This window comes from Balaenoptera musculus, chromosome 11 (genome assembly GCF_009873245.2).
Source record: "Balaenoptera musculus isolate JJ_BM4_2016_0621 chromosome 11, mBalMus1.pri.v3, whole genome shotgun sequence".
Lineage (NCBI taxonomy): Eukaryota > Metazoa > Chordata > Mammalia > Artiodactyla > Balaenopteridae > Balaenoptera > Balaenoptera musculus.
The window spans coordinates 45,994,994-47,148,426 of NC_045795.1; the positions used below are offsets into that span (position 1 = coordinate 45,994,994).

A 1,153,433-nucleotide genomic window follows, 5' to 3' on the forward strand; every position below is an offset into this window, starting at 1 on the left:
CTGAGAATTCAAAAACTGGCATTTGAAATTGATCAACCAGAAAGAGCACCATTCACAGTTATTTTTGAGATATTTCAATTGTTGTTGTTTATTCCTCATCTTTTCATATGAATTTTGCAAAACAAAAGGAGCGATTCATTCAAGGTGGGCAAAATAGAAACCAAATTTTATTTTATTATCTTTAAAGTATGAATCATCTATAATAACTCTCATTAGCGCTAATGGAAATTTGCACATAATAAATCCTTTAGGTGCCTGGAGAATGTACCACAGCTCTTTTAAACTGTTTGGTGCTTTTACCTCTGGGTCTCTCAGAAGTGATGAGCCATCACATACAGTGTTCCTGGAAAGGAATAGGAAGATAAGTAGAGTATCTCCAGTTTTCTGCTTTTTCATGTAACTGTCATTTTTTCTCCCAGAAGTGCATGCATATGTATCTTAATACACCCACACAACTAGACTTCAGAAGAGCTCAGAAAAAAAAATACACTGGATCACGTGAGGAAGACTATGGTTATTAGTTATGAAAATCTTACAAGAACTTTCTAAAAGTATAATTACAGTTGGTTATAAAAAAGTCTAGAGAATGTTATTTATACCTTTAAGTACATATGTCTGTTGAACTTCATTTTTTAAAATTTATTTATTTTATCTACTTAATTTTGGCTGTATTGGGTCTTTGTTGCTGCGCGCAGGCTTTCTCTAGTTGCGGCGAGTGGGGGCTACTCTTTGTTGTGGTGTGCGGGCTTCTCATTGCAGTGGCTTCTCCTATTGCAGAGCACAGGCTCTAGGCACGCGGGCTTCAGTATTTGTGGCACGTGGGCTCAGTAGTTGTGGTGCATGGGCTTAGTTGCTCCACGGCATGTGGGATCTTCCCAGACCAGGGCTTGAACCTGTGTCCCCTGCAATGGCAGACAGATTCTTAACCACTGTGACACCAGGGAAGCCCTGTCTGTTGAATTATAAAGACCATTTTGCTTAATTAGCTTAAAATAGAAAAAAAAAAATCTCCCACGATGAAAGTCATAATTTAGTGCATTCATTTTTTACTTTATAGGAAAATTCAATATAATCTAGTTTTTACTCACAAGTTAGGTCTGGGTCCATACACACAAATTGCTTTGGTTGATTTGTCAAGTGAGTGACAAAAAACTGATTCATAAGGAATGACTTTGATATGGCAAGAAATGTCTTGAGCCTGATAATGCTGAATTTCTTCATTTAGAACACACTACATTTTTTCCATTTCTTTTTTAGTATAATAGAATATACAAAACATAAAATTTACCGTTTAATCATTTTTAACTGTACAGTTCAGTGTTACTAAATACATTCATATCGTTATACAATGATCACTGCCGTCTACCTCAAAAACGCTTTTCATCTTATAAAACTAAAAACTCTATATCCATTAAAAACTAACTTCAAATTCCCACCTCCCCAGCACCTGGCAACCATCATTCTATAGGGTGGGCCAAAAAGTGCGTTTGGTTTTTTAAGTAAAAAAAGACACATTTTTCATTTTCACCAAGAACTTTATTGACCAACGTATTCACCCTTTTGTTCTGCTACCTTCTGACATTTTTCAGGCAACTTCATAATTCCATCTCCCCAAACTTTTTATCTTTTTGAGCAAAGAACTCTTCCAGGTGCCTTTTACAGTCTTTCAGGGAATTGAAATTTTTTCCATTAAGAGAAATTTGTAAAGACTGAAATCAATGGAAATCCGAAGGTGCAATGTCTGGTGAACACAGTGAATGAATCAGAATTCCCAGCGAAGCTGTCGCAGTTTTTGCCTGGTCATGAAAGAAACATGCGGTCTTGTGTTATCCTGATGGAAGATTATGCATTTTCTGTTGACTAATTCTGGATGCTTTTCGTCGAGTGCCACTTTCAGTTGGTCTAATTGGCAGCAGTACTTATTGGAATTAATCGTTTGTTTTTTCCGGAAGGAACTCATAATACAGGACTCCCTTCCAATCTCACCATATACACAACACCACCTTCTTTGCATGAAGACCAGCCTTTGGTGTGGTTGGTGGTGGTTCATTTCGCTTGCCCCACGATCTCTTCCATTCCACATTATTGTACAGTATCCACTTTTCATCACCTGTTACAGTTTGTTTAAAAATGGAACGTTTTCATTACATTTCAGTAGAGAATCGCATGAGGAAATATGGTCAAGAAGGTTTTTTTCACTTATGTGGAACCGAAACATCAAAGCGATTCACATAACCAAGCTGATGCAAATGATTTTCAGTGCTTGATTTGGATATTTTTGAGTACGTCGGCTATGTCCTGAGTGGTATAACGTTGATTGTTCTCAATTATTGTTTCGGTTTGATAGCTATCAATTTCAACTGGTCTACCGGACCGTGCAGCATCGTCCAGTGAGAAATCTCCAGCATGAAACTTTGCAAACCACATTTGACACGTTTGATCAGTCACAGCACCTTCTCCATACACTGCACAAATCTTTTATTGCATTTTCATTTGCGTTTTTACCTTTCTTGAAATAATAAACCACAATATGGCAAAAATGTTGCTTTTTTCTTCCATATTCAATATTAAAATGGTTACACAAAAATTCACCAATTTTGATGTCTTTTTTTAAATGCACACGGATATGACAGCTGTCACATACAATCTAATAAAATTGTTTTGAATGAAGTTAAAGACTACTAAGTGCTACTACAGCCATCTTATGGAAAAAACTGAATGAAGCTTTTGGCCCACCCAATACTTTTGTCTCTATGAATGACTACTCTAGGGACCTCAAATAAGTGGAATCATATAGTATTTGTGTTTTTGTAACTGGCTTATTTCACTTACCATAATATCCTCAAGGTTCATCCACTTTCAACATGTGTCAAAATTTCCCTCTTTTTTATGGCTGAATAATATTCCATTGTATGTGTATATCACATTTTCTATATCTATTTATCCATTGATGGACATGTGGGTTGCTACCACCTTTGAGCTATTGTGAATAGTGATGCATGGATGATGTCAAATTATCTTGTTGAGACCCTGCTTTCAATTATTTTGAATGTATACTCAGAAGTCAAATTGCTGGATCATATGAAAATTCTATTTTCTAGTTGTTTGAGGAACAGCCATACTTTTCCACAGTGGCTGCACCATTTTATATTCCCACTAACAGTGCACAAGGGTTCTAATTCCTCAGCATCCTTGCTGACAATTCTTATTTTCTGTTTTTTTCATAGTAGCCATTAGTAGTCTTCCTAATGGGTATGGGGTGGTATGTCATTGTGTGTTTGATTTGTATTTCCCTAATAATTAGTCATGTTGAGCATCTTTTCATGAGGAGCCCCTAGATTTTTAAGCTCCTCTATTTCCCCAACAATTTTATACCTATAGGGTTTAAAAATTAACTGTGTTTAATTTTTCATCTTATTCATGGATACTATGTCCTCCTCTTAACTCTTCATTGTTTGTACTGAGCACTCTCATTTCAGAGTTTGCTGTAGTCCATATGTAATTGTTTCAGCTTTTCCCATTGTCTAGAGGTTTTATTCTGTGATAAATTAAGTAAAAAGGTAATATTATAACTATGATCACATTATGGTATTCATTTTTATTGACAGAGTTTTTTTCCTAATGGCTATAAAGGCCTTTATTCATAAACTTAATGAATCTAAATCTGAACTTCTGATCTTTCCTAATAAGCCTGCCCCGCCTACAATCTTCCTCAGTATAGCATCTCAGTTCCTCCAATGGAGATCTATTAAGTAACACGATTACAGAATATAGGATACGAGTCAGGGCTTTGAAATTAGAGTGATTTGTTTACAATCCTTGTCTCACATCTTAATAGAACTCGGACTGTGGAGAACTCATTAACTTCTTCAAGCTTAAGTCTCCTCAGGTGTAAATGGGGTAGGAACAGAACCTTCTAGGCCCTGCTCTGAACAGATATGCTGCACTAATACTGACTACAAGCTCGACATATTTTTCAAATATTTAAAGACAGCTCCCATAGCAGTTATTCTGTTGTCTGGATAAAAAAATGTTGATATATTTCAAATTTTCTAACATTTCAGAATGTGTATTTCCTCCTCAAGAGAAGATTCCAAGTGTTGAGGAGGTACAAAGATAATTAACCAGTTCATACATCCCAAGATTGTATCAGAAAATACAGCATCATATTTTTAACCGAGATAATGTTAAATATGAGAGACTAAGGAGAAAAAGAATGGAAGTGAAGACATCAGTCAGACAAGAAGTGGTAACAATATTTCAACTGAGAATTAATAAGTCCTACGCAAAAGAAATGAAGTAGGGATGTATTTGAAGAAGAGGAGTATACTGAACAGGACTTGCAGGCGACGTTACTTGGGGAACGGGGAGAGGGGGGCTCATTGGGCGCGTCTGCGCATGCGTCTCGCTAGTGACGCTCTGAGCAGAAGAGAGAAGAAGGAGCCTTGACAGATTTGGGAAGCACCAAATGCCCTCGTTTTGCCCTCACCGAGTTTGACGTGCTGAAAAAACATCTGGGAAGAAGGCTGCACCGCTTTGAACCTGGGGGAGATACAGGGGTCAGAAGACAGACTTGGCAGGCGTGAATGTGCAGGGAAGATAGGAGAAAATGAGTAGGAAAGAAGCAAAAGATAAGCGAAGCAGAGATAAGCCCAGGATGAATTTAGTGATAAAGAAGAGACACTGGAAACAAGAAAAACAGTTGACAGAGAGGCCCCCAGGCATCAGGATAAAACACTGTCACACAAGACGAGAGAGAAAAGAGTGTCAAGACAGAAGAAGTGGGGGAAAATGCAATGATATAAATACTGAGAGACATGAAGTGAAGATTGATTAAAAGATATTTGAAATCAGTAACCAAATGCAGTAACTCTGCAGCGAAGTTCAGTAGAGATAGAAGCCAAAGTGCTGGAATTTAAGAATGTCTTAATTTTTATATTTATATCCATCTTTATTGCTGACTTTGGGATACTGTAAATAATCCATGCCCTAGATAACACTAGACATATTTCAAAATTACATGTCTTCAAGACGCTGAAATAATCTGCCAGATTTCTAATGTTTTGTTTGGGAATACTATGACTCTATAAATATCCCATATATGTATGATCTCTCTGCCATGAGTATGTAAAATATGGGATAATCACCTTATTTTAAGCAAAAATGATCCCCAAATTGTTATGGTATAAGAAATTTTAAACATATACACACTACCATATATAAAATAGATAATCAATAAGGGCCTACTGTATAACACAGGGAACTATACTCAATACTCTGTAATAACCTATACTGGAAAAGAATCTGAAAAAGAATGGATATATGTATACGTATAGCTGAATCACTTAGCTGTACACCTGAAACGAACACAACATTGTAAATCAACTATACTCCAATAGAAAGTTAAAAATTTTTAAAAAGAAACTTTACTGGGAATGTTTCTATTGATTAAGAAGCATAGGATATTTAATAATATGTCCAATATACACACAAAAACTTGCTATGTTCCTTTTGTACACTGTATTCTTTTTTCCCAAAATAGCCAATTACAGTATAGAAAGTAAGCTTAGCAAAATCTCAGATCCTACTGGGCATAGAGATGAGATGGTGGTGCCTTGGGTTTAAAGAAGAGTTGCAGGCAGCTGCTTTTAGGATGAAAAGCTGACAAAGTACTGGGCTTTTAGAACACAGGGTGGGCAAGATTATTCTGGGATCCTACATGCAGTTCGATGCAACCCTGGGAGTCTTGGGAAACAAATGCCAGCTGTTATCATCACAGAGCGGACTGGACCTCAGACCATCTTTAGTCCTTGCCACATTATCTGGGACAATGATGACCTGGAATGGTCCATTTTGCAGGCTCTATTTTAGGTCTGACCTGCACTTTAGTTTATATCTTAAGAAACAATTGATTAGGTGGCTTTGCTGAAATGAGGATTTACCAGTTCTTGGAAAATAATGGACTTTTTGTAGGCCCAACTACTATACTACAAACTTTCATAAAAATTCTAAAATCAAAGATAAGGTGGTAAAAATTGTGCTTTTATTTTTTTTTTTTATTACTTAAAAAACTTTTTTTTATTGGAGTATAATTGCTTTACAATGTTGTGTTGGTCTCTGCTGTACAACAAAGTAAATCAGCTATATGTATACATATATCCCCTCCCTCTTGGACAAGTAACAATATCCATGACTACTTGACTATAAAAAAAAAAAATGTGGCATTGTCTCAGTCTTCTCAGCCTGCTATCACAAAATATCACACAATGGTTGATTTAAAAAACAGACATTTATTGTCTCACAATTCTGAGGCTCTTGAGGTCCAAGAAGAAGGTGCCAGCAGGGCTGGTTTCTGGTGAGACCTCTCTTCCTGGCTTGAGGAGCTGCCTTCTTACTGTGCCTCACATGGCCTTTCCTCTGTGTGCTTGGAGAGAGAGAGATTCCCAGGGTTGCTTCCTCTTCTTATAAGTACCCCAGTACAATCGGATTAGGACCCCATCCTTTTGACCTCATTTAACCTGAAATAATCCATAAAGGCCCTATCTCCATACACAGTCACATTGGAGGCTTAGGTTTCTACATACGGATTTTGGGCGACACAGTTCAGTCCATAACAGGTGAGATCCATCTGATATAGAACTGCTTTCTGACAAGAATGGGAAGTTTCAAAGATTAGTAAGCTTTCTTCTACATGACTTGTTAAGTAAAAATCTGGATAAAAGAGAGGCTAATAATTAAAATATATTTATAAAAATATTCCATTGCCTTAGGCATACTGTCACCATGACCTAATTCATCTTTAGTCAAAACATATAAAATTACTGATTTGAATTGTTTCTGATACAAATGGTAAATAGATAATAGCAATGATAGATTGTAAACATTTAAATAGGATTTATGTATTAAGTGGGGGAGTTAACTTTCAAGTATTTGTAATTCAGTCTCTAGTTAAACAAGAAGTCAGATAAGAAAATCCGTGGTGTAGTGTAATACTTCCCTAATAATAACGCATTCTCCCCACATTACAGATTAGTGTTTACTATATCCCTTTAAAAAGCATTACACACAGGAAAATTCCTTTTTATTAGTATGTCAGTTCAAATCCACCTGTAATTTTAATAGATATTTTAATGTTTACTTTTTAATAAAGCTATTTATTTCCCATTAAACTAGATAACTCAAAGGCTTAAAAATAAGATTACATGCATATTTCTTTCAAATATGTTCAATGACAATAAAATGATATTTAAATACACTAGTAATGCTTGCTAACAAATCTTTTGGTGGAAAAGTCATTAGTCAAAATGAGTAACTGGTTTGGAATTCCAGTGACCATGGCAGTTTTCTAGTAGCAAAATTTATTTTAAAAACAATATTTAATACTAAAATATATATATATATATATACATATATGCACATATACAAAGTCATAAAAGGAAACAGCAAAATTATCTATAAACCCATCACCAGGCAATTTATATTAATTTGTTAAAATGAAAGTTAAAAGTCCATAAAATTAGAAAATTTAGCAAATAACAGGTAAAACGCTCTCTATCTCAAAGCCACACCCATTTTCTCTTCCAGACATAGCCACTTTAAGAATTTCTTGTGTTATATTACATTTTGTTATACATAGGAGTATATTAATTTGAAATATGTGAATATGAAACATATTAATTTGAAACATTTGAAACATATGAAATAATTGTTGACCAGCAGTTTTATGTGACTCAAACTAATATGTGTGATTTATATCTTGTTTTTAATTTAATAATACATTTTAAAGTTTTTTATTTTAGAGTTCTTTCTATATTAGAAAATATACTCTATTTAGATTAAAAATTATTTTTCAGATACAATAGATTTAATTTGACTGATGCTTTTTTGATGAAAATTTATGGTTCTTCTTGCTAATACTACCTTTATAGATGTATCTTATATATGCATACATACATGTCTATAATCAAACTCCTAGTAGTGAAAGAGTTGTATCAAAATGATGCAAATTTTTAATTTTTATAGATACGCTCAAATTACTCCTGAAAACTTTTATAGTACTTTACACTATCACAAACCCATAAAAATGTTCCCCCATCATACACACACACACCTTTGCCAGAATCAGGTATTATTTATGATTGATAGAAACTAGTAGCTTGTTTCTTTAGTTATGAGATTTAACATTTTTCATATTTATTCATTTAACATTTGTGTTTCTAGTTCCCTTTCAGTGCATTGTCTATACATTTACTTTGCTCCCTTTTGTTTTATTATTGATTTGTATAACACTGATTTTCATAACTACTTGTAAACTCCCTTACAAGGTAATTGTTGATTCATTTATCATGTATCTTATAATTTTTCTGATTTTGTTTTTCACCACTCTAATGTCACAAATAAATTTATCCAGACTTGCTTCTAGAAATCATGGGGTCATTATAATATTCAATCTTTGATCCATCTGGAATTTATTTGGTTATAGAGGCGAAGTTGATGTTTAGCTTTATATTTCTTTCCAAAAAGTCTGTCATCACTATTGTAAATGGCCCATCATTCTTGTCAACACACACCTCACCAAATTCTCCCATTGTTTTACATAGCTCTTTTTAACTTGATGATCTTAGGTTTTCCAAGTAAACAAGTATATCACAAATGATGATAATCTTAGCAGAGAAACACTGACAGTATAAAAAAAAAGAAGTTTGAGAGATAAAAAATAGCATTAATTCCATGATGATGATTGAATTCTCCAGGAAAGAAAATTTATTAAATGTGTAGGTCTAAAGATTAACCTTTGGAGAATACCAAATATCATTTTATATTTAATATTTAAGGTCAGGTAAACAATTAACATAGAAGTTTCTCTCATAGGGGTAGGAAGAGAACCATGAGAGTATATTGTCCCATAAGTCAGAGAACTTTAAAAAGTGAAAATTGAGACAAAAACACTAAAACTGGCAAGAGAGCAATTTGGATTCAGTTACATGCACAAAATCCACATTAGAGAAGATCAAGGATGAAATGGTATGTGTAAAGGATGTCTCTGAGTTTTTAGATTATTCTTTCCAGAAGTTTGAGATGAAAAGAAAAAAGAGAAAAATAACACAAATCATCTGTGAGTCAAGCAAAGATATTTTAAATCTGAATTGAGACCTTGTGCAATTTTAAAGGCAAAAGAGAAACCAGAGGAAAGGCAGTGGGTGAATGAGAGAGTGTGAGAGCAGCCCCCAGAAGTCAGGAAAGATCAAAAGCCCTGGTGTCACTATGATTTTGAGGAAAATAGGGGCAAGCTAAGGACAGAACACCAAAATCAAATATGTTCTCCTATTACACAGGGTTAAGTCAGGCATTTGGAAGACTCTGAAACAACCAACCTGAAAATTAGCTGAATGACAACAAAAGTGATTCAAGTGTGAGTGTAAATAAATATTCTAACAAAGTCTAAAAAATATCAATATTACTTACTAATTATGCATAAATCTCATTGGAGAAATAGCAAAATTTTAAAAGAAAACATTTGAAGTGTTTCAAATGGGGATTTAGGCAAAATTAAGACCAAAATTTAAACATATGAGTGCTGTAGAAACACAGAGGGGAATGTCAATTAACCTACACCTGTGCGTATGAACTCTTTCCTCAGAAATCAAATTATGAAGAGTAAGGACCCTGCACTTATCTCTAGGCAACTGCCATTCATTTATAGGCTGTTAAGTCATAGATTTTGAAAAAATTCCTTTTATCAGTAAATATATTCAGGCATCTACACCTATTAGAACATTTTCATATTCTTTGTGGACACTAATGGCCTTTACTTCTTCCTAGTGTGCATATGTGTGTGTGTGTGTGTGTGTGTGTACATAATATGTATATATGTATTATATGTATATATATTACTTATATACAGTATATCAGAAAATAAAAATCCATCGTAAATATGTCCCAAAAGGGTCTTTTAGAAAATGTATTTTCTGAAATAATATGGCATTCCTCTTTTATGCAGAATAAACTTAAACATTAATGGTGACTTTCATGTAATCTTGGCAAAGCAATTTTAAATAAATATTTCTTTTTTTTGTTTGCAATCTTTGGATAAATAATTTAAATTTCCCTATATTCTATATTAGGTAATATTTATTGTACTTTGATTGGATTGAAAACTGATTTTATTGCTCTATTTCTTGATCATTTCAAAGTAATTTTCAGAGTCTAACTGAACAGACATATCTTATTAGTCTTTCTCTGAGCTGTAATAATTTAAACAATCCTATTTGTACTTAAATACAAAGGAAAATTCAATCTAAAAGAGAAATGTAGCAAGTCAAAAGGCCACGATATCTTAGGAATTATATTTCCCCAAATCTGAGTGGCATTTAATTAGAGGCAGAAAGAAAAAACAGACAATGAGAAACTTGGTAGCATTATCCCTTATATTTGGCAATACTTGCCATAAATTTAAGCTGTATCCTGAATTAAATTTGCTGTTGCTTTCAATTCTCCATAGATCAGTATAAGCTCTCCATTTGTTATAGTTTGTGAATCCCTTGAAGGAGACTAAGAGAAAACAGGGGACATTGATGTATCCAAGTATATGAACACGTCATCCTTCATAATTTTATATTTGAAATAAAATATACTACGTGTATTCTTGAGTGTGTCTTTATATCAAGTTCTTGAATGTAAAATAACTCTACTCTTGGTCTTTAACCACTTTCATGATGCTGAAATTTTGAAATGTAACAGAATGTACCCCCCCCACCACCATTAAAGCTTTATCCTGGGATTGCAGCAATTCAGTCACATCTTCAGGCTCCACTTCTAATTCTAGTTCTCATGCCATCTCCACCACATCTGCAGTTACCTCCTTCACTAAAGTCTTGAATCCCTTAAAGTCATCCATGAGGGTTGGAATCACCTTCTTCCAAACTCCTGTTAATGTTGATATTTTGACCTCCTCCCATGAATTATGAATGTTCTTCATGGCATCTAGAATAATGAATTCTTTCCAGAAGGTTTTCAATTTACTTTGCCCAAATCCATCAGAGGAATCACTGTCTATGGCAGCTGTAGCCTTAAAAAATGTATTTCTGAAATAATAAGACCTGAAAGTAAAAAATTACTCCTTGATCCAGGGGCTATGGAATGGATGTTGTGTTATTAGACAATAAAAACAACATGAATCTAGTTGTAGATCTCCATCAGAGCTCTTGGGTGACCAGGTTCATTTTCAATGAGCAGTAATATTTTGAAAACATTCTTTTTTCTGAGCAGTAGGTCTCAAGAGGGGGCTCAAAATATTCAGTAAACCATGTTGTAAACAGATGAGCTGTCCTCTATGCTTTGTTTTTCCATTTATAGAACAGAGGAAGAGTAGTATTAGCATAACTCTGAAGGGCCCTGGGATTTTCAGGATGGTAAATGAGCATTAGCTTCAACTTGAAGTCACCAGCTGCATTAGCCCCAGTGAGAGAATCAACCTGTCCTTTGAAGTTTTGAAGCCAGGCATTGACTCCTCCTCTCCAGTTATGAAAGTCCTAGACGGCATCTTCTTCTAACAGAAACCTTTCTCACCTACATTGAAAATCTGTTGTTTAGTGGAGCCACCTTCATGAATTATCTTCACTAGATCTTCTGGATAACTTGCTGCATCTTCTACATCAGCACTTACTGCTTCACCTTGCACATTTATGTTATGGAGATGGCTTCTTTTTCTGCTCACTTCAAACTTCTGCAGTTTCCTCATCTCTCTCAACCTTCATAGAATTGAAGGCATTTAGGGCCTTGCTCTGGGTTAGGCTTTGGCTTAAGGGAATATTGTGGCTGGTGTGATCTTCTATCTAGACACTAAAACTTTCCCCATATCAGCAATAAGGTTGTTTAATTTTCTTATCATTCATATGTTCACTGCAGTAACACTTTTAATTTCCTTCAAGAACTTTTCCTTTGCATTCACAGCTTGGCTAACTCTTTGGTACAGGCCTAGCTTTCAGCCTGTCTTGGCTTTTAACATGCCTTCCTCACTAAGCTTAATTATTGCTAGCTTTTGATTTTAAGTGAGAAATGTGAAACTCTTCCTTTCATTTGAACACTTAGAGGCCATTGTAGGGTTATTAATTGGCCTGATTTTAATACTGTTGTGTCTTTGGGAATAGGGAGGCCCAAGGAGAGGGAGAAAGATGGGGGAATGGCCTGTTGGTGGAGCAGTCAGAACACACACAGCATTCCTTAAGTGCATTATCTTATATGGGTATTGTTCATGACATCCCAAAACAATTACACCAGTAACAACAAAGATCACTGATCACAGTGCACCATAACAAATATAATAATAATGAAAAAGCTTTAAATATTGGAAAAATTACCAAAATGTGACACAGAGACATGAAGTGAGAAATGCTGTTAGAAAAATGACACCAATAGACTTGCTTTAGGGAGGGTTGCCACAAACCTTCAACTTGTAAAAAAAAAAAAAAAAGCAGTATCTGCGAAGCCCAATAAAACGAATTATGGCTGTACTAAAAGTAAAAACCCTTTGAGTAATGAATCATTTTGTACGTTTCATGTTTTGTTGGACACATTTCAAATTATGGAGGAACTGAAACTTTTACAAGTTTCAATTACCAACAAGAATAATTTTGGACACAATAAAACATTATTGAAGCAAACTTTTATTTCATAAAGAATCAAAGGGTTATTTAATCCTAGGTACTTTTGTTTGATTATTACTGATTTTGGCTAATGAACGAGAAATTAGTAGAGAGAAAATAAAGGAGTACAAAGTGTATGCCAGACTTAAGAAATACCAAGATGAGAAAGACGCATGGTTTATCTAATCAAATGTTCCAAGCACACTTGATGGCAGGGATGTTTGCCTGGAGGGCAATATTCTTCATGAAAATAATATTTAAATAAATATATGCTACTTTATTCATTTCTTATAAGTCATTGTAAGTCATTCTTCTATGTATTTTTCAAATTCTCCTTGAACCTATTAATATTTTCAACTTGTATCACAGCTTTAACAGATTCCACACACTGATTCAAGCCAATCAAATCCAAATAATATTTACCAAGTGCTTATGATAAACCAGTCTCTATTCTGGGCAGTGTCATACACAGATATAACAGCAGCCTCTGCCTTAAGAAAGTAGACTGACATAAACACTGTTAAAAAGAGTGTGATGAAACATGGTAATTTTACACAAAATTGTCACAGGAGCCCTGAAGAGGAGCACTTACCTGTGACAGTAGGGCTAGAGATGGCTTTTAGTGAGAAAAGACTGTAAGAAAACAAGGGAAATCTAGGCAGTTAGAAGAGAGGGGAGATGCTGGAAGAATGGAAATTCCAAGCAGAGAAGAAAGCGTGATTAAAAAGCAGAGGGCAGCATGAATCAGCTGGGCTGGGCACAACTGACAGTCCAAGTTTGCTGAAAGAAAACCATTCTCAACCTGCACCAAGGAAAGAACAGTATTTCTAATCTCTTAGGATTTGATAACTAAAAAAACTATGGCTGCTTTTTCTTTTGAGTTAGCCATCTTAAAAAAATATGACCTTTTAGAACAGCAGTCATGATAAGTATAATAATAATTACATATAATATAGACATATGTAATATAATATATAATAACATATAAATATAACATAATATGTATATCATATTATATTATATATCATAATATATAATACTATATAATAACATTTGTTGAAGGCTTGCACCAAGTACTTTGCATCTATCTTCCAATTTTACCCTCACCAAATCATTTGAATTAGCTAGTATTACCAGCCCCATTTTACAGAATGAAGAAGTAAAAACAAAGGAATAAACTTATTTGTCCAAGTTCTTATAGTTATGAAGTATTGGAATCTAGATCATTTTAGGTGCCTTCCCTGAACACTTGAACTTTCTCTGTACCATTCTGAGGTAATAATTAACCTTTCACTAATTGCATTTTCAAGCAAAGAACTTTTTAACAGATGAATTTTCAGTCTTAAGGAATTGCTTGTCATTTGCTCTGTTCTCCAGAATGACATGGAATTTTCTATGGAAAAAATAGCAACCCCATTTGTCACTGATTTTCTTTGAGGAAGAATGATTTGCTCCCCAAAGCTTTTTAACTCCCTAACTCACTTTTTATCACTTTCTAAACTACCATTATCTGTCAAGTCATGCATGAGTAGATCACAGTTATGATATTTTAAAATTTGTTCTGTCTTCCCTCTTTGAACTGGCAAGTTTCTCTCCAAAAGTGGATGCACTTTTTCTGATTTTTTGAAGATTATATATTATATACCTAGTCCTAAAACAACATCATTACTTACTCTTAACCTTGATTAAACTAAGCTTGTATTCTGAAACTACACTACATATTTTTCCCTTGAGCACAGACAAAATTAGTGTTAATTTGTATTGTTCTTAATTTGTTTTTCTACTTTTAGAATCTTTGAATTATATTCTGATATTTAAAGAGAGAACTATATCAACAACTTAAGAAACTTCCCTTTGATTTGTTATAATTAAATCCTACCCAGTCCCATCCAAATTCCTTTTTCCTTTTCTCAACTTTTCTCCATTAAATCAAAAACACTTATTGTGTGTGAGGCCTTTACCTTATGCTGTAAGCTTATACTGTATTATTTCATAAGGTATTTTCATTTTGAAACTTGAGAGAAATTTATTTCTATTATTGTGAAAAAAATATGATTTTCTTTAAATGTTTGACACAAATAATGGCATCATGTTATAAAAATGAAATCCTGGTTGAGCTTAAAAATATCCATTCTCCATTTATCCCTCATCCAAATCCTTAATGTCTGATGTCATTAACCTGAATTACCTATCTCTTTTGACCAGGGACTCATTTATAAATGATAGTGTGAAAAAATAATCACTTGAAGAACTCACTGAACTTAAGCTTATCTAGCTCCAACCTAGAGTGCTGGGGTGGAGTACAAGAACATCTGTACCAAACTTCATTATAAAATACTAAAGAAGAGGGGTCCTTAGGCTACATTTAAGAATCACTGCATCAGATACTACAAAACACATTCACACAGCTATACTTTTGCTAGGGCAGTTCTCTGACACATCTTCCCTGGAAGCTCACAAAACTTATTTATTTTAAAATAATTTTATTGAGGTAAAAATTTACATACAGTAAGGTACATTCATTATAAGAATACTATTCAAGGTGTTTTGGTAAATTTATTAAATCGTGGTAATCATTATCACCATCCAACTTTAGGATATGTCCATTACCCAAAAAGTTTCTTTATGCCCTTTTGAGTCTGCTATTTGCTTTCTGTCTCAATGTTTTTCCTTTCTCTGGGCATTTCATATAAATGGAATCATTCACTGTGTGATTTTTTTTGTCTGGTTTCTTTGACTCAGCATAAAGATTTGAGATCTACCTATGTTATATTATGTGTCCGTGGTTAGTTCCTTTTCATTGATGAATAGTATTCCATTGTGTGGATTTACTATATTTTAAAAACATACATTCACCAATAGACATTTGAATTGTTTCAAGTTTTTGGCTATCATGAACATGATGGTTTATATATGAGTCCATGTGGACATTATGTTTTTATTTTTCTTAGGTACCTTCACATAATTTGTTTTTAAAACCAGCTATCCAATATTCAAATATTTTATTTCCAGAATCAAAATGATATTCACAATATTTTATTCTGCAGAGTTTATTTACATGTATAGTTTATGTTACATTATGTATACAGTAGTTCTCTAATCCAAACTTCATGTTTCCCTCTTTCTTAAGTAACAGAATTTTAATTTTTTACTAAGTACATTGTCACTGAATCAAGACTTCCCAAATTGCGTTGCAGTTAAATGTGGCCATGTGATTTAAGTTCCAGCCAGAGTGGTAACTAGACATGCTGTTAGGAATTTGGGGGAAGATGCTTAGGGCAAGTTTACTTAAGCTTGGAGGGACAGCTACTTACAATTATACCTTTATGATCCTTTCAGTCTTCAATGATGATATAATTTCTGGGATACCAGCAGACATCTTGGTCCCTAAAGTAACCTAGAAGATAGAAGCCTTGTGTTTGGATAGAACAAAAAAATGGGACTTGGGTCCCTGCCAAGTTGGAGAGACCAGGCCACAAGAACACCATCACTTCCAACACCAGTTACAAATGCAGGGGTCTCCAAGATCACTCTTTGGCTAGATACTTTGCCAGAAGGAGTCCCAAACCTCACTGAAAGCTCATGGTTATGGCATATTACAGTTAAAGTGTACAGATTAAAATCAGCACAAGGAAGAGGCACACAGGACAGACCCCAGGCAAGTTCCAAACACCTGGGCTTCCGGCTGCCAGTATTTTGTCCTCTCCTGATGGAGTTGTAGATGGTATTGCCCTCCCAGCTGTGATGTGTGACAAGATGCATGGGGTATTCCAACCAGGAAGTTCACCAGAGCCTTGGTGTCAGAGTATTAACAAGGACTGGATGATGTAAACTTTGTTGAACACCCATGTGGCCGACTTCAGGCCCCAATTCTTTTGGAAGTCCACTGATAGCACATGACCCAATGCCCCCACATCACTGTGTTCATATCTGGTCCGACCCAAGGTCCCCAACCTAAATCATATCCTTATTTGTATGGCACAAATATCTCAGTCTAAATCACATTATCACATATGACTGGTCCAAGATCCTGAGACAAACAAAGGCATTTCTATCAGGCAGAGTATTCTGACTGCTTAGAAATTACCTACCAGGAGCCAAAGAAAAAAGCCAGACCTCTCTCTTGCCAAATTCTTTACTACAGATACTGTCTACTACAGAGACTTTACTCTGATGTCAACATAAAGCTACCATAATATATCTGGACTGCCTATATCCAGGCTTTCTCAACATGAGAGATTTTCATCATATTTATGCCATTTTTGTGGAACAGATTTTTTTGCCTTATTCAGCCAAACTTCATCCTGAACAACAAACATGGAAATATGTAACATTAGGTAAAACAGAGAATAGAATACACTCTATAACTTCTTCCTAAGAATATATAAAATAATTCAGAAGAATGAATAGCATATAAAAAACTATGTTTTATCAGAGGATATACAACTGTTGTGATTGCATGAAATTATATAATTACAGAATAGGTATCCAAATGTAAAAATGTTATGTAAAAAAAGAACTAAAGAATGTATAACAACAACATTATATAGAAGGGAGACAAAATGCAGTTACATATACCAATAAATAAACACTGTTAAGAAGTAGGTGATAATTTTGAAAATTTCCATGTCAAATGAAATTATTCTTTAACCAAGAGAAGGCACTGAAATGGCACAGGTGGTTTGTATGTGTTGGAGAGAAATTGCCACTATAGTTCTCAAATTACCAATCACAGGGAAAGATGCTACAAAACTTTTCCCTACCTTTTGGATGATCAAGAGATTCAATAACCAAATGGGCTATAATTTCAAACTAAGAATGAGAATACAATCTATAATAAATTTCTGGCACAGAAGATGGTATACAGGATGCATTCGCATGCAACAGAAATTTAACAATAGTATTTTGACAAAATAGTGGTTTATATTTATCAGTTATAAGAAATTTTCAAGTAGGCTCTCCAGAGTTGTATAAATTGCCTAAGTAAATAAGCAAAGATTCTGATTTATTCAAGCTTCTTGTTCCACTTTCCCAGACATGTGCATTTGTCTCAGTGATTCAAGATGACTGATCTACCTCGAGAACTTGGTTCAATGTCCCAGGCATAGAAAAGGGAAAAGGACAGAGAACAAAGGACACAGGATGGCTAAGACGTTCTTCTTATTAAAGAAACTGTGTTCCTGGAATTTTGTTCTCAGTATACACCTGTTGCACATAGCAAAGTCCCAGATCCACCCCTTGCTCCAAGGCAGTCTAGAGTTGCAATCATTTTCATTAGTCATGTTGCCTTAAACAAGAAAAGCAGACAAAAGATATTAATTAGGAAACAAGTAAGGTCTTGTTTCTTCTGTCACAAGAAAAGACAGAGGGTGGATGTAGAATCTGGTCTTAGTGAATTTAGAAGATAGTCAAACAGAAATGATTTTTCATCATGTCATTTATTTATATACTATTTCTACATATTTTGGTAACATTAGGAGTCAAATATGAAATGAACTGAGCCAGATCAATATTATTTAACCAAAAATGTGCTATTTTTCTTACTGTCTTATAAAGATATAAAATAAAAAGCAAATGTTCCAAAAATATATTTAGTTCCCTTATGGAACATAATATTTTGCCAATGCATGTTAAAATAGCAATGATGTAAATGTAGAGACTACTATTTTATTAAATTTTATGCTTTTGTAACTTTATTTCAAATAACCTGTTTCTGATATCAAGATAGATATTTATTCTCAATATGTTGTAAGTAACCAAAACTTAACACAAATATGTAAAAAAATATCAGATTTGTTTATAGATCATTTTTGTTATTATGAATAATATAACAGTATTTATATGATCATTCATAAAATTTCTATTTAAAACTTATCTTACAGAGTAAAGTGAGATGAAATGAAAGCAGAAAAATCATATGATATTCTTCTCTGCGATTTTAATGTTTTTAGAATCTTTCTGCTAAAAGCTGAGAAGTTATAACTCAGCTAATGTCAAATTTGTCTCTTATATGAAGGTTTTCCTCTCTGTATGCATATTGTAACTTTCATGATTATTAAACACTAGTGTCTTTCTTGTTAAATAACAATATTTTAACCTCTGAAAAAATTTCAAAACATTTATGTCAGAGATGCTTCTTAAGGGACTTCCCTGGTGGCACAGAGGATAAGACTCTGTGCTCCCACTGCAGGGGGCCTGGGTTTGATCCCTGGTCAGGGAACTAGATCCCACATGCATGCTGCAACTAAGAGTTTGCATACCACAACTAAAGAGCCAGTGGGCCACAACTAAGGGTGCACGTGCTGCAACTAAGGAGCCCACCTGCCGCACCTAAGACCTGGTGCAACCAAATAAATTTAAAAAATTAAAAATAAAAAAATAAAACAGCTAAAAAAAAGGAGGGCCTTCATAATTTAAAACAATATTTCTTAGAATTATTATATATTGTCCTGACTTAGGACACAGTGAATATAAGTATATATTTTCTCTTTTTAAAGCAAATTTTTATTTTGGGATAATTTTAGATTTACAGAAAAGTTGCAAAGATAGTAAAATTAGTTCCTGTATACCTCACACCCACTATCCCCCATTTTAACATCTTACATTTCTATGGTGCTTTTGTCAGAACTAAGAAACCATATTAGTACATTACTATTAAATAAACTCCAGACTTTATTTGGATTTTACCAGTTGTTTCATTAATGTCCTCTTTCTTTACCAGGATTAAATTCAAGGTAACGCAGTGCATTTAATTATTATATCTCCCCACTACCCTCTGGTCTGCGGCAAGGCTGTGGCAGTTTTGATGAGCCCTGTCTTTGTATCCTGTGGAATGTCCCCCAGTCTAGGTTTGTCTGATGTTTTTCCTATGCTTAGCCTGGGGTTATAGTCTTTGGGAAAAGAACAACACAGAGGTGAGGTGCTTTTCTTGTCACATCGCATTGGGGGTACGTGCTAACTACACGGTACCACTCATGGTGCTGGACTTCATCACTTGGTCGAGGCAGTGTCTGCGAGGTTTCCCCACTTTAAAGCCACTGCCCTTCCCTTTCCTTCCTCAGTCATTTGAAAGTGAGAATTATTAAGTCCATCCCACCCTCCTGGAGGGGAGTGTATTTACACATATGATTTTGAATTCATATGTAAGAAAGATTTGCATTTTCTTTCCCCTTTATTTATGCAATGTAAATATGATCTTGATGGCAAAATTTTTCTTCATATTATGTATTATACAATATGTTAATTTTAGAATATTACATGATCTATCAGTCAGGGTTCTCCAGGGAAGCAGAACAAGTAAGATAATAAATATACCTACACATATATATATATATATATATGCTTATATACATATACACACATACCTATGCATAATGAGAGAGCATTAGTTCAAGGAATAGGCTCACGTAACTATGGGGGCTGGCAAGTCTGAAACAGGGTGGCAGGCAGGCTGTAATTTCCTGATCAGGAGTTGATGCTACAGCCTTGAGGCAGAATTTCATCTTTGGGAAAGCTTAGTTCTTGCTTTCAAATGATTGGATGAAGCCCACCTACATTGTCCAGAATAATCTCCTTTACTTGGGGTCAGCTGATTGTAGATGTTAACCATATTTGCAAAATACTTTCACAGCAACACCCAGACCTGTGTGCAGTTGTGTAACTGGGAACTATAACAACATGACACATAAAACTAACCATCACAGTGCATGATGGGTGAAATTTGTGTTCACAGAAAGGAAGACACTGGTGCTAGTTTTCAGTTTTCTCCTCCTAAAGTAAGCTTAAATTAACTTTATTTCCTATCATTTGCCGTTTTGAACAAACAGATAAACCAATCAGAGAAAATATGTAGTAAGGCTGTACATCTGGGCAAACAGACTTTGATCAGTTTCTGAAAAAGAAAAAAAATTGTATTAACTATTACAACAAAGGCAGAAACAACTGTTGTCTCTTAGCCTAGGTCCCCACAAAGCAGAGCCTGAGAGAGTGGCCCATGTGTGGTTTATGGGGAATGTAATCTTAGCGGGAAGAGTGAGGGACAGGTGAGTAATAGGGAAGCGGTGAGAATCCAAGCACATGTGCCCTGAGGAGGCAAATGCCTGGACTGACAGGTGGTCAATGCCGCAAGACCTTCTGAAGAATCCTATATTCTGAGTGCCTCAGAATTGACTTCCACTGCCTGTTGGTCTAGGGTGGCCATGCTGGCCAATGTCCCATGAGGGTTTCTACAGGCCAGGCAGGAGGTGAGAGGGTCTGTGCAGGCCTGGCCGGGTTTGGGAGGGCGCGTTGCCAGGCTGGGCTGCAAGAAACCAGACACACTCTTGGGTTTTGTGGTCATGGTCAAAAACTCATCCCCACTGTCCATCTACTTCAGTGTCGGTAGAAAACCTGTGTCATTAAAAATATTCTCTTTAAATCTCACAAGCAAACACGACCACTTCCTGATTAGCTCTGGTAGACTTTCAGGGCCAGAATAGACACAGACTGGCTGGAGAGATATATTTTTCAAGTGCTAAAATAATGAAACCATTTTCTCCAGACATTTGAGGATTCATTATTTCAGCCCAGAGCATGGCTGCCCTGTTAAGTCTCCTGTCTCTAGGGTCCCTCTCTTCCAATACCTACTGTATCTTCTGTTTATTGCATTTATTTTGAACAAATTGATGCATCTTACTGTAGTGGTTTTGGTAACATTAGAACTAAGTTTGAGCCTCAGCACGCTGCTTTCAGCATTTGGATAATTCCCAGAACTTATTTATCAACTTGTAGTGTTTCTCTCTGTGAGACATAAACTATTAATTTTATTTTTCTGATATCCTTGTTGATAATTCCCATGGTCTATTGAATCACAGGATCCCAATATAATAACATTTCAAAACCACTTGCTTTAAAAATTAACTCCTCTTTCTTGGCTTGACATGTTGCCCGTGAGCCATTGGTCATGAATATGTCCTGCATACATTTTTTTCTTTTTAATTCAAGAAATTTAGAATTTCAACAAACATTTTAACAAATATTTTCTCTGAAAAATAATACTATAAATGAAAGACTCCCACACATATAATTACCAAGAAATGGCAATTAGAATGAAGAGGACTGAGTCAGCTTTAAACATACTGCAAAAGCATAAACTCAAGTTATGTACCTTTCTTATTTGTCCATCTCTTGTCAAGTGGGAAATTTTTTCCTTAATATATTTATAATTATGTTTTCTGGATTCCTCTGGTTCTCACCAAAATAACTCTGCAAATGTTTCAGGGAATTGTCAGTATTTCAGACAAATTGGCTGATTAATAATGGCAGCAAAATCCGTTGTGTATCAGCCACATGCCTTTGTGCTATGTGCTTCACATCCACTACTTCACCCCCCTCACAAAGACCCAGTTAGCAGATGAGGACACTGAGTCTAGTCCAGTGACCTTGCTTGTCCAAGAGCACCGAGTCAATAAGAGTAAAGTAAAGTTTTGTCTCTCTCCATAATCAATGTGGCAAACCTAATTTCAGAGACTTCCAGAGATTGGCACACCCTAAAGATATTTTCCATTTCGGCCTGATACACATAATCTTCTCCACTTTACTACTTTGTGCATTTCTCACATCAGGGTTTCTAAGCTTTACAGCCTTGACAAAAGCTTCTGTAACTTTCTCACAGCCTCAAGTCTCTCTTAATGGAAACACACATAGTCCCCTTTCTTGTTTAACCACGGTGGAGAATGTATCCTCTCTCCCTCTCTCTGTTGACCATCACCACCATGGCCACCCCCCACTTCTTTATTACTTCTGTCTCCTCTCCCACAGTCTCTCACCTGCAAGCTTAATTGCTTTCTTTTCTAGTTTCTGTCCGTTCTTCCACATAAAAACATGCTTAAATATCTCCTATTCTTTGCTTTATGCTGTTTTGAAACTGATGCAATTTAAACATTTGTTTAAAAAACACTCTTTTTAGGATTGGATCAGTGGTGAGAAGGAGACTGAGCCTTTCAATTAAGATACCTGTGGTCCCAGCTGCACGGAAGTAAGGATTGAGGCTGGGGAAGACCTGAACTGGCCAAAGTCATAAAAACAAAGTGGAGTTTAGACTGTAGAGGAAAGGACAGGGTTGTTTTAGATTGAGGAGATAGAATGGGCAGAGGAGGATTGGTTCTGGTGACATAGGAGGTAGATGAGCCCCTGGGCTAGCAGCTGGAGTTCGTCAAGCAGAATAAATTGGAGCTTTGTTTTCCCTGGACACTCCAAGGACAAAGTTAATGGCAGGAGCTGAGCTCTGCTGGTGTAAAGAGATAAGATGACCACATCTGTCACTCCTGAAGTAAAGGAAACCTCCCAACTGGACACGTGCAGGAAGGCTCTTCAGAGGTTAGAAAAGGAGGGGGTGCTACCCCATAAAATGTGTTGTCAATCTCCCCTAGGCCTCTGTTCTGGAATCCATCTTGGCAAAAAGATGTGCACACATATCAGGTAGGGCCCTAGGACAGGTCAGGTGTGGGAAAGAAGCAAGATAATTGGCCAGAGGAGAGCAAAGACCTGGAAGACCTGCCCCATATAAATGATTTAACCACCTCTTTACTGCACTTCTCCTCATTAGAGAGGATGCCCACACATTTTCTCTCCTGATGTGTATTTCTGCCTTGCTCTGTCTTAAATAAATAAACTGTTTCTCTGTGTGCTCTCCCACATGTTGTGCTGTGTCTCTAATAATAAACTTTGTACCTGTTTTTACAGGTTTTACCTCCTTGAAACATTCTTGTTTTCAAATTGAGGCAAGATCCAGGGCAGCTTTGCTTCTAGCATCTCGCCCCTGGTGGTCTAGTGGCTAGGATTCCTGGTTTTCATCCAGGCTACCCAGGTTCAATTCCTGGGCAGGGAACTAAGATCCTACTTTAGGACTGCTTACTGCTATCTCTCCAAGATCAATGGCAAGTCCAGCAGATGGTAAAGTCATTAACCTTTATTAGCAGAGAAAGAAAAATTGGGCTTAATTCACAGCAGAGCTTCAAATTCTATCCAAGGAAGAGCTAAGCTAGGCCCTTGATGATGAAGGAAAGCAATGAAATGATGTTTCTAAAAGATGTTTCAGCTGAGAGTGAGAGGAAGAGACTGTAGTGGAGAAAATCTACAGACAGAAATACTGGCGGAAATATGTAGAAATCCAGCTGATGTTGGAGCTAGGCTGGTAGTTTTTGAAGTAAAGCTAAAAATGATTCAGCAAATATTGTGGTGGAAACAGAAGGAAAACCAAATACCTAAATTGATACTGGATGGAGAGGTGTACAGGCAGGATGCAATAAATATAATAAAAAATAATTCCAAAATCTCAAGGATGGATATTAATCCTGGATATTAAAAACCTGGATATTAATATCCTTGCAGGATTGAATAATTCTGTGGGAGGAGGTCAAAGAAAAGTATTCACCGTCACATTTCTGAAAGCTGGAGGACTTCTCAAGTTCTCAGAAAAAAACAAGATTTGGTATCCAAAGATCAGTTTCATTATAGTTTATTTTTTAATTAAAATTCTAGGGGCATACACATTAAAATGTGGAAATCATTTCAGGTTGTAATGCATTTAAATGCACTTAATTTGTGTAAATCACTTGTGTATTCAAATAGTTGACCTTTTGTGACTAGATCAATAGTCTCAAGGTGATCTTTAAATATCAGCCTCATTTTCTGGATATCATTTTTTAACTTTCTAATCAACTTAATTTTTTTTAACTGTTACAAAATTAATCTAAGAAAATGCAGACCTGTTGTATCATGATCTCTGCTACTTACATATTTCTTTTATTCCAGAACTTGTGTTTGGATCCTGATCCCAGTGACTGACCCTGACATGTGCATACAGGTAGAATCCAACATTGAAATATCTGATTAAGAGAGGAATATATCAACGCAAGCCATGGACTCAGCTATTCACTATTAAACTCACCAGGAATGTTTTCCTGTCTCTTATCTGGAATCCTGTACCACTTTTCCTTTTTATCACTTGCTATTCATTAGTGTATTATTTATTGAGCACTATTAACTCAGGAGTAACACAGTACTGACAATAACTAAGAGGGTAAGTAAGCAAATTAATAGTGAATGAATGAAAGAATAAATGGTGTGATTTCTGATTATGGAAGCTGCTATGAAGACAACAATAATGGTTCTGATAGAGAAATATGTGGAGAGAGAAGTGGTCAGGGAATACCTTTCTGAAGACATGACTTTTGAGACAAGACTGAAGAATTAAAGAGCTGACTACAAGACAAGGGAAGAGTATCCCAGCAAGAGAAACTAAGAATTAAATGCTGAGATAGGAGAAGATGGCAGAAGAGTAAGACGTGGAGATCACCTTCCTTCCCACAGATACAGTAGAAATACATCTATACGTGGAACTGCTCCTACAGAACACCCACTGAACGCTGGCAGAAAATGTCCGACCTCCAGAAAGGCAAGAAACTCCCCCCGTACTTGGGTAGGGCAAAAGAAAAAAGAAATAACAGAGACAAAAGAATAGGGATGGCACCTGCACCAGTGGGAGGGAGCTGTGAAGGAGGAAAGATTTCCATGCACTAGGAAGCCCCTTCGCAGGCGGAGACTGCGGTTGGCAGAGGGGGGAAGCTTCGGAGCCACGAAGGAGAGCGCAGCAACAGGTGTGTGGAGGGCAAAGCAGAGAGATTCCCGCACAGAGGAGGGGTGCCGACCAGCACTCACCAGCCCAAGAGGCTTGTCGGCTCACTCGTCGGGGCGGACGGGGGCTGAGAGCTGAGGCAGGGGCTTTGGTCAGATCGCAGGGAGAGGACTGGGGTTGGCAGCGTGAACACAGCCTGAAGGGGCTAGTGCACCATGGCTAGCCAAGAGGGAGTCTGGGAAAAGCTCTGGAGCTGCAGAACAGGCAAGAGACTTTTTCTTGCCTCTTTGTTTCCTGGTGCGCGAGGAGAGGGGATTCAGAACGCCGCCTAAACGAGCTCCAGAGACGGGCATGAGCCGCGGCTATCAGCGCGGACCCCACAGCAACAGGGGCGCAGAGGGAAAAATGGAGAGATTCCCGCACAGAGGCTCGGCGCCGAGCAGCACTCAGCAGCCCGAGAGGCTTGTCTGCTCCCCCGCCGGGGCGGGCGGGGCTGGGAGCTGAGGCTCCACTTTGGTCGGATCGCAGGGAGAGGACTGGGGCTGGCGGCGTGAACACAGCTGAGGGGTTAGCGCACCACAGCTGGCTGGGAGGGAGACCGGGAAAAAGTCTGCAGCTGCCGAAGAGGCAAGAGACTTTTTCTTGCCTCTTTGTTTCACGGCACGCAAGGAGAGGGGATTCAGAGCGCCGCCTAATCGAACTCCAGAGAAGGGCGCGAGCCTCGGCGATCAGCGCGGACCCCAGAGACGGGCGTGAGATGCTGGGGCTGCTGCTGCCGCCTCCAAAAAGCCTGTGTGTGAGCACAGGTCACTCTCCACACCGCCCCTCCCGGTAGCCTGTGCAGCCCGCCACTGCCAGGGTCCCGTGATCCGGGGACAACTTCCCCAGGAGAACGCACTGCGCACCTCAGGCTGGTGCAACGTCAGGCCGGCCTCGGCCACCGCAGGCTCGCCCTGCCTCCTCTGTACCCCTCCCTCCCTGCGGCCTGGGTGAGCCAGAGCCCCCGAAGCAGCTGCTCCTTTAACCCCGTCCTGTCTGGGCGGGGAATAGACGCCCTCAGGCGACCTACACGCAGAGGCGGGTCCAAATCCAAAGCTGAACCCCAGGAGCTGTGCGAACAGGGAAGAGAAGGGGAAATCTCTCCCAGCAGCCTCAGAAGCAGCGGATTAAAACTCCACAAACAACTTGATGTGCCTGCATCTGTTGAATACCTGAATAGACAACGAATCATCCCAAATTCAGGAGGTGGACTTTGGGAGCAGGATATATTAATTTTTCCCCTTTTCCTTTTTTTTGTGAGTGTATATGCATATGCCTCTGGGTGAGATTTTGTCTGAATAGCTTTGCTTTACAATAGCTTTATTTTACTTCACTATATTATAGCCTCTTTCTTTCTTTCTTTCTATTTTTTCTCCCGTTTACTCTGAGCCGTGTGGACGAAAGGCTCTTGGTGCTCCAGCCAGGCATCAGGGCCGTGCCTCTGAAGTGGGAGAGCCAACTTCAGGATACTGGTCCAGAAGAGACCTCCCAGCTCCACGTAATACCAAACGGCAAAAATCTCTCAGAGATCACCATCTCAACATCAAGACCCAGCTTCACTCAACGACCAGCAAGCTACAGTGCTGGACACCCTATGCCAAACAACTAGCAAGATAGGAACACAGCCCCATCCATTAGCAGAGAGGCTGCCTAAAATCATAAGGCCACAGACACCCCAAAATACACCACCAGACGTGGACGTGCCCACCAGAAAGACAAGATCCAGCCTCATCCACCAGAGCTCAGGCACTAGTTCCCTCCACCAGGAAGCCTACACAACCCACTGAACCAACCTTAGCCACTGGGGACAGATACCAAAAACAACGGGAACTACAAACCTGCAGCCTGTGAAAAGGAGACCCCAAACACAGTAAGATAAGCAAAATGAGACGACAGAAAAACACACAGCAGATGAAGGAGCAGGGTCAAAACACACCAGACTTAACAAATGAAGAGGAAATAGGTAGTCTACCTGAAAAAGAATTCAGAATAATGATAGTAAGGATGATCCAAAATCTTGGAAATAGAATAGACAAAATGCAAGAAACATTTAACAAGGATGTAGAAGAACTAAAGAGGAACCAAGCAATGATGAAAAACACAATAAATGAAATTAAAAATACCCTAGATGGGATCAATAGCAGAATAACTGAGGCAGAAGAAAGGATAAGTGACCTGGAAGATAAAATGGTGGAAATAACTACTACAGAGCAGGATAAAGAAAAAAGAATGAAAAGAACTGAGGACAGTCTCAGAGACCTCTGGGACAACATTAAACGCACCAACATTCGAATTATAGGGGTCCCAGAAGAAGAAGAGAAAAAGAAAGGGACTGAGAAAATATTTGAAGAGATTATAGTTGAAAACTTCCCTAATATGGGAAAGGAAATAGTTAATCAAGTCCTGGAAGCACAGAGAGTCCCATACAGGATAAACCCAAGGAGAAACACGCCAAGACACATATTAATCAAACTGTCAAAAATTAAATATAAGTTTAATTTATAAGTTTATAAATGTTTAAAAGTTTATAAATATATAAGTTTATAAATGTTTCAGACATTACATGAAATTTCTAAAAATCTTATATGTTCGGGTATAATGTTATAAGTAATAATCCTAGTTATTACTTTAAAATGTATATCTCAGAAATAACTAAAAAAAAAAAAAAAAAATTAAATATAAGGAAAACATATTAAAGGCAGCAAGGGAAAAACAACAAATAACCCACAAGGGAATCCCCATAAGGTTAACATCTTATCTTTCAGCAGAAACTCTGCAAGCCAGAAGGGAGTGGCAGGATATACTTAAAGTGATGAAGGAGAAAAACCTACAACCAAGGTTACTCTACCCAGCAAGGATCTAATTCAGATTCAATGGAGAAATTAAACCTTTACAGACAAGCAAAAGCTGAGAGAGTTCAGCACACCAAACCAGCTTTACAACAAATGCTAAAGGAACTTCTCTAGGCAAGAAACACAAGAGAAGGAAAACACCTACAATAACAAACCCAAAACATTTAAGAAAATGGGAATAGGAACATACATATCGATAATTACCTTGAATGTAAATGGATTAAATGCTCCCACCAAAAGACACAGGCTGGCTGAATGGATACAAAAACAAGACCCATATATATGCTGTCTGCAAGAGACCCACTTCAGACCTAGGGACACATACAGACTGAAAGTGAGGGGATGGAAAAAGATATTCCATGCAAATGGAAATCAAAAGAAAGCTGGAGTAGCAATTCTCATATCAGACAAAATAGACTTTAAAATAAAGACTATTACAAGAGACAAAGAAGGACACTATATAATGATCAAGGGATCGATCCAAGAGGAAGGTATAACAATTGTAAATATTTATGCACCCAACATAGGAGCACCTCAATACATAAGGCAAATACTAACAGCCATAAAAGGGGAAATCAACAGCAACACAATCATAGTAGGGGACTTTAACACCCCACTTTCACCAATGGACAGATCATCCAAAATGAAAATAAATAAGGAAACACAAGCTTTAAATGATACATTAAACAATATGGACTTAATTGATATTTATAGGACATTCCACCCAAAAACAACAGAATACACATTTTTCTCAAGTGCTCATGGAACATTCTCCAGGATAGATCATATCTTGGGTCACAAATCAAGCCTCGGTAAATTTAAGAAAATTGAAATCGTATCAAGTATCTTTTCCGACCACAACGCTATGAGACTAGATATCAATTACAGGAAAAGATCTGTAAAAAATACAAACACATGGAGGCTACACAATACATTACTTAATAACGAAGTGATTACTGAAGAAATCAAAGGGGAAATCAAAAAATACCTAGAAACAAATGACAATGGAGATACGACGACCCAAAACCTATGGGACGCAGCAAAAGCAGTGCTAAGAGGGAAGTTTATAGCAATACAAGCCTACCTCAAGAAACAGGAAACATCTCGAATAAACAACCTAACCTTGCACCTAAAGCAATTAGAGAAAGAAGAACAAAAAAACCCCAAAGCCAGCAGAAGGAAAGAAATTATAAAGATCAGGTCAGAAATAAATGAAAAAGAAATGAAGGAAACAATAGCAAAAATCAATGAAACTAAAAGCTGGTTCTTTGAGAAGATAAACAAAATTGATAAACCATTAGCCAGACTCATCAAGAGAAAAAGGGAGAAGACTCAGATCAATAGAATTAGAAATGAAAAAGGAGAAGTAACCACTGACACTGCAGAAATACAAAAGATCATGAGAGATTACTACAAGCAACTCTATGCCAATAAAATGGACAACCTGGAAGAAATGGACAGATTCTTAGAAATGCACAAACTGCCGAGACTGAACCAGGAAGAAATAGAAAATATGAACAGACCAATCACAAGCACTGAAATTGAAACTGTGATTAAAAACCTTCCAACAAACAAAAGCCCAGGACCAGATGGCTTCACAGGTGAATTCTATCAAACATTTAGAGAAGAGCTAACACCTATCCTTCTCAAACTCTTCCAAAATATTGCAGAGGGAGGAACACTCCCAAACTCATTCTACAAGGCCACCATCACCCTGATACCAAAACCAGACAAAGATGTCACAAAGAAAGAAAACTACAGGCCAATATCACTGATGAACATAGGTGCAAAAATCCTCAACAAAATACTAGCAAACAGAAACCAACAACACATTAAAAGGATCATACACCATGATCAAGTGGGGTTTACCCCAGGAATGCAAGGATTCTTCAATATACGCAAATCAATCAATGTGATACACCATATTAACAAATTGAAGGAGAAAAACCATATGATCATCTCAATAGATGCAGAGAAAGCTTTTGACAAAATTCAACACCCATTTATGATAAAAGCCCTGCAGAAAGTAGGCATAGAGGGAACTTTCCTCAACATAATAAAGGCCATATATGACAAACCCACAGCCAACATTGTCCTCAATGGTGAAAAACTGAAACCATTTCCACTAAGATCAGGAACAAGACAAGGTTGCCCACTCTCACCACTATTATTCAACATAGTTGTGGAAGTGTTAGCCACAGCAATCAAAGAAAAAGAAATAAAAGTAATCCAAATCGGAAAAGAAGAAGTAAAGCTGTCACTATTTGCAGATGACTTGATACTATACATAGAGAATCCTAAAGATGCTACCTGAAAACTACTAGAGCTAATCAATGAATTTGGTAAAGTAGCAGGATACAAAATTAATGCACAGAAATCTCTTGCATTTCTATACACTAATGACGAAAAATCTGAAAGTGAAATTAAGAAAACACTCCCATTTACCATTGCAACAAAAAGAATAAAATATCTACGAATAAACCTACGTAAGGATACAAAAGACCTGTATGCAGAAAATTATAAGACACTGATGAAAGAAATTAAAGATGATACAAATAGATGGAGAGATATACCATGTTCTTGGATTGGAAGAATCAACATTGTGAAAATGACTCTACTACCCAAAGCAATCTACAGATTCAATGCAATCCCTATCAAACTACCACTGGCATTTTTCACAGAACTAGAACAAAAAATTTCACAATTTGTATGGAAACACAAAAGACCCCGAATAGCCAAAGCAAACTTGAGAACGAAAAATGGAGCTGGGGGAATCAGGCTCCCTGACTTCAGACTATATTACAAAGCTTCAGTAATCAAGACAGTTTGGTACTGGCACAAAAACAGAAATATAGATCAATGGAACAGGATAGAAAGCCCAGAGATAAACCCACACACATATGGTCACCTTATCTTTGATAAAGGAGGCAAGCATATACAGTGGAGAAAAGACAGCCTCTTCAATAAGTGGTGCTGGGAAAATTGGACAGGTACATGTAAAAGTATGAAATTAGAACACTCCCTGACACCATGCACAAAAATAAACTCAAAATGGATTAAAGACCTAAGTGTAAGGGCAGACACTATCAAACTCTTAGAGGAAAACATAGGCAGAACACTCTATGACATACATCACAGCAAGATTCTTTTTGACCCAGCTCCCAGAGAAATGGAAATAAGAACACACATAAACAAATGGGACCTAATGAAACTTAAAAGCTTTTGCACAGCAAAGGAAACCATAAACAAGACCAAAAGACAACCATCAGAATGGGAGAAAATATTTGCAAATGAAGCAACTGACAAAGGATTAATCTACAAGATTTACAAGCAGCTCATGCAGCTCAATAACAAAAAAACACACAACCCAATCCAAAAATGGGCAGAAGACCTAAATAGACATTTCTCCAAAGAAGATATACAGATGGCCTACAGACACATGAAAGAATGCTCAACATCATTAATCATTAGAGAAATGCAAATCAAAACTACAATGAGATATCATCTCACACCGGTCAGAATGGCCATCATCAAAAAATCTAGAAACAATAAATGCTGGAGAGGGTGTGGAGGAAAGGGAACACTCTTGCACTGTTGGTGGGAATGTAAATTGATACAGCCACTATGGAGAACAGTATGGAGGTTCCTTAAAAAACTACAAATAGAACTACCATATGACCCAGCAATCCCACTACTGGACATATACCCTGAGAAAACCATAGGTCAAAAAGAGTCATGTACCAAAATGTTCATTGCAGCTCTATTTACAATAGCCAGGACATGGAAGCAACCTAAATGTCCATCGACAGAGGAATGGATAAAGAAGATGTGGCACATATATGCAATGGAATATTATTCAGCCATAAAAAGAAATGAAATGGAGGTATTTGTAATGAGGTGGATGGAGTTAGAGTCTGTCATACAGAGTGAAGTAAGTCAGAAAGAGAAAAACAAATACAGTATGCTAACACATATATACGGAATCTAAGGGAAAAAAAAAAAAAGGCCATGAAGAACCTAGTGGCAAGACGGGAATAAAGACACAGACCTACTAGAGAATGGACTTGAGGATATGGGGAGGGGGTGGGGTGAATGTGACAGGGTAAGAGAGTGTCATGGACATATATACACTACCAAATGTAAAATAGATAACTAGTGGGAAGCAGCCGCATAGCACAGGGAGATCAGCTCGGTGCTTTGTGACCACCTAGAAGGGTCGATGGGGAGGGTTGGAGGGAGGGAGATGCAAGAGGGAAGAGAAATGGGAACATATTGTATATGTATAACTGATTCACTTTGTTATAAAGCAGAAGCTAACACACCATTGTAAGGCAATTATACTTCAATAAAGATGTTAAAAAAAAAACAAAACACCTAAATGTAAGGGGGAGGGGCAATATAGGGGCAGGGGATTAGGAGGTACAAACTATTAGGTATAAAATAAGCTATAAGGATATATTGTACAACACAGAGAATATAGCAAATATTTTATAACAATAAATGGAATATAGCCTTTAAAAAAAAAAAAGAATTAAATGCTGAAACTATAATACTCTCAGAACATAGGAACAAATCTGCATGACCTTGGATTTTGGCAAAAGGTTCCTAGGCGTAACAACACACGTACAAACAACAAATGGAAAAAAAAATTAGATAAATTGAATTCCATCAAAATTAAAACTTTCATGCTGCAAAATGAGGTAGGATATAGATAGGCCTCGGGTTAACCTGCTGCAGCCGGTTTCATGCACTCCTTCTGAGATAAACTACCAAAAGAAATGATTTGCCCTGTTTGGATGAAGGACAAAAGCAGCCAACCGCAGTCCCTCATTTCTGTGGTGGAGAGGATTTCCCAGCCTGACACATGCGCAGAAGGGGTCTCGAGTTACCCACTAGTAACCTTGGCTACATTGTAATATCATTATAACATCATTAGCATTGCGGTTTTTGACCCCCACCCCTCGCTCCCATGGGTTTCTTAGGTGCTCACGGAAAAGATTCAAAACAGCACCTGGTGCCTGGTGGAAGCCCAAATAAGGAATACAGATGACTGGAAAGACTGAAATTTGGGTAATTTAGAAATATGCTATGCGCTAACTAGACTCAGACAAAATTATCTTGCAAGTTTAACCCCTTAGCTACTAATTCCAAAAGAGAGATGATACAAAGGCAGACCTGTAGTGGATTGGCTTCTGCCATATATTTGTGGAGTGAGGACTGGTCATACTAAGAGAATAGAACGGATCCAAAGGCAGATCAGCACTGTTACTTCCATGATATGGCCCCGGGTTGGGGTATGGTGATGGCAGGGAGTGGGGCTTTTTAAAGGTACATTTCTTACCTCCCTACCTCAGCCCTGGAGATGCTGGCATACATCTTAGATGTAAAGGGTGGCTCAGCATATAGGTTGACAGGTTTTACTGCATTGCCAGGCTCCTATTATCTATATGATGCATAGTATTAGAGTGGAAATAAATGTAATGCAAGTTGTTACTAAAAGGTCTGCATTAATTTTTGTGGAGCACGTATTGAGACTATGGCTGAGGTAATATTAAATCAACACTAGCTACAAAGCACCAATGAGGTTTCCATGAGAAGAGAAATAATAATAAAGCTTTGCATTTGTATAACATTTGATAGATTTCCACCTGCAGTTACATAACCGAGCTCATTTAATCTTCACAACAGCCCTGTAATCTAGGCAAAATAGCTATTACACTATTTTAATATTTTGCAAGTTGGCTAATTCATGTGTCAAAGTTTACTAAGTAAATAAGCAATAACTTTTTGAGTACATGCCTTGTGCTCTGTCCATGGTACCACAGTTGTTCCCTGTAGCAGGTAGAACAGGTTTGGAGGGAGATGTATGCTGTACCCATTACTGGCTGGCAAGACCCCCATACCTTCACTGCAACTGATATTTTCTGTTTCCATATCTAAGGGTTCTATTAAAGCAATAACCTAAGGAAAGATGTCCTAGGGCAACTATCAGAGGAGACACATAAATAACCAGAATATTATCAAGGTATGGAATTCCCTAATACCTCATTTAATTTTTTAAAATCCCCAGATACAGTCCTCTTTAAACTACTAATGCCAAAATCCAGCATTGATATTAGGCTTTCTATAACTTGAAGAGATTTACTGTGATTATGGAACTGTCAATGATATACTGAAGTTTAGGGAGAGCTTCAAAAGGTAACTTCAAGTGATTAGTTAATTAGTGTTCATGTTTTTTAACCTTTGTTGCTCTTTCACAGTTGAATATTAATAAGTGAGAGCTGCAGCACTCAACTGTAAGCTTCATTAATAATTAGCTTATAGTCAATAAATAGATGACAATCTTTAGGTGCTCTAGTAATTTCTAAATCTGTTATTGAAATAAGTAAACTAAATTAATTACATTTACAAAATTTATCACTATGGGTCTTTTTTCTTTGCCTACAATCTAATTGTAACAAACAATATGAATTTACTATTTTCACTGGGTCATTAAACATTATAAATTAAAATTTAATTTTAGCACTGTATTTTAGGATTGGCTAAATATTTATTACTGAAACCAATAACTCTTAGAAACATTTAGAAGGTCATGTACATATTAAATTGTTAGTTCCTTAAAAGTAAAATGCATGCCTTTGGTATATTTGTAGTCTCAGCACTGACTACATGCCTGGCAGGTAGAAAGTGTTGAATAAATGTTTAGTAAATTGAATTGAAAGCAATGAATTACTAGATTCAAAAAGTTAGAGGTATGACTTTAGATTATAAAAAGTACAGTATTCCAACTAAAAATAAATTGAATCAGAAAATAAGTAACCATTAATGGTTAGCGATATGCAGCTATATATCTGTACAAATCTTTTCCTTTCCTTTAAAGTCATAATTGAAAATCATCTTGTAAATAGTAAAATCCTATTGAAAAGCTAAGTTTTATTCAACTTTTATTATGCATTGTTTTCCCCAGTGAACAGTGTGTTTCTTAATACTGAGAACTGTGATTGATCTATGGGTGTAGATTTGGCTTCTCTGGGCTAAGCTCCTATAGCAAAATTTACTTCCCTCCACAGATCACTCCACAGAATAAACGCACACAAGAATTGCACATTAGACTACCATTCCAAGAAGTCAAGGATTGATGTTTGTTTTTTCAGTATTGTATACTCAAGGCCTTGTAAATATCTGGCATAAAATAGACAATAAATATCTGTACAACATCAAAGTTATAAAAATATTAATACAGATAATTTTGCAGTTTATATCATCTCCTATATTAGTATGTATCAAGGGTATATCACTACATTATAGCATTTATTGAGTCACCATTCTGTGTAGAAAATTGAATTATACACTTGGAGACAAAAACAAAAGAAATATTTTATAATGAAGTTAAAATAAAGCTTATGAAATTACTTAAAAGTTTTATTTGACCCGATGTTTTGACATTTGCTAAACATAATGTAAATTGATTCTTTGTCTTTCACCCACTTCCAATAGAACTGACTATAAAAATTTTTTTTAAACCCTAAATCAAATATTTTTGGATTCCAAGGCTGTATCTGGTTTATACACAGTTGTGTGCTGTGATTCACTCCGCTACTCCTGGGGCGTTCTTTAGAGTCTGGAAAAACTTCTCCCTTTTCTTTTTCCTCAAATCTCAAGACAAGCAAACAGTACAATACAAGGAAAAGCTGGTATTGGTGCACAGAACTTTACTTACCGAAAGTGAACTAAGCACAACCCTGGCAGTGGTGCGTTGTGTCTTCCTGTGGTGTTTGCGTCTATGGCTGAGGTTTGCGTGGAGCCGCAGGTGCTGGTGACCCTCTAGAGGTCGTTCTGTGCACAGGACCCTGAGCTCCGCATTCACAACACCCACGGCAAAGGTTGACCACATTCTACCCTTGGGTCAAATACCTCACTTTGGGGCTAGGAAGAAAATGAACCAAATGAACCAAATTTTTATTTAGTGTAGAAAAAAAAAGAGTTATGATTGTCAATACACCAACGTCTTCATATTCACACAAATGCTTGCTGGAATTGTATAAAGCAAAAATAACAAATTTATTAAATATAAGGAAAATTTTTAACCATGACTTGAATATCTCAGACAGATACCAAGGGGACGTGTAAAATCTCTGTTTGGGGTCCATCATATTTAGAAATAGCTAAGTAAATCTCTTAGAAATATAAGGTCCCAAAATATTAATTTTCTTGTGTCTTTTTTTTTTTTTTAAGGTTTTCAGCCTCATATTACTGCTTTTGCCTCTCACCCAAGCTAAGACAGTTTGCAGCTGGTCTCTGAGTTGCTAATTTCTCAATTACAAAGAGTCCCAAATAGAGCTTCTGGAATAATGTTGTTCAGCATTCAATTTCACAAACCACATTTATTGCAGAGGCTACTTCCAGGGCAGTAAACTAGACAGGAGGGGGCAGCCTGCAGTCCTGAGGAAACACCTCTGGGAACAAAAAAGAACAATCCTTAGACCTGGGCAGCTATGATGTCAAAATAAGTAATTTTTCAGAGTATGGAAGTGATCTGGGAGCTCACTCCCAGGAAGAAGAGTACGAAACAGGAAACAGAAAAAACTGGGAAAACTCCACTGGGCCCAGGATGTCTATTTGAATTGATGAATTAAAAATTATAGTATGGACTTCAGAATCCCCTAGGAAAATATTCATCATAAGAAAAGAGGTTCTGCATATAGTCCATGTGAGTGACTTTCTGGTCCAACTCTGAGTGTCGGGGGAGGGGCAGTGAATCATGAGAGCGGGTCCATTGACATCGAATCAAGAAAGGCGTCCTCATTTCCTCCAAATGCTTTGTGCAAACACAGTCACGCAGATGCAGGTGGCTGGGGGTGTTGGCATTAAGAGAAAAATGACTTATGAATTAACGAACTAAAGCAGATGTGCAGACAGTGGTGGCCCCACCTCAGGGAAACCAAGAGGATTTGCTCACAAAACCTGTGTGAGCTCACAGTCCAGAGGGAAGACTTGGGGGTGGTTGAGGTGTGATTCCTTCGCTCCTGAAACTGTTATTTATTCTGGGAGAGGTTTTCTTCCCTCTCAAGATTTCAGCCTGTCTGTGCAATTCTAGGATTTGTATTTCTATCCCTGATTTGTAAAATGCATTTTCAACTGCATAATAACTGCTCTACCTGTGTGACCTACTTGTACCTTGAAATCAGCAGGAGCAAACCCAAATTTATTGCTTTGGCTACAAAAGCAGCAACTCCTGGTGACTTGTGTGTTTTGATTAATGGCATGAGCAGTCTCTGACTTATCCAGAATGAGACCTCTGAGACATCTCTGACTCTTTCCTATTTCCACTTGATAAGTTAAAAAATCCTCAGTTACCTCCAAAATGGCTTTTAGTTCTGCATTCTGCTTTTAGTTTCCCTCCTCCCACCATGGTTTAATTACACTGTTGGTGACGACAACAGCTGTGACTATTTGGTGAGTGAGGTGACTTACCATCTGCAATCCTCAACTAGTCCAAAAGGGAGGTACTGGTGTGGTTTTTCTTTTCCATATGACGAAAGTGGTCCTCAAAGAGATTTAATAATTTGCTTAAAGTCACCAAGTAATAAACAATGGAGTTGAGGTAGGAAGTAGATGGGCCCCTGGGCTGAGCAGCTGGAGTTTGTCAAGCGGAGTAAATTGGAGTTTATTTCCCCCAACACTTCAAGGACAAAGTTAATGGCAGGAGCATAGAGGAGCTGAGCTTTGCTGGAGTAAAAAGATAAGATGACCACATCTTCCATTCTTGAGGTCACAGAGACCTCCCCAACTACACATGTGCAAAAAGCCTCCTTGGAGGTCAAAAAGGGAGGGGACACTAGCTCATAATAAGTTCTGTCAATCTCCCAGAGGCCCCCTCGCTGGAATCCAGCTTGGCTAAAAGATGCGTGCGCATGTCGGAAAGGGCCCTGGGTCAGGTCAGATGTGTTAAGTGAAGCAAGATGATTGGCCAGAGGAAAACAAAGACCCAGAAAAACTGCCTCCATATAAGTGATTTAAATCACCTCTCTGGTGTGCCCCTCATTAGGGAGGACTCCTGCACTCTTCTCTGGGTGTGTATTGCTGCTTTGCTTCTGCTCTAAATAGACTGCTTTTTTGTTCTCTTTGCACGTACTGTGCTTCCAATAAACTCTGTGACTGCTTTATAATATCTCTTTGTGAAATTCTTTCCCCAAAGAAGACAAGGGCCGAGGTCTTCTCACCTGCTGACATCAGTGTCAGGAGTTGAGTGACAACAGCCCAGCTCCAGAGACCCAAATCTTATACATGTGCTCACCTGCCTTCCACAGAGACATTTAAACAGACTCCTGCCTGCATCCTGTCCTCTGGCACAGTCACTCTCAACACTGATTTATCCTAAACTTGCTGTCAGAAAAATTTTGTGATAACGTGAAACTCCAAGTATGTCAGCCTCACTTAGAAGTCATGATGGCTGTCTATTGCCTACACAGTTAGGTAAAACTCTCCTCTCTGCAATTCCAGAACTTTCATGTTTTGTCCATAATCTGCAGTTTTCTCCTTATTACTTTCTGTTTTTCCCACCTAACAATTCCTAAACAATATCTCTGTAATTTTTCTGATACCATGGCTTAGTGCCTGTAGTTCCTTCTATCTTGATTGCCACCCTATTGATTTCCTCCTAAGTCTTTAAAGACATTTTGAAATGAAATCATAATGATTAATATGTTCCTGATAAAACCTTTGTAGGGGGACATTCTGTCTCTTGGGCCCCTGTTGTACTTGGTCTCTGCATCACTAAAATCCCTTAACTCAGTTTCATGGTAGTCACTTGTGCAGGGGTACTATTCAATTTATCAGAGAACAAATTCCTTAACACCAGAACTTGGCCTTACTAGTCATTTCCATCTTTATTTTACACACTGATTAATTAAACAGCTACTGAATTAGACTGAGCTGATAGAAGGGTGAGGGAAAGGTGTCTGATGTGGGAAATAACTGAGCAGAGGTGAAGAGCAGCAAGGCCAAGAGAAATGGTAACATTTAAAGGAGGCTGGAGTCATAAGTGGCATAGAGGCTCCAAGGCAGGAAGGGCAGGGCAGTGATGTAGCCCTATCCTGGTACGGTCCTGGGCAATGTCAGTTGTAGGCTGGAGGAAAAGTGCAATTAGTGGGTGATGCTACCAGGATGTTCTGTGGCAGTACAAAGAGTGTTTGTTAGGCCGGAGATATTTTGAGGGAAAAACAGAAATATGTGAAACTCACACCAGATGGCTTAATGTTCCAATAAATTGCCAACAAAGCCATCTTCTGGGGTTAAAGAAGAAAGAGTAAGCTCATGACTGAGGGAGAAGGGAACAAGTTTACAGTATCTTCTATGGGGAAGGAGATAAGAATCCAACAAAAATGAATGAAAATATTGATCTACAGCAATGAGACCCACCTGAAGGAAGGTACAGTCGATCCTAGTGAACCCAGTCAACATGATTTTCTTACTTTTATCCAAACACTTAGACATTACAACAGTTAAGAAACATTTTACCATATAACACTACAAAAAATTGCATAGAAACAGTTAATGTTGGATGTAGATTTTTAATAAATAAGGTGGAGGTGTGTGTGTGTGTGCATGTGTGTACACACACACAGTCAATTTTTGTACTATATTGTTAATTTTATTAAATAGTGTATTTTATAGAGGTAAGATTTTTATGTGCATACATATTAATTAAATATATAATACAATTAAATTATATATTTTAATTAGTATAAGCATATACATACAGTAATTAAATGCCAAATTGCAGATGAGAGGAGAAAGCAACTAATATAATGACAATTCTAAAAAAATATTATGTTAATATTCAAATGCAGCTGCTTGTAATGAAAATAAGTCTATTTGACTAGGAAGGTAATGATTCAAATAGCTCAAAATGTTACCATTTTTTTACAATAAAAAGCTATCTTCTTACTTAATGATCACAACTTCCTCCTGAACATGAATCTGTTGTTTGTTTTCTATCTTCTACAAGCTTTCTTTCAATTTAACAATATACACTTTAATTTTTATAAAACTATTTTCTATATCATATGATTACATCTTTTTTGTAAATAATACCCACACCTGCATATAACAAACATTGATCAGAGGGGTCAGTGAGTACTTCTCTTCACCAGCAAATCAACAAGATCTTTATATTATATAATAATTTTTAAAGGTCATTTATATTGAAATGAACTTCCAGGCTTTTAGCCCTTGCTCTCTTATTTTATCATGGCTCTAATTGGGGATAGCAATGCTTTGCCCCTTCCTATTTTAAGTAGGCAAATTAAGAAGTGTTCTAGCTCTGCAGCTCAGTAAGTCAGCCTAAAATCAACCATATATTAATCCTACTGACTTTAGGCCCAAGTTCTATTAACTAAATATCTGTCCTATTGCTTGTGACTAATCCTTTGTCTTTTATATTAATTTTTTCAATCTTTCATTCATATTTGCTGGTACATACCCTATGACAGCCACTGAATTGAGTCCACACAGAGAAAAGATACATGGGATTCCCTGCCCTGAGAAGGAAACAGGAGAGACCAACCTGCAATTTTGTCAGGGCCCCTCCATTCCTGCCTTCAGGTGATAAACTTGGTTGCCCAGGTCCTTCTCAACCCAGGACCAGAATTTTGACAGTTGATGAGAGTGAGACACTGGATGAGGTGTAAATTGATGAGTAGCAAGAGCACAGATCAGGTTAACAGGTTGGCCTTAGAGAGGAAGAAGGACAGAGTTAGAATCTATATTTGATTTAATAATAATAACAACATTGCAGATTGCTTCCTAGATTCCAAACCCTGCTCTAAGCATTTAATGCATTAACTCAGTCATTTCTCACAAAATTGCCCTGAGGTAGGAGTTATTATTCACATTTTAAAGATGAGGAAACTGAGATCCAAAGAAGAATTGCTCAAGGTCACAATCTAATAAGTGTAATAAGTGGTGGACTCAGATGAAAACCCTGACAGTCCAGAAATGACTAAACTTCAGAGGGAACAGAATGTAAAGATGAGAGTAACGTTGTGAGGGGTGAAATTTTAGTGAAGAAGGAACTGCAATGGGGAGAGGTGATAAGAAGCTGGGCCTGTATGTTCACATTGCTTTTTACCATCGTTGTTCACCGAGTCCTCTGCTCCCTTCTGAACACGACAAATGGTTTCTACAGTCCTGGAATGATGTCAGTAAATGAAGTGTCATTGGAACAATATTCCTGGGTATTTATTTGAGATACAGAAAAATGGCTCAAATGTATTCTCTGCAGCCAAAATTTTAAAATGTTAAGGTACTATATAAAGTGTTTAATTGTGCACATAAAATAAAAATTGGATTAGAAACTGAATTAATTGATGGTTCACTAGTGAATTAAGTGAAATTGAATTAAAGTGAGTTAAGTATTGATTTTGAATACTTTAAGAATGAGAAACTAGTTCACATTTGAATTTGATATGAGGCATACCTTACATAAAAAGCAGTCTTTTATGAAGAGAAATAATATAAGATTAATAGAAGTAATTCTTAGTTTAATGAGCGCTAAAGAGGCATCACTTGGTTGAGATAGGACACCAGTTCACCACTGTGGAGAAATGGTAACATAGTAACAATTGTAACAAAATATTGATGACATTCAAAGGACAAGGAAATAGGGAATTAAGAGAAACCAAAGAGCTTTAATTTTTTTTAAATTTTATTATGACTTCCTCTTGCTTAAGATGGTGACAATGATAGAAGCCAGAAAATGGATCGTTTGAAACCCACATTGAAAAGTTTGAACAACTGGAAAATGTAAAGGTGGGAAATGGCAGGTGATCAGATTTGAATTAAAAAGAGAAAAACAATCCCATTATTTCTAAAGAATTGGATGGACTGACAGACAGAATAGAGCTGGGAAACAGGGAGTATTCAGGAGGTTATGACAAAGCGTTAGGAAGCACAGTGACAGCATTAATTAAGACGGTGGCAGTAGTATGTTGAACAGGAAGCAATAAATATGTAACATATTAAATGTAGAATCTACAGAATCGGTAGCCACCTGGAACGGTGAGGTGAGAGACAGGAGAGTCAAACGCAGTCACCAGGGCTCACGACCGTGTGGACCGAGGGATGCCTGTCAGCATCTCTGCTAGACTCTCTCAGTGCCCTTGCAAAGCCACTTCGCTCTGTACTCTGAGAAGCTGACCTGTGCAAACTGCTCCACACTCTCCCTTGCCTTTGGCCTCTGGTTTAGATTTATCCCATAGGCAGAAGAAAGGAGGATGGAAGAGAGTGAGGTCAGTGTATCTCCAGGAAGCCTTCTCAGCCAGATCCTCCCCCAAGGGACTAGGTTTAGTGACAGCTCTGCTGTTATTGGCCTAGGATTGTTACACTGTTTATTGTGGCCTCCTCATATGCCACCAAATCTCTGTAAATAACCCCTTTGAATATAAACATTCTTTAAATTTTTCTAATTTGTTTGCCATCCACTTCTGTTGGGACACTGACTGAAATGGGTATATTCAGTTTTTTATTTTAAAATTTTAATTGTAGAATTCTGCTTTCCACCAAGATGAAGAAAGAGGGAGTAGATTTATCCTGCTGCTAAAACAATAAAAAATTGAAAAATGAAAAATCAGGTAGTGATGAACAATGATCCCCAAGAGATAGAAAACAGAAAAGGTGAATTCTGTGATTATTCCAACATTTTGACTCCTGTGACGGAGCTTCTAAGCCAAGGCACAGAGAGAGCAGCCACTGGAGATGGAGGTGACAGTGTGGAGACATCAAGGACACTAGAGTTCACAAGGCAGAACACTGAGAGGAGACCTGCAGAGGGTCCCCCTCAAGTCTTCAACAGAAAGCCGAATAACCCACACATGTGAGGAGAATACCCAGGGGCTGGGGAAAGAATCATCTGGAAGTATTAAAGGGACCAGTGCCCCACATCCAGGAGGACCAATAACAGTGCTCATTCCAACCAACCAGACTGAAAAAAAACCTCATAATTTATAGGATATTGGGTAGAGTACTCAGGAAGTCTCACCCCGGAAATGGAGAATAAGTAGTCCCAGATTTAGCAATGCTCCAGAACCACCTGACAAAGTGTAGAAGAAGAAAAAAATAAGCAGGGAAAGGAAAAAAAAAGAATATGGAAAAACAGAAAAGGACTAGCAAGAAGGTAGATATAAGCCCAAATATATTGATGATTAAATTAAACATAAATGGTGTAATTATTCCAATTGTCAGAGACAATAAAATCATAAGACCCAACTTTATGCTGTCTATAAGTAACCCAACTTTAAAATTAAGAAATGTTGAAAGTGAAACTATGAAAACCTTAATCATAAGACATCTATAGCAGCAACACTACATTATCATTTCATAATGATAATGATAAAGGAGTCAACTTATCAACAGGCTATGAAAACCCTAAATGTGTATGAAATTGAACAATTGAACTTCGAAGTATCTGAAGAATAACTTATAGAGCTTAATGTATCACATTTCCTTCCCATTTATCTATCTATCTATCTATCTATCATCTCATAGATATCCATTTATCATATCTGTATAGATAAATAGATAGGTAGATAGATGATAGATAGATAGATAGATAGATAGAGGATAGATATACATTTATCACACCTAGATGTAATATACATCTCCAATATCACATATATAGCACACATCCCAATCCACCCAACAACAACCCAGGGAATATTAACAGAAATAGAACTTATGCTTAGAAATAAAATGTGCCTCAACAAATTTAATATGATTTACATCATAGTACATTCTCTATCATAACAAAATCAATTTAGAAATCAATAGCAGAAAAATATCCCAATAATTTTCAAATATTTGGAATGTAAATAACACACTTCGTTATAAATCATGAGTAGAATTTGAAGTAAGTTATAAATAATAGGAATTAAATGAAAATGACAGCTCAGTATACACAATTAGCAGTGATACTATTCAGTAAGATTCAATTAGAGCACTGCTTTGTAGTATTTATAACTTCAATGTTTATATTAGAAAAAATAAAGCTCTAAAATCAATAATATGAACAAAACTTTGAACACACACTTCACAAACAAAGGTACACAAGTGGCCTATAAACATATAAAAATGCTCAACCTCATTTGTTAACAGGAAATGTAAATTTAAATACATACAATGCTACTACCCTTTCATTAAAATGGCTAAGATTAAAAAGAATGACAATATCAAGTGTTGACAAGGATTTGGAGCACCTAGAATTCTCATACATAGCTGGCAGGAATGTAAAATTGTACAAACCACTTTATTAAATGCTTTGCCATTCTCTTACAAAGTTAAAAACTTGCCATTTTATGAGAAATTCTACTTGTAGGAATATATCCTATAGAAATGAAAATACATGTTGACATAAAAACTTGTACATGGATCTCATACCAGCTTTATTCATAATAGTAAAGTACTGGAAATAACCCAAGCATCCTACAACAGGTGAATGGGAAACCAAATTGTGGTATAAGGAAGTAGGAGCAAAGAAAGGAATAAAGTACTGATATATCCAATTATATGAACAAATTCTATGTTGATCTGGAGAAATAAAATACAGTGAATTACGTAATTTATAACTCAATGCATATAAAATTTTAGAAAAGGCAATAAACTTATCAAACTACATTCAAAATGAGTGAATTTGCTTGTATGTAAATTTTACTTCAATAAAGTTGATGTAAAACAACAACAAAAACATTGAAATAACATATTTGAAGTGCCAGGGGAAAGAACCCCGCCAATGTTGAGTACCATATTCACTGACATATCTTTTAAGAATAAAGACAATAAATAGTTTCAAATAAACACATATAGATGATTTGCATTAAAAGAAATACTGATGGAATTTTTAGCTAGAGAAAAATAGTTCCACAAAGAAACATTTAAATGTGTGATAAGATACTATTGATCAATCAGGTAGATAAATAAATCATAAATTTATATTCATACAATAATTTAATAAGATTCAAAACATAGAGAAAAATAGAACTAAAAATATAAAGGTAATTATCCACAATCTTAGTGAGAATTGTAACATAACTCTCCCAAGAGCTTATAGAACAAACTGATAAGAAAAATAGTAAGAATACAAATGACTTGAACAAAATTGACATAATATTTATAGAATACTGAAACCAACAATAAGCATTCACAAATTTTGTAAGAATACATGGAATCTTACCAAAGAACCATAAGCTAAGTAATGTTACCATAAATAAATTTCACAGGATTGGATTAATTCAGAGTGTGTGCCCATTTTTTATTTGTTTTTTATTTCTTCAGCTTTATTGAATTACACATGACACATAACATCATATAAGATAAAGGTGTGACAATTTCATACACATATATTTTGCACAGTGATGACCACAATAGCATTAGTTAACACATCTCTCACCTCACATAATTATTTTGTGTGTGGTGAGAACATTTACCACTTGCTCTCTCAGCAACTTTCAAATATATAACAGTATTGTTAACCATAGTCACACAGCTACTACATCCCCATAAATTATTCATCTTATAACTGGAAGTTTTTCCCTTTGATCAACATCTCCTAATTTTCCCTACCCCAAGCCCCTACCACCATTCTAGTCTCCTTTTCCATGCGTTTGGCTTTTTTTAGATTCTCTGTGTAAATGTGATCATACAGCATCTGTCCTTCCCTGTCGGACTTATCTCACTCAGCATAATGCCCTCAAGGCCCATCCATATTGTCTCAAATGGCAGGATTTCCTTCCTTAAAAAGGCTGAATAGTATTATATTATATATATTTTATATTTTAATATACAATTTAAATATATTTTATATTCAAGAAGACATTCTTTCCATGCCTTAACTAAGGTGAATAATGCTGAAATGAACGTGGGGGGTGTAGATATCTCTTCAATACACTATTTTTATTCCCTTTGATTTATACTGAAAAGTGGAATTGCTGGGTCTTATGATAGCTCTATTTTTAATGTTTTGGGGAACATCCATACTCTTTTTCACAGCGACTGCACCAACTTACATTCCCACCAACAGTGCATAGGGTTCCCTTTTCTCCACACCCTCACCAACACTGGTTGTTGAAACCAGTGTTGAAACTGGTAGTTGTGGGTTAAATCCATTACACTTGCTTTCGCTAATCAAGATTTTAAGACTTGCCTATCCACCAGGCTGCACGGAGCCTAAACAATAAGATCTTTGTCTAAGTTATTTTCTGGGAAATTGGCTTAGCTCTATCTAGTTTGAGCTGAGCCAGTTAAGACTGTATGGGATCGCCCACCCTCCAACTGGGCATGTGCTCCAGGACCTTTTGCCATCAGAGGCCTGTAGCTTAGTTACACCTGCACAAAATGACCATCACCACACCTGTTTCCAATCCCCTTTCCCCAGGCTCCCCACACTCCCGCTTCAGACTGCCCTGATTCTTACTTGTCATCGCATAAATACCCTGAGCCCCTTGCCTTCAGGAAGCAGTTTTGAGATTTGTTCTCCAATCTCCTCGCTTGGCTGCCTTTCGAATATTCGAATGCTCTCTTTGTTGCAAACCTTGGTGTCTCAGCGTTTTGGCTTGCTGTGAGTCAGGCAACAAACATGGTTCAGTGACATTATTTCTTGTTTTGTGGTAATAGCCATTCTGACAGGTGTGAGGTGATGTCTCACTGTGGTTTTGATTGGCATTATCCTGATGATGAGTGATGTTGAGCATCTCTTCATGTACCTGTTGGCCATCTGTATGTCTTCTTTGAAAAAATGTCTATTTAGATCCTGTTTCCAGTTTTTAATCAGATTGTTTGTTTTTGCCACTGAGTCATATGAGTTCCATATATATTTTGGGCCCTGGGCCTTGGATAAGCTGGGCTGGAAAACCCGGCCCTGGTTTCCACAGCCAGGACTAAGGTCTGCAGACTTGACTCTGGAGGCATGGATGGATGTGTCTCCTGCCAGGTACCTGGGTGGGCTGGACTGCTCCTTGACCATGACTGGAGGGGTTGGAGCCTAGCGTAGAGCTCATCAGGGTCTCCTGAGGCGTAGGTGTGAGCATCTTCCACTGGGTCCCTGTGCTGGCAGGACTGCCCGTGGACTTGGCTGTGAGGGAGCAGGAACCTGTTACAGGGCACTTTCAGGATCCCTGGGACATAGGTGGGAGTATCTCCTGACAAGTCCCCATGCCAGGAGGACTGTACGCAGACTGTGGCAGAGATTGGCTAGAACCCAGTACAGGGACTTTCCAGAAATACGTACATACATTCACCAAAAGACAATCAAAAGAATGGTAATAGCAGAACAATTTTTAGTAGCCTCAAGCTGAACTCCCCAAATATCCATCAAGAAGGGAACTTGGGGGGCTTCCCTGGTGGCACAATGGTTGAGAATCTGCCTGCCAATGCAGGGGACACGGGTTCGAGCCCTGGTCTGGGAAGATCCCACATGCCGCAGAGCAAGTAGGCCCGTGAGCCACAATTGCTGAGCCTGCGCATCTGGAGCCTGTGCTCTGCAAAGGGAGAGGCCGCGATAGTGAGAGGCCCGCGCACCGCGATGAAGAGTGGCCCCCACTTGCTGCAACTGGAGAAAGCCCTCGCACAGAAACGAAGACCCAACACAGCCAAAAATAAATATAAAAAAAGGGAACTTGGTATATTTAAATAATGCAATATTATACAGAAATAAGAATGATTGATCAATTGTTACACAAAACATGGAGGACATTTAAAAACATAATATTAGAAACAATATTGTAAATATATTGCAAACATAAGGAACGAGATATAAAAATTGTTTGATTTAAATTTTTAAAACTCGCATACTACTCTATAATATTAGAAAAAAGAATTATGGTTGCCAGGAGTTGGGTGGGAGGGATGATTAGGCAGAGCACATAGGATTTTTAGGGCAGTGAAAACACTCCATGATACTATAATGATGGATTCATGTAGTTATACATTTGTCCAAATCCACAGAGTGTACAACACCAATACTGAACTGTAATGCAAACTATGGAATTTGGGTGATTATGATGTGTCAGTGTAGGTTCATCAATTGTAACAAAGGTAGCACTGTGATGGGGATGCTGATAATGGGGGAGGCTATACATGTGTGGGGGCACTGGGTGTATGGGAAATCTGTGTTCCCTCCTCTCAATTTTGTGAACTAAAACTGCTCTAAAAAAAATAAAAAATCGTTATTAAAAAAAAAAGAAATGGAGGCTCATTTGGAAATATCTCTCAATATTTTAAATATCTATTTTCTGCTGATAGGAAATTACATTAGAGATATGTTCATATACATAAAAAATGACTTAACGTACCCTGTTTATATTAATAAGATATTGAAAACATCCTAAATGTGCATCAGTAGGTGTGTGGCTAAGACACTCATATGTGCTCACCAATATCATTTTACTCTTGGTCACACTATTTTTTTATTCTCCCTATTATTAAACGAGGCATGTGGCTGAGTCTGTGGGTCAGCGGAATGTGGGCAGAGGTGATGTGCTGGATTCCTAAACGCTCCACCCCTCTATCTATATACAGGTATTTAAAACACAGTGCCCTGTGGGCAGGGGAAGTGGATAAATGAGGGTGTTGGAATAAATGACTATAAAATTACAACAACAATATTATATAAATCATTAAACTTTATATTCTCTCTCAAGTTAAGTAAATTAACTGTTGTTTTTTAAGTTTTCAGTAATAGGTATTGCATTTTATGTAATGCCTTTCCAGCTTATATTTGTTTATTTTTTCCAATGATACATTGTATTGAATTACTATTAATCCTTTTTCTAAAAATATAACTGTAGTAATCACTACTACTACTAATAATAAACAAATATTGAACTCTTACAATTTTCCAGACACTGTCTTAAGTGTTTAACCGTATTAACCAACCTAAATGTTCACAACACTTGTCTGAGATACATAACGTTAGCCCTATGTCATGGATCAGGAAAGTGAGGCATGGCAAGTTTCATTAACTTGACAGAGTTAAATATCCATTAAGTAGCTGAGCTAGTCTTCAAATCCTCTCTTAAACACAGATTTATATTTTCTCTTATTATATTACCTTTGCATGCCTGAGAATTAATCTCACTTGATGAATAGAAAATATTTTAATATAGTGATGAGTATATTTGCTTATGTTTAACTTATGATTTTTACATTTTTGTCTACAACTGGAATTGGGGTATTAAAAATAAAGTTTTGGTTCACTAATATTCTTAAAATGATGGCAGTCCCCTATTTCTTACTGTGAAATATGTGGTACAGAATATGAATAATGCTGCTCTAGGAAAGGGGATTGAACTCACTTGTAAAACACCCTCAGACTGGAAATTTCAGGAGGTAATTCTTCAAATCATTTTCATCCTCTTACCTCACTATCCTTTGTTCAGATTGTGAAATTCCTTGTGCCACATTTGGTAAAATATATTTTCGCGTAGAATTATTCTGAACTTATATTTTTGTAACTAGAAAAAGTAGAATTTGTTTGCTGATATTCTAGAAACTTTCTCTGTGAAATAATAATTTTTTTATCTGACCTGTAAATTGACCTTAACTTATTTGAAAGGGTATCCAGTGTGGGACTACAGTGTTCTGCTTTAATAAAGCTTTTATCTACCTTCATAGAGTAAACATAATTATTTTATATACTTAAGCCTCCCAGGATATTATGTTTTATATTAACACATAAGGATATATTACTATCAGTCTACTGTATTAAAATTTTAACTGTAAACTACATGTTGTATGCGATATAGGATTTAATTTTAAACTAAAAATTACTTTTTATTGAGATTTTAAAATGAATTTCTGTATTTCCAATTAGGAATATTTTCTTTAGAACTAGAAAGAAAATATATCTAAATGTCAGACAATTAGAAAAACATTTTAAAAATATCTATCAAACTTAAATAGCTGTCATACTTAAAAGGAATGCCTATGTACATTAATTGTACTTTTACAGGTGTCTCTCAAAGTTTCCTTTTATTCCCAATGCATTAAAATATACCAAAAGATAGCAGTGAACTCTAATTCTGTTTACTTGAAAAATATTGTAATTTCTGTTTTGATCAAAATAATAAGTTCCTGTAAGATGTACTTATTTTCAGAAAAAGCACCTCACCAGACACAAAATCTGCTGGCACCTTGATCTTAGAATTCCAGCCTCCAGAACTGTGGGAAATAAATGCTTGCTGTTTTTTTAAAAAAAAAGTATTAATAAGATAAATTAATAGAAAAAATGAGGACATGGGGAAACAACTGTACTAAGAAAAAGACTACAATTATTACCAAACAGTAATGTAACTTCAAGTATACAAAATAAAAATGTCTATCTGGAAGTTTGGGGTCAATATTGGATAAATCAGGGGTTAAATTTGGGAGAGGGTAAGGGATGCTAAGTAACCTTTGTTCAAGAGGGAAATGCAGAATCCCCAGGTGTCAAGCCATGGGCCTCTCTTATTCTCTCAATACTAGAAAGAACGAAGCCTGGAACTTGCCTCTCAATTAATTAATATGGACACAGCAAGGAAGGTGCAGATGAAAAAAGGCTACCTGTCACAGAAAGTGTGTAGTTTCCTAATTTAAAATAGAGGGTAGAATAGGAGGGGGATGGCCTGATGGAACCCCAAATAAGTTAGAAAACATCATTGGGAAGGAAAAGTACAGAATGGGAGGAGGGTGGGTAAAGGGTTGCTCTAATTGTTCAGGAGTCCGCTGGACCAGGGTTCTTGGCCTCCTTAACCAATAGAAATTGATCAGAGGCCTGGCAAGAAATTCAGGCAAGGCTTTATTGGGGCACCTGCTGCAACAGGGGGAAGTGAGAACAAGTTCGGGTTCCCTTGCTCACTCCCCAAGGGGAGCGAGCAGGTTCCTTACATGGGGTGAGGGTAGGGGTGTGTCCAGGGATCGGGCCAGAGGGGTGGCTTAGGTGGTTAGCCCACCCCTTTGGTGGTGTTGAGTGCAGGGGGAATGTGCAGTACCCTGCTTTTGCTCCCAACACCCTGCTTTTGCTCCCAGCTCTTCAGAATTGGTAGTTGGGTCTGGGTTATTTTTTGGTCTCTTTGTATTTTGTTGTCCATAATTTGCCCCAACTGAGCATGCATGAAGTCGTTTTTAGTCCCTTATAGTTTCTTTGTATTTTGTTGCTTGAGGACACTTTTGTCCAGGTGCAAACACTGCAGCAAAGTGTCCCAGGTCCCAGGTCCCAGCCTGTCTCAAAAAGACCTCATTTAGAGTTAAAATGATTGGGTTTTCAATATACAATGTAGAAATATGTCAACTGAGTGCAATGTGAAGACCACATATAAAGATACATAATTTATTTGATATTAAATTTTTGTGTATTATTCTCACACAACCATTAGCAGTGAACTATATACCAAGTAAGTTCATGAACAGTGAAGCTTGTTTTTGTCGACTTAGAGATACAGCATACACATACTGACAGCCTTCACTTGAATACAGTTGTGTGTGTGTATGTTTATTACTTTCACTGGGATATGAACTCTTTAAAGTAACGAACAATTAATTTCTCTTTTGTATCCACTCATCACTTAGTGCAAATCCTTTCATATAATGAGTTTCCAACGACTGTAAGAGTGATATAGTTTGTGTTTTGATATAACCTCTTTACATTTGCATCTAATACTTAGGACAAGCAGTTTGCATGATGGTTTACACTATATATATATCGATATATCTATATATATATATATCTATATATATCTCACAATACCTGAACTCCAGGACACTGAGCAATTGACATGCTAAAGAAAAGCAGGACACTTTAAAAAGAAGGAATCTAGGGGAAAGAACTCTCTATATCACTAAATTATTATTTTTTCTATAAAAATGTATTACAGCCTCTCCCCGGGAGATGCACTGTCATCTCTCTTGGCTGGAATTGGCAGCGCCCTTTTATTTACTCCTCTTACTTCTCATTTAAATATCATGCACTAGACTGTCACTCCTGATTTTACTACTTTGTACTGCCTATGGGCTTTTTTTCAACTCATTTAAAAGGCATTATGCTTCGATAATGGCCTGTTTAAAGATGGAATAAAATTATGATTTTTTTAAACTTCAATTTAATCAATGCCAGAGGCTACCAGAGATATAGGGCTTCTCATGAAAAGTTCTACTCTAGTTGAACTCTTTATATATTGTTCTTTATCAGAAACTTTGCAGAGTATATATACATGAATATGTGTGAATAAATATGCAAATATATTTGCAAAAGTAATTTTCATCATTATAGCTAATTAGCATTGATAGAATCTTGGAATTTGTTTGGCTTTATTTATAGGATTCACATACAAAAATGAAGCACTTTTTAGTAGTAAGGACTCAGGCCTTGGGATTTGGCAGATCTAGCTTCGAATTCTTGTTCTGCTTTTTTTCTGGCTATGTAACGTTGGTGACATTACTTAACTTCTCTGAGTTACCCATCTGGAAAATGATGATGACAGGCTCTATGACTAAGGTCTGAGTTAGATAACATTGTAAATCACTAGCCTTCAAAAACATTAGTATTCCCCTTAGAGAAAAATGAGAGAAGTTACTGGTCTAAATATAGGTCCTCTTGTCTTTTTTTTTCCCTCTCTCGAATATATAACAACCAAAAGAAAATGACATGTTTGTACAGCAACTTAATCTACTTATGAGTAACATAAAGAGAAAAAACAAAAACAAAAACCCAGGTTCAGTGAGAATTCTTAAACTGGCTATAGATCTACTGGTAAAATTATAAATAATTATGAATTTTATAATGCATTTAACAAATATGTTCATTTCTGAAGGTATATGTATGTGTCTGTGTATTATATATATATATATATATAGCTTGATGAATTTAGCACAGATTTAAAATAAACATGAAGGAAGAACTTACTACTTCTGAAATGTATCCAAAGTGAAGTCTTTATTTGCCCCCCTCGCTTCATCCCCACTCAGGGATGGTGACACCATCTACCAAGTGGTTTCTCATGCACTTGTCTGGATTAGTGGTGACATTTCTAGTCCCCTCACCTTGCCGTATCCAGTCTACTGATAAGCTGTTTTGTTCTCTGCCTCCAGAATATACCTTGAATATTTCCTTTTCTGTCTGCATCCACTGCCATTATAGAACAAGCCACTGTCATCTCCCATTTGAACTGTTACATCAATCTCCTGGATGAGGTATTGGCTGCAAAAACAGAAACACCCAAAGTAACCAGTGTTTTTAAAAAGTCAGTTGTTTCCTCCCTAAGATAAAAGAAACATAGAGTTAAGTAGCCCAGAGCTGCCACAAGTTCTACGAAGCTGCCACAGAGCCCAGTTGCTTCTTGTGCACCATGTAGGTGCAATCCTCCAGCTCCTCGTCCATGAGGAAGGCCAGACCTGCAGCCAGTGTGAGGACAGAGGGCAGAAGGACACCCCCCTTTTCTTTACGGACTACCTAAAAGTACACATGACACTTCAATTTGTGGCTACATTGGCCAGAAATTAATCCCACAGGTCACTAGTTCCAAGGGGGCCTGGAAAATGTCTTGAAGTCAATGTGATCAGCTAATAGCTGTGGTTGCTTCTATCTGGTTCTTGTCTCCCCCCCAACATAAGGTTGTAGGATGCTCCAACTATGCTCCCAGGTATCTAGGTATGTACTAAAGTACCTCCCACACAGTGTGCCTTAGCACAGGGGTCCCCAACCCCGGGCCTCAGTCGGGTATTGGTCTGCAGCCTGTTAGGAACTGTGCTGCATAGCAGGAGGTAAGTGGCGGGCAAGCCAGCAAAGCTTCATCTGCCGCTCCCCATCGCTCGCATTACCGCCTGAACCGTCCCCCACAACAACGTCCGTGGAAAAGTTGTCTTCCGCTAAGCCGGTCCTTGGTGCCAAAAAGGTTGGGGAGTGCTGCCTTAGCACACACTGTGTTCTCTGCTCAGAGGCTTCTAATTCCATTCCGCCCCTGATAACGCCTTATCTTTCAGGCTTTACTCTAGTATCACTTCTCTGGATAGATTTTCTCTGAAAATCCAATTAAAGTTGCCTCCTTCCATCACCCCCTTGTTCCTCTCTCTCAGAGAACCCAGTTTTGTCCTTGATGACACTAATTACCAATGACATTTATGTATTTGTTATTTTTCTTGATTTCTCTCTACCTTATCCACTAGTCTAAAACAGTGGTCCCCAACCTTTTTGGCACCAGGGACCAGTTTCGTGGAAGACAATTTTTCCATGGACGGGAGGGGGCGGGGCGTGGGGGGGAAGGGAGGGATGGTTCAGGTGGTACTGTGAGCGATGGGGAGTGGTGGTGAGGTGAGCGGCAGATGGAGCTTCCTTCGCTCTCCAGCCACTCACCTCCTGCTGTGTGGCCTGGTTCCTAACAGGCCACAGACCCAGTACTGGTTTGCGTCCCCAGGGTCGGGGACCCCTGGTCTAAAAGATCTATAAGGGTGGAGACTATGTTTCTTTTTTCTCAGTGTACAATGCATGATACACAGTAGATGCCCAATAAGTATTAGCAAGAAAAAATGAAAAGGAAAAAAGGAAGGGATTAAGGAAAGAAGATAGAAAGTATAAATTCTTTCAAAAACCCAGGGATGCTAACCTTTATGGAATGCTTGCTGGTTTGCCTTTTATCTTCCTCTTAGTCATTTTTCCATTTTTTGGTCTCACAGTTACAGTTCAGAAAAAAGTACATTCAGTTCAATATTCACTGAGTGAATAATTTGCTCTTACCTGTGAAAACAATCAGAATTGATCTTAAAATATTGTTTTGAAATCCATATCCACTGGATTCAACTCTCCAAGTGAAAATGAAACAGGTAAATCGAAATTTTATAAATCATGTTTAGATACTGCCTCCCAAGAAAATACTCTGCGTACCTTTTGGAATCATGCTTATGGGTCAAGACTAACAGACTTCTCTGCAAGTCCAGGAACAGAAATATAGGGATTAAATTCATGAATGTCTTATAAAGTGCCCTGTCTGCTACTATAATTGTTTGTAAGGAAGTAAAATACTTTAAAAGACCTTTTGCCTGTACAGTAATGAACGTGAAAGTATTCTGCTGAATATAAAATCACTTACTTTTCTTAGAAATCAATCCAATTGGTTGAATACCTGCATACCTTATGAAAGTTTGTCAATCCTAAACATCTCTCTTAAACTTGCTTTGTGTTCCATTGTCAATAGTCATGTTTTGCCTTTCACCAAATGACACTTTTATCTTCAGTAATGACTATAAAAAACTAATTGAAGCCAATATTCATCCTGAATAACATTAGATTGTTCTTAGTGCTCTTAGCTATCCCCATCTTTAATTTTATTTAAAGATTTTTTTTCATATGATGTTGGTATACCATTTGGATTTTTATCAGTTTTTTTTGTTGCATTTATCAATCTGGTTTCACGTGTTCTTTTGGTTTGCCTTGCAGGAAATTTAAATTTATCCTCATTTTACTTTCTACAAGCTGTCTTTGAGACTTCAGTCCCTTTTTTTTTAACCTATGCCAAAGAACACTTTATAGACATTGGTGAAACAGTGCACTGCCAATCCTTTTAGCTGAGCTATATTTTATTTTTAATGAAAGATTATTAGTATTCATGTGAGAATATTATATATTTTGAGTTCAGTCACATTTCCATTTGGCTGCTTTGTAGAAATAATTTTTCTTTTTATGGAGGACTTATCAGAGAATTTTAAGACAGGAAAAAGCCTTTGAAAGCCATTACCCTGCCCCCAGGAAATGAATACTTTTTTGATGTAATGGTCATATCATACATAAAAATTATTTTCACCTAAAAAGAAGACAATTCTTCATTGACTAATTCTTTAAAAATGGCTAATTGTGTAGTAAATTTCTACAACTGCTATTTTAAAAGGAATAATTGAGCCAACATAATTATTGTATTACTTTTCTTTGGAAAGAAATAAGTGGGTAATTCACACATAAGTGTTTTGAACTTTTAGTGAGATTTGTAAAGTTGCTTAAAAAGTTTGGTAATTTGTGGCCAAATTAATTAATTCAATTCATGCTATGACAAAGGCTACATGATGTAAGTATGGCTGTCCATGGCTAGCTAGTAAACTGGGGTTTGCATAAGATACTTTGAGGTTATTTTTGGTCATATCTAGATTTTTTTTTTTTTAATTCCCACTATTTAGGGGTAATTTAATGATATTTTTAAATAAACTCATTTATTTTTATTTATTTATTTTTGGCTGCATTGGGTCTTTGTTGCTGCACATGGGCTTTCTCTAGTTGCCGCGAGTGGGGGCTACTCTTCTTTGCAGAGCACGGGATCTAGGTGCATGGGCTTCAGTAGTTGTGGCTCGTGGGCTCTAGAGCGCAGGCTCAGTAGTTGTGGACCATGGGCTTAGTTGCTCGACAGCATGTGGGGTCTTCCCGAACCAGGGCTCAAACCCGTGTCCCCTGCATTGGCAGGTGGATTCTTAATCACTGCCCCATTAGGGAAGCCCCATATCTAGATTTTTCTGTTTTTTTTAAATTTTATTTTGAAGTAATTTCAGATTTTCAGAAAAGTGCTAAAATAATAGAGAACATTCCAACATACCCTTCATCCAATTTCTTCAAATGTTAATATTTTACCTCATTTGCTCTATCACTTTATCATTTTTTCTCTATCTTTGTCTCTCCTTCTCCCTTTTTCTGTATATACATGTATGTACATATATTTTTCCTTAATTATTTGAAAGTTACATACACGATGCCCTTTTATCCCTTAAATACTTTATGTTCAAAACACAGACATTCACTTGTATAATCACAATACCATTAGCAAAATCTGTAAACTAAAAGAATAGACCTTATTCACATTTTGCCAATTATCCCATCACTGTCCTTTATGGTAAAAAATAAATATAAAATAAAAACAAAATCTTGTCCAGGATCCAATCTAGGATTACACTTTGTGTTTAGTTGCCATGTATTGAGATACTTTTCACAATATTTATTAGCTCCTTCCTGGTTGAGTGGTCATGATACCACCCAACATCTTACACAATGTCTGTGTCTTTGATTTTTTTATTTGTTGTCTCTCCTGTGTTGGGCTGATGAAATCTCGGCTCTGGAACTGTGTTTTCTAATTTCATTATCATTCTTTTCAAGTGGCTCACACCTGCTTTATAAGAACTATTTTATACAGTAGGATTTCATAATGAATGTTTCCTGTATGGTAATATCGTTTAATATGAGAGACCAGGATGATTTTAAAAATTACACCAAACAAGCATCTGCAGTATTTTAAAAACTTGAATGGAATGATATTCTCTTAAAGTACTATTTCAATATCCTTTCTATGAGTGTTTTTTTAAAAATCCCTCCAACCGAAATTGAATCCACTCTTTTTTCCCTTGTTTTAATCATGATATAAAACAATTGCTTATACCTCTATGTCTGTGGCAGAAGTTTTAGTGTACTTGAAGACTGTTTTTATTAAATCATCTCTTAGTCTTCATCTATTTATTTTATACTAAATACAACAGACATCAGATCTTTATTTGCTGTGTATGAAAAATATTTTACTGATGTGATTTTTTACCTTAATATATTGATCTCCAGAACTAATCAAAAATGAGCTACAATTCAACAATTCAAAGATTTAACTTTAAGAAGATAGTCAATAAATTTCACCTTGGAACAAAAGCTTCCTTTCCCTTCCCCAAAACACAGTGACTGCTCCTCGGGTGCTGTCAAGGCCAGCACAAGTGTGTCAGTGCAGTGACTGTCCACAGAGATACAGCAAGATGAACTGGTCAGTTTTCCAAATAGAGATAATTTCAACATCAGAAATGGTTTGAATTGTTAGGTCACTTTAGAATTAAGAAGAGCTTACATTTGTGAGGATTCAGAATAGCAGTATTCCAAACACAGTAGTAAGCTTTCAACAAATATCAGTTCCTTTGTCTCTCTTCTTCTGCCCTTTAATTATACAGTTGTATCAGCTTAAATCCCATACAATATGCTAATTTTAAAACTTTGCAATCAGAAAACACTTTTTTTCATACACACACACACACACACACACACACACACACACACAGATATATAGGCCAGCTTTGAATGGAGACTATTCATTTTGTGCTGTGCTATATTAGCATATAGCATCAGTTTTGGCTCTGAACACACTATATATGATAGATTTTTTATTGCACATGCCACTACTTCTTGGTTGTCAACAGAGCCAACTCTCCATTCCCTTCCCTCCTTGCAACCCTAAAACATATCATGGAAGTTATGACTGAAATTAATAGAAATATTAAAGCAGCAACTTCCATGTAATGGGCTCTGTCAAGCTCTTCAGTAGGTGAAAATGAGTCAGTATTTTGGTCCTTCATTATACTCTGTCCTAGAGTCATTACATAAATTATTGGGCTGCTACAATTTTATTAACCCATAGTTCTCATTGTGAGTTCTACTAATCCTTGGAGTAAGTAGGTTAGTGTGGTATCCCTAAAGTTGATGAGAACTCTGAAATAGAAACTGCATGTTTTACTTGATAATACAGTTTGGGTATTTTTTTATTAGTGTGCAAAGATAAGCCTGATTAAATGCCCTGCAGCATGGCCTTACCTATAAGTGTTTGTGAAAGTATTGAATTAACTACAGGACATATTCTACAGTGCATGCCTTATTCATCCTTCAAAACCAAATTTGGTTGGTGCAAAATTTTCCATAATATCCCGTTGTTGAAATTATAGTGCAGTAAATGGAATGCTATTGAAAAAAAGCCTTTCAGGACTAGAACTCATGTTTAAAATAAGATAAATCTTTATCTAAGATATATGAATCAATTCAGTGGTGAGTTTGGTTAAGTTATTTACACCATTAGAAGAGGAGGTAGTCTTACCAGTAATTATAATTTATTCATGTATAGGCACATAATACTCTCAATTCAACATGATCTATAGAAGGCTCTCAATTTATTTACATTTATGTTTATTAAATTTTTGCATTATTAAGGTTGCTCTGAGAAAATCCACTAAACAGTTGTGGCACCTATTAAATATTTATATGTGAAGTAAATGGAGAACACACAGTGACATAGAGTCATCTACTGAAAACACATGAATTTGATGCTGGATAAGTGTATGTGTAGGGCACTTGGAGAATCTGCCTTTATTCAGCCATATCCTGTTTGGAAATAAGCAATATTTGTGAGTCAGTTCTGAAGCATATTGATTATTACGGGCCAATGCAGCTTCTATATTTTTATTCTATAATGTCCATCATGTGTTAAATATACAAACTATCCTAAAGATTAGATTAACATTCTTTTTCTTTTAATTTTTTAAAGATACATAAGTGCACTTTTTTTTTCTGTTAGAATGCATTTTAGGCTTGCTGAGTGTTTACCTGAGAAAATAAAATTATAAATATTTCCTGATAATAAGTAAGAAAAGTAAAAGTTAGCTAGCTTACCATATTTATTAATGACCTGGATATCCAGAGACACTGTATGATAAAGTCACCCCTTGGACAGCTCTCCATGGTATCTCCTTAGTGCACCTTTAATCACTGGAAAACAGGACTGTGGAAAACAGGACTGTGAATGGATACTGTAAATGCTGTTGCTGGACAGAACAAGAGTTACTGCATTTTTTGATTCATGAAACTGGATTTGTGCATGTCCCCCATCAGCACCGTATGCTTTAGATTAAAAGGCTTGGTAGGCTAGTCAGTTCCAGGAGTAAGCCAGGCTCTTTCAGATCACATGGCTTTCGCATGGGCAAACCCAGCTGCCTGGAATGCCTTTCTCTGTTCATTTTACACAGATAGCTCCTTCCTTTCCACTAGATTTTGCTTTAAATGCCAACTCCTGAGCAAGACTGCATGTCTATCCTGGCAAAAAAATGAGACCTTCCCTTATTCTCTTCCTTAACTCCTTGCTTGGTTCCCTCTTGGCCTTTATTGCAGCCAGCAATTACCTGTTATCTTGTGTATTTGGTTTTGTCTTTCCCCATTTGAAAATCATCTCTATGATGACAGAGCATGAATGTTTGTAGCTCATTCACCAATTTTTCTCCAATTTCTCCCTAGGCTCTTTTCGGTATTCAGTAAACATTATTGAATGCATACATGCATAAATAAATTAAATACTTAATGCACAAAAAGGTAAGCTAAAGCAGTGTAAATGGTACCTAACAGACTTGAATTTTAATATCAACTTTAGCATTAACTAGTTTAACGCTAAATTTTTTTAATGTGATGAGAACTTAAGATCTCCTCTTTTATCAACTTTTAACTATGCAATACGGTATTATTTTTTTTTTTAAACATCTTTATTGAAGTATAATTGCCTTACAATGGTGTGTTAGCTTCTGCTTTTTAACAAAGTGAATCAGTTATACATATACAATATGTTCCCATTTCTCTTCCCTCTTGCATCTCCCTCCCTCCCACCCTCCCCATCCCACCCCTCTAGGTGGTCACAAAGCACCGAGCTGATCTCCCTGTGCTATGTGGCTGCTTCCCACTAGTTATCTATTTTACATTTGGTAGTGTATATATGTCCATGACACTCTCTTACCCTGTCACATCTCACCCCACCCCCTCCCCATATCCTCAAGTCCATGCTCTAGTAGGTCTGTGTCTTTATTCCCGTCTTGCCACTAGGTTCTTCATGGCCTTTTTTTTTTTTTCCCTTAGATTCCGTATATATGTGTTAGCATACTGTATTTGTTTTTCTCTTTCTGACTTACTTCACTCTGTATGACAGACTCTAACTCCATCCACCTCATTACAAATACCTCCATTTCATTTCTTTTTATGGCTGAGTAATATTCCACTGTATATATGTGCAACATCTTCTTTATCTATTCATCTGTTGATGGGCACTTAGGTTGCTTCCATGTCCTGGCTATAGTAAATAGAGCTGCAGTGAACATTTTGGTACATGACTCTTTTTGAATTATGGTTTTCTCAGGGTATATACCCAGTAGTGGGATTGCTGGGTCATATGGTAGTTCTATTTTTAGTTCTTTAAGGAACCTCCATACTGTTCTCCATAGTGGCTGTATCAATTTACATTCCCAGCAACAGTGCAAGAGGATTCCCTTTCCTCCCCACGCTCTCCAGCATTTACTGTTTGTATATTTTTTGATGATGGCCATTCTGACCCGTGTGAGATGATATCTCATTGTAGTTTTGATTTGCATTTCTCTAATGATTAATGATGTTGAGCATCCTTTCATGTGTTTGTTGGCAATCTGTATATCTTCTTTGGAGAAATGTCTATTTAAGTCTTCTGCCCATTTTTGGATTGGGTTGTTTGCTTTTTTGATATTGAGCTGCATGAGCTGCTTGTAATCTTGTAGATTAATCCTTTGTCAGTTGCTTCATTTGCAAATATTTTCTCCCATTCTGATGGTTGTCTTTTGGTCTTGTTTATGGTTTCCTTTGCTGTGCAAAAGCTTTTAAGTTTCATTAGGTCCCATTGGTTTATTTGTGTTCTTATTTCCATTTCTCTGGGAGCTGGGTCAAAAAGAATCTTGCTGTGATGTATGTCATAGAGTGTTCTGCCTATGTTTTCCTCTAAGAGTTTGATAGTGTCTGCCCTTACACTTAGGTCTTTAATCCATTTTGAGTTTATTTTTGTGCATGGTGTCAGGGAGTGTTCTAATTTCATACTTTTACATGTAGCTGTCCAGTTTTCCCAGCACCACTTATTGAAGAGGCTGTCTTTTCTCCACTGTATATTCTTGCTTCCTTTATCAAAGATAAGGTGACCATATGTGTGTGGGTTTATCTCTGGGCTTTCTATCCTGTTCCATTGATCTATGTTTCTGTTTTTGTGCCAGTACCATACTGTCTTGATTACTGTAGCTTCGTAGTATAGTCTGAAGTCAGGGAGCCTGATTCCTCCAGCTCCGTTTTTCTTTCTCAAGATTGCTGTGGCTATTCGGGGTCTTTTGTGTTTCCATACAAATTGTGAAATTTTTTGTTATACTTCTGTAAAAAATGCCAGTGGTAGCTTGATAGGGATTGCACAGAATCTGTAGATTGCTTTGGGTAGTAGTCATTTTCACAATGTTGATTATTCCAATCCAAGAACATGGTATATCTCTCCATCTATTTGTATCATCTTTAATTTTTTTCATCAGTGTCTGATAATTTTCTGCATACAGGTCTTTTGTCTCCTTAGGTAGGTTTATTCCTAGATATTTTATTCTTTTTTGTTGCAATGGTAAATGGAAGTGTTTTCCTAATTTCACTTTCAGATTTTTCATCATAAGTGTATAAGAAAGCAAGAGATTTCTGTGCATTAATTTTGAATCCTGCTACTTTACCAAATTCACTGATTAGTTCTAGTAGCTTTCTGGTTGCATCTTTAGGATTCTCTATGTATAGTATCATGTCATCTGCAAACAGTGACAGCTTTACTTCTTCTTTTCCAGTTTGGATTCCTTTTATTTCTTTTTCTTCTATGATTGCTGTGGCTAAAACTTCCAAAACTATGTTGAATAAGAGTGGTGAGAGTGGGCAACCTTGTCTTGTTCCTGATCTTAGTGGAAATGGTTTCAGTTTTTCACCATTGAGGACGATGTTGGCTGCTGTGGGTTTGTCATATATGGCCTTTATTATGTTGAGGAAAGTTCCCTCTATGCCTACTTTCTGGAGGGTTTTTATCATAAACGGGTGTTGAATTTTGTTGAAAGCTTTCTCTGCATCTACTGAGATGATCATATGGTTTTTCTCCTTCAATTTGTTAATATGGTGTATCACGTTGATTGATTTGCATATATTGAAGAATCCTTGCCTTCCTGGGATATACCCCACTTGATCATGGTGTATGATCCTTTTAATGTGCTGTTGGATTCTGTTTGCTAGTAATTTGTTGAGGATTTTTGCATCTATGTTCATCAGTGATATTGGCCTGTAGTTTTCTTTCTTTGTGACATCTTTGTCTGGTTTTGGTGTCAGAGTGATGGTGGTCTTGTAGAATGAGTTTGGGAGTGTTTATCCCTCTGCTATATTTTGGAAGAGTTTGAGAAGGATAGGTGTTAGCTCTTCTCTAAATGTTTGATAGAACTTGCCTGTGAAGCCATCTGGTCCTGGGTTTTTGTTTGTTGGAAGATTTTTAATCACAGTTTCAATTTCAGTGCTTGTGATTGGTCTCTTCATATTTTCTATTTCTTCCTGGTTTAGTCTCAGAAGGTTGTGCATTTCTAAGAATTTGTCCATTTCTTCCAGGTTGTCCATTTTATTGGCATAGAGTTGCTTGTAGTAATCTCTCATGATCCTTTGTATTTCTGCAGTGTCAGGTGTTACTTCTCCTTTTTCATTTCTAATTCTATTGATCTGAGTCTTCTCCCTTTTTCTCTTGATGAGTCTGGCTAATGGTTTATCAATTTTGTTTATCTTCTCAAAGAACCAGCTTTTAGTTTCATTGATTTTTGCTATTGTTTCCTTCATTTCTTTTTCATTTATTTCTGACCTGGTCTTTATAATTTCTTTCCTTCTGCTAGCTTTGGGGTTTTTTTGTTCTTCTTTCTCTAATTGCTTTAGGTGCAAGGTTAGGTTGTTTATTCGAGATGTTTCCTGTTTCTTGAGGTAGGCTTGTATTGCTATAAACTTCCCTCTTAGCACTGCTTTTGCTGCGTCCCATAGGTTTTAGGTCGTCGTATCTCCATTGTCATTTGTTTCTAGGTATTTTTTGATTTCCCCTTTGATTTCTTCAGTAATCACTTCGTTATTAAGTAATGTATTGTGTAGCCTCCATGTGTTTGTATTTTTTACAGATCTTTTCCTGTAATTGATATCTAGTCTCATAGCGTTGTGGTCAGAAAAGATACTTGATACAATTTCAATTTTCTTAGATTTACCAAGGCTTGATTTGTGACCCAAGATATGATCTATCCTGGAGAATGTTCCATGAGCACTTGAGAAGAATGTGTATTCTGTTGTTTTTGGATGGAATGTCCTATAAATATCAATTAAGTCTATCTCGTTTAATGTATCATTTAAAGCTTGTGTTTCCTTATTTATTTTCATTTTGGATGATCTGTCCATTGGTGAAAGTGGGGTTTTGAAGTCCCCTACTATGATTGTGTTACTGTTGATATCCCCTTTTATGGCTGTTAGTATTTGCCTTATGTATTGAGGTGCTCCTATGTTGGGTGCATAAATATTTACAATTGTTATATCTTCTTCTTGGATTGATCCCTTGATCATTATGTAGTGTCCTTCTTTGTCTCTTGTAATAGTCTTTGTTTTAAAGTCTATTTTGTCTGATATGAGAATTGCTACTCCAGCTTTCTTTTGATTTCCATTTGCATGGAATATCTTTTTCCATCCCCTCACTTTCAGTCTGTATGTGTCTCTAGGTCTGAAGTGGGTCTCTTGTAGACAGCATATATATGGGTCTTGTTTTTGTATCCATTCAGCCAGCCTGTGTCTTTTGGTGGGAGCATTTAATCCATTTACATTCAAGGTAATTATCGATATGTATGTTCCTATTCCCATTTTCTTAAATGTTTTGGGTTTGTTATTGTAGGTGTTTTCCTTCTCTTGTGTTTCTTGCCTAGAGAAGTTCCTTTAGCATTTGTTGTAAAGCTGGTTTGGTGGTGCTGTACTCTCTCAGCTTTTGCTTGTCTGTAAAGGTTTTAATTTCTCCATCGAATCTGAATGAGATCCTTGCTGGGTAGAGTAATCTTGGTTGTAGGCTTTTCTCCTTCATCACTTTAAGTATATCCTGCCACTCCCTTCTGGCTTGCAGAGTTTCTGCTGAAAGATCAGCTGTTAACCTTATGGGGATTCCCTTGTGGGTTATTTGTTTTTTTTCCCTTGCTGCCTTTAATATGTTTTCCTTATATTTAATTTTTGACAGTTTGATTAGTATGTGTCTTGGCGTGTTTCTCCTTGGGTTTATCCTGTATGGGACTCTCTGTGCTTCCAGGACTTGATTAACTATTTCCTTTCCCATATTAGGGAAGTTTTCAACTATAATCTCTTCAAATATTTTCTCAGTCCCTTTCTTTTTCTCTTCTTCTTCTGGGACCCCTATAATTCGAATGTTGGTGCGTTTAATGTTGTCCCAGAGGTCTCTGAGACTGTCCTCAGTTCTTTTCATTCTTTTTTCTTTATCCTGCTCTGTAGTAGTTATTTCCACCATTTTATCTTCCAGGTCACTTATCCTTTCTTCTGCCTCAGTTATTCTGCTATTGATCCCATCTCGAGTATTTTTAATTTCATTTATTGTGTTTTTCATCATTGCTTGGTTCCTCTTTAGCTCTTCTACGTCCTTGTTAAATGTTTCTTGCATTTTGTCTATTCTATTTCCAAGATTTTGGATCATCCCTACTATCATTATTCTGAATTCTTTTTCAGGTAGACTACCTATTTCCTCTTCATTTGTTAAATCTTGTGTATTTTGATCCTGCTCCTTCATCTGCTGTGTGTTTTTCTGTCGTCTCATTTTGCTTATCTTACTTTGTTTGGGGTCTCCTTTTCACAGGCTGCAGGTTTGTAGTTCCCGTTGTTTTTGGTATCTGTCCCCAGTGGCTAAGGTTGGTTCAGTGGGTTGTGTTGGCTTCCTGGTGGAAGGAACTAGTGCCTGAGCTCTGGTGGATGAGGCTGGATCTTGTCTTTCTGGTGGGCACGTCCACGTCTGGTGGTGTATTTTGGGGTGTCTGTGGCCTTATTATGATTTTAGGCAGCCTCTCTGCTAATGGATGGGGCTGTGTTCCTGTCTTGCTAGTTGTTTGGCATAGGGTGTCCAGCACTGTAGCTTGCTGGTCGTTGAGTGAAGCTGGGTCTTGATGTTGAGATGGAGAACTCTGAGAGATTTTTGCCATTTGGTATTACGTGGACCTGGGAGGTCTCTTGTGGACCAGTGTCCTGAAGTTGGCTCTCCCACCTCAGAGGCACGGCCGTGATGCCTGGCTGGAGCACCAAGAGCCTTTCATCCACACGGCTCAGAGTAAAAGGGAGAAAAAATAGAAAGAAAGAAAGAAAGAAAGAGGCTATAATATAGTGAAGTAAAATAAAGCTATTGTAAAGCAAAGCTATACAGACAAAATCTCACCCAGAAGCATATACATATACACTCACAAAAAAAAGGAAAAGGGGAAAAATTAATATATCCTGCTCCCAAAGTCCACCTCCTGAATTTGGGATGATTCGTTGTCTATTCAGGTATTCAACAGATGCAGGCACATCAAGTTGTTTGTGGAGTTTTAATCCGCTGCTTCTGAGGCTGCTGGGAGAGATTTCCCCTTCTCTTCCCTGTTCGCACAGCTCCTGGGGTTCAGCTTTGGATTTGGACCCGCCTCTGCGTGTAGGTCGCCTGAGGGCGTCTATTCCCCGCCCAGACAGGACGGGGTTAAAGGAGCAGCTGCTTCAGGGGCTCTGGCTCACCCAGGCCGTGGGGAGGGAGGGGTACAGAGGAGGCGGGGCGAGCCTGCGGTGGCCGAGGCCGGCCTGACGTTGCAGCAGCCTGAGGTGCGCCGTGTGTTCTCCCGGGGAACTTGTCCCCGGATCACGGGACCCTGGCAGTGGCGGGCTGCACAGGCTACCGGGAGGGGCGGTGTGGAGAGTGACCTGTGCTCGCACACAGGCTTTTTGTTGGCGGCAGCAGCAGCCCCAGCGTCTCACACCCGTCTCTGGGGTCCGCGGTGATCGCTGCGGCTCGCGCCCTTCTCTGGAGTTCGTTTAGGCAGCGCTCTGAATCCCCTCTCCTTGCGCACACCGAAACACAGGCAAGAAAAAGTCTCTTGCCTCTTCGGCAGCTGCAGACCTTTTCCCGGTCTCCTCCCCCCCCCCCCACCCCGCCCGGCCAGCTGTGGTGCGCTAACCCCTTCAGGCTGTGTTCACGCCGCCAGCCCCAGTCCTCTCCCTGTGATCTGACCGAAGCCGAGCCTCAGCTCCCAGCCCCGCCCGCCCCGGCGGGTGAGCAGACAAGCCTCTCGGGCTGGTGGGCGCTGCTCGGCGCCGAGCCTCTGTGCGGGAGTCTCTCCGTTTTTTCCTCTGCGCCCCTGTTGCTATGGAGTCTGCGCTGATAGCCGGGGCTCGCGCCCTTCTCTGGAGTTCGTTTAGGCGGCGCTCTGAATCCCCTCTCCTTGCGCACACCGAAATAAAGAGGCAAGAAAAAGTCTCTTGCCCCTTCGGCAGCTGCAGACTTTTTCCCGGTCTCCCTCCCAGCCAGCTGTGGTGCGCTAACCCCTTCAGGCTGTGTTCACGCCGCCAGCCCCAGTCGTCTCCCTGCGATCCGACCGAAGCCCGAGCCTCGGCTCCCAGCCCCGCCCACCCCGGCGGGGGAGCAGACAAGCCTCTCGGGCTGGTGGGCGCTGCTTGGCGCCGAGCCTCTGTGCGGGAGTCTCTCCGTTTTTTCCTCTGCGCCCCTGTTGCTATGGGGTCTGCGCTGATAGCCGCGGCTCGCGCCCTTCTCTGGAGTTCGTTTAGGCGGCGCTCTGAATCCTCTCTCCTCGCGCACCAGGAAACAAAGAGGCAAGAAAAAGTCTCTTGCCTCTTCAGCAGCTGCAGACTTTTTCCCGGACTCCCTCCCGGCTAGCCGTGGTGCGCTAACCCCTTCAGGCTGTGTTCACGCAGCCAACCCCAGTCCTCTCCCTGCGATCCGACCGAAGCCCGAGCCTCAGCTCCCAGCCCCCGCCCGCCCCGGCGGGGGAGCAGACAAGCCTCTCGGGCTGGTGAGTGCTGGTCGGCACCGCTCCTCCGTGCGGGGACCTCTCCGCTTTGCCCTCCGCACCCCTGTGGCTGCGCTCTCCTCCGTGGCTCCGAAGCTTCCCCCCTCTGCCACCCGCAGTCTCTGCCTGCGAAGGGGCTTCCTAGTGCGTGGAAACCTTTCCTCCTTCACAGCTCCCTCCCACTGGTGCAGGTGCCGTCCCTATTCTTTTGTCTCTGTTATTTCTTTTTTCTTTTGCCCTACCCAAGTACGGGGGGAGTTTCTTGCCTTTTGGGAGGTCTGACGTTTTCTGCCAGCGTTCAGTGGGTGTTCTGTAGGAGCAGTTCCACGTGTAGATGTATTTCTACTGTATCTGTGGGAAGGAAGGTGATCTCCGCGTCTTACTATTCCGCCATCTTCTCTCCTCCTCGCAATACGGTATTATTAACTGTAGTCATCATGCTATATATGACATCCCTAGGACTTACGTATTTTATAACTGGAAGCTTGTACCTTTTGGCCACGTTCACACATTTTGGCCACCCCCCATCACAAGGTACTCTTATAGGCCTAGGGTAACAACATTGTAGGGAACACAGATCATTTTAAAGTGTTATTTTTTTTATATAGGAAAGCTCTTGATTAAAAAAGAATTCCTGAAGAAATGTGATTTTTTTCCTACAGTCAAAAACCAAAATTATCAATGAGTCATGGTTCTCACAGCTTATTTCATGAACTTTTAACATTCCTATCATCACATGTGTTAGTGACATAGTCCCTTCCCATTGGTCACGTGGTAGCATAGACTCAGCTTCTGGGTGGGGTGAAGGTGACTAGTGCCAAATGAGGTCATATTTGTTACTTCTGGGTCACTGAGCTTCTCTGTCTCTGCCTTAGTTTCCACAACTATAAAACAAAGAAAGTAATACTTATGCCTGTGTTTTTCAGACTGCTTCCGTAAGGACAAATTGAGATAATGGATGTCAAGGCATGTTAAATTTTTAAAAAATTATATAAGTAAGAGATAATCTCCAACTTTATCTTGAAAAATAAATAAGAAAAATTTTAATACAGTAAGAGAACTTGGAAAAGTTTCAGCATGCTTTATTTGTAGGAAAATTAGCCTCCATTTTTTCCACAAACAAAAATGGTGGGGGAGAGGTGAATTGGAAAATGATTGTTTATGAAGAGAGACGGTAGAAAGATTGTTCTGTAGTATCTGAAGCACGGAAGCTGCATTTTCATGCCCCATTTGTAAAAGAAGGATGGGCAGTGTTGGTGATACCGGAGGGTTTAACTCTCCTTTAAAACAGAAGTGGAATAGATACAAAGTAGCCCAGCAGCAACACCTGGTGAAAGAGAATGTTACATCCTAAATAAAGGAGAAAGGGGGAAATTGGAGCAACCGTAGTTGCCTGTTTCCTAGTCTCTTCCTTCTTCCACATGTTTTCCTAATTCCTTCACAAACTTATTGATTATGTTGCTTTTTAGTTTTAAAATTCAGCCCCCTCCCAGAATCCCTCCCATAGATAGGGATTGGGGGAGGAGGCATGGATGGAGGACAACCAGAACTACGTCAATACCCCAATGATTGTACAGGGGAGGCGTGTTGCTGTGCAACAATACAGCCCGGGAGCCGCTTTATTTGTTTATCAATGAACATTCTACCGCGTCCCTGCGATGTAGGTCAGGCTCATTGGAAATACCAGCCGCCGATCACATGCAGTCTTCATTATATTTCCAGGCCGGATGCACAGCTGATTCCTGCACACTGGAGTGCGTCTGAGCTGCAGGACGGAGAGGAGACACCTGTGCCTTAGCGACGCAGGTAAAGTCCCATCTACCTTCCCGAGGCTTTCCCCTGTGCTCTCCCGTCCCCTCCGCGCGCCCTCCTCACCCCCATCTGCCCTCCCGTCTTGGACCCTAGCTTCTCTGTTCAACCGGTGATTTTCCCGCTCTCTCTCGGCACCTCAGCAGAAGACAAGGAGGGCTCCACACAACTGGGCATGCCTAATAACCAGGGAGGGCTCTGGCTGCGAGAAGAAAGCGCTTGCACCTTCCGCGCTCCCCTCCCCTCTCTTGCTGCCTCCTGCCACTCAGGCGACCCGACTTGCGGCGAGGTCCAGTGAGGGCCCGCGGTCTCGCGGGGTCCCGCCTCTCGCGGCACCCTCTCCAATCAGCGTTGGGCAGAGGCGGGACGCGCCCTGCGCCCGCCTCTCCAGTTCAGGCTGCTAGTTCGAGCCGGGCTGGGCGCGAGCGAGGGATTGAGGCAGTACGGGTCGGGAGGCGCGGGGCCGCGCAGCCCGACGGCGGGGGCGGGCGCGGCGCGGGACCGGAGAGGGCACCAGACCCCGGGCCGCGGCGGAGGGAGGCGGGAGGCGGGCGGCGGGCGGCGGGCGGCGGGCGGCGGGCGGCGGGCGGCGGGCGGCGGGCGAGCAGGGCTGCCGGCGACCTGCGTCCGAGCGCGCGGAGCCCTGCGCCTGGCCGGGGTCGGTACGAAGTCCGCGCTATGGAAGAGGAGAAATACTTGCCTGAGCTGATGGCAGAAAAAGATAGCCTGGATCCATCTTTTGTGCACGCCTCGCGCCTGCTAGCCGAAGGTAGGACTTGCTCCCCAGGTGGACACAGACAGCTGGCCCCTGTCACCGCAGCGGGGTTCGGGGAGCGGAGTTGGGGAGGACGCCCGTCTCCTTCGCGGAGACTGTCCCCTACGGTGCTCGACCCAGAGCTGCGGACAGAGCAGGTCCCCGGGCGGCGGATGCTCCCTCTTTCCCTCCGCAGCTGAATTTGGGGAGCCCGGAGCTGCGAGCTCTGTGGCGATGGAGACGTGCCCGGTTAGGATCTTTGATGGAGAGACGTGAGGAGCTACGCGGTCCACTGGGATATTTTCACTCTGCCGAGGGAAGGGAAATCAATTTCGAGTGAATGGTGATCAATGTAGTGTTTTAAGAGCTTCTTAGCTACAAATCAGCATTTCATTTTCTTTTGTTCTTTTTCTTTCTTTCTCTTTCTTTCTTTCTTTCTTTTTCTTTCTTTCTTTCTTTCCTTTTCTTTCTTTTTTGTTCTTTTTCTTTCTTCTGCTTGGTAAGCGATTTTGATGTTCTTTAGTCTAATTACAGTCTTTCCTATGGAAAGTCTTAGAATTAACCTAGATTAAATTCTGCGTGTTCTTTTATGTTTGTGAACGTGGAAGAGGCTAAAGTGCTTATCAGTTTATTTGAAGTGTGATGATTGCGTGCTCTGGGAGATGCTGATCCCTGGGAACACTCCACAATTGATCAACTGTTTTACCAAGTGTGCATTTTCTTTTGTGTACCTGTAATGTTAAAAGAGATTTCATTCCCAGAGGAACAGAAATGTCTTGTCTTTTGCGTTCTTTTGAAAGGTCGTTTAAACACACACACACACACACACACACACACACACACACACGAACATGAACTTTTGTATGACAGAAGTATTAACCAAATTACTTCATTTATCTTGAAATAATGCTGTCTAACTGCTAAAGGTACTCAAGATATCTGTAGCAGTCTACACCTGTCTTTTTTAAAACAACTCTAGATTTTTTTTTTCTTGATGAATGCCTCATTAATAATAAACTGCTTCATCATCAAATTGACTACAATGCAGTTTTGTAGCTTAGGTTCTTATGAACTTACCTATAGTAAAACTGAAAGTAACAACTTTCTCTTCCTCAGCCCTTAAGCATTAAAGGAAATGTTTTCTTTTTCGAGATTTAGTTGTACATGGAAGGAAAAATTCTAATCCTCCATGTATGAGTCAAATAGTCATTAGGTTTATTTAAATGTTTTATTGATGGATTATTATTTACAAAAATAAAGTGTCAGGTGTTTTTCTATTTTGTATACTAAGTAATTAAGAAAAGCTTTATAATTGAAATATTGAATGTGTGAAACAACTAAACTGTTTTTCAGGGAACAAGTTGGTTTTATAGAGGATTTAGGACAGAAAATGCAATCATGCTTACTACTTTCTTGGTTACTGAATGAAAAAAAAAAAAAAATAGAACCTGAAGTTGAAAATGAAAGTCAATTAAAAAATTAAACTCTCCCTCTACTCTATTAAAAAATAAAGATAACTACATAAAAATAATAGGAATATTGTAAATTACTGGGTAAATAAATGATTAAGATTGTTCAAAATGATTAAAAATGCGGTTAAAAGTCTTCTTAAATCATTTACTTCAATATATTTTCCAGAAGTGCCTTCATTTAGCTGATAATGCTTTAAAATGGAAAAAAGTTACAAATTGATCATTTTCTCAGACCTGCTAATTGGACTTCTTTTGGGGACAGCAGACTTGATTAATTCATCAGTCATTAATGAGAGTTAGTGTACTGAAAACTGCCAAACTACAGCAATGCGTGTGAGGAGCCCTAAATAGATAGTGCAAGTATTTCTGCAGCTGGTAAAACAGTCAGAGAAGGCTGTGCACCTGGTTCCTTAACATTTTTTTTTTCCTCAGGAACTTTGTTTCTTGATACTTAGGAACATGTTCCTATGTACTTTGTAATTTAATTTTTTCCCAGTAGGGGGAAGCATGTTCTGCTTTTGTAAAGAATTAGGAGGAAAAAGCTCCTAAATAGAGAGAAAAACATCTAAGTAAGAAACAGAGAGAGGTGTCCAAATTTCAGAGGAATCATAATGAGGAAAAGAGGATGGAGGAGGTGATGATAATAATCTTGAGTATATAAAGAGATAGGCCAAAAGAGACACAAGACTTAAATTCTCTAATTGTACCTGAGGCTCTTTATATGTGCTTATTGAAGAGTGTCCTTTTGAATCTCTAATAAACCTTAACATACATTTTACATTATAGATCTTTCATTATCTTTTCAAAGACCATCTGCCTAGATTCTTAAGTCTTGTTTCGGATCTCTATAGGAGAGTGTTGTTGAGATAATTTTATTTCTCACCCCTGGAAATGTACTGATTGAAGGCAGCAGCTATAAATAAACCTGACACAGATGTTCATTTGGAAAGAAGGTGCTCAGTGAAGTACATTTCAGCCAGCACTGTGCAGACCGTCTCAAGACTGAGTGAGTAATAAAAATGATCCAGATGCTTCAGTTCTTCGGAATGATTTTCTGGAAGCTAATACATACAAGGGCAGTGATATAAACCAATGAGCTTTCACAGTGATTTATTTTGCTTTTTTGATTGGTGGTAGATGCAAATCAGTGCTCAATTGTGACTACTTCACTTAGAATTGAAGGCCATAGGGTTAAAAGTGCTAGTTTGTTGGTTATTTTGTTATTTTTGTTGTAGTTTGTTATTTCACTTGTTCCTGCTGTGTACTTTCAGTAGGAATGATTCTGAGAAAGTTAAAGGAAGAGCCCAAACATTTTATGTATTGTGTTGTTACTTAGAAAAATCTTGAATACTGTGGTTTGAAGAGTATAATATGTTTAAGTAGTTAAAATAATTTTCTTCTGTGATTATAATATTGTTTAATTACCTATTTGTATGGAAGGTGCTTTGGAGTATGATAAAACAGCAAATTCAGCATGATCCTTGAAGTTCCACTCAGCCTCTGAATTTGCTTGCCAGATGAAATTAGACGAGGTTATTTATATCTGTGATACTGCTGGGAAGTGCACTAAACTGTGAATCCAGATACCTGGATTTTAATTCCACTTTTGCCTAAACTGAATCTTGGTAAATTTCCCTTGCCTGGGCCAGTTTCCTTGTCTCTCAAATTGAGGAGTCGGACTAGATTTCTTTGTAATTCTAATGAAGTCTGGGACTACTGCTGATGCACAGGAGTGGTGTTTGTGTATTCAGAATACCAAAATCAGTGGCTGAATATTTTGGAAACTTTTTTCATTCTTTCTTAGTTTAATGATTAATAATACATTTATTGCATTATAATGCAATTTGAAGCATAAACATTATTTTGGGCACTGGGGACAGATTTATGTTTTTACGTTTACTGAACCATTCTCAAGGCTTGGGAGCTAAAAATGTATATGCATGGAAATATTCTTGTTTGCAGTAAAGCATGCCTGTCTGCTGATATAGAGCTGTTCAAATTTATAGATTCACTTATGACGATTCCATACCTTTAAGAGGATTAATAAATTCTTGTCCAATTGAGAGTGTTTTGGGTTCTCTGGCTGGCAAGTTTTCCTAACCTGAATTCTTCACAAATATTGGTAGATTCATCATTGTTTTGATTGACTGATCATATGATGAAGTCAAATATTGCCAAATATCCCAACAGTTCAAGGGATTTTTAAAAAACTCTGGGTGCTTTTTTCAAATTTTGGTGAAAAGCTTGCCCTTCCATCTAGGATTGGCCTGTTTGCAGGTGTGGATGAATGAGAGGAACATGGATTAATAATTTATCACAAATGCTGACTGTAGTGATTTAACTACAATTAAATTTTCAGTAAGGATCATTTTTAAACTCAGAATGTATTCCTTGAAATATTTTCCATAAAACATGGTGAGTTCTTAAGTTAAAGAAAGGTATTGGTATAATGTCTAAAACCAACTTCTGATAAAAAATAGTATTCATGTGACTTTTCCTTTGATTGATGTAATCTCTTTTCTCTCCCAATAAATTTGGGATAATCTTATGTTTCTTAAATAAAAACAAAAATTGGCAAAAAAAAACCCTAAAACTAAGTTAAAGGTATCTTTGATCTGCAGTTAAAACACATTTATCATATAGTGGAGAAATTCTGCTTTAGCAAACAAAACACTTGGGATGGAGTGTTGACACCCCTGCCGACTGTGAAATAAAGGATATCTCATTTATTTCCTTTCTGATTCTCAGTTTCTTCACCTGTAAAACAGCAAAACAAATATCCACCAGCCAGGGTTCTTTTAAAGTTAAAAAATGCTGTTTGTGACTATGTAAGCTGTATTTTAAAATAGGAATTTTTGTACAACTAAAACAAGAACATAAGCAGAAATTCTACAAATATAAGATGATGCTTTTAAGACTTTCCTTAATGTTTTAATGGCATTGTGGACTTGACCTCAACTTGAAGCTTGATTTTGTAATAAAATGAGCACTGACTTAACTCTCTGAATCACTGCTGAGTGAAATTTGAACTCATACACCAAATTATGAAATAAATTATCAATCTTATAAAAGATGATTCCAACGAGAGATTTTAAAATATCGTGTTCCCTCTGTCAGTAGTCGGTCACTTGCCCGTGTCTGACTTGAGCCTGGTTAGCCCAGGACCTGGGTCTCTCGAGGCTCATTCCACACCTGCTTGGCCTCCTCATCAGGCCACATGTCCGTCACTCTGGGCAGCTGGCTTCATCCTTCTTTTCATCAAGGGAAGTGGATCTCTGTCTTCCGAAGTTCTTCAGCCTCCTACCACTTAAAAAATTCCATAGTCCTTTCATTCCCAGAGGGTGAAATTAATTGTTTTGTTCAAGGCTGACTTGTTCACAGCATCCTTAATCCCAGCACCCATCATCCCCTCCAGGTCTGGCCTATTATTGTATCCTTTCTTCAGTAGTTCCAACGTCTTCCTCCCCAGCTTTCCTTGGAGCAGCCTGTAAACATGAGTCAATCGGAATCACTTAAAAAAAATAGAATACTTGTTTCACTTGCTGAAAGTAATAAAAATAACCTCTCTTGACAATTTTTCTCCTTTGTTTCCTTCAAGTTTCTGATGCCATGAGTCCATACAGCTGCTCACTTTCTCAGTTTACCTTCCACAGGTCCTCCATCTCGCTGCAGTCCTCATCATTGTCTTGAAACCAGAGGCTCCTGTGAGAATCATCTAATTGCCAAATCCAGTAAAATGTGTCTGACCTCTCATCAGGGTGCTTGGCTGCACTTTCCACTATTGTTCTTCTCCCAATTTCTTGGCTTCTCCCTTGGTTTACAAGCACTACACACTGTTGGTTTTTCTCTTCTGTCTCTATTACCAGTGCTCACCATCCTCCCTCTCTCTCCTCCCCACCCCAACACATACACCCTGTCAGAGTGGTTCATTCAAGATCAGAGTATGACCATGTCACGCCTTTAAATGCTATTGTCATAGGCAGGCCACCTCTGACAGCAGGCCAGCAGAGGGAGGGGGTGCTGCCTGCCTGGATGCTTCTGGGGCAGGGAGAGTCCAGGCTCCCCCAGGCGCCTAGGGGAGGGAGGGAGGGGCCCCTTGTTGCTGTTCCTGTGTGGTCTTTAGTGACACCGAGAGGGGTGGGGAGGAGTTCCAGCAGGAGTGAAAGATTCTCTGACACCCCCTGGCTTGGAGGGGAGAGGATGCATTGGTCCTGCTCCTGAGGGTGGACATCCGGGTCTCCACGTGGCCTCTGTCCCCACTGCCGGTGGTATGGAAGCGCTGTTGCCTATTCAGTCCCCCTGCCTCCCCCCAGAGGGAAGGGGTGCCCCTTCACAGTGGAGAGAGGCTGGACGCCCAGGCTCCCCATTTAATTTTTCTTGATGGAGGTGAGCGTGAGACACCGGTTTTTGGGTTTGGTTTTGTACTCTGTGTTGTTTGGCTGGGGAAGGATGTTTGTTGTCTAAAAGTTTTCTGTCTTGCAAGGTTGCCCTCTTTCTAGTCCTGTGGCCGGAGAGAGCAGGCTTTGCTTGAGCCTTTTTTTGGTCTCCTTCTGTTGATGTTCCTGGGTTTCCAACCTTTCCAGCTCCCACTTTGGCATATATGAAACACAAGAAAAACTAGCAAAACCATTGCCTGAGTCACATGGTACCCAGCCAGCCTGCCTTCTTCCTGCCCCCTTCCGCAAAGTCTTCTATGTTTATTTTATATATAATATCCAGTCTCCATTCATTTGTGTTTTAATTTATTTCTTTATAAGATTTTCTTTTGAAGGCAGGTTCAGTCTTGTACATTAATATTTCATTATGTAAGAATGAGCATGACCAGGATAAATCCATCTGGATAATGGACACAATATCTGATCAAAATTTTTGGTTTCTATTAAGTATACAATCTAGATTGGAGCTCTGTGTTCCCATGGCAGCTGTAGAAGGAGGGAAGTTTTAGAGATGGTTTTTAGAAACCCTTGGAGATGACTCTCTAGTGTCACCAGCCTTTCCTATGTCCTTATTTGTTTGAGCATTTGATTTGATCCCTTTTCTTGTCTGAATACAGATTATAAGAAATGTAGCTTAATCGGAATTATATCCTGACACCAGTTGGTTTCTTTAAATGGTGAATTTCAATAAAATAAGTATGATATAGAAATATATATTTTTTAAAAATAATAGAGTACTGGTTAATAGCTGATCTTCCAAAGGAATGTTAGCAGATACCCATGTTATATGACTTCTTCATTTTCTCCAGTGGAGAGTTCTGAAATAATTGCATGTTTTATTTGTCAAAAAGTTGAGAGGTCACAGCCAAGTATCTTGTTGCACAATTATTTTTAACTGTTTTGGGAAGCAAATCATTTGTAGCGTGTCCTCCATTGCTTACCTTACCCTCAGGAGCACTACTTCCAAAAAATTTTTGCAGTAGAGAGAGATAATAAACATTCAAGAACACCTGAATGACAAAGTTTTCAGTCCTTTACTATAGATGCACTTATAGTTTAGCTACAGTTTGGGGGATGAGTCCTGTGGGGCAAGGACTCAATGACCCTTGACTATGTGATCGCACGTGCCCTTGAATGTGAGTTGGTAACACCGGTCCTCAGTATGTGTTATTGGTATATGAAGAGGTATCAGATGTTTAATTTATTAGTTTTTAACAGTATACATAAGATATAAATAACAGTGCATGGTAAGAGCTGCTGGGGTTTACAGACTGCTGGTGTCACAGAGATTCCGAGGAGGTCACGGTGATTGTAGATCTTCATTCTCAGGGTCACTTTGTCAACATTGGTGAGGAGATACTCTTTGTCACGCAGTGTACTGGATGCTGATACGCCTACCACAACGCATCCACTCGCCAATCCTATGAGATAGTTACTAGCATTACCCTATCTTACAAATGAGAAAAATTAAGAATTAGAGAAGTTAATTTATCTCAGATCACACAGCAAATAAATTATAAAGCTGAAACCCAGGCTTTCTTACCCAGAGGCAGGTGTACTGGTTACAGTATCCTCTCTCCCGTAGGAGAGACACTGCTTCAGGCAAGCTTTGCAGGAAGGTCAGATATTAACATGCAAAGTACTTTGAGGAGATCAGCGTGGTGGTCATCATTCACTTCTGAAATATGTTCCTGAATGCAAGTATTGGATGAATTCTTCCACAGCGTCTTTAAATAAGTATAGTATATAAAAGGCAAATACATTTATAAATGGGGAAATTTACCTTAGTACAGAATTGGGTTCAGGATTATCGAGGGAGCCTACATTTTCAGTGTCTTGCATCGACTGTTGTTTCTGAGGGAGTTTAGTGGTGAGATGGTGAAGAGCAGGAGAACACTTTTTTTTCTTTTTTTGGATCCAAAAGAGGGATTGGAGAACTTTGTGTGATTTGCTGAGACTTTTTCTTTCCATGTTTTTTTTTTAAGAGAACTGCTTACATTTGCCAAATTCTTCTAGGAAGGAAGAACAACCATAGGTCCTCTCTTGTGTCTTGAGGGAGTGTCAGTTTTGCTTAAAATTTGGGAGTTGAGTAGAGTTCACATGTGGTCAGAAACTGAGAACCGGTTTCACCAGCATGGCCTGATTCAAATGTTATCTATAGGTAATGAGGCTTTAGGATTTAGTGACTTTGAAACAGATTGGTCTGTATTATTACACTTTTATCAGAAATGGCACAGTTGATGCCCATTTCCTTCAAAACATTGAAGATTAGATTTTACCTTCTAATAGAAAAGCAGAATGAACATGTTTTCTCTCGGGTATAGCTATTTTTAGCAGGTTCATTGTATGTCAGAAAATGATAGACCCTGATGCAACTCAGGAGACAGAGCCTCAGTGATGGAAACTCAGTAGAGGCTGAAGGAGAAGAAATCTGTTCATTTTGAGAAGAAAGGGGTGACTAGAGTAATAGCTGCTTTTCTTGAACATATACTGTGGGTCACGTCCTTACATTATATCCAAAAAGGCAGGTAATATTGTCCCTATATTATGGGAAAGATAAAGAGGCAGATTAGAGGATAGCCTAATCCATTTGGATTTTTTAAGTAATAAATCAGAGGTTAAGTAAATGTCCAACTATAATGTGAAAGTCTCAAAAAGCAACCATTAAACATTGAAACACTAAACAGTATTGCAGAATATGACTTGTTTAAGGAAATACCAAGATCTTGCTTTGAACAACTTTTAGGAGAGTTAAATATCTGTTACTAGAGAATTTGTTTCCTTTAAGATAATTTTCTTTAGGAAATTTAAGGAATTTGATTTTTAGAAATTTGATTTACGTGTAGCAATATACTCATTGTATAAAAGAAGACTATAAAATGAAAACAATAACATGAATACAAAACAGAATACAGTTCTTACTGTATATTTAAGCATGTAAATGTGAGTGTTAAATTGAATTAAGTATCATCCATATCTCCACATAGTCTGTTTTTCTTCTTAGAAGCCAAAAACTAGAAGCTGCCTTTTTATCCATCTAAGATCTGGTGCAAGAGGGGGCCTTTAAGGAATTGTGTGAAGATGAAAGTCATTTGATGTGCTGAGGCAGATGGCAATTTATTATATGTGATTGTTTTGGAATGGACTTCTTGAGGATAGATGTCTCTGTAGTAAGCTAGTATTCTGAAATTAGTGAAAGATTGGAAATTATATCATATCCATATAAGGAAAATCTGGTAGAAGAAAGCGTTATGATAATTAAAAGCCATTTAATGGAATTAGATGAGTGATAAGTATTTAGAATGAAGTACAGTAAGCCAAATGGTTTCTCTTTGAGTAAAATGAGCAGACTGTGTGTGTGTGTGTGTGTGTGTGTGTGTGTGAAGCATATACGAAACAGGTGATAAATAAGAAACAGTACAGACTTGGTCCAATTGGTTGTTATTATCTGTACTCTGTATTATTATCTGACACCTACTTTTAGGTGGAGGAGAGGACAGAGTTACAGGCAATTAAATATGCAATCTCCATAGGATCTGAGAAATGCAACGACAAGGCAAATAGTTGATGATTTAGGAGCCCACAGAGATCATGGGCGGCCTCAGTGGGAAGGGCCGTGTTAGTTGAGATCTAACACAGAAGTAAGATATGGTGGAGATTCAGTGAAGAAGGGGTTATAATCTGGGAGAATCATACATGGATACAGCAAACATCTCCAAAGCCTGAAAAGAAAGAGAACATTTTTTTGAATAGGTAGAAGTTAAGTGTGATATTATGATTTACAATAAGATATCTATCTATCTATCTATCTATCTATCTATCTATCTATCATCTATCTATCTATCTATCTATCTATCTATATATTTGATCATCTTACCTGTTTCTGGCCAGAGCTCCTAAAACTCTTGGTATTTCCTAAGTGAAGAGAGCTGTAAAGGTGCCTTTTGTAATATAAATAAGGTGACTTTTTGAAAAGCCCCTAGGTAACTTAAAGATGGGGGCTGGTTGCCAGGAGACCCAACTGGTAATTAGAGGGTAGGAACTTTCAGTCCTACCTCTCCTTCCCACCCGCCAGACCTTTGGGGAGAGGGGCTAGAGCTTGAATCAGTTGCCAGTCGCCAGTGATTTAATCATCCATGCCTATGTAATGAAACCTTGATAATAACATAGAAGGACTGGATTCAGATTTCTTCCAGATTGGTAGCACGTGGAGATCTAGGGAGAATGCTGAGCTCCGAAAAGGCTTGGAAGCACTGCGCTCTTTTCCAGACCTGCTCTGTGCATCTCTTCCACCCGGCTGTTCCTGAGTGTATCACTGTAATAAACAGATGTTCTAGTAAGATGCTTCTCTGAGTTCTGTGAGCTTCTCTAGCAAATTAATTGTTCCCAAGGAGGGGGGGTGCCCTGCGAACCTCTGGTTTACAACCAGTAGGTTAGAAGTACAAGTAACAGCCTGGACTTGCAACTGTCATCTGAAGCACAAGAAAGGGGTCGTTGGAATTGGGTCCAGGAACCCAACAGATTAAATATGCTTGGAAAATACAGTAAAAGAGAAAGCATGTAGAAAAGTGGGTCTAAAGAGAATGGTAAACGCTTATCACACATGTCTTGTAAACTATGTTAAGAAGTTTAGAGTTGTCGACTGTAAAAACTGCACAATCTAAAAGAACATTTATATAAAGTTGAAGAAAAAAGTGATTTATGATAATAGAAATCAGAATAGTGGTTGCCAAAGGAGTGCAGAGTCATGGTAAAGCTGTATAAGGAGAGTCTCTGGGCTGATGGAAATGTTCTCTATTCTTGTCAAGAGCCCTGCATATACAGCTTATACAGTTATCACAACTCATCAAATTGTAAACCTAAAAACTGCATTTCACTATTCATAAGATTTGCCTCAATTTTTTTTAAAAAAACAAAGTGGAGTAAAGAAAAGAATCTTCATTGATTTCTGCTGTTGGATAAATACTGCAGGTAAACTTGCAGAGGATTCATGAGATGATTGATGATTGATCCGTGGTATAGTTGACAAGAGCCTGTGTCATAGATGAGGAAGCAAAGGCTCAAACAGATTTAGAAATTGGCCCAGAGTCACAAAGCAGCCAAATGGCAGATCTAGGAATCAAACACTAGTGTTTTGACATCACCTACTGTGTTCTTTCTATTATAACAGTAGCTCTCAAATAATTTTTATCACATTCCAGGGTAAGAAATACCACACACACACACACACACACACACACAAATAAGTGTTTCATAAAGTAATGCTTAACCTTAAAATAAATAATTAAAGTTTTGCATATGCAAATGTCTTCTTTCAGATCCAACATAGTTAAAATTTCCTCCAGTGCCAAAACAAATCTTGGAAAGATAATACATACATCTTTTCACACTACAATGTCACTTAGTTTGGAGAAATGCTCATAATACAAGCTTAAATGATCTAAATGTCCAGCACATTCTGGTGCCCATCTCATGCTCACTGTGGATCACTGATCAGAATGGAGGCAGTAAATTTCTACATTGACTGTAGAATCACAAATTCATGGGGAAAATGTATCAAGAAGGTGGCAGTGGTCAACAAAGTCACATGTGACAACAAGTCCTAAGAACCCTCAAAGAAAAAAGTAGGTGCATGTGATAGATGCGGGATTAGGAAAGACTCAGAAGCTCAAAGAGTATGCACTCTTCCTTCTTCTTAAGTTCAGCATAGTCTTGAAAGTTATCCATGTTGCTACATTTATCAAGTTTATTTTTCCTTGCTGAGTAATGTTCCATTGTATCAATATCTCACAATTTGATTATCCAGTCTCTTGTGAATGGACATCTGGGCTGTTTTCAGGGATAGCTTATTATGCTTATTATGAATACGCTGCTATGAATGTTCATGTGCAAGATTTTTGTGGACATGCATTCTCTTTACATAAAACAGAATTGCTGGGTCTTAGAATGTGTGTGTGTGTGTGTGTGTGTGTGTGTGTATGTGTATATATGGTAAACCTTATTTATATTATATGGGATTGCAAAATAATTTCCTAAAGTGGTTGCACTGTTTTATCTCTCAGCAACATTGTATGAATACTCTGGTGGTTCTACTTGCTTGCCAGTACCTGAAGTTCTCAGTCTTAACAACAGCTATTCTAGTATTTCAAGTGGTAACTTATTGTAGTTTTTGTTTGTTTGTTTGTTTGAATCTTTTTTAAATTTTATTTTTTTATTGAGTTATAGTTGATTTACAATGTTGTGTTCGTTTCTGATGTACAGCAAAGTGATTCAGTTATTTTTATTTTTTTTTTCAGATTTTTTTTCTATTATAGGTTATTACAAGATACTGAGTATAGTTCCCTGTGCTATACAGTAGGTCCTTGTTGGTTATCTATTTCATATATAGTAGTGTGTATATGTTAATCCCAAACTCCTAATTTATCCCCCCCTTTCCCCTTTTAATATGCAATTCCTTGATGATTAATGATGTTGAACATGTTTTCAAATGCTTTTTGGCCATTTGTATCTGTTATCTTACTTGAAACAATTGGTTAGAATACTGACAAACTTTTAATTGGATTGTTGGTCTTTTTAGTGTTGGTGGAGTAATTTGTATATTCTGGATTTGCATCCTTTGTGAAGTATACATACTGCAAATATTTTCTCCCAATATGTGGCTTAGCTTTTCATTTTCTTAAGTGTCTTTTGAAGAGCAGAAGCTAATTTTTTTCTGAAGTCTAATTCATTGTTTTTTTTCTTACACTTTAGTGTTGTGTCCTCCCTAGGAAATCTTTGCCTACCTCAAAGTCACAAAGGGTCTTCTCAATATTTTTTTCTAGAGGCTTTATGGTTTTAGCTTTTAAGTATAGGTTTATGACACATCTTGATGTAACTTTTGTATATGGTGTCAAGATAGGGTCAAAGTTCTTATTCTTTTTTAAGATTTAAATATCCAGTATCATTTACTGAAAAGATTTTCTTTTGCTCATTATCATGTTTAAAGTGTTAAAAGATATAGTATAGTGTTTAAGCACATAAAATATAGAGAAATAAAGATCATAGTATCTAAGTATATGTGAACTGTCTGCAATATTGACCCTCAGTATGTTTATTACAATACAAAGGGAACAGTGGCTGCCTTAGAATGATTAAGCATGACATGTTTTTAGACTGTGCTTTAAAATTATATATAGCTGTATGAATTTTTTGCCATTTCCTCAGAATTTAGAACATAATCTTTTAAGAACATTATGAATACCCTTTCCTTACTGTAACTGAGGAGGAGACTAGCCATCCCAGAGGCCTTGATGTTTACTGACTCTGACAAGGACAGCATTCTTTCAATAAAGAAGTAAGGTACTTGCTGCTACTCAGCAGTAGTGATATCTAGTAAAATTTGAACAATTGCCCTGTCCTCACTAGCAAAGTAGGTTCTAGAATCACAAAATAGTGGGTAAAGTAGATGCATTAAACATTTTATTTAAAAAAAGACCATATAATTTTAGATAGTAGGTTATATGCTTTTTCTATTTTTGCAGGTAAAAAATATATTGTACAGAAACAATATACTGTACAGAATTGACAAACCTACCCTGCGTAAAATAGGTACACCTGCAGATGAACAACTGGGACCAACATCTCCATCCAAAGTGATAGCCCATTGATACCTCTTGATCATCAGTGGCATATTAAGAGCCAGCATCGCAATTACCCTGAAATGTGACATAGTTTTGGAAACTGCCCGAGGGCATAAGTGACTGGTGACTTTAGATTAATCCCTAAAGCACAGGTACCATACCACTATGATTTCGTAAACACGCAGGTGCCCATCGTGTCAACACTAATAGCCAAAAAGAAGATTTAACAATGATCCAGACTGACACAGTACATCAGTGCTGGATTCTGACAAGGTAATTCTTGGGGGAAGGCTACTCCCTGAAGGGAAATGGTTGTGCTCTGGGTTTTAGAAATAGGGATGTAGTGGACAATTTCTGTTTGGATCTGGACAAGAAGTAAAATGAATTTACATGCCATCAAGTGAGATAGCCTTGTGAAGTACTGAAGTCTGTTCCTATGGGGGTATTTAAAACCTCCTATAGAAAATTGATAAAAGGAAAAATAACTATTTTGTTTTTCTCAAAAGATATATGTTCATACTTCCTTGGAAATGGAAGTTTGAATTAGATGATTTATGAATATCAATTTTATCTCATATTTTAAAAATTTCATAGTATCGGACAATATTTCTTTATTTACCATAAAGGAAAACTGCTTTTGAAATTTGTCTGAACATGAAATGTTAGAGTGTATGATTTATGTTAAATAATAGTTTATAGATATATTTAAATCCCTGAAAGAAAATGCCTTTTTTATATATGTATCAGACTTTCACAATATTAGTTTTAAGATCCACATTAGGTGAATAAGGAGAGAAAAAAAGTCTCTAAAGTGTCTGATGTTTACTGTTAGTAGCTCATTTTGACCACTTCCAATTAGAAATGAAAAAATAAGTACAACTTTCTTAGATGCAATTCACTTTCTAGTTCCTGATGACTGGTATCATATAATTGATGTTTCACAAGACTCCCTAAGTTTGTTTTGACCCATATTCTCTTAAAACCCTGACCCGCTTCTTCAGGGCACTGAATTACTCACCCTTGTTCACTTGGCTGCTGCCAAAGGGATCAGAGCAGCCACCCGACTTTTTCTGGTGAGAAATTGGCATTAAAGGAAAGAGGTCACCCAGTTTGGGTTGGTTCCTGGTACAGGGGAAAAGTAGACTCTAAGGTTGTAAGTCTGTTCTTCAGAACAAAACAGATACACAGACTGAGGCCATTCCAAGGAGGTCTTTCCAGGGCCCCAGCTAACCTTACTTCCTTGAGAAGCCCCAGGATTTTTCCAAGATACACACTTTTCTGATAATTATTTAAGGTGGCTCTGATTGTTTATGTTATTTGCAACCAAAATAACTTTGACTAAGGGAAAACAGAACTGATCTTAGGATAATAGCAATCTTTTTTTTTTTCCTCCCTCCCTCCCTCCCTTCCTTCCTTCCTTCTTCCCTCCCTCCCTCCCTTCCTTCCTTATATAGCAGGTTCTTATTAGTTATCTATTTTATACATATTAGTGTATATATGTCAATCCCAATCTCCAAATTCATCCCACCACCATCACCCCCCTACCCTGCGCTTTCCCCCTTTGGTGTCCATACATTTGTTCTCTACATCTGTGTCTCTGTTTTTGCCTTGTAAACTGGTTCATCTGTACCATTTTTCTAGAGTCCACATATATGCGTTAATATACGATATTTGTTTATCTCTTTCTGACTTACTTCACTCTGTATGAAAGTCTCTAGGTCCGTCAACATCTCTATAGATGACCCAATTTCATTCCTTTTTATGGCTGAGTAATATTCCATTGTATATATGTACCACATCTTCTTTATCCATTCGTCTGTCAGTGGGCATTTAGGTTGCTTCCATGACCTGGCTATTGTAAATAGTGCTACAATGAACATTGGGGTGCATGACTCTTTTTTTTTTTTTTTTAATTTAACCTTACTTCCTATTTTAGAAAATATAGTTTTTACACATAATTTAAGCAAAATGATGTAAGCAAGCATAAAAATATGAAGTTCAGTGTGAGTATACTATTTTGTTGAACAAGTTGGGCGCACAGAAAATAATGAGAAAAGAACCTGAACCTTTTCTATCACTCTCCATTTATCTTATTCTGCAAGATGAATTTTTCCCTGTCTTTCTAGAAGAAAACTAGGGTGCATTCTATATTCTTCTGATGATTCTCAAATAATAAAAGAGATTTTTAGGCACTTCTAGTGATAAAGACAACTTGAGTTCAATAATTAACATGCATCTTTATTCTGGCTTGTTGTTTTCAACTCCTTGGTTGATGCCTAGATATCTGGAGGTACACCTCTAGGTGCTTTCTATTGAGGTTTCTCCTCCCCTTAGCAAGCTGTCTTGAAGAGTTCTATGCAACCCATGCTAACTCCCTACAGTTCATAGCTCTTACCTGGTACATGGGGTATGTGTTCTAAGCAACCTCTTTTTTTTTTTTTTTTTTTAAATCTTTATTGGAGTATAATTGCTTTACAATGGTGTGTTAGTTTCTGCTTTATAACAAAGTGAATCAGTTATACATATACATATGTTCCCATGTCCCCTCCCTCTTGCATCTCCCTCCCTCCCACCCTCCCCATCCCACCCCTCCAGGTGGTCACAAAGCACCGAACTGATCTCCCTGTGCTATGCGGCTGCTTCCCACTAGCTATCTATTTTACATTTGGTAGTGTATACATGTCCATGACACTCCCTCACCCTGTCACATCTCATCCCTCCCCCTCCCCATATCCTCAAGTCCATTTTCTAGTAGGTCTGTGTCGTCTTTATTCCTGTCTTGCCAGGTTCTCCATGACCTTTTTTTTTTTTTTTTCCTTAGATTCCATATATATGTGTTAGCATACTGTATTTGTTTTTCTCTTTCTGACTTACTTCACTCTGTATGACAGACTCTAACTCCATCCACCTCACTACAAATACCTCCATTTCATTTCTTTTTATGGCTGAGTAATATTCCATTGTATATATGTGCCACATCTTCTTTATCCATTCTTCCGATGATGAACACTTAGGTTGCTTCCATGTCCTGGCTATTGTAAATAGAGCTGCAATGAACATTTTGGTACATGACTCTTTTTGAATTATGGTTTTCTCAGGGTATATGCCCAGTAGTGGGATTGCTGGGTCATATGGTAGTTCTATTTTTAGTTTTTTAAGGAACCTCCATACTGTTCTCCATAGTGGGTGTATCAATTTACATTCCCACCAACAGTGCAAGAGTGTCCCTTTTTCTTCACACCCTCTCCAGCATTTATTGTTTCTAGATTTTTTGATGATGGCCATTCTGACTGGTGTGAGATGATATCTCATTGTAGTTTTGATTTGCATTTCTCTAATGATTAATGATGTTGAGCATTCTTTCATGTGTCTGTAGGCCATCTGTATATCTTCTTTGGAGAAATGTCTATTTAGGTCTTCTGCCCATTTTTGGATTGGATTGTTTGTCTTTTTGTTATTGAGCTGCATGAGCTGCTTGTAAATCTTGGAGATTAATCCTTTGTCAGTTGCTTCATTTGCAAATGTTTTCTCCCATTCTGATGGTTGTCTTTTGGTCTTGATTATGGTTTCCGTTGCTGTGCAAAAGCTTTTAAGTTTCATTAGGTCCCATTTGTTTATTTGTGTTTTTATTTCCATTTCTCTAGGGGCTGGGTCAAAAAAGATCTTGCTGTGATTTATGTCACAGAGTGTTCTGCCTATGTTTTCCTCTAAGAGTTTGATAGTGTCTGGCCTTACACTTAGGTCTTTAATCCATTTTGAGTTTATTTTTGTGCATGGTGTCAGGGAGTGTTCTAGTTTCATATTTTTACATGTAGCTGTCCAATTTTCCCAGCACCACTTATTGAAGAGGCTGTCTTTTCTCCACTGTATATGCTTGCCTCCTTTATCAAAGATAAGGTGACCATATGTGCATGGGTTTATCTCTGGGCTTTCTATCCTGTTCCATTGATCTATATTTCTGTTTTTGTGCCAGTACCAAACTGTCTTGATTACTGTAGCTTTGTAATATAGTCTGAAGTCAGGGAGCCTGATTCCTCCAGCTCCAGTTTTCGTTCTCAAGATTGCTTTGGCTATTCGGGGTCTTTTGTGTCTCCATACAAATTGTGAAATTTTTTGTTCTAGTTCTGTGAAAAATGCCAGTGGTAGTTTGATAGGGATTGCATTGAATCTGTAGATTGCTTTGGGTAGTAGAGTCATTTTCACAATGTTGATTCTTCCAATCCAAGAACATGGTATATCTCTCCATCTATTTTTATCATCTTTAATTTCTTTCATCAGTGTCCTATAATTTTCTGCATACAGGTCTTTTGTCTCCTTAGGTAGGTTTATTCCTAGATATTTTATTCTTTTTGTTGCAATGGTAAACGGGAGTGTTTTCTTAATTTCACTTTCAGATTTTTCATCATTAGTGTATAGGAATGCAAGAGATTTCTGTACATTAATTTTGTATCCTGCTACTTTACCAAATTCATTGATTAGCTCTAGTAGTTTTCAGGTAGCATCTTTAGGATTCTCTATGTATAGTATCATGTCATCTGCAAACAGTGACAGCTTTACTTCTTCTTTTCCGATTTGGATTCCTTTTATTTCTTTGTCTTCTCTGATTGCTGTGGCTAACACTTCCAAAACTATGTTGAATAATAGTGGTGAGAGTGGGCAACCTTGTCTTGTTCCTGATCTTAGTGGAAATGGTTTCAGTTTTTCACCATTGAGGACAATGTTGGCTGTGGGTTTGTCATATATGGCCTTTATTATGTTGAGGAAAGTTCCCTCTATGCCTACTTTCTGCAGGGCTTTTATCATAAATGGGTGTTGAATTTTGTCGAAAGCTTTCTCTGCATCTATTGAGATGATCATATGGTTTTTCTCCTTCAATTTGTTAATATGATGTATCACGTTGATTGGTTTGCGTATATTGAAGAATCCTTGCATTCCTGGGATAAACCCCACTTGATCATGGTGTATAATCCTTTTAATGTGCTGTTGGATTCTGTTTGCTAGTATTTTGTTGAGGATATTTGCATCTATGTTCATCAGTGATATTGGCCTGTAGTTTTCTTTCTTTGTGACATCTCTGTCTGGTTTTGGTATCAGGGTGATGGTGGCCTCGTAGAATGAGTTTGGGAGTGTTCCTCCCTCTGCAATATTTTGGAAGAGTTTGAGAAGGATAGGTGTTAGCTCTTCTCTAAATGTTTGATAGAATTCGCCTGTGAAGCCATCTGGTCCTGGGCTTTTGTTTGTTGGAAGATTTTTAATCACAGTTTCAATTTCAGTGCTTGTGATTGGTCTGTTCATATTTTCTATTTCTTCCTGGTTCAGTCTTGGCAGGTTGTGCATTTCTAAGAATGTGTCCATTTCTTCCAGGTTGTCCATTTTATTGGCATAGAGTTGCTTGTAGTAATCTCTCATGATCCTTTGTATTTCTGCAGTGTCAGTGGTTACTTCTCCTTTTTCATTTCTAATTCTATTGATTTGAGTCTTCTCCCTTTTTCTCTTGATGAGTCTGGCTAATGGTTTATCAATTTTGTTTATCTTCTCAAAGAACCAGCTTTTAGTTTCATTGATTTTTGCTATTGTTTCCTTCATTTCTTTTTCATTTATTTCTGATCTAATCTTTATAATTTCTTTCCTTCTGCTAGCTTTGGGGTTTTTTTGTTCTTCTTTCTCTAATTGCTTCAGGTGCAAGGTTAGGTTGTTTATTCGAGATGTTTCCTGTTTCTTGAGGTAGGCTTGTATTGCTATAAACTTCCCTCTTAGCACTGCTTTTGCTGCGTCCCATAGGTTTTGGGTCGTCGTGTCTCCATTGTCATTTGTTTCTAGGTATTTTTTGATTTCCCTTTGTATTTCTTCAGTGATCACTTCGTTATTAAGTAGTGTATTGTGTAGCCTCCATGTGTTTGTATTTTTTACAGATCTTTTCCTGTAATTGATATCTAGTCTCATAGCGTTGTGGTTGGAAAAGATACTTGATACGATTTCAATTTTCTTAAATTTACCAAAGCTTGATTTGTGACCCAAGATATGATCTATCCTGGAGAATATTCCATGAGCACTTGAGAAAAATGTGTATTCTGTTGTTTTTGGGTGGAATGTCCTATAAATATCAATTAAGTCCATCTTGTTTAATATATCATTTAAAGCTTGTGTTTCCTTATTTATTTTCATTTTGGATGATCTGTCCATTGGTGAAAGTGGAAGTCCCCTACTATGATTGTGTTGCTGTCGATTTCCCCTTTTATGGCTGTTAGTATTTGCCTTATGTATTGAGGTGCTCCTATGTTGGGTGCATAAATATTTACAATTGTTATACCTTCCTCTTGGATCGATCCCTTGATCATTATATAGTGTCCTTCTTTGTCTCTTGTAATAGTCTTTATTTTAAAGTCTATTTTGTCTGATATGAGAATTGCTACTCCAGCTTTCTTTTGATTTCCATTTGCATGGAATATCTTTTTCCATCCCCTCACTTTCAGTCTGTATGTGTCTCTAGGTCTGAAGTGGGTCTCTTGTAGACAGCATATATATGGGTCTTGTTTTTGTATCCATTCATCCAGCCTGTGTCTTTTGGTGGGAGCATTTAATCCATTTACATTTAAGGTAATTATTGATATGTATGTTCCTCTTCCCATTTTCTTAAATGTTTTGGGTTTCTTATTGTAGGTGTTTTCCTTCTCTTCTGTTTCTTGCCTAGAGAAGTTCCTTTAGCATTTGTTGTAAAGCTGGTTTGGTGGTGCTGAACTCTCTCAGCTTTTGCTTGTCTGTAAAGTTTTTAATTTCTCCATCAAATCTGAATGAGATCCTTGCTGGGTAGAGTAATCTTGGTTGTAGGTTTTTCTCCTTCATCACTTTAAGTATATCCTGCCGCTCCCTTCTGGCTTGCAGAGTTTCTGCTGAAAAATCAGCTGTTAACCTTATAGGGATTCCCTTGTGTGTTATTTGTTGTTTTTCCCGTGCTGCTTTTAATATGTTTTCTTTGTATTTAATTTTTGACAGTTTGATTAATATGTGTCTTGGCGTGTTTCTCCTTGGGTTTATCCTGTATGGGACTCTCTGTGCTTCCAGGACTTGATTAACTATTTCCTTTCCCATATTAGGGAAGTTTTCAACTATAATCTCTTCAAATATTTTCTCAGTCCCTTTCTTTTTCTCTTCTTCTTCTGGGTCCCGTATAATTCGAATGTTGTTGCGTTTAATGTTGTCCCAGAGGTCTCTGAGACTGTCCTCAGTTCTTTTCATTCTTTTTTCTTTATTCTGCTCTGCAGTAGTTATTTCCACCATTTTATCTTCCAGGTCACTTATCCGTTCTTCTGCCTCAGTTATTCTGCTATTGATCCCATCTAGAGTATTTTTTATTTCATTTATTGTGTTTTTCATCGTTGCTTGCTTCCTCTTTAGTTCTTCTATGTCCTTGTTAAATGTTTCTTGCATTTTGTCTATTCTATTTCCAAGATTTTGGATCATCCTTACTATCATTATTCTGAATTCTTTTTCAGGTAGACTGCCTATTTCCTCTTCATTTGTTAGGTCTGGTTTGTTTTGACCCTGCTCCTTCATCTGCCGTGTGTTTTTCTGTCGTCTCATTTTGCTTATCTTACTGTGTTTGGGGTCTCCTTTTCACAGGCTGCAGGTTCGTAGTTCCCGTTGTTTTTGGTGTCTGTCCCCAGTGGCTAAGGTTGGTTCAGTGGGTTGTGTAGGCCTCCTGGTGGAGGGAACTAGTGCCTGTGTTCTGGTGGATGAGGTTGGATCTTGTCTTTCTGGTGGGGACGTCCACGTCTGGTGGTGTATTTTGGGGTGTCTGTGGCCTTATTATGATTTTAGGCAGCCTCTCTGCTAATGGATGTGTCTGTGTTCCTGTCTTGCTAGTTGTTTGGCATAGGGTGTCCTGCACTGTAGCTTGCTGGTCGTTGAGTGAAGCTGGGTCTTGATGTTGAGATGGAGACCTCTGAGAGATTTTCGCCGTGTGGTATTATGTGGATCTGGGAGGTCTCTTGTGGACCAGTGTCCTGAAGTTGGCTCTCCCACCTCAGAGGCACGGCCCTGATGCCTGGCTGGAGCACCAAGAGCCTTTCATCCACATGGCTCAGAGTACAAGGGAGAAAAAATAGAAAGAAAGAAAGAAAGAAAGAGGATAACATATAGTGAAGTAAAATAAAGCTATTATAAAGCAAAGCTATACAGAGAAAATCTCACCTAGAAGCATATACATATACACTCACAAAAAAAGGAAAAGGGAAAAAATTAATATATCCTGCTCCCAAAGTCCACCTCCCGAATTTGGGATGATTCGTTGTCTATTCAGGTATTCAACAGATGCAGGCACATCAAGTTGCTTGTGGCGTTTTAATCCGCTGCTTCTGAGGCTGCTGGGAGAGATTTCCCTTTCTCTTCTTTGTTCGCACAGCTCCCGGGGTTTAGCTTTGGATTTGGACCTGCCTCTGCGTGTAGGTGGCCTGAGGGCGTCTGTTCCCCGCCCAGACAGAACAGGGTTAAAGGAGCAGCTGCTTCGGGGGCTCTGGCTCCCTCAGGCCGGGGGAGTGAGGGGTACGGATGTGGGGTGAGCCTTCGGTGGCAGAGGCCGGCGTGATGTTGCACCAGCCCGAGGTGCGCCATGTGTTCTCCCGGGGAAGTTGTCCCCGGATCACGGGAGCCTGGCCGTGGCGGGCTGCAGCGGCTTCCGGGAGGCGCGGTGTGGATAGTGACCTGTGCTCGTACACAGGCTTTTTGTTGGCGGCAGCAGCAGCCTTAGCGTCTCATGCCCGTCTCTGTGGCCCGCGCTGATCACCGCGGCTCGCGCCCATCTCTGGAGTTCATTTAGGCGGCGCTCTGAATCCCCTCTCCTTGCGCGCTGTGAAACAAAGAGGCAAGAAAAAGTCTCTTGCCTCTTTGGCAACTGCAGACTTTTTCCTGGACTCCCTCCCACCCAGCTGTGGTGCGCTAACCCTTTCAGGCTGTGTTCACGCCGCCAACCCCAGTCCTCTCCCTGCGCTCCGACCGAAGCCGGAGCTCCAGCTCCCAGCCCCTGCCCGCCCCGGCGGGTGAGCAGACAAGTCTCTCCGGCTGGTGAGTGCTGGTTGGCACCGATCCTCTGTGCGGGAATCTCTCCGCTTTGGCCTCTGCGTCCCTGTTGCTGTGGGGTCCACGCTGATAGCCGCGGCTCTTGCCCGTCTCGAGCTCGTTTAGGCGGTGCTCTGAATCCCCTCTCTCGAGCACCAGGAAACAAAGAGGGAAGAAAAAGTCTCTTGCCTCTTTGGCAGCTGCAGACTTTTTCCTGGACTCCTTCCCAGCCAGCTGTGGTGCGTTAACCCCTTCAGGCTGTGTTCATGCCGCCTACCCCAGTCCTCTCCCTGCGATCCGACCGAAACCCGAGCCTCAGCTCCCAGGCCCTGCCCGCCCCAGCGGATAAGCAGACAAGCCTCTTGGGCTGGTGAGTGCTGCTCGGCGCCGAGCCACTGTGCGGGAATCTCTCTGCTTTGCCCTCCGCACCCCTGTGGCTGCGCTCTCTTCCGTGGCTCCGAAGCTTCCCCCCTCTGCCACCCACAGTCTCCGCCCACGAAGGGGCTTCCTAGTGTGTGGAAACCTTTCCTCCTTCACAGCTCCCTCCCACTGGTTCAGGTCCCGTCCCTATTCTTTTGTCTCTGTTATTTCTTTTTTCTTTTGCCCTACCCAAGTACGTGGGGAATTTCTTGGCTTTGGGAAGTCTGACGTTTTCTGCCAGCATTCAATGGGTGTTCTGTAGGAGCAGTTCCACGTGTAGATGTATTTCTACTGTATCTGTGGGAAGGAAGGTGATCTCCGCGTGTTACTCTTCCGCCATCTTGCCCTATCCTCCCTTTTTTTCCTGATGAGTTTGGCTAATGGTTTATCAATTTTGTTTACCTTCTTAAAGAACCAGCTTTTAGTTTTATTGATCTTTGCTATTGTTTCCTTCATTTCTTTTTCATTTATTTCTGATCTGATCTTTATGATTTATTTCCTTCTACTAACTTTAGGTTTGGTTTGTTCTTCTTTCTCTAGTTGCTTTAGGTGTAAGGTTAGGTTGTTTATTTGAGATTTTTCTTGTTTCCTGAGGTGAGATTGTATTGCTATAAACTTCCCTCTTACAACTGCTTTTGCTGTGTCCAATAGGTTTTGAATCATTGTGCTTTCATTTTCATTTGTCTGTAGGTATTTTTTGATTTCCTCTTGATTTCTTCAGTGATCCATTTGTTGTTTAGTAGCATACTGTTTAGCCTCCACGTGTTTGTGTTTTTACAGTTTTTTTCTTATAGTTTATTTCTAATCTCATAGCATTGTAGTCAGGAAATATGCTTGATATGATTTCAATTTTCTTTAATTTACTGAGGCTTGCTTTGTGGCCCAGCATGTGGTCAGTCCTGAAGAAAGTTCCATATGCACTTGAGAAGAATGTGTATTCTGCTGCTTTTGGATGGAATGCTCTATAAATATCAATTAAGTCCAGCTGGTCTAGTGTGTCATTTAATACCTGAATTTCCTTATTGATTTTCTGTCTGGATGATCTGTCCTTTGATGAAAATGGAGTGTTAAAATCCCCCACTGTTATTGTGTTTCTCCCTCTATGGCTGTTAGTATTTGCCTTATATATTGCGGTGCTCCTATGTTGGTACATATGTATTTACCATTGTTATATCTTCTTCTTGAATTGATTCCTTGATCATTATGTAGTGTCCTTCTTTGTCTCTTATAAGAGCCTTTATTTTAAAGTCTATTGTCTGATTTGAGTATTGCTACTCCAGCTTTCTTTTGATTTCCATTTGCATGGAATACTTTCTTCCATCTCCTCACTTTTGGTCTATATGTGTCCCTACGTATGAAGTGGTTCCCTTGTAGACAACATATATATGGGTCTTGTTTTTGTATCCATTCAGCCAGTGTATATCTTTGGTTGGAGCATTTAATCCATTTACATTTAAGGTAATTATCGATATGTAAGTTCCTATTGCCGTTTTCTTAATTGGTTTGGGTTTGCTTTTGTAGGTCTTCTTCCTTCCCTTCCTCTTGTATTCTCTTATCTTGTGGTTTGATGACCATCTTTAGTGTTGGTTTGGGTTGCTTTTTGTTTTTTGTGTGTGTATCTATTGTAGTTTTTGGGTTTGCTGTTCCCATGAGGTTTTGATATAGCAGTCTATATATGTACAACGTTGCTTTTCGTTGCTGGTCTCTTTCCCACTTAGAGGAGTTCCTTTAGTATTTGTTGCAAAGCTGGTCTGGTGGTGCTGAATTCTTTTAGCTTTTGCTTGTCTGTAAAGCTTCTGATTTCTTCATCAAATCTGAATGAGAGCCTTGCTGGGTAGAGTATTCTTGGTTGCAGCTTCTTCCTTTTCATCACTTTAAATATATCATGCTTCTCCCTTCTGGCCTGCAGAGTTTCTGCTGAGAAATCAGTTGATAACCTTATGGGAGTTCCCTTGTACGTTATTTGTCATTTTTCCCTTGTTGCTTTTAATATTGTTTCTTTGTCTTTAATTTTTATCAGTTTGATTACTGTCTGTCTTTGTGTGTTCCTCCTTGGGTTTATCCTTCCTGGGTCTCTCTGCACTTCCTGGATTTGGGTGACAGGTTCCTTTCCCATGTTAGGGAAGTCTTCAGCTATTATCTCTTCAAATGTTTTCTCAGGTCCTTTCTATGTCTCTTCTCCTTCTGGGACCCCTATAATGCAAATGTTGGTGAAGTTAATGCTGTCCCAGAGGTCTCTTAGACTGTCTTCATTTCTTTTCATTCTTTTTCCTTTAGTTTGTTCTGTGGCAGTGATTTCCACCATTCTGTCTTCCCGGTCACTTATCCATTCTTTTGCCTCAGTTATTCTGCTACTGATTCTTTCTAGAGTATTTTTCATTTCAGTTATTGTATTGTTCATTTCCATTTGTCTGTTCTTCAGTTCTCCTAGTTCTTTGTTAAACATTTCTTGCATCTTCTCAGCCCTTGTCTCCATTCTTTTTCTGAGATCCTGGATCATCTTCACTCTCATTATTCTGAATCCTTTTTCTGGAAGGTTGGCTATCTCCTCTTCACTTAGTTGTTTTTTGGGGTTTAATCTTGTTCCTTCATCTGGGACATAATCCTCTGCCATTTCATTTTGTCTACCTTTCTGTGATTTTGGTTTCCCTTCTGCAGGCTGCAAGATTGTAGTTCTTCTTGTTTCTGCTGTCTGCCCTTTGGTGGATGAGGCTATCTAAGAGGCTTGTACAAACTTCCTGATGGGAGGGACTGGTCGTGGGTAGAGCTGGATCTTGTCCCTTCGGTGGGCAGGACCATGGTCAGTAAAACTTTAATCCACTTGTCTGGTCGTGGGTGGGGCTGTGTTCCTTCCCTGTTAGTTGTTTGGCCTGAGGTGATCCAGCACTGGAACATACAGGCTGTTTTGTGGGGCTAATGGTGGCCTCCGGGAGGGCTCACTACAATGAGTACTTCCCAGAACTGCTGCTGCCAGTGTCTTTGCCCCCCCCAGTGAGCCACAGCTTCCCCCAGCCTCTGCAGGAGACCCTCCAACACTAGCAGGTAGGTCTGGCCCAGTCTCTTATGGGGTCACTGCTTTTTTCCTCTGGATCCTGGTGCACACGAGACTTTGTGTGCACCCTTCAAGAGTGGAGTTTCTGTTTCCCCCAGTCCTGTGGAAGTCCTGTAAGCAAACCCCTCTGGCCTTCACAGCCAATTTCTCTGGGGACTCCTCCTCCCATTGCTGGACTCCCAGACTCGAAAGCCCAACATGGGGCTCAAAACGTCCACTCCAGTGGGAGAACTTCTGTGGTATAATTGTTTTCCAGTTTGTGGGTCGCCCACCCAGCAGGTATAGCATTTGATTTTATTGCTATTGTGCCCCTCCTACTGTCTCATTGTGGCTTCTCCTTTGTCTTTGGATGTAGGGTATCTTTTTTGGTAGGTTCCAGCATTTTTTTTTTGACGGTTGTTCAGCAGTTGGTTGTGATTCCAGTGTTCTCGTAAGAAGGGGTGAACACACACCATTCTACACCCTGATTTTAGGTGATTTTAGAGAATACATATTGTTAACATCATTCCATTTCTTCATCTGGATATCCAATTAAGTTGTCATATGAAGTCAGGTTTACTTTAAGTGAGGAATAATATCATGGTGATGTTTTCTGATTGCATTATGTATGTAACTATGTATCTGAGTGTACTTTTTGAGAAGAAAGCTTCCCTTGGTGCTTTTATATGTAGTAAGAAGGACAGTGATGTCCTGTGATTTTCATCCTGAGGGTTCAGATTATATCTCTGAAATTAATTTCCGACTTGAGCAGTTTTGAACAACTCAGCTTAGTGCATGAATTCATTATAAATGTTACTCTATAGGCAGGATGTAAAACCAATGAGGGAAGGCCATTTCACTTAAGGCTTGGTGCAAATCTTTGTAAAGTATTGAATATGAGTGATAGTTAAGATAACAATAGATATTATTATTTAAAGAAATCTTGTTTCACAAATTATAGAAACCATTAGTTATATACATTTGTAAAGTTACGTTATAGAGAGTAGTTGAAAAAAATATGTGTGTATTTGCAGTGGTTTGAAAGATACAGTTATATTTTAAATGCTAAAATATGAAAACAATTGGTATTAATTATTCTAGTTGGAATTAAGACATTATCATTTTGCTAAACAAAAATGCATGTTGCTTTCACTGCAGTGGACCTTAGTCATGTGTGAGTAATGGTTGGTTGAGACAAAATGCAGCAACTCTTGTTTTAAAACATATTTTCAATAAATATAATTGATAATTTGTGTAATGGAAAAGAAGAGTTGATATTACAACAGCCTTCTAAATCCTAAAAATACCTAAAAGAGATTGTGCATTTTTAAGCATAAAAAACATTCTACATCTTGTGCTGAATTATACATTTGTAAGAAATGTTATAAAATTACTGTAGAAAGTAGATTAGATCTTTTTCCAATGGAAATTTCATTTCATTTAATGTGCTTTTAAAAATTAGGTTGAAGAAAATATACTTACCACAAGTGTTGTAGAAGATGCAGATATAAAATTCTGTTACTAATGAGCCCTTTCTTTGCAATTTCTTGGCAAATACAGTGTATGGCATTGTATGAATATCAGGTTTCTTTCATATATATATATATTTTTGATGTGGACCGTTTTTTTAAAGTCTTTTTTGAATTTCTTACAATATTGCTTCTGTTTTATGTTTTGGTTTTTTGGCCATGAGGCATGTGGGATCTTACCTCCCTGACCAGGGATCAAGCCCACACCCCCTGCATTGGAAGGCAAAGTCTCAAACACTGGACTGCTAGGGAAGTCCCTCTTTCATATAATTTTTATGTTTACACTCATGGTCAAATTTTGATCTCTTTTTTTCCCCCTTGTTTTGTTGAGATATGATTGACATTCAGCACTGTATAAGTTTAAGGTGTACAGCATAATGGTTTGACTTACATTCATCGTGAAATGATTATCACAGTTAGTTTAGTGAACGATCATCTCATATAAGTACAAAGATAAATAGAAAAAAATTTTTTTCTTTTCATGAGAACTCAGGATTTACTCTCAACAATTTTCATATATAACATACAGCAGTATTATTTATATGTATCATGTTGTACATTACATCCCTAGTATTTATTTATCTTATAACTTTGATCACCTTCATCCAGTTCCCGCTCTCCCTACCCTGTTCCTCTGGTAACCACAAATTTGATCTCTTTTTCTGTGAGTTTGTTTGTTTGCTTTTGAAGTATAATTGACCTGCAAGCTCCTGTTACATGATGCAGTGATTCAATGTTTCTGTATAATTAAAAATGATGACCAAGGTGAGTCTAGTTACCATCTGTCACCATACGAAGGTATTAAGTAATTACTGACTATATTCCCCACTCTGTACATTTCATACCTGTGACTCATTTATTTTGTAACTGGAAGTTTGTGCCCCCTAATTTCCCTCACCAATTTCTCTCTTTCCCCACCTCCCTCCCCTCTTGCAGCTACCTGTTTGTTCTCTGTATCTATGACCTTGTTTCCATTTTGCTATATTCATTCATTTGTTTGTTTGTTTTTAATTCCACATATAAATGAAATCATACAGTATTTGTCTTTCTCTGTCAGAACTTATTTCACATAGCATGATACCCTCTAGGTCCATCCATGTTGTCCCAAATGGCAAAATTACATATTTTTTATGAATAAATAATATTCCATTGTGTATTTATGCCACTTCTTCTTTATCCATTCATCTATTGACGGACACTTATGTTGCTTTCATATCTTGGCTATTGTAAATAATGCTACTATGAACATAGGGGTCCATATATCTTTTCAAATGAGTGTTTTTGATTTTTTCAGGTAAATATCCAGGAGTGGAATTTCTGGATCATATGGTAGTTCTATTTTTAATTTTTTGAAGACCCTCCATACTGTTTTCCACAGTGGCTGCACCAATTTACATTCCCACCATCAGTGCACAAGGGTTCCCTTTTCTCCACATCCTCGCCAACATTCGTTATCTGTAGACTTTTTGATGACGGCCATTATGAAAGGTGTGTGGTGGTATCTCATGGTGGTTTTGATTTGCATTTACCTGATGATTAGTGATGCTGAGCATCTTTTCATGTACCTGTTGACCATGTGTATGTCTTCTTTGGAAAAATCCCTTGCCTGAGGAGACAGAGCCAAAAAAAAAAATACTGCTAAGACCAAGGGAAAGAGTGTATTGCCTGTGTGTTCTTCTAGAAGTTTTATGGTTTCAGGTTTTACATTTAAATCTTTAATCTATTTTGAGTTTATTTGTGTGCATGGTATGAGAGAGTAGTCCAGGTTGATTCTTTTGCATGTAGCTGTCCAATTTTCTCAACACTATTTATTGAAGAGGCTGCCTTTTCCCCATCATGTATTCTTGCCTCCTTTGTTGTAGATTAATTGACTATTTTAGTGTGGCTTCATTTCTGGACTCTCTATTCGGTTCCATTGATTTATGTGTCTGTTGTTGTGCCAGTATCATACTGTTTTGATTACTGTAGCTCTGTGGTTTACTTTGAAATCAGGGAGCATGATACCTTCAGCTTTGTTCTTTTTTCTCAAGATTGCTTTGGCTGTTTAGGGGTAGAGAAAAATCTCATTGCCACATAAGCGTTTTCAGAATTATCCAATTTATAAGCTATTTAGTACTCCACGTACAAGATAGCAATAAAGATCTTAGAATTAATATTTATTGGATTAAAATACTAAATCCAGAAATTCTTATACTATTAGCCAATTACCTGTGGTGTAGATGGGTAATATATGATTTTAAAATGTTATTTCTTGCAGTCTCATCTGATTTATTTAAAATGGTAACAAAGAAAATTGCTTGCTTTCTGCTTTAAGAACACTTGCTGTCTAAATCTGCAGTAATGGAAAATGGTTCATTCATCTTTCTTCTTCTGAGGCCTCCTCACTTTTAGCTGCATTAGTAGCATTGTGTAGAACATACATACATTTCCTTAGTTGTAACTCATTGTGCATAATGACTTTTGGTATCATTTTAGTAACGCGTTTCTAATACTGTAAAATGGAGCTAACTAGTTGCGACTCATTGAGTCAGGTGGGCTTCTATCAAATGGAAAAACTGCTGCTGCTGCTAATTCTGATCTTCCAGCTTAGAACTGGTGAGCAGGTCCATGGAGCTGGAGCATAGAGGCACCTGTGGAACAGGTGAGACCAGAGAAGCTGACAGGGACAAAGTCATGAAGAAATTTATGCCCTAATGAGTTGAACATTTATTCTTTTAGTAAAAAGGAGCAATTATAGATCTTAAGTCAAGAGCAGAATTATTAATGTGTTTAAAACTACTTAAACACTGCTACTTAAATAACTTTAGCACATTAATTTGGAATCTCTTCTATTTTTCACATGAAAAGCTAGCAGTATGGACTAATAAGAGCAAGTGTTTCTGTTTTGTAGCCTAGAATTAGATGTATTGCCAGTGTCTAGCTTTCAGAAGGAGAGAACTCTGGTTGTGAGAAAAGGAAATAAAGTCCTTAAAATAGGATACTGGAAAACAAAAGCTACACTAACTCTGTTATGAATTGTCACTAAATTACTTTTTCTCATAAAGTATTTCTTAATTTTGTCTGGTTCTGAAAAATTTATTTAGGTATTATGCTGACTCATTATAATTAAAATAAAGGTGGTAAAGCAATAGAAGTGGAAATGCTCAGACCTAAAAATTGAGGAGAACTTTTCACATGATCAGTTTTGCCACAGAGAGGTTGAGACTGTTCTTAAAATGAATTTCCTGTAGAATATAGTTTCCAAGTCAGTCTTAGAAGGGGTCGCTGGCCATTTCAGATGAAAAGGCCAGATACCTTTTCTCTGGACAGGAGAAGAGAAGCAGAGATTAAGGGCTGGGTGGATAACTGCGTGAGGGCAGGGTAGCATCTTCATTTTCTTTGAAGCACTGGAAATGACAGACAGTGTGGTTGTGTGTCTTAGCAAGAGGCAGAAGGTGGCCACCACTGAGTTACATTCAGTCTAAACACACAGCTTAGCTCAGGCTCCTCTGACAATCAGATTTGGGTAATGGGACCAAGAATTGTATTTGATGAGAAAGTCATTCTTCCCTTTTTTCCAGAAGCACAATGTATATAAATCTGAGTTTTTATAAGATTAAGGTTCATATTACTTTGAGCCTCAAACGGAGCTTTGCAAGATCCATAGCAGTGTTTGCATCTCATTGACGTTGGAGCCCAGGCCAGAGAGGCCACACTTGGCCTGCACCTCAGACCCTCTGGACAGTGCAGCCCCTGTTCCCTGCCAAGCACTGCAGGGTCTTCCTGAGGGCAGCTGGGCAGCCTGGTGACTCACCCACACTGACAGGTAGCAGACTCCCTTGTGTGATGTTGACCCCTTCGAGCTGCCTTGGAAATTAGACTTCATAGGCAGTGTGCCCCTGACATAAATATTGGACTGTGTACACCAGAAGTTCTCTCTGAATACTGGAATTATCCATGTTTATTTTCATTATATTTTTAGTAATTCCCAAATTTTCTAGTGACCGTGTATTTTTTTTTAGAATCAGAAAAGTATTCTTAGATATTCAAGCTTTGAGCTGGTGCTTGAAACACATCCAGGTCCCCTTCCTCATCTGTTGGAGCAGAGACTGCTTCTCTCCTGGGCTGTGCTTTGGTACCTGGGACCTTGAAAAAAGATCCACTTCCCCATTGCTCCTTTTCTCCTCTGAAAGGAGACATTAAACCTGATCACCTAAGATCCATTTCTGCCCTCACACTGGTACCGTCCAGGATGCTGCCTTACCTGAGAGGTTACCCTGATGGGACGTGGGAGAGCAGAGCCACCTGCCCAGGGCCACCAGTGGGAACACCACTCATGTCCATAAATTATTTGCTAACCATTTAAACCTGCCTTAGGCTTGAGGCCAAGCCAGGTCGTCCCAGGGATTACAGAGCAGAAAAGTTTCTTGTAATCAGGTAAAGACAAGGAGATGGGTGTGAGTTAAGCTTCTGGGAAGAAGCAAGATGCTTGCTCCATGGCTTAACTGTTTCAAAAAAAAAGCTTGTTAGAGACCAGGTTGAGTAAGAGGTTTGAAACTCTTGAGCAGGTCAGGAAAAGAGGGGGAATATGCAGAATATGCTTGCTCATCAGCAAGAAAAATGTGGTCCTGATCTTATTTAGTGGGGAAATAAGCCGAGAGTTGAGGAGGATAAACTGCCTGAAGGTTTTCTGGCACTAACTTAATATTCACAGTGAGTTTTCAAAATAAATATGATTTATTAAAGGACAAATAAGAATTGGTAGTAACAGATTCAAATGTCTATTGTAGGAGGGTTAATTGCCTCACATTTCTATAAAATTTATCTGCTTTCATATTTATTTCAATTATTCTGACCTTTGATAGTTTTAATAGATCCAAACAGATAATACACTATTTGCAAAACAGAGAAGGCAATTAGCATATGAAACATTGGTTATGTGCAGGTCATTGTTCTAGTGCTTCACATTTCCTTAAGCCATCTAATAGCCCGACAGGAGGGTTGGTGGTCTGGAGATGCACTTTGTTGGTGCTCTTTGTGGAGGAGAGTGCTACACCTAGTGGTTAAGATTGGGACTGAGATCCAGACGCCGGTGTTCAGATCCCAGTGGCTCTGCTTACACTCTGTGTAACCTTGGAGAAAGTTCTTATCATTCTGCATGTCTCATTTTCTCTTCTGTAAAATGGAAATTATACTTGACCTGACACTTGTGGTAGTTCTGAGGGTAGATCCGTCTGCATCACTGATAAAGCGCATGACGCATGGGACACGTCTAGTGAAGTAGCTGCTGCTTCCCCTCCCCACAACCTTGTTATTACTTATCTGTACAACAGCCTCGTTAGGTGGATACTTTCCTAGCCCCATTTGGAGAGACTGAGGGTTAAAGAACATAAATAACTAGGCTACAGTTGCCCAATTTATCTGAATCCAGTATTTTCCGTCCTTATATCCATATTGCTTCTCCTCTTGTGCATCCTGAGTGCACAGAAATGACTGCTTTGGCCCCTTCCCCTGACTGCTGGATTAGCATTGCTGCCCCTCTGGCAGTTGTGGAGAAAAAATAAATTAAGTTCTTCAAAAGTAGATGCAGGTAAGAAACTGGGCCAAACAGTAACAGACGGTTCCCTCTGGTTACCCAGCCAGAGGTGCCCCCTGTAGCTGCTGTTGAAAGTCTAAGAGTCTTCTTCAGTTTTTTAATCTGTCAGTGCAGGATTTTATTAAAGATTCAGTTTACCAATTTAATTTAACCATGTTGTATAAAAGTTTGTAGGATGGTTTTACCTGGGATAGTATAGTAGGATGCCCTGTATATACCAGGATGTAGGAATACACTCCAAAAAGAGCTTGATAAGGATTCACAGGCAAACAATGATTGTTTCTACAGGATTTTTTTTTTAAAGCATGAGGAATAAGAGTAAATGAACTATGGCATGGTTGTTAAGAGGGTTTAAAAGAAAACAAGCTTGGCTTGAAGTGCCTGGTTTTGACTCCCTGCCCTGCAGTGGCTGAGTGCATGGCCTGGTTGTTGACCTGCCTTTCTTAGTGTCTTATCTGTAACATGGATACACAAATAGTACCTATTTCATGATGTTAAATAAGCTTATATCAATCACCAGTTAGAATAATGTTGGTACTCATTTAGCACCCAGGAAACGGTGGCCTTTTCTGCTTATTTTCCTCTTACATATCATATGGACCTCTGACTCTCAGACCAAAACTATAGCCTGGAAGTATTAACACCTTCTAGATTAAATAGAACTCTCTGGGCTACCTTGGAAAATAATTAACATTCATCATTTCTATGAGAACGTGCATTCTAGGTTTCCAGTTATGGATGTATGAGAGGACTTGAAGATGATCCGTTTGCCATTTGGAAGCTGCCTGTTTATTGTTCTTATTTTATAAAGCTGCCTTGTGCAGCAATTACATCTGCATGGCGTTGAGTGGGGTTGACCTTCGCTTTGAGTCTCAGGATTAGGTCATGACTCACTATGCAGACTTGAGAATTCGTGGGGAAAATAACAACAATAACTTTTTGTTATTGTTTTGTTATTGTAAGTCCTAACAGTTATTTAGGACTTACAGTACACCAAATAGTCTGTTAACACTTTACACGCATTATCAGTTTAATAATAATTTGATGGTAGTGTTATGACTGCCCTTTCATGGTCCCTCTGTAATCCAGCTGCTTTCAGAGGCTTCAGGCACGTTGCTGTGGAAGGAACTGCAGCAGCTGAGTCACAGCCTCTCTGGCCCTGTCCTCCTCTCGTCTAACTTTACACCACGTTTGTTCCACAGCTCATGATTGTCCAGCAGCACTGGTTTCCTTTCTCTTCCTTGAGCAGCTGTTGGTTCTTTCCTGTCTTAGGACCTTTGCCCTATTTACTTTTCTGGGGAGCTTTGCCCCCAGAGCTCTGCACTCCCTTTCCTCACTCTTGCCTCAGCTCAGAGTGGCTGTCCAGGGCCAGCTTAAATCAGGGAGTCTCCTGCCTGACCCTCCTCTGTCCCATTCCCATCTTTTCTGCTATTGAAAACATTTGTCACGAACTTAAACTATTAACTTATGTCTATCCTTACTGCCCTGTTGTCTCATTTGATGCATTGTAAATTCCATGACTGCAGAATTCTTTCTTGCTCTGTATCTGGAAAAGTACTTGGCATATGCTAAGCCTACAAATATTTGTGGAATGAATGATTGGATGCAGTTTCGAAAGGTTACAAAATGTGTCTGTCATCCTGGAGCTGGTGAAGAGGCAGAACTCAGTATATTTGAGTCTGAGCCCACTGCCCTCCAAGGTAACAGGACATCAAATGCCTGATCGGCAACTGGAACAAAACTGTAAAAGTTATAATGTAGTAGATTTTCCACATTTGTTTCATTTTCTCACCCTTTTGCAAGGAGGTAATGCCATGTTTGGGTTCCTCTTGCACCTCTTACCTCCCAGATGTGCGTTTCTGTGACAGTGGTGCTTTGGGTCAGTGCTTGTGTTGAGGGTTGGGCTTCTTACCTGTGCTGTTCTGCACAGGTGCTTACTGGTAGGAGGATGTGCCACGCGGAACCCTCTGGGATCCGGTCCCAGGACGATGTGTGTGCAGGAAAAAACATGCCCACAGTTAACCAGAAAGAGCAAAGTTTTATTATCTCAGAAAAATAATGCTAATTACAGTAGTTTATAAGTCTAGCTTTCAAGTCATTTAAAATAGTTTAAGAAAAGGTGGGAAGGCATTTGGGTGTCAGGATTGGGTGAAAATATGGACTCCAGGGACACAAACTACAATAATTACAAATTAGTACAAGATATCTTATTTGTAAGAATTACTACAAATAAATTAAGGTGATAATAGGATTATTCTTCTCTTCTTCCTCCTCCTCCTCCTCCTCTTCCTTTTCCTTCTTCTGTGTGTCAATTTTATTTATCCATATTATAGATAATTTTTTTAAGGAAATGGAACCTGAGTGTCAAACAGCTTTCAAGCTGTACATCCTGCAGTTTTATTCAAGAGGGAGAAAGAGAGAGAGAGAGAGACAGAGACATAGAGAGAGAGAGAGAGAGAGAGAGATTACCTTAATAATTTTTCTAATCCCCAAAACAAAAAATTCCCAGAGAAGGGTACAATGACCCCACTTTGGCTCTGCCAGCTCTTTCCAGTGGAGGGGCAGGAGAACAATGATAACTATCTCATATTTTTGTGTGTCCATTATTTTGTGTGAATGTGCATAAATGATGTATATTTCATGTGTAAGCATACATAAAGTAAAAAACCTCCTGGTTAAAATGTGAAGATAGTCTTGCTACTTGAAAGCAGTGCTGTGTGCCAAACAATCCTGGGAATGGTGTTGTGGAAAGAAAACTAGAATATATTCACTGGCCTCAAAAATCTCATAATGAACTTTGGGGTACATAAAACATAAAAGAATCAACAGCCATTAAACCATTAATAAAAAGAGCATAATATTATATATGCTGTTTATGGTGTATATATAAATATATATATATTTAATATTTTTAGATAAGGAGAGGAAGCCATGAAAATGTCCACGGACAGATGAATGGATAAAGATGTGGTACAAATATATACAATGGAATATTACTCAGCCATAAAAAAGGGAAATAATGTCATTTGCAGCAACATGGATGGAACTAGAGATTATCATATTAAATGAAGTAAGTCAGACAGAGAAAGACATATATCATATGATATCACTTATATGTGGAATCTAAAAAAAAAATGATACAAATGAACTTATTTACAAAACAGAAACAGATTTACAGACATGGAAAAGAAACTTATGGTTGCCAAAGAGGAAATGTTGGAGGGAGGGATAAATTAGGAGTTTGGGATTAACATATACACACTACTATATATAAAATAGAAAATCAACAAGGACCTACTGTATAGTATATGAAACGCTACTCAATATTCTGTAATAACCTATATGGGAAAAGAATCTGAAAAAGAATGGATATATGTATAACTGAACCACTTTTCTCTACACCCGTAACTAACACAACATTGTAAATCAACTACACTCCAATATAAAAATAAAAATTAAATTACAAAATTAAACAGGAGAAAAACCACCCAAGGTTCCATTTTAAGACTGTTACTAATAATATGTTTACATGTGCCATTCTAGTTGCTTTATCATTTTTTTTATAGTTGTGATCATATTTTATGTACACTTTTTGGTTTGTTGTTATTATTTCATACTTTAAGTATAGAGATTCAAAGTATCAACAGCCCAACCATGAGAAGACAAAGGGTAACTGGAACATTTTATTTTTTTTTTAATTTTTATTTTCTAAAATTTTATTGAAGAAAGTGATTCAGTTATACACACACACACACACACACACACACACACACACACACACATATATATATATATATGTATATATATATATTTATACATATATATATATATATATTCTTTTTCATATTCTTTTCCATTATGGTTTATCACAGGATATTGAATATAGTTCCCTGTGCTGTACAGTAGGGCCTTGCTTATCCATCCTATATATAATAGTTTGCGTCTGCTAATCCCAAACTCCCAATCCATTCCTCCCCCACCCCTCCCCCTTGGAAACCACAAGTTCGTTCTTTATATCTGGAACATTTTATGAGGCCTTCCTTTGAACTGGGTTTTTAAGAAACTGAATATTTTAACCAGAGAGAAGAGGAACATTCTCGCCATTTGTTTTCTTTTAAGTCATCAGTAGTATTGTCAAACAGTGTTTAAAGTCATTTTAACTTTCTATATGAAACTTTGGGACAAATCAAAAATAAAATCGGTGAATAAATATTGAATTGATTCATCCAGAGGATATTAGGCACTATGATTAATGCAAAGATATCTTACATAGGCCCTGGTCTCAAAGAGTTTATAATCAGTTTGGTTGGAAATGATAAAACTGGTAAAAAAAATTCCAATTTCTACAATAAGATTTAAATAATTTGTTCAAAGTAATGAGAAGGCATACTAGAAGTTGGTATTTATTAATAAATGAATGAAAACATTTGAGTCTGAAATAGTCAGGAAAAGTTTTATTTAAAGAGGCGAGATTCTTTTAAGGGATGAGCAGAGAGGAGCAGCCATGTCTCTGGCTGGCATGATGCTACGATGGGAGCAGAGTTGCCCTGAAAGCAGGAAGCGCAGCTGCGAACCCGACCCTGCGACACTCCCCAGAGGGTGTCTGGGGCTCAGCATTGTGTGGTGGCATCAAGCAATGAATATGATCTTTATTGTTTGTCAGAGCCTATTAGAAATATCAAAACCTGAGGGGATGAACACATTTCTAAGACATTTATTACACCTCTCCTCTTACGAATTCAGCTGATAAGTATTATTATGTGAGGTGCTGAGCCAAGAGTGTCCTCCTCCTTGGTAACAGGTAAGCTATTCAGCGATGTTCACAATGTCCCACTTTGAGATATTATAAATGGTAATGGAATCGGAATTTAAATTACTTTGAATGTTTAGTCTTCCATGAGAATCTTAATATTCTCACAACTTTAAATATTTTTATTCTCTTCCCTTTTAAACTACATTTACTGTTTTCTTTCTTAATAATTGTGAATTTTAAGTGAAAAGGTGATGCCCTGCATGGGTGCAGGAAACATCTATTTTTTTGGTTTTGAAAATGATTTCCATAATGTGTGATTTCATCAAATTTAAAGTGTTAAGTGTCTATGTAGGTAAGGGTTTTAGTACCTGGAGTTGTTATGAAGTAGGCATCCTCTAACCCATCTGTGAGGATTAATTGTATTTCTTCATTGGCATCTGTGCTTTTTAAAATCCCTGAGCTTCCTTGGCTATTTCTACTGACCTAATATTCTATTACTCAATGAAACATAGACTTGTCATAAGAGTAGGAACTTTGGACTCAAGACTCTCTAGGTTTGAATCTAGGCTTGTCACTTATGAGCTACATGGCAGTTGCAAGCCTGTCTGTGCCTTAGTTTCCTTATTTGTGAAAAGAAGGTACATATATCAAAGGTCTGTCTTAAGAATTAAATGAGCAAATAGTTATTAAGCTGGAGCACTTGGTAAATGCTTCTTTTGTTTGTTTAATGAAAAAAATAAATGCACAAAGCAAATGCCAATCCATGTGCCATGTGTTCTATTAACATTCTATTTTAAAATAATTTCAAACTTAATAGGGGAGTTGTAAAAATGAAAATAGTACAAGAAACACAAGTATACCCTTTATCCAAATTCACATGTTTTTAACATGTATCATGTCTCTTTACCCCTACATAGTTTACTGCATATTATCCTGGATTAGGGACATTCTGTTCCATAACTACAGTTCGGTTGTCAACCTCAATAATTGAAATTCGATGTAGTGCTCTTATGTTATCTGTCATTCTTCATATACTTGTCTCTGTGGACACAGTAATGTTCTTTATAGCCTTTCCTCCTCCAGGACAGGGTCCAGTTGAGGGTCAGGTGTTCAGTTGAAGAGGTCTGTCTCTTCAGCCTCCTTTATCCAGAACATTTCCATAGCCTGTCTTTGTCTTTTATGACTGACATTTTGAAGAATACAGTGCCACCAGCCCTGCCTTAAAAATGGAATCTTCCTTGTTTACTGTACAATTATTTTTTTCTCCCTTGGAGCCGATAAGCAGTCTGTGGCTGACACACTTCAGGGTCCCTCTAGATTTGACATCCATTGATAACTCACGTCTGATAAAATCTTTACTATGATGATTAAATAATGATCATTTTCCAAGTCTAGCAGTACCTCCACATATACCAGCCATGCTTCAGCATGCTACAGAAAGCCAGAGACCTCATCCTCCTTTTTTCTGTCCACCCTCCTATAGCCGAAATTCGGCCTCTGTACATCAGTACCGAATTGAATCTCAGAGACAGAGTTTTGGGCGAAGTAGAAAAGAATAGCTTTATTGCTTTGCCAGGCAAAGGAGGCCACAGCGGGCTAATGCCCTCAAGACTGTGTGTTCTGCCCCAGAGGGGTTAGTGAGGAGTCTTACAGTGTTCAAGGTACAGTGTTCAAGGTACAGGGCATGGTCAGCTCGTGGACACTCTTCTGATTGGCTGGTGGTGAGGTAAGTGGGAGTCAGCATCATCAACCTTCTGGTTCCAGCCATCTGGGGTATTTGTGCTTGTGGGCAGCATAGTTAACTTCTCCCACCTGGTGGGGGTATCAGTATCTGCAAAACAGCTCAAAGATATTGTTATGTGTATCCCTTGAGGGGGAACCAGGACCCTGCCCCAAGCCTGCACTATTGTTTCTCTTAACTGTTCCTCCCTTTCCTCTGCATCCCCTCCCTTCCCTGATTAGCAACTGTTTGAACCTGCTCCTTGGACCTCAGGGAAGGTCATGGAGGCTGAATGAAACCTATTTCCTGTAATCAAGAAAATGGAGAACACAGAAAGGCTTTTGTGCCCAGGAGCCCCACAGGGTTCTGCTTGGTTTCCCTCCCTCCCTCCCTTCCTATATGAATTCTATTTTTCCACATTTGAAATCAGTTTTTATATATTTCCTAAATTAAGTTATAGAATTCCTCATTAGAAATTATCTATTTAAATGAAATTATAAGATACTTGTCTAATTATACTTAGATAAATTAAGGCTAGTTGTGTTCTGAAGTTTGCATTTTATGGTTTTGTTTACAGAAGGTATCACCAAGAGAGGACATTATGTACATGCCCAAACAAGTCTGAGTGTGCTTTATAATTACAGTGTTTCATCAACAGTGGCTGATCTAGAGGAAGTACTTTGGCCTCTTTTATAACTAAACCTATATTCATTGGACAGGAGAATCAGTGTGCATTTTATATTCCCTGGGGTTGACTTTTGAAGGTTTTCTGGTGGCAGACCTTTGCCTCTGGAACCATTCCATTTATTATCTTAAGCAATAACAGAAGTATTTTCTTCTAATTTAATCCTAGTCCTCAGTGCAAGAATAGAGTGCTATAGTTAATAAAAAGGTCATTAAAAGACAACATGTGAGTAAACTTGGTACCTCAGTGGAACTTCTGAACATCAGAGGAGACTGCCTCTTTGAATGTGAACTTTAATTAAATAAATTTATCATATTTATTTGAGGCAAGGCTTTTTTATGGAAATGTGCAGCGTGGACATAATCATTAGTAGAGAATGGAAGAGCATGTTCTTTTCATAAATTTGAAAGCTACATTTCTGAATTATTCCACATGGAAAATAAGCTCTTGATAAAGAAATAGAACATGTGTAATGTATTGGTTTGTACATGGACAACAAGATGGCAATTTTCAATTTGGGTTAAATGTCAGCCTGCTTCCCACAAACTGTAGGGGGGTGTGAAGTGAAAATGAAACTTTGGTTTTATTTTATTATAATATATATTTCCTAAATAGGTGATTGTCATATACTCTTATTTTTATAATATATTTATTTATAAGTTGAGGGATGAGAAAAATAGACAAATTAATATTTTTCCAATATTGCATGGTTGCTTTTGAAAAATTAGAGTATCTGTTAACTATATCATTATTTAAATAAGATTTTAGTGCATTAATATGTGTGTTTTATGACAAATGTAGCGTTCGGTGTATTTCCTTAGAAATTGACATTAAAAGTAAATTTCGAGGGGAAGATGGCGGCGCTGGGGGAGCACGCGTGTTGGGCCACGCGACCGTTGCTGCCGGTGGTGCAGGCTTGGGAACTCGACGCGCGGCGCTGGGTCTGGGCGCTGCGGCGCAGCCCCGTGAAAGTGGTGTTTCCATTAGGTCAGGTCGTGGAACGGAAGCCCGATCCCGGGAAGCAGCCTCGGAAGGCGGCGGCAGAGACCGGTCCCCGCGAGCAGCGACTGAAGTAGTCGCGTCAGGTGCCCCCATCCCAGACCCCCAGCACCTGAGAAGAGTCGGGGCTTCGCTATGATAAGGCTTTCCCTGGAGACAAAAGGCTGAGCAGTGTGATGACAGTAGTTAAGTCCAGGCCATTTCGGGAAAAGCAAGGGAAGATCCTGTTGGAAGGTCATAGGCTGATTGCAGATGCTCTCAAGGCTGGTGCTGTGCCCAAAGTTTTCTTCTTTAGCCATATGGAATACATAAAGGAGCTGCCCATTGAGAAGCTGAAAGGTGTTAGCCTCAGTAAGGTGAAATTTGAGGATATCAAGGATTGGTCCGACCTAGTAACACCACAAGGAATAATGGGGATTTTTGCCAAACCTGACCACGTTAAGATGACATACCCAGAGACTCAGCTTCCCCACACACTGCCCATATTGTTGATTTGTGACAATCTCTGTGACCCTGGGAGCCTGGGGACAATTCTGCGATCTGCTGCTGGCGTAGGCTGCAGCAAAGTGTTACTAACCAAAGGCTGTGTGGATGCCTGGGAACCCAAAGTGCTGCGGGCAGGTATGGGTGCACATTTCCAAGTGCCTATCATCAGCAGCCTGGACTGGGAAGCAGTGCCCAACTACCTGCCCACAGACACCCGCGTCTACGTGGCTGACAACTGTGGCCTTTACACGCAGGCCCAGGCCCAGATGTCTAATAAGGCCAGTGACTACGGCTGGGTATGTGACCGATGACCCCTAAAGTTTCACAAGTATGAGGAGGAGGAAGAGAATCTAGAAAGTGCAGCCAATAAAGGCTGGCTCCCTGAACTTGAGGCCCAGAGTTACGACTCAGACTGGACAGAGGCACCTGCAGCTGTGGTGATAGGTGGGGAGACCAGCGGCGTGAGCCTGGAGTCCCTGCAGTTGGCTGAGAGCACGGGAGGCAGGAGGCTGCTGATCCCTATCGTGCCCGGTGTGGACAGCCTGAACTCGGCCATGGCTGCGAGCATCCTGCTCTTTGAAGGGAAAAGACAACTGCGGGTGAGGGCGGAACACTTGAGCAGGGACGGGAGTTGCCACTGAGAGGGGACGTGGAAGCCAGTCCTCAGTTTTAGGTTGTCTCTGTGGTTATTGGAAAAATAAGAACTTCCCTGACTTTCTGCTTAGCCTCAAAAATAACAAAGGTCAAAATTCCTCCTGAGATTTCCATCTTCCCACCGACTTTTATATATGTGTGTATATGTACATGTGTGTGTGGGTGAGAGAGAGACAACATAAGTAAATGCTCCTCATGGCTGTATGTTTTTAAAAATTGTCCACCAAGGAGGATCTTTGTGCCCAGAAAGTTGCTGAGAGCATCACCTTGGGTAGGGAGGACCCCTCCCTCCACAGCTGGGGGTGCTCTGCAGTCATGGAGCGCTGGTTAGAGGCCGGCCTTGGTCACTCACTCCTGTGATCATTGGTCAATGGAAATTAAACCCCTGTGAAGTGTAGACCAGCAGATTACATTAAAACGTTTTATTTCAGTGTGGTCAGTGGGTCTCAATGCCTGTCTTTTCATCTTTGGCCTAGTGATGAGGACATTGCTAAGAGATTAATGACCCAGGAAGCTGAGGGCTACAGGTGATGGCGTTCAGTAGCTGGCTCTTCTTTTGGCTTGGCTGTGTTAATCTCTGTGATTGTTAATTCAGACCATGACTTAAACACTGTTTATGTATGACACAATTTTTTCCCCCCATTTCTGGTGGAAGAGCTGAATTCATCAGGTGGTATTACACCTTCTTAGCACCTCTGCAGATATCTTTTTGAGAACTTGGTTCAGAAAAGGAGGAAACAGTTCTTAAATCTTCAGCTTAATCCTGCATCTGTCAGCAAAGCTGTACCCTTTTTACTAGCTTCCTGCTATTAGTCCTACTTTGTATAACACTTTTGGTTAAATGTAATGACTTACTTGTTTACATTAATCCCCCATCCTGCATAAACAGAACTGTTAGGAGAATGCCACTGTTCCTGGAGGCTGTGTGAACAGAGGCTCCTGTGAGGGGAGATGCTGAGGTTCTGAGGATGAGAGCTTGGGGCCCTTGAGCCCACAACTCTGCAGCAAGACCCTGCTGTTCTTCTCTCAAACCCCCAGGGGACCAGGGCAAGCTGGATCCTTACTTACCAAGTGCCAGTGGGATGTAGCCAGGGACACGAGGGCAAAGGCAGATGGTAATCGCTGTGTGTGTAAGTCACTGTGTGTGTGTGAGGTGGGATGATGGGAACTAGAGTATGGGACCTAGTTCAAGTAGTGCTTTTACAACCACAGCGAATATGGTTGGAGTTGAGGACAAAGACACTAGCAGTGTAGTGTCACCACGTCCCTTCCATATAGTGGCCCCTGTCATGTTTGGGGTTCCTTGGGAGCCCTTCAGCTACTCATCACAGGGAGGTCCAATGAGTTGCAGCATGCCCAAGATGAACCATGGACCCCTCCCTCCCCCTCTTGGCTCGCCCAGCTCCCTGGTAAGACCAAAAGGTCACGCATGACCGTGCCCCAAGTTGTGCCCCGGTGGGATCGCTTTGTTATGTTTGAGGGGAGGGGGTTTTTAAAGGAACACTCTCTTTGCTTGGCTGTGCTTTCTCAGGCTGACTGGCCAGAAGCTGCTCTGGTGTCCCACTCTGGTCTGGGGCTGCCCAGGGCCCCGCACAGATGTTGGGTGACAGTGGCCCCCAGAATGTTCTTGAGACTCTCCATCCCCCATCAGCTTTTAAAAAGTAGAAAAGCCCACAGCCTTTATGCTGTGTTGAGCCCACAAAGGCTGGGGCCCTCTGCCAGCTTCACAGCTATAATGCCCGTCACACCAGCAGGTGAAATTGGGGGCGGTGGACACCGGAGAACCATACTACTCTATTGACAGTCTCCCAACACGTTGGAAAAGTGCTAAAGAAACACGTCACTAAAAAGAGGCTCGCAGAAACTAACAAACACACCATTGTAAAGCAATTATACTCCAATAAAGATTTTAAAAAATTAAAAAATAAAAAGAGGCTCATGCCTTTTCAGCATGAAAAAAAAAAAAAGTAACTTTCAGGTTGAGGTGGCCCTCAGTGCTTTTCCCAATGTACTTTATGGTGTGCTTTACTGAATCTGCTGAGGGAGGCATCCAGGTTGAGATCTCCCTTAAGGATATATAGATGTCCTGTATTTTTGATCATTGTGACTACAAATAAATGTGTAGTGACATGTGCATATATAAATAATTATGGCAATTAAGCAATAGTGGAACATTTTCACTGAGAAATTTTATACATTTAACCTATCAGTTACTTTAGAAAATTTATATAAAAATGGCTGAATGGACATGTTTAAAGCTTTCTTCCTTTCTTTCTTCTTTCCTTCCTTCCCTCTTTTATTCTCTCTGACAGTGATGGGTGATGGGAAGCATTTGGGTTTGTTTGTTTTATTTTATGAAGCCTTTGATCTTTTTGCATATTTCACTTTTTATTATGAAAAATTTCCAGCATATACAAAGGTATAGAGAGCATCATGTACTGAATCTCTAACATCCGTTACCCAACTTCAGCAGTTATTAACCCTTGGCCACTCTTGATTCATCTATACCTCCACCTTTTAATCTTTTAAAACAGATTTTTCAGCACTGAGTTATAAAAGATTGATGTCTCAATTTTTCTACAAACATTTTCTGCTAAATGTACATGTTCAAATGTAAAGGATTATTTATCCAAAAATGTTACATTCACGAATGCCAGCAGTGAAGCTGGTTTTGTTCTGTCTTCTCTCTCTATCCCAAGTCCTCAAATTTACACGCCCCCACTCTCTTCCGAACACTCCTTATGGTCTATTTAGTAGATTTCAGTTCTCCTGTGTTCGTTTCCCCTGTGGTACAGCGTGCTTACTTTGTGATTATTTTGTAGTATGTCTTTTGCCCTTTGGGGTTTTCCTCAAACTAAAATCAAGCAATTCAGTTGAGCTCTGTATCAGTTCCTTGAAGTTGAAGATATAATGCCATCAATAAAAATGAGACTGGAGCAAACATCTTGCTTGGTCCATGTTTAAAAAAATTTCCTTCTTTGTATTAGTAGTTTTAGCTAATTCTATTAATTACACATGCCCTTGTGTTAGTAAATACCTTTAAAAAAAAAAAATCATAGAGATAATGTAAGGTAGCATAGATGCAACCATAATTTATGGTAATCTGATTAACTTTGTCCTGTGACTACAAACCAGCTACAAAGTGAAGCTAACAGCTCTAATGCAGGCCAATAACTGAGAATTATTAATTTCGTGTAACTTATTTCCCAGTTAGCAGTTCTATCTGAAAATAATTTAGACACTGAGATTTGAAGTTGTGTATTCGTTTCAGGATAATATTCCATTAGAGAAAATATAACGGAAGACTCATTTTACAACACTGTAGGAAAGCTTTTCTTCATCTTCACTGAAACTTTACTGAATTTGAAAAATGGAGTTATTCTCTGTGGAGTTCTTCAAATAGGAATTAATACCTTACCTACAGCCTCTTTATTGACAAAAGGAATGACGGTATTGTAATTGACTACAATTATTTATTTAGTGGTATTAGCTGAAATTTTTTAAGCACTGATTTTGTACCAATTACTATGCATAGTGCTTATACCTTTTGTCTGTTTTCATAGTGGGAATTGTTCTGTGAAATAGGAATAATCCTTTGCTTTCTTTTTCAAATGAGGACTTTGAGGTATGGAGAACGTAGGGTAAAGTTAGTGAGTAGAACAGCAAGGTCTAGAATCCAGGCTTGCAGACCCCAGTAGTCTGCATTCTAAATAACTCCGTTATGCATAATATAATATTTGTAAAATATTTAATGCAGTTGATTTCTCTAAGATATTCCATATTATTTTAGTATAATTCTATAAAATTTTCCCTTTCAAAGATAGAAATTTCTTGTTTGTGTTAATGATTTGAAATGTAAGCATATGCTCTTTTTGGTGTAATCAGTACTGTAATATTCATGGAAATAGAACCTAAACTTCATAGTAGAGTTTTGGCCCTAGTGGGTCGATTTTAAAATGTACCAGAAATGTTCAGCACAATGCTGCCGTGTGGCTGTTTCCTAAGCTTTTAGAGGAAATCTCTCTCCCTTCTCTCCCAGGAGATAGTTTCTGTGTATGAATGTGTTTGGCAATTGATAGCCAGCCTTCATCTTTATAAAGAGTTGGGTTTTTTTTTGTTTGTTTTTTTTTTTTAGTTATCTCAACCAAATCTTTTGGCCTAGTACTCAGTGGTCTACAAATTTCCTCAGAAAAACTTAATTCTCCATCAGTCAATTATCTAGTGTTGCCACTTTTTATGACTTGCCTGATCAATTATGTTCCTTTTACTTAAAAAAATGCTTTATATTTGATTAAAATTGAAATCATTTGAGGGGGCCATGACAGTATAATATTTTGCTTTACCAAACTAGGAACAATATTTCAAAAATCAGAAGTCACTAAGCTATGTATAGATATAGTTCCCCAGAAAGCTTCATTAAAGATACATGAGGGTTCATTTTTCTTTTCCTACTTTGTCAGCATTTGAAAATGGCTCTACATCTTTCTTCTGAAAGCTGACTTTGATTAAATGCCCTATGTACAATGCACTGAAAAGTTTCTTACTTTGTAAAACAGTATATATAAAGTTGTATGCTGTAGATTGCAAAGAACAAGAACAGAATTCCTGTTACACATCTTTCCAGTCCAGCTGATAAGAAAATCTGGGAAGCCACACTTGAAAAATGAATGGTTTAGGGTAGAAAAGAGAGGGGAGTAGAGGTTTTTCTTATACAGGTTTCTCCAGTTTATTTTAGCTGAGAGAGTACGTTTTCGAAGGTGCCAAATCACATCACTCCAGCTAGCTTATGTAACTTGCTGAATAATCAAAAAAGTTCTTGTCCATATCATGGATCTGTTGAGCCTGGCAATGATTCTTTGTCCTGGTCCTCTGGGTGTTACACTCCCTTGTCCTCTTTTGCAGGCAGTTCACTATAACAAGAACCCTTTATTGTAATATTCATTCCTCCACTTTGGTGAAACTTGTTTTTACAGATCAGATAGGTTAATAATAGCTTATGGTGGCAATTTTAACACTTATCTTTATGTATCAAATAATTAATTATACTAAGATTTGTAAAGTCTCCAATTAGAGCATATTTTTTAGCCATGAGTCAGTCCATCTATGTGTATATGTGTATGTGAATGTTGTGACTGTCATATTTCTAGAAATTCTTCTCAACAGAGAGGTATTGGCACATAATTTCTAGTTTGTATTTAAAATATAGACTGACTCTTAAGATGTAAATAGACATTGAGCTGATTCTTGCCAGCAGTTATTTCAATAATCACATATATTTAGGACAGAGCTTTGCTTTCAACTGAAAGTGCTTAAAGTAGAAACAGAAATGAAATCAAATGTAATTATTTGATGTTGAGTTTTCTAAAGAGTTTGGCCACAGTTTTGAATTGAGAGGAACTACACTGAAAACAATATTCAATAAAGTGTCTTTTAGAGCAGTGAGGCTAAGATTTTCTTTGTGAAACCTGCATAGGATTAGAACATTCAATTAGAATTTCCTTTTTAAGATATCTGGGCCACAGAGATGACATTTATGAGATTAAAATGCTAGAAAATCAACAAAAAAATATGTGTTTTAAAGTAACCAAGAATGGCAAAAACAAAGAGAACACAGCCTTCTTATAAACAGTAACAGGATGAGGAACATTTCTGAATTGCCCTTCCCACCCTGTGTTCAGATATTTGGTAATCAGTCCTCAGAAACCCTTCCAGCTGCATGAATATGTTGGCTGTTTTTAGTTTTCTAGTACATGAGGATCTTGGGAAGAAGCCTTAGAACTCATAAAATGCCATAATTCCCATCGCCTCCTGAGCAGAAAGTCACCTTTACTTCCTTGGTGTGAGCAAGGGTTGGACTGGGCCATGCGGCCCAGGGGACTGCAGACCCAAGGCTGTGAGGTGCAGATATTGTCTGGCTGGCTTTGCCCGTTAGTCCACTGAATAGGCACAGACAGATCCAGATGCGAGGGCTGAAACATGGCAAGGCAAGTGCCAACTGCCGCGTTCCATAGAGATCACATTCAGAGACATGGGGTTTGTATGCAAGTAGGCCCAGTTCAGAGATCTGTAATGGAGATCTTCAGAAACAGATGAAATCTGTTGATTAGTCTATTTCTACTAATCAATCTAAAGTGGGACACTGGATTGATAACATGGCCACTCAGTTCACCTACCCACTTAGATGTTGGCTGTCAGAAAAAAACATGTCTTTCTTTTTGAAAAAAAAAAAATTAGAATACAGTTGACTTACAATATTATATTAGTTTCAGGTATACAACATGGTGATTCATTATTTTTATAGATTACACACCATGCAAAGTTATAAAATATTGACTATGTTTCCAGTGCAACATATTTCTTCTTTATACCTGAGCTATGCTTCCCCTGAGGTCTAGCTCATTGTCTTTAATTTATTCTCAAAATAGTCTTTTAATCACCACTTAACAATGCCTCTGTGCTTCCTTTATTACCATAGTGTTGACATGTTACCCTTCCCTCACTGCTTTCTCTGCCTTTGATTTTTAAGACAGATTGAGTCTTTGCGGAGATGTATCAGGCAGCTGGATTTCAAATGCTTTTAAATTCTTTTTAAAAACCACAGCTGCTTAACAATGGAAGGAGCCATTTAAAAATAGACTAATCCAATCCAACTTTCCTTGAACTTATGCTCTTTATTTTATATATAGTATATATGTTTTATATTATATATATATTATATTATATATATAAAATAAAGAGCAAAAGTTTGTATATAAAATAAAGCATAAGTTATATATATAAAGACATTCCTAACATAGAAAAGTATGGAAATATTTCAACTTGTATCTATGCTAGCTAGCAAAACCCAACACAAGAAACTGGTAAAGCAAACCAAAAGGATAATTTCATGTATAAATTTAGATGGAAAACCCATCTTTTTAAAAGTAGCAGGTGAGGGGATTCCTGGGACTTGAGATGACAGAGTAGGAGGATGTGGAGTTCACATCTCCTCACAACTAGGACACCTACAAGGTGCTGGTGGGGGACCATGGACACCTAAGGGGATGGGAGGAATCCCCATGTGACCAGGTAGGGCATGGGGGGGAATAGGAGGGGGGAGGAAAAGTGGAAGTGGGACGGGACCAGTGCCCCTGAGGGGTGGCTGGGGGGGGTGGGGTTCCCACACTGGGAGGGTCCCACTCACTGCGGGGGGATTGGCAGAGATGGAGAGGGACCTTCAGGGGATTGAGGGACCAGAGGGGAATGTGGCCAGATTCTCCCCCACCAGCTCGACCCCCAGTGAGCCTGCTGTGGTCCTGGGACTGAACCCCCACCCCTGGGCCCCCTCCAGCTGCGTGGGTCCTGGGCCTGAGCCCCAACCACCCCCCCCCCCAGGCCTCTTCCTGCTGTGTGGGTCCCCCAGCCTGAGCCCCGCCCCCCCAGGGCCTCCTCTGGCCGCGTGGGTCCAGGCGGGCTGAGCGCCACTCCCCTCCAAGGCTTACTCTCGCTTTGCTGGCCCCTGTGGGCAAGCCTGTAGAGGCCTGCGCCCCAGCTGGCCTGCATGGGCACGTGTGCTCTGGGCCAGCTTCAGGAACAGACATTGGTGAAAGGAACACACACAGAGGTGAGGCTGACACAGTGGCTCCAGATACCTACCTAGAGGTATTGGAGGCCTACTGGGGAGGTGGGGGTAGGCTGTAGCTCACCATGGGGGCAAGGACACTGAGAGTGGAGGCACCAGGGAATTTTTTTTTTTAAATTTTTTGATTTTTATTTATTTTCATTTTTTTAAACTTTAATTTTTATTCTCTTCTTTTTTCTTTTTTTATTTGCTGTGGTGATTGTGTTTTGTTGTTTCATTTTTCTTGTTATTTTTTCTAATATATTTTTATTTTTCTAATTTTATTTTGTTTATTTTTATTTGTTTTTTTTAATTTTAAAATGTTGTTTTGATGTCATCTTTTATTTAAAGCAGCTTTCCCAAGCTAAAGGATACCTTCCGTGGGTCATGATTTGACATAGGATCAGACTCTTCCCTCAAATTGGTCATTATTAAGTGACTTGTAACCTTAATTACTGGAAAATTTCTCTCAGCAGCAATGATATTGTTTATGGTGTTTTTGTTGAACTAAATCAATTACAACCAAATTATTTCTAAGCCTTACAAAATATATGAGACTCATATTCAATGTCTAGTTATAGATAAAGGCACAAAAATTATTCAATGGAATGTAAGGTTTAATTAGGTGGAACTTCAGGACCAATGAGAGGCTGAGTATTATATTGGTTAACAGTGTGAGCTCTTCCAGACATTTTGGGCTTGTATCCTGACTCTGCAAGGTTTTAAATAATCTTTTTGTCTACTTCTTAATCAGTACAGATGCATTCGCCATTTTAACAATCAGTATACAAGCTCAGAACATACCACTCTGTACTGGAAACCTTTACATACATCTGGATTTGTAAAGCTTCTCCTCTGCAGGAGCTGCTTTCTTCATATTCCATCTCCTTGTCCAGGGCTTAGTCTCCACATGGCACTTACTTAGAGGTCAGTAAATATTTTTGGAATGAAGTCATGAATAAATGCTGAAGGTAAATAACTAATGGTTTCTCTTTTCTCTTAAAGTTGTATGTGGAGTAACTTCAGAAGTCAAGAGAGGAATCTAAAGGAAAATAGAAAAGTCTTACCCATGTAAAAGAATGTGAAATAAAAGCTTGTCTTGCCTTTTAGCTTTTTTTTTTCTTTTAACATCTTTATTGGAGTATAATTGCTTTACAATGGTGTGTTAGTTTCTGCTGTACAACAAAGTTAATCAGCTATATGTATACATATATCCCCATATCCCCTCCCTCTTGTGCCTCCCTCCCACCCTCCCTATCCCACCCTTCTAGGTGGTCACAAAGAACCGAGCTGATCTCCCTGTGATATGCAGCTGCTTACCACTAGCTAGCTATTTTACATTTGGTCGTGTATACATGTCAATGCTACTCTCTTACTTCATCCCAGCTTACCCTCCCACCCCTGCCCTGTGTCTTCAAGTCCATTCTCTATGTCTGCGTGTTTATTCCTGTCCTACCATTAGGTTCATCCGAACCTTTTTTTTTTTTTTTTTTAGATTCCGTATATATGCTTTAGCGTACGGTATTTGTTTTTCTCTTTCTGACTTCACTCTGTATGACAGACTCTACATCCATCCAACTCACTACAAATAACTCAATTTTGTTTCTTTTTGTGACTGAGTAATATTCCGTTGTATATATGTGCCACATATTCTTTATCCATTCATCTATTGTTGAACATTTAGGTTGCTTCCATGTCCTGGCTATTGTAAATAGTGCTGCAAAGAACATTGTGGTACATGTCTCTTTTTGAATTATGGTTTTCTCAGGATATATGCCCAGTAGTGGGATTGCTGGGTCATATGGTAGTTCTAATTTTAGTTTTTTAAGGAATCTCAACACTGTTCTCCATAGTGGCAGTATCAATTTACATTCCCACCAACAGTGCAAGAGGGTTCCCTTTTCTCCACACTTTCTCCAGCATTTACTGTTTGTAGATTTTTTGATGATGTCCATTCTGACTGGTGTGAGGTGATACCTCATTGTAGTTTTGATTTGCATTTCTCTAATGATTAGTGATGTTGAGCATCCTTTCTTGTGTTTGTTGGCAATCTGTATATCTTCTTTGGAGAAATGTCTATTTAGGCCTGCCCATTTTTTGATTGGGTTCTTTGTTTTTTTGATATTGAGCTGCATGAGCTGCTTGAGTACTTTGGAGATTAATCCTCCGTCAGTTGCTTTGTTTGCAAATATTTTCTCCCATTCTGAGTGTTTTCTTTTCGTCTTGTTTATGATTTCCTTTGCTGTGCAAAAGCTTTTAAGTTTCATTAGGTCCCATTTGTTTATTTGTGTTTTTATTTCCATTTCTCTAGGGGCTGGGTCAGAAAGGATCTTGCTGTGATTTATGTCGTAGAGTGTTCTGCCTATGTTTTCCTCTAAGAGTTTGATAGTGTCTGGCCTTACATTTAGGTCTTTAATCCATTTTGAGTTTATTTTTGTGTATGGTGTGAGGAAGGGTTCTAATTTCATTCTTTTACATGTAGCTGCCCAGTTTTCCCAGCACCACTTATTGAAGAGGCTGTCTTTTCTCCATTGTATATTCTTGCCTCCTTTGTCAAAGATAAGGTGACCATATGTGCGTGGGTTTATCTCTGGGCTTTCTATCCTGTTCTGCTGATCTATATTTCTGTTTTTGTGCCAGTACCATACTGTCTTGATTACTGTAGCTCTGTAGTATAATCTGAAGTCAGGGAGCCTTATTCCTCCAGCTCCGTTTTTCCTTCTCAAGATTGCTTTGGGGTCTTTTGTGTTCCCATACAGAGTGTAAAATTTTTTGTTCTAGTTCTGTGAAAAATGCCATTGGTAGTTTGGTAGGGACTGCACTGAATCTGTAGATTGCTTTTGGTAGTATAGTCATTTTCACAATGTTGATTCTTCCAATCCAAGAACATGGTATATCTCTCCATCTGTTTGTGTCATCTTTGATTTCTTTCATCAGCATCTTATAGTTTTCTGAGTACAGGTCTTTTGTGTCCTTAGGTAGGTTTATTCCTAGGTATTTTATTCTTTTTGTTGCAATGGTAAATGGGAGTGTTTCCTTAATTTCTTTTTCAGATTCTCCATTGTTAGTGTATAGGAATGCAAGAGATTTCTGTGCATTAATTTTGTATCCTGCTACTTTACCAAATTCATTGATATATTTTCTTCTTGGCTTGATCGTTTGATCATTATGTAGTGTCCTTCTTTGTCTCTTGTGTCCTATTTTGTCTAATATGAGAATTGGTACTCCAGCTTTCTTTTGATTTCCATTTACGTGGAATATCTTTTTCCATTCCCTCACTTTTAGTCTGTATGTGTTTCTAGGTCTGAAATGGGTCTCTTGTAGACAGCATATATATGGGTCTTGTTTTCATATTCCCTCAGCCAGTCTGTGTCTTTTGGTTGGAGCATTTAATCCATTTACATTTAAGGTAGTTATCAATATGTATGTTCCTATTACCATTTTCTTAATTGTTTTGGGTTTCTTTTTGTAGGTCTTTTTCTCCTCTTATGTTTTCTGCCTAGAGAAGTTCCTTCAGCATTTGTGGTAAAGCTGGTTTGGTGGTGCTGAATTCTCTTAATTTTTGCATGTCTGTAAAACTTGATTTCTCTGTCAAATCTGAATGAGATCCTTGCAGGGTAGAGTAATCTTGGTTGTAGGTTTTTCCCTTTCATAAGTTTAAATATGTCCTGCTACTCCTTTCTGGCTTGCCGAGTTTCTGCTGAAAGAGCAGCTGTTAACTTTCCGGGGATTCCCTTGTATGTTATTTGTTGATTTTCCCTTGCGGCTTTTAGTATTTTTTCTTTGTATTTAAGTTTTGATAGTTTGATTAATATGTGTCTTGGCATGTTTCTCCTTGGGTTTATCCTGTATGGTAGTCTCTGCACTTTCTGGACTCTATTGACTATTTCCTTTCCCAAGTTAGGGAAGTTTTTGAGCATAATCTCTTCAGTTATTTTCTCAGACCCTTTCTTTTTCTCTTCTTCTTCTGGGACCCCTATAATTTGAATGTTGGTGTGCTTAATGTTGTCCCAGAGGTCTCTGAGACTGTCCTCAATTCTTCTCATTCTATTTTTTTTTATTCTGCTCTGCAGCAGTTATTTCCTTTCTGTCTTCCAGGTCACTTATCCGTTCTTCTGCCTGTTATTCTGCTATTGATTCCTTCTAGAGTATTTTTAATTTCATTTATTGTTTTGTTCATCATTGTTTGTTTGCTCTTTAGTTCTTCTAGGTCCTTGTTAAATATTTCTCGTATTTTCTCCATTCTATTTCCAATATTTTGGATCATCTTTACTATCATTACTCTTAATTCTTTTTCAGGTAGACTGCCTATTTCCTCTTCATTTGCTTGGTCTAGTGGGTTTTTACCTTGCTCGTTCATGTGCTGCATATTTCTCTGTCTTCCCATTTTGTTTAACTTACTGTGTTTGGGGTCTTCTTTTTGCAGGCTGCAGGTTCATAGTTCCTCTTACTTCTGGTGTCTGCGCCCAATGGGTGAGGTTGATTTGGTGGCTTGTGTAGACTTCCTGGTGGGGGTGACTGGTGTGTGTGTTCTGGTGGGTGGGGCTGGATCTTGTCCCACTGGTGGGCGGGGCCACGTCTGTTGCTGTGTTTTGGGGTGTCTGCGAAATCAGTATGAGTTTAGGCATCCTGTCTGCTAATGCGTGGGGTTGTGTTCTTGTCTTGGTAGTTGTTGGCATGGGGCGTCCAGCACTGGAGGTTGCTGTCCTTTGGGTGGAGCTGGGTCTTAGTGTTGAGACAGAGATCTCTGGGAGAGCTCTTGCTGATTAATATTACACGGGGTGGGTAGGCCTCTGGTGGTCCAACGTCCTGGACTCAGCTCTCCCACCTCGGGGGCTCAGGCCCTACACCTGGCTGGAGCACCAAGACCCTGCCAGCTGCACAACACAGAAGAAAAGGAAGAAAAAAAAATGAACAGACCGAACCCTAAACCAAATGGTAAAAGCAAAACTGAACACACAAAATCACACAAAGAAACAGACACACTCACAAAAAGAAAAAAAAAAAAGGAAGAGAGCAACCAAACCAATAAAGAAACCCACAAATGAAAACAAACACTAAAAACTAAACTAAGATAAACATAAAACCAAAAACAAATCAAACACAGAAAGCGAACTCCAAGTCCACAGTTGCCCCCAAAGTCCACTGCCTCAACTTTGGGAACAATCGTTGTCTGTTCAGGTATTCCACAGATGCAGAGTTTACCAAGCCAACTTCAGGGATTTAATCCACTGCTCCTGAGGCTGCACGGAGACATTTCTCTTTCTCTTATTTGTTCACACAGCTCCTGTGGTTCAGCTTTGGTTTTGGCCCCACCTCTGCTTGTAGACCGCCCTACAAGGTGTCTGTTCCCTAACCAGACAGGAAGGGTTTAAAACAATGGCTGATTAGGGCTTTCTTACTCAGGCCGGGGAGAGGGAGGGGTATGGTAGTCACAACTGGGAGTGTCTGCGGTGGCAGAGGTTGGCATGAAGTTGCAACAGCCTGAGACATGCTTTGTGTTCTCCTGGGGAAGTTGGCCCTGGATCACAGGACCCTGGCAGTAGCTTGCTGCACAAACTCCCAAGAGGGTGTGGGTAGTGACCTGCACTTGCACACAGGACCCTTTGTGGCAGCGGTGGCAGTGGTAGCGGTAGAGGTCCGTGCCTGCCTCTGGGGTCTGAGATGATAGCCGCAGCTTGCGCCCATCTCTGGAGCTTGCTTAGGTGGTGCTCTGCTGTCTGTGGGCAAATGGATCAGGAAGCACCTCTCATTGCACACCCCGAAACAATGGTCTCTTGCCTATTAGGCAGGTCCAGACTTTTTCCTGGACTCCCTCCCTGCTAGCTGTGGCACACTAGCCCCTTTCAGGCTGTCTTCATGTAGCCAACCCCAGTCCTCTCCCTGGGCTCTGACCTCTGAAGCCTGAGCCTCAGCTTGCAGCCTTCACCTGCCCTGGCAGGGGAGCAGACAAGCATCTCAGGCTGGTGAGTGCTGGTCAGCACTGATTCTCTGTGTGGGAATCTCTCTGCTTTCCCCTCTACACCCATATTGCTGCACTCTTTTCTGTGGCTCCAAAGCTCACCCCTCCCCTTCTGAGCCAGTGAGGGGGCTTCCTCGTGTATGGAAACTTTACCTCCTTCATAGCTCCCCCCCAGAGGCACAGGTCTAGTCCCTATTCCTTTGTCTCTCTTTTTTTTTCTTTTTTTGCCCTACCCAGGTTCGTGGGGATTTTCTGGCCTATTTGGAAGTCTGAGGTCTTCTGCCAGCGTTCAGTAGGTGTCCTGTAGGAGTTGTTCCACATGCAGATGTATTCTTGATATACTTATGGGGAGGAAGGTGATCTCCACGTCTTACTCCTCCACCATCTTGAAGGTCGCTTCTTATTTTGTTTTTTATTGTTTGTTATTGTTCAGCTCTTTTCTGTTTTTTGCTTTTTTTAAATTTTGCTGTGTCATGTGGCTTGCCGGGTCTTGGTTCTCAGACCTGAGATTGCGCCTGAGGTCCTGTGGTGGGAGCGCCGAGTCCAAGCTCCTGGACTAACAGAGAACTTCAGGTCCCAGGGAATATTAATATTCCTGGTATATGAAGTTCTCCCGGAGGTCCTCATCTCGATACCAAGACCTGGCTTCACCCAACTGCCTGCAAAATCCAGTGCTGGATGCCTATGCCCAAACAACTAGCGACACAACCCCACCAGTAACACAGCCCCTCCTATCAAAAAAAAAAAAAAAAGATGACAAAAAATACATTACAGATAAAGGAGCAAGGTACAAATCTAGAAGACCAAATAAATGAAGAGGAAATAGGCAACCTACCTGAAAAAGAATTCAGAGTAATGATAGTAAAGATGATCCAAAATATCAGAAATAGAATGGAGGCATAGAGCAAGAAAATATGAATAATGTTTAACAAGGACCTAGAAGAACTAAAGAACAAACAGTGTTGAACAGCAAAATAATAGAAACGAAAACTACACCAGAAGGAATCAATAGCAGAATATCTGAGGCAGAAGAACTAATAAGTGACCTGGAAGATAGAGTGGTGGAAATAACTGCTGAGGAGCAGAATAAAGAAAAAAGAATGAAAAGAAATGAGGACAGTCTGAGAGACATCTGGGACAACATTAAGCACACCAACATTTGGATTATATGCATCCCAGAAGAAGAATTGAAAAAGAAAGGGTCTGAGAAAATATTTGAAGAGATTATACTTGAAAAGTTCCCTAACATGGAAAAGGAAATAGTCAATCAAGTCAGGAAGTGCAGAGAGTCCCATACAGAATAAATCCAAGGAGAAGCATGCCGAGACACATATTAATCAAACTAACAAAAATTAAATTCAAAGAAAAAATGTTAAAAGCATCAAGGGAAACAAAAAATAACATACAAGGGAATCCCCATAAGGTCATTAGCTGATTTTTCAACAGAAACTCTGCAGGCCAGAAGGGAGTGGTAGGAAATATTTAAAGTAAGGAAATGGAAGAACCTACAACCAAGATTAACCATGAAGGATCTCATCCAGATTTGATGGAGAAATCAAAAGCTTTACAGACAAGCAAAATGTAAGAGAATTCAGCACTGCCAAACCAGCTTTACAACAAATGCTAAAGGAACTTCTTTAGGCAGGAACACAAGAGAAGAAAAAGACCTACAAAAACTAACCCAAAACAATAAGGAAGAAGGTAATAGGAACATACATATCAATAACTACCTTAAATGTAAATGGATTAAATGTTCCAATCAAAAGACACAGACTGACTGAATGGATACAAAAACAAAACCCATGTATATACTGTCTACAAGACACCCACTTCAGACCTAGAAACACATACAGACTGAGAGTGAGAGGACGGAAAAAGATATTCCATGCAAATGGAAATCAAAGGAAAGCTGGAGTAGCAATTCTCATATCAGATAAACTAGACTTTAAAGTAGAGACTTACAAGAGACAAGGAAGGACACTGCATAATGATCAAGGGATCAATCCAAGAAGAAGATATAACAACTGTAAATATTTATGCACCCAACATAGGAGCACTTCAGTACATGAGGCAAATGCTAACAGCCATAAAAGGGGAAATTGACAGTAACACTGTAACAGTGAGGGACTTTAACACCCCACATACACCAATGGACAGATCATTCAGGCAGAAAATAAATAAGGAAGCACAAGCTTTAAGTGACACAAAAGACCAATATACTTAATTGATATTTCTAGGACATTCCATCCAAAAACAACAGAATACACTCTCTTCTCAAGTGCACATGGAACATTCTCCAGGATCACTTCTTGTTTCACAAATCGAACCTTGGTAAATTTAAGAAAATTGAAATTGTATCAAGTATCTTTTCTGACCACAACACTATAAGACTAGATATCAATTAATGAAAAAACAAACTGTAAAAAATACAAACACCTGGAGGCTAAACAATATGGTACTAAATAACCAAGAGATCACTGAAGAAATCAAAGAGGAAATGAAACAATACCTAGAAATGACAATGGAAACATGATGACCCAAAGCATATGGGATGCAGCAAAAGCAGTTCTAGCAGGGAAGTTTATAGCAATACAATCCTACCTCAAGAAACAAGAAAAATCTCAAATAAACAACCTAATCTTACACCTAAAGCAACTAGAGAAAGAAGAACAAACAAAACCAAAAGTTAGTGTATGGAAAGAAATCATAAAAATCGGAGCAGGATTAAATGAAATAGAAAGGAAGAAAACAATAGCAAAAATCAATTAAACTAAAAGCTGGTTCTTTGAGAAGATAAACAAAATTGATAAATCAGACTCATCAAGACAAAAAACGGGAGAATATTCAAATCAATAACATTAAAAGTGAAAAAGGAGAAATTACAACTGACACTGCAGAAATACAAAGGATCATAAGTGACTACTACAAGCAGCTATATGCCAATAAAATGGACAACCTGGAAGAAATGGACAAATTTTTAGAAAGCTACAACCTTCCAAGATTGAACTAGAAGAAATAGAAAATATGACCAGACCAGTCACAAGTAATGAAATTGAAACTGTGATTAAAAAACTCCTAACAAACAAAAGTCCAGGATGAAATGGCTTCACAGGTGAATTCTATCAAACATTTAGAGAGGAGCTAACACCCATCCTTCTCAAATTCTTCCAGAAACTTACAGAGCAAGGAACACTCACAAGCTCATTCTACAAAGGCACAATCACCCTGATACCAAAACCAGACAAAGATGTCAGAAAAGAAGAAAATTACAGACCAATATCACTGATGAACATCGTTGCAGAAATCCTCAACGAAATTCTAGCAAACTGAATCCAACAACACATTAAAAGGATCGTACAGCATGATCAAGTGAGACTTATCCCAGGCATGCAAGGATTCTTCAATATATGCAAATCAATCAATGTGATAACACCATATTGACAAATTAAAGAATAAAAGCTATATGATCATCTCAATAGATGCAGAAAAAGCTTTTGACAAAATTCAACGCCCATTTATGATAAAAACTCTCCAGAATATGGGCATAGAGGAAACATACCTCAACATAATAAAGGCCATATAAAACAAACCTACAGCCAACAGGTCAATGGTGAAAAGCTGAAAGCATTATCTCTAAAATCAGGAATAAGACAAGGATGTCCACTCTCATCACTATTATTGAACATAGTTTTGGAAGTCCTAGCTATGGCAATCAGAGAAGAAAAAGAAAGAAAAGGAATCCAAATTGGAAAAAAAGTAAAACTGTCACTGTTTGCAGATGACATGATATTATACATAGAAGATCCTAAAGATGCTACCAGAAATTTTCTGTAGCCAATCAATGAATTTGGTTAAGTTGCAGGATACAAAATTAATGCAGAGCAATCTCATGAATTTCTATGCACTAACAACGAAAGATCAGAAAGAGAAATTCAAGAAACAATCCCATACACCACTGCAACAAAAAGAATAAAATACCTAGGAATAAACCTACCTAAGGAGGTAAAACACCTGTATTCAGAAAACTATAAAACACTGATGAAAGAAATAAAAATGACACAAACAGATGGAGAGATATACCACGTTCTTGGATTGGAAGAATCGTGTATTATGAAAATGACTATACTACCCAAAGCAATCTACTGATTCAGGGCAGTCCCTATCAAATTACCAATGCCATTTTTCACAGAATTAGAAGGAAAATTTTTACAATTTATATGGAAACACAAAAGACCCCGAATAGCCAAAGCAATCTTGAGAAAGAAAAACAGAGCTGGAGGAATCGAGCTCCCTGACTTCAGACTATACTACAAAGCTACAGTCATCAAGACAGTATGGTACTGACACAGAAACAGAAATATAGATCAGTGGAACAGGATAGAAAGCCCAGGGATAAACCCATGCACATATGGTCACCTTATCTTTGATAAAGGAGGCAAGAATATACAATGAAGAAAAGACAGCCTCTTCAATAAGTGGTGCTGCCAAAACTGGACAGCTCCATGTAAAAGAATGAAATTAGAATACTTCATAACACCATACACAAAAATAAACTCAAAATGGATTAAAGACCTAAATGTAAAATCAGACACTATAAAACAGAGGAAACATAGGAAGAGCACTCTTTGAGATAAATCACAGCAAGATCTTTTTTGACCCACCTCCTAAAGTAATGAAAATGAAAACAAAGATAAACAACTCGGACCTAATTAAACTTAATAGCTTTTGCACAGTAAAGAAAACCATAAATGAGAGGAAAAGAAAACCCTCAGAATGGGAGAAAATATTTGCAAATGCAGCAACTGATGAGAGATTAATGCCCAAAATATACATACAGCTCATGCAACTCAACGTGAGAAAAACAAACAACCCAATCAAAAATGGTCAGAAGTCCTAAATAGTCATTTCACCAAAGAAGACATACAGATGGCAAAGTGGCACATCAAAAGATGCTCAACATTACTAATAATAAGAGAAATGCTAATCAAAACTACAGTGAAGTCTTACCTCACACCGGTTAGAATGGGCATCATTAGAAAATCTATAAACATTAAATGTTGGAGACGGTGTGGCCAAAAGGGAATCCTCTTCCACTCTTTGTGGGAATGTAAATTGATAATGCCACTATAGAGAACAGTATGGCAGTTCCTTAGAAAACTAAAAATAGAACTACCATATGACACAGCAGTCCCAGTATTGGGTATATAACCAGAGAAAACCATAATTGAAAAGGACACATGCACCCCAATATTTTTGCAGCACTAATTAGAATAGCCAGGACATGGAAGCAACCTAAGTGTCCATCGACAGATGAACGGATAAAGAAGATGCGGTGCATATTGATATATACAATAGAATATTACTCAGCCATAAAAAGGAATGAAATTGGGTCACTTGTAGAGATGTGGATGGACCTAGAATCTGTCAGACAGAGTGAAGTAAGTCAGAAAGAGCAAAACAAATATTGTATATTAACGCATATATGCGGAATCTAGGGAAATGGTACAGATGAACCTATTTGTAGGGCAGGAATAGAGACACAGACGTAGAATATGGACATGCAGACAAGGCGGGGGGGGAAGGGGAGGTGGGATGAGTTGGGAGATTGGGATTGAAATATATACACTACCATGTGTAATACAGATAGCCTTGGGAACCTGCTGTATAGCACAAGGAGCTCAGCTTGGTGCTCTCTGGTGACCTAGATGGGTGGGATGGGGGTGGGAGGGAGGTCAAAGAGGGAGGGGATATATGTATACATATAGCTGATTCTCTTCATTGTACCGCAGAACCTAAGACAACATTGTAAAGCAACTATACCCCAATTAAAAGAAAAATAGCAGGTGACAGGAACAAAGAATGTTTTGTTTCTGTTTTGTTCCAGGAATGACAGTGTGATTCATAAATTAGAAGTTACGATTCATATAATTTATCACACTAATTGATTAAAGGGGAAAAGAATACATGGAATACTTTCAAAAACTCGAAAAAGGTATTCAAAAAACTGTAATGGATTCTTAGTACACTGTGCATAGGAGACTTCCTTCATCTGCTAGACTCACAACTACCATTTGGTGAACGTCTGTTGTGTCAAGCATTTTACATACCTGGCATTTTGCTTACCTCCTAACCCATCCTCCCAGCAGTCTGGCGAGGTCAGCAATGGTATCTTTATTTTATATACAAAGACCAAAAGGATTATGCATTGAGAGGTGAGGTCTGAACCCACAGAGTCTGACCCCAAAGTCCATACTTTGCCATTAGTCCCTTATTATGGCACTTCTGTTCCTGGTAGGTAAATTTTTTTCTATGCCATTAGAATGCGTGTTTTTTTAATTTTATTTTTCAGATAGTTATTATGTCTTATTTTCAAGTCTGCTGAACATTGTGCTTTTCATACACTTCAGAGTAAAGGTGAAATCTAAGAAGACCACTCTGGAGGGTGGACCTCTCAGTATAATCACCTCTCACTTCTGCAGTTGGTTTTCAAGCCCGATTCGCAGCCGGATTGTCTTCACGTTAGGTTTCTATGTTGAGGCTACTGAGTCTTAGAGACTACTATATTGGAGTAATATTTACATATAAATTTGAAGTTGATCCACAAGTACATGTAACTGCATCATGTCAATCTTTACCAAGAATTCTCTGACCATTGTAGAAGCGCATAGAAACTGAATGTTTCCTACCTTAAAAAACACTAAAATTTTCTTAAAAAAATTAAGCTGTATATAGATGTGTATTGCTAGAGCCACTTGTCTGTGCCCACGCAGGTAGCACTGCATCTTGTATTTCGGCCACTGTGTCACTTCCCTTTACTTTCAGACTTGGGGACTGAACTGAGGCATAGCTCACAGAATGGAAAGGCGTTTCTGAAAAAATGATCTGAGTACACACACTGCTTCTTCCAGATCTTTCATCATTCTGTGAGGGTTACGGTTGTGGCACCTGACAAAGTGTATAAAAGCAAAGAAGCATGTCCTGTAAGCGAACATGCAGGCCGGCTTTGGATTGGATTTTAAATCGTGTCGATGCCATAAGGGCAGATGTCTTTAAAGAAACAAGAAAGGCACTGGTTCTGAGAGAGAGTGCACTGTTCGGTTCTCTACTTGTGAGGATGTGATTTATAAAAGAGACGTAGTTTTCTTTTTTCTTCAGTGCGATGGAGGTTGACTCTGTTTTGGAATAAAATTTAGTCTGTTAACTCCTAGAAAAAACGCTCTTTTTAACAAAGACTTTTCTTCTTTGCTCTATTATCTCCTATTTAAATTCAGTAACTACCATTCCTCTAGAGGTTTGGTTCTCAGCTGGGGGTACTGTTCCCTCCAGGGGCCATTGACTGTGTCTGGAGACTTTTTATTTGTCCCAGCGGGGGTGGGCGGGTGGGGTGGGGTGGTTGCTACTGGCACCTGGTAGGTAGAGCCCAGGGATGCTGCTAAATATGCCAGAACCACAACAAAATACTACCGTCCCAGAACGTCAGGAGTGGAGAAGTCCTGCTCAAAAATGTATTCTGATTTTTAATTTCAGTAAGTGGGGAAGAAGGGATCATCAAGAAAAAAGAATAACGTGACTAAAAATTTTGGTAGTCAGGGCTGTTTTTGTCTTTCTGCTGCACTTGGCTCCCAAATCTGAGATTCTATTGATAAATAATCATGATAATGATTGCTAACAGTTTTTGAGCAATAACTACGTGCCAGACACCATAACAAACGTTTCATCATCCCCATTTGCAAGTAAAAATTAGACACACAGTATTTTAGTAATTTATCTAAAGTTACACTCTTAGTTAATGGTGGAACTGAGATTGTGCTCTTAACCATGATGGCATGCTGCCTCTCTGGTTACAGATACCTGCCTTCGACATTCATATTCGTGATAACAGCACTGTTAGAAGAAAATCACACAGAATTGTGTGGACTAGTACAGGTGTAAATATATTTTCCAACCTCAGCTGGTTTACTTAGTAACCAGTTTATTTTATTTTTTCCTTCTATTTTCAGATGAACTATTTAGTGCCTTCAGCACTTTCCTAAAATTTATGCAGAGCTTCTTATTTCAGATATATGACCTTATACTTTTGTCATAGGGAAAAAAAAAATAAAGGAAAAAAAACCCAGTTATTGGGGTTTTCTATTAATTCTTGATGAGCATCTTCTTTTGCATCCTATGTGATGTGTAGTCTCATCTTCATCTTTAGTTTTTCCTCATAAAGTTACCATGAAGATACTAAGAAGTTAACAAAGCTTAAGCTTCAGGGTCTGTCTTTTACATGTTCTTTTCAAAGACTCTGGTAGGGCCCCTAGCAACATGTTCCTATGGTTTTATTATTTTATAAATTTTCTGAAATAAGATGATTTTACTTTATCCTTTCAACAATTTTTTATTCTGAAATATGTCAAATCTACAGAAAGACACAGCAAGAAAAACACCCATATAGGGGAAAAGGTGCTGATCTAAGTAACTGGACACAAGTGCAGCCTATAAGATCGAAGGCAGAAGCAACTGCACACGAGTGCTGTGTTCTCTCGATGAAGGTGTGTGATGGAGACAGGTTCACACTTCTGAAACCAGTCGTGTGCTGGGATCGGACTGTGGGGTCAGTGTGTGGGGGCGGGGATGGGACCATGATGCTCGCTGTTGGATGAGAGGCTGCAGACACGAGAGGGGAGATGGCCAGGATGATCCCAGGGCAACAGATTCAGGTGAAGCCATAGTATGAACTCATGTTTGGTATAGTATATATGATGTTACATTCTGTTAGATTACATAGATGGCTTTTAAAACATTTTTTATTGAACTATAGTTGATTTACAATGTTGTGCTAATTTCTGCTGCACAGCAGAGTGATTCAATCATACATATATATATTCTTTTCTAAATATTCTTTTCCATTATTGTTTCTCACAGGATATTGAATATAGTTTCTTGTGGTATACAGTAAGACCTTGTTGTTTATCCATACTATATATAATAGTTTGCATCTGTTAATCCCAAACTCCCAATCCATCCCTACCCCCAGCCCCCTTCCCCTTGGCAACCACCAGTCTGTTCTCTATGACTGTGATTCTGTTTCTGTTTCATAAATAAGTTCCTTTGTGCCATATTTTAGATTCCACATATAAGTGACATTGTAGGGCACTTGTCTTTCTCTGTATGACTTACTTCACTTAGTATGATAATCACTAGGTCCACCCATGTTGCTGCAGATGGCACTATTTTGTTCTTTTTTTGGCTGAGTAATATTCCATTGTATATGGCTTTATATGTGTTGTATATACATGATTAATATACACACATGTATTTCCTTGCTCTGTCTGCTGAGCCTAGAAGAAGTGACACCCCAGGAGTGTGAGCATACTCAGTACCCAGATTCTGCTTTTTAATACATTTCTGCTTATTATAAAAGAAACCAGGGTCCTTGGAGAAATTGCTTGTTGTAGGACTGGGGCAGGATATATAGCAGGTGAGCCTGAGCATCTTGTAGTTCAAGAAAGTAAGGAAGTTCTTTTTAAAAAAAAGCCCACAATGACAGGAATATGTCAAAATGACACAGGGGCCCATTGAGGGAACTCCCAACAGCAATCTGGAGCAATTTGAGTAAAGAAATAAATGAAGCAGTGTTGGATTATAACCCCAAATATAAAATAAATATCTGTGAGTCCACACTGACATAATTGATAAATAATTAAATGGGGAAAACACACGAATGTCCTGTGCAAGAGAATTCCAAATAGTTTATGCAGATACTTGGCCCTCAAGGAGGAAAGAAGTGAAGCAAACTCCTCTCTTAAGTGTGGGCTGTGAATGATAACTTCCTTCCAAAGAGCACAGTATGGAGGGAGGAAAAGAGTAATTTCCCAGTGAAGAAATCTGACAGATGCTACCTCAGCTGGGTAATCAGGGTCAACATCAGTCGAGGTAAGTTCCGTTGATAGTATGTATTCTTGTTATAAGGTGATGAGAATGTCATTTCACCCTAACACATATCACCCCACTCTAATCATGAGGAAAACATCAGGCAAATGCCAACTGGGGGTATTTTACAAAACATCTGACTAGTACCTCTCAAAACTGTCAAGGTCATCAAGGAAAGAAAGAAAATCTGAGAAAATAGCACAACCAGGAGAAGCCTAAGGAGACCGACAACTAAATGTAACGTACTGTCCTGGATGGGATCCTGAAACAGAAAAAGGACATTAGGCAAAAACTAAGGAATCAAAGCATGGATTTTAGTTGATAATAGTGAATCAGTTTTGGTACATTAATGGTGACAAATGTGTTATACTAATAGAAGAAGTTAGTTAAAAAAATGAGCGAAACTGGGTGTATGATATGTAGGAGCTGTCCTACCTTCACACCTTTTCTACACTAAATCTATTCTAAAATAATATGTTTAAAAAGTTGAAAAAATATACCTGTCATCTGGATTTGTGCTCTGAATATGTGTGTTAGAACGTGTGTGGGTATAAGTGTTTTTGTGAACTATTTGAAGGTAAGTTACTGACCTCAAGACAATTACCCTCCCCTCACCACTGCAGCATGTACTCCTGAGAGCAAGGACATTCTACATGGCAGTACCACTATCAACACAGAGAAACTCAACATTGATTCAATAGTATGTAATTCATACAGTTTATTTTAAAAGAGTAGGATGGAATCAAGGCTCATGTATTTCATTTGGTTGAAATGTCTCTTTAACCCCCTTTATTCTGAGTTCCCTTGCCTTCTTTGTCTTTCATAACACTGAATTTGTTTAACAGTTCATTTCAGTTATCTTATTGTATCCTTACGTTTTTTGGATGGTCTACTTATGATTAGATACATGTTAAACTTTTTTGGCAAAATACTACATAGGAGATGTGAATTTCTCATGGTATCACAGTAGAAGGCACATGATTTCAATTCATCCCATTATTGCTTCTGCTAAGTTTCTTCACTTGATTAAGGTGCTGCAGATATATTAATTTAAAATAATATTTCCCCACTGTAATTCATAAGTAATCTCTGGGACTGTAGTTTGGGACTGTATATATACATATCCTATTACTACAAATCTTTTACCCGATGGTCTTAGCATGCATTGATGATCATTGCATAAATCATTTATTACTTTGGCTCTTTTATAATTCTGTCATTTTTTTCTACATTTAGTAACTTGAAATCTTCTTTAAATAAGAGCTTTCCCTTCCCTCTTAAACTTGTATTTGGGTATTTTTGTGATTTCATGAATAATTTCTGTTTCCCATTTTATACTCAGTTCCTTCCATTGTTCTCTTTCTATTCAAGTCGTCCCGAGTTTGGCCAGTAGGAGCCATGTGCACTAGAAGACATTTGTGGCTCACTTTTTGTACTTTATCCACTAAAACCCTGGAATCAAACATTTCTCTAAAAATATTAGGATTTTCTCTAATTTATTTTAGAAATAAAATTCAGGGTGATGGGTCTGTTTATTGTTACTGGGGTGGCTTTTAGGGTACATAGCTGTGAAATGCACACGTGTATACATGCACATGTCTGCATCAGACACATATTTGAATATATACATGTGTGTCTATGTGTATTGAAATAACAGGAGATCATTTTCACAGTTGTAATTCAAATCCAACAATTCAGAGTTCACACCCCGTTCCCCCATTTCATGCCTGTGTCTGCCTCCTCCCACAGTGAAAGTTCTGGTTCCCCAAACATCAGTATATGTACTCATTTGCTCTGTACTTAAGTGTATATGAACTAGTTGCAGAATTTCTACACTGATGTCACTGTCTACTAATTTTAAAAGCCCTACTAATCAAAGTTAAAATTACTTGTGTGACAATAAAGGAAAATACCCTTGAGGAAAGAACACATTGATAGAAAACCGGGCCCAGACCAAGATGCAGCCCTGCAACGAGGGCAAGACCTGGGCTTCATCACTGCTCTGTGCCCTCAAAACAAAACAAAACAAAAAACCCCACAGAGGAAGCCACGGCAACTCTTGCCTCTGCCAGGATTCCTGCTTGGAAATCCCCAACAAAAAGCGGGGTAACAGCCCACCCTGAGGACTTGCGACCAGGCTGTAAAGGTCACCGCCCACCCCCTTAGAGTCTTCCAGTGGTGGCTTCTGGGGTTTTGACTTTAAACGCCCCACCGCCTCTTCACCTCCAGGGAGGTACTTACTACAGCCCAAGGCTATACATCCCCAGTTTGCAAACCTGCAAACAGTAAAGCTGCCCTTTTTGTTTCAAGACCACCCCGATTCATTTCTGGGTTTTATTTCTAATTTTAGGACGACCCTTGGCAGTTCTTTTTATTCCTGCTGTATATCTAAGAAAGGCAGATTATGAGAACACTGTATCTAAAGTAGCTTGAATTATTTCTATGTGTGGTTATGTTTATGTTATTAAATTTGATATCCTATGAGGCATATTTGTTTCTTTGTATGAGATTTTAAAATTTTCATTTTTAATTGATTTTAAACCATGTAAAACACTGATTCCTATAGTTCTGTGTCATCGAGAATATCATCTAAGTTGAACATACAGCATTAGCTTTTGGGTTCTGGTTTCTTTCATTTAGAAAAACACATTTAAGTTCCATCCCTGTTTTGCATGAATCGGTAGTTTGTTCCTTTCTGTTGCTGAGTTGTGTTCCATGATATGGATACATCACAGCCTGTTTATTCATTTGCCTACATTTTGTCCGGTTTTCTGCAATAGTGAATAAATCACTCTAGATATTTTCTTATAGGTGTTTGTTTGAACATAAGTTTTCATTTTACTTGGGTAAGTACCATGGAGTGTCTTTGTAACTTTAGAAGAAACTTCCAAACTTTCCAGATAATTTTTTTTTTTGTAATTTAATCAACTTATTCATTTTGTTCCTTTCTTAGTTGATGACCTAAAAATATTATGTCTAATGAAGTGCTTTTCCTTTATTAAAATGACACTATATCTTCTGAGAAAATATGTAAGAACTAAAATCAAGACACAAAAAATGACTTTTTTTGGAGTAGGGTGAAAATAACTGTGCTAACATATTCATTTGAGATTCATAACCAAAAAAGACTTTGTTATTTTTTTTCTAAAGGCAAATCTATGACTTTTCTAAAAGTGAGAAATGAGAAAAAAAGGATAAAACAAAATAGACACAACATTCTTGTGTCAGGTCAGGGAAGGAGACAGTTGGTGCCAAAGGAGCATTGAAGATTTTGATGACATTAATGTCTATTTTTTCTATCGAACAGAATGTGGCTATTGAGTTAGACTTTAGAAACTAGCACTTTTCACTTTAACACAATGTTTTTAAATTAAAAAGCATTTCATTGTGTCCCCAGTACATGGCATATAAAAAGTGCTCAGTAAATATTTGTTTGCTGAATTAATACATTATTTGATTCACTTGTATTGACTTCTACATATGCAAGTTTCTTAGTCTTCACAAGAGAAATGTGTTGTAGTTAGTAATAAACCTATATTTCACGCAGGGAGAAATAGGACCTATGGGAAGTCCAATCTCTTGCCCAAGGTTACCCAATTAGTATGTAGCAAACTGGGATTCATATCCAGTCTGTATCTGGAACCTTTTTTCTCCAAACCATAGGAGCTAGTTTAGGAGATTGGTGACCTGGGACTCTAATCTTAATGTTGCTATTTATCAGTCAAACTATTTTGAGCCAGACATTTAACTTAACTGCGTTTTATGCATTATTTTATATTCATAAAATTAGAGATTTGGAATACATATATAATTTCTAAAAAAAACCCAACTGCCTCCAAAATTATATAGTCATATAAGAGATAAACCTGTCTTTAAATATATACAATGCTTACATGTATATGGTGTGAGTCATGATTGAATTCTTTGTTTTGTTCATTAGAACATAATCTAATCCACAGTGAATTCCTTATATATAAAATACTTATCTCCAACTTACTTTTTAAAAATTATGTAAGTTTCAGGTGTACAGCATTATAATTTGACATGTTTCCAACTAAGTTTTTATCCTGGCGATCACTGCATAACAAAGTGTATACATGGTAGGGAACAGCTGTCGTTCCTGGTAGTCTGTGGTGTAACCCTGGACCTCTGTGGACTCCGCCTCTGGAAGTGGACTCACGGATCTTGTTCATGAACCTGTGAATGCTCAGCCCATCCACCCTTGTTTCATCCAGATCGATTTCCCATGGGATGGACCTCTTTGTGAAGCTCCATGTAGGTTAACAAGCACATTTAACTAACAGACTCAAACTGAATTCTCCAACCTGGCCCCATCAAAAAAGGTGGTATTTTGATCTTTTTTATCATCTTTATTTAGTGCTCCTCTTGATTGTAACTGAGCATGGAAGAAAGGTGCTGTGTTTTGAGGATCCCATGGAGATCCAACAGGACTTGACTTCATGATGATTATAGGCAGTTATAAACCTGGAAGCTAGATTCTGGTCATATGTCACTGCTGTTGACTAGATTTTTTAAAACAATGCTGTTCTTAAAGACACCATATATTAAGTTTCTTTTAAATGTTAAAAACAGCTAACTGTATTGATTGGATATGAAAAAGTGAATCTTCAGTTTCTGTGATATTGATAGCTTTTGGAGAAACTATTAAATTCCCATTTTAGACTTTCAGGAGTCTAGAAACATTGAGACAATAACAGGTGGAGGGACTGAGGAGGAGACTGTTGGGTGGGGATGTTGCCTCTAGCCCATTATGTCTTCTTTCCAGGAGAAGCCAGAACTTGCTCTGGTATATGAGCCTCCTTCACATAGTTCTGCGTTTATGAGGAAGCCACTCTTCTCACTAGCTTCAAGGCTGGATCTCAGTTAATCTAAATCAGTTATCATATGACACTTTCCTAGCAACTGTGGGCAACCTAATATATTCCAATAAAACTGAAAGGAAGGATTATGGTCATGGTTCCCAGAGGGGTTTCTTTCTCTTTATGTAAGATGTGGCAAGGAGCCAGGACTGTTAAGTGTTTCTCTTTGGTTTGGTGGCAAAGCAGGGAAAATTAAGTTCTCTGTGACCTAGTTCTGCTTTCTTGGTAGACTCTAGTCCCTGCTGGCTTGCTTTAATTCTTGATATCTTAATATGTCAAATACTCAATTTCCTTATTGAAACTCATTTGAGTTTGTTTTCTGTTACTATAAGCTAAAACCAACCTAATTGATTCTTTTAATTTTTTTAGTTTCTTTTTTATTGAAGTATAGTTGATATACAAAATTGTGTTAGTTTAGGTGTACAGCAAAGTGATTCAGTTTATATATATATACATATATATGTATATATATAAAAGAATATTTTTCAGATTCTTTCCATTATAGGTTATTACAAGATATTGAATATAGTTCCCTGTGCTATACAGTAGGTCCTTGTTTATCTGTTTTATATATAGTAGTGTGTGTGTGTTAATCCCAAACTTCCAGTTTATCCCCCTCTTCCCCTTTGGTAACCGTAAGTTTGTTTTCTATGTCTGTGAGTCTATTTCTGTTTTGTAAATAAGTTCATTTGTACTATTTTTTAGATTCCACATATAAGTGATGTCATGTAATATTTGTCTTTGTCTGACTTACTTTACTTAGTATGATAGTCTCTAGATCCATCCATGTTGCTGCAAATAGCATTATTTCATTCTATGTTATGGCTGAGTAATATTCCATTGTGTGTGCATGTATACATATATATATATATATGTACACACATATATATATACATCTATCTTCTATCTATGTATCTATGTATCTATGTATCTATGTATCTATCTAATCTATCTATCTCACATCTTCTTTAACAATTCATCTGTTGATGGACACTTAGGTTGCTTCCATATCTTGGCTATTGTAAATAGTGCTGCTATGATCATTCAGGTGCATGTATCTTCTCGAATTAGAGTTTTCTCCAGATATGTGCCCAGGAGTGGGATTGCTGGATCATATGCTAATTCCATGTTAGTTTTTAAGGAACCTCCATACTGTTCTCCATAGTGGCTGCATTCCCACCAACAATGTAGGAGGATTCCCTTTTCTCCACATCCTCTCCAGCATTTATTGTTTGTAGATTTTTTATGATGGCCATTCTGACTGGTATGAGGTGATACTTCATGGTAGTTTTGATTTGCATTGCTCTAATAATTAGCAATCCTAAACATCTCTTCATGCACCTGTTAGCCATCTGTATGGCTTTGGGAAAATGTGTATTTAGATCTTCTGCCCATTTTTTAATTGGGTTTGCTATTTTTTGATACTAAGCTATATGAGCTATTTGTATATTTTGGAAATTAATTCCTTATCGATTGCATGGTTTGCAAATATTTTCTTCCATTCTGTAGGTTGTCTTTTTGTTTTGTTTATGGTTTCCTTTGCTGTGCAAAAACTTTTAAGTTTAATTAGGTCTCATTTGTTTATTTTTGCTTTTGTTTCCATTAATCTAGGAGATGACTCCAAAAAAAAATATTGCTGCAATTTGTATCAAAGAGCATTCTGTCTGTGTTTTTCTCTAGGAGTTTTATAGTTTTATAGTATCTGGTCTTACATTTAGGTCTTTAATCCATTTTGAGTTTATTTTTGTGTATGGTGTTAGAGAATATTCTAATCTCATTTTTTTACATGTAACTGTCCAGTTTTCCCAGCACCACTTATTGAAGAGGCTGTCTTTTCTCCATTGTATATTCTTGCCTCCTTTTACATAGATTAATGGACCATAGGTGCATAGGTTTGTTTCTGTTCTCTATCCTGTTCCATTGATCTATGTATCTGTTTTTGTGCCATACTGCTTTGATGACTGTAACCTTGTAGTATAGTCTGCAATCAGGGGACCTGATTCCTCCTCTCCATTTTTCTTTCTCCAGATTGCTTTGGCTATTTGGGATCTTTTGTGTTTACACACAAATTTAAAAATTATTTGTTCTAGTTCTGTGAAAATGCCATTGATAATTTGATAGGGATTGCACTGAATCTGTAGATTTCCTTGGATAGTATGTTTTAATGACATAAATTCTTCCAACCTAACTGATTCTTATAAGACATTTTGATAGAAAAAGTTTCAGAATAAAAAACAGAGTAACAGAATAAAAAACAGAGCAAAAGAAAATAGGAATCTATTTTCCTGGCTCAGTCTGAGGTGGTACAATTAGATAAAATATTGAGCACAGTGTAGTCTTTGGGATTCTGGTGTGCAGGTTTCAGTTATGTGTGCCTGTTTCAAGTAAGTTTGTATAAATTTCAGGTGTGTGTGTGTGTGTGTATTTCAGATTATGTTTTTTTTCAGTTCGAAAGTGACTGGTACATTCTCCTGTTTTGAACTCACTTTCCTTAATTGCATAATTGGGCAATGGCTTGGTCAAAAGAATATACCTGCATACCTTTGAGATACTGTGGGTTCAGATCCAGACTACCACAATAAAGCAAATATCACAGTAAAGTGTGTGAAATGAATGTTTTGGTTTCCTAGTGCAGATAAGTTATGTTTATACTATACTGTAGTCTATTAAGTGGGCAATAGTGTTATCTCTAAGAAAATGTACACTTAATTATAAAAAATACTTTACTGCTACCTGAGCCTTCAGCAAGTCCTAATCTTTTTGCTGGTGGAGGTTCTTGCCTCCATGTTGATGGCTGCTGACTGATTAGGGTGGTGCTTGCTGAAGGTTGGGCTGGTTGCTGCAATTTGTTAAAATAAGACAACAGTAAAGTTTGCCATATTGATTGCCTCTTCCTTTCATGAATGATTTCTCTGTAACATTTTACCCACAGTAGAAAATCTTTCAAAATTGGAGTAAATCTTCTCAAAACCTGCCACTGCTTTATCAACTAAGCTTATGTAATATTCCAAATCCTTTGTTGTCATTTCAGCAGTCTAAATGACGTCTTCACAGGAGTAGATTCCATCTTAAGAAATCACTTTCTTTGCTCATCCATAAGAAGCACCTCCTCATCTGTTCAAGTTTTATCATGAGATTGAAGCAATTAAGTTACAACTTCTGGCTCCACTTGGAATTCTAGTTCTCTTGCTGTTTCTACCACATCTGCAATTACTTCCTCCACTGAAGTCTTGAACCCCTCAAAGTCATCCATGAAGGCTGGAATCAACTTCTTCCAAACTCCTGTTAATGTTGATGTTTTGACCTCTTCCCATGAATCACGGATGTTCTTAATGGCTTCCAGAGTGGTGAATCCTTTCCAGAAGGATGTCAATTCACTTTGCCCAGATCCATCAGAGGAATCACCATCTATGGCAGCTATAGCCTTATGAAATGTTTTTCTTAAATAATAAGACTTGACAGTTGAAATTAAACCTTGATTCATGGGCTGCAGGATAAATATTGCATTAGCAGACATGAAAATGACATGAATGAATCTCACTACATCTCCATCAGAGCTCTTGAGTTCCCCGGTTCATTGTCAATGAGCACTAACATTTTGAAAGAATTCTTTTTTTTCTAAGCAGTAGGTCTAAACAGTGGGCTCAAAGTATTCAGTAAACCATGTTGTAAACAGATGTGCTGTCATGTAGGCTTTGTTGTTCCATTTATAAAACACAGAAAGAGTAGATTTAGCATAATTCTGAAGGGCCCTAGGATTTTTTAAATGAGCGTTGGCTTCAACTTGAAGTCACCAGCTGCATGAGCCCCTAACAAGAGATTCAGCCTGTCCTTTGAAGCTTTGAAGCTGGGCATTGACTTCTCCTCCCCAGCTATGAAAGTCCTAGATGGCATCTTCTTCCAAGAGAAACCTTTTTCATTTACATTGAAAATCTGTTGTTTGGTGCAGATACCTTCATGAATTATCTTAGGAATTATCTTCTGGACAACTTGCTGCATCTTCTACATTAGTACTTGCTGCTTCACCTTGCACTTTTATGTCATGGGGACAGCTTCTCTCCTTAAACCACATGAACCAATCTCTGCTAGATTCAGACTTTTCTTCTGCAGCTTCCTCACCTCTCTCAGCCTTCATAGAATTGAGGAGAGTTAGGGCCTTGCTCTGGATTAGGCTTTGGCTTAAGGGAATGTTGTGACTGGTTTGATCTTCTACCTAGACTACTAAAACTTTCTCCGTATCAGCAGCAAGGCTGTTTCACTTCTTTATTATTCATGTGTTCACTGGAGTAGCACTTTAGTTTCCTGAAAGAACTTTTTTGCATTCACAGTTTGGCTAACTGTTTTCCCTAGCTTTTGGCCTATCTCTGCTTTCAACATGCCTTCCTCAATAAGCTTAGTTATAACTTTTCATTTAAAGTGAGTGACGTGCAACTATTCCTTTCACTTGAATACTTGGAGACCATTGTAGGGTTATTAATTGGCCTAATTGCAATATTGTTGTGTGTCTCAGAATAGGGAGGCCCGAGGAGAGGGAGAGAGACAGGGGGCCAGTCAGTGGTGCAGTCAGAACACACACAACATTTATCAATTAATTTCACCATCTTAAATGGACGTGGTTCCTGATGTCCCAAAACAATTAGACTAGTAATGTCAAAGACCACTGATTGCAGATCACCATAACAAATATAAAAATAAAGAAAAATTTGAAATATTGTGAGAATTACCAAAATGTGACTCAGAGGAAGTGAGTAAATACTGTTGGAAAAATGACATCAATAAACTTGCTGGACACGAAGCTCAATTAAAGGGGGTTTGCTTGTAATCCTTTCCCTCGACACATACTGAGATTTTGTCTGATGAAAATTCTTCTCAGTTACATGCAGACTGGACAATTAGACTTATTTACTTATTCAACAGCTACTTGTTAAGTGACAAAATTTACCGGGTACTATTTTGAGCACTGAAAATAGAGGTCTTAGCAAGATAGATACAGTTCTTTTCTTCATGGAACTTATAGTCTAGATCCACACAAATGCTCTGAATTACAATGTTATAGTTCCTGTACTGTTCATGTCAGTTTGAAATTTAAGTAAAAATCAAACCATTCTCTCCTTTCTAGGAATAATGATTTGACCCAATAATTTCTTTTCTTCATAAATAAAAATGACAGTGTAACCCACATTCAATAGTGTAATCACCTTCACAGAGTACAGCAAAGGAATACATTAGAAAGACAATTATTTAAAACATATGAATCTAGGGAACTGTGTATTAATTTGTTACTATGAACAATGATGGATTAATGTTTATAAGTAATATTTTAATGGTGTGCCATAAGAGTCGATCAAGAGGCAATCAGGACGGATGGCATCCTGAGTCCATCAGCACTAGGTCAGCCATTCAATCCACCTTTTCTCAAAGAAACACAGCCAGGAAATGCTCCCAGAGAAAGCCAGTTCTTTAGAAAGCAAAAACAAAAGGAAAAGTGAAAGATATTAATGGTGTTCCTTGGAAATTAAAATATACTACAAGCAATATTTTATAATATTTGCCAATTAGTTTCCAGGTGCACCTAGATATACATAATTTATTAGGCTGGATGCTAAATACAGTTGGTGATTTCATTTTTCTTACTGTTGAATATTCTTGGCATGTTTGATATTGGTGGGGAAATTTTTAATTTGTGCTTATGTTTGGACCTCCCAAACTGACTGGGCTATGAGCCTTTGTCCGTGTGGAGGCTGGATTATTCTGTGACTTAGAACAGCATTTTGATTTCCTTTGACACAACTCCCAGTCAATTACAGTCATCACACATTTGTATGAGCTGCTGATTGTATGGTGGTTAGGGTATTGGGCTATTCAGAGAAGCAAAATAATCAAACCTATCAGGCCCTTAACATGTATAGTTAACATGTATAGTTAATTGTATAGTTGTTAAATATCTGATATAGTTAATTGTATAGTTGTTAAATATCTGATTGTAGCAGTATTGCCTGATTTAGTCAAACTGAAATATAGTAGTTTGAGTTTTTAATTGATCTCTGGATTCTGAGTTGATCTTTCTTTTCCTTTATTTTCAGAAAGTTTTGGAGAATAGTGAATTGAGTAAATATAGTATTTATACACTGATTAAAATATAATGATCAGGAATTTCTTTTAAGTGCTAGGAGCTATTCTAATCACTTTCTTCATAGTAAATGTCCTTAATTTGCTTTAATGTGGCAGAGCTAAGATTTGATCTGGCTCTAAATTCAGTGATGGTCATTACAGTGCTATATGGCTATAGTTATTCAAAACGATCTTTCTTAAGAAGAAAGATAGTTGCCTATTACAAACTGGAAATCCCAGCTGAATCTTGGAGTTTCAGTTGTTTTTTTTTTTTTTTTTTAACAATTTCCTTATGTTTTAATTCTAACAACTTTACCAATTTAGAGAGTCTGCGAGTCACTTAATGGTGTGTGAACTTTGCAGATATTTCATTCTTGGGCTTCTTTTATCTGCTGTTGTATTTGTCATTTAATTTCCTGCTAAATTAGCTTCAAAATTGACCAAAAACCATTTTATGTTGTCTTATGAAACATTTTTGCTTTAATAATTTATAGACTTGCCAAAAATAAAAAGGTATTGAAATTAATGTAATATATGAAGATAAAGCAAACTAGGCTCTTTCAGGTCTTCATATTGAAGGACACAGATGCATCCAGATTTTCAGCGAGGAGTGAGTTTGTCCTCTGCCAACATACAAATTTCAGAATCATGGTTTCTAGGCATACATAAAGGACATCTCCAGATCTCATGAAGATCATTAGGTTTCTAATGCCAATGTGTAAAATATGAAAAAAAAATTTAAATCCCTATTTAAATGAACATATTCCAAATTGACAGAATAATCATATTTCCTCTCCTAATCAAATATATGATTAAAAGATTCTTTCATGGAAGTGTGAATAGTAATTATAAAATTATATCATAAAATAAAATTGTATCTAAGTAAAATTATGTGAAGTCTACAGACAATAAGTATATCCTAATCTTTATACCTTAAAGTTTTGACAAATTTAAAATTTTAATTCCTTATTTTAAGGATGATCTCCATCCAGTCTAGAAAACATGAACGAAAACAACACAATGAATGTCACACAGAGATCAGAGGGGTGAGAAAACCCTGCTGAATTGATCAGATTAGATGAGGGTTTCTCAGTGTGGTACTATTGACTTTTTGGGCTAGGTGAGTCTGTTCTATGTATTATAGAACATTTAGCAGGTTGCCTGTCTTCTACTGGATTTGGTGGCATCAGTCTCAGTTATGAAGGAAAAAATACCTCTGGGGGGGGCGGTAAAATCACCCTCAACTGAGAATTACTAGATTTGCCAGTATTAAAGAGAGTATCAAAACCAAGAATAAGAATAGCCCAAATGGAGGTGATGGGCAAGCCACCAGGAAATGTTGTTTTTATAGTGATATATCAGATATGGGTATCTTTGAGTATGCAAATTTTTCTTCTGTTGATATTTGGGTAGTGAATTATTTTATCATTTCATTCTTTGGCATTATAACTCAGATACTATGTCACAAAATGACACATAGCTGATTTTTAGACACTAACAGTAAAAACTTAAGCCATGCTTCCATTCCTAAACACTGTACACTTCAAAAAATGTTTTCTTTAGACACTATACTCTTTACTTCATATGTAATCTCAGAGATGGATTGGACTGACTCATGATTAAATATTATGTAGAGATAAATTCTAATGTCAGCATGTAAGGAGAAAATTGTGTATGTCAAAATAATTTTTAAAATCCATAGAATGGTGCCATGTTGAAAAATGATATTCAGTCTCTCAGTGAGTCCTACACTTTTCAACAATATTAGGGAACAGTTAGCCATTTCTTCATGTGAATACCAGATGAAAGAGTTATGTTTAGAAACTCATATTCACATGCATACCTACACCCTTCACACACACACACACACATGCATACCACAGCCATGCATATTTGCAAAGTACTAATGTTATGAGAAGCAAACCCATTTCTACTACCTCTCACACAGTTTCAAATTTTACATTTTTTATTATTCAGTTGAAAATATTTTCTAATCTCCATTGTGAAATCTTTAGGCAATGGCTTATGAAGTATATTTCTTAATTTCCAAATATGCAGGGATTTCTAGTTATTTTATTATTTTGTTATTTGTTTCTAACTTAATTATATTATAGTAATAGACTGCAAACTGTATTATTTCTATTTGTTAAAATTTGTAAAAATTAGTTGTTAGCCCAGTAAAGGGTCAATTTTGTAAATTTGTGAACTTTTAGTGTGTGGTTGAATAGAATATTCTTTTAGCAACATCAATATAAATTAGTGTTTTATATGCCCATAAGTTTAAATTTCTAACTATTTTGCTCAAAGTACGGATTCCCTTTTTTTTTTCTTATTGATCTGTCAGTTATTGAGATGAATCAAGTTTAACTGCAGCTGTGATAGTGGATTTTTCTGTTTTCTCTTATATATAGCACTATCAGTTTTTGCTTTGTCTATGTTGAGGCCATGCATTTAAGTGTTTATTAATTTAGGAGCTTTTTATCTTTCTGATTAAGCCTATCATCACAATGAAGTGACTTTTAATCTAGTTTTTCTTATGTGCCTTTGTGATATTAGCAAGGCTATTCCAGCTTTCTTTTCTTTTAGGGTGTGTGTAGTATGTCTTCATACATACATCTCTTTATTTCCACTGTTCTGTTTCCTTAATTTGTGTTTTTTATAAACAGCAAATAATTGTGTTTCTTTCTAATCCAACAATCTTCTTCTTTAAATTGGAGCTTTAATTTCATTTCTATTAAAAGTAATCACCAATATATTTGCTTTGAAATCTATTATAATCTAAATGCTTTCTATATGTCTTACTTCTTTGAAGTCACTATATTTTTTCATGAATTATTTTTCCTTGATTATTTTATTATTCCCTTTTTACTGTGTTGGAAACCTATATATTCTTATGGTGTTCTTTCTTCCATTGCTCTAGAAACTGCAATATATAATTTTTAAAGTTGGATGATAAGCATAGTCTAATGTTAATTGCTAATTCCACTCTTCTCTTGAACATAAGTTTCTTAGAACACTTCAAATCCATTTATCCCTCTGGGCTTATATGCCACTTTTATTGTATGAGTTATTCATGTATGTGTGCACACATGTATTTTACATATGTGTGTATATAAATAAGTGTATATAGATGTGTACATGTGTGTTTGTGTGTGTATATATTGCCTGTTTATATATGTGTATTCATGTCTACATATATTTATTTATATTTATATAAAATCCACAGTAAAATCTTGTTATCATTTTGTAAAGATGATGAGTCATTTGGATTTCCCCCTGTAGCTACTATTTGTGCTGCTCTGCTTTTTGTCATTTCATGTTTGCACTTTCATCTGAGGTCATTTTTCATCTGAAGAATACTCAATATTTCAGTTGCTTGTGTTTGCAAATACTCAGTTTGGTTTCGACTGATTGGTCTTTATGTTACCTTCATTTTTGGAGGATATATTTTTATTTGGTATAGAATTATAGGTTGCTAGTTATTTTCCTTCACATATTTGGAGACATCATTCAGCTGTGCTCTGACCTGCATTGCTGTTTTTGAGAACTTATCTGTCAATTTATCTCATGAGCCCCTCCAGTACATCTTTTTTTCTCTAATTACTTATACTATATTCTCTTTATCTTTAATTTTGCTACTTCATGTTGACATAATCAGACATAAGTTTATTTTTATTTATCTTTCTTGGGATTGATAGGAATATTGAATGTGTGGGTTGATGTGTATCATCTGCTTTGGAAACCTCTTAGCCATTATTTCTTCATTTTTTGCTTTTACTTCATTTTCTCTTTTCTCACTGGTACTTCAATTAAGTTTATTTTAACCCTTCCTTCTGCTTTTTATATCTCTTATACTCTCATATAATTTTTCTTTTTTTCCCTCATGCTTCCATCTGTATTTTATTATTGAATATTTATATTCTGAATATTCTCTTTGAAATTTTTAAATATTACCAATTCTTGTCTGAATTTTTTAGTTCCAGATTTCATCTCCATAAATATTGAATATTTGTCTTTTCTTATAATTTTCATTGCTGTACTTCTTATGAGTCTGTGCCTATTTCTGTAGTTTGTGTTCTGTTCATATTGTCTTTATCTGTGTACATGATTTTATTTGTTGCTGGATGTTGTTATTTAAAAATTACTTGAAGAAATCAGTATTTTTCTAGGATGATGATGTCTTATTCCAAAGAAGATATTCCTTTTCTCTGTCAGGTGCCCAGGATACTAGATATTCAGAAATCACGTTAGTCATATTTTGGGGCCTGAGGTATTTCTGGACTCCCCAGTCGACTAGTGTCCTGTCTTCCACCCATTCTTTGAGTGTTCCCTTACTCCTTTTCCCCTTTACCCACCCTGATTCCACATTTTGTCCGTGTAGCTCAAGAGACAATCAGCCTGGTTCCTGTGTGGTCTCTTCTGTGTTGGCAGATGCCCCAAGGGCCAAAGCAAACCTAAATGCTAGACCGACCGCTTCAGATTTCACCCTTCTGTTGGATGTGGGCCTAGAAATTCTTCTCTCTCTCATTAGACTTTTAAGATTTTGTAAGTCTTAAATCCGGTAGGAGGATTGATTCAAGTTATCCAGTCTGCTATTTGTAAAAGCAGAATCCCTCTCCCAATACCAGTCAGTAATACATTTTAAAACTTCATTTACTTAAACTTTCCAGATTCTATATTTTGATACTTTATGCTTCTATGTTACTATATATTTTTTCCTTTGGCTTTTAAAAAATAAGTCCTTATGATTATGGGAAGCAAGTTATATTTCCATGTTACATATTTTGGACAATATGACACATTCTTTTAGAATCAAACTGTCTAATCAAGACATTAGTTGGTCACTCTTATAGAAAATGTAACTTAAATGTCATTTTACTTATGAGCCTATATCCAAATACTCTAGCTCATTTTTTGTTCTCTGCTCTCTTGGTACTTCACTAATTCCTCTTATCACATTTACCACATTGTATTACAATTATGTGTTTGGAAATAGCTCTTCAATAATAAAGACTGAATACTGTTAATATGTGTATCCACAGAGCCTACCACATCATCTGGGATTTAGTAAGTGCACGATAAATGTTTAAATATATTAAAATTTTACTTCTAAGTCAGAAATATTAATTGAGAATAATGTGACATGACATCAAAAATTAAAAAAAATCCTCTGAATATAAAAACCAGAAACCAGTTATTAAAGGCTCCTTTATTTTTTTAAGCATTATTTTTTTCTGCTCCTTTGAATATAGGGTTGATTGATCAAAAATAATCTCACTATCATTTAGCATGTGATGTTAGGTTTGTGAGAGAGTCTCACCTCTCTTTTGAAAAAGGCATAGAAACATTTCTTCTTCTGCATTATTTAAGTACGTGTATTATTCTCTTTGAATTGATTCCATGTTCAGAATAAATAACAGTGTAGGAGAGATGTTGAAGATAACAAGAACATAGTCTTAAATTTTGTTCTTTGACACCTTATTTTTTTTTAAATCAGATGATCTCTTTTTGAGAAGATATGAAGACCTTCAGGACATATAGTTTCCATAGTCTGTTAGTCCACCTACTCTTGATTTCAGCCCCTATAACCACTGTCACAGGTTTTAGGTCCCTGATTTTAATAATACCACTTGGCTCTCCAGGGACTAAAAACTAAAGCTGTCTGGACAAATGTGTCCAGGTGCAGACTTCAGGCTTCTTATATCCGGCCAAGGCTTAGGAATCCAGGCTTTAAGTCTACTCAGATATGCTTTGTTCTGCTTGAAATCTCCTCTTCTTCCACTGGGAGAAAAACTGCAAGTGCTGAATAAGAAAAAGGAAAGAAGGAAGAAAAAGAAATATGTTCAAATTCTTGGAAGAAAGTAGATCAAGCCTTAGCTATGTTACTTTTGCTTTGCTTCCCAAGACCACCATCATTGCACTGCATCATTATAGTAATTTACGGAACTTCAGTCTCCCAGAGACCTTTTGAGTAAATATATTTTAAATGCTTAGGGTGTGTTTTCAGCCCTTTTAGTTTCCTAACCTTTAAATGATCTACTGCTTTTATTACATATAAACATTTCTGTGTATTTCATAAGAATTTTAAGTTTTATGATAAAACAGATTAGATATGTTGAGAGATTTTAAAGGTCCACAGAATAAATCATTGTGTCAATAGTTTTATTTAGAAGTATCACTCAACTTTATTCTTGATCACATTGTTCAACCTTTTGTTGAATGATTCCAAATTGTCATTGAATATTTTATGTAGCAGTGTAGATGTTTTTATGTACAGTGATCCTAGTACTTGAAAGTCAGCTTTTCTGAAGGTTTTTGGTATTTAAAGGTAAAATAGTATTTGGGGGGTTGTTGATGAAAGTGATGAAAGCTTTAAGCCCTTCAAGTTTGGAAGAAATGGAACTGAATGAAAATAAGTGGAAATTGATTATTGTGATTATTGTCCAGCTAAATTTTGCTGCTGTGGGTGAAATCTGAGAGTGGCAGAGACTTGCTGCTCAGCCAGTTTTCTCTTTCTGGGCACTCAGATAAAAAGAGAAAACTACCTTTCTGCATCTCCCTTTCAGATAAGCTGCAGTCCTGTGAATGAATTCTGGTTAAAAGGATGTGAGTGAAAATGATGTCACCATTTCCAGGCGTGCTTCTGGCCCTTCTTCAGTGCCTTCAGTTAGCTGCTTCTCTTTGTTACGCTCAGGGTTAATTTTTTGTTACCTGAGGGAGGACTGTTCTGTATGACCTTACCCAACCGTTACCACCAGTCAACATTTGTATGGGTTTATAATTTACCTAAGTTACCATTTTCAGGAAGTTTTATTCTCTGAAATGTCATATTATTACAACTTTCTAGAGTGCCAGAATGAAATTGGAAATAGTCACGGCAAGGGCTGTTAATTTCAAATAATAAGGCACAGTTGTTTGTGGAACCGTTGTTGGGGAGATGTTGCTGGAGGTCACAATCCTATTTGGTATGAAAAGATCCCATAATATATTAAATTTTCATACCTGCATTTCTATAATCATGAGTGATGCTTCTAATGTGATATATAATCCTTTTCTGCATGTGGCAGAATGGTATAAAATGTATATAGTGGAGTTAAAAAAATAAAGCATATTAACAGTCCAACAGTAGTATTTTTTGCACAAGGAAATTTTGCCATGGATGCATCTTCTGCAGTATAAATCAAATCTCAAAGTAAACAAGTGAAACATCAAAAGGCAAAAAACAGAATTTGAGCTTTCAGAGAGAAAGATCTGCAAGAGATAGAAGGCAAGGCTGTCCAGTTTGCTGTGGACAGAATCTCACAGTTGATACTTATTTTCTAAATACATTTTATTCTTATATTAAATACCAAAGTGTTTCATCATTACTCGTGTCTCTTGGACTAAAACCTATTTATGAAAACAAACACACATGCAGTAGAATAAGAAGTTTAAGGCATTTATTTTCTATTACAAAAAGGATATTATTTCCCAGTCTCGTTTCATCTCTGAAATATTATGACTACAATCTGGCTTCTTTTTTCTGTATGATTCTATTAAATCTGTTCTATCAAGGGTCAGTTCTTCCCTTGATAATTTTATATATTGGGTTGGCCAAAAAGTTTGTTCGTTTTTTTCCCGTAAGATGGCTCTTGTAGCACTTAGTTGTTTTTAACTTCATTCAAAACAATTTTGTTAGATTGTACGTGACAGCTGTCATATCAGCAAGCATATAAAAAGAGACTTATCAAAATCGGTGAATTTTTGTGTAGCCATTTTAATGTTGAAGATGGAAGAAAACATTTTCACCATATTATGCTTTATTATTTCAAGAAAGGTAAAAATGCAACTGAAATGCAAAAAAGGTTTGTGCAGTATATGGAGAAGGTGCTGTGACTGATCGAACATGTCAAAAGTGGTTTGCGAAGTTTCGTGCTGGAGATTTCTCGCTGAACGATGCTCCACAGTTGATAGTGATCAAATCGAGACATTAATTGAGAACAGTCAGCGTTATACCACGCAAGAGATAGCCAACATACTCAAAATGTACAAATCAAGCATTGAAAATCATTTGCACCAGCTTGGTTATGTGAATCGCTGTGATGTTTGGGTTCTACGTAAGTTAAGCGAAAAAAAACTTCTTGACCGTATTTCTGCATGTGATTCTCTACTTAAATGTAATGAAAACGTTCTGTTTTTAAAACAAATTATGACGGGTGATGAAAAGTGGATACTGTACAATAATGTGGAACAGAAGAGATCATGGGGCAAGTGAAATGAACCACCACCAACCACACCAAAGGCCAGTCTTCATCCAAAGAAGGTGATGCTGTGTATATGGTTGGGTTGGAAGGGAGTCCTCTATTATGAGCTCCTTCAGGAAAATCAAACAATTAATTCCAACAAGTACTGCTCCCAGTTAGACCAACTGAAAGCAGCACGGGACGAAAAGCACCTGGAATTAGTCAACAGGAAATGCATAATCTTCCATCAGAATAACATAATACTGCATGTTTCTTTATGACCAAGCAAAAACTGTTACAGCTTGGCTGGGAAGTTCTGATGCATCTGCCATATTCACCAGACATTGCACCTTCGAATTTCCATTTATTTAGGTCTTTACAAAATTCTCTTAATCGAAAGAATTTCAATTCCCGGGAAGACTGTAAAAGGCAACTGGAACAGTTCTTTGCTCAAAAAGATAAAGAGTTTTGGGAAGATGGAATTATGAAGTTGCCTGAAAAATGGCAGAAGCTAGTGGAACAAAAGGGTGAATACGCTGTCCAATAAAGTTCTTGGTGAAAATGAAAAATGTGTCTTTTATGTTTACTTTAGAACCGAAGGCACTTTTTGGCCAACCCAATATATAGTATTTTCTTTTAAAATAATTTAATGTTCCGGGATGATTTTATTTGATGAGGAATACACATTATCTGTTTTGATAACAACTAACTGATGTTTACAAGGATTCAGATGCTTAATTTATGACATAAGTTTGTTTTTTAGAGTTACCCCAATATAAGAGTTAAACTGAAGAGTATCTTTTAGAACTGTGTGTGTTTGTGCATATGTGTATTTAGAGAAAGAGAGAAAGAATTTAGGTTGGGTTTGAAATTTGCAAGTGTTTTTTTTTGTTTGTTTTTTGTTTTTTTTGAGTATTCATTGTAGATGGAACTTGGTAGTGCTTGAGAGCAGCGGTCCCCAACCTTTTTTGGCACCAGGAACCAGTTTCACGGAAGACAATTTTTCCGTGGACTGGGGAGGTGGGTGAATGGTTTGGGCGGTAATGCGAGTGATGGGAAGTGGGAGATGAAGCTTTGCTTGCTCTCCCACCGCTCACCTCCTGCTGTGTGGCCTGGTTCCTAACAGGCCGAGGACTGGTACCAGTCTGCGGACTGGGGTTTGGGGGACCCCTGCTTTAGAGTATTGTTAAGAAAAGTTCAGTGACTTTGTGACCTGTACCTGTTCCTGACTTTCTCCTCTGTCTTTATTTTAGAGACTAATTCTGGCAGAGTTTCTTAACCTCATCTTTAAAATCATTGAAAAAAATCGGTGATTATGTTGTTGTTTGTGGATCAGTGTTAAGTTAACCATGCCTGTTCATGTTTCTCTGATAAAGTAATTTGTCTTGTGAATATTTCTTAATTGGAAGCACGTGAAGAAATATAACATTTCTAGAAAAGAGATAATCTATTCGCTGATGATTTTAAGAATACTAAAATAATATGCTTTAAGTTTTCTATAGTGACTAGCACCTGTTAAGTGTTTATCAGGAATTTATTATTTAACCAGAGAATTATTAGGAATATCATCTCTATTTTCTACTATTCCACCCAATAAAGTGGGTGGTCTGAGGTTCTTTGATAATAATTTTTCTTAACAGATAAATAAAAGCCAAACTATTTTCAGTATTTCTTGCTTATGAGATATTAGCTCTAAATAGCACTTTGTATACTATTCTCAATATCTGATGGTATGGTGGTAGTTAGTGAGTGTGTGAATGTGTGTATATGTACATGCATTCCATGTACATATGGGGTGTGTAAGACCTTATACCATACTTTGAGGAATGCTCTGTAAATCACCAAAAATGAAGCTCATCCACTTTCACAAAATATATGATCTGCCTCTGTCTTACTCTGTCTTTGATTCTTGTCTTAAATCTTCCCTTTTAACTTTTTCTCACATATCAGGAAAGGAGAGTGGCAGGGGTGAGAGGTGTTGAAAACACTTTTTGCTCTTCCTACCCTGAGAGAGATGTTGAAAACACTTTTTGCCTTTTCTACTTCCTCCTGTCGAAACTCCAGTATCTTTTACAATAATCTTTGCATGGAATGCTCCTCAGACTATAGAGATGGCATTATGTTTAGCCATTTAAAATAATTAAGTTTTTGTTATTAACGTGTTTATATATATATATATATATATATATATATATATAAATTTAGATAGTCTAAATTTATAGTATGCCTTACAGAGTCCTTTAACTTGTTTTTATTCACTGATATGTCCCAATCACCTTGAACAACGTCTGTCACATAATAGATAGTCAATGTTTGTTGAATATACAAAATCTTGTTTGAAATGTGGATGCATAGATAAAAGTTTGACTGTAGCAACTGTGGGATTATTTAATCTTTTTCCATTCTGCTTTGCTTACTTGTATGTTATTCTTTTTCTACTGATAACATACTTATTACATATATAGTATAGATGTTTTATGTATGTGTGGGTAGGTGGATACATAGTTAAATATCATTAGGTGGAAGTTTATAGCCTTGACTTGTTAAATGGTGCATATGCCAACACACTGCCTTGCATGTCTGGATGTGGAGAAGACAGACCAACAGCAGTGTGTCTACATATGAAGTGAGGACAGGAAGTCAGTAGGGAAACAATGCCATCTGTCCATCCATCCATCCATCCATCTCTCTCTATTATGTGTCTGTGTATCAATCATATATCTATTTCTATGTATCTGTGATTGTATTATGTAGCATAACGCTTCTTATCTCATACTTGAATATGGATATATCATACTTGAATATACTTGCATGTATATTTGTATCCTGAAAATATTTTGAAAGGACACTGGAAAGACTGAGTAATGTCTTTCATATAAAGGGATAAAGAGATAAAAGATCAGGGGAGTTGCCACATTTCTATGCTTTTGAGGTACCCACAGATTATGAAGTTGAATTGAGTGGTCAATTATTAGTCAAAGTTGGTATGAGAATCTGAAGAACACAGTTTCTGAAAATTTAAGGGCAAAATTCTTATTCACTGATATTTGGGAAATGGTGTAACTGTATTATAATAGTATTTCCAGCTATAATCAAATGCATGTACTAGTGTGAAGTGTATAATTGGAATAAACACAAGCCCTATACTACTTAGTATGGATTTATTTTTAAGTAAAGTTACTTTCACATATTGCTGGAAAACTACATCTTAAATAACAAATACTTATTGCATGTGCATTTAAGTAACTATGTAGAGTTTTTGACCCAAAGGGTTATTTAAAGATGACTTCTTGGATATCTATAAGAAAAAATATTTCTAAAATCAAGAAGATAGATTACACATCCTTGAAACATTTATGTCTTTAATTTTATGAAAGTGCATAACTTTGAAATGTGTGAACATTGATATTGCTGAACATTGGCTGTCTTTTATAGAAATAGTCTTCTCTCCACTAGCTTAAGGCGTTAAAGCACAAATGACTTTATAATAGTAACTAGTGTTTTAAGGTTATAGGATAAAATGTTTTATTCTTCTAATCCATTTGTCCAAAGCAAAAGTGAAAGTTTGATTCAAAAATTAATTCAGTTTTGTTAAAGGCATGAATTTTTCTACGTGTAGTTCATTGTGTTCTATTATTTATACTAGCTAGATGCCATTTATGTGGTGTCTTAAAGTATCTTGGACATTTTAATATGAACTGCACACTTTTGTTCTAAGCATCTTAACATTCACAACCCTTTCTTACAACTTTCATAATGTCTTTCAACAGTCTGCCACATCTGCCACATTTTAATTATACCTTTTCTGTTCTATTTTTATATAAACTTCTTTCATCTGTTTATATAAGCTTTAGAAGTTTTATCTCTACTCTAAAATCTGTATTTATAAATTCATGTACTTTGTCCTTACTAGACACACTAGAGAGCTTTCTTTTCTTTTTTTTTTTTTTGAATTTTATTTTATTTATTTTTTATACAGCAGGTTCTTATTAGTTATCCATTTTATACATATTAGTGTATATATGTCAATCCCAATCTCCCAATTCATCACACCACCACCACCACCCCACTACTTTCCCCCCTTGGTGTCCATATGTTTGTTCTCTACATCTGTGTTTCTATTTCTGCCCTGCTTTCATGTTTATTAGTCTGAAAGACAGGGCTCAAGAAAGCTCATTTTTAATGCTTAGTGTGATAAATAGTCGAATTGGCTATACATGTCTTACTAGAATAGTAAACTCCTTCTGGACCCATTTTCTTAGAAGCAGTGTTCTCAGAGTAATATTAAGGAACAGTTCCTGTAAATGATTGGACATGTATTGTGTATGATACCAGTTAGAATTCATGCTGATTTGATTGTACCACAGGAAAATACAGGTTTTTAGAAATACTGTTTGATCTATGTTCACAATAGAGTATATAAGTTGTAACTTGATATTATGGTGTATATCTTTATCACATTTGCCTCAAATTGTGATGGCATTTTAGGGAAAACATAAGACTGTTAATTTAGCTTACATATCCAAGGGACCTTGAAATTACCTGTATATGACAAATTCATTTATTATCATCTAATACCTTATTTTTGATTGAAATGTTCATGTTCTGAATCTTTGTTTTGAATTTTTCTCATAAGATTAAAAGCTTAAGTAGGTGCTCTAATTATTGTACAAATTCTTTTGTCATTGTGATTTTTATCCTGCTTGGTAAAATGCAAGAAGACAACGTAGATTATAGAATGACCAACATGGTTCCATCTTAATTAACCCTGAGCCAGAGGGGCCCTGCTCTGAGCGCTTTGCTCTGTGGAAGCCCCCTGTGGTTCTCCTCTGGCTGTACGTCCCCCTGTGGCAAGGAGCCTCATAGGACCAAATTGTTGTGCCCATGTAGAGCTGACGCCCCCACCCCCATTTTCTAGAACATATTCTAGACACACCTGAAACACCCAAATCCCTGCCCATTTGACCCCATACCCACTTCTAGGGCCTATTTAAATATATTTCTTGGGACTGTCTTCCTGAGGGCAGACCTCATTGCTAGTGTATGAAAATCTAGCCTGAAGGTTTCCAAGGAATGGCTACATTCAGGGGATGTATGGCTGGAGCTTGGTAGTGTGGGCTGGGTGTCTCTCTTCCCATAGACAGACCACGCCACTGGGTGCATACCCCGAGCCTAAAGAGTGTGTGCAGAGGATGTATGGTGGAGCTTGGTGGTGTGGGCTGAGTGTCCATCTTTCTAAGGACAGACCATACCACAGATGTGCCCACCCCAGACCTAAAGAATTCTAAGATATGGCTCTGTGCAATTTGGTCAGGTGGGATGGATGTCCACACAGATGTGGGCTTCACCTTGTGGTACTGGATAGAGCAGAGAGTAACCTGGCTCTTCCCATGCCATCTGTTCTCGCACAGAACTTGAAGGAGTCTGAGGCATCTAAATTCCATCAGGTCTTTCGCCTAAGTGTAAGTCTACTGATTAGGAACTAATGAATACTAATACCAATATTAAGTTGGAAGGCTATTTGTCATTGTAGAAGAATAGAACTTGTTTTATTTAACTCTTTGTTAACTTGGTTTATAACTTTTAAATATTTAGCCTTATGGTATAAGGGCTCCTATTTGCACAATTACTACAGGCCCTGAAAATGGTAAGAGTTGGTCTAGACAGACGTTCCAAATTTCATTTTATGAAAACAATATTCACTTTTCATTAAAGACTTGAGTTCTTTTTATTTACATAATTATAGATCCTACATGGAGCTTTGAGGTCACTTGGTCCACTCCCCTACCTAGAATGGAAGATCACTTTGTAGAATCCATGACAGATGCTTATTCGATCTCTGTTGTAATATTTTTAGACACAGTCAGCTTAACAACATGCAAAGCATTGTTCCTAATTATTTCATTAATTTAAATTAAAAATAATTTCTAATGTTCAGTCCTGTTCTTTTTCCCCCCCAATTTGTTCATATGAAATAGAGCTAAGTGGCTGTACTGTCCAGCCTAAACCAGGGAATCAGTGCTCAGGCACCCTTTTCTGTACTAAGACTTTCCTCTGGGGATGAGAATATATGGATTTTTCTCAGTTGGACTGTGCACACTTTATATATTTTTATACATGCCATTCATTTTTATATTCATTCAGTGAAGATTTATTGAATATCCATTGCCCAAGGGCATTTTTTCTTTCTTTAGCTCAGAAAAGATTTTCAGAGTGCTGTCATTATTTCACAATAATAATTTCAATTTTACTAGATAAAAATATAATATGTGCTCTATAACAAAATGTATTTATTTTTCTAGGGGAGAACTTTGGTGACTAAGAAATTTCTGATTCAGTCTTCTTTCTTAAATTTATTTTATTAAAAACGTTACTGATTTGGAAGAATAATGTAGTGATACTCTCTTCTAAAGAATGTGTGGTGGGAAACAAAGATTGTTAAGAGAATGTAAATATCAAAATGTAATTGATGTAGAAAATCCTGAGGCATCTACACGAAAATATTAGAACTGATTAAAAAAATACAGCAAGGTTACAGGACACAAGATTATACACAAATAAATTGTATTTCTGTGTCAGAGATGAATGATCCAAAATGAAATTAAGAAAATAATTCCATTTACAGAATAAATTATTTAGGATTGAGTTTGACAAAAGAAGTCTAAGGAATGTATGAAATTACAAAGCATTCTTGAAAGACATTAAAGGAGACCTAAACATAGGGAAATGCATCCCATGTCTGTGATTTGAAAGACTAAATATTATTAAGATGACAAAATTCCTTGATTGACATACAAATTCTTTGCAATTCCTATCAAAATTCCAGCTGCTTTCTTTCATACACTGGCAAACTAATCCAAAAATTCATATGGGAATCCAAGAGACCTAAATAGCCAAAACAGTCATGAAAAAGATGTACAAATTTGGAAAACTCATACTTCCTGATTTCAAAACTTACTACAAACTGATGAAATCAAGACAGCATAGTATTGGCAATGTGGTATTGACATAAGGATAGACAGATAAATCAATAGAATAGATTTGAAAATGCAGAAATAGATCTTCACACTATAGATTCTTAAGAAGGGTGCCAAGAACATTCAGTGTGGAACAATAGTCCTTTTGATAAATGGTGGTGGGGCAAGTGGATATCTACATGCAGCAAAAGGAAGTTGGACCCCTACCTCACAACATATACAGAAAATTAATTCAACATAGATCACAGACCTAAATGTAAGAACTGAAATTATAAAATTCTATGGGAATAAATCTTTTTGACCATTAGTTAGGCAATCGTTTCTTAGATATGACATAAAAGTTAGGTGACAAAAAAGGAGAAAAATTGGACTACATAAAAATTAAAACTTCTGTGGTACAAATGATACCATCAAGGAAGTGAAAAGAAAACACAGAATAGGAGAAAATATTTTCAAATTACTGTGTGATAAGGGACTTGTATCCAAGAATGTAAGGAAACCTTACAACTCAATATGAAAAGACTATTAATTTAATTAAAAATAGGCAATGGATTAGAGTACACATTTCTCCATAGAATATATGCAAATTACCAGTAATCAGATTAAAAGATGTCAACATAGTTAGTTATTAAAAGTGCAAATCAAAATCAGAATGAGATACAACTTCATACACACTACGATGGCTAAAATAAGATAGACAATAACAAGTGTTGCATGTTAATATGATGCAGTAACTTTGGAAAGCAGTTTGGCGATTGTTCAGAATGTTAAGCATATAGAAACTGTATGACTGAGTTAATTCCACCCCTAGGAATCTATTCAAGAGAACTAAAAACAAATATCCACACAAAAACTGGTACACAAATGCTCAAAACAACACTAGATATTTTATCAAAAATGTAGAAACAACCTAAATTCCCATCAGCTGATGAATGGGGTAAAAAAAGTAAGATGTATACATACAGTAGAATATTATTTGGCTGTAAAAAGGAATGAAGTACTGATACATGCTACAACATGGATGAACCTCAAGAATGATATGCTAAGTGAAACAAGCAAGGCACAACAGGCCGCATGGTGTGTGATTCCATTTGTGTGGAAAGTTCAGAAGAGGCAAGTCCATAGAGATAGAATTCTATAGTTTATCATGACAAGCTATGCCGTTTGTGAGACCTATGGAATCAAGCCTACCTTGAGATGAAATTCAGGCTGAGTAGCAACCAGACACTGGCCCCTTTCTCTTAGGTCCAGGGATGGTTTCATTCCTTAAGGATTTACTGCTTTATTTGCGAGGAGAGGCAGACTCAAAGAATAAAACTTTTCTCACTGCATCTAAAGAAGAGCAGCCAGAGACAGGCCTTTGTGTGAATTTGTTCAGCACCACGCCATGGTGATCAGAGGCCCTTCATAAGATATGGCCAGTCTGTTTTATCAGAGCTGCATGGGGATAACTAAAAAGAGGAATACGAAGAACAAATGGAAAGTAGAATGGATCCAAGAAGCTAAAAAAAACCATCATCTTTAACTACTGTAGAAATTTTATTTTCTAATATAGCCCTTGATTATTTGCCCTTGATTCATTATAGGAGTTTCCCTCTTTATTAGTTGGGTAAAGATGACTGGGGTAAAGGGAAAAGGTTGGTAAATTTTTGCTAAAGATTGGAAATCACCACAAACACCAAGCCCATAAATTATATCCTAGCTAATTTCAAAACAATCCAACAAGGTAGGGGTTTATATATATACATATATGTGTGTATATATATATATATATATATGTATATATATATATATTTATATATATATATTTATATATATGTATATACATATATATATTTATATATATGCATATATGGAATCTCGGAATTTCTTCTATATACCAGTGTCATAATTGGGTACCATTTGAATATATTATTCAGCAAGATCAATGCTCCTAAGGAAGACTGGTTCCCAGTTTATTATTTGTGCCATTCATAAATACTGCAAATGTATTTAATAAACTTCTGAATTTGGTTTACATAAGTATGGCTTATTGAAATATATAGGTAAGACATTAGGAATGGTATGAAAAACAATAAAATAAACTATTCACTGTGATACTTGGAATCATAAGCCATTGGATAGTTAGCACTTGAGCACAGAGTGTTACTTCTTCTCCCTCCCAGTGACTTACACACAGTAAGACACTCTCTGTAACATTTGCTAAGTGATGAAAGCATTGGATGAAGAAACTGTGCCCTGGAGCAGATGAATGTGAAGCAGGTCATACTCAGTTCTATTTAAATGCTTTTTTCTGTCGACATGTTAGGAATTTTTAACTCCAGTGAATAATAGCCCACCTTTATTCAATTCAGGAAAATTAAACACAAGGAGTGCCTGATGTAATTAGGCTTTTAAACATCTTGAAAATAAATGAAAACCAATTTAAGCACACCTGGGTGTAGTATTTCTGTAAAATTAGTCAAAATGGTGAATATATTCTGATTTAGATAATTATCACAGTAAAAGTAGGCTCAGAAAAAGTATTTTAATTTGAACCAAACAGTGCAGCTTGAGCAGCTGATTTTAAATTTGTTGTTTTCTTTTTATTAAGATGGTGTATCCCAAGATACCTTTGGCAAGAGTAAAGTCTCTCATTTTTTCCCACAAACATAGGACATATGTTCTACTCATGCTTTAGAAATATAGTTGAATATGAATATGAGAAAATCAGAAATAAATTATTAATGACTTCAGACTGCTCCCACGTAACATTAGTAATTCACTGGAAAAAAATCAAATATATTGAGTAAAAAAGACCATCTTGAGAGCTTATTTTTCAATATATTTTTTTATATGAAAAATTATATGCATTACATGTCAACTCAAAAGTTTCAGCCAACTTTCTAAACTACAACCAAAATTATAGCTAAACAGCAACATATAGTAACAAGATCATGTTTGGTTGTAAAATGCTTAAAATATCACCTAATGTTTACTAAACAATAAGGGTGTAAAAAGTAGTTGTTTTGAATGCTCATCCCATCCTTTAGATGTCAGTCCCTTTTCCCTTAGGCTTTCAAACATGTACATTCAAACATGAGATTAAAACCACTCCAGATTATAAAAATTATTGTATTGCATTTTGTGGGAATAAATATGAATTTTAAAATGTTGTGTTTTGTGGAAATAAATAAGAGTTTTCCCATGTAAGCAATGATCTAAAAATCATTTTATTGACAGGCACATATATTGTATGACGTTTTTGACTTAAATACCAAGAGACATTTTTTCTAGAGAAACTTATTTGGACAGTCTGATGAGTAGTTCGATTTTGAGTTTATAGTTGATCGTTTATTGTAATGGGTGCTGGGAATAAAAAAAAATAATAAATGTGATATGGTCCCTGGCCTCAAGGAGGTCACAGTTTAATGGTGGCAAAAAGTTGTAAATAGAACAGTACAAAGTGATTAAAAGTGCTGTATTTAAAAAGTACAAAGTGTTAAGGGAGACCCAGGATGGGATAGTCATGCAAGATGAGTGTTCAAGCTTTTAAAAACAGGAGAGTAGCCCTCCACCAATCAGAGGACACAGGAGGGATCAGGAGTGGCAAACTAACGACTTTGGAAGCATGCAGTCTGCTTAGGGTCTGAGCAAGGATGGAATGCTGTGGGACAACACTAGACTGTGGCCAGAGACAAGAAAGGAATGGCTGATTGATTACTAGTGACAGGAAAAAAATTAAGAATTTAACTTTCAGGCAGCAAGAAGCAGGTACTTGTCAGTGCAGTGACACTCATTCAACCAACAAAGAAAATCTGAATGCTCAGTAGAGCCAGGGAATAAACATGACACAAATACCATACTGCTATACAAAAGAGGAATGTGTAAGGCTCAGATCTATGTTTAAAAAAGCTAGCTGGGATGTGAAAGATAAGTCATGCATGGTCTTCAAGGAAACTAGTTTAAAGTCTGCTGCCACAGGTGGAAGTGGATGGAAAGGGTCTGGAGTAGTGGAGAGCCCCTGAGTGGAGGCTGGGGTTGAGGGGCCCCAGTGGGACCAAGGGGACTCGGTGACTGTTGCCTGCACAGTGAGGAGGGCCAGGCAGCAGCTCATGGGTAATGGCTAAGATCCGTGTTCTTCTTGTTCTAGGGTGACCAGAAAGAATAGGCTTTAGAGTTAAGGTGAATTCAGTTAAAGTTTCAAGTGTCTTGGAAATTTTAGGGTGGAAATGTCAAGTCAGAAGTTTTAGAACTCAGAAAGGTAGTTTGGGCTCAATGTCTGAAAAAGTGAAAGGTGGTTGATGCGGATGGTCGTCATTGCAGATGGTGATTTTTTGTTGATGGCCATTCTGATCTGTGTGAGGTGATACTTCACTGTAGTTTTGATTTACATTTCTCTAATAATTAGTGATGTTGAGCATCTTTTCATGTGTTCTCCTTTTTTTATTTCCTTTAAGTGTAAAGATTGTTTTTTTGAGCTTTTTCTTGTTTTTTGAGGTAGGTCTGTATTGCTGTGAACTTCCCTCTTAGTACACCTTTTCTGTATTTCATAGATTTTTGGTATGTCACATTTTCATTTTCATTTGTCTCCAGGTACTTTTTAATTTCTCCTTTGATTTCTTCATTGACCCAGTAGTTGTACAGTAGCATGTTGTTCAGTCTCCACATATTTGTGATTTTTACAGTTTTCTTCTTGTAGCTGATTTGTACTTTCATAACATTTTCATTGGAAAAGAAGTTTGATCTGATTTCAGTCCTCTTTAATTTATTGAGACTTGTTTTGAGTCCCAGCATATGGTCTATCCTTGAGAAAGTTTCATGTGTCCTTGACAGGAGTGTGTATTCTTCTGTATTTGGATGGAATGTGCTGTACAAATCTATCAAATCCATGGGGTCTAATGTTTCATCTAAGGTCACTCTTTCCTTGTTGACTTTCCGTCTGGATGATCTATCCATTGATGTAAGTGGGGTGTTAAATTTCCTTACTATTTTTGTGTTGCTGTCAATTTCTTCCTTTATGTCTGTTAATAATTGTTTATATATTTTGGTGCTCCTTTTTAGGTATATATATATTTATCATTATTATGTCTTCTTAATGAATTGTCTAGAGTTTTAGTTTTGTAAAATGAAGAAGTTATGGAGATCTGTTGCACAATAATGTGAATGTACTTATCACTACTGAGCTATACACTTAAAAATGATTAAAATGATAAATAATGTTATGTAGTTTTTACCATAATAAAGAGAATACCTTCTTACTATACCTTCCATCTGACTTAATCCAATGAGTGAAGTTGTGCAAGGTGCATACAGGCATACCAACATTTAACTCTCTTGTAATCTCCACATAATCCTATGGTGTACTGTGGTGATAGCCACTAAAACTAAGTTAGTGAATGCTAAAATAAATCCTTGAATCTATCTACCTATCTAAATATCTATCTATCTATATCTTAACACATAAACAGTGAAAGAAAAACAAAAATATTAAAATCTTTGTAGTTTAACATTTTGTAACAAAATTAAGCTTTCTTTTATGTATTATGTTTTTCCAATAATATGGAAGCCAAATTTAAATAGAGACTGTATAAACAAGTAACTATATAAAATGACTCAACATCTCTATAAAAAACTGATCAGTTATTGCTGGATGATAATCAGTGCCTTTCCATTTTTATGGATACCTATATTGTCTGAACATTCCAAAATGAATATGTATTAATTATGAAGTAAAAAAAGAATTACTTTAAAAATTTACAAAATGCATTATTTTCCATGGTTTTAAAACCAGGCAAGTTTGGTATATACCACTTTGTGACTATACAGTCGAGAAGTGCAATGACTGATCTATTAGTCATATATTAATAGATACATCAGGGAAGACAAGATAATTCCCTGAAAACTATCAGAAGGGCAAAATAAATATAAAAAATTTTAAGGAAAACATAAAGATGGCCAAGAGGCACATGAAAAGATGCTCAACATCATTAATTACTAGAGAAATGCAAATCAGAACTACAATGGCTTCACACTGGTCAGAATGGCCATCATCAAAATATTCACAAACAATAAATACTGGAGAGGATGTGGAGAAAAGGGAACCCTCTTGCACTGTTGGTGGTAATGTAAATTGATATAGCCAATATGGAGAACAGTATGGAGGTTCCTTAAAAAACTAAAAATAGAACTACCATATGACCCAGCAATCCCACTACTGGGCATATACCCTGAGAAAACTATAATTCAAAAAGACACATGCACCCCAGTGTTCATTGCAGCACTATTTACAATAGGACATGGAAGCAACTTAAATGTCCATCCACAGATGAATGGATAAAGAAGATGTACATATATACAATGGAAAATTACTCAGCCATTAAAAGGAAGAAAATTGGGTCATTTGTAGAGACGTGGATGGACCTAGAGACTGTCATACAGAGTGAAGTAAGTCAGACACAAAAGACAAATATTGTATATTAATGCATATATGTGAAATCTAGAAAAATGGCACAGATGAACGTGTTTGCAAAGCAGGAATAGAGACACAGACATAAAGAACAAATGTATGGACTCCAAGGGGGGAAAAGGGGATGGGATGCATTGGGGGACTGGGATTGACATATATATACTACTATGTATAAATTAGATAACTAATGAGAATGATGCTGTATAGCATCGAACTCTACTCGATGTTCTGTGGTGACCTAAATGGGAAGGAAATCCAAAAAGGAGGGGATATATGTATGCATATAGCTGATTCACTTCGCTATACGGAAGAAACTAACAAAATATTGTCAAGCAACTATACCCCAATTAAAAGAAAAAAAAAGAAAAGAAGTTTTTAAAGGAAAGTATAGAAATTAACAGAAAAAGCAGTGGAAATGGTATTTCATCCAGCTCCATTTCTTGATGGAAAAGTTGTTGGAATTAATCATCAAGTGATCAAATTTCAAATCTCTAAAAATGCCTAAGTGGTAGTTTTGTAGAGAGCAAATAATGTCAGACAAATTTAATTTATTTCTATGACAGAGTGACAAAGATAAACCAATAGGGATTGCATTGAATCTGTACATTGCCTTGGCTATTATAGTCATTTTGACAATATAATAATACCATGTTCTTCCAATCCAAGAACATGGTATATCTTTTCATCTGTTTGTGTCGTCTTTTATTTCTTTCATCAGCATCTTATAGCTTTTGGAGTACAGGTCTTTTGTCTCCTTAGGTAGGTTTATTCCTAGGTATTTTTTGTTTTTGATTATATGGTAAATGGGATTGTTTCTTGAATTTCTCTTTCTGATCTTTCATTGCTAGTGTATAGAAATGCAAAAGATTTCTGTGTATTAATTTTGTATCCTGCAACTTTACCAAATTCATTGATGAGTTGTAGTAGTTTTCTGGCAGCACCTTTAGGATTTTCTATTTATAGTATCATGTCATCTGCAAACAGTGACAGTTTCACTTCATCTTTTCCAATTTGGATTCTTTTTATTTCTTTTTCTTCTATTATTTCCATGGCTAGGATTTCCAAGACTATGTTGAATAAAAGTGACAAGAGTGGACATCCTTGTCTTGTTCCTGATCCTAAAAGAACTGCTTTCAGCTTTTCACCATTGAGTATGATGTTAGCTATAGGCTTGTCATATATGGCCTTTATTATGTTGAGGTATGTTCCCTGTATAACTTTCTGGAGAGTTTTTATCATAAATGGGTGTTGAATTTTTTCAAAAGTCTTGTTTGCATCTGTTGAAATGATCATATCATTTTTATTCTTCAGTTTCTTGATGTGGTGTATCACACTGATTGATTTGTGGATATTGAAAAATTCTCACATCCCCAGGATAAATCGCACTTGATCATGGTGTATGATCCTTTTAATGTTTTGTTGGATTCAGATTGCTAATATTTTGTTGATGAATTTTCATGTTCATCAGTAATATTGGCCTATAATTTTCTTTTTTTGTGGTATCTTTGTCTGGTTTTGGTACCACGGTGATGGAGCTTGGGAGTGTTCCTTCCTCTGCAGTTTTTTGGAATACTTTCAGAAGGATGGGTGTTAGCTCTTCTCTCAATATTTCATAGACTTCACCTGTGAAGCCATCTGGTCCTGGACTTTTGTTTGTTGAGAGTTTTTTAATCACGAATTCAATTTCTGTTCATTTTTGCTATTTCTTCCGGATTCAGTCTTGGGAGATTGTACCTTTCTAAGAATTTGTCCATTTCTTCCAGGTTGTTCATTTTATTAGCCTGTAGTTGCTTGTAGTAGTCTCTTATGATCCTTTGTATTTCTGTGGCAAATAAATTAATTTTAAAAAGGAAGGAAGGATAAATAGTGTACATTTGCTTAAAAAATATTCAGGACTTCCCTGGTGGTGCAGTGGTTAAGAATCTGCCTGCCAGTGCAGGGGACATGGGTTAGAGCCCTCATCTGGGAAGATCCCACATGCCACAGAGCAACTAAGCCCATGCACCAGAACTACTGAGGCTGCACTCTAGAGCCGACAAGCCACAACTACTGAGCCTGTATGCCACAACTACTGAAGCCCACGCACCTAGAGTCCATGCTCCGCAACAAGAGAAGCCTGTGCACCACAAGAGAAGCCCATGAACCACAATGAAGAGTAGCCCCCATTCGCCACAACTAGAGAAAGCCCACACACAGCAATGAAAACCCAATGCAGACAAAAATTAATAACTAAATAAAAAATATTCATTTTGGGAAGATTCTCATAAGGATAAATTAGTATTTCCTCTTAAACATCTATGTAGGTAATTTCATGTTGATGAATATGAATGATAGCATTTACAGATTTAATCCTTTGTGTGACTTTTCTGTGACCCCCCTTTTTAATTGGATTTAAGTTTGTTAGAATATAAAATAGCATACTGTTTATCTCTACTACCCTGTTTTAGATAATGGATGATTTCTATTTTCAATTATTTTTCCTTAGGAACAATTCTGACTAAAAACAAAACATTTAACGTTAAAATATATTTGTTCTATTCATTGCTCCTAGGAAATTTATGTTTGCTTAGATATTTTAAATAATGAAAGGGAATATTCTTTCTCAAATTTTGTTTGAAGATGTTAAAAGTTAATTAAATGCATCCTTTGTTTCACAGAAGACAGTCGTATCTTCAGTCATTGCTTTTTGGTTTTAGTTGATATAGATCATTGTACAGATAGTACAGTAGCATAGCTTTCAGTCCTTTTATCAAGGTTCTTCAAAATCTTATTTAAGAAGGGGAGTGATAAGAATAGTCAGTGTATTTATGATGACTTCTCATTTCATTTAATGTTTTTCTTGTGAATTTTTTTCAGAAATTGAAAAATTTCAAGGTTCTGATGGAAAAAAGGAAGATGAAGAAAAGAAATATCTTGATGTCATCAGCAACAAAAACATAAAGCTCTCAGAAAGGGTATTGATTCCTGTCAAACAGTATCCAAAGGTACTGCAATATATGCTTTGTTCTCATAGAATTAAGAAAAAATTGATAAAAATAAGATGATGTTTTATTCATTGTCTTTCATGAAATAAATGTAAAGCTTCATTTTATTAATATATACAAATATATGATACTGACATAGAAAAAGGAAAACACTTTGAAAGTACAATAATTTTCAAATGATGGCTGTATTTTTATTCTGTGAATATGGGAAGCATAACTAGATATTTTAATCATTTATTTAACATGCAAATAGTTCGACAATTTGATTTTTCAAATATGCACACTCAATAATGTTTTGGTTCATGTTAAAATGCATATTCTTATTACAAAAGGGAGTAGAATTAATGCTACTGTCAATATACAGCATTAGCCAAACAGCAGAGAATTATTATATTTAGGAAGGTAATATAGTCTTTATTAGACCCTTGGATTGTAAACTCTAGTCTTCTATATTCAGAGTCCATTTATATAATGATTATGATAGTATTTTCTTGAAAATACTTTTTCACTAGACACTTTGTCATCAAGTGATATTTTTATCAGCAGAATCATGATTATAAAATATAACATTTCAATAGCATGGTTTCATTACTTATATTCATAAATTCCAATGGTTGAAAGCAGTTTCTTTCTTTTTTTTTTTCCAAGTAAATTAACTAAGCAAAAAAAAAAGGAAACTCAAAGATTTAAGCTGGTAATTAACTTTCTGAAGAGTGTATCTGAAGCAAAGACCATATAATTATCCTAATAATAAAGATTACAGAAATAAATGCTGTAGTTTACCAATTGTCTTCTAATATGATAAAGTTTAGTAAATACAATTAAGTAGAAGGTTGTGTTTATAATTATTTCAAACAGAATAAGCTGTTACAGCACATCAAACCATAAAATTTAACTTTCAGATGAGGTGTTTTGGGCATACACGTTTTGGGTTTTTGTGTTTATTTTGAGCTAGACTTACACTATTGCAAGATAGGTACATTCAATAGATATATATTTATAATTTAAGTTTTATGAAATTTACTTTACAATTATGTTTTAAAATATTAAATTGGGCTGTCATGGAAATGTACATGAAAAGTTTTACTTAGTAATGAAATATGGTAGAAATATGATGGGGTATTGTGTCTTTTTTAAGGAACCTGGTTAATTAAACCGTTAGAGTCTAGATGGAGTACAGGTTCCTTCTTTAAATCATATATTTAAATATTACATAACTTGATACTTTTTCTCAGAAAAATGCTTGTCTATTCTTTGGATATGAGAAAGCTCATGATAGACTCAGTATCTGCTTCTCAATAAAATGCAGCTCTATATCTCTGACCAAGTTGTGTTGGCAGTTCAAGTCCTGATAGCTCTCCAAGTGATGGTGTGAGTGATGTTATGCTGAATATTACAGTAGTAGTTTACACTTGATTCATAATGATGACTACTGAAACAAGAATATTTTATGGTGTCTAATTTTTGTGTGAGATTTAATTTCATAATTTATAGGAAGACTTTTAAACAACAAAACCACCTATTATTCATATTGAAATAAACCATGTCTCACTAGCAAATTATTGTACCCCCTTGAATTTTTAGAATCACAGAATGCTTAAGCTGAGACTAATCTTGGAAATCACAGAATACATAAAACTTCTATTTTACAGATGTGGTAACTAATTATGACTTGCTCATAAAAAATTCACAACTAATTGTGAATTGCTCAAAGAAATAATCTTTGCTCTAGATGGAATGCTTCACGAGGCTGCTGTTATTTTAAATTCTTCATTTTTTGTGAACCATTACATTTTTAACTTGACTAAAAATGCTCACATTTTGCATGACTTTTTCATGTAAAGTGTGGAAGAAAGTTAAAACCGATAGCTCCTAATGATTAATAGTTTTATGGAGTATTATCAAATAACAATTTATGCCTTATAAAATGTACCATTTTTATGAATATAGTGAATATAATGCCAAACTGCTTTATTTATTATGGTGATGTGCATTTCATACATCTAATTATCACACATAGAGAACTCTTAGAGCCCTTTTACAGAAAAAGAATACTGAGAAACACAATCATCTATCAAGTTGACCTACATTTATTTTTGCTTGTTTTTATACTATAACAATAAAATTAAAATCAACGTTTTGAAAACAATATTTAATTTCAAAAGTGTTTCTCTCCTGCTGACTGAATATCTGTGGTGTTAAGACTATAATCTCTAATCTTGAGCCGTATTTGCTGTGCATTTGTGAGCTGTAACACGTGTAGTGTGGTATGATCCTGTGAACTGTTGAGCAGGACACAACAGTATGGGTTCAAGGTTTACTCCTTTAAAATAAAAAGTGATGCACCCTTCAGGGGTCCATTGGGGAAAGGCCTGCCTCCCACGTGTTCTCCCACAGTTGTCCCTGCCCTTGATGCCTGCTGTGTGGACTGACAGTCCATGTGGTGATGACATCATCCTCTCCAACAAAGAGTAATACAGAATTATGGGAATTCTTGAGGAAATGACCTCATCCCGATTTTATTACTTGACTTTTTTTTCTTTTTTAATTTTTATTTATTTATTTATGGCTGTGTTGGGTCTTCGTCTCTGTGCGAGGGCTTTCTCTAGTTGTGGCAAGTGGGGGCCACTCTTCATCGCGGTGCGCGGGCCTCTCACTATCGTGGCCTCTCTTGTTGCGGAGCACAGGCCCCAGACGCGCAAGCTCAGTAATTGTGGCTCACAGGCCCAGCTGCTCCGTGGCATGTGGGATCTTCCCAGACCAGGGCTCGAACCCGTGTCCCCTGCATTGGCAGGCAGATTCTCAACCACTGCGCCACCAGGGAAGCCCTATTACTTGACTTTTTTCAGACAGATTTTGTTTCAGTTAGTCTCTAATTCCAGTTAATTTGCTGACTTAATTGAGTAATTCAAGGAACTGAGAGAAGTTTAAGATTTAAATTATAGAAAATATAAGAATACTTTTCACACACATTAAGAATGATTTATCTAGTGTTTTGTGGTTAATCACTTAATTTGGAGGGAAAAAGCCATATTAAATTATTTTAATGGACAGTTTTTGTTTGTTTTCATTTTTTTGTTTTTTTGTTTGTAACAAGATTAGTAAATAAATAGACTTTGTATATCTATTGTTTACATTTGCAAATGTTTTAGAATCAGAGCGATTATGTCTTGATGGTCAAATCTCTAAGGAGGCAACGTGGTCAGTATGTTCCTCTACAATCCTGAGATTAGTGTGGAAAACTCACCACCTTTAACATTAGTTCTTTCTCCCTGAATCCACACACATGGCACTTTATAGTCCAATATACATTTATTTTTTTCAAATTTGGATACTTCCAACTCTTATGCATATTATAATCAGAATCAGTTTACAGTCTCTAACAGGCCAGTGGTGGTTGTAGCTCACTGTTTTTGTCTGTAAACTTTGCACATGTGAATTTGGTCATGGCTTCTTATATTGAGTTGTTTGTAGTGTTGGAAATATGTGTATTGAGTTTAGTTGCTTTTGAAAGTGTATTAGGGCATTATGATTTAGTGTTGACATGCTCATGCTAGGAGATTACATATACAGAAAAAGAAGAGAACTGTAGCTTGGGGCATAAATTTGATATTAATGAAGACAGTTTTCTTCCTTGCAAGAAGCAGAACAAAGAATGCCAAAATTTCTTGGTCCTCGACAAACAAGTGCCTTACAGGACATAAGAAACTAAGATACTCATAATGTTGGCTACTGTGTTCTGTTTTTTTTTTTTTTTTTTTTCACACACACACACACTGTATTTTATTTTTACAAGACATAAATAGACTGACACCAAGCATTGTACATGGATGACCACAACATAAGCAACAATGATTGCAATTACCAAACATGAAACACACTCATACTATGTCATAATATTGACATTCAGTCCAGTAATCCTCCACTGTAACAGCTCCTTTACTTTGCAGTGAAAATTGATTTGTATATTCTTTGCCTCTGAGTCCTTGTGGGATTTTTTTTTTTTTTTAAATTCAGACAGAAAGTCACAAAAATTATACTCATCCTCATCAGTTCACTCAGTCCCATGTAATTAATTTTTTTTCATCTTGATCTTTTGTTAGCACTTTTATGAGTTCATCAGTTTTTCATTAGAGTTCTGAAAATGCTTATTCATTCAGTTCAGCAGTACAGTCAGTTACCAGAAACCTGTACTTGTCAGAGTCTTTTCCATGAATTTCTTGAAGATGAAACCCTTTTATAGGAACATATTTGCAAAATCATCAGAGTACACCCAGAACTGTCTGTAAATGACAAAAGACTTAAAATGACCACGGTTAAAGATTTGATGAAAGTTCATAATAATGCAGTTGACAAGAAAATTAGTTATTTCTGAGATATACATTTTAAAGTAATAACTAGGATTATTACTTATAACATTATACCAGAACATATAAGATTTTTAGAAATTTCATGTAATGTCTGAAACATTTATATTAACATATTTCCATACATATTTCCATACAAATACAAATATAAGATTTTTAGAAATTTCATGTAATGTCTGAAACATTTATATTAACATATTTCCATACATATTTCCATACAAATACAAATATAAGATTTTTAGAAATTTCATGTAATGTCTGAAACATTTATATTAACATATTTCCATACAAATAACCCAATGAAAGTTTAGTATTAGTTGTTTTGTTTGTTTTTTTATACTGCAGGTTCTTATTAGGCATCAGTTTTATACACATCAGTGTATACATGTCAATCCCAATTGCCCAATTCAGCACACCACCATCCCCACCTCACCGCAGTTTTCCCCCCTTGGTGTCCATATGACCATTCTCTACATTTGTGTCTCAACTTCTGCCCTGCAAACTGGCTCATCTGTACCATTTTTCTAGATTCCGCATACATGCATTAATATACGATATTTGTTTTTCTCTTTCTGACTTACTTCACTCTGTATGACAGTCTCTAGATCCATCCATGTCTCAACAAATGACTCAATTTCGTTCCTTTTTATGGCTGAGTAATATTCCATTGTATATATGTACCACATCTTCTTTATCCATTCGTCTGTTGATGGGCATTTAGGTTGCTTCCATGACCTGGCTATTGTAAATAGTGCTGCAATGAACATTCGGGTGCATGTGTCTTTTTGAATTACGGTTTTCTCTGGGTATATGCCCAGTAGTGGGATTGCTGGGTCATATGGTAATTCTATTTTTAGTTTTTTAAGGAACCTCCATATTGTTCTCCATAGTGGCTGTATCAATTTACATTCCCACCAACAGTGCAAGAGGGTTCCCTTTTCTCCACACCCTCTCCAGCATTTGTTGTTTGTAGATTTTCTGATGATGCCCATTCTAACAGGAGTGAGGTGATACCTCATTGTAGTTTTGATTTGCATTTCTCTAATAATTAGTGATGTTGAGCATCTTTTCATGTGCTTCGTGGCCGTCTGTATGTCTTCTTTGGAGAAATGTCTATTTAAGTCTTCTGCCCATTTTTGGATTGGTGTGTTCTGTTTTGTTCTGCTAGAAGGGTGACTATCACAAGCAGGCATCCATGCAGAAGGATGCCCATCACAAGCATGGGCACAGTGAGGAGGGTCAGAGGATGGGGCAGTACTGCCTCCACCTGCTGGAGACCTGCCTGTTGCTATCATACCTATTTGTCCATCTGGGCAATTCAACCTCTTAGTGTCTTTTAAAAATACTTTTTTGATGTTGCCTTTAGAATCCTCTGAAATACATCAGACATTTTCTTCAATTAAATTTGCCCCAAGGCCCACTTTTTATTTCTCAACCCAAGTTACTGCCAACTTTTTAAAGCAATAAATTGCTGGGAGCATAAATCGGCCCCCCAAATTTGGCCCCTCTTAAGATCAAATGCAGCCATGTCCCCCTGTGCTGCTTTTGAAATCAATTCCTTATGTAGATTAATGCAGAAAATTAAAGTTCCAAAATATGTTCAAAAGCACCTTCTGTGCCTGGTTGGAAGCACTCTCCACAGCCTGGCATGTCCTCCCACAAATCTTGTTTCCTTCTCTGTACTTTGAAAGATGAAAACCAAAACCTGTTATTTTTTCTAACTTTGTAAGTAATTATCAGAGCATTTAAGAATGGTTAATAGGATGATGAGTTAAGATGGCAGAGGAGTAGGAGGAGGTGGAGTTCATCTCTCTCTCCACGGATGCATCAGGAATACAACTATAGATGCAACAGTTCTCACAGAACACTGGCTGAATGCTAGACCTTGGACAACAGAAAGGACTATAAATATCCTTGCATAACTGGGTATGACAAAAAAAAGAAGGTAGAAGGAGGAGGAGAGGAAGTGGGACAGGACCTGCACCCCGTGGTTGGGAAGCTGAAGCAGAGGAGAGATTCCCAGATTCGGGGAAACCCCTCTCTGACAGGGAAATCAATTGGGACAGAAGGGAAGCATTTAAGGCTGTTGGAAGAGGGTGAAGCGGCTCATCTGTGGCAGATGGAACAGAGTCAGAACTACACAGAGAGTGTGTACTGCGGCCCTACGTGCCCCAGACTGGGACGTGTGTTCACAGGTGTGCAAGGGGGCTGGGAGCTGGAGCATGGGGATTAGAGAACAGGCCTGGGGCGAGAACTGCTGTTGGCTGTGGGAAGACAGACTGAGGGGACAGGAGGGAGGAAATCCGCAGCAGGGAATGCCTACAGAGGAAGACCGGACTGCCATGGAAGCAGGTGCTACTGCTGAGTCACACACAGGGGGAGGAGCCACTATTGTAGCCTCTCTCTCCCCTCATGCTGGCACCTGCTGGCGGACAATAAAAGAAGCCCTCTCAGGGCCGGCCCTCGCATGCCTGCTGCCGGGCACCAAAAATAGCCCGGCCAGAGCCAGCCCTCACGTGCCTTACGCCGGGTGCCAGAAAAGGCCCTCACTAGGGCCATATCTCTTGTGCCCATGGTCACTGGCTTCCCTGCACATTTGGCACCACCAGGGCTCCTGCCATCCAAGCAGTCATACCACCTCTGCACCTGGTCCTCACTGGGGCAGACCCACGAGCTCCAAGACATCCTCAAGACCAGACTCCTGTGGGTGGACTACACAGAGAGGTGGGGATAAAACCAAAGCTGAACCCCAGGGATGGGGCGACTAAGAAAGAGGATTGAAAATCTTTCCATGAGCTATACAAACTGCAGATTAAATCCCCATGATCAGCTAGACCCTACGTCTATCCAATATCTGAGTAGACAATGAGTGTTCCCACAAATGAAAACAGACTATCTCTGGCAGCTGTGGACATTGGGGACAAGCACACACAGGAATTGGGCCACATCAGAGTCTGAGTGGTCCCCACAGGGCCCACAGCAGGTCCAGAGAACAGCCCAGAGGCAGAGGAGGGCCTCCTGGGGAGGCAGATGTGGGCTGTGGCTCATGGCGTGTGCAAGGAAAATTAACAGCTGAGATCCCAGGGAAACATAATTATTACTATTACTTTTATTATGTTTTGATTCATTCTCTTCTTGGTTCTGGCTTTTTTTTTTCTTTTTTTTTAGTTTATTTTGGGTGGGGTCTTCACGTTTTGTAACATTAAAAATTTTTTTTTTAAATTAATTAACTTATTTATTTATTTTTGGCTGTGTTGGGTCTTCATTTCTGTGCGAGGGCTTTCTCTAGTTGTGGCAAGCGGGGGCCACTCTTCATCGTGGTGCGCGGGTCTCTCACTATCGTGGCCTCTCTTGTTGTGGAGCACAGGCTCCAGACGCACAGGCTCAGTAGTTGTGGCTCACGGGCCTAGTTGCTCCGCGGCATGTGGGATCTGCCCAGACCAGGGCTCAAACCCGTGGCCCCTGCATTGGCAGGCAGATTCCCAACCACTGCGCCACCAAGGGCGCCCCTAAATTTTTTTATATATTTCTGTTTTCACTTTTATGTTTTTCTGTGTTCTTTTCCCTCATTTTTTCCCTTCTTTTTCTTTCATATATTTTGTATTTTTAAAAAGAATTTCCATTTCTACTTTCCTTTTCTGTTGTTCTGTGTTTTTTCCCTTTTTTAAAAATTATTTTTATCGGTTTGTTCTGTTTCTTTGCTTTATTCTTCAGTTGGCACACTTCTTTGGTTTTGTTTTTAGGTTTTGTGTTTTTGTTAGTTTTGATTCTAATTGTTTGATTTCGTTTTTAGGTTCTTCAGTTTCTCTGATCTCTTGCTTTTTTTGTTTCTGTTTTGTTTTGTTTCTGTTTTTCTTTGGTTCTGATTTTGTTTCTTTTGCATGTGCGTGTGTTTCCTTGTTTCTGTTGTTGATTGTTTGATTCTGTTTTTACCATTTGTCTGGGGCCTTGTTTGTCTTTTTTTTTCCCCTTTCTTTTACTTTAATATATTTTTCATTTTATTTTTTTACATTTCTATTTCTATGTTGCTTTTCTGTTGTTCTGTCTTCTTTCCCCTTTTTCTTTTTTTTTAAATCGTTTTTGTTGCTTTGTTTTGTTTCTTTGCTTCATTCTTCCATTGGCACTCTGCTTTGGTTTGGTTTTCTGGTTTTGTGTTTTTGTCACTTTTCCTTTTAATGGTTTGATTTCGTTCTTGGGTTCGTTTGTCTTGTTGTTCTCTTGCTTTTTGTTTTATTTGGCTCTGTTTCTTTTGTGTGTGTGTGTGTTTCCTTGTTTCTGTTTTTGTTTGTTTGATTTTACTTTTTACCATTTGTCTGGGGTTTTGTTAATCTTTTAAAAAAATTTTTTTAATCACCTTTATTGCCAGGATGAGTGACTTGCAGGGTCTTGGTTCCCTGACTGGAAGTTGGGCCTGAGGCTCCAGGGTGAAAGCACTGAGTCCAGGACACTGGACCACGAGAGAATTCCCTGCCCTAGGGAAGATTAATCACCGAGTGCTTTTGCGGAGACCTCTATCTGAATCCAAGACCCAGCTCCACCCAACTGCCTGCAGCTCCCAGGGCTGGACGCCTCCCACCAAACAACACAGGAACACAAAACCATGCATCAGCATACAGACGACCTAAAGTCATACTAAGCTCAGAGACACCCCAAAACATACCACCTGACACAGCCCTGCTCATCAGAGGGAAAAGGCTCAGCTCCATCCACTAGAATGCAGGCACCAGTCCCTCCCATCAAGAAGCCTAGGCAAGCCACTGGACCAACCTCACTACTGGGGGCAGAGAACAGAAGCAAGAGGAACTACAACCGTACAGCTGAGGGATAGTATACCTCAAATACTGTAAATTAGACAACATGAGAAGACAGGGAAATATCTTGCAGGCAAAGGAGCAAGATAAAAACCCACAACACCAAATAAATGAAGAGGAAATAGGCAAACTACTAAAGAGAGTAAATATGAACCAAAATCTCGGAAATAGACTAGAGAAAATACACGAAACCTTTAACACGAGCCAAGAAGAACTAAAGAGCGAACAAACAGTAATGAACAACACAGTAACTGAAATTAAAAATACTCTAGAAGGAATCAATAGCAGAATAACTGAGGTAGAAGAATGGGTAAGTGAGCTGGAAGATAGAATGGTGGAAATCACTGCTGCAGAGCAGAATAAAGAAAAAAGAATGAAAAGAATTGAAGACAGTCTCAGAGACCTCTGGGACAATATTAAGCACACCAACCTTTAAATTATAGGCGTCCCAGAAGAATAATTTAAAAAGAAAGGGTCTGAGAAAATATTTGAAGAGATTATAGTTGAAAACTTTCCCAACACGGGAAAGGAAATAATCAGTCAAGTTCAGGAAGTGAAGAGAGTGCCATACAGGATAAACCCAAGGAGAAACACGCCAAGGCACATATTATTCAAACTAACAAAAATTAAACAAAATGAAAAAATACTGAAAGCAGCAAGGGAAAAGCAACAAATAATATACAACGGAATCCGCATAAGGATAACAGCTGATCTTTCAGCAGAAGCTCTGCAGGCCAGAGGGGAGTGGAAGGATATATTTAAAGTGATGAAAGGGAAAAACCTATAACCAAGATTCCTCTACCCAGCAAGGATCTCATTCAGATTCGATGGAAAAATCAAAAGCTTTACAGACAAGCAAAAGCTAAGAGAATTCAGCACCACCAAACCAGCTTTACAACAAATGCTAAAGGAACTTCTCTAGGCAGGAAACACAAGAGAAGGAAAAATTCTACAAAAACAAACCCCCCAAAATTAAGAAAATAAAAGGAACATATATATCAATAACTACCTTAAATGTAAATGGATTAAATGCTCCAACCAAAAGTCACAGACTGGCTGAATGGATACAAAAACAAGACCCATATATGTGCTGTCTACAAGAGACCCACTTCAGACCTAGGGACACGTACGAGCTGAAAGTGAGGTGATGGAAAAAGATACTCCATGAAAATGGAAACCTAAAGAAAGCTGGAGCAGCAATTATCATATCAGACAAAAGAGACTTTGAAATAAAGACTGTTACAAGAGACAACAAAGGACACTATGTAATGATCAAGGGATCAATCCAAGAAGAAGAGATAACGATTGTAAATATTTACGCACCCAACATAAGAGCACCTCAATACATAAGGCAAATGCTAACAGCCATAAAAGGGGAAATCGACAGTAATACAATAATAGTAGGGGACTTTAACACCACATTTACACCAATGGACAAACCATCAAAAATGAAAACAAATACGGAAACAAAAGCTTTAAATGACACATTAGAACAAATGGACTTGATTGATATTTACAGGACATTCCATCCAAAAACAACAGAGTACACTTTCTTCTCAAATGCACATGGAACATTCTCCACGAGAGATCACATCTTGGGGCACAAATCAAGCCTTGGTAAGTTTAAGAAAATTGAAATCGTATAAAGCATCTTTTCTGACCACAACACTATGAGACTAGATATCAGTTACAGGGAAACAACTGTGAAAAATACAAGCACATGTAGGCTAAACAATACGATACTAAATAACCAAGAGATCATTGAAGAAATCAAAGAGGAAATCAAAAAATACCTAGAAACAAATGACAATGAAAACATGACTACCCAAAACCTATGGGATGCAGCAAAAGCCGTTCTAGTAGGGAAGTTTATAGCAATACAATCCTACCTCAAAAAACAAGAAAAATCTCAAATAAACAGCCTAACCTTACACCTAAAGCAATTAGAGAAAGAAGAACAAAAAGAAACAACCCCAAAATTAGCAGAAGGAAAGAAATCATAAAAATCAGATCAGAAATCAATGAAAAAGAAATGACGGAAATGATAGCAAAGATCAATAAAACTAAAAGCTGGTTCTTTGATAAGAAAACAAAATTGATAAACCATTTCAGACTCATCACAAAAACAAGGGAGAAGACTCAAATCAACAGAATGAGAAATGAAAAAGGAGAAGTAACAAATGACACTGCAGAAATACAAAGGATCATAAAAGATGACTACAAGCAACTATATGATAATAAAATGGGCAACCTGGAATATATGGACAAATTCTTAGAAATGTACAAGCTTCAAGGACTGAACCAGGAAGAAATAGAAACTATGAACAGATCAATCAAAAGCACTGAAATTGAAACTGTGATTACAAATCTTCCAACAAACAAAAGCCCAGAGCCAGATGGCTTCACAGGTGAATTCTATCAAACATACAGTGAAGAGCTAACACTTATCCTTCTCAAACTCTTCCAAAATATAGCAAGGGAGGAACACTCCCAAACTCATTCTACGAGGTCACCATCACCCTGATACCAAAACCAGACAAAGATGTCACGGAAAAAGAAAATTATAGACCAATATCACTGATGAAGAGAAATGCAAAAATCCTCAACAAAATACTAACAAACAGAATCCAACAGCACATCAAATAGATCATATACCATGATCAAGTGGGGTTTATCCCAGGAATGCAAGAATTCTTCAATATATGCAAATCAATCACTGTGATACACCATATTAACAAATTGAAGAATAAAAACAATTTGATCATCTCAATAGATGCAGAAAAAGCTTTCGACAAAATTCAACACCCATTTATGATAAAAACTCTCCAGAAAGTGGGCATAGAGGGAACCGACCTCAACATAATAAAAACCATATATGACAAAACCCACTGCCAACATCATTCTCAGTGGTGAAAAACTGAAAGCATTTCCTCTAAAATCAGGAACAAAACAAGGATGTCCACTCTCACCACTTTTATTCACGTAGTTTTGGAAGTCCTAGCTATGGCATTCAGAGAAGAAAAAGAAATAAAAGCAATCCAAACTGGAAAAGAAGCAGTAGAACTGTCACTGTTTGCAGATGACATGACACTATACTTAGAAAATCCTAAAGTGGCCACCAGAAAACTACTAGAGGTAATCAGTGAATTTGGTAAATTTGCAGGATACAAAATTAATACACAGAAATCTCTTGCATTCCTATACATTAACAACGAAAAGTCAGAAATAAAAATTAAGGAAACACTCCCATTTACCATTGCAATAAAAAGAATAAAATACCTAGGAATAATCCTACCTAAGGAGGCAACAGACCTGTATGCAGAAAACTATGACACTGATGAAAGAAATTAAAGATGATACAAACAGATAGAGAGATATACCATGTTCTTGGATAGGAAGAATCAACATTGTGAAAATGACTATACTACCCAAAGCAATCTACAGATTCACTGCGGTCCCTATCAAACTACCAATGGCATTTCTCACAGAACTAGAACAAAAAAATTCACAATTTATAGGGAAACACAAAAGACCCCGAATAGCCAAACCAATATTGAGAAAGAAAAACGGAGCTGGAGGAATCAGGCTCCCTGACTTCAGAGTATACTACAAAGCTACAGTAATCAAGACAGTATGGTACTGGCAGAAAAACAGAAATATAGATCAATTGAAAAGGACAGAAAGCCCAGAGATAAACCCACATACATATGGTCACCTTATCTTTGATAAAGGAGGCAAGAATATACAATGGAGAAACGAAAGCCTCTTCACTAAGTGGTGCTGGGCAGCTACATGTAAAAGAATGAAATTAGAACACATCCTAACACCATACACAAAAATAAACTAAAAATGGATTAAAGACTTAAATGTAAGGTCAGACACCATAAAACTCTTAGAGGAAAACATAGACAGAACACTCTATGACATAAATCACAGCAAGATCCTTTTTGACCCACCTCCTAGAGTAATGGAAATAAAAACAAAAATAAGCAAATGGGACCTAATGAAACTTAAAATCTTTTGCACAGCAAGGGAACCATAAACAAGATGAAAAGAAAACCCTCAGAATGGGAGAAAATATTTGCAAACAAAGCAACTGACAAAGTATTAATCTCCAAAATATACAAGCAGTTCATGCAGCTCAATATCAAAAAACAAACAACCCAATCCAAAAATGGGCAGAAGATCTAAATAGACATTTCTCCAAAGAAGATATACAGATTGCCAACAAACACATGAAAAGATGCTCAACATCACTAATCATTAGAGAAATGCAAATCAAAAGCACAATGAGATATCACCTCACACCGGTCAGAATGACCATCATCAAAAAATCTACGAGCAATAAATGCTGGAAATGGTGGGGAGAAAAGGGAACCCTCCTGCACTCTTGGTTGAATATAAATTGATACAGCCACTATGGAGAACAGTATGGAGGTTCCTTAAAGAACTAAAACTAGAACTACCATATGACCCAGCAATCCCACTACTGGGCATATACCCTGAGAAAACCATAATTCAAAAAGAATCATGTACCACAATGTTCATTGCAACAGTATTTACAATAGCCAGGACATGGAAGCAACCTAAGTGTCCATTGACAGATGAACAGATAAAGAGGAAGTGGCACATACATACAATGGAATATTACTCAGCCATAAAAGGAAATGAAATTGAGTTATTTATAGTGAGGTGGATGGACCTAGAGTCTGTCATACAGAGTGAAGTAAGTCAGAAAGAGAAAAACAAATACCATATGCTAACACTTATATGTGGAATCTAAAAAAAAAAATTAAAAATTTCTGAAGAACCTAGGGGCAGTACAGGAATAAAGACACAGACATAGAGAATGGACTTGAGGACACGTGGAGGGGAAGGGTAAGCTGGGACGAAGTGAGAGAGTAGCATTGACATATATACACTACCAAATATAAAATAGATAGCAAGTGGGAAGCAACCACATAGCACAGGGATATCAGCTTGGTGCTTTATGACTACCTAGAGGGGTCGGATAGGGAGGGTGGGAGGGAGCTACAAGAGGGTGGGTATATGGTGTTATATGTATACGTAAAGCTGATTCACTTTGTTATACAGCAGAAACTAACACAGCATTGTAAAGCAATTATACTCCAATAAAGATGTTAAAAAAAAAAAGAATGGTTAATAGAGACCCACGGTTACTAACTGTGGAAACTATGACACTTCAAAACCAGCATTACCACTTACAATCTTGGAAACATCTCTCTATTTTTCTAAGCAATGTGGTTTTCTAAAAGCCACTCTGTAGCTTATATATTAAGCTTGTTTTATCTTTACCAGAGACCACTTCATAGCATTGCTTGCTTTTTATTTTTCTAAAGGAAATGGAAAAGAGGATTTGATGGGCTTTGTGATTTCAGTTTCATTCATATCTGTTTCCTAATCTCTCACCTGTGAATTTAAATCTCAATTGAGAAAATAATGACACTCCTAGAAATGTCACATTTTTTTATGAGAAAGAAAATAATTCCAAAGTGCTTGTACAATGCATTCTCTTTGATAGAGTGGCACCTGAAATAACCATGTTTTCCAGAAAAATTTAGAAATTTGCCGAGGTATTCTGTCTAGTACTTATCTTTTCCAATGACTTTTTTTAAATTTATTTATTTATTTATTTATTTTTGGCTGTGTTGGATCTTCATTTCTGTGCTAGGGCTTTCTCTAGTTGCCGTGAGCGGGGGCCACTCTTCATTGCGGTGCGCAGGCCTCTCACTGTCATGGCCTCTCTTGTTGCGGAGCACAGGCTCCAGACGCGCAGGCTCAGTAGTTGTGGCTCATGGGCCCAGTTGCTCCGCGGCAGGTGGGATCTTCCCAGACCAGGGCTCAAACCCGTGTCCCCTGCATTGGCAGGCAGATTCTCAACCACTGCACCACCAGGGAAGCCCCCAATGACTTTTTTTATTAATGTCTATCCCATGTATTTAAATAGTATTTTTCCATTTAGCACTTAAACTTTTTTTTGTCTCCAGTGACCCATATGTTCCTAATCCTGAATTGTATGTGTTTCTCTCCCCATCCTTTTTCAGGAGTTCAGCACACCCTTGCAAAATGTGTGTTCACACTTCCCAAAACGATCTAACCTTCTTTTCTAGGTCTAGACCCCCTAGGGGATCTTCAGTCTGTTTTAACCTGCTGTTTCTGTCCCACCAGTTTATTTCACACTCACCTTCAACTGAAATACTGGGAACTACTTCAAATGGATCATTAAAATGCTATTGCCTTTTGAAATGTGTCCAAACATGTATCCTTGCTCAAGGGTCCTTTGAGAGCCAAAAGATCTTCTACCTCACATCCCTTCTTTAATCTTGCCATTCTTTATTTACTTGTTTGTTCATTTGTTTGTTTAATTCAGTGAGCCGTCAATAAGTTTCTCTACACCCATTAGAGCATAGATGGCCCTTCTGCTGTTTATTTTGTTGTTGCAGTAGAAATGGATTTTTATATAGATAGATCTTCAAGAGAGTAGAGGAGAAAGATCACTATTAAAATCGAGAGGCACAACATTATCAGTTGAATGGATTCCCATATTATTACTGACCTCGAAGGACATATTGACATATGGAACCAAATTAATTTGATATAAATTCAAGCACTATAATATACCTTGAGAATAGCAGGAAAAAAACTTCCTCTGGAAAGGATACAGGAAATAGAAATTAATGCATCTCCTCCCCACCTCCAGAAAGGTCTAGAGAAGGGATTATTGTTACTTGTAATACTAAGTTAAGACCTGACTACAACCACCTTTTTGAAAGAAATTTAGAATCATGTAGAAAAATTGTGAGTGACTTTTATTTACTTTTTCAAATTTAAGTAATTGTTAAAAGAAATTTGTGTAACACATTTAGATTTCTACCATTTTATAAGTAATTTTCTTAAAATACATGGATTTCACAAGTATATCACAAAAATAAACACTACAATTCAATTATGAATATCAACGCAAAAACTTTAAAAATATTACCAAATGTTGTGTATCAGTATTCAAAGCACCATTATTCACAATTGCCAAAATACAGAAACAACTCAGATGTCCTCAGCTGATGCACAGATAAACTAAATGTGGTGTATACACACAGTGGAATATTATTTGGCTGTAAGGAACAATGAAATTTGGATGCATGTTACAACATGGATGAATATTGAAAACATCATGTTAATAAGGATAATAAGCGAGACACAAAAGAACAAATATTTTATGATTTCACTTATGAAAGGTACTTAGAACAGGCACATTCATAGGTACAGAAAGTGGAATTGAGGTCACCCGGGGCTGTGGAGAGAGAAGAATGGAGAGTTATTGTTTAATAGATATAGAGTTTCTCTTTGGGATGATGAAAACTTCTGGAAATGGATGTGGTGATGGTTGCACATTGTGAATGTACTTAATGCCACTCAATTACACATTTAAAAATAGTTAAAATGGTAAATTTTATGCTGTATATATTTTATTGCAATAAAAATAATGTTACAAAAATATTACCAAACGAATTTCAATAGCACATTACAAGCAAAATAACTTACACACAAATGTAGTTTTATTACAGGAATGCAAGACTGGTTTAGTACTTTAAAACATTTTTTAAAAATTATCGAATTTCAGGATCAAATCAGGCATTTGGTAACATCAATTTTCCATTCCTCATGAAATGACATGAACATATATAATGAGTGTATATTTGAAATCATTGTGAAGAAATTGTTTATTCATTAATTGTTAGGGAACTAGTGAGGCATTTAGGGCAAAAGAAAATAAAGACTAAATCCCTAACCCATCTTTTGCACCAGCATAAATCTCAATGGGGGTCTAAGATTAAATTTTTTTAAAAAGTACTGGAATAAATTATGAGAAATTTATTTTATAATATTTGAGGGGAAAACATTTCTAAGAAAGATGGAAAATACTTGAAGCCATAAGTAAATGATTAAAATATTTTACACCATAAAACTAAAACTTCTGTATAAGCAAAAATAATGATGATGATTACCAAAATAAAAAGTCACAATCAAAATGCTAAACTGGCATGGCTATTTGAGAAATATTTGAAACACATGACAGACAGTTCATTTTATTTTTATGTAATGGTCCTACTTTTTCTAATTGAAGAAGAAGCCAGTGATACCAACACAGTTGTCATACATATACTGTTTAAAGCAAATAGAAAAAACCCTGAACCTCACTTATCAGAAAAATCAAGTTAAGATGAATTTGAAATGCTTCTCTCCTCTAGCAGACTGACAAAAAAAGTTTGATTATAACCAATACTAATGGTGTTAGAGTATGGGGGAATAATACACTCTGTAAACTGCTGCTCAGAGCATGGAGATGCAGCCATTTTAGGGAGCAGTTTTGCAAAATCAATGAAAATCACAAAGGCATAGACTTTTGGAATCAGTTGGATATCTAGCAATTTATTTTAGAGTTAATATATTTGCACAGATATATGCTGTTAAGTGAAAGTATAAAAGATTTTTGTTTATTTCTCGAGCATAAAAAGGATACATTTATATTAAATATGTATACTTATATATATAAGATGATAGACAGAGATAGATAATAAGGAAACAGTAGGAGGCCCTTTTCCATTGCAGGCTCTTTTGTGCTCTCTGAATTAGTTATACTAACATGTTATTTTCCTAGTAATAAAGATATTTTTAAAATAGTTTGGGCTAATTGAAAACATTTAAAATAGGAAAAACATTGTTTCTACTTAAAATCTTTTTCCTAGATAGAGAAACAAATAATAAAAACTAAGGATTATGGAATGTTTTTATATATATCAGACACTGTATATTTTTTAACATATACTAAATCATTTAATTGTCACAAAAATCCTAGTAATTCTATCCTTCCCATTTTACACACAAACTGAGTTTCAGAAGCACTCATATGCCAAAATCACATTATTAGGAAACAGCTGATCAGGATTCCTATCCAGCAACTCTGATTTCACGGCCTGTTGTCTTTACCTGTTTATACTGTGTGGTTCTATTATTACACTGTGAGCAAATGACATCTTAAAACATACAATAGGAAATTTGACCCCAAGCATGACTCATCGAAATCTAGTACGAACTTAAAAAACAGATGAAAATATTATTTTTATGAAAAATATCATACACTCCTTTTTCTGGTTTATGTGTAGATATAGTGCTTAAATGAAGAGTATAGCCTAAAACTCAAGTTTAGAGGAATAACTAAAGCATCATAAGATAGTCCTTCAGTCTGGGACCTCACGCCTAGAGAATTAAGGTTTTTGTGTGTACCCACTGTATATGAAACACCCAGCAAAGCACAGTGAATGTTTTTATTCCCTCAAGAACACTGGGTGAGTTCTGAAGAAGAGACTATGGTTTAAAAACATTTAAGGAACTTTCCTAAAGCCACACAATATTTCAGTGATAGTGTTAAAGCTGGAACTCAGGTCTGCTAGCACCAGAGCCTCTCTTCTTTGAATTAAACCATTGTTGTGATTCACTTTATTTTATATGAAGAGACATTGAGATAATTTTGGACACAGACAGCTAAGATTGCAAAGGTTCACAGATGGAAAAGCAGATGTCTTTCTCCTCTGGTGTTAAGTGAGGCAGAAATGATAGGCTCATTAGTTGGAGTATATCTCATAGTTTCTATGGTCTAATCTACTCAATTTAGGAATCATTTCTGCAATATCTGTGATACTCATCAGCCTGTCTACAAATACCTCTAGTTATTAAAAAGAAAGTTCACTGCATCATAATACAGTTGAATCTAATAATTAGACATTGCTGTTCAATTTCTTTTTCTCATTGAAATATGATCTTTATCCCTTAAAGTTGCTATTAGTCCTGGTTCTGCCTTCTGTGTCACTAGAGAACCCACTTGAAATACTTGAACCATGGTCTTGCTTGAACTATCATTGACACGTTGTCTTCGTTTGGTTTCTGGACACCATAATTTATATTTTTCTCCTGTTAGAAAAGTGGTTCCATTTCTCAGCCTCCTCTGCTGTTTTGTGCTTTTCCACACAACTTCATAATGTTGGAGTCCCTAGGATTGTCCACAGTGCTCTGCTCTGTCTGCACTCACAACCCCTTAGTCCTCTGTGGCATAGTTTTATGTGGGAATGGCTTTATATGGCCAACGATCCAGCCAGGACTGCTCTCCAAGACTTCTATATGGAGCTGCCTACTTGACATCACCACGTGGATGTCTAGAGAGCCCAGGTTCAGTTGGTATTCTTCTCACCCTGCGTGTCCTTCACCTGTCACCTACCTGTCTCAGTTGTTGGCAATACCATCCTTTTACTTGGTCAAGTCGGAAACTGTGGAGTCCTCCTTGACTCCTCTCTTTCTCCCACACATCTTCAAAATACATCGAGAGTCAAAGAGCTCACACCCTCTCCATTGCTATTACTCTGGCCTGGGTCCTCATCTTCTCTTGCCTGGACCACTCTGATGGCCTCCTAACTGATCTGCTTCTACACGTGCCTTCACCTCTCCCTACCCAGAGACTCACAGTCCCTTTACCCTTCTCTAGCTTTTTTTCATAGCATGTATCACCTTCTAGTGTATTTCATAATTTTCTTAATTGTTATTTTTATGGTTTTTCCACACTAGAATGTCAACTGCAAAATGCCAAGTCTCGTCTTTCTCGATCAGTCATGTGTCCCAGTCACCTAGAACTATGCCTGGCACACAGTTAGGTAGGTGGTTAATAAATATTTGCCGAGTGGATATAGAGTAATTACACAGCTTCTGCTCGAAGACACTCTTACTGGAGGAAACGCAGTTACTGTAGAGTGATCCAGAACAAGGACCTCCCTGTTCTCACCTGTTGCCTCTTACAGAATTTTCAGGGGACCCATCACAATGGTTGCAGTGACATCACAAGTCCTCTGGAAGAGACTCCTGTATCACTGTTCTCATCCCAGCCTCAGTGCTAATCTTAGCAGAGAGTCCAAGTACAAGAAGAAAGCAATTACAGTGAAAATTTTACTCAATTCTAATGTCTAGATAATCGGTTACTTCACTTTAGCATATTTTCTAATTAAAATGAAGTTAAAAGATTAACTCAAATTAGTTTCAAGTTATTTCTGAATATCATGCTTTATTAGTTAATTATCCATTTTTAGTAAGTGCAGTATATTAAACATTATTTGACCTTTTACAAAAGAGCCTACAAGGCCTCCACATCATTGTTCTAAATATTAATTCTTATCAATTCATTGTCGTTCAGGATATATGCATTGGATCTATGTGGTAGTCACTTACTTGACTCATAAATGTAAAATTAAAAAGATGCTTTCACTGGTCTCAGGGAGTCCTGAAATAGATTTAAACAGTTGTTCTAAAGTGGCTTCATACTAGAATGAATCCAGAAGCTTTGGGACTGTGTTAGATCATCTTTAACAATTTTTGTTAAATTTTAGAGGCTAAAGCATGAAAAGGAGGCAAGGTTATAGAAAAGCTAGACCATTATTTGAAAAACACAGCAGAGAAGAGAAAGAGAGCTTGGGTATTATTTGGGGTGTAGAGTTGAGTGGTGCAGAGGGTAGGATCAGGGTAATATTTATCTTACTGTCAAGTCCTCTCAATAGAGAAACCTTTATTTATATGGTTGTTTTTTCATCTTGGTAATGTTCAGGCCTGGCTGCTTCTTCTGTAGCGTTTCTCTGTTTCTGGAAAGAAATCTGTATGGATATATTAAGATGTAGAATTTCTTGAGATGCTAAAGATTGCTGTGAGGAGACAGTATAATATAATGGGAAAATAATAGAATTTTGACCCAGATAGACCTAAGTGTGAGTCACAGTTTTACTTTTATTCACCTAGGACCATGCGAATCTCCATTAATGCTTTCATCATCAAAGTTTTTCAGCTGCAACATGAGTGTTATCATGGAGGTTTCATCAGGAATACATGAGAATATGTGTTCATAGTTGGCATAATATCAGCACACAGTGGAAGCTTGTATAGGTATAACCACTGAGTAATTATCAGTTTCTTCTTTTGTTCCACTTAATAATACTCTTCTTTGGTGTGGAAGCACCTACCCTTTGCCAGGCTCTGTGTATGTGTGATAAAACAGAGAGATCGACTTATTTCCCTGAGAGTTCTGTAACTTCATTCCTGAAAGGGAGAACAATAAATACATTAATAAAAATAGAGATAAGGTGATTGGAAGGGGATTACAATTATATTGGTGGTAATACAAGTTTTTATTTGTTGACTATTTACTATGTGTCAAACAGTATTTTCTGTGATTTATATTATTACCTGATTCATGCCACTTAATATTCTGTGGAATATGTACTATACAGAGGAGGAAATTTAGGCACAGATAAAATTAAATTGTTCAAAGTTACATAGACACTTAATAATGAACCAAGATTGAAGAAAAAGAGAAAGCTTAGGCATGAAAGTTATCTTCAATATCTACAATGTTGATTTACAAGGTAAATTTCATCCTTGCTTATTTAAATACAATTCTAAAGCATTCTTAATGTATATCCCTCCTCCTTATTCAGTGTTTGGGATTTGAGATTGAAATTTGTGAAATATCATAAATTGAAAAATGAATATTTTATGTGTAATATTAAATTATCAAATGAATGTTTAAATAAACCATATTGTATTTTACATATTAGATTTTTTACTCATATTTATATACCACATTGTGTTAAAACATGTGAGTACACCCCCGACAATATATTTTGTTTACTTCCTGTGTTGCCATCTGAAGACACATCTCTGAGAAGTAGAAATTAGAGCTAGAGCTGTTGCTAGTCTATTTTTAATTTCATGTACTAACTAACTGAGAGTGAAGAGCTCTGTGTTTCAGTTACTTGGATGTTTGGCACATGGTTCCAGAACTATGCAGCAAGTGCTGAAGCCTCACAGAATTCTTCATTATTACTTGTGCCAATAGTAACTTTGCTTCATTAGTATGACAGGCTTTATAAAATGAAATTAGAAATCATAACCCGTGTTGGGCTTAGCTTACCTCATTTTTATTTTCTTCTTTTAGAGTAAGGTATTATATTTAACCTAATGGGAAAATTGTCAATTTCATGGTGTCATAAAAAGTTGCAAAATAAACATTTGGAAGAGTAACTCTCGTTGCCAAAAGAACTGATAACATTTTTTGTTTCGTTGTATGAATTCAGCAATAGAATCTAGCAAAATGCTTAGAAGAGTATTTCCCTTTCTACACTCTGATTTATTGCAATTCAAATAGAATACTAATGTTAGGTCAAAAGTGGAATTTATATTTTAAGGTAAAGTTGTAATGAGGAAAATTTAATTTATGAAGTGGCCCACCTGAATTTTCTCAAATTAAAAAAAAAATGCTCAGATTTATGAAAACTTTTTCAAGTTTTGGTTATCTTTTGGGGTCTAATTTCAAAGTCTTGAAATAGTTTTTTATTTTACAGTTTCATACTAATTGTGCAGTTGACTTTATTATCAACATTTGATCATGTACCCCATTATTTGATCTTGCTTTAGGTCAATCTGAATCTACTGAACTAGTTAAAGAAATGTTTTATTGTAAGATTCAATGTAGTCTTCAAAAATTCTCTCTGAAATTGACTATTAAAATGTGTAACTTTGGAGTTGATAAAAAAATTATAGTATAAGACTCAAAAAAAGCACATAGTTTATTGGAACTTTGGAAACATTTTTGAAATGTTTGTCATTTTTATATTCGTGTCACAGATGGTTTGAAATTATTAAAATCTTTACATGCAGTGATTCTGTACCTCAGCTATCAGATATAATTGCGTTGATGGCATTATTAAGAACCTTTTATTGTTTAGTATGTATAGAATTGTTTCTGGCTATACCCTGGGAAATGTATGGGGAAAGGCATTAAATTAACATACAACATTTTGCTGCCAACCAATATGTTGTCTAAGTAGACAGAGAAATTGCTGCAACCATATTTCACACGTGTGCAAAGAAGGTTGATCCCATTATGTCCTCTGAAATTATGACAGGATTTTCCTCCAATACACACCAGTGGGATACAGCACTCTAATCTTCACAAAAATGGAAATATTATGCAGAAACTATCTCTATTTTTCCCCATTTCCATCCTTGCAAATGACTTACTTGAACTCTTGTCTTTCCGTAAATTGTGGAAGACAGATCTGGGAAGAGCTTGTTCTGTGCTTCTAAAAACAACCATATGAGGAAAATTGTTTTCTATTATGTGAACAGTGTTCATGCATTAAGAAAAATAATAGCTTAACAATGAAGCTGAATAAAAAGATGCATGTGCATTTTGCTACTCTGGGCAGTGTAGGGAAGAGAGCCAGACCTAGTGGCCTTGAATTCTGCAAATGAGGCAGGACATGCAGACCTTGTGGTCTCCACCCAGGTCCCCTCTATGGCTCCATCCTGTTCTCTGACAGTTTCCTGCCCCACGATCTTCAGGACCATGCTTTTACTGATGACTTCCAATCCTTAACTTCATCAGATATCTTTTCTTGATCTCCAGATTTATGTATTCATTATTTGACAGCTTCACCTGAATATTCCAGAGACAACCCAACCTCAGCAAGACAAAAACTAATGCTCTTTTCATTAGAATCTGCTCTCACTCTTTTGTTCCTGTTTCAAGGAATGACACACCCATCCTCCTTGTTGCAAAGATAGAAATTTGGGTAGCATCTTCAACTCTTGCTTTGACTTTCCAGTCACCAAATCTTGTATATTCTTACCTCCTAAACACAGTTCAAATACATTCATGTTTCCCCAGCCCCACTGCCACCCCTTCTTTCAGGCTACCGTCAGCCTTGACATCCATTTCTACAAGAGCCTTCTGATGTGTTTTGCAGAATTCAGTCTTTCACTTTCTGATGCATTCTTCACAAAGGATTTTGAGTAAGTATTTTTAGACAATTTCATTCTCCTGCATAAGAACTTTCAGAGTTTCTCCACTGCCTAAATCCAGTCTCCATGCTACTTCTTGTATGATTTGAATAGTTCACTTTCCCTTGAATCCTGCCATCATCCTGCTTCTATCTCTTGTATATTTGTGGCAGGATTAATCCTCAAAACTCAAAGTTTGTGTGGTTATATAACCAAAATAGAAATAAAATAAAGATGTGTGGTCTTGTACTTTTGAAACAGTGAGCCTTCATTTGACATTCTTCTCCTCAACATTATTTGTGATACTCTTACCATTTTATGTTTTTTGTTCCCATGATCTTATTTTAACCCCTTTCCTATGAACCCTTAATTCTATTTTTTTGTCTTTGTTTTCCTTCACTTATTAAGATGGATAGGAGAAACTGAGGGGATACTAAGAAATGAACCTTCTACAAAGAGAAAATTAGCAGAGATTGAGAGAACATGTAAGTCAGAACCCTGCTTCTTTTTAATATACAGGCTAAACACCAGGGCTTGTATTTTCTATTTTTAAATTAAATTTTGATATATTCTCAAAATATTCTGGCTAGAAGTCCTATAAGGTCACTTTGGTGAAATAGTTTCAGGGCTTTTCATTCCCCTTTTCTTCTATTCAGACCTAGGTTAGAAAGCAACGCAACAGATGAAATAAGGCAGGAGAAAATGGGACTGGAAGAGGGCAATAGCAGGAGAGAACACGGGCAGAATTCCAGTGCTGTGAGGGGTGGCATGTCCTGGAGCCCAGGCATGTATGTCCCACCTCTCTGCCAACCATCCCTGACCTTGCACTTGACCGTGCAAAAGTCTCTGATGCAGCCTCTCAGTGCCTACTTGGCTTCACCCATTTTGTCTTGTCCAGGAAGTGCTGTGGTCATTTTACCACCAAGATGACCAACCCAGTGATAAAGGAAACTTCTGCTAGGGAAAAAAAGAAGCCAAATGCCCAGGACTCTTGTACCCCAAACTCCTTAAGAAAGGTCTGTTTTGTGACTTGAGGGTAGTTGGGTGGGGATATGATGAAGCAGGATGCCTGGGAGAAATTTGAGGTTGTTGCCTGTAAAGTTATGGTATCAATGCTTCAGGTACAGTCTGGATGGAGGACTTCTGATGGTTGCAAAAGAATCTCCCTGAGCCTATCCTCATGGTTCAAGAGGACAGGTTGTAATTGTGCCAAAGGAGGGCTGAGTGGGTGTGACAGCAGCTGCTCTCAGTTCCCGGATGCTCTGCCCAGCACATTGTGATGTAAGTATGGCCCTTGGAGAAAACACCGATCATCTTTTATTAATTTCTCCCATGTTTTAAAATAATATCAACAAAAATAAATATTAGAATGAACATTTACATCATTTCTCTTTAATCGCATCCTCTTTTAAAAAGGGGAACTGTAATGTGTTCACTTATGTGTGGAATCTAAAAAATAAAACAAACAACTATAACAAAACAGAAACAGACTCACAAGATACAGAGAACAAACTAGTGGTTACCAGAGTGGGGCGGGGGAAGTGGTGGTGGAAATTGGTCAAGGGGATTAAGAAGGACAAACTACTGGGTGTAAGACAAATAAATTCCAAGAATGTAATGTTCAGCATGGGGAATGTAGTCAATATTTCATAGTAACTTTATATGCAGTATAATCTATAAGATATCAAATTACATGCTCTATACCCAAAACTAATATAATATTGTAACTAAACTATACTTCAATTAAAAAAAAAAGGGAGATTATCTATCTCATTGGCTGTTGTGAGGATTAAATAAGGTAAACACAGAATTGTGCTTGGTTCTTATCCTGTGCTTTTCTCAGAGCCTTGCATTACGATTTTATCACAGCACCAACCATAGCACAACGCAAAAAGAAAGTGCTCTTTTGCTATTTGAGATGAAATATGCATGGACTCCCAAAATATGATTCTCTATACTCATTTTTTATTACTAAGCAGATTTTTTTTAAACAATAAACAAGCATTAAGGACTTTCATCATTTGCTCAGCTTTAGAATTGGACAAGCAAATTTGGATTTGAAATTTCATTGTGTTCTGTTTAAAACACTAAGCAGGTAATTCCCTAATGTTCAGTTCATTCATAGTTTGTGGTAATGAATTTAAGACTTGTAAGAGAGTGAAACTCATCTTTGAGACAGGACCTTAAAATGTGAAGTTTAATGTTTATCATATCGAGTGAGTTATAAACAGTGAAATCCCGTTTCCCAGTCCAGGGTTTCCCTGTCAAGCCCTTCATTCACATACATAATCACTAGTGAGCCCAAGCCCCATGCTACTGGGTGGACCCAGGGCTTTTTACTTTTACCCTGCTATGTTCATGGGCTCTAAATATGCAGTTTAAATAACTTGTTGTGGGGTGAAGATATTAATTTGTTTATCTCAGATCTGAGTTACATTCCTTGAGGTTGCTTGTCATGCACATGTTACTTCTCAGTCATTCCCCAGAAGTAACGTGTGGAGGACACCCCCGGTACCACTCACAGCCATTCTGTGCAAGCAGGCAGATGGCAAAGGAATCAGTGAATACAGAGAGGAACTGAGGTCAGGACTTGATTATGGATTTTCCATCATCATTTCTAATTATATTTTAGACAGTCTCCGATGAAAATGCTACATCTTTGACTTTTTAAATAACTTGATTAAGTGAGTAGTCGTATATCACACTAAGAAGAGTTTTTATGCCATTTATATATTTTCTTGGGAGTCAACAGATTATTAAGTAAATAAAATAATGCCTTTCTAAAGCAAGATACTCAACTCCATTTGTTTTAATATGCATGAGAACTAACATTTAGTGAATTCTTATTGAGTGCCAGGCACTGTGCTAACTGCTTTAACTTGTGTTGTCTCAATTAAGCCTCACAGAAATCCCATGTGGTAAGTCTTATTATTATTCCCATTCAACAGATGAGGACACAAGGCATAGAGAAGGAAAATATGTTGCCTAATCATATAGCTATCGAGATATGGATGTAGGTCTCAAACCCAGGCACTTGGCTCCAGTCCACATGTTTATATTAGCTGCTCTATACAGTTGTACACAGTTTTCATCTCTTCTTTTTATCCATATGATTAATATTTGTGGCATAAACTATATTTGATATATTTTAAATATGTGCATGCACATGCACAAACCATCTTCTTGTGCTAACTGGGACTTCAGTTCTCCCCCCATCAGCATGAGTGTCCTGCTGTCACTTTCTTCAGTGTTTGTTTAGATGACTTGTGTCTCCAAGATGTGTGTCATTGTCCATCTTAGATTATATAGGCCTGGAGAAGACCAAATAGCATTTTTCTTTTCTATAACCTTAGAAATCTTTTTCTTCTTGTTTAAGATAATTTCTAAAGGAAGCCCTGTTCATCACTGGAGAAGAAAATCTTAAATCTAGAAGCAACCCTATTGTTTATTTTTTTTAAAAGCAGTATTTCAGTAATATTCCCAGAGAGAAAAAGATTAATTCTGGGACTGTGATTGTGAAACATAGAAATAGATGGGTTTTATGAGGCAGTATGTGAATTCTATTTGTTTTTTGTGCTAGATGAAGGGAAAGTATCTGTTGACTGTATAATAAGGGGCAAGTCTGACATAGTAAGTTCCATTTTTTTTAATTTTAGCTATTAGTATTTTTTTTAATGGAAGTAGAGTTGATTTACAATGTTGTGTTAAGATAGTAAGTCCTTATACCCAATTTAGAGATGAGAAAACCCAGACTAAGGGAAATTAATTAAGTATATTGGGATTCCATCAATACTGTGTAGCTAAACCAGAATGTGAGGGCCTGAGTCCAGAGCCCATCTGTGCTCCCTCCCCTCCCCTACTGCCTTGTAAGGAAAGATGCAGGTGAAATCACTGCAGGGGATGGGGGGTGGGGGCAGAATGAAAGTTACCCAGTGAAGCTGAAAAATTGTTCTAGGAAAATTGAGACCAAATTAAGATCAAGCATGAATGAATTATAAAGATGTATTATCTTTATCTGATGTAAGAATAAGATAGAGATCTGTCAGTTGCTTACAGAACTATAAATTAAAATCATTAACACACTGATTTGATGTCTCCTTTATTAAAAAACAAAAAAACAAAAAAAACTGGGTTCTGGGAATAGAAAGACTTCTAAGACCAGCCCTAGATCCTAAAGGACTAACAAACTCCTTGTGAGAAAAACAGCTTATACACTGAAGCAAAATACCCAAGTAAGTGAAGAGAGAGGAACCAGCATTTTTTATTTGGGTGCTTTGAAAATTGTTCATTTAGAGCAAATACTTTCCTAAATAATTCAGATTTCAATCTTTAGTGGAACATCATTTGGAAAGAAAGGGCAACTTATGGTTTGGTGTTTAGGTACTGAAATGGGACTGCTCTGAATGCAAATATCACTCTAGCACAGATGCAGGCAAGGGGCTGCCCTTCCCATGTCAGTGACCTGTGCCCATCTCTAAGACAGGGAAAAAGTAGCACCAACCTCATAGGCTTTTCTTTTCTTTTCTTTAGTTATAAATTAAATGAGAAAATGCATATCAAACATTTAACACAACTTCTAGACTGGTAAGCAAGCTCCCAACGTGTGTTATAATTTCTAAAGACTTTTTAAACATCTTCCAAGCATGATCTCTGTATCAACTGCCACATGGTGGCAGCACACATATCACCAGGGCCATTGCTGACCAGCCACATTTACTCCCCTACATGTCAGCCTGGAAGGTGGCCTCAAATGAAGCAGCCCAGCATAGCTGGTTTGAATGTACTGTTTCCCCTTTTCTAGGCAGCGGTTGAAGATGCTGCCCCGACCCCAGGGGGGAGCTGTTTCTACCATGGATATGGAGTGGAGAAAGGAAGATTAGTGTGGATTCAGGATGGACTGCATGCCAGCCACAGAGCTAAATGCTTCTCATCTGTTGTCTCGTTCAGTCCTTTTAACAATTTATGTTGTAAACACTATAACTTCACTTTACATGTGAAAGAGAAAAATTGAATTCAGTTGAGTTAGATAGATTGCTTACCATCAGTGCTAGGACATGTTAGATGTAAAAGCTTAGAACACAGCTTTATCTAACTTAACAAGCCTGTAGGGGTGAAAGTGCTGGTGGTAGGTTGCCTTTATCACAGTGTTTCTGGTGTACCTTTAATGGAGGTTATGTTTTTAATCTTTTTTTTCTTTTTTTACTATTACTTATTCAGTAAGTTCTTACATGCTGCACCATGTTATACTTAGCTTTATAAGAACCGATGTTTGTTGAATTCTTAGAAAGTGCTTTATTTGTATTATATCAGTTATATTCCCCATAAGTTAATGTATTTAATAAATATTTGTCAAGAAAATTACTTTTGCCATGTACTACGTTAGACAGTGGAACTTCAAATACCAGTAGTAATACTTGTTTTTTAAATACTTTTCCTTGAAAGAGCTTTCTGCTTGGGAAATAGACAGGTAAGCAGACCCTACAGCACAGTGTGGACCACAGGTGAGCTGCAGGGGGTTGGAAACATGGAAGGTAGCCCCAGTGCAGGACTCCAGAGTAAGCAAAGGCTCCTCAGAGGGTCTGAAAGGGATTTAAGACATTGGTGAATTAACATGTGCAGAGGGAGGGACAGGGGAGAGGCAGTGATGAAGGGGTAAGATTCTTCTGGATGTCACAAGTGAACACCCAGAGGCCTGTTGGTGCTGTGATGTTAAAGCAACTTTGACTGAAAAGAGAGGATTTACCTTTTTTAGTTCTCACAATGGCCCCTGTGCTTACTTATGTTGTCACACTTACCACACTGCATGCACTGTGAACCTCTGTTAACGTACAGTTTGTCTCCAGGACTTGTGGGCTTCTCAAGGGTAAGGATGCCCTTTACCTCCTTCCTCTTAGTGCTGAGCAGGGTCCATGCTCATAAGGGGCAGTGAGCTGTGCCTTGGTGGATTAATTTATGTCCATGTCATGGGCCTTGCTGTTTATATTGGTAAATGATAAGAACTAGAGGTTTAGTCTATGGTCAGAGAATAGACTGTTTAAAAAGAGGACACCAGGATATTGTTTTTTTTTTGTATATTGGCTATAATCAAAAAATATGCCCCAAGATAATCCTGTTACAAACAACTTTTTATTAATTTCCAAAGTCAATTTATGAAGTCAGTCTGTTCTGTAAATGTTAATATAAAAAATGTATCTAAACCCATTTGCCATGAATGAATAGTAATTACAATTCCAGTTTGCTTTCTTCAGAACATTTAACATTTTCTTTATATGCTGTGGAGCCTGTCTGTCCTTGTTTATTTTCTCCTAGTTCCACAATGGTAACACTTGTAAGAGCTTTTTGTTAGCCTTTCACATGCAGGCTTTTAGTGCTAAAATGAATTACTTAGTCACCAGATGTCTGACCTCCTCAGACACCAGGAATAGGGAAAAGCAAAGGACCCTTGTTGTAAAGAAAAAAGATGCTATCAGCATTATCACACACAGACACACCCCTTCTTAACAGGACACTGTAAGTGATTAATCATTACATTTATCATCCCCTCCAGACACTGCACTTTCCATATTATCCTGAGACCCTCTCAGAAACGTTGGCACTTCCTAGGGTTTGAGAATTATTTGAGTTCTTTGTTATTATGCATCCCTCTTTTAACATAGTATTACTGTAAAAGACCTTTGAGTAGCAGCTTTTTTTGTGGTGTCCTGAAAGAGTCACAGCTACAGCCTTACCTAATTGAAAAAAGAAGAAACCCTGATGGAACTGAACAAAGTGAAATTAAGCAACATCCAATGACCAGTAACTTATGGGAAGTGGGATATTTTCTCTTTCTCTCTCTTTTTAGAAAATACAATGTAATTTATAAGATAAGAAAATACTAGCTTACTAAACATACTGCTATTTTTGGCAGATTTAAGGACGATCTTCTGCTTAGTGCAATATTTCTGGGAAGAGGTAGAAAAAAAATCATGCTTACTTCAGATTGGGCCATCTCCAAAGTCTTTGAATCGCTAGGATCGATTGTTCTTGGGAAGTTGAGGCAACATAGTGCAAACCTCTAAACTCACGGGACTAGACAACTCCATAGGCAAGAATAACTGACAGATGCCCGAAGTGTAATCGTTGAAGAGGAACCAATCTGAGGGCTAGATAAGTGTGCATATGGTCTTGTGACTGTCCTTTTGTAGGTCTTATGTTGTAAAGCATTTTTAATAGGAAGAGATCTCAGTAGTCGAGTGTAAATATAACTGCTTGGGGTGTGCACTTGTGCATAAAAATGTAGCGTTTTACGGTGGGAACATGCCCAAATTCACTAGTAAAAGGCTGGGGGCCCTTAACCAGTGGCGAACACTATGCTTAATCATTATACAAAAAATTTTGTATCTGCATTTGAATTTGTCTGCTGATATTTGAAAAAGTTAGCATTGTCATAGATGTGTAGACATGTCATTTTTCTTAACCCTTGAATAGGGGCTGGTACAGAGGAGATAAATTGTGCTTCTCTGCTATAGGGGCACAGTGCTGTGCTTAGTCCCGTGCTGAATTACAGTAATCAGTTTGGAAATACTTGTGAAAGGTGTAATTATGATTTAGCAGACAGCTTTCTTTTGGTCACTTCACACATGTTGACACATAAATGGAGTTTTTGTGCATGTGCCCCCTTTACTTTTTTTTAAGGATAACAATTGATTACTCTGTGGATAAGAGACATTGGCAGTAAAATGAAAGCATTGTAATAGAGGATATATTTTAAAGGAATGTGAATCAAGTCTGTAGAAACTTATGTATAAGCCGTACTTCCAAGTTGAATAAAGCATGTAAGGGAAGCTTTAAACCTTTTTATTTTCTTCTTTTAAAATCTATTTATAAAGTAGTTACTTAAAGGCAAGACTTAATGAAGTAAGGAATAGCTGAGAAAACAGGCAGCAAGCAGTGATTTCTTCAAAGTTTTGTTTTGTTTAGGTGATTTGGGACACTGGTCATCCAAGGTACAACTTTGGATGACCTAAGAATTGAGGGAGAGATTTTGGAAACTGTGAGATAATGAGGAAAGTTTAAAAACTTCAGAGGACTATTTTCTTTTTCTGGGAAGTATTAATTCATAACAATCAATGACTCTCTGAGGGTAGTAGCCATGCAATTTTGCCTTGTGGGTCAAATAAAGGAGAAGTTACATGATAATTTTCAAGGGGAGAAGTATGCATATGGAATATCTGAGAACAGAGATGTGGTAGAGACCCAGAAAAAACAGGCACCGGTTTCATTATTTCATCAACATAATTACTACCAAACCCCATTTGAGTATCCTTTTCTGGCTTAAAAATATGGAAACTGAAGGGAAGATGAGTTTCTGAATAGGATGGAAGAAATAATGCAAAATTGACTCTCCAAAACCAAAAGCAGTACAGTGAGAGGAAGGTCCCAGATGTGAGAGCCTGGAGAGGGAAAGGATAAACTAGGAAGGGAAAAGAGAGAGAACACTGCACCATAGATGCTGCATGGTAAGTAGGAGTTTCCTTTTTTCTAATTTTAATTTTTATTGGAGTATAGTTGATTTACAATGTTGTGTTAGTTTCAGATGTACAGCAAAGTGAATCAGTTATACATATACATATATCACTCTTTTTTAAATTCTTTTCCCATATAGGCCATTACAGTGTGTTGAGTTCCCTGTGCTATACTGTAGGACCTTGTTAGTTATCTATTTTTTATATAGTAGTGTCTATATGTCAACCCCAATCTCCCAATTTATCTCTCCCCCCTCACACACTGGTAACCATAAGTTTGTTTTCTACATCTGTGATTCTACTTCTGTTTTGTAAATAAGTTCAGTTGTACCCTTTTTGTAGATTCTACATATAAGGGATATCATATGATATTTGTCTTTCTCTGTCTGACTTACTTCACTCTATGAAAGTCTCTAGGTCCACCCATGTTGATGCAAATGGCATTATTTTGTTCTTTTTTATGACTGAGTAATATTCCATTGTATATATGTACCACAACTTCTTTATCCATTCCTCTGTTGACAGACTTTTATTGTTTCCATGTCTTGGCTATTGTAAATAGTGCTACAGTGAACATTGGGGTGCATGCATCTTTTCAAATTATGGTTTTCTCTGGGTATATGCCGAGGAGTGGGATTGCTGTGTCAAATGGTAGTTTTATTTTTAGTTTTTTGATGAACCTCCATACTGTTTTCTACAGTGGTTGTACCAATTTACATTCCCACCAAAAGTGTAGGCGGGTTCCCTTTTCTCCACACCCTCTCCAGCATTTACTGTTTGTAGATTTTTTGATGATGGCCATTCTGACTGGTGTGAGGTGACACCTCATTGTAGTTTTTTGTTTTTTTTAATTAATTTATTTATTTATTATTTTTGGCTGTGTTGGGTCTTTGTTTCTGTGCGAGGGCTTTCTCTAGTTGCGGCGAGCGGGGGCCACTCTTCATCGTGGTGTGTGGGCCTCTCACTATCGCGGCCTCTCTTGTTGCAGAGCACAGACTCCAGACACGCAGGCTCAGTAGTTGTGGCTCACGGGCCCAGTTGCCCCGCAGCATGTGAGATCTTCCCAGACCAGGGCTCGAACCCGTGTCCCCTGCATTGGCAGGCAGATTCTCAACCACTGAGCCACCAGGGAAGCCCCTCATAGTAGTTTTGATTTGAATTTCTTTAATAATTAGTGATGTTGAGCATCTTTTCATGTGCTGTTTGGCCATCTGTATGTCTTCTTCAGAGAAATGTCTATTTAGATCTCCCACCCATTTTTTGATTGGGTTGTATATTTTTTTGATATTGAGTGGCATGAGCTGTTTCTATATTTTGGAGATTAATCCCTTGTCAGTTGCTTCATTTGCAAATATTTTCTCCCATTCTCAGGGTTGTCTTTTTGTTTTGTTTATGGTTTCCATTGCTATGCAAAAGCTTTTAAGTTTAATTAGACCCATTTGTTTATTTTTGTTATTTTCATTACTCTAGGAGGTAGATCAAAAAAGATCTTGCTGAAATTTATATCAAATAGTGTTCTGCCTATGTTTTCTTCTAAGAGTTTCTGGCCTTACATTTAGGTCTTTAATCCATTTTGAGTTTTTTTGTGTGTACGGTGTTAGGAGGTGTTCTAATTTCACTCTTTTACATGTAGCTGTCCAGTTTTCCCAGCACCACTTATTGAAGAGACTGTCTTTTCTCCATTGTATATTTGTGCCTCCTTTGTCATAGATTAGGTGACCATAGGTGTGTGCGTTTATCTCTGGACTTTCTATCCTGTTCCATTGATCTATATTTCCCTTTTTGTTCCAGTACCATACTGTTTTGATTACTGTAGCTTTGTAGTATAATCTGATGTCAGGGAGCCTGATTCCTCTTGCTGCGTATTTTCTTTCTCAAGGTTGCTTTGGCTATTTCGGGTCTTTTGTGGTTCCATACAATTTGTGAAATTTTTTGTTCTAGTTCTGTAAAAAATGCCATTGGTAATTTGATAGGGATTGCATTGAATCTGTAGATTGCTTTGGGTAGTATAGTCATTTTCACAATATTGATTCTTCCTATCCAAGAATGTGGTATATCTCTCCATCTGTTTGTGTCAACTTTGATTATTTTCATCAGTATCTTATAGTTTTCTGAGTACAGGTTTTTGCCTCCTTAGGTAGGTTTATTCCTATCTATTTTATTTTTTGATGCAATGATAAATAGGATTGTTTCCATAATTTCTCTTTCTGATCTTTTGTTGTTAGTATATAGGAATGCAAGAGCTTTCTGTAAATTAATTTTGTATCCTGCAACTTTACCTAATTCATTGGTAAGCTCTAGTAGTTTTCTGGTAGCATCTTTAGAATTTTTTATGTGTAGCATCATGTCATCTGCAAACAGTGACAGTTTTTTTGTTTTTTTGTTTTTTTAACATCTTTATTGGAGTATAATTGCTTTACAGTGGTGTGTTAGTTTCTGCTTTATAACAAAGTGAATCAGTTATACATAAACATATATCCCCATATCGCTTCTCTCTTGCAGCTCCCTCCCTCCCACCCTCCCTATCCCACCTCTCTAGGTGGTCACAAAGAACCGAGCTGATCTGCCTGTCCTATGCGGCTGCTTCCCACTAGCTATCTATTTTACATTTGGTAGTGTATACATGTCCATGCCACTCTCACTTAGTCCCAGCTTACCCTTCCCCCTCCCCATATCCTCAAGTCCATTCTCTAGTAGTTCTGCGTCTTTATACTTGTCTTGCCCCTAGGTTCTTCAGGACCTTTTTTTTTTTTTTTTTCTTAGATTCCATATATATGTGTTAGCATACAGTATTTGTTTTTCTCTTTCTGACTTACTTCACTCTGTATGACAGATTCTCAGTCCATCCACCTCACTACAAATAACTCAATTTCGTTTCTTTTTATGGCTGAGTAATATTCCATTGTACAATGTGCCACATCTTCTTTATCCATTCATCCATTGATGGACACTTAGGATGCTTCCATGTCCTGGCTATTGTAAATAGAGCTGCAATGAACATTTTGGTACATGACTCTTTTTGAACTATGGTTTTCTCAGGGTATATACCCAGTAGTGGGATTGCTGGGTTGTATGGTAGTTCCATTTTTAGTTTTTTAAGGAACCTCCATACTGTTCTCCATAGTGGCTGTATCAATTTACATTCCCACCAACAGCACAAGAGGGTTCCCTTTTCTCCACACCCTCTCCCGCTTTATTATTTGTAGATTTTTTGATGATGGCCATTCTGACCGGTTTGAGATGATATCTCATTGTAGTTTTCTAATGATTAATGTTGTTGAGCATTCTTTCATGTGTTTGTTGGCAATCTGTATATCTTCTTTGGAGAAATGTCTATTTAGGTCTTCTGCCCATTTTTGGATTGGGTTGTTTGTTTTTATGATATTGAGCTGCATGAGCTGTTTGTAAATTTTGGAGATTAATCCTTTGTCAGTTGCTTCATTTGCAAATATTTTCTCCCATTCTGAGGGTTGTCTTTTTGTCTTGTTTATGGTTTCCTTTGCTGTGTAAAAGCTTTTAAGTTTCATTAGGTCCTATTTGTTTATTTTTTTTTTAATTTCCATTTCTCTAGGAGGTGGGTCAAAAAGGATCTTGCTGTGATTTATGTCATGGAGTGTTCTGCCTATGTTTTCCTCTAAGACTTTAATAGTGTCTGGCCTTACATTTAGGTCTTTAATCCATTTTGAGTTTATTTTTGTGTATGGTGTTAGGGAGTGTTCTAATTTCTTTTACATGTAGCTGTCCAGTTTTCCCAGCACCACTTATTGAAGAGGCTGTCTTTTCTCCACTGTATATTCTTGCCTCCTTTATCAAAGGTAAGGTGAACATATGTGCGTGGGTTTATCTCTGGGCTTTGTATCCTGTTCCATTGATCTATATTTCTATTTTTGTGCCAGTACCATACTGTCTTGATTACTGAACAGTGACAGTTTAACTTCTTCTTTCCAGTTTGTATTCCTTTTATTTCTTTTTCTTCTCTGATTGCCTAGGACTTCCAAGACTGTGTTGAATAATAGTGGCAAGAGTGGACATCCTTGTCTTCTTCCTGATCTTAGAGGAAATGTTTTCAGTTTTTTACCATTGAGTATGATGTTTGCTTGGGTTTGTCATATATGGCTTTATTATCTCGAGTAGTAGGAGGTGTTTTGCTCAAAGGAAATAATATTTGTTGCTATGGGCTGAATTGTGTCTCCCCCAAATGTATATGTTGAAGCCCTAACCCTAATTATATCAGATGTGACTACAGATCTTCCTCAACTTACAATGGGGTTACTTTCCAATAAACCAAACCATCATATGATGAATATATCATATGTTGAAAATGCATTTACTACATCTAACCTGCTGAACATCATAGCTTAACCCAGCCTGCCTTAAACATACTCAGAACACTTACATTAGCCTACACTTGGGCAAAAGCATCTAAGCAAAGCCTATTTTATAATAAAGTGTTGAATATCTCATGTTATTTATTGAATACTGTGCTTAAAGTAAAAAAAAAAACAGAGTGGTTGTCTTGGTTCAGAATGGTTATAAAGTGTATCCGTTGTTTACCCTGACCATGTACCTGACTGGGAGCTCCAGCTCACTGCCACTGCCCAGCATCATGAGAATATAAAATGGATGGATTTTATATCAATAGCCTAGGAAAAGAGCAGAATTTAAAATCTGAAGTATGGTTTCTACTGAATGCATGTCACTTTCGCAACATTGTAGAGTCAGAAAGTCATAAATTGAACCATTGTAAGTTGGGGGCTGTGTTTGGAGAGAGAACCCTAAAGAGGTGATTAAGTTACAAAGACCATTAGGGTGGGCTCTAATTCAGTCTGACTGGTGTCCCTATAAGAAGAGTAAATTTCAATTAACAAGAGTTGCCAGGGATTTATGCACATAGAGGTTTATTGGCCCTGTGAGGGCAGTGAGAATGTGGCTTACTGTAAACCAAGGACAGAGGCTTCAGAAGAAACCAATCCTGACAACAACATGATCTTGGACTTCTGGCCTCCAGAACTGTGAGAAGATAAATTTCTGTTGTTTAAACCACCCAGTCTGTGGTATTTTGTTATGGAAGCCCTAGCAAACTAATACATGTGTCCTCCACAAACCAATTTCATTTGGGAAGAATTAAATACTAGTTAGAAGAGTGCAGGGTGGAGTGATGGGATAAAGAGGAGAAGGAGGATGGTGATGATCACACAAGACTACAAATGTACTAGAAATGATTAAATTGTATACATTAAATGGGTGAATTTTATGGTATGTAAATATACCTCAATAAACCTGTTTGAAAAAGATTATAACTAAGACTACAATCTCTTTCAGAAGATAGAAGCAGAGAGACTACTTCCTAACTCATTCTATGAGGCCAACATGACCTAATACAAAAGCCAGACAAAGACATTACAAGAAAGGAAAATTACAGACCAGTGTCTGTTGTGAACACAGATGTAAAAATCCTTAACAAATTATTAGCAAATCAAATCCAAAAAAAAAAAAAAGGAATTATACACTGTGGCCCAATGGGAGTTATCTTAGGTGTGCAAGGCTGGTTCAGCATTTGAAAATCAGTTAATGTAATCCATTATATCACCATACTAAAAATGAAAAATTACATGATCAAATTAATAAATGTAGAAAAAACGTTTGAAAAAAGCCAATAACCACTCATGATTAAAAACTCAGTAAGATGAGGTACACGGTGAGGATGTCCCCTCCCATCACTCCTTTTCAAAGCTGTACTAGAAGCCCTTGTTAATGGACTAAGGCAAGAGAAGAAAATAGAAGGTATACAGATTGGGAAGAAAGACATAAAATTGTCTTTATTCACAGATATCATAATCATCTATTGGTGATTATGTAGAAAATCCAGAAGCATTGACAAAAAAAAACTCTTTAACAAGCAATTAGAGGAAGATTGCAGGATACAAGATTAATATACAAAAGTCAGTTGCATACCTATCTACCAATAATGAACAAGTGGAATTTAGAATTAAAAATGCAATACCATTTATATTACCACCTCCCAAAAGTAAATACTTAGGTATAAATTTAACAAAATACAACATCTCTATGAGGAAAACTGCAAGACTCTCATGAACAAAATCAAATAAGGTGAAATAAATAACTTGAAAGATAATCCACATTCATGGATAGGAAGACTCAATATTGTCAAGATGTCAGCCCTTCCCAACTCAATTTATAGGTTCAATACAATCTCAATCTAAATCCCAGCAAGTTATTTTATGGATATCTACAACTTTTTCTAAAGTTTATATGGAGAGGCAAAAGACTCAGAAAAGCCAACACAATATTGAAGGAGAAGAACAAAGTTGGAAGACTGATACTACCTGACTTCAAGACTTACTGTAAAACTACAGTGATCAGGACAGTGTGGTATTGACAAAAGGTTAGACAAATAGGTCAACTGAATAGCATAGAGAACCCAGAAATAGATCCCCATAAATATAGTCAACTGACATTTGACAGGAGCAAAGGCAATACAATGGAGCAAAGATACTCTCTTCAACAAATGGTGCTGGTAAAACTGGATGTCCACATCCAGAAAAATCAATCTAGACACAGACCATACACCCTTCACAAAAATTAACTAAAAATATAAAATGCAGAACTATAAAAATCCTAGAAGATAACATAGGAAAAAATTTAGATGACCTTGGGTATGGTGATGACTTTTAAGAAAAGACACCAAAGCATGATCCATGAAAGAAATAATTAGTAAGCTGGACCTCAATAAAATTAAAAACTACTCTGTGAAAGACAGTATCAAGAGACTTAGAAGACAAGTTACAAAATGGGAGAAAATATTGTAAAAGACACATCTGATAAATCTGAAATATAAAAATAACACTTAAAACTTAAGAATAAGAAAGCAACCCATTTAAAACATGAATGAGGACCTTAAAGAGATCTCAACAGAGAAGATAAACAGATGCCAAATAAACATATGAAAAAATGATTCATATCATATGTCATCATAGAAATGCAAATTAAAACAACAATTAAAAATACTACAACACATCTATTAGAATGGCCAGAATCAAGAACACTGACAACATGCACTGCTATAGAAGATGTGGAGCAACGGTATCACTCACTTGCTGATGGGAATGCAAAATGGTATGGCCACTTTGGAAGATAGTTTGGTGTTTTCTTACAAAACTAAATATAGTCTTACCGTATGCTCCAAGTGTCATGTTCCTTGATATTTACCCAAAGGAGCTGAAAACTTAAATCCACACAAAAACCTGCACACAGATGTTTATAGAAATTTTATTCATAATTGACAAAACTTGGAAGTAACCAAGATGTTCTTTGGTAGATGAATGAATAAGCTGTGGTATGTCTAGACAATGGAATATTACTCAGCACTACAAAGAAATAAGCTATCAAGTTATGAAAAGACATGGAGGAAACAAATGTATATTAGTGAAATAAACCAATCTGAAAAGGCTTCGTGCTGTATGATTCCAACTACATGACATCCTGGAAAATGCAAAACTGTGAAGATAGGAAAAAGATCAGTGGTTGAAGGAGCTGGGTGGGAGGGATGATTAGGCAGAGTACAGAGGATTTTTAGTGCAGTGAAAGTACTCTATATTATACGCTAATGAGTGATTCATGTCATTATGTTTGTCAGAACCCATAGAATGTATACAAGAGTGAACTGTAAACCGTGGACTTTGGGTGATTACGATGTGTAGGTTTATCTGTTGAAACAAGCATACCATCTGGTGGGAATGTTGACAATGGGAGAGGCTATGCATGTGTGAGGCAGGGGGTATATAGGAAATCTCTGTACCTCCCTCTCAATTTTATGGTAACTCTAATACACTCTAAAAAAATAGTTAAAAATAAAAACCTATGGTCCTTGTTTCATGCACTGATGGATCAGTCTAGAAAAGTGGAGAAATAGACCCAAGTATGTGTGAGAATTTACAATGTGAGAATTTGGCATGTCAAATTCTTTGTAAGAAATATTTTATTTAACAAATAACGTAGCTGCAGTAGAAATAGTTATTTTGTCTCATACCTTATTCCAGTATAACTTAGTGTATTTAAAATTTAAATACAAAAAATTGTATATTTTCTAGTCTAGATTGAATATTTTAGTAGGGTGAAGGCCTCCAAGAATCTTAAGGTCAGATCTCATAATGAAAAAAGAATGTTTTGAGGATTTCTGCATTAAAATAGTAATGATATAAACAAAATATAAATAAAAATACTTTAACATATGAAAGGAACTCTTACAAATCAGTAATAAAAATGAAATCCATAGTTGAAAACAGAAAGAAATATAAATTAATATAAACTACATTATGATGCAGGAATGAACAACTCCCTAATCCCAGTGTGATAATACATCGAAGCTTATTTTTCTTCCTATTACCTATCTATTATTGGTAGGCCGATGGGGGGGTGGGGGTTGGAGTTGCTTATTATGGTCACTCATGAACTCAAACTGACAGAGGTTCCATGTGACCCACAATCCCATGATCACCAGGGCAGGAGGAAGGCAACACAGTGAATCACACACTGGCTCTAAAAGCTTCTGCCTGGTAGTGACATTTCTTCTGTTCATAGTTAATTGACTAAAGTGCCACACAAGGCCCAGCCTAGCTACCCAGGAATCAGTGTGTACAGTGTATGCCTAGAAGGAGCTAGACTATTTCTTAGCACCTCTAATGACCACTACAAGAGCCATTCAGGCAATTGGAAAACATACTAATACCTATAAGTAGATGAAACAAGTGCTTAGCCTTATTAATAATGAAAGTAATGCAAACTAAAGACAACTCAAATTTTAATTAAGTTGGCAACAGTAAAATGAAAGTTAAAACCCAGGTTTGGTAAAATATTTACAGTAGTATATTTATGTATGGTTGGTAGAAATGCTAATTGGAACACTTTTTGATGGGCCACACTGATACATTTAAAAGATTTTTAATGAGAAAAAGAACATAATTAAACAATGACAAATAGGTGGGTGTATAAAGGTATTCATCACAATCTTTTTTAAAATAAAAAATATGAATAGCCAAGATGTTTAGGAAATTTGATAAATTATGATATAGCTCTCAAAAGAAAAATTATAAACTTATCAAAATAATACTATAGTTCTGTATTTATTGACAGAGAAAGTTCATGACAATGTATTTTTAAATGTAAACAGTAGGTTACACAGTACCTTACATGGAACTTCTTGTAAACATTCAGGCAGCCACATTATCACATTTAGGCTGTAACAGTAGATACCAAAAAGATAACTGATTTTCATTTTGTTATTTAAAAACTGCATATGGATTTTTATATTCAGTATTAGTATGTCATTAATTAACATTAGTGATATAATTAATATGTCCTTCACTGTAATAATTATTCCGTGTAATTGAACATCCCTGTTGAAACCCTTGAAGTTCAACTTTTTTCTGTCTCTGCTCTCTCCAACACATCGCATTATGTTTATTGTCATGGCCAAAAATACCACTTGCATAGACTATAGAAAAATTGATTCTATTGTTTGAGTCTCATCTCTTTTTGAATGTCCCTCAATCATCTCAAACACAATATGCGCAGCACTACCCTACACAAATAGCCTTCCTCCATATTTATTACTTCTGGTTATGGCACTTCTAGCCTTCCTGTTGCATGATCCAGATATTTGGATTTTATTCTTGACACCCTCTTCTTTCTGAACCCTCGCAGTGGGTTCTTCAATATAGTTAAATTATACTTCTTCAATATAGTTAAATTTATCCATTTCTCTCCACCCAGTCTGAGATCTTATTTGTACTAATCTTCTAATTTTTACTAATGCAACAGCTGTGCTCCCAGCTTCCAGTCTTGCTCCCGTTCTCATCCAATTTTCAGGTAGTATTCAGGTGATCTTTTAAAAATATAAATCCAATCATGAATACTGCTTAAAACAATCTGATGGCTTCCCATCAGATAGGAAATATCCTTAGTGCTCCACAAGGTATATTACCTGGTCTCCCTTCCTAACTTCACAGACATGCCGCTTCCCTTACATTGTTCTTCATGCACTGCACATTCGGTTACATGCAATCTCATCTCAGAGCCTAACATACCCTGCATCTTCTTATTGGGATATTCTTTTCATGTTGCTTACCATACCTAAAAACTGCTTATCCGTGAGATATTAGGTTAAATGGTATTTTTCCAAAGAAGCTGTTCTTAAATCCTCCAAACTAAATCAGGTAGTGTCTTTCAAAAAAATGAGAGTAAATATTGATTGGTAAGATGAAACTCAGATCCAAATAACAGTAAATCTTAAAGAGCATGTAGCCATTTCACATGAACATTGTCCCCTAGAACATAGAAAATACATATCCAGATATCAGGGAAGCTTGCAGATAAGACTGCTGAGCCACCATCAGTGTTTGTTGGAGAAAAGAGACATAAGTATTAAGAGTTCTGAGGGATTCAAGATGGGTAAATGCCTACTAATTTTCATAAAACATTAGAGGACGCTTTTTATAAAACTACTAACTGGTTGACCTGAATGCTACTTTGAAAGGATTTATTGTTTAAAAATGCATATTTTGCTAATATCTAAAACAGGAAAAAAGTATAATTAGAAATAACCAGCATGGGTTTCTAAATGTAAATCATGTCAAGCTAACTTTTTAGGCAGGAAAATATGGTAGACTTAACATTCTTGTTTTATGAGAGGCATTTTACTAATTCCTTCATGATATAATAGAGAAATACAGGACACAGGTAAAAGTAACTAAGAGGGTTGGTACCTGGTTGAAATAATGTACCTGGTTTTTTTTTTTTTTAAAGATTTATTGATTGATTGATTGATTGATTGCTATGTTTGGTCTTCGTTTCTGTGCTAGGGCTTTCTCTAGTTGCAGCAAGCGAGGGCCACTCTTCATCGCAGTGCGCGGGCCTCTCACTATTGTGGCCTCTCTTGTTGCGGAGCACAGGCTCCAGACGCGCAGGCTCAGTAGTTGTGGCTCACGGGCCCAGTTGCTCCGTGGCATGTGGGATCCTCCCAGACCAGGGCTCGAACCCATGTCCCCTGCATTAGCAGGCAGATTCTCAACCACTGCACCACTAGCAAAGCCCCTGTACCTGTTTGTTTTTTTTTTTTTTTAATGATGCTAGAGTCGATTCCACATCTCACTCTTGTTTTTTGTTTTTTTTTTAATTTTATTTATTTATTTATTTATTTTTGGCTGTGTTGGGTCCTCGTTTCTGTGCAAGGGCTTCCTCTAGTTGCGGCAAGTGGGGGCCACTCTTCATCGCAGTGTGCGGGCCTCTCACTATCGCGGCCTCTCTTGTTGCGGAGCACAGGCTCCAGACGCGCAGGCTCAGCAATTGTGGCTCATGGGCCCAGTTGCTCCGCGGCATGTGGGATCCTCCCAGGCCAGGGCTCGAACCCGTGTCCCCTGCATTGGCAGGCGGACTCTCAACCACTGCGCCACCAGGGAAGCCCCTGTACCTGGTTTTAATTGTCAGTTTTGAAAGACATGTTTAGTGGTGTGCGGTGGACATACGGGTGTTACTTTATCACTGGTTCATATGAGGCACTAAGAGTAGGCTCACCACACTTTGTTGTTGGCTTTTTCGATGGCAGTTGTATTGACTAATTGAATTTAGATCTATGTTTTGTATCTTAAAAAGGGATAACTATAAGGACATGTATTTTGTTCCCAATAGAGATGTCAGAAGTACTGTCTATATAAATCCATGTTGTGTGACAGCTTTAAAAGCAGCAAGCTATTCAGAATAAGTGAGACAGTAATTCTCTTCTGCATTAATCAGACTCTTAGAATATTACATTCTGTTCTAAACCTGTCGTTCAAAAATAGAGGGAAAAGAATAGTACCCTGAAACTTACCAGACGAAAATGACTGTTATACGATCGAGAATTGCTCAAAATCACCTCCTAAGAAGAAAGTGCATTGGAACTGGGAATTTACCCTCTCTGTCTCTCTGTCTCTGTCTCTATCTCTCTCTATATATAACGTTTTCCTAGATGCATTTCACCACCTGCTTGTTTGTAATATGTAGATATTTTGTTACAGAACTTCAGAATACAGTTCTTTTAAAAAGTATAAACATATAGCTGATAGAAGCTTTAGCATCCATCTATTCCTTCCTAAGTTCATGGGCATAGTTTATCCTGACCTAAAGTGTCCTATTTCCTCTTAACTTGAAATTTCTTCAAACATTCTTGTTGCTTATTCCATTGTGGTGTTCTAGATGTTTACTTAAGTTTACAGCGGTACTGATATTTACTTAAAAATAATCATATTCCACATTTTTGATGGAAAATACACCCATATTTATATATAAAACAAACACCTTGGTTAGGTACTTAGAAGAGCTAATAGTGTTTATGGACAGTAGTATTAAAGAGTTCACTCTACCAAAAATTTCTTTGGAATGAGGCTACTTCCTGAGACTTGTATCCTCTAAATTAATCTGGATTTTTGTAGAGCATATGCAGGTTTAGATGATTGGAATTTAAATCAAAGAATAATTTTAGGTCAATTAGAACAGATATGTTCAGAGACATATTTTTGGATGTTTTAAAATACAGATAGAATTGCCTTTGCAATTTGAGGCTAAGATCTGAGGTCTAAAGTTTGAAATTAATATTTTAAGCACAACTTAGCTTACCCCCATACGATAGTAATAATGGTAATAAAATATAATCACTACCTACTCTACAAAAAGGGTGAACTTTTACTGTCTCTGTTCCAGGTGGAATATTTTTTCTTGTTTTGAAAGCTGAACCTTTGTAATGTTCATAGTTAAAAAAAAAAAAAAAAAAAAAAAAAAGCTTATCTGTAGGGAAAACACCAAATAAACAATAGTATAAACTTTTGACTACCTGACTAGCTAAAACTACATGACTACATAGATAGAATGGTAAAATGTAAGAATGAGATCATAATACCTGCCATACAACACCAAACATTTCAGATATATGACCATCCAAGAGCAGATGATTACACTCCATCCAGTATGTGCCAACGTTGTCCTACTTGAAGAATCTTCAAATAGCTACTTGAGGCCTTTCTCTCAGTCCAGACACAGATCATGTCAGAGGTGCCAAGGGATTAATGACTTTGGTAGCAGCCCCTTGCCAATGACAAAAGGTGTTGGGGACAATTACCTAGTTTCTTCACTTCTTGGGTGGATAACCCTGAGGGATGGTCTACACTGTTTCACAGAAGTCCCAAGGGGATTGAGCCACAATTCCTCACAGCAGTAACCTGATGAGTTAGGCCTTTTCTTGGCCTTCTTCACTTCCTTTTCTCACTTCCTCACTTCCCTAGTGCATCCTGGAATTCCCTCCCAGATGGCCCACTCACACTGCACCTTTTGTCTCAGAGTCGGCATTTAGGGCAGGCCAGCCTGAGACAGCTGCTTATTGATGTTCTCATGGAAATCCAGGTAAATAGATCCCAAGAGATGCAAGGTTGCAAAATTGTACATTCAGGGAATGTTAACCAGCAATCTTTCAGGCAACAAGACACATTTTACCCATCAAAGCACAAATAGAAGCCTAAAACAAAACGACAACTAAACAGGAGGAAGGCAGCAGGTTTTTAAAAAAATCATATTCCAATTTTATATCCTCTTTGTGTAGACCTTGGCCTTTGCCAACTGGAAACCTAGCTACATTTACCCACTGCTATCTTACAATATCTTGACAGATCAACCCCTCTTGCTTGCCCTCATCCATACTATTCTTTCTGTAATTCCTGCAAATTGAGTACAATCAGAAGAAAAGTGTAGAAGTTCTACAGAAGAGGAAGGTAGTAGAGATGCAAAAAGCCCTAGGATTGGTGGTTGTCATTTTTCTTTCTCTACTTTTGATGAGTTAAATATGGACTATGTAAAATTACTCAGGGGTATTTCCCACTCCATGTATTGTTTGATAAAGCATTAGGAAAGGCAAAAATTTTAGCCCATGAAATCACACTGGAAAATATGCTTCAGATACAATAAATTTAACTAAGAGCTTTGCACATCAGCTTTGCTTCTAACTTAAGATCTAAGGGTAGAATTATTTTAGTACCCACGTAAATGAAAGGCACCAAAGGAAATCCACCTACCCTATCTGTTAACATGTGCCAGAGTAATGCATGGGATTATGTTTTATGTGCTCATAAAACAAACAAATAAGTAAATAAAAAATTAGAGATTGTTTGCATATTTATATCAAGACTGGCTATATAAAATACGATTATCATGAAGCCTATGATACAATTCTTTAAAAATACTAAAAATGGTTATGCATAAGAAAAAGATATTTTGGGGAAAAGGAGACTTGCAACAGTAAATAGAAGAAACATTAGAAGCATCCACTGCACTGAACTTCAGTCCTGTTTTGTTGAGAAAACCAGTGCCATCAGGCAGGATTTTCCTCATCTACCCCCTTCTCTAAAACCTAAGGCTGACTCCTTCCTCTGTCACATAGGGTGAAGTTTATTCTTCCCTGCCTAATTTCAAATCACAATTTTTTTTTTTTTTTTTGCCAATTCTCACATCATCCATTAATCTCCTCTAGAGCCTTGTTTTGTTATTATTATTTGTCAGTATCACATTTTCTATGGGCCTTTCCCTTTTAGTCAATATAGATATCTAATCTCTTCCATTTTAAAAAGGAAGTATACACCTAACTGTTGTCTAATATCTTTCCCCTCTTTCTTGTTTAGCTTTACAAAATAATTATATTCCCACTGTGTTCAATTCTATACTGCCATTAATTTCCCTGTTCACTTCATTCTGACTTTCATGCTCATTTCTGCCTTATTCAAGACTGTTCCACACTTTTGAAAATGTTTTGCATTCCTTGATCCTGTGAATTAAACTTCAGTAGTTCTGACAATCAGAAAACACTGATTTTCAAATTCAAATTGCCAATGTCCCCGATGTAACAGTATCTTCCCTGATTGTAAATCACTGTTCTTTCAAAACTGTTCCCTTAGATCCTCAGCATCATTCTAATTTTAAACACCAATAGAATTTCTTCCTATGCAAGACTTCCATGCTCCATTGTACACAGTTAAGCTCAATCTACTTTTTAAAACTTTATATTTCCTTCAATTCTAAAACACTGCATTTACCAGTTTCTCCTTAATACTTTTATGGGTTTCCTGTTTGCCTTTTTTCCCTCTATCTGGCCCTTAAATATCAGTGTTCGTCAGAGTTTCATTCTTAATCCGTAGCATCTGACACTTTACACTACTAGTGGTCCTTAATGTTTTTGGTTTTAATTTGTACATCTGTTTGAGATTCTATTGATATATATGGACATTTTGTCCTGACAAGATAAATGAGTGGATGGTAACGTGTATATTACAGAAGCACAAGGAGTTATACATATATTTCAGAGGGCTTGTGAATTCTATGAGTCCCATTAATGGACTTTTGATGAAGAACTCTAACTACCCAGAATTTTATGTCATTTCTTTCCATGTTTATTAAAGAAGTCTCCCAACTGTCCCTGCTTCTAGTCTTGCCCCACAAATGTATTCTCTGCTCAGCTGCCAGAATTATTTATCTAAAATGGAAATCTGCTTGCAATATCTGAGCTTCTTCATATCATGTAGGATGTTTCCCATTATTTGTATGCTACCCATCTTTCCTACCTCATCCCTTTTCATTTCCTGCATATAAATATTTTTCATTGTGTGACTGCTACAGACCAGAAACTATATCAATTATTTCACCTTATTTCTAAATATTGTATCATTTTTACATATTATTAAGAGATTGGGAATTCTTCATGGAAACTACAGAAAGCTAGGAGCTTAAGAAAAATATGGAAGAAAAGATTTAAAGAAAAAGATTTTCTGGAAATTTTGTGTGTTTATAATTATGGAATAAGATGAATAGACCATGGAGTTTGGGTTATTTTTTATTTATATCCAGACACTTAAAATATTCTAAATGAATATTTGAAAGTAAATATGATGAGCCAGGGGAAGATAGCTGTTGCAAAGGTGAAATCCCACATGGCAAAGTTGAGAGGTGGAACTAGCATTAGGGGCAGAGGCAGAGCATAAACCATCCGCAGGGGAGCTGGGCTAATGGCAGCTCTCACTGTGATTGCTATTTAGTGAGTGGTTTGACGTATGTCATGTTACTCTAATGGTTTAAAAGTCATTCATTTGTAATAATCTATAATGGAATATAATCTGCAAAAATATTGAATCACTATGCTGTACACCTGAAACTAATGCAATATTATAAATCAATTAACTTTAATAAAAAATAAATAAATAAAAGTCAATGACCTTGTCATTGTTCTCATCAGTTTCTAATCACTCTGATTAAGTGTACGTTGTACTGTAGAATGAGAACTACGTAGATTGAATCAATCTTAGGAGATGGGGCAATAAAGTGTAGCCTCAGAATTTAGTTATATTTCTTCCAGACTTGTCAATATATATAAATGATAAAAAAGCTTTTAAACTCAAATTAACAAAGTCATTTTTATAAAGTAATATATATTCTCTCTATTGCCTTTCTAGTGGCATCTAGTGAAATATTGTTTTTGAAAATTCTTTTCAAGGATTTTTTAAAAGTAATAAAATCTAAAGATTTTAAATACTAAGTTTTCAAATTGTTTTCCATCTTTTAAAAAAGTCAATTTGTTTTTAGCACTGTCTTTTTCAGGATTAAAAGAGCAGCATTGCATTTTCTGAGGGAAAAGTGCACAGCAAACAATTACTTATGACTTGCCAGTGGCCATTTTATGCACTGCCTTGGAATAATTTAATATCCAATTTTGCACTCTTCTTGTAAAAACATGCTTTCAGGTTGTTAAGATAAAACATTAACTATGCAGGTTTGTTTATATTTGACCTTATACTTTCTTGTAATGGCAACACATATAGTTTTTGATGACATATCTCCATTTTCCTTAAATTTTTCTTGAGGGAGTAATCTGTATCAGTCATATCTGCAAAGTATAATGGGTTCGTAAATTCTAGTTTACAGTCAATTTCACACAGAACCATTTCTAGGTTTAATCAACCTCCTAGATGGTCTTGACAAGCTTCAGTTATCCTGTTATTTCTTTTGTTTGGCAACAGACTGCTATTTTAGGATTAAGTGAAAATGCAATATGAGCAACTCACTCTAGAATCACTTTTTTTTTATTAGCCTTTGAATTGGTGAAAGTAGTAAGAGATAATATTTTTGGTTGAATTTTGCATAAGTAGAAATTTAGAAGCCCACTTGCTTTACAAATAACAAGAATTTCACATAAATCACAGTTGATAGTCTAATTTTCTCCTGAAATATGGATCTTTTAATATTGGTTTTATTGCAGGCTCTTATCAATATTGGTTTTATTGCAGAAGTGGCGCTGCATCTTCTAGTTATCTGATTAGTCAAAAGAGCAAATTCATTCCAAGGGCCCAACTGTTGAAAAACGGATGCAATTACAGAATAATTGGAGCTTGTCAAAATCACCTAGATGGCTGGAGAAGAGGCTACGATAACCTTTATGCATACAGTATTTGGAGTCAAGCAGACAGAAGGTTATTGAGTGCCTTTGCATGCTATTGCTTTGGCTCTAAGTCTTATTCAGAACATGGTGATCAATCATGGTTGTGCTCCTGGGTCATAGAAGTGTCAGCCCACAAGTCTGTCAACTGTGGGCCTGGCCAGTGAGGGAACAGGACATGAGCAGGTGAACATGGCAGCAAAACCAGCATGCAGGGCGACAAACATGGCAGGACAACACATTGTAGATATTCAATGTGATTTGAAGATCCCAGCTGAATAAATCCCATTGAACAACAATTGTACTGCTTAGAGGAAACTGCACATTTAGCTATGGGAACATCAGGATATGAATCCAAACATTTAAAATACTTTATTAAACCTTAGGTCCATGTTTCTAAAGTGGCAGCTCATGAAGTGCATGTTCAATCCTCATAGTATTTAAGAAACAGGAATTAGTGGGCAGCATTTCAACCTGGGTATTTCACATAGAAAACCTATTGAATTAAAATTTTATTTTATGAAAAAATTGGAAAAGAGAATACTACTGGGCTTTTGTAGCCTGAGGTCACTAATCAGTTGGTGAGACATAGTGACTATTTCCTTAGATAGGCTGTGCCCCCTCCGGTCTGCCCAAGTCTCCATCACTCTCTGTTGTTCACTGACTCTGAGGCCAAATATCAGTTGTCATTTAATCTAAATCTTGCAGTGCTTTTTGATTTATACCTGGCTAACATGCTTACCATGAGTTAATCCCTGGAAGATTGTCTGCTTTAGATGCCAGAAATCTAGAGGATGAAACAATCAGTCACAAAATCTGAGCATTACATTGATTTTAGAAAGACCTGAAAGTCTATCAGGTGAGGTTTAGCATCCAGGGGCTCCAGCCAGACAGTGGGGAAGGAGAGGAGCACATTTCAAATAGGAAGGCCAGGCCGACTTTGCCGGTGCCATTAGTAAGTTCTTACACGTGTCACCAAAGAGCTATGAGCTTTGCCTCAGGGAACAGACTAAAAGACTCTGTATCTATATTGTTGTGCTTTTAAAGTGCCTGGCAACCATTTGCCAGGCAGGAACCAGAAATCTCACATGATTGTGGTTTTTCACTGTGGTAACCACTCAATGACATTTTAACATTAGTGATAGTCTTACACTGTAATTGTTTTTCTAATTTTTTTTCCTAGGGGAGAAAAAAATCAAAGCCTTAACATCATCAAATCAATTCTACTACCTAAGCAAAAGCAAACGCTATTACTTATGCAGTACTCATACAAAATTAAGGTAATCTTGAATACATTATAATGGATTAAACATATTTATAGTAATGGAATGGTGCTGAATATTTAGTTATAATGAGTTCCTCATACTTAAAGGAGCATATCTCCTAATTGGGAATCATTTAATGAAACTCCCTCTTATTAAGCTATATGATTTGAATAAAATCTTTCAGCTGCCTTAGTTCCATTTTCACGTATTGTCATGAGATTTAGTCCACAAGCATTGACAAACTATGGCCCATGTATCAAATTCATGGCCTGTTTTGGTAAAGTTTTATTAGAGTATAACCATACCCATTTGCTTATGTATTGTCTACAGTTATTTTGTGTTACAACAAGAGTTGAGTAATTCCAAGAGACCATGTGATCTGAAAAGCCCCAAATATTTGCTGTCTGGCCCTTTACAGAAAATAAAATGTTGATCCATACCTTAGATACTCAATTACTTTTCATGAGCAAATCAGACCAAAGCAGGCCATGCTAATCTGGTTCAAAACTATTTTCATCTCATGTTAAGATGCATGATTTCTGGTCTTGATGCAGGAATTTATGGGAAATCTCTAAAACCCATTAGAAGGGAAGAGAATAAGAAACTTGGTCCTTTTTAAACACATTACAATAGTTGGCATAATGAAAATAATACTACTGTGTTTTATGTTTCTACTAGTTATCTTTCTTGAAACAGAAACATAACTTTGAATAAGTTAACATGGTGACAGATTTAGCATCTTAAATCGGGCTAAAACTGTAGAAGAGTCCCCATTAGTACCTTCTGGATTTTTCAGATACTCAGGTTTCAACTATGGTGGCTGCCTGCAGTTGATTTAAAGTACTCCATTGAAAGAGTTGCTCTCAGACTAGCTGCATCAGAAGCACCTGGGGAGCTTAGACAGATGCCTGGGCTCCACCCTCAGAATTTCTGATTCAGTAGGGCTGGGGGAGGGCCAAGAATGTGCATTTCTAACAAGTTCCCCGGTGACGCTGATTCAGCAGCTTGGTTTAGGGACCATACTTTGATAATCACAACATTAAGATATTTGCTCAGTGATGAGAAAATAAGGAATGTTCTACTTGATATATTCACTTGTATATTTTGTTATAAGAATGATTTTAGATGACAAATAGATTAATCATTTAAAGCAAAGGAAAGAAGCTTTAAAGCAACAGTGAAAACTTGAGTCTGAATCCTGGCTCTCTCATGTATTCATCAGCCAATTAAAATCTCAGTTTTCTCATAATTAAATAGTGGAGATGAATTTCTACCTACCTTAAAGGGTTATTTTGAACTATTATTGATTATTTAGTGATATGAAAATTACTGTTAAAAAGGTAAGACTTTTACAAACATTTCAAGAATATTAGCTAGTTATTAGAAATGTCATTCACCAAAATAAGCTGGATCATTTCACTGATTTCTATTCACATCTGTCTACTTCAGCTTATCCCCAGTGTCTCATTAATGAACAGGTGTGATTTGCATCATTAGAGTCTTCCAAGCACTCATTCAGAACACAATCCACCTTAAAAAGAGTAAGCTGTTTATAGAAGCTGAGATAATGTACTGGACATCTTGTATGTATGACATAGGTCTCCTGTTTAACTTCTCCATCCCCACTCTTGACTGGTCTCCTCCCTCTTCTCTGCTATGAAAGATTGGTGGACATAGACCACATCAACAGCCTTCTATGGCTTCTGGCTTCCTGTTGGATTCCACCATTCAGGATCCCAGCAGGAAATCAGAAGCAGGGGGAGGATGGAGAAGAAGGTGAGGATCACTACTGCCTTGGTTTTTCTCTGTGACATTTCCTCAGGATGGCTTTGCTCCTCTCATGGAAGCCTGCTCGGCAGCCCTCCCTCTCCTGCTCAACTCTGCTCCCTCCTCCCTTCAGACCTGATGGAGGTAGAGCTTCCAGGGTACTACAGGCTCCATGCAGAGACTCACTTGTGCCACCCCTATATGCTACTTTTATCTTTTTAAATAGCCCTTTTGCAAGTAAGCCCTCTTTGAATTATCACAATTTCAGTGGATCTTGTTAGGATCCTAAGTAATAATAACCCCTCATGATGATCTAATGAAGTAAATATTATTCTAACATTTTACAGATGAGGAAACTGAGGCTTCAGGAAAAGGCAGTGTCTAGATTCAAACTCCAAAGTGTGCATCACCCTGATACCAAAACCAGACAACTCCTAAATCCAAAGTGTGCAGTCTTTCTGGTCTTAAAGTTTCTCAAATGTTGGTATATAGGAGGATTACTTGGTGAATTTGTAAAACATATTGATTAGTAAGCTCTGTCAGACTCCATCTTGAGAAAGAACTGGAATCACAACTAACTGCTGAACAATCATCAACAGGAAGACACTGGAACTCACCAAAAAAGATACCCTACATTCAAAGACAAAAGAGAAGCCACAGTGAGATGGTAGGAGGGGTGTGATCACAATAAAATCAAATCCCATACCTGCTGGGTGGGTGACTCACAAACTGGAGAACAATTATACCACAGAAGTCCACTCACTGGAGTGAAGGTCTACCCACTGGAGTGAAGGCTCTGAGCCCCACATCAGGCTTCCTAACCTGGGGGTCCAGCAACAGGAGGAGGAATCCCCAAAGACTTTAAGGCCAGCAGGATTTGATTGCAGGACTTGAACAAGACTGGGGGAAACAGAAATTCCACACTTGGAGGTCACACACAAAATAGTGTGCACACCAGGACCCAGGAGGAAGGAGCAGTGACCCCATAGGAGACTGAACCAGACCTACCTGCTAGTGTTAGAGGGTCTCCTGCAGAGGCAAGGGGTGGCTGTGGCTCACCATGGGGACAAGAACACTGGCAGCAGAAGTTCTGGGAAGTACTCATCAGCCCTCCCAGAGTCCACCATTAGCCCCACCAAAGAGCATGTAAGCTCCAGTGCTGGGTTGCCTAAAGCCAAACAACCAACAGGGAGGGAACTTATCACCACCCATCAACAGACAAGTGGATTAAAGTTTTACTGAGCTCTGCCCACCAGAGCAACACCCAGCTCTACCCACTACCAGTCCCTCCCATCAGGAAGCTTGCACAAGCCTTTTAGGTAGCCTCATCCACCAGAGGGAAGACAGCAGAAGCAAGAAGAACTACAATCCTGCAGCCTGTGGAACAAAAACCACAATCGCAGAAAGATAGACAAAATGAAAAGGCAGAGGACTATGTCCCAGATGAAGGAACAAGATAAAACCTCAGAAAAATAACTAAACAAAGTGGAGATAGGCAACCTGCCAGAAAAAGAATTCAGAATAATTATAGTGAAGATGATCCAGAACCTCAGAAAAAGAATGGAGGCAAAGATGTCAGAAATGTTTAACAAAGACCTAGAATAATTAAAGAACAAACAAACAGATAGGAACAATACAATAACTGAAATGAAAAATACACAAGAAGGAATCAATAGCAGGATAACTGAGTCAGAAGAACGGATAAGTGACCTGGAAGACAGAAATGTGGCAATCACTGCCACAGAACAGAATAAAGAAAAAAGAAGGAAAAGGCATGAAGACAGCCTAAGAGACCTCAAGGACAACATTAAACGCACCAACATTCACATTATAGGGGTCCCAGAAGGAGAAGAGAGCGAGAAAGGAGCTGAGAAAATATTTGAAGAGATTAAAGTTGAAATCTTCCCTGACATGGGAAAGGAAATAGCTATCCAAATCCAGGAAATGCAGAGAATTCCAGGCAGGATAAACCCAAGGAGAAACACGCCAAGACACATAGTAATCAAATTGACAAAAATTAAAGACAAAGAAAAATTATTAAAAGCAACAAGGGTAAAATGACAAATAACATACAAGGGAACTCTCTTAAGATTAACAGCTGATTTCTCCACAGGAACTCTGCAAGCCAGAAGGGAGTGGCATAATGTATTTAAAGTGATGAAAGGGAAGAAGCTACAACCAAGTATACTCTACCCAACAAGGATCACCTTCAGATTTGACAGAGAAATCAAAAGCTTTACAAAAAAGCAAAAGCTAAGAGAATTTAGCACCACCAAACCATCTCTACAACAAATGCTAAGGAAACTTCTCTAAGTGTGAAACACAAGAAAAGAAAAAGACCTACAAAAACAAACCCAAAACAATTAAGAAAATGATGATAGGAACATACATATCGATAATTACCTTAAATGTGACTGGATTAAACACTCCAACCAAAATACACAGACTGGCTGAATGGGTACAAAAACAAGACCCATATATATGCTGTCTACAAGAGACCCACTTCAGACCTAGGGACACATACAGATTGAAAGTGAGGGGATGGAAAAAGATATTCCATGCAAATGGAAATCAAAAAACAGCTGGAGTAGCAATACTCATATCAGATAAAATAGATTTTAAAATAAAGAATGTTACAAGAGACAAGGACACTACATAATGATCAAGGGATCAATCCAAGAGGAAGATATAACAATTATGGATATATATGCACCCAACATAGGATCACCTCAATACATATGGCAAATACTAACAGCTATAAAAGAGGAAATCGACAGTAACACAGTAATAATGTGGGACTTTAATGCTTCACTTGCTCCAATGGACAGATCATCCAGACAAAAAATTAATAAGGAAACAAAAGCTTTAAATGACACAATAGATCAGATGGATTTAATTGATATTTATAGGACATTCCATCCAAAAACAGCAGATTACACTTTCTTCTCAAGTGCACATGGAACTTTCTCCAGGATAGATCACATCTTGGGTCACAAATCAAGCCTCAGTAAATTTAAGAAAATTGAAATCATATCAACCATCTTTTCTGACCACAACATTATGAGATTAGAAATGAATTACAGGGGAAAAAACATAAAGAACAGAAACACATGGAGGCTAAACACTATGTTACTAAATAACCAAGAGATCACTGAAGAAATCAAAGAGGAAATCAAAAAAATACCTTGAGACAAATGACAAAAAAACCTTACAATGATCCAAAACCTATGGGATGCAGCAAAAGCACTTCTAAGAGGAAAGTTTTTTTTTTCTTTAACTGGAGTATAATTGCTTTACAATGGTGTGTTAGTTTCTGCTTTATAACAAAGTGAATCATATATACATATACATATATTCCCATATCTCTTCCCTATTGTGTCTCCCTCCCTCCCACCATCCCTATCCCACCCCTCCAGGTGGTCACAAAGCACAGAGCTGATCTCCCTGTGCTATGCGGCTGCTTCCCACTAGCTATCAATTTTACATTTGGTAGTGTATATATGTCCATGCCACTCTCTCTATAGGATGCAGCAAAAGCTCTTCTAAGAGAAGATTTTAACAATACAGTCCTACCTCAAAAAACAAGAAAAATCTCAAATAAACAATTAAGCTTACACGTAAAGGAACTAGAGAAAGAAGAACAAACAAAACCCAAAGTTAGTAAAAAGAAAGAAATCATAAAGATCAGAGCAGAAATAAATGAAATAGAAATAAAGAAAACAATAGCTATGATCAGTAAAACTAATAGCTGGTTCTTTGAGACGATAAACAAAATTGATAAACCTTTAGCCAGACTCATCAAGTAAAAGAGAGAGAAGAGTCAAATCAATAAAATTAGAAGTGAATAAGAAGTTACAATGGACACCACAGAAATACAAAGCATCATAAGAGACTACTAAAAGCAACTATATGCCAATAAAATGGGCAACCTGGAAGAAATGGACAAATTCTTAGAAAGGTATAACCTTCCAAGAATGAACCAAGAAGAAATAGAAAATATGAACAGACAAATCACAGGCACTGAAATTGAAACTGTGATTAAAAACCTTCCAACAAACAAAAGTCTAGGACCAGATGGCTTCACAGGTGAATTCTATCAAACATTTAGAGAAGAGCTAACACCCATCCTTCTCAAACTCTTACAAAAAATCGCCAAGGAAGCAACACTCCCAAACTCATTCTACAAGGCCACCATCACCCTGATACCAAAACCAAACATACTATAAAAAAAGAAAAATACAGACCAACGTCACTGATGAATATAGATGCAAAAATTCTCAACAAAATACTAGCAAACCCGATCCAACAACACATTAAAAGGATCATGCACCATGATCAAGTGGGATTTACCCCAGGGATGCAAGGATTCTTCAATATATGCAAATCAATCAATGTGATATGCCATATTAAGAAGTTGAAAAATAAAAACCATATGATCATCTCAATAGATGCAGAAAAAGCTTTAGGCAAAATTCAACACCGAGTTATGATAAAAACTCTCCAGAAAGTCGGCATAGAGGGAACCTACCTCAACATAATAAGTCCATATATGACAAACCCACAGCAAACATCATTCTCAATGGTGAAAATCTGACAGCATTTCCTCTAAGATCAGGAACAAGACAAGGCTGTCCACTCTTGCCACTATTATTCAACATAGTTTTGGAAGTCCTAGCCTTGGCAATCAGAGAAAAAAATGAAATAAAACCAATATGAATTGGAAAAGAAGAAATAAAACCGTCACTGTTTGCAGATGACATGATACTATACATAGAAAGTCCTAAAGATGCCACCAGAAAACCACTAGAGCTAATCAATGAATTTGGTAAAGTTACAGGATACAAAATTAATTCAGAGATATCTCTTGCATTCCTGTATATTAACAATGAAAGCTCAGAAAGAGAAATTAAGGAAACAATCCCATTCACCATTGCAACAAAATGAATAAAATACCTAGGAATAAATCTACTTAAGGAGGTAAAAGACCTGTACTCAGAAAACTGTAAGACACTGATGAAAGAAATCAAAGATGACACAAACAGATGGAGAGATATACCATGTTCTTGGATTGGAAGAATCAATATTGTGAAAATGACTGTACTACCCCAAGCAATCTACAGAGTCAGTGCAATCTCTATCAAATTACCAATGGCATTTTTTACAGAACTAGAACAAAAAATCTTAAAATTTTCATGGAGACACAAAAGATCCCAAATAGCCAAAGTAATCTTGAAAAAAAAAAAAAAAAGGAACTGGAGGAATCAGACTCCCTGACTTCAGACTATACTACAAAGCTACAGTAATGAAGACAATATAATACTGGCACAAAAACAGAAATATATATCAATGGAACAGGATAAAAAGCCCAGAGAGAAACCCATGCACCTGTAGTCAACTAATCTATGACAAAGGAGGCACGGATATACAATGGAGTAAAGACAGTCTCTTCAATAAGTGGTGCTGTGAAACCTGGACAGCTACATGTAAAAGACTGAAATCAGAACACTCCCTAACACCATACTCAAAAATAAACTCAAAATGGATTAAAGACCTAAATGTAAGACTGGACACTATAAAACTCTTAGAGGAAAACATAGGAAGAACACTCTTTGACATAATCCCAGCAAGAATTTTTTTGACCCACCTGCTAGAGAAATGGAAATAAAAACAAAAATAAACAAATGGGACCTAATGAAACTTAAAAGCTTTTGCACAGCAATAGAAACCATTACTGAGACAAAAAGGCAACCCTCAGAATGGAAAAAAAATATTTGCAAATGAAGCAAATGACAAGAGATTTATCTCCAAAATATACAAACAGCTCATGCAGCTCAATGTCAAAAAAAAAACAAACAACCCAATTAAAAAATGGGTGGAAGACCTAAACATTTCTGCAAAGAAGACACACATATGGCCAAGAGGCACATGAAAAGCTGCTCAACATCACTAATTATTAGAGAAATGCAAATCAAAACTACAATGAGGTGTCACCTCCCACCAGTTAGAATGGGAATCATCAGAAAATCTACAAACAATAAATGCTGGAGAGGGTGTGGAGGAAAGGGAACCCTCTTGCACTGTTGGTGGGAATGTAAATTGATACAGCCACTGTAAAGAACAGTATGGAAGTTCCTTAAAAAGCTAAAAATAGTATTACCATATGACCCAGCAATCCCAGTACTGGGCATATACCCAGAGAAAACCATAATTCCAAAAGAGACATGCACCCCATTGTTCACTGCAGCACTGTTTACAATAGCCAGGTCATGGAAGCAACCTAAATGGCCATCGACAGATGAATGGATAAAGAAGATTTGGTACATAGATACAATACAATATCACTCAGCCATAAAAATGAACTGAACTGGGTCATTTGTAGAGACATGGATGGACCTAAAGACTGTCATATAGAGTGAAGTATGTCAGAAAGAGAAAAACAAATATCATATATTAACGCATATATGTGGAATCTAGAAAAATGGTACAGATGAACCAGTTTACAAGGCAAAAATAGAGACACTGATGTAGAGAACAAAGTATGGACACCAAGGGGAGAAAGCGGGGGGTGGGGATGAATTGGGAGATTGGGATTGACCTATATACACTAATATGTATAAAATAGATAACTAATAAGAGCCTGCTGCATAGCACAGGTTACTCCACTTCACTGTACAGTAGAAACTAACACAACTTTGTAAAACAACTATACCCCAATAAAAAAAAATAATTAAAAAAATGAAATAAAAAATTAATTAATTAAAGTAAACTCCATCAACAAGAATTTTGATTCTAGTATATAGGATAAATTTTAGAAACCTGTATCTTAAAACAAGCCCAGGTCTTTTTCTGTAAATGATAATATTAATAATACTAATCTCATTATATTTATAAATACCACTACTAATTAACATTTGTTATGTCCTCAATTAGCTGGTATCTTCATAAAAGTCATAATGAAGAATATATCATTGTTACCCTCTTTTTACAGATCAAGAACTGATGAATAGAGAATTTAAGTAACTTGCCTCAAATTATATACCTCAGTGCATGGATCAGGTATCTGGTTATGAGCCCAGGCTCTAGAATACCTCACTATGCAACTGACCTTTGACCATTCTTAGTGAACTGCAGCAAACTACCAATAGGTTCCCAACCTCACTGCCTCTCAGTTTTCTCACTAATCACATATGTCTAGTTATATAAAGGGAATGATTTCACCATGGTTATGGCCCTGTATTCCTAGTTTACCTCTTCATGCCAAGGGCTGTGAAAGGAATAATACCACGTGCTTTTGGTTTTTTGTTTGTTAATTTTAATGGACAGAGTTGTAACTCTTCTAAGCATTTTGGCATTAAACAATGATGAGCATAAGTGATGAAGCTAGTTTCTTTATACCTGGATTTAGTAGTTATGGACAGATGTGTCCAGTATTAAAATGGACAGGTGTTTTTTCAACTAATTACATACAAAGAATCTCAGCTAATTTTTCTGTTTTGAAATATCATAGTAAACATCTGGAACATTGACTTCAGGTGATAATAATAATTTAGTTCTATATTCCCAACTCTCCAGGGTAGTGTTTCCCTAAAACTCTAGAATGCCTATTGTCCAATAGAACTTCCTGTGATTATGGAAATGTTCTGTCTGTGCTGTCACATTTATTAGTCACTAGCTATGTGTGGCTTTTGAGCACTTGAAATATGGCTAGTGTAAATGAGGAACTGAATTTCTAATGTTACTTAATTTCAATGAATTTAAATTTAAATAGTCACATGTGACTAGTGGCCATCATATTGGGTAGCACAGTTCTAGAAAGCTCATTTAACAGCATTCTTTGTTCACTGCTTCTTTAGTTGACATATTTAAATAATATTTTTAATTGAGTTGTGTTCTTTTTAAATTTGGAAGAGGTTAAGATATTTAATTCATTAACAAGATTTAGACCTTCTTCATTAATGGCTCTCTTTTACTGCTATTTAAACTTAACCCAGTGCAGCAAAAATGTAGTTGGTTTATGTATTCAGTGTCTAATGACTTATTATTTTTTGATCCTGTGTTATATTTTTTATGACTGCATTTTTTTTCCACATTGGAACTTTCCTTTCTGTAGCTGTGATGGATGCTGTCACAGTACTTCAATATTTGAGCAGTCCCCCATGAAATTGTGACAGTTGCCTATTAAGAATGCAGTGCAATGTGTCTTCCATAAATCTTTAATCAAGTATATAACTTGTTGTGGGGTTTTAATAAAGTTGTAAACATAGGGAATTTAAAGCCATCATTTCAAACTATTTTAATCCATAAAACATCGAAAAGTGGTTGTTATTTTATCCATCTGCAGCAAAGTAGAGTAATTTTAACAGGCCTTGGAATAAATACATTGAATATGACACACATTTTTCAGTTGAGTTTGACATCCAACTTCATGAATAAAAAAAAAGCCCTATTTATCATGAAGTGATAGTCACACACATCATATTTATCATATCTATAAAGGAATAAGTTATTTTCTGAAACTCTTTTGTCTTATTATGTAATAATTATATAATATAAAGTAATTATAATCTTGTTAGGTATATAAGCAGACTATAACTACTTCAAATTTGTCTTTAATTTTATATTAAGGTTTATATTATATTTATATAATTGTTTGTTGGCTGGGATGTGGTTTTAAAACATTGATGTTCTTAATGTGTCCTTATAATTATTTTCATCTGGAGGAAGTTATTAATTCTGTCATGCTGATAAAAATCTACATTAGAGATATATTTAGAAAGATATAAATCTTAAATTTATCAAGCTGATTGAAAAAATTAATGCAGTTCATTTATCAAACAAATTTGAAAGATAGTTATTATTTTAATAAACTATGATATTTCATTCTTTATGAAGGGCAATATTTAAGAGAAATTTGCAGTCTTTGCCTTAAGTAGTGTCTAACTCCTAAAAATCATCTCTCCTGCATTTCCAGTAAAATAGTCCATAAAACACATCACTAAAGAGACAATCTTACACAGTGAATAATTGGTCTCATAATCCATCTATATCCAGAATCACAGAAATCTTTTTACCAACTACAAGGCCAAAGGAAGTAGATTGAAATGTGCAGTAACAGGAATCCCCACGCAGCCCTGTGAAGCACTGATCACATCCCCATTTAACAGCTGGGGAGATGGGAGCACAGGGTTGTTTCCCCAGGGTCCTTCAGGGAGTAGGGAGCAGAGCATGATTTGAACCTAGTTTGGCTCATGAGTTCGTCCCCTTAACCACAACTCAATGTAAATACTTAACTGTCTACAGTGTCCCTACCCTGAGGGAAACTGTAGACTAACAGGAGAGAATAGATTTGTAAGCATTTAAATGCAGAGAAGTTACTGGTTATAGGTCAGACTTATGTAAGCTGATATAAAAGAATCAAAGAAAAAGTTGCTAATTCTATAAAAGGTGGGGAGGAGATAAGAGAGAAACTTTTTTTTTGTTTTTGTTTTTTTGCTTTTTAAAAAAATGTTAGTGATTAACTATTTTCAGTGGCTTCTCAGTACAACCCATGGGGCCTGGCAGAGCCTAGGCATGTAATAATTGCAGATTGAATAAATGAATTAATCAGTCAATGAATCGATTAGTGAATGAGAGACTTTACAGAAAATCATAACCAAAGTGTTCAAGGGGTCTTGAAATGTTATGAGGAAACTGGAAATATTAGGCTTAAAATAAAAATAACCTTCTTACTAGTAAAAATCTTTTAGATAATTGAAAACAGGGTAGATTTGTCTTGTATGACCTCAGAGGGCAAAAGCAGGACAAATTAGTAGAAATTACAACACAGCAAATTTGACATAAAATAAAAAAGACTTACCTAAGAGTCATTCCCATTTGCATCTTAATTTATGAAATGGAAGAAACCTTAGTAAAATAAAACTTCAGTTCTTTTCAAATTGCATATATTTTAGACCATCAGTTTGTAACCTACTAATATATTAGTGAGGTTTTAGAGTAAGAATTTTTATTTGACCATTCAGAGATAAATTGGTCAGTTTTAAGTGCTTCGTTTGTCTCTCAGGTGCTTAAAAATGTTTTAATGCATAAGGGTGAGTTTAATAATGTTAGAGAACACAGTCACTTTGGAAGACAGTTTGGCAATCTTTCAAAACTGAACATCCTCCTACCATACAATCCAGCAATCACACTCCTTGTCATTTACCTAAAGGGGTTGAAAACTTATGTCCACAGAAAAACCTGCACATGGAGGTTGGTAGCAGCTTTATTCATAATTGTCAAAATGTGGAAGCAACCAGGATGTCCTTCAGTAAGTAAATGGATAAATAAATTGTGGTACAGGTAGACAATTGAATACTATTTAGTGCTAAAAAAAAAGAACTATCAAGCCATGAAAAAAATTGGAAGAAACGTAAATACATGTTACTAAGTGAAAGAATCCAATCTGACATCTGTATGATTCCAGCTATATGACATTCTGGAAAAGGCAAAACTATGGAGGCAACAACAAGATCAATAGTTTCCAGGAGTTGGTGGAGGAGAGGGAAGGATGAATAGGTGGAGCACAGAGGATTTTTAGGACAGTGAAAATACTCCATATAATACTATAATGATGGATACCTGTCATTATATATTTGCTAAAATTCATAGAATGTGCAAGACCCCAACTAGCCAAAGCAATCTTGAGAAAGAACAAAGCTAGAGGCATCATACTTCCAGATTTCAAACTGTATTACAAAGCTATAGTAATCAAAATAATGTGGTATTGACATGTAAACAGACATGTCATTCAAAGGAACAGAATAAAGATCTCAGAAATAAACCCATGGATATATGGTCAGTTAATTTATGACAAAGATGCCAAGAATTTGTAATGAGGAAAGAAGTTTCTTCAATAAATGAATGGTGTTGGGAAAACTGGATAACCATATGCAAAAGAATGAAACTGGACCTCTATCTCACACCATAAACAAAAATCAACTCAAATGGGATTAATGACTTGAACATAAAACCTGAAACCATAAAACTCCTAGAAGAAAACATATGGGGTAAGCAACTTGACATCTATCTTGGCAATAACTTTCTGGATTTGACACCAAAAAGAAAGGTAACAAAGGAAACATATATAAGTGGGACTACATCAAGCTAAGAAGCTCTGTAAAGCAAAGAAAATAATTTTAAAAAATGGAAAATGAAAAGAAAAACTGGGTTGAGCATCTGAATAGACATTTTTTTCTAAAGGAGATATGCATATGGCCAACAGGTACATGAAAGATGCCCAACATCACTAATCACCAAAGAAATGCAAATCAAACCACAGTGAGATATCAGCTCACACTTGTTTTAGAAGGGCTATCATGAAAAAGCCAAGAGATAACAAGTGTTGGTGAGGATGTGGAAAAAAAGGAACACTTGTGCATTGTTGGTGGGAATGTAAATTGGTTCTGCCGATATGGAAAGCAGTATGGAGTGTCCTTAAAAAGTTACAAATAGAACTACTATATGATCCAGCAATTCCACTTCTGGATGTTTATTCAAAGGGAATGAAATCAGGATATGTAAGAGATAGCTGCCTTCCCACATTGCAGCATTTATTCACAATAGCCAACATATGAAAACAGCCTAAGTATCTGTATAAGGATGAATGAATAAAGAAGATGTGGTATATGTACACAACTGAATATTATTCAACCATGAGAAAGTAGAAAATCCTCCTATGTGCAACAATATGAATGGACCTCAAGGGCATCATGCTAAGTGAAATTAGCCAGACAGAGAAAAACAAATACTGCATGGTATCACTTCTAGGTGGAACCTTAAAAAAAAAGTCAAACTCATAGATACAGAGAGTAGAAAAGTGGTTGCCAGAGGCTGGTGGGTGGGGGAAATAAGGGAGAAATTGGTAAAAGGATACAAACTTTCAGCTATAAGTAAGTTCTGAGGATCTAATGCAAAGCCTAGTGATTAGTTGCTAACACTGTATTAGATAATTGAAATTTGCTAAGAGTAGAACTGACATGTTCTCACACTCCAAAAAAATATTACAAAAAGTAAAAATAAAAACAAATAATGTTAAAGGTTTGTTTTTTATTTCTTTTGAAAAACCATGTTCCAAGGGGAGGTTCAATACACAAGTTGAAGGAACACTGGTAGCATGAATATTTCTATTTTAGAAATATTTCCAGCATATACATGTCATTATGCATATGTTTTCATTCTATTTCAGTACCTTAGGTTTTGCATCTTTAATTGCATCAGAATAAGGTGACTCCCTTCTTACCCTCCCTCTACTCTAAACCCCACCAAATGAAACCCCTCTGTTTAGAGTTAATAGGTCCCCAATTACCATACATCTCCTCACCATATTGTGAAAGATGCCCCAGCACTATTTCATGACTCGCTCATTCAGTCATGCAGAGGAAGGCTATTTTGCCAAAAGAGACAAAAGGGAAGGGATAGGAACAGGGAACTCAAGGTGTAAAGACTGTGCATATTCCCTAGTTGTTAGGCCAGGGAAACCCATTTATAAAGTTAAAGAAATCAGGGTCCCAAAGCTAGTTTGGCAGATTTTCTCTTTGATGGAAAAAATAGCAAAAGAGCAGCCTCAGGGATTCCAAAAAAGATAAGAGAAAGCGAGGGAATCTGTTTAGCTCCATGAAGAATGGAAAACTTTGTGATGTGGGAGAAGAGAAGAGTTTTTCATAGAAGAGGTATTATTCTTAGGAAGGAGGCAAAATATGCCAGAGGTCTGTAAATAGTGACTGGTTTATCAAAGTACCTTATGTGATTGTTGTCAAAGTTAGGGTAATATTAAATACTCTTGAACTGTGAATAGAAAGTTTATGAATCAGAGGAGAGGAGTGATGCAAAATAAACTATAAAGACAAATGCATTTATGGCTAACAGACTAGACTTACACAAAACCATTTTTAACCAAATCAAATCCTTTATGGATATCAAAGCTTATGTGGATATCACATATCAAATGTCAGTGCTAGATTTAAACACAGTGACCATTATTCTTTATAATTACTGAACATCTATATGTAATACTGAAAAACATGCTCTGAGAGAAAAAAAAGTCCAATCCCTGACCTTAAAGAGTTGCCTGCTTTGAAACAAGGGGGCACATACAGACTTACAGTGCAGTCCGGTGTGGTGGCTGCCAGGCACAGAAGAGACCATGATGAGGCGTAGGGGTCAGGAAAGATTTTGTAATAGAATTGATCCTTAAATTGAGCAAGTTTTTATGGAATTAAGAGAAGGACATTCCAGGAAAAAGGAAAGATGTGAATAAGGCATGATACAGGTTTGCATACTGAGAAACTCCAAGTGTTTTTTGGCTCACAGTACAGAGTTCCAAGTGGTGTAAGTTCAGAGAAATACTTGAGAGAGTGGGGGATGACCACCAAGTCACACAAGAGCCATGTATTCATCTCTAAAAAGCTTGGACTTTCTCTTACAGGTAATGCGGAGTCATGGGCAACTTCTATCTTATAGGAAGTTGCAAATTGCTTGATATTGGTGCTCAGGATTGAGGTTCCAGGTAAACACTTACTGTGTGACACTTGAAGCCAAGGAAGTGAACAAAGTCACTCAGGTGGCCATGCTCATCCCTGGAGATACTGATATTTAGAATCTCCAACTCTTTACAAACAGTCAGGTAAGATGAGAACAGAAAAGTGTCCATCAAATTTAGCAATTTGGAAATCACTTGTAACCTTTGCCAAAGCAGTTTAAACACACATACACTCCAAAGGGCACGTACAAAAATCAATGAATTCGTGTGATATTTTATCTACCCTGCATCTTATCAAGACTCAAAAGGGCAATTGTTTTACAAAGAACATAATGTCTTGGTTTGTATTTTAATTAATAAATGCAAATCTGCCAACGAAATAGAACATAACAACAATAACAAAAGGAACAGTGTTTATAAATGCCCACAGGATGGAGACTACGGGGTGTTGTCAAATAACACCGTGGGATTTGCATGCCTGAACGCAAGCGTATAAAATGCAGGGCATTGGGAGGTGCTATCATTGATAAGGTTCAAATGTTCTTTTTTGTGGCCTAATGCTCCTTAAAGAGTTAAACACAACTTTGAGCAAATGTAATTTATTGTAATTTATTATGTAAAAAATATTATGGCATCAATAATTCTAAGGCATTAGGGGTCTGGCTATACTGTTTTTCTAAAAAGAAAGAATTTAAAGATTCAGGATAAATTCGTAGCATGTTTTAGAAAACTTAAAAATTTAGAGTTTATCCTCAGATAGTTTGATGATGCTGATGAAGCTGCCCTTACTTAAAATGTGTGCCATTCACCGGTAGTGGATGCTGGTGTTTTAAGAGAATAAGGGGTAAGGACAGATGGACTGTATCATTGGAGCCTGGAAATAGCCTCACAAAATACGAAATTTGCTAATTAAAAAAATAATTTCTCTGCAGTTTTGAAAGTTGACCAGTCACTTGCAGAAAGCAAGCCAATACATATATAAACAGGTAGCTTCTTTTACCTCTGGCTGATTCTGCTATTCTATTTTTAGTGAAAGACTATTTCACAACTGTAAGATTAACTAAGCTCACGGGGGTGCTTAAGACTGTGTAGTTTGGCTTTCATCTTACCTTTGCCATTTGGCTTTCTGACCTTGGAGAAGTTGCTTACCCTCTCTAAGCTTCAATAAATCTGTCTGAAAATCGAGATAACAGTAGCAGCTGCACCCAGCAGCACATTCTAATTATGACATTGGGAGTAGTAAGCCTGGTGTGAGTGGGACCATTTGTGTGTCAGGTGCTCAGCAGAATATCAACATGGTAGCCTTTGACCCTCTTCTCCGTGACCTCATGTTGTGGATACCCTTAACATAAAAATTGTGTTTTTTATTCAAACTCATTCTTACTTGGAGTAAAACAGACTTTTGAAGTAAATCAGACTACAGTCAGAACATTAATTTTGGAATGCATAATTTACATCTATTTGTGGATATTTTTAAAAGAAGGGAGAAACTGTGGTAATTCAGAATTATTTTAATACTCCGATGGAAGCACTCCCATACTTAATGTTTGCAAATAGATTGACAATTGAGAAATATTTTCAAAAGGCATATATGAATATTTTCTATTAAACATTTATCTATGTAAAAGGATTATAGATCTGGAAATTGCTAAATATTGAATGCACTGTTTCCTCAATATTAAAATTTTTTCAAATTTTAACATTTTTTTCAAAAAATTAATATAATTACATGTTTTTTGTTTGTTTAATTAGGATTAGTAAGATTGAAGTGGTTGAGAATTCAGATTCTGGATCCAATGTGCAGTAGTTCAACTCCCTTGATTCCTTGTCTGAAAATTGACATAATAAGATTGTTAATGAGTTAAAATGGTAAAATGCTTAGAACAATGACTGATATATGATGATAATGCATATTAAATGTAAGGTGTCATTGTCATTATCAATAATACCAAGACTTACAACTTGCATCATTTAGATCATAATATAATTAGGTGATGAATAATATTTATACAGAGTTGTAGGCTTTTAATTTAATACACTTTATGATTGATACTATTGCCATCTTATTTCTCAAATAAAGAAAAAAATAGGCTCAGAAAGGTTTAGTGACATGCTCATCATCACAAAACTATTACATTGTAGAAGTGGTCGTGAAAACATGCTATTTTTCACTTTAGTCAAATCACAATGGAAGAAAAAAAGTCTTACTAACTCATTATTTATTTTCCTTTATGGAAAGTAAATGCTTCTTGCAAGTAACATTTGATTTGGTCACTGAAGCACTTTATGGGCCCTCATTAATTCCACAGAGTTGGAATCTTTAAAAGTTTTTTTCATTTGTTTTTTATCCAGATTTATTTAGATATATATGACATATAACATTGTGTAAGTTGAAGGTGTACAACATTTTGATTTGATGCACTTATGTTTTTCAAAATGATTACCACAGTAGCATTGGTTAACACTTCCATCACTTCATGCAATTATTGTTTCTTTTTTGTGGTGAGAAAATTTAAGATCTACACTCTTTGGCAACTTTCAGATATTTAATACAGTATTGTTAATTATAAGCACCATGCTGAACATTAAATCCCCAGAACTTATTCTTTTATAACTGGAAGTTTGTGCCCTTTGACTGACATCTCCCCATTTCCGCACCCCCAGCCCCTGGCAACCACCATTCTCCTCTGTTTTTATGAGTTGAGCTTCTTTAGATTCCACATATAATTGATGTCATACAGTTCTTGTCTTTCTCTGTCTCACTTATTTCACTTAACATAATGCCCTCCAGGTTTATCCATGCTGTCACAAATGGCAGGGTTTCCTTATTTCTCATGGCTGAATAATATTCAGTTGTGTGTTTGTGTATGCATGTGTGTGTATCACATCTTTATCTAATCATTCCTGAATGGACACTTAGCTTGTTTCTATATCTTGGCTATTGTGAATAATGCTACAATGAACATGGGAGTACAGATATCTCTTAAATATCCTGGTTTCATTTCCTTTGGATATATAGCCAGAGTTAGATCACTAGTTCTATTTTTATTTTTTGAGGAACGTCCATACTGTTTTTCGTGTCTGCACCAATTTACACTCCCATCAACAGCGCACAAGTGTTTCTTTTCTCCATACCCTTATCAATACTTTCTATTTCTTGCCTTTTTGTGATAAATCATTCTAACAGGTGTGAGATGGTATCTCACAGTGGCTTTGATTAGCATTTCTTTGATGATTAGTGATGTTGAGCATCTTTTCATATACCTGTTGGCCATTTGGATGTCTTCTTTGGAAAAATGTCTGTTTAGGTCCTCTGCCCATTTTTTTAAATAGAATTCTTTTTTGTTGTTTTTTTGCTGTTGAGTTGGATGAGTTCTTTATACAATTTGAATATTAATCCCTTAAAAGATATATGATTTGCAAATATTTTCTCCCGTTCTGTAGGTTCCCTTTTCACTTTGTTGATTATTTCTTTTGCTGTGCATAAGCCTTGTAGTTTGATGTAGTCCCACTTGTTTATTTTTGCTTTTGTTGCCTTTACTTTTGGTGTCAGTTCAAAAAATAATTGCCAAGATCAAAATCAAGTTGTTTACCCTGTATGTTTTCTTCAGGAGTTTTATGGTTTCAGGTTGTATGTTAAGACTTTAATACATTTTTTAGTTAATTTTTGTGTATGATGTAAGGTACGGGTCCAACTTCATTCTTCTGCATGTAATTATCCAATTTTTTCATCATCATTTATTGAAGAGACTAACCTTTCCTCACTGAGTATTTTTGGCTCCCCTGTCAAATATTAGTTGACCGTTTATGGAAGGGTTTATTTCTGGGCATTTGGTTCTGTTCCATTGGTCTTTGTGTGTATTTTTATACCAGTCCCATACTCTTCATTACTACAGCTTTGTGGTATAGTTTGATATCAGGGATTGTGATGCATCCAGCTTTGTTCTTTCTTAAGGTTGCTTTGGCTATTCAGGGTCTTTAGTAATTCCATACCAACTTTAGGATTGTTTACTCCAGTTTTGTCAAAAATGCCATTGGTAATTTGATAGGGATTGCATTAAATCTGTAGATTGATTTGGGTAGTATGGACATATTAACATTATTATTTCTTCCAATCCATGAAAACAGTATCTCTTTCCACCTGTTTGTTATCTTCAGTTTCTTTCATCTGCATCTTATAGTTTTCATAATGCAGGTCTTTCACCTCCTTCATTAAAGTTTATTACTAGGTATTTTATTCTTTTTGATGCAATTGTAAATGAGATTGTTTTCTTAATCTCTCTTTCTGATAGTTTGTTATTAGTGTATAGAAACAACAGATTTCTGTATATTGATTTTTGTAGGCTTCAACTTTACTGAATTCATTTATTAGTTTTTTTTGTGTGTGTGTGTGCTTTATTTATTTATTTATGGCTGTGTTGGATCCTCATCTCTGTGCGAGGGCTCTCCCCAGTTGCGGCAAGCGGGGGCCACTCCTCACCACGGTGTGCAGGCCTCTCACCATCGTGGCCTCTCCCGTTGCGGAGCATAGGCTCCAGACGCGCAGGCTCAGCAATTGTGGCTCACGGGCCCATCCGCTCCATGGCATGTGGGATCGTCCCAGACCAGGGCTCGAACCTGTGTCTCCTGCATTGGCAGGCAGACTCTCAACCACTGCGCCACCAGGGAAGCCCCATTTATTAGTTTTAACAGTTGTTTTGGTGGAGTCTTTAGGGTTTTCCATATATGAGATCATGTCCTATACTAACAGAGACAGTTTTATTTCTTCCTTTCAAATTTGGATGCCTTTTATTTCTTTTTCTTGCCTAATTGCTCTGTCGAGTACTTCCAGTACTATGTTGAATAGAAGTGTTAAGAGTGGGTATCCTTGTCATGTTCCTGATCTTAGAGGAAAAGCTTTCAACCTTTCATTGTTGAGTATGATGTTAGCTGTGAGCCTGTCATATGTGGCCTTTATTATGTTGAGGTACATTCCCTTTATTCCCATTTTGTTGAGAGTGTTTATCACAAATGAATGTTGAGTTTCAGCAAAAGATTTTCCTGCATCTATTGAGATGATCATATATTTTTATCCTTTATTTTGTTAATGGGGTGCATCACATTGATTTATTTGCATATGCTGAACCACCCTTGCATACCAGGGATAAATCCAATTTGATCATGGTGTATGATCCTTTTAATTTAATGCTGAAATGAGTTTGCTTATATTTTTGAGAATTTTTGAATTTATATTCACCAGGTGTATTGGGCTGTAATTTTCTTTTTCTCTAATGTCTTACCTGAAGTGAGTTTGGAAGTGTTCCCTCCTCTTCAAATGTTTGGAAGAATTGAGAAGGATTGACATTAATTCTTCTTTAAATGTGTGGTAGAATTCACCAGAGAAACCATCTGGTCCTGGGATTTTCTGTGTTGAGAGGTTTTTGATTGCTGAATCAATATCCTTACTAGTAATTGTTTTTTTAGATTTTCTATTTTTTCATAATTCAATTTGGTAGCTTGTATTTTTCTAGGAATTTGTCCATTTCTTCTAGGTTATCCATTTTGTTGGTGTATCATTGTCATAGTAGCCTCTTATGATCGTTAGTGTTTCTGTGGGTAAGGTTATAATATTGATATATCTTGTATGTTTTTCATACCTGTTTTTATTTCAGTATTCTTCCTTTTCTTGCTTAATCTAGCTAAAAGTTGGTCAAAATTTTTTATCTTAAAAAAATAGCTCTTAGTTTTATCAATCTTATCTATTAGTTTTCTGCTCTCTATTTCATTTATTTCTGCTTTGATGTTTGCTATTTCCTTTCTTTTGGTCTTTTTGAGATTTTTGTTGTTGTTCTTTTTCTAGTTTCTTTGGATATAAAGTTAGGGACTTTTCTGAGATCTTTCCTTTTTCTTAATGTAGGTGTTTATTGCTATAACCTTATTTCTTAGAACTGCTTTTGCTACATCCCATTGGTATGTTGTGTTTTCATTGTCATTTATTTCTAGATATTTTTGATTTCCCTTTTGATTTCTTCTCTTACCTATCTATTGTTCAGATGTGTGTGTGTGTGTTAATTTCCATGTATTTGTGAATTTTTAGCTTTTCTTCTATTATTAATTTCTAGTTTATAATATTGTGGTCAGAAAACATACTTGGTATGATTTCAGTCTTCTTAAATTTGCTAAGACTTATTTTGTTACCTATCATTGATCTATTCTGCAGGATGTTTCCTGTGTACTTGAAAAGAATGTATATTCTGCAGCTGCTGGATGGAATGTTCTGTATACATTGTTAGGGCCATTTGGTTAAAAGTCTGGTTCAAACCCATTGTTTCCTTGTGGATTTTGTGCCTGGATGGCCCAGGCACTGTTCAAATTGGTATATTAAAGTCTCCTACTCTTATTTTATTGTTGTCTATTTCTCCCTTCAGATCTGTTAGTATTTGATTAATATGTTTAGGTACTTTGATGTTGGGTACATATATATTGATATTTATAGTTGTAAAAGCTTCTTGATTATTGACCCTATTTTCAGTATATAATGACCTTCTTTGTCTCTTGTTAGTGTTTTTGGCTTAAAGTCTGTTTTACCTTATATAAGTATAGCTACCTTTGCACTCTTTTAATTTCCACTTGCTTAGAATATGTTTTTTCACACATTCATTTTGATCCTATGTGTTCCTTAAAGTTGAAGTGAGTCTCTGGTAGACTTCATATAATCATGTCTTTTTAAAAATATCCATCCAGCCACTCTATGCTTTTTGATCTGGGAATTCAATCCATTTATATTCAGAGTACTTATTGATATGCTATGGACTTACTAATGTCATATCATTGTTCTCTGGCCATTTTATAACTCCCTTGTTCCTTCTTTTCTCTCTTGCTGCCTTTCTTTGTGAACTGATAATTTTCCATAGTGGTATTCTTGGAGTACCTTCTTTTGGTCATTTGTATGTCTACTGTAAATTTTTGCTTTCTGGTTACCATGAGGCTTATATAAACAATTTATAGATATTACAGTCTATTTTATGCTGATAACATCTTAATTTAACTACTCTTTTACTCCCCCCTTTATGTTTTTAATGTCACAATTTACCTTTTGAAAAATATTTTGTATTCATTAACAAATTATTGTAGCTGTGGGTATATTTAATACTCTTTTCCTTCAAACTTTATACTAGATTTAAGTGGCTAACACTACCATATTACAATATATTGTATTCTGAATTTTGCTACTTAGTTACCTTTATCAGTGTGTCATATTTTCCCTATATTTTCATGTTACTAATTTGCATCCTTTCCTTTCATCTTGAAGAACTCCTTTTTAGCATTTTTTGTAATGCATGTCTAGTGGTGATGAACTCTCTCAGCTTTTCTCTGGGAAAGTCTTTATCTCTTCTTCATTTCTGAAGGATAACTTTGCTGGATAAAGTATTCTTGGATGGCAGTTTTTCCTTTCAGCACTTTGAATATATTATCCTACATTCTCCAGGTCTGTAAGTTTTCTGCTCAGAAATCTACTGATAGCCTTATTGTGGTCCTTTTTAAATTACAAGCTTCTTTTATTTTGCTGTTTTTAAGATTCTCTCTTTGTCTTTGATTTTTGACAATTCTTATTTGAATGTTTCTTAGAGAGGATCTCTTTCAGTTGATTTCATTTGTTGACCTATGAGCTTCATGAACTTGGGTGTCTAAATTTCTCCTCAGATTTGGGAAGTTCTCAGCCATTATTTCATTAGATAATCTTTCTGCACTCCCCGGCCTCTATTCTTCTGGACGTCCAACAATTCTCAAATTCTTTGTATACCATAGTTCATATAGGCTTTGTTTACTCTTTTTCATTCTTATTCCTTTGTTCTCCTCTGGCTGGATAGTTTCAAAGTTTCTATCCTCTAAATCATAGATTCTTTCTTCTGCTTCATCCATTATGATGTTGATGTTCTCTATTGTATTTTTTTTATTGGTTAGATGGGAAAATTCTTTTTTTTCCCCACTTTTATTAAGATATAATTGCCATACAGTACTGTATAAATTTGTGTGTGGCATAATGACTTTATTAACATACATCATAAAATGATTATCACAGTAAGTTTAGTGAAAAGCTATCATTTCATATAGATACAAAATTCAGGAAATAGAAAAAATTTTCCTTGTGATGAGAGCTCTTAGGATAACAACTGTCATATCTAACATAAAACAGTGTTTATATTTATCATGTTGTACATTGCATCCCTAGGAGTTATTTATCTATAACTGGAAGTCTGTACCTTTTGACCACCTTCCTCTAGTTCCCCCTCCCCTACCACCCTCTCTGTTGCATTTTTCATTTCATTCATTGTGTTCTTCAGCTCCAAAATTTCTATTTGGTTCTTTTTTATGATTTCTATCTTTCTGTTAAACATCTCATTTTGTGCATGTATTGTTTTCCTGTTTTTGTTAGCTAATTGAGTTTTGTTAAACAGCTATTTTAAATTCATTATCAGGTAAATTGCAGATATCTATGTCTTTCAGATTGGTTACTAGAGGATTATTGTGGTCCTTTGGTGTGTCATGTTTCCTTGATTTTTTTATGTTTCTCGAAATCTTGCATTGCTGGCTTTTCATTTGAAGTAGTAGTCACCTCCCTCTTAATCTTTACTAACAGCCTTTCAGGAGAGAAATGTCTTCCATCAATCTTGCCAGAGATTCTGAGGCTTTCTCAGTTGTTCTATGGATACACTTGTTCCACTTTTCTTGCTCCCTTTGTGGTAGAATTCTTTAGCTTGTATGTCTTCTGTTGATCCTGCAATACAACAGACCAGGTGCTGATGGCCTCCTTTTCTTTTCCCACAGGTGGTGCTAGAGTTCAAGTCTGTGGTGTCTCCCTGGCCTGCAGATCCAGGCCGGCTTTCTGCACTTCTTCACTAGTCATCTGTCAAATCTCTCTGACCACCACTGCTGGGAGTGGGTACAGGGAGCCGGCCATGATGTGGGTGTGTGTGTGGGCAAGATGTGCAGAGTGCCATTTAGGGGGCTCTGCAAGTGAAGCATCCCTGGTGACCTGTGGGCAGAGTCTTGATGGAATCCATGACACAGTTGATAGGATCCACATCCCTTTAATACCCTCCTAGAGCCCTTCTGTCACTCTCTCAGCTTCGTTCTGCCCCCAGTAATCCAGCTCATAGTTCAGTACTCTGGATGAGGTAAGAGAAATGGGCTTCTCTGGCAGCGTCCTGCACAGCTGGAGAAGTCAGCTGCTCACTCACACTCTGTCATTTCCCTTCATGGGAGAAATCATGGGGTAATAAGTTCTCTCTTGGTCCTGAGCTGTGCCGCCTTGGAGGGGTGATGCAGGTAAATTCAAACTGTTTCTCCTACCCACTCCAGTGCAATAGAATTGTATTTCTTTTCTTCAGTGGTGTGCTGGAACTTCTCTGCTGAAAAACCTGTACTTCCACAAAGGCTCTTTCGTCTGTGGGTTTGTCTAAAACAGTGTTTTCCAGAGGCTCCTGCACCATGGCTGAGAAGGGTTAGAGTCAGTTCAGGGGCCACTGCAGAATCTCCAGTGGGAGCCAAGGTCTGTATGCCTATACAGGGAGGGGAAGGGGACCCTTGGCATATGGCACTAAATCCACAGCTCCCACAGTGGAGGACAGGATGAAGGATGTCTTATTCAGGCATGATGCTCCACAGAGTAGGAGTCATTACCAGTTGTTTAAATTGTGATCATATTGGAGCTTGGGATTTGCAAATTCCCTGTTAGTGAATATATTTTGCCAGATCTCTGATCCTTGCTGCTAACTTGTCAGGTAGCTTTTCTCAGCTGTTAAATACCAAATATCTAAAGTGTTTCACACATTTTAAAAAGTCTCTAAAGAGGGTCAAATGTCTACAATATTACTCAGTTATGAGCACAGAAGCTGTGTAATCTTTTTTAAAAACAGCATTTGCAGAAATATGAAAGGATGGCTATATTTTTTATCTCCACATAAAAACAACTTGCCATGATGATCTGAAAGAGTTTAGAGCAAAATGAAGCAAAAAATTTATTATACATTTTTAATATTTAACATTAAGCTTAAATGTATATCCCTAAAACCATTTTTCCAAATTAATATTTTGTAATTCAGGTTGCTCAGGGATTCATTATGTATTAGATCTTGGCTGCCCTGAGTTTATATAGAAGTTAATGTATTCCATGAAGCATTTGTTCAAACAGAGCTTGAATATTGCGTGTGCTTAAAAAATGTCCATTCCTAATTTAAGGATTTTCCTAGATTTAGTGTGTAAGGTACCATTCTTGTAGTGGCACAATTCTCTTGTATTAAATCCCAAATGATATATTTGGGGCAATCCATCCACTGGACAGCTTTGTTGACTGTAACCAAATAATCTCAAAGCATTTTTATATGCCATGCATAAGAAATAAATAGTACTTAAGAAGAACTGATAACTAACTGTATAGGTAGGTGGGTGTGTGGATAGATGGACGAATGGATGGATATAGAGATAGCCATCACAACTTTGGCTCATGTTTTAGTTTTTCTGTGAAATATTTCCACTTATATGAGAATTCCAGAGAAGATCTCTGGCTAAAGATAATTTTGAAGCACGAGCTGCTCTGTTATTCTAAAAATATATTGCACTACTTTGCTAAAGGCATAGAATCTGCTGATTTTTCTGGTGGACAGTCATTCTTGTTTGTCACCACAAAGTAGTTCTATATGAGTGAGATAAAATACACAGGAAGCTTACAAAGTAATTTAGCATCTTGTTAGGTTTTGCTACCATCCTTTCATTATACAATTCTTTTCATTTTTGGAAAGGATCATTGTGTAAGACATGGAGTTGATTTTATTACCTTTTTCTATTTAAGTTCCTGCCTTCTATTTAAGTTCCTCTCCTCCTCATGGGGACTCAGTGAACAGATCTGCTGATGTATAAATCCCAGTGGAGATGCCCTGTTTATTTAGTGTTGCCTGAATCTTTTGTGTCCAAAGGGTTTCTTCTGGTTCTGTTGCACCACTGTGATATTTTAATATTCTTAGGTAGAGACAGAGATGACTCAAGCCACAAAAATGATCAAACATACAGTAAAATTATTTGACCCATCGAAGTTTCTATAATTTATTTCTCCCATTATGGGGAAATCTATCAGATTTGGGAATTATAGAATTTTTTCCCCAATATTGTGAAGGAATATTGGAAGTGTAAATGACAAAATTTGGTAGTGCTGGCTCAGTTTTAACTAAAGTCTCTCACATTTATAATCATGATACAATATATGAGATGAGATTTAAAGTGAATAATAAGTCTATCGAGGCACCTAGCCTTTATTACTCCACAGGTTTAAACTGTATACTTAATTATTCACATGGCAATTATAAAGTAATTTCTGATAAATCAGTGTTTCTTAAAGTATGGTTCCTGGGCCAGCAGCATCAGCTTCACCTGGAAACGTATTAGAAATGCAAATACCCTATAAACTCAGGCCTCCAAAGTCAGAACCTCCGTGGTTGACCTCCAGAACTCTGTTTATGAACAAACTCTCCAGTTGAGAACCATTGTAATAAATCATCTAATTTACCAAAGGAAAATTAGGTATGATATCTGAAGTGTCTAAATTTCTTAAGCACACTGTCCAATTTCACAGAATACATGTGGGACCTCACCGTTAAATGATTTTATATAAGTTATACCATGACAGAGGCAACACATAGAACAGACATTCAAAAATATTTAATGAATGAATGAACTAATTCTATGCAGACCTAGTTCATGTAGGTTTGATAGTAGTATACTAATTTCAGAATCTAAAAAAGGATCCAATATTCTGCATATTTAAATGCTATTATCTATATTTAAAGGAAGTGTTCATACATTACATATTTTTTACTAAAATGGCAATAAACATAGATCTGTCTGTAAATTCTAGGTGTGTAAATAGATGCTTTAACTTCTAAAAGAAGCATAAAATATCCACAAATTATACTGTATGAAAATACAATAGAATTAAATTGCAACAGCTGATCTGATCCTGAACTTGGTCTTCCCAAGTTGTAAGCAATTGCTACAGTTCTTTAGCATCACAGAAGAAGTAAATAATTACTTCATATATTTAATGGCGTTATTATAAAGATCTACTATATTAGAAGCAAGTTCTAAATTTTATCATAAAAATATTAGTTCAATAAGCTGTTAAAATGTGCTTTACATTTTTCTCTTTTATTTTTAACAGTTTTATTGAGGTAAAATTGACATACCTACAATAAACTGTACATGTATAACATGTACAACTTGTTCAGTTTTTACATATGTATACACCAGTGAAACCATCACTAAAATCAAGATAATGACCTTCAACCCCCACATTCTCTTGTTCATAACATTCCACTGTGGCCCTTCACTCCCACCCCTCACTGCTCACTTTGTCTGTAGGCAACTCCTGTTCTGTTTTCAGTTGCTCTGCATTAGTTAGTACATCCTCAAAATGTATATACACAGAATCATACGGTATGTGAACTTTGGGGTGGGAAGTCTTCTTTTTGACTTCTTTCACTCAAAATAATTATTTTGAAATTCATCCATCTTCTATTATGTAATAGTAAGTCATGACTTATTGATGAACATCTGGGCTGTCCAGGTTTGGCTATTACAAATACAGCTGCTTTGAACATTAGTGTGCAATCTTTGTATGGGCACAGACATTGATTTCTTTTGGGTAATTAACTAAGATTTGAATGTCTGAGTTGTATGGAAGCTATACGCTGGCATTTTAAGAAACCATTAAATTATTTTCCAGAGTGATTGTATCATTTTATATTTCCATCAGCAGTATACAGGAGTTCCTCCACATCATCACTAACACTTGGTATGGTCATTCCTTTTAATTTTAACCATTCTGCTCAGTGAGTAGTAGCATCACACTGTGGTTTTAATTTACAATTCCACAGTGACTGATGATATAGAACATCTTTTCACATGCTAATTTGTCATCTGTATATCTTTTAGATGGTCATCTGTTCAGATTTTTTTCCTGTTATTTAAATTGTATTGCTTTCTTATTATTGAATATTGAACTTTCTTTACATATACTGTATATAAGTTCTTTATTAGATATATGCTTTGAATATATTTTCTCTCAGTCTCTGACTTATCTTTTTATCCTCTTACATTAGTTTCTTCTGAAGAACAGAAATTTTAATTTTGATGAAATCTAATTTATCTATGCATCATTGTTTTGTTTTGGTTTTATATCTAAGAAATATTTTCTTAACCCAAGGTCACAGATTTTCTCATTATGTTTTCCTCTAAAAGTTTTAAAGTCTTAAGTTTAACATCAGGTATATGATCCATTTTTAGTTAATTCCTATATGTGATATAAAGTTTAGATAGAAATTCTTTTTTCTTCTCTTTTCCTTTCTTCCTTTCTCCCTCGCTTCCCTCCTCCTTACTTTCCTCCCTCCCTCCTTCCCTCCATTTTTTTGCAAATAGATATCAAATGTTTCGAGCACCTTTTGTTGAAAAGACTATCCTTGCTCCGCTAAATTGACCTTAAACCTTTTTGAAAAAACAGTTGTCTATATATGTGTAGATTTGTTCCTAAACTCTCTATTTTGTTCTCTTGATTTGTCTATATTGGCATCTATATCGTAAGCCTCAAAATAAATAGTCTATTTATCATAAGCCTCAAAATAAATCTATATCGTAAGCCTCAAAATAAATAGTCTTTTCCGTCTGACTTTGTTCTTCTTTTTCAAAGTTGTTTTGGATATTCCAGTTCCTTTGAATTTCCAGAAAAAAAAGCTTGCTGGGGTTTTGAGTGGGATTATGTTGAATCTGTAGATGAATGTAGATGATATAGATTTGGGAAAATTAACATCTTAAAAATATTGGGTCTTCTGAGTTTTGAACACAATACATCTTTCCATTTATGTAAACCTTCTTTATTTTTCCTCAGCAATATTTTGTAGTTCTCTATGTATTTTGTCGAATTTACATCTTAGTATTTATTATTTTGGATGCAATTTTAAGTGGTATTTTTAATTTCAGTTTTCTATTGTTCATTGCCACTATACAAATGCAAATTTTTGTATAATGATCTTAAATCCTGTAACCTTGCTAATCTCACCTATTGGTAGCTATTTTGTAGATTCCATTGGATTTTCTACACAATTGGTCATATCATCTCTGTATAAAAAGTTTTACTTCTGTTTTCCAATCTGAATGTCTTTCTTTTTATTAACCAGATCTCACTGGCTAGAACCTCCAGGACAAGATAGAGTAGAAGTGGTGAAATCAGACATCCTGTACATTACCTCTCACTCCACTAAGTGTTATATTAGCTGTAGAATTTTGGAAGATTCCCTTTAGATGACTGAGGAATTTTCTCCTCTTCCTAATTTGGTGATCATTATTTTACCAGGAATGGATGTTGAATTTACTCAAATATTTTTTCATCTTGATGAGATGATTGGAATGATTACATAGTTTCTCTTTTTTAGATTATTACTATGATTAATTACATTGATTAATTTTCAAATGTTAAAACAGCCTTGCATTTCTGGGGTAAAAAGCCCTTAGTTATTTTTAAAAATATATTGTTGGTTCCTATTAGCTAAAATATTGTTTACAAGTTTTGAATTTATGTTCATGAGGCATATTGATCTGAGTTTTCTTATAATATTGTTGTCTATTTATGAGATCAGGGTAATCCTGGCCTGATGGAATGAGTTGGAAATATTTTTGCCCTTCAATTTTCTGGAAGAGTTTGTGTATAATCAGTATTATTTCCTCCATAAATGTTTGATAGAATTCTCCAGTGAAGCCATCTTGACTTAGGGTTTTATTTTTTATAAAAAAAAATTAGCTAAAAAATACTTTTCTTCAGTTGATACAAGACTATACAAATTATCACGTTCTTCTTGATGAGATTATTTGAAAGGAATTTGTCCATTTCTTCTACATTGTCAAATTTATAGGCACAACATTGTTTATAATATTTCTTTATTTTCCTTTAAATATCTCTAGATTCTGTAATGATGTCACTTCTTTTATTCCTTCAGTTTATAATTTGTACCTACTTTCTTTTTTCCTGACCAGTGTATCTGTAGGTTTATCACTTTTATTGTTGTTCAAACAGAACCACATCTTTGTTTCATTGATTTTTTTCTATTATTATGATCTTTTCCTTTTTATTTTATTTAATTCCACTCTGACATTTTTCCTGCTGTTTACTTTGGGTGTAATTTGTTCTTTTTCCAGTTTCTTAAGCTGGAACCTGAGGTTGTTGCTTTGAGACCTTTCTGTTTTACTATAGGCACATATTGACATCACTTCCCCTGAAAGGTTGCTTTGGTGAGACCCCACAGATCTAGATATGTTGAGTTTTTATTTTCATTTCATTTAGTTAGGAATACTTTCTTTTTTCTCTTTGGATTATATTTTGACCCATATGTTATATAGAAGTGTGTTATTTATTTTTCAAATATTGGGGATAATCAAAATGTCTTTCTGTTACTGATAAACAGTTTAATTCCATTGTGGTTAGAGAACATACTTTGAATGACTTGAATCATTTTAAGTTTAATGAGACTTGAAAAATGGTCACACCATGGTCTATCTTGGTAAATTTTCCATGTATACTTGGAAAGAATATGTGCTGTTGTTGGATAGAGTGTTCAAAAGACGTCAGTTAGGTTGAAGTGGTTCGTAGCTTTGTTCAAGTCTTCTAGTTTCTTACTGATTTTTGAACCATTAGTATTTTTGTTTAAGCAATCAATTTTCTTTTAAAGTGATTTAAATAATAAAGATCTTCTGTATTTTCCCATATGGATACAATCCCCAATGCTCCTCATTTCTTTATGTAGACCTATATTTCCCCATGGTACCATTTTTCTTTTGCCTGGAGGCCATCCTTTATAGCTCTGGTAATATCAACATTTCTGTTGATGAACATTTTCAGTATGTCAGAAATGACTTTATTTCACCTACATTCTTAGGAAATACTTCACTTTGTATAGAATTCTAGGTTGTCAGTTTTGTTTTTATTCAAGACTTTGAAAGTCTTGTTTCACTTTCTCCTCACTTGATGTATTTCTGATGAGAAATGTGCTGTTATCCTTATTGTTTGCTGCAACATTTTTTAATTGTCTGACTGCTTTAAAATTTTCTCTTTATCACTGGTTTGAGCAATTCAATTTTGTTGTACCTTGGTATAGTTTTCTCCATGTTTCTGGTGTTTGGTGAACAATGAACTTCTTGCCTTTTGGGCTTATACTTTTAACGGATTTGGAAAAATAATACCTTCAAAATTTTTTGTCCACCTTGGGTACTTCAGTTACGTAAATATTTGGGCTCTTGAAGTTATCTCATAGTTCACTGATACTCTTTTAATTTATTTTTAATTTTTTCTTTCTGTGTTTCATTTTAGATACAGTAGCCCTCCTTTATCTGCCAGGTGGAAACATTCCAAGATGCCCTGTGGATGCCTGAAACTGCATAGGTACATACATACCTATGATACAGTTTAATTTATAAATTAGACATAGAGATTAACAATAAAAACTATAATAAAATAGAACAGTTATAAAAATATGTTGTAATGAAAGTTATGTGAGGGTGGTCTCTCTCTCAAAAATCTTTTTGTACATATTTAAGACCTTTTCCATCTTAATTTAAGCACTTGTGCACTGTGGCCATAACTTCGGCAGTTTGAGATATGACAGCAAAAATAGCATGAATTCTTTTTCCTTCTTCACAATTTCACAGATAGAGGATACATTCTTACCGTAGATCTTAGCAACTTTAGCATACGACTTTTTTTTTTTCCTTATTAAGTTGATTTTCACCTTTTCACTTAAAGGAAGTACTTTAAGGCTTCTCTGGCATATTTGGATTACTAGCATCACTACTCTTGTGCTTTGAGGTCATTATTAAGTAAAATAAGTCTTACTTGAACACAAGCACTGCAGTATCATGGCAGTCAATCTTATAACCAAGATGACTACTAAGTAATTAAAGGGCAGGTAGTGTATACAGCTTGGATATGCTGGACAAAGAGATGATTCACATTGTGGGTAGGATGGAGTAATTACACTACTCAGAATGGCATGCAATTTAATGCTTATGAATTGTTTATTTCTGTAATTTTCCATTTAATTTTCAGACTGCATTTGACTGCAGGTAACTGAAACTGGAGAAAGTGAAACCGTGAAAAATGGAGGATTACTATCATTTCTATTGCTATGTCTTCAAGTTCACTAATTTCTTGCTCTGCAGTGTTTAATCTGTCACTCATCCCATCCAGTGTATTTTTCATCCCAAGTATTTTAGCTTTCATCTCTCAAAGTTCTTTGGGTCTTCTTAAAATCTTCTATATCTAAGTTTTTGGACATGTGGATTAACTGTTTTCATGTCCTTGTCTGTTGATTCCATCATCTGTATTAGTTTTGGGTCCATTTCATTTGATTGATAGTTCTCCTAATAATGGATCATGTTTTCTTGCTTCTTTGCATGCTTGGTAATTTTTGGTTGGATGCCAGATTATAAATTTAATTTTGTTGGGTTTTGGATATTTTTGTATTGCTATAAATATCCTGGAGCTTTTTTTCTGAGCTGCAGTTGAGCTATTTGGAGACAGTCTGATTCTTTCAGGTTTTGCTTTAATGGTGTGTCTTGGAGCAGTGCTCAGTTTAGGGCTAATTATTCTCCACTGCTGAGGCACAATCTTCCTGGGTACTATACCCAATACATGTGAATTTTTAGTTTTTCCAAGCTGACTCATGGCAACAAGCACTATTCCCAGCCCTGTGTCAGTGTTGGGCACTGTTCCCTTTAATCCTTTCAGGTGTTTGTTTTCCTCACCTTAGGTGATTTCCTGGCATTCATTTGCTAATCAGTATTATGCTGAATCTTGAGGGGATGCTCTGCAGAGCTTAATGCTCTCTTGTAGTACAGGCTTCTCTTCTCCAGCACTCTCCTGTGAATTCTAGCTGCTTTGGTCTCCCTGGACTCTCAGCTTTGTCTCTTACACTCAGGGAATGCATTACATTCTGCCTGGATTCCCTTCTTACCTCACTCCCTAAGACCCTGACAAGCAGTAAACTGGGAAATAATTGGGCTTCACCTAATTTATTTCTTATTTCTCAGGGATCTTTCCTTTATTACCCAATAAGTGATATCTTAAAAAGTGTTTTTTTCCCCCTTCATATACTTTTTCTAATTTATTTTTGGTAGTTTCAGTCAGGAGAGTAAATCCAATCCTGGTTTCTCTGTCTTGCCTGGAACTTGAAAAGCCACCTTCTTTAACTTTAATTTTTCACGGGGCTTTCCCATCTAAAATCATCTTGTTCGGTATGTAAGAAAACTCCTATTTGAGACACCAAAACCTGTATAGCATTTTCATTTGCATAGCTCATTTTGATGTATCGTATATTATGCAACCGCTCAAAGTTTGCTCAGTTTTACTGGTTTAAGTTGACCTTACATGGCATATTTCAAAATTACATTTCTTTCCATGGTTGGAAGTGAGTAGTTTTGGGTTTTTTTTCTCATAGAAGACCAGACACTATTATTAGTAGTTTATCTCTGTGTACAATCTCATTAAATTATACTAGAAAAGGTTAAAATTATTGGCTGAATAAATTTAGTTCAAATGAGCAAGTATTATTTTGCACTTGTGTTATCTCTGCATTTGTGTTTGGTTGTTATTCTGTTAACTGATATCTTTATAATACTATTTGTTTCAATTATTTTATTTATTTTGGAAACATTCGAATCAAACCAATATATACTTATTTTTAAATAATCTATTGTTTAATGATGTAATCTCTAAAAATAAAAATTAAATAGGAACATATATAACATATTAACCACTCAATTATAGGTATTTAAATATTGCAATGGGTTTTGGAGAATCCCTTTAATTATATTCAAAATTTGTGGATTTATTAATTGATAAGGTTAAAGGATCCTACATTTTTAGGACCTATTAAATAATTACTATTAGAATATAGTGCTTTACTATTATTTTATAAACGTAATTAGAAAATTAAGTGTAGGCAACATTAGATTTAGTTATTTTAATGTTGCTGAGAACCTGGGACAATGACATCACTAGTGCATTTGCTCGTATTTCAGGCCTTTTGGACTCAGGGAAAACGTTCCATTAATATGAGTAAACCTCATGGAAGGGTTGTAATGCTTGTGTGTGCCTTTAAGGAGTGTAAGATCATCAAGTTATATCAATATGATTGTTTCTTTGACTTTTTAAAGATACGTGGAATAAAAAGTAATACAGAAACAAGAAAGAAAAGCCATGTGGCCCTTGCATTGAGTTTTAGGTCCTTAATGTATGAAATATATGAATTTTTTATACATTTTTATGTATGAAAATGAACATCCCCTCAGTTAATATGTCCAAAACTGAATTCACGATCTTCTACTCAACCCCAAAATTTCCTTTACTCTTTATTCTTACATTTGCTCAGCCTGGAACAACTTTGATCACTCTTTCTCTCACATCCCACATTGGTCAGTCCAGAAATCCCACTAGCTCTACCTTTAGTCCACATGAGGAATCTGACCATTTCCCTATGGCCACCAGCCTTGTCTGAACTCTCTGCTCCTCGTCAGGATTCTTGCAATGGTCTCTTAATTCATCTCCTTGCTCTTTTCCTGTACGTCTACATTTATTCACAACACAGCAGTCAAAGTGATCTTTTAGAGTGGAGTGTTTCTTTCCTCTGCTCAAAACCTGCAGAAGTCTCTGATTCACTTCATAAAAGCCCAAGACCTCACAATTGTCTAGAAAGCCCGTGAGGTCTGCTTCAAGTTCACTCCCTTCCTCTGAGTCCATTGCCTTGCAAGGCATGTGCTTGTTGACATTTTGTAGTATCACCTGAACTGGTCATTGAATCTGGGTAGGGTGATAACTTTTAGGACAGGGTTATATTAGGTATAAATTTGATGATTTTGATTGTGGGAACTTAAGTTTTCATACCTTGTATGTTTTTTTTTTTTTTTAATTAATAGCTACTTTATTTATTTATTTATTTACTTACTTATTTTTAGCTGTGTTGGGTCTTCGTTTCATGCGAGGGCTTTCTCTAGTTGCGGCAAGCGGGGGCCACTCTTCATCGTGGTGCGGGAGACACTCTTCATCGTGGTGCGCGGGCCTCTCACTATCACGGCCCCTCCCATTGCGGGGCACAGGCTCCAGACGCGCAGGCTCAGCAGTTGTGGCTCACGGGCCCAGTTGCTCTGTGGCATGTGGGATCCTCCCAGACCAGGGCTCGAACCCGTGTCCCCTGCATTAGCAGGCAGATTCTCAACCACTGCGCCACCGGGAAGCCCCATACCTTGTATTTTTTATTTTTCCTACATTATAAATAAAAATCAACTGCCTGATCAACTACCTGAAACTTTCAAGCTCAAGGCCACATTATGAATGAGCTATAGTTCTCTTTTTGCTGTAAAAATGAGTTTTAAATCCATACTCTTCCAGGCACTAGAGATAGATTTTCTGCCTGTGAGCCTAATTAGAAGACTGCTCTGAGTGGTACATTCCCATCCTCATCAATATGTTAGTCTTTTAAAAAATCTACGGCTGTGACACAAGAGCCTTCATCTGTTTCTTTAGAGGACAAATATTTATTTTGCACCTGTTATGCAACAGAGGTAGAAGGCTGGGTGAGCAAAATAAAATTCATGCCCTCAGGTATTTTATATTCTTATAGGCGATAATGACAGTAGTCAAATTGTTATAGAAATATTTAGCTATAGGGGTTTTGATGGATTTTATCACCAGGACCTAGTCTCATCTAGAAAGTCAGATAGAACTTCTGTGGGAAAGTGAGATTTGAACTGAGGTCTGAAATGTGAGAATGATATAAGCCTGCAAAGCCTAGGAGGGGTGAGGTGGCCAGATAGAAACAGCAGTGGGGGTCCTGAAACTAGAAGGTGCGTGGGAACTGGACAATGGCTGGTGTGGCTGGAGAGCAAAGAGCAGTGAAGGGCGAGAGGTTAGAGACAGATGAGGGGGACTGTGACCCTCGTAGGTGGGATTAAGGATTGAAGTCTCCATTCTTATCATACTTTTGGAGATTTTTTGTAGGGGAGTGATATTTATTCTTTAAAAGCTAGTAATACTGAAAGCCATGTGTGTTACAGATTTTAAAAGGGAGAGAATGAATGTGATAAAACTGGCTAGCAGGCCAATCCAGTGTGCCAGGAAGAGATGGTGGTTCTTGGGTTAGGGCGGTGATGGTGGAGATGGATAAAAGTGAAAGGAGGTTAGAAGTATATAAGAGAAAAAATCAGCAGGATTGAATATTGCTGCAAAATAGATATTTCAGGAAGGATTTGTAGGTTTGGACCTTCACAACTACATGGTATGTGGGTTGTAAGACATTTTACTGCATTATAGATTATTGGAAAAGAAGCATTTTCAGCTGCTTATGAGTTCTGGTTTAGATATGCTGAATTTAGACTCTTGAAAATGAAAGTTGGAGATGGCCATTGGCAAAGGGAAATTCATACCTGGAATTCAGAATAGAAGACTCTACTGAAAATGTAAGTTTTGTGGTCATCAGCACATAGATGGTAATTTAAAATCATTGACATAGACAAAATGACCTGTTATTGAGTGTTTTCACTCAATAGAATGAAAGAATGTCCAGACTAATAGTTTATTCTGTTGTATATATGAAAATTCTCTAAACTGCTCTTCCTACAAATTCTGAGCTTATTGTATTAATTCATATTCCATTTTATGAGTGTAAACTTCTTTCAAAGTTTTGTAAATCTGGCCTTTTGAGATAATATCTTATGTGAGGAACAGGCAAGCATTGAGCATGTCTGTTCTGTTATTGATGGTATAATACACATGATGACCCTGAGGAGGAGTCTTTTAGGAAAAGTATACACTTGTTTGTGATATTCACTAACTTTTCCTAGGCTTTTAAAAGGTATTGAAGCAATAATTAATATTTGCCTATGTGGAAACTTAGTATAAACATTTGTTTTTTCTAGAATCTTAAATAATAATTCTCTTTAGTGTCATGATCTGTATGAAGAGTTTTGTTTTGTTTTGGTGTGGAGGAAGGAGGAGTAGTGCAGATGAAGTTATAATTTTCAGATGGGCAAAGCAGAAGTGTTTAGCTTATCTTCTTTTGAATTTGAACTTTAATGACTGGACTCTGTTTCTGATGATTTGAACAGGTACCCTTTCTCCCCCTACCACACCCAATACCCACATACACTACATACACTGTAGGTACCAGATACATATTCATTTTCTTGTATTCCTATTATATCTTTGTTGTTTTGTTGACAGAAATTTAGTAGGGACCTTAAGAGAAAATTGTATAATTGGCCTAATTCTCTCCTGGCAGAAAGAGTCATGTAAACATAATTTTTCCATTTATTTCTCCTCATCATCCATGGTGATGGCTGGGGTACCTTGGAGAAAACCAGGACTCTATGGCCTAGAATTTCAGAGTGTCAGTTGTGGTATTGAAATGTAGTATTTACTTTCTTTCTCCATCAACTTCCATATAGAAGTTAGCTGGTCATCTCTTCAGACTTGGGTCCTTATCAACGTATTCATTTTTCTGTCTTTAAATAAGAGAATATCAGTTTATTCTCAGCTTTAAAAAATGTGGATCTGCCCTTAGCAACCTAGACTACTTGAATTCCAGGGTTCTGTCAGATAGTAAAACCTCAAACTTACTGATATTTAATAGTTATTGAAAGCTTAGATGGGAGGAATAGTGTTTATAGAGAATTTCCTGAAGCTTATCCATTCATGTAGAAACTCCGACTCTCCAAATCGTGCCATCAATCCTTTCAAAATTAACCTGCCTGATGGTCCAAAGTGGTTTTATCTAAACTAATACCTGAATGAAAACTAGAGGGAGGAAAGTGGGCATTCTTCATTTTATCCTTATCCAGCATTCATATGTCTTACATATTAACTGCTAATTGGTCCTAAAAGTAGAATTTCTTTTTCTGCAGTGGAAATTAAATGATTGTCTTGCCCTTCCAATACATTTTTCACTTTTGCCTATAAATTACAGTCAGAGAAGAGTGATTAAGATAAAGGTCATTTTTAAATTCATATCTATTCCACAGAAAGAAGGTTTTAGGAAAACACATAATAAGAGAGGCAGAATTGCAATGTAATATTATGTTCCCTTGAATCAGGTAGATAATTTTTTTAATTAATAAACTTTATGTTTTAGAACAATTTTAGGTTCACAGTAAAACTGAACAGAAAGTACAGATAATTCCTCTATACCCCCTGTCAGGTAAGCATTTTTGATTAGCATGAAATATCTGTTTTTCCCATGGGCAGAAGCCAGAGGGGAAATAAAACAAAATAAATAACATACATTAGTTCTTACCATACCAACTTTATAGGAAACTTTAGTATCTAGTGAAGTTGCTTTGTGTAACATTTTGACTCAGTCATGACCATACTTTCCAATGTCAGTGAGATGAAATAAAACACTGGAAGCTGATCACCTATTCATAGATGTTTAATTTCCTTTAAGTTATTATCTATTTCCAGGTTGTGTTCATCAAATCATTCTCAAGAATGATTCTACAGCCCTTTTTGTGGTTACAAATGCCATTTGGGTGAGTTATGCAGTGAGGTGTCAAGGGCCAAACCCCAAATCCACTGAGTCTGACCTGTGGGGAATGAACAAGGCAGCCTCAGGTCCTGGGAGCAGTACAGGACTGTTGGAATCAGAGTGGCCCCACAAAAAAGAAAACAAACAAATGAAAAGCAAAAAACCCCAGAGAACACAGGAAGCAAGACTTTAGGAATGTGTGATTGGACGTGACCTGAGGGCAGCAACCACAGGCCTTGCCATCAAGGAGGGTAATTTGATGCTGTCTTTGCAGTGGGCTCTCTACACAACTTACCCCTGCACATACCTAGGGGCTTCTTGATTTACTGAGATTTCATTAATCCAGAACCTAGATAACAATTATAATTAATATGCAGTGTGCATTGGAAAGCACTGTTCTTAATTTTTTACATCTAATCCTCATAACAAATCACAGTGTTATTATTAACCTTGAGCTCTGGGTGAAGAAATGGCTGTGTGTGTGTGTGTGTGTGTGTGTGTGTGTGTGTGTGTGTTGGGGGCATAAGTGATTTGTTCAAGGACTAAAGAAGCAGAGTTAGAATTGGACCCAGGTCATCTGGCTCCAGCATGTGTAATTTTCACCTCTGTACTCTGAGATGATGTGTAAATCTTGGTACTTTTTCTGATGAAAAATTAGTATCAATTATTAATTGGTAATTCTGACAGCTGACTTGCAACCATGAATTGCAATCATATGGGCTATTAAGTAATTTTAGAAAGACATAGTATGCTGGAAAGAAAATGAAAAATGTCAACAACTTCTATTACCATGGAATGAGTGACTTATCTAAGTAAATTAATTTGATAACTTTCTATTAAATGCCGAGGGAATTACACTTTCAAATTCTATTACTTTTATTTCTCTTTTGAGTAGCAGCAAGGTGATTAAATAATTATTGATGTTTCATGCTAAAATTATTAGAAAAATTATAATTCTTTATGTATGTTATACAACCTAACTAAAAAGTGTAGAGTGTTATGATACAATTACATGATTAGCATGTATGTGTATGAACTCAGTGACCGCTGAGTTCAATTCTAGCTCCAAGGTTTTACAAACACACTTATAAGGTCCCCACCCCAATAGTAAAATTAACTGCACTGGTCAATGAGATCAGGGCTAAGGTCGTGCCTGTCCTTTTAGATGGTGCTGGGCTCTCCACGCACCCAAACAGGTACCCACATGTTTCTGCAGCTACTTTCCCCCCGGCAGTGCAGCAGCTGGGTTGCAGTGAAGGGAGTGACATGTCTGCCATCCTCAATTACTGTGTCACCTGTAGGTTATGGGAATGATATTATGCCTGTGGTAACTTTATTTCTCATAGGAGAACCTGCCATTCTAACCCTACTGAGTGATACTTAAAGTGCTCATTGGTCAGCATTCTTTGTGACACTTACTAAAATCATGTACCTGATGTTTTCCCCTTCATTTATGTGAGTTTGAAATAAAATTGAAGTCAGTAACCTAGAACTTTGAGTTCCTTGGAGAAAATGTCCATTTAAATGCAGGTTAACATTTGTAATGTGCATTCTATTTTAGTAACTTCTATTTCTTTTCAAATCAGACTCTTGGTTAATAAAACTGGTGCCTCTCTTCTCTCTGGCACAAAAACATATTCAGGTCTCTTTGGAGCATCATGCAGGGCCGGACTGGCACTCAGTAAATGTTGAGCAGTAGCTTTCCTGCATCCATGGGGTTCACTGGCAGACACAGTCTTGCTCATTATACAATTTATGCACCAAAAGGAGGTGTGCTTTGCCATCGAATTATCTGCCAATGTAATGCGCTCACACTGCCAAGCACAGAGTTGTTGACTAATATCTATTAGTTGATAATGATTGTAAACTTCTTTTGCTTTCTTGAGATAAATGAACAATAACTATCTTTAGAACCAACCACACTTGAGGCCTTAGAATTAGCAACTATGAGAAGTATATGATCTCATTAAAAATCCCTAACCTTCTCAGAACCCTCCTACACTGTTAGTGGGAATGTAAATTGATACAAACACTATGGAGAAAAGTATGGAGGTTCCTTAAAAAACTAAATATAGAGCTACCATATGATCCTGCAATCCCACTCCTGGGCATATACCTGGAGAAAACCATAATGTGAAAAGTTACATGCACCCCAATGTTCATTGCAGCACTATTCACAATAGCCAAGACATGGAAGCAACCTAAGTGTCCATTGACAGATGAATGGATAAAGATGTGGTATATTTATACAATGGAATATTATTCAGCCATAAAAAGAATGAAATAATGCCATTTGCAGCAAGATGGATGCATCTAGAGATTAACATACTAAGTGAAGTAAGTCAGAGAAAGACAAATATTATATAATATCACTTATATGTGGAATCTAAAAAAATGATACAAATTAAGTTATTTACAAAACAGAAACAGTCTCATAGACTTCAAAAAGAAACTTATGGTTACCAAAGGGGAAACATGGGGTGGGAGGGATAAATTTGAAGTTTGGAATTAACATATACACACTACTATATATAAAATAGATAATTGACAAGGAGCTACTGTATAGCACAGGGAACTATACTCAATATTCTGTAATGCCTATATGGGAAAAGAATCTGAAAAAGAATGGATATATGTATACATATAACTGAATCACTTTGCTGTACACCTGCAACTAACACAACATTGTAAATCAACTATAAGCCAATATAAAATAAAAAATAAAGTAGAAAAGTAGATAAACAACAAGGTCTTACTGTATAGCACAGGGAACTATATTCAATATCCTGTAGTGGGCCATGATGGAAGGGATTATGAAAAAGAACATGTATATATGTATATAATTGAATCACTTTGCTGTACCCCAGAAACTAATACAACATTGTAAATCAACTATACTTCATTTTAAAAAAATTTTAAATCTCTAACTTTTTCAAGGATTAATTTCTTGAGTATAGTTAAGGAGATATTTCTTTAAATAGTTCCTCTTGATATCCGCTCAAATCTGAAATTATTCAAAAAAGGATTTTCTGGTTGTTCTTGTTTTGCTGTTGTTTTTGTTGTTGTCTTTGATTGACTGTCACTTCTTCACCTCTTATACCATCACCTCCTAACGCTAGACGTCTCCCATGTTTCCCCCTAGAGGAGTTCTGTCCTGGCCACCACAGGCTTCCACTATTCTGGGAGCCGTGTCCATCCACATGGCACTTCAGCCAACAGGAGGCTGCCAGGTTCCTTGATCACTCCTGTTTACTCTACCCCAGAACTCATGGCTAAACCTGGAACTGCTCCCCATCTTTTTTATTGAACTCATATATACACATTCACAAACATAATCACTGTAAAGAGTTAAATAAAATGTAGATACGGAAAACTACACAAAACAAATATATTGCTCAGTGAATTATTGTTACTGAAATCTTGTACTTACCACTCAGCTTGAGAAATAGAATTTTGCTAGAATCTGTTCACGTATCACATTCCAATCAAAATCGCCTACCTTCCACCAAATTAACCACTATTCTGAATTTTGTAGTAATTTTTCTTTATTTTATACTTATTACTTTCTTATAATTCTTTATAGTTTTATCACTCAAATTAATGGGCAAGGTTTTCTCCCTGTCTTTTTCTTATAATTTAATGTGTGAAGGACTATTCCATCTGTAGTTTCTCACAGCTGAGTTTTGTTGCTTACATGCTTCTGGTACAGTCTACACATTCCTCTGACTTCCTTACTTTTGCTCATTGATGGTTAGATGTAGGAATTTTACCAGACTCAGGTGTAAGCCCTTCGGCAGGTCAGTACCTGCTGTGCAGTGTGGTGGTATGGCTCCTTGTTTTTGTGATGTCAGCAGTTGTTGGTACCCAATGCCTGAATCTATTAATTCACTGGGGGATGCAAATAGGTAATTTGTTAAATCTATCAATGCTTTTTATTATTAACTGGAATTATATTATAAATAAATGATTCTACTTATCCACAATTTTACAGAATAAGTGCTTCATTCTTTCATTTTTATAACAGTTTTCAAGATAAGGAATTGATTCCCTATCATTTGTCAAAGTCGGCAAATTCATTTATTTTAAAATATCTTTATGGACTCTTGGATTAAAATATACTTGAAGGGTTTCAGTACATTACAGTTTTCACCCCACTGAAGCTCAGATTATTCCATTTTAGGCCAGGGAGAGTTTTGTTTGGTTTATAAGTTGCTTTCTGAGTTCTTTGGACATCACCTTAGTAGCTGTTGTTAACTTCCCCATTATCTACTATTACAAGAATTACAGTGTTCTCTACCCATCTTGTTGATTTTCCACCCCAAAACATGCTATTTGTCCAATAAGCTCTGATTTATTTTAGTGGAAGATGGTGTACAACACAACATTCTTGGTGTCGGGAATACCCATATGTTGGTTATCATTTCTGGGACTTTTTAATAGACAAACACTGAACACTGGACAGAGCACAGACTACCTGGTGTGAACATCTCATGAATTTCCACTGATACCCTCAACTCAAGCCAGGACTGTGGGATCTTTGCTTAACTTCTATGTTACATCAAGATAATATCCACACACAAAGCTTGATTCTTCAGGAGCATCCCGTATGGTGGACAGATTTTAACATGACTCCCAGTGACCCTGCCTTCTGCTGTGCATCCTCTTTGCCTTGACTGTGAGACTTGTTTGTAATCAATATACACAGCAAAGGTGGTGGGGCTTCACTTCTGCGATTGCGTCTTGTAACGTAAGATGCAGTCTTCTTAGCAGGCTTGCTTTAGAGACTCTCTTACAGGCTTGATTAAATAAGTGACCATGTTGAGGAAGCCAGGAGGCAAGGAACCCTGGGTGGATTCTAGGAACTGAGGTGTCCTCTAGAAGCAGGGGGTGCCTCTGGCTGACAGCAAAAAAAAAAATTACCAGTTTTATAGCTGCAAAGAATTGACTGCTGCTGCTGACCACGGGACTGTGTAAGAGGCTCCTTCCCTAGTCAAGCCTTCAAGATTAGAGCCCAGCTGTGGCCAAATAATTGTAGTCTTATGAGCCACTAAACAGAGGATCCAGTTGTCATGCCTGGACTTCTGTCCACAGAAACTGAGATAATAGAGGCTTTGTTTTAAGCCTCTATACTTCTGTGGTAGTTTGTTATGTAGCAATGCAAGACTAATACATCCCCAGACGGACTTACTTGCTTTATCCCAAATGACATATCCAATAGTCTTAGGATAACAATTCTAATACTACCTGCCAGTTTGATTATTGCAAATAGTAACAAATAAATAAAAAGAAATCATATGCTCTTTCCTGATCCCAACATATTTTGAAATAGTTGTACTATACCTACATCGTCAGAGGATACAGCCATTACACAGTTTACTTTCTGCTCTCTTAACTCTTGTGGAGAACCAAGTTCTACATGTAACTATCTATTTAATACTCACTACCAATTCTTATCAATGACTCATTCTTCATTTTGGTTATCCAAAATTACTTCACCATGGGTTTGTCAGGAAGTGCTTACATGTTAAGTTCTCACATTTTGATAACCTGTGATAATGGCCTTTATGCTTGAAAATTTTGCTAGATATTAAATCCTTGGCTCATTTTTTTAAGTATCTTAAATATGTTACTATATTGTCTTCTGGTATAAAGTGTTGCTGTTGAAAAGCCTCATGATAATCTCATTGTCCTTCCCTTATACATTGCTCTTGACTAGATGGCCAAAGGACTTTTTTTAAAGTTCTGTAATTTTATTAAGACATTTTAATATTGATTGTTTTGGGTTGATATTCTCAGGTACATGGCATGCACTTCTAATATGTAGTAACTTTATTTGCTTTTATCTTAGAAAAATTTTCTAGAATTACAATTTTTAATATTTACTCCATTCTATTGCTTTGGTTTTGTTCTTCAGGGAGCCTTATCATTCCATTTGAATCTTTATGTATCTTCAATATTTACCACTTTCTGTTGTTTTATTTTATCTCATTTTTCAATTCTTTGTGATCTATTTTAAGTGTTTCATCTTTACCTTTTATTTTTCTTAAGGCATTATCTATTGTGTTAATTCATCTTTTTGTTCTTTCAAGATTAGTACAAATATAAAATTTTTCTCTTTTATTTCTAATTCTTTCTCTATTCTTTTCTTATTTTTGAATTTTCCTAATTCTGATTTATTGTCAACTCTAATATGATTTTATTAAGGTCTTTTAGGTTATTTGAAATAGTAAAATACAATTTTGATATGTTTTGTGGCCACATGTTTTTGGCATGCTTTTATCATTTGTAGGAACCTTATATGGATCTGTATTCTCTTTTTGAGTCATAATAACTGCATGAGATTTGACTCTGGTCCTTTTCTGTTGCTCATTTATATGTGAATTCATATTTTTCTCATCTTTTAGAGAGAGACATGGTTCATGCATGTTTTCTAAATTCACAGTCCCTATTCTGTTTTTTTTTACCCAGTAAAACAATATGATATATTGCTTTTGTGATTTCCTAGCTTTCATTCCTTCTCTATCTTTTAACTTTTCTTTTTTGGTTTGTACTGTCACTTTTCTGTTCTAATGCTGATTCCATTCTTGGTAATTTTTCCTCGGTGTGATACTCTCCCCTGAAAGGAATCCCTGACTGGTCAATTTTGAGAGGTTATAGGGGCTACAAATACTCCTCAGAACTTACAGTGGATGCCCTATACCCACCTGCTATTGGACTGCGAAAAGCTCATTTTCGACTCGATCTCAAATTGGCCTGCCATGTTTTCCACCTGTATTTTGACCATTTGACTATTTGGGGGTTCTCCTGTTTTCAGGGTTGCTCCTCTCTTCCTCATCCTGAATAGATGCTGACCCCAGACAGGTCACAGCCATTTATGTGCTGTGGTTCTTGGAGAATTTATGTTACCTAGTTTTGCTGTGTTTCCTAGTGTTTTAAGATTTGCATCTAGTTGTCCAGTGTGTATTTAGCAGAGCATCAAAGGAGATTTCAACACTAGGCCACCACCACTGCCTCCACCTCCTCAAAATTCTCTGCTTTATCTCTTATATCTAAAACCCAAATTTCTCAATTTTCTCCTACACATTCTCTATAACTTTACATCTCCCGTTGTTTCACTTCATTAAATATTTTCTTCAGCTAGATCAAATCTTCAAGTCTCTCCACTCCTTTCTATTTTTTATTTCTCAAACTCCCTTTCTATGTAGTCAGAATCCTGGGATTAATCCATCACTTTGAAATATGCAGTAGTGCTGTTGTTCTCTAGTTTCTTACCCTTTTTTTCTGAACAATCCCTATCAAAGTTCCATTTGTATTTTAAGCTAATGTTCATGCTTCTTTATCTATGTATCTGTCTATATTTATATCTATATCTATCAAGCATCACTGAAAATTGGCAAATGTGGTTGACAGGTACCATTAGAGACATAATTTCCAAACTCTTTCAAACATCAAGGGTTGAGTTTTTAATGTGTGTTGATAATTCTTCTATTTATCTCCATTTAGCATCTTTTCAAATTATCCATAGCAAATTCTAAATCATCATGTGTCTTCAAAAGCCCTGTAACCACTCCTTTCAACTATTAATGGATCACATTTTTCACTAATTCCCAAAGAAAATAGACACCATCAGATTTTATTTCTTTTCCTTATTTCTGACCCAAACTTTATTAAAATATATTCTTTTTTCCTTCACAACCCTCCTTTTCAATGTTCCCCTTGCATGCATTTTCAATATGTAATACCATTCCATGACCATGCAGCCTTAGGGTAACCCTAACTCTAACTCTACCCCTCATTTTCTATTTATATCCAACTCATTGCCATACTCAAGGCCTTTACCTCTCATTATTCTACTGAAAGTTCATTCCTCAGTATCTACCTTAGTTTCCTAAGAGCTAGATTCAGTGGGCTTCACAGCACTTTGATTGTGTTTAATATGAGATTTTATTTCACTTATTATATTAAATCCTTTATTTTTTAAAAAAGTCAAAGTGTAGTTCATTTACAGTATTGTTAGTTTCAGGTGTACAACAAAATGATTCAGTTATATATATTTATATATTTTTTCAGATTATTTCCATTATAGGTTATTACAAGATATTGAATATATTTCCCTGTGCTATATAGTAAATCCTTGTTACTTATCTATTTTATGCTTGTTAATCCCATATTCCATACTCCTAATTTACCCCTTCAATCCTTCCTTTCCCCTTTGGTAACCATAAGTTTGTTTACTTCTATAGATTCAGTAATTTTAATTGTGTATTAAATGTAAAGGAACTGGGATTTTCTGTAGCATGTATTTCCATTAACTTTCCCCCTTTTTGAAGCTCTTTTTGTTTACGTAGCATAACTCTTCCCCTCCTTCCCATTCCTTTTCAATTCCCTTTGATACCACTTCTCTTCCACTTTTACCCCTATCCCACAGCACTGTGATGATCCTCAGCCTTCTTTCTTGTGTCTTTTATGTTCTCTCTTGTTCATCCACTGAATATGTGCCATTTTTTCCTATCCACATTCTTCATTGCCTTATTTCAGAGCTTCATCATATCTGGCTAACACAGTTTTCCCTAACAAGCCTCATGACCTTTTGTGTCTCAAATAAATAACATGACTATTTCTTAAGCACCATAATATTTTTACTATATCACACCTAATAGGTCTTTAATACAGGATGGCTAGGTACTGGAGAGTACTTCAGAATCCTAAAGAAAAGAGTAATACCTAAATTTTAAATTTCTAGAAACTTCATAATATGCAGATCATTTTATGACCCCATTTTATTGTTAGTTGTTTGAGCTTCATGTGTATGTACTTAAATGTTTTGCTGTAGTGATTTTTATAAGCACTAGTGTTACTTTACACGTGATAAAAGAATTCAGAACTCACTGAATCAGTTATCTTTCTTGAATGAAAAGGGAAAATAGTTGTAGTTTAATTTGTCATAAAAATCATGTTTCTGTGATGGATGAAATAAATTTAATGAGCCATTTAATAGGAGTGCTTTTCTCAGCTGAAGGATATTTTGAGAAATATGAGAAATCATGATAAATCCACATAATACTTCATTAATACTATTTATAGAAAACACATTTGTCATTAATGATGCAACATGAATAATTTCATGCACTTTTTCAGTCTTTGTTATTAGCCCAGAATAATTATGTTGATTCCAGAGAAACCTTTAAGTGAATACTACCCCTTCTATTTCTTGCCATTTTAATCATGTGTTGGAGACACTCGTATAAACATCTTTCATATTTCCAGAATTGGGCTCTGAGTTCAGATCTGAAAATTCTCCTGTCTCTCTGTTGTTTCTCCGGGAAAATGTTACTCACCACAGGGTTCTCTCCTGGGTGCATGCGGCAAGGTGTCGTGACTTTTTTCTTTACTGACTCCATCATGGAGCTCTGCTTTATTCCATCCAGATGTGGGAAAATGTCTGTCACCACATCTGGTGGAGCTTTATCACCAGAACTCTCCAGCATCGTTGGGTAATGTTGATTCTCCAAAAATCTCTCTGTTTTTTGTATGTGGTCTCTTGTTCTTCAAAAGCTAAAAGCCAGTCCATGAGGGTGAGCAGACCTCAAATCATCTGCTTCATTTTCCTCCTCTTTTTCACAAATCATCCTCCCCACTCTTTCAGCCAAGCATTATTTAAATAGATACCAGAAGTAGATAGGAAGCCTTTGCAACTCCCATTGTCCAGTCTCTTTAGATTTGCACCGTATGGGACCATATAGTCACACAGAAATCTGTACTACCTGGGGAAGTACAAGAAAGGAATAGCAAAATATTTGCTTTATATCCTTCTCTAACATATGACAAATAAGAATGAGTTCTATTTAGCATGGAATTTGGTCCATGATTACATTATTATTTCTACATCTTTCTTGATGATATCCATTTTTATCTTCCTAATAGTCTCCAATAGGGCAATGTTAAATTTGGCAAACAACTAATGTGTGAAGCACTTTGGTGACAGACCATTTCAAGCCTATAAAATATAAGCCTCTGTATAATAAATAGTTTACCACTGGGAATCTACATTTTTTTCTGGCTTCTTTTGATTTCAAGTGACAGAAATTCAACTTGGACTAGCTTCATCATAAGGAGATTTAATAGGAAGATTCTGAGGATGTCTTGCCTACTTGAGGGAAGGATTGAACATTCAAATTTTAGGACATGGAAGGATCAAGCTGGGCCTCAGGAACAACTAGTAGGCAGGACTCAAGCAGCATGAGGGTTCACTGTTCTTCTACCTTGGCTACTCTTAGCTCTGAGTTTCATATTTAGAACTCTCACTAGAGGATCTCCTACCCAACTTCAGCCTAAAAAAAAATCCCAAGAAAGAGCCATGACTGGCATGGATTAGGTCAAGTGCTTACCCCTGTATAATTCAAATGTGCAAAGGTAGATGTGGTAATGACATAATATGAAATCGTCCCCCCAAAGGAGTTTCCAACATAGAGTAAAGAGGGAGAAGTGTATTCACCAGAAATTGTTAATGTTTATCCTTTATCTTTCTTTTTTTTTTTTTTTCTAACCCAGACCAGGACAGACACGCTTCTTATAATTAAAAATGCAAAATATCCCTAGCAGTGTTTCTTCTATATGCAGTAAATTGGGTTATTAACACACACACACACATTATATTAACTTCCTCAATAAACTAGGGATATTTTTTCCCTTTTCTTTGTCTGAAGATTGATTTTAACAATCTTTCATGATTTATTTAGTAACTTTTCTTAGAGAAGAAGTCAGATTGACAGGCAGCAATCCAGCTCCAGTCCTGGAATTCCATTATCTTCCGCTTAAGGGATGAGTCTGACTTTGATTCAGTCACCTCCTTTAGTAGCTGTTTTAATGGTAAATGATTAATTCGCATTGGTCATAGAACTATTTTGTTTCATTCTAAATTATTAGATGAATACCCTCTGGTGTTTGTGATTTATGGAAATATTGAAATTTAATTTCTTGAGTTATTTATTTCCAACAATGGCAATAGCAGTTTCTATTTATTCTTGACATTTTGCTTATACTAGATACTTATATCTGATTCTACATAAAAAAGGAGAAATTATAAGTAACTTTAAATATATAATGTAAAATTTATTTTTCTTCATTTCCTCCTAAAAAGTATATGAAAATTTATAAACATCTAAAATCTTAGCAATAAACACCCTGATAGTAGCTACAAATAAGAAGAGATAAATGAAAAAACAAAGGAACACTTTGATTGTATGGTCTTGCATTATTAGTAATGACGATATTTATATAAAAATATGTTCCAGCTTGAATAACTTGTTGAAACACTTTACCATTTAATACATTTAGCTGATTTTGTAAAGTCTTTCCTTTCCTTGATCTCTAATTTCATTTCCAATTTCATTCTTTCTCACTCAGTTCTAGTTTTACATAGTTCCATTTAAGAAGCTTCAGTAAATTTTTGTTCCCTCGAATTTCTCTCTTTGACAGCTTATGTTTTTCAAAATTTTAAAATTTACTGTTTAGATACAATTTCAATATACAAGAAAAATATTTTTGCTCATTGTACAATATTAGGAAAACATTTTAATCCTCCCTGCTCTTCAAGCATGAAGCCTTACGTTTTTCTAGAATCTTTTCCAAACCTCTCCAACTGGATATGATCTCATTTAAGTTCTTCTTTTGCCCTAGGGAACTCTATTTTTACATTCCTTTTTCAATTATTTTGCTTTATTCCTTAGCACATCTCTGGATAAATGTGACGTAGTCGTCTATTAACTGAAAGCCTTGTTTAGGCATAGGTTTGAAAAATACATCAACTTTACATTTGGTCAGATTCTCAAAAGAAGCACACTCAAAGGTGCACACTCAAAGGTGATGGTTGACAGGAGATTATTGAAGGGGATGTTTACAAAGTGTGGTCCGTGTTAAGGGAAGCTAACAAGGAATGGTGAGATGTCCAGGGATAGTAACAGTGAGGAGCCTTGCTACTCCAAAGACTAAAGGGCTAAGGAAAGAGACATTCAGCTACAGAGGAGCCACCAGACAGGAGCTGTGTCCAATAACAGAGGAACAGAGTCACTGCCAAACCAATGCGCAGCAAGGAGGAAACCAGGAAAGTAAGCACTCCAATTTCTCTGTCCTACCCTGCAGTTACTTGAGTTGTATCTTATTGAGCAAATCTAACCAGATGCCAAAGGGAAGGAGCATGGAGACACCTGGCTCCACAGAGAAGCTTGGGGGCACAGCACAGGATAGAAAAGGAGAGTCAGGGGATCTGAATGGACACGTGCAGAACATCCAGAACAATAGGTAATGGACAGCATCTCAGTACAGGTTATTGCAACAAAGTATAACCATCAAGTCACTGCTTAAGATTTATTCCATACTTGATTGAAAGAAACAATATCTTGGATGCTACATTACAGAACTTTTGGCTCAGTTATGCATCTATAAAATCTATATGCTATCTCTAAATTAATGCCCATAATTACAAAGACCATATTTTCTTGAACCCTCATGCCAATAGAATAAATGTCCTTGAAATGTTCTTTGATATTATTCCACCAGAGCCTGGGTTCATTACTTAACAACTCCATGCCAGCACTGTCTGTAAAATAACACTTCCTCAGAGGTTTGGCCTAAAAATTAAATAAGATAATTAATATAAAGCATTTAGCATGCCTACAAGATTTCTAACTCTTATTCTGGTGATTATTGATTTAAATAAAGCCATCCTTTTTTGCATGTTCCTTTTTTCTATTCAGCATTCAACTTTGGCACTTTAACATTTGCATATTCAAGTGGGAAACCTTTACAAGCTAGTAATAAACCAATATAAGAAAATATAATCACACAAAGTAATTAAGGAAAAATGTAAAATTATATGCATTTTAGTCTTATCAATTTAAGAATTTTTATCCTTATTTATTTATATTATTTATTTTTTTCCATTTTTTTATTGAAATATAATTGATGTTCAATATTTTATGTTACAGGTATACAATACAGTGATGCACAATTTTTAAAGGTTATATTCCATTTATAGTTGTTACAAAATATTGGCTGTATTCCCTGTGTTGTACAATATATCCTTGTAGCTTATTTTATACATAGTCGTTTGCACCTCTTAATCCCCTACCCCTATATTTCCCCTCCTGCCTTCCCTCTCCCACTGGTAACCACTGGTTCATTCTCTATATCTGTGAGTCTGCTTCTTTTTTGTTACATTCACTAGTTTGTTGTCTTTTTTAGATTCCACATATAAGTCAAGTCATACAATATTTGTCTTTCTCTGACTTACTTCACTTAGCATAACATCCTCCAAGTCCATCCATGTTGCTGCAAGTGGCAAAATGTCATTCTTTTTTATGGCTGAGTAGTATTCCATTGCATACACACACACACACACACACACACACACACACACACACATATATATATATATATATATATATATATATATATATATGGCACATCTTCTTTATCCATTCATCTGTTGATGGGCACTTAGGTTGCTTCCATATCTTGGCTGTTGTAAATTATCCTACTATGAACATTGGGGTGCATGTATCCTTTCAAATTAGTGTTTCAGTTTTTTGTTTTTTGTTTTTTGATATATACCAAGGAGTGGAATTGCTGAGTCATATGGTGCTTCTATTTTTAGGTTTTTTGAGAAAACTCCATACTGTTTTCTGAAGTGGCTGCACCATTTACATTCCCACCAGCAGTGTACAGGGGTTCCCTTTTCTCCATATTTTCACCAACATTTGTTATTTGTATTCTTTTAGATGATGGTCATTCTGACAGATGTGAGGTGATATCTCATTGCAGTTTTGATTTGCATTGCCCTGATGATTAGTGATGTTAAGCATCTTCTCATGTGCCTGTTGGCCATCTGCATTTCCTCTTTGGAAAAATATCTATTCAGTTCTTCTGTCCATTTTTAATTGGGTTGTTTGTTTTTTTGATGTTGAGTTGTATGAGCTGTTTATCTATGCTGGATATTTAACCCCTTATTGGTCATATCATTTGCAAATATTTTCTCCCGTTCAGTAGGTTGTCTCTTCGTTTTGTTTATCATTTCCTTTGCTGTGCAAAAGCTTTTAAGTTTAATGAGATCTCATTTGTTTATTTTTGCTTGTATTTCATTTGTTTTAGGAGATGGATCCAAAAACATATTGCTATAATTTATGTCAAAGAGTGTTCTGCCTATGCTTTCCTCTAGGAGTTTTATGGTTTCTGGTCTTATACTTAGGTCTTTAACTCATTTTGAATTTATTTTTGTATATGGTGTTAGAGAATGTTCTAAGTTCATTCTTTTACATGTAGTTGTCCAGTTTTCCCAGCACCACTTATTGAAGAGTAAAGCCATCCTTTTTTTAATGGTCATATTCTACATGAATGGTTAATGGGTTAATCTGTAAATAATAGTATATCAAATTTATTAAAATATCCACCTTCTATTTAAAACAAGAGAGAAAAAACATAGCATACTAAATAAAAGTATAGTGAAACATATATCCTTACACAGGAAAACCCAAGATCTACTTTCTTCACAGTGGACAGACTGTTCTGGATTGTAGTGAATCACTGCTTGTGCTTATTAGTTCATGATTTAAAGCAATTATGTTCAGATGTGCTGGGCAGAATTTTACTACAGATTTTGCCACATGGATTATCATCCTCTTGCAAGTCACTTGAGAATGCAGTTTGCCTATGGGGAAGTGAGATATGATGATAAAGATTTTGAGAAGAAATTGGTTAAAAAATATAGCTGGCTTTTTCTCCATGAGCTAGTCTCTCAACAATGACATACAAAAATGTTCCCCTTTAGTAGCAAATGCAAAAAATATTGACTGCTTCTAAAGTATGTCATTTGCCATTTTGCATCAAAGCACTTTAAAACCTTTTAATACCATGGAAGTAGAAACTAAAGTACATTAAATATATTTTCCGTGGTATAATTTTCTTCAAAATATTAGATCTTAGGTATAGAATAATTATTACATCTCATGCACACTTTCATGAATTTAGTAAACTTTCCTTTCAATTCCTGTCATGACTTCTATGGTATAAATGATAACTTTTTAAGAAATGTTAAATCTCTTATGGTATAAATTATAACATTTTAAGAAATGTTAAATCATAAGAAATGATCCTTTTTTTGTTTCCTCTGATAAAGAGTAAATTATAAATTAAGATACTTTACTTTTAAAAGTCAAATAATCATCAGTTTTAATCTTTGTTTTGGAGAAAATTGTTAAAAAATTTTCACCTACATAGGGATGAAATCATATTTGTAGGTTTTAAAACTTGATAATTTAAGTAATCAAAACCACTTTACATGTTTAATAATATAAATAAGCTCTAAATCTCTGATAAACCTGTGAACCTCTGATAAATATGTTAAGAAACTTGATAAAAGAAACCACACACATACTCCTCAAAATAACATTTTTTATAACATTGTTCATTACTTGTATATTATTTTATTGTTGTCATTGGATTCAAAAGCATGGTCAGAAATTTCTAAACTTCAGTCACTTGGAATTCACATTTAGGCTGCTTTATGTTCATAAAATATGCCAAGGCATTATGTGGTCAGAGTGAATTGCAAAACTGCTGTAGACTACTTTAAGTAATTTTACAAAGGAGGCATCATGTAAATATTCTTCCAGCATTTACTGAGTCATTTTGCTGAAAACAACAAAAAATGCCATTGTAATTATGTTAGACATAATTATGTATGTATGGTCAAATGCTTTATCCCTTATGTTGTAAAAGTATTGATACTTAGAGAAACAAACATTTTATTATTATTTTTAATCAGAGGAGACACTATACCTATTGATATTGTGCCTTCCTCATGTATTCCATTTGTGCCCCAATCTTACATTGCTTTGTGACGTATTATTTCTCTTGCTAGATTATCACTTATTCACTCAACAATTCATTTCTTCCTTCAATTTATTTAATAGAGTACCTACTATGTATTGAGCTGCCAGACATCAATTTGGTCAATTAGGACAATTCTGAAGGTAACTGAGTCAAACTGAAGGTAACAATCATGTCTGTATGGTGTTTAAAGGGGAAGAACAAAGAAGCTGGGATTACTCATCATCTTGTGACCTTTCTGTTTCATTTTATTTATTTATTTATTTATTTATTTATTTATTTATTTATTTATTTATTTTTATTTATTTATTTATGGCTGAGTTGAGTTTTTGTTGCTCTGTGTGGGCTTTCTCTAGTTGTGGCGAGTGGGGCATACTCTTCTTTGTGTTGCACAGGCTTCTCATTGTGGTAGCTTCTCTTTGTTGTGGAGCATGGGCTCTAGGTGCGTGGGCTTCAGTAGTTGTGGTACTCGGGCCCAGTAGTTGTGGTTCACAGGCTCTAGAGCACAGGCTCAGGGGTTGTGACACACTGGCTTAGCTGCTCCGAGGCAGGTGGGATCTTCCCGGCGAGGGCTTGAACCGGTGTACCCTGCGTTGGCAGGCGGATTCTTAACCACTGTGCCACCAGCGAAGTCCCATCTGTTTCATTTCTTAATAACTTAATCTCAGTTTCAAGAGTCAGGATGTCTCTGATATATGATTCTCTGGCCAGGTGGTCCATGGTCTGGGGGTCTGTGAGCTCATCTTGCCCTGGAGAAGCAACCCGAGTTTGTACATTAATGATGAAATGTGATGATACAACAGCAATTTTAGTCACCTGATGCTGGATGATTAGTGGTCATTGAGCACAGGACTGAGGTCAGAGGGGACAAGCAAGGAAATAAAGTTTTGGATGGAGATTAATCACAAACTCGGTAAGGGAACTCAGTTTTAGGGGGACTCCTTTTAGGGTACACCCTGAGGAGTCTGCTCACAGCACCCAATCCTTTAACTAATGTTGATCAAAGTGATGGTATTTAATGAGTAAATGAAAAAAAATTAACATTTTTCTTCACTCTACTACTGAATTAATATCTAACCTTAGGAATTAAGGCATATCCTTTTAGGATGGTTGGAATTATGTTGTATACAGTAAAATACTAAGCAATACAATAGGTGATTTTTAGGCAGCCTAAACCTTGAAAAAACTAGATACCAGCCCAGAAACTGAAAAACAGTTGGCTATTTAACTATATTTAAGTTGAAAATAAATGTATAATTAGAATGGAATGTAGGCTTCATAGGGTCAAGGAACTTTGTTTTATGCCCTTCTCCATTCCTCGTGCCTGGCACATAGTAGATGTTCAATAAAGTCTTCTTGAATGATTATGTTCTCATCAATCATAAGCTCATATACTGACTTCATGACATTGTGTGGAGAAGAAGAAGACCTGTAAAGAACAAACATCACTACTTTGGACATGTAAATGCAGTTTGTAAGAGACATATGTGACACTTTCAGGATTCTATACAATGGCGCCACTGTGGTTTATTTAAAGATTTTTTAAATTCTGAAATATAAGAATATAGCAAGTATTAAGCTGTTATTTCTGTGACTATTTAAAAGGCCAAAGAAGTATCTGTTAAGTAATTAAATGTGCAAAGATTTGGATGAAAGAAGAATTATGTACCTACGTGTCACTGTGCTGAGAAAACATTTAGTCATCATGACTCTATGGCAGTCTCATCTGTGTGATGCTCTAGAAACAGGTTTTATTGGCAGTTGTACACGCTGAACAAATTAGAGTTTGGGTTTGAATCGTAGTAGTGATTATGATTAGGGCTATTAATGTTGATACTTTTCACTAAATAATAGAGTTTTAAATGAATCTTTTCAAATAAAAATACCTTGAGCTTGGGGAAGGTGCCCTTAGAGTTGTATAAATATGGGAAAGATGGGCTCAGGAGACATTTCCAGACACTCCACACAGGATGAAAAACATTTAAAACATGACCAAATGCACTTTAGTTGTCTATGAAAGGAGACTATGATTTGCACATACAAGTGCTCAAACATATTGAAGGATTATTTATAGCAGAACTAATGGGACATTAATTGTATGTGTTTACATTTAAAAAATTCATGTTCAATTTTTATCAGCATGTTCTCAAGTTTTTTTGCCATTTCTATGAAACCCAAACCATTATGTAAACTATGGTGTGACTTTAACATACATCATGTTATTTTGAAACTTGAGACAAATACTGATTAAGCACAAGGTAAACCCCACCAACACATATTAAAGGACCTACATGTTTATAGTTGATATAGATGGATTCCTTTTCTCCAGCTGTGTATGCTTCCTTCAAATTCAAGTACTTCCTTCTGAAATAGGATTGTTTGATCTTATGACAAGCAAGAGTAATTGAATATGAAAAAGAATGTATACGTGTATATATTCTCTTTCATATTCTTTTCTGTTATGGTTTATCACAGGATTTTGAATATAGTTCCCTGTGCTATACAGTAGGACCTTACTGTTTATCCATTCTATAATACCAGTTTGCATTTGCTAATCCCAAACTCCCACTCCTACCTCTCCCACCCTCTCCCCCTTGGCAACCACCAGTCTATTCTCTTTGCTGCTGATTCTGTTTCTGTTTCATAAATAGGTTCATTTGTGTCATATTTTAGATTCCACATATAAGTGATATCATATGGTATTTATCTTTCTCTTTCTGACTTACTCCACTTAGTATGATAATCTCTAGTTGCATCCATGTTGCTGCAAATAGCATTATTTCCTTCTTTTTTATGGCTGAGTAGTATTCCATTTTACATATGTACCCCATCTTCTTTAGCCATTCATCTGTTGATGTACATTTAGTTTGTTTCCAAATGTCTTGGCTATTGTGAATAGTGCTGCTATGAACATAGGGGTGCATGTATCATTTTGAATTATAGTTTTGTCTGGATATGCACAGGAGTGGGATTGCTGGATCATATGGTAATTCTATTTTTAGTCTTCTGAGGAACATCCATACTGTTTTCCACAGTGGCTGTACCAACTTACATTCCCACCAACAGTGTAGGAGGGTCACCTTTTCTCCACACCCTCTCCAGCATTTGCTGTTTGTAGACTTTTTAATGATGGCCATTCTGAATGGTGTTAGGTGGTACCTCATTGTAGTTTTCATTTGCATTTCTCTAACAATTAATGATGTTGAGCATCTTTTCGTGTGCCTATTGGACGTCTGTATTTCTTCTTTGGAGAAATGTCTCTTTAGGTCTTCTGCCCATTTTTTTATTGGGTTGTTTGTTTTTTTGTTGTCTACTCGTATGAGCTGTTTGTATATTTTGGAAATTAAGCCTTTGTCAGTTGCATCATTTGCAAATATTTTCTCCCATTCTTTAGGTTGTCTTTTCACTTTGTTTATGGTTTCTTTTGCTGTGCAGAAGCTTGTAAGTTGATTAGGTCCCATTTGTTTATTTTTGGTTTTATTTCTATTGCCTTGGGAGACTGACCTAAGAAACCATTTGTACTATTTATGTCAGAGAATGTTATGCCTATGTTCTCTTCTAAGAGTTTTATGGTGCCATGTCTTATGTTTAAGTCTTTAAGCCATTTTGAGTTTATTTTTGTGTATGGTGAGAGGGCATGTTCTAATTTCATTGATTTACATGCAGCTGTCCAACTTTCCCAACACCACTTGCTGAAGAGACTTTTTCCCATTGTATATTCTTGCCTCCTTTGTCAAATATTAATTAACTGTAAGTGTGCGGGTTTATTTCTGGGCTCTCTATTCTGTTCCATTGATCTGTATGTCTGTTTCTGTGCCAGTACCACACTGTTTTGATTACTGTAGCTTTGTAGTATTGTCTGAAGTCTGTAATAGCTATGCCTCCTGCTTTGTTCTTTTTCTACAGGATTGCCTTAGCAATTCTGGGTCTTTTATAGTTCCATATGAACTTTAGTATTATTTGTTCTAGTTCTGTGAAAAAGATCATGGGTAATTTGATAGGGCTCATATTAAATCTGTAGATAGCTTTGGGTAGTATGGTCATTTTAACAATATTAATTCTTCTAATCCAAGAGCATGTCATATATTTTCATTTCTTTGAATCATCTTCAGTTTCCTTTATTAATGTTTTTTAGTTCTCAGTGTATAAGTCTTTCACTTCCTTGGGGAGGTTTATTCCTGACTATTTTATTTTTTGTGTTGCAATTTTAAAATGTATTGTTTTTTACATTCCCTTTCTGATATTTCATTGTTAGTGTAAATCAACGCAAATGATTTCTGTATGTTAACCTTGTATCCTGCTACCTTGCTGAATTCGTTTATCAGTTCTAGTAGTTTTTGTGTGGAGTCTTTAGGGTTTTCTATATATAGTATCATACCATTTCATATAATGACAATTTTACCTCTTCCCTTCCAATTTGGATACCTTTTATTTGTTCTTCTTGTCTGATAAATATGATTGACAAGCCTCTGGCCAGGCTCATCAAGAAGAAAAGAGAGAGAACACAAACAAAATAAGAAACGAAAAAGGAGACATAACAACTGATAACACAGAATTACAAAAAAATAAGGGAATACTATGAACAATTATATGCCAACAAATTTGACAACCTAGAAGAAATGGACAAGTTGCCAGAAACATACAGCCCAACAAAATTGAATCAAGAAGAAATAGATAATTTGAACAGAACAATCACTAGAACTGAAATAGAATCTGTAATTTTAAAAATCCCTACAAACAAAAGTCCAAGACCAGACAGCTTCACAGATGAATTCTACCAAACATACAAAGAAGAACTTCTACTGATCCTTCTCAAACTCTTCCAGAAAGTTGAATAGGAGGGAGCACTCCCAAGGACATTCTATGAAGCCACCATCACCCTGATACCAAAACCAGACAAAGACACCACCAAAAAAGAAAATTACAGGCCAATATCTTTGATGACTATAGATGGAAAAATTCTCAACAAAATATTAGCAAACCAAATCCAACAACACACAAAAAAAGTCATACACCATGACCACGTGTTATTCATCCCAAGTTCACAAGGACAGTTCAACATATGCAGATCAATCAATGTGATACACCACATTAACAAAAGAAAAGTCAAAAACCACATGATAATCTCAATAGATGCAGAAAAACATTTGACAGAATTCAACATCCATTCATGCCAAAAACTCTTACCAAAGTGGGGATAGAGGGAACATATCTCAAAATAGTAAAAGCTATTTATGACAAACCCACTGCCAATATAATACTCAATGGTGAAAAGTTGAAAGCCTTTCCGCTAAAATCTGGAACAAGACAAGGATGCCCACTCTCACCACTTCTATAAAACATTCTTATTTTTCTTCCCTGTATTCTTGAATACTCATCATTGTCTATTTTGTTAAATTGAAAGTAGTTTTCTTTGATAGAGTCCTCTGTAAATTCCAAATGGTGTTATTTAATTCTACAGACATAGTTTGATATTTTTGTGATTGAATAAATCTCTATTCCCTTGATTACCAATGTTCTTTGATGATTGCTGTGGTGAGTACCTGAAATGTTGTCTCTTCCTGTCTATTTATACAAGAAGGCTATTTTTTGATCTGCAACTGTTATCTCTCTTTGTGCAGTCTGCCCCCAATTGCTTTACTTTTTTTTAACAGCAGTAAGCACAAGGATGGACTACTAAACACTGATTTAATGCTGAGTTCCCAAAGCGCAGAACAGCAGCTCTGTGAAGTCTTACCAGTTAAGAAGGGGATTCATCCCCAAATCAGGATTAGGATGGAGATAAAAATAGTGTTGAGGTATGAACAGATGAGGACAAGAGGAATTTGAGGATCAGGAGGTGAGGGCATTCAAGTCCAGCTGTGTCCTATGAAAGAAGAAGAAGGAGCAGGGTTGGCATCAGGAGACTCTTCACAAGTGGCCAGATGGCCAGCACTGCCCTTTGTAACAAAGCAGGTGTAGGCATGGTGCCCACAAAGGGGAAAACTAGATGAGGTGCAACACCTCTCCTAGTTGAGAAGGAATGGAGTTGCTGGAATTAGTTTATAAACAGGTGACTAGAAAAATGCCACTTGTGAACAGGTTTATTTCATCCAAGTATTGGTCAGATATTATTAATCATGAGGAAATATATTAATAATAAGGAAAGAGTAAATGGGAGTCTATAGATAAGACATTCTAGGGTATCCTGGTTGAATTAGTAAATTTTGAAATATGTATGCCCAATATTATTAAATTTATATTCACCTGATTTAAAACTGTTCTTGGATTCACTCTGTTAAAAATGTTCCTAAAATATTTTTCTTAAAGTGTCCCTAGTTTTATGATAAACACTTGCTTTGCCCCAAATTATGTTCTTTCTATTAATTTTACTCGACACAGTTTAAATTTTTGCTTTTGGAAAAAAAAATAAAAATCTGATTAAAATGCTCAAAAGAATTTTTGAATATAAAATTATTACAAAACAACAGTTTAATGACTTCAACATTAATCATAAATGAATATTACATACACAAGTTTAATTTTCTTAAAACACATGTGGATAAAATACTTTGAAATTATTTGAAGATTTTTTTAAAAAAATAAATTTATTTATTTATTTTTGGCTATGTTGGGTCTTCGTTTCTGTGTGAGGGCTTTCTCCAGTTGTGGCAAGCGGGGGTCACTCTTCATCGCGGCGCACGGGCCACTCACTATCGCAGCCTCTCTTGTTGCGGAGCACAGGCTCCAGAAGCGCAGGCTCAGTAGTTGTGGCTCACGGACCTAGCCGCTGCGCGGCATGTGGGATCTTCCCAGACCGGGGCACGAACCCGTGTCCCCTGCATTGGCAGGTGGATTCCTAACCACTGCGCCACCAGGCAAGCCCATTTGAAGATATTTACATACTGAAAACACTATTGAGTGTTCACTCTACTGAGTCTTAAGACTCTAGAGATTCCAAAGTTACCAAATTGCGGCTAAATATTGAAGGCACTGTTGTGTAGTTCTTGAGTTATTTTCTGTGTACAAAAGAGATTTGCTCTAACAAAAAGGTTAGGACCAACTGTTGTCAGCGAACTGACCATACACCTGTCATGATTATGTCACTTGGCTTTGTTTGAAGGGGGACTGCACATAGACTGAAAGCAGAGGAATGACAATGTCTTGTCAGAACACAACTCTTCTACTGGCTATTTTCAGAACTAATGTAAAAATAAATTTCCAAAACCTAACCACAAGTTCAAAAATATGTGATCAGCTTCACGATTACTTCTGATGTGTTAAAATCTCGAACAGAAATGGTGCCCAGTCTTTCCTGAAAACAAGTCCACTTGAGCGAGGAAGAGGGAGAGAGGTGGGCTGGCAGTGTTCTTTGTGGGAGTTTGGAGGGAGGCGCCCTGGTTGTGGTGTAGGCAGCCCCTTCTTGCCACCCCACGTGCATGCGCTATGAGCTCATCCACGTGGGGGACTCAGCAGAGTGTGCTTGGTACATGGTGAACCTTCAAAAAAGATTGATTGTAGCAAGTAATAGAGATCAATAGTTAAAACAATATAATACATAATAAATACAAAAAATAAAATATTAACAATATAAAAATAATAAAAGAATTAAGGATTACCAAAGTCAAACTTCACTAGAGGTGTCAGGTACAATTACAATCTACCAAAACAATAATAATGTAATAATAGCCTATATTTGTTGAGCTCTTATTGTACATGTATTATTATTTTTATTATCTCTATTTACAGATAAGAAAAATGAAGCTTAGAGGAATGTAAGCAATATAGCCAAATTGGTACAGCTAGTGAATTTACAAACCCACGAAATCGGGCTTCAGAACCACGCTCGTAAGCATTGTGCTCTACATATTCACTGATGTTGGGGCATTTTTACTTATCCAAATAATAGTTGTGTATTAAAAAATGTCCTCTGAGCCAGTCCCCAGTGTTGGCTCTAAAAACCCCAGATATTAGGGAAGAGATGAAATCACTTCAGGAAATTTCAACTATGATTAAAAAAAAAAATACTTTTTACCAAAAGCAAATGGTAGATTGTACATTTATAAATTATAAAAACACATTAAAAGAAGAACTGATTGCTTTAAAAAGTTACATAATTAATGTTAATCAAGAAACATATTTTCTGTTAGTTTGTGAAATTAAATCCCTGATTATACAACATATTCATTCTGTTGGATGTTTGTGTTCTTTTCCAAAAAGTAGAGTTTGTGAAAGAATTAAAGGGGATGTCTCTCTTACAGCTTCAGGACAATTTGGTTTCAAATTGGACATTGGTTAAAAATAAAGCTACTGTATTGAAAGAGATGTTGAAAAATGTGTCACAATAATCAATGCAGAGGACAAACTTCTGAGAGTTGGGACTATGTATATATTTTGTCAATAACCTGTCTTCAGCCAAGACTGCCTGAAATGCTACCTCTTCCTTTCAGAGTCAAAAGCATCCCAATGGAGACATCACTTTGAGTGCTTTGGTATTTTTGAATTTGAAGTTTTGCTACTACCTGCAAAGGGACAAGAAGGTTCTGTAACAGAGTACTAGAAGTTCGATCAAATTTTACTCAACTGGATTGCTCTATTTGATTTCATTTAAAAGTTATACAATAGTCGACGGATTCAAAGTATATGTATAATTTTCGAGTAGAGTGTGAAAAAATAAAATGAACACTCCTGAACCTCTAAGTTACAGTCTAAAATATTACTTATTGCTTTGACACGACCTGTTTGTTTCCCTTTGATCACATTCCCTACTATCCATTCCCAGAGTTACTAAGATCTTGAAGTTTGTGTTTATTATTACACCTGTTATTTAAAAATTGGATGTACTACTCATGCATATATTCATAATTAAAATATTATTGAACATTGCTTGTTGAGTTTTATAAAAACAGTGTCATATGTCTAGAGCTTGAATTTTTCACTCAAAGTTTTATTTCTAGAATTTGTTCATGAGATTTCATATAGTTATGGGTAATTTATGTTCACTGCTGTAAATATTCCACTATGGGTATGTGACAATGTACTTATTCATTTGTATCAGTCATTGTTCTGATGGGAAAATAGAATCCACTCTCTACATAATAGTTATAATGTGTAATTCAGGACTGACATGGCTCTTGGAAGACGAGGGAAGGGACATTAGGAAGGCTGCCACCAGGGGACGTGAAGATCTGAGCCCCACGCCTGCCAGGACCTGGAACTGGGCCTGTGCAGCGGTCTGTGGGGCTGCCGTATCAACAGAGTAGGACTCATGTGGAGGTCAGTAAGCAGCCATGTCTGACCGCCATGATTTGCCAGGAGTAATGGACTGCAGTTCATGTTCACCTTCTAAATCTCATGCAACCTTCTGTCATTGGCAGAAGCCAGCACCAAAGGAAGCACATCGTAAGGAATCCTGTGCACGTGTCTGAGGTGTGGACACGTGTTGGTGTGGTGTCCAAGTGAGGGCACATCACCACTGAATTGATGTTTTTCCCCAGTTATTTTTGTTCCTACAAGCCTTGAGACTTTGAACATTCTTGTACACATGCTAAGATTTCTCTAGAGAATATACCTGAGAATGGGTATGCTGAGGCATGGGTTAAATGCATTTACAGATTTACAGGATGATGCCAGCAGGGTTGTACTTACTCACAGTCCTACAAGCAGTGTATATGAGTCTCTGTGGCTCCACATTCTGGTCAGTGTTTGGTTTCTGACTCCTTATTTCTACCACCATAGTGTGTGTAAAATGGGATTTCACTGTGGTCTTAATTTGATTTTTGTTTAACTGTTAATAAGGTTGAATATTCACACTTTTTCTTTGGCCATTCTCTTCCTTCTTCATGATTATATCTATTATCTTTTGTTTGTCTTTTCCTTACAGTTTTATACTTAGGATTGTAAACTAATGATTTATTGTTAACATATAATGTAAATAGTCTCCAAATTTGTGACTTATATTTTTTGCCTTTCTTATGGTATATTTTAATGAACAGATATTCTTAATTTAATCAAGCTTTTATTTTACTCTTAGCATATATTTACATCTTGTTTTAGAACTCTTAGACATTATTTCCTTATAATGTCTCTTATAAGGAAATTCTAAAATTTGCCTTTCAGACCTAAGTCTATAATCCATCTGTATTTATTTTTTTGCTATGGTGTACAAAGCAATTTCACTGTTCTTGTTATGGAGAGGCTGTTATGGTCTACATTAGACAGTTTCTTCTTTCCTTAGTATATTAGTTTTCTACTGTTGCTGTAACAATTACCACAAACTTAGTGGCTTAAACCACAACAGAGTTGTGTACAATCTCCCAAGACTGAACCAGGAAGAATGCAATGGTAAATGGGATTGTTCCCTTAATTTCTCTTTCTGATATTTCATTGTTAGTGTATAGAAATGCAGAGATTTCTGTATATTAATTTTGTTGCCCTTTAACTTTATGGAATTCATTGTTGAGCTCTAGTAGTTTTCTGGTGGCATCTTTAGGATTTTCTATGTATAGTATCCTGTCATCTGGAAACAGTGACAGTTTTACTTTTTCCTTTCCAATTTGTATTCTTTCTATTTCCTTTTCTTCTCTGGTTGCTGTGGCTGGGACTTCCAAAACTAGGTTGAATAAAAGTGGTGAGAGTGGGCATCCTGATCTTAGAGGGAATGATTTCAGCTTTTCACCTTTAAATATGATGTTATTAGGTGTGGGTTTGTCATATGTGGCCTTTATTATGTATGTGGCACTTTTGTTGAAAATCAGTTTGACCATCTAAGCATGGTCTTTCTGAACTTTATATTGTTCTGTTTACCTTACTTGCCTATAGATATGGCAATCCACACTCCAGTACAGCACTGAATAGATGTGGTAAGAACAGGTATCTTGACTTTATCCTGGATTTAGGGGAAAAGCATTTAACCTTTTACCATTAAATGTGGTTTATTTCTTACTCTGGGATCACGGGTTTAAAAAATAGAATAACTCTGATTTAGAAGACAGTTACCTAATATTACTTTTCTCTGTTTCATGTGCCCAACATAGTTTTTAGTGCAATTTAAGCCTTTTGTATTTTTAAAATTAATGAGTGAGTGATTGCCTGAGTCATTTGGTGTGGTGCTGTTCCTTTAGTAGCTGGCAACATACTCTGATAATTGTTTTTAGTTCCCTTGTTTTTAACCATATTTTAGGATTATTAAACAAATTAGATAGGTTCCCCCACCCCCAGAATTTTCCATTTAGGCAAACAGTTTTGTATATATACTCTATCTAGCATTTTAAACTTTTCTGTATGTGTTCACATCTTTTATTTGCTGATGCTTAGAACAACTCTTTAACATAGAGAAGGTAAGATTGAAGAACAGTTGAATCTCTTTATTTCCAATCATGAAATTTGGAATGGAATGTTATGGGCATAGACAATACTTATCAAACATAAAAATTAAATTTTACTTTTAAAAAAATTTAAAATATTAACTTTTGCAATTTTGAATGTGCATAGACATGTTAAAATTGTTTTTTATTTCAATAATCTGATTGGAGAGAAAAAGCCTTTAAAAATTTTGTAAACCCTAGTGCTTCTCCCTAATTTCATTCTTGAGTAATTTATTTATCTATGTGATTATATGAGTAAATGATATGTTCAAAATATTGCTGACTTTGGCATTCCTTTGGAAAGAAACGTCTTTTTAAAAGTGGATCTGATCTTAGAGGTCTGAGATGGTTTTCTCTGTGTGTGTGTGTGTTTGGGTATGTGAATGGCATAACTCTCTTCTCCATGGTAAAGATTGAAAAACCCATAGCCCATCAGTTATGCTTGGTGTAAATTATTACTTTTCTCTACTTAAAACAGACATTCTATTGATTTTGTTTCCTAGTTCAATTTTGTGGGGAAATTGCTTGGACCAAGAGGAAACTCCTTGAAGAGGCTACAGGAAGAAACAGGTGCTAAAATGTCTATCCTGGGCAAAGGATCAATGAGAGATAAAGCAAAGGTATGAACTTTGAATTTGATACTTAACACACACAGGGAGTTACCTGTAACAGGATGGCCACATTTACAAGCACATATGAGCTGTCCTCCAATTATTTCCCATGAATTTTACCCTTTGGGACTACTCTGTTGCACTTTCTGATGTCTCCTCTATTTTCATAAAAATCAATTACTGGTCTTTTTCTCCCAAAACATGTAATTCTGTATTTTTATTCTTTTCAGTCCTCTGTGTAGGTTGCTGTCAAATCTTTTCATTTTTTTCTGTGTCCTCCGTAGGATGTTTCTATATATGTGTGCTCATTTTCCTTAATTCCTTGACTGGATTCCTGTTCTTTCTTCAGCTGTATCGCCTGATCCCATCCACTGTATCATTCCCTCATTTTATCTCTCTGCTCTATTTCACTCAGATCCTCTTACCGAAAGCAATTTCAAATACTTATCTGCAAATCTAAGAGAATTTCACTTATTTTTTGAAATGCTTCAGTGATATTAAACAACTCACCTGATCCCCAAAGAAAAATAAGCTAAAAACTATTATCAACTTGGATATTTGAAGTGATTTATTTTGCATCTGAACTATATCATTTTCCCATTTTATAAAGTGATAGCAATTTTCTCTGTGTTAGTATTCTGTGTTAAAATAACTATTTATAGATTTATTCAAAAAATATCTATGTCTGTACTTTCATATATGCTTTAATTTTTTTTTTTGTTATATGTTCTCCAGATATCTCAAAGACTTACAACAGAAACTTCATTTTTCATGCTTTTATTCTCTCACACATTCTTTAAGATTTAGATTAGGCAGGGTCTTCTGAACCCTTGTGATAGGCTTACTTAACCATAAAACATAAAACATATTTTACTGAAATTTGCTGTTTCTCTCATTAAACTGTTAGCTTCCATGGGCCAGAGAAATATCCTAGTCAGCTTTGCATACCCAGAGTCACTGTGTAGTCTCTCCATATTTTTTTTAAAGCAAATAGGTGTATATTTTTCATTCCCATGTATTTGGACATTTTTTCCTGTTCATATTGGATTCTTTTTTTCCTGTGAGCATGTTAGGTACCAGCATAAGTATTTGAAAATCTAGCAAGAAAAAAATTTGGTTCTATTAAGTTTCCATTAGGTTTAATTTACTGATATTACCCATTAATTAAAGTCCTGTTTCTATATTGATTACTTTTTGGGTGATCCATCGTGTTTGTTTCTGCTTTGAGTATTTTCATTGCTCCTTTAAAAAATGAAAACATTTAATAGCAACAACATCAATAATAATGTATTCCACTATAAAATATGCTTTTTAGAATGTAGATAAGACTTCAACTGCTAAGGACAACATGGCTGAAATAAAACCACAGACACGGGTGTGAAAAAATTTACCTTAGTAAACACTTGCTTAAAATAAAAATAAATCCTAGGTAAAACTTTTATTGCTATGCTGCTATTTTGCTTCTCTGCCACGTGACCTGAACAGAAAGGAATATTTTATGTGATTTTATATTTCTAGCAAATAAGTAAAACTCATCTGATTCTGCATTGGAAATTTATATGTGTGTCTGTGTGTATTTATAGAGTGACACAGGCATATATTCCTGCATTAATTACAAAAATATTTGTAATTACTTACAAATAATACATTATGTGTCACACTATGTGTCATTGCAGTTCTAGTTCACAGTAATGATTGTGAGAAAAAGATTTCCTCCTGGAGTTTGCATTCCAGTGGGAGAGACAGACAATAAATAAGTGAATAAATAAATTTTCTACTTTCAGGCGTTGATAATTGTTATGGATTAAAATAAAACAGAGGAAGGGAAAAGAGGTTAATGATGGGAGTAGTGGTTTGGTATGATGATTAAGTAGAGAACTGGATTATGAGAAGGAACCAACCCAAGAAAAATCAGGATGAGAGAGAATGCAAGTGTGATGGCTCTGAGGGGGAATCTGTGTCTTTATAACTATCCTGGCAACTGTAGCCATATTTTTGTTTATAACCATACTTATTCCCATTTAGTTACCACCCAATTTCTTTGCTGGCCTTCATAGAAAAATTATTTGAGAATGTTATTTGCAATCAGTTGCTCTCATCCATCCTTTTTTTAAATTTAAAATTTTAATTTATTAATAACGTTGACTGTTGCATGCATTTATTGGCTAATTGTATCACTTCTTTTTAAAATCTCCTAATCTTGCCTTTTTTTTTCCCTTTTAGTTTTATTGAGATACAATTGACATACAAGACTGTATAAGTTTAAGTTTTACAGGATAATGATTTGACTTACATACATCATGAAATAATGATCACAATAAGTTAAGTGAGCATTCATCATCTCATAGATATAAAAGAGGAGATAAAGAAAAATTATTTTTTCCTTGTGGTGAGAACTCTTAGGATTAATGCTCTTCACATTCCTATGTATCATACAGCAGTGTTATTAGCTACAGTCATCATGTTGAACATTTCATCCTGAGTACTTATTTGTCTTACAACTGGGAGTCTGTACCTATGACCACCTTCCTACAGTTCTCCCTCCCCCAACCCCGTGCCTCTGGTAACCACAAATCTGATCTATTTTTCTAGGTGTTTGTTTTGTTTGTTTTTGAAGTATAATTGACCTGAAACACTGTTAGTTCCTGGGACACAACATAGAAATTCCATATTTCTATACATTTCAAAATGATCACAACAATAAGTTACCATCTGTCACCACACAAAGATGTGACGTAATTATTGACTATATTCCCCACACTGTACATTTCATACCTGTGACTCATTTATTTTATAACTGGAAGTTTGTGCCTCTTTATCTCCCTCACCTATTTCTCTCCACTCTCCCCTCCCTGCTCTCTGGCATCTGCCTGTTTGTTCTCTGTATCTATGACTCTGTTTCTGTTTGTTATGTTTGTTCATTTGTTTTGATTTTTAGATTCCATATGTAAGTGAAATCATATGGTATTTGTCTATCTCTATTTTACTTAGCATAATACCCTCTAGGTCCATCCATGTTGTTACAAATGGCAAGATTTCATTTTTTTAATAGCTGAGTAATATTACACTATATATCTATATCTATATCTATATACCACATCTTTATCTATTCACCTATTGATGAGCACTTAGGTTGCTTCCCATATCTTGGCTGTTGCTCAATAATGCTGCTATGAACATTAAGGTGCATGTATATTTTTGAATTAATGTTTTTGTTTTCTTTGGAAAAATACCCAGGAGTGGAATTCCTGCATCATATGATAGTTCTATTTTTAATGTTTTGAAGAAACACCATACTGTTTTCCATAGTGGCTGCACCAATTTACATTCCCACCAACAGTGCAGGTCCACTCTCATTCATTCTTCATTGTCTCCTCCTCAGTTCCTGTGACTGGATCCTCTTCTTCCTGCAGACCTCCAAGCCCAGGACTTGGTCTTCAGACTTCTTTCTTCCCTTCATGATCTCATTCAATCTGTGTACATCCAGCTCCCAGTCTCTCCCGCAGGTTCTAGATTCATGTGTTCAACTACACACTCAACATGTCTATGTGAATGTCTAATAGGCATTGAAATATAGTTGTCCAAACACACATGTACAAATATGTAAATGTATGTGTATATTTATACACACAGGTGTGTATATATATATGAATGAAATATATATGTATTATTTATTTACCTACATGTATGGCATTTATATACTTACCTATATATGAAGTACAATATAAACACATATACAGAGAAAGAGAGAGAGAGAGAGATTGAAAGAATAAGAGAGATACCTTTGCTGACTTTTAGGGCCCCAGTGAATACACTATGAGCCATGGAGTCTCAAGATTTAAGGATACCTTCTCTTTTTGTTTTGTGTTTGTTCAAAAGCAAATCTCATAGAAATAGGAAATGAAAAACAGCACATATTCAATTGAGTGGTACTTGGTAGCTCAAGCCTACAAAGGTTAGTTGTGTTTATTTAAAGTTTATATCAGCAGGCATTAAGGAGATCAACACAAAACTGCAAGTCTGTTTTTCACATTCTATTGACTGAAAAAATAAATAAATGCCTGAAGCATCACTAGGTGCCCCTTCTGCACCCACCAGCAAAGCCTGGGCCCACAACCTGCCCCTCAGGCCCAGCGTCAGGCACCTGCCTTTGTAGACAAATGTGTTTGTTTAATAGCCTTGTCTGCAGTGACTAGCTTGCCTCAACTTTCTAGGAAATAATGCAGATCGTTTTTCTGTATTGGTTATGCTGTTAAGGTGCTACACAATGTATGTCTTAAACTTGAGCTTTTCTTTATGATAAAAGGAGATATTTGGATAGTTACCTAAGTCAGGACAAAATAACTATGCAAGAATATTTCTTCCATCTCTGCTGCACGCTCAACTACAGGTGAAATATTAGGCTTCATAGAAGATAATATTAGACATGACTCAAGCCTTCACAGAACTTTTAATTAAATTAAACATCCTGATCTAACACTTCCTTAAAAAAAAAAACTGAAGAAAGTATAAATCCTTGAATTAGTAGGTGGAAAGAATGATATGGAAAACAGTTCTTGTGGTCTAGTGTAGTAAGAATATTCTAACAAGTTTAATGTTTTTATTTGTGTTATTTTGTTTTTGACTCTGGCAGAGAAACACTCATTTTAGTTTAGTTACACCTAGCCAATAACTCTATAAGCAGAGGAAGGAAACAAAAACCAAAACAAAACAAAATGCAGTAATATCCAGTAGCAAAACCCTACCTTATATTTCATTCCCATACTGGTCAGATCCCAGAATATGTCAACTCACATTATAAAAAAAAAAAATCCAGGAATTCTTGAATAGAAGATAACTTTTCAATTGTGATGATAAAAGGTATTCTCAGAGAAATCTAGAAAGTAAAAATATACAGTGTGTTTGCAATATTTCAAAATACTTCAGGAAATTAACTGGCAGTTCAGAAATTTCTTTGAAGTCTGAGTCCTCCAAGCAGCATATGGCCTGTTCTCAGTAACCACACGGCTTCCAGCCTCACCAGCAGTTGCTTCTGTGAAATCTTGAGGGGGACCATGGTGCTTTGGATAAAGTGCTGCTATTTTTAGTGATACTGATGGCAGAGATTGTTGAGGGAGAACAGAGGAGGCAGTGGTTCTAAACGCTTATCTTTGAAAAGAGTGAGAAACAAACATGTTATCGCCAGGAAAAACGGTTAGGAGAGGTTAAGGAAAATCAAAGCCTGAACACATGCAGGTAAGTGAGGAAACAGGAGGAAAGCAAATTTCTTGCATAGGTATTCAGTGTCCTTAAGTGGAAATCACAAATGACCAGGTTGCCAATAAATTTTGTTGTAATGAAAGATATTTTGGCATTTTTATTAATAAACTTTGTTGAAATTACGGGGTGTGGTCTTAAAACATGCTAGTGATTATATTTTTAAAGTGAAGTGCTGTTTGGTAGAGTTTTATTTGAAAATGTGTGATCATTCTGAAGGCAAACCTTTCTCTCTTTGATGTGCTAATACCATGAGCAGTTTCTATTTTATACTCTATCTTCTGTGTTTGGTGATGGCTACTTTAGTAAATCCTTTTGGATTTCACGGCAAGATTGATTTTCATCAACAATAAAATCAACTAAAACCTTCAAAGTGGTGCTGCTTGCCTGGTGGGCAATGTGGGTGCGAACCCCGGGCCCAGTGCCCTTCCCCTGTTTGGCTTCTGGGCTGAGCCTCACATCAAACCTCAAATCCTACAGTACAGGGGTGACACCATGCTCACTGCTTGTCAGCCAGGCTGGGACTGTAAACTCCTCTTTCAACTTGGTAATATCCCCAACAACAAAGCAGTTTGTAATCCCACAAAATCAAGAGTCTGGACACTCTGAATTTAATTTTAGCTCTGCCCCCACTCTGATTTTAATTTTAGCTCTGCCCCTAATAAACTGCACAGTAAATCAACAACATTTCTTTCTCAGCCTCCTTCCTGCAGAAAAGAATGCCTAGCCCATCTTGGCTTCCGAACAGAGATAGAGGAATATGCATACTTTGCTTAAATATCACTTGAGTGTGTGAAGGACAAGGGATGTATCATAAGTTATAGATAGGTGCAATTTTATTTTGTATTTATTCTCTGCATTCTTCTGTTTCTCTGATCTGAATTCTGAGAAGTTGGAGAACCAGACTAAAAGCCTCCCCTGAACAGTAGCATATGTGAGAAGGAACATTGTATTACAAATACCTATTTTGTGAGGACGCAATGAAACTTGTGTTTCAATGGTAACCAATACAAGGTTATTTCAACCTATTTTGGATTCCAAGTGACCAAACAATTAAAATAGTTAGATTTGAGTTGAAGAGTGAACTGTATCATGATGTTAGTGAGAAATAATATTTTCATGTTAACATCTTCAACTCTCTTATATATAAATAGTCTGTCATTCACTGTACTGTGCTTTGACCTTGGAATGAAAAAAAAAGCCATAAATCTGTCCAGGTTCAATTCTTCATAAGCTGGTATTGACTGAAAAAAAAAATTGCACAACCTAAAAGTTGAGAATTATGCTTTATTCAGTGGACAAACTGAGGACTTAAGCCCAGGAGTCAGCCTTTCAGACATCTCTGAGGGACCATTCTGAAGAGGTAAGGGAGGAGCCAGGCTATGTGGGAGTTTTTGCAACAAAAACCAGGTAGTTGGAACATCAAAAGATTACTGTTAACTAAAGTAAAACCAGACCTCTCAAGTTAATGAATTTATCAATCGTCTATGTATGGAAAGATACAAGAGTCTGGGCTCAATGAAATTATTCCTTTGATATGCACCTTAACTATCTAGGGCCAATATCCTGTTTTTTCCATCCTGAGTCCCATCAGGATGCACAGTCGGGAGCGGCTGCAGTGGCTGATGGCTTGATGGCCGCACATCCTTTGTTTACTGATATGGCAGGTGACATTCTTTGTCCACCCTGGAATGACAGAGCCTGATGTGGTGATGTTTTATGTACTGTGAATCAAAGTTATATATTATTTTGAATTGTTAATTTCATCTAGGCTAACTTTATTCACAACTAGACCAATTTATAGATTTATTTTATAATTTTTGTAGTTAAGACCTGCTATTTGAAAACTTTCAAGGACCTAATGTCTCAGCCATAAACCAAGGATTATACATTTTTAATGTTACTAGTGCAGTCATTTTCCCTCCATTGTCACTTGTCACTTGTTATTGGGACAACACTTGCTTCCCACGAGGAGTGAAATGAGGGAATCACAGAATCAAAATTTCTCACACCATGCTGCAGGATTTTTAAAAATGTATTAAGCTATTTAAAAATAGAATGTCTGAAGATGGAGAAATTTCTAGACATTTCACATTTTATAAACCAGAATTATAATGATATGTATGTTTTCTACTACTGAGGAAGGCCTATCTTTTTGTCTTGAGCTGTACTCTCCACCTCAAAATATTACAACCAAAATTCAAATGAGATTTACTCCATATAGAAAGGGAATATTTAAAATTCCACATTCTGTGGCTCTTCTAAAGATGGCTGCAAAATCTTTGACACTGCTTTTAGAGAGAGATGCATAGGGTCTAATTTGCTTCCCCTTGAGTCTGGGTGTTTTAGTGACCTGCTTGTAACCACAGAGGAGGGGTTGTACCCGGATTTCTGAGCGGAAGGGGATCCAGTGCTCCTCCCGCCTCATTTGCAAGAACACCCCCTCTTGGAGCTCTAAGCTGCCTGGTGAGGATGCTGACAATCCTGAGTCTGCCTTGCAGGTGCCAGTGGGAAGTCCCAGAGGAGCTCAGCCTTTGCCTCATCGTGGTCCAGGCCCTGGAGGTGCACATAAGGCGCCCAACAGATGACGGCAGCGGTCACTGCGGCCCGAGTCCTCCTGTCTGCAGCCCCAGAATCTGGAAGCAGATACAAGTTATCCCCGTTGTGCTCTGTCTAAATCCCTCACCCACAGAATCCATGCACAAAAATAGAATGGTTAGTTATGCAACACTAGATAACTGCAACACATTCGTACTACTTTATATATAAAATTAAATGATTTTCAACTCTGTTAGCCATTTTCCAAATACTAGATTTGTTCTCTTGTTGTGTTTCTACTGTCCTCTCATGGCAATTATTACAGACTTTGATAATTTCTGAGTTTTTGTGTGGGTTTGTTTGTTTGGTTTTTCACCTGTTTTTTTTTTTTTTTTATCTTTTTCTTTGTTCTGTTTGCTTTTACTTGCAGTTTATTTTGAATTTGTTCAAGCATATTAGTGTTTTATCTCAAAGTTGCCGGTAAAGGAAAACGCTTCCAAGAAAGCCAATTTAGTGATTTCTTCTTGGTAGGGGCATTTTATGAGGGACCAGACACAAAAACAGAATGTTCTAGTTAAAAAGTATTAGGCTAGTCATAAAGCTGGTTTAAGGCCTTTGCACTTTTGAATATCTGGTTTAATAAAACCAGATAAAGTTAATTGGGTAGGTAATTCTAATTTCTCTGTAAGCCTTCTTAATTTTATTACAACCTGACAAAGCAAGTGCTCTGGCATTTTATCAGTGATGCTAGATGGTTCTCAGAAGGGGAAGTAAATTGCACCCTACTGAAAGTATTGCCCCAGACCAAGATTGGGACAGTTTTCTTTCTTAGTCCCTCTTTTTGACCAAGTTGAATCATTGAAGATTTGTCTTAGCCAAGAAAAGGACCATTGACATTTTTTGTGCTGAGAACCTTAACCGAGTTTGTTGCTTTCTCATTCATTTCCTATATTTTTTATAAATGGTAGAATTTAGACGTGGGATCAAGTTATGCAAATGGATGCATCATTATGCATCATTATGATTATCTGCAATATCTGTACCCTTTGATGTTATTTCTTTTTTACTAATTTCCTATATTAGATAAGAATTTCTCAGCAGAATCCTAGGGTGATTCTGTGTACTGGTATACATTTATATATTATTAGTATACTTTATATTATTTAGTGCTATATATATATTATATATTTAGTGATCTATCTCCCTGTATGGTGAGAAATGGGTAAACTGGGTTTTTTGTTATATGTATAAATATATTTTAAATATCAATATTCACTTTACTTTTTCACATTGGACCCTATCTTTGCTTTGCCCACATACCTAGTAACCAAGGTAGTAGTCCCAGATAAATATATCACTGCTTTAATAAAATTGGATATAAGAAAGAAAAATTTCCTAAACAGTTTTATTTTGCTCATTGTAAGACATAACACATTTTTAATTTTATGTATTTAACCTCTTAGAAAAGCCTTTGATGAAAAGGTTGTTGTTGTTATTTGCATATTTTTAGAAAGATGCTGTTAAATGTTTGTTTTAAGTTATTGAAACTTGACCCCAATACAAGCCATTTTCTTTGAAGAGAAACTTGGACAACTTGTTCTAGCACAGCTTGGGGAATCTGGAGATAGAGTTGAGAGGATAATGGGCCCAGAGTGGGCATGCTAGAGAGACATGCTGCACTTAAGTGCACTATTGGCACTAATTCAGGTTCTGAATTTCATTAGTTGCTGTGATGTTTATTTGACTTAGTATTATTTCTCCTTGTTAGTTTTTGAACTTCCTAAGTCATTCAAAAGTTGAACAGTAATTTTATCAGTCATAAATATCTGAGTATTCCTTATCTGAGTAGAATTGTCATGAATACCAGAAAACTTGTTTGAACAATAAAATAGTAGAGAGCTCTGTTTTCTGGCTGTAGTTACTGATGCGATAGAGCCCACAGAAAGACAAAGAAGTCAACAGCTCCTCAGTCTAACGAATAACAACATTCCTGAGCTCACTTTTGTCTCCTGTGTGTATCGGTTCAAAAAGTCTAAGGAAGTCAAAAAGACTAAGGAAAATGAAATGCCAAGGATACAAAAGAAATTATATATTGTTGATGAAAAATTAATCAATCAATATAAGAAAGAAATGGAAAATTTTATTAGTGCCAAATTGAGAATTATAACCCAGGGACAGCATCTCAGAAAGCTCCAAGAACTGTTCCGCCCATTCGAGGTCAAAACACAGTTATATTAGGTTTCTGAGACAGAGGGCTGTACATTAAATGACGTATTATTGACAGAGTACACACAATTCAGGTCTAAGCATTATTGTGGTGGGTCACACCACAAACCTAAGAAGGAATATTATATTTTCAGTTGTCTCTTTGGTGCTGGGAAAATGTTGTTCTTTATGGTTGAGCAGGTATTTCTGCTGATGGGGGAGATCTGGTCAATGCCTAATGTAGATATACAATGCACAGTACAGGGGAGAGAGGAGACCAAAGGGCAGAGAACATTTTTTATGTTTAAATTTTTCTTGTCTTGCCATAAAATATGAATTTTATTTCACAATATTTTGCTATGAACATAATCAATTGTACCATGGACTTTTTGCAGCCAAGACAATGTTTTGTACACTTGCAGGGATGCAGTCACAAGACATTCTCTGTCACCAGCACTTAAGCTAGTTTCAGGAGCAAGCATACCTAATGTCAATAAATGAAACACTTTCATGTAATTTTTCTTAATATCTAATTATCACAAATCACCTACGCTCCTTATAAATGTATTTATTTTTTAAATGTTATCTGCAAAGATATGTTTTGCTTTGTATATTTTTTGTTCAAATGGAGCATTTGCTTAAACTTTGAAAATACTAATGTTTAATTTTGTTGCTTTTTGAGGTCAGAGTTTTGAGATAGACTGTAAACTGGTGTGCCCGTGTTCTTCCCTGTGGTTTACACCAGAGGAGGCACCCCTAACCTATATGAATATAATTGTTAACATCTACATCTACAATTCTAGCATTGCTACTGGGTTAAAAAAAAAGGAAACAAAACATGGCCCATGATTAAGAGAATTTGGAATGTCTCCAAAAGCTTTAATATTTACATTTCTAAGCTTATAATGCCCTCTATTTCCTGCTTCCTCTTTCTCAATAGTAAGCTTATTGTTTTCTCTTCCCTTTTTTATGTTTGCATATTTTGAAAAATATTTTATTTCCATCATTTGTCACTTCTAAAGCATTTTGAATGTTTTCCCCAGTCTTTCTTAATTTTCTTATTTTCATTTAACTACCTTTAACAATCATTTTTAAGCCAAAATAATTGAAAAGTCAGAATAATTTCTCCAGCATTTGAATCCTGAACAACTCTCATTTCTGTTTTCTTGAATATTACTAAAATGTGTGAGAGATGTTTACTTCCTCAGCACCACCACCATTATAGCATTTACTTAAATAAAACTATTTAAATTAACTGTGTAATTTGTAGTCACCCCTACAATCCAGGAGTACAAATGGGAAAGAATAAGATAGTAGCCATCAACTGAGCAGATATAGATTAACTCATTGTGCTGAGTTAATATTTTCAAGATTCTGATTCTATACGTTTTAGATTAAAACTTTTTATCCACACTTTATTTAATAATAATAATAGCAATAATAATCCAAAAAAAAGTATGTGGAAACTTTTACTATGATTTTCATTTGTCTTAAGGAAGATTCATAAAATGAGTAAGGCAAAACGATGTTTTGCTGGTAATTCTATGGCTTTAACATAATAATTTGGGACAAAATAATTAAACTTGATCAACCCTTAAAAATGTAATGATGACTGTGAGGCCGTGTTAGTTCCATTCAGCCGGTCGGAGGTATAACCGGTCTTCCGTGTCGTAGGTGCACATGCACATGGTACATCAGCTCATTGAGTCTTAAAGTTGGCAGTGAAGATACAGATACTAGTTTAACTCACTCATTTTTATAGCCTAGATATATCATTGCCCAAGAGACAGTAATTTGCCTGAGACTGCTGGAAAATTACAAGGAAATATTTAATTACTAGATGTAAAAAAGAGAACATAAACGTGAGGACCAATTTCATTAATATATCTTGCTGTAACTAGCATGTTAGTATCAAGGAACCATATCATTGGAAAAAATGGACTTTACTATGTTTTCTTAAACTATTACATCCAAAATAAATAAGTAGAAAATATATCCGAATTACTTTAAATAACATAAAATTACCTGTAGGATATAGGTGATTGATTTGAACATGGTTCTTTCTCAGGATCTGGCCTCTATAAAATTGAGTAGTTTCGATATACTTTATTTATGAAAACGCCACGATCCATCCTCTGTCCTGTTTATCACTCCCTGTGTGCATTCCAGTGCAAAGGAGAGAGGAACACGCTGTGCTTGGGATGCCGAGTCAGCAGCCTGTACTCTGGGGTTTGGTGGGTCGTCTGCATTTAGTGACAACACGTGCAAAAAGTGAGGTCACCACTGGGAAGCTCTAGCCCCGTCCTCAGGGGAGGATGAGGGGCAGTCTGGGCTCCCCTGGGAAATCTTCCAGAATCTGGCGCCCAGAGCTTCCTTTTTAGGAGGAGAGAGTGTTTCTCATTTCTTCATTCTTACAGAGTTTTATAGGTTAGGAAATTGATCACAATGTATTTTACTGCCCATGTAATGGAGAATTTCTTCCACATTCCTATAAATTATTGTTAAAATTATAAGCCAAAAATGTCATTTTAGTTCAGACATTTTCCTTAACCATTGGTTTTATTAAAACCACCAGGGCTAGATCATTATACTTTTTTTGCCTTACTTTTATGAAGATGTAACTTATGTACATGGAAATCTACTACTTTTAAGCATACAAATGTATATGTAGTCACGCTTGTATTATCACAGTCAAGATAAAGAACATTTTTGTCACACCAAAAATTTCCTGTGGGCCCCACTGCACCTCTGGTCTCTGGTCACCAATGATCTGCTTTCTGTTACTATCAGCTAGCCTTTTCCTAGAATTTCATGAATTGATTTATACAGTATATAGACTTGCTCCCGCATTCTTTCACTGAAAATAATGCTTTTTGAGGATTATCCATGTTGTTGCCTGTATCAAGAATTTGCTCTTTTACATCACTGAGAATTTTCCATTGTGTGGCTACACCAATTTGTTTATCCATTCTTTTTTTGATGGTAATTTAGATTGTTTATAGTTTGGGGTATTATAAATAAGGCTGATATGAAGATTCCCATATAAGTCTTTGCATGGATATATAATGTCACAGTAGAAAATTTGGGAATTATTCATCAAAACTTAAAGCACAGGACTCTAATATCATCTTTTTCATTAATGTAGTACAGTATATTTTTCACAGGATTATACATTTTTTAGAAAATTAGAAGTACTCCTAATATATTGGTTGTATATCTACTCTTTGATTTTTTGGTGTGGTTTACATGCCATTAGTAACAACAATTATTTCTATGAAAGAATATTTTTATTATTCATTTTTTGTTCTGGAAATAATCATTTCTAAATTAAGTTTTGAGAGAATATTTTTCCAGCAATGCCCTAAGTTAGGATACCAAATTTCAGAAGCAAATTGGAGATTCTGATTCCCTAGCCAGAGAGATTAGATTTGTTAGATAAATGAAGCCATCTGCATCAGTTTAAATAGTTCTACCAAATTGATTCATGAAGTGTCTAATATTTCCATGTAATTAGCAGTGGCATTTTCAAAACTCGATAACTCAGAAGAAAATTTAACCTTCTCTGAAGAATTGCACTCTAGGGTTGATACTTTAGAAAATTATATTGTTCTAAGGGAATACTCACCAAAGGATTACATCAGACTTTGAACAGATACTGCAAGATCCCTGTTTCATTGCTGGTGCAGCAGAGTGGGGATCAAAAAAGGCTTCTTTCCTCCCACCCATCTGATGTGAGAGCAGATTTCCCATTTCTCAGCTGACAGGTTAGTAGTGGATCTCTTGTGGCTGTTCCAGAAAAAATTCTGCCTTCCCTTTTCTCCTCTGCTGTAAAATTAACTCTAGTCCTTAAGTTCAATGTTTATTTTTTTCTTGTGACTCCAAGGAGTATTTTCCTCTAATGGAAATTGAAGGATTTATTCCAGAAGATAATATCTGTGTTTCTCTCTCACTCAAAGAATTTTCTTACTAAAGTATTTTATATCTACATATACATATTCACTTAGAAATAAATAAAAATGCAAAATCTATGTATAATATTAATAGAATTTTATCTATGTCATTGTAATCTATTAGTTTAATATCTCATATGATTGCTTTACTAGGGAAAACCCAGGAGATTGATTTATTATGAAAATGCACAAGTCTGTTAATATGCCATACTCACTTCTGTTTTATCTTTGCTGCTTAGAGTTCTGATTTTTTTCTCCCTTGTGCTGTGTTTGTTGTTCTGATGCAGATTAACAACTCAGCTCTTTTATGTGATGGAGGACAGATGTACTTAGATAGTTAATCGGGGGAGTGTTTGTCTTCTATGGCATATTGCATGGAGTTACAAGTTAATTTCTAAATCTAGTTATGTTTCCTTATAATGTTACTTATTCATGAAATTGGGGGACATTATAGTAGATGACAGCATAGTTTATTTGATTAGAAAATATTTGCTACATTTTGTAAATCAGTTTCACAGAGGATGTTAGATAAATTGGGTGTATCTTAAAAGTTATTTGAAGGTTTTCTTCAGTGCTATACATCATCGTGTTAAAATATAACAACAAAAAAACTCCTCTTCCCCAAATGTCGAGTAATGCATGCCAGTTGATCATATTAATGTTGGAAAATGAGTATTATCACTATCCCTAATATTTTATTGCACCTGTTACTAAAATTTGGTTATGTATTTTTATATTTTTAACATTATTCAATTAGGTGTTATCAAAAATTATGTTTGGTTAATATATAAAATTTCTAAAATATAAGGGACTATTATGCATACTTAGTGGAATTATACTATTAGTGACTATGGTTAACTTTTTAGGATTTTCTAACTCATTGGTTTAAGGACATTATTTGCCAGATCCATATGCACATAAAAATCTTACAATTTTTATTGTTTGTCCAAATATTTTAACAGAATTCTAGTTGTAGTTCAGAAAAAGTAACTTCAAAACACAAGAGAAAAATAAAAAGTCATCATTTCTCAATCTTAGTTATCTTGAAGACATGCTGTTAGTACCCTAAGGCAAAGGATCTTGTGGATTTGTGGATTGTCCCATGTGTGTGTGACAAGCAAATTTTCACATCTGCCAAACTGATTAGTTGAGAGTTGAACATTGATTTATTTAAGCAGGTTATTTGCTGATGCCTTTAAGAAAATAAGTTGCCAATAAGCATTACTAGTTTGACATTGTGCACGCATACCCACAAGCATTCAAATGTGCTCTGATATTTTTTAAAAAGTATGTTAAAAGTATGTGACTGGAAGATTTGACCAAAGATAATCTAAACATATATGGAAATTAGTGGCTCTAGAGTAAATGTATATTTTTACATTGCATAACTCATCATATAATAACCAAAAGAATATTACAGTTACTACATAAGTAGGCACATAGAGTCCACATAAAACAAGCAGTTCATTTTCAGATTAACCGTACAGTCAGCAAAGGGTCAAATCTGTCCACATACATACAGATTACACTTTAAGTTATTGGGTTCTCAAATATTTTCATTGAAATACCCTGTTCAAAGAAGAATTGAAAATAGATTTAAGTCTTATCCAGATTTTGCCATGCACAGCTCAGTTTTGTTTCAAATTTGCAGTTTTGTACAGTATTTTAAAAAATAAAATATATATTCCATTTACATCATATTTCTCTGATTACTTAATTTTAAGATAGGTACTTATCGAATATAATTGGCACTAAAAATACAAGCTACAGTTTTTCCTATGGTTTTATGAACTTAATAATGTTCTTCAACACATTCTACCTACACAGACCACTGCAGTCAGCTTTGAACCCTCACTGCATTCATATTGCAAGAGAAAAAAAAGTATTCAGTGGGCTACTTATTTCCAAAGCAAGTAGTTATTTCTTAAGCTCTAGTGTACTAGACTTTTCTGTGGTATCTGGTATTCTAGGCTAGTCACTATTTTATTTTCACTTTATATATATATATATAAAGTGAAAATAAAATAGAGAGAGAGAGAGCGTACTTCTGATATGGAAAGACTTTTCATATGTGCTGGTCATTCAGCAGTTAATTTTAGAAGAAGACAAAAATACACACTAAAAGTTTAAATTCTTCTTGAGGTATGTGGATATTAAAGGAAATAAGTAATATATGTAAAGAGAAAACAACAACAAAAAAAAGAGGTCAAATAAGGTAGAAAAACCAAAATACTCACAAACAAATGACCATCTATACCAAAACTGACAGTTACCCTTCACAAACCCCAAAATACAAGTGGATGGGGATAAATCAATGAAAGCTACCAGATCCTTGTGCTATCAACATTTGTGTGGGAAAAGCAGAAAAAAGGCAGTGTGGTATCTGATGGCACAAGAACAGGAACATCCCAAAATAATACTATTACTTCAGGTAAATCTAAGAACAGAAGCTGAAACCACGCCATGTTTTTAGACCTCAATTTATGGGTAAAAATCACTGGGTTCACTTCAAGATCTGAACAACCTGGAAAAGTCTAGGTCCTATGAACTCTTGAAATTCTAAGGCAGAGCTAGACAATGAAACTTCTGGGAATTACCCCAAACTGAGCCAGGGAGAAAAAACCGGGGCAAAATAAATGGAATATTGAAATTAAAGGGGTCATTGAGAGAGAAGGCATATCTCAGAAAGCAAGAGGCTATATTTATTATCCCTTTGGAAAAGTAACAAAAGGGGGAGTGGTCGTCCTTACCCCACTTACTAAAAAGTAAAGAAAGACTCATTTCACTTAAAAATTAGCAACAGAAAAAGACTTGGCTAAATTTCATATGAAGTTATTTTAAGGAAAGGATGATGAAGCTTCAAAATGAACGTGAAACAGAAAGACATGCACACAAAACAAAACATGTAATCTCATATTTAATGGCAAGCTAAAAAAAAGAAGTATGAAATAACTCAGAAATAGAAAACCTCAAATTGATTTAATTGGGGAAAATAGAAATTCATAAAGAAAGGTAATAGGACCAATGAAAGAAATATAAATAAACATAAAATGAATTTCAGAAATAAAGAGTAAATTAAGAGAAATAAAAATGCAACTAAAGACAAATGGTAATGTCTTAAATTCAAATATAAGTGGAGAAAGAGATGATTAGAATTTGAGAGGATGATGTGTATAGAATACAAGCAAGGAAATCCACCATATGTATAATAGGAGTTCTCAAAGACAAATAAACAAACAAAACAAAGGAACAGAGTAAAAAGCTATAATGGAATAAAATTTTAAAATTTCCCAGAACTTAAAGCAAGACTTGAGGCTACATATATAGAAAGTGCTCACCATGTACTTAGGAAAATTGACCATAAGGTATTAGACATATTCTAATAAAAACAAACTTAAAATAAAGTCTTTGAGCATGCAGGTAAAAATACCAAATAACTTATAAGGGGGCAAAAAAAAAAAAAAAAATCAGACTATCTCAGCAATGGTTTTTGCCAGAGAGAATCAAATAATTTATATAAGATACTTAAAGAAAGATAATGTGAACCAGGAATTTTTATTCAGCCATACTGACCTTTATACATAAAAGCCTTCAATTGTTAGTAATAAGCAAGAACCATGGGAATATTTTTCCCATAAGTCATTTCTGAGTAATTTACTACAGAGGCCAAATGTAATGTGTTTATTGAGTTATCTCCATGGCACATTGCTAAGTGGTAAAGCACAGTTGAAAAAAGTCTGTATGCATTTCTATCATTTACATAAGAAAGGTGGAGTGTAAATATAAATAATTAAATATAAATTTTGAGCTCAAAACACTCGTCATAATAGAAATTAGGAAATCTGTTTTCTTCAGGGTTAGGTCTGTAGGTCTCAGGAGCCAACTTCAATGGTTCCCTCTGCACAATTTGAGCATCATTAAGGACAATAATTCCAGTGAATTGAAATACATCAAATATTCTTCATTCCATGGTAGAAGCATACAATGCCACCTAATGAAAAATACTAGCTAGAAAGTTGAGTCTGTTTTTTATCTAGGCTTTCAATATAATTTTAATGGAAAGTACAGGAGAGGAAAAAACATGTTAAGCAGCACAACAGTGATATAATAAAAGCTGTACTGTCACAAACCTGCAGGGAAGAAGTGTCTTGGCATCTCCTACAAGAACAGAAGTGTGAGGAAGTAAAAGAGCTTGAGAGGCAACCTAGAAATGAAAGAGACTTAGGAAACATTTGAACCAATCACAATGCATGCACCTAATTTCAATCCTCATATTAAGGAACAAAATATAGAAAATTATAGTTGGATAAATGAATACTAACTTGATACTTGTTAAATAAAAGCTTTATTGATGATTTTTATAGATGATAATAGTATTGGGGTTATGTTTTTTGTTAAATTTCTATTCTTTAGGAATATGTACTAAAATAGAGATATAGTTTTTAAGAAAAGTAATGTAGCTATATGGAAGAACAATTTTTCTTTATCCCAAAATAAGGTTATAAGCAATTTCTAAGTTAAAAAATAGTTAAAAAGAGTATTTCATAAAATACTCTCAGAGATGAAAAGACACCAATATCTTTAAAGGCACTTTCATGGTATATTAAAAGTTAGGAAGAGCAAACTTGTAAACAATTGATAATATTTAATTTGAGAAAATAGTGATTGAGGGAAACACGCAAAATTGAAAAATGATGTCTGAGACAGTATTTTAGAAAAATTGTATGCCATTGACAGACTGTCTCTTAGAATGTAAGACTGAGACAAGCACCCATCAAATTTAATTCCAGTTTCACTAAGTACATGATATTGACAATATTGGCAAATTTAGAGAAATTTGCTCATTAGATTGATTTTCTTCTGATTATTAGATATGAATATGGTTAATTTTTAATACTTCATTGTTATTTGTAAAATAAATTTTTATTTATTCTTTAGTTTAATTGTTATTTTTCTGGCTTTCTTTACATCTAGACGGATGGAGAGAGAGTTTCTGAATTATTTGTACTGATAGTGTCCCAGGTTTCTATTTGTTGTGTTATTGGTCCTTGTGAGGATCATGATAAATACTTTTAACATACTTTAGTGGGTTACTGTTACAAGAAATTTTACATTGCCACAATTGAGACAGCATTTACTTTAAATTACATTACAGGGCTACAATCAAATAGAATGATGAAAAGATAAAAGTTCCAAGCAGCAGTTCTTTAGAGCCCAGAGAAATTAGATTCTTTGATAATCCAAAAAGAAGATGAACAGGATTTAGATAACTAAGCAAGATCTTTTTGACTGTAATATCATTGTTAAAGATTAATGTTATATCTTTTTAAAAGACTGATGTCTATAAATTATTTTATCTTGATAAATTTCTATAGTAGTATATTTTACCTTCAACATGTATCTATAGGAATCATTTTAATTTTAAAGTTATGAACTTGGCATAGAAATGACAAAATTGTAATAATTTATGGTTTCCTTAAAAAATTATTCAGAGGAATTTTCAGTCTGTGCTTCAGCTACCTTGCATGTGCTCAGAAATTGAATGGAAAATGATGTTATAAAAAAATAAAACGCATATTTTCCAAGTAAATGTTTAAGAATAGTGTTGATAAATTGTTAATAATATTCATTTTGTTGTCCTAGAACATTAAGATCTAGTTCCTTTGTGCATTACAATCACATGTCAATACTATAATTACTACTACTACTACTACTACTACTACTACTACTACTACTACTACTACTACTACTACTACTACACTAATATTCATGGTCCCTGTACAGACCTTAACATTTAAATGAGATGATCAATGGGTGGAGTGGAAGGTAAATACTATAAATTCTGTTTTGAATTTTTATGAGGATGATATTAATTTTTTCTAAAATAATATGTTAATTCAAATTCTATACATGCATAGCATCTTTGTATTTTCTTACATAAAGAGTGCATGTTCAACAAATTAGAGAGGTATGTGATCAACAAACTTTAGAAAATAATGGTCTGATGCCTTAAAGATGCAAACAACTACATAGATGCTAAAAAAGTAATGGTATATTTTAAAGTACAATAGAATGTAAGGTGAAAAAATCTTGTTCTTTGTTTTTAGCCATATTTATATTTTAAGAATTTAAAAATTCGGATATGCAAAGAATAATAATTGTATAAAATATTCTCAAACTTACTAGGATTGTAGTCTTACTCCCTTCATTCACATTGTAAATATTGCTGATGAAAACTTAGTTTACATAATGGTGCAAAATGTTGTGGAAACCATAAATTTATTTCCTTTGACAGTTTTTGTTGTTACTTTACTGTAGTGGTAAATATATTATAATAAACATAATATCTCTTTAGTCTCTTAAAAACATCAAATCTTTACTTATTTAGGACCATACGTTTGTTTTCTATGTCTGTGAGTCTGTTTCTGTTTTGTAAATAAGTTCATTTGTACTATTTTTCTAGATTCCACATATAAATGATATCATATGATATTTGTCTTTCTCTTTCTGATTTGTTTCACTTAGTATGATAATCTCCAGGTCCATCCATGTTGCTGCATATGGCATTATCTTATTCTTCTTTATGGCTGAGTAATATTCCATTGTATAAACATACCACATCTTCTTTATCGATGGACATTTAAGTTGTCCGTGTCTTGGCTATTGTAAATAGTGCTGCTGTGAACATCAGTGTGCATGTATTTTTTCATCTTCTTTGGATATATGCCCAGGAGTGGGATTGCTGGATCATATGGTAACTCTATTTTTAGTTTCTTATGAAACCTCCATACTGTTTTCCATAGTGTCTGCACCAATTTACACTCCTACCAACAGTGTAGGAGGGTTCACTTTTATCCACACTCTCTCCAGCATTTATTATTTGTAGACTTTTTAATGATGGCCATTCTGACTGGTGTGAGGTGATACCTCACTGTAATTTTGATATGCGTTTCTCTAATAATTATCAGTGATGAGCATCTTTTCATGTGCTTGTTGGCCATCTGTATGTCTTCTTTGGAGAAATGTCTATTTAGGTCTTCTGCCTATTTTTTGATTTGATTGTTTGGGTTTTGTTTTTGTTTGTTTATTTGCTTTTTGATATTGAGCTGTATGAGCTGTTTGTATATTTTGGAAATTAATCCCTTATTTGTATCATAGTTTGCAGATATTTCCCCCCAATTCATAGGTTAACATATTTTGTTGTTGTTGTTATCATATGACATGATGAGATGACAGAAAAACAAGAAAAACCAAAGAACTTGATTTCTGCAATAAAACAAGCATTATCTCATAGGATAAATTTTTATATCATGCATATACTATAGAAAGATTACATTGATGAAGGAAGAAGCCATAAATTTCTTGAATTGGACTTTCTGTTGAAGTTTGGTTGTTGCTTATGTTGAATTAGAAATTAGAAGCTGAGGTAATAATCCAAAGAAGATAATAAAATTAATTAAGATAACAAATAGTTAAAATAGCAAAAAATTCTAATGAAAAATTACAACTGAAAATAAAGAAAGCAACATGTAAAAAATAATTTAAGTTGTCTTTATAATCTTAATTATTTTTGTTTTTTGTTTTTTGATACAGTATACAAATAATTCACCCAGAATTTCTTCACCTACTAACATGATCAATAAACTGTGCTAACTTGTGGTTACCTAGAAATTGAAACACAGCAAAATAAACATATTCTCTAAATTTACTATTTGAATACAGACAGATTGATTAAATCAAATAGGCCTTTTGCCTTTGGCAAACCTGAGGATATTTTAGAATACAATAAATTCCCACTGCAGTTGGCTAATTAAACATTTTTATTTCAGGAAGAGAAATTTCTTTACCAACCCCAATGGGAAATCTGTTTCCAAGGTGAAACCCTAACAAATTGATTGAGAATTTTTTCAAACCTGATGTAGCACATGAATAAATTTTAGTTTTCCTCATAGAGTATTTGTCTTACTCTTTTCTGAGTATCATTTATCTGTTTCCTTCAAGAGCCCTCCCTTCTTCAGAAAATTTTATTGTTATTTCCCTTAAATCCATTTGAAAATCTTCCTTTTCCTTCCAGAGACTCTAATTTTATCTCTGTACTATCAATAGGACTAAAATGACTCTTAAAGGAATTATATGATGTGCTATGTTAACCCATTTTAGAATTTCACTTGTTTGCATCTACATTTTAACCTTCAAAATGAAAGGGTAGTATAGTAATGCATTTAAGGTGACATCATTTTGGTCACATTAATAAGTATGACTTTGGTTGGCAAGTAGATGACTGCTATTCGTCATGACTCATTTTCCTGTCACACACATGCTATTTCAATAGATTGAGAACCTCACATCTTCTATATATACAGTGTAAATCATAAATTCTTCAGTGCTGCATTTTATTTTCTTATAAGTTGTGAGATACTATTCTTCATAGAGAAATTATGGGTGAACTTTCTGGGTCTTCTTATTTCAGTGTTGGCAAGGTGCATTTTTATCTTTCAAATTAAATTATTTTAAAATAATTGGTAATATTGAGGTGAATTGTATATTTTTCTAGTATTCTTGTTTTCCTTAATGCATATATTCTCTTTTAATTTTGAAAAAACACATTAAATTTCTTTACAAATTAATTAGTATCAGTAGTCAGTAGAACAATATATGATATAAAGTTTTTTTCTTTTTTAAAGAGGGAGTTTGCAAACATGAAAGATTATTCTTTAATTTCACATGACTTTAGTTATAAATCCAAATTTGACAGTGCTATTGAAGTATCTTTGATTTTCCTGAGAAAATTGGAAGGGCAAAATTTCATTTTAAGAATATGATTAAGAAAGACCAGAAGACAATATAAGCAAATGGTCATTTTGATGACTATAAACAGTGTTCTAAATTAGACAGTGAAATAAGCACTGGCTCAAGGGATTCATTTTCCCAGAACAGATAAAGTAAATTCTAATATGTTAACTGGACATAGCATCTGACAGTTCAACAAAAACAACTTGTCAGTTTAAAAATAGAATGTACGGGAAGAAGAAGGTATCTGCGACCACTTTGGCTTATGCAGTGAATAGCCATTAAATTTGATTTAAATAAAATGAACTTATCTTCATATTCAGAATTATCCAAACCTTTTGACTGCATTCTCCACTTTCAGTCAGCTCCTATGTAAACGAGTAGCTCTATCTTTATTTAAAGTGACAGTACACTCATGTAATCATATTTGTATACACTACTGAGACCATGACTAAAAAAGAGAATAAATATATAGAGGTAGAGAGTGATAAATCCCTTCAATAAAGTTTTTCAGTCCACTGGCCAGAAGTAATTAATAAAGAAGTTTTGCTAAGGAAAAATATAATTATATGACCCTTAATATACCACTAAATCAATTTTATATAATATTTTATGTTTTAGGAATTATCCTTCTGATTATATGCACTTACTCAAGCTCCAATCTACTTCAATCCATATAACAACATCCAAGGAATGAGTGAAAAATTTAAACAAAGTTTGCAAATCATTTCACTGAAATAATACATGAAATGATTTAGTAAGCAAACAGCACTCTAGATAGTAGCACATATTGGTGTGACATGCTCAAGAAGTCATGGAATGTATAATGTAACTCAAGAGCAGATTCTGATAAGTTAAAGATGTATACTGTATACCCCAAAGCAACCACAAAATAAAATAGAGTTAGGTCCAATAAGCCAACCAAAGATGTAAGATAGAATCAAAAACAAATAATCAATTAATCCTAATGTAGGAAGAAAAAGAAATGAAAGGGAACAAATAACAGATGGGATAAATAGAAAACTAATAATATGATAGATTTAAACCTAAACATATCAATACTCACACTAATGTAAATGGTCTAAACACCCCAATTAAAAGGTAGAGATTGTCAAGTTGGATAAAAACACAGGTCCCAACTATATAATTTTTGCAAGAAACACACTTTAAAAATGAAAAACAAATAGTTAAAAGTAAAAGAACGGGGAAAGATATGCTAACATCAATCAAAAGGAGGCTGGAGTGGCTATGTTAATATCAGATAACTTAGATTTCATATAAAATAATATTATCAAGGATAAAGGTAGTCATTTTTTTTAATAATAAAGGGGTCAATTCATCAAGAGGACATAACAATTCTAAACTTTATGCACCTAATCACACACTTTCAAAAATACATAAAGCAAAAACTGTTGCTAGTTCAATGAGAAATGGACAAATCCACAGTTGAGAAATACCCTTTCAGTAATTTACAGAATATATTAGTATGCTAGAACATACAGTCAGAAAGAATTGACCTAATTAACATTTATAGAAATATTTCTCCCTACTAACAGCAGAATATACATTCTTCTCTCAAGTATACACAGGATATTTACCAAAAAATAAATAAATAATATACCATATTCTGCTCATAAAACAATTCTCAATAAACTTACAAAGATTCAAGTGTTAAAAGGATGTTATTTGACCAAAATGGAATTAAGTTAGAAATCAATAATGAAAAATCTCTGGAAAAAGTCCCAAATATTTGACCATTAAATAACACACCTTTGAATGCTGCATGGGTTAAAGAAGGAAGAAAAGGACTTTACCTATGACATTTTTCACAGATCTAGAACAAATAATCCTAAAATTTATATGGAACCACAACAGACCTCAAATTGCCAAAGCAATCTTGAGAAAAAAGAGCAAAGCTGGATGTATCATGCTTTCTGGCTTCAGACTATGCTACAAACCAGAAATAAACCCACACACTTATAGCCCATTAGTCTACAACAAAGGAGGCAAGAATATGCAGTAGAGAAAAGACAGGTTTCTTCAATAAGTGGTGCTGGAAAAACTGGACAGCTACATGTAAAAGAATGAAAGTAGAACATTTTCTCACACTGTGTGCAAAAATAAACTCAAAATGAAAGGCAACCTATTGAATCTGAGAAGGTATTTGCAAACAATATAAGGGGTTGATGTCCAAAATATATAAAAATCTCATATAACTCCATATCAAAATGGGCAGAGGACATGAATAGACATTTTTCCAAAGAAGACATCCAGATGGCCAACAGGCACATAAAAAGATGCTCAACATTACTAATCATCAGGGAAATGCAAATCAAAACCACAGTGAGATACAACTTCACACCTGTTGGGATGGCTGTTATCAAAAAGACAAGAAAGGACAAGTGTTGGTGAGGATGTGGAGAAAAGGGAATCCTCCCTCGTGGACTCTTCTTGGGATTGTAAGTTGATTCAGCCACTATGGAAAACGGTATGGAGTTTTCTCAAAAAATTAAAAACAGAACTACCATATGATCCAGGAATTCAAATTCTGGGTGTGTATCCAAAGGAGAGAAAATCTGTATCTCTAAGTGATATTTGCACCTCCATGTTCATTGCCACATTATTTACAATATCCAAGATTAGGAAACAGCATTAAGTGTCTATGGATGGATGAATGGATAAAGAAAATGCAACATATATACATATATAACATATATATGTATACATGAATATTATTCAGCCACAAAAAAAGAAGGAAATCCTGCCATTTGCAACATGGATAACCCTTGAGGGCATTATGCTAAGTGAAATAAGTCAGACAGAGAAAAACAAAAACCATATGATTTCAGTTATATGTGAGATCTAAAGAACTAAACAAGTGAACACTTGAAACAAAAGAGAAACAGATTCATAGATACAGAGAACAAACTGGAAGTTGTCAGAATGGAGGGGGTGGGGGGATGAATAAAATAGTTGAAAGGAATTAATAGGTACAATCTTCCATCAACAAAATAAATGTCACAGGGATGTAATGTACATAGAGGGAATACAGTCAATAATATCATACCAACTTTGTATGGTGATGTACAGTAACTGGTCTTATTGTGGTGATCATTTCATAATGTAAAAAAATATCAATTCACTATGTTGTACACCTGGAACTAATATATTATTGTATGTTGATTATAATGCAATAAAAAAGTTAGATAACCTGATAGCCCTTTATCAACGAAGGAATTTTACTTTTTACTAAAAAGCTTTCCCCCAAAACTCTATGCCCAAATGGCTTCACTGGTGAATTCTACTAATCAAATAAGAAAAAATATAATATCAATTCTACACTAAATCTGTCAGAATATTGAAGATAAAGGAATATTTCCCTATCCATGCTATGAGGCCAGCATTATCCTGATACTAAAACCAGAAAAAGACATTAATAGGACACATACATATGATAATCTCAATAGATCCATAAAAAGCATTGACAAAATCCAACACTCATTCCTTCTAAAAATACTTCTATTCCTACTAAAAGTTGGAATAGAAGCAAACATTCTCAAACTTATGAAAGACTTCTATCTAAAACCTGGAGTTAACATTATACTTAATCCTGAAAGACTGAATACTTTCTACCAAGTTAGGAACAAGATAGGATGTCTGCTCCCACCACTTCTATTCAACATTGTGTAGGAGGTTCTGGCCAATGCAGTAGGTCAAGACTATTGAATTAAAGGCATCCAGATTGGAAAGGAAGAAGTAAAACTGTCTTTATTTAAGGACAACATGATTGATTGGCTTCGAGAAAATCTATTGGAATACTTTTTTTAAAAATCAACTAAAACAAATAAGTTAGCAAGATTTCAAGATATACAATATACAAAAGTCATTTTCTGTATTCTTGCAAAAAACAATTCAGATATTTAACTTAGGAAACATATTTTTTACAATAGTATCATAAATTAAAAATACTTAGGACTAAATCTTGAAGGAGCTGTATATTGAAAATTACATTGCTCAGATAAATTAAGGAAAACATAAATAAATAAAAAAATATACTGTGTCTGTGGGTAAAAAAACTCAATATTGTTAAGAGATCAATGTCCCAAAACTGATCTGTAAAATATTAAGCTACTGAGTTATAATTTTTGGACCATCTATATATTATTTTTTAAATATCAACTATATATAAGTTCCTTCCACCAATCGACAAAATTTTTATCTCTGACACTACTGAACTTTAAGGATGAAGACACAAAAAGCTAATTTATAGTAAATAGACAGTAACAAATAATCCATTTTAATATATATAACATTATAGTCATTGAAGATGCTGATTTGTAGTGGTATTTATTTTCAGTTGTTGTAACCATGATGTTTCTAGTGGAAATGAGCACTAGACTTATATAGATTCATTTTTAGGATTAATAAGTACTAGAATAAAATCATGCCTTTTCATAACTTGCAGTAGAGAAGTTTTAATGTCATATTTGTAAGAAGCAAATTGGCGTATTAAAAATAGCTATGATTTTGCCCTCTATAATTATATAACTCAAATCAAATTAATGTTCTGAACATTCTAACACTTAGGAAGTGTTTGCTATTTTTCCACTTATTTACTTTGTAGAAGAAAAATGTTATACTCTACACAAAGCAGATTTTAATACTGATTTATATGGATTTTCCTTCTGGTAAAAATAAAAATCCCATTTGATAGTGATTTTTCAGTTTGTGCCACTCTTGTTGCTAGATAGAGATACCACTTATCCGAATATAACATTTTTCTATGACATTTCCTCTCATTAGTCTCTATTTCAGAGTTTTTTAAGAGGTAGTTCCGAGACAATAAATGGGTAGTTTTTTTTTCCCCTCATATAACAGTCTTGTTTGAATTTTGAGGATTGTGGAAGAAGATTTTAAAATTCCATTTCAGATTTACATTTCCACTATGAAATGTTGTGCTCATAGTTAAAACGTTATAATACTTCTTATAGACTGTGTCATGTTTTGGTGGCAAGTCTTGGGGGATCATTCTTCTTTGTCATGTAATCAGTTTCTGTCTAGAGCAGTTTGTACCCTCCTGTAAGTTTCCAAGGTGTTGCTGACAATCACCACTGTCATGTGACTTTGGGCAGAACATCTAGGTGTGGTCCATCAATTGCAAGATTAGGGAAAGGCTTTGCTGTTGGCTTTGCTTTTGTGTGTTGGTTTGGTTCATTTGCTGTACCTTATAAAAAAGAAATCAGTGTTAGAAAGTGAGATGAGATTAGAGAATGAAAATTATTTGATAGAGAAATACAGGTAAATTGGTTCCACCAATATACAGTTGTTTTCACATGATTGTTTTGTTGTGATTTTTTGAATATTTCTTATTGCGACAAATTCTTTCAAGTAGTAAAATGTGAGTAAGAGAAAGGAAGGCTCTACTCTGAATTCATATAATGTTGGGGTCAGAGACACTGCCTTAGACCAAGGCTGACATTTACTGAGAACACACTTCTGGCCACCGTTTATAGTCAGAGTGTCTGGATTACTCAGTGTCCAGGAGCATTTAGTGAGTACACATCACTGATTGCTCATTACCCATGCTCTACTGGCCCTTAAGTACTTTAAATGTTGCTCTTGATCAGACATTCCCTGTTAGGTATAATATATATGTTTATAGTGTGAACATTCTATATATATAATTATATATAAATATATATCTTCTTCTCACCTAGGTAGTTTATTGGGCCTTTGCCAAAGCCATCAGTTACAAGTATTTTCTAAACCCTTAGTATATAGGCAACAATATGTTCAATGCTCTTATATTTCTGCTAGTATGACCAGGAGTAAATTTTCTACAGCAGCACATGGATACAAATAACTGAGCCGCCCAAATTATTTCCAGAAATTATTAATGTGATGAAATGTTTAAAAATAGTTGAATTTGATCACCTCTACTTCATTCTACCATTAAATATACCCTTGGGTTGTAAGTTGAAATTCCCCAGTATAAGCCAGTAGAACCACTGGAAACTAAAATATCTGGGGGTGGGGGAAGGGGGAAAGAAAAAGAAAAGATCCTTTTTGAGAAAGATTCTTGAATTGTCACTATTTGTGTTCTTCCTTTCTGGGTCTGGCTATTTATATTAATGATTGACTTACAGACATACTTGAAAGTCTAAACCTGGTTGAGGGGTGACCACCTTGGGGGACTTTGGCTAATGACTAAGCATAAATGGCACTGTCAACCTTTGCTGCCACAGGAATGAAATCATTGAAATCATCAGGGCAAGAGAGAAAGCCTAACAGTTTAGCCTGTGTGATTCAAGAGGGTAGGCAGAGGGGGAGGGACAGATTGGGAGTTTGGGATTGACATGTACCCACTGCTATATTTAAAATAGATAACCAACAAGCACTCACTGTATAGCACAGGGAACTCTGCTCAATATTCTGTAATAAGGTTATTATTAAAGAAAAGAATTTGAAAAAGAATAGATACATGTATATGTATAACTGAATCCAATATAAAATTAAAATTTAGAAAAAGAAGGAATGCTAATTGTACTTGCCTTAAGAGAAACTCAGAAATGACATGAAATCCATCTAATTTTCTGACCTATGGATAATAGTTCTGGCTGTCATCAGGAGGGTTGAAAAATATAAAGGCTTTCCCTATGTTTTCAAGCATTTTAAAACTAGATGGAACTGATGTTTTTGCCAGCTGTGTGGGCTCCTCTGTGTGTGTCCGAGTACCTGACCATGAAGCTGGAGGTGTGGCAGGTGAGTGGGGACACAAAGCTTTCTAGGTTTTGTCTGCAGCTCTGGAAATTGTCACTGCATTAGAAGGGAGATCACAGGACCTTTGGATGAAAGACTGATTATGAACTATCCTGATTTTGATAAGATGTTTTTTACCAGAAGAATGTGGACTACATAGGGCTGGTTAAAATAAAGTGGGGCAGGGCGTGAAAACACTGCAACCGACATAATCCATGTGCCCAAGCCTGCATCACTTTTCCTTTACATCTTGCAAAGCTAAGTGGACCAAGATGTGGGTTCTAGGTGAACTCTAGAGATTTCAAGTTGCGTGACTTTAAAAATATTTTTTAAACCACTAGGCCTCAGTGACTTTGTATACATCCAATTGCATAAACAGGACTATTTTCTAACTCTGTAATGTTCTCATAGGCATTCTATGTGTGTACTAATCTATAATTTTAGCAGCTTTAAATATCATTGAATTAGTTACATAATAATTAGTCAATTATGTAAGTTTGAAAGACACAGAAAACGGAAAAGAATCACTTAAATGTGCCCTTGTTGAGTCTGTGTCTAGCATGGTCCACCCTGCGTGCGTCTCATGGCTGTGATGATGTGTTGTCATAAACATTTCTAGCCTTCGTGGAGTACATTCTAGGTGTGTTCTGCCAAAACAGAAGTTCACAGTAAGAAAACTGAGATTGGGACACTAAAGGAGAGTAGATTTGCAGATACATCTTTGTGTATTATTAAGAATCTTCCTAAATGAAACCAGATTCTCATTATTTTCTTGTACCATGTGATTTATATAATTCATTAAACATATGACAGTCTTATGACCAGGTACCAAAAATAGTTACATTCAAATGAAAATATTTCATGTATCGTATGACTAGACAGAATTAAAATCTAAGATTTTTCCATTCAGGAAAGAAGTAATTTTAGAATCCAAATTAAGTACTGAATATCATTTAAGAATAAGGGATTATTCAGTTCACCTTTGTTATGCTAGTAAAATTAGTTAGATTTCATGTTACATAAATTACAATTTTAGGTCTTTCAATTACCATATGAATTAAATTATCTTTTTTTCCCTTTTATTCTGTCACTCGTGCTCTCTCTAGCCAATAATATTATAAATGTTCAAAAGGAAACAGTCTAGACATCCAGGAAACTTAACTGTCATATAGTTATTCACAGAACAATCTGGAGCTTGCATTTTGACAAATTGTAGGCTTCCCTTGATAAAATTAAAACCCTAATTAAAAGATTGAATAAAAAAGCCTATCCAGAAGGAAAACCCCCTTCTATCCCTACAAGGACATGAAGCAAGATCTTCCAGTACATTTATCCTTTATTCATGAGAAACTATAAGGAAGAAATTAAGTATAATTGATCGTTATTAAACATACTGGAAATGAATATATTGAAAACTGGGAAAAAAAACTGTATAGAACTCATTGAGAGTGGAGATATCACCTAAGAATTATATGGAGATATAAGTAATACTTGTTTTATTAAAGTACATTTGCAATTAGTACACACACCATGCATTTAATCCCATGTTTTAACAGTATTTTCTTTAAGGTATTAATCATCAGTTTCATTTATATCTCACTGCAACAATCCACTTATTTTTCCAGATCTTTCAATCAAAACTCTGTAGTGCGGCTCTGGGCCCACGTGACAGCTCTGTAACCTGGGCAGTAGGCCAGCCATGGAGTCCTTTATTCCTTCTCATGGGACCTGCTGCCTCCCTGGACTGCTCCTGGTTTTGAAACCTTACTCTGCCACTTGCTGCATCAGTGAGCTTTGGTGGCATCTTTAGTATTTTGTGCTCATGCAAATGGGGGCGGTTCCAGCTTGGTGATACCGTGGGAAGGTGCCCAGCGATAAGCAGAGCGCTGCCAGCAGAGACTGCCAACCGCACTGAGTTACTATAGGGTGTAGACAAGATAACATTTGTAAAAGTGCTTAGAACAACGTCTATCTGAGGGTCAGTTCATAATAAAAGTCGTGTCATCATTGTCGTTGTTAGAATCCTGAGAAGTTCGGACATTTGAAGTAGCTGGGGCAACACACGAGGCCCCTGTCATCAGAGACGGGGTAAAAATGACTCCAAGCAGCTTCTTCTGTGGTGACTTTGAACTTCAAACATTGGTTAAAAATGTAATGCATTTCTTGAATCTCAGAAATATTTTGGTAAGGAAAGAGGAAGACAGATTTTATTGGAGGAGTCTCAGGTGTTTTGTAGGTGTTAAGTATAGGCTAACAGGAGTTTGGCTTCTTGCTGTTAATGTTAAAAAATTTTTTTAAGACACGGATTGTCAAAATATGACAGGTCACATGTTGACTCACTCTACACCCTATTCAAGCCCCTTCTGTCTGGAGGCTTAAAAGTCAACCAGTCTTTCACAGACTCCCTTGCAGCAGTGAGCTCAGTTCTTCCAGTCAGATCCACCCTGGAGCTAGGCATGGGGGCAGCTGTGGGCAGGAGGTGGATGTCCTGCAGGGGTGGGGTGAGGGCTCTGACCTGGGGGTTGGCTGTGGAAGGACTCTGGCGATCCCTTGTGAGTGTGGTCAGGGCTGGGTGGTGGACAGCAGTGGCAGTTTCACCAGGACAGTCCTGAAGTGAGCTGGGCGTTGTTCTGGCTGCTTGCTCCTCACTGGGGTAGCTGACCCTTCTAGAGAACCAGTGATGTAGCTACCACCTGCTTAAGAACCACTTTGCAGTAAACCATCTGGAATGCTGATAATGAAGGTGCTGAAATTTGCCATCTATGTGTGTATCTATCTATCAGTCATCTATCTATAAATATAGATAGGGTCCTATTGACAATTTAAAATTAAGATATGTATGTGATAAAAGTAATTTTCACTCAAAATAAACACTTGATTCTATTATGGCTTTAATTAATTGAAACTATTATTAACATTCACTATATGAGCTATAGCTTTTTAATTATATTCAAAACTAGAACTCTTCCCTAAACAAATCAATGTGTTTTAAAAATACTTTCAATTGCTGAATGTTTAGATCATGTTTTTTATTTCTCTTTAAAATAGTTCTATTATGAAATTGATGTTTTAACCTGAATTATCCAGATTATTTAAGTATCTACTTTGAGTTGAAAACTAACCAATATATCTTTAAATGAAAACAATTCATCTTTAAGATACAAATTTTTGGCCCCAAATTTTTCTCTTTTTTGCTTCCTTGGTATGCTTTCAACCTGTCCTCCCATCCTAAACCCCGTTTCTACACCCCATCATTACAACATTCTTCTTTGGTTATCTCTACATCTACGCAGATCTGTTTTCTATTTTAGTCCACTACTATTCATCAAATGTTTCATTTGTAATGTTTAAATTAATTCCTTCTAAACTATATTAATATGTTATATTTTACAAAACAAGTTTATTAAATTAATCTTTAAGTCTATTCCTTAAATACTGTAATAATAACAGTAACTAATGTCTATCATTTGTTTTTTCTGTGTCAGGGACTATGCTATGTGTGTATAATCCAGTTTAATCCTCAGAACCCTGTGTGAAATGTTCCCATTACACAACATGTGAAAATTGAGCCTTAGAAAGGTTTAGAAAGTTAGCCATGGCCACCAACTAGTAAGTGGTAGGACTATACTATTTTTTATAATACTACTACTAAATTATTAATAACATAGATAAATAGGCTTTGCTCTGATTTTAAATTGTACTAAATGCATCATTTTGGGATCCTTCTTCCACAACACCATCCTTCATTTCTTTAGTGGATACTTATAGAGAACTTACTGTGTTCCACTAATACTCTGGAATGTAGATGCTGGAGACATTACCAGGACAGAACAAACAACTTCCCTGCTTTCACTGAACTTACTTCTATTTAGAGGTGTTGGAAGCAAAAGAAAATAGACAAGCAAGCAAATGGACTAGAAAGCACATAAAGTTGTAGTAAGTGCTCATGTAGGTAATGGAAGTCAGGTGATGTGATAGGGATGCTCTATTTAGGGGAAAGGTCTTTAGGAAAGACCTCTCTGAGGTTTGGCACTGAAGGGTGAGATACCAGCCTGACTCATAAGAAGGAGTCAGCACCTGAGGGTCAGGAACAGACCATTCCAGGTAGGGGAAGAGCTAGAGCAAAGACGAAAAAGGAAGGTACATGCTTGGTGTGTCTGAGACACTTAAGCTTTCCTTGAATGTAGTGGATAAAGAGGGAAGTGTTACAGGATGAGGTCAGGACATTAGCAAGGCTGAGGTCAAGTAGGATGTTTAAGCCAGAAAGAAGAGTTTGGAATAAAAATGTTATATGAGCCCAAAGATCTGGGGACAAGTCAGTTCCTTGTTCAAGTCAAGAAACATTTATTAGATGTCATTTTCTATTTTCTTATTTTATGTGAATATCCCCTACCACTTTCTTCCTTTATGTTTATGTAAATATTGTCCTAAATCTGTTGCTACATCCTTTTAAATCTGTGCTACTCTTAGAAACAGTTCTAACAACTTTATATTTGCTGAACTCATTTTCTCATAATACATTTGAGAAAGTTTATGAAGGGAATGCAAATAATAAACTGAAACAAATAGTAATAACTGATATATAGCTAACATTTACTGAGCACTTAATATGTGTCAGGCATTGCTACAAGTGCTTGGGAAGTCTGTTACCAAATTTAGTCATTACAACAGTCTTAAAATGTAACTTCTAATAAAAATAAGAAATCAAGACCAGGAAGCTAAAGGAGCAAGTGTGTGAGTCAAGAGTATTATTGGTGTCACTGTCACTGGACCAAATGTGGAACTGAGTATCCAGTAATATATTTGGCATAATTCTTCCGGTCAAAAAGGAGAAAACAGTTCTTCAAGGGGGACAAATACTTTCCTAGTACTATATAATAAAAGGATTTTCCCACATGAAGTATTATTTAGGGAGTATTGTATCACCATATTTCATTGATTTTTAACATGCATATTCACATTTCCACATTTCTAATTGATGAGTATTACAGTCATGAAAAAGCAAGCAGCAGTCATGATATAGTTGTTATTATCCATGGGCTTCAAAACTTGCAGAATGCATGTTTGGAAGAAAGCCCTGGGGACAGCAGCGAAGCAGTCTTTTAGGAAATGCTGAGTCATCAAACATTCCTGATGGCACAATGAGCACACCATGTGGTGGGATAGACACATCGATGACCCCTGTTCTTCCCCTTCTCTACATGCACTCCATCTGCGATGTCACTCTGCAGTGCCTTCCCATGGTGGGGGTGTTAGCCTGCCCCCACCTTAGCACTGGACCCTTGTTTTGACTAGTGGAGAATTAGTGTACACGATGCAAACAGAGGCTTGAAAAGGAGCTGTTTTTTTTTTTTTTTTTTTGTCGAATTTATTTATTTTTTTAACATCTTTATCTTTATTGGAGTATAATTGCTTTACAATGGTGTGTTAGTTTTTGCTGTATAACAAAGTGAATCAGCTGTACATATACATATATCCCCATATCTCCTCCCTCTTGCATCTCCCTCCAACCCTCCCTATCCCACCCCTCTAGGTGGTCACAAAGCACCGAGCTGATCTCCCTGTGCTATGCGGCTGCTTCCCACTAGTTATCTATTTTACATTTGGTAGTGTATATATGTCCATGCCACTCTCTCACTTTGTCCCAGCTTACCCTTCCCCCTCCCCGTGTCCTCAAGTCCATTCTCTAGTAGGTCTGCGTCTTTATTCCCGTCCTGCCCCTAGGTTCTTCATGACCTTTTTTTTTTACACTCCATATATATATGTGTCAGCATACAGTATTTGTTTTTCTCTTTCTGACTTACCTCACTCTGTATGACAGACTCTAGGTCCATCCACCTCACTACAAATAAGAGGAGCTGTTCTCTTGCATATACACCAGCAATGTGAGAACTTTCCTAGTGTAGCCTGAGGGAAGATGAGACATGTGGAGATGACACACACACACACCCAAAGCCAATCTCTACCAGCCAGTAGCCAGCTGACCCCAGACATCTAAGTAAACCTAACCAATATCAGCCAAGTCAACTAGCCAGCACCCAGCTGACTACAGATGCACAGGCAGCAAAGGTTTACTGTTGTATGCCTTTGAGTTTTGTGCAGTTTGTTATTCAGCAAAAGCTAACTGATACTTATGGGGAAAAAAACAGAGTACAATGATTCTGAGTTGAAAAGTTATTCACAAAATTCATCTCTGAATGTGAAAAAGTTTTGGGAATACCTTAACCACTTTATTTTGTTACTATTGAAATTTTTGCATTTGTACAAATCTGATTAAAACAAATCTGTCTAAATAAATCTAAAAGGGCTCTGTCAATAATATAAAATAAAAATTCTGAGGAGGAAGAAAGCAATGTTTTGAGGTTCAACTGCAGCATTTTTTTCTTTTTTAGTGGTGCATTAAACATAGGTGGACCTTACAATTGATAGTACCCTTATATTATTATATGTAAGAGTGTGATTGTGTCACATATGTTTCTTACCCTGAAAAGTAGGGGCCATCTCATATGTATTATTGGATTAATCAGACCTAGCCTTGTGACTAGCACATAATTAAGTGAATAAATATTATCCATTTGTTTCTAGAGGACAAGAACCTTACTTATAGATTAATTAGTGAGCTCTCCTCACTGTCACTATCCCTTTCCACACGATTGAATGGACTTCAGTGTTAAAGTAAAAAGTTATCAATTATCTCATCTCCTATTAATATAGCAGGATGATATGAGTCATAGGAAGATTTTGGAGATCGACAGAAAAATTAATTTTAATTATTTCAAGATATAGTTTATTGGATATTAATTTTAATATGAATAGAAATAAATTTACTTTGTATCTGGAAAATCACTAAAAAAGCACTCTATCATGAAATGCTTGTTACTGGTTGAATGTCACTAGGCTACATAATTGTTTACTTTCAGTGTTTATTTTCATGTGTATTGTGTCATTGCTTTGTAATGTTGATTCTTAGTATAGTGTCTGTGTTTGTCAATAGTGTCACTTGATTTTTCATGACAGGTTTGGTCAGCATTGCAGGAAGATAAATCCATTTCCACCTGACTCGTTCTGCATTCTAGGTGCTCCTTGAGTTCGGCATCCTGTTACGATCAATTGTAATCATTTCCTTCACACCAGCCTAGTTGCACATTTTTAGGAGGAACTGTAAATTATCAAAACATTACTTTCCTTATATGCTGGCTTATTATCTAATAATGAGCTCTTGACTGGAAGCCACAAAGTGAAGAACCGCATGGGTAAATCAAAAACACAGAACTTTAAAGTGAGAATCTATAATAACAGGGGCAGGTGGATTTATTTTTGGAACACTGGAGGTGGAGTTAAATACTCCATTTTCTTTGTTTATAGGTTTTTCTTCATTATTTTTAAACAGGTGAATTTCAAAAATACAGTTATTTGTGATACGTGCTGTGTAATAGTTTAACAGAACTCATGTATTAATACTTAATGAAAACTAGTAAAAATATTTGTTCATCTTTGCCCTTTGTCATGTCTTCCTATGTGTTGATTTACAATTATCAATCAAATTTTATATATACATTTGTTAATAAAATATTTCACTTTTTTGCATAAGCTTAAGAATCAGCTATATTAGATATATATTAATTTTCAAGAAGGACTTTGATTACTTTTTAAAAGAGGTCTAGAGACTGTTAGATTTAATATAAAGTTAATTACACATAAGATTAAGAAAATTCTACTTTCTCATTCTATGAGGTCATGAGTTCTATTGTAACGCACAATGATTGATGCAATTGATCTGGACTGCTTTTAGGGAAAAATTATGTGAAGTCAAAAGTCTCCAAAATGACAGCTTTGCAGGTGATGGTTTAGGAAGTGATATTCCTGACCTTCACTGTCCCAATGCTCACCATACCAGGCCTTCCAGACCATTGCAATTCCTAATGTCTCCATTAAGCCTTGTACAGCATTCTACCTACTTTGATTTTTACCTCCTATACATTTCTGTTCACTTAAAGGTACTGTCACATAGTAGTTTCCTTGTTATAATTTTATTTTGTCACTCATTCATTTTACATAATTTTTAAAGTAAAGCTGTAAGCTTCTAGATGACAAAGGTTATGTTTTAGATGTATGTATTATATAGCAACTCGTCAGAAAGAAGCAGCTGTATTTAATGTGTGAAAGAAGAGAGATATATACCCTTTTTTAGGCTTGGCCTTATGGGATAGGTGGCTGCTAGTCAGAGAATGTTAACTCTGCAGTTTTATTACAGAGGTCTTCCAATTTTATCTACTTTCCCAGGTTGTGAATAATTATGATAACGAATCTTTAATATTGCACTTAGGTAATTGTGTAGGCGTAGCCTTTACTCCTTACAAGAGTGTGATGAGGTGGGAATCATTGCACTATTTTACAGAGAAGGAATTTGAGGATTTTTGAAACGTTAACTTGTCACATGTCAAGTTATAACTACTGGATGGCAGATCTGGGACTTAAAATCAGGTGTGTTTAAGTGCAGAGGTGTGTTCTTAATCCACTATAAGTCTTGTCAGTATAGCCCTCTATGCTGATACAAAAAGTTTGGTAAATCAGAATGGAAATTCATTACTTTAAACTGGGAAATTTAAACTTTCAAGTTTTCAGTATTGTATTTTGTGTAGCATGTACATTTTATGATTGCATCTGAGGGAAAAGGAAAGTTTTCAGCAAAACACTCCATAGAAGGTAGACTCGTTTTTATCAGTTTCAATTTTAGGGGCTTAACATTTGATGATTCCATTCCTAAGTCAAGCACCATATGCTATTTAGAAATGCAATTCCGCTCTGTATTGATTATAGTTCAAATTTATAGACTTGTAATAAAGATAAGGATAACCATAACAGTTAATTATTGAGCACTATTGTAAATTCTGTACACATATTTCTTTTACTCCTTACAAAATTTCTAGTGAGATAGTTACTATAACTATACTCATTTCCAATAAGCAAGTTAGTCTAAAATATATAAGGTAAGTTACTCAAGCTTAAAAAACATTCCTTTTAAGTGGAAAAACTGAAGCATTTGACACGTTTTATTATACCTTGCTAAGGCAAGTGCAATAAAAATCTAGCTAAAAATCTATATTTTATTTGCTTTAGGTGACCCTAAATGTAAGCAATTTTGTCTTAAATGAGAACTTTTGTGATGAAACAAATAGTAAAATTGTATGATATTTCAATCAGAATGTATAATTTTTTCAACTATCTCATTTGAAGAGCTCCGTGTCTATTTATAGTCGATGCTTGGCATTTCTTAATGCAAAATTAGGAATTTATTTCTGCCTGGTATTTACTTTTGCAGGTATTCTCTACTGGATTTTGTCATTGCACAGTAGAGTTAGCACAACATGTATATTTTAGTTTCATTGTTTCTCCAGCATCAAATATATTTTTAGGAATATGATAAATATATGAAGACATAAATTGGCAAATTTTTTATTTTTTTAATTTTTTTTTTTTTTAAGATTTTTAGAAATTTCATGTAATGTCTGAAAAACATTTATATTAACATATTTCCATACAAATAACCCAATGAAAGTTTAGTATTAGTTGTTTTGTTTGTTTTTTTATACTGCAGGTTCTTATTAGGCATCAGTTTTATACACATCAGTGTATACATGTCAATCCCAATCGCCCAATTCAGCACACCACCATCCCCACCTCACCGCAGTTTTCCCCCCTTGGTGTCCATATGTCCATTCTCTACATCTGTGTCTCAACTTCTGCCCTGCAAACTGGCTCATCTGTACCATTTTTCTAGGTTCTGCATACATGCATTAATATACGATATTTGTTTTTCTCTTTCTGACTTACTTCACTCTGTATGACAGTCTCTAGATCCATCCAGGTCTCAACAAATGACTCAATTTCGTTCCTTTTTATGGCTGAGTAATATTCCATTGTATATATGTACCACAACTTCTTTATCCATTCCTCTGTTGATGGGCATTTAGGTTGCTTCCATGACCAGGCTATTGTAAATAGTGTTGCAATGAACATTGGGGTGCATGTGTCTTTTTGAATTACGGTTTTCTCTGGGTATATGCCCAGCAGTGGGATTGCTGGGTCATATGGTAATTCTATGTTTAGTTTTTTAAGGAACCTCCATATTGTTCTCCATAGTGGCTGTATCAATTTACATTCCCACCAACAGTGCAAGAGGTTTCCCTTTTCTCCATACCCTCTCCAGCATTTGTTGTTTGTAGATTTTCTGATGATGCCCATTCTAACAGGAGTGAGGTGATACCTCATTGTAGTTTTGATTTGCATTTCTCTAATAATTAGTGATGTTGAGCATCGTTTCATGTGCTTCGTGGCCGTCTGTATGTCTTCTTTGGAGAAATGTCTGTTTAGGTCTTCTGCCCATTTTTGGATTGGGGTGTTTGTTTCTTTGATATTGAGCTGAATGAGCTGTTTATATATTTTGGAGATTAATCCTTTGTCCGTTGATTCATTTGCAAATATTTTCTCCCATTCTGAGGGTTGTCTTTTCGTCTTGTTTATGGTTTCCTTTGCTGTGCAAAAGCTTTGAAGTTTCATTAGGTCCCACTTGTTTATTTTTGTTTTTATTTCCATTACTCTAGGAGGTGGATCAAAAAAGATCTTGCTGTGATTTATGTCAAAGAGTGTTCTTCCTATGTTTTCCTCTAAGAGTTTTATAGTGTCCAGTCTTATATTTAGGTCTCTAATCCATTTTGAGTTTATTTTTGTGTATGGTGTTAGGGAGTATTCTAATTTCATTCTTTTACATGTAGCTGTCCAGTTTTCCCAGCACCACTTATTGAAGAGACTGTCTTTTCTCCATTGTATATCTTTGCCTCCTTTGTCATAGATTAGTTGACCGTAGGTGCATGGGTTAATCTCTGGGCTTTCTATCTTTTTCCATTGATCTATGTTTCTGTTTTTGTGCCAGTACCATATTGTCTTGATTACTGTAGCTTTGTAGTATAGTCTGAAGTCAGGGAGTCTGATTCCTCCAACTCCATTTTTTTCCTTCAGGACTGCTTTGGCTATTCGGGGTCTCTTGTGTCTCCATACAAATTTTAAGATGATTTGTTCTAGCTCTGTAAAAAATGCCATTGGTAATTTGATAGGGATTGCATTGAATCTGTAGATTGCTTTGGGTAGTATACTCATTTTCACAATGTTGATTCTTCCAATCCAAGAACATGGTATATCTCTCCATCTGTTGGTATCATCTTTAATTTCTTTCATCAGTGTCTTATAGTTTTCTGCATACAGGTCTTTTGTCTCCCTAGGTAGGTTTATTCCTAGGTATTTTATTCTTTTTGTTGCAATGGTAAATGGGAGTGTTTCCATAATTTCTCTTTCAGATTTTTCATCATTAGTGTATAGGAATGCAAGAGATTTCTGTGCATTAATTTTGTATCCTGCAACTTTACCATATTCATTAATTAGCTCTAGCAGTTTTCTGGTGGCAGTTTTAGGATTCTCTATGTATAGTATCATGTCATCCGCAAACAGTGACAGTTTTACTTCTTTTCCAATTGGTATTCCTTTTATTTCTTTTTCTTCTCTGATTGCTGTGGCTAGGACTTCCAGAACTATGTTGAATAATAGTGGTGAGAGTGGACATCCTTGTCTCGTTCCTGATCTTAGAGGAAATGCTTTCAGTTTTTCACCATTGAGAATGATGTTTGCTGTGGGTTTGTCATATATGGCCTTTATTATGTTGAGGTAGGTTCCTTCTATGCCCACTTTCTGTAGAGTTTTTATCAGAAATGGGTGTTGAATTTTGTCAAAAGCTTTTTCTGCATCTATTGAGATGATCATATGGTTTTTATTCTTCAATTTGTTAATATGGTGTATCACATTGATTGATTTGCGTATATTGAAGAATCCTTGCATCCCTGGGATAAATCCCACTTGATCGTGGTGTATGATCCTTTTAATGTGTTGCTGGATTCTGTTTGGTAGTATTTTGTTGAGGATTTTTGCATCTATATTCATCAGTGATATTGGTCTGTAATTTTCTTTTTTTGTAGTGTCTTTGTCTGGTTTTGGTATCAGGGTGATGGTGGCCTCATAGAATGAGTTTGGGAGTGTTCCTTCCTCTGCAATTTTTTTGGAAGAGTTTGAGAAGGCTGGGTGTTAGCTCTTCTCTAAATGTTTGATAGAATTCACCTGTGAAGCCATCTGGTCCTGGACTTTTGTTTGTTGGAAGATTTTTAATCACAGTTTCAATTTCATTACTTGTGATTGGTCTGTTCATATTTTCTATTTCTTCCTGATTCAGTCTGGGAAGGTTATACCTTTCTAAGAATTTGTCCATTTCTTCCAGGTTGTCCATTTTATTGGCATAAAATTGCTTGTAGTAGTCTCTTAGGTTGCTTTGTATTTCTGCGGTGTCTGTTGTAACTTCTCCTTTTTCATTTCTGATTTTATTGATTTGAGTCCTCTCCCTCTTTTTCTTGATGAGTCTGGCTAATGGCTTATCAATTTTGTTTATCTTCTCAAAGAACCAACTTTTAGTTTTATTGATCTTTGCTATTGTTTTCTTTGTTTCTATTTCATTTATTTCTGCTCTGATCTTTATGATTTCTTTCCTTCTGCTAACTTTGGGTTTTGTTTGTTCTTCTTTCTCTAGTTTCTTTAGGTGTAAGGTTAGATTGTTTACTTGAGATTTTTCTTGTTTCTTTAGGTAGGCTTGTATAGCTATAAACTTCCCTTTTAGAACCGCTTTTGCTGCATCCCATAGGTTTTGGGTCGTCGTGTTTTCATTGTCATTTGTCTCTAGGTATTTTTTTATTTCCTCTTTGATTTCTTCAGTGATCTCTTGGTTATTTAGTAACGTATTGTTTAGCCTCCATGTGTTTGTCCTTTTTACGTTTTTTTCCCTGTAATTCATTTCTAATCTCATAGCGTTGTGGTCAGAAAAGATGCTTGATATGATTTCAATTTTCTTAAATTTACTGAGGCTTGATTTGTGACCCAAGATGTGATCTATCCTGGAGAATGTTCCGTGCACACTTGAGAAGAACGTGTAATCTGTTGTTTTTGGATGGAATGTCCTATATATATCAATTAAATCTATCTGGTCTATTGTGTCATTTAAAGCTTCTGTTTCCTTATTTATTTTCATTTTGGATGATCTGTCCATTGGTGTAAGTGAGGTGTTAAAGTCCCCCACTATGATTGTGTTACTGTCGATTTCCTCTTTTATAGCTGTTAGCAGTTGCCTTATGTATTGAGGTGCTCCTATGTTGGGTGCATATATACTTATAATTGTTATATCTTCTTCTTGGATTGATCCCTGGATCATTATGTAGTGTCCTTCCTTGTCTCTTGTAACATTCTTTATTTTAACGTCTATTTTATCTGATATGAGTATAGCTACTCCAGCTTTCTTTTGATTTCCATTTGCACGGAATATCTTTTTCCATCCCCTCACTTTCAGTCTGTATGTGTCCCTAGGTCTAAAGTGGGTCTCTTGTAGACAGCATATATATGGGTCTTGTTTTTGTATCCATTCAGCCAGTCTATGTCTTTTGGTTGGGGCATTTAATCCATTCACGTTTAAGGTAATTATCGATATGTATGTTCCTATGACCATTTTCTTAATTGTTTTGGGTTTGTTTTTGTAGGTCCTTTTCTTCTCTTGTGTTTCCCACTTAGAGAAGTTCCTTTAGCATTTGTTGTAGAGCTGGTTTGGTGGTGCTGAATTCTCTTAGCTTTTGCTTGTCTGCAAAGCTTTTGATTTCTCCATCAAATCTAAATGAGATCCTTGCCGGGTAGAGTAATCTTGGTTGTAGGTTCTTCCCTTTCATCACTTTAAGTATATCATGCCACTCCCTTCTGGCTTGCAGAGTTTCTGCTGAGAAATCAGCTGTTAACCTTATGGGAGTTCCCTTGTATGTTATTTGTCGTTTTTCCCTTGCTGCTTTCAATAATTTTTCTTTGTCTTTAATTTTTGCCACTTTGATTACTATGTGTCTCGGCGTGTTTCTCCTTGGGTTTATTCTGTATGGGACTCTCTGCGCTTCCTGGACTTGGGTGGCTATTTCCTTTCCCATGTTAGGGAAGTTTTCGACTATAATCTCTTCAAATATTTTCTCTGGTCCTTTCTCTCTCTCTTCTCCTTCTGGGACCCCTATAATGCGAATGTTGTTGCGTTTAATGTTGTCCCAGAGGTCTCTTAGGCTGTCTTCATTTCTTTTCATTCTTTTTTCTTTAGTCTGTTCCGCAGCAGTGAATTCCACCATTCTGTCTTCCAGGTCACTTATCCGTTCTTCTGCCTCAGTTATTCTGCTATTGATTCCTTCTAGTGTAGTTTTCATTTCAGTTATTGTATTGGTCATCTCTGTTTGTTTGTTCTTTAATTCTTCTAGGTCTTTGTTAATCATTTCTTGCATCTTCTCAATCTTTGCCTCCATTCTTATTCCGAGGTCCTGGATCATCTTCACTATCATTATTCTGAATTCTTTTTCTGGAAGGTTGCCTATCTCCACTTCATTTAGTTGTTTTTCTGGGGTTTTTTCTTGTTCCTTCATCTGGTACATAGCCCTCTGCCTTTTCATCTTCTCTATCTTTCTGTAACTGTGGTTTTTGGTCCACAGGCTGCAGGATTATAGTTTTTCTTGCTTCTGTTGTCTGCCCTCTGGTGGTTGAGGCTATCTCAAATTTTTTATTTTTAATGTATGATATTAAATGTTTGACTTAAAGAAAAGCATCACCACTGATTGAGCATTCAGTTTTCAGCTGCTAAACTTACCTGCAGTGAATTTTAGTTGATATTCCCTAAAGAGTTGAAGATGTAGTGTGTGTTTGTTCCTTATTAACATAGCTGTATGTTTTAATGGTTTTCTACAGAATGTTAATTATATGTTTCACTTTCTATTTTTGAAAGGTAATAAATAATTCAACAAGTTAAAATTTCATGAGACCATAAGCATACATAAAATGTGGTCTGTGGCATCAATTTTCATACAACTGATGAGTTAGGCAGAGAAGAAAATTCATGAATTTTTTAAAAACATGTAAAGTATGTACATGACAAAAAAAATTAGAGTTGTAAACAACAAAACAATCTTCCTCTGACTCTTTGAATCTACCTGTCCTGCATATATAATTATAAAATCTGGACAAAATACTAAAAGAGAAACTATAGTAGTTCCCCCTTATCTGTAGGGGATACACTCCAAGACCCCCAGTGGAGGCCTGAAACTGTACCAAACCCTGTATATACTATGTTTTTTCCAACACACACATGCCTATGGTAAAGTTTAGTTTATAAAGCAGGAACAGTAAGAGATTAACAACAATAACTAATAATAAAATAGAACAATTATGACAGTATACTGTAAAGAATGTTATGTGAATGTAGTCTCTCTCTTTTAAAATATCTTATTGTACAAATTTAATGCCTTTTTCATCTTTCTTGGTAAGGAGGTTCCCAATTCCCATGGCCATAGTGGAGGAAATGGCAGCAGAAAACTAGCCTATCTATCAAAGAAATAACCTCTATTTTGTCTTATATTCCTATAGATATACAAGTTTTATTTTGATTAACATTGCCTTTCATAACCCTTTCCATGTTTTTTTTTCTTTCAATGTTATTGTATTGTAATATTTTGGTTGGGTTTCTTGTAATATCACAAAGCTGGATTTTTTTTTTATTTAACACAATCTGACAATTCCTGCCTTGTAATTTGGGGTTTTATATTATTTATGTTTATTGTATGTTTAAACCCTTCTATCATTATTCTTAGTTATCTTGATTTGTTTTCCCTTATTTCACTTCATTCCTTTTTTGTCTTCTTTTAAATTTCAACTAGGAATTTTTTATTATTCAATTTTTCAAAAGTGTATTTGAAAATTATATACTCTATATCAAACTCTATTAGTTACCTTTGAAATGCTTATTATGCCCACTTAACAGATAAAGTTAATACTTTAACTCCATTCATAAACAGTAAAAGGAATTAAGGACACTTCAATATTGCCTGCTGAATCTATATTTTACAGGTTCCAGTATTTTAGTTCTGTGGGGGGGGGCGGCGGGGGAGGGTGTTCTAAACCATCTTTTAGGCATTATTATTATTGTTGTCATTGTTGTAATGTTTGATTAGATTTACCAATATGTTTACATATTTCTGCTCATTCCTCCTTGCATCTCTGGCCTTCATTTTAAGATCATTTCCTACTTCTTGAAGTATATTTTCAGCAATTTCCTTGGAAACATTATTGGAGGAGGCTTAGTTTTCATTCACCTGAAAATGTTTATCTTGATTACCTTTACGCAAGATAATTTTTTGCTTGCATAATTTTAGGTTGACCACTTTTTACTCTCAGAATTTCAAAGTTGTTATTATATTTCTCTCTGGCTTATATCATTGCCTTTAAGAAGTATGTGTTGATCTAGCTGTAGTTTGTGCAGAAGTAATAATCTTTTATCCCGCTCTGGCTACTTTCCAGAAGCTTTTTTTTCTCTCTTCTTTAGTTTCACTACTCTATATTTAGAGTGGACATCTTTTATTTATCTTGCATATGATTCATTTTGACTCCTGAATTATATCTAAGATATTATCAACCTTTTGAATGTTTCTTCTTCCTCATTCTGTTTTCTCCTTTGGACACTACAATCAGACATGGGCTAGACTGTACTCTGTAGACTCTGTACTCCATCTCTCTTAATCCTGCTTTCAAATTTTTCATCTCTGTGTTCTATTTGGGATAATTTCTTCGGTGTCTGGTTATTTCTTAAGATGTGTCTCATCGGTTTTTTTTTAATCGAAGTGTAATTAACATATAGCATTATATTAGCTTCAGGTGTACAACCTAATGATTCAATATTTACATATATTGTGAAATGATCACCACAATAAATATAGTTAACATCCATCACTACACATAGTTGCAGATTATTTTTCTTGTTATAAGAACTTCTAAGCTGTACTCTCTTAGCAACTTTCAAATATTCAATACAGTATTAATAACTATAGTCACCATGCTGCACATCATATCCCCATGATTTATTTATTTTACAACTGAAAGTTTGTACCTTTTGATTCCCTTCACACATTTGGCCCATTCCTTCACCTCTGGCAACCTGTTCCTTGTATCTATTAGGTTTTTGTTTGTTTTTTTTTTTTTGATTTCACATATAAGTGAGAGCATATGTTGTCTTTCATATTTTTTTATCCATTCATTCTTGCTTCCATATATATTGGTTATTGTAAATAATGCTGTAATGAACATAGGGGTGCATATATTGCACCCCTATGCAATAACTTTTCACTTTAGTATTTTTAGTTTTGTCAGAAAAATACCCAGCAGTGAAAGTACTGGATCATATTGTGGTTACATTTGTAATTTTTTGAGAAAACTCCTTATTGTTTTCCACAGTGGCTGCACCAATTTACATTCCCACCAACAGTGCACAAGGATTCCCTTTTCTCCACATCCTCATCAAGACTTGTTATTTCTTGTCTTTTTGATAAGAGCCATTCTGACAGGTGTGAAATGTTGCTCCTCTGTGGTATTTATTTGCACTTTCCTGATGATTAGTAATGTTGAGCATCTTTTCATATACCCGTAGCCATCTATATATCCTCTTTGGAAAAATATCTGTTCAGATCTTCTGCCCATTTTTAAGTTGTATTGTTTGGTTTATTGTTATTGAGTTCTATGAGTAATTTATATAATCTGGATATTAATCCCTTATCACCTATATGATTTGTGAATATTTTCTCCCATTTGGTAGGTTATTTTTTTTATTTTGCTGATGGGTTTCTTTGCTGTGCAGAAGATTTTTAGTTTGATGTAGTCCCACTTAAATTTAGTTTTGCTTCTGTTGCCTTTGCGTTTGGAATCAGATCCAAAATATCATTGCAAAGACTGATGTAAAGGAGCATACTCCCTATGTTTTCCTCTAGGGATTTTATGATTTCAGGTTTCATATTCAAGTCTTTAATCCATTTGTTTTAATTTTTGTGTGTGGTATAAGATAGTGCTTTAGTTTCATTCATTTGCATGTGGTTGTCTAGTTTTCCCGACACCATTTATTGAAGAGACTGTCTTCTCATTGTATATACTTGGCTCCTGTGTCATAAGTTAATATGGGGACTTATTTCTGGGCTCTATATTCTGTTCCATTGATCTGTGTGTCTATTTTTATGTCAATACCATACTTTTATGATTAATATAGCTTTGTAATATTGTTTGAAATAAAGGAACATGATACCTTCACCTTTATTCTTCTTTCTCAAGATTGCTTTGCTTACTTGGGGTTTTTGTCTTCCACACAAATTTTAGGATTTTTGGTTCTATTTCTGTGGAAAATGCCATTGGAATTTTCATTAAGGATTGCATTGAATCTGCAGATTGCTTTGGGTAGGAAAGCAGTATTACAATAGTAATATTATAACAATATTAACTCTTCCAAATCATGAGCATAGAATATCTTTCCACTTATTTATGTCTCCTTCATTTTTTTTCATCAGTGACTTATAGTTTTCAGGATTTGGATCTTTCACCTCCTTAGTTTAAAGTTATTCCCAGATATTTTATTCTTTTTGATATAATTATAAATGGGATTGTTTTCTTGATTTATCTTTCTGATAGTTTGTTATTAGTGTATAGAAATGTAACAGATTTCTGTATACTGATTTTGTATCCTGCAATTTTACTGAATTCATTTATTAATTCTAATAGTTTTCTGGTGGAGTCTTTAGGGTTTTCTATATATATTATGTCATCTGCAAATAATGATAGTTTTATTTCTTCTTTTCAAATTTGGATGCCTGTCTTGTCTAATTCCTGAGGCTAGGACTTCAATACTATGTTGACTGAAAATGGCAAGCATGGGCATCCTTATCTTATTCTGGATCTTAGAGGGAAAGCTTTTAGCTTTTCACCTTTGAGGATGTTATCTGTGAGCTTGTCGTATATGGCCTTTTTCATGTTGAGGTACATTTCTTGTATCCCTGGAATAAATCAAACTTGATCATGGTTTATGATCCTGTTGATGGTGAATTCAACTTGCTAATATTTTCTTGAGGATTTTTGCATCCATGTTCTCAGGAATATTAGCCTATAATCTTATTTTCTTGTGGTGTCCTTGTCTAATTTTGGTATCAGGGTAATGCTGGCCTCCTAAAGTGAGTTTGGAAGTGTTTTCCCTCCTTGTCTGTTTTTTGAAAGTGTTTGAGAAAGATTGATATTAACTCTTCTTTGAACATTTGGTAGAACTCTCCAGTGAAACTCTCTGGTACCAGACTTCTCTGTTTGTTGGGAGGTTTTTGATTACTGATTTAATCTCCTTACTGGTAATCAGTCTGTTCAGATTTTCTGTTTCTTCATGATTCAGTCTTTGATGGTTATATATTTCTAGGAATTTATCCATTTCTTTCAGGTTGTCCAATTTGTTGTAAAATTGTTCATAATAGTCTATAATGATCCTTTGTATTTATGCAATGTCAGTTGTAATGTCTCCTCTTTCATTTCTGATTTTATTTATTTGAGTCCTCTCTCTCTCTCTCTCTCTTTCTGCTTCTGGCTAAAGGTTTGTTGATTCATTGATATTTTCAGGGAACCAGATCTTAGTTTCATTGATCTTTTCTATGTCTTTTTAGTCTGTATTTCATTTACTTCTGCTCTGCTTTTTGTTATTTCCTTCCTTCTACTGACTTTGGGCTTTGTTTATTCATCTTTTTCTAATTCCTTGAGGTATAGAGTTAGGTTGTTATTTGAGATTTTTCTTGTTTCTTGAGGTAGGCATTTATTGCTATGAACTTTCCTCTTAGTTGGTATGTAGTATTTCCATTTTCATTTGTCTCAAGGTATTTTTTTATTTATCTTTTGATTTCTTCATTGAGCCATTTGTTTGTTCAGTAGCATTTTGTTTAATCTTTACATATTTGTGAAATGTTTCAGTTTTCTTCTTGTAATTGATTTCTAGTTTCATACTGCTTTTGTTGGAAAAGAGTATTGATATGATCTCAATCTTCGTAAATTTGTTAAGGCTTGTTTTGTGGCATGACTATGATCTATCCTGAGAACCTTCCATGTGCACTTGAGAAGAATGTGTATTCTGTTGCTTTTGGACAAAATGCTCTGTGTATGTCAGTTAAGTTCATCTGTTCTAACATGTCATTTAAGGCCAGTGTTTCATATTGATTTTATGTCTGGACATCCACTGATATAAGTGGAATATTAAGGTAACCTAATAGCATTACGTTGCTGTCTATTTCTCCTTTAGGTCTGTTAATATTTGCTTCATACATTTTGGTGCTTCTATGTTGGGTGCATAAATATTTACAAATCTTTTGTTGGATTGACCCCTTTATCACAATGTAATGCCCTTCTTTGTCTCTCATTAAAGTCTTTGTTTTAAAGTCTACTTTGCCTGGTATAAATATAACCATCACAGATTTCTTTTGCTTTACATTTGCATGGAATATCTTTTTTCATCCCTTCTCTTTCAGTCTATATGTGTTCTTATGTGTGAAGTGAATCTCTTGTAGGCAGCATAATATCTGCATCTTGTTTGGTTTTTTTTTTTAACCTATTCAGCCATTCTATGTCTTCAGATTAGAGAATTAGTCCATTTACATGTAAAGTAATTATTGATAGGTGTGTACTTATGGCCATTTTGTTAAATGTTTTCTGGCAGTTTTGTATGTCCTCTTTTCCTTTCTTATTCTCTTGCTCTTTTTGTGTTTTGATGACTTTCTTTATTGGTATGCTTAGATTCCTTTCTCATTATCTTAGTGTTTGCCTTGTGGTTACCACGAAGTTTTATATATTATAAACTTATATTTATAATGGTCTTATATGTATATTGTCCATACTCAGTCTAAAGCTCTACAGTTTTCTCTCCCCCCCATTTTATGTTTTTGATGTTACTTTTTTTTATCTTGATACTCTTTAACTTATTATTGTAATTAGAGATATTTTTACTACTTTAACTATATATTTACCTTTTTCAGTGGGATTTATACTTCCATATGTTTTCTTGTTACTAATTAGCCCCTTTTCTTTTCAACCTAAAAAAGTTTCTTTAACACTTCTTGTAAGAATAGTTTAATGGTGATGAACTCCTTCAGGTTTTGCTTGTCAAGAAAACTATCTTTCCTTCAAATCTGAGTAACTTTGTCAAGTAGAGTATTTTTTGGTTGGAAGTTTTTTGTTTTGTTTTGTTTCCTGTTGGCACTTTGCATATATCATGCCACTTCTATCTGGCTTCAAAGCTTTTGCTAAAAAATCTGCTGGTAGTATGATGGGGGTTCTCTTGTATGTAACAAGTTGCTTTTTCTTGCAACTTTTAAGATTTTTCTCCTTGTCTTTAACTTTTGAGATTTTTTTAATAATGTGTCTTGATGTGGACCTGTTTGGATTCATCTTGTTTAGAACTCTCTGGGCTTCCTGGATCTAGATGTCTGTTTTCTTCCCCAGTTTAGGGAAGTTTTCAGACATTATTTCTTTAAATAAGTTTTCTGCCCCTTTCTCTCTCTCTCTCTTTTCCCTCTAGGACTCCTATAATGCAAATGTTAGTTTACTTGACGTTGTCCCATAAGTCTCTTAAGTTATCTTTACTTTAACAAATATACCTTTTCTTTTTGCTGCTCTAATTGGGTGAGTTCTTCTGCCCTGCCTTTTAGTTCACTGATCCCTTCTCTTGCTTCATCTAGTCTGCTGTTGACACCTCTAGTGTATTTTTCATTTCAGTAATTGTATTCTTTAGCTCTGTGACTTCTGTCTGCTACTTTCTTGTATTTTTAATCTCTTTGTTAAAGTTCTCACTGTGTTCATCTCCCAATTTCATGAGCATCTTTATGACTATTTCTTTTAATTTTTTATGAGGTAAATTACTTGTCTCCATTTAATTAAGGCTTTTTTGAGGTTTTATCTTATTCTTTCATTTGGAACATATCTTCTTTCTTTATATTTATTGACTTCGTGTGTTTGTTTCTATGCATTAAATGAAACAGCCAGGTTTGTAGGATTGGTCTTGTATAGAAGATGAAGCTTATCATTCAACCCTGCTTTAGCTCTTGGTTGTCTCTCAAACCTATGTGATTATCCAAACAGCCTATTTAACTGTAATATCTCCCAGTAGTTGAGGGTATGCTAAGACAGTCAGTGTGCCAAAGCATAGGATCTCAGTCAGCACCCAGATTTAAGCTGATTGGAAGCCAGATCCTCAGGCAGCAGCTTTTAAAGAATGCAAATATTTGATATCCCCTGGGTGACAGTCAGTAAAATTGGGGCAGCAGACAAGTGTGTGAGCTCCTTTTTGGAAGATACTACTTAGCTGTAGTGAGGCAGACGGAGAGCACAAAGATGGCATCCTCTGGCCTGTGTTCCTGGAGGACACCCCCTTAGCCTCTAGATGTGTGTTAAAGCTGAAACCTGCCCTTCAGACCTAAGCTCCAGGACAGGCAAGTAGTTCTCTTTCACAGAAAGGCTGGGGGTGTGTTTCAGGCTGCTGTCTGTGCAGTGCCCTGGGGTGGCAGCCAACCAAGAACTGTCTCTTCAATTGTTATAGTCCTGTGGGACCCAAGATCATAGGGACCCCTGACCACTAGAGCCAGGCAATCAAGAAGTATACCCTGGGAAGCAGCTACAAAAAAAACACACACCACTCATAAAATCTGGGGCTCCAGACATGTGTAAGAGCTTCCCTCTAAGAGATTCTGGCACTCATGTGTAGCAGAGGGAAAGCGCAAAGAGAGTACCTCCACTCTGAGGTCTCAGGAAAGTTTACAGTCAGCCCTTAGGTGTGTGTTTAATTGAAAGCCTGTCCCTCGGGCTGCAGCTATGATAAAAAGCTCTTCTTTTTTCATCTCCTTGTGTCTCTGTGCTGCATTTGGGTTAATTTCTTCAGTATCTACTTATCTCTTAAGCTATGTCTCATCTTTTTTTGTTTTTAAAGGAACATTTATGTATTTATTTATTGGCTGCATTGGGTCTTTGTTGCTGTACACGGGCTTTCTCTAGTTGCGGCAACTGGGGACTACTCTTCATTGTGGTGCACGGGCTCCTCATTGTAGTGGCTTCTCTTGTTATGGAACAAAGACTCTAGGCACACAGGCTTCAGTAGTTGTGGCACATGGGCTCAGTAGTTGTGGTTCGTGGGCTCTAGAGGGCAGGCTCAGTAGTTGTGGCACACGGGCTTAGTTGCTGTGTGGCATGTGAGATCTTCCCGGACCATGGCTCAAACCGATGTCCCCTGCATTGGCAGGCAGATTCTTAACTACTGCACCACCAGGGAAGTCTGCTGTGTCTCATCTTTAGATTGCTTTATCAATTGAGTTTTAAATTTCAGCAATTTTACTTTTTTATTTCTAAAAGTTCTATTTTGTGATTTTTAAATCTGCTTTATCATTGTTTATTTTTTAACCCATATGTATGGTTTTCTTTTTATCTTCATATTTTATATTTAGGATATTACAAAATATAGTTATTTTATATTCTTATTGATAATAGATCTAAAAACTGTTGTTTTTATATGTATTTTTTCAAACTCACTTGCAATAGCTTATTTTTTGTATGTTTTCAATATTTAATTGAATTAAGTTCTTGGTAATTAAAGAGTTTCCCTCCTTTCTACTAAGCATATAAATGTATTAAAAATTGTGACTGTTGTTATTTCTATGAGGACAATTCATGTTTTAGGGAGACAGTTCTTCAAAATAACTAACCCTTCATACTGCCAAAGCGTATTAGGATGATTTGGTTTTATTTTTTCATAGTAGAAGTAAATTATAATGTTCCCTTTTATAAAAAGTGTAGATTATTGTAGTCGCTTCAAAATGATAATGGTAGTAGAAATAGTAATACAAATGAAAAGGTTAATAATAACAATAATGTCAACGTGTGGAAATTATATTTGAATATATAACTTATTATCTTCCTTGATGTAGCCCTTTTTACACATGTAACTTTTGTTAATTAGGAAGAAGAGTGGATTCAAAAACAATTTACTTGATGTTTCAACTGAGGACACATAGTTGAAAAAAGTGATGTCTTGTAATCCCCCCCACCTCCGCCCAGTTTTAATATAAGTAACTAAATTGTTCATGAAGAATCTCCAAAGTGATTTTACCACCCTTAAGTCATTTTCAAACTTGATATAAAGGAGGTGAGAAATCAATAAACAAGATATTTGCTTTAAAAAATAATTTACTATATTTGCAGACAAAGCCCTACTGATTAATCCCCATTACTATCAGATTTATGCACCAATAACATTAAGAAATTGTAATCAGACCTTCAAATCTCTTAAGTGAATTTTGAAAATGAAAGTGTTTTGCCTTTGCTTAAATTAAAGAAAAAGACAGACACAATTCTCAACCATGGATGTGAAAGACTTTCTACTCAAACTGTTTTGATTTAACTAATAAGAATTATATTTTAATTGGATAAGTGATTTTTTTTCCTTTTCCACCATATAAACTCCATTTATGTGGTTACAAAGTTTATTAATTGTGTTAGAAGTAGCTCGATGTTGTCTAATATTCATAATAATTCTACATTGGTAATGTTGACTTAACTAAAAAAATTATAAAAGGGTGGTATTGTAGGAACAAAGAGTGATATATTTTGCTACGAACACATCCTACATATAACAACTGATAGATTGTTGTAAATTGGGAAGAACATCAGCAAACATCAATTCCATCAACATTTACTAAGTTGTGCTTTTCTTATTGTTGATTTTAAATCAATGCTCTCCATTACATCTATTTCCATAGTTACATGAAAAAAATTAATATAATTTTTTATAGAGAAGTCAGGTCAGAGGAGAATAGGGCTAGCACTATGAATGTTGCATTGTAGATAATCCATATTAATAGATACACATGTTAGCTCAGTGAACCTACCTGAACGACTATTATTTTATTCACTGACAACATCTGGAATAATTACTCTCTCCAGAGTGGTATTTTATTTTAAATTAGTATGTTATCCTTCATATCGTCAAAGTAAGCAAGTTTCTAACATCCAAAGACTATTTAGAATGATAATATGATGCGTAAGAGGGCTAGTACCCTAGTAAAACTATCAAGTGTTCCATCACATTCATTTTCTTAATTTTTTAATTCCTTTTGGATTGGGGGAATTTCTTTTTTAACATGATTTTGCTTTGTTGTTATCATCTTTATGTTTTAATACATTTGATAATTTTTTTTTTTTTAATTCACAAATACTTGGAGGAAACCCCCACTTGGAGACAGTGTTATTAAGATAGGCAAGGACTCTTGTCTTAATTTACAGTACGACTACATACAATGGAAAATAAGTTAGAAAATCAGTGAAAAATGAGTGTAATTTAGCCAAAAAGTAAAGGGAGAAGATTTTGTATACCTTAGGTTTATCCGTGAAAACGTTTACATGTGAGTAGGTGATAGGATGTAGCACATACACTAAATTCTCAAAATGGTTTTGTTACAAAATTTTACTTGTCTCGATTTTTCTTCTTACATAAGTCATTATCTTAAAAATATTTTATAGAATCTCATATTTTAATATAATATATAGGATATAAAAAAACTAACAGGAAAATTAAATTATAAGAAATTTTATTTATAATTTAATTTCTTTGTGTCTGACTAAAGTATTATATAACACACAAAAAGAACATAAATTAAATGAGACTTTTATAATAGCAATTTATATTTCCTTCTTTGCAATTGTTACTGAATCAATACAATTTTAAAATAATTTTAATGATTGTTACATTGTTTAACTATATATTATAATTTAAATTTTCAGATAAATAATTTATTTCAAAATAAAATAAAAGATGTATTATTTAATAGGTTAAAATAGAGATGTTTCTATAAAAGAGGAAATTAGATAAAGCTAATTTTATAACCCCTATTATCATAGTAATTATTATAGACAGAAATTGTAGAAAAGACAGGTATTTATGGTATTTAATTAGTATATTTGGAGATACATTTTTATCAGAAAAATTCACCAATGCCAACTGAGTAACAGATATTTTAAAATATCTTAGTTCTTACTTTATTCATTATTTCTAGTAATAGCAATGAACAAAGAAGAGCACTCACACCCGATAGAATCATTTCCTTTTACACATGATCCATCTTTTAATACTAGAAAATTTGGGGGACTCATCAAGAAAAATATCAAACATCTTCAGTTAAATTAAAAAAAAAAATCACTGTGGTGACTAAGCTTCTTAATGCCAATAAAGGAAACTTAGTAGCAAAAATGAATGGTTTCCATAGTCTTCATTTTCTGATTACTGAAGGCAAATGTTCTGTTGGGTAAACACCTTACAGAGGTCAGGGAGCATTACACATCCTATGCTTCCTCTAAAGTTAGTACAGTGCCATAACGTGGTAAAATTTAATTTTCTTTTTGTTCTACTTCACAAGTGCACTTGCTTCTCTTAAATAATTTCTCAAGCCATCTCTCTTCAACCTAAGGATGAAATAGATGTGTTAACAATCCAAAAACTTTTCACCTCTGACATTTGTTCACCCCAGTGTCATTTTAGTTCATCTTCTGTATGTGTCATTAATGTTTGCATGGATCCCAATGGCCATGTTTCATGGAAAGGCCAAATTTTAAAGTAATGTGAAGAGAGTTTATGAATGACTTGCATTACATTCAGAAGTGAACGTATTCACCAAAATTTAATTGCTACTACTGAATCTTGCTTTGTTGTTACTGTTGGGAATCTCGGTTTCCTGTAATTTTTTTCCACTCTGGGCAATTTCAAGTTTGCCTTTTTGTACTACTCTCTCAAAATTATGTGTTATTTTGAAATGTGTTTAATTTTTTCTAATATATTCAGTGTTTCTAACCATACCTCACAGTAAGAGGAGCCCCAATATATAAAAAAAAAATTTATATCCTCAACTTAAGAAATAGATTTCCTTAGTGATCCTCCATTCATAGAAAATAGTGTGTTTATCTACTTTGTTGAAACTCTGGGTACCTCTGGTTGTTTTTATACTTTAAATCAGAGGTTACTGACCCATTAACTTCACTAATTAGGCTGAAGCCTAATTTGCATGTTCTTTAAGGACTTTGCCCTTGAGTTGCTCATCTACTTTTACATTTCACTGATCATTTAAATTGTCCTTCTCAAGTATGGTGACCAAAATAAAAATAAACCCAAAATGGATTAAAGACCTAAATGTAAGGCCAGACACTATAAAACTCTTAGAGGAAAACATAGACAGAACACTCTATGACATAATCACAGCAAGATCCTTTTTGACCCACCTCCTAGAGAAATGGAAATAAAAACAAAAGTAAACAAATGGGACCTAATGAAACTTAAAAGCTTTTGCACAGCAAAGGAAACCATAAACAAGATGAAAAGACAACCCTCAGAATGGGAGAAAATATTTGCAAATGAAGCAACTGACAAAGGATTAATCTCCAAAACATACAAGCAGCTCACGCAGCTCAATATCAAAAAAACAAACAACCCAATCCAAAAATGAGCAGAAGACCTAAACAGACATTTCTCCAAAGAAGATATACAGATTGCCAACAAACACATGAAAGAATGCTCAGCATCACTAATCATTAGAGAAATGCAAATCAATACTACAATGAGGTATCACCTCACACGGGTCAGAATGGCCATCATCAAAAAATCTAGAAACAATAAATGCTGGAGAGGGTGTGGAGAAAAGGGAACCCTCTTGCACTGTTAGTGGGAATGTAAATTGATACAGCCACTATGGAGAACAGTGTGGAGGTTCCTTAAAAAACTAAAAACAGAACTACCATACGACCCAGCAGTCCCACTACTGGGCATATACCCTGAGAAAACCATAATTCAAAAAGAGTCATGTACCACAATGTTCATTGCAGCTCTATTTACAATAGACAGGACCTGGAAGCAACCTAAGTGTCCATTGACAGATGAATGGATAAAGAAGATGTGGCACATATATACAATGGAATATTACTCAGCCATAAAAAGAAATGACATTGAGTTATTTGTAGTGAGGTGAATGGACCTAGAGTCTGTCATACAGAGTGAAGTAAGTCAGAAAGAGAAAAACAAATACCGTATGCTAACACATATATATGGAATCTAAAAAAAAAAAAAAAAAATGCTTCTGAAGAACTTAGGGGCAGGACAAGAATAAAGACGCAGACATTGAGAATGGCCTTGAGGACACGGGGAAGGGGAAGGGTAAGCTGGGACGAAGTGAGAGAGTGGCATGGACTTACATATGCTACCAAATGTAAAATAGATAGCTAGTGGGAAGCAGCCGCATAGCACAGGGAGATCAGCTCGGTGCTTTGTGACCACCTAGAGGGGTGGGATAGGGAGGGTGGGAGGGAGATGTAAGAGGGAGGAGATATGGGGATATATGTATATGTATAGCTGATTCAATTTGTTATAAAGCAGAAACGAACACGCCAGTGTAAAGCAATTATACTCCAATAAAGATGTTAAAAAAACACACACAATAAACTACTCCAATTGTATTCTGACTGAAACCAAAAAGAAAGTTTGCCTCTCAAACACCATATATCATTTTTCATCCATAGATGTTACTTTTCCAGTCAAAATTCCCCTTGATTTTTTTCTTTTTAAAAAAATGTATTCCTCTTATGTCAACTGAATATGCTTCCACTGAAGTTTAGACAGATTTAATGGTACCAGTTTCATACTAGTCAAATTTACTTTTATTTTTGCTATTGAAAGACCATGCTTTCCCGAACTTGAACCACTTGAAAATTGTTAGACTTATATTTGACCTTTTACAAAGACACTGATTAAATCTCATAAATCTGTAGGATGCTTGATTTGATACTTTCCTCTTCCTTTCCTATCATTCCATTGTTCAATATCAAATTTGTAGTAAGTAGCCTTTCCATTTAATTCTAGAGCCCACTGTTGCTCATTCTTTTAGCAATAGTGTAATTATGGGGAATGGTAAAAGGTTTTGCACCTCCATTCCAAATCTAATGAAGCTAATACTTTTTTGAAATCTGTGTTGAGAAGTATTCTGAGGTTGCATTTGAGCTTAGCAGGAAAAATTGAGATCAATTAATGAAGTTTATGATGGCTGGGTAACTGGGGAAATGGTAGCAAATGCTTCCCAAAGATGTCCACATCTTAATCCCAGAAACTGTAAACATGTTACCTTACATTTTAAAGGAGACTTTGCAAATATAATTAAAGATCTTGAGATGATGGGAATATGCTAGATATCCAAGTGGACCCAGTGTAATCACAAGGGTCCAAATAAGGGAGAGATAGGGGACTAAGAGTTAACAAAAGTGAATTTAGACGTGGAATGAAGACGTGAAGATCGAATCAGAGGTCGGAGTGATACGCTTTAAAGACAGAAGAAGGAGACAAGCCAAGGAAAGCAAGCAGCCTCTAGAACATGGGAAAGGCAGGAAAACATTTCTCCCCTGAAGTCTCCAGAAGGAATGCAGCCCTGCTGACACATTAATTTAAGATTTCTGGCATCAAGAACCTTATGAGAATAAATTTGTATTGTTTTAAGCCACTAAGTTTGTGGTAATGTGTTACACAAGTCATAAGAAACTAATATAATAATATATAATTGAAACAAGTTTTATCAAATTATACTAAGTGTGTGTGTGTGTGTACTTTTTTTTAACTTATCAAACTTTATCAAATCTGGCATGCTCTTTGATATTATTATTCGATTGTACTTCATTCTATTTCATTTTTAAAGTGTCAATTGAAACCCAATAAGTTGATGTCATTTATTGCAGTTTGATAAAACTAAGTTTATTTTCTTAAATTTAGTTTTTTGTTATAAGTCATACTGAATCTTAAGATTTGTTAGGTATTTAATCTCAGATCCATAAGTCCTACTACTTTCTAAAAATAGCTCATTTTTTAAAAATTCTTAATTCTTAATATTCAGTATTTATGCCAGTAAAAGTGGACTTTCAAAGTTGCATATCTCATTTTGCAAACACATCTTCCATAAATGTAACTTTTCTGGACTGAGTCATAAGGTCCAAATGATGTATTTACTTACTAAAAATATTTTAAAGTATTAATTTGCACAGAAGCCATGCTATACAATGACTAAATAGGTGTGGAATAAAATGGTCATGAACCTTATAATCATAGAACATATATTTTAGTGAGAATTAAAAACTGCTTCCTTTATAGATATTTTAAATTTTTTAGCTTTTATTTGCATTTTACCTCTATTACAACTTAGATTTATATCATCTCTCCATTAGCTAAAGTTTTATTGGTGTTCATCTTGCTTTTGTGTTTGTCATTTATGAGAAAATAATTACTTAATGTCCTTTGATTTCTACCATAATATAAGGGACATCTAATTTTTAATTTTGTTTTTAATAATAAAGATCTAATATTTTTTATTTTATTGGTATAAAGTTTTTGTCAAATAGACACCACAGTGAAGTCAATGGGCAGAAAAAAAAAACAAAAATCAAACAAAAAAAAACTCTGAAAAGAAAATGTAGCTTTCATTGATTTAATAGGTTTATTGTTTTTAACTGGCTTTAAAATTCAGTTTGTTCTAGTATTACCAAAGCCTTCTTGGGCTAATGATTTATTACCTGATTTGAGTTGGTTGACTGAAATCCATGTAATATATGGTATAATAAAAAAAATTGTAATTTTGAGCACTTTAGAGACCAGTAGTAAGATTTAGAAGGGCCATTCCTTTGGGCTCATAAACACAACATGTGTATAAAGGAAAGGGTTATACTGAAAATATCTTTAAATTATATCAACATTGTTGCTCATAATAATGGTGCTTGGCCACATTTTAAGTTATAGAAGAGGTTCCACACATAACAAATGTCAATTCCAGTAACTATGCAAATTTAATAGGAATCTTTATGAGAGTGCTTGTTTGCTAATACAGAAAGAAAATATTGCATTTCTGGAGGCACTTTTTAAAAAATCACTTAAGAATGTTTTTATTTGGCTGGGAGGTGGTTGATCTAGATATAATAGAAAAGTTAACTATGGAAATTGGTGGCCAGACATTTATACTAATGTAAAGGTGTCAGATCACTTACCAGGTCAAGTTATAAGATTAGTTTAGTTTTTTTTTTTTTAATTTAATGAATACTTTCAAATTGATCTATAATTTGCCTTAGGCAAGAAAGAATTTTAGTCAGTACAAATGCATAAATGTAAGTTCAGAAACAAAATAGATGAGAAGATGTAGTAAAAAAAACATAGATTCTGGAAATATGACTAAGCCTAAAGCTGGTTAGATGCAGTTAAAAAATAAATATGTACACACATATGTTTATATATGATATAGTTATACTTAGATGAACATATAGAAATTGATATGAATTTGAGGTGAATTTTGAAGTAGGAAAGTTCAAGAGGAGGAAAATGGTGTCCATTTTATCCTGTAGTCTGCAGATCAATTTTGAATGGACCTAAATTTTTATTTTTATATTTTTATAATCAAGGTGGACTGTTTAATTCTTGGCATAAATTTGAAAGCACAAAAGTGAAGACAAACATAATATATTTTAAAAACATGCCAGAAAAGAATACCAAAACTGTGTTTTCTGGAAATTCTATAAATGTAGTTTGGTTTGATACCATGACCTCAAAAAATAAAGGTCAATAAAGAAATTTGTTTTTCATTCTGGGAAGGAAACCCTCTGTCAAATTTGGCATGTTTGGCCAATTTGGTTTTGTCCATAACATAGAGAAGAAATTGAGTATTATTTAAAACAAAAATATAGATCCTCTGACCAAAAAAAATCAATATTTGCTGGAGGAAATTGGAAGTCTTCCAGAAACTTTTGACTAGAATCTTTCAGGAGTGTAAGAAATAGTGATGCCAAAAATCTTGGCTGTCTGTGCACCAATGCCAAATAGAAATATGGAGATATGGAGACAGAGTTTTGGAGGAAAAGAGAGAATAGCTTTATATTTTACCAGGCAAAGAGGAAATACAGTAGGCTAGCACCTCAAGAACTGTGCCCCCTTCCCTGGGGAATCAGGAGAGGTCTTACAGGTGGAGCTCAAAATCTGGGGTAGGTGATACGTATCAAAGTAGTGAAGGTCTTGCATTTTTCTTCCTCTTGCATGTTTTCAAAACAGTCACAGCTGGTGTCAGACAGCCATGTAATTGGGCCTGGCAGCCTGGTATTTGGGTCCATTCATCTCTGGGTTATCGGCCTGCGACCTTCTTTCTGAAATGCAGAGCACTACAAAGGGTGATTTGCTACAAGGGATTACAGGGAGTGTAAACACGAGGTGCAGGATGTAATTCACATGGGATCAGAGAATGTTAGGGGCAGGATGTAATTGACACAGAGTTAGGGAGTGGTAGGTGCATGATGTAATTCACATAGTGTTACAGAGTGTTAGAGGTTAGCTTTGTGAAGGACAAATCTAGTTACAGACACTACAGACTAGTAACAGTTAAAACAAATCTAGGATTTATTAACTCGTTCAGGCCAGTTTATGTTGTTTCCATAGCCTGCCCATGGTTCCTTTATTTTCCTTGTTTGTCAGAAAAGAAAAAAACCAAAAACCTTATTTCTATGTTTGCTGCAACATGACAAGGGCAGAGGGGCTTGTACACTGTTTCAATAGCAACAATATATTATAGGTAAAAGTTGTCAATGAAGTATGATTACAAAATGGTTGATTGAAGTACTTATTCAATGAATTAACCCGATTGCTTTTCATTCTTTAAAACTGTGTTAAACTGCTTTAATGACTTATTTCACTCATGCGTGATCTTTCAGAATACTTTGAAGTTTTCAATGAGTCTCTTCATGCAAGTTTTTAATTTAACTAAATATATTGAAGAGTAAATATGTTTTGTTTCTAGTACCACTGTGTACACAATAAATTGTTTTATGTTAATTTATACCTATAATTCAGTTTTTAAATTAATTATGATTACTGTATCTCCAAACTGAGTTACTCTGTCAAACATGATCCTAGTCGATTTGGGGCTCCAACTTCTATGTCCAGAGGATTCTTCTTACATATTTTTAGGAACAGTTAATGCTTTCTGAATGTGCTATCATCATTTGTCTCTTCTGTAATTCTGAGCTAATCTTGTGGAAGAATGCTGTCCATATTTGGAGCATGACTGTCATTGTAGCTTAGGAAAAGAACATATACCCTGCTCTGGGAGTTAGTGAGGAGAAGGCCTTGAGAGAATATTCTCCAGAGTCAGTGATATATGTTGCCTCTCATTATACCTTGAAGGGCTTTGTTGAGGGTTAAGAGGATTCATAGATTGTTGAACCCTCAAAGTGCTAATCTAATGGATTGGTGTTAAATTGGAAGAAGTCCTAAACTGAGGCAAGATAATTTCATCAGAGGACTTAGATGGGAATGTCAATATCATGTTCACCAAACGTGCAAGAGATAGAACTTGCAGAGAAATGTTTGGGACAGACATGTGCAGATAAAACTTGAATAATGGGCTGTATTTGACTGATTCTTTTGATTAAAATTTTTTACAGCTAATTTCAAAATGTCAATGATGTTACTTGTGACCATTCAGCAACACATGTGAGATTGTTCTGGAGGTCTCTGTTAACTACAAGTTAAAGAGGGGTCAGTGGTAGGACTACCTGTCTTATCTGGTATTTACATACCTTTTCACCCAGAACCAATAGAATGATAATTATTTTCCCTCTACTGCAAAAAATAACACTTTTTAAAAACAACTTTATTGGAGTAAAATTGCTTTACAATGTTGTGTTAGTTTCTGCTGTATAACAAAGTAAATCCACTAGAATGTGAGCAGATTGGCTTTGGTTACTTCTGTGTCCCAACGTTGGACTAGAGCTCCCACGAGCTCTAGTCCAACGTTGTTGACATTGTTGTAAACAATGTTGCAAACAATGTTTGCAACAATGTTGTAAACATTGTTGAATGAATCCCCATGTCCAGGAATAAACTCCTATAACTTTTCTTCTATCTCTGTCGCTTACCAGAATTTATTAAGTGTAGATGCCTTCTCTCTCCATGGAAACAGTGAACTCTCTGAGATTGGGATCTGCCCCCAAACTCTTAGCACAGAGCCTTCACATGAAGAGGTATTTTAAATATTTATTACTTAAATAAATGAATATGTATGTTAGTGACTATTTAGAGCAGAACCACCAATGCAATCTTTCTTGATATTTATTTTTCAGAAAAATCCAGTTTGTCTCAAAAGGGGAATAATAAAGTATTCTTAAATGAGTGATTCGATTTCCTCTTGTCAGAGTCAGCCTCTGTCGTGCTTTGAGAGGTGAATTCTATCTCAGTGTCCACTCTCATCCTAAACAGGGCCTTGAAGATTGGGGTGACTGAACCCTTTCATTGTCCCTCTTGGCAGAAATCTTCCTTTGAGAATTGAGGTCTTATTAGAATTCTGGTGACTGCTGAGAGCAGGGAACTTGTAACTGACCTGGTACCTTTCCTTGAGTTCCCGAAGAAGAGTTTCTTGCTGCACCCAAAGCCTCTGCATTCCTGCTGGCTAGTTCCTCTAACAGCTGGCAGTGAAGTAAACAGCAAAAGAATCCAGGTCAGAATCCAGCCTTATTTTTGTGATATGGGATAAGATGATCATCAGCTGTGGGCTTGACAGTGATGATGGAGCCAAGTGTCTGAGTCAATCCATTTTCTAAAATGTTGTCTGCCTAATTGAAATAGTCCTTCGTTTCCTTATAAGTTGAGATGCCGGTAATGTTAACCTGTAATGAGCCTTAAATAGATCACAGGTCGGGAAATCCCTGGTATAGTCCCAGCATCTTGTGGATAGTCAATATATGTTCTTCTTTCCCCCCCACAAAGATTCTTAACTAGCAAAGTTAGCACCAAGGGCAAGATGGCTAAATATATGCTCTCACTTCAGACTATATATATGTATATACTCTGTGTGTGTGGTGTGTGTGTGTGTGTGTGTGTGTGTGTGTGGTTGAAAGAGTGGAGTGCCATTGTAGCCCCCCTGCCCTTGACCTGTGTTCTCTAGATGTTTTCATCCTTGCTGACTCCACAACCATGGACATGCTTGCTCTTGGGCTAGCAGGGGCAGGGAGGGGTCTGCACTGAGAAGAGATTGGAATAAAACTTTGCAGATTCTATTCATATTTTTATATCCATCCTCTATCAGTGCTATAGGACAAACACTAGTTCTTCAAACTGTTATAATTCCACTTTTCTGTTTATGCAGCATCCAAAGATGCTTGTTGCCCTGAGGTAAAGAAAGAGTGAGTCTAAAGCCACTTAAACTTAGGTAGGTAGTTCTGAAAGGTTTTCAGATGTTACCTTGAAAATAACAATTATCAGGGTTTGAGGGAAAAGTTCCTCTCCATGAAATGGCATTTTCTGGGTGATATGAGGCAGAATGTGCACTGATCAATATAAAGTGTCATGAGCAGTCCAAGTCCAGGTCCTTAGCTCCTTACTCTTCTTTATAATTTTTCCAAAAACATCAATTTCACAGACTTTAAGAAAAAAATTGCAAAAAGGTTTTCCACATCCAAGAGAAGTTTGGTAGTAGCTCCAGTGCCATATGCTCAAGTTCAAATTCCTGGTTAACAGCAGCACTTGGAAGTTAGTTGCAGAGGGCACATGTACGCCCTCCCTCCACTGTGCTCTGACTCTTACATCTTCCGGGAGGCTCTGGTAGTGGGTTTGTATTTTCCAGTACTGACAGAACATTCTGTAAGTCTATAAAAATGAAGCAGAGGTGAACTCATCAGGAAAAAGGTTCATACAGTTAGCATTCACTTACTACAAGTGTAGTCTTTCCATGTAATTGAATTCTTTGAAGAATATAAAAATATCCCTACTCTTCCCATCCTTTTGTCAAGAGTATAAAAGCAACTTTCCTCTTAGACATTATGAAGTACATTTTTGCTAAAACAATGTGAAGGACAGAAAGGGAAAATGAAGGTATGATAAGACATTACAACACCTAAAAGATCAAATTCTTATGTCCCCTACCCGCCTTGGAAAGTATTTATTATCAGGTAACAGAAAAGAAAATTTAACCGTTTATTTGACTAAAACAATTAATATAAAAGTATATAGAGATTATACATTTTATTAAGATTTAGATATGATCTAAGAAGCACACTTATGTATACTCTGCCCTAATCCATCCCCCCATCTACAATCACACACACACACACATACACACACACGATGCCTACAGAAAAACACTTTGTGTTAGAGGAGCCATGAAACCAAATGTTCTGATGGAGGATACTATCAATATTAGTAATATAATACCAAATATTTATGATATAATCATATTTAGAAGGTGTCACAATTAAGGTTCTGTTGAGCAATCATTTCCGTGTTGCCGTCTGTGTGGAGTCTGGATGAATACATTTGTTCTGAACCTTGCAAGAAGAACAAAGGTCCACAGGGGTTTGAAAGCAGGTGATGATTTCAAAGAAAGGTGAGGATTTTCTAGTGAGTGGAAAACAGTGTCTGCAGAGGGCATGCAGAAGATGAAGCTGGTGAGCTCAGCCAGCACCAGACTAAAAAGCCCTGCAATGCCATGTTGAAATTGCTGAATTTTAGGTAAATAAGTTATCAGCAGAGGCTTGTAAGCAGGAACTAGTATGATCTGGAAAACTTTTTTAGTGGCAACAATATATATTCTTCTGTTCATGGCATTCACTGACCTTGAGACCATGTTGTAAATTTGGATGCCCTTTCACGCTGATACCAGGTGTATTCTAGTTGCTGGTTAGCCACTTTATAGGTCCTAGTGGTGTTTGCTTCTCAGTCTGGCTGCTTGATGAACAGCATAATGCATTTGTCCAAAGTAAAGCCTTCCATACCCTATCTTCAAGGGCCAAGTTGGCCTGTGTGCTGCCTTGCCTTCCAGGGAGTTGGGGGGGAGGGCAGCATCTCTAGAGTCTGCTGAACGTCTTCAGCAGCTTTCATGGCCTTTCTGTTGTTGTTGTTATTATTTTTTTCTCCTCTGGCTTCAGCACCCTTGTCAGAGCTGTTTGGTATCCTATTACTGTCTCCTCTACAAACACGAATGGTTGTGTATGATGACCTCCCCCAAATTGATAATACCCCTCTGGTTTCTTTCAGAACCAGGCATTTGGCTTGTTGCTCCCTGCCAACTGGGATTCACTAGTACTTGCTTTTTCATCATTGGCTGGCAGTGAGGACTTGCCCTTTCAGCATCATAAGGCTCAGAAGCATCTCTGGCCCTATCTACCGGGTGAAAGGTGACTGTACTGAGATCACCTTACCAGCTCACTAGTTGTCTTCACTTCTTAATTTATTCATAGGTTTCTTTTCAGCACACTTTTCTTCCAGGGCCCTATTCCAATTCAAAAGATGCCTGTCCAGGTTTTATTTAAGCCTTTTCATCCTTGAGGATGCCTCTTCTTAAAATGGGAAACAGGATACAGGTATCCTAAGAATCCACAAGCCAAGTAAAGTGATTTGTACAATACTTTCCATCTTTACCCATGTCTTGCTAAGAATCCTTTGTTTTGCTTTTTGCTTTAGTCAGCATACACTCAGGAGAGTTTAAGTTCTCATGAATTCTAGACTACTGAGCCTTCTTGGAAATAGGCCTTGTCTTTTTCAATGGTGAAAAATTTTAAACAGACCAATTCCAGGTAGTCTAAACATTTTATTTTTTGGAAGAGCATAATAAATCCCATAATTTATAGTGGAATAGTTAAAATAATGAATTGTCACCTTATGACATCATCAGCATCCATGGCCCTGGGAGCTGTAAAGTCAGGCAGTTCTTGGTGTTCCAGAAGGGCTCCAGAAGGCCCTGGATCATTTCTGGGGTAGTAATCAAAAAGATGCGCTTGGCACAGGGCCTGGTACATACTTGTTGGCAAACATATTATCCTTGTTTCTACTGATAAATTTGAAACATTATAGATGAGAAGTTCATTGCCAGTTGTGTTTTTTCCCTTTGTAGATCAAGTTCTAGAGGCTTGTAAGAGTTTTTTGTTGTTGTTCATTTGTTCACTTGCTTGCTTTTGTTTTGTTAAAATTCAGGGATTTTCCTGAGATATACCTCAGTATGGCTCTTTTTCTCTTCAGTTCAGGACAGAATTAGGTGAGCTCTTATGCAGGCTACAAAAATTTTTCTTCTATTATTTGTTTACTTTTGTACCTTATGTTCTGTTTTCTCCTTTTGCAATTCTTATTATTTACATATCAGCTTTCCTGGATCTATCCTCCATGTTTCTGATATTTCCTTCATGATCTTTATCTATTCTTGTATTTTCTTTGCATTTAATCTTTTTGTACAAAAGTTCTGATTTCAATCATTCTCTCCTTAATTTATTCTACTGAATTGTTGTTTTGCTTTGAGTTCCCCTGGAAGAGGATGCTTTGGAAAGATTTAGTTATGTGAAGTTTATGTGGAAGGTAATCTCTGGAAACCTTGGTAGAGGAGTGAGGAAGTAAAATAAGAAAATGAAGGAAACCCATATAACATTCATTCTCAAACAGGTTAAAGGCATATCTCTGCTTATGCACAGAGCAGTTGCTTTAGTGCAACTGATAAGCTTCGTTTGAAGCAGCTGAAGCCCAGCAGTTGATCTTAAGCAACTGAACCTAAGCAACTCTAAGAAAGGAGAACATGCCTGTCACCCCATCTAAGGATGGAGTAGGCTGGGGTGTTTATAAGCCAACTCTCCCCAGTCACTAGTTGAGAACTGCTCCTTAGAGGGTTGACTCCCTGGTATTTCCTCCCTGCTCTGTGCTTAAGCAGTGCTATCCCTCAAGGTCAGACCAAGCCTCTGGCAAGAAGATAAATAAATGCTGGTTGCATGAAGATAATAAAGCAAGTGGATATGGGCAGAGTATCAACAACATCTGTTACAGGGAGTATTGGGGGAATATAATTAATAACAAAAAATCTTCTCCCAGCCCAGAATCGTTCTACAAAAAGGATTCTTTTTCTAGAGAAGAAGATAGTTTTGTTATTGAATAAGCATTAAATCTGAATGTGATGGGCATCATGGGCCATTCACTAAGAGATGAAAAGACAGGAAGAAATGTCACCCTTTAATAGCCAAGCAGATACAAACTATTACATACTTGTTCTCAAAGTAAACAATAAGTAATCCTCAAGTAAGAGGTCTTGCTCAACAGCACTGTCACACAGAGTGAAACCTAACTTCACCTGGTTGGCTTCATCCAAGGAGAAAACAAACTTCTTATATCTTTATGACAGGAGGTAATTTTGCAACTTGGAGCAAGGCCCCCACCAAAGTTAGGCTCCTACCCCCCAACAGAAACTGGGAGGTAGAGGTGTTATCTATCTTTTATTATATATAAATTTATTTAATTTATTTATTATTTTTGGGGGGGCTGCATTGGGTCTTCGTTGCTGCATGTGGGCTTTCTCTAGTTGCAGCGAGCAGGCGCTACTCTTCATTGTGGTGCACGGGCTTCTCATTGCAGTGGTTTCTCTTGTTGTGGAGCATGGGCTCTAGGCACACGGGCTTCAGAAATTGTGTCACGTGGGCTCAATAGTTGTGGCTCACAGGCTGTAGAGCGCAGGCTCAGTAGTTGTGACGCACTGGCTTAGTTGCTCTGCGGCATGTGGGATCTCCCTGTACCAGGGCTTGAACCCGTGTCCCCTGCATTGGCAGACAGATTCTTAACCACTGTGCCACCAGGGAAGTCCCGGGTGTTATCTGTCTTGAGCTTTGCGTTTCAAAGGTGCATCCACATCCTTGAGAAAGACATTCCTAGATCATAAAGTGTACAAAAGGCCTATCTTATGTCTTCCAAAGAATTTATGTACTTTTTCAAAGAGAGGAGAAAGTACTTACAAGTTTTCAAAAGTAAATGCTCTGAAAAACTAATAAATAAATAAATAAAGCAAATGCTCTGAGAAAAAGGAGTGAGGGAAATCTCTTCCCTTATTTTCAATGGGAAGAATTGTCTCACTTTTAATTTGTATTTGTTTTTACCTTGGAAATCACGTCTTTTTAAACCATGAAATATTTGTGTCTGCATTTTATTTCCTCAACTGTTGACCAAAATGTGTTTATTCAAGTGTTCCGCTTTCTCTTCCTGCAATTCAGTTGACTTGTGTTCAGTGACATGTGTTCAGATGTTCTGCCTGACTTTCCTGTCTATGGCTGCGAGTATTGCATGTTATTTTTATTTGTCAACTTAGATATGGTTGTCAAAATCAGACAGTGATGAAGTCCTTTAAATAGTGAGTGGAAGACAAAGTGATTACCACCCCTGTGGGCCTCTGATCCCTGGTTTCCAGGATTTCTTCCAGCCTCAAAGCAAAGCATGCGGAACCTACTTCTTGGTTACTTCTCAGCTGTTGAGGTCAGGGAGAACCATTACACTCACAAGTCCTTCCTCCACGAAGTCCAGATCTCTGACACCAGGCTCTTCCCCGGCATCCACTCCCCTCTTTCTGTGTCTCACCACTGGTCTCCAACGCCGCTCTACAAGTGCTTTCATGTCCCCGTAACAGTGGATTTGGAAAGGCAGATGCTAAAGAAGCATATTTAGGTAACGGTGTTCCCAGATCATTCTATGCCCATAAAATAAATGTTTGTATCTTAGTTATTAAGCAAATGGCTTTTAAATTAAATGCCCTTTATTTGTAAATTCAGGAGTTTGACCTGTGATCAAGCCTTCTTATAGGTTTCATTACATCAAGATTGATGACCTTTATTCCCTTGAATAGTGAAATAGCCCTTTTATTGTATTGAGACACTCCTCATTGTTTTGGACAAAACCTCTTCAGAGTTTGAAAAGTCAGACCATCCTTGATATTCCCTAGAGTAAATGATTTGATTGTCCTGAACTGAGAGTCATACCCTCTAGTAAAACCTCAACTTCCAAATTCAAGCATAAAGAATCTTCTCTTTGGCACTATCTACCTCTCTGATTTCAAAATCCTGAACTACTTTTTAAAATACTATTCTTAGTCCCATTGATGCTTCTGGTTCTTCACTCTTCATGAATCTAGAAAGTGTTACATTGGGTGTGGAGCTCTGACAAGATTACCCTCCAGAGCAGACTCTTTGGGGCATGGATTCTGTAACCTGGGAGAGTTCTTGCCCATTCAGCCCAGTAGAGCAGGGAGTTGCAGGTGAAGGCGACAGGAACCTGAGAGGCTCTTCGGGATCAGGATCAGCCGTTGCTTCTCTACCACATACTTATGTAGATGCATTTGTACAAAATCCCTTTGTGAGGATAAATTTTGGACAAAAGAATGTAGATAAAAAGAATTCCCACATATGTGTATTTAAAAATGCTTTTAAATTCGTGATTCAGACAAATCCCATTCAGTCCAAGGTACAAATAATAAATGTGTTTCTATTTGAATTTCTTGATCGAGAAAGCTGTGCAGACAATAGACATTTTTTTTTTTTTCTGAAGAGGATTTATGTTAAAAGAAAGTTCCCTGGGACATTAAGAGGAAAAAACCTGCAAAAAGCACTCTAATAAAGTATAACTCTTAGGATAAAATATGACAAGAATAATTGTTAAAGTAAAAACCAAAGTGTAAAACTTGCATGTACTCTCTATTATGTGTTTTCAACATTTCTTTTTATTATTTAGCTTATTCATGGCACTGGAAGAGCTCCTGGGAGAATAATTGGGATCTCTGAATACATTGAATTTTTTAATTCATATTTAATTTTTACATTGCTTTGAACCTTAGATATTTAGCGTAATAATATTTGGCAATAGTCGTATTTGACTAGTGTTATTATTGTTATTAGTATCATCATTTTACCACTGAGGAATCAGAAGCTCAAAATAGTGAGGTCACTTGCCCAAATTTATACAGTATTAAGGGGAAGAGCTGGGATTTTAATCCTGGTCATCACAATCAGAATCTGGCCTGTCAAAGCTAATATGAAATGTGCCCTTTAAAGGTTATATGGTCTATCTGACAATAAATTTATGATTCATTTGAAAGTTAAAATTCAAGAAAGTACACATGGTGATTTTAATTTTTTCTTCTTCTGAAACACGTGAGCTCTTTGGCTTAGAGTAATTTTCAAATATACGATCTCTTGGAGCAAAGTTGTACATTTAAACTAACTTAATAATAAGTAAACCACCATCGAACTGATGCACTGTTGGTTATATCAAAGTAATATGTAATTTGAAACTTTTGTAATTATATTCTGTCAAGTGAATTTAATGTTCACAATAAATATCAATTAATGTGAGAGTGTGGCTTTGGAGTTGACACAGCAAATTTAAATCCCTTACTTAACTGCAACCAAGTTCCTTTGCTCCTTTGAGAGAAGAGCTTTAGCTTTTTGAGTGTTTATAGTGCGTCAGGCACTGTACAGGTAATTTATACACACTACCTCATTTCCTCTTTACATGAGAGATCTAGAGTTCCCTTTTTTGTAAACTGAGAAACTGAATCTCAAAAAATGAGTAACTTTCTTCAAATACTGCAGATAATGAATATCAGGGCTGTTAACTCAAATCTAGATCTCTCTGACTCTAAAACACTTTTTCACTTTTCACTGCTCTCTGCTGCTTCCAACGCCCACCTAAGGAACCTATGAAGAGTAAATGACATAATATGTGTAAAATACACAGTAGTAGCCCGTTGTAGATGTTCAGATATTAAAATGAATAGTTGCCATTTTGAATTTTGAGTTTTCTTAATAATATACTTTAGAAGACACTCTTTTGGAAAGTAACATTTTCTGATACCAAAGTTATGACTGGCAGGATGAGGACGCCTGTGAAGGGAAGTCACGTGACATTTTAAAGCCATGAGAAACCTCACGTGGCATCACATCTAATGTCCTCTGTTATTTTTGGTTTGGTGAGCTTGTGGAACATTCTCATATCTGTAATTTCTGTACATAAACAGGTCTAAGTTGAGCTGATGTGGTTGAATGAGGTGGGAGAGGTCCAAGGTGGTCCATAAGACCCCAAAGAAACTGGGGCCACAAGAGCAAACTGCTGAGTTTGCAGTTAGGAGTGGAGCCATGACTAGAAGAGCCATTACACTCAACACCTTCTACAACCTGGTCCAAGGTGTTTTCCTGGACCCAGGGCTACAGAAGAGTATGTACAGGAAAGCACTGGATGGTATTTGTTCATAGGATTCTTGAAATATTTTCCCCTATACATAGAGGGTAATACAAAAAAATATCCCAGTCTCTAAGATGGTGGCAGTTGTTGTCTGGACTCCACTTTAAAGGTTGCTAAGGTTGAGTCCTGGGTGGGTGCAAAGAGTTGGAATAGCCTAATAATAACAAATGCAACTGCTAATCACATTATCCAATAAGGTGGCAAGCCACAGGAGGGACTAGATAGGATGGGTCACTGTCAAAAATGTAGCTTATTCTACCTTGTTCATGAGCAGCACTGAGTTACAAGTTTTTGTTGTTTTACTTATACAGACTGTGTTGGTTCTTATAATCACAGAACAAATACTGGATGTAGTGCAAACTGCAATTGCATAATTATTTGATTACAAAATAAATTATCACTGAATACTCATATATATGATCTATACATTGTTATTCATTTAATGAGACATATTGAATGTAATAATAATTTGAAGACATTTTTCCTAAGCTAAAAAGAAAATCATATTAGTTCATTCCAATCCAAGGTCTCAGGACAGTAAATGGCTGATCATTAAAAAAAAAACCTTAGCATGACAGTAGAGTAAAGATATGGTGCTATGATAGAAGAAAAATGCAGCGTGACTTTCACCCTTGGGTAATTCATTCATCAAGAGTTTATTCAGTATCTTCCACATGTCCTATCTGATATACTTGTATATAAAAAATAATTTTGGGGGATGAGAAAATGATAAAACAGACATGCATAAGGATAAATTATGAAATAGAATGATGATGCTATAATGGATCAAGGGACAAAATATTGTGAAAAAAAACATAATGAAGGAATTAATGTAATTACACAAGCAATTTATGATACAGTAAAATCTCTCTTAACCTACATGTTTTTGGTCTGGAAGTTTTTTGATAATGAAAATAAAGGTTAAAGGGAAATTACAAAAAATATTATAAAATGCAATAACAGTAACGAATACAACAGTTATGAACAATCTTGGGAACAAATACCACTGGATAACAGTCAGGTTATCTTGGACATTATCTTAAATATTTATCTGGGAGTAAATATTTTATAAATCTAGTGAGTCAGTTAAGTGGGTGAGAGTAAAGACTACTTCTCCTGTAATTAGCTATTTAAGAAAAAACAACATGTATATAGCATCACTTACTATGTATACATTAAGATGAACACATAGGTGCTTACAAAATGATGAGTAGAGAACTCAGATCAAGATGGGGGAGTAAGAAGATGCAAAGCTCACCTCCCCCGACAAACACATGAAAGATATATCTACATGTGAAACAATTCTCACTGAAAACTGGCATAAATACTGCTATACAAATAAGGCTGTAAGAAAGATAGATACATAATTGGCTAGGAAGGGAAAAGAAGTAATCAGGTCAGGACTGGTGCTGCTGGGAGGGGACTCAGAGGAAAATGGAGATAACACGGGTGGACACCTGCCCTGGGGAGTGAATGGTAAGAGCCACAGACTGGGCATCCCAGCCCAGGAGTCTGACACAGGGAAGATAAGTACCTTGGTTGATTGGAGGGCTGGTGGGACTAAGGATGGCTGAGGGAAGCCTGGACTCTGTTCGTGAGGAGGACGGGAATGGTTGCTTGCTCCCAGAGCAGGGCAGAGAGGGCAAATCAAAACCTTGAATCATGACTGCCCTGGTGTGCACCCCAGGATGAGCCAAGTGAACACTCCAGCACTGTTTGCTTCACATTACAGCTCCACACTGGAACAAGGCTGCCATGACTGAGGTTAAGCTTGGCCATGAGATGCTGTAGCAGATAAAACCCTAAGCAGCATCTGAGCAGGGAGGGGCCAACCATTACTGGAGATTGCACACATGGTGCATCAGAGGCAGATAAGAGCTCTGGTGGTCAGACCACCACACCTTGTGCTCCCGCCTTTGCCAAATACCCACACCAGTGCCTCTTGTTTCAGCACCGTTCCCCTCTGGGGTGAGGGTACTGATGCTGGGAAGGGGAAGAGCAAACACTTAAAGGGAACTGAGCTGGCCTGGACTTGACCCTCAGGGTTTCTGCTCCAGTAGCTTGGGATATGACCATGCCCACAATAGGGCAAAGATAGCCACTAAGCAGAGGGGAAGTCTCAGTTCACACCTGGCTCTGGCCCTAGCCCTTCCATCTCCAGGCCCACCTCCTACCAAGGTCATAGCTGCCAGCACTACCCAAGGAAAGACGTGACTTGTATTCATGTCAAACCCAGCTCTCCTAACAAAGTCACTGGGCACAAACAAGACTGTATAGGGACACTCCCACTTAAGGACACCCCTTCAAGACCACAATAGGTAACTGTTTCACCTGAATTCATAGAGATAGAGAAAGATAAACAAAATGAGAAGACAGAGGAATTTGTCTCAGTTGAAAGGGCAAGAGAAAACCCCTGGAAAATAACTAAAGAAACAGAAATAAAAGATTTATCTTTTATTAAGATAAAGAGTTCAAAGTATTAGTAATAAGAATAATAACTGAATTAAAGAAAAGAATAGATAAACACAGCGAGAATTTTAACAGGGAACTAGAACATATAAAAAAGAACAAGTCAGAACTGAAGAATATAATAACTGAAATGAAAAACACAGTAGAAGGCATGAATAGCAGACTAGGTGACACAGAAGAATGCATAAGTGATCTGGAATATAAAATAATGGAAATCACCCAATCAGAACAGTAAAAGACAAATTTTTAAAAATGAAAAAAAATTTAAAGGATCTTTGAGATAATAAAATGTGTACCAGCATTTGCATCATGTGAGTCCCAGAAAGAGAAGAGAGAAGGGGTTCGAAAATGTGTTTAATGAAATTATGGCTGAATACTTCCGAAGCCTAAAGGAGACAGATATCCAGGTACAGGAAGCACAGAGAGTCCCAAACAAGATGAACCCAAACAGATCCACACCAAGACATAGGGTGGCTCATTGGATAAAAAAAAGCAACATAATCCATTTACATGCTTCTTACAAGAGGCTCATTTCAGATTTAAAGACACATACTGACTGAAAGTGAGGGAGTTTACATGAAAGATATTCCATGAAAAAGGAAACAATAAGAAAGTGGAGGTAGCAATACTCATACCAGACAAAATAGACTTTAAAACAAAGTCTATACAAAATACAAAGACGGTCATTATATTTAGAATGATGAAGGGATCAACACAGGAAAAGGGTATTATACTCATTAACACATATGCACTCAATACAGGAGCACCTAAATATATAAAGCAATCATTAACAGACATGAAGTGAGAAATTGGCAACAATGCAATAATAGTAGGGGACTTAATCACCCCACTTATATTGATGTACAGATCATCTAGACATAAAATCAATAAGGCAACACTGGTGTTAAATAACACAACAAACCAGTTGGACTTGATAGATACCTATAGGACATTCCATCCAAAAACAGCAGAATATGCATTCTTTTCAAGTGCACATGGAACACTCTCCAGTATAGATCACATGCTAGGCCAAAAAGTGAGTCTCAACAAATTTAAGAAGATAGAAATTATATAAAGCCTTTTTTTTTTTTTTACCACAATGGTATGAAATTAAAGATCAATTATTGGAAGAAAAATGGGAAAAGCACAAACACAAAGAGACTAAACAACATGCTACTAAAAACCAGTGGGTCAATGAAGAAATTAAAGCGATAATCAGAAAATACCTGGAGACAAATGCAAATGGAAACACAACTTTCCAAAATCTATGGGATACAACGAAGGCAGTTCTAAGAGAGACATTCATAGAGATACAGGCTTACCTCAAGAAACAAGAAAAATCTGAAATAAACAACCTAAACTTCCTTAAAGGGATTAGTAAAAGAACAAAAAAAAAAAGTCCCAAATCAGCAGAAGGAAAGAAAAAATAAAGATCAGAGAGGAAATCATTAAAATAGAGACTAAAAAACAATTTAAAAAAATCAGTGAAACAAAGAGCTGTTTCTTTGAAAAGATAAACAATTTATAAACCTCTAGCCAGTCTCACCAAGAAGAAGAGAGAGGACTCAAATAAATAAAATATGAAAGAGGAGAAATAATAACTGATATCATAGAGATACCAAAAAAAAATCATAAGAGAATACTGCAAACAGTTATATGCCAACAAATTGGACAACCTAGAAGAAATGGACACATTTCTAGACACATACGACCTTCCAAGACTGAATCAGGAAGAAATAATAGACAATCTGAACAGAACAGTCACTTAGTAGTGAAATCGATTTTGTAATTAAAAAAATTCCAGCAAACAAAAGCCCAGGACTGATGGCTTCACAGGGGAATTCTACCAAACATATAAATAAGAGCTAATATCTATCTTTCTCAAACTATTCCAAAAAACTGAAGAAGATGGAGCACTCCCAAATTTATTCTACAAGGCCACCATTACCCTGATACCAAAACCAGATACACTACAAAAATTAAAGAAAATTACAAGCCAGTATCTCTGATGAATATAGAAGCAAAAATCCTCAACAAAATGTTAGCAACCCAACTCCAACACTATATAAAAAGGATCATACACCATAATCATGTGGGATTTATTCCAGGGATACAAGGATGGTTCATTATTTACAAATCAATCAGTGTGATACACCACATTAATGAAAGGAAGGATAAAAATCACATCATCTCAGTAGACAAGAAAAAAGCATTTGACAAAATTCAACATCCAGTCATGATAAAATCTGTAATCAAAGTTGGTATAGAGTGAACATATCTCAACATAATAAAAACCATTTTTAACAAACCCATAGCTAACATCACACTCAGTGGTGAAAAGCTGAAAACTTTCCTCTAAAATCAGGCACAAGACAAGACAAGGAACAAGTGATGAGAGTGGCCCACTCTCACCACTTGTATTTAACATAGCATTGGAATTCTAGTCACAGCAGTCAGACAAGAAAAAGAAATAAGAGGCATTCAGATTGGAAGGGAAGAAGTAAAAATGTCACTATTTGCAGATGACATGATGCTATATATAGAAAACTCTAAAGTCTCCACCAAAAAACTATTAGATCTAATAAATGAATTCACTAAGGTTGCAGGATAAAATATACATGTCTGTTGCTTTTTTGTACACTAAAAATGAACTTTCAGAAAGAGAAATTAAGGAAATAGTCCGATTTACAGTCACAGTATAAAGAATAAAATACCTGAGAATATACTTAACGAAAAAAGTGAAATACCTATACTCTGAAAATTATAAAATATTGATGAAGGAATTTGAAAATAATACAAAGAAATGTAAAGATACCACATCTTCTTGGATCAGAAGAATTAATATTGTTGAAATGTCCATACTACCCAAAGCAATCTACAGATTTAATGAAATCCCTATCAAAATACCCATGGCATTTTTCACAGATCTAGAACAAATAATCCTAAAATTTATATGGAACCATAAAACCAAATTGCCATAGCAAACTTGAGAAAAAAGAACAGGCTAGAGGTATTATGTTTCCTGACTTCAGACTATGCCATGAAGCTATAGTAATCAAAACAACATAGTACCGGCACAAAACCAGACACAGAGCAATGGAACAGAATAGAGAGCCCAGGACTAAACCCATGCACTTATGATCTAGTAATCTACAACAAAAGAGGCAAGAATATACAATGGAGAAAGGACAGCCTCTTCAATAAGTGATGCCAAGAAAACTGGACAGCTTCATACATAAAATTGAAATTAGGACAATTCCTCGCACCATATACAAAAATAAACTCAAAATGGACTAAAAACCTAAATATAATATCAGAACCCATAAAACTCCCAGAAGAGAACATAGGCAGAACACTCTTTGACATAAATTGTAGCAATAGTTTTTGGATCTGTCTCCTAAGGCAAAAGAAATAAAAGCAAAATGAAACAAATGGGCCCTAATCAAACTTAAAACTTTTGTACAGCAAAGGAACCCACTGTCAATTGAAAAGACAATCTACTGAATGGGAGAAAATATTTGCAAATGATATGATGGATAAGGGGTTAATATCCAAAATTTATAACCAGTTCACACAACTCAATATAAAAAAAAAAAAAAAACCCAAAGAACTCAATTAAAAATGGCAGATCTGAATAGACACTTTTCCAAAGAAGATATACAGATGGCCTATAGGCACATGAAAAAATGCTCAATATCACCAATCATCAGAGAAATTCAAATCAAAACCACCATGAGATATCACTTCACACCTGTCAGAATGGCTATCATCAAAAAGTCAACAAATAATGAATGTTGGTGAAGATGACAAAGTAGAACCCTTGTACACTGTTGGTATGACTATAAATTGGTGCAACCACTATGGAAAACAGTATGAAGTTTCCTCAGAAAGTTAAAAATAAAACTACCATATGATTCAGCAATTCCACTCCTGGGTATATATCAAAAGAAAATGGAAACACTAATTAGAAAAGATACATGTACCCCAGTGTTCATAGCAGCATTATTTACAATAGCCAAGACATGGAAGCAACCTAAGTGTCATCAACAGATGAATGGATAAAGAAGATGTGGTATATATAATGGAATATTACATGGCCATAAAAATAATGAAACTGCCTTTTGCAACACTGTGGATGACCCTAGAGAGTACCATGCTTAATGAAATAAGTCAGGCAGAGAAAGCCAAATACTCATGTCACTTATATGTGGAACCTAAAAAATGAAACACATGAATGTAGATACGAATGTATATAACAAAACAGAAACATACAGATATAGAGAATAAACTAGTGGCTACAATTGGGGGAAGGGACAGGGGCAGGGGTGAGATAGGGGTATGGGATAAAGAGACACAAACTACTATGTATAAAATAAATAAGCAATAAGGATATATTGTACACAACAGGGAAATATAACTATTATTTTGTAATAACTTTAAATGGAGTATAACCTATAAAAATATTAAATCACTATATTGTACACCTGAAAATATAATATTTTCAATCAACTATACTTCAATTAAAGAAATGGTGAGTAGGACATCAACTCACTTACTTAGGTGTTCTCTCTGCTGTTGGTGTTGGTGACTTTCAGGAGACTATGGAAGGACAAAACAAAATCTGGAGTAGCACAAAGGAGGAATACATGGTCTACATCAAATTATGAACAATTTATAGCATATTCTAAAAAAATTACCCAAAGCAGGTGACTGTTCTTCTTAATTTGACAAAATGTAAACATTTTCTTTCACTAAAATCCCACTTTAAACAGCACTCTATTTGTGTGTGTGTTTATGTGATTTTAAAGGGTCATTCCAAGTAACAAATAATGATCACCACTGAGACTTCTAAGAATAGTAGGGCCAAATAACTGTCGTCCCCTTTATTTCATTGAGCTCCATAATGAGCTGGACATATAAGCTTGGGAATTAGCACTCAGTAACTAAATTACTCTGTTTAATAGAGGTGAAAATAACTTGAAATTCCCTAGGAAATTCCAGGTCGGAGGACAGAGTAATAACAAAAATTAGAGACAGAAGAGAAAAAATTAAAATTGTGTAATGAAGCAGGGAAGGGCTTGGGGAGAAGAGAAGGAGGATTTTTTTTTGAGCTGTCTGTAATGAGATTATCATAACAATGATACAATGTGACCTCTTTGCTTTCTGCCCCTCTGATATTTTAAATGAAGTCAGTGTCACCCATAAATGATTTTTAGAGTGGATCTTATAGGATGTTTTAAGAAATTTTGAGTTTTATGTTAAAATTTGCAGTTGGCAAATCCAGGAACCAAATGGCTTCACCAAAGTGCAAGAGGACATCTAATCCTGTGTCCTATTTTGGGGAATTTGTCTTGAATCATCTGAACTAAGATAAACTACCTAGTTGTGAGCTGACTTGAGTGTCTACCCCAGAATAGAATTCGGGGTGGCGGGTCCTAACCATCCTGCCCTTGCTGTTGGGCAAACTGTTCAAGAAAATAGAAAATGACCCATCCTGAAGCACATCTGTTTTAGGGATACAACATCAATATCCATGCGAAATTGTGTAAACTAATCTGAGCTCAACCTTCAAATTTTAGATGAATGCCTTCTTTGGAACTGGCAGTTACAGACACAGAGTTAGGGAGTTACAGATACAGAGTTAGTGATGTGAGATCACTAGCATTTTTAGGTAAGCTCTTCATAAAATAGGAGGTGAGTGAGAACCTTGAAAATAATAGTTTCGCCCAGCACTAATGACACACAGTTACCAAGGAAGCAGAATCTTTGGGGGAGGGAAAGGAAATTCACGGCATATGTGCTTGGTGGATCAAGATCTGTAAACTGGGGCTTCCCTGGTGGCACAGTGGTTGAGAATCTGCCTTCCAATGCAGGGGCCACGGGTTCGAGCCCTGGTCTGGGAAGATCCCACGTGCCATGGAGCAGCTGGGCCCGTGAGCCACAATTACTGAGCCTGAGCGTCTGGAGCCTGTGCTCTGCAGCAAGAGAGGTGGCGATAGTGAGTGGCCCACGCACCGCGATGAAGAGTGGCCCCCGCTTGCCACAACTAGAGAAAGCCCTCTCACAGAAACGAAGACCCAACACAGCCATAAGTAAATAAATAAACAAATACTTAAAAAAAAAAAAAAAAAGACCTGTAACCTGCTCTAGGGCACAGTGCAGGGCACAGTGCTACATAGGACTGGATACCAGGAAAGTGTAGTGTCTTCTAGAAACTAGAGATATCCATGGTATATGGATGTATAAAATGTTTACTTACACTTAAGTACCTGTACAGGCAATACACCTATACTGATTAAGAACTTGACCTTCGTTATGAGATTAACTGGATCCTATTCTCTGATTAATAGTCTGTATAACTCTGGATAAATTTCTCTCTCTGTGCCATAGTCCCCTCATCAGTAAAATGAGGGGAACAATATTATCTAGCATATAATTATGCAGATAAAATTAGATAATCCATGGAAAGTACTCTGCGTACCTATAACCTAAGAAGTAATACCAAAATTATGACTTCTATTCCATTACTGGTATTGTTTTAAAAAGTGACTTGAAGAAAATATACTAAAAATGCTAACAGTATATCTTGAATTGTATGATTGTTGAGTAAAAAAATACATTTGTAATTGTTGAGATTTTTTTCGAAGTTTTCTTCATTGAACATGCTATTTTGAATTAAGAGGAAATTTCCCTAGCTGTCAAATTATTTCCAAGTCAGAAATATTCTTTTATAGAAGACAAAATACAAATGATAATTCCTAAGAGAAAATTTCCTTTAAAATCCTTTTAACAATTAAATACATGAATGCAATTCAAATTAGGCTCTCTTTAGTGCCGTGCTATTCTCTAAAAAATAAGTGATAAAAACTGATATGTTTTGCTTATAGTTTACCTTAAGGTTAGCGTGGGTTAGAGTACTTGGGGATATGTAACACCAGATTTGTTATTCCCTAATGACCTTGTGTAAACAATTTCTAATGTTTAGCAACTAAAAATTTTACTTAAAATAATTAGCTTGTGATTCCTTTGTAATAGCCTAAACATCACGAATTATCCTCTGAAGGTCAGTGGCTAAAGTAAATGCCCTCAGTGGAATACATATGCCTTATACATGGAAGACTAAATAAAATCGACTGAGTGTCCAGTCTTTTAAAATGGAATTTTGAATCACGTCAAGTAGATTCACATTCTGGTGTGTGCATCTTACATTCTTTTGATTTATTCTCTCTTCCCTTTTCCATGTCTTTATTAGATGGAGATCCAATGTTCCTAGTGTTAAATTTGGAATGATTCATTTCAGTTTACACCTAAGATTTTTCTAGCATTTCTAAATTCTTAATCTTTTTCTTTACTCTTCTTGCTATTGTGTGCCTGTTCTAACTAGTGTAAGCTTCCAGGGCACATAATCTTTGTTACGAAACATGCAAGATATGATGGGGCAGAAACATGAAAACACTACCACTCAGTTCATAATTGACTTACTAGGTAATGCGTTTATTACAAAGATAAACATTTTTCCAATAATATATTTGGAACTCTTGTTCAAGAAATACCTCAAGAGACTGTATTAAATTACTATAAATATACTTACTGGTGTCCAGGCCCTTGTGCTTTTCAGGATGGCTGTGATGTCTGCTTATATTCAAATGCAACTTGGAGCTTTATATTATGAATCCAACCAGGGTGTAAAGTATTGTTTTTGAAAATAAAATCTGAACATTCTGGCAGACACTGGCTAGCTATTCATCAAAATTAGATATAATAATCAAGTGTCATTTTAACTCGCCCTGAATGAGGACTGAATGACAAAGACAGCTCGTAATCAAGCAATATCCATTCTCACTGTTTTCTGTCATAAACGAAGCCCTCTCATTTTAGGTGGCCTCATGGCTGCTCGGTCTGAATCCACATACAGAGCCTCCATTGCATCCAGGGCCACCATGTGACCATGCTCTTGCCAAAGACACGTCAGCAGAGTTGATATATGAAGCCTCTGGTACATGTCCTTGAAAGGAAACTTTTTGCTGTCCACACTTTCTTTTTTCCACAGAGTGGAATCCAGAAGTTGTGATAGACAGCCTCCTTCATCAACACATATGAGAGGAACATCTTAGGGGCTGGAGAAGGGTGCGGAGAAAGACCACCTGCTCCTCCAGCCACCTGTAGCCACAGACTCTTACGTTAAAGAGAAATAACTCTTCTTCTTGTTTGAGCCACATTTATTTTGGTCCCTGTTGAAAAAGACAAACATTATTTTATTTTATTTATTTATTTTTCTTTTTTAAAAAAATATTTATTTATTGTTAGTTGCACTGGGTCTTAGTTGCAGCACATGGGCTCCTTAGTTGTGGCAGGTGGGCTCCTTAGTTGCAGCTCCAGGGTTCCTTTAGTTGCAGCTCACCAGCTCCTTTGTTGAGGCACGTGGGCTCCTTAGTTGTGGCATGCAAACTCTTAGTTGCGGCATGCATGTGGGATCTAGTTCCCTGACCAGGGATCGAACCCGGGCCCCCTGCATTGGGAGCGTGGAGTCTTATCCACTGTGCCACCAAGGAAGTCCCTCTCTTTCTTTTTTACAGGATATTTTTACTGGGTATAGAATTCTTGGTTGACATTTTTTTCATTCAGCACTTTGAAATGTGAATCCACTGCCTTCTGACCTCCACGGTATCTGATGGGAAATCAGCTGTTAATCTTATTGAGTATCACTTGTATGTGATGAGTCACTTTTCTCTTGATGCTTTCAAGTTTCTTTTTTTTTTTTTTTGACAGTTTCAATGTGATATGCCTAGGTGTGAATCTCCCTGCATTTATCCCACTTGGAGTTTGTTGTGCTTCTTGGATGTGTAGATTAATGTTTTTCAGTAAATTTGGGTAGGTTTGGGCCATTATTTCTTCATATATTCCTTCTGCTATTTTCTCTCTCCTCTCACTCTTCCCATTATGCATATGTGGGTACACTTGGTGTCCCACACGTCTCTAAGGCTCTGTTCAATTTTCTTCATCCTTTTTTCTTTCTATTCCTCACACTGAATAATTTCAACTGACCTATCTTGAAGTTTGCTGATCCTTTCTCTGCTTGTTCAAATCTGTTATAGAGACCCTCTAGTGAATTTTTCATTTTCATTGTGGTACTTCATCATTTCTAGTTGGTTCTTTTGTTAAATAATTTCTTCTCTTTGATATTCTGTATTTGGTGAAGCATTCTTATGCCCTCCTTTAGTTCTTTAGATACAGCTTCCTGAAAGTCTTTGAACATATTTAAAACAGTGGATTTAAATCTTTATGTAGTAAATTCAATGTCTCGGTTTCTTCAGGGACAGTTTCTACTGCTTTTTCTTGTGTATGGGTCAGATTTTCTACTTTATTTGCATGTCTCTAAATTTTTATTGAAAAAACAGACATGTTAGATAATACTGATATAACATGGCAACTCTAGAAATCAGATCCTCTCTCCTCCCCAGGGTTTGTTATTGCTGCTTGTTGCTATTGTTTGTCTAATTATTTTTCAGAGTTACTAAACCTGTACTAATTAGTTTCTGAACCAACTCTGTAAAGTTTATATTCTTTGTTGTGTATAGCCACTGAAATCTTTACTTGGTTAGCTTAGTGATTAGCTAATGACTGGACAAGGATCTCCTTAAATATCTAGAACTAATAAATCTCTTAGTATTTACTGAGGAGCTGTGTGTGTGTGTGTGTGTGTGTGTGTGTGTGTGTGTTGGGGCATACCTTAAACACTCAGCCAGGAGGTTTACAACTCTCCCTTAACCTTCACTTCCTGCCTGCACTGAGCCTGAAGTAAGCCAGAAGTGAGAGCTTAGGACATTCTCATGTCTTTCTTTCTTTCTTTTCTTTTCTTTTTTAATAAATTTATTTTATTTATTTATTTATTTTTGGCTGTGTTGGGTCTTCATTGCTGTGCACAGGATTTCTCTAGTTGCAGCGAGTGGGAGCTACTCTTTGTTGTGGTGCACGGGCTTCTCATTGAGGTGGCTTCTCTTTGTTGCTGAGCACAGGCTCCAGGGTGCACGGACACAGTAGCTGTGGCTCGCAGGCTCCAGAGTGCAGCCTCAGTAGTTGGGGCGCACGGGCTTAGTTGCTCCGCAGCATGTGGGATCTTCCCAGACCAGGGCTTGAACCCGTGTCCCCTGCACTGGCAGGTGGATTATTTTTTAATTATTTTATTTTATTTTTGGCTGCGTTGGGTCTTCATTGCTGTATGTGGGCTTTTCTCTGGTTGTGGCGAGAAGGGGCTACTCTTTGTTGTGGTGCACAGGCTTCTCATTGTGGTGGCTTTTCTTGTTGGGAGCACGGGCTCTAGGCATGTGGGCTTCAGTAGTGGTGGCACACGGGCTCAGTAGTTGTGGCTCCTGGGCTCTAGAGTGCAGGCTCAGTAGTTGTGGCACACGGGCTTTGTTGCTCTGCGGCATGTGGGATCTTCCTGGATCAGGGCTCAAACCTGTGTCTCCTGCATTGGCAGGTGGATTCTTAATCACTGTGCTGCCAGGGAAGCCCTGACAGGTGGATTCTTAACCACTGTGCCACCAGGGAAGCCCTGACAGGTGCATTCTTAACCACTGCACCACCAGGGAAGTCCCTCAGGTCTTTCTTAAGTATGTGTACTACTCTACACATTTGTGGCCTTCAAGATTCCTAATAATGTGTCAGAGCTTGTCAAAGCCCCTAGGGACATCTCATTCCTCAGCTTTTCCTTTTAAGCTTTTGGGTTAGTACTGTTGTTTGCCCAAGTGTTATCTATCACTTCAGACAGACACAACATTTGCCTGTAATTGTTTTTGACAAACAACTCTGGTGAGAGACTTTTAGCACTGGGTGACCTCCAGGTCAAGACAAACCTATGGGGTGGACTGTTTTAGGAAACCACCAGACAGGTTAAATAATGACAATTCTTTGGGCATGAGGCTTTGAAAGAACTCCAGCTTTGTTCTGCTCCCTCCCGTATTAGGAGTATGGGCTATTTTTCAAGGCTACTGCTAAGCTGGAGAGGAAATGGTGGGGCTAGGACAAGCTAAAATACCATAGGATTCATTATTTTTACCACGATTCAGCTCTTTTTCTTGAATAAATTCTCCTCTGATTGCTGCACACCTTTGGTTACTTTCCAGAGTTCTAAGAAATCTTATTCTAACCATTTTGGCCAGTTTTAGAGTTGCTTTTATGGAGGGGATATTTTCAAATGCACTTACTCCACTATTTTTGCTGATGTCACTCTGGATGCCAGGGCTGTTTTTGTAAATGAGTTTTGCTGGAATACAGCCATGCTCATTCATTTATACTGTCTTTAGTTGCTTTCATGATAATGGCAGAGATGAGTAGTTGTGACAGAAACCAGATGGCCCACAAAGCCTAAAATATTTACTTTTTGGTCTTTTCAGAAAAACCTGTGGCTGAGATGAACTTGTTGTAGTTCTCATAGACCAGGGTCTGCATGTCGCTGTCTAGAGCCTGGATCTGCCACACCATGTCCGTCTCACTGTCCATCAGCTGGGCCAGTGGGCACTCTCTTCGCAGCTTGTCCAGATACACTTCCGGGTCGAAGTGCACCCCATTGAGATCTGTAGGGTCCAAGGGGTTCAGCCCCGCAGGGCGCCCCGCCGCCTCTACCTCCGAGAGGCCGTAACAAAGCTTCAGCATCCCGTGCACCTTCTGCCGACGCTCCGGAGCCTCCGCTTCGGGCCGCTCTGAGGAGTCCCCAGGTCCAGAGCCCGGGCCACGTCCCACGGCTGCCACCGCCATGGCTCCAAGTGCAGCCCACAGGCATGAGCACAAACATTATTTTAAAATAGTACTTGAGAAATTGGAAATAATATTTATTACCATTATTATATTAAATTCATATGGCATTTTTTAGTATACAAAATATTCTTCAATTTTATCAAAACTCACAAAATTCTTTGAGGTACATACTATTATCTTAACTTCACATATGAAGAAACTAAAGCTTGGGAAATTTTGCTTTGTCAGAAGTCATCCCCAGGAGCAAGGGCAAATATAGCACCTTTGAAGTTATGAGTCTGGTTTTGAAAATAACCAGCAGTAGCTCATGGGAGGTTCCGCTGTGGTAACTTTGGTTCTCTGAAGTCTTTATCAGAGCTGCCCCTACTGCACTGAGTCCTGGCTCCAGTCCTGACTCACTCTTGACCTTAAAGAAGTTGATTAATCTCTGAAGACTTCAGTTTCCTCATACGCTTATATAAAGTTTGATTGGGGGGGGTGGATGTTGGGAAAAAGGAAAATGTGTTTTTAAATAGAAAGCTGCATTTTTCATGAACAACAGCCTATTGGTTCTACTGCAAAGATATCTCATCTGGCTCATTTTGAGAGTCTGAAGTCAAGTGTTATAATTCTGATCTCAATGCCACACCTCCAGTGGCAGACCTTATTAAATTTGGCTAGTAAGTAGCCCTTAATAACCAGCAGAAAACCAGCTGAGGAAGTATTGAGAAGTATCAGAATTGGACATTAAGAGAAACCTTTTTAATAAAAGTAAAAACTCTAGTTAGATAGAGAATGTATGCCTAGGAAAGTAAGAGTGTATTCCCGGGCTGACAAGTATTGCTGTGAGAGAGATTTGAGTAGGTGAGGGAGGCACAGCAAAACAAGCAGGCCTTTCCATCTCTTTTATGGATCCTCCATGTGTTGAAATGATGGGCATTTCTAATCAGATAAACACTTTAACATGGGTCATACAGTTAACTCATATGAAATAGATAGCAAATTTGCTTTTGTTTATCCAGTTTAGGTGTATTCATGTTACACTTCCAATTTCATCCACACATAAAACTAAAAATTACTTTAAAAATTTTTATCCTTTGAAATTTAGTGAAACAATTGCTAGTTTGGGAGGAGGAGAGTCAAGAAAGGTAAAATATAATTAATATTATTTATATTAATTTTTAACTGAATTTTGCTTCCTTGAAATCCAAATGCAAATCTTGTTGCAAAATGAGCTGGGTTTGAACCCCAACTTTGCTGAGGTTACTTAAAGTCTTTTAAACTCAATTTCCTAATCTGAATTATGTGAATACTGTTCAAGGTTATTGTGAGATTGGAGATGTGCGTAAAACACCTAACACACGTGAGCAAGGTACATGGATCAGACGCTGATCTGCTCAGCATCTGAACTGAATTAATCAGGCCTCAGTAATGACTTGGGTGCAGTACTAACAAAAAATCTGAGGGTATGTAGCTCACGCAGAATCAAGGCCAACATAATGCTTAACAGCCATCCCTTTAATATACTCCTCTATACTGACCAAAGTGAGGCAGCCAAGATAGCGAAGTGGTGGGTAGGAGCCAGATGATGACCTATGTCCGTGGGCACGAGGCTGGGAGAGAAGCCTCGGTTTTGCTCACTTTCATGGGGAATGAGTAACCTTTTCACCACTTCTCAAAAAGTATCTAGAAAATCCTGGTTCTCTTAAAGAGCAGTGGTCATCTTAGTTTTATTATCTGCAAATGATTACTTGTCAGGCACAAAAACAATCCTTTCCTTCCAGTGGAGTCCACTGAGAAGTTAATGGCATTTCTGGCACTTCTTTTCAGGGATTTAGCATTTTTATTTAGCTGATTAAAATGTGGTGTAGATGATAATCATGCCAGATTTTTTTTTAACATCTTTATTGGAGTATAATTGCTTTACAATGTTGTGTTAGTTTCTGCTGTATAACAAAGTGGATCAGCTATACATATACTTATATCCCCATATCCCCACCTCTAGGTTGTCACAAAGCACTGAGTTGATCTCCCTGTGCTATGCAGTTGCTTCCCACTAGCTATCTATTTTACGTTTGGTAGTGTATATATGTCAATGCTACTCTCTCACTTCGTCCCAGCTTACACTGCCCCCTCCCTGTGTCCTCAAGTCCATTCTCTACATCTGTGTCTTTATTCCTGTCCTGCCCCTATGTTCATCAGACCCTTTTTTTTTTTTTTCAATTCCATATATATGTGTTAGCATACGGTAATTGTTACAATGGAATATTACTCAGCCATAAAAAGAAACAAAATTGAGTTATTTGTAGTGAGGTGGATGGACCCAGAGTCTGTCATACAGAGTGAAGTAAGTCAGAAAGAGAAAAACAAATGCCAGATTTTTTTTAAAGAATCATTCAAACACTCAAAAATGGCTTGTACCAGATTTTTATTTCTCAAAGGGTTTCTACTAAGGGAAAATTTGCTTAGATTATGCCCTCTGTCATCTTCTCAGTAAATGTTAAATCAATGCAAAATGAGTGGATTTGTATTTCTAAAAATAACCTTTTTCACAGGAAGAAGAACTAAGGAAGAGTGGGGAAGCCAAATATGCACACTTGAGTGATGAACTTCATGTATTAATTGAAGTGTTTGCTCCACCTGGGGAAGCTTATTCACGTATGAGTCATGCATTGGAAGAGATCAAAAAATTTCTGGTTCCCGTAAGTGTTTTTCATTTTTACAAAGATGTTTCTCATCAGTTTCTATTAAAAAATGTGCCTTTGATTTTCACTGACTTTTTAGAAAAGAAACATATTGCAGACTAATTATCTGTAGAGTTGATATGAAGGTAAAAATTAAAAAGAATACAAAAGCACTTAGCACAGGACCTGCTGCCACATAATGGTGGTTTGGAAGCAGCATTTGTCTTCAGTACACTGCATGCCATGCACCCATTTGTAGCCATGAAGAATAAGACAGTTAACACATAAACACAAATACGTAACTGAAGATGTATACTTTTCTCTTGTGTCTTATTTACTTGGTAGTTGACATGTATTGTTCATAATTTTTAATTAGTAGAGAATATCTTCAGGTAGAGTGGACGGGGAAAAAGATTAAACATAATATGTGTAACAAGACAACAATAGTGTTTGAAAAATATCAAATGTATTTTATGCAATAGTATGTCAGGTGCTGGCTCATTATAAAACATAATGTAAAATAATCAATACTAATAAAACTAGACATTTGTTGACATCACACAAAAATTGGAAAAATAAACTCATTGCACTATATGAGGGAAACAGAGAACGCTCATATAGAAAGGGAGCAAATTCAGAGTTGCATACTGAATGGAATTCTCTACTGATTTTCTAAGAAATAGAGGAAGGTTAAATGAATGAAGCTTTCCTAAAGGTCGACAATTTAGCATTCCAGGAAGAGGTTATTCGAATAAAAATCTTGGCATCAGCCCTGGAGCTGGGAATAAGATAATTAGAAGAGAATGCTGAGTAAAGTTTTCTGGATTGCCCTGGCAGGAGTCTTCAGTGGACAGAGAAAGAGAGAATAGCTAAGATTAATCTGTGCAATGAAGAAACACTGTACATTTCTAAACTAAGCAATAAACTCAGAGGAAATGGTGGGTAAGATTCATTGATTGGCAGTGATTTTGAGAATGGGGAAAAAACCCAGAGAATTTCAGAATGGAAAAGCGTCAAAATCTAACCACATAATCTATTTATATGCACAGTTTTAAAATTTCTGTCGAGACAAGGTTATAGAATAATCCCATACCACTCTGATTATTCCATAACTTTATATGCACACAGAATTTCTGCACAATTTATTATCTGGTACTTATCTGAACACTTCCCTAAATAGATCCCATGTTTCTTAAGAATGAGAATGCTATGTTCTCTCTTCCTTTTGCTTCTGAACTAAATGCCTGGTGCTGTTGGGTAAACCGTTTTACTATGTTTAGCTCAGACCAGACCTCTGGTGATCTAGGTGGTATAGAAAAAGGCTAGGACTGCTTACATTACTAACTCATTTTGTGATTATAGACAAGTCAGTTAAATTCTCAGAACTTTAGCTTATTCATCTTTAAAAAGAAGGTAATAATAATAGACTGACCTCTGTCATAAGTATTGTGAATATTAGATGGGGTAAGGCATATGAAAGGACATAGAAAATTATAAAGCACTATATATATTTTTTTATTTTATATATTATATATAAGTAAATTGGTGTTTTAAATCTATCTTATTATTATAGTAGATAAAATCTTGGAATGACTTTTTGAGGTGAAATACGTAAGATGAAATACTATCTCACTACATAGATTTTAGACCTAGGCTGTACGCTAGGTTAACCTTATTTTATTATAAATACCAGTAATACATCTCGCTTACTTCTTAGACCCCTTGATACTTGTAATCATTTCATTTGTATCTTCTCCACTGAAATATATGCTCTATGAGGGCAGGGCTGGCAGTGTCTCTCGTATTCCCATCATTTAGAGTCATACCTGGCACAATAAGCATTTGTTTGATAGACTGACTGAGGGAGTGTCTGGGGGTGATGCAGGGCATTAAAACCTCATCTGGGTGAGGTCTGGGGAATAGTACCCTACAATCAAGATGCTCTCCCTAAACAGATATAGATGGAGACAGAAAATGGAAAACCTTCCTTTGACCAGTGTGACCTGTTCCTGTTGCCTCTTGGCTTTATCTCTGCCCATCCAACAGCTCCTCACTGTGCATCAAACACCCCAGGCTCCTTCTTCACTAAGGGCCTTTGAAGATTCTTCTCCAAAATATTGACACAGCCATCTCCTTGTCATTCAGGTCTAATCTTACATGGTAACATTGCAGGAAATTCTTCCCTCACTGCACAGTCTAAAGTAACCTCCTTATATTTGTACAGCCCTACTATATTTTGCCCACGATACCACCAGACACCGGATTTAACACTGTGATTCACTGTCCCATCATGCCCTGACCATCTTCACTTATTTATTTTCCTCATAGCTCTTAACAGCTTCATATGTACTATATATATATATATATATATTTACTTATTTATTGTTGGTTTCCCTGTAAAATATGTGTCATGAGGACAGGGATTATTGTATCATTTCACTGCTTTATTCTCCCACTTTGAACTATGCCAAGCACATAGGAAGCATTTAATAAATATTTTTTGCTATGAATGAATAAGTTTTTTAAAAATAAATACTCTGATAACTCTCAATGTTGAATTAGTAAATTTTACAGTCAATGAATGCCATTCTACTTGGTAAATTTTTCCCATTTGCCTTGCTGGCCTCATCACCAAGCAAAGGATGGCAGCTTCATTCATCACCAGAACCACAAGGGGCAAAAATTAACTGTCAGTTCTTTTTCTTTTATATGAAATCACTTGGTAATTCAGATTTATTTTGACATTTATATTGAAGTCCATAGAAATGCTCACATATCAGGATATTAATATTTACAAACATCACAGGTGAAGAACTATACCAAGTAAGAGGCAAACTAGAACAACATAGAAAGCTAATGTCGAATAGTACGGAGGTCCACTGACATCTAATTCCTCTACACAATGAAGCGTCTTTCCATGGTTAGAACATTCATCTTCCTCTATGTTATCCACCATCTACCCAACTTGTCCTACAATGGGCTGTGATCGTCTAAGACTGCCGACAGTAGAACATACAACTCCTCATGAAATGTCTGAATGATGTCAGATGTTGGAAAACAATACAGTTTTAGTACTTCAAGTGATTTGTTAAGACAAATGAATGATTATTGCCATGGGAAAAATTTCCAGCTTGGTGGTTTCCATTCAGTCCTATCAAAACAAGTAGAGTGGCAGGTCAATAAAACATCAATAACTTGAACCCTGCTAATTTAATTTAATTTAATTTAATTTATTTTAAACATCTTTATTGGAGTATAATTGCTTTACAATGGTGTGTTAGTTTCTGCTTTATAACAAAGTGAATCAGCTATACGTATACATATATCCCCATATCTCCTCCCTCTTGCGTCTCCCTCCTACCCTCCCTATCCCACCCCTCTAGGTGGTCACAAAGCACCGAGCTGATCTCCCTGTGCTATGTGGCTGCTTCCCACTAGCTATCGGTTTTACATTTGGTAGTGTATATATGTCCATGCCACTCTCTCACTTCGTCCCAGCTTACCCTTCCCCCTCCCCGTGTCCTCAAGTCCATTCTCTACGTCTACATCTTTATTCCTGTCCTGCCCTTAGGTTCTTCAGAACCTTTTTTTTTTTTTTTTTTTTTTTAGATTCCATATATATGTGTTAGCATACGGTATTTGTTTTACTCTTTCTGACTTACTTTACTCTGTATGACAGACTCTGGGTCCTTCCACCTCACTACAAATAACTCAATTTCGTTTCTTTTTATGGCCGAGTAATATTCCATTGTATATATGTGCCACATCTTCTTTATCTATTCACCTGTCGATGGACACTTAGGTTGCTTCCATGTCCTGGCTATTGTAAATAGAGCTGCAATGAACATTGTGGTACATGACTCTTTTTGAATTATGGTTTTCTCAGGGTATATGCCCAGTAGTGGGATTGCTGGTGAATGCTGTTAATTTTAAATCTTTAATGCTTTGAGAAGGTGCTATATTAAAGTTTTCCTTATATTAGCTAATTTGTCTTGCAAATACAGATTAGAAGTGTCAAATAAATTATTTGACAAATAATGACAAAAGAGCTATAAAATCCTAAACTAATAATGTGAATGCCCTTCTCTTCCCTTTATAAGCTGTGAAGGTAAACAAGTATTGTCATTATTATATTTTGTAACACTCCTTTTTTTTATAGTTCAAGCACTAGGACTGCCACAGAAGGCTTTGCAGACTGTGCCTTGCACAATGTTAGGGGCGACATTTATTAATACATCATAGTTTGTGAATGGGACTCCCTGGTATCCCCAAATACAACTTCCCTTTTTCCAACCCTAGTTAGCAGATTACCTTAAAATAATGGCTATATTGAATTTTCCTAAATTGGCTGACTCTCACCTGCAATTAAGTTGAATTAGTAAGTTTTACTAATGCTGAATGATTAACTCATGATTAAAACAAAATACACTATCTCATAATCAGGACTTATGAAGCCTTCAGCAAAATTCTGCCCATTGAATGTGAATTTGTACATCCTTTAGTAAAAAAAGATGAAAAGAGGAGTTTCCACACAAACAAGAAATTAGATTTAGGTCACAGTAACACATAGATTACTTTGTTACCTCCTTAAGAGTTAGTTACTGACAGAATTAAGAGATCACAACACTCATTTCTACCAACTCTGCCATGGATGGCCTCAGACTTTCCCAGGGGGGCATGTGACCCAGCACTGTGGGATTATCAGAGTCTATTGAATGGGAAAAGTAGTATTTGTCCTGCCTGAGTTGTCTCTAATGATCGTCACTAAAGGTCTGTACCATTTAAAGAAAAGATGTGTGTGTGCGTGTATCAGATCTCAACAAAAACACTTTCCTATAGAAAACTAGCCAATCCAGAGGGACAGTCCCAACCCCCCATGTTTAGTTCCTCCTAAATGCCAGAAAGGAAAACATGCTGTTTGAAGCATTTTTATGTCAATTATAGTAACACCAAAAGTGGCGTGGATACTCACACACACCCACATATATATATAACTTTTATACTTATGTAAAGTTTTATATCTGTGTGTGTGTGTGTGTGTGTGTGTGTGTGTCAGTGTCTGTGTCCTTTGTTAGTCCTATCAGTCTCACGTACATGACTTTAAGTCAATTCAACACAGAAAATAATGGTTCATTCCAGGTTATTTCTCTCCTGCATTAGATTCGATAAATATCTTGGACACAGATGTGATTCTTGAAATGGGCCAGTTAGGGCATATTATATAATTTCAAGTTTGAAATATTAGAAACCTATATAAGAAACCTACCAAGAGTGTGACTACGGAGGAAAAGTGAAACTCTTTTCCTCCTTATGGTAAAAGCAAATAGAGGACATTCTTGCTTTCTGTTCTTCAAAGACTGTTCAAAGACTGTAATCCTAGCTTTGAAATGGGAAAATGACACTGACTGCTAACAGCAATCATACAGGAAAGTAAGTAGACATAAGGAAAATAGAAAAGAAAAGCAGGATATTTTCAGTCTTGGAGATGGAAGAAGATCTAGACTTTCATGCACTGAAAACATTTTTATAATGTTTTAGAAGATTATAAACATAAGAATGTTTATAAATAGATGTAATATAAATGTATAGAAATTCATGCTATGATTTGATTAAAAAGTGAAAATTTGGTCGGAGGCTTTTATGCAGATGAAAACAATATAAGGAAAACAATGTATTAAATAAAAACCCACCAGCCAGCAAAAGCAATATTGATAAGTGTCAAGACCACAAGTTACGCATGCCACAACTACTGAGCCCGCGCACCTAGAGCCCATGCTCCGAAACAAGAGAAGCCACCACAGTGAGAAGCCTGTGCACTGCAAAGAAGAGTAACCCCCACTCGTGGCAACTAGAGAAAGACTGCGCGCAGCAGTGAAGACCCAACACAGCCAAAATAAATAAATAAATAAATTTTTTTAAAATTAAAAAAAAAAGACCACAAGTTGGGGCATGGCAGATACATTTTGTCTGGGGATGGCAGGAGTTCACAATGTAAGGCAACAACATCCGTCAGGCAAGAGAGTGATCAGGTACAGAGTAAAACAATAACATCCAATGCAGAGGGGGAAACAGAACCTGGATGTCATTCCTTCATTGTTGTGGTGGTTGTTAAAATGTTGTCAAGATTTTCCTCGGATTTCTATCTTCAAAACCAGTGAATTCCCTTTTCTTTCCCATAATTAACTATAGTCTAATAGTGTGTTAGCTAAGAGCACTAAGCACAAGCCATGCATTTGTGTAATTATTACTTGCACAGAAATGTTTCCTGTATTGCTATAGCACTATGATCATATTCTGATTTTACTTGCAAAATTTTATAATCATCTAATATTGAGAATTTCTTCTTACCTGATAAGTTGTAATAGATAATACAGGGCAATGACTTTAAAAGAATTAAAATTATTACTAGTTCTTAGAATAGAGCTAATAATAATAATTAGTAATAATATGACATTATTATTATTATTATTATTATTATTATTATTATTGACACCCAAGGCCACTTTAGCATTGTTAATTGATTGACATAACCTGAAAGACAGAAGAAAGAAACAGTGGATTCTGTGAGTGTGATTTTTCTACAAACCCTAATAAAAGTGTTGTCTTACTCCTCTCCAGTACAGATAATCAAAAGTTCACTTTATGAATCTAGGGTCAGGATGTGATCATCTGCTTTCTATTTAAGAAACAATTTATCATTAATTATCTCTGGTCTCATTTGATGCCACTGTTCTGAATTCTCTAAGGCTACTCTTCATGAGCCTTGATTGCTTTTTAGATGCTGAGCATTATTCTCCCATTTCTACTAGCACCTTGATTTCATTTTGATGAGTTACTTCTTCTGCATTAACTGACGTTATAATCAAAAGAACTGCTTTTGCAATTCCATATGTAGTCATTAACATGAAGGTTTAGTAGCATTCCTAAAAAGTTATCTTTGTTGTTACAGATTGTAGTTCCTAAGGATACAGGTTTGATCTCCAAGGGGAGAATCTCACCTCTTAATTTTATAGGATTTTAGTGTTAAGGAAAGTCTTAGAGGATCAATAGAATGTATATTATATTCAAAACTTTACTGAATGCTAATCCTGCCAAATGCATAAGTACATAATAAACACATGTCAACACTGACCCTGAAAATACTTTTATAGATGGACAAAAAGAATCATGATTACTGAAGAATTTGATCCAAAGAAAGGGAACAAGGCAGAAAAGTAGCTCAATAATCAGAATCTGTTAAACAAAATACATAAATTTTAACTGAGTAAATCATTCAAATAAGTAAAATAAATGGTGCTAATTAATGAAAGATGAAAGGTTTGTTTAAATAAGTAACATAAATGGTACAAGGCAAACAGTTTGTTTAAATTCAAGGAATATTTCTGAGCAACAAATGTATGCCAAGCACAATTCTAGCAATTTGTATTACATCAGCCACTGCCCTTGTAGAATTTAAGAACCAGAAAATTGTTTTCAAGACTTGAAAGATAAATATTATGGAGAAATATTGCAGAGAAAGTTGGAAATGGGAGACCAAATTGGAGAATGAGGACAGTATGGACAATAGTGATGATAGATCAGGCAACACTGATCAGACAGAAAGTTATTTCTAGAGTCAAGAAAAATCAACTGTTGACAAAGACTACTGCCATACAGACAATGGTGAGTTATTCACTGAGACAGAAAGTGAAAAGAGAGAAGTTGGTGGGGAGGCAGAGAAAGAGAGTGTTTTGATTAGCTTCTTGACAGTGTTGATGACCCACTATTTCATATTGAAAACATATATTTTCACGCAACAAGAAAAACTTACAGAGAATACCATATTTTAAAACTGATTATTTTTGCAAAATTATGTATTCCTGAAATGTGTCTTCAACTTCTGTTTTTACAATTAGTTCTTACTTTTTAAAGAGCTTATCTTGCAGCTCCACAAGATACAATGTAAGCTTATTTTGAATTGCTCTTCCTTGATTAACTGATCTCAGTTTGCTGTTCTGAAGCTTCTTTCAGCAAGCTACAATGGGAAATGTTTGATTCCTCCAGACAGTATTCAACCTAGATATCCAGGGAACTTGGAAGAGTCCTCATTCCTCCAAGAAATGTATCTTCTATCTCATCTCTAATTCTTGCTTTTTGTCCCTTTCTCTGCCTATTCTACCCAATCTCTCTACGTAGTGTATGCAAGGATGCATATATAATTCCTTAAAATACAAGTACAAATGGCTTACTAGATAGTCTGTACTCAATATGGTACAAACTGGAATTGGTTTTATTTTTCTATAACCACTGTCCTTCTCCCTTATTCATTGCCAACAGTTTGAGCAAATCACATAGCTTTATGCTCATTCTCCTTTAAGAAGAGTCTTAATTTACACAATGTAGGTTGTAAGTCCAGTCAGTTCCAATTTATGATTTCAAGTTCAAATCCAGTTCAAAGCTCCCCTCATCCCTGAATGTATGGCTTGGGGTGTAGCGGTGGTGAAGGAGCTGTGAGCTGCTCATTCAGCTCCTGCCACTGTCTCCACCCCGCAGGGTCTGGTACTCCTGGAACTTTGTGGATGGTCTTGGCAGGTGGGGTAGAAGATGTTAAGAAATTGGAGAAAGATGGGCTGTAAAACTCGCCCTGTAATAACCTGGTTAGTTTGGTTGGTTGGTTGGAGTTGTACTTCACATACTTTCCTCTGATGGGCTATTTGGATGATAGGCTACGGAATTGCTGTTGATCATCAAATATTACTTGTCTTCCTCTCAGCCAAGTGAGCTCAGGGAGCAGTTCAGCTTCTCACAGCGCAGTGCTTTCCCTTCTCTCAGTACCTCTGGCTGCAGGTCTGCCTTCCTCCTGCTCCCAGCACTGCAGGTGAGCTTTGTCCTTTCTCTCTGAGCACCTGTAAGTTTACTGCACCTGTCCCCAGCGTTGAAGGATTTCACCAGGATCCGCGCAGGCCTCGCCCTTTCCTCATTTGCCCACGGGGCCGTTGGTGAGCTCTTTCCACTGGCAGTGTTAGGCCTTTCTTTCAGGAAAATCCTCTCCCCATTATTTGTATATTTTCTCTATATGTTTTCCTTTTTTTCTTCTTTGGTAACTCCTATTACTTCTGGCAAGTCTCCTGGATCTTTCTTCAAATAATCTTTTTCTAACAGTTTCTATCTTCTTATCATTTTAGTCATGTGTTCCAGGCCACCAAAAACGTGGTGAGAACCTAAAAAATGTTATCTTGTTCTCCAGTCTCCCATCACTTTCACGGACTTGAAGGCTTACCCATTCTGGTCCTTCTTGGCCTCCCCGCCAGGGAGAATAGACATACTCCAGTGGGTCTGTAGCAGCTTTCCACTTGGATGAAGTTTAGATCTGTGCAAGCCAAACTCTTTCCCAAATATCCACTCCACCATGACCATTCTGAGTTTTCCAACACCGGGGTTTCACGTACTCACTCAGCCCACAGGCGATAAAAGGCCAGTCCAGTCAATTCTGTTAGCTAAGCCTCTCAGAGGTTTCAAGGCCTGACGTACACATAAGCTTCTGAGGATGTCAGCATTTATTTCCCCCAAAATATACTGCTACTTTAAAGCTGGTAAAGAAAGAGAAGGGAGCTGCATTTAGGTCACTATCTTCCCAGAATTACTGTCTTCCACAGTTAGTTTAGTTTAATTTAATGAAATCACTTTTTACTTAGCATGTGGAAAAAAGCATCCAAAGTAAGTTTATAGATACCATAGCTTTTAAATTTTAACTTTGTGTATCATGCAACACTTCTAAGATAAGTACTTTATTTTGTGACAAATTATGTATTTAAAATAAAATAATAAAACTTTCCACAGAGAAAAAGTATAACATTCCATGAACATCTACTTCTGTAAAGACTAGATACACAGTTGTTTCCATATGTTTTGTATAGATGTTGCCAATTTGATATACACGAGTTCTAATGGAGGTGTTTCCCTAATGGCAGAATTATTATGATAACCTATTTGGGAATTCAGAGCATTCATGTAAGTGATAAATTTCTCAGTAACAATTCCTATTTGCCATTAATAGCCAATTCTGAGGGTAAAATTAACTTTAATATGTTTTTCACTAGAAAAGTTAGAATGCTAGTGGTTTATTTCTGCTCTCTTTGTATACCTTCCACCTGTAGATTTTTCTTTAGGGAAGGGACAGTGTGTTGGTTTAGAATCTCTGACCCGCTAGGCAATATGGTGGGTGGCTTATAGGCATTACCTTTTGGTACCCTCACAAGTCTGGGAAGGATGTGCAGTGCTCATCACATAGATGAGGAGACCAAGGCTGAGCACCAGCTGTAGCTACACAAGCATCCAGTGCAGCAAGGCCCACCTGATGTGACAGCCCAGGGCTTTCTCACTTTGGATAATAAAAGCAGAATAGAATGTCTAAGATTTGATCTGGTTAAACATCTGTATTTAATTACAAATCTGTTGATAAGTGACATAAACTAGATTTAAATAAAACATAGGAAATACTACCTTTGCATATTTTCATTTGGTATTTACCATTTGGTATTTACCAAGATCAATATGATAAATAATTACCAGAAGCTAATAATTTGCTGTTGTAAAAATGCTAATATTACATGGCAATTTTTAAGTCTATCTTCAAATCCTGATGTTTGGCAGAGATTTCTCTTAATAATGATCTCTTTCCCTATTTTGTTTAGAGTTTCCCTTAGGGACTGCCAAAATAATGAATATATACCACTGGTTATTCTCAGGAATAAAAACAAAGTGCTGTTTGAAATTACCATTCTGCTGCTTCATGAAGGGACCTCTTACCTGAGTAAACGAAGTTACAGATTTAACCAGTGTTCACTATGGGGACGGCTGTTCTGTTTAATTTAGACCCTTTGAGAAGTGATTCATTTAGATTAGATCATAAAACCATTTACAAATAAGTAAACAAATGGGGGTGGGGGAGAGAGAGATGGAGAGTCAGAGATTCAGGCTGGAGGCAGATTCTTGAGGAAATCCTAATCAGGAAAAACAGTGATAAGGCCTCACAAAGAACTGCATCCTGGGTGGTCCCGGGCACCGAAGGGAATCCCAGAAGTACCTCGAACATGAAAACGCCCTGCCTCTCTGTGTGCCTGGCCACTTCTCCATGTCTCATTTACCAACCACGCCCCTCCTCCCCCCACTTCTGCTCCCTCAGGCTTCCTGACCCCCTCCCAAGCTTGTTTTTCCTTCAGGATGACGCTCCCTCTCTCTCTGCCCCTTGGATCTCCTTTCCGCTGTGACTCTCACTGTGCCCCGTATTCTCATTCTGCATGTATCTGTGATTACTGATTCAAAGAGCACAGCTTGGAAAATTGACTTAAATATCAAAGCACTTTCAAATAAAAGGTAATCTTTTTCTGCCTCATATTTCACTGATACACTGTTACCATAAGGTATTTCTTTCTTCACTTTTTTCTCCCTTTCTTCCTTCTTTTCTTAAATTTCAGTGGAGGCATTTATCTATTGATTTCTTGTAAACATAGGGGAGACAAATCCTACAGTAGTCTAATAATTCAAACATAGCACAAAATTACAATTATAACTTCATATATGTTGCTATATTTGTATGACTTTAACTGAACAGGATAGTTCTTTTTTTTTATAACATCGTTATTGAAGTAAAATTGCTTTACAATGGTGTGTTAGTTTCTGCTTTATAACAAAGTGAATCAGTTATACATATACATATGTTCCCATATCTCTTCCCTCTTGCATCTCCCTCCCTCCCACCCTCCCTATCCCACCCCTCTAGGTGGTCACAAAGCACTGAGCTGATCACCCTGTGCTATGCGACTGCTTCCCACTAGCTATCTATTTTACATTTAGCAGTGTATATATGTCCATGCTACTCTCTCACCCTGTCACATCTTACCCTTCCCCCTCCCCATATCCCCAAGTCCATTCTCTAGTAGGTCTGTGTCTTTTTTCCAGTCTTGCCACTAGGTTCTTCATGACCTTTTTTTTTTTTTTTCTTAGAATCCATATATATGTGTTAGAATACTGTATTTGTTTTTCTCTTTCTGACTTACTTTACTCTGTATGACAGACTCTAACTCCATCCACCTCACTACAAATACCTCCATTTCGTTTCTTTGTATGGCTGAGTAATATTCCATTGTATATATGTGCCACATCTTCTTTATCCATTCATCCGATGATGGACACTTAGGTTGCTTCCATGTCCTGGCTATTGTAAATAGAGCTGCAATGAACATTTTGGTACATGACTCTTTTTGAATTATGGTTTTCTCAGGGTATCATATACCCAGTAGTGGGATTGCTGGGTCGTATGGTAGTTCTATTTTTAGTTTTTTAAGGAACCTCCATACTGTTCTCCATAGTGGCTGTATCAATTTACATTCCCACTAACAGTGCAAGAGGGTTCCCTTTTCTCCACACCCTCTCCAGCATTTATTGTTTCTAGATTTTTTGATGATGGCCATTCTGACCGGTGTGAGACGATATCTCATTGTAGTTTTGATTTGCATTTCTCTAATGATTAATGATGTTGAGCATTCTTTCATGTGTCTGTTGGCAGTCTGTATATCTTCTTTGGAGAAATGTCTATTTAGGTCTTCTGCCCATTTTTGGATTGGGTTGTTTGTTTTTTTGTTATTGAGCTGCATGAGCTGCTTGTAAATCTTGGAGATTAATCCTTTGTCAGTTGCTTCATTTGCAAATATTTTCTCCCATTCTGAGGGTTGTCTTTTGGTCTTGTTTATGGTTTCCTTTGCTGTGCAAAAGCTTTTAAGTTTCATTAGGTCCCATTTGTTTATTTGTGTTTTTATTTCCATTTCTCTAGGGGCTGGGTCAAAAAGGATCTTGCTGTGATTTATGTCATAGAGTGTTCTGCCTATGTTTTCCTATAAGAGTTTGATAGTGTCTGACCTTACATTTAGGTCTTTAATCCATTTTGAGTTTATTTTTGTATATGGTGTCAGGGAGTGTTCTAATTTCATACTTTTACATGTACCTGTCCAGTTTTCCCAGCACCACTTATTGAAGAGGCTGTCTTTTCTCCACTGTTTATGCTTGCCTCCTTTATCAAAGATAAGGTGACCATATGTGTGTGGGTTTATCTCTGGGCTTTCTATCCTGTTCCATTGATCTATGTTTCTGTTTTTGTGCCAGTACCAAACTGTCTTGATTACTGTAGCTTTGTAATATAGTCTGAAGTCAGGGAGCCTGATTCCTCCAGCTCCATTTTTCATTCTCAAGATTGCTTTGGCTATTTGGGGTCTTTTGTGTTTCCATACAAATTGTGAAATTTTTTGTTCTAGATCTGTTAAAAATGCCAGTGGTAGTTTGATAGGGATTGCATTGAATCTGTAGATTGCTTTGGGTAGTAGAGTCATTTTCACAATGTTGATTCTTCCAATCCAAGAACATGGCATATCTCTGCATCTATTTGTTTCATCTTTAATTTCTTTCATCAGTGTCTTATACTTTTCTGCATACAGGTCTTTTGTCTCCTTAGGTAGGTTTATTCCTAGACATTTTATTCTTTTTGTTGCAATGGTAAACGGGAGTGTTTTCTGAATTTCACTTTCAGAATTTTCACCATTAATGTATAGGAATGCAAGATACTTCTGTGCATTAATTTTGTATCCTGCTACTTTACCACATTCATTGATTAGCTCTAGTAGTTTTCTGGTAGCATCTTTAGGATTCTCTATGTATAGTATCATGTCATCTGCAAACAGTGACAGCTTTACTTCTTCTTTTCTGATTTGGATTCCTTTTATTTCTTTTTCTTCTCTGATTGTTGTGGCTAACACTTCCAAAACTATGTTGAATAATAGTGGTGAGAGTGGGCAACCTTGTCTTGTTCCTGATCTTAGTGGAAATGGTTTCAGTTTTTCACCATTGAGAATAATGTTGGCTGTGGGTTTGTTATATATGGCCTTTATTATGTTGAAAAAGTTCCCTCTATGCCTACTTTCTGCAGGGTTTTTATCATAAATGGGTGTTGAATTTTGTCAAAAGTTTTTTCTGCATCTATTGAGATGATCATATGGTTTTTCTTCTTCAATTTGTTAATATGATGTATCATGTTGATTAATTTGCGTATATTGAAGAATCCTTGCATTGCTGGAATAAACCCCACTTGATCATGGTGTATGATCCTTTTAATGTGCTGTTGGATTCTGTTTGCTAGTATTTTGTTGAGGATTTTTGCATCTACGGTCATCAGTGATATTGGCCTATAGTTTTCTTTCTTTGGGACATCTTTGTCTGGTTTTGGTATCAGGGTGATGGTGGCCTCGTAGAATGAGTTGGGGAGTGTTCCTGCATCTGCAATATTTTGGAAGAGTTTGAGAAGGATAGGTGTTAGCTCTTCTCTAAATGTTTGATAGAATTCGCCTGTGAAGCCATCTGGTCCTGGGCTTTTGTTTGTTGGAAGATTTTTAATCACAGTTTCAATTTCAGTCCTTGTGATTGGTCTGTTCATATTTTCTATTTCTTCCTGGTTCAGTCTTGGCAGGTTGTGCATATCTAAGAATTTGTCCATTTCTTCCAGGTTGTCCAGTTTATTGGCATATAGTTGCTTGTAGTAATCTCTCATGATCGTTTGTATTTCTGCAGTATCAGTGGTTACTTCTCCTTTTTCATTTCTAATTCTATTGATTTGAGTCTTCTCCCTTTTTCTCTTGATGAATCTGGCTAATGGTTTATCAATTTTGTTTATCTTCTCAAAGAACCAGCTTTTAGTTTTATTGATCTTTGCTATTGTCTCCCTCATTTCTTTTTCATTTATTTCTGATCTGATCTTTATGATTTCTTTCCTTCTGCTAGCTTTGGGGTTTTTTTGTTCTTCTTTCTCTAATTGCTTTAGGTACAAGGTTAGGTTGTTTATTAGAGATGTTTCCTATTTCTTGATGTAGGCTTGTATTGCTATAAACTTCCCTCTTAGAACTGCTTTTGCTGCATCCCATAGGTTTTGGGTCGTCATGTCTCCATTGTCATTTGTTTCTAGGTATTTTTTGATTTCCCCTAGGATTTCTTCAGTGATCACTTCATTATTAAGTAGTGTACTGTGTAGCCTCCATGTGTTTGTATTTTTTACAGATCTTTTCCTGTAATTGATAACTAGTCTCATAGCATTGTGGTTGGGAAAGATACTTGATATGATTTCAATTTTCTTATATTTACCAAGGCTTGATTTGTGACCCAAGATATGATCTATCCTGCAGAATGTTCTATGAGCACTTGAGAAAAATGTGTATTCTGTTGTTTTTGGGTGGAATGTACTATAAATATCAATTAAGTCCATGTTGTTTAATGTATCATTTAAAGCTTGTATTTCCTTATTTATTTTCATTTTGGATGATCTGTCCATTGTTGAAAGTGGGGTGTTAAAGTCCCCCACTATGATTGTGTTACTGTCGATTTCCCCTTTTATGGCTGTTAGTATTTGCCTTATGTATTGAGGTGCTCGTATGTTGGGTGCATAAGTATTTACAATTGTTATACCTTCCTCTTGGATCGATCCCTTGATCATTATATAGTGTCCTTCTTTGTCTCTTGTAATAGTCTTTATTTTAAAGTCTATTTTGTCTGATATGAGAATTGCTACTCCAGCTTTCTTTTGATTTCCATTTGCATGGAATATCTTTTTCCATCCCCTCACTTTCAGTCTGTATGTGTCCCTAGGTCTGAAGTGGGTCTCTTGTAGACAGCATATATATGGGTCTTGTTTTTGTATCCATTCATCCAGTCTGTGTCTTTTGGTGGGAGCATTTAATCCATTTACATTTAAGGTAATTATCGATATGTATGTTCCTATTCCCATTTTCTTAAATGTTTTGGGTTTCTTATTGTAGGTGTTTTCCTTCTCTTGTGTTTCTTGACTAGAGAAGTTCCTTTAGCATTTGTTGTAAAGCTGGTTTGGTGGTGCTGAACTCTCTCAGCTTTTGCCTGTCTGTAAAGGTTTTAATTTCTCCATTGAATCTGAATGAGATTCTTGCTGGGTAGAGTAATATTGGTTGTAGGTTTTTCTCCTCCATCACTTTAAGTATATCCTGCCACTCCCTTCTGGCTTGCAGAGTTTCTGCTGAAAGATCAGCTGTTAACCTTATGGGGATTCCCTTGTGTGTTATTTGTTGTTTTTCCCTTGCTGCTTTTAATATGTTTTCTTTATATTTAATTTTTGATAGTTTGATTAATATGTGCCTTGGCGTGTTTCTCCTTGGATTTATCCTGTATGGGACTCTCTGTGCTTTCAGGCCTTGATTAACTATTTCCTTTCCCATAATAGGGAAGTTTTCAACTATAATCTCTTCAAATATTTTCTCAGTCCCTTTCTTTTTCTCTTCTTCTGGGACCCCTATAATTCGAATGTTGGTGTGTTTAATGTTGTCCCAGAGGTCTCTGAGACTGTCCTCAGTTCTTTTCATTCTTTTTTCTTTATTCTACTCTGCACTAGTTATTTCCACTATTTTATCTTCCAGGTCACTTATCCGTTCTGCCTCCTTTATTCTGCTATTGATCCCTTCTAGAGTATTTTTAATTTCATTTATTGTATTTTTCATCATTGCTTGGTTCCTCTTTAGTTCTTCTACATCCTTGTTAAATGTTTCTTGCATTTTGTCTATTCTATTTCCAAGATTTTGAGTCATCTTTACTCTCATTATTCTGAATTCTTTTTCAGGTAGACTGCCTATTTCCTCTTCATTTGTTAGGTCTGGTGTGTTTTGACCCCTACTCCTTCATCTGCTGTGTGTTTTTCTGTCATCTCATTTTGCTTATCTTACTGTGTTTGGGTCTCCTTTTCACTGGCTGCAGGTTCGTAGTTCCTTTTGTTTTTGGTATCTGTCCCCAGTGGCTAAGGTTGGTTCAGTGGGTTGTGTATTCTTCCTGGTGGAGGGGACTAGTGCCTGTGTTCTGGTGGATGAGGCTGGATCTTGTCTTTCTGGTGGGCACGTCCACGTCTGGTGGTATGTTTTGGGGGGTCTGTGGCCTTATTATGATTTTAGGCAGCCTCTCTTCTAATAGATGGTGCTGTGTTCCTGTCTTTCTAGTTGTTTGGCATAGGGTATCCAGCACTGTAGCTTGCTGGTCGTTGAGTGAAGCTGGGTCTTGATGTTGAGATGGAGATCTCTGAGAGATTTTCGCCATTTGGTATTACATGGAGCTGGGAGGTCTCTTGTGGACCAGTGTCCTGAAGTTGGCTCTCCCACCTCAGAGGCACAGCCCTCATGCCTGGCTGGAGCATAAAGAGCCTTTCATCCACACTGCTCAGAATAAAAGGGAGAAAAATTAGAAAGAAAGAAAGAGGATAAAATAAAATAAAATAAAGCTATTATAATAAAAAATAAGAAAACAATTATTAGAAAAATTTTATTAGAAATAAATATTTTTTACTTTTTTAAAATAAATTTATTATTTTTTAATAATAAAAAGTAAGAAAAAAATTAAGGAAAAAATTTATTAAGAAAAAAATTATTTTTTTAAAAATAAAAAACTTATTAAGAAAAAATTTTTAATTTTTTAAAATAAAAAATAAGGAAAAAATTATTAAGGGAAAAGTTTGTAATAAAAATTATTTTTTTAAGTTAAAAAAAAAAACAAAAAAAAAACGGACGGACTGAACCCTAGGATAAATGGTGAAAGCAAAGCTATACAGACAAAATCTCACCCAGAAGCATACACATATACACTCACAAAAAAAGGAAAAGGGGAAAAATTAATATATCCTGCTCCCAAAGTCCACCTCTTGAATTTGGGATGATTCGTTGTCTATTCAGGTATTTAACAGATGCAGGTACATTAAGTTGTTTGTGGAGATTTAATCCGCTGCTTCTGAGTCTGATGGGAGATATTTCCCTTTCTCTTCTTTGTTCGTACAGCTCCTGGGGTTCAGCTTTGGATTTGGACCCTCCTCTGCATGTAGGTCGCCTGAGGGCGTCTGTTCTTCGCTCACACAGGACGGGGTTAAAGGAGCATATGATTCGGGGGCTGTGGCTCACTCAGGCCAGGGGGAGGAGGGGTACGGATGCGGGGAGAGCCTGCGGCAGCAGAGGCCGGTGTGACGTTGCAGCAGCCTGAGGCGTGCCGTGCGTTCTCCCGGGGAAGTTGTCCCTGGATCACGGGAGCCTGGCAGTGGCGGGCTGCACAGGCTCCCGGGAGGGGCGGTGTGGATAGTGACCTGTGCTTGCACACAGGCTTCTTGGTGGCGGCAGCAGCAGCCTTAGCGTCTCATGCCCGTCTCTGGGGTCCACGCTGATAGCCGCGGCTCGCGCCCGTCTCTGGAGCTCATTTAGGCGGCGCTCTGTATCCCCTCTCCTTGCGCACCGCGAAACAAAGAGGCAAGAAAAAGTCTCTTGCCTCTTCGGCAGCTACAGACTTTTTCCCAGACTCCCTCCCGGCTAGCTGTGGTGCGCTAACCCCTTCAGGTTGTGTTCACGCCGCCAATCCCAGTCCTCTCCCTGCGATCCGACCAAAGCCCAAGCCTCAGCTCCCAGCCCCGCCTGCCCCGGCGGGTGAGCAGACAAGCCTCTTGGGCTGGTGAGTGCTGGTCGGCACCGATCCTCTGTGCGGGAATCTCTCTGCTTTGCCCTCCGCACCCCTGTGGCTGCGCTCTCCTCCATGGCTCCGAAGCTTCCCCTCTCTGCCACCTGCAGTCTCCACCCGCGAAGGGGCTTCCTAGTGTGTGGAAACCTTTCCTCCTTCACAGCTCCCTCCCACTGGCGCAGGTCCCATCCCTATTCTTTTGTCTCTGTTATTTCTTTTTTCTTTTGCCCTACCCAAGTACGTGGGGAGTTTCTTGCCTTTTGGGAGGTCTGACGTCTTCTGCCAGCGTTCAGTGGGTGTTCTGTAGGAGCAGTTCCACGTGTAGATGTATTTCTACTGTATCTGTGGGAAGGAAGGTGATCTCTGTGTCTTACTCTTCTGCCATCTTCTCCTCCTACCAAGATAGTTCTTAAATTTTAAAAGAAAATAGCACAAATCCTACATTCCTTTAAAATGTATTCCAATTGAAAATACACAATTTTGATAGACCTTAGTTCATAACACTATGCCATCCATTTAATAAATATGTACCAGGAGCTATTTGATAAATCTCCCAAATATGTTCTTAGTGTTGCTTAAATTAGCTTGATTTTTAGAAATTATAAATATATGAATGAATAAACACCTGATTATGCTACTATTTAGGGAGATGTTTCTTTTAAATACAGGACAGGGAGAGGCAAGAAAAAAATAAAATGTCTGAACCAGGAATATTCACCTTATTCCAGTGGTTTCATGGCCTCTTTGGTCTCCCAAAATCCACCTTCCAAAAAGATGAAGTCAGGGTTAGAATGTTTACAAAGTATGCACATATGCAGCTAGGCACAATATTAAGACTTAGAAAAAAAAAGAAAGGTAAATATGTGAGGTGATGGATGTAAAACAACTCAGTTGGGGGGAATTCTTTCACAATGTACACATATATCAAAGCATCACATTGTATACTTTGTATATCTTACAATTTTATTTGTCAAATATACCTCAATAAAGCTGGAAAAAAAACCAAACTTTATGTTATTTATAGACCATAAAAATAAAAAGTTGGGCTGTCACATCCTATGAAATCATAAAGACCTTAAGATTCAGTGTCATTCTTGTTTTCTTCTGCTAGGTAGATCACTGTTCACTTTGAGGTCACTTTAGAAACAGATGAAACATCCAGGTACTCTGCCCAGAAAAAGGCACAGTCACCTTAATATTTTACACAAAAGTCCAGGGGATCCACATCACGGATCCAAGTTTAAGGGTCTTATGCTAGAAACATCAAATGCTTAGTATGGGAAAAGGAATTATTAAAATGCATGACTAAAACCCCATTAAAATGTTGAATTTTTTCTATATTAGAAAATTAAATGATTTATATTGAAAAGCACAGGTCATTTTGCCTCAAACTTCCTGAAGGTAATTATAATAGAAATGTAGGTTTTCTTACAGTTATCTTCTTAAATGAATGAATATTTTACCTTATGATGAGGTAATTTTACGACCAAACTGTAATTCATTACCTTTCAGCATAATTCTCACTTCCAAATTTCATTTTAAGCAGGATACAAATGCTATATCAAGTTATTACATTTAGAAAGTACTTTATCCAGAGATTTATTTTCCCTCAATATCAATCATAAGACTTTGAGCAGGAGTAAAATTCTGTATACGCTGCATAAATGTGAAGTTTTACTGACTGTTGCCAACTGACCCTAAACTTCTTATCTAAGTAATAAAATCAGGAAATGTAGTTCAATATAAAAATATACACGAGTGAAGAAACTTGACTGTGGGTCGTCTATTACACTTTAGATTACTTTATTGCAGTCACTCAAACCTCCACATCATTGGAAGTGATTCTCTAAACATTATCCCTCAGAATATTGGGAGCCCCATTGCTCTCTAATCTTCTCCCAAGAAAATGCCTTAACATTCTCTATAATAGGAAAGTTTTCCTGCAGTCCAGAACATCCATAATTTAAATTGTACCTGTTACTTATTTCTGGTTCTTTGGGAATAAAAATAATTGTATAATATTATAATGAAAGAAATGCTTCCATGTATTGGTGACCGGAGTGACTGTTTTTAGGATATTATTAGGATATTAGATTTTCCACAACTCACATCCAACCAATCTGGAAAACACCCATCCCCCCTTGCTTTGTGGCCTCTACTTATATGAATCAAGGATGGGGTTACAGGGGCAAAGGTAACTGCAGAAAATAATGTTGACCTGAAAACTAAACATCTCTCCAAATCCCTGTTGACTTTTATTATCTGAGTGTAAATACTCAGAAATAGGAAAAGAGCAGGAGGCCTGATGTCCTCCTGTGCTCCTCCCAAGCCTGGCTCCAGGCCACACTGCAGCAGCCTGGAATCTGGGCCCTCTTGCCTCCTCTTAAGCCCTTCAAGGCTCCACAGGCATAAGGGCATGATTGGTCTGGGGGCAGATGTTTCAAGGGCCGTGGACCTGAACCTGGCTGCTTGCACATGGTGAACCCTAAGCCCTCACAGAAGGGTATGGAAAATCCCTCTGAGCTCTTATCATTTGATTTCAGCATTTTCCCTATATTTTTTCCATCTCAGCTCTAGGTAGTAAACATCAAACTCCCCTTTACCAAAGAGCAACAAGTCTTAACTTACACTCCTCAGCCAAGTGCTGCAATTAACAAATTCTCTGCAATTATCCATTGATATTCCTGAATTACTTATAATATAATGCAATATAAAGTTAAACATTAAAATATCTAAATATGTCTAGGTATCCAGATGTTTACTCATGTGTAGAACAAAATGTACACATATTTGACTAAAGATTTTTTTATCCTGTTGACAGACTCTATTTTTGCCTAAACACCTGTGTAGAAATCTGCTCAAGTGGTTTTCTTCTGAAGCATTTTTCTGCCACTGCTATGTAGCTCATTCATCTGTTATGTCAAAATCACTTGAAAGCTGGACCAACACAATGATTGCTTAATTTATTTTTTTAGGTAACACAATGTCTATAAATCACATTAGCTAATTGTTCCTCAGAAGTTACTTTTAAAAAATTTCAAAAATCCAATCACAACAACTAATAATAGGTTGTTAATTTCAAGGAAGAAAAAAATTTTATCTTTTAGAAATAGTCAGTCTACTTTCAGAATCAAATTAAAATTTGATCAATATGCTAGTGCAGGTCTAATATGCTGGAGAGAAGTGCAAGTGACAGTGGATGTATTATTTGCACATGTATATGTCCCCTTTCCCCTGGAAACCCAGCTCCCTGAAGTCAGAAATCAGAGTTAGATTATACTTTACAAGCCCCGTGCTGCCTGATACACCTACATGCACTGTCTGCCTCAGTAAATATTGATTGATGGAAGTAGCCTCTTGCAATGTGAAAGGTTAAAAATGTTTAACTGAATTTTTATGTTTACCAGAAATTCTTGTACAACAACATATGTATATATGATATGTGTGGGTTTCTAAAGAGCAGTGTTACCCCTCTATAACACCAATTTTGATACAGTGAACCCTAAGTAATAGACTTTTCAGGTTCACTCTTGATTTTTTTCTATAAATGGATCCATGTGGTAATGAACTGCAGTACAAGGAGGTTTGGCATTTTGTGTTGCAGTGTGTTCAGAGGGAAAGGAGTACATTTCTGGATCTGAATCATAGTCTGTCTTTAGATAACATTACATTTCATAAAGTCAACTGAAAAAAATAAAATTGGCCATTCCATAGGGCAAAGTATGAGATTCTTAAAAGCTGTCTGGAGGAAACAAAGTTTTCTCAGGCTTACTTTTTAACATATTGCTAAAAAATTATTCTAACTTATAGATCACAAGTGTGGTTATCAAGAAGAAACCTTTCACTTGGATTTATCAAGGCTCATATACAGGCTTTCACTTCAAAATGTGGAGGATGAGGGGGGGCCTGTAAAATTCTGCAGACTGTGTGCCCCAATCAGACTACATTAGGGAACTCTCTTAATTTAAGAGGTTAGAAGACCATTTTGCAAAATATTTCGTGAAACATTCATTCTACACAGTGGTATATGGGAAAAGAAAAAGTTAGAAGGGCCCTTTGGTCACTTAAGTTTAGAAAATGCTGCCTTCAGTATTTCTTTTTAGAGATTCACACCCAAATTACTATTTTAAAGGCTCTGAGGGGTCCCGAAGCTTCACTAACTTTTTAACCCTATTTGCAATATTTATTTGACCAAGTATCCCTTTGTTTAGGAAATTATCTCGCTTATTCTCAGCACACTTCAGAAAATATTATATAAGTATCTTTGCTTATGGAAAGTGAGTCCTTACAAAAATTGTATTTCTCTCATCCTGAAATTTCTGTATTCTCAGGTGTTCTCTTAGATTCATAACATATTACATAACACTAAGTGCCATAATTTAGCATCAACTTAGACCATCTCATCTCATGCTCAGAACATAGTCTTAGGTAAAACAGATTGACATGGGACATTCTCTACTTGTGCACATATTTGACTGCATCAGTGTCCCCTTCAAGCATCTTTACTGCCATGCTTTATTTCACTATTAAGTAGCAACCAACTCAAGTGGTATTTGATAATCAACGAGTCTGCTGCTATCTTTGTGAGAAATAAGAACAGATTGATTAACAAATATGTTTACCATTGAGAATCTTTTCTCTTTAATCATACCTGTCTCCAAAACAACAGTTATGCATCTGATTTTCATAAAATTAGCATCTTATTTTATTGTCACAACCTAAGAGTTACCTGGCCTAAATAACTGGCATTATTTTTTGTCATAAAACAGAGATGAACATCAATAATTTTTGGCATATATCCATAATATTTATCATAAATAACATTATTTTCTGATGATAAAAATAGACCCCCCATATCATAAACATATTTAACTTTGGGTAATTTACTAGATTTTCCCAATGTAGTAGTTGTACTTTTACAGTAATTGAAAACTAAAATTCACAAGCAAATGTAGATAAACAGACACCTTTGCAAAAGCTTGACACCTCCCACAAAAAATCTGATCTCCTGGGGCCTGCAGCCCATGGATTAGGAACGACTGCAGTGGTGCACAGAACTGGGGGCATGCGTGTTATGTCGTCTGTGTTATAACAGCAGTTTCCTGAGGATAGTCTTGGAGGTGCCCGCAGTTACTGCCTCCTCACAAGCTGATTGAGACTTGAGGTCATGTTTCTTTCTACCAAGACAGGCATCCTAAGGAGACCCCTTATTTCTTTTACTGCCATTTATCATCCATATTAATTCTTCTGTAAATCAGTGATAACCCAAACTAGCCCTCCGTCAGTACATAGACCAGCTTTTTTGAACTTAACCGTAAACTTTCAAAACATATGGTTATACCTTTGACTGGCAACACAACAGACCTGCCCTTCAGATTCTGCCTGATCCTGCCCAATTCCTATCAAAGCTTAGTTGTGAGACATAATGTTTACTGAAGATTGTCTATAAGGTATAGACAATCTGGCCTTTAGATCATAAATAAAGTCATAAATTACTATTCCTGGAGTGATTTCCATGGATCAGAGTCCCTAGTATGTTCTCAGCAAAGAATACACACACACACACACACACATATGTATATATGTATATACATATACACACATATTTGTGTATGATCACAGAGTAATATTTTATAAGAAAGCCCTATAAAATTGCTATGGTAGTTATTGTATTTATTCTATGGCCTCCACATAATCTATTTGCAACATAGCAGCCAGAATGATCCATTTTAAACTGTCAGCAGTTAATATGAATCCTGCGCTCAAAGCCCTACAATGGCCCCTGCTTCGAGCCGAGTCAAAGAATTTATTATGGCCTTCAGGACCCTCTTGACCTCATGCTCTGTGATTTCCCCATTCCCTCTGCCTCAGCCACTCTAACCTTTGCTCTTTACCTTTGTTCAGGCTGTTCTTCTTTTTGAAACCCACTCCCCTTATTTCAGCATCATAGACTTCCTCATGTTTTGCAAATCTGTGTTCAGATGTTTTACTTTTTCTAATGAATCTTCCCAAAACCCTTCCTGAAACTTCATCTCTCTTCCCCTGCTGGCTCTCCTGATCCCCTTACCCTGCTGTATTGTCTTATCTTTTTATAAAGAACTCGTCACCTTCTAAACCACCTTATAATTTGCTTAATTATTGGGTCTATTGTTTTATTATCTGTCTTCATTTACTAGAATGCAAGATCCAGTGATCCCTGTCTGTTTTATTTATTGACTGTCACCAGAGACAAGAGAAATGCCTGGCTCATGATATGCACTCAGTAAATAATTGCCAAAGCATCATTGAATGAAAATTTATTGTAGGGCTGTTGATGCAGAATTAATATAATGTTCACCTGCTTCAGAACCCATAAGGAAAATTCCCCTCAGGTTTCTCTTTAACCGTGACAGTGGCCACTTCCAAGTTATGGACTGACTTGAGTCCAGGCTGGGGAATAATGGAAGGTTAAAAAAGCAGAAAACTCCCCCACCAGTTCAGTGTCATTTCACATTCTCCCCCAACATGCATGACACTTTCTGGAGTCCTTAAATAACTGCTTCACACATGGCACAGGGAGAGACAATGGAGAGCCTGCTGATCCCATCTGACTTGAGCCAGAATCTCTCAACGTGTTTTTTCTGCTCTTTACCTCATTGAGATCAAGTCTTTTGACTCAAAATTTGCTCTCAAATATATATAACACTTATCAAAAATAAACTTCTATAGAAGGAAGAAAATTGGTCATTTTCATACAGCAAATTTATTTAAATGTTTAGAATAGTTTACCTGTAGCTGAATTTTGCTGTTGTGATTTTATGGAGGCATAATGCTTCTTGCTGAACTGTTGCAGCTCTGACCTTTTATATTTACTTTATAAAACGCATCAGTGTAAGCTAGTCATGTTTTTATTGGTCTGAGGTTCAATGTGTATATTGCTTCTGAATTATCCCACTTAATTTGACCACAGCAATGCTGTTGAAAACCTCAAACTGCACATAATTGTGATTATTAGCAATCAGTTACTTGATTATAAAAACTCCCTGCTTAAATGCAATTTTCCCCATGCTGCTTCACAAATATAAATTAGAAAAGCATCTTAATATGCTTATTTGTAATTTTTCCAAAAACGAATAGAATGTGATCAATGTTTATGGTCTTTTTAATATCCTTTAGATAATTATGCTTTAACATTTTGTAATAGTGAACCACAACCAATTTCCAAAGATTTCACTTTTCCTTTTATAGGGTATTCTTTCACGACATAACAATTATCATGGTGTGCAGATGATTTTTTTCAGGAAACATTGGCTTATAAAGATCTTAAGTTTTTTAGCAAATATTTATTTGTTTCTTTTTAAAAACACATATTCAGTGGAAGTTTACCCACATTATTCTGACTCTGAATTTTACTTATAATAAACAGTCAAACTACTTTCAAAATTATAAAGACCATCTCTAAGAATGTTGCCCAATGTTATATGTCCAATATATATATTAATATGTTCTTCTTCTAAATTAGCATTTTCAGCATGAAATAATAATTGACAGATTAATAGAATCAGTTGTATTAGTTTGAATGCATGCACCATTTGCCCAGTTGTAAATGAACTGAAAGTATAACTTTAAGTTACAGATTTTTTTGTCTTACCCCGATATAGAATTTAGTTGGTGTCTGCTGATTATCCTGAGCTATTGCAATAGTTTTTGAGTGACGCTACCATAAACCCTTTCTGGAATGGGTAGTTCTTGCTAGTTGTTCCAGTATCAGTAGAAAGATACAGGTCTGAAGAGACCGGGGCAGAAGAACTGGAAGATATCCAGGGTTTATAGAGTTAAGGGCCACCGATGGTCAGGAAAGATAACCAGACTAAGTGAGAGAGAATAGGAACTCTAGATCCAAGCAGGAAAGTAGGTTTCAGAGACCAGGAGATCAGCTTAGACAAAAAAAATGCGTTAATGGAGGCTATAAAGAGGATGCTTCTGAGCCCTGGGATCATCACAGAGAGCCGTGAAGCCAAGTCAGGGGCCTGCAGGGTGCAGAAAAACACTTGATAACAGAGTCACAAAATTAAGCATTCATTCTGTTCTCTACATTTATCAACCAATCTTGATAGTGACATAGTGTTTTCTGAGACAAGGGATTCTAATGTTTGGTGTTTTTTTAAATGAAATGGGAACTAAGTCTTGAATGAACTGAAAAGGCAAAACCTATACCAAGCTGGAATATGTGAGCCCAGAGGTGGGGAGTCGAGAAGTTCCTAACCGTGACATTTACACATAGTTTTTTATTATAGAGCTAAGGTTTACTTTTTTATTTTAATTTTCCTACTATTAGAGCTGCCATTGAAAGCAGACTTGATTTCTGTGGTGAATCTTATACTGTACTACATTTGACCTAACCCATAACTGTCCTCACAATTTTGCTTGCACTTGGCAGAGTCTACTTTCTGTTACATTTTATTCTTAATTCTGTTATATAAGAATAGTAGAAATATCAATAAAATAGACTGTATAATCTCATGAAACCCTTATTGACTTTCCCATTGACTTTTCCAATTTCCCTGCAGAAATTGTTTCTATCGGTATTTTAATTTTATGTGAGCTGAATGACAGGAAGTAAAGAGATTTCAGCAGATGGTTGCCACAAACTACATACCACATTTCAGAAATGGTCTACAGAACTCTGCAGCTTGGCAGTGTGTGGTGGATCATTTTACTGCCTGTTAATGCCAAAAGAAATCTGTGTTTTTCCATTTCATTTATTGTCTGACTTTATTAAGAGCTACCAAATTTGATTTACTTATGTCTGATGTATCCATAAAATTTAAATTCAAGAAGTTTTGCAAGTCAATATTTCTTATTTGCATTAACTGAAATTTCGTGACATTTAAGATTAAATATTTAAAGAAACTAGTGATAGCTTTAAATATGATTTTCAATAGGCAGTCCTTAAATGCAGGTAGTTGAAAGCATTGGCAAGTGATGTGGTTACTAACAGTATGCTGTTATATTTTTAATCTAAATCAATATTTCCATTCTTAAGGATCTCATCCAATAACTCCCTGTGAAGTAGGAGGCAGTGTGTATTACCTGTTAAGTGTAAAGGCAGAGATGTTGGGTCAGAAGACTGCGGAGATGTAAAAAACTTGAAATACTTGTGGACAGTAGGAGATACTAGGAAAACCCTAAAACATTTGAAGAACCAGATGCTGTTGGGTGGCATTAGGTGAGGTTATTGTGGCACCATTGATGTTGAAGTGTGTCTTTCTGTAGCTCTGTCTGTCCTTCCAGCTGCCACATCAACATGAGTGTGGATGCTAAGGGATAGAGATTTGTACTGGCCCAGAGTTGGGTTTGTGTTAGGTGGATTTGAGGTAGAGACAAGAGCCAAGAAAGTTGAAAGCATTGTCAAGGTCGTGGTTTGAATTACAGATCATGGGGTCAAAGCTCAACAGAGGAGGGATGTAAAGCAGAAGGCAGGAGCGTTACAATAAAGAGAAGAAATTAGAATAGGGTTTTAAATTTTAAGAAAAGAACAATGCTGTAGAAGTAAGAACACCCAAGACAGGATAGGAACAAACTTGTAAACAAGAATGATGGAGCTTAAATGGAGTGTTTAACAAGTGAATGGAGTAATACAAGGTCAAGTGTTTAGCCATAAGAATGTGTGTTGAAGTGGAACAGAAGTAGAGAGCACTGTGGTCAGATTGTCATATGGCTATTTGAAATCTTTTGTATTAGTGAATGTTTTGTTGGAATAGGCCAAACTTTAAAGTCACAAATGAATGAATACATCTACAAGGCTTATGAAAACAGCATATGAAAAAATGTTGCCAAATGGCCTTCTCCTTAAGAGTGTGGGTGTTTTTAACCCACCAAACAGCAACCTAATTGTTGGATGCAACACTGCTGAGGATGGAGGACACCTACTCCTCTTTGTGACCCTGACAGATGCAACATGTGCAGAAATATCCTACACTAACTGGATTGCAGAGAAAGGGAGCCAGGTTTCAGTTAAGAAAATGGAACTTTTGTCCAAGAGAATACAGGGTATTTTGTTCAGTTGTGGCTTTTTTTGCACATGGAAACTGTATACAGAGAACAAGGCAAAATGACTTAGGTGTGAATACAGAAGTCAGAGGTTGAATTAGGGACAAAAACCATAAAAACATCAGGAGTGAGGGTGGGGGCTGGGGTAGTTTACAGTAATAATGACGACGGCAAAAAGATCTAACAGCTCCTGAATGCTTGCTCTGTGTAATGTGCTTAACTCAGACCTCACAACAATCAGATGACGTGTTGTTTTGAACTGTAAAATGTGTTGAACTGAGACCAGAGAGTTATAGAGGTTTCTGCACACAGCTAATGTGTGAAGAAGCAGGAGATTGGTGGAGTGGACTTCTGTTTGCAATCAAAGACACAGGGGTGTGTGGACCATGGTGGACTTAATGGTCCCATGATTTTTTTGATGTTTTTAAATGCTACCCTTATTAACCCCTGGTGGACTTCCCTTGGTGTATGTGTGAAGAGAGTGGAAGGGGCTGGGTAGAGTGCTATGGTCTGTCCCTGAGCCCTTTCTGTGGCTCTAATAACGGTTGTAGTGCTGCGCAGCCTAGAGAAAGTGCAGGAGTGCTGGTGGGGTGTGTGTGTGGGGGGGGCGACTGCACACCATGTCACTACTCTGCCCCTGAGATCAACCAAGTGCAAGAGACAAGCTCTTCTGATTCCAATTTGGTCAGTGAATCATATGTTCCACAGTTTACATCCTATGATGGCCTCTAAATGTACTAGTTAATGTTACACAGTAAAAGTCATTAACGTAGATTCATGAGAATCAAAATTACATATACTGGAAAAATTTACATATAATGTGGGCTATTCTTTTGTTTTTATTGGAGTATAGTTGATTTACAATATTGTGTTAGTTTCAGGTGTACAGCAAAGAGATTCAGTTATAAGTATATGTGTATATCTGTTCTTTTCCAGATTCTTTTCCCTTATAGGTCATTACAAAATATAGTTCTCTGTGTTATACAGTAGGTCCTTGTTGGTTATCTATTTTATATATAGTAGTGTGTATATGTTAATCCCAAACTCCTAATTTATCCCTCCCCTGCTTCCCCTTTGATAACCATAGTTTGTTTTATATGTCTGTGGGTCTATTTCTGTTCTGTAAATAAGTTCATTTGTATCATTTTTTTTAGATTCATATAACGATATCATATGATGTTTATCTGGATTACTTCACTTAATATGATCATCTCTAGGTCCATCCATGTTGCTGCAAATGGCATTATTTTATTCTTTTGTTATGTCTGAGCAATATTCCATTGTATGTATATACCACATCTTCTTTACCCATTCATCTGTCTATTTTTAGTTTTTTAACTAAAAATGGAATTACTATATGATCCAGCAATCCCACTTCTGGGCACATGACCAGACAAAACTATAATTCAAAAAGATACATGCACCCCTATGTTCATAGCAGTACTATTCACAGTAGCCAAGACATGGAAACAGCCTAAATTGTCCATCCATGTTGCTGCCATTTGCAGCAACTGGTGGTTAACAAGCAGGAGGGAGTTGGGGGAGGGTTGGAGTGGGAGGTTGGGTTTAGCAGATGTAAGCTATTATATATAAGATGGATAAACAAAAGGTCCTACTGTATAGCACAGGGAATTATATTCAATATCTTATGATAAATCATAATCGAAAAGAATATATAAAAAGAATGTATATATATGTATAACTGAATTGCTTTGCTGTACAGCAGAAATTAACACAACATTGTAAATCATCTATACTTCAATTTAAAAATAGATAAATAAATAAATAAATAAATATTTAAAGTTTTTTACAGAACCTCCATACTGTTCTCCATAGTAGATGCACCAATTTATATTCCCACCAACAATGGAGGAGGGTTCCCTTTTCTCCACACCCTCTCCAGCAGTTACTATTTGTATACATTTTGATAATGGTCTTTCTGACCGTGTGAGGTGATACCTCATTGTAGTTTTGATTTGCATTTCTCTAATAATTAGTGATGCTGAACACCCTTTCATGTGCCTTCTGGTTATCTGTATGTCTTCTCTGGAGGAATGTCTAGGTCTTCTGCCCATTTTTTGATTGGGTTTTTTGTTTTTTGATATTGAGTTGTGTGAGCTGTTTGTATATTTAGGAGAGTAATCCCTTTCGGTCACATCATTTGCAATTATTTTCTCCCATTCTGTAGGTTGTCTTTTTGTTTTGTTTATGGTTTCCTTTGCTATGCAAAAGCTTTTAAGTTTAGTTAGGTAGGTCCCATTCGTTTGTTTTTGTTTTTATTTCCATTACTCTAGAAGATGGATCAAAAAAGATATTGCTGCAATTTGTGTCAAAGAGTGTTCTGCCTATGTTTTCCTCTAGGAATTTTATAGTATCCAGTTTTACATTTATGTCTTTAACCCATTTTGAGTTTATTTTTGTGTATGGTGTTAGAGATTGTTTTAATTTCATCCTTTTACATGTAGCTGTGCAGTTTTCCCAGCACCACTTATTGAAGAGATTGTCTCTTCTCCATTGTATATTCTTGCTTCCTTTGTTATAGATTAATTGACCATAGGTACATGGGTCTATTTCTGGGCTTTCTGTCCTGTTCCATTGATCTATATTTCTGTTTCTGTGCCAGTACCATACTGTTTTGATATACTGTAGCTTTGTAGTATAGTCTGAAGTCAGGGAGCCTGATTCTTCCAGCTCCGTTTTTCTTTCTCAAGATTGCTTTGTTTATTCAGGGTCTTTTGTGTTCCCATACATGTGTGCTATGCTTTCAACATATAATAAGAGCATGTTAAGAGCATGAATTCTGGACTGCCCACCTTCAAACCCTTGCTCCTTTGCTTACTGGCCATGACTGTGGGTGAAGCTAACTTCATGATTGTGGGTGAAGGATAACTGTTCTTCATCCTCTGTAAATTGAGGATAATTATAGGGCTGACCTCATAGGATCTTTCTGAGCATTTAGATAGGTGTTGGGCATGTAAAAGTATTCAGTAAATACTAGTGCTTATTATTTACATTATTATTTATATATCTATCTATTCACACACATGCACACATGCACACACACACTCCCCTATGGGCTGAGTTCTCAAACTAAAATTAAAAGTGATCACTTAAGACAGTGCCAGAACTTGGCAGGTATTTCTGAAAACAGTGATGCACCACTGAAGTCTTTCTCAGTGTTTTGTCTGATGGCACTCACTCTCTCTAAATGCTTGTGGATCCTCTCTCTACCAGAATATTTCTCTGTTACTGTTCGACAGACCTTGATTTTGTGGCAACTTTGTCCTGATGTCTTGTTTATTCACTGTGGTGTTTCCATCACCATCTGTTTCCTTTCCTGGCCCATTTTTTTCAGTCTAGAAACTTGTTGTAGGCCTTCTTTAAGTTAGTTGTTCAGAGCTTTCTTTCCTCTCTGCTAGCTGTAGAGTTAACTGTGGTATCTTGCTTGGGTTTTATTTGCTTATGGCCCATGCCCTTCCCCTCACTCTTCCTGACTCAGCCTTTAAATTTGTTCTCTCTCTACCAGCACTTGTATCTTATAAGAAGGCAGAGAGTTTGTGTCACTATATCTCTCCAATAATATCCATAATATGTTTTGATTTCTAGAACCTGGGTGGGTCAGGTCATATGCCTTTCGTATTCCTATAGAAGAATGAATTTCATGAACACAAAGAGGGAGCTTCATTTTTTACAATTTTATGGCTGAGAACAGTACTTAATTGTTCTAGTAGCCTGTTTTTTCTGTTGGCAGCTGAAGGGCATCATTGTCATCAGACACAAAAGCAGCTCTGTCAAAAAGCTAGCAATATTAAGTGAAATTCTACACTTTCTGTCAAAGCTGAGCTGGCATAACACAATTTTTTAAATTGTAATGATATCCCAAACTTTCAATGGACCTTTTTAAATTTAGATGGTTCTATGTCAGCATGTATTAGTGCATGTGTAGAGGAGGGATAGGGACAATTGCAAAAATACTTGCATCCCAACTTTTATTTTTCTAATGCTTCTCAGTATGTATACCAAGCATTTACTGTATTTTTTAAAATCCACAAAATTGTTTGAAAAGTCACACTGGGTTGGTCAAAGTAAGAATATATGGAGTCTGAATGGTATCACTTAAGCTGTGACTTCCTCACCTTTAAAACAGAAGTGATGTGTAACAGGAACTAACATAGTATTGTATGTCAATTATACTTCATAAGGAAACAAACAAAGACTCATACACAAAGAGACTATATTTGTGTTTATCAGAGGCAGGGAAGTAGGGGAGGGGAAATTGGGTGAAAGCGGTCAAAGGTACAATCTTCCAGTTATGAGATAAATATGTACTAGGGATATAATATACAACATGATAATTAACATTGCTCTATGTTATATATGAAAGTTAGGAGAGTAAATCCTAAGACTTCTCATCACAAGAAAAATAAATTGCTTCTATTTCTTTAATGTTTTACCTATATAAGATGATGGATTTTCACTAAACTTACTGTGATAATCATTTCATGATGCATGTAGTCAAATTATGTTGTACACCTTAGACTTACACAGTGTTGTATGTCAACTATATCTCAATAAATCTGGAAGAATAAAACAGAAATGATAATAACTTTCCTACCTTTCACTGAGCCATTGTGAATCTCCAGTTACCTAATATATATGAAAATGTTTTGAAAATACTAGATAAATATAAGATTTCATATTGAATGAAATATATAACACATTTTGGAAATTTGCTAAGTTATAATACCAGATATGAACAGGTTTTTTTTTTAACTTTGAGTCTATGTCATTATTTATTTTATTTTATACTGAGGTAACATTGGTTTACAACATTATATGTTTCATGTATACATTATAAATCTGCTTCTGTATACACTACAGTGTGCTCACCACTAAAAATTTAGTTTCCATCTGTCACCATACTGTTGATCATTTTACCCATTTTGTCCTCCACGCTGCCCCTTCCCCTCTAGTAACCACTACTACTCTCTACTCTGTATCTACATGTTTGTTTTGGTTTGTTTTATTTTATTCATTTATTTTGTTTTTTGGTTTGTTTTTGATAGTCCATGTATGAGTGAAATCATATGGCATTAGTCTTTCTAGTTCAGACTTTTTTCACTTACCACAATACTCTCAAGGTCCATACATGTTGTAGCAAATGGAAGATTTCATCTTTTTATGGCTGAGTAATATTCAATTATATATATCATATCTTCTTGATCTATTCATCTGTTGATAGACATATAGGTTGTTTCCATATCTTGACTACTGTAAAGAATGCAGCATAGGAGTGCATACATCTTTTTGAATTAGTGTTTAAGTATTCTTCAGATAAATACCCAGAAGTGGGATATCTGGGTCATAGAGTAGTTTTATTCTTAATTTTTTGAGGAACCTCCATACTGTTTTCCACAATGGAACAGAAATGGGAACCAAGAAATAAACTTACACATACATGGACAATTAATTTATGACAGTGGAGCAAAGACCATACAATGGAGAATAGATAGTCTCTTCAATAAATGGTGTTGGGAAAACTGAATAACTACATGCAAAAAAAAAGAAAAAAAAAAAGGAAAAGGAACTAGAAGACTATCTCATACCATACACAGAAATCAACCCAAAATGGATTAAATATTTGAATATGAGACCTAAAGCCATAAAATTCCTAGAAGAAAACATGTGCAGTATGTTCTTTGACATTGGTCTTAGCAATATCTTTCAAGGTATGTCTCCTCAGGCAAAGGAACAGAAACAAAAATGAACAAATGGGATGAAATCAAGCTAAAAGCTTTTGCAGAGCAAAGGAAACCATCAAGAAAATGAAAAGACAACCAAATGAATGAGGAGATATTTGCAAATCATATATCCAATAAAGGGTCAATATCCAAAATATATAAAGAATTCATGCAGGAGGGAGCTTCAAGATGGCGGAAAAGTAAGATGTGGAGATCACCTTCCTCCCCACAAATACATCAGAAATACATCTACATGCTGAACAACCCCTACAGAACACCTACTGTATGCTGGCAGAAGACCTCAGACCTCCCAAAAGGCAAGAATCTCCCCACGTACCTGGGTAGGGCAAAAGAAAAAGGAAAAAACAGAGACGAAAGAATAGGGACAGGACCTGCACCAGTGGGAGGGAGCTGTGAAGGGGGAAAGGTTTCCACACAATAGGAAGCCCCTTCACAGGCAGAGACTGCAGGTGGAGGAGGGGGGAAGCTTTGGAGCTATGGAGGAGAGCACAGCAACAGGGGTTTGGAGGGCAAAGCGGAGAGATTCCCGCACAGAGGATCGGTGCCGACCAGCACTCACCAGCCCGAGACGCTTGTCTGCTCACCCACCAGGACGGGTTGGGGCTAGGAGCTGAGGCTCTGGCTTCAGAGGTCGGATCCCAGGGAGAGGACTGGGGTTGGCTGTGTGAACACAGCCTGAAGGGGGCTAGTGCACCACAGCTAGCCAGGAGTGTGTCTAGAAAACGATCTGGAGCTGCCGAAGAGGCAAAAGACTTTTTCTTGCCTCTTTGTTTTGCAGTACGCAAGGAGAGGGAATTAAGAGAGGCGCTTAAACGAGCTCAAGAGATGGGTGTGAGCCACGGCTATCAGCGCGGACCCCAGAGATGGGCATGAAATGCTAAGGCTGCTGCTACAGCCACCAAGAAGCCTGTGTGCAAGCACAGGTCACTATCTGCACCTCCCCTCCTGGGAGCTGTGCAGCCCGCCACTGCCAGGGTCCTGTGATTCAGGGACAACTTCCCAGGGAGAACACATGGTGCCTCAGGCTGTTGCAATGTCATGCGGTCCTCTGCTGCCACAGGCTCACCCCGCATTCCGTACCCCTCCCTCCACCCAGCCTGAATGAGCCAGAGCCCCCTAATCAACTGCTCCTTTAACCCCGTCCTTTCTGAGCAGGAACAGATGCCCTCAGGCAACCTACACACAGAGGCAGGGCCAAATCCAAAACTGAACACCAGCTTCTTCCAAAGCTGTGGGAACAAAAAAGAGAAAGGGAAATCTCTCCCAGCAGCCTCAGAAGCAGCGGATTAAATTTCCACAATCAACTTGATATACCCTGCATCTGTGGAATACCTGAATAGACAACGAATCATCCCAAATTGAGGTGGTGGACTTTGGGAGCAACAATATATATTTTTTCCCCCGTTTTCTCTTTTTCCGTGTGGATGACAGGGTCTTGGTGCTCCAGCCGGGAGTCAGGGCTGTGCCTCTGAGGGGGGGAGAGCCGAGATCAAGACATTGGTACACCAGAGACCTTCCAGCTCCATGTAATATCAAACTGTGAAAATCTCCAAAAGATCTCCATCTCAATGCCAAGACCCAGCTTCACTCAATGACCAGCAAGCTACAGTGCTAGACACCCTATGCCAAACAAATAGCAAGACAGGAACACGACCCCACCCATTAATAGAGAGGCTGCCTAAAGTCATAATAAGGTCACAGACACCCCAAAACACACCACAAGATGTGAAACTGTCCACCAGAAAGACAAGATCCAGCCTCATTCACCAGAACATAGGCACTAGTCCCCTCCACCAGGAAGCCTACACAACACACTGAACAAACCTTAGCCACTGGGGACAGACACCAAAAACAACAGGAACTACAAGCCTGCAGCCTGCGAAAAGGAGACCCCAAACACAGTAATTTAAGCAAAATGAGAAGACAGAGAAACACACAGCAGATGAAGGAGCAAGGTAAAAAATGCACCAGACCTAACAAATGAAGAGGAAATAAGCAGTCTACTTGAAAAAGAATTCAGAATAATGATAGTAAAGATGATCCAAAATCTTGGAAACAGAATGGAGAAAATACAAGAAACGTTTAACAAGGACCTAGAAGAACTAAAGAGCAAACAAACAATGATGAACAACACAATAAATGAAATTAAAAATTCTCTAGAAGGAATCGAGAGCAGAATAACTGAGGCAGAAGAACAGATAAGTGACCTGGAAGATAAAATAGTGGAAATAACTACTACAGAGGAGAATAAAGAAAAAAGAATGAACAGATTTGAGGACAGCCTGAGAGACCTCTAGGACAATATTAAATGCACCAACATTTGAATTATTGGGGTGACAGAAGAAAAAGAGAAAAAGAAAGGGACTGAGAAAATATTAATAATTACCTTGAATGTAAACGGATTATATTCTCCAACCAAAAGACATAGACTGGCTGAATGGATACAAAAATAAGACCCGTATATATGCAGTCTACAAGAGACTCACTTCAGACCTTGGGACACATACAGACTGAAGGTGAGGGCATGGAAAAAGATATTCCATGCAAATGGAAATCAAAAGAAAGCTGGAGTAGCAATTCTCATAACAGACAAAAGAGACTTTACAACAAAGACTATTACAGGAGACAAAGAAGGACGCTACATAATGATCAAGGGATTAATCCAAGAAGAAGATGTAACAGTTGTAAATATTTATGCACCCAACACAGGACCACCTCAATACATAAGGCAAATACTAACAGCCATAAAAGGGGAAATCGAGAGTAACACAATCATTGTAGGGGACTTTAACACCCCACTTTCAACAATGGACAGATCATCCAAAATGAAAATAAAAAAGGAAACACAAGCTTTAAATGATACATTAAACAAGATGGACTTAATTGATATTTATAGCACATTCCATCCAAACACAACAGAATACACTTTCTTCTCAAGTGCTCATGGAACATTTTCCAGGATAGATCATATCTTGGGTCACAAATCAAGCCTTGGTAAATTTAAGGAAAGTGAAATTGTACCAAGTATCTTTTCCGACCACAACACTATGAGCCTAGATATCAATTACATGAACAAATCTGTAAAAAATACAAACGCTTGGAGGCTAAACAATACACTACTTAATAAGCAAGAGATCACTGAAGAAATCAAAGAGGAAATAAAAAAATACCTAGAAACAAATGACAATGAAAACACGATGGCCCAAAACCTATGGGATGCAGCAAAAGCAGTTCTAAGAGGGAAGATTATGGCAATACAAGCCTACCTTAAGGAAGAAGAAACATCTCAAATAAACAACCTAAATTTACACCTAAAGCAGTTAAAGAAAGAAGAACAAAAAAACCCGAAAGTTAGCAGAAGGAAAGAAATCATAAATATCAGACCAGAAATAAATGAAAAAGAAATGATGGAAACAATAGCAAAGATCAATAAAACTAAAAGCTGGTTCTTTGAGAAGATAGGCAAAATTGATAAACCATTAGCCAGACTCATCAAGAAAAAAGGGAGAAGACTCAAATCAATAGAATTAGAAATGAAAAAGGAGAAGTAACAACTGACACTGCAGAAATACAAAGGATCATGAGAGATTACTACAAGCAACTATACGCCAATAAAATGGACAACCTGGAAGAAATGGACAAATTCTTAGAAACGAACAACCTGCCGAGACAGAACCAGGAAGATGTAGAAAATATAAACAGACAAATCACAAGCATTGAAATTGAGACTGTGATTAAAATCTTCCAACAAAAAAAAGCCCAGGACCAGATGGCTTTACAGGTGAATTCTATCAAACATTAAGAGAAGAGCTAACACCTATCCTTCTCAAACTCTTCCAAAATACAGCAGAGGGAGGAACACTCCCAAACTCATTCTGTGAGGCCACCATCACCCTGATACCAAAACCAGACAAAGATGTCACAAAGAAAGAAAACTATAGGCCAATATCACTGATGGACATAGATACAAAAATCCTCAACAAAATACTAGCAAACAGAATCCAACAGCACATTAAAAGGATCGTACACCATGATCAAGTGAGGTTTATACCAGGAATGCAAGGATTCTTCAATATACACAAATCAATCAATGTGATACACCATATTAACAAATTGAAGAATAAAACCATATGATCATCTCAATAGATGCAGAAAAAACTTTTGACAAAATTCAACACCCAGTTATGATAAAAACCCTCCAGAAAGTAGGCATACAGGGAACTTACCTCAACATAATAAAGACCATATATGACAAACCCACAGCAAACATCATCCTCAATGGTGAAAAACTGAAACCATTTCTACTAAGATCAGGAAAAAGACAAGGTTGCCCACTCTCACCACTATTATTCAACACTGTTTTGGAAGTTTTAGCCACATCAATCAGAAAAGAAAAAGAAATAAAAAGAATCCAAATCGGGAAAGGAGAAGTAAAGCTGTCACTCTTTGCAGATGACATGATACTATGCATAGAGAATCCTAAAGACTGTACCAGAAAAGTACTAGAACTAAACAATGAATTTGGTAAAGTAGCAGGATACAAAATTAATGCACAGAAATCTCTTGCATTCTTATACACTAATGATGAAAAATCTGAAAGTGAAATTAAGGAAACACTCCTATTTACCACTGCAATAAAAATAATAAAATACCTAGGAATAAACCTACCTAAGGAGACAAAAGACCTGTATGCGGAGAAATATAAGACACTGATGAAAGAAATTAAAGATGATACAAAAATGTGGAGAGATTTACCATGTTCTTGGATTGGAAGAATCAACATTGTGAAAATGACTATACTATCCAAAGCAGCCTATACATTCAGTGCAATCCCTATCAAACTACCAATGGCATTTTTCTCAGGACTAGAACAAAATATTTCACAATGTATGGAAACATAAAAAATCCCAAATAGCCAAAGCAATCTTGAGAAAGAACAACGGAGCTGGAGGAATCAGGATCCCTGACTTCAGACTATACTACAAATCTATAGTACTCAAAACAGTATGGTACTGGCACAAAAACAGAAATATAGATCAATGGAACAGGAGAGAAAGCCCAGAGATGAACCCAAGCACATATGGTCACCTTATTTTTGATAATGGAGGCAAGAATATACAATGGAGAAGAGACAGCCTATTCAATAAGTGGTGCTGGGAAAACTGGACAGCTACATGTAAAAGAATGAAATTAGAACACTTCCTAACACCATACAGAAAAATAAACTCAAAATGGATTAAAGACCTAAATGTAAGGCCAGACACTATCAAACTCTTAGAGGAAAACATAGGCAGAACACTCTATGATGTAAATCACAGCAAGAATCTTTTTGACCCACCTCCTAGAGAAATGGAAATAAAAACAAAAATAAACAAATGGGACCTAATGAAACTTAAAAGCTTTTTCACAGCAAAGGAAACCATAAACAAGACTAACAGACAACCCTCAGAATGGGAGAAAATATTTGCAAATGAAGCAACTGACAAAGGATTAATCTCCAAAATATACAAGTAGCTCATGCAACTCAATATCAAAAAATCAAACAATCCAATCCAAAAATGGGCAGAAGATGTAAATAGACATTTCTCCAAAGAAGATATACAGATTACCAACAAACACATGAAAGAATGCTCAACCTCATTAATCACTAGAGAAATGCAAATCAAAACTACAATGAGGGCTTCTCTGGTGGTGCAGTGGTTGAGAATCTGCCTGCTAATGCAGGGGACACGGGCTCGAGCCCTGGTCTGGGAAGATCCCACATGTCGCGGAGCAACTAGTCCCATGAGCCACAACTACTGAGCCTGCGTGTCTGGAGCCTGTGCTCTGCAACAAGAGAGGCCATGATAGTGAGAGGCCCGCGCACCGCAATGAAGAGTGGCCCCCGCTTGCCGCAACTAGAGGAAGCCCTCGCACAGAAACGAAGACCCAACACAGCCAAAGTAAAAAAATAAAATAAAATAAATAATAATTAAAGGTGCTAATAATTAAAAGAAAAACCTTTAAAAAAACAAACTACAATGAGATATCATCTCACACCGGTCAGAATGGCCATCATCAGAAAATCTAGAAACGATAAATGCTGGAGAGGGTGTGGAGAAAAGGGAACACTCTTGCACTGTTGGTGGAAATGTAAATTGATACAGCCACTATGGAGAACAGTATGGAGGTTCCTTAAAAAACTAAAAATAGAACTACCATACGACCCAGCAATCCCACTACTGGGCATATACCTTGAGAAAACCATAATTCAAAAAAGTCATGTATCAAAATGTTCATTGCAGCTCTATTCATTGCAGCTTCCTATTTACAATTAGGAAGCAACCTAATTGTCCATCGACAGATGAATGGATAAAGAGATGTGGCACATATATACAGTGAAATATTACTCATCCATAAAAAGAAAGGAAATTGAGTTATTTGTAGTGAGGTGGATGAACCTATAATCTGTCATACAGAGTGAAGTAAGTCAGAAAAAGAAAAACAAATACCGTATGCTGACACATATATATGGAATTTAAAAAAAAAAGGTCACGAAGAACCCAGGGGCAGGGCGGGAATAAAGACACAGACCTACTGGAGAATGGACTTGAGGACACAAGAGGGGGAAGGGTAAGCTGGGACAAAGTGAGAGAGTGGCATGGACATATATATATTACCAAATGTAAAACCGATAGCTGGTGGGAAGCAGCTGCATAGCACAGGGAGATCAGCTCAGTGCATTGTGACCATGTAGAGGGGTGGGATAAGGAATGTGGGAAGGAGGGAGATGCAAGAGGGAAAAGATATGGAGATATATGTGTAAGTATAGCTGATTCACTTTGTTATTAGACAGAAACTAACACACCATTGTAAAGCAATTATACTCCAATAAAGATGTTAAAAAATTTTAAAAAAACTCATACAATTCAACAACAACAAAAAACAAACAACCTGTTTAAAAAATGGGCAGAGGAGCACTCTCAGTACTTCTACTCAACCTAATATTGGAAGTCCTAGCCACAGCAATCAGACAAGAAAAAGAAGTGAAGGGCATCCAAATTGGAAGGCAAGAGGTAAAACTGTCACTATTTGCAGATGACATGATACTCTATGTAGACAACTCTAAAACCTCCACACAAAAATGATTAGAACTAATAAATGAATTCAGCAAGGTAGCAGGATACAAGATTAATATACAGAAATGTTGCATTTCTTTACACTAATAATGAAACATCAGAAGAGAGTAAAAAAAAAAATCTCATGGAATAGTCTATGAACTTATAAAAATAATATTGAAACAGTAATTACTAACTTTGAATTTGTGTTCAGTGCATGCAATGAATAGTCTTGAAAGTCCAAATTGAGAAAATTAAAAAAATATATTATCATAGCAAGATGATAGAAAAAAGATTAGGTAGAAAATTCAGAAATGTTTTATGATTCCTGTCTTCAATGTATTGACCCCATTGTCCCTAGTCAGGTAACCCTCACTGTGCTTCTGACTTGTGTATCTCCCAGTTTGCCTCTGCAATACAGTGTTTTTAACTGAAAAGCTCTCATAATTAATGCTTTAAAAATAATTTAAGTCATCACTCAAAGGTGAAAAGATGGAACAAATGCTCTGCTTATATATTTTTATGATTAGTTGTTAATAAAAATGAACTGGAAAATGTTTATGGAGTCTTATGAATTTTGCCTTAGTCATAATCATCAAAAACATTGATGGCAGTCAATTATACTATTATACTATAATTATACCATTATAGTATAATATAGCATTGTTGGAACTCTCCAATGCAATGTGTTGGGTATAATTACAGAATTCTGGTAAACAGAATTGGTCTAAGGAGCAGTTTTCTTTGATTATAGAGGTAATGTTTTACTTCACTTTAGCAAGGCTGTTTGAACTGCAAAAACTATAATTATAGAGCCTCTCTAATGTGTATTTTAAACTTCTCTGATGGTATGCCAAAAAAAAAAAATCCTCAATAAGGGAGTGAAGGATTACTCATATAGACACTGATGTGGTAAACACCTTTTATTCACTTCAGGTTAAACTGTGCATTTTAAACATGGCTATAGATAGCTCTGAAAAGGTCACTTTGTGGCCACTAACCCAAGATTGGTGCATCCTGTAAAGGTATTCAGTAATTTACGCTGTATGCTGATTTTCTAATCCTACCTTTGAATGTCTTAAAGTACCCTCCTCAGAAGCTAATACAGTGAAGGAACTGGTGAGTGGGCATGGAAGGATGTTGTACAAATGCCCTGTATTCTTGACCATTATGTTAGGAAGCAAGTTTTCAAGTATCTTCTTAAGAAATGCTTTGATGAAAAAAAAAGCAATATTAGACCATTTTTAGTACAATGCTAGTACAGAAAAAAAAGTTAATTTTTAAAAACTAAAATGTGCTGTTTTGCATGTCAATTAAAGTGATTGGTAGATTGATAACTATAAATTATCCAGTCACTCCCTCACCCCCCAATATTTTGGAGATCCTTGTTAAAGTCCCTCCAAAGCCCTCTTCTCCAAAGGGATTTACTTCCTGTTTGCACATGGAACCATTTTTCAATTTCAAGTCTACATTTTTAGGGCATCAAAGACACTTTGTCTACAGTAATTTTCTTAGTATGAAAAACTGCCCCCAGTACAGGTTAATTGATATAAAACAAAGTTTCTCTTACTCACTTTTGCCCATTTTTGAATAATGCTTACAGTTTTGTACTTTCAGATAAAAGAGCATAGAACAAAGCAGAAATAGCATGAATTTGCTACAAATCTCCATGCCACCTCATGCCTTATGCTTGTCTGGGGGAAAAACCCAAAAGACATGGACAGCTTACCTCTGGGCCTTTGTGTATGCCTGTGATAATTGTTACTTCAGTCATCCCAAATTTGTGCCTGGCAATATTAGTGAGATTTCATTACAAACATCACTAGAATTAACCTGAGTACCCAGCATATTTAAGCATATATATCCATAAACAAAGAACTACAATGGTACAAAAAAAATGACAGTGGAACTCAGATTCCTTCCCTTCTCTAAGGAGCAGTGACATTCAGCCTCACCTCAAGGGAAAATCAACTTAAAGGAAATATCACTTAAAATCCTCAAGGGATGTCTTGTCTTATATACTTTAAGTCTTGTAAAGACAAATGATCCTATCCCAGAGAGGGGAATAAACCAAAAGCTGAAATAAATAAAGATGAGACAGCTTCATAGAGAATATGCACTTTCCTAACAGTGTGAAGTATATTAACACAGAATTCAGAACTGCATCAGCATCATTGATTGATCAGGGGAACAGACGGTAGCTCTATCTATATGGAGAAAAATATCTAGGATTAAGAGTTTTGGAACATCTGGATGTAAACTTTTAGTGAGCGTTTAAACACTCTACTATCTTAATTCTGTAAATTCATTTCCTAACATCTGTTTCAGAAGGAAGTTGATGATATCAGTAGTGATTACTATACGATCATTTACACCAGAGCAATATATTGAATTTTCAACATCAGCATTTACTGTTAAATAGCAAGCCATTCAACACTTGGAGATGTACTGCATCCAAGGGAAGAGAATTAAGATACAACAAAATAGAATTTTCACACAGAGAGTCTTTCCTGACAGTATATCAGCTGTCATCCAATGAGCTTGCCAAAGACAGCTATTCTCCAAGATACGAGAGTTTTCAGTCACACAGCCACCCACCTTCCTGCTGATTCTGTTATTAGGCTTCTTATTTTGAAAGAAATAGCAACATTAACAACCACCAGTGTGTTTGATTCCTTTCTGGATGTTCAACTGTAATAGAACACTACATTTTGGTTTTGAATATTGTGTTGATAAACCTTCTGCTAACTCAAGAAATTGAGTTTTTTTTTTTAACAATTCAAGAAATTGTCCTTTTAAACAATTAAACTAGCTATAGGGCTTCCCTGGTGGTGCAGTGGTTAAGAATCCGCCTACCAATGCAGGGGACATGGGTTCAAGCCCTGGTCTGGGAAGATCCCACATAGTGCGGAGCAACTAAGCCTGTTCGTCACAACTACTGAGCCTGCGCTCTAGACCCTGCAAGCCACAACTACTGAACCTGTGTGCCACAACTACTGAAGACTACATACCTAGAGCACATGCTCTGCAACAAAAGAAGCCACTGCAATGAGAAGACTGCACATCGCAATGAAGAGTAGCCCCAGCTTGCCACAACTACAGAAATATCGTGAAGCTACAAAGACCCAGCGCAGCCAAAAATAAATTAATTAAAAAAAAAAACTAGCTATAGGTAATATTGCCATTTCTATTTCAAGTTTAAAACATGAGGTAGAAGAATGGTTGATAAAACAATTTATAGGCATTTTTGCCTTTAGAAAGATATAGTTAAACCTGAAAAATATTTATACCTGAGAATGTAAATAAATTGTTGGGGGTATGGATTATTCTTTTAAGATGTAGTCTAAATAATTTAATATAAATATACAAAAACATTGGACTGCATAATTGTGAAATATTACCTGTAGATTCCTAACAGATTGATCTCAACTTTCCTATCTGAGACAATGTCTTTCCCTAAGGGAAGGAGGGAAGGTCATTCCGTGTGTCCACCTTTTTTTTTTTTTTTTGGAGGTCAAAAGAAATTTATTTAGAATTTGACATGGGGAAGTTTGTCAAACATATCAAAATGTTTAAAACACATAGTCAAATAGAATTATAGGTCAATGTGAAACAATACTTATTCATTCAACCATCATGACAATAGAAGATTTTTAAGGCAAGACAGATCATTAGAAGGCAAAGAAACTCACAACCTATTATGAAAAGTAATTCAACTTTCCAAAACTTTGTTCTCTTAAAAGAGAGAGAACAATAAAATACAGAGCTGCAGCAGCCCACCCTCAATAACAAAGTTCATTTACTTAATTAAATGTGTGTGTGTCCACTTTTAAAAACATAAAATATATAGTAAAAAGAACACAGGAATATTAATCAATGTGACTTTTAGGGATATAGGGGACAAATAAACCTCCCTCTCTCCTCCTCCTGAGTTCAAAACAGATTGAGAATCAAGTTGCAAGTTAAAATACCACCAGCTTTATTTAAGACAAATTGTGTGGCTTGAAATCTTCAGCCGAAAGGGCTTGATAATATTCACCCCTAATTGAACAGAATTACTACCTATTCTGTGGGGCAGTAGGACAATCCCATACTTCCCCTGAGGAATATGCTTCTGGCCATGTGGAGAGGTGAGGCTGTCCCCTGGAGGAAGGCTGGCTCTCAACAGAGGGAAAGAAGAAAGGGCTGAGCCACAGTCTAGCTCTGTCTCACAAATCAGCTAAGTCACTGTACCTCTCAAGGTGGTGGAGGGTGGAAAGACCAGGAATTTTCTTCTTACTGAGGACGTTCCTCATGGAACCATGAAAAGTGGGGCATGAGGGCTTGCTGCACTGTTATTCTCACCACCACTATCAACACTAACACCAAAACCACCTTTTTGTGAGGGCTTATAATGTGTGATATATGAACTGCTTATCATGCATTATCTCTAACTTAATCCTCACAGTGACACTTTATGGCAAGAATTAGAATCTCCATTTTACAAAAAAATTAATTGGATGACAAAGTGGGAAATTGCTCAGAGATGCATAGATGGTTGGATATGCTAGACTCATCCCTTCTATTCTTTAATTGCCAGGATGACACTTCTGTAACTTAAAGAAATGGCAATCAAATGGCAAAAGTATAAATATATTTTTAACATTGACTAGTATTTTCTTCAGCTAAAAAAGAGAACTATGGATTTTAAATCACTCTTTCAATGTTACTGGTTATAAAAATACAATGATACAGGGGCTTCCCTCATGGCACAGTGGTTGAGAATCTGCCTGCCAATGCAGGGGACACGGGTTTGAGCCCTGGTATGGAAAGATCCCACATACCGAGGAGCAACTGGGCCCGTGAGCCACAACTACTGAGCCTGCGCATATGAAGCCTGTGCTCCACAACAAGAGAGGCCGCGATAGTGAGAGGCCCGCACACCGCGATGAAGAGTAGCCCCCGCTTGCCGCAACTAGAGAAAGTCCGCGCACAGAAATGAAGACCCAACACAGCTAAAAATAAATAAATAAATAAATAAAATTTTAAAAAAATACAATGATACAAATCACACAGATAGAATAATGAATAAATATCTTTTAAAAGTGGTCTCAAAGACTATTTAACTAGCTACATATATCATTTATCTGTACAAATGTCCTGATATTTGCTTGCATTTTATATAATTAGTGTTTCTTATAGACATTTGCCTTCCCAGAATAGTTTCTTCCCAAGTATCTTTGCAGTATAAAATTTAACTAAGCGCAAGCCTTCAGAGCCTTTGTTTTCTTTAATATTGTTCTTAGGTGAATTACTAGAAAATTATTTTCTCTGCATTTCTATGCAATATGCATTACATATTGTGATTTAAGATACTCATGTATACTAACATGAAATAAAATTTCCATAATACATATGCTTACTGTTTGCACTGTACACCAAAAATTCACATTTTCCTTCTTCATTCTTTATTTCATTCTTTATTTAAGATGCTTGTCAAAACTCACCAGGTTGGATTTCTGATTAGCTCTTGATGTATGACCCACACTGTCCTGGACTGCAATGTTTTTTTGTCCATTAGGGACTCTTGGCTGCAAAGTCAAATGTCACATTCTCCCTTCACTTTCCACTCATGTTTTGCCCCCTACCGAAAAACTCATTTGTTCATTCACAATCTCTCTGCCTCATACTACAGAACTCAATTCAACCAGTATTTTGTGAGCTTTTCACTTTTTCTGGGACTGTGTCAGGAACTGAATCCATCAGAAGAATTGTCGATGTCTGTGTCCTGGGAGTGAGAAATGAATTGTGCAGTGTTGCTAATAGTGAGATTGGATTACCTTGTGCAGCCTTTTCCAAATTGAGCTCTGTCGATATTTCCTTTGCCAATCCCCATTAACTGACACGTGAGCACCTAACTCAATTTTGCAGATGTCTTATATTAGATTGTAGTAGGAAATAGATGACTGTCAACTGTCTAATGTCAGTGGGTAAGTTTTAACCCACAAAGACTGACATAGAGTTTTAGCTTGAAGTTTTGGTGAAATCATCCTTGATTTTTCTTTTTCTTTATAACATCTTTATTGGAATATAATTGCTTTACAATAGTGTGTTAGTTTCTGCTTTATAACAAAGTGAATCAGTTATACATATACATATGTTCCCATATCTCTTCCCTTTTGCATCTCCCTCCCTCCCACCCTCCCTATCCCACCCCTCTAGGTGGTCACAAAGCACGAGCTGATCTCCCTGTGCTATGTGGCTGCTTCCCACTAGCTATCTATTTTACGTTTGGTAGTGTATACATGTCCATGCCACTCTCTCACTTTGTCACAGCTTACCCTCCCCCCTCCCCATATCCTCAAGTCCATTATCTAGTAGGACTGTGTCTTTACTCCCGTCGGGCCCCTAGGTTCTTCATGACCTTTTCTTTTTTTTTTTTTCCTTAGATTCCATATATATGTGTTAGCATACAGTATTTGTTTTTCTCTTTCTGACTTACTTCACTCTGTATGACAGACTCTAGGTCCATCCACCTCACTGCAAATAACTCAATTTCATTTCTTTTTATGGCTGAGTAATATTCCATTGTATATATGTGCCACATCTTCTTTATCCATTCATCCCATGATGGACACTTAGGTTGCTTCCATGTCCTGGCTATTGTAAATAGAGCTGCAATGAACATTTTGGTACATGACTCTTTTTGAATTATGGTTTTCTCAGGGTATATGCCCAGTAGTGGGATTGCTGGGTCGTATGGTAGTTCTATTTTTAGTTTCTTAGGGAACCTCCATACTGTTCTCCATAGTGGCTGTATCAATTTACATTCCCACCAATAGTGCAAGAGGGTTCTCTTTCCTCCACACCCTCTCCAGCATTTATTGTTTGTAGATTTTTTGATGATGGCCATTCTGACCGGTGTGAGACGATATGTCATTGTAGTTTTGATTTGCGTTTCTCTAATGATTAATCATGTTGAGCATTCTTTCATGTATTTGTTGGCAATCGGTATACCTTCTTTGGAGAAATGTCTATTTACATCTTCTGCCTATTTTTGGATTGGCTTGTTTGATTTTTTGATATTGAGCTGCATGAGCTGCTTGTAAATTTTGGAGATTAATCCTTTGTCAGTTGCTTCACTTGCAAAAATTTTCTCCCATTCTGAGGGGAAAAGAAGAAGTAAAGCTGTCACTGTTTGCAGATGACACGATACTATACATAGAGAATCCTAAAGATGCTACCAGAAAACTACTAGAGCTAATCAATGAATTTGGTAAAGTAGCAGGATACAAAATTAATGCACAGAAATCTCTGGCATTCCTATACACTAATGATGAAAAATCTGAAAGTGAAATTAAGAAAACACTCCCATTTACCATTGCAACAAAAAGAATAAAATATCTAGGAATAAACCTACCTAAGGAGACAAAAGACCTGTATGCAGAAAATTATAGGACACTGATGAAAGAAATTAAAGATGATACAGATAGATGGAGAGATGTACCATGTTCTTGGATTGGAAGAATCAACATTGTGAAAATGAGTCTACTACCCAAAGCAATCTACAGATTCAATGCAATCTTTATCAAACTACCACTAGCATTTTTCACAGAACTAGAACAAAAAATTTCACAATTTGTATGGAAACGCAAAAGACCCCAAATAGCCAAAGCAATCATGAGAAAGAAAAACGGAGCTGGAAGAATCAGGATCCCTGACTTCAGACTATACTGCAAAGCTACAGTAATCAAGACAGTATGGTACCGGCACAAAAACAGAAATATAGATCAATGGAACAGGATAGAAAGCCCAGAGATAAACCCATGCACATATGGTCACTTTATCTTTGATAAAGGAGGCAGGAATATATAGTGGAGAAAAGACAGCCTCTTCAATAAGTGGTGCTGGGAAAACTGGACAGGTACATGTAAAAGTATGAAATTAGAACACTCCCTAACACCATACACAAAAATAAACTCAAAACGGATTAAAGACCTAAATGTAAGGCCAGACACTATCAAACTCTTAGAGGAAAACATAGGCAGAATGCTCTATGACATAAATCACAGCAAGATCCTTTTTGACCCACCTCCTAGAGAATTGGAAATAAAAACACAAATAAAGAAATGGGACCTAATGAAACTTAAAAGCTTTTGCACAGCAAAGGAAACCATAAACATCCTTGATTTTTGATCCCCTTTAATTTGGTTTGATATATAATTCTACGGTGAAAATGGAATACAATTTTAAAAGACTGGGTATCTCTGTTGGATTTTTATCCATTTTCCCACTCCATATCCATTCACCTTTCTTTTCTTCTCTGTTCTAAGACTAGGAAGGCTGAATCTTGTACCTATCTAACTTCCTAGCTCTCTGGCTTAGGTGGGGTGCCCGAGTTTGGCCAGGGAGAGGCAATAGCAGGGGTGCAGAAGGTGGCAGTGAGAGGTCTGGATGTTTCACCCATTTGTCCTCCTTGCTCTGGAGCTATGTGTCTACTAGTACCTACATACCCCCAGGACTAAATATCCACTGGGAAGTACCCGCTCCATGGTTTCAACATCCCTGTAGCTACTTCCTCCCCTGTTTCTTCAGTACCAGAGATGGTCATGTCTTGCCGTGTTGCTGGATTCAGAATGGCTTATCCTTTCCAGCCCATGCATCTCCAAATAGCCTTTTCATTAAAATCTCTTCATGTGAACCATCTAAGTGAATGTTTTGTTCTTGTTAGGGTTTGATTCACACAGTATTTATTTTTTTTCTCTTTAAGTTAAAAAAATTGGCTTAAAGCATTTTAGGATAGGCTTGACTTTAGTACAATCTTCTGCACTATTTGAAAGCAACTGAGAAAGAATTAGTCCTAGATGGCATCATGGGTGATCTGAGGCTTTACCTCATTTTGCTCTTAAGAACCAGTTTTTATCTTTACTGTTCCATCTTAAAACATGAAAGGAGAGGGGCAAAGAGGTAATTCTTAAAATGTGGAGTCCATGCATTTTTATATGTGATATTTTTCTATTATGATAATGTTAATGGAATTTAAGCTAAGTGGTTAATCTAATGGACATCAGTGTGCACCTAAGTTATAATAAGTACAGAGGTGTTGTATAAACATGTTTATAATGTCTAGTTGTTTTAAATGTAGTAGAGAGCATTGATTCTGTGATCTGTAAGTATATTTCTGAATTGTGTCTGATAATCTATGTCTGGTTATTTTATCTGCCTAACTTGTTTCCTAGTACCTTTGTAAAAGGATTAGCCAGCATCATCTCTCCTCTCTCTCTCTGTCTCTTTCTCTCTGTTGGTGTGTACCTGTATGCTTAAGCACTCACACACATATAAAGCATTAATGTGATTTCTACAGGCAGATTTACCAGTTCTTTAATTACCTACATTGTACCATTCTGCATGCAATTTTAGTCCTTTTCTAAGTGAAATGTCATTTTTGTATAAATAACTGGTTATTATTATGGATCATAAATGGATTGCATGTATTATGTTAACGATTCTAGGAATCCTATCTTGTCTTTTCATGTTTTATGCTTGATAGTATCAATTCTTTTTATTTACACCTAACATATTTCTGTTTATTTTGAAAGGTATTATTTGGCTTAATTTTTTTTAATAGATCTTTATTGAAGTATAATTGCTTCACAATACTGTGTTAATTTCTGCTGCACAACAAAACAAATCAGCCATATGCATAAACATGTCCTCATATCCCCTCCCTCTTGAGCATCCCTCCCATCCTCCCTATCCCACCCCTCTAGGTCACTGCAAAGCGCTGAGCTGATCTCCCTGTGCTATGCTGCTGCTTCCCACCATCCAACTATATTACATTCAGTAGTGTATATATGTTGATGCTACTCTCACTTAGCACCAACTTCCCCCTCCCATCCCATGTCCTCAAGTCCATTCTCTATGTCTACCTCTTTATTCCTGCCCTGCAACTAGGTTCATCACTACCTTTTTTTTTTTTAGATTCCATATATATGCGTTAGCATATGGTATTTGTTTTTCTCTTTCTGACTTCACTCTGTATGACAGACTCTAGGTCCACCCACCTCACTACAAATAACTCAATTTCATTTCTTTTTATGGCTGAGTAATATTCCATTATATATATGTGCCACATCTTCTTTATCCATTCATTTGTGGATGGACATTTAGGTTGGTTCCACATCCTGGCTATTGTAAATAGTTCTGCAATGAACATTGTGATACATGTCTCTTCTTGAATTATGGTTTTCTCAGGGTATATGCCCAGTAGTGGAATTGCTGGGTCATATGGTAGTTCTATTTTTAGTTTTTTTAAAGGAACCTCCATACTGTTTTCCATAGTGGTTGTATCAATTTACATTCACACCAACAGGGCAGGAGGGTTCCCTTTTCACCACACCCTTTCCATCATTTATTGTTTCTAGATTTTTTGATAATGGTCATTCTAACCAGCGTGAGGTGATACCTCTTTGTAGTTTTGATTTGCATTTCTCTAATAATTACTGATGTCGAGCATCTTTTCATGTACCTCTTAGCCATCTGTATGTCTTCCTTGGTGAAGTGTCTCTTTAGGTCTTGCACCCATTTTTTAACTGGATTGTTTTTTTGATATTGAGAAAGAAAATTAAAATCAAGGAAAGACATTTAAAATTAAATCCATGGAAATTAGGTATCCAAGGAACAAAGAGAAACACATTGCAAAGAAAATGCTTCTAAATAAATAAAATTTAACTTGCAAATATTTCTGTGTGTACTTGGGTATGCAATCAAAAATATGTGGTATCTTGCTACAAAATATAAACAAAGCTTGAAGGAATGGAGAAGCTGACAGGGAACAAGAAGTGGTGTACATTCTGTCTTCTGGCTAGTTTAGCACATTATTCAGTACAATAAATATTTGAACATAATTATTTCTTGTGAAAATAATGTTTGTAAAATTTTAGCAAAGAATATTCCAAATAAGGCAATCCTGTTTTATTTTCGTGAAATATACTCATTTAAAAAATATGGTTTTATAGTTTTGAGATGTTTAGTGAAAGTTATTTATAATTAATAAACTATTACTATTAAAAATAAACTTTAGCAAGAAAATTTTCTTGTGTGCATTTTTATGATCTATATTGTTCCATATAGGTGTTTAATATGGGTAATACGTTCATCTTGGGGGAACATTTACTTATCAATACACTATTATCACAGACCTTTCTATTACCTTCTTATAATATCAAACATTTTTCACAGTTATATTGAGATGTAATTGACATACAACACTGTATAAGTTTAAGGCATACAGTATAACTATTTGACCTACATACATCATGAAATGATTACCACAATAGTTTTAATTAACATCCATCATCTATAATCTATAATCTGCCTCACATATTTCTTTCCTCCCAATCCCCCTCCCCTCTGACAATCACCTGTTTGTTCTCTGTATCTATGACTCTCTTTCTGTTTAGTTATGTTTGTTCACTTGCTTGATTTTTAGAGTCCATGTGTAAGTGGAATCATACAATATTTGTCTTTCTCTGTCTGACTTATTTTACTTAGCAAAATACCCTCTAGGTCCGTCCATGTTGTTACAAATGCCAAGATTTCATTCTTCTTTATGGCTGAGTAATATTCCATTATATATATATATATATATATATATATATATATATATATATATATATATATATATATATATAACTTCCTTTATCCAACCATCTATTGATAGGAACTAAGACTGCTTCCATACCTTGGCTATTGTAAATAATGCTGCAATGAATATAAGGGTGCATATATCTTTTTGAATTAGTGTTTTTGTTTTCTTTGGTTAAATACCCAGGAGTGGAATTGCTGGATCATGTGGCAGTTCTATTTTTAATTTTTTGAGGACCCTCCATACTGTTTTCTATAGTGGCTGCACTACTTACTTTCCCACCAACAGTGAAGGAGGTTTCCTTTTCTCTATATCCTCACCAACACTTATATTTGTCTTTTTGATAATAGCCATTCTGACAGGGGTGAGTTAATATTTTATCGTGATTTTTATATGCATTTTCCTAATAATGAGTGATGTTGAGCATCTTTTCATGTGCCTGTTGGCCATCTCTATGTCTTTTTTGGAAAAATGTCTATGTAAGTCCTCTACCCATATTCTAATCAGATTGTTTTTTGATGATGAGTTGTATGATTTCTTTATATATTCTGGATACTAATCCCTTATTGGGTATATCATTTGCAAATATGTTTTCTCATTCATAGGCAGCCTTTTTGTTTCATTGATTGTTTCCTGCGATGGTCCAGCCACCGCAGGGGGTCTTCCAGGTTCCGACGGAGAGGGGTAAGGGACTGAATAGCACCGCAAGTATGTGTTCAGAAGGACCAAGACAACTGATAGTTGCAAGGCACTTTATTTAGAATTTACTGAATCTAATATAGACAGAAGAGGAATTCATTATTAAACAATGAACCCATAGAATTTCTTATCGTCTCAGTTCAGTCACCACCGTGGACGTCAACAAGTTTACAATAACTATCCTTGAACATTATCTTCCCTTAACCAGGCACACACACAGCCCCCAGCCATAAGGAACAACCAGGACTCTCAGCTCCCTGAGGTCTCCTGGCTTGAGATAGCTTTGCTAATCTCTTTTACATTCCTCAGGCCTGGGGAAAAGAGTGCATTCCAAGTCAAGGGTAAAGGCTTTGCTTTCTGTGAGAAACATACTGTCTCCTCCAGGAGTTACCTCTGGCTAAGACTGCATGCTTCCCACAGTTTCCTTCACTGTGCAAAAGCTTTTTAGTTTGATTAGGTCCCATTTGCTTATTTTTGCTTTTGTTTCCCTTGCCTGAGGAGACAGAGCCAAAAAAATATTGTTAAGACTAATGTCAGAGTGCTTACTGCCTATGTTTTCTCCTTGTAGTTCTATATTTTCAGGTCTTACATTCAAGTTTCTAATCCATCTTGAGTTTACTTTTGCATATGGTGTAAGATAGTGATTCAGATTCATTCTTTTGCATGTAGCTGTCCAGTTTTCCCAACACCATTTTCTGAAGAAACTTTCTTTTCCCCATTGTATTGTATAGTCTTGCCTCCTTTGTCATAGATTAATTGTCCATATGAGCCTGGGTTTATGTCTGGGCTCTCTATTCACCATTGATATATGTATCTGTTTTGTGCCAGTCCCATACTGTTTTGATTACTATATAGCTTTGTAGTATAGTTTGAAGTCAAGGAGTGTGACACCTCCAGTTTTGTTCTTTCTCAAGATTGCTTTGGCCATTTGGGGTCTTTGGTGATTCCATACAAATTTTAGGATTAGTTTTTCCAGTTCTGTGAAAAATGCCATTGGTATTTTGATAGGGATGGCATTGAATCTGTATATTGCTTTGGGTAGTATGGACATTTTAACAATGCTAATTTTTCTATCCATGAATATGGTATAACTTTCTGTTTATTTTTGTTGTCTTTAATTTCTTTAATCAATTTCTTAGTTTTCATACTATAAGCCTTACACCTCCTTGATTAAATTTATTCCTAGTTATTTTATTCTTACTGATGCATTTATAAATGGGATTATTTTCTTAATCTCTCTTTCTGACAGTTTGTTATTAGTGTATATAAATGCAACAGATTGTATATTAGTTTTGTGTCCTGCAAATTTGCTGAATTCATTTATTAGTTCTAGTAGCTTTTTTGGTGCAATCTTTAAGGTTTCTCATATATGTAGTATCATCTGCTAATAGTGACAGTTTTACTTCTTCCTTTCCAATTTGGATGACTTTTATTTCTTTTCTCATCTAATTACCATGGCTAGGACTGCCAATACTATGTTGAATAGAAACAGCAAGAGTGGACATCTTTGTCTTGTGCTGGATCTTAAAGGAAGAGCTTTAGGTTTTCACCACTGAGTATGATGTTAGCTGTGGGTTTGTCATATATGGCCTTTATTGTGTTAAACATAATTATATGTTCCCTCTATACACACTTTATTGAGAGTTTTTATCATAAATGGGTGTTGAATTTTGTCAAATGCTCTTTCTGTATATATTGAGATATCATATTGTTTTTATCCTCTGTTTTTTTAATGTGGTGTATCATGGTTCATTCAATCTTAATGCATTGTTCAGAATATGAATAATATTGAGGATTTAGCAACATTGAAGCAAACAATTTTACTCAGGGAATTTGTCCCCACTTTGCAGAATAATGTGCTAATTACTATTATGGTATTGTAAAACCTCAAGTATCATATTCTGTGAATGTATATTTTTAGGTAATAAAATATTAATCATTCCTGGCTATTCTGACAGTCTCCAACACAATGTGTTGTGCAAGAACAGCCTCTGAAGAACTCCCTGTTTAGACATATAATCTCCCTTTCTCCAGTTGCCCCTGCACTTTCTCTCACCTTTTTTCTTTGCTGATCCCCACAGAGTTAATCTTCTGCTACCTGGATACTTCTCAACCATTATCTCCCTTCCTCTCTTGTCCTATTGCTAGCTGAGAACAAAATTGACAGAGGTGAGACTGATAATGGCAATAGGAAAAAGAAGGATAAATAAACTTTATAAACATCTCTCATTCAAAATCCACTGATTTTTGCTTAGTTCCAGGGATCATGAATCTTAGGCAACATTTATTATCTCATGTCCTCTCTTCAGAGGTCTGTTCATTAACCTCAGTTTTCAAGAGTCTACCTAAATTCCTTTAATGAAAAAATATGGTCTTAGGAAACAAAAGAAAGAGAGATATGACATGCCCATGAGAGTTTACTCAATCTTCTATGCTTTTTCTCAATCTCCTGAATCTTTGCCGCAGTAAATCTGAAAGAATTTCTGAATTCCAAGTTTCTATCACCCAATTTGGGAATTCTGAGGGTATTTCCATATATATGTATATATGGAAACACAGCGTTTGGCAACTTGAAATTAAAATTATTTTATTTTCCAAGACAATAAATTCTGGGATTCTTAATCAGCTTTCTATTAATCAAGAAAAATTACCTTTGTAAAGTCAAGAAGAAATTTCAATAAATAGGTCCATTCTATGCAGGACTGCACAATTTATAGAGAAAAGAGAATCTTCCTCTTTAATTAGGTGGTACTTGTTAGATATGTTTCTGTATGTCCTTGAGAAGCAATTGTGACCAGTATATATTCTATGATGGCTTATACCGATGGGATATCTCACTTCTTTGTAAGATTCAAGAATTGGTTAGTCTGCAATGCTCCCTCAAAAGCATGAAATTTTAATATTTAAAACGATTACTAGAAAGGTGAGCATATAAAAATGCTTGAATCAACTTCTTTGATTTTATATAAAATCTATGTATCTATTTATATATATATCCTCATAGATATATAGATCCTTGTCCAAATAAAAGTTTTTAAGTCCGACATTCAGATTTTTTTGTTTTTTTGGGTAGTATTATTATTTTGGCCTTTATAAAACTTTCAACCTTTATAAAAAGTTCAGTTACTTGAAAGTTTCAACAAATGACTATCAAAGGCTTATGTATCTGTGATCATAAGCTTTATGTCAAACTTTACCCCTGTTATATGATAATATATAAAGGAATCAAACCATATTTTCTTATAGTGATTTCCAATGAAGATCCATATGGGTGGTATTTTAGGCAAAACTTTTAGTAATTTTTAGAGTATATTTTTACCATTATAAAGAAAAATATTTTTTTGTTTGTGTGCAGTAGGATTGAATTCTTTGGTGATTCATATTATTATGTAAAATTGAGAGGTATGTATTTCAGATATGCAAAAGAGTAGCTTCTTTGAAACAAAAGTTGTCAGAAGATTATTTCTATCCACCTGAGAAAATTGCATGTATTAATTTTGAATGATCTTTCTTTGATCTTTTTAAGTTTAACACTGAACTGAAGCAAAACTACTGAAGCCTGGTACTTAGCTTCCTCCAGGCAACTCATGAAATAACTTGCTTAAATTAACTCCCCCTTTACTTGCTTTCATTATGATTCTCCTTTTTTTTCTCTCTATACATATTCTCATTAAACTTACAGTCACTAGTCATCTTCCTTTAAGTGTTTTATGGAGTCCATTATCACCTGCCAATTCATTCAGAAAGTCCACGTTGGTACACAATGTTGAAATTACTTTCTTTTAGCATTTCCTATAAGAATTGCCAATTATAAGAACCTGGCTGTTTCTCAACACTTCTGTGTTCATTGTCTTTACAAATAAAAATGTCAAGCTATAGGATGTTAGATTTGGGGAGGAGAGGGTTAAGAAATCAAATAATCTTGATCTTTGTTTAGTGGATGAGAAGACCAAAAAACCCAGAGAAATGATGTTTAAATTCATGCAAAAAGTTAATACAAATAACAGCTTCATCCAACAATTTTGAAGATATATCTATTTATAGTAAATGTAGGTTAATGTGTTTAAATATTTGTTAAAGGACAGTTATATTATTTTTAGACTGTTAGTTTTCTGCTTGTCAACAAATTTGTATTCACAGTGTGGTTTTGTTATATTTCATGATAACGTGCAAGAACTTAGCAACATCAAGGAGTCTTGACAAATTAATCGATTTTGAGTGAGTAATTTTCTCTCTCCTTGTGACACATTCCAACTTGCTGAAATCTTCCCCGTACCTCACTCTCAATAAGTTGAATGTGAATGATTGAGGGGGTGTTAATAACCCTCAGATATCCAGATGGTAGAAAATGGCCTTTGGGCAGACTCTTGCTATATTGCTATTAACATGACTAAGTGATAGAAATTAGGTAAAATGTTTTCTACGCCAAATTCATGCAGGTAGAAAAACTGATGTTAGCTTTTGATATTGGCCTAGAGCCACACATGTTAAAGACAGCTATGAGGAATCAATCTGAAGGACTTGCTTGTAAGCTATAACTACAGTAAAATTAGAATCTTCTCTCAAAGTTGTTTTTCTGATAATTACTTGAAAGAAAAAACTTTACAATCACTCGAGTCAGATAAAATATGACATCAATAGGGTACATATTTTTAACATTTAAGATTAATTTTAAAACTTACTTTCAACACTTTTAAAAATAACAAATACAATTGGATATTGCAAAATGATGTATGAGGCATCCAAACCACAACAGAAATTAAATGTTATTGGCACTTAGAATTTACATTACTTTGTAAAAATTTGATTTAGTGAGGATGGCCAAAATACGATTATTCTAGAATATTTAAAAAATAATACCTCCTAGATATAAACAAACAGACAGAAAGAATAATGTTGGCCAATACTTAAATTTGTATATTAACTATTAAAACTACATATGATAAAACATCAACATTCACTAAGGTATAATTTGATGACAGATGGGAAAGTTGTTACATACTTAAGCACAGAGCTGACACATGTTATTATAATAAAATGATAAACTCCTGAGCTCTAATTTCTAACCCCCCATAATTATTTTCTTTATGGCGTCCTATATTAGCACTTCTTCCCACTCTATTTTCTGGTGACATAGAGAACCACACAGGAGCAAAAATGCACTGTATCCTACCTTCCCATAGATTGAAAAAGGATCATTGCCTTATTTGGATCCTTTTTCAGCCATCTTTAGAGGAAATATATTTGCTTGTAGCAGACTTGTAATTTTTATGCAATTGTTAAAATACAATATTTTGTAATAAGTAGTACTATTTACTTTCACATTTCACTACCAAAGAGTTGCCAGTAGTCTTTAAAAATAGTGGTAACATGGAAAAGAGAATCAGACAGAAAATCGATTTTATGGCCCAACAAACAATCTTAGTTTTATAATCTTTCTAAAGCATCATGAAATCTATTTTTCAGTTATAAATATGGTATAGATCATAAATTACCTTTGCCATAAAATATGGGTAGAAATATCAAGTATGATAGAAACTAACAAAAATATATGTGCCTGTTTGAATAATTGTTCTTCCTACAATACAAAAATATAATGACCTGCATGTAGCCCTCTGTTAAATCCATGTCATATTGTAGCCCCCCACTAAAATGCATATTTATTATGTTTATATGATCTTAAGATATGCTAGAAAGTATATTGTGAGTAAAGTCAGATTAAATAAAATAAATGAAGTAATTGTATGAGATATTTGGCCATTGCGAAGAACAGTATGAATAGTTCAGAATTTAAAATACTCATGCCTCAACAGATAGAGAATTATACAAATAGCAGACTCATATTTCCTCTTCACTAACCTGTCTCCACATAGCAATTTTATATTTTTAAAATAAATTTACTTACTTATTTATTTATTTATTTATTGGCTGCGTTGGGTCTTCATTGCTGTGTGCGGGCTTTCTGTAGTTGTGGCAAGTGGGGGTTACTTTTCGTTGCAGTGCACAGGCTTCTCACTGCAGTGTCTTCTCTTGTTGCGGATCATGGGCTCAAGGCTCACGGGCTTCAGTAGTTGTAGCATGCGGGCTCAGTAGTTGTGGATCCCAGGCTCCAGAGCGCAGGCTCAGTAGTTGTGGCACATGGTCTTAGTTGCACCGTGGCATGTGGGATCTTCCCAGAACAGGGCTCGAACCCGCGTCCCCTGAATTGACAGGTGGATTCTTAACCACTGTGCCACCAGGGAAGTCCAGAGAATTCATTCAGCTTTGCTTGACACTTTATACTAAATAAATTCCAGAGACTACAATTACTAAGTATAAATTTGAATATAGAAGCCAAAAAGAATTGCTGTATTATATACTGAATTTGAATAGGCAATCAAAATGTAAATTGGTAACAATCACATTGTTTACTATAGGAAACTTCCATTTTTATGTGGAAATTTTCACATTTTATACACTGAGATAAACACAAGAACATGGTTTGCTCACCTGTGCAAGCAATGAGTAGAACCCTGCCAACATCTCCTTTGATACTGGAAAGCACTTGGTGTAGGGAGTATCCAAGATTGGGCAGAGCTCAGAGGGGAAAGGTCAGTGGTGTCAATCTCTACATCTGTGAAACGAATCCTAATAATTATTTGCTCTCATAGCCTATTTTATTTGTAGATACAGAACTATCACATGCTACAATTTTATAGCTAATTGCAAAACTCAGCTGTAATATAGGAAATAAATATCTCATCCTTGTGTTATTCCATATCTGAGCAACAGATGTACATCATACAGTTTATGCTTTACAGCATATTTTCATCTATTTATTGTGAGTTGAATCAACCTGTGTTTTCGAAGTGATGGATTATGAATGCAGTCACCCTTGGGCCACCAAATTGTTAGAGTGTTAACAGGACAGATTGGGCAGTTTGGGCAAACAATTCTTAACTTTTGCTTTTGAGGTGGGAGAATGTCATAATTCTATTTATTTTTAAATGTGATAGCCCTGAGATAGTTGGCTTGGAGACTTAAAAGAAGGAGATGTTTTCTATTCTTTATAATACTCTGAGTAACAGGCAGTACTCTTCTAAAGTTGTCAGTACCCAGTTGAGTATAATTCTCAAATTTTAATGAGTAAAATTGATATAACTTCTTTAATGTTTTGTAAAGCAGCTTATAATTGAGATTTTTATGTTTCTTAGGGGTAAAAAAGGTGACTTGCTTGTAACTATAACCTCAATATTTAGCATATAGTAGTTATTCTATGCTTACTGTAAAGTAAGTCTACAGACCTTTCATGTGCCTACTTAGTGCTTTATGGTTATTATTACTTATCTTCCTAAAGACTCTATAAGGTAGGCTATATTTTTATTATTTTTGTTGTTCTTTTTCTTGTTGTTTTCTCTAAACTTTAAGCACATTTTCCTGTTTGCCCAGTTATTCATGACAAAGTCAGTAATGTAAAGTCTATCATATTCCAAATCTTAGGCAGCTTCTTTTGAGCTACATTGGGTCAAGTAGATACTGCTCCTGGAAAAAGATGATGAATGCTAAGGATGAAGGAGGTGATGAATGAAGTCAGGAAGCCAGAGACTGGCTTGAAATTCTGTCCCACAACTTTCCATTATACAGACATGGGAGATGACTTTAAAAAATAAGAAGAAGAATCCAGCTGTTTTTCCTGTACAACATTCTTCACTCTCCTGACTGATCCCACCAGTTTGCTGATGACACCAAAACATCTTGCTTCGAATTCTCTCCTGAGTTTCAAACTCACAGACTCAGTGCCCATCCACCTTTAACCAAGAATTTCCATGACCAATAATCCCAAATCCTGGCTGCCTCATGAGACCCCTCAAAGATGGTCTCTGGCCCAGATCATACCAGAGTTTGCTGCAGCCCTTGAGTGCACAGATCTGGACTTGAGCCTTTGTCTGGTGGCATCAGTCTCCTGGTTTGTGTTTCCAAACTTGTTCTCCAAACTTTCCCTTGTTTGCTTTCCACTGTCATCATATTATACAGTTACTAACTCAGGAGAGGATTCTATGCCCTTTCACTGCACTGTCTTTCTAAAGCACTTGTATTCTACTTTAAAACTCTTAGAAACTCCCCTGTCTACACGATCAGTTTCAAATTCCTAAGAAAGGTACTTTCACAATCTGCTTTCAAACTACTTACCAAACTCAGGCCCTGTTCCTCCTAAGCTTACCCACCCCCATACCAGCAAAGATTAATGCCTCTCACACAGTTCTTTTATAAAAAAAAATACATGTCCCTTTGCATTTATGGTTCTTTTTGTCATGTGGCCTCTTTTCTGTCACCCAGAATCAGAACCACACATTACTTTCTTTTTCTGCTATGCTTCCCGCATACCCTTGGACCTCCATCTATAAACCCACAGTACATTTTTATAACACCAAAACACTTTTTATAATTATTTCTATATGAAAAAAAATTCATAATTATTTATACTCCCTGTGTGTATAGACATGTCATTTAATCTGTGTCAGTTTTCTCATTCTTAAAATGGCAATAACATTACTGCCTACTGTGTTGGGTCTTCGTTTCTGTGCGAGGGCTTTCTCCAGTTGTGGCAAGCGGGGGCCAATCTTCATTGCGGTGCGTGGGCCTCTCACTGTCGCAGCCTCTCCACATATTCTTAATATAGCAATATCATCACATATTTAATATTTAATACAGTACTTCATCAAATATTGTTTTTTTATTTTTTTATTTTTTGCCCATCACTCCCCAACACCAAAATTTTAGCTCACTTCAGGCGAAGATTTTTGTCAATTTAGTTCACTCCTGAATTCCTATACTGATACATTAGAGCCTCTCAATAAATACTGAATAAATGATTTAATTGATTAAAAAAAAAAGAAGTATAAGGATAATTAAGCTTAACTATTATGTTCCACGTTTTAAGTTAACATGTATTTCTGTGCAACCATTACTTATAATAAATGATGTACAATTAACGTATCTTTATCTACTTAGAATTAATAAATTAATAAACTAATAAATTCTAAATTGAATAAAATCTAAATTAACATAAAAAATATTAAATAGAATATAAGATAATATTTACATAACCTTAGTTTTTGACATTTTAATACAACTCGAGTCCTAGATTTTATGAATAAAAGATGCTTATCTGACTAGAAATATTTATCTATATAACAATAAAATAAAAGATGTCATAAATAAAATCTGAAGACCATTGTTAGACTTCAAAAATTATAATGTTCATTACAGTTTAAGGATTAAAATTCATAATAAAAAAGAAATAGTTAAAATTTTTATCAAATATTATATGATTGTTAAAAAATTTGTACCTACTTAAAGTGGACAATTTGATATTTTGGCATATGTATACATCTGTGAAACAATCACTGCACTCAAAATAATTAATATCTCCGTCACTCCAAAGGTTTCCTTACGGCTCTTTGTAAAAAATCTCTTCCTCCCACCTATCCCCATGGCCCACTTACTGTCCCCAGAATGACATTATAAATTAGATCTCATTAAAGAAATAAGCCAATTTGAGGAGAATTGACCATGTAACACTATTGAGCCTTCCAACCCATGACATGGTTTATCTCTCCATTTATTTAGATTTTCCTTAATTTCTCTCATCAGCTTTATAAATTTCAATGTAAAGGTCTTTTCCATCTTTTACAAGAGTATCTCTATTTCATATTTTGATGCTATTAAAAAAGATATGTTTTTATATTTTTAATTTCTAATTATTCATTGTGAGTACATAAAATATAATTTATTTTACATGTATTTTATATCTTACAGAATTCCTGAGTTTGTTCATTAATGGCTTCTACTAACTTTTTAGTAAATTCCATTAGATTCCTTACATAGACAAATATGTCATCTGTGAACAAAAGCATTTTATCCAATTTGGATGCCTTTTTTTTTTTTCCTTGTCCTGTTTCATTTGCCAGAACTTCCAATATTGTGTTAGGTAGTAGTGATGCAAGCAGACTTGCCTTTTCCCTCATCTGTGGCAGAATAATTCAGTCTTTCATCATTAATATGATATTAGTTTTAGGTTTTACAGAGATCTTTTTTATCAGGTTAAGAAAGTTTGCTTCTATTCTTATTTTGCTGAGGTTTACTTTATTTTTTGGTCAGACAAATATCCCATGCTCTTCAAATTTCTGAAAGACTTTGGGGAAAACTAGTAATATTTCTTTCATAAACACTTGGTTAATTTCATCAATGATGTCATCCAGGAATGAATTTTTCTTTGTGAGAAGAAAAATTATTATCTATATTACCTATATCATCTTGAGTGAACTTTGGAAGCTTCTGTCTTTCAAAGAATTTATCCACTTTATCTAGGTTGTTGAATTTATTGCCATAAAGTTGGTCATAATATTTCCTTATTATGTTTAATATCTGTAAGATCTATACTGATATTACCTCTCTTGATTCTGATATAGTAACTCATGTTTTCTCTTTTTCTGTTCATTTTTTTCTAATTCTTATTTATCTCTGGTGTTTATTTTAGACAGTTTCTGTTGCCATGTTTTCAAGTTCATTCATTTTTTTCTGCATGATCTAATCTCTTATGATCCTATCCAGTGTAGTTGTCATTTCACCCATTGTGATTTTCATCTCTAGAAATTCAATTTAGGCCTCCCCACTAGGTCTACTTAACTGTTTCATTAAATGGGATAGTTTTAATAACTATTTTAATACCTTTGACAGCTAATTCTAACATTTGTAACAGTTCTGGATCAGTTTCAATTCATTGATTTTTCTCCTGATTATTGATCATATCTTATTGCTTCTTTGCTTGCCTGGTAATTTTAGATTGTTGCTAGACATTGTGAATTTTTATGTTTTTATTACTATATATTGTTGAACTTTATTCTGGAATGTGGTTGTTACTTGCAAACAGATTGATCTTACTGTGTCTTGCTTTTAAGATTTGTCAGACAACGACAGAGAGCTGTTTAATCCAGGGCTAGTCATTCCCCACACTGATGAAAGACCCTCTGAGCACCCGACCCAGCATCCCCATGATTAGAAGCTTTCCAGTGTAGTTGATCGGTCTCCACTTCTGGTCCCCTGTGAGCAACATTGACAGCTTCTTCTAGTCTTTTCTGGTATTGCTTTTTTCTTGGTCCTGGGTAGTTTCCTCTCACACAAGCAATGAAAAGGACTCTGTTGAATGTTCAAAATGGATCCTCTTTAGATTTGCAGAGTTGTCTAATTTTGCAGCTCTTCATTACTCTTTCCTGGGAGCTCTGTCTAACCACCTTGGTCTCCGTGGACCCTCAACAATGTCTCTGCAACTCAGGACGTTTTCTGGGCTCTGCCTGAATTTTTCTTCCCTATGTCATGGCTTGGAGACTTTCTCAAGGCAGTAAATCATAGGGCTTACCTCATTTGTTTCCCATCACTCAAAGATGATGATCCTGAGCTGCCTTCATTCCACAACTTTGAAAATGGTGGCGTTTTAGAAAATTATTTCCCACTTTCTTGTTTTTGTCAGACAGGAGGGTAAATTTGCTCCCAGCTATCCCATCATGCTTTGAAACAGAAGTTCTTACAAATAGAGTCTTAAAATTTACAAATAAACTGATAGAAAAGTGAAGAGGGTATTCAGAAAGGAGATCCAGATGACTAATAAGAAGATATTCACCGTGAGATACAATTTTTTATCCATATAGATGGCAAATTAAAAAATGATGACTTACTATTGTTAGCAAAGTTATGGGGAATAAGCACTTTAATATCCTGTTAGTAGAACTGTGAATTAATACAAACCATTTTGGAAAGTCTGGCAATAAAAATAAATCCACATCATTTGACACAATAATCCTTTTCAGAGAATCTAACTTCAGCATAAAGACCATGTAATAAAATAATAATCATAGTTGTAGTCACAAAGCAGCAGTCTGCTTTTAAACTTCCATAAATAGAAAGGTCAACTGTATCAGTAAATTATACATATGCTATGGAAAAATAATTAGCTACTAGAAAGAGTGAGTTCTGTCTCAATGACCATGAGGACTGGCCATGATATATTGTTCAGTTAAAAGAGGAGCTAGCCAAGCAACATGAATACTATAATCCTTTTTTTAATAGAAAAAATAAAAGAACAGTGAAAAAAGTGAAAGAATAAACACCATCCTATTTTTTTAACCTTCAGGAGGGTGTGCTGGAGAGATGTCATGAAAAGGTTATTAACTTTTTCATTACTTATCTTTGTATCATATTACTTTTTGTACTAAGCAAGTATTGCTTTCAAAATTTAAAAAATTTAAGAACAATTTGAAAATCCCAAGAATGTTGCCAATCAGTGTCCAATATAATTTGCTAAAATATTTACACACATATTGAAAGAAAATCAATAAGGAAGTCCACTTTAATATGTATGTAATGAAACTTGGGAAGTTTATAGAATATACTGTTATATAGAATTGCAAGAGAAGTTACTTAGTAGATAAATGATATAAGAACACTTGCAGATGGGTACAATTTAATGTTTGTTACGAAAGTAAGGCAATAGAAATGGCAGGAACATTTAGAAGAACCTCAACATATCCTCTAACTTTGACCTGTGTTGCTCACTGACCAAGTATATTACCATGTAATTTAAAGTGAGACTACTGATTTGAACTAATGAACTGATATCTTATGTTTTCTTTATTTATACATCTCTTCTAAATGAATTGAATTTAAAACGTTTGTCTTAAGTATTTCTTTTCTTTAAAATTTTTTGGCCTTTTTAGTTTTCTTTTATATTAAAAATTATCTGATTTTAAGATGGGTAATGTCCCTCCTCACACTCCCTGAATAAAATGTTGATATTTTATTAATTTTTGCTTTTATGGAGTGATTTACATGAGTATTCTATTTCGTCACAAGCATTTCACTTTTCTCTTTCCAGTTGCTTTTCTACCAAACCTTCTTTTAAAAGTCAGTATTTTGGTTTTATTGTTCTTCCATAGACCTTCATTTCATACGAATGATATTACGATCACTAAGTCTAAATATGCTCTAGCTGTAGACTTTTTAGGATTATATCTTTTCCAGATATTCAGTCAAAGCTGGCTTCAGACTTGACTGCTGGTTAAATGTACTGTACAAATAAAGCAGCCCAACACTGATCCATGGTTCTGAATCTTCCTTAATTCATCAAATCAGAGTTTTCCTGTAACACATTTTCACCCAAGGCCTTAACATTTCAAGGATAAATAGTCAATAGCGAGTTTTTCATATTTCATAATTTAGTATTTTCCTGAGAGTCTTTACTACTTTAGAAAACTATGGGATAAAATGTATTCATGTACATTTAACACTTGAAGATTTCTCTTTTAACTAAAATTCTTCAAAGAAAATAAGGTGGATATAACAGACTTGCCTGATGATTTCAAATAGGTAATATATCAGAATTGGAGATCCTGTAATCTGCATGGGAAAAACAATAGCTAACATTTAACCTGTGCTCCCTGTGTGTGAGACATTATCTTAAGCAATTTACATATGTTTATTTATTTAATCATCCAACCAGCCATACTGTTTTGTTTATTACTATTGTTAATTTCATTTTATCAATAAGAAAATTCATGGCCTTGAACTCTTACATTAAGCCACACAGATAGTAAGCACCAATGCCTGAATCTGACCCAGGCAATGGGACTACACATTCACATTCATAATTGCTACATGACATAGTGTCTCCAGAGTTCTATACAGATAATTTTATTCTTTGCTCACAGTTTTAAAACTTAACTCTTCAGAAAATTGTCATGGCCCCTAAATTTTTTTTATCATGAAATTAAACAACCTAAATCCTACCATTGTACAGTAATGCCACAATCATGTGTTATATCTCCTTTAAGCTCTTGATGTCTTGTATTATTTTTTTAAAGTAGGAAATTATTTTTATTCCAAGTCAAATACATAAAAATAGATTTTCTCACACTACTCTTAGAATTGTAAAAGGGGAGAAAATATCACTAAAGTGATATTTCACCCCTTATCCTCTGAAACAGCCAGTGCTGGGCCCCATGTGAAAGTACTGGATCTTACAGCTCCTGCAGACAGAGGGTAGGTCTTTTCTTCTTATCTCATACGTAAGCCAGTGGTTTTCAAACTTTGGAAAGGTGTGACTATTTGATGGTTATTCTTTGTTAGATTTTAAGCCAGTGAACATGGCTGGAAATAATTTGAAATGAGGAAATTAGACAAAAGACTACCTTTCAGAAGGGTGACATTAATAAAAGATCATGTTGTAGTCATGATTTTACAAATAGAAGTTATGCCAAAACTAGCCAGTTCGTAAGAATTGATAAAAAAAGATCTTATGAGCTAGGTGGTTTACATGAATAGTTTTGACATAACAGTTTTATCTATTCACACTGTGAACTTAGATCTCATCAAGCTTTGTAAGTCAATTTCCAACATACCGACAATGACTATGCTGTCATTTATTGCCCATTTTGTTATAATGTGAGCTACTCAACCCCATTTCTCTGTGCCCTGAGTCACACTTCTGTTGCTTTTGCTAACCCTCTCCTGACTCCTTTAGATGTCTTCTGTATGTTTTAAATTTTCTGCACAATAACATATTTCATATGAATACCAGGTTGCTCTATGTTCTGCTTTTCCCTTTACCTGATCCTTTGCCCTCAGTTTTTGTTCTCTTTCTAATGTACACATAACAGACATAGCAGACACACATGCATGTAAATGTGGTTACCTAGAGGCTCACTACCTAGAGTAGTTTGAGTTTTCTTCAAATCTCCAGAAGTGGTGTCAGGTTTTCTGTTATTCCACTTAGGGATAAAAAAATAGGTAGTAGACAGAGGAAAATTGATTTTTGTAATTCCACACAGACAGAATCCAAACTAGAGCTCAGAATGCCTGTCTTTAGGCCTAGAAAGCTGCCTATCTGATGCCTACATTTATCTAAACATTTGCTTCCCTAGTCTCAATTCCTTAATCAGACAGCTACCAGTGACACACTTTACACACATGTCAAAAACTCAACTTCATCACCACCACCAACAGCAACAGCAATAATACCAGTTTAGCAACAAGGGCAGAATGATATTCTTTGACTGCCTTTTCTGTTTTCAAAAAGAACACATGGATTTGGAAGGGCATCCCCCATACAGCCTATAATAATGTATGTAGACTAAGGGACTTGGAGCTCTGATTCAGAAATCTGTGCTCGTTTGATTCCAGCACGCTTAATTTCTGAGTAGGCCTAGGCTGACAGGATCTCAGACAAGAGGAAAATAAAAAAGGAGTAATTAACTGGGATAAAGATGAGAAATATGAGGCATTTAAAATGTTTTCTACCACTAAATTCCTGCTTGTGGTTTGCCTCACATTCATCACTTAACCCGTGAGTCTATAAATGGGGGTAATAGAGCTTCCACCCTCATCACTCACTGGGGAGCCATGAATAGGACCAGGCAGCCCAGACAGAGGAGGTTTTAGCAACTTCCTATCTCTGATGAGCAAAGACATACTTATCTAGCACCAGAATTTGTTAAGCTTGTGTGAGCTGTTTCAATTTGATAAAAATGGTCTTTATTTCATAGCATCATGCCATATCCTGGTTGCCTTTGTAAATAAACTTTATTTTTTACAGCAGTTTTAGGTTCACAACAAAAGTGAGAGGAAGGTACACAGATTTCCCATACACCTTCTGCCCCCCACCCCCCAAGCATAGCCTCCCCCATTGGCACCATCCCCCACCAGATGTTACAATTAATGAACCTACATTGAAGCATCATTATCACACAAAGTCTATAGTTTATATTAGGGCTCACTTTTGGTGGGAGATATTTTCTAAGAGTTTTGACAAAGTCATAGTGACATGTACTCCTATAGAGTCCCCCTAAAATCCATATGTTGAAATCCTAACCACCAAGGTGATGGTATTAGGAGGTAGGGGACTTTGATGTGATTAAATCTTGAGGGTGGAGCCCTCATAAAATGAAATTTGAGCCCTTATTTGAGACCTCAGAGAGATCCCTTACCCCTTCTGCCATCTGAGGACACAGAGAAAAAGAAGCTTATCTATGAACCAAGAAGTAGGCCCTCACCAGATATTGAATATGCCAGCTCCTTGATCTTGGACTTAACTTATAGAACTGTGAAAAATAAATTTCTGTTGTTTATAGGCCACTCAGTATTCTGTGATAGCAGCCTGAATGAGTAAGACATGTATCCACCATTATTGTTTCATACAGAACAGTTTCACTGCCCTAAAAATCCTCTGTGCTCCACCTATTCATCCCTCCCTCCCCACTGCCTTTGGCTACAACTGATTCTTTTACCGTCTCCATAGTTTTGCATTTTTCAGAATGTCATATAATTGGAATCATATACTATCTATTTAGATTGGTTTGTCTCACTTAGTAATATATATTTAAGTTTACTCCATGTCTATTCATGGATTGATAGCTCACAGTATTTTTTGTTTGTTTTTTTTAACATCTTTCTTGGAGTATAATTGCTTTACAATGGTGTGTTAGTTTCTGCTTTATAACAAAGTGAATCAGTTATACATATACATATGTTCCCATATCTCTTCCCTCTTGTATCTCCCTCCCTCCCACTCTCCCTATGCCACCCCTCTAGGTGGTCACAAAGCACAGAGCTGATCTCCCTGCGCTATGCGGTTGCTTCCCACTGGCTATCTATTTTACGTTTGGTAGTGTATATATGTCCATGCCACTCTCTCACTTTGTCACAGCTTACCCTTCCCCCTCCCCATATCCTCAAGTCCATTCTCTAGTAAATCTGTGTCTTTATTCCCGTCTTGCCACTAGGTTCTTCATGACCTTTTTTTTTTTTTTCCTTAGATTCCATATATATGTGTTAGCATACTGTATTTGTTTTTCTCTTTCTGACTTACTTCACTCTGTATGACAGACTCTAGGTCCATCCACCTCACTACAAATAACTCCATTTCGTTTCTTTTTATGGCTGAGTAATATTCCATTGTATATATGTGCCACATCTTTATCCATTCATCCGATGATGGACACTTAGGTTGCTTCCATGTCCTGGCTATTGTAAATAGAGCTGCAATGAACATTTTGGTACATGACTCTTTTTGAATTATGGTTTTCTCAGGGTATATGCTCAGTAGTGGGATTGCTGGGTCTTATGGTAGTTCTATTTTTAGTTTTTAAAGGAACCTCCATTTTTAATTGCTGAATAATATTCGACTGTCAGGATATACCAGTTTATTTACCCATTCACCCACTGAAGGACTTCTTTCTTGCCTCCAAATTTTGGTAATTATGAATACAGCTTCTCTAAACATTTGTACTAATTTTCAACCTCTTTGGGTAAATACCAAGGAGCATGATTGCTGGATTGTACGATGAGTATATTTAGTTTTGTAAGGTACTACCAAACTGTCTTCTGAAGTGGCTGTACCATATTTTGCATTCCCACCAACAATAAATAAGAGTTTCTGCTGCTTCATAGCCTTGGTAGCATTTGGTGTTGTCAGTGTTTTGAATTTTTGCCTTTCTAATCAGTGTGTGGTCATATATCATTATTTTACTTTCCATTTGCTTAATGGCACAGGTTGTTGATCACCTTTTCATATGCTTCTTTGCAACCTGTATATCTTCTTTTGTGTAGTGTCTTTCATATATTTTGTCCATTTTTTAATCAAGTTGTTCATTTTCCACAAGTTGGATTGCAACTACCTATTCATTTTCCAGATGTGAAAACAAGGCCAGGAATGACTTGTTAAAAGGGACAAAAACTAGTTAAAAGCAAAAGTTGAATTCTGCCCTCATTCAACCTTTCTTGTCTCACATCTGGACTATGAAAGATCTTACCGTGATCAGGTTTTAGTAGAACAGCTAAGTAGCATCCCCCTGACTCCGATCCCTCGTCCACATACCTGAGTGTCTCTCCAAAGCCGATGCTTGGTGAAGTCATTCTGTGAGTGTTCACTGTCTTGAGAACACAAGCCCTGCGTCCCAATCTGCGTTCCATCCACACACTGTCTACTGTCCACCTCAGACGTGATGCTTTAGGAAAACTGGATTATTAACTGTTCTCTAACCCTATCAATTTTCTGTCATGGCTTCATCACTTTATACATGGAAATCTTCCTGGATTGTTCTCTTTCACCTCAAACTAACAAATTTCTACCTCTCCATTTTTGATCCCTAGGTACCTTCATGTAAAGGTATTTATTTTCCTTTTTATGATTGTCTTTGTCCTTTGTCTTTTTTAATTTTTTCTTAAGCAGGGTGCTTTCCTTTTTAAGAACAGAGACAAGAAGGAAACTCACATTCACTATCTTTCCCATCTCAGTGACGACACCACGATTAAATCCTTTGCACAGTCAGAAATCTAGGCATCACCCTTGAGTCCATGCTCACTCTCCTCCCCTCTCACTGTGGCAGCACAGACGACAACACTGGTACGTGCACTGCTCAACACTGTCCCAACCCTGTCCCGTTTCCAGTCTAGTTCCATTTTAATCTATTTTCCTTATTATGTCCCTAAGATTCCCTTTAAGATATAAAACTGGTTATTTCACTGTCCAGATAAATACTACCTAGGCCTTCTATTATGTTTAGAATAAAGCCAAGAAGAACCACTATGATTCAGCCCCTGCCTGCTTATCTGACCTAATATCACTCTTTCTGCTGTTCACTAAAGTCATGATATATATGCACTGACATTGTCTCTGTCCCTTAAAAAGTCTCAACTCCTTCCTGGCTCATTGCCTTATGTTCCAGCTCCTGGAAGACCAGTGCTCCAGGCTCCTTCTCATTCAGATCTCAGTCCTTTGTTAACTCTTCAGAGAGACTGTGGCTGACGTGCCCTCTAAACCTGCTTCCCCAGGCCCTCAGTGCTGTTGCCCTGATTCCTTTCTTCATAGCATATTACTGTCTGAAATGAGCTTGTTTATTCCTTTCTTTGTTTTTTGTTTTTTTTTTTAAATCTCTTTCCGCTCAATGAGGGCTCTCTTGTTTACTGTATTCTTAGAACCTGTAACAAATATATAACAAATAAGCATATTTGATTATTTAATCTATATAATGTTAACATATTTAATAATAATCTATTTCTTCACCGAGAAAAGCAGTAAGAGAGTGCCAAATGCTCTCTTCCTGGCCCTGGCCATATTATGTTTGTACAGTTTCAGTAGAAACAACCGCCTTCTGTCCCCAGCACTGAGTGCTATGAGCCTTGCTGGTACTCTGGATCTTTAGAACAAAGTAAAAAGCCCATTTTCAGGCAAAGGACAGGAGCATTGTAGATAGTATACAGGTGTTGCCTTACCCTGCATTTCATAGGTACTAAAGGAAAACTGAAGTTCTTTTGGCTGATCTCCACCTCTTGAGAGCCTACAATTTCTCTCATTGGGATAAAAACAAATCAAAGGATAACCTTCATCACAGAGAACAGACTTAATGCTAATGGATCCTAGAGAATTTTCTTATAGAACAATTAAATGTTTACCTTCTCCCAACCAGCGTTTGCAGAATAAATGTTTTAAATGAGTGGTGAAGGGGGCTGGGGAAAAATTATGACCTGAATGCCAATTCTTTTTTTTTTTTTTTTTTTCCAATTCTTGATACTACTGGGTTGGCCAAAAGTTCGTTTGGGTTTTTCCCTGAGATGTTACGGAAAAACCTAAATGAACTTTTTGGCCAACCCAATGCTTCTTCCATGTTTTTGTTGAAAGGACTTGACAGACACAAGCATCTTGGTAGGGAGGCTGAAGGGTCTTAAGCTACCTGATGTTGGACGTGATTCCAAGAAAGTAGGCAATACTTTTAACCTTTGAGATGCAGCGTTAGGGAGGGTGGAAATCCAAGCACTGAAAGGAGCCTTAGAAAAGGACCATCAATGCCCTGATGGCTGAGAGGATCTGGTGGCTTCCTGCAGTGAATCCCTTCAGCAACATGCAGAATTGGATTGACTCTGACTACTTGCTGTGTATGTTCATTTTGTGGAGGAAGGAGAGAGGGGCTGCCTGATGCAGTTGACTCTAGTGCCCTTGAGGATAGCTATACAGATGTCCTGTGGGATTGAGTCCTGGGGGAAGCCTGAGAACAGAGAGATGTCCCGTTCTCCCTTCAGAGGGTCAGCCCAGCCTGCCACCCACTGCATGCCCACCAGAGCAATCCAAGTCTTCCTTGCTTAGAGGTTTGCCTCTGACAAAGAGGCTCCAGCACAAGAACTTCTTGAATGCTGAAAAAAATCCACCTTGCAGATAGGCAAACACCATTTACCATCCATTTGAAAGACCTTACCAAATTGAGAAAGGGAAACCCAGCTGAACAATCCAACAGGCAGTTCCCATTGAGGCAAAAACAATGAAGCAAGGAAAGGAATATAGGACAGCACCCAGGTCTTCAAACTCTAAATCTGTGTTCTTTCACTTTGCAATTCTGATTTATTTCACGAGGCTACTTAGAAACTTTCACATCATATTTTGACATATTTTTTTCAAATACTTCTTTTACTGTGTTGCACTCATATACCACAACAAGTCCATTTCTTCAGTTACTGACCACAGAACTAAAGTTTTTTATAAACTGTCTCTTCTTTTCCTTTCTTAAGTATTCAGTAGCTGGAATTTTCACTCAGCATCCTTCACCGTAGCTGGATACTCTCATTCCAGCTTACCTTTGCTCATCTTCTGTGCCAGATTCACCTTTCCCATCTGGCAAACAATTCTGCTCGCCTCTAATACAGTGTTTGAAAAAGTAGCACTTTAATTATGTTTAAGGACTACTCTATTCTAATATGATTAAATATTCAGGAAGAATACTATGCAACGAGTTTTTGTGATTATAGTGGAGGTAGCTAGAAGCTGCAAGCCCAATAAAAGTATAACATTTTTTCAAAAGGCAGGCAAAGCATATTTTATACTCTTTTCAAATAACTTTTAAAAAATTATCATGACTGAGTGGGTTGTTGTTTCCTGACTAAAAGATAACTCGGAAGAAATCATCACAGCATTTTCATTTGGGAGAAAACAAAGGAGAACTTCTAGGAGAGATTTTCTCATGAGATATTTACATAGCTTTCCTCAGTTAATATTTTTTTTCATTTTAGAGTTCAACTTTTTTTAATAAAACAAAATTTTAAAGTAGCAGCCACAAAAACAAAAACCTACTGAATGGTAGAAAATATTTGCAAATGATATGACAAATAAAGGGTTAATATCCAAAATACTTAAACAACTCATACAACTCTACAACAAGAAAACAAACAACCAGATTAAAAAATGGGCAGAAGAACTGAATAGACATTTTTCCAAAGAAGACATACAGTTGGTCAACAGGCACATGAAAAGATAATCAACATCATTCATCTTCAGGGAAATGCAAATCAAAACCACCATGAGATATAACCTCACACCTGTCAGAATGGCTATCATCAGAAAGAACACAAATAACAAATGTTGGCGATGATGTGGAGAAAAGGGAACCCTTGTACACTGTTGGTGGGAATGTAAATTGGTGCAGCCACTGTGGAAAAAACAGTATGGAGGTTTCTCAAAAAACTAAAAATAGAGCTACCATATGATCTAGCAATTCCACTCCTGGGCACATATCCAAAAGTAACAAAAACACTAGTTGAAAATATACATGCAACGTGGATGGACTTGGACAATATTACGTTTAGTGAAATAAGTCAGACAGAGAAAGACAAATACTGTATGATATCACTTATATGCAGAATATAAAAATGAAACAAACTAGTAAATATAACAAAAGAGAAGCAGCCACTAAAACATTAGCATAATATTGGCAATAAACATTTTTTTAAACCAACAGAAGGAATCAAAGTTGAATTGGGTGAACAGTGACTCAGAGGGTTTTAAGAAGGCCTCTGTCCTTGCCCAGGTATGTTGCTGAAAGTTGCTTGCTCTATCTAACATTTCCTGAACAAGTATAGGGATGCAGTATCTACACTCACTTATGCTCCACTGGTTCAGGCCTTTTCTGTACTGTGTCCTCAGCACTTACCTCAGTGCCTGGCACTACTTGCTGCTCAAAAATACATTGAATAGCCCTCTCCACCCCATCTCCCATCTGCGTCTGTGCCTCGTCCCCTTCTCTCTGTCTCTTTCTTCCCCATCACTTCCCCAGACACTGACACCCAGTTACTCCAGTTTCCCCGGTTTCAGCTTTGGTCTTCAGCCCCATTCACCCGAGGATTTGCCTGAAGTCCACCCCCGACTCTGCACCTGCCCCCTTAGGGCCACCAAGGACCATGACTAAGACAGGTCCCACCCCCATGGCCCCACAGCTCAGGGCGGAGGAAGAAGACGAGGAGGACTATGAGCCTGTCCCAGAGCCCCCCAGCCCCACCCAGGAGCGCTGGCAGAAGCCTACTCCTCAGCACAAGCCCCCCACCCCCAGGACTACGCCTTCACCTTCTTTGACCCCAACGACCCTGCCTTTCAAGAGATTCTGTTTGACCCGCAGACCACCATTGCTGAGTTGTTCGCCACTGTGCACCAGTGGGTGCCCCAAGTCCAGTACAAGATCGATGTCATTGGCAATGAGATTCTACGACGAGGCTGACACCTGATGGGTTGACCTAACATGACACTGCTCCATTATACGTGCAAGTCTGGGGCCCACGGAGTCGAGCTCCCCGTGGTGGCTGTGCGCCTCTTGCAGCAGCTGCTGGTGCTGGGCGCAGACGTGACCCTGCGCAGCTGCTGGACCAACATGAACATACTTTACTACTCAGCCTATTTCGACGTGCCCGGTCTCGTGCACATGCTACTGAAGGGTGTACGGCCCCGAGTGGTGAGCTCCAAGTGCAGTGACTTCAGCCACGGCTCAGCCCTGCACATCGCTGCTTCCAACCCATGCCTGGGTGCGGCCAAATAATTTGTTGGAACATGGCGCCAACCCGGTGCTTCGGAACCGAAAGGGACCCGTGCCAGCGGAGGTGGTCCCAGAGGAGTTGTCCCATGGACATATCCCTGGACAAGGCCGAGGGGCGCTGGTGGCCAAGGAGCTGTGCACGCTACTGGAGGAGGCTGTGCCATTCTCCTGTGCCCTCCCTAGGGTCACGCTACCTAACTATGACAACGTCCCAGGCAATGCCATGCTCAGCACACTGGGCCTGCACCTGGGAGACTGCGTGCTACTGGATGGCCAGAAGACCCGCAGCTGTGGTTCTGCGGGACCTCAGAGTTCGCCAATGGCCAGTGGGTGGGCATGCAGCTTGATGAACCTGAGGGCAAGAATGATGGCAGTGTTGGGAGTGTCTGGTACTTCATCTGCCCTCCCAAGCACGGTCTCTTTGCCTCTTTGTCCAAAATCTCCAATGCAGTGGGCGCACCTTCCTCATCCGTCACCTCCACACCTCGGACTCCCTGGATGGACTTCTCCCGAGTCACTGGCAAAGACCTCAGGGAACACAAAGGTAAGAAGAGGCCCCCGTCAGCCCTGAGTCTGGATGGCCTGCAGCAGCGTGAGCGAGCCAAGGCTGAGGCTGGAGACCAAGTCCTCATCACAGGCCAGAAGCAAGGGATTGTGCGCTTCTGCAGGAAGCCAGACTTTGTCCCAGGTTACTGGTATGGCATCCAGCTAGACCATCAGCAAGCACGATGGCTCTGTCTTCGTTGTCTGGTACTTCACCTGCCCCCCTCAGCATAGAGTCTTTGCACCAGCATCTGGAATTCAGAGGACTGGTGGATCCACTGACCCCCCGGGGACAGTGTCGGAACCAAAAGTGAATCAAATGACAATGATGCAGACCAAAACACCTTCACAACAGTCTGGACTCCAAAGGACATCGCATCAGAGAGCTCCATCTCCAGGTTGCTCTTCTGCTGCTGGTTTCCCTGAATCCTGAGGGCAGAGATGCAATCTTAGAGGCTCTGGACATTCCACAGAGACACAGAGCCCCCTCTAGCATCTCCTGACACAAGGAGCCCCCTAGTCACTTGAGATAGAGTTTCCCAGTAACATATCCAGAAGAGAGACCCCATTAGCCAGCCCTCGATCACTAAGGCCCCATTATTAACAGATTCCCCCATGATAACCCCCCAAATATAGACCCTATGTTACCCAGAAAGAGATTCCCTGAGTGTAGTACCTTTAGGCTAGTCCCAACCCCTCAGATCAGACCCCCCAATAACAGATTTCCACATCACCCCAAATGATGGTAACTTTCTCTACATAATGCTCTACAGCAGAACATTCCTGAGTCACTGGATCAGAACCCTTCCCTATTAACAAGGCTTCCCCCCACGCCCCCATCAAGTACCCTTGAAAGAAACACCCCCAGAGCAACAGAGTAACAGACCCACATTTAACATCAGTCCCCTCAAGATATTTTGACCCCCACGGTCACCCCCAAACCCTTACACTTCAATCAGAGACTCCATCCATTAACAAAACACCCTGCTCTTACCCCTCAAGAAGAGACCTACATTAACCAGCCCACTGTCACCTCCAATTTACAGGCACCAAAACAGCCCTGGAAGTGCTAATTACAGGACCCCCAAGTCTTCCTGTCCTCTGCACCCTCAAGAAACCCCCAGTACCTTGTATGAAGCCCACCCCATGCAGCCCACAGCACCTGTGCTGGCCAGGCTCCCAGAAAATTCTCTATTTTTTAAGTAATTATTTCCCCCTTTGGGGGACCCCAAAATTTGGAGACCCCATTCTAGGACTCTGAGGATCCCAAACCCCAGAGTACATGTCCCAGACTTTTCTGTGTCCCCAAGTCCTACAGCCCCTAGGAGACTCCAAAACCCTAACTCCCAGGACCCCCAAATCATGGAAACCCCAAATCCCCCAGGAATCCCAAATTTTAAAAAATCCAAGCCTCTAGGAAACCCCAGTCATGGAGGTCCTTGTGCCTGGGATGGAGGAGACTGTGGTCCGGTTATGCATCCCGGGCCCCCGGGGCACCTCAAACCCTATTCATAGGCACTAGGGGACAACAAAAAGGAATTCTCATCCCTGGAAACTAGAGGACTTCAATGCCGTGAGTCCATGGATCTTTAGACACCAAAATTCCAAGAGCCCCAGCCACAATGCCCCCGATCTTCAAGCCTACATCTTTAATACATGAGGGGCACCAAGGCCTTGAGGGGATCCCAAATCCTGGGCCCCCCATTTCAATGTACATTCTGGTCACAGGTCCAAAACACCAAACCTAAGTTACTGGCCCTGAAGCACCTCACAGCACCCTGGCCAGACTAAGAGCCTGATGGAGATCCTGAAGACCTAGGGGGTCCAGGGCAGACCCTGAAACCAAGGACAGCTCACGACTGTCCCTTCACGCATGTCTCCAAACTCAGCATGACCCCTACTCTCTTCAATAAAGACGTTTCTGTGGCAAAAAATAAATAAATAAATAAAATACATTTAATAAGTAAATGGGTGATTTATTTAAAGAAAACTTCTTTAGGCACTTTTAAAACTCCAGCTGGTTAGATGCTTTACTCTCTTGAATATATAAATTGTTCATGTCCAGGGAAGGACTGGAATTGCAAGATTATTGATAAAAATCACCCATGTAGTCCATGTTCTATCAACCTTATTCGTGCACAGAATTTGCACTCTCCTTTAAATATATCCTTATCATGATGATTTCTTTGTTAAGAATTTGGGCCCCTTAGGTCAATGTATCAGTACCAATAACTATCATCAATTCTGTGTTAACCAAGAGTTCATTTTTCATACTTGTAAATTAAGGTATATATTATATGCCAAAGTATTAAATTACAGTAAGTCCCCTACATATGAACCAGTTCCACTCTGAGAGTGTAAGTCCAATTTGTTTATAAGTCCAATAAATTTAGCCTAGGTACCCAGCTAACACAGTCAGCTATATAGTACTGTACTGTGACAGGTTTATAATACTTTTCACACAAATAATACGTAAACAAACAAACATAAAATAAAACATTTTCAATCTTACAGTATAGTACCTTAAAAAGTTCAGTAGATAGTACAATAACTGGCATACAGGGGCTGGCATCCAGTGAACAGGCAAGAAGAGTTACTGAATGGAAGAGGGAGAGGAGGTGGGAGATGGTAGAGCTGAAGGATCATCAGCAATAGGAGATGGAGGACAAGCTGCAATTTCACTCATGGCTGATGTTGATGGCACAGGTTCTGGTTCCTTGCTGGATTCAATTCTATCTGCCTTCTTGAAAAAATGACGTAATGACAGTAGTAGCTATCACTGGGTAGTAGTTCTTTTTTTCTCCTCATAGATGACACTGTAGCACTGGATCGTGTTCTGAATGGCTGCTGCAACCTTCGTGTACCATTCTACGTTCAGGTCCTGTGCCTCAAAAACTAACAGTGCCTCCTCAAATAAAGAAAATCCCCTTGCCATTTCCTGTGTTGTGAATCTCTTCAGTTCTTCAGTTACTTCTTCTACCTGTTGTCTCTCTTCATCCTTTCTGTCGACCTCCAATTCCATCAGGTCTTCATTAGTAACCTCCTCATGTTGCACAGCAAGGAGTTCAGTGAAGTCATCCTCTTGCAGATCTAGCTCCAGCTTCTCTCTGAGGGTCACTGAATTGCTGAAGACTTCTTTGGAATCCTTATCCATCTTCTCAAATCCACGATAATCATGAACAAACTGTGGTCAAATGTTCTTCCAAACCCCATTCATGGTGATGACTGTAACCTCACGCCAAGCAAAGTCAATGTTTTTTATGGCCTTGTAGATGTTATAGTCCTTCCATAATTGTTGCAAGGTTGTTCCTGATTCATCACTCGTCTTTACTGCTTGACAAAAAGTGTGATGTAAATCATATTTCTTGAAAGTCGCTCTAACTCCCTGGTCCATAGTTGGATGAGCGATGTAGTATTAGGTGGCAGATGCACTACTTTGACGTTGGAATGAAAGTTGTCCATGAATGGGGGGGTGGCCCGGAGCACCGTCAAGCAACAAAAGAATGTTGAATGGGACACCCTTCTCCAAGCAATATTTCTCTACCTCCAGGATAAATTGGTGGAAAAACCAGTCCTGGAAAATGGCCTGTGTAACCCAGGCTTTGGGGTTACTCTTCCACACAACAGGAAGAGAGCAATTGGGTATGTTTTTAAGGGCTCTTGGATTCTCTGAATGGTAAACTAAGAGAGGCTTCAGCTTCATATCGCCAGAAGCATTGCCACCAAACAACAGAGTTAGCCTATCCTTTGCTGCTTTATAGCCTGGCATCAACTTTTCTTCCTTAACAGATGTAACTTTTGTCTGGCATCCTCTTCCAGTACAGTCGTGTGTCATCCACTTTAAGAACCTGCTGGGGTAAATATGCACCTTCATCAATAATTTCTCAAAGCGTTTCAGGAAATTCCTGGGCATCTACCATATATGTACCTGCTGCCTCACCACTTACTTATACGTTGTGAAGGTTGGTTCTAGCCTTGAATCAATGAAACCAGCCATGACTAGTATTAAAAGATGTACCTCTGATTCTTTGCCATGTTTCTTTTTCAAGTCTTCATAAAGGCTTTCAGCTTTCTCTTGAATCATCATTAAGCTGAGCAGGACTGGATGCTGATCCTGATCCTGATCCTGCATCCACACACTGAGAAGTTTCTCCATCTCCTCCAACATTTTTCCACACTTCTTCAATATTATTGTCGACATCATCGGCACAGCAGATTTCACATGTTCCATGATGTTGTTCTTGTTCTTTACAATTATGCTGATGGTTGAATGATTCATGTTATGGGAAGAAGCGACACTTACTTTTCACCTCACTCCACTCTCTCAATTATTTTAACTTTTGTTTCCATCATTATCACTTGGCGCTTCGTAGAAGTAACAGCTACATAACTGCTGTTTTTACGCTTACTTCCAGACATCCTGGGCTTGAAATAAAGATACTGTACTACTGTATTCTGTACAGTATCGTACAGTAAAGTACACAAAAGCACAACCACTTGTAGAGGATGCATACACGTGACAATGTACACCAGACACGTGACTTAACTTACGTGATCGGACATGCGAACGTACATTCGAATCTTTGAAGGTTCACAACTTGAATGTTCGTATGTAGGGGACTTACTGTAATGCCTATTTCAACTTAAAATGCAGATAGTGCTCCTATGTCATGTGCACAGTAAGTTGCCAAGAAAATTTCCTGAAGAAAATTTATTCACTTTGACTCTACCTAAATAAATGGAACTTGGTATTTTTAGAATAACAGCCAAAGTCTCTCATTTAGTTTTATATAAATATTTATCTAACACCCTAAATCTAACCTGAGGTAGTGGCTGACTTTATAAGCTAGGATTGGCAAAGGCATAAGACTAAACACATGAGTCTTTCATGCTCATTCAAAAGGTCTTGGTTCCTAGACCTCATGTATCAGTGGCTAATGTTTACTAAGGTAAAATAGAACAAGATAGAACATACACCCTCCCAATAATCCTGCAGAATATCTACATAAAATCTATATAGTTGCTATCTTATTCTTTGGTGATTTTTACGTAGTGTGCAATATGACTTTAATAATGGTTAAAGAAGAGAAAACAGTCTGGAGTAACAAGTCACCATCACTAGTAGTTCAAGTCCACAACATTTCTACTTCGTGATATTCAATCTCCTTTGATAAATATGCTTTATAAAGCCTTTATACAGACCTTATGCAGAGTAATACATTGAGCAGATTTTTAGTAAATATTAATTAACTGTTCTTTGACCACATTTTCTTAATGAATTTTTCTGGTCCCTACCCTGGGCTGGTTAAAACTCACCTTGTGTTTGCTAAGAGCTGTTATCTAATAGCCTAAGATGTTTTGCTAAATAATAGCGTGTCTAGCACAGCACTAGTTGTTTTCTGAAATAGCTTCCTACCCTTTCCAACTCGGCTACAGATTTGATATTGGCACAAGACCCATTACCTCCCATACTTTCTTGTTTATTATGCTGGTCAAAGTGTCCTAACCTAACTATTTGTAGGGGCTGAGGAAGTCCCAGGACTTTTTGTCCAGATGGGTTACAGTCTGCATTTCATTCTCCCCTGATGTCGTCTGACAGCCCTGGCATTTGTAGAGCCAAATACAGGTTCACATGTTACCAGTGGTTATAATCACAGTTTTAAATGTGCAGCACCAGTGCCCATCAGAGTCTCCAAGGAAGGAATTTGGCAGGAAAATGGTCCCTTGCTGTGCCCCCAGGTAACCTATCTCATCTGTCATTACCTGGCATGGTGTAGATAGGCTATATCTACACAAGTGAAATGTAGGTGTAGATAGGCTATATCTATACACAAGTGAAATAATCGTCCCAATTTGTATTTGGGCAAAATGCCATCATAACAGATGGGCATGAGTGTATACAACTGGGGAATTATGCATATACATTAAACATGCAGACTATGAGCATGAGTCCTTTCTAGGAACATCCAAACATCTGTCTGCTCTGAGATTTTGTGTATACTGTTTACACCATATGCTGGCACAGTGGGAGAGCCTTGTTGGAGGTGCAAAAAGGAGCACTCATGAATTTCATGGAAATTGTTTCATAGGGACAATTTGCATCACCCTGAGCAAAAGGAACATATAACAGTGCTGTGAATATCTTTGTTGTTATTTCAAGATAGCAAATTTTAAAAACTGATTTTGGTAGCAAAAAAGACAATTTTTGGACATCACAGGAAAATCAAAATTAAAATTTCGATTAATTCTTAAAACATCTTTGTATGATGTGCATGTGTTACTTAAGCGTTGATAAACTCCTATAAGATTCACTGTTAATTATTTGAATCCTTCTATCTGAAGCCAAACCTGCAGATCAAACCAATCAGCACTTCTAACATAAATTTATAACTCAACTTGCAATGTAAGGAGTAAATTAATGTGTGTATGTCTTATTCACTGCAAGTATACCCCAAAGTAGTAAAGCATTCTTTATTATTTGAAGTGCAGAATCCCAGTAATTTCAAGTCCTATCTAAAATAATATTAAAATTTATGTGTAAGTGTAACTTATTCTTTTGACAAGAACATTGTCTTCATACTATGGATTGGCCTTATTATAAAAACTTTGGAATAATCCAGTTTTGCATACAAATTAAACATGTATATTAAGTTGTCTTTTATTATTTATTTACTTTAAATGACTGGAATTTAATTTTTTCACATTTATTCACCCTGAATTGTTATAACTTTACCTGTCTTTGTCCCTTATGAAAGTTTTCACAAGCTTATGTGATTATTTCTCTATCTGCATCTCTTTATCCCTCAAGGATCTTTTAACATTAAAGTGGTAAATAAAATAATAATAAAGTAGTATCAGAAAAATACAAATGATTATTATTACTACTTCTGAACTTATATTTTTACTTCTCAGTGAATATCTGTTTTAGTAAATTAAGCATAAAAATTATAAATGCTATAAAACTATAACTACCCATTCATATGCATAATTATTTTATGACTCCAAAATCTTAGAACTCAGTAGTACTCAAGTCAACTAATATGTAGTATATATTTATTTTCAAGTTTTATTTTATATTGGAGTATAGTTGATTCACAATGTTGTGTTCATTTCAGGTGTACAGAAAAGTGATTCAGTTATACATATATGTATATCTGTTCTTTTTCAGGTTCTTTTCCCATTTAGGTTATTACAGAATATTGAATAGAGTTCCCTATGCTATACAGCAGGTCTTTGTTGATTATCAATTTTATGTATAGTAGTGTGTATATGTTAACCCCAAACCCCTAATTTATCCCTCCCCCACCACCTTTCCCCTTTGGTAACCATAAGTTTGTGTTCTGCATCTGTGAGTCTCATCTGTTTCATAAATAATTCATTTGTGCCATTTTTTTAGATTCCACATATAAGGGATATCATATGATATTTGTCTTTCTCTGTCTGACTTAGTTCACTTAGTATGATAATCTCTAGGTCCATCCATGTTGCTGCAAATGACATTATTTCATTCTTTTTATGGCTGAGTAATATTCCACTGTATATACGTACCATATCTTTTTTATCCATTCATCTGCTGACAGACATTTAAGTTGCTTCCATGTCTTGGTTATTGTAACAAGTGCTGCAATGAACATCAGGGTGCATGTATCTTTTAAAAGTATGGTTTTCTCCGGATATATACTCAGGAGTGGAATTCCTGGATCATATGATAGCTCTATTTTTAGTTTTTTAAGGAACCACCATACTGTTCTCCATAGTGGATGTACCAATTTATATTACCACCAACAGTGTAGGAGGATTACTTTTTTTCCACACCCTTTCCAGCAGTTCTCGTTTGTAGATTTAAAAAAAAAAAATTAATGGCGTATAATTGCTTTACAATGTTGTGTTAGTTTCTTCTGTACAATGAAGTGAATCAGCTATATGTATACCTATATCCCCTCCCTCTTGAACCTCCCTCCCACCGCCCCCATCCCACCCATCTATGTCATCACAGAGCACAGAGCTCCCTGTTCTATACAGCAGGTTCCCACTAGCTACCTTTTTCACACATTGTAGTGTATTTATGTCAAACCTAATCTCTCAGTTCATCCCACCCTCCCCTTCACTCTCTGTGTCCACATGTCCGTTCTCTACATCTACGTCTCTATTCCTGCCCAGCAAATAGGTTCATCTGTACTATTTTTCTAGATTCCACATATATGCATTAATATATGATATTTGTTTTTCTCTTTCTGGCTTACTTCACTCTGTATGACAGACTCTAGGTCCATCCTCATCTCTACAGATGACCCAGTTTAGTTCCTTTTTATGGATGAGTAATATTCCATTGGATATATATATCACATCTTCTTTATACATTCATCTCTCCTTGGACATTTAGTTGTTTTCATGTCCTGGCTATTGTAAATAGTGCTACTCTTTGTTGCAGTCTGAGGGCTTCTCATTATAGTGGCTTCTCTTGTTGTGGAGCACAGGCTCTAGGTGCATGGGCTTTAGCAGTTGTGGCAGGCGGGCTCAGTAGTTGTGGCACACAGGCTTTGTTGCTTTGCAGCATGTTGGAACTTCCTGGAACAGGGATCAAACCCATGTCCCCTGCATTGGCAGGTGGATTCTTAACCACTGCACCACCAGGGAAGTCCTAGGATTTTCTATGTATAGTATCATGTCATCTGCAAACAGTGACAGTTTTACTTCTTCTTTTCCAATTTATATTCGTTTTATTTCTTTTTCTTCTCTGATTGCCATGGCTAGGACTTCCAAACCTATGTTGAAGAAGAGTGGTGAGAGTGGACATCCTTCTCTTCTTCCTGATCTTAGTGGAAATGCTTTCAGTTTTTCATCATTGAGAAAGATATTTGCTGTAGCTTTGTCATATATGGGCACAGGTTCCCTCTATGCACATTTTCTGGAGTGATTTTATTAAATGGCTGTTGAATTTTGTAAAAAGCTTTTTCTGCATCTATTGAGATGATCATATGGTTTTCATTGCTTAATTTGTTAATATGGTGTATCATATTGATTGATTTGTGTATATTGAAGATTCCTTGCATTCCTGGTATAAATCCCACTTGATCATGGTGTATGATCCTTTTAATGTGTTATTGGATTTTGTTTGCTAGTATTTTGTTGAGAATTTTTGCATCTATGTTCATCAGTGATATTGGTCTGTAATTTTCTTTTCTTTGTGGTATCTTTGGCTGCTTTTGGTATCAGGGTGATGGTGGCCTCATAGAATGAATTTGGGAGTGTTCCTCCCTCTGCTATTTTATGGAAGGGTTTGAGAAGGACAGGTGTTAGCTCTTCTCTAAATGGTTGTTAGAATTCTCCTGTGAAGCCATCTGGTCCTGGACTTTCGTTTGTTGGAAGATTTTAAATTAGAGTTTCAATTTCATTACTTGTGATAGTTCCATTTATATTTTCTAATTCTTCCTGGTTCAGTCTTGGAAAATTGTACCTTCCCAAGAATTTGTCTGTTTCTTCATGGTTGTCCATTTTACTGGCAGATAGTAGTTTGTACTAGTCTCTTAAAATCATTTGTATTTCTGCTGTGTCAGTTGTGATTTCTCCTTTTTCATTTCTAATTTTATTGATTTACATCCTCTCCCTTTTTTTCTTGATAAGTCTGGCTAAAGGTTTATAAATTTTGTTTATCTTCTCAAAGAACCAACTTTTAGTTTTATTGATCTTTGCTATTGTTTTCTTTGTTTCTATTTCATTTACTTCTGCTCTGATCTTTATGATTCCTTTCCTTTAACTGAGTTTGGGTTTTCTTTGTTTTTCTTTCTCTAGTTGCTTTAGGCATAAATTTAGATTGCTTTTTTGAGATTTTTCTTGTTTCTTGAAGTGAGATTGAATTGCTATAAACTTCCCTCTTAGAACTACTTTTGCTGTGTCCCATATGTTTTTGATCATTGGGTTTTCACTGTCAAGTGTTTCCATGTATTTTTAAAATTTCTTCTTTGATATCTTAAGTGATCTCTTGGTTATTTAGTAGCACACTGTTTAGCCTCCATGTATTTGTGTTTTTTACAGTTTTTTTCCTGTTATTGATTTCTAATCTCATAGCGTTGTGATCAGAAAAGATTCTTGATAAAAATTCAATTTTCTTAAATTTTCTGAGGCTTGATTTGTGACCCAAGATGTGATCTATCCTGGAGAATGTTCCATGTGCACTTGAGAAGAAAGTGTATTCCACCACTTTCAGGTGGAATGCCCTATAAATATCAATTAAATCTGTTTGCTCTATTGTGTCATTTAAAGCTTATTTTTCCCTATTTATTTTCTGTTTGGATGATCTGTCCATTACTGTAAGTGGGGTGTTAAACCCCCTACTATTATTGTGTTACTGTTGATTTCCCCTTTCATGGTTGTTAGCATTTGCCTCATGTATTGAGCTGCTCCTATGCTGGGTGCATAAATATTTACAATTGTTATATCTTCTTCTTAGGTTGATCCCTGGATCATTATGTAGTGTCCTTCCTTATCTCTTGTAACATTCTTTATTTCAAAGTCTATTTTATCTGATATGAGTATTGCTACTCCAGCTTTCTTTTGATTTCCTTTTGCATGGAATATCTTTTTCTATCCCTTCACTTTCAGTCTGTATGTGTCCCTAGGTCTGAAGTGGGTCTCTTGTAGACAACATATATATGAGTCTTGTTTTTGTATCCATTCAGCCAGTCTGTGTCTTTGGGTTGGAGCATTTAATCCATTTACATTTAAGGTAATTATTGGTATGTATGTTCCTATTAGCATTTTCTTAATTGTTTTGAGTTTGTTTTCATTGGTCTTTTCCTTCTCTTGTGTTTCCAGCCTAGACAAGTTCCTTCAGCATTTGTTGTAAAGCTGGTTTGGTGGTGCTGAATTCTCTTAGCTTTTGCTTGTCTGTAAAGCTTTTGATTTCTCTGTTGAATCTGAATTAGATCCTTGTTGGGTAGAGTAATCTTGGTTGTAGGTTTTTCTCTTTCATCACTTTTAATATATCCTGCTGCTCCCTACTGGCCTGCAGTTTCTTCTGAAAAATCAGCTGATAACCTTTTAGAGATTCTTTTGTATGTTATTTTTTGCTTTTCCCTTGCTGCTTTTAATATTTTTTCTTTAAACTTAATTTTTGTTAGTTTGATTAATATGTATCTTGGTGTGTTTCTCCTAGGGTTTATCCTGGGGACTCTCTGCACTTCCTGGACTTGGGTGGCTATTTCCTTTTCCATGTTAAGAAAGTTTTCAACTATAATCTCTTTGAATATTTTTTCAGAATATTTATTTTTCTCTTCTTTTTCTGGGACCCCTATAATTCAAATGTTGGTGCATTTAGTGTTGTCCCAGAGGTCTCTGAGATTGTCTTCAACTCTTTTCATTTTTTTTTTATTATGTTCCTTGACAGGTATTTCCACCATTTTGTCTTCCAGCTCACTTATTTGTTCTTCTGCCTCAGTTATTCTCTTATTGATTTCTTCTAGTGTATTTTTCATTTCAGTTATTGTGTTGTTCATCTCCGTTTGTTTGTTCTTTAGGTCTTCTAGATCTTTGTTAAACATTTCTTGTATTTTCTTAATCCATGCCTCTATTCTATTTCTGAGATTCTGGATCATCTTTACTATCATTACTCTGAATTCTTTTTCAGATAGGTTGCCTATTTCTTCTTCATTTATTTGGTCTTGTAGGTTTTTTCCTTGCTCCTTCATCTGTAACATATTTTTTGTCATCTCATTTTTTTTTTTTTTTTGATGGTGAGGTTGTGTTCCTGTGTTACTAGTTGTTTGGCCTGAGGCTTCCAGCACTGGAGTTTGTAGGCTGTTGTGTAGAGCTGGGTCTTGGTGTTGAGGTGAGAACCTCCAGGAAATCTCACTCCAATGAATATTCCCTGGGGTCTGAGTTTCTCTGTTAATCCAGTGCTTCAGACTCAGAACTCCCACCACAGGAACTCTGGCCCAACCCCTGTTTCGCAAACCAAGATCCCACAAGCCACATGCAGTGGCAATAAAAAAAAAAAAAGAAATAAAGGAGCAGAACAATAACAAAGAGTAAAAAATAAAATAAGATTAGAAAACTAACAGCTATGTTAGAAAAAATAAAAATACAGATGAAACAACAACTGGAAGAATTGGAAGTTAAAACAGAACCACACAGATGAAACAACAACTGGAAGAATTGGAAGTTAAAACAGAACCACAGTAGCAAAAATGAGAAAACAAAACAAAACAAAACAAAAAGCTGGAAAAGGTCTTGGCAGTGGGGAGCAGGGCTGAGGCAGGGTGGGGTTTAAGTGGTGGGCAGGGTCTAGGCTTAGGACCCATGTGGATGGAAAAGGACCTTGGGAGGCTGGGATGCAGGGCTTAGTCTCAGCATGGTCAGAGTGGCCCAGGGTGCCTCTGGCCTTGAAGGGCAGAGGACAGGCCCAGGACCCCAGCAGGCTCCCTGGGACTGAGTGGGTGGGGGAAATGCTAGGCATGTTTCCCCAGATCCTCCAGTTCTGGACGGTCCCTCCCCATTCACCTCTCCTCTTCTCCCCCTGCTTCCCTCCTCCTACTCACCTAGGACCCACACAGCCAGAGGGGGCTCCAGAAGGTGGGGCACAAGGCCCAGAAACCCAGCAGGCTTCTTAGAGCCCGAGTGGGTGGGGGAAATGCCAGCCTTACCTCCCCTGATCCTCTGGTCCTATAGGGACCCTCCCCATCTGCCTCGCCTCTTCTCCCCACCCCCCACACCCTCAGGACCAACGCAGCTGGAGGGGGCCTTGGAGGGTGGAGGACCCAACCTGGGAGCCCAGCAGGCTTCCTGGGGCCCAAGTGGGTGGGGGAAATGCCAGCTGTGCTTCCCCTGATCCTCCAGTCCTGGAAGGTCCCTGTCCATTCACCTCTGCCCCTCTTCCTCCCTCCTCCCTCCCTCCTATGCCCCTAGGTCCTAAGTGGCTGGAGGGGTCCTCGGAGGTCAGAGGACCCAGCATGGGAGCCCAGCAAGATCCCCAGGACCCAAGTGGGCAGGGGAAATGCTAGTTGTGTTCTCCCTGATCCTCCAATCCCAGAGGGCCCCTCCCCATTAGCCTCTCCTCTTCTTCCCCCCTCTTACACCTCTAGGACAAATGCAGCTGGAGGGGGTCCTGGAAGGTGGAGGACCCGGCCTGGTATCCCAGCAGGCTTTCTGGGGCCTGATTAGGCAGGGGAAATGCTAGCTGTTCTCCTTCTGATCCTCTGAGCCCCAGGGTGTCCCTCTAGGCATGGGAACACGTCCCCTCTCCCAGCCATCCCTCAGAGGCACTGGTCCCATCCGACCTCCACTTCTCCTCTCCCCTAACTACCCACTATGTCCTACCCAGTTGCTCTGGGGTTCCTCCTGTCTCCTTGGGTGTCAAGGTTCCCCACCAGCGTCTGGTAGGTGCCCTAATGGTGGGGAGACACAAGCTCTGTGTCCTCCACTCCACCATCTTGACCCATACTCTTTTGATGACTGTAGCTTTGTATTATATCTGAAGTCAGGGAGCCTGATTCCTCCAGCTCTGTTTTTCTTTCTCAAGATTGCTTTAGCTATTCAGGGTCTTTTGAGTTTCCATACAAATTTTAAGATTTTTTTTTCTAAATCAACAATATTGCCATTGGTAATTTGATGGGGATTGCATTGAATATGTAGACTGCCTTAGGTAGTATGGTCATTTGGACAATATTGATTCTTCCAATCCAAGAATATAGTATATCTTTCCACCTGTTTCTGTCATCTTTGATTTCTTTCATTAGCATCTTATAGTTTTCAGAATAAAGGTCTTTTGCCTCCTTAAGTAATTTTATTCCTAGGTATTTTATTCTTTTTGATGCAATGATGAATGGGATTGTTTCATTAATTTCTCTTTCTGATCTTTCATTGTTAGTGTATAGAAATGCAACAGATTTCTGTGTATTAATTTTGTATCCTGCAACTTTACCAAATTCATTGATGAGCTTTCATTTTCTGGTGGTATCTTTAGGATTTTCTAATGTATTGTATCATGTCATCTGCAAACAGTGACAGTTTTACTTCTTCTTTTCCAATATGGATTCCCTTTATTTCTTTTTCTTCTCTGATTGGCAGGGCTAGGACTTCCAAAACTATGTTGAATAAAAGTGGTAAGAGTGGACATCCTTGTCTTGTACTTGATCTTAGAGGAAATGCTTCCAGCTTTCCACCATTGAGCATGATGTTAGCTGTAAGTTTGTCATATATGGCCTTTATTATGTTGATGTAGGATACCCTTATGTCTTCTTTCTGGAGTTTTTATTATAAATGGGTGTTGAATTTTATCAAAAGCCTTTTGTGCCTCTATTGAGATGATCATATGTTTTTTATTTTTCCGTTTGTTGATGTGGTGTATCACACTGATTGATTTGCGGTTATTGAAAAATCCTTGCATCCCTGAGATAAATCCTTCTTGATCATGATGTATCATCTTTTTAATGTATTGTTAGATTTGGTTTGCTAGTATTTTGTTGAGGATTTTTGCTACTGGCCTGTAAATTTCTTTTTTGTGGTACCTTTGTATGGTTTTGGTATCAGGTTGATTGTGGCCTCATAGAATGAGTTTGGGAATGTTTCTTCCTCTGTGATTTTTTGGAACAGTTACAGAAGGATAGATGTTAACTCTTCTCTAAATGTTTGATAGAATTCGCCTGTGAAGTCACCTGATCCTGGACTTTTGTTTGTTGGGAGTTTTTAAATCACAGTTTCAATTTCAGTACTGGTGATTCATCTGTTCACATTATCTATTTCTTCCTAGTTCAGTCTTGGGAAATTGTAACTTTCTAAGAATTGGTCCATTTCTTCTAGGTTGTCCATTTTATTGGCTTGTAGTAGTCTCATGATCCTTCATATTTCTGTGGTGTCAGTTGTAACTTCTTTTTTGTTTGTTTGTTTTTAAATTTTTATTATGGGATACTTCAAACATACATCAAAATAAGAGCATATAATAAAATTTACCCCATTGTATTTATCACCTGGTCATAATATCTTCCAGCTATTTGGCCACTCTTGTTTTCATCTATATCCTTCTTCCTTCACATTATTTTGAAGCAAATCCAGTAACAGGATAGATTTGTTTTTTTAACTATTGTTAGATACTCCCTCAACCACCTATTTATATATATATAAATATGTTCATATATGTATATATATTTCCAGAACTTTTATCTGAGTTAGAAGATGGATTCTAGCTTGTTGTCTGAAATTCGGTAGTTACACGAAGTGCAACTTTTTGGGAATCATTTTTTTTTTATTATTTTTTTTCACACACACACACTGTATTTTATTTTTACAAGAGATAAATAAACTGACACCAAGCATTGTAAATGGATGACCACAACAAAAGCAATAATGATTGCAATTACCAAACACGAAACACACTCATACAAAGTCATAATATTGACATTCAGTCCAGTAATCCTCCACTGTAACAGCTCCTTTACTTTGCAGTGAAAATTGATTTGTATATTTTTTGCCTCTGAGCCCTTGTGGGATTTTTTTTTTTATTCAAACAGAAAGTCACAAAAATTATAATCATCCTCATCAGTTCACTCAGTCCCATGTAATTAATTTTTTTTTCATCTTGATCTTTTGTTAGCACTTTTATGAATTCATCAGTTTTCCATTAGAGTTCTGAAAATGCTTATTCATTCAGTTCAGCAGTATAGTCAGTTACCAGAAACCTGTACTTGTCAGAGTCTTTTCCATGAATTCCTTGAAGATGAAACCCTTTCATAGGAACATTTTTGCAAAAGCATCAGAGTACACCCAGAACTGTCTGTAAATGACAAAAGAGTTAAAAATGACCACGGTTAAAGATTTGATGAAAGTTCATAATAATGCAATTGACAAGGAAATTTAGTTATTTCTGAGATATACATTTTAAAGTAATAAATAGATTTATGACTTATAACATTATACCAGAACATATAAGATTTTTAGAAATTTCATGTAATGTCTGAAACATTTATATTAACATATTTCCATACAAATAACCCAAAGAAAGTTTAGTATTAGTTTTTGTTTGTTTGTTTTTTTATACTGCAGGTTCTTATTAGTCATCAATTTTATACACATCAGTGTATACATGTCAGTCCCAATTGCCCAATTCAGCACACCACCATCCCCAAACCACCATGATTTTCCCCCCTTGGTGTCCATACGTTTGTTCCCTACACCTGTGTCTCAACTTCTGCCCTGCAAACCGGTTCATCTGTACCATTTTTCTAGGTTCCACATACATGCGTTAATATACGATATTTGTTTTTCTCTTTCTGACTTACTTCACTCTGTATGACAGTCTCTAGATCCATCCATGTCTCAACAAATGACTCAATTCCATTCCTTTTTATGGCTGAGTAATATTCCATTGTATGTATGTACCACAACTTCTTTATCCATTCATCTGTCGATGGGCATTTAGGTTGCTTCCATGACCTGGCTATTGTAAATAGTGCTGCAATGAACATTGGGGTGCATGTGTCTTTTTGAATTACGGTTTTCTCTGGGTATATGCCCAGTAGTGAGATTGCTGGGTAATATGGTAGTTCTATTTCTAGTTTTTTAAGGAACCTCCATACTGTTCTCCATAGTGGCTGTATCAATTTACATTCCCACCAACAGTGCAAGAGGGTTCCCTTTTCTCCACACCCTCTCCAGCATTTGTTGTTTTTTAGATTTTCTGATGATGCCCATTCTAACTGGTGTGAGGTGATGCCTTATTGTAGTTTTGATTTGCATTTCTCTAATAATTAGTAATGTTGAGCAGCTTTTCATGTGTTTCTTGGCCATCTGTATGTCTTCTTTGGAGAAATGTCTATTTAGGTCTTCTGCCCGTTTTTGAATTGGTTTTATTTCTAATTTTATTGATTTTAGCCCTCTCCCTTTTTTTCGTGCTGGCTTTGGCTAAAGGTTTATCAATTTTGTTTATCTTTTCAAAGAACCCACTTTTAATTTCATTGATCTTTTCTACTGTTTTCTTCATCTCTACTTCTTTTATATCTGATCAGATCTTTACGATTTCTTTCCTTCTACTAACTATGGGTTTTGCTTGTTCTTCTTTGTCTAGTTGCTTTAGGTGTAAGGTTAGGTTATTTACTTGAAATTTATCTTGTTTCCTAAGGTAAGCTTGTATTGCTATAAACTTCCCTCTTAGAACTGCTTTTGCTGTGTCTCATAGGTTTCGTATCAACTTGTTTTTGTTATCACTTGTCTCTAGGTATTTTTAAATATCCTCTTTGATTTCTTATGTGATCCATTGGTTATTTAGTAGCATATTGTTTAGCCTCCACGTGTTTGTGCTTCATAAAGTTTAATTCCTGTAGTTGCTTTCTAAAATCATAGAGCTGTTGTCAGAAAAGATGCTTGATACGATTTCAGTTGTCTTAAATTTTAAAAGGCTTGCTTTGTGACCCAGCATGTGATCTATCCTGGAGAATGTTCCATGTGCACTCGAGAAGAATGTGTATTCTGCTGCTTTTGAATGAATGTTCTATAAATAACAATTAAGTCCATCTGATCTAATGTGTCATTTAAGACCTCTGTTTCCTTATTGATTTTCTGTCTGGATGATCTGTCCATTGATGTAAGTGGGGTGTTAAAGTCTCCCACTATTATTGTGTTACTGCCAATTTCTCCTTTTATGGCTGTTAGCATTCGCCTTATATATTGAGGTGTTCCTATGCTGGGTGCATATATATTTACACTTGTTATATCTTCTTCTTGGATTGATCCCTTGATCATTATTTAGTGTCCATTTTTGTCTCTTGTAACAGTCTTTATTTTAAAGTCTATTTTGTCTGATATGAACATTGCTACTGCAGCTTTCTTTTGATTTCCACTTGCATGGAATAGCTCTTTTCCATTCCTTCACTTTCAGTCTGTATGTGTCCCTAGATCTGTAGTGGGTCTCTTGTAGACAGCATATATATGGGTCTTGTTTTTGTATCCATTCAGCCAGCTTGTGTCTTTTGGTGGGAGCATTTAATCCATTTACATTTAAGGTAATTATCAATATGTATGTTCCTATTTCCACTTACTTAATTGTTTTGAATTTGCTTTTATGCGTCTTTTTTCTTTCCTTCCTCTTTTGTTCTCTTCTCTTGTGATTTGATGATTATCTTTAGTGTTGTGTTTAGGTTGCCTTTTTTCTTTTTTTCTGTGTGTATCTATTGTAGTTTTTTGGTTTGCAGTTTCCATAAGGTTTTTATATAACAGTATATATAAAAGATTGCTTTACAAAATTGTTATAAATTGCTGGTCTCTTAATTTCCAATGATTTCCAATATTCTGAATTTGTACTCTCCTCTTCTCACTATTGCTGGTTTTGATATCATATTTGTGTATGGTTGATTTCCTACCTTTACTTTATATTTGCCTTTACTGGTGAGCTTTCCTATTCATAATTTTCTTGATTCTAGTTGTGGTCTTTTCTTTTCAGCTTAGAGAATTTCCTTTAGGATTTGTTATAAAGCTGGTTTGGTGGTGCTGAATTCTCTTAACTTTTGTTCATTGTAAAGCTTTTGATTTCTCCATCAAATCTGAACAAAAGCCTTGCTGGGTCGAGTATTCTTGATTGTAGGTTTTTCCCTTTCATCATTTTAAATATATCATGCCACTCCTCTCTGGCCTGCAGAGTTTCTGTTGAACAATCAGCTGATAACCCTTGTATGTTATTTATTACTTTTCCCTTGTTGCTTTTAATATTTTCTCTTTGTCTTTAATTTTTGTCAATTTGATTAATATGTGTCTTGGTGTGTTCCTCCTTGTGTTTATCCTGTATGGGACTCTCTGCGCTTCCCGGACCTGATTGACTATTTCCTTTCCCATGTTAGGGAAGTTTTTGACTATAATCTCTTCAAATATTTTCTCAGGTCTTTTCTCTCTCTCTTCTCCTTCTGGGACCCCTATAATGCAAGTGTTGTTGCATTTAATGTTGTCCCAGAGGTCTCTTAGGCTGTCTCCATTTCTTTTCATTCTTTTTTCTTTATTCTGTTCTGCAGCAGTGAATTCCACCATTCTGTCTTCCAAGTCACTTATCTGCTCTTCTGCCTCATTTATTCTGCTACTGATTCCTTCTAGTGTATATTTCATTTCAGTTATTGTATTGTTTTTTTAAAATGTTTATTTATTTATTTATCTTTGGCTGCATTGGGTCTTCACTGCTGCATGTGGGCTTTCTCTAGTTGCGGCAAGTGGGGGTTACTCTTCATTGCGGCACGTGGGCTTCTCATTGCAGTGGCTTCTCCTGTTGTGGAGCGTGGACTCTAGGCATGTGAGTTTCAGTAGTGGTGGCATGCAGGCTCTAGAATGTAGGCTCAGTAGTTGTGGCACACATACTTAGTTGCTCCATGGCATGTGGGATCTTCCTGGACCAGGGCTTGAACCCATGTCCCCTGCATTTACAGGAGGATTGTTAACCACTGCACCACCAGGGAAGTCCCAGTTATTGTATTCTTCAACACTGTTTGTTCTTTATATCCTCTAGGTCTTTTTTAAACATTTCTTCATCTTCTCAGTCTGTGCCACCATTCTTTTTCCAAGATCTTGGGTCATCTTTGCTTTCATTACTCTGAATTATTTTTCAGGTAATTGCCTATCTCCATTTCATTTAGTTGTTCTTCTGGGGTTTTATTTTGTTCCTTCGTCTGGAACATATTTCTCTGCCGTCTCATTTTGCCTGTGTTCATGGTCTCTGTTCCACAGGATGCAGGGCTCTAGTTTCTCTTGCTTCTGCTATCTGCCCCTGGTGGGTGAGGCTGGTCTAGATGCTTGTGAAGGCTTCCTTCCTTCCTCCACTCACTTGTACCTGCCCACTGGTGAGTGGAGCTGGGTCTTGTCCCTCTGGTGGGCAGGGCTGTGTCAAGTGGTGTGTTTACAGGCAGCTGTGGGATCAGTAAGACTTTCAGCAGCCTGTCTGATGATGGGTGGGGCTGTGTTTCTGCCCTGTTGGTTGTTTGGCCTGAGGCATCCCAGGACTGGAGCCTACAGTCTGTTGGGTGAGTCCAGATCTTGGCATCAAAATGGCAGCCTCCAGAAGGGCTCATGCCAATTAGTACTCCCTGGCACCTCTGCCACTAGTGTCCTTGTTCCTACAGTGAGCCACAGCTGCTCCCCCCACCTCCCCAGGAGACCCTTCAAAACCAGCAGGTAGATCTGGCCCAGGTTCCTATGAATTCACTGCTTTTTCCCTGGGTAGTGTGCACGAGAACTTGTGTGGGCCCTCCAAGAGTGGAGTCCCTGTTTCCACAATTCCGGTGGAGCTCCTGAGATCAAGCCCTGCTGGCCTTCAAAGCCAAATGCTCTGGGAGCTCCTTCTCCTAATGCCAGACCCCCAGGCTGGGGAACCTGATGTGGGGTTCAGAACGCTCACTACTGTGGGAGAACCTCTGTGATATAATTATTTTTCAGTTTGTGAGTCACCCACCCAGTGGATATTGGATTTGATTATATTGCACATGTGCCTCTCCTACCATCTCATTGTGGCTTCTTCTTTGTTTTTGGATGTAGAATATCTTTTTTTGGTAGGTTCCAGTCTTCTTTGTCAATGGTTGTTCAGCATTTAGTTGTGATGTTGGTGTTTTCTTGAGAGGAGGTGAGCTCAAGTCATTCTACTCCACCATCTAGTCTCCAACTCAGGCTGTATTATATTTCTAATAAGATCACATTTACAAGGCAATCTTGGAATATTTTGTTTACGAGTATTTTTAAGATTCTATGTAACTGAAGCATCAGCAACATATGCCACAATTAAATGTTCAACAGGATGTTCGAGTTTCATCTGGACTCATGTCCTAGTGATGAAAGATTAATTCAAAGTTAGATCTGTGCTTAATGAAGAGCTGGATATAAGCATATAATATGCAATTAAAAATTTGGGGGTTTAGAAAATTATATTTATATCATAAAAATAATACACAGGATATACTCAGTCTAGAGAATACTTAGAGTTTCAGTATTTCTACATTTGGGCATTTAAAATTCTTTTGTATTTATTTGAGACAGTTAGATTCTTCATTACTATAAATACAGTGGTATACATTTTTTAGTTGTCTAATCAGAAAAACTTGAGTTTATTAAAGACCTGGTCATTTAATGATCATAATATTGTAATAAGTCAACTGATTTTCTTCAGTGATATAAATTTGCATTAAAAGTATGAAGTATGATTAGAAAATGTTTGTCACTACATTATTTTACTATTCTCTTAGGCAATCTCCATGTTTCATTTATCACAAGTGTGTGCAAATGACATTCAGATTTACTCCCCTGACCTAGATTGGAATTTCTAAGATAAACTTTAATGTCTCCTTGGCATTTTAAACTTAAGATTATCAAGACAAAATATAAATTCTCTACCTCTAAACTTTTTTCATTCCTTTCTTTCTTTGGTTAATGGTGTCATTATACTTCTAGCCATTTCTGCATTTAAAACTTCTTTTATTCCTACCTTCCCAAGTCATACAGTATAACTTCCACTAAGGCACTCTTGAACAGCTTGTGGTTGCCCAACCTCTCTTTCTCTCTCTCACTTCACCACACACATGTACACACTAGCCAGCCTTCTCCCTCTTTCCACAATTCATCTATGTCAGCCAAAGCCCAAAACATGCCTTGTGTTTGTTCACTCTATGTCTGACTCTTTCATACATGTTTATTAAGTGAAGTGATTTAGAAAATTGGGCAACATACAATTTACTTTCTTAAAATAAACATTGATTACTACCCTTTTTGCTAGTCAGTAATCAGTTCCATGTTTAATCTGTATGTAACCATTTTAAAGTAAAAGAATGGCAAATACTCCAATTAATCAGAGTATAAAGTATGTTGAACAGAATAGGTTCCACCAGCATTAACATCAATGGATTTACAAAAGTTCTCAGCTTGTAATTTTAGGAACTTGATTTTGTCAACATTCTGTGTGTTAGTTTGGGTCCTCCCAGAAACAGGATTAATTGAGATTAAACATGCAAGGAGTTCATTAGGAAAAATGATCCTGTGACAAAAAACTAAATAAATAAATAAATAAAATAAGGAGGGAGCCAAGGAAGACTAGAGAGCCTTCACACTAGAATATCTGAGCCAAAGGAAAGAGAAGTCATAGACAGCCCAGAAGCAATGGTATTAAAGGGAAATTCATCCCAGCTGTCTAGGAATCCTTGAGGCACAGGCAGAGGAGAACTGTGACCCCCAAGAATGGGCCTATTTTAGCATTTCAACCACATTTGGTCATTGACTGGGAGTTGCTCTTGGGTACCATGCCCTTGGGAGCAATATGATTTCAGAACAGAGCAACTCATATTCTAAGTCAGTTACACCTGCATTTAGAGCTCTGCATTCACTTCACCACCACAACCCTGGAAGATGATCCAGTTCTTAAAACAGAGAATATCTAGCTGAGCTCATAAGAAACTTGATTATATACTACTAACAGTAGTGTTTTGCTTACAGTAAGAACTAACTTAACCTGTAGTGTCAAATATTCATGTTAATATCCACAATAATATATTTTCTAATTCTGGCATAAAGATATTCTCTAAAGTAAATTTTACATGTATGAATTAATCTGCTATTTGTTAATTTATATCTCAACCCTCAATATTGCCAAAAATGAGAATCTATCTCTTTTTATAATTCATAAAGACCTTTGGGAGTCCATAGATTTTTCTTAGATAAGAAGCTGCAAAGATCTGCTTTCAAATTAGGAATATTACATGGGAAAATTATGGAATTAATTTTTCATTTTGATGGCGGCTGCTCAGTTCAGTCAGAAGTAGAAATTCATCACATTCCCTGTACCTAATAAAATAGTAGACATGCTTATTCTTCAGTTTGGTTGTTGCTTGAATGTGAAAATTAAGAGGTATAAATTGAGTAATTGTTAAAAAGTATCATTTTCTACTATAGCTCTTCTGTCAATCAACTGTCTTGAGCCCATTACCACTCTAATCAGGTGCGGAACAGGATAAATGTGAAAGCAACATGTTAAAAATAAAAAGTAAGTGCTTTGGAGTGACTAGTACTTTTGCTTGTGAACAGTTTTTGGACCACGAGGTAAAGCTTTGCTTTAGAAATGCTTGTAGGCTGGAGCATCCCCTCCATCTTCTAGACTGGGCTCTGCAGGTGAGTGCACGGTTTCCATGTGCTGTTACTATAACTCACATGTGCAGAGCTAACCTGGCTCAAGTGTCCACTACCACACCTCAGACATCATTTATGTTAACCCAGATATTTCTACAAATATTTCTCGTCTCAACTCCTAGACAGCTCATGGCTTTCACATAAACACATCTTTACTGAAAAAGAATTTACTTGGATTGCCCATTAGGCAAAAATACCAATTACTCAGTTTTGTACTGTTCTACCAGGGTGTGTGTGTGTGCATTCACGTGTGTGTTAGTAAAAAGAGAAACAGGTAAGACTGACACCTGTTTTTTGAAGATAGCATTCATCTTCAGTGACTCAGATCCACTCTTTGGTCCTATTGAAATGACTGATACATTTCCACTGATGAAGGATAGAGATCGTCTCTTTGACTTTGACCAAATCTCTGGCTGTTACTGTGAAGTTTGCCTTCTGCTATGGCTGTCATTCTCCATCAGCCCAATGCTAGAACACATAGAAAATTATTTATTTTTAAACATTGCCCCTCAAGTTTTTTAGTTGGATTGCATAGCTTCCCAGTTGTCTGAAACTGATATTTATTCGCACTTTTTAATTATTTTAACACAGTATCTACTTTGGTCCTTGGGATTGCCCCTTTTCAGTTTATGCATCAGGGACTATTTGAGTATTATGCAGTCATTAACAATCTACACATACTTACACCAGTAAAGTTGTTTTTCAGTAATCCTCTTATTAACAACCATGACCTTGGTACCTTCCTAGATCTTGTTCTATATTGTTATCTTTCCTTTTCTACCTAACATATAGAGTGATATCCCAGCAAATCTCATCTGATTTCCTGCTGAGTACTTCCTTGGTAAAAGAAGCAACTTCAGGTTCTCTGTATAAAACTAGGAACTTAAAGTATATTTACTTTTACCTCATTTTAGATTTTTGTATACCAGAAAATAAGTGAAAAATTTCCTTTCTTACTGTGTTTGTTCAGTTCTAAGAAATCCATGCTCCATTTAGTTCATCAGGTCATGTTTTTTCTTCTAGGACTACAATGATGAAATTCGTCAAGAACAACTACGTGAATTATCTTACTTAAATGGCTCAGAGGACTCTGGTCGTGGCAGAGGTATTAGAGGCAGAGGGATCAGAATAGCTCCCACAACTCCTTCAAGGTACATTTGTTCTTACTTTAAATAAGTTAACAGCCAATAAGGATGGCAATACTTTGCTGGCCTGTTCTGTGTCATGATCACAGCTAGGAATAAACAACAACAATATCAGCAACAATAACCACCACCACCACAAAAGCAATAACAACAGATGCTTATATAGCTCATAAGAGCTTTATATAAATTATTAACTCATCAAGTCCTCCATAGTAGGGTTAAGCATTATTTACAGGTGAGCAACTGATAAATATGTAAGCAATATGCCTGAGGACACACAGGCAGTCTGACTCTAGACTTCAGAGTTTGAGCTCTTAACAACTTCCTAAGAAAATAAGAGGAGCAAACCTAAGAGTTTCTACTTTTTGGTTTTGTCCCCAGGATTAGGGCATGCAGATGATTCAATCGTATGCATCTTTGAACCAGGATGACCTTGAATGAAGAGAAAATTACAAATATTATCTATGCCTTAAATGGCCCATGAATTAATACAGTCTTGCCAGATAGGTAGACAGATAGATGAGGATAATGATAGATATATGTAGGTAGGTAGATATATAGATATTTATATAGATAAGTAGATTATATATATATTATGTGTGTGTGTATTATATATATACACACACACATAATATATATATATATATATATATATATACACACCACCAGGCCAGAAAGCCAGAAGTACATTTCTTACATGGATGATAGTAAGAATATTTAAAGCTTAGTTATATTTGACTCTGCAATGTCATCAGAGAAGATTTTATTTGATATTGTTCACTTTGCAAAGAAATTGGAATTTTTCTGCAACAGAATTTGTTTTGTAGGATTCTACATTTGCCAAGCTTTCAACAGAAAGCATTGTTTTGCAAAGAGGTAAAGTGAAAAATACTCCCAGCCTTCACACTCAGACTGTGTAATTCTGTCATTCTCTTTATCCTGTTATAGTTGGCCTTCAAATCTCTAAATGGCTTAGATTTAGAATACTATTTCATATATTGCATAAAAACCATCTTAAGAGATTCTAAGATACTTTGTGGATTCAATTTGTTTTTAAAATTACTCCCCAAATATTTTCACCACCTTTCAAAACATCACTGTTTTTAACATTTAAGTCACAGACACCTCAAAAAATTTTACACTATCAGAAAAGAAGTTAAGAATGATCAATTTCCAAATAAAATATCAGGGAAATAATTGATTATCTAAAGGTAAAATGTGGCAATTATAGAAATTACTTTGATTAAAGGAAGAACTTCTGAAAATGTGTCAGTGATTATTTTCACATTTTTTTCTTTAAAATTTTTTTTTTTATATGAGCTTTCTAATGCTACCTAGCAACATTAGTTTATTGCTAAAAATTAATGTGACATAACATTTTTTATGGACTTTTTTAATGGAATCAGCCTTTTACAAAACATTTATATTAACTTCATTATGATGGGCTGTGAAATGACATCATTGCAGGCAATCTTAAATTGATTAAATCATAGGGTTTTAATAATGAAATTGTCACTTTTGTAGTTCAAAAAATGATAATTTTGGCAGTTTTATATGGTGTAACCTAAGTATGTATTGAATGACTATAGAGGCAACAAGTTTTTTCTATTCTATATTCTTTGGAATAGGGACCATTTAAAAAAATAATGCATTAACCTGCTTTTGAGACTACAAAATCATCATATTAAAGGACTTTGTTTTGTTATTGGTGTTCCTTAAGGTAATAATACATTTGTCATATTTGAGTGGACCATATAAGATTTCAATTTCAGTGAAGTTTTAATGTAAAATATTAATCTCTTTAATTATTTAATAAAGAATAGTGCATTATGATCTAGATTTTTAAATATCTTAGAAGAAAAATTTGATTGAAAGCTTTTGCTTTTTAACATTCCATATATCATACAATCTGATATTGCATATGTTAAAAAAAATTAATATTGAAAATTAAACCTCACTTTCAATGCTATCTTGATGTAATTAATGTATTAACATTAATAAAAGTAAATGTAGCAGAACTCTGTTGTCTTCTGTTTCAAACCACATGATGAAATATATCTGCAATTAAATAAGAATAAGAAAATAGCTTCACAAAACAGAAGATCATATTGATCAGAAAGTTCTTGAACACATGGGTTAATGGATGCTGATTTGTACATATTTATGAAATTGTGACTTTTTAAAGTTATTCAGTTACACTTAAATTCAAAAAGAACAGTACCTGGTATATTTTTAAAACTTTAATTTGTTGAAAATTTCTTTAATTAAAGGAATTTATGTTTCAACAAGCATATTTATGAAAACTATCTAATCTTCCAATAATAATGCATACCAGAAAACAAAGCATTACATCTATATATTATAATAATTTATATTACGTAATTGAAGAATTAAGATCTTCACACACATCACTGCTACATGTTGAATGAGAGTAAACAGTGGAAAATAAAACATTTGAGGCAGATTGTGAAGGTTTTGTTTACTACAATGAGAACTAATACGTAGATAGAATCTAATGGATCTTGTTAAAGAGGGGACTAATCATATTTGTTTCCAAGAAAGACTACTCAGTCACCACTGTGAGCGATAGAGAAGAATTAGAACAAAGCAAGAAAGACAGAGAGGTGTGTGGCAAGGAAGCCAGGGAGAATACAAGTTCATTATCCAACCCAGAAATGAATACCACTTGGAGTGTTAGAGAGATAAAGGACTAGATTAGAAATTAGAATTTATACAAATTAGTGCCCAATTAGATGTTGGAGACAAGAGAGTGGTCCTAGAGAGTATAACTCTCTGATGTCTGCCCTGGTTAGAGATTAATGACATCATCCACTAAAATTAGGTGAAGGACCAAATTTAATGAAGAATATAATTAATCCTAGGTCTATGGATTGCCAGTGTGACCTTGGGAAGGTGACTTGTACTTTCCGTGACTTGGTTCTCAACCTTTAAAATAGCTTAGAAATGGCTACATGACAAGGTTGTCAAGATTTTTAAGTTAGATGACACATGTAAGGCAGTGGTTCCCAAACTGGTCTGCACATTGGAGTCACTGAAAGCTCACTGCTGCTAGAGACTGTGACTTGATCGGCCTGGGGTATGGTCTGGAGTCTGGAGGTTTTCAAAGGTCTTTAGGTGACTCTAACATGCAGACCAGTTAAGGAGACATGATCCAGGGTATGGTGTGTGGTAGGAAGGAAAGAGATAACAGCCATCAGAGTTAGAGACTGCAGGGGTGCACCGTGAGGCACAGAAGGAGGGTGGGGGGCAGAAAATGGGGATAGCCACATTCCAAGGTGGGCCCAGGAGTAGATGTCAGTGAATGAGCCTGAAGAATATAAAGGAGGGAGGAAGAAATATGGAGAAAAGCAGAGTCATAAAAGTTAGAAGAAGGCATTTTCCAGATAGTAACCCATAGTGATAAATATAACAGTTACAGTGGAATGGGGACTGATTTCCAGTGGATTTAGAAACCAGTGGGCTTCTGGTGATACCAGTCAAGAGTATTTTCAATAAAGAGGAGAAAGCAATAACTAGATTGCATTTGATTCAGGAATGAGCAGGAGGTGAAGAATTAAGGATAGAAAACTTTCAAGGAGTCAGAAAAATAAAGGAAAGAACATTGTAGTGTGGATTCAGCCAGGGACACTATGTTCTAAATAGGTGATGTGAATCTTGAGTTGAATTGAGGACTTGAGTTGAAGAGAGATATAGGGTTAATATTCCAGGGAAGGGATGTAATGTGTAGGAGGTAATGAGTCAGATTCAAGAGACAGATTTTCCAGGGCTCTGTCTGGGAGACAGTTGATGAAGGAATGGGATGAGAAATTAGATTTGATTTGAGCATCATATAATTTTAAAGCAGGAAGAATTGCTATAGATTCAGAGATCTTATTTTACCCATTAGAAAAATAATCTACCTTAGGCTCAGGGAGTTATAACACTTACCTGTGATTATTCAGTGGTATGGATATAACTTGTGAATATAGTTTAAAGTAAGGTGACATATAATTTACCACCCACACAGGGACACTTTTGAAAGTATTAAAATGCTAAACTAGGACAACAGTTGTAATTCTGAACTATTCTGGGCAAACCTGGATGTATGCACACCCTGTATATAAGGTGCTTGGAGGTCCAGTGAAGGTAAAATTACTCTTTATATCCATCTTATAGATCAGCTTTTATATTATCATGCTAATGTAGAATATTGTGGTCTCAGTTATATTGTGCTTGAAGTGGGCACTGGGCCTTCTAGGGTCTCCCAGTGCAGGAGAGCATTCTCTGTACATTAGACTCACAGTAAGTTCTCTAATGATTTCTCTATTCATCAGCTCTATAATCTATTTAAAAATTTTAAAAGCTTTACCAGCATTCTTATTGTTCACTCGTCAAGCTCATTTTCTGCAAGAGCCAGCTGACTGCTCCTCATAGCAGAAAGCATAACCTACAACCCCATCTGTGGGTGCAGCCAAACAGTGTGATGGTTCACATCCCGTGATCATTATTTCCCCCAAAGCTTTAGCGTTCTTGCTGAAAGCAGTGCTTTCTAGAGGCCAAACTTTCAGACATAATAAAAAGTGAAATAACCATGCTTTTGCCCAAAAACTTTAGACAAACACTCAACCTTTCCAAAGGCCTCAGAATACCATAAGAGTTTACTGCAACCATTTGATCTTACACTTTTAGTACAAGTTACTTTTGTGTCAAGCACTGCAGTACCAAGTACTCAGTGTGTTATTTTTATTGCAGAGCCCTCATGTATTTCACTAGCACCATAGTTACCATAGGAAAAAAATTATATCAGGGACTGTACCAGTTCAGGGAGTTACACGTATAATGATAAATCAGTGACAATGACCTCAAACTTAAGCTATTATAATAAGCAGAATGATATCATGATGGTTAGAGTTCCACATTTTATCGAAGTGCTGACAGATTTTTTTTTTTTTTGTAAGTGAAAAATTGCCCATCACTGTCAATAACCTCCAGCATGGAGGAGACATTGACAATTAGCAGCTATGGATGGTACAGTGAGTCATGTACTAGACACTGCTCTCATTTGAGACTTTTTTGGTAAATTTGGAACAAAAATCAGAGTGGGTTGATTTCTGTTTGCTTTGCTTTGAATTTTTAGTGCTATAAAAGAAAATATCAAATTATTCTACATGGTTTTTATGATAACTAAGTCATAACCAATATTTACAAAACTTATTCTGTGGAGGTCAAAATGCTATATACCCTAAAGAATCTCCATTAAACACACACACTCACAACACTCAGACATGCAGAAATAAATGTGGTTTTCTTCCCATTGTATAGAGGCTGTAAGAAGAGAGCTTTGCCTGCTCTCATCACTTGTTCCTCATCTGTATGTGACCTGTTTCTCCTAGGGGCCGTGGGGGTGCCATTCCTCCTCCCCCACCACCTGGACGAGGCGTTCTTACCCCTCGAGGGACCACTGTGACCCGTGGTGCTCTTCCAGTGCCCCCTGTAGCGAGAGGCGTCCCTACCCCACGAGCACGGGGTTCACCCACTGTGCCAGGATACAGGGCACCCCCTCCTCCAGCCCACGAGGGGTATGAAGAGTATGTAAGTACTCTTGAGAAATCAGTTATTAGGAGGAGTTAAGTTTGTTGGGGAATAAGCTAAACTTCAAAGACATTCATATACCAGAATATAGCAGATAATGTTTGCTGCAGAAAACAAATGTCATTTGCAACAGAATTTAGCAGTGCATTTAAATGAGGGCATTTTGAGAAAAGTTTTCATCGTACAGGTGCCATCATTGTTGTTAGTATCAGTTAAATAGCTTAGATTTTAAGAAACAAACTATCCTGAGGTTTTCTTATCTTTAGAAGACTCAATTTCAAAATGGAAATAATTATGAACATAATGTGAATAGTCATGTATTTAGACGATTACCCTGGGACATGATAAAGATTAACATAACTCAGAAGTATTTGACAAATATAATGTGATTATATTATAAATTTTGTTAATAATTTAAGGCCATGTGGTTGGTTTTTCATTTAAATATCCTACTCTCTCACTATATGAAAGATATGGAATTGGCAGGTAAGAATTCAGAACTCAAAAAATATAGAATGAACAGAAGTGCAGTGTCTCTAAGCACCTCCTCCCTTTCCAGTCCTCTGTATCACATTATCCTCCTTTTGACCTCTTTCATCCAGGTTGTTAGCTTTCCACTGGTCATATATTCTCGTGCCTGTATCCATTTCTCCTACTAGATTGTGAAAATTGTAAAAAGGGGCAGTTTTCTATTCACTTGTACAACCATACTAAGTCCACTCTAAATGTTCAATTGAATTGATGCAAGCCAGATCATTGTCCTATGAAACAGATTCATTTTGCCTTTAACCTCTCCAGGGTGCCCGTCCCCTAATCTAGGTGTTTGTTTCATTCAACCATCCATAGACATGCTGTCCTCTCAAATGTCCTCTGTGAATGATTACTAATATAAACTCTTCAAGGACAGTTACTGTCACATTCTGTGCATTCAAAACATATAAATGTTTTATGGACTGGTTAATAACCAAGGAAAAGGTAATCTTAAAACAAAGTGAAAATGGTTGATAGGTGTCACTAAGAACACATTAATGCTTAAAGCATGTTAGTTTTTAGGAATGTTACTGATTAAATATGAAACACTGACATATCTGTAAGAGTGAAGAAAAAATATTAAGTTTAATCTTGCTCGCGCGGAAGCGGCGCGGCTGGGTGGGAGTCCGGCAGCGGGAGTCGCGGACCGTGCGGCAGCCGCCATGCCGTCGTCGCCGCTGCGGGTGGCGGTGGTGCGCTCGGAGCATGGAGGCGCACAACATCCTCATGTAGTTGGGGCCTCCACCCTGGTCCAGCGCGCCCCGCGGACGCCAGCCGACCGGCCGTCCCTCCGGCCTTCCCGGCCCGTGCTGGGCGGTTCCGGCTCCCGGCCCGTCCTGGGTGGCGGCGGCCGCAGTTCCCGGCCCCGGTTCTCCCCGACCCGTGCTCGGTGGCCCAGGTTCCCAGGCGGGCGGTGCGCTGCGGCCCCCGAAGGACGGCCGAGAGGCCTCGCCGCGTCCGGGCTCGTTGGCTCCAGGGCCGAGCCCAGCGAGGAATCGACAAAACTCGGTCCCCGCGCGGTCCCCAACGTGTACTTAGCGTCGCGAAAAATTCACATTCTGAGCCGAAATGCTTCCGGGTTGCCAAAACCTCAAAGCTGCTAGTAAACCTGAAAGGCTGATGCTGTTCGCGTCTACTTCGTACGCACGTCTGTGTATCTGAAAATCATGGCCTCTGTAAAATGATCAGCAGTGAGGCGGTAAGTTCCAAGACCAAGGTTAGGGTCCACGAGAGGATAGGCCGGTTGTGTCCAGGGCGTGTCTCCTTTTTATCAAATATGGAAAACTTGCGCGACAGAATCTCAGGATAGCACAAGTCGTAAAAACACGGAAATGGCCTGTTTTAACTTCATGCATTTGTGTATTTGCTCCTATCTACATTTTTCAAGTCTCATGCAAAAACATCCTTTCTCCTCCCTTGGAAAATCTCCAGTCGATAATTTCTGAACCACACGTGAGTTTGGTTTCATGCTTCTAGTTTATATTTCAATGCTAACTCCCGTTTTGTGACCCTGGTGTTGTATATGTTTAATACAAGTTTATTCCCGTTTGATAAAAAAAAAAAAGTTTAAAAATCCATTTCTGTGGGAAAAGGGGGAACATGTTTATCTCACATATCTTGTACAACATCAGGTATCAGTATTTAAAATCTTAGTCTGAAAATTGCAACATCTGCAGCAGAAAACATATTCTACCCTCTGAACAAGGCCTCAGATCTGAAAACACAGACCCTGGTCCTGGTTCTACCATCTCTTCGTGAGACGTACGTGTAGGAGATAAGTGCTTGTTAAATGAATGAATGAATAATCCACAACAGGGATGGTGGGATTGTTTTTCGTTTTTCTTTTTGTTTTTTATCTCTGAGGAACTAGGTCTACCATCTTTATGTGCTTTGCCAGTATGGTGTATTTGTCTTCCAAACAGAAGCCTAAACAGTCAAATCTTTATTTCAAAAATTAAAAGAGAGAGAAATAGCAGTCAACATTGTTATTGATCAAAGAATTTACAGGGCTTATAGGGCACAGTGAAAGAGAACAAGATTGGGAAAACATTGTAGTTTTTCATGTAGCTCCAAAAACATTGTAATCTTTCACATGCATTCCAATTTATAATGAATAGATCAAGGACTGCAAGGCAAAAAACAGTAAGCTACAAAGGAATAAAGAGTTTATGGAAGTATGGGTATATTCTGAAAAAGGGTATATTCTGAATGGGAAAATTTAAGAGGAGCATGGTTCTTATAGTAAGTAAAAGAAAATGTAAAGCCATGTAAATCTGATTTTTAAAACTTAGATTTAAAGTATCCAATCCCTTTAATTCATTCACTCAGTCCTTTACTGAGCCTCTATCTTATTTCAGGCACTGCTCTGATGGTCCTAGAGATGTAGCTGTGAACAAAACAGATCAAATATTTACTTTCATAATGCTTACATTTTAGTGGGAGAAGACAGGAACAAATATATATAAAGAAATGAATAAAGTAACATCAGGTAGAGATAAGGGCTCCAGAGGGAGGTGGCAGGAGGGCACCACTATCAAAAGCGCTGCTAGGGAAGGTCTTTCTGACCTAGAGGCTCCAGCAAGTGTCTAACTAAAGGTAGAATCTAGGCCAAGGGGCTGCCTCTTTACAAAGGCATCCCTGGTTAAGGAAACAGCAAGCAGAAAAGCACTGAGGAGGGACATGCTTGAAGTGTTTGGGGATCAGCAAGGAAGACATCAGGGCTGGAGAGAGTGTGTGAGGGGGACCAGATGAGGTCAAGGGATGGACAGGCCAATTCATGTTGCTATTGGAGAGTTTGGGGCAGGAAAGTGACATGAGCAGATTTATTTTTTAAAAGGTTTCTTCTGCATACATTGCAGAGAACAGAATATGTGGTAAGGTGGGCACAAGAATTGAAATAAGGAGACTGGCGGCATCCCCATCGACAAAACGAGCCTTAGAGGGGTAAGAAGAGGTCTATTCTGAGTGAACAGTGGAAATGATCTAGTAGGATTTGATGATGGGATAGATGGAGGAGGTAGGAAAAAAGAAAAGAGTAAAAGATAATTTTGTGAAGTTTTTGTGAAGCGAAGGTTAAACTGAACCTTGGACTGAACAACCAGGTAAAACTGAGGTGCTATTTGTTGAAATGAGGAGTACGGAGTGACGCAGACGGGGGGGTGGAAAGTTTGGCCTTCAGGAAAGTCTGTTGTGTTGCTGGGTGGACACCACCTGACTTTCGAAACAGAAAGCAGCACCCCACAGTTTGAAATGTGTCACTAGCTGTGTAATTTATAACACTCTGCTGCTTGAATTTCCTCTTCTATATAATGGCGATAATCATTTCAGCCTCACAAGACTTCAATGAATGTTAGAAATAAGCATCCATAAGCACTTAAAACATAAGCATGCATAAGTACCCCGAACATTATAGACAGTCAATAAGAAATAACTATTACACAAAATTTCATCATGTATTATACTCTTAAATTTCTCCCTGGGATAGGCTATGGACCCATTGAAGTCACAGACATTTAGCTACTTTTTGTGAATTAATTGGGCATCATTATTTGCAAATAGGAGAAGCTATGTCATCTTCTTTTAGCAGTAAATAAATAAGTAAACAAACCTGGGGGTGGGAGCTCTGTCAGTGAAAATCAATAAACAATCTATAACAGGAATAGAAAAGAGTTTTATTTGAGCCAAACTGAGGACTATAACCCAGAAGCCAGCTTCCCAGATTACTCTGAGAAACTGCTCCAGAGAAGCAGGGTTTTCAGCACAGTTTTATGCATTGTCAGAGCAAAGAACATCAAACAAGTCAAGGATACTTTCCTTCAAGGTTTCAGAAAAACAGATCAGCATGTACACAGCAAGTCAATATGGCCCTGGCACCTGGGAAGGGAGTCTTATTATTAAAGGAGGACCAGCACTGGCGTCCCTGGAAGGGAGGCATTTAGTCTTTATTTTTAACATGGACATTCTTTACTTCTGGTCAGTGCACCCTTTTCTTTAATAATTAAAGCAGATATACAATGTATGTTTGATAGGCCACAAACAGGCTGTTCTAGTTAGAATATAATTCAAGTTAACTCATGTATAAGCCAGAATGACTTCCCCACATCTCAACATGTAAAAATTTCCTTTATTAGGCATCATGAAGTCCAGTAATAGGAATGCCATCAGGCCTTAAGAAATAGCTAAACCAAGGCACTAGCATCCCTCCCCACATTTCGTCTCTGGGTTTTTGCATATGGTTTCATTCCACTTTAACATACAGACTGGATATTTGGCTTCGCTGATCAACATGACTCAGCATGTGGTGCTGCCAAGTTTACACATCCAAGTCCAGTTCTCCTCTCCTACAGATACTGACTGGCTGGCCATCTCTCAGCCCTAATCTGGATCCCCAGGTGGGAGAATTGTGTTCATTCAGGCTTGCCAGGTGTCTATGACTGTAGAGCAGGAGTCTCTAGAAATCAGATCTGGGATCTACAGACTCATCAGCTACCAGTGATGTGGGTGGTGTAGGCGTGACATTCACACAACATAAGCATGGTTCCTGGGTACCCAGCCCCAAGGACCATATGGAGAGGCATTAGCTTCTAGAGAAGGAGAAAAATATTATGAACTTGACAGAGATCCTAAATATACCTACAATAACATACTGTTGGTAACAGGAAAAAGTAGATACTGTCTTTTAAAAACTTATGCCTTATTTTATTAAAACCTGTCATATTTTAATTTTTTTCTATAAACAATCCAATAAGTACATACAAAGTTGGACATGTGGCTGGTAAGTTCTGACAGCAGTCTTTGAAGTCTCCATCCAAACCCAGATGAACACTAGGGCCACTGCTCTCTGCTCTAATTTTAAACAATTCATTCCTCTGTAAGGGGTAAGAAAAACAAAAGTTTAAGTGTCTCAGTAGCAAAATAACAGCACCATTTTGAGTTGATTGTGAAAATATCAAGGGGTTCTTAACTTTCAGATAAAATTACTTAGACAAGATTCCCTTTATTATAAATGACACTACGGGGCAATTTACTCTTCAGACTTTTCTTCCTTCCCTGCTGAGGCTCTGACCACGTGGACTGTCTACAGGTGATCAGATCTTCTCGTGGCTGCTTGCCCGACCTAAAGCAGCTCACCGTCAATGAGACTGCTGTTTAAAACCATCTTTAGCGTTAGTTGAATCTTTTAAAAAATGTGAAGTTTAGTTTGTTACATGTCCTAATCCAGACTTGAGTATTTTAAAGCTTCTCTTCACTGACTTTCTGCTAAGAAGAGTACATTTACTTTTTTCAGCTCCATCATCATGATTGAAGTAGAGTTGGGGAAGATATTTTTAAAAAGCTCCCACACAACAAAATATAAAGCTCTATCAGTGGATAATATGTAAAGTAAACTTAAAGTTTTGAATACCTACTAGGTTCCCGTCGCTAATCTCATGATAACACTACCAACCAGTTATAGTAGATTGAGGCTTGTACCCAGTTTTATATTCTACATAGTACTTGTCTCACAAAGAACTCAAACACATGTATACAGGTCATTTGTACTTCATACCTTAAATCCAGATCATCAGTCAGTGTTTGAATCCCCTCAGCAATATTTAGGACATCTCCCAGCCCCTACACGAGCATCTATAACTATAGAGAACTCAATACATCTAGAAACTAGGTGCTGGAAAAATAAAAACTGTGATTAAAGAGACGCTGCCTATACTTTCAAAAGCATGGTGTCTAGTGGGAGGGTCAAAGAGTCTAACAATTAACACATAATATGTAATTGCTGTGTGGGGCTCTTATCTTACTCTATTATAATTAATTGTCACTCTTATCTTCTCCCACTTACAAGATTTAGACACTATCGGATGTGTCTAAATCGTGTAAGTGGGAGAAGAAACTGTTTCTTACATTTATCTTATGTTTGCAGTTCTAAGTAATGTGCTTGGTAATAGCAAATAAACCTATGATATTGTTGGAAAGATGTTATACACATGCACAGTTCCATACATATACACATTCTACATAAACAATAACTGAATGAAGGTACAACATAGCATATATTGTGTCAAATAGAGACTATACCTTCTCCAGCAAAGATAATTATTTTCACAACTATGGGTATTTAGAAAAACCTCTAAGACGGTAAGCAAAACAACAGCAGGCCAAGATGAATAAGTATTACTTTGAGAAGTAGAGAGAAGAAGAAGGATGCTCCATGCAAAAAGGAATGATAAAGGAGAAGGCAAGAAGAGGGACTTTTCAAAGCAAACCCAAAGAATACAGGAAAATAATTTGGGGAAAGAGAGTTCATTTAAAATAGCAGGGGAAATAATTGAGGTTACAGATGAGCTCGAAGGCTGAGGTTATAATGCCACTGATTGTATAATAAAGGGCCACCTGAAGGTTTTTAAGCAGAGGATAAACTAAGGTTTGGGAGAATTTTATAATTCTCAGTTGGTTAGGGTGGATTTAGGGATTCGACGACAATGGTGAAACTTAGTGAGAGGTGGCCTTGGCAATGAGCACAGGAAAGCGACTGGAAGAATCAAGATAAAGGTAACACTGAAAATGGAAACACTAAGGTCTGCTGTCAAGTGGATGAGGGAGGAGTAGGAACAGGAAGCCCAGGCTCAGGCAGAGGTGTGTCGTGTGGGGGTGGGTGCGCGGGGGACAGGAAGAGGGAGGGCTGTGCTGGAAGCACTGACCTTCCAGGCGCGGGGAAGTGCTCACACAGTCATGTTCCTTTGTTGCAAAAGTAAGGTGTTTTACGTGCTATCAGTTGCGATCACTTGCCTACCTGTCACACTTTCCCACGGGTGGGGTCGTGTTGGAGTGGATAAGGCTGTTTGTGAGAGCGTGCCAAGTGGAGTTTGTGTTGGAGATTCTTTAAGTTTGGGTTTAGTCGACTAGTTTTACTTGTATGAGTTAGGTACTGCTAACATTGCGTTGTAGAAGTAACTCCGGGGATACTCTTCCCGGCTCATCCGATGTATTCATGGATGGAGATCTGAGTCTGCTGTTTAGTTGTGCCCTCGGCACTGGTGCTGGGACGCGTGCTTAGTGTTGGAGGAACCAGAACTGAATGGTTTGGGGCTGGAAATGTTCTGTCAAAAACTCTTCTATGTCATTTAGCTCAACTGTGAAAGAAATTTGATAGGGGCTTCCCCAAATGTGACAATTCTAACAGTCTATAACTAACCAGCAATGTGATGTGAAACTGAAAGAAATGTTTCAAAACTATCAGTGTTAACAATGTTTTTCTATCAACCATGCTAGAGGGAAAAAACTGAATTTCTTCACCTCTCTATAGAAGATATTATAAAATCATTGTCATATTAGAGGTGATAAAAAACTGTGCTTCAAAAAGTAGGGAAAAGTTCTTTAGGGGTGTATCAGGCAGTTAATAAAAATACTATATTATTCTCTGGAATTTGTGATATTTGTAGTATTTTCAGTTTTTAAAATTTTGCAATTGGTCATGATTGCTTTTCTCTTTCAAAATAAATATTCACTCTCATGCTTAACTTATATTAATAATTTTGTAACCTTTTTCTTAAAGATAGAATGCAAAATTATATAATCTTCAAACCCATAAACTCTGGATCCCGTAGAGGAAAACAATGGGAACATTTATAGGAAAGTGTATATATAGGGCTGGAGGGGTCCAGTGGGGTATTTCTTAAAGAAAGAACTGTGTAACCTTAGTTTCTAGTACCGCAAGTCTGTCTGCTGTCCTTAGTTACAACCATGCTGGTACTGTTGATAAGTATGCTGTTCCTTTGTGGAAATTCTGTCCTTTTAACAAAAGTTTTGTGGGAGAATTGAATGTACAAGTAAAGGCACACAACTTCTGGAAGTGTCCACCAGAACATCACACTGTATGAAAACATACTGACAACATCATAAATACTCTCTTGCATCTTATGTGTTGGTATAACATGAAAACAAAAAAACCAACCAAAAACAAAACCCTCAGACACGCAAAATAGTTTCTAGTTTCGAAAGACATAGGTCTAATTTATTTTTAAATTACCTCGTGGTTTTTCCAACAGTTCATACCCAGACAGGGACTCGTATGGGGGCAAACAAAGCAAAGAGAGATGTCAGCTCAGTTCTACAGGAGAAGTGCTGGTCATGTATAATCAGTCATGTTAACCTAATTTATAAAATTCATTTTGACAAATTGTTGAGAAGCTTTTCTTCCCATCGGTCTTACTAAGCCTGTTGGCACTGTAGCACATCCTACCATATATTTCAGACTCTGAGGCATCCTTCCAGTAACAATGAGAGAACTAGAAAATTCACTGTAATTCAATAGTCCTTAAAAGTTCCATAAATGAATTCAGGCTGCCAACCTTCAGTTTCATGTGTATGGAACATTTTTCTGACAGGAGACGGAAATAAGTATTAAATGATAATTGAAATCAATTCTTGTGCCATTTTTGTGGAAGGAAAGATTATGAGCCTGATCTATAATGCATTTCGAGGGGCGCCACATGTGGTGGTTTTCGGTGTAAAAGCTAAGAGCCTTCACCCAGTGAAGGGAGATTTTTATTAGAGTTTCTAGATTGATATTTGTATTCCATTAAATGTTCTTGTTTAAGTTTCATGCTCAAGTCTCTTCTTAGCAGAGACTAATTTACCAGAATGTGTTGTAGGATTTTGTTTTGTGAAATATAACTAATATTTACAATAACCAAAACATGTAAGGGTAATGAAATACTTTTTGAAACTATAGAATGGGCATAATACTACTGTGGTTCAAATGTTCATAGAAAGTTAGTGGTATTTAAAAACTATTAAAATATTCAATTATGTGCCCAAATAATATAAGATGCTGTCTTTTAAAATTGTGTGTATTTTTCTTCTAAAGTTGAAGCTTGATTAAGCCATCCTTCTTCTAGCATCGTGTTTTACTTGACTAAGCCATTTTAGAACAGATGCGTTTCTCCTGTTGACCACACACTTATGATTGTATCCAAACCTGTACCTTATAATTACCATGATGACTAAGGTCTTTTTTAACACTTACAAGGATGAACATAGGTTTTCTCTCTGAAGCTTTTTTAAGGTGAATTTTAGCTGATGGAAAATATTATATCACAATGTATTCTGAAGTTTCCTCCAGGCTCTGCAGCTGTGATCTTTTTGTAGTGTCTGCTATAGACAAGGGGGAAGAGAGCAAAAACTGCCACCTCAGCCTTAAGGAGATCTACCATTCTCTTGCTTTTTACATTATTAGTATATATTATGTTTTTTTATCTATGGTTTATATACAGCATGGCCTAAGGATTAATAATGAAAGTGAGTTGAGCATTACTTTATTTCTATAAGTGTGTTCTTAAAAGACTGATCTGGGTACAAGTTAATAGTTTCTATATCATTTTTTTCTTCTGAGTTGATTATGAGTTTGCCTATTATATGCCCACTGAAAAATTAAGACCCAGTATAGGGTGACAAATACCTAAGCATACCTAAGAATCCCAAAATTATTTTTTCTTTTGCTGGTTGAAAAGCATTGTTTTATGTGTTTTGCCAATACCTCTCTCATAATTTTCTGTCAAAGAAAACTTAACTAAATACGACTTGCATGGGTAGTTTGATTATCAATGGCTTTTCCAAATAATGGTTTTTTGGATGTAACATTTTTCCAATGTAACCATTCCTATTATATTCCAAATAGGAATGGTTACATTGCATTAAGTCCTTTGTCCATATTTTGGCTATCTTCCATTATGGATTCTCCATTCAGTGGAAAATAGTGGCTGCTAAATCTTTCCATCAGTTACAGATTTTTGTGATTATTTTTTGTCATATGAGCTAAAGGCTTTTACTGCGGAAGCTACAAATGTTCTTTGCAATAACTTATAATAATCTCATTATTTGAAATAAGGTAATTTCTCTTCATTATTGAAGATGGGAAACTATTTCCCTTTAAATGAAACCATATTGTATGATAGTTTTCATATGTAACTTAGGCAGCAAATATCATTCCAAACTAAATCTACCAAAGCCCCTTCCTCCATTAAAAGAATCTCCATTAAAATTTCTTCCTAAACTACCAAGTTTCATCTAGCTGTATTCCCCTTTTTCTATTCTAAGCGCCTTACAAGGCTATAATAACATCACATTTTCAATTTTCATCTCCAAAACTATCTTAAACCTTGACTGTCACTATGGACCTACTTGTTTGAGAGGCTCCAACTATTTGTGGACTTTTCCATTCAGACATTACCTCTCTTCCTACACCCACACATCTAAACCATTCATCAGTGTCTCCCCAGTTAGGGTTCCTCCTGATTTGTCTCCTTCTATTTAGTTGAACATCAAAAAATATACACGCATCTTTTGTTTCTTGGTTTTGTTTTAAATGCTAAATTCAGGTTTGTTTTCCTAAAATACTAAATTCATCATGTCACTTCTTTGTTAGAAAACATCAATCTCTCCCTGTTGCCTGAAGAATAAAATTCCAACTTCCTAATTTTATTAGAAGATGAAGTACTTTAATTTTATGAGCTTACTTGCTATTAACTGTGTTTCATTTTCAAATGAGATTTTGACCATGAATAAAATAAATGAACAAGCAAGAGAGAAAAATTCTAAATTTATGTAACCAATCCAGTTATCAGCATCTTTATAATTCTTAGTCTATTAAAATGTATTGTGCTATTTGATTCAATTTAACTTATCATTTATTGAATGCCCATTTTATATTATGTGAATTTCCACAGGAAGAGGCAATGAGAGATAAAAAAATATAGTTACCTTTAATAGGTGGCTGTTGTATTTTAGGACTTTTAGATACATAATCTCACAACAATAATAAAGGGTAAGAGGTATAATCCTTGCTTTTCCATTAGGGAATTGTGGGATCAGAGGATTAGAGAAATCCATCAGTCACCTGTCTGACAGCAGAGCCAGACAGCTCTGTCTTCAAAATTAACATATTTTTTGGATATGAATATTTAAAAGGCAAAGCTTCTGGCTTTAAAAGGGCAACAGATAACACACCTGGACAAAAAAACCCCCAAAACTCACAGGTTCAGGGCAGAGTATAATTTGTGAGAGTGGACTCAAGACTTCATTGTGAGAAATATGCTAATATTTTCCTGACTTACTTCACAAACTGGGTTTAAAGTAGTTATGACACCTGCTGGAAATCCCATTAACTAAACATACCTGTAATTTTTTATTTGCTTTTCTTCCACTCAGAAAGTTTGAAGAACTGATTAGTTCTAGTGCTATCTATTTGATATAGTGCAAATTAAAAAATTTAGGGGGGAACATGACCAATAATCTTCAACTTTATAGTAGTAGGATAGAAAAGACTAGGGCAGTTAGGCACATCCTCAAGTTCTTTGGAACTATAGCATATTAAAAGTAGCAAAAAAGCCCAATGATGGCAATAAATAATGATGATACTCATAGTAGAAACAACTAATATAATTAAGTACTTATTATGAGCCAGACACTACGCAAAATTTTTCATCTTCAACATTGAATTTTTACAACAATCTTATTAGGTTGGTATTATTCCCATTTTACAGTTGAGGAAACCAAGGTTTAAAGAGGGTGAGTAGTATTCCCAAAGTTACATGGCCAGTAAGCAACAGTGCAAGGGTTCATAGAAGTCCAAGTGTAGTGCTCATACTCTCCAAGCTATAACATAGTACTTAATACACAGCAGGTGCTTGCCTAAGTACTCTACATGCATAGACTCAAGTTACCCTCTTTGCACCTCTATGAGTTAGGTACTATTACTTTCTTAGAAATAAAAGCTTACATGCAGGGAGAGATTGAGTAGCTGGACCAACATCATCCAGGTAATCAGAAACAGAGCCGGGATTTCAAACCTTCTGGCTCCAATCCACCTCACCTTGCTCTGATGTCTCTGGGTAAGCTAGCAAAAAAAAAAAAAAAAATCATTTGAAAAATTAGTTACAAATGATACCAATGGAAAAGAAATGAGTGAAATACTTCAAAAAACCACCTAGTAAATCCACCTGGACTATAGTGAACAAATAAAATAAAGGACTTGTGGGGGATGGGGCGAGGAGGGAAGGCTTGATCGTGAGTTGGAGCAAAATAATAAAATGAGTTGTGAGAAAAATGCCTGGAAGAAAATGTAGTATTTAAGTTGATTGTTAGTGGGGACTGGTTGACCATTTCTGAGACATCCGAGAATTAATGTGGCTGTGCACATCGGCAGGGACTGAGGCAAGCAGACACCAGAGGCAGGAAGCACCATGAAAAGCTTTATGTCATGATCTCAACAGGAGTGGAATAGAAAAGAGGGGACAATGAAAGGCATAGTAAATTAATTAGGAACTCTGGAACTAATTCCAGAATTTCAGTCTTGCAAAGCATTTTAGGTAATCCAAAAATAAAATGTTATTCAATATTATTTCTCTTTTCCTTTTTTCACCTTGAAAATAGTTTATTATAGAAAATGTCTCTTCAAAATTTATAAATATGGCAATTAGTTTCTCTTCCAGCCTTATTGAGATATTATTGCCATAAAACGTATGCAAGTATAAGGTGTACAATGTGATGATTAGATACAGTATATATTGCAAAATAATTACCACAATAAGGTTAGATAACACTTCTATACTCTCACATAATTACAATATTTCTATGTGTATGGTGATAACATTTAAGATCTACTTTCTTAACAGCTTTCAAGTATATAACACAGTATTGTTAATTATAGTGACCATAAATCTTATTTATCTTCTAGGTGGGAGTTTATTCCCTTTGACCAACATCTTCCCATTTCCCCACCCTCAATATTATTTTTTGTCACCCTTTTTTACTGTAAATCTTGCCTTCCAATTTATCTACATTGTGATAAAAGCTTCAGTTAGGACACATTTTAGACAGTTGTTTATGAAAACCACAATCTTTAAATGATATTTAGAAAAGAGATTTAGAAAAGAAAAATGATGTTCAATTTTTTTACTATAAGTAAAATAATATAATGTAGTCCTATAATGACTACAGATTTCATTTCAGCCAAATGCTTGAACCACTTTCTAAAGTGATGTTTTAAACATAACATTACTATAACACCACGGTTTTTACACTAATTCTTTTTAGAGCACCCATCTGTCAAAGGCAATTTTAGCCCTTGCTCTGGTTGCATAACAGTGGGGAAAGAGTTTTCTGTTTTGTTTAGTTCTGTTTAGTAGTTTAATCTTTATTATGTGTCAGAGGTCACTTCTCTGCAGAGCCTCTGCAGCCCCTCTGGGGGTGGTGTGGGCTGGCGAGCAGTGACCTCTGAGGGGAGGAACAGGGCTCAGTCTGAGGGAGGAAGTGATGTGGGTGAGGAAGGGGAGGGAAGGAAAGCCAAGACTTTCTGATGACTAATAAAGACCCCCTTCCTCTTCCACATCACCTCCATTAAATTTTGTTTCTATTCTACTCTGAGGAGAACATTTCAATGTTTAGGGATTGTGGAACTGTCTTTATCCCAGTGTATTTTCTAGGCATTTGCATTCCTTCTGGCTCCATACCTTTCTTTCTGTTCCTTCAGGTCTTTCAGCCAGAACCACTGGGACATCTAGACAGTACACAACAGAGCTGGTCCAACTCAGGGGTCAGTAAGCTCTAATTATAAAGGGCCAGAAAGTAACCATTTTTGGGTTGCGAGAAACACAGTATCTGTCACAACTACTCAATTTTGCTGTTGTAGCACAAAAGCAGCCATGCACAGCACATAAATGAGTGAGAGTGACTTCTGTGTTCCAATAAAACTTACAAAAATAGATGGCGGGGCTGATTTGGCCCATGGGCTTAATGTATAGCATCCAATGCATTTTGTATTTATCCCATGACAAATGTCAGAACCAAATTTACAAGAAACATATTTCTGTAATGGTGGCAAAAAGAAGATCCTGGAGTTTTAGTTTATGTGAATTACCTGAGGCCACTCCTGTTCTCATAGGAGCTGCACGCCAAAGAGGAGGTGTAAGATATTACATCAAACCATATAGAATTTACTCCATCAGTTCTCAGAGATGGTGGTTTGCATAAAATTAATTTCATTTCAAGCCCCTCCTGCCCTTTTAAAGATGCAAGTGTGATGTAGCACTCTGCCAAAAAGCTCACAACAACAGCTAAATACCACTAAAGAAAAAAATCTCATTTTCAGCAGAGTTTCTGAAGGTGGGGACATGGAGACACTGTGCAGGTGAGTGTCCTGTTAAATGATAAATGAGCTTCGATCCAAATATTTTTTAGAAGAATGTAGGTACAGTAATACCAATATTCTATAAAGCTACCTACTCCTGATGATAAATTCTCCTGTGTCACCTCACTGGTGGTGCTATGTCCCCGCCATTTGTAATAATCCAGTATTGTAAGCTGCAGTCAGATAAATATTCACACAAGTGCACTACTTGTTTTATCCTGAAAGAACCTGTTCGCCATCGTACCTCAGACAGACTCAAATTTAATGCATCCTTTAAAAAATGTATTTGGCAATAAAAATGTTGTGGAAATTGATCTTGTTATAAAATTTAGAACCTTAGATTTGACATTAAGGCCACTTAGAGACTTCAGCAATCAGTAAGGCAGAGAGGGGACAACTGAATTTCAAGGTAATAGTTCTGAGGCCATAAAGTGAGAAATTGGAACAGCTTACAAACCTAATCTTTCAAGTTGGTCATTTGTTTGTCACCTGCTCCTGCTCTAGGGTACTCCACATGTACAAACAAAAAAATAAACAATGTCTTCCTTTCTGGCATTTTTTAAAATCTGAGCGGAATAGACCTGAGTCTTTTAAGATTATTCCATCTTAACAGAGGATCAGCAGGAAAACACAGAATCAGGCAGCAAACGATTTTTAAAAGAATATAATAACCTAATAAATAAGCACAATAAGATGATTATAGTTAAATTTAAATTTGGAGAGTTATAACAAAATAGGCTAGTTTGACTTCAGAAATAAAGTAATATAGAATCTATTATGGGCGTGGAGATTAAAAAAATTATCAAGTTGACAAGAGAGGGTGAAAAATTCATATTTGTACTTGATGCCTGTTAGAAGCTTGATTTTATGGCACATGTAATATTCATGACACAATTCAACGGAAGGAGAGATGTAATACTTTGTGGAAAAGTGGAAAGTTCCTTGTTCAAGGCTCCCTGTGGTCTGTGAAGGACAGGCAGCTATAGAGATGTAATTGCAACCAATTTCTCAAAGTTAAGCCTGAATCAGTCCTGACAGTGTAGATTGCAAATTTCTGAAGAGCATCACCTTCAAGCAAGAGTGGGGTCTGAGTGAAACAGATTGGAAGGACTTTACTTACTGGCACCTGTTACAGGCTTATATGATAAGGTGTTTTTGTTTACCCTGGATCTGGGATTTCATTGTAAGATTGACTTCCTGCTTCATTTTCCCCTGCATCTTGATTCTATAAACCCTAGCTTCAGCCCGATCTATTTACTATCCCAGAACACAATATGCATTTTCACACCTCCTGTATTTACTCTGTATGTAATTCTTTCTACCTTTCAAACACACACACAAACACACACACACATACACACACACAAACATCTACACATGACACAGTCTACTCAAACTTTCAGGTCCTCAACTCAGAATTCACACCAGCATTCCTTTAACCAGCACCTTAAAAAGTGATGCTTGTTTCGATCTGCCTTTAATATAATTAGTTACATACTTGCACATCTCTTCTGCTACATTGTAAGCCCCATTGAGGACAGTGTAGGGCTTATTCTCATTTATTTCCTACACTACTTGCAAATACTAAGTGGTCAATAAAAAAAATCAATTAAACGAATGACTTTTATCAATCTAGCCAGTCTGTTGAAAAGAGATGTGAAACCCCAGAGAAGGGATAAAATAATGTAAAAATACCAAGAGACTTTTAAACTGTGGCATCAGGAGTTCTAACTGGACTCTAGGACTGACTTGGGGATAGGTGTGGTGGAAAAGGCTGGGCCATATACATCTAGGCTGCCCTCTACCAAGTTTCTTCAATTGTTCAGAGGGTGTTTGACTCTCATCCCTGAGATCTTCAGATGCATGTAGATGAGGTGCCCATCCTGTCACTGGTGTTGAGCTATATATTCTTCTAAGACACCACTTTCTCTAGCAGGGTCAATGTTGTGGTGCAGGTATAAATAATAAAGAGGCAACCGAACAAATATTCAGACCAGTTACTGATTAGGTAAAGTATTTCCTAGTAGTAATTACTGGTTTGGGTGGAGAAGGAGGAAAATAAAAAGTATAGACATTTAGGTAGAAGGGGGCTAAATCACATCAATTAATTCCTGATGTAAATTAGAGACTACTTTTTTGTTTGTTTTGCCAGCTATTCTGTTTAATCAGTATGAATTCTTATATGGGATATTGACAAATGTTTTAAATGAAGCACTTTGTGGAAAAGGGTTCAATTATTAGATTTCTTAGAAAATATTACTTATCAGCATTTAGTTTTGGTGAAGACATTTATTTTTAAAGTTATGTTTCCTGTATACATGTAATGAATGTTAGTTACTATTTCTTTTTTTTTTTAATGAATTTATTTATTTATTTATTTATTTTTGGCTGTGTTGGGTCCTCGTTTCTGTGCGAGGGCTTTCTGTAGTTGCGGCGAGCGGGGGCCACTCTTCATCGCGGTGCGCGGGCCTCTCACTGTCGCGGCCTCTCTTGTTGCAGAGCACAGGCTCCAGACGCGCAGGCTCAGTAGTTGTGGCTCATGGGCCCAGTTGCTCCGCAGCATGTGGGATCTTCCCAGACCAGGGCTCGAACCCGTGTCCCCTGCATTGGCAGGCAGATTCTCAACCACTGCGCCACCAGGGAAGCCCCACTATTTCTTATCTGAAAAAATATCACACAAATGAATCAATTCCTCTGGTATTTAATATAAAGACAGCATTATAAAATCAAAGGCAGTTTTCAAAAATTAAAAATGCAATAATCCCATTATCCTAAACTGCTTTTATTTTTCTTTATTTCTGTGAAAATTTTTATGCATATAAGAGTTTATACCATTAATGTGTAGTTTAAAGAATAACATTATTCATAAAATAAATACACATAAAACACAGAGACTACAACAATGAAACATTACAAGCTCCACATGCATCTCTATCCAGTCATACCCCCTTCACATGTACTGGGCTGAACTGAATGATAATCATCACCTTGCTTTTCCTTTGTCACTTATTCACTTATGTATTAAAAAATGTATTGTTTAGTTTTGTTTCTTTTTAAACTTTATAGACAGACTATGCATATTCTTAATTTTAAGGTATATTTATATTGATACAGGTTCATTTTCACTGATGAATATACCAGAATTTTAAAAATTCATTTTACCATGTATAAACATTTGGATAGTTTCTCATTTTTTGCTTTTATGAACATTCTTATGCTTGTTTCCTGGAGCTGTGGCATAGGGAACGTTCAACTTTTTGAGATAAATTACCCAGTATATTATTAGAGTCCTTATTACTCCACATTCTTGCCAGCTAATCAAAAATGAAATCAAATTTTATTATGGTTTTAATTTGCATTTTTATGACTACTAATGAGATTTGTTATATTTTTGTATATTTATTGACTTGCTAGTTTCTCTTTTGGGTAATGTTTGCATGATTTTTGCCTCTCTTGGGTTGTCTTTTGCATTTATTTGTAAGAATTCTCTCTATATATATGTTAGTAACCTTTTGTCATTTATATTTATTCTTTAAATCATCCCCTAGTTTGTGGTTTATCTTTTCATTTTCTTTTATGATGTTTGGTGAATGCAGGTTATTCTTTGAATGTGGTAGAATTTATTAGTTTTCCTTTTACAGAATATAATTTTTGTGTTTTATAGAAGAAATCTTCTCCTACTCTGAGACAGTAAAAATCTTCCCATAAGGTTTCTTTTAAAAATGATATTGTTCTTCTTTCAAATCGATTGCCCAGCAACAGATTTTATGTATGGTATGTGAAGAAGTTTTTTTCCCCTTCATGATCACCAATTAAATCAGTGCAATATATTGAGCAGTCTGTTCTTTGCCTACATGTGTGCAATACTGACGCTATCATGTGTCAGGCTTGTGTATACGTATGGGCAGATCCGTTTCCAAGTTCTCTGGTTCCTATTTTTCTTTCTTCAAGCCTATACAACACCAATTTATTTTCGTAACTTTTTCATTGAGTCCTAACATGTAGTCATCCAAGTCCTCTTGTTCCCTCTTCAGGACCATCTTAGATTCCTTTGAGCCTGTTTTCCTTCATATAAATAGGATTGATATATTATTTGGGAAAGAATTAACATCTTTATGAGATTGAGTTTCCTATCTTGGTACGTGGCATATCTCTCCATTTATTTAACTTTGACCTAATTTCCTTCAAAAAGTTTTATGTTTTTCTATATTAGTCTTTACTATCTTTTAGGCTTATATAATACATGTTAAATTTTTAAAATTTAAATTATTCTCAATGATTTTTTATTGTATAGCAATTTAATTAAATCTTGTATATTAACATAATTTCTAGCAATATTACAAAACTTTTTCCTATTTCTAATAATTTGTCTGAAGAGTCTTTGGGCCTAGAAATTTGGAGCTGTGTGCATTACATTTAACTTAACAAAATACGCAGTCTCTCAATGTTTTAAAACTCTTCCTGAATAACACAAGGAATGCAGAATTAACTAATTCCAATGTCCCTCTCAAATCCTATGTTACTTTCCAGTAATTTCTCAGTTTACTTCTGAATTTTTCGTGTTTTCTTGATCTCAAACCTTCTTTGGATAAATTTCCTTCTGTCTAAAATATATTCTTTAGAAGCTAATTTTGTCAGCCTATTAGTAGTAATTCTCTCAGTTTTTATCTGTCTAAAATGTTTTCATTTTACCCTTGTTCACTGAAAGATACTTTCACCTGACATAGAATTCTGTGTCACCAAATATTTTCTCTCATTATGTTGAAGATATTCAGCTTGCTTCCATAGTTGTTATTCAGAAGTCAGCCTTGACTGGTAAGGAATCTGTTTCTCTCTGGTTGCTTTTAAGATGTTCTCTTCATTTTTGATGTACTACTGTTTTTACCCTGCAGTGTCTAAATGTGGATTTATTTTTATGTATTCTACTTTAGATTTTTTAGACTTACTAAATTTGTGGGCTAGATTTTTTCAACAATTCTAGAAGCTCTTGTAATTTCAAAAATGTCCTTTTCTTATTCCATTTGTTATGTCATTTTCAAACACTGATTATAATATATGGAATTTTCTCATTCTTTTTTACTGTGGCTCTTAAATATCGTCCCTTATTCCTCTCATTTGCATGAATCTGTGTAAGTTCACAGATATTTCTTTGAGTTTACTTCATTTAATGTTATTTGAGTTATTTTAAGAATTATATCTTTAACTTATAAACATTCTATATTTCAATCCAGTCAGATTCTATTGCCTTCTACTTCTCAGTTACCCTCTTCTATCTATGTAAACGTATTGAACACACATACACCCTTTCTGCAATTCTGATACCTGAAGTCTTTCAGAAGGTCATCTGCGCTTTGATGTCTGTGTTGATTCATACTCACGATGGCTTGTTCTCTCATGCATTTGATGAAGTGTGAGCTCAGAACCCTTGGAACTACACTGAGGCCAAAGATGCTTCCCAGGCTTCTGGGAGCACTCCCAAACAGGACGAGTTAACCAAATTTTTGGATTGAAGGGCTTTGGGCCAATTGATATTATGAATATAGTCCCAAATCCCATATGAATGGGAAATTTTTTTTTCACTTTCACTCAGAGATAACATCATTTCAGGAAGGTATTTGCATTGGTTTTCTCTGTTAGGTGATTTCTTTTTCCCTTACTTACCAACTAATGTGTCATCCTAAAAGGAGTCCTAAATTTTTTTCAGTTTTTTTACCTGATTTTTACCTTTCTAGTCCTAAAAGGTACTATATCTCCTACCCCAGGCATGCATGCAGGCTTTTAAAAATCAAGCATTAGGCAGCATGTGTAAGTAGATTGTCCAAGGAAAAAGTTTGGCCATAGTGGTTTGTTTGTTTGTTTTTAATATGAATGAAAGTCTTTAAATTCTTTTGTGCTTTACAATTTTCAAAAGTTTCACACACATGATTTCATATAATCCCATAATAAAACCTTTTTTCCCCCTACCCCTAAATTGCCCTGATCCCCTTCCCTCCCCCACTGGTAACCATCAGGTTTGTTCTGTATATCTGTGAGTTTGCATCTTTTATTTTTTGCTCACTAGTTTGTTATATTTTTTCAGATTCCACATATAAGTGATGTCATACACTATTTGCCTTTCTCTGTCTGACTTATTTCACTCAACATAATGCCCTCCAAGTCCATCCATGTGGCTGCAAATGGCAAAATTTCATTATTTTTTATGGCTGAGAAGTATTCCATTGCATATATGTACCACATCTTCTTTATTCATTCACCTGTTGATGGGCACTTTGGTTGCCTCCATACCTTTGGCCACAGAGCTTTTTAACTTTTCTGAAATCACATTTTCTAACCATTTGAGGCTCCTTTATTTTTATATCCACTCACCTATATAATTTTAAAATATATTAAAATATATTTTGTCCCTCATGTTTAGGCCTAATATATTAAAAAGCTTTTACTGAATTTCTCATCCATAGTATCCAGTATCCAGAAGGAAATAACTTTCATTTTTCCTTTTTTTAAAGTCTTTATCCACATCTATACATAATTTTAAAAGTATACATTACAATATATATGATGAATTGAGTATTGATCAAATAGATTATGTCACTTGCATAGGTTCTTAGAGAATCTGGTCAATATACAGCTCTTATGTAGAAACTAGTCATTATATATAATATTACAAAGTTAGTAATTTTTACAAAACTGATAAAAATAGAAAATGAAATAATAAGACTCAATATTGAATCATATATTCCCTTATGAGTAAATTTAGCCTTTACAGATTATAAAGAAACAAAACTGTTGTATTACATCATATCTTTTTTTGTTTTTTTAATGGAAAGGAAGATTCTTGGAAGTGAAATATTAAGTTTCTCAAATACAAATGTCTATTAAGGGAATGTAAAATACCAAGTAGGAATAAATGCTTCTAAAGTGCTCCTTCGGTTGTTTCAGAGATAGAAAAATCAACAAAATAAGTCTGGTTATTTGGCAATATGGCTAATTTAAACCCATGCCATGATGCCAATCTTGAGTGCATTTAATTCTGTACAGTCAGTACAGGTTACTTGACCTATGAGTACTGGTCAACTCTGGAATTTTTCAGATTTATACAACTATAATATAATATGGTATGATATGATTCGATATATTAAAATATGACATACTGTGTCATAATGTCTTAACATAGTATAAATTTAAATAATACATTTAGCAAGTTGAATAGAATTGTCATATACATAGACGTGTGCTATTTTCTGACAGTAAAATCTCCATGTCATGTTGTACTATTTTTAATAAAAGAGGTTATCAGACACCAAGAATTTCAAAGTATTACAGAGAGCAGGAGTTGCCACAAATGATTTATAATCTCAACAGCATTGCTCTGCTTGAGGTTTATGAGATCATACTGTTCAATCAATTCCAAAAGCTATGAAGGGAAGCTCCATGTATATAAGTTGCTGGGGTTCACTTTGGTATTGGGTAAACTACCTGCAGTATGTTACTAACATGGCTTTTTCTTAAAGGTGCTGTGACAATTTCAATTGTTATTTATTTTAAATGTGTAATAAATGGTTGTATTTTCCTTTATCCATGGAAACATTGATTATAGATTCTGTCAGGCTCCAGAGGAAAATCAGATTGTTATGCCAACCTTGATTTTTTTTTCTTTCTTCACTATGAGTGCCTATTCTTTATCATGAATGCTAGTTGATCATTTGACAATTTTTAAGCTATAGTTATAGTTAAATGATGACATACAAAAAGGGACACCATGAAAAAGTGATGGAAATTTAAGAGAAAATTTTAATCATTCTTTTAACCTATATAATGAAAGTTATATTTTCAAATTCTTTTTAGTCAATTTATGTATTTCACTTCATAAGTTGAAATGAGTGTGCTATTATATCCAAGACTCATCTAGCATACATTTTCCATGTATTTCTGAGAGACATAATTAGAAAATTACTGGAATCCATGAGTCTTAAAGAAAAATAAGGTGGGGAAGTCAACTCCAGGAAGGGTAGTCACTTAATGAAAGTCTATTTGACAATATTATCATTACTAAATTGTATTATTAAATGTGTCCCAAAGCAAGATTAGAGCTGTGCTCATCAGCACAATATTTGAAGGAGACCAGGTTATTGCCTCTCATGATTGTTCTCATATTATGGACAGAAGAACTGCAAAAACACAGAAGGATGAAGAAACACTGCATTGTACTGCTGGCCTCACTCAGAAATCCCAGGAGTGTGCTTGGACCTCTTCAAGCACCTGCAAGTCTTAAAAGGCACTGCTCTTGAAGTATCAGCAGAAAATACACGTATACACCTAGGGAAAAGCACAAGGAAAAAATGATGGTTTCACAAAACAACACACTAACTCAATAACCTGGGAAGGAATCTTCTAGATCGATCTTCTAACATAAGAAGGAAAGGAAACTCTTCCAAATAAAACTTACCTCGAAAATAAGAAATAGTTCACAATTATCTGTCAAAATAAAGTGACTGTAACATGGGCTTTTCATCATACCCCACAGTATACTTCTATTTTCAGGTAAATTAAAACTAGGAGGCATTTAAAAAGATTTATAAAGATTGGGGAACTTCCTTCAGACTCAGTCCTCTGCCCTTTATGACGATCACAAAGAAGTAAAAATGAAGGTGGCTTTGTTTCTGTTATTGGCAGGGCAATACGTCAACCACCAGGTTTCGGTTGACTCAGCGTCATCTGCTCTTCACCGCACTAGCGGTGAAGATCAGACACTAAAGTGTGAACATGAGTGTCAGGTATCCCAGCGTGGATCATGAGTGTAATAAAGGGGCAGGAAGGAGAGGCACAGAGAAATTAAAATGCTAAATGGAGAGTTAAAATACAAAGTGAAAATTTAACATCAAACATGAGAGAGATGGGAAAAATTAACTGGGTAAAAACTCACTATACACAAGAGAAGGGAAAAGGCAGTGAGACTGGAAGGTGGTGGACAGAAACCTCAGATGTAGCTCAGACTCAACACGAGAATGGTAATATTGCTCTTAATTTTTGTTCTGACAAAACCAGAGCTGGAAACAAGGAGTTGGCTACAGATGGTTTATTTACGAGGATATAGGTGCACGTAGTTTATCCAATAACCAAAATTTAAGGAGTAGGCTGATTGAAAGAAAAGAGGACACAAAGCCATAAAAGGTGTGTTGCGAACTGGTTACTACTGTGGCTCATTCTCACTGGCGCCCTCTACAGGGCCACGTGGAAGACACCTCAGGGACATCCCACCAAAGGAAAGGGGGGTTGGGACAATGTATGAAATGCTGTCCCCAGAGTCCTGAGTGCCTGTGTGGACCAAGTGCTTTCCCCAGGTTTCAGGAGAAAACAGCAACAACCAAAACTCAGGCATGTATGTCTGGTTCTGAGCAAATATTTAAGTTACAAAAGGCATACTTTAAAGAAGGAGAAAAGAAAATGAATAAAATTCTAAAATAATTAACAAATTCAAATCAAGATGCTATAAGCCAAAGGTGATATTAATAGAATATGGAGGCAGAAGAAAAATTAGAGTATGTAGTAAAATTGCCATGGATAGAAGAAAATTCCACAACTTGAATTCAACAATTATATTTTGAAATTTGCAGAATTATTGAGACTGTGCCAGAAATGCTGAGTTTTCTTTTCAATAACTCTTCTCTATGTTTCATAGAAGAGATAGCCATCTGGGACCGTGGACATCCTTGCAGGTAGGGGGAGACCTGTGAATAGGTTCTGGCCAGTATAGAATGTTCTATGGGAGTTTCTAAAAATCTTTCTTAAGACAGTATATGAGATCTTTTTTCTCTTCTTCTCCATTTCATTCAGCCAGCTCTCAGAGAAGCAGATGCCACCCCTAGTAGACCTTGGGGTCAAAGTCCTGCAGCAATAATAGAAGGGGCTGACATTTAGAAAACCACATCAAACCTAAACCATCCACCTTGACTTTTAGGCAAAAGAGCAATATTTAAAATATCTCTGGGGCTTAATGTTTCCTGCCGCTGAACCTAATCCTACTGGATTTTCAGACAAAATTCAGCTAATATGAAGTGTTGCTACTGTTGCTGCAGATTTATATCAATTAGCATTTATATATATACACACACATATACTTGATGTATATTTGATATATAGATCAGTGTATATATTGGTTTACATTTGAGATATATATACACATATATATGTATATGAAGTTCCCTGAGTAGCCATTACTTTTCAAGACATTTTTGTATTCCCAACTGATGCAGGATGAAAGAAGGTAGGAGACAAAAATCATTGTTACTATTTTAGTTTATTTCCTTTGAGTCTCTTTTTCCAATGACTAGGCTTTTAGTCACATAATTGTTATTATATTTATGCAACTTTTAAATTATTTTTCTATGGTATTACATAGTCTTAACACATAGATTTTAATGGCTATAAGTTGTTAAAATATATGGGAAGTAAATGTAAAGGTTATAAAGTGTGAAGTTGTAAGAATAGCTTTGTTAGGCAACAAACTCAGTGACCAGATATGGGGATAGACTAGATGGCTGTAGTAAGAACTCACTGGAACAACATACAGCCTGAGGAGCAGAGGATATGAAGGCTGAATCTATAGAGGAGGGCGGAACCCACAGCCAAAGAACATAAAACCATCAAACACTACCAGCTCTGTAAAGGCCAACGGCAGGGCAAGATGTGGGCACAGCCAGGAGCTCACAACTCAAGGGCAGGATCCTAACAGATAAGTACCCCCAAAAATGTGTGTGCCTGTGTGTGTGTGTGCGCACATGTGCATGGGTACAAGGATGGAGGGAACAGGGCCTTGGCATTTCAGTAGGTTTTTGCTTAAGTGATTAGGTGTGGCAGGCAGAGTTAAGATGAAAGTGATCCTTAATATACCATGGTCACATTTGTGAGTGGCTTTTAATTTTTCTTTCTAAATGATATTTCAATAAAGAAAAGTAAACATAACCCCATACACACACACACACACACACACACACACACACACACACACACGCATTCGATTTCTGAGATTACTTCCATGAATCATTTAGGAGAAATGGAATTGCTGGGCCACAGTCCATTTTATGTTTTTTTAAATCTCTTTATAAAATTTTCTCAATCACTTTCCATAAAAGTTCTAGCAAATAAGACTTCTACCAGTAATGGATTTGACCTTCTTCTTTAATCACACTGGGTATTATCAGAAATAATTAAAAGGAAAACAATCTTTGTTTGATGGGTGACAAAATCAATGTTATTCTGATTTACATTTCTTTGATTAATACAGAAAGTAGATATTTTCTTACAATTATGTACTAATTTCAGTTCTTCTTCACTAAATTGTGTATTAATATCCTTTGCCTAACTGTCAAACACATACTGCAATCCAATTCATTTATGCAGTAGTACATAAGGGACAAACCTTAGTGAATATTTTTTAAGGCATGTGTATTAGTTTGCTTAGGGTTTCCCTAACAAAATACCACAGACTGGGTGGCTTAAACAACAGGAATTTTATTTTCTCACAGTTCTGGAGGGTGAAAATCTAAGACTGAGTTGTCAGCAGGTTTGACTTTCTCTGAGGCCTCTCTCCTTGGCTTGTAGATGGTCACCTCTTCTCCATGTCCTCACATGTTCACCCCTCAATCTGGGTGTTGTCTGTGTCCTAATCTTTTCTTATAAGATCACCAGTCATATTGGATAAGGGTCACACACATGACCTTGTTTCACCTTAATTACCTCTTGAAAGGCCCTGTCTCCAAAAACATTCACATTCTGAGGTATTGGGCCAGGTTAGGACTTCAACATATGAATTTTGTGGAGACACAATTCAGCTTATAATATCCAAATGCTGAAAGATGGGTTTTACATTGTAAAGCAAGTAGGGGATACTTTTTGCTCAGTTTTCTTGAAGAGGTTTCTAGACAAGGAAGTTAAAATAATATTTGTTTTATGGATAGTTAATTCTAACAACATTGTTGAAGGTAGGCTGGATTAGAGAAAAAATGGAAATGAGTGACCAGCTGGAAGACTCTCGGAACAGCCTAGGAAGGGAACATTGAGGTTCTCAACCATGTTGTAGCCAGCGGACAGGGCAAGAGGACTATTCAGGAAGCATTTTCTGATTCTTAGACAAGTTATTTACAACCTTCTCCAACAAGAACAGGCCTGGAGGATATAACAAAACCCTTTGGCTATGGTGGCTGTGACAACAATGATATGGTGGAAGGGCAAAGTTCTAAAGCATCCCTGCTGTCCTGGGTCCTCTTAGCTCCCCCCCTCCAGAGCCCCCACACTCCCTTAAGGAGCATTGCCTCAGCCTGCCCTCAGCAACTGCATAAGCTAGACTGACAGGAGCTCTGTGCTAGGGAGTTGATGATATGAAATGCAGGTTTGTATCTGCCTCCTTCCTGTTAGGAGATTGAGGCGCTGCATGTTACTCAAGGATGAAGAGTTAGTAAGTGTCAAGGCCTAGATTTGACCGAGGTCTCTGGGTGACAAAGCCTACCCTGCCCTGCTGATGAGCTTTGATTTTAGGAAGCATTCATATCTGAACATTCTTTTGTTTTTCAAAGTTCAGACAGACTAAGTTAACTGAGATGCTAGTAAATTTATTTACATTAAGATGGCCCGTGGGTACCAGCACTGCCACCTCAGCCAGTGAGTCGTGGGTCCTACCACAGCGAAAGCATTGCAGCATGCTGGTCCCTGTTTCTGCCGTAAGGTTAAGATTAGTTCTAATAAACCTTTAAGCACAAGGGGGAGCTTAAGATATCTTTATCCACTATAAAATTCTGAAGATGATAATCATGGTCTATGATTCATATTTGCATTTTTTAGCTGAAGTATAGTTGATTTACAACGATGTGCCAACTAATAACATTTTATGAATCTCATTGAAAGCTCCTTCTGTGTCTTTGGGAAAGGTTTAGTTTAAAAAAATACCTCATTTCTCTAAGGAACACTATTTGTCAGGCCATTGACGTCCAAAGTCAACGCTGAGGGCAGGTACGTTATCTTAGACTTGGCAATTTGATGATTAAAATAAGCCCATTATTGATAATCCTAAGAAGGATGCTAAATTCTCTATTTTAGAGCACATTAAAGAGATTTTTAGTTTGAATAAAATTTAAGTTTGTATACTTTTTAGTTTATTTTTATAAGGAAATTATTTCAAAATAGCCTGATTTTATTAACATGTAAATAACTTCTAAGTGATGTTTGAAAATAGAAATAGTTCTTTTAATAGAAAAAAGTATTACTGTTAAAGCTCAATTTTCAAAGAGGTAAAATCATTACTCTCAGGCAAATATTACAGAAATCTGTGTCAAAGGTTCTATTTAACCCATTAATTAATGAGGGAAGCAGTGATACTGTGCTTGGCTCAAGGAGCATTTAGGAAATTAGGGTACTTATAGGTAATTTAATGAAGAAATGTTAAGATAGCATACAAATGGTTAGTTAGATACAAACTGGTTAGTATCTAACAGGCCATCAATCATTATAGTTATCTGTTCCACCAGACAGAAATAATTTGCATCTCTACTGGAGGAAATCTATTGAATACAAATTAGCAAGCAAAGTCTGGGACCTTTAATGAAGAGTAACAGTGAGAGGAACCAAATTCCTCCCTGGACAATCCTTGGGTAGCTGTTGCTCCTATGTGATATTTAAAGATGATGCTGCCCATCTCTTTGCTTTTTTTCTAAGTTTTGAATAATCTTTCTGGCAATGAAAGCTTAAATGCAAATTTGTGTGCAGATACCTTTATTTAAGTATTCAAAATTATATATGTGTGTCTACTTTTCATCTCAACACAGGCTGAAAATATAAATAAGAAAATTTCCCTGTCTGCAAATAGTTTACAGTATAAAAAGGAAACAAATAGGTATACAATGTATTATAATAAATGCAATAAAAGATATATGAATGAATGATGGTAGGATTCTGAAGTGGGCCAGGGATTTCAGGTCTTGGTGATCAGGGAAATTCCTTAAAGAGGTGACACTGAAGAACAGATAAGATATATGAGACTCATGGAATCTGGTAAAAAGAAAATATACCTCTATCTCTCTCAGTACATAATTTTTGGTGGATTTCCTTCTGTCTTCATTTCTATATGGGGAGTTTTATACAATGTTGTACCTATAATATTGTGACATGCTTGTTCACTTGTATATATATTAAGCAATTTTCTATAGATATGTTAAGCTTTTGGAGTTTGGATGTGGAAGGAAATAGAGGCAGGGTAGTCAGTTTCAAAAATGGTGTTTCATAAAGTGTGAGCTCCAGATCACCTGCATCAGAATTAAGAGGCTTGTTTAAAAGGCAGTTTCCTGAAGCCACTTCCCCATGACCACCTTGCCTTGTCTTGTACCCACAGTCCCTGTGTATAGTCAGGCACATAATGATATGTAAGCAATTACTTTCTAAACTGAACTTTAGGAGTTAGTATGGTAACAGATGTTTCGCTAAGGGATTAGAGATTACCAAAAGTGTGCCAGTGAGGAAACCAAGGAGAAGAGGAATGCAAAAGTATATAACAAATATCAATTATGGAAAGGCAGTGATTTCTCAGTTTAACAACAATAACATCAGTTTATAACATTAAGCAGAAGCAATCATTTTTAAAGAATTTTATCAAATATATTCTAACCTGTAAAATACAATTAATTGATTATATTCATTGCTCTGAAATAACATACCTATATATGTAAATAACTTACAGATTGTTGGGGAAATATAATTAAAAGCAAAATCTTCTCCCAATCCAGAAATCCTCTCCACAAACGTAGTAGAGAAAGAAAATAGTTTTATTATTGAATAAGCATTAAACAAGAATGATATGTGCAACACAGGCAAACCACTAAAAGAATATAAAACCAGAAAGTAATCTCACCCTTTTATGTACAACCAATACAACCTATTCCACATACATTTTCAAGATGGACAATAGCTAGTCCTGAAGTGAGAGGATTTGACAGCATCATTCATCAAACAGAGTTCATCCTAACTTTATCTGGTTATTGGGGTAACCATCTGTATTGGCTAATTGGCTTTATCCAGAGGAGAAAAAATATATTTAAAATATAAAATATATTTATGACAGGAAGTAGTTTTACAACCTGGAGCAAGGCCTCTACCAAAGTTAGGCTCCTACCTCCCAACAGAAACTGGGAGGTACGGGTGTTATCTATCTTGATGCTTGCATTTCAAAGAGATGGCTTCCAAGTCTTTGAGAAAGACATCTTCAGGTCATAAAGCTGACAAAAGGCCTATCTAGTCTTCAAAAGGATTTATATACATTTCAAAGAGAGGAGAAAGTGCTTATAATCACAAGTTTTCTAAATTTTAGTCAGCCCTCCTTATCTGCAGTTTCCTCTTCTGGGGATTCAATCAACTGAGGATCGAAAATGTTTGAAAAAAAGTAATTTCAGAAAGTTCCAAAAAGGAAAACTTGAATTTAGTATGCACTGGCAACTGTTTACATAGCATTTACATTGTATTAGGTATTATAAGCAAACTAGAGATAATTTAAATTATATAGGAGGATGTGCCTTGGTTATATGCAAATACTACACCATTTTATATAAGCGATTGAGCATACCCAGAATAAAATTAGAACCACTTTCTCCAGGTAGGTAAATGTTTGTGGTTTGTATTAAATGACCACAATACATTTTACATAAAATAAAATTTTTGCTCAGTAAATTTATGACAAAAGTACATTTCTCAGGAAAATTTATGATACTTATAATTTATTTATTCTCTGTCTTTACAACACTGAAAACCATCATACATGAATTGTCATAACTATCATTTTCTGGAACAAAATATAGGTACAGCTCAGAAATATTGTGGGTTTGGTTCCTGAACACCACAATAAAGCATATGCCACAATAAAGGGAGTCACATGAAATTTTTGGTCTCCCAACACATATAAAAGTTATGTTTATATTATAGTCTCTGAAGTGTGCAATAGAATTCTATCTAAGAAAACAATGTACAGACCTTAAATAAAAAATAATGTTGTTGGAAAAACAGTGCTGATAGACTTATTCAACGCAGGGTTGCCACAAACCTTCAATTTGTAAAATACACAATAACTGGAAAGATCAATAAAGCGAAACAATAAAATGAGATATACCTATAACATTTGTTTCTATTTTTAAAAGGCACTGAAGGAAAATTTATTATAAATGCAATTTAAAAGATCTTTTACTGTTATTATGTAATAAATTATGCTTATCAGGTATATTTTCCTGCAAGGGCTCTATCTTATATTTTTAGAACCACCAGATTCTGTAGTGTTTATTTTTGGAGTCATTACTTCATGCAACAATTTAAAGCCTACAAGGAGTATTTTCTAATTTTCAGAATTGAATTATAAATCTCTGTAATTATTACAGAACTTCTTAGTGGATAGAGAAAACTGTATTTGCAGATAATTTATTCTTAATATTTTAAAGTTTTAACTCTAGTTTCTCATATGGAAATATACTCAAATAGAGAAATATTTAAAATAGAGCAAACCCCAGCTCAGGTCAGGTTTTTCTGACCTCATTGCCAAGAGGTAGACACCAGTCATGCACTGTGACCAACCAGGAAGGCAGTACACATGTATGCAACATGTCTATATGACTTATTCTATGGAAATTGTAGCCACTTTGGGGTAAATAAGGGTAGCAACTGTGGCTTAGAGTCTCTATTATATCAGAAATTGACTTATAAATTGATATACAAAATATTCTTCAATCAGAATGTAATTTGATCCATAGTCTGTAATTTGGTCTATATTGCCTTTGTCTAAAAATGGTAATTAAAGTAATAGTAGGGAAATGAGGGTGCACATCTTCTATGAAATACTATGTTTCTTTGAGAGATTGGTAGATAGAGATGCTTTCTCAGATTTAGTCTCCCCACGTCCACCATCATCACAACCTCTCAGTAGCAGTTAGTGAGAAATGTTCTAAAATTCCATTGGGATCAACTCTGATCTCAGAGGTGAATCAGAATTGGGAAATGATAATCTTTGACATCAGACTATTGGTAAAGTAGGAAAACGCTTTTAATATCCATGTTTGCCTTTAAAAGCCACAAGTGTTTTGAATGACTTTTATTTACATGGGCTCATATGTCAGTCATACTTATTTTTAAAAGGCACATTCTGGGAATTCCCTGGTGGTCCAGTGGTTAGGACTCTGAACTTTCACTGCCGAGGGCGCAGGTTCAATCTTGGGTTGGGGAACTAAGATCCCATAAGCCGTGTGGCTTGGCCAAAATAAATAAATAAATAAAAATTAAAAATTAAAAAAAGACACATTATATAAAAATTCAAAATTTCTCCCCCCAAAATATCATGATGTGTATCATTTTAAATAAAAACTAAATAATTAAAATTCCAAGAATTTTCCTTGTTCATTGTTAAGTAAATTTTTTCTCTTTCTAAGCATGTAATATTTATGTAAACCAGCCTGCCAGGGGAAAATGCAAAGCAGCTATAGTTTCCAAAGTGGGGATATTGGGCTCTGTTGATTGATTTAATTCAGCCAGTATTGACTGAACAGAGACTAAGCTTTAAGGTGAGATATAATAAAATGCAGAAATGAATAAGAGACAAGGAATATAAAGATAAATACTCAAATAAATGTACAACAGGATATTGAGTACAATGAAAAAGTTTTACATGATTTTAGAAGGAGAGAGAATTGGGATATCAGGAAGGTATACAGAAGCTATTCATTCCTTCATTTAAGTGTAAATTTATTTTTACTTATTTGCTTATTTATTGTTTGAACTTCTACTTTGTGCAGGTAATGTTCTGGTCACCGAGGTTAAACTAGGGAACAAGACAAATTTCCTGCTCTTAGGAGATTTCCCTGTTATATGTGATTGATTATAGCCTTAAGAAGTGGATGGAGTATCAGTAAGGGTAAATGAAGTGAAATCGTTCCAGGCAGTGGGAAATCCAAGGATCCTGGCAAAAATGTGTGAGAAAATAGAAAATAGGAAGGTAACTATTTGGCTGGAGTGTAAGGTACATACAGGAATTAGTAGAATTTAAGGTGAGAAGAGGAGTTGAAACACCAGTAGGATCAATAGGAAAGTGGTATTTACTGAAGGTTTTAGAGGAGAGGAACACTGTAACAGAAGGTGCTTTGGTGAGGATTAAATGTGATGATAAATGAGAGAGGTGGGGCCAGAGTCCGCTGATGCTAGTTGAGATCATTCTTATAGTCCAAGTGAAAGGTAATAAAGTGTCTGAAATCATGGAAAAGATTTTGATAAATATGGTGATTTGAAGCCTTTATTTATTTTTGTCTGAGGGATAGCACTCTATATCCAGTAGACTTTTAGAAATAGAATCACAAATTAGAAACGGCATCATTCCCTTCCTTCATCCCCTTACCCAAAGGCAATAGGAGAAATTCAAAAACAGCTGAGATTTTAAACCAGTGTGAATATTAACAATGGCTTAATTCCCATTATTTGAAACAGAAAAGATTGACACATTAAACACATTAAAGAAATTTTTAAAAAAAAGAGAATTAGACAGGGGATTAACCAAGATGGCGGAGTAGAAGGACGTTCTCTCACTCCCTCTTGTGAGAGCACCAGAATCACAACTGGCTGCTGGACAATCATTGACAGGAAGACCCTGGACTTCACCAAGGAGGATACCCCACGTCCAAGGACAGAGGAGAAGCCACAGTGAGACGGTAGGAGGGGCGCAATCAGAGTAAAATCAAATCCCATAACTGCTGGGTGGGTGACTCACAGACTGGCGAACACTTATACCACAGAAGTCCACCCACTGGAGTGAAGGTTCTGAGCCCCACGTCAGGCTTCCCAACCTGGGGGTCCGGCAACGGGAGGAGGAATTCCTAGAGAATCAGACTTTGAAGCCTAGTGGGAATTGATTGCAGGACTTTGACAGGACTGGGGGAAACAGAGACCCCACTCTTGGAGGGCACACACAAAGTAGTGTGTGCATCAGGACCCAGGGGAAGGAGCAGTGACCCTGGGGGAGACTGAACCAGACCTACCTGCTGGTGTTGGGGGGTCTCCTGCAGAGGCAGGGGGTGGCTCTGTTTCACCATGGGGACAAGGACACTGGCAGCGGACGTTCTGGGAGGTGCTCCTTGGCTTGAGCCCTCCCAGAGTCTGCCATTAACCCCACCAAAGAGCCCAGGTAGGCTCCAGTGTTGGGTTGCCTCAGGCAAAACAACCAACAGGGAGGGAACCCAGCCCCACCTATCAACAGTCAAGTGGATTAAAGTTTTACTGAGCTCTGACCGCCACAGCAACAGTCAGCTCTACCCACCACCAGAGCCTCCCATCAAGCCTCTTAGATAGCCTCAACCACCAGAGGGCAGACAGCAGAAGCAAGAAAAACTACAATCCTGCAGCCTGTGGACCAAAAACCACAGTTACAGAAAGATAGACAAGATGAAAAGGCAGAGGACTATGTACCAGATGAAGGAACAAGAAAAAACCCCAGAAAAACGACTAAATGAAGTGGAGATAGGCAACCTTCCAGAAAAAGAATTCAGAATAATGATAGTGAAGATGATCCAGGACCTCGGAATAAGAATGGAGGCAAAGATCGAGAAGATGCAAGAAATGATTAACAAAGACCTAGAAGAATTAAAGAACAAACAAACAGAGATGACCAATACAATAACTGAAATGAAAACTACACTAGAAGGAATCAATAGCAGAATAACTGAGGCAGAAGAACGGATAAGTGACCTGGAAGACAGAATGGTGGAATTCACTGCTGCGGAACAGACTAAAGAAAAAAGAATGAAAAGAAATGAAGACAGCCTAAGAGACCTCTGGGACAACATTAAATGCAACAACATTTGCATTATAGGGGTCCCAGAAGGAGAAGAGAGAGAGAAAGGACCAGAGAAAATATTTGAATAGATTATAGTCGAAAACTTCCCTATCATGGGAAAGGAAATAGCCACCCAGGTCCAGGAAGCACAGAGAGTCCCATACAGGATAAACCCAAGGAGAAACACACCGAGACACATAGTAATCAAAGTGGCAAAAATTAAAGACAAAGAAAAATTATTGAAAGCAGCAAGGGAAAAACGACAAATAACATACAAGGGAACTCCCATAAGGTTAACAGCTGATTTCTCAGCAGAAACTCTGCAAGCCAGAAGGGAGTGGCATGATATACTTAAAGTGATGAAAGGGAAGAACCTACAACCAAGATTACTCTACCCGGCAAGGATCTCATTTAGATTTGATGGAGAAATCAAAAGCTTTACAGACATGCAAAAGCTAAGAGAATTCAGCATCACCAAACCAGCTCTACAACAAATGCTAAAGGAACTTCTCTAAGTGGGAAACACAAGAGAAGAAAAGGACCTACAAAAACAAACCCAAAACAATTAAGAAAATGGTCATAGGAACATACATATCGATAATTACCTTAAACGTGATTGGATTAAATGCCCCAACCAAAAGACATAGACTGGCTGAATGGATACAAAAACAAGACCCATATATATATGCTGTCTACAAGAGACCCACTTTAGACCTAGGGACACATACAGACTGAAAGTGAGGGGATGGAAAAAGATATTCCATGCAAATGGAAATCAAAAGAAAGCTGGAGTAGCTATACTCATATCAGATAAAATAGACTTTAAAATAAAGAATGTTACAAGAGACAAGGAAGGACACTACATAATGATCAAGGGATCAATCCAAGAAGAAGATATAACAATTATAAATATATATGCACCCAACATAGGAGCACCTCAATACATAAGGCAACTGCCAGCAGCTATAAAAGAGGAAATCGACAGTAACACAATCATAGTGGGGACTTTAACACCTCACTTACACCAATGGACAGATCATCCACAATGAAAATAAATAAGGAAACAGAAGCTTTAAATGACACAATAGACCAGATAGATTTAATTGATATATATAGGACATTCCATCCTAAAACAGCAGATTACACATTCTTCTCAAGTGCGCACAGAACATTCTCCAGGATAGATCACATCTTGGGTCACAAATCAAGCCTCAGTAAATTTAAGAAAATTGAAATCATATCAAGCATCTTTTCTGACCACAACGCTATGAGATTAGAAATGAATTACAGGGAAAAAAACGTTAAAAACACAAACACATGGAGGCTAAACAATACGTTACTAAATAACCAAGAGATCACTGAAGAAATCAAAGAGGAAATAAAAAAATACCTAGAGACAAATGACAATGAAAACACGATGACCCAAAACCTATGGGATGCAGCAAAAGCGGTTCTAAGAGGGAAGTTTATAGCTATACAAGCCTACCTAAAGAAACGAGAAAAATCTCAAGTAAACAATCTAACCTTACACCTAAAGAAACTAGAGAAAGAAGAACAAACAAAACCCAAAGTTAGCAGAAGGAAAGAAATCATAAAGATCAGAGCAGAAATAAATGAAATAGAAACAAAGAAAACAATAGCAAAGATCAATAAAACTAAAAGTTGGTTCTTTGAGAAGATAAACAAAATTGATAAGCCATTAGCCAGACTCATCAAGAAAAAGAGGGAGAGGACTCAAATCAATAAAATCAGAAATTAAAAAGGAGAAGTTACAACAGACACCGCGGAAATACAAAGCATCCTAAGAGACTACTACAAGCAACTTTATGCCAATAAAATGGACAACCTGGAAGAAATGGACAAATTTTTAGAAAGGTATAACCTTCCAAGACTGAACCAGGAAGAAACAGAAAATATGAACAGACCTATCACAAGTAATGAACTTGAATCTGTGATTAAAAATCTTCCAACAAACAAAAGTCCAGGACCAGATGGCTTCACAGGTGAATTCTATCAAATATTTAGAGAAGAGCTAACACCAATCCTCCTCAAACTCTTCCAAAAATTTTCAGAGGAAGGAACACTCACAAACTCATTCTATGAGGCCACCATCACCCTGATACCAAAACCAGACAAAGACACTACAAAAAAACAAAATTACAGACCAATATCACTGATGAATATAGATGCAAAAATCCTCAACAAAATACTAGCAAACAGAATCCAACAACACATTAAAAGGATCATACACCACGATCAAGTGGGATTTATCCCAGGGATGCAAGGATTCTTCAATATACGCAAATCAATCAATGTGATACACCATATTAACAAATTGAAGAATAAAAACCATATGATCATCTCAATTGATGCAGAAAAAGCTTTTGACAAAATTCAACACCGATTTATGATAAAATTCTCCAGAAAGTGCACATAGAGGGAACCTACCTCAACATAATAAAGGCCATATATGACAAACCCACAGCAAACATCATTCTCAATGGTGAAAAACTGAAAGCATTTCCTCTAAGATCAGGAACGAGGCAAGGATGTCCACTCTCACCACTATTATTCAACATAGTTCTGGAAGTCCTAGCCATGGCAATCAGAGAAGAAAAAGAAATAAAAGGAATACAAATTGGAAAAGAAGAAGTAAAACTGTCACTGTTTGCGGATGACATGATACTATACATAGAGAATCCTAAAACTGCCACCAGAAAACTGCTAGAGCTAATTAATGAATATGGTAAAGTTGCAGGATACAAAATTAATGCACAGAAATCTCTTGCATTCCTATACACTAATGATGAAAAATCTGAAAGAGAAATTATGGAAACACTCCCATTTACCATTGCAACAAAAAGAATAAAATACCTAGGGATAAACCTACCTAGGGAGACAAAAGACCTGTATGCAGAAAACTATAAGACACTGATGAAAGAAATTAAAGATGATACCAACAGATGGAGAGATATACCATGTTCTTGGATTGGAAGAATCAACATTGTGAAAATGAGTATACTACCCAAAGCAATCTACAGATTCAGTGCAATCCCTATCAAATTACCAATGGCATTTTTTACGGAGCTAGAACAAATCATCATAAAATTTGTCTGGAGACACAAAAGACCCTGAATAGCCAAAGCAATCTTGAGGGAAAAAAATGGAGCTGGAGGAATCAGACTCCCTGACTTCAGACTATACTACAAAGCTACAGTAATCAAGACAATATGGTACTGGCACAAAAACAGAAACATAGATCAATGGAAAAAGATAGAAAGCCCAGAGATTAACCCACGCACCTACGGTCAAATAATTTATGACAAAGGAGGCAAAGATATACAATGGAGAAAAGACAGTCTCTTCAATAAGTGGTGCTGGGAAAACTGGACAGCTACATGTAAAAGAATGAAATTAGAATACTCTCTAACACCGTACACAAAAATAAACTCAAAATGGATTAGAGACCTAAATATAAGACTGGACACTATAAAACTCTTAGAGGAAAACATAGGAAGAACACTCTTTGACATAAATCACAGCAAGATCTTTTTTGATCCACCTCCTAGGGTAATGGAAATAAAAACAAAAATAAACAAATGGGACCTAATGAAACTTCAAAGCTTTTGCACAGCAAAGGAAGCCATAAACAAGACGAAAAGACAACTCTCAGAATGGGAGAAAATATTTGCAAACGAATCAACGGACAAAGGATTAATCTCCAAAATATATATACAGCTCATTCAGCTCAATATTAAAGAAACAAACACCCCAATCCAAAAATGGGCAGAAGACCTAAACAGACATTTCTCCAAAGAAGACATACAGACGGCCACGAAGCACATGAAAAGATGCTCAACATCACTAATTATTAGAGAATTGCAAATCAAAACTACAATGAGGTATCACCTCACTCCTGTTAGAATGGGCATCATCAGAAAATCTACAAACAACAAATGCTGGAGAGGGTGTGGAGAAAAGGGAACCCTCTTGCACTGTTGGTGGGAATGTAAATTGATACAGCCACTATGGAGAACAATATGGAGGTTCCTTAAAAAACTAAAAATAGTATTACCATATGACCCAGCAATCCCAGTACTGGGCATATACCCAGAGAAAACCGTAATTCAAAAAGACACATGCACCCCAATGTTCATTGCAGCACTATTTACAATAGCCAGGTCATGGAAGCAACCTAAATGCCCATCAACAGACGAATGGATAAAGAAGAAGTGGTACATATATACAATGGAATATTACTCAGCCATAAAAAGGAACAAAATTGAGTCATTTGTTGAGACGTGGATGGATCTAGAGACTGTCATACAGAGTGAAGTAAGTCAGAAAGAGAAAAACAAATATCGTATATTAATGCATGTATGTGGAACCTAGAAAAATGGTACAGATGAGCCGGTTTGCAGGGTAGAAGTTGAGACACAGATGTAGAGAATGGACATATGGACACCAAGGGGGGAAAACTGCGGTGGGGTGGGGATGGTGGTGTGCTGAATTGGGCGATTGGGATTGACATGTATACACTGATGTGTATAAAATTGATGCCTAATAAGAGCCTGCAGTATAAAAAAACAAACAAACAAAACAACTAATAGTAAACTTTCATTGGGTTATTTGTATGGAAATATGTTAATATAAATGTTTCAGACATTACATGAAATTTCTAAAAATCTAAAAAAAAAAAAGAGAGAATTAAGGGTTCATTCAATGAAAAGAGAAGTGAAAATATTAAATGTGATAGGTCAAATGATAATTAGATACACTGACCAATTATATATTAAAAAATAAATCCTGGGCTTTCTGATAAAAATGTAGAACCGTGGTTATTATAATTGAAACTCTTCTTAAAAGAAAGTCATCCAAATAAGCTTTCTATTTGCTTGTGGAGAATATAATGGCCTAATAATGTCTAATAAGAAGATGCATATCACATGGAAATGTCAATAATAATAAGTGAATGTTTTTAGATATAATACAAATGCCATACCTTTCATCCTTTTAAAGTGACGATGCAGTGGATGTTAGTATATTCACAGAGCTGTGCACAACCTCATTCCAGAACATTTTTCTTGCTACGAAAAGAAACTCTGTGCCTGTTATTAGTCACTCTCCACCCGCTCTTCCCCCGGCCCTTGGCCCATACTGATCTACTTTTTGTCTCTATGGATTTGCTGACTCTGAACATTTCATAACAATGGAATTATGTAATCTGTGGCCTTTCATGTCTGGCTTTTTCACTCAGTATAGTGTTTTCAAGGTTCATGCTGTTTGTATTGTGTATCAGTAGTTTATTCCTTTTTATGTCTGAACAATATTTCATTGTAATGATATACCACAATTTGTTTATCCATTCTTCAGTTGATGGAAATTTGGGTTGTTTCCACTTTTCACATACTACGAATAAAGCTGCTATGAACATCTGTGTACAAATTTTTGTGTGAACATATGATTTCGATTATCTGGGTATATTCTGGGTCATATTGTAACTGTGTTTAACTCTTTTAAGCAGCTGCCAAACTGTTTTCCAAAGCAGCTGCACCATTTTATATTCCCACCAGCAATGTCTGCGGGTTCCAATTACCCCGCATCCTTGCCAGCACTGATATTGTCCAGCTAATATGTGTATTTTGTCAGCAAATTTGGAAGCATGCTTATGCTGTTTCACACTGTGGTCTTTTCAGCTCTTTAGACATGTAAGACACAATCACCAGGTCAATATCAGGAAGCATTCAGAATCTCTCCCCTCTTTACTGTGAAATTTGGGTCACACATGCAAAGGTAATGTAGACTGTCATTATTCAAAACAAGTGTTAAATGTGAATGTTTGTGTCTCATTGAATAACGAAACCATGCCTCACACAGCTGGGATGCCAGGCCCTGTCCCCCTGCACAGCAGTAACCAATTTTTCTTTTCAGTATGTATGTCACTAGAAAACTGCATAAGTAATAGCTGGTAGATTCCTATGCTAACCTGGTATTCTGACCTTGTTTTTTCATAGGTGGCAGCACGAAATACCTTAGCAACTTTAACATTGGTGGCTAGGTAAACACTGCTTTTGGTTAAGATCAAGCAGGAAAGTAATAAGGCAGCAGTTTCAGATGTCATAGAAGCCAAGAACACATAGGGTGATGCGAATTTTCTTTACACAGCCAAGAATATAAAGGATGGACATTCTTCACCTGCCAATGCACTGAGGAAGAAAGAAAAATGGCTTAGCACTGTTTAAAGCTCATAAACTGCAACCATAAATCAGCAAATTAGCTAATGATTGCTTCTGGGTAGTGATACATGATGAAAAACAAATGAGGAAAGGTACTCAAGCATTGCACTTGATAGCTGCTGAAAATATTAAAGTTCCATCTTCATAAAAAAACTGTTTAAGTGATTTTATAAAGGGTTGTGCCCTGGTAGCAGAATAATTACCACTTCAAATGAGTATGTTTTATAATAAATGCTACCACATCAACTGTGCTTTTCAGTGCTAACTGTTGTAAATGATTCATACTGTTCCCAGGAAGATGCAAGTGTGGGGCTCATTTGGAAAGATGCAGTCAATCCTGTCCCAGCAGAGTGCATGGAAATAGCAAGAGTTTAATCCATAGTACCAAGACCCGGGCCTGTCATCAGTAAGGACACAATAAATATTTATTAATGAGGTTGCTTACAAAATCAGAGAGCAACATTAATCTTTGTAAAGCCAAATTAATCTTCTTGATCTTGTTTACTATCTATAATCTGTTGCTTTATTTTAAACATAATAATGAAAATTTTAAAGGTTCAATTCTTTTGTGTTATAAATGTATTTAAGAAGTATTTAGTGAATAGTTTCCATATGAAAACCACCATTATAGGAAAAGAGATAAATTTAAAGACATGGATCCTGCTAGAAACCATGCAAAACAATGCCTGTGCATTTATTTTATTACCTATTTTCAGAGTTTTTAAATAGCAGTAAGGGAGAGTAAGCTAGAAAAAAATTTAAAACTGAGACTGGTTATTTCCAGTGAAAGCTTGTTTAGATGCTTGGTTTACCTTAAAAATAAGAAAACTACCATTTCTTGTGATTAGTACTAGCAGAACTCAGATGCCCTGAGATTTTGGACTGTAAGTTGTTTTTTGTTTGTTTGTTTGTTTTTTTGGGTTTTTTTTGTTTTTGGGTGGGTTACTTATAATCTTTTTTAAAAAAAATCATATTCTAACACCCTTCCACCAAATAACTTAATATAACGTAGAAATGGTTTCTTTAGCAATTTTTCTTAAAGTATACATTTAATTAAAGCACAACACATACAAGTGTGCAGCTTAAGGACTTCTTTTTATAAGTGAACATACCATGTAATCAGCATCCATGTCAAAAAATAAAACATTACCAACACCTTCATGGTCTTCACAGGCAGTATCCTTCTAATGTTAACCACTATCCTTATATAACACATAGATGACTTTTTCTTGTTTTGTAATTAATATATAACTGGAATCATGCAGTATATACTGGCTTTTTTGGTTCAATATTATATTTGTGAAAATCACACATTGTTGCACGTAGCCTTGTTTCACTGTTATTGTATGAAAACACCATAATTTATATATTCATTCGATTAGATGTGCATTTGAGTTGGTTTCCTTGTCTTTTTCATTTTAGCCATTCATGTAATTGTGAATTGGTACTTAAATTGTTTTTAATTAGCATTTCCCTAATAACCTGTAAAGTTGAGCACCATTTCTTATGTTGATTGGCCATTTGAGTATTTCCTTTTGAAAAGCATTTTTTCATGTCTTTTGTCCACTTTTTCCCATTACACTATTCACTTTTTTCCCTTTCTATGAGCTTTTAAAATATATGTATTCTGTATATGAACCCGTTTGTGATACCTGTTTTGCAGATATCTTCTCCCATTCTGAAGCTCGTCTTTTCACTAGTGATGTCTTTTGATGAACTGATATTTTAAATTATAATGTAGTCCAATGTATCTGTTTTTTTTTTTTTTTTTAATGGTCAGTGCTTTTTTGTGGGGGTGTGTGTGTTAGTTCCTGCTTTATAGCAAAGTGAATCAGTTATACATATACATATGTTCCCATATCTCTTCCCTTTTGCATTTCCCTCCCTCCCACCCTCCCCATCCCACAACTCTAGGTGGTCACAAATCACCTAGCTGATCTCCCTGTGCTATGTGGCTGCTTCCCACTAGCTATCTATTTTACATTTGGTAGTGTATATATGTCCATGACACTCTCTTACCCTGTCACATCTCACCCCACTCCCTCCCCATATCCGCAAGTCCATTCTCTAGTAGGTCTGTGTCTTTATTCCCATCTTGCCACTAGGTACTTCATGGTCTTTTTTTTTTTTTCCTTAGATTCCATATATATGTGTTAGCATACTGTATTTGTTTTTCTCTTTTTGACTTACTTCACTCTGTATGACAGACTCTAACTCCATCCACCTCACTACAAATACCGCCATTTCATTTCTTTTTATGGCTGAGTAATATTCCATTGTATATATGTGCCACCACTTCTTCATCCATTCATCCGATGATGGACACTTAGGTTGCTTCCATGTCCTGGCTATTGTAAATAGAGCTGCAATGAGCATTTTGGTACATGACTCTTTTTGAATTATGGTTTTCTCAGGGTATATGCCCAGTAGTGGGATTGCTGGGTCGTATGGTAGTTCTATTTTTAGTTTTTTAAGGAACCTCCATACTGTTCTCCATAGTGGCTGTATCAATTTACATTCCCACCAACAGTGCAAGAGGGTTCCCTTTTCTCCACACCCTCTCCAGCATTTATTGTTTCTAGATTTTTTGATGATGGCCATTCTGACTGGTGTGAGATGATATCTCATTGTAGTTTTGATTTGCATTTCTCTAATGATTAATGATGTTGAGCATTCTTTCATGTGTCTCTTGGCAATCTGTATATCTTCTTTGGAGAAATGTCTATTTAGGTCTTCTGCCCATTTTTGGATTGGGTTGTTTGATTTTTCTTATTGAGCTGCATGAGCTGCTTGTAAATCTTGGAGATTAATCCTTTGTCAGTTGCTTCATTTGCAAATATTTTCTCCCATTCTGAGGGTTGTCTTTTGGTCTTGTTTATGGTTTACTTTGCTGTGCAAAAGCTTTTAAGTTTCATTAGGTCCCATTCGTTTATTTCTGTTTTTATTTCCATTTCTCTAGGAGTTGGGTCAAAAAGATTCTTGCTGTGATTTATGTCATAGAGTGATCTGCCTATGTTTTCCTCTAAGAGTTTGATAGTGTCTGGCCTTACATTTAGGTCTTTAATCCATTTTGAGTTTATTTTTGTGCATGGTGTCAGGGAGTGTTCTAATTTCATACTTTTACATGTACCTGTCCAGTTTTCCCAGCACCACTTATTGAAGAGGCTGTCTTTTCTCCACTGTATATGCTTGCCTCCTTTATCAAAGATAAGGTGACCATATGTGCATGGGTTTATCAATGGGCTTTCTATCCTGTTCCATTGATCTATATTTCTGTTTTTGTGCCAGTACCACACTGTCTTGATTACTCTAGCTTTGTAATATAGTCTGAAGTCAGGGAGCCTGATTCCCCCAGCTCCATTTTTCGTTCTCAAGATTGCTTTGGCTATTCGGGGTCTTTTGTGTTTCCATACAAATTGTGAAATTTTTTGTTCTAGATCTGTGAAAAATGACAGTGGTAGTTTGATAGGGATTGCATTGAATCTGTAGATTGCTTTGGGTAGTAGAGTCATTTTCACACTGTTGATTCTCCCAATCCAAGAACATGGTATATCTCTCCATCTATTTGTATCATCTTTAATTTCTTTCATCAGTGTCTTATAATTTTCTGCATACAGGTGTTTTGTCTCCTTAGGTAGGTTTATTCCTAGATATTTTATTCTTTTTGTTGCAATGGTAAACGGAAGTGTTTTCTTAATTTCACTTTCAGATTTTTCATCATTAGTGTATAGGAATGCAAGAGAGTTCTGTGCATTAATTTTGTATCCTGCTACTTTACCAACTTCATTGATTAGCTCTAGTAGTTTTCTGGTAGCATCTTTAGGATTCTCTATGTATAGTATCATGTCATCTGCAAACAGTGACAGCTTTACTTCTTCTTTTCTGATTTGGATTCCTTTTATTTCTTTTTCTTCTCTGATTGCTGTGGCTAACACTTCCAAAACTATGTTGAATAATAGTGGTGAGAGTGGGCAACCTTGTCTTTTTCCTGATCTTAGTGGAAATGGTTTTAGATTTCACCATTGAGGACAATGTTGGCTGTGGGTTTGTCATATATGGCCTTTATTATGTTGAGGAAAGTTCCCTCTATGCCTACTTTCTGCAGGGCTTTTATCATAAATGGGTGTTGAATTTTGTCGAAAGCTTTCTCTGCATCTATTGAGATGATCATATGGTTTTTCTCCTTCAATTTGTTAATATGGTGTATCACGTTGATTGATTTGCGTATATTGAAGAATCCTTGCATTCCTGGGATAAACCCCACTTGATCATGGTGTATGATCCTTTTAATGTGCTGTTGGATTCTATTTGCTAGTATTTTGTTGAGGATTTTTGCATCTATGTTCATCAGTGATATTGGCCTGTAGTTTTCTTTCTTTGTGACATCTTTGTCTGGTTTTGGTATCAGGGTGATGGTGGCCTCATAGAATGAGTTGGGGAGTGTTCCTCCCTCTGCAATATTTTGGAAGAGTTTGAGAAGGATAGGTGTTAGCTCTTCTCTAAATGTTTGATAGAATTCGCCTGTGAAGCCATCTGGTCCTGGGCTTTTGTTTGTTGGAAGGTTTTTAATCACAGTTTCAATTTCAGTGTTTGTGATTGGTTTGTTCATATTTTCTATTTCTTCCTGGTTCAGTCTCGGCAGGTTGTGCATTTCTAAGAATCTGTCCATTTCTTCCAGGTTGTCCATTTTGTTGTCATAGAGTTGTTTGTAGTAATCGCTCATGATCTTTTGTATTTCTGCAGTGTCAGTGGTTACTTCTCCTCTTTCATTTCTAATTCTATTGATTTGAGTCTTCTCCCTTTTTCTCTTGATGAGTCTGGCTAATGGTTTATCAATTTTGTTTATCTTCTCAAAGAACCAGCTTTTAGTTTCATTGACTTTTGCTATTGTTTCCTTCATTTCTTTTTCATTTATTTCTGATCTGATCTTTATGATTTCTTTCCTTCTGCTAGCTTTGGGGTTTTTTTGTTCTTCTTTCTCTCATTGCTTCAGGTGCAAGGTTAAGTTGTTTATTAGAGATGTTCCTGTTTCTTGAGGTAGGCTTGTATTGATATAAACTTCCCTCTTAGTACTGCTTTTGCTGCGTCCCATAGGTTTTAGGTCGTCGTGTCTCCATTGTCATTTGTTTCTAGGTATTTTTTGATTTGCCCTTGGATTTCTTCAGTGATCACTTCGTTATCAAGTGGTGTATTGTGTAGCCTCCATGTGTTTGTATTTTTTACAGATCTTTTTCTGTAATTGATATCTAGTCTCATAGCGTTGTGGTCGGAAAAGATACTTGATACAATTTCAATTTTCTTAAATTTACCAAGGCTTGATTTGTGACCCAAGATATGATCTATTCTGGAGAATGTTCCATGAGCACTTGAGAAAAATGTGTATTCTGTTGTTTTTGGGTGGAATGTCCTATAAATATCCATTAAGTCCATCTTGTTTAATGTATCATTTAAAGCTTGTGTTTCCTTTTTTATTTTCATTTTGGATGATCTGTCCATTGGTGAAAGTGGGGTGTTAAAGTCCCCTACTATGATTGTGTTGCTGTCGATTTCCCCTTTTATGGCTGTTAGTATTTGCCTTATGTATTGAGGTGCTCCTATGTTGGGTGCATAAATATTTACAATTGTTATACCTTCCTCTTGGATCGATCCCTTGATCATTATATAGTGTCCTTCTTTGTCTCTTGTAATAGTCTTTATTTTAAAGTCTATTTTGTCTGATATGAGAATTGCTATTCCAGCTTTCTTTTGATTTCCATTTGCATGGAATATCTTTTTCCATCCCCTCACTTTCAGTCTGTATGTGTCCCTCGGTCTGAAGTGGGTCTCTTGTAGACAGCATATATATGGGTCTTGTTTTTGTATCCATTCAGCCAGTCTGTGTCTTTTGGTGGGAGCATTTAATCCATTTACATTTAGGGTAATTATCGATATGTATGTTCCTATTCCCATTTTCTTAAATGTTTTGTGTTTGTTATTGTAGGTGTTTTCCTTCTCTTGTGTTTCTTGCCTAGAGAAGTTCCTTTAGCATTTGTTGTAAAGCTGGTTTGGTGGTGCTGAATTCTCTCAGCTGTTGCTTGTCTGTAAAGGTTTTAATTTCTCCATCACATCTGAATGAGATCCTTGCTGTGTAGATTAATCTTGGTTGTAGGTTTTTCTCCTTCATGACTTTAAGTATATCCTGCCACTCCCTTCTGGCTTGCAGAGTTTCTGCTGAAAGATCAGCTGTTAACCTTATGGGGATTCCCTTGTGTGTTATTTGTTGTTTTTCCCTTGCTGCTTTTAATATGTTTTCTTTATATTTAATTTTTGACAGTTTGATTAATATGTGTCTTGGCGTGTTTCTCCTTGGATTTACCCTGTATGGAACTCTCTGTGCTTCCAGGACTTGATTAACTATTTCCTTTCCCATATTAGGGAAGTTTTCAACTATAATCTCTTCAAATATTTTCTCAGTCCCTTTCTTTTTCTCTTCTTCTTCTGGGACCCCTATAATTCGAATGTTGTTGCGTTTAATGTTTTCCCACAGGTCTCTGAGACTGTCCTCAGTTCTTTTCATTCTTTTTTCTTTATTCTGCTCTGCAGTAGTTATTTATACCATTTTATCTTCCAGGTCACTTATCCGTTCTTCTCCCTCAGTTATTCTGCTATTGATCCCATCTAGAGTATTTTTAATTTCATTTATTGTGTTTTTCATCATTGCTTGGTTCCTCTTTAGTTCTTCTATGTCCTTGTTAAATGTTTCTTGCATTTTGTCTATTCTATTTCCAAGATTTTGCATCACCCTTACTATCATTATTCTGAATTGTTTTTCAGGTAGACTACCTATTTCCTCTACATTTGTTAGGTGTGGTGTGTTTTGACCCTGCTCCTTCATCTGCTGTGTGTTTTTCTGTCATCTCATTTTGCTTATCTTACTGTGTTTGGGGTCTCCTTTTCACAGGCTGCTGGTTCGTAGTTCCCGTTGTTTTTGGTATCTGTCCCCAGTGGCTAAGGTTGGTTCAGTGGGTTGTGTAGGCTTCCTGGTGGAGGGGACTAGTGCCTGTGTTCTGGTGGATGAGGCTGGATCTTGTATTTCTGGTGGGCACGTGCACGTCTGGTGGTGTATTTTGGGGTGTCTGTGGCCTTATTATGATTTTAGGCAACCTCTCTGCTAATGGATGGGGCTGTGTTCCTGTCTTGCTAGTTGTTTGGCATAGGGTGTCCTGCACTGTAGCTTGCTGGTTGTTGAGTGAAGCTGGGTCTTGATGTTGAGATGGAGATCTCTGAGAGATTTTCACCATTTGGTATTACGTGGAGCTGGGAGGTCTCTTGTGGACCAGTGTCCTGAAGTTGGCTCTCCCACCTCAGAGACACAGCCCTGATGCCTGGCTGGAGCACCAAGAGCCTTTCATCCACACGACCAAGTACGTGGGGAGTTTCTTGCCTTTTGGGAGGTCTGATGTTTTCTGCCAGCGTTTAGTGGGTGTCCTGTGGGAGCAGTTCCACGTGTAGATGTCTTTCTAATGTATCTGTGAGAAGGAAGATGATCTCCACGTCTTACTCTTCCACCATCTTCTGTTCAGCTGTAAGTTGTTTTAAGGGCTACTATAAGGCACAAATTCAGGTTTATTTTGATAAAAATTTTAACTCTCAAATTTAATTCTGGTATATAATAAATCCATATGAAACAGATGGTCCCCAAGAGTCACTGAGGCCTATTGTTTGGGCTGCATGTCTGTTTCAGTTTATAAAGATCATTTTCTCTGTCATCAGGCAATGAAAGATGGGAGCTTAGACAGAGTTAGCTGTTTTTCTCCTCCTGCAAAGAAGCAGGATGAGAATTTCATTTCTCCCTGGGTCAAACCTCTGAGCTTAATGAGCTCAGCTGGGGCACCCACGCTGAGGGTTCACGATGGAATGAGGTGGGAGCAGAAGCTGCCAGTATGACCAGACCAGCCTTGCCACCTTGGATGAGAAGGTGACTTCTCCCTCCGTCTCTGTGAGCATCCATCTTTGTTTTTGTCTCTCTTGGTGCCCAGGACTTCTGCAAGAAAGCCAGCTCAGCATAAACCGGTTAGAATCAGCTCATGTATTTATCATTATCTATTAGCTCCTTGTTTTTGTTGCAGAGGATTTTAAGCTTCAAACTGTTCCCCCTTTCCTTTTTTTTTTTTTTGTTTGTTTGTTTTTAGGAAGCACATGTCCAAAGAACTGATGGTAGCTTTAACTATTTTTTGCTACATCAATTTTTAACAGAATATTGCTTTTATTTAAAGGTACTGGACTGTGTGTTACAGTTGAATCTTGGACTACATGAACTGAGATATTGCAAGCAACCAAGCAAAATCATTTCTATTGTCTACTTTTATGATGTCAAAAGTCATTATTTGTAATACTGTAGGAAAAAATAAGATCCCTTGCTACTAGTTTGACATAGCAAACATTATATACTTAAATATAAGCTATTTTAATGTCATTTTGCAATGTAAATTTAGGTTTTTTTGTTCAAGTTTCTACCGATTTGAATTGAAAACAGTGTTGCAACACTCATTTGAAAGTTCTGTGAAAATGGCCCTTTGTTTCTACTCACGATGTTTGTTTTTTCTTGCCCTAGTAATAATTGAGGACAAATATTACTATGTAAAGATAACACAAACCTGGATAGATTTTTTTCACTGATAATATTTGTTTAAAATTAATGCACAAACAATATGTGGATATTTTCATTCTTAAATAAATATTCTTTCCAGCGGAGGAGAAATGGCAAAACTAGAAGCGCCAGTAATGAACTTCTACACTTCTTTCCTTCTCCATGTTTCTTCATCATCCACACTTACCTCCTTTCAAGATCCATATGATATGCTGTGTCCTCCTTTCAGGCAATATTTTTACTTCTTTCTACTGTAAGACTATCCAAACACCTGTGTTCTTGATCTTTCACTGACTTTCAGTAACTTACTAATATATCAGTTTTTTCTATATCTTTGTCACTTTTATCTCTTGGCTAACTTTCTCATTCAACAAATCATTTCAATTTTACTATCATAGTAAATCCAAAATCATAAACTAAAAAAAAAAAAAAAAAGACTTAGAAAGTTTATTAACTTGTCCAATCTCACAAAGAAAATAAATAGCTAAGCTGGGATTTATTTATTTATTTTTATTGGAGTATAATTGCTTTACAATGTTGTGTTAGTTTCTGCTGTACAATGAAGTGAATCAGCTATATGTATACCTATATCACCTCCCTCTTGGACCTCCCTCCCACCCCCCCATCCCACCCATCTAGGTCATCACAGAGCACTGAGCTGATCTCCCTGTGCTATACAGCACGTTCCCACTAGCTATCTATTTTACACACTGTAGTGTATTTATGTCAAACCTAATCTCCCAATTCCTCCCACCCTCCCCTTACTGCCCTGTGTCCAAATGTCCATTATCTACATTTATGTCTCTATTCCTGCCCTACAAATAGGTTCATCTGTACCATTTTTCTAGATCCACATATATGCATTAACATATGATATTTGTTTTTCTCTTTCTGGCTTACTTCACTCTGTATGACAGACTCTAGGTCCATCCACATCTCTACAAATGCCCCAATTTCGTTCCTTTTTATGGCTGAGTAATATTCCATTGTATATATGTACCACATCTTCTATATCCATTCATCTATCATTGGACATATAGGTTGTTTCCATGTCCTGGCTATTGTAAATAGTGCTACAATGAGCACTGGGGTGCATGTGTCCTTTTGAACTATGGTTTTCTTAGGGTATATGCCCAGTAGTGGGATTGCTGTGTCATATGGTAGTTCTATTTTTAGTTTATTAAAGAACCTCCATACTGTTCTCCATAGGTGCTGTATCAATTTACATTCCCACCAACACTGCAAAAGGGTTCCCTTTTCTCCACATCCTCTCCAGCATTTACTGTTTGTAGATTTTTTGATAATGGCCATTCTGACCGGTGTCAGGTGATACCTCACTGTAGTTTTGATTTGCATTTCTCTAATAATTAGTGATGTTGAGCATCTTTTGACATGCCTCCTGGCCATCTGTATGTCTTCTTTCATTGAAATGTCTACTTAGGTCTTCTGCCCTTATTTTAATTGGGTTGTTTGTTTTTTTGGTATTCAGCTCCATGAGCTGTTTGTATATATTTGAGAATAATCCTTTGTCCATTTCTTCATTTACAAATATTTTCTCCCATTCTAAGGGTTGTCTTTTTGTCTTGTTTATGGATTCCTTTGCTATGCAAAAACTTCTAAGTTTCATTAGGTCCCATTTGTTTATTTTTGTTTTTATTTTCATTACTCTAGGAGGTGTGTCAAAAAAGATCTTGCTGTAGTTGATGTCAAAGAGTGTTTTTCCTATGTTTTCCTCTAAGAGTTTTATAGTGTCTGGTCTTACATTTAGGTCTTTAATCCATTTTGAGTTTATTTTTGTATATGGTGTTAGGGAGTATTCTAATTTCATTATTTTACATGTAGCTGTCCAGTTTTCCCAGCACCACTTTGAAGAGGCTGCCTTTTCTCCATTGTATGTTCTTGCCTCCTTTGTCATAAATTAAGTGACCATATGTGTGTGGGTTTATCTCTGGGCTTTCTATCCTGTTCCATTTATCTATATTTCTGTTTTTGTGCCAGTACCACACTGTCTAGATTGCTGTACTTTGTAGTATAGTTTGAAGTCAGGGAGCCTGATTCCTCCAGCCCCATTTTTCTTTCTCAAGATTGCTTTGGGAGAAAAACAAATACTGTATGCTAACACATATATATGGAATCGAAAAAAAACGTCATGAAGAACCTAGGGGCAGGACAGGAATAAAGATGCAGACCTATTAGAGAATGGACTTGAGAACACGGGGAGGGGGAAGGGTAAGCTGGGACAAAGTGAGAGAGTGACATGTTCATATATACACTACCAAATGTAACACTGATAGCTAGTGGGAAGCAGCCGCATAGCACAGGGAACAGCTTGGTGCTTTGTGACCACCTAGAAGGGTGAGATAGAGAGGGTAGGAAGGAGGGAGACGCAAGAGGGAAGAGATATGGGGATATATGTATATGTATAGCTGATTCACTTTGTTATAAAGCAGAAACTAACACACCATTGTAAAGCAATTATACTCCAATAAAGATGTTAAAAAAAAAAAGAAAAAAGAAAATATGGTATAAACTTACAATGGAATACTATACAAACTTAAAAAAGAAAATCTGCAGTATGCAACAACATGGATGAACCTTGAAGACATTATGTTAAGTAAAATAAACCAGTCACAGGAAGACAAAAAAAAAAAAAGACTGCTTTGGTGATTCAGAGTCTTTTGTGTTTCCATACAAATTGTGAAATTTTTTATTCTAATTCTGTGAAGAATGCCATTGGTAGTTTGATAGGGATTGCATATAACCTGTGGATTGCTTTGGGTAGCATGATCATTTTCACAATATTGATTCTTCCAATCCAAGAACATGGTATATTTCTCCATCTGTTTATGTCATCTTTGATTTCTTTCATCAGTGTTTTATAGTTTTCTGAGTACAAGTCTTTTGCCTCCTTAGGTAGGTTTATTCCTAGGTATTTTATTCGTTTTGTTGTGATGGTAAATGGGATTGTTTCCTTAATTTCTCTTTCTGATTTTACATTGTTAGTGTATAGGAATGCAAGAGATATCTGTGCATTAATTATGTATCCTGTAACCTTACAAAATACATTGATTAGTTCTAATAGTTTTCTGGTGGTTTCTTTAGGATTTTCTATGTATAGTATCATGTTTTCTGCAAGCAGTGGTAGTTTTACTTCTTCTTTTCCAAATTATATTCTTTTTATTTCTTTTTCTTCTCTGATTGCTGTGGCTAGGCCTTCCAAAACTATGCTGAATAAGAGTGGAGAGAATGGACATCCTTGTCTTGTTCCTGATCTTAGTGGAAAAGCTTTCAGGTTTTTACCATTGAGTATGATGTTTGCTGTGGGTTTGTCATATATGGCCTTTATTATGTTGAAGTAAGTTCCCTCTATGCCCATTTTTTGGAGAGTTTTTATAATAAATGGGTGTTGAATTTTGTCAAAAGCTTTTTCTGCATCTATGAGATGATCATATGGTTTTATATCTTAATTTGTTAATATGTTGTATCACATTGATTAATTTGCATATACTGATGAATCTTTGCATTCCTGGGGTAAATCCCACTTGATCATGGTTTATGATTCTTTAATGTGTTGTTGGATTCTGTTTGCTAGTATTTTGTTGAGGATTTTTGCATCTATGTTCATCAGTGATATTGATCTGTAATTTTCTTTTTTGGCAGTGTCTGTGTCTGGTTTTGGTATCAGGGTGATGGTGGCTTCATAAAACAGATTTGGGAGTGTTCCTCCCTCTGCAATTTTTTGGAAGAGTTTGAGAAGGATAGATGTTAGCTCTTCTCTAAATGTTTGATAGAATTCGCCTGTGAAGCCATCTCATCCTGGACTTTGTTGGAAGATTTTTAATTACAGTTTCCATTTCATTATTGTGATTGGTCTGTTTATATTTTCTAATTCTTCCAGTTTCAGTCTTGGAAAATTGTACCTTTCCAAGAATTTGTCCATTTCTTCGTGGTTGTCCATTTTATTGACATATAGTTGTTCGTACTAGTCTCTTATAATCCCTTGTATTTCTGCAGTGTCAGCTGTGATTTCTCCTTTTTCATTTCTAATTTGATTGATATGCATCCTCTCCCTTTTTTTCTTGATGAGTCTGGCTAAATGTTTCTCAATTTTGTTTATATTCTCAAAGAACCAACTTTTAGGTTTATTGATCTTTGCTATTGTTTTCTTTGTTTCTATTTCATTTACTTCTGCTCTGATCTTTATGATTCCTTTCCTTCTACTGAGTTTGGGTTTTCTTTGTTCTTCTTTCTCTAGTTGCTTTAGGCATAAGGTTAGATTGTTTATTTGAGATTTTTCTTGTTCCTTGAGGTGAGACTGAATTGCTATAAACTTCCCTCTTAGAACTGCTTTTGCTGTGTCCCATATGTTTTGGGTTGTTGGGTTTTCACTGTCATTTGTTTCTATGTAATTTTTTATTTCTTTTTTGATTTCTTCAGTGATCTCTTGTTTATATAGTAGCACACTGTTTAGCCTCCATGTATTTGTGTTTTTTACTGTTTTTTTTCCTATAACTGATTTTGAATCTCATAGTGTGTGGTCAGAAAAGATGCTTGATATGATTTCAATTTTCTTAAATCTTCTGAGGCTTGATTTGTGACCCAGGATGTTTTCTATCCTGGAGAATGTTCCATGTGCACTTGAGAAGAAAGTGTATTGTGCCACTTTCGGGTGGAATGACTTATAAATATCTATTAAATCTGTCTGCTCTGTTGTGTCATTTAAAGCTTATTTTTCCCTATTTATTTTCTGTTTGGATGATCTGTCCATTGGTGTAAGGGGGGTGTTAAAGTCCCCCAGTATTATTGTGTTACCATCAATTTCACCTTTTATGGTTGTTAGCATTTGCCTTATGTATTGAGGTTCTCCTATGTTGCGTGCATATATATTTGCAACTGTTATATCTTCTTCTTGGGTTGATTCCTTGATTATTATGTAGTGTGCTTCCTTATCTCTTGTAACAGTCTTTATTTCAAAGTCTATTTTATCTGATATGAGTATTGCAACTCCAGGTTTCTTTTTTTTTCTTCTTTTTTTTTAACATCTTTATTGGAGTATAATTGCTTTACAATGGTGTGTTAGTTTCTGCTGTATAACAAAGTGAATCAGCTATACGTATACATATATCCCCATATCGCCTCCCTCTTGTGTCTCCCTCCCACCCTACTTATCCCACCAAAAACAGAAATATAGATCAATGGAACAGGATAGAAAGCCCAGAGATAAACCCATGCACATATGGTCAACTTATCTTTGATAAAGGAGGCAGGAATATACAATGGGGAAAAGACAACCTCTTCAATAAGTGGTGCTGGGAAAACTGGATAGCTACATGTAAAAGAGTGAAATTAGAACACTTCCTAACACCATACACAAAAATAAACTCAAAATGGATTAAAGACCTAAATGTAAGGCCAGACACTATAAAACTCTCAGAGGAAAACATAGGAAGAACACTCTTATGGCATAAATCACAGCAAGATCCAGCTTTCTTTTGATTTCCATTTGCATGCAATATCTTTTTCCATCCCTTCACTTTCATTCTCTCTGTGTCCCTAGGTCTGAAGTGGGTCTCTGTAGACAGCATATATATGGATCTGGTTTTTGTATCCATTCAGCCAGTTTGTGTCTTTTGGTTGGAGCATTTAATCCATTTACATTCAAGGTTATAATTGATATGTAAGTTCCTGTTACCATTTTCTTAATTGTTTTGGGTTTGTTTTTGTGGGTCTTTTTCTTCTCTTGTGTTTCTCACCTAGAGAAGTGCCTTTAGCATTTTTTGTAAAGCTGGTTTGGTGGTGCTGAATTCTCTTAGCTTTTGCTTGTCTGTAAAGGTTTTGACTTTTCCATCGAATCTAAATGATATCCTTGCTGGGTAGAGTAATCTTGGTCGTAGGTTTTTCTCTTTCATCACTTTAGTATATCCTGCTGCTCCCTTCTGGCCTGCGGTTTCTGCAGAAAAATCAGCCGATAACTTTATGGGGATTTCATGGCATGTTGTTTTTTGCTTTTCCCTTGATGTTTTTAAATTTTCTTTTTTGAATTTAATTTTTATTTGTTTGATTAATATGTGTCCTGGTGTGTTTCTCCTAGGGTTTATCCTGTATGGGACTCTCTGCACTTCCTGGACTTGGGTGGCTATTTCCTTTTTCCATGTTAGGGAAGTTTTCAACTTTAATCTCTTCCAATATTTTCTCAGAACATTTCTTTTTCTTTTCTTCTTCTGGAACCCCTATAATTTGAATGTTGGTGCTTTTAGTGTTGTCCCAGAGGTCTCTGAGCTTATCTTCAATTCTTTTCATTCTTTTTTCTTTATTCTGCTCCTTGGCAGTTATTTCCACCATTCTGTCTTCCAGCTCACTTATTCATTTTTCCGCCTCAGTTATTCTGTTATTGATTCCTTCTAGTGTATTTTTCATTTCAATTATTGTGTTGTTCATCTCCATTTGTTTGTTCTTTAGTTCTTCTAGATCTTTGTTAAACATTTTTGTATTTTCTCAACCCATGCCTCCATTCAATTTCCGAGATTCTGGATCATCTTTACTATCATTATTCTATTCAGGTAGGTTGCCTATTTCCTCTTCATTTATTTGGTCTTGTAGATTTTTACCTTGCTCCTTCATCTGTGTTATATTTTTTTGTTGTGTCATTTTTATTTTTTTTTTGATGGGTGGGTTTGTGTTCCTGTCTTACTGATTGTTTGGCCTGAGGCTTCCAGCACTGGAGTTTGTAGGCTGTTGGGTAGAGCTGTGTCTTAGTGCTGAGATGAGGACCTCTGGGAGACCTCAGTCTGATGAATATTCCCTGGGGTCCAAGGTTCTCTGTTTGTCCAGTGGTACAGACTCAGAGCTCCTACCGCAGGAGCTCTGGCCTGACCCCTGGCTCAAGAACCAAGATCCCATAAGCCATGCAGGGTGGCAGAGAAAAAAAAAAGGAACAGAACAATAACAAAGAATAAAAAATAAAATAGGATTAGAAAACTAACAGATATGTTAGAAAGAATAAAAAATATATATATAAATGAAACAACAATCGGAAGGTAAAACAGAACCACAAGGTAAAAAAGAGGAGAAAAAAAAGCTAGAAAAGGGCAGGGCTTAGGCAGGGACGGGTTTTAGGCTGTGGTTGTGGCCTATGCTTAGGACCCACAGGGCTTAAAAAGACCCTGGGGACATGAGGAATGGGGCTTAGGCTCAACAGGAGCTTAGGCTCCAGCAGGAGCAGCCCAGGAGTGCCTCTGGCCTTGGAGGGTGGAAGCCCAGGCCCAGGACCCCAGCAGGCTCACTGGACCCATGTGAGCAGGGGAAATGCTAGGTGCATTCCCTCCTGATCCTCTGATCCTGGAGGGTCCCCCCCCCCCGCAGTCTGCCTCTCCTCTTCTTTTCCCCTCCTCCCTCTCTCCCACACTCCTAAGACCCACAAGGCTGGAGGGAGCCCCAGAGAATGAAGGACCAGGTCCAGGGGCTCAGCAAGTTTCCCGGGTCCCAAGTGGGCAGGGAAAACACCCTCCACACCTCCCCTGATCCTCTGATTCCGGAGGGCCCCTCCCACCTGCCTCTCCTCTTCTCCCTCCCCACTGCCTCCCTCCTATGCCCCATGACCAACACAGCCTGTAGGGTGCCTCGGAGGGCAGAGGACCTGGTCCAGGAGCCCTGCAGGCTTCCTGGAGCTGATTGGGCAGGGGAAACACTAGGCACACTCAGCCTTGATTCTCTAAGCCCCCCCAGAAGGTCCCTCCAGGAGTGGGAACCCTGCCCCCTCCCAGCCACCTCTCAGGGGCACCAGTCCTGTCTGGCCCCCCACCTTCTCCTCCCCCCTCACTCCCCCCACGTCCTACCTGGTCACTTGGGGGTTCCTCCCATCTCCTTGGGCATTGAGGTCCCCCACCATTGTCTGGCAGGTGTCCTAGCTGTGGGGAGATGTGTACTCCATGTCCTCCCCCGCTGCCATCTTGACTCCACCTCAGAGCTGGGATTTAAACCTCAACAACAATGGACCATGTACACTTGATGATTAAACACTTTCACCTCCTTAGATGTTAGCCCTGGGCTCTGTCCATTCATCCACTTGTCCACCTCTTCAGTTAGTTATAGTTATATTTATTCCTTTGCTTCTAGCCATGCCCTTGCTAGGCACAGGGTATCCAATGCAAAGCAACTAGAAAATGGTCACAAAGTAAAGTGAGGTGATAGAGAAATCACATAGATAATCACAGAAATAAACACATAACTACAAATTATAATCCAATTGCTATGTAAGAAAGATAGATATTGCTATGAGACAATATGAGTGACTCTTTTAGACTGGAAACTCAGTGAAGCTTTGTTTTTTTTTTTTTTTTTCCTGAGGAAAGGGCTTTAAGATGAGATCTGGAGGATGTGAAAAATTAGCCATTTATAGCAATGGGAACACCATTCCAGATAAAGGAAAAGCATCTGCAAGATCCCTCAGGTTGGCAAGGGTTTGTCTATTAAAATAAATCTAGAGTTGCTGGAACATTGTAAGCCTGGAGGAGAGTGGTGAGAAATGACCCTGGGGAGATAGGCAGAGCTAGATTAGTCAGCCACTTTTACTCACGTTGAAGTTTTTGTTGTTGCTGTTGTTTTTACCTTATGCAATAAGAAAACTTTGAATCAAGAGAATATATGAACACATTTGGATTTTTAAAAACCACCCTAATTGCAGCATAGAAAATGAATTGGAGGTAAGCAAGTGAAGAAATAGGGACAAGTTATGAACCCATGATAGTAGTCCAAGTGAAAGATGGTAGTAGCTTGGCTTGCTGTGGTGATGATGGAGATGGTGAAAAGTAGGTGGATTCAGGTATATTTCTATTTAAAAGCAATCACAGAAGCTTGAATAAATCACAAATCATTCTAGGTTTTAGTGTCTCCTTTATATCTTTCCTGCATTCTACACCATCTACAGATGAAGAAAGAAATATAAGTTAAATAGCTTAGAAGAAACAATAAGGTGTTTTCATTATTGTATTATGACAATGGTATATATAATTATTTTTGAGGTAAATTGTATATAGAAGAAACATTTCAAAGATATATGAAATAATATTAAGAATAAGAAAAACATCATGTCCTTCGTTTATGAGTCATATGATAGTCCTTTTCTTTAATTTTTTGTATCTTTGACAGGCATTACTCAAATACAAATGTAACTTAATAGAAGCATTACATGTCAACACTGAACCAAGACCATCTGTCATTAATTCTTATGGAAAAAACCACATACAGGGAGAAAAAAATATGGTCAAATTAGTGTGATTCCTTTCTGCCTTTTGCAAATTGTTCTCCTTCCCTTTCCTTAGTTCTAAAGAAAAGTGTACTGTGTTTAAATTTTTTCTGACTCTTGTACCAGAAGAGGATCTTTTTGCCACTATATAAGATTAATGGGAGTTCTCCCCTCCATGGTCAGCTGACAGGGCATCTGCTTCATTCTACTCCTAAAGGTGTCCAGGTTCTTCACCTGCATGTGTGGTTTGGATAGTAGACAGGTGCTATAGATTGTCTGAGTTGTTGAATGAGGGTTTTTCACAGAAATTGGTCAGAATGGGTGTTCCTGTACATCAGGCAAGCTGTTAATTGTTGTCCAACCAGAAGAAAAAAACTAGTTATAACTGGTCACTAACACAGTTTCCATATGATCTCTAGTGCTGGCGAAAAATGGCACATGACCCTACTAATCATTGAGTCAGGAGTCATCCCTGCCAATATGGTCACTTCTCACATGTTCCCACCAATCATACGATCACAACATTGAAGGAAAGAGGAAACAGGGCAGGAATATTCACTCTTGTTTCTCTTACACTAAGTCTGGCTGCTTTCTTCACTCCAGAGTCATGGATTCATTGCCTTTGATTTTGGGTTTTATTGTGACCCTCTCCTCCACCGAAAGAGTAGCTAACTGGTGTCTTAGCTGTTGGTGCTTAAGGAAGGGGTGGTCTCTAGAGGAACAAAGTTTGATGACAACAGAGGCAGGAAAGCATGCAGAATCCTGTGTTAAAGTTATATTCCACACATTCCCTATTATTTCAGTAGCTACCAAAATGTGGAACAATATTGGGCATGTTGAATAGTTATGTGACACTCAAATACTAATGCTTTGTCTTTAGTTAGTGATAGAATAAAGCATGTTCTGATTTGTGAATTATATTTTCTTATTGCAACTTAAAAGTTACAATCCAATGATGCAAGCAGGTTTCAAAAATACTACGCTTGCCTTACGCAGAGTCTGTGCATGAGGAAAATCTGGGAATGTGTATGGGACACAAAAGTTCCTGCATTTAGGGTAAACCCAGAATGGTGCTCTCCATCCATCTGCTTTAGTCCACCTTATTATACATTTAAGATCTTTGTAAGACTCCTTATATCCCTGGTCTAGTGGGACTGTGTCATGGATGAATGCATTCTGCTACTACTGCTCAATAGGTAAATTCTTAAACTTCAATAATGTATTTTCTAATATATAAATATTTAAAGAAAAAATAGAAATCTATCTGCACAATATGATAGAAGAATTTTAAGCCTCTTGTCAACACCAACTAATTAAAGTATAAATACTTTGGTCTCCTAAAAGTAATATGGTGATTGCTTAAACTTTGGTGTTATTAATCTATTTTACGTATTTGTGTGTATATATGCACATTCCATCTTGAATTTCTATCTAATAGATGTAACACTAAATATAGCTACAGCATCATTATTTTTAGCCAATTGACACTTCATCCTTACTAAATAATTGAAGAGAGGTCATAGACATCTATTTTATTTCTCTAGTTAGTTATAGCACTGATGTCTGAATATAAATCAGATTCATCTTTTACAAATAAGGCAGTCACAGGATTTTTCATGCTGCAGGCACATTTTTCTTATTTATTGGAAACATTAAAAATGTGTCCTACCTAATTTTATCTGAGTAGATAGATAATAAAACATGAAAAATTTCATAAAGTGAAAAAAAAAAGTCAGGCTCTGATCTTCCTGTCATTTTGTCAGCATGTGTGGTGCATGCTTCCATCCAAGATGCATCCAGGTCTCATGCAGAAAAAATACAAAACTTGGCCTTATGTGGACTCTGTGTGTAAGGGAAATCTGGGAATATGTATGGGATGCATGAGCTAAGATCCTACATTGCCTACCGAAACAGCCACACAGAGAGAAGAAGATTCCAGAGTAGTTTGAATTGCCACTGTGCATCAAACAAAATGGTGGCAGAGAATAGATGATGCTAGCTGATGTTATCGGGCAAACACCTAATCCCCTAAACAGTTCTGATTCCATATGGAAGACGGTGAAAAGGAAAAAGAAATTCAGAATCAGAAGACATTATCATTCCAGCTCTACTCTCACTGATTCAGGTGACCTTGTGTGTAGCATTTAATCCTTCATGAACCTCAGGATGACCACTTTAGAACTGGGCACAGATTAACATAGATGGTTGCTCACAATCAATGTTGTCATTCTGGGAAAAAATAATGAGATAAGTTCTCAGTATGTGCATGAAGGGCTTAGGAAATAAATGATGGTCATTAGATTTGCAAAACTGACTAATTCATTGATAAGGCTGCAGTATATTCTTAATTTTCTTAGTGCATTAACTGTTCCTAATAGGGTTTGTCTTAGAAGTATTATATATATTACGTGCAGTGACTGACATTTACATCTATATTTTTAGAACCTAGAAATGATGTCAATACAAATGTTATTTTATTCTAAGGGGGGATGTGGTTTACATGTACATATACAATCTACACACATGTATACTCTTATTGAAATAATAAGTCCTTGTCTTTCTACAGTTTGTTGTCCCGTTCAAAGCTTTTGCATATTCATTATCTCAGTAGATCCTGGTAATGACACTGTGAGAGGACTTAGCTGATGCTAATGTCTCTGTGCCATGGGAGAAATGCAGCACGGTGATTAATGAGCTGTGTCCAGGGTTCACACCACAACTGATTAGTAAAAGACCCTGACACTTACTCAACGACTCTTCTTACACCTCACTGCTCTTGCATCTAAAACACTTTAATAAGAAACGTTTAATATGGAAGTAATATGCAGGCATAAAAGGAGTGTTTTTAGAGAACTTTCTGCAACTGGTACAGTCTGAAGTTGTTATCTCCATCTGCCTTAGACAAAATGTCAGCAGTATATTTTGGCTGTATCTCTACAGACTTAAAAGCTCAAATATTCAAAAGATGAAGCTCAAACTTTTCTCACTTTCCTAATCAAATTGGCAAATTTAAAAATCTGATGAGAGTAAAATCTGTGATAGTGAAGGCATTATTCTGGCAGAAAGAATTCCAGTTAGAGGCCTTGTTAAATAAAGAGGCACTTTGCATCCCTTTGCTTTCCTTATTGTGGGAGCTTAATGTTTGAAAGAAAGAAAGGAAGACTGAAAAAAAGAGGGAGAGAGAGTGAGAGATGGAGGAAGGAAGGAAGGAATATGACTGTGATAAGTAATTGTAATAAGTAAATATGAATAAAATTTATAAGTAAACATAGAATAGAATTGTACTTTTTCTATTAAATTTTTTTACAAAAAGACACATATGCACTGACATTGAATCAACTAGACTTGTTTTCAATATACTCTTCCTAATAAGAAGAATTGAATGGTAAACTCTACTAACAATCCTGAGAAAGCAACTCTACCTTATGATTCTCATCTGCTAAGATATTAACATAGTAACATCTTTGTATTTGCATCTAGAGTAATAGACATAAAGAATGCAAATACAATAGATGCCCTTAAACCAAAAGGAATTAACTTTGGAGAATATTCTTTACAGCAATTATGATAAAGAAAATTAAAACAGATTCAGAATTACCAAAGGTGAAAAAATCTCATCCTCTCTGCTGTTAATTAGTTTTATGATGCTAAGTGATTATATTTACATGTTGTCTTCATTATGTAGTTTCATTGTATCTTATATTTCATATGCTGATTAAGCACATATTTTTGTTTTTAAATAACAATATCAAAAAAAACCTTTCAGTTCCAAAATCTAGGAGAATACATTTTGTTGCACATAATCTTTGTTTGATTAATTCTACCACAAGAGCATTTCTTTTTTCAAAGCTATTAATGTTTAGTAATATATACAGAAATAATATGATTGGTAAACAAAAGCAAAACAGAAATACTCCTGAGGTTAGTGGCAGTATAGGCAAAAGCTTGCTTGCATAGAAAAGTAAAATGATTTTCCATTTATAAAATCTACCAACAGGTATAGATCAAGTCATCGGTATTTATCAGACATTTGTCCATTTCTATTTTATGTCCATGTATAATCTTCAGCCAAACAATGGTTGTTGTATAGAAACACTTGTAACAATCATTTGAAAAAGTTCAAATGAAGAGTAGAGGAAAAGAGGGAGGTGAGAGAGAAAAATAGAGAGGGAGGGAGGGAGGCCAGAAGAGAGAGATGGAGAGAGAGTTTTATTTTTAATTTTAAAGAAATTGAGAGTTGCTCAGGATATTCTGTTCTTTTAATAGGTTTTCTCAAAAAGTCCCAGAAATATATTTTACTGGAGAGAAACTGGGCACAAGTTCAGTGTAACCATAGTGTTTTTCACACCAAAATGTTTAGATCTGCACTTGCCCTTGGAAGAGCTTTTCAAGTCATTAAAGCCTGCCTTGTCCAACTACCTCCAATGACAAATGATGGAGAACTGTATGCTGGGTCTCATTTAATTTGTATCTGGAAGGAATGTTATAGTTCACAACCAAATGTCTTCCAAATAAACACCTTGTTGATTGATATGACATATCATAAGACAGTAAGTTTTTTGAATTGGGAATATATGATAGAAGCTGAACATATGGTATTATATAGAAAAAGAAGGTCTTCCAGAATGTGTGAATGAAATAGCATTTTCAAAGCTATTTCAGAAATATTACATTTTCGAGATGTTAGCAATTGCCTGGCCTAGAATTTAATCAACAGTAAGAGCTTTGAAAAGACTCCAGGATAAAGAATGTAGATAATGTAAAAAATGTCTCTCAGGCCAGAAAGCATTGGTAACAAATTTTCGTGGCTGTGCTACAGGCATCATTCATACTAATGTCAATAATAGCCCCACAAACTGTAATTTCATAGGTATACTGAGACATCTAATACAAACAGCCTGCCCATTTTGTCCTTTAAGCATCTATTCTGGTAAATCCATTGAAATATTAAAGAAGAGATGGTGCTCTATTGGAAAGTGGTAACAAAAAGAAACTGTCAAGTTGTGACTAGTGTATATAAATGAGGATCAGCATATATTGCATATATCTGATCTAGATGTTTATAATTTATTATGAACAAAATTTAAGTTCAACTTACTATTTCCTAATTTACTAATTTTAAATTGCTATTCATTTCAAATTGCTATTTTAAAGATAAAAATATGGACCCTAAATCTGATCTTCAAAAACATTTAAGAATTATATTCTTTGCTATAGATTTAAATCCAAAAATGTTACGATTCAATCATACAAACCCATTTAGCTACAGAAGACTGTGGGACTCCCATTCTGTCCCACAGGTCTTTTAGGTTGCAAATATACCAGGGGTCAGCAGCAGCCAGTTCATGACTGTCTTTCTCGATTGGAATCATTCTGATGGAGCTTGGTTATCATCAGCTGCCCCTAATCTCTTACAAAGTGCTAGTTGCTGAACATGACACTTTGCAGTTTAAAACAGGCTCTTGTAAACATTTTCTCCTCTGTTCCTCCTAGCAATACTTTGAGATGAGTATTCTAATTATCTGGTTTGAGAAAAACAAAACTGGAGGTTTTCCAATGCAGAAATGGCAGCTGAATTCAGATTTCCTGATGTCAAATTGTAGCCATTATTTACTTTATCGTATTATTAACATTTTTGAAGCTATTTGAGGATTTGAGACACACAAAGAAGACAAGAGGGAGGAGACTTTAAAATAAGAAGGCATTCATGCCACACTCCATATCATGATTTAAGTGGCCTTATTTAAGCCAGCCCTGAGTGAAGTATCTATTCATAATATTTAGAAATAATTTAAAACATTTAATATTTTCCCACTTTATTAGTGTACAAATATATTCACTTCATATAATGACTTATTATCCCTAATTATGCTTAGAATATGTTTATAGTTAATTATGATTAAGATTGCCCTTGGAAATTGTATGGAAAATGATTATGTAATTAAATTATTCCTTAAGTTATTTTATTTTGATGTATTTTTAATAGCTATAAAATTTCATTTGGGTTTGACAATAAGGAATTTTTTGTTAACAAAACTATATCAACACTATAAGATTTAAAAAGATATTTGAGAAATTATAGATAAATCTATTGACCATATTATATACATTTAATGTGCACTGGTCTATTAATTACATTCATAAAAATACAGGAATCTCCCAACTTTTAATTGAGTTATATTACAAAGTTTCTTGGATTAATCAGTTGCTTGGAATTCAACTTCTCTTTGGAAAATATCAGAAATATTGGCTAGGATCTCAGGATACCCTTCAAGGGTCTCTTAAGTCAGTATAGATGAAGGAAACAAAATAAATAATAATTGGTAGAAACCTATAATAATTTATAAATTAAAACTAGGGGTACATTCTAATCCCTAATGTACACACACATATTTTTCCTTCTTTTTGCCTTCCAGAATTGCACAACTGGTGATAAGTTAAATGTAAATAGGTATGTCACTCTTGTTCATTATTTGTGTTTTTTTAGTCTGTAATGTAGTAAGATATTAATTACAAGCCAGTAATTTGATAATCTTCCAGAATTAAAACAGCAAAATGATATTGCTAGATGTTCTTTAAGGCTAAGAATTCATTCAGTATAGAAACTCCAGAACATGCCATACAACGGTTTAAGGAGCCTTAGGCTAATAAAAGAGGTTTACCAAATTTAAAAAGAGGGAAATCACTGAACCTCTGACCTGTCATTGTGTTCAGTGCATTTTTTAAGTATGTTAAGAAAAAAAATATCTGATCCAACCACAGTTTTGCTCAAATTTTCAGATGTATATTTTTCATGTTCTAATATCTCTGGAAAAGAGGTTCATCTTAGAGTCAAGAGTTGGAGCATTTTTTTCTTCCTTAATGGTACATAAAATTATGATCTATCTTATAACTACCTTAGATTTATTTAATGAAGTGAAACAAACTAATGAAATGAAATGAAACTAATAACAAGCCTTTAGAGTATACTGTCACCGATTAATAAGCATATATTTCAACTCCCATTTACCCTTTGGCTCAGAGGTTGAATAGCAAGCAAGCTTTAATGGGGACCCAGGTCATGACATTAGACCTGCAAATGAGAAGCCAGAGCCACAAGTGCTAAGTTAAAGCAGACAGACTGATGAGAAAAGGCTGTACTGCCAGCTTCTATGTCAACAAGAAGAGAGAGGAAGCAGAATTAAAAACTTCAAAAAATAAATTCTGTACAGGATACAGAAATGCAGAATTCAATAATAAATGGAGATTTCAGCATTTATATCTCTCTCCATCACTTTAGGGAAAAATTGCAGATAGGCTGCCAAAATTCTCTATTGCTCACCAATTATTCCTTTCAATTTCCTTTCAAAAAGTGAGTTGGGGAAAGACAAATTTGGAGAGGACTTGTATAGGTGTTAAAGCAGATCTCTAACAACAGCTCCTGAAATTAGTGCTCTCAGTATATCATTCCTGTACTTCACTGTGGACTTTCCCTAAGCAGGAAAAAAAAGAGAGAAACTACTCAAAACCTGACTAGGCTGAGGTGGAGTCCACATTCCTATATCCTAAGAACTGGCTCCACACTCACAAATATACACTCAATCTTCTTGTATTATCTGCTTCAAGAATTTAATTAGAAAGGACTTGGGAAGTATGGTTTCTCATTGCATATATTCCATATTTCTTGTGCTTCAAGCTTCTTAAGATGTTATCTATATGCAGCATAAACATGTCTTTTTTTTCCCCACTTACCCAGAGCAGATTCAGACTAGGTGTCAACTTAAGTAGAAATTGTAAGAAATCCTCTTGAAACTTCTCTGGAATTTGTGAGTGGGCATAGGAAATAAGAGATTAAAGCAGATGTTAAAATTTGGGTCCTAACTTCCACGTTGCTGCCCAGCTGGGCTCATCCAGTCCCAGCAGCTTTTTTTTCTTTCACTCTGGCTGAAATCTCTCTAAGATCCCAAACTATGGGTTGAATGTTTGCTCTGACCATTTTTAATTGAATTAAACATTGAGTATATCATGTATGACTCCAGTTGTAAATTGATGCATTGCTATGGACTCTTGCTAAAATGATTTGGTATGTAAGTTTATAGGGATCATTTTCTATTTTTGAATTTTAGTTGATTTACAATACTGTGTTAGTTTAAGGTGTATAGCAAAGTGCACACTTATAGATATATATATATATTTTCAGATTATTATAAGGTTATTTTAAGATATTGATTGGTTATTATAGGTTATTATAAGATATTTTAGGTTATAAGATATCGATATAATTTTGATATTGATATAATTGATATTGATATTGAATTGATATTGATAATGATATAATTTTAGGTTATTATAAGCTATTGATATAATTTCCTGTGATATACAGTAAGTCACTGTTGTTTACTTATTTTATGAACAATAGCGTGTTTCTGTTAATCTCATACTCCTAATTTGTCCATACCCCCTTCCCTTTCCCCTTTGGTAACCATACTTTTTTTTCTATGTCTGTGAGTCTGTTTCTGTTCTGTATATAGATTCATTTGTATTATTTTGTAGATAACACAGATAAATGATACCATATAATATTTGTCTTTGTCTGACTCACTTCACTAATATTCTCTAGGTCTATCAATGTTGCTGCAAATGGCAATATTTCATTATTTTTTATGACTGAATAATATTCCATTATATATATATATATATATACCACTTATTTTTAAGCCAGTCGTCTATTGATGGGGACTTTGGTTGCTTCCATGTCTTGGCAATTGTAAATAATATGAACACTAGGATGCATGTATCTTTTCAAATTAGATTTTTCATTTTTTCTGGATGTACACCCAGGAGTGGGATTGCTGGATCATATGGTAGGTGTACTTTTAGTTTTTTGAAGAAACTCCATGCTGTTCTCCATAGTGGCTGCAACAATTTGCAGTCCCTGCAACAGTGTAAGAGGGTTCCCTTTTCTCCACACCCTCTCCAGCATTTATTATATTTAGACGATTTGATGATGGCCATTCTGACCAGTGTGAGGTGATACCTCATTGTAGTTTTGATTTGCATTTCTTTAATAATTAGCAATGCTAAACATCTTTTCATATGCCTGTTAGCCATCTATATGGCTTTGGGAAAATGTCTATTTAGGTCTTCTGCCCATTTTTTATTTTTTATTTTTGATACTGAGTTGTATGAGCTGTTTGTATAGTTTGGATATTAACCCCTTGTTGATTGCATCATTAGCACGTATTTTCTCTCAGTCCTTAAGTTGTCTTTTTGTTTTGTTGATGGTTTTCTTTGATGTGCAGAAGTTTTATGTTTGATTAGGTCCCATTTGTTTATTTTTGCTTTTCTTTCTTCTGCCTTGGGAGACTGATCTAAGAATATACTACCATGATTTATGTCAGAAAATGTTTTGCCTGTGTTCTCTTCCGGGAGTTTTATGGTGTCATGTCCTATATTTATGTCTTTAAACCATTTTGAGTTTACTTTCCTATATGATGTTAGGGAGTATTCTAATTTCATTGATTTACATGCAGCTGCCAGCTTTCCCAACACCACTTGTTAAAGAGACTGTCTTTTCTCCATTGTATATTCTTCCACTTTTGTCATAGATTAATGGACTGTAGTTGTGTAAGTTTATTTCTGGGCTCTTTCTTCTATTCCATCAATCTATATGTCTGTTTTTGTGCCAGTTCTCTGTTGTTTTGATTGCTGTAGATTTGTAGTATAGTATGAAGTCTGGGAGTGTTATACCTCCAGGTTTGTTCTTTTTCCTCAGGATTGCTTTGGCAATTCTGGGTCTTTTGTTGTTCCATATAAATTTTAGGATTATTTGTTCTAGTTCTGTGAAAAATGTCATGGGTATTTTGCCAGGGATTGCATTAAATCTGTAATCTTTAAATCATTAAATTTTTAATTACATTAAATTTGGGTATTATGGTTATTTTAACAATATTAATTATTCCAATCCAAGAACATGAGATGTCTTTCCATTTCTTGGGATCATCTTCAATTTCCTTTATCAATATTTTAAAGTTTTCAGCATATAGGTCTTTCAACTCCTTGGTTAAGTTTACTCCTTGGTATTTTATTTTATTTTTTATGCAATTTTAAATGGGATTTTTTTTAACTTTCTCTTTCTATTTCATTATTAGTGTAAAATAATGCAACAGAGTTCTGCATATTAATCTTGTATCCTGTTACCTTGCTGAATTCATTTATTAGTTCTAATAGTTTTTTGTGTGGAAACTTCAGGGTTCTCTACATAGACTATCCTGTCATCTGCAAATAGTGACAATTTTAACATCTCCCTTTCTAATTTGGATAACTTTTATTTCTTTCTGTTGTCTGATTGCTGTGCCTAGGACTTCCAAACTGTTTGAATAGAAGTGGTGAAAGTGGGCATCCTTGTCTTGTTCCTGAATTTAGTGGAAAGGCTTTCAGCTTTTTACCATTGAATAGTATGTTCTCTGTGGTACTATTGTAAATGGCTTTTATTATGTTGAGATATGTTCCCTCTATATCCACTTTGATGAGAAGTTTTTTATCATGAGTAGATGTTGAATTTTGTCAAATGCTTTTTCTGCATCTAACGAGATGATCATATGGTTTTTGTCTTTCCTTTTGTTAGTGTGGTGTATCACATTGATTGATTTGTGTACTTTGAACCATCCTTGTGACCCTGGGATGAATCCAACCAGATCATAATGTGTGATATTTTTTAGGCATTGTTGGATTCTGTTTGCTAATGATTCATGGAGAATTTTTGTATTTATATTCATCAAAGACATTTGCCTGTAATTTTCTTTTTTGGTAATGTCTTTTTCTGGTTTGGGTATCATGGTTATGGTGACTTCATAGAATGAATTTGAGAGTGTTCCCTCTTATTCACTTCTTTGGAATAATCTGAGCAGGATAGGTATTAGTTCTTTGTATGTTTGGTAGAATTCTTCAGTGAGGCCATCTACACCTGCACTTTTGTTTGGAGCAACTTTTTTTTTCTTTTTAATTAATTAATTTTTTATTACAGATTCTAGAGATCAGTCTGTTAAACGTATCTGTTTCTTCTTGACTCAGTGTTGGCAAGCTGTATGTTTCTAGAAACTTCTCCATTTCTTCTAGGTTGTCAATTTTTTTGGCACGTAAATGTTCATAGTATTCTCTAATGATTTTTTGTATTTATGCAGTATTGGTTGTTATTTCCTCTCTTTCATTTCTTATCTTATTTACTTGGGTCTTCTCTCTTTTTTTTCTGGTGAGCCTGGCTAGAGGTTTGTCTATTTTGCTTATCTTTTCAAAGAACCAGCTCTTGATTTTCTTGATCATTTCTATTGTAATTTTTGATCTCTATTTTATTTATTTCCTCTCTGATCTTTATTATTTCCCTACTGCTGACTCTGTGTTTTGTTTGTGCTTCCCTTTCTAATTCTTTTAGGTGGTAAGTTAGGTTGTTTATTTGAGGTTTTTCTTGTTTCTTGAAGAAGGGCTGTATTGCTATGAACTTCCCTTTTAGAACTGATTTGCTGTATCCCACAGATTTTGTAAGGTTGTGATTTCATTTTCGTTTGTCTTGAGGTATTTTCTGATTTCTTCTTTGATATCATCATTGACCCCCTGGTGTATTAGTAGTAAGTTGTTTAGTCTTCAAGTGTTTGTTGTTTTCCAGTTTCTCTTTCTGTGGTTGATTTGCAGTTTCATACCATTGTGGTCAGAAAAGTTGCTTGAAATAATTTCTATCTTCTTAAATTTTTTGAGAATTGGTTTGTGACCCTAGTATGTGGTCTTATCCTAGAGAATGTTCCATGTGGACCTGAAAATAATGTGCATGCTGAGGGTTTTTTTGGATGTAGTATCCTGTAAATATCAATTAAGTCCAACTGGCCTATTGTGTCATTTAGGACCTTGGTGACCATATTGATTTTCTGTCTGGAAGATCTGTCCATTGATGTCAGTGGGGTGTTAAAGTCTCCTATTATTATTGTACTATTGTCCATTTCTCCCTTTGCATCTGTTAGTATTTGTTTTATATATACTCAAGTACTCCTATATTGGGTGCATATATGCTAACGAGTGTAATATCCTCTTCTTTTATTGATCCCTTTATCAATGTCCTTCTTTGTCTTCCTTTATGGCCTTTGTTTTACAGTCTATTTTGTCTGATATGTGTGTTGCTATCCCCACTTTTTTCTCATTTCCATTTGCATGAAAAAAATCTCTTTCCATCCCCACACTTTCAATCTGTGTGTGTCTTTTACTCTGAAGTGAGTCTCTTGTAGGCAGAATATTGTAGCTTCTTGGTTTTTTTAATCCAATTTGCTACTCTATGTCTTTTGATTGGAGCATTTATTCCATTAGTCCACTGACATTTAAAGTAATTATTGATGGGTATGTCCTTATTGTCATTTTAAAGCTTGTTTTCCAGTTGTTTTTGTAGTTCTTCTTTGTTCATTTCTTCTGTTTTTCTTTTGTGGTCTGATAATTTTCTTTTGGAGTATGCTTGAATGCCTTTTTCTGGTTTTGTGTGTGTGTGTGTGTGTGTGTGTGTGTGTGTGTGTGACTCTCTTGTTGATTTTGATTTGTGGAGTCCACGTATGTTGACCCATACTATATATACTTATTTTAAACTGATGGTCAGACAAGTTCAAACATATTCTAAATGACCTACGTTTTTATATTTCCTCCCCCACATTTTGTGATTTTGATGTCCTATTTTACATCCCTATGCTTATTCTTTTGCTGTTAATTGTACTTATAATCACTTTTACAATTTTTTATTGGTTTAATCTGTTTACTGGCTTTTTAAAGTGCTCTTCAATCCTTTTGTATATTTGCCCTTCCTATTGAGATGTTCCCTTTCCTATAGATTCTTCTTTTCTATTGAGAGAAGATCCTTCAATATTTCATTTAAGGTAGGTTTAGTATTGCTAAATTCTTTTAGTTTTTCTTTGTCTGAAAAATTTTTTTCTCTCTCTATTTGAAATTATATTCCTTTTGGGTACCATACCCTAGGTTCCAGGTTTTTCCCTTTCACAACTATGAATACATCATGCCACTCCCTTCTAGCCTGCAAAGTTTTATGTGGACCATTTTCTACTTTGCTTCTGACTTTACCTATAATATAACTATATAACTTTGTTTGCCACAGTGCTTAATAGACCCATAGGTAAACACTTTTTAATAAATACGGTTACTGTATTTTCTTTCATCTGATCTTTTTGATTTCTAAGCTTCTTCAATTTATCTTTCCTTGATTCTGTTTATTTTTCTAAGTAAAGACTTTTAGAACTACTTTGGGTTCTGTGACTCACACTAGAAAAATTATGAAATTATTCTGCTTTCAAAACCCTTTCCAAATTTTAAGTTAAATGTTGTAAAAAGGTAGAAAATATCACCACAAAGAACCACTGAATTTTTATGTAAATAAGCATTTTGATGCAGATTGTTCAATTACTTTGAAAATTCAACAAGAATTTCTTTAAAAGCTAGAAAGGGAAAATTTATAACTAATGTATGAATACTGCCTGTGTGGGCCAGGTTGCCAGTATTGGCCAGATGACACACTCACAGAGGTAATTCAAGAGAACACAATGAAGGGACTACTTCAACTAGGGATGGTGAAGCAGCCAAGGGTTCAGTGTGTAACAGCTTGAAGTCTTTAAAACCCTACTCTGAAGGGGCAAATAGAAGACACTGTGATGGAATCTATGAAAGCAGTCACACAATGTGAAAGGGGCTTCCTACAGGAGCCACTGTCAAACCTGGGTCCAGCAGAAGAGAGCAGGGTATGGGGATGAACATCCTCATTTCTTTCTCTTTCTGTCCTCTGATTTCTTGTGAGTGCCTCCCCTGGGCCTAACCCAAGAGATAACCAGGTGGCAAGAAAGCCTGAGGGACACAGCCTGTAGAGGTCAGCCTCCTGGGGCACAGAACAGAATGAAGAAGGCAAAAGTAGTGGTATGGGAAGGCAAACAAAAATAACTGTCAGAATAACCCTAAAAATGCCAGAATTCTTTATATGAAGATTGGGGCCAAGTCTGAAGATAAGTTAGGATCATTTGGAAAAGAAGCAGAACATTTGGGAAAAAAATCCCTCTTTCATTGTTTGCATGCTTTTTACATTATTTTGTCAGGTTAAGGATGTCCTGTCTCCTATTTTTGGAAGGGAGAGAAATCTTTTAATTAGTGACATCTTAATCTAGCACTATTTCTTTAAAATGTAATTTACAATTGATTTTACAGTGCTTATTATGCGACTGGTGCTGCTCTAAAATTTTTTGCAAATACTGACTTATTTAATTTAATCCTCATATGGTAATGTGACGTGTCCTCATTCAGTATCTGAGGACACTAAGACCCAAAGAAATGAAGTGCTTGCCAAGTTCACACAGACAGGAGGTGGTGGAGCTGCCCCTTAAACAGCTCTGGGCTCCAGTGTCCATGCTCCTAAACCCCACAGTGTGCCACCACTTTTATGGGGGACTTGTGCCATGACCAAACTCCCAGTACAAATAAATTTTAAATGGATGACCATATCAACAGATCAGAGGTGGTGATTTTTTGACCATGAATTTTCACAACCCTCTCTACCATAATGACTTGTTTGTAGGAACTTTAGAGAAGATGCATTTTCTACTCACAGACAAACCAAGTACAAAAACTATTCAAGAATATTTTGATGTAAGTTCGCACAAATTGGTTGCTGTTTGTCAGAGCTACAGATTTTAGAGGCACATTGGAGGATTAAGTGTGATTAGATGTGGAGGTATGGCAGCTTTTTGTTTTTAGCTTTCAAACTGTATTTTTTATTATTTTTTATTGAAGTATAATTGATTTACAATGTTGTGTTGGTTTCAAGTGTACAGTGAAGTGATTCAGTTATATATATATATATATATATATATATATATATATATATATATATATTCTTTTTCAGTTTCTTTTCCCTTATAGGTTATTACAAAATATTGAGTATAGTTCCCTGTACTATAAAGTAGGTCTCTGTTGTTTATTTTATATATAGTAGTGTGTAAATGTTAAATCCAAACTCCTAAATTACCCCTTCCCCCCTTTTTCTCTTTACTAACTATAAATTTGTTTTCTAAGTCTGTGAGTTTATTTCTGTGTTGTAAATAAGTTCATTTGTATTATTTTTTAGATTCCACTTATAAGTGATATCATGATATTTATCTTTCTCTGTCACTTAGTATGATAATTGCTAGGTCCATCCATGTTGCTGCAAGTGGCATTATTTCATTTTTTTCATGACTGAGTAATAGTCCATTGTATATAGGTACCACATCTTCTTTATCCATTCATCTGTCAGTGGGCATTTGGGTTGCTTTCATGTCCTGGCTATTGCAAATAATGCTGCAATGAACACTGGAGTGCATGTATTTTTTCAAATTATGGTTTTTCCAAATATATGCCCAGGAGTGGGACTGCTGGATCATATGGTAGTTCTATTTTTAGTTATTAAAGAAACCCCCATACTGTTTTCCATAGTGGTGGTATCAATTTACATTCCTGCCAACAGTGTAGGAAGGTTCAATTTTCTCCACACCATCTCCAGTATATATTATTTGTAGACATTTTGATGATGGCCATTCTGACCACATGAGGTGATACCTCATTGTAGTTTTGGTTGCATTTTTCTAATAATTAGTCATGTTGAGCATTTTCTCATGTGCCTGTTGGCCACCTGAATGTTGTCTTTGGAGAGATGTCTATTTAGATGTTCTGCCCATTTTTTGATTTTTTTTTTTTTTTTTTTTTTGATATTGAGCTGTATGAGCTGTTTTTATATTTTGGAAATCAATACCTTGGTGTTCGCATTATTTGCAATTATTTTCTCCCATTTCTTAGGTTGTCTTTTGGTTTTGTTGATGGTTTCTTTTGCAGTGCCAATGCTTTTAAAATTAAATAGGTCTTATTTTTTTTAATTTTGTTTTTATTTTCATTACTCTAGGAGATGGATCCTAAAAAATATTGCTGCAATTTATGTCAAAGAGTGTTCTGCCCATGTTTTCATCTGGGAGTTTTATAGTATCCAGTCTTGCATTTAGGTCTTTAATCCACTTTGAGTTTATTTTTGTATAAGGTGTTAGAGAATGTTCTAATTTTATTCTTTTACGTGTAGCTGTCTACTTTTCCCAGCACCACTTATTGAAGAAACTGTCTTTTCTCCATTATATAGTCTTACCTCCTTTTCATAGATTAATTGACCATAAGTCAGTGGGTTTATTTCAGGGCTTTCTATCCTGTTCCATTTATCTATAATTCTGTTTGTGTGCAGTACCATACTGTTTTGATGACTGCAGCTTTGTAGTATAGTCTGAAGTCAGGGAGCCTGATTCCTGCAGCTCCATTTTTCTTTCTCAAGATTGCTTTGGCTTTTCAGGGTCTTTTGTGTTTCCATTCAAATTTTAAGATTTTTGTTCTAGTTCTGTGAAAATGTCATTGGTAATTTGATAGGGATTGCATTGAATCTGTAGATTGCTTTGGGTGGTATGGTCATTTTAAAAATATTGATTCTTCCAGTTCAAGACCACTGTATATCTTTCCATCTGATTGTACCATATTCAATTTCTTTCATCAGCATCTTACAGTATTCAGAGTACAGTTCTTTTGCCTCCTTAGGTAGGTTTATTCCTAGGCATTTTATTCTTTTTTAATACAATGGTAAATGGGATTGTTTCATTAAATTCTCTTTCTGATATTTTGTTGTTAGAGTAGAGAAATGAAACAGATTTATGTGTATTAATTTTGTATCCTGCAACTTTACTGAATTAATTGATGACCTCTAGTATTTTCTGGTACCATCTTTAGGATTTTCTATGTATAGTATCATGTCTCCTGCAAACAGTGACTGTCTTACTACTTATTTTCCAAATTGGATTCCTATTATTTCTTTTTCTCCTTTTATTTATATGGCTAGGACTTCCAAATCTATGTTGAATAAAAGTAGTGAGAGTGGATATCCTTGTCTTGTTCCTGGTCTTAGACGAAGTGCTTTCAGGTTTTCACCATTGATTATGATGTTAGCTGTGGGTTTGTCATATATAGCCTTTATTATGTTGAGTTATGTTCTCTCTATGACCATTTTCTGGAGAGTTTTTATGATAATTGGATGTTGAATTATATCAAAAGCTATCTTTTTGTATCTATTGAGATGATCATAAGATTTTTATTCTTCGGGGTTTCCCTGGTGGTGCAGTGGCTAAGAATCCACCTGCCAATGCAGGGGACATGGGTTTGAGCCCTGATCCAGGAAGATCCCACATGCTAAGGAGCAACTAAGCCTGTCCACCGCAACTACTGATCCTGCACTCTAGAGCCCGCAAGCCACAACTACTGAAGCCCATGAGCCTAGAGCCTGTGCTCTGCAACAAGAGAAGCCACCGCAGTGAGAAACCTGTACAGCAGAATGAAGAGCAACCCCTGCTTGACACAACTAGAGAAAGACTGTATGCAGCAACAAAGATCCAACACAGTCAAAAATAAATAAATTAATTAATTAATTAATAAGGTTTTTATTCTTCAGTTTGTTGATGTGTTGTATCACACTGGTTGATTTGCAAATATTGAAAAGTCTTTGCATCCCTGGGATAAATCCCACTTGATCATGGTGTATGATACTTTTAATGTATTGTTGCAGTGAGTTTGCTAGTATTTTGTTGAGGATTTTTGCATCTATGTTCATCAGTGATATTGGCCTGTAATTTTCTTTCTTTCTTTCTTTTTTTTTTGTAGTATCTTTTTCTAATTTTGTTATCAGGGTGATGGTGACCTCATAGAATGAGTTGGGAACTGTTCCTTCCTCTGCAATTGCTTGGAATAGTTTCAGAAGGATAGGTGTTAACTCTTCTCTAAATGTTTGGTAGAATTCACCTGTGAAGCCATCTGGTCCTGGACTTTTGTTTGTTGGGGGTTTTTAAATTACTGATTCAATTTCAGTACTGGTAATTGGACTGTTCATATTTTCTAATTCTTCCTGCTTCAGTCTTAGGAGATGGTTCCTTTCTAAGAATTTGTCCAATTCGTCTATGTTGTCCATTTTATTCACATATAGTTGCTCATAGTAGTCTCTCAGAGTCTTTTGTATTTCTGTGGTGTCAGTTGGTAACTTCTCCTTTTTCATTTCGGATTTTGTTGATTTGGGCCCTCTCTCTTTTTTTCTTGATGAATCTGGCTAAAGGTTTATCAATTTTGTTTACCTTTTCAAGAACCAACTTTTAGTTTCATTGATCTTTTCTACTTTTTAATCTATATTTTATTTATTTTTGCTCTGATTTTTATGATTTCTTAACTTCTACTTTGGGTTTTTTTTTTTGTTCTTCTTTCTCTAGTTGCTTTAGGTGTAAGGTTAGGTTGTTTATTTGAGATTTTTCTTGTTTCCTAAGGTAAGCTTGTATTGCTATAAACTTCTCTATTAGAACTGCTTTTGCTGCATCCCATAGCTTTGGGATCATCGTTTTCATTTTCATTTGTCTCTTGGTATTTTTGATTTCCTCTTTGATTTCTTCAGTGATCCATTGGTTGTTTAGTATCACATTGTTTGGCCTCCATGTGTTTGTGGTTTTTGCCTTTTTTTTCCCTTGTAGTTGATTTCTAATCTCATGACATTGTGGTCAGAAAAGATGCTTGATATGATTTCGGTTCCCTTAAATTTATTGAGGCTGCTTTGTGCCCAGCATATGATCTCTCCTGGATAATGTTCCATGTGCACTTGAGAAGAATGTGTGTTCAGTGCTTTTGGATGGAATGCTCTATAAATATCAATTAAGTCCATCTGGTCTAACGTATCATTTAAGGCTTGTGTGTCCTTATTTATTTATTTATTTATTTTGGTCTGGATGATCTGTCCATTGATGTAAGTGGGGTGTTAAAGTCCCCCACTATTATTGTATCAATTTCTTATGTCTGTTAACATTTGCCTTATATATTGGGGTGCTCCTATGTTGGATGCATATATATTTACAACTGTTATATCTTCTTCTTGGATTGATCTCTTGATCATTATGTAGTGTCCTCTTTTTTTTTTTTTTAAACATCTTTATTGAAGTATAATTGCTTCACAGTGGTGAGTTAGTTTCTGCTTTATAACAAAGTGAATCAGCTACACATATACACATGTTCCCATATCTCCTCCCTCCTGCATCTCCCTCCCTCCCACCCTCCCCATCCCACCCCCCCAGGTGGTCACAAAGCACTGAGCTGATCTCCCTGTGCTATGCGGCTGCTTCCCACTAGCTATCTATTTTACATTTGGTACTGTATATATGTCCAAGAAACTCTCTCACCCTGTCACATCTCACCCCTCCCCCTCCCCATATCCTCAAGTCCATTCTTTAGTAGGTCTGTGTCTTTATTCCCATCTTGCCACTAGGTTCTTCATGACCTTTTTTTTTTCCCTTAGATTCCATATATATGTGTTAGCATACTGTATTTGTTTTTCTCTTTCTGACTTACTTCACTCTGTATGACAGACTCTAACTCCATCCACCTCATTACAAATACCTCCATTTCATTTCTTTTTATGGCTGAGTAATATTCCATTGTATATATGTGCCACATCTTCTTTATCCATTCATCCGATGATGGACATTTAGGTTGTTTCCATGTCCTGGCTATTGTAAATAGAGCTGCAATGAACATTTTGGTACATGACTCTTTTTGAATTATGGTTTTCTCAGGGTATATGCCCAGTAGTGGGATTGCTGGGTCATATGGTACTTCTATTTGTAGTTTTTTAAGGAACGTCCATACTGTTCTCCATAGTGGCTGTATCAATTTACATTCCCACCAACAGTGCAAGAGGGTTCCCTTTTCTCCACACCCTCTCCAGTGTTTATTGTTTCTAGATTTTTTGATGATGGCCATTCTGACCGGTGTGAGATGATACCTCATTGTAGTTTTGATTTGCATTTGTCTAATGATTAATGATGTTGAGCATTCTTTCATGTGTCTGTTGGCCATCTGTATATCTTCTTTGGAGAAATGTCTATTTAGGATTTCTGCCCATTTTTGGATTGGGTTGTTTGTTTTTTTGTTATTGAGCTGCATGAGCTGCTTGTAAATCTTGGAGATTAATCCTTTGTCAGTTGCTTCATTTGCAAATATTTTCTCCCATTCTGAGGGTTGTCTTTTGGTCTTGTTTATGGTTTACTATGCTGTGCAAAAGCTTTTAAGTTTCATTAGGTCCCATTTGTTTGTGTTTTTATTTCCATTTCTCTAGGAGTTGGGTCAAAAAGGATCTTGCTGTGATTTATGTCATAGAGTGTTCTGCCTATGTTTTCCTCTAAGAGTTTGATAGTGTCTGGCTTTACACTTAGGTCTTTAATCCATTTTGAGTTTATTTTTGTGCATGGTGTCAGGGAATGTTCTAATTTCATACTTTTACATGTACCTGTCCAATTTTCCCAGCACCACTTATTGAAGAGGCTGTCTTTTCTCCACTGTATATGCTTGCCTCCTTTATCAAAGATAAGGTGACCATATGTGCGTGGGTTTATCTCTGGGCTTTCTATCCTGTTCCATTGATCTATATTTCTGTTTTTGTGCCAGTACCAAACTGTCTTGATTACTGTAGCTTTGTAATATAGTCTGAAGTCAGGGAGCCTGATTCCTCCAGCTCCATTTTTCGTTCTCAAGATTGCTGTGGCTATTCAGGGTCTTTTGTATCTCCATACAAATTGTGAAATTTTTTGTTCTAGTTCTGTGAAAAATGCCAGTGGTAGTTTGATAGGGATTGCATTGAATCTGTAGATTGCTTTGGGTAGTAGAGTCATTTTCACAATGTTGATTCTTCCAATCCAAGAACATGGTATATCTCTCCATCTATTTGTATCATCTTTAATTTCTTTCATCAGTGTCCTAAAATTTTCTGCATACAGGTCTTTTGTCTCCTTAGGTAGGTTTATTCCTAGATATTTTATTCTTTTTGTTGCAATGGTAAAAGGGAGTGTTTTCTTAATATCACTTTCAGATTTTTCATCATTAGTATATAGGAATGCAAGAGATTTCTGTGCATTAATTTTGTATCCTGCTACTTTGCCAAATTCATTGATTAGCTCTAGTAGTTTTCTGGTGGCAGTTTTAGGATTCTGTATGTATAGTATCATGTCATCTGCAAACAGTGACAGCTTTACTTCTTCTTTTCCGATTTGGATTCCTTTTATTTCTTTTTCTTCTCTGATTGCTGTGGCTAACACTTCCAAAACTATGTTGAATAATAGTGGTGAGAGTGGGCAACCTTGTCTTTTCCTGGTCTTAGTGGAAATGGTTTCAGTTTTTCACCATTGAGGACAATGTTGGCTGTGGGTTTGTCATATATGGCCTTTATTATGTTGAGGAAAGTTCCCTCTATGCCTACTTTCTGCAGGGCTTTTATCATAAATGGGTGTTGAATTTTGTCGAAAGCTTTCTCTGCATCTATTGAGATGATCATATGGTTTTTCTCCTTCAATTTATTAATATGGTGTATCACATTGATTGATTTGCGTATATTGAAGAATCCTTGCATTCCTGGGATAAACCCCACTTGATCATGGTGTATGATCCTTTTAATGTGCTGTTGGATTCTGTTTGCTAGTATTTTGTTGAGGATTTTTGCATCTATGTTCATCAGTGATATTGGCCTGTAGTTTTCTTTCTTTGTGACATCTTTGTCTGGTTTTGGTATCAGGGTGATGGTGGCCTCGTAGAATGAGTTTGGGAGTGTTCCTCCCTCTGCAACATTTTGGAAGAGTTTGAGAAGGATAGGTGTTAGCTCTTCTCTAAATGTTTGATAGAATTCGCCTGTGAAGCCATCTGGTCCTGGGCTTTTGTTTGTTGGAAGATTTTTAATCACAGTTTCAATTTCAGTGCTTGTGATTGGTCTGTTCATATTTTCTATTTCTTCCTGGTTCAGTCTCGGTAGGTTGTGCATTTCTAAAAATCTGTCCATTTCTTCCAGGTTGTCCATTTTATTGGCATAGAGTTGCTTGTAGTAATCTCTCATGATTGTTTGTATTTCTGCAGTGTCAGTGGTTACCTCTCCTTTTTCATTTCTAATTCTATTGATTTGAGTCTTCTCCCTTTTTCTCTTGATGAGTCTGGCTAATGGTTTATCAATTTTGTTTATCTTCTTGGAGAACCAGCTTTTAGTTGCATTGATTTTTGCTATTGTTTCCTTCATTTCTTTTTCATTTATTTCTGATCTGATCTTTATGATTTCTTTCCTTCTGCTAGCTTTGGGGTTTTTTTGCTCTTCTTTCTCTAATTGCTTTAGGTGCAAGGTTAGGTTGTTTATTCGAGATGTTTCCTGTTTCTTGATGTAGGCTTATATTGCTATAAACTTCCCTCTTAGCACTGCTTTTGCTGCGTCCCATAGGTTTTGGGTCGTCGTGTCTTCATTGTCATTTGTTTCTAGGTATTTTTTGATTTCCCATTGGATTTCTTCAGTGATCACTTCGTTATTAAGTAGTGTATTGTGTAGCCTCCAAGTGTTTGTGTTTTTTACAGATCTTTTCCTGTAATTGATATCTAGTCTCATAGCGTTGTGGTCGGAAAAGATACTTGATACGAATTCAATTTTCTTAAATTTACCAAGGCTTGATTTGTGACCCAAGATATGATCTATCCTGGAGAATGTTCCATGAGCACTTGAGAAAAATGTGTATTCTGTTGTTTTTGGGTGGAATGTCCTATAAATATCCATTAAGTCCATCTTGTTTAATGTATCATTTAAAGCTTGTGTTTTCTTATTTATTTTCATTTTGGATGATCTGTCCATTGGGGAAAGTGGGGTGTTAAAGTCCCCCACTATGATTGTGTTACTGTCGAATTCCCTTTTTATGGCTGTTAGTATTTGCCTTATTATTGAGGTGCTCCTATGTTGGGTGCATAAATATTTACAATTGTTATACCTTCCTCTTGGATCGATCCCTTGATCATTATATGGTGTCCATCTTTGTCTCTTGTAATAGTCTTTATTTTAAAGTCTATTTTGTCTGATATGAGAATTGCTACTCCAGCTTTCTTTTGATTTCCATTTGCATGGAATATCTTTTTCCATCCCCTCACTTTCAGTCTGTTTGTGTCTCTAGGTCTGAAGTGGGTCTCTTGTAGACAGCATATATATGTATTTTGCTTTTGTATCCATTCAGCCAGTCTGTGTCTTTTGGTGGGAGCATTTAATCCATTTACATTTAAGGTAATTATCGATATGTATGTTCCTATTCCCATTTTCTTAGATATTTTGTGTTTGTTATTGTAGGTGTTTTCCTTCTCTTGTGTTTCTTGCCTAGAGAAGTTCCTTTAGCATTTGTTGTAAAGCTGGTTTGGTGGTGCTGAACTCTCTCAGCTTTTGCTTGTCTGTAAAGGTTTTAATTTCTCCATCAAATCTGAATGAGATCCTTGCTGGGTAGAGTAACCTTGGTTGTAGGTTTTTCTCCTTCATGACTTTAAGTATATCCTGCCACTCCCTTCTGGCTTGCAGTGTTTCTGCTGAAAAATCAGCTGTTAACCTTATGGGGATTCCCTTGTGTGTTATTTGTTGTTTTTCCCTTGCTGCTTTTAATATGTTTTCTTTATGTTTAATTTTTGATAGTTTGATTAATATGTGTCTTGGCGTGTTTCTCCTTGGATTTATCCTGTATGGGACTCTCTGTGCTTCCAGGACTTGATTAACTATTTCCTTTCCCATATTAGGGAAGTTTTCAGCTATAATCTCTTCAAATGTTTTCTCAGTCCCTTTCTTTTTCTCTTCTTCTTCTGGGACTCCTATAATTCGAATGTTGGTGCGTTTAATGTTGTCCCACAGGTCTCTGAGACTGTCCTCAGTTCTTTTCATTCTTTTTTCTTTATTCTGCTCTGCAGTAGTTATTTCCAATATTTTATCTTCCAGGTCACTTATCCGTTCTTCTACCTCAGTTGTTCTGCTATTGATCCCGTCTAGAGTATTTTTAATTTCATTTAGTGTGTTTTTCTTCGTTGCTTGGTTCCTCTTTAGTTCTTCTACATCCTTGTTAAATGTTTCTTGCATTTTGTCTATTCTATTTCCAAGATTTTGGATCATGTTTACTATCATTATTCTGAATTATTTTTCAGGTAGACTGCCTATTTCCTCTTCATTTGTTAGGTCTGGTGTGTTTTGACCCTGCTCCTTCACCTGCTGTGTGGTTTTTTGTCTTCTCATTTTGCTTATCTTACTGTGTTTGGGGTCTCCTTTTCACAGGCTGCAGGTTCGTAGTTCCCGTTTTTTTGGTATCTGTCCCCAGTGGCTAAAGTTGGTTCAGTGGGTTGTGTAGGCTTCCTGGTGGAGGGGACTAGTGCCTGTGTTCTGGTGGATTAGGTTGGACCTTGTCTTTCTGGTGGGCACGTCCACGTCTGGTGGTGTGTTTTGGGGTGTCTGTGGCCTTATTATGATTTTAGGCAGCCTCTCTGCTAATGGATGGGGCTGTGTTCCTGTCTTGCTAGTTGTTTGGCATAGGGTGTGCAGCACTGTATCTTGCTGGTCGTTGAGTGAAGCTGGGTCTTGATGTTGAGATGGAGATCTCTGAGAGATTTTCACCGTTTGGTATTACGTGGAGCTGGGAGGTCTCTTGTGGACCAGTGTCCTGAAGTTGGTCTCCCACCTCAGAGGCACAGCCCTGATGCCTGGCTGGAGCACCAAGAGCCTTTCATCCACAGGGCTCAGAATAAAAGGGAGAAAAAAATAGAAAGAAAGAAAGAGGATAAAATAAAATAAAATAAACTATTATAATAAAAAATAAGAAAAAAAATATTAAGAATAAATGTATTCAGAAAAAAATTTTTTTTAATTTTTAAAAATAGATTTATTAATTTTTTATAGTAAAAAATAAGAAAAAAATTATGAAGAAAAAAATTATTAAGAAAAAGATTTTTTAATTTTTTAAAATAAAAAATATGAAAAAACTTATTAAATTTTTTTTTAATTTCTAAAAATAGAAAATAAGGAAAAAATTATTAAGAAAACATTTATTAGGAAAAAAAATTTTTTTAAGTTAAAAAAAAAACACGGACAGACCTAACCCTAGGACTAATGGTGAAAGCAAAGCTATACAGGCAAAATCTCACCCAGAAGCATACACATATACACTCACAAAAAAAGGAAAAGTGGAAAAATTAATATATCCTGCTCCCAAAGTCCACCTCTTGAATTTGGGATGATTCGTTGTCTATTGAGATATTCAACAGATGCAGGCACATCAAGTTGTTTGTGGAGCTTTAATCCGCTGCTTCTGAGGCTGCTGGGAGAGATTTCCCTTTCTCTTCTTTGTTCATACAGCTCCCGGGGTTCAGGTTTGGATTTGGACCCGCCACTGCATGTAGGTCGCCTGAGGGCGTCTGTTCCCCGCCCAGACAGAACGGGGTTAAAGGAGCAGCTGCTTTGGGGGCTCTGGCTCACTCAGGATGGTGGGAGGGAGTGGTACGGAGGAGGCAGGGCGAGCCTGTGGCGGCAGAGGCTGGCTTGACGTTGCAGCAGCCTGAGGCGCGGCATGCGTTCTCCTGGAGAAGTTGTCCCTGGATCACAGGACCCTGGCAGTGGCGGTCTGCACAGGCTCCTGGGAGGGGCCGTGTGGTGAGTGACCTGTGCTTGCACAGAGGCTTCTTGGTGGCGGCAGCAGCAGCCTTAGCGTCTCCTGCCCATCTCTGGGGTCCGCGCAGGTAACCGCGGCTTGCGCCCGTCTCTGGAGCTCATTTAGGCGGCGCTCTGTATCCCCTCTCCTTGCGCACCACGAAACAAAGAGGCAAGAAAAAGTCTCTTGCCTCTTCGGCAGCTGCAGACTTTTTCCCAGACTCCCTCCCGGCTAGCACCGAAGCCCAAGCCTCAGCTCCCAGCCCCCGCCTGCCCCGGCGGGTGAGCAGACAAGCCTCTCGGGCTGGTGAGCACTGCTCGGCGCCGAGCCTCTGTGCGGGAATCTCTCCGTTTTTCCCTCTGCGCCCCTGTTGCTGTGGGATCCACGCTGATAGACGTGGCTCGCGCCTGTCTCTGGAGTTCGTTTAGGCGGCGCTCTGAATCCCCTCTCCTTGTGCGCCGTGAAACAAAGCGGCAAGAAAAAGTCTCTTGCCTCTTCGGCAGCTGCAGACTTTTTCCCGGACTCCCTCCCGGCTAGCACCGAAGCCCGAGCCTCAGCTCCCAGCCCCCGCCCGCCCCGGCGGCTGAGCAGACAAGCCTCTCGGGCTGGTGAGTGCTGGTCAGCACTGATCCTCTGTGCGGGAATCTCTCCGCTTTGCCCTCTGCACCCCTGTGGCTGCGCTCTCCTCCGTGGCTCTGAAGCTTCCCCCCTCCGCCACCCGCAGTCTCCGCCCGCGAAGGGGCTTCCTAGTGTGTGGAAACCTTTCCTGCTTCACAGCTCCCTCCCACTGGTGCAAGTCCCGTCCCTATTCTTTTGTCTCTGTTATTTCTTTTTTCTTTTGCCCTACTCAAGTATGTGGGGATTTTCTTGCCTTTTGGGAGGTCTGACGTCTTCTGCCAGCGTTCAGTGGGTGTTCTGTAGGAGCAGTTCCACGTGTAGATGTATTTCTACTGTATCTGTGGGAAGGAAGGTGATCTCCGCGTCTTACTCTTCCACCATCTTGCCTAGTGTCCTCTTTTGTCTCTTGTAACAGTCTTTATTTTAAAGTCTACTTTTTTTCTGATATGTCTTACTACTTCAGCTTTCTTTTGATTTCCATTGTCATGGAATACCTTTTTGCATCCTCTCACTTTCAGTCTGTATGTGTCTCTAGATTTGAAGTGGGTCTCTTCTAGATAGTATATATACAAGTCTTCTTTTTGTGTCTATTCAACCAGTGTATGCCTCTTGGCTGGAGCATTTAATCCTTCTATATTTAAAGTAATTATCAATATGTATGTTCTTATTACCAATTTGTTAATTGTTTTGGAATTGTTTTTGTAGGTTTTTTTCTTCCTTTCCCCTTTCGTTATCTCTTTTTGTGATTTGTTGACTTTCTTTAGTGTTCTGTTTGCATTCCTTTTTTTTATTTGCATGTGTATCTATTATAGATTTTTCATTTACAGTTACCATGAGGTTTTGATATAGCAGTATATACATATACATTATTGCTTTAAGTTGCTGGTCTCTTAATTTCAAATGCATTTTAAACATCCTCTACTCTCCTCCTCTCACAATTACTGGTTTTGATATCATATTTTACATTTAATTTTTTTGTGTATCCCCTGACTGATTATGGATACAGATGATTTTACTACTTTTGTCTTTTAACCTTCCTAGTAGTTTGTATGTGGATGCTATTCTACCTTTATTATTTTTGCCTTTACCAGTGAGCATTCCTCTTTTCATAATTTTCAGAGGTATAGAAGCTATTAACATGACCAAATCCAACATGTATGTTGTCAATCCCAAAGACTCAGAATGTGTTTCCCACAATGGAAACACTATTTTAGGTTGATAATTCATTGATTTTCATAAGAAAGAAAACGCTAGCATTATCATATGAAAATTATTGACAAATATAATTTTTAAAGACCTCAGTGACATTTTATAAAAATACCCTTTTAACATAAATAAATTCAATTTTCAGAAGGTAAGTTATATCCGTTTCCACATTCTCTTGGCTAATGAAATAATTTATCTGTTGATTTCAACTAAAATAAAATGAATATTAAAGTGAACATTGATTTAAATTTATAATAAAATAATGAGTCTGTATGAATTTTTTCCAAATAAGAGCTATGAAATTATAGATTTAAAATCCCCAGCACAATAAATCTGCCCAGTTTTGATATTGGCAAAGTGGACAATCAACCATTTGAATGACATGACTATGATTAATGCATCAACCTCATTTTAAAAATAGGTAGTAAATTTATTTTTAGGAAGTGTAGGTTTCCAGTAAAAGTCTAGAAATTTATATAAGCAGTCATTTGCAGACAATCTAACAACTGAATTTGGACCACATCATAGTATCACTTAAAACAAACATAATAGATGGATCTAGAGACTGTCATACAGAGTGAAGTAAGTCAGAAAGAGAAAAACAAATATCGTCTATTAACGCATATATATGGAATCTAGAAAAATGGTACAGATCAACCAGTTTGCAAGGCAGAAATAGAGACACAGATGCAGAGAACAAACGTATGCAGATGAAGGGGGGAAAGCGGGGTGGTGGTGGTGGTGGTAGGATGAATTGGGAGATTGGGATTGACATATATACACTAATATGTATAAAATAGATAACTAATAAGAAACTGCTGTATAAAAAAATAAATTAAATAAAATTCAAAGAAAAATGCATTAAATAATAGTGCCTATCTTATATGGTTATTGTGAGAATTAGATTAAATTATGAATATAAAGTACTTAGTGCTGGGCCTGGCATACCACTTAATATATGTTAGTAATAATTAGTAGTATTTTTATAATTATTATTGAAAGATGTCATGCATATTGTTCTTATCATTAGGGAGAAGCTACAAATCTAAAGATAATCAGCACCATTAAAACAATATATTTAAATCTTGCTTGCAGAGCTTTAGTAATGATTTGGCTCAAGGAAATACAATTGTTTTTATTAGCATTTTGCCATTTGTAGCACATAAAATTACTATTTTATCCATTTGGAATGGTTTGATAATATATCTTGCAACTTTCAATACTTTATAATGTTTCCATTATTTTCATTAATGCATTTACAACATTGTACACAATAACAAACACTAATTTAAAAGCTATATATTAGGTTAGTTAAATTATAGAGATGTATTAGAGTTTGTCCATTTTGAATGTAATTGAACTGAAATTATCCCAATTGTTCCGTTTAGTAATGATGTTAGAAAGCTATTTTTATCATAAAATGTGATTTTATTTGAATATAACTTTAAAGATATATATTGGTAAACAATCAAAATTTAAAGTATTTAATATTAATGAGAAAAAGAAAAAAAACATAAAGGATTTAGTGTCTTACTATTAAAACTCAAAATCAGATCTCCTTCCCAGTTACATCTGTTGTATGAATTTTCAGGCACCTTAATTTTCCATATATATTTGAAAGTAGAATTTCTAAAATGCATATATCTTCCAGTGCTCAGATTTTAGTATGAAGTGGAGTCCTATGCTTTCAATAGTTGCTTAGACAAGATAAGTAAAAATAGGAGCATAAGCTTTTCTCAATTCAGAACTTTATTGCCATAAACCCATGTGCTTGATGTTCTTAAAATACTCTTTGGACTTTTAAAGTCATGCATCTCTTGTATTATTAAAATAAGGAAGAAAAAAGCCTTCTGGGAAAACTTTGAAGATAAAACTAAATGCTTTTCATCTCACCAAATTAAGAAAGGATTGAAAGTAAACATATCTACATGATTTAAATTGGATTACAGATCTGACATTTTGGAACACGTTATTTCAGGCACCATTTCTTCATTAAGAGACCCATATACATGTTTTCCTAACCCCAAATTTCTCAGTTTTAATTTGTAATCTCCAGATTTTGTAGTAGCCACTTATTTTTGTATTGGAACAGTTACATCCAACACAAAGTCAACTAAAGCACATATAAATACTCTGGAAGCAAACTGTGTCATGAGGAAGTGTCTTTTCATAGATACCTCTCATTAGTCAGGGAAAGAAGTAATGGAAAACCATTTTGACTCAATTACCCATTGATGAATACAATCATTTAATTAGTTTGCTTCTAATGTGCATCACATTCTGAGAGAAATACCTTTGTTAGGACAACATTTTGGAAGGGACATTCTGTTTCTGAGTTTGCTTTCTTGGGGCATTGGGCTGTTATGTGTAACCATCAGAGAAGTTCTAACCAATCTCTACATATAGAAAAGTGTTTTTAAAATAAGAATTTTATAAAGAATAACAATGATGAAGACTGAACTCACATGCTTTATCAAAAATTATTTAAAATAGTTTAGATTAATGTCAAAAGTTATATACAACTCATGGAGGATTCTTTTTTTTTAATATTTATTTGGTAGCACTGGGTGTTAGTTGTGGCAGGCGGGTTCCTTAGTTGTGGCAGGCAGTCTCCTTAGTTGTGGCATGTGAACTCTTAGTTGCGGCATGCATGTGGGATCTAGTTCCCTGACCAGGGATTGAAGCCGGGACCCCTGCATTGGGAGTGCAGAGTCTTATCCACTGCACCACCATGGAAGTCCCACTCATGGAGGATTCTAATATAAATTCCTAATTCCTAATTTCTTCTCCCTAGGGAGCTGGTAGGAACCCTTAGTGAGAGCTATGGGATGGCAACTGTGTGGTGTACGTCTCACTAGTGCTACCTTCTTATCCATGGCAGACATGGCTAATCCATCCTCATTGCCCCTTTGCCAACTGCAACTGCTGACTCATTAGAGGCTTAGAATCTACCTCAGCTCAGTAAACCCATTCAGCACATATATTTTAACTTAGGCATGATTTCAGGCACCAGAGATACAACAGTGAAAAAGTTAAAAAATAAATAGGAATAGTGCCTGTCCTCATGCAGCTGACCAACTGGTGGAATACAGAGTTACACAAACAGCTAATTATAGTAGACTGCTTCAAGGATTGCAATGGAAATAACACAAGCTCTCATGGGTACATAGAAAGAGATACTGATCTCTTAGATGATAGGAAAGGGAACATTGCAGTTTGGGATTAAAGCCCATGTCATAGCTTAGAGGATGAAGATAGAGTCTGAATGGGAGAGCAATTCTCTGTAAGAATTCATTACCAACTGGTACACTCAGAGAGCCAATTCAAAGAATTGGAAAGATATCCCATGCTCTTGGATTGGAAGAATTAATGTTATTAAAATGGCCACACTACCCAAAACAATCTACAGACTTAATGCAATTTCTATCAAAATATCCATGACATTTTTTACAGTACTAGAACAAATAGTCTTAATATTTATATGGAACCACAAAAGACCCAGAATTGCCAAAGAAATTCTGAGAAAAAAGAACAAACCTGGAGGTATAACGCTCCCAGACTTCAGACCATGCTACAAAGCTACAGTATTCAACACAGCATGATATTGGCCCAAAAACAGACATAGATCAATGGAACAGAATAGAGAGTCCAGAAATAAACCCATGCATCTGTGGTCAATTAATCTATGATAAAGGAGGCAAGAATATACAATGAAGAAAACACAGTCTCTTCAATAAGTGGTGCTGGGAAACCTGGCCAGCTACATGCAAAACAATGAGATTAGAACATTCCCTCCCACCATATACAAAAATAAACTCGAAGGGGTTTAAAGACCTAAATGTAAGAACTGAAACCATAAAACTCCTAGAAGAGAACATAGGCAGATCAGTCTTTGACATAAATTGTAGCAATATTATTTTGGATATGTCTCCTAAGGCAAAAGAAATAAGACCAAAAATAAACAAAAGGGGCTTAATTAAACTTAAAAACTATTACACAGCAAAGGAAACCATTAACAAAATGAAAAGACAACTCTATGGAATGGGAGAAAACTTTTGCAAATGATGCAATAGACAAGGGGTTAATATCCAAAATATACAAACGGCTCACACAACCCAATATCAAAAAACAAACAAACAAACAATCCAATCAAAAAAATGGGCAGAAGACTTGACTAGACATTTTCCCAAAGAAGACATACAGATGGCTAACAGGCACATGAAAAGATGCTCAGCATTGTTAATTCTTAGAGAAATGCAGATCAAAACTACAATGAGGTATCAACTTACATGGGTCAGAATGGCCATCATCAAAACATCTACAAAAAAAAAAAACTACAAAAAATAAATGCTGGAGACAGTGTGGAGAAAAAGGAACCCTTGTACACTGTGGTGAGAATGTAAATTGGTGCAGCCACTATGGAAAACATTATGGATTTTTTAAAAAACTAAAAATGGAACTGCCATAATGTCCAGCAACTCCACAGCTGGGTCTATATCTGGAAAAAATGAAACCTCTAATTTGAAAAGACACATGCCCCAATGTTCATAGCAGCACTGTTTACAATGGCCAAGACATGGGAGCAACCCAAGTGCCAATGAACAGGCAACTGGAATAAGAAGATGTGGAATATATATGCAAAGGATTATTATTCATCCGTTAAAAAAGAATGAAGTACTGCCATTTGCAGCAACATGGATGGACCTAGAGGTTATCATACTAAGTGAAATAAGCCAGACAAAGACAAATATATGATATCACTTGTATGTTGAATCTAAAAAGTAATACAAATAAATGAATATACAAAACAGAATTATACTCAGATATAGAACATGAACTTGTGGTTTCTAAAGGGAAAAAAGATGGGGGAGAAAAAAATTAAGAGTGTGGGATTAACATATACAAACTGCTATATATAAAAATAGATAAGCAACAATGATTTACTGTATAGCACAGGGAATTATACCCATTATCTTATAATAACCTATAATGGAATATTATCGCAAAAATACTGAACCACTATTCTGTGCACCTGAAACTAACACAACATTTTAAAGCAAGTATACTTCAATGAAGAAAGAAAGAAAGATCATCCCTCTGCATAAATGGATTGTATAAGTTTGTGATACACAAATTTCTACCCAAACAGTTACAGATACAAATGTGAATGCCAGAGAGTCCATAAGGGCAAAAATAACTCCTGACAGGAAGCATAGATTGGTTTGACCCTCTAAATAGTTTCTTTTTCATCAAACCTAAATTGATTTTCCAAAATTAAACACTCCCCAAGATCCAGATTTGTTACTCTAACTTCCTGGTCAAAATAGCTAATTTAGAATTTCTCTTCTACAACCTCAAGCCCTGTCAAACCTATCCCTTTTCCAGTATTCTTCATGTTCTATACAGTAACTTCATTCACCCATTTCTCAAGTCAAAAATGTAGTCTCCATATATTTTCTTTTTTTTCACCTCCCACATCAAATCTATCAGAAGGTTGTGTTGGTTACATTTACAAAACATCCTGAACCTCCCCATCTCCCTCCACACCCATCTGTGTAGCCTGATCTGAGCCATCATCATTTCTTGCCTACAATTCCATAAAAGTCTTCTAATGGCTTTCACAGAATCTAACCTGTTCCAATAATTAATTTTTCCCAGAAGCAGGAATCATTCTTCTCAAACCTAAATCAGATATAGCTCAATTGCTTATAACTCTTCAATGTCTTCCCCTTGCAATTTGAAAAAACAAACAAACAAAACACAACATCCTTTCCCAGCAAATCAAGGCTTCTGCTACCTTTCCTACAAGTGTCCATTAATTATCTTGCTTGCTCAGCCTATTAACTGTATGTGTATTAATTGCAAGTTTCTGGAGGTGGATTGTTTAGGCTTGCATTTTCTAGGATTTACCACTTTCTAGCTTGGGCAAGTTAATGAACCTTCCTTCACCTCACCTGAAAATAAATGATAAAATGGAATGTACTTCAGAGGGGTTTGGGAATGCTTTCTGTTTCTTAAAAAGCTCGCATTTGTTCATTCTTCAGGACTTTGGTCCCTGCTGTTTCCTTTACCATGAGTGTTCATTCCTAGATCTTAGCTTGGCCATCTCCTCCTTATCATTTGGTCTCAGTTGGAAGTCAGCCCCTCAGAAATATCTTCCCTCACCAGCCTGCTTATTTACCTCATCAGTAAATGTCATGTTCATTTGTTTATTTTCCTATATTTCTTCACCTAAGTCCTAGGGGAGTAGAAGCTTTGCTTTTCCTAATACCAAAAATAGTACTGACAGGCAGGAATCAAATTTACTGTGAAGTCCTACTTGAAATAAAGAAGAGTGTTTGTGGATCTCATTTAATCCACAGAAAAGCAGTGCCCTCAGTTACTAATCAGGAAAACCAAAACAAAATGTTGAAAACACAATGTTGATATTATTTATAGATATATCTGTATCTAGCATAAACATGGAAAAGGAGACATATCAAACCCAGAATTTTGGATATCTCTCAAGAAGGAGAGAGAAAGAGGAAGAAAATCACAGTAGGGACAAAGTGAACTCCGGGATTTTGTTTTATTTGCTTAAGTTACACTGTATTAGACAATATTTTGAAGAATTAATATTTAAAAGTTTTTATTTAAATTATCCATGAAAACAGGATGAGAAAAGTCTGCCTTCAATTCCTTATTACCTTATGCCCTCTAATGGCCTCATCAATCACATTTGTTTCCCTCAGATCATTTGTATGAATAAAACCATCATTTTACAAATTAAATACTGCCTGTCTTAGAAAAGGGCTAAAGGTTTCTCACTTGTTAAAATGCATTAAAATATTAGAGCTAAAATAAACATTTTTAAAAGAAAAAGATATTGGGAAAAATTAAGGTAGAAATTTAGAGGAAGTAGTTAATTCAATTATGTACTAAATTTACTATGAAGGATATTATAGATTTTCCCAAACCTTATGGGGTTCAGTAAAGGAATTCATAGTAACATATATAACGATGTATATTTTCTTTGAGACTATAGGGACATTATCTCAGACAACAATTGCTAAAACAAACAGTAAAAATTATTAGAAGGAGACAACACTGCATGGTACAATGTTTTATGCTTATTTTGCTCACTTTGTGCATCTAGAAGCCCAGTTTTACTACCCTTCTATTACTTCCCACGTTCTAGAGAAGTAGCTTAGAGTAACAAAACCCACAATAAAGGACTGAACTTATAAGTGTCAATTTAGTACTTTACAAAAGGAGGCACACATTTTCAATGATCATTACATCATTTCCATTGTCCAGTGTAAAAATCTTCTGGTGAAGATGGAACACCAGCAAAATTAGGTATACAGTCTTGAAGTGTATTTCTTCTAGACCCTGATAAAACCATATGCATTTAGCCCAAGCCATATACACCCATCCAGAGACTGTGGTCCTCCATCTGCTGGTTGCTGGTTACTCACACTCTCAAGAGCAGTGCAGAGTTCACATTCCCTGATTCTTACTGTTGGAACTTCCACTTCTCTGTTTAGTCATCCTTCTCCTTCTCATCTTATGCCAATTTTTAACACCTTCTTAAGTGTCCCCCAAATCCTTCTTTCTTTCATCCTTTTCTTCATCCCTTATCTTTCTGTTGCCTGCTGTCTCATTCTTTTACTTCAACATGCTTCCCCTGCCTAATATTCTGATTTTAACAATGGGAATGTCTTTTAAACCAGGCAGCGAAATGTCATTTCTGAATTGGTACTGATATGAGAACAGTTGCACCTTAATTATCACAGTAGATATTATCTTGGCAAGATGATTATGAAATAGTAAGTTAAATTCCTGCTGTAAATTGTGTGGCATTTATAGGAATTTTCTTTTCCTGTAATTCAGGTCTCTGGGTTCCAAGATGGAGCATAGCAGCAGTGTATTTAAAAAAAATTAATACCTTTAGTCTGTGGAAGGTGTCAATCAAAATATAGAACTCCAGCCTTAGGCATATCAACAATCTAATTACAGAAAGTCTCGTTCATCACCAATGTTTTAACACATGATTTATTTCCTATTCAATTTGTTCAATAGAGCTAGAGTTAATTGGTTTTCCAAATGAGTGTTAAAAATATAAAGATCTAGCTTCATTAAGTGGAGGCCATACTTATTATGCACCAGTGTCTTGTAGTCTATGTAAAGGTTAGTAGTGTGAGCTTTCAAGGTGTTGTGCACAAAACCACAGCTTTGACTTGGTACTAGTATATATGGAAAGCCACAGTTCCTGGTAAAAATAAAGAGGTTTTCTAAACTGAAATTTCCCCCAAACCATATGTATTTATTATTATCTAAAAACATAGCTTTTTATTTTTCAAATCAGATGTATTTTTTTCTTCCAGAAGACCTATTTAGATTTTTTCTATAGCAAAAAAAAAAAAAAAAAAAAAAAAAAAAATAGTCTATATACCAGTGGATATTTGACACACTGTGAAATTTTTAATATAGTGCTTAGAATTTCTGTAATTGTCATTCTTCTGTGCTATCACAATGCATTTAATGCAATATTTGACAACAGAAGTGACAAGTAGGGGATAAAGAAGGCTAATGTGCATGAAGATAGTTCTGGGTTGCTACGCAGGCACGAGAAAACCATAAAACCCTGATTTTCATCTTATCGTTCACCAAAATAAGTGTATTTTTAAAAAACTTGACCACCATCATCAGTAATGCTGGTTTTCGTTACGTTAAATGTAATTCTCAAGAAATATCTTCATGACTTTGCAGTAGCGTCAACATTAATGGGGCAACATTTACATTCTTTGTAGAGAAACAAGAGAACTCATGTTTAGTACATTTTTTCAGAAAAGCTGCATATTATCCACAGGGATAAATACTTTTTTCATACCCCTATGCCTCTACTTAGCATCTCAGAAGCCACCTCCATGATCCTTGTTTCTGGAGACCATGATAGAAATATCAGGTAAATTGTCTTAAGTAGTAGCATGAAAATTGAAATCTACTAACTTCTAGCTATGATATCAGTTGTAGAAAATATGTGATTAAATTAGGACAACTTCCATAGATTGAAGAAGAATATTTGCACATAAAAATATTAGTATTAAAAATTCATGTGGGAAGATTCTAAATGTTTTTGCTTATGAATATGGTGACTTAATTATATTTCATTAAATAAGATCATGGCATTCCACATTTTAATAGATTTATTCTTCAAGAGCAAACTAGTTTTTCTTTGGCAAATTTGATTATACCACAAACTGGGTGCCCTATAAAATAGAAATTTATTCTCTCATAGTTCTGGAGTCTAGAAGTCTGAAATCAAGGTGTCAGCAGGGCTGTGCTTCCTCTGAGACTCTGGCAAGAATCCTTCCTCACCTCTTCCTAGCTTCTGGCGGTGCCTGTAAGTCCTTGTCTTTCCTTGGCTTGCAGCCACATCACTTCTATCTCTTCTTCTGTGGACACATGGAATTCTCCCTGTGGATTCTCTTATAACCATATTGGAATAGTTCTTACCCTAATGACTTCATCTTACGTTGATGACATCTGCAAAGACCCTGTTTCCAAATAAGGTCACATTTACAGGTTCCAGGGATGAGATTTTCAACATATCTTTTGAGGGAACAAAATTCAACCCACAACAACTGTTTTGTGGGAGTGTTTTCCAAATCAGAAGCTTTAAGTATAATTATTTAACTGAAATTCATTTATTGTTATGGCAAGTGATAAGAAGTCTGAAAGATACATTATTTCATCATCTTGAATTTAAGTGGGGGAAGGTGAGATTTTGGTTCACTGAGGAAGTTTCATTATTTGTGAGAGCTCTGCTTAATTGAAGAGCATGGTTGAAAAGTCCTTCCTATAATAAAATCTGTGTTTGGTTTATTGATCCTGATGAACAAATATTCTGCTAGAACATATTAAAAATACATTTAGCAGGAATTTTCAAGGTGCTGGTTATCATCAGATAAGGTTTCAGGGTGGGTATCCAGGGCAAGTCTTACAAAGCCTAGAATTTATGTAAACTGGCCAAGGACAAAGAAGGCCCCTAAAGTGAGAGTGCAGAACTCATTTACATGTTGAGTAGATTGATTTCACGTTTTCTCATTAAAAGCAAGAGAAAAAAATTTCCCTCAATAATTATTTCAGAGACAGAAGTGTTTATGGATATCAAGTCCACACCAGTCTTCTAGTAATACCAAGGTCATGGAATTGGTCACCCTGGAGACCAGATACTTTCTCTCATGTCCATGGTCATTGACCCTGGGGATAATCCCAGGCAACCTCTTGCAAATGCAGAATAAGTCATGAGGCCAATGTAAATATATGAATATACCAGCAAGAATCCATAACCTTTGTTAAAATTACAAGTTAAAGTAATTAGCTACTTACAGGCAACTAATGGCACTTGGAGGGTTCATCATGTTATTTATGATCACTCTCCACCACAGTCTCTTGAACAAATACTTATAATTCCAAATTTTAGGTAAGGCTAAATTGTACTAGCATTATGCATACAATTTTTAATAGTTCTCATTTACTTTAGCCTATGGACTGGAGTGTAGTCATTTATTTTAATTTCAATCATGGTGGATTGTTATATTATTATAGAAAGCAATAGCAGTTCAAAGTTCTGATTTTTGTTGAATAAGTAAACAACAGTTTCACCCTGAAGAATCCATTTGACATATTTTGCCACAGGCTTCAAAGAATCATAGAAACTTTCATTTGAATGGAACTTGAAGGTCTGCTCATGTAAATTTTCAGCCAGATCTCCAGAGAAAATTAAATAAATTCAGTGCTTTCTTTCATTAATAAAGTAAAAGCAGTTCTGCTTGTAGCTAGGTGATGAGCAGGGGACTAAGAATTCAAATAGAAACCACCTTGAAAGATTGAATTATGATTTTCAAAACAGATTAAAATGTACCAAATAATGACATGGAAGACAAACTATACAAGATCAAATTCTTTTAAATCAGCTCATTCAGATATAAAAACGACTGAAAACTAACTTCTCACACTCATGTAGTTTTATTAATTCCTTAGTTTACAAATTCTAATACTTGCCAGTTCAGTGGTTTGCCTAGTTATGTAGTGACCCTTGCAACAACAAGCTTAATGAACCTAATTTTGCTTGACTACAGTTGAATGCTTACTGATCATAGGCTTTCATAATATAATGGCAAGGATAATTATAAGCAAAATATTGTCACACAGTGAAAGAGTATTTCATCTGAGTAGTATCTGCCTCATTAAGTTAAGTAACTCCAGCCTACTCATCTTGAATCATCTTTTGTTTCCTCCTTTATGCCATTCTCAAAATATCACGTCTTTTCGGTTCTAAATTCTTCATTTATTTCCGGATTTTATTTTCACTTCTTTCTCATTTCCTTTTACATTAACATTGGATTATAAACAAAATTCACCCAAGTACATTTATATGCACATATGATATTTGATGATAGGCATAAAATGTTTTACCAGGGATTTAAACCCTATTGATTGCAAACAATGTCAGATTTTTTTTAACATTTTTATTGGAGTATAATTGCTTTACAATGGTGTCATAGTTTCTGCTTTATAACAAAGTGAATAAGCTATACATCTACATATATCCCCATATCTCCTCCCTCTGTGTCTCCCTCCCACCCTCCCTATCCCACCCCTCTAGGTGGTCAAAAAACACCGAGCTGATCTCCCTGTACTATGCGGCTGCTTCCCACAAGCTATCTATTTTATATTTGGTAGTATATATAAGTCCATGCCACTCTCACTTCATCCCAGCTTGCCCTTCACCCTCCCCGTGTCCTCAAGTCCATTCTCTACCTCTGCGTCTTTATTCTGGTCCTGCCCCTAGGTTTTTCAGAACCTTTTTTTTTTTTTTTAAGATTCCATATATATGTGTTAACATACGGTACTTGTTTTTCTGTTTCTGATTTACTTCACTCTGTATGACAGACTCCAAGTCCATCCACCTCACTACAAATAACTCAATTTCGTTTCTTTTTATGGCTGAGTGATATTCCATTGTATATATGTGCCACATCTTCTTTATCCATTCATCTGTTGGATGGACACTTAGGTTGCTTCCATGTCCTGGTTACTGTAAATAGAGCTACAATGAACATTGTGGTACACGACTCTTTTTAAGTTATGGTTTTCTCAGGGTATATGCCCAGTAGTGGGATGTCTGGGTCGTATGGTAGTTCTATTTTTAGTTTTTTAAGGACCCTGCATACTGTTTTTCACAGTGGCTGTATCAATTTACATTCCCACCAACAGTGCAAGAGTGTTCCCTGTTCTCCACACTCTCTCTAGCATTTATTTTTTGTAGATTGTTTGATGATGGCCATTCTGACTGGTGTGAGGTGATACCTCATTGTAGTTTTGATTTGCATTTCTCTAATGATTGCTGATGTTGAGCATCATTTCATGTGTTTGTTGGCAATCTGTATATCTTCTTTGGAGAAATGTCTATTTAGGTCTTCAGACCATTTTTGGATCGGGTTGTTTGTCTTTTTCACATTGAGCTGCATGAGCTGCTTGTAAATTTTGGAGATTCTTTGTCAGTTGCTTCATTTGCAAATATTTTCTCCCATTCTGAGGGTTGTCTTTTCATCTTGTTTATGGTTTCCTTTTCTGTGCAAAAGCTTTTAAGTTTCATTAGGTCCCATTTGTTTATTTTTGTTTTTATTTCCATTTCTCTAGGAGGTGGGTCAAAAAGGATCTTGCTGTGATTTATGTCATAGAGTCTTCTGCCTATGTTTTCCTCTAAGAGTTTGATAGTGTCTGGCCTTACATTTAGTTCTTTAATCCATTTTCACTTTATTTTTGTGTATGGTGTTAAGGAGGGCTCTAATTTCATTCTTTTACCTGTAGCTGTCCAGTGTTCCCATCACTACTTATTGAAGAGGCTGTCTTTTCTCCATTGTATATTCTTGCCTCCTTTATCAAAAATAAGGTGACCATATGTGCATGTGTTTATCTCTGGGCTTTCTATCCTCTTCCATTGATCTATATTTCTGTTTTTGTGCAACTACCCTGTTGTCTTGATTACTGTAGCTTTGTAGTAAAATCTGAAGTCTGATTCCTCCAGCTCTGTTTTTCTTTCTCAAGATTGCTTTGGCTATTCAGGGCCTTTTTTGTTTCCATACAAACTGTGAAATATTTTGTTCTAGCTCTGTGAAAAATGCCATTGGTAGTTTGACAGGGATTGCATTGAATCTGTAGACTGCTGTGGGGTAGTATTGTCATTTTCACAATGTTGATTCTTCCAATTCAAGAACATGGTTTATCTCGCCATCTGTTTGTACCATCTTTAATTTCTTTCATCAGTGTCTTATAGTTTACTGCATACAGATCTTTTCTCTCTGTAGGTAAGTTTATTCCTAGGTATTTTATTCTTTTTGTTGCAATGGTAAATGGGAGCGTTTCCTTAATTTCTCTTTCAGATTTTTCATTTTTAGTGTATAGGAAAGCAAGGGATTTCTGTGCATTAATTTTGTATCCTGCTACTTTACCAAATTCCCTCATTAGATCTAGGAGTTTTCTGGTAGCGTCTTTAGGATGCTCTATGTATAGTATCATGTCATTTGCAAACAGTAACATCTGTATTTCTTCTTTTCTGATATGGATTCCTTTTATTTCTTTTTCTTCTCTGATTGCTCTGGCTACAACTTCCAAAACTATGTTGAATAATAGTGATGAGAATGGGCAACCTTGACTTCTTCCTGATCTCAGAGGAAGTGGTTTCAGTTTTTCACCATTAAGAACGATGTCTGTGGTTTTGTCATGTATGGCTTTTATTATGTTGAGGTAGGTTCCCTCTATGCCCACTTTCTGCAGCGTCTATATAATAAATGGGTGTTGAATTTTCTCAAAAGCTTTTTCTGCATCTATTGAGATGATCATATGGTTTTTATCCTTCAGTGTGTTAATATGGTGTATCACATTGATTGATTTGTGTATATTGAAGAAATCTTGCATTCCTGGGATTAACCCCACTTGATCATGGTGCATGATCCTTTTAAAGTGCTGTTGGATTTTGTTTGCTAGTATTTTGTTGAGGATTTTTGCATCTATGTTCATCAGTGATATTGACCTGTAATTTACTTTTTTTGTGACAACTTTGTCTGGTTTTGGTGTCAGGGTGAATGTGGCCTCGTAGAATGAGTTTGGGAGTGTTCCTCCCTCTGCTATATTTTGGAAGAGTTTGAGAAGGATAGGTATTAGCTCTTCCCTAACTGTTTGATAGAATTCGCCTGTGAAGACATCTTGTCCTGGGCTTTTTTTTGTTGGAAGATTTTTAATCACAGTTTCAATTTCAGTGCTTGTGATTGATCTGTTCACATTTTCTATTTCTTTCTAATTCAGTATTGGAGATTGTATTTTTCTTAGAATTTTTCCATTTCTTCCTGGTTGTCCATGTTTTTGGCATATAGTTGCTTGTAGTAGTCTCTCATGGTCCTTTGCATTTCTGCAGTGCCAGTTTTTACTTCTCCTTTTTCATTTCTAATTCTGTTGATTTGAGTCTTCTCCCTTTTTTCCTGATGAGTCTGGTTAATAGTTTATCAATTTTGTTTACCTTTTCAAGGAACCAGCTTTTAGTTTTATTGATCATTGGTATTATTTTCTTCATTTCTTTTTCATTTATTTCTCATTTCATCTTTGTGATTTCTTTCCTCCTGCTAACTTTGGGAATTTGGTTCTTCTTTCTCTAATTGCTTTAAGCATAATGTTACGTTGTTTATTTGAGATTTTTCTTGCTTCTTGAGGTAGGATTGTATTGCTATAATCTTCCCTCTTAGAACTGCTTTTGCTGCATCTCATAGGTTTTGGGTGGTCATGTTTTCATTGTCATTTGTTTCTAGGTATTTTTTGATTTCCTCTTTGATATCTTCAGTGATCTCTTGGTTATTTAGTAGCATATTGTTTAGCTTCCATTTGTTTGTATTTTTTACAGTTTTTTTCCTGTAACTGATATCTAGTCTCATAGCATTGTGGTTGAAAAAGATACTTGATATGATTTCAATTTTCTTAAATTTACTGAGGCTTGATTTGTGACCCAAGATATGATTTATCCTGGAGAATGTTCCATGAACACTTGAGAAGAAAGTTATTCTGTTGTTTTTGGATGGAATGTCCTATAAATATCATTTAAGTCTATCTGGTCTATTGCATCATTTAAAGCTTGTGTTTCTTTATTTATTTTCCTTTTGAATGATCTGTCTATTGGTGAAAGTGAGGTGTTAAAGTCCCCTACTATTATTTTGTTACTGCCAATTTTCCCTTTTATGGCTGTTAGCATTTGCCTATGCATTGAGGTGCTCCTGTGTTGTGTACATAAATATTTACAATTGTTATATCTTCTTCTTTGATTGATCCCTTGATCACTTTGTAGTGTCCTTCTTTATCTCTTGTAATCGTCTTTATTTAAAACTCTATTTTGTCTGATATGAATATTGCTAGTAAAGCTCTCTTTTGATTTGCATGCATGGAATACCTTTTTCCATCCCCTCACTTTCAGTCTGTATGTGTCCCTAGGTCTGAAGTGGGTCTCTTGTAGACAGCATATAAACGGGTCTTATGTTTGTATCCATTCAGCCAGTCTGTGTCTTTTGGATGGAGCATTTAATCCATTTACATTTAAGCTAATTATCAATATATATGTTCCAATTACCATTTTCTTATTTGTTTTTGGTTTGTTTTTGTGGGTCTTTTTCTTCTCTTGTGTTTCTCACCTAGAGAAGTTCCTTTAACATTTGTTGTAAATCTGGTTTGGTGGTGCTGAATTCTCTTAACTTTTGCCTGCTTGTAAAGCTTTTGATTTCTCTGTCAAATCTGAATGAAATCCTTGCTAGGAAGAGTAATCTTGGTTTTAGGTTTTTCCCTTTCATCACTTTAAATATGCCTTGTCACTCCCTTCTGGCTTGCATTGTTTCTGCAGAAAGTTCACCTCTTAACCTTCTGAGCATTCCTTTGTATGTTACTTGTTGCTTTTCACTTGCTGCTTTTAGTATTTTTTCTTTGTATTTAATTTTTGATCATTTGATTAATATGTGTTTTGGCATGTTTAAAATCCAGTTTATCCTGTATGGGACTCTCTGTGCTTCCTGGACTTGACTATTTCCTTTCTCATGTTAGGGAAGTTTTTGACTATAATCCCTTCAAATATTTTCTCAGTCCCTTTCTTTTTATCTTCTTCTTCTGGGACCCCTATAATTTGAATGTTGGTGCATTTAATGTTGTCCCAGAAGTCTCTGAGTCTGTCCTCAATTCTTTTCATTCTTTTTTCTTTATTCGGCTCTGCAGCAGTTATTTCCACTATTTTGTCTTCCAGGTCACTTATCCGTTCTTCTGCCTCAGTTTTTCTATTGATTCCTTCTAGAGTATTTTTAAATTTCATTTATTGTCTTTTTCATCATTGTTTGCTCTTTAGTTCTTCTAGGTCCTTGTTAAACATTTCTTATACTTTCTCCATTCTATTTCTGAGATTTGGGATCATATTTACTATCATTACTCTGAATTCTTTTTCAAGTAGACTGCTCATTTCCTCTTCATTTGTTTGGTCTGGTGGGTTTTTACCTTGCTCCTTCATCTGCTGCTTATTTCTCTGTCTTCTCATTTTGTTTAACTTACTGTGTTTGGGGTCTCCTTTTCGCAGGCTGCACGTTTGTAGTTCCCATTATATTTGGTGTCTGCACCTGGTGGGTGAGGTTGGATCAGTTGCTTTTGTAGGCTTCCTATTGGAAGGAGCTGGTGCCTGTTGTCTGGTGGTGGGGCTGGATCCTGTCCTTCTGGTGTGAAGGGCCACCTCTGGTGCTGTGTTTGGGGGTGTCTATGGACTTATTATGGCTTTAGGCAGCCTCTCTGCTAATGGGTGGGTTGTGTTCCTGTCTTGCTAGTTGTTTGACATGGGGCATCCGGCACTGGACCTTCCTGGCCATTGAGTGGAGCTGGATCTTAGTGTTGAGACAGAGATGTCTGGAGAGCTCTTGCTGATTGATATTCTTTGGAGCTGTGATGTCTCTGATTGTCCAAAGTCGTGGACTCGGCTCCACCACCTCAGAGCCTCAGGCCCGACACCCAGCCAGAGCACCAAGACCCTGCCAGCCACACGGCTTGGAAGAAAAAGAAGGGAAAAAAAAGACAGATAGAACCCCAAACCAAATGGCAAAAGCAAAGCTAAACAGACAAAATCACACAATGAAACATACATGCACTCATAAAAAGAAAAAACAAACAAACAACAACACCGACAAAAACACGAACAAACAGAACCCTACCACAAATGGTAAAAGCAAACCTAAGCAGACAAAATCACACAAAGAAACATGCACATACACACTCACAAAAAGAGAAAAAGGAAAAAATATATATATATCTATACATTAAAAAAAGGAAGAGAGCAACCAAATCAATAAACAAATATACCAATGATAATAAACTCTAAATACTAAACTAAGATAAACATAAGATCAGAAACAAATTAGATACAGAAAGCAAACCCCAATTCTACAATTGCTCCCAAAGTCCACCATCTCAATTTTGGGAACATTTGTTTTCTATTCAGATAGTCCACAGCTGCAGGGTTTATCAAGTTGATTGTGGGGATTTAATCTGCTGCTCCTGAGGCTGCAAGGAGAAATTTACCTTTCTCTTCTTTGTTCGCACAGCTTCTGGGGTTGAGCTTTGGTTTTGGCCCCACCTCTGCATGTTGGCCACCCTCAGGCATCTGTTCCCCACCCAGACAGGCGGGGGTTAAAGTAGCAGCTTATTAGGGCTCCCTTGCTCACTCACACTGGGGAGAGGTAGGGGTATGGTAGTCAGAATTGGAATGTGGGTCGAGCCTGCAGCTTCAGAGGCCAGCATGACATTGCAACAGCCTGACGTGGGCCGTGTGTTCTCCCGGGGAAGTTGTCCCTGGATCACAGGACCCTGGCAGTGGTGTGCTGCACAGGCTCCCAGGGGGTGTGGGTAGTGACCTGCGTTTGCACACAGGATTCTTGGTGGCAGCAGCGGCAGCATTAACAGTTCATGCCCATCTCTGGGGTCTGAGCTGATAGCCATGGCTCACTCCTGTCTCTGGAGCTTGCTTAGGTGGTGTTCTGTCTTCTGTGGGCACACGGAGCAGGAATCCCCTCTCTTCGAGCACCCTGAAACAATGTTCTCTTGCATCTCCAGTGAGTCCAAATGTTTTCCCAGACTCCCTCCCGACTAGCTGTGGCACACTAGCCCCCTTCAGGCTGTCTTCACACAGCCAACCCCAGACCTCTCCCTGTGGTCTGACCTCTGAAGCCTGAGCCTCAGCTCCCAGCCCCCACCCACCCCGGTGGGTGAGCAGACAAGCTTCTCAGGTTGGTAAGCACTGGTCAGCACCAATCCTCTGTGTGGGAATCTCTCCACTTTTCCCTCTGCACCCCTGTTGCTGTGCTCTCCTCCATGGCTCCAAAGCTTCCCTTCCACCCACCCCCTGCTCCCTAGTGTGTCAAAACTTTTCGTCCTTCACAGCTCCCTCCCAGAGATGCAGGTCCCATCCCTATTCTTTTGTCTCTGTTTTTTTTTTTTTCCTTTGCCCTACCCATGTACATGGGGAGTTTCTTGCCTTTTGGGAAATCTGAGGTCTTCTGCCAGCATTCAGTAGGTGTTCTGTAGGATTTGTTCCACACGTAGATGTATTTTTGATGTATTTGTGGGGAGGAAGATGATCTCCACGTCTTACTCCTCCACCATCTTGAAGGTCTCTCAGTAATATAGATTTAGATGGTAAAATTATTTACCATATGAGAGGTAAAATAAGAAGGCAGAGCATCACCTTGTTCAACCTCAGCTGGAAACATCCATGTCAGGCTACTCAAATTTTTTGTTGCTGTGCATGTCTGGTCTTCCTAAAGCCAACCTGCCTGCAGCAGCAACTTCTTCCAGCCCCTCTTCCACAAAGCAACCTCTGAAGTAGCTTATTTTATCTAACTCTCAAACACTCTAAATGTTTTAGGTTTTTTTTCTTCTTTAGTCAGTATTTTTGCCATGTCTTTATGTTTTATTTAAATTTGTAATAAACAGTATCTTTTTAATAATCTATCTAAAATCTCATGTATATGAGCATTAATATTCATTTTAGCATGATTTTTTGAGATCCATAAGTTATAGATTTTTCTCTATGATATTTTACAAAATTTCTTTACATTACAAATCTTTCTTTATAATGATAAAGCTAAAAGTATTCAATGACCAACACACCAGGATTTCCCCCATGATTTATACAGCTAAAATCCTAGTTACAGAATAAAAATTGATACAATTATTTGGAAAGATGCAGGTATCAGAGTAGGGTCTTTATGAGAATGTGTCAAAGAAGCTCCATCACATTTGTCAGACAATGTTTTGAGGCTGACATTTTCTGGGTACAAACGTTTAACCTGAGATTGGTTTGTAAAGCTTAATAATTTTTTTTTTGTGTGTGCAAACCTTATTAGTTCAGATATCAATATAACATTGGCTTTAAGTTTCTTTACTCATTTGACATCAGCTCAGAAGAAAGTGGAGTTTGATGGTCAATGTTTTCTTAAGATATTTTGCAGGTAGTTATTCTATAACTGGCTCAAACATTAGAGTAGCTAAGTATTTCAGGCTTATGTGTAGTAATATTCTTTTGCATGAAAAGTTATCCAAGTTTCTAGCTAAGCAAATGTCAAAGCATATACTTGGGCAGTAAACTAATTGGTAGCAAACTTCATTAAAAATTCTGGATGCAGTAATAGCTTTTCTTCAATTGCCACTGTCTTTAATGAAAAGCAGAACAACAGAAACCACATTACCTCTGTGACAATTTGTTCTATTGATTTATTATGCCTGCTCTGCCACCAACTACATGAAGGGACTACAGAACATTTGTCTGTTATTAGTCCATTTTGACTTCTGCAAATATAGTAAATGGAGGCTAGTGATTAAATGTGACACAGTTGCTTGATAGTTTACCTTTTTTTCCCAGTGGAATCTACTAGCTATAACTTAGATAAGAAACATATTCAGGAAATCATTATTAAAAGGTTATTTTTATTTCAGTCCTGGAAATGGAGAAATAGATGTTGCATTTAACAAGTTGTTTTTATGCTAAATTTAATTAAATTTTATTTAATTTTCTACTTTTTCTTTCCTTCATTTCTTTTAGAAAAGAGGAATTTGTAATGTTGCTTGAATCTATATAGATAACATCAAAAGAGAAAAAATAGAATTTAATTAGAAAAAGAGCTTAAAATGGCAGTCTGGATATTTTTTCACATTCCTGTAATCTCTTACCTCATTTCAAACCCTAAAATATCCTATTTTTCCTCTAGTTAGAGTTACACTAACTGAAATATAGAAATTTAGACTGTAATTCATATCCAACATAATCTTGCAAAGAATGCATTTCTCATTTATGTTTGTTCAGTGTTTTATCCTTAATGAGCACACACACTCCAAAGATCTGAATCTGACAATGGCTCCTTTGGTGCCATTTTACAGTTACATTTAGGAGAAAATAGATCATGTCACTGAGAGAAATCACATTTGCCCTTTTGTCAGTACTTCTTTAGAAACATAATGCTGAAGTTCCATTTCATTGTAATTACATTGACTTCTAGTATAAAAACTTGTTTAATGGAACTAGAACTAGAATTCTGGATGTTGTTTCATGTTTATAACTAACATCATGTAAAATCTCAGTGGTATATTTTATTTTAGGGCCCATTAGAATACTCCAAGTTCATATTAATGTATTAATATCACTCTCTGTATCTTTCTACCAGGCATACACCAAAACTAGGTACTTAATGTGATTGTCCCCTGGAAAGATTTCTATCCTCAAATATTTAAGATGAATCAAACTACTCATGTTCCCACAATTTACTTGACATATATATTTAAAGTCATGAAGTAAATAGGTTTGCCAGTGGGATATTCCTTCTCAAATAAGATGCCCACAGAGTGATGTGATGATGCTTACTGGGTGAGCATTCAAGCAGTTTCTTTATTTGAGTGACTGAATGGGAATTTAATTTGTTCTTCATATCTCCCCTTAATAGGACACTTGATTTAATATTGTTATCCAGTAGGAGTCTTCTGGCTGGATTATTTATAGTGATCTGTGGTATCTTATTCATAAAATAGAATATGTTTCACAAAAAAGAGATATTTTTCAGGTATATAGAGTACTTTCATCCTGAATAAATGATTTGACATAGGAAAGCGAGTAGGTAAATTATATTTATTTTAAAATTTGGAACTGTTAGAATCTAGCTACTATAGATGACAAAACAAAACTGGAAATTAGATCAAACCAACTTTTGAGATTCAAATGATATCATATCCCTCCCACCCACCTTTCCCCTTTGGTCTGTGAGTCTGTTTCTGTTTTATAAATAAATTCATTTGTATCTTTTTTTTTTAGATTCTGCATATAAGCAATATCATATTTGTCTTTCTCTGTATGACTTACTTCACTAAGTACGATAATCTCCAGGTCCATCCATGTTGCTGCAAATGGCATTATTTCATTCTTTTTTTATGGCTGATTAATATTCCACTGCATATATGTACCACATCTATTTTATCCATTCCTCCATTGATGGACATTTAGGTTGTTTCCACGTCTTGGCTATTGTAAATAGTGCTGCTATGAACATTGGGGTGCACGTATCCTTTTGAACCATGTTTTTCTCCAGATATATGCCCAGGAGTGGGATTGCTAGATCATATGGTACCTCTATTTTAGTTTCTTAAGGAAACTCCATCATAGCTTTACCAAGTCACATTCCCACCAACAGTGTAGGAAGTTTCCTCTTTCTCCACACCCTCTCCAGCATTTATTGTTTGTAGACTTTTTGATAATGGTAATTCTGACCCGTGTGAGGTGATACCTCATTGTAGTTTTTTTTTTTTTTTTCTAATAATTAGCAATGTTGAGCATCTTTTCATGTGCCTGTTGGCCAACGGTATGTCTTCTTTGGAGAAATGTCTATTTAGGCCTTCTGCCCATTTTTTGATTGGTTTTTTTAATATATATATATATTGAACTGCATAAGCTGTTTGTAAATTTTGGATATTAATCCCTTGTCAGTCACATCCAAATATCTTCTCCCATTCTGTGGGTTGTCTTTTCATTTTGTTTATGGTTGCCTTTTCCATGCAAAAAGATTCTGAGTTTAATTGGGTCCTATTTGTTTATTTTTGTTTTTATTTCCTCTACTCTAGGAGACGGATTGAAAAAGGTGTTGCTGCAGTTTATGTCAAAGTGTGATCTGCCTATGTTTTCCTCTAAGAGTTTTATAGTATCAGGTCTTACATTTAGGTGTTTAATCTATTTTGAGTTTATTTTTGTGTATGGTGTTAGGGAGTGTTCTAATTTTATTCTTTCACATGTAGCTGTCCAGTTTTCCCAGCACCATTTATTGAAGAGACTGTCTTTTCTCCATTGTATATTATTGTCTCCTTTGTCATAGATTAATTAACCATAGGTGCATGTGTTTATTTCTGGGCTTTCTATCCTGTCCCGATTTATATTTATGTTTTTGTGCCCATACCATACTGTTCTGATGACTATAGCTTTGTAGTATAGTCTGAAGTTAGGGAGCCTGATTCCTCCAACTCCATTTTTCTTTCTCAAGATTGTTTTGGCTACTCAGGGTATTTTGTGTCTCCACACAAGTTTTACACTCTACTTATACCAACAAGGACCTACTGTATAGCACAGGGAACTCTGCTCAATATTCTGTAACAACCTAAATGGGAAAAGAATTTGAAAAAGAATAGATACATGTATGTGTATAACTGAATTACTTTGCTGTACACCTGAAACTAACATAACATTGTTAATCAAATATACTCCAATATAAAATAAAAATTTTTAATACTATTAATTTAAAATTGATATCATAGTAAGACTATTTCTATTTGAGAAACCAGTACATATACCAAGATGTAAACTTACAATTAAAACACATTTTTAAGTACTATATATAGTAATTACAGGTGCTTCATTTTTAACTGAGTCCACTTGTCTTCTATAGAAAGGGTGTTTCAGTCATTACTGATATATAACAAGTCACCCTAAATGTTATGTCTTCAAACAACAATTGTTTCATTGTCTCAGGCTTTTGGGGTCAGAAATTTGGGAATGGTTGGGCCAGGCAGTTCTGCCTCAGGCCTCACATATGTTTGAATTCAAATGGTGGCTGGAGCCACAGTAATGCAGATACTGAAGCCACTGGAGGCTTCCTGGGCATCTCTCCATCTTCCTGAGGACTCAGGGCCTCTCCATGGTCTCTCATCTTGATGAAATTGGGCTTCTTCACACCGTGTTTACCCCAGGGATGTCAGACTGTTTACATGGCAGCTCAGGGCTCCAAAAGTGTATAGCTCAACAGAGAATCAGGAAAACTTTATTACATGGCCTTGAATATTATAGTGTCTTTTCTAAATTAGTCCCAAACTTGCTCAGATTTAAGAAAAAGTAGCATAGGCTAAGGGGAAGTATGCCAATAGTGCTTTGTAAGAAAAATAACTTGTATATGGAATATTGTTGCAAACAACTTTGGAAAATAAATTCTGTCAGCATCAGTGGTTAGAGCACAGTTTCTGAAGCCTGACTACTTGGGTTTGTGTTCCCAGCTCCAGCACTAACTACCAGAGTGACCATGCACAAATTGAACCACACTGCCTCATTATCTAAAATGGGATGTAGTTATGCCTATGCAATAATGTTGTTATGAAGAATAAATGAGATGATACGTGTACAATTACCATGAGCAGGTGCCTGGCATATAGTAAGCACAATTATGTGGCTGCTATTATAATTATTCAGCTTTATTTGTCCAAGCTTGAAAGTATAAACATATATGAGTCTGTAGTATTTTTTTTAATTGGGGTATAGTTGTTTTAAAATGTTGTTTGTTTCTACTGTACAGCAAAGTGGAGTCCCCTGTGCTATACAGCAGGTTCTCATTAGTTATCTATTTTACACATATTAGTGTTTGTATATCAATCCCAATCTCTCAATTCATCCCACCCCCCTTTTCCTCCTTGGTGTCCATACATTTGTTCTCTAAATCTGTGTCTCTATTTCTGCCTTGCAAACAGGTTCATCTGTACCATTTTCTATATTCCACATATATGCATTAATATACAATATTTGTTTTTCTCTTTCTGACTTACTTCACTCTGTATGACAGTCTTTAGGTCCATCAACGTCTCTACAAATGACCCAATTTCATTCCTTTTTATGGCTGAGTAATATTCCAATGTATATAAGTACCACATCTTCTTTATCCATTCATCTGTTGATGGGCATTTAGGTTGCTTCCATGACCTGGCTATTGTAAATAGTGCTGCAATGAACATTGGGATGCATGTGTCTTTGTGAGTTATGGTTTTCTCTGAGTATATACCCGGTAGTGGGATTGCTGGATCATATGGTAATTCTATTTTTAGTTTTCTAAGGAACCTCCACACTGTTCTCCATAGTGGCTGTATCAAATTTACTTTCCCACCAACAGTGCAAGAGGGTTCCCTTTTCTCCACACCCTCTCAAGCATTTATTGTCTGTAGTATTTTTGATAATAGGTAGTGTGTCTAAATCAGCACTGTAGCTCCAGGGTTAGCAGGTTTTTAATATTGTTCCTTGCAAGGATGTTTTAGGTATTCAGGGCCTCTCTGGAAGGGGTGATGGGAATAACCTTGATTCTTTTGTTTTCTAACATCTTTATTGGAGTATAATTGCTTTACAATGTTGTGTTAGTTGCTGCTGTATAACAAACTGAATCAGCTGTATCTATACATATATCCCCATATCTCCTCCCTCTTGAGTCTCCCTCCTGCCCTCCCTATCCCACTTCCTTAGGTGGACACAAAGCACCAAGCTGATCTCCCTGTGCTGTGCAGCTGCTTCCCACTAGCTATTTTACATTTGGTAGTGTATATATGTCCATGCCACCCTCTCACTTCGTCCCAGCTTACCCATCCCCCTCCCTGTGTCCTCAAGTCCATTCTCTATGTTGGCATCTTATTCCTGTCTTGACCCTAGGTTCTTCAGAACCATATTTTTCTTTTTTTAGATTCCATATATATGTGTTAGCATATAGTATTTGTTTTCCTCTTTCTGACTTACTTCACTCTGTGTGACAGTCTCTAGGTCCATCCACCTCACTACAAATAACTCAATTTCATTTCTTTTCATTGCTGAGTAATATTCCATTGCATATATGTGCCACATCTTCTTTATCCATTCATCTGTCGATGGACACTTAGGTTGCTTCCATGTCCTGGTTATTGTAAATAGAGCTGCAATGAACATTGTGGTACATGAATCTTTTGAATTATGGTTTCCTAGGGTAATATGCCCAGTACTGGGATTGCTGGGTTGTGTGGTAGTCCTATTTTTAGATTTTAAGAAACTCCATACTGTTTCCATAGTGACTGTATCAATATACATTCCCACCAACAGTGCAAGAGGGTTTCCTTTTCTCCACAACCACTCCAGCATTTATTTTTTGTAGATTTTTTGATGATGGCCATTCTGACCGGTGTGAGGGGATACCTCAATGTAGATTTGATTTGCATTTCTTTAATGATTAGTGATGTTGAGCATTCTTTCATGTGTTTGTTGCCAATCTGTATATCTTCTTTGGAGAAATGTTTATTTAGGTCTTCTGTCCATTTTTGGATTCTGTTGTTTGTTTTTTTGATACTGACCTGCATGAGCTGTTTGTATATTTTGGAGATTAATCCTTTGTCAGTTGCTTCATTTGCAAATATTTTCTCCTATTCTGAGGGTTGTCTTTTCATCTTGTTTATGGTTTCCTTTTCTCTGCAAAAACTTTTATGTTTCATTGGGTTATGTCCCATTTGTTTATTTTGTTTTTATTTCCATTCCTCTATGAGGTGGGTCGAAAAGGATCTTGCTGTGATTTATGTCAAAGAGTGCTTTCCCTATAGTTTCCTCTAAGAATTTTATAGTGTCTGGCCTTACATTTAGTTCTTTAATCCATTTTCACTTTATTTTTGTGTATGGTGTTAAGGAGCACTCTAATTTCATTCTTTTACATGTAGCTGTCCAGTTTTCCCAGCACCACTTATTGAAGAGGCTGTCTTTTCTACACTGTATATTCTTGCCTCCTTTATCAAAGATACGGTGACCATATGTGCATGGGTATATCTCTGGGCTTTCTATCCTGTTCCATTGATCTATATTTCTGTTTTTGTGTGAGTACCATACTATCTAGATTACTGTAGCTTTGTAGTATAGTCTGACGTCAGGGAGTCTGATTCCTCCAGCTCCGGTTTTCTTTCTCAATATTGCCTTGGCTATTCGGGGTCTTTTGTGTTTCCATACAAACTGTGAAATTTTTTGTTCTACTTCTGTGATAAACGCCTTTGGTAGTTTGATAGGGATTGCATTGAATGTATAGATGCTTTGGGTAGTAAAGTCATTTTCACAATGTTGATTCTTCCACTCCAAGGACATGGAATATCTCTCCAACTGTTTGTATCATCTTTAATTTCTTTCATCAGTGTCTTATAGTTTTCTGCATACAGATTTTCTGTCTTCTTAGGAGGTTTATTCCTAGGTATTTTATCCTTTTTCATGCAGTGGTAAATGGGAGTGTTTTGTTAATTTCTCTTTCAGATTTTTCATTTTTAGTGTATAGGAATGCAAGAGATTTCTGTGCATTAATTATGTATCCTGCTACTTTACCAAATTCATTGATTAGCTGTAGAAGTTTTCTGCTAGCATGTTTAGGGCTCTCTATATATAGTATCATGTCATATGCAAACAGTGACAGTTTTAATTCTTCTTTTCTGATTTGTATTCCTTTCATTTCTTTTTCTTATCTGAGTGCCATAGCTAAAACTTCCAAAACTATGTTGAATAATAGTGGTGAGAGTAGGCCACCTTGTCTTGTTCCTGATCTTAGTGGAAATGGTTTCATTTTTTCACCTTTCAGAACGATGTTGGTGGTGGGTTTGTCATATGTGACTTTTACTATGTTGAGGTAGGTTTCCTCTATGCCTACTTTCTGGAATGTTTTTATCATAAATTGGTGTTGAATTTAGTCAAAAGCTTTTTCTGCATATCTTAAGATGATCATACAGTTCTTATCCTTCAGTTTGTTTATATGGTCTATCACATTGACTGATTTGTGTATATTGAAGAAAACTTGCATTCCTGGGAAAAACCCCACTTGATCATGGTGTCTGATCCTTTTAATGTGCTGTTGGATTCTGTTTGCTAGTATTTTGTTGAGGATTTTTGCATCTTTGCTCATCAATGATATTGGCATCTTGTTTTCTCTTTGACATCTTTGTCTGGTTTTGGTATCAGGATGATGGTGGCCTCATAGATTGAGTGAGGGAGTTTTCCTTCGCCTGCTATATTTTGGAAGAGTTTGAGAAGAATAGGTGTTAGCTCTTCTCTAAATGTTTGATAGAATTCGGCTGTGAAGCCATCTGGCCCTGGGCTTTTGTTTGTTGGAAGATTTTAAACCACAGTTTCAATTTCAGTGCTTGTGATTGGTCTGTTTATATTTTCTATTTCTTCCTGTTTCAGTCTAGGAAGGTTGTGCTTTTCTAAGAATTTGTCCATTTCTTCCACGTTGTCCATTTTATTGGCATATAGTGGCTTGTAATCATCTCTCATGATCCTTTGTATTTTTGCAGTGTAAGTTGTTACTTCTCCATTTTCATTTCTAATTCTGGTGATTTGAGTCTGTTCCCTTTTTTTCTTGATGTGTCTGGCTAATGGTTTATCAATATGGTATCTTCTCAAAGGACCAGCTTTTCGTTTTATTGATCTTTGCTATTGTTTCCTTCATTTTTTTATCATTTATTTCTGATCTGAACTTTATGATTTCTTTCTTTCTGCTAACTTTGGGTTTTTTTGGTTCTTCTTTCTGTAATTACTTTAGGTGTAAGGCTAGGTTGTTTACTTGAGATGTTTCTTGTTTCTTGAGGTAGGATTGTATTGCTATAAACTTCCCTCTTAGAACTGCTTTTGCTGCATCCCATAGGTTTTGAGTCGTCGTGTTTTCATTGTCATTTGTTTCTATGGATTTTTTTATTTCCTCGGTGATTTCTTCAGTGATCTCTTGGTTGTTTAGTAGTGTATTGTTTAGCCTCTATGTGTTTGTATTTTTTTTACAGATTTTATCCTGTATTTGATATCTAGTCCCACAGCATTGTGGTCGGAAAAAGATACTCAATACAATTTCAATTTTCTTAAATTTACCAAGGCTTGATTTGTGACCCTAGATATGATCTATCCTGGAGAATGTTCCATGAGCACTTGAGAAGAAAGTGTATTCTGCTGTTTTTGGATGGAATGTCCTATAAATATCAATTAAGTCTATCTGTTCTAATGTGTCATTTAAACCTCGTGTTTCCTTTTTTCTTTTCTGTTTGAATGATCTGTCCATTGGTGTAAATGGGTGTTTAATTACACTACTATGATTGTGTTACTGTCAACTTTCCCTTTTTTGGCTGTTAGCATTTGCCTTATGTATTGAGGTGCTCCTATGTTGCGTGCATAAATATTTACAATTGTTATATCTTCTTCTTGGATTCATCCCTTGATCATTATGTTGTATCCTTCTTTGTCTCTTGTAATAGTCCTTTTTTAAAAGTCTATTTTGCCTGATATGAGAATTGCTACTCCAGCTTTCTTTTGATTTCCATTTGCATGGAATAACTTTTTCCATCCCCTCACTTTCTTTCTGTATGTGTCCCTAGGTCTGAAGTGGGTCTCTTGTAGACAGCATATATACGGGTCTTGTTTTCGTATCCATTCAGCCAGTCTATGTCTTTTGGTTGGAGCATTTAATCCATTTACAGTTAAGGCAGTTATCGATATGTATGTTCCTATTACCATTTTGCTAATTGTTCTGGGTTTGTTATTGTAGGTCTTTTCCTTCTCTTGTGTTTCCTGCCTACAGAAGTTACTTTAGGATTTGTTGTAAAGCTGGTTTGGTGGTGCTGAATTCTCTTAGCTTTTGCTTCTCTGTAAAGGTTTCAATTTCTCCATCAAATCTGAATGAGATTCTTGCTGGGAAGAGTAATCTTGGTTGTCGGTTTTTCTCTTTCATCCACTTTAAATATGTCCTGCCACTCCCTTCTGGCTTGCAGAGTTTCTGCTGAAAGATCAGCTGTTAAGCTTATTGGGATTCCATTGTTTGTTATTTGTTGCTTTTTCCTTGCTGCTTTTACTATTTTTCTTTGTATTTAATTTTTGATAGTTTGATTAATATGTGTCTTGGTGTGTTTCTCCTTGGATTTATCCTGTATGGGACTCTCTGTGCTTCCTGGAATTGATTGACTATTTCCTTTCCCATATTAGGGAAGTTTTCAACTATAATCTCTTCAAATATTCTCTCAGACACTTTCTTTTTCTCTTCTTATTCGGGGACCCCTATAATTAGAATGTTGGTGTGTTTAATGTTGTCCCAGAAGTCTCTGAGACTGTCCTTAATTCTTTTAATTATTTTTTTCTTTTTTCTGCTCTGTGGTAGTTATTTCCACTATTTTATCTTCCAGGTCACTTATCCGTTCTTCTGCCTCAGTTATTCTGCTATTGATTCCTTCTAGAGAGTTTTAAATTTCATTTATTGTGTTGTTCATCATTGTTTGTTTTTTGCTCTTTAGTTCTTCTCGGTCTTTGTTAAATGTTTCTTGTATTCTCTCCATTCTATTTCCAAGATTTTAAATCTTGTTTACTATCATTACTCTGAATTCTTTTTCAGGTAGACTGCCTATTTACTCTTCACTTGTTTGGTCTGGTGGGTTTTTACTTTGCTCCTTCATCTGCTGCATGTTTCTTTGTCTTCTCATTTTGTTTAACTTACTGTGTATGTGGTCTCCTTTTTGCAGGCTGGAAGTTCATAGTTTCCATTGTTTTTGGTGTCTGCCCACAGTGGGTAAGGTTGTTTCAGTGTGTTGTGTAGGCTTCCTGGTGGAGGGGACTGGTGCCTGTGTTCTGGTGGTTGAGGCTGGATCTTTTCTTTTCGTGAGCAGGACCGCATCCAGTTGTGTGTTTTGGGATGTCTGTGAACTTATTATGATTTTAGGCAGCCTCTCTGCTAATAGGTGGGGTTGTGTTCCTGTCTTGCTAGTTGTTTGGCATAGTGTGTCCAGCACTGTAGCTTGCTGGTCATTGAGTGCTGCTGAGTCTTAGCGTTGATATGGAGATCTCTGGGAGAGCTTTCACCGTTTGATATTAGGTGGGGCCGGGTGGTCTCTGTTGGAGCAATGTCCTGAACTCGGCTTTCCCACCTCAGAGGCTCATGTCTGACACCTGGCTGGAGCACCATGACACTGTCAACCACACATATCTGAAGAAAAGGGAGGGGACTGGTGCCTGTGTTCTGGTGGTTGAGGCTGGATCTTGTCTTTCTGGTGGGCAGGACCACATCGGTGGTGTATTTTGGGGTGTCTGTGAAGTTAATATGATTTTAGGTAGCCTATCTGTTAATAGGTGGGGTTGTGTTCCTGTCTTGCTAGTTGTTTGGCATAGGGTGTCCAGCACTGTAGCTTGCTGTTCATTGAGTGGTGCTGGGTCTTAGCATTGAGATGGAGATCTCTGGGAGAGCTTTCACCGTTTGACATTATGTGGGGCCAGGAGGTCTCTGGTGGACCAATGTACTGAACTTGGCTCTCCCACCTCAGAGGATCAGGCCTGACACCCGCCCAGAGCAGCAAGACCCTGTCAGCCACACAGCTCTGAAGAAAAGGGAGAAAAAAAAAAAGAAGGAAAGAAAGAAGAAATAAATTAAATAAAGTTATTAAAATAAAAAAATTATAAAATATTATTAAAAATTAAAAATTAAAAAAAAGAAAGAAAGAAGAGAGCAACCAAACCAAAAATCAAATCCACTAATGATAACAAGTGCTAAAAACTATACCAAAAAAAAAAAAAAAATGGACAGACAGAACACTAGTTCAAATGGTAAAAGCAAGTCTATACAGACAAAAATCACAAAAAGAAACATACATTTACACACTCACCAAAAGATAAAAAGGAAAAAGATATATTTTTTTTAAAAAAAGGAAGAGAGAAACCAAATCAATAAACAAATCTACCAATGATAATAAGCTCTAAATACTAAACTAAGATAAACATAAAACTAGAAACAAATTAAATGCAGAAAGTAAATCCCAATTCTACAGTTGCTCCCAAAGTCCAGCACCTCAATTTTGGGATGATTCATTGTCTATTCTTGTATTCCACAGATGCAGGGTACATCAAGTTGATTGTGGAGATTTAATCCGCTGCTCCTGAGGCTGCTGGGAGAAATTTCCCTTTCTCTTCTTTGTTCACACAGCTCCTGGGGTTCAGTTTTGGATTTGGCCCCACCTGTGTGTGTAGGTCACCTGGGGGTTTCCCACCCATAGGGGATGGGGTTAAAGTAGCAGCTGATTAAGGGGCTCTGGCTCACTCAGGCCAGGGGGAGGGAGGGGTATGGCAGTTATAATTGGAATGCGGGGTGAGCTTGTGGCGGCAGAAGCCAGCATGATGTTGCAACAGCCTGAGGAGTGCCATGTGTTCTCCTGGGGAAATTGTCCCTGGATCACAGTACCCTGGCAGTGATGGGCTGCACAGCCTCCTGGGAGGGGAGGTGTGGATAGTGACCTGTGCTTGCACATAGGGTCCTTGGTACAGCAGCCATAGCAGCAGCAGCAGCCTTAGCATCTCATGCCCGTCTCTGGTGTCCACGCTTATAGCTGCCCACACCAGTCTCTGGAGCTCGTTTAGGCAGTGTTCTGAATCCCCTCTCCTCGTGCACCCTGAAACAATGGTCTCTTGCCTCTTAGGCAGTTCCAGACTTTTTCCCGGACTCCCTCCCAGCTAGCTTGGTACACTAGCCCCCTTCAGGCTGTGTTCACACAGCCAACCCCAGTCTTCTCCCTGGGATCTGACCTCTGAAGAAGCCGGAGCCTCAGCTCCTAACCCCCACCCGCCCCAGCAGGTGAGCAGACAAGCATCTCAGGCTGGTGAGTGCTGGTCAGCACTGATCCTCTGTGCAGGAATCTTCCCACTTTGCCCTCTGCACCCCTGTTGCTGCACTCTCCTCCGTGGCTCTGAAGCTTCCCCCCCCCCACGCAACCCCCTGTCTCCTCCAGTGAAGGGGCTTCCTAGTGTGTGGAAACTTTTCCTCCTTCATAGCTCCCTCCCAGAGGTGCAGGTCCCATCCTTATTCTTTTGTTTCTGTTTTTCTTTTGTCCTACCCAGGTACATGGGAAGTTTCTTGCCTTTTGGGAAGTCTGAGGTCTTCTGCCAGCGTTCAGTAGGTGTTCTGTAAGAGTTGTTCCACATGTAGATATATTTCTGATGTATTTGTATGGAGGAAGGTGATCTCCACATCTTACTCCTCTGCCATCTTGAAGGTCTCCCCAACCTTGATTCTTATGCTTCTTAATAAATATCGTTTCCATAGGCAACAGGACTACCTGTAAAAGAATTTTGTCTTTGTGTCTGCAAACAATTGACAAATTGTTTTGTTTTCAGTTCCCATTGTATAGAACAACTAAAGAATGAGGAGGAGGAGGAGGAGGAGGTGGAAGCAGAGAAGCATGATTCAGTCCATAATTCAAAAAATATATTTTAAGTTTGTGAAAACAAAGTCAGGATTTAAATAATCAGTGTTGTAGTCAAAAGAGCTCAAACCAAGAAACCTCTCTAATTTCCCTTTTTACCCTTATATGTTTTTGAGATAATTGCCTTAAATCTTTACATGTCCTCTTTATCATGATGTGGAGAGCCATAACTTTCTGTCTCTGCCATTTCTCTCTCTCTCTGTCTCTCGCTTTCTCATACACACACACACACACACAAACACACACACACACACACACACACACACACACACGTAATTCATCCTGCCATCTGTTCCTCATTCTTCTGCCATTCTAAGATGGGGGAGGGTGAAGGCATGAACATAGTTCTCTTTAGGCTTCTCTTCCATGACTCATCCAGGCCTTAGTTAAGGAGAAAGATCTTCCTGAATCCTGTGGCTACAAACTGTACCTGAAATAATGTGTAAAATTATAGATGAAATACTGAAGAAAGGACATTTCCTCACCTTAAATAAAATTCGGAGAATTTTCTAAATACTGCTTCTGCATTTAAGGACATAAAAATCATTTCAGACTTCTTTGTCCATGTTTGGAACCAGGCTTAGGGTGAAGAGATTGTAATTTCTTGTGCATATATTTAGCAGGCAAAAATTCTTAGTCATAACATCAAAATAAAACTAGTGTAATTTGAAAATATTATCTTCACAATATTGTAGTTCTGTGTTTTGCATTATCAGCCATTCTGATACATGGTAAATATGAGCAAAGAAGGTAAAGTCTTAAAATTTCACTTTTCTCATCTTAAAATGAGTAAGATGATGCTACTAATTTATTGGTTAGGACAATTGTATCTGTTTTCTATTTTTGCATGACAAACTTAGTAGCCAAAGCAATATCCAGTGGACATTGTCGTGCATGTGTCTTTGCAGCACTATTTACAATAGCCAGGTCATGGAAGCAACCACAATGTGCATCGACAGATGAATGAATAAAGAAGATGTGGTACATATATACAATGGAATATTACTCAGCCATAAAAAGGAATGAAATTGGGTCATTTGTAGAGACATGGATTGTACATGTGGACCTAGAGATTGTCATACAGAATGAAGTAAGTCAGAAAGAGAAAAACAAATATCATATTAATGAATATAAGTGGAATCTAGAAAAATGGTACAGGTGAACCTGTCTGCAAGGCAGAAATAGAGACACAGATGTAGAGAACAAATATATGGACACCAAGGTGGGAAAGAGGGGGTGGAATGAATTGGGAGATTGGGATTGACATACATACACTAATATGCATAAAATAGATAACTAATGAGAACCTGTTGTAGAGCACAGGGAACTCTACTTTACTTTTCTGTACATAGAAACTATCACAAAATTGTAAAACAGCTATACCCTAATAAAAAATAAAAACAAACAAACAATACCCATTTCTTATCTCACAGTTCTGTAGGTCAGAAACCTGGATGGGCTCAACTATGTTTTTTGTTCAGAGTCTCACAAGTCTAAAACCATGGTATCAGCCAGGCTCTGATCTCATTTGGAGCTCAGAGTCCTCTTTCAAGCTCATGAGGTCATGGAAGAATTTAGTTTTTCAGTTGAGTAGAGTCTGAGGCCCTTGATTCCTTGCTGATGGTCATCCAGGAGTCACTCTCAGATCCTGGAGGCCACCCACTTCCTTACCATGTGGCTCCTCAAAGCCAGCAGTGAATCCTCTTCATGCTTTGGATCTCTCTGGCTTCCTGTGTCTGTGATCAGATTTAAAAAGGACTCATATGATTAATTCAGGCCCACCTGAATAACACCCCTATCTTAATGTCAGCTGATTTGAAACCTTAATTACAGCTGCAAAATCCCTTCATGGCAGTACCGAGATTAGTGTTTGATTGAATATTGGGAGAAGTTGTGTGTACACCAGCAGCCGGGAATCAGGGGCCATCTTAAAATCCTACCCACTACAAGGACCAAATGGGATCTGGTATGCAAGGCTATAAAGCCATTTAGCAAATTTCTTGGAATACACGAACACTCATCATCATCACCATTGTTGTCATCACAGTTATCATCACCAAGAGAAGAGGGGGAGCAGTGACACCTTAAATCAATTTTGGCTGAAATGCAGCCAAATTGAATAAGACTAAAGAGCTGCTCATTGGTGTTCTTTCTTTATCAGATATAATGTCTCTGAATTATCAGTGTGAGTAGAGAAACATGGAGGCAGATATAATTCCACTGGACATTGTTTTAAATAATAATCATTAATGGTCAACATAAGTGCGGTCACCTCCTCTAACAAGCTCTACTGCCATTTCCTCCTTTCTTCTATCCCATCTTAATTCGGGAACACTTGTATTCTTTTAGGACCATCTGCTTTTAACATATTTTGTTCTCCAAGTAGCATTTGGACTCCTTAAGGATAAAAAAAAATGCCTATCATTCCCAGGAAATGTCCTGGCAGAGCAAACATGCTCTGAAATTATTAAATTATTAAATAGATGCACTCCTGCAGACAAGTAGTTGACATGAAGGAAATCCAGCACATGTACCCAGGATGTCCTAACAGGCAGTTGAGTGTGCTATGGCAACACAGAATCTAGGAGCTCATGATATTTAGATATCCATGAAAGCAATCTGCATCAGGAAGCAGGACCATAGTCACAGGTGTTTAGAAGCAGGAGTGCTGTCCAAATGTGAGGGACTGGCAAGAAAAAGATGGTGTCTCAATCCTAAGGGTGAATAATTTAAAAAATGAACTTCCATACCAGGATATGAGACAGAGATGCCTAGGTCAGCAACAAGGGTGGACACATGAGAGCTCTGTCCCCTACCTACAGCCAGAACGGGCCCCATATCTGAAGAAAGTAGTAGATCCAGTTGTTAAGTTGAGAAAGGTCCAGAATCAGGAGGGTCCTGAAAGCAGCACATCAGAGTAAGATTTTTTCCAATTAAAACTAATGGTAAAGGAGGGAAATGCAGTACAGCCTACACTACTATTCCATAACTGTCCAGTGTAGAACCAGGTTAATTTTGAACATAAGGATTCTGAAACACAGGTAGCATTTACTTTGCTGCTCATGGGGAAGGAACTGGGGAGGAAAGGCTCAGTGGGAAGGAGCAGTTGTGACCACCTCACTGAAGTTCCTTGTGTTAATGGTGAGAGAAACTGCCTTTAAAACATATTTTTAGACAAGATCACTTGACTTTCTATTCTAATAATACAATATGTAGTTGTGTGCTGTTCATCTGAATAGGATTTGAATCACAAAAACATTAAATTAACCTCTTAATCATTCCCTTTGTAAAAGGTTTATGCCAAGGTTAATCAGGGACCAAGAACTCTGTTTCTTATCTCAAAGGATAAAGAACTTAGAGACTTAGGATAAAGAACTTGTCCTAGTTCTTTAGGACAAGTCCAAGCGGCATCAGCACAATTCTGAAATTGATTTCAGGATATTAAAAATGACCTTTTGCCGTCGTTATTATAGGTATATTATAAAGGAAATCTTATTACTTGGAGATGTGTTTGTATATATTGGCATACACATAACTTAGATACTCATATGTTTTGATTAATACACATAACTTACTACTTTATAACTTCCACAGGCAATAATCAACACTCATAAATAATATTTTCATAGTAGTATTGAGCCACAACGGAATTATAAAGTGTTGAAAGGAGAAGGAGATGGAAGTAGAGGGATGAACAAAATAAAGATTATATACTAAAACCATCTTTACTGCCTATTCAACTATTTTTTCCTTCTAAGATTATATTAGTACATTCCATGCCTGAATGGATATAAAAGTATAAAGAAATAGAATAATAGTAGTGCTGATGAACACTTTGGATTTATATGTCAAGAGATTTATTTGAGAAACTCTAACTGGAAGGGAATTAATGGAAAGATAATCAACCAAAAGAGGTTTTGTGATTATATGCCTTAAAAAATGTTTGATTTCATGTTAGAAATTCTAAGTCATTGCTTTGTTTCTTTAAGGTGTCGTAATGATAGTACTCTCTCTTGATTATCTTATTTTATATATACCTTATTCACAAAACCATGAACCATGAAAAAGAAAAATACTTAGTAAGCTTAGAAATAAAAGTATTTATTTTTATGTTAGAGCAGTGGGAATCTGCAATGAAAATCCTTCAAGATATTCAAAATGTTGAAAAGAAAGGAAAAAGGAACATTTCTATAGCTTATATCTATGACTCCTTATATCTCCGACTGCTTATTTAATGCTTTTTAAAAAAATGTATAGTGTCTTAGAAAAGATACTTTGGGAACAAAATACTGTAGTGTTAAAAACTTACTGTACCATAATTCATGATTGATGCTGCAAAGCCCAGTAAAAGAATACCAAGTCTTATAGAAAACGTTTCAAGTACAGATTAGTTTTACACTTTGTCCTTTGACTCTATTTTTGATGGCTTCAAATATTCCACAAAAATTGAGAGTAGTGTATCAGTCTTCATCGTCAATTCATCCTTCTATTCATTTTCAGTGAATTTTAACAGTTTAACATTATAACTATTGACTATTAAACAAATATATTGAATACCTTTTTTTTGGTCTTATACATACATTAGTATATGTCTATATACACTGCAAGTATATACTACTACAAAATGTATAGAGTTTTTTGTTTAAGATAAAACTATGGAATAATAACTGAAAACCATAAAAGTATAGTTTCCAATTTTATCTTTTAAGTATTAAATAAGCTAAAATGCTTCATTTCCCAAGACATTAACATAATAAGAAAGAAAAGATAATTATTTGCTTTTATCATGATTGCAGTACCAAGTAGAAGAACTGTAAAATTTACAATGTAGAACTCATTCTAATATCATAAAGTCCTGTAGTTTTTTTAAGATTACTGTAACAGACAATATAAAATACATTCATACTGAAAAACATTTATGTTTTATACTTATGGACTAACTATACTATTCTCTGACCAAACTAACCATACATAATTAATCACTCTTTTCTAATGATGTTACATGGCTTTAAACAAATTTCAGTGGTACAAAGTGTGGTCTTGTATCTTCTTTGTTGTTTTGGTAATAAGCGAACAGATTAAGCACCTTCATGCTTGAAAACATAAAGATGAAATAATTCACATTGTACAGGGATCTTTGTTTCTGCATTTGTATGTTTCTACTCATATGCAAAATGAGCTGTGCACATAGGCTTGTAATAGTGTGGTAGGGATGTGTCAGAATGACCACTCTGGAGAATGACATTAGCATCATGGCAATGTATCATGACACTTTTCCTCTTTATCCCCCTTTTTTTAACAACAAAATAGATATCCACCCACGAACAAAAGTGTCCTTGTGGGTGCTGTGGGATCCAGAATCATATATATACCAAGGGACCTGGTAGGAGTCTCACTCACCTATGCATCCAGTAATAAGCAGACAGACCTCAGTACAAAGTGTGGAACCAGGGAAGAGAGTGAACATGTCCAGAGCCCTCTCATCCAGGTTGGGAAAAAAAAACCTGGAGCGTGCTGACCTGAGCAGATACCCACACATGATGGAGAATTTGCAGAAATCCAGCCTTCCTTAGGGGAGATTCCAGCACACCCCTGGAGGAAATAATATGTGAGTTTGGTCACAGGGGTGGCAGTAGTAAAAGAAACGTTCCCAGTGCTGCCCTCACCCAGGGAAACTGCACTGGACTGCTCTCTAGCAGCACTGACCTCTCCGGCAGAGGAAGAGGAGAGCAGTCAGTGATTGCCTGGCTATTGCAGTGTGCAGGACACAGCTGGAGAAAACCACTTCCTTCCAGCAACACCAAGAGTATTGAGGTGGGACCTCCATGACTGGGGGGAGGGAGGAGATCTGGAAAGAGGCAGATAAGGGATTTGCTTCCTGCTGACTGTACTCAGAAAGACATCCACCCATGAGCCTCTGGAAGTACCATGCCTGGTACCACCCCACTGACTCCACAGGCCTGTGGGCAAGGTTCAGATGGCTAACCCTGCCCTTCCCCCTATTCAGCTGCTTGCTCTTAGCGTACTTTCCTGAGTGCAGCAGCAAAAGAGCTCCTGTAGACAGAGGGTGCAACCGGAAACAGACCATGGTCTGTGGGCAAGGGAGAAACTATCTTCTGAAACAAGAGAGGTCGCAGTAGCCTGCCTGGTGACTTGTAAGAACTCGAAAAGTTATAAAAACTTAAGGATCTTGCCAAAAGAGAGAGAAAGTATAGTAGAACAGGTGTACCAACACCCTATATAATACAGTACAACCCCATATAATAAAGACACCACCAAATAGAATACCCCATCTGAAGGCAACAAGCAAAGATTTAAGAGGGGGTCAGCTCCTTCAGATGTGAAAGTAGCAGCACAAAACTATGAAGAATGTTTAAAATTAAGGAAACATGCCATCACAAAGAGAAAATAATATTTTTCCAATAACCAAACTCAAAGATGCTAACTTTGTAATGTCACTGATAGAATTCAAAATAACTGTTTTGTAGAAACTCAATGAGCTATGAGAAAACTCAGAAAGACAGTACAATGAAATCTTGGGGAAAAATACATGATTGAAATGAGATTTTCCCAAAGATATAGAAATCATAAAAAAGAACCAGAGATTCTGGAGTTGAAGAACTCAATGAATAAAGTAAAATATGCAATAAAGAGAATATGAAGTAGAGTGGAGGAAAGGGTAGAAATAATAAGTGAAATAGAGGGCAGGGGTTTTGAAATAATCCAGTTAGAAGAGAAAAGGAGAAAAAAGAATGAAAAAGGATAAAAAAGCCTAAATGATCTATGGAATTTCATCAAAATTAAAAACATTAGAATAATTGGGATTTCAGAAGGAGAAAAGATGGAGAAGTGAACAGAAATGTGTTTAAAGAAATCATACCTGTTAGATTCCTAAACCTGGGAAGAGAATTGGACATCTTAATTTACAAAGCCAGTAGATCACCCTATTATCTCAATGCAGAAAGACCTTCTCCAAGACAGGTTATAATGAAACTGTCAAAAATCAAGGATAAATGTAAAATACTACAAAAAAATCTTGTAACCTACAAAGGAGCCCCCATTAGGCTATCAGTGGATTTCTCAACAGAAACCCTACAGGCCTGGAGAAAGAGGAATAACTTTGAATAATAATATTCAAAGTACGGAAAAAAAGAAAAAAATTTACCAGCCAAGAATACACTATTTCACTAAATTATCCTTCAAATATGAAGGAGAAATAAAGTATTTTCTAGATAAACAAAAGCCGAGGGAGTTCATCACCACTAGACCTGCCTGCAAAACATGCTAAAAGGAGTCATTCAAGCTGAAATCGAACGATGCTAATATGCAACATGAAAATATAAGAAAGTTTATAACACACAGGTAAAGATAAACATACAGTCAGATGTAGAAAACGCTAAATCTGTAATACAATGGCCACTTAACTGTAGTATAACGTCAAACGAAAAGAGTATTCAAAGTTACTATAGCTACTATAATGTGTTAATGAATACACAATATAAAAGAGGTAAATAAGACATCAAAAAAAGGGGGGGACAGAGTAAAAGGGTGAAAAGGGTGAAGATTTTTTTTATTTTGTGGAAAGGCAAGCCAAAGCAACCTGAAAAGAGCAGTCTGGGGGTCTACAACCACAAACTTGTAGAAGGGAGTACAGTTACATGTCCATTTGACAGAGTGTCAGTCAAGAGGCTTGCTCAATACTTGCTCAGTTTCCTCTTCAGGTTGAAACTAAAAAGGTAGACTTGAGGATGCCTGTGATGTCTTTGATATCCAAACACACTTATTTCAGGAAGGAGGGCACCTGGAGTCAACTTAATTGAGGGAATCCACTTAATTATTAAAATAAATAGTTATGCTGAGAGCCACAGATATTCCATTCACGTTCTAAGCAGTTGAGTTGGTAAAGATCTTGTTCCCATTTCATAGGAAATAGATTACATTCAATTACTCCTCATAACAGCCAACTGGAAGATTATTCCATTGCTTTTGAAGCACTGGTTGGATTGGCATCTGTGATGATAGCCAAATAAATGAGGTTTCTGTGTAACACACACTGGTACTGGACACACTCATTCACCAGACCCTTGTTCTGATACTCCATGATACAGCAGATCATGATACAGCTAGTATCATGATACAGCTAGTCATTCTCCTCCAGGAGCTGCTGGATTGTCTCCTGATTAACTTCTGCCTTGCCTCTCAGCCAGTCCAGTATGAAGGTCACTGACAGGTTAGAACCTGGCCTCAGGCCCTGCAGACCTGTGAGCATCTAGACCAGAGCTGACCAGCAGCTAAAAGGGTAAAGCTTTTATAGACAGTCGAAGTTAAGTTGCTACCAGCTTACAATGGACTGTTTAATCTGTAAGATATCTTCTGTAAGCCTCATGGTAACACAAAGCAAAAACCTAGAACAGATGAATAGAAGATAAATGAAGAAAAAACATCATACCAGCACAGAAAATCACCCATTTACAAAGACAGGCAGAAACAGAGGGAAAATATGAAACAATGAAAATACAAAACAATTAATAAAATGGCATTTGTAAGTCCTCCCATATCAACAGAAACTCAATGTAAATGGATTGAATTCACCAATCAAAATGCACAAAGCAGCTGGATGGAATAATAAACAAAACCCAAATATAAAATTCCTACAAAAGACTCACTTATAGGCTCAAAGAAATGGGTGAAAAAAAAATTCCATGCAAGTGAAAACCCAAAGAAAGCAGGGATAGTAATACGTATATCAGAAAAATTAAGCTTTAAGCCAAAAACTGTAAAAAGAGACAAAGAACGTCATCATATAATATAAGGGGGTCAATCCATCAAGAAGATATAACAGTTGTAAATATATATACATCCAACATAGGAGCACCTAAACATGCTAAGTAAACACTAACAGATGTGAAGGGAGAAAAAAACAAAGATATGTAAGAGTAGGGGACTTTAATACCCATTATCAACAATGGATACGTCACTTTCCAGACAAAAAATCAACAAGGAAACGATGGTCTTGAACCATACATTGGACCAAATGGATTCAATAGACATTTTTAGAACAATCCATCCGACAAAAGCAGAATACAGTTTTTTCTCAAGTGCACTTGGAACATTCCCCAGGATTGACCATAAAATAGGGCATGAAACAAGTCTTACAAAATTAAAGAAAATTGAAATCATATCAAGTATCTTTTCCAGTTACAATAGATTGAAACTAGAAATCAACAAGAAGAAAGATGGAACATCTACAAATATGTTGAAATTAACACTCTCCTGAACAACCAATGAATTAAGGAAAAAAATCAAAACCAAAAATTTAAAAATCTCAAAATCAATGAAAGTGGAAACACAGCATACAAAACCCGTAAGTTTTTGTCTCAAACAGCAGTTTTGAGAGGGAAGTATACAGTGATAAATGCATGTAATTAGAAAATAGATCTCAGATTAAAAAACCTAACTTTACACCTCAAGGAACTAGAAACAAAAGAACAAATGAACCCCTAAGTTAGCAGACGGAATAAAATAACAAATATCTGAGCAGAAATACATGAAATAGAGACCAGAAAAAGCAATAGAAAAAAATCAACAAATCTAAGAGCTGTTGTTTTTTTAAAAATAAAATCAAAATTGACAAACCTTTAGCTAAACTAAGAAAAAAAGAGAAGACTCAAATAAAATCAGAAATGAAAGAGGAAGCATTACAACTGTTACTACAGAAACACATAGAATCTTTTTTTAAAAACATCTTTATTGCAGTATAATTGATTTACAATGGTGTGTTAGTTTCTGCTGTATAAAAAAGCTAATCAGCTATACATAAACATATATCCCCATATCACCTCCCTCTTGCGTCTCCCTCCCACCCTCCCTATCCCACTCCTCTAGGTGGACACAAAGCACAAGGTGATCTCCCTGTGCTATGCGGCTGCTTCCCACTAGCTATCTATTTTACATTTGGTAGTGTATATATGTCCATGCCACTCTATCACTTCGTCCCAGCTTAACCTTCCCCCTCCCCATGTCCTCAAGTCCATTTTCTACGTATGCAGCTTTACTCCTGTCCTACCCCTAGGTTCTTCAGGAAAAAAATTTTTTTTAAAGATTCCATATATATGTGTTAACATACGGTACTTGTTTTTCTCTTTCTGATTTACTTCACTCTGTATGACAGACTCCAAGTCCATCCACCTCACTACAAATAACTCAATTTCGTTTCTTTTTATGGCTGAGTAATATTTCATTGTATATATGTGCCACATCTTCTTTATCCATTCAACTGTCGATGGACACATAAATTGCTTCCATGTCCTGGCTATTGTAAATAGAGCTGCAATGAACATTGTGGTACATGACTCTTTTTGAATTATGGTTTTCTCAGGGTATATGTCAAGTAGTGGGATGGCTGGGTCATATGGTTGTTCTATTTTTAGTTTTTTAAGGACCCTCCATACTGTTTTCCATAGTGGCTGTATCAATTTATATTCCCACCAACAGTGCAAGAGGGTTCCCTTTCCTCTACACCCACTCCAGCCTTTATTGTTTCTAGATTTTTTAATGATGGCCATTCTGAATGGTGTGAGGTGATACCTCATTGTAGTTTTGATTTGCCTTTCTCTAATGATTAGTGATGTTGAGCATCCTTTCATGTGTTTGTTGGCAATCTGTATAACTTCTTTGGAGAAAGGTCTATTTAGGTCTTCTGCTCATTTTTGGATTGGGTTGTTTGTTTTTTTGATATTGAGCTGCATGAACAGCTAGTATATTTTGGAGATTAATCCCTTATCACTTGCTACGTTTGCAAATATTTTATCCCATTCTGAGGGTTGTCTTTTTGTCTTGTTTATGGTTTCCTTTGTTGTGCAAAAGGGTTTAAGTTTCATTAGGTCCATTTGTTTATTTTAATTTTTATTTCCATTTCTCTAGGAGGTGGGTCAAAAAGGATCTTGCTGTGATGTATGTCATAGAGTGTTCTCCCAAGGTGTTCCTGTAAGAGTTTTATAGTGTCTGGCCTTGCATTTAGGTCTTAATCCATTTTGAGTTTATTTTTGTGTATGGTGTTAGGAAGTGTTCTAATTTCATTCTTTTACATGTAGTTGTCCAGTTTTCCCAGCACCACTTATTGAAGAGGCTGTCTTTTCTACACTGCATATTCTTGCCTCCTTTCTCAAAGATACAGTGAACATATGTGTGTGGGTTTATCTGTGGGCTTTCTATCGTAATCTCTTGATCTATATTTCTGTTTTTGTGCCAGTACCATAATGTCTTGATTACTGTAGCTTTATAGTATAGTCTGAAGTGTAGTATCCTGATTCCTCAAACTCCTTTTTTCTTTCTCAAGAGTGCTTTGGCTATTCGGGGTCTTTTGTGTTTCCGTACAAATTGTGAAAATTTTTGTTCTACTTCTGTGAAAAATGCCATTGGTAGTTTGATAGGGATTGCATTGAATGTATAGATGCTTTGGGTAGTAAAGTCATTTTCACAATGTTGATTCTTCCAATCCAAGAAAATGGAATATCTCTCCATCTGTTTGTATCACCTTTAATTTCTTTCATCAGTGTTTTATACTTTTCTGCATTCAGGTCTTTTGGCTGCTTAGGTAGGTTTATTCCTAGGTCTTTTACTCTTTTTGTTGCAGTGGTAAATGGGAGTGACTCCTTATTTTCTTTTTCAGATTTTTCATCATTAGTGTATAGGAATGCAAAAGATTTCTGCGCATCAATTTGGTATCCTGTTACTTTACCAAATTCATTGATTAGCTCTAGTAGTTTTCAGGTAGCATCTTGGCATTTTCTATGTATAGTATTTTGTCATCTGAAAACAGTTACAGCTTTACTTCTTCCTTCCAATTTGGATTCCTTTTATTTCTTTTTCTTCTCTGATTGCTGTGGCTAAAAATTCCAAAACTATGTTGAATGAGTGGGCAACCTTGTCTTGTTCCTGATCTTAGTGGAAATGATTTCAGTTTTTCACCATTGAGTACCATGTTGGCTGTGGGTTTGTCATATATGGCCTTTATTATGTTGAGGAAAGTTCCCTCTATGCTTACTTTCTGCAGGGCTTTTATCATAAATCGGTGTTGAATTTTGTCGAAAGCTTTCTCTGCATCTATTGAGATGATCACATGGTTTTTCTCCTTCAACTTGTTAACATGGTGTATCACATTGATTGATTTGTATGTATTGAAGAATCCTTGCAGTCCTGGGATAAACCTGAATTGATCATGCTGTATGATCCTTTTAATGTGCTGTTGGATTCTGTTTGCTACTGTTTTCTTGTGCTGTTGGATTTTTGCATCTATGTTCATCAGTGATATTGGTCTGTAGTTTTCTTTTTTTGTGACATCTTTGTCTGATTTTGGTATCAGGGTGATGGTGGCCTTGTTGAATGAGTTTGGGAGTTTTCCTTCGTCTGCTATATTTTGGAAGAATTTGAGGAGGATAGGTGTTAGCTCTTCTCTAAATTCTTGATAGAATTTGCTATGAAGCCATCTGGTCCTGGGCTTTATTTTTTGGAAGATTTTTAAACACAGTCTCAATTTCAGTGCTTGTGACTGGTCTGTTTATATTTTCTATTTCTTCCTGTTTCAGTCTTGGGAGGTTGTGCTTTTCCACAAATTTGTCCATTTCTTCCAAGTTGTGCATTTTATTGGCATATAGTGCTTGTAGTAATCTCTCATGATCCTTTGTATTTCTGCAGTGTCAGTTGTTAGTTCTACTTTTTCATTTCTAATTCTATTGATTTGAGTCTTCTCCCTTATTTTCTTGATGTGTCTGACTAGTGCTTTATCAGTTTTGTTTATGTTCTCAAAGAACAAGCTTTTAGATTTATTGACGTTTGCTCTTGTTTCCTTCATTTCTTTCTAATTTTTTCTTTTTTATAACATCTTTATTGGAATATAATTGCTTTACAATGGTGTGTTAGTTTCTGCTTTATAACAAAGTGAATCAGTTATACATATACATATGTTCCCATATCTCTTCTCTCTTGCATCTCCCTCCCTCCCACCCTCCCTATCCCACCCATCTAGGTGGTCACAAAGCACCGAGCTGATCTCCCTGTGCTATGCCACTGCTTCCCCCTAGCTATCTATTTTACATCTGGTAGTGTATATATGTCCATGCCACTCTCTCACCCTGTCACATCTTCCCCCTCCCCCTCCCCATATCCTCAAGTCCATTCTCTACTAGGTCTGTGTCTCTATTCTCATCTTGCCACTAGGTTCTTCATGACCATATTTTTTTCCTTAGAATCCACATATATGTGTTAGCATACTGTATTTGTTTTTCTCTTTCTGACTTACCTCACTCTGTATGACAGACTCTAACTCCATCCACCTCACTACAAATACCTCCATTTCGTTTCTTTTTATGGCTTAGTAATATTCCATTGTATATATGTGCCACATCTTCTTTATCCATTCATCTGATGATGGACACTTAGGTTGCTTCCATGTCCTGGCTATTGTAAATAGAGCTGCAATGAACATTTTGGTACATGACTCTTTTTGAATTATGGTTTTCTCAGGGTATATGGCCAGTAGTGGGATTGCTGGGTCGTATGGTAGTTCTATTTTTAGTTTTTTAAGGAACCTCCATACTGTTCTCCATAGTGGCTGTATCAATTTACATTCCCACCAACAGTGCAAGAGGGTTCCCTTTTCTCCACACCCTCTCCGGCATTTATTGTTTCTAGATTGTTTGATGATGGCCATTCTGACCGGTGTGAGATGATACCTCATTGTAGTTTTGATTTGCATTTCTCTAATGATTAATGATGTTGAGCATTCTTTTATGTGTCTGTTGGCCATCTGTATATCTTCTTTGGAGAAATGTCTATTTAGGTCTTCTGCCCATTTTTGGATTGGGTTGTTTGATTTTTTGTTATTGAGCTGCATGAGCTGCTCGTAAATCTTGGAGATTAACCCTTTGTCAGTTGCTTCATTTGCAAATATTTTCTCCCATTCTGAGGGTTGTCTTTTGGTCTTGTTTATGGTTTCCTTTGCTGTGCAAAAGCTTTTAAGTTTCATTAGGTCCCATTTGTTTATTTGTGTTTTTATTTCCATTTCTCTAGGAGCTGGGTCAAAAAGAATCTTGCTTTGATTTATGTCGTAGAGTGTTCTGCCTATGTTTTCCTCTAAGAGTTTGATAGTGTCTGGCCTTACACTTAGGTCTTTAATCCGTTTTGAGTTTATTTTTGTGAGTGGTGTCAGGGAGTGTTCTAATTTCATACTTTTACATGTATCTGTCCAATTTTCCCAGCACCACTAATTGAAGAGGCTGTCTTTTCTCCACTTTATATGCTTGCCTCCTTTATCAAAGATAAGGTGACCATATGTGCGTGGGTTTATCTCTGGGCTTTCTATCCTGTTCCATTGATCTATATTTCTGTTTTTGTGCCAGTACCATACTGTGTTGATTACTGTAGCTTTGTAACATGGTCTGAAGTCAGGGAGCCTGATTCCTCCAGCTCCATTTTTCGTTCTCAAGATTGCTTTGGCTATTCGGGGTCTTTTGTGTTTCCATACCAATTGTGAAATTTTTTGTTCTAGTTCTGTGAAAAATGCCAGTGGTAGTTTGATAGGGATTGCATTGAATCTGTAGATTGCTTTGGGTTGTAGAGTCGTTTTCACAATGTTGATTCTTCCAATCCAAGAACATGGTATATCTCTCCATCTATTTGTATCATCTTTAATTTCTTTCATCAGTGTCTTATAATTTTCTGCATACAGGTCTTTTTTCTCCTTAGGTAGGTTTATTCCTAGTTATTCTATTCTTTTTGTTGCAGTGGTAAACGGGAGTGTTTTCTTAATTTCACTTTCAGATTATTCTTCATTAGTGTATAGGAATGCAAGAGATTTCTGTGCATTAATTTTGTATCCTGCTACTTTACCAAATTTATTGATTAGCTCTAGTAGTTTTCTGGTAGCATCTGTAGGATTCTCTATGTATAGTATCATGTCATCTGCAAACAGTGACAGCTTTATCTCTTCTTTTCCGATTTGGATTCCTTTTATTTCTTTTTCTTCTCTGACTGCTGTGGCTAACACTTCCAAAACTATGTTGAATAATAGTGGTGAGAGTGGGCAACCTTGTCTTTTCCTGGTCTTAGTGGAAATGGTTTCAGTTTTTCACCATTGAGGACAATGTTGGCTGTGGGTTTGTCATATATGGCCTTTATTATGTTGAGGAAAGTTCCCTCTTTGCCTACTTTCTACAGGGCTTTTATCATAAATGGGTGTTGAATTTTGTTAAAAGCTTTCTCTGCATCTATTGAGATGATCATATGGTTTTTCTCCTTTAATTTGTTAATATGATGTATCATGTTGATTAATTTGCGTATATTGAAGAATCCTTGTATTGCTGGAATAAACCCCACTTGATCATGGTGTATGATCCTTTTAATGTGCTGTTGGATTCTGTTTGCTAGTATTTTGTTGAGGATTTTTGCATCTATGGTCATCAGTGATATTGGCCTGTAGTTTTCTTTCCTTGTGACATCTTTCTCTGGTTTTGTTACCAGGGTGATGGTGGCCTCATAGAATGAGCTGGGGAGAGTTCCTCCCTCTGCAATATTTTGGATGAGTTTGAGAAGGATAGGTGTTAGCTCTTCCCTAATTGTTTGATAGAATTCGCCTGTGAAGCCATCTGGTCCTGGGCTTTTGTTTGTTGGAAGATTTTAAATCACAGTTTCAATTTCAGTGCTTGTGATTGGTCTGTTCATATTTTCTATTTCTTCCTGGTTCTGTCTCGGCAGGTTGTTCATTTCTAAGAATTTGTCCATTTCTTCCAGGTTGTCCATTTTATTGGCATACAGTTGCTTGTAGTAATTTCTCATGATCGTTTGTATTTCTGCAGTGTCAGTGGTTACTTCTCCGTTTTCATTTCTAATTCTATTGATTTGAGTCTTCTCCCTTTTTCTCTTGATGAGTCTGGCTAATGGTTTATCAATTTTGTTTATCTTCTCAAAGAACCAGTTTTTAGTTTTATTGATCTTTGTTATTGTCTCTTTCATTTCTTTTTCATTTATTTCTGATCTGATCTTTATGATTTCTTTCCTTCTGCTGGCTTTGGGGTTTTTTTGTTCTTCTTTCTCCAATTGCTTCAGGTGCAAGGTTAGGTTGTTTATTCGAGATGTTTCCTGTTTCTTGAGGTAGGCTTGTATTGCTATAAACTTCCCTCTTAGCACTGCTTTTGCTGCACCCCATAGGTTTTGGGTCGTCGTGTCTTCATTGTCATTTGTTTCTAGGTATTTTTTGATTTCCCCTTGTATTTCTTCAGTGATCACTTCGTTATTAAGTAGTGTATTGTGTAGCCTCCATGTGTTTGTATTTTTTACAGATCTTTTCCTGTCATTGATATCTAGTCTCATAGCATTGTGGTCGGAAAAGATACTTGATACGATTTCAATTTTCTTAAATTTACCAAGGCTTGATTTGTGACCCAAGATATCATCTATCCTAGAGAATGTTCCATGAGCGCTTGAGAAAAATGTGTATTCTCTTGTTTTTGGGTGTAATATCCTATAAGTATCAATTAAGTCCATCTTGTATAATGTATCATTTAAAGCTTGTGTTTCTTTATTTATTTTCAGTTTGGATGATCCGTCCTTCGGCGAAAGTGGGGTGTTAAAGTCCCCTACTATGATTGTGTTGCTGTCGGTTTCCCCTTTTATGGCTGTTAGTATTTGCCTTATGTATTGAGGTACTCCTATGTTAGGTGCATAAATATTTACAATTGTTATACCTTCTTCTTGGATCAATCCCTTGATCATTATATAGTGCCCTTCTTTTTCTCTTGTAATAATCTTTATTTTAAAGTCTATTTTGTCTGATATGACAATTCCTACTCCAGCTTTCTTTTGATTTCAATTTGCATGGAATATCTTGTTCCATCTCCTCACTTTCAGTCTGTATGTGTCCCTAGGTCTGAAGTGGGTCTCTTGTAGACAACATATATACGGGTCTTGTTTTTGTATCCATTCAGCCAGTCTGTGTCTTTTGGTGGGAGCATTTAATACATTTACATTGAAGGTAATTATCGATATGTATGTTCCTTTTCCCATTTTCTTCAATGTTTTGTGTCTGTTATTGTAGGCGTTTTCCTTCTCTTGTGTTTCTTGCCTAGAGAAGTTCCTTTAGCATTTGCTGTAAAGCTGGTTTGGTGGTGCTGAACTCTCTCAGCTTTTGCTTTTCTGTAAAGGTTTTAATTTCTCCATCACATCTGAATGAGATCCTTGCTGGGTAGAGTAATCTTTGCTGTAGGTTTTTCTCCTCCATCACTTTAAGTATATCCTACCAGTCCCTTCTGGCTTGCAGAGTTTCTGCTGAAAGATCAGCTGTTAACCTTATGGGGATTCCCTTGTGTGTTATTTGTTGTTTTTCCCTTGCTGCTTTTAATATATTTTCTTTATATTTAATTTTTGATAGTTTGATGAATATGTGTCTTGGCGCGTTTCTCCTTGGATTTATCCTGTATGGGACTCCCTGTGCTTCCAGGACTTGATTAACTATTTCCTTTCCCATATTAGGGAAGTTTTCAACTATAATCTCTTCAAATATTTTCTCAGTCCCTTTCTTTTTCTCTTCTTCTGGGACCCCTATAATTCGAATGTTGGTGTATTTAATAGTGTCCCAGATGTCTCTGAGACTGTCCTCAGTTCTTTTCATTCTTTTTTCTTTATTCTGCTGTACATTAGTTATTTCCACTATTTTATCTTCCAGGTCACTTACCCGTTCTTCTCTCTCAGTTATTCTGCTATTGATCCCTTCTAGAGTATTTTTAATCTCATTTATTGTGTTTTTCATCATTGCTTGCTTCCTCTTTAGTTCTTCTATGTCCTTGTTAAATGTTTCTTGCATTTTGTCTATTCTATTTCCAAGATTTTGGATCATCTTTTCTATCATTATTGTGAATTCTTTTTCAGGTAGACTGCCTATTTCCTCTTCATTTGTTAGGTCTGGTGTGTTTTGACCCTGCTCCTTCATCTGCTGTGTGTTTTTCTGTCATCTCATTTTGCTTATCTTACTGTGTTTGGGGTCTCCTTTTCACAGGCTGCAGGTTCGTAGTTCCCGTTGTTTTTGGTATCTGTCCCCAGTGGCTAAGGTTGGTTCAGTGGGTTGTGTAGGCTTCCTGGTGTAGGGGACTAGTGCCTGTGTTCTGGTGGATGAGGCTGGATCTTGTCTTTCTGGTGGGCATGTCCACGTCTGGTGGTGTGTTTTGGGGTGTCTGTGGCCTTATTATGCTTTTAGGCAGCCTCTCTGCTAATGGATGGGGCTGTGTTCCTGTCTTGCTAGTTGTTTGGCATAGGGTGTCCAGCACTGTAGCTTGCTGGTCATTGAGTGAAGCTGGGTCTTGATGCTGAGATGGAGATCTCTGTGAGATTTTCGCCATTTGGTATTACGTGAAGCTGGGAGGTCTCTTGTGGACCAATGTCCTGAAGTTGGCTCTCCCACCTCAGAGGCACAGCCCTGATGCCTGGCTGGAGGACCAAGAGCCTTTCATCCACATGGCTCAAAACAAAAGGGAGAAAAAATAGAAAGAAAGAAAGAAAGAAAGAGGATAAAATAAAATAAAGCTATTATAATAAAAAGTAAGAAAAAATTATTAAGAAAAGTTTATTAAGAAAAAAATGTTTTTAATTTTTTAAAATAAAAAATAAAATAAATTATTAAGAAAAAATTTTTTAAAATAAAATATATGTCAAAAATTATTAAGAAAAAATTTATTAAGAAAAAAAATTTTTTAAGTAAAAAAAAAAAACAAACTGATGGACCTAACCCTAGGACAAATGGTGAAAACAAAGCTATACAGACAAAATCTCACCCAGAAGCATACACATATACACACACAAAAAAAGGATAAGGGGAAAAATTAATATATCCTGCTCCCAAAGTCCACCTCCTGAATTTGGGATGATTCGTTGTCTATTCAGGTATTCAACAGATGCAGGCACATCAAGTTGTTTGTGGAGTTTTAATCCGCTGCTTCTGAGGCTGCTGGGAGAGATTTCCCTTTCTCTTCTTTGTTCGCACAGCTCCCGGGGTTCAGCTTTGGATTTGGACCCTCCTCTGCGTGTAGGTCGCCTGAGGGCATCTGTTCTTCGCTCACACAGGACGGGGTTAAAGGAGCAGCTCCTTCAGGGGCTCTGGCTCACTAAAGCGGGGAAATGGAGGGGTATGGATGCGGGGCACGCCTGCAGCGGCAGAGGCCGACGTGACGTTGCAGCAACCTGAGGCGTGCTGTGCGTTCTCCCGCTGAAGTTGTCCCTGGATCATGGGAGCCTGGCAGTGGCGGGCTGCACAGACTCCCGAGAGCGGCAGTGTGGATAGTGACCTGTGCTCACACACAGGCTTCTTGGTGGCGACAGCAGCAGCCTTAGCGTCTCATGCCCGTCTCTGAGGTCTGTGCTGATAGCCACAGCTCACGCCCATCTCTGGAGCTCGTTTAGGCGGTGCTCTGAATCCCCTCTCCTTGTGTACCATGAAACAAAGAGGCAAGAAAAAGTCTCTTGCCTCTTCGGCAGCTGCAGACATTTTCCTGCACTCCCTCCCGCCTAGCTGTGATGCACTAACCCCTTCAGGCTGTGTTCACGCAGCCAACCCCAGTCCTCTCCCTGGGATCCAACCGAATCCCGAACCTCAGCTCCCAGCCCCCGCACGCCCCGGCGGGTGAGCAGACAAGCCTCTCAGGCTGGTGAGTGCTGCTCGGCGCCGATCCTCTGTGCAGGAATCTCTCCGCTTTGCCCTCCACACCCCTGTGGCTGCACTCTCCTCCGCAGCTCTGAAGCTTCCCCCCTCTGTCACCCGCAGTCTCCACCCGCGAAGAGGCTTCCTAGTGTGTGGAAACCTTTCCTCCTTCACAGCTCCCTCCCACTGGTGCAGGTCCCATCCTTATTCTTTTGTCTCTGTTATTTCTTTTTCTTTTGTCCTACCCAGGTACGTGGTGAGTTTCTTGCCTTTTGGGAGGTCTGAGGTCTTCTGCCAGCGTTCAGTGGGTGTTCTATAGGAGCAGTTCCACGTGTAGATGTATTTCTGATGTATCTGTGGGAAGGAAGGTGATCTCCGTGTCTTACTCTTCCGCCATCTTGCCCCTTCTGCTCTCATTTATTTCTGATCTGATCTTTTTGAGTTCTTTCCTTCTGCTAACTCTGGGTTCTTTTGTTCTTTCTCCAATTGCTTTAGGTTTAAGGTTAGGTTGTTTATTTGAGATGTTTCTTGTTTCTTGAGGTAGGATTGTATTGCTATAAGCTTTCCTCTTAGAACTGCTTTTGCTGCATCACATAGGTTTTGAGTTGTCGTTTTTTCATTGTCATTTTTTCTAGGTATTTCTTGATTTCCTCTTTGATTTCTTCAGTGGTCTCTTGGTTATTTAGTAGTGTATTGTTTAGCCTCCACGTGTTTGTATATTTCACAGATTTTTTCCCCTGTCATTTATATCTAGTCTCATAGCATTGTGGTTACAAAAGATACTTGATGTGATTTCAATTTTCTTAAATTTACCAAGGCTTGATTTGTGACCCTAAGTATGATCTATCCTGGAGAATGTCCCATGAGCACCTGAGTAGAGAGTGTATTCTGTTGTTTTTGGATGGAATATCCTATAAATATCAATTAAACCCGCCTTATATAATGTGTCATTTAAAGCTTTTGTTTCGTTTTTATATTTTCATTTTGAATGATCTCTCCATTGATGAAATTGGGGTGTTAAAGTCCCCTACTATTATTGTGTTACTGTCTATTTCCCCTTTTATGGCTGTTAACATTTGCCTTATGTATTGACGCACTCCTATGTTGTGTACATAAATATTTACAATTGTTATATCTTCTTGGATTGATCCTTTGATCATTATGTAGTGTCCTTCTTAATATCTTGTAGTCTTTATTTTAAAGTCTATTTTGTCTGATATGAGAATTGCTACTCCAGCTTTCTTTTGATTTCCATTTGTATGGAATATCTTTTTCCATCCCCTCACTTTCAGTCTGTATGTGTCCCTAGGTCTGAAATGGGTCTCTTGTAGACAGCATATATATGGGTCTTGTTTTTTTACCCATTCGGCCAGTCTGTGTCTTTTGGTTGGAGCATTTAATCCATTTACATTTAAGGCAGTTATCAATATGTGTGTTCCTATGAACATTTTCCCAATTGTTTGGGGTTTGTTACTTGTAGGTATTTTCCTTCTCTTGTGTTTCCCACCTAGAGAAGTTCCTTTAGCATTTGTTGTAAAGCTGGTTGGGTAGTGCTGATTTCTCTTAGCTTTTGCTTGTCTGTAAATGTTTTCATTTCTCCATCGAATCTGACTGAGATCCTTGCTGTTTAGAGTAGTCTTCATTGTATTATTTTCCCTTTCATCACTTTAAATATGTCTTGCCACTCCCTTCTGGATTGCAGAGTTTCTTCTGAAAAGTCAGCTGTTAACCTTATGGGGATTCCCTTGTAGGTTATTTATTGCTTTTCCCTTGCTGCTTTTATTATTTTTCTTTGTATTTAATTTTTGATAGTTTGATTAATATGCATCTTGTTATGTTTCTCCTTGGATTTACCCTGTCCGGGACTCTCTGCACTTCCTGGACTTGATTGACTATTTCCTTTCCCATATTAGGGACGTTTTCAAGTATAATCTCTTCAAGTATTTTCTCAGATCCTTTCCTTTTTCTGGGACCCCTATAATTCAAATGTTGGTGCGTTTAATGTTGTCCCAGAGGTCTCTGAGACTGTCCTCAATTCTTTTAATTCTTTTTCATTTATTCTGCCCTGCATTAGTTATTTCCACTATTTTATCTTCCAGGTCACTTATCCCTTCTTCTGCCTCAGTTATTCTGCCATTGATTCCTTATAGCGAATTTTTAATTTCATTTATTGTGTTGTTCATCATTGTTTGTTTGCTCTTTAGTTCTTTTAGGTCCTTGTTAAACATTTCTTGTATTTTCTCCATTCTATTTCTGAGATTTTAGATTATCTTTACTATCATTACTCTGAATTCTTTTTCAGGTAGACTGCCTATTTCCTCTTCATTTGTTTGGTCTGATGGGTTTTACCTTGCTCCTTCATCTGCTGTGTGTTTTTCTGTCTTCTCATTTTGCTTAACTTACTATGTTTGGTGTCTCCTTTCTGCAGGCTGCACGTTCGTAATTCCTGTTGTTTTTGGTGTCTGCCCCCAGTGGGTATGGTTGATTCAGTGGGTTGTGTATGATTCCTGCTCGAGGGGACTGGTGCCTGTGTTCTGGTGGATGAGGCTGCATCTTGTCTTTGTGGTGGGCAGGACCACGTCTGGTGGTGTGTTTTGGGCTGTCTGTGAACTTATTATGATTTTAGTTAGCCACTCTGCTGATGGGTGGGGTTGTGTTCCTGTCTTGCTAGTTGTTTGGCATAGGGTGTCCAGCACTGTAGCTCGCTGGTCATTGAGTGAGCCTGGTCTTAGCTTTGAGAATGGGATCTCTTAGAGAGTTTTTGCCATTTGATATTATGTGGTGTTGGGAGGTCTCTGGTGGACCAATGTCCTCAACTCGGCTCTGCCACCTCAGAGGCTCAGGCCTGACACCCAGCTGGAGAACCAAGACTCTGTCTGCTACCTGCAGGTCTTCCTAAAGCCAGGCCGCCTGCAGCAGCCTGACCAATGGAATATTCAAATTGGAAATGTTGCCTTAGCACTGGGTGCTAGAGGAGATCTCCTTTGCTCCATACCAGAAACACAAAAGCATGGACAGCTCCCTTATATGTTCTAAAGACTTCTGACAAGGGCAAAAATTCAATTCAATGGGGGGAAGGAAAGTTTTTTCAACTAACAGCAGAGAAATAATTGGCTATTCATATGGAGAATCTTGATCTTTACCTCTAATGTGTGGTTTTTATTAATCTGAAGTGACTCCTCCACTGTCTCTTTCCCTTTCTGTCAACTGAAGCAGAAGACTCTGAACCTTTAGAACTGGGTAGTACTCCTCAACATTGTCGAGGTTTTCAAAAATGAGGAAAGTGTGAGAAATTGTCACAACCAGGAGGAGCCTATGGAGACATGAAGACTAAATGTAATGCTTTATCCTTGGCTTCCTGCAGCCGCCTGGGCCCACATCCCTTGCAAACATTGGCTCCTGGGCCCAAGGTTTCCAGATACCCAGAATGGGGAGGGGGCAGAAATGCATAGAATCTTAAGAGACTATTGTGAATATTTATATGCCAAAAAATTGGATAACCTAGAAGAAATGGATAAATTTCTAGAAACATACAACCTACCAAGACTGAATCAAGAAGAAAAGGAAAAGCACAATAAGCAAATAATAAGAAGGGGATTGAATCAGTAATCAAATACCTCTCAACACAGAAAAGCCTAGGTCCAGATAGCTTAACTGGTGAATTCTACCAAGTGTTTAAAGAAGAATTAACACCAATCCCTCTCAACCCTTTCCAAAATTGAAGAGGAAGGAACACTTCCAAACTAATTTTGTGAGGCCAGATTATCCTGATACCAAATCCAGATAAGGACACTACAATAAAAATATAGACCAATATCCCTGATGAATATAGATGTAAACATTCTAAGAAATATTAGCAGACCTAATTCAACAACACATTAAAAGGGTTATACATCATGGTCAAGGGAGACTTATCCCTGGATGCAAGGATGGTTCAAAATATGCAAATCAATCAATATGATATACCACATTAATAATAAAGGATAAAAGCCATATGATCATCTCCACAGATACAGAAAAAAAAAACATTTGGCAAAATAAAATATTCTTTCATGATTAAGACCCTCAACAAATTGGGTATAGAAAGAACATACCTCAACATAATAAAGGCCATATATGACAAATCTACAGCTAACATATTCAATGGTGAAAAATTCAAATCTTTTTCTCTAGGATCAGGAATAAGATCAGGATGCCCACTCTTATTCAACATAGTACTGGAAGTCTTAGGTAGAGCAGTTAGGGGGAAAAAAGAAATAAAAGGAATCCAAATTGAAAAGCAAGAAGTAAAATTGTGATTATTTGCAATGATGTGATCTTATATATGGAAAATCCTAAAGACTCAACCAGAACACTTGGAATTAATCAATGAATCAGTAAAGTTGCTGGATATAAAAATCAACATACAGAAATCAGTGATGGTTTTATACACTAACAAAGGAACAGCAAAAATTAAATAAATAAATGTATCTCATCGATCATTCACAACAGCATCAAAAGCAATAAAATACGTAGGATCTAATTTAACCAATGAATAAAAGATCTATACAATAAAATCTACAAGACCTTGATGTAAGAAATTGAAAAGATGCAAACAAATGGAAAAATATACCGTGTTCATGGATCAGAAGAATTAATATTGTAAAGTGTCCATTCCACCCAAAACTATCTATTGATTTGATACAATCCCTATCAAAATTCCAATAGCATTTTTCACAGATATAGAAAACACAATCCTAAAGTTTGTATAGAAACACAAAAGATCCCAAATAAGCCAAAGCAATCCTGAGGAAAAACAAGGCCAGAGGCATCATACTTCCTGATTTCAAACTAGTATACTAGAAATCTATAGTAATTAAAACAATATGGTACAGGATAAAAGTAGACCTTAAGGCCAATGGAACAGAATAATGAGCTCAGAATTAAACCCCCACATGTATGTTCAACAAATGAAAAGCCAAAAAAACAGTCAGTGGGGAAAGGAGAGTCTCTTCAACAAATGGTGTTGGGAAAACTGGATAACCACACACAAAAAAATGAAATTGGACCCCCATCTTACACCACTCACAAAAAATAACTCAAAATGGATTAAAGACTTGAACATAAGACCTGATGCCATGAAACTCCTAGAAGAAAACAGGGAAGAAAATCCTTGACATTGGACTGGCAGTTATTTTTCAGATATGACACCGAAAACTCAGGCAACAAAAGCAAAACTCAACAAGTGAGACTTCATCAAAATTAAAAACTTCTTCATAACAAAAGGCACTATGAAGAAGCAGCAACCTACAGAAATGAAACAGCAACCTACAGAATGGGAGAATATATTTGCAAAACGTTTATTGGATAAAGGGTTAATATAGAAAGTATATAAAGATCTCATACCATTCAATAACAATAAAATAAGCAATCTAGTTTTAAAAAATGGGCAGAGGAACTAAACAGGCATTTTTCCAAAGAAGACATCCACATGGCCAACATGTAACCTGTAACACACCTGTTAGAATGGCAGTCATCAAGAAGAGAAGAGTTAACAATTGTTGGCAAGGATGTAGAGAAAAGGGAACACTTGGGCAACATTGCTGGTGGGAATGTAAATTGGTTCAGCCACTATGGAAAACAGTATACAGATTCCTCAAAAAAATTAAAAATAAAACTACCATATGATCCAACAGTTCCACTTCTGGCTATATATCCAAAGGAAATGAAAACAGAAGTTTGAAGAGCTATATACACTCCCTTGTTTATTGCAGCATTATTTACAATAAAGACATGAAAATAACCTAAGTGTCCATCAATGAATGAATGGATTAGAAAGTTGTGGTATATTTACACAATGGAATATTATTCAGTCACAAGAAAAAAGGAAATCCTACCACTTTTAACAACATGGATAGACCTTGAGGACTTCATGTTAAGTGAGATGTCAGACAGAGAAAGACATATACTGTATGATATCACTTAATATGTATAATCAAGAGAGCCAAACTCATAAGAACAGAGAGCTGAATGGTGGTTACCAGAGGCTGGGGGTGGGGGAATTGAGGATGGGTTGTTTAAGGGGACAAACTGAGAAGTAGTAGATAAGTAAGTCCTGGGGAGCCAATGCAGAGCATAATAATCATAGTCAACAGTACTCTGTTATAAACTTCAAAGTTGCTAAGAGACTAGACATTAATTTTTCCCACCACAAAAAAGAAATAATAATTATTTGATGATATGGGTGTGCCAACTAATGCTAAGGAGGTGATCATACTGCAATATATAAATGTATCAAATCAACATGTTGCACACCCTAAACTTACACAATGCTATATTTCAATTTTACAAAATGAACACTTTGCCTGGAGATATTTTCCCTACTCAAGGCATGAGATATTTCTTATTTCAGGGAAAAGACTGAAATCTCCTCTACCAATTTAGGCACTTTTATCTTAAGTAGTTACCTGTGTGTGTGTGTGTGTGTGTGTGTGTGTGTCCATTACTGACATGCTATCATCAGGTTATTTTGTGAGGTCATTGAGCTGTTCTTACTTAGGAAAAAATTATGTTAAAATGGGGCAATGTTAGATAATGCATATGAGGTTTAACAAATGAGGGAGGGACTTGGCATTTCCTAAAATGAACCAGACAGTTCAGAGAGCAGCAGTGGAAAGGAAAGAGCACAGTATATTTTGGGAACATGTCCAGTGCTTGCCAAGTGCCTTAATATGTGTGTGGAAGGAACACGATTGAACCTTAAAGATCGGTTACCATTTTTCTTTATAAAGAGGCATGCTCATGCTTCTTTCATTTCTTGCAATAAAAGGCACTGAGCCTATAGGTGGACACAAAGTACCGAGCTGATGTCACTATGCTATGTGGCTGCTTCCCAGTAGCTATCTATTTTACATTTGGTAGTGTATATATGTCCATGCCACTCTCTCACTTCCTCCCAGCTTACCCTTCCCCCTCCCCAGGTCCTCAAGTCCATTCTCTATGTTGGCATCTTATTCCTGTCCTGCCCCTAAGCTCTTCAGAACAATTTTTGTTTTCTTTTTCTATATTCCATATAAATGTGTTACCATATGGTATATGTTTTAATTTTTCTGACTTAATTCACTCTGTATGACAGTCTCTAGGTCCATCCACCTCGCTACAAATAACTCAATTTCATTTCTTTTAAAGGCGAGGTGATATTCTATTGTGTATATGTGCCACATCTTCTTTATCCATTCATCTGTCGATGGACACTTAGGTTGCTTCCATGTCCTGGCTATTGTAAATAGAGCTGCAATGAACATTGTGGTGAATGATTCTTTTTGAATTATGGCTTTCTCAGGGTATATGCCCAGTAGTGGGATTGCTGGCTCGTGTAGTAGTTCTATTTTAGTTTTTTAAGGACCCTCCATACTGTTCTCCACAGTGGCTGTATCAATTTACGTTCCTACCAACTGTGCAAGAGGGTTCCCCTTTCTCCGCACCCTCTACAGCATTTATTGTTTCTAGATTTTTTGATGATGGCCTTCTAACTGGTATGAGGTGATAACTCATTCTAGTTTTGATTTGCATTTCTTTAATGATTAGTGATGTTGAGGATCCTTTCATGTGTTTGTTGGCAATCTGTATATTTTCTTTGGAGAAATGTCTATTTAGGTCTTCTGCCCATTTTTGCATTGGGTTGTTTATTTTTTTGATAGTCAGCTGTATGAGCTGCTTGTACATTTTGGAGATTAATCCTTTGTCAGTTGCTTCATTTGCAAATACTTTCTCCCATTCTGAGGGTTGTCTTGTTTATGGTTTCCTTTGTTGTGCAGAAGATTTTAAGTTTCATTAGGTTCCATTTCTTTATTTTTGTTTTTAGTTCCATTTCTCTATGAGGTGGGTCAAAAAAGATCTTGCTGTGATTTATGTCAAAGAGTGTTCTTCCTGTAGTTTCCTCTAAGAATTTTATACTGCCTGGCCTTACATTTAGGTCTTTAATCCATTTCGAGTTTCTTTTTGTGTATGGTGTTGGGAAGTGTTCTAATTTCATTCTTTTACATGTAGCTTTGCAGTTTTCCCAGCACCACTTATAGAAGAGGCTGTTTTTTCTCCATTGTATATTCTTCCCTCCTTTATCAAAGATAAGGTGGCCATATGTGTGTAGGTTTATCTCTCGGCTTTCTATCCTGTTCCATTGATCTATATTTCTGTTTTTGTGCCAGTACCATATCATCTTGATGACTGTAGCTTTGTAGCATAGTCTGAAGTCAGGGAGTCTGATTCCTCCAGCTCCGTTTTTTTCCCTCAAGACTGCCTTGGCTATTCGGGGTCTTTTGTGTCTCCATACAAATTTTAAGATGATTTGTTCTAGTTCTGTAAAAAATGCCATTGGTAATTTGATAGGGATTGCATTGAATCTGTAGATTGCTTTGGGTAATATAGTCATTTTCACAATATTGATTCTTCCAATCCAAGAACATGGTATATCTCTCCATCTCTTGGTATCATCTTTAATTTCTTTCATCAGTATCTTACAGTTCTCTGCATATAGGTCTTTTGTTTCCTTATGTAGGTTTAATCCTAGGTCTTTTATTCTTTTTGTTGCAGTGGTAAATGGGAGTGTTTCCTTAATTTCTCTTTCAGATTTTTCATTATTAGTGTATAGGAATGCAAGAGATTTCTGTGCATTAATTTTGTATCCTGCTACTTTATCAAATTCATTGCTTAGCTCTAGTAGTTTTCTGGTGGCATCTTTAGGATTCTCTATGTATAGTATCATGTCATCTGCAAACAGTGACAGTTTTACTTCTTCTTTTCCAATTTGTATTCCTTTTATTTCTTTTTCTTCTCTGATTGCTGTGCATAGGACTTCCAAAACTATGTTGAATAACAATGTTGAGAGTGGGCATGATTATCTTGTTCTTGATCTTAGAGGAAATGCTTTCAGTTTTTCACCATTGAGAATGATGTTTGCTGTGTGTGTGTCATATATGGCCTTTATTATGTTGAGTTTAGTTCCCTCTATGCCTACTTCCTTGAGGATTTTAATCATAAATCAGTGTTGAATTTTGTTGAAAGCTCTTTCTGCATCTATTGAGATGATCATATGTTTTTTATCCTTCAGTTTGTTAATATGGTTTATCAATTTGATTGACTTATGTAAATTGGGGAATCCTTGCATTCCTGGGATAAATGCCACTTGAGCATAGTATTTGTTGAGGATTTTTGCATGTGTGTTTATCAGTGATTTTGGCCTGTAGTTTTCTTTTTTTGTGACATCCTTGTCTGGTTTTCATATCACGGTGATGGTGGCCTCATAGAATGTGTTTGGGAGTGTTCTTCCCTCTGTTATATTTTGGAAGAGTTTGAGAAGGATAGGTGTTAGCTCTTCTCTAATTGCTTGGTAGAATTCGCCCGTGAAGCCATCTGCTCCTGGGCTTTTGTTTGTTGGAAAATTTTTGGTCACAGTTTCAATTTCAGTGCTGTGATTGGTCTGTTTATATTTCCTATTTCTTCCTGGTTCAGTTTCAGAAGTTGGTGCTTTTCTAAGATTTTTTCCATTTCTTCCAGGTTGTCCATTTTATTGGCATATAGTTGCTTGTAGTAGTGCCTCATGATCCTTTGTATTTCTGCAGTGTCAGTTGTTACTTCTCCTTTTGCATTTCTAATTCTGTTGATTTGAGTCTCTACCTTTTTATCTTGATGAGTCTGGCTAATGGTCTATCAGTTTTGTTTATTTTCTCAAAGAACCAGCTTTTAGTTTTATTGATCTTTGCTATTGTTTCCTTCATTTCTTCTTCATTCATTTCTGATCTGATGTTTATGCTTTCTTTCCTTCTGCTAACTTTGTGTTTTATTTGTTCTTCTTCCTCTAATTGCTTTAGGTGTAAGGTTAGGTTGTTTTTTTGAGATTTTTCTTGTTTCTTGAGGTAGGATTGTATTGCTATAAACTTCCCTCTTAGAACTGCTTTTGCTGCATCCCATAGGTTTTGAGTCATCATATTTTCACTGTCATTTGTTTCTAGGTATTTTTTTTATTTCTTCTTTGGTTTCTTCAGGGATCTCTTGGTTATTTAGTAGAGTATCATTTAGCCTCCGTGTGTTTGTATTTTTTACAGTTTTTTTCCTGTTATTGATATCTAGTCTCATAGCCTTGAGGTCAGAAAAATACTTGCTATGATTTCAATTTTCTCAAATTTACCAAGGCTTAATTTGTGACCCAAGATATGATCTATGCTGGAGAATGTTCCATGAGCACTTGAGAATAAAGTGTATTCTGGTTTTTTTGGATGGAATGTCCCATAAATATCAATTAAGTCCATTTTGTTTAATGTGTCATTTAAAGCTTGTGTTTCCTTATTTATTTTCATTTAGGATGATCTGTCCATCTGTGAAAGTGGGGAGTTAAAGTCCCCTACTATGATTGTGTTACTGTCAATTTCCCCTTTTATGGCTGTTAACATTTGCCTTATGTATTTAGGTGCTCCTCTGTTGCATGCATAAATATTTACAATTGTTATATCTTCTTCTTTGATTGATCCTTTGATCATTATGTTGTGTCCTTTGTCTCTCATCTTTATTTTAAAGTCTATTTTGTCTGATATGAGAATTACTACTCAAGCTTTTTTTGATTTCCCTTTGCATAAAATATCTTTTTCCATCCCCTCACTTTCAGTTTGTATATGTCCCTAGGTCTGAAATGGGTCCGTTGTAGACAGCATATATATGGGTCTTGTTTTTGTATCCATCCAGCCAGTCTATGCCTTTTGGTTGGAGCATTTAATCCATTTACATTTAAGGTAGTTATCAATATGTGTGTTCCTCTTACCATTTTCTTAATTGTTTTGGGTTTGTTATTGTAAATCTTTTCCTTCTCTTTTTTTCCTTCCTAGAGAAGTTCCTTTAGGATTTGTTGAAAGCTGGTTTGGTGGGGCTGAATTTTCTTAGCTTTTCCTTGTCTGTAAAGGTTTTAATTTCTCTGTCGAATCTGAATGAGATCCTTGCTGGGTATAGTAATCTTGGTTGTAGGTTTTTCCCTTTCATCACTTTAAATATATCCTGCCACTTCCTTCTGGCTTGCAGAGTTTCTTTTGAAAGATCAGCTGTTAGCCTTATGGGGTTTCCATTGTATGTTATTTTTTGCTTTTCCCTTTCTGCTTTTAATACTTTTTTCTTTGTATTCAATTTTTGATAGTTTGATTAATATGTCTTGGCATGTTTCTCCTTTGATTTATCCTGTATAGGTCTCTCTGCACTTCCTGGATTTGATTGACTATTTCCTTTCCCATGTTAGGGAAGTTTTCAACTATAATGTCTTCAAATATTTTCTCAGTCCCTTCTTTTTCTCTTCTTCTCTGGGACCACTTTAATTCAAATGTTGGTGCATTTAATTTTGTCCCAGAGGTCTCTGAGAGTGTCCACAATACTTTCCATTCTTTTTTCGTTATACTGCTCTGTGGCAGTCATTTCCACTACCTTATTTTCCAGGTCACTTATCCATTTTCTGCCACAGTTATTCTGCTATTGATTCCTTCTAGAGAATTTTAAATTTCTTTTATTGTGTTGTTCATGATTGTTTGTTTGCTCTTTAGTTCTTCTCGCTCCGTGTTAAACGTTTCTTGTATTTTCTCCATTTTATTTCTAAGATTTTGGTTCATCTTTACTATCATTACTCTGAATTATTTTCAGGTAGACTGCCTATTTCTTCTTCATTTGTTTGGTCTTGTGTGTTTTTACCTTGCTTCTTGATCTGTTACATATTTCTCTGTCTTCTCATTTTTTTTTAACTTACTGTGTTTGGGGTCTCCTTTTTGCAGGCTGCAGTTTTGTAGTTCCTGTTGCTTTTGGTGTCTGCCCCTAGTGGGTGACATTAGTTCAGTGGCTTGTGCAGGCTTCCTTCTGGAGGGGATTGGTGCCTCTGTTCTGTTAGGTGGGACTTGATCTTCTCTTTCTGGTAGGCAGGACTGAGTCCAGTGGTGTGTTTTGCGGTGTCTGTGACCTTATTATGATTTTGTGCAGCCTCTCTACTATTGGGTGGGGTTGTGTTCCTGTCTTGCTAGTTGTTTGGCATGTGGCTTCCAGCACTGTATCTTGCTGGTCATTGGGTGGAGCTGGGTCTTAGCATTGAGATGGAGATGTCTGGGAGAACTCTTGCCTACTGATATTATGTGGGACCAGGAGGTCTCTGGTGGTCCAATGTCCTGAATTCGACTCTCCTACCTCAGAACTCAGGCCTGACACCCCACCAGAGTAACCAAGACCCTGTCAGCCACACAGCTCAGAAGAAAAGGGAGAGATAAAGAAAGAAAAAATAATTATAAATAAAAATTAATTTTAAAAATATTAAAATATATTATTAAAATAAGAAAATAAAAATTATTAATAATTAAAACAAAAGAAGAGAGCCATCAAATCAATAAACAAATCCACCAATGTAACAAGCACTAGAAACTACACGGAAATAAACATACAAATCAGAAATAAATCAGTTGCAGACAGCAAAACCCAAGTCTACAATTGCTCCCAAAGTCCACCACCTCAATTTTTGGATGATTTGTTGTCTATTCAGGTACTCCACAGATGCAGGGTACATCAAGTTGATTGTAGGGATTTAATTCCATGTTCCTGAGGCTGCACAGAGAAATTTCCCTTTTTCTTATTTGTTCTCACAGCTCCTGGGGTTCAGATTTCGTTTGGGCCCCACCCCTGCAGGTAGGTTGCCCTAGGTATCTGTTCTCAACCCAGACAGAAGGTGGTTAAAGCAGCATCTGATTAGGGGCCTCTGGCTTACTCAGGCCGCAGGGAGGGAGGGTTACGGTAGTTATAATTGGAATGTGGGTCAAGCCTGTGGTGGTAGAGGTTGGTCTGAAGTTTCAACAGCCTGAGGAGCACATGTGTTCTCCTGACGAAGTTGTCCCTGGGTCATGGGACCCTGGCAGTGGTGGGCTGCACAGGCTCCTGGGGGCAAGGGGGTGTGTACATAGTGATCTGTTCTTGCACACAGGATTCTTGGTGGCTGCAGCAGCAGCTTTAGGGTTTCATGCCCCTCTCTGTGTCTGAGCTGAGAGCTGTTGCTTGTGCCCATCTCTGGAGCTTGTTTAGGCGGTGCTCTGCCTTCTGTGGGCAGACAGGGAAGGAATCCCCTCTCCTCGTGCACCCTGAAACAATGGTCTCTTGCCTCTAAGGCAGGTCCAGAGTTTTTCCTGGACTCTCTCCTGGCTAGCTGTGGTGCACTAGCCCCTTTCAGGCTGTCTTCACGCAGCCAACCCCAGTCCTCTCCCTGGGATCTGACCTCTGAAGCCTGAGCCTCAGCTCCCAGCCCCCTCTCACCTTGGTGGGTGAGCAGAAAAGCATCTCAGGCTGGTGAGTGCTGGTCAGCACCAATCCTCTGTGTGGGAATCTCTCCACTTTGCCCTCTGCACCCCTGTTTCTGAGCTCTCCTCCATGGCTCTGAAGCTTCCCCCCTCCCCCACCCACCCCCTGTCTCTGCCAGTGAAGGGGCTTCCTAGTATGTGGAAACTTTTCCTCCTTCACAGCTCCCTCCCAGAGGTACAGGTCCCATCCCTATTCTTTGGTCTCTGATTTTTCTTTTTTCTTTTGCCCTACTCAGTAATGTAGGGATTTTCTTGCCTTTTGGGAAGTCAGAGGTCTTCTGCCAACATACAGTAGGTGTTCTGTAGGAGTTGTTCCACATGTAGATGTATTTTTGATGTATTTGTGGGGAGGAAGGTGATCTCCATGTCTTACTCCTCTGCCATCTTGAAGGTCCCCCCTTGTGCTATTTTTAATTTTCTCTTACTTTACAGTTTATGAATTCATCTGATGTTATATTAAAGCAGTAGCTTCTTTCTATAAAAACCAACTTCTTAGTTTTATTCTTTATTATCACTTATATAATTTAGAAAGCTTCAGTGATTTTCTTCTGCATATTTATATTGCATATATGTTTATATGGAAACATAAAATATAGGTAGTTTGGAAATTCAAGGTCATTATCTGCATTTTATAGAGTAATGAAGAATTCTCATTAAATAATGGGCAGTCCTCATACTCCATGACATATTTTCAAATGTGACCATCTGTTCTTATAAACTATTACTGCAGCATACAATATATGATGTTAAGGCACATTTTTAAGAAGTCTATGGAAATTGATTATATTGGCCCCTTTTAAATAAAACCAATATGCTTTCTAAGTATAAAGGTAATCTTGTACATAACCCAAACTATAGCCATGCTATGTATTAAAATATTTTCAAATTCCTTAAGCATTTGTCTGGATTCTTTTGTCATTATACACAATATTATTTTTTAAATTATATAACTATTTTACTTGTGTATATAAAACTGCTCACTAATAACTTCTATTTTTTTAAATTTTATCGGAGTATAGTTGATTTACAATGTTGTGTTAGTTTCAGGTGTACAGCAAAGTGATTCAGTTACACAGATAGGTATATTCATTCTTTTTCAGATTCTTTTCCCATGTAGGTTATACAGCATATTGAGTAGACTTCCCTATGTTACACAGTAGGTCCTTATTGGTTATCTATTTTATATATAGCCATGGGTGTATGGTAATCCCAAGCTCCTAATTTATCCCCCACTCCATGTTTCCCCTTTGGTAACCATAAGTTTGTTTTCAAAATCTGTGAGTCTTTCTGTTTTGTAAATGAGTTCATTTATATCATTTTTAAAAATTAGATTCCACAGATGAATGATATCAAATGGCATTATTTCATTTTTTTATAGCTGAGTAGTATTTCATTAAAATATATACCAATTCATCTTCTTTTTTAAAATTTTTATTGGAGTATAGTTGATTTACAATGTTGTTTTAACAACAAGTTCCCAGAAAAGTATAATGTGACAAAATTGGCTCAAGAACTAAAAATAGGGACTTCCCTGGTGGTCCAGTGTTGATCCCTGGTCCAGGTTGGGGAACTAAGATCCCACATGCCATGCGACCAAAAAAAAAAAAAAAAAAAGCATTGCAAGAGCACCAGTTGGTAGAAAACTGCTGAGAAAATTCTCTAATATAATGCCTCCTCTGGTGTTTTATATGAAACATTCAAAGAACAAATGTCAATGTTTACACAAACTATTCCAGAATATAGAAATTCAGAAACTATTCAAGAATTTATCTTTTGAAGCTGCATAACTTGGACACCAAAACCTGAAAAGGGCAATGCATGAAAGGTAAATTACTGAAGACTGTTGACATGAGGAGCACAGATGCAAAAAATCCTAAACAAAATATCAGTAAACTATGTAGCAATGATAATATTAACTTAAAATAAAATGTACCATGGAAAAATTAGGTTTATCCCAAGAACACAGAATAGTTTAATTTAAAAATCAATGAATGAACTCATGTGAAGAAGAGATTAAAGGAAAAAATTCAAATTATTAATTTGGAGTTATTTCGAGGACTAGGTGGAACAGTACAGAAGAAGAGTTTTTTTTTAAGTTGAATTGCTGTTGAAGAATTATTTTTGAGACTTCCCTGGGTGTCCAGTGGTTAAGACTTTGCCTTCCAATGCAGGGGGTGCAGGTTCGATCCCTGGTCAGGAAGCTGAGATCCCACATGCCTCCTGGCCAAAAAACCAAAACATAAAACAGAAGTAATATTGTAACAAATTCAATAAAGACTTTAAAAATGGTCAACATCAAAAAAATCTTAAAAAAATATTCTTGCTGGTTCAGGGTGTTGTTGTCTGTTTCTGCCTTTTTTTTTTTTTCGTAGCACAAGTAAGGGGTATTATGAGAGCTTTGATTAATTTCTTTAGCAATTGCTGCTTTACATTTCACTCACCTAAGCATTTTTCAAATATAATGGATTAGAAATCTTGATGAAACTAAAGGGCAAAAAACTTCAAAATAATAAGAGGAAAAGATAAAGAGCACCTAGTGAGGAAATCCTGGTAGTATTTTACTTTTACAAGTATTTCTATTTTGTTTCTAATAAAGATATTTTTTGAAAGCACCCTTAATATGGAAAGTGCATTACTCACTTTGGTCAGTAAAATCTATAGTCTTGTTCTGAATATGAAATGCCATTGATTTTACAAGAGGTATTGATATAGGCCTGAATCAATTCAGTAATACCCAGACCAACATGAATAATAGATAATTATTCATATTCCCTCTTTCTAAAATATAATTTCTCAAGAATTTCAATTAACTTTGTAATAATCTTATGGACGTTTACAACTCCTAATTAACAATGGGACCTACTCTTTTTGTTTTATGGAAGTGGATGATGACTAAAATATTTTGTTGGCTGCATTTTTTGTTTATTTGTTTTAACACTCTCCTTCTCTCTTCAGAGTTTCAAAAAAAATGTGCCTCCACCACCTGCTTTTTTATCTATGCATTTGTTTCAAATGAACACTGTTTATAAAATCGTCAATATTTTCCTTTTCCCTTTCCTTTCTAATTCCCTATGATATCTATGCTATCCAATGTCTTCCCTCAAGTTTTATAGAGACAGTGTGATTTCCAGAGAAAAAGGATCAACTTAGAAGTTGGACAGGATTTCAGACTATTTCTTTTGCCACTTTGGGGCTTTGAGCACATGAAGAAATTAAGTTTGTTTCCTCCACAATAAAATAAGAATAATGGTGCCTTTATCGGATACATGTGAGATAAATGTGTTTAAGTAAATTTTCACTGGTTACTGATGTAGATGTGATCATGCATCCATTAACTAAGTAAACTGAAACTCTAACCCCAAAGAACTATCTTGAAAATTATTCTCCTCATCACATTTAAGAGTAAAGAAATTATAGCAAACCAACACCATTCCTATAAGAGCAGTCCAAAAGCCTGCCTTTGTGTGTCGAAATAAAATGTTAGAAACATAATTTCCAGGGTCTCTAATTTATTTGATTCTTCTGAGTTTTCTTTTGTCTAATCATCATACATAGGTCTTCAAAACATATGTTACCTGCCTATACAGATAATTCCTTTCAAAATACTAAGACACTGTATTTTCCTTCTTTCCATGTTTGTGTGCTTAGCAGTTTCACTTTTTAAATTCATTTCCTTAATCTTTCATATTTAATAAAATGCCTGTGTTATATAATTTTGAATTTTGCCTTCACTGACAGTTGCTTTAATAACTTTATCTACTTTCTCACTATGCCCATGCGTTTCTCCTACTACCCTTTTCAATCTTACATACTCAAGATTTGCCTTTTCAGTGTATCTTTGTAAATTGCTGATATCTACAATACTCTATACTTTGGGTTTTCAACAAATATTAACTAATAACTGAATATGCAACTTTTCAAAATAAGTTACTACTAATATGGTAACATAATTTATTGAAGATTATTAGACGCCCAGCACTGTTCTGTTTATATAACTTACAAAAAAAAACAAAAACAAAAACAAAAAACTACTCCCTAACCACTTTGCAGCTAAGAAGACTGAGGCATAGAGAGATTAAGAACTTGCTGAGTAACTAAGTGGTATCTGTGACTTGAACCAAGAATTCTGAGTTTAGAAACACCACTCTTAAATTCAACTTGCTGCATCTCTAATTTATCTTCACAAATTTTACATGTATATTGTGTTTAATATGTAAAAATATATTTAAGGGAAAATTTCACGTGCATCTTTTCAAACATCATGATATATGATTTCTACAGATATAATCTATGAACATTTTGCTTATTAGGAATGGGATATTTTGTATAAACTCCAGGCAATTTGATTTTAGTAAAACTTCTAACTGAAAATTATTCTCCTAGAATCAGCATGCAAGGTTATGAAAAAAAATAAATTGGGATATTTAAATTTAAATAAAATTATCCCATCTGAATTTAATCTATAATAGAGTTTTACTTAATTAGATATGTACTGTCTATTTTTTAGAACAAGGGAATATTGTATTTGCATAAAGTATGCAAGACTCTTTTACAAAAGCAAAATAGAAATGTGTTTGAGATACTACTTAAATATCACACAGATGTCAAATGTATACAAAAAAATTGTTCTCATGCTGATATTTTTCACAGTAAAATAAAGCAACATTTGAGCTCCAGCATAGGAAAAAAAAAATACTATTCTCCCACTCTCGTTAAAATACAAAGGTATTAGGCAAAAGATTTGTTTCAAATGATAATAATGACTAGAAATAATACTTGAATCTCATCTAACAGCTATAAGTAGTAGGATTTTACTGTTTTATTTTTAATTGATGTATAATTGTTTTACAATACTGAGTAAGTTTCAGGAGCACAGCAAAGTGATTAAGTTTTATATATGTATAAAACTTTTTATATCAAGTTTTAGGGAGAGAGAGAAAGAGATTACTTTCCATTATAGGTTAATATAAGATATTGAATGTAGTTATTCTAATTGTAATAGTTTTTACCTGTTAATCCAATACTCCTAACTTATTCCTCCCCCACTTTCCCCTTTGGTAATCATAAGTTTGTTTTCTATGTCTGTGAGTCCATTTCTGTTTTGTATATAGATTCATTTATATTATTTTTTAGATTCCATATATAAGTGATATCATATAATATTTGTCTTTCTCTGACATACTTCAGTAAGTATAATATTCTCTAGGTCCATCAATGTTGCTGCAAAAGGCAATATTTCATTCTTATTTTATGGCTGAGTAATATTCTATAGTATACATATACCACTTTTTCTTAAAACAATTATCTCTTGACGGGCACTCGGTTACTTCCTTGTCTTGGCTATTGTAAAGAGTGCTGCTATGAACATCGGGGTGCATGTATCTTTTCAAATTAGATTTTTATCTTTTCTGGATACATACACAGGAGTGGGATTGCTGAATCTTATGGTTGCTTTATTTTAAGTTTTTTAAAGGAACCTCCATACTGTTTTCCATAGTGGATGCACCAACTTACATTCCCACCAAAACACTTGGAGGGTTCCCTTTTCTTCACATCCTCTCCAGCATTTATTATTTGTAGATTGTTTTGATGATGGCCATTCTGACCAGTGTGAGGTGATACCTCATTGTGGTTTTGATTTGCATGTCTCTAATAATTAGTGATGTTGACCATACTTTCATGTGCCTGTTGTCCATCTGTATGTCTTTGGAAAAATGTCTATTTAGTTCTTCTGCCCATTTTTTGATTGGGTTCTTTTTTTTTCTTTTTCTTTTTTTGATATCGAGATGTATGAGCTCTTTGTATAGTTTGGATATTAACCCCTAGTCAGGTGCATCACTTGCAAATATTTTCTCTCTTTCTGTATATTGGCTTTTCATTTTGTTTATGGTTTCCTTTGCTGTGCACAAGCTTTTGTGTTGATTAGCTCCCATTTGTTTATTTTTGCTTTTCTTCCTTTTGCCTTGGGAGAGTGATCTAAGAAAATATTGGAATGATTTATGTCAAAGAATATTATAATGACAATCTCTTCAACAAGGTGTGTTGGGAAAGGTGGACACCTACATATAAACCAATGAAATTAGAACACTCCCTCATATATACAAAAGTAAACTCAAAATGTTTTATAGACCTAAATATAAGGTATGACACCATTTTCCATTGAATATTCTTGCTTTCTTTGTAGTAGATTAATTGACTGTAGGAGTGTGAGTTTATTTCTGGGCTCTCTATTCTGTTCCATAGATCTATATGCTTGTTTTCATGCCAATTCTGTGCAGTTTTGATAACTGTAACTTTGTGGTATAGTCTGAAGTCTGGAAGGTTAATGCCTCCAGATTTGTTCTTTTTCCTCAGGATTGCTTTGGTAATTCTGTTTTTTGTAGTTCCATATAAATGTTAAGATTATTTGTTCTACTTCTGTGAAAATTGTCATGGGTATTTTGATAGAGATTGCATTAAATCTGTAGATTGTTTTGGGTATTATGGTTATTTTAAAGTATGAATTCTTCAAATACAAGAGCATGGGATATATTTCAATTTCTTTGAATCATCTTCCATTTCCTTTATCTGTGTTTTATATTGGGCTGGCCAAAAAGTTCGTTCAGGATTTTCCATATGATGTTAAGTTCTGTAAGTTTTCAGGGTACAGGTCTTTCACTTTAGTTATGTTTACTCCTAGGTATTTTCTTTTGTGTGTGTGGTTTTAAATGAGATTTTTTTTTGTTTACTTTCTCTTTCCAATATTTTGTTATTAGTGTAAAGATATGAAACAAATTTCTACATATTAATCTTGTATCCTACTATCTTGATGAATTTATTTATTAGTTCTAATAATTTTTGCCTGGAGACTTTGGGACTCTCTATATAGAGTATCATGTCATCTGCAAATAGTGACCATTTTAATATCTTCCCTTCCAGTTTGGATAACTTTTATTTCATTTTCTTGTCTGATTGCTGTGGCTAGGATTTCCATTACTATTTGAATAGAAGTGGTAAGAGTGGGCATCCTTGTCTTGTTCCTGAATTTAGTGGAAGGGCTTTCAGATTTTCACTGTTGCATATCATGTTGACTTGTGGATTTGTTGTAAATGCCTTTTATTATGTTAAGATATGTTCCCTCTGTACCCACTTTGGTGAGAGTTTTTATCATGAATAAGTGTTGAATTTTGTCAAATGCTTTTTCTGCATCTAACGAGATCATCATATGGTTTCTGCCTTTCCTTTTTTTAGTGTGGTGGATCACTGTGATTGATTTGCATATGTTGAACCATCCTTCTGACCCTGGAATGAGTCCAACATGATCATGGTGTATGATAGTTTTTATGTGTTGTTGGATTCTGTTTGCTAATATTTTTTGAGAATTTTGGCATCTTTATTCATCAGTATATTGGTCTGTAATTTTCTTATTGGTAGTGTCCTTGTCTGGCTTTTGTATCATGGTGATGATGGCTTTATAGAATGAATTTGGGAGTGTTCCCCCTTCTTCAATTCTTTGGAATAGTTTGAGCAGGATCAGTATTAGTTCTTCTTTGAAAGTTTGGTAGAATTCCCCACTGAAGCCATCTGGTACCACACTTTTGTATGCAGGGAACTTTTTAAAAAAATACAGATTTAATTTCACTTCTAGTGATAAGTCTGTTGAAATTATCTGTTTCACCTTGACTCAGTTTTAGCAGGCTGTATGTTTCTAGAAACTTCTCCATTCTTCTAGGTTCTCCAATTTTTTTGGCATATAACAGTTCAAAGTATTCTCCAATGCTTTTAAAAAAAAATTCTGCAGCATTAGTTGTTATTTCCCCTCTTTCATTTCTTATCTTGTTTACTTGGGTCTTCTGTCTTTTCTTCCTGGTGAGCCTGGCCAAAGGTTTGTCAATTTCATTTATCCAATTCTTGGATTTCTTGATTATTTATTTTGTTATTTTTCATCTCTTTTATATTTCCTCTCTGATATTTATTATTTTCTTCCTTCTGCTGACTTTGGGTGTGTTTGATCTTCTCTTTCTAATTCTTTTTTTTCTTTTCTTTTTAGCTTCATAAAATACCTCTTTATTTTATTTTTTTTACATCTTTACTGGAGTATAATTGCTTTACAATGTTGTGTTAGTTTCTGCTGTACAACAAAGTGAATCAGCTATATGTTTACATATATCCACATATCCCCTCCCCCTTGAACCTCCCTCCCACACTCCCTATCCCACCCCTCAAGGCTGTCACAAAGTATGGAGCTGATCTCCATGTGCTATGCAACAGCTTCCCACTAGCCATCCATTTAACATTTGGTAGTGTATATATGTCAATGTTACTCTCTCACTCCATCCCAGCTTTCCCTTCCCTGCTGTGTCCTCAAGTCCATTCTCTATGTCTGTGTCTTTATTTCTGCCCTGCCACTACATTCATCAATACCGTTTTTTGATTCCATACATATACATTAGCATATGGTACTTGACTTACTTCACTCTGTATGACAGACTCTAGGTACATCCACCTCACTACAAATAACTCAATTATATATATTTTTATGGCTGAGTAATATTCCATGGTATATGGAATATGCCACATCTTCTTTATCCATTCATCTGTCAATGGACATTTAGGTTGCTTCCATATCCTGGCTATTGTAAATAGAGCTGCAATGAACAGTGTGGTACATGAATCTTTTAGAATTATGGTTTTCTCAGGGTATACGTCCGGTAGTGGGATTGCTGGGTCGTATGGTAGTGCTATTTTAGTTTTTTAAAAAACCTCCATACTGGTCTTCACAGTGGCTGTATCAATATACATTCCCACCAACACTGCAAAAGGGTTCCCTTTTCTCTACACCCTCTCTAACATTTACTGCTTGTAGATATTTTGATGATGGCCATTCTGACTGGTATGAGGTGATACCTCATTGCAGTTTTGATTTGCATTTCTCTAATGATTGGTCATGTTGAGTATATTTTCATGTGTTTCTTGGCAATCTGTGTATCTTCTTTGGAGAAATGTCTATTTAGGTCTTCTGCCCATTTTTGGATTAGGTTGTTTGTTTTTTGATATTGAGCTGCATGAGCTGCTTGCATATTTTGGAAATTAATCCTTTGTTAGTTGCTTCGTTTGCAAAAATTTTCTCCCATTCTGAGGGTTGTCTTTTCATCTTGTGTATGGTTTCCTTTGCTGTGCAAAAGCTTTTAAGTTTCATTAGGTCCCATTTGTTTCCTTTTGCTTTTATTTCCATTACTCTAGGAACATTGTGGGTCATTGTGGGTGGGTCAAAAAGGATCTTGTGATTTATGTCATAGAGTGTTCTGCTATGTTTTCCTCTAAGAGTTTTATAGTGTCTGACCTTACATTTAGGTCTTTAATCCATTTTGAGTTTCTTTTTGTGTATGGTGTGTAGGGAGTGTTCTAATTTCATTCTTTTACATGCAGCTCTCCAGTTTTCCCAGGACCACTTATTGAAGACACTGTCTTCATTGTATATTCTTGCCTCTTTTGTCAAAGACAAGGTGGCCACATATGTGTGGGTTTATCTCTTGGCTTTCTATCCTGTTCCATTGATCTATATTTCTGTTTTTGTGTGAGTATGATACTGTTCCAACTACTGTAACTTCATAGTATAGTCTGATGTCGGGGAGACTGATTCCTCCAGCTGCGTTTTTCTTTCTCAAGATTGCTTTGGCTATTTGGGGTCTTTTGTGTTTCCATACAAGTTGTAAAATTTCTTGTTCTAGTTCTGTGAAAAATGCCATTGGTAGTTTGATAGGGATTACATTGAATCTGTAGATTGCTTTGGGTAGTATAACCATTTTCACAGTGTTGATTCATCCTATCCAAGAACACGGTATATTTCTCTATCTGTTTGTATCGTCTTTGATTTCTTTCATCAGTGTCTTATAGTTTTCTGCATACAGGACTGTGGCCTCCTTAGGTAGGTTTAATCCTAAGTATTTTATTCTTTTTGTTGCAATGGTAAATGGGAGTGTTTCCTTCATTTCTCTTTCTGATAGTTCATTGTAAGTGTACAGATGTAAGAGATTTCTGTGTATTAATTTTGTATCCTGTTACTTTACCAAAGTCATTGATTAACCTTCATAGTTTTCTGGTGGTATCTTTAGGATTTTCCATGTATAGTATCATGTCATCTGGAAACAGTGACAGTTTTACTTCTTTTCCAATTTGGATTCTTTTTATTTCTTTTTCTTCTATGATTGCCATGGCTAAAACTTCCAAAACTAGGTTGAATAATAGTGGTGAGAGTGGGCACCCTTGTCTTGTTCCTGATCTTAGAGGAAATGCTTTCATTTTTTTACCATTGAGAATGATGTCTGTGGTTTTGTCATGTATGGCTTTTATTATGTTGAGGTAAGTTCCCTCTATGCCCACTTTCTGCAGAGTCTATATAATAAATGGGTGTTGAATTTTCTCAAAAGCTTTTCCTGCATCTATTGAGATGGTCATATTGTTTTTATCCTTCAATGTGTTAATATGGTGTATCACATTGATTGATTTGTGTATATTGAAGAAATCTTGCATTCCTGGGATTAACCCCACTTGATCATGGTGCATGATCCTTTTAATGTGCTGTTGGATTTTGTTTGCTAGTATTTTGTTGAGGATTTTTGCATCTATGTTCATCAGTGATATTGGTCTGTAATTTTCTTTTTTTGTGAAATCTTTGTCTGGTTTTGGTGTCAGGGTGATGGTGTCCTCATAGAATGAGTTTGGGAGTATTCCCCCCTCTGTTATATTTTGGAAGAGTTTGAGAAGGATAGGTATTAGCTCTTCCCTAACTGTTTGATAGAATTCGCCTGTGAAGACATCTGGCCGTGGGCTTTTGTTTGTTGGAAGATTTGTAATCACAGTTTCAATTTCAGTGCTTATGATTGGTCTGTTCAAACTTTATATTTCTTTCTGGTTCACTTTTGGAAGGTTGTACTTTTCTAAGAATTTGTCCATTTCTTCCAGGTTGTCCTTTTTTTGGCATATAGTTGCTTGTAGTAGTCTCATGATCCTTTGTATTTCCGCAGTGCCAGTTGTTACGTCTACTTTTTCATTTCTAATTCTGTTGGATTGGGTGTTCTCCCTTTTTTTTCCTAATGAGTTTGGCCAATGGTTTATCAATTTTGTTAACCTTCTCAAATAACCAGATTTTTGTTTTACTGATCTTTGCTACTGTTTCCTTCATTTCTTTTTCATTTATTTCTCATCTGATCTTTATGAGTTCTTTCCTTCTGCTAACTTTGGGTTTTTTGTTCTTCTTCTCTAATTGCTTTAGGTGTAAGGTTAGGTTGTTTATTTGAGATGTTTCTTGTTTCTTGAGGTAGGATTGTGTTGCTATAAACTTCCCTCTTAGAACTGCTTTTGCTGTATCCCATAGGTTTTGGGTCATCGTGTTTTCATTGGCATTTTTTTCTAGGTATTATTTGATTTCCTCTGATTTGTTCAGTGATCTCTTGGTTATTTAGTAGTGTATTGTTTTGCCTCCATGTGTTTATATTTTTTACAGTTTTTTTTTCCTGTAATTGATATCTAGTCTCATAGTGTTGTGGTTGGAAAAGAAGCTTGATACAATTTCAATTTTCTTAAATTTACTGAGGCTTAATTTGTGACCAAAGATGTGATCTATCTTGAAGAATATTCCATGTGCACTTGAGAATAAATTGTATTCTGTTGTTATTGGAAGGAATGCCCTATAAATATCAATTAAGTCTGTCTGGTCTAATGTGTCTTTTAAAGCTTTTGTTTCCTTATTTCTTTTCTGTTTGGATGATCTGTCCATTGGTGTAAATGGGGTGTTTAATTCCCCTAGTATTATTGTGTTATTGTCTATTTTCCCTTTTATGACTGTTAGCATTGCCTCATGTATTGAGGTGCTCTTATGTTGGGTGCATAGATATTTACAATTGTTATATCTTCTTGGATTGATCCCTTGATTATTATGTAGTATCCTTCCTTGTCTCTTGTTATAGTCTTTATTTTAAAGTCTATTTTTTCTGGTATGAGTATTGCTACTCCAGCTTTCTTTTGATTTCCATTAGCATGGTATATATTTTTCCATCCCTTCACTTTCTGCCTGTATGTGTCTCTAGGACTGAAGTGGGTTTCTTGTAGACAGAATATGTATGGGTCTTGTGTTTGTAACCATTCAGCCAGTCTGTGTCTTTTGGTTGGAGCATTTAATCCATTTACATTTCAGGTAATTATTGATATGTATGTTCCTATTTGCATTTTCTTAATTGTTTTGTGGTTGTTTTTATAGGTCTTTCCTTTCTCTTGTGTTTCCTGCCTAGAGAAGGTTCCTTTAGCATTTGTTGTAAAGCTGGTTTGGTATTGTTGAATTCTCTTAATTTTTCCTTGTCTGTAAAGCTTTTAATTTCTATTTCAACATTGAATCTAAATGAGATCATTGCTGGTTAGAGTAATCGCGGTTGTAAGTTTTTCACTTTCATCACTTTAAATATATCCTGCCACTCCCTTCTGGCCTGAAAAGTTTCTGCTGAAAGATCAGCTGTTAACCTTATAGTGATTTCCTTGTATGTTATTTGTTGCTTTTCTCTTGCTGCTTTTAATATTTTTCTTTGTTTTTAATTTTTGTTAGTTTGATTAATATGTGTCTCGGTGTGTTTCTCCTAGGGTTTATCCTGTATGCAACTCTCTTCACTTCCTGTACTTGATTGACTAGTTCCTTTCCCATAATGGGGAACTTTTCGACTAGAATCTCTTGACATATTTTCTCAGACCCTTTCTTTTTTTCTTCTTCTTCTGGGACGCCTATAATTTGAATGCTGGTGCACTTATTGTTGTCCCGGAGGTCTCTGAGACTCTCCTCCGTTCTTTTCATTCTTTTTTCTTTATTCTTCTCTGTGGCAGTAACTTCGACCATTCTATCTTCCAGCTCACTTATCCTTTTTTCTGCCTCAGTTATTCTGCAATGATTCTTTCTAGAGTATTTTTAATTTCAGTTATGTGTTGTTCATTGCTGTTTGTTTGCTCTTTAGTTCTTTAGGTCGTTGTGAAACATTTTTTGTATTTTCTCTATTCTATTTCTGAGATTTTAGATCATCTTTACTATCATTTCTCTGAATTCTTTTTAAGGTAGTTTGCCTATTTCCTCTTCATTTATTTGGTCTTGTGGGTTTTTATCTTGCTTCTTTGCCTGCAAGATATTTCTCTGTCTTCTCATTTTGTTTAATTTACAGTATTTGAGGTCTCCTTTCCCTAGGCTGCAGGGTTGTAGTTCCTCTTGCATCTGTTCTCCGCCCCTGGTGGTGAGGTTAGTCCAGTGGCTTGCATAGGCTTCCTGATGGGAGGGACTGGTGACTGTTTTCTAGTGGGTTGAGCTGAGTCTTTTCCCTATGATGAGCAGGGCTGTGTCAGGTGGTTTGTTTTGGGATGTCTGTGAGCTTAGTATGACTTTAGGTATTCTGTGTGCTCATGGTTGGGTTTTGTTCCTGTCTTATTTGTTGTTTGGTGTGAGGTGTCCAGTGCTGGGACATTTGTGTGGACCCAGGTCTAGGATTCAGGTAGAGGCCTCCATGAGAGCTCTCAGCAATTAATCTTCCCTGGGGTCAGGAATTCTCTAGAGGTCCAGCATCCTGGACTTGGTGCTCCCACCCCAGAGCCTCAGGCCCAACTTTCAGTTGAGAAACCAAGACCCCACAAGTCACTTGTCCCAGCAATAAAGGGGATTAAAAAAAAAAAAGACTAACAAAACCCCAGAAAAATGGTAAAAAGTAAAATCAGACAAACAAAAACAGAAACAAGGAAACACACACACATGCAAAAGAAACAAAAAACAGAACCAAATAAAACAAAAAGCAAGAGAACAACCAGACAAACAGAAGAATGCAAAAATGAAATCAAACAATTGGAATCAAAACTAACAGAGACACAAAACCTAAAAACAAAACCAAAGCAGTGTGGCAACTGAAGAATAAAGCAGGGAAACAGAACAACTGATATAAATGATTAAAAAAATAAAATAAAAAGCGAAATAACACAGACCAATAGAAAAGCAAATTAGAAATGGAAATATAAAAGAATTTTAAAATATGTTCAAGAAAAAATAAGGGAAAAGAATACAGAACAACAGAAAAACAATGTAAAAAGAGAAATATATAAAAAAAAGAATAAAAAATGTGATAAAACATGAACATCCCAAAAGACCAAATAAAAAAAAAATACTAAAACAACAAAAAACAAAACAAACAAAAAGCCAGAACCAACAACAAAATGAATCAAAACACAATAAAATTAATAGTTATAATTATGTTTCCCTGGGGTCTCAGCTGTAAGTGTCTTTGCACATGCCTTGAGCCACAGCCCACCTCTGCCTCCCCAAGTGGTCTTCCTCTGCTTCTGGGCTAGTCTCTGGACCTGCTGTGGGCCCTGGGGCACCACTCAGACTCTGATGTGGCCCAATTCCTGCGTGTGCTTGCCCCCAAAGTCCACAGCTGCCAAAGCAAGACCATATTCATTTGTGGGAACACTCATTGTCTACTCAGATATTCCATAGACTCAGTGTCTAGCTGATCACAGGGATTTAATCTGGAGCTTGTGCAGCTGATGGAAAGATTTTCAATCCTCTTCCTTAGTCTCCCTGTTACTGGGGTTCAGCTTTGGTTTTATCCCCACCTCTCCCTGTGGTCCACCCACAGGAGTCTAGTCCTGAGGCTGCCTTGGAGCTCTTGAGTTTGCCCCAGTGAGGACAGGGCTCAGAGGTGGCATGACTGCTTGGATGGTGGGAGCCCTGGTGGCACCAAATGCACAAGGAAACCAGCAGCCTTGGATGTAAGAGATATGGCCCTAGTGAGGTCCTTTTTTGGTGCCTGGTGTAAGGTGCATGAGGGCCAGCCCTGGCTGGGCTGTTTCTAGCACCCAGCAACAGGCATGTGAGTGCCAGCCCTGAGAGGGCTTTTTCTATTGTTGGGTGACTGGCGTGTGAGAGCCAGCCCTGAGGGGGCCTTTTCTATTGCTTGGCAGCTGGCACATGAAAGCCAGCCATGAGAGGGCTTCTTTTATTGTCATCAGCAGGTGCCGACGTGTGGGGAGAGAGAGGCTACAATAGTGGCTCCTCTCCCTGTGTGTGACTCAGCAATAGAGCCTGCTTCCATGGCAGTCAGGTCTTCCTCTATAGGCATTCCCTGCTACAGATTTCCACCCTCCTGTCCCCTCGGTTCCTTTCCTCACAGCCAAAAGCAGTTTTTACTGCAGGCCTGTTCTCAAATCCCCACACTCCATCTCCCAGCTCCCTTGCAAACCTGTGAACACACGTCCCAGTCTGGGGCATGTAGGGCCACAGTACAGACCATCTGTGTATTTCTCACTCTGCCCCATCTCCCACAGATCGGTTGCTTCACCCTCTTCTGACTACCTCAGATACATCCCTTCTGTCCCAATCGATTTCCCTGACAGAGAGGGGGTTTCCACAAATTGGCGAATCCCTCCTCTGCTTCACCTTCCCTGCCCTGGGGTGTAGGTCCCATCCCTCTTCCTCACCTACACCTTCTACCTTCTTTTTTTCATCCTAACCCAGTTATGCAGGGATCTTTATAGTCCTTTCTGGTGTCCAAGGTCTTCAGCTAGTGTTCAGCCAGTGTTCTGTGAGAATTGTTACATCTGTAGATGTATTCTTGATGGATGTGTGGAGAGAGATGAATTCTACATCCTCCTACACCTCCACTGTGTTAACTCCTCTCTTTCTTATTCTCTTAGGTGGTAGTTTAGGTTGTTCATTTGACATTCTTCTTGTTTCTTGAGGAAGGTCTGTATTGCTATGAACTTCCCTTTTAGAATGGATTTGCTGTATCCCATAGATTTTTTTTTAACTTCTTTTTTAGAATATAATTGCTTTATAATGTTGTATTAGTTTCTGCTGTATAACAAAGTGAAGCAGATATACGTATACATATATCCTCATATTCCCTCTCTCTTACAGCTCCCTCCCACCCTCCCTATCCCCGCCTCTAGGTGGACACAAAGCACTGAGCTGATCTCATAGCAGTGCTATGGGACTGCTTCCCACTATCTATCTATTTTACATTTGGTAGTGTATATATGTCCATGCCACTCTCTCACTTCATCCCAGCTTACACTTCCCCCTCCTGTGTCCTTAAGTCCATTCTCTATATCTGCGTCTTTATTCCTGTCCTGCCCCTGGTTTGTTCAGAACCTCTTTTTTTTTTTTTTTAGATTCCATATATATGTAGTAGCATATGGTATATATTTTACTTTTTCTGACTTACTTTACTATGTATGTCAAGTCTCTAGGTCCATCCACCTCACTGCCAATAACTCAATTTCATTTCTTTTTATGGCTGAGCAATATTCCATTGTATATATGTGCCACATCTTCTTTATCCATTCATCTGTCGATGGACACTTAGGTTGCTTCCATATCCTGGCTACTGTAAATGGAGCTGCATTGAACATTGTGGTACATGACTTTTTTTGAATTATGGTTTTCCCAGCGTATAAGCCCAGTAGTGGGATTGCTGGGACATATGGTGGCTCTTTTTTAGTTTTTTAAGGAACCTCCAAACTGTTCTCCACAGTGGCTGTATCAATTTACATTCCCACCAACAGTGCAAGAGGGTTCCCTTTTCTCTGCACCATCTCCAGCACTTATTGTTTGTAGATTTTTTGATGATGGCCATTCTGACCAGTGTGAGGTGATACCTCACTGTAGTTTTGATTTGCATTTCTCTAATGATTAGTGATACTGAGCATCCTTTCATGTGTTTGTTGGCAATCTGGGTACCTTCTTTGGAGAAATGTCTATTTAGGTCTTTGCCCATTTTTTTGATTGGGTTCTTTGTTTTTTTGATATTGAGCTGCATGAGCTGCTTGTATATTTTGGAGGTTAATCCTTTGTCAGTTGCTTTGTTTGCAAATTTTTTCTCCCATTCTCAGGGTTGTGTTTTCGTCTTGTTTATGGTTTCCTTTGCTATACAAAAGCTTTTAAGTTTCATTAGATCCCATTTGTTTATTTTTGTTTATATTTCCATTTCTCTAGGAGGTGGGTCCAAAAGGATCTTGCTGTGATGTATGTCATAGAGTGTTCTGCCTATGTTTTCCTCTAAGAGTTTTAGAGTGTCTGGTCTTACATTTAGGTCTTTAATCCATTTTGAGCTTATTTTTGTGTACGGTGACATGCAGTGTTCTAACTTCATTCTTTTACATGCAGCTCTCCAGTTTTCCCAGCACTAATCATTGAAGAAGTTATCTTTTCACCATTGTATATTCTTTCCTCCTTTATCAAAGATAAGGTGACCATATGTGTGTGGGTTTATCTCTGGGCATTGTATCCTGTTCCAGTGATCTATATTTCTGTTTTTGTGCAAGTACCATACTGTCTTGATTACTGTAGCTTTGTAGCATAGTCCAAAGACAGGGAGCTTGATTGCTCCAGCTCCGTTTTTCTTTCTCAAGATTTCTTTGACTATTCGGGATCTTTTGTGTTACCATACAAATTGTGAAATTTTTTGTTCTAGTTCTGTGAAAAATGTCATTGGTGGTTTGATAGGGATTGCATTGTATCTAGACTGCTTTGGGTAGTATAGTCGTTTTCACAATGTTGATTCTTCCAATCCAAGAACATGGTATATCTCTTCAACTATTTGTATCATTTTAAACTTCTTTCATCAATGTCTTGTAGTTTTCTGCATACAGGTCTTTTGTCTAATTAGGTAGGTTTATTCCTAGGTATTTTATTCTTTTTGTTGCAATGGTAAATGGGAGTGTTTCCTTAATTTCTCTTTCAGATATTTCATCATTAGTGTATAGGAATTCAAGATATTTCTGTGCATGTATTTTGTATCCTGCTACTTTACCAAATTCACTGATTAGCTCTAGTTGTTTTCTGGTAGAGTCTTTAGGATTCTCTATGTATAGCATCATGTCATCTGCAAACAGTGACAGTTTTCTTACTTCTTTTCTGATTTAAATTCCTTTTATTTCTTTTCCTTCTCTGATGGTTGTGGCTAAAACTTCCAAAACTACGTTGAATAATAGTGGTGAGAGTGGGCAACCTTGTCTTGTTCCTCATCTCAGTGGAAATGGTTTCAGTTTTTCACCATTTAGAACGATGTTGGCTGTGGGTGTCTCATATATGGCCTTTATTATATTGAGGTAAGTTCCCTATACGCCAATTTTCTGGGGGGTTTTATCATAAATGTGTGTTGAATTTTGTTCAAAGATTTTTCTGCATCTATTGAGATTATCATATGGTTTTTATCCTTCAATTTGTCAATATGGCTTATCACATTGATTGATTTGTGTATATTGAAGAAATCTTGCATTCCTGGGATTAACCCCACTTGATCATGGTGCATGATCCTTTTAATGTGCTGTTGGATTTTGTTTACTAGTATTTTGTTGAGGATTTTTGCATCTATGTTCATCAGTGATATTGGTCTGTAATTTTCTTTTTTTGTGAAATCTTTGTCTGGTTTTGGTGTCAGGGTGATGGTGGCCTCGTAGAATTTTTTTGGGAGTGTTCCACCCTCTGCTATATTTTGGAAGAGTTTGATAAGGATAGGTGTTAACCCATCTCTAAATGTTTGATAGAATTCGCCTGTGAAGCCATCTGGTCCTGGGCTTTTTTTGTTGGAAGGTTTTTAATCATAGTTTCAATTTCAGTGCTTGTGATTGGTCTGTTTATATTTTCTATTTTTTCCTGGTTCAGTCTCGGAAGGTTGTGTTTTTCTAAGAAAGTGTCCATTTCTTCCAAGTTGTCCATTTTGTTTTATATAGTTGCTTATAGTACTCTCTCATGATCCTTTGTATTTCTGCAGTGTCAGTTGTTACTTCTACTTTTTCATTTCTAATTCTATTGATTTGAGTCTTCTCCCTTTTTTTCTTGATGAGTCTGGTTAGTGGTTTATCAATTCTATTAATCTTCTCCAAGGACCAGCTTTTAGTTTTATTGATCTTATATACTGTTTCCTTCATTTCTTTTTCATTTATTTCTGATCTGATCTTTATGATTTCTTTCCTTCTGCTAAATTTTGTGTTTTTTTTTGTTCTTCTTTCTCTAATTGCTTTGGGTGTAAGGTTAGGTTGTTTATTTGAGATATTTCTTGTTTCCTGAGGTAGGATTGTATTGCTATAAGCTTCCCTCTTAGAGATGCTTTTGCTGCATCACAAAAGTTTTAGGTCATGGTGTTTTCATTGTCATTTGTTTCTAAGTAATTTTTTTATTTCCTCTTTGATTTCTTCAGTGGTCTCTTGGTTATTTAATAGCGTTTTGTTTAGCCTCCATGTGTTTGTATTTTTTAGAGACTTTTTCCTGTAATTGATATCTAGTCTCATAGTGCTGTGGTCGGAAAATATACTTGATACAATTTCAATTTTCTTAAATTTACCAAGGCTTGATTTGTGACCCAAGATATGATCTATCCTGGAAAATATTCCATGAGCACTTGAGAAGAAAGTATATTCTGTTGATTTTGGATGTAATGTCCTATAAATATCAATTATGTCCATCTTTTTTAATGTGTCATTTACAGCTTGTGTTTCCTTGTTTATTTTTATTTTGGATGATCTGTCCATTGGTGAAAGTAGGGAGTTAAAGTCCCCAACTAATATTGTCGTACTGTCGATTTCCCCTTTTATGGCTGTTAGCATTTGCCTTGTGTATTGAGGTGCGCCTCTGTTGGGTGCATAAATATTTACAATTGTTCTATCTTCTTCTTGGATTGATCCTTTAATCATTATGTAGTGTCTTTCTTTGCCTCTTGTCTTTATTTTAAAGTCTATTTTGTCTGATATGAGAACTACTACTCAAGCTTTTTTTGATTTCCATTTGCATAAAATATCTTTTTTCGTCCCCTCACTTTCAGTCTGTATATGTCCCTAGGTCTGAAGTGGGTCCCTTGTATACAGCATATATACGGTCTTGTTTTTGTATCCATCCAGCTAGTCTATGCCTTTTGGTTGGAGCATTTAATCCATTTACATTTAAGATAGTTATCGATATGTCTGTTCATATTACCTTTTTCTTAATTGCTTTGGGTTTGTTATTGTTGGTCTTTTCCTTCTCTTGTGTTTCCTCCCTAGAGAAATTCCTTAAGATTTGTTGTAAATGTGGTTTGGTGGTGCTGAGTTCTCTTAGCTTTTTCTTGTATGTAAAGTTTTAATTTCTCCATCGAATCTGAATGAGATCCTTTCTGGGTAGTGTAATCTTGGTTTTAGATTTTGCACTTTCATCACATTAAATATGTCCTGCCACACCCGTCTGGGTTGTTGAGTTTCTGCTGAAAGTTTAGCTTTTAACCTTATTGGGACTCCCTTGTAGGTTATTTGTTGCTTTTCCCTTGCTGCTTTTACTGTTTTTTCTTTGTATTTAATATTTGATAGTTTGATTAATATGTGTCATGGCGTTTTCTCCTTTGGTTTATCCTGTATAGGACTCTTTGCACTTCCTGGTATTGAATGATTATTTCCTTTCCCAAGTTAGGGAAGTTTTCAACTATAATCTCTTCAAATATTTTCTCAGTCCCTTTCTTTTTTTCTTCTTCTGGGACCATTAAAATTCAAATGTTGGTGCATTTAATGTTTTCCCAGAGCTTTCTGAGACTGTCCTCAATTCTTTTCATAATTTTTTAATTTATTCTGCTCTGCTGTAGTTATTTCCACTATTTTATCTTCCAGGTCACTTATCCTTTGTTCTGCCTCATTTATTCTGCTATTGATTCCTTCTAGAGAGTTTTTAATTTCATTTATTATGTTGTTCATCATTGTTTGTTTTATCTTTAGTTCTTTTAGGTCCTTGTTAAACATTTCTTTTATTTTCTCCATTCTATTTCCTAGATTTTAAATCATCTTTACCATCATTACTCTGAATTCTTTTTCAGGTAGACTGCCTATTTCCTCTTCATTTGTTTGGTCTGGTGGGTTTTTCCTTGCTCCTTCATCTGCTGTGTATTTCTCTGTCTTTTCATTTTGCTTAAATTACTGTGTTTTGGGTCTCCTTTTCACAGGTTGCAGGTTCATAGTTCCCGTTGTTTTGGGTGTCTGCCCCCAGTGGGTAAGGTTGGTTCAGTCGCTTGTGTAGGCTTCCTGGTGGAGGGAACTGGTGTTTGTGTTCTGGTGGATGAGCCTCCACCTTGTCTTTATGGTGGGCAAGACTGTGTCTGGTGTTGTGTTTTGGGGTTTCTGTTAACTTATTATGATTTTAGGCAGCCTCTCTGCTAATGGGTGGGGTTGTGTTCCCATCTTACTGGTTGTTTGACATGGCATTTCCAGCACTGGAGCTTGCTGGTCATTGAGTGGAGCTGGGTATTAGTGCTGAGATGGAGTTCCTCTAGGAGAGCACTCACCAATTGTTATCATGTGGGGTCGGGAGGTCTCTGATAGACCAATGTCAGAACTCAGCTCTTGCTCTTCAGAGGCTCAGGCCTGACACCCAGCCAGAGCACCAAGACCCTGTCAGCCACACAGCTCAGAAGAAAAGGGAGAAAATAAAAAGAGAGAAAGAAAGAAAAATAAAATAAAGTTATTAAAATAAAAAAGTATTATTAAAAATAAAAAAAATAATTTAAAAAAGGAAGGAAGAAGGGAGGAAACAAACCAATAAACAAATCCACCAATTATAACAAGCACTATAAAGCTATACTAAAAAAAGACAGTAAAAGGACATACAGAACTCTAGGACAAATGGTAAAAGCAAACCTATACAGACAAAATCACACAAAGACGCATGAACACACACACTCACAAAAAGAGATAAATGAAAAAACTATATATATATATAAATAGAGCAACAAAATCAATAAGCAATTCTACCAATTATAATAAACTCTAAATACTAAGCAAAGATAAACATAAAACCAGAAACAAATAGATGCAGAAAGCAAACCCCATGTCTACAGGTGCTCTCAAAGTCTACCGCCTTAATTTTGGGATGATTCATTGTCTATTCAGGTATTCCACACATGCAGGGTACATCAAATTTATTGTGAAGATTTAATCTGCAGCTCCTGAGGCTGCTTGGAGAAATTTCCCTTTCTTTTCTTTGTGTGCACAGCTCCTGGGGTCCAGCTTTGTATTGGGCCCTGCCTCTGCATGTAGGTCACCCTCTGGTGTATATTCTTCGCCCAGACAGGAGGGGGTTAAAGGAGAGACTGATTAAGGGGCTCTGGCTCACTTAGGCCAGTGGGAGGGAGGGCTACTTAATGCAGGACGAGCCTGCGGTAGCAGAGGCTGACATGACATTGCAACAGCCTGAGGTGCACCTTGTGTTCTCCTGGGTAAGTTGTCCCTGGATCACAGGACCCTGGCAGTGGTGGGATGCACAGGCTCCTGGAAGGGGAGATGTGGTGTAACCTGTGCTTGCACACAGGCCTCTTGGTGGCTGCAGCAACAGCCTTAGTATCTTATGCACATTTCTGGTGCCCGTGCTGATAGCTGTGGCTCACGCCCATCTCTGGATGTTTAAATCTCTGCTTGTTTAAGCAGTTCTCTGATACCCTTCTCCTCGTGCACCCCGAAACAATGCTCTCTTGCCTCTTAGGCAGTTCCAGACTTTTTCCTGGACTCCCTCCTGGCTAGCTGTAGCACACCAGCCCTCTTCAGGCTTGTTCATGCAGCCCACCCCAGTCCTCTCCCTGGGATCTGACCTCCAAAGCCCGAGCCTCAGTTCCCAACCCCCACTCTCCCCAGTGGATGAGTAGACAAGCCTCTCAGGCTGGTGAGTGCTGGTCAGCACCGATCCTCTGTGTGGGAATCTCTCCACTTTGTCCTCTGCATCCCTGTTGCTGCACTCTCCTCCATGGCTCTGAAGCTTCCCCCCACCCACCCCCGTCTCCACCAGTGAAGGGGCTTCCTAGTGTGGAAAGCCTTCACGGCTCCCTCCCCAAAGTCCCATCCCTACTCTTCTGTCTCTGTTTTTTTCTTTTTTCTTTTGCTCTACCCAGGTAGGTGGGGAGTTTTTTGCCTTTTGGGGAGTCTGAGGTCTTCTGCCAGCATTCAGTAGGTATTCTGTAGGAGTTGTTCCACATGTAGATGTATTTTTGATCTCTATGTCTTACTCCTCCGCCATCTTGAAAGTCCTCCACTGTATCCCATAAATTTTGTAAGGTTGTGTTTTCATTTTCATTTGTCTTGAGGTATTTTCTGATTTCTTCTTTGATTTCATCATTGACTCCTTGGTGTTTTAATAATGTATTGTTTAGTCTACATGGGTTTGTTCTTTTCCCGTTTTTCTTTCTGTGGTTGTTTTACAGTTTCATAACATTGTGGTCAGAAAAGATGCTTGAAATAATTTCTATCCTCTTAAATTTGTTGAGGTTTGGTTTGTGACATAGTATGTGGTCTATCTTAGAAAATGTTCCATGTGCACTTGAAAATAATGTGTATTCTATGGGGTTTTTTTTGGATATAGCATCCTATAGATGTCAATTAAGTCCAACTGGTCTATTGAGTCATTTAGGACCTTTGTTGCCATATTTATTTTCTGTCTGGAAGATCTGCCCATTGATGTCAGTGGGGTGTTAAAGTCTCCTATTATTATTGTACTCTTGTCCATTTCTACCTTTGTGTATGTTAGTATTTGTTTTACATATTCAGGTGCTCCTATATTGTGTGCATATATGCTAAGGAGTGTAATATCCTCTTCTTGTATTGATCCCCTTATCATTATACAATGTCCTTCTTTGTCTTTCTTTACGGTCATTGTTTTAAAGTCTATTTTGTCTGATATGTGTGTTGCTATCCCTGCTTTCTTCTCATTTCCATTTGCATGAAAAAAAAATCTCTTTCCATCCCCACACTTTCAATCTGTGTGTTTCTTTCATCCTGAAGTGAGTCTCTTGTAGGCAGAATATTGTAACTTTTTGTTTTTTTAAATCCAATCTGCCACTCTATGTCTTTTGATTGGAGCATTTATTCCATAAGTCCTTTGACATTTAAAGTAATCATTGATGGGTATGTACTTATTGTCATTTTAAAGCTTGTTTTCCAGTTGTTTTGTAGTTCTTTTTGCTTCATTTCTTCTTTTTTTTAATGGTCTGATAATTTTTATGTGTGTGTGTGACTCTATTGCTGTTTTTGATTTGTGGAGTCCAAAAATGTTGACCCATAATTATATCTACTTGCTTTAAACTGATAATCAGACAAGTTCAAACACATTCTAAATGACCTACATTTTTATATTCCCTCCCCCACATTTTGTGATATTGATGTCCTATTTTACATCCTCATGCTTATCTTTTGCTATTAATTTTACTTATAATCGCTTTTACAATTTTTATTGTGTTTTAATCTGTTTACTGGCTTTTTAAAGTGCTCTTCAGTCCTTTTATATGTTTGCCTTTCTTACTAAGATGTTCCCTTTCCTATGGATTGTTGCTTCTTTTCTATTCAGAGAAGATCCTTCAATATTTCTTTAAAGGTAGGCTTAGTATTGCTGAATTGTTTTAGTTTTTGCTTGTCTGAGAAATTCTTTATCTGTCCTTCTATTCTGATAATCTAACTGAGTAGAATATCCCAGGTTGCAGATTTTTCCCTTTCATGACTTTGAATCAACAGGCCACTCCTGAAAATCTCCTGGCCTGAAAATCTCTGCAGAGGAAATAGCTGTAGCCTTATGGGAGTTGCCTTGTGACTGAGTCTTTGTTTTTCTCTTGCTGCCTTTAGAATCTTCTCTTTATTTTTAAGATTTGCCATTTTCATTATGATATTTCTTGGTGTGGGTCTTTTGGGGTTCATCTTGTTTGGGGCCTTTTGTGCTTCCTGTACCTGAATATCTGTTTCCTGATTTAGGTTTGGGAAGTTTTCATCCATAATTTCTTCAAATACATTTTGAATCCCCTTTTCTCTCCCTTTTCCTTCTGGAGCCTCTTATCATGTGTCAGTTGGAACAATATATATTATCCCATAGATCTTGAATGTTGTTTTCTTTTTTTTTTCTTTTATTGGTATTTTTGCATGCTTTTCTGTGTGGGTGATTTCCTTTATTCTACATTCCAGATGAGTTCATTGTTCTTCTGTGTGATTTAGTCTGCCATTCATTGTTTCTAGTTTGGTTTTTATCTCAGCAATTAAATTGTGTCATTTTGATTGGTTCATCTTTATAATTTCTAGTTCCTTGTTACAGTGATCTGCATTTCTATAGATAATCTTTCTTAATTCCTTTAGCATTATTATTACCTCCTTTTTAAACTTGTGGTCAAGTAAACTGGTGAGGTCTGTTTCATTATTTGTTTTTTCAGAGGATTTTTCTTGTTCTTTAATTGGAAGTAGTTCTGCTTTTTCATTTTACTTAACTTTCTCTGTCTCTATGAATTTAGGAGGAACAGTTATCGACTGTGGTCTTGAAATGGTGATTTTATGGGGGAACATCCCTGTGTAGACTGTGTGTATCCAATATTTTTAGTGTGAGGGCTGGTTTGGTTTTGGATGCCAGCCATGTTTTTCCTCAGAGTGTAGTAGCCATTATCCCCTTGAGAGGGAGTGTGATTGATGTTGTGGTGTCCAGAGCCTGTGCTGGATGTGAGATGGGCTTTTCCCTTTGATCCATGGCTGTCACAGCCCTGTTGGGGTCAGGGTCTTCTCTCCAGTTGTTGGAGTAGAAGCCCCAAGAGTTGGGTTGATCAAACTCCATTGTCACTGAGTGCATGCCCTGTCCCTAAGGAAGTGACAGCTGAAACAAGTGAAGCACATGCAGATACAGTGAACCTATGTGCCATCCATGCGGGCATCCACAGTTCCACCCAGAAGCAACACAAGGTCGCATCCCATTCTCCTTTGTGTTCATCCCAAACCTACTGCAAGGCTCAGGCTGGAGATGAGGCACAATGGCTACAGGAATCAAGGTGGCTATGCTGCTGCTTGGGACCTGGACTGCCTCTGTGGCAAACTTCTCCCAGGACCTGTCTGCCACAGAGCCAACACTAAGCTCTGATGTGGAGTGGATGGATCTGGGGTGCTCCCACTGGGAAATGATTCACCACACTCTCCCACCCAGGGCCTGTCTACCAGAGACACACCTCTGACATGTGCAAGCTTACAATGGGCTCCATGGCTAGAGCTGCCACTGTTATGTGCACACTGATGGGCTTCATAACCCCCCCTGACCACACACTCCCAGGCTGTCTCCATGCAGCTAGACCAAGTCTTCTCCCAGGGCCTGTCTGCCTGAGATTCATTGCTTATCCACTGAACATTCTTGTGGTTCTGCCCACTTTTCTCATGGATAATGTCTGTCTGGTTCAATTCTCTGCCCCCATGCATGTGCTCACAATGGTTTCCGTGGTTCCACCCTGATCACACTCCAGGTGCCCCAGTCTGTCTTCATAGCTAGACCAAATCTCTGCCCTGATCTTGGGTCAGGCTGTGGTGTGGAGTGAGCAGGGCTGGGGTGTTAACCCCTTCAGATTGGGAAGTGCAGCAAGGTAGCAGGCACCAGCACAGGTCTCCCCGCCCTGATTGAGATAGCAAGCTGGCACCCACACACTACTCAGGAGTAGAATCTAGGTTTCTCCAGCCCCTCAATCTGCCCCAGCAGATTTCCCAGCAGGCAAGTGGGCTCCCCAGATGAGGGTCTGCCCATATGGACCTTCTCCTCTTTACAGATCCCTCCCAGGGATGCTGGTCCTGACCTTATGCCCTTTTTGTTTTCCTTTCTACCCATTTACGTGGAGATCTTTCTTGCAGCTTTAGTTGTATAGGAGGTCTTCTATTAGTTTCCAGTTAGTTTTCTGTGAGAATTTTTCCAAATGTAGATGTATTTTTGATGTGTTTGTTGGGACAGGTGAGCTCCATGTCCTCCTATTCTGCCATCTTGATCCCTCTCTTCAAGTTTACAGTAGGTTGTGTTCCCCAATATTTTTTCTTTGGTCATACATGACATAAGCCAGAGTCAAAAGCAACAAATATATCAGAACATGAAAGTCAGTAAGGTTTTCTTTCCCAACAATATTTAGTATAAGATTTTGTTTTAATATATGTTATGAGTTCACTATTTTGCTTATAACTGTAAATAGAAAACTACACAAATTTTTAGCCAGCATTGATTTGGAATACACCTGGAAAAATATCCAACAAATATATGAATGCAATATTACTAAAATACTGTACTTGGATAATAGATTAGAGTGTCTCTAACAATGTTAAAATATGAGGTACTGTGCACACCAATGTTTTGTTATTCAGAACTATACAAAAAGCAACTTCTTAGATGTATGCAGTTTTAGGGGACAAAAGTACTTTGCCAGATTCCTGAACTGAACTCAGATTATGGTAAACCTTTACATCTTAAAATCTAGTCTGCTTTAAAAAACTCATACTCTTACAGAAAAAGTAGCATTACACTGGAAATTTCTGGAATATATGAGTAAATTTCCCAAATGAAACTGATTGGAAGAAAGCCTGGCATCAGTCCAGAATACAGGTTAAAACTTTGACATTCGTGAAGAATTTGAGCTTTTTGGATTGATAATACATCCGACCAATTTACAAAATAAGCAAATCAATAAAACAAAACCCAAAATCTTTAATAAGAGGGAGGATGTAGTGCTTAATATACTATCTTTGTCTTTTTTTTTAATGAGAGGCATATAAAAGCTGAATAATCACTTTCTAAAGAAAATCCATGTTTTTCATCTGTAATGAAAAAATGACAAGAACTAAAATGGGTAAATTATTCATTGTCTGTAATAGCATCTGTCATGTACTATTCTCAAAAATTACAAGAGATTTGAAACTATGATCATGGTATCACATATAATTTCAGTCATAATTTTATACTAAATCCACTCTTTGACAATTAATTTCATTTGTAGAAATCTATCCTAAGGAGATAATGAGAGGTAAGATCAAAGATTTATATTCACAGACGTTCTTTATAGAATTATTATAATAACCAAATGTTGAAAACAAACTAAATGTTTAATAAAAAAGGCCTGGTAAAATAAATCATTGTACATTCCTAATTATACCACAACTATATGCACTAAAATAGTATATTTTTAGGAATATTTAAGAATAATTATAACAGGGAAGGAGTGGCCAAGATGGCAGAGTAGGAAGACCTTCAGTTCAACTCCTCTCATGTGCACACCAAATTTTCTATTTACAGAGCAACTATTGATGAGACAGACCAGAAGACTAGCAGAAAAAATGTTCTGCAACTAATGATATAAATAAGGAACCACAATGAGATGGTAGGAGGGGCAGATTCATGGTATAGTCAAGATCCATACTCCCAGGTGGGAGACCCACAAATGGGAGGATAATTAGAATTGCACAGGTTCTCCCCTAGGAATGAGGAGTCTCAGCCCCACCTTGGGCTCTGCAACTTCGGGGTCCTGTACTGGGAAGTCAGGCCCCCAGAATGTTTGGCTTTGAAGGCCAGGGAGTTCAAATTCCTGAAGAACCAGAGAGCTGTGGGAAATAGAGACTCTACTCTTAAAGGGTGCATACATAATCCCATGCATGCTCCAGGACCCAGGGTAAAACACACCTGCTGATCTTGGAGAGTCTCCTGCAGAGGCAAGAGGCAATAGAGCTCACTGTGGGGACACAGACACTGGTGGGAACTATTTTGTAGATCTCATTCTGCCACAAGGACACTGGTGCTGGCAAGCACCATTTTGGAATCCTCCTTCTAGCTCATTGGTGCCAGGACCGATGTCCTCCCACCATTCTGTCAGAACAAGTACTGGGATGACTCAGGCTAAGGAATGAGACAGGTGGAGAGACAGCCCCACCCACTAGCAGGCCTACTATCTTAAACACCTCCAAGCCTACCTCCTCATGACCTGGCCCTGCCCATCAGTGGCCAGCAACATGCACACAAGGCAAGGGCTGTTAACCAACCAGACTGGGGACAAGCCACTCCTAGCAGACTGCCCATAGTAGTCTGTCTGCCAAAACTAAAGGACACACACAGCCCTCACAGGGGGCACCCCTAGAGCTTACAGTTTCAGTGACCAGAGGGGAGTGCACTGCTGGGAAGCATAGGGTGTCTCCCATAAAAGGCCTCTTCTCTAAGGTCAGAAAACATAACCAACTTACCAAACACATAGAAATAAAAAAAGCAATTTAGGAAAAATGAGGCCACAGAGGAATATCTTCCAAACAAAGGAACAAGATAAAACCCCAGAAGAAGAACTAAGTGAAGTGGAGATAGAAAGATACCTGACATAGAGTTCAGGGTAATGATCATAAAGATGTTACAACCAACAGGACAGAAATACAAAGATCATAAGATATTACTACAAACAGTTATACATCAATAAAGTAGATAACCTAGAAGCAAAGGACAAATTCTTTGAAATGTACAACCTCACAAGATTAACCAGGAAGAACTAGAAAATATGAACACACCAATTACCAGTAACAAAATTGAATCAGTAATTAAAAAAAAAAAAAAAAAACTCCCAACAAACAAAATCCAGAACCAGATGGCTTCACATGTGAATTCTACCAAACATTTACACAAGAGTTAACATCTATTTTTCTCAAATTATTCCAAAATATTTCAGAGGCAGGAATACTTTTGAATTCTTTCTATGAGACAAACATCACCCTGATATTAAAACCAAACAAAGATATCACAAAAAATAAATTATAGGCCAATATCACTGATGAACATGGATGCAAAAATCAGCAAAATATTAACAAACTGACTCCAACAATACATTAAAGGATCATACAGCATGATGAAGTGGGATTTATCCCAGGGATGCAAGGATGGGTCAATATGTGCAAATCAATGAATGTTACACATCACATTAACAAATTGAAGAATAAAAATCATATGATCATCTTAATAGATGTACAAAAAGCTTTTGACAAAATTCAACATCCATTTATGATAAAAACTCTCAACAAGTAGGTATAGATGGAATATACCTCAATGAAATAAAGGCCATATATATCAAACCCACAGCTAACATCATACTCAATGGTGAAAAGCTGAAAGCATTTCCTCTAAGATTAGGAGCAAGACAAGTTTGCCAAGTCTCATCAGTTTTATTCAACATAGTATTAGTAGGCCTAGCCACAGCAATTAGATAAGAAAAAGGAATACATTTTATCCAATTGGAAAGGAAGAAGTAAAACTGTCACTGTTTGCAGTTGATGTGATACTATACATAGAAAAGCATAAAGACACTACCAAAAATCTACTAGAACTCAATAAATTCAGTAAATCCGTAGGATACAAAAGTGAAATAAAGAAATCTGTTGCATTTCTATACACCAACAATGAACTGACAGAAAGAGAAATTAAGTAAGCAATCCCATTTACAATTAAATCAAAAAGAACAAAATACTTAGAAATAAATCTAACTAATGAGGTAAAATTCCTGTAGTCAGAAAACTATAAGACATTGATGAAGGAAATTGAAGATGACATAAACAGTTGGAAATATATACCATGGATTGTTCATGGATTGGAAGAATTATATTGTTAAAATGTCCATACTGTCCAAGGCAATCTACAGATTCGATGCAAGCCCCATCAAATTACAATGGCATTTTTGCTGATCTAGAGCAAAAAAATCTTAAAATTTGTATAGCACACAGAAGACCTTGAAAAGCCAAAGCAATCTTGAGAAAGAAGAACAAAGCTGGATTTACCATGCTCCCAGATTTCAGACTATACTACAAAGCAAAAGTAATCCACACATCATGCCACTGGAACAAAGGCACATAGGTTAATGGAACAGAATTGAGAGCCAAGAAATGTATCCACACTTATTTGGGTAATTAATCTAAAACAAAGGAGGCAAGAATATACAATCAGGATAAGAGAGACTCTTCAATAAATGGTGTTGGGGAAACTAGACAGCTACATACAAAAGAATGAAACTGGAGTGCTCTCTCACACCATACACAAAAGTATACTCAGAATGGATTAAAGGCTTAAAAGTAAGACCTGAAACCATGTAACTTCTAGAAGTAAACATAAGCAGAAAACTCTTTGACTTCAGTATTAGTAATATTGTTTTTTGTATGTCTCAGGCAATGGAAACAAAAGCAAAAATAAACAAATGAGACTAAATCAAACTAAAAAGCTTTTGCACACTGAAGGAAACTATCAGCAAAATGAGAAGACCACCTACTAAATTGGAAAATATATTTACAATTGATATATCTGAAAAGGGGTTAATATTCAAAAATATACAAAGAACTCATACAAGTTAACATGAAAAAAAGACCTGATTGATTAAAAAATAGGCATAGGTTCTGAATAGACATATTTTTCCAAAGAAGACATACAGATGGTCAACAGGCACATGAAAAGATGCTCTCCATCTCTAATCATCAGGAAAATTCTAATCAAAAGCACAAGAGATATCATCTCACACCTGTCAGAATGGCTATTATCAAAAATACATAAAATAACAAGTGTTTGTGAGGATGTGGAGAAAATGAACCCTCATGCACTGTTGGTGGGAAAGTAAATTGGTGTAGCCACTGTGGAATACAGTATGAAGGTTACTCAAAATATTAAAAAAAAAAAAAAAAGCCTACCATTCTGTCTATTCTTTCCACTCCTGAAAATGCTAGTTTGAAAAGATATATGCACTCCTATGTTCATTGCAGCATTATTTATAATAGTCAAGATACAGAAGCAACCTAAGTGCCCATCAGTAGATGAATGGATAAAGAAAATGTTGTATAGATATGCAATGAAATATTAGCCATTATAAATGAAATCTTGCCATTGCAAAAACATGGATGGACCTAGAGGACACTATGCTAAGTAAAATAAGTCAGATGGAGAAAGACAAATACAAGACAAAACAAATGAACAAACATAGGAGAAACAGTGTCACAGACACAGAGAAGCAACAGGTGTTGTCAGAGGGGAGGGGGATGGGAGGAAGAAAGAAATAGGTGAGGAAGATTTCAGAGGTACAAACTTCCAGTTGCAAAATAAGTGAGTCATGGGTATAAATGTACAGTGTGGAGAATATAGATAGTCAATAACTATGTAATAACTTTGTATTGTGACATATCATAACTAGAGTTATCGTTGTGGTCATTTTGAAATGTATAGAAATATTGACTCACTATGCTGTGTATCAAGAAGTAACCTAGTGTTGTAGGTCAATTATACTTCAAAGACAAACAAACAAACAAACTCATAGGAGAAGTGACCAGATTTGTGGTTACTAGAAGCAAGAGGTGGCTGGATGGGGAATTTGAGGAAAGTAGTCAAAAAGTATAAACCTCCATTTAAAAGATAAATAAGTACTCAGGATGTAATGTACAAGATGATACATATAATTAACACTGCTGTGTGTTATATATGAGAGTTGTTAAGAGAGCAAATGCTAGGAGTTCTCATCACGAGGAAAATTTTTTTCTATCTGTTTAATCTTGCATCTATATTTGATGTTGAATGCTCACTAGACAATGCATTTGATGATGTATGTAAGTCTAATCATCATGCTGCACACCTTAAACTTAAAAAGTACTGTATGTCAATTATATCTCAATAACACTGAAAGAAAAACAATGCCAAGGACACTCAAGAACACCTGCAACTTGTCACAGTACTGGAATTCCACCTCCCTCTAGTGATAGCATTTAGCAACCAACCATATACAGATAAACATAGCTTTGGCTTGCCAGCACCAACTTTTAAAAGAAGATTTGCAGTGTTGCAGTTTTTTGCCTTTATAAACTCCTGACATATCTCTCCTCCTTGGAATACATTTTTGACTCCAACTTGAATTGAATTTATCAGACCCCAATTAAACCTTTATTTCTTTGCAAAAAAAAAAGGAAAGTAGCTTGCTTGATATATATATATATATATACATATATACCCATTATACATAAATGTATACAGATTTATGTAAAGAAAATGTGGGTAATGAAATTTGTTTAAAATTTTTATTGGGACCAGAGGGCAGAGAGCAGAAGCAAGAAGAACTACAATCCTGCAGCCTGTGGAACAAAAACCACATTCACAGAAAGATAGACAAGATGAAAAGGCAGAGGGCTATGTACCAGATGAAGGAACATGGAAGAAATGTTTAACAAAGACCTAAGAGAATTAAAGAACAAACAGAGATGAACAATACAATAACTGAAATGAAAACTACACTAGAAGGAATCAATAGCAGAATAACTGAGGCAGAAGAACGGATAAGTGACCTGGAAGACGGAATGGTGGAATTCACTGATGCAGAACAGACTAAAGAAAAAAGAATGAAAAGAAATGAAGACAGCTTAAGAGACCTCTGGGACAACATTAAACTCAACAACATTCACATTATAGGGGTCCCAGAAGGAGAAGAGAGAGAGGAAGGACCAGAGAAAATATTTGAAGAGATTATAGTTGAAAACTTCCCAAACATGGGAAAGGAAATAGCCACCCAAGTCCAGGAAGTGCAGCGAGTCCCATACAGGATAAACACAAGGAGAAACATGCCGAGACACATAGTAATCAAATTGGCAAAAATTAAAGAAAAAGAAAAATGATTGAAAGCAGCAAGGGAAAAATGACAAATAACGTACAAGGGAACTCCCATAAGGTTAACAGCTGCTTTCTCAGCAGAAACTCTACAAGCCAGAAGGAAGTGTCATGATATACTTAAAGTGATGAAAGGGAAGAAACTACAACCAAGATTATGCTACCCAGCAAGGATCTCATTCAGATTCGATGGAGAAATCAAAATCTTTACAGACAAGCAAACGCTAAGAGAATTCAGCACCATCAAACCATCTCTACAACAAATGCTAAAGGGACTTCTCTAAGTGGGAGACACAAGAGAAGAAAAGGATCTACAAAAACAAACCCAAAACAATTAACAAAATGATCATAGGAACATACATATCGATAATTACCTTAAATGTGAATGGATTAAAAGCTCCAACCAAAAGACACAGGCTAGCTGAATGGATGCAAAAACAAGACACATATATATGCTGTCTACAACGGACCCACTTCAGAACTAAGGACACATACAGACTGAAAGTGAGGGGATGGAAAAAGATATTTTATGCAAATGGAAATCAATAAAAGCTTGAGTAGAAATTCTCATATCAGACAAAATAGACTTTAAAATAAAGATGAGACACAAAGGACACTACATAATGATCAAAGGATCAATCAAAGAAGAAGATATAACAATTGTAAATATTTATGCATGCAACAGAGGAGCACCTAAATACATAAGGCAAATGTTAACAGCCATAAAAGGGGAAATTGACAGTAACACAATCATAGTAGGGGACTTTAACTCCCCACTTTCACAGATGGACAGATCATCCTAAATGAAAATAAATAAGGAAACACAAGCTTTAAATGACACATTAAACAAAATGGACTTAATTGATATTTATGGGACATTCCATCCCAAAAAACCAGGATACACTTTATTCTCAAGTACTCATGGAACATTCTCCAGCATAGATCATATCTTGGGTCACAAATTAAGCCTTGGTAAATTTGAGAAAATTGAAATCGTAGCAAGTATTTTTCTGACCTCAAGGCTATGAGACTAGATATCAATTACAGGAAAAAAAACTGTAAAAAATACAAACACATGGAGGCTAAATGATACTCTACTAAATAACCAAGAGATCCCTGAAGAAATCAAAGAAGAAATAAAAAAATACCTAGAAACAAATGACAGTGAAAATATGATGACTCAAAACCTATGGGATGCAGCAAAAGCAGTTCTAAGAGGTAAGTTTATAGCAATACGATCCTACCTCAAGAAACAAGAAAAATCTCAAAAAAACAACCTAACCTTACACCTAAAGCAATTAGAGGAAGAAGAACAAATAAAACACAAAGTTAGCAGAAGGAAAGAAAGCATAAACATCAGATCAGAAATAAATGAAGAAGAAATGAAGGAAACAATAGCAAAGATCAATAAAACTAAAAGCTGGTTCTTTGAGAAAATAAACAAAACTGATAGACCATTAGCCAGACTCATCAAGAAAAAAAGGGAGAAGACTCAAATCAACAGGATTAGAAATGCAAAAGGAGAAGTAACAAATGACACTGCAGAAATACAAAGGATCATGAGGCACTACTATAAGCAACTATAGGCCAATAAAATGGACAACCTGGAAGAAATGGAAAAAATCTTAGAAAAGCACCAACTTCCGAAACTGAACCAGGAAGAAATAGGAAATATAAACAGACCAATCACAGCACTGAAATTGAAACTGTGACTAAAAATTTTCCAACAAACAAAAGCCCAGGAGCAGATGGCTTCACGGGCGAATTCTACCAAGCAATTAGAGAAGAGCTAACACCTATCCTTCTCAAACTCTTCCAAAATATAACAGAGGGAAGAACACTCCCAAACACATTCTATGAGGCCACCATCACCGTGATACGAAAACCAGACAAGGATGTCACAAAAAAAGAAAACTACAGGCCAAAATCACTGATAAATACACATGCAAAAATCCTCAACAAATACTATGCTCAAGTGGCATTTATCCCAGGAATGCAAGGATTCCCCAATTTACATAAGTCAATCAAATTGATAAACCATATTAACAAACTGAAGGATAAAAAACATATGATCATCTCAATAGATGCAGAAAGAGCTTTCAACAAAATTCAACACTGATTTATGATTAAAGTCCTCAAGGAAGTAGGCATAGAGGGAACTAACCTCAACATAATAAAGGCCATATATGACACACACACAGCAAACATCATTCTCAATGGTGAAAAACTGAAAGCATTTCCTCTAAGATCAAGAACAAGATAATCATGCCCACTCTCAACATTATTATTCAACATAGTTTTGGAAGTCCTATGCACAGCAATCAGAGAAGAAAAAGAAATAAAAGGAATACAAATTGGAAAAGAAGAAGTAAAACTGTCACTGTTTGCAGATGACATGATACTATACATAGAGAATCCTAAAGATGCCACCAGAAAACTACTAGAGCTAAGCAATGAATTTGGTAAAGTAGCAGGATACAAAATTAATGCACAGAAATCTCTTGCATTCCTATACACTAATAATGAAAAATCTGAAAGAGAAATTAAGGAAACACTCCCATTTACCACTGCAACAAAAAGAATAAAAGACCTAGGATTAAACCTACATAAGGAAACAAAAGACCTATATGCAGAGAACGGTAAGATACTGATGAAAGAAATTAAAGATGATACCAAGAGATGGAGAGATAAACCATGTTCTTGGATTGGAAGAATCAATATTGTGAAAATGACTATATTACCCAAAGCAATCTACAGATTCAATGCAATCCCTATCAAATTACCAATGGCATTTTTTACAGAACTAGAACAAATCATCTTAAAATTTGTATGGAGACACAAAAGACCCCAAATAGCCAAGGCAGTCTTGAGGGAAAAAAACGGAGCTGGAGGAATCAGACTCCCTGACTTCAGACTATACTACAAAGCTACAGTCATCAAGATGATATGGTACTGGCACAAAAACAGAAACATAGATCAATGGAACAAGATAGAGAGCCCAGAGATAAACCCACGCACCTATGGTCAACTAATCTATGCCAAAGGTGGCAAGGATATACTATGGAGAAAAGACAGTCTCTTCAATAAGTGGTGCTGGGAAAACTGGACAGCTACATGTAAAAAAATGAAATTAGAACACTCCCTTCACACCATACACAAAAATAAACTCAAAATGCATTAGAGACCTAAATGTAAGACTGGACACTATAAAACTCTTAGAGGAAAACATAGGAAAGACACTATTTGACATAAATCACAGCAAGATCTTTTTTGATCCACCTCCTAGAGTAATGTAAATAACAAAAATAAAAAAATGGGACCTAATGAAAGTTCAAAGTTTTTGCACAGCAAAGGAAACCAAAAACAAGATGAAAAGACAACCCTCAGAATGGGGGAAAATATTCTCAAACAAATCAACGGACAAAGGATTAATCTCCAAAATATATAAACAGCTCATGCAGTTCAATATTAAAGAAGCAAACAACCCAATCCAAAAATGAGCAGAAGACCTAAATAGACATTTCTCCAAAGAAGACATACAGATGGCCAAGAAGCACATGAAAAGCTGCTCAATATCACTAATTATTCGAGATATGCAAATCAAAACTGCAATAAGGTATCACCTCACACCAGGTAGAATGGGTATCATCAGTAAATGTACAAACAACAAATGCTGGAGAGGGTGTGGAGAAAAGGGAACCCTCTTGCACTGTTGGTGGGAATATAAATTGATACAGCCACTATGGAGAACGGTATGGAAGTTCCTTAAAAAACTAAAAATAGAATTAATATATGATCCTGCAATCCCACTACTGGGCATATACCCAGAGAAAACCATAATTCAAAAAGACACATGCACCCCAATGTTCATTGCAACACTATTTATAATAGCCAGGTCATGGAAGCAACCTTAATGCCCATCGACAGATGAATGGATAAAGAAGAAGTGGTACATATATACAATGGAATATTACTCAACCATAAAAAGGAAAAAAATTGAGTCATTTGTTGAGACGTGGATGGATCTAGAGACTGTCATACAGAGTGAGGTAAGTTAGAAAGAGAAAAACAGATATCATATATTAACACATGTAATTGGAACCTAGAAAAATGGTACAGATGAACCGGTTTGCAGGGCAGAAGTTGAGACACAGATGTAGAGAACAAACATATGGACACCAAGGGGGGAAAACCTTGGTGGGGTGGGGGCGGTGGTGCGCTGAATTGGGCAATTGGGATTGACATGTATACACTGATGTGTATAAAATTGATGACTAATAAGAACCTGCGGTATAAAAAAACAAACAAAGAAACAAAAAAAAGAACTAATACTAAACTTTCTTTGGGTTATTTATATGGAAATATGTTAATATAAATGTTTCAGACTTTAAAAAATAAAAAAAAAATTATTGGGATTTTTTTTATTGTGGAATTAAGATAAATCAAAATAATTTCCTATTTCTGTGCTAAACAATTCTGTGGCAAAGTACACATTCCAAATGTGTGTGTGTGTGTGTGTGTGTGTGCATTTGTTTGATTTTATCAATACAGCCAGCAGGAGAACAAATATAAGTAATTAGTGGTTGTATCTACCTGAATATGTTCAACTGAATAAAATTGAGAGAAGAGAAACAGTTTCAACACATCAGATAATGGAAGCTCAGTCCATACTGTTACTGCTATTATATAGTCACAAAATATATACCCTTCTTTTCCCTTTTTGCCTATGAAGCTGGTGGATGGGTAAAATTTTTTTAATGTTCTAACGCAATTTCAATATAGACAACTTTTTTTAAACATACACAGAAAAGTAAGAAGCTAAATGATCCTAATATTTTCTCTTTTGGTTGGAATATATAATTTAAAAAAGAAAATTTCTTCCCTATACAAATGCCATAGAACATTAGTTTTAACAGTTTTTACATCTTTCTGATTTTTGTATGTATACACATATACACAAATTTTATTTTTCCAAAAAAGTGTCCAATTGTACTTTCACCTTAATAAAAGTTGTGAAATAGATATATCTAGGTGTATATATGCCTAGGGTATGCACAATATTAAATTTTGATAAATGTTGCCAAACAACTCTTTAAAATGGTTATACAAATGTGTACTTCCACAATCGAAGAAAAGGAATATTACTTTTCCTACATCGTGAATAGTGAAAGCTGTTTGCAATTTTTGTTGATGTGAAAGACAAATAAAAATGATTTCTCATTTTTTAAAATTTGTCTTTCTCTGAATATTAGATTTAGAGTAGCATCTCTTACATGCATTTATAGTTTATTTTCTTTGATTGCCTGTTGATGCATATATTTTTAAAGCTTATAAAATTTATAATAACTTAAAAATCCTGATATTGGTAATAATTAAAAAATGAAACAGTAACATTCCTGTATGGATATACATACATGTATAGTGTTCTGTTAATAATACACATTTTTATAGGTTAAACCATGTAAAATTGTCATTTTTGTAGGTGAAAAAACTCAACAGATACTGTCAACTTCATATGGTTCAACCTAATATATTCAACAAAAGTTATATGAACAGTATTAATGTGAAACAATTAATATATACTCATTTAATTGTGTTAAATACTCACACCATTTATTACCTGAAAGATGTACCACACACACCATGCTAAATTCTAGATTAAATCAATTCATAAAACAAAATTGGTATGTGATGAAAGGAATCATATTCTAATTAAAAAAACTCATATTTTGAGTTATTTTTCACACATGTATACTCTTGGTATAGATTTTTAAAATTTTATTACTTCAAAATAATTGAACAGAAATAATCTTCATAGAATTACTTGAATGACAATGTGCATTTGTTGATAAAGTCATTAAATGAAATAGATAATTTTAAAGTTATTATTTGATTACTATAATGATTAAAGTAATAAATACTTTTCAAATTCTTAATAAGAAGCTATGACAAAGAACATGAAGCTAAGATTGCTAAAACACTGAAAATCTTTAGGGTTACATATATATGGTTTTAAATTACATGATTCATTTTTTTTTTTTATAAGCAATGTACTCATTTTAATGACCTTTAAAACAAAGAGCAATACACATTTGGTATGACTACACTGGGGTAAATTCAAGATTCTTAGGAGAAAAGAACAATTGAAATATAATACCTAAGACATAGTTTGAATTATGGTAAATCAGAGGCATCACCATGGTTAAAGTTTTGTTCTGAAATGTTAAGCATTTTCTAACAAATCTTTCCTTCCTATTCAGCACAATTTTCTCTCCCAATGTGGCCAATGGTATTTAATTTTTATGGCTCAGGTATTGTGAGGGTTAATTGTATGTGTCAACTTGGCTAGGCCACAGTATCCAGGTATTTGGTCAAACATATCTGGATGGTGCTGTGAAAGTATTTTTATTTTTATTTATTTTTAATTTTTTAAATTATTTTTTTCTCCATATAAATTTTATTTATTTATTTATTTTTAACATCTTTATTGAACTATAACTGCTTAATAATGGTGTGTTAGTTTCTGCTTTAGAACAAAGTGAGTCAGCTATACATATACATATATCCCCATATCTCCTCCCCCTTGCATCTCCCTCCTACACTCTCTATCCCACCCCTGTAGGTGGTCACGTAGCACTGAGCTGATCTCCCTGTGCTATGTGGCTGTTTCCTACTAGCTATCTATTTCACATTTGGTAGTGTATAAATGTACATGCCACTCTCTCACTTTGTCACAGCTTACCCTTCCCCCTCCCCATGTCCTCCAGTCCGTTCTCTACATCTGCGTCTTTATTTCTGCCCAGGCCCTAGGTTCTTCAGAACCATTTCTTTTTTTTCAGATTCCATATATATGTGTGAGCATATGGTATTTGTTTTTCAGTTTTTGACTTACTTCACTCTGTATGACTCTAGGTCCATCCACCTCACTACAAATAACTCAATTTTGTTTCTTTTTATGGTTGAGAAATATTCCATTGTATATACGTGCCACATTTTCTTTATCCATTCATCTGTCAATGAATGGATAAAGCAACTTAGGTTGCTTCCATGTCCTGGCTATTGTAAACAGAGATGCAATGAACATTGCGGTACAAGACTCTTTTTGAATTACAGTTTTCTCAGGGTATATACCCAGTAGTAGGATTGCTGGGTTTTATGGTGGTTCTAGTTTTAGTTTTTTAAGGAACCTTGCAATAGGTTCTTGTAGCATCTTTAGGATTCTCTATGTGTAGTATCCTCTCATCAGCAAACAGTGACAGCTTTACTTCTTTGTTTCTGATCTGGATTCCTTTTATTTCTTTTTCTTCTCTGATTCCTGTGGCTAAAACTTTGAAAACTATATTGAATAATAGTGGTGAGAGTGGACAAACTTGTCTTGTTCCTGATCTTAGAGGAAATGGTTTCAGTTTTTCACCATTGAGAATGATGTTGGCTGTGGGTTTGTCATATATGGCCTTTATTATGTTGAGGTAGGTTCCCTGTATGCCTACTTTTGGAGGGTTTTTTACCATAAATTGGTGTTGAATTTTGTCAAAAGCTTTTTCTGCATATAGTGAGATGGTCATATGGTTTTATCTTTCAGTTTGTTAATGTGGTCTACCACATTAATTGATTTATGTATTTTGAAGAATCCTTCCATATGTGAGATAAATCCCACTTGATCATGGTGTATGATCCTTTTAATGTGCTGTTGGATTCTGTTTGCAAGCATTTTGCTTACGATTTTTGCAGCTATGTTCATCAGTGATATTGGCCTCTAGTTTTCTTTTGTTGTGACATCTGTCTGGTTTTGGTATCAGGGTGATGGGGGCCTCGTAGAATGAGTTTCAGAGTGTTCCTCCCTCTGTTATATTTTGGAAGAGTTTGAGAAGAATAGGTGTTAACCCCTCTCTAAATGTTTGATAGAATTCACCTGTGAAGCCATCTGGTCCTGGGCTTTTTTTGTTGGAAGATTTTAAATCATAGTTTCAATTTCCATGCTTGTGATTGTTCTGTTTATATTTTCTATTTCTTTCTGGTTCTGTCTCAGAAGGTTGTGCTTTTCTCAGAATTTGTCCATTTCTTCCAGGTTGTGCATTTTATTGGCATATAGTTGCTTGTAGTAATCTCTCATGATCCTTTGTATTTCTGCAGTGTCGATTGTTACTTCTCCTTTTTCATTTCTATTTCTATTGATTTGAGTCTTCTTCCTTTTTTTCTTGATGAGTCTGGCTAATGGTTTATCAATTTTGTTTATCTTCTGAAAGAACCAGCTTTTAGTTGTATTGATCTTTGCTATTGTTTCCTTCATTAATGTTTCATTTATTTCCGATCTGCTCTTTATGATTTCTTTCCTTCTGCTAACTTCTGGGTTTTATTGTTCTTCTTTCTCTAATTGCTTTAGGTGTAAGGTTAGGTTGTTTATTTGAGATGTTTCTTGTTTCTTGAGGGAGGACTGTATTGCTATAAACTTCCCTCTTAGAACTGCTTTTGCTGCATCCCATAGGTTTTGGGTTGTCATGTTTTTATTGTCATTTGTTTCTAGGTAGTTTTTTATTTCCTCTTTGTTTTCTTCAGTGATCTCTTGGTTATTTAGTAGTGTATTGTATAGCCTCCATGTATTTGTATTTTTTACAGATTTTTCCTGTAATTGATATCTGGTCTCATAGTGTTGTGGTCTCAAAAGATACTTCATAAAATTTCATTTTTCTTAAATTTACCAAGGCTAGATTTGTGACCCAAGATATGATCTATCCTGGAGAATTTCCCATGAGCACTTGAGAAGAAGAGTTATTCTGTTGTTTTGGGTGGAGTGTCCTATAAATATCAATTAAGTCCATCTTGTTTAATGTGTCATTTAAAGCTTGTGTTTCCTTATTTATTTTCATTTTGGATGATCTGTCCATTGGTGAAATTGGGGTGTTAAAGTCCACTACTATGATTGTGTTACTGTCGATTTCCCCTTTTATGGCTGTTAGCATTTGCCTTATATATTGAGGTGCTCCTCTGTTGCATGCATAAATATTTACAATTGTTATATCTTCTTCTTGGATTGATCCCTTGATCGTTATGTAGTGTCCTTCTTTGTCTCTTGTAATAATCTTTATTTTAAAGTCTATTTTGCCTGATATGAGACTTGCTACTCCAGCTTTGTTTTGATTTCCATTTACATGGAATATCTTTTTCCACCCCCTTACTTTCAGTCTGTATGTGTCTCTAGGTCTGAAGTGGGTCTCTTGTAGACAGCATATATGTGGGTCTTGTTTTTGTATCCATCCAGCCAGTCTATGTCTTTTGCTTGGAGCATTTAATCCATTTACATTTAACGTAGTTATCGATATGTATATTCCTATTACCATTTTCTTAATTGTTTTTGGTTTGTTACTGTAGATCTTTTCCTTCTCTTGTTTTTCCTGCCTAAGGAAGTTCTTTTAGCATTTGTTTTAAAGCTGGTTTGGTGTTGTTGAATTCTCTTAGCTTTTGGTTGTCTCTAAAGGTTTTAATTTCTCTGTTGAACCTGAATGAGATTCTTACTGGGTTGAGTAATCTTGGTTGTAGCTTGTTCTCTTTCATCACCTTAAATATGTCCTGTCACTCCCTTTTAGCTTGCAGAGTTTCTGCTGAATGATCAGCTGTTAACCTTATGGGGATTCTCTAGTATGTTATTTGTTGTTTTTCCCTTGCTGCTTTTAATATTTTTTACTTGTATTTAATTTTTGGTAGTTTGATTAATATGTCTTGGCTTGTTTCTCCTTGGATTTATTCTCTATGGGACTCTCTGCACTTCCTGGACTTGACTATTTCCTTTCCCATATTAGGGAAGTTTTCAACTATAATCTCTTCAAATGTTTTCTCAGTCCCTTTCTTTTTCTCTTTTTCTTCTGGGACCCCTATAATTCGAATGTTGGTGCGTTTAATGTTGTCCCAGAGGTCTCTGAGACTGTCCTCAATTCTTTTCATTCTTTTTTCTTTATTCTACTCTGCAGTAGTTATTTCCACTAGTTTATCTTCCAGTTTACTTATCCGTTCTTCTGCCTCAGTTATTCTGCTATTGATTCCTTCTAGAGAATTTTTAATTTCTTTTATTGTGTTGTTCATCATTGTTTGTTTGCTCTCTAGTTCTTCTAGGTCCTTATTAAGTGTTTCTTGTATTTTCTCCACTCTATTTCCAAGGTTTTGAATCATCTTTACTATCATTATTCTGAATTCTTTTTCAGGTAGACTGCCTATTTCCTCTTCATTTATTTGGCCTCGTGGGTTTTTCCTTGCTCCTTCATCTGCTATATGTTTCTCTGTCTTCTCATCTTGCTCAACGTACTGTGTATGGGGTCTCCTTTTTGCAGGCTGCAAGTTCATAGTTCCCATTGTTTTTGGTGTCTGCCCCCAGTGGTAAGGTTGATTCAGTGGGTTGTGTAGGTTTCCTGGTTGAGGGGACTAGTGCCTGTGTTCTGGTGGATTAGGCTGGATCTTGTCTTTCTGGTGGACAGGACCACATCTGGTGATGTGTGTTGGGGTGTCTATGACCTTATTATGATTTTAGGCAGCCTCTCTGCTAATTGGTGAGGTTTTGTTCCTGTGTTGCTATTTGTTTGGCATAGGGTGTCCAGCACTGTAGCTTGCTGATAGTTGAGTGGAGCTGGGTCTTAGCATTGAGATGGAAATATCTGGGATAGCATTAGCCATTTGATATTACTTGGAACTGGGAAGTGTCTGGTGGTCCAATATCCTGAAGTCAGCTCTCCCACCTCAGGGGCACAGGCCTGACATGGCTGGAGGACCAAGACCCTGCCAGCCACAAGGCTCAGAAGAAAAGAGAGAAAAAAAGAAAAAGAATGAAAGAAAGAAAGAAAAAGAAAGAAAGATGGAAAGTAATAAAATAAAATAGTTATTAAAATAAAAAATAAAATAATTATTAAAAAAAATTAAGCAGTAATAAAAAAGAAAGGAGGAAGAGAGCAACTAAACCAAAAAACAAGTCCATCAATGATAACAAGCACTAAAAACTATACTAAAAAAAAACAAAAAAAAGACGGACAGGCTGAATGCTAGGACAAATGATAAAAGCAAAGCTATACAAAATCACACAAAGAAGCATAGACATTCACTCTCACAAAAAAAGGGGAAAAAATATATCTTTTGGGAAGTCTGAAGTATTCTGCCAGTGTTCAGTAGGTGTTCTGTAGGAGTTGTTCAACATGTAGATGTATTTGTGATATATTTGTGGTGAAGACGTTGATCTCCTGCCTTACTCCTTCACCATCTTGAATGTCTCCAGACCGACGTTCACACCTGGTGCCATTACTTCCCTCCCATGAGTCATATTTTAGTAAATCTCTGGGACTAAATCCTAACGTAATTCTGGTTTAGGTAACTATTTTCAAAAATTATTCCTAGCTGGGAAATCTATACTTATTGCTAGATTTAATATCAGGTTTTGTTTTGTTTTGTTTTTGTTTACTGAATAAAAGAAACTTATTTGATAGAGTCATTCTAAGGTTTGTTTTCATACTTCTTTAATGAGTTTTGAGTACTTTGATTTAATTGCTTCAATGATTTCCATTTTGTAATTTAAAAGAGCGATGCCTGATATTATCAAGTAGTCCTTAACAGCCACTCATAATAATTAAATGTTGTATTTTCTTTCCAGTGTAGCAATTCAATTGTTTGCATATGATTAGCAACCAAGCCCAAACTTGTATACATAATGCCTACTCCTATTGATCTCTTACACATAGTTGTATGTACAACAAAAATGCAATTAATTTTAGAGAATAAATACATGTTGCATTGTTTAAAAGGTGATAACAGTAAATGGAATGTAATAGTTATGTTACTTCATTTCAGCAAGAATATAAGTTTCTGAAATCAAATTCATTTGCATAAAACTATTGAGAAAATATGTATTTTTAGAGCATAGGACAGAAGTTTGAAGGCAGAGACTCGTTTAGTCTTTTCTTCTTTTGTTTTCATTTTTTGTCTTCATTCAATAAATGTATAATGAGCTCTTGCTACGTCCTAGATGCAATGTTAGAATCAAAAGATTTAAAGGAGCTCTCAGCCTTCTGGGGAGTCTGACATATGTATCATCACGGTGCAGCATGGTAAGTGCTGTGCTGGGGAGCATGCATGTGTACCTGACCTCAACCAGAACAGTCAGAATTTACTTGCTAATAAAGAATGATGCATATGTTGAGCTTAAAAAATGAGTAAAAATATATCAAATTAAGAAGAGGAAGCAAAACATTCTAGGAGAAAGAGCCAGGTGTCAGAATGAACAGGAAATGAGTGATAGGAAGCAGCTGATTACAAACAAATTGTATGATGATGAAGGTTGAGGATCTTTATTCTCTCCAACAAAGTTATTTTTATTTTGTAGAAATTTCATTTCTCTCTCAAGTTATGTATTCAATCTTCACTCACCTGTAGTAGCATTATACATCCATATTTTTGCCACAGTGTAGAGGACAGAGTATACTTCTCCATCTTTTGACTATGGCCCTGCCCATGTGACTTGCTTTGGCCAATGTGATATAGTGGAAATATAGTAAGAAAAGGCATGCAATGTGCTTACCTTCTCTTATGCTTCTGCCATTTCCATGAGAAGAATACGGCCTGAATAGCCCTCTGGGCCAAGGAAGATGAGAGACATGTGGACACAAACCTCAGCTTGGGGTAAACCCAGCCATGCCCACCAGAGCAGCCCACATGCAGACAGCTTATGGACACTGAGTGAAACACGTGATTATTGTTGTATCTACTGAAATTCTGTGGTGTTTATAATGCAGCAATATCTACTAATACACAATTTTGAGTGCCAGTGCTGCCATGTTGGTGGTCAACATGAATTTTCTGAATGGAGGAAAGAACTTTATCTGAACTTTAAATAATATCTTTTTGAGAATTGGATTTATCTAAATTTTTATAAATTATATTAAACTCTCACATAATTCCCCTGGCACTAAAAAAACAAAGATTCTAGTGCAGAAAGCTTATACTGGGGCTCTTCAGAAATGGCCTTTCATAGTATATAACAGAATAAAACTAGCAACTAAAATCAGTTGATTGATCTGAAACTCATGAGGTGAAAAATTCTGGCATGGCCACCCAACCTGATGACAGGGGTACAAATCTGAATCCTGCCAAAACAGTGATTAATTGATGCTTTGTTTAGACAGCAAGACCACTCCCTGGAAAAAACAAGCAGAGGCAGCTTGTTGCCTATACAATACCCAACCCAACTGGCCCAAATATTATCAGACAAACAGCACAACCAATAGTAGCCAGAGACTTTGATTTCCTAATATGTGATAGAGACTCTGTATTTTCAACTCTAAAAAATTAAACAAAGAAAAACAAAACAAAAAACCAGGCAAACCAACCAACCAACCAACCAAAAAACACTTTCTAATTTCCCTTCCTGGAGATACATCCTTCAATGTACCCCTCTCAACATTGGTCCAAAATTCTTAAATTAGGCACACAGGAATTCTTAGTGCTCAGTATCATGTATGTGTTCCCTGGATAAAATTAATTTTTTTCCCTGATGTGAAAAAGTTTCCATAGTGAGACACTAAGAGGATTTAAAGTCAGTTTATAACAGGTTCCATCACATTGATTAAATAAATTTCTCTATTTTATAGATTAAAATGGGCTGAGGCTACATCATGCATTTAAAAACACCTCTAACATGTTGCCTCTTATTATAAGATGTACAGGGAGTAAGTGTACTGAAATGTAACCCAGGAGAGGAAATAAAGTTCTACAATTTGGTGAGTTTCTTCTCAATAGAATTTTATAATTGGGTTTTGTCTATGAACACTAAGCAATCAGCTTTAGAGTCAGACAGACATGGATTTAATTCCTAGCTTGGACACATTCTAGTTGTGTAGCTTTGGACTTTGTTGCCTCAGTTTTATGATGAGTAAAATGGGGATGTACCTACATCTTGGGGTTACAGTCAAAATAAATTATGATAGTTAATGTAAAATATGATAGTTAAACAATGGGCCTGGAACATCATATATATTGAATGTTAGTTTTTATTAGTATTAATATAAATTTTATGTCTAATTCACTTGTCATTTGCACTGCCATTGTGTGGTTTAAAAAATAAAGAATTTTACAAACTTTTTGGTAAAATGTTGTTGTCAATTACTCTTTAATTTATTTCCCAATTTAATCCATTCAAGATAAGTATTGTTTGGAGACTTCCCTGGTGGTCCAGTGGTTAAGACTCTGTGCTCCCAATGCTGGGGGCCTGGGTTCGATTCCTGGTCAGGGAACTAGATCCCACATGCATGGTGCAACTAAGAGTCTGCATGCCACAACTAAAGATCCCATGTGCTGCAACTAAGACCTGAACTGGCACAGCCAAATATGTAATAAATAAATAAACATACAAATAAATAAATAAATAAATGTTAAAAAAAAAGTATTGTTTGCCACTATCTTCTATAGATTACCCTGTTTTTTTCTTTTTGTGATGCTAGTTAAAATTGTCTCATCTAAAATTCAGCACTTTTAATTCAGGTGTTCCCATACTGTCTTCATCCTTATATTATTGCTACATTTATTTTATTTTATTTTATAAATTTATATTTTTTTTGGCTGCATTGGTTCTTCGTTGCTGTGCAGGGGCTATTCTTTGTTGCAGTGCGTGGGCTTCTCATTAAGGTGGCTTCTCTTGTTGCAGAGAACGGGCTCTAGGCAGGTGGGCTTCAGTAGTTGTGGCACACTGGCTCAGTAGTTGTGGCTCATGGGCTCTAGAGTGCAGGCTCAGTAACTGTGGTGCATGGGCTTAGCTGCTCTGCGGTATGTGGGATCTTCCTGGACCAAGGATTGAACCCGTGTCCCTGCATTGACAGGTGGATTCTTAACCACTGGGCCACCAGGGAAGTCCCTATTGCTACATATTTATTAAGACAAATTTCTAGCTTTTACTATTATATTATGCCACACCATAGTCTAATTCTTATGGTCCCCATGGAGGAGAGTTCTGAGTTGGGGGATTTTAGATATTAGTGAGATATTAGTGGGTGGGGTGCTAGGAAGTGAACTCAAGAAAGATTATATAAATATTTTTCGTGTCACTAAAATAAAATATTCTCAATTAACACAACATTGTAAATCAACTATACTTCAATAAAAAATAAATTAAAAAGAATTCTCATATTACATTTACGTATTTAAATTAGTGTTGTTAAACAGAGGAATTTGTTCTACTCTTGTTGATGGATGGGTAGATATTTTTAGATGCTGAAGTTGTGCTTGAGAATATGTCTACCAATATCCCAACTGCCAAGTAAACTAAGCACCCCCTTTCTCCTTCTTAAAGCGGTTAGAACCTGGAGTACATGTGGGCAATGAGCTTAACAGGGGGAATGGAAACATCAATGTGGAAATGAATATGATACTAATAGGAGTTAGTCAGGAAATGAGTGGTAGATTGTTGGTGAGCAGAGCACTGGGAAGTGCAGTTACAAAAATAAGTGGAACCAAACTGCTAAAGGTCTGAAATCAAGGCAGAAATTTTGGGCTTCCAGTGAATAGCCAATCTTTCTGACATCTTGTCCTTTAAACTGATTGAACAAAGAGATCAAAAATATAATCTAATGCCTCTTGACATGAGGGGGTGGAGTGTTTCATTTAGGACTGACAGTGGAGTGAAGGAACACACAGAAAAGCAACTTGTTGCAGGTAGGGCTGTGTCTCAGCAAAGAGGAGTCGCCTGTGCTGTGTCTGACTTTAGAAAACTGTCCTTTAGAGATATGACACCTCCAACCATAGAATCTGGCTTTTCGTGTTTTATTTTTAGCTGCCCATTTTATTTTATAATATTATCTTCTGTAAGTCATATTCTCTCTGTTTGGAGAGACATATTTGAATTCACTGTCAGATTACCAAGCTGTGTGGTCTGGGGTAAATTATCACCACCTCTCTAAATTTCTTCAGCTGTAATTTGAGGGAAGAAATAACTTGTTTCATCAAGTTATGATAGGACGTTACACATGAGATGAAGGATGAGAAACCACCTCGCATTGTCCCAGGCACAATAGGCAGTACCAACTTGACCCAGCTGCCTTAGTGCCAGGCCCTGTGCCCATGAAGTTAAAGAAATCTTCAAAATTCTGACTTTTGGAGCCGGTGTTAGTATATTCAATATGTTAATAGCTGTTCATTGTCTCAAAGACATACACTGGCAAATGACTTGTATTAAACAAGATGGCAGTTGATATAAAATTTAAATACAATCTTTCTTTTTACAGCTGTGTGTTATTATATTTCATTCCCTTAATATAAGAAAGCTGAAATCTCAGAAAGATACCAAACATATGTTGTGATGCTCTTTCCCAAATTGAATAGGGTATTTCCTTTGAGGTTTCTATCACCAGAAAGCATAGACATCTTAGGTAATTTCTTTTCCTCTGCACATGTATCTCTCTGGATACTTTCATTGTGTGTCACTTTATAATTCCATTCTGTTCTTTCCCAATTGAGTAAGTAATAGAATAAACTTTAAAAAATATTTTCCCATGGTTTCTCAGCATTCTCTGCTTCAGTGTTTATTTGCAAAAGAAGCAAAACAACTTCATTACTCTCTTTCTGTGTTGTCAACAGCTTCTAACCCATCTTTGTCAGTGGGTTAACAGTGTAGCATGGCAAAATACACTCTTCCTCCCTTTATTCAGGTCCTCTTCTAAAAATAAAGCTAGAAATTTGTATTTTATCAAACCCAGTATAGTTTTTAAATCATAAATATTTTAGGTTGACCTCCATTTAACATCAACCTAAAATGAAATATATCAAACTATAAAAATGGTTACATATAGCATGCTCTTTATAGGAGCATTTATCTTCGTTATAAATAAAAACCACCAAAGACACTGAAGACAGGAGAGTTTCAGCAATATGACCCTTTCACTTTCAGAGGAGAATGAAACATATATACTTTGAATTAAAAAGAAATTAGATTCCTTCTAAATTCTCTTTAGTTCAGTCAAATTTTAAAACCAATGAGTTCACCATTTTAAATTCTCTGTACTCTGGTTGACAACTGAGAAATAACTTTTGTAATTTAAAAAAGTTAAATTACAAACTTTAAAAAAGTTAAATTACTCTTTTTATTAATTATATTTAATGTAGTGTTTTGAAAATTAAATTTAATGTAGGTTTTAAGTTTTTGAAATTTTTTAAGCAAACCAAGGCACACCTGGACTATGATGTAGAAGTATGAACAAAAAGATAGTCTCTATCCACCCAGTTGTGCATAGAAATTCTAATCTGCACTTATCTTGGAAGGATAATCATAAAATGGTGTAAGGTTTCCACCTAAATCTAAAAAGTAGTGAGTGAGGTCCCCCCATCAAAATATAATGTATCACCATTTGGCAAAATGGAACCATGTTACAACCAAAATTCAAACAGTTAATCTGCCTTTAAAGTCATAGTTTTCTACTGCATCATGCTAATCTTCCAAACTTTTTGTAATCTGCATGTGCGATGATAGTTCCATTTAAATATGCATTTATTTCATAGAATTTCCATCAGCAGGTTGAAAGAATCTGTGCTAGGTGATCTTTATTTGACACTTATAGTGTTAGTCTTCAGACAAATAGTTCCAAATACCTTAATGTAATGATTTGAAAAATTGTTTTTTAGGTATTCAGGGACACTTTTATATATACCACTTAGTTGGAGTATACAAAATCTTACAGATTAAAATGAACCATTAGAATTTTATAAGCTGGTATCACCAGCATGTTATTATTATAATAGAAACATAAACAAATACTGTTGTGTCAGTGGCACAAAAGTCAAATAGGTTTTTATAGGAATTGCTAAGCAGACATGTACTTGTTTTCTAAAATATGTAACAGTCAAAATGTCAGTTAAATTCAAACCTAACCAGCCTGATTAATCCCAAAGCAGGCCAGCCACTGTGATTGACATCTTTCTCTAATCTGCATCCTTATTGCATCATACAGACATTTCATCTTTTCACTGGCCACACATTTTAAAGCTTAAAAGCAGTTTCTCTGGAAAGCCTTCCCTAAAAGACAACAGAAGTAGCTATTCTCTGACAGCATATGAAACTGGTCCACTGTAAAAATACACTTAGGAAAAATATTCTGAAAGCAAAGCTGCTGCAAATTTCATTTCTTGCACCTTTCAACCTCATTTGTCTGAATTTCACCACCAAATTATCTTTAATATTAACAATAAATAACATATGATCCAAAACAATAATCTTTGCTCCTCAATTATCAAAGAAAATTTTAAAACTACTCAAGCGTTTCTCCATGGCACTTCCCAAGGTGTCACTTGGTAAGTATTTGTGTTATATCTGTCAACATATTTAGATTTTATACTTATTGTGGAGGTGCTCTGCCAAATTATTGCTTTTCCATAAATTTCCGTGATTCCTTATTTCCATATCAAATAAGTTAAAACCAGGAGTGTCATAAGATAGTCCTAAAAGTTATGATTTTGTATTCTGTGAGTAATGACTTTTCCTTCAGAAATCGTCCTCTCCAGAGTACTGGTTTACTGGTATCAAGAACAGTTTGAGGCCTTATTCTCTGTTGTTTCCACACTTGTTTACAAACTTTTTCTAAGGGAACAATACAAATGCCTTCAGAAAAGCAAGTATAAATTTATTGAGTTTCTCTCACCTATAATAACTTCAGAATGTTTAAGCAAACCATGTATAATTGAATTTTCCAATTAAAAATAATATAACATGCATTTTAAATAGCTCATCTTTTTTTTAGATGAAGTTCAACATTAGGACTTTTTAAAAATTTATGTGCATGTTATTTTTTTTCAACTTATTTTCTGAATAAGTAAACAAGTACAAGTGAACTGAAATCTTCTCCAGTAAATCAGGTTTGCCATTTGGAGCCAGCCCAAGGCTTCAGACCTTTAAAAGAGTTTGGCCAGGTTTAAAAGACAGCATGATCTGTGTGAAGACAAAGTTAATTAAAGCTGAAATGACAATACTTTGCACACATTCTGCTTCCTTTAGGCTGCTTGTGTTCATTTAATTTTTGTTGATTAGCCAAATCCTAACATTATGATGCCCATTAATTTGTTGTCTGCCTGTTTATCATAACTTGAGGCTGAAGTGTACTACCAGGGGAAATGAAAGAGCTCTTATACTTTCCAAAATAGTTTGGTGTTTTAGAAATGCCAAAGTTACTACCTTGGAGCAAGTGGCTTAGTGACTTCATCTGTACTTAGAAGGAGAGCTGGCTAACTTTTGGGGTACCTGTAAATACTAGCAGACTAAACAAAATTCTTATCTATTTCTAAAAAAAAAAAAAAAAAAAAAAAAAAACCTGAAAAAAGAGAATTAGGACAGTAAGTCCATTTTAATAATATTTTTATAATATTTTAAATTATGAGCTGAAAGAAGGTAAGAATTATTATTAAAACTGCTTTTTTTGTGATGTATTTAGAAAAGTACTATATGAGAGGAATGGGCATAGCACTTTAACTTTTCTGTTTTTAAGAAGCACATAACGGATGGAGTTACACACAAAAAATGGATACAGCAGTGTGGGAATATGAGTCTTTTGGGGTAGCAATGTTAGCTGTGCTGGTTATATCATTATCGTAGTTATAAACATTGCTGACCTGCATATACAGCAGATATTTAGTTAAGAAAGTTGTGTTTTCCATTTGAACAAGAAATAGTGACTATTCTCTTATGCTTTTTCCTTTGAATTCTTTGAAAGCATTTGAATCCTTTGCTCAAACTATTTATATGCAAAATTATTGTTTTCATTAATATTTTAGAAAGTTGCTGAGGGTACTCTATTACCCACAAACTGAGTCTTCATCTTAGCCACACAACAGTCATTTATTTACAGCCACTATTATTATATCCATTTTATAGATGGATGTAAACCATCCACCACAGGCTGATTAAGTAATTTTCTTAAAGTCAAACACAGGACTACATTTTATGTTGGACTCTAAGTAGTATTAGAAAGGATATTAACCCTTGTGGGCCATATCTGCCATAGTTATAAAATGAGGCTAAGGGGTGGGGGAAGCTAAATTTCCATCTTTCTAATTTATGGAAACATGTACAACATTCAACAAATCCCAATTTGGAGTTTTGTTTAGCTGTTCAAAAGTCAGCAAATATTAATTAAATGCTTAATATATACAAAACACTGTGTTAACAATGAGGGGCAGAGATTAAGATGAAAACCCACAAAGAATCTACCTGCCAAAACTCATGACCTTGTGTAAGAGAGAGATACAAGATTCTACTTACAAGCAGAATGTAGTTCAGATAGGACATGCTCATGGCCAGCTGGAGTGCACATGAACTGCATTTACTTTTTCATCTAAAACAACAAAAAGCACACAAAATATATGAAACAACAGTTTCATGACACTGGACATTAGGGAGTGAAGGACAGTGATCTTTGAGAAATAGGGAAAAAAATAAGCTGAGTCCTGACTTGCCCTGGTTCACAGCTTCAAGAGTGTTTCCAGGCTGTGACACTGTGAGAAGGGACTCAGGGGAACTCAGAAAACTCCCTGAACTGAGAAGACAGAGGTGAAAGTCTGGAGGGACTAAGGCAGCCAGAGATTGTAGTAGTACTGGACAGGAGAGAGATGCACAGAGAATTCTAGAATCTGCAGGATATTTATTAGCATGTATGTGTGAAGAAATACCTGAGTTTGGGAAGAAGATCACCACCTAAAAGCATCAGTGATCGGGAATTCCCTGGCAGTCCAGTGGTTCGTACTCCATGCTTTCACTGCTGAGGTCCTGGGTTTGTGTTCAACCTCTGGTCAGGGAACTAAGATCCCGCATGGCGTGCAATGTGGACAAAAAGAAAAAAAAAAAGCATCAGTGGTAATAGTGCCAACATTGAAACAGGACAAGAATAGTGCCTGTTCCCAATTTGCATACTGGAAAACATCGTTTATTATTCATGGGACATTGAGTAGAGTGCATGCAAAGATCTTACTTAGTAATGTGGAATAATGAGCCCTATGCTGAGCACTTCTCTGGCCCCACCTAACAAATACTAGAAGCAAGAGGAAAGAAAAAGAAATGGTTTTAATATAGTTAAAATCCCAGAACAAAGCTCTAGAATATTTATATAAAAACAAAAATACATAATATCTAAAAATGTGAAATTCACAATGCATGGCATCCAATCAAAATACCAAGTATGCAAAGAAGTAGGAAAACATGACACATAATAAAAGAGAATAACTAATCAAAACTTACCCATAATTGACACATTAGAATTGTAAATAAGGACACTAAAACAATTGTTATAACTAAACTATAGTTGTTTAAAACGTAAGGTGGAGACATGAAATATACAAGAAAAGACATAAATCAAACTTCTAGATATGATAATTACAAAATGTAAGATGAAAAATAAACTGTATGGGATTATTAACAACAGGTGAGACATTGAAGAAAAGAGTCTTCCAATGATCAGTTACAAAGATTTGTAAAAACCATGAGCAATGTCCTGTGGAAGGTAGTTTGTTGATTTGGTGTTTTCAAACAATAGGACTTCATTCTCTCAGAGTTCTAGAGGCCAGAAGTCTGCAGGGTTTCATTTCCTCTAGAAACTCTGGGAAGGAATCTTTCCTTGCTTCTTCCAGCTTCTGGTGGACACCAGAATTCCTCAGTCTGTGACTGCATCACTCCAGTCTCTGCATCCTTGCTCACATCATATTCTGCTTTGTGTGTGTGTGTTTGTGATTTCCCTCTGTCTCTATCAAGCACTTGTGATGGTATTTAGGGTCCACTCAGGTAATGAAGGACAATCTCCTGATCTCAAAGATACTTAATTACTTCTGCAAAGTCCTCTTTCCAAATGAAGGAACATGTACAGATTCCTGGGATTAGGACATGGACATCTCTCTGGGCATTAGCAGCCTACCACACCATTTTACAACATGTTAAGTGTAGGGCTAGATCACAGACTGGAAGTCTTTTCTGCATGTCTGCTCTATCACCATCCTCCCTCTTGTCTCCATACTTTCTTCTCTTTCCATATAACCCTGGGGAAGAAAATAAAGGTCCCAACACTACACACATATAAGCAAAAAATCCACAGTTTGTTTAGCATGACCATTATTGACTGTGGGGCTGACCATGAGTTACAATTTTTTCTCTGCTTAAAGATGTTTATATCCATTTTACTGGACAGTTTTACCTGTCCAAAATATCACCCTCTTCTTTCTGAGAAATGCTCATGTAGTTTGCGGGGTGTCAAATCATTCAATTCATGATCCCTTACCCCCTCCCCCTGAAATAATGAAAGGTACAAAGAGGACCATGTGATGTATGCTGGTCACAGTTCTTCTTTGGGAGTTTGGAAGCTGAAGCTGAGAGAAAAACTTTCTTCTCTCTTTGGTTAGCCAATTAGCTAAGTAATGTGACCATAGAGCAGCTGGTGGGTATGTTCTCTGATGAGTGGAGATGCCTGAAAGACAAAGAGAGATGAGAAATTGAAAGAGTAGAAGACAAAGGAAGAGACAGAGAGAGACAGGGGGACAGAGTGAAGAAGAAGGACATGAATGGTGTGTTTATTGCATCTTTAGGGCTGCTTCCTAACAATAAATGGAATAATCTATGTAAAGTGTTTGCACAGGTCCCAGAATATGTCACTCAAAATTAGTTTACTATACTATGACATAATGTAAAATTATATATTTGTATATTTTGGGTTATATATGGTTATAATAGCAAAACCATTATAATTAATATCATTGTTTACCTTGTTCTTGATACAGACATATTATTACACAATTTATATGCAATGCTACTCAAGATAAAATCAGAAACATAAGAATTTGACCTTGGAAAGAATTATAACATTTGGCAAATTGGACTATCCCTGTGATGATTTATTGCCTCTTGGTTTTTATTTTTTCCTCTTTTGATCATAAATGAGAAGAAGAGACGCAGTTACCTTTTGGTGAACAAGGAAATATGAGAGAGGGAAATACCGAAACATTAACAGCTTAGAAAGGAGCGATAGAGCTAGAATCACAAGAGGGATTTGTCTGGGGATACTTGATTGCTTTCCAAAGAGGTGAGGTAGAGATGGTGAGCAGAATACCACTGGTGGATTAGCAAGGTGAGTGGCGTAACTGACAGTGAAGAGCAGCATAAGTTCAGAAAGACAAAGCCCACAGTGTACTGCATGCTAGAAGAGTCTTAACCAAGGAAGGTTAATGGAAATCCAAGCAGAAAGAGCCTGAACATGTAGACTGTGGCTTGTTCCCCTTGTGCTTCTCTGTATTGACTGATTGTGTATAAGCCTCACCACCATCATTCTGCTCCTTTCTTTTCTGTTAGCATTTGTCACTGGAACAAAAGTAAGTCTTTATTCATTGACCTCAGATTTAAGGATACCACAGACTTTGAAACACTGACCTTTCATCTCTTGTGAGGCTTTTTTAAGTCCCTCTTTTCTTCTTCCTATATTTAAGTTAGTCCTTGTGACAATAACGTTGTATGTTGTTGTTGTTCTTTAAAAAAAAAAAAGGATAAAATCACACATAAAATGTTTCTGGTGTCTTCTACCCTTTTCCACACAGCAATCTTGTATATTCTTAAAATAACTCTTCATGATCAATTTTTGTGAGTGTTGAAAGCCTCCTTAAGCATAAAGCCCAGAGGTCACTTGTTAGTTTATAAAAAAACAATAAGGAATAGAGCAGAACTGACAACATAAGATTCTACTTTAAAATAGCAGTTTTTAAATCATCAAAGATTCTGGCATATGGGTCCTTTGTTGATTCTTTAAAATGATAGTAAGTAGGATAAGTGCGGAGTCAAGAAGTATTTTTTATTTTACCTAATTTCATTGTTCATTACTGTTGTTTGGAGGTTTGCATATTGGAATTTTCTCAGAACTGTTAAAGCTTATTGTGACATTAATGGTTTCTTCATTGTATTTTCAAATACTCTCAAGGAAGTAGCCTACAGAAAATGCCTTTCAGGCTCCCAGTCCATCCCATTTATTGGAAAGCAACATCACTCAAAATCACAAAAGAGAAAATCAAAGGTAATTTCCACAAGGGGACAAAGATAAAGGGGGAGTGGATGGCAGATTCAAAATACATATTCCTTTTGCTCTCAAAATGACATCATTTATGAAATCTAAGTCCTTTGTTTTTTTTCTCCATCTATGGTTAAGTTATGAACTTGATACCGATCAGGGTTCTTGGCCTTCCCCAATCAACAGAAATTGACTAGAGGCCAGACAAGAAATTCAGACAAGTCTTTATTGGGGCCCCTGCTGCATCAGGGGGAGTGACAACAAACAATAAGTTCCCCTGCTTTCTTGCTCCCTGAGGGGGCGAGCTTGTCCCTTATATGGGGTGAAGGTAGGGGTGTGTTCAGGGGTCGGCCCGGAGGGGTAGCTTAGGTGGTTTTCCCACCCCTTAGGTAGTGTTGTGTGCAGAGGGCATGTGCTGTACCCTGCTTTTGCTCTCAACCCCCTGCTTTTGCTCCAGGCTCTTCAAAAGTGGCAGTTGGGTTTTTTGGTCTCTTTGTATCTTTTGTCTAGAATTTGTCCCAACTGCACATGGACACAGTTATTTTTAGTCCCATACAGTTTCTTTGTATTTTGTTGCTCGAGGAGAGGTGTGTCCAGGTGCAAGCACTGCAGCAAAGGATCCCAGGTCTCAGACTGTCTCATTCCCCCATGAGAGGCTCTACACCCATATTCTTAAGGAGTAAGGGGCTGAAGGTCTCTTCTTCTGACACTTCTTCCTGCTGGACAAGGGCCATAGACCTTAGCCTGCCCCAGAGGTGTAGAAGTACCTTGCTGACTGTCCCAAGGACCTGTAGGTACCTGGGCCACTCTCCGCTGGAATGGGCTGAATTCCTTGAGTCATCACGAGCCTTACTTCAAACTGTTGGAGCCTAGAACACACAAACTCAATAAAAAGGTTAAAAACAATGGCTAGAAAGGAGAAGAACAGCAACAGCCATTAAAGGGACTTCCCTGGCAGTCCTGTGGTTAGGATTCCTTGCTTCCACTGCAGGGAGCCCGGGTTCTATACTTGATTGGGGGACTAAGATCCCACAAGCTGTGCCGCACAGCCAAAAAAAAAAAGACTAACAACAATAGCCATTAAAGGGCCTAGAAAGGGAAGGAACCAGGTTAACTTTGCGAGGGCTTCCTTAACTGTTGACAAGACAGGGGAAGCGATGTTACTCCTGCCAAGAAGCCATTCTGCTTGGGTATATATTTTTGTTCATCTCAGGGTTAAAGTTTAATATGTTTCTCTATTTTCAGAATGAAAGGTCTGGACCTATTGGTCCCAGGTCTCCTTCTTGGACCAAAAAGTCTTATCACAAGTTTACAACAGTAGGGAAGACAATGCAGTATTAGAAAAAATATGGCATAAATCAGTATGACTGAAAAGAAAAGGGTAAAAAGAAAATGAAAACCTCCTGTCAGAAAGTTTTTAAACCTTGTGGGTTCCAAGAGAACAAACTAGAGAACCATTTTCAATTTCCCTGCCCATATTGATTAGCGAGGATTGATGATTAATTGTCTGCTGAAGTCAAGTGGCTTGTTGTTGAATTTTGTCAATGTTGGTTTCTACATGGTATGTGCATCAGGGCTACTTTCTTTGCCTCTCCATCTGCCCTGTTGTTCTCTTGGGTAATTTGAGAATTTTCCTTTTGGTGCCCATGGCAGTGAATGACTGCTACTAGTTCTGGTTTTTGAGCCGCTTCTATGAGATGTAAAATCTCAGCCCCATATTTTAAAGGGGAATTTTTGCATTTTAAGGTCCTGTTTCTTTCCAGACAGCTCCATGGGCATGTAAAACAAGGAAGGCATATTTTGAGTCTATATATATATTTATAATTTTCCTTTCCCTAATGTTAAGGCTCAAGTTAGGGCTGTTAGCTCAACCCTCTAGGCTGAAGTGTTGGGTGGCAAAGGTTTTGCTTCCATAACACTATGAACACTCACAATAGCACACCCTGCCCTCCTGACTCCATCTTTAACAAAACTACTGCCATCTCTTCCTCAGTGTTTTCTATGGCCTGGTCTGTTTGATCAGGCCTGCAGGCATAAACCAGGTCAAGGGTTTCAAGACAGGAATGTGTTAGTTCTGGGCTTTCTGTGGGCATTACTATAGCTGGGTTGAGGGTGTGGCAAGTTTTGAGGGTTACCTCTGGACAGTCAAGGGGTAAAGCCTAGTACTTAGTAAGGCAGCCTCCAGTTAACCAGTGGTGGCCTTTAATCTCCAAATCCCTTGTACTTGATGAGGGGTCTGGACTTCAGCAGCTATTTAAAGGTAAGCTTGTTAGCTTCTTCCACTAATAAAGCAGTGGCAGCTACTGCCCAGAGGCAACCAGGTCAACCTCAGGCCACGGAATCTAGTTGTTTGGGAAAATAGACTATAGGCTGAGGAACTTCTCCTAGCTTTTGTACAAGGACCCCCAGAACTGTTCCCTGTTCTTCAGCTATGTACAACACAAATGGCTTTTTTTTAAACTGGGGAGACCCAGAGCAGGAGCTCTGGTGAGGGCCTGTTTGATATTATTAAAAGCCTTTTCTTGTTTTCCAGTCCAAAGTAATTGTTCTGTATTTGGGCCTTTAGTGGCTTTGTATAGAAGCTTAGCCATTAGTCTGAATCCTGGAATCCAAATTCTGCAAAATCCTGCCATGCCTAAGAAAGTACAAAGTTTTCTTTTGTCTTTGGGGGGCTTAAGCCTAATATAGCTTGTTTTCTATCTGGCGGTAACTGTCTACTTCCAGGGTTTATAATATATCCCAGATACATAACTTGTTTTGAGATTTGTGCTTTTTTTTTTTTTTTTTTCTGGGAGACCCTGTAGCCCTGGGCCCCAAGGAAATTAAGGACTTCAATGGTATTCTGATCTGACGCCTCCATGGTGGGACTACATATTAATATGTCTACATATTGTAGAATGGCCCTTCTTTTAGGTGTATTTCCCTTAGCTCTTTTCCTAGGGCCTGGACGAACAAGTGTGGGCTGTCTTAAAACACCTGGGGGCAATACCATCCAGATATATTGTTGCATTTGGCCATAGCAGGGGTTAGTCCACTCGAAGGCAAACAGATACTGTGATGAGTGATGAACTGGGATGCAAAAGAAGGCATCCTGAGGTGAAGCACAGTAAAACATTTGGCATCTCCAGGAATCTGGACTAATATATTATAAGGACTGACCACAAGGGAATGTATAGGGACCACTGCATCATTTACTGATTTAAGGTCTTGTACCATTCGATATTTCCCATTTGGCTTAATAACCAGCAGAATAGGGGTTATTGCATGGAGACTGACAGGGCACTAAGAGGCCATGTTTTACGAATTTATCTATGAGAGGTTGCAAACTTTTTTCCTTCCAACCTTATGGGGTACTGTCTCTTGTTAGGATAAGTGACTTCTGGCTTAAGGCTAATTTTTACAGGTTAGGCATTTATAGCCTTCCCAGGGATTCCTTTGTCCCAAACTGCCGGGTTTACTGTGTGTAGAATATGGTTGGGAATAGACCATTGTTCTTCCAGCTGATTTGTCTTGATCAGAGTCAAGAAAAGGGACTTCTTGGGGCCTCCTAATTGTAATGTGGTTCCAAGGGAGCCCAGAAGGTCTCTCCCCAGTAGTGGGATAGGACACTCAGGCACAACCAAAAAGCCATGTGGGATCAAACGCTGTTCAAATTGGTAAGTGAGAGGCACAGTGAGGAAATGGCTGCGAGGCTTTCTGTTGACACCAGTCACAGTACAGCTTTTGGAGAAAAGAGGCCCAGCATGAGAGAGCAGGAAAGAGTAAGTGGCTCCCATATCAATTAAAAAAATGGTTTTCTTGCCTGCCACGTCAAGGACCATGCAGGGCTCCTTGATGAAGATAGACATCTCATGGGGGGGGCCACCAGAATACCCTAGCCACCTCAGTCATCCAACATGGCCATCTCGGAATCGGGAGCCCCCCTTCCCCTTCAGGACGGAGGGCATTCCCACTTCCAATGAGCAGTTTGTTTGCAGACTGGGCATGGGCCAGAGGGATCTTTTTGGCACTTTTGGGCCCAGTGGCCAGTTGACTTAACATTTTTTTTTTTTTTAATGAGCAATAAAACCTTTTTATTTATTGAATTAATGCTATCTGGGTTTTTTTTTAAACATCTTTATTGAAGTATAATTGCTTTACAATGGTGTGTTAGTTTCTGCTTTATAACAAAGTGAATCAGTTATACATATACATATGTTCCCATATCTCTTCCCTCTTGCATCTCCCTCCCTCCCACCCTCCCTATCCCACCCCTCTAGGTGGTCACAAAGCACCGAGCTGATCTCCCTGTGCTATGCGGCTGCTTCCCACTAGCTTTCTATTTTACATTTGGTAGTGTATATATGTCCATGACACTCTCTCACCCTATCACATCTCACCCCTCCCCCTCCCCATATCCTCAAGTCCATTCTTTAGTAGGTGTGTGTCTTTATTCCGATCTTGCCACTAGGTGCTTCATGATTTTTTTTTTTTCCTTAGATTCCATATATATGTGTTAGCATACTGTATTTGTTTTTCTCTTTCTGACTTACCTCACTCTGTGTGACAGTCTCTAGGTCCATCCACCTCACTACAAATACCTCCATTTCATTTCTTTTTATGGCTGAGTAATACCCCATTGTATATATGTGCCACATCTTCTTTATCCATTCATCCGATGATGGACACTTAGGTTGCTTCCATGTCCTGGCAATTGTAAATAGAGCTGCAATGAACATTTTGGTACATGACTCTTTCTGAATTATGGTTTTCTCAGGGTATATGCCCAGTAGTGGGATTGCTGGGTCGTATGGTAGTTCTATTTTTAGTTTTTTAAGGAACCTCCATACTGTTCTCCATAGTGGCTGTATCAATTTACATTCCCACCAACAGTGCAAGAGGGTTCCCTTTTCTCCACACCCTCTCCAGCATTTATTGTTTCTAGATTTTTTGATGATGGCCATTCTGACCGGTGTGAGATGATACCTCATTGTAGTTTTGATTTGCATTTGTCTAATGATTAATGATGTTGAGCATTCTTTCATGTGTCTGTTGGCCATCTGTATATCTTCTTTGGAGAAATGTCTATTTAGGTCTTCTGCCCATTTTTGGATTGGGTTCTTTGATTTTTGTTATTGAGCTGCATGAGCTGCTTGTAAATCTTGGAGATTAATCCTTTGTCAGTTGCTTCATTTGCAAACATTTTCTCCCATTCTGAGGGTTGTCTTTTGGTCTTGTTTATGGTTTCCTTTGCTGTGCAAAAGCTTTTAAGTTTCATTAGGTCCGATTTGTTTATTTGTGTTTTTATTTCCATTTCTCTAGGAGCTGGGTCAAAAAGGATCTTGCTGTGATTTATGTCATAGAGTGTTCTGCCTATGTTTTCCTCTAAGAGTTTGATAGTGTCTGACCTTACATTTCGGTCTTTAATCCATTTTGAGTTTATTTTTGTGTATGGTGTCAGGGAGTGTTCTAATTTCATACTTTTACATGTAGCTGTCCAATTTTCCCAGCACCACTTATTGAAGAGGCTGTCTTTTCTCCACTGTATATGCTTGCCTCCTTTATCGAAGATAAGGTGACCATATGTGCGTGGGTTTATCTCTGGGCTTTCTATCCTGTTCCATTGATCTATATTTCTGTTTTTGTGCCAGTACCAAACTGTCTTGATTACTGTAGCTTTGTAATATAGTCTGAAGTCAGGGAGCCTGATTCCTCCAGCCCCATTTTTCGTTCTCAAGATTGCTTTGGCTATTCAGGATCTTTTGTGTCTCCATACATATTGTGAAATTTTTTGTTCTAGTTCTGTGAAAAATGCCAGTGGTAGTTTGATAGGGATTGCATTGAATCTGTAGATTGCTTTGGGTAGTAGAGTCGTTTTCACAATGTTGATTCTTCCAATCCAGGAACATGGTATATCTCTCCATCTATTTGTATCATCTTTAATTTCTTTCATCAGTGTCTTATAATTTTCTGCATACAGGTCTTTTGTCTCCTTAGGTAGGTTTATTCCTAGATATTTTATTCTTTTTGTTGCAATGGTAAACGGGAGTGTTTTCTTAATTTCACTTTCAGATTTTTCATCATTAGTATGTAGGAATTCAAGAGATTTCTGTGCATTAATTTTGTATCCTGCTACTTTACCAAATTCATTGATTAGCTCTAGGAGTTTTCTGGTGGCAGTTTTAGGATTCTCTATGTATAGTATCATGTCATCTGCAAATAGTGACAGCTTTACTTCTTCTTTTCCGATTTGGATTCCTTTTATTTCTTTTTCTTCTCTGATTGCTGTGGTTAACACTTCCAAAACTATGTTGAATAATAGTGGTGAGAGTGGGCAACCTTGTCTTTTTCCTGATCTTAGTGGAAATGGTTTTAGATTTCACCATTGAGGACAATGTTGGCTGTGGGTTTGTCATATATGGCCTTTATTATGTTGAGGAAAGTTCCCTCTATGCCTACTTTCTGCAGGGCTTTTATCATAAATGGGTGTTGAATTTTGCCAAAAGCTTTCTCTGCATCTATTGAGATGATCATATGGTTTTTCTCCTTCCATTTGTTAATATGATGTATCACGTTGATTGATTTGCGTATATTGAAGAATCCTTGCATTCCTGGAATAAACCCCACTTGATCATGTTGTATGATCCTTTTAATGTGCTGTTGGATTCTGTTTGCTAGTATTTTGTTGAGGATTTTTGCATCTATGTTCATCAATGATATTGGCCTGTAGTTTTCTTTCTTTGTGACATCTTTGTCTGGTTTTGGTATCAGGGTGATGGTGGCCTTGTAGAATGAGTTGGGGAGTGTTCCTCCCTCTGCAATATTTTGGAAGACTTTGCGAAGGATAGGTGTTAGCGCTTCTCTAAATGTTTGATAGAATTCGCCTGTGAAGCCATCTGGTCCTGGGCTTTTCTTTGTTGGAAGATTTTTAATCACAGTTTCAATTTCAGTGCTTGTGATTGGTCTGTTCATATTTTCTATTTCTTCCTGGTTCAGTCTCGGCAGGTTGTGCATTTCTAAGAATCTGTCCATTTCTTCCAGGTTGTCCATTTTATTGTCATAGAGTTGTTTGTAGTAATCTCTCATGACCTTTTGTATTTCTGCAGTGTCAGTGGTTACTTCTCCTCTTTCATTTCTAATTCTATAGATTTGAGTCTTCTTACTTTTTTTCTTGATGAGTCTGGCTAATGGTTTATCAATTTTATTTATCTTCTCAAAGAACCAGCTTTTAGTTTCATGGATTTTTGTTATTGTTTCCTTCATTTCTTTTTCATTTATTTCTGATCTAATCTTTATGATTTCTTTCCTTCTGCTAGCTTTGGGGTTTTTTTGTTCTTCTTTCTCTAATTTCTTCAGGTGCAAGGTTAGGTTGTTTATTCGAGATGTTTCCTGTTTCTTGAGGTAGGCTTGTATTGCTATAAACTTCCCTCTTAGCACTGCTTTTGCTGCGTCCCATAGGTTTTGGGTCGTCATGTCTCCATTGTCATTTGTTTCTAGGTATTTTTTGATTTCCCCTTGTATTTCTTCAGTGATCACTTCGTTATTAAGTAGTGTATTGTGTAGCCTCCATGTGTTTGTATTTTTTACAGATCTTTTCCTGTAATTGATATCTAGTCTCATAGCGTTGTGGTCAGAAAAGATACTTGATACGATTTCAATTTTCTTAAATTTACCAAAGCTTGATTTGTGACCCAACATATGATCTATCCTGGAGAATAGTCCATGAGCACTTGAGAAAAATGTGTATTCTGTTGTTTTTGGGTGGAATGTCCTATAAATATCAATTAAGTCCATCTTGTTTAATGTATCATTTAAAGCTTGTGTTTCTTTATTTATTTTCATTTTGGATGATCTGTCCATTGGGGAAAGTGGGGTGTTAAAGTCCCCTACTATGATTGTGTTGCTGTCGATTTCCCCTTTTATGGCTGTTAGTATTTGCCTTATGTATTGAGGTGCTCCTATGTTGGGTGCATATATATTTACAGTTGTTATACCTTCCTCTTGGATCGATCCCTTGATCATTATATAGTGTCCTTCTTTGTCTCTTGTAATAGTCTTTATTTTAAAGTCTATTTTATCTGATATGAGAATTGCTACTCCAGCTTTCTTTTGATTTCCATTTGCATGGAATATCTTTTTCCATCCCCTCACTTTCAGTCTGTATGTGTCTCTAGGTCTGAAGTGGGTCTCTTGTAGACAGCATATATATGGGTCTTGTTTTTGTATCCATTCAGCCAGTCTGTGTCTTTTGGTGGATGCATTTAATCCATTTACATTTAAGGTAATTATCGATATGTATGTTCCTATTCCCATTTTCTTAAATATTTTGTGTTTGTTATTGTAGGTGTTTTCCTTCTCTTGTGTTTCTTGCCTAGAGAAGTTCCTTTAGCATTTGTTGTAAAGCTGGTTTGGTGGTGCTGAACTCCCTCAGCTTTTGCTTGTCTGTAAAAGTTTTAATTTCTCCATCAAATCTGAATGAGATTCTTGCTGGGTAGAGTAACCTTGGTTGTAGGTTTTTCTCCTTCATGACTTTAAGTATATCCTGCCACTCCCTTCTGGCTTGCAGAGTTTCTGCTGAAAGGTCAGCTGTTAACCTTATGGGGATTCCCTTGTGTGTTATTTGTTGTTTTTCCCTTGCTGCTTTTAATATGTTTTCTTTATATTTAATTTTTGACAGTTTGATTAATATGTGTCTTGGCGTGTTTCTCCTTGGATTTATCCTGTATGGGACTCTCTGTGCTTCCAGGACTTGATTAACTATTTCCTTTCCCATATTAGGGAAGTTTTCAACTATAATCTCTTCAAATATTTTCTCAGTCCCTTTCTTTTTCTCTTCTTTCTCTGGGATCCCTATAATTCGAATGTGGTGTGTTTAATGTTGTCCCACATGTCTCTGAGACTGTCCTCAGTTCTTTTCATTCTTTTTTCTTTATCCTGCTCTGCAGTAGTTATTTCCACCATTTTATCTTTCAGGTCAGTTATCCGTTCTTCTGCATCAGTTATTCTGCTATTGATCCCATCTAGAGTATTTTTAATTTCATTTATTGTGTTTTTCATCATTGCTTGGTTCCTCTTTAGTTCTTCTACATCATTGTTAAATGTTTCTTGCATTTTGTCTATTCTATTTCCAAGATTTTGGATCATCCTTACTATCATTATTCTGAATTCTTTTTCAGGTAGGCTACCTATTTCCTCTTCATTTGTTAGGTCTGGTGTGTTTTGACCCTGCTCCTTCATCTGCTGTGTGTTTTTCTGTCATCTCATTTTGCTTATCTTACTGTGTTTGGGGTCTCCTTTTCACTGGCTGCAGGTTCGTAGTTCCCATTATTTTTGGTATCTGTCCCCAGTGGCTAAGGTTGGTTCAGTTCGTTGTGTAGGCTTCCTGGTGGAGGGGACTAGTGCCTGTGTTCTGGTGGATGAGGCTGGGTCTTGTCTTTCTGGTGAGCACGTCCACGTCTGGTGGTGTATTTTGGGGTGTCTGTGGCCTTATTATGCTTTTAGGCAGCCTCTCTGCTAATGGATGGGGCTGTGTTCCTGTCTTGCTAGTTGTTTGGCATAGGGTGTCCAGCACTGTAGCTTGCTGGTCGTTGAGTGAAGCTGGGTCTTGATGTTGAGATGGAGATCTCTGAGAGATTTTCTCCGTTTGGTATTATGTGGAGCTGGGAGGTCTCTTGTGGACCAGTGTCCTGAAGTTGGCTCTCCCACTTCAGAGGCACAGCCCTGATGCCTGGCTGGAGCACCAAGAGACTTTCATCCACGTGGCTCAGAATAAAAGGGAGAAAAAAATAGAAAGAAAGAAAGAAAGAAAGAGGATAAAATAAAATAAAATAAAGTTATTATAATAAAAAATAAGAAAAAAATTATTAAGAGTAAATGTATTCAGAAAAAATTTTTTTTAATTTTAAAAAATAGATTTAATTTTTTATAATAAAAAATAAGAAAAAAAATTATTAAGAAAAAAATTTATTAAGAAAAAACATTTTTAATTTTTTAAAATAAAAAATATGAAAAAACTTATTAAATTTTTTTTTAATTTCTAAAAAATAGAAAATAAGGAAAAAATTATTAAGAAAACATTTATTAGGAAAAAAATTTTTTAAGTAAAAAAAAAAACAAAACCGGATGAACCTAACCCTAGGACTAATGGTGAAAGCAAAGCTATACAGACAAAATCTCACCCAGAAGCATACACATATACACTCACAAAAAAAGGAAAAGGGGAAAAATTAATATATCCTGCTCCCAAAGTCCACCTCTTGAATTTGGGGTGATTCGTTGTCTATTCAGGTATTCAACAGATGCAGGCACATCAAATTGTTCGTGGAGCTTTAATCTGCTGCTGCTGAGGCTGCTGGGAAAGATTTCCCTTTCTCTTCTTTGTTCGTACAGCTCCCGGGGTTCAGCTTTGGATTTGGACCCGCCTCTGCATGTAGCTTGCCTGAGGGCGTCTGTTCCCTGCCCAGACAGGACAGGGTTAAAGGAGCAGCTGCTTTGGGGGCTCTGGCTCACTCAGGCCTGAGGGAGGGAGGGGCACGGATGCTGGACGGGCCTGCGGCGGCAGAGGCTGGCGTGACGTTACAGCAGCCTGAGGCGCGCCGTGCGTTCTCCCGGGGAAGTTGTCCCTGGATCACGGGACACTGGCAGTAGCGAGCTGCACCGGCTCCCGGGAGAGGCGGTGTGGAGAGTGACCTGTGCTCGCACACAGGCTTCTTGGTGGCGGCAGCAGCAGCCTTAGCGTCTCATGCCCGTCTCTGTGGTCCACGCTGATAACCGTGGCTCGCGCCCACCTCTGGGGTCCGCGCTGATAGCCGCGGCTCGCGCCCGTCTCTGGAGTTCGTTTAGGCGGCGCTCTGAATCCCCTCGCCCCGCGCGCCATGAAACAAAGAGGCAAGAAAAAGTCTCTTGCCTCTTCAGCAGCTGCAGACTTTTTCCCGGACTCCCTCCCGGCTAGCACCGAATCCCGAGCCTCAGCTCCCAGCCCCCGCCCGCCCTGGCGGCTGAGCAGACAAGCCTCTCGGCCTGGTGAGTGCTGGTCAGCACCGATCCTCTGTGCGGGAATCTCTCCGCTTTGCCCTCTGCACCCCTGTGGCTGCGCTCTCCTCCGTGGCTCTGAAGCTTCCCCCCTCCACCACCTGCAGTCTCCGCCCGCGAAGGGGCTTCCTAGTATGTGGAAACCTTTCCTGCTTCACAGCTCCCTCCCACTGGTGCAGGTGCTGTCCCTATTCTTTTGTCTCTGTTATTTCTTTTTTCTTTTGCCCTACCCAAGTACGTGGGGATTTTCTTGCCTTTTGGGAGGTCTGATGTCTTCTGCCAGCGCTCAGTGGAGGTTCTGTAGGAGCAGTTCCACGTGTAGATGTATTTCTACTGTATCTCTGGGAAGGAAGGTGATCTCTGCGTCTTACTCTTCCGCCATCTTGCCGACACTCCTCCAGTTGACTTACATTTGAAGCATCCCCCCTTGCTGGCTTTACCTCCAGGCAGATGGTTAAACTTCCTTGGCCCCCTTGGGTTATCCTGAGGTTTCAAGGCATGGCTGACATCTATGGCCATGAGTTTAGCTTGGCCCTGGCCTGCTTGTTTTCATGTCAGGTTCTCTCTTTCTCCTCAGCTAGATCTCGATTATTAAATACCCCAAAGGCCACCTCTAGAAGTTGGGGCATTGGGGTTTGTGAGCCTAATTGTAACTTTTGGAGTTTCCACCTAATATCAGGGGTAGACTGGCTGATAAAATGTTTTCCCAGCAGGGATTGACCCTGGGGAGTGGATGGTTCAATATCAGTACATTTTCAAAAAGCCTGCACAAGCCATCCCTGAAAGAGGGCTGGATTTTCTTTTTCTTCTTGGGTCACTCCTTTACCCTTTGGCTTTTTGATACACTTTCTCATCCCTTCTAATACACATTGGATCATGTGCTTCCTACCTTCTGTTCCATCCCAGGAATTATAATTACAACAAGTTTCCTGATTTGGGACTGCATCTCCACCCTTAACAAAATGTTGAGATTGGCAAGCTGGCTACCATGCCCCTGGGCTGCTGCCCCAAATCTGTTTTTCCTCAGGGTTACAGCAAGTAGACAGGACTATTTGGACATCCTTCCAAGTTAAATCAAAGGCCTGAGTTAAGGCCTGAAACCCTTCAGCAAACATACTACAGTCTTCAGAAAATTGGCCCAGTCTCTTTTGCTTTGGGCTAAATCAGTTAAAGAGAAGGGCACATGTACTCTAATTGTCCCTTCACCATTTGCCACTTCCCTAAGAGGGCCTATTTTCCCTGATCCTGGGTGATAGGAAGTTCCACTATGAGTTACCCTGGAGATACTTGTGTCTCCCTCCTAGGGTAATGGAGGGTATAATGGGACATAGGGAGGTGGAGTTTGGGATTGGTCAGAGGGATCTGAAGAAGTAGGTGCCTCCAGGGAAGTAGGTGGCTCTGGAGAATCAGGTTGCTCTGGAGAAGCAGGGGAAACTTGATTTGCCCCCTCCCTGAAAATTGGGGAAGATTAGAAGGAGATCATCTAAAATGTTCGGAGTGTTTTCTGATTACCCTGGCTTTTGATTACAGGAGCCTCATAGAGTGGGGTTTTGGTAAAGGACTGTGAAGGCTTGGACATAGGGAACCTCAGTCTATTTTCCCATCTTGTGAGAGTAAAGATCCAATTTCAAGATGGTATTGTAATTTAGAGACCCATTTTCAGGCCATTTTTCTCTATCCCCCAACTTATATAAAGGCCAGGCAGTGTTAGAGTAGAGTTAAAATTTTTCCCTTTTCAGCCCTTCTATTTTTTAAAATTTCCAATTTTTAAGAATATATTCCAGAGGCGTTTCTTCTGGCTTAGAAGAGGATCCTCCTATGTTGAGTAACCTGCAACCAAGAGCACTCCTAGAAATGATGTCTGTCATCCCAGAGACATTTACTAGGAGGCCTTTGTCAGAAGGGGATTAGAGTGTCCTCCGAATTCTCATCTTACCTAATGGGATTTTGAGGGCCCTCTATTCTCCCATTGCCTAACCAGACATCTCTGGTTGACCCAGTCCCTCACACAAGGGGGCCCAGATAGGGGATGTTTGAACCAGTGCCAGTGCATTGACAGGACTCTCTTTGACGGAGATCTGGTGTCCATTAAGCTTATGTCCTATAACAATTTTTCCTATGTTGGGGTGTATTCCTTGAGATTGAGCATCTGTGAAGCCTAGGATGTGGGCTGCTTGGAAGTGGCCAGCCCAATAGGTAGTCTGTAATGAGGTATGGGCTGCCAAGGCCTAGAGTGAAGGGGGTCCTAGAGGTGCAAAAAGGAACTCCTGGAGGAATTGGAGTTGGGCACAATGGAAAATGCCACAGGGGCCCCAGGACCTGAGGGCCTAGAGGTAGGAGTATTCCCACAGGGGATTTTTTGTGCATAGAGTAAGGTGAGAGACTAGACAGCAGAAGAACCCAAAACCCTATCTCCTATTTGTTTGGTGGCTGTGATAAAAATTGGGGAGAGCCTCGTGATTCCATCTGACACAAGGAACAGTGAGTTTGGACAATGTTCCCCATGTAATTTAACATACAAAATGAACCCAATTAGTTTAGGATTCTCTTTGGGATTCTCCAAGGGCCCTTTGAAGCACCCCAAAGTTAGTTGGGGGGGTCAAAAGAACTTTAATTAGAATTTGATATTTGGGATGTCTGTCAAAAATTTCAAAAAGCTTTACAAACACCTGGTCAGATAGAATCATAGGTGGCTGTGAAACAATTATTCCTAGACTAAGGTGAAAAAAAAAAAATTTCAAAAATAAATACAGATCACTTAAAGTCACAGAAACTCATACAATCTGTTATCAAAAACAGCATTCCAGGAAAACTTTGTTCTCTTTTAAGAGAGAGAAACAAAATCCAGTCCTGTATCAGCCTACTCATAATAAAATCCATTTACCTAATTAAATTTAATCCAACCTTAGAAAGTCCTGACCACATACAAAATTCTTTTCTCAATGTTCCTCTTCCACAAACCTTTTGCAACTTTCTGTAGCCAGAAAGTTCCTTATTCTTTCCATTCAGAAATAACCAGCTTCGGAACAAACTCACCCTTTTTCCATTAACAAAATATATTTCCATTCCTCATACATTTCTTTCTGAAAACACACATCCTACTTTCCTTAAGCAACCATGAACTGTCATTTACATTAACATTCTATAAATTGGTAGAGAACATCTCAAGGTGACACCAAACAGCTTTAGTTTCTCTCTCACAAGAAGACAAAAGTAGGTAAATTTAGACCTGTTTAGCAATGAATGTTCCCAATATTTTATCTTATTTGAAATGGCCTGGATATTCAATGAATTCCTATCATTTAACTTAATTTAGTTTTAAGTTACCAAAATTTGGAGAGACTATTTAAATGGACATTTCCAAAACATAATTATTCCTATAGAGTTTACCAAAATGCTCTTATCTCAGTAACATTTACTTAAAAGTTTAATCATATAAGGTTATTTTCCATATTAACAGATTTTATAACTGAAACAATATGCACTTATTGACTTTCAGTAACCATATGTACAATAAAAGTATTATACTTAATGTTGATGACTCTAAAGACAGGTTTGCATTAATTAAACTCACAAGCTTAAGCTATCTCTAATACCAGAGATTAACTAGATATTGCATATTTCCCAGATCACATTAACCCAAAATGTATTCTGGTGAGCCTCCTTTATATTTCTGAGAATGTGTATAAGCACTCCATCTCCTTAAGCCAATTAAATACAGATCATTTACAAGTTAATTTTTCCATAAAGACAGACAGAACCAGACACTTCATAGTTTCCCACTTGAATTTAAAATGGCCCCTTTTTTTCCTTGGTCTGGGAGACTACAGATGAATCAGGTAGTTCCTGAGACCCCAGGCAGAATAGTTACACTGCAAAGGCAGAAGAGACAGATGCAAGACCCTAGAGCTCAGGCAGAAAGAAAATGCAAGCTCCTTTCTTTTCTTTTTTGTTCTTTAAAATCCCACCAAGTAAGCCAAGCCTGGAATCTCAGGGAAAGTGCGCTGCATTTGTATTTCAAGGTTTAAATGCTCCACCATGCCCACAATTTTGGCAGAAACTTCAGGTATAAGGATCCAGGGAGGGGGAAGGGGGGGAGGGACATAAAAGACTGAAAAAGAGAAAGAGACAGAAGGAAAATACAGGTGAGAATACTGGGATGATAGGACATCCAGCCAGTTCATGATATGAGGTTTAACCCTCTACCACTCTCATAAATCTCCTGTCAGGGAGAGGCTCCTGGACCAGGGTCTGCACGGTGTGAGGCACGCCTCTCCCACCTCTGTCACCTATCAAGGGGAGCCATTGCCGGCCAGAGGGAGCATGGTCTCACAAGCTGAGAGGAGTGAGGCTTTAGCTGCCAATGTCCAGTCTCTCAGAAGGAGAGGACAGAGGTAAGAGAGGACAGAGAGAGGAGAAGTGGAGAGATTTCAGGAGAGGGAAAAGACAAGGGGGAGGGGAAAGTGTTGTCTGAATGAGGGTACTGAGGTCCCCAGGGAGCAGGAAGGCAGACTTACCAAGTCCCGTGACACTGAAACAAGAGGTTCAGGTGGTCACTTGTCACCCATGGGGAAGCTGTATTTGGTGGTCCTGGAGGTACCCAGATCCTCTCCCAAGAACGGACAACTGCCCCACATTGGGTGCCATAAATCTGATACCAAACAGGGTTGTTGGCCTTCCCCAATCAATAGAAATTGGTTAGAAGTCAGACAAGAAATTCAGACAAGGCTTTATTGGGGGCCCTCCTGCAGAAGGGGGAAGCAAGAACAAACAACAGGTTCCCTTGCTTGTTCACTTGCTGGGCGGGGCAGTGAGCTTGTTCTTTATATGGGGTGAGGGTAGGGGTGTGTCCAGGGGTTGAGCTGGAGGGATTGCTTAGGTGGTTTGCCCACCCCTTAGGTGGTGTTGTGTGCAGGGGGCATGTGCAGTACCCTGCTTTTGCTCCCAACACCCTTTTTTTTCTCCTGGCTCTTCAGAAGTGGCAGTTGAGTATTTTTAGTCTTTTTGTATCTTTTTGTCCATAATTTGCCCCAACTGCACATGCATGCAGTTACTTTTAGTCCCATACAGTTTCTTTGTATTTTGTTGCTTGAGGAGAGGTTTGTCCAGGTGCAAACAAAGGGTCCCAGGTCCCAGCCTGTCTCAAACTGAAAAAAAAGACATGTAAAAAATCTGAGTATTTCATATATGCTTATTCACGAGTGCTTCAGCATCCATGTAGCCAACAGCCACATGTGGCTACTTAAATTTAAATTTAAATCAATTAAATTAAATTAAAAATTCAGTTCCTCAGTTACCCTAACCACATTTAAGTGCTCAAAAGCCACGTCTGACCAGTGACAGCACAGAACATGGAAACTTCCATCATCACAGAAAGATCTATCGGACCGCACGGCCCTAGTAAGTATGAAGCCTCCACGTAGGAAATACAATAGGAGCTATAACATTATAAGCCAACACAATATTAAATTTGGAAAGAAATGAATCACCACAGAGAAAATGAATAGTTAATAGAATAATATGGCAATTTGAATTATCTTTTGATGGAAATTTGGGGTTTTATATGGCAAACTGATATTTTTGTCCTCAATAGCTTACATTTGGTAGTTTTAATAATAGAACATGTAAAATTTTTTAATAATGCCGAATGCTGTACACCAACACATTTATAACATTTTTAGACTAAAGTTTTCAAATAAGTCTCATGTAAACTTAAACTATAGCTTGTGTGGTTGCAGTAGAGATGAAGGACCCCTCCCTGCTCATACGGCCTGCCTCCAGGGCTGCTGGTTTCGGAGGAAGCCCTGAGTCACCAGCCCCACGGGAGAGCCTGAGCTATGTGAAAACAAACAAACAAACAAATAAAGCAGGCCCTGACTAGAGTAGGAGAGAATAATTTCAAAAGAAGAATATTAAAAATCAGAACTAAACCTAATTTAGCAATGAGACCCCCTTCCTATTCAAACAATGTTAACGCCATTATTAATGACATAGTTAACTGGAATACTTACATTTTCTCCATGAAACTAAGCACTACTGACATAAAACATTCCAGAAAAATAAAATTAGTAATGCTGTCATGACTCAGTGCAGTACCAAGTTTTAAAAGACAACTCATGTTTTTCACTTGTAAGTCAAAAGGTTAAAGATGAATAAAGGGCATTGTCATATCTTAGTATTTTCTAATCATAGAAATTGCAAAGAGATCAGAAATGCCTTCCTCTCAGGACAATAAAGGAATTTTTGTTATATATGGTACCATATAACAGGGAAAAAAAACATTGTAAGAATGAAGATTACTCAACTGGTTTATATGAAATTATTATTTCATTTTGATATGCATTTGCCTGATGCATAATTTATTAGAAAATGATAATTATGTAAAACAAAATGCCAAAATTGTTTTATTCATGAATGTAAATGATGGATTCTTAAACTGACTTCTAACTGAAAAGTGTCACTAAAGATACTTTGGGAAAGAAATATTGAAAAATATTAAATAGATACATCATGCCATCATAGTCTTGCACAAACTATAAAATCCCTGTTTCAGCAACAAAAATAATATTACCAAGAAGTGTGGCAGGAGTCATTATGGGAAGTTGAATTATTGGATTCTTTTTTATTTTGTTTGTTTTGTTTTGTTTTTCTAATTTATCCCTGCCATGCACAGGTTGGATGAGATAGCTATGATGATGTTAACAACTTTTCATGCTTTGGTTTCTTGTAGTCTAAAAATAGCAATATAAAACATATATCTGCAACCTCATAGCAGATGAAGCTATAATAGAATACATTCCCCATTTATTAGAGACTTATTTATTGTTTTCCATATAAAACTTCAGAAAATTAAGTATTGCCACATTGTAAAGCTAAACTATTAGGTGTAGTGTTTCCCCATTCGCTGTGTGGACACATTCAGGCTTAGGATGGTTTTGAACAGATAATGATTTCCCACAGAGAGTAAGCAAGCTGCATCAGTAACAAAAGCTGTGGTGGGGGGGGGCGGTTATCCATTGCCACACTGTTCCACACAAGCCAGCAATCCATAATAGGAAGCTATTCTTTTAGTGGAAAAAAGAGATGGGAGATACTATTAAAATCATTCTATTTTATAAGAAACTCATCCATATATCAAGCAGAGAATGTATGATAAAAATGTAGGGAGATATTCACATAAAAATAAAACCTTTAAGAAAAGAAACATGGGAAAGTATAAAAATCCATGATCAATCAGATACGTGTCATAAACACTGATCATTTACATCCTAAGAGAATATTGACTATTAAAATATTGGCATTTCATGTATAGTTTTTATTTTAATATTTCATGATATGTTTTTTAATTTGAATTATTACCATGAAGTGCTTTTGTAGTAACAAGAAATATATATGAAGTGGACATGCTATGCATTTTATGGTTTAACTCATCCAGAAAGGAACATATGCTTATAAGAATTAACCACACTTCATAAAGAAAGTTAAATGTCAAGTTCTCATATGACCTGTTAATTATATTCAATAACATTAAAGGGCAGCATTTGCAAATTGCTTCTGTGCCTAGAATTTTAGAGTTTGGTGACAAATTTATGATCTTGACCCTCATAATTAAATTACTTAATTCTGGAATATTTTATGGTTCTTGATTGCATGTTCGGCTTTATTTTCTTTTTCTCTCAATTATATTAGAAAATTTCACATTATTTTCATTTATTTTCTTTTAATACCCACTGAATTCTCAATTTTATTAGAAAATTCCACATTATTTTCGTTTATTTTCTTTTAATACCCGCTGACCTTTTGCAGAAATAAAGCCCAAAATGAAAATAAGGACCAAATTCTAAACCTGTCACCAAGGCCTATTAAATTGAAAAGTCTTTGAAGAAACTGTGGGCACAAAGCAGAGTCAGGATGACATTTCATATTATTTAAATTTCAAAAAAGATTTTCTTCTGAAAGCCACAATAACTTATTAGCATCACAAGATATTTTTGCTTCTCTTTAGTTGACAAAAACATGTCAGTTTTATAGTTTCTAGTGTTAGCATTAGGTTAACTATAGTTCAAATACATATTTTTTGTACTTACAAAAATGACAATTTTATATGATCCAACTTAACTTTTAATATAGGTAAATCCAGTACAATAGCAGTTAGCCAAACTCTCAGTAATATAATATTTTGGAAACGTGCATTTTCCAAAATATATGGTAAGAAATGTTCTGAACTATTTTGTGTGATGATTCTCTTAGTTACATGAAATCTTCAAAAACTTTATAAATGCATAGTGATTAGAAAAACTCTGTATCTAGAGGAAATTTAATACATATTCTGTTTATTTTTCCATTTTTGGAAGAATTTTTGATTGGTATCTCTGGGGTGGTAATGTATCCCAGAGATTCTTACAGGTTAATGTTCAAAACATACACTGGCATGGGGATTTTACAACAGGCCTTTAGAGAAATATCATCTTTTTATAAATTCAAGATTGATTTTCTTTTTAAGTGGGATCTTCTTGAAGAAAACAGGATTATATTTATTACAGCTTGTGCCTTCATTTCCTAGTGAGATAAAGGCCAATTAAACATGGGAAGGGGGGCTCTCGTAACACTGGCTTCATGTAGAGCATGGTGTAGCCTAAATTCTCTTCTCAGTAGACACCCTGAACAGTGGTTGTAATTTCAACTGTCATCTTTATGTTGATCACTTCCAGAGCTATATCTCTAGCCCAGACTACCTACGCTTCAAACTTCTCTATCCAATTGCCTAAAACCATCTCTCCATGACATCAAGGTTATCTGTTGCTATCCTAACTGCCTGCCAGGGGAACACTTAATCCTCTTTGGAAGAAAATATTATCAGGCAAAACCCTTCACAAATTTCCATAGACAATATCAAGAATTCAGTAAATAAAATTATAAGGCATGAGGAAACCAAGAGGAAAAATAAAGACACAAGTGATTCAGACATTGGCGTTATCATCCAGGGGTTTTATAGTAACTATGATTAACCTAGTCAAGAAAGTAGAGGGGAAAAATGTAGCCTAGTCCCAAAAGACTTGGAATTTTTTAAGAGTCAAATGAATGTAACAAAATGCAGATAGATCTATGTATTGTCATTCCACTGCTTGAAATCTTTCCATGGCTTTCTTACCTATAGGATAAAAATAAAATCCTTACTGTGTCATAGGAAGCACTTCAGACCTGATTCCTACCTACTTCTTAAGCCCAACTGCCTACCATTTCTTAGGCATTTGTGTTTTAGTTAGATCCAACTGTTAGTGGTTCACCAAACAGTGTTTCCTTTCATGTTGCCATGCATTCACACTTGGAAATTGGAATGCTCTGACACTACCCACTTGTCCCTCTAGAAAATATATTTATCCACAAATAACCATATCAAATAAGGCCTTCCTTGAGAATTTCCACCTAAAATCCTGACAGATTTATGCATTCCTTCCAATGTGATCTCATAGCCCCTATTATATAATCTATTGAAGCACTTTCCACTTCTATTTCAATTTTTTTTATATACCTGTTGATCTCCTCTAGTAAGCCGAGAGCAGTGGTGTGCTAGAGCTGACTTGTGCTGGCTCACAAGATCCTTTGTAAAATTTCCAGGAATTTCATGAATTGGTTGTTAAACACAGCCATTATTAAAAATTAAATTTTATAAACTTAAAATTTAAAAAATTATATTAAAGAAAAAGGGTTAATATTTAAAAACTCATTATTATCTAATTGTTTCATTACACTCTATGCTTAAGGTTATGTCTGTTGCTCTGTATGGCAGAAATAATATATGGTGTGCTACTGTTTACCTCTTCCCAAATTTGTTTTTAAGGATATCATGTTGCTATCTTGAAATCAGCCATAGAAAGAGTATTTACACCACAGATATTGGCAAATGCTAAAAGCCAGGACTTGATTTTTTGTTATAGTGATTATGTAGACAAGAAAACAATGGAGAAAATGTTAATAAAGCAGATTTAACTTAAAAGTCTGTTATGTCTGTAGCCTTTATGTTGTGACCAGAACACAAAATTGAGGAAATATTCTTCTAGTGTGTAAAAACCATTGTCCAATTCAGAACAAAGTTGCTCACAAAAATGGCAAATGAGTAAAGTTCTGACATGTGTATTTGAGGTTTCCTTTTCATTTTACTTGTCAACATAAATGAAAATTTCAAGTGACATTAATGTCAGATTTATACGTGTTCATCAATACAGGGCTGTCTTTGATGAACCAAAGAGTAATCAACTATTTATCTTATCTGTGCTGTGATTTATAGTGGTGTTATTGTAACAACAGAATTATAAAAATTGATAGTGAATTTTTCAAGAAACAGCAAGTCACGCTGAAGTTATATGTGTACAGAAGTTACAATAAATTCTATATTTTATCTTTAAATTGAGTGCTATAAATTTTATTTTTAATGTAAATGAAATATAAATTTTATTTAAATATAAAATAAATGTATTTGTTTTTATTTGTAAATACTGTGCTTTATGTCACTAAAATTTATAACATTATACACACACACACACATACATACACATGCATACAATTTTTTCAAACATCACTGGTTGAGAATGTCTAAAAGACAGGAATTATGTCTTATTCTTCTTTTGTCTCTATTGCTAGGAATAATAGGTAATTCAGTGGTTAATATTTATAAAGTCTGATGAATTACTATTATTTTAAGCTTATTGTTGAGCCAATATTATTTACTTTTGAAAACCCAAAATTTGTGCAGAAATTATAGTTCAGGAAGGGATGTTTAGATCAAAATGACCTCCTTAAATTAAAAAAATTAGTAGGCATATTTGCGCCTAGAAATACATTTTCCAAAGTAGCTTTGAAAAGGGCTGGATTTGTAAAACATGTGTTTATAGTAATATGCATGTATCCTGTATGTTGCTGTGCCCAGTACTCAGATGTATAAAGTGATCTAAAATTCACAGGACAGTGCAGAGAACTTGTCCTCTTCTTTCATTATTTCTCACTCCTTCATGTCAGGTCTACATTTTATATTGTACCTTATGTAAATTGCACAGGACCTGGTGAAGATCTGGAAAATAACCAAGATTATGTTTCCTAAAGAATCCAATGAGGATCTGCTTTTATTTGGCTCAAATATAGAAAACTAAAGAATTTATAACTTCACAAATATGAAGAAATTCTAGGTAAAAGGGATAGTCTTCATGTCCCCAAAAGAAATGAATCTTATCTCCTTGAGCATTTTCTTTTTTGTGAGAGATGCCAAATCATCTGTCTTCAGCTAGAAGGAAATAGAGTTAAAACTTTTAGTTGTAGAGGGAGGTTTTTCCTTTACTGGGACATCAGATGTACCCTTTATTCTTTAGGAAATTCTACTTTGAGACTGTGATAGGATAAGTAACTTCTAAAAGAGTCTTAATTTATTAGTACAAATGTGTTAATAGGCTGGGTAATTTCTTCAAAAGAAACAATGGAGCAAAAGTGGGAAAAATTTTTAGAATTTTTGATCTTTTGTGTTTTGAGATTTTAGTTGAATACCCTTATTTAATTTGAATCTCTTGCAGATACTGACTGGTCATTTTGGAAGCATATCTATTTTAGTGATTTACCTTAGAACATCACCAGCATGATCTATATTTTTACCTGTCCTAAGAAAACTGCATAAATATTTACATCAACTGGTAGTAAACAATAATAGATTAAGTATAAGTATCCACATTTACTTTCTCTTTTACAAAAGTACAAGTATTTATGGACAACTTCACTATATGCTTTAGGAAATTATGGGTTGTCAGGAAAGATTTCTATCTATTCTGTGGATTTTCTGTGTTAATATTTTTGAAAAGTGAAAGTGTAAATGAGGAAAGAAAATATAATAGTCTTCTACAGACCAAACGGTAAAGCTATTCTTCATAAATAGAGATAATACTATTCTCTACTCATCATTTGTAATATTCCCCTTTCAGTGGTGATTGATTTGAGTCAATCCATATCTACACTGGATGAGAATAGTCTCCTTTGTACTAATTTAACAATTCAATACATATTTATTGAATGAATACTCTATGGAATACACTATGCTAAGCACCACAAGGCACCAAAAAGGGACTAACTTGCTTTTCAGGAGCATACATTTAAAAAGAGAAAATTATAGAAAAATAAATATGGTATATGTTTAGACATTCTGGGTAACAGTGAGAAGAAAACAACAGGCTATTAAATTCAGAGGGCAGAGGGTTACCTTATGCTTGGTAGAAGCAGGAATATCTTCCTGAAATCATGTAATGTAAATGGCCTTTAGAAATCAGTAGTATTTTAACAGCTAGAAATAGGAGAAAGGAAGGGAATTCAGGAGGCTGAAGGTCTCAAAGACCTGCACCTGCCACCCCATGGCTATTCTATCCCTTTGCTATAGAACACAAACACACAGCAAAAAAAAAAAAAAAAAAAAGGAAGAAGACAAAAAAAACTTGCTTGCCTCCTGTTGGAAGTTAGAGCTCTTGAGTCCTGAGTAGGACGTGGAGATGAATGAAGCTAAATTTTTACAAACTTGGCAGAGGAACAATAGCCTGCGTGTTAGAAAAGAGACACGTGTGGCAAATATCATTAATCCCCCAGTTACAGAGCCAGGTGGACGACCAGGAAAGAGAGCTGGGAACAGGTGCTGCCAGTTGCAGCACTGAGAATTCTAACTGCGATGTTAACTCTTATTCTACCCGAGAGGAGATGAGGCCTTGGGATGAGGATAGGATGCTGATACAAGGAAATCTCCTCTCCACACCCTAATAGTTATTAGAACATATGTGTGGATATTTTATAGAATGGTTGGAAGATGAATTTATAGAATTCTCCCATTAGTAAAATAAAAAATAAGAGATATCACATAGGACATAAAGATAAAATTAATGCACCAATCCAGAAGATCCAACATCTCACTAGTGAGAGTTCTAGAAAGTGAGAAGAAAAATGAAGCACTTCCCAGAAATGGAGAGTATAAGCTTCCAGATGGAGAGAGCTTATTAAGTACCCAGCACAAGCAATAAAAGGAAATGCACACACATGGGCACAGCATTGGGAAATTTCAAAACATCAGAGAAAAAATGTAAAAACATCTAGAAACGGAAAAAATAAAATGAGACAAAACAAAACTAGGTCACATACAAGTAGCAGGAATTCTCAAGACCACAGGTATGTAATGATAGAAAACATTGAATCAAAGCCCTCAAAATTTTGATTGAAAATAATTTTCAGCCTAAACTGTTATACTCAACCAATCAGTCGTGTGGAGCTAGAATTTTAAAATTTGTAAATGTTCAGCACAATATCACATATGTAGTGTTCTTTCAAAACTATTCAGTGGGAATGTAATTATGAGAATAATCAGACAAATTCAGAATGTGGGACAGTCTGCAAAAAGACTGGTACAGACTACTCAAAAAGTTAGTGTTATGAAAAGCAATAAAAGGCTGGAAGACTATGCTAGTTTCAAAAAGACTAAACAGATATAATGATTAAATGCAATTCATGAATCTTGATTGGATTCTGATTTAAAAAAAATAGGGGCTTCCCTGGTGGCTCAGTGGTTAAGAATCCGCCTGCCAATGCAGGGGACATGGGCTTGAGCCCTGGTCCAGGAAGATCCCATATGCCACAGAGCAACGAAGCCCTTCACCACAACTACTGAGCCTGTGCTCTAGAGCCCACGAGCCACAACCACTGAAGCCCGTGCACCTAGAGCCCGTGGTCCGCAACAAGAGAAGCCACTGCAGTGAGAAGTATACGCACTGCAACCAAGAGTAGCCCCCACTCACCACAACCAGAGAAAGCCAGCATGCAGCAACGAAGACCCAACAAGGCCAAAAATAAATAAATTAATTAATTTAAAAAAATAGCTATAAAAGTCCTGTTTTTGACAATAACAGAACTTTAACTATGGACTTCACAGTAAATGATATTATGAAATTATTGTGAGCTTTTTTGAGGGAGTAATAATATTGTATCTATGTAGGAGCATATCCTTATACTCAGGAGATGCAAGCTGAGCTATTTAGTGATGAAATATATTTCTGGAGCAGACTTACACACGGCTTAGAATATATATACATACACACACACACACATATATATATACATACATATATATAGTGAGATAATGTAGGTGGGACAAAATTGGCATATGTAGATGAAGAGTAGATGAATTCATTGTACTATTATTTAACTTTTCCATATAATATAAATTCTTCACCCATAAAGGTAAAATATAAAAGCTAGGTATGGAGGGAGAGTGTAGCTAAAGAGGAGAGAGAGAGAGAGAGAGAGAGAGAATGTAAATATTTCTCTCCAATATACCTCTTAATAGAGTTTACTGGAAGAGATGTTTCAGGAAGAAATGAGAACAAGCAGAAGATGGAATTTGGTAAAAGGGAATTCCACGCAAACAGTGGTGGGTGGGAGGTTTGAGAAAAACTACTCTGCCTTCAGGCTTAGGAGTTCAGCAGTCTAGACCAGTCTAGACCAACTCCGGTGGGAGTTGGTCTCTGTGAAGCACAAAAGGAAGTGAGAGATTATCTGATGTTTTGGAATATTTGGAAATATTATTGATAGATTAGGATAACTATTGTGACAATAGAAGACAAATAATTCTAATATAGAAAACCAAGAAAATAATAAAGTGAATGAGCAATTACTAACTTTAGGAGAAACAAAAAGATATGAAAATAAAACAGAATTATACTAATCTATTTTGATCATTTATGAATAATAATTATTTATTACTCAGTAACAAGGTAGACATCTACTAGTTAATGAAAAATTATGATGAAACTATATTAGGAAGACAGTTATAGGGAGACATATTGAGAGGAGTCTACAATAGAACTAAATCCTTCACAACATGAATGGCCAGTCAATAGAAAGACCACTAAAATTCATAAATCAAACAACATAAATTTAAACATATTACTTAATAACACAAAAATAAATGCTAAAATACTACTAAAATAATAGATAAAAATGCTAAATGAGAACTGGAATTTGGAGAGGGACAAGACAAGTAGCTGCTGATTTTTGGACATAAACATTTCAGTACTATTTTAAAATAATCTGTATCCAATATTTTCATATACAAAAATTAACTTTAGATTATTTTTTTAAAAAATCAATAGAAACTTAATTAGAACATTCAAAGATCAAATGGAGAAACTGTTCCATACTGCAGAGCAAAAATATGATGAAATGGAAATCATTAATGGAAAAATACAAGAAAATGAGGTTAGACAGAAAATCTCAAAATAGCATTATATAACAGGTAAACCAGATGTGGAAGTAATAAAGAAGTAATATTTTTAAAACTTCCTTAAGTTGATGAAAAATATTTGTCTTCAGATTAAATGGACTCAAAAGTCTTAGTCAAAATTAATGTGGAAACTTTCACGTCTGCACTTTTTTCTGTTTAAATTTCTGAACACAATAAGGAGAGAGATTTGCAAGCCTCCAGACTGAAATGGAGTTATAGAATTGGTAGGGTGGGATGGAAGTACATTCCAAGGAAAGTGATACAGCAGCAAAGATCCAGAGCAGAAAAGCTAAAGGTTTTCTCAGAAGGTGAGAGTAATCAAGATGGATGGCTATGATGTAGAATAAAGTTGATGACCACAAAGGGAAATAAAACTAAATCACTCGTAGAGCAATGTATAACTGGAATGTATATTTGCTACCTTGCTTGCACATTCTAGAATCACAAATCTGCTTTAACTTTGTTAGCATGAATTTAGTCAGATAATTAAACCACCACACAACATAATTTTACTCATGAGATTTAAAAGCCATAGAATGCACAACAAAGTAAAAAGTCTTTATTTCAGTTCTTTTTCCTTTTCCTTCCTCTCTTCCTTCCTTTTCCCTTTTCTTTCTTTCTTCCTTCTTTTCTTCTTTACTTTTTCCCTTTCTTTTTTTCAAACAATAATTACTACATCTTCTTTACTGAGGAATCCAGATTTTAGTTACAATCTTAATTATGATTATGATTATTATTAAGGAAGAAAAAAATCCCAGTAGGGTTGTAACAAATAGATTAGTATCACCATTAGGTTATCATAATTATTCTTATCTACTCATAGTTTTTCAAAAAAATATATTTTGAAATTTTAAAATTGTCTTCATTAGTATTGCTCAAAATTCTAAATAAATCCAGGAGTAGGTATTGCTACTTCAATGATATGCTGAGTTTAATGATTAAATATTAAAATCTGATAGATTTATTCAGTGTTGTATGGAAATTGTTAATCTAGTAAAATATGATGCAGAGTAACCACACATTAAAAACTAAATTAAGGTCACCTTATATAAAATCTCATTAATCAAAAACAGATCATAGTTACTTAAATTGATTGCTAATCCATCTTTCTACCATTTTCTGCCTCAGGGTTATGATGATGGCTATGGGGTTGAATACGATGACCAGACATATGAGACTTATGACAATAGCTATGCCACCCAAGCACAAAGGTAAGGTATACGTTGTTTAACACATCCTTCTCAGGATGATTTCTAATTCTGCTATTTTGTTTCTTGTATCTGAATATCAGTTACATTATGTGAAAGTTTCTAGCACTGGGTTTATTCATTGCCCTTCTGAATTATTCAGTTGCTTACTAGACTGTGAGAGGTAAAATATAATAATCTTGCAATTGCTAATAATGAAATAGTAGTGTGTTCTTTTAAGACTAGATGATTATCATAACCAATCAACTCATTGAACAAGCTTGTATTTAATAAAAATACTGTTATTTTTAGAGATTATTTTAGTGAATTCATAATTAAGATAACAATAAAAACAAGGCACTTGTTCAGTGTGGATTTTTTCCCCAGAAACATAATTTTCATTTTTAAAACAAAAGCTAGGGAAATGTTATTGGTGCTCTGAAAAGAAAATTCTTAAAACATATGGAATCAAGAATTCCTTTCCTTTCTTAACTGTGATTTAAAAACTTCCAACAAACAAAAGTCCAGGACCAGACTGCTTCACAGGCAAATTCTATCAAACATTTAGAGAACAGTTAACACCTATCCTTCTGAAACTATTCCAAAAAATCTCAGAGGAAGGATCACTCCCAAGCTCATTCTGGAGGCCACCATCACTCTGATACCAAAACCAGACAAAGATACCACAAAAAAAGAAAATTATAGGCCAATATCACTGATGGACATAGATGCAAAAATCCTCTACAAAATACTAGCAAAGCAAATCCAACAATACATTAAAAGAATCATACACCATGATCAAGTGGGATATATCCCAGGAATGCAAGGAATCTTCAGTATACACAAATCAATCAATGTGATACACCATATTAACAAATTAAGGAATAAAAACCATATGATCCTCTCAATAGATGCAGAAAAAGCTTTTGACAAAATTCAACATCCATTTATGATAATAACTCTCCAGAACGTGGGCATAGAAGGAACCTACCTCAACACAATAAAGGCCATATATGACAAACTTACAGCTAACATCATACTCAATGGGGAAAAGCTGAAAGCATTTCCTCCAAGATCAGGAACAAGACAAGAATGTCCACTCTCACCACTTTTATTCAACATAGTTTTGGAAGTCCTAGCCCTGGCAATCAGAGAAGAAACGGAAATAAAGGGAATCCAAACTGGAAAAGAAGTAAAACTGTCACTGTTTGCAGATGACATCATCAGATATATAGAAAACCCTAAAGACGCTACCAGTAAACTACTAGAGCTCATCAATGAATTTGGTAATGTTGCAGGATACAAAATTAATACACAGAAATCTGTTGCATTTCTATACACTAAGAATGAAAGATCAGAAAGAGAAATTAAAGAAACAATCCCACTTATCATTGAATCAAAAAGAATAAAATGCCTAGGAATAAACCTACCAAAGGAGGCAAAAGACCTGTACTCAGAAAACTATAAGAGGCTGATGAAAGAAATTGATGATGACACAAACAGATGGAAAGATATACCATGTTCTTGGATTGGAAGAATCAATATTAAAAAAAATCTTAAAATTTGTATGGAGACACAAAAGACCTCAAATAGCCAAAGCAATATTGAGAAAGAAAAATCGAGCTGGAGGAATCAGGTTGTGTGACTTCAGATTATACTACAAAGCTACAGTCATCAAAAGAGGATAGTACTGGCACAAAAACTGAAACATAGATCAATAGAACAGGATAGAAAGCCCAGAAATAAATCCATGCACCTATGGTCAATTAATCTACAACTAAGGAGGCAAGACTATGGAGAAAATGGAGAAAAGACAGTCTCTTCAGTAAATGGTGCTGGGAAAACTGGACAGCTACATATAAAAGAATGAAATTAGAACATTCTTTAACACCATACACAAAAATAAACTCAAAATGGATCAAAGACATAAATGTAAGACCAGATACTATAAAACTCTTAGAGGAAAATATAGGCAGAACACTATATGACATAAATCACAGCAATATCTTTTTCCATCTATTTCCTAGCGTAAGGGAAATAAAAACAAGAATAAACAAATGGTACCTAATGAAACTTAAAAGCTTTTACACAGCAAAAGAAACCATAAACAAAATGAAACAACAACCCACAGAATGGGAGAAAATATTTGCAAATGAAGTGAGCAACAAGGGATTAAGCTCCAAAATTTACAAACAGCTCATGCAGCTCAATATCAAAAAAACAAACAACCCAATTAAAAAATGGGCAGAAGACCTTAATAGACATTTCTCCAATGAAGACATACAAATGGCCAACAGGAAAATGAAAAGATGCTCAACATCACTAATTATTAGAGAAATGCACATCAAAACTACAATGAGGGGGTTTCCCTGGTGGCACAGTGGTTGAGAATCTGCCTGCCAATGCAGGGGACATGGGTTCAAGCCCTGGTCTGGGAAGATCCCACATGCCGTTGAGCAACTAGGCCCATGAACCACAACTACTGAGCCTGTGCATCTGGAGCCTGTGCTCCGCAACAAGAGAGGCCACAATAGTGAGAGACCCACACACTGCGATGAAGAGTGGCCCCCACTTGCCACAACTAGAGAAAACCCTCACACAGAAAAATGAGGACCCAACACAGCCAAAAATAAATAAATAAATTAATTAATTAATTAAAAAAAAAACTACAATGAGGTATCACTTCACACAGGTCAGAATGGCCATCATCAAAAAGTCTACAAACAATAAATGCTGGAGAGGGTGTGGAGAAAATGGAACCCTCCTACACTTGTGGTGGGAATGTAAATTGGTGAAGCCACTATAACATTATGGAAGTTCCTTAAGAAACTAAAAATAGAGCTACCATATGATCCAGCAACACTCCTCGGCATATATCTAGTGAAAACCATGGTTTGAAAGGATACTTGCAACCCAATATTCATGGCAGCACTGTTTACAATAGCCAAGACATGGAGTCAACCTAAATGTCCAATGACAGATGAACGGATAAAGAAGGTATGGTACATATACACAATGGAATATTACTCAGCCATTAAGAACAAAGAAATAATGTCATTTGCATCAACATGGATAGACCTGGAGATTATCATACTAAATGAAGTATGTCAGACAGAGAAAGACAAATATCATATGATATCGCTTATATGCAGAATCTAAAAAAAGTGATACAAACAAACTTATTTACAAAACAGAAACAGACTCACAGACTTAGAGAATGAACTTATGGTTACCAGGGGGGACGGGTGGGAGGGACAAATTGGGAGTTTGGGGTTGACATGTATACACTGTTATATTTAAAATGGGTAACTAACAAGGCTGTATAGCACAGGGAACTCTGCTTAATATTCTGCAATAACCTAAATGAGAAAAGAATTTGAAAAAGAATAGATATAAGTATATGTATAACTGAATCACTTTGCTGTACACCTGAAAATAACACAATGTTGTTAATCAACTCTACTCCAGTAGAAAATAAAAAAAAAAAATTTTAAAGTGAATTACAAACTCAATATATGAAATGTGGGAGGACACAAACATTCAGTCTATAAAATCATATTTCTCCAAGCCCTTCTTCCTCACTTTTGAGTTCAAACCACCTGCAATCCTTATATAGAAAAAAAATGTTTTCATAAAATATGGTATGAAGGAAATGGTGGGGGAGGATCATCAAAGATAAAAGTGAATTACAAATGAAAAAAGCAAAAAAAATTTTTCTTTCCTTTCTTGATGGATCTCAGAGATTATTGAATAAATTTATATAGACTCAGAATTTGTGATATTAATGAATTTTTACTTTTTAAAAGTTAGATTTATTGAAGTATAATTTACATATGGTAAAATTTGCCCATTTAGGATACAGTTGTATAAGTTTGGCCAATACAAACTATCATGTAACCACCACCAAAATTATGATATAGGGCTATTTAATCAGCCCCAAATGTTTCCTTATTGCCCTTTAGAGTCAACTTTTTCTCCACCCCAGGCCCTGGGAAACATGATTCACTTTTTGTCACTACAGTTTTGCCTTTTCTAGAATGTCATATAAGTAGAAGCATTGCAAAATGTAGCATTTTCAGTCTGGCTTCTTATGCATTCCATATCTATTCATGTTGATGTGTGTATTAGTATTCTGTTCCTTTTTATTATGGTGTAGCATTTCATTGTATGGAGGTACCACAGTTTCCTCATTCACCAGTTGAAGGACATTTGAGTTATTCCTATATTTTGTTATTATGAATAAAGTTGGTATATACATCTTTAGAAAAATCAATTGCCTAAGTATTTTTTCTGAAAATAAGTTACACATTTCATAGGAAAGGAATCCATGTGATAATTAGTTAAATGATTCTCCCCTATATGTGATTCTCAGAAACCAATAGGACTAATTGTCACAAAAACAAAATCATAGCATTGACCATTTACTGATCAACTTATTGCCACCCAAAGAGATTTGAATGCATTAAGTAATATTTGGAGGAGGAAACTGGCAAAGAAAGAAACACTTTAAGGTCATTATGGAGTGTAGGACATCTACACGTCATATTGCATGAGTGTGATTTTTTCATGGCCTGAGGGACAGCATAGTGAAAGGGGTGAAAGGGAATTCTATTTAGGGAAACGTAGGTAATTAGAAAAAAAAAAAAAGTCATGTGAACAGATATCTTTAAAGCTCAGCATAAATTAAGATATCATTATGGAAATGAACATTTTACTTTGAGTCTTTGGTTACTTTGTAGTAGGGTAAATAAAAAAGACATCATAAGCCAAGAGCTTCTGCTCTCTTAAGTGTTCCAGTTACATATTGGAACACAGCACAGTTACTTAGGATGCAGGAAAGTTTTGCATCACATCACAGACACTAATAGAGTACTGTATGCAAATTGGCTATGTATTTAAAACATTTGCTAATATTTTCAATCAAATTTCTATCTCATCATTATATATTAGTGCATAAAAATAGTGATAATAAAGTTTTGTAACTTGCTTCAGAAACTATTTGGCAGAAACACAATTATCACACTCTACAAGCACTGCTAGAATAGAGTCAAATCATTTCTTGATGTAGCTTTAGAGTTACATTCAATTTGTAGAGATTTGGGAATAATTTTCTGAAAGTGAGGAATTTTCTGCATCTTTATTCTGGTTAGATTTAATTGGGTTTGATCCACCCTAAGAAAAAATTGGGGATTACAATAACTTATCTTGAATATTTGAAAAGTGAATACTAGGATAATTGAACATAATTATGTATAAAATTTAATGGTGATATAGAATAATCTGGAAAACCCATTTTACCTTGATTTAATGAAGTATAATTTATATGTAAAATTATATTTTCTATGCACTCTGCTACCTTCTCTTTTCCCTTTCTTATCCATTCAATTTTCTGTAGCTAAATTCTTCCCATCCTCCTAAACCCACCTTAAAAACCAACTCTTCTGAAAGTCTTTCCTTAATCCTATATTTGTGAATAATCTGTTTCTACCCTGAATTCCAACAGCATCATATCTTTATTTCTCTATGGCACTTTCTTTTTCTGCCTTGTGTTGGGATCATTTGTGTATATGTCCCTTGTCATCCTTAACTTGCCCAGAATCCTAGTCTGATACACCCTCATGTCCCTCACAGCACATAACATTGAGGCTTTCATAGGGTATGCGCTGAACAGATGATCATTGACTGCATGAATGTCGGACCTAATGTGTACCTACATGATGGGGATAAAAAAATAAGCGCCTCATCGCTCAAAGAGAATACAATATTCAGAATTTTATGTATCATTTTTACTGACAAAATATATATTTATTTCTGAGGTATCTTAGTGCTAAAGCAGAAGGGATAAAGAAAGAAGGTCATGAAGTTAGTTACAATAATACTAGTACTCTATATTATAATAATTATAAGATGCCTATTTTGGTAAAAGCATATACTCAATACTAGGATACTGTCTGGTATGCAATAGGTTCTCAATATTTATTGAATAAATGAATAAAAAATAAATGAATGCATTAATGAATGAATGAAGTTAGCACTATTATTTCAGAAAACTCTGTGAGGAAAAATGTTTAAATATAATACTGATTTGTAATAGAAATGGATAAACACTGAGAAAATTTATTATATAATGAATTAAATATCTACTTTTAGATTACTTCTATTGATCCAACTATGACAACAGAAGATAAAAATAACAGTTTAGTTAAATAAGCACTGATTAAATGATTACTTGTGCCAGAGAGTATGCTCACCATACAGTCACAATACATATTTTTCAATTTTTAAATATATTTTAACATTTTCTCCTAATAATTTGTTGGTGGAGGAGTCATATATGCAAGCTGCATTTATATTTAAATTAAGTAAAACAACTACTATAGAGTAATCAAGTATTAGGAATTAGAAGTGAGAGAAAGTTTATTTTCTACAAGAATCAGTATGGAATTTTTTCTTTTTCAAGTGATGGTTCTTTAATTGTACTTTTTAAAGTATTATTTGGACTTATGGAGGGAAATGGAGAAAGCTTTTAAAGAAGTGAAATAAAGAGAAATATGTGAACATAAAACTTCTCCATCATTTACAAACAATGTGAGTATTATTTCGACATTGAAGTGGTCAAATCAGAAGAAATGCTGATTTAGAAACTTGAAGGTAAAACAATAGGTTTTGTGTGACTTAGCAGAACTGAGATAAAAGGAAAAAGGTTTAGATAAAAGGGCCTTTAAATGACTAGTTTGTCAACACAAGTGAATACAGAATTTGTGGAAATTATAAAGTAGGATCTGACAGGTGCCTAAATGGAATAATTATTTCATCTTTAATAGAGAGTATAAAGGAAGTTCACAAGGTAACAACCCTACAAAGGTTCACCTAGAGTTCAGAAAGTATAACAACTTTAATTAATCCCCAGTTGTCTTGTAAGGTGTTGATAGTTGTGGAAAATTTCAAATGGATCAGAAAAGGGATTTTGCTAAAAATTCCTTAGGAGGCAGCTCAACTAAATGACAGATTAACGACTGGTAAAGATGACAATGATATGAGGTGTCTCTGACCATCTTTTTCTCTTGCTCTGTGTCTATGAGGAGAAAAAGTAAAGAAATAGACTGATGAGTTTATTATGCAACTTTCAAATTGCAGGGCAGTCTTTGGCTTATGAAGAGTTACATCCTGTGATCAACACCTTTAATTGGACCAAATATTAAATTCTGTTCATGTTCTGATATCCTATTTTTTTATGTACTGCTCAAAGTCATTAACATTTTCAGAGATCAATCTTCTAAAATCACATAAATTCTCAAGCCTTTACCAACAAATTGTTTCTTTTCAATGCAAGACTCTACACCAATCCAAATCATAAACGTAGAAAAAAGTGACTTTCATGTACTTAGAGACAAATAGTAATATTGCAAATTAAAGTCAAAAGACCAATTCTGATCTTTGATTCTTACAGGATTTTAACTTGGATGTGAAATATTATGAATTTGTAATTTTCCAAAGTAAATTTCTAACTGCAGATTTGTAATAGGCAAATATCAAAAAGGAAGGTTTCACTTCCCTCAAAACATGAATCAGCTGTGTGACTCACACAACCTGGAAAATAATCCTGTCTTCTCTAGGTTAACGGAGGAATGTGCTAGGGGAGGAAAGATAAAGGTCCGTCTCATATATAAGGCAGTAGTTCCCAAAGTTTTCTAGAATGAAGACTCTCTTGGAATATCTGTAATTGTCAGGGTCTACACAGCAGGTGAAAAATGAGACTCTTAAATTAAGATAATTTGAAGAGAGTTTAATAATGGGACTCTTTTCAGAGTATAAGGAAACCACAAGGGAAAATGTAGTGCGCAGGGCTAGTATCCCTGGGGCAATGTGTTTATCACCAAAAACTAGGAATGGAAGGAAGATAGAAAGCTGTCAGAGAGGCCTTCTGATAAAGAAAGAGGCCTCTCCTTTGAAACAGAATCGTAGCGGAGGCCAGCCCACAAAGAGGAATTTCAGGAGTTAATACCCCGACCTCACTTTGTTCCCATTGGTTGAACCCATTAGGAGGCAAAGGACAAGAAACTGAGTAGATGGAGTTGCCATTAGTCATCCCAGGTACAGAGTAGGCTGGAGAGAAGGGTGGAAGTGGGAAGGCAAATGGAAAGAGGTCCTGCACAACATCCAAAATAATTATCAAACCTCAGCGACCAGTCATTGTACATATTAGTGTCAGTTGCTTGAAGATATAAAAAATGACATACATTTGCTATGGAAACAGCAGTGCTTTTAAATTAATTTGTATTTTATTAATGAGAAAACATTTATACTAAAAAAAGTTACAATATATATGAAAATATAAATATATATTTGTGAAGAGATAACTTCTTGGACACCCTGGCACAAATTAGCTCCTTGAGGGTCAGAGCCCCCACAGTGGGGACCACTGCTCTGTTGTTCAGAGGCTGCTTGGCCCTAATGATTTCATGGTAACTAGCATTAGTTTTGTGCTGGCTGCTATGCTAATTGTTTAGGATATTTATCTCATTTAATCCTTGCAATAACATTTGAGGCAGAGAAAAATTGAAGCTTAAAAATATTAAATGACTTTCTCATGTTCATTCAAGTAGTAAACATTGGCTTCAAAATCACATTTGTTAACTCCAGAGGCCTCAGACTTAAAGACTAATAAATACTGTCTGAAAAATCGAAATAGATTTATTGATTCAACAGACTTGTTATATACCTGAACAATCCAGAGGGAATATAATATAATGTAACAGGAATGTAGTGAGTTATCTGCATGCTTTTCAAAGGGCTCTGACCAAAGGATACGTCTAGGCAGGAAAAAAAAAAAAAAAGAAATTACTTAACTATTTATTTTAGGCGATAAGTTTAATGTGAGCCCTTGTATTTGATACTAAGATTCTACAAAAACACTTCTAATGAAAACTTACATATAAGGCACTGCAGTTACCCAGTAATTTAATAAAAGTTGTAATAAAACATCTTGTCCTATTCATTTAAGTGTCACAACTTGCTATAAAGTGATTCACCCTCATTTTGTAATTCAATTCTCTTATGTCTCAAGCTATAGTCAATGATGAGATTGAATTTACAGATGTTTATTGGATGTGAGATATTTTCCCACAGTTAATCTACTAGTTCAGTTTGTGGCTTTCTCACACATCCACAGACCTCTGCACAAATAGTGGATTTGGTATTGTTTGAAGATACCTTAACAGAGTGGGAATTCAGCTCTTGATACACACTATTCTTTTGTTATTCTCATTTGACATACTTGTTTTAAGTATCTAAGATAACTGTTAGTTTTAGAAAGAAACAATGGGTTTCTTCAAATTATTCATTAGGCATTCATTGTATTTGTTGATTCTTTGTTAATTTAAGGTTAATTTTGATGACATCTTAACTGCTTGCCTAAATAGTCAACTTGTATTTAAAAATATACATTAAGGGGAGACCTTCATGATGACTGAGGAGTAAGAGGTGGAGATTACTTTTCTTCCCACAAATACATCAGAAATACATCTACATGTGGAACAAATCCTACAGAACACCTACTGAATGCTGGCAGAAGACCTCAGACTTCCCAAAAAGCAAGAAACTGCCCACGTACCTGGGTAAGGCAAAAGAAAAAAGAAAATACAGAAACAAAAGAATAGGGATGGGACCTACACCTCTGGGAGGAAGCTGTGAAGGAGGAAAAATTTCCACACACTAGGAAGCCCCTTCACTGGTGGACATGGGGGGTGGTGGAGGGGGAGCCATGGAGGAGAGTGCAGCAACAGGGGCGCAGAGAGCAAAGTGGAGAGATTCCCACACAGAGGATCAGTGCTTACCAGCACTCACCAGCCTGAGAGACTTGTCTGCTCACCTGACAGGGCAGGTGGGGGCTGGGAGCTGGGGATCTGGCTTCGGAGGTCAGATCCCAGGGAGAGGACTGGGGTTGGCTGCATGAACACAGCCTGAAGGGGGCTAGTGCACCACACCTAGCCAGGAGGGAGTCCGGGAAAAAGTTTGGAACTGCCTAAGAGGCAAGAGACCATTGTTTCAGGGTGCGTGCGGAGAGGGGATTCAGAGCACTGCCTAAACTAGCTCCAGAGATGGACGGGAGCCACGGCTACCAGGACAGACATCAGAGACAGGCATGAAATGCTAAGGCTGCTGCTGCAGCCACCAAGAAGCCTGTGTGCAAGGACAGGTCACTATCCACACCCCCCCTCCTGGGAGCCTGTGTAGCCCGCCACCTTCAGGGTCCCATGATCCAGGGACAACTTCCCCGGGAGAACACACAGCACACCTCAGGCTGTTGCAATGTCACACTGGCCTGTGCCACAGCAGGCTAGCCCTGCATTCCGTGCCCCTCCCTCCCCCTGGGGCATGAGTGACCCAGAGCCCCCTAATCAGCTGCTCCTTTAAATGCGTCCTGTCTGAGTGGGAACAGACACCCTCAGGTGACCTACACGCATAGGTGGGGCCAAATCCAAAGCTGAATCACAGGAGCTGTGCGAACAAATAAGAGAAAGGGAAATTTCTCCCAGCAGCCTCAGGAGAAGTGGATTAAATCTCCACAGTCAACTTAATTAATGTACCCTGCATCTCTGGAATACCCAAATAAACAACGAATCACCCCAAAATCAAGACGGTGGGCTCTGGGAGCAATTGTAGACTTGGGGTTTGCTTTCTGCATGTAATTTGTTCTGGTTTTAAGTTTATCTTAGTTTAGTATTTAGAGTTTATTAACATTGGTAGATGTGTTTATTGATTTGGTTGCTCTCCTTTTTTTTATATATATAGATAAATACATTTTTTTCCTTTTTCTATTTTTTGTGAGGGTGTATGTGTCTGCTTCTTTGTGGGATTTTGTCTGTATAGCTTTGTTTTAGCATTTGTCCTAGGGTGCTGTCTGTCCATTTTTTTGTTTGGTTTTTTTGTTTGTTTTAGTAAATTTTTTAGCACTTTTTATCATTGGTGGATTTGTTTACTGGTTTGGTTGTTCCCTACTTTCTTTCTGTCTTTTAATTTTTTTTATTTTTAATAATTTTTAAATTTTTATTTTAATAAGTTTATTTTACTTTATTTTATTTTTTTCTTTGTTTCTTTTTTTCACCCTTTCCTTCTGAGCCATGTGGCTGACAGGGTCTTGGTGCTCCAGCCAGGTGTCAGACCTGTGCCTCTGAGGTGGGAGAGCCGAGTTCAGGACATCGGTCCACCAGAGACCTCCTAACTCCACAAAATATCAAATGGCAAAAGGTCTCCCAGAGACCTCCATCTCAATGTTAAGACCCAGCTCCACTCAACGACCAGCAAGCTATAGTGCTGGACATCCTATACCAAACAATGAGCAAGACAGGAGCACAACCACACCCATTAACAGAGAGGCTGCCTAAAATCATAATAAGGTCACAGGCACCCCAAAACACACCACTGGATGCAGTGTGGCCCACCAGAAAGACAAGATCCAGCCTCATCCACCAGAACACAGGCACCAGTCCCCTCAACAAGGAAACCTACACAACTTACTGAACCAACCATAGCCACTAGGGGCAGACACCAAAAACAACGGGAACTACTAACCTGCAGCCTGTGAAACGGAGACCCCAAACACAGTAAGTTAAGCAAAATGAGATGAGTAAGAAACACACAGCAGATGAAGGAGCAAGGTAAAAACCCATCACACTAAACAAATGAAGAATAAATAGGCAGTCTACCTGACAAAGAATTCAGAGTAATGATAGTAAAGATGATCCAAATCTTGGAAATAGAATGAAGAAAATGCAAGAAATGTTTAACAAGGACCTAGAAGAACTAAAGAGCAAACAAACAATGATGAACAGCACAATAAAAGAAATTTAAAATTCTCTAGAAGGAATCAAGAGCAGAATAACTGAGGCAGACGACCAGATAAGTGACCTGGAAGATAAAATAGTGGAAATAACTACCACAGGGCAGAATAAAGAAATAAGAAGGAAAAGAATTAACTACAGTCTCAGAGACTTCTGGGACTACATTAAACACACTAACATTTGAATTACAGGGGTCCCAGAAGAAGAGAAAAAAAGAAAGGGACTGAGAAAATATTTGAAGAGATTATAGTTAAAACTTCCCTAATATGGGTAAGGAAATAGTCAATCAAGTCCAGGAAGCACAGACAGTCCCATACAGGATAAATCCAAGGAGAAACACACCAAGACACATATTAATCAAATTATCAAAAATTAAATACAAAGAAAAATAGTAAAAGCAGCAAGGAAAAAGCAACAAATAACAAACAATGGAATCCCAATAAGCTTAACAGCTGATCTTTCAGCAGAAACTCTGCAAGCCAGAAGGGAGTGGCAGGACATATTTAAAGTGGATGAAAGAGAAAAACCTACAACCAAGATTACTCTTCCCAGCAAGAATCTCATTCAGATTTGATGGAGAAATTGAAACCTTTACAGAGAAGCAAAAGCTAAGAGAATTCAGCACCACCAAACCAGCTTTACAACAAATCCTAAAGTAACTTCTGTAGGCAGGAAACACAAGAGAAGGAAAAGACCTACAATAACAAACCCAGAACAATTAAGAAAATGGTAATAGGAACATACATATTGATAACTACCTTAACTGTAAATGGATTAAATGCTCCAAGCAAAGGACATAGACTGGTTGGATGGATACAAAAAAAGACCCATATATATTCTGTCTACAAGAGACCCACTTGAGACCTAGGGAGACATACACACTGAAAGTGAGGGGATGGAAAAAGATATTCCATGCTAAAGGAAATCAAAGAAAGCTGGAGTACTAATTCTCATATCAGACAAAATAGATTTAAAATAAAGACTATTACAAGAGACAAAGAAGGATACTACATAATGATCAAGGGATCAATCCAAGATGAAGATATCACACTTGTAAATATTTATACACCCAACATATGACCACCTCAATATATAAGGCAAATGCTAACAGTCATAAAGGGAAATTGACAGTAATACAATCATAGTAGGGGAACTTTAATACCCCACTTTCACCAATGGACAGATAATCCAAAATGAAAATAAATAAGGAAACACAAGCTTTAAATGACACATTAAGCAAGATGGACTTAATTGATATTTATAGGACATTTCATCTATAAACAACAGAATACACTTTCTTCTCAAGTGCTCATGGAACATTCTCCAGGATAGATGATCATATCTTGGGTCACAAATCAAGCCTTTGAAAATTTAAGAAAATAGAAATTGTATCAAGTATCTTTTCCAACCACAATGCTATGGGACTAGATACAATTACAGGAAAAAAATCTGTAAAAAGTACAAACACATGGATGTTAAACAATACACTACTAAATAACCAAGAGATCACTGAAGAAATAAAGAGGAAATCAAAAGATGCCTAGAAAAAAATGACAATGAAAACACAACAACACAAAACCTATGGGATGCAATAAAAGCAGTTCTAACAGGGAAGTTTATAGCAATACAATCCTACCTCAAGAAACAAGAAACATCTCAAATAGACAACCTAGCCTTACACCTAAAGCAACTAGAGAAAGAAGAACAATAAAACTCTGAAGTTAGCAAAAGGAAAGAAATCATAAAGAGCAGATCAGAAATAAATGAAACAGAAATGAAGGAAACAAATAACAAAGATCAAAAAAACTAAAAGCTGGTTCTTTGAGAAGATAAACAAAATTGATAAACCATCAGCCAGACTCATCAAGAAAAAAAGATAGAAGACTCATATCAGTAGAATTAGAAATGAAAAAGGAAAAGTAAAAACTGACACTACAGAAGTACAAAGGATCATGAGAGATTACTACAAGCAATTATACGCCAATAAAATGGACAATATGGAAGACATGGACAAATTCTTAGAAAAACACAAACTTCCAAGACTGAACCAGGAAGAAATAGAAAATATAAACAGACCAATCATAAGCACTGAAACTGAGACTGTGATTGAAAATCTTTCAACAAACAAAAGCCCAGGACCAGATAGCTTCAAAGGCAAATTCTATCATACATTTAGTGAAGATTAACACCTATCCTTCTCAAACTCTTCCAAAATATAGAAGGGAGAGGAATACTCCCAAGCTCCTTCTACGAGGCCAACATCACCCTAATATGAAAACCAGACAAAGATGCCATGAAGAAAGAAAACTACAGGTCAATATCACTGATGAACATAGACGCAAAACTCCTCAACCAAATACTAGCAAACAGAATCCAACAGCACATTAAAAGGATCATACACCATGATCAAGTGGGGTTTATCTCAGGAATACAAGGATTCTTCAATATATGGAAATCAATCAATGTGATGCACATATTAACATATTGAAGGAGAAAAACCATATGATCATGTCAATAGATGCAGAACAAGCTTTTGACACAATTCAACACCACTTATGATAAAAACCCTTCAGAAAGTAAGCATAGAGGGTACTTACCTCAACATAATAAAGGCCATGTATGACAAACCCACAGCCAACATCGTCCTCAATGGTGAAAAACTGAAACCATTTCCTCTAAGATCAGGAACAAGACAAGGTTGCCCACTCTCACCACTATTATTCAACATAGTTTTGGAAGTGTTAGCCACAGCAATCAGAGAAGAAAAAGAAATAAAAGGAATCCAAGTCGGAAAAGAAGAAGTAAAGCTGTCACTGTTTGCAGATGACATGATACTATATATAGAGAATCCTAAAGTTGCTACCAGAAAACTCCTAGAGCTAATCAATGAATTTGGTAAACTAGCAGGATACAAAATTAATGCACAGAAATCTCTTGCATTCCTATACCCTAATGATGAAAAAATCTGAAAGAGAAATTAAGGAAACTCCCATTTACCATTGCAACAAAAAGAATAAAATACCTAGGAATAAACCTACCTAAGGAGACAAAAGACCTGTACGCAGAAAAGTATAAGACACGAATGAAAGAAATTTAAGATAATACAAACAGATGGAGAGATTTACCATGTTCTTGAATTGGAAGAATCAACATTGTGAAAATGACTCTACTACCCAAAGCAATCTACAGATTTGATGCAATCCCTATCAAACTACCAATGGCATTTTTCACAGAACTAGAACAAAAAATTGCACAATTTGTATGGAAACACAAAAGACCCCTAATAGCCAAAGCAATCTTGCAAAAGAAAGACAGAGCTGGAGGAATCAGGCTCCCAGACTTCAGACTATAATATAAAGCTACAGTATTCAAGACAGTATGGTACTGGCACAAAAACAGACAGATAGATCAATGGAACAGCATAGAAAGTCCAGAGATAATCCCAGACACATATGGTCACCTCATTTTTTTTTTAAACAAGCTACTTTAAAAAAAATTATTTATTTATTTATTTATTTATTTATTTATTTATTTATTTATTTATTTATGGCTGTGTTGGGTCTTCGTTTCTGTGTGAGGGCTTTCTCTAGTTGTGGCAAGAGGGGGCCACTCTTCATTGCGGTCTGCGGGACTCTCGCTATCGTGGCCTCTCCTGCTGTGGAGCACAGGCTCCAGATGTGCAGGCTCAGTAATTGTGGCTCACGGGCCAGATTGCTCCATGGCATGTGGGATCTTCCCAGACCAGGGCTTGAACCCATGTCCCCTGCATTGGCAGGCAGATTCTCAACCACCGCGCCACCAGGGAAGCCCGGTCACCTCATTTTTGATAAAAGAGGCAAGAATATACAATGGAGAAAAGACAGCCTCTTCAATAAGTGGTGCTGGGAAAACTGGACAGCTACATGTAAAAGAATGAAATTAGAACACTCCCTAACACCATACACAAAAGTAAACTCAAAATGGATTAAAGACTTAAATGTAAAGCCAGACACTGTAAAACTCTTAGAGGAAAAATAGGCAGAACACTCCATGACGTGAATCACAGCAAGAACCTTTTGACCCACCTCCTAGAGAAATGGAAATAAAAATAAAAATAAACAAATGGGACCTAATGAAACTTAAAAGTTTTTGCACAACAAAGGAAAACATAAACAATATGAAAAGACAACCCTCAGAATGGTAAAAAATATTTGCAAATGAAGCAACTGACAAAAGATTAATCTCCTGAATGGATAAAGAAGATGTGGCACATATATACAATGCAACATTACTCAGCCATAAACAGAAACGAAATTGAATTATTTGTAGTGAGGTGGATGGACCTAGAGTCTGTCATACTGAGTGAAGTAAGTCAGAAAGAAAAAAAACAAATACCATATGCTAATACATTTTTATGGAATCTAAAAAAAAAAAGTAATAATGCTTCTGTTGAACCTAGGGGCAGGACAGGAATAAAGACGCAGATGTAGAGAATGGACTTGAGGACATGGGGAGTGGGAAGGGTAAACTGGGATGAAGTGATAAAGTGGCATGGAGATATATACACTATCCAATGTAAAATAGATAGCTAGTGGGGAGCAGCCACAGAGCCACATAGTTGCATAGAACAGGGAGATCAGCTTGGTGCTTTGTGACCACTTAAGTGGGTGGGATAGGGAGGGTGGGAGGGAGACTCAAGAGGGAGGAGATATGGGTTTATATGTATATGTATAGCTGATTCACTCTGTTAGAAACTAAGACACCATTGTAAAACAATTACACTCCAATAAAGATGTTAAAAATAAATAAGTAAAAAATAAAAATATACATTAAGGTATATTTTGTAAGACTCTAATAAGAAGAGTTAGAAAAATCATTTTCCCTGGTCATTTGAATGACAAATTTCCCAATAGAACTTAAGGGAGACTTCCCTGGTGGTTCAGTGGTTAAGACTTCACCTTCCAATGCAGGGGGTGCAGGTTCCATCCCTGATCGGGGAGCTAAGATCCCACATACCTCACAGCAAAAAACTAAAACATAAAGCAGAAGCAATATTGTAACAAATTCGATAAAGAATTTTTTTTAATACATTAAAAAAAGAACTTAAAGAAGTGTCCAGTTAGTAACTGAAACCTGCTCAATCATTTACTGAGATCAGGACATGACAGCATATCTCCTCAGTAAATTCGTTTAGATCTGTAGACACCCCTCAACAGGAAACAGGAAAGTATTAGGCAAATCACATACAATAAGAGCTTCAGAAATGAGTAGTATTAGATCACCTTAGGCTCTTGAAGGACCTGACGTGTGGCAAAAGGCCTAGTGTTAAGGTGAGTTAAAGACCCCAACATGAAATTCTGACTTCCATGGTAGATAAAGAAGTTTAGTTCCACCAAAAGAAAGAAATATATTTAACAGATAGTTAATCAACATACTTAAGGGGTCATGAATATTCATGAATATATGTAACTATCAAGGTATTACAATAAGCCTGCGGTAAACTGGAAAGTGTGTGCTCTGCCTAAAGCAACTATCTTCTGCTCAACTTTAGGATATTGTAGCCATGTAGTCCATGTACGGTAAAGGGCCTAGTAGTGTTCTTTTTTTTCCCCCAAAGAAAATCTGGAAATCTAGCTTTTCTTGTTACTATTCCTGCATAACAAACCACCTCAAAACCAAGTGGTACAAGTTAACCATCTTCATTATGCTTGAGGATTTTACGTGTCAGGAATGTTAACAAAGCACAATAAGCGTGACCTTTTCTACTTTCCTATGTCTGGGGCCTCAGCTGGGAAGTCTAAAAAGGTAAGGTTAATTCAATGGCTGGGAGCTGGAATCATCTGGAGGTTCTTCTCCTAGCAGTTGATGCTAGATGTCAGTTGATATCTTAATTGGAACTGCTGTTTGGAATACTCATGTTTAGTGCTCTCCATGTCACGTAAGCTTCCTCATAGCATGGCAGTTCAGAGCAGCATATATGAGTATCCCAAAGAACAAAATAGAAGTTACATTGCCTTTTATGACTTAGCCTCATCCTTGTTTGTTAATTGTTAGTTACAAGCAAGTCACAAGTCCAGCCAGATTCAAGAGAAGGGGTATTAGACATCACCATACAATGGTTACTGGCATGGTTCAAGGATGAAAAATTTTATTGTGGCCATTTTCAGAAAATATAGCTTGACACATCATTTTTTCCTAATTTTTACATGCTGACAATTAATGTTTTTAAATTAAACACTTTAGAGACTAGTGTTAGGTAGCCATGGCCATGTTTTCTAAATTCTGCTCTATGCTAAATAATCAAGATAGAGAAGAAGTCATATCCAGAAAATGCTTCCAAGGGCACAGTAACATGGAGTCCTTCAGAACGGCTATCTGAGAGCACTATATGGTCTGTTCACAGATGTTCTAAAATCCAGGAGTGGTCTATTTGGAGACAATTAGGGAAGACAGACATGCAAATAAATGCATAACATGTAATGAGTACTATGCTAGAAGGATGTGCCAGAGGGTTTGAGAGTACATAGGAGGCCATCTAAGTGTAGGGTTAAGAAAAAGTATCAAAAATCTTCTCAGAAGAACTGAAACCAAGCTGCCATTTAACCAGGGAAATAAATTTTATCCAGGCAAGTGTATCCTTGTGTGCAAAGACAAAGAAATGAAAATATGATTTATTAGTAAAGGATCACATGTCCTTCAGGTGAGATTATAAAATAGTTGGGAGTGGCAGGGCATTTAGCTAATATGATAGAAAGGGAACAGGAAAGCCTGGATATGGCACATAGAAATAAGAAAAGAATTGTATTTGGATAGAATTTGAGGTTGTCATCAAATCTAGAAGTTAGTCATCTTTGGAGAAAATTATGATCATCCTTTTTCCGCATCAGGCTGATTTGGTCGTTTGCGGTCAGTAGGTTCTCCATTTGTTGCTATTTTGTCCCTTTCCTGAAAAACCTTTGTGTTCTTTCATTGCTTTCTTTGGTTTCTTAGTCAATTTGCACTTAAAAAAAAACAAAAACAAAAACCTTCCAGGTCTTGATCTTTTGCACTTGCACACTAGTAATGAAAGAAGGGAGATATTTTTCTTGTAATACCATGGTCAAGATAAAAAAATGTGGATCTGTGAACTTTAAGTTATAAGGGTCGGAACACCAAAAACAAAACACTTTTGATCCTGGGAGGACTTCAGAAAAGGGAATAGAATTTATCTCAGATGCATGTGAAATAGAGTTAAAATAAGATATAGATATTATTCATTTTTCATAATTAGTATAGTATTTGCAATATCTTATTTTACTGTTTCATTAAATTAGTGTTTATTACAGACTTGCTGTTTTCTAGGTGCTGGAAGTAGAATAGTAAACAATTTGGTGCACCTAAATACAGGTTCACAATCCTATAGTTGCAATACTGTGAACTAGATGTTTCATATTCAGAATTGTTTGTATTTTAAAAAGGCAATACAGTGCATGTACTATATATTTCATATCACCCCCAGTGACTTCTAGGCCCAAAATATATTATTGTATTGAAATATGAATAACTAAACTTAGCAGGATATAAATGGCTATAAATAGCTTCTTATTTTAGGTCAGATTTTTGTTACCTAATGATTTCACACACCCAATTAAAGAAAAAAAATTCTGATGTCAAAGCTCTTGGATTTAGAATTCAAGTGTAATTGTGGACTTGTATTCTTATGTTGTATAATATTTAGTAATGTTGAATTATAGGAGATGTGGGAAAGAGGCAAGAGAGGAGTCCAGAGGGCTAGTCAAGGAACACTTGACCATTTCTAAAGATAGTAAGACTCTAATAATAATAATAATAGCCACAGTACAGAGCAGTTGCTATATGCAGATGCCTATATTAGGTACTTCATAAATATTAGTGAATGAGGTGGATAGTTTTATCTTCATGTTGTAAATAAAGAAACTAGACTCAGAATGTTTACCTTTCCCAGGACTTTATAGCTTAATAGTCAAAAGATCCAAGTTTTGAACTGATTCCTGTCCAATTCCAAAGACTGGGCCCTTATACTAATGCCATATTGTTTCCCTTTAACTCCATGTTTTTAAACATTTCAGCTTATTAGGAAACTCTTAAACTGAAGTAACATCTCCTATCCTGTAATCTCTATTTATATTCATTGATCACTAATTGGCTTTGTGAAGCTACACATAGTCAATCTAGCTTTCTTCCACATTTCAGCCTTTCTTTATGAAGATAATGTTCCTCTAATGATATCCAATCCAGGGTATAGCAGAGTGCATTCTTGACTACAGTTCTTCACACCTCCTGTGTTCACACGCTTTGCTGTGTGATTTTTCAGGCCTTCTCAAAAAAGTGGCAGAATATGTTTTCCTGATTCCTCACCATCATGTATCTCACTTTGACTAATAGAATAATGACCTTTCTAAGCCTAGACCTTAAGAGGACTGTGTGTTTCCCACTTGCCCTCTTGTTGTTGCGATAGAAGAGCTTCCCCAGGTAACTGCTGTGCCCTTAGTCTGAGCTCCAGAGTGAACACACACAGCCCAGACCTCAGGGAGGCAAAGCCCAGCCCCACACACAACTTGGAACAGAGCCCCCAACAAGCCCAGCCTAGGGGCAGCAAACCTCCAGCCAAGCCAAAACACAAGAGCTAAATAATTGCTTATTTTTGTGTAAAGCTAACATTTTGTGATTGTTTGTTAAGCAATATTATTGTACCAGTAACATGCCAGTATCCAGGGTGAATGTCCACCACAGGCATGGTTTCCTCAATTGTTCTTTGTGTATCATGATTCTCATTTCACCAAATACTCTAGTTGTTCTCTTCTGAAAACATTCTTGTTGTCCAAGTGTTCATCTTAAAGTGTGGCACAGTGATCTTGAGGTACATTTTATTAGATGAGAGTTGACTGGTACAAAGAAATGATGTTATTATATCCTGTGCTTCTTGCTTTAAAGCTCTTCAACATCGTCTGACCATGTGGCTTTCTTAAGTGGCTATGTCACATTACTGGGTTTCATTGAATTTGTTTTCAACTAAAAACCTAGGTTCTTTCTAAATGAACTGTTGTTGAGCCAGTTCTAACACCATCCTGCATCTTTGGAATTAATTTTTTTAAATAAATGCAGAAATGTACATTGATCTCTGAGACTGTTCACCTTGCTTTTAGCCTTCTGTTGTTGATTTTTAGCTACTTTTTTGAATACTAATTCTTAAAACTAGCATATTAGTTATACTTCCTAGCACACCTTGTATTTCTTTATTAAGTACTTTTCAAAAAAATTTGGAAAAACATACGGTGCCAAGGACAAAAATTCAGTAACACACTTTAAGTTGACATTGACCACTAATTAAAACTCCATGAGAACAATTGTAGACATAGCCACAAAACTACATGGCTGTATTGTCAAGTACCTTACAAATTATTCACAAAGAAATTATGTAGTATTTTAAAACTACTCATTCATTTATTCAATGCACAGTCATTAAACATTACTCTTCTGGAACTATGTATTCAGAACAAATAACATTGCTCAGACGTTGATTTATTCACAATTAATGTAGTTTTTTTTGTTTGTTTCTTTGTTTGTTTACAAAGTGTGACCCTGGATTTCTGCATCAGAAACACCTATAAGTGAAATAACAGATTTCTGGGCCCCTGCTGAGGCCAGCTGATTCAGAATATGAAGAACGGGGCTCATAATATGCTCATACTGTACATTTTTAGCACAGTATCCTTGTGATGCTTATGCACACTAGATATTGAGAACCATAGTGCTAGAGGAAGAAACAGAGAGATTTGAAAAAAAAAAAGGAGTTCTGGCACAATGAGAGTTATTCTACATGAAGATGTGAGCAAGGTCTTACAGAAGGCAATTGGAGAGGGCTGACACCTTGCCTGGGAGTTTGAGTAAAGCTTTAATAAGATGCTAACTGTTGAACTGGATCCCAGGAAGAGGATGAATACCTTCCTATGTGAAGAAGTAGAGGAATTTTCATCTAGATAGAAGGATAATCCTGGTCAGGGGCATGGAGTTCTGAAAAGATTTGTGACTTTGGGAGACACTCCACCATGTCAGATTATGGGACATGGTAATAGGGAACAGGCTGCATAGATCATTAGAACATAGATAGAAAATGGACTTGTGTGCTGTGCTAAGGAATTACCATTCACACACAGTCTAAGAATTAGAGAATAGGAAGACATGAAAATACATAATTACAATTTAATTTAAAGCATGCCACACTGATGGTGCATGGAGACAGCACCTGACTTATGTTATATGCTTAGAGTTTCTGGATTAATGTGGCCTTGCTTCCTCATGTAAAGAAAAGACTTGTAAAAGTAGAATCCTCGTTATCAATTCATATAGTCTTTCCCCAGACTCTTTTACTTATTTGAATTTCCAAGGTCTGGTGCATGAAAATAACCCTTTAATAAGTAACAAGTTGTCCTGGAACATTACACAAAGCAAGTACTATTTCGTTTGTGATTTGAGTGGAGAAGAATATAAATCACCGTTAATGCATAACCATAGTGCAGCTTACACCAATGAATTCAGTCTCAGTCAACTAGATTAAGAATTGAAATAATTAGAAATTATACTGATTTTTACAGGACTGAGATCTTACTGATATTCACGAATTATGATTCAACCAAAAAATACATGTATACAGTGAAAATTATGTCCATTTCAAGCTAGGGTTCCATAGCTTCTGTGTACTTGTACCAGAAGAATATAACAGTTCATTTATTAATATCATGTACCACTGAGCCTAATTAATTAGTCAGTTGAAGGTCTTAGTTATAGAAAATAATTGCTATGTTCTAATGATAATTCCACACAATAAAACAGAAGATTAATGTTTTTTTTACAAAATTTCTCACCCTTCATTTATGTAATAAAGGGTCAAAGTAAGCAAAAATATAAGCTGAATTAGAAAAAAATGATTAAAGAGTGTTTATAAAAAAGACCATTTGCACAAATTTATGCACAGAGATGAATCATGAAAATAAAAGAATATCTAAATGTTTTTCTCTCTCATTTGGGGCATGAGGCTGCATTCTCAAAAGATCCATTTTCTATAAAGGATCTATAAAGGATCTATAAAGATCCATTTTCTATAAAGGATCATTGCAAAGCTGATCATAATTCTACACTAGATGCCTTAGATATATCATCTATCTTAACCTACGAGCAGAACAAATACGTCACTTCCCTCATGAATAATCATCCTATGTTTTACTCTGTGAACATTAAATACCATCAATTGAAACTTAAGAGGGTATATGTGGCTATTTCATGTTTCAGCATATTTGAAGAAGATGGAATCTCTATCAGCAGTGTAACATTTATGAATATGAAAAAGAGGAGCTTTATGTCTATGCCTTCATTGATTGGACAACCACCCAGTATTAGTATTTACTGAGCACCTGCTATGTACTAGGCACTTATCATGGGGCTGTCACAGGTTCTTATTAATACTTGAGGTAAATATCGTTATTGCCATAAAGGTGAAAAAACTGGAGTTCAAAGAGATTAACTGACTTGTCCAATATGACACACTCAATAGGAACGAAAAATAGCCGCTCTCAGTTTGAAGTTCAAATATCTTATTTTTCTGTATTCTGTATCATTTTTGATAAGACATACTGACTTTCCTCCAAATGGATCAGAGAATGGATACCTTACTCTTCTATACTCTTGAAATGGTGACTTTTTCTGTCTCATGATGGGTTACCTTTGAGTGGCATACTTATAGCTTTGACTTTCTTAAAACAAACTGGTCAGAAAACAACTGCAGAGCTTTTTTGTGTTATCTATCTATGTGTTATACATCTATGTTTAATGTATTTAGTTTACTGATTAATTTTAGAAGACACAAATTTATACTATATTTATACACAAACATGGCTGCTTTATAACAGTGCTTTCTGTGTAACACTATCGGTTGAATGTAATGAATAAACAAATAAATAACACAATGGAAATTTCAAAGATACTTAAAACTATTTATGGAATCTTGATGGATTTTCAAAGATATTTTAGAAATATAGTATCTAAGACATTGATCTTTCCCAATGTTAGAAATCTGTGAAAATTAGAATGATATTAGAATGTGGAAAAGGGTATTTGCATTTTAGCTGAAACACAGACATACAAAAAGGAACATATTTCATTTAATATTTTTGAGCACACACACAAAATGATCAACATGTTTCAATTTTTGAATAAAAATATTTTGAATTTCATTGAAAAATCTTTTTTGATTATTTCTGTACTAGAAATATATGAAATAAAAGTTATGCAGAAGAGTTTAAGGGTTTGATATGGTTTATATTTATACCAAGTTTTGATAGTGAATTTGCAACAAAGAAAAGAGTCATATTTGTGAACACAAATTTCTAGTATCAGAAAGGTTAATTTGTATGTTTTAATTCTCCCGTTGTCCTCAGAATGAAGGCGAATTTCTAAGTCAAAAAATTCTTGAATGGAAAATGAAATGTATAAAATATGTACACATAATGGTGGCTAAATAATTTAAACTCTACAATTTTCATATTTAAATCTCTTACTAACTCCAATGATATTGGTACCTGTGATTTTAATTCTAAAAATATGAGATTAAGAGTTTTGAACTATATATGAATTCACTCATAATTTTCAGTTGCATGTGGTGTATGTTTTCTTTTCTATGCTTTCTTTTGCCTTATGACTGAATGTATCAAACTGTGTTTTATATACATATGTTCTAATAATTAAGAGTATTTCATTTTTTTTAAACATCTTTATTGAAGTATAATTGCTTTACAATGGTGTGTTAGTTTCTGCTTTATAACAAAGTGAATCAGTTATACATATACATATGTTCCCATATCTCTTCCCTCTTGCATCTCCCTCCCTCCCACCCTCCCCATCCCACCCCTCTAGGTGGTCACAAAGCACCGAGCTGATCTCCCTGTGCTATGTGGCTGCTTCCCACTAGCTATCTATTTTACATTTGGTAGTGTATATATGTCCATGACAAGGAGTATTTCATTTTTAAACTCTTGAAATTAGTTGGTAGCAATGCAATAAATATTATGTCTTCACTCCTATTTACTTATAGTATTACTAATGACAGTGAGTTCCAAGACCACAACTCGTTTATACAGTTTGTTATCAAAATTCAACACATTTGGTTGCTTTCAAATAATGCCTTCTCTAAATCACTATGTTACTTTACATATAAATTAAATATTTAGCTTATAATATTAGCATGAAAATGTACATCTTAACCTTTACAATATTATAACTAATACTTTAAAACAGTCATGCTACTTGATGTTAATGTGTAGATTCTAACAATCGCTGTTTTTATATTAGGAATTTCTTTATAGACATTATTTAGTTTGTGATCAGTGGAGTCCTGGGAATGGATCTGAAGTAAAAGTGAAGAATGTAGAAAGCGAGGAAGTGAGCTCAGGAGACAGCCTTAGGAAGGACCACATATAGGGGCGGGTATGAACCTCTTCCTTCCCACCTCATCTCCTAAAACTTGCCTCTGCCCTGACACACTGGCTGCCTTGTCATTCCTCAAATGCCCTAAGCACACACCTACTTCATGGTCTTTATATTTTCCTATTGTTTGAGATGCTCTTCCCCTAAATTTCTGTCTTGCTCCTTTATCTCCTTCAGGTGTTTGTTCAATGTTGATGTATCAGTAAAGCCTTTTTTGACCACTTTAACTATAATTCTACCCCCTATTCAAGTACTTGATGTTCTTCTTCCACTTTAGTCTTTTCTCCTTGGCACTTGTAATTATTTAACTTAGCCTTTATTTTACTTCTGAACTCCATGAGGGCAGCCTCTTTGTCTATTTTGTTCACTGCTGTATTCCTTAGCACTTAGAACAGCACCTGGTACATGATAGGTCCTCAGTAGATTTTTTTTGATAAATGGAGAGAAAGTAGGTTGAAAATATCCACAGTGTTGATCTATTCATACTTTCTTGCAGTGCTTATATTTATTATTCCAACATATCTAAGTAATTTGTTAATGTAACTTTCCTCTTTGTATCCCCAGGATGGTACTGGTACTCAATAAATATTTATTGAATGATTTCATGTAGTCACAATTTTCTAGGTAAATAGAAGGCAAAGTTTTTGATCCTCAGTCCCATGAGAAGTTGAAAAGAAGAATAATAAACTCAAAATCTCTATACTTTAAAACCCCAGGCTCATACTGACTAGCATGGCTTAAAGTCATCATATCTAAGGCCCCCTGACCTGTGTTCTATTCTTTTGTAGGTGAGTAGAATCTTTTATTCTGCTACCTAGAAGTTTTCTAAGTAAACACCAAATCTACTTTTCCTGATACAAACCTCTCAAAACCTTTAGGTATAGATAGATGATAGATAGATAGATAGATAGATAGATAGATAGATAGATAGATAGATAGATAGATAGATAAACTCTGATCGAAGTTATGTCAAAGAAGGACCACGGAAATTGGTAAAGGAAGTTGGAGACCTTGTTCTAAATAGAGCTGAATTCTAAGGGCTCAGTAGAATATGATAGCATTAGGTTCTCCAAATAGAAAGGGGAGTCAAGGGGTGAGTACACAGGGAATGATTGATAGTAACCAATGCAATGGATTGTTGGATGATGCCTACCTGTTAGAAGGTAGCTGTTTAAATTGGAATGAAGATAAAGCTCATCAGTTCCAAGACATCAATTCACTCATTTGGCCAACATTTCTAGAGCATTTACTATGAGTCAGGCACTGGGTTACTCCCTGTAAATACATAACATTCCAAATAGCCCTGAATATTGGAAATCATATCTTAATTGGGAAGACAGACAAGTAAATAAAAGCACATATAAAAGCACATATAAAAGTAAAATTGCAAAAATGACAGTGCTATATGTGAGAGGTAAATAGAGTTGTGAGAACACATCATAGGGTTATTTGGGATCTGAGAAGGCTTCTTAGAGGAGGAAATAATTGAGGAGGGGATGAAGAGAGCATCAAGAATTTAGTGTGCCTGGGTCAGGCTCTTGTTCTTGACCATAGCTGGGATTTTTCTGAGAATAAGGAGGACAGGTAAATGTAGAGGGGTGCTCATAGCTCATCTGATCTTCCTAATCACAGTTAGTTCAAGATCAAAATGATGTTAAGTAAATTATTTCCTTTCTTTTTGTCTGGTATTATGTAGATAAAGTTGATCATGATTATTTGAATAGATATAATGGACATGAGATCTGTCATCAGATACACCAAGTTTCAAATTCCAACTTTACCACCAAACACCTGGTTAGCTTAGGACAAGTAACTTAATCAGATAAACCTAGATTTCCTATTCTGTATTTTGCCCAATACCACCAACTCAAAAATTGTTGTGATGATTAAGTATGACAAGGTATGTAAACTCTTAGCAGTATTTGGAATGTATTAAGTGTTACAAAAGTATTAGATGTATGTTTTTATGGTTATTAGAGTCATTATTGCTTCTGGGAGGGAGAGGTAGGAGAAGAATTTCAAAGAGACAAATGATCTAATTTCTTGTTTAAGGTCCCTTTCCATTTTAAATGTTTCAGTTCTAAAAATCAGGTGATGGAAGCGGTGAGGAAGTAGAAAAGAAGATTTAAATCAATAAAGAAATATTGATAGCATTTAATGGATGCTGATCCTGTCTTTCACTGCAAATGTTATTAAAACATTAGCAAAAAAGGGAATTAAGCAAATCATGCTACTTTATAATCTATGCATTTGAGTTTGGGCCTCCAAAACGTCCAATTTAATTTATGTATTGCTCTCAAGATCCATCAAATCTTCCAAAATACTTTTTTAAACTGCTGACTGAAATTAACCTGTAATTATCCTCTTTTCTTTCCTTTTAATCTCTACAAAGTTGTAAGAAAAAAAAAAAAAACTAGGCATTTAGCAGTTCACACTGCAGATACTGAATGTGACATCTAATGAAATGAAATAAATTGTGAATTATGTTCAAATAATTTATCCTAATATCTGAATTTTCTCACACATGTTTTAATGTAACAAAAAAGCCCAAGCTCGTGGATATAAAGGAAATAGAGATGGAAAAACACAAGGGAGACAGCAATTGTGAAGAGAAATATCCATTCTACAGGCATTCATTTATCCAATAATTATTTGTTGAGTACCTACTATGTGCTTGATACTGTAGGTGGTGCTGATGATACTGCAACTAAAACAAAAGACACCACCAACAGAAGGATTTGTTTAAGGCAAAATATACTTATGTCTGTCTTTTTTCTTTTTTTTCTTAACATTTTTATTGGAGTATAATTGCTTTACAATGGTGTGTTAGTTTCTGCTTTATAACAAAGTGAATCAGTTATACATATACATATACCCGCATATCTCTTCCCTCTTCATCTCCCTCCCTCCCACCCTCCCTATCCCACCCTTCTAGCTGGTCACAAAGCACCAAGCTGATTTCCCTGTGCTATGCAACTTCTTCCCATTAGCTATCTATTTTACATTTGGTAGTGTATATATGTCCATGCCACTCTCTCACTTTGTCCTAGCTTACACTTCCCCCTCCCCGGGTGCTCAAGTCCATTCTCTAGTAGGTCTGCATCTTTATTCCCGTCTTCTCCCTAGGTTCTTCATGAACTTTTTTTTTGTTTTTAAGATTCCATATATATGTGTTAGCGTACAGTATTTGTTTTCCTCTTTCTGACTTACTTCACTCTGTATGACAGACTCTAGGTCCATCCACCTCACTACAAATAACTCAATTTCGTTTCTTTTTATGGCTGAGTAATATTGCGTTGTATATATGTGCCACATCTACTTTATCCATTCATCTGTCTATGGACACTAAAGTTGCTTCCATGTCCTGGCTATTGTAAATAGAGCTGCAATGAACATTTTGGTACATGACTCTTTTTGAATTATGGTTTTCTCAGGGTATATGCTCAGTAGTGGGATTGCTGGGTCGTATGGTAGTTCTATTTTTAGTTTTTTAAGGAACCTCCATACTGTTCTCCATAGTGGCTGTATCAATTTACATTCCCACCAACAGGGTATGAGGGTTCCCTTTTCTCCACACCCTCTCCAGCATTTATTGTTTGTAGATTTTTAAATGATGGCCATTCTGACTGGTGTGAGATGATACCGCATTGTAGTTTTGATTTGCATTTTTCTAATGATTAATGATGTTGAGCATTCTTTCATGTGTTTTTTGGCAATCTGTATATCTTCTTTGGAGAAATGTCTATTTAGGTCTTCTGCCCATTTTCGGATTGGGTTGTTTGTGTTTTTGATATTGAGCTGCATGAGCTGCTTGTAAATTTTGGAGATTAATCCTTTGTCAGTTGTTTCATTTGCAAATATTTTTCCTATCCTGAGGGTTGTCTTTTCATCTTGTTTATGGTTTCCTTTGCTGTGCAAAAGCTTTTAAGTTTCGTTAGGTCCCATTTGTTTATTTGTGTTTTTATTTCCATTTCTCTAGGAGCTGGGTCAAAAAGGATTTGCTGTGATTTATGTCATAGAGTGTTCTGCCTATGTTTTCCTCTAAGAGTTTTATAGTGTCTGGTCTTACATTTAGGTCTTTAGTACATTTTGAGTTTATTTTTGTGTATGGTATTAGGGAGTGTTCTATTTCACACTTTTACATGTACTTGTCCAGTTTTCCCAGCACCACTTATAGAAGACATTGTCTTTTCTTTATTGTATATGCTTGCCTCCTTTATCAAAGATAGGTCACCATATGTGTGTGGGTTTATCTCTCGGCTTTCTATCGTGTTCCATTGATCTATAGTTCTGTTATTGTGCCAGTACCATACTGTCTTGATTACTGTAGCTTTGTAGTATAGTTTGAAGTCTGGGAGCCTGATTCCTCCAGCTCCATTTTTCTTTCTCAAGACTGCTTTGGCTATTCGGGGTCTTTTGTGTTTCCATACAAATTGTGAAATTTTCTGTTCTAGTTCTGTGAAAAATGCCAGTGTTGTTTGATAGGGATTGCATTAAATCTGTAGATTGCTTTGGGTAGTAGAGTCATTTTCACAATGTTGATTCTTCCAACCCAAGAACATGGTATATCTTTCCATCTATTTGTATCATCTTTAATTTCTTTCATTAGTGTCTTATAATTTTCTGCATACAGGTCTTTTGTCTCCTTAGGTAGGTTTATCCCTAGGTATTTTATTCTTTTTGTTGCAATGATAAATAGGAGTGTTTTCTTAATTTCACTTTCAGATTTTTCATCATTAGTGAATAGGAATGCAAGAGACTTCTGTGCATTAATTTTGCATCCTGCTACTTTACCAAATTCATTGATTAGCTCTAGTAGTTTTCTGGGAGCATCTTTAGGATTCTCTATGTATAGTATCATGTCATCTGCAAACATTGACAGCTTCACTTCTTCTTTTCCGATTGGATTCATTTTATTTCTTTTTCTTCTCTGATTGCTGTGGCTAAAACTTCCAAAACTATGTTGAATAATAGTGGTGAGAGTGGGCAACTTTGTCTTGTTCCTGATCTTAGTGGAAATGGTTTCAGTTTTTCACCATTGAGGACGATGTTGGCTGTGGGTTTGTCATATATGGCCTTTATTGTGTTGAGGTAAGTTCCCTCTATGCCTACTTTCTGGAGGGTTTTTATCATAAATGGGTGTTGAATTTTGTTGAAAGCTTTCTCTGCATCTATTGAGAGGATCATATGGTTTTTCTCCTTCAATTTGTTAATATGGTGTATCACATTGATTGATTTGCATATATTGAAGAATACTCGCATACCTGGAATAAACCCCACTTGACCATGGTGTATGATCCTTTTAATGTGTTGTTGGATTTTGTTTCCTACTATTTTGTTGAGGATTTTTGTATGTATGTTCATCAGTGTTATTGGTCTGTAGTTTTCTTTTTTTGTGACATCTTTGTCTTGTTTTGGTATCAGGGTGATGGTGGCCTCGCAGAATGAGTTTGGGAGTGTTCCTCCCTCTGCTATATTTTGGAAGAGTTTGAGAAGGATAGGTGTTAACTTTTCTCTAAATGTTTGATAGAATTCGCCTGTGAAGCCATCTGGTCCTGGGCTTTTGTTTGTTGGAAGATTTTTAATCACAGTTTCAATTTCAGTGCTTGTGATTGGTCTGTTCATATTTTCTATTTCTTCCTGGTTCAGTCTCGGCAGGTTGTGCATTTCTAAGAATCTGTCCATTTCTTCCAGGTTGTCCATTATTGGCATATAGTTGCTTGTAGTAATCTCTCATGGTTCTTTGTATTTCTGCAGTGTCAGTTGTTACTTCTCCTTTTTCGTTTCTAATTCTATTGATTTGAGTCTTCTCCCATTTTTTCTTGATGAGTCTGGCTGATGGTTTATCAATTTTGTTTATCTTCTCAAAGAACCATCTTTTGGTTTTATTGATCTTTGCTGTCATTTCCTTCATTTCTTTTTCATTTATTTCTGATCTGATCTTTATGATTTCTTTCCTTCTGGTAACTTTGGGATTTTTTGTTCTTCTTTCTCTAGTTGATTTAGGTGTAAGTTTAGGTTGTTTATTTGAGATGTTTCTTATTTCTTAAGGTAGGATTGTATTGCTTTAAACTTCCCTCTTAGAACTGATTTTGCTGCGTGCCATAGGTTTTGGTTCATCATGTTTTCATTGTCATTTGTTTCTAGGTAGTTTTGGATTTTCCCTTTAATTTCTTCAGTGATCTCTTGGTTATTAAGTAGTGTATTGTTTAGCCTCCACGTGTTTTTATTTTTTACAGATTTTTTCCTGTAATTGATATCTAGTCTCATAGCATTGTGTTCAGAAAAGATACTTGATATGACTTAAATTTTCTTAAATTTACCAAGGCTTTATATGTGACCCAAGATATGTTCTATCCTGGAGAATGTTCCATGAGCACTTGAGAAGAAAGTGTATTCTGTTGTTTTTGGATGGAATGTCCTATAAATATCAATTAAGTCCATCTTGTTTAATGTGTCATTTACATCTTGTGTTTCCTTTTTTCTTCTCATTTTGGATGATCTGTCCATTGATGAAAGTGGGGCTTTAAAGTCCCCTTCTATGATTTTGTTACTGTCGATTTCCCCTTTTATGGCTGTTAGTATTTGCCTTATGTATTTAAGTGTTCCTATGTTGGGTGCATAAATATTTACAATTTTTATATCTTCTTCTTGTCTTGATCCCTTGATCATTATATAGTGTCCTTCTTTGTCTCTTGTAATAGTCTTTGTTTTAAAGTCTATTTTATCTGATAAGAGAATTGCTACTCCAGCTTTCTTTTGATTTCCATTTGCATGGAATATCTTGTTCTATTCCCTCACTTTCAGTCTGTATGTGTCCCTAGGTCTGAAGTAGGTCTCTTGTAGACAGCATATATACAGGTCTTGTTTTTGTATCCATTCAGCCAGTCGATGTCTTTTGGTTGGAGCGTTCAATCCATTTACATTTAAGGTAATTATCAATATGTATGTTCCTATTACCATTTTCTTAATTGTTTTGGGTTTGTTATTGTAGGTCTTTTCCTTCTCTTGTGTTTCCTGCCTAGAGAAGTTGCTTTAGCATTTGTTGTAAAGCTGGTTTGGTTATGCTGAATTCTCTTAGGTTTTCCTTGTCTGTAAAGGTTTTAATTTCTCTGTCAAATCTGAATGAGATCCTTGCTTTGTAGAGTAATCTTGGTTGTAGGTTTTTCCCTTTCATCACTTTAAATATGTCCTACCAGGCCCTTCTGGCTTGCAGAGTTTCTGCTGAAAGATCAGCTGTTAAGCTTATTGGGATTCCATTGTTTGTTATTTTTTGCTTTTTCCTTGCTGCTTTTACTATTTTTTCTTTGTATTTAATTTTTGATAGTTTGATTAATATGTGTCTTGGTGTGTTTCTCCTTGGATTTATCCTGTAAGGGACTCTTTATGCTTCCTGGACCTGATTAACTATTTCCTTTCCCATATTAGGGAAGTTTTCAACTATAATCTCTTCAAATATTTTCTCAGTCCCTTTCTTTTTCTCTTCTTCTTCTGGGACCGCTATAATTCGAATGTTGGTGCATTTAATATTGTCCCAGAGTTCTCTGAGACTGTCCTCAATTCTTTTCATTCTTTTTCTTTATTCTGCTCTGCAGTAGTTATTTCCACTATTTTATCTTCCAGCTCACTTATCTGTTCGTCTGCCTCAGTTATTCTGTTATTGATCCCTTTTAGAGAATTTTTAATTTCATTTATTGTGTTGTTAATGATTGCTTGTTTGCTCTTTAGTTCTTCTAGGTTCTTGTTAAACGTTCCTTGTATTTTCTCCACTCTATTTCCAAGATTTTTGATTATCTTTACTAACATTATTCTGAATCATTTTTCAGGTAGACTGCCTATTTCCTCTTCATTTGTTAGGTCTCATGGGTTTTTACCTGCTCTTTCATCTGCTGTGTGTTTCTCTGTCTTCTCACTTTGCTTAACTTACTGTGTTTGGGGTCTCGTTTTTGCAGGCTGCAGGTTCGTAGTTCCCATTGTTTTTCGTGTCTGCCCCTAGCGGCTAAGGTTAGTTCAGTGGGTTGTGTAGGCTTCCTGGTGGAGGAGAGTAGTGCCTGTGTTTTGGCAGATAAGGCTAGATCTTGTCTTTCTGGTGGGCAGATCCACGTCTGGTGGTGTGTTTTGGGGTGTCTGTGACCTTAAGATGATTTTAGGCAGCCTCTGTGCTCACAGGTTGGGTTGTGTTCCTGTCTTGCTAGTTGTTTGGCATGGGGTGTCCAGCGCTGTAGCTTGCTGGTCATTGAGTGGAGCTGGGTCTTGGCATTGAGATGGAGATCTCTGGGAGATTTTCTCTGTTTGATATTACCTGGAGCTGTGAGGTTTCTGGTGGACCAATGTCCTGAGCTTGGCTCTCTCACCTCAGAGGCACAGCCCTGATGCCTGGCTGGAGCACCAAAAGCCTGTCATCCACATAGCTCAGAATAAAAGGAACAAAAAAGAAAAAGAAAAAGATAAAATAAAATAAAATCGTAAAGTTATTAAAATAAAAAACAAAAAATAATTATTAAAAAATATTGTTTTCAGTAATTTAAAAAAAAAGAAAGAAAGAAAGAAGAGAACAACCAAACCACAAAACAAATCCACCAATGATAACAGGCACTGAAAACTATACTAAAATAAAAAACAAAACGGACAGACAGAACCCTAGGACAAATGGTAAAAGCAAAGCTATAGACAAAATCACACACAGAAGCATACGCATACACACTCACAAAGAGGGAAAACGGGAAAATATATATATATATTGTTGGTCCCAAAGTCTACCTCCTCAATTTGGGATGATTCATTGTCTATTCACATATTCCACAGATGCAGCATACATCAAGTTGACTGTGGAGATTTAATCCACTGTTCCTGAGGCTGCTGGGAGAGATTTCCCTTTCTCTTCTTTGTTCACACTGTTCCTGAGATTCAGCCTTGGATTTGGCGTTGCCTCTGCTTGTAGGTCGCCTGAGGGCATCTGTTCTTTGCTCAGACAGGATGAGGTTAAAGAAGCATCTGGTTTGGGGGCTCTGGCTCACTCAGGCCGGGGAGAAGGAGGGTTACGGAGTGTGGGGTGAGCCTGTGGTGGCAGAGGCTGGCATGATGTTGCACCAGCCTGAGGTGCGCTGTGTGTTCTCCCAAGGAAGTTGTCACTGGATCATGCGACCCTGGCACTGGCGGGTTCCACAGGCTCCCGGGAGAAGACGTGTGGATAGTGACCTGTGCTTGCACACAGGCTTTTTGTTGGCTGCAGCAGCAGCCTTAGCATCTCATGCCCGTCTCTGTGGTCTGCACTGATAGCTGCGGCTTGCTCCCATCTCTGGAGCTCCTTTAAGCAGCACTCTTAATCCCCTCTCCTAGCGCACCAGGAAACAAAGAGGGAAGAAAAAGTCTCTTGCCTCTTCGGCAGTTCCAGACCTTTTCCCAGACTCCCTCCTGGCTAGCCGTGGTGCACTAGCTCCCTTCAGTCTGTGTTCACGCAGCCAACCCCAGTCCTCTCGCTGGGATCTGACCTCCAAAGCCCGAGCCTCAGCTCCCAGCTCCAACTCGTCCCAGGGGGTGAGCAGACTAGCCTCTCGGGCTGGTGAGTGCTGGTCAGCACTGATCCTTTGTGTGGGAATCTCTCGGCTTTGCCCTCTGCACCCCTGTTGCTGCCCTCTGTTCAATGGCTCCGGAGCTTCCCCCCTCCTCCACCCACAGTCTCCACCCACAAAGGGGCTTCCTAGTGTGTGGAAAACTTTCCTCCTTTACAGCTCCCTCCCAATGGTGCAGGTCCAATCCTTATTATTTTGTCTCTGTTTTTTCTTTTTTCTTTTGCCCTACCCAGGTACGTGGGGAGTTTCTTGCCTTTTGGGAGGTCTGACGTCTTCTGCCAGCGTTCAGTAGATGTTCTGTAGGAGTTGTTCCGCATGTAGATGTATTTGTGGGGAGGAAGGTGATCTCCTCTGCCATCTTGAAGCTCCTCCTGTCTCCTTCTTAAATCATTCCTTGTCTTCAATGCCTTGTAAGATAAAATCCAAACTCCTGACCATGACTAATAAAGGTCCTTCAAGATGTGACCCCTGCCTTTTTCTCAAATCTGTTGTTGAGCCCTGTCTCGCTCACACTCACCCCCTCCTGCTCTGAAGGAGTAGCTGCTCAGGCCATGCTTTTTCTTGCCTCTGAGCCTTGATTGGTGCTGATGCCATACCTGTCAGTCTTCTTCATTCCATTTCACTTGAGTAGTTAATTTCTCTTTCTTTTCTAGGTTTGATGAATGAAAAAAAATTAATGAGTCACTCCTTATCTCTTGTTTAATTGATTTTCTGCTTGATTGTAATTTCCATGAGGGCTGCTTCAGTGCCACCTCTTTGATTTTTAGTGTTTTACAAAATAGACTGAATATCTATATGTAGCTGCTGTGTTTTTTAATGGTTATCGTACTGTTACATGTGTAGCCAGGAATAATGAAAATGAAAGAATATACTGAGAAGTGAGAGAGGAAAGACAATGCAGCTAGTTTCTGTGGGAAGGTAAGGTTTGTTCTAGAAAATATGGACAAATGAAAGCATAAAGTTGATCCTATTTTGGCAAGCTTCACCTTCAGTGCTGGAAATAATAGGAGATGTCCCCCGCCCTACCCCACCCCAGGGAAGATCTGGGAGCAGCTATGAGAATTAGTATGTAACATGACATTGAAGAAAACTGTGGAGTCTTGAGCTGTTTGGTGAAGGGTCTCTCATGCTTCCTTCCCACCAATGTTTGGTTAATGTCCTGAATAACACTGAAGGAGGTTGTCATTGGTGGTGAGAACTGATTCATGAACCTGTGTGATGCCCTCATTAATCTACACACTAGATTCCCAGCTTTGTAAATGGAACTTTCATGAAGATTTATGAAATTTAACAGAAGGATTTGATCATCATATAAATGGATTTTAAAAATGAATTATCAATTTGCAATTTGAAGGTGGGGGCTGGGCTGTAAATTTATCTTTACTTAACAAATACCTCTGGAAATACAGTGTAAATGCACAATATAACAAAGTTGCAGAGTAAATGTTTAAGAGAACAAACATTAAGAGAACCCACTTAAGTGCTAAGAATAGTTGGGTAGTTATGTTTCCTTCATATTAATACCTTAATTAAATCCCTTTATCCTTTCATCTGAAATATTATTTTGTAGTTTTTACTTCTCCTCAATTCAGAAAATAATCAATAAAGCTTTAATTGAAACTCACACTCATCTATTTGTCCTACTTTCATACCCCAAAATCTACAGCTTAGTCAAGAATCAGAAAAAGGTTGAAATGAAGGACACAATGCGTAAACAAAATAAACTGGGAACTATGAATGTGAGAGTTTTAATCTTACCAGGCCAAAGTCATCTCTGGTGTATTTGTAAAGTGTTCAATCATCTCTGATAATTTTTATATCCTACCAAAGTGGATAGTTAAAAAAATTAAGCAAAGTGTTGCTTTTTAACAAATTGCCTCCTCTGTTTCCCCCCCACTTTACAGGTCTAACTGGTTTGATTATATGAACACATCCTATGGAACAGAGATCTCATTTATATTACTGCCAATATCTCTTTTTGCAATAAGTGAACATCTAAAAGATTTCATTTACAAACTTGGTTAGTCTGACTGACCTGTGAATAGGTCTGTCCCAGCATCAGTGCTCTGACCACAGGAACATGAGCACCAAGCACTGGATGAGAAGCATGATGGAAATGACAGTGTCAACATGGCACAGGTGGACTCACTTGCTTCAAAAATAGCTTGATTATGGTGAAGGTATTATTTGGTTTCCTAGAAACCAAATTTCATCCTAATTTTTTCTATTGTGTTCATTTCCATTTAATTAGTTGTCTTAGTAAACTGCTAACATAACCTATTTAAGGTAAAATGCTCTTCTTCCAAAAAAGAACTGAAAATTTCCATCTCTGATTTTTTCAAATTTTACAATCAACCATTAATTAATTAATCTGGTATTTTTTTCTGCCAAAACTTTTATTTATTTTTTCCAAATGTTTATTAGTGTCTAAATCTTGATGTCAAAAAGCCAAAATGTTGTGTAGAATTTTTTACGAATAACTAGACATGGATTAATGAGTTAATGCAGCTAACATGTTCTATCCTGATTTTATATATATACACCAGTTCCTAGGAAAATTATATCCATTCTAACTACCAAAGTAATTATATTCCAAACCACCAATAATTGTCATAATCTTAATTAACACCTCCCTAATTGTAACAGTGTGTTTACAAACCTTGATTGCTATAGTTTCTAAAATATAAGATGGAATAATAATGTCCATTCAGATTAAATAAACTTGTTGTGTTTGAATTCATTTGTCCACTTTTAACTTGTATGTAACATAATTAAATAACATGATAAATTAAAACAAAAGTAATGCAATATGGCTTTCTGAAATAATGAAATGAAAGTCATAGAGCTAATACCATAGTTTACTTTTTCTAGCCAAGTCATATGTGCTTTTAAAATTGAAAAATAATATAATATAAAAATTACACATGCATAGGTCAGTTACAATATTTTTAAACTTTTAACCTGAATTTCATTCATATCAGAAAATAAGAGTGATTATTTTTGTTTTTTTATTGAATTATATTTGACTTACAATATTATATTAATTTCAATTTATATATAGCATAGTAATTCAATATTTTAATAGATTATACTCCATTTAAGTTGTTATAAAATATTGACTGTATTCCATCTTCTGAACACTACATTCTTGTAACTTATTTTACACTTATTTTACATCTGTTTGTACCTCTTAATCATCTTCACTGATGTTGCCTATACCCCTATGCTTCTCCTCTCTGGTAACCACTAGATTGTTCTCTGTATCTGTGAGTATGTTCATGTTTTGTTGTATTTGTTTGTTTTTTTAAAAAAAATTTTAAGAGTCCACATATAAGTGAAAACATAGCATTTGTCTTTGTCTGACTTATTTCACTAAGCATAATACCCTCCAGGTCCATTCATGTTGTTGCAAATGGCAAAATTTCATTCTTTTCTATGGCTGAGTAGTATTTCATTGCATAGGTATACCACATCTTCTTTATCTATTCATCTGTTAATGGACATTTAGGTTGCTTCCATATCTTGGCTATTGTACCTGTGGCTTGCTTTTCTTCTTTACTGTTCCCATTGTTGTTGATGTAAGTAGACATCACTTCTGAAGCAAACACAAAATTTTATAATGATATTTTAGCAAAATGTTCTATTATTTTGAATTCTTTTATTTAATCATTTATTCATTGGACAAATATTTACTGAATAACTGTTCATCTTCAAGGGATTGCTTTAATTGCCAACTCTATTATTTGGGATATGGGCTAAGCTTCCATTATAAAGAGATCCACAATTCAGTGGCCCAAGCAAGAGAAACATTTATCTCCTTCACACATAATAAAACAAGGCAGGTAGGTGGGCTTTGCTCCATGACACTGTTCAGGCTTCCAGGCTAGTGGAATGCCACCTGTCTTAGTTCAGGCTGCTATAACATGATACCATAGACTGGGTGGCTTATAAAGAAGAGAAATTTATTTCCTATAGTTCTGGAGGCTGGGAGTCCCAGGTCAGGTGCCAGCATGGTTGGGTTCTGGTGAAGCCTTTTTCTGGGTTGCAGACTGCTGTCTTCTTGTATCTTCACATGGTAGAAAGAGAGCAAGAGAACTCTCTGGGGGGTCCCCCTTTTTAAGAACACTAATCCATTCATTAGGGCTCCACCCTCAAGATCTAATTTAATTCCCAAATGTCTCATCTCTTAATGCCATCACAATGGGGATTGAGATTTCAACAAATAAATTTTGGAAAATACTAAGATACCATCCATTACACCATCGTTAACGTCTTCCAAAGTGGCTCCAATCATTGATGTTTGCAGCCAGTTACATGAAAGCTGAAAAGAAGTAGAGGACAGTGAATTTAATTTTATGCAAATCATGAAGAACTCTGCACATGACCACACTCAAATGTAAGGAAGACTAGGAAATGTAGTCTTGAGATTGTCAGTCTCTCTTTTTGAAAGAAGAGCCAAATGGATTTTGGAACAGCTTGAAGTCTTCTGTGGCCCAGCCGTCTCATCATCCAAATATGAGTGAATACCCGTCTTCTCATTCAAACAAACATAAAAAAATACCTACCTTCTGCCTAAGAGAGAAAATCCAAGTTCAATTCCAATTACTGCAACCAGATCAAAATCTGGAGTCTGAGAAGATTAGGTCTTCATATGGTTCTTTGAAGTCTCACAACCTATAAAATGATAGACAGAATATCTTTCTTGTTCTTGACCTTCTTTCCCATACAAAATATGCAATATAAATTAGTGTAAAAGGAACAGAATAACTACAATAGAAAGGTCCTTTGGGAAACACTCCACAGGCAATAACAATTACAAAATCCTGCTAAGCAGAGGTTAAGAGGCATCTAAGCAACAGCATTGAAATAAATTTTTTGGTGAGTGCATCTGGCAACCTTGGTTCTCTTTTCTGGGAGTTAAGCCAGATTTAGCAGAAGGTCCTTCCTTATCCCTATGGATAAATGGTCTTATCTCTGGGCATAACTGAAATGATTAAAGTAGAGCATGCCCTCATTGGGACTTCACAATTTTTGCAACATGCTTCCATACATGTCTGAGGACCCGAGGGTTGCCCCTGGATTGTATATGGTAGCAAAGTCTAATGGGAAGATGTAAGGGCATCTTTGAACAACACTCATTGTCTCTTGCTATTGGAATACAGAAACAGTTGACTTCTCTAATCCTGTTAAGCCCTAAATTTCTTAACCTTCTCTCATTTTTAAATTATAGAACTAACACATAAATTAGGCAGAGATAACTTCCCTTAGCAAAGCTCTACTCAATTTTGTTTCTTCTGGAAAAATGGCCCATTCTTATTTGATCTCATAACTTCTTTAAACCTTTTTAAAAAGCAGCAAGGATTATCAACAGTTGGGCTTTGTCCAGCTTTTTCCCATAGTGCCAAAATATATCTAGGTTTATAGCCTGCCATTCAGGTTTTCACTGGTGATGGCATAACAAGGGTCATCAGCTTTCCATCCTACAGTACTTTTTTTCCTTACACTTTCCACCCTCTCAGTGAACTAATAGCCCATATTTTGAGATTTTTAATGGCAGTTCTACACTTCTACATACTTATTTTTATTTTTGACTATATTGTTGTAACAGAGATTCAAAAATCAGTGGCTCAAAAAAGAGAAAAAGTTATTTTTTCCCTCATAACAATCCCTGAGGTAGGCAGTGATTTAGAGTAAGTCTGTTCCAATGTGATCATTTAGACACAAGTTCCTCCCGTGCTGCAGTGCAGGACTTCCTAGCATTATCTGTATTTGCATGGTAGATACTAAATCATCACTTTGAGTGCATTTTACCATCTGAGGAGGTGACTGTGAACAAGTCCAAGATGAGGAGCTTGTTCTTCATTTGGAAATGAACTCAAGGTTGATACCTTCACTTCTGTGCACATCCCGTGTTTCCTGACACAGCCACAAGGGCACAGCTAGCTGCAAGAGTGGCTGAGGAGTATATTTCACTCACTGTGTGGCCATTTGTCCACGTAAATATTTTCTTCTGGGAGAAATGAGAAGTAATATTTGGATAAGCAAAGGTATGGACTCTGGAAGAGTCCATTAAGATTGTTATCCATTATTCTTCCATTATTTTGCATTATCCATTATTTTACAAATGTCTTGTATGTTTCATTTTCCCCTTTTAGAGTTTTGAAAGTTAAAATTCCCTCTTGGTGTGTATGTATCATTTATGGTAGACAATAACTCAGCTTCTTTGTCATGGTCTCTGTCACTACTGTTCTTTTTCCCTCTCAGCTTCATCAATTGAAATCAAAATTGAAATCCATTTAGAAACATAGTAATGCTACTAGATAGTGCTTGTTGCTACTGATCTTCATACAACACACTTTGGGAAACATAATCAGGCTTACTCATGAGAAATTTACTGATTGTGAGGAAGACAGGGAACAGCTGCTCTCAGTGCCCTCATTTTCTCTTCATCCTGATACATGGGAATGCTGCTTGTTAATCACATTCTCATGATGGCCAATTCTTGATCATCCCGGAAATCAGTGAAAAAACTTTCAGGACTTTGCTATACATATGTGAGGGTTCTCAACTGAGTTGCATCATTTCTATTAAGATAAACATCCAGCCACCAGCCAATGACTTTAGACTTCTACAATCTCAAGTCTTAGAAAGATGGGGAGAAAAACTTACTACCACATTTTTCTTAGAGAATTTGTATATAATTATCCTAGGCAATGAAATCTAGGTTATCTTTTTTTATCGCAGCTACATTACACTGAAATTGAATTAGTGCATTATCAATTGCCTCCCAGAAAGATAAAAATAACCAAACTTCTGTCCATCTCTCTTTTCATCTCTAATATACAGACTTTTATTTTATTTTTTGCTTCTCCTTCCTTACTATCAATGAAATCTCAAGTATTTAATATAATGAGACCTATGGGATTGTCTTGAAGGATAATAACAACCAAATAATTTTAGGCCTTTCTTTCTTCCTTCCAGCCTAACGCTTTGTTATCTATCACCCACCCTCAGCCCTTATGAAATTTGGTATTTGATATTAAGCCATTTTCTTGCCACACTTTTATATACTTAGACGAATTAGTATATCTTGATATAATTTATAAATTTATATATACAAATTATATATGTAAATATATATGTATAAATACATAGCTTATAAATTAAGGTTCAGGCAGAGAACTTTATTTTTCTATGTTAATTAGCTTAATTTTTGTAATCATCTCACAACATATATATGTATATATAATCAAAACATAATGATGTAAAACTTACATTTAGAAAACTATTTAGTTGTCAATTATACCTCAATAAACCTAGAAAAAAATAAAAGTAAAGTAAAAGAAGAATGTATGTGAAATTTAACTAAACATCTTTTCATCTTATTTTCAGATAGTCCAGTGAACTCAATATGATCAGTTTCTGATTTGAACCATCCTTTTCTGTTTTTGCAGTTTTGTCAGGTTTTGATTCATTGTTTTAATTACTTTGTAAAAGAATTTGAACATTTTCTTTTTATTCCATTGGAGGCATCTCCTTTTTTTTTTAACATCTTTATTGGAGTATAATTGCTTTACAATGTTGTGTTAGTTTCTGCTGTACAACAAAGTGAATCAGCTAAATGTATACATATATCCCCATATCCCCTCCCTCTTGCATCTCCCTCTCACCCTCCTTATCCCACCCCTCTAGGTGGTCACAAAGCACCAAGTTGATCTCTTCATGTGATGCAGCTGCTTCCCACTAGCTATCTATTTTACATTTGGTAGTGTATATATATCAGTGCTACTCTCTCACTTCGTCCCAGCTTACCCTTTCCCTTCCGCATGTCCTCAAGTCCATTCTCTGCGTCTGAGTCTTTATTCCTGTCCTGCCCCTAGGTTCATCAAAACATTTTTTGTTTGTTTGTTTTAGATTCCATATATATGTATTAGCATATGGTATATATATGTTTTTCTCTTTTTGACTTACTTCACTCTGTATGACAGATTCTAGGTCCATCCACCTCACTACAAATAACTCAATTTCATTTCTTTTTATGGCTGAGTAATATTCCATTGTATAGATGAGTCAGAGAACTTTAAATGAATGAGCTTATTTGAGTGAAAAATACAGTGTATCACAAATATTTGTAGATCCCTAAATAAAGTTAAAATATGCATTAATTATCCAAATTCTAAGCTAAATTAATTTCCACTTTTTGTATAGTGTTAAAAATTATGACTTGGTAACATTAGGCTAAGCATCTAGCAAGATATTAAGTGAGAAGAAATAGCTTATGTATTTGAGAAGCCTAGGGACATACTGTGGAAGAGTTGGAAGGCAGTATAAATATAATTTCAGTGTTTGGAAGTGAAGATGAAATTGTATATTTCTTAAGGTAATTGCATTAAAACCCACACCAAATTGACCAGATTGTCATCTTGTGTAGCACTTTTCTTGGAAATAGGCCTTTTATAACTCTTCTCTTGAAGTATCATACTTGTGCTTTAGAGGAAATTTGATTTATGTAATGGAGGATAAAGATAAGGTACTGAGGTGGGGTGAGAAAATCATAGCACTCTTTGTCAATAACCTGTATTTTTCTTACTGAATATTCTTCTTTGAATTCTATTATTTGATGAATATTATTCTACTATTATTTATGTTCAAATATGTGATTTATGCCTAGAGATTCTTGGGATATTACCTTAGCACACATTTTGCATTCAAATTCCATATGAGTTTTTGGGTTGATTCCTCCTGAATAGAGTAACATTGATCTCTGTCTAAATCTATTGCAGTGTGCCTGAGTACTATGACTATGGTCATGGAGTAAGTGAGGATGCCTATGACAGCTACGGTAAGACCTTTACTTTACTAAAACTTTGAAATCAAAACATCCATCAGTCACTGACAACTCAGAAATTACTTCTATCTTTCTCCCCCCCAGTTTTTACAGAAGTCCAGACTACATTGATTTATGTAATTCCAGGGTGAGATTTGATGTAGAGAGCCAGTGCCAGAAAATTGGACAGATCCATTTTGATCAAAATTTCAAAAGTAATTATCACAATCATAGAAAACTTTCAACAGCAACAGTGAACATTAAGAATAGTGTCTTTCTTACATGTTTCACTGTGTCCATTGTCTGACTCATTGATATGACAGCAATGCTGTCTTTCTGCTATCACGATGATCATTAGAATAATATACAGTTAAAAGATTTTAAAACTTTGAAGGGCAGAAACTGTAACTTTTAAGTTATTTTTATAGCATGTGTAGTTCCTGAAAGTGCCAAATAATGATGGACTCATAAGAATTAATAGTCAATAAAAATGTCAGTCTATAAAATTAATTTCAAAATTACATTGTTTAATTTAAAAACCACTTAAAGTTAACAATTCAGTAAGATTTGTTGAGTGCCTATGATATATCAATATAGTACATCACTTAGAAGTGTAGTTTCTGGTTCCTGAAAATATATGTTCAGCATCATCAGTTGACTGCCTTGAAAAATAACACTCATTTAAATGTTCCCAGTCCTGGATTTTTATTAAAATAATACCAAGGCCACTCTGTTCCTCTTTATGAGGAGCAGTAAAGGAGATGATGAACATTGCCTGTGTTCAGGGCTCCACATGATGAAGGTGCAGTGCTCCATCAGGACAGGGAAGGGAAGGTCCAGACATCAGAGAAAAAGAAGTGCACCCTCCTTAGAACCAGAGGTACCAAATCAAGTCACTTCTCTGGTGACTCTCATGAGGCCAACTCAGAAGTAGGAGCATAAAAATAAGCCACCATCACAATCGCTGCTATCCATAAGCTGAGTACTTACATATATTTTCTTATTTTTTTCTTTATAATATATTGAAATTTGAAGTATTTTATCTCCATTTAATAGTAAAAATGCACATTTGTCTTTTGTGCACAAAGGTATTGTCAGTCTCCAGGAATATGATGGTGTACACGATAGATATTGTCCCTCCCTGCTTCCTGCTGTCTACTGTTGAGAAACGTATTCCTACATATAAAAATTGTGCCAGACTATAAACCATGTGATTCAGTAGAAGGTCAGAGAACATTACTCACATAACAGATATTTATTTAATGGCTAACACATGTAAGTCATTGTTCTCAATCCTGGAGATACTGCAGTGAACAATCACTTAAAGCTTACATTCTAATGAGAAGATATATTATTATTTATAAATCACTTTTTTAAATGGAATTTTTATTTGCAAAATACAGTCATTGTTTTTTACACATGGCACATAAATTTGAGGAAAAATCCCCTATGAGCTTTACTTTACAGAATTACATGCACTGAAATCAATGGCAGGGATGAGTTTGATGATATCTGACTGCATAGTTGGTAATAGGGTATGAGATTTCTTTTTTTATTTTTTTAACTAAACTCCAGAGTTTATTTAGATTTTACTACTTTTCCCATCAATATTTTCTTTCTGTCCCACGGTTCAAACCAGAGTACCACATTGCATTTAGTTGTCATATTTCTTTATTCTTTCTTGTTTTTTTAAAAAATTTTTATTGGAGTATAGTTGATTTACAATGTTTTATTAGTTTCAGGTGTACAGCAAAGTGAATCAGTTATACATATACATATATCCACTTTTTTTTTTTTAGATTCTTTTCCCATGTAAGCCATCTATTTCTCAATTATTTACATTTAAAATGTTAATGCCATGTAATTAAGGCAATAGGGAAAAATGTGTGAATACAAACTATTACTTCTCAGACCTTCTAATGGAGATGCAGGAGTCATCGTAAGGAGAGCTGGGCTCACTTCTGTCACCTATTGTGTGCTTTCCTGGGTGCTTAGCTCTTCTGCTGCTGCCAAGTCTAGAGACAAACAAGCTCTATCACTTTATAAGCTACACTTGCTCATAAGCACTAGCTTTCATTCTGGGTTAAATTAAAATGTACCAACAAGCAATTCTCTGCACACAGAAAGCAGTTGATAAATCTTTTCAATAAAGTAATGAATAAAATGTGGATAGTGGTTTGACTGTCTGGACAGAGTAAGAATTATATTAGGCAGGAATTTTTAAGTAATAACTTTTATTACCTAAAATTTCAGCCAAATTGGCCATATTCTTAATGTTGAAAGATTAGACACATTTATGCCTACAAGTAGACTTCACTTTAGGGTCTTGACTTTTTCTTTGGCCACCAGGACCTGTGGCCATTTTCTGGCATTATTGAGCAAGCATTAATTCAAGAATACACTTCACATTCAAGATGGTTTCATTTTGTAAGTGTTGATATATCAGCCCTCTATGCATTCTGATTTGGAAAGCGCTTCTTGATTTTCATGTCAGAGGGTAATTATTCAGGAAAGAATTTATTTATTTATTTTGTTGGGGTCAGGAGGTGACATTCCAGGGACAGAGGCAAATAAATCTAAACAACACGTTGCAACATTTTTTCGTGGTGCAGCTCATAGAAAACAGTGGAGTTCAGCAAGGAGGCTGCTCACAAGTCAGGGCCCCTTCCACCAGCAGCCCAAGGCCCCTTCCATTGCCCCATAATCCTCTCTGCTCACTGTGACTCATCTCTGCTACACTGGGCCACAGAATGCAGTCAGGAACTCTGAACAAAAGCGACTGTTTTAAATGATGCACATGTGAATGTAATTATATATTTTTAGAATTTTTTTTTATTTTTTTTTGCCACAGGTGTTAAGAAATATAAGTGGATACATAGGTATGATTAATCTAAAAATAAGTTATTTTTTTCTTACTCTAAAAATAATACACATACACTATAGAAAATTTAGGTTAAAAAAGGAAATTTAAATTACACTCCTATATTTACTCATTCTTTACTGTTATATATTTTACCAATTTTTAAATCTATCATGATACACATCTTATTTAAAAAGAAAACACAATATAGACTGCTTTATAAAAATTCCTATAAGATTTTTCCACCATAAAATAAAAGTTTCTTTTTTCAGTTCTTAATCCTTAGGATAATACCTTGACAAAATGCAGAATTTAATATATTTTCATATGTGCCATTATAATTAACCATAAATATGTATATTTGAAAAGGGACACTCCTTTTATATGACCAGAAAATAAAGAAACTGCTTGCATGTCAATCCATATAGTCATGAGGTTTAAATTTGGGGAGTGTCCATGTTCCCATATTCTATACAGAAAATAGAAAAAGGACTAAGTCAAATGATGAGAAATAGTAAGAGCTCAGCATCATAAAGCCTAATTAAATTAATATGCATTATATGCCCTCAGATTTTGGTATTAGGTGATTATGTAAAGGGAACTTTAAGTTCAGGATTCTTGCTCCATAGGTTGCTCAGCCTGTCACGTCCAAATGGGCAGATGATAACATTTAAATATGCATGTGGAGCAGTGATTTGAGGACCCACTCATGTCAATTATAGATTGATGTTTTTCACTAATTTTCCATACCTCACATGTTAACAAGTATCCATTTGTAGCTTATCTTTAATGAACTGTGCACAATCTTTTAAATTAATAACATTTACTCCAAAATGTAAATCTTGCATCTCTGCTTATTCACTTATATTTTGAATTACTAATTCCTCTCTGTTACATTTTGGTTGTGTCATGGATACAGATCTGTATTTTTATAAAACAAACAGCCCCAATTCTCAGTTTCCTGGCAACACCCAGACTTAGACAGTATGTGAGGAGGCTCACAATCAGCTGCCCCAGAACCTCCTCTGCTGCTCAGGCTTGAGGAAAGAGCTGTGGGAGAGGAACAGGGAATGTTCTCCAGAAGAACGGTATCCTGCATTCAAAAGACTCATGGATGGAATCTCTCATTCATGATTCCTTCAAAAATAGTTTGAAATAAACCAGTAGAAGTAAAAATCCAGTCATTCAGTGTGACACTTCAATCTGAATCTTTATACATCATGTTTCACGTGTCACCAGATTGAAATTGTATTTGTCTCTTTTGGGCCCATAATTCACGGTAAAGTAACAAATACGCTGACTTCTGTGAATATCATGTATCCCTTTGGGCTTCATTGCAATTAAATTATTCAAATTATTTTTGTACAATTTAATATTGAATATTAAACCATTTTCTTACAATGATGTAAATATAAAATTTTAAATATTAAGTATTTTAAATAAATATTAGTATGAAAATATGATACAATTATATTTACTTCATATATACAATATAATATAAAATAATTTACTTATATTATTTAATGTATTATGAATATTAAACATTTCATTGATGTTAAATTATTATTAAATTAATATTTAAGTATTAAATTTCTGATAACTTAAACTTCATTTTGGAACATGAATATTTGACTTACAGAAATCCCAAATCAGTTTTTGCAGTTTTAAAATATTTCCTACCTTATCAGAGTCATTATAATTGTTTTGGATAAGTCTGAATAGCTCATAATTCAATAAGGGTGCACAGATCAGCATGTCTTATCAATACTTCAAATAAGAAACACCCTCTAATCTGAGATTGATAGCTAAGAATGGACAGTAATATTCTCTTCTCAGAGAAGAGAGCTGTTTATTAAAATGTATTTAATGTATGAACTGAAGAGCTAATTATAGGTCTATTCTGTAGTGACATTTTAGATGACAGGTGTGTGGAATCAAGGAGGGTAATATTAATACACTGTCTTGAAATGAATGAAAGCAAAAAGAATTTTTGTACCCTATTCTAGGGCATTTGAGTGCCTCACTTCAAGTTGATTGCAGAACACAAATGCATTCATTTTGTGATGAGGAACTGGAATGATTATTATCCCCATGTGAAAATAAGCCCTGCTTTGATTAAGCTGTGAAAGCAGCAAAGGAAAATGAAGCTACCTGGCAATCATGCCACCATGTTATTCAAGAGCAAACACAGTTCATTTGCAATAATACATAGAAATAGAAATTTGAGGAAATTGATTTTACAAATGGAGATGAGTTTTCTTAATATGGGCAAGAATTTATCAGTCATTTTTAATAGTAGTGTATACAAAGTATTTATCATAGGATTAATATCAAAGTTGTTATTGAGAAATATTGAGAAAAATATCACTGTGATTTATTCAATTTAACTTTTAATATAGATTTTTAAACTTTATTTTTTAATTTTTTTTAATGTAATCTTATTTATTTATTTATCTATTTTTGGCTGTGTTGGGTCTTCATTTCTGTGAGACGGCTTTCTCTAGCTGCAGCGAGCGGGGGCCACTCTTCATCGCGGTGCGCGGGCCTCTCACTATCGCGGCCTCTCTTGTTGCGGAGCACAAGCTCCAGACGCACAGGCTCAGTAGTTGTGGCTCACGGGCCTAGTTGCTCCGCGGCATGTGAGATCTTCCCAGACCAGGGTGAGAACCCGTGTCCCTGCATTAGCAGGCAGATTCTCAACCACTGCGCCACCAGGGAAGCCCTAAACTTTATTTTTAATGAAAGAAGAACTAAAGAAATTGTGCTTCTGAAGTATTTTAATATCCAGTTGTAAACTTACCTTAAGGAGAAGCTAATTTTCTGCTCTTTACTATTTCAGAGGTTGCAATGAAATGGATATCTAATCCTGCTAGTTTTGATAATAAATTCAGATTATCTTGCTTCAGCAAGAAACAGCCAAAATGAGCAAGGCACCATCACTTCACTGCTTGCATTGCTCATTTGAAGTTAGATGTACTTAACAGTGGTTTCAATTTTATTTTGAATCATGCACTCCTGAGTTCAACAATTTTAGGTAATACTGGAATCGGCGTTTCAGTATTTTAGATCAGAGATTCTTAACCTTAATTATACATTTTCAAATCACCTGGTGAATTTCGAAGAAATACCAGTGTCCAGTTACCATCCCAATTCAGCTCTATCATAATCTTTGAAGATGAGAGCTAGGCACCAGTTAAAAGTTCCTGGGTGGTCTTCCTGGATGCTCTGGTTGAGAATAAGTTTTAGATGGATACATGGGAGCATGCTGATAAGCGGCCTACAGTCTTAATATGAAAGGTCAAAACTGTGCCAGCCATCTGCATTCTTGAAGGCAACACACAAGTTATGTACAGTGTACTTTTAGAACAGTGGAGATTTTATAAATAAACATTGTGTTATAGAACCAGGCATTTTAAATTCATTAAAAAAAAAACAACTATAAGTTTAAATAATGGAAAATAAAATATAGCCCTTTTTTGAACAAACTTAGTGCCTTTTTGAACAAGTGTGTTTAAACAGTTAAATCTCAAATTTGATTTTGTCTAAAATTCACCCAATCGAAAGTCCACAAAAAATTATAATCCACATGCATTTAACAACTCTCTTGAGCCAATAAATCAAGTCATAGGAAAGTTCTTTCATTACTTAACTTTCTGCTGAGTTAATAATACAATCATTTTAACTGAATGGGAGGCAAAAGTTGAGTGATTTATTGTCAGAATCTTGGAATGAACTGATCATGTACAAAAAATATATTCAATATGATATAGATTTGTATTTTGAATGTACAAAAATAATTTTTTTTAAGAAACACAAAGTATAGAGTACAAAATTAAAAGCTGGGAGAACATTTTCTTGCCAACGTGGAAATACACCAACTAGGAAGATATATATACAGGAACTATGCCACCTTAGTGTACCTTCATAGAATTTCCAGAGTTTAGGGAGATTTTATGTTTATTAAAAGAGGGCATGGATTAAAAAAAAATAAAGACTAAGATACATTGTTCTGAAATAAATGTGCTACACTTCATTTATCAAATATGTTATAATTTATTGAATGACTCAATGGGAACTGATATATATGAATTGCTGAAAAACTATGCCAGTTGAAAATGTAATTATAATTATTGATGACTAATAACTGATGTCTTTTTGTATTGAACAAATTACTTATACTGGTACCTTATCAAACATTTAGCTCAGTTGTAAGACGTGCCAAGAAGAAGAAAAAAAAATTAGGTCAATCTCTCTGGTGTCTGGTCATTGTCAAGGAAGATTTCAGGGGCAGCCCCCTCAGTCTCAGGGGACTGACAGACACCCAGGAGGCTTTCAGCGTTTGGAAGTTCCAGCAGGGATAGGTCCAGTCATGGGCAGAGAGCTAAGATTCAGGTTGTTGAGAAGACCAGGAAGAGCAAACAAAGAGACTAGAGTGGGTGCCCAGAGTCAGGCCAAACTTCGCCAGTTAAGGGCACAGTTCTCCACAAAAGTGTCCTTACTTTACACACAGACACAAGTTTGGGTTACCCCAGGTCACTCTTACTTCTGACGAGCTGGCTACAAATTTGGAGGTTCCCACTACCCACTTAGGTTTGATAATTTGCCAGAATAACTCATAGAACTAAGGAAAGTGATATACTTACAGTTAACTTTATTATAACAATAAGATAGAGAGCAAAACCAGCAAAGGGAGAGACACATAGGGCAAGGTCTGGAAGGATCCCAAATGTGAAGCTTTCAAAACCTTCAGGGCAGTGTTATCCTCCAGGCAACATTGATGTGTAGCAATCAAAAGTATTGCCAACCAGGGAAGTTTATGTAAATCTCAGTGCCCAGAGTTTTTTTATCATTGTTTTATTATGTAGGCATGAATGATTAGATCATCTTATCTCCAGCCTTCTATCCTCCCCAGGTGGGCTGGTATCACATGGTAAAAGCCCAAACCCTCTAATCTCATAGTTGGTCTTTCTAGCATGACCACCCCCCATCCTGAGTCATCTTGTTAGCATAAACTATCAGGTCAGGTGTGGTCAGAGGGGTCCACCATTCATAACCAAGACACTCCAATTACTCTAGGAAATTCCAGAGTTTAAAGGTTACCTTGTGGTAACCAGGGACAAAGGTGGCCAAAATTGTTTTCACACAGGTGTTGAGATGAGGGCACCAATCTGAGAAAGCAGGCAGAGGCTTGTGGGGCAAAATCAGAGGGAGCCAGAGCTGGTCAAGCAGCCAAGGTAGCATTCTGCTGAGTTTAAAGTCTGATTTGTATTTTTAACTCCCAAAACTTGTAGTTGCTCTGAGAATACAATCTGGGCTCATTTCCATTATCAAGTATAGAAATGACAGATGTTGTGAGTGGGGGTGGGGGGTGGCGTGTGTAAGGAAATCCAGAAACTACAGGTTCAGTCTCTGTCTACAAAGGTATGCCACCAAGCCCACTGTCTTCACTGAATTAAAGACGTTATTGGACTTCTTTGAGAAGAGGATCATAAAATATTATTTTATATCATCATTCTTACTCTTCCTTGCATTATTTCTCATAAAGCCCTTACATGCATTTCAAAAGAAAAGGTCTATGACCGAATTCTGCAGGTTTTGATCGATTCAGAATTTTATTCAACAATAATTGAAGTATTGTTTTTGGCGCACATCAGAGAAGCTTCTACATTGTGTCCAATTATCATTTGCCATTGTTTTTTTGGAAATCTTTCTAACTGGGTTATTTATTTCCTTTTTATTTAGATGGGATCTTTACTCCAAAGAGAGAAGAAAGTTACATACTTAATTTAAAATATTAAGAGCTTACCTTTATTTGTCTACAGCAGCAAGATATTGTACAGCAGAGTCAAGAATAAAATATAAGTTAAAATTTCAAACTACATATGCAATTTGTAAGGGATGATAAAGGGTGATAATTAGAAATGCAATAGTACACATAGAATCAAGCTATTATTAAATATGATAACATGTAAAATGTGCAGGGTAGGGCTTAAACAGACTAGACAGTTTAAAAACAAATAGCACCAGCTGATTAGCTCAAGATGGTGGGGTAGAAGGATGTGAGCTTACCCTCTTCTGACAAAAACACCAAAATCACAACTAACTGATGGACAACCATTGACAAAAAAAAATGCTGGAACCTACCAAAAAAAGACACCTTACATCCAAAGATAAATAAGAAGCCACAACAAGATGATAGGAGGGGCACAATCACGATAAGATCAAATCCCATACCCACTGCTTGGGCAACCCACAAACTAGAAAACAAATATACCACAGAAGTTATTCCACAGGAGTGAAAGTTCTGAGCCCCATATCAGTCTTCCCAGCCTGGGGGTCCAGCAACAGGAGGAGGAGTCTCCAGAGAATCTGGCTTTGAAAGCCAGTGGGGTTTGATTTCAGGACTTTCACAGGACTGGGGGAAACAGAAATTCCATTCTTGGAGGGCACACACAAAGTCTTGTGTGCACCAGGACCCAGGGGAAGAAAGCAGTGACCCCATAAGACACTGGGCCAGACCTACCAGCTAGTGTTGGAAGGTCTCCTGCAGAAGTGGGGGGGGGTGGCTGTGGCTCACTGCAGGGACAAAGACACTGGCAGCAACAGATCTGGGAAGCACTCATTGGTGTGAGCCCTCCTGGAGATCACCATTAACCTCACCAAACAGCCTGCATGCTCCAGTGCTGGATTGCCTCAGGCCAAACAACTATCAGGGAGGGAACACAGCCCCATCCATGAGCAGACAAGTGGATTAAAGTTTTACTGAGCAGGGCCCTGCCACCAGAGGGACAAGACCCAATTCTACCCACTCCCAGTCCCTCCTATCAGGAAGCTTGCACAAGCCTCTTAATAGCCTCATCCACCAAAGGGCAGACTATAGAAGCAAGAAGAAATATAATCCTGCAGCCAGCAGAATGGAAACCACAATCAGAGAAAGTTAGAAAAAATGAAATAGCAGAGGAATATGTTCCAGATGAAGGAACAAGATAAAACCCCAGAAAAACAACTAAGTGAAGAGGAGATAGGCAAACTTCCAGAAAAAGATTTCAGAATGATGATAGTGAAGATGATCCAGGATCTCAGAGAAAGAATGGAGGCAAGGATCTAGAAGATGCAAGAAATATTTAACAAAGACTAAGAAGAACTAAAGAACAGACAAACAGAGATGAACAATACAATAATTGAAATGAAAAATACACTAGAAAGAATCAATAGGAGGATAACTTAGGCAGAAGAACGGATAAGTGAATAGGAAGACAGAATGGTGGAAATCACTACCATGGAAGAGAATAAAGGAGAAGGAATGAAAAGAAATGAAGACAGTCTAAGAGACCTCTGGGACAACAATAAACACACCAATATTCACATTATAGGAGTCCCAGAAGGAAAAGAGAGAGACAAAGGTCCTGAGAAAATACTTGAAGAGATAATAGCTGAAAATGTACCTAACATGGGAAAGGAAACTGTCACTCAAGTCCAGGAAGCAGAGAGTCCCAGGAAGGGTAAACCCAAGAAGGAACAAGCCAAGACACATAGCAATCAAATTGACAAAAATTAAAGACATAGAAAAATATTAAAAGCAACAAGGGAAAAACAACAAATAACATATAAGGGAACTCCCATGAGGTTATTGGCTGATTTCTCAGCAGAAACTCTGCAGACAAGAAGGGATTGGGGTGATATATTTAAAGTGATGAAAGGGAAGAACCTACAACCAAGAATACTCTAGCCAGCAAGGCTCTAATTCAAATTTGATGGCAAAATCAAAAGCTCCACAGATCAGCAAAAGCTAAGAGAATTCAGCACCACCAGACCAGCACTGAAGCAAATGCTAAAGGAAATTCTCTAGGTGGGAAAGAGACCAGCAACTTTAAAAAACTTTGTACATATATAGACTGCCATGTCAAAACCTCATGGGAACAGCAAACCCCAAAACTACAATAGATACACACAGACAAATAAAAAGTAACCCAAACACAACAATAAAGATGGTCATCAAACCACAAGAGAGGAGAGGAAGGAAAGAAAAAAGACCTACAGAAACAAACCCAGAACAATTAAAATGGCAATAGGAACATACATATTGATAATTACCTTAAATATAAATGGATTAAATTCTTCAACCAAAAGACAAAGACTGGCTGAATGGATACAAAAATAAGACATGTGTATATGCTGTCTACAAGAGATCCAACTTCAGGCCTAGGGACACATACAGACTGAAAGTGAGGGGATGGAAAAATGTATACCATGCAAATAGAAATCTAAAGAAAGCTGGACTAGCAATACTCATATCAGACAAAATAGACTTTAAAATAAAGACTATTACAAGAGACAAAGAAGGACACTACATAATGATCAAGGATCAATGAAAGAAGAAGATATAACAATTGTAAATATCTATGCACCCAACATAAGAGCATCTCAATATATAATGCAAATACTAACAGCCATAAAAGGAGAAATTGACAATAACACAGTAATAGTGGGGGACTTTAACACCCAACTTACAACAATGGACAGATTATCCAGACAGAAAGTCAGTAAGGAAGCACAGACCTTAAATGACACATTAGACCAGATGGACTTAACTTATAGAGCATTCCATCCAAAAGCAGCAGAATACACACTCATCTCACATGCACATGGAACATTCTCCAGGATTGACCACATGCTTGGTCACAAAGCAAGCCTTGGTAAATTTAAGAAAATTTGAAATCATATCAAGCAACTTTTCTGACCACAATGCTATAAGATTAGAAATAAACTACAAGAAAAAAATGTAAAAATCACAAGCACGTGGAGGTTAAACAATATGCTACTAAACAACAATGTATCACTGAAGAAATCAAAGAGGAAATCAAAAAGTACCTGGCGACAAATGAAAATGAAAGTACAACAATCCAAAGCCTTTGGGATGCAGCAAAAGCAGTTCTAAGAGGGAAGTTTATAGCAATAAAATCTTACCTCAGGAAAGAAGAAAAATCTCAAATAAACAACCTAAACTTACACCTAAAGCAACTAGAGAAAGAAGAACAAACAAAAACTAAAGTTAGTAGAAGGAAAGAAATCATAAAGGTCAGGGCAGAAATAAATGAGGTGAAGAAAACGGTAACAAAGATCAGTGAAACTAAAAGCTGGTTCTTTGAAAAGGTAAAGAAAATTGATAAACTTTTAGCTAGACTCATCAAGAAAAAAGGGAGAGGACTCAAATCAATAAAATTAGAAATGAAATAAGAGAAGTTACTACAGACACCACAGAAATACAAAGGATTATAAGAGAATACTATGAGCAACTGTATGCCAATAAAACAGACAACCTGGAAGAAATGGACAGATTCTTGGAAAGGTACAATCTCACAAGACTGAACCAGGAAGAAAGAGAATATATGAACAGACAATTCACAAGCACTGAAATTGAAACTGTGATTTAAAAACTCCCAACAAACAAAAGTCCAGGACCAGATGGCTTCACAGGGGAATTCTATCAAATTTTTAGAGAAGAGTTAACACCCATCCTTCTGAAACTGTTCCAAAAAATTGCAGAGGAAGGAAAACTCCCAAACTCATTCTATGAGCCACCTTTACCCTGATACCAAAGCCAGACAAAGGTACCACAAAAAAAGAAAATTACGTGCCAATATCACTGATGAACATACACACAAAAATCCTCAACAAAATACTAACAGTCTGAATCCAACAATACATTAAAAGGGTCATACACCATGATAAAATGAGATTTATCTCAGTGACGCAAGAATTTTACAATAACCAGAAATCAGTGTGATACACCATATCAACAAATCAAAGAATCAAAATCATATGATCATCTTAATAGATGCAGAAAAAGCTTTTGGCAAAATTCAACACTCATGTATGATAAAAACTCTCCAGAAAGTGGACATAGAGGGGACCTACCTCAATGTAATAAAGGTCACATATGACAAACCTACAGCTAACATCATACTCAACAGTGAAAAGCTGAAAGCATTTCCTCCAAGATCAGGAACAAGACAAGGATGTCCACTCTCACCACTTTTATTCAACATAGTTTTGGAAGTCCTAGCCCTGGCAATCAGAGAAGAAAAGGAAATAAAGGGAATCCAAATTGGAAAAGAAGTAAAACTGTCACTGTGTGCAGGTGACATGATCCGATACATAGAAAATCCTAAAGATGCTACCAGTAAACTACTAGAGCTCATCAATGAATTTGGTAATGTTGCAGGATACAAAATTAATATGCAAAAATCTGTTGCATTTCTGTACAAAAGCAATAAAAGATCAGAAAGAGAAATTCAAGAAACAATTCTATTGTTTGTTTCAATAGGAAACAAAAGAATCACATCAAAAAGAATAAAATACCTAGGAATAAACTTGCCTAAGGAGACAAAAGACCTGTACTCCAAAAACTATAAGACACTGATGAAAGAAATCGAAGATGGCACAAACAGATGGAAAGATACACCATGTTTTTGGATTGGAAGAACCAGTATTGTCAAAATGACTATTCGACCCAAGGCAGTATACAGATTCAATGCAATCCATATCAAATTACCGATGACATTTTCTCACAGAACTAGAACAAAAAATCTTAAAATTTGTATGGAGACACAAAAGACCCCGAATAGCCAAAGCAATCTTGAGAAAGAAAAATGGAGCTGCATGAATCTGGTTCCCTGACTTCAGACTATACTACAAAGCTATAGTCATCAAAACAGTATGGTACTGGCACAAAAATGGAAAAGGAAAGAAAGCCCAGAAATAAACTCATGCCCTATGGTAAATTAATCTACAACAAAGGAAGCAAGACTATACAATGGAGGAAAGACAGTCTCTTCAATAAATGGTGCTGGGAGAACTGGACAGCTATATGTAAAACATGAAATTAGAACATTCTTTAACACCATACACAAAAATAAACTCAAAATGGATTAAAGACCTAAATTTGAGACCAGATACTGTAAAACTCTTAGAGGAAAATATTGGAAAAACACTCTCTGACATAAATCGCAGCAATATCTTTTTTGATCTGTCTCCCAGAGTAACGGAAATAAAAACAAAAATAAACAAATGGGACCTAAGTAAACTCAAAAGCTTTTGCACAGCAAAGGAAACCATAAACAAGACAAAAAGACAACCCACAGAATGGGAGAAAATACTTGCAAATGATGTGACCGACAAGGGATTTGTCTCCAAAATTTACAAACAGCTCATGCAGCTTAATATCATAAAAACAAACAACTCAATCAAAAACTGGCAGAAGACCTAAATAGACATTTCTCCAAAGAAGACATACAGAGGGTCTAGAGGCAAATGAAAAGATGTTCAATATCACTAATTATTAGAGAAATGCAAATCAAAACTGCAATGAGATATCACCTCACCCCAGCAGAATGGGTATCATCAAAAGATCCACAAACAACAAATGCTGGAGAGGGTGTGGAGAGAAGAGGACCCTCCTACACTGTTGGTGGGAATGTAAATTGATGCAGCCACTATGGAAAACAGTATGGAGGTTCCTTAAGCAACTAAAAATACAACTACCATATGACCCTGCAATCCCACTCCTGGACATGTATCCAGAGGAAAACATGGTCTGAAAGGATATATGCACCACAATGTTCACTGCAGCACTCTTTACAATAGCCAAGACATGGAAGCAACTGAAATATCCATCAACAGAGAAATGGATAAAGAAGATGTGGTACATATATTCAATGGAATATTACTCAGCCATTAAAAACAATGACATAATGCCATTTGCAGCAACATGGATGGACCTAGAGATTGTCACATTGAGTGAAGTAAGTCCAGCAGAGAAAGAGAAATATCGTATGATATCACTTATATGCAGAATCTAAAAAAATGATAAAAATGAATTTTTTACAAAATAGAAACAGACTCATAGACTTAGAGAGTGAACTTATGGTTACCAGAGGGATGGGTGAGGGGGAGGGATAGTTAGGGTGTTTGGGATTAATATGTACACATTGCTATATTTTAAATGGATGACCAATAAGGACGTACTGTATAGCAAAGAGAACTCTGATCAATATTATGTAGCAACCTAAATGGGAAAAGAATTTGAAAAATAATAGATATATGTATACATTTAACTGAATCACTTTGCTGTACACCTGAAACTAACACAATATTGTAAATCAACTATAGTCCAATATAAAATAAAAAGTAAAAAAATAAATTAAAAAATAAAATAAAAATAAATAGCACCACCACCAAAGAGAGGAGAGTTATACTAATCACAGCATATTTAAATTACAGTGTGAGTCTTATTTCAAATCGTGGTGGCCTCACTGGGGAATATACAAGCTTGTAAAAAACACTCACTGCATGTTAAACTACTTGGAATGCTTTCTTGGCACAGCCTTAAGTTTGTTGGGCATTTTTTTAACCCTCCTGGAGCTTACAGAATAGCAGTAATTCAAATAACTTAATCTTAGTCACAGAAGATAAAATTGCAAAACCACACTGTTATTTGGAAATTAGGTATATACATGAAGTAAGTTTGGGGGTACTAAACAAGGGTATGTATAAAAATGCAGTAAAGTTAAGAAAAATGGCCCCAGGATTTCCAAATCTAGACTGAAAAAAGAAACTGGAAGAGGATTTAATTCTCATATTATAAAAACCAGCCATGGCCACAGACACACATTCCATTGTGCTGAATTTAAGTTAATAGAGAAATATCAAGCACGAACTATTGGGCCACAAATGTATTTCAGAATTTTTTCTCAAAGTTTCTACAATGTTCCTCATTATAGATTATTCATATATTTATCAACTGTCTTTCTGAATTTACCCATTTATATTTTCAATATGTACCACATTTTAAACATTCATATTTGTTGTTTATGTTAAGCTTGGACTTTGGAGATAGATTTTATTTGTTTCATGGTCCATATAGCCAATTGGAAATACATACTTTCAACAGCCGCTTAGGGACTTCACCTAAGAATATCTTCAAGGACTAAAATGGATCTCACCATTTCTGAGGAAAATTTTGGTATTTAGCACAAGTTCCCCAGTAACCAAGAGAAGCACTTCAAAAGTCCCAAAGACCCAACCCATCTCTGGCTTGTGGGAGCACTACCAGAAATCATCATCATTCTTAAAATGAATCAAAATAGTGAGTGATCAAAAAATCTAATCAATAAGCATTTACTCATTGTTAGGGAAAATGTAACCTTTTTCTCAGTATATTAAACGAAGTGAAATCATTCATTTGCCAAAATTTAACAGGTATCTAAAGTTTGGGTCTTTTGTACTTGAAACCTTAAACTGGTTTGTTTTACTGGTACCTTCTCCTAATTGGTCCATTTCCATGCAAAAATAAGATGACCTTCCTTTAGAGAAAAAGATTTTAAAGTCTTAAATTTATCAGCAACATTACTTGTAGTTTGAAACACAAGAATTTTTTTTCAATAAGCAACATAGAATACTTGTACTTTAGATGATCACCAAAGTCATCAACTCTAATTGTCTAAAATGAAGTCAAGGTTCAGACCATGTTAGGCCTTGTGTGGAATTCCTTGTTAAAAAATTTGGACTTGATCTTGAGTATGCTACAAGAGCAACCGAACAGGCCTAATCAATTGTATTTGGACAAGTTCCTCTCTCAAGAAGGTGGAGAAGAGTAGGGAATGTATACATACACACATATGTATATACACACACACAGTAGGGAATATATATATACTCATGTATGCATATGTACAATAGAACACATATAATTATGGCATATATATACATATATACATACATATATATGTATATATGCTTAAAATCAGGGAAAAACACAAAAGATAACAAGGTAGCTGAGTACTCTGGGCAAAGAGGATAATGGCTTGCCATGGAATAGGATTAGTGGAGATAGGAAGAAATGGGTGAGTGAAACATATTAAGGAAGAAAAGAAAAAGCTTGATGATCGCTTATATCTATTGAGCAAAATTGAGAAGATGTCAAGGGTTTTTGATGTATAACTAGGTAAGTTGTATGTAATAGCATTATTCACTGAAATAGGAAACTTAGAGAATTAAGTAGCATGGAGGAAAAGATGTTTAGTTTTGAAAAAAGTTGAGTTTGAGACACTTGAGGAAATGTCTCACAGGGATTTAGATATGCATGTCAGAAGCTCAGAATGGTTTCTGACAATTAAAATGTGCCATCAGTATGTAGATGAAGAGACTTGCTGACTTGCCAAAGAGGCCTTTCAACAAGAAAGAGGCAGAACTAGAACTCAAAAGCATGCCTGGCTATAGGACTCATGGGACTTCCATTCAAACTGAAGGGATCCATCTGAGGGAGGTCTATGTTTTCTTTCTGGGTACAAAATGAAGATGTAAAATATTTAAATTTAATTAATTTATTCAATAAGTAATTACTGAGTATCTGTCATGTGTGTCTTAAAACTCCAGAGTTGGGAATGGAGTACAGTCCTTTATTATTCTCTAAATGGGTTATCTCAAGTGTTACTTGTTTCTAACAGGGAATGTCTAATTAAAAATTTGTGACAGTGATAATAGCTGTAGTTGCTTCCCAGATGCTGCCTGAATTTCCAGAGAGCATAAATGATAGAGAACTGAAATTTCACTCTTCTTAGAACATAACTCATTATGTTCATCTCTGAAAAGAAATGTTGATCATCCATATTTCTCCTTCAGTACTATTCTGTTTTACCCTTTGCATCTTAAAACAATAAACTCTGCAATTACATATAGTGACAATACAAATTGTGTGGATGAAATTGTTGAACCATTAGGTTCTAATATTCCATTAATATCTGAAAATGCTTAGAGCAGATCAGTTAACCCTGCCTTCCACTTTAAACACCTAGATTTACACCTTAGCAAATTCACTTCAAGCAGCCTACATTTTTACTAACAAAATTAAAGCTACAATCTCCTCATTTAGCTAATCAATTGTTTGTTGTTGGAATCACCAATTATTATTATTATTATTTTAAGATTTAATTTTATTTATTTTTGGCTGTGTTGGATCTTCGTTGTGGTGCTCGGGCTTCTCCTTACGGTGGCTTCTCTTGTGGAGCACAGGCTCCAGGCGCGCAGGCTCAGTAGTTGTGGTGCACAGGCTTAGTATCTCTGTGTCACGTGGGATCTTCCAGGACAAGGGATCGAACACATGTCCCCTGCATTGGTAAGCAGATTCTTATCCACTGCCCCACCAGAGAAGTCCTGGGATCACCAATTATTATATAATCAGAAGGGAGTAAAATAAATTGTCTTATTTTCTATCCAAGAAAAGAAAAGGAAAATGAGAGTGGAAATCAGGAGCTTCTTTCAGATAAAAAGGGTAGTGGAAAGATGGTGAGACAATTACAAATAAAAATTCTGGGTTTTCCCAACAACTAAACTTTCTGAGCTATAGTTTTCTCATCTTTAAAAGGAAGACAACATTAACACCCATCGTGGAAGAAAATTTTATTAGCTAATAATACACATAAAATGCCTAGCACTATGCTTGACACCTAGAAGGTGTAATGGTAGTAAGTATCTTCATTTTTTTAGTAGGATAAGTATTTTAAAATTAAAGAAAATGGACATTGTTATTTTAGTGAGTTACAACAGCAACTACAAAACATCTAACCTAACATATTCTCTTTGGGAATAAATAGCCATAAAGCAACATGTACTTAAATATTTGAAATATGCTTTTAAATAGAAAGATATCCCTCTAAGAAATGAGAAACCTAACTGAGCCCAACAAACTGAGTGGCTCAGAGCCAGTGTGAACTTTAATCAACCTGCTGTAATGCTCTTAAATGATTAAAACCAAAGACACTAGTGGATTGTAATAGTAGAGATTAATTTAGATTTCTTACAATAGTTGTGTTTTTTGCAAATTGGTTTACAGTATACAAAAAATAAATAGCAAGAGCTCTCCTTTTTTGTTGTAGTGTGATTAAAAATTTTCTTTGAGATTCTTTTTCAGATCTCAGAAATATAAACAACTAGCTATTTAGGTCTAGCAAAGTGTGAGCATAAGAGCTATGTCCTCAGTAATCTTTATGACACCCTATGTCCTTTCTGAACTATCTCTAAAGTTAGTTTATTTTGAAGGTGGCATGTTAAACCTACTTCCAGAGAGACAGCTAAGCACTAAAAGTTTACTTTCCAGATAAATAATGCCGACTTTTCATAAATTGGTGCCTTGTTCTTGTGCTTCATTTTTTTTCCCTCCAACAACCTCAATGTTTATAGTATCTCTGGGGCACTCAGAAAACACCATTTTGCAAGTTTAAAAATCATCAAGATTTTTCTTTCCCACTCTGAATACTCCCCAAAGTACCTAGTCCCATGGCAGGAATGAGAGAACATTGAGAAATAAATGCCACTTAATAGTCCTGATTCTGCTGAGAACAGAGTATTTGAGATGCAATAGTTTTATAAGTCACTAGAGTAACATTTAATGCACAAGAAGAGTTACCTGGGTAATTTACACCCTTTTATCAAAGTAAAATGTTCCTCAATGATGCTTATTAACATGTAATGGAGATTACACACTATGCATTCTGTAAAACTTGAACTGGGTAAAAAAAATCAGTCTGAGTTTAAAAAACCAGAGATGGGATAATTTTTTAAAAGAAATATTGATATATTTCAAATATATAAAACACTATAACCTAATTCTAACAATGTGTTTCTGAATGAGTCCTGTTTTACTTATTTTGCATAACTGATTTTTAAATTCCTTTTTAGTTAATAGCATCATTTATTTATATGTAGCTTACAGATATTTATGGTGTCCTTACTACTTCTTTGTCACTGTAGAAAGTCTTTCCTTTCATAGATCTTAGAATCCAGTTTAAAAAAACAGGCCAGATGATGCAAAATAATTAATACAGGAAAGTTTTTAAAGAATGTGAGTTCTCTTAAATAGGTTAAACAGTACCTGAATTCTTAGTTATGCCATATGTTTGCTCAGAAAATTACTTCTTTGAAATGATTCAGTATTAGAGTTCTATCCAAGTTCAACTGAATGATGGAAGTTAGTAGCTCCCTTCTCTACGCTTTCCTCAGCATTTTCTTCAAATATCAATTACAATTGTGCTGTAATCTATGACATTTCATGTTAGTGTTGTCCTGTGATCTCCTTAAGGCTCCTTAAACTATCTTCATATGCAGGGTTTAATACAAGGACTGGCATATAGGAGATCTTTAGTGAAGAAAAAACAAGAAAATGTTATCTAATGAATGCTTTATTTGACCCCTTTCCTTCCTATTCATATACCATATGGTACATTAAAATCTGGATTGGGAAACCCAGAAATGGAAATTCAATCAAGTCAGTTGAACTCTATTTTTCATATCTTCATTTGCTTTTTCCAGATCCACAATTCTGTAAACCATTCCAGTAATGTCCAACTTGACAGACATTTATTTTGCACCTTCTCTAAGGAATAATGTATTTATTTGCTCTGTTTACATGCATAGACTACCTAGTGCCTCTCAGATGACAATCATCCTGATATTGAGAGAATCTTACTTCCTTTATCATTTTCCAAAAGTAAAAAAGAAAGATCTCTAAACCTTATTGTTTGTAATGATTTTTTTAATGACATCCTTCATGGGAAAAGAAACACTTGGCCAGGACTCCAAAATTTGTATGAAGTCCTAAAACATTTAAATCTACTTTATCTGCTGAATAGTCGAAGCCCAAGAAGACAGATAAATTCTAAGTCCATTCCTGGGCCTTTATAACTTCACATTTTAGAGAATTCCCATCATTAAGACTTTATAATGATTTGTCTATTCCTATGTACAAGTTTCCATGATGGACTCAAGTTAGAATCCCTCTGGATTTCTAAGAATCACTTCTATCTCTGAAGTAATCCAAGAGCTTCTGGTGAGCAGAAGCTGACCACACAAGGCTCAATGGCACACTATATGATTCATGACAAAGGAAAAACATTCAAGTCAGTGCTCTCCAGTCCAGACACAAAGACCATAACTTCACTGAGAGAAGCTGGCTTGTATTGTAATGTGGTGACTAAATGTGTGTCTAAATATAAACATTATGATATTAGGAAAAATGTAGACCAAGGAAATTTGGCACAAATAGAAATAGTATTTCCCTGATCTCAATTATTATTGAGAACATGTAAGCAATGGGCCCAAGATCTGAATTAAGTGAAATTAATCCTTGACTTCCTCTGCTAATGGTAAGGAATCTTAGAAAATCTAAAACTTACTTTTCCTGGTTAGGAATTCATTTTAGCTGCCTTTCTGGTTACTACTGAAGCTGAATCCAGCCTCTGTACCCCAACATCAAATTAAATCTCAGAGACAGAGTTTTGGGTGAAGTAGAAAAGAATAGCTTTATCACTTTGCCAGGCAAAGGGGGCAACAGCTGGCTGATGCCCTCAAAACTGTGTGTACTAACTTGGAGAGGGTAATGAGAAGTTTTATAGTAATGGTTCCAAGAGGGAGTGATCAGCTTGTGGACATACTTCTGATTGGTTGGTGGTGAGGTAAGTAGGAGTCAACATCATCAACCTTCAGGTTCCAACTGGTCTGGGGTCTATGTACTTGTGGGCAGCATACCATCTTTAACCATTAACTTCTTCCACCTAGTGGGGGTTTCAGTATCTGCAAAACAGCTCAAATATATTGTTGTGTGTATTCCTTGATGGGGACCTAGGACCTTGCCCCAAAGCTGCACTATTGTTTCTCTTGACTATTTCACCCTTGTCTCTGCATCCTCTCCCTTCCCTAATTAACAACTGCTTGAATCTGCCCTTTGGAACTCAGTGAAGGCCATGAGGCTGAATGAAGCCTATTTCTTGTAGTCAAAGAAATGGGGGACACAAAAGGCTTTTGTGCACAGGAGCCCCACAGGGCCCTGCTCAGTATCACTATTATGCTGGGCTAATAGTATTTCCCATTTTCCTAGCCTTCAGCAAGGAGGAAAGAGCATAGTATTAGTTCACATACCAGTAGAGAATTATGAAAGAGCATATTTTTGTGCAATGAAAAAAGTTTTAACACTTTTTTGTAATAGGACTCCGCTATGATTGTTTCATTGAATCTAATAGTGAAATACTTTTGATACTTAGCTAACTAACCCTAGTGAGTAAGAAGTCTGAATTTATAACAAGTATATAAGATTCCTATTTATAGAACTTTTAAAATTAATGTTGAATTTCTTCAGCTCAACTGTTAGTGTTTTTAAGGTTGTCATTGGAAGCTCTTTATGCCTCCTAGTTCCCACATTTAGTGGATTATGTGATCCGCTATGCACTGCATATATTTCCAGGTGCTGGGGATACAGCAGTGAACAGTGTCACTCCCCATTTTAATGTTGGTCAACAGTTAAAAGATGTAAGGTTTTAGTCCATCAATTTGCTGCCCTGGAGTTTTAGATAAAGTCAAATAAAACCAAGTCAGTGAGTTTTCATTAAACACATTTGCTCTGTGGCAAGTCCCCAAGATTATGCCAGTTTAAAAGTTCCGACAAATCTGGGGGTAGATGTGGCAGGTATGGCTGTCACTCTGCCTGCTGTTGTTTCACTGTTTTGCAGGAACATTCAGCATCTAAGAAACAATCCAGGACTTCCATCCCCTGGGAAAACTTGAAACCTATATTATTGCAGCTCCTAAAGCCCATAGATTGCAACCCAGGGATCTTTAACACTCTAGAACAAATGAAGCAAAAAGTGGTGCATTCCCTTTGCTAAAAAAAAGTAATAAAATGGGGTAGATTTTACTTCCAGAGGATGAGGGCACTGACATATTCTTGATTATTCATAGACAAAGTGTAAAATTCATATTCTATAAGGCTGACAAGGCACTTTCTAGCTTGCAAACAAGATCCATTTTCCCTTCCAGTACATCAAAGAAACTTTTCTTTATTTCCAGTCAAGTACATACATAAAATTCTTCTCCAAAATGTCTCTGTTGAGAAAGTCTAGCAGCTTGGTGGTAAACTGCTGTCTTCAAGAGATCACATGAAAAAGACCAACATCTACAATCTCCCACCAAAAAAGACAACATGATCTAGAGCGGGTCCTGTAAAACTTTCTTGTAAAGGCCCAGTGTGTAAATACTTTAGGCTTTGCACGCAGTATGGTCTCTGTTACAATTACTCAAGTCTTCCTTTGTAGAGTGAAGGCAGCCACATACAATATGTTAATAAGTAAGCATACCTGTAGTCCAGTAAAACTTCATTTACAAAAACAGGCAGCTGGCCAAATTTGGCTCAAAGGCCTTAGTTTGCCAACCCCTGATCTAGGTAAATCTGTATTCTGACCAAAGGTAACACTTCTCATATTTATTTAGGATCTCACTTCTATTTTGTGTCCTATCATATATTGAAATAATCATAAGCATGTACCTTAAATAGTGAAAGAGATGTAATTTTTCATTTATCATCAGATATCATTTGTAATAAAGGTATCCTAATGAAGGATATCCTCAGAAACCTAATGTTCACCCCTTTAATGCTATTTTCCCCTATATTGATCCAACTTTTGTTCATTTTTCTATATTATAGATGATTATTCCTTTCCTTATAGTATAGTAAGTACAATTTAAATTTTTCTTATTGTTTTTGCTAAAAACATTCTTAGAGGCACTTGAGCTATCCAGGGGCATATGCCCTACATCAGTGGCCTCAATCTGAAGTGATTTTCCAGTTATTTCCATTACCACCATCTTGTATATCAGCTGTCAATGTCAGTGTGTCTATTTCTAGTAATCCCTTTTCTTATATCCATACTTCCTCCCTCCATAGCCCAATGCATAAAATCTGCTTTCTAATGAAGAACTGAATTCTTTCTGATTGAAAGACCCAGATAACCTAGTTTCTGGAACCACTTAAGCCACCATAAACCCCTTGGCCCTTTGAAGGAGCACTACATTTCCCTTTTGGGTACATAGACTTTAAAAAAGCTATTTTCCACAACACTCAAAAGGTTGGCTGCTTGTTTCTTGTCTGTTGGCCAGGTCCCAGAGCATTGAGGTTACTGGAAGTCAGATTAACAGATAAATGAAGAATTTTCCTAGAGTACTAATACCTCTTTATTTTTCAACTTGTTTTTCGAAAAACTGATAGAAGATTTTTCTTTACTGATTTGCTACTGAAAATTTACGCCATATCTTCTTCTCTCTCACTGACTTGGATAGTTTAGCACAGTGAACCTCAACGTTGGACCCTGAGTCATCTAGGGAAGCATTGAAAAAATACCAAACCCTAGGTCTCACCCTGTAGAGTTTTTAATCATTTGGTTTGGGAGATAGAGAATAGGCATTAGTCATTTTTGGTTTGGTTTGGTTTGGGTTCAAGATTCCCAGGTGAATCCTATGTTAATCAAGGGCTAAGAACCACTGGTTTCCTATATCCAGTTTCTTTTAGGAGTCTGTGCAAAGGATTAGGGAGGGGCGGTTTACCTTGATGCTCCTCTTTCTATTTAACACATAATAAATGGACTTTAACTTTCTCTCCTTTGAAAAATGCCCTGCAAGTTTAATTCCAAGTGGCTGTATTTCAAAATATATACTTTTTTGTATGATCTCACCATATGGAAAATGTAGTAAGTCTAGAGCCTTCAGTGTTAAGATCCTTTATTCTCTTTTCGGCTATTGCATCTTAAATAACTGTTTTTGATAACTGTGAAGCCAAGTGAATGCTACTGTCTTTCTCTTGTTCATAGCACCAGAAGAATGGGCCATGACCCGCTCCAGCCTGAAGGCACCACCACCAAGGTCAGCCCGAGGGGGATACAGGGAGCACCCCTATAGTAGATACTGAGGGTTCTCCTCGCCTGTGACCTCACCTCAAAGACAATTCATAGCCTGTGGTCTCCACATAAACAGCAACATGACAAGTAATAGTCCTTTTCTTTGTTCCTATTCTAGGGATAACTGCTCATGATTGCTCCCATATATTTCTTGTATTGCCCTGATACTGTTGGCGTGACACTGACATTAGTATTATTTTATAAAACAGACTAAAAAAAACATTGACAAGCATTGTCTATAAACCATTCAGTAGGATGATATTCTCTTGGTTGTTTTCATTGTTGTGTGTAATCTTTTTTTTTTTTTCCTTTCTTTCTTTTTAAAGAAAGAGCATGAATCTGTTAACAGATTTTGAGTCTCAATCAACTAGCAAAAACTTTGTTTAGGGTTGCTAAAAAACTGTAACATGATATTTGAACTAGCTATAATAAAGTTGTAGATAAGATGTTTTAACCTGTCTTTTAATATCTGTTAGTTAGATGAAGCTGTTCGATATTAAGTTTGTAAATTTAATTTTAAATGCTGTTTTAATGGGGTTGAAAACAAGCAGCTACTGTATGTATGTAGCTAACTGAATTTGTTTAGTGTTTTAACCTGTATTTGTTAAAAAAGAAAAACACACACACATAAAGTTCCATGTGTAAGCTTCTCTAAATAGGAAACCACAATTTGTCAAATATGTTTGCCATAATTTGTCAATAAAGCTGAAAACTTTTGTAAAAACTAAATTTGGAATTACTTGTTTTCTAGCTTTAAATGCCTGCTTTATTTCTTTTTCAAGAGATGCCTAAAATGTTTTCTATTTAAAAATTACAAAAATGAACCCAAGCCTGTTTTAAGATATTTGTGTAATACTTTAAAAGTGTATTAATAACTTATGGTTGTTAAATAATTTAAAAGTTAACAAACTAAACTGTTACATGAATCATGGTTAGTAAACACTAATGTATAACATGTTAATGGAAAAAAATGGATTTAGAATAATAAATGGATTTTAAACTATCCTCTAAGCTTTATCTTGCTAAACACAAATTCTGGTTGACTTGTTTGCATTAGCATGTCTCTCGTGAGAAAGAGTAATGGAGTATAAAGAGGTAAGATTACCACTTACCACTGTCTAAATGCCTAGTTCTTCAAACTTTGAGTTTCCCGCACATTAAATATCCCATCCAACATGTAAGCATTGCGTAGATTCACTTTATTTTCACTCAAAGGAGTGTGTGGACTTCATTTGCGTAGTTTATAACAATTTGTTTTGACAAACAAATCATCAGTGTCACTGGCCAGTTGTTGCTATTCAACCTCAAAAACTTTATTTGTAATTTTCAGTGCTAAATATCACCGCCCTTGAAGGCAGTTTAGAGGGCTGATAATTCTTTTGAGACTATCAGACTTGATGGCTGATGATTGTTAAGGAAATATGTCGCAGGACTCAAAGGATGACTAAACGTTAAACAGGTAACACTAATAGTAACTCTGTAATTTTGCCTATGCAACAGTAATGTTAAATATTCTCAGTTATTAAGTTCCTGATAGTTAAAAAAGTAAACCTACAAAAACATAACAAATAGGTCTATAGGTTATTAAAAGAACTAATTAACATTAACTAGAGGCACCAAAATTATTTTACAATATATAACCCTCAAGGTAATAAACAGAACTAAAATTAGCAATAATAGTAATGCAATTCTTGCTAACATCAAACGTGAGCTAAATTTTGATGGAAAAAAGAAAGTGAAAAACTCGATGGTAGGGATGAATGCCAAAACTGTTCATCTTTTAAATACAGTTTTTTTGTTTATGGTGGCTTTTGTCAATGTAATTGGTTTACTTTTTTGCTGCTAACCAGTTTAGGTATATTGTTGTTCAGTTTTTGCAGCTGGAGTTGCATGCTAATAGTTTTATGAAGTGTGTGTCTGTCATCTATTAAATTTGTAATATTTGCCTTTCACAAAATGCTATTGAGTTATATTTAATTTGTTTTCTATTCTTTCTTACTATTTCAGGTACCCACAAGCAAAGAGCACATAATTGAATAGCAGGTGTGATGGGCTAAGAATGAGAGAGGTAAGTTTATTTTTATCTTGACATAGATAGATAATCTTTAGCAACATGAAGCTATGTAGTAAGCTAAAACACCAAATGCCACTTGTTGAAATACTAAAAAGGTTTAGATTGTTGTCTAGAAACTGAGTTATTTGTATCTTCTTTTAAAGAAAGTGATCTAACTTGGTATTTACCTGGCAAGGCTTTCTGAGCTTATTCAGAAAGGTGAATTCATAGTTAATCTGCAGCCCTTTTCCTTGCAATGAACTACTATATTACCTATATTACTACTATATATTACCTCTTCTTAATTGTGCAGAGAAAGAGTCAAAACTTTTATTCTGCAGACATAAGAAAAGGAAATCACAATTGTTGACTGAGATGGAGGGGATGGGAAAGGGAGCCCCATAACCAACCCCTTGCCTACCCTCTGTCAGTAAGATGATATTTACTTAGTCAACTAAAATAAACTTACCATTATTTTCCCCATTTATCCCATTAGATTTATCAGTAAATTCTTTGTTTCTCATCTGCCATTCTATTTGATTCAGCAAATATTTACTAAGTACAAAGCACTATTGGAAATTGAGACTTGATTTCTATACACAAGGAGTTGAAAACTTTAGCCAATAAACCTCAGACTGAAAACAATGCAAGGGCAGTTATGAGATCCACAGGCTTGAGAATTGAAATGGTCTTGCCACGATGTTTGAAACAGAGATAAAATCCAAGTTTTCTCCTTCTAGGTTTGGTCCTCTTATCACTACACAGATATCCCTGATACAGTGTAGAGTTAAACAAATGCCATAGGAGAGAGATGAGAGAGTCTGGATATTCCTCATGACTAGAGGGAGGCCAGAGACTGAGGGAACCATGGACTGAGAGGGGCAGCCTATGCATGGAGGTGGAGGGGAGGTCTGCCTGGGGAAGAGAACAGGCTGAGTCAGGTCTTGGAGTCCAGACAGTTCAGGAAGCAGGCTCCAAGGGGAGAAAGAACTTGTAATCCAGGTATCCTGCTTACTATTCTCCTTTGATCCTTTTTAAACAATAAGCTTGATCTTGTATAGCAATGACAGAAAAATCAGTCGCAGTTTGTTACTATTTTGATATATTAATCTATATGTTTTTGTGTCCATTGTAATTATTTTATCATTGCTGTTATTGTTGCTTTATAACCTATGGGTCTCTCACCATTCAGACTCGATCTTTCAATGCATTAACTCAGGGCAGGGCTATCACAGCAGAAACACCAGTGCTGAATAAGAGAAGAGAAAATTATTGGCTATTGAGTTTAAATTAAGAGTTTTTGAAGTTCAATAACAACGATTTGTGAGAAAGGGGATTTTGAGTTTCAAAAGCTTGTATTTTGAGCAGGTTCTGAGTAGGACATAAAACAGTAGATTTAAAAGACTCCTATCCAAAAATCAATAAATAAAGACTCCTGTCCACGTGCCTCCATATATCTACAAGATAAACATTGTTCAGGCTGAGAAGAAAGCTCAAGAGGTAACAATATCTAAGATATTAGTGTAAGACATTAGTGTGGTCTTGAGTCTGAGTCTGTACACTAAATCGATTATCCAATAAGAGCCTCCCATAGGTTTAGAACACAGAGGGAATATTTGTCTAAAGTGGAGCCTGGGTAGGCCTCACTGAATTCCCCCACCTCAGTGTGTTCTAGGTGCAATCCTGTAGAAAAATGCTTCTATAGAATGTTTTCCCATGCTGGCACGAGTGGAGCAGATGTGGCAGAGAGCCACTCACAGTCACCTCTGCAGGAAGGCAGGGAAAGGAGCAGTAGCATCAGCTTGGACCAACACTGACCAGAATGCAGATGTATATGTGGAGAGGTGAGAAGATCAGCTGCTCCCTGCTACAAACACCTCCAAAATTTAAATCCAACCCAGAAAAAAAGAGAGGAGGAAAATAAATTCCTGAGTTGACAAGGGAACCCGTGACCAAAATTAATCTGAACTGGTTGAGATAATTTTTCTCCACTGGCAGTATGGGAACTTGAGATTGAAATCAAGTTGAGGTATAGAAAAATATAATTATGTATACATTGCAGTCATTTATTACATAACTTTCCCAACTCATAAAATAATCAGAAGTGAATACAGTAGGTTTCTCTAGCAACAGGGAATGAGACTTTCCCTAAGTTAGTGGCCTCTCAGCAGAAACCTTTGATAGGATGAAAACTGTTCAGTGTGGCCCCAACAGTGAACATTTGCCCAGCTGGAGGGAGCTTTCTTCTCTTGTCAGTGACACTGGTCCCATTGGATCCCTTCATGAAATCATGTCCCCTCTAACTAATTTCAAAATGCTGGCTTCCAAAGATGGCAGAAACAGGTACCATGCCAGTTCTAGAGCCAGTGTCTGTATAGTTATCCTCATGTCTGACATTCATCTGTGCAAGTTACATGGTATAAGGTTTTTAAATCACAGTTGACGTTATTCGTGTGCATACTCCAGACATTCTTTCAGATAATGCTGTAGCTCTTGGTATACTATAATGATCCTATGACAACAGGGAACTCAACAAAGGTTGCTAGTTTGGACAGTAGACATTAATGAGTAAGAAAGTCTTTATACCTGCTTATATATGTCCAAAAAAGTTTTACTACACTCCAGTATGATTAAATCAGAATCAGTTTGATGCCATTTACAAGACCAAATAGTACTTTTAAGTACTTTTAGGTCTTATTTTTAATATTTAGATGATTTTCACTTTCAGTATATTAATGGAACTAAGGCCATTTAGCTTAATAACAATTGAAGCACTAACAGTTTTTAAATAAATTTGTCACAGAATGACATGTTAAAGGTTTTCATGAATTCCTTTAAAGGAAATTGCTTTTTAAACTATATTATTAAAATATTACACTTGTTTCTTTAGTTTTTCACTTAAAAGTATATAGGCTTGTACTTTGAAACCACAAATGTCCCTTAAAAATGTAACCATTTAATTATATAGCATTTTCTTTATCTCTTTGTCTCTTGGCTAATATAATATAGAAGTTTGTCTACTTTTGGGGGTTTTAAAGGGAATAGAAAAGAGTGATCAGTAATCTGTCAAGTTGGTTGAATATCAAGTATTTTTTCAATATCAAAAAACTGTTAACTGAAAACTTCATCTGTTTGCCACTCTTGCAGATTCCATTGAAAGGTTTAATTTTTACTGCAAAAAATTATGAAGTGAATAATTGCAAATATCCAATTGAATGGTAATTTACAAAACTGATTACATTATTTGTGTTCTGTATGAGGCCAAAGAATAATAACAACAATAATAATAATGAAGCCATCAGTTTTCTGAGCATACATACCAGGCAAGGTACTAGAATTTTCACATAAAGACATACATGAAACCCCTGTAATCCTTACAACAAGCTTTCAAAGGAAGCACAGTTAACCCTGTTTTACAGAAGAAGAAGTTGAAGTTCAGAGGCTTAGCTAATGTCACACTACTAGTATATAGGAAAACCAATGTTTAAAACAAAATTTTATAACCCATACATTTTCCAAAATGCTATCATGATTTCCAACTTTTAATGAATTTGACTCATAGCACAGGGAGATCAGCTCGGTGCTTTGCAACAACCTAGAGGGGTGGGATAGGGAGGGTGGGAGGGAGGCTCAAGAGGGAGGGGATATGGGGATATATGAATGCATGTGGCTGATTCACTTTGTTGTACAACAGAAATTAACATAGCACTGTGAAGCAATTATACTCCAATAAAGATGTATTAAAAAAAAAAAGTGAATCTAAAATCTCAGGTAGCCGTAACATAATTTCTGTTCTGTAGCAACTTGATGAATCCTAACTAAAAAAAAAAAAAAGATAAAATATTTTAGCTTGAAGTTCATCTACTTTGATCTTTCCTCAAATTTGTCATTCTGTCAAAAGTTCCATCATAGAAAATAGAGGTGAATGCTACAGTCTTTTGTAGAACAAATGGATTCATTTATAATCTAAGTTATATTTTAACATTAAAAAAACCCTCACGTGGTTAAATAAGCATAAAAGAAATTTCATGCTTTTATTCTTCAGTCTGTAAATCAGAACTCTGCTTTAAAGTATGAGAGAGTCAATTCAAATCAGAAACATCTTTGTATAAACCATGCAGTCATGTGTTAAGAACACAGAGTGAAGCTATCACTCAATGTTAAATATTTTAAAACAAAGCATTTCCTGTTGTCAATATAATGTGTGGCGTTTGCCTGGACATTCTAGTTTTCTATTAAAATATCTGAGTTAACAGTAAGATAGTTGTTCTTGTTGACTGGCAGGCACGGGTCTTCAATATCCATCATGAAGATTAATTTTCTAGTCTCTTTACTTAGAATTGATTAATTGGTACTCAAAAGATTATTTACAGTGGGTAATAAGGTCACTCTGCTTGATATGCTGTTTTATATCTCAGTCTCTTACACTTTACTGTGAGAGAAATTGAGAAAATAGGAGAGGAAGTTGTCTGAGTCATACACCACTGGATGCCTTAACAACAGCTAGCTTCTCGGCCTTTACCAAAAACAAGTACAGAACGAGCCATCTTAAAAATTGGTAACAAACTGCTAAACACTTATTTTGTTCAAGTTTCTGTTTCACCATATTTTATACTTCACAGTGGGATATAGAGAATGATCTATTTCCAAGAGAAATTTGGAGACTCTTGGATCCTCCTCTTAGAACCTCTCTGGAAGCAAATGTCACCACTACACACAGGTTTCCTGTCACCTTGATGCCTCTCAGGATGACTTCCACCAGCAGGAAAATGTTCCCTCCCTCCTGTCTCAGTCTCTGTCTGCCCTCACAAAGGGGCACCGCATTTCCTGTATTCTGACCTTACAGCCTGCCTTTTTTGACATCAGGACATTTTTCAACCTTTTCTGATATCATCTCACCCCTTCCTTCTCAAAGTCTCTGTCATTTTCCCAACGGTACATGGGATGTGAGAAGACAAAGAGAAAAACAATTAATTGATGACTCTAAGGAAGGGAGTGCTGTCCAATCTATACAACAGGGCCCCCACATTAAAAAATGTTGTGTTAATTATTAAACCAATGCATGCTCATTGTAAACCATAAAGTATGAAAAGAAAACAAAATCACATTTAATTAAAACAGAAAAATAATAACATTTATGTATAACCTACTGGTCACAAAATCTTGATTTCTTAGCTGTAATGTATAAGGCGATGCAATAGGTAAGAAAATGTCTTAAATTAGTCTAAGTTCTCTATTCCAAAATATAAACCTTAAAATAATAAATAAATAATCCTCTTAATGGAATTCACAAAGATCAGTTCATAGTGTCTATGACTGGAAGGAAGCCAGTTTTAAATGTCCTTAAGCAGGGAAGATTATATTTACATGTTGCATAAAGATAATCTTCATAATGGAATTAATGCTGAATTTTTAAACTGTTTCTTTCCACTTTCTTCTTGGAGGTTTAAGAATATAAATGTATTTATTGGCCAATACTTATTTAGAACAAATATTAGGTATGTTGCCTTCTTTTAAGGCAATAGTTTTTAAAATAAGTAATCCATCAGGTAAACTTCTATGAAACCCTTTAATTACTGATAACCTCAAACAAAGTACAAATTGGTTTAACTTCTTAAAAACCTTTCTTCATTTCTTGTGAGTAAATCATTCAGGTACAAATAATGGTTGTCTTACAATATGGCAGAATTGCCAGTGAATTGGTAATTTGGGGGAAGGGGTTCTTTTTTTTTTTAATTTTTTTTATAGACTTTTACTTTTTTTTTAAGTATTTGTTTATTTATTTATTTATGGCTGTGTTGGGTCTTCGTTTCTGTGCGAGGGCTTTCTCTAGTTGCGGCAAGCGGGGGCCACTCTTCATCGCGGTGCGCGGGCCTCTCACTATCGCTGCCCCTCTTGTTGCGGAGCACAGGCTACAGACGCGCAGGCTCAGTAATTGTGGCTCACGGGCCCAGCTGCTCCGCGGCACGTGGGATCCTCCCAGACCAGGGCTCGAACCCGTGTCCCCCGCATTGGCAGGCAGACTCCCAACCACTGCGCCACCAGGGAAGCCCAGAAGGGGTTCTTTTTTTTTAAATACTGTCTCCTTTTTTAAGTTACAAAATTAATCCATATTCAGGGTTAAAAAATTATACTGTATAATGTAAATATGTAATGTAAAAATCAAAATTCTATAATCCTACTCTTCAGAGATAACTCTGTTAATACGTTGGTTTGTATTCCTTCTGATTTTTTTCATCTTCTTTCCCTTCTCTCCGTCCTCCATTCCTCAACTGCTTGTTACTTATCTATTCATTTGCAGTGAGATTCTGCTTTATCCAGAAGTGCCATTTTAATTTTCAGAGGTGAGATGAATTTTGTTCTTTTGTGAAAAAGTGGCCCATTTCCATAAGGTTGATTTGTGTGGAGAATTAAAGTTGTATTGTTACACTATGAAATGTTAACCCACAGCACATGCTCTAGAGTGTAAGCAAACTTACTTTCACTTTTTGAGTTTCAGTTTTCTTGTAGGTAAAATGGGTAAAATAATAATAATAATAATAGTACATAGTCATAGAACTGTGAGGCATGTAAAGAAAAATCATACGTATATCTTCCCCAAATTTAGTTAATATTCTTTCTCAAGGTATTTTTCCTTGACTAAAAATTTTAACTTTAAAGTATCTTCATGGTATGTATCAAATGTGTAAATAGAAGCTAGTTTAATCCATAAATACATTCATATTACTGAAATCAATTTGCAGCTTAGACATTTTAAAAATATTCTTTACTGAAACCAGATAATGTAGGCTTTAGAACACAGTTTTAAAAATGCTCATCATTATAGTCATAAGGAAGCATGTATTGGGTATCTTCATAACATGTATTACATGTTTATACACAAGAATCTTATAATAATGTTGCACATATATTGCTCACATTGAAATACAGCTAAAAACAAAAGACTAGCCATGTTTGTATAACTATTTCAATAGTAAGAATAATGTGAATAAAGAGGTATTTGCAAAAGTGGAATGGATACATAATACACGTCAAACACTGTATCTTTAGGATTTACTTCATATATTTTCTCAACAGCCCTATGACATAAGTTCTAGGGCATTCTCATTTTCTGAATGAGGACACTGAGCCTGAGAGGCAAAGTAACCCACCCAAGGTCACACTGGCCAGTGGCTTGGACTCTAAACCCAGAGACTTCATCCTCAACTCCTACACTCTACTGTCCCTTCTGACTTTGATCACATTTTATGTGGTAAACTAAATTTTAGAGGAAACCAAAATGCAAATATGTAGTTCATTCATCAAACTAGTAAAAAGGAATTAGAATAAACCCTTTTACTATGAATACTGCCAAGATCAGTATTAAATTTGAAGTCTGATGATAAATTTCTGAATACCTCTATATGCATAAGCCAAAATATTCAGAATATCTATTTTTCCTGAATAATCTAGAAAATGTGTCTTGCATAATAACCTTGACTATAGGTTGTGCCTGACTATATTTATCTGCACATCTTACCATTGATTAAATGGAAGTTATGTGTATCTAAGTATAGAATGTAGCCTTCATGGAGGTTGACATAAAACTTCAATGAAAAATGAAAACAAACTGGAAAAATATATGTCTAGAAAAATAGTCATGGTCACTTACTTGTTTACTAACAGCATGCTCTATTGTATTGATTTGTCTCAATCTGTGTGACTGCAAAAATAAAATGTAGTTTTCCTTTACTATGTCTTGTCCTATATAGAGGATATATACCATTTAAATGTATAATGTATTTATATTTTATTAAACTTAATAATAGGTTACCAAAATGAAAGTGAACATGAGAATAAGGAAAAAATAGATTTAGAAAGAAATGTAGCTGAAAGGCTGAGAAAGACCCATTAGAAGTGCTATGACAAAACAGGTAGCAACATGAAAAACAAAAGATAACTCACCCCTTATAACCTTAAAGAATGGAGTGTCTTGACATCTGAAAATTCTCATAAGTCACAATCATGTGCAATTTATCACATAAGGCAATAACTTTAGAAATTAAAAACATGCTTTGCTTCTACAGCAAATACAGAATACTTAGCTATTGCATGTGTCTGAAATGTCTGTTGTCTGTCTCAGAACAGTCACTCTTGTGGACCATTGCATTTTCCCTTCACTTCCACCAGCAGAGTTTCTTTTTTTACCACTTCAAGAAAATTTCTACATGTCCAATGTTGAGTAAAGAACAAAAATTTGTACCAGTTTGTGCTTTTAGAAAATTACAAATTACATACATGGAGCTTTAGAATTGTTCAGAGATATTGAAAAAATAGGACTACTAAATCTATAATTCAAGGGTATGACAAAATAGTTTTATCACATTGCTCTCAAACATATTGATGTTTGAGAGATACTGTCTTTCAACCTATATTTTAAGAAATCTGTAGTTTGGTATACCATACTATGAGTAAAACAATAGACCCTGTTGGAAGCATGTTTTCTCAATAAGAATTGTTTGTTTCTTGTGCTGAGATTATTAGGGAGATATCTAAAATAGGGCATCATAAACGTTAATTACTAATAAGTAAAACTTGGTCATGAGTTGATTTGATTGCTCAGAAGTAGGAGAAGACCATTAATTAATTCTTTCAGGATTTAAGTCCAAGGTGTTTTTGTATTTTTAGTAATATCCAAATGACTTACCAAATCCACATAGTTTTCCATTTCTAAATCTACCAGTTAATTATATCCTTCAAGGAAACACTTTTACCTGAAAATGAGACTAGAAATGAGAGCCTGTGACTAAATGAAATAGGTTCAAAAGAAAGTGGCCTTATGACAATTTACGGCTAAAACATATTCAGTGAATGCCAAATAGTCCACTGAGCTAAGTGCATTGCTAGCTGCCACATAAAGAAAAACTGGTTTGAAGATGTTCAAGAAATGTTTTGGGAAAGAACAGTCAGGCTTTACCTCTCTTGTAGCAAAAATTGGAGCCCTCGTAGGAAAAGGCTTAACTTTTTAATCTTTGGATCAATCTAGTATATTGATCCAAATAGATGGGAGGCATTTAGCAAATACAACTAAATGAATAAATATCAATTTGCCTCCATATTTTTCTAATCATATTTCTTATGTACTATTTATGATATATGGAAATTATATTGATTTATTTGTAAAATGCTAATATTGTGTATGACATTATATGTACATACATACATATGCATATCTATCTACCTTTATATGCATTGCTACTTTAAAAAATTTAAGATAATATTGATTTAATTATCACAACAGCTCTATGAAGAAAACAGGCCAAATTTTCCTATTCTTATTTTAAATATAAGGTAATAAAACTTCGACGGGTTAAGAGGTTTGTGCAAAACCACACGACTTGATCTGAAATATTAACCTCTCCAAAATAACTAACCATCTCATTTTTGTAAGTGGTTGTGTCCAGTGGTGGAAGAGAGATCGGGTTGTATGAGAGAGGACACTGCTCATGTGAAGTAATTATTAAGCATCTTTTAATAAAACACATTCTAACTTAACCAAAATTTTTGAGATTTACTTTTACATATATATAAATATTTACTCAGAACTTTAATAATTAACAGTTAGATGCCTTCTCCTAAAAACATGCCATAATATTAAATAATTTAAAAAACAGCATATTGGTGTGTGATGCATATGAAATTACTCAAAATCAATATCCTAATGGATAAAAAAGTGTACAGTAAATTGGTAATATTGAAATGAAGTAATGATTTTTCTGATTTTAGTTGGGAGAGGATAGATTGAAATTAAGAAAAATCAATAGAAGCATTCTAATTTTTATTTATAATACATCAAGATTGTGACTCTAGTTCCTTAGCATCTCTGATTCTAAGAACTTGAATACAAAAAAATGGGTAATTATTCCACCACTAGAGAAGAATTAGCATATTATCATCCATCCATCTTAATTTTTTTTAAAAATGGACTTTATGAATATTGGATAATTGAGATTTTTAAATGCCATGCGAGTTTCAAAATCTAATTTTGGCTTGGTTTGCAAAGACCAAAAGAGTCACTGAAATTTCCTAATTTGACACCAAGCACCTTGTTTTGAGGAAAAGATTCCAGACGATCTGAATCTAAATTAAACAGATCAGCAGATGATCTTTCTTTTTTTTTAAACAACTTTATTGGAGTATAATTGCTTTACAATGATGTGTTCGTTTCTGCTTTATAACAAAGTGAATCAGCTATACGTATACATATATCCCCATATCTCCTCCCTCTTGCATCTCCCTCCCACCCTCCCTATGCCACCCCTCTAGGTGGTCACAAAGCACTGAGCTGACCTCCCTGTGCTATGCGGCTGCTTCCCACTAGCTATCTATTTTACATTTGGTAGTGTATATATGTCCATGCCACTCTCACTTTGTCCCAGCTTACCATTCCCACTTCCCGTGTCCTCAAGTCCATTCTCTACGTATGCATCTTTATTCTTGTCTTGCTCTTATGTTCTTCAGAAACTTTTTTTTTTTGTCTCCATTTATATGTGTTAGCATACGGTATTTGCTTTTCTCTTTCTGACTTACTTCACTCTGTATGACAGTCTATAGGTCCATCCACCTCACTACAAATAATTCAATTTCGTTTCTTTTTATGGCTGAGTAATATTCCATTGTATATATGTGCCACATCTTCTTTATCCGTTTTTCTGTCAATGAACACTTAGGTTGCTTACATCTCCTGGCTATTGTAAATGGAGCTGCAATGAACATTGTGGTACATGACTCTTTCTGAATTATGTTGCTCAGGATATATGCCCAGTAGTGGGATTGCTAGGTCGTATGGTAGTTCTATTTTTAGTTTTTTAAGGAATCTCCATACTGTTTTCCAGAGTGGCTGTATCAATTTACATTCCCACCAACAGTGCAAGAGGGTTCCCTTTTCTCCACACCCTCTCCAGAATTTATTGTTTGTAGAATTTTTGATGCTGGACATTCTGACCAATGTGAGGTGATACTTCATTGTAGTTTTCATTTGCATTTCTCTAATGATTAGTGACATTGAGCATCCTTACATGTGTTTGTAGGCAATCTGTGTATCTTCTTTGGAGAAATGTCTATTTAGGTCTTCTGCTCATTTTTGGATTGGGTTGTTTGTGTTTTTGATATTGAGCTGCATGAGCTGCTTGTAGACTTTGGAGATTAATCCTTTGTCAGTTGCTTCATTTGCAAATATTTTCTCCCATTCTGAGGGTTGTCTTTTTGTCTGGTTAATGGTTTCCTTTGCTGTGCAAAAGCTTTTAAGTTTCATTAGGTCCCATTTATTTATTTTTGTTTTTATTTCCATTCCTCTAGGAGGTGGATCAAAAAGGACCTTGCTGTGATTGATGTCACAGAGTGTTCTGCCTGTGTTTTCCTCTAAGAGTTTGATAGTGTCTGGCCTTACATTTAGGTCTTTAATCCATTTTGAGTTTATTTTTGTGTATGGTGTTAGGGAGTGTTCTAATTTCATTCCTTTACATGTAGCTATCCAGTTATCCCAGCACCACTTATTGAAGACACTGTCTTTTCTCCATTGTATATTCTTGCCTCCTTTATCAAAAATAAGGTGACTATATGTGTGTGGGTTTATCTCTCGGCTTTCTATCCTGTTCCATTGATCTATCTGTCTGTTTTTGTGCCAGTACCATACTGTCTTGATTACTGTAGTTGTGTAGTATAGTCTGATGTCTGGGAGCCTGATTCCTCCAGATCCATTTTTCTTTCTGAAGATTGTTTTGGTATTCATGGTCTTTTGTGTTTCCATACAAATTGTAAAATTTTTTGTTCGAGTTCTGTGAAAAATGTCATTGGTAGTTTCATAGGGATGGCATTGAATCTGTAGATTGCTTTGGGTAGTATAGTCATTTTCACAATGTTGATTCTTCCAATCTAAGAACATGGTAATTCTCTCCATCTGTTTGTATCATCTTAAATTTCTTTCATCAGTGTCTTATAGTTTTCTGCATACAGGTCTTTTGTGTCCTTATGTAGGTTTATTCCTAGGTATTTTATTCTCTTGGTTGCAATGGTAAATGGGAGTGTTTGCTTAATTTCTCTTTCAGATTTTTCATCATTAGGGTATAGGAATGCAGGATATTTCTGTGCATTAATTTTGTATCCTGCTACTTTACAAATTCATTTATTAGCTCTAGTAGTTTTCTGGTATCATTTTTAGGATTCTCTATGTATAGTATCCTGTCATCTGCAAACAGTGACAGCTTTACTTCTTCTTTTCTGATTTGAATGTCTTTTATTTATTTTTCTTCTCTGATTGCTGTGACTAGAACTTCCAAAACTATGTTGACTAATAGTTATGAGAGTGGACAACCTTTTCTAGTTCTTGATCTTAGAGTAAATAGTTTCAGTATTTCACTATTGAGAACGATGTTGGCTGTGGGTTTGTCATATATGGCCTTTATTATGTTGATGTAAGTTCCATCTATGCCTACTTTCTGGAGGGTTTTTATCATAAATTTGTGTTGAATTTTGTCGAAAGCTTATTCTGCGTCTATTGAGATGATCATATGGTTTCTCTCCTTCAATTTGTTAATATGGTTTATCCCATTGTTTTGCATATATTGAAGAATCCTTGCATTCCTGAGATAAACCCCACTTGATCATGGTGTATGATCCTTTTAATGTGCTGTTGGATTATGTTTGCTTGTACTTTGCTGAGGATTTTTGCATTTATGTTCATTAGTGATATTGGGCTGTAGTCTCTTTCTTTGTGACATCTTTGTCTGGTTTTGGTATCAGGGTGATGGTGGCCTTGTAGTATGAGTTTGGGTGTGTTCCTCCCTCTGCTATATTTTGGAAGAGTTTGAGAAGGATAGGTGTTAGCTCTTCTCTAAATGTTTGATAGTATTCGCCTGTGAAGCCATCTGGTCCTGGGCTTTTGTATGTTAGAAGATTTTTAATCACAGTATCAACTTCAGTGCTTGTGATTGGTCTGTTCATATTTTCTATTTCTTCCTGGTTCAGTCTCGGAAGGTTGTGCTTTTCTAAGAATTTGTCCATTTCTCCAGGTTGTCCATTTTACTGGCATATGGTTGCTTGTAGTAATCTCTCATGATCCTTTGTATTTGTGCAGTGTCAGTTGTTACTTCTCTTTTTCATTTCTGATTCTACTGATTTGAGTCTTCTCCCTTTTTTTCTTGATGAGTCTGACTAATGGTTTATCAATTTTGTTTATCTTCTCAAAGAACCAGCTTTTAGCTTTATTGATCTTTGCTACTGTTTTCTTCATTCTTTTTCATTTATTTCTGATCTGAACTTTATGATGTCTTTCCTTCTGATAATTTTGGGTTTTTTGTTCTTCTTTCTCTAATTGCTTTAGGTGTAAGGTTAGGTTGTTTATTTGAGATGCTTCTTGTTTCTTGAGGTAGGATTATATTGCTGTAACCTCCCTCTTAGAACTGTTTTGCTACATCCATAGGTTTTGGGTCGTCATGTTTTCATTGTCATTTGTTTCTAGGTATTTTTTGATTTCCTCAGTGATCACTTGGTTATTTAGTAGCATATTGTTTAGCCTCCATGTGTTTGTATTTTTTACAGATTTTTCCTGTAATTGATATCTAGTCTCATAGCGTTGTGGTCAGAAAAGATACTTGATACGATTTCAATTGTCTTAAATTTACCAAGGCTTGATTTGTGACCCAAGATATGATCTATCCTGGAGAATGTTACATGAGCACTTGAGAAGAAAGTGTATTCTGCTGTTTTTGGATGGAGTGTCCTATTAATATCAATTAAGGCCATCTAGTTTACTGTATCATTTAAAGCTTGTGTTTCCTTATTTATTTTCATTTTAGGTGATCTGTCCACTGGTGAAAGTGGGGTGTTAAAGTCCCCTACTATGATTGTGTTACTGTCGATTTCCCCTTCTATGGCTGTTAGCATTTGCCATATGTATTTAGGTGCTCCTAAGTTGGGTGCATAAATATTTCCAATTGTTATATCTTCTTCTTGGATTGATCCCTTGATCATTATGTAGTGTCCTTCTTTGTCTCTGGTAATAGTCTTTATTTTAAAGTCTATTTTTTCGATATGAGAACTGCTACTCCAGCTTTCTTTTGATTTCCATTTGCATGGTATATCTTTTTCCATCCTCTCACTTTCAGTCTGTATGTGTCTCTAGGTCTGAAGTGGGTCTGTTGTAGACAGTATATATACGGGTCTTGTTTTTGTATCCATTCAGCCAGTCTATCTCTTTTGGTTGGAGCATTTAATACATTTACATTTAAGGTAATTATTGATATGTATGTTCCTATTTTCATTTTCTTAATTGTTGTGGGTTTGTTATTATAGGTCTTTTCTTTGTCTTGTGCTTCCTGCCTAGAGAAGTTCCTTTAACATGTGTTGTAAAGTTGGTTTGGTTGTGCTGAATTCTCTTAGCTTTTGCTTATCTCTAAAGGTTTTAAATTCTATGTTGAGTCTGAATGAGATCCTTGCTGGGTACAGTAATCTTGGTTCTAGGTTTTTCCCTTTCTTCACTTTAAATATGTCCTGCCACTCACTTCTGGCTTGCAGAGTTTCTGCTGAAAGATCAGCTGTTCACCTTATTTGGATTCCCTTGTATGTTATTTGCTGTTTTTCCCTTCCTGCTTTTAGTATTTTTTCTTTGTATTTAATTTTTGATAGTTTAATTAATATGTGTCTTGGCATGTTTCTCCTTGGATTTATCCTGTATGGGACTCTCTGCACTTCCTGGACTTGATTGACTATTTCCTTTCCCATATTAGGGAAGTTTTCAAGTATAATCTCTTCAAGTATTTTCTCAGTCTATTTCTTTTTCTTTTCTTCTGGGACCCCTATAATTCGAATGTTGGTACATTTCATGTTGTCCCAGGGATCTCTGAGACTGTCCTCAATTCTTTTCATTCTTTTTTCTTCTGCTCTGTGGTAGTTATTTCCACTGTTTTCTCTTACAGGTCACTTATCCATTCTTCTGACTCAGTTATTCTGCTATTGATTCCTTCTAAAGAATTTTAAATTTCATTTATTGTGTTGTTCATCATTGTTTGTTTGCCCTTTAGTTCTTCTAGGTCTTTGTTAAACGTTTCTTGTGTTTTCTCCATTCTATTTCCAAGAGTTTTGATCATCCTTACTATTATTACTCTGAATTCTTTTTCAGGTAGACTGCCTATTTCTTCTTCATTTGTTTTGTCTGGTGGGTGTTTACTTTGCTTCTTCATCTGCTGTGTGTTTCTCTGCATTCTCGTTTTGTTTAACTTACTGTGTTTGGGGTCTCCTTTTTGCAGGCTGCAGGTTTGTATTTCCCATTGTTTTTGGTATCTGCCCCCAGTGGCTAAGGTTGGTTCATTGGCTTGTGTAGTCTTCCTGTTTGAGGGGACTGGTGCCTGTGTTCTGGTGGATGAGGCTGGATCTTGTCTTTCTGGTGGGCAGGAAAGTGTCCTGTGGTGTGCTTTGGTGTGTCTGTGACCTTATTATGATTTTAGGCAGTCTCTCTGTTGATGGGTGGGGTTGTGTTCCTGTCTTTCTAGTTGTTTGGCAAAGGGTGTGCAGCACTGTAGCTTGGTGGTCATTGAGTGGACCTGGGTCTTAGCACTGAGATGGAGATCTCTGGGAGAGCTTTTGCTGTTTGATATTATGTAGATCCTGGAGGTCTCTGGTGGACCAATGTCCTGAGCTCGGCTCTCCCACCTCAGAGACACAGGCTTGACACCCAGCCAGAGCACAAAAACCCTGTCAGCCACATGGCTCCAAAGAAAAGGGAGGAAGAAAAGAAAGAAAGAAAGAAAGAAAGAAAGAAAGAAAGAAAGAAAGAAAGAAAGAAAGAAAGATAGATAGATTAAAATAAAATAAAGTTATTAAAATAAAAAGTAAAAAAATTATTAAAAATAAAAAAATTAAAAAGTAATAAATGAAAAGAAAGAAGGAAAGAAGAGAGCAACCAAACCTAAAAAAAATCCACTAATGATAACAAGTGCTAAAAACTATACTAAAAAAAAAAAAAAAAGGACAGACAGAACCTTAGGACAAATGGTAAAAGCAAAGCTATACAGAGAAAAGCACACAAAGAAGCATACATATACACACTCACAAAAAGAGAAAAAGGAAAAATATATATATATATCTATATATTAAAAAAAGGAAGAGAGAACCCAAATCAATAAACAAATCTACCAATGATAATAAACTCTAAATACTAAACTAAGATAAAGATAAAACCAGAAACAAATTGGAGGCAGAAAACAAACCCCAAGTCTACAGTTGCTCCCAAAGTCAACCGCCTCGATTTTGGGATGATTCATTGTCTGTACAGTATTTCAGAGAGGCAGGGTACATCAAGTTGATTGTGGAGATTTAATCCACTGCTCCTGAGCCTGCTGGGAGAAATTTCCCTTTTTCTTCTTTGTTCAAACAGCTCCTGGGGTTCAGCTTTGGATTTGGCACCACCTGTATGTGTAGGTCACCTGAGGGTGCAGGCTCTTCACTCAGACAAGTTTAAGTTAAAGTAGCAGGTGGTTAGGGGTCTTTGGCTCACTCAGGCTGGTGGAGAGCAACGGGTACGGAATGCAGGGCAAGCCTACAGTGGCAGAGGCCAGCATGACGTTGGAACAGCCTGAGGTACACCATGTGTTCTCCTGGGGAAGTTGTCCCTGGATCATGGGACCCTGGCAGCGGGGCGCTGCACAGACTCCTGGGAGGGGAGGTGTAGATAGTGACCTGTACTTGCACACAGGCTTCTTGGTGGCTGCAGCAACAGCCTTAGCGTTTTGTGCCTGTCTATGGTGTCCGCACTGATGGCTGCGGCTTGCACCCATCTCTGGAGCTCATTTATGGGGTGCTCTGAATCGCCTCTCCTCGCACACCCTGAAGCAATGGTTTCTTGCCACTTAGGCAGGTCCAGACTTTTCCTAGACACACTCCCAGCCAGCTGTGGTGCACTAGCCCCCTCCAGGCTGTGTTCACGCAGCCAACCCCAGTCCTCACCCTGGGATATTTCCTTGGAAGCCTGAGCCTCAGCTCCCAGCTCCCACCCGCCCCGGAGGGTGAGCAGACAAGCCTCTCAGGCTGGTGAGTGCTGGTTGGCACCCATCCTCTGTGTGGGAATCTCTCTGCTTTGCCCTCTGCACCCCTGTTGCTGCACTCTCCTCCGAGGCTCTGAAGCTTCCCCCACCACCACCCCCCATGTCTGCAAGTGAAGGGGCTTCCTAGTGTGTGGAAATTTTTCCTCCTTCACAGTTCCCTCCCTGAGGTGCATGTCCTGTCCCTACTCTTTTGTCTTTGTTTTTCCTTTTTTCTTTTGCCCTACCCAGGTAAGTGGGGAGTTTCTTGCCTTTGGGGAAGTGTGAGGTCTTCTGCCCGCTTTCAGTAGGTGTTCTGTAGGAGTTGTTCCACTGGTAGATGTATTTCTGATGTATTTGTGGGGAGGAAGGTGACCTCTACGTCTTACTCCTCCACCATCTTGAAGGTCTCCCTCAGCAGTTGATCTTGATTTAATTTAATAAACAATTTCATTTAACTGTGCAAAGAGTTGGGATTCTTCCATAGAATGTAGTCATCTAGAAGGATTCTGCTATTTCGTCCAATTTATCTCTGTCCACCTTTATTATTAAAATGTATTGAATGGACCCAGAAATATCTCTTTGTCACAGACCCACTGTTGAAGCAATGCATGGCCAGTCAACACAGATTTTATTGTTTATCAATTAATCTGCTGCATTACACTATATAGAAAATATTCTAACTCCTTTAAGGCATGGCCAGTCAATACAGATTTTACTGTTTTTCAATTAATCTGCTGCATTACACTGTATAGAAAATATTCTAACTACTTTTCCAATAAAATACCAGCATATTTGAGAGTCTTAGGCTTACTCTGTTTCAGGTCAAACCTCATTTTTGAATTTGATATGAGTTACTGAAATCTTGTTTCTGTGGTCAGATAGCTGGCCTGTGTTATACACTTCCTGTAGTGGTGTGCTCAGACATCGCAGATTTCTGGTGCACTGCTGAGATCAGGAAATGCACCTTTTTATTAAGCATAAGTGACTAATTAAAATATTAGTGCACATTATATAAATGAGATATGGCACCAAAGTTGCAAACAGTGAAATGAATACATATGTTTGTGATGAGATGATCCTTGCTGCCTCCCTCCCCCAATGTAAAAGAAAGAAGGGTCTAGAAATGCAGAATAAATGAGTGATGACTTTAATTATGTCTGCATTGCCCACACCAAAAAAAGTAAAATTACGCTATGCTGCAGCTTTTCTAAGACAAGTATTTATTTATACAGATAGATTATTTGATAATGATATTTAGTAGATATCAATTGGGCATTATTTCCTTCTCTTCTTTGGCTGAATTTGATTTTAGCTTGTTAAAATATACTATAAATGCTTCATTTTATTTATTTTCTAATTAGACTTCATTATTGCTACAGTAGAAATATACCTTATCACTCAAAGTAACCATGATTGTTAGCATTAATATATCACTGCTGTATTTAGTCAATTTTATAGAAATTTTATAGAAATGACACATACCTCAATTCTTAAATGATTTGTATTTATAACTAATATTTTTATTCTTAGTAAGACCACAGACAACACAAAAATTTAATTAATTTATCAGATTATTTGTTCCTAAATATAGTAGTTGTTTTATTTATTTTTAATTGCCTTCAATGTACAAATGAAACCCAGCAGGACCCTATGGGGCTCCTGGGCACAAAAGCCTTTCTGTGTCCCCCATTTCTTTGATTACAGGAAATAGGCTTCATTCAGCTTCCATGACCTTCCCTGAGTACTAACAGGCAGGTTTAAACACTTGCTAATGAGGAAGGGAAGGGGATGCAGAGACAAGGGAGGAGCAGCTGAAAAACAATAGTGCAGCCTTGGGGCAGGGTCCTGGTTCCCCCTCAAGAGATACACATAACAATATCTGAGCTCTTTTGCACATCTAAAGCCCCCACCAAATGGAAGGTGTTAACTACTTGATGAAGCACTCTTCATTCCAGAGGTCACAGTTTGCCCATCATCACCTGACACCAGATGATCTCTGGATTGAAGTAATGTGGGTCTTACATGCAACCTGATCCTCATCAGCAACCCCGCCCCTTGACTATAAAACCCCTCACAATCCCCCCTGGGTTGGGACACAGTTTTGAGGGCATTAGCCTGCTGTGGCCCCCTTTACCTGGCAAAGGAATAAAGCTATTCTTTACTACATCACCCAAAACTCTGTCTCTGAGATTTTATTCAGTGTAGGGGTACAGAGGTTGGATTTGGCTTCAAATTTTGGCACCCAACATGGGGCTGACTTAGGGATGGCTCCAGAAGGGTCCCCTGGCTTGACTGGATGCCCCAAGGTTTTCTCCACACCAGTCCCTTTTGAAGGAGTGGAGAGTAGGAGAATTCCTTTAGAGGGCAGATCACCTGGGACCCTTGCCTGGAAAGGCTAATTCCTGGTCATACCCGATCCTGGTAGTCAGAACTCTGAGGCGGGAGTGAGCAGCAGAAGAGGGAACATCCTTGCAGCTGCCAAGGCCACCTTTGGCTTGAGGACATGCCCTTCTTCCTCCTGTCTCAGCCAGCCTGAAATTCCTACTCTGAGGAATTATTTTGGGGAAGGAGAAAGATAGTGTCTGATGTTGCAACACTGCTACCAGAACCTGGGTAAATCCTCTGGCATATAGTCTGAGACCCCTTGGACCTTGTCCCTCTGAGAAACTTTTGGTTCCATCTGGGGAAAATTCAGTTCCTGTCTGGGGATTTTCTGTTTTGGAAATCCCACCTATCCTATAAGGCACCACTTGGATTAAGGTCACTGGCTTAGTGGGACTTGGAATTGACCACTCTGAGCTTTGTGCTGTCTGTGTGATTTGGGTGTAAGGCTTCCACCTGCTGGTGAGGGTTCTGGTTTGTTCTCAGTCCACATGGGAGTGTTTTTCAATCAGATATGTGAAGTGCTTCTTCAGTTCCATCTGATATCCCCTTAAGGAACATTCTGACAGACTGGTACACCTATAGCTATGAACCTATGAATAAGGAACACTGTGTGACCACAGAATTCTTTAGACTCTGGAGAAAATAGGTTGAGATGAAATAATGATTTATGGATTTATGTATGTCTTAGTATGTACCTTTGCTTTGGATAATATTGCTGAGGTTAATTTGTAAATGAACTCTATTTAATTGACTTAAAAGTGGTTACAAATTTAATATAGTTATTTAGGAAACTTGCTGAAATGAGTTTCAAGCCCACATGATCTGGGAAATATTCAGTACTGAATTGATATCTGCTATTAAAAGGTGTCTTGTTAGTTGATTTAATTAATATATATTGTACCTAGGTTTACTGAAGTTCAATAAGTTTATGTTACTCCTGTTGCAGAGTTTGTCAGCAGAAAGAAAAACTAATAATTAACTTGATATGATGAAATTCTTATTGGTAAATTACATGCAAATGAGATAAGTACTTTTGGGTGAACTCTTTAGGAATAACTATTTTAGGAATGTCTACTTAAGAATAATCTACCCAGATATTTGGTAACTTAAAATTTAGAGTTGTTAAATTAAGTTAAATGATGGAAGTTTATTAAATACGTAGGTCATTTCCAAATAAAATAAGATACTGAAACATTAATTACTGAACATTGGCTTCCCTTTGCAGAGAAATTAAGGGTATTTAGGGCTATTGATGAATATGTTCGGTGCCACCCTAAGATGTTCTTTATGAGAAAGAACATATTTTTTAGAAATTATTGGTATTTATGTTCACCAATCTACAGAGTGTTGATACAGAAGACAGTTCATGGTTTCTTAAGGAAAGTAGGATGCATATTTTCAGTAAAAGAAGGTATGAGGAATGGAACTGTATTGCATTTAGGAAAAAGAAAGTGAGTCTGTCTTGGAGTTGGTTGTTTTAGGGTGGAAAAATGGGGGACAGGCTACTATGGATGCAGAATGTGATGGAAGATTTGTGGGAAGTGGACCCTGAGAAAAGAGTTCTGTGTACGGTTGAGACTGGCTAAGTTTAGAATAAATTTAATTGAGTAAATGAATTTTAAAAGTAATCTGGTGCAAAACTTGTATTTGGCTTTTATCAGTTAAGAAGACAAGTTTTCTTACAATGTTGAGCAGTCCCTGATAACAGATGTTAAGTTTCTTTGCCTTTAAGTGACTTGTATTTGTTTTTGAAATCCTTTCATGGATTCTAACAGTTCTTTTGACCTCCAGCTAACTTTGAGTTGCTTTAGAAGTCCCCTGAGGCACCTCAAAGAGAAATATTTAATTAGCATGTTAAATTACATGGAATTCCTAAAAGTCTAGCATGTTCTGATAAGATGTTATCAGTCATAATCGTAGTTATTTTAAAATGTATGTCACAGCAATAACTAAGTTTCTTTTGTCAATTACATTGTGATCAAATGTTTAACTGTGACCTTTGAAGTCTTTCTGTGATTTATAGGCAATTATAGTTGCACTCTGATAAATCTCAGATTATACTGGGGAACTGAGTAAGAAATTAAAGCATCCTAAGGGAAAACCTGATGGCTTCATTAAAAGTTAACAAAAGATTTGGTTACTGAGTGAACTGGTGAATATGGTTATAATGTTTATGGGTTTTGTCTGGAATGTTACTGGTTTTGATCTGTGTTCTCCAGATATAGGGAAGCCCTTCCCCTCAAGTTGGTTATGATTTATAGCAATTTGGCAAACTACACCTGTGGGTAAGATTAAAGCATTTTTCTTTTCTCTCTACCTGGGCTCTCCAGAAATTGGGGGCTCTTGGGTTTCAAGAAGCCTTATCAGTTGAATGGGAAAGACTGTCTCCTGGCATGTGCAGGAATCTCGATATTTGGGGGACCTCTAGAAAAAATCCACCAAGGCAGAGCCTGATGGCAGGTCTTTGGCATGGCTTTCATGGCCTTGAGAGGCCTATTGGGAATTCAGTCTGAGACTCCTCAGGAATTCCACCACAGCCAATGTGGAAGAGCCTATATGGGCAATTAACCAGAGTTATTTTGCAAACAAATTAGGTTTGATTAGCTGTAATTGGTGGAGATGAGGGTAATTTTAGAGAGAACAATATTATGTTTCAGTGGATGTTAAATTCTAATTCTGTTTATTGAGGTCTGTATTCGCTAAGACTTACTTCCCAGATAGTTCCTTGCTGTTATGTTATATTGTTGTAAAGTTTAATTGAATTATTGAAAGGACACTCTAAAATTGTATCTGAAACTTAACTCAGCAATCTATCTATGGATGAAGGTCAGATGCTCCATGATCTGCAACCAGGAGATTAACACTTGTCTATGATCATTTAAATTTAAAGGCTCCCTTATGTTGGGGACAGTTAAACCATACTAGGGATAACCAGCCTAATAACAGTAGGAAAGCAAGCTGGGTGCCTTATGGACAATGCCAATACATAATTTCCCTTAAAGATAAGGACTGGTATAGAACAGACTAAGTCAGATGACCTGGAATATACTGGGCTGCACCTAATGTAAGTTCTTGACATAAATTCTTTCTTATGACCTTACTAGCACTGCTAGTTATATTATTTTTTATATTGCCTGTTTCACAAAATTGCTGTTTTTTGCATTACCAAATGTGTGCTGAGCCCCTGATAAAATGATGATATATAGTTCCATATGAGATCAGTGACTGTAATAGTGTAACTCTAAATATGGAAAGAAGCAACAAGAGGGAATATTTTCCTGGACCATAAGAGACTAGTAAAACAAGTGGTCTGGAGACATTTGGCTACTGTTAAAAAGGCCTAGTCCAGTAATAGCACATTGAGTGACCTATCAACAAAATCTTTGTCAGACCTGGGAATGAGCATTCCTAGCACCATGGGACAAAATGGCCGTGAAATGCCTCCCACACCATGGTCAAATTTATGACCCTGAAGGGGTCCTGCTAACTGAAAATTAGCACTTGCCATCTACCTCTGCAAGGATTAAGTCAGTGGTCACTGCAGCCACTGACCAACACCCCCTGAAAGGAGTTCAGGGTGGAGATCAGGAAGGAGGCACTCTGTGCTTTGGGAAAAACTGGAACAACAGGCCTTCAGGTAGTTAGAAACTTTCAGGAAAAGATTTTATGAGCCCAAATTCTTGCATCTTCTCATACCCAGAAAAGCACTGAAATCATTAACATTGACATCTGCTTTGGCCATTCAGGAGAGAAATGCAGTTAAAACTCAAAAATGGAGTTAACTGTGGTTCAGACATCCAAGGTAAAACTAAGTGGCCATTGTGGGTTTTCAGACACATTCCTGTATTGCTGAGAACTCGAATTTTCTGAGCTGTGTCAGGCCAGGGAAGAGCACCAGCCATTCTCAAAGCAGTGTCTGCTGGCGATGGCAGCTGCAACCTTACATTTTCAAGGTCTCCTCTAAGCTATTAAATTTTTAGACAATAAAATTGCTTTAGATCAGATATTAACAAAAAGAGGAGATGTGTAGTGGCCAATAGCTCCTGTTATACATGTTGATACCACATCAGAAGTTAAAAACTTCTCAGGTAAAATTAAACAACTGGCTACCTGGCTGCAAGTCTACCTTGAAATGCCAGGTCCAGACTAGGTTTCAGGCTTATTCTCTTGAATTACTAAGGGAATGAGACCTATTTTGTCTCTTAAAGTTCCAGTTGTCATTCCTCCAACCACTTCTAACTGGATCTGCTGCATCAAAATTGGTGGACCAAGAGATTAAGACCTTAATCATATAAGACTCAGATCCAGGACTTGGAATTAAAATATTTCTAATTCAGTATCCATTCCCCCCAAATTTAGCCAGGATTATGTCCCATTTCAGCAGGAAATAACCAGAGCAAGCACTACCCGATTCCCTGAAAGATGTGAGCAGGTTAAAAAAAAAATGGGGGGAAATTTAAACTATGTCCACTGAAACCAAGTTCCTCTGTTGAGTTTATGATTAATGTCTCTATCCAAAATGATTATTCCTTTTCTTGCCCAACAGTTTTTCTCCTTAAGATTGAGGAGTATCAGAGAAAAGAGGGTATTGAAACAGAGCAGGAACCTGTGAAGCTCCTGGGCACAAAAGCCTTTCTGTGTCCCCTTCCCTGAGTTCCAAAGGGCAGGTTCAAACAGTTGCTAAGTAGGGAAGAGAGGGGATGTGGAGAAAAGGGAGGAGCAGTCAAGAAACAATAGTGCAGTCTTGGGGACAGGGTCCTGGTTCCCCCCTCAAGGGATATACATAACAGTATGTTTGAGCTCTTCTGCAGAATTAAAACCCCCACCAAATGGAAGATGTTAAGTATTTGATGAAGCACTCTTCATTCCAGAGAAGGTCATAGTTTGCCCATCACCACCTGATGCCAGATATCTCTGGATTGAAGGAATGTGGGCCCTTCATGCATCCTGTTCCTTATCAGCAACCCCGCCCCTTGACTATAAAATTCCTCACAAACCCCCCTGGGTTGGGACACAGTTTTGAGGGCATTAGTCTGCTGTGGTCCCCTTTACCTGATAAAGCAATAAATCTATTCTTGTCTACTTCACCCAAAACTCTGTCTCTGATATTTAATTCAGTGTCGGGTACAGAGGCCAGATTTGGCTTCACAAATAGACAAGAAGAATTTAAGAGCAGAACTTTAGGACAAGCACAGTCTGTTAATTTTTCAATGACTATGTATTATGATGAAATTAAATTTCAAAATCAAATTACTGGAGTACAAAATAAGCTATGAATCATCTTTAAGATTTTTAAAAATAACAAAATAAAGTCTTGCTTATATTGTATAAAATATCAGTTTTACAATATCTTTAATTCTGGGTATACTTGTTCCTTCAAAAGATATTCAGATCTCATCAGAACTTAAGTAACTAGATGAGTCTTATTTCAGACTTTAATTGAATTTGCGTACATTTTTTATTTTCCATATTGTATACTTACCCAGCCTCCAATTTTATTAATTGAGCAATTCAGAATGTTTATTTTATTTTCTGCTTTAAAACAATGAAGTTTAGAAATACGTATCATCTGTTGAACTGATAAGCCATCCAAAATAGGACTTTTGCCAAAATTACCCAACAAGCTGTCAACTCTCTTCTCCACTTAGCATTTGTGGAGAACGTAAGCATTATTTATAAGTGATGTAATTCCTCTCACATTTCAAAATATACCCTTATAATGGAGTTAACAGAAAATATGTATAACACAAAACACTTAAGTATCATGTAATAGTTCTGACTGCACTTAACACCAATGATTTATGTCTTATATTAACATACTAACACCCAAGACTTTTTCCTACTGCTCTATTTCCAAAAATATTTTCCTCTACTCGAATTTTTGACATATGAAAATCAGCTATAAAATAACTGGGAAAAATACCATATGGATTTTTAATTGGAAGTAAAATTTGGGATTTATTATTTCATTCCTAATCATTTATCTACCTAAAGCCCATCCAACACATTCAAATTTTTACATCACATGTTACTTCTGTCACATGCTCAGTAGCTTCAAAATTAAACTAGACATGAATTAGAATATTAGTATCTAACAATATGTAGAATTAGAAAAATGTATCCAGTTAAGTTGCAATAAATGTGGTTACATTATCAAGTACTGATACATTTTTAAATGATAATGAAAGTAAATCGATTGCTCTGCTAAAATGTTTCTTAATGTGCTTTTACACCATAGAGCCACCTTTATTTATTACCAATAATAATCAAGTTCAAACCAATTCAATTACATACATTTCAGTGAAGGAGTGTTTAAGAATCACAAGCTAAAAAATCAAAGATTCATCACCTTACAATCGAAAACAGTGAGCTTTAAACTTCAACCAACCAGGTGGCAAGTTTGTCGTGTCTCACTTGTTCTTAATGGGAAGTTGTCAAGAACAGTTGACATTTTTTAAACTTACTATCTCATTTATCCCTACTTATGAACCTCATGTTGATATGTTAAACTGTAGGACAGGAAGAAGAGGACAGCCACAGCTCTATTAAAATATATACATCAGCATTTGCAAATATCATGCATGGAATAAAAGGACCCTTAATTTCCAATAGGAAATGTGCAATGTCTCTCATTTCCTCAATTCTTTTTTTTTTTTTTTTTTTTGAATCTTTCTTTTTCTTGTGTCTAGCGGTACCCAACTAATTTGGGACAATAAGGCACACTACTAATTAATTGCCCTTGTGTCAGAGACATCAGGGCTCTTATATTAGAATGAAAAATGGTGAAGGAATATAATACTGCTATATTCAAATAACTACAAAGGCCAGAAGTCATTTTTTTCTCAAAAATTCAAAAATGACAATCCTTCAGTGAAAATATATTTTCAGTAATTTTACAAAACTTCTACCAAAGGAAGGGTGTTGAATTAGTACATTCAATCAAATAGTGTTTTCTGCTAAGTCTTATATGATAGGTGTGAAGTTAAAAGTTAAGAAAGCAATTGAAATACAAAAGCTGAGCCTTTCTAGTATAAAAAAGTTTCACCTTTTGACTTGGTTTGACTGGGTCATTTCTATTCTAACCCTATTTTGATCTTCAATTTGAAGGCAGCAAGGCTCAAGCTACATGGATCATTTCCTTCCAAACATTTGACTTGTCATTCTTATAGGAGAATAGAAGATTTTTGAATATCTATGTATGTTCTATATTCCCTAGTTGATAGTTTGAGCTACTCTAGAACCTGGAAATTTTTAATAATAATTGAGGTTCCATTAAACCTAGTTTTCAAATAGCTTCTTAGAGTTTATCCATCAAATAATTCAGGGTGTAAAAGTAGCACATAAAATTAATTCAACAACCACTAATCAGTAAGATTGTTTGGTTTTGGCTGATAGAGGACCCTGTGGTCGAAAACAATTAGGCCTTATGATGAATATGCCATCAACTGTGCTCCTACCAGACTGAGCCCAGATGCACACTTCACAGAATAGCAGACAGCTGTGCTCAGAAGCCTGCCTGGGGTATAGGAAGTCATATTTTGACTGTCGTGGCTTAGCTGCTTATTAATATTGTAGTGTGCCTCATGCCTTATGCTAATGGCAGTGACTGATGTTTGTCATTATCTTCATCAATCTCATAAAATACTTCCTCAGGAGAGACCAATCATAGCTAGAATACTACTTAAACTGGTTTTCTAAGCCAGAATATAGAAAGCACTTAGTACAAGAAGTTGGATGAATAATTTATTTTCTTTTGAGTATGTTTGACAACTGCTACTCTTGTCAAATTTGCCATGAACCTAATTGATATTCCATATGGGAATAGATGCCTGTATGTGTGATTGCATGATGCTTTAAAGTTGTTCTGCTCATCTGGGAATATAGGTGAAGATGTGTGATAGAAAAACCAAAAGCTGGAATAAATCTGACACTAACTGTTTGGAGGTTCAATGTTTTTGACAGTGGAGGTGAGTCCCCTTATCACTTTGTGATTTCAGGTATGTTCTCTGTTTACAAGACAGGTACTGAACACTTCATTGTGGACCCAAAAAGAAATGCTTAAATGGATGAAGCATCTCTTTATATCTGATAGAAGATAAATGGGACATTAAATTAATGTCAAACAAGTGAGAAACGTTTAGTTTTATTCTACACTGTAGCAACATGGCAGTAATGTATTGATTCTTATATGCACATGATTTCATATGCCTTAATCACAAGAACTTGAGGTTATGAATTTCTGTATTAAAGTAAAAACAAAAAAAATAATAAGAATATATTTTTGATAGAATGTGATGAATATTCACACTATTTCTGATAATAAGGGGTGGTAGGAGACAAAATTTTCCTGAAGAGAGGAAATTTCATCCACCATACCTGATAGATATTCATGGAGCCTTTGTCTAAAAAGTTATTACAGTCATCCTTCCCAATATGCCATTTTTGTATTAGAGGGAAAGCTTAGTTTTATTGGAGAGAGGGTCAATATATAGTGTGCTTCCGAATATATGTTTGTAGAATTAAATGGGTTGGAATGGAGCAGAGTGGAAAAGAACATGATAGATGAGGACCATGCATATTTGTTCCCTCCTAAAAGCCTAATTTGTTCTAAAAATTAATAAGGAAAAATAAATAGATGGTTGGATGAGTGGTCAGTGATACAGATGATTCAAAATAGAAGTTTCTGTTTCCTCTTTATACATATTTTTATTAAAAAAAAGAACTTATTTAGAAAGTATAAATTATAGTAAGTTTGTTTAGTGAGGCAGGAAATTGTAAAGAAGATTTCAGAAATTTTCATTGAAAGTACTTAATTTTTTAAAAATTAAAGTGTATCTCCCAAGACCTGACCTTTAAAGATATCCTAGGAAAGACTAAGCTATAAAAAGGAAAGGCTAAGTTATAAATACTATAGAACTATCCCCCCTCCTTCCATTATGTCTCAGAGGAGTTTGGAAGGAGGTAGCACCATATTTTGTGCCCATCTTGAATCTGACCCAGACATAACATCTTTCTAAAGAGTCTCATGTAAATTTTCCTGCATAATATAACACTCTTTTAGAAGTTTGTTTTGAGCTAGAAAATATATTGTAGATAAGGTGACCATGCATCCTGTCCCAGTGTAATTATTAATAACACCACCTTTCAATCTCAGAGGTATCCCAGTAGAGATGACAAATTATGGTAACTTTATCTATAAATAATAATGAAATGTTAATAAAATAACCTTTATTGGAAGCTTGCTATTTGTCAGACTGAAATGCTTTCATGTGTAATGAATTCTTTGAAATAACCCAGTAAAAGAGGTTTTCACAGTTGAGGAAACAATGAGATAAAGCATGGATAGAGTTAAATAACATGGCTTCTTCCCATAGCAGGACACCAGACGAAGGTCTGATTCTATAACAACATATGCCAGAAGATGATATACTATCTTCTTATTTGCTGGTTGATATGATTAATTTGGTTTTACTTAATACATTCAAAGATTACCAATACCTCTAATTTGTTATACTTCCTAGCTGTTATAAACATACTTTATAACTACTGTTCATTTTAAGAGGCAGAAAAAGAGTACCAAACTGAACTAAAAGTCAGCTGGATTGTAGTTCAGTATACTACTATTACTAAGTTAGTGATAATAATAATGGTTTGTTATGTAACTAGTTTATGCCAGGCACTGTACATGGGGTTTTCCCTGTGTTCTCTCACTGACCCTTAAAACAGCTCTGTGAGGCAGAACATCTGTACCCCATGAATGTGTATGAATTGCTTTAGCCCAAAATTGGTTTGGAGATTTAAAATGAAGTCTGGGGGATTAAATAATTTCAGCAGGCCTCTCCAACTCTAACTAGATTAGATTCTCTGGGAGTAACTGATTATCAGTATATAAGGCATAAAATTTGGATGCTGAGGAATATTCTTGGGAGCAGAGACACCTTATATTTATATTAGCTATCATGTATTGAGCGCTTACTAGGGGAATGCATTTTACAAACTTTTATTTTTTCTTTTGTTTTTCTCCTCACCATAAGCCAAATAAGAGAATCTGAATTTGAACCAATGTAAATTTAACTCCACTATGCTAGAGAAAGTATCCTTCTCTGACTCTCTAGTATTTGCCCTAATTTAGGAACCTTTCTGAAAATCAATATTAAATGTAAATGAATAAATAGTGTTTGCTCATGATATAATTTGTTCCACCACTGCATAAATAGCATGCATAGAAAAACAGATGTGATAGTATCATATAGAGGTTGTTGAAAGGAAATTCTTGGCTACTTTTTCAAAGTAGTGTGGAAATTCTCACTAGTGCAGAGTAAGTTCTGTGTGCTGCAGAGAAGAAAGCAAATATGAGTCTGTGCTTGTACCCAAACAATGGTCACAGTTCAGTGGGGATGTAAGAATATAAATGCACAAATATAGATTAGGTACTATTATAAAATGTCAAATAGTAGAGTGTAATTTGAACAGTGCTTTTTAACTGAGAATATGTTATGTGTGGTGTGTTTTTAAAATATAGATGCCAGGACCATACATGTATTGACCAAATAAGTTTCTAAGGTTGGAGCCTGGAAATGTATAATTTTAAACTCCACAGGTGATTCCAAAATGCACTATGAATAACAACCACTGGATTAACATTAATATGTTAATTATGCAGATTAAAAAAGAAGAGGTTCATTTGGGCTGGGTTTTAAAAGATGGCTTCATAGAAGAGATGAGATTTGAATGAAAGATGAGATATGACAGAAGGTAGGTGAAACAGATGTTTTTCTTTTACTTTTTAGCTCAAAATAAAAAAGTGCCTTTAAGGATTTTTTCTACATTTCAGATTCCTAATTGGATTGATCTAGAATAGATAATAAAACTTATAACAGTAAATACCTGGAAATGTTCAATTATCTTGTAATATATCCATGATATGGTTACATGAAACTCAGGTAAAAGTCTTGCTTAAAAGCTCATAAATTTCTACAGATTAGCATTAATATCTTAATTTCAAAAATTTTATCACAATTAGTAAATGCATTTTAGACTACAAGTTGCCTTTTGGTGTTTTATTCAAATTTGGTTTCTTAGATCTTTAACAAAGGGATTGGTATCTAGAAGATGAATAACATATATTTGTTGAATGAATTAAATATTTGGATTTACTCGGTTTATTCATTCCACCTTGTTTGTGGGGCAGATTTCAACAGCCTCCATTTGAAAGATCAAGAATTTTACCTATAAAGGTTTTGCTTTCTTTGTTTCTTTCTTGATCCAGAACCAATGAGCTGGCAAAGACTTTCAACAACCATTAGCTTTTAGGCTTTTTCTTTCCCAATGAAAAGACCGAAGAGAAAGAAGAAAAGTGGAAAAGGCAAAAGAGTTCCAAGCATCCTAACACCAGGGGAGTTCTCCGTCCATGTGTATGCCTACACCAGCTGGCAAAACCCTCTCCTCAGACCAGTCTCTCCAGAGGGAGGAGCAAGCAAAGTCACCAACCTGTCAATGGGAAGGAGCAAGGCCTCCCCACTTTGCCCAATTTTGTCATTGTTTTGGTTTGGATTGTTAATAGAATTGTAAAGGCATGACAGCCAGAAAGGTCACTAAGAATATCTTGCTGCATTACATCTCCTTGGTGCCGTTGTTGTTATAGAAAAAAATGTCAGAAGATATTCATATTTCCTCAGTGTAATTTTATAAGTGATTTTGGAAACAATTTCATAGGGGGAAAAATAAGAAGAAGAAGAAAGAATGGACAGAAAACAAAACACAGATGGGAAAAGAGTATGGTAAGCTGTTGACAGAAGACTTTGATTCTATTATTCATATACATGTTTTGGAGAATAAAGGGGAAGAAAATGGAAGGCATCATACAGTGTTTAGTTATGGACATGTATTTGTAAAATATGTTTAGTGTGAGACAGCTTTAATAATAAGGATAGACACTCATGCTGGTATTAGAGAAAGCAGGAATAGCATCCAGAAGAGGGAGCTTGGGCAGAAGCAGCTGTCACAATACAGGATGCCTGTGAGCTCAGCCTTGGTGACATTCAGGAGAAGTCCAGGTTGTCCCATTGACTGATTATGGTTCAGTTGACATGGCTCTAAGCTGGAGGTGCTTAAACAAATGGCCACTTTTCCCTAAAGAACTATTGAATGAACTCTTGATGTGACTACATTCTATCAATATAACAAACACGTGGAATTCTTAGTTGGACCAAAACTCAAGACTTCCAAATTACTAACTGGACTCTTAGTAACTATACTGGCTGCAAAATGAACTCAGGAACTATGATTTTGAAAATGTCTGGTACCTGGCTCAAGTCATATAGCTACTGGCCATCATACTGTTGCACTTTTTTGGCCCCTCCAGCTGCCTCATGATCACCTCATCCCAGACAAGCCTGATTGTCATCAGTGAAAAACACACCAAAAATAAATATGATTACGTAATTATTTATAAGGATTGAAACTGAATATATCTTAAACTGTTTAATTCACATTTAGTTGCACAAAACAGCTGAAAGTAAAATGAATTTATGTTTAATAATATTTCAAGGGTGGCTCATCACATTCATGGCCTACATGTCATCTTGAGTACACCAGTAATTTTCATTAGACAGGGGTGTGCTGGAGCCACAGGTCCATGACATCCAAATACATGCATTTTTCCTCAACCAGACCTTCAGTCACCTCACTTTGGTAGCTTGAAGTGGACCCTGGTGGGAATTTTATACCACAGAAATTGGCAAATGGGATGTCTTGGTCCCTTTGGGCTGTTACAACAAAATAGCAGAGACTAGGTGGCTTATCAACAACAGAAATTTATTTCTCACAGTTCTGGAGGCTGGACATCTGAGATCAGGTGCCAGTATGGTCAGGTGCTGGCCCTCTTCCAGGTTGCAAACTTCTTGTATCCTCATGTGGTGGAAGGGGCTAAGGAGCCCTGTGGGACCTCTAATCCCATTCAAGAAGGTACAACCATCATGACCAAATTACCTCCCACAGGCCCCACCTTCTAACACCATCAGATTGTGCATTAGAATTCCAATAAGTAAACTTAGCAGGGGTGGGACACAAATATTCAGACCATAGCATTCTGCAAATCAGGGCTTTCTATTTTTCTTTTGTAGAGAGCCACTGAGACAGTTAACCAGCAAACCACTGAGTTACATGCACATTTTAGAAGAGACCTAATATAAACACACGTTTTTGTAATTAAGAATATTGCTTGCTGGGTAAATATTTAAAGACACTGCCTAAAAGAGATGGTATTTTGTTAGACTGCCAAGGCTCACATTGCTATTAGCCGTCAATTAACCTCCTTGTGTCTTAGTCTTCCTACCCTTAAAATGAGAACATTATAATACCTACTTCATAGAATTGTTCTGCTGATTAAATGAGTTAATATATGTGATGCACTTTAGAAAGTGCCCAGCACAGAGAAGGTGCTCAATAAGTATTTTCTATTAGTATTAACAGGAGATGAGACTATATGATTGTTTACAGTCCTCGCATAAAAGGCTGTCTAAATTGTGTTATTTTCTTTGTTGAGCTTTTATATCTTTTAGAAGCCCATACCCACCTTCTAAATATTTCGTGAGGATCAGTTAAATGAAAGCACATCAAATCACTTTGAAATGCATAAAGCACTATGCAATGAAAGGTGGAATAATTATGTAAAAGGCATCATCTTGAATTTTGTTTATACTGCATCTTTGAAATGAGCATCAGATTTTTCTCTAGGCTGTTACTGCTCCTAGAGAAACAAACACAAATGGTGCCCAAACCTCCTACTGAATAGTTTTAGGCAACGGCATTTATCAAAATACCGCAGGTCACTAAATGTACAAAGACTCAAATCAAATCAAATCACATCTTAGTGTCAAGCCAGCATGGTAATTTAGGCAAATAAGCCTTTGTTTGGTAATTCAAGGATCTTCTGATTTGTAGAATGCACTAGCACAACAAACAGAAAATCTTACATGTAGGCTAAGTTTTGCAAAATAGAATATTAAAATGCAATTTCTTTTAGAGAAAAAAATTAGTTTGTCTTTTCTGATGATTGTTTCCAGCCAAATTAAAACTAATTTTGGGGTGTACATGCAGATGTTCCCATTTTATGTTGACCTTCTAGCCAAGCACTGCAGAAAAAGAGAAGAAACGTGTTTTAAATATATTTTCTTACACTCAAAACTTCTAAGAAACCCAGTCTTTGGAGTGCAGGCTTCCTTTCTTCAGCCACATAGTCCTGTGATCTCTCTTCATTGAGTCTTGGGTGGGTTTGCACTTGGATCCCCTGGTTCAATGATGGGGAGGGAGATCTGATCCCTGAGGCTTCCTCTCCCCCAAAGCTGGCTCTGCTGATGGGGGCTGGGGGTTGGGACGATGGTGCAAGACTAAAGGCTGGGGGGAAGGGGGAGCCAGGCTGTTTCTCCCAACAGCCAGCTTGCCTCCTGTGCCTTCTCAGGCAGCAGCTATGTCTCTTCCATGCTCTACTTCCCACTGCTGGAGCCTGCCACGGTTGCAGCTCTCATCAGGTAACCCAAGGCTCCTGTTTTGCGGTAGCACCTCCTGGTCCTTGTGTCCCTGCAGCTTGGGGTTGGTTATGGCCTGCCCCTGTTGCTAATTTCTGGGTTGCCTCACTTTTCTCTGGTTGGCTTCATCTATCCCTTTCAGCACATTTTGTGCTTTAATCAGTTCCCTGCATGAGAAGCCAACATTTAAGTATTCCAGGTGAATCCTGTTCACCTTGGCTGGACCCTGATTGGCCCAAGATCTAACACAGGCCACCTGCTCAACTGAATTCTAAGGTATGTGACACTGTTGAAAGTGCAGTCCCTCTGTACCCATCACAAAGGTCTCAAAGGCCCTTCTGGAGCATGAAATCCTGCAATCACTGTTCCCTTTGTAGCTCTTCCCCTTTAGTTAAATGACCGCTCTACTTCGAGCCTGCTCTGGGCCAGATCTCTGAGATGGAGGCAGAGAAAAAGTAATTTTCTTTGTTTCTGCTAACATCAGAGTCACAAGACCCTCAGCCATTACACTTGTTAGCCTAGCCTGCCCCTTCTTCAGGCCACACCCCTCAAATTCTCTTACTGGTGGCGGTTCTCTCAGATATTAGTACCCCTCCTAGAAAGTCACAAAGGATGACAGAGTCTCCAGATAGTTTCCATGTATGTGATGATAGGACTAGAATATGGATCTGTGAGTTGTTACCATTCTAAAATTATATCCCTTCTGCTTTCTTTTCAAGGAAGTAAATTTGGGTCACAAAACAACTCCATAACTTAAATTGGTCTTAGGGAGTTCAAATTAGCTCTATAAATATACGCTTAATCCAAAAGTATCAAGCTAGGGTTATATGCCCATGCATTTGTTTAACTTATTTTGGACTCTGAAACATACTTTAATGCTGAATTTCTAAAAATAATATTTTATAAAGATTTTTTGCATGTTTCCCTACACTCCATCTTAATGCATTGCCTGTGCTGCTCCCCCTTCCTGAAATGATCTTCTTTTTCCTTCTATTTTCTTTTGTTTTTCTATGAATTCTCAATCAAATAACCATCTTTCCAGGAGTGTTCTCTGAACTTTCCTACTCACTTGACCCCTGTTCATGCCCCAAAAGGATCTGTGTGAAATATATTTAATGTCTCTATCTCCAGTTAGACTTTAAGCTCTATAATGAAAGGACTATGTTTCATCTTTGTAGACCTAGTGCTCTGTAACTTCCTTGGTACTTAGGAATTATTCAAAATATATTTAACCATTTTTGAACAACACCCTAAAGGTTCCAAGGCTTCTCATGCTGGACAAAAAATTAATATTTGGATCTTGGAATGGAAGGTTTGCTTTGTTTTTTATACTAGGAATATTTTACTAACACGAAACAGCCAGGGGTTATTTCACAAAATGCCTAGTGTTTGTGCCCCACATATGGAAGTACTTACACTTTTGTTGAACAACTTTGATAGCTAGGGAAATGATTTGAATTCTCCAAGAAGAGAATGCTAAGAATATTATGGATATATATAAATTGGAAAAGGAGATTGAGGAATTGTCTAAAACTGAGACAAAGCACCAAATGCAGTTACACATGTATGAGAACACTTAATAAAGATGCAAGTTTGTAGGAGGTTGGTACTGTTTCTTCCCATGAAGTCCAACATAGCACTTTAACAAATTTAGAACAAAACTTCTCAACTCTTTCTCTTGTTTATGTTCTCCTTCACTAGAAGTTGCATCCTCTTTCTGTGTCTGTCTTCCTAAATTTAAGCCCTTATTTTCAGTGTCCATCTAAGTATATTCCCATTGCCTCCATTGTCAGTTAAGTAAATACCATGTCTCTAATTTCCTTTGAAAAGGAGCTCAACTGTGCTCTGTTTATTCAATTTATAGCGGTTCTCTTTGCACATTTTGGTCCATTGACTCTGGTGTCTTTTCTCAGGCAGCTGTGTATTCTACCCAATTAGACTCAGAGCTTGGCAGAGGGAGGTACTTTTTCTTTTCCATCTCCTCACAGCATGTTCACAATGTAGGCTTGTGGACTAAATGTCTTCCTGATTTCATCAATATCTGTGCTAATATTTTTAGCTCCTCATTGAATAAAAACACTGGTGTGCTCACTGTGTGGCTGGACTCATGGGCATTTAGTCACCCACATAGGACACAGCTCTGAATGGCTCCTTCATTCCATACCAGAATCTGTGGGCTGGGCACACAAAGACCTCAAGATCCTTTGCCACTTTTCTTTAGACCAGGAACCAGGAATGTTCCTAAGCTACTTCTCCCACCATTCATAGTTTGTTCTCTGTCGCTGAACTTGTTCATTTCCTTCATGGTACTTGTGATAATTAGTACAATAGGAAGTATGTGTAGAATAAGCACACGAGGTAAATAAAGTTAAATTTACATAAATTTGGAAAATATATAGTAGATATAAAATATATGCATATATATGTATAAGTAATATATACAAAAACACCCATGTTTTTGAGTGTACATACATGTGTGTTTTGTATTTTCATTTTTTCTTACCCCCACAGATTTTCTTCTCCATGACTTGCTTCACCGCTTAACACCCAAATGTAACACAAAACCTGACATATCTCGTAGGTACTCATAAATATTTGTTGAATAAATAATATGTGAATGTTCATTTCCAAATGAAGATATGAAAGCAAATAATTATTTCCAATCTTAGTCACATCAGATCTTAAGTTTACTGACCACAAAGTGAAAAGAGGAGAGAACTAAGTCAATATTCTTGTCTCTACTCCAAAATTTCATAGGTTTATAATGTCTCCTATGAGAAAGAGGCTCTCAGATTTCTCAGTTTGTTTTTATCTACAGAGGAAAAAAGAGGAAAGCAAGAAATTTTCTGCTGTCCATTGTTTTTGTTTTTGTTTTTTTAAAAGATTGATTGATTGATTGATTGATTGCTATGTTGGGTCTTCGTTTCTGTGCTAGGGCTTTCTCTAGTTGCGGCAAGTGGGGGCCACTCTTCATCACGGTGCGCGGGCCTGTCACTATCGCGGCCTCTCTTGTTGCGGAGCACAGGCTCCAGACGCTCAGGCTCAGTAGTTGTGGCTCACGGGCCTAGTTGCTCCGCGGCATGTGGGATCTTCCCAGACCAGGGCTCGAACCCATGTCCCCTGCATTAGCAGGCAGATTCTCAACCACTGCGCCACCAGGGAAGCCCTGCTGTCCATTGTTGATGCTACTCACTAATAAAAACTACTGATATTTTAACAAAAAGCTAATGATTTCCAAATAATGTAGCAATAAATGAATTGGATGCTTTACTATTTACTTTTATTTATTCTCTATGAGCAGAAACATATTATCTTTAGAATACATTTATAGCATGTGCACGTCTTTCTCTTAAATAAAAATTCTGATGTCTACAAAGAAAGAGTGGGACATAACTATAGAAGTAGCTGCAGAATGCAGGAATTGACAAGGACTGTGAGCCGGACTGCCTGGTTTCAAGCCCTGGCTCTACTGTTTTCTAGCATTGAGATCACAGGAGAGTTAGGTCATCTTGCTTTGTTTCTATTTCTTCATTTGTAAAAAGGAGATGATAATAGTACCTAACTCATTGAACTTATTAGGATTAAATTAGTTAGAACATGTAAAGTCCTTAGCATAATGCCTCACACATAAAAAAACACTCATAAATGTTAACTAATCATATTCTTATTCTTTGTATTATTATTTTTGCCACCATATCCAAATTAAGACAGTTTTGCTTCTAATGTAGAATGGATAAATTCTCATTAAGACTGAGCAAGGGAAAAATAGAGAATGTACATGTAAATAACATTAAGTATGAAAGGGGAATATAGTCATAGGTGCATTAGAAAAAACAAAAGGCATAGTAGAAAGTCAAGATTCTAGGATTTTGTTATGTCCTCTTAATAAAGTTTTTCTTTAATTCTTACCCCAATAGATGTTTCCTTCCTATACCTTTTAAATACCTAATGATGAAGATCATGCTTATTCCATCTTCTTTGCTCTAAAAGAGCCATAAAGACACCAAGACACTGCTGCCCTCTGAGCTCTCTGACTGAGAGAGACTGCCTGCAGCGCTGCTGGGTGACACCACCCACACACAGAAGCACCTCTCCAGCACCCTGTCTCCTGGGATTTCCCTTGACTCCATTTCCTCTGAGTAGCAGCCCTGAGCCTTCTTCTCTGGACAGACTCCTGCTGTGAAGGACTTCCTCACCTGTGAAACTGTCAGAGCAGCTCCCAGTAAAGTTTATGTGTGCTAATGCCACCTTGTCCTATCTCTCTTGTCATATCTATCATCTCCTTGCAAAATCACCTGCAACCCCCTAGAGAAGCTCAAAGGGAAGACCTGCCTTCAGAAGTCTACCTGGAAATAATTAGCATAGACATGGCATTAAGGCCATGAGACTCAATGATACTATTACAAGAGGAGTATATAGAAATAAGGCAGGAGGGCCCAGAACTAAATCTGAAGTTACAAAATATGAGATCTGGTAAAGGGGAGGAAACATACAAATGTAACCACTTGGTCAATTCCTTCTTGTATTCTGTCACTCAGGCTGTAGCAGAAACTAGTTGAGACACTGCCATTATGTTAGCCCTTATTCAGCCCTTATTCTTTCCGCCCATTCAACTGGTCTCCTACAGATGTTTTCTCCCCCTTTCTTTCTTGCTTGATTGCACTCTGAAAATGATTGCCCTCTAGCTAGCTAAGCACACTCCTTAACACTCCTGTCCTTTGTGAGCATTCTTCATTCCAGAAAGAAGGTCTTGGAACAATAACCTCAGGGACCACCAGAACCTGTTCTGGAACCACCTGACGCCAGCCCTGGCGATCTCAATGTCTCCAGGAGGAAAGAAGAATGCAAGACTACATCAGCCCTGATCCTTATCTACAGCCCTATTTTCCACCCTGAAACTACAAGACCCCTTCCTATTTCCCAGGAAGGGGGCACAGTCTTGAGGGTGTTAGCTTGCCATGGCCCCATTTGCCTGGCAAAGCAATAAAGCTACTCTTTTCTACTCCTCCAAAGCCCTGTCTCTGCGTTTCTGTTGGGCAGCGGTTAACAGAGGCTGGGCTTTCAGCAACAAGGCCAGAAACTGGTTCCTCTAGGACAAAATCCTGCCTCCTCCCTTGCTAAGCCACGCTGCGCTAGAATGACTGACTTCTTTCTGCTCCTGTGGTTTTTCTATATTATTGCTATACCACACGTTATTGAATGTATCTGGTTATTATTCGTCTGTCTCCACAGGGGGCTGTCCTTGAAGGCAGAACATGTGTTCATCTCTAAATTCCATGGATCTACCACAGCACCTGACATAGAGCAATAAATATGTTCTAAATAATGACTGAACAAAGGAACAAATCACATAATCTGACTGTATTAGAGTGAAAAGGGTGATGCTCGTGTTGTGGTGACAGAGGACTTCCCGTGCCTGGCGTCTTTCATTTCATGATGATGATATTGCTGTCTGTTCCTGTTTCTCCATCTGAAGTTAATTGAACTCTTACCCTAAGTAAAGACATAGGGCTCATATGTATTGTATCATAGGACCCATATGTAGACATAAAGGAGTAATGTGAAAACATTTCAAGTAATTAGAAATGCAGGTAGTTCCATTAAAAACTCAAGATGGCACAATATTTTGGGCCAGTTTAAAGTATATCCTATAATACCATTATATTAATTTGGTTTTACTTCTTTAGAGAAACTTAAAGAAATACTGACATTTTAGGTCACGTTGTATAAGATCTGAATCTGAGTCACCTCTGAGACAATTTTCCATTCTCATTAAATTCTCTTTTTGTGATTTCAGTGCTTTAGCTTTTCATTCATTTAAGGGCACAAGGCTGGTTCAAGAATGTATGGAGTTGTTAGATCATTGCTTCCATATATTTTTTTACTAAGATACATATTCATCATTCACAATTTGGCCTTTGGAAAGAAAGACTAACTAGTATTAGAAATGTCTGTGACCTCTACATCACAGAACTTAATAACCAAGGTAGAATAAGCATTCATAAATACTTCATAGAAAAAATAAATAGACTGTATAAAAGATCACAGAGGCCAATCAAGTAATATAAAATTACATCCACAAAAGTCCTCTAGATGTGGTGGTGCAACATCCTCTACTTCTTTAACTACGAAACAAAATTCATGAAAGCTTTTCAGTATAAAAGAGGAACAGCAGCAATTTTTGGACATTGATTATGAGAAGCACCCTGACTTCAAAATTTTAAATTGAATAAGTATGTCTTAGAACGGTTTTTCATTGAAGCACTATTTACAATAGCCAGGATATGGAAGCAACCTAAGTGTCCATTGACAGATGAATGGATAAAGAAGATGTGGCACATATATACAATGGAACATTACTCAGCCATAAATAGAAAAGAAATTGAGTTATTTGTAGTGAGGTGGATGGACCTAGAGTCTGTCATACAGAGTGAAGTAAATCAGAAAGAGAAAAACAAATACTGAATGCTAACACATATATATGGAATCTAAAAAAAAAAAATGGTTCTGATGAATCTAGGGGCAGGACAGGAATAAAGACACAGACATAGAAGATGGAATTGAGGACACGATGAGGGGGAAGGGTAAGCTGGGATGAAGTGAGAGAGTAGCATTGACATATATACACTACCAAATGTAAAATAGATAGCTAGTGGGAAGTAGCTGCATAGCACAGGGAGATGAGCTCAGTGATTTGTGGCCACATAGAGGGGTGGGATAGGGAGGGTGGGAGGGAGGCACAAGAGGGAAGGGATACGGGGATATATGTATACATATAGCTGATTCACTTTGTTATACAGCAGAAACTAACACAACATTGTAAAGCAATTATACTCCAATAAAGATGTTAAAAAAAAAACCCAAAAAAACCCTTGTGAGTCACAACTGACTACTGAACTGAATTCATTTCTATGGAAGGAAGCAATGGTTAAAAATGTTTCAGAATTCTGTATTTATGTTATGTAATTATCTATGATTATATATAACTGTAAGTAATTACATATTAACTTACATAAATATTATGTTTTATTTACTTATTGATATCTGTTTGTGAAAATACTGACTGAGGTTTATCCCTCCTTTGATAAAAAAAAGGAAAATTATAGACCTAAGTAGGAAAATCCCCACAAGTAAAATTAAAGACTTAAGTAGGAAAATCCCCACACACTAATTATTATTGTTGCTATCAGTAAACACATTTCATAATGATTTTCCATTTACAGAATACTTTTGCAATCATTTCTCAGCATTCTTATTTTATCCTTAGATCCAAAACTATACAGGTTATAAAGGCAATAGAGGTTGCACATTTTAATACTCATTTTCTACTTGTTCTTTCCTGATAAAAAATTTAAAAAGAGTCCAAATACCTAATAAGTCTTTCGGTTGCATAGGTAAATGAAGTGTGTTTTTCTGGAAAGTGAAGGTGGAATTATGGTTGCCAAGGAACCTCGGGGACTTTTCTGAATGTATGTGAATGTCAGATTACAAAGGCCACAACGTTATAAATTCAAGAAACCAGAATAATTATCTTCTTAATAATGGGCAAATCAATAATATGTTTTGCATTATTTCTCTGTAATTTTTCAAATACTATAGTTTTTGCATACCCAGAATAATGCCCACATAAATTTCTTGTTTTCTTGAGTAATAAATGACCTTCCAGAGGTGAGAAGAAGTTCATGTATTTTTTTTAACCCACAGAAAGGAGAAAAAGGATAGTTGTCCTCTGAGGCACAGACACTGTGCACTTCTGGCCCTGAAGACACCTGCCTTCTCCTCTAAATAAAAACTGTTTCAAGGCACTTGATGCTCTGGGAGCTTATTCAGTGTGCATTGTAGGAAATAATACCTCTATTTACAGCTCTCTGTGCTCATTTACGTAGCATTCCTGTAACTGGAAACTACCGAAAGGAAAGATTGTGACTGTATGGAATTACTGTTTCCTAGCTGGTCTACAGGAATCACCCAATATCATTGCCATTATTGAGTGACTGAACATGGTGCTAAGCACTTTGCAGGGACTGACTCATTCAGTCCTCTCAAAACCTTTTCAATAGGTCAGGTATTATGATATAGGTACTATGCTATCTCTATTTTACCAATAAGGAGACTGAGGCTCAGAGAGATCAAATAACTTTCCATAATCTTACAACTTGTAAATATTAAGCTGAATAAAAACACAGGAAATTGTTCAAGGCACAAAAACATGTATGTTTATTGGAAGGAATATCACAATCTTCAGCTTAAGTAGCTCAGTTCTGCTTACATGGGATATTGGGGGTGTTATCAAAGGTTATATAAGAAAATATGGGTGATGCATTATCAAATGACTTGGAAACAAAAAGTTAGACATTTTTTCCTGACAAGTATTTCTGAACCTTTGATACACTCCATCAGTCTCCAGGAGGGGATGTAGTTTTCCCAACACATTTGATCACAGCTCTCCCTTCTGCCACCCTCTGCATGTAATAGCATCTTAAGGGGAGAGCATTCCAGGAAATGCTTTGGAAAACTTTAACTTTGGAATATCCTAAGGTTATTCATCCACCTATGCCAAAGCTCCATTGCCTACTCAAGTACCACATTTCCTTCATGAAAACATTCCTGTTTCCCTTATGCCAAGAAGAAATTTCCTTTTTCAAACCATTTTTTAAATTTCTGATGTAAAATAGTCAGTTGCTATTTATGATATAACTGTAACCGGGGAAATATGAACTTTTAAAAATATTATATATTTTTCAAATATATATATACACATATATACATATGTACATATGTATACATATCAGAATACACACACACACACCAGAATTTACACATTCAAATGAAATCTCTTTTAAGTGGCCACCAATGAGGAGCCATGCATCACCCAAATAATTTTTTAAATTTCTTTTTGGAGTTGGATTTAAAGTTAAAGTTTAAAGAACTATAGTTTACATAGCTATGATTTTTTTCTTGTGATGAGAACGTTTAAGATCTACTCTCTTAGCAAATTTCAAATATGCAACACAGTATTATTAATTATAGTTACCATGCTGTGATCATTTTGCAATATATACAAATATTGAATACTAAGTTGTCTACCTGATTCTAATATGTCATATGTCAATTATATCTCAAATAAAATAAGTAAATAAGAAATACGTTTTAAGAATCCTCATGATGCTCTCATCCTTTTAGGGTTGAAGAATTTCTGGAATGTATCAAAACACTTTGAAGCAAGTTGAAATTGAGACTATCAAGTAATAAAATTGATTTTCTTAAGAGACTTAGAAACTGGTTCTGAGAACAGTTGCGAAAGTGGATTAGAACATATGTATTAGAATATGATGGAGTTAAATATGCATGTAGGCTCATGACTTGCCTACTTTGGGGAAGTAAATACAACTTGTTACATTAAATGAGGGTTATATATTTAATGCCTTCAAGCAAATTAAATATGCAAAATCCTTGGGTATAAGAAAAACAGATAATAATGAAAATAAGAAAGTGAGTGTCCCACCTTGTAGGTAAAAATAAAAAAATAAAAACATTCACTGCAAAAACAAAAAACAAAAAGCCAGAGAAGCTTCTGATATTGAAGGAGGGAATGGGGAAGGGGAGTATCATCTGTTTGAGTCTGTTTTTCGTCTCTTGAGGTGTCCTTGGGTTATGTATTCTAAACCTTAGGGTTTCCCAGAAACATTTAATAATAGAAAGGTGATGAGGTTTAACTGCACGTAGACCTGAATTTGAACCAGAAAAATCATGTACAAAGAAGTTACCAAATCTGTTTAAGTCTCACTTTCCTCGTCTAGAAAGTTATTGAATTGAGACAATGTGACAATGTAAAGAAATGCACTAGCCTAATGCCTAATTAAATGCTGATAATTTATTTAATAACTAGAATTTAAAAACCATAATGTTTTGGAGATTGGTTCAAGACGATGGAGTAGAAGGATGAGCGCTCACTCCCTATTGCGAGAGCACTGGAATCACAACTAAGTGATGAACAATCATCAACAGGAAGACACTGGAAATCATCAAGAAAGATACCCCATATCCAAAGACAAAGGAGAAGCCACAAAGAGATGGTAGGAGGGGCGCAATCACAATAAAATCAAATCCCATGACCGCTGGGTGGGTGACTCACAAACTGGAGAACAATTATACCACAGAAGTCCACTCACTGGAGTGAACATTCTGAGCCCCACGTCAGGCTTCCCAACCTGGGGGTCTGGCAACAGGAGGAGGAATTCCCAGAGACAGACTTTGAAGCCTAGAGGGATGTGATTGCAGGACTTTGACTGGATGGGGGAAACAGAGACTCCACTCTTGGAGGGCACACACAAAGTACTGTGCACATAAAGACCAAGGGGGAAGGAACAGTGAACACATAGGAGACTGAACCAGACCTACCTGCTAGTGTTGGAGGGTCTCCTGCAGAAGAAGGGGGTGGCTGTGGGTCACCACAGGGACAAGTACACCGGCAGCAGAAGTTCTGGGAAGTATTTCTTGGTGTGAGCCCTCCCAGAGCCCGCCATTAGCTTCATCAAAAAGGCTGCAGGCACCAGTGCTGGGTCACCTCAGGCCAAACAAACAACAGGGAGGGAACTCAGCCCCACCCATCAGCAGACAAGCAGATTAATGTTTTACTGAGCTCTGCCCACCAGAGCAACACCAAGCTCTACCTACCACCAGTTCCTCCCATGAGGAAGCTTGCACAAGCCTCTTAGATAGCCACATCCACCAGAGGGCAAACAGCAGGAGCAAGAAGAACTACAGGCCTGCAGCCTGTGGAACAAAAACCACAGTCACAGAAAGACAGACAAGATGAAAAGGCAGAGGGCTATGTACCAGATGAAGGAACAAGATAAAACCCCAGAAAAACAAATAAATGAAGTGGAGATAGGAAACTTCCAGAAAAAAAACTCAGAATAATGATAGTGAAGATGATCCAGGACCTCAGAAGAAGAATGGAGGCAACAATTAAGAAGATGCAAGAAATGTTTAACAAAGACCTAGAAGAATTAAAGAACAAACACCTAGAAGAATTAAAGAACAAACAAACAGAGATGAACAATACAATAAATGAAATGAAAAATACACTAGAAGGAATCAATAGCAGAATAACTGAGGCAAAAAACAGATTAGCAACCTGGAAGACAGAATGGTGGAATTCACTGCTGCAGAAGAGAATAAAGAATAAAGAATGAAAAGAAAGGAAGACAGCCTAAGAGACCTCTGGGACAACATTAAGCACACCAACATTCTCATTATAGCGGTCCCAGAAGGAGAAGAGAGAGAGAAAGGACCCGAGAAAATATTTGAAGAGATTATAGTCGAAAACTTCCTTAACATGGGAAAGGAAATAGCCACCCAAGTCCAGGAAGTGCAGAGAGTCCCAGGCAGGAAAAAACCAAGGAGAAACACACAGAGACACATAGTAATCAAATTGACAAAAATTAAAGACAAAGAAAAATTATTAAAAGCAACAAGGGAAAAACAACAAATAACATACAAGGGAACTCCCATAAGGTTAACAGCTGATTTCTCAGCAGAAACTCTACAAGCCAGAAGGGAGTGGCATGATATATTTAAACCAATGAAAGGGAAGAACCTACAACCAAGATTACTCTACCTGGCAAGGATCTCATTCAGATTTGACAGAGAAATCAAAAGCTTTACAGACCAGCAAGAGCTAAGAGAATTCAGCACCACAAAACCAGCTCTACAACAAATGTTAAAGAAACTTCTTTAAGTAGGAAACACAAGTGAAGAAAAGGACCTACAAAAACAAACACAAAACAATTAAGAAAATGGTCATAGGAACATACGTATCGATAATTACCTTAAATGTGAATGGATTAAAAGCTCCAACCAAAAGACACGGGCTCGCTGAATGGATACAAAAACAAGACCCATATATATGCTGTCTACAAGAGACCCACTTCAGACCTAAGGACACATACAGACTGAAAGTGAGGGGACAGGAAAAGATATTCCATGCAAATGGAAATCAAAAGAAAGCTGGAGCAACAATACTCATATCAGATAAAATAGACTTTAAAATAAAGAATGTTACAAGATACAAGGAAGCACGCTGCATAATGATCAAGGTTTCATTCCAAGAAGAAGATGTAACAATTATAAATATATATGCACCCAACATAGGAGCACCTCAATACATAAGGCAACTGCTAACAGCTATAAAATAGGAAATGGACAGTAACACAGTAATAATGGGGGACTTTAACACCTCACTTACACCAATAGGCAGATCATCCAGACAGAAAATTAATATGGAAACACAAGCTTTAAATGACACAATAGACCAGATAGATTTAATTGATATTTATAGGACATTCCATCCAAAAACAGCAGATTACCCTTGCTTCTCAATTGCACATGGAACATTCACCAGGATACATGATATCTTGGGTCACAAATCAAGCCTTGGTAAATTTAAGAAATTAGAAACCATATCAAGCATCTTTGCCAACCACAACAGTATGAGATTAGAAATAAACTACAGGGAAAAAATGTAAAAAACACAAACACATGGAGGCTAAACAATACGTTATTAAATAATGAAGAGATCACTGAAGAAATCAAAGAGGAAATCAAAACATACCTTGAGACAAATGACAAGGAAAACACAACGATCCAAAACCTATGAGTTGCAGCAAAAGCAGTTCTAAGAGGGAAGTTTATAGGAATACAATGTTACCTCAAGAAACAAGAAAAATCTCAAATAAACAATCTAAACTTACACTTAAAGGAACTAGAGAAAGAAGAACAAACAATACCCAATGTTAGTAGAAGGAAAGAAATCATAACGATCAGATCAGAAATAAATGAAATAGAGACAAAGAAAACAATAGCAAAGATCAGTAAAATGAAAAGATGGTTCTTTGAGAAGATAAACAAAATTGATAAGCCATTAGCCAGACTCATCAAGAAAAAGAGGGAGAGGACTCAAATAAATAAAATTAGAAATGAAAAAGGAGAAGTTATAACAGACACCGCAGAAATACAAAGCATCCTAAGAGACTACTACAAGCCACTCTATGCCAATAAAATGGACATCCTGGAAGAAATGGACAAATTCTTAGAAAGGTATAACCTTCCAAGGCTGAACCAGGAAGAAAAAGAAAATATGAACAGACCAATCACAGTAATGAAATTGAAACTGTGATTTAAAATCGTCCAACAAACAAAAGTCCAGGACCAGATGGCTTCACAGGTGAATTCTATCAAACATTTAGAGAAGAGCTAACACCCATCCTTCTCAAACTCTTCCAAAATATTGCAGTGGAAGGAACATTCCCAAACTCATTCTATGAGGCCACCATCACCCTCATACTAAAACCAGACAAAGATACTACAAAAAAGAAAATTACAGACCAATATCACTAATGAATATAGATGCAAAAATCCTGAACAAAATACTAGTGAACATAATCCAACAACACATTAAAAGGATCATACACCACGATCAAGTGGGATTTATCCCAGAGATGCAGGGATTCTTTATCATATGCAAATCAATCAATGTGATACACCATATTAGGAAACTGAGGAATAAAAACCATATGATTATCTCAATAAATGCAGAAAAAGCTTTTGACAAAATTCAACACCCATTTATGCTAAAAACTCTCCAGAAAGTGCACATAGAGGGAACCTACCTCAACATAATAAAGGTCATATATGAGAAACCCACAGCAAACATCATTCTCAATGGTGAAAAACTGAAAGCATTTCCTCTAAGATCAGGAAAAAGACAAGGATGTCCACTCTCACCACTTTTATTCAATGTAGTTTTGGAAGTCCTTGCCATGGCAATCAGAGAAGAAAAAGAAATAAAAGGAATACAAATTGGAAAAGAAAAAGTAAAACTCTCACTGTTTGCAGATGACATGATACTATACATAGAAAATCCTAAACATGCCACCAGAAAGCTACTAGAATGAATCAATGAATTTGGTAAAGTTGCAGAATACAAAATTAATGCACAGAAATCTCTTGCATTCCTATACACTAGCAACAAAATATCAGAAAGAGAAATTAAGGAAACACTCCTATTCCCCACTGCAACAAAAAGAATAAAATACCTAGGAATAAACCTACCTAAGGAGGTAAATGACCTGTACTCAGAAAACTATAAGACACTGATGAAAGATATCCAAGATGACACAAATAGTTGGAGAGATATACCATGTTCTTGGATTGGAAGAATCAATATTGTGAAAATGACTATTCTATCCAAAGCAATCTACAGATTCAAAGCAATCCCTATCAAACTACCAATGGCATTTTTTACAGAACTAGAACAAAAAATCTTAAAATTTGTATGGAAACACAAAAGATCCCAAATAACAAAAGCAATATTGAGGGAAAAAAATGGAGCTGGAGGAATCAGACTCCCTGACTTCAGACTATACTACAAAGCTACAGTAATCAAGACAATATGGTACTGGCACAAAAATAGAAATATAAATCAATGGAACAGGATAGAAGGCCAGAGATAAACTCATGCACCTATGGTCAACTAATCTATGACAAACTAGGCAAGGATATACAATGGAAAAAAGAAAGTCTCTTCATTAAGTGGTGCTGTGAAAACCTGACAGCTACATGTAAAAGAATGAAATTAGAACACTCCCTAACACTATACACAAAAATAAACTAAAGATGGATTAAAGACCTAAATGTAAGATTGGACACTATAAAACTCATAGAGGAAAACATAGGAAGAACAGTCTTTGACTTAAATTACAGCAAGACCTTTTTTGACTCACTTCCTGGAGTAATGGAAATTAAAAAATAATAAACAAATGGGACCTAATGAAACTTAAAAAAGCTTTTGCACAGCAAAGGAAACTATAAACAAGATGAAAAGACAATCCTCAGAATGGGAGAAAATGTTTGCAAATGAATCAACAGGTAAAAGATTAATATCCAAAATATATCAATAGCTCATGCAGCAACAACCCAACCAAAGAATGGGCAGAAGTCTTAAGTAGGCATTTCTCCAAAGAAGACATACAGATGGCCAAGAGGCACATGAAAAACTGCTCAACATCACTAATTATTAGAGAAATGCAAATCAAAACTACAGTGAGGTATCACCTCACACTGGATTAGAATGGGCATCATCAGAAAATAGACAACAGCAAATGCTGGAGAGGATGTGGGGAAAAGGGAACCCTCTTACACTGTTGGTGAGAAAATAAACTGTTATAGCCACTGTGGTTAGCAGTATGGAGGTTCCTTAAAAAACTAAAAATAGAATTACCATATGATCCAACAATCCCACTACTGGACACATACACAGAGAAAACCATAATTCAAAAAGACACATGCACCCCAATGTTCATTGCAGCACTATTTACAATAGCCAGGTCATGGAATCAACCTAGATGCCCATCGACAGATGAATGGATAAAGAAGATGTGGTACATATATACAATGGAATATCACTCAGCCATAAAAAGGAATGAAATTGGGTCATTTGTAGAGATCTGGATGGACCTAGAGACTGTCATACAGAGTGAAGTAAGTCAGAAAGAGAAAAACAAGTATCGTATATTAATGCATATATGTGGAATCTAGAAAAATGGCACAGATGAATGGGTTTGCAGGGCACAAATAGAGACACAGATGTAGAGAACAAAAGTATGGACACCAAGGGGAGAAAGTGGGGGGGAGGGGTGGTGGTGGGATGAATTTGGAATTTGGGATTGACAAATATACACTAATATGTATAAATAGATAACTAATAAGAACTTGCTGTATAAAAATAAATAAATAAATAAAAATTTTAAAAAAAGATGTTCCTAATAAAAATGAGAAAAAAAAATTTTAAATAAAAAATGTAATGTTTTAAATTTGTGAAAGCACTGTTTTGCTTGATCTCTAATTGTCTCTGCATAGAGCTTTAGTATGATTTCTACCAACACTTTAACCAACGTATACTAAACATATCCTAAGTACAGAGATTAGGGAGCCAAAGATTAGGGATGCAAAGATGAAATAGATAAGTTGTGTTCTCAAAAGCTATGGTTGATTGGATAAATGGAGCTCATACCATGTTGCAAAATCGGTGAGAGGAAACATCTCAAGAAAGATACACATGAAGCACTGCCAAACCTTACAGAGAAAGAGGTTGATTCTAACAAGGACCAGGAAAGACTTTATGCTAAGGGATGATGAAAGAGGAATTGGAGGGGTTTCAAGTAGAAATGTATGTAAAGAGATGCTTGAAAATAATAGGAACATTAATAAGTTAAAAGAATGGAGATCCAAAAGTATAGAGTGTTTTCAGGAAAGTGAAATTAGATCCATTGGTTTATACTTTCAAGGGCTTAAAAGAAGTCACAATTAGAATGTAAACTCCAGACAGACTGTGAGGCCTGAAATGCTGAGTGAATAAGAATGGACTTTATTTGATAGGAAGTAGTGAGCCACTGAAAACTTGAACATGGGAGTGGTATGATAAGTGTCATATTTTAGGAAACCTAATCTGGAAACACCTTTATTGGAGAAAGAAAAAAATAGAAGAAAAAGAGCAATAGGAAAGCTGTTGAAGTAACCCACAGGGAAATGAAAGTGCACCTTTGACAATGGAAGGCGGGGTGATTGAAAGCTGGGATGGGAGAGGACTTCTTTGGAGGTTGTGTCACTTTAACACGCACAAGAATATAACTTAGATTTTATGCTTTTGGGGGTGGTTTTGGGCATGCTAATGGAGGTAACCAAGGTCAGAAGTTTTGAATCATCACATGAAGGAGTTGTAAAGAGAAGCCTGTTTAAGAAAATGGCAACAGAGATGGAAAAACAAGAAAAAGTATGAGAGAAAGATGACAATGACAAAGTCTAGTATTAAAATCACCAATCCATCTGTTTTCTGTCTATGACTGCCACCTTTCTTTGGTATTTATGACTTGGTCATGCCCACAATTTCTATATCTACTTACCTAATACCTGGTATGTCTATTAAAGGAAAGTTTTCTTCACTTATTTCTCTTCCATGACATTGAGAATGAGTGGATCCAGTTCAGTTGGCAAAGAAAACAAAAAGTATTCTTTGCCTTTTACAGATTTATTGGCCATTCTCAGGATAAGAGAGTAAGATATTTTGGGTCAGTGGCTGGCTATTATGCTGACTCTAACTTCCTTCAAGCTAGACAGTTATGAATAATAAAAAATGGGTTCTTAGAGAAGTCGAAAAAGCCAGACTCACTAAGCACCCAATAGTCTTCTGTGCAATACAAGGGGGTAGGACATTGTACAACTAAAGTGATATTTTACATGTTGAATTGTTTCTAAGTGTTGAGTTAAACACTGTAAAATGAAAATTTATTTAAGTGAATAGAGTCTCTTGTAGTTAATATATTAAATCACTGAAAGATTACTTTCCTACTGTAAGAATGACTGAAAGGTTATTTCCGTATAGCACTTTATATGTCTTCAAACTTATTATTTAAAAAAAAAAAAAAAGACTTCCACTGAATATCTCTTTATATAATATGTATAATGAACACTATGTATCCATCACTCTACTTCAATCATGATCAGTGTTTTTCCAAATTTTGCCAACATTTTAAATTATCTCATACTTTTTATTAGAGTATTTAAAATCAAATATCAAACATGCCATTTGTAAATAATTCAGTATGCATTTCTAACTGATAGCAATTTTTGACATAATGAGCATACTTTTGTCATACTCTAGATCCTTAATATCATCTATTACCCATTCCATATACACATTTCTCCAATTATGTCAAAGATATTCCTCTACAGTAAGTTTGTTCAAATCAGTATCCAGTACCCAAACAAGGTCCACACATCACTTTTGGTTATCATGTCTTTAACAGTCCTCGTTTCATTTTCTTGACACTTATTTATTGGAAAAACAAATTTCATATTTTATAACCAGGTGGCCACAATATTTTCTGCTTCTAAAGCAAAACCACAGTTCATTCAACATTTGTTCAACTACTGTATAATGAACAATTACTATGTACAGGACAGTGTGCTGGTGCTGAGTGTGATTCAAAGATGTCAGTAAATCATGGTCTCTACTGCTAAAACTGCAATCTGGAGGAAAAAGAAAAATAATAATACACAACAACATTGCAAAAGAAGTTAATTAAGTGGTATAAAATGCTATAGTTTTAAAGGCAGAGGTATGGTTTGGAAGATGAAGGGAGTGTTTTTAGAGAAGTTGGCATGTGAGATGGATGGTTTGCAGTGACAAGTGATTCAAGAGGCAGTTGAGTTGGGAAAGGGGTAAAGAAAGAGAGTACATTATATAATAGAAAAACTTGGAAAAAAATAACATAAACCTTAGAGGTGAGGAAAGTAAGAGATATGTTCAAGGGATTATAAGTGAAATAACTCAATTGAAGAAGCACATTTGTGAGACAGATTCAGGTAAGTAGGGACAGCTTTGGAAGGATTTTGAATGGTAGACTGAGTAGCTTGAACACTGTCCTCAGAGCAGGGAGCCACTAACTAACTCCATTCATTTTTTCACATATAGGAGACTGTTGAACATGACGTAAACATAGATATTCTACTAGTAAGCAAAATGCATCAGCTCACTTCATAAGAAAACTTAACTGTTTATATATTTCAACAACAATCATTTTCAAATATTTATAGTAAGTTGGCAAGATAATCTAATGTTTCATTTTGCCCAAAAATTAGATGCTCCACTTAGAGGAACATAAACAAATTGGAGCTTATTTAACCAACACACAGTACTCAGCAACTGAGAGACCTTCATAACCCAAGAATAATTGTTTGTAGCATAGTATAAAACAATAACCACAACTCAACAAATCTACCATAGGAGAGATAGAAGATGACTCTATTAAAGATATATATATATATATATATATATATATATATGCATGTACATGTGTGTATATCCATGTTTTTCATCTACTATGAAAATACACTTCGTAATATGTCTGTTTTGTTGCCTATCAACAATAAATGTATATTGATACATACATTTTCTGTCTACCAGCACAATGCTAATTGATTTTCATCATTAAAAATCCTCACATGAGAGCTGAATTACCAAACCCTTCCAAGAAAGTATACATCAAACTTAATGCAGTTTGATTGGTAAGTATTTTCTTCTTGCATACTTATTATTTAATAAATGGTGATCCAGGTATTCCATAGCATAGATATTTTTAAATACTTTTGAGTGCCCACATATACCAGACCTTGTACTAAACCTTTGAGGGAATATGATTTTGCATAAAATGTGGTCTTGGTATTGCAGAGTCTTATATTCTAGTACAGATAATTAAATATATACATATATAAGTAAAATAATAGGCAGGATTAGAATAGAGGTGTCAAAGTGGATTAAGTTAGCGTTTTCCAACAACAGCACTATTGACATTTTGTACCAGATAATTCTTAATGGTAAGGAGTCATCCTGTTATTGCGGGATGTTTAGCAGCATCCCTGACCTCTACTCACTAAGTGCCAATAGCACCACCCCAGTTGTGACAACCAAAAATATCTCCACATATTGCCAAATGTTCCTTGAGGACTCAGTGAAAAATCACCTGCAATTTTGAACCAATGTATTAGATGGACAGTCCCATGTGCATTTTGCTAGTGAAAATAACTTCTAGTTGGAGAAACCAAAGTAAGTCCACAGAGGGGCAGGCAGCTAATATGAGTAAGTGCAGAAGAGGAGAGTACTTCAGGGATAGAGAAGACAATGAGAAAGGGGCTAACCTGGAGATGGAAAGCCAAGAATATAAGTATAAATTATGTTCAAGGGTCACATAGCATGTGGTGATCAGGAGATGGTTAGTAGAGAAAAAAACTGATAAAGTAAAAAGCAATCAAATTATAGAGGTCCTTGAATATAAAATAAAGAGAATGTTTTTCATTTCATAGAGATGCCATTTAAACATGTAGGTGAAATGAAAAAAGTATCAGTTTGGAAATGTTAATATGACAGTTCTGAGAAGAATGACTTGGGCAAATGAGATAGTCTATTTTTGGTCTGGTTCTAGGTTAAGGACATAATTTGGCAGAAATTGGAGAAAATATTTGTGAGATATGTTTTTCCCAACATGGGATGAAAGAGGAAAATCAAGAAAAGAAGTAAACTCTATAACTTGTTTCTGTGTTTGTTCTCATAAATTTCTGTTGAAATTGTTTTCTCATAGTAGAGTGGACACTTCATAATAGAGCTGATTGGCAGATGTGCCCCCATTCTCTGGAATCCTTGAACTGGAAAGTTGTAACTGATATTGCAGAGTTGTGAAGACAAAGATGATATTCTCAAAATAACTACAGTGACATATAAACTATGAATCAAGGAATTTAAATAATTTTGCTGAAGAAAAGTAATCAACTTAAATTCCAAGGTCTGGCACAGAGAAAGTGTTCACTACTTATCTGCTGAATGACTTTTATCCACATTGAGGTTCTCACCACACAAGTAGACTTCAAATGTCTTTTCACCTTTCCTATAACTTTTGAGAGTTTTGATCTAATGTTATCTCCATTTGGAACATATAATGTTAGGACAGAACATAATTCAATTTCATGTGATATACAAATGTAATACTAAAACCCCTGAAAACACCATCTAAAGGGTTAAAATATGTACTCTTGAACTACACTGTTCATTTGCTCTGAAAAGATTTACTATCTCTTTGAACATTAAAATCTTGCATGCACAGATGACATGGTATTAAAAATAGGGAGAAAAGGAAGTAACGTCAGAGAGATCTGTTCACACCCACATCTTCTTCCATTCTTGCCCAAAGTCACCCCTGACCTGGATCCAAGAAAGGGGCATTTTCTGAAGTCACAGAGACCTTCTATTCTTTGTTTGCCAACAGGCTAGTATATTTGTCTCAGAAATACTTAAACTTACATTTCTAAGATAACTACATTTGGTAGGCAATTAAAATGTATTTTTTGAAAAATACAGATGCAGTGAAGTAAAAAGAGATTAACTGGTTCTGAATAAATGAGAACCTTGGGAAATTGATGGAGAAAATATAATCTCAGGCATACAAGAATTTTGATTTCGTTAAATGATCAAACTCTAGTTTTTTATAAAAGGGAATTAAATATGGTGGAAATTAAAAAGAGGGTTTTTTCTTTCAGCAATTAGATATAAAATGGATAATAATCAAAAGAAACTTGAATAAGTGAGACAAGTTAAGAGACTGCTACCATAATCCAGATCTTCATTTATCAAAAGGTAAGCTAGGACGAAGTGAGAGTGGCATGGACATATATACACTACCAAAGGTAAGCTGGGACAAAGTGAGAGAGTGTTTTATCATCTGTTAGGTGATAAAAATGAGTTTTATATAAGTTCTTTTTGGAAAGATATTTAAACATAATCAGTGACCATATTCATCTATGTTAAACACTTGATTACTTTAAAAGTATCTCAATCTATACATTAATATATACTCTTTAAAGACTTGACCATGGGCTCCAATTTTTTTTTCCTCATTTTTGCATTTGGCAACATTTGTTGATACATTATGTGTTAAGTGCAGTGCAAGGGACTGGGCACATGGGGGTGTATAAGAGAGAGTTCCCCATTTTCCAGGAGTTGACAGTCTAGGAGAATACATAAGCCAGAATAGGGGTTTTGTATTGTAATGTTGTCTATTCTTTTCCCAGTATATTTAAAATCCTGATAAAAATCTTAGAAGTTTCCTATGAAAAGTGCAAGGTGAACATGAGGCTTTTATAAACTGTTCAATATCCTAACAGCATCTAAAGTGCCTGAAGCATCTGCACTAATTACTAGTTTCCTTTACATAAATTCATAAAATATTTCCCATATTTTGACATTCCTATGAAATCTTTTAAAACCCACCACATTTTATTTAGGGAGTATTTTTCTCAATCAAAGTTATTGTTTTTTTTCTGTTTCTTTCCCACTTTTCCCCTAAATAAGTAAGTTTAGAAGCAGTTCTGTTCTTTGGCTGGTAAATATGATTTATCTGCTTTTGGAAGAAATAAAAAGAAACACCGAAGAACCTGGGGTGCATTTTCTGCTTCAGTAAATTGGAATTGGTCACACTTTGTCCAATGCTGAATATATTAAACTTTTGTGAAGTTCTGTTTTTCTGAAATACTAGATTTCTGCACTGGATATCAAAGGGTAATTTATTTTGTTCTAAGTAAGCTGCTTAGTTCTTTTTTTTTTTTTTTTTACACCAAATCATGATTAGTTCAAAAAAAGGTAACTCAGATATAAATTAGAATGTCTAAAGAAGAAGAATATTGCTTTTTACTTATATTTGTGCAATTGCACGTTGCCCTTCATATATGGAGATGATTATTGTAAGGTATCTGATTTGTTCACTTTCTTGTGGCAACGATGAATTTGGAATGTTCGATCCCTTAGAAAAATGGCCCTGTCAGAAAAATGGTCCCTCTACCAACAGGGAGAACAAAATTTCACATCCTCATAAACTAAGGTAAAAAATTGGTATAGTCAAGAATATGCCATTCAGAATCAATTGCCTAAAAGTTTTCAATTTGATCTGAACATTTACATTTGACTTTAAACTATTTTTCAGAATTGTTTATGCTATAATATTATTTGTTAGTGTAAACTAATGTCATTCCATTAACTTTCCCAACTAAAAATATAAAATATGATATATACACATTCTAATTCAAGAAATAGTTTGTTGCAGTAGAGCAGCTAGCACAAAGTCTGGAATATCATAAGTACTCATTAAGTATTTTCTTCCTCCTTTCCTCCATATTTATCATGATAGATTATTTTGACTTGGCTTAATTTGCATACTAGGACTATCCTTAGTGCCACATAACACACTTTTCTTCTAAAGGTCATTTGGTATTAAAATAATGTCTACCAGTTACTAGGTATATTAAAATTTATTTTAACTGACAAATTTCTATTGGCCATACTCACATTATTTGGTGCCAGGTTTTAAGAAACATAGTTATTCCTATTTTCTTTTAGAAAATTATTTTCATAATGCTCAAACAAACAAACAAACAAAAACTGCAGCGGCACTGTTAAAGGAGTAAATGGGCATGTAAGTTGACACATACCTGCATCTAGGAACCAATTTTTGTCTTCTTCTCTATTTAGATCTATTTCCATGTTTCTTTCAAATTCTGTGTTTACCACTCAAGAGAGTTTCATAGACTTTGAACCAGTTAGCAGTTGGGTGTTCCTGTTGATTGATTTATGGCTTTCTTCTCTCCTCTAGTTTCAATCAAATGACCATTCATGAGGAAAAACATTTGAGACAATCTCAGAATCCAGATTCACATTCTGACAATGTGTGTTTTCCCCATAACCACCATCCTAGATTCAGGCCATATCCTCACACATAAGTTGTTGACAAAACAAGTTACCAGCTTACCTCCCTACCTCCACTCCCCTTTCACTTAATTACCCTATTGGCAGAAAGCCTTAAAAGAATTTCTGCCATATTTTTGCTCCCAGCTTTAAAACTTAAATGATCTTCTATTTCTATCAAATCAGATTTCCCCAGTTTGACATTCAAGGCCTAATACTAACTCATCTTTGAATACTATTGATATAATTACTTGTTACAACTCAACTGATAGCCCTCTACACAAAGAAGGTCACAAGCATATATATTCGATAATTAAACTTGGCTCAGCCACTCCTTTTTAAAAAATACTTTTGACTCTTCTCCCTTGTCCCTGATGTGGGTTGGTTAGGTACACCTCCCCTTCCAGAGTACCTCCAGCAAATTCATCAGAGAAAGGAGCATACTGTACTGTCATTTTTTGCTTATTTGTCCATATCCCCAATTAAGATATAAGTTTCTTGTGGGCAGAAACATGTTCTATTCACCTTTATAGCTCAAATGTCTACCAGAGTATTGACATGTAGGAAATGCTCAAAAATGACTGTTGAATGAAAGGCATTTACTGAATTAGGTATTTACTGAATTATTGTGCTTCTGATGCCAAAAATGCTGCCTTGCCCTCCTTCTCTTTCTTTGTCTTTTGTCCCACCTCAAATTTAACTTCAGATATTCTTCAAAGAAAGGAAGAGATGTGACTTGGGGATCCCAACATGAATCAAAATAATTTGTTTCTAAAACAATACTGCCTCTCCTTAAAGAGTCTAAAAAGCCACAGAATCAAAAGAGATAAATAGGCAGTATATGCAGAATCCTGACATAAGACTTCATCACTCAGCTCAGCCCTAGAAACATGCACCAAATTCCAAAATGTCATTCTTTGGGACAGTTTTATTCCCCATATATAGAGCTCCAGCTCTTCCCTCTTGGTGATATGATGAAATCTGTTTCCTGCTCACCACTCTTACCACTGTCTCCCGGACACTTTGTTCTCTCACCTGATGCCCAAGGACCCCCTAAGACAGAAAACACACTGCATTGGAATCTATTCTACACTTCCTCACTTTAGATGTCATTTCCGAATTTACTCTGACCCGTAAGCATACACAGCACTGTTGCCACAATTCAACCCTTTATTGCATGTGAGAAATTTCCCAAAAAGCCTTTCTCAATCACGTACTTCTGGTTTGATTCCAGGTATTTTCCTCTAAAGACAATCATGTTTACCATGGAAGACATTGGAACCTTCAGTAGTTGGAGCTGGGGACCTTCACCAGAAAGCAGTCATTCACCTTTGTTTTGGCTCTGTCTTTTACTGCTAAAATTAACTTTTGTCCACGTATGATCTTTATTTACCAGACAGTATCATACATCTGTAAAATTTGAAAATAAACACGTTTTTAAAATATGTACATGTCTATGTTTCTTTCTACTAGTCTGATTTCTTACCAGCTCAATATAATGCTTAACACTAATTCAAGGGGCAAGATTAAGAAAGTAAAAATAACTGAAAGTTTCAGTCACCATCTCATTTTATAGACCATTATATCACTACATAGTTTTGCTATCCCTTTGAGTTGATGGAAGTTAATTTTTAAAAATCCTGCTGAGTGATTTTTAATGTGTATTGACCCATAGACCTGTACATGAAAGTACTATTTGAGAGAAATCATTAACCCAGGTTTAGAAATATGGAACCACTACAAGACTATATTTGACAAAGCAAGATCTGTAAAAATGTATTTCTATTGACTGTGAGTAAAAATAATATGGAATCTTATATAAAAATTTGAAATTTATTAGATAATACTTTTCAGAGAAGTAAGTTTTCACTATTCCTTTATCTTTATTTTCAAGCATATTCATCTTTATTCACAAGTTTTATGTGCTGTACTTTAAAATTCAGCTTTATAACAACCAAGTTTTGCAGTATTGTCTCAGAACATACAAACCTCTTTAAAATAAATGTAGACCTAATGTCTCAGAACCCATTTGCCCAAAAGGCTTAGAAAGCTGCCTGCAGTCACTTCTAGGATTTGATGTTTCTTAAGGTTTTTTTTTTCCTCACAAAATTGCTATTTCTTCCCAAAGCCATTTTCTTCTCTGTTAAATGAATGCTGAATTGTGTATAATTTTTCATTACTGAGATAGGAATCTTGTTTTTCTTCTCTTTGCCACAAAATAAGAAACTTAAAGAATGCCAATATTTAGTTTTCAATTATATATGGGCACAGGGTAAGATAAGAAGATATGCCAAATTAAGGATTGTAAACTGCCTAAAATGTTCTATTGCTTAAATAATGTTTGAGACATGGTTCCTTCCCTGTTTAGAAACAGTGAGGGCTGCCCTGTTATGCTTGCAAGCGCACTTTTGGCTTAGTTGCACAGTGGGAAATGTGAGCCTTTGTTGACTTTGGAGATTCAGGTGCGAAAATTTGGATTCAAACAAATAAGTGAAAAATCACACATACCCTGTTGAAGAATGTGTCTTCTGCTTTTTTAGGATGGAATGTCCTGAGATATCTATTAAATCTAACTGGTCTATTATGTCGTTTAAGACCAGTGTTGCCTTATTGATTTTCTATCTGGATGATCTGTCAATTGATGTAAGTGGGGTGTCAAAGTCCCCTACTATTTTTGTGTTATGGACAATATCTCCCTTTATGGCTGTTAATATTTGCTTTGTGTATTTAGGTGCTCCTGTATTGGGTGCATATTTGTTAACGAGTAAAAAGTCCCTCATTTCTCTTTTACTATGGACTTCCTTTTAAAGTCTTCTTTGTCTGTTATGAGTATTGCTACTCCAGCTTTCTTTTCATTTCCATTTGCATGGAATATCTTTTTTCATCCCCTCACTTTCAGTCTATGCGTATCTTTTGCTCTGAAGTGAGTCTCTAGTATGCAACACCTAGATGGGTCTTGTTTTTTATTCTCTCAGCCACCATATATCTTTTTGATGGGATAATTTAGTCCACTGATATTTAAAGTGATTATTGATAGTTATGTACTTATTGCCATTTAAAAATTTGTTTTCTGGTTGTTTTTCATAATTCTTCTCCATTCTTTTTTTCTTCTTTTACTCTCTTCCCTTGTGGTTTTCAATAAGTTTTGCCATTTTAATTATGACATGTCTTGCTGTGGGTCTCTTTTGGTTCATTTTGTTTGGGACTCTGCGCTTTTTGTACCTTGATATCTGTTTCCTTTTTCAGGTGTAGGAGTTTTTCAGGCATAATTTCATCAAATACATTTTTGATTCCCTTCTCTCTCCCTTCTCCTTCTGGGACCCCTATAATGTGAATGTTAGTATGCTTGATGTTGTCCTAAAGGTTCCTGAAAGTGTTCTTATTTTTTAATTGTTCTTTTTGCTTTCCTGATTGGGTAATTTCCATTATTCTATATTCCAGATCAGTTATACATTCTTCTGTATCACCTAGTCTACTGTTATTTACTTCTAGTGTATTTCTTTTTTTTTTTTAATTTTCTTTCTTTCTTTCTTTCTTTCTCACACCATGCAGCATGAGGGATCTTAGTTCCTTGACCAGGGATCGAACCTGTGTCCCTTGCAGTGGAAGGGCAGAGTCTTAACCACTGGACCACCAGGGAGTCCCCTTCTAGTGTATTTTCAATTTCAGTTATTGTATTCTTCAGCTCTGACTGGTTCTTTTTGTATTTTCTAATTTCTTGTTAAAATCTCACTGTATTTATATATTCTTTCTCCAGATTCAGTTAGCATTCTTACTACTAATGTTTTGAACTCTTTATCTGGTAAATTATTTATCTGTTTTATTAGTTGTTTTTTCAGGGTTTTTCATTGTTGTTGTTTTTGTTCTTTTGTTTGAAGGAAATCCTCTGTTTTCTCATTTTATGTTACTCTATGAAATTAGGTGAAGCAGTTACCTCTCCCATCCATGAAGGCATGTCCTTGTATGGGAGCATCCCTATGTCATTTTCATGTCTCAGCGGCTTTGCTGGGAGAGCTGGATCTGAAGCACACACAGTCTGCATCTTTCCCTGGTTGTGCTAGCAGCCACTGCCTTGGTGGAAGGTAGCGCTGGAGGTGGAAGGGCTAGAGCCACAGTCAGGTAGAAGCTGGGGCTTCTCCTGTGTTCAATGCCTGTCACCGTCCTATTGAGGGTGAGGGTGGGGGTGGGGCAAAGGGCTAGAACATATGCCTTGAGGGAGTTGAGTTTCTCCTAAGCATGATGGCAGTCTCCACCTTGGTTTGGTATGTGAACAGGGCCTTAGAGCTTGGTACTGCACTTCTGTGCTATTTTCACTTTTTCCCTGGTGTGTTCATCTTGGTTAGAGGCTGGGTCTGGGACAGAGGGTTTGGTGCCACACCACCACTGAGCTGGCACCATTCTCTCCCAAATGTGCACAGGGACCTGCCCTCTGGTAATGGTAATCTCCACCCTGGAGCTACCTTCAGTCCCTCTGGAGGGTGTGCAGGGATGCATGAGCTGGCAATACTTGCCACTGCCCTTTGTCAAGGGCAGGGCCTGGGTCTAAGCCAGTCCTGTTTTATCCAAGTGTACACACTCTCATTGGTAACAGCAGCCTCTGCCTTGGTGGGGAGCAGTACAGGAGCTAGAGGACCTGGATCAGGGTCCCTATGCACGCTGGGGGCCATGCGGGGGCAGCCCTGGCAAGCCAGCCAGAGCCCAAGGCCGTTTTCAATCTGCTGCTTCTGCACTGTGACTGAGAGTAAGCAAGTGTACGCATGTGTTCTTCAAGAGGGCGTCTGGTTTCTTACAGTTCTCCAGTAAGCCCCACTGGTGTTCAAACCAGTTAAGGGTGCTCACCCTCCCAGTGTCAGGTCCCAAGGCTGGGGTGCCTAAGTTGTGACTCAAACATCTCATTCCCCAGGAAGAATCGCTACGCCTGTGATATTCAATAGTGGTGTGGGCCCTGACCAGTTCTAAGAGGGAGGTTTATTGCAATACAATCCTACCTCAGGAAACAAGAAATATCTCAAATAAACAACCTAACCTTACACCTAAAGCAATTAGAGAAAGAAGAACAAAAAAACTCCAGAGTTAGCAGAAGGAAAGAAATCATAAAGATCAGATCAGAAATAAATAAAAAAGAAATGAAAGAAACTATAGCAAAGATCAATCAAACTAAAAGCTTGTTCTTTGAGAAGATAAACAAAATTGATAAACCATTAGCCAGACTCATCAAGAAAAAAAGTAAGAAGACTCAAATCTATAGAATTAGAAATGAAAAAGGAGAAATAACAACTGACACTGCAGAAATACAAAGGATCATGAGAGATTACTACAAGCAACTCTATGCCAATAAAATGGACAACCTGGAGAAATGGACACATTCTTGGAAAAGCACACCCTTCTGAGACTTAACCAGGAGGAAATAGAAAATATAAACAGACCAAACACAAGCACTGAAATTGAGACTGTGATTACAAATCTTCCAATAAACAAAATCCCAGGCCCAGATGGCTTCACAGGTGAATTCTATCAAACATTTAGAGAAGAGCTAACACCTATCCTTCTCAAACTCTTCCAGAATATAGCAGAGGAAGGAGCACTCCCAAACTCATTCCATGAGGCCATCATCATCACCCTCATACCAAAAGCAGACAAAGATGTCACAAAGAAAGAAAACTAGAGGCCAATATCACTGATGAACACAGACACAAAAATCCTCAACAAAATACTAGCAAACAGAATCCAACAGCACATTAAAAGGACCATAAACCATGATCAAATGGGGTTTTTCCCAGGAATGCAAGGATTCTTCAATATATGCAAATCAGTCAATGTGGTAGACCATATTAACAAACTGAAGGAGAAAAACCATATGATCATCTCAATAGATGCAGAAAAAGCTTTCAAGAAAATTCAACACCCATTTATGAAAAAAACCCTCCAGAAACTAGGCAGAGAGGGAACTTACCTCAACAAAATAAAGGCCACATATGACAAACTCACAGTCAACATCATTCTCAATGGTGAAAAACTGAAACCATTTCCCCACTATTTCTTCTAAGATCAGGAACAAGACAAGGTTTTCCACTCTCACCACTATTATTTAACACAGTTTTGGAAGTTTTAGCCACAACAATCAGAGATGAAAAAGAAATAAAATAATCCAAATCGGAAAAGAAGAAGTAAAGCTGTCACTGTTTGCAGATGACATGATACTATACATAGAGAATACTAAAGATCCTACCAGAAAACTACTAGAGCTAATCAATGAATTTGGTAAAGTAGCAGGATACACAATTAATGCACAAAAATCTCTTGCATTCCTATACACTAATGATGAAAAATCTGAAAGAGAAATTAAGGAAACACTTCCATTTACCATTGCAACAAAAACAATAAAATGCCTAGGAATAAACCTACCTAAGGAGATAAAAGACCTGTATGCAGAAAACTACAAGACACTGATGAAAGAATTTTAAGATGATACAAACAGATGGAGAGATTTACCGCGTTCTTGGATTGGAAGAATCAACATTGTGAAAATGACTATACTACTCAAAGCAATCTACAGATTCAATGCAATCCCTATCAAACTACCAATGGCATTTTTCACAGAACTAGAACAAAAAATTGCACAATTTGTATGGAAACACAAAAGACCCCGAAGAGCCAAAGCAATCTTGAGAAAGAAAAATGGAGCTGGAGGAATCAGGTTCCCAGTCTTATACTACAAAGCTAGTCCCCTAGCTTTGTAATCAAGATAGTATGGTACTGGCACAAAAACAGAAATATAGATCAATAGAACAGGATAGAAAGTCCAGAGATAATCCCACACTCATATGGTCACCTTATTTTTGATAAAGGAGGCAAGAGTATACAATGGAGAAAAGACAGCCTCTTCAATACATGGTGCTGGGAAAACTGGACAGCTACATGAAAAAGAATGAAATTAGAACACTCCCTGACACCATACACAAAAATAAACTCAAAATGGATTAAAGACCTAAATGTAAGGCCAGACTCTGTAAAAGTCTTAGAGGAAAACTTAGGTAGAACACTGTATGACATAAATCAAAGCAAGATCTTTTTGACCCACCTCCTAGATAAATGGAATTAAAAACAAAGATAAACAAATGGGACCTACTGAAACTTAAAAGCTTTTGCACAGCAAAGGAAACTGTAAACAAGATGAAAAGACAACCCTCAGAATGGGAAAAAATATTTGCAAGTGAAGCAACTGACAAAATATTTATAATATTTACAAGCAGCTCATGCAGCTGAATATCAAAAAAACAGGACTTCCCTGGTGGCGCAGTGGTTGAGAATCTGCCTGCTAATGCAGGGGACACGGGTTCGAGCCCTGGTCTGGGAAGATCCCACATGCCACGGAGCAACTAGGCCCATGAGCCAAAACTACTGAGCCTGCGCGTCTGGAGCCTGTGCTCCACAACAAGAGAGGCCGCGATGGTGAGAGGCCCACCCACGCACCGCGATGAAGAGCGGCCCCCGCTTGCAGCAACTAGAGAAAGCTCTCATACAGAAACGAAGACCCAACACAGCCAAAAATAAATAAATAAACTAATTAATTAAAATGAATAATGTTTTAAAAAAAACAAAAAACAAACAGCCAATCCAAATGTGCGCAGAAGACCTAAATAGACATTTCTCCAAAGAAGATATACAGATTGCCAACAAACACATGAAAGATTGCTCAACACCACTAATCATTAGAGAAATGCAAATCAAAACTACCATGAGGTAGGGCTTCCCAGGTGGCGCAGTGGTTGAGGATCTGCCTGCCAATGCGGGGGACATGGGTTCGAGCCCTGGTCTGGGAGGATCCCACATGCCGCGGAGCGGCTAGGCCCGTGGGCCACAACTACTGAGCCTGCGCATTTGGAGCCTGTGCTCCGCAGCCGGAGAGGCCGCGATAGTGAGGGGCCCGCGCACCGCGATGAGGAGTGGCCCCCACTTGCCGCAACTGGAGAAAGCCCTCGCACAGCAACGAAGACCCAACACAGCAAAAATAAATTAATTAATTAATTAATTAATTAAAAAAAAACTAGTGCTCCTTTTAAAAAAAAAAAAAAAAACTACCATGAGGTATCACCTCACACTATTCAGAATGGCCATCATCAAAAAATCTACAAACAATAAATGCTGGAGAGGGTGTGGAGAAAAGGGAACCCTCTTGCACTGTTGGTGGGAATGTAAATTGATACAGCCCCTATGGAGAGCAGTATGGAGGTTCCTTAAAAAACTAAAAACAGACTTACCATATGACCCAGCAATCCCACTACTGGGCATATATCCTGAGAAAACCATATTTCAAAAAGAGTCATGTACCACAATGTTCACTGCAGCTCTATTTACAATAGCCAGGACATGGGAGCAACCTAAGTGTCCATCGACAGATGAATGGATAAAGAAGATGTGGGATATATATAGAATGGAATATTACTCAGCCATAAAAAGAAATGAAACTGAGTTATTTTTAGTGAGGTGGATGGACCTAGAGTCTGTCATACAGAGTGAAGCAAGTCAGAAAGAGAAAAACAAATACCATATGCTAACACATATATATGGAATGTAAAAAAAAAAAAGACAAGTTTAGGGGCAGGACAGAAATAAAGACGCAGACGTAGAGAATCAACTTGAGGACACGGGGAGGGGGAAGGGTAAGCTGGGCCGAAGTGAGAGAGTGGCATGGACTTATGTATACTACCAAATGTAAAATAGTTAGCTAGTGGGAAGCAGCTGCGTAGCACATGGAGATTAGCTCGGTGCTTTTGACCACCTAGAGGGGAGTGATAGAGAGGATGGGAGGGAGACATGAGAGGGAGGAGATATGGGGATATATGTATATGTATATCTGATTCGCTTCATTATAAAGCAGAAACTAACACACCACTGTAAGGCAATTATATCCCAATAAAGATGTTTAAAAAAACAAAAGACTTGTAAAAAAATGTTTTTAGAATATAATTGCTAACTGCATTCTGCACAGGTTTTTTTTTCTTTTTAAGTGAATGCAAGTAACACACTCTAAGATATGTGTAAGTGAAGTGTTTAACCCATTTGTTAATATATATATATATTATATATATATAATATATATATATCTTACAAGCAGGTTGCAAACTGCATAACACACAGACTTCTTTCTGTGAATGCAGGCATTACTCATTCTATGGTGGGTGTACTGAAGTGTGAACTGGACTTCTATGAAAATGTTTCTTACAAGGTAGTTGTAAAATGATTCAACATTGGGTTCTATTAGTAAATCTAAGAGATAACCATTCCTTGATGCCTGTAATGAAATGTTTATCAGACTTGTAAAAAAATGTTTCTTATAATCTATTTGTAAACTGCATACAGCACTTGTATTCTTTTAGTGAATCCAAGTCATACCGATACTTATTTTTTGATACATGTTTTTGAAATTTTAACATGACTTGTAAGCTAATGTTTTTTAGAAACTCATTGCTAATTGTATTCTATACAATGGTACTTCTGTGAATGCAGGTGATACAATACCCATTCTGTGATGCGCCAGAGTAATTTAACTAGTCTTGTAGGAAAATGTTTCTCACAAGCTAGTTGCAAACAGCACTCTGCACAATGTCCTTTCAGAGAATCCAAGAAATACCCATTTTTGATGCATGTAATGAAGTGATTAAGGAGATTTCTAATAAAATATTTTAAAAGGTAGTTGCAAACTGTTGCACACATATTCTTTCAATCTATTAAAGTGACATCCATTGTGCAATGCATGTAGTGACATGTTTAACAAGTCCTCTTATAAGATGTTTTTAGAAGCTGATTGGTAGCTGAGTTTTACACAGTGTTCTCTCTATGGATGCAAGTTATACCCATTTTGTGATGTATGAATTGAAGTGTTTGACAAGACTTCTAATAAAATGTTTTTACAAGCTAGTTGTAAATTATGTTCTGCACAAAGTTCAATCATTGAATCCAAGCTATACCCATTCTGTGATCCCTCTAATTAAGGGTTTGAAAAAACTTTTAATAAAATGTTTCTTACAATGTACTTGCAAACTGCATTCTACGCTGTGTTTTTAAATGAATCTAGGTAATGCCCATTCTGTGATTGTGTAGTACAGTAACAAGACATGTGGGAAAATGTTTCTAACAACGTAGTTGCAAAATGCATCCTGCACAGCATTTTTACAGTGAGTTTAAGTGATGCCCATTCTCAAATATATGTAATATTTAACAAGACTGGTTGGATTATGTTTCTTACCAGGAAGTTGCAAATTTCATTCTTCACAAGGTACTTTTAGTGAATCCAAACAGTACTCAATCTATAAACTATGTAATGAAGAATTTTACGAGACTTTTAATAACTTTTTTAGAAGCTAGTTGTTAACTGTATTTTACACAGTCTTCTCTCTGCAAGTAATACCCATTCTCTGATGCATGTAGTGATGTATTTGCCAAGACTTTTAATAAAATGTTTTTTTACAAGGTAGTTGAAAACTGCATTCTGCACAGGCTTTATTCAATGAAACCAAGTGATATTTATTCTGTGACGTGTGCAGGGAAGTGTTTAACATACTTTGTAACAAAATGTTTCTTACAAGCGAGTTTCCTCCTGCATTCTCCCCAATATATTTTCAGTGAATCCAACCAATACCCATTCTGTGACTCATGTGTTCATTAGGACTCTTTATAAAATGTTTCTTACAGGCTAGTTGCAAACTGCATTATATAGATAATTCTTAATGTGAAACCAATATATTTCCCATTCAGTGATGCATGTAGTGAAGTGATTAAGAAGATTTCTAATAAAATGGTTTTAGTTTCTGGTGGCTAAATGAATTTTATAAATATTTTGCCTATTAATGCAAGTAATGCCCTTTCTGTGATGCAAGTAATAAAGTCTTTTTAAAAGGCTTCTAATAAAATGTTTTAGAAGCTAGTTGTTAACTGCATTTTACACAGTGAAGGCAAGTGATACTTCTTTTTTGATGCGTATAGTAAAGTGCTGGACAAGACTTCTAATAAAATGTTTCTTACAAGCTAATTGCAAAGTGTGTTTTACATAAAATTCTATCATTGAATGTAAGCAATATTCATTCTGTGACTCCTGTAGTTAAGTGTTTAAAAAACTTTTATAAAATGTTTAATTATCTGAATTTTACACTGTGTTAAGTGAATCCAAGTCATATCCATTCTGTGACACATGTAGTGAAGTAACAACACTTACAAAAAATGTTTCTCAAAATCTACCTGCAAACTACATTCAGCACTATGTCCTTTCAGGGAATGCAAATGGTACCCATTTGTGATACATGTAGTGAAGTGTTTCAAAAGTCTTCTAATTAAGTTCTTCCTGCAAATTATTTGGAAACTGCATTATAAAGTGCTTTCTTAAAATGAAAGCAAGTGTTACTGATTGTGTAATGCAGGTAATTAAATGTTTAAAAGACTTCAAATAAAATGTTTTAACACAATTGCTGTGTTTTATACAGTGTTCTATCTGTGAATGCAAGTAATAACTCTTCTGTGATTCATGTAGTGAAGTGCATGACCAGACTTCTAATAAACTGTTTCTTAGAAGCTAGGTATAAACTGCATTCCGTGCAGAGTTCTTTTATTGAATCCAAGTGATGCTCATTCTATGATGCCTGCAGTTAAAGGTTTAACAAAACATAATAAAATATTTTTACAGTCTATATACAAACTGCATTCTACACTGTGTTCTTTTTTAACTTTTTATTTTATATTGGAGTATAGTTGATTAACAGTGTTGTATTAGTTTCAGAGGTACAGCAAGTGATTTAGTTATACATATACATGTACCTATTCTTTTTCAAATTCTTTTCCCATTTAGGTTGTTACAAAATATTGAGCAGACTCCCCTGTGCTATACAGTAGGTCCTTGTTGGTTATCCATTTTTATAAATATAGCATTGTGTACATGTCAATCCCAAACTCCCTAAATATCCCTTCCCTCCACTCTTCCCCACTGGTAACCATAAGGTCATTCTCTAAGTCTGTGAGTCTATTTCTGTTCTGTAAATAAGTTCATTTGGATCATTCTTTTTTAGATTTTGCATGTAAGCAATATCACACGATACTTGTCTTTCTCTGTCTGACCTACTTCACTCAGTATGGCAACCTCTAGGTCCATCCATGTTGCTGCAAATGGCATTATTTCATTGTTTTTAATGGCTGAGTAATATTCCATTGTATATATGTATCACATCTTCTTTATCCATTTCTCTGTCAATGGACATTTAAGTTGCTTCCATGTGTTGGCTATTGCAAAGAGTGCTGCAATGAACATTGGGGTGCATGTATACTTTTGAACCATGTTTTTCTCTGGATATATGTCCAGGAGTGGGATTCCTGGATCATATGGTAGCTCTATTTTTGGTTTCTTAGAGAACATTTGCACTGTTCTCCACAGTGGCTGTAGCAGTTTACATTCTCACCAAAAGCATAAGAGGTTTCCCCTCTCTCTATACTCTCTCCAGCATTTATTGTTTGTGGATCTTTTGATTATAGCCATTTGACTGGTGTGGGGTGATATCTCATTGCAGTTTTGATTTGCATTTCTCTAATAATTAGTGATGTTGAACATCATTTCATATGACTCTTGGCCATCTGTATGTCTTCTTTGGAGAAATGTCTATTTAGCTCTTCTGCCCAGTTTTTGTTTGGGTTGTTTGTTTTGATGATATTAAGCTTCATGAGCTGTTTGTAAATTTTGGAGACTGATCCCTTGTTGGTCACATCATTTGCAAATATTTTCTCCCATTCTGTGGGCTGTCTTTCCATTTTGTTGATGGTTTCTTTTGCTGTGCAAAAGCTTTTGAGTTTAATTAGGTCCCACTTGTTTAGTTTTGTTTTTATTTCTATTATTCTGGGCAACAGATCAAAAAGATACTGCAGGGATTTATGTCAGAGAGTGTTCTGCTTATGTTTTCCTCGAAGAGATTTATAGTGTCCAGTCTCACATTTAGGTCTTTAATCCATTTTGAGTTTATTTTTGTGTATGGTATTAAAGAATGTTCTAATTTCATTTTTTACATGAAGCTGTCCAGTATTCCTAGCATCATTTATTGAAGAGACTGTCTTTCCTCCATTGTACAATCTTGCCTCCTTTGTCATAGATTAATTGACCATAGCTGTGTGGGTTTATTTCTGGGCTTCTATCCTGTTCCATTGATTTACTTTTCTATTTTTGTGCCAGTACCATACAATTTTGATGACTATAGCTTTGTAGTATAGTCTGAAGTAAGGGAGCCAGATTCATCCAGTTCCGTTTTTCTTTCTCAAGATTGCTTTGGCTATTCGGGGTCTTTTGTGTCTCCATACAAATTTTTAGATTTTTTTTACACTGTGTTCTTAAATGAGTGCTCAATAACCATTCTATGATGTGCATAAAGTAAAGAGACTTGAAAGAAAATATTTCTTACAAGATAGTTATTCTGCACAGGGTTTTTACAGTGAATCCAAAGGATACTCGTACTGAAATATATGTAGTATATAACAAGTCTTTTAGGAAAACCTTTCTTACAGGTATTACACAGTAGCCATTCAGTGAAGGGTATAGTCAACTCTTTAGAAAGACTTGCAGTAAAATGTATTTTAGAAACCTGTCAAAATACATTCTGCACTGTGTTAAGTGATTCCAAGTCATACCAATTCTGTGATATTTGTAATGAAGTGTTAAGCAGGACTTGTAAACAAAGGTTTATTAGAAGAGAATTGCTGTTTTCTACACAGTGTTATTTCTGTGAATACCAGTGATATCAGTTCTGTGATGCATGCAATGAAGTGTTTAACAGGACTTCTAATAAAATGTTTCTTACAAGATAGTCAAAAACTGTGTTCTATGCAGGGTCTTTCAGTGAATGCAACTGATGATCATTCTGTGTTGTGCACAGTGATGTTTTACCAAGTCATCTAATTAAATGTTTTCTACAATTTATTGGCAAAGTACAATAAACACTGTGTTCTTAAAGTGAAACCAAATGTTACCCATTGTGTGATGTGGGTAATAAAGTGTTTAATAAAGCTAGAAGAAAGGTTAAAAGAAAAAATGGAGTCAAATCATCTATATCCAAAATAGGCAGTTAAGGTACACACAAAACAAAAAGATGTAAAATATGATGTCAAAAACAGTAAACATTGTAGGGGGTGTAAAAATGCAAGATTGTTGAAAGGTATTTGAGTTTAAGAGATCAGCAAATTAAAATAACCAAATATACATTATATATACATATTATATATAGGTGTGTGTATATATATATATATATATATTTATTGCTGTATATAAAACTCACAGTGGCCACAAATCAAAATCTATTATAGATAAACAAAAAAAAAAGTAAAAAAGAAAAAAAGAGAGAGAAAGGAATCAAAACATAATAGTAAACATACTCATCAAATCACAAGGGAATAGAGCAAAAGAAGAAGAAAGAAAGAAAAAAGAACAACAAAAACAACCCTCAAACCATTAACAAAATGGCCATGAGAACATATTTATCAATAATTACTTTAAATGTAAATGGACTAAATGCTCCAATCAAAAGACATAGAATAATTGAATGGATTACAAAAAAAAGTCTATATACTGCCTACAAGAGACTCACTTCAGATCTAAAGACACACACAGACTAAAAATGAGGGGATGTAAAAGATATTCCATATGAAACTTTACAGACTTTAAAATAAAGACTATAACAAGATATCAAAAAGTAATTACATAATGATAAAGGGACTAATCAAAGAGGAAGATATAACAATTGTAAATATGTATGCACCCAATATAGGAACACCTAAATACATAAAGCAAATATTAATAGACATAAAAGGAGAAATTGACAGTAACACAATAACAATAGGGGACTTTAATATACAATATACAATTGGGAAAAGACAGCCTCTTCAATAAATGGTGTTGTGAAAACTGGACAGTTACATGCAAAGATCAAACAGAACTACTCTCTCACAACAGGCACAAAAATAAATTCAAAATGGATTAGAGACTTAAAAGTAAGAACTGAAACCATAAACATCTAGAAGAAAACATAGGCAGCTGGTTGCCAGAAGGGCAGGGGGTAGGGGGAGGAAAGAAATAGGGGGGAAAAAAGACTTCTAACAAAATGTTTTAGAAGTTAGTTGCTAAATGTGTTTTACAGTGTTCTGCCCTTTAATGCAAATGATACCAATTCCGTAATGAGTGCAGTGAAGTAAGAAGTCTTGTAAGTAACAAAATATTTATTACTAGTTGCAAAGTGTTTTCTACACAGGGTTCTTTCAGTGAATCCAAACAGTACTGATTCTGAGATACATGTTGTGTTTAACAAGACTTGTAAAAATGTATTTCTTAAGCTAGTTGCAATCATAATTCTGCACCATGTCCTTTTGTTAATCCAAGGGATACCCATTCTGTGATGGGTATATTAAAGATTTAGCAGAATTTCTAATATAATATTTCTTACAAGCTAGTTCAAACTGCATTCTGCACAGGGTGCTTCAATTCAATCTAAGGGATATTTATTCTGTGATGCATGTTAAGAAGTGTTTACCAGAACTTCTTATAAAATGTTTCTTACAATCTACTTACAAACTGCATTCTACACTGGGTTTTTTAAGTGAATCTAAGTCATTCCCATTCTATGATATGTGTAGCAAAATGTTTAACAAGTTTGTAAATAAATATTTCTTACAAGTGTTGGGAGAAATTTTCTTCTACACTCTAGGTTCTTCTTCCTGGCGTAAGAATAAAATTGACATGAGACAGGTAAGCAGGAGAAAATCAAACAAATTTAATAACATGGGAGAGACCCAGGAAAGCTCAGCAATAGTTTGGTAAAAAAATGTTTGCTGGGCCATATGAAGATAATGAGACTTTTAACAAACAGACTTTACTACGTTCCTCCCTGTTCACAAACCTTGTTCATACTATAGTTATTTGTGGTGATAGTTCTCTTCTTGGAAAAAATCCTCTATCTACAAACTGGTCACAGTTTCTTCCTGAATCTTTTGGACTTTGACTGTTTTCAGCTTGAAATAATCCACATGCCAAGGAAATATTTTGGGGTGGCAAATTTTGTTCCCCTACACAAGTTAGTTGCAAGCTGCATTCTGCACATTGTACTTTTAGTGAATCCAAGTGTTCCCATTCCTTGAGACATGCAGTGAAGTTAAAAAAAAAAACTTCTTAATAAAATGTTTTTACAAGCTGGTTGCTTCCTGTGTTCTATACGCTGTTGTTTTAGCCAATGCTCGGGATATCCATTTTGTGAAGTGTGCTGCGAAGTGTTTAACAAAACCTTTAAGCAAATGTTTTTTTAGAAGCTAATTGTTAACCTTGATCTATGCAGTGTTCTTTCTATCAGTGAAACTGAAACTATTTTGATATGTGAGTAGTGAAGGGTTTAACAAGACTTCTAATGAAATATTCCCTATAAGCTAGTTGCAAAACGTGTTCTGCACAGTCTTTCAGTGAATCTAAGGGTAACCCATTCAGTGATTCCTGTAGTGAAGTGCTTAATAGGACTTGTAATAAAATGTTACTTAAATCTTCTTGCAGATAGTATTCTATACTGTGTACTTTAAGTGAATCCAAGCAACATCCATTCTGCTAATTGGTAGTAAAATGATTAGCAGAACTTGTAATAAAATATTTCTTACAACGTGCACTTTAAATGAATCCAAGTGGTAATCTTTCTGTGTAAGTAAAGTGATTAATGGCACTTGTAATAAAAAGTTTCTTACAGTGGACTTACAAACTGCATTCTACACTGTTCTTCATGTAAATCTATTTAATACTCATTCTGTGTAAGTAAGCTGTCAAAAAACAAACAACAAAACAAAACAAAAAAAACCAAAAAACTTCTAACAAAATGTTTTTAAAAGCTATTGCAAACGGGGTTCTGAACAGGGTACTTTCAGTGAATCCAAGCAATAATCCCTCTGTGAAGCATGTGGTGAAGTTTAACAACACTCCTGATAAAGTGTTCCTCACAATCTAGTACTTGCAAATTCCATTCTACACTGTGTTATTTAAGTGAATAATAGTGATACCCATTCTGTGATGTGTATACAGTGAAGAGTTTAAGACCACTTCTAATGAAATGTTTTCAAGCTAGTTACTAAGTGCATTTTTTACATTTTTTTTTCAGTGAATACATGTAATACCTATCTGTGAAGCATGTAATAGAAGGTTTAACAAGACATTTAAGAAAAGGTTTTAAAAGCTGATTCCTAAAGATTTTCAACAGTTTTCTTTTTGTGAATGCCAGTGATTTTCATTCTGTAATGCATGTACTGAAGTGTTTAATATCACTTGCAATATAATTTTCTGTACTAGTTGAAAACTGCATTCTACTCTGTTCTTAAGGTGAAATCAAATGAAACCCATTGCGTGATGCTTGTAGTGTAGTGTTTAAAAGGTCTCTAATCAAATTTTTTTGAAGCTAGTTATTAAATGCTTTCTACACAGTGTTCTTTCAGTGAATGCAAATGATACGTACTCTGCGAAGTGTGTAGTTAACACTTTTACAGGACATATATAAAATAGTTTCCTACAGACTAATTGCAAACTCTGTTGTCAACTGGCTTCTTTCAGTGAATCCAAGTGATACATATTCTGAGATGCTTGAAGTATCTAACAAGACCTTTAAGAAATTGTTTCTTACATAACACTTTCAAACTGCATTCAGCATAATGTCTTTTCAGTGACTCCAAGTGCGTGCCTTTCTGTGATGTGTAGTAAAGTTTTAATAAGACTGCAAATATTTCATAAGCCAAATTCTGTGTTCTACACAGTGTTCTTTCTAAGAATGCAAGTGATACCCATTCTATGGTGAGTGTATTGTAGAAAAAGAAGAAATTTTCCTCTGTCCTTCTAGGTTCTTCCGGCTCGTCTTAGAATTTAATTGACATGAGACAGATTAACAGTAGAAAATGAAACCAAAGTTTAATAACCTGTATATATGGGAGAGACCCAGGAAAACTAGGTAAATTTCCAAAATGGCTGAAACCCTAACCTTAGATATCATCTTCAGCTGAAGACAAAAGAAGATGTTAGTTGTAGTGGTTTAATATCACAAAGGGGAGGAAGGCAATTGACGAGAGCTGGAAAAGAAAATATTTGGCAAACAATTTTTTTTTGCTGGGTCATGAAGAGACAATGGAACGCAGAAGAATTTTAATACAGACTTTGCTAGGTTCCTCCCTGTCTATATATCTAATTCAACTATTGTTAATTATGGTGATACGTCCCTTCCTGGAAAATGTCCTATATCTAAATTCTTTAGGCAGATGGGGGATGGTAAAAATGTCTTTGATTTGATGGCCCTGATTATTTTCAGCTCAAAATGATCCACATGCTAAAAAGATATTTAGGGGTGGCAAATTTTGCTCCCCTAGTATAGTGAAGTGTTTAACAAAACTTTGAATAGAGAGTTTCTTAAAAGGTGTTTGCAAACTGCATTCTGCACAATATCCTTGCAATGAGTCCAAGAGATACCCATTTTGTGTGAAGTGTACCTATTGCATTTAGTAAAGTTTTTTTAAAACCTCTAATATAAAGTTTTTACAAATAAATTCCTCACTGTGTTCTACATATAATCTCTCTGTGAATGCAATTGATACCCATTCTGTGATGTGTTTATGGAAGTGTTTAATAAGCTTGTAAGCAGATGATTTTTAGAAGCTGATTGCTGAGTTCTACACGTGTTCTTTCTGACTGCAACTGTAACCATTCTGTGATTGGAGTAGCAAAATTACAATACTTGTAAGAAACTGTTTCTTAGAATCTACAAGCAAATGGAATAGTACACTGTGTTCTTTAAGTGAATGCAAGTGCTATTCATTGTTATGTGTAAAATGAAGTGTTTCACAGGACCACTAATAAAATGATTTTAGAAGCTAGTTGCTAGCTGCATTTTACAGTGTTTTATCTGTGAATGCAAGTGTTATATATACATACTGTGATGCATGTAGTGAAGTGTTGGAAAACTTCTATAAAAAGTCTTTTACAAGGTAGTTGCAAACTGCCTCCTGCAGTCAATCCAATTGATGTCCATTTTGAGATGTGTGTAGTAAAGTGTTTAACAAGATTTGTAACAAAATGTATCTTACAAGTTGGTTGCTAAATGAATTCTGCACAATGTCCTTTCAGTGAATCCAAGAGATACCCATTCTGTGAGGCATGTAATTAAGAGTTTAACAAACTTTTGAATAAATTTTCCTTACAATATAGGTGCAAAGTGAATTTTATACTGATTCCTATTCTTAGGGATAGGAATCAGAATAAGAATCACTGATGCTTATTCTGTGTTACTTGTAATGAGATATTTAAGAAGACCTAGAGTAAAATGTTTCTTAATATACTTAACTGAATACTAAATTTTGTGTCTTCAAATGAATGCAAGCGATACACACTCTGTTATGTGTGTAGTGAAAAAACATATATGATATAAAATGTCTTACATTCTAGTTGCACACTGCATTCTACTCTGTGTTTTTAAGTGAATCCAAGTCATAGACATTATGTGATGCATGTAGTGAAATGTTAAAAAGATTTGAAATAAAATATTTCTAAAAATCTGTTCTTTAAGTGAATTTAAACCATAATAATTCTGTGATACGTGTAAGTGAAGTATTTAACAAGACTTGCAAGCAAATGTTTTTAGAAGCTGATTGCTAACTACATTTTGCACAGACCTCTCTGGGAATGCAAGTGATACACATTGTGTGATGTGAATAGTGAAGTTTTTCTCAAGAGTGTAAGAAAATATTTCTTACATGCTAGTTGCAAACTGCATTCAATACAGTCTTCTTTCAATGAATGCAGCCTTTATCTATTCTGCAACACATGTAGTTAACTGTTAACAGGACTTCTATTTAAATGTTTCTTACAAAGTAGTTGCAAACTGTATTGAGTGAACCCAAGGGTAACCATTCTGTGATGATGGTAGTAAAATGTTTATCAAGACGTAATAAATAAGATGTTTCTTTTAATCTATCTTTAAACAGGATGCTACACTGTGTTCTATAAGTGAATCTAAATCATACCCATTCTGTGATATGTGTAAGTGAAGTGCTTAACAAGATGTGAAAAAGGTATTTTAAAGGCAAATTGCTGATGGCATTGTACGCAGTGCTCTTTCTGTGAATGCATCAATACCCATCTGTGATGGGACTAGTAAAGTGTTAACAAAACTTGAAGTAAAATGGTTCTTATAGTCTACTTGCAAACTGCATACTACACTGTGGTCTACAAGTGAAAACATGCAATACCTATTCTGAAATACATGGAACCAAAGTGTCTAGCAAGACTTGTAATCAAATAATTTTTAATAGCTAATTTCTAACTGCATCTTATACTGTGTTTTTTCTGTAAATGCAGGGAATACCCATCCTGTGATGTACCTAGTAATATTTAAAAAAAATAAACTGTTATGCACCTAGAGAAGTGTTTAACCATACTAGTAAGCAAATGTTATTCAGAACCTAACTGCTAACTGTATTCTATACAGTGTTTTTTCTGTGACTACAGGCAATACCCAGTCTGTGATGGTCCAGGTCATGTTAACAAAACTTGAAGTAAAATATTTCTTACAATCCACTTGTAAGTGTCATACTATACTGTGTTGTATAAGTGAATCCAAGCCATACCCAGTTTTATTTTACATGGAAGTAAAGTGTTTAACAAGAATTTTAAGCAAAATTATTTTGCAAGCTAATGGCTAACGCTGTAGGAGAGCAAAACTTTCCATCTCACTCACTTGTAATACCTATAGATTTGGGTTAATTCCTTTTTTCTTGAGTTCTCCAAAATATCCTGAGTTTTATTGCGTTTACCAAGAAGCGACCTTTACAAATCACCTGGCAAGGCTGCTGGGAACGCTGTAAACAAATACCAGCCTATGTTTCCAAGGGGTTTTTTGGCTCCATAACATCAACCCTAGTTCCTTAACCTGACTCTGCATGTTCCTCTCAAATATGACATTCAAGTCAAGACCACAGTAACATAATCAATGTTTCCAATTGTGTCCTGTTACAAGGAAAACAGGTTCTTAGTGAACTTATGTAAATATATTGCCATGAAAATAAGAATACTCACTAAAATTTCCAAAGGCTGGAGGGATCAGGCAGGGGGAAAAAGATAAGTGTTTCAATTATGCTTACAAAGGTATAATTTACCAAATTGCTGTAAATGATAGCTTAAGAGTAAAGTATTTTAAAAATATATTTTAATATTTAGAAAACAAAGGTTAAATTGCCAGTATCTCATACAAAATGTCATAAAAATTATAATCATATTTATCAGTTCCTTCCATCCCATGTAATTAGTTTGTTGAACCTGATCTTTTGTTAGAAGTCTTATGAAGTCTGCAGGTTTTCCATTAGAGTTCTGTCATTTCTTACCCATTTCAGTGGTATAATCTGAAAGTTATCAGAATTCTGTACTTGTCAAAATGTCCTTTCTATGAATCGTCTTGAAGACGAAGCATTTTTGCAAAAGCATCAGAGTAAAACAATAACTGTCCATAAATGAAAAAAGACTTAAAATGGCATGGTTAAGGATCTAATTACAGTGCAATTAATAAATAAATTTGGTTATTTCTGTGATTTACAAGTTTTTAAGATTATAACTAGAATTATGACTGATAACATTATGTCAGGACATATCCACATTGTAAGAATTTCATATAATTTCCAGAACACTTATAGTAATACTATTTACCCATGCAATGTAACCTAAGGTTTATCATTACTCATTTGACAATGCATACTGTATAATTTAAAATACCAAATAGCCTAATTAGCTTGATATCTCTCTTTGAGATAACTTGAACTTATTTGATTTTTGGTAAAAGTAGGTAGAATAAAAGTTTTATATTTAATGCTGATAACTCTAAAGACATGTTTATTTTAATTTAATCAATAAATTTATTTATTTTATCTTTTTATTATTATTATTATTATTGGCTGCATTGGGTCTTCATTGCTGTGTGCAGGTTTTTTCTAGTTGTGGCGAGTGGGGGCTACTCTTCATTGTGGTGTGCAGGCTTCTCATTGCAGTGGCTTCCCTTGTTGCAGAGCATGGGCCCTAGAATACGCAGGCCTCAAGAGTTGTGGCACATGGGCTCAATAGTTGTGGCTCGCAGGCTCTAGAGCATAGACTCAGTAGTTGTGGCACAGGGGCTTAGTTGCTCTGCAGCATGTGGGATCTTCCCAGCCCAGAGATCAAACCCGCATCCCCTGCATTGGCAGGCAGATTCTTAACCACTGTGCCACTAGGGAAGTCCCTAACCAATAAATTTAAATTTACTTTTATTTACTGAATATTAATCCTACATCACATGAACTTGAGAAATATTTGAGTTAGTTTCTATTATGTTTCAAAATATTTAATTCATAAGCATGTACTCTTAAACCAATTAAACAGAGCTCTTTTACAAATTAATTTTGGTAATATTATCCAGAGGTAGAAAAATATGATATCTATAATGTACATACATACATACAGATAAACATAACCTGAGATCTCACAGCTTTCATTTTAAAACTTGTCATGAACCAGGTATTGCAATAGAGAACTCACTAGCTTATAAGTAACAGTTGGAATAAGTTACGTTTACCAACTGAGATGGCTAAGGAATTTTACTATTTGTGGAAAACACTTTTAAGATTTGTATTTGTCCCTGATAAACCCTTAAGGAATCTTTGAATTGTATTTTGGGTGAAGGAGACTTTCCAGCAGTTGTTCTTTTAAAAATACCTCTTTCTGTCCTTTTTTTCCACTTGGTTTCATGTTCCACCTGTCTCAGTCTTAGGCCATCGTGGGCTCTGTTTACATTTCTGATTTTGCAGAGATTTGGAAGACAAAGACAGTTGCTTTCAATTCTCCAAAGAACTGGGCTGCCAACTAAATAATATCAAAAGATTGATCTGCCCAACTACACTTTCTTTAATTTGTTTCTTTATGTCAGGGAGATTTCCAACTAGATTTCTGTGTTCTAGAACTTCACGGGTTCAATGTATCATGCCTTCAAAAAATTTGCACGTGGCATTCAACAAAGGCCCTCTTTCTTTTTTTTTTTTTTAACATCTTTATTGGAATATAATTGCTTTACAATGGTGTGTTAGTCTGCTTTATAACAAAGTGAATCAGTTATACATATACATATATCCCCATATCTCTTCCCTCTTGCATCTCCCTCCCTCCCACCCTCCCTATCCCACCCCTCTAGGTGGTCACAAAGCACGGAGCTGATCTCCCTATGCTATGTGGTTGCTTCCCACTAGCTATCTATTTTACATTTGGTAGTGTATATATGTACATGCCACTCTCTCACTTTGTCCCAGCTTACCATTCCCCCTCCCCATATCCTCAAGTCCATTCTCTAGTAGGTCTGCATCTTTATTCCCATCTTGCCCCTAGGTTCTTCATGAACATTTTTTTTGTTTGTTTTTTAGAGTCCATATATATGTGTTAGCATACGGTATTTGTTTTTCTCTTTCTGACTTAATTCACTCTGTATGACAGACTCTAGGTCCATCCACCTCACTAAAAATAACTCAATTTCGTTTCCTTTCATGGCTGAGTAATATTCCATTGTATATATGTGCCACATCTCCTTTATCCATTCTTCTGTTGATGGACACTTAGGTTGCTTCCATGTCTTGGTGAGAATGTAAACTGATACAGCCACTATGGAGAACAGTATGGAGGTTCCTTAAAAAAGTAAAAATAGAACTACCATATGACCCAGCAATCCCACTACTGGGAATATACCCTGAGAAAACCATAATTCAAAAAGAGTCATGTACCACAATGTTCATTGCAGCTCTATTTACAATAGCCAGGACATGGAGACCCTCTTTCTGAGCACACACAGTAACTCTACACCAATTCAACTTAAGGACAAAAACTTTCCACTCTTGTCCATATTAGCCCCCAACTTTTACATTTGCCTGGGTTCAGGCAACCCTATTTGCTTCCTTTAGCATGTTCAATTAATGGTGCCTGAAGGTAGAATTTACATACTCTGTCTTACAATACATGCAGGGGAAATATTCCCCAATGTAAAACAATGTCCATTTCCACAATACAATCAGGAAAAAGAGATGCAATCATTTATAAAGCCCATTCAAATACATCAAGTTTCTTATAAATTTTCACTTAAATTCTATTAACTCTTTTACCTCTTAACGATCACGTCCATTAAGGCCACATCAACAAGTTTTAGTCTTACAAGGAGTTCCAGAATCTTATTCTTTTAATCTCCTGGCCATTTTACCCAGTCCTGTGTAAAAGGCTTTGGGTCCCAGGTGAGGTGTCAAGCCAAGGGACCCAGATCTCTGTCAATCCTTAACTTGATTAATTTGCCTACATGTTTCAACTGTGTAATTGCTGGTCAGATTTCCCAATGTAATTTTTCCTTTTGACTTTAAAATTTTTTTCTAAACTGGGGTAAACAGAGCAGACTTATCTGGGACCTTTTAACGTTAGAGGGACAAATGATGGCTCACCCCATCGTAGGTATGGCTGTATTAAAACTATTGTTTTAACCTTATAAATGTCTGTTTTATTTATCTCATTTCTTAACTATCTGAATATTTCCATCCTTTTGGGATAAGTTCTGTGATTCTTCCCTTTTCGATTCCTCTTTATTTTGCCACTTTTAATATTTGCTTTATTTACCTTTTTTTAAAATAACCCTTTGGAACTTCCACTTTTGGGGAAGAATCTCTTGACTTTCCACTCTTTCTTCCTATTTTCTTGTTAATTAACCTAATGGTTTTATTAGCACCCATAGACCCATTGAGGGGAAACTGAGACCACAAATTCAATAAACTTTCCCAAACTTCTTTTTTTTTTTTTAATTTACAGGCAAGGTAAGCTGTTACCTTGTTTAAGGTAAGCTGTTATATTTCTCTGTATCTACCTTTTAATTTGATCTTTCCATCAGTACTAGTAAAACAGCTGTTTATGATGAGTGCTTTCTAAAATTGTTACCAATTTAGAACTTTTTTCAATTCAAAGGACCCATTGTCTGGCCATTGACCAGTAGGATATTAATAGTGACTCAAACCAGTAAACCTACTTATGGAAAGACCCAGAGGTAAGTTTCCAGGCTTAGTACCATGGACCCAAGAGGCATCCCTGGTGAGGGCACAGATGATATAGCCCCCATGATCCAAAGGCTCATTTCCAAAAATAGTGTAAGAAAGTAAAGACTTTGTTGCATAACTAATAAAGCAAGAAAAGTTGAGACAATGAAGATCCCTTAGGACTGAGACCCCTTATAACATATTTCCTTAAGAGTTGGCATGGCCAGAAAAATTGACTGCTCTGAATTCCAGTCTATTTGACTGGCTGTAAAATTTACATTAGTATGTGTACCTTCTGGATGGCAGAGACTAGAGAGACTGGTTAACAAGTCAGGCTCTCAAGATATAGAACAAGACAAAAGGAAAAACAATCAGACCAATGGTTTCCCTCCTTATGACAATGGACACAAAAGACAGAGACAAAGAAAAACAGTGAGCATCTCTGGGAGAAAAAAGATCAACAAACCAAGAGTCTCCAAGTTCAAGGAGCTAGTACCACAAATATTTTCTCCTGGTGATATAATTTTAGAAAAGAAAAAAATATGTCTTACCACTTTCATTTTTGACAAACCTTGCAGGCAGAGGTTCTGGAGACTGACTGACATGGTAAGAATTATCACTTCCTGGGACTTCCCTGGTAGTCCTGTGGTTAAGACTCTGTGCTTCCACTGCAGGGGGCACAGGCTCGATCCCTGGTCGGGGAACTAATATCCCCCTCAAACATAGTGCATCCAAAAAAAAAAAAGAAGAATTATCACCTCCTGAAGGCTTTTATAAGGTGTCCCAGGATCTCTTAACTGCAGCAGCTTTGGTGCAAGTAGTGTCTAGCTAGTAATGATGGGTCCCACCAGAGTAACTATAAAGGATATTCTTCTGGCTGGTCTAAGAATTAAATTGACATGAGACATTGACAGGAGAAAAATCACACAAAAGTTTAATAACATGTATACATGGGAGAGAGAGATCCATGAAAACTGAGAATAACTCACCAAAATGGCTGAAAAAATGTATCTTAAATACCATTTTCAGCTAAAGAAAAAAGAAGATGTTGGGGGTCAGTGTCTAGGACCTCAAAGAGGAAGGAAGGCAACTAATATGGAAGCGAAAAGCAAATGTTTGATAAATAAATGTTTGCTGGGCCAAACAGAGACAATGGGACACAGTGGACTCTAATCTATAGGCCCTGTTGAGTTTCCTCCACTATACCTAATCCATATTCTTTGCAGATATCTCTGGTGATATCTCTATTCCAGGAACATGTTCTCTATGTAAATTCTTTTGGCAATTGGGGGAAAGTCAGTTTCTTTTTTAGTTTTTTAGGCCTTGATAGTTTCAGCTCAAAATAATCCACATGCAAAGAGACATTTGGGGGAGGCAAGTTTCACTCTCCTCCACGGCATCCCATACAGTGTTCTTTCTGTGAATGCAAGCAATACCCATCTGTGATACTCCTGGAGAAGCATTTAACATGATTTGTAAGCAAATGTGCTTTAGAATCTAATTGCTAACTGAGTTCTATGTAGTGTTCCTTCTGTGAATGCAGGTGGTAAACATTTTGTGATGTGCCTAATGTAGTGTTAAGAAAACTGTAAGAAAGACTTTCTTACATTCTTCCTGTAAACTGCATACCACACTGTATTTTTAAGTGATCTCAAGTCATATCCATTTTGTGATGCATGCAATTCTAGTGGTTAACAGACTTGCAAGCCAAAGAACTTTGAGGGCAAACTTCCATTGTCCCACTTGAGTCATTTATCTTTGGACCATCGTTTTGATAATGGTCTTTTAGGGGGATGCAACGTGGGACAACTAGAAGTTATTTTGACCAAGGGTGAAAGACACTTTAGTGGGTTTGTCTGTAAACTTATTTTTATTTTAAATGGTTACTGTGTAGTAATAGCCTCTTCACAGTAGAAAAGAATTTCAGACAGAGACTTGGTAAAACATGGGTATTCAGGTTAAAAGGGAAGAGGGAAGCAGTAGCGGTCAAGTCAGACCTATCACTTTATCATTTTTTCTTTAACTTTTTACTAGCTTTTTGCAGTAACTCTTTTAATGAAGCTATTTTGGATTCTTGAAGGTTATGTCAATAATGTTAACAATAAAAACATTGACTGACCACTTTCTATGAGACAGCTATGCCATGTACTAAATTAGATCATTTAATCTGTGAACTATATTATTTTATCAGAAATTAAATGTATCTCAATACTGAATTGTTATTGAATGCAAGTCTGTGTGTCCAATGCCCAGGGAGGTTAAACAACACCAAAGTGTTGAGTTTGGAGCAGAGAAGGTTTATTGCTGGGCCATGCAAGGAGAGAGGTGGCTTATGCCTTAAAAAGCCTGAATTCCTTGAAGGCTTTCAGCAAAGCCCTTTCAAAGGCAAGTTGAAGGAGGGGTGTAGTTAGTTGTTTCAAACTTATTAGTGTAAAATTCTTTGTTCTTGCAGTTGTCTATGTGGATCAGGTCATGGTCAGGTCATGACATTCCTGTGTAAACCTCCAACAAGACAAATGATGTTCTCTGTTCAGGTCAGGTCACGTTCAGGTCATGATGTTCCTGTATATTTCAAGCTATAGGCAACATTCTTTTACAAAAGGTACAGAGCCAGCATGGCTAAGCACAGGCAACAGAGCACAAAGGTTAAAGTAAGGTTAAAGTAAAAGGAACAGATCTAATATGGAGTCAGATTTCTTCCCTATTACAATGCCTCTTTTTCTTTTATACTCCCCAATCTTGAGGAGAACAGGTGTTGGACAAAAAGGGGAATAATGTTTCGGATAGAGAGGTTAATCATAAACTTGGCAGAGGAACTTGGTTTTAGAGGGACTCAGTTTCAACTTCCAATCCTGTTTCATCCTTCCCCAACTCTTTCAGGGAATGGGGTAACAACTGCTCTGGCTACTTCCTGTTGAAGTGAGGGTGTAGTCCTACCTCAATTTGGTGAGTGGACACCAAGTGGGAAATATTTCCAAGTTCCAAATCCTGGTTCTGAGTTTTGTATAATAAAGATTTCATCCCCTGAGGAATTCAGGAGAATAAGCCTGAAAACCAGTCTGGACCTTGCACTTTGAGGGAGACTTGTTGCCAGGTAGCTAGTTGTCTACTTTAATCTAAGTAGGTTTTAACTTATGATTTGATATTAACATATGGATAACAGGAGCTATTGGACACAACACATCTTTTTCTGCTGACATCTAATCTAAAACAACTTTATTGTTTAAAATTTTAATTGTTACAAGAGGAGACCTTGAGGTCATAAGGTCGCAGCTGCCATCTGCCAGCAGACATTGCTTTGAGAATGGCTGGTGGCATCCAAAGTATGACACAGCTCAGAAAACTCAAGTTCTCAGAAATACAGGAATGTATCTGAAATCACATCCACAATGACCACCTAGTTTTACCTTGGATGTCTGAACCACAGCTATTCCATTTTTGACTTTCAAATGTAATACCCTCTTCAGTGCCCAAGGCAGATGGAAAATGCATGTTCAAACAGTCATAAAAAAGCCACTCTGGTCAGTAAAATTCAAGTTAAACCATGTATCAGCCAGAACGACTTCACCATACCTCAAAATATATGCAGATTTTTCCATCATTTTCCCTTTTGATTAAAAATCCTTTAACAGATCAAAACATTCCCTTCAATGCCAGGGTATTTTAGCTGGTTTCCCTGGGTCTAGATCTTGTCCCTTGGTGCTAGACCTCCCTTATATTTGCCTAGATATTCACATTGGGGAAAACTGATCAGATAGTGTCAAGAGGCTCAGAGGTATGTTAATGGGGAAACAGTTTGTAAGTCATACATTTTACCACTTATACCTAATTGTCACACAAGCATTGTACATGTGCTTTTAGCAATAGACTTAAAGAAGGCAGTGATACATCATGAGTAGTTACACTCTGTGACAACTCCGCTTACACTCTGTGACAACTCCACTAGATAATTTTCCTTTCCTACTGAATATCAGGGTAAAAATGTGGCTAACACAATAATTTTCATAAATACAGACTTCCAGAAACTGGAGAACTAGAATTCAATGTCTATTAAAACATAATCTTTTTTCTCTAAAACATTACCTTCATCTCCACAAACACGGCACATCAAGACTAATTTGTTTGTAAAATAAATCTGGTCAATTGACTACATAGGCTTCTCCAAACTGGCTGTGGTGGAACTTCTCAGACGTCTCAGACCGAATTCCCAGAAGGCCTCTCAAGGCCAGGAAATCCATGCCAAAAGCCTTCCATCAGATTCTGCCACAGTGGAATTCTCAGTTCCCCAAATATTGAGATGCCAGGAGACAGTCTTCCCCATTCACCTGATAAGGCTGCTCAGAACCCAAGAGTCTCCAGTTTCTGGAGGGACCAGGCAGAGAGAAGAGAAAAATATTTCAAGTTTACTCACAGAGGTATAATTTATCAAATTGCTGTAAGTCATGTGTAACTTGAGGAGAAGAGCTTCCCTATAGCTCGAAAACACAGATCAAAACCAGTAATATTCCAGACAAAAACCATAAACATTATAACCATATTCACCACTTCACTCAGTAACCAACCCTTTTGTTAACCTTTTAGGAAGCCATCAGGTTTCCATTAGGATGTTTACTTACCCAGTTTAGTGATATAATCTGAAATTTATCAGAGACATGCACTTGTCAAAAAGTCCTTCCTATGAATCTTCTTGAAGATGAAGCACTTGCAAAGCATCAGCTTAACCGTCTATTAAAGACTCAAAAAGGTAAGGTTAAAGAACTGATTACAATGTGTTGACAAAGAGGCTTGATCAAGTTGCTGTGATATACAACATTTTAAGATGACAACCAGATTTATGACTGATACCATTATACTAGGACAAATCAACATTTCATAAATTTTATATAATTTCTAGAATACCTATAGTAGTGACATTTATCTATACCATATAATTTGAAGAAGCTTATCACTCATTTGACAATGCTTTCTGTGTGATTCAACATACCAAATAATACTAGTTAAGTATTACTCTCTGAGATGCCTCAGGGGCCCTCTAAAGCATCCCAAAGACACCCAGGGGTCAAAAGAACTTTAATTAAAATTCGACATTTGGGAAATGTGTCAAGAACTTTCAAAAACTTGGTAAAATAGGATCATAAGTCACTGTAAGATACTTATTTCTTAACCAATGTGAGAAGAGATCTCAAAAGGAAATACAGATCACTTAAAGGCAAGGAAGTTCACATAATCTGTTATCAAAAGCAGAATTTTAAGTAAACTTGTTCTCATAGCAGAGAGGGACAAAATCAAGTCTTGTATAAGCCTATTTTTAATAACAAAATCCATTTACCTAATTAAGTTTAATCTAATCTCACCCCGACCATGTATAAAACTCCTTTTTTTAAAAAAATTCAAAACATATGTCCTACTTTCCTGCTGTATACTGAAATATTTCCTTTATTATTTTAGTAGCCTTAATTACATATTTAGATTACAATCCTCAACTCTTAAAAGCCTTAATTTCTAGTGAAAAACAGAGTAAGCAATTATAAACTGTCTATTAACATTCTTTATATTGGCAAATAAATACCAATAATGATTTCTAAAAACATGTGCTTTTTAAAGAAAACATCACAGTGTGGTACCGAACATAGCCCCAGACACTTTTAGCTTCTTTGAAAAAGAAAGTCAATGTTCAGTACTTAATATTTCAGTATCCTACTATACCAAGAAATGATTTAGATATTAAAAAGAACCAACATCTTCCAACCCACCCTAGCACAACTCTAAAAATTCAAGTTACCAAATATCTGGAAAGAACACTCTTAAGTGTAAGTAGTTTCACTACAAGTGCATAGCAATGCAGTGAACATTAGACAGAAACAACTGTACTTTAAAGGTAGATTTGACACTGGGATATTCTAGCTTTGAAAATAAAATCTATGAATTGACCGGTCTATCCACGTTTAAACACTTGATCACAAAGCATTTTTCTCTAGATGTTTCTTACAAGGCACAGGAAACACAGTTGATACATTGTGTGCTTCCAGGGGGAGGAAGTCATACTCAGTGAATCAGGCACATAAGGAACACTAGTACAGTGTTTTACCACTGAATTTTCTCAGGCTCCAATGAATGGTTAAAACATCTAGCTTTAAAAGAGGGAAAAACTGTACCATTATTTCAGGCTAGAGGTAAAGTCTTTAGATATATAGAAGTTTGGAACAAGCTCCTAGAAAGATGGAGTAGGCACAAGTTTTAATAGTACATGTAGTTCCATTTAGAGACTATCAAATGCAGTGAAAGTAAGACTGGCAACAATTGTGTTTGAAAGGCATCTTTGAGGATGTGAAAATCTAAGCTTTAAAAATGGGCATGTTGGCCTTGTCTTTTCTGTCTGCTTGTAAAGAAATGACACACAGCATCTGTAATTCAACGTTCCTTACTAGGTATAAGAAAGACATTGATTACACAAGGTTTTTGAGACAAAAAAAAAAAAAAAGAATGTACTCAATAAGTCATGCCACCGATGAATAGTATAACTGGTTTAGCACTGGATTTTCTAAAGACATGTTGAATCAGCAAAGTGCCTAGCTTTATAACAGAAAACCAGAACCTTTTTATCATGGTAGAGGTAAAGTTTTGTTTCCCCATTAGATACTTCAACTTTGGTAGAAGCTCCAGACCAAAATAGTAAGGGCACAGATTTTTCTGTGAAAGTAAGTTTTGCTCATTGTCTGCTGCATGCAGTTAAGGTAAGAAAGTCAACAACTGTGTCTATAAGGCAGGTTGAAATGGGAAATATATAGCTTTAAAAAGACTGTAGTATATAGCTTTTCATCTCTCTGTGACTCAAAGACTTTGGGTACTCCATGGTCTATGACTGAAGGAACTGATACTCAGTTAGTCATGCTAGTGGTGAACTGTATAACGGTGTTTTGGCACTGAATTTCCTCAGGCTCCAGTGACTCAGCAAAAGGGCTACCTCATTGAACACAGACAAAAACTTCACCACTGGTTCAGGCTAGAGGTAAAGTCTGGTTTCCCATTAGAAGGATGGTCTTTTGGTACAAGTTACTGGAAAGACATAATATGGCATAATATATTCTCACTAAAATTAGTTTCACTCCCAGAGTATAGTAATGCAGGGAACATAAGAAAGGAACAACCTTGTTTAAAGGCAGCTTTGCTGCTGGAAAACTCTAGTATTAAAATAGAATCTATGAATTTGCTTTTCTGTATGCATGTAAAGACTTCATTCCACAGAACCTTCCTCTAGATGTTCTTACAAGTCGTAGGAAACACATATGCTACAATGTGAAGCATTGTGAAGAAAAAGAAAGTTATAAGCAGTGACTCAGACACACAGGGAACTCTAGTGCAGTGTTGTACCACTGAATTTTCTCAGGCTCCAATGAATGGTTAAAATGCCTGCTTTGGGTAGAGAGACCTTCAAGATGGTGGAGAAGTAAGACATGGAGATCACCTTCCTCCACACAAATACATCAGAAATACATCTACCTGTGGAACAACTTCTACAAAACACCTACTGAACTCTGGGAGAAGACCTCAGCCTTCCCAAAAAGAAAGAAACTCCCCACATACCTGGGTAGGGCAAAAGAAAAAAGAAAAAACAGAGACAAAAGAATAGGGATGGGACCTGCACTTCAGGGAGGGAGCTGTGAAGGAGGAAAAGTTTCCACACACGAGGAAGCCCCTTCACTGGCAGAGACTGGAGGCGGGGGGTAAGCTTCAGAGCCATGGAGGAGAGCACAGCAACAGGGGTGCAGAGGGCAAAGCAGAGAGATTCCTGCACAGAGGATTGGTGCCGACTGGCACTCACCAGCCTGAGAGGCTTGTCTGCTCATGCACTGGGGTGGGTGGGGGCTAGGAGCTGAGGCTCCAGCTTTGGAGTCAGATCCCAGGGAGAGGACCGGGGTTGACTGTGTGAACACAGACTGAAGGGGGCTAATGCACTACAACTAGCCGGGAGGGATTCCGGGAAAATCTCTGGACCTGCCTAAGAGGAAAGAGACCATTGTTTCAGGGTGTGTGAGGAGAGGGGAATCAGAGAACCACCTAAATGAGCTCCAGAGATGGGCGTGAGCCCCAGGTATTAGCACCACATCAGAGACGGGCATGAAATGCTAAGGTTGCAGCTGCAGGCACCAAGAAGCCTGTGTACAAGCACAGGCCACTATCCACACCTCCCATCCTGGGAGCCTGTGAAGCCCCCCAATGCCAGGGTCCCATGATCCAGGGACAACTTCCCTGGGAGAAAACACGGCACACCTCAGGCTGTTGCAACTTCATGGTGGCCTCTGCTGCCACAGGCTTGCCCAGCATTCCATACCGCTCCTGCTCCTCTGGCCTGAGTGAGCCAGAGCCCCCTAATCAGCTGCTCCTTTAACCCCATACTGTCTGGGCAGGAACAGACACCCTCAGGCGACCTACACACAGAGGCAGGGCCAAATCCAAAGCTGAACCCCAGGAGCTGTGCGAACAAAGAGGAGAAAGGGAAATTTCTCCCAGCAGCCTTAGGAGAAGTGGATTAAATCTCCACAATCAACTTGATGTACCCTACATCTGTGGAATACCTGAATAGAAAATGAATCATCCCAAAATTGAGGTGGTGGACTTTGGGAGCAACTGTACACTTGCGGGTTGCTGTATGCAACTGACTGGTTTCTGGTTTTAGGTTTATATTAATTTAGTATTTAGAGTTTATTATCATTGGTAGATTTATATATTGATTTGGTTGCTCTCTTCTCTTTTTTTTTTTAAATATATAGACTTTTTTTGGTTTTTCTCTTTTTGTGAGTGTGTATGTGTATGCTTCTTTTGTGATTTTTGTCTGTATACCTTTGCTTTTACCATTTGTTCTAGGGTTCTGTCTGTCTGTATATTTTCCTTTTTTTTTTTAGTATAGTTTTTAGCACTTGCAATCATTGGTGGATTTGCTTTTTCGATTCATTGCTCTCTTCTTTCTTTCATTCTTTTTTCTTTCTTTTTTATTACTTTAAATTTTTTAAAAATAATTTAAAAAATATTTTTAATAACTTTATTTTATTTCATTTTATTATTTTTTTCTTTCTTTCTTTCTTTGTTTTTTTCTCCATTTTCTTCTGAGCAGTGTGGGTGACAGGGTCTTGGTGCTGCGGTCGGGTGTCAGGCCTGTGCCTCACAGGTGGGAGAGCCGAGTTCAGGACATTGGTCCACCAGAAACCTCCCAGCTCCACATAATATCAAACGGTGAAAAATCTCCCAGAGATCTCCATCTCAATGCTAAGACCCAGCTCCACTCAATGACCAGCAAGCTACAGTGATGGACACCCTAAGCCAAACAACTGGCAAGACAGGAACAAAACCCCACCCATTAGTAGAGAGACTGCCTAAAATCATAAGGTGACAGAAACCCAAAAACATATCACAAGACACAGTACTGTCCACCAGAAAGACAAGATCTAGCCTCATCCACCAGAACACAGGCAACAGTCCCCTCCACCAGGAAGCCTACACAACCCACTGAACCAACATTAGCCACTGGGGGCAGACAGCAAAAACAACGGGAACTATGACCATGCAGCCTGTAAAAAGGTGACACCAAACACAGTAAGTTAAGCAAAACGAAAATACAGAGAAACACAGAGCAGATAAAGGAGCAAGGTAAACACACAGCAGATGAAGGAGCAAGGTAAACACCCACCAGACAAAACAAATGAAGAGGAAATAGGCAGTCTACCTGAAAAAGAATTCAGAGTAATGATAGTAAAGATGATCCAAAATCTTGGAAATAAAATGGAGAAAATACAAGAAATGTTTAACAAGGACTGAGAAGAACTAAAGAGCAAACAAACAATGATGAACAACACAATAAATGAAATTAAAAATTCTCCAGAAGGAATCAAGAGCAGAATAACTGAGGCAGAAGAACGGATGAGTGACCTGGAAGATAAAATAGTGGAAATAACTACCACAGAGCAGAATAAAGAAAAAAGAATGAAAAGAATTGAGGACAGTCTCAGAGACCTCTGAGACAACAAGAAACACAACAACATTCAAATTATAGGGGTCCCAGAAGAAGAAGAGAAAAGGGACTGAGAAAATATTTGAAGAGATTATAGTTGAAAACCTCCCTAATACAGGAAAAGAAATAGTCAGTAAAGTCCAGGAATCACAGAGAGTCTCATACAGGATAAATCCAAGGAGAAACACACCAAGACACATATAAATAAAACTACCAAAAATTAAATACAAAGAAAAAAATATTAAAAACAGCAAGGGAGAAACAACAAATAACACACAAGGGAATCCCCATAAGGTTAACAGCTAATCTTTCAGCAGAAACTCTGCAAGCCAGAAAGGAGTGGCAGGACATATTTAAAGTGATGAAAGGGAAAAATCTACAACCAAGATTACTCTACCCAGCAAGGATCTCATTGAGATTCAATGGACAAAACAAAACCTTTACAGACAAGCAAAAGCTAACAGAATTCAGCACCACCAGACCAGCTTTACAACAAATGCTAAAAGAACTTCTCTGGGTGGGAAACACAAGAGAAGGAAAAGACCTACAATAACAAACCCAAAACAATTAAGAAAATGGTAATAGGAACATACATATCGATAATTACCTTAAAAGTAAATGGAATAAATGCTCCCACCAAAAGATATAGACTGGCTGAATGGATACAAAAACAAGACCCAGACTGGCTGAATGGACACAAAAACAAGACCTGCATATATGCTGTTTGCAAGAGACCCACTTCAGACCTAGGGACACATACAGATGGAAATTGAGGGGATGGAAAAAGGTATTCCATGCAAATGGAAATCAGAAGAAAGCTGGAGTAGCAATTCTAATATCAGACAAAATAGACTTCAAAATAAAGACCATTACAAGAGACAAAGAAGGACAGTACATAATGATCAGGGGATCAATCCAAGAAGAAGATACAACAGTTATAAAAATTTATGCACCCAACATAGGAACAGCTCAATACATAAGGCAAATGCTAACAGCCATAAAAGGGGAAATCGACAGTAATACTATCATAGTAGGGGACTTTAACAATCCATTTTCACCACTGGACAGATCATCCAAAATGAAAATAAATAAGGAAACACAAGCTTTAAATGATACATTAAACAAGATGGACTTAATTGATATTTATAGGACATGCCATCCAAAAACAACAGAACACACTTTCTTCTCAAGTGTTCATGGAACATTCTCCAGGATAGATCATATCTTGGGTCACAAAGCAAGCCTTGGTAAATTTAAGAAATTTGAAATCGTATCAAGCATCTTTCCCACCACAATGTTATGAGATTAGATATCAATTACAGGAAAAAAATCTGTAGAAAATACCAACACATGGAGGCTAAACAATACAATACTAATAACCAAGAGATCACTGAAGGAATCAAAGAGGAAATCAAAAAATACCTGGAAACAAATGACAATGAAAACACAATGACCCAAAACCTATGGGATGCAGCAAAAGAAGTTCTAAGAGGGAAGTTTATAGCAATATAATGTTACTTCAAGAAACAAGAAACATCTCAAATAAACAACCTAACCTTTCACCTAAAGCAGTTAGGAAAGAAGAACAAAAAACCCCCAAAGTTAGCAGAAGGAAAGAAATCATAAAGATCAGATCAGACATAAATGAAAAAGAAATGAAGGAAACAATAGCAAAGATCAATAAACCTAAAAGCTGGTTGTTTGAGAAGATAAACAAAATTGATAAACCATTAGCCAGACTCATCAAGAAAAAAAGGGAGACGACTCAAATCAGTAGAATTGGAAATGAAAAAAAGAGAAGTAACAACTGACACTGCAGAAATACAACGGATCATGAGAGATTACTACAAGCTACTATACGCCAATAAAATGGACAACCTGGAAGAAATGGACACATTCTTAGAAAAGCACAACTTTCTGAGACTGTACCAGGAAGAAATAGAAAATACAAACAGACCAATCACAAGCACTGAAACTGAGACTGTGATTAAAAATCTTCCAACACACAAAATCCCAGGCCCAGATGGCTTCACAGCCCAATTCTATCAAATATTTAGAGAAAAGCTAACACCTATACTTCTCAAACTCTTCCAAAATATAGCAGAGTGAGAAACACTCCCAAACTCATTCCACGAGGCCACCATCACCCTGATACCAAAACAAGACAAAGATGTTACAAAGAAAGAAAATAACAGGCCAATATCACTGATGAACATAGATGCAAAACTCCTCAACAAAATACTAGCAAACAGAATCCAACAGCACATTAAAAGGATCATACACCATGATCAAGTGGAGTTTATCCCAGGAATGCCAGGATTCTTCAATATACGCAAATCAATCAATGTCATAAACCATGTTAACAATTTGAAGGAGAAAAACGTATGATCATCTCAATAGATGAAGAAAAAGCTTTTGACAAAATTCAACACCCATTTATGACAAAAACCCTCCAGAAAGTAGGCATAGAGGAAACCTACCTCAACATAATAAAGGCCATATATGGCAAACCCACAGCCAACATCATTCTCAATGGTGAAAATCTGAAACCGTTTCCTCACCATTTCCTCTAAGATCTGGAAGAAGACAAGGTTGCCCACTCTCACCACTATTATTCAACATAATTTTGGAAGCTTTTCCACAGCAGTCAGAGAAGAAAAAGAAATAGAAAGAATCCAAATTGGAAAAGAAGAAGTAAAACTGTCACTGTTTGCAAATGACATGATACTATATAGAGAGAATCCTACCAGATGCTACCAGAAAACTACTAGAGCTAATCAATGGATTTGGTAAAGTAGCAGGGTACACAATTAATGCACAGAAATCTCTTGCATTCCTATACACTAATGATAAACAATCTGAAAGAGAAATTAAAAAACAGTCCCATTTACCATTGCAACAAAAAGAATAAAATATCTAGGAATAAACCTACCTAAGGAGACAAAAGACCTGTATGCAGAAAACTATAAGACACTGATGAAAGAAATTAAAGATGATACAAACAGATGTAGAAATATACCATGTTCTTGGATTGGAAGAATCAACATTGTGAAAATGACTATACTACCCAAAGCTATTTACAGATCCAGTGCAGTCCCTATCAAACTACCAATCGCAGTTTTCACAGAACTAGAACAAAATATTTCACAATTTGTATGGAAACACAAAAGACCCCGAATAGCCAAAGCAACCTTGAGAAAGAAAAACAGATCTGGGAGAATCAGGGTCCCTGAGTTCAGACTATACTACAAAGTTACAGTAATCAAGGCAGTATGGTATTGGCACAAAAACAGAAACATAGATCATTGCAACAGGATATAAAGCCCAGAGATAAACCCACACTGATATGCTCACCTTATTTTTGATAAAGGAGGCAAGAATGTACAATGGCAAAAAGACAGCCTCTTCAATAAGTTGTGCTGGGAAAACTGGACAGCTACATGTAAAAGAATGAAATGAGAACACTCCCTAACACCATACACAAATATAAACTCAAAATGGATTAAAGACCTAAATGTAAGGCCAGACACTGTAAAACTCTTAGAAGAAAACATAGGCAGAACACTCCATGAAATAAATCACAGCAAGATCCTTTTTGACACACCTCCGTGAGAAATGGAAATAAAAACAAAAATAAACAATGGAACCTAATGGAACCTAAAAGCTTTTGCACAGCAAAGGAAACCATAAACAAGACAAAAAGACAACCCTCAGAATAGGAGAAAATATTTGCAATGAAGTAACTGACAAAGGATTAATCTCCAAAATATATAAGTAAATCATGCAGCTCAATATCAAAAAAACACACAACCCAATCCAAAAATGGGGAGAAGACTGAAATAGGCATTTCTCCAAAGAAGATATACAGATTGCCAACAAACACATGAAAGGATGCTCAATGTCCCTAATCATTAGAGAAATGCAAATCAAAACTACAATGTGGTATCTCCTCACACCAGTAAGAATGGCCATCATCAAATAATCTACAAACAGTAAATGCTTGAAAGGGTGTGGAGAAAAGGGAACCCTCTTGCACTGTTGGTAGGAATGTAAATTGATACAGCCACTATGGAGAACAGTATGGAGGTTCCTTAAAAAAGTAAAAATAGAACTACCATATGACCCAGCAATCCCACTACTGGGAATATACCCTGAGAACACCATAATTCAAAAAGAGTCATGTACCACAATGTTCATTGCAACTCTATTTACTTTACAATAGCCAGGACGTGGAAGTAACCTAAGTGTCCATCGACAGATGAATGGAGAAAGAAGATGTGGCACATATATACAACAGAATATTACTCAGCCAGAAAAAGAAACAAACCTGAGTTATTTTTAGTGAGGTGGGTGGACCTAGAGTCTGTCATACAGAGTGAATAAGTCAGAAAGAGAAAAAGAAATACCATCTGCTAACACATATATATGGAATTAAAAAAAAAATTCTGAAGAACCTAGGGGCCAGGCAGGAATAAAGATGCAGATGTAGAGAATGGACCTGAGGACACGAGGAGGGGGAAGTGTAAGCTGAGATGAAGTGAGAGAGTGGCATGGACATATATACACTGCCAAATGTAAAATAGATAGCTAGTGGGAAACAGCTGCATAGCACAGGGTGATCAGCTTGGTGCTTTGTGACCACCTAGCAGGGTAGGATAGGGAGGGTGGGAGGGAGGTGCAAGAGGGAGGGGTATGGTGATATATGTATAAGTATAGCTGAGTCACTTTGTTATACAGTAGAAACTAACACACCATTGTAAAGCAACTATACTCAAAATAAGGTGTTAAAAAAAAGAAAAAGAATAAAAAAGATGAAATGTTGAACATATTTCTTCTGTTACTGGCAATAACAAAAGTTTGCTTACTGTCACCGCTACTATTCAGTGGTATACTGGAGGTATTAAGTAATGCAGATTAAATTCTATGTCCATATCTACATCTGTATATAAAGATAAATTATAAGATTAAAGCCCAGAAATGATACTAATATTACATATAGATGACTGTGTATAGGAAATCCAATAAGAATTCATATTAATTATTAGAATCAAAAGTTATTTGCTTATCAAAGTGGTTTGATTAAAGCTCAATATATCGAAATGAATTTCATTTCTGTATACAAGCAAGAAACAGAAAGAGAATTTTTTTGGTCACACTCCTGGGTATATATTCAGAGAAAATCATAATTCAAAAAGATACATGTAACCCCTATTTTCATTGCAGCACTATTTACAATAGCCTGGACAAGGAAGCAACCTAAATGTGCATTGATGAAGAAATGGATAAAGATGTGATTGTGTATATCAATACAGTGGAATACTACTCAGACATAAAAAAACAAAAAACAAAATGATGCCACTTGCAGTGACACGGATAGACCTAGAGATTGTCATACTGAGTAAAATTAGATAAAGACAAATATCATATGATATTGCTTATATGTGGAACCTAAAAATAAATGGTACAGATGAACCTATTTACAAAACAGAAATAACGTCACAGATGTAGAAAACAAACTTATGCTTACCAAGGGTGAATGGTGGGGGGAGGGATAAATTGGGAGACTGGGATAGACATATACGCACTATATAAAATATATATAATATATATATAAAAATATATAAAATATATATAAAATAGATAACTAATAAGACCTTACTGTATTGCACAGGGAACTCTACCCAATAATCTGTAACGACCTATATGGGAATAGAACCTAAAAAAAAGTGGATATTTATATATATATGTATAGTTGATTCACTTTGCTGTACAGCAGAAACTAACAAAACATTGTAAATCAACTATACTCCAATAAAAATTTATTTTAAAAATGTATTTTCAGAAGTGTCAAAAATACCAAATATCAAGGGGAAAGTCTAACAAATGCAATACTTTTATATAGAAAACATTAAAATGTAGCTAAGAGAAATTAAATAATACTTGAATAAATGAATAAACATACCAAGTTCATGCGTTAGTATTTTTAATATTGTAATATGTCAATTCTCTACAAACTGATGTGTAGATTCAAGTAATCCTAACCATAATTCCAATTATTTAGTGGAATTTTTCTAGTGGATTCTATCATGTTTATGGATATTTGGAGGGTGAAGAATATTCAAGACACACTTGGAAAAGAATAAGATAGCAAGACTTCATCCAGGTTACCAAGCCTTATGATAAAACTACAATAATCAAAATATTATGGTCTTCATTGCAAGGATGAACCAATATATCAGTGAAATAGAACATAATATGAAAATTCAGTGTATCTGAATACTTTGTGATAAAGATGGTATTTCACAGGCATGAAGGAATAGCAGTCTTGTTAATAAACAGTATTAGGATATTTGGGTTTGCATAAAGGAAAAAAATGGATCTAACTCCTATCTCACACTGTTGACAAGAACTTAATTCCACTATTCTGAAACTATAGGTGGAAAACAAATCAAAATTTTTTCTTAGAAATTAATGTCCCTCATATGAGCTCATTGACACACTCCACATTTACCTCTTTGCCTACTTGCCTACCATCCCCAAGGTGCTCTCCCATGCAGTGACCAATCACTTAACAGCCAAATCAAAGATTCCTTTCTGTCCATTTCTTACTTAATCTTCTCCCCTTCACTATTCTCTGAGCACCCTGAGAACAGAAACCACGTCTTCGTCATTGTCAGGTATCCATTTCCCAGCAGAGAGCAGGAACATAAAAAGGGCTCAGTTTTGTCTTTTTACTGAGCTGGTCTGAAATCCTCAGTTTCCATGACAGCATTTCCCTCATCTTAGCTCCTTATTATTGTACTACGTGAGTTTATCATAATTTTCTTCTCCTTAAAAGTCAGGGTCTTCACATGACCTTTGCTTCATATTCTTATTCTCCACTCACTCTGCATTATTTCAACGGAGGTCAGAAACTCAGTTATTACCTATATTGCTTGTAATGCCACACATCATTTTCTCTTTTGCAGACATCCATGGACTTCTGATCATTTTACCATGTTTAAAACTAAACTCACCATAACCACACCACTCCTAAAACTTCCTCCACTTCTAGTATTCCCAGACTCTGTGATATCACTCTCTACTTGGTTACTCAAGTCAGAACCAGGGGGCATACCTTTTCAATAGGTCTCTTGATTTCGTCTACATTATTTCCTTCCTGGAATACTGCAGCTGGTTTTCCTGTTTCTGGTCATGCTCTGTTCTTACCCATTACTGTCACCACTTCTAAGGTGCTTATTTCTCAATGTGAGATTAATTGGCTCACTGCTCTGTGTCAATTTCTCCCGTTGCTTACAGAATCAGTTGTGACCTTCTCAGCAACTCATACCTAATCTTCTTCATAATCTCAAACTGCTTGTTCGTCTAGCATAGTTCCTTGTCAGTTCTACAAGTTCATTCTGTGATATAGCCTCACTAAACTCTATGCACTTCCCTCATGCAATACTTTAATTTTCCTCTTCTCTTTACCCATATGCCTTGCTACTCTTGACTCACCCTCCGACTCAAGATGGCTGTCATCATGTCCTCTGTGAATGGATCCCATGAGGAAGTTAGAAGCTCCCTTCTTTGCTGCATATTATGTTACAGATGTCCCTTCATCATAGCAATTGCTGCATTGTTTTATAACAATTTATATGTCAACATCACCTTATTACCTGTGACCTTTCAAGGAAAGCAAGTTTATCTTCTATGTCTTCGTTTGAGAAGTAGTATGATGTAGTTGAGGACCTTTTGAGGGAAACATGATAATTTAGTTACCTGTTCTGCAAGTAGATTTGAATATTTGTATTAGATACTTAATTTATCTAAGCATATGGTAAAGTTTTCAAGTAAAAAATGGGATAAAACAAGATGGAATATATTCATACAGTGTCTGACACAGAGAAGGCTCTCAAAAAATGATAGCTGTATCACTACTAGTATTGTCACTATTGTTATTTTTAATTCCCCAGTGCCTGTCTCAATCTGGTAGCTATTAGATATTAAGCTTAGAGTTTGACGATTTATACATAAAATTAAAGTGACTGCATTGTTGCCATTGATTTACCTAATAAACATTGGAATCCAAACAACTTCTAAAATGATTCTTTCCCAATAGCAGGCATTCATTAAATCTTTATTGAGTAGATTTTTCTGTGGTCTTTGCCTTTGGAAAGAAAGCAGATTTTATTTCTTCAGGTACTGCCATTCACAATTTTTTAGACAGTAATTAATTTATAGGGTTTACATTTGGATTCAATTAAAGATTCTATTTAACAGATTTTCAAGAAGAAGTTAAAGTTTAGGCTTTTGAAGATAAGCTTGGTTTAATACACTCAATTCTCATGACCAGCTTTTTTCCCCCCAGCACTTGTTATTTGTAGACTTTAAAAAAAATTATTTTATGTTGGAGTATAGCCAATTAACAATGTTGTGATTGTTTCAGGTGCACAGCAAAGGAACTCAGCCATACATATACATGTATCCATGACCACACTTTTAACCTCTTGAGAAACCATGTTAAAATATTATATACTGTGCACAGGCTAAGATTACAGCTCTCCTGTTTAATACTTGATTGTGTACGAATTATAAAACATTGAGGATAGATTAAAGAATATATGTGGCATGTTTGTAGATTTAGTTTTTTTAAGGTTTAAAAGAAATCCCGGTGTGGTAGGACTGGTTTTTGCCTTATTTAAATATAATAAAGTAAATACAATGTTGTCTAAGCTATTGAAGACAGATATTTAGCATTATCTCTGTGGTTTTATGGCATTCATCATTATGCTTGGTGGCCAATATGGCAATGATACTTGCTGTAGCTACTTTGGGTTCTAATGATGACCTCATTATGAATGTTAGTAAATGCATATTACAAATCATTAGATATTCTGTAAAATATCACTAAACACATTAAAAATGTCCACTTCTACATCATGAAGTTTCCAAGTAAAACCAGCTAAACAATGCAGAAAGACCTCTACTTACTTTAAAAAAAAAAAAAACACACGAAAATTTTCAATTTAGGCAAAAATTGAGACCAACAGTTACAATCCCCATAATTTTTAAAAACTGATATACTTTAATTTTTAGAGAAGTTTTAAGTTTACAGAAATTAAGAAGATAATACAGAGAGTCACCATATACCTCCTTTCTCCTATGTTCATTTTCTACTGTTATTAAGGTCTTGCATTACCATGGTGCATTTGTTACCATAGATGAACTAATGTTAATACATTGCTGCTAATTAGACTGCATAGTTTACATTAGGTTTCACTCTGTTGTACAGAAAATTCTATGTTTTTGACAAATATATAATTACAGGGATCCACCATCACAGCATCATGAAGAATTGTTCACCGTGCTAAAAATTACCTCATCTACCTATTCATTCCTCTCTCTCCTGACAGAGTAATCTTTTTAATATCTCTATAGTTTTATCTTTTCCAGAATGTCATATAGCTGGGATTATATAGTACGCAGGCTTTACAGACTGGATTCTTTCACTAAGCAATATGCTTTTTAGGTTCCTGAATGTCTTTTGTGTCTTGATAGTTTATTTCTTTTTAGTGCCTATTAATATTCCATGTTATGGAGGTACTATAATTTATTTATCCTTTCACACTGAAGAACATCTTAGTTACTTCTAATTTTTGCCAATTCTGAGTAAAGCTACTATGAACATTTATGTGAGGGTTTTTGTGTGGGCATGTTTTCAGTTCATTTGAGTAAACACTTAGGAGCATGATTACTGAATCATGTGGTAAGAGTGTATTTAGTTTAGTTTAGTTTAGTTTTTTTTTTTTTGACTACCAAATACTGTCTTTCAAAGTGGCTGTAACATTTTGCATTCCCACCATCAGTGAATGAGTGTTCCTGTAGCTTCACTTCCTCACCAGTTGTCAATGTTTGTAGATGTTCTTTATCAAATTGAGAAAGTCAACCTCTATTACTAGTTTGCTAACATTTTGTATAATAGATGGATGTTGCATTTTGTCAAATGCTTTTTCTTCATCAATAGATATAATCATATGATCATATGATTTTTCTTCTTTATCTTGTTCACATGATGGATTACAGTAATTGATGTTTGAATATTGAATCAACTTTGCATACTAGAAATAAATCCCACTTGGCCATAATGTATAATTCTTTTATTCACAGTTGGATTTGATTCACTAATATTTTTTGAATATTTTTGCATATGTTTATGAGATATTGGTCTGTAATTTTATTTTTTTATAAAATTGTTGCCTGCTTTAGGTATTAGGGTAGTGCTGGCCTCATAAAATGAATTGGAAAGTGTCATTCACCACTGCTGGAAAGGCAACACATCTATAATTCTATGGAGTGAAAGCAACAGGAGTCCCATATTTAGTAAATTTTCTGGATTCTGTCCTAGGTGCTTCCTCTCTTAGCTTATTTGAATCCATATCCTTTCCTTGTAATGAACTACATAATAAAATTATAACCATGATTTTTAACAGCTTTCCGTGATTTTTGTGAGTTCCTCCAGTGAATTATAAAACCTGAGGGTGATTTAGGGAATCCACTGAACTTGCACTTGGTGTCAGAAGTGAGGGCAACCTTAGAGACTGTTCTTTCTAACTTTGCAGTGGGCCTAAACTCTACAAAACCTTTTCTTTTGCATGTAAAACAGTGTTTCATTTTGTCTTTTTTTTTTTAATAGTTTTAATAAAATATATATATTTAAGGTGTACAGCATGTTGATTTTATATGTATAGTGACATGATTAGTACAGTCAAACTAAATATCATATCTTCTTCTCACATAGTTAAAATTTATTGTGTGTATGTGTGATGAGAGAACCTGAAATCTACTCTCATAGCAAATTTCCAGTATTCAACTCAGTATTATTAACCACAGTCATCATGCTGTGCATTAGATCTCTTGACATTCATCTTGCATAGTTGTTACTTTGTACCCTTTGACCAACATCTCCCTATTTCCTCCACCTCCCCTCCCATGATAACCACTGTTCTACTCTCTGCTTCTATGTATTTGACTTTTTAAAATTCCACATATAAGTGGGAACATATCATTTTTCCTTTCTGTCTGGCTTATTTCACTTAACATAATATTCATTTTTTCCTCTTTTAGCTTAAACAACAAACATTTACTTCTCAAAATTCTTGTCAATTTTCATTATAGATGATACAAAAGACTTAAAAGCAACTCCAGAACCTTTATGTAAGTTTCCTCTATTTCTCAACTCAGTTCATTTTTTTCTTTATTAAATGAAAGATTCTTTAAATTCTATAGTGCTTTACAATTTTCAAAATTTCACACATATAATTTCATATAATCCCACAATAACCCTTTTTCCCTCTACCCCTATATTGTCCCTCCCCCTTCCTTCTCCCCACTGGTAACCACTAGTTTGTTCTCTGTATCTGTGAGTCTGCTTCTTTTTTGCTTTATTCACTAGTTTGTTGTATTTTTTTTTTAATTCTACATGTAAGTGATATCGTACAGTATTTGTCTTTCTCTTTCTGCAATTTCACTTACCATGATGCCCTTCAACTCCATCCATGTTCTTGAAAATGGCAAAATTCCATTCTTTTTTATGGCTGAGTTATACATATATATATATGTGTATACACACACACACACACACACACACACACACACACATATATATATATATGTATGTATGCTACACTTTCTTTATCCATACATTTTTTGATGGACATTTAGGTTGCTTCCATGTCTTGACTATGGTAAATACTGCTGCTATGAACATTGGGACTTACATATTTGTTTGAATTAGTGTTTTTATTTAGAGTATATACCCAGGACTGGAATTGCTGGGTGTTATGGTAGTTCAATTTTTAGTTTTTTGATTAACCTCCATACTGTTTTCCACAGTGACTGCACCAATTTACATTTCCATGAAAAGTGTAAAAGGGTTCCCTTTTCTCTACATCTCATCAGTGTTTGTTTTTTGTGTTCTTTATGATGATAGCTGTTCTGACAGGTGTGAGATGATATAGAGACTGCCATGAGCAACTACATGCTGGTAAAATGGACAACCTAGAAGAAATGGAAAAATTCCTAGAGAGGCACAATATCCCAAGACTGAACCAGGAAGAAATAGAAAATATGGACAGAACAATTAAATTGATTCAGCAATTTAAAAACTGGCAACAAACAAAAGTTCAGGACCAGATGGCTTCATAGGTGAATTCTACCAAACATTTAGAGAGGAGATGACACCTATCCTTCTAAAAGTATTCCAAAACTTGCAGAGGAAGGAACACACTTCCAGACTCATTCTATGTGGCCAGCATCACCTTGATACCAAAAACGAGACAAAGATATCACAAAAGAGAAAATTATAGGCCAGTATCATGATGAATATAGATGCAAAAATTCTCAGCAAAATTTTAGCAAATTGAATCCAACAATAAACCAAAAGATCATACACTATGATCAAGTGGGTTTTATCCTAGGGAAGCAAGAATTTTTCAATATTTTCAAATGAAGCAGTGTAATACAGCACATTAAATAAATTGAAGAATAAAAACCATATGATCATATCAGTAGATGAAAAAAAAAGCTTTTGACAAAATTCAACTTTCATTTATGATAAAAACTCTCCAAAAGGGGTCATAGAGGGAACATACCTCAACATAATAAAAGCCATATATGAAAAACACACAGCTCACATTATACTCAATGGTGAAAAGCTGAAAGTATTTTCTCTAAGATCAGGAACGAGACAAGGATGGTCCTCTCACCACTTTTATTCAACATAGTTTTGGAAATCCTAGCTACAGCAATCAGAGAAGAAAAATAAATAAAAGGAATCCAAATTTGAAAGGAAGAATTAAAACCTGTCACTGTTTGCAGATGACATGATACTATGCATAGAAAATCCTAAAAACACTACCAGAAATCTACTGGAGTTCATCAAAGAATTTGGTAAAGTTGCAGGATACTGACTTAATACACAGAAATCTCTTGCATTTCTGTACACTGACAATGAACTATCAGAAAGAGAAATTAAGGAAACAATCCCATTTACCATCACATCAAAAAGAATAAAATATCTAGGAATAAACCTACCTAAAGAGGTAAGAGACCTGTACTAGGAAAATTAATAGACTCTGATGAAAGAAATTGTAGGTGACAAAAACAGATGGAAGGATATTTTGTATTCTTGGATTGGAAGAATCAATATTGTTAAAATGACCATACTACCCAAGGCCATCTACAGATTTGATGCAATCCCTATCAAAACACCAAGGGTATTTTTCACAGAACTAGAACATTACTTTAAAATTTGTATGGAAACACAAAAGACCCTGAATAGCCCAAACAATCTTGAGAAAGAAAGACAGAGCTGGAGGTATCTTGTTTCCTGACTTCAAACTATACTACAATGCCACAGTAATCTAAACAGTGTGGTATCAGCACAAAAACAGACACACACATCATTGGAACAGAATAGAGAGCCCAGAAATAAACCCACACACTTATGGTGAATTAATCTATGACAAAGGAGACAAGAATATACAATGGAGAAAAGGCAGTCTCTTCAATAAGTGGTGCTGGGGAAAATAGACAACTACTTGTAAAAGATTGAATTAGTACAGTCTATAGCACCATACACAAAAATAAACTCAAAATGGAGCAAAGACCTAAATGTAACACTGGCTACTATAAAACTCCTAGAGGAAAACATAGGCAGACAGTCTTTGACATAAATCACACGATATTTTTTGGAGGGTCCATCCCCTAAATTAAAGGAAACAGAGCAAATATAAATAAATGGGACCTAATTAAATGTAAAAGCTTTAGCACAGCAAAGGAAACCATTGGCAAAACAAAAAGACAACTTACTGAACTAGAGAAGATATTTGCAAATGACATGACTAATGAGGGGTTAATATCCAACATATATAAACAGCTCATATGTTATACATTGATTTGACTGAAGGATCTGCAGAAATTAATGCATGAATTTTAAAAACAAACTCAGTGTCAGAGAGCTTTCATTGTACTGTACTTCCATATTTATTCCAATTATTCTGTACAGCAACAGCATCATATAGGTAATTACTAGTTACTAATAATTAATAATAATCAGATGGGCAATTATTTGTTACCTGTTAAAGGTAGAAAGCCATTATTTGGGGGAAAGGGAAGGGTCATACAAACACCACATGAGCAAAACTTGGATCCATCCGTTAGACCTTGGACATTTTCAGAATAAGCAGGTCCAGTTGAGGTATGCTTTCTATTTTCTATTTGTCTAGAGTCTCTGGCAAATTGTCTGAAATTTGAGCCCATGAGTGGGAGGTCGGAAGGGCAGAAAAGATGCTGCTACTGGCCACCAGCTCATGAGAAGACCCAGCTCAAGAGAGGCTAAAATGTGATGGTTAGAGCAATTATCACTTAGAACAAGAAGGAACCAAAAGTGGGTAACAGCTATTTCCAGAAAGGTCATGTTCCCAAGATTATGGAATAAATGCTTGTCTCCATCAGGATTCAGATCTCTTAACAATAGCCCTAACAGATTTGCCATGTGGAACATGTGTCTTCACTTCTCTGCGTCTCAGTTTTCTCATCTGTAAAATGAGATACTTGGATCAGATTATCATTCAGATCTTTGCGACAAAAACACTAAGTGGGTCTATGACAAATTATAGTATCTACTCTGAGCACATTACGTTTTGAGACTTGAATGGACACATAAGCCATAAAGTGAGTTCTTCACATTGCTTTAATTAACCACATTTAATTATCACTGGAATTGTTTAATATCCTGGTTTTCACAATTTTTTTCTACAAACATAAAATATCTTAGACTGGAGAAAGGAGTACAGTGAGGGGTGTTACCACTTTCCGTGGTTAGTAGAAGATCTGGGGAAGGAATAACACAATATTTACAAAATAATGGACCTCTTTGACTTAGCCAACCTCTAGTCAGCTGAATTTCTGGTCATCAGGAAAGGGGAAGATCAGGGCAGATTTGGAACAGCAAGGACAAACAAAATGGTAAAACGGGAAAGAAAATAAAGGAAAGACAGGGGAAAAAAGAAGAGAAGATATTCAAATCTTAGCACTAAGTTTCTTAACATCTAATAATATCAGTGCACCCTCGGGATAGGTATGGATGCCCCCCACATTTATACATGGAAGAACTAAACTGCTGAGAGATTTGTAACTTGCCCAGGGTCACTCAGCAAGAAAACAGGTGAAGCAGAACATGAACCCAGACTGTCTGACTAAACCTCACTCATCCAACTGTGTTCTTGTCACAGTTTTGTAAATTTGGGTTGTGTCAGTTGCAATACACATTATTTGTTATGCATTGTTTTATGCTGTAATTCTTTGAAAGCTTTTACAATTGAAATAATAAAAAACTTGATGTTTTAAAACATACTATATAAAGTTATTTTCATGGAGGTTTTCCAAGTTCCTCTGTAAAGTAGATTTCCCTAATAACTATAGTGGGAAAAGTTGTTGTAAATTTCCATAATACTCTATATTTGGAAAACAAAGTTTATTGTTTTTTTCTGGATATTTGTGGATAATTTTTTTTTCTTTGGGATGGGGTAGGGAAACAATCTCTTACATTCATTTCCATTTTTTTACTTTGTAATACTCTCCATTATCTATGGAAAGTCACACGTCCCTCATTTCCAATCCATCTTCAGTGCCATGGTTGTTGTGTGCCTCATGTCTGCCCTGCATTTGTCTGCTCATAGGATGGATTCAGGAATAGGTATGTGATCCAATCATGGTCAGTCAACTGCACAGGCTTGCTCTGAAAGTACTGTAAAAGAAGCATGTTTTCACATCTACTAGAATGAGAGTATATGAGCTCAGGACTGTTGAGAGCCACCACTTGAAATCTGAGAATAAATGAGATGGGAGGCAGAGGCAAGAAATGGGAAAACAAAAACAAAGAACCTTGAACCCTGAAGAAATCATTTGAGAACATAGATCAAGGAATGGTTGAAGCTATATATTTTCCTTTTTGCCATTTTTCATCGTGATTAAAAGAGAAAAAAATTGGTCCAATTTAATTTGATGGTCTAGATTAATAAAGGTTTTGGTAAAGCAGGTTTAGTGTGAAGATATTTATAAAATTTGCTAGAACAAAATACTGAAGCAGAAATCTCATGGGTTGTTTCATAACATAACTTGGTTTCTCTGGTAAGTTCCATATAAGAAAAAAAAAGTCAGGCACAAATTATTTGAATTATTTTGCCATTGATATATCTTGAGCTGTACAACAAAATACCAATACATTTACTATTCAGATTAAGTTTTTCTCAACACTAACTTTTCTTTTGTGAGAATATCTTTCTTCCCTGAAAAATGAAAACCTTCCCTGGGTCTCCTCAGATCCAAGAGCCAATCCTAGTTGCTGTCTCCCCAAGGAAAGAAAATGAGAAGCATACTCAGTGCCTGAGGATCACATGCTCTTAGTTGTACGATTGTCCACATTGCTGCTGGCAGTTTCAGGAGCTAGAGTGACTCTAAGTATCTGGGCAATTTCTAGCATGGCAAGAGTTTCTCTAGATGCAGGATAAAGAACAAAGCTCTTCTTCTTCAACGTGATGCTTAAATATTATCACTGTATGTCAATTCAGGCATGGTCTAAGAAGGTCAAAATGTTTTAGAAGCACAATACGGTTGTGTGAAGTTACACGATTACAAGATTTACAGCATTATAAGAATTACAAGATTGGGTGTCCCCAAGAGCACTTTTAGGTTCAATGATTTGTTAGGACTCACAGACCTCAGTGAAAGCTGTTATACTTAAGTACATGTTATTATAGTAGAAGAATCCAGATTAATGTCATCAAAAGGAAGACAGATATGGGGCAGAGACCAGGAGCATTCCAAATACAGAGCTTCTAGTTGTTCTCTTCCCAGCTGAGTTGCTAACAACATAAACTTTCCCAGTATTGATGTGTGGCAACACACACAGAATATTGCCAACCAAAAAGTCCAAATGGACCTTGCTGTTTAGAGTTGGAACTTCATCAGAAATACATGGTCAAACATCAACCATATGGCTGAACTTTTATTTCTATCCCCACTGAAGGTGGAGCAGATACCTCATGATCCAAGGCCCTCTACCATAAATCACATCATTAGACTACCTGGCATGGCCAAAGGCCCCCAGATAAAAAAAGACATTCTTATCAGACAGGACAGAGATTACCTCCCAGGTGGCAAAAGCAAAGACCATACCTCTCTTTGGGTAAGGCTAAATTCTTTACCAGACATATTGGCTTAATGCACACACACACAACATTCTTGAGGTGTGCCCAACATGTCAAGATGATTGGACGACAGTGGATTTAGCCATGAACCACATACTCTGTTCACAGATAATCCTTCCTTAAGATCATAGAGAGAGAGCCTTTCTTAAGTCCAAGAGTTCAGTTCAGGTTTCTCTCATTGATCACTGACAAACCTGGAATTCTTAGCCAACATGTGGGTATGAAGGAACATGTGGGTAGCGGAAGGCTCAGAGGGTCTGGGCAGTCAAAATAATACTCACCCTGCCCAATCCACATAGTTCCCACTAGGCCATTACACATAGTCATAACAGTCAGACATAGATATTTACCAAGGCAATAGATTTCAGAGCTAGTTCAAGTTTTCCTGATAACATTCAGAGCAGGATATATTTTCTTTTTTCTTTATTATACTGGAATATAGTTGATTTACAATGTTTTGTTAGTTTTGGGTGTACAGCAAAGTGACTTAGCTATACATATACATATATCTATTATTTTTCAAATTCTTTTCCCATTTAGGTTATTACAGAATATTAAGTAGAGTTCCCTGTGTTATACAGTAGGTACTTTTTGGTTATCTATTTTAAATATAGTAGTGTGTATATGTCAATCCCAAACTCCCAGTTTATCCCTCCCCCTCCCCACCTTTCTCCTTTGGTAACCATAAATTTGTTTTCTAAGTCTGTGACTGTGTTTCTGTTTTATAAATCAGTTCATTTGTACCATTTTTTTAAGATTCCACGTATAAGTGATATCATATGATATTTATCTTTCTCTGTCTGACTTATCTTACTTAATATGAAAATTTCCAGGTCCATTGATGTTGCTGCAAATAGAATTATTTCATTCTTTTTAGCGACTGAGTAATATTCCATTGTATATATGTACCACACCTTCTTTATCCATTCATCTTTTGATGGACATTTAGGTTGCTTCCATGTCTTGGCTTTTGTAAATAGTGCTGCAATGAACATTGGGATGCATGTATCCTTTTGAACCATGGTTTTCTCTGAATATATGCCCAAGAAGTGGGGTTGCTGAATCATATTGTAGCCATATTTGTAGCTTTTTAAGGACCCTCCATACTGTTCTCCATAGTGGCTGTACCAATTAACATTCTGACCAACAGTGTAGGAGGTTTCCCTTTTATCCACAACCTCTCCAGCATTTATTGTTTGTAGACTTTTTTTTTAGATGATTACATTATTTTTTTAATTGAAGTTAATAAAATAAATAGCTAATTTACAATGTTGTATTAGTTTCTGATGTACAGCAAAGTGATTCAGAATACAGTACATGTATTCTTTTTCCATATACTTTTCCATTACAGTTTATTACAAGATATTGAATATAGTTCCCTGTGCTATACAGAAGGACTTTGTTGTTACCTATTTTGTGTATAGTAGTTTATATCTGCTAATTCCAAACTCCTAATTTATCCCTCCCCGCCTTTCCCCTTTGGCAACCATAAATTTGTTTTCTATGTCTGTGGGTCTGTTTCTATTTTGTAAATAAGTGCATTTGTATCATATTTTAGATTCCACATGTGATATATGATATTTGACTTTCTCTTTCTGACTTACTTCACTTGGTATGATAATCTCTAGATCCGGGACTTCCCTGGTGGTCCAGGGGTTAAGACTTTGCCTTCCAATGCAGGAGGTGTGGGTGAAATCCCTGGTTGGGGAGTTAAGATTCCACATGCCTCATGGCCAAAAAACCAAAACATAAAACAGAAGCAATATTGTAACAAATTCAATAAAGAATTTGAAAATAGTCCACATCAAAAAAAAAAAATCTTAAAAAAACAATCTCTAGGTCCATTCATGTTGCTGTAAATGACATCTTCCATTATTTTTCTCTTTTTTTAATTTTTGAATTTTATTTCATTTATATTTTAAACAGCAGGTTCTTATTAGTCATCAATTATATACGCATCAGTGTATAAATGTCAACCCCAAACGCCCAATTCATCACACCACCACCACCCCCCCACACAGCTTTCCCCCCTTGGTGTCCATACATTTGTTCTGTACATCTGTGTCTCAATTTCTGCCCTGCAAACTGGTTCATCTGTACCATTTTTCTAGGTTCCACATATATGTGTTAATATACCATATTTGTTTTTCTCTTTCTGACTTACTTCACTCTGTATGACAGTCTCTAGATCCATCCACGTCTCAACAAATGACCCAATTTTGTTCCTTTTTATGGCTGAGTAATATTCCATTGTATATATGTACCACATCTTCTTTATCCTTTCGTCTGTCAATGGGCATTTAGGTTGCTGCCATGACCTGGTTATTGTAAATCGTGCTAAAATGAACATTGGGGTGCATGTGTCTTTTTGAATTATTGTTTTCTCTGGGTATACGCCCAGCAGTGGGATTGCTGGATCATATGGTAATTCTATTTTTAGTTTTTAAAGGAACCTCCATACTGTTCTCTATAGTGGTTGTATCAACTTACATTCCCACCAACAGTGCAAGAGGGTTCCCTTTTCTCCACACCCTCTCCAGCATTTGTTGTGTGTAGATTTTCTGATGATTCCCATCTAACTGGTGTGAGGTGATACCTCATTGTAGTTTTGATTTGCATTTCTCTAATAATTAGTGATGTTGAGCAGCTTTTCATGTGCTTCACAGCCATCTGTATGTCTTCTTTGGAGAAATGTCTATTTAAGTCTTCTGCCCATTTTGGATTGGGTTGTTTTTTTTTTTAATATTGAGCTGCATGAGCTGTTTATATATTTTGGAAATTAATCCTTTGTCCGTTGATTAATTTGCAAATATTTTCTCCTATTCTGAGGATTGTCTTTTCATCTTGTTTATGGTTTCCTTTGCTTTGCAAAAGCTTTGAAGTTTCATTAGGTCCCATTTGTTTATTTTTGTTTTTATTTCCATTACTCTAAGAGGTGGATCAAAAAACATCTTGCTGTGATTTATGTCAAAGAGTGTTCTTCCTATGTTTTCCTCTAAGAGTTTTATAGTGTCTGGTCTTACATTTAGGTCTCTAATCCATTTTGAGTTTATTTTTGTGTATGGTGTTAGGGAGTGTTCTCATTTCATTCTTTTACATGTAGCTGTCAGGTTTTCACAGCACCACTCATTGAAGAGACTGTCTTTTCTCCATGGTATATCTTTGCCTCCTTTGTCATAGATTAGTTGACCATAGGTGTGTGGGTTTATCTCTGGGTTTCTATCTTGTTCCATTGATCTATGTTTCTGTTTTTGGGCCAGTACCATATTGTCTTGATGACTGTAGCTTTATAGTATAGTCTGAAGTCAGGGAGTCTGATTCCTCCAGCTCTGTTTTTTTCCCTCAAGACTGCTTTGGCTATTCAGGGTCTTTTGTGTCTCCATACAAATTTTAAGATTTTTTGTTCTAGTTCCATAAAAAATGCCATTGGCAATTTGATAAGGATTGCATTGAATCTGTAGATTGCTTTGGGTAGTATAGTCATTTTCACAATATTTGTTCTTCCAATCCAAGAACATGGTATATCTCTCCATCTGTTGGTATCATCTTTAATTTCTTTCATCAGTGTCTTATAGTTTTCTGAATACAGTTCTTTTGTCTCCCTTGGTAGGTTTATCCCTAGGCATTTTATTGTTTTTGTTGCAATGTTAAATGGGAGTGTTTCCTTAATTTCTCTTTCAGATTTCTCATCATTAAGGTATAGGAATGCAAGAGATTTCTGTGCATTAATTGTGTATCCTGTAACTTTACCAAATTCATTGAGTAGCTCTAGTAGTTTTCTGGTGGCTTCTTTGGAATTCTCTATGTATAGTATCATGTTATCTGCAAACAGTGACAGTGTTAGTTCTTCTTTTCCAATTTGTATTCCTTTTATTTATTTTTCTTCTCTGATTGCCATGGCCAGGACTTCCAAAACTATGTTGAATAATAGAGGTGAGAGTAGACATCCTTGTGTTGTTCCTGATCTTAGAGGAAATGCTTTCTCTTTTTCACCATTGAGAATGATGCTTGCTGTGGGTTTGTCATATATGGCCTTTATTATGTTGGGGTAGGTTTCCCCTGTGCCCACTTTCTGGAAAGTTTTTATTATAAATAGGTGTTGAATTTTGTCAAAAGCTTCTTCTGCATCTATTGAGATGATCATATGGTTTTTATTTTTCAATTTGTTATTATGGTGTATCACATTGATTCATTTGCATATATTGAAGAATACTTGCATCCCTGGGATAAATCCCACTTGATCATGGTATACAATCTTTGTAATGTGTTGTTGGATTCTGTTTGCTAGTATTTTGTTGAGGATTTTTGCATCTATATTCATGATTGATATTGGTCTGTAATTTTCTTTTTTTGTAGTATCTTCCTCTGGTTTTGGTATCAGGGTGATGGTGGCCTCATAGAATGAGTTTGGGAGTGTTCCTTCCTCTGCAATTTTTTGGAAGAATTTGAGAAGGATTGGTGTTAGCTCTTCTCTAAATGTTTGATAGAATTCACCTGTGAAGGCATCTGGTCCTGGACTTTTGTTTGTTGGAAGCTTTTTAATCACAGTGTCAATTTCATTAATTGTGATTGGTCTGTTCAAATTTTCTATTTCTTACTGGTTCAGTCTTGGAGGGTTATACCTTTCTAAGAATTTGTCCATTTCTTCCAGGTTATCCATTTTATTGGCATAGAGTTTCTTGTAGTAATCTCTTAGGATGCTATGTACTTCTGCAGTGTCTGTTGTAACTTCCCCTTTTTCATTTCTAATTTTATTGATTTGAGTCCTCTCCCTCTTTTTCTTGATGAATCTGGCTAATGGTTTATCAATTTTGTTTATTTTCTCAAAGAACCAGCTTTTAGTTTTACTGATCTTTGCCATTGTTTTCTTTGTTTCTATTTCATTTCTTTCTGCTCTGATCTTTATGATTTCTTTCCTTCTGCTAACTCTGTGTTTTGTTTGTTCTTCTTTCTCTAGTTCCTTTAGGTGTAAGGTTAGATTGTTTATTTGAGATTTTTCTTGTTTCTTGAGGTAGGCTTGTATAGCTATAAACTTCCCTCTCAGAACTGCTTTTGGTGCATCCCATAGGTTTTGGATCATCGTGTTTTCATTGTCATTTGTGTCTAGGTATTTTTTGATTTCCTCTTTGACTTCTTCAGTGATCTCTTGGTTATTTAAAAATGTATTGTTTAGCCTCCATGTATTTGTGTGTTTTACGTTTTTTTCCCTGTAATTCATTTCTAATCTCATAACATTGTGGTCAGAATAGATGCTTGATATGATTTCAATTTTCTTGAATTTACTGAGGCTTGATTTGTGACCCTAGATGTGATCTATCTTGGAGAATGTTCCGTGTGCACTTGAGAAGTAAGTGTAAAAAGATGCTTGATATGACTTCAATTTTCTTAAATTTACCAAGACTCATTCTGTGGCCCAGCATGTGATCAATCCTGGAGAATGTTCCATGTGCACTTGAAAAGAATGTGTGTTCTGCTGCTTTTGGTTGCTCTATAAATATCAATTAAGTCCACCTGGTCTAATGTGTCATTTAAGGCCTGTGTTTACTTATTGATTTTCTGTCTGGATGATCTGTCCATTGATGAAAGTGGGGTGTTAAATTCCCCCAATATTATTGTGTTACTGTTGATTTCTCCTTTTATGGCCTTATATATTGAGGTGCCCCTATGTTGAGTGCATATATATTTACAATTGTTATATCTTCTTCTTGGATTGATCCCTTGATCATTATGTAGTGTCCTTCTTTGTCTCTTGTAATAGTCTTTATTTTAAAGTCCTTTTTTTCTGATATGAGTATTGCTACTCCAGCTTTCTTTTGATTTCCATTTGCATGGAATACCTTTTTCCATCCCCTCACTTTCATTTGTATGTGCCCATATATCAGAAGTAGGTCTCTTATAGACAGCATATATATGGGTCTTGTTTTTGTGTCCATTCAGCCAGTGTATGTCTTTTGGTGGGAGCATTTAATCCATTTACATTTTTTTTCCATTCAAGCAACAGGAAACATATTTTATTTACAACATTACTAATAAATCCTTCCTACTGCATTTTAAGATCCCTCTCTTCAAGTAGATAGTATGAAATCTCATAAAGGGGGTGTATATATGGCATCACCAAACATGGCTGTCTAGGAGACACACCTCAGCCAGACACCTGGGGAAAAGTGCAGCCTAAATGAAGCTGGAGGATTCTCACCACAATATGACCTGCCATGGTTTTTCTGTCTCCCATGTCCTTTTAAATTTCTTTATTTAGTTAAAGAAATATGATGTTGCCTAACAAGCACAGAGCAAATACCCCCATGAATATATTAGTTTCTTTCTCCTTTTCTCTTAACCTTTCCTTTCTTCTTCCTTCCCTCTGATGCTTCTCATCCTTCTCAATTTTTTGCTTCTTTTCTAACTCTTCTTTTTTTTTAACATCTTTATTAGAGTATAATTGCTTTACAGTGCTGTGTTAGTTTCTGCTTTATAACAAAGTGAATCAGTTATACATATACATATATCCCCATATCTCCTCCCTCTTGCGTCTCCCTCCCACCGTCCCTATCCCACCCCTCTAGGTGGTCACAAGGTACCGAGCTGACCTCCCTGTGCTATGTGGCTGCTTCCCACTAGCTATCTATTTTACATTTGGCAGTGTAAATATGTCCGTGCCACTCTCTCACTTCGTCCCAGCTTACCCTTCCCCCTTCCCATGTCCTCAAGTCCATTCTCTACAGCTGTGTCTTTATTCCTGTCCTGCCCCTAGGTTCTTCATAACCTTTTTTTCTTTTTTCAGATTCCATATATATGTGTTAGCATATGGTGTTTGTTTTTCTCTTTCTGACTTACATCACTCTGTATGACAGACTCTAAGTCCAACCACTTCATTACAAATAACTCAATTTCATTTCTTTTTATAATCCATTTACATTTAAGGTAATTATCAATTTGCACGTTCTTATTGCGATTTTGTTAATTGTTTTGGATTTGTTTTTGTAATGCAGAATGCATTTTCTATGAAGAGTCAGCTCTTTATTACATTTTACACTATCCCAGGTAGCATTAACCTCTGCATCTTGTACTATTTTATTCTTCATCACAAACAGTGCTTTTTATTTTAGAGTAACATTAACATTTAGTATGTGCATTAAAATGCACCTACCTCACTTTTCACCCCATGTTATATGTGGAAATAATGCACCTGACAACCATTCTAGGATATTAATAACAAATCAAAATATTATCCCTGTTTGCCACCTGAGGCATGCTATTTACCATAAAATAGGTGTTGAACATTTTACAGACCACACTTCTCCACTGCCAGGGAAGGATTGGCCCCACCACAAATCACTCTGATTCTATGTTAGAAGCATTGAACCCAGAGCATCAAGCTTTACTAACAGGCAACCTTGATCAAAATAAATTGTGAAAACTGAAAGCTCTAAAATGAGGACAGTGAAAGCCACCTCCTGCCTATGTGTATTTTTTAAGCTACCAGACTAACCAACATTTCTGGTTCCATATTTTGGAAGCAAATTGAGAATGTGGCCATGGAATCCAGGCATTCACCAGCCATCAGTGCATTCCTACTGTCATAGAGCCCTTGTTCCTGAGGAACAGCAGAGCACTGACAAGTGTGAGGAGAATGAAAGGAGACTGAGCTGAACTGGGCACAGATATGAGAAATTAAGAAAAGATAATAGACTTCAGAAGGAAATCTGAGAAGAGAACTGGCCATCAGTCTCAATCCAGCAGCTGCAGTAGCTCCACAGAAGGGGCAGAATGCCAAGACCAGGCAAAGATGTGAAACCTTCAGGTACAGAAACACATCTCACCACAGAGATTTCTCTCTGAGTGTCCAATGTGTTGTCAAGACTCTGGTGAACAGGACTGTGGTTTGTGCCAACCTGAAAAATTCGAGTTCAAGGTGGCAGTGGTCACACAATGAAGAGAAAGGGGCTGTTTGTATTCTCATATAAATGCTGGGCTTGAAGAAGCTCTTTGGTATGTGTTTGTTGAGTGAATGACTGAGAAAATGAGGGGGCTCACAGGTTCTGGTGATGGCTGGACAAAACAATTATGTATCCCTGTGGTGTCTGCCAAAAAAAAAAGATCCTAACAAGAGGAGAGGCCTTTAGACTGGCTGATGGGTTGGGGTTGGGGTCTATGAGGGCAGATAGTAGCTTTGTTTTTAATTTGGGGGTTTTTGTTTGTTTTTATTAAAACTGTCAATTCTGAGAGAATCTGTGAGAGAAGTGGAATGCATATTCCAGATGAGACAGTAGGAATGCACTCAGGACAGAAGATGTGGGCACATGAGCAGAAGAAACCAGGTGGAAACTGGTGCAGAGTAGGAAAGAGATGGAGGGTGAGGAAAGGCCAATGCTGGGCATCACTGGAGCAAATAGAAATGGAGAAGATGTCTTTGTGAACAGCAAAACACCAGCTGAGAATTGTATTTGACTCACAGCCCAGAAGGGGTTAATTTCAGGCCCTAAGAGGGAAGAAATCTTGCCAGTAATACAGATTGGTCAGTGTAGGTCAGAAATTGAAAGTTGGATAATTACCAGAATCAAGAGTGGTTCTAAACTCCTTATTCACAGGTGGTTAGGTTAGAGATTAATATGAATAAGGATTCTCTTGGTTTCCTTACGGAGTGTTGGTGGGTTTTGATGTTTTATATAAGCATTAGCACTATTCCAAACTTTCTCAAAAACTTATTTTTTGAGTACCTCTGGACTTAGTAGTAGGAAATTTTGGAGGCTATTTCTTCAGAAGTGAAAATCAGACATTATTCAAACTTGCCCCCTATAATGTAGAGTCATGACAAAGATTCTCTCCTTGATCAAACTCTAACCAAACCTTTATGAGCCCAGTTCTCTACTACACCTCAACCTTGGTCTATAAAACTTGAACACCAACAGGGTTTCTAACAGCTGAAGACTGCATCCCTAAGAAAACCCTAGCTGCCCCTTAAATTACCTACCTCACAAAACTCAAGTCTGCCAAAAGAGTTTGCAGTTTGTTCCAGTCAATGCCTGAGGGTAGGGCCCCTGTCTTCCAGCCTCTGTGGGGTAGTAGGAGCGTAACTTTAGTAAGCCTGTTGACTGAAATAAAATATGCAACCCAAAAGTTGAGAATTATGTTTTACTTGGAAGACAAACTGAGGACTTAGGCCCAGAAGACAGCCTCTCAGATAGCTCTGAGGGACTCCTCCCAAAAGGGAAAGGAGGAGCCGGGATATATAGGAGGTTTTGCAGCAAAAAACAGATAGAACATCAAAATATTACTGTTAATTAAAGAAAAACAGACATCTGAAGCTAATGAATTTAGTGCTTTTCTATGTATGGGAAGATGAAAGAGTTTGATCTCATTGAAACCGTTTCTTTGATATGCACCCTAACTACCTAGGGCCAGTATCCTGCTTTTCTTCATCCTGAATCCCCTCAGGATGCACTGTCAAGGGCAGCTGCAGTGACTTATGACTTGATGGCTGCAAAATCCTTTGTTTACTAATACGGCAGGCAACATTTTTCATCCAGAAGCCCCAGTTAATAAACCCAGATGGTGTCACATGGACTAATTCCTCTTCCCATTTTTTGTAATATTTCTGTTCTCTGACTCTACTGAGCCCCCACTCACCCCTCTCTATTCCCTTATTCTCCCTTTAAAAGGCCAAAGTGAAGTTGAGTTCATTTCATGCTGGACACCTTTCCCCATTGCAATAGTTATTACTGTTTAAAATCTGTCCTAACCACTTTAATGAGTGTCTGACTTTATAAGTCTTTGACACTCATAAGAGGAGCAAAGGGAAAAATATAATTTTACAAACATATATTAAATTTAGAATATAGTGTTTTAATTTTTACTATACTAGAACATATTTGAATGCAAATGTTACAATTAAGAAATATGGACCACAGCTACAAAAGAAAGAAATTAATATACAAAAGACAAAAATCCATTGAGACAAAAATTACCTAAGTAAATTTTAAAGAATTAAAATGTCATTACTTAGGATTGACTTTTCAAGGGAGGTGGTGGACTAGGAAGAAAGACTTTGAGGATGGATGCTGGAGTCAACCATCTTTCTTTCACTGATAATAAAATGTGATTAAAATGAAAGCTGAGTGAGTTAACAATTTGGCAGTTGAATTAGTTTAATTCTCATTTTATCTAACAAGATGTAGATGAACTGTAACTACAAGAGATTTTTACAGAATAAAAAAAAAAAAAAAACTTCCCTCAAATACCTAATTTTACTTGTGGACTGTGCTAAACACATACAAATTAAAAAAAAAAAAATCCAAACCAAAGCAAAACACATTGGAATAATTTAAATCCTGTAATAAAGTATAACAACTTTAAAATAATAGGGAAACAACTCTTAAATAGCAGGGAAAAAATGACTCTTTTAAAAATAGTTCATTAGCAAGTGTAACAAAGAAGATACAATTAGGAACTAAAGAATTTGAAATTGCTATTTACAAAGAAAACTGAGAAAATGCTTGGAAATACGGAAACACATATTAAGCAATTGATCTGAATGACAAATATCCTAGGATAGTAAATAAACCAGTCAAGAAAATTAACTTGCAATGATTTCTCAAAACTCTTATAACTGGCCTCTTACCTTCCAAGATGGCCCACAATCTGTCTGTGGAGTGTATTTCTCCCAAGGCCTCTTGCCTTCTGAGGTGACTCACACTCCATCTGTGGAGTGTGTTTCTCTCTAAATAAACCCACTTCTTACCAAAAAACAGAAACCAAACCAAAAAACAAAAACTCTTATAACTGACTGAATCCTGACAACATAATTTCCATCATCAGAAAAAGGTGAAGAAGAATAAACTCAGAAATTACCATGTGTTGATTTCTTCACTAATAATATTAATCTTTAATGAAATCAATAAGCATAGAAATCCAGTGCATAACAAAAAATCATGACATAAGATCTGTAATGATCACTAGTATATTTAAAATTTTAAAAAGCATACATAAAATAATCTTCATTATTTTTATGTCAACATTTCTGAAACAAAATTAGAGGAAAAGAAAATTAAATATACATTGGCTGTTGAACATTTTAAAAAATAATTTTGGAATGTGAGAACTCAAAACTTCTCTGCCAAACTATTTTTAGTTAACTTGTTTAGTTCAGTTATATAAATAGAAACTTGTCCTTGGCAAGGGAAGACTAAGTATCATCACACCAAAAAACTCTCTAATGAAGGGTCTTAATAGTTGACCAGGAGGTTAATTTCCATTTGTTTATACCCTAAACTAATGATGTCAATACGAAACTTTATGATATTGAGTCATGTTTCAATAGTGAGAGTAATTTAAAGAGTGAAACTTTTATTGCAATAGGAATTTGTGGTCAGCATTGGCATGTGTAGAGAAAGAGTGCATCTAAAACTTCAAAGCCAGGGGAAAGTAACTTACAAAGGGAAAATTGGAGACAAGTGTTTGAGAGGAAATAAAATCGTTAATGAAGATATATGGGTGCATAAAAGTAAATAATCAGTGGAAGGAAGTTCCCAAGCTAGTCAATTATTCACTAGAATCATCCTAGTCAGTTACTCACTAGAATCATGCACAGGGAGTGTTGAGAACCATCTCCTCCTATACTCTGCATTTACTGGTAAAGGTAATGGCTATGCCAAACTTCATACATGCAGGGCTGAGCCTTTAGGGAGTCAGAGTATGACAGATTTGGGGGAACTAGCTTCATACTGTTGAAAACCACCAGTAGTCTATGTAACACACTTGGGCAGTAAATTAGAAATGATGTGGAAAGTTACAATCAGTGCCACCTTGTATATTGCAACTTTTGAGACTGTTGTTGAGTCTTGAACCCAAGACTCATAGCTGTTTTTTTCTCACATTCAAAGAGTTGAAGGTAGAAGATTTTTTTCTTTGCCAAAAAAAAATTTTGAAATGTATTGCTGCCAACTTATCCTCTAATCTCAGGCTAACCTTTTAATTTCATTGAGTGTCTGCTTTCAGACTTAAATCATTTTATTACACTTGTAACTTTCACATTTGAAAACATTGAACATTTTCAATGGGAACATTTTGAAAAAATTTATTTTAGCATTTTATGTGTATGAGATTCTCTCTTATCACTTATTTCTGTTCTATAATAAATGTATTGTAAGCAAAAGAAAAACCCCAAATTGCAAACTAATATAGAAATAGAAAAAAATCTGAACATTTTATAGAAAAATTATTTAGTTATGCTCAGTATCACAGGGATTACATAAGTAAAATTATAAAGCTGAATTACTAATGGAACATCCTCAAAGTCCTACAGAATTTTGTTGGTATTTATCTATACCTCATCAATCTGGAAAAAACTACAATGAAATTTCCTAAACTTGAACTAAATGTAGGTGAAAATATTTTAAGTTAGGTTTCCAACTCTTCTGAACTCCACCAAATATGGAAAAAAATATTGAGATATTCCCCATCACATTTGAACTAATCCAGGTGTGCACACTGTTTAGGAACAAGTGCAACAGTTAATAGTGTGCCTCTGAAAATCACTCTTTCATCTTTACAGCTTCTCTCATCCTAGCCAATGATGAAAGCAGTGTCTGTATTAATTGAATGAGATAATGTATTACTGCACTCAGCAAATCACCTAACACATAGGCATGTTCGATATGTTTGTTACTGTTATTTAACACGAGATCACCAAATTAACAGTTTTTTTCTGTAAATAATACATTTAAAATCGACTTAAAATCAAATTATAATCAATTATTTGCATACCTGTATTAAACAACCATAAGATATATGACCCAAGTTATTATGTGTAGAGAGATTAGTCAAGCTATAAACACTGAATGAATATTTGCTACCAGCAGTGATCTGTACTGAGTATTGGAAACTTCAGATAGGATGTCTCACTGCACTTGAGTGGCTCCCAATGGATCTGAGAAAGTAGAAATATACATGACTAATGAAAAGAACAAAAAGCTATAGGAAACAGAATAAATTTACTTGGCAGGGGATAATGGAGGGGGCACCTCAGAGAGGTTGGAGCAAGTCTGAATGATGAACAGAACTTTTCCAGAAAGAGACCAGGGGAACGACTTTCTGGACAGAGAAGTATGAGTAAGCAGAAGTGAGCATGTGAAAGGTCATGGCACACCCAGGGGAGGGTGTATGTGGTCCAAAGTTCCTGCAGCACATATAAGGTGTGTGCTACAGAATGGCAGGACATAAAATTGTGAAGATAAGTTGAGACAGATTTGAAGTACAGCAATGCCAGGGCAAAATATAAACTGCATCCTGTAGGCACAGGGATGTCACTGAAAATGTTTAGGGAGAGTTGAGTCATGACAGATATATGTTGTAGTAAATCACTCTGGAAGATGTATGGAACCATCAGGGGAAGATATATATATGTATATATAGCTTAAGTGTAGAAATTGTAGGTTAGACATGCTGATATCAAATAAGAAAAGATTTTGTTCAATTTAGGACAAAATGAAAGATAAAAATATAGCAAAATAGCAGAATTTGAAGAAGCAACTTTATTTAGTTAATTGAACTATGAATTAAATGGAAAATGTAATTAAATGGAAAAGGAGGGGGCAAATTATTCATCAAACATTTCATATGCAAGTCTTGTTGAAACAATTAGGTGTCATTCTAATTTTTCCTAGTATATTGTATATATTTGTATATTGAAGTAGTAACATCTTCTAAGTGACATTATGACCCATATTATATGGATAAATATTTGATTTTCAAGAAATATTTTCATTTTAGATCATTAAAATGCATTTCACTTGTAGTTACCCAATCTTAGAAAGCCTTTTAAAAGAGAACAGCTTCTAGCTCACTGTTACAGAGGCGTTTGAACTTTCACATATCTCACCTTTACTGGTAGCAGCACTGAGATTAGGCAGATAAGGACTCAGATAACGTTATCTTAATTCCATTAGAAACCATAGACAGAATTCAACAACATTGAGAAGTGATGCTGGAAATAAAAATTTATGTTGGAAATATAGAGGGAATTAAAGAGTGATCCTGTCTTCAAGGAATTTGTAGTGTAGAGGCATTATACTATAATTAGGTACCTACAATAATATCCAAAAGAGGTTTTTATGGGAACCCAGAGGAACACCCTATTCAACCTGGGGTGCCCAGGATGCTCTTTAGAGGATGCGATAACTGAGCTGAGCTTTGAGAAAAGCAGAAAAGAGGTGAGTATACAGTGGTGGGAATGAATGTAAACTGAGTCTGGCACAACAAATCGAGTGACAGATTACTGCAAGGGAAAGGTGATAAATTTTAACTATGACAATTGTAGCAGGGATAACGATAAAGGAGGAAACTGAAGACATACTTAGAAGACAAAAATTACCAAGATGTAAAATCTGTAATTATATATGGTCTCAGTTGTTGACCAGACTTATGGTGATCATTTTGCAATATATACAAATTACATCATTCTGTTGTACACCTGAAACTAATAAAATGTTGCATGTTAATTGTAACTCAATTTAAACATAAAAAAAAGAGATTAGAGCACAGATGCACACATGTAGGACCATTAGAAGATACAGAGAGCAAACAGCCATCTGCAAGTCAAGGAGAGAGATCTCAGAAGAAACTAACTCTGCTGAGACCTTGATTGTGGGTTTCTAGCCTCCAGAATTGTGAGGTTATTTCTGTTGTTTAAAAAAATTACTGAGAGAAATATTACTCAGCCATAAAAAGAAACGAAATTGAGTTATTTGTAGTGAGGTGGATGGAGTTAGAGTCTGTCATACAGAGTGAAGTAAGTCAGGAAAAGAAAAACAAATGCAGTATGCTAAACATATACATGGACTCTAAGGAAAAAAAAAAGTCATGAAGAACCTAGTGGCAAGACGAGAATAAAGACACAGACCTACTAGAGAATGGACTTGAGGATGTGGGGAGGGTGAAGGGTAAGATGTGACAAAGTAAGAGAGTGGCATGGACATATATACACTACCAAACCTAAAATAGATAGCTAGTGGGAAGCAACCGCATAGCACAGGGAGATCAGCTCTGTGCTTTGTGACCACCTAGAGGGGTGGGATAGGGAGGGTGGGAGGGAGGGAGATGCAAGAGGGAAGAGATATGGGAACATATGTATATGTATAACTGATTCACTTTGTTAAAAAGCAGAAACTAACACACCATTGTAAAGCAATTATACTCCAATAAAGATGTTAAAAAAAAATTACTGAGACATGGAGACTAGTCAGCTGTGTGGGATAGAAGAAAGAGAACTGTGCTATTTTGAAGCCTACAGTACAGTCTATACTATTTTGAAGTTTACAGTAATGTGAAAAACAAAGACACACACTATAAACATCAGAGAAAGTTTTAAAACAATCTCTTCAGAAAAACATTAGTCTTTATTCAGTAGGAAACCAATGATGGATTGACTTTAGATATTGCCCAAGAGAGAAAAAAACACATTTTGTAATTGAAAGCCTGAAGTGGAATTAAAGGTAAGCAGTTTTTCCTAATCAGGTAGCTTAAGCCATGTATTAAATTAGTCTTGGGATGGCAAGCCTTTTAATTCAATTATTTTTAGATTCCTTCCATACTACAGTGGACTGCGAATTGATAGAATGGTAGGCAGTATGTAAATATGAATAAATTAGAATATTATCAGATAAATTAGCCTGGCAGATTGGTTCATTTTACATATATATATGTAAAATTAGCCATATATATAGGGCTAAGTTTGGCGCAATATTGTCTCCAAGTTATCCTGTTAAATTGTGTTTAATAATTTTCTTGAGCTACGTGGTCCTATCTCAGTCAAGTAACCCTAACAACAACCAGTCATCATAGTTTTACTGCTGCCTCCAGCATCATCAGGGGCTAGCATGGTTGATACAATAAGCAAATTATGAAATCATCACGGCAATAACTACATTCAGGAAGTACGATTTAACAGTGGGGTGATCTCTCTAAAAATGGGCGAGGGAAAGATGGGATCCAAACTAAGATATCCCTTTTAGAAAAAAATGTAACCTCAATATATTATGCAATTAAACATCAATAACAGCTGGACAATGGAGCAGAATCTAGGAATCTATTACAATCTAAATACTCTTCAGGACTAAAGCCTGAGAGCCCCTAAAATATCTGTAGCATAATTAACATGATGTGTCCTTCTGGTCAAGATTCATGCCATCACTCATCCTCTGTATTTACTATGCATGACCCATTTTTTTGAATAGGTGCCTTGATTGAAAAAGTGACTCATCTCTCAGGGAGATAAAATGGAAATTTATTCATTTATTCATGCAACAAATATTTGTTTGATTAAATTAAATGAACATATATTGAGGTTTCCTTTGTTATCTTCGAGGAGCTGACAGTTTGTTGGGGAAGGCAGGCTTATAGAGAAACAAAGTCATGATAATATATTAAGTGCAGAGCTCTATATATGCATAAGGTTCTGTGTGAGAGCCAGAGAGATATCCTTGGCCCAGCTGAATCTCAGAAAAGTCTTCCTAGAGAAGATAAAGTCTAAGCTGAATTTTGAACTAGGTATGGTAATTTGCTAATGTATCAGTTAACTATGTCCACGGTAATGCTGAATACAAGACACCCCAAAATATGGTGGCCTAAAACAATAATTTCTGAACTTACAAAAATGTTTGTTTTCATCCTCTTTACCACTGTCCTGAGACCCCCAAGGGTCCCAGTCTACCAACCTGCATTGCTCTGGGAAAGGATGTAGATGTGGAATAATGAGACCTACATTAAGCTGGTTCTCTCAAGTCTCATCTCTGCCTCTCACTAGCTTTGTGCCTTTGATAAAGTTTCACATCGTTTTCTCTGAGTCTGATGTTCCTTCATGATAAAGTGGGCTCAACAATACCTAACTTACAGGGAGATTGTGAGGTCCAAATGTGATCATAACTGTAACAGTGGTTTATAAACTCTAAAAATATTATACAATGTTAGTTCCTACACATATATTTTTATTCCTTACCTCCCAGTCTATAATGTTGTAAGAGCATATCAAGTAATATCTCTGCAGGCCTATGACAAATTTCTTAGACTTTATCTTGGGATAAACATATAGGATTTTTATCCCCTTTTCAGAGGTGCAAAACTAGAAATACAGAGCAGGTGAGTGTACCCTCAGTGAAAGGTTGGGACTGGACTAGGATTAGATTTTAACATACTTCTATGCCAGTTATGTATCCTTTCATACAACTAAGTTTTTCACTAAGTTTTCCTTTTATAAGGCTCTCTCATTTAATCCTCCAAATGACCTTGTAAGACAATTTTGTTATTCTATGCATCTCATGGACAAGGAAACTCTGGCTAAGCTAAGTGCTAAGTGACCGTTCAAGGGCAAACAAGCAATAAGTAGCACAGCCAAGAACAGAGCCTTCTCTTGTATCCTGACATCTGTTTGTGAAGGAACTGGAGACCCAAAAATTTCACTTTCTAGTATCACACAGCTAATTGGAGGCAGAACCATAGTCATCCTGCAGGCTTCCCAGATTCTCATTCTTTGTTACCAAAATCAGGTTCAGCTCTTTGCCACTCAAAAGCCAATAATCTAGAGCCAAGTGTTGGTTGGAAAAGAAAGATTAGTTTATTTAGGAGGCAGGCAACCTGGGCAGAAGGCAAGCTCATGTCCAAGAACAAACTCTGAAGATTCTGCTAGACAGTGAAAATTTTTTAATGGAGAAAGGGAAAGTTAATCACAGTTAATCATTTGGGAAGGGGATCAGAGTCTTTGTTATCTTTCACTGTGTGCAGACTGGCCAGCAACATTGTTCTTCATTTCTGATGCTATCTTGGTCACAGAGCTTACTCACAAGACTGCTAGAGGGAAGGTCTGGTTATCCTCTAATCGCATACTTGCCATTTTCCCTTCCTTTAGTCTATGAAAAGAATCAACACGTTAAGCAAAGCAGAACAAAGGCCTTGGAAAGTATACAGAAGCCTAAGGTTCCTGGAATTTAGCTAGGGTAGAGGTTAGAGGTTAAAGTATAACTAGGCTCTAGGGCCAAAGGAGGAAAGGGTTATGTGCTGGGGAGGGGGTGATCTGCCATTTTCACAGATGATTGTCTTGATCACAGGGTTGCAAGTAGCCATCAGGTCTCGCTTGTGGTCAGAATATTATCTGAGCCATAAATTTCTGGTCAACTGTGTGGACGGAGGGCATAGGGTTCTGCTAGGTTTCATTTTGATGTCCACTGTGTGGAACCACGATGATGCTAATGGATGATGGGGTAAACTTGTACACTCAAGCATCTGCCATTGACTCTAGGTCTTTTTCCCAATTCACAATGCATTCTTGAAGAAACCTGAGACGTTAGGGATTTTTATATAAAATCCTTGAGATTTTATATACTGGTTTATTCATCTCTAGTATGTTGAGGAAAGAGAGAAGAATTTCAACTCATTAAGCTCTTAATTGAAGGAATTTACTCGTTCTTCATGCATTTGCATGCCAATCTAGTGAAAATATATTTTTCACACTTAAAATTTCAAGTAAAATCTTTTGAATTCAGATTCTCAAAGTATAAAAATAATTAGCACTTAAAAATTTTAGAATATGCTAAATAATTTATGTCAACTATAAATTGGCAGTTGTCATGGGCATTTGCCATCCACCTCTACAAGGATTAAATCAGGTGCCACTACAGCTGCTGACCTTCAACATCCCCTGAAAGGAATTCAGGGTGGAGATCAGGAATGAGGCACTCGGTGCTCTGAGAAAATCTGGCAGAATAATTCTTCAGATAGCTAGATATTTTCAGGAGCTGATTTTATGAGCCCAATTCTTGCATCTGCTCATATCTAGAAAAGCACTAAATTCCTCCATAGTGATGTCTGTTCCTCATGACTAGCAGTAACCCTCATGAGACCTTCTGCAAAAATATGTGCTTGATTGCATGTACTCCCCCTTCACCAAAATCACATATATATTGACCTTCCCCCCTACCTCTTTGGAGCAGTTTCCCAGAGGTATCTGAAATGCTGTCTCCCAGGCTGAAGTCCTCATTTTACCCCAAATAAAACTTAACTCACAACTCTCATGTTGTGCAATTTTTTTTTAAGCCAACAGTTTTATGGTGACCGACAAAGTGACCCAGAGTGGACTTCTCTCCTTCGCCTGAACTCCACGAGGAACCGGAGCCTTGGTACCAGCAGAGGTATATCGTGCCCACCCGCCTCCTCAGGGAGTCCAGCAAATTTGGGTAAGTCTCTCCTGGTTCTCGGATCTCCCATCTTGGTTCATAATCCTGAGTTTTATTTGGCGGTGTATAACAGGTACCTGCCCTTCCAGTTGAAAGATACTTGGGGCGGGGGTGGTTGAAAGATACCAGAGAACACCCACCCAGTTGAAAGATACTGAAAGGGGGTTAGTTGAAAGATACCAGGGAAATACCAACCCAGGTGAAAGATACTTGGGGGGGGGGGCTTGTTGGAAGGTACCAGGGTTTGCTCAGTTGTAGGAGACTGAGTGGTCTTCGCTGAGTGATTAGGTAAAAGGCTGATCTGATGCTTTTCCTCAATTCACCTGCTTTAATAGAATTTGTCGGGATAAAAGTGAAGATATTACATGAGAGCTTTGCTCCGAAGAAAAGGGACAAGACTCCTCCCTCCTCCTGGCTGGTTAAGGCTTTCTCAGGTGACTGGGAAATTTAGGGAGTGGCAGAGGCAGAGTCCTCATGCCGTGTCGTGGTCCCATACAGAAACCCACTCATTAATTAAAACACTTGCTCATCCAGGGGTCGTGGATAAGAATTGCTCATTCAGTGATCTGAGCACCCGTGGTGGTCGTAGACCACCAAGGGGAGAAACTGAGACAAGAGGCCTGAAATGACTCTGGGGTGACGCCTAGAGGAGGTGAGCTCACAAGCAGCACACTGGCCCACCACACAACTTCACTAATAAATTTTATCCCTGAAAAATTCAACTCAAAAATGGGAAATAAAATCTCTCAAACACGGAACGAGGGGCGTCAGAAAACCAACCTTCGACTAACACCCCAGCCAGATTCATGTACAGTACATACGGAGCTCATACTAGCAAGGACCTACTTAATTGGTAAATTATACTAAAGGAGAGCTCAACCTAAAATGGCCAAATTGGGGTTCTTTTGACATTCCAAAATTGATATTTTGTGTGCACAGCTAGAAAAAGCCTGCTGTAAGATCAAACAGACTGAATGGAATGCTTACTTTGATTGGTATTCAGAAGTTTCTAAAAGAGGAAATGATAGAGTAACTTTGCAGGAAATGAACAAAAAATTGTTTGGAACTATATCAGAACTAAAAAAGGTCACTAGCACTGACTCTGTCTCTCCCTCTGCTCCTCCCACATATTCTCTTCTATCTGAATTGCCTGGCCCTGATGCTATCTCTTTTTCTCTTCCAACTCTCCCACCTCCTGCTGCTCCCCTTTCCCCAACAAAGGGGAATAAAAAATAGAAGCGATTATAGCTCCCTTTAAGGAGAAACCTATTACAGGGAGAGGTGAACCCTCCTCGGTGCTTACGTACACACCCTGGACCCTAGTGAGACTTAGAGCCATAGCTTAGGAATTTACTGATCCAAGTCAGGATCCATTGGGATTTGATAAGGAATTTGAGTTAACCATCCGTACATACAAGCCCGGGTTTTCAGATCTATAACTAATACAGCTATTCGTTTCTGAAAGCAAAACAAGGGAATGGACAGAGAAAGCAGGATGGAAGCACCCCTTAATGGATTTTGAATCACATAGTCCACAGGCTAGCACTGAATGCAAGGAATTAGCTCAGAAATTACTCAAACTTATCCCAGAGCTTTTTCCAAAAACTGTCGACTGGGCAAAGATTCAACAGTGGAAGCAAAGATTGGGTGAATCAATTCTGGACTATTATGAGAGATTTGAAAAACACTTTTAAGCAATATTCTGGCTTGACACCTGAATCATTCTCTAACCACTAAAATGATCCTTTACTTAACTCTGCCTTTTTAGAAGGCTTAGATAAGGATTTGGCCACTCTAGTCAAAAGACACAATCTAGGTTGGTCCACGTTACACACAAACGCCCTTGTTACACTGGTTGACCAACTTTTCAAAAACGTTAAAAAGAAAGAAAAAGGTATATCTACAAAAATCATGAACCTTCAGCTGTGCCAATTAGGTACTCAACACCAGTTGAAGATGAACCGATCCCCATTTAATTCTCAACTGAGAGAAAAACAAAAAGTTTGCTTCCATTGCAGAAAACCAGGGCATCAGAAAATGAACTGTAAGAAAAGAAAGAGAAGACTAGAAGGAAAACTGGATTTTAGACTGGAATTTTGAGTTAAACAAGAATAGGGCTGCTCTGAGAGAACACGGGGAATCTTTCCTCTTCTCCTCTCTAATACCCTGGGAGAAGTAGAAATGATTACACAAGGAGAAACAATTAAAGTCCTAATAGACACAAGGGCCACCTTTTCAGTTTTGAACCCTAACAAAATTAAGGGCTCTCTTCCTCAGAATAATACTTCTGTGCATATGGTAGGGGTTTCTAATGTGCCTATTAAGGCTTTTAAATAATTACCTTTAGAACTCACCTTAGGGGGAACTTAAAGGAAGACAATCTTTTTTTCTAGTAGAAAGTGCTCCTGTTCACCTGATAGGTAGAGACCTATTAGAAGCTTATGAAGGCCATATCTCCTTTACTCCTAAGGGAGAAATGTTTCTAGCTCTAAAGGATCAATCAGACTTCCTTCATCATATGATGTTTGTGACTCATGATGAGGATGACATTGAACAAGACAAACTGATAGGCTTAGTACCTGAAGGAATTATGGGCACCTGATTCTACTGACACTGGAAGAATACATTCTGCATCCCCCATGAAAATTACTATAGATAAGGATAAGTCCCTGCCCAATATTCATCAATATCCATTAAGGCAGGAGGCCATAGAAGGAATAAAAACCTTTCATATCAGCTTACATTGAGAAAGGGCTTATTGTGCCTTGCACCAGCCCTTGTAACATTCCCATTTTGCTGGTTAAAAAACCAAATGGCAAGGGTTGGAGATTTGTACAGGACTTGAGATCTATCAATGCTATTATTATCCTTCGACATTCTGTAGTGTCAAACCTCTATAATTTGCTGTCCTATATTCCTAAAAACAGTGAATTCTCTGTGACAGACCTCTGTAGCACATTTTTTAGTATGCCTGTACATCCTGATGATCAGTATCTTTTTGCCTTTACTTGGAATGAACGGCAATATACATGGACTATAATGCCACAGGGCTATACTGAAAGCCCCACTTACGTCTCCCACATACTAAAAGCTGATCTAGATGACCTTGATTTTCCTCATAAGTCAGTTTTGATACAATATGTAGATGATTTGCCGCTGTGTTCAAATTGTTTGAAAAACAGCCAGCAGGACACCATGTATTTATTTCAGAAGCTAGTCTTAAAGGGACAGAGAGTGTCCAAAGAAAAATGGCAATTCTGTATGACTAGTGTAAAATATTTAGGACACAGGATGTTTATAGAAGGACTTTTTAAAATATATATACAACACATTCTTATTAGTTATCCATTTTATACATATTAGTGTATATATGTCAATCCCAATCTCCCAATTCATCACACCACCACCACCACCACCACTGCCACTTTCCCCCCTTGGTGACCATATGTTTGTTCTCTACATCTGTGTCTCAATTTCTGCCCTGCAAACCAGTTCATCTGTACCATTTTTCTAGGTTCCACATATATGTGTTAATCTATGATATTTGTTTTTCTCTTTCTGACTTACTTCACTCTGTATGACAGTCTCTAGGTCCATCCACGTCTCTACAAATGACCCAATTTCATTCCTTTATATGGCTGAGTAATATTTTATTCTATACATGTATCACACCTTCATTATCCATTCGTCTGTCGATGGGTATTTAGGTTGCTTCCATGTCCTGGCTTGTAAATAGTGCTGCAATGAACAATGGGGTTCATGTGTCTTTTTGAATTATGGTTTTCTCTGGGGATATGCCCAGTAGTGGGATTGCAAGGTCATATGGTAATACTATTTTTAGTTTTTTAAGGAACATCCATACTGTTGTCCATAGTGGCTGTATCAATTTACATTCCCACCAACAGTGCAAGAGGGTTCCCTTTTCTCCACACCCTCTCCAGCATTGATTGTTTGTAGATTTTTTGAGGATGGCCATTCTGACTGGTGTGAGGTGATACCTCATTGTAGTTTTGATTTGCATTTCTCTGATGATTAGTGATGTTAAGCAGCTTTTCATGAGCTTCTTGGCTATCTGTATGTCTTCTTTGGAGAAATGTCTATTTAGATCTTCTGCCCATTTTTGGATTGAGTTGTTTGTTTTTTTAAATATTGAGCTGCATGAACTGTTTATATATTTAGGAAATTAATCCTTTGTCCGTTGATTCCTTTGCAAATATTTTCTCCCATTCTGAGGGTTGTCTTTTCGTCTTGTTTGTAGTTTCCTTTGCTGTGCAAAAGCTAAGTTTCAGTAGGTCTCATTTGTTTATTTTTGTTTTTATTTCCATTTCTCTAGGAAGTGGGTCCAAAAGGATATTGCTGTGATTCATGTCATAGAGTGCTCTGCCTATGTTTTCCTCTAAGACTTTTACAGTGTCTGGCCTTACATTTAGGTCTTTAATCCATTTTGAGTTTATTTTTGTGTATGGTGTTAGGGAGTGTTCTAATTTCATTCTTTTGCATGTAGCTGTCCAGTTTTCCCAGCACCACTTATTGAAGAGGCTGTCTTTCTCCATCTTATATTCTCACCTCTTTTATCAAAAATAAGGTGACCATATGTGCCTGGGTTTATCTCTGGGCTTTCTATCTGGTTCTATTGATCTATATTCCTGTTTTTGTGCCAGTACCATACTGTGTTGATTACTGTAGCTTTGTAGTATAGTCTAAAGTCTGGGAGCCTGATTCCTCCAGCTCTATTTTTCTTTCTCAAGATAGCTTTGGCTATTAGGGGTCTTTTGTGTTTCTACAAATTGTGCAATTTTTTGTTCTAGTTCTGTGAAAAATGCCATTGGTAGTTTGATAGGGATTGCATTGAATCTGTAGATTGCTTTGGGTAGTCATTTTCACAATGTTGATTCTTCCAATCCAAGAACATGATATATCTCTCCATCTGTTTGTATCATTTTTAATTTCTTTCATCAGTGTCTTATAGTTTTCTGCATACAGGTCTTTTGTCTCTCTAGGTAGGTTTATTCCTAGGTATTTTATTCTTTTTGTTGCAATGGTAAATGGTAGTGTTTCCTTAATTTCACTTTCAGATATTTCATCATTAGTGTATAGGAATGCAAGAGTTTCTGTGCATTAATTTTGTATCCTGCAACTTTACCAAATTCATTGATTAGCTCTAGTAGTTTTCTGGTGGCATCTTTAGGATTCTCTATGTATAGTATCATGTCATCTGCAAACAGTGACAGTGTTACTTCTTTTTTTCCAATTTGTATTCCTTTTATTTCTTTTTCTTCTCTGATTGCTGCAGTAGGACATCAAAAACTATGTTGAATACTACTGGTGAGAGTGGACATCCTTGTCTTGTTCTTGATCTTAGAATGATGTTTGCTGTGGGTTTGTCATATATGGCCTTTATTATGTTGAGGTAGCTTCCCGCTATGCCCACTTTCTGGAGAGTTTTTATCATAAATGGGTGTTCAATTTTGTCAAAAGCTTTTTCTGCACCTATTGAAGTGATCATATGGGTTTCCTTCTTCAATTTGTTAATATGGTGTATCACATTGATTGATTTGCATATATTGAAGAATCCTTGCATCCCTGCGATAAATCCCACTTGATCATGGTATACGATCCTTTTAATGTGTTGTTGGATTCTGTTTGCTAGTATTTTGTTCAGGATTTTTGCATCTATATTCATGATTGATATTGGTCTGTAATTTTCTTTTTTTGTAGTGTCTTTGTGTGGTTTTGCTTTCAGGGTGATGGTGGCCTCATAGAATGAGTTTGGGAGTGTTCCTTCCTCTGCAATTTTTTGGAAGAGTTTGAGAAGGATGGGTGTTAGCTCTTCTCTAAATGTTTAATAGAATTCACCTGTGAAGGCATCTGGTACTAGACTTTTTTTTGTTGCAAGATTTTTAATCACAGTTTCAATTTCATTACTTGTGATTAGTCTGTTAATATTTTCTATTTCTTCCTGGTTCAGTCTTGGAAGGTTATACCTTTCTAAGAATTTGTCCATTTCTTCCAGGTTGTCCATTTTATTAGCATAGAGTTGTTTGTAGTAGTCTCTTAGAATGCTTTGTACTTCTGTGGTGTCTGTTGTAACTTCTCCTTTTTCATTTCTAATTTTATTCATTTGAGGCATCTCCCTCTTTTTCTTGATGAGTCTGGCCAAAGGTTTATCAATTTTGTTTATCTTCTCAAAGAACCAGAGTTTAGTTTTATTGATCTTTGTTATTGTTTTCTTTGTTTCTATGTTGTTTATTTCTGATCTGATCATTATGATTTCTTTCCTTTTACTAACTTTGGGTTTTGTTTGTTCTTCTTTCTCTAGTTCCTTTAGGTGTAAGGTTAGATTGTTTATTTGAGACGTTTGTTGTTTCTTGAGGTAGGCTTGTATTGCTATAAACTTTCCTCTTACAACTGCCTTTGCTGCATCCCATAAGGATCCAAAGATCGTCATGTTTTCGTTGTCATTTGTCTCTTGGTATTTTTTGATTTCCTCTTTGATTTCTTCAGCGATCTCTTGGTTATTCAGTAACGTATTGTTTAGCCTCCATATGTTTGTGTTTTTTATGTTTTTTTTCCCTTTATTTGATTTCTAATCTCATAGCATTGTGGGCAGAAAAGATGCTTGATATGATATCAATTTTCTTAAATTTACTGAGGCTTGATTTGTGACCCAAGATGTGATCTATCCTGGAGAATGTTCCATGCGCACTTGAGAAGAAAGTGTAATCTGCTGTATTTGGATCGAATGTCCTATAAATATCAATTAAATCTATCTGGTCTATTATGTCATTTAAAGCTTGTGTTTCCATATTAATTTTCTGTTTGGATGATCTGTCCATTGGTGTAAGTGAGGTTTTAAAGTCACCCACTATTGTTGTGTTAATCTCAATTTCCTCTTTCATAGCTGTTAGCAGTTGCCTTATGTATTGAGGTGCTCCTATGTTGGGTGCATATATATTTATAATTGTTATGTCTTCTTCCTGGATTGATCCCTTGATCATTATGTAGTGTCCTTCCTTGTCTCTTGTAACATTCTTTATTTTAAAATCTATTTTACCTGATATGAGTCTTGCTACTCCAGCTTTCTTTTGATTTCCATTTGCATGGAATATCTTTTTCCATCCCCTCACTTTCAGTCTGTATGTGTCCCTAGGTCTGAAGTAGGTCTCTTGTAGACAGCATATATATGGGTCTTGTTTTTGTATCCATTCAGCCAGCCTGTGTCTTTTGGTTGGAGCATTTAGTCCATTCACATTTAAGGTAATTATCGATATGTATGTTCCTATTACCATTTTCTTAATTGTTTTTTGTTTGTTTTTGTAGGTCCTTTTCTTCTCTTGTGTTTCCCACTTAGAGAAGTTCCTTTAGCATTTGTTTTAGAGCTGGTTTGGTGATGAGGAATTCTTTTAGCTTTTGCTTGTCTGTAAAGATTTTAATTTCTCCATCAAATCTGAATGAGATCCTTTCCAGGTAGAGTAATCTTGGTTATAAGTTCTTCTCTTTCGTCATTTTAAATATGTCATGCCTCTCCCTTCTGGCTTGTAGAATTTCTGCTGAGAAATCAGCTATTAACCTTATGGGAGTTCCCTTGTATGTTATTTGTCATTTTTCCATTGCTGCTTTCAATAATTTTTCTTTGTCTTTGATTTTTGCCAATTTGATTACTATGTGTCTCAGCATGTTTCTCCTTGGGTTTATCCTGTATGGGACTCTCTACACTTCCTGGACTTAGGTGGCTATTTCCTTTCCCATGTTAGGGAAGTTTTCAACTATAATCCCTTCAAATATTTTCTCACATCCTTTCTCTCTCTCTTCTCCTTCTGGGACCCCTATTATGTGAATGTTGTTGTCCCAGAGGTCTCTTATGCTGTTTTCATTTCTTTTCATTCTTTTTTCTTTATTCTGTTCCACAGAAGTGAATCCACCACTTTCTCTTCCCAGTCATTTATCCATTTTTCTGCCTCAGGTATTTTGCTATTGATTCCTTCTAGTGTATTTTTAATTTCAGTTATTGTATTTTTCATCTCTCTTTGTTTGTTCTTTAATTCTTCTAGTTCTTTGTTAAACATTTCTTGCATCTTCTCGATCTTTGCCTCCATTCTTTTTCCGAGGTCCTGGATCATCTTCACTATCATTATTCTTAATTGTTTTTCTGGAAGTTTGCATATCTCTACTTCAGTTAGTTGTTTTTCTGGGTTTTATCTTTTTCCTTCATGTGGTACATAGCCCTCTGCCTTTTCATCTTGTCTCTCTGTCTCTGAATGTGGTTTTTATTCCACAGGCTGCAGGTTTGTTGTTCTTCTTGGTTCTGCTGTGTGCCCTCTGGTGGATCTATAGAAGGATTTTTAATTGATCTGGAGAGAGTGAAAGGCATTCAAGCCTTCCCTGCCCCAAAGACAAAAAGAGAATTGGGATTTTTAGGACTTGCAGGCTACTGTAGGAACTGGGTTCCAAATTTTTCCTTAATAGCTCAACCACTGTATAATCTACTAAAACAAGACCAACCTGAACCTCTTTGCTGGAATGTAGAAGATTCTGAAGCCGTAGAGACCATAAAAAACTTCTGGCCAAGGCCCCAGCCCCGGTGCATCCAAATTATGATCTACCTTTCTTCCACTTTGTTCATGAAAACAAGGAGACTGCATTAGGTGTACTAACCCAGCAACATGGTGGTTACTATCAGCTGATAGGATATTATAGCCCACAGCTAGATTCGGTAGCCTGGGGCTTCCCCCCTTGCCTCCACACTGTCACAGCGACAGCTGTGCTATGTCAGAAGAGATAGTCATGAGTCACCCTCTTACTATCTTTGTTTCTCATTCTTTGGAAGCCTTACTAAACTCTCATCACACACAACATTATTCTGCAAGTCAATTAACTTCCCATGAGGTGGTCTTGCTCTCGCCAAACATAACTCTTCACAGATGCAACAAGCTTAATCCAGCCACATCACTACCAGAAGTATCAGATGTCAATAATGAAAAACATGATTGTATTGTTTTAACTGACAATCTTTTATCTCCCAGGACTGACCTCCGAGAAAACTCTATGGATAATCCTGATTTTATATTATTCATAACTGTGAGGACCTCATGGAAAGTATCAAGCTGGTTATGCTGACTTTTCTCCAATATCAACCCTTGAGAATAGTCCCTTACCTAATGTCTCTTCTGCCCAACAGGCTGAATTAATAGTGCTAACAAGAGCCTGCCAGTTGGCAGAAGGGAAATCTGCTAACATTTACACTGAGAGCCACTATGCTTTTAGCGTAGCACATGATTTTTGACACACTCTGGAAATAAAGAGGATTTTTAACATCCTGAGGACAACCTATTAAAAATACGAGACAAGTTGCAAAATTATTGGATGCAATTCTACTTCAAAGTGTGTTAGCTATCATTAAGGTATCAGGTCATTCAAAGGCTGACACCACTTAAGCAAAAAGGAACTCTAGCTGATCACACCTCCAAAACAGCAGCTCTGCAGAATGATAATAGTCAACTAACAGCTGTTTTCTCTTTTCAGCCTCCCAGTAACCTTACTGACACCCTGTCAATTTTACAGGAAATGGCACCAAAAGGAGAAAAGGATAGTTGGAAACAAAAAGGAGGAAGGTTTGACTCCAGTAAAGGGCTCTGGATAGGCCCAAATGGAAAACCTATCCTTCCTTTTGGAGCTCAATACCTCATTTTACAATATATTGATGAGTTAACTCATTGGAACCCAGATAAGATCATATTGTGGGGTAAATAATTTTTTTGGAAGCCTTCTTTCACTATAGGTCAGAAAGTTTATTCTAGATGTACCACGTGTCCAAAATACAACCCAGGTAAGCCATTACATAGTTCTCAGGGAAGCTTTCCATTACCTGCTGCCCTTTTGAAAGTTGGCAGATTGATTTTATCCAAATGCCCCCCTCTCAATGTTACCAGTACATACTTGTTATGGTTTGTATGTTTTCACATTGGGTTGAGGCTTTCCCATGCAGAAGGGGCACTGTGCAGATGGTAGGCAAATTAATATTAGAAAGGGTGATTCTCATTTTGGGAGTCCATGCAGAAATACATAGTGATAGGGGAACCCATTTTACTGGACAAATTGTCAAGGAAATTCGCAAAATCTGGCCAATTATGCAGCATTTCCATTGTGCTTATCACCCCCAGTCCTCTGGGCTAGTAGAAAGAACAAAGGGAACAATTAAAAATCAGTTGGCTAAAATTATAGATGCTTATTCCTTACCTTGGCCAAAGGCCCTTCCATTGGTCCTCCTCAACCTAAGATCTACTCCCTTTGGAAACATCATTTGTCTCCTTTTGAAATTACCACTGGGAGCCCAATGAGACTAAATGAAGGATTGTATGAACCTACATTATTAAAAGGGGACATGTTACATTACTGTAAAAGCTTAATTGAGCTCCTAAAAGAGCATTCTAAGCTTGTTTCTAAAGCTTATCATAGTAATCTATCTTTGAATGAATATCAGATATCCCATGACCTGCAACCAGGACATTATGTACATTGGAAAAGACATCATTTAAATGACTCACTACAACCCAGATGGAAAGGCCCTCACCAGGTACTCTTAACTAGCTCATGTGCAGCAGAATTAAAGGGAATTGACTCTTGGATTCATAATTCCCACTTAAAAAGGGGAAAAAGTCCCCTGCACCGGCTGGTGTGTAGAGAGGACTGCTGACTTCAAACTCACCTTAAAATGATGCTCAAGTAGAGGAGAAACTACACTCACAGCAGGATGAGAAGAAGATGACATCAGAAGTAGACAGCTTACCCAAGATGCTGGACCTGACTTGTATGATCATTTATAATGTTTTCCTGACATCTTGGACCTTTGCATATGAATCAAATGTTTTCATATCATGGGCACCATCCTATGCTAATTTAAAAAATCAATCCAATTGTTGGGTTTCTGGCCAATTACCTGTGTCTAATACTTTTATGTTACCTTGGTAGATTTCTGCCCTCCAAGGCTCGGATTGGGTAGCCCTTAGGAAATTTATTTTAGAAGAAAGAAAATTCAGGCCTGTTCAGGCTACTCCTGATATTACTAGGTGGGATCCTCTCACCTGGACAATTAATAATACCTGCTCTGACCCTGGCCATAGATACAAACTTTCTTTTAGGGTCACTCAAGCTCAATAAAAACGATGAGCTAAGCCTCAATCAAAAACTGTTACCTCTCATCTATTAAAAGGAAACCTCCCACAATTATGGTATGAATTTTTTTGTGGTTAACATCAGGCTATGGTCATTTAAGTTTAAAAGCTCCTCTATGTTGGGAACAATTAAATCATACTAAGGATGACCAGCCTAGTAACATTAGGAATTTAGTCTGGGTGTCTTATGAACAATGGCTACATATTATTACCCTTAGAGAGAGTGATTGGTATGGAACCAACTGGGTCAGACTACCAGAGATTCACTGGGCTGCACCTAATGGAACTCAGTGGATTTGTGGTACTAATTTATGGCCCTGGTTTCCACCAGGATGGATAGGAAGATGTACCCTGGGATTCCCATGGACTCAAGGTCATATACATAACAATTTAGGGATGACCCAGCCAATCTACCATTGGTACAAGCCCGATGGGTCAAGAGATCTGTATTCCACTGGTATGACCATTTAGTAGCCATTTTTGTGCCTTCAATAGGATTGGAGAATGTAATCGGCCATATGGAAGCCTTAACAAAATTCACTCAACAGGCTTTAAATGATAGTAACCAGGCTATTAGCCTATTGAATTCTTTGGTCTCTATGATGAGGAAAGTGGTGCTACAAAACCGCATGGTCCTCAACATCCTTACAGCATTTCAGGGAGGCACCTGTGCCATAATTCAAACTGAATACTGTGTTTTCATACCTGATGAATCCTCTAATGTAACACATTTAATGAAGCATATGAAAAATCAGATCTCTGCCTTAAAGGACTCACTCCCTAGTCTTGACGACCTCTTCAAAACCTGGTTTGGTGTGGAAAGCTCTTGGCTTAAATATTTACTTACAACTCTATTAACCTTATTAGTTATATTATTTGCACTTTTTGCCGTTTTATAAGATTATAATTTCTTGTATTACCAAATGTGCAACTGAGCCTCCAACACAAATAATGATGACTAGGAGACTTGAAGCAGTTGATCAAATATATAGTTCTGTATTCAGTCAATGATTGTAATAGTAACTCTAGATATGGGAAGATGCAATAAGAGGGATTTTTTTCCTGGACGATTACAGGCTAGTAAGGAGAGGTGGTCCAGAGATCTTTGACTATTAAGACCTAGTCCAGTAATAGCACATTGAGTGGCCTATCAGCAAAATCTTTCCCAGACCTAGGAATGAGCCTTCCTAGCACTGTGGGATGAAATGGTCATGAAATGCCTCCCAAAGCATGGTCGAATTTATGACCATGAGGGGTCTCTGTCAACTGCAAATTGGCACTTGCCATGGACACTTGCCATTTACCTCTACAAGGATTAAATCAGGTGCAGCTACAGCTGCTGACCTTCAACATCCCCTGAAAGGAATTCAAGGTGGAGATCAGGAATGAGGCACTCGGTGCTCTGAGAAAATCTGGCAGAACAGGTCTTCAGATAGTTAGATATTTTCAGGAGCTGATTTTATGAGCCCAGTTCTTCCATCTCCTCATATCTAGAAAAGCACTAAATTCCTCCATGGTGACGTCTGCTCCTTGTGACTAGCAGTAACCCTCATGAGACATTCTGCAAAAATATGTGCTTGATTGCATGTATTCCCCCTTCACTAAAATCACATATATATTGACCTTCCCCCCCCCGAACCCTTTCTTTGGAGTAGTTTCTCAGAGCTATCTGAAATGCTGTCTCCCGTGTTGCAGTCCTCATTTTACCCCAAATAAAACTTAACTGGCAACTCTCACATTGTACAAATTTTTTAAGCCAACATTTACAAATACTATAATGTACACTCAGTTATCTAATACGAGAAGAGGAAATACTTATGGGTAGCAGAATTGGTTAGCACAAACTTATTAGAAACTAAATGCTAATCTACATTTGAGTTGCAAAGAATAATCTTTATACTTAATCATAAGGACTTATTTATCTTATAACTGGAAGTTTGTATCTTTTGACCCCCTTTACCCATTTTCCCTCACTACCACCTGCTGCCTCTGGAAACCACTAGCTGTTTTCTGTATCTATAAGTTTGTTGTTGTTTTATTTTATTTATTTATTTATTTATTTACTTACTTACTTATTTTTAACATCTTTATTAGAGTATAATTGCTTTACAATGGTGTGTTAGTTTCTGCTTTATAACAAAATGAATCAGTTATACATATACATATGTCCCCATATCTCTTCCCTCTTGCACCTCCCTCCTTCCCACCCTGCCTATCCCACCCCTCTAGGAGGTCACAAAACACCGAGCTGATCTCCCTGTGCTATGCGGCTGCTTCCCACTAGCTATCTATTTTACGTTTGGTATTGCACATATGTCCATGCCACTCTCTCACTTTGTCCCAGCTTACCCTTCCCCCTCCCCGTATTTTCAAGTCCATTCTCTAGTAGGTCTGCAGCTTTACTCCGATCTTGCCCCTAGGTTCTTCTGACCATTTTTTTTTTTTTTGCTTTTTTAAGATTCCATATATATGTGTTAGCATATGGTATTTGTTTTTCTCTTTCTGACTTACTTCACTCTGTATGACAGTTTCTAGGTCCATCCACCTCACTACAAATAACTCAGTTTTGTTCCTTTTTATGGCTGAGTAATATTCCATTTTATATATGTGCCACATCTTCTTTATCCATTCATCTGTTGATGGACACTTAGGTTGCTTACATGTCCTGACTATTGTAAATAGAGCTGAAATGAACATTTTGGTACATGACTCTTTTTGAATTATGGTTTTCTCAGGGTATATGCCCAGTAGTGGGACTGCTGGGTCGTATGGTAGTTCTATTATTAGTTTTTTAGGAACCTCCATACTGTTCTCCATAGTGGCTGTATCAATTTACATTCCCACCAACAGTGCAAGAGGACTCCCTTTTCTCCACACCCTCTCCAGCATTTATTGTTTGTAGAGTTTTTGATGATGGCCATTCTGACTGGTGTGAGATGATATCTCATTGTAGTTTTGATTTGCATTTCTCTAATGATTAATGATGTTGAGCATTCTTTCATGTGTTTGTTGGCAATCTGGATATCTTCTTTGGAGAAATGTTTATTTAGGTCTTTTGCCCATTTTTGGATTGGGTTATTCGTATTTTTGATATTGAGCTGCATGTGTTGCTTGTATGTTTTGGAGATTAATTCTTTGTCAGTTGCTTCATTTGAAAATATTTTCTCCCATTCTAAGGGTTGTCTTTTCGTCTTGTTTATGGTTTCCTTTGCTGTGCAAAAGCTTTTAAGTTTCATTAGGTCCCACTTTTTTATTTTTGTTTTATTTCCATTTTTCTAGGAGGTGGGTCAAAAAGGATCTTGCTGTGATTTATGTCATAGAGTATCCTACCTATGTTTTCCTCTAAGAGATTGATAGTGTCTGGCCTTACACTTAGGTCTTTCATCCATTTTGAGTTTATTTTTGTGTATGGTGTTAGGGAGTGTCCTAATTTCATTCTTTTACATGTAGCTGTCCAGTTTTCCCAGCACCACTTATTGAAGAGGCTGTCTTTTCTCCACTGTATATTCTTGCCTCCTTTATCAAAGATAAGGTGACCATATGTGGGCGGGTTTATCTCTGGGCTTTCTATTTTGTTCCGTTGATCTGTATTTCTGTTTTTGTGCCAGTACCATACTGTCTTGATTACTGTAGCTTCGTAGAATAGTCTGAAGTCAGGGTGCCTGATTCCTCCAGCTCCGTTTTTCTTTCTCAAGATTGCTTTGGCTATTCAGGGTCTCTTGTGTTTCCATACAAATTGTGAAATTTTTTGTTCTAGTTCTGTGAAAAATGCCAGTGGTAGTTTGATAGGGATTGCATTGAATCTGTAGATTGCTTTGGGTAGTAGAGTCATTTTCACAATGTTGATTCTTCCAACCCAAGAACATGGTATATCTTTCCATATATTTGTATCATCTTTAATTTCTTTCATCAGTGTCTTATAATTTTCTGCATACAGGTCTTTTGTTTCCTTAGGTAGGTTTATTCCTGGATATTTTGTTCTTTTTGTTGCAGTGGTAAATGGGAGTGTTTTCTTAATTTCACTTTCAGATTTTTCATCATTAGTATATAGGAATGCAGGACTTCTGTGCATTAATTTTGTATCCTACTACTTTACCAAATTCATTGATTAGCTCTAGTAGTTTTCTGGTAGCATCTTTAGGATTCTCTATGTATAGTATCATGCCATCTGCAAACAGTGACAGCTTTACTTCTTTTCTGATTTGGATTCCTTTTATTTCTTTTTCCTCTCTGTTTGCTGTGCCTAGAACTTCCAAAACTATGTTGAATAATAGTGGTGAGAGTGGGCAACCTTGTCTTTCTCCTGATCTTAGTGGAAATGGTTTCAGTTTTGCACCATTGCGGACGATGTTGGCTGTGGGTTTGTCATATATGGCCTTTATTATGTTGAGGAAAGTTCCCTCTATGCCTACCTTCTGGAGGGTTTTTATCATAAATGGGCGTTGAATTTTGCTGAAAGCTTTCTCTGCATTGTTTGAGATGATCATATGATTTTTCTCCTTCAATTTGTTAATATGGTGTATCACGTTGATTGATTTGCATATATTGAAGAATCCTTGCATTCCTGGGATAAACCCCACTTGATCATAGTGTATGATCCTTTTAATGTGCTGTTGGATTCTGTTTGCTAGTATTTTGTTGAGGATGTTTGCATCTATGTTCATCAGTGATATTGGCCTGTAGTTTTCTTTCTTTGTGACATCTTTGTCTGGTTTTGGTGTCAGGGTGATGGTGGCCTCGTAGAATGATTTTGGGAGTTTTCCTCCCTCTGCTATATTTTGGAAGATTTTTAGAAGGATAGGTATTAGCTCTTCTCTAAATGTTTGACAGAATTCGCCTGTGAAGCCATCTGGTCCTGGGCTTTTGTTTGTTGGAAGATTTTTAATCACAGTTTCAATTTCAGTGCTTGTGATTGGTCTGTTCATATTTTCTATTTCCTCCTGCTTCAATCTCAGAAGGTTGTGCATTACTAAGAGTTTGTCCATTTCTTCCAGGTTGTCCATTTTATTGGCATAGAATTGCTTGTAGTGATCTCTCATGATCGTTTGTATTTCTGCAGTGTCAGTGGTTACTTCTTTTTCATTTCTAATTCTATTGATTTGAGTCTTCTCCCTTTTTCTCTTGATAAGTCTGGCTAATGGTTTGTCAATTTTGTTTATCTTCTCAAAGAACCAGCTTTTAGTTTTATTGATTTTTGCTATCATTTCCTTCATTTCTTTTTCATTTATTTCTGATCTGATCTTTATGATTTCTTTCCTTCTGCTAACTTTGGGTTTTTTTTGTTCTTCTTTCCTAACTGCTTTAGGTGAAAGGTTAGGTTGTTTATTTGAGATGTTTCTTGTTTCTTGAAGTAACATTATATTGCTATAAACTTCCCTCTTAGAACTGCTTTTACTGCATCCCATAGGTTTTGAGTTGTTGTGTTTTCATTGTCTTTTTTTTCTAGGTATTTTTTTATTTCCCCTTTGATTTCTTCAGTGATCTCTTTGTTATCAAGTAGTGTGTTGTTTAGCCTCCATGTGTTTGTATTTCTTACATATTTTTTCCTGTAATTGGTATCTAGTCTCATAGTATTGTGGTCGGAAAAGATACTTGATACAATTTCAATTTTCTTAAATTTACCAAGGCTTGATTTGTGACCCAAGATATGATCTATCCTAGAGAATGTTCCATGAGCACTTGAGAAGAAAATGTATTCTGTTGTTTTTGGATGGAATGTCCTTTAAATATCAATTAAGTCCATCTTTTTTAATGTATCATTTAAAGCTTGTGTTTCCTTATTTATTTTCATTTTGGATGATCTGTCCATTGGTGAAAGTGGCGTGTTAAAGTCCCCTTCTATGATTGTGTTACTGTCAATTTCCCCTTTTATGGCTGTTAGTATTTGCCTTATGTATTGAGGTGCTCCTATGTAGGGTGCATAAATATTTACAATTGTTATATCTTCTTCTTGCATTGATCCCTTGATCATTATGTAGTGTCCTTCTTTGTCTCTTGTAATAGTCTTTATTTTAAAGTCTATTTTGTCTGCTAAGAGAATTGCTACTCCAGCTTTCTTTTGATTTCCATTTGCATGGAATATCTTGTTCCATCCCCTCACTTTCAGTCTGTATGTGTCCCTAGGTCTGAAGTGGGTCTCTTGTAGACAGCATACATATGGGTCTTGTTTTTGTATCCATTCAGCCAGTCTATGTCTTTCGGTTGGAGCCTTTAATCCATTTACATTTGAGATAATTATTGATATGTATGTTTCTATTACCATTTTCTCAACTGTTTTGTGTTTATTATTGTAGATCTTTTCCTTCCCTTGTGTTTCCTGCCTAGAGAAGTTCCTTTAGCATTTGTTGTAAAACTGCTTACTTGGTGCTGAATTCTCTTACCTTTTGCCTGTCTGTAAATCTTCTAATTTCTCCATCAAATCTGAATGAGATCCTTGCTGGGTAGAGTAACCTTGGTTGTAGGATTTTCTCCTTCATCATTTCAAGTATGTCCTGCCACTCCCTTCTGTCTTGCAGAGTTTCTGCTGAAAGATCAGCCGTTAACCTTATGGGGATTCCATTATGTATTATTTGTTGTTTTTCCCTTGCTGCTTTTAATATTTTTCTGTGTATTTAATTTTTCATAGTTTGATTAATATGTGTCTTGGTGTGTTTTTCCTTGGATTTATCCTGTATGAGACTCTCTGTGCTCCCTGGACTTGATTAACTATTTTCTTTCCCATATTAGGGAAGTTTTCATCTATAATCTCTTCAAATATTTTCTCAGTCTCTTTCTTTTTCTCTTCTTCTTCTGGGACCCCTATAATTCGAATGTTGGTGCATGTAATGTTGTCCCAGAGGTGTCTGAGACTGTCCTCAATTCTTTTCAATCTTTTTTTTTTTTTCCTGCTCTGCAGTAGTTATTTCCACTATTTTATCTTCCAGGTCACTTATCCATTCTTCTGCCTCAGTTATTCTGCTACTGATCCCTTCTAGAGAATTTTTAATTCCATTTATTGTGTTGTTCATCACAGTTTCTTTGCTCTTTATTCTTCTAGGTCCTTGTTAAACGTTTCTTGTATTTTCTCCATTCTATTTCCAAGATTTTGGATCATCTTTACTATCATTATTCTGAATTCTTTTTCAGGTAGACTACTTATTTCCTCTTCATTTGTTAGGTCTGGTGGGTTTTTGCCTTGCTCCTTCATCTGCTGTGTGTTTCTCTGTCTTCTCATTTTGCTTAACTTACTGTGTTTGGGGTCTCCTTTTTTCTGGCTGCAGGTTTGTAGTTTCCATAGTTTTTGTTGTCTTTCCCCAGTGGTTAAGGTTGTTTCAGTGGGTTGTGTAGGCTTCCTGGTGGAGGGGACTAGTGCCTGTGTTTTGGTGGATGAGGCTGGATCTTGTCTTTCTGGTGGGCAGGTCCACGTCTGGTGGTATGTTTTGGGGTGTCTGTGTCCTTATTATGATTTTAGGCAGCCTCTGTGCTAATGGATGGGGTTGTGTTCCTGACATGCTAGTTGTTTGGCATAGGGTGTCCTGCACTGTAGCTTGCTGGTCATTGAGTGGAGCTGGGTTTTGGCATTGAGATGGAGATCTCTGGGAGATTTTCACCATTTGATATTACGTGGAGCTGGGAGGTCTCTTGTGGACCAGTCCCCTGAACTTGGCTCTCCCACCTCAGCGGCACAGCCCTGAGGAGCACTGGCTGGAGCACTGGCTGGAGCCCTGGCTGGAGCACCAAGATCCTGTCCTCCACACAGCTCAGAATAAAAGGGAGAAAAAAAGAAAGAATGAAAGAAGAAGATAAAATAAAATAAGATAAAATAAAGTAAAATAAAATTATTAAAATAAAAAATAAATATTAAGAAAAAAATATTTTTAAGTAAAAAAAGAAATGGACAGACAGAACCCTAGGACAAATGGTAAAAGCAAAGCTACACAGACAAAATCACACACAGAATCATACACATACACACTCACAATAAGAGAAAAAGGGAAAAATATATATCATTGCTCCCAAAGTCCACCTCTTCAATTTGGGATGATTTGTTGTCTATTCGGGTATTCCACAGATGCAGGGTACATCAAGTTGATTGTGGAGATTTAATCCACTGCTCCTGAGGCTGCTGGGAGAAATTTCCCTTTCTTTTCTTTGTTCACACAGCTCCCGGGGTTCAGCTTTGGATTTGGACCCACGCCTCTGCATGTACGTTGCCTGAGGGCGTCTGTTCTTCGCTCAGACAGGACGTAGTTAAAGAAGCAGTTGATTCAGGGCCTCTGGCTCACTCAGGCCGGGGGGAGGGAGGGGTATGGATGCGGGTTGAGCTTGTGGGAGCAGAGGCCAGTGTGATGTTGCACCAGCCTGAGATGCACTGTGCTTTCTCCCAGGGAAGTTGTCCCTGGATCACGGGACCCTGGCAGTAGCGGGCTGCACAGGCCCCCAGGAGGGGAGGTGTGGATAGTGACCTGTGCTTGCACACAGGTTTCTTGGTGGTTGCAGCAGCAGCCTTAGTGTCTCATGCCCGTTTCTGGGGTCCGTGCTGATAGTCGCGGCTCATGCCCATCTCTGGAGCTCCTTTAAGCGGCGCTCTTAATCCCCTCTCCTCGCGCACCAGGAAACAAAGAGGCAAGAAAAAATCTCTTGCGTCTTTGGCAGCTCCAGACTTTCCCAGACTCCCTCCCGGCTAGCTGTGGCACACTAGTCCCTTCAGGTTGTGTTCACACAGCCAAACCCAGTACTCTCCCTGGGATCCGACTGAAGTCCGAGTTTCAGCTCCCAGCCCCCACCCGTCCCGGCGGGTGAGCAGACAAGCCGCTTGGGCTGGTGAGTGCTGGTAGGCACCGATCCTCTGTGCGGGAATCTCTCCGCTTTGCCCTCTGAACCCCTTTTGCTGCGCTCTCCTCCATGGCTCCAAAGCTTCCCACCTCCGCCACCCACAGTCTCCGCCCATGAAGGGGCTTCTAGTCCGTGGAAACCTTTCCTCCTTCACAGCTCCCTCCCTCTGGTGCTGGTCCAATCCCTATTCTTTTGTCTCTGTTTTTTCTTTTTTCTTTTGCCTTACCCAGGTATGTGGGGAGTTTCTTGCCTTTTGGGAGGTCTGAGATCTTCTGCCAGCATTCAGTAGGTGTCCTGTAGGAGTTATTCCACATGTAGATGTATTTCTCATGTAGATGTATTTCTCATGTAGATGTATTTGTGGGGTGGAAGGTGATCTCCACGTCTTACTCTTCCTCCATCTTGAAGCTCCTCCTCTGTTGTTGTTTTAGATTCCACATATAAGTGAGATTTCATGGTATTTGTATTTCTCTGTCTGACTTATTTCACTTAGCATAATGTCTTCAGGGTTTATCTATGTTTGTTGCAAATGGCAGAATTTCCTTCTTTTTTACAGCTGAATAATATTTCTTTGTACTTGTATACTACATTTTCTTTCCCCATTCATCTATTGATGAATACTTAGACTGTTTCCATGTCTTTACTATTGTAAATAATGGTGCAATGCACATGGGGGTGTAGATATCTTTTTGAGATAGTGATTTCAATTTCTTCACATAAGTACTTAGTAGTGGAATTGATCATATGGTAGTTCTATTTTTATCTTTTTGAGGAACCTCCATACTGTTTTCCATGATAGCTGCATCAATTTACATTCTCACCAACTGTGTGCAAGTGTTCTTTTTTGTCCACACCCTTGTCCACACTTGTTATTTTTCAAGAAATCTTCTTGATAATAACCATTCTGACAGTTGTTAAATGATACCTCTTTGTGGTTTGGGATTTGCATTTTCCTAACGATTAGTGATTTTGAGCCCGTTTTCATGTACCTGTTGGCCATTTGTATGTCTTTTTGAAAAATGTCTATTTGGTTCCTCTGCCCATTTTTAATTGGATTTTTTCTATTAAGTTGTATAAGTTCTTTACATATTATGATTTTAACACTTTTTCATATATACATAATATAATATATATGTTAAAATCTTTGAATGATTCCTAATTATGTGATTATACTTCATTTCATGCTCAAAAAAACACACTCACAATTGTGCTTGAGACATACTTCTTTTTCTAGACCAGCAATATCCAATATGTTTCTATGATAGAAATGTTCAATATTCTCCACTGTCAACACAAAAACCCTTAGTCAGGTGTGTCTACTGAGCACTTGAAATGCATCTAGTGCAACTGAGGAACTGATTTTTAAGTGTTACTCATTTTTTATTAATTTCAATTTAATAATCACATGTGGTGAATAGATGTTATATTGGACAGTACAGCTCTAGACTTATTTATAGTTACTTTTCTATTCTATGTCAGTCTGCTGAGTGATAATGTCCTTAAGATTCCTAGAAGCTCTTTTATCTGGCTTACAGGATCTACCAAAAAAAATTCTACTAGGTCTTATCAAAGAGTCTTCCAGCTACACCTTAATTTGTTCTTTACCTTTAAACCTCATTGTATTTTGAGGAATTTTACTATCTTTGGAGACTGGAGAAGAGAAACAATTTTATCTTACAACCCAGGTCCTGCCACCTGACATTTTCAACATTCTGAAGATCTGAGTATTTCTTTGGCCAAATCCAAAAATGTATATATTCTCCATCTTCTAAATTACTTTATACAGCATTTTTGCCAGTTGTTTTGTACTACAAAATGTGTGTCACCTATTTTCTACAGTCTTCAATATCAATTATTTTTCCATCTCTTAATCACAGTTTACTTGCTTTTTTTTTTAATGTTTTTGCTATCAATTTCCCCACCACTTTTCCATACTTAACCTGCAGCTTGGTCCTAAAGCCAATGGCACATATTTTAGACTTTTGTTATGGCAGCATCCAACCTCTAGTTATCAGTTTGTTATTGCTAAGCAGCAAAAAATAAAAATCTCTAAACATTATTGGAATAAAACAACAACATTTATTTAGTTTATGATGCTGTGAGTTGGTGTTTTCAGCTAGACTCAGCTGGTCAGTCCTCCTATCTTTACTGATACATTCACACAAACTTATAAGCTGTGGGTCAGCAGAGGTGATTCTGCTTCAGAGGATTGGCTAATTGTCATCTGGAGCAACAGGGAATGACAAACCCATCTCCCTCATCATCCAGCTGATAACCCAGGTTTGTTCTCCTGGTGTCTAGACAGGGTCTCAAAAACAAGAGAAACAGCACATGGCTCTCTGGAAGCTATTAAAAAACAAAATTTAACTGAGTAAATTTGAAGATCTAACTGGCTTTATTAAGAAATTCATGAATTAGACAGCATCCCATCTAGCAACTTCATGGGTTCTCTGAGGGGTTGTACATAATGGAAGATTTTTATATGAAGAAGGTTGGGTCAAGGAAACTATTAGCAAAAGAAAAGAAAGAATTGTTTATAGGCCAGGACATCTTCTTTGGGGAAGGGAATGGGGTGGGTTTTATCATGCAGATTTCATTTTCTTCCTTTGGGAGATGGAGAGAGACAAGTAACAGATTAACTCAGTGTTGCTGGCTAGAAAATTTCAGACTTGTTGATTAAGATTACATTTCTAAGGAAGGTGAAAACTGCCATTAGTTTAGGTATTAAAACTAGGTTTTAAGTCAAGAAGGAAGGGGGCAGGGCACAACCCTTAAAAGAATGACACAGCCACGGAGGAAAAGAAAAAGTACACAACAAAAATTTTAGAACCAACTAAGCCCAAGATGGTGGAAGATTTGATTTCTGTAGACCTTGAGCCTCATTATATAATCATTGTACTACATTAGCATGCTAAATGGTACAACCACAGGCACCATGACAGTTCCGAGGCTGACCATAAAGGGCCAAAATTGGGCAGTGGCCCAATACCTTGGAAATCCCACCCCTTCCCCAAAATAGTTTGAATAATTCTCCTGTAACAGGGTAGAGCAAAATCTGACTCCATGTTGGATATGTTTCTTTTACTTTAATCTTTGCTTTTCATTGCTTTTGTTATTATAATCACTAAAAGGATGCTGTCTACAGTTGTAAGCATACATAGTGGCCTGCTTCAGGGAACCCTGCCCCTCTGCCTGAATGTTAAACTTAAGTGCCTTTGTTCAACTCACAGGAAGACCATCTGACCCTGCATATCTGTGAATGGCTGCAGAAAAGAAGAAATTAACACACCCCCTCCCCGATGCATGTCAAGCCAGGAGATATTTTGCAAGACTAATGGTCTTTTTACTTTACTTCCTCATCTCCTACCCCTCTCTGTTTTATAAAAGAAACTGGCATCCAGACCCTGATAAGATGGTACTCTGGGACATTAGTCCGTCATCTTCTCAGACACTTGGCTTTCTGAATAAAGTCGCTATTCTTGCCTCAACACCTTGTCTCCCAATTATTGGCCTGTCATGTGGCGAGCAGACCAAGCTTGGATTTGGTCGCAAATTTGGCGAGCCAGCCACGAGGCTTGCTGTTTGAGGCTAACTGGCCACGATGAGGGAACTTGGGGGCAAGGCTTTAGCAGCTGCCAGGACCATTTGTCCTGAGGATCTTCCCTTCAAATTTCCCTGAAGTGGCACCAGCTACCCCAGTGTTTGGCAGTTGAAGCAAGGAACTGACAAACTTCTGCGAGTCGATGGACTCGATTAGTAGGGTAATTCGCTCTGGCGTGTACAACCAGGAACAAATTCCCCCCTCATTTTGGGCTCTCCCTTTATGGGACCAGCCAGTTTGTTTGATTGGGGTGCCCTGTTGGAGAGGGGAATTGTTGTTGTACTCTACCTGATTTGGGAACCAGGTTGTTTGTTTCTGTTTTGTGTGCATCAATGTTGGAATTTGTGCTTTTTGTGTAGGAATTTCTTTGAGTCTTTTGTGTTTCAGTGTTATACAAACTTATAAAAATGGGAAATACTTCATCTATCCTAAAGGAAAGCCCTTTGGGGCGTATATTAGATAAATGGGCAAAACGTAGCCATGAGCCTATGACTAAGAAAAAGATAGTGTACTATTGTAATAGGGTGTGGAATCAGTATATGTTAGGATCAGAACAGCAATGACCCCTGAATGGCTCACTCAATTATTATACGATCTCACAATTAGAAGTGTTTTGCAAAAGAGCAGGGGAAAGAGATGAGATTCCATATGTAGAAGCATTTATGCTATTGCATCAGGAGTAAAAGAAGTCAGAGGGCTGCCATGTTATGGTGCAGCAGTCTGAAAGGAAACCCAAGGGGGAACCTGTTCTACAAGGGGAAGAGGGATAAAATGAGAGTGGGGACATGTTACTTCAAAACTTAAACCCCCCTCTGGCTTATCCAACTCTCCCACTGGCCAAACATGCTGCACCAGCCATTGTTCCAATATCCCCCCACTACACCGCCAACATATTCACTCATTTCACCACCTCCTGTTTCCCTTACCCATGGGGATCGAATAGAAGTTTCTCTGTTAAACCACAGGGCTCAGGGACCTGGTTTAGTATCACTATATAAGACCTGACAAGGCACCCAGTTTGGACTGGGAGCCCCTTCCCACAGCAGGGCAATTTCCCTTGTACTGATATCCTGTACGAAGCCTTAATGCAAATGGCCAACCAACTGGGTTTCTATGGAAGCACAATCCATTCTCAAATTTAGATTTGCTTACCTGGAAAAACCACAACCCTGCTTACCAAGAGGACCCACTCCATATGACTGAACTTTTCACCTCTATATTTGCCACTCACCATCCCACTTGGGCAGACATTCACACTCATGAATATAATGCTTACTGGGTATGAAAGGAGGATGGTCATTGAGAAGGCTAGAGAGGAAGTGCACCAGCTCCATCTAGTGGGTCCAAATGGAACTCCAGAAACAAATCTGGCAATCTTCATTGCTGAGCCTAACGGAGATCCTAATAATGGATGCAGGCCACTTTTAGAACATTATAGGAGATCTGTCTTAGTGGGTCTTCAAAAGGGGGTACCTAGACAAAAGAGCTTAAACAAAATTTAGGAGATAAAACAAAAACCAAATGAGAATCCATCAGAGTTTCTAGAAAGGATTTATCAAGCTTATAGGTGCTACACAGATGCAGACCCTGGGGCCCCTGAGAACATAAGGATGGTAAATATGACCGTAATTGGGCAAAGTGCCCCAGATATAAGTATAAATTTACAGAAGTTAGATGGTGCATTTGGAATGAACCCTTCTCAAGTGCTTTTACATTTTGCTTAAGTATTCAGAAACAGGGAACAACAACAGAAGCAAGAAGATGCAAAATGGAAGGCAGCTTTTCAGGCAGCAGCATTGAATTCCTGGAAAGCGAGTAACCTAAAGGAAGGTAAGTCACCATTGGGGAAGGAACAATGTCCTTACTGCAAGGAGGAAGGGCATTGGAAAAAAGATTGCCTTACACTAAAAATAGGAAGTAGAATAATAGAAGGAAGACAGGAACCTCTCATTTGGTAGAAAGAGAGGAACACTCTGATAATGAATGAAGAGGCCCAGGAACTCTCTTGGACTTGAGGCGTCCAATTCTAATTTCCCCACAGGAGCCCTGGGTAACTTTGACAATGGAGAACAAGTTGATTGACTTTCTAATAGATACGGGTGCCACATATTGTGGTAAATACCAAGGTGGCATAGAAACTATCATCTCAGTCTATCCTGGTCACAGGAGTTTCTGAAGAAGTAGAAAACTGTTCATTCTTACAACCTCTAGAATGCCAACTAGGGGACCTCACCCTGAAACATAGCTTCTTATATATGCCAGAGTGTCCAGTCCCCCTTTTGAGATGAGATCTCCTTTGTAAATTAAATGTTCAAGTAACTTTTTCACCAGAACAGCTTGACATCAGGGTCCCACCGGAGCACACTTTAAGCCTACAAATGGTGCTCATGGAAACCCCAGAAAAGGAGACAGAGCTCTTTCCCACTGAGGTCTACAAAAAGGTAAGGCCCGAAGTGTGGGCTGACAGCACTCCGGGGAAGGCCAAAAATGCAAGACCAATACAAATCCCATTAAAAAGGGATACTGGGACACCTAATCTAAAACAATATCCTCTGAGACAAGAGGCCGAAAAGTGAATTCAGCCAATTCTGGAGAAGTTTTTGAAAATAGGACTGATTAAACCTTGCAGGTCCCCATATAACACCCCTATCCTCCCAGTCAAAAAGTCAAACTCAGCAGAGTATTGTTTTGTCCAAATTTGAGGACTATTAATGAAGTAACCCAAGAGTACACCCTGTGGTGTCTAATCCATACACTCTGTTCACAACTATTCCAGGAGAATACAGCTAGTTCTCAGTCCTGGACTTGAAAGATGTTTTTTTCTGCATTCCTATTGCAGAAGAAACACAGCAGCTATTTGTTTTTGAATGGCAGGACCCAGAAACACAGGCAGTCCAACAGTATTGTTGGACAGTCCTGCCTCAAGGATTTAAGAATTCCCCTACCTTGTTTGGGGAGATGTTGGCTAGAGATCTTAGAAAGTTAATATTGGGCAAAGGACTTTTGGTCCAATATGTGGACGACTTGATCATAGTGAGCCCTGCATATGATAAATGTCTACAAAATACAATCAGAACCTTGAACTATTTGGCCAATTGTGGATATAAGGTCTCCCAGGAAAAAGTTCAGATTTACAAACAGCAAGTCATGTATCTAGGCTTTGTCCTCTCCCAAGGACAGCAGGATCTTTTGCCTAAAATAAAGCAGGCAATTGCAGGTTTGGGAGCACCCAGGACCCACAGACAACTGAGAGGTTTTCTGGGGATGGCAGGGTTCTCTCGGGTTTTGATCCCAAACTGTGGGCTCATAGTAAAGCTCCTCTATGAGGCACTGAAGGGACACAATCTTGAGCCCCTTACTTGGACTAAAGAGGGCCAAACAGCCTTTGAAACAATAAAAATGAAGTTAGTTTCATCCCCAGCTTTGGGGACTACTGGACTTAAAGAAACCTTTCAAAATGTATGTACATGAGAGACAATGCATAAGTCTTGGGGTGTTAATTCAAACTCTGGGTAATATCCCTCGACTTGTTGCCTACTTCTCAAAACAACTAGAACAGACTGTTAAGGGGTGACCCCCTTGCCTTTGAGCTGTAGCAGCTACTAGTGATGTACTTCAGGAAGCTGAGACGTTTACCCTGGGGCAACCCACCTGTGTGTATATTCCTCACCATGTCCCTTCTTTGCTGGAACAGAAAGGGGGCTATTGGCTGACTTCCAGCACAATGGGAAAGTACCAAGTCATTCTCCTAGACAATCCCAATGCAAGACTTCAAGTCACTTCAGCCCTAAATCCAGCCACGTTGCTCCCAATTGATGCTGCACAATCCCCAGAGCACGACTGCCTACACATCATTGAGCTAGTGTACTCTAGCAGACGAGACTTAAAGAACCAACCCTTGGCAGAGCCAGATATGGAATTTTCACTGATGGAAGCAGCTTCATGGACCAAGGTAGGCAACGTGCTGGGTATGCAGTGGTAACACTTAAAAGAATTTTTGAAGCAAAAACCCTGGCTCCAGGGAGCTCAGCTCAGAAGGCAGAAATCATTGGTCTGACAAGAGCCCTGCTCCTTGCTGAAGGGAAGTGAGTAAATATACACACAGACTCCCTCTATGCATTCTCTGTGATACATGCTCTTGGGGCAATCTGGAAAGAAAGGGGAATTCTCACTTCAAAATAAAGATATAAAACATGCTTCTGAAATCCTGTCACTATTAGAAGCAGTCCATAAGCCCTCACAAGTGGCCATAATGCACTGCTCAGGCCACCAGAAAGGAGAGACTCATATAATAAAGGGCAATCTGTTAGCTGACCAAGCTGCAAAGAAAGCAGCAAAGGAAGGTGATTATCAAGCCATGATAGGGTCACTTCTCCTGCAGATTGACTTGCCAAAATGTCAGCCAGTGTTTTCAGAAAAGGACAAGGAGAGGGTCAAAGAGTGGGATTTCACTCTTGATCATAACTCACCTGGCTGGAAATGTAAAGTACAAGGAACTGTTTTGATTCTTAAGGTCCTCTTGGACACTGTGCTGAAGCACATTCATGACAGTACCCATTACTGGAGAGATGCCACCCTGCAATGGATTCAGAAGTATATAATGGGACCTCACCTACAAAAGACCATCCAGTGAGTCACTCAGAATTGCATGATTTGTGTTAAAAATAACCCCCAAACTGCTGTCAGGCTTCCCCAGATGGAGACTCAGCAAAAAGGCCCCTGTCCCAAAGAGGATGGACAAATAGGCCTTAACTCAAATGCCTCGTGTTGCAGGAAAATTCAGATACCTGCTGGTGTGTGTGGACACTTTTTCAGGATGGGTAGAAGCATATCTCACCTGGACAGAAAAAGCCTCCAAAGTGGTTAAAGTCCTCCTATGGAAATTATTCCCCTGTCTGGACTATCTAACAACACCCTTCAGAGTGATAACAGACCTGCTTTTTTCTCTAGCATAACACAACAAGTGGCTAAAGCACTGCAAATTAATTGGAAGTTACATTCATCCTTGAGACCACAATCAGCAGGAAGAAATGAGAAAATGAATCATACATTGAAAAGGAGCATTGCTAAAGTATGTCAAGAAACTAATTTAACTTGGGATAAGGCCTTGCCAATTGCCTTGCTACAGATCAGAGTGGCTCCCAGAAGTAGGATTAAATTAAGTCACTTTGAAATATAGTATGGTAGGCCAATCCAGGTGTCTGCCTGGACAGGTAAATCAGTAAATGCTCTGAAAGACCTAGCTGTTGCTAATTATGTTAAAGATTTGGGCACTATACTAACCTTTGTTAATGAGTTTGCTTCCAGAGGGTCTGTCTGTCCAACTGAAGTAACCTTACATCCTTTCCGACCTGGAGATTGAGTCCTCCTTAAAACCTGGAGAGGGCTTCCCTGGTGGTGCAGTAGTTGAGAATCTGCCTGCCAATGCAGAGGACACGGGTTTGAGCCCTGGTCTGGGAGGATCTCACATGCCGTGGAGCAACTGGGCCTGTGAGCCACAACTACTGAGCCTGCATGTCTGGAGCCTGTGCTCTGCAACAAGAGAGGCCGCGATAGTGAGAGGCCCACACACCACGATGAAGAGTGGCCCCCACTTGCTGCAACTAGAGAGGGCCCTCACACAGAGGTGAAGACCCAACACAGCCAAAAATAAAAATAAATAAATAAATAAAATTTATAAAAAAGAACACCTGAACACTGATTTAAAAAAAAAAAAACAAACCTGGCGAGATCAAGAACCTGAGCACCAGCTGACTGCAAGGTGGACAGGACCACATGTGGTATTACTCAGCACACATTCATCTGTCAAACTGGCTGGGATAAAACCTTGTATTCATCACACTCAGATTAAAGCTGCACCATCATAAAAAAACGACCCAACTCCTGAGAGTCCTAGGGAGCAGTGGGTTTGTGAACCCTTAGAAGGCTTAAGGTTGCTCTTCAAAAAGGATAAGTGTTGAGATTGCAATTTCCTTACAGCTGGAGAAGAGTGGGTCAATCTACTTTAATCCTGTTCTACTGAACAACACAGCAACAGGTTCAAATAATTGAGAGCTGCACTATTTACTAAAAATTCTAAGAATTATTCCCTGCCCAAGGCTGATCAATTCCATTCCATGATCACCCCTCATCGCCCCTACACAGCAGGAAGCAGTTAGAGTGGTCTCTGCCCCTTTTCCCACAAGATTGTGAAATGGATATTGAGAGTGGGGAATTGTAACAAGGAAGAGCAAAATCTGACTCCATGTTGGATCTGTTTCTTTTACTTTAATCTTTTCTTTTCATTGTTTTTTTTATTATAATCACTAAAAGGATGTTGTCTATAGTCATAGCATACATAATGGCCTGCCTCAGGGAAGCCTGAGCATACATAATGGCCTGAATGTTAAACTAAAATGCCTTTGTTCAGCTCACAGGGAGATAATCTGACCCTGTCCATCTGTGAATGGCTGCAGAAAAGAAGAAATGAACACATCCCCTCCCTGATGCAGGTCAAGCCATGAGATATTTTGCAAGATTAATGGCCTTTTTTACTTTACTTCCTCATCTCCTCCCACTCTCTGTTTTATAAAAGAAACTGGCATCCAGACCCCGATAAGATGGTACTCTGGGACATTAGTCTGCCACCTTCTTGGATGCCTAGCTTTCTGAATTAAGTCACTATTCCTTGCCTCAACACCTTGTCTCCCAATTATTGGCCTGTTGTGCAGCAAGCAGACTGAGCTTGGATTCTGTAACACTCCCACTCATTAGGAAAAATGAATCTGTCTCCTCTCTTGGGACAGGGTGTTTTGTGTCATTCTCCGTCCTCTTTCCTCCTATTGCTTGTTAGTTTATCAATGTGCTACTATTCTGTTGGAGTCCCATCATTCCTATTTTCTAGGGCCTTGTGTAAATTTCAACTCTTTCAAATTGAAAAAATTGCCTTTCAAAACAACCATTTCTAATCTGGACTCAAAAATTCTATTTTGAAAATATTAAAAAAACAGAACACCAGATTGTTTTTATTTGCATTCTTATGATAACAACCTAACTCTCTACAAGCTAACATGGATACCTCTTACTAACTAGAGGAAGACTCATATTGAAGGAAATGCTAAAATGAAAAACAGAGAAAATTAGTGTATGATATCTCACTATAACTTTTTACAATCCATTGTAAACAAGGGGTCCACACAAAGTGTATGTAATCTCTAAATACAACTTTTTACTTTGAGAGACTAGGATTAAACCCATTGGAGCATTTCCAGTGTGTGCTTCTTTATAAATTATGCATTAAGAAAAAAATCCTGGTAAACATGACAATTCAGAATTGAGTAATGAATAAAACTTGCCCACATTCTATCAGCCTGGGAGATTTTTTTGATCACTCATGTTCTATGTTCCTAAATGTTATCAAGCTAAACACAATTAATCTTCCATTTTTCATGGATGTAATATCTTTTTAAAAATTCAGCTTTTTTGAGGTATAATTGACATAAAATTGTGAGATATTTAAAGGTACATTGTGGTGATTTGATATATGTATGCAATGTGAAAGGATTCCCCCAACTAGTTAATTAACATTCATCACCTCACATATTTCTCTTTCCTTCCTTCCTTCCTTCCTTCCTTCCTTCCTTCCTTCCTTCCTTCCTCTTTCTTTTCTTTCATGAGAATATTTAGGATTTCCCTCTTACTGAATTTCAATTATACAAAACATATTAACTATAATCACCATGTTTTACATTAGATTCTCAGATCTTATTCATCTTATAGCTGAACATTTTTCCCTTTTACCAACCTTTTCCTATTTCCCCCACTCCAGAACCCTGGTAACCACTTTTCTACTCTCTGTATGAGTTTGACTTTTTCATAGATGTAATATCAGAGGCAACTCTGAAATTTCCCCAAAATTATAATTTCTTTTTAAGAGCCATCACTACATTGTGTGTTATGTTCCATGCCATAGAAAAATACTCCCAACCAGTAATAGATCAGGTGTAGCAGGCAATGAACCCAGAAGACTTACAGGATGGCATCCATTCACTTTGGGAATTGATAATGGGACTGGTCAGTCTCACAATTTAGAACAACCTAATTTGACATCATACACAAAATGGCTCTATTTATTGGTAGAAGGTTGACTTTAAACTAAACCCATACAACTGGTATATAAAGCAAATCACCAAAGGAAATTAGTGTCTCCCAGGAACAGATGGGATATACTTTTGTAGGATAACGTGTTTCTTTCGGGCCTGGATAATTCTTTCTTTGTTCAGAAAGGCTAACCTCCAATTGTGACCCTTATGATATAAAGAGCCACAACAGCCCATCACCATGGCAACAAACATTCCAATTATGGCATGTGCTGAAAAGGAAGCTCTCATCAAGATATTTATTTTAAACTATAGAAATAAACAGAACAGTGATGTCAGAGCTATGGTTTTATTTTACATATTTTTGGTTTTAGTTATGTGGCTGAAATTTAATGAGAAAACCTATATAGAATCAATCTTTAATAAATCAAGCAGGCTTGTTTAATCTTCTCATTACTTGATCATTATGAGAAAACCAAACTGAAAATCCTGCACATGGTGAAGTACATTGGATGGAATACTTAATAATCAATTCATCATAGCAGAAAACAATTTGAACCAGGAAACACTAATGGGCAAGTTCAATAGTAAGCAATTATAACCAAGAATGGCTTTTTTGAGACTTTCAAGGATTCACCATTAGTAAGTGGATAAACTTTTTTATTTTTTTCTTTTTTTCATTCTGGTCTTATCTGTGAGAATATGGTTCATCCTCCAGATTTCTAGCAAGATGTAGGGTTAACCTGAGCATGTCACTCACTCTGTTGAATGAGAGGAGATCACCAATATCAGAGAGTTTATGGATGGAAGCAGGAGCTGCTGCACTGCAATGAGAGAGAGTGTGTGTGTGTATCAATGATGTAACATAGATCAACCAGGAGAAGATTTGAGATTTTCCAGAATAAAATGATAAGGTAACAAATGCTGGTTCAAATATTTGTTCTGTCATTGAGTCACCATATGAAATGTTTCAAGTCTGAATGTCAATTTCTGTAGTCTTAAAAATGTATCTTCTATAACTACCCTCTGTTAAAAACAAGAAAACAGGCCTAAAATAGGGTTGCTTATGTTAAGCATCATGTCACCAAACTGAGAATTAACTTACATACAGTTTCCTCTTTCCTAGAAATTGAATCTTAAACCATTCAGTTAGGAATCTCCTGATCAGGACTAGTTAGGTCATCTGCCCGAGAAACCCCTACCATCGCCTAAAGGAAAGTAAACTTGCAATTACCAACCAGCTTTTTGCCTAGTGCAACTTCTTTGTTCCCGCTCCTTTTGCCTATAAAATCTCTTGCCTTCTTTAGCTCTTGGAGCTCATTTCTGTTTGATAGACTGTATGGTTCCAGATTCATGAATCACGGAATAAAGTCAATAAGCTCTTTAAAATTACTCAGTTGAATTTTGCTTTTGTAACACTTTGAAAGAAATTCAGATGATTTGCCAAGGTATAGAGCGTCAAGTTATATAAGTAATATGAGAAAAGACCTGTGAAATAGCTACATATTAAATGTTAAATTGATCTGCTGAAGAACCTTTAGGTTTTACATGAATGATGGTTTAGTATGGGTCCTGTGAAGAAAGGGAGTGTAAACTTCTGCCCCCTGAATGATGAAAATGTTACAGGCAGCAGAGAGAAAAAGTAACACCCTATTAACAAATAATTCCAAGAATGGAGACGTGGTTGAAATAAAGAGGCATTTATTCGGGGTTTGTTAGGACTGCAGCAAGAGATACAGATTCAAGAAGCACTTGAATTGTGTTTTGTCAGGCTACAAAATGGGAAAAGTTTACAAAGGCAAAAATACACAAGGCTACGTAAGTTGTTTTTCAAGAATTAGGATTGAAGGTAGCAAGACATGAAGATGCTCGTTAAGCAAAGATTTGTTTGAGTTCACAATGAATATATAGTTTTGAAGGTGGGGAATTTTGAAACTACAAGGTCGCAGCTGGCAACTGCTAGCAGATATTGTTTGGAAAATGGCTAGTGGTGTCCTTGAATTTGATATAGCTCTGAAAATTCAATTTCTCAGTGATGCAGGCAAGTATCTGAAAACACATTCACAATGGCCACCTGGCTCTATTTGGATACCTGAAGTATAGTTACTCAATTTTACTTTTTAGATGGTCTGAGATATGTCATCAACTGTAAACTAGATCTGAAACCTCCCTGTTTACAAGATGGATAGCCCCTACCTGTGTTAATCTTGGTCAGGTATTCCCACTGGACTGACATTTCACATTGGTCACAACTGGAGACAAAACTCAACACTTGAAAGATACCAACATTGGTAACATCTGAAAGAGGGAAGGAGAGGGGAACTAGACAGAACCAAGAATGCAAGCCAAGATTGATAAAAATAAAGGTTGAGTGAGACTACTTGTAGGGATTCATCCCAGTGAGGTAAAGACAATCCATTTACGTGCTCAGTTCAGTTGTCAGGATGTCCTTAGAAAGGTGTCTCTAATTTCACATTGAAAATATAAAATAAATAATAAGTATGATGACTACATTCTTATCGTATCCAAGGCACTGCAGAATTTTACATGCAATTTTTTATTTAATCATCAGGACAATATTATCATGTCCCATTTTACAAATAAGGGTACTGAAGCTTAGGTGGGGCAAGGGACATGCCATAGTCACAGTTACCATGAGGCAGAGCTTAGATTCAAACCTAAGTCTGTCTTTAATTCTAAACATTACCAGATAGGACACGAGGTCCATCAATGTTCACATCTTTATGGAGAAAAGAATCATCTGAATGTAAGTACTCTATGGAATTTTTAAAGCAATGGACTTACTTAAGAATTTCATTAATCAAGGATTAAGTATTATTAAGTTTTAAGTATTATTAATTTTTAAGTATATTTAAATCTGAAGTATACTGCCTTGATATGCAACTAATTTACCCTTCATTACTCCACAGGTGGCAGACTGGATCAGGGTGTGGCTTCCTCTGCCAGGAAACTGGCATGACCTCTGCTGTCCGGGTGCTCCCTCTTCTGTCTTCTCCACTTCTAGTCTCTTTCTGATGTGACTCCTTCTATACACACCACAGGTGCTTTGTACTCTGCCCTTTCTGTGTGTTGCTTCTCTTTTCTTATCTTTCTTTCCTCTTGTTTTGCCTTCACTGCATTCTGTTCACACTCAAGATCCAGTTTTCACTGTTTCTCTCCATCTGCCTTGAAGGCTCTCTTTCTCTGAGGCTATGGTCTGCTCTTGGTATCCTGGACCTCTAGGGAACATCTCTCCACCCTGGTCCTTAGGTCATATGTTGTATAACTTCTCTGGTCACAAGCACCTTTGCCCACTCTGACAACTCTGACTACATGAATATTATGGCCAGTTTGCTACTCATCACTGGCCTTGAGGCCAGGGCTGGACACATAACTCACTGCTTCAGAGAGTCTCAACATCAGGCAGAATTATATACTTCCTGATTTAGGGTGAGGAAAAACAGTGGCTGTGACATGTAGGATGTCCCAATGAGTCAAGGGAATAAGCAGAGTGAAATGACAGGAGGTTGTCTGTGAGATAAAGCTGACCAGAGCAGCATGACCAGCCCCTCTCTATAGGCAGAGGTTGACACCACTGTTGGCTGAAGCAAATGCAAATTAACCGGGTCCTGTGTTCCAAACCACAGCAAGTAGTGACTTCAGATTTTCAGTTTCCTGTACCAGGTAGGCACCGGTGAATAAGGGACAGCCTAGGGGACAGAGGAGAGTCAAGCCAGGCAAGAGGTCAGCCCACAGAGCCTTTAAACACCAACACCCACTGACTAGAATAGAGAGAGACATAAGAATCAGCCACATGGAACAGGGAGATCAGCTCGGTGCTTTGTGACCACCTAGAGGGGTGGGATAGAGAGGGTGGGAGGGAGATGCAAGAGGGAGGAGATATGGGGATATATGTATATGTATAGCTGATTCTTTTTGTTATACAGTAGAAACTAACACACCATTGTAAAGCAGTTATACTCCAATAAAGATGTTTAAAAAGAAATTAATTAATTAAGTGTATTAAAAAAAAAAAGAATCAGCCAGTCACTAATTCTCAATAAAGGGACATGGCTGGAAGCTGTGGTCTGAGACTCATTCTTAAGACTCTTATACATGGTAAAAAGCAGAAGTGACCATGTCTAGATTCTGTTTATCAGTGGTTCTGGGCTCCTACTCCATCTAGTTTCTACTAGGCCAAAGGGAAGTCAGAAGAAAATTTTACAATCACTCATTTGCATTTATTTGTTCATTATTCAATATTTATTGAGCAGTGACCATTCCAATCACTCAGAACAAGAAAATAAGACAAGATAAAATCTGTTCCTTAAGAAACTGATCGTTTAGTGGTGAAACAGAAAGTAAAAGACCGTCATAATGCAGTGGAGTATTCACTTGCTCAACCTAGGGGTCAGAAGGATGTTCAAGTTACTTTCTTAAAAACAAGAAGTTTTCTAATTAGGTAGGTGAATTGGGCTAATCTGAAGGGTAGAAGCTTGTAAAAATAGACTAGGATCCTGGTGTCCCTTTCCTCCTCATGCACATGCACATGCACATGCACATGCTCTGACCACACTGGGTTCCTTGCCATTTTTGAAATCTCTGAGCACCCTCCTGCCACAGAGCATTTCCTTTTTTTTCTGGCTTGCTGAAATGTGCTACTCCTTCAGAAATAAATGTCTCATTTATTCACTGTTTTCATGGTCTCTATTCAAATGCCTCTTACTTAGAGAAAACTTCCACACCTTTCATGGAAAATATCAGCCCCCCTCTTTCTCTGTCCATTTGTTCTAATCTACATTTTCGTATATCTCCTACACCCTCCAGAGGTGGGATCCTAAGCCCAAGTGGGGGCTGTGGGTGAAGGGAGATGTGAGGAAGAGGTGGTGTAGCATCTTCTCCCCAAGGCTTTGCTGGAGGAGGAGGTGCTTTCCTTCAGAAACAGTGCATAAATATCAATTCCAGGTAAATTCAAATTCAAGGTGAAAGACAAAAGAAACATAAAATCTTTAGACGCATACATAAGAGAATGTTCTTATGATGTCAGAGAATGAAGAACTTCTTAAAAATTTACACAAAATGGAAATCATAAAGAAAAATATTGATAAATATGATTATGTTATAATTAAGAACCTCTCACTGAAAGACATCATAAAAAGAAGGAAAAGAAAAGACATGAAGTAGGTTATAGGTGCAATCAGTATAAAGAATTTTCACATATAAATATTAAAAAATGTCAAAAGATATAAACAGGCATTTCATGGAAGGTAAAACGTGGATATCCAATGAAGATTTAAAAGATGCTCAATTTCACTGGTAATAAATTAAATACAAATTAAAATCACAATCAAACACTTTTTCACATTCCACAATTGGGCAAATGTTTTAAAATTGCAATACAAACATTGGCTCAGATGTGGAATAACAGGAATTGTCATTCTTGGTTAATGGGAATATAAATTGTGATTATATTGTACAACTAGTTGTACATTCCTTAGGTTTTATTAATTCTTATCCAAGTCATAGAGCAGACACATGTGAACCATTTTCATAATAGTAATGGGCAAGAAACATCCAAATATTAAATAACAATACATAGGATAGATTTTGGTATATTTAGCATATAGGCTACTAAATTATAAAAAACAAACCACTGGGGGCTTCCCTGGTGACGCAGTGGTTGAGAATCTGTCTGCCAATGCAGGGGACACGGGGTTGAGCCCTGGTCTGGGAAGATCCCACATGCCGCAGAGCAACTAGGCCCGTGAGCCACAATTACAGAGCCTGCGCATCTGGAGCCTGTGCTCCACAACAAGAGAGGCCGCGATAGTGAGAGGCCCGTGCACCGTGATGAAGAGTGGCCCCCACTTGCCACAACTAGAGAAAGCCCTCACACAGAAACGAAGACCAAACACAGCCATAAATTTAAAAAATAATTAATTAATTAATTAAAAATCTTAAAAAAAAATACTAGCAAATAGAATCCAGCAGCACATTAAAAGGTTCATAAACCATGAACAAGTGGGATTTATCCCAGGAATGTAAGGATTCTTCAATATATACAAATCGATCAATGTGATGCACCATATTAACAAACTGAATGATAAAAACCATATGATAACCTCAATAGATGCAGAAAAATCTTCTGACAAAATTCAACATTGATTTATGATAAAAAAAAAAAAACAACTCTCCAGAAAGTGGGCATAGAGGGAACCTACCTCAACATAATAAAGGACATAAATGACAAAACCACATCCAACATCATTCTCAATGGTGAAAAATTGAAACCATTTACACCTAAGATCAGGAACAGGACAAGGGTGCCCACTCTCACCAAAATTATGCAACATAGCTTTGAAAGTTTTAACCACAGCAATCAGAGAACAAAAAGACATAAAAAGAATCCAAATCAGAAAATAAGAAGTAAAGCTGTCACTGTTTGCAGATGACATGATACTATACATAGAGAATCCTAAAGATGCTACCAGAAAACTACTAGAGCTAATCAATGAATTTGATAAAGTAGCAGGATACAAAATTAATGCACAGAAATCACTTACATTCCTATACACTAATGATGAAAATCTGAAACAGAAATTAAGGAAACACTTGCATTTACCCTTGCAACAAATGTAATAAAATACCTAGGGATAAACCTACCTAAGGAGACAAAAGACCTGTATGGAGAAAACTACAAGACACTGATGAAAGAAATTAATGATGATACATATCTCTTTAATATAATTAAAGAGATACATATCTCTCTGATGTAGAGATATACTATGTCCTTGGATTGGAAGAATCAATATTGTGAAAATGACTATACTACCCAAAGAAGTCTACAGATTCAATGCAATCCCTATCAAATTACCAATGGCATTTTTCACAGAACTAGAACAAAAAATTTCACAATTTGTATGGAAACACAAAAGACTTCCAATACCCAAAGCAATCTTGAGAAAGAAAAACAGAGCTGGAGGACAAAGCTGGAGGCTCCCTGGCTTCAAACTATGCTACAAAGCTAAAGTAATCAAGACAGTATGGTACTGGCACAAAAACAGAAATATAGATCAATGGAACAGGATAGAAAGCCCAGAGATAAACCCACACACATATGGTCACCTTATCTTTGATAAAGGGGGCAAGAATATACAAGGGAGAAAAGACAGCCTCTTCAATAAGTGGTGCTGGGAAAACTGGACAGCTACATGTAAAAGAATGAAATTAGAACACTCCCTAACACCATACACAAAAATAAACTCAAAATGGATTAAAGACCTAAATGTAAGGCCAGACACTGTAAAACTCTTAGAAGAAAACATAGGCAGAACACTCTATGATATAAATCACAGCAAGATCCCTTTTGACCCACCTCCTAAAGAAATGAAAATAAAAACAAAAATAAACAAACGGGACCTAATGAAACTTAAAAGCTTTTGCACAGCAAAGGAAACCATAAACAAGACCAAAAGACAACCCTCAGAATGGGAGAAAATATTTGCAAATGAAGCACCTGACAAAGGTTAATCTCCAAAATTTACAAGCAGCTCATTCAGCTCAATATCAAAAAAACAAACAACCCAATCCAAAATGGGCAGAAGACCTAAATAGACATTTCTCCAAAGAAGATATACAGATTGCCAACAAACACATGAGAGAATGTTCAACTCAGTAATCATTAGAGAAATGAAAATCAAAACTACAATGAGGTATCATCTCACACCGGTCAGAATGGCCATCATCAAAAAATCTAGGAACATTAAATGCTGGAGAGAGTGTGGATAAAGGGGAACCCTCCTGCACTGTTGGTGAGAATATAAATCAATACAGCCACTGTGGAAAACAGTATTGAGATTCCTTAAAACACTAAAAATTGAACTACCATAAGACCCAAAAATCTCACTACTGGGCATATGCCCTGAGATAACCATAATTCAAAAAGAGACGTGTACCACAATGTTCATTGCAGCACTGTTTACAATAGCCAGGACATGGAAGCAACCTAAATATCCATTGACAGTTAAATGGATAAAGATGTGGCACATATATACAATGGAATATTACTCAGCCATAAAAAGAATGAAATTGAGTTATTTGTAGTGAGGTGCATGGACCCAGAGACTGTCATACAGAGTGAAGTAAGTCAGAAAGAGAAAAACGAACACCGTATTCTAACGCATATATATGGAATCTAGAAAAGTGGTACTGATGAACCTAGTGGCAGGGCAGGAATAAAGACACAGACATAGAGAATGGACTTGAGGACACAGTGGGGGAAGGGGAGGTGGAGATGTAGTGAGAGAGTAGCATTGACATATATACACTACCAAATGTAAAATGGATGGCTAATGGGAAACTGCTGCATAGTACAGGGAGATAAACTTGGTGCCCTTGTGATGACCTAGAGGGGTGAGATAGGGAGGGTGGGAGGGAGGCTGAAGAGGGAGGAGATATATTGATATATGTATACATATAGCTGATTCGCTCTGTAGTACAGCAGAAACTAACACAACATTGTAAAGCAGTTAAACTCTAATAAAGAGGTATAAAAAATACATAATTTTATTTAAGATTAAATAAAATACTGCTGTCACTTTCTACTAAGTACAATAAGGGAGAGAAATAAAATTAAGTTTAAATAAGTATACTTTAATTAATTAGTTAATTAATTAATTCCCATGGATAACTTCATTTCTTCCCTGGTGGGCATCCTCCATACTTTCATCTGGACGCTCGGTGCTCAGCTGCTGGTTATGGTGCAGATGTAAAGACCTCAGGAAAGCCTCTTCAGCGTCTCCCTCTCCCAGCTCAGATGCCCTCAGAACTCTTCAGTAAGGTCCTGGGCTTATATCTTCTCCCTGATTGGCCCCCTGAGGCTCCTCTGCTCATAGTCTCCTCCTGTTCTCGGGGGAGGGTATTTAGCATCTGTTCATAGCTCCCCCTCTTTCCTCAGAAAAGCGATTCAGGGCTTCCCTGGTGGCGCAGTGGTTGAGAATCTGCCTGCCAATGCAGGGGACACGGGTTCGAGCCCTGGTCTGGGAAGATCCCACATGCCGCGGAGCAACTGGGCCCGTGAGCCACAATTACTGAGCCTGCGCGTCTGGAGCCTGTGCTCCGCAACAAGAGAGGCCACGATAGTGAGAGGCCTGCGCACCGTGATGAAGAATGGCCCCCACTTGCCGCAACTGGAGAAAGCCCTCACACAAAAACGAAGACCCAACACAGCCATAAATAAATAAATAAATAAATAAAATATTAAAAAAAAAAAAAAAAAAGAAAAGCGATTCATATATATATATATATATACACATATATGTATATACATACACACATATACAGATTCTTTTACATTATAGAGGAGGAATAAATTAGGTGTATGGGATTAACAGATGTACACACCACTACATATAAAATAGATAAACAGGAAAGGAACCTTCAAGGTGGCGGAAGAGTAACACGTGGAAATCACCTTCTTCCCCACAAATACATCAAAATACATCTACATGTGGAACAACTCCTACAGAACACCTGCTGAATGCTGGCAGAAGACCTCAGACTTCCCAAAAGGCAAGAAGCTCCCCACATACCTGAGTAGGGCAAAAGAAAAAACAGAGCAAAAAATAGGAACAGGACCTGCACTTCTCAGAGGGAGCTGTGAAGGAGGATAAGTTTCCACACACTAGGAAGCCCCTTCACTGGTGGAGACAGAGGGCGGTGAGGGGGAAGCTTCAGAGCCACAAAGGAGAGTGCAGCAACAGGGGTGCAGAGGGCAAAGTGGAGAGATTCCTGCACAGAGGATTGGTGCTGACCAGCACTCACCAGCTTGAGAGGCTTGTCTGATCACCTGCCAGTCGGGACAGGTGAGGGCTGGGACCTGAGGCTCTGGCTTCTTCGGAGGTCAGATCCCAGGGAGAGGACTGGTGTTGGCTGGGTGAACACAGCCTGAAGGGGGCTAGTGTGCCACAGCTAGCTGGGAGGGAGTCCAGGAAATAGTCTGGACCTGCCTAAGAGGCAAATGACCATTGTTTCAGGATGCATGAGGAGAGGGGATTCAGAGCACCATGTAAACGAGCTCCATAGATGGGCGCGAGCCACGGCTATTAGCGCGGACCACAGAGACAGTCATGAAATGCTAAGGCTGCATCTGCAGCCACCAAGAAGCCTGTGTGCAAGCACAGGTCAGTATCCACACCTCCCCTCCCAGGAGTCTGTGCAGCCTGCCACTGCCAGACTCCCATGATCCAGGGAAACTTCCCTGGGAGAACACACAGCGCGCCTCAGGCTGTTGCAACGTCATGTCAGCCTCTGCTGCCAAAGGCTCACCTTGCATTCTATACCCCTCCCTCCCCCTGGCCTGAGTGAGCCAGAGCCCCATAATCAGCTGCTATTTTAACCCCATCCCGTGTGAGCGAAGAACAGACGCCCTCAGGCAACCTACATGCAGAAGTGGGGCCAAATCCAAAGCTGAACCCCAGGAGCTGTGCGAACAAAGAAGAGAAAGGGAAATCTCTCCCAGCAGCCTCAGGAGGAGCAGATTAAATCTCCAAAGTCAACTTGATGTACCCTGCATCTGTGGAATACCTGAATAGACAGTGAATCCTCCCATAATTCAGGCGGTGGACTTCGGGAACAACAATATATATACATATTTGTTTTCCTTTTTCTCTTTTTGTGAGTGTGCATGTGTATGCTTTTTTGTGTGATTTTGTCTGTATAGCTTTGCTTTCACCAATTGTCATAGGCTTCTGTCTGTCCGTTTTTTTGTTTGCTTGTTCATTTTAGTATAGTTTTTAGTGCTTGTTATCATTGGTGGATTTGTTTTTTGGTTTGGTTTCTCTCTTCTTTCTTTCTTTCCTTTTATTTTACTTTTTAATTTTTTTATTGTTAATAATTATATTTTATTTTAATAACTTTATTTTCTTTTATATTTTTTTCTTTCTTTCTTTCTTTCTCCCTTTTCTGCAGAGCCATGTGGCTGACAGGGTCTTGGTGCTCTGGCCGGGTGTCAGGCCCGTGTCTCAGAGGTGGGAGAGCTGAGTTCAGAATACTGGGCAACCAGAGACCTCCCGGCTCCATGTAATATCACATGTCAAAAGCTCTCTCAGAGATCTCCATCTCAACGGGAAGCCCCAGCACCACACAATGACCAGCAAGCTACAGTGCTGGACAGCCAATGCCAAACAACTACCAAGACAGAAACACAACCCCACCCATTATCAGAGAGACTAACTAAAATCATAATAAGGTCAAAGACACCACAAAACACACCAGACATGGTCCTGCCCACCAGAAAGACAAGATCCAACCTCATCCACCAGAACACAGGCACTAGTCCCCTCCACCAGGAAACCTACACAACACACTGAACCAACCTTAGCCACTGGGGGCAGAAACCAAAAATAAGGAGAATTATGAACTTGCAGCCTGCAAAAAGGAGACCCCAAACACAGTAAGTTAAGCAAAATGAGAAGACAGAGAAACACAGAGCAGATGAAGGGGCAAGGTAAAAACCCACCAGAACAAACAAATGAAGAGGAAATAGGCAGTCTACCGGAAAAAGAATTCAGAATAATGATAGTAAAGATGATTCAAAACCTTGGAAAAAAATGGAGAAAATACAAGAAACGTTTAACAAGGACCTAGAAGAACTAAAGAGCAAACAAACAATGATGAACAACACAATAAATAAAATTTAAAATACTCTAGAAGGAATCAATAGCAGAATAACTGAGGCAGAAAAACGGATAAGTGACCTGTAAGATAAAATAGTGGAAATACTTACTGCAGAGCAGAATAAAGAAAAAAGAATGAAAAGAATTGAGGACAGTCTCAGAGACTTCTGGGACAACATTAAAAGGACCAACATTCGAATTATAGGGGACCCAGAAGAAGAAGAGAAAAAGAAAGGGACTGAGAAAATATTTGAGGAGATTATAGTTGAAAACTTCCCTAATATGGGAAAGAAAATAGGTAATCAAGTCCAGGAAGTGCAGAGAGTCCCATACAAGATAAATCGAAGGAGAAACACACCAAGGCATATATTAATCAAACTATCAAAAATTAAATACACAGAAAAAATAGTAAAAGCACCAAGGGAAAAACAACAAATAATATACAAGGGAATCCCCATAAGGTTAACAGCTGATCTTTCAGCAAAGCTCTGCAAGCCAGAAGGGAGTGGCAGGACATATTTAAAGGGATGAAAGGGATAAACCTACAACCAAGATTACTCTACCCAGCAAGGATCTCATTCAGATTTGATGGAGAATTTAAAATCTTTACAGACAAGCAAAAGCTAAGAGAATTCAGCACCACCAAACCAGCTTTACAACAAATGCTAAAGGAACTTCTCTAGGCGGGAAGAACAAGAGAAAGAAAAGACCTACCATAACAAACCCAAAACAATTAAGAAAATGGTAATAGGAACATACATATCGATAATTACCTCAAATGTAAAAGGATTAAATGCTCCAACCAAAACACATAGACTGGCTGTATAGATACAAAAACAAGACCCATATATATGCTGTCTACAAAAGACCCACTTCAGACCTAGGGACACTGAAAGTGAGGGGATGGCAAAAGATATTCCATGCAAAGGGAAATCAAAAGAGCAGGGAGTAGCATATCTCATATCAGACAAAATACACTTTAAAATAAAGACTATTACAAGAGACAAAGAAGGACCCTACATAATGATCAAGGTATCAATCCAAGAAGAAGATATAACAATTGTAAATATTTATGCACCCAATATAGGAGCACCTCAATACATAAGGCAAATGGGAACAGCGATAAAAGGGGAAATCATAGTAACACAATCATAGTAGGGGACTTTAACACCCCACTTTCACCAATGGACAGATCATCCAAAATGAAAATGAATAAGGAAACACAAGCTTTAAATGATACATTAAACAAGAAGGACTTAATTGATATTTAAAGGACATTCCATCCAAAAACAACAGAATACAATTTCTTCTCAAGTGCTCATGGAACATTCTCCAGCATAGATCATATCGTGGGTCACAAATCAAGACTTGGTAAATTTAAGAAAATTGAAATCGTATCAAGTATCTTTTCCGACCACAACACTATGAGACTAGATATGAATTACAGGAAAAAATGTGTAAAAAATACAAACACATAGAGGCTAAACAATGCACTACTTAATAACCAAGAGATCACTGAAGAAATCAAAGAGGAAATCAAAACATACCTAGACAATTGACAATGAAAACATGACGAACCAAAACCTATGGGATGCAGCAAAAGCAGTTCTAAGAGGGAAGTTTATAGCAATAAAATCCTACCTCAAGAAACAAGAAACATCTCAAACAAACAACCTAACCTTACACCTAAAGCAATTAGAGAAAAAAGAGCAAAAAACCCCAATGTTAACAGAATGAAAGAAATAATAAAAATCAGATCAGAAAAAAATGAAAAACAAATGAAGGAAAGAGTAACAAAGATCAATAGAACTAAAAGCTGTTTTTCTGAGAAGATAAACAAAATTGATAAACCATCAACCAGACTAATCAAGAAAAAAAGGGAGAAGACTTAAATCAATAGAATTAGAAATGAAAAGGGAGAAGTAACAACTGACACTGCAGAAATAAAAAGGATCATGAGAGTTTACTACAAGCTACTCTATGCCAATAAAATGAACAACCTGGAAGAAATGGACAAATTCTTAGAAAAATACCACCTTCCGAAACTGAACCGGGAAGAAACAGAAAATTTAAACAGACCAATCACAAGTACTGAAATTGAAACTGTGACCAAAAATCTTCCAACAAACAAAAGCCCAGGACCAGATGGCTTCACAGGCAAATTCTATCAAACATTTAGAGAAGAGTTAGCACCGATCCTTCTCAAACTCTTCCAAAATATAGCAGAGGCAGGAACACTCCCAAACTCATTCTACGAGGCCACCATCACCCTGATACCAAAACCAGACAAAGATGTCACAAAGAAAGAAAACTATAGGCCAATATCATCTCAATGATCATCTCAATAGATGCAGAGAAAGCTTTCGACAAAATTCAACACCCATTTATGATAAAAATCCTCCAGAAAGTAGGCATAGAGGGAACTTACCTCAACATAATAAAGGCCATATATGACAAACCCACAGCCAACATCGTCCTCAATGGTGAAAAACTGAAACCATTTCCACTAAGATCAGGAGCAAGACAAGTTTGCCCACTCTCTCTACTATTATTCAACATAGTTTTGGAAGTTTTAGCCACAGCAATCAGAGAAGTAAAAGAAATAAAGGGAATCCAAATTGGCAAAGAAGAAGTACAGCTGTCACTATTTGCAGATGACATGATACTATACATAGAGGATCCTAAAGACTGTACCAGAAAACTATTAGAGCTAAACAATGAATTTGGTAAAGTAGCAGGATACAAAATTAATTCACAGAAATCTCTTGTTTTCCTATACACTAATGATGAAAAATCTGAAAGAGAAATTAAGGAAAAACTCCCATTTACCATTGCAACAAAAAGAATAAAATACCTAGGAATAAACCTACCTAAGGAAACAAAAGACCTGTATGCAGAAAACTACAAGACACTGATGAAAGAAATTAATGATGATACATATCTCTTTAATATAATTAAAGAGATACATATCTCTCTGACGTAGAGATATACTATGTTCTTGGATTGGAAGAATCAACATTGTGAAAATGACTGTACTACTCAAAGCAATCTATAGGTTCAACACAATCTCTATCAAATTGCCAGTGGCATTTTTCACAGAACTAGAACAAAAAATTGCACAATTTTTATGGAAACACAAAAGACCCCAAATAGCCAAAGCAATCATGAGAAAGAAAAACGGAGCTGGAAGATCAGGCTCCTGGCCTTCAAACTATACTACCAATCTACAGTAATCAAGACAGTATGGTACTGGCACAAAACCAGAAATATAGATCAGTGGAACCGGATAAAAAGCCTAGAGATAAACCCATGCACATATAGTCACCTTATTTTTGATAAAGGAGGCAAGAATATACAATGGAAAAAAGACAGCATCTTCAGTAAGTGGTGCTGGGAAAACTGGACAGCTACATGTAAAAGAATGAAATTAGAACACTTCTTAACACTATACACAAAAATAAACTCAAAATGGATTAAAGACCTAAATGTAAGGCCAGACACTATCAAACTCGTAGAGGAACACATAGGCAGAACACTATGACATAAATCGCAGCAAGATCCTTTTTGACCCACCTCCGTGAGAAATGGAAATAAAAACAAAAATAAACAAATGGGACCTTATGAAACTTAAAAGCTTTTGCAAAGCAAAGGAAACCATAAATAAGACCAAAAGACAACCCTCAGAATGGGAGAAAATATTTGCAAATGAAGCAACTGACAAAGGTTAATCTCCAAATATACAAGCAGGTCATGTAGGTCATTATCAAAAAAACAAACAACCCAATCCAAAAATGGGCAGAAGACCTAAATAGACATTTCTCCAAAGAAGATATCCAGATTGCCAACAAACACATGAAAGAATGTTCAACATCACTAATCACTAGAGAAATACAAATCAAAACTACAATGAGGTATCTCCTCACACCAGTCAGAATTGCCATCATCAAAAAATCTACAAAGAATAAATGTTGGAGAGGGTGTGGAGAAAAGGGAACCCTCTTGTACTGTTGGGGGGAATGTAAATTGATACAACCACTATGGAGAATAGTATGAAGGTTCCTAAAAAAACTAAAAATAGAACTACCATTCGACCTAGCAATCCCACTACTGGGCATATACCCTGAGAAAACATATTTCAAAAAGAGTCATATACCAAAATGTTCATTGCAGCTCTATTTACAATAGCCAGGACATGGAAGCAACCTAAGTGTCCATTGACAGATGAATGGATGAAGAAGATGTGGCACATATATGCAATGGAATATTACTCAGCCATAAAAAGAAACAAAATTGAGTATTTTGTAGTGAGGTGGATGGACATAGAGTCTGTCACAGAGTGAAGTAAGTCAGAAAGAGAAAAACAAACACTGTATGCTAACACATATATATAGAATTGTAAAAGAAAAAAATATGTTTATGAAAAACCTAGGGGCAGGACAGGAATAAAGACACAGACTTAGAGAATCAACTTGAGGACACAGGGAGGGGGAAGGGTAAGCTGGGACGAAGTGAGAGAGTGGCATGGACATATATACTACCAAATGTAAAATAGATAGCTAGTGGGAAGCAGCCACATAGTACAGGGAGATCAGCTCGGTGCTTTATGACCACGTAGAGGGGTGGGATAGGGAAGGTGGGAGGGAGACGCAAGAGGGAGGACATATGGGGATATATGTATATGTATAGCTGATTCAGTTTGTTATAAAGCAGAAAGTAACACACCATTGTAAAGCAATTATACTCCAATAAAGATGGTAAAAAGAAATAGGTAAACAACAAGGATTTACTGTATAGCACAGGGGACTATATTCAATATCCTTTAATAAGCTATAATTTAAAATATATTTTAACAACCCAATTTTTCTAAAAATGTCTGGACTCACAAAGTTCTATAATGACAATGTTTTAGATATCAATTTTATTTTATAAAGTGTCAACTTTTCTTTATAAACTAGTCGCAAACATTTTGTAGTTATACAATTTGTAAACCCGTATGTATGTTTGATTTGTAATATCAGAAATTTTATTTTTCAGTATATTTTGTTTTTTTATTGAAGTATAGTTGATTTACAATGTTGTGTTAGTTTCAGGTGTACAGCAAAGTGATTCAGATTTTTTTTTTCAGATTCTTTTTCCTTATAGATTATTGCAATTCATCGAGTATACCATCTGCCCACAGCTCCCCCTCTTTCCTCTCAGAAAACGGTCTTCTTAATTGGTTTTCTGAGGAAAGAGTATCAGTGTGACCATTCCTCATTCTAACTCCCCAATACAAGGAAATTTCACTTATCTGTGTTATAATAAACCTGCTTTTTAAAAAAGATGCATTTCCCTAACTGTATTAGTTTCTGATTGTTTATGTAACTAATTACCACAAGTTCATTCTCTTACATTTCTGGAAGTCAGAAGTCCAAAATGGGTCTCGCTGTGCTGACATCAAGGTGTTGGCAGGACTCTGTTCCTTCTGCAGGATCAGTGGAGGGTCTGCTCCTTGTCTTCACCAGATTCTAGAGGCTGCAACATTCCTTGGCTCCAGGCCTCAGCCAGCAAGCACTTCACTCCTGCCTTGTCTGTGTCCTCACATCTCCTTATCTGACTGTGATGCTCTTAACCCTCTCTTTCACTTCCGAGGACCCCTGTGATTACATTGCACCCACACAAATAATCCAGGAGAGTCTCCCTAGTTCAAGATCCTTAATTTAATCACACCCACACAAGTCCCTTTTGCCATATGACTTAAGATATTCATAAGCTCTGGGGATTAGGACCTGGACAATTTTGAGGTGCCATTTTTCTGCCGACCACACTACCTTTCTGCACCACTTGAAAGAACATTATTTTACACAATTAAATTTTTTTTCACAACAGTTCAGAATATAATCAACTACTAAAATATAAGTTACAAATAATAAAACAATGAGGGCAGTGTGGTTCATAAGAGATGGATCTAGAGCAATGTTTTCCTAATTTTTCACCAGCAAGAGTCAAGGAGAACACACTATGTGGGTAACACCCTGTCAGGCCAGTTTCATGAAGGAGGAGGTGGAGAAGGGCAGGTGGGGTCTGCACAGCTAGGGATGAACCAGGAGAGGACCCCAGGGATGAGCCAAGAGAGGACCCCAGTGAACACAGGCACAGAATCAAGTGAACAGCTTGTCTTGCTGCAGGGTTTATGTAGGAGGAGACCAAGACATTAGGACTGATGGGCTGGGTTGGCCATATGTAGCTGTAGATAAGGGTTTTTCTGAGATGCTAAGGCTCCCACTTGAGTTATTTGTGAAAGTACCCTGCCCTCTTTAACATCTAGTGATGTTTTGATCTAGAGTCCATTCAACAAAAGAACACAACACAGCAGTGTGTTGGGGCCCACAGAGGGAGGTCCTGACTCACTAAGGTCAAGGAGAAACAAAGGTCATGAGTAAATCCCACATTTATTTTAGGGCATGCAGGATGGAACAAGTGCAAGGAGCAGGGATGTTTTCCGAGTCAGGTGCCAGTGGCCTCAGGCATTTGTTCCTAGGTGGTGTCCATTCCTCTGCCCTGAAAACACCTCAGACTCTCTGAAGCTCAAAAGTCACTTAGCCGAATCCTGGAGGTGGGGGCTGCAATTCTGGCCACCTACTTTTAGAAAAGCCTAGGGGCCAGTGCACTGGTTAGGGTCAAGTTTCTGGGTTTGGAGCCAGAGTGTCCTAAAGTTTAGGAAGGAAGGAATAGAAAGAGAGGGAGGCACTACACACTCTAGGGCCGTATGGCCTGGCAATTTTGCTGCATCTTCTGGGCAAGAAACTGAGACAGCATCTGCGGGATCGCTCCTTCAATGCCCAAGGAGTTAAGACTCCAGAGGCGTCTGGAGCCATGGCTGGGAGATCTCAACAAGTCCATGGGCGGAAGGTGTCATGGAGACCCTAGGGGCGCACATGTGAGGTTGTAAGCATCTGGACCTAAGTGCTACAGAGACTCCTCTAACATCCTGACACCGTGGGCGCTGACGCCCTCCTCCTGGGCTCTTCTGCGTGGAGATTGGTGAGGATGATGACGTCTGAGGCCTGGAGTCCAGAACAGGTCCCTGTTCCAGGAAGAAACGGCCGCATCCTGGGGGCAAGAAGAGTTGCTGGAATAGCGCCACCGCCCTCGAGCTCCTTTCCTTGCCCACCAACCCATCTTGCAGGCGCCGAGTTCCTGCAGCAGCGCCAGAGGGACCTGGGATCAGCTCGAAAGTGGCGAGCAGGCGGAAGACGTGCCCACAGACCAGAGGGCTGGGCCAAGTGCAAGAGGCAGGAAGGTTCATGACCAAGCTGGGGCTGAGCTGGCCGGCGGGAAGTTCTTCAGTGAGGTTGAGGAGCCACAGTGAAGCTTGAGAGCCTCTGCCATTTTGCCTGCGTGCCAAGGACCAGAGCAGCTCGTGGGCCTGGAGGCCGCCCCTCTCCTCACTGAACCCCCTCCAGGGCTTTGGCCTCTGCTCTTCCAGCTCCCGGGCCAAGCGCCTGTGATGGCAACACGAATGCAGGGAGCTTGTGCACTTTCAGGGACCTGGAGGAGGGAGCACAAGGGCCCTGACCTGTGTTGGTTGTCCCAGGCCAAGGGCGTGCAGTGCACTCCACCTGCACCGAGGGGCGCTCCTTCCAGGATTTGTCAGCAGAGCTGCAGCCCGAGCCTGACCTAAGTCTGGCGATTCAGGAGAACTTACATTTCTAGCTCTGCCTGCTTTTGGGCCTGACACCCAAGGAGCTGGAAGACAGGTAGGCTCCGGGCCCATAGTTGTCTGTACTGCTGCGCACAAGGCCAATACTGGGACAACAACGCAGGGTCAATTACACGCGGCTCCCTGCATGCCCTTTTCATCCTCATCTCTGATGTGAACGGGCCCAGATTTACCATCCAGGACCAAAAAAAAAAGGAAAAAAAGTTATATAAAATTATTGTGTAGAAGGCATTCTGTCTCCTGCCAAAATGTGTTTGGTGAATTGAAATGCCAGAGTAATCTATAATCATTGGCTGTGAGCCACTAAACAGCCCCAAACCTCTTTGGGTACACTGAGCACAAAATAGCGGGTGGACTCAACTGGCCATTAACAGTCAGAGAAGCAGGACTCTTAGTAGCTGGACTGCAAGCCCCTGGGTGGGGCTGGAAAGGCAGCTTTCTGTTCCTCTGGAGACACAGTGGTTAATGGTGACTTGATGGATGATGAACTGTGCCCAGCAAATAACTGCTGCTCATTACTAATGGGCACTCTGCATGCGGCAGGTCGGGGGCACAGGGTCTGAACAGCCTTCACTCATTACTGGTGTCTGGGGATGCCAAGATGAGGTGCCCATGCATGAGCAGAGCTGGTGGGTATCCTGGAGGAGGACTTGATTCCCTCACACCTTGGGCAGCCCTTCATATTTTGTGTTGTTTTGGTTTTAGTTTTCACATTTTCTGGCACACGTCTAGAGCAATCAATTTGTTTTGGAATGCTGGTCTTAAGGAGGGTTGGTTTCACTGTTTCTCTCTAGAACAGGTCACGGCATCCTACAACCTATGGGCAAAATCCTGCTCACAGCCTGTGCTGGCAGGACCTGCAAGCTAAGAGTGGATTTTGTAATTTTAAATGTTAAAAAGTTCCAAAAATAATGCTATTTTTTGAAACATGAGAATTATATGACATTCAAATTTGTGTCTATAAATAAAGTTTTATTGGAACACAGCCATGTTCCTTCATTTATCTTTTATCTATGGCTGCTTTCCTGCTACAATAACAGAATTGTGTAGATGCAACAGAAGTTGTATGGCAGTCTAAAATATTTACTAACTAGCCCTTTATAAAAGTTTCCCATTCCCTGCTTAGAAAAGTAGTATTTTTTTAAACACTACATGCTGAGAGTTTTACTTAAAAAGCAGGTAAACTTTTAGTGAATTTTGCTATTTGAAATAAACCTTTTTTGGGTAAACGTAAAACTGGTTACATTGCCCTCAGTAATCTCAGTTAGAAAAAACACTAAGACACCAAATGTGCAATTATTATTGGGGAGGGCAATCCACCTGTTGCCTTCTTTCGTTCAGTAAATAATCACAAATCAGTCTGCCCAAAGCCCAGCACCTATCTGAATTAGCATCAAATACAAAAACTGCCAGGTATTTCTGAGCCTCAAAATGGAAAATCATAAACCATAAAACTATTCAGTTTGAACCCTGGTTTGGAGACATCTCTTTTGATTGTGGCAGTGTTTGCCAAAGTTGATTGAATATGTAAATTTTATAAAATAATAATTTATTGATAGAAAACTATCAGTAGTTAATGAGTTCCAATTTACACTTTGGAGTGAAGCAAACTATAGAACTGGTCACACTGATGACATAATGAATATATAATTTGAATATGAGTATGAAAACTTTATAACAAAAATAACCAATTTCCAGAGTTACATCATTTTCTGTAATTAAATAAAAAAGCATTCCATGAAACTTCCAGATATTCTCGCATCTGGTATACCATTTCTTTCTTAAAAGTGCATTCTTGCAGAATAACAACACAGAGAAAATTTTATATTTTTCTTATGTATTTATAAATACATTTTATTTCAAATTTATCAATAGTATATATAACCTATAGCACATTTTGGGAAATTCTAGCTTATATGGCAATATTGTGTTATTTTCCATAGTTTTGTATTATCTAAAATTGAGTTAGAATGAGAACTGGAGCTCAAAATAATGGTTAAAATAAAGGTCCTCTTGTATAGTATTCTTTAAAATGGTACCCCACTGAATCTCAAATAAAATTGAAGATAAATGAAATTTTAAGGGGCATGGGCAGCAGATTTTCTATTTTAGTAAAAACCATTATTGATTTTCAAAAGTTTATTTTGGAATTCAAACATTTTAAAAGTACTTATTTTATAATATAGAAAACAGGAAACCTGGCTCTTAAGAAAGTAAATCTAGTTTTACTCCTCCCAAATCTTGTAGAATAGCTTTACCAATGTTCAGAATTTTAGACATATCTTTAATAACACAGTCTTTCTGAAAATATATAACTTATCAAAGATCATGAATTGACAACGTTTGAAATGTCAATTTTATTTTATAAAGTGCCAACTTTTCTTTGTAAACTAGTAGCAAAGATTTCGTAATTATACAATATGTAAACCCTTATTTACATTTGATTTTTAATGTCAGAAATTTTATTTTTCAGTGTAATTTTTTTAGATTGTTTTAATTGACATATAGTTGATTTACAATGTCCTGTTAATTTCTGCTGTACTGCAAATTGATATACATATATAAATGTATATATATATATATATACACACACACACATACATACACACATTCTTTTTTTTTTTTTTTAAATCCTGTCACCCCGCGGTAACAGCTATTAGCAGTTTAATGTATTCCCTTTCTTTCTTTTTTTTTCACACACACACACACTGTATTTTATTTTTACAAGAGATAAATAGACTGACACCAAGCATTGTACATGGATTACCACAACAAAAGCAACAATGGTTGCAATTACCAAACATGAAACACACTCATACTATGTCATAATATTGACATTCAGTCCAGTAATCCTCCACTGCACACATTCTTTTTTATATTCTTTTCCATTATGGTTTATCTCAGGTTATTGAATATAGTTCCCTGTGCTATACAGTAGGACCTTGTTGTTTATCCATTCTATATGTAATAGTTTGCATCTACTGAACCCAAACTCCCAGTCCATCCCTCTCCCCAGAGACTACAAGTCTGTCCTCTATGTCTGTGAGTCTGTTTCTGTTTCATAGATAGGCTCATTTGTGTCACATTTTAGACTCCACATATGTGATATCATATGGTATTTGTCTTTCTCTTTCTGAGTTCACTTAGTATGATAATCTTTAGTTGCATCCATGTTGCTGCAAATGGCATTATTTCATTTTTTTATGGCTGAGTAGTATTCCATTGTATATATGTACCACATCTTCTTTATCCATTCATCTGTTGATGGACATTTAGGCTATTTCCATGTCTTGGCTATTGTGAATAGTGCTGCTATGAACATAGGGGTGCATGTATCTTTTTGAATTATAGTTTTGTCTGGATATATGTCTAAGAGTGGGATTGCTGGATCACATGGTAATTCTAATTTATCCACACTCTTTTATCCACACCCATGCCAGCATTTATTTGTAGAATTTTTAATGATGGCCATTCTGACTGGTGTGAGGTGGTACCTCATTGTAGTTTTCATTTGCATTTCTCTAATAATTAGTGATGTTGAGCCTCTTTTCATGTGCCTATTGGCCATCTGTATGTCTTTGAAGAAATGTCTATTTAGGTCTTCTGCACATTTTTCGATTGGGCTGTTTGTTTTTTGTTGTTGTTGAGTTGTATGAGCTGTTTGTATATTTTGGAAATATGGGACCTTGTTGGTCCCATTTTTCCTAATATTTTCTCCCATTCTGTAGGTTGTCTATTTTTGTTTGTTTGTTTCCTTTGCTGTGCAAAAGCTTGTAAATTTGATTAGGTCCCGTTTGTTTATTTTTGTTTTTATTTCTATTGCCTTGCGAGACTGACTTAAGAAAACAGTGGTATGATTTATGTCAGAGAATGTTTTGACTGTGCTCTCTTCTAGGAGTTTTATGTCTTATGTTTAAGTATTTAAGCCATTTTGAGTTCTTGCACATGGTGAGGGTGTGTTCTAACTTCATTGATTTACATGCAGCTGTCCATCTTTCCCAGCACCACTTGCTGAAGAGACTATCTTTTTCCCATTTTATATTCTTGCCTCCTTTGTTGAAGATTTATTGACTGTAGGTGTGTGAATTTATTTCTGGGGTCTCTATTCTGTTACATTGTTCAGTATGTCTGTTTTTGTTTCAGGGTAATTTAATTAACTACATTTGAATGTAGAGTTCTATGAAGGTAAAGACATTGTATTATTTAAACATGAATTTTCATAACAATCCAGGTTCTGAAATATAGGGGGTTCTCAGTAAACATTTGTTAATAATTGAAGATTTGATAAATGAATAAGGTGATTTAGATGATCTTTGCCCTGCATGACACATTTATGCGGTTGATTCCAGAGTCACCTTTTCCCTTTAGGATGAGATGGATGCTATAGTATCTCCCCCTTGTGTGTGTACGTGTGTGTGTGCTTCTTCTTTCTTCCTTCCACTTCTGGAGTTGCTCAAAGAGCCTGTATATTTCATGAAAGCAATGACCATGCCCTGCTAAGGGGCCTAAACCTCTCTCTATCTGTGTCTTCAGGAGTTGAGTTGATTGCACACAATGTTTGTATGATAAGTCCAGGTGCAAAAGTTCAGTTGTCCCCTTGGTTCACACCTGTTGTGCCAAAGGAATGTCCTTCCCTTAGGAAAACAGTTCAAGGCTCTTGGAGAGGACAGCACCTATGCAGTTTGGGGCCAGCAAACCCTGGTGTAGATGACTGGGGCTCTCAGTATGAGGGAAGAGACTGAGGAGCCCAGCTCTGCAGAATCAGGATTACATCAGCCCCCTGTGAGCTCTGGGTGGAACAGAGAAGTTGAGAGGCTGGGATGCCAGCTGCCTGTCTGGGGTCTGTAATAGAAGGAGGCAGAAAAGCAGGAGGTGTGGCCCATCTTTGTTATTGAAGACACTCTCCTTTCTGGCTCCAGATCCCAGGATATAGGGAAGACTTTATTCTTGTTTTTCAAAGTTGCTTTAGCTATTCTAATTCCTCTGCCTTTCTATCTAAGTTTCTCTGAAAGATAAATGCATATACTGTTGTTGTTGTTTTTGTTAACACCACTGGGTGTTCTAAAACTTGCTATTATCATTTAACAATTCATCATCAAAATCTTTCCAAGTCAGTACCTATAGGTTCACATCATTTAAAAGACACCAGTGACCAAAACACAAATTGAGAGCATTGCATTGTGTGGATGTACTAGACTTTATTTAACTGGTCCCTCTTAATGGCTATGATTTCCAAATGTTCTGATATTATATTAAATAATGCTGATATCAAATTCTTATTAAACATATATTTGCATAAATGTTCCCCACAAACCTCTATGTTATCATTTGACTTTACTTGTGGAATATGTAAGATCAGTTTGTGGTCAAGTTCAATTATTTTATGGTTCTGGACTGTGAAAAAAATGCTTTACAAGGACTCCACTCTGAAATTACAGAATAAAAATTATTCATACACGTTTTATACGAATATTTTTGTGGCTTCAGTTTTACATTCCATGCCGTCCAAGCCCCCGCAAAATTTCTAAGTCCACTGAGGAGCAGGAAACCACCAGCATGCTCTGGGCAGCACCTGCGCATGCCCCGGCCTGAGAATCACCTAGTCAGTCTGTGTCCTTCTTGGCAGCTGCCCTCCCAGATCTTCCCAGCCCCCCATCTCCTGCTGGGATGACGTGGCGCCTTGCCATGACCAGAGTGAGCTAGGTCAGAGGCAGGCAGATAAACGGCCGGGAACCAGCTCGGGCGTTTAGGCTGTAGGCGCTGCGCCCTCGTGGGATCCGGATGCGTCCGGCTGACGTTCGCGCCTGTTGTCCGGCGCCTTCTGTGGGGGGGGGTCACTTTTTTATCACCCCTTCCCACTGGAGCTCTGGCGACCTTTGCAAAGGATGGGACTCGGCCACCAACCCCAAGCAAAGTTCTGGGAGGCCAGCAGCTATGATGGCAACTATCCCAGTCGCACAGGCGCGGGGAGCGTCGTTTATTGGCCCAAGATCTGGCATGCAGTTCTGTGTGGTGTGAGGCCCACGCTGCGCTTCCCACAGGTGGTTGGGGTGGTCTGGGGTGCGGGGCGGGGGGTTGACCAGCATGCCCTGGTGCCCCTCTCCCCACAGGACTGACCAGGGTAACATGACACGGTGTTCGTGTCCGATGTCATCCTCCAGGCGTCCTGGTGGCCGTACTTTCTCAATTTTTCCCACTCGCCTAGAGGTGAGGAATGGCAAGTATATACATGAACAATGCCAGGATTTCACAAGTGTTCTGCCTTAGATCACATTCGTCCTGATCCCCAAATTTTTACAAGTTTCTCTCTGGAGTGGGGACCGGCTTGGATGGCCGAAATGAGGAAGCACTCGGAGGCTGACCCCAGGCCTCCCTGTCCTGTTTCCCACGGGACCAGAAGACCTGGCCCACAGGCATCCGGGCGGTGAGTCCTTGCCAACTTGGAGGCCCAGGTCCACCCACGTGCCATGGCAGTGATGGGTCTGCATTTTTTCATGGACACTTTAGTTTCTGCGGATTCCACACAAAGCATTCACAGGGGAGGATCTGAGCCTGGTGCTGAGGCAGGATCGTGGGGGCTCCACAGACCAGATCAACTCCACAGACTGGGCTGGCATCTACACAGGGAGTACCCTTTGTCCCCAGATCAACTCCACAGACTGGGCTGGCATCTACACAGGGAGTACCCTTTGTCCCCACTCTTCTCTTTTTGTCCATGCAGCACTTGCGTTTTGACCACACACAGAGGTTTGGCCACTGCAAGTGACCCACACAGACTGTTATGGGCAAGGGTAAGGCACTCAGGGCCCGGCCACTGTCCTGCCTGGGCTCAGTAGCTGTAGGCACTCACGAATGTTTCCAACTCTTTGGGAAACTGAGACCAGCCTGGGCCATCCAATGACGGTTGGGAGGACATCCTAGCCCAGCCGAGGTCCTGGGTGGGGCGCGGTTGTCGGAGGTTTCACCAGGGAATTTGGTCTCTCTCTGGAGACATGGAGTGGCCTCCAAGCACATGGGAGGATGGGAGGATGCCCCAGGCATAGAAACTCGACGGATGTTGGACTGGGTCAAACCTGGGTGTCAAGGTGGTGGCTGTTGCCCTTCAATGGCTTGTGATCCAGATTCACCCTGCTGATGTTTACACTAATTGTGCTTCACTTGGCTGTCGGGGCGAGGTCAACCAGATGGCCACAAGTCAGTGTTGGGGCATGAAAAAATTAAATGAATTAAAGAATTTTTTGTTGTCATAAGTGAGATTCACTACATTGTGGACATTAGTGAAATGAGAAATCATGAGATTTGTAGTAATGAAAAGTACCATTGTCATTGTTACTCAACATTACTGTAATTACCATTGTTTGCAGTTAATTTTAAAAGCACTGATTAAAGTTTTTCTATCCACAGAGTATATGATTGAATGAAGGTGACGGAAAAGGGGTTTTGGAATGCAGAATTTTCTAAATCCATCTGGGAGTTGGGGAACCTCTCCCTTCAACCATGAGGCCCTTACCTACAACCTGCAGCAACCAACCTGGAAAGTCAGACCACAACCTCTGCTGCAATAGGCCCCCAAGGGTCAGTGCTGAATCTGTGACACACAGATTCCTCATTATTAGTCCTTTCAATGTAAAACCAAATGGGGGAAAGCCAAATATGTTCCCTTAAGCAATCATATGGGATGGCCCTCTTCCTGTCAGCCTGCCTCCAGCTTCCCCACATCACAAGCTCTGAGCAGAGCACTCCTTCCTGGTTTTTTTTCCACCAGAAAGTTTTCCCACTCCTGTGTCTGCCCTGAGTCTCAGCCTGATGCAAACTGTGGTGGCTGACTCCTTTTGTCTATAGAGCAAGTTCTGAATAAACGGTGCTTATTCTCATTTGGGGTGGGGGGGCTTTGTTCACATCTACAAAGCTTAGTAGAGCGGGAATCAAATAAAGCACTGAGAATAATATGTGTTTTCCCTGTTATTTAAATAAAACATTTATTTATTAATCACTGATTTTTAAGTTGAGATACAAATCATATGCCATAAAATTCTCCCTCTGAAAAGTGTACAATTTAGTGATTTTTAGTCTATTTATGAAGTTGTCCAACAATCAGTACTATCTGATCCAGAACATTTTATCACCCTACAGAGACACCTAGTACCCATTAAAATTTTGCTTCCCATTCCACATTTCCCACAGCCCTGGGCAACTAAATGCATGGTCTTTGTCCATATGGATTTGCCTATTCTGTATATTTCAAGTAAATGGATTCATACAACTGTGACCATTTATGTCAGACTTCTTACACAGTGTTATTTTTTTGAGGCTCATCCATGTTTTATCATGTGATTCATTCCTCTGGATTTAGAATTTTCCTTTCTAAGTCATTAAGATATGGACACACAGACAAACACACTACCATTTTTTTTAATGTGGAAAATACACAGAGTATAAAAATTTCCATTAGACCCATTTTTTGCATATATTTCCGTGGCATAAAGTACTGCCTTCCTGCAGGACCCCAACTTTCCCAACCAACCCAGAGCTGCCAGCAAGCACAGAGGACACCAGCCCAGCCATGCTGCCCTTTCTCAGAACCCCCCACACCACCCACCCTGACCAGGACTCCACCAATGGGTGCCACATCTCAGTGGCCAAAGAATAGAACACCTGTGCGAGAAGGGGGGATGTTGTGGTGAAGTGGCAAAGGGAGAGAGAGACAAAAAGCAAAAAAACTGGCAAAAGCCTACAGCACCTGGTATTCCAGTTGGTCTCCCAACCAAGTATTAACCAGGCTTAACTCTGCTTTAGCTTCTGAGCTCAGAAGCTACTAGGTCCCTTCATGTTTGTGTGGCCATAGATTATGGCAGCCCAGACCAGGTACTCCAATAACCCATGCTGTGCAGCCCGACCATGTGAGGCTCCACTCACCAGCCCACTTCAGAGCCCTGGGGTCCCCAGCCTTCTGTGGGCAAACTGTTCCTGAAACATCCTTCAGCCCTCTGAGGACCAGGTCATCAGGCTGTGACTTTTGAGTTTCCAGGAGATTGTGTATGCTCAGGGTACACGGCCAGTGGCAACAAGGCCTGACCAGCTGGAAGTGACTGGAGGAAAGACCAGTCCTCTGTAATTCAATGCTGCCCTGACAATTATTGACTCCTTCATTACTTCACCCAAATATTCCACAAACACAGTCATGTTCCAGGCTGAGATTTCAGAGACAGCACTTAACAGACCTGCAGCATCTCACAGTGACCAATGCCAGGCACCCATAACCTCCCCACCTCTGGATGCTCATATTATGCAGCATCACTATCACATTCCTTAGGGGTAGGAACAGAGGGTCCAAGACACGGACAACTTGTCCTAGGTCATGCAGAGGGCTTAGAACTGAGGTCTGGAGGCCTCTAATGCTGTTTCCTAAGGTCACACCATCTACCAGGAGACATGTTAATTCCCAGGTTATCACAATCAGATTGGTTAAGTACAAAGAAGGACAAGAATGTCATGGTGGGGAAGGCAGTGGAAACTTCCTCCGTTTCTGTTTTCCTATCTCCTGCTGCATAGAGGCCCAGCCACTAAGCCATCGTCTCCTCTGTATCCTGTGTTCCCAAGTTGTCCTGTCTTAGCTCAGACACCACAAAAGAATCCTTGCCTTTCAAGAGATAATTTTCTCAATTTTGAGGGGTACAGTCATGAAATGTCTTCAAAGTGTAGAACTAAACAAAAGATAAAAATCATTCAGATCCTTAGCGTTCTACATGAGGTGAGGTTGAAATGAGGTCCCTTGGGCTCCTGGTCCTGGAAGGAGAGAGGGAGGAGGAAGAGAAAACTAACCTTTGATGAATTTGACCTACACATGGCTTGTGTTTAATTCTTTCATTTGTTCAGTTATTTATTCATCATCACATTTTTTCTGAGATCCTTTCTTTCTCTGGGCCAGTGTCCTCACAGAGCTGACAGGCTGAAGAGGTAATCAAAGAGCAATCATACCACTTTGGGGGAGAGGGATCCCAGAAGCAGCCAGGAGAAGGGATATTGATCAAGTAGGGCTTCATGGAGGTGACATCTGAGAAGTGTCTCCAAGGATGAGTTCTCATCTAGCCAAAGACCGACACCCAGCAGGAGCCACATACAAGATGAATGAATGAGTGAGTGAATGAATACATTAATTAATGCATGGGCATCCCCCTAATACAGACAAGGAGTGGCAGCCCTCCAATGCCAAAGCTTGGGAACACAGGACACACTGGAGGATCAGTGGGGAGGGGCTGCTGCATGATGCCTGCTCCAATCCTTTTATGGGTGTCTTGCCAACAGTGTCCTGTGTTCTGCCTGCTCAGGGAGCCCTTGTCTGTTTTCTGCTCTGGGATGCTGCTTGTCATTCTCAGCAACACCTGCTTATGTGGCCTTGGTGATCCCATATGTAATTATGCTCATCTCAAAGGGGCTTATTGAAGAGGGGGAGGTTGTTGTGCAGCCCAAGATAGGAAGGAGAGGATGACAGAGAGTCCTGCAGCAGTGGGATCATGGTGTGGGTTGCATGGGAGTTGTGGGGAGGGGTAGAGGTCATGTCTTAGAGCTTGTGGTTGGGGCCACAAATGGGTTCCCTCATTGATAGGGACTTTAAGAAGAGGAGGCAAGGGATGAACTCAGTTTGGTACCCACTGACTTTGAGAAGCTTCGGAGAATTTTGGGCAGAGAAGTCTGAGTGAGCTACACATAGGAAATGAAGGTGAGATGGGGAGGAAGTTAAGTAGAAAGGGCCTGAGGACATTGAGGAAGTTTATTAACTGCAGTCATCAAGGGTGTTCAGTCCACAGCCTCCTAATTGCTAACAAAGTGCTGGGCCCAAGGAGCTGACTTGACTCAAATTCACCTCTGTTTCTACATTGAATCACTGGAATAGAATTTGCAGAATTTACCAGGTTGTTGTGACCAAGCTCAAGTTAAGGAGCTAGGAAAATGAAAACAAGGATTACAAATAAAAGCAAAAATAGACTTAACATAAGACTTGTATTCAGACTAAAAACTAAGACTGTCAAAAATGCAGCCTACAGTGACCTCAGTGCCTTTGCACTTGCTTTTCTCTCAGCCTGGAACACTGTGCCCTCTACATCTTTGCTTCCTAAACTCCTTCAGGAATTTTCTCAAGCATCCTTCCTGACTTTTATTTATGGTACATATCACCTCCTGACTTTGGGTACATTTTCCTTTTTTCATTTTTTAGTCTGTCTCCCCCATGAGTCTGTCACCTGCATGAGAATTAGGATCTAGCTCTACCTGTTTAACTCACTGTTGTCCTCTGGTGTCTGGCTCAGGCCTGGCACACAGTATGGCCTCAGGTAAGTGTACACTGAGTTTGTAGTGAGGACAGCTGGGTGTCATAGATCAGTTCAGAAGGACAATCTGCTGAAAGTCTTCGTCCCTTGTTCTTCTAGAAATGTCTCATTTTTATTGTAATGATGCAAAATTAGACCCAGGGAAAACAGCTGCTGCCCTGATTTGGGAACAGCCCTAAATAATATTCTGCTACTTCTCGGAGCTGAGAACACATGGGTGGGTGTTAGGTCCAAGTGTCTCAGAGGCATTTCAAATCTTCCTAATATCTCCTCTCATCGATCTGAGAAACTCCATGATCAGGACACCTCTGACCAATACCCTCCACTTGATGGAGGCTGGGACTGAACTATCAGCATTTCTAGCCCAGAAAGACCTTACTCCTCTCCCTAGAAATTGAAAAACACTTCTTTTCACCCTCAGCCCATCCAAGTTCCACCCACTTCTCAGTTCCTACAGTTCCAGGAGGGTTTCTGAGTCTTCATTCAGCAGATGAGCACCCACTAGGTGTCAGATGCTGAGGCTCATCTAGACACCATGATCCACCCAAATCTCACATGCCAATTCCATGGTCCTCTGTGACTGGACAGAGATTCCTCCTGTGGGCCTCTTCTGGGACTACTGGGAACCTCTTATCTTTTTGTGGTCCTAAGATATGAACCCTGCAAATCTGAGTCCTGATTATGCTACCTACCTAGCCACTGCTCCCCTCACTCTGAAAATCACAGAGATTCTCTTGCCTATTAGACAAAGCTCAAATACTGGTTAGACTCCCAAGGCACTCAGCAACATGGTCCCAAAGAAATACCAGTCTTGTCCCTTTATAGTCCTTACCAGTCCCATTGTCTTATGATGCCCGTTTTCCAATGACCAAAAAAAAGGTGTTTCATATATTGTGTCCAGTTTCTAGGTGTGTATAGTGAGGAAAAGTCCCACACCATTTCCTCCTTTATGGAAGGTTTTGGAATGATCTTTTTTCATGTGCTTCCCCTTCTGGACTGTGAGCTCCCAGAGCATAGCTAGACTGTATTGGCTCACAGCATCTGTTGTCAAATTGTAGCTTTCATCACAAAATCTTTGTGGTGGCTTATATAAAAAAGGCAGCCACCTTCAATTCCTTCCCTTCATATATAAGACACCCCACCCTGAGAAGACAAGGGGTCTCTTTCTCCAGCCTCCTGCATCTGTGCTGGCTTGTGACTGCTTTGACCAATAGAGAATTGCAGAAATGACTTTGGGCCAGTTCTGGACCTGACTTTTAAGCGGACTGGCAACTGCCACTTTCTTTACTTAGACTCTTGCTCATGTGCCATGGTCCCGGGAAACACAGGCTCTGCTGTGAGTAAACCAATCCACATGGAGACATCATGTGCACACTCTGATCAATGGCAAGGTGATCTCCAGACAACCAGCAGTGTCACCTGCCAGCCCTGTGAGGTAGCCTGGTGGAGCCTCCAGATGACACAGCCCCAGCTGCCATCCAACTGCAGCAGCATGAAGAACTCTGAGCAAGAACCATGGAACTAAGCCCAACAATCCACATAACTATGAGAGCTAATAATAAATTACATTTTAAACCTCTAAGTTTTGTACTAGTTTGTTACATAGCAATAATAAACCCTACTGATTCTATAATAATTTCTTAAAAGCAAAATATAATCTTAAAATAAACTATAAGTCCTATAAAACAAAACAAAACAAAATCCAACTGATTAAAATTTTATTGGCTTTATTTAAACATTTAGAAATCAGGCAGCATCCAATAGAAAGAAGCTTTGAAGAGCTGTACAAATGAAAGACTTTTATAGGCAGAAGGGAGCCAAATCAAGGAAGCTGTACTAGGCAAAGAAGGAAGTTGGTTATTGCAAAGTTAATTTTCATTAGGGGATTGCAGGGGTCTATCAGGCAGATTACTTAACTAATGCTGCTAAGGTTCCTGATTGACTGGTATAAGATTCCATTGCTGGGGGAGCCCCAACTGCATTTAAGTCTGAGTTTGATGACATGGTTCTTAACCTAAGCAACTCCATTTGGAGACAGTTGTCTTGTTTTTAACAGTCCCTTGAGGGCAGCAACAAGGTTTATCATTGTTGGTTTCTTGTGTTAAGCACAGTAACTGGCACATTTGGTCCCCAAAATGCTGACTCAGCATACACTATGTGCCAGGCCTGTGCTAGGAGCCAGACTTTCAGCAATGATACATCGCAGTCCCTAAGGTTCCAGAGGAGACAGAGACTCACCCAACAAGGAAATAACACACATAAAAAAACCCACATTTCAGGTACTGATAAGAGTTTTTCATTCACTGTTTATTGAGCTTCTGCTATGTGCCCAACACTGACCTAGGCTGCAGGCACTGCAGAGAATAAAACAGACACAAACAACAACAAAACCCTTTGCTGCTCCTGTAAAGCTGACACTGTGGAGAGGAGACAAACAATAAGCATAACAGCATGTTAGAAGGGATTAGTGTTATGGAGAAAAAGGCAGGGCTCAGGGAAATCAAGAGAGCAGGGGTGGGGGTAGGGCTGAGGTGGGCAGAGAGAGGGGACAATGGTGGGAGAGGAGATTTGCAGGTCTGTGACCTCTGTGAGGATTATTCTTGGTTTAAAATGTAATTTATTATTAGCTCTCATAGTTATGTGGATTGTTGGGCTTAGTTCCATGGTTCTTGCTCAGAGTTCTTCATGCTGCTGCAGTTGGATGGCAGCTGGGGCTGTGTCATCTGGAGGCTCCACCAGGCTACCTCACAGGGCTGGCAGGTGACACTGCTGGTTGTCTGGAGATCACCTTGCCATTGATCAGAGTGTGCACATGATGGGTGGGTGACCCACAGCAGGGTGCTAACAGGGGAAGTTCCTGAACCTTATGAAAAAATGAAGTGGGTAATGGCTGGGAAGACTTGGGTGGAAGAAGCTGTCACTGTAGACTGCATAGGAAGGGAATGTGTCTCTGAGGAGGTGACATTTAAGCTCAGACCTTGTATTAACCAAGTTTCTAGATTCTGTAAACTTGATGCCTTAACATCTGCTTACATGAATAGGCTGGACACGCCTAGTTCTGGAGAACTGGACAACCACAAACATATGACATGCCTGAGTCACCTTGTCTTGGCTGCCTGCTTTCTTTTTACCTCACTCCAGGGCATGCTTTTCAAATAAAAACCAACCAATTCAGAGCCAATCCCCCCAGATACTTCCTTTATGGCTCTCACAATCTGGGCCACTATTGTTCTCCCATAATCACCCAGAGCCAGGTACCAGACAACCAAGGACAGCTCTTATGCCTCAGAGTTCTGAAACTATACATACTAGTCAACCCTGAACCTACTTACCCCACTCCACTGTTCTTTCCTCAGGAAAACAAAATAAAGGTGCTTGTCCAAAATTCCCCTCCCTTCTCTTCCTCCTGACCAATTCTGGTACTTTCCCATGTGTCCTCTTATGGTGTGGCCTGTCCCCTACTTTTCGGAGCTGTAAGTTATCAACTTTTTTTTTCAATGGCAGTCATCTCTTGATCTGTTGGCCTTACTATGCCTCAAATTTCCTATTAATACACTATATTTTAAACCAGCCTTGAATGAAAAGACACTCTGTAGATAATTAAGCATGAACAGATGAAGAACAAATGAACTATGCAACTTTTAAAATAATGTTCTCAATCAGTTTAACTTTTTTTGTATATTGGAGCTTCTTTTCCCCATAAAATTGTGGGTTTCATAAGGCTGGAGGGTATATGAGAAATTACATGGAGAAGACCATACATCTGGGAAGTCCTAAATACTTGCATTTGAACTGAGAGCTCAGGCCAAGGCTTAACCAAGTCTCACTTTCTGGCTCTATACTATGATTGGAATTTTTATGTTTTTCTTTTTTCAAATTAAGCTTATAAATGTACTCATTTAGCAGAGAACTTATCACTTCTAAAATAATCGTTCTAGCAATAATCAAGTTACAACAGACATTAGATGGTCTGTGTCCTGAGTTATTTATTTAGAACCTGTAGATATCAGCAGGGAAAGAGTTAGCACAGCATGTTTCAAAGCAAGCTATGTCTCTAGGAGACAGAGGAGTGGGGTGCACAAATGTAGGAGGAAAGAACAAGACCACATCCCTGGAAAATATTTTTAGTTCCAGATACATCTAGTGAGAGAATTAATCGTCACACCTTAGATTTTTCATAGAACTGCTTAAAGAGTAGAGTGGATTTCAGCTGAGCTTGGCAGTCACCACATGGAAAAGCTGAAAATATCAGAGAACTGTGTTTTCTTGGAGCAGCCTGACCCAAGGGCACTACACAGAAAAGCCCCTTCAGAGACTCCTGTACTGGTTAAGGTTCAGTTGCTGTAACCAAAACCCCCACATAGTTATGGCAAATAGAAATTTTCATCTCTGTCATATTTTGATCTGGAGGCAGATAGCCCAGGCTGCTTTGGCAGGGCTACTTACAGGAAGCTTCTTTGTCATCCTTGATGCTCTGTCATCCTAGGGGTGTTGGCCTCATCCAGGGTGGACATGGGCCATGACAGAGCTCTAGCTCCAGAGTTCACATTTCCAAAGTAGGACAGAGGGAGAAAGAGAAAGTAAGGCCTTCCTCTTCCTTGTAGGAAATATTCTAGAAGTTACACAAATTGCTTTCCTTCTATCCTAGAGGGAGAGCTTAGTCACACAAATAACCTAGCTGCAGAGGAGGCTGGGAACTTCTGTAGTCTTGTGTAGCCACATTCTCACTTAAAAATCCAGTGTTAGGTTTCTCTAATAGGGAAGTGGGCAAAGCTATTGGGAGCCAACTGGATGTCTCTGCCACACCTCTTTTTCAATGTTCTCTATCATCATCCACTCTCCCTACCTAGAGTTCATGTTTTACAAAAATTTGTCCATAAGGAAAATTGCATTAATTCATAGTTCAGGAACTAGCTGAAAATAGTGGGCTAGTCAGTGCTTTTCATTAGACTTGTTTGCAAATTGCTGGTGGAACTCCAGCTAATTGATGGTGGTACTAACTCTGAGTGTCTCTGGCCAGGGGAGGTGAAGGAACAAGGAAGTGAGAGAATAAAAGTAAGGTATTGAAGGGAAGCAATTGGGTGTCAGGCAGAGGCTTCAAACTCCAGGAGGAAAATAAACACAGGCACACATATTTGTTCAACCAACCCAAATAATTTTGTAAGAAGGAAATATCTATAATTAAGTAAAATCATATCTAAACATTTAGAATTCTACACCTGAGAATTCCCCATTAGTCAGAATACCCATAAACATTTCATCCAGATGTGAAAGTAACATAGTTTTTTTTTGTTGTTGTTGTTGTTTTGCATATCTAACTAGCAAGTTGTCAGAAAAATTGCAAAAGTAAAGGTGGTGAGGATACAGAGAGACCAGCACTCTTAGATGCTACTCTTGGAAAAATGTAGATGGTCCTTTTTTTTCTGGAACATCATTTGGCAATATGAATTTTTTAAAAATGTAAAATATTTGTGGTGTTTGATCTATTAATTCTACATCTAGGAATTTACATGAAGAAAATAATCAGAGATACTGAAAAAAAAATTATGTACAAATGTTTACAAAATAAATTGTAACATATTCCATGTTTATAGATTGGAAGAGTATTGGCAAAATTTCCACTCCCCCAAAGCAATCAAGATTTAATGTAATCCCTATCAAAATTCCAATGATATTATTCACAAAAATAGAAAAATAAAACTCCTAAAATTTGTATGGAACTCCAAAGGACCCCAACTAGCTAAAGCAATCCTGAGAAAAAAGAACTTTGGTTGGAGGCATCACACTTCTTGCTCTCAAACTATAATACAAAGCTATAGTAATCAAAAGAATATGGTATTGGCATGAAAATAGACAGATCAGGAGGACAAAAATGAGAGCTTAGTAATAAACCCCTGCATTCACTGTCAAGTAAAATTTGACAAGATCACCAAGAATACTCAGTGGGGAAAGGATAATCTCTTCAATACATGGTGGTGTAAAAACTGACAGCCATATGCAAAAGAACGAAACTGGACCCCTATCTTACATCATATGCAAAAATCAACTCAAAGTGGATTAAAGACAAATTTAAGATCTGAAACTATAAAAATCCTACAAGTAAACGTAAGGCATAGGCTCCTTCACATCGGTCTTGGCCATGATTTTTTGGATTTGACACCAGAAGCAAAGACAACAAAAGCAAAAATAAACAGGTGGGAGCACATCAAACTAAAAAGCTTCTGCACTGCAGAAGAAACCACCAGTAAAATGAAAAGGCAAACTATGTAATGGGAGAAAATATTTGCCAATATCTAATAAAGGGTTAATATGCAAAAATATAAAAACAACCTACATGACTCAATAGCAAAACAACAACAAAAACAAAAACCATCTCATTAGAAAATGAGCAGAGAAACTGAATAGACATTTTCCCAAAAACATTCAAATGGGCAACAATACATGAAAAGGTACTCAACATCACTAATCATCAGGGAAATGCAAATCAAAGCCACAGTGACTGAGGCTTCTATGTAGAAGAAAAATAATAAACTAATCCTGTAGAACCAAATTACACATTGTTATCCTCTATCTCAAAAGATAAATTGTATTGGAAATTCAACAGAGGGTTATAAAAAATTATCAGGATATAGAGAAAATCATTCATTAACATACTCTCTCAATAAAAGTAAGTTTTTACAGTTTCTAGGTGAATAATTGTCAATTCTTAATCAAATAAATATCAATCTTTAATAAAATTGCATGCATAATACCTAAAGTTTTGAATCTCTGGAAGTGAAAAGAAAAACGTTCTTTCTTCAGAATAAACTGGTTTCAATTTTTAAAAAAGCCATGGTGAGATATCACCTCACACCTGTTAGAATGGCTGCCCTTAAAAGGACAAAAGATGCGGAGAAAAAGGAAATCCTTGTGCACTGTAGGTGGGAATGTAAATTGGTGCAACCACTGTGGAAAACAGTATGGACTTTCCTCTATCATACCACAATAAAGCTGAAAAACCTGCTTAAAATCTATTTTAAAATGAAAAAGCAACAACAATGAAACCAAAACTACAGGGCTTGTGGGGAGATGGGGTAGGACCCAATACGCAAAAACTTTGTCATTGGTATGTTTAAAAACTAGGATAATATCTTGCTATGGACTGAATGCTTGTGAAAATTAATATGTTGAAGCTGAATCCTCAATGTGGTGTTATTTGGAAGTGGGGCCTTTGGGAAGTAATTAGGTCGGGGGTTGGAGCTCTAATGAATGGGATTAGTGCCCTTATAAAAAGACACCAGAGAGCTCGCTTTCTCTGCTCTTCACCCAGAGAGTATCTATCCAGGAAGCAGCTCTCACCAGACAAGTGCTGCCTTCTCAATCTTGGAGTCCCCAGCCTCCAGAACTGTGAGAAATAAAAGTTTGTTGTCAAAGCCACCCAGTCTATGGTATATTTGTTACAGCAGTCCAAACTGACTAAGACAGACCCTAATAAAAATGGTAGTACAATTGTATGTGTTAAATGGTTAAACATTTAACTACAACAAATATGGCACTTTATCCTGAAAAGGGCCTGCAGTTTTCTGATTAATGTAGGTATCAGAAGGATTGCAGCTGTGGATGATTGTGAAGCGGTGGGAAGAGGGTGATTTGAAATGCCCCCCAAGAACTGTAATACCTGATGTGAATGGAGTAGCTATTTTAGGTACATGAAGTGTGTGTTTTGTGTTTCCCTACCTGGTTAGGTTCAATTGGGTGCAATTGTGCATTCATTCACCAGCTGTTTCTCTGGACAAAATTACATGTAAATGCAAGTGAAATCCAGAATATATTCAACTTTTCCCCTATATGTCAAGCATGTTAGAGCAAAACCTTATTGCAGCATTGACAATATATTAATGTCTTTCTCCAAGATGGCTAAGAATGAACATATATAGCCTTAAATCTGGTGATCCCTATAGATCAGGAACTGTAATTGAAGGAATTGGAGCAAAGGGACTTTAATAATTATTTGTAAATAATTAATTTAACATATTATGGAAAAAAAGGAGTACTACCTTGACTTCCATGTTCATTTGAAAAGGTTTCTCTTACTGAATTCAGTTCTCAGATTATGTAATCTAAAAAAATAGGCTTTTGTATAGTTAAATGTAGAATATTATTATATAATACTAACATAGTATTAGGTTCAACAGGTGTGGAGAACAATATTTTGAAATGCTAAAATCTATAAAGGAGGATTAATAATTCTGTAGTCATTATAGTCCCTGCTCTCTAAACTAAAGAAAGTAATGACCATAAATATCTGAGATGGTTAAAACCAGTTTTTGAACTTTTCTTATGGTTAAGACCCACACTGTCTTCACAATATCATCAACGTACTTTTGATTAAACAACTCTAAAATAAATGCATTCCAAGGAATACCAAAAACTCTTTACCTAATTAAAAATAATATCCCAGAAATTTTCATCTAGATTTTGGTTGCTTTGGCATAAATAATTATTTTGCTCTGATTATGTGAATAATGTATTGTCAAAATTTATAAAGTACCAAGAAAACAAGAACTATGCATTTCTCTATCACCAAGAAAGAACTATTAACATTTTTATATATTCATATTCCTAATAAACTCACATGTAAATATTATTGACTTCTCTCTCGCTCTCTCTCTCTCTCTCTCCATATATATATATATATATATATATATATATATATATATATATATATATATATATATGTAATTTTATTTCTTTCATATGTAATATATAATTTTGGGAGTAATGCATTGAATGGATACAAGCTTGAGTAACAGATCTGTTTTATTCTTTGTGTTTAAGTCAATTTGTATCAATGTTTTAATGTTAAAAATATTAACCTATACAAATATTAACCTGTTGAAGTTTTCCATTTTTATGTAGTTAATTTTTCCTTTAATTTTTCTTCTATCCTTTTTATGCATGTTTTCCCATTAGAAATCATATAATCATATATGTGCATATATATATATGCACATATATGATTTTATGTATGATTATATGCTTTTATTAAACACTTTAACTTTATATCAAATTCATTTTTGTATATGGTATTGAGTGAAGACATAAATAATTTTGTTTTTAAACTACCCAATTTTTCATCAGCACTTAGTGAATGGTTCATAATGGCTTATACTGATTGTAATGCCTTGATCATATATGTTGTCATCCTAGGAGCTACATTTAGGCTAATTCCAGTTAAATTTTTTTTTCTGTGCTAGAACCATACTCTTTATTTAGTTTTATATAGTTATATATATATAACTAGTAAGGTACATTTCACTCATTCTTTTCAAGAAAATTATAGCTTGACTTTCAGCTAAACCTTAATCACTTTCTCAAAAATATAGTGGGATTTTGATTGGAATTCTATTAGAGTTAGAATTGAGAAAGATACTTATCTCTATAATATTTGGTGTTCTCATAATCATAGTATTTTCTTCCTTCTTTTTTTGATCTTTTTAAAATAGTCCTCAGTAAATTTGATTTGTTTTCTATTTATTCATGCTGTATATTGTTTAAAGGTTACATTTATTTTAAATTTTAGTTGCTTTTATGAATGAGATTATATCTATAATATCTATAATATATATAATATGTAATATATATATTCTAAGTACTTTCTAGAAAGTAGAAAATCAATTATTTTATGTTTTATGATTCTTGCCCTGTGAACTGTCATATTTTTAAGGGTTTTAAGTGCCTTTTCATTAACCATTGAGAAATCTCATAATATCTGAAAAAGTTCTTTAGCATTCAACTATTCATATATTATTAATTCATATTTTAGTAAAATACAATTTTTATGCTAAGAGTAGCAAGTAAAGTTGATGTTTGCTTTTGTTTTGTGTCATCTATGTCAAGTTCTAATATCAGTGTTAAATTATCTTCACAAAATGTAGATTTCCTTCTATTCTTGACTCTCTGAAACTATCCATTACTTTCGTAGTCAGCTGTTCCTTTAATTCCATAGTCCATATGTGATTTTCAGAAGTAATTCTTTCTTTTTAATTTATTTTTTTAAATTGTAGTTGATTTGCAATGTTGTGTTAGTTTTATGTATACAGCAAAGTGATACATCTTTTTCAGGTTTTTTCCCATATAGGTTATTACAAAATATTGCAGAAGTAATTCTTGAGAAAACATTATTTTATATTCTTCCTTGCTTATTTTTTCTTTTGTTTTAGTTGCTTTAGATATTGGTCTTGAGAATTTGTATTTTTCCAGAAAGTAGTCAATTTCTTGAATATTCTAATGTATTTGTGGTTCATATAAAGAGGTTTATATTCATTTTTGTAGGTGGGTATGAAATAATAAGAAATATATATATATGACCTAGTGTCTGACACAGAAATCCTAACACACTTGGAATTTCCTTGGTGATAGAAGTGTCTTTTGCTTGTTTTATCTTGTATGTTTTTAAAAAATGATAGATTATTTTTTCTGGCAGGAAATTATTACTTGCATATCAGTTGAAACCTTTCAAGGCTTAGTTTTAAGTTTTGTTAGTATAGTTCTACAGGATCCTTCATTATAAGGTTTGTGATTAGTTCCACCTCTAATATGTGTGTTTTCTGGGGTTTCAATTGAATGACCTATATATTCAAGAAGGTTTCTCCACTCTTGTTGGTGAGGATTCCCAGCCGTATATGAACTTTGGGAATTGTTCAATTTATAGGTCTTCAGTAATTATTCTTTCCTCAAAAGTTATTCCTGCCCAGCCTTGTGGAATTTCACCTGTGTGTGCTCAGATTAGTAGTCAACAAAGATGCAAATGGATCATTAGGCAATTGTGGAAATTTCTCTCTGAGTAGCTCCCTCTTTTTGATGCCCTGCCTCACAAATTATAGCTTCCTGGGCCTCCCCAAGTCGTCTGTGTAATCAATTCAGATTTTTGCTGGGCTATATCTGGGTTTCCCCTTCCTGCATCTGCAGTGTGGAAATAGCCAGAAGGCAGAATGCCACATGCGTCATTAAGCTGATTTGTGTGTTGACTTCCAATCTAGGAACATAATCCTACACTGCCTGGTGTCCAGTGCCTGAAAACAGTTTCATGCGTTTTATTCAGCTTTCTATTACCAATGGTAGGTGAGGAAGCCCAGACACTGTTCCTTTTATAGTTGAAAGTGGGAGTCACATTTCATTTTTAGAGAAAATTATACTTTTTTGTATCAATAATCTTAAATCATTTAACCACACATGTTTGAAGGTATTTTGTTTTGTTTTCCTCTTGAACATATTAAAAGAAAAACAAACATCAGGAAACACACTAAAATACTTTATTTTTCTCCTAGCTGAACTTTATGCCAGCAAATTTTGGGTAAGGACATAGGAACCTCTGAAACTGAATCCTTCAGGAACTGTCAGTTCACTGCAGCAACATTTGTTCCTGTTTTCATAAGAGCTAATGGTTTGTGAGTCACACTAAATTTTCCCACAGTTTATATTGTGGACACCATTTTTTTCCTGAATCTCAGGGTTTATTTTCTTGTTCAGTCATTAGTAGATGATTCTGCTCTGAAGTCTAGAGTTTACTGTCTCTGGATTGGCTTGAGGTAGCCACCTGGGTGACACTTGGCAGTTCATTTAATTTCTCATTTCTTTATTTTTCCCTCTTGTTCTTTCATTTTTTTTTTTTTGCTTTTCTTTTTCTTTTCTTTTCTCTTCTCTTCTTTTAATTGAAGTACAGTTGAATTACAATATTGTGCCAATCTCTGCTGTACAGCCAAGTGACTCAGTTTTACACACATAGACATTTTTTTAATATTCTTTTCCATTATGTTTTATCACAGGATATTGAATATAGTTCCCTGTGCTCTACAGTAGGACCTTGCTGTTTATCCATCCTATATATAATAGTTTACATCTGCTAATCCCAAACTCCCCATAGTTCCTTCCTCCACCCCCCTCCCCCTTGGCAATCACAAGTCTGTTCTCTATGTCTGTGATTCTGTTTCTTTTTTGTAGATAGGGTCTTTTGTGCCACATTTAATTAATTAATTAATTTATTTATTTATGCCACACTATGTGGCATGCAGGATCTTAGTTCTCCAACCAGGGATTGAACCTGTGCCCCAATGGAGTAGAAGCTTGAAGTTTTAACCACTGGACCACCAGGGAAGCCCCCATGTGCCATATTTTAGATTCCACATATAAGTGATATCATATGGTATTTGTCTTTCTCTTTTTGACTTACTTCATTTAGTATGGTAATCTCTAGTTGCATCCGTGTTGCTGCAAATGGCATTATTTCATTCCTTTTTCATGACTGAGTAGTATTCCATTGTATTTTCTTTTTGTTAATGTGATGTATTACATTGATTGATTTGTGAATGTTGTACCATACTTGTGAACTTGGGATGAATCTCACTTGGTCATGGTGAATGATCATTTTTTGTGTTGTTGGATTCAGTTTGCTAATATTTTGTTGAGAATTTTGACATCTATATTCATCAAAGATATTGGTCTGTAATTTTCTTTTTTGGTGGTGTCTTTTCCTCATTTTGGTATCAGGGTGATGGCGGCTTCATAGAATGTCTTTGGGTGTGTTCCCACCTCTTCAATCTTTTGGAAGAGTTTGAGAAAAATTGGTGGAAGTTCTTCTTTGTATATTTTGTAGAATTCGCCTGTGAAGCCATCTGGTCCTGGACTTTTGTTTGTAGGGAGTTTTTTTGTTTGTTAGTTTGTTTTGTTTGTTTGTTTTTACAGATTCTATTTCACTGCTAGTGATCGGTCTGTTCAAATCATCTATTTCTTCTTGATTCAATTTTGGTGGTCTGTATGTTTCTAGAAACTTGTCCATTTCTTCTAGGTTGTCAAATTTTCTGACATATAGTTCTTCATAGTATTCTTTTATGGTTTTTTATATATCTGTGGTATCAGATGAGATTTCTCCTTTTTAATTTCTTATTTTGTTTACTTGGGTTTTCTCTCTTTTCTTCTTGGTGAGCCTTGACAGAGGTTTGTCAATTTTGTTTACCCTTTCAAAGAACCATCTCTTGGATTTATTGATTTTTTTATTGATTTTTAATCTTGATTTTATTTATTTCCTCCCTGATCTTTATTTACTTCTTTCTGCTGACTTTAGGTTTTGTTTCTTCTTCTTTTTCTAATTCTTTTAGGTGGTAGGTTATGTTGTTTACTTGAGATATTTTTTGTTTTTTGATGAAGGCCTGTATTGCTATGAACTTCCTTCTAAGAATTGCTTTTGCTGCATTCCATAGATTTTTATATGGTTGTGTTTTCATTGTCATTTGTCTCAAGGTATTTTTAATTTCCATTTTGATTTCCTCATTGACCCATTGGTTTTTTAGTAGCATGTTGCTTAGTCTCCATGTAGTCTTTTTTTTAAAATCTCATTTCTTTTCCCATGGTTAATTTATAGTTTCATGCCATTGTGGTCAGAGAAGATGCTTGAAATAAGTTCTATACTCTTAAATGTGTTGAGGTTAGTTTGTGCTCTAGTATGCGGTCAATCCTAGAGAATATTCCATATGTGCTTGAAAAGAATGTGTATTCTGTTTTGGATTTTTTTTTTTTTGATGTAATGTCCTGAAAATATCAATTAAATCTAACTGTTCTGTTGTATCATTTGAGATCTCTATTGCCTTATTTATTCTCTGTCTGGAAGACCTGTTCATTAATGTGACTGGGGTGTTAAATTCTCCTACTATTATTGTAATCCCAACAATTTCTCCCTTTATGTCTTTTAGTATTTGTTTTATGTATTTGGGTGCTCCTATATTAGGTGCATATGGGTAGATGAGTGTAAAATCCTCTTCTTGTATTGATCCTTTTATCATTATATAATGTCCTTCTTTATCTTTCTTTATAGTCTTTACGTTAAAATTTATCTTGTCTGATATGAGTATTGCAACTCCCACTTTCTTGTCATTTCCATTTGCCTGAAATATCTTTTTCCATCCCTTCACTTTTAATCTATGTGTGTCCTTTGCCCTAAGGTGGGTCTCTTGTAGGCAGCATTCTGTAGGCTCTTTTATTTTTTTCAATCCAGTCTGCCACTCTATGTCTTTTGATTGGAGCATTCAGTCCATTGACATTTAAAGTAATTACTGATACATATATATTTATTGCCATATCAAACCTGTTTTCCAGTTGATTCTTTATTTCTTCTTTTTTCCTTTCTTTTTGTTTTTCTTTTTGTGGTTTGATGATCTCCTTTTATTTTATGCTTGTCTTCTCTTCTTTTTGGTTTTGGTGAATCTGTTATTTTTGATTTGTGGTTGCTCTGTTTTTCAAGTATGTTAACCCCTTCCTATATCTGCTTGCTTTAGGCTGATAGTCATATAGGCTCAAACACATTGAAGAAAGAAAGAAAGAAAGAAAGAAAGAAAGAAAGAAAGAAAGGAAGGAAGGAAGGAAGGAAGGAAGGAAGGAAGGAAGAAAGAGAGAAAGAAAGAAAGAAAGAAAAAGAATCTGCATTTTATTACTCTCATTCCCCCCATTCTATGATTTTGATGTCCATTTTTACGTCTTCATTTTTATCCTTTTGCCCTTCCTTGTGATTATCATTGCTTTGATAAATAGGGTTTTTTGTTTTTCGGTTGTTTTTTTTTTTTTTTTTTTGAGCTGTATACTGGCTAATTTAAGTGATTTACTTTCCAATTTTGATTTCCTCCTCCTTATATCTTCTTGCTTCTTTTCTATTTAGAGATGACCTTTCAATATTTCTTTTCAGATATGTTTATGATAGGCTTGTATTCTTTTAGTTTTTGCTTGTCTGAGAAATTCTTTATTTCTCCTCCTATTCTAAATGATAATCTTGCTGGGTAGAGTATTCTAGGTTGCAGACTTTTCTCTTTCAAAATGTTGAATGTATTTTGCCACTTCCTTCTGGCCTCCAGTGTTTCTGTAGAGAAAACAGCTGATAGCCTTATGGGGGTTCCCTTGTAATTAACTCTTTGTTTTTCTCTTGCTGCCTTTAGAATTCTCTCTTTACCTTTAATTTTGCCATTTTTATTATGATATGTCTTGGTGTATGTCTATTTGGGTTCATCTTGTTTGGGACCCTCTCTGCTTCCTGTATCTGGATATCTGTTTCCTTCTTTAGATTTGGGAAATTTTCGGCCATAATTTCTTCAAATGCATTTTCAACCCCCTTTTCTCCTTCTTCTCCTTCTGGAATCCCTATTATGCATAGTTTGGCCCACTATATATTATCCTGTATGTCTCTTATATTGCTTTCATTTTTTTTTTTTCATTTGGCTTTCTGTCTGCTATTTTGATTGGGTATTTTCCATTATTCTATCTTCCAGGTCACTTATTCTTTCTTCTGCATTATTCATTCTGCTATTCATTGCCTTGAGTTCAGATTTCATCTCAGCAAATGAATTTTCTAATTTTTCTTAGCTTATAGCTTCTAGTTCCTTTTTACAGCAATCTGCATTTCTGTTGATAGCCTTTCTTAATTCCTTGAGTATTTTCATTACCTCCTTTTTGAAGTCAGTGTCTATTAGACTGAAGAGGTCTGTATTATTTTTTGTTCCTTCAGGGGAATTCTCTTGGTCTCTTCACTGAGAGTGGTTCCTCTGCTTCTTCATTTTGCTTACATTTCTCTTACTCTTTGACATTAGGAGAAACAAATATCTACTGTAGTCTTAGAGGCATCCCTGTGTAACTTTTGTGGGTTTAATATTTTTTTGGTGTGAGGGCTGTTTTTGGTTTGGGTGCTTGCCATCTCTTTCCTCAGTGTGTGCTGGCCATTATCCTCTTGATAGGTGGTGTGCAGGTGCATGGCCCACACACACACTCTCAGGAAAGTGGGGGCAGCATTTGACTCCTGAATGCAGGTCCCTCAGAGCAGGCAGCTGGCTGCATGTCCTCCCTAGGAGGTAAGGGCAGTGTTTGGCACCAGGTCTCAGGACACTCGGCAGTGGTGGTGGGCCCTACTCACCCACAGGGTGGCAGGGGCAGTGGTTGACACCAAGTTGCAGGACCCTTGGTGTTGACAGGCCTCACATGCTCCTGGAAAGTTGGGAGCAGTGACCTTCAACCCCTCACAGGACCCTCAGTAGCAGCAGGGATCCAAACTTTCCTCTGGAGTCTGAGATGGCAGCAGCAGCTTGAGCCCTCCTCAATAGCACGAAGAAAGAAGCTCCTAAGGTGGGCCTTTCCTTCTCCTTGTGTGCTCCTCAACAATTGTGCTTTGCCTCTCTGGTGGTCCCAGGTTTCTTCCCAGACTCCCTCCATTGTGGCACACCACACCTTAGCTCTCTCAGGCTGTCTCTGCACAGCCAACCCCAGTCCTCTCCCTAGGGTCTGACCTCCCAAGCTCGAGCCTCAGCACCAAGCTCCAACCACCTCAATAGACAATCATCTCAGGCAGGGGAGTGCTGGTCAGCACTGATCATCTGTGCAGGTCTCTCTCTGCATTGCCCTCTGCAAACCTGTTGCTGCACAGTCCTCTGAGGCTCTGAAGCTTCCCCTCTGTCCTGGCTGATCTCCCCACCAGTGAGGGGACTTCCCATATGTGGGAACTTTCCTCTTTCACAGCTCCTTCCCAGGGGCACAGGTCCCATCCCGCTTCCTTTCTCTCACTCTTTTTCTCTTTTTTCTTTTTTCCTACCCAGTTATGTGGAGATTTTCCTGCCCTTTTGGAAGTCTGAGCTCTTCTGCCAGCATTCAGTAGATGTTCTGTGAGAGTCATTCCACATGTAGATGTATTTTTGATATATCTGTGGGGAGAAGGTAAGCTCCATGTCCTACTCCTCTTCTATCTTTATCCACCAGTCTACCTTCTCATTTCTAATCAATGGATTTGAATTAAAGGGACTTTAAAGTCCCTTCCATTCATTATTCAATAAATACTTATTATTTATTGAATATGAGAATTATAATCACTGGAGACACATTAATAAATGAGACAGAAAGGGATCCTGCTCTTGTGTTGCTTGTTGCTTGTTGCTTGGTGGAGTACACAGACACCTATAAATAAAAATTTAATAAAAAATAGCTTTGAGAAATGCTATGAAGGAAACAAATCAGGATAATGTAAAATAGTAATAGGGAAAGGCCAGTGTTAGATGGGGTGGTCCAAGAAGTCTTCTCTGAGGGGCTAACATCTGAGCTGCCATCCAAATGAGCAGAAGACATCAGCCATTTGAAGTTCTAGGGCAAGGACATTCTAGGCACAGGGAAGAGAACATACAAAGGTCTTGAGATGGGCACAAATCTGGATGGTGAAGGAACACGGTGGCTCTATAGTAATGAGTGAGTGTCATAAATGATGGCAGGAAGACGAGGAAAGGGGAGGAGTCAGGACCTAGATCACTGCTGGCAGTCTGTGATCCTGAGAATGTCTTCTCACTTGCAATTGCCTTTCTATCTTAATAGTGCACATTAAGTTTCACATGCCCACATAGGGGAATAGCAGAGAGTCCCAGCAGTTATACTGCAGTGGTTGAGGCACTAGAGAGATCACAGGACCTTAAGGACACAGAAGGCTGAAGGCGAGGTACAGCACTTTTGGTCAGTATGAGCTGAAATGTATTCAGTTTTAAATTTCCAGAATCATTACCTCAAACAGAATGTTCACCTTTTTCTGAAGTTCACATAGAAAGGCTGCATAGAATACTTAGCCCAGAAATTCTACTTCCATGGAAGAAAGCCACGAGTATGACTGTTTGGAGAGTTTAATAAATGTGGATTTTAAGCAGAGAAAGAAAAAGACACTATATAGCAAGTGCAGTTCAGAAATAGAAGGGGCTTGTCCAAATGCAGCAGGCTTTGTTCTGGTGGAAGATGTGTACCCCGCTCTCAACATTCCTTCCCCATGTTGCTGAAATCAGTTTTATTATGCTTTATATAGCTCCAATTAAAACTTCAATTCATGTTAAGTAACTCTTAGAGACTCAGATAGCTCCTACTTGACATTATCAGCACATGACGTGTAGTATGCACAAACACCTTCCTTCCCAGGAGGCTCAGAGTTTCCACCTGACCACATCTGACTCCACCACTGTGTCATGCGGCCTCCTTGCTTGCCTCTGCACAGAATTGTTCCTGATGGAATCTCTTTTAAGGCAGGGAAATTATTCTTGTGAGTCGTCACCTAAGTATCAATGTCTTCTCATTTGCAATTGCATTTCTATGTTCCTTGAAAGAGCATTTAAACAAACAAACGAAAAATATCAGTTTTAACATGTATGGCTTTTATTTATCAGTTTTTATCTGTCCTTCACTGTATCCTATGGTCTGGCTTCTGCACTTAAGCCTCTCATGAAACAACTTGCAGGACTTTTAATGACCTCTAATCTCCCCTCCCATTACCTCTTTTCCATTCTCCTCCATCTCTGAGACATATGCTGCTATGGACACATCATCATTACCATGACAATCTCTCCTTCCTTTGGGAAGCTTATTATTGCCTTCCTACTTTTTTACTGCCTCCTGGCCGCATGCGTGTCTCTGCCCAGAATTCACAGCAGGTTCACAGCAGACTCTCCCTCACTCTTCCCTTTGGAGTCCCCGCCTATCAGTTCAGCTGTAATTTCTGGACTACTGTCCCAAGTATTTGTCTCCAACCCTGCCTTCTCCTGCTGTTATGTCAGGGCACAGTAGCATCTTCACATGAATGGTGACCATAGATAAAACCTAAATTCTCCTCTTCTCCTTCTTCCCCAGCTACTTTAAACTCCTCTGTGGATGTCTCCTCTCATCTCGACTCAATGGTTCAAGATCATCCATGGTCTATTTTTCTATACTCAACAAGATACCTAGCCATGTTGATTCTATCTCCAGTGGGGTGCATTGAGCAATGATGGACAAAGGGAGAAGTGGAGACAGCAGGCACAGACCAAGTCAGGCTGTGATGGGAATGAGAATGAAGGACAGCATTAAGAAGAAGAGCAGATTTAAGATTTAAGTTACTAGGGTATAAGAGACTGGAGAACGTTTTAAAACACAGATCGGGGATAAATCTGGTAGAGGACAGGTTAAGTTTAAAAGAAAGATAAATGATCATTGCTAGGTTCATCAGAAGAATTTAGTAACATGCTATCATACTGGTAACATCTTATCAAATGCTATTTCAGTTAGAAATATTTCAGGTTACAAATCCTTTAGAAACTTTTCCTATACATTTTCAAGCAATGGAATAACATACTTCAAGATTATCTGTTGCAGCATGGTTTGTAATGTCAAGAGGTCATTGACTATTACTGTTTATTTCAATTTAAATTGGTAAAGTACATTATAGTGCATCATCCACTCGGTGGACTGTTTTGCAGGAAACAGTGATCTGATAGAGGACTTTTCTCAAGGTACGGTCAACTGAATATAAACAAGATATAATGAAACATTGTGCTTAGTATACTACCATGTATGTTTTTAAATGGGGAGTGAAGGATAAAGAGATATTCATATTTGCTTGTATATACATAAACAGACACTTCGGAAGGATACCTGGGAAACCAACCACGGTGGCTGACTGTGAAAACAGAGGGTCCTGAGCAAGAATGAAGGGGGTGAGAGGCACAATATAAAATAAAGTATTTAATATTTTTAGGTTCTTGAATCTTATACTTGTATTATAACCTTCTCAGAGATTTCAAGACTAACTTTTTTAAAAACCTCTAAAGATTAAAATTATAGCACTATTTCTACCAGCTGAATGAAAGTCAAGTTTGTTTTACCAAAGATTATCTAGTTTCCCTAAAATGTCCACTCATGAGAATTTTCTGGTAGCTTTTGCTCACTTTATTTTACTTTGGAAGACAGTTTTCTAATTCATAATTCTTTATGTTCTTCCCCTCCAAGAACATCTACCACTTCTAATGTTATTAGTTAAGCTTGATCCATATTCCTTACATTTCTTTCCCTTTTTTCCCTATCCAAAGGCTCTGTACATTTATTACCAATTGACATAATATTTAGATAATTCATATGGATGGGAGGATAATTATTTGTGTTAATCCTTGAATTCTTTCTCTGAATGTGACATATTAATAACACCAGTTAAATATTATATAAAACCACTGACTTTATTATTTAAAAAATTAGAGTCAGAAGACTACATCTTAAGATTGATTTTAAAAATAGCAACCACGTTGATACTGAGGAGCTATGACACATGAGGGGACATTTTATGTGTGAGAGAGAAGAGAGTTGTCTTGAGTGATTTTAAGGGCTGTTTGAAAACATAGAAGAACTAGGACCATTGGATAGACCTTATGGGAGTCACTTCCCAGGGAAGCATAGGACAGAATCCTGAGTATCTTGAGTGCCCTGCAAGGTGAAGGTCTGAAGTGGTGGCTACGACACCCCTTTGTAGATCCAAAGATATGATCGTTGTATCCGTGTGTCTGTACAAGTCTGTACAAGTCAATCTTGCATTTGGAAAAAAGAAATTTGACTAAATGACAGATGGCCCCAGCTCCAATAATAAGATATTTTCTTGAAACAGTGTTCTTTTCCCTTTCAACTTCTCAAATCCAGACTAGGTACTCTGGATGAGAGCCATTCTCTTTTAATTCCATTCTTCAAAGTCTCAAACTTTTTAGCTTGTTTTCAGTAAGTACTTTTCCATCTTTATTCTTAAGGTAAACAAGAGGGTAATTTTCTTATCAGACTTTAAAGGAAGCAATTACCTTTAAAATTAGACTTTCTAAAGATTCTAATTTTATTCTGCGTCCTTCAAACCTGAGTTTGTAATGAGCATTTTCACTTAATTCAGAGATGACTCTTAGGAGTTAATTGGTGGTGGGACCTCACAGACCCCTGGGATTTCAAACTCTTGGCAATTATATCTCCATTAATAGAAGTATTAGCAGCCAGTGCAATAAACAACATAGTCATAGGCTACAGGAGTGACATCCAGGAAAAGGCAATTTATGGATGACAGAAGAGATTCACCTTCTTTATGATTTTTCTTTTTATTAATTTTTATTAGAGTATAGTTGCTTTATAATGTTGTGTTAGTTTCTGCTGCAAAGCAAAGTGAGTCAGCTATATGGATACATATATCCACTCTTTTTTGGATTTCCTTCCAGTTTAGATTACCACAGAGCATCAAGTAGAGTTCCCTGTGCTATACAGTAGGTTCTCATTAATTATGTATTTTATACATAGTAGTGTATATATGTCAATCCCAATCGCCCAATTCATCCCAGCCCCCAAGCCCCCTTAGTATCCATATATTTGTTCTCTACATCTGTGTCTCTATTTCTGCTTTGCAGATAAGTTAATCTATACCATATTTCTAGGTTCCACATATAAACAATTTTATACAATATTTGTTTTTCTCTTTCTGACTTACTTCACTCTGTATGACAGTCTCTATGTCCATTCACGTCTCTGCAAATGGCACAATTTTGTTCCTTTTTACAATGTCCCATTGTATATATGTACCACATCTTTATCCAGTCCTCTGTTGATGGACTTTTAGGTTGCTTACATGTCTGGCTATTGTAAGTAGTGCTGCAATGAACATTATGGTACACGCACCTTTTTGAATTAGAGTTTTCTCTGAGTATATGCCCAGGAATGGTCTTGCTGGGTCATATGGTAGTTCTATTTTTAGTTTTTTAAGGAACTCCCATACTGTTCTCCATAGCAGCTGTATCAATTTACATTCCCACTAACAATGTAGGAGGGTTCCCTTTTATCCATGTCCTCTCCATCACTTATTGTTTGTAGATTTTTTGATGATGACCATTCTGACTCGTGTGAGGTGATACCTCATTATAGTTTTGATTTGTTAAAATCAAGACTCTAATAATTAGTGATAGTGAGCATGTTTTCATTTGTTTGTTGTCAATCTGTATGTCTTTTCTGGAGAAATGTCTATTTAAGTCATCTGCCCATTTTTTGATTGGGTTGTTTGTTTTTTTTGTTACTGAGCTGCATTAGCTGCTTGTATATTTTGGATATTAATCCTTTGTCAGTTACTGCAATTGCAAATATTTTTTCCCATTCTGAGGGTTGTCTTTTCATCTTGTTTATGGTTTCTTTTGCTGTGCAGAAGCTTTTAAGTTTCATTAGGTCCCATTTATTTACTTTTGTTTTTATTTCCATTACTCTAGGAGGTGGGTCAAAAAAGATCTTGCTGAAATTTATGTCAGAGAGTGTTCTGCCTATGTTTTCCTTTAAGACTTTTAGAGTGTCTGTCCTTACCTTTAGGTCTTTAATCCATTTTGAGTTTATTTTTGGTGTATGTATGGTGTTAGGGAGTGTTCTAATTTCATTCTTTTACATATAGCTGTCTAGTTTTCCCAGCACCACTTATTGAAGAGACTGTCTTTTCTCCACTGTATATTCTTGTCCCTTTTGTCATAGATTAGTTGACCATAGGTGCATGGGTTTTCCTCTGGGAATTCTATCCTGTTCCAGAGATCTATATTTCTGATTTTGTTCCATACCATACTGTTTTGATTACCGTACCTTTGTAGTATACTCTGAAGTCAGAGAGCCTGATTCCTCCAGCTCTGTTTTTCTAACTCAAGATTGTTTTGACTATTCAGGGTGTTTTGTGTTTCATACAACTTATAAAATGTTTTGTTCTAATTCTGTGAAAAATACTTTTGGTACTTTGATAAGGATTGCGTTGAATCTGTAGACTGCTTTGGGAAGTATAATCATTTTGACAATATTGATTCTTCTAATCCAAGAACATGGTATATCTCTCCATCTGTTTGTGTTGTCTTTGATTTCTTTCATCAGTATTTTATAGTTTTCTGAGTACAGGTCTTTCACCTCCTTAGGTAGGTTTATTTTATTCTTTTCATTGCAATGGTAAATGGGATTGTTTCCTTAATTTCTCTTTCTGATGTTTCATTGTTAGTGTATAGGAAAGCAAGAGATTTCTGTGCATTAATTTTGTATCTTTCAACTTTACCAAATTCATTGATTAGCTCTAGTAGTTTTCTGGTGGCATCTTTAGGATTTTCTATGTATAGTATCATGTCATCTGCAAACAGTGACAGTTTTACTTCTTCCTTTCCAATTTGGATTCCTTTTATTTCTTCTTCTTCTCTGATTGCTCTGGCTAGGACCTCCAAAACTCTGTTGACTAATAGTGGCAAGGGTCGACCTCCTTCTCTTGTTCCTTATCTTAGAGGAAATATTTTCAAATTTTCACTGTGGGTTTGTCATATATGGACTTTATTATGTTGAGGTATGTTCTCTCTATGCCCAACTTCTGGAGAGTTTTTATCATATATGGGTGTTGAATTTTGTCAAAAACTTTTCTGTATCTATTGAGATGATCATATGATTTTTATTCTTCAATTTGTTAGTATGGTGTATCACATTGATTGATCTGTGTATATTGAAGAATCCTTGCATCAATGGGATAAATCCCACTTGATGATGGTGTATGATTGTTTAATGTGTTGTTAGATTTGATTTGCTAGTATTTTGTTGAGGATTTCTGTGTCTATGTTCATCAGTGATATTGACCTGTAATTTTCTTTTTTTTTTTTGATATCTTTGTCTGGTTTTTTTATCAGGGTGATGGTGGCGTCATAGAATAAGCTTGGGAGTGTTCCTTCCTCTGCAATTTTTTGGAAGAGTTTCAGAAGGATAGGTGTTAACTCTTCTCTAAATGTTTGATAGAATTCACTTGTGAAGTCATCTGGCCCTGGACTTTTTTATTTTGGAAGTTTTAAATCAGTTTCAATTTCATTACTTGTGATTGGTCTATTCATATTCTCTATTTCTTCCTGGTTCAGTCTTGGAAGGTTGTACCTTTCTAAAAACTTGTCCATTTCTTCCAGGTTGTCCATTTTATTGGCATAGAGTTGCTTGTAGTAGTCTCTTATGATCCTCTGTATTTCTGTGCTGTCAGTTGTAACTTCTCCTTTTTCATTTTTAATTTGATTGAGTTGAGTCCTCTCCCTTTTAGTATTGATGAATCTGGCTAAAGGTTTCTCAATTTTGTTTATCTTCTCAAAGAACCAGCTTTTAGTTTAATTGATCTCTTCATTTCTATTTCACTTCTTTCTGCTCTAATCTTTATGATTTCTTTCTTTCTACTAACTTTGGGTTTTGTTTGTTCTTCTTTCTCTAGTTGCTTTACTGTAAGGTTAGGTTGTTTATTTGAGATTTTTCTTGTTTATTGAGGTAGGAATGTATTGCTGTAAACTTCCTTCTCAGAACTGCTTTTGCTGCTTCCCATAAGTTTGGGGTTGTCGTGTTTTGTTGTCATTTGTTTCTAGGTATTTTTTGATTTCCTCTTTGATTTCTTCAGTGATCCATTGGTTATTTAGTAGCATATTGTTTAGCCTCCACGTTTTTGTAATTTTTTACAGTTTTTTTCCTGTAATTGATTTGTAATCTCATAGTGTTGTGGTCTGAAAAGATGCTTGATATGATTTCAATTTTCTTAAATTTACCGAGGCTTGATTGTGACCCAAGATGTGATCTATCCTGGAGAATGTTCCATGTGCACTTGAGAAGAAAGTGTATTCTACTGCTTTCAGGTGAAATGTCCTATAAATAACAACTAAGTCAATCTTGTCTAATGTGTCATTTAAGGCTTGTATTTCCTCATTAATTTTCTGTCTGGATGATCTGTCCATTGGTGTTAGTGGGGTGTTAATGTCCCCACTATTATTGTGTTACTGTCGATTTCCCCTTTTTTTATGGCTGTTAGCATTTGCCTTCTGTATTGAGGTGTCCCTATGTTGGGTGCATAAATATTTACAGTTGTTATATCTTCTTCTTGTATTGATCCCTTGATTATTATGTAGCGCCTCTTCTTCCTTGTCTCTTATAACAGTCTTCATTTTAAAGTCTATTTTGTCTGATATGAGTATTGCCACTCCAGCTTTCTTTTGATTTCCATTTGCATAGAAATATTTTTCCATCCCCTCACTTTCAGTGTGTATGTGTCTGTAGGTCTGAAGTGGGTCTCTTGTATACAGCATATTATACAAGTCTTCTTTTTGTATCCAATCAACCAGTGTGTGTCTTTTGGTTGGAGCATTTAATCCATTTATATTTAAGGTAATTATTGATATGTATGTTCCTATTGCCATTTTCTTAATTGTTTTGGGTTTATTTTTGTATGTCTTTTCTTCTCTTGTGTTTCCCGCCTAGCAAAGTTCCTTTGGCATTTGTTGAAAGCTGGTTTGTGGTGCTGATATTTGTAACAAAGCTGTTATTTGTTGCTTTTCCTTTGCTGCTTTTAATATTTTTCTTTGAATTTAATTTTTGTCAGTTTGATTAATATGTGTTTTGGCGTGTTTATCCTATATGGGACTCTCTGTGTTTCCTGGACTTGGGTGGCTATTTTCTTTCCCATGTTGTTAGGGAATTTTTCAACTATAATCTCTTCACATATTTTCTCAGGCTCTTTCCCTTTCTTTTCTTCTGCTGGGACCCCTATAATTCAAATGTTGGTGCATTTAATGTTGTCCCAGTGGTCTCTGAGACTTTTCCCATTTCTTTTCATTCTTTTTCTTTATTCTGTTCCTCAGCAGTTATTTCCACCATTCTGTCTTCCAGCTCACTTATTCTTTCTTTTGTCTCAGTTATTCTACTATTGATTCCATCTAGTGTATTGTTCATTTCAGTTATTGTTTTTGTTCTTTAGTTCTTCTAAGTCCTTGTTAAATATTTCTTGTATCCTTTTGATCCATGCCTCCATTCTATTTCCAAGATTTTGGATCACCTTTACTATCATTACACTGAATTCTTTTTCACATAGATTGCCTATTTCTTCTCATGTATTTGGTCTTGTGGGTTTTTACCTTGCTCCTCATCTGCAACATATTTTTCTGTCTTCTCATTTTGTCTAACTTACTGTGTTTATGGTCTCCTTTCTGCAGGCTGCAGGGTTGTATTTCCTCTTGCTTCTGGTGTCTGACCCCTGGTGGGTGAGGTTGGTCCAGGGGCTTGTGTAGGCTTCCTGGTGGGAGGGACTGGTGCCTGCATTCTGGGAGGTGGAGCTGAGTCTTGTCCCTCTGATGGGCAGGGCGGTGTCAGGGGGTGTGTTTTGGGGTGCCTGTGAGCTTAGTACAACTTTAGGCAGCCTGTCTGCTGATGGGTTTGGCTGTGTTTCTGTCTTGCTGGTTGTTTGGCTTGAGACGTCCAGCACTGGAGCCTACAGGCAGTTGGGTGGTGCTGGGTCTTTGTGTCGAGATGGAGACCTCCAGGAGAGATAATGCTGGTTAATAATCCCTGGGGCTGGGAATTCTCTGGTGGTCCAGAATCCTGTACATGGTACTCCCACCTTGGGGGCTCAGGTCCGACCCCTGGCTGGAAAACCAAGACCCTGTAAGCTGCACAGCACAGCCAAAAAAAAAGAAAAAAGAAATAAAAAAGGGAAAAGAAAACAAACAAAACCCAAGACAAATGATAAAAACGAAACTAAACAAACAAAAACAAACCAAAAAAAGGCAAAAAAATCCCAAAGAAAATAGAAAACGAGAAACCAACCAAACAAAGAACCCCAAAGTGAAAACAAACAATAAAAACAAAAACAGAAAGCAAACTTAAATAAATAAAACAAAAAAATAATAAAAAAAGGAAAAAGACAAAAACAAAACAAAACAAAGCAAAAAGGAAACACACACAAAGAATAAATAAATAGAAAAATTAAAAATGTATTAAAGAATTTTTTAAAGCCAGAAAATATAAATAAAAAATAATAAAAAAATAAAACAAGAACAGAACAAAACAAAAGAAAATCAAAATTTTCTTGGGGCCTCTGCTATCAGTGTCCTTAACCCCACAGTGAGCCACAGCCAACCTCCGCCTCCCCAGGAGGCCCTCCAGTACCTCTAGGTAGGTCTCTAGACCTGCTGTGGGCACTGTGGTGGCAGCTCAGACTCTGACCTGGCCCAATTCCCAAGTGTACTTGTCCCCAAAGTCCACAGCTGCTAAAGTTAGATGGGTATCAGCTGCGGCAACACTTATTGTGTATTCAGATATTCCACAAATGCAGGGTTTACCAAGCTGATCACTGGGATTTAATCTCCAGCTTGTGCAGCTGCATGGAGAGATTTCCATACCTTAATCGCACAGCTCCTGGGGCTCAGTTTTGATTTTGGCCCCAACTCTGCTTGTGGGACACCCACAGGAGTCTGTTCCCTACCCAGGTGAGAGGGGGCGAATGCAGCAGATGACTGAGGCACACTTGCTTGCTCAGGCCAGGGAGGGATAAGGTGGCCACAACTGGGACAGGCACACTCACTCTGATGGGATCCGTCTCTAGTGCCTGCAGCAGCAGACACCAACAGGAAGTTGCAACAGAATGGGGTGTGCTCGCTCTGGTGGGAGTCCTTCCCAGTCCCTGTGGAGGCAGAGGCTGGCATGTGGGGAGGGAGTCGGTGATTGTGGCCCTGTCCCTTGTGTATGACTCAACAATGGTGCTTCATTTCCAAGGCAGACCACGCTTCCTCCAAGAGCATTCCTGACCATGGGGCCCCTCACTCTCAACCCCTCAGGTTGTCTCTGTGCAGTTGAGCTCCTCACTCTTGTCTCTTCAGGCCATTATTGCACAGCCAACAGTGCTCCTCTCCCTGGGTCCACTCTCCTAACTCCATGCTTTAGCACTCAGCCCCCACCAGCATTAGCAGATTCCCATCAGAGGCTGGGGTGCCCAAGGCTGATTACCAAGTAGGCTTTGGCAGAAACGGCACTCAGGACCCCAGAGCTTGCATGGATGGAGGAGGCTTTGGCTTGAGGGGTGGACAAGCCTGCTCAGATGGATGCCCCTCCCAGTGATCATGGAGGAAAGGACCTGCTGGTGGGGTAGGTGGTTACAATGGTGACCCCACTCCTTGCACATCACTCACCAATGGCTCCTTGCCTCTATGGTGGTCCAGGCTTTTTCTGCAAACATTTCCAGTGGTGGAGCTCCTTACTCCTGTCCCTTCAGGCTGTCTCTTCACAGCCAACAGCTGTCCCGTCCCTGGGTCTGCCCTCCAAACCCCACTTCCCAGCACCCAGCCCCACTCCACACCAGTAGACACACGAGGAGACACACTAGGGTGTGCAGGGCTGCAGCACAGACCATGTGTGCAGATTTTACTCTGTCTTGCCTTCCACAGACTGGTTGTTGCATTCCCCTCTGACTTCCTGAAGCTCCTTCTCTGCCCCACCTGTTTTCCCCACCATGAGGGGGCTTCTCTGAGTGTGGGAACCTCTCCTCTCCTTCAGCTTCCTGCCAGAGGTGCTGATCCCTTCCCATTTCCTCTTTCCTTTTTTCTGTCTTTTGTCCTACCCAGTTGTATGGGGATTTTTCATCATTTTAGGTGTCTGAGGTCTTCCACTAGAGTTCAGTGCATACTCTGTGAGAATAGTTCTATTTGTAGATGTATTCTTGATGTACTTGTTGAGATCCACCTTTTGACAAGCAGTTGCATTTCATTGTGAGGCAAACAGAATGTGCCTGCAGATACAGAGATGTTGTAAGCAGGAAGCAGGATGGTTTCATTCACATCTGTTAGCAACAAGACCATCAGAAGTGTCATTCCTTGGGCCGAGTCTTGCTTCCTGTTACTTCACTCCCTTGTGCTTTGGGCCTGCTCTGCTGACTTGGTGCTCTCCTTTGTGTTTTTTCTAAATCTCCTGGGCCATCTCACAATGCCCAGCAGGAGGTAGGAAGCAGAGGTGCAGTTTGGCAGGCCTGCTCCTTATAACACATATGACTGCAGTGAAGTTGGGACAGTATGTGTGTGCTGAGTGGGTATCTTCCTTCTCATGGGTGTGGCTATGATGGAACCAGAGGTCTAAATGAGGAGGATGGTAGAAATACCTTTGTGTTCTTTCACCTCCCAGGCCAGAAGGTATTAATCTGAGGGGCATAGGGAGCTTCCAGTTTCCTGGGGCATCCCTGAAGTCACATATAAAATGTGTTTGTGCACAAGATTTTATTCAGATAAGATTAAATGCCCTGATTCCAACCTCTTCAGAATATTTAATCTTATTCCTAGATCTTCTTCATCTTCTTCTGTGGGGTCGACTTTATTATTTATTTTATATGGTGTTTGACAGATGACAGAAAAAGAGAAAGCACTAAATGACGGATGTTTTCAGGTATGCAAAAGTGGTGGTTTTTAATGTTGGTTTGGGTGTTTTGTTTTTAATGAAACAATCCATGATAGAACAGACCCAAACAAGTTTTGAGAATAAAATGTACATATTCTTCCCCTGAGAGATACTCGTAGCCAAATTAGTTTAAAAAGTGTTTTTTATGAACCTGGCATAAATTATGACTTGCTTTGGGCAAATAACTGATTTCAAGGCTGGCTTAAACCCAGGGAGTGTTCAAGGAATGTTCTAAAAACTAGAGTATACAATAGTGTGTAACCAGAGTTTCACTATTTGTGCTGTGACTATGGTCTGTATTTAATCCTTAAATAAAGATCCATTGTCTTCCACATAACTTACAATTTGTTTGACTCTGAAATACATTGGCTGGCTTTATGACAAGGTAATTCTATACAATCACATGTAAAGTTGCTTTTTAAAAAATATAAACAGTGTACACTCTCGTTCAAGTTCATCCAGAGTTACAAGTACACAAAAACTAAATAATAATGAGTAAAAGTAAAATTTCTTTTTCGTCAAGGTCATTTGTATAAATTCCTCCAACTTAAAAATTTTTTTCAAATATATATTTATTTACACACACAGATAATATAGATTCATTTTTAATTCTGTTAAATAAATTCTATGTGTTACTTTGCAACTTGCTTTTTCATGAAACAGCATGACTTTGAGGTATCACCATTTCCTGTTTTGGGGTTTTCTACTGCTATATCATAACAGGGCAAAAAGCTTTACCTAGAACCACATAATTATTGAAAGTTTCTAATTTTTCAGATATGAATTTTATTTAAAGTGAGTAAAACCCAGTCACCAGGCAGCTTCTGTGCTATCTTAACATATTCTAGTCTTGTCTTGAATTCCTTAAAATTTTGAGGCAAAAACTTCATTGTAACAAGTTTCTTAAAGAAAAGTAGAAAACCAGAAGTTTAGGTTAAACTTTAGACTGTCAAGTATCTCCTGCAGCTAATTCTAACTGAAATTGGTGGTAATAACCAGTTTTCAGATTAATTGTAATAAAAATATCCAGCACGTTAATGATAAAAACAAAGTTATTATGAGTCAGTTTATAACATTAGGCTTTTGAAGCCTGCAGGAGCCAGTAGCTGCCTCTCTGTGTGTAGAGGCTTGAGGAGCCTCCTCTGTCTCCCCTCTCTAACATGAAAGAGTGAGAGGGGAGCTCTGAGTAGGCAGAGGTGTGGGGAGAGAACAAAGTGAGCCAGTAAATGTGCCCTAAAAACCTGACCTCTTCCCCACTCAGTCCTATTCCAGACATTCACATGCAGGGAGACCTCAGCTGAGAAGTGTCCCTGAACTGTCTATTAAAACTTCAGACCCTTGTTGCTTCATCTTCCCCAAACAACCCCTAGATTATTACTCTTAAAGAAATTTTAAACTTTGGGGCAATGTTTGTAAATTAGTAAGTGTTTTTCTAATGATTGGAGATAATTTTCATTTTTTTAAAATTATGTCTTTAAAACATAATTAAACAATCTGTGGCCAATATTATCTCTTTCCTTCCCTGTCATACCCAACACAACGTTCAACTCAGTTCACAAACAATTCAGAAGAAACTGAAATTGAAATTTAATATGTAGCATTGGGCACATATGAACCTTCATGTGTTTTCATTTTTATTCCTTTTAATGTTACTCTATAGAATCATTACATTATTTCATTGATTTTCACGACTCCTTCAAAGATCTCCAGATGTTAGCAGTGGAAAAGTTTCTACTTCCCCTTGTTCATATGAGGCAGATGAAAGTGGATCTGCTCCAGGGCACCTGGGGAGACAGAATTTGAAAACGCCTCCTCTATACTGTGGAGATAATTCAGCAGTTACCTTTTCAAGAGTCATTAGTACCTGAGCATAGAAAATGCATTTCATCATGTGTCACTGCCTCCAATACTTTAAAGGTGGCAGAACTGAAGTAGCATCATGTAGGTTGTCTCCACCTATTCCAAGAGTCTGCTTAGAATGTTGTTTTGACTCTGTATCATTAAAACCCAGTGTGGTCTTTTTAACAATCCTCAGGCTCTCTCACTGAGAAAGTTAGTGAATTCATTCATTTAAATGAGTTAATTATCATGCCCAAAACCTTAGCCTTGAGAGACCCCCTGTGCTGAGGTCAGCAGCACTGATGGTGCAGAGCCCTTGAGAACAGCAGCTGGAGCTGGACTTGTGAGCTGCTAAACACTGAACCCCTCCTCTCCCCATTCTTCACACACTCACTCCCATACCTCCTCAACCTCCTCCCCTCCAAAATAATGCATGACCTGTTGTGTCAGTGTCTGGGGTGGGGAGACACTGTTTAGATGTTTAGTTATGATTTTCAGAGAAAATTGCTTTAGCTTTCAAATTACTGAATTGCAGAGAGTCTCCAGATTGTTATTCTCAGTACCGAGTGTACACTGTGAATCAGAAAATGATGCCCATCCTCATGGAGCACACTTCCAACCCAGGGCTACCGAAACCACAGACCATCCCAACACTTTGTCAGCTACTGAAGATGCTGTGTGTGACTCAGTCAGAGGGTCCTGGGTCAAGAGCCCACTCCTGCACTTCCTTTGTTGTGGGGTTGGCTCTTTTGGTCTGGTGCTGTGCTCTGTGGCACTCATACCAGTGGAACATTCCATAAGCCTCAGAGAGTGGTGCTGCCTGAGTCCCTGCAGGCAGGAAGGCAAACTCAAACCCAGAGTAATTGTCTATTTGTGTGAAATAGTCAGCTTGTAGCTAAGTGAGTATCTTGCTGGTCTCCTCAGAGTGATGCTTACAGGTGGCTCAGGATGGTTGTCTTGCATGCAGGCTGGACATTCAGCAATGACAGTAGCTAAATCAGCCTTAATCAGTAGTAGCACATATTGTTGAGCTCCATCTTTCACACTGTAGCCATTCGGCTCGTGTGTCCATCCTGTTAGCACAGAGGTGGCCTGTGACCAAAACTGGCCAACATCACCTGTCCTACATAGTCCTTTATTTCCTCTTCTGTTCTGGGACCTCTCTGGTGGACATGAATATGATACAACAATCTGCACACATTCCTGGTCATCCAACCACAAACCAGTAGCTCAGACCTTGTTCCCAAACTTCCAGGCTTCTGAAGGCAAACCATGTAATTCACAACTCTCATGGGTCAGTAAGTATTTAACCCTGACCCACTTCTTCTACACAAGGTTGATGACCTGGTAAATCCCCTATTGGGAAGCATTTTCTCTCATCACTGTCTTTTGCAGACACTGCTGAGTGAGGTTCCAGTGAAGTTGACATCTGAATTTCGGCTTGCACACCCACAAATTTAGCCAGCCCACCCATAAGCCAAGGTTGGTAATAAGGAATCCTCCCTACAACAGTAGATGTTGGCTCAGGCAGGGAGCTAGTGCAGTAGGGGTAGGTAACTTGGGGGTCTGGGCCACCTGCTCATGCAGCTGCCTGTACCCTCTGGTGTTTGTGCCTGATTCCAACAGTGTATCTGCCACTGGTGGTTCCTGACCTTATGGCTTGGTGGTTCTGATAGAACTCAGCTCATGATGTACTTTCCCAATGCATGGTCGCTTGGTGTCCCATGGACAGGCATTCTCTCTCTACCAGGGCCCAATAAGAACTCCAGCAGTTGTTTTTGTAAAGGCACATACTCCTCTGATGTGACAACATGGCCTTGTTCCATAACCCCAGGGACCTGACCTGTGATCGTTGTTCTGGCACATGCCACCGACTCCACATGGCCTCTTGTCCCTCCTCCTCCACTGTAAGCCATGGTAATTCTGGCATTTCAGCTTCACTTGGCCTGGGCCATCACTTTCTCCATGTTTCTTGGAGCCATATCAGTAGCAAGGTCACATCATTTCCTGGGGAATGTGCCAGGGTGTTAAATCTTGTATCTTGGGAGAGCACACAAATCAGTAAGCTCTCCTGTTTAACTTTGTGGTCTGGCCCTGGATCAAGCCTTAGAATTCAGTCCTATTTGTCTTCTCTCAGCTCCCACTAGCACACTCTGGCTGGGTCATGAAACTCTTTTGGGAGAGTTATAACCTGTTGATCAGGAGAGGAGACAGGGACAGGTGTTAAAGGAAAGGATATTGTCTTGCAGAGAAACATCTTCATTGTCTCCAAGCAAGGTGGCAACACTTCTTGTTGTTTTCTTTTTAGCATCTGTTGAATTTATTCTGCATAATCACAGAGGTATTGTCTTCATGCTATCACACAACACAGATACTGTGCTCTATCCATATTGAGCCCAAGTGCATTCCTTCTGAGACTTATTTATATGTTTTCATATGCCACAGCCCATCACTTAAATAATGGATATTTTAAATGTCAATTCCCTTGTTTACTTTCAAGGTATCATCTGCAGACATCTTCATGATTTCAACACAGAGAGCAAGCTATTTTCCTTCTGCCATGATTGCAACAATCATATCTACTGCAGCAGAGTAAAGCTTAGCTCCTGGAGAAGTTAAGCCTAGACACATGATGTCTGCTCTTCTGAGTACAAACTTTATGGCTCCTTTATCAACCTGCTGGTGTAGCAAGAAGGGGATTTTTTTGTCTCTATTTGTGAAGTAACCTTAGGGTTGGATAAAAAGGTCCTTCTCTTTTTCTAAATAAAGTAACTCTCCATTCACCGTAAGAATTTCTATATGTACATGGCATCCCACTATTTTAACTAGATCCTTCTTAGGTGTGATTTGATTAAGGCATGGTTCAATGCCTAGGAATTGCTCTATTGGTTCTTAAGACCTTTAATAACAGGTTTTAAACTGGATGCAATTAGACACATTTTCTTTTTTATTACATTTCTTGAACATGATTCAAGGTGAAGGGATAATGATAGGGAAGAGTTGGGAATGGGGAAAAATAGAATTAGTAAAGGCCCAGCAAACCCCCTACACCTGGAATGCCAAAGGGATAGTCGCAGCTGCTGTTGTTATCTGGAAGTTAGATAGCTGGCCACAGTTTAGGGCCTCTAGGGAAATCTGACTACTTCTGCTCCTCCAACTACTTCCTTTGACTACTCATGTGAACACTGCGGCACTTTTGGGGGCTGTTTGTGTTTACCAATTTATCTCCAGGGCGGAAGTTGAAAAGATGAAGAGATGGAACAATCATTCTAGTTGCAAGAAGAGAATGGAGGGACAGCACCTGTTCTTAATAAGGATGGTTGAACAAATGCAGGCTCAGAGGGGTCAGCAAAGTCTGGGGTTCAAAGTTCAGAGGCATCCACCTGAATTCCTCTACCAGGTTTTAGGGTCTCCCTTGCATCCCTAACCTCCCACAGCCTAGCAGACATCTCGTGGGTGGGTGACTAACTTTGTGTAGAGCTTGGAGCTTGGCTACTGTGACTAATGAACCCTGGGTCAGGGTGTGGTTTTCAGCTTTTTCTGCTTTCTTTCTACCTGGAAGCCCCTCTGCTTGTTTCGGTGGTGACTAGCAATTACTATCCTGTCATCTGTGAGAGTTTTGGCAGCTGGACCACCATCTATTTCAGGCACTATGGGTACTCCACCTAGCCCCTGAAGAGGTTCTTGTTGCCAGCTAAATAGGGAGCACTGTAGCTCCAAAATCTCTTGCATCACTGCTTTTCCACCTGTCACAGTTAGCTTCTCTGTAAGGAAGAGAAACTTTGCTTTTCCTTGCAATCTGCTGGTGTCACTTAAGAAGTGATTTTCAACTGGGGCAATCCTGCCTCAACCCACCAACCCCAAAGAACAAGTGGCAGTGTCTGGAGATATTTTGGGTTATCACAACTGAGGACATGCTAGTGGATAGACACCATGTGTGTTGCTCAGCATCCCACAACTCATAAGACAGCCTCCATACCAAAATATCATCCAGCCCAGTGTGTCTTTAGTGTCCAGGTGGAGAAATTGCTCTTCTAAAGCAAGAGCAAATAGTTTTAACTTTAGACAATGTAAAGTCTGTACTTTTTAAAACAGAGTATTTGACTAAAACCTTTATGCAGAAAGTGAATAAACATGTTGAGATGAGTGGCACTGAGACAACTCTTGTTGAAAGTTACTACCCAAATGATTCAATTTCTCTCATGAGTGTTATTATCAGAGGGAAAAAGTGCATGCAGATAAAACAAACTGTGAGAGCTTATAGTGCCCACTGCAGGGAGAGAGATCTTTGGAGCTACGCTGCAGTCACAAGCTATGCAAATCAGCTTAGGAGTATATGCTTGTACAGTTTAGCCCTCCTTGTCCCCAGTAAATGTCCTTGGAATGCCTGCTATATGCCAGACGCAGGAATGTCACAGCCCAGTCTCAAGTAATACCTCTGTCAACCTGTACACTCGGGAAGTGTAAGCACCAGAATAAGCCTCAGTTGAGGAAAGCACAAAGCACAGCTTAGTGACTGATAGAGGCTCTAATTTGTGAACCTTGAAGCTCATGGGTGAAGCTAAAGAAGTGCTTAATGAATGGCTGATACACTTACCCTGAGGTTACCAAGAAAACCTGCCCATGTGGGGGTCTTAGAGACTAGCACTGAGGAGGAAGTGGCAAAGCTGTCACCACTGCTTCCTCCATAAGGTTTGAAACTGCCTGATCCCACCACTCACAATGGGCCAGCTTCCTCACCTTACCTCTTACTGTCATCTTTTTGGCTGAACAAAAAGAGGTCTCTATTTGACTTTTCTCTGGCAATTCACATTTGTCTGGATGGTTACACAATAACACTCTAAAAGTAGGTGGACAATTTTGACCAAATTAGGTATTTTGCAAGTTTCTTTACATTAAGTCCTTTGTTTAGTCTGTCATCTGAAAAAATGACATCTAATAAATTTCCCAATGACCAATCTTTGCAGATCTGAAGTTAGAAATCTCTTATTGTAAAATTATAGATAATTGAGTATATGAGAATAGGCTCACTCAAATTTGAATATATTTAATCATGATAATCTTATTAAGGGAGTTTTTCTTATTTCACTGCCCATGTTTAAGTGGAAAGCATTAACAACCTCTAATCCACTCTAGCACTCATACTCAGGTAAATTCAGAAATGCTCTTAGTTTTCCTGCAGATCTGATGATCTGGAGGGGAGGAAACTTAAAGTAGGGAAAGACTTTGCAGTCACAGAAGGTACTGAGCAGCCAGGCTCTGAAAGGAGGAAGATAGACAACATAGACAGCTTGCTGACTTGAAAGAAGGGTTCTTAAGATTGACTGTGGGCCCGAGCCTGACTGACATCAGACCTGAGAAAATCAAGGAAAGGAAATAAAAGAGAGACAAGAAAGAGGAGAACAGTGGTAAGGCAGTAAATTGATCTCCAGATGGCAAAACATAACATTCAAACAATGACTGGGAAGGGCAGAGAGGGTCCTGAGAAGAAATACCTGAAGGATGCTTCCTCCTCTTCACTCCCCCCCTCCAGATGGGGTACATGGGGAGGGCGAGGTGGTTTGCATCCACTACCTTAAGACTCTGTCGTTCAAGTTGGTCTTGAGAACATACTTTGTGTTTCACGTGAGTGATTCAGTTGTGGTGTCATCACTGTAATTGCAAGGTCTTCTCTGCCTGCCCCCTCGTCCCATTTCACTTTGGCATCAAGTCTTCATTTTTTCAGACAAAGAAATTGTGGCTCATTGGGCAGAAGCTGACCACACATGAGGCAAAGGCCTGACTCACAGGTGTAATACATATTAACATTATTATATTAATTAATTTATGTTTATTAATTTAATTTATTATAACAACTTAATACAATATGTATATATGTATACAAAATGTAAAATAGTATATAAAATATGATATGCTATTTTATATTAATAGAATATTTATATCAATAATATATGTTAATATTAATAATACATAGACTGATTAAGTTAGTGACATCCTTGGCAAGAAGACTAATGAAGACTAAGGAAAACAGAAGAATCCAGAACTTTTAAGATCTTTGAGAGAACTCTTTGCCCATGATGTAAATGGAGAGAAGTATATGGAAGACATCAGCTAGGGCTGCTCACACTGCTCCTCTTGATCCCCTGTTACTGCATCAATAGTGAATCAGGGTGCCCCAAGTGTCCAGGCAAAGCAGGAGCCCAGAGGCCAGGGCCCAGCCTCCCTGGCCAACTCCCTACCTTCTTTCACCACATCACACTGACCCCAGCCCACCCATACATCACTTCCTCACTTACACAGTTATGAACAAATATTATAACTTCTCCTAAAGAATGAAGTCTGTATGTTGCAGGAGAATTGGTATCATCAAATAGTGACATCCGTCTTAAAACTACAGAGAGAGGGAGAGGGAGAACGGTAGATAGATAAATAGATATGCATGCCCCAGTTGTAGACTAAAATGTAAAATTTATAAAAATAGAAATTGATGTTAAAACTGTTCAGCTCTTAGCTTTTATTTTTACCAATGCCTGAATTAAATAATTTATCAGTCCTTTTAGTACAATAGGTTCTAAATCATAAAATAGGATTTAATTTGGAAATACTGTAGTACATTACCAAAATGTACCTTTGAAGCCAATATTCAAATCATCCAATGTCTTCTTAACCAAAGCAGAGGTTTGTTGCATCTTCATAGACTCTGTCAAAATGTTCCCCAGTGGTTAGAGAGTAGTTTCCTGGAACAAAATTTGCCCTTCCCCTGTTGCCAGAAGTAAGAGTGTTTATATCTGGAGATGCAGAAAGAGTTTGTTGACCATCAACATTTTCCAGTAGGTTCAGCCTCCATTTGAATATGCCCTAAATCCCGACTCACTAAGCAGGCCAAGTCCCCCCGACCCAATGTTCCAACTATCCACTTTGCTTCCACTCACCAGGATCATGGGCTCACATGATGCAGAATGGACTGGACTCTTTAAGCCACTTGTCCTCTCCTACCCTTCCACACTCACAGGCATGGAGAAGTCAAGCTCCTTGCACTGGTTCAAGGAAGAAGGAGGTCCAGCAACAGTCCCAGAAAAAGTGCATGGGAGGGACCCCTCCACACACAGAGGACCATGGACTCTTCATGTAGGTTTGGGTGTATTATGGTGACTGGAGGAGCCTCAGTACCCAACACCTATGGGAGCATGTCTGCTGAATGAGACTCGGAAAATATCTGTGGGCTGCAGGAGCTGAGGAACAGTTGAGATTTGGATGGGCTGGGAATAGAGGGGAAGGTTTTCCATGTTCCAAAGCACAGGCTATGGTCATTCTAGGCTGGAAATATTGACAGCTCAGCACCAGCTCCCACCAAATGGAGGGTATTTGTTAGAGGTGTCCTGAGACATGAGAGTTTCATAGGGAAATGACAGAAGAAAGTGGGAGGATGCAAAATATCTCTGAGAGCCTTGAACAACACATCCAGCCTTCTGATTACAGCTGTGGGAGGTAGCTGGTTATTATATTTAGGACTGTGCAAAACACAGAGCAGCTGCTTTTCCTGGGCCTGATGCTGCATCTTTGCAATAACAATGAGACATTTCCAGAACAAGAAGCCAAGACCTTCAGCATGTTGTCCTCTGACGCCTTCATTCTTGATCTGGGACAATGTTTGATGAATCCAGCTGTCTCCACTACACGCTCAGTGTTCCTTCAGCCAGCACATATTTACTGAGGCCCTACGATGTGCCAGGCCCTTTCCAGACACTGGGACTCAGCAGTGGTTAAGCAGGAGGAGGGAGGTGCCCATTCTCATGCAGGTGACAGATTCATGAGGGACCAGAGAAAAACATAAAATGTACACAAAGTCAGGCAGTGCTATGTGCCATGGAGAAAAATAAAGTCAGGAGGGACATTAGAGCAAATTTCAGAATGTGTTTAGAAATCAAGAAATGCAGTGGGCAGATTATTCCAGACTGAGAAAACAGCAAGTGCAAAGACTCTGAGTGCCATAGTGGGCTTAGTTTTGTTTTGTTTTTGGGTTTTTTTTTTTTTTTTGATGTTTTTAAAAAAAATTTTGGAGTATAGTTAATTTACAGTGCTGTGTTAGGTTCATGTATACAACAAAGTGAATAAGATATATATATATATTCTGTTTCAGATTCTTTTCTATATAGGTTATTACAAAATATTGAGTAGAGGTCCCTTTGCTATACATTAAGTCCTTATTAGTTGTTATGCATTTGGTATATAGTACTGTGTATAGGTTAAACCCAATCTCTTAATTTATCATTTCCCCCCATGTTTCTCTTTTGATAATCATGTTTAATTTCTATATCTGTGAGTCTGTTTCTGTTTTGTAAATATGTTCATTTGTATCATTTTGAATAGATTCCACATATAAATGATATCATGTGATATTTGACTTTCCCTGTTTAACTTACTTCAGTTAGTGTGATAATCTCTAGTCCATCCATGTTGCTGCAAAAGGTATTATTTCATTCTTTTTTTCTGGCTGAGTAATAGCACATTATATATATACATACCATGTCTTCTTTATCCATTGTTCAATCGATAAAAATTTAGGTTGTTTCTATGTCTTCACTATTGTAAATAGTGCTGCAATGAACATTAGGGTCCACATTTCCACATTAACGAACTGAACAATAAAAAACATATGATCCTCACAATGGAGGGAGGAAAAGCTTCTGACAAAATTCAACACCAATTTATGATAAAAACTCTCCAGAAAGTGGGCATAGAGGGAACCTACCTCAACATAATAAAGGTCATATATGCAAAACCCACAGCTAACATCATTCTCAATGGTGAAAAACTGAAAGTATTTCCTCTAAGATCAGGAAGAATACAAGGATGCCCACTGTAGCCACTTTTGTTCAACATAGTTTTGGAAGTCCTGTCACAGCAATCAGAGAAGAAAAAGAAATAAAAGGAAACCAAATCAAAAAAAAAGTAAAACTGTCACTGTTTGCAGATGACATGATACTATGTATAGAAAATCTTAAAAACACTGTCAGAAAACTACTGGAGCTCATCAATGAATTTGGTAAAGTTACAGGAAACTGAATTAATACACAGGCATATCTTGCATTCCTATACACTAACAACAAAACATCAGAAAGAGAAATTAAGGAAACAATCTCATTTACCATCACATGAAAAAGAATCAAATACCTAGGAATAAACTCACCTAAGGAAGCAAAAGAGCTGTACTCAGAAAACTATAAGATGCTGATGAAAGAAATTGAAGATGACAGAAACAGATGGAAAGATACACCATGTTCTTGGACTATAAGAACCAATATTGTCAAAATGACTATACTACCCAAAGCTATCTACAGATTCAATGCAATCCTTATCAAACAACCAATGGCATTTTTCACAGAATCAGAACAAAAAAAATTATAATTTTTATGGAGACAAAAAAGACCCTGAATAACCAAAGCAATCTTGAGAAAGAAATATGAAGATGGAGGAATCAGGATCCCTGACTTCAGACTATACTACAAAGCTACAGTCATAAAACAGTATGGTAATGGCACAAAAAAAGAAATATAGGTCAATGGAACAGGATAGAAAACCCAGAGATAAACCAAAACACCTATGGTCAACTAATCTGTGACAAAAGAGGCAGCAAAATATAGTGGAGAAAAGACAGTCTCTTCAATAAGTGGTGCTGGGAAAACTGGACAGCTACAAGGTAAAAGTATGAAATTAGAACATTCTCTAACACTATACACAAAACTAAACTAAAAATGGAATAAAGACCTAAATGTAAGGCTGGATACTATAAAACTCTAAGAGGAAAACATAGGGAGAACACTCTCTGATATAAATCACAGCAAGACTTTTTTGACCCACCTCCTAGAGTAATGAAAATAAAAACAAAAATAAACAAATGGGAGAGAGTGCAGACAGCAGAAGCAAGAAAAACTACAATCCTGTAACCTGTGGCACAAAACCACATTCACAGAAAGATAGACAATATGAAAATGCAGATGACTATGTACCAGATGAAGGAACAAGATAAAACCCTAGAAAAACAACTAAATGAAGTGGAGATAGGCAACCTTCCAGAAAAAGAATTCAGAATAATGATAGTGAAGATGATCCAGGACCTTGGAAAATGAATGGAGGTAAAGATCGAGAAGATGCAAGAAATGTTTAACAAAGACCTAGAAGAATTAAAGAACAAACAAACAGAGATGAACAATACAATAACTGAAATGAAAACTACATTAGAAGGAACCAAGAGCAGAATAACTGAGGCAGAAGAACGGATAAGTGACCTGGAAGACAGATTGGTGGAATTCAATGCTGTGGAACAGAATAAAGAAAAAAGAATGAAAAGGAATGGAGACAGCCTAAGAGACCTCTGGGACAACATTAAACACAACAACATTCGCATTATAGGGGTCCCAGAAGAAGAGAGAGAGAAAATATTTGAAGAGATTAGAGTCAAAAACTTCCCTAACAAACATGGGAAAGGAAATAGCCACCCAACTCCAGGAAGTGCACAGAGGATACAGGATAAACCCAAGGAGAAACAGGCCGACACACATAGTAATCAAATTGGCAAAAAACAAAGACAAAGAAAAATTATTAAAAGCAACAAGGAAAAATGACAAAAAACATACAAGGGAAATCCTATAAGGTTAACAGCTGACTTCTCAGCAGAAAATCTATAAGCCAGAAGGGAGTGGCATGATATACTTAAAGTGATGAAAGGGAAGAACCTACAACCAAGATTACTCTACACGGTAAGGATCTCATTTAGATTTCACGGAGAAATCAAAAGCTTTACAGACAAGCAAAAGCTAAGAGAATTCAGCACCACCAAACCAGCTCTATAACAAATGTTAAAGGAACTTCTCTAAGTGGGAAACACAAGAGAAGAAAAGGACCTACAAAAACAAACCCAAAACAATTAAGAAAATGGTCATAGGAACATACATATCAATAATTACCTTAAAAATGAATAGATTAAATGCTCCAACCAAAAGACACAGGCTTGCTGAATGGATACAAAAACAAGACCCATCTATATGCTGTCTACAAGAGACCCACTTCAGACCTAGGGACACATTCAGACTGAAAGTGAGGGGATGGAAAAAGATATTCCATGCAAATGGAGATCAAAAGAAAGCTGGACTAGCAATTCTCATATCAGATTAAATAGACTTTAAATAAAGAATGTTACAAGAGACAAGGAAGGACGCTACCTAATGATCAGGGGATCAATCCAAGAAGAAGATGTAACAATTATAAATATATATGCACCCAACATAGGAACACCTCAAAACATAAGGCAACTGTTAACATCTATAAAAGAGCAAATTGACAGTAGCACAATAACAGTGGGGGACTTTAACACCTCACTTACACCAATGGACAGATCATCCAAAATGAAAATAAATAAGGAAACAGAAGCTTTAAATGACACAATAGACCAGATAGATTTAATTGATATTTATAGGACATTCCATCCCAAAACAGCAGATTACACTTTCTTCTCAAGTGCGCACAGAACATTCTCCAGGATAGATCACATCTTGGGTCACAAATCAAGCCTCAGTAAATTTAAGAAAATTGAAATCATACCAAGCATCTTTTCTGACCACAACGCTATGAGATTAGAAATGAATTTCAGGGGAAAAAACGTAAAAAACACAAACACTTGGAGACTAAACAATACGTTACTAAATAACCAAGAGATCACTGAAGAAATCAAAGAGGAAATCAAAAAATACCTAGAGACAAATGACAATGAAAACACGACGACCCAAAACCTATGAGATGCAGCAAAAGCAGTTCTAAGAGGGAAGTTTATAGCTATACAAGCCTACCTAAAGAAACAAGAAAAATCTCAAGTAAACAATCTAACCTTACACCTAAAGAAACTAGAGAAAGAAGAAAAAACAAAACCCAAAGTTAGCAGAAGGAAAGAAATCATAAAGATCAGAGCAGAAATAAATGAAATAGAAACAAAGAAAACAATAGCAAAGATCAATAAAACTAAAAGCTGGTTCTTTGAGAAGATAAACAAAATTGATAAACCATTAGCCAGACTCATCAAGAAAAAGAGGGAGAGGACTCAAATCAATATAATTAGAAATGAAAAAGGGGAAGTTACAAGAGACACTGCAGAAATACAAAGCATCCTACGGGACTACTACAAGCAACTCTATGCCAATAAAATGGACAACCTGGAAGAAATGGACAAATTCTTAGAAAGGTATAACCTTCCAAGACTGAATCAGGAAGAAACAGAAAATATGAACAGACCTATCACAAGTAATGAACTTGAATCTGTGATTAAAAATCTTCCAACAAACAAAAGTCCAGGACCAGATGGATTCACAGGTGAATTCTATCAAATATTTAGAGAAGAGCTAACACCAATCCTCCTCAAACTCTTCCAAAAATTTTCAGAGGAAGGAACACTCACAAACTCATTCTATGAGGTCACTATCACTGTAATACCAAAACCAGACAAAGATACTACCAAAAATGAAAATTACAGACCAGTATCACTGATGAATATAGACACAAAAATCCTCAACAAAATACTAGCAAACAGAATCGAACAACACATTGAAAGGATCATACACCATGATCAAGTGGGATTTAACCCAGGGATGCAAGGATTCTTCAATACACGCAAATCAATCAATGTGATACATCATATTAACAAATTTAAGAATAAAAACCATATGATCATCTCAATAGATGCAGAAAAAGTTTTGACAAAATTCAACACCCATTTATGATAAAAACTCTCCAGAAAGTGGGCATAGAGGGAACCTACCTCAACATAATAAAGGCCATATACGACAAACCCACAGCAAACATCATTCTCAATTTTGAAAAACTGAAAGCATTTCCTCTAAGATCAGGAACAAGACAAGGTTGTCCACTCTCACCACTGTTATTCAAAATAGTTTTGGAAGTCCTAGCCATGGCAATCAGAGAAGAAAAAGAAATAAAAGGAATACAAATTGGAAAAGAAGAAGTAAAACTGTCGCTCTTTGCAGGTGACATGATAGTATACATAGAGAATCCTAAAGAGGCCACCAGAAAACTACTAGAGCTAATCAATGAATTTGGTAAGGTTGCAGGATACAAAATTAATGCACAGAAATCTCTTGCATTCCTACACACTAATGATGAAAAATCTGAGAGAGAAATTAAGGAAACACTCCCATTTACCATTGCAACAAGACGAATAAAATACCCAGGAATAAACCTACCTTGAGAGACAAAAGACCTGTATGCAGAAAACTATAAGACACTGATGAAAGAAATTAAAGATGATACCAACAGATGGAGAGATATACCATGTTCTTGGATTGGAAGAATCAATATTGTGAAAATGACTATACTACCCAAAGCAATGTACAGATTCAATGTAATCCCTATCAAATTACCAATGGCATTTTTTACCGAACTAGAACAAAAGCTTTTAAAATTTGCATGGAGACACAAAAGACCCCGAATAGCCAAAGCAGTCTTGAAGGAAAAAAACGGAGTTGGAGGAATCAGTCTCCCTGACTTCAGACTATGCTATAAAACTACAGTAATCAAGACAATATGGTACTGGTACAAAAACAGAAACATAGGTCAATGGAACAAGTTAGAAAGCCCAGAGATAAACCCATGCACCTATGGTCAACTAATCTATGACAAAGGAGGCAAGGATATACAATGGAGAAAAGACAGCCTCTTCAGTAAGTGGTGCTGGGAAAACTGGACAGCTACATGTAAAAGAATGAAATGAGAATGCTCCCTAACACCATACACAAAAATAAACTCAAAATAGATTAGAGACCTAAATGTAAGACCGGACACTATAAAACTCTGAGAGGAAAACAGGAAGAACACTCTTTGACATAAATCACAGCAAGATCTTTTTTGATCCACCTCCTAGAGTAATGGAAATATAAACAAAAATAAACAAACGGGACCTAATGAAACTTCAAAGCTTTTGCACAGCAAAGGAAACCATAAACAAGACGAAAAGACAACCCTCAGAATGGGAGAAAATATTTGCAAACGGACAAGTGATTAATCTCCAAAATATATAAATAGTTTATGCAACTCAATATTAAAAAAAACAAACAACCCAATCCAAAAATGGGCGGAAGACCTAAACAGACATTTCTCCAAAGAAGACATACAAATGGCCAAGAAGCACATGAAAAGCTGCTCAACATCACTAATTATTAGAGAAATGCAAATCAAAACTACAGTGAGGTATCACCTCACACCAGTTAGAATGAGCATCATTAGAAAACCTACAAACAACAAATGCTGGAGAGAGTGTGGACAAAAGGGAACCCTCTTGCCCTGTTGGTCAGAATGTAAATTGATACAGCCACTATGGAGAACAGTATGGAGGTTCCTTAAAAAACTAAAAATAGAATTATCATATGATCCAGCAATCCCACTACTGGGCATATACGCAGAGAAAACCATAATTCAAAAAGACACATGCACCCCAATGCTCATTGCAGCATTATTTACAATAGCCAGGTCATGGAAGCAACCTAAATGCCCATCGACAGACGAATGGATAAAGAAGATGTAGTACATATATACAATGGAATATTACTCAGCCATAAAAAGGAACGAAATTGGGTCATTTGTTGAGACGTGGATGGATCTAGAGACTGTCATACAGAGTGAAATAAGTCAGAAGGAGAAAAACACATATCGTATATTGATGCATATATGTGGAACCTAGAAAAATGGTACAGATGAACCAGTTTGCAGGACGGAAATTGAGACACAGATGTAGAAAACGAACGTTTGGGCACCAAGCGGGGAAAGTGGTGGGATGGTGGGGGTGGTTGTGTGATGAATTGGGCGATTGGGATTGACATGTATACACTAATGTGTATAAAATTGATGACTAATAAGAAAAAAAAACAAAACAAATGGGACATAATTAAACTTAAAAGCTTTTGCACAGCAGAGGAAACCATAAATAAATGAAAAGAGAATCCAGAGAATGGGAGAAAATATTTGCAAATGAAGCAACTGACAAGGGATTAATCTCCAAAATATACAAACAGCACATGCAGCTCAATTTCAAAAAAACAACCCAATCAAAAAATGGGCAGAAGACCTAAATAGATATTTTTTCCAAAGAGGACATACAGATATCCAAAAAGCACATGAAAAGATGCTCAACATCTCTAATTATTAGTGAAATGCAAATCAAAACTACAATGAGGTTTCACCTCACACCAGTCAGAATGGCCATCATCAAAAAATCTACAAACAATAAATGCTGGAGAGGGTGTGGGTAAAAGAGAAACCTCCTACACTGTTGGTGGGAATGTAAATTGGTACTACCATTATGGAGAACAGTATGGAGGTTCCTTAAAAAAACTAAATATGTAACTACTACAGTGGGCTTAGTTTTTACTTTATGAGGTTGAGAGTTTTAGTTTTTAATGCTGAGTCTTAGTTTTGTTTGAGTATCTATATATGCTTTTATTTATAAAACTTGATTTCACTTTCCTACCTAATTCACCTGAGTTCGGGTGACCAATCTGTTGAATTCAGCAAATTCTATTCCAGTGATTCAAAGAAATATAGGTGAATTTGGGTCAATGTTTACTGAGTGACCTCCCTGAGCCGGGAGGTGTTAGGCACCAAGGAGGCTGTGAAATGAACATTGATGTGTCTTCACCTTGAGGACCTCACTTAAGCAACTTTCTCAACATCCTCAGATCCCTTCCACTGTACCCCTCCACATCTCATATGAGTTACAAGCTTCAACCCTGACCCTCTGTTACACCTTTATCCTCTACATCCAGCTCCTCCCAGACATCTCTGCCCCATGTCTCCCAAGCCTCTCAAAGTCATCTTGTCCCAAACTGAGTTCAGCCCTTACCCATGACGGTCTTCTCTTGCTGATATCCCTCTCTGTGAGGAAAGCCACCACCAGCTGGATCCTTGAGCTGCAAAAACTGTCTTACCCACCCCACCAGGCTCCCAACCCATGACCCCAGTGCTGTAGGAATTTCCAGCATCCTCTCCTTCCTCTTTTCATCCTTGAACTGCACACTGACCTTCCTTTCTTCACACAACCCCCTCGAGGTGAGTGCAATTGCACATGGGAACACTGAGTTGGGTGTTGCTAATAAGCAGTGTACCAGAGCAGAGGACAGACAAGGGCTCCTCGGCAGCCAGAATAAATGCTATTGAGTCAGCAAGACAGCCATGACAGGGGTGAGGCAAACATCATGCCAGAGCCTCTCTTCACTGTTCCCTCCACTGTTCCCCCAGTGTTCCCTGTGATTCCAAGCTTTGGCCTGGACAGACTGCCCCAGCTTGCTCTTTTTGGGGGAGATGTTCATTCATTCATTCATTCATTCATCATGTATTTGAGTCTTACTCAGAGCCGGGCCCTGCCTAACCAATAACTTACCATTGGAGACCCAGCTCAGATATCAGCTGGTTCATGAAGCTTTTCTTGATCTCCGCCTCTGCCCACATCATTTTCTGGCCTCACCTAGGACCTGACCTAGGCGGCTCATGGATACTCTGAATCTCATGCCTTACCCCAGACTGTGTGACTCAGAATCTTCAGTCTAACACACCCAAGGTGATTCCACTGCACATTGAGGTTGGAGAAGTGCTGCCCTCATACTGCATCCCAAAACCTGAGTGGTCATGAGAATCACCTGGGAAGTTTCTTAAAAACTTTCAAAAACACAAATTTCTTGGCACTTCCCTCTTCTCAGGTTCTGACCCAGTAGTGAGGGGTGACGCACAATAGTTTATATATATATGTTCTCCAAGTGCATTTAATGTTTAGCCATTTCTGAAGACTGTGCTCTCTGAGTATGTCCAAAGTAATAAAGACATCATTTATATTCTTTTATCCCTGGAATCACATTCTTTCAAAGCATATGCAAATAATGTACTGAATAACTTACTTGACTTCTGGGGAGATTGTGAGATACCTAGACACTATCAGAGTGATTTCTTGTTTCCTTTTGTAAGCACTACTACGTCAATTAGTTATTTGTGTGTTAAGGTTTGGAACAGGCTCATATAAATATTCAGAGAAACTAAAATATCTCTGAATGTGTAGCTGACCTGCTACTGAACAGCTCTCCATGTCATTTTAATTCTCACAGTCATGTGAGTCAAGCATGAACCATCTGGGTCCACATCCTTCTCATGCACACATTGAAAGATGGTGTTTGCTGGCTCATCCATAGATTGTAAGTTTTGTTTTGAGGGTATATCCAAAATAGATTAAACACGTAGTTATTCTACTGGGCTATGCAACTTTCACATCAGGATGCTTTTGCTGTTGGATAAAGTCTATACACCTGTAGGACTAGTGCAGGTCTTTGTAGGCCCTGGTTCTGTTACCCTCTAAACCGTCCATGAGCAGTCTTGGGGCTGCTGTGTGAGAATGATCATTGAGTGGATGATAAACTTGGTGATGTGGGAAATGTAATCTCCTCCTCAACTGACTGTCATGGGGTAGATTCTCTCAGCCTTGGTGTGTGCACTATGGGGCACTTTCCACACTGCATCCGTAGAATATGTGGTCATTCAGTAACGACTCTGTTTCCCACAAAGATACTAATGGATCTTAACTTTGATTTATACTTCATTAATTAAAACAAGTGCTAATTGGAAACACAAGCCCATATTTGAAACTCTCCCCTCAAAGTATCAAATGGCCAGCAGGAAAACAGTTCCCTTAGAGACTTTCTCCCAGGTTTTAGTCACGGAGTCAGTCGACCAAGAAGACTTAACTTGTTCTGCAGGCCTTTAAGAGGTGGTTGCTTCAGGTTAATTAAACCACAGAAATGGGTTTAAACATGTCCAAATTCTTGATAATATAGAGCTAATTTCTGTGACTCAGGTAACATTAACTATGCATTTGGGATCTGTGGACAGATACAAATGAGAATTCTGTCACGTAAAAAGCCACAAACAGGGGTTTAAGCCTCTCAGAGATTTTAGGTGTAGGTATGGCTGGCTGAGTCTTGCCCTGAATATTCCCCATTTCAGAAGACCCAAGGTTGAAAGCTTTGAATAAAGCCACATTCGACCTATAGTGCTTTAATACCCAGGAAACTATATAGCCAAGTGCATGACTATGTTGTTATGATGGCTATTGTTCTCTGGACTATAGAACTGAAATAAAATCACAGAAATGATGTAGATTGCTTTAGGTAAGTACTTACCTGCAATGAAACAGCTGTCACTTTTAACTCTCTCATTCATAGCCTCATGCGGCATCTCAAGTCACTCAGTAAAACTGATGGTCAACCCAAATCCAGGAGCAAAATGGACAGACTGTGCTTAAGTCTAAAGATTAAAACCTGTCAGAGTTGACAAACGTTAGAGGTTATATAACCCAATCTCCAAATCCTCTGGAGATATGCAGAATCTCTGGATCATCGCAGAGGCAGGCCCTTTCCACCACACCACTTTCATTCATCTTTCAATTCATTCATTCAGTATTGACCGAGAACCAACTAGTGCCAGGTGCCAGGAAGAAACCAATGAGCAAGACGCAGCCCTGTCTTCACAGTTTTCAGTCCAGCAGGGAAATTAAATAAGAACTGACAAGTCTGATAGATGTTACAGAGGGCAAATACAGGTGCTCTTGAAGCTGATGGGAAGGGTTAGGGAAGGCTTCCCTGAAGAAGAGATATCTAATATGAAGATAAAATGATGAGTTGGTTGAACAAAGGACATGGAGAGGAGTTCTCCAGACAGCAGGAAGAGCATATGCAAAGCCTTGAATTGGGGGAAAATATAGAGCAAGGAGCTAAAATTCAGGATGGCTGGTAGGCGAGGATGAAGAGAAAGGTAGGGACCATTTGTGGAAGGTCTTGTGACCTTGCCCCTCATGAAAATGAGAAACTATTGAAGTTTTAAGCTGGATTAGGTTTGTATTTTTAAAAGATCACATTTAATAGATTGGGTGGTGAGATGAAGGAGACCAACTTTTGGGGGGCAAAGGGAAAATTGGGCATTATAATTCAGGCAAGAGATGGTGGTGAGTTCACTTGGGGGGGGTGACAGTTGTGACAGAAAGTAGAGTCGACATCACCCTGAGAAGAACTTGCTTTAGCTGGACAAGGAGGACAAGAGACGTGTGGGGAGAGATGCTCCATTTGAGCCTGGCCTGGATGATCTGACTTTCAGATGCACAAAATCGTCCAGCTGAGCCTCCCAGCCAAGTCTGGTTTGTGTCAGTCAATTTTAGCCAAACTTTTAACCTATGCTAAATAACTAGGTTGTTTTTTTTTTTTTTTTTTTTTTTTTTAAGTTACTGAGTTTGAGGATAGTTTGTTATGAAGCAATGGCCAACTAATGCAGAGAACACCTAGTATAACATCTAAAGATACTACTTTTTTCAAGGTCACATAGCAAACCAAAGCTTGGGTAAAGGAACTTGGTCCAAACTGTGGGTCTCCTTTGTGGAGCCATTTCCACAAACATCTTCAGAGTAAAAGTCATTCCCTTTTGATAACTAGTACTGGAAAAATAAGCATCATATGCCCTATAGATCAGGGGCTCAAAGACTCTGGAGACCAATAGGATGAACATTAGGAACAAAAGAGTATGAGAGTGAGAAGGGGAGAGACAGAGAGAGAGAGAAAGTAGCTTCATGTCAGGGGATTCAGAAGACAAATTGTGTCATCAGGAGGGACACATCAATAGGACTTAGTGATTGTTTGGATGTGAGGAGTCTGGGGTGAGGGAGTCTAGGAGGAGAGTCTCAGGCTATGGGCCTGGGAACCTGAGTGATTTGGGGCCACTAATAGAGACAGAGACACAGTCTGAAGCTTTCTGTTTCTGCTGGATTCAAACAAGTTTAAATTCAAACAGAAAGACTAAGTTTATGAATTTATCTTTTAGTTCCAAAGGTTGAAATTATTGTTTTGTTCATTCGTTTTATGAAAATATCCAGTGGAATAAAGTGATTTAAAAGGCCTTTCCTATAAAGAAAATGTACCCATAGTTCTCTGTAGAAAAAATATCCTACTTTTACAGGTAAAGCCTTCTGTATGCAACATGATTGGAGGAGGTGTAAGCAATGGGGAAGGGGATATTCTATTAGCAGAAGTTGACATGGGATTTAAAATAAAAACATTTAAGGAAGGCTGGTCTACATAATGGCCTCCTGGTTCAAAGACTGCAACTAAAATTCACAGTAGAATTTTACCGACCTGGGTTCTTGGCCTCCTTAACAAATAGAAATTGATAAGAGGCCAGACAAGAAATTCATGCAATGCTTTATTGGGGCTCCTGCTGCAACAGGAGGGAGAAAAAACAAGAAACAGGGTCTCTTGTTCACTCTGTGAGAGGGGGCAAGCTGGTTCCTTATATGGGGTGAGGGTAAGGGTGGGTCCAGGGGTCTGGCCAGAGAGGTGGCTTAGGTGGTCTGCCCACCTCCTTGGTGGTGCTATGTGCAGGGTGCATGAACAGTACCCTGCTTTTGCTCCCAGTACCCTGATTTTGCTCCTGGCTCCTCAGAATTTGCAGTTGGGGTTTTGGTCTTTTTGTATTTTATTGTTCATAATTTGTCCCAACTGCACATGCACAAAGTGATTTTTCATCCCTTATATTTTCTTTGTATTTTGTTGCTTGAGGACACATTTATCCAAGTACAAACACTTCAGCAAGGCGTCCCAGGTCCCAGGTTCCAGCTTGTTTCATTCCCCGCCCCCGAGGGATGTTATACCCCTTATTCTTAAGGGGTAAGGGGCCAAAGGTCTCTTCTGAAACTTCTTCCTGCTGGATAGGGCCTGCAGACCCTAGCCGACCCTAAAGGTGTAGAAGTCTCTTGCTCACTGCTCCAAGGACCTATAGGGACCTGGGCCACCGTCCACGGGAATGGGCTGAATTCTTTGAGCCATCATGATCCTCACTTGAAACTTTTGGAGCCTAGAAGACACAAACTTAACCAAAAGGTTAAACAAACAAGGACCAAAAAGGAGAAGAAGAACAATTGCCACTAAATAGTCTAGAAAGGAAAGGAACCAAGTTAAATCTCAGGGTAAAATGTAACATGTTTTTCTAGTTTTAAAATGGAAGGTCTGAGCCTGTAGGTCCTAGGTCTCCTTGGAACAAAAAGTCTTAGTCACAGATTACAACAGTACGGAAGACAACAGAGCACTAGGTGAAATATAACATAATTCAGTATAACTGAAAAGAGAAAGGTTATGAGAAAATGAAAACATCCTGTCAGAAAGTTTTTTATACCTTGTGGAATAACAAACTAGGGAACCAGTTCTCAATTTCCCTCCCATATTGAATAACAAGGACTGGTGGTTAATTATACACTACTGCTGTCAGTAAACCATTCCTCCTCAGGGTTTTCTATAGCCTGGTCTGTTAGATCAGGCTTAAAGGCACAAACCTGGTCAAGGTTTTTGAGGCAGGAATGTGTTAGTTTGGGGCTTTCAGCAGGCATCAGTGTAGCTGGGTTGAGAGTGTGGCAAGTTTTGAGGGTTACCTCTGGGGAGTCAAGGAGCAAATCCTGGTACTTAGTAAGGTGGCTTCCAGTTAGCCAGTGGTGGCCTTTAATCTCCAGAATCCCTAAAACTTGAAGAGGGGTCTGGACTGTCCAAAGGTAAGCTCGTTAGCTTCTTCCACTAAAAAAAACACTGGCAGCTAGTCCAACCTTGGGCCATGGAATCTAGTTGTTTGGAAAAATAACCTATAGTTTGAATAACTTCTTCTATCTTCTGTATAAGAACCCCCCAGAGTTGTCCCCTGCTTTTCAGCTAGGTACAAGATGAATGGCTTTTTAAAATTGGGGCTACCCAGATCAGGAGCTCTGGTGAGGGCCTGTTTGATATTATTAAAACACTTCTCTTGTTTCCCAGTCCAAAGTAATTGTTCTGTATCTGGGCCTTTAGTGACTTCAGATAGGAGCTTAGCCATTAGCCCAATCCTGGAATCCAAATTCTACAAAATTCTGCCTTTCTTAAGAAGGTACGAAGATGTTTCTTTGTCTTTGGGGTGCTTAGGCCTAATATAGCTTGTTTTGTATCTGGAGGTATTTGTCTACTTCCAGGGCTTATAATATATCCCAGATATTTAACTTGTTTTTAGATTTGTATCTTTCTGGGAGACCCTGTAACCCTGGGCTCCAAGGAAATTTAGGACTTTAATAGGTAATATGATCTGAGGGCTCCATGGTGGGGCTACATATTAATATATCATCTACATACTGTAGAATAGCCCTTTCTTTTAGGTGTCTTTCCCTTAGTTCTTTTCCTAGGACCTGTGCAAACAAGTGTACGCTGTCCTGAAACACCTGAGGCAATACTGTCCAGCTATCTTGTTGTATTTGGCCCGAGTGGGTGTTAGTCCACTCAGAGGCAAATAGATACTGTGATGAAGGATGAACTGGGCTGCAAAAGAAGGCATCCTTGAGGTCAAGGATGGTAAACCATTTGGCATCTCCAGGAACCTGGACTAATATATTATAAGGATTGGCCACAAGGGTATGTATAGGGACCACCGCATCATTTACTGATCTAAGGTCTTGTACCATTTGATATTCCCTATTTGGCATAACAACTGGCAGAATAGGGTATTGGCACAGAGACTGACAGGGCACCAAGAGGCCATGTTTTAAGACTTTATCTATGAGGAGTAAACCCTTTTTTGTTTTCAACGTTATGGGGTATTGTCTCTTGTTAGGGTAAATGGCTTCTGGCTTAAGGCTAATTTTTAAAAGTTGGGCATCTATAGTCTTCCCAGGGATTTCTTTGTCTCAAACTGCAGGGTTTACTGCATGTAGAATATGGCTGGGAATAGACCCTTGTTCTTCCAGCTGATTTGTTTTAGTCAGAGTCAAGAAAAGGGGATTCTCAGGGCCTCCTAACTGTAACATGGTCCAGAGGGAGCCCAGAAGGTCTCTCCCCAGTATTGGGGTAGGACACTCAGGCATAACTAAAAAAGCATGTGAGATCAAGCCTTGTTCAAATTGGTAAGTGAGAGGCCCCGTGAAGTAATGTGTGAGGCTTTCCATTGACACTGGTCACTGTACAGCTTTTGGAGGAAAGAGGTCCAGAATGAGAGATCAGTACAGATTAACTGGCTCTTGTATCAATTAAAAAAATCATTTTCTTACTTGCCACTTCAAGTGTCAAGGACCACCAGGGGCTACTCAATGGAGATAGACATCTTGTCGGGGAGAGCCACCAGAATCCCCAAGCTGCCTCAGTCATCTAGCATGACCGTCTCAGGAGCAGGAGTCCCCCTTTCCCTTTGGGACTGAGGGCACTCCCACTTTCAATGACCTGTTTGTTTGCAAGCTGGGCATGGGCTGGGGGGCTCTTTCTGGCATTTATGGGCCCAGTGGCCAGTTGACTTGCATTTGAAGCATTCCCCCTTGATGATTTTTACTTTCAGGGGGATGGTTAAACTTTCTTGGCCACCTTGGGTTGCCCTAAGGCTGCAAAGCATGTCTGACAGCAATGGCTATCAGTTTAACATGAGCCCTGGCCTGCCTGTTTCCACATTAGGTTTTCTCTTCCTCCTCAGCTTGATCTCAGTTATTAAATACCCCAAAGGCCACCACTAGGAGTTGGATAATAGGGGTTCATGTGCCTAATTGTAATTTTTGGAGTTTCTGCCTAGTATCAGGGGCAAACTAGCTGATAAAACATTGTCCCAGCAGGAACTGACCCTCAGGAGTAGAGGGATCAATGTTAATAAATTTTCTAAAAGCCTCCACAAGCCATTCCTGAAAGAGGACTAGATTTTCTTTTTCTTCTTGGGTCACTCCTTTAAACTTACATAGTTAACTGGCTTTTTAATGTGCTTTCTCATCCCTTCTAATACAAATTGGATCATGTGGTTCCTGGTTTCTGTTCCTTGCAGGGAATTATAATCCCAATGAAGCTCCTTATCTGGGACTGCACCTGCACCCATAACAAAACATTGGAGTTGGTCCCTGGCAAGCTGATCGCTGTGCCCCTGGGTTGCTGCCCAAATTCTGTTTTTCCTCAGGAGTACAACAAGTAGATAGGACTATTTGGGAATCCTTCAAAGTTAAATCAAAGGCTAGAATTAGGGCCTAAAACCCTTCAGCAAACATACTACCGTCTTCAGAAATTGGCCCAGTCTCTGTTTGCATTGAGCTAAATGAGTTAAAGAGGACACATGTACTCTGATTGTCCCTTCTCCATTTGCCACTTCCTTAAGAGTGCATATTTTTCCTGATCCTGGGTGATAGGAAGTTCCACTATGTGTTACCCCAGAGCGACTAGTCTCTCCTTCGTGGGGTAATGAAAGATATAAAGGGACATAGGGAGGTGGAGGTTGGGTCTGGTCAGAGGGATCTGGAGAAGTAGGTGGCTCTGGAAAAGCAGGGGAGTCTTGGTTTCCCCCTGAGAGTTGGGGAATGTTAGAACTGGATCATCTAAACTGTCGAGAGTGTTTTCTGATTTCCCAGGCTTTTGATTACAGTAGCGGCATAGAGAAGGATTTTGATAAAGGACCATGAAGGCTTGAACATAGGGAGCTTCAGTCCATTTTCCATTCTTGTGACAGTAAAGATCCAATTGCAAGATGGTGTTATAACTTAGAGACCCAATTTCAGGCCATTTTTTTCCATCTCTCAACCTATATAAAGGCCAGGCAGTGTTACAGTAAAATTTAAGTCTTTCCTTTCTTAGCCCACCTATCTTAAAATTTTTCCATTTCTTAAGGATACACTCCAGAGGTGTTCCTTCTGGTTTAGAAGGGGATCCTCCCATGTTGAGCAAACTGCAACTGAGAGCAAAAGAGCTCTCCCAGAAATGGAATCTGGTGTCCTGCAAATATTTACCAAGAGGCTTTAACCTGAAGGGTTCAGAGGGTCCCCAGAATTCCCTTAGAACCAAATGGGGTTTTGAGCGTCTTCTACTCTCCCATTGCCTAACCAGACATCTCTGGTCAAAATAAATTATTTGTGCAAGGCGCCCTTGCCACCCATTGCCCCCTATTACCAGGAGAGGGCATTTGTATGAGTGCAGAGCAGTTACCAGGATTCCCTTTAGGAGGGATCTCTTGTCTATAGAGCTTATGTCCTATAACAAGTCTTCCTACACTGGGCTGTATTCCTTGAGATTGAGTAACTACAAAGTTTATAATGTGGGTTTCTGGATAATGGTCAACCCAATAGGCTGTCCATAGCAGTGCATAAGCTGCCAAGACCTGGAGTGAAGGGAGTGCGATAGATGTAAAGAGCAACCCTTGGAGAAACTGGAGATGGGTATTATGGAAGGAAGCACAGGGTTCAAGACTCAAAAGCCAGGAGGTGAAAAAATTATCATTGGGGATTTCTGGACATAAAGTGAGGTGAGAGATTAACGAAACTGAAAAATCATCACCATATCAATCAGTTTACTCAATCTCATGTAATTAACATTTTTATAAAGCCATCAGGTTTACCCAATTCAGTGGTATGATATGAAAGTTACCAGAAACCTGTACTTGTCAAAAAGTTTTTTCTATGAATCTTCTTGAAGATGAAGCAATTGTGTGAAGCATCAGTTTAACAGTCTATGAATGATAAAAGACTTAAAAGGCATGGTTAAACATCTGATCACAATGCAATTGACAAAGAAATTTAGTTATAATAATTAGAATTATGACTTATGATATTTTATCGACATACCAGATTTTCAGGAGTTCCATATAATTACTAGAATTAATAATATTTACCCATACAAAACAACATAAGAAGATTTAGTACTCATTTGATAATGTTTCCTATGTAATTTATCATACTAAATGAACTCAATTAGTTTAGAACCTCTCTTTAGGATGTTCCAGGGGCCCTTTGGAGCACCCCAAAGGTAGGTCCCCAAAGGAGGTCAAAAGAACTTTAATTAGAATTTGACATTTGGAGAGACTTTCAAGATGGTGGAAGAGTAAGATGTGGAGATCATCTTCCTCCCTACAAATACATCAGAAATACATCTACATGTGGAAGAACTCCTACAGAACACCTACTAAACGCATGCAGAAGACCTCAGACTTCCCCAAAGGCAAGAAACTCCCAACGTACCTGGGTAGGGTAAAAGAAAAATGATAAAAACAGAGACAAAAGAATAGGGATGGGCCCTGCACCACTAGGAGGGAACTGTGAAGGAGGAAAAGTTTCCACACACTAGGAAGCCCCTTCACTGGTGGAAATGGGGGGTGGGGGGATGGTGGCGGGGGGGAAGCTTTGCAGCCACAGAGGAGAGTGGAACAACAGGGGTGCAGAGAGCAAAGCAGAGAGATTACCACACAGAGGATCAGTGCTGACCAGCACTCACCAGCCCTAGAGGCTTGTCTGCTCACCCACAGGCTGGGACGGGTGGGGGATGGTACCTGAGGCTCTGGATTCTTCGGAGGTCAGATCTCAGGGAGAGGACTGGGGTTGACTGTGTGAACACAGCCTGAAGGGGGCTAGTGTGCCACAGCTAGCCGGGAAGGAGTCCCAGGAAACTGTCTGGACCTGCCTAAGAGGCAAGAGACCATTGTTTCAGGCTGTGTGAGGAGAGGGGATTCAGAGCACCGCCTAAACAAGCTCCATAGATGGGCGGGAGCTGTGGCGATCAGCATGGACCCCAGAGACGGGCATGAAATGCTAAGGCTGCTGCTGCAGCCAACAAGAAACCTGTGTGCAAGCACAGGTCACTATCCACACTTTCCCTCCCAGGAGCCTGTGCAGCCCACCACTGCCAGGCTCCCGTGATCCAGGGACAACTTCCCAGGGAGAACACAGGGCTAGCTTCAGGCTGTTGCAATGTCACACCAGCCTCTGCCACCACAGGCTTGCCCTGCCTCCCACACCCCACCCTCACCCTGGCCTGAGTGAGCCAGAGGCCCCTAATCAGCTGCTACTTTAACCTGTCTTCTCTGAGTGAAGAAAAGATACCTTCAGGTGACCTACATGCAGAGGCGGGGCCAAAGCCAAAGCTGAACCCCAAGAGCTGTGCGAACAAAGAGGAGAAAGGGAAATTTCTCCCAGCAGCCTCAGTAGCAGTGGATTAAATCACCACAATCAACTTGATGTATCCTGCGTCTGTGGAATACCTGAATAGACAACGAATCATCACAAAATTGAGGTGGTGGACTTTGGGAGCAATGATATATATTTATATCTTTTTCCTTTTTCTCTTTTTGTGAGTGTTATGGGTATGCTTCTTTGCATGATTTTGTCTGTATAGCTTTGCTTTTACTATTTGCCCTAGGGTTCTGACTGCCCGTTTTTCTTTTTTTTGGTTTTATTTTTAGTATAGTTTTTAGCGCTTCTTATCATTGGTGGATTGGTTTTTTGGTTTGGTTGCTCTCTTTTTTCTTTCTTTCTTTTATTTTTTTTCATGTTTTTATTACTTTTCATTTTTTTATTTTTGATAATTTTTAATTTTTTAATTTTAATAACTTTATTTTATTTCATTTTATTTTTTCTTTCTTTCTTTCATTTTTTTCCTCCCTTTTCTTCTGAACCGTGTGGCTGACTGGGTCTTGGTGTTCCGGCCGGGTGTCAGGCATGTGCCTCTGAGGTGGGACAGCCAAGTTCAGGACATAGGTCCAGCAGAGACCTCCTGGTTCCATGTAATATCAAAAGGCGAAAGTTCTCCCAGAGATCTCCATCTCAAAGCTAAGACCCAGCTCCACTCAACGACCAGCAAGCTACAGTGATGGACACCCTATGCCAAACAACTAGCAAGACAGGAACACAAACCCACTCACTAGCAGAGAGGCTGCCTAAAATCATAATAAGGTCACACAAAATCCAAAACACACCACGGGGCAAGTCCTGCCAACCAGAAAGACAAGACCAAGCCTCAGCCACCAGAACACAGGCACTAGACCCCTCCACCAGGAAGCTTACACAACCCACTGAAACAACCTTAGCCACTGGGGGCAGACAACAAAAAACCGGGAACTACGAACCTTCAGCTTGCGAAAATGGGACCTCAATCACAGTAAGTTAAGCAAAATGAGAAGACAGACAAACACACAGCAGATGAAGGAGCAAGGTAAAAACCCAACAGACCAAACAAATGAGGAGGAAATAGGCAGTATACCTGAAAAAAATTCAGAGTAATGATAGTAAAGATGATCCAAAATCTTGGAAATAGAATGGAGAAAACACAAGAAATGTTTAACAGGGACCTAGAAGAATTAAAGAGCAAACAAACAATGATGAACAACATAAAAAAATAAATTAAAACTTCTCTAGAAGGAATCAGTAGCAGGATAACTGAGGCAGAAGAACGGATAAGTGACCTGGAAGATAAAGTAGTGGAAATAAATACTGCAGAGCAGAATAAAGAAAAAAGAATGAAAAGAATTGAGGACAGTCTCAGAGACCTCGGGAACAACATGTAATGCACCAACATTCAAATTATAGGGGTCCAAGAGGAAGATGAGAAAAAGAAAGGGACTGAGAAAATATTTGAAGAGATTATAGTTGAAAATTTCCCTAATATAGGAAAGGAAAGAGTCAATAAGTCCAGGAAGCGCAGAGAGTCCCATACAGGATAAATGCAAGGAGAAACATAGCAAGACACATATTAATAAAACTATCAAAAATTAAACACAAAGAAAAGATATTAAAAGCAGTAGGGTAAAACAACAAATAACATACAAGGGAATCCCCATAAGGTTAACAGCTGATCTTTCATCAGAAACTCTGCAAGCCAGAAGGGAGTGCCAGGACTTATTTAAAGTGATGAAAGGGGAAAACCTACAACCATGATTACTCTACCCAGCAAGGATCTCATTCAGATTCAAAGGAGAAATTAAAACCTTTACAGAGAAGCAAAAGCTAAGAGAATTCAGTATCACCAAACCAGCTTTACAGCAAATGCTAAAGGAAATTCTCTAGGCAAGAAACACAAGAGAAGGGAAAGACCTACAATAACAAACCCAAAACAATTAAGAATGTGGTAACAGGAACACACATATTGATAACCACTTTAAATGTAAATGGATTAAATGCTCCAAACAAAAGACATAGACTGACTGAATGGATACAAAAACAAGACCCATATATATGCTGTCTACCAGAGACCCACTTCAGACCTGGGGACACATACACACTGAAAGTGAGGGGATGGAAAAATATTCCATACTAATGGAAATCAAAAGAGTGCTGGAGTAGCAATTCTCATATCAGAAAAAATAGACTTTAAAATAATGACTATTACAAGAGACAAAGAAGGACACTATATAATGATCAAGGGATCAATCCAAAAAGAAGATATAACAATTGTATTTATGCACTCAACATAGGAACACCTAAATACATAAGGCAAATGCGAACAGCCATAAAAGGGGAAATTGACAGTAACATAATCATAGTAGGGGACTTTAACACCCCACTTTCACCAAAGGAAAGATCATCCACAATGAAAATAAGGAAACACAAGCTTTAAATGACACATTAAACAAGATGGACTTAATTGATATTTATAGGACATTCCATCCAAACACAACAGAATACACATTCTTCTCAAGTGCTAATGGAACATTCTCCAGCATAGATCATATCTTGGGTCACAAATCAAGCCTTGGTAAATTTAAGACAATTGAAATCGTATCAAGTATCTTTTCCAACCACAATGCTATGAGACTAGATATCAATGACAGGAAAAAAAATGTAAAAAATACAAACACATGGAGGCTAAACAATACACTACTTAATAACCAAGAGATCACTGAAGAAATCAAAGAGGAAATCAAAAAATACATACAAACAGATGACAATGAAAACATGAGGACCCAAAACCTCTGGGATGCAGCAAAAGCAGTTCTAAGAGGGAAGTTTATAGCAGTAAAATCTTACCTCAAGAAATAAGAAACATCTCAGATAAACAAACTAACATTACATCTAAAGCAATTAGAGAAAGAAAAACAAAAATAGTCCAAAGTTAGCAGAAGGAAAGAAATCATAAAGATCAGATCAGAAATAAATGAGAAAGAAATGAGGGAAACAATAGCAAAGATCAATAAAACTAAAAGCTGGTTATTAGAACAATAACAAAATTGATAAAACATTAGCCAGACTCATCAAGAAAAAAAAAGAAGACTCAAATCAATAGAATTAGAAATGAAAAGGGAGAAGTAACAACTGACAACTGCAGAAATACAAAGGATCATGAGAGATTACTACCAGCAACTATATGCCAAGAAAATGGACAAATTCTTAGAAAACCACAACCTTCTGAGGTTGAACCAGGAAGAAATAGAAAATATAAACAGACCAATCACAAGCATTGGAATTGAGACTGTGATTAAAAATCTTCCAACAAAAAAAGCCCAGGACCAGATGGCTTCACAGGAGAATTCTATCAAATATTTAGAGAAGAGTTAACACCTATCCTTTTCAAACTCTTCCAAAATATAGCAGAGGGAGGAACACTCCCAAACTCATTCTACGAGACCACCATCACCCTGATACCAAAACCAGACAAAGATGTCACAAAGACAGAAAAGTATAGGTCAATATCACTGATGAACATAGACACAAAAATCCTCAACAAAATACTAGCAAACAGAATCCAACAGCACATTAAAAGGATCATACACCATGATCAACTGGGGTTTACCCCAGGAATGCAAGGATTCTTCAATATACGCAAATAAATCAATGTGATACACCATATTAACAAACTGAAGGATAAAAACCATATGATCATCTCAATAGAGGCAGAGAAAGCTTTTGACAAAATTCAACACCATTTATGATAAAAACCCTCCAGAAAGTAGGCATAGAGGGAACTTACCTCAACATTATAAAGGCCATATATGACAAACCCACAGCCAACATTGTTCTCAATGGTGAAAAACTGAAAGCATTTCCACTAAGATCAGGAATAAGACATGGTTGCCCACTCTCACCACTATTATTCAACATAGCTTTGGAAGTTTTAGCCACAGCAATCAGAGAAAAAAAAGGAGTAAAAGGAATCCAAATTGGAAAAGAAGAAGTAAAGCTGTCACTGTTTGCAGATGATATGATACTCTATACATACAGAACCTTAAAGACTGTACCAGAAAACTACTACAGCTAATCAATGAATTTGTTAAAGTAGCAGGATACAAAATTAATGCACAGAAATCTCTTTCATTCCTATGCACTAATGATGAAAACTCTGAAAAAGAATTGAGGAAACACTCCCATTTACCATTGCAACAAAAAGAATAAAATACCTAGGAATAAACCTACCTAAGGAGACAAAAGACCTGCATGCAGAAAACTATAAGACACTGATGAAAATAATTAAAGACAATACAAACAAATGGAGAGATATACCATGTTCTTGGAAAGAAGAATCAACAATGTGAAAATGACTATAACACCCAAAGCAATCTACAGATTCAATGCAATCACTATCAAACTACCAATGGCGTTTTTCACAGAACTAGTAGAAAACATTTCACAATTTGTATCAAAACACAAAAGACTCCTAATACCCAAAGCAATCTTGAGAAAGAAAAACGGAGCTGGAGGAATCAGGCTCTTGGACTTCAGACTATACTACAAAGCTACAGTAATCAAGACAGTATGGTACTGGCACAAAAACAGAAATATAGATCAATGGAATAGGATAGAAAGCCCAGAGATAAACCCATGCACATATGGTCACCTTATTTTTGATAAAGGAGGCAAGATTATACAATGGAGAAAAGAAAGCATCTTCAATAAGTGGTGCTGGGAAAACTGGACAGCTACATGTTAAAAAGTGACATTAGAACTCTCCCTAACACCATACACAAAAATAAACTCAAAATGGATTAAAGACCTAAGTGTAAGGCCAGACACTATAAAACTCTTATAGGAAAACATAGGGAGAACACTCTCTGACATACATCACAAAAATATCCTTTTTGACCCAGCTCCTAGAGAAATGGAAATAAAAACACAAATAAACAAATAGGATCTAATGAAACTTAAAAGCTTTTGCACAGCAAAGGAAACCATAAACAAGACCAAAAGACAACCCTCAGAATGGGAGAAAATATTTGCAAATGAAGCACCTGACAAAGGATTAGTCTCCAAAATATACAAAAAGCTCATGCAGCTCAATATCAAAAAAACAAACAACCCAATCCAAAAATGGGCAGAAGACCTAAATAGACATTTCTCCAAAGAAGATATACAGATTGCCAACAAACACATGAAAAAATGTTCAACATCACTAATCATTAGAGAAATGCAAATCAAAGCTACAATGAGGTATCTCCTCACAACAGTCAGAATGGCCATCATCAAAAAATCTACAAACCATAAATGCTGGAGAAGGTGTGGAGAAAAGGGAAACCCTCTTGCACTGTTGGTGGGAATGTAAATTGATACAGCCACTATGGAGAACAGTATAGAGGTTCCTTAAAAAACTAAAAATAGAACTACCATACGACCCAGCAATCCCACTACTGGGCATATACCCTGAGAAAACCATAATTCAAAAAGAGTCTTGTATCACACTTTTCATTGCAGCTCTATTTACAATAGACAGGACACAGATGCAACCGAAGTGTCCATCGACAGATGAATGGATAAAGAAGATGTGGCAAATATATACAATGGAATATTACTCAGCCATAAAAAGAAACGAAATTGAGTTATTTGTAGTGAGGTGGATGGACCTAGAGTCTGTCATACAGAGTGAAGTAAGTCAGAAAGCGAAAAACAAATACCATATGCTAACACATATATATGGAATCTAAAAAACAAACAAAAAAATGGTTATGAAGAACCTAGGGGCAGGACAGGAATCATGACGCAGACGTAGAGAATCGACTTGAGGACACGGGGAGGGGGAAGTGTAAGCTGGGATGAAGTGAGGAGTGGCATGGACTTATATATACTACTAAATGTAAAATAGATAGTTAGTGGGAAGCAGCCACATAGCACAGGGATATCAGTTCAGTGCTTTATGACCACCTAGAGGGGTGGGATGGGGGGGTGGTATAGGGAGGGTGGGAGGGAGACACAAGAGGGAGGAGCTATGAGGATATATGTATATGTATAGCTGATTCACTTTGTTATAAAGCAGAAACTAACACACCATTGCAAAGCAATTATACTCCAATAAAGATGTTAAAAAAAAAAAAAGAAAAGAACCCAAATAAATTTCAGGGTCACATTACCTTGGAAAATATTCAGTATTAAATATAGTTTGTTTGTGGTTTAATTAATACATACAAGTCTTTAGCATTGTCAGCATTAAGTTTAATAATTTTATTTTACCTAGGTTTACTAAAAGTCAAGTAAGCTCATGTTATTGCTGTTACAAAACTTGTCAAGAAAAATGACTTGGTATGATGAAATTTTCATAAGTAAATTTAATGTAAATGGGATAAGAGATCTTAGGTGAACTCTTTAAGAACAATTATGTTTTATGAAGTCTACTTAAAAATAATTTCCCAAATCTCTTTGGTAACATTTTACACTCTTAGAATTTTGTTATATTAAGCTAAATAATGAGTTAAGTTAAATTCATTGACTATCTAGATTATTCCCAAAAAAGATACTGAAACATTAATTAATGAACAAGAACTTCTACTTACAGAGATACTAAAAATATCTGGAACAATTAGTAAACATGTTTGGTGCCACACTAAGAAATTTTCTAAGAAAGCATGTTTCTATAAACTACAAAAAGTTTGTCAATCTACAGAATGCTAATTTAAAGTATATAATTGTTTAGTTTTTAATTTTCACCAGAATAAGATTCCTAAGGGTGGTGTCAACTACATATTGGCACTTGCCATCTACCGCTACAGGTATTAAATTATGATCCACTGTAGCTGCTGACCTTCAACACCCACTGAAAGGAGTTCAGTGTGGAAATCAGGAATGAAGCATTCTGTGTTCTAGGGAAAACTGGCATAACAGATCTTCAGATAGATAGATATTTTCAGGAGAAGATTTTATGAGCCCAATTCTTGCATCTCCTAGTATCCAGAAAAGCACTAAAATCCTTCATTATGACATCTGTTCCTCGTTACTACCAGCGACCTTATGCAAAAATATGTGCTTGGTTGCATGTACGCCCCCCTTCACCAAAATCACATATATACGGACCTTCCCAACCTACCTTTTTGGAGCAGTTTCTCAGAGCTGTCTGAAATGCTGTCACCTGGGCTATAGTCCTCATTTTGCCTGAAATAAAACTTAACACATCTCTCATTCTGTGCAATATTTTTCAGTAGACAGTTTATGGTGACCATGAAGGGACCCAGAGTGGACTTCTCTCCTTCTGTGAACTCTACAAGGAACAGGAGCCTTGGTACCAGCAGAGGTCCCATCTGCCTCCTCGGAGAGTCCAGACGAAGTTGGGTGAGTCTCTCCTGGTTCTCGGATCTCCCATATTGGTTGATGATCCTGAGTTTTATTTGGCAGTGGTAACAGGTACCTGGCCCCCCAGTTGCACTATACTGGTGTGGGGCTGATTGAAAGATACTGGGGTTTGCTCAGTTAAAGGAGACTGAATGGTCTGAGCTGAGTGGTTAGGTAAGAGGCTTATCTGATGCTTTTCCTCAGTTCGGCTGCCTTAATAGAATTTGTTGGGATAAAAGTGAAGATATTGCATTAGAGCCTTGCTCAGAAGAAAATGGACAAGACTCCTCCTGGTTGGTTTCGACTTTCTCAGGCAACTGATAAATTTACAGGAGTGGTGGAGACAGAGTCCTCATATCATACAGTTGTCCCATAGGGAAACCCACTCATTAATTAAACACTTGCTCATCCAGGGGCATGCATAAGGATTGGCCATTCAGTGATCTGAGCAACTATGGTGGTCTTAGACCACCAAAGGGAGAAACTGAGACAAATAAGAGGGGCTGAAACAACTCTAGGGTGAAACCCAGAGGAGTTAAGCTCACAAGCAGCACACTAGCCCACCACACAATTTCATTAGTAAATTTTATCCCTGACAAATTCAAGTTAAAATGAGAAATAGGATCTCTCAAACAGAGAAATGAGGGGTGTCAGAAAAACAACCTCCAAATAACACGCCAGCCAGATTCATTTACAATATGTACAGAGCTCATACTTGCAAGGACCTACTTAATTGGTAAATTATACTAAAGGAGAGCTCAACCTAAAATGGCCAAATTGGGGTTCTTTTGACATTCCAAAATTGATATTTTGTGTGCACAGCTAGAAAAAGCCTGCTGTAAGATCAAACAGACTGAATGGAATGCTTACTTTGATTGGTATTCAGAAGCTTCTAAAAGAGGAAATGATAGAGTAACTTTGCAGGAAATGAACAAAAAATTGTTTGGAACTATATCAGAACTAAAAAAGGTCACTAGCACTGACTCTGTCTCTCCCTCTGCTCCTCCCACATATTCTCTTCTATCTGAATTGCCTGGCCCTGATGCTATCTCTTTTTCTCTTCCAACTCTTCTGCCTCCTGTTACTCCCTCTTCCCCAGTAAAGGAGGATTAAAAAAATCAGAAGTGATTATAGCTCCCTTTAAGGAGAAACCTATTACTGGAAGAGGTGAACCATCCTCGGTGCTTACGTATACACCCTGGACCCTAGTGAGACTTAGAGCCTTGGCTAAGGATTTTCCTGATCCAAGTCAGAATCCATTGGGATTTGCTAAGGAATTTGAGTTAGCCATCTGAGCTATGAGCTGGGGTTTTCAGATCTATATCAATTAATACAGTTATTAGTTTCTGAAAGCAAAGCAAGGGAATGGATAGAGAAATTAGAAGGGAAACACCCCTTAATGGATTTTGAATCATGTATTCCACAGGCTAGCACTGAATGCAAGGAATTATCTCAGAAATTACTTGAATTTACCCCAGAGCCTTTTCCAAAAACTGTAGACTTGACAAAGATTCAGCAGTGCAAGCAAAGACCAGATGAATCTATTCTGGACTATTATGAAAGGTTTGAAAAAACTTTTAAACAGCATTCTGGTTTGACACCTGAATCATTCTCTAACCACCAAAATGATCCTTTGCTTAATTCTGCCTTTTTAGAAGGCTTCGATGAGGATTTGGCTACTTTAGTTAAAAGACACAATCTAGGTTGTACTGCATTACATGCGAATGCCCTTGTTACACTGGCTGACCAAATTTTCAAAACCATTAAAAAAGAAATAAAAGGGAATAACTACAAAAGTTATGAACCTTTAATTGCACCAAGTAAGTACTCAATGCCAGTTGAAGATTAACCGACACTGTTTAATTCCCAACTGGTAGAGAAAACTAGCTTGAAGGAAAAAAAATTTTTCAGAATTCTGACCCTGAGGGAGCAACTCCTACTACAAGAATTTGATTTTCCCTCCCTGTGCCTTGAGAACAGGGCTCTTAGGAACGTTTATTTTACCTATACCATCTCCAATTCCTGAGACTGTGGTGGGGGGGGGGTGGGGAAAGTATGGAAAAACGTCTTTAAATTTAACTTAATCCAACTGTTATTTACAACCAGTGAGTTTTATATTGTGATACCTGATTCATAACTAGGTTTAGAAAATGAAGCTATGAGATCTCTCATTGTGTCGGTCTCTATGTTTATGTGTGCATTATCTTTGTTTTTACCTTTGAATGGTATTATCAAAATTAATTTGCAAGTGAGTTCTACTTAATTGGCTTAAAGAAAATTAAGCACTTATATAAATTCTCAAAAATATGGAAGGTACCTGTCCAGAATTAATTTCAGATTCACGTGATCTGGGAAATATTCAGTATTAAATTAATATCTGGTATTAATGTTCAAGCTTGTTGATCTAATTAATATAGACATGTCTTTAGAGTCATCAACATTAAGTATAATACTATTATTGCACCTAGGTTTAATATAAGTTAAATAAAATCTTGTTATATCTGTTGCAAATTTGTCAACTAGAAAAATAACTTGGTACAATAAATTTTTTATAAGTAAATTAAATGTAAATGAGATAAGAGCTTTGGGTGAAGTCTTTAGGAATAATTGTTTTAGGAATATCTACTTAAAAATAATCTCTCTGATATTTGGTAATGTGAAATTTTAGAGTTGTGTTAAATTTAAATTAAATGATGGAAGTTTATTGAATGGCTAGGTCATTTCCAAATAAGATATTGAAACATTAATTACTGAACATAGCCTTCCATTTACAGAGAAATTAAAGGTTTAGACCTGTTAATAAATATGTTTGGTGCCATACTGAGATATTTTCTATAAGAAAGCACATGTTTTTAGAAATTATCAAGGGTATTTATGTCCACCAATCTGCAGAATGCTAATGTAAAGGACAATTCATAATTGCTTACTTCTTAGTTTTCACTGGAAATTAATATTTTTAAGAGTTGAAGACTCTAATTTAAAAATATAATTAAAGCTAAAAGAAATAATAAAAGAAACATTTCAGTATACAGTAGGAAAGTAGGATGTGTGTTTTCAGTAAAGAGGGTATAAGGAATGGGATTGAATTTTATTAAAGGAAAAGAAAGTAAGACCTGGGTGTTTCTGAATGGAAAAAAATTATACAGAAAGTGATGGAAGGTTTGTGGGAAGTGGACCCTGAGAAAAGAATTTTCTGTGCGGTCAGGACTGGCTAAGTTTAAGATGAATTTAATTGAGTAAATGAATTTTAAAAGTAAGCTTGTGCAAAACTTGAATTTGGATTTTCTCTCTGTTAAGAGGACAAGGTTTCTTAAAATGTTGAACTGCCTTTGCTAACAAATTTTAAGTTTCTTTACCTTTTAAGTGATCTGTTCTGTACTTGCTTTTGAAATTTTTTATTGTCACTTCAGCTAAATAAATAATTAATGTTTCACAGTGACATATGACCCTATCTGACCAAGGGTTTTAAAACTTTATTGACATTTTTTTTGGACAAAACTTTCTAAATCAAATTCTACTGAAGTCCTCTTGACCTCTAGCTAACTTCGGGATGCTTCAAAGGGCCCCTGAAACATCCCAAAGAGAGATATTACACTAGTTAAGTTCATTTGGTATGTTAAATTACATAGGAAGTATTGTCAAATGAGTAATAAATCTTAGGCTATATTGTATTGTAACTGTTACTAATACAGATATTCTCGAAATTTTATGGCATTCCTAAAATTTTGTTATGTCCTGGTAAAATGTTATCAGTCATAATTCTAGTTATTAGCTGAAAGTGTTGTGTTTCACAACAGTAACCAAGTTCCTTTGTCAATTGCATTGTAATCACATTCTAAACGTGCATTTTTAAGTCTTTTGTCATTATATACAGTTATGGTTTTACTCTGACACCTTTGCAAAAATGCTTCCTCTTCATGCAGATTTATAGAAAGCACTTTTGGAAAAAATATGAGTTTTTGACTTCCCGACCATAATGCTGAACTGAGTAGGAAACTGAAAAAATCTAATCTAATGAGGAAACTGATGGCTTCATAAAATTGTTAACAAAAAGGATTAGTTACATAGGCCTGAATGAACTGGTGAATATGGTTATAATTTTTATGGTTTCTATCTGAAAAATTACTGGTTTAAACTGTGTTCTCCAGGTATAAAGAAGTGCTTCCGCTCAAACTGATTATGACTTACAAAGGTGTAATTTACTAAATTACTGTAAGGAGAATTGAAATATTTATCTTTTCTCTGTTTGCTTCCTCCAGAAATTGGAAACTCTTAGGTTCCCAGTGACTTTATCAAATAAATTAGGGAGGCCACCTCCTAACAGGTGCAGGAGTCTCAAGGTATTTTGGAGACCTTCAAAAGGGAGGAATTCACCTTACTGTGTTAGGCAAAACCTGTGGCAAGCCCTTGGCATGACCTTCCCAGCCCTGAGAAGTCTTTTAAAAGTTCAGTCTGAGACTCCTTATAAAAGTTTCAGCAAAGCCAAAAAAAGCCTAGGGGCTTCCCTGGTGGCGCAGTGGTTGGGAATCAGCCTGCCAATGCAGGGGACATCAGTTCGAGCCCTGGTCTGGGAAGATCCCACATGCCGCAGAGCAACTAGGCCCGTGAGCCACAACTACTGAGCCTGCGCATCTGGAGCCTGTGCCCCGCAACAAGAGAGGCCACGACAGTGAAAGGCCCGCACACCGCGATGAAGAGTGGCCCCCGCTTGCCGCAACTAGAGAAAGCCCTCGCGCAGAAATGAAGACCCAACACAGCCAAAAATAAATGAATAAATAAATAAATTTATTTTAAAAAAAAGCCTATATGATCAATTACAGTTATATAAATCATCAGGCCAAGTTTATTGAGACCAGACTTATTTTGCAAACAAATTAGTCTTAATTTGGCTATATTTGGTAGAAGTGAGAATAATTTTAGAGAGAAAAAAGATTATGTTTCAGTGAATATTAAATTCCAGTTTTGTTAATGGCGGTCTATATTTACTAAGACTCACTTCCCAGATAGTTCCTTCCTGCTATGTTATATTCATGTAAAGTTTAGTTGAATTATTAAAAGGACACTCTAAGTTTGTTTCTGAAGCTTATCTCACTAATCTGTCTTTGGATGAAGAGCAGATACCACACTACCTGCAACCAGGGGGTTAGACATACTGGAAAAAAACATAATTTAAAGGACTATCTCCAACCTATGGAAGGACCCTTATCAGGTACCCTTAACTAGCTAATGCACGGTGAAACTGAAGGGAATTGACTCTTGGATTAATTTCCACTCACAAAGGGCCCCTGCACTGGACTGGTCTATAAAGAAGACTGCTAACCTCAATTTCACCTTAAAACAATGCTCAAACACAAGAGAAACTATACTCATACCAAGATGAGAAGACGATGACATCAGAAGTAGACAGCTGGCCCAAGACCCTGGATTTGTATGATATTTTCTTGACTTCTTGGACCTTTGTGTATGAATCAAATGATTTTCTCTCATAGGCACAGTCTTATGCTAGTTTTAAAAATCAATCCAATTGTTGGGCTTGTGGCCAATTGCCTGTGTCTAGTACTTCTGGGTTACCTTGGTGTATTTCTGCATTCCAAGGCTCTAACTGGTTGGATCTTAGGAAATTTATTCTAGAAGAAAGAAGTTATAGTCTTGTTCAAGCCACTATTAATATTACTAGTTAGGATCTCCTCACCTGGCCATAAATATGAATTTTCTTCTAAGGTTACTCAAGGTCAGTCAGAGCAATGAGCTAAGTCGCAATCAAAAAATCCCACTCCTTTGGCATATACCCAGAGAAAAACATAATTCCAAAAGATACATGCACCCCAATGTTTATCGCAACACTATTTACAATAGCCAGGACATGGAAGCAACCTAAATGTCCATCAACAGAGGAATGGCTAAAGAAGATGTGGTACATATATACAATGGAATATTACTCAGCCATAAGAAGGAACAAAATTGTTCCATTTGCAGAGACATGGATGAAACTAGAGACTGTCGTACAGAGTGAAGTAAGCCAGAAAGAGAAAAATAAATATCATATATGAATGCATATATGTGGAATCTAGAAATATGATACAGATTAACCTATTTGCAAAGCAGAAATAGAGACACAGACATAGAGAACAAATGTATGAACACCAAGGGGGGAAAAGGGGGGTAGGATGAATTGGGAGATTGGGACTGACATATATACATTACTATGTATAAAATAGACAACAATGAGAACCTACTGTATAGCACAGGGAACTCTGCTCAGTGCTCTGTGGTGACCTTAATGGGAAGGAAATGCAAAAAGGAGGGGCTATATGTATATGTATAGCTGATTCACTTTGCTGTACAGCAGAAACTAATACAACATTGTAAAGCAACTATACTCTAATTTTTAAAAAAAAGAATTTTGAAACCAGCGATTAAGTGGAAATTGAAAAAAAAACCCTGTAACCTCTCGTTTATTAGAAGGAAACCTTCCACAATTATGGGATGGGTTTATGTGGTTAACACCAGGCTATAGTAATTTAAGTTTAAAGGCTCCTGTATGTTGGGAACAATTAAATCATACTAAGGATAATCAGCCTAGTAATATTAGGAGATTGGGCTGGGAACCTTATGGACAGTGCCAATATATATTGAATAATTTCCCTGTAAGATAAGGATTGGTACAGAACAGACTAAGTCAGAAGACCTGGGGATATACTGGGCTGAACCTAATGGAAGTTCTTGGCTTGATTCTTACTTATGACTGTACTAATACTGATAGCTATGCTATTTGTATTTTGCCTGCAAGATTGTTGTTTCTTGCATTACCAAATATGTGACTGAGCCTCTGACAAAAATATATAGTTCTATATAAGATCAATAATTGTAATAGTGTAACTCTAGATATGGGAAGATGCAACAAGAGGGAATTTTTCCCGGACCATAATAAACTAGTAAGACAGGTGGTCCAGAGACTTTCGGCTACCGTTAAGGCCAAGTCCAGTAACAGCACATTGAGTGACCTATCAACAAAATCTTTGCCAGACCTGGGAATGGGCATTCCTTACAACATGGGACGAAATGGTCATGAAATGCCTCCCAAATCATGGTCACATTTATGACCATGTGAGGGAGGGAGGGCCTTGTCAACTACAAATTGGCACTTGCCATCTACCTCTACAAGGATTAAATTATGAGCCACTACAGCTGTTGACCTTCAACACCCCCTGAAAGGAGTTCAGTATGGAGATCAGGATTGAGGCACTCTGTGCTCTGGGAAAAACTGGCAGAACAGGTCTTTAGATAGTTACATATTTTCAGAAAAAGATTTTATGAGCCCAATTCTTGCATCTCCTAGTATCTAGAAAAGCACTAAAGTCCTTCATGATGACATCTGCTCCTCATGACTAGCAGCAACCTTCTGCAAAAAAAAATATATGCTTGAGATTACATGTACTCCCCCTTCACCAAAATCACATATATTTTGATCTTCTCACTGTATTTCTTTGGAGCAGTTTCTCAGAGCTATCTGAAATGCTCTCTCCAAGGCTATAGTCCCCATTTTGCCCCCAAATAAAACTTAATTCAAAACTCTCACGCTGTGCATTTTATTCAGTTGCCAGTGAGATTGGCAGCTCAGGTTTCGGATTTTCAGAAGCTCTGAGAGACAAGAACGTGGGATCAGGTCATGCTTCTGTAATTGGAGGCTGGGAGCCCTGAAGTTGGCAGAGGAAGGAAGAGAACGAGAGGGTAGTGTTCCACACTCTATGGCCACCTGACCAGGAGGTTTTCATGCTTCTCTGGTAGGGAAACTGTGCGAGAGCCCTCTTGCAATGAGGATTCTTGAGCTGGGGCTATGCAATCCCTACAAAGTCCAGGGTAGAAGGTGTCATAGAGACCCTGGGGGCCCAACTGGTGAATTTGGAAGTACAGGTACTACATTGTTGGGAGACTCTTCTCACACCCTGACACTGCTGAGCTAGAGCTGCCCACCCTTGGGTTCCTCTGCGAGGTGGATAATGATGATGGTGATGCACATCTGAGCCCTTGAAAAGCTCGTGCCCTGGTCTCCATTCCCAGATGAAGTAGTGGCATTCAGGCACAGAAGAGCTGCTGGAATAGTGTCACCTCCTGCACTCTCCTTCCCCTGCCTGCTGACCTATCTTGCAGGCACCAAGCTCCTGCAGCAGTGGCAGCAAATACCCTGGGGCTGGGCTGGGGGAACTGCGACCCCACACAGTACTTGCATACAGCCAGAGTCTGAACCAAGTGCAAAAAGCGGGTGCAATTCCCTGCGGAGCTGGTGCTGAGTTGGCCTTGGGGAAGGCCTTCAGATGGGCTGAGGAGCCACAGTATCACCTGTGGAGTTCCCTGCCCCTTCGGCTTCCCCTGTGCACCAATTACCCAGGGCAGCTCCTGACCCTGGCAGCCACGGTGCTCCTCTTCACACTAGCTCCAGGGCTCCTACCACTCTTCCAGTTTTGGGGCCAAGCACCTGAGGTGACAGCAGCAGCTCGAGTGCCTGAGTGCAGGCACTCTGATGACCTGAAGCCCAGAGCTGAAGGGCTCTGACTGGTGATTGATGCCCCAGTCTGAGGGCCATGATTTGAGTTCTACCTGCACTGAGGGGCACTCCTTCTTGGATTTGCTGGTCAAGCTGCAACCTTAGCCTTTGGAGCCACAGCTTGCATAGGCACCATCTGGATCTCCTGGCCTGGGTCCCGTGATGTCTAGGAGTGCTTCAACTTCTTGCTCTGCCTGCTTGCGGATCCAATGTGCCCCTTCTTTGATCCTTTCTTCTGGTGTGAAAGGGTCCAGATTTCCCATCCTGGTAGAATTTGTTCTATAAAATTATTTTGTAGAAGGCTGTCTGTCCCCTGTCAAAATAGGATGTTTGATGACTTGAAATGCCAGAGTAATTCACAGGTGCTGACTGTGAGCTCAAGAGCAGGCCACAGTCCCCAACCCCTTTTGGGTACACAGAGCACATGCCCATTAGCAGTCAGAGAAGCTGGACCCTTACTGGCTGGACTCCAACTACTGGTGGGGATGGAAAGGTGGCTTTCTGTCCCTTTGGGAGCCACAGTACGTAGTGGTGACTTGATGGTCAAAGAACTGTGACCAACTAGCTAGTAAATGTTGCTCATAACTAGATGGGCACCCTGCATGCTGCAGGACTGTAAGCACCAGGTCTGGAAAACCTTCACTCACTTTTGGTGGGTGGGAACACAAAAAAGAGGTGGCCATGAATGAGCAGAGGTGGTGGGAATCCTGGTGAGGACCTGATTCCTTCAGACCTTGGTCAAACTTTGGTCATTTTTGTTTGGTTTATTTATTTATTTTTATATTTTCTGGCACATGTCTTGTGCAATCAGCTTGTTTTTGAATGCTGATCTTTAAGGAGGGACGGTTTCACTGTTGCTCTATAGAACAGACCATAGCATTCTGTAACCCATGGGCCAAATTCTGACAACAGCTTGTGCTGGTGGAACATGCAAGCTAAGAATAGGTTTCTAAAATTTTTAAATGTTAAAAAAATAATATTATTTTGTGACTCATGAGAATTATATGCCATTCAAATACCAGTGTCTATAAATAAAGTCTTATTGGAACACAGTTATGCTCTTTTATTTACATTTTGTCTGTGGCTGCTTTTTAAATATAATGACAGAGTTGAGTAGATACAACAGAAGTTGTATGGCAATGTCTAAAATATTTGCTATCTGACCCTTTGTAAAATCTGCCAGCTCCTGTTCTAGAAAAGTGGTATTTTTTAACACTAAATGCTGAGAGTTTTACTTGAAATACAAGTTATATTTTAGTGATTTTTGCCTGTTGAAATAAAGCTCTTTTGAGTAAATGTAAAACTGGTTACTTTACTCTCAGTAACATCAGAATAGACCCTAAGACACCAAATATGCAAATATTACTGCACTGGAGAGTGGAATCCACTTGCTGCCTTCTTTCATCTAAGAAATAATTACAATTCAGTGTAACCGAAAGCTAGCACCTATCTGAATTAACTTTAACTACAAAAACAGCCAGATATTGCTGACCTTAAAATGGGACATCATAAACCGTAAAAGTATTTAGTTTCAAGTATGGTTTGGAGACATCTCTTTTGACTGTGGGAGCTTTTGCAAAGTTAATTGAATATAGAAATGTTTTAAAATAATAATTTATTGATAGAAAACTATCAGAAACTAATGAGCTCTAATTTACACTTGGGGTAAAGAAAACTATAAAACTGGTCATGTTGATGAAATAATAAATACATAATTTACATATGCTTATAAAAATAACCAATTACTAGAATTACATCATATTCTGTTACTAAATGCAAAGCATTTCTATGCAACTACCAGGTATTCTTGCATCTGGTATACCATATATGGTATACCATATATACATTCTTAAAAGTCCATTATTGCATAATAACAACACACAGAAAATACATTTTGTATTTTTTATGTATTTATAAATATATAGTTTAAATTTTATGAGTAGTGTATGTAGCCTATAGCACATTTGGGGATATGCAAGTTTACATGGCAATAATGTGTTATTTTGGAGTATTTTGACTTATCTGAGGAAATTAAATTAGAATGCAATTAGGAGCCCAATACAGTGATCAAAATAGAGATCCTTTTCTCTAGCATGCTTTAAGATGGTACCACCTAGAGGCAGGGCCAAGCTGGTGCAGTAGAAAGACCCTGAGCTCACCTCCTTCCACAGGCACACCAGAACTACAAATATGGACAGAGAAACTATTGATGAGAAAAACAGGAAGACCAAAAGAAAAGATCTCTACAACTTCTACAACTACAGATACAGAGGAGAAACCACAACGAGATGGGGTAGGAGGGGCAGAGTTGCTGTATGGTCAAGACCCATACCTGCAAGTGGATGACCCACAATTGTGAGGATAATAACAATTGCAGAGAAGTAAGGTATCTGAGTCCCACATTGGGTTACCCAGCCCTGGGGTCCTGCGCCAGGAAGACAAGCCCCCAGAATGTTTGGCTTTGGAGACCATTGGAGCTTATTTTTGGGAGAGCCAGAGGGCTGTGACAAATAGATTCTCCATTCTTAAAGGGTACACTAAAAATCTCACACACTCTGGGACCCAGGGCAGAAGCAGTAATTTGAAAGGAGCCAAGGTCAGACACACTTGCTGATCTTGGAGAGACTCCCAGAGAGAAAGGAGGCAACTGGAGCTCCCCTGGGGACATGGACACTGGAGGCAGCCATTCGGGGGAGTTGTTCTACCAGATGGACACTGTGGTTAGCAAGCACCATTTTGGAAATTTTCCTCAACCTTATTAGCTTCAGGACCTGGCCTTAACCTGGCCCTACCTATTGCCATTCAGCATCAGTAATGGGACGTCTCAGGCCAAGCAACTAGCCAGGCAGGGACACAGCCCCACCTTCCTTAAGACCTCCTGAGCCCACTGCTGCCCTGAAACATGGCCCTGCCCACCAGAGGGCCTGGGACTTGGCCCCAAATACCAGTGCACAAGCAATAGATCCTGGACACCTTGGGCCCTGTAACCAGAGAACCTGGGACCCAGCTCTGCCTATCAGTGAGCCAGCACTAGCCTCAGGACCCTCTGGGCCTCAGCCCTGCCCACCAGTGAGCCAACATCAGCTCCAGGATCACCATACCCTTCAGTCAGAGACTCCATCCACCAGTGGGTGGACACTAGACCCAGGACCCATCCTCACATACCAGTGGACAGGCACCAGCTCTGGGATCCCTGGGCCGCAGTGCCACTCACCAGGAGGCTGATACCACCTCAAAACCCTCAGCCACCAGCAGTGAGATCCAGCTTCACTCACCAGTGAAGCAACACCAGCTTTGGAATTCCCCAGACCCCACAGCCAGCCATGTCAGGAACTGGTCCTGCACACCAGCAAGCCAACACTGGATCTGGGACCCCTGGCCCCATAACTACCCACTCTAGAATCTGGCTCCACCCACCAGTAGGTCAGCACTAGCCTCAAGCTCCCTGGGGCCCCAAAAACCAGTGGCAGGCTGCCTCCACACAAGGCAGGGCTGGGTAATCAGCCAGACTGGAGGCCAGCCACACCTTCCAGGCCACCCACATAGTCAGCCTATCACAACAGAAGGACCCAAGCAGGCCAAATAGAGGGCACCCCTAGAGCATATAGCTCTGGTGACCAGAGGGGAATGTGCTGCTGGGGTGCACTTCTTCAAAGTCAGAAAACATAACCAGATACAGAGAAATAAAAACAGAAAATTAAGTTAAATGAGGTGACAAAGAAACAGGTTCCAAACAAAGGAAGAAGATAAAACCCCAGAAGAACTAAGTGAAGTAGAGATAGGCAATTTACCTTATAGAGAGTTCAAGGTAATGATCATAAAGATGTTTAAAGAACTCAGAAGAAGATTTGATGAACAGAGTGAGAATTTAGAAGTTTTTTGAAAGTTAGAAAATATAAAGAAGCACCAAACAGAGATGAAGAATACAATAACTGAAATGAAAATTACATTAGAAGGAATCAAAAGTAGATTAAATGATGCAGAGCAATGGCTCAGCAAGCTGGAAGAGTAGTGGAAATCACTGAAGCTGAACAGAAAAAAGAAAACTAAAAACAGAAATGAAGACAATTTTAAGAGACTGGTGGGATAACATCAGGTGTACTAAGATTCACATTATAGAGGTCCCAGAAGGAGAAGAGAGAGAGTAAGGGGCAGAGAACATATTTGAAGACATAATCACTGAAAACTTCCCTAACTTGGGAAAGGAAACAGACATCCAGGTCCAGGAAACACAGAGTTTCAAGAGGGATCAACCCAAAGAGGACCACATCAAGACACATTGTAATTAAAATGGCAGAAATTAAAGATAAAGAGAGAATATTAAAATTAGCAAGGGAAGAGCAACAAGTAACATACAAGGGAATTCCCATAAAGCTATCAGCTGACTTTTCAGCAGAAACTATACAGGCCAGAATGGAGTGTCATGATCTATATTAAGTGATGAAAGGGAAAAACCTTCACCCCAAAACACTCAACCTGGCAACCTCTCATTCAGATTTGATGGAGGGATCACAAGCTTCAAAGATAAGCAAAAGCTAAAAAAGTTCAACACCACCAAATCAGCTTTACAAGAAATGTTAAAGGGACTTCTCTAGCAAAAAAGAAATGACCACAACTAGAAACATAAAAATTACTATAGGAAAAATCTCATTGGTAAAGGCAGATATACAGTAAAAGTAGTAAATCAGTCATGTATTAAGCTAGCAGAAAGGTTAAAAGAGAAAAGTATTAAAAGTATCTATATATGCAATAAGTTGTTAAGGGATACAGAAAACAAAAAGATGTAAAATATGATATCAAAAACAGTAAACTTGGGGGGTTAAAAATGCAAGGTTGTTAAAATGTATTTGAACTTAAGAGATCAGCAACTTAAAATAAACACATATATAGACATAGATTATGTATACAGATTAGAAATAGATTATGTATGTACAGTGTGGAGAATATAGTAAATAACTACATAATATCTTTGTATGGTGTATAGACATATTGTGGTGATCGTTTTGAAATATATAGAAATAGCAAATTATTATGTTGTATAACAGGACCTAACATAGTGTTGTAGGTCAGCTGTATTTCAAAAACAAAAAAATCAAACAAACTTATAGAAAAAGAAATCAGATTTGTGGTTACCAGAGACAGAGCATGGGGGTGGGGGGGTGGGGAGATTGAATTAAGGTTGTCAAAAGATACAAACTTCCAGTTTTAAGATAAATATGTACTAAGGATGTAATGTACAACATGATAAATATAATTAACAGTTCTATGTGTTATATATGAACGTTGTCATGAAAGTAAATCCTAAGAGTTCTAATCACAAGAAAAATATTTCTATTCCTTTAATCTTGTATTTACATGAGATGCTGAATGTTCACTCAACTTATTGTGATAATCATTTCATAATATATGTAAGTCAAATCATTATGCTGTACACTTTAAATGTATACAGTGCTGTATGTCAGTTGTCATCTCAATAAACTGGAAGAAAATAAAGAAATAAGTAAATAAGTAAGTAAATTAATTAGTTAATTAAATGATACCACATTACTTCTCAAATAAAATGGATGATAAATTGAATTTTAAAAGATATGTATGACATTTCTAATAAAAACACTTACTGATTTTCAAAAATGTATTGTGGAATGCAGTTAATTTTATTTTTTTATGGTAACAAAAATTTTATTTGATTTTTATTACTTCATAAATTTAACTTACATATCACAATAAAGTACTTTGGAAGCAGAGTGGAAGATCATGCAACAAAGAAATTTAGGGGTATTAAATAGAGATTTTGTGGAAAATGTAATGTTTAACCTGGATACACCTATAGGTAAGATTATAAGGTGGCAGAAGAGGGAGTGTCAGACAAGAAGTTTGGAAGCCAGTAGGATTAGGGGTATTTAAGAATGTCATAACAAGGTGGCTTGAAAATATCATAAAATAAAATAATCAACCATTTTCACTGGTTGGGTTCTCTGGAAGTAGTTGCTGAGGATGTGGTTTGGTGTGTAGAATATTTATTAAGAATCAACACCTAATGATTATCTACTGCTAATTATGATTTTGTTTCCTCCTTTATAATTCTTATACATGATAGTTTCATTTCTTGTCTTAACACAAGGGTGCCCTAACACAATGTTGAACAGCGCAGTGACAGTTGGCATTATTTTCATGTTCCCAATTTTAAAAGAAAAGTTTTAAACACTTCACCTTCCTGTATAATGTTTATTTTGTTTTGTTTTTTGACTTTGTCTTTATCAAGTTAAATAAGTATCTTTCCATTTCTAGTCTGCTGAGGTTTATGTTGTTATTCTGGTTACTATGAAAGGATGTTAAACTGTTTCATGTGCCATTTTCTGTAAATATTGAGATAATAAAAAATATTTTGTCTTTTAATCTATTAACAGTAGCTTACATTAAATGTTCTAAATGTTTTATCCTTTTTATACCTGAAACAATTAATTTTAAAAGTACTTATTGCATAATACTGTGAACAGGTATCTCGGTGGTTAGGAATGGAAATCTAGCTTACTCTTCCCAAATCTTCCAGAATAGTTTTTCAAGGGTTCAGAATATATGTAATTCTAGAAAGAGTTTTATTTTTGATTCACTAAAAATAAATAATGTATATTGAGCAGATAGCACAAACTCTCTAAAATAAAAAGAAAATCTGCTTAAAATTTTTTTCTGTATTTTGGAGAATCTCTTATAAATAAAAATATTTCCCTATCTCTAATTAGGTATCATTTATTACACAGGTTACCAAAAACCAAAACAAAATAACAAAGTACAGATAATACCAATTTTAAAAAACAAAATTGAACAGTGGATCTCAAAAGTTTTGGTTTCAGGGACTCTTGCAACTGTTAAAAATTATTGAGGATATCAAAATATTTTGATTATCTGAATTATATATATTTATATTTACTGCACTAGATGTTAAGACAGAATTTTTAGATGGTTTCTATTTTTTGTTGTTGAAGTATAGTTGATTTACAATATGTTAGTTTCTGTTGTACAGCAAAGTGATTCATATATATATGTGTGTGTGTGTGTGTGTGTGTGTGTATATGTATATATATATATATATATATATATATATATATACACACACATATACATATTCAGATTCTTTTCCATTTAAGGGGAGGGAAAAATTAGGACTATGGGTTTGACAGATGTTTATATATATATATATATATATATATATGTGTGTGTGTGTATATATATATATATGTATATACACACACATACATATAATAGGTAAATGACAAGGATCTACTGTATGACACAGGGCACTATATTCAATATCTTGTAATAACGTGAAATGTAAAACATATCTTAATATATTTAATTAATTTAAATATAATTTTAATAACCCAGTCTTTCTTAAACTTTCTGGCCTTCCAAAGTTCTATAATGACAATGTTTTGAACATCAAATTTATTTTATAAAGTATCAACATTTTTTAATTTGGTGTTTATGATTCCAGATTCTTAAAAAATTATTATTGGAGTATAATTGATTTACAATGTTGCATTAGTATCAACTTTTCTTTTAAACTAGAAGCTAACATTTTGTAGTTATACAATTTGTAAACCCTTATGTATGTTTGATTTTTAATATCAGAAATTTTATTTTACAGTGTATTTTGATTGCATTAGAATGTAGAATTCTATGGAGAAGAGAACATTGTATTATTTATAAGTTAATCTTCATAAAAATCCAAGTTCTGAAATATTGGAAGCCCTCGGTAAATATTTGTTAGTAATTGAAAATTTGATAAATGAATGAATAAGGTAACTTAGATTATCTTTCTCCCAATGACACATTTATGTCATTGATTTCAGAGTCACATTTTTCCTTTAGGATCAGATGGATGCTATAGCCGCTCTTTTGTTTGCATGTTTGTGTGTGCATGTGTGTGTTGTGTGCATACACACATGTATTGCAGGCAACATCATGTGCTTTAGACACCCCTACAATACCATGTTTTAACCCATCAGACATCAATGGACTTCAGGGTTAGAATGAATGTTTTGGCCAACAAAGAAAAAGCAATTTATCTGAAGAGGGGCCAGAACTTGTCATGTAGTCCCTACCCTTTCCCTTAACTAGCCCTCCTGTAAATTTAACTCTACAAAATAAGCATTCTCTCTATGCTGATCTTTCTCCCAGCACTTTCCTTTTTAGGATTATCTGTCTAGAGCAAAGAGATCATTGGAAGGTAGACTTACAAATAAATACCTGAGAGGCAGTGTTCTATGTTTCCAGGAATTGGTACATATAGCCCCTGCTGTTCTAAAATAATCTGAAAATGGGACTCCCCATGTCTGCAATGATCTTCCACCTTCTCAGGCCTGATATATCTATCTGTGCTACTCTCCTCAGTGGGGAAGCAAACAAACAACAACAACAAAATAACAACTTTGGTTACAAAATTCTAATGTAGGTAGTGAACCACTGCCTGACTGAACTCTTGGGATTTTCCTGCCTGTGTACACACAATTCTCCAGGACTAGCACCAATGTGAAAAATTACATGTATTTATAATTCTCTTTCAAGTTAAGAGAAGGAATATTAAATAAAAAGTTAAAGGAATAGAATAATTGAAGCACCAGATTTTACAGTGTTTCCAGATATAGGGCTTCTCACCCATGTGAGTTAATTACTGAGAATAAAAATTAATGGTCTGCCTAATATATACACTACCAAATGTAAAATAGATAGCTAGTGGGAAGAAGCCACATAGCACAGGGAGATCAGCTCCGTGCTTTGTGACCACCTAGAGGGGTGGGATAGGGAGGGTGGGAGGGAGACGCAAGAGGGTGGGGATATGGGGATATATGTATACATATAGCTGATTCACTTTGTTATACAGCAGAAACTAGCATAACAATGTAAAGCAATTATACTTCAATAAAGATGTTTAAAAAATAAAGTTTAAAAAAAAAAACAACAAAAAATTAATGTTCTGCCTAAATGTCTCCCACATTCACTATGTTTATAAGATTTCTATTTAGTGTGACTTTTTGGTGTATATAAATGCAAGGGTTCCAGCTGAATTATTTCCCACATTAATAACATTTATAGGGGTTCACTCCAGATGAGTTCTCTCATGTCGTCTAAGATTAGTGGTTTGACTAAACACCTTCCCACACTGATGAGATCTACTTGGTTTCTCTCCAGTATAAATTAACTTATGTTTATTCAATGATGAATAAAGGCTAAAGGCTCTTCCAAATTGGTTGCAAGCATAGGATTTCTGTTCTGTGTGAGTTAACTCATGTGGAGTTAAAGTTGAGTTCTATGTGAAATCTCCTCATATACACTACATTCATTGGGCTCTTCTCCAATGTGAAGTCTCTGCTATTGACAAGGAAAGGAGAGGCTGTTAAAAGTTTGCTCACATAATATTCATTTATTTATTTCTCTACTTGTGAATTCTAGGTTGCTCCCTCAGTGACAGTCTCAATTTACACCCCCCCACCATGTTAGTTATACTCACATAGATTCTTACTTTGCTGAATTCACATAGATTTTCCATTTTGTAACCTCTTATTGGTATAGTTTTCTTATTAAGTATTAGGTCTTCTTTAATTTATAAACACTATATACATGAGCTACATTTAAGCAATTGTCCTTTTGAAACTCAGGGTACAGTGTGACTTCAGGGCAATATCATTCCAAAGTGTAAACTATTCAAAAATTTCTGCTGGGACAGCACTTATGTTTAAGTTTACTTTCAGTCAGGTGGTTCTGATGAATTCCTTTACCTCCAATATCATGTTTCTAGTATGGACAACTGGAGTTCATCCTCATAAACTTACTTTTGACCTTCAAACAAATAGGTTCTTCCTGAAGTGGTCCTTTGTAAATATGTTTAACGTATTGATTTTTAACACAGAGAAAAGACATAAAATGGAGGAAAATACCAATAATTGGAAACATATTATAGGATATTGACAATTAGAAAATATCTTTAAGTATACAACAAAAGAAAAATAAAATGGGGATGATTTCTAAAGATCTTAACACTCAACCATGTTGATTTAAAAATATTTCTATTTAATACCTCAGAGTGGGTAGAATCTAAGTACTGGGTTCTCCTCTAATTTGTCTCTCATAATTAAGAAAGGAAATCTTGCGCCTTCTGGAGTCTGTGTAAGCAGTGGCCTGGCACACTCTGCCTCACTGTTCCCTGTGCCCATGCCCCTGCAAACCTGTTACTTTAGGGTAGGTGCTGATTATAACAGATGAGTCAGCTGCTTGTTACAGGTAAGAGACATTCCATCTCTTCATTAGGTAATTTCCCCCTTTCTTACTCTCCTGGTTCTTTAATCACCTTGAGTTGTTTGTACCATAACAAGAGCAAGAAAAATCTCATATCTTTATATACACCCTTTGCAACTCCATTTTTGTAGTTGGGAGATAAATATTTGAGGGGAGAGAAGCATCTTAAGGGTATAAGAACAAGTAATAAGGCCTAATTTAGAAGGTGGCCAGATCTACATTAAGAAAGATGTGAACCCTCTCCCTAATGGTGGGGAGGGGGCAGTATGTGTGTGCTTGGACTTTTTATAAAGTGTACAATAAAATAATCCATTCTCTAAAAAAAAAAAATCTCTCTTCAGAGAGATTACGGTAAGGAAAATCAATAAAAGGGAGGGACTGAAAGGGTGTTTTGTGAAAGTTTAGCTCCAATATAACAACAGAACCATCCTTTTCTCTAAAGCCAAGGAATATACAGAAGTCTAGACTAATAAAAATTGATATGTTCAAAGATTTATGACACTGTTGGAGGAATATTTCTACACTGACTTCAACAAGATGTCAGAGAAACTATTCCCTCAAGGAAATCTGCAGTTGGCATTACCCCGGTTCTGGGTGAAGTTCACAGCCACATCTCTTGAAGGTTACTGATTCCTAAAAACATAGCGGACATTCTGGTTCTGGCTGCCCCATCCCCCCCAAATGTCCAGAGGTGATGGCTGAAGATGACAGCCCTGGGAAAAGGCAGATGTGTGTAACAAAAGCTCAAACCCTGTTTCAGGTCAAGCCAAATGTTCCTCTGGGCTGAACTGGCATATGCCTTTCAGATTCATCACAGAGATATGCACATTCTGAGTACACAACAACCTTCATTATAAAGGAATATCACATGATGTGTGGTGTGAGGTAACCTGGATGTTCCACAAAAGAATGTAAGTTCTAAGCTCTTGACTGGCAATTATAAAATTTGTAGTTGGGAATTTGTACCTGCTCCCCACTAATTTAAATTAAAACTACAGCTTATAAGCTGCGACTATGGGCAAGGTATTTCCCAATATAAATCTCACTATTCTCATGTATGAAATAGTTTAATAACCTCTTGACCAAGTTGAGTTATTAACTGAGCTAACAAAACACGTTGGAACATGTTTGTTCGTACATAACAAAATTTAATAAATAAAATCTACATATGTATTATTCACTAAAAAGTCAGAGAACCTTGATGCAATGCCCACTATATTGTGTGAATGAACAGACTGTATATATAACTTGGGGTCAGCAGTTGCTGCCTCTCTAACCTCAACAGATATCATCCATTCATCACCAGATGTGAGGACAGACAGGTTTAACTTCACAAGCCAATGGTCCTCGGGCTGCCGAACTGTAGGATGATCCTCAACTGACCCTTCCAGTAAGTTGAAGTGTCTCTTTGCCTCCTACATTCTCAGGGATCTCACAGCTTTGATTATCATTGTTTCTCCTGTAGCTTCATCTTGTCTCCGTGCTTACAGAGTAATAGGAGACTCTTGATGGGTTCAGGTCTTTCCAGTGCTTCAAAAAATGACCAGAATTTTCTAAATTTTACTCTACTTACTATACTCTCCCTCAATATACCAAAAAAAAAAAAAATCCTATAAATTGCTACCAGTTTTTGAAAAAATGTTGCCTATAAAGGGGAAAATGGGTGGTTTGGAAAAAGAAAGTTAGGGGGTATTTTGTTTATACTTTTTAGAGTTTTCAAAATGTTCAACTGCTTTGTAAGAAAACAGATTAAAATTGGGGGAAAAAAGCAAAATTGACTCAATACCGCCCTTTGGGCCCAGTCTTATAGAAGTGCTTCTTCTCTTTCTCCTGCTCCCTCAATCTTGCACAGCACAGCTCTCCCTACAGCACCTGTAATCCTGGACTGATTGAACTCACCTACTGATACATCATGTCCCCTACCAGACCTTGAACTTCTGCTCTTACTCATCTCTCCACTTGTCTCCATCACATGACAGAGCTCACTGCATCACAGACTTGGTTATGGAGTGAGTCACATCCCCATCATGACCATGGCTAAGGTGATAGAAATATAACCTCTCATGAGCCCTCTTTACAAGCACAGCTTTCATGGAGTCTGGAACACTTTCCTGTAAATGTTGGAAAGGAGACTATTGCTGCATTAGCAGTTGCCCCATCCCACAATCCTCACAGAGATGCAGGACGACAGGACTAGTGCTCAGAGCCTTGAATGGATCCTGGATACACTTAGAAGACTCAGTCCAAGAGGTGACACGTTTTTGTCCACTGGAAACATAGTTATCATTTCAGGAGAAAGAGCAAGTCCCCAGTCACTTCGGGATGCATTTCCAAGAACTTAGCTGCTAGCTGTTTCCCTCTGTATTCTCTCTCAGAGACAGTGTGTACTCTAAGCAGGCAAATCTGAGGAAATGAAGGAAGTTATGAGACTTGAGTCTTATCTACAGTTTTCAGACCTAATTGTCATGAATCTGTAAACCTTTACCTAGGAGTGAACAACCACCCCACCTGCAAACGTGGTCTAAGAGAAAAGGGGAGAAATCTTGCTTTCCAGGGTCAAAACTAAGAAGGCTTTGGATACGCCTTCTCATAAGGGGAATATTAGTGTCCCAAATTTACTTATAAGGAAATAAAAATCATAGAGTTTTTAAGATAATTAACCTATAATATCCAAAGTTATTATTCAGTTTCTTCTGTGACCTCAAATGCTAAGAGAACCTCCAGTGCATTGACCTCACTCCCATAATCATCTATGCGAACCTATCTTCATTTTTATGCCAAGTGTAATCAAACTAAATAACTTCAACATATAATTATGAAGACCAACAATTTTCATATTTCTCTTACCTTTTATCACATCTGCTGATCAAGATTCCATTCCTGGATGACTCAAGATACCTGCTTTTTCTGTAGTTGAAACTAACTAGGATCTTAAATCTGATGAGATTCACAAATCTTCCAACATCTTTCAAACATCCCTGGCCATTGTATCGTATCTAGATAAATAAGTCATTCTATGCCTCACAAATATTTCAGGCCTTCTCCATATCTTTCCATTTTTAAACATTCTCAGCATTTCCCTCGCTTTTCACAAAAGGAATCATTTTCTGCTACATAGATAAATCAGATAATTTAAGGAAATTCTTCAGCTCACTGTCATAATATCTACAAATATTCCTGAACCCATACCCATTGTTTATTCCTAAGGACATAATAAGGTTAAAGAATCTTCTCTTTCTTGACCAAGCCCAGTTTCTCCAATAATACTTTTTCTCTCCTGTGTCCTTGGAAACTTCATATAATTCATTATAATTTAAGTGTTATTTACCTTGGTATTAAAATATGAACATTTTATAACCCTGAAAATATCTTTCTTGAATGATATCATCAAAAAACACTCCTCCTTATGTAGAGCTACACTGAACTCACAGCCTGACAGACTGTAAATTAAACCCATTTATATGAAGATGGACTCTCTTGCTGCAAATTCTCTTCAGTACTTCCCAGAACTGGCCACAATCCACAAAACAGTGAGGCCTCTGGCCAAAGGCATCAAGGTTGATTTTGGAGGCTTTTAGAATATTACCAGAATTAAAGGATTTCCCATACTTTTCTTACAGGTATCTGAGTGGTTAACCAATTGAGAAGGAAAAGCCTGTGTTAAGGAACTTATTCCTTGATTAGATTTATCTTGATTGGCATCCAGGTTAAAAGAGGTCTGTCTTTAGGATTATAAAACTGATGAGGTTATTGTATCTATTAAAATGGAGCCCACAGACAATTCTATGCCTGGCTTGAGAGAGAGAATAAAGCTCTGAAGTCAGGAGAGTGGAGACTGCAACTCAATAAAGACACAAACTCAGTTTTCCAATCCATTTTGTTTCTGGTAATTGCTGGAGAAAAATTTCCCCAGGAGGAACCAAAGTAGTCATCATGTCAAATAATTTTTAATCTAATGATGATCATTTTATTGATTTTTTATTAAAGACTTGGTCACAGGACATCTGAGAGCAGGTTAGGTTATTGTGTACATGGAATTTCTGTGGATATACAATTCACATGTAACAGTCAAGAGAAACCTGCCTTATGAGTCTGCAGTTGACTTTTCTGCAATTTGTCCAGTGGGGGATACAGGAAATAAATAAAGAAAAATCCAGATGAATAAGGATATAGTGAGAAATTAGACGTGTTGCCTGTAGACTATATTCAAGACAAGAGGGAGGGGAAAGTTACTTAGGTAGTAACTTCAAGAAGGAATCTCTGAGAGATTGACATATAACCTGAAACTAAAGCAGTATAAATGTAGCTAGAAGTATGTATGTGGATAACAGTGTGGAAATGAACAAAGATAATAGTGCTCACTGTAGAGATAAAATCAATGCTTGATTGTGTTTGTGTAGTTTTGAAAGGTTACGTCAAAGATTGAACCCTGAATATAGTGGAGCCACTACCTAAGATTGGAGACTAGAGGAGAAGTAGTTTTTATATGAGGAGGAAGTTACTGGCTTCAGTTGTATATACATTTCATTTTAGGTGCCTGTTTCCCATTCAGGTATAGATGATATTTCAGAAACCAAATCTAGACATGAGTTTTTAGACATCATTTTTATCATGGAGGTAACAGTGTAAGATTGAGTAATCACATGAGTCTTTTCTTCTTTTTTTCTTTTTCTTTTTTTAACATCTTTATTGAAGTATAATTGCTTTACAATGTTGTGTTAGTTTCTGCTGTATAACAAAGTGAATCAGCTATATGTATACATATATCCCCATATCCCCCCCTCCTTGTGTCTCCCTACCACCATCCCTATCCCGCACTCCTAGGTGGTCACAAAGCACCAAGCTGATCTTCCTGTGGGATGCAGCTGCTTCCCACTAGCTATCTATTTTATGTTTGGTAGTGTATATATGTCAATGCTACTCTTTCACTTCATCCCAGCTTACCCTTTGCCCTCCCCATGTCCTCAAGTCCATTCTCTACATCTGCGTCTTTATTCCTCACATGAGTTTTTGAAGACAGTGTATAGTAAAAGATAAGAAAGGCTAAGATGGAGCCTTGTGTTCAAGTAGTATTGCTTGAGGAGGACCTTGCACAGGACACTGGGAAGAATTGATTAGTTTAAAGGCAGTGGGGAGTTTGCAATATCACAGAGTCCTAGGAAATATAAAGTTCCTGAATGAGGTCATAGTCCAATTTTGCTTTAGTTCCAAATTAAAAAATGAGAAATATTCATTGGATTTAATTATGAGGAGATAACTGTAATGTTATCAAGATTTATAAATATGCATATCAATATTAACAGGGAGATTACCTTTTGTAAATCAAATTGTGGGAGGGGAGTTCGGAGATTATAACTAACCTTGCACTGCTCTTTCAGTTTACTTTGGAAAGGAGGAAATACATTGGGCAGGAACTAGAGATAAATTTGTCCTGAGATTTTTTATTTCAAGAATGAAGAAACTGAAAAAGTTTAAAAGGAATGGATAGGGACGAATGGGCAGTTTGTTGGTAACTGCCATTCGTTTGTTGAGCTTCAGTTCACAATCAATAGTAAAACGTTCTCCAGAGAGCAGGAGAGAAGGGGATACATCTGAGAAAATGGACTTATCCGGGGGTAGAAATGACTTTCATTTTAAACAGGAAAGGTGTCACCAATGGGTGGAAATGTGGGAATGTTTGTAGATTTCATGGCTGAGAGCTGAAACATTTCTTCAGATTATCTAATTCATCCGCGTAGTAGGATTTGAGGCCACTGTTGAAAGTGAGGGGAAGGTTGAGGATTTTAGGGATTCAAAGAACAAGGGGAACATCTGAAGTATATACAAAGCATGGGAGAATGATTTAATTATCATGTCCTGGTAGGATACCACATATTTTTTAAATCCATTGTGATGTATGTATGACAGATGCAGCCATAAAAGGGGAGAAATTTGTGGTCATCTGTGATCTGGGTCTTGATCATCAGGTGTGCTGAGAGGTCAGAGGGGCCTTGGAATTGTTCGTCTGGGTGAAACTGATCCATAAAACTCAGGAGAGGTGGGGCTGATTTGAGAGGTTGGGTCAGTACACTGGAGGATTCCTGTGGTGGGAGCACCTGGGCATGGGAGTCATTGTGTGAAGAGTCTGGAGGGGAAAGGTTGTGATAAGAGGGAGGATTCCATTTACTCATGTGAGAGCTGACAAATCCAGGTAAAACTTGAGTCTGGGCGCCACCTTCAATATTTAGGAATTTGAGATTCAGAAACAGGCTGAGCTAAGTTTAAATTCCATCTCCATCATTTTCTAGCCACATGATTTTCTCATATAAGCAATGAACCCAACTTATGTCACTTGTTAAAAGGTAACTAATCTGTAAGTAACAGGATTGTAGTAAAGATTAAATGAGCAAATACAGCTAAATCTCAATCATAGGTTCTCAATTAATACTCCAGAAATGTTTTCTCTTTTTAGGATTTCAGGATCAAAGGACTGTGATCCACCCCTGTTCCTGACACATTATCAGTAGATGTCCATGCAGTAGTTGATGATTAACATTGACTTAGGTAGTACTTGACAGTTTACAAATACTTTCCTATACAAAAATCATGAAATGAAGAATGTTTCTGCCAATGATATTTAGTAGGACAGAACTCCATCTACCATTTCACTAAGGTATCTGAAAGAGTCAACTAAATTTCACCCCAAAATTAACTTCACTCTGTATTTGATGAGTTTGTCTGCCCTATGGGAATTGTGCTACCAACAGTGGACTTATGAGGTACATACTCCTGTTTCTTTTCTGTGCAAAGGATTTTTAGGGCCTATTTCTCTGACAAGAGTCACTGACCCTCCAAAAAGACATGAGTCCTTGGCTTGTTTCACCCTCCATTAAATAGATCAGAGTGGCCTGGTCACATGTCCAAGGCCATAGAGGGCAGAGCTAGGGTTGAGGCTCTGATGTCACCTGATGTCCACATGTGGAAGAACCAAGGTGACTGAGGGCAAGTGCATTTAGATGGTGGGGGCAGGGAGGGAGGGTGGGGGACTCTAAAGCACTGGGGTGGGTACTGGAGAACAAATGCTGGTGCATTTGACCAAGAATTATTTAATGCAACGTTTGGCAGTAGTGTCCTTGCTGTGGGGACCAGTCTCCCCAAGTGATCATTGAGAGGGTTTCTTGGGGCTTGGTATAAATCCTAGGAATTTACTATTAATGAAAGAATTTTGAGCAAATAGGTCTAATCAAAGTATAATACCCTGCAATTTTTATTTTTTATGTGTAAAATGGAAATATTACTATCTTGACTATGTGAAGAGTAGCCAACACTGCCTTACTTTTGACCCTGGAGAGAAGAGAGTTCACCGTATCTGTGCATGCCTGTGGTTTGGTGGGAGGAGGGTAACTCCCAGGGGCGTGGTTGGAGATTCATGCCTGGTGTATCTAGCAATGCTTTAAAAGACTGGATTCTCATGGTTGTTTTCTCTTTCCTCAGCTTTATCTGCTCAGTTTTTCAACTGTCCCTGCACAAGAATACAGAGGAGGACAGGTGATGGCTGAGTTTGTGACAATGAAACGATGAGTGAGAGGGACCCACTCACATTCCTGAATTGATCCATCTTTTGCCAAAGGGTCAGATTTCTCCTTTTGGCCTGGATCTTCCAACTACATCCAGGAAATATTAATGCCAGTTATGCTCACCACCCTGTTAGGCATATGGAAGGTCAGGGACTGATGTGGAAACAATCTTCTTCTGTCATTCACACACTTGTTCCAGACTACTTTAAGCTGTGACTTCACAGAACAGATGGTAGAGGTTTTCATTTAAACAAAATACAATTCTTAGGCTCAGTAGAGAAAAATTCTCTAATTTACCTTTTAAATGTTACAATGGCCTTTGACATGTGGTGAATACAGGTGATAGCAGTGAGTGAAAGAAGTTTTGAGACCAGGGTGAATCCTGTGTGAAAGGTGCTGGGGTGGAGGTGGGTTTTGGGCAAGAAAGAGTAATGAGGAATTATTTACTTTCCCTAATTTTAAAAATATTAACTTTTTAAAGACTATTTGAACATTTGCATAGCTACAAAAGAAGATAAATTTCCTTATAAAACTTCTTCATAATAACTCAGTTTTCCTCTGTAATCATAACCTTTGTTCAAACTTGAAAATTGAATGCAATATATGCAGACTATTATTTTCTTAATTGTGGCTGTGTATTGAGTAGAAAGGGTCTAATAGACAGAATAAAATGTAGGGTACTGGACAGCAAACAACCGACAAGGAAACTCTGAGCTCTCACTCCCCCACAGTGACACGAATAAAACAACCAGGATCTGTCAGCCCTGGGGACCCAAGAAGTGTCAACAATGATCTCTTTTCTGCTCTCATCACTGCCAGCCCTGGCAGGAGTATGGATTAGCTCCGGGAATGTGTGTGTGTGTGTGTGTGTGTGTGTGTGTGCAATTCTTTTTTCTTCCTGCAACACCTGGAGTTGCTAAGTGAGCCTGGATATTTCAAGTAAGCAATGGCCATGCCATACAAACAACACAGTGGACCCTCTGTCACTCTTGTGTCTTTGGGACTTGAGTGCACACAAAGTTTGTATGATATGTCCAGGTGTGAACTTCCAGTTGTCTCCTTGGCTCATACCTGCTTTGCAAGGGGAGTGATTTTCCCTTGGGAAATCAGCTCAATGCTTAAAGGAGAGAAGGGCTGCACAGGTGTAGGTTTGGGCTAGCAGTCTTGTGCATGGACGATTGGGCAAACCAAGTGAATTCCCTGATATGAGGGAAGAGACTGTGGACACAGGGATCCCAGGCGTGCAGACTCAGGGTTCTTGTTGCCTGTGGGTGTCTCTGGGCCTGGGTGGAGCAGAGAGGTTGAAGGGCTGGGATGCCAGCTGCCTGTCTGGGGACTCTAATAGGAGGGGGCAGAAAAGTGGGAGGTGTGGCTCATCTTTGTTTCTGAAGACACTTGCTTTTCTGGCTCCTGCACCAGGCTATAGGGAAGACTTTATTCTTGTTTTTCAAAATTGCTTTAGCTATTCTAATTCTTTACTTTTCAATTTAAGTTTTTTTTTAAAGATAAATGCATATGTTTGTGTGTGTGTGTGTGTGTGTATATATATATATACACACACATACATATATATATATCTCATTTAAAAACCATCAATAAACCAAAACAGAAATTGATAGTATTGTACTGTGTGAATGTACTAGAAAGTTACTTACCTAGTCCCTCTTAATAGCTATGACGTCCAAATGTTGTTATTATATTAAGTATTGCTGATATCAATATTCTTATTACAAATGTATTTATTTGCACAAATGTTCCGCATACACCACTTTGTTGTCATTTGATTTTGCCTGTGGAATATGTAAAGATCAATTGGGTGGTCATGTTTCCTTTATGTCTTTTGGACCTGGATTTTTATGCTTCGGTAAGATATTCACTCCGAAATTATAGAGTAAAATGATTCATTCATGTTTTCTACAAGTACTTTCATGGCTTCTGTTTACAGCTCACACAGTCGAACCCCCTGCACAATTTTCCACGTTCGCCAAGGAATCCCGTGGGGAAACCATCTCCTACAGGGCAGCCACCCGCCCAGATCTTCCCAGAGGCGCCCCCCCTCCCTCTACAGCCGGGGTCGTGTCACGCCGGAGGTGCCGAGCCGGGAGTTGCTCCGAGGATGACGCCCCTGGACGAGCTCGAGCGTTTGAGCGGCCGGCGCTGCTGCGTCCTCAGTGGCAGAGGATCAAGATCTGTCCCGTGAACATTTGCGCCGGTTTTCAGGCACCACGTAGCAGCTGCTTGTACATCGTCCCTTCCCTCTGGAGCTTTGACGACCTTCTCGAGGGCTGAGACTCAGCCGCCAGCCCAAGGCAGAATTCTGGAAGGCTGGTGACACTGGCGGCGACGTCCTTGTCTGACCGGGTCGTCTGCGTGTCCTGCTGTCGCCTGAGATTGAACGTGCAGGGCTATGTGGTGTGAGGTCTCTGCTGAGCTCCCTGCAGAGGGGTGACATGGTCTTGAAGGGGGTGGGATGTTGACCAGTACTCCCTGGTGCCCTTCTGCCCGTGGGGACCTCTGGGGCCTGCTATGGGGTATCAGAAGAGGGTGCCCTACCCGATGTCGTCCTCCATGTGACCGTATTTTCCCCATTTTCCAAGTTTCAGCTGGAGGTGGTCTTAAGTATCCTTTGTACCTGGAAGGCTCCAGGTTTAAGCCAGCCTTCCCCATGGGTCCTGCTGCTTATGTTTCTCCCCTGAGTGGGGCCTGGTCTAGATGGCCAAAAGAAGGAGGCACTTGCAGGGTGAACTCAGGTCTCCCCACCCTTCTTCCCAGGGGATCGAGGGGAGGGGACCCGGCCTGCAGGTGACCTGGTGCATCAGTGCTGACTTGGGGGCCCAGGTCAGTCCTTGTGCCATTGCAGTGTTGGTGCTGCATTCTCTGTCAGCCACTTTTTAGTTTCTCTGGATTCTGCACAAAGTGGTCACAGGGGTGGATCTGGCCTCGGTGCCGAGTCAGGGTCATGGGACACATCTCTGCTGACAAGATCCTCTCCACAGATCTGACTGGCATGTATGAGGGGAATGCCGGTCATCCTCACTCTTCTGTTCACCTCTGCCAAGGCCTTGGGTTTCCACCACAAACAAAGGTCCCCCCAAAGGCGAGTGACTTACACACATTGTCTGAGGCAAGCAAGTAGGTTGCTCAGGGCCTGGCCATAGTCCCACCTGGGGCCCATGGGTCCAAGGCACCTAACAAATGGGAAACAGGGACCGATATAGGCCATCCAGTGATGATGGGGAGGAGACCGGAACCTGGCTGCTGACTGGGGTGGGGTGCAGTTGTTGGAGGCTCTCCCAGGGAATTTGATCTCTCCCACAACGTCCTCTGAACCTACCTGTGGTTCGGGGTGAGAAACGCAATCTATGGTTGACATGGAGGAGGACAAGTGCCAGTGTTGGCTGTGTGTCTTCTTAGTCCTGAGACCCAGATCTGTCCCAGTAGCTTTTTCACCCTGTGGTTGTTACCTGGCATCCTCTGCAACAAGGTCCACCAGGTAGCCAGACAACCATGTTAAGGCAAGAACAAATTTCAGTGAACTGAGAATTTTTGTTGTTGTTGTAACAGATTCACTGCAATGTAAACACTAGTGAAATAAGAAATCCTGAGATACCTAGTAATGAAAATTACCATTGTTGATGAACATTACTGTAATTGTAATTGATGATAAAACTGAATAAAGTTTATCCACACAGTGGCTGATCGATTGAAAATGATCAAAGAGGAGTTATCATATTTCTAAATCTGCCTAAGAGCAGGGGAACCTGTCTCTACAACTCATGAGGTCCTGACTCACAACCTGCAGCAACCAAGCCGGAAAGCCAGACCCCAACCACTGCAGCAATAGGCTCCAAGTGTCAGGATGAGATCAATGAATGACAGCTTCCTCATTTATAATATTTTCAATTTAGAACCAAATAGGGGAAAGCCAAATCTGTTCCTCTAAGCAATCAAGTAGGCTGCCCTGCTTCCTGTCAGCCTGCCTCTAGCTTCCCCACATCACAAGCTCTGAGCAGGACATGCCTTCCTTTTTTGCCACCAGAAAGCTTTCCCACTCCTGTGTCTGCCCTGAGTCTCACCTCATGCAAATTGTGGTGGCTGACTCCCTTGTATAGAGAAGTTCTGAATAAATAGTTCTTGTTCTCATTTGGGAGGTCTTTGTTCATGTCTACAGAGCTTAGTAGAGTGAGAACCAAATAAAACTCAGTATGTATTTCTCATATTATTTAAAAAAAATATTAATCACTATTTTAAAATTTGAGATATAATTTACATACCATAAAATTGTCCCTTTGAGAAATGTACAATTTAGTGATTCTATTTACAAAGATGTACAACCTTCATCATTATGTGATCCAGAACATTTTATCACCTCACAAAACCTAGTACCAATTAAACTTCCCATTCCACCTTCCCCATAACCCTGGGCAACTGTATGTTTTTGTCCCTATGGTTCTGCCCACTGTGTAATCTCAAGCAAGTGGATTGTGTAGTTGTGAACATTTATGTCTGGCTTCTTACACTTAACAGTCATGTTTTTGAGGTTCATCAATGTTTTAGAGATAAAGTTCCTCAGGCTCCTGGCCCTGAAAGGAAGGAGGGAGGGGGGAGAAGAAACAGACCTTTGGTGAATTTGACCTATATATGGCCTGTTCAATTCTTTCACTATTCAGTCATTTAGGCAGCATTACATTTTTCTGAGCTCCTTTCTCTATTTGGCCCAGTGTTCTCACAGAGCTCACAGGCTGGAGATGTAATCAAAGCATCATCATAGCACTGGGGGTGGGGGTGGGGGTGGGTGGGTTGATCCCAGGTGAGGCCAGAGACAGCAAGAAGGGATGGGAATCATTAAAGTCTTCATGGAAGAGGAGACATCTATACTGGGTCTTCAAGGTCAAGCCATCATCTAGCCAGGGCTTGGAACTGAGAAGGAACCAAATACATGATGATGAATAAGTGAATGAATGAATGGGCATCCCTCTAAAAAAGCACTAGGAACGGCAGCCTTCCAAGGTCAATGCATAGAAATGTAGGACACACTGGGAGAACAGTGGGGAGCAGCTGCAGTGTGATACCTACCTGATCCCCTGTATGGGCATCTCTGCTGCATTAGCCTGTGTTCTGGCTGCTCAGGGAGCCCTTGTCTGCCCTCTGACCTGGGATAATACTTGTTGTTCCCAGTAATACCTGCCTGTGCGACCTCTGTGTTCCCATCTGCAATTGTTCTCACCTCAAGGGGGGTTTGTGAAGAGGAGGAGGAGGATGTTCAGCCTGTGGTTAAAAGGTGGAAGGAGAGGATGACAGGGAGTCCTGAAGCAGTGGATTCATGGGGTGGGATACATGGGAGGGGTGGGGTGGGCAGAGGCTGTGCCTTGGAGCTTGAGGATGGAGTCACTAGCGGCTTCCCTCACTGATGGGGGCTGCAAGAAAAAGAGCAAAGGATGAACTCAGATTGGAGCTCAGTGACTTTAAGAATCTTGGGTAACTTGAGGTCAGAGATGTCTGGGAGGAGCTGGATGTAGAGGACAAAGGTATGACAGAGGGTGAGAGTTGGAGCTTGTAACTCAGATGAGATATGGAGGGAAGGGTGTTGAGGAAGTTTGTTACGTGGTCCTCAAGGTGAAGACACATCATGTTCATTTCACAGCCTCCTGGTGCCTAACACAGTTACAGGTCCAGGGAGGTCACTCAGTAAAAATGTTCTGACTTGACCCAAATTCACTTCTGTCTCCACTTTGAATCACTGGAACTGAATTTGCTGAATTCAGCAGATTGGTGACCCAACTCAAATGAATTAGCTAGGAAAGTGAAACCAAGGTTTAAAATAAAAGCAAAACACAGATTAGGAGGAAAACTAAGAATCTGCACAAAAACTATCATTCTCTACCTGCAGCCTACTGTGGCCTCAGGACATTTGCACTTGCTGTTCTCTCAGTCTGGAACACTCTGCCCTCTGCATTGGTTGCCTGCTAACCACCTTCAGGAATTTGCTCAAATATCCTTCCTGACTTTATTTTTCCCCATGGTACACATCACCACCTCATTTTGTGTATACTTTATTCATTTATTTTCCTCTGTCTCCAATATGCATCTCTCAGCTGAATGAGAATGGGGACCTCCTTCCTCCTGCTTCATCCACTGCTGGGCCCTGGGGACTGGAACAGACCTGGCACACAGTAGAGCCTCAGTGAATGTGTACTGGGTAAATTAACACTGTGTAGTGAGGACAGTTGCATGTCATTGAGCATTGTCCTAGGTCTAGAGTGAAGGGGTCAGAAGGACAACCTGCTGAAGGTCTTGGTCTCTTGTTCTTGGCCAAAAAAGTGGGTCGGTTATTGCAAGGTTACTTTCCTTTAGGGGATGGTAGGATCTATCATGCAGGTTACTTAACTAGTGCTGATGAGAAGGTGCCTGATTGACTGGTTCAAAATTCCATTTCTGATGGAGCCAAAACTGTATTCAGGTTAAGTCTCAGTTTGGTGACATGAAGCTTACCATAAGCAACTCCATTTGGGGCCTGTTTTCTTGTTTTTAATGGTCCCTTGAGGGCAGTAGCAAGCTTTATCATCGTTGGGTCCTTCTGTTAAGCACAGTGACTGCCATGTACATTCCAAAATGCTGATTGAGTATCCACTATGTCCTAGGGAACAGGGATTCAACTATGACACATCACAGTCCATGACATTCCAGAGGCACAGAGACATACCCAACAAGGAAAACACTACAAAGAACATTCCATGTAGTGACAAGTGTTGTTCATTTGCTGTTTATCAAGTCTCTACTATAAGCCCGACACTGACCTAGGTTGTAGGCACTGAAAAAAAAATAAAACAGGCAAAAACAAGCACCAAAAAAACCCCCCAAAACTGCTACTGCTCCTGTGGATCTCACACTATGAAAGGAAAACAAACAATAAACATAAAACAACATGTTAGAAGGGCTTCGTGCTATGGAGAAAAGAGCAGGGCTCAGGGAAATCAGGAGAGAGGGAATGAGGATGGAGTAGGTCTAGAGAGGACACTGGTGGGAGAGGAGATCTGCAGTCCTGTGAGGACTTTTTCTGTGGGTGGGGGGAACCATAGTCAGGTTCCAAATAGGGGAAGAGGCCCTGAATGCTATGAAGGAGCAAGGTGGGTATGGCTGGGGAGACTTAGTGCAGTGGAGGATGTTAGTTTACATTGCATAGGCAGAGAAGGTGTCTCTGTGGAGGTGACATTTAAGCTGAGCCCTTGTTTGAACCAAGTTTCTAGCTTCTGTAAACTTCTTGCCTTAATTTCTGCTTACATGCTTATGCCAGGCACACATTGCTCTGGACAACACTATAACATGTGCAAGTCACTTTGCTTTGGCCTCCTGCTTCCACCTTACCCCCTCCTTGGGTAGAGTTGACTTCCTTGGGTATATGTGACTGCCATATACATTCCAAAATGCTGATTGAGCATCTACTATGTCCTAGGGAACAGGGATTCAGCTATGACACACCAGTCCCTGACATTCCAGAGGCACAGAGACATACTCAACAAGGAAAGCACAACAAAGAACATTTCAGGTAATGACAAGTGCAAAGTACCAGATGGGTGCAGCAGGGTGTCAGGCAGATGTTTCAAACCTCAAGAGGAAGGTAAAAACAGGCACACATCTATATTCAACCCACCAAATAATGTTACAGGGAAGAAAATATCTACATTTAAATAAAATTACATTTTTTATTTTACATTAAATTAAAAAAAAACCTTCTCCTTAGAGAAGAAAATTCTCCTTAGAATTTTCCATTAGTTGGAATCTCCATAAACATTCCATCCAAAATTGAAAGTAACATATTGTTTTGCATATCTAATTAGCAAGGACTCAGAAAAATTGCTAAAGTCAAGGTGGTGATGATACAGTGTAGTCGGCATTCTTAGATGCTACTCTTGGAAAAATGTGGGTGAAACCATTTTTTTGGGAGCATCATTTAGCAATATGCAGTAAAAAACTAATATGTTGGGGGGCGGAATCAAGATGGCATACTAGGAGGATACGGAGTTCACGTTCACGTCTCCTCACAATCAGGGCACCTACTAGGCACCAGTGGGGGACCACGGACACCTAAGGGGATAGGAGGAACCCCCAGTGACTGGGTAGGACGTGGGGCATGGGGGGAGTGAAGGGGGAGGAGAAGTGGAGGAAGAACGGGACTGGCACCCTTGAAGGGTGGCTGGGGGAGGGGAAGGGATCCCACGCCCAAAAGGGGGGTCATTGGGAGGGCAGAGGATCAAAAGGGAGCGTGGCCAAGTTTCCCCTGCCCACTTGGGCCCCCAGGAACCTGCTGAGATCCTGGGCTTGATCCTCTGCTCACTGAGGCCCCTTCCAGCCATGCAGGTCCTGAGGGAGTGGGAGGGAGGGAAGGGGGAACAAAAATAAAGGCCAGATCTCCAGGACCCACAGTCCTGAGGGGTAGCTGGGGGAAGGGAGGAGTTCCTACACCCAGCAGGACCCACCCACGGTTAGGGGTCCAGCGGCGACGGGGGAGACCCTTGGAGAGACAGTGGGGGAGGGGCACGAAGGAACGGAAGGGAACTCAGCCAGTGCTTTCCCTGTCAACTTAGGCACCGGGGAGCCTGCTGGGCTCCTGGGCTTAATCCTTTGCCCTTGGAGCCTTCCTTCTAAAGTGCAGAGACCAAGCGCTGCCCCTATACCCCCACCCAGGGCCCTACCTCTACACTCAGAAACCCCCTTCCAATGAGCTGGGCCTAAACCCCACCCACACACCCTCACTCAGGGCCCTCGCTCCAAACTCCAGAACCCCACACTCCAGAGGCCCTCCTTTCGATGTGCTGCCTCTCCCCTTGCACACAGGTCCTAAGCAGAGGCCCCGCCCCACACTCAACTAACGAACAAATCCCTTCACTGCCCCTCACTCGGCAGTTGATCCCAACAGTCCATTGTTCACAAGTCCAAGAAGAGACTGGCAGTCCATTGTACAGGTCTCAGATCCTAGTGCAGACCCGCTAGTCCTAAGAGAACTGAAACTCTTCCTAGAGTTAAAGCACCACATTGACTAAGACTGCATGGAACCTGCTTCATGCTTACCTCTGTGATGAGAAAAACTGAACTTTGCTTGAGGCTAGTGGTCACATGTGGTTGGGCCATTCACTAACGATTAATGAGGGATGAGCACCTAGCAAGGAATTGCAACTTTGAGGTTTCTTTCATGGAAATTCACTTGTCCTCACAAAGGCAATTCTGCAATGAAGAGAAGATGTGCAACAACAGTGTTTATCAGGTAGCATTGAGCCTGCAACTCTCTACATTCCAATGAGTAAAGTAAAATTTCCCATTAAGCCTCAATTTCCAACGTGACCACACAGCATATTTCCCTGCCAATTCTGACTCTCTATTGGACATCCACGGGACCCAGTGGACCCTTTAATGAGTAAATATTGCAATGCAGGGAGTCGTGATTGTGGTGAAAAGATTACCAAGGTCATGGTATAGTGGGGCCTAGGTGACACTGCATCTCTCGAATACCTAGCAGTTAAGGGAATCTCTGTAATTTTTTAGGCTGGACCTAAAGACTAGTTGCCACTTGAGGTAGAGAGACATCACATATGAGTATCAGAAGGAATGGCAAGCCAGGGTTTTTTCAGTGCAGCTGAGGTTTCCTCAGTTAAGCAGACCCACTTTGGATGAAGGAAGACATAGAACGGTGATAATTGAGTTGTTTTCAAGCTGTCACAATCTAGCTGTTTAGCGAATGAAGCCTTTCACTACCCATCACTCGGCATATAGTTGTTCCCAACCTTCCATTGCTCACACGTCCCAGAAGAGACTGGTGGTCTGTCGTGTACATCTCGGATCCTAGTGCACACCCGCGAGTCCTAAGAGACGAGGAATGCTTCCTAGAATTAAAGCACCACTTTGCATTGAACCTGCTGCATGCCTACCTCTGTGACGAGAAAAACAGAACGTTATCTTGAGGCTAGTGGTCACATGTGGTTGGCCCATTCACTAACGATTGCTGAGGGATGAGCACCTAGCAAGGAATTGCAACCCAATGTTTCTTTCATGAATACTCGCTTGTCCTCACAAAGTCAATTGTAAATGAAGAGAGATAGGCAACTACAGTGTTTATCAGGTAACATTTAGGTGGCAAATCCCTACATTCCAATGAGGAAAATAAACGTCCCATCAAGCCTTAATTTCCAACGTGATTGCACATCAAATTACCCCGCAGTTTCTGACTACCTATTGGACATTCATGGGACCCAATAGACCCTTTAGTGAGTAAACTTGTGATGCAGGGAGTTGTGATTGTGGTAAAAGGATTACAAGGTCATGGTTTAGTGAGGCTTAGGTGACAATGTATCTCCCAAATACCTATCAGTTAAGGGAAACCCTGTAATTTTTGAAGCTGGACCTAAAGTCTAGTTGCCACTTGAGGTAGACAGACTTCATGTATGAATTCCCAGAAGCAGTGGTAGGCCAATTGTATTATTCAGTGCAGCTCAGGTTTCCTCAGAAAAGCAGACATCATTTGCATGTAGGAATGCATAGAACGGTGATAACTGAGTTGATTTCAAGCTGTCACATTCTAGGTGTTTAACCAACGAAGTCCTTCATTGCTCATCCCTTGGCCTATAGTGGTTGCAACAGTCCATTTTTCACTACTCCCAGAAGATACAGGCAGTTCTTTTGTACGTTTCGGATCCTAGTGCAGATCCCTGACTTCTAAGAGACCTGAAATGCTTCCTAGAGTTCAAGAACCACATTGACTAAGGCTGCATGGAACCTGTTGCATGCCTACCTCTCTCATGAGAAAACCTGAACGTTAGCTTGAGGCTAGTGGTCATATGTGGTTGGCCCATTCACTGAAGATTGCTGAAGAATGAGCACCTACTAAGGAATTGCAACCTTGAGATTTCTTTCATTGAAACTCACTTGTGCTCACTAAGACAATTGTGCTATGGAAGAGAAGATTGCAACAACAGTGTTTATCAGGTAGAATTGAACCCTCAACTGTCTTCATTCCAATGGAAATGGAAATGGACAGTGGAAAATAAACTTTCCCATGAAGCTTCAATTTCCAATGTGCCCACACAGCATATTTCCCTGCCATTTCTGACTCTTTATTGCATATCCACTGGACCCTTTAATTAGTAAACATTGCGATGCAGGGAGTCGTGATTTCAGTGAAAGTGTTACTAAGGTCATGGCCTAGTGAGGCCTAAGTGACTCTGTATGTCTGGAATACCTGGCAGTTAAGGGAATCCCTGACATTTTTGAGAATTGACCTAAAGAGTAGTTTCCGCTTGAGGTTGAGTGATGTCACTTATGAGTCCCCCAAAGAATGGCAGGCCAGTGTTTTTTCAGTGCAGCTCATGTTTCCTCAGGGAAGCACACCCTCTTTGGATGAAGGAGGACATAGATGGAGATAACTGAGTTGTTTCATGCTGAAACATTCCAGCTGTTTAATGAACGAAGCCCTTCCTGCCCTTCATTGGCATATAGTTGTTCCCAAATGTCCATTGTTCACAAGTCCCAGAAGAGACTGGAGGTCTATTGTGTACATCTTGGATCCTAGTGCAGACCCACGAGTCCTAAGAGACCAAAAATGCTTCCTACAGTTAAAGCACCATGTTGACAAAGGCTGCATTGAACCTGCTGCATAACTTCCTCTGTGACAAGAAAACTGAATGTTGGCTTGAAGCTAGTGGTCACATGTGGTTGACCTGTTCACTGAAGATTGCTGAAGAATGAGGAGTACCTAGCAAGGAAACACGAGATTTCTTTCATGGAAACTCACTTGTCCTCACAAAGGCAATTCTGCAATGAAGAGAAGATGGGCAACTACAGTATTTATCAGGTAGCATTGAGGCCGCAACCCTTTACATGCGAATGAGGAACGTAAAACTTCCCTTCAAGCCTCATTATCCAACGTGACCACACAGCATATTACCCTGCACTTTCTGACTACCTATTAGATATTCACAGGACCCACTAGACCCTTAAATGAGTAAACTTTTCAATGCAGGGAGTCGTGATTGTGGTGCAATGATTACAAGGTCATGACCTGATGAGGCCTAGGTGACAATGTATCTCCCGAATACCTAGCAGTTAAGGGAAATCCTGTAATTTTTGAGTCTGGATCTAAAGCCTAGTAGCCACTTGAGGTAGATAGATGTCACGTATGAGTTCGCAGAGGCAGAGATAGGCCATTGTATTTTTCGTGCCGCTCAGGTTTCCACAAAAAGCAGACACGCTTTGCATGAAGGAATGCATAGAACGTGATACTCTGTTGTTTTCAAGCTGTCGCAATCTAGGTGTTTAACCAATGAAGCCCTTAAGTACCCTTCACTCGGAATATAGTTGTTCCCAATGGTCCATTGCTCACAAGTCCCAGAAGAGACTGGCGGTCCATTGGGTACATCTCAGATCCTAATGCAGACTCACTAATCCTAAGCGATTGAAATGCTTCCTAGAGTTAAAGCACCACATTGACTAAGGCTCCATGGAACCTGCTGCATGCCTACATCTGTGATGAGAAAAACTGAAGTTTGCTTAAGGCCAATGGTCACATGTGGTTGGGCCATTCTCTAATGATTGCTGAGGGATGAGCACCTTGCAAGGAAATGCAACATTGAGATTTCTTTCATGGAAACTCACTGTGCTCACAGAGCCAATTTTCCAATGAAGAGAAGATGTGCAACAACAGTGTTTATCATGTAGCATTTGGCCCACAACTCTCTACATCCCAGTGAAGAAAATAAAATTTCCCATTAAGCCTCTATTTCCAACGTGACCACACAGCATATTTCCCCGCCATTTCTGACTCTCTATTGGAGATCGATGGGACTACACTGGACTCTATACTGAGTAAACATTGTGGTTCAGGGAGTCATGATTGCAGTGAAAGGATTACAAATGTCATGGCCTAGGTGACTCTATATCTCTGGAATACCTGGCAGTTAAGGGAATCCCTGTAATTTTTGAGGCTTGACCTAACGACTAGTTGCCGCTTGAGGTAGAGAGACGTCAGGTATGAATCTCAGAAGGAATAGCAGACCAGGGTTTTTTCAGTGCAGCTCAGGTTTATACAGGGAAGCAGACCAGCTTTGGACAAAGCAACACATAGATCGGTGATAACTGAGTTGTTTCAAGCTGTTGAATTCTAGCTGTTTAACCAATGAAGTCCTTCAATACCCTTCATAGGCATATAGTTGTTCCCAAAGGTCCATGTTTACAAGTCCCAGAAGAGACAGGCGGTCCACTGTGTACGTCTCGGATCCTAGTGCAGACCCGCGAGTCCTAAGAGACCAGAAATACTTCCTAGAGTTAAAGCACCACTCTGACAAAGGCTGAAAAGAACCTGCTGCATGCCTACCTCTGTGACGAGAAAAACTGAAAGTTAGCTTGTGCCTAGTGGTCACATGTGGTTGGCCTGTTCACTAACTATTTCTGAGGGTTTCCACAGAAAAGCAGATACGCTTTGCATGAAGGAATGCATAGAACCGTGAAAACAGTGTTGTTTTCAAGCTGTCACAATCTAGGTGTTTAACCACGAAGCCCTTCATTGCACATCACTTGGCATATAGTTGTTCCATACGGTCCATTGTTCACAACTCCCAGAAGACACAGGCGGTCCTTTTTGTAAGTTTCGGATCCTAGTGCAGACCCTCAAGTCCTAAGAGATATGAAATGCTTCCTAGAGTTCAAGAACCACATTGACTAAGGCTGCAATGAACCTGTTGCATGCCTACCTCTGTCATGAGAAAACCTAAACGTTAGTTTGAGGTCACATGTGGTTGGCCCATTCACTGAAGATTGCTGAAGGATGAGCACTGACCAAGGAATTGCAACCTCCAGATTCCTTTTTGGAAACTCACTTGTCTTCACAAAGGCAATTGTGGTATGAAAAGAAGATGTCCAACAACAGTGTTTATCACATAGAGTGGAGCTCGCAACCCTCTACATCCCAATGAGGAAAATAAAATTTCCCATCAAGCCTCAGTTTCCAGTGTGACCACACAGCGTATTTCCCTGCCGTTTCTGACTCTCTATTGGACATCTAGGGGACCCACTGGACTCTATGATGAGTAAACATTGCGATGCAGGGAGTCGTGATTGTGGTGAAAGGATTACTAAGGTGATGGTTAGTGAGGCCTATGTGAGTTTGTATCTCCTGAATACTTGGCAGTTAAGGGAATCCCTGTATTTTTTCAGGCTTGACCTAAAAACTAGTTGTTGCTTGAGATAGAGAGACATCACGTATGAGTAACAAATAAAATGGCAGGCCAGAGTTTTTTTAGTGCAGCAGCAGTTTCCTCAGGTAAGCAGACACACTTTGGACAAGGAGCGTATAGCACGGAGTAGCTGAGTTGTTTCAATTTGTCGCATTCTACCTGTTTAATGAACGAAGCCCTTCACTGCCATTCACTTGGCATATAGTTCCCAACTGTCCATTGTTCACAACTACCAGAAAATACTGGCAGTCCTTTCTGTACGTTTCGGATCCTAGGGCAGACCCACGAGACCTAAGAGACCTGAAATGCTTCCTAGAGGTCAAGACCACATTTTCTAAGGCTGAATGGAACTGGTTGTATGCCTACCTCGGCCATGAGAAAAGCTGAATGTTAGCTTGTGCTTAGTCGTCCCATGAAGTTGGCCCATTCACTGAATGTTGCTGAGGAATGAGCACCTAGCAAAGAATTGCAACCTCGTGGTTTCTTTCATGGAAACTCACTTATCCTCACAAAAAAAAAAAAAAATGTGCAATGAAGAAAAGGGCAACAACAGTGTTTATCAGGTAGAATTTGGCCAAAACTCTCTACATCCCAATGAGGAAAATAAACTTTCCCATGAAGACTCAATTTCCAACGTGAACACACAGCATATTTCCCTGCCGTTTCTGACTCTCTATTGGACATCCACTGGATACAATGGATTCTTTAATCAGTAAACATTGCGATGCAGGGGGTCGTGATTGTGGTGAAAGGATTACTAAGTTCATGGCCTGGTGAGGCCAGGTGACTCTGTATCTCCTGAATACCTGGCAGTTAAGGGAATCCCTGTATTTTGTGAGTCTTGACCTAAAGACTACTTGCCGCTTGAAGTAGAGAGACGTCACCTATGAGTAACCCAAAATATGGCCGGTGAGTGTTTTTTCAGTGCAGCTGAAGTTTCCTCAGGGAAGCATACCCTTTTTGGATGAAGGACTGCAAAGAATGGTGATAACTGAGTTGTTTCAAGCTGTCGCATTCTAGCTGTTTAACGAACGAAGCCCTTCACTGCCCTTCACTCAGCACATACTTGTTCCCAAAGGTCCATTGTGCACATTTCCCAGAAGAGATTACCGGTCCATTGTGTATGTCTCAAGTCCTAGCGCAGATCTGCGATTCCTAACAGACTAAAATTCTTCTTAGAATTAAAGCACCACTTTGACAAAGGCTGCACTGAACCTGCTGCATGCCTACTTCTGTGATGAGAAAAAAAGAACGTTTTCTTCATGGTAGTGGTCACATGTGGTTGGCCCATTCACTAACAATTGCTGAGGGATGAGCACCTAGCAAGGAATTGCAACCCAAGGTTTCTTTCATGGAAACTCACTTGCATTCACAAAGGCAATTCTGCAATGAAGAGAAGATGGGCAACAACAGTGTTTGTCAGGTAGCATTGAGGCTGCAACACTCTACATGCCAATGAGGAATGTAAAATTTCCCATCAAGCCTCAATTTCCAACGTGTCCACACAGCATATTACCCTGCAGTTTCTAACTACCTATTGGACATTCACAGGACCCCCCTACACCATTTAGTGAGTAAACTTTGCAACGCAGGGAATCGTGATTTTGATGAAATGATTACCAAGGTCATGGCCTAGTATGGCCTAGGGGACAATGTATCTCCTGAATACCTAGCAGTTAAGGGGAACCCTGTAATTTTTGAGTTTGGACCTAAAGCCTACTAGCCAATTGAGGTAGATAGACGTCACATATGTGTTCCCAGAAGAAGTGGAAGGTCCATTCTATTTTTCGTGCCACTCAGTTTTCCTCAGAAAAGCAAACCCGGTTTCAACGAAGGATTGCATAGAATGGTGATAACTGTGTCGTTTTCAAGCTGTTGCAATCTAGGTGTTTAACCAACAAAGCCCTTCACTGACCATCACTCGGAATATAGTTGTTCCAGTGGTGCATTGCTCACAAAACCCAGAAGAGACTTCTGGTCCATGATGTACATCTTGGATCCTAGGGCAGACCCTGGCTTCCTAGGAGACCTGACACGTTTCCTAGAGTTAAAGCACCACTTTGACAAAAGTGGCATGGAACCTGCTGCATGCCTACCTCTGTGACGAGAAAAACTGTACTTTAGCTTGAAGCTAGTGGTCACATGAGGTAGGCCCGTTCACTCACAATTGCTGAGGGATGAGTGTCAAACAAGGTATTGCAACCCGAGGTTTCTTTCATGGAAACTCACTTGCACTCACAAAGGAAATTCTGCAATGAAGAGAAGATGTGCAACTACAGTGTTTATCAGATAGCACTGAGGTTGCAACACTCTACATTCCAATGAGGAAAGTAAACTTTTCCATCAAGCCTCAATATACATCATTACCACACAGCATATTATGCTGCAGTCTCTGACTACCGATTGGACATTTACGGAACATACTAGACCCTTTAGTGAGTAAACTTTGCCATGCAGGGAGTTGTGATTGTGGAGAAAATATTACAGTTTCATGGCCTAGTGAGACCTAAGTGACAATGTGTCTCTCGAATACCAAGCAGTTAAGGGAAACCCTGCAATTTTTGAGTCTGGACTTAAATCCTGGTAGCCGCTTGAGGTAATCAGATGTCACTTATCTGTTCTCAGAAGAAGTGGTAGGCCCATTGTAGTTTATGTTCTGCTTAGGTTTCCTAAGAAAAGCACACACGGTCTGTATGAAGGAATGCATAGAACAGTGATAACTGTGTTGTTTTCAAGCTGTCACAATCTAGGTGTTTAATCAATGAACACTTCACTGCCCTTCAGTTGGAATATAGTTGTTCCCAATGGTCCATAGCTCACAAGTCCACCAAGAGACTGGCAGTACATCGTGTGAGTCTCAGATCCTCATGCAGTCCCGCTAGTCCTAAGAGACCAAAATGCTTCCTAGAGTTAAGGAACTACAATGACTAAGGCTGCATGGATCCTGTTGTATGCCTACCTCTGTCATGAGAAAACCTGAATGTTAGCTTGTGGCTAGTGGTCACATGTGCTTGGCCCATTCACTGAAGATTGCTGAAGGATGAGCACCTGCCAAGGAATGGCAACCTTGAGGTTTCTTTCATAGAAACTCACTTGTCCTCACAAAGGCAATTGTGCTATGAAGAGAAGATGTGCAACAACCGTGTTTATCAGGTAGAAATGAGCCCGCACTCTCTACATCCCAATGAGGAAAGTAAAATTTCCCATCAATTCTCTTTCAAAAGTGACCACACAGCATATTTTCCTGCCATGTCTGACTCTCTATTGGACATCCATGGGACACACTGTACTCAGATGAGTTAACATTGTGATGCAGGTAGTCGTGATTACGGTGAAAGGATTACTAGGTCGTGGCCTACTGAGCCTTAGGTGACTCTGTGTCTCCCATATACCTGGCAGATAAGGGAATCCCTGTACTTTTGAGGCTTGACATAAAAACTAGTTACCGCTTGAGGTAGGGTGATGTCACGTAGGCATCCCCCAAGGAATGGAAGGCCAGGGTGTTTTCCAGTGCAACTGAGGTTTCCTCAGGGAAGGAGACCCACTTTGGAAGAAGGAGCGCATAGAACGGAAATAGTTGTTTCAAGTTGCTGCATTCTAGCTGTTTAACAAATGAGATCGTTCACTGCCCTTCAGTCGGTATATACTTATTCCCAACCGTCTATTGCTAACAAGTCCCAAAAGAGACTGCCGGTCCATTGTCTACGTCTTGAATCCTAGTGCAGACACAAGCATCCTAAGAGACCAGAAATGCTTCCTAGAGTTAAAACACCACTCTGACAAAGGCTGCATTGAACCTGCTGCATGCCTACCTCTGTGACGAGAAAAACAGGATGTTATAATGAGGTTGGTGGTCACATGTGTTTGGCCAATTCACTAACGAATGCTGAGGGATGAGCACCTAGCAAGGAATTGCAATCCAAGGTTTCTTTCATCTATACTCACTTGTCCTCACAAAGGCTAATCGGCAATGAAGAAAAGATGGGCAACTACAGTGTTAATCAGGTAATATTAAGGCTGCAACTCTCTACATTCCAATGAGGAAAATAAACTCAATTTCCATTGTGACTGCACAGCATATTACCCTTCAGGTTCTGACTACCTATTAGACATTCTCTAGAACACTGGACCCCTTAGTGAGTGACCTTTGCAATGAAGGGTGCCGGGACTGTAGTGAAAGGATTGCAAGGTCATGGCTCAGTGAGGCCTAGGTGACAATGTATCTCCCAAATACATTGCACTTAAAGAAAACCCCGTAAATTTTGAAGCTGGACCTAAAGTCTACTGGCTGCTTGAGGTACACGGATATCATGTATGAGTTTCCAGAAGCAAGGGTAGGCCAATCGTATTTTTCAGTTCAGCTCAGGTTTCCTCAGAAAAGCAGACACGCTTTGCATGAGGAATGCATAGAACAGTGATAACTGTGTTGTTTTTATGCTGTCTCAATCTAGGTGTTTAAACAACGAAGCTCTTCACTTCCCATCAGTTGGCATTTAGTTGTACCCAAAGGTCTGTTGCATACAAATTCCAGAAGACACAGGCGGTCCTTTTTTACGTTTCAGACCCTAGTGCAGACCCGTGAGTCCTAAGAGACCTGAAATGCTTCCTAGAGTTCAAGAAGCACATTGACTAAGGCTGCATGTATTCTGTTGCACACCCACCTCTGTCATGAGACAACCTGAACGTTAGCTTGAGGCTAGGGGTCAAATGTGGTTGGCCCATTCACTGAAGATTGCTGAAGGATGAGCAACTACCAAGGAATTGCAATCTTGAAGTTTCTTTCTTGGAAAATCACTTGCCCTCACAAAGACGATTGGGCAATGAAGACAAGATGGGAAACAACAGTGTTTAGCAGGTAACATTGAGGCAGCAACATTCCACTCTCTAATGAGCAAACTAAACTTCCCCAGGAGCCTCAATTTCCAGCATGACCATGCAGCATATACCCCTCTCCTTTCTGACTCTCTATTGCACATCCAGTGGACCCACTGGACCATGACATTAGTAACCATTGCCATGCTGGGAGTCATGATTGTGGTGTAAGGATATCAAGGTGAGGGCTTAGTGAGGCCTAGGTGACAATGTATCTCCCCAATACCTAGCAGTTAAGGGAAACCCTGTAATTTTTGGAGCTGGACCTGAAGTGTAGTTGCCGTTTGAGGTAGACAAACTTCACGGATTAGTTCCCAGAAACAATGGTAGGCTAATTATATTTTTCAGTGCAGCTCAGGTTTCCGCAAGAATGCACACATGCTTTTCATGAAGGAAGGCATGGAACATTGATAAGTGTGTTGCTTTCAAGCTATCGCAATCTGGTGTCGAACCGATGAAGCCCTTCACTGCCTATCAGTTGGCATATAGTTGTTCCCAACGGTAGATTGCTCACAAGTCCCCAAAGACACAGGCGGTCCTTTTAGTTCATTTCAGAACCTAGTGCAGACCCGCGAGGCCTAAGAGCCCTGATTGCTTCCTAGAGTTCAAAAACCACGTTGACAAAGGCTCCATGGAAGCTGTTGCATGCCTATCTAGATCATGAGAAAATCAGAACGTTAGCTTGAGGCTAGTGTTAACATGTGGTTGGCCCATTCCCTGAAGATTACTGAAGGATGAGCACCTACAAGGGAATGGCAACCTCCATGTTTCTTTCCTAGAAACTAACTTGTCATCACAAGGGCAATGGTGCTATGAAGAGAAGTGCAACAACAGTGTTTCTCAGGGAAAATTGAGCCTGCCACTCTCTAAATCCCAATGAGGAAAATAAAGTTTCCCTTCAAACCTTATTTTTAAATGGGACCACAGAGCATTTACCCTGCTGTTTCTGTCTCTCTATTGCACCTTCAAGGGACACACTGGACTCTATGATGAGTAAATATTGTGTTGCAGGGCCTCGTGATTGCAGAGAAAGGATTACTAAAGTCATGGCCTAGTGAGGTGTAGGTGACTCTGTTACTCCCGAATACCAGGTAGCTATGGGAATCTGTGTATTTTTAGAGGCTTCACCTAAAAACTACTTGCCGTTTGAGGTAGGGAGACGTCACGTGTGAGTATGCCAAAATATGGGAGGCCAGGGTTTTTTGAGTGCAGCTGAGGCTTCCTCAGGGAAGCACATGCACTGTGACGAGGGAGCACATAGAACGGAGACACTTGAGTTGTTTCAACTTGCCGCATTCTAGAGGTTTAACAAAAGAAGCCTTTCACTGCCCTTCATTTGGCATATATTTGTCCTCCACTGAACATTGCTCACAAGTCCCGGAAGAGACTAGCAGTCCCTCGTGTACATCTTGGATCTTACTGCGGAACTGCATGTCCTAAAACACCAGAAATGTTTCCTAGATTTAAAGCACCACTTTGACAAACACGGCATTGAACCTGCTGCCTACTTACCTCTGTGACGAGAAAAAGAGAACGCTAGCGTGAGGGCAGTCATCCCACGTGGTTGGCCTATTCACTATCAATTTTGAGGGAGGAGCACCTAGCAGGAATTGAAAGCCAAGTTTTGTTTCATGAAAAATAACTTGTCCTCAAAAATACCATTGTGCAATGAAGAGAAGATGGGCAGCAACAGTTTTTGCCAGGTAACACTGAGGCCACAACTCTCAACTTTCCAATGTGGAAAATAAACAATCCCAGGAAGCTTCAATTTCCAGTGGGACCACACAGCATATTCCCCTGTCATTTGTGACTCTCTATTGCAGATCCAGTGGACACAATGGACCATGACATTAGTAACCATTGCCATGCTGGGCGTCATGAGTGTGGTGTAAGGATATCAAGGTCATGGCTTAAAGAGGCATAGGTGATAATGTATCTCCCCAATACCTATCAGTTAAGGGAAACCCTGTAATTTTTGAAGCTGGACCTGAAGTGTAGTTGCCACGTGAGGTAGACAGACTTCACGGATTAGTTCCCAGAAGCAATGGTAAGCTCATTGTATTTTTCAGTGCAGCTCAGGTTTCCTCAAGAAGCAGACCCCCTTTGCATGATGGACAGCATGGAACGTTGATAACTGTGTTGCTTTCAAGCTATCGCAATCTAGGTGTCTAACCGACGAAGCCCGTCACTGCCCATCACTCGGCATATAGTTTTTCCCAAAGGTAGATTGCTCACAACTCCCCGAAGTCACAGGCGGTCCTTTGAATACGTTTCAGAACCTAATGCAGACCTACGAGGCCTAAGAGACCTGATTGCTTCCTAGAGTTGAAGAACCACAGGGACTAAAGCTGCATGGAATCTGTTGCATGCCTACCTCTGTCATGAGAAAACCTAAACTTTAGCGTAAGGGTAGGGGTCAAATGTGCTTTGCCCATTCATTGAAGATTTCTGAAGGATGAACAACTACCAAGGAATTGCAACCTTGAGGTTTCTTTCTTGGAAAATCACTTGTCTTCACATAGACCATTGTGCAATGAAGAGAAGATGGGCAACATCAGTGTTTTGTAGGTAACATTGAGGCCGCAAACCTCCACTCTCTAATGAGCAAAATAAACTTCCCCAGGAGCCTGAATTTCCAGTCGTGACCATGCAGCATATACCCCTCTCGCTTCTGACTCTCTATTGCACATCCAGTGGACCCACTGGACCATGACATTAGTAACCATTGCCATGCTGGGAGTTGTGATTGTGGGGTAAGGATATCAAGGTGAGGGCTTAGTGAGGCCTAGGTGACAATGTATCTCCCGAATACCTATCAGGTAAGAAAAGCCCTGTAATATTTGAAGCTGGACCTGAAGTGTAGTTGCCGCATGAGGTAGGCAAACTTCACAGATTAGTTCCCAGAAGCAATGGTAGGTTAACTGTATTTTTCAGTGCAGCTCAGGTTTCTGCAAGAATGCAGACATGCTTTGCATGAAGGAAGGCATGGAACGTTGATAAGTGTGTTGCTTTCAAGGTATCACAATCTGGTGTCTAACCAATGAAGCCATTCACTGTCTATCATTTGGCATATAGTTGTTCCCAACAGTAGATTGCTCACAAGTCCCCGAAGACACAGGCGGTCCTTTTAGTATGTTTTGGAACCTAGTGCAGACCCACGAGTCCTAAGAGACCTGATATGCTTCCTAGATTTCAAGAACCACAAGGACTAAGACTGCATGGAATCTGTTGCATGCCTACCTCTGTCATGAGAAAACCTGAATGTTAGCTGTGGCTAGGGGTCCAACATGGTTGGCCAATTCACTGAAGATTTCTGAAGGATGAGCAACTACCAAGAAATTGCAACCTTGAAGTTTCTGTCTTGGAAAACCACTTGTCCTCACAAAGGTCATTAGATAATGAAGAGAAGATGGGGAACAACAGTGTTTAGTGGGGAACTTTGGGGCCGCTAAGCTCTACTTTCTAATGAGCAAAATAAACTTCCCCGGGGCCTCAATTTCCAGCGTGACCATGCAGCATATACCCCTGTCTTTTCTGACTCTCTATTGCACATCTGGTGGACCCACTGGACCATGACATTATTAACCGTTGCCATGTGGGAGTCGTGATTGTGGTGAAAGGATACCAAGGTCATGGGTGAGTGAGGCCTAGGTGACAATGTATCTCCCCAATAACTAGCAGTTACGGGAAACCCGGTCATTTCTGAAGCTGGAACTGAAGAATAGTTGCCGCTGGAGATAGACAGACATCACGTATGAGTTCCCAGAAGCATGGTAGGCCAGTTGTATTTTTCAGTGCATCTCTGGTTCCTCAACAATGCAGACATGCTTTGCATGAAGGAAGGCTTGGAACGTGGATAACTGTGTTTTCTCAAGCTATCGCAATCTAGGCTTCTAATCAACAAAGCCATTCAGTGCCCATCACTCCTTATATTATTGTTCTCAACGGTCCATTGTTCACATTCCCAGAAGACACAGGCGGTTGTTTTTGTACGTTTTGGATCCTAGTGCAGACGCGCAGGTCCTAAGAGATCTGACATGTTTCATAGAGTTCAAAAACCACGTTGACAAAGGCGCCATGGAAGCTGTTGCATGCCTACCTCTGTTATGGAAAATCTGAACGTTAGCTTATGGCTAGTGGTCCCATGTGGTTGGCCCACTCCCTGAAGATTACTGAAGGATGAGCACCTACCAAGGAATGGCAACCTCCAAATTTCTTTCCTAGAAACTCACTTGCCATCACAAAGGCAATTGTGCTATGATGAGAAGATGTGCAACAACAGTGTTTCTCAGGGAGAATTGAGCCCGCCACTCTCTAAATCCTAATGAGGAAAATAAAGTTTCCCCCTCAAGACTTATTTTCAAAAGGGAACACAGGGCACTGACTCTGCTGTTTCTGTCTCTCTATTGCACCTCCAAGGGACACACTGGACTCTATGATGAGTAAACATTGCATTGCAGGGCTTCGTGATTGCAGAGAAATGATTACTAAACTCATGGCCTAGTGAGGGCTAGGTGTCTCTGTTACTCCCGAATACCTGGCAGTTATGGGACTCTGTTTATTTTTAGAGGCTTCACCTAAAAACTACTTGCCATTTGAGGTACCGAAATGTCATGTGTGAGTACACCAAAATATGGCGGGCCATTGTTTTCTGAAGGTAGCTGAGGTTTCCTCAGCGAAGGAGACGCGCTTTGATGAAGGAGTGCATAGAACAGAGATACTTGAGTTGTTTCAACTTGCCACATTCTAGCGGTTTAACAAAAGAAGCCCTTCACTGCCCTTCTTTTGACATATTGTTGTCCTCACTTGAACATTGCTCACAAGTCCCAGAGGAGCCTAGCAATCCCTCGTGTACATCTTGGATCCTAGTGCGGACCTGCATATCCTAAGACACCAGAAATTCTTCCTACACTTAAAGCACAGCTTTGAAAAATGCTGCATTGAACCTGCTGCCTGCCTACCTCTGTGAAGAGAAAAACAGAACGTTACCTTGAGGCTAGTCATCCCATGTGGTTGACCTATTCACTAACAATTGCTGAGGGATGAGCACCTAGCTAGAATTGAAAGCCAAGTTTTTTTCATAGAAATAACTTGTCCTCACAAAGACCATTGTGCAATGAAGAGAAGATGGGCAACAACAGTGTTTACCAGGTAACACTGAGGCCATAAATCTCCACTTTCCAAAGAGGGAAATAAACATTCCCAGGAAGCTACTATTTCCAGTGGCACCACGCAGCATATTCCCCTGTCGTTTCTGACTCTCTATTGTACATCCAGTGGACACAATGGATCATGACATTAGTAACCATTGTCATGCTGAGAGTCATGATTGTGGTGTAAGGATATCAAGGTCATGGCTTAGTGAGGCCTAGGTGACAATGTATCTCCCCAACACCTAGCAGTTAAGGGAAAACCTGTAATCTTTGAAGCTGAACCTGAAGTGTAGTTGCCATGTGAGGTAGACAGACTTCAAGGAATAGTTCCAAGAAGAAATGGTAGGCTCATTGTATTTTTCAAGCCAGCTCAGGATTCCTGAAGAATGCAGACACGCTTTGCATGAAGGGAGGCATGGAACGTTGATAACTGTGTTGCTTTCAAGCTATTGCAATCTAGGTGTCTAACCAATGAAGCGCGTCACTGCCCATCACTCGGCATGTAGTTGTTCCCAAAGGTGGAATGCCCACAACACCCTGAAGACACAGGCGGTCCTTTTAGTACGTTTTGGAACCTAGTGCAGACCCGCGAGGACTAAGAGACCTGACTGATTCCTAGAGTTGAAGAACCACAGGATCTAAGGCTGCATGGAAACTGTTGCATGCCTGCCACTTTCATGAGAAAACCTGAAAGTTAGCATTAGGCTAGAGGGCCCATTTGGTTGGCCCATTCCCTGAATATTACCGAATCATGAGCACCTACCAAGGAATGGCAACCTCCAAGTTGCTTTCCTAGAAACTCACGTGTCATCACAAAGGCAATTGTGCTATGAAGAGAAGGTGTGCAACATCAGTGTTTATCAGGGAGAACTGAGCTCGCAACTCTCTAAATCCCAATGAGGAAAATAAAGTTTCCCTTCAAGGCTTATGTTCAAAAGGAACCACAGAGAGTTTACCCTGCTCTTTCTGTCACTCTATTGCACCTCCAAAGTGCGCATAGAAAGGAGATACTTGAGTTGTTTCAACTTGCCGCACTCTAGTGGTTGAACAAAAGAGGCCTTTCACTGCCCTTCTTTCGGCATATAGTTGTCCTCAAATGAACATGGCTCATAAGTCCCAGAAGAGACTGGCAGTCCCTCATGTACATCTTGGATCCTAGTGAGGACCCGCGTGTCCTAAGACACCAGAAATGCTTCCTAATCTTAAAGCACCGCTTTGACAAAAGCTGCATTGGACCTGCTATCTGCCTACCTCTGTGTTGAGAAAAACAGAACCTTAGCTTGAGGCCAGTCGTCCCATGTGGTTGGCCTATTCACTAACAATTGCTGAGGGATGAGCATCTGGCAGGAATTGGAAGCCAAGTTTTGTTTCATGGAAAATAACTTGTCCTCACAAAGACCATTGTGCAATGAAGAGAAGATGGGCAATAACAGTGTTTATCAGTTAACACTGATGCCACAACGCTCCACTTTCCAATGAGGTAAATAAACATTCCCAGGAAGCTTCAATTTCCAGTGGGATCATGCAACATATTCCCCTGGCGTTTCTGACTCTCTTACTGCACATCCAGTGAACACAATGGAGCATAACATTAGTAACCATTGCCATGCTGGGAGTCGTGATTGTGGTGTAAGGATATCAAGATGAAGGCTTAGTGAGGCCTAGGTGGCAATGTTTCTCGGGAATAACTATCAGTTAAGGGAAACCCTGTAATTATTGAAGCTGGACATGAAGTGTAGTTGCTGCTTGAGGTAGACAGACTTCACGGATTAGTTCCCAGAAGCAATGGCTGGCTAATTGTATTTTTCATTGAAGCTCAGGTTTCCTCAAGAATGCAGACACGCTTTGCATGAAGGAAGACATGGAACGTTGATAACTGTGCTGCTTTCTAGCTATCGCAATCTAGGTGTCTAACCAACGATGCCGGTCACTGCCCATCACTCGGCATACAGTTGTTCCCAAAAGGTAGATTGCTCACAATTCTCTGAAGATACAGGCGTTCCTTTCAGTACGTTTTGGAACCTAGGGCAGACCCACAAGGCCTAAAAGACATGATTGCTTCCTAGAGTTGAAGAAACAAATGGACTATGGCTGCATGGAATCTGTTGCATGCCTACCCCTTTCATGAGAAAACCTGAAAGTTAACGTGAGGCTAGGTGTCAAATGTGGTTGGCCCATTCACTGAAGATTTCTGAAGGATGAGCAACTACCAAGGAACTGCAACCTCGAAGTTTCTTTCTTGGAAAATTTCTTGTCCTCACAAGACCATTGGGCAATGAAGAGAAGATGGGCAACATCAGTGTTTACCAGGGAACACTGAGGCCGCAACTCTCCACTTACCAATGAGGAAAATAAACTTTCCCAGGAAGCCTCAATTTCCAGCATGACCATGCAGTATATACCCCTCTCCTTTCTGACTCTCTATTGCACATCCAGTGGACCCACTGGACCATGACATTAGCAACCATTGCCATGCTGGGAGTCGTGATTGTGGTGAAAAGATATCAAGGTCATGGCTTAGTGAGGCCTAGGTGACAATGTATCTCCCCAATACCTATCAGTTAAGGGAAACCCTGTAATTTTTGAAGCTGGACCTAAAGTGTAGTTGCCGTGTGAGGTAGACAGACTTCACATATTAGTTCCCAGAAGCAATGGTAAGCTCATTGTATTTTTCAGTGCAGCTCAGGTTTCCTCAAGAATTCAGATACGCTTTGCATGAAGGAAGGCTTGGAACGTTGATAACTGTGTTTGCTCAAGCTATCGCAATCTGGGTGTCTAACCAACAAAGCCCTTCAGTGTCCATTACTCAGTATATAGTTGCTCTCAACGGTCCATAGCTCACAACTCCCAGAAGACACAGGTGGTCCTGTTTGTACGTTTTGGATCCTAGTGCAAACCTGCCGTTCCTAAGAGACCTGAACTGCTTCCTAGAGTTCAAAAAACACAATGACAAAAACTCCATGGAAGCTGTTTCATGCTTACCGGTGTCATGAGAAAATCTGAACATTAGCTCGGCGTTAGTGGTCTCATGTGTTTGCCTCATTCACTGAAGATTCCTGAACTATGCGCACCTACCAAGGAATAGCAACCTCCAAGGTTCTTTCCTAGAAACTCACTTGTCATCACAATGGCCATTGTGCTATGAAGAGAAGATGTGCAACAACAGTGTTTATCAGGGAGAATTGAGCCCGGAACTCTAAATCCCAATGATGAAAATAAAGTTTCCCTTCAAACCTTATTTTCAAAAGGGGACCACAGAGCATTTACCCTGCTGTTTCAGTCTCTCTCTTGCACCTCCAAAGGACACACTGGATGGTAGGATGAATAAACATTGCACTGCAGGGCCTCATGATTGTGGAGAAAGGATTACTAAAGTCATGGCCTACTGAGGCCTAGGTGACCCTGTTACTCCCGAATACCTGCAGTTATGGGAAACTGTGTATTTTTAGAGGCTTGGACTAAAAAATACTTGCCATTTGAGGTAGCAAGACATCACGTGTGAGTACTCCAAAATATGCTGGGCCAGGGTGTTTTCAGTGCAGGTGAGGTTTCCTCAGGGAAGCACACGCACTTTGATGAAGGAGCACATTGAACGGAGATACTTGAGTTGTTTCAACTTGCCGCATTCTATCAGTTTAACAAAAGAAGCCCTTCACTGCCCTTCTTTCGGCATATAGTAGTCTCAACTGAATATTACTCACAAGTCCCAGAAGAGACTGGCAGTCCGTCATGTATATCTTGGATCCAATGTGGACCCGCGTGTCCTAAGACACCAGAAATGCTTCCTAGACTTAAAGCACTGCTTTGACAAATGCTGCATTGAACCTGCTGCCTCCCTACCTCTGTGACGATAAAAACCGCACGTTAGCTTGAGACCAGTCATCCCATGTGATTGGCCTATTCACTAACAATTGCCGAGGGAGGAACACCTAGCAGGAATTGAAAGCCAAGTTTTGTTTCATGGAAAATAACTTGCCCTCACAAAGACTTTTGGGCAATGAAGAGAAGATGGGCAACACCAGTGTTTTGCAGGTAACATTGAGACCGAAACCCTCCACTTTCTAATGAGCAAAATAAACTTCCCCAGGAACCTCAATTTCCAGCGTGACCACACAGCATATACCTCTGTCGTTTCTGACTCTCTATTGCACATCCAGTGGACCCACTGGACCAGGACATTAGTAACCGTTGCCATGCTGGGAGTCATGATTGTAGTGGAAGGTTATCAAGGTCATGGCTGAGTGAGTCCTAGGTGACAATGTATCTCCCCAATTGCTCTCAGTTAAGGAAAGCCCTGTAATTGTTGAAGCTGGACATGAAGTGTAGCTGCCGCTTGAGGTAGACAAATTCCACGGATTAGTTCCCAGAAGCAGTGATAGGCTAATTGTATTTTTCAGTGCAGCTCAGGTTTCTACAAGAATGAAGACATGCTTTGCATGAAGAAAGGCATGGAACATTGACAACTAGGTTGCTTTCAAGCTATTGCAATCTGGTGTCTAACCGACGAAGCCCTTCACTGCCCATCACTCGGCATATAGGCTTTCCCAATGGTAGATTGCTCACAAGTCCCCAAAGACACAGGTGGTCTTTTTAGTACGTTTCGGAAACTAGTGCAGACCCGCGAGTCCTAAGAGACCTGATATGTTTCCTAGAGTTCAAGAACCACAGGGACTAAGTATGCATGGAATCTGTTGCATGCCTACCTCTGTCATGAGAAAACCTAAACATAGCTTTAGGCTAGGGCTCAAATGTGGTTGGCCCATTTTCTGAAGATTAGTGAAGGATGAGCAACTACCAAGGAATTGCAACCTCGAAGGTTCTTTCTTGGAAAATCACTTGTCCTCACAAAGTCCATTGGACAAGGAAGACAAGATGGGCAACAACAGTGTTTAGCAGGGAATATTGAGGCCGTTAAGCTCCACTTTGTAATGAGCAAACTAAACTTCCGCAGGGTCTCAATTTCCACTGTGACCATGCAGCATATACCCCTGTCATTTCTGACTCTCTATTGCACATCCTTTGGACCCACTGGACCATGACATTAGTAACCGTTGCCGTGTGGGAGTCGTGATTGTGGTGAAAGGATATCAAGGTCACGGCTTAGTGAGGCCTAGGTGACAATGTATCTCTCTAATAACTAGCAGTTAAGTGAAACCCGGTTACTTCTATAGCCGGACCTGAAGAGTAGTTGCAGCTTGAGGTAGACAGACTTCACGTATGAGTTCCCAGAAGCATGGTAGGCCAATTGTATTTTTCAGTGCAGCTCAGGATTCCTCAAGAATGCAGACATGCTTTGCATGAAGGAAGGCTTGGAACGTTGATAAGTGTGTTGCTTTCAAGGTATCACAATCTGGGTGTCTAAACAACAAAGCCCTTCAGTGCCCATCACTCGGTATATAGTTGTTCTCAACGGTCCATTACTCACAACTCCCACAGTACACAGGCTGTCCCTTTTGTAAATTTCAAATCCTAGTGCAGACACACAGGTCCTAAGAGATCTGAAATGTGTCCTAGAGTTCAAAAACCACATTGACGAAGGCTCCATGGAAGCTGTCGCATGCCTACCTCTGTCATGAGAAAATCTGAACATTATCATGAGACTAGTGGTCCCATGTGTTTGTCTCAACCACTGAACATTACTGAAGGATGAACATCTACCAAAGAATTGCAACCTCCAAATTTCTTCCCTAGAAACTCACTTATCACCACAAAGGCAATTGTTCTATGAAGAGAAGATGTGCAACAACAGTGTTTATCAGAGAGAATTGAGCCCACAACTCTCTAAATCCCAATGAGGAAAATAAAGTTTCCCCTTAAGCCTTATTTTCAAAAGGGACCACATAGAATTTACCCTGCTGTTTCTATCTCTCTATTGCACCTCGAAGGGACACACTGGACTCTATGATGAGTGAACATTGTGTTGCAGGGCCTCGTGATTGCAGAGAAATGATTATTAAAGTCATGGCCTAGTGAGGCCTAGGTGACTCTGTTACTTCCAAACACCTGGCAGTATGGGAATCTGTGTATGTTTAGAGGCTTCACCTAAAAACTACTTACCATTTGAGGTAGGGAGACGTCACGTGTGAGTACACCAAAATATGGCAGGTCAGGGTTTTTTGAGTGTAGCTGAGGTTTCCTCAGGGAAGCAGATGCGCTTTGATGAAGGAGCGAATAGAACGGAGGTACTTGAGTTGTTTCAACTTGCCGCATTCTAGCGGCTTAACAAAAGAAGCTCTTCACTGTCCACCTTTTGGCATATAGTTGCCCTCTACTGAATATTGCTCACAAGTCCCAGAAGAGACTGGCAGTCCCTGGTGTAAATCTTGGATCCTACTGTGGACCTGCGTGTCGTAAGACAACAGAAGTTCTTCCTAGACTTAAAGCACTGCTTTGACAAACACTGCATTGAACCTGCTGCCTTCCCAGTTCTGTGAAGAAAAACAGAATGTTAGCTTGAGGCCAGTCATCCCATGGGGTTGGTCTACTCACTAAAAATAGAGTCTGTCATACAGAGTGAAGTAAGTCAGAAAGAGAAAAACAAATACAGTATGCTAACATATATATATGGAATCTAAGGAAAAAAAAAAGTCATGAAGAACCTAGTGGCAAGACGGGAATAAAGACACAGACCTACTAGAGAATGGACTTGAAGATATGGGGAGTGGGAGGGGTAAGATGTGACAGGGTGAGAGAGTGGCATGGACATATATACACTACCAAATGTAAAATAGATAGCTAGTGGGAAGCAGCCGCATAGCACAGGGAGATCAGCTCGGTGCTTTGTGACCACCTAGAGGGGTGGGATAGGGAGGGTGGGAGTGAGGGAGACACAAGAGGGAAGAGATATGGGAAAATATGTATATGTATAACTGATTCAGTTTGTTATAAAGCAGAAACTAACGCACCATTGTAAAGCAATTATATTCCAATAAAGATGTTAAAAAAAATTTCTGAAGGAGGAGCACCTAGCAGGAATTGAAAGCCAACGTTTGTTTCATGGAAAATCTCTTGTCCTCACAAAGGCAATTCTGCAATGAAGAGAAGATGGGCAACTGCACTGTTTATCAGCTAAAATTGAGGCCGCAAGTGTCGACATTCCAATGTGGAAAATAAACTTCGCATCAAGCCTAAATTTTCATGGGGAGGGCACAGCATCTTATGCTGCAATTTCTGACTCCGTATTGGACATTCACGTGACCAAATAGACCCTTTAGTGAGTACACTTTGAGGTACAGGCAGTCGTGATTGTGGGGAAAGGATTACAAGGTCATGGCTTAGTGAAACCTGTGTGTACAACGTATCTCCGGAATACCTAGCTGTTAAGGGAAACCCTGTAATTTTTGAGGCTGCACCTAAAGTCTGATAGCTGCTTGGGGTAGATTCAATCACGTGTGAGTTCCCAGAAGGAGGGATAGGATCATTGTATTTTTTGCGTGCTCAGCGATAGGCAGAAAAGCAGACACGTTTTGCATGAAGGAATGCACAGAACGCTGATAGCTGAGTGTTTCAAGCTGTCACAATCTAGGTGTTTATCCAACGAAGCCCTTCACTGCCCATCACTTGACATCTCTTCGTTCCCAATGGTGCAATGCTCACAACTCCCCGAAGACACAGGCCATCCTTTTTCTACGTTTCGGATCCTAGTGCAGACCCCTGAGTCCTAAGAGACCTGAAAAGCTTCCTAGAGTTCAGGAACCACAGTGACTAAGGCTGCATGGAATCTGTTGAATGCCTACCTGTGTCATGAGACAACATGAACGTTAGCTTGAGGCTAGGGGTCAAATGGGGTCGCCTATTCACTGAAGATTGCTGAAGAATGAGCAACTACCAAGGAATTGAAACCTCGAGTTTTCTTTCCTGGAAAATCACTTTTCCTTACAAAGACCATTGTGCAATGAAGAGAAGATTGGCAACAACAGTGTTTACCAGTTAACACTGACACCACAACTCTGCACTTTCCAATGAGGAAAATAAACTTTCCCAGGAAGGCTCAATTTCCAGCGGGACCACACAGCATATTTCCTTGTCGTTTCTGACTTTCTGTTGCACATCCAGTGGACACAATAGACCATGTCAGTAGTAACTATTGCCATCCTGGGGGTCGTGATTGTGGTGTAAGGATATCTAGGTGATGGCTGAGTGAGGCCTAGGTGACAATGTATCTCCCCAATACCTAGCAGTTAAGGGAAACCCTGTAATTTTTGAAGCTGGAACTGAAGTGTTGTTGCCACTTAAGGAAGACAGATTTCACGGATTCGTTCCCAGAAGCAATGGTAGGCTAATTGTATTTTTCAGTGCAGCTCAGGTTGCCTCAAGAATGCAGACACGTGTTGCATGAAGGAAGGCATAGAACATTGATAACTGTCTTGCTTTCAAGCTATCGTAATCTAGGTGTCTAACCAATGAAGCCCTTCACTGCCCATCACTTGGCATCTAGTTGTTCCCAATGGTAGATTGCTCACAACTCCCCAAAGGCTCAGGCGTTCCTTTTAATACGTTTCCTAATGTAGTGCAGACCCGCGAGTCTAAAGTGACCCGATATGCTTTCTAGAGTTCAAGAACCACAGGGACTAAGGCTGCAAGGAATCTGTTGCATGCCTACCCCTGTCATGAGAAAATCTGAACATTAGCTTGAGGCTAGAGGTCCCATGTGGTTGGCCCATTCCCTGAAGATTACGGGAAGATGAGCACCTACTCAGGAGTGGCAACCTCCAAGTTTGTTTCTTAGAAACTAACTTGTCATCACAAAGGCAATTGTGCTATGAAGAGAAGATGTGCAACAACAGTGTTTCTCAGGGAGAACTGAGCGCACAACTCTATAAATGTCAATGAGGAAAATAAAGTTTCCCTTCACTTCTTATTTTCAAAAGGGACCACAGAGAATTTATCCTGCAGTTTCTGTATCTGTAAGGCAACTCTAAGGTGTGAATAGAATGGAGGTACTTGAGTTGTTTCACCTTGTCACAATCCAGCGGTTTAACAAAAGAAGCCCTTCACAGCCCTTCTTTCGGCATATAGTTGTCCACAACTGAACATTGCTCAGAAGTCCCAGAAGACCTTGGTAGTCCCTCGTGTACATCTTGGAGACTAGTGCACCACCCGCATGTCATAAGACACCAGAAATGTCTCCTAGACTTAAAGCACTGCTTTGACAAACGCTGCATTGAACCTGCTGCCTGCTTACCTCTGTGACGAGAGAAACAGAACTTTACGTTGAGACCAGTCGTCCCATGTCGTTGGACTATTCACTAACAATTGCTGAGCAATGAGCACCTAGCAGGAATTGAAAGGCAACGTCTGTTTCATGGAAAATCACGTGTCCTGACAAAGGCAATTCTGCAATGAAGAGAAGATGGGTAACTACACTGTTTATCAGGTAACATTGATGCTACAAGTTTCGACATTCCATTGTGGAAAATAAACTTCCCATCAAGACTCAATTTCCAAGGGGAGGACAAAGCATCTTATACTGCAGTTTCTGACTACATATTGGACATTCATGTGACCAACTAGACCCTTTAGTGAATAAACTTTGTGATACAGGCATTCGTGATTGTGGTGAAAGGATTACAAGGTCATGGTGTAGTGAGTCGTGAGTGTACCATGAATCTCTGAAATACCTAGCTGTTAAGGGAAACCCTGTAATTTTTGAGGCTGCACCTAACGTTTGATAGCCACTTGGGGTAGACTCCATCACGTGTGAGTTCCCAGAATGAGGGGTAGGGTCATTGTATTTCTTGCATGCTCAGGGATCGGTAGAAAAGCAGAAACGTTTTGCACGAAGGAATGAACAGAACGCTGATAGATGGGTGTTTTCAAGCTGTTGCAATCTAGGTGCTTATCCAACTAAGCCCTTCACCGCCCATGACTTGGCATCTAGCTGTTCCCAATGGTGCGTTGCTGAAAACTCCCCGTCAACACAGGCCGTCCTTCTTGTACTTTTCGGATACTAGTGCAGACCCGCGAGTATTAAGAGACCTGGAATGCTTCCTAGAGCTCAAAAACCTCACTGAATAAGGCTACATGGATTCAGCTGCATGCTAACCTGTGGCATGATACAAGAGGAACGTTAGCTTGAGGCTAGTGGTCAAATGGGGTCGCCAATTCATTGAAGATTACTGAAGGATAAGCACTTACCAAAGGAATGGCCACCTCCAAGCTTCTTCCTTGGAAAATCACTTGTCCTCACAAAGACCATTGTGCAAATAAGAGAAGATGGGCAATAACAGTGTTTACCAGGTAACCCTGAGGTCGCAACTCTCCACTTTCCAATGAGGAAAATAAACTTTCCCAGGAAGCCTCAATTACCAGCGGGACCAAGCAGCATATTCCCCTGTCGTGTTTGACTCTCTATTGCACATCCAGTGGACACAATGGACAACGATATTAGTAAGCATTGCCATGCTGGGAGTCGTCATTGTTGTGTAAGGATATCAAGGTGATGGCTTAGTGAGGCCTAGGTGAAAATGTTTCTCCAGAATACCTATCAGCTAAGGGAAACCCTGTAATTTTTGAAGCTGGACCTGAATTGTAGTTGCTGCTTGAGGTAGACACATTTCACGGATTGGTTCCCAGAAGCAATAGTAGGTTAATTGTATTTATCAGTGCAGCTCACGTTTCCTCAAGAATGCAGACACGCTTTGCATGAAGGAAGGCATGGAACGTTGATAACTGTGTTGCTTTCAAGCTATCGCAATCTAGGTGTCTAACCAACGAAGCCCTTCACTGAACACCATTCGGCATCTAGTTTTTCCCATCGGTATATTGCTCACAACTCCCCGAAGATAGAGGCGCCCCTTTTAGTACGTTTTGGAACCTAGTGCAGACCCGCGAGTCAAAAGAGACCTGATATGCTTACTAGAATTCAAGAACCACATGGACTAATGCTGCATGGAATCTGTTGCATACTTACCTCTGTCATGAGAAAACCTGAACTTTAGCTTGAGGCTTGAGGTCCCAAGTGGTTGACCCATTCCCTGAAGATTACCGAGGAATGAGCAACTACCATGAAATGGCAAACTCCAAGTTTCTTTCCTAGAAACCCACGTCATCACAATGGCAATTGTGCTATGAAGAGAAAATGTGCAACTACACTGTTTCTCAGGGAGAATTGAGCCTGCAACTCTCTAAACACCAATGAGGAAAATAAAGTTTCCCTTCAAGCCTTATTTTCAAAAGGGACCACAGAGAATTTACCCTGCTGTTTCTTTCTCTGTTTTGTACCTCCAAGGTGCATTAGAAGGGAGATACTTGAGTTGTTTCAAATTACCACATTCTAGAGGTTTAACAATAGAAGCCCTTCACTGCCCTTCTTTTGGCTTATAGTTGTCCTCAACTGAACGTTGCTCACAAGTCCCAGAAAAGACTGGCAGTCCCTCGTTAACATTTTGAATCCGAACGCAGAAGGCCCATGTCCTAAGACACCAGAAATTCTTCCTAGATTTAAAGCACCTCTTTGACAAATGCTGCATTGAACCTACTGCCTGCCTATCTCTGTGACGAGAAAAAAAGAATGTTAGCTTGAACCCAGTCTTAACATGTGGTTTGCCCATTCAATAAAAATTGCTGAGGGATGAGCACCTAGCAGGAATTGAAAGCCAAGTTTTGTTTTATGGAAAATAACTTGTCCTCACAAAGACCATTGTGCAATGAAGACAAAATGGGCAGCAGCAGTGTTTATAGGCAACACTGAGGCCGCAACTCTCCACTTTCCAATGAGGAAAATAAACTTTCCCAGGAAGCTTCAATTTCCAGTGGGGCCATGCAGCATATTACCCAGTCGTTTCTGACTCTCCTTTGCACATTCAGTGGACCCAATGGACCATGACATTAGTAAACATTGCCATGATGGTAGTCATGACTGTGCTGTAAGGATATCAAGGTGATGGCTTAGTGAGACTTAGGTGACAAAATATCTCCAGAATACCTATCAGTTAAGAGAAACCCTGTAATTTTTCAAGCTGGCCCTGATGTATTGTTGAAGCTTGAGGTAGACAGATTTCACGGATTAGTTCCCATAGGAAATGGTAGGCTAATTGTATTTTTCAGTGCAGCTTAGGTTTCCTCAAGAATTCAAATACACTTTGCATGAAAGGAAGCATGGAACGTTGATAAATGTGTGGCTTTCAAGCTATCGTAATCTAGGTGTCTACAGAATGAAGCTCTTCACTGCCCATCACTCGGTATATAGTTGTTCCCAATGGTACTTTGCTCACAACTCCCCGAATAGAGAGGCAGTCCTTTTAGTACGTTTTGGAACCGAGTGCAGACACGCGAGTCAAAAGAGAACTGATAGGCTTCCTAGAGTTCAAGATTCACAGGGAAAGAAGCTGCATGGAATCTGTTGCATGCCCACTTCTGTCATGAGAAAAAACCTGAAAGTTAGCTTGAAACTAGACGTCACATGTGGATGGCCCATTCCCTGACGATTACTGAAGGATGAGCACCTACAAAAGAATGGCAACCTCCAAGTTTCCTTCCTAGAACCTCACTTGTCATCACAAAGCCATTTGTGCTATGAAGAGAACATGTGCAATTACAGTGTTTCTCAGGGAGAATTGAGCCCGACACTCTCGAAATCCCGAGGAGGTAAATAAAGTTTCCCTTCAAGCCGTATTTTCCAAAGGGCTCACAGAGTATTGACCCCGCTGTTTCTTCCTCTTTTGGCACCTCCAATGTGCTCACAAGTGAGATATTTGAGTTGTTGCAACTTACCACATTCAAAAGGATTCAAAAAAGAAGCCTTTCACTGCCCATGACTCGGCATCTAGCTGTTGCCAAAGGTGCATTGCTCACAATTCCTTGAAATCACAGGCAGTCCTTCTTGTACGTTTCTCACCCTAGTGGAGACCCGCCAGTTTTAAGAGACCTGGAATGCTTCCTAAAGCTCAAGAACCACACTGAATAAGGCTACATGGATTCTGCTGCATGCCAACCTGTGGCATGATACAAGAGGAACGTTAGCTTGAGGCTAGTCGTCCAATGGGGTCGCCATTTCACTGAAGATTACCGAAGGATGAGCACCTCCCAAACAATGGCAACCTCCAAGTTTCTTTCCTAGAAACTCACTTGTCATCACAAAGGCAATTGTGCTATGAAGAGAACATGTGCACCTACAGTGTTTCTCAGGGAGAATTGAGCCCGCCACTCTCTAAATCCCAATGAGGAAAATAAAGTTTCCCTTCAAGCCTCATTTTCAAAAGGGCCTGCAGAGCATTGACCCTGTGGTTTCTTTCTCTATTTTGAACCTCCAAGGTGCTTTAGAAGGGAGATAGTTGAGTTGTCTCAACTTGCAACAATCTAGACGTTTAACTAAAAAAGCCCTTCACTGCCCATGACTCGGCATCTAGCTGTTCCCAATGCTGCATTGCTCACAAAGGCCCAAACACACAGGGCGTCCTTCTTGTACGTTTCTCATCCTAGTGCAGACCCTCCAGTCCTAAGAGACCTGGAATGCTTCCAAGAGTTCAAGAAAAACCCTGAATAGCGCTACATGGATTCTGCTGCACGCCAATCTGTGGGAGGATACAAGAGGAACGTTAGCGTGAGGCTAGAGCTCAAACGGGTTCGCCAATTCACTGATGATTACCAAAGGATGATCATCTGCCAAGGAATAGCAACATCCAAGTCTCTTTCCTAGAAACTCACTTGTCATCACAAAGGCAATGGTGCTCTGAAGGGAACATGTGTAAGTACAGTGTTTCTCAGCTAGAATTGGGCCCAAAACTCTCTAAACCCCAATGAGGTAAATAAAGTTTCCCTTCAAGCCTTATATTCAAAAGCGCCCATAGAGCATTGACCCTGCTGTTTCTTTCTCTATTTTGTACTTCCAAGGTGCTTTAGAAGGGAGATACTTGAGTTGTTTCAACTTACTACGTTCTAGTGTTTAAGAAAGAAGCCCTTCACCTCCCAGGACTCGGCATCTAGCTGTTCCCAACGCTGCACTGCTCACAACAACCCAAAGACACAAGCCATCCTTCTTGTACGTTTCTCATCCTAGTGCAGACCTGCCAGTACTCAGAGAGCTGCAATGCTTCCCAGAGCTCAGGAACCAACCTGAATGAGGCTACATATATTCTGCTGCATGCCAACCTGTTGCATGATAGCAGAGGAACGTTAGCTTGAGGCTAGTGGTCAAACGGCTTCGCCAATTCACTGAAGATTACCGAAGGATGAGCAACTACCAAGGAATGGTAACCTCCAAGTTTCCTTCCTAGAAACTCACTTGTCATCACAAAGGCAATTGTGCTATGAATGGAACATGTGCAACTACAGTGTTTCTCAGGGAGAATTGAGCACGCAACTCTCTAAATCCCAATGAGGAAAATAAAGTTTCCCTTCAAGCCTTATTTTCAAAAGGGGCAAAAGAGCATTGACCCTGCTGTTTCTTTCTCTATTTTGTATCTCCAAGGTGCTTTACAAGGGAGATATTTGACTTGTTTCCACTTGCCACCATCTAGAGGTTTAACCAAAGAAGCCCTTCACTGCCCATGACTCGGCATCTAGCTGTTCCCAACGCTGCATTGCTCACAAAGGCCCAAACACACAGGCCGTCCTTCTTGTACGTTTCTCTTCCTGGTGCAGACCCGCTAGTACTGAGAGATCTGGAATCCTTTCTAGAGCTCAAGAACCACATTGAATAAGGCTACATGGATTCTGCTGCATGCCAACCTGTGGCAAGATACAAGAGGAACTTTAGCTTGAAGTTAGCGGTCAAAAGGGATCTCCAATTCACTGTAGATTACCGAAGGATGAGCACCTACCAAGGAATGGCAACCTCCAAGTTTCTTTCTTGGAAAATCACTTGTCCTCACATAGACCATTGTGCAATTAAGAGAAGATGGGCAACAACAGTGTTTACCAGGTAACACTGAGGCCGCAACTCTCTGCTTTGCAATGAGGAAAATAAACTTTCCCAGGAAGCCTCAATATACATGGGTGTCAAGCAGAATATTCCCCTGGCGTTTCTGACTCTCTTATTGCACATCCAGTGGACACAATGGACCATGACATTGGTAACCATTGCCATGCTGGGAGTCGTGATTGTGGTGTAAGGATATCAAGCTGATGGCTTAGTGGGGCCTAGGTGGCAATGTTTCTCTGGAATACCTCTCAGTTAAGGGAAACCCTGTAAATTTTGAAGCTGGACGTGAAGTGTAGTTGCTGATTGAGGTAGACAGACTTCACGGATTAGTTCCCAGAAGCAATGGTAGGCTAATTGTGCTTTTCAGTGCAGCTCAGCTTTCCTCAAAATGCAGACACGCTTTGCATGAAGGAAGGCATGGAACGTTGATAACGGTGTTGCTTTCAAGCTATCGCAATCTAGGTGTGTAACCAACGAAGTCCTTCACTGCCCATCACTTGGCATCTAGTTGTTCCCAACGGTAGACTGCTCACAACTGCCCAAAGACACAGGCAGTCCTTTTAGTACGTTTCAAAACCTAGTGCAGACCCGCGAGCCAAAAGAGACCAGATATGCTTCCTAGAGTTCAAGAACCACAGGCACTAAGGTTGCATGGAATCTGTTGAATGCCTACCGCTGTCATGAGAAAAGCTGAACGTAAACTTGAGGCTAGATGTCCCATGTGGGTGGCCCATTCCCTGAAGATTCCCGAGGGATGAGCCACTACCAAGGAATGGCAACCTCCAAGTTTCTTTCCTAGAAACTCTCGTCATCACAATGGCAAATGTGCTATGAAGGGAAGATGGGCAAGTACAGTGTTTCTCAGGGAGAATTGAGCCTGCAACTCTCTAAATCCCAAGGAGGTAAATAAGGTATCCCTTCATGCCTGATGTTCAAAAGGGACCACCGAGCATTGACCTGCTCTTTCTTTCTCTATTTTGTACCTCCATGGTGCGTTAGAAGGGAGATACTTGAGTTGTTTCAACTTACCACATTCTAGAGGTTTAACAAAAGAAGCCTTTCACTGCCCTTTTTTGGCATATAGTCGTCCTCAACTGAACGTTGCTCACAAGTCCCAGAAGAGACTGGCAGTCCCTCGTGTACATCTTGGATCCTAGTGCACACCCGCGTGTCCTAAGACACCAAAAATGCTTCCTAGAGTAAAAGCACTGCTTTGACAAAAGCTGCATTGAACCTGCAGCCTGCCTACCATTGTGACGAGAAAAGCAGAACGTTAGCTTGAGGCCAGTCGTCCCATGCGCTCGGCATATTCACTAACAATTGCTGAGTGAGAAGCACCTAGCAGGAATTGAAAGGCAACGTTTGTTTCATGGAAAATCACTTCTCCTGAAAAGGCAATTCTGCAATGAAAAGAAGATGGGCAACTACACTGTTTATCAGGTAACACTGAGGCCGCAAGTGTCGACATTCCAATGTGGAAAATCCACTTCCCTTCAAGCCTCAATCTCCAAGGGGAGGGCACAGCATCTTATGCTGCAGTTTCTGAGTACCTATTGGACATTCAGGTGACCAAGTAGACCTTTTAGTGAGTAAACTTTGCGATACAGGGAGTAGTGAGTGTGCTGAAAGGATTCCAGAGTCATAGGTTAGTGAGGATTGGGTGTAAAATGTACCTCCGGAATACCTACCTTTCAAGGGAAAACCTGTAATTTTTCAGGCTGCACTTAAAGTCCACTGGCTTGCCTGGGATAGATTCCATCACGTGTGGGTTCCCAGAAGGACGGGTAGGATCATTATATTTTTCGTGTGTTCAGGGATAGGCAGAAAAGCAGACACGTTTGGCATGAAGGAATGAACAGAAAGCTGACAGCTAGGTGTTTTCAAGCTGTCGCAATCTAGGCGTTTATCCAACGAAACCCTTCACTGCCCATGATTTGGCAACTGGCTGTTCCCAACAGTGCATTGCTCACAACACCCCGAAGACACAGGCTGTCCTTTTCGTACGTATCAGATCTAGTGAAGACCCCCGAGTCCTAGGACACCTGGAGTGCTTCCCACAGCTCAACAAACACACTGAATAAGTCCACATGGTTTCTGCTGCATAACAACCTGTGACATGATACAAGAGGAATGTCAGCTTGAGGTTAATGGTCAAATGGGATCCGCCAATTCACTGACGATTACTGAAGGATGAGCACCTACAAAAGAATGGCAACCTCCAAGTTTCCTTCCTAGAACCTCACTTGTCATCACAAAGCCATTTGTGCTATGAAGAGAACATGTGCAATTACAGTGTTTCTCAGGGAGAATTGAGCCCGACACTCTCGAAATCCCGAGGAGGTAAATAAAGTTTCCCTTCAAGCCGTATTTTCCAAAGGGCTCACAGAGTATTGACCCCGCTGTTTCTTCCTCATTTTGGCACCTCCAATGTGCTCACAAGTGAGATATTTGAGTTGTTGCAACTTACCACATTCAAGAGGATTCAAAAAAGAAGCCTTTCACTGCCCATGACTCGGCATCTAGCTGTTGCCAAAGGTGCATTGCTCACAATTCCTTGAAATCACAGGCAGTCCTTCTTGTACGTTTCTCACCCTAGTGGAGACCCGCCAGTTTTAAGAGACCTGGAATGCTTCCTAAAGCTCAAGAAAAACACTGAATAAGGCTACATGGATTCTGCTGCATGCCAACCTGTGGCATGATACAAGAGGAACGTTAGCTTGAGGCTAGTCGTCCAATGGGGTCGCCATTTCACTGAAGATTACCGAAGGATGAGCACCTCCCAAACAATGGCAACCTCCAAGTTTCTTTCCTAGAAACTCACTTGTCATCACAAAGGCAATTGTGCTATGAAGAGAACATGTGCACCTACAGTGTTTCTCAGGGAGAATTGAGCCCGCCACTCTCTAAATCCCAATGAGGAAAATAAAGTTTCCCTTCAAGCCTCATTTTCAAAAGGGCCTGCAGAGCATTGACCCTGTGGTTTCTTTCTCTATTTTGAACCTCCAAGGTGCTTTAGAAGGGAGATAGTTGAGTTGTCTCAACTTGCAACAATCTAGACGTTTAACTAAAAAAGCCCTTCACTGCCCATGACTCGGCATCTAGCTGTTCCCAATGCTGCATTGCTCACAAAGGCCCAAACACACAGGGCGTCCTTCTTGTACGTTTCTCATCCTAGTGCAGACCCTCCAGTCCTAAGAGACCTGGAATGCTTCCAAGAGTTCAAGAAAAACCCTGAATAGCGCTACATGGATTCTGCTGCACGCCAATCTGTGGGAGGATACAAGAGGAACGTTAGCGTGAGGCTAGAGCTCAAACGGGTTCGCCAATTCACTGATGATTACCAAAGGATGATCATCTGCCAAGGAATAGCAACATCCAAGTCTCTTTCCTAGAAACTCACTTGTCATCACAAAGGCAATGGTGCTCTGAAGGGAACATGTGTAAGTACAGTGTTTCTCAGCTAGAATTGGGCCCAAAACTCTCTAAACCCCAATGAGGTAAATAAAGTTTCCCTTCAAGCCTTATATTCAAAAGCGCCCATAGAGCATTGACCCTGCTGTTTCTTTCTCTATTTTGTACTTCCAAGGTGCTTTAGAAGGGAGATACTTGAGTTGTTTCAACTTACTACGTTCTAGTGTTTAAGAAAGAAGCCCTTCACCTCCCAGGACTCGGCATCTAGCTGTTCCCAACGCTGCACTGCTCACAACAACCCAAAGACACAAGCCATCCTTCTTGTACGTTTCTCATCCTAGTGCAGACCTGCCAGTACTCAGAGAGCTGGAATGCTTCCCAGAGCTCAGGAACCAACCTGAATGAGGCTACATATATTCTGCTGCATGCCAACCTGTTGCATGATAGCAGAGGAACGTTAGCTTGAGGCTAGTGGTCAAACGGCTTCGCCAATTCACTGAAGATTACCGAAGGATGAGCAACTACCAAGGAATGGTAACCTCCAAGTTTCCTTCCTAGAAACTCACTTGTCATCACAAAGGCAATTGTGCTATGAATGGAACATGTGCAACTACAGTGTTTCTCAGGGAGAATTGAGCACGCAACTCTCTAAATCCCAATGAGGAAAATAAAGTTTCCCTTCAAGCCTTATTTTCAAAAGGGACCACAGAGCATTGGCCCTGCTGTTTCTTTCTCTATTTTGTTCCTCCAAGGTTCGTTAGACAGGAGATACTTGAGTTCTTTCAACTTACCACATTCTAGAGGTTTAACAAAAGAAGCCCTTCATTGCCCATGACTCGGCATCTAGCTTTTCCCAACGGTGCATTGCTCACAACTTCCCGAACACACAGGCCATCCTTCTTGTACGTTTCTTATCCTAGTGCAAAACTACAGGTAGTAAGAGACCTCGAATGCTTCCTAGAGCTCAAGAACCAAACTGAATGGATTCTGCAGCATGCCAACCTGTGGCATGATACAAGAGGAAGGTTAGCTTGAGGCTAGTGTTCAAATGGGTTCGCCAATTCACTGTAGATTACTGAAGGATGAGCAGCTACCAAGGAATGGCAACCTCCAAGTTTCTTTCTTGGAAAATCACTTGTCCTCACAAAGACCATTGTGCAATGAAGAGAAGGTGGGCAACAACAGTGTTTACCAGGTGACACTGAGGCCGCAACTCTCCACTTTCCAATGAGGAAAATAAACTTTCGCAGGAAGCCTCCATTTCCAGGGGGACCAAACAGCATATTCCTCTGGCATTTCTGGCTCTCTTATTGCACATCCAGTGGACACAATGGAGCATGACATTAGTAAGCATTGCCATGCTGGGAGTCGTGATTGTGGTGTAAGGATATCAAGGTGAAGGCTTAGTGAGGCCTAGGTGGCAACGTTTCTCGGGAATAACTATCAGTTAAGGGAAACCCTGTAATTATTTTTGTTAAACATCTTTATTGGAGTACAATTGCTTTACAATGGTGTGTTAGTTTCTGCTTTATAAGTGAATCAGTTATACATATACATATGTTCCCATATCTCTTCCCTCTTGCATCTCCCTCCCTCCAACCCTCCCTATCCCACCCCTCTAGGTGGTCACAAAGCACCGAGCTGATCTCCCTGCGCTATGTGGCTGCTTCCCACTAGCTACATATTTTACATTTGGTAGTGTATATATGTCCATGACACTCTCTCACCCTGTCACATCTCACCCCTCCCTCTCCCCATATCCTCAAGTCCATTCTCTAGTAGGTCTGTGTCTTTATTCCCGTCTTGCCACTAGGTTCTTCATGACCTTTTTTTCCCCCTTAGATTCCATATATATAGGTTAGCATACTGTATTTGTTTTTCTCTTTCTGACTTACTTCACTCTGTATGACAGACTCTAACTCCATCCACCTCATTACAAATACCTCCATTTCATTTCTTTTTATGGCTGAGCAATATTCCATTGTATATATGTGCCACCACTTCTTCATCCATTCATCCGATGATGGACACTTAGGTTGCTTCCATGTCCTGGCTATTGTAAATAGAGCTGCAGTGAACATTTTGGTACATGACTCTTTTTGAATTATGGTTTTCTCAGGGTATATGCCCAGTAGTGGGATTGCTGGGTCATATGGTAGTTCTAGTTTTAGATTTTTAAGGAACCTCCATACTGTTCTCCATAGTGGCTGTATCAATTTACATTCCCACCAACAGTGCAAGAGGGTTCCCTTTTCTCCACACCCTCTCCGGCATTTACTGTTTCTAGATTGTTTGATGATGGCCATTCTGACCGGTGTGAGATGATACCTCATTGTAGTTTTGATTTGCATTTCTCTAATGATTAATGATGTTGAGCATTCTTTTATGTGTCTGTTGGCCATCTGTATATCTTCTTTGGAGAAATGTCTATTTAGGTCTTCTGCCCATTTTTGGATTGGGTTGTTTGATTTTTTGTTATTGAGCTGCATGAGCTGCTCATAAATCTTGGAGATTAATCCTTTGTCAGTTGCTTCATTTGAAAATATTTTCTCCCATTCTGAGGGTTGTCTTTTGGTCTTGTTTATGATTTCCTTTGCTGTGCAAAAGCTTTGAAGTTTCATTAGGTCCCATTTGTTTATCTGTGTTTTTATTTCCATTTCTCTAGGGGCTGGGTCAGAAAGGATCTTGCTGTGATTTATGTCATAGAGTGTTCTGCCTATGTTTTCCTCTAAGAGTTTGATAGTGTCTGGCCTTACACTTAGGTCTTTCATCCATTTTGAGTTTATTTTTGTGTATGGTGTCAGGAAGTGTTCTAATTTCATACTTTTACATGTAGCTGTCCAGTTTTCCCAGCACCACTTATTGAAGAGGCTGTCTTTTCTCCACTGTATATGCTTGCCTCCTTTATCGAAGATAAGGTGACCATATGTGCGTGGGTTTATCTCTGGGCTTTCTATCCTGTTCCATTGATCTATATTTCTGTTTTTGTGCCAGTACCAAACTGTCTTGATTACTGTAGCTTTGTAATATAGTCTGAAGTCAGGGAGCCTGATTCCTCCAGCTCCATTTTTCGTTCTCAAGATTGCTTTGGCTATTCGGGGTCTTTTGTGTCTCCATACAAATTGTGAAATTTTTTGTTCTAGTTCTGTGGAAAATGCCAGTGGTAGTTTGATAGGGATTGCATTGAATCTGTAGATTGCTTTGGGTAGTAGAGTCATTTTCACAATGTTGATTCTTCCAATCCAAGAACATGGTATATCTCTCCATCTATTTGTATCATCTTTAATTTCTTTCATCAGTGTCCTATAATTTTCTGCATACAGGTCTTTTGTCTCCTTAGGTAGGTTTATTCCTAGATATTTTATTCTTTTTGTTGCAGTGGTAAACGGGAGTGTTTTCTTAATTTCACTTTCAGATTTTTCATCATTAGTATATAGGAATGCAAGAGATTTCTGTGCATTAATTTTGTATCCTGCTACTTTACCAAATTCATTGATTAGCTCTAGGAGTTTTCTGGTAGCATCTTTAGGATTCTCTATGTATAGTATCATGTCATCTGCAAACAGTGACAGCTTTACTTCTTCTTTTCCGATTTGGATTCCTTTTATTTCTTTTTCTTCTCTGATTGCTGTAGCTAACACTTCCAAAACTATGTTGAATGATAGTGGTGAGAGTGGGCAACCTTGTCTTGTTCCTGATCTTAGTGGAAATGGTTTCAGTTTTTCACCATTGAGGACAATGTTGGCTGTGGGTTTGCCATATATGGCCTTTATTCTGTTGAGGAAAGTTCCCTCTATGCCTACTTTCTGCAGGGCTTTTATCATAAATGGGTGTTGAATTTTGTCGAAAGCTTTCTCTGCATCTATTGAGATGATCATATGGTTTCTCTCCTTCAATTTGTTAATATGATGTATCATGTTAATTGATTTGCGTATATTGAAGAATCCTTGCATTCCTGGAATAAACCCCACTTGATCAAGGTGTATAATCCTTTTAATGTGCTGTTGGATTCTGTTTGCTAGTATTTTGTTGAGGATGTTTGCATCTATGTTCATCAGTGATATTGGCCTGTAGTTTTCTTTCTTTGTGACATCTTTGTCTGGTTTTGGTATCAGGGGGATGGTGGCCCCTGTAATTATTGAAGCTGGATATGAAGTATATTTGCTGCTTGAGGTAGACAGACTTCACGGTTTAGTTCCCAGAAGCAATGGTAGGCTAATTGTGTTTTTCAGTGCAGCTCAGGTTTCCTCAAGAATGCAGACACGCTTTGCATGAAGGAAGGCATGGAACGTTGATAACTGTGCTGCTTTCAAGCTATCGCAATCTAGGGGTGTAACCAATGAAGCCCTTCACTGCCCATCACTTGGCATCTAGATGTTCCCAACGGTAGATTGCTCACAACTGCCCGAAGACACAGGCCGTCCTTTTAGTACGTTTCAAAACCTAGGGCAGACCAGCGGGTCAAAAGAGAACTGATATGCTTCCTAGAGTTCAAAAACCACAGGGACTAAGGCTGCATGGAATCTGTTGCATGCCTACCCCTGTCATGAGAAAACCTGAACGTTAACTTGAGGCTAGAGGTCCCATGTGTTTGGTTCATTCCCTGAAGATTACCGAGGGATGAGCAACTACCAAGGAATGGCAACCTCCAAGGATCTTTCCTAGAAACTCACGTCATCACAAAGGCGATTGTGCTATGAAGACAACATGTGCAAGTAAAGAGTTTCTCAGGGAGAACTGAGCCCACAACTCTCTACATCACATGAGGAATATAAAGTATCCCATCAAGACTTATTTTCAACAGAACCCACAGAGCATTGAAACTGTTGTTTCTTTCTCTAGTTTGTACATCCAAGGTTTTAGAAAGGAGATACTTGAGTTGTTTCAACTTACCACATTCGAGAGGTTTAAAAAAAGAAGCCCTTCACCTCCCATGACTCGGCATCTTGCTGTTCCCAAAGCTGCATTGCTCACAAAGGCCCAAACACACAGGCCATCTTTCTTGTTATTTTCTCATCCTAGTGCAGAATCGCCAGTACTAAGAGACCTGGAATGCTTCCTAGAGCTCAAGAACCACACTGAGTAAGGCCACATGGATTCTCCTGCATGCCAAACTCTGGCATGATAAAAGAGGAACGTTAGCTTCAGGCTAGTGGTCAAAGGGTTTCGGCAATTCACTGAAGATTCCCGAAGGATGAGCACCACAGAAGAATGGCAAACTCCAAGTTCCTTTCCTGGAAACTCATTTGGCATCACAAAGGCAATTGTGCTATGAAGGGAACATGTGCAACTACAGTGTTTCTCAGGGAGTATTGAGCCCGCAACTCTCTCAATCCCAGTGAGAAAAATAAAGTTTCCCTTCAAGCCTTATGTACAAAAGGGCCCACAGAGCATTGACCCTTCTGTTTCTTTTCTATTTTATACCTCCAAGGTGCTTTAGAATGGAGATAATTGAGTAGTTTCAACTTACCACATTCTAGAGGTTTAACAAAAGTAGCCCTTCACCTCCCATGACTCAGCAACTAGCTGTTCCCAACGCTGCACTGCTCACAACTCCCCAAACACAAAGGACGTCATTCTTGTACGTTTCTCAACCTAGTGCAGACCCGCCAGTACTAGGAGACATGGAATGCTTCCTAGAGCTCTAGAACTACACTCAATAAGGCTACATGGATTCTGCTTCATGGCAACCTGTGGCATGATACAAGAGGAAGGTTAGCTTGAGGCTAGTGGTCAAATGGGGTCGCCAATTCACTGTAGATTACTGAAGGATGAGCACATACCAAGGAATGGCAACCTCCAAGTTTCTTTCTTGGAAAATCATTTGTCCTCACAAAGAGAATTGTGCTATGCAGAGAACATGTGCAACTACAGTGTTTCTCACGGAATATTGAGCCTGCAATGCTCTAAATCCCAAGGAGGTAAATAAACTTACCCTTCATGCCTTTCTTTCAAAAGGGACCACAGAGCATTGACCGTGCTGTTTCTTTCTCTGTTTTGTTCCTCCAAGGTTCGTTGGAAGGGAGATACTTGAGCTGTTTCAACTTACCACATTCTAGAGGATTAAGAGTGGAAGACTTTCACTGCCCTTTCTTGGCATATAGTTATCATCATCTGAACGTTGCTCACAAGTTCCAGAAGAGACTGGCAGTCCCTCGTGTACATCTTGGATCCTAGTGCACACCCGCATGTCCTAGGACAACAAAAATGTTTCCTACATTTCAAGTACTGCTTTGACAGACGCTGCATTGAACCTGCTGCCTGCCTACCATTGTGACGAGAAAAACAGGATGTTAGCTTGAGGCCAGTCGTCCCATGTGGTTGGCCTATTCACTACCAACTGCTGAATGAGGAGCACCTAGCAGGAATAGAAAGGCAACGTTTGTTTCATGGAAAATCACGTGTCCTGAAAAGGCAATTCTGCAGTGAAGAGACGATGGACGACTACACTGTTTATCAGGTAACACTGAGGCCGCAAGTGTCGACATTCGAATGTGGAAAATAAATTTCCCATGAAGATTCAATTTCCAATGGGAGAGCACAGCATCTTATGCTGCAGTTTCTGAGTACTTATTGGACATTCAAGTTACCAACTAGACCCTTTTGTGAGTAAACTTTGCGATACAGGGAGTCGTGATTGTGGTGAAAGTATTACAGGGTCATCGGTGAGTGAGGCCTGGGTGTACAATGTATCTCCGGAATACCTAGCTTTCAAGGGAAACCCTGTAATTTTTCAGGCTGCACTTAAATTCCACTGGCTGCTTGGGGTAGATTCCATCACGTGTGAGTTCCCAGAAGGAGGGGTAGGATCATATTATATTTTGTGTGCTCACGGATAGGCAAAAGAGCAGACACGTTTGGCATGAAGGATTGAAGAGAACGCTGATAGCTGGGTGTTTTTAACCTGTCGCAATCTAGGTGTTTATCCAACGAAACTCTACACTGCCTATGACTCGACACATAGCTCTTCCAAAAGGTGCATTGCTCACAACTCCCCGAACACACAGGCCGTCCTTCTTGCACGTTTCTCATCCTAGTGCAGACCGGCCAGTACTAAGAGACCTGGAATGCTTCCTAGAGCTCAAGGACCACACTGAATAAGGCTACATGGATTCAGCTGCATGCCAACCTGCGGCATGATACAAGAGGAACGTTAGCTTGAGGCTAGTCGTCAAATGGGGTCGAAAATTCACTGAAGAGTTCTGAAGAATGAGCACATACCAAAGAATTGCAATCCTCAAGTTTCCTTCCTAGAAACTCACTTGTCATCACAAAGGCAATCGTGCTATGAAGAGAACAAGTGCAACTACCGTGTTTCTCAGAAGAATTGAGCCCGCAACTCTCTAGATCCCAAGGAAGAAAATAAACTTTCCCTTCGAGTCGTATTTTCAAAAGAGACCACAGAGCATTGACCCTGCTGTTTCTTTCTCTATTTTGTACCTCCAAGGTGCTTTAGAAGGGAGATCCTTGAGTTGTTTCAACTTACCAGATTCTAGAGGTTTAACAAAAGAAGCCCTTGACCTTCCATGACTCAGCATCTAGCTCTTCCCAACGGTGCATTGCTCACTATTCCCCGAACACACAGGTCGTCCTTCTTGTACATTTCTCTTCCCAGTGCACACCGGTGAGTACTAAGAGACCTGGAATGCTTCCTAGAGCTCAAGGACCACACTGAATAAGGCTACATGGATTCTGCTGCATTCCAACCTGTGGCATGATACAAGAGGAACGTTAGCTTGAGGCTAGTGGTCAAACGGGTTCGCCAATTCACTCAAGATTACCGAAGGATGAGCACCAGCAAATATGGCAAACTCCAAGTTTCTTTCCTAGAATCTCACTTGTCATCACAAAGGCATATGTGCTATGAAGAGAAAATGTGCAACTACAGTGTTTCTCAGGGAGAATTGAGCACGCAACTCTCTAAATCCCAATGAGGAACATAAAATTTCCCTTCAAGCCTTATATACAAAAGGGCCAGCAGAGCATTGACCTTGCTGATTCTTTCTCTACGTTGTACCTCCAAGGTGCTTTAGAAGGGAGAAACTTCCGCTGTTTCAACTTACCACAATCTCTAGGTTTAACCAAATAAGCCCTTCACTGCCTCTGACTCGGCAACTAGCTCTTCCTAACGCTGCATTGCTCACAAAGGCCAAACACACAGGCCGTCCTTCTAGTACGTTTCTCAACCTAGAGCAGATCCGCCAGTACTAAGAGACCTGGAATGCTTCCTAGAGCTCCAGAACCACACTGAATAAGGCTACAAGGATTCTGCTGCATGCCAGCAATTGGCCTGATACAAGAGGAACGTTAGCTTGAGGCTAGTGGTCAAACGGGATCGCCAATTCACTGAAGATTACCAAAGGACGAGCACCAGCAAAGAATGGCACACTCCGAGTTTCTTTCCTAGAAACTCACTTGTCGTCACAAAGGCAATTGTGCTATGAAGGGAACTCGTGCAACTACAGTGTTTCTCAGGGAGAATTGAGCCCCCAACTCTCTAAATCCCAATGAGGAAAATGAAGTTTCCCTTCAAGACTTATTTTCAAAGGGGCCAGCAGAGCATTGACCTTGCTGATTCTTTCTCTACTTTGTACCTCCAAGGTGCTTTAGAAGGGAGATACATGAGTTCTTTCAACTTGCAAAAATGTATAGCTTTAACCAAAGAAGCCCTTCACAGCCTCTGACTCGGCATCTAGCTCTTCCCAACGCTGCATTGCTCACAAAGGCCCAAACACACAGGCCGTCCTTCTAGTATGTTGCTCATCCTAGTGTTGACCCGCCAGTACTAAGAGACCTGGAATGCTACCTAGAACTCAAGAACCACAATGAATAACGCTACATGGATTCTGCTGCCTGCAACCAGCGGCCTGATACAAGAGGAACGTTAGCTTGAGGCTAGTGTTCAGTGGGGTCGCCCATTCACTACAGATTACGGAAGGATGAGCAGCTACCAAAGAATGGCAACCTCCATATTTCTTTCCTAGAAACTCACTTGTCATCCCAAAGGCAATTGTGCTATGAAGAGAACAAGTGAAGCTACAGTGTTTCTCAGGGAGAATTGAGCCCACAACTCTCTAAATCCCAATGAGGAACATAAAGTTTCCTTGCAAGCCTTATATACAAAACGGCCCACAGAGCATTGACTCTGCTGTTTCTTTCTCTACGTTATACTTCCAAGGTGCTTTAGAAGGGAGATACTTGAGTTGTTTCAACTTACTACTTTCTGGAGTCTAAGAAAAGAAGCCAATCACTTCCCATGACTCGGCATCTAGCTGTTCCCAGTGGTGCACTGCTCACAACTCACCAAACACACTGGCCATCCTGCCTGTAGTTTTCTCATCCTAGTACAGACCCGCCTGTACTAAGAGACCTGGAATGCTCCTAGAGCTCAAGAACCACACTGAATAACGCTACATGGATTCTGCTGCATGCCAACCTGTGGCATGAAACAAGAGGAAGGTTAGCTTGATGCTAGTGTTCAATGGGTCGCCAATTCACTGACAGATTAAGGAAGGATGAGCAGCTACCAAAGAATGGCAACCTCCACATTTCTTTCCTAGAAACTCACTTGTCATCACAAAGGCAATTGTGCTATGAAGAGAACATGTGCAACTACAGTGTTTCTCAGGGAGAATTGAGCCCACAACTCTCTAAATCCCAATGAGGAAAATGAAGTTTCCCTTCAAGACTTATTTTCAAACGGGCCAGCAGAGCATTGACCTTGCTGATTCTTTCTCTACTTTGTACCTCCAAGGTGCTTTAGAAGGGAGATACATGAGTTCTTTCAACTTGCAAAAATGTATTGCTTTAACCAAAGATGCCCTTCACAGCCTCTGATTCGGCATCTAGCTCGACCCAACGCTGCATTGCTCACAAAGGCCCAAACACACAGGCCGTCCTTCTAGTACGTTTCTCAACCTAGAGCAGATCCGCCAGTACTAAGAGACCTGGAATGCTTCCTAGAGCTCCAGAACCACACTGAATAAGGCTACAAGGATTCTGCTGCATGCCAGCAATTGGCCTGATACAAGAGGAACGTTAGCTTGAGGCTAGTGGTCAAACGGGATCGCCAATTCACTGAAGATTACCAAAGGACGAGCACCAGCAAAGAATGGCACACTCCGAGTTTCTTTCCTAGAAACTCACTTGTCGTCACAAAGGCAATTGTGCTATGAAGGGAACTCGTGCAACTACAGTGTTTCTCAGGGAGAATTGAGCCCCCAACTCTCTAAATCCCAATGAGGAAAATGAAGTTTCCCTTCAAGACTTATTTTCAAAGGGGCCAGCAGAGCATTGACCTTGCTGATTCTTTCTCTACTTTGTACCTCCAAGGTGCTTTAGAAGGGAGATACATGTATTCTTTCAACTTGCATAAATGTATTGCTTTAACCAAATAGCCCTTCACAGCCTCTGACTCGGCATCTAGCTCTTCCCAACGCTGCATTGCTCACAAAGGCCCAAACACACAGGCCGTCCTTCTAGTATGTTGCTCATCCTAGTGTTGACCCGCCAGTACTAAGAGACCTGGAATGCTACCTAGAACTCAAGAACCACAATGAATAACGCTACATGGATTCTGCTGCCTGCAACCAGCGGCCTGATACAAGAGGAACGTTAGCTTGAGGCTAGTGTTCAGTGGGGTCGCCCATTCACTACAGATTACGGAAGGATGAGCAGCTACCAAAGAATGGCAACCTCCATATTTCTTTCCTAGAAACTCACTTGTCATCCCAAAGGCAATTGTGCTATGAAGAGAACAAGTGAAGCTACAGTGTTTCTCAGGGAGAATTGAGCCCACAACTCTCTAAATCCCAATGAGGAACATAAAGTTTCCTTGCAAGCCTTATATACAAAACGGCCCACAGAGCATTGACTCTGCTGTTTCTTTCTCTACGTTGTACTTCCAGGGTGCTTTAGAAGGGAGATACTTGAGTTGTTTTAACTTACTACTTTCTGGAGTCTAAGAAAAGAAGCCAGTCACTTCCCATGACTCGGCATCTAGCTGTTCCCAGTGGTGCACTGCTCACAACTCACCAAACACACAGGCCATCCTGCCTGTAGTTTTCTCATCCTAGTACAGACCCGCCTGTACTAAGAGACCTGGAATGCTTCCTAGAGCTCAAGAACCACACTGAATAACGCTACATGGATTCTGCTGCCTGCAACCTGCGGCATGAACCAAGGGAACTTTAGCTTGAAGCTAGTGTTCCATGGGCACGCCAATTCCCTACAGATACGGAAGGATGAGCAGCTACCAAAGAATGGCAACCTCCACCATTCTTTCCTAGAAACTCACTTGTCATCACAAAGGCAATTGTGCTATGAAGAGAACAAGTGAAGCTACAGTGTTTCTCAGGGAGAATTGAGCCCTCAACTCTCTAAATCCCAATGAGGAAAATGAAGTTTCCCTTCAAGACTTATTTTCAAACGGGCCAGCAGAGCATTGACCTTGCTGATTCTTTCTCTACTTTGTACCTCCAAGGTGCTTTAGAAGGGAGATACATGAGTTCTTTCAACTTGCAAAAATGTATTGCTTTAACCAAAGAAGCCCTTCACAGCCTCTGATTCGGCATCTAGCTCTTCCCAACGCTGCATTGCTCACAAAGGCCCAAACACACAGGCCGTCCTTCTAGTACGTTTCTCAACCTAGAGCAGATCCGCCAGTACTAAGAGACCTGGAATGCTTCCTAGAGCTCCAGAACCACACTGAATAAGGCTACAAGGATTCTGCTGCATGCCAGCAAGTGGCCTGATACAAGAGGAACGTTAGCTTGAGGCTAGTGGTCAAACGGGATCGCCAATTCACTGAAGATTACCAAAGGACGAGCACCAGCAAAGAATGGCACACTCCGAGTTTCTTTCCTAGAAACTCACTTGTCGTCACAAAGGCAATTGTGCTATGAAGGGAACTCGTGCAACTACAGTGTTTCTCAGGGAGAATTGAGCCCCCAACTCTCTAAATCCCAATGAGGAAAATGAAGTTTCCCTTCAAGACTTATTTTCAAAGGGGCCAGCAGAGCATTGACCTTGCTGATTCTTTCTCTACTTTGTACCTCCAAGGTGCTTTAGAAGGGAGATACATGTAGTTCTTTCAACTTGCATAAATGTATTGCTTTAACCAAATAGCCCTTCACAGCCTCTGACTCGGCATCTAGCTCTTCCCAACGCTGCATTGCTCACAAAGGCCCAAACACACAGGCCGTCCTTCTAGTATGTTGCTCATCCTAGTGTTGACCCGCCAGTACTAAGAGACCTGGAATGCTACCTAGAACTCAAGAACCACAATGAATAACGCTACATGGATTCTGCTGCCTGCAACCAGCGGCCTGATACAAGAGGAACGTTAGCTTGAGGCTAGTGTTCAGTGGGGTCGCCCATTCACTACAGATTACGGAAGGATGAGCAGCTACCAAAGAATGGCAACCTCCATATTTCTTTCCTAGAAACTCACTTGTCATCACAAAGGCAATTGTGCTATGAAGAGAACAAGTGAAGCTACAGTGTTTCTCAGGGAGAATTGAGCCCACAACTCTCTAAATCCCAATGAGGAACATAAAGTTTCCCTTCAAGCCTTATATACAAAAGGGCCCACAGAGCATTGACTCTGCTGTTTCTTTCTCTACGTTGTACTTCCAGGGTGCTTTAGAAGGGAGATACTTGAGTTCTTTCAACTTGCAAAAATGTATTGCTTTAACCAAAGATGCCCTTCACAGCCTCTGATTCGGCATCTAGCTCGACCCAACGCTGCATTGCTCACAAAGGCCCAAACACACAGGCCGTGCTTCTAGTACGTTTCTCAACCTAGAGCAGATCCGCCAGTACTAAGAGACCTGGAATGCTTCCTAGAGCTCCAGAACCACACTGAATAAGGCTACAAGGATTCTGCTGCATGCCAGCAATTGGCCTGATACAAGAGGAACGTTAGCTTGAGGCTAGTGGTCAAACGGGATCGCCAATTCACTGAAGATTACCAAAGGACGAGCACCAGCAAAGAATGGCACACTCCGAGTTTCTTTCCTAGAAACTCACTTGTCGTCACAAAGGCAATTGTGCTATGAAGGGAACTCGTGCAACTACAGTGTTTCTCAGGGAGAATTGAGCCCCCAACTCTCTAAATCCCAATGAGGAAAATGAAGTTTCCCTTCAAGACTTATTTTCAAAGGGGCCAGCAGAGCATTGACCTTGCTGATTCTTTCTCTACTTTGTACCTCCAAGGTGCTTTAGAAGGGAGATACATGTAGTTCTTTCAACTTGCATAAATGTATTGCTTTAACCAAATAGCCCTTCACAGCCTCTGACTCGGCATCTAGCTCTTCCCAACGCTGCATTGCTCACAAAGGCCCAAACACACAGGCCGTCCTTCTAGTATGTTGCTCATCCTAGTGTTGACCCGCCAGTACTAAGAGACCTGGAATGCTACCTAGAACTCAAGAACCACAATGAATAACGCTACATGGATTCTGCTGCCTGCAACCAGCGGCCTGATACAAGAGGAACGTTAGCTTGAGGCTAGTGTTCAGTGGGGTCGCCCATTCACTACAGATTACGGAAGGATGAGCAGCTACCAAAGAATGGCAACCTCCATATTTCTTTCCTAGAAACTCACTTGTCATCCCAAAGGCAATTGTGCTATGAAGAGAACAAGTGAAGCTACAGTGTTTCTCAGGGAGAATTGAGCACGCAACTCTCTAAATCCCAATGAGGAAATAAAGTTTCCCTTCAAGCCTTATTTTCAAAGGGGCAAAAGAGCATTGACCCTGCTGTTTCTTTCTCTATTTTGTACCTTAAAGGTGCTTTAGAAAGGAGATACTTCCGTTGTTTCCACTTGCCACAATCTAGAGGTTTAAGCAAATAAGCCCTTCACTGCCCCTGGCTCGGCATCTAGCTGTGCCCAACGCTGCATTGCTCACAAAGGCCCAAACACACAGGCCGTCCTTCTAGTACATTTCTCTTCCTGGTGCAGACCCGCTAGTACTGAGATCTGGAATCCTTTCTAGAGCTTCAAGAACCACACTGAATAAGGCTACAAGGATTCTGCTGCATGCCAACCTGTGGCACGATACAAGAGGAACTTTAGCTTGAGGCTAGTCAACCCATGTGCTTGGCATATTCACTAACAATTGCTGAGGGAGGAGCACCTAGCAGGAATAGAAAGGAAACGTTTCTTTCATGGAATATCACTTCTCCTGAAAAGTCAATTCTGCAATGAAGAGAAGATGGGCAACTACAATGTTTATCTGGTAACACTGAGGCCGCAAGTGTCGACATTCCAATGGGGAAAATAAACTTTCCATCAAGCCTCAATCTCGAAGGGTAGGACACAGCATCTTATGCTGCAGTTTCTGAGTGCCTATTGGACATTCAGGTGACCAACTAGACCCTTTAGTGAGTAAACATTGTGATACAGGGAGTTGTGAGTGTGGTGAAAGGATTACATGGTAATGGGTTAGTGAGGCTTGTGTGTACAATGTATCTCGGGAATACCTAGCTTTCAAAGGAAACCCTGTAATTTTTCAGGCTGCACTTAAGGACCACTGGCCGCTTGGTGTAGATTCCATCACGTTTGGGTTCCCAGAAGGAGGGGTAGGATCATTATATTTTTTGTGTGCTCAGGGATAGGCAGAAAAGAAGACACGTGTGGCATGAAGGAATGAACATGGAACGTTGATAACGGTGTTGCTTTCAAGCTATCGCAATCTAGGTGTGTAACCAACGAAGTCCTTCACTGCCCATCACTTGGCATCTAGTTGTTCCCAACGGTAGACTGCTCACAACTGCCCAAAGACACAGGCAGTCCTTTTAGTACGTTTCAAAACCTAGTGCAGACCCGCGAGCCAAAAGAGACCGGATATGCTTCCTAGAGTTCAAGAACCACAGGCACTAAGGTTGCATGGAATCTGTTGAATGCCTACCGCTGTCATGAGAAAAGCTGAACGTAAACTTGAGGCTAGATGTCCCATGTGGGTGGCCCATTCCCTGAAGATTCCCGAGGGATGAGCCACTACCAAGGAATGGCAACCTCCAAGTTTCTTTCCTAGAAACTCTCGTCATCACAATGGCAAATGTGCTATGAAGGGAAGATGTGCAAGTACAGTGTTTCTCAGGGAGAATTGAGCCTGCAACTCTCTAAATCCCAAGGAGGTAAATAAGGTATCCCTTCATGCCTGATGTTCAAAAGGGACCACCGAGCATTGACCTGCTCTTTCTTTCTCTATTTTGTACCTCCATGGTGCGTTAGAAGGGAGATACTTGAGTTGTTTCAACTTACCACATTCTAGAGGTTTAACAAAAGAAGCCTTTCACTGCCCTTTTTTGGCATATAGTCGTCCTCAACTGAACGTTGCTCACAAGTCCCAGAAGAGACTGGCAGTCCCTCGTGTACATCTTGGATCCTTGTGCACACCCGCGTGTCCTAAGACACCAAAAATGCTTCCTAGAGTAAAAGCACTGCTTTGACAAAAGCTGCATTGAACCTGCAGCCTGCCTACCATTGTGACGAGAAAAGCAGAACGTTAGCTTGAGGCCAGTCGTCCCATGCGCTCGGCATATTCACTAACAATTGCTGAGTGAGAAGCACCTAGCAGGAATTGAAAGGCAACGTTTGTTTCATGGAAAATCACTTCTCCTGAAAAGGCAATTCTGCAATGAAAAGAAGATGGGCAACTACACTGTTTATCAGGTAACACTGAGGCCGCAAGTGTCGACATTCCAATGTGGAAAATCCACTTCCCTTCAAGCCTCAATCTCCAAGGGGAGGGCACAGCATCTTATGCTGCAGTTTCTGAGTACCTATTGGACATTCAGGTGACCAAGTAGACCTTTTAGTGAGTAAACTTTGCGATACAGGGAGTAGTGAGTGTGCTGAAAGGATTCCAGAGTCATAGGTTAGTGAGGATTGGGTGTAAAATGTACCTCCGGAATACCTAGCTTTCAAGGGAAAACCTGTAATTTTTCAGGCTGCACTTAAAGTCCACTGGCTTGCCTGGGGTAGATTCCATCACGTGTGGGTTCCCAGAAGGAAGGGTAGGATCATTATATTTTTCGTGTGTTCAGGGATAGGCAGAAAAGCAGACACGTTTGGCATGAAGGAATGAACAGAACGCTGACAGCTGGGTGTTTTCAAGCTGTCGCAATCTAGGCGTTTATCCAACAAAATCACTGCCTTCACTGCCCATGACTCGGCATCTAGCTGTTCCCAACCGTGCATTGCTCTCAATTCCCCGAAGACACAGGCCGTCCTTTTTGTACGTTTCGGATCCTGGTGCAGAACCCCGAGTCCTAGGAGATTTTGAATGCTTCCTAGAGTTCAAGAAGCACACAGAATAAGGCTACATGGATTCTGCTGCATGCTAACCTGTGGCATGATACAAGAGGAACTTTAGCTTGAGGCTAGTTGTCAAATGGAGTCGCCAATTCCCTGAAGATTACGGAAGTATGAGCACCTCCCAAAGAATGGCAACCTCCAAGTTTCTTTCCTAGAAACTCACTTGTCATCACAAAGGCAATTGTGTTATGAAGAGAACATTTGCAACTACAGTGTTTCTCAGGGAGACTTGAGCCCGCAACTCTCTAAATCCCAATGAGGAAAATAAAGTTTCCCTTCAAGCCTTATTTCCAAAAGGGACAACAGAGCATTTACCCTGCTGTTTCTTTCTCTATCTTTTACCGCTATGGTGCGTTAGAAGGGAGATATTTGAGTTGTTTCAACTTACCACTTTCTAGAGGTTTAACAAAAGAAGCCTTTCACTGCCCTTTTTTGCATATAGTTGTCCTCAGCTGAACGTTGCTCACAATTTCCAGAAGAGTCTGGCAGTCCTTGGTGTACATCTTGTATCCTAGTACAAACCCGTGTGTCCTAAGACACCAGAAATATTTCGTAGAGTTAAAGCACTGCTTTGACAAAAGCTGCATTGAACCTGCTGCCTGCCTACAATTGTGACGAGAAAAGCAGAGCGTTAGCTTGAGGCCAGTCGTCCCATGCGCTCGGCATATTCACTAACAATTGCTGAGTGAGAAGCACCTAGCAGGAATTGAAAGGCAACGTTTGTTTCATGGAAAATCACTTCTCCTGAAAAGGCAATTCTGCAATGAAGAGAAGATGGGCAACTACACTGTTTATCAGGTAACACTGAGGCCGCAAGTGTCGACATTCCAATGTGGAAAATCCACTTCCCTTCAAGCCTCAATCTCCAAGGGGAGGGCACAGCATCTTATGCTGCAGTTTCTGAGTACCTATTGGACATTCAGGTGACCAAGTAGACCCTTTTGTGAGTAAATTTTTCAATACAGGGAGTCGTGAATGTGCTGAAAGGATTACATGGTCATGGGTTAGTGAGGCTTGGGTGTACAATGTATCTCCGGAATACCTAGCTTTCAAGGGAAACCCTGTAATTTTTCAGGCTGCACTTAAAGTCCTCTGGCTGCTTAGGGTAGATTCCATCACGTGTGGGTTCCCAGATGGAGGGGTAGGATCATTATATATTTTGTGTGCTCAAGGGTAGGCAGAAAAGCAGACACGTTTGGCACGAAGGAATGAACAGTATGCTGATAGCTGGGTGTTTTCAAGCTGTCGCAATCTAGGTGTTTATCCAACAATACCCTTCACTGCCCATGACTCGGTATCTAGCTGTTCCCAACGGTGCATTGCTCACAACTCCCCGAACACACCGGCCTTCCTTCTTGTACATTTCTCACCCTAGTGCAGACCCGCCAGTCCTAAGAGACCTGGAATGCTTCCTAGAGCTCAGGAACCACACTGAATAAGGCTGCATGGATTCTGCTCCATGCCAACGTCTGGCATGAGACAACATGAATGTTAGCCTGAGGCTAGTGGTGAAATGGTGTCGCCAATTCACTGTAGATTACCGAAGGATGAGCACCTACCAAGGAATGGCAACCTCTAAGTTTCTTTCTTGGAAAATCACTTGTCCTCACAAAGACCATTGTACAATGAAGAGAAGATGGACAACAACAGTGTTTAATAGGAATCACTGAGGCCGTAAATCTCCACTTTTCAATGAGGAAAATAATCTTTCCCAGGAATCCTCAATTTCCAGGGGAACCAAGCAGCATTTCCCCTGGCGTTTCTGACTCTCTTATTGCACATCCAGTGGACACAATGGACCATGACATTAGTACCCATTGCCATGCTGGGAATCGTGATTGTGTTGTAAGGATATCAAGGTGATGGCTCAGTGAGTCCTAGGTGGAAATGTTTCTCCAGAATACCTATTTTAAAGGAATATCTCTTTTATGGGAAACCCTGTAATTTTTGAAGCTGCACCTGAAGTGTAGTTGCTGCTTGAGGTAGACAGACTTCACGGATTAGTTCCCAGAAGCAGTGGTAGGACAACTGTATTTTTCAGTGCAGCTCATGTTTCCTCAGAAAAGCAGACACTCTTTAGATGAAAGGATGCATAGAACTGTGATAACTGAGTTGTTTTCAAGCTATCGCAATCTAGCTGTTTAACGAACGAAGCCTGTCACTGCCCTTCATTTGGCATACTGTTGATCACAACGGTCCATTGTTCAGAAGTCCCTGAAGAGACCAGCGGTTGTTTGGGTACTTTTCAGAACCTAGTGCACACCCGGGAGTCCTAAGAGACCTGAAATGCTTCCTAACGTTAAAGAACCACCTTGAGTAAGGCTGCATAGAACCTGTTGCATGCATGTCTCTGTCATGAGAAAACCTGAACGTTAGCTTGTGCCTAGTTGTCACTTGAAGTTGGCCCATTCACTGAGGATTGCTGAAGCATGAGCTTCTGGCAAGGATGGCAACCTCGTGGTTTCCTTCATGGAAACTCACTTGTCCTCACAAAGGCAATTGTGCAATGAAGAGAAGATGGGCAACTACAGTGTTTATCAGGTAGCATTGAGGCTGCAACACTTTATATGCCAATGAAGAAAGTAAACTTTCTCATTAAGCCTCAATTTCCAACGGGACCGCACAGCATAGTACCCTGCCGTTTCTGACTACCTATTGGACATTCACGGGACACACTAGACCCTTTAGTGAGTAAGCATTGTGATGCAGAAAGTCGTGATTGCAGTGAACGGATTACCAAGATCATGGCCTAGTGAGGCCTAGATGACAATGTATCTCCGGAATACCTAGCAGTTCAGGGAAACCCTGTAATTTTTGAGGCTGGACCTAAAGCCTAGTAGCTGCTTGGGGTAGACAGAAGTCACGTATGAGTTCCCAGACGCAGTGGTAAGCCCATTGTATTTTTTGTGCCGCTCAGGTTTCCACAGAAAAGCAGACACTCTTTGCATGAAGGAATGCATAGAACGGTGATAACTCTGTTGTTTTCAAGCTTTCGCAGTCTAGGTGTTTAACCAACGAAGCCCTTCACTCCCCATCACTTGGCATATAGTTGTTCCCAACGGTCCATTGCTCACAACTCCCACAAGACACAGGCTGTCCTTTTTGTACATTTCAGATACTAGTGCAGACCCGCAAGTCTGCACTAGTAAATGCAATTTCCAAGGAATTGCAACCTCAAAGTTTCTTTCATGGAAACTCACTTGTCCTCACAAAGGCAATTGTGCAATGAAGAGAAGATGTGTAACTACAGTGTTTATCAGGTAACATTTATCCCACAACTCTCTACATTTCAATGAGGAAAATGAATTTTCCTATGAAGCCTCAGTTTTCACGTGACAGTACAGCATATTTTGCTGCCATCTCTGACTCTCTCTTGGACATCCACGGGACCCACTGGACCCTTGAATGAGTAAACATTGCAAAGCAGGGAGTCGTGATTGTGTTGGTCCCAGACGGAATGGCAGGCCAGGATTTTTTCAGTGCAGCTCAGGTTTCCTCAGGGAAGCAGACCTGCTTTGGACGAAGGAGTGCATAGAACAGTGATAACTGAGTTGTTTGCAAGCTGTCACAATAAAGCTGTTTAACAAACGAAGCCCTTCACTGTCCTTCATTTGGTATATAATTGTTCCCAATGGTCCATTGCTCACAAGTCCCAGAAGAGACTGGCGGTCCATCGTGTATGTCTCGGATCCTAGTGCAGACTCACGAGTCCTAACAGACATGAAATGCTTCCTAGAGTTAAAGCACCATTTTGACAAAGGCTGCATGGGACCTACTGCATACTTATCTCAGTGACATGAAAAACTGAATGTTAGCTTGATGCTAGTGTTCACATGTGGTTGACCCATTCACTAACGATTGCTGAGGGATGAGCATCTAGCAAGGAGTTGCAACCCGAGGTTTCTTTTATGGAAACTCACTTGTCCTCAGACAGGCAATTCTGCAATGAATAGAAGATGGGCAAATACAGTGTTTATCAGGTAGCATTGAGGCCGCAGCACTCTACATGCCAGTGAGGTAAATAAACTTTCCCATCAAACCTCAATTTCCAACGAGACCACACAGCATATTACCCTGCAGTTTCTGACGACCTATTGGACATTCACGGGACCCACTAGACCCTGCCTAGTTGCTGCCTGAGGTAGAGGGATGTCACGTATGTGTTCCCAGAAGCAGTGGTAAGCCAATTGTACTTTACAGGGCAGCTCAGGTTTCCTCAGAAAAGCAGACAGGCTTTGGAGGAAGGAATGCATAGAACAGTGAAAACTGAGCTGTTTTCAAGCTGTCGCAATCCAGCTGTTTAACGAACGAAGCCCTTCACTGCCCTTCTATCAGCATACAGTTGTTCCCAATGCTCCATTGCTCACAAGTCCCAGAAGAGACAGGCTGTCCTTTGTGTACGTTTTGGATCCTAGTGCAGACCCATGAGTCCTAAGAGACCTGAAATGCTTCCCAGAGTTCAAGAACCACATTGACTCAGGCTGCATGGAACTTCTTGCATGCCTACCTCTGTCATGAGAAAACCTGAACGTTAGGTTGAGCCTAGTGGTCCCTTATTCTTGGCCCCTTCACTAACGATTGCTGAGGTATGTAGCACCTAGAAGGAATTGCAGCCTTGAGGTTTCTTTCATGGAAACTCACTTCTCTTCACAACGGTATTTCTATAATGAAGAGAAGATGGGCAGCAGCCGTGTTTCTCAGGTAGCGCTGAGGCTGCAACTATCTACATTCCTATGAGTAAAATAAACTTTCCCATCAAGTCTCAATTTCCAACGTGACTGCACAGCATATTTCCTGGCAATTTCTGACTAGCTACGGGAGATCTCTGTACAGACTTTGCCCTATAAATAGTAAACACTGCAATGCAGGGAGCTGTGCATATGGTGAAAGGATTTCCAAGGTAATGCTCTAGTTAGGCATAGGTGCCTTTGGATCTCCCCAGTGCCTAGCAATGTTTAGGGCAACTCTGTATTTTTCAGTGGGCTGGACTGAAAATCTAGGTCATGTTGGAGGTAGAGACAGGTCAGGTATAATTTCCCAGAAGCAATGTTACGCACAGTGTATTTTTTGGTGCAGCTCAGGTTTACTCAGTGAAGCAGACCCTCATTGGACGAAAGAATGCATAGTACTGTGATCCATGAAGTTTTTTTCAAGCTCTTGCTATCTAGCTGTTTAAAGAATAAAGCCATTCACTCTCCTTCACTAGGCATATAAAGAGTTTTTCCCAATGGTCGATTTCGCTGGATGTTGCTTGGAAACCACAGAAGAGATTTTTGGTATATAGTGTCCTCCAAAGTAATTAGTGCAAACAGGAATGTCCCCAGTGTCCTGAAAGCATAGTAGAGGTAAAACACTACATTAACCTTTTCTTCATGGAAACCACTGCCTATCTACCTTTGCTGAAGGGAAAATCTGGTTCCTCGCTGGAGGCTAGTGGTCACGTTTCATTCAACAGTTAGATAAATAGTGGTGTGGGATGAGCTCTTATAAGTAATTGCAAGCTCTTGGTTTTGTTCAAACAAACCCACCTTTCCTCACAGAGGAATTCCTGCAGTGAAGAGAAGATGTACCACAACAGGTTTTTCAGGTAGATTTTAGGCCACAACTATCTTGCTTTGCAAAGGTCAAAATACTGGTTTTCCCATCATTCCCCAATTTCAATCTTGATCACACTGCTTATTAAACTGCAGTTGGTGACTTGATACAAGAAACACATGGGACACCCTGCTCCCTTCTGTGGAGAAACTTTTGGTCGCAGGGGGTTCTGCAAGTAGTGTTCAGGATTATAAAGTTAATGCCCTCGTTTGGGTAGGTGACTCTGGATCTCCCCAGTGCCTCACAACATTAAGGGAAATAGTCTACTTTTCTTAGGCTTCACGTAAAGTCGAGTTCATGCCTGAGGTAGAGAGACGTGAGGTATGAGAAGGAATGGTAGGCAGTTTATTTTGCAGTGCAGCTTTGGATTTTACTCACTGAGGCAAACTCACATTGGACAAAAGAATGCATAGAACTTTGATCCTCAGGTTGTTTTCAAGCTGTCGCAATCCATTTAATGAACAAAGCAGTCAGGTCTCACCGGAGAGGCCTTCAGCTATTTGCCTGCAGGAACCCAAAAGGAACCCAGGGAGGGAGCCCCAGACCCGGCCATCCCAGGTCAGGCCACCACTTTGATCCCATTCTGGTAGCCCACTGTCTCTTTCCTGGATGTTTGGAGGTGGGTGTTTCTGTGAGGAGTGTCTGCCTCAAGCAAGAGCAAGCTGATAGGGGTCAGAAGCCTGGTGGGCCGGTCATGTCCACAATCCAGGTCCAAGCTGGCTGGGTGGGATGGCGAGAGCCCAGGCCTAAATTTACTCCAAGCCCTCTAGTGGACCTCCTTCCTTGCGGGTGGCTATCTGAGCAGACAGAGGTCTGTGCCTGATCTGGGAACAGAAGGCTGAGTGGGTAGAAGAAGCAGTGATAATGGCCACGCAGGGCTCTGATCCCTCCAGGCCAGCCCAGGCCAGCGGCTGGTCCCTGTCATGGCAGAGCCCCGAATTGGAGATTGGTGAGGAGCTCATCAATGGAGACACCCAATCCATCTCCCCGAGTGAGGGGCTGGGGCGCCACACTGCTAATGAAGGCCAGTGCAGGCTCCAGTTGAGTGTGGCCATGGAGGGTTCTCCAGAACCAGGGCCCAGAGGTCAACAGGAAGGCCTCCTGCCTAGACACCCGGCTAATCCCCGCTTCCACGGAGCTCAGCACACCCGGCTCTGACCTGGAACCACCTTGTCATCGTTCCCCTGAGTCAGCTGGAGGACCCAGAGCCCATCAAGACAGAGCACAATGGTGAGAAGGCTGCATGTGGCTGCTGGGTCACACAGGGAAGAGTCCCCAGAGCCTGGTGCTGGGCCCAGAACAAAGGCTGGCCTCAGACCACCCATCTGGTGGACTGCAGTCAGAGAAGACCTCTTATTGTGAGTTCCTGGACTGGGAATTCTCTCAAAAGCTCTGGGGAGATTTCTATCATTGGAAAGGCACAAGGAAAGGCAGGCATGTGGAGAATCTTTTCTTCTCTCACAGCCCCAGTAATTAAAACTGGCTCCACCCCCAAAACCTATCTATTTGGAGGAGTTAGGCTCAGGTGCAGGACCCAGTGACAAGCTAAAGGGAAATCCAAGCTTGAGGAACAGGCTGCAGGCAACACCAAGCCAAAGGCCGATTTACCACCCCAGCAGGAAGAACGTGCATCTGCTTTTTCAGGAGACCCAGTTGCAGATGATGATTGACAGCCCACACAGGGAAAAAACCTGCACCTGCTTTGGCAGGAGATCCAGAGCCAGGTCAAAATTCACAGCCTCTGCAGGGAGAACATGCACCTGCTTTTGCAGGAGACCCAGAGCCATTTCTGGAAGCATCACCCCCAGGTGCAGAGCTGGCTCCACAACCATCATCACTGTCTGCTCCTGATGCACACCATCAACATGCTTTCAGACACGAAATTGATTTCCCTTCCCCTGTGGTTGTTTTTATTTGGTGTTTTGTTTTGCTTTGCTTTATTTTGTTGTAATTTTGTTGTTTTCTTCAACATTGTTTATGACATTGTGTACTTTGGTTTTTAAGTTGAAAATAATAAAATTCATGTTCTTTCCATTTTAAATTGTGCAATTCAGGAGCATTAAGTACATTCACAATGCTATGCAATCATCATCACTGTCTAGTTTCAGCCCCTTTCATTCCCTGCCCCCCAATGAAACCCTGTATTCAAAGCATGCAATCCTGTTCCTCCCTCCCCCAGACCCTGACAACCCTTAGTCCTCTTTCTTTCTCTGGTTCTTTACCTATTCTGGATGTTTCCTATCAATGAAATCATACCAATGGTGGCTTTTCGGGTCTGCCCACATATTTTAAGAGGGGACTGGTAAATTCTTTTTTTTGTTTTCATTTGAAATAGCATTTTGTTATTTGAAAGTGAAGTCCCAATGGATTAAAGATGACATGGACCAAACGAAACCCTTTTAGTAAATGTGTGCATAATCTCAGGGTAAGCACTTCTGCTCTAAGTGTGATGCCCCAGCCAGAAGACAGAAGGGAAATACTGAGCTCTTCCTGTGGACACAAACAAGTTATCAAGCACAGAAACTAACAAACACAACTAAACCAAGAAAGGCAGCTGGAAAGACAAACCCCAACACTAACTGGAAAAGCATTCCCCATAACCCAAGGCCAGAGAAAGACCTAACATCCCTGGGGCCTCAAAGGCCTCTTGAAAATCAATATTCTGAAAAGAAACAGAACAAACACAGGTGATTCCAATTCCAATGAGAGGTAATGCCCGCGGCCCGTATCTCTTAGAGATTGCCTAACCTCTCAGATGAGGACACATGGGAATGTAAACACTGTGGAGACAGCATTGGTCATCATCATCACAGAGGTCGGTGTTTAGTCTGGTGACAACCTGAGGGAGCAGAGGCCCCAGCAGATCTCCTAAAAGTTAGAGTGAATGGACAGTCCTCTCTGGGAGAACAGTGTGCAGGACCCATCAAAGTTCCACAGGTGCCTCCTTTTACTAGCAGTGCTGAGCCTTAGAGTTGATCCCACTGCAATTCTTGCACAATTTCTACTGTCACCTTAGAGGCTGACCCTTGGTGTCCCAAAGCCAAAGCACTCGTGGTGCCTGAGGAGATGGAACTCCTTTCAGCCACCACCAGTGCCTGCCACACACAGAGCCAAGTCCACGGTGGAATGCGCATAGGCTGTGGGTCAGAGAGGTAGGCTCAGTGTCCCACTGTGTTCAGTGCAGGAAGTGCAGGCTACACCTCATTCACACTTCACTGGGCACAGTGCCCCCTGCTGGCAGAACTACTGAATCCATTAAACTGTGAGAATTCATTCAAACTGAAATGGAGCTAACTCTCCCATAAGGTCTCCAAAAGAGTACAGGAACAATGAATTGGAAACCATTTTGGAATGAAACGACTGTAGATGCAATCTTGACAACTGACACCAAATTCACTCAAAATTATTCATAGACACATTTTAAATGCAAACCTACTCAAAATTAGAGAAGAAAACATAGCAGAATATTGACATAAGCACTGAGTCTTAACACACAACACAGAGAAGCAATCCACAAAGAAAAACAAGGGAATACTGTGGACTTGATGAAATTAAAGATTTCTACTCTGTGAAAGACTTTCTTCAGAAAAGCAAAAGACAAGTCATGCACTGGGAGACAAACATTTGCAAACACATAATGAATAAAGGATTTGTCTCAAAATGTACAAAGAGCACTAACACAAACGATCCCATGAAAGATAGGGAAAGATCTGAAGGAACACCTGGCCACAGAAAGTACACAGATAGTATACCAAAGTATGCCCAGGACTGAGGGGTAGAAAAACAACGGTCCAGTTCAACTCCTTGTGTCATATGTGACCCTGCACTAGTCCTGCCCTTCCTAGAGGGCTCAGAGAGATGGAGAAAGGGGAAGGGGAAAAGGGCCAGTTATGCTTACACCTAACTCTAACCCTAACCATGCTCACCACTTTCATTCACCATGATCTAGGAAGTCCGTAATAACTAAAAGGAAAAAAAGAAAAAAGAAATAAGAGGAATCCGATGGCAGAAGAAAAAGTAAAATGATCACTCTTTGTAGATGATATGATACTCTACATAGATAGAAAATGTTGAAGGTGACTCGCAAAAACAAATAGAACTCGTCAGAGAACTCAGCTAATTTGCAGGATACAAAATGAATTGGCAGAAATTGGTTACATTTCTGTACACTCACAACAAACTATGAGAATGAGAAATGAAGAAAACAAACCCATTGACAATGACATTAACAAAAATAAAATACCTAAGAGTACATCTATCCCAGGAGGTTAAAGACCTGTACTCAGAAAACTGGAAAATTTTAACGAAAGAATTTGAAGATGACACAAACAAATGGAATGACATCTGTATGTCTGTGTTTGTGTATATATATATGTCAAAGCCTGACACAGCTGGGTTTGTAGGAATGTTTTGGATTCAAAATACAACGATTCCATCATCTTTGTTGGGTTTAGGCTCCAGAGAACTGAAAAATTAAAAAAAAGAACACACACACACATAACCATTTTTTACGTATTCTTTTGCCACCCAGGTTTACAAATCACAGCCATGTGTATTAATATGAGAACAGCGAACTCTTTTAGAAACAATTGTGAATAGGACTAATTACACCAGTGATTAATTAAATAATGCTGGTGTGTGTGTGTGTGTCTGTTTATTGTTGATCTGTGTGTTTGATTTTCTGCACACACTAAAGATGGTTGTCAGGCAGTACCCGTGGATGGATGCCACAGGGATTGTTTGCTGTCTGCAAGTCTTGGGAGAATGTCTTGAGACTGTGCACATCCTGGTCCTTTGTCCTCAGGTGGCAGAGGTAAGAGGGTGCTGGGACTCAAAAGAGAAGCTGCAAGAGAAACAACTTCAGGTGGCTTGGTGTGCATTGCGTCTAGACGAGATCCCCGAGAGAGGGAATGGATTGAGAGACTTGGACTTACCTGAATTCTGCTCTCTGGAATGCCAAGTTTTCAGGGCATTCTCTAGTCATTATCCCAGGGTAAGGGTTCTGTTGAAAGAGTGCTTGCAGAGCATCCTTCTGACTCAGCTTCAGGACAAGCCTCCTTCTTCAAGATCTTCTGAGAGTGGGCCTGTGGAAGAGAAAAGGGGGAAAGTCTCAGGAGGGAATCCATGGAGGTGCCAAACAATGGTGCCGGCCCAGCGGTTGTCCTTGTGCCATATGGAAAAACCTCTAAATCCAGGGACGATTCTGTATTTGGAATTAACTTCAGCCCACCAAAAGCCAGGCTGAATGTGACCCTGGGATTTCAAGCTAAGCTGAGAGTCAAGGCTATGGAGAGCTCCTCACCGCTCATAAGTAATCCACAGAATTCCATGCAAACAGAACAGAAAGCCCTAGAAAAACAGGATATCATGACCAATGGGTGGAAGGATTTTCTACCTATGGATGCCTGGAAAGTCTTGATGGCTTCTACTCTATGCTGACAAGAGGAACCTGTCTTCTGGCCTATCATATGCACAGGGCACATCTGCTTTCACTATTTGAAAGGAAACACAACAAAACAAAAACAAAGTAAAACGGACAACACAACACAAGACAGAACGCACTATGAGATTGTTTAGAAGACCCACTTTTGAGATAAGGACCAACGTGGTGCCCCTTCTGATGGCTCCTACCCATGCTGGTTCTCCTTGGAAGATGAATTTCCCTTTCCAGGCACCAAGGTCATGCTGACTCGCCATGGTGTGTATGTGCTAATCTTTCTCCTGGGGAGCCTTAAAGTGCACGACCCATGTCCTATTTGAGGTTGGGTCTTTGTGGTGACAAGGAATAGAAGGGTGTTTTTTTCCCACCTCACAAAGGGAGCCAGGTGTTATGGCCACGGTGGGTGTGGTTTCAGGCATGTCCCCACATCCCTGAAATCTTGAGTTTCCTGAACTCTATCCAACTTTAGGACAACACCAGCCCTTCTCAAAGGCATACCTGCTAGCAGCTGTCAGCAGCCAATTATGGTCTCAGGGTGTCTCCCCCTGGAAGGCGCCAAGGCAAGGATTTCAGACCCCCAACAGAGACTTCCTTAACAAGCTCCCTTCCTTCTTGCCAGCTCCAAGGACAATTCTTTGGAAAGAACTCAAGGAACTAACTTATCACATTTCGGATTTTGCCTTTCTAGAGGCTCCCCCACCCCCACCCCCACCCCCATCCCTCACCTTGGAATCCAGTGGGAAACAATTAGAGTGCTTCTGGAATCTGCATTTCCCGGGCTCTAGTTTTCAGTTTCACTCGAAGAAAAACTCTCTTCTGTTCTTAATACGAATTAGATGTTGATACTTGTCATGGACACAATAGAAATTAACTAGTTCAAATGGAAGATGAAAACAAAGAGAGCAATCCACAACAAGAAGAAGAGAACAAACGAAACCAACTCAAAATCCCAAACTTGGTCAACTGGAAAATAGTGTCAGTTTAGTAGGGAGCATTTACAAACACTTGTGTTTTGTTTTCTGCACCCACAGGATAGGACTTTTGGTAGAGAAACCATTGATGGGCAACAGGGCTACCAACTTGCATTTCGATTTCAGGAAGGAAACAAAAAAAGAATATGTACATAAAATGCCCAAGCCACTGTCCATCTTTTTGCCCAACTGACTCCTGAAACATGGCCCAGCAAATCTGTCCCTGCCCTCTTGGTGGTCATTGACATCTTCGTGATCAACCCTTGGGAGAGCATCAAGGCATTTGGATGATCCAACCACAGAGCCCAGATGCTGAGGTCAACATACTGCTTGAGGTGCTGGACAAGCTGGATGAATCCATGGTGGGAGACCCACATGGATGGCACAAAAACTGCTGGCCAACTGTCCAGTACCCAGAAGCACAGGACCTACAAAGGGTGAGGATGCCCCACCCCTATTTATGTCAATAGCTGCAAAAGGAGGGGAATTTTCCTTCCAAATTTAGGGCCTGGAAGGAATCCCTTGAAGCAAGTGGGCATTGGAATGAAAGGCCAGTTCAGGGGCTCCCAGGTCCCTTTGAAGTTGCTACCCTCGTCATCATTTTCCCAGAATGCTTGGGTTCCAGGACCCTTCTTGTTTTCACACCTTTTCACATTCCACACATACTTTGCTCTCCATGGCTTTCCCTGACTCTGAGTTCTTCATGCTTAGATGTGGTGGTGTTCTTTCCAAAATGGAGAGCCTAGAGCTTAGCTTTCCTTGTGTACGTTTCCCACTTCCTTCATCATCTCCTGGACCTCATTGCATCCCACCCCTAAAGAATGTCCTTGGGGCTTCCCTGGTGGTGCAGCGGTTGAGAATCCACCTGCCAATGCAGGGGACACGGGTTCGAGCCCTGGTCTGGGAAGATCCCACATGCCGTGGAGCAACTAGGCCCGTGAGCCACAACTACTGAGCCTACATGCCTGGAGCCTGTGCTCCGCAACAAGAGAGGCCATGACAGTGAGAGGCCCGTGCACCACGATGAAGAGTGGCCCCTGCTTGCCGCAACTGGAGAAAGCCCTCGCACAGAAACGAAGACCCAACACAGCCAAAAATAAATAAATAAAATAAAGAATGATTTTTTAAAAAAAGAAATAGGAAAAAATACTTAAAAAAAAAAGAATGTCCTTTAATGGGGTTTGAGTTCCCGATAATTCACATACTAAGTTTGACTGTCAGTCCAGGGTCTCCCCGTGGTCCTCAACCATTCGGGACTTTTTCAGGTGTAACTTCAAACCCGCCCCCTTGTTTATGCACCATGGAGAGACTGGAGGAAGGGACAGACCACATTATATTGGTAGGAAGTAGGTTTCACAAGCCAAGGAACTTATTTTCAATGTTTGTCCTGGGTGACCACAAGACGAGTAGTTTTCCTCTCACCAGTCCACCAGCATTTTTTCAAAAAAGTTTGTATAGAGGCCTTAAGAGTGTCCAGTCACCTATACTGTCCAAAGGTGTGTCACCAATCCTGTCCACCTTGTTATCTCAAAGCTGTGTTGTTGTTAAGCATATCTCTCCTGGGGAAACAATTCCAAAAGCAGTGGAGGCAGTTGAAGTACTTGGGCCCATCTCCCAGATCAACCCAGGTTGGGTTCTCTCCAGGAATTCCAAGGACACATGGCCAATGTCTGAGGGGAACCCATCCCACGTCAATACAATGTATTCTAAAGCAACCTTCCCTGACAAAACTTTCCAAAGGGAAGGAAGACATAATCCTTTCATGTTTGGCTGGCAAACAGACTACCTTTAGGTACTTACTCCTTCCCTGAACTGCTCTGGTCAGGGAAAATAGACGAGTCCAATAAAGAAGAGCCACACACGAAGAAGAGAGGACTTTTAAGCCTACTGCACATTCACTGCAGATACAGTGTGGTATGTATGAAGTACAATATCATAAATATAGAGATAGAGTTAAAGATAGATACACCTTATTCAGTTGTATGTGTATATGTATACAGATGTACATACACACACACATATATACATATACACATATGTCCATACAAATATATGTGTATATATATATATTTCTTTTCACCACCTTTCTTGCCACTGAGTGCTCTGAAGTATTCATCATGGCACCACCACTTGGGAGAATGGAAAGACAACACAAATAAGTGGGAAAGTACAATGATAGGCTCCCATCATCCACCATAGACCGAGTATTCTATGAAATGAAAACAAAATGAAGACCTGAAGTGACAATTTACATGAAAAGAAGGTGTGTTTTCAAAAAGTGAGGGAAAAAAAAAACAAGAAGAGGAAGCAACATAAAGCAACTTAGATGATGGATGATGGTACAGCCTGGTTTGAAATGAATGCTTTGGATTCAAAACACAACCATTACAACATTTTAGTTGCATGTAAGCTCCAGAGAATTGAAAAATTAAAAAAGAACAAACACACACATAACCATTTTTAATGTATTCTTTTGCCACCCAGGTTTATAAATCTCAGCTATGTGGATTAACATGAGGACAGTTAGCTTATTTAGAAACAACTGGAAATGGGACTAATTACACCAGTGATTCATGAAAACAATTCTGGGGTGTTACTGTGTGTGAGCACACGTGCATGTGCACATGTGCACGCACGTGTGTGTGCATGTGTGCGTGTGTGCTAATGTATGTTTGGGAGGCAGAAAGGCAACTGACTCTCCATAAGGAAAACATCAGTGTTTTAACAAAGGATATTTTTTCTTTTTGGAACCCTGGGATTCTTTCCAAAGAGCACTAGAATTTTTATAAAGCATGTTAATTCTGGGGAGCAAATCGATACAAAAATTTGGAGTCCTTCGTGAAATGTGTGGAAATCGGCGATCAACATTTCTATGGTATCAAGGAAACCTTGGTGAAGCTCTGTGTCCATAACGGGCAAAGATAAATGAAAGCCTTTCAGCTGGCAGGGAAAGGCTGCCTTTCCATTCTTTCAGTATATGGTTTCTAACAAGCAGTTGAAGCACTTACAGGCACCCTGTCCTTTCACAGACAGGAATTCACCCCAAGTGGCTGAAGCAGGTGGGGTTTTATTTCACAGCCATGTGACACCAGTGTTTGCATAGGCTACTTGGAGTCTCTCCTTAAAGCAAGTACCACCCTAAGAATAGAAGCATAAACTTGTTTAGCCTACATGCCATGAAGAGCTTCCCATGGTAATCAGAAAACCTTGTTAACAAGCTACCAGGAAAACGTTTTCCAACAGTGTTCTTCCTCAGAACGGAAACTCATTTTGTATGTGACATATGCCGTGATTCCTTCCAAAGTCTAGTTGAGCTTACCTTTGCTTTCCTTATGGTAGGTGGAGCTAAATTAGGAGAGCTCAAGATATTTCATAGGTAAAGCCCTACAAGAAGCATTGAGGTAACAGGATCGTCCCAAGGCGAATGTAGCCAATTGTTTCTTGCCTTCAGAAATGACCACTCTACACTTTGTTCTTTGGCAGTGTGAATGCTATGTTGGAAGTGTATATCATACAGTATACTCTTTAAGAGTTCTACAATTCTGTCAATCTAGAGGAAGAAAAAAGCTATGATGAGCGCTCTGTTGTAAACGTGATTAAGAAAGGCTGCCATTGCACTATGGATAAGGCACGTCTATCATGCAGAAACTATTGGTGTTTGTTACAAGCCTGGGAAAGCAACTTTTATCAAACCTGTGCATTTTGCATAGGGAATGGAGACCGTGGTTTCTGGCTCACGAGTGAAATGTGTGGAAACCTGTAGAACAACTTTTCTAAGGTTTCATGGAAAGCTGCCTGAAGTTCTGTGTTCAAAACAACCAAGGAAGGGTGAGAGCCTTTCAGCCTGCAGAGAAAGGCTGACTTCCCGTTCAGTCAAGATATGTTTACTCACAAGCTGGTGGAAAGTATTTGTAGGCACTGTGTGCCCTTTCACTGTCAGGACTCAGTTCATGTAGCTGAAGCAGGTGGGGTTTTATTTCACAGCCTTGTGAAACTAGTGTTTGCATAAGCCACTTGGAGTCTCCCCTTAAAAGCAAGTACCTAACTAAGAACAGAAGAACATTCTTGTTTAGCTCGTATGAAACAAATAGTGGCCCTTGGTCTTCACATGACCTTTTTACCAAGCCAGCAGCAGACAGGTTTTCCAACACTGTTCTTCTCTGAAGGCAAGTTCACGTTGGAAGTGATGTACGTTGTGATTCATTCCAAAACACTGTCAACCTTACCTTTGCTTGTTCTCCATGAAGTTGAGCACATCAAAGAGTGCTCCATGAGTTTGGTAGGTAAAACCCTGAAGAACTCATACCAGAGAAGGTTTGTCCCATTGGGAATGTAGCCAACAGTTTCCTTCCAAAGGAAAGAACCACTATGCCCTTTGTTCTCTGACAGAGTGGAAGGTATATGGGAAGTGTGATGCATATAGTATATTCTTTAGGAGATCAACTATTCTGCTCGATCCAGAGGTTGAAATCTGTGTGAAGATCTGTGTTCCAAATGTAAGAGAAATGCCCATTGCACAGTGTGATGAGGCTTGTCTGCCGTGCATCAGATGTTTGTGTTCCTTACATGCCAGGTGAATGAATGTTTATAGAGCCTGTTTCTTCTGGGCAGTAAATTGATACAGAAATTGGGAGTCACTCGTAAATAGGTGGAGGCCTGCAGACCAATCTTCCTAGGGTTTCATGGAAAGCTGTATGAAGCTCTGGTCTCAAACAGCAAAAGAGGACTGAAAACCTTTCAGCCTGCAGGAAAAGGCTGGTTTCCCATTCAGTCAATGTATGGTTTCTGACAAGCACTTTTAGGCACTTTTCCTTTCACTGTTAGGAACTCTCCCCAGTGGCTGAAGCAGGTGGGGTTTTATTTTACAGCCTTGTGACCCTAGTGTCTGGAGGAAATTTAAAACTACACTTGGCTTACAGTACCCTTAGTTTCCTGCTTTGTAATCATCACACAAACATGGACAACTCTTCAAAATTCTATTAGGCTGAGCTTTTTCTAGTTACAAAATTGTTTATCCTTTGGACCTCTCTGTAATTTGCCAATAACTGCTTTTTGATATGCTTATTGAAATTCAGGGAATATTAGCGTAACATTGCTAGATTTCATTGAAGGTGTTTGCACAAATAGGTATTGAGGGGAAAGTGCTGGTATATATCAGCCATAAAGGGGTTAAGAAGGGAAAGTCAATCCAAAACAGTTGTGTTCCATAAGTATTTGGTGTCTGCTATGTGGTAAGTGCTCACCTGGCAAAGTGTAACATGTGTTGGAATGACATGGGTCTTGCCTCCTTTACCTCAAAGTCTAACACATAAACAAATAAATTAATAAATTGTGATAAATCAGACATTAGAGGTATGTACAAATATTACAGGAAAATAGGTAGGGAAGCAATTATTTTTTCAGTTCTCAGTAAGCAAGAGAGAAGGGAAGCAGAACCTGATATAAGGCAAAAGTGTAAATACATTTTTTTGGAAATGATCCCTAGAAACACAAGTGGGTAATGGGAAGAGAAACTGGGAAAGGAAATAAAAAAGATGCATGTTATCAAAATCAGTCCTGCTGGAGGAACTTGGAGCCCATGTGCAACATACACCTTGGAGTTATTCCTCTTAAAAAGCCATCCTGCTGGTTATTGGTTACAGCTGCTGAGTCCAGTGAGAGGGACATTGTGTTCATTCCCTTGTGCTTGTGGCCAGCCTTACACATAAGCAGAATGGACTCCATGGCCAGAGTCCATTCTTCAGAGACTCTCTTGAAGAGTCAGATCAACTGACATTTGGAAGTCAGGTTGGCATGCACAGATATAGGTGCCAAGGTGATATGGGTAGGCTGATGACAACATCTGCTGCAAGATGTGGCAATTGAATTGAACCTTGAAAGATGAGTAGTACTAAAGGGAGGAGAAGCCTTAATCAGGAAGAGGGGATGGCAGGAGCAGAGGATGAGAAACAACCATGCTACAATATGTTCCTGAACACAGTTGAGAGGGGATAAAATGGGTGGAAATGAGGTTGGAAAAGCCAGCATGTGGACAACTTGATATTTACACTGCAGGCAATAAGAATCATCAGAAAAGAACAAGTGGAGAAAAATGGAGAGCTTAAGGAAAGGGGGAGCATGGTCAATGATATTTTGTAATGTGTTTTCTCTCTCATATACCCATGTCTGTTTCCACATACATTTTCAGATTGCCTCCGTGCTGTGTCTTACCCCATACCAAGGCATGGATTTCAAATGAAGATAAGA

General features: G+C 37.4%; 1 protein-coding gene and 4 pseudogenes across 1 annotated transcript; 3 read left to right on the forward strand and 2 right to left on the reverse strand.

Moving 5' to 3' along the window:
- The first annotated feature begins 70,239 nt into the window (after positions 1 to 70,239).
- KHDRBS2 (KH RNA binding domain containing, signal transduction associated 2) lies at positions 70,240 to 791,436 on the forward strand. Its single transcript, XM_036870525.1, has 9 exons — positions 70,240 to 70,413; positions 171,803 to 171,930; positions 289,901 to 290,017; positions 379,321 to 379,467; positions 480,758 to 480,885; positions 486,273 to 486,471; positions 723,013 to 723,095; positions 766,746 to 766,804; positions 791,339 to 791,436. The coding sequence occupies exons 1-9, from the start codon at positions 70,323 to 70,325 to the stop codon at positions 791,434 to 791,436; spliced, it is 1,050 nt and encodes a 349-aa protein (XP_036726420.1). The 5' UTR covers positions 70,240 to 70,322.
- Positions 111,547 to 113,238, forward strand: LOC118904425 (annotated as a pseudogene).
- LOC118904426 lies at positions 451,506 to 457,060 on the forward strand (annotated as a pseudogene).
- Positions 613,084 to 613,380, reverse strand: LOC118903455 (annotated as a pseudogene).
- A 226,588-nt stretch (positions 791,437 to 1,018,024) lies between the features above and the next one.
- On the reverse strand, positions 1,018,025 to 1,018,573 carry LOC118904393 (annotated as a pseudogene).
- Between the last annotated feature and the right edge of the window lie 134,860 nt (positions 1,018,574 to 1,153,433).

Coding starts and splice junctions, on each gene's coding strand:
- KHDRBS2 (XM_036870525.1), top strand. CDS start 70,323: ATGGAAGAGGAGAAATACTTGCCTGAGCTGATGGCAGAAAAAGATAGC. Junction 70,414..171,802: donor CTCGCGCCTGCTAGCCGAAG/GTAGGACTTGCT, acceptor AATTTTTTTCAG/AAATTGAAAAATTTCAAGGT. Junction 379,468..480,757: donor TCAAAAAATTTCTGGTTCCC/GTAAGTGTTTTT, acceptor TTTTTCTTCTAG/GACTACAATGATGAAATTCG.